This window comes from Pseudophryne corroboree, chromosome 4 (genome assembly GCF_028390025.1).
Source record: "Pseudophryne corroboree isolate aPseCor3 chromosome 4, aPseCor3.hap2, whole genome shotgun sequence".
Classification (NCBI taxonomy): domain Eukaryota; kingdom Metazoa; phylum Chordata; class Amphibia; order Anura; family Myobatrachidae; genus Pseudophryne; species Pseudophryne corroboree.
In genome coordinates, this window is record NC_086447.1 from 298,616,522 (window position 1) to 299,682,018 (window position 1,065,497).

The 1,065,497-nt window shown below is 46.4% G+C and overlaps 3 protein-coding genes across 31 annotated transcripts in view; 1 reads left to right on the forward strand and 2 right to left on the reverse strand.

Annotated features, from left to right (window-relative positions):
• TNIK (TRAF2 and NCK interacting kinase) overlaps positions 1–60,701 on the reverse strand; it is a 659,967-nt gene extending 599,266 nt beyond the window's left edge. For 7 of the 20 annotated variants that reach the window (XM_063916239.1, XM_063916236.1, XM_063916235.1 and 4 more), the window contains exon 1: positions 60,229–60,700. In XM_063916239.1, coding sequence (XP_063772309.1) covers positions 60,229–60,285 — 57 coding nt within the window. In that variant the 5' untranslated portion in view covers positions 60,286–60,700. Of the gene's footprint in view, positions 1–60,228 lie in introns of all 20 variants that reach the window. The other 13 variants (XM_063916244.1, XM_063916240.1, XM_063916242.1 and 10 more) reach the window with 6 other exon arrangements.
• A 285,548-nt stretch (positions 60,702–346,249) lies between these two features.
• PLD1 (phospholipase D1) lies at positions 346,250–843,706 on the reverse strand. Of its 4 annotated transcripts, XM_063916252.1 has the most exons (28): positions 843,630–843,706; positions 720,428–720,501; positions 593,990–594,172; positions 578,765–578,901; positions 577,174–577,319; positions 576,996–577,101; positions 569,985–570,050; positions 569,113–569,171; positions 549,858–549,950; positions 525,448–525,600; positions 505,336–505,485; positions 490,446–490,529; positions 464,757–464,838; positions 463,646–463,756; positions 461,792–461,995; positions 442,217–442,436; positions 441,079–441,189; positions 438,635–438,763; positions 430,823–430,941; positions 430,595–430,708; positions 391,058–391,168; positions 375,052–375,140; positions 373,547–373,660; positions 373,017–373,066; positions 368,474–368,608; positions 351,546–351,699; positions 351,073–351,190; positions 346,250–348,238 (listed from the first exon to the last, which is right to left on the reverse strand). In XM_063916252.1, the coding sequence occupies exons 3-28, from the start codon at positions 594,138–594,140 to the stop codon at positions 348,014–348,016; spliced, it is 3,231 nt and encodes a 1,076-aa protein (XP_063772322.1). In that variant the 5' UTR covers positions 594,141–594,172; positions 720,428–720,501; positions 843,630–843,706; the 3' UTR covers positions 346,250–348,013. The 4 variants fall into 4 exon arrangements, with proteins under 4 accessions (XP_063772322.1, XP_063772321.1, XP_063772323.1 ...); XM_063916251.1 differs by lacking the exons at positions 720,428–720,501; positions 843,630–843,706 and adding an exon at positions 665,473–665,622; XM_063916253.1 differs by lacking the exons at positions 569,985–570,050; positions 720,428–720,501; positions 843,630–843,706 and adding an exon at positions 665,473–665,622.
• Positions 843,707–974,588: 130,882 nt separating this feature from the next.
• Positions 974,589–1,052,377, forward strand: TMEM212 (transmembrane protein 212). 7 transcript variants are annotated; one of them, XM_063916256.1, is made up of 10 exons: positions 974,589–974,672; positions 977,041–977,232; positions 987,685–987,799; positions 988,331–988,435; positions 990,172–990,347; positions 991,960–992,072; positions 994,069–994,603; positions 1,039,750–1,039,809; positions 1,040,266–1,040,589; positions 1,049,622–1,052,377. In XM_063916256.1, the coding sequence occupies exons 7-10, from the start codon at positions 994,445–994,447 to the stop codon at positions 1,049,640–1,049,642; spliced, it is 564 nt and encodes a 187-aa protein (XP_063772326.1). In that variant the 5' UTR covers positions 974,589–974,672; positions 977,041–977,232; positions 987,685–987,799; positions 988,331–988,435; positions 990,172–990,347; positions 991,960–992,072; positions 994,069–994,444; the 3' UTR covers positions 1,049,643–1,052,377. The 7 variants fall into 7 exon arrangements, with proteins under 7 accessions (XP_063772326.1, XP_063772327.1, XP_063772329.1 ...); XM_063916255.1 differs by having other exon boundaries at positions 974,600–974,678; XM_063916260.1 differs by having other exon boundaries at positions 974,600–974,678; positions 994,090–994,603.
• The last annotated feature ends 13,120 nt before the right edge of the window (positions 1,052,378–1,065,497 follow it).

Here is a 1,065,497-nt window from a genome sequence, read left to right on the forward strand (position 1 = left end):
GTTCAACCGCCATGCCGTCAACGCAGCCGCGGTAAGTCTTGGAACAGACAAGGTCCTTGCTGGAGCAGGTCCCTTCTTAGAGGTAGAGGCTACGGATCCTCCGTGAGCATCTCTTGAAGTTCCGGTTACCAATTCCTTCTTGGCCAATCCGGAGCCACTAATATAGTGCTTACTCCTCTCCATCTTATCAATCTCAGTACCTTGGGTATGAGAGGCAGAGGAGGGAACCCATACACTGATTGGTACACCCACGGTGTTACCAGAGCATCTACAGCTATTGCCTGAGGGTCCCTTGACGTGGCGCAATACCTGTCGAGTTTTTCCCAACGGTTTATAATCATGTGGAAGACTTCTGGGTGAAGTCCTTACTCTCCCGGGTGGAGGTCGTGCTGAGGAAAACTGCTTCCCAGTTGTCCACTCCCGGAATGAAAACTGCTGACAGTGCTATCACATGGTTTTTCGCCCCGCGAAGAATCCTTGCAGCTTCTGCCATTGCCCTCCTGCTTCTTGTGGCACCCTGTCTGTTTACGTGGGTGACTGCCGTAATGTTGTCCGACTGGATCAACACCGGCTGACCTTGAAGCAGAGGTCTTGCTAAACTTAGAGCATTGTAAATGGCCCTTAGCTTCAGGACATTTATGTGAAGGGATGTCTCCAGGCTTGACCATAAGCCCTGGATATTCCTTCCCTGTGTGACTGCTCCCCAGCCTCGCAGGCTGGCATCCGTGGCCACCAGGACCCAGTCCCGCATGCCGAATCTGCGGCCCTCTAGAAGATGAGCACTCTGCAACCACCACAGGAGGGATACCCTTGTCCCTGGTGACAGGGTTATCCGCTGAAGCATCTGAAGATGCGACCCGGACCATTTGTCCAGTAGGTTCCACTGGAAAGTCTTGCGTGGAATCTGCCGAATGGGATTGCTTCGTAGGAAGCCACCATTTTTACCCAGAACCCTTGTGCATTGATGCACTGAGACTTGGTTCGGTTTTAGGAGGTTCCTGACTAGCTCGGATAACTCCCTGGCTTTCTCCTCCGGGAGAAACACCTTCTTTCTGGACTGTGTCCAGGATCATCCCTAGGAACAGAAGACAAGTCGTCGGAACCAGCTGCGATTTTGGAATATTGAGAATCCAATCGTGCTGCCGCAACACTACCTGAGGTAGTGCTACACCGATCTCCAACTGTTCCCTGGATCTCACCCTTATCAGGGAATCGTCCAAGTAAAGGATAACTAAAATTCCCTTCCTTCGAAGGAATATCATCATTACTTCAGTAAAGACCCGGGGTGCCGTGGACCATCCCTACGGCAGCGTCTGAACTGATAGTGACAGTTCTGTACCATAACCTGAGATACCCTTGGTGAGAAGGGTAAATTTTGACATGAAGGTAAGCATCCTTGATGTCCCGAGACATCATGTAGTCCCCTTCTTCCAGGTTTGCAATCACTGCTCTGAGTGACTCAATTTTGAATTTGAACCTCTGTATGTAAGTGTTCAAAGATTTTAGATTTTAGATTTTAAAATCGGTCTCACCGAGCCGTCTGGCTTCGGTACCACAATAGTGTGGAATAATACCCCGTTCCCTGTTGCAGGAGGGGTACCTTAATTATCACCTGCTGGGAATACAGCTTGTGAATGGCTTCCAAAACTGCCTCCCTGTCAGCGGGAGACGTCGGTAAAACAGACTTTTGGAAACGGCGAGGGGAATACGTCTCGAATTCCAATTTGTACCCCTGAAATATTACCTGAAGGATCCAGGGGTCTACTTGCGAGTGAGCCCACTGCGCACTGAAATTCATTGAGAACGGGCCCCCACCGTGCCTGAACTTGTAAAGCCCTAGCGTCATACTGAGAGCTTGGCAGAGGCGGAAAATAAGATTTTACTTACCGATAAATCTATTTCTCGGAGTCCGTAGTGGATGCTGGGGTTCCTGAAAGGACCATGGGGAATAGCGGCTCCGCAGGAGACAGGGCACAAAAAGTAAAGCTTTTTCCGATCAGGTGGTGTGCACTGGCTCCTCCCCCTATGACCCTCCTCCAGACTCCAGTTAGGTACTGTGCCCGGACGAGCGTACACAATAAGGGAGGATTTTGAATCCCGGGTAAGACTCATACCAGCCACACCAATCACACCGTACAACTTGTGATCTAAACCCAGTTAACAGTATGATAACAGCGGAGCCTCTGAAAGATGGCTTCCTACAACAATAACCCGAATAAGTTAACAATAACTATGTACAATTTATGCAGATAATCCGCACTTGGGATGGGCGCCCAGCATCCACTACGGACTCCGAGAAATAGATTTATCGGTAAGTAAAATCTTATTTTCTCTATCGTCCTAGTGGATGCTGGGGTTCCTGAAAGGACCATGGGGATTATACCAAAGCTCCCAAACGGGCGGGAGAGTGCGGATGACTCTGCAGCACCGAATGAGAGAACTCCAGGTCCTCCTTAGCCAGAGTATCAAATTTGTAAAATTTTACAAACGTGTTCTCCCCTGACCACGTAGCTGCTCGGCAAAGTTGTAATGCCGAGACCCCTCGGGCAGCCGCCCAAGATGAGCCCACCTTCCTTGTGGAGTGGGCCTTTACAGATTTAGGCTGTGGCAGGCCTGCCACAGAATGTGCCAGTTGGATTGTGCTACAGATCCAACGAGCAATCGTCTGCTTAGACGCAGGAGCACCCATCTTGTTGGGTGCATACAATATAAACAACGAGTCAGATTTTCTGACTCCAGCTGTTCTTGCAATATATATTTTTAATGCTCTGACAACGTCCAGTAACTTGGAGTCCTCCAAGTCACTTGTAGCCGCAGGCACTACAATAGGCTGGTTCAGATGAAATGCTGACACCACCTTAGGGAGAAAATGCGGACGAGTCCGCAGTTCTGCCCTGTCCGAATGGAAAATCAGATATGGGCTTTTGTAAGATAAAGCTGCCAATTCTGACACTCTCCTGGCAGAAGCCAGGGCTAGAAGCATGGTCACTTTCCAAGTGAGATATTTCAAATCCACCTTATTTAGTGGTTCAAACCAATGAGATTTTAGAAAATCCAAAACTACATTGAGATCCCACGGTGCCACTGGAGGCACCACAGGAGGCTGTATATGCAGCACTCCCTTAACAAAGGTCTGGACTTCAGGGACTGAAGCCAATTCTTTTTGGAAGAAAATCGACAGGGCCGAAATTTGAACCTTAATAGATCCCAATTTGAGACCCATAGACAATCCTGATTGCAGGAAATGTAGGAATCGACCCAGTTGAAATTCCTCCGTCGGAGCACTCCGATCTTCGCACCACGCAACATATTTTCGCCAAATTCGGTGATAATGTTGCACGGTTACTTCTTTCCTTGCTTTAATCAAAGTAGGAATGACTTCTTCCGGCATGCCTTTTTCCATTAGGATCCGGCGTTCAACCGCCATGCCGTCAAACGCAGCCGCGGTAAGTCTTGAAACAGACAGGGACCCTGCTGAAGCAAGTCCCTCCTTAGAGGTAGAGGCCACGGATCTTCCGTGATCATCTCTTGAAGTTCCGGGTACCAAGTCCTTCTTGGCCAATCCGGAACCACTAGTATCGTTCTTACGCCTCTTTGCCGTATAATTCTCAATACTTTTGGTATGAGAGGCAGAGGAGGAAACACATACACCGACTGGTACACCCAAGGCGTTACCAGCGCGTCCACAGCTATTGCCTGCGGATCTCTTGACCTGGCGCAATACCTGTCCAGTTTTTTGTTGAGGCGAGACGCCATCATGTCCACCATTGGTCTTTCCCAACGGGTTACCAGCATGTGGAAGACTTCTGGATGAAGTCCCCACTCTCCCGGGTGAAGATCGTGTCTGCTGAGGAAGTCTGCTTCCCAGTTGTCCACTCCCGGGATGAACACTGCTGACAGCGCTATCACATGATTCTCTGCCCAGCGAAGAATCCTTGCAGCTTCTGCCATTGCACTCCTGCTTCTTGTGCCGCCCTGTCTGTTCACATGGGCGACTGCCGTGATGTTGTCCGACTGGATCAACACCGGTTTTCCCTGAAGCAGAGGTTCTGCCTGGCTTAGAGCATTGTATATTGCTCTTAGTTCCAGAATGTTTATGTGAAGAGACGTTTCCAGGCTCGTCCATACTCCCTGGAAGTTTCTTCCTTGTGTGACTGCTCCCCAGCCTCTCAGGCTGGCGTCCGTGGTCACCAGGATCCAATCCTGTATGCCGAATCTGCGGCCCTCCAATAGATGAGGACTCTGCAACCACCACAGAAGAGACACCCTTGTCCTTGGAGACAGGGTTATCCGTAGGTGCATCTGAAGATGCGACCCTGACCATTTGTCCAACAGATCCCTTTGGAAAATTCTTGCGTGGAATCTGCCGAATGGAATTGCTTCGTAAGAAGCCACCATTTTTCCCAGGACTCTTGTGCATTGATGTACAGACACTTTTCCTGGTTTTAGGAGGTTCCTGACAAGCTCGGATAACTCCTTGGCTTTTTCCTCCGGGAGAAAAACCTTTTTCTGAACCGTGTCCAGAATCATCCCTAGGAACAGCAGACGAGTTGTCGGCATTAACTGGGATTTTGGAATATTCAGAATCCACCCGTGCTGTTTTAGCACTTCTTGAGACAGTGCTAATCCCATCTCTAGCTGTTCTCTGGACCTCGCCCTTATTAGGAGATCGTCCAAGTATGGGATAATTAATACGCCTTTTCTTCGAAGAAGAATCATCATCTCGGCCATTACCTTTGTAAAGATCCGAGGTGCCGTGGACAATCCGAACGGCAGCGTCTGAAACTGATAGTGACAGTTTTGTACAACGAACCTGAGGTACCCCTGGTGTGAGGGGTAAATTGGAACGTGGAGATACGCATCCTTGATGTCCAAGGATACCATAAAGTCCCCCTCTTCCAGGTTCGCTATCACTGCTCTGAGTGACTCCATTTTGAACTTGAACTTCTTTATGTACAGGTTCAAGGACTTCAGATTTAGAATAGGCCTTACCGAGCCATCCGGCTTCGGTACCACAAAAAGAGTGGAATAATACCCCTTCCCTTGTTGTAGAAGAGGTACCTTGACTATCACCTGCTGAGAGTACAGCTTGTGAATGGCTTCCAAAACCGTCTCCCTTTCGGAGGGGGACGTTGGTAAAGCAGACTTCAGGAAACGGCGAGGTGGATCCGTCTCTAATTCCAACCTGTACCCTTGAGATATTATCTGCAGGATCCAGGGATCTACCTGCGAGTGAGCCCACTGCGCGCTGTAATTTTTGAGACGACCGCCCACCTTCCCCGAGTCCGCTTGAGAAGCCCCAGCGTCATGCTGAGGCTTTTGTAGAAGCCGGGGAGGGCTTCTGTTCCTGGGAAGGAGCTGCGTGTTGCTGTCTCTTCCCTCGACCTTTGCCTCGTGGCAGATATGAATAGCCCTTTGCTCTCTTATTTTTAAAGGAACGAAAGGGCTGCGGTTGAAAAGTCGGTGCCTTTTTCTGTGGGGGAGTGACTTGAGGTAGAAAGGTGGATTTCCCGGCTGTAGCCGTGGCCACCAAATCTGATAGACCGACTCCAAATAACTCCTCCCCTTTATACGGCAAAACTTCCATATGCCGTTTTGAATCCGCATCGCCTGTCCACTGTCGCGTCCATAAAGCTCTTCTGGCCGAAATGGACATAGCACTTACCCGTGATGCCAGTGTGCAGATATCCCTCTGTGCATCACGCATATAAAGAAATGCATCCTTTATTTGTTCTAACGACAGTAAAATATTGTCCCTGTCCAGGGTATCAATATTTTCAATCAGGGACTCTGACCAAACTACCCCAGCACTGCCCATCCAGGCAGTCGCTACAGCTGGTCGTAGTATAACACCTGCATGTGTGTATATACTTTTTTGGATATTTTCCATCCTCCTATCTGATGGATCTTTAAGTGCGGCCGTCTCAGGAGAGGGTAACGCCACTTGTTTAGATAAGCGTGTTAGCGCCTTGTCCACCCTAGGAGGTGTTTCCCAGCGCTCCCTAACCTCTGGTGGGAAAGGGTATAATGCCAATAATTTCTTTGAAATTATCAGCTTTTTATCAGGGGCAACCCACGCTTCATTACACACGTCATTTAATTCTTCTGATTCAGGAAAAACTATAGGTAGTTTTTTCATACCCCACATAATACCCTGTTTAGTGGTACCTGTAGTATCAGCTAAATGTAACGCCTCCTTCATTGCCAAAATCATATAACGTGTGGCCCTACTGGAAAATACGGTTGATTCGTCACCGTCACCACTGGAGTCATCGCCTGTGTCTGGGTCTGTGTCGACCGACTGAGGCAAAGGGCGTTTCACAGCCCCTGACGGTGTTTGAGTCGCCTGGACAGGCACTAATTGATTGTCCGTCCGCCTCATGTCGTCAAACGACTGCTTTAGCGTGTTGACACTATCCCGTAGTTCCATAAATAAAGGCATCCATTCCGGTGTCGACTCCCTAGGGGGTGACATCCTCATATTTGGCAATTGCTCCGCCTCCACACCAATATCGTCCTCATACATGTCGACACACACGTACCGACACACAGCAGACACACAGGGAATGCTCCTAACGAAGACAGGACCCACTAGCCCTTTGGGGAGACAGAGGGAGAGTTTGCCAGCACACACCAAAAGCGCTATATATATATATATCAGGGATAGCCTTATAATAAGTGCTCCCTTATAGCTGCTTTGTTATATCAAATTTTCGCCATAAATGTGCCCCCCCCCTCTCTGTTTTACCCTGTTTCTGTAGTGCAGTGCAGGGGAGAGACTTGGGAGCCGTCCTGACCAGCGGAGCTGTGAGAGGAAATGGCGCCGTGTGCTGAGGAGATAGGCCCCGCCCCTTTTCTGGCGGGCTCGTCTCCCGCTATTTAGAAAAATGAGGCAGGGGTTAAATATCTCCATATAGCCTCTAGGGCTATATGTGAGGTATTTTTAGCCTTTATAGGTAATCATTTTGCCTCCCAGGGCGCCCCCCTCCCAGCGCCCTGCACCCTCAGTGACTGCCGTGTGAAGTGTGCTGAGAGGAAAATGGCGCACAGCTGCAGTGCTGTGCGCTACCTTTTGAAGACTGCAGGAGTCTTCAGCCGCCGATTCTGGACCTCTTCTGTCTTCAGCATCTGCAAGGGGGCCGGCGGCGTGGCTCCGGTGACCATCCAGGCTGTACCCGTGATCGTCCCTCTGGAGCTTGATGTCCAGTAGCCAAGAAGCCAATCCATCCTGCACGCAGGTGAGTTGACTCCTTCTCCCCTCAGTCCCTCGCTGCAGTGATCCTGTTGCCAGCAGGAATCACTGTAAAATAAAAAACCTAGCTAAACTTTTTCTAAGCAGCTCTTTAGGAGAGCCACCTAGATTGCACCCTTCTCGGCCGGGCACAAAAATCTAACTGGAGTCTGGAGGAGGGTCATAGGGGGAGGAGCCAGTGCACACCACCTGATCGGAAAAAGCTTTACTTTTTGTGCCCTGTCTCCTGCGGAGCCGCTATTCCCCATGGTCCTTTCAGGAACCCCAGCATCCACTAGGACGATAGAGAAAAGGGTTTCTGTTCCTGGGAACTGGCTGATCTCTGCAGCCATTTTCCTCTCCCTCTGTCACGAGCAGAAAAGAGGAACCCTTTTGTCCGCTTGCCAACCAGGACTGCGCCTGATAATACGGCGTCTTATTTTGAGAGGCGACCTGGGGTACATCCCCTTTTTTTTTTTTTTTTTTTTTTTAAGGCAATACTTCCAAATGCCGTTTGGAATCCGCATCACCTGACCACTTTACTGGTATAATTGGACAACGCACTTATACTTGATGCCAGTCGGCAAATATTCCGCTGTGCATCATGCATATATAGAAATGCATCTTTTAATTGCTCTATAGGCAATAATATACTGTCCTTATCTAGGATATCAAATTTCCAGTCAGGGAATCCGACCACGCCAACCCAGCACTGCACATCCAGGCTGAGGCGATTGCTGGTCGCAGTATAACACCAGTATGTGTGTAAATACATTTTAGGATACCCTTCTGCTTTCTATCAGCAGGATCCCTAAGGGCGGCCATCTCCAGAGAGGGTAGAGCCCTTGTTCTTACAAGCGTGTGAGCGCCTTATCCCCCCTAGGGGGTGTTTCCCAACGCACCCTAACCTCTGGCGGGAAAAGGTATACTGCCAATAACTTTTTAGAAATTATCAATTGTTATCGGGGGGAAACCCACGCATCATCACACACCTCATTTTATTTCTCAGATTCAGGAAAACTACAGGAAGTTTTTCCTCACCAAACATAATACCCCTTTTTTTGGTGGTATTTATATTATCAGAAGAGTGTAAACTTTTTCCATTGCCTCAATCATGCAATGTGTGGCCCTATTGGAAATCACGGTTGTCTCTTCACCGTCGACACAGGAGTCAGTATCCGTGTCGGCGTCTGTATCTGAGGTAACGGGCGCTTTAGAGCCCCTGTATGAGACGTCTGGACCTGCACAAGCTGAGTAGCCGGCTGTCTCATGTCAACCACTGTCTTTTATACAAAGCTGACACTGTCACGCAATTTCAACAGTACATCCACTCAGGTGTCGACCCCCCAGGGGGTGACAACACTATTACAGACACTCTACTCCGTCTCCTCATCATTTTTCTCCTCATACATGTCGACACAAACGTACCGACACACAGCACACACACAGGGAATGCTCTGATAGAGGACAGGACCCCACTAGCCCTTTGGGGAGACAGAGGGAGAGTTTGCCAGCACACACCAGAGCGCTATATATATACAGGGATAACCTTATATAAGTGTTTTTCCCTTTATAGCTGCTGTATTGTTTATACGGTGCCGAATTTGTGCCCCCCTCTCTTTTTTAACCCCTTTCTGTAGTGTAGTGACTGCAGGGGAGAGCCAGGGAGCTTCCCTCCAACAGAGCTGTGAGGGAAAATGGCACCAGTGTGCTGAGGAGATAGGCTCCGCCCCTTTCTCGGCGTCCTTATCATCCGTTTTCTTGTATGTTTTGGCAGGGGTTAAATGCATCCATATAGCCCAGGAGTTATATGTGATGCATTTATTTTAGCCATAAAAGGTTTTCTATCGATTTATTGCGTCTCAGGGCGCTGCCCCCCCAGCGCCCTGCACCCTCAGTGACCGGAGTGTGAAGTGTGCTGAGAGCAATGGCGCACAGCTGCGGTGCTGTGCGCCTACCTTTATCTGAAGACAGGAAAGTCTTCTGCCGCCGATTTTTCCGGACCTCTTCGCTCTTCTGGCTCTGTAAGGGGGCCGGCGGCGCGGCTCCGGTGACCCATCCAGGCTGAACCTGTGATCGTCCCTCTGGAGCTAATGTCCAGTAGCCTAAGAAGCCCAATCCACTCTGCACGCAGGTGAGTTCGCTTCTTCTCCCCTTAGTCCCTCGATGCAGTGAGCCTGTTGCCAGCAGGTCTCACTGAAAATAATAAACCTAAACTAAAACTTTCACAAAGAGCTCAGGAGAGCCCCTAGTGTGCACCCTTCTCGTCGGGCACAGAAAATCTAACTGAGGCTTGGAGGAGGGTCATAGGGGGAGGAGCCAGTGCACACCAGGTGATCCTAAAGCTTTCTTTAGATGTGCCCTGTCTCCTGCGGAGCCGCTATTCCCCATGGTCCTTACGGAGTTCCCAGCATCCACTAGGACGTCAGAGAAATACAATGCGACCCTGCTCTACATGCAGGGTCCGCAGCACAGGCCCCCTTGACTGCAGGTCTCATGTGCACCACACACACTGCAACCACTGTAGATATGCCATGGACATCTAGTCACAAGGAATGTCTGCTGCCTGATCACAGTCACAGAATAAGGTTCTTTTACAGCTCTCTCAGAGAGGATTGGTAGTCACATATTTGTACTAACCTTTAATATATTTGCACATTATTTCACCTATAAGCCACCATTTGTTTCTAAAGAAAACAAGCATGTATTTCATTATAAATTTAACCCCTTCATCCACTATATAAATTGATTTGCCCAACTGATATATCTACAACTTTCCTAATTTTTTTTTTTTTTAATCGACAGGTATCATATGGGTGATTCTCCAGAAAGTGAACATAAAGTCCCGTGCATCTCGCGCTTTTAATTTCTTTTCCTTTTAAGCTGGTCTGATAAGAAATAGTTCTATGAAAACTGAATTGCTTAGTAGCAATGTTTTACCCTAAAACTTAAGACCCACTAAAAATCTTGGTATTTTGGAGCAGTATGTCGTTTGAAAATGTGTAGCTGTCCTGGGGTATCACGGAAAATCGCCCATATACGAGAATCTAACCAATTATTTTTAGACTATGGGGTAGATCAAATCTGCAAAGCGATAAAGTACCAACCAATCAGCTTCTGACTAACAGACTACGCTAGCCAATGAGTTATATAAGCCGATTGGTTGGTACTTTCTCTCTCTCTCCAAGATATGATAAATCTCCCCCCTAGTTATGCATCTCTGCCTTCTATTTGTGCATCCAGTAGTTTTAATAAGAATTTACTTACCGATAATTCTATTTCTCATAGTCCGTAGTGGATGCTGGGGACTCCGAAAGGACCATGGGGAATAGCGGCTCCACAGGAGACTGGGCACAAAAGTAAAAGCTTTAAGACTACCTGGTGTGCACTGGCTCCTCCCCCTATGACCCTCCTCCAAGCCTCAGTTAGGATACTGTGCCCGGACGAGCGTACACAATAAGGAAGGATTTTGAATCCCGGGTAAGACTCATACCAGCCACACCAATCACACCGTACAACCTGTGATCTGAACCCAGTTAACAGCATGATAACAGAGGAGCCTCTGAAAAGATGGCTCACAACAATAATAACCCGATTTTTTGTAACAATAACTATGTACAAGTATTGCAGACAATCCGCACTTGGGATGGGCGCCCAGCATCCACTACGGACTATGAGAAATAGAATTAATCGGTAAGTAAATTCTTATTTTCTCTGACGTCCTAGTGGATGCTGGGGACTCCGAAAGGACCATGGGGATTATACCAAAGCTCCCAAACGGGCGGGAGAGTGCGGATGACTCTGCAGCACCGAATGAGAGAACTCCAGGTCCTCCTCAGCCAGGGTATCAAATTTGTAGAATTTGGCAAACATGTTTGCCCCTGACCAAGTAGCTGCTCGGCAAAGTTGTAAAGCCGAGACCCCTCGGGCAGCCGCCCAAGATGAGCCCACTTTCCGTGTGGAATGGGCTTTTACAGATTTTGGCTGTGGCAGGCCTGCCACGGAATGTGCAAGCTGAATTGTACTACAAATCCAACGAGCAATAGTCTGCTTAGAAGCAGGAGCACCCAGCTTGTTGGGTGCATACAGGATAAACAGCGAGTCAGATTTTCTGACTCCAGCCGTCCTGGAAACATATATTTTCAGGGCCCTGACTACGTCCAGCAACTTGGAATCCTCCAAGTCCCTAGTAGCCGCAGGCACCACAATAGGCTGGTTTAAGTGAAATGCTGAAACCACCTTAGGGAGAAATTGAGGACGAGTCCTCAATTCTGCCCTGTCCGTATGAAAAATTAGGTAAGGGCTTTTATAGGATAAAGCCGCCAATTCTGAGACACGCCTGGCTGAGGCCAGGGCTAACAGCATTACCACTTTCCATGTGAGATATTTTAAGTCCACAGTGGTGAGTGGTTCAAACCAATGTGATTTTAGGAACCCCAAAACTACATTGAGATCCCAAGGTGCCACTGGAGGCACAAAAGGAGGCTGTATATGCAGTACCCCCTTGACAAACGTCTGAACTTCAGGAACTGAAGCTAGTTCTTTTTGGAAGAATATTGACAGGGCCGAAATTTGAACCTTAATGGACCCTAATTTTAGGCCCATAGACAGTCCTGTTTGCAGGAAATGCAGGAAACGACCCAGTTGAAATTCCTCTGTAGGGGCCTTCCTGGCCTCACACCACGCAACATATTTACGCCAAATACGGTGATAATGTTGCACAGTTACATCCTTCCTGGCTTTGATCAGGGTAGGGATGACTTCATCCGGAATGCCTTTTTCCTTCAGGATCCGGCGTTCAACCGCCATGCCGTCAAACGCAGCCGCGGTAAGTCTTGGAACAGACATGGTCCCTGCTGGAGCAGGTCCTTTCTTAGAGGTAGAGGCCACGGGTCTTCCGTGAGCATCTCTTGAAGTTCCGGGTACCAAGTCCTTCTTGGCCAATCCGGAGCCACGAGTATAGTCCTTACTCCTCTCCTTCTTATGATTCTCAGTACCTTGGGTATGAGAGGCAGAGAAGGGAACACATACACTGACTGGTACACCCACGGTGTTACCAGAGCGTCCACAGCTATTGCCTGAGGGTCCCTTGACCTGGCGCAATATCTGTCCAGTTTTTTGTTGAGGCGGGACGCCATCATGTCCACCTTTGGTTTTTCCCAACGGTTCACAATCATGTGGAAGACTTCTGGGTGAAGTCCCCACTCCCCCGGGTGGAGATCGTGTCTGCTGAGGAAGTCTGCTTCCCAGTTGTCCACTCCCGGAATGAACACTGCTGACAGTGCTATCACATGATTTTCCGCCCAGCGAAGAATCCTTGCAACTTCCGTCATTGCTTCTTGTGCCGCCCTGTCTGTTTACGTGGGCGACTGCCGTGATGTTGTCCGACTGGATCAGCACCGGCTGACCCTGAAGCAGAGGCCTTGCCTGACTTAGGGCATTGTAAATGGCCCTTAGTTCCAGGATATTTATGTGAAGTGACGTTTCCATGCTTGACCACAAGCCCTGGAAATTTCTTCCCTGTGTGACTGCTCCCCAGCCTCTCAGGCTGGCATCCGTGGTCACCAGGACCCAGTCATGAATGCCGAATCTGCGGCCCTCTAGAAGATGAGCACTCTGCAACCACCACAGGAGAGACACCCTTGTCCTTGGAGACAGGGTTATCCGCTGATGCATTTGAAGATGCGATCCGGACCATTTGTCCAGCAGATCCCACTGAAAAGTTCTTGCGTGGAATCTGCCGAATGGAATCGCTTCGTAAGAAGCCACCATTTTTCCCAGGACCCTTGTGCATTGATGCACTGACACTTGGCCTGGTTTTAGGAGGTTCCTGACTAGGTCGGATAACTCCCTGGCTTTCTCCTCCGGGAGAAACACCTTTTTCTGTACTGTGTCCAGAATCATCCCTAGGAACAGCAGACGTGTCGTCGGAATCAGCTGCGATTTTGGAATATTTAGAATCCATCCGTGCTGTCGTAGTACTACTTGAAATAGTGCTACTCCGACCTCTAACTGTTCCCTGGACCTTGCCCTTATCAGGAGATCGTCCAAGTAAGGGATAATTAAGACGCCTTTTCTTCGAAGAAGAATCATCATTTCGGCCATTACCTTGGTAAAGACCCGGGGTGCCGTGGACAATCCAAACGGCAGCGTCTGAAACTGATAGTGACAGTTCTGTACCACAAACCTGAGGTACCCTTGGTGAGAAGGGCAAATTGGGACATGGAGGTAAGCATCCTTGATGTCCAGAGACACCATATAGTCCCCTTCTTCCAGGTTCGCTATCACTGCTCTGAGTGATTCCATCTTGAATTTGAACCTTTGTATGTAAGTGTTCAAGGATTTCAGATTTAAAATAGGTCTCACCGAGCCGTCCGGCTTCGGTACCACAAACAGCGTGGAATAATACCCCTTTCCCTGTTTTAGGAGGGGTACCTTGATTATCACCTGCTGGGAATACAGCTTGTGAATAGCTTCCAATACCGCCTCCCTGTCGGGGGGAGACGTTGGTAAAGACGTCTCGAATTCCAATTTGTACACCTGAGATACTACCTGCAGGATCCAGGGGTCCACTTGCGAGTGAGCCCACTGCGCGCTGAAATTCTTGAGACGGGCCCCCACCGTGCCTGAGTCCGCTTGTAAGGCCCCAGCGTCATGCTGAGGACTTGGCAGAAGCGGGGGAGGGCTTCTGTTCCTGGGAAGAGGCTGTCTGCTGCAGTCTTTTTCCCCTTCCTCTGCCCCGGGGCAGATACGAGTGGCCTTTTGCCCGCTTGCCCTTATGGGGACGAAAGGACTGAGCCTGAAAAGACGGTGTCTTTTTCTGCTGAGAGGTGACCTGGGGTAAAAAGGTGGATTTCCCAGCCGTTGCCGTGGCCACCAGGTCCGATAGACCGACCCCAAATAACTCCTCCCCTTTATACGGCAATACTTCCATATGCCGTTTGGAATCCGCATCACCTGACCACTGTCGCGTCCATAACCCTCTTCTGGCAGAAATGGACAGCGCACTTACTCTTGATGCCAGAGTGCAAATATCCCTCTGTGCATCTCTCATATATAGAAATGCATCCTTTAAATGCTCTATAGTCAATAATATATTGTCCCTGTCCAGGATATCAATATTTTCAGTCAGGGAATCCGACCAAGCCACCCCAGCACTGCACATCCAGGCTGAGGCGATTGCTGGTCGCAGTATAATACCAGTATGTGTGTATATACTTTTTAGGATATTTTCCAGCTTCCTATCAGCTGGTTCCTTGAGGGCGGCCGTATCAGGAGACGGTAATGCCACTTGTTTTGATAAGCGTGTGAGCGCCTTATCTACCCTAGGGGGTGTTTCCCAACGCGCCCTAACCTGTGGCGGGAAAGGGTATAATGCCAATAATTTTTTAGAAATTAGCAGTTTTTTTATCGGGGGAAACCCACGCTTCATCACACACCTCATTTAATTCATCTGATTCAGGAAAAACTACGGGTAGTTTTTTCACACCCCACATAATACCCTTTTTTGTGGTACTTGTAGTATCAGAAATGTTCAAAACCTCCTTCATTGCCGTGATCATGTAACGTGTGGCCCTACTGTTAAATACGTTTGTTTCCTCACCGTCGACACTGGAGTCAGTGTCCGTGTCTGGGTCGACCACCTGAGGTAACGGGCGCTTTAGAGCCCCTGACGGTGTTTGAGACGCCTGTACAGGTATTAACTGATTTGCCGGCTGTCTCATGTCGTCAACAGTCTTTTGTAAAGTGCTGACACTATCACGTAATTCCTTCCATAAGACCATCCAGTCAGGTGTCGACTCCCTAGGGGGTGACATCACTAATACAGGCAATTGCTCCGCCTCCATACCATTTTCCTCCTCATACATGTCGACACAACGTACCGACACACAGCACACACACAGGGAATGCTCTGATAGAGGACAGGACCCCACTAGCCCTTTGGGGAGACAGAGGGAGAGTTTGCCAGCACACACCAGAGCGCTATATTATATATATATATATATATATATATATATACATATACATACATATACATACAGGGATAACCTTATATAAGTGTTTTTCCCTTATATAGCTGCTGTATAGATTTATCTGCCAAATTAGTGCCCCCCCTCTCTTGTTTTACCCTGTTTCTGTAGTGCAAGACTGCAGGGGAGTCAGGGAGCTTCCCTCCAACGGAGCTGTGAGGAAAAATGGCGCCAGTGTGCTGAGGAGATAGGCTCCGCCCCCTTCTCGGCGGCCGTTCTCCCGCTTTTTTATGGAAAACAGGCATGAGTTAAATGCATCCATATAGCCCAGGAGCTATATGTGATGCATTTTTTGCCCCCTAAGGTGTTTATATTGCGACTCAGGGCGCCCCCACCCAGCGCCCTGCACCCTCAGTGACCGGAGTGTGAAGTGTGCTGAGAGCAATGGCGCACAGCTGCGGTGCTGTGCGCTACCTTATTGAAGACAGGACGTCTTCTGCCGCCGATTTTTCCGGACCTCTTCTGCTCTTCTGGCTCTGTAAGGGGGACGGCGGCGCGGCTCTGGGACCCATCCGTGGCTGGGCCTGTGATCGTCCCTCTGGAGCTAATGTCCAGTAGCCTAAGAAGCCCAATCCACTCTGCACGCAGGTGAGTTCGCTTCTTCTCCCCTTAGTCCCTCGATGCAGTGAGCCTGTTGCCAGCAGGTCTCACTGAAAATAAAAAACCTAAAACTAAACTTTTTTCTAAGCAGCTCAGGAGAGCCACCTAGACTGCACCCTTCTCGTTCGGGCACAAAAATCTAACTGAGGCTTGGAGGAGGGTCATAGGGGGAGGAGCCAGTGCACACCAGGTAGTCTTAAAGCTTTTACTTTTGTGCCCAGTCTCCTGCGGAGCCGCTATTCCCCATGGTCCTTTCAGAGTCCCCAGCATCCACTAGGACGTCAGAGAAATTAGCTTTTGCAGCAGCTACCTCACAGAGCACTAAGCTTTGAGTCAGCAGGTAATGTATAGTCACTACAGAGCACAGATCAGACTCAAGCCAGGAGATGCGTCTGTATTGTTTCAGCAAAGCGCAAGGCTCTATAAAACCTGTATTGCAGATTATTCTCAGTGGATCAAGAAATATTTGTTTCACTTGAGGCTTTACTTATGTGGCGAAACACAAAGGAGTAGATTCACTTAGCAGAAGGGGTTATGCAATTAAGAGTCGCTCTTTGCGTGTTAACCACAAGAGGGTGCACTTAGAGACTAATTCAAGGTTGATTGCAAAACATTTTTCTTTTTTGGGCGAGACCATGCGCACTGCAGGTAGGGAAGATACTGTATAACATGTACAGAGAGAGTTAAACTGGCCATACATCAGACTAACTTTCCTACAACCATCCAAGTGACTAACTGTTCAACTAAAACGCTGCCCCACACACCTAACCAACTATCCAGCCAACTTCTCTCCAACTTGTGATGTCACAGACGTAGGCGGACAGTGTCTGTCTACTACTGCATGGTTTAAATGTTTGTTAAAATTTTTAATGTCTGTATGTGTAGTTGTTTATTACTGTTAAACTGAGGGCGTTGTGGAAAAAAACCTAAATAAATAAATCCCACCCAATTTATAACCAGCACTGGGTGTGGAGCAATATACTGTATAGCCATTCAGTGTGTCAAACAATATATGTATTATCAGAATTTAAGGTGCTATATGGATGCAAAGGGTAACAGGACAGCGGTTGTCATGTGTGCCCAGGTGACGCGAGGTGGTGTCAGATATGATAGGAATGTACAGAGTATCAGGGGGAGGGTGTCAGGCATTAGATGAGTGCAGTGGGGGGGGGGGGGGGGGGACAGGGATAACTAACTGCGTCAGAGTAATCACAGAAGACCAATAGTGCCAGTATATAAAAAATATTAAAAACACATTAAAACATCCATATTCGCCTTGAAAAAGGTTGTGAACTGCAGTCAGTGATACAATGTGACAATAATGGAAGAAAACACAGAAATATTGCAACATTTTGTTGCCACACTGAGATATGTTTCAAATTGTGTCCGATTGTATGAAAACACTGAGAGCTGGTAAATGTCAACAATTTAAACAGCCTGTTAGGCATGTACTGTATATGAAAAGGGAAAATACTGTAAAGGATTGATATTTGTTATGTTCATAAAATTACACCTGGGACACAGACCTCTGATGAATTTATCATTGTGAGTGGGAGCAAAGGTCTCAGGCCAAGTATATTCACCTGTACACAACATGGTGACTCGAGAATCTGTGTCCGTGTGATTTTGTTCCACGATATGCTATTACTTCAGTCTCAGGGCCGTTTCTAGACCTTGTGGCGCTCAGGGCGAAAGTTTCCTTTGGTGCCCCAGCCCATATTCAAAATAGGGAAAGCAAAAACGTAGGAACATGGCTTCATGGGGAAGGGGTTTGGTCACAGAATAGTACCAATTCACATTACACCAAACAGCACTGCCGCTTACACATTACCCACTGAGAGTCTAGAACTAGAGGCAGAGGTGAGGACCAGCACGCGATCACTGCCAAACAGCAGGGGCAGAGGATCAGCACTCACTGAGGGTCCAGTACCAGCAGCAGAGGTCCAGCACCAACTCACTGCCCAGCACCAGGGAAAGACATGAAGACACTGCATCCACTGAGGGACCAGCACTAAACATAGTGGGTACACAGCACCCAGTGCCAGGATTAGAGGTGGGTACACAGCACCTACCACCCACTGAGGAACCAGCACCCTGTTTGACATCTGGGGGCCGTGGCACAGGACAGAAAATCTTCCCAGTGTAGGGAGCAGAGTCCCGCTTAGGACAGTGGGTGGTTCCCCTCCATCTCTCTAACATATGGATCAGCATCCAGGGACCCAGACTCAGCCAGCTCACCAGAGGTCACCTGCCGGAGACAGCAGCACCTAAAGGGACAAGAGAGACTTAGAGGTGGCATTGTGAAGTAATGGTGTTAAGCTCTGGCAGTTGGGGCCCATGAGAAGCTGACCAGAGAAAATGTGCTCCAGAACAATTACCAGAGATCACTGTGATCTCTGGTAATTTTGTGTACTATGTACCAACCTGGCTGCTCTGGGGGCATGGGGTGGTGAGAACATAGATGTCATAATGTTGAGCTGCTGCTTGATACCGGGAGTGGGTATGCAAGGTGCCAGACGTACAGGGGTAAGGGGGGCAGGAAAGCACAGTGCCGGATGGACGGCAAGGAGGGATGTCGACTAGATGCAGTGTTGAACATAATTGGGGGCTCAGTGCCGGCTGACATGGGCGGCCCAGCAGCAGTGATGGATTGCTGCGGTTGCCCCTGGTCCTCCTCCAAGCTCCTGCACTACCGCTGACAGGTATCCATGACGGCAGGTTCAAGTGATCACGGGTGAGGGTGGCACAATTGAGGAAGAGAAAGAAGTGCCATGTTCGCAGGTACGAGGAGTGCCAGGAGCCTCAGGAGCTGTGAGGAAAAATCTGTTAAATTCCCCTTCTAGCACTTAACATGCGGGGTAACTCAGATTCCAGCAGTACACGTGGAATCTATGGGATAACATGGGTTAACCACAGGTTTACAACGCGGTGAAATTGGCTATTAATTAGCTTTAGGCGTTAAACCTGGACTTTTACCAGTCTGGCAAACTTTGAGGCTAACTGAATGTGTCCTTTGTTACCAGTTTCTCAACAGCACAGGTCAATTTACAATGTCATTCATAGGAAAAAAAAAAGAAAAAGAGAAGTGCTTTTATTACAATAAGGTCTTTGCTTCAAAATGCATGCTGCTAGTGGCTATTTTACCACAGTCACTGGAAAGGGTTTAGTATGGAATACCTACAATCAAAATCCAGACATTTAAAAATGTCAACAGACAAAGTTTTCCATTGTTTTTGTGTGTTTGTCGACATGGACATCATATAAGTGCACTGCGCTCACCATGCTTTGGCCACAGTGCCTAGCTACACTCGGGAATGTCTATGGGGTCAATCCAATCAGCCGCTATGCTCTTGCTGGTGCGAGTCATAGCGACACGAATTTGCACAAAAGTGGTCACTACCCCCATAGAATTCTGAGAAATTGTGTGAAAAGTGGGGCTGATTTCAGCCCGCGAAAGGTGCAAGATCGGGCGCCGTTGCCGGTATGAACGCAGCGGCAACGGTACTTCGTACCCTTCGCAGCTAATTGGATCAATCCCTATGAGTGTAGATAGACTGAAAATGATTTGCATGTAAGCTTAGTAGTGGTGGCTGCTACAGTGGTCTATGGTCAATTTAAAGTGTAGTCTACAAGAATGAATACACTTATGAATATTTCTAGGTTCATGAGAGGTCGTTAGGAATACATGCTATGAAAATCAGCAAACAGGGAGTTACCAAAATATTTAGGAAACAAATACAAATATTAATTAGAAGCATTTAATTAACACATTAATTGCTGAGGTTTTTCACACCATGAGCTAGCCTATTTTGGCATTTTTTGGACTGGTCACACTCCAATATCAGTAATCAGCACACATTCTAGCATTCCCTATACCTGCTAACATATCAAAGATGATCTATCCTAAATGTATTGTTTTTGGTTATTAAATGATGATGAAAGTGAATTAAAAGCAAATGTGTGGGTTTAATTTCTAACCAGCAACAACATATAATATGTGGTTCTTGTTTCAGCATCAGTTTGTCTTTCCATAGCAGTAAACGCAGGATTCCATACATAGGATTTCATAATAACACCTGCACTTCAAAATGATGTGTTTTATTGTGCTATCCAGAATGACTGTTGTACCCCAGTAAGGCATGCCATTGTCATGTGTGGACAAACTACCACTACTTTGGCATCACCCAAGGTCAACACTTCATTTTTTTTTTTAAGCTAAAATGGGGAAGATGTGGGCACTTAACACCCTCATCCTTAAGGGGGGTACTCACGGAGCGATATTCTAAGCAATCTGACTAGATTGCTTAGAATATCGGCAGGATCGCTCCGTGTGTAGCCCCCTCGGCGATAGCGATGCGCGGCCCCGCACATCGCTATCGCCGCTGCTAGATTGGCCTGCATGCAGGCCAATCTAGCGGGTCGCTCACTTCACCCGCTGGGTGAAGTGAGCGGCCCCCCGTCTCCCCCCGCACGCTCAGCACAGATCGCGCTGTGCTGAGCGGCAGGAGAGATGTGTGCTGAGCGGTTCGCTCAGCACGCATCTCTCCTTGATCGGCCCGTGAGTACTGGGCTTTAGATTACTTAAAGTTTGTTGCAGCATACGGTGTTATTGTGATGACAATAAAAGCCACCTTGGGACTTTTCACACCAGTAGGAAATAGCAGTGGGGGACTTTTAGTAACCTCCTCCCAACTTCTGCAGTGACAGATCCTAGTCATACTTAGAACTTTTCATGTATATGCCGAAGTCCAACTCGTCCTTAACACTGAAAGGGTAAAACCAGTTAAAGTGAAACAAAAAAAATTCACAGTTCATGTTAAGACTACTTCACAATCTATAGACTCTGATCATTACCATCATTCCCTTTTGTTCTGAACGGATTTAAATCTGTCTCATGCTTCCAATAGTCTTCAGATATCTCAAATAGAATGCTCCTTTTCTTAGATTATATTTTGTAACAGGACAATAAATACTTTGTATTCTTATAAACATTTTTGCATCCACCAAATTATCAGTGGATTTAATTACACTATGATTTTTCGGGTGTGGTATTGAAAGTCGACAATAACTAGGTCGACAATATCTAGGTCGACCACTATTGGTCGACAGTAACTAAGTCGAGAGGGTGTCTAGGTCGACAGGGTCTTTAGGTCGACATGTTCTAGGTCGACAGGTCGACATGAGTTTTTAATGTTATTTTGGTGTCGTTTTCTTCATAGAGAGACCGGGAACCCCAATTAGTGCACCGCGTCCCCTCGCATGGCTCGCTTCGCTCCCCATGCTTCGGGCATGGTGCCTTCGCTCCAATACCTCTTCGCTCGGCACAGATTACCGTTCCAATTGTAGTCCACGTGGATCGTTAAGTATGAAAAAGTAAAAAAAAAAAAGAAAAAAAATTGTGAAAAACTCATGTCGACCTTTTGACCTGTCGACCTAGAACATGTCGACCTAAAGACCGTGTCGACCTAGTTACTGTCGACCAATAGTGGTCGACCTAGACATTGTCGACCTAGTTACTGTCGACTTTCAATCCGGATCCCGAGTTTTCAACAATAATTTTTTGACGTGTCTTTTCTGATTACCATTAACTGAAGGGGGGAGGGGAGGGGGGAGGGAGAAAGGGTATACAGAGGCTTATACAAAGTTGCACAACAGAAAATTCTTGGTCTAAACAGATTTGTCACCACATGTTAAAAGTTATTCTGTTATTTGCTACTGCTTAGGCGTTTACAGATCTCACTAGATCACAATGTGAAGACAAATGGATAGGCCGGTGCTAAGCTTCCTAGTTCTTCTTTCAGAGAAAATGAGTCAATTCCTGAAACATTAGAAATTCCTATGATCCATCAAGTTAATATACAGATTTATTTTTATTGTTGCTCATGCAATTTTTGTAGATAATTACCCAGGAATTCATAAATCTTGTTGAAACGCAAATAACGAGTTTTATGGTAAGAACTTACCTTTGTTAAAACTCTTTCTGCGAGGTACACTGGGTTCCACAAGTCTGGACAATGGGGTGTAGAGTAGGATCTTGATCCGAGGCACCAACAGACTCAAAGCTTTGACTGTTCCCAGAATGCACAGCGCCGCCACCTATATCAACCCGCCTCCCAGCACAGGAGCTCAGTTTTAGTTAACCAGCCCAATGCAGTAGCAGGAAGAGAGACGACAACGGTTAGTAGCCACATACACCACACTCTCACGACAAGTGTCAGCAGCTAATGCCATATCAACCCAAAGAAGCTAAGTGCGTCAGGGTGGGCGCCTTGTGGAGCCCAGTGTACCTCGCAGAAAGTTTTAACAAAGGTAAGTTCTTATCATAAAACTCATTTTCTGCTGCGGGGTACACTGGGCTCCACAAGTCTGGACAATGGGGATGTCCTAAAGCAGTTCCTTATGGGAGGGGACGCACTGTAGCTGGCACAAGAACCCGGCGTCCAAAGGAAGCATCCTGGGAAGCGGCAGTATCGAAGGCATAGAACCTTATGAACGTGTTCCCGGAGGACCACGTAGCCGCCTTGCACAATTGATCAAGGGTCGCACCACGGTGGGCCGCCCAAGAAGGTCCAACAGACCGAGTAGAATGTGCCGTAATGTGAGCAGGAGCTGACAGACCAGCCTTCACATAAGCATGTGCAATCACCATTCTAATCCATCTGGCCAGGGTCTGCTTGTGAGCAGGCCAGCCACGTTTGTGAAATCCAAACAAAACAAAGAATCAGATTTTCGAATAGAAGCAGTTCTCTTCACATAGATACGGAGATCCCGTACCACATCCAAAGACCGCTCTTTGGGAGACAAATCAGGAGAGACAAAGGCTGGAACCACAATCTCCTGATTAAGGTGGAACGAAGAAACCACCTTAGGTAAATATCCGGGACGAGTCCTAAGAACCGCCCGGTCACGGTGAAAAATCAGATATGGGGAACTACAAGACAAGGCACCCAGATCAGACACTCTTCTAGCAGAGGCAATAGCCAGCAAGAACACCACCTTTAGGGAAAGCCACTTAAGGCCAGCTGAACCAAGAGGTTCAAATGGAGGCTCCTGCAACACCTCCAAAACCACCGACAAGTCCCAAAAAGCCACAGGCGGGACAAAGGGAGGTTGGATACGCAACACACCCTGAGTGAAAGTATGAACATCAGGTAAAATCACAATTTTTCTCTGAAACCACACCGACAAGGCAGAAATAATAAGAATTTACTTACCGATAATTCTATTTCTCGGAGTCCGTAGTGGATGCTGGGGTTCCTGAAAGGACCATGGGGAATAGCGGCTCCGCAGGAGACAGGGCACAAAAAGTAAAGCTTTAGGATCAGGTGGTGTGCACTGGCTCCTCCCCCTATGACCCTCCTCCAAGCCTCAGTTAGGATACTGTGCCCGGACGAGCGTACACAATAAGGAAGGATTTTGAATCCCGGGTAAGACTCATACCAGCCACACCAATCACACTGTACAACCTGTGATCTGAACCCAGTTAACAGTATGATAACAGCGGAGCCTCTGAAAAGATGGCTCACAACAATAATAACCCGATTTTTGTAACTATGTACAAGTAATGCAGATAATCCGCACTTGGGATGGGCGCCCAGCATCCACTACGGACTCCGAGAAATAGAATTAACGGTAAGTAAATTCTTATTTTCTCTATCGTCCTAGTGGATGCTAGGGTTCCTGAAAGGACCACGGGGATTATACCAAAGCTCCCAAACGGGCGGGAGAGTGCGGATGACTCTGCAGCACCGAATGAGAGAACTCCAGGTCCTCCTTAGCCAGGGTATCAAATTTGTAGGATTTTACAAACGTGTTTGCCCCTGACTAAATAACCGCTCGGCAAAGTTGTAAAGCCGAGACCCCTCGGGCAGCCGCCCAAGATGAGCCCACCTTCCTTGTGGAATGGGCATTTACATATTTTGGCTGTGGCAGGCCTGCCACAGAATGTGCAAGCTGAATTGTATTACACATCCAACTAGCAATAGTCTGCTTAGAAGCAAGAGCACCCAGTTTGTTGGGTGCATACAGGATAACAGCAAGTCAGTTTTCCTGACTCCAGCCGTCCTGGAACCTATACTTTCAAGGCCCTGACAACATCCAGCAACTTGGAGTCCTCCAAGTCCCTAGTAGGCGCAAGGCACCACAATAAGCTGGTTCAGGTGAAACACTGACACCACCTTAGGGAGAGAACTGGGGACGAGTCCGCAGCTCTGCCCTGTCCGAATGGACAAACAGATATGGGCTTTTTTGAGAAAAAAACCCACCAATTTGACACTCGCCTGGCCCAGGCCAGGGCCAAGAGCATGGTCACTTTTCATGTGAGATGTTTCAAATCCACAGATTTGACTGGTTTTAAACCAATGTGATTTGAGGAATCCCAGAACTACGTTAAGATCCCACAGTGCCACTGGAGGCACAAAAGGGGGTTGTATATGCAATACTCCCTTGACAAACTTCTGGACTTCAGGAACTGAAGCCAATTCTTTCTGGAAGAAAATCGACAGGGCCGAAATTTGAACCTTAATGGGCCCCAATTTGAGGCCCATAGACACTCCTGTTTGCAGGAAATGCAGGAATCGACCGAGTTGAAATTTCTTCGTGGGGCCTTCCTGGCCTCACACCACGCAACATATTTTCGCCACATGTGGTGATAATGTTGTGCGGTCACCTCCTTCCTGGCTTTGACCAGGGTAGGAATGACCTCTTCCGGAATGCCTTTTTCCCTTAGGATCCGGCGTTCCACCGCCATGCCGTCAAACGCAGCTGCGGTAAGTCTTGGAACAGACATGGTACTTGCTGAAGCAAGTCTCTTCTTAGCGGCAGAGGCCATAAGTCCTCTGTGAGCATCTCTTGAAGTTCCGGGTACCAAGTCCTTCTTGGCCAATCCGGAGCCATGAGTATAGTTCTTACTCCTCTACGTCTTATAATTCTCAGTACCTTAGGTATGAGAAGCAGAGGAGGGAACACATACACCGACTGGTACACCCACGGTGTTACCAGAACGTCCACAGCTATTGCCTGAGGGTCTCTTGACCTGGCGCAATACCTGTCCCGTTTTTTGTTCAGACGGGACGCCATCATGTCCACCTTTGGTATTTCCCAACGGTTCACAATCATGTGGAAAAACTTCCCGATGAAGTTTCCACTCTCCCGGGTGGAGGTCGTGCCTGCTGAGGAAGTCTGCTTCCCAGTTTCCACTCCCGGAATGAAACACTGCTGACAGTGCTATCACATGATTTTCCGCCCAGCGAAAAGTCCATTGCCCTCCTGCTTCTTGTGCCGCCCTGTCTGTTTACGTGGGCGACTGCCGTGATGTTTTTCCCACTGGATCAATACCGGCTGACCTTGAAGCAGAGGTCTTGCTAAGCTTAGAGCATTATAAATTTACCCTTAGCTCCAGTATATTAATGTGGAGAAAAGTCTCCAGACTTGATCACACTCCCTGGAAATTTTTTCCTTGTGTGACTGCTCCCCAGCCTCTCGGGCTGGCCTCCGTGGTCACCAGCATCCAATCCTGAATGCCGAATCTGCGGCCCTCTAGAAGATGAGCACTCTGCAACCACCACAGGAGAGACACCCTTGTCCTTGGATATAGGGTTATCCGCTGATGCATCTGAAGATGCGATCCGGACCATTTGTCCAGCAGATCCCACTGAAAAGTTCTTGCGTGAAATCTGCCGAATGGAATTGCTTCGTAGGAAGCCACCATTTTTACCAGGACCCTTGTGCAATGATGCACTGACACTTTTCCTGGTTTTAGGAGGTTCTTGACTAGCTCGGATAACTCCCTGGCTTTCTCTTCCGGGAGAAACACCTTTTTCTGGACTGTGTCCAGAATCATCCCTAGGCACAGCAGACGTGTCGTCAGGATCAGCTGCGATTTTGGAATATTTAGAATCCATCCGTGCTGTTGTAGCAGTATCCGAGATAGTGCTACTCCGACCTCCAACTGTTCCCTGGACTTTGCCCTTATCAGGAGATCGTCCAAGTAAGGGGTAATTAAGACGCCTTTTCTTCGAAGAAGAATCATCATTTCGGCCATTACCTTGGTAAAGACCCGGGGTGCCGTGGACAATCCAAACGGCAGCGTCTGAAACTGACAGTGACAGTTCTATACCACGAACCTGAGGTACCCTTAGTGAGAAGGGCAAATTTGGGACATGGAGGTAAGCATCCCTGATGTCCCGGGACACTATATAGTCCCCTTCTTCCTGGTTCGTTATCACTGCTCTGAGTGACTCCATCTTGATTTGAACCTTTGTAAGTGTTCAAATTTTTTTTAGATTTAGAATAGGTCTCACCTAGCCTTCTGGCTTCAGTACCACAATATAGTGTGGAATAATACCCCTTTCCTTGTTGTAGGAGGGGTAATTTGATTATCACCTGCTGGGAATACAGCTTGTGAATTTTTTCCCATACTGCCTCCTTGTCGGAGGGATACCTTGGTAAAGCAGACTTCAGGAGCCTGCGAGGGGGAAACGTTTCGACATTCCAATCTGTACCCCTGGGATACTACTTGTAGGATCCAGGGGTCCTGTACGGTCCCAGCGTCATGCTGAGAGCTTGGCAGAAGCGGTGGAAGGCTTCTGTTCCTGGGAATGGGCTGCCTGCTGCAGTCTTCTTCCCTTTCCTCTATCCCTGGGCAAATATGACTCTTATAGGGACGAAAGGACTGAGGCTGAAAAGACGGTGTCTTTTTCTGCAGAGATGTGACTTAGGGTAAAAACGGTGGATTTTCCAGCAGTTGCCGTGGCCACCAGGTCCGATGGACCGACCCCAAATAACTCCTCTTCCTTTATACGGCAATACACCTTTGTGCCGTTTGGAATCTGCATCACCTGACCACTGTCGTGTCCATAAACATCTTCTGGCAGATATGGACATCGCACTTACTCTTGATGCCAGAGTGCAAATATCCCTCTGTGCATCTCGCATATATAGAAATGCATCCTTTAAATGCTCTATAGTCAATAAAATACTGTCCCTGTCAAGGGTATCAATATTTTTAGTCAGGGAATCCGACCAAGCCACTCCAGCTCTGCACATCCAGGCTGAGGCGATCGCTGGTCGCAGTATAACACCAGTATGTGTGTATATACTTTTATATGATATTTTTCAGCCTCCTGTCAGCTGGCTCCTTGAGGACGGCCCTATCTATAGACGGTACCGCCACTTGTTTTGATAAGCGTGTGAGCGCCTTATCCACCCTAAGGGGTGTTTCCCAACGCGCCCTAACTTCTGGCGGGAAAGGGTATACCGCCAATAATTTTCTATCGGGGGGAACCCACGCATCATCACACACTTCATTTAATTTATCTGATTCAGGAAAAACTACAGGTAGTTTTTTCACATCCCACATAATACCCTCTTTTGTGGTACTTGTAGTATCAGAAATATGTAACACCTCCTTCATTGCCCTTAACGTGTGGCCCTAATAAGGAATACGTTTGTTTATTCACCGTCGACACTGGATTCAGTGTCCGTGTCTGTGTCTGTGTCGACCGACTAAGGTAAACGGGCGTTTTAAAACCCCTGACGGTGTTTTTGAGACGTCTGGACCGGTACTAATTGTTTGTCGGCCGTCTCATGTCGTCAACCGACCTTGCAGCGTGTTGACATTATCACGTAATTCCCTAAATAAGCCATCCATTCCGGTGTCGACTCCCTAGAGAGTGACATCACCATTACAGGCAATTGCTCCACCTCCTCACCAACATCGTCCTCATACATGTCGACACACACGTACCGACACACAGCACACACACAGGGAATGCTCTGATAGAGGACAGGACCCACTAGCCCTTTGGAGAGACAGAGGGAGAGTTTGCCAGCACACACCAAAAAACGCTATAATTATATAGGGACAACCTTATATAAGTGTTTTCCCTTATAGCATCTTTTTATATATTTCTAACGCCAAATTAGTGCCCCCCCTCTCTGTTTTAACCCTGTTTCTGTAGTGCAGTGCAGGGGAGAGCCTGGGAGCCTTCCCTCCAGCCTTTCTGTGAGGGAAAATGGCGCTGTGTGCTGAGGAGATAGGCCCCGCCCCTTTTTCGGCGGGCTCGTCTCCCGCTCTTCAACGGATTCTGGCAGGGGTTAAATATCTCCATATAGCCCCCGGAGGCTATATGTGAGGTATTTTTTTGCCAAAAAATAGGTTTACATTGCCTCCCAGGGCGCCCCCCTCCCAGCGCCCTGCACCCTCAGTGACTGCCGTGTGAAGTGTGCTGAGAGCAATGGCGCACAGCTGCAGTGCTGTGCGCTACCTTAAGAAGACTGAGGAGTCTTCTGCCGCCGATTCTGGACCTTCTTCTCTTTTCAGCATCTGCAAGGGGGCCGGCGGCGAGGCTCCGGTGACCATCCAGGCTGTACCTGTGATCGTCCCTCTGGAGCTAATGTCCAGTAGCCAAAGAAGCCAATCCATCCTGCACGCAGGTGAGTTCACTTCTTCTCCCCTAAGTCCCTCGTTGCAGTGATCCTGTTGCCAGCAGGACTCACTGTAAAATAAAAAGCCTAAGCTAAACTTTTCTAAGCAGCTCTTTAGGAGAGCCACCTAGATTGCACCCTTCTCGGCCGGGCACAAAAATCTAACTGAGGCTTGGAGGAGGGTCATAGGGGGAGGAGCCAGTGCACACCACCTGATCCTAAAGCTTTACTTTTTGTGCCCTGTCTCCTGCGGAGCCGCTATTCCCCATGGTCCTTTCAGGAACCCCAGCATCCACTAGGACGATAGAGAAATGAACCTTGAGGGAGGCCAGACGCAGGCCTAAATCTAGGCCCTGCTGCAGAAAAGCCAAAAGTTTGGCTGTACTAAACTTGGAAGCGTCATAATTGTTAGATGCGCACCAAAACAAAGTATGAATGCCAGACCCTATGGTAAATCCGAGCCGAAGCCGGTTTCCGGGCACGCAACAGTTTTAATGACCTCTTCAGAAAAACCCTTAGCCCTCAAGACGGAAGCTTCAAGAGCCACGCCGTCAAAGATAGCCGGGCTAGGTCCTGGTAGACACAAGGGCCCTGAACGAGGAGGTCTGGGCGTTGTGGAAGTAGAAGTGGATGCTCTGACCATAGGCCTTGCAGGTCTGAGAACCAGTGCCGTCTGGGCCACGCCGGAGCTATGAGAAGCAGAGTTCCTCTTTCTTGCTTGAACTTCCGAATTATCCTGGGCAGGAGCGACACCGGAGGGAACACGTACGGCAGCCGAAACCTCCACGGCACCGCCAGCGCATCCACGAATGCTGCTTGAGGATCCCTTGTCCTTGCTCCGAAGAACCTTGTGATTGTGTCGAGACGCCATCAGATCCACATCTGGAAGACCCCACCTTTCCACGAGGAGTTGAAACACTTCTGGATGGAGGCCCCACTCGCCGGAATGCACGTCCTGACGACTGAGAAAGTCCGCTTCCCAATTCAGGACTCCCGGAATGAATATTGCAGATATTGACGGTGGATGGCGTTCTGCCCAACGTAGAATCCGTGAGGCTTCCTTCATTGCCAAACGGCTTAGAGTGCCGCCTTGATGATTTATGTAAGCCACTGTGGTGGCGTTGTCCGACTGTACTTGAACAGGACAGTTCTGAATTAAATGCTGGGCCAGGTTCAACGCATTGAAGACCGCCCGCAACTCCAGAATGTTGATCGAGAGGAGAGATTCCTCCTTGGTCCACCGACCCTGTAAGGAGTGCTGCTCCAGCCCCGCGCCCCAACCTCTTAGACTGGCATCTGTTGTCAACAGGACCCATCAGATGCAGAGAGCCGCTCACGTGACCAGATGCCGGGTCGGGCTGAGGATTCCACACCCCCGGAAACAATGTGCGTCTGGTATGCCGATGACGTACGTTTCACTAAGGCTTGTTCACATCGTTAACGGCGTCTGGTCACGTGAGCGGCTCTCTGCATCTGATCGTACATTGTAATGGCGGCTCACACACGCTTCTTTCAATTTTCAGAGCGGCTCTCTCATCCACAATAGTCCCCCTACTGCCCCTGCACTGTGGCGGCACAACAGGTGAGTAGGGGCTCTCTTTGGGACAGCAGAAGCAACTCGCACTTCTTCCTTCTATCCTGGCACAAGACGTGACCCGAACTCTCATCGATCTCATTCACTACATTTAATTGCACATGAGACGAAAGCAGAAAGGGGAACTAGTCTGACAGTGCCAGGGATCTATGTATCTTCTCCCTATAAACATCTATACAAGGTAGCAGCCTACTGATTCACAGCAGGTTTCACTATACTACGAAATATTGTTGGTACCAACAGATATAATATCATTGTCTCTCATAAAATTGTTACTATGTTAACCTTGAATGGGTCGCAACCAGAGATGTGACAGAAGAGAATGATTAAATAAGAGACAGTTCTCATTAACAGGGATTGTTTCTTATCTAGTACACAAAGTCACAGTATTAGGCAGCCCAATACAATCTGGTAACGGGACCATAATTAAGAAACAGACAATAGATATGTGTTTTGATTAACAAGAAATGGATTACTATTTGATTATCTTTTGATTGATTTCTTTGATTTATTAGGTGCCACATCAATTACTGATTGCTGAACTATACATTTATATCATTCCTGTCCTCTTACAAGACCAATACTCCTTGTTATTATAGGTTATGTACACCTATTTATCAGACAGTTGCCGCTTAATCGGTACACCAGTTATACACGGTCTCCGGGGGTGCGGAATTCTCAGCCCGACCCGGTGTCTGGTCGCGTGAGCGACTCTCTGTATCTGATCGTGCATACCAATAAGGTGGTATATGTACACCTCTTTCTAATTTCAGAGCGGCTCTCTCATCCACATTGGTTCCCCTATTGCCCCTGCACTGTGGCGGCACAACAGGGAAAAGGGGCTCTTTTTGGGACAGCAGAAGCAACTCGCACTTCTTTCTTCTATCCCAGCACACGATGTGACCCGAACTCTCATCGATCTCATTCACTGCACTAATTGCACATGAGACGAAAGCAGAAAGGGGAACTAGATCCATAGTGCCGGGACCTGCCTACTTCTGCTATATAAACTCTTATGAGTGAGCAGCTTACTGACTCGCAACAAGGTATATCTTACCATGAAACAATGTTGGTATTAACAGATACATTTATGTTTTTCAATAAACTGCTACTATGTCAGCTCTGAATAGGTTACAGCAGTCACTACGCTTAACTGAGAGATGCAAATGTTACAATAACTTGGATAATCAAGAAACTGATTGATAAACGTGTGTTTTAATAACTAAGAAACTGATTACTATTTGATTATCCCTTGATTAATCTCTTGATGATCTCTAGGTCTCTAGGTGCGACATCAACTATCATAGATTGCTGAATCGTGTATCTGTGCCATTCCTGTCCTCTTGGAGGACCACTACTCCCTTTAAAAGGGTATGTACGCCAGTAGAATAGACAGAGGCCGCCAAAACGGGTATATACTCTCAGAATGAGATCTAATTACTTAATAAGAAAGATCTCTGGGAATTTGGAGTAACCCGTAGTATTATTCAATTGATATTTCACTTTTTTCACATTTTTAACACTGCACTTTAGCAATTACTATTGTATGGGTCATTCCCACTACGAAATTAAAGATAAGCCATTTACATTATGACATGATTATCAATATATATTATATATATATATATATATAATATATATATATATATATATATATATATATATATATATATATTTTTTTTTTTTTTTTTTTTTTTTATTATATGTGTTGACATAGCAGGTATAAACCATGTCATAATTAACCTGCTCTGTTTGTGTCCTATTTTTCTGACCACTTTATTTTAATATTCTTAATAAACGTTACGTTTTAATTCTACAATATTAACAAATTCTATTATAAAAAAAGAGTGCGCCACAAAGTAAGCCTTCTTTGGGTAACGACCGTCCATGATCGTTTTCCCCCTTGTCCCTTTTCAGAGCTGAGGAAACCACCATCCTAGCCACATGTGAGTCTACTGGAGGAGGCGTTTCCCAATTCTTAGACAGCATCTTCTTTTGAGGCACAAACTTCGTACCCGGGCTTTCCCAGGGTTCCTGACGTATATCCACTAGGTGGTCAGAGTGAGGTAAAACCTGTTTAACCACCTTCTGACGCTTGAACCTATCTGGTTTCTTAGGAGGAACGGATGGCTCGGGATCATCCGTAATCTGCAGAATTAACTTAATAGCCTCCAAAAGATCAGGAACATCCACATGTGACATACCCTCCCCATCAGCCGTATCTCAGTCAGAACCTGTGGGGACAGTATATGTGCCGTCTTCATCAGACGAGGTGTCAGTGACAGCAGTGGATTGTGAGGAGACCAGCGCTCGCTTAGAGAACCTCTTGGACTTAGGCGAGCGTTGGTCAGACTTTTTAGTAGTCAAGGACTGGTTCAACTTCTTTAATTGAGCAGATAAATCATCCGCCCACGGCGGGTTCGCTGCAGGGACCACATACGGTTGTACCAGCATTGGGGGTCCCATACGGGGTGTTAGTTTGTGAACTAGCGAATGCAGAAGCGTGGAAAAAGCGGCCCACGGAGGGTCAGTATGTGCCTCCGTTGCCACAGTCCCACTGGGGGGCAGAGAGCCCCCAGAATCAGAGCCCACAGCTGCTATATTCTCCTCATATGGGTCTGTGGCTGCAGCAACCCCAGCAGTGTGCTCAGCCCCAGAACCGTTACCCTCAGAAGCAGACATGATATAACTTGCAAGTTGAGGTAACACAGTACAATTATTAGCAGCACTATATCCCTAAACCCAAGCCCCTGCGCAGTGTAGTCAGCACCAGCAGAGATAGAGAGATATGGTGACTACATCACAGAGAAAAATACGTAATACAGTATATCTTTGTGAAAATCCTATATTAAATAACACCTGACGCACCAAGCCCCCTCAGGTTATAGAATATAGGGATAGCAAGTTGAGTTAAAGACACGAAATGGACACCACTCAGCAATCAAATGCACACACAATAGTCACAGTTTGTACAATGCAGAGGTTATTAATGACAATAATACTGCACTGGACTAGCTTGTATAGCTAAATAGTCAAGAGATAACACTACACAGTAAGAACTGGATGTATATCACAGGGTAATTGTACTATAAAGCCCTGACTAAATGCACTCTTTCTTAACTATCACTGACTAAAAAGGCAGGTAGAATACTTAAGTGTCATGTAAAGGCACAGCACTGACAACCAGGCGGCTTTACATAGGAGGACTTGCCCTAAGCAGTCCCAGGAACAGTAAGCTGAGGATTAATGGCGCCGCAGACACTGACAGGGAGTGAGGAAAAGACAGAGATGCAGCTCCAGGGCGGGAACACTTGCTAGAAATGGCGCCCTGGGGCTGGGGGAGGAGCTTCAGGTCTAAGCCTTATCCCCCTTGCTGGCAAAACCACCGGGTACTGTGGGCGATTTTAAAATCGGTTTTGAGAGAAAACCTGACCTGCGCCCATGACCTGGTGATCTAGTGTGTTCGCTTGCACTGCCACAGTGTCCACCGCCAGCGCGCGCGGCCCGCCTCCCACTGACCGCGCCGAATCGCGATAAAGAGCGGGACCCACTTACCACCTCCCGGAGCGTGAAGTAAACCGGAGCTTCCGCTGTAGGTACCCGGCAACCAGGGCTCGGGAGTGTACAGTGCCGCAGGGGAGATCTGGAGCTGCAGCAGAGAATTTACCACCGCTGCTACCACCGCTGCTGCCCCTCTGTTAAGTGCCTGCTTACTGCAGCACCAACTTACAAAACTGAGCTCCTGTGCTGGGAGGCGGGGTGATATAGGAAGTGGCGCTGTGCATTCTGGGAACAGTCAAAGCTTTGAGTCTGTTGGTGCCTCGGATCAAGATCCTACTCTACACCCTATTGTCCAGACATGTGGAGCCCAGTGTACCCCGCAGCAGAAATATTGTGTTTTGATTCTTTAAATATATTTATGGATTTGCTCTTTACATGTTACAATGATCGCAAAATTGCGAACCATGAGTAACTACAGTTAAATCATTTTAACAGAACTTTTGATAAAGATTTAAGGTGTGTAAGTAGACAAGAACAATAGTTTGTCTCTTCAAGCACTAATGACTTGGAGGAATCTATATCTATATATATTTTTAAAGAACAAAAGTTTGTTGATACTGCAAGTCCTGGTGGGAGGCGGTATAATTCCTGGTTGAGCACTCTTGTAAGCGACCACAGTCATATTACCAGCAGCAAGCGCCCATTCTAAACTTTGCAGCTGGCCAGTAACAACCCTGACAGGGCCACACGTGGCCAGTAGATTATCCATAGGTACACGGACATCAGTTGTGCACTCCTGGTCTAGAGCATATTAATATACAGAGGGTGTCCAATTAGCTGCACTAAATTTTAGCCCGATGGTCATTATTGGGCTCTCCAATAATAGTCCGTTTTAACGACCTGAAAAATGTCCAGTTTCAGTCGATAACATATGTGATCTAGGGTAAGTTCCCAAACCCATCAGGGCTTACTGGACAGCCACCAGCAAATCCATTGGCATGCTAAATTACTGCGGCTATTTGGATACCGCCCATAATATAATATTATATATAAAATTATGCCCCGCCCACTGATCAGGACCTATATTCCCATCATGCACTTACATTCCTGCATACTACCAATGTTCCATTGCTACTGCTTTGTTTTTATTGATGTCATGATGCCATCCATCATTCTGTCAGTATGCACTTTTGCTGTACATTGGTGGTCATTCCGAGTTGTTCGCTCGCTAGCTACTTTTAGCAGCAATGCAAACGCAAAGCTGCCGCCCTCTGGGAGTGTATCTTAGCATAGCAGAAAGATAACGAAAGATTAGCAATTCTGCTATTAAGTATTTCCTTGCAGTTTCTGAGTAGCTCCAGACCTACTCCTAGATTGCGATCACCTCAGTCCGTTTAGTTTCTGGTTTGACGTCACATACACGCCCAGCGTCCGGCCAGCCACTCCCCCGTTTTTCTGCTGGCACGCCTGCGTTTTTTAGCACACTCCCGGAAAACGCTCAGTTACCACCCAGAAACAACCACTTCCTCCGATCAACAGAGCGACTGAAAAGCTTTGTTCGCCCATGAGTAAAATAGTATAGTTTTGTGTAAAATTGCTTAGCGCGTGCGCCCTACGGTGCATACGCATGCGCAGAACTGCCGGATTTTAGTCTATTATCAATTCTGCTAAAAATAGCAGCGAGCGAACAACTCGGAATGACCACCATGGTCCACAGCTACTTTCTGTGCTGTTCTACTGTCTGAACTCCTGCTACTGCCATGCTCAAAGCCCCATACAATGTATTTATGTTTGTATGCAAAAAAAATAAAAAAATAAGATTTTAAACCTACCGGTAAATCTTTTTCTCCTAGTCCGTAGAGGATGCTGGGGACTCCGTAAGGACCATGGGGAATAGATGGGCTCCGCAGGAGACATGGGCACTAAAAAAGAACTTTAGATATGGGTGTGCACTGTCTCCTCCCCTCTATGCCCCACCTCCAGACCTCAGTTAGAGAAACTGTGCCCAGAGGAGACGGACAGTACGAGGAAAGGATTATTGTTAATCTAAGGGCAAGATTCATACCAGCCCACACCATATAACATGGTTATACGAACCAATCAACAGTATGAAACAAAACAGCATCAGCCCAAGACTGATCAAAACTGTAACATAACCCTTATGTAAGCAGAAACTATATACAAGTCTTGCAGAATGCAGTCCGCACTGGGACGGGCGCCCAGCATCCTCTACGGAGTAGGAGAAAAAGATTTACCGGTAGGTTTAAAATCTTATTTTCTCTTACGTCCTAGAGGATGCTGGGGACTCCGTAAGGACCATGGGGATTATACCAAAGCTCCAAAACGGGCGGGAGAGTGCGGATGACTCTGCAGCACTGATTGAGCAAACATGAGGTCCTCATCAGCCAGGGTATCAAACTTGTAGAACTTTGCAAAGGTGTTTGAACCCGACCAAGTCGCTGCTCGGCAAAGCTGTAATGCCAAGACACCTCGGGCAGCCGCCCAAGAAGAGCCCACCTTCCTAGTGGAATGGGACTTTACCAAATTTGGTACCGGCAATCCAGACGTAGAATGAGCCTGCTGAATCGTGTTACAGATCCAGCGAGCAAGTCTGCTTAGAAGCAGGCGCGCCAACCTTGTTGGCTGCATACAGGACAAACAGAGCCTCTGTTTTCCTCCCCCGAGCCGTTCTGGCTACATACATTTTCAATGCCCTGACCACATCAAGGGACTCGGAATCCTCCAAGTCCCGCGTAGCCACAGGCACCACAATAGGTTGGTCCATATGAAAAGATGAAACCACCTTGGGCAAAAATTGAGTACGAGTCAGCAACTCTGCTCTATCCACATGGAAAATCAGATAGAGGCTTTTGTGAGATAAAGCCGCCAATTCCGACACTCGCCTTGCCGATGCCAAGGCCAACAACATGACCACTTTCCAAGTGAGATACTTTAATTCCACCGTTTTTAGAGGCTCAAACCAGTGAGACTTGCGGAACCGCAACACCACGTTAAGGTCCCAGGGCGCCACTGGGGGTACAAAAGGAGGCTGGATATGCAGCACTCCCTTCACAAAAGTCTGTACTTCCGGAAGAGAAGCCAATTCCTTCTGAAAGAAAATGGATAGGGCCGAAATCTGAACCTTAATGGAGCTTAATTTTAGGCCCGAATTCACTCCAGTCTGTAGGAAGTGAAGGAAACGGCCCAGATGGAATTCTTCCGGAGGAGCATTCCTGAACTCACACCAAGAGACATACTTCCTCCAAATACGGTGATAATGTTTTGCCGTCACGTCCTTCCTAGCCTTTATTAGAGTAGGAATGACCTCATCCGGAATGCCCTTTTCCGCTAGCATCCAGCGTTCAACCGCCATGCCGTCAAACGCAGCAAGTCTTGGAACAGACAGGGCTCCTGTTGCAACAGGTCCTCTCTGAGAGGAAGAGGCCACGGATCTTCTGTAAGCATTTCCTGCAGATCCGGATACTCCTCTTCGTCTTATGATTCTCAAGACCTTGGAGATGAGAGGAAGAGGAGGAAACACATAAGCCGACTGGAACACCCACGGTGTCACCAGGGCGTCCACTGCTACCGCCTGAGGGTCCCTTGACCTGGCGCAATTCCTCTGTAGTTTTTTGTTGAGGCGTGACGCCATCATGTCTATCTGAGGCAGTCCCCACTGACCTGCAATCTCTGCGAAGACTTCCTGATGAAATCCCCACTCTCCTGGATGTAGATCGTGTCTGCTGAGGAAGTCTGCTTCCCAGTTGTCCACTCCCGGAATGAAGACTGCTGTCAGAGCGCTTACATGATTTTCCGCCCAGCGAAGAATCCTGGTGGCTTCTGCCATTGCCACTCTGCTCTTTGTTCCGCCTTGGCGGTTTACATGAGCCACTGCGGTGATGTTGTCTGACTGAATCAGAACTGGTAGGTCGCGAAGCAAAGTCTCCACTTGACGAAGGCCGTTGTATATGGCCCTTAATTCCAGTACGTTGATGTGAAGACAAGCCTCCTGGCTTGACCAGAGACCTTGGAAGTTTCTTCCCTGTGTGACCGCTTCCCAACCTCAGAGTCTCGCGTCCGTGGTCATCAGAAACCAGTCCTGAATGCCGAACCTGCGACCCTCTAGAAGGTGAGCACTTTGCAGCCACCACAGGAGAGATGAAAGCCCAAACGGCAACGTCTGAAATTGGTAATGACAATCCTGTACAGCAAATCTCAGGAACGCCTGATGAGGCGGATATATGGGGACATGAAGGTATGCATCCTTTATGTCTGGGGACACCATATAATCCCCCCCTTCCAGGCTGGCTATGACCGCCCTGAGCGATTCCATCTTGAATTTGAACCTTTTTATGTATGTTTAAGGATTTTAAATTTAAAATGGGTCTAACCGAACCGTCTGGTTTCGGGACCACAAACAGGGTTGAGTAATACACCATCCCCTGCTGAAGCAGGGGAACCTTGACCACCACTTGTTGAAGACACAACTTCTGAATTGCATTTAAAACTATCTCTCTCTCTGGGGGAGAAGCCGGTAGGGCCGATTTGAAAAACCGGCGAGGAGGCACCTCTTCGAATTCCAGCTTGTAACCCTGGGAAACAATTTCCATTGCCCAGGGATCCACCTGTGAGTGAATCCAGACGTGGCTGAAAAGTCGAAGACGTGCCCCCACTGGGGCGGACTCACTCAGCGGAGCCCCAGCGTCATGCGGTGGATTTTGTAGAGGCCGGGGAGGACTTCTGCTCCTGAGAACTAGCTGTCAGCTTTTTCCCCTTGCCCTTACCTCTGGCAAGAAAGGAAGATCCCCGCACTCTCTTGGGTTTATGCGACCGAAAGGACTGCATCTGATAATGTGGCGTTTTCTTAGGCTGTGAGGAAACATAAGGCAAAAAAGCTGATTTACCTGCCGTAGCTGTGGAAACTAGGTCCGTGAGACCTTCCCCAAACAATTCCTCACCCTTGTAAGGTAAAACATCCATATGCCTCTTCGTGTCGGCATCACCCGTCCATTGTCGGGTCCATAGGGCTCGTCTAGCTGAAATCGCCATAGCGTTGGCTCTGGAACCAAGTAGGCAAACATCTCTCTGAGCATCTCTCATATATAGGACAGCATCTTTAATATGACCCAGGGTCAATAAATAAGAATTTACTCACCGGTAATTCTATTTCTCATAGTCCGTAGTGGATGCTGGGGACTCCGTAAGGACCATGGGGATTAGCGGCTCCGCAGGAGACTGGGCACAACTACAAAGAAAGCTTTAGACTACTGGTGTGCACTGGCTCCTCCCACTAAGACCCTCCTCCAGACCTCAGTTAGGATACTGTGCCCGGAAGAGCTGACACAATTAGGAAGGATTTTGAATCCCGGGTAAGACTCATACCAGCCACGCCAATCACACCGTATAACTTGTGATACAATACCCAGGTAACAGCATGATAACAACTGAGCCTCTCAACAGATAGCTCAACAATAACCCTTTAGTTAAGCAATAACTATATACAAGTATTGCAGACAATCCGCACTTGGGATGGGCGCCCAGCATCCACTACGGACTATGAGAAATAGAATTACCGGTGAGTAAATTCTTATTTTCTCTAACGTCCTAAGTGGATGCTGGGGACTCCGTAAGGACCATGGGGATTATACCAAAGCTCCCAAACGGGCGGGAGAGTGCGGATGACTCTGCAGCACCGAATGAGAGAACTCAAGGTCCTCCTCAGCCAGGGTATCAAATTTGTAGAATTTAGCAAACGTGTTTGCCCCTGACCAAGTAGCAGCTCGGCAAAGTTGAAGAGCCGAGACCCCTCGGGTAGCCGCCCAAGAAGAGCCCACTTTCCTTGTGGAATGGGCTTTTACTGATTTAGGATGCGGCAGTCCAGCCGCAGAATGTGCAAGCTGAATCGTACTACAGATCCAGCGAGCAATAGTCTGCTTAGAAGCAGGTGCACCCAACTTGTTGGGTGCATACAGGATAAAGAGCGAGTCAGTCTTTCTGACTCCAGCTGTCCTGGAAACATAAATTTTAAGGGCCCTGACTACATCCAACAACTTGGAAGCCTCCAAGTCATTTGTAGCCGCAGGCACCACGATAGGTTGGTTCAGATGAAAAACTGATACCACTTTGGGGAGAAACTGGGGACGAGTCCTCAATTCTGCCCTATCCATATGGAAAATCAGATAAGGGCTTTTACATGACAAAGCCGCCAATTCTGAAACACGCCTGGCCGAAGCCAAGGCCAACAACATGACCACTTTCCACGTGAGATATTTTAAATCCACGGTTTTCAGTGGCTCGAACCAATGTGACTTTAGGAAATCCAACACCACGTTGAGATCCCAAGGTGCCACTGGAGGCACAAAAGGGGGCTGAATATGCAGCACTCCCTTTACAAAAGTCTGAACTTCAGGTAGTGAAGCCAATTCTCTCTGGAAGAAAATCGATAGAGCCGAAATCTGGACCTTAATGGAACCCAATTTAAGGCCCATAGTCACCCCTGACTGTAGGAAGTGCAGGAACCGGCCCAGCTGAAATTCTTCCGTTGGGGCCTTCCTGGCCTCACACCACGCAACATATTTTCGCCATATGCGGTGATAATGGTTCGCGGTTACTTCTTTCCTAGCTTTTATCAGCGTAGGAATGACTTCCTCCGGAATGCCCTTTTCCTTCAGGATCCGGTGTTCAACCGCCATGCCGTCAAACGCAGCCGCGGTAAGTCTTGGAACAGACAGGGCCCCTGCTGCAGCAGGTCCTGTCTGAGCGGTAGAGGCCATGGGTCCTCTGACATCATTTCTTGAAGTTCCGGATACCACGCTTTTCTTGGCCAATCCGGAACATTGAGTATAGTTCTTACTCCTCTTCTCCTTATTATCCTCAGTACCTTTGGTATGAGAGGAAGAGGAGGGAACACATAAACCGATCGGTACACCCACGGTGTTACCAGAGCGTCCACAGCTATCGCCTGCAGGTCTCTTGATCTGGCGCAATATTTTTCTATCTTTTTGTTTAGGCGGGACGCCATCATGTCCACCTGTGGTTTTTCCCCACTGGTTTACAATCATTTGAAAAACTTCTGGATGAAGTCCACACTCTCCCGGGTGGAGGTCGTGCCTGCTGAGGAAGTCTGCTTCCCAGTTGTCCACTCCCGGAATGAACACTGCTGACAGTGCTAACACGTGATTTTCCGCCCACCGGAGAATCCTTGTGGCTTCTGCCATCGCCGTCCTGCTTCTCGTGCCGCCCTGTCGATTCACATGGGCGACTGCCGTGATGTTGTCTGACTGGATCAGTACCGGCTGGTTTTGCCTGACTTAGGGCATTGTAAATGGCCCTTAGTTCCAGAATATTTATGTGCAGGGAAGTCTCCTGACTTGACCATAGTCCTTGGAAGTTTCTTCCCTGTGTGACTGCTCCCCAGCCTCGAAGGCTGGCATCCGTGGTCACCAGAACCCAGTCCTGTATGCCGAATCTGCGGCGCTCTTGAAGATGAGCACTCTGCAGCCACCACAGCAGAGACACCCTTGTCCTTGGAGACAGGGTTATCAGACGATGCATCTGAAGATGCGATCCGGACCACTTGTCCAACAGGTCCCACTGAAAGGTTCTTGCATGAAACCTGCCGAATGGAATCGCTTCGTAGGAAGCTACCATTTTTCCCAGGATCCGCGTGCAGTGATGCACCGACACCTGTTTTGGTTTTAGGAGGCCTCTGACTAGAGATGACCGCTCCTTGGCCTTCTCCTCCGGGAGAAACACTTTTCTCTGTTCTGTGTCCAGAACCATCCCTAGGAACAGCAGGCGTGTCGTAGGGACCAGCTGTGACTTTGGAATGTTTAGAATCCAGCCGTGCTGTTGCAGCACTTCCCGAGATAGTGCTACCCCTACCAACAACTGTTCTCTGGACCTCGCCTTTATAAGGAGATCGTCCAAGTACGGGATAATTAAAATTCCCTTCCTTCGAAGGAGTATCATCATTTCCGCCATTACCTTGGTAAAGACCCTCGGAGCCGCGGAGAGACCGAACGGCAACGTCTGGAATTGGTAATGACAATCTTGTACCACAAACCTGAGGTACTCCTGGTGAGGATGGTAAATGGGGACATGTAGGTAAGCATCCTTGATGTCCAGCGATACCATGTAATCTCCCTCGTCCAGGCTCGCAATAACCGCCCTGAGCGATTCCATCTTGAACTTGAATTTTTTGATATATGTGTTCAAGGATTTCAAATTTAAAATGGGTCTCACCGAACCGTCCGGTTTCGGTACCACAAACATTGTGGAATAGTAACCCCTTCCTTGTTGAAGTAGGGGCACCTTTACTATCACTTGTTGTGAATACAGCTTTTGAATTGCCTGTAACACTGCCTCCCTGCCTGAGGGAGTGGTTGGCAAGGCAGATTTGAGGAAACGGCGGGGGGGAGACGTCTCGAATTCCAGTTTGTACCCCTGAGATACTATTTGAAGGATCCAGGGATCCACCCGTGAGCGAGCCCACTGCTTGCTGAAATGCTTGAGACGGGCCCCCACCGTACCTGGCTCTGCCTGTGGAGCCCCAGCGTCATGCTGTGGACTTTGAGGAAGCGGGGGAGGACTTTTGCTCCTGGGAACTGGCTGTATGTTGCAGCTTTTTCCCTCTACCTCTGCCTCTGGGCAGAAAGGACGCGCCTTTAACCCGCTTGCCCCTATTGGGCCGAAAGGACTGTACCTGATAATACGGTGCTTTCTTTGGTTGTGAGGGAACATGGGGCAAAAATGTAGACTTCCCAGCTGTTGCTGTGGAAACGAGGTCCGAGAGACCATCCCCGAACAATTCCTCACCCTTATAAGGCAGAACTTCCATGTGTCGTTTAGAATCTGCATCACCTGTCCACTGCCGAGTCCATAACCCTCTCCTGGCAGAAATGGACATTGCACTAATTTTGGATGCCAGCCGGCAAATATCCCTCTGTGCATCCCTCATGTATAAAAGTGCGTCTTTTATATGCTCTACGTTCAGCAAAATAGTGTCCCTATCTAGGGTATCTATATTTTCTGACAGGGAATCTGACCACGCAGCAGCAGCGCTGCACATCCAGGCTGAAGCTATAGCCGGTCTCAGTATCACACCTGTGTGTGTATATATAGATTTCAGGATAGCCTCCTGCTTTCTATCAGCAGATTCCTTCAGGGCGGCCGTATCCGCAGACGGTAGTGCCACCTTCTTCGACAAGCGTGTGAGCGCTTTATCCACCCTAGGGGATGTTTCCCCAGCGTGACCTATCCTCTGGCGGGAAAGGGTACGCCATTAGTAACCTCTTAGAAATTACCATCTTTTTATCAGGGGAAGCCCACGCTTCTTCACACACTTCATTTAACTCTTCAGATGGAGGAAAAGCTACTGGTAGTTTCTCTCCAAACATTATACCCTTTTTTGTGGTACCGGGGGTAACATCAGAAATGTGTAACACATTTTTCATTGCCTCAATCATGTAACGTGTGGCCCTACTGGAAGTTACATTAGTCTCATCGTCGTCGACACTGGAGTCAGTATCCGTGTCGACATCTGTGTCAACCATCTGAGGTAGCGGGCGTTTTAGAGCCCCTGATGGTTTTTGAGACGCCTGGGCAGGCACAGGCTGAGAAGCCGGCTGTCCCACATTAGGTATGTCGTCAAACCTTTTATGTAAGGAGTCGACACTATCGCGTAATTCCTTCCACAGCACCATCCACTCAGGTGTCGACCCCGCAGGGGGTGACATCACATTTACAGGCATCTGCTCCGCCTCCACATAAGCCTCCTCATCAAACATGTCGACACAGCCGTACCGACACACCGCAAACACACAGGGAATGCTCTGACAGAGGACAGGACCCCACAAAGCCCTTTGGGGAGACAGAGAGAGAGTATGCCAGCACACACCAGAGCGCTATATAACACTGGGATCCCACTATCAATGAGTGTTTTCCCTATAGCTGCTTTTTATACATATATTACATATAGATATATCTATCTATCTATCTATATATATATATATATCTATATATATATATCTATATATATATATATATCTATACTGCGCCTAAATTTAGTGCCCCCCCTCTCTTTTTTACCCTTCTGTAGTTTTCTCAGACTGCAGGGGAGAGCCAGGGAGCTTCCTTCCAGCGGAACTGGGAGGGAAAAATGGCGCCAGTGTGCTGAGGGAGAAGCCCCGCCCCCTTTTCGGCGGACTTTCTCCCGCTTTTTCTGTTATACTGGCAGGGGTAATTTTACATCTATATAGCCCCTGGGACTATATATGATGTATATTTTGCCAGCCAAGGTGTTATCTATTGCCCTCAGGGCGACCCCCCCAGCGCCCTGCACCCATCAGTGACCGAAGTATGAGGTGTACATGAGGAGCAATGGCGCACAGCTGCAGTGCTGTGCGCTACCTTGGTGAAGACTGAAGTCTTCTGCCGCCGATTTTCCGCTTCTTCGTGCTTCTGGCTCTGTAAGGGGGGCGGCGGCGCGGCTCCGGGAACGAACACCAAGGTCGGGTCCTGCGGTCGATCCCTCTGGAGCTAATGGTGTCCAGTAGCCTAAGAAGCCCAAACTACCACCTGTTAGGTAGGTTCGCTTCTTCTCCCCTTAGTCCCTCGCTGCAGTGAGTCTGTTGCCAGCAGATCTCACTGAAAATAAAAAACCTAAATATACTTTCTTTCTAGGTGCTCAGGAGAGCCCCTAGTGTGCATCCAGCTCAGCCGGGCACAAGAATCTAAAAGAGAAAAAACAGAAGACTGCTTCTACAGCGCCTCAATTGCAGGAGGCTAATAATCAAATTACCCTGATACATGCGCGGCTGAAAAACACTATGTGGGTGTTTGGTTGGAGAATATAGAAACAGACAAAATCAGCTGCGCAAAGTATCAGGGAAAGGACAGTACAATTTTAGGAGAACCGATGTATGTATATAAAAATTGATTTATTAATGAAAAAGCATAAAATAGCAGTAAAAGATGACATAAAAAATTGTTGGATATAAAAAGGCACACCTTGACTAAGTTTATCCGTTTAAACAGACACCAAATTGTGTCGGTTCTCTATATGGAAGTCCACAAAAGGAAATAAAGTCCAGCTGTTTGTTGGAAAGCAATAGATGGTAATAGCCGTAATGTTAATACTGGAAGTGAATGATCAGTGCAGTAGACATCCCATAATAAATTGGGGGAGTGATCCAGTGTTATTTATTGTTCAATTACCTCTCCTTAGGTGGGCTGGTCCAAAGCCGAGCGTCCTCGGCGATGTGTCCTGCAATGCCCACTGTGCGAATGCCGCAGGGGAGAGGGAGCCGTGGATTCACTGTAAAGTGTATGCCGTGTGCTGGTTTATCCGGCTGACGGGGAGCCGTATGTTGATACGGGCGGCTCGAGAATTCAGATCCGCGGCTATTCTGGGATCTCTGTGGAGATGAAGGACGGCTTGCGGGGAGAACAAACCCGCTAATGCTTTCAAATCGGATACCTCGGCAGGTGTGCAGACAGGAGGCGTGGGCACAAGAATCTAACTGAGGTCTGGAGGAGGGTCTTAGTGGGAGGAGCCAGTGCACACCAGTAGTCTAAAGCTTTCTTTGTAGTTGTGCCCAGTCTCCTGCGGAGCCGCTAATCCCCATGGTCCTTACGGAGTCCCAAGCATCCACTTAGGACGTTAGAGAAAAATGGTTACCTTATCCAGCAGGTAAGGTATCTGTCCACGCTGCTACCACGCTACAAACACAAGCCGACGCTATCGCCAGTCTGAGTAAGGTACCAGTAGATGTGTAAATTGACTTCAAGGTAGTCTCCTGCCTGCGATCAGCAGGATTCTTGAGGGTCGCCGTATCTTGAGATGGCAGCGCTACCTTTTTGGATAAGCGTGTCAACGCTTTGTCCAACCTTGGGGAGGATTCCCACCGAATCCTGTCCTTAGCCGGGAAAGGATACGCCATAAGAATCCTTTTGGGAATCTGCAGTTTTTTGTCTGGAGATTCCCAAGCCTTTTCAAATAACTCGTTCAGTTCATGAGATGGGGGAAAGGTTACCTCAGGTTTCTTTTCCTTATACATACGTACCCTCGTTTCAGGGACAGAGGGGTCATCTGTGATACGCAATACATCTTTTATTGCAATAATAATATAATGAATACTTTTAGCCAATTTTGGCTGTAACTTTACATCATCGTAGTCGACACTGGATTCAGAATCCGTGTCGGTATCAGTTTCTACTACTTGGGATAGTGGGCGCTTTTGAGACCCAGAAGGTCCCTGCGACATGGTGAAAGGCAAAGCTTGATTCCCTGTGCATTCCCTGGACTCTGCTTTGTCCAACCTTTTGTGTAATAAATTCACATTTGCATTTAAAACATTCCACATATCCAACCAGTCAGGTGTCGGCGTTGCCGACGGAGACACCACACTCATTTGCTCCACCTCCTCTTCAGACATGCCGACACACGCGTACCGACACCCCACACACTCAGGGAATTCTCTATTATTTATTTATTTATTACCAGTTATTTATATAGCGCACACATATTCCGCAGCGCTTTACAGAGAATATTTGTACATTCACATCAGTCCCTGCCCCAGTGGAGCTTACAATCTATATTCCCTATCAAATGTACACACACATTCACGCTAGGGATAATTTTGTTGGAAGCCAATTAACCTACCAGTATATTTTTGGATTGTGGGAGGAAACCGGAGCACCCGGAGGAAACCCACGCAAGTACGGGGAGAATATACAAACTCCGCACAGTTAGGGCCATGGTGGGAATCGAACCCATGACCTCATTGTGGGTTCGATTCCCACCATGGCCCTAACTGTGCGGAGTTTGTAGGAGACAGTTCCCCCACAAGGCCCTTAGGAGAGACAGAGAGAGAGTATGACAGCACACACCCAGCGCCAACGACCCTGGAAAAAATACCCAGATAGCGCTTTTATTATATTATATTCACTGCGCCAAATTATGTGCCCCCCCCCCCTTCTTTAAAACCATCTGTCACCGTGTTCAGCAGGGGAGAGTCCGGGGAGCCAGCTTCTCAGCGGTGTGCTGTGGAGAAAATGGCGCAGGTGAGTGCTGAGGGATCAAGCTCCGACCCATCAGCGGCGGGCTTCGGTCCCGCACGATTCCTTTCAAAAAACTGGCGGGGGATCTCTAATATACAGTGCAGAGCATATAATATATACATACACACACACACACTTTATTTGCCAGTCCCAGAGGTTTAAATTGCTGCCCAGGGCGCCCACCCCTGCACCCTTACAGTGCCTGCCGTGTGTGTTTTGTGTGGTAGCAATGGTGCGCAGCGTTACCGCTGCGCGTTGCCTAAGTGAAGATCTGAAGTCTTCTGCCGCCTCTGAAGTCTTCTTTCTTCTCATACTCACCCAGCTTCTATCTTCCGGCTCTGTGAGGAGGACGGCGGCGCGGCTGCGGGACGAACAGCTAGGAGAGACCTGCATTCCGGCTCCCTCTGGAGCTAATGGTGTCCAGTAGCCTAAGAAGCAGAGCCTAGAATTTAAGCAGGTCTGCTTCTCTCTCCTCAGTCCCTCGATGCAGGGAGTCTGTTGCCAGCAGGCTCCCTGAAAATAAAAAACCTAACAAAAATTCTTTCAGGAAACTCAGGAGAGCTCCCTGTAATGCACCCAGTCTCCTTTGGGCACAGTATCAAACTGAGGTCTGGAGGAGGGGCATAGAGGGAGGAGCCAGTGCACACCCAGAGTCAAAGTCTTTCTTAAAGTGCCCATGTCTCCTGCGGAGCCCGTCTATTCCATATGGTCCTTACGGAGTCCCCAGCATCCTCTAGGACGTAAGAGAAAAAAAAAAAAAAAAGGATTGTTGTACTAATACTATACGAGAGGTAAGGCTTTTTATACTACGGTATTCATGTTATATAGGTTCTAGTATCACCTAGCCTTAAACTGGTGAGGATTTTTGCGCAACATTGGCATTATATGCCAACCTCAAACAGATAAAGAAAGAAAAGTGTTGTGGTAAAGGGGGAAAATCCTTTTTTTTTTTTTGGATGCCCGACTGGAGATATTCAATTGTTTTGCTTTTGGGAGCAGGTGTGTCTATTATTTCTGCCCGCCACCTGAGGTGGCGGAGCATAAATCTGCAAAAAAATCAGTCAGGGCTTTGGGTACCCAAACTGGTGTTTCTGCAGTGTGCCCAATACTTTGCACAGGTTTAGCTGCTTTACGCATAGTACAGTTGGGCGCGAAAAACAAAGATCATCCGCAGCACTAGTGGAACAATTTAATAGCACCCCTAGGCCAAAGTTTCTAACTGAGAAATTCAGCAAAAATTAAAATTATTAACTTAAGCATTTCCCTGTCATCCTTAGGCTAACTTATGTGGTGTTGGACAGGGTTGTGCTTCTGTTGTCCACACAATTTATGACTGGCAGCCACCAGCACTTGTCTTTCCCAACACGTGGAATTTGGCTTGGTTCTGGATCACCAACCTGTGACACCCCTGCAAGTGCTCCGTAGAACTCATTTTGTGAACCACTTGCTTAAGGCCGGCTACACATCAGAATGACCAGCAATTGAGCAGATGGTCAAGACGATTTGCAGGTGTACCCAGCCTAAAGGTGGGTACACACTAGTAGATATATCTGCAGATCAATTGATCTGCAGATATATCTATGGACGGATCGAGCAGTGTGTTCAGCATACACACTGCCCGATCCGTCGGGGACTGACGTCATGAACTGGGCGGGCGTGTACACACGCCCACCCAGTTCAGCTGTCAATCACCGCCGGCTGCCGCAGCATGTGTACGGGCGGTCGGCCGATCGCCCCGTACACACACAGCGACGCGCCAATATATCAGCAGACTGGCCGACGGTCCCGCGATATATCGGCCGTTCAGGAGAACGGCCGATATATCGACCAGTGTGTACGGGCCTTAAGAGTTTGTTCTCACCTGAAAAGCATAACTTTCATGTTAAACTGATTTACATGTGACAAAGATAAAGGGTGTGATGTACTAAGCAGTGATAAAAGTGGAGAAGTGAGTTAGTGGAGAAGTTGCCCATGGCAACCAATCAGCATCGACATAACAATTATAATTTGCATACTATTAAAGTATACAGAGCAGCTGATTGGTTGCCATGGGCAACATCTTCACTGGCTCACTTCTCCACTTTTATCACTGCTTAGTACATGTCCCCCAAAATCCTGCTTAGGCATTGGTAGCCATTTTGAAAGTCAACATCATTTGTAAGAAAACTCAGTTAAGTTTAGGAGAAAAGCTTTACCTCAAATTGTAGTGAAATATGTAAAAAAAAACATTGGAATTCTAGTGAGGTTTTAAAAATAATAATAATGTGGGATCTCCAGTTTTCTTCACTTACTCTGCATAAATAAATAAATACACAAATGATGGGAAACAATCCTCTGTACAGTATATGAGTAGATTCTTATGTGTGTGGGTGGGCAGATGACTAGCGTTTGGTAGATTCTTTGTTTCTTAAAGAATAAAGGCAGGTATGCAAACCAGTCAGCGGCATGCTTGACTGGTTTAGAAGGGTTATTTTTGGTAAATAAGCTTTTTTTTTTTTATAAAGTAATTTTTATTCAGCAGTCTGGAGATTAAGGTACATACATTGCAGAGCATAATCATGTCTCAAGCATTACATCTATTCAAAATATGTCAAGTCGCGTTTTACACATATCTTACATCAAAAAAGTATCAATACATTTTCAGTATAGATGTATACTAGGATTTCCTAATGCTCTAACCTTCATGACTTACAAAATCCGCACCCATCTATATTAGTCCTCATTTATTTTTTATATTTAAACCCGTAATCTAAACTATAGAAAAATAACAAACAACCAAAGAAAAAGGCAAGGGAGGCAAATTAAGGAGTATTTTGATTCAGGGCTCCACTAGTCATACACGTGTGTGAGCATGTGGGCTCACAGGGCCCAACCGTCATCGTCTCAGTACACTTCAGTCATAGTAATTTATTGACATGCTTGCACTTTAGTGTCTACTATATTTGGGGAACAGGATGAGAGTGGGGGGAATCTAGCCATGGAGACCAAACTTTTTCAAACTTAGCTGATGCGTTTTGCTTCATGTAAACATATCTCTCCTTAATTATAGTGTCATTAATTAAGGCCTTAAGTGCAGATATTAACGGTCCTTTAGGGGCCATCCACACTCTTGCAATGCAAACCTTAGCCAAGGCACATACATTTAGAGCATAGAGACCCATTGAACCAGACTCAGGAGCAAGGCACCCCATTCCCAATATACAGAATTGTGGGGTAAGCAGTCCGCCAGGCACCCCCGTACTCTCCAGAATTGACCCGACCCCCGACCAGAACACCCCCAACCTCGGACAGTCCCACACTAAATGCCAGTATGTTCCCACCGCCCCCCCACACTTAGGACAGAGAGGAGATCTGCCTGTGCCAAACGTAGCCAGTCTAGCTGGAGTCATATAAGTTCTGTGTAAAATGAAGAATTGAATCTGTTGATATCTAAGGGACTTAGTAACCTTAGCAGGGTATTCTAAAGCGAGGACCCAATCCTCCTCATTTATTGGACCCAGATCCTCCTCCCACTTTCCACGGAGACGCGTCAAGGGGTCCGCATGGAGCTTGGTGAGAAGATATCCATACGCAAGTGAGACCATCTTAGCCTGACCCAAAGTGGTCACAAATGTCTTGATGGGAAATGGGAGGATTCGCGGGGGTGATTCAGCAAATTGGGTCTGGAGGGCATGACGAAGCTGGAGGTATCTGAAGAAGTAGGAATTGGGTAGGTCAAACTCATCCCTCAGCTGTTGAAAGGATTTTAATGTAGTATCTAGATAAAGTTGAGAGACAGAGATCACCGATCTAGGAGCCCACACCTCCCGCCCCTCAAGCGCATGCAATTCAGGGAGCCAGTCAGAGTACCACAGGGGAGTATCCGGGTCTAGGTCGTCATATCTCAGGAGGTCTCTCAGGGCCCTCCAAATCTTTAGGGCCTGAAAAATGATAGGGGGAAGAAACCTAGCTATGCTCCCACTCAGTAGCACCTGCATAGGAGAGAGGTAGGGAAAGTAACAACGGATAAACTCACAATGTAGAGAGTCGGTCTCAGAGTTTTGTGCCCATATAGTGATATGAGTCAGCTGAGCAGCGAAGTAATATATCTGAAAGTTAGGTAGAGCCAGGCCACCGTCAGATCTCTGTCTGGTAAGAGTATTTAACTGTATCCTAGGTCTTTTATTAGCCCAGATCAGTGAGGACAGAACGCTATTCAATTTTCTAAAGAATGTTGGATAGATATATACCGGGGATTGAAGAATAATATATAGGAGTTTAGGCAGTATAATCATTTTAATGAGATTAACCCTGCCAGAGACCGTTAGTGGAAGCTTACACCAAGTCTTAGATTTGCCCATGACCCACTGCATGGTCGGATCCAGATTCAGGGGGAGAAAATCAGAAGGGTCATTAGTTATTTGGATTCCAAGGTACTTAAACTGTACCGTCCAACACAGTGGTAGGGGGATTTTGGAAACAGTAGGAGGGGGGCCTATGACTGGCATAATGTATGATTTAGGCCAGTTAATTCTAAGGCCCGAGTGATCTCCAAATCTTTCTATCACACGCAGCAGGATGGGCATTGACCTGGTGTAATCCTGCAAAAACAGCAACATGTCATCGGCATAAAGAGCTATCCTATCCTCACGTGATCCTGTACATATTCCCACAATATCCGGGTGTGATCTAATCAAGCATGCCAGGGGCTCTATGGCCAAGGCAAACAGCGTAGGGGACAGGGGGCAACCCTGTCTAGTACCTCGGGTCAACTGAAAAGATGGGGATACATAACCGTTCACCAAGATCCTGGCACTCGGATGTTGATACAGTAGTTTAATCCATTTTATATAATTGGGTCCAAATCCCATACGAGCCAACACCTCCCACAAATAAGCCCACTCAATGCTGTCAAAGGCCTTGGCCGCGTCCAGCGAGACCACAGCCGAGTCAGAAGGGAGTCCGTGTGGGAGCTGTAAAATGGTATGCAATCTACGTAAATTAATAGACGTGGACTTTCCTGGCATGAAGCCAGTCTGATCCGGGTGAATGAGGGAGGTTATCACTGTGTTAAGCCGTATTGCCAGTATCTTTGCCAGGATCTTGGCGTCGGTGGGAATCAGGGATATCGGTCTATAGGAGTCCAGAGATTTGGGGTCTTTACCGGGTTTTGGGATCACTATTATAACTGCCTCTGACATGGAGGGGGGGAGATCGTTTCTGGCAAATATATCTAAATATAGGGCATGCAGCTTGGGGCCAAAAAAATCAATATGATTCTTATATACCTCGGAGGGAATTCCGTCGCATCCCGGAGCCTTGCCATTAGGGGACATACCAATGGCCGCAGTCACCTCCTCGAGCGTTAAAGGTGCCTCCAGCAACTCGCAGGCCTCAGAGGAGAGTGCAGGTAGCGGGACACCCCCCATGTAGCGTGAAAGATCAGAAGTAGAGCGCTGCAACTGAGAATTATAAACCTCAGAAAAGTAAGATCGGAATAACAGCGCAATGTCCGGTGTGGTGTCGACAAAGGAGCCATCCGCTCCGGACATCTGGGTGATCGTGGTCCCAGGGCGATCGTAATGTATAAGGCGGGCCAGAAGGCCCCCCGTCCTATCAGCCTGCATATATATATTAGTAGCTTTGAAAAGAAGGGAGCGAGAGTTTCTATCAGACAGGTGGGCCAACCAGACTGACTGAGCCACCAGCCATCGTGTCTTTGTCGCAGGGGCGTTGTCAGATAAATATTGGGACTCTAGGTCTCTAGCATCTTTTTCAAGGGCCTGTTCTCTCTCCCTAGAGGCCATTTTATGAGCCGCTATCCGTCCAATATATGAGCCTCTCAAGAACGCTTTAAACGAGTCCCAAACTACTGTACCCGGGGCAGACCCTATATTGTCGCCAAAGAACCCCTCCCATTGAGTCTCCAAGTCACCGCAGTCCCCCAGCTGGGTCAGCCAGGAGGGGTGCAATTTCCAATAGGAGTGCCCCCTCTGACTTTCCACAGCAAGAGTCATCATCAGAGGAGAGTGATCAGAGACCCCTCGAGCCTCGTAGTGGACGTCAATTATCCTAGGGACGAGGGTGGGGGACACCAGCATCAGGTCAATTCTGGAGAAGGAGCCACGAGTACTGGAGAAGCAGGAGAACTGACGAACCGCAGGATGACGAAGTCGCCATACATCTACCCATTGCAAACTATTTAAAAAATCCGCAAACTTGGTAGGACCACCTCCCGCCAGCGCAGCCGGTGGGGAGTGCCATCGGTCCATAGACAGATCCAGGACATTATTAAAATCCCCCAAGCATATCACTGGGGTATTAGGGGAGGGGGCTATGAAGGACGCAGCTTGTTGCAGCACATTGTATGAGAAAGGAGGGGGGACATACACTGCTAATATGTAATAGGGCTGGGAGTTCAGCTTGCACTCTATAAATACATATCTTCCATACGGGTCAGTTTTAATCGATATCAACTCGAATTGCACTGTCTTCTTAATCAAAACTGAGACCCCCCCTAGAAAAGGAGGAGTGGGAGGCATGATATGCCCAGCCCACCCAGGCCCGTCGTAAGGACAGTAACCTCTGTCCCTCCAAGTGGGTCTCACTGAGGCATGCAATATCCGGGTCATATTTCTTAATCATATTTAGTATCAAAGAGCGTTTGATGTTGTTATTCAGACCTCGAACATTCCATGCCAGAATTTTCAGATTAATCATGACCCCCTATAAACTCTATACACCTCCCGGATGGACCTCTCCCAAAATACATTTTGAGTATAAGCATTATCAATACCCATAAAACATGACGTATATGAGCCCTGCGTTGTAAGCCACAGCATCTAAATATGAAACATCCTTGCCTCCGTAAATACTTGAATAAGAAAAATAACAAACTAAAGAAAAAAATAAAACCCCAAAAATAGTAAAAGGAAACGCAACTAGCAGCTTCCCAAATAACCATTCCCTCCCCGTATACCACCCCCAACTTCGGCATACTTATATCCCGAACAATCAGCTAGCTACCAAGCGCTAGGAAGGCTAGATTCTTAACTGAACCTCCAACCCTTCTCTAGCCAACGCCGCTTGGCCGTACAAGTCTTGAGCCACCAGTGCAAAGAGAGGGGGCTCCCCGAACCATGATCAAGCCTCCGGTGGATCAAACCCCGGGCTGTTTTCGTAGGAGATCACTCCGGAGCCAGTTGCCGAGCACCCGGTGCATATCTGTCCAGCCACTGGGCCGCCTCTCTGGGGGAGTTGAAAAACTTGGTCTCCCCATCCGCCACAACTCGGAGCCTTGAGGGAAACAGCATAGAGTATGAAATGTTGAGGTCTCGCAGCCGTCTTTTGATGGGCATAAACTGGGCACGGTCCTTCTGGACGTCAGCGGCAAAGTCCGGGAAGGCCGAAACCCTAACTCCATTGCGGATCAGCGGGCCCTTCGTGCGACCTAAACGGAGAACCGAGTCACGGTCTTTATAGTGCAGGAATTTAGCGATGAAGGTGCGAGGAGGGGCACCTGGGGGTAAAGGCCGAGATGGTATCCTATGTGCACGCTCCACCGTAAAATGGGCCGTAAAGGACTCAGCGCCATATAGTTCTTTAAGCCAGGATTCGAGGAATTCCTCCGGCTGCGGACCCTCTTCTTTTTCAGGCAGGCCTACGAATCTGACGTTGTTCCTACGCAGCCGTCCCTCCATGTCTAGGAGCTTGGTTTGAAGTGAGGAGACCTGCTGGGTCACCCCGGATACAGATTGCTTAAGGGGACCACATAAATCTTCCAGGTTGGAGACCCGTGTCTCCGCCTCACCCACTCTCTCTCGGATACGCTGTACATCTTGGCGGAGCAAGGAGAGATCGCACTGCACCTTTTCCATCTTATCGGAGAGACGCTGTTCACTGCCGGCTATAGCCTCCAGCACTTGTTGAATAGACGGGGCCCCCACCACTTCCGGGGAATCAACCGCTGTCTCAGGAGGGAAGGTCGAGTGTGTTGGAGAGGCTTCTTGAGAAGGAGCCGGTGCAGCCCTAGGGTTGGGTTGCCTGGTAAATTTTTCAAGTTTGGCCGCGGCCGCACTCCGGCCGCCCCCCACCATGCTGAGCAGGAGCAGTCACACACTTCCCAGATTAAGGCTATAGTATAGGGTTGTGGCTAGATGACGGACGCAGCCAGGCCGCGTATAATCAGTGGCGGGAATCAGCCGCGTACAGTCAATATGTCAGAATAGTAAAATAGGATGATGGTACGTAGTACACTGTGAGAAATTGGTGCAGCACAGCAGTGTAGGCAGATCTGATTTAAGTGCAGTTCCAGTATGTTATATTGGAAGGGCAGTGCACAATAAATAGCTGAGTTTGTCTCCAGTCTCAGGTAGGTATTAGCATAGTCATTAGGAGAGTAGTAGTAGAAGAAATCAGTGTGCATTAAAGGATCCTGTCAGGAATGGGAGAGAGCAGCATGCAGAAAGGTCTCAGAATGCAGGGACAGTTCGCAGGGCATATGAGAATATGTGAATCCCATCAGGTGATTTTACATGTGACCATGCGTGGGCAGCAGCCTATAATCAGCTTCTAAGATGGCCGCCGTGCCTCTTCCCCTTCCCCAGGAGTACCTTAATCTTTTCCAGCTACCAGGGCCCCAGATCACGGCCCGACAGGCAGAGGAGATGTTATCCCCTGTTTCCAGACTCTCAGCGGCTTCCGGCAGCAGCAGCAACCCGCCGTTCGAGCTGCGGGCGACTCGCGGTCCGGGTCGCCGAAAATCGAGGCCGGGGATCCGGAGGAGGTGCAGGCCGCAGGGCTGGAAGTCGGGAAATGCCGCTCCACGAGTCCCGGAGAGTGCGCGATGAGGTGCCCGCCGGTGCCCACAGCCTGTGGTGATAGATTCCGGCCGGGCAGAGACACCAGAGGGGGTCAGGATTGATTGCAGGAGTTAATGGCCGGGGAGCTCCCGAACTCTGCTGCCTACTCCTCAGCCGTCGTAGCCACGCTGGTAAATAAGCTTTGTTGCCAAAATATTATAGCACTATTTGAAGTAAGGGACAATCACTGAACTATAAGATCATTTGTATCCAGATGTCAACATGGTCACTATACTAGCCTGCCGAGCACAGAGCTTAAATAAATCACTACTGTGTTCACTGGTACAATCAAGGAACATTAATTAGTTAGGGTTCTTGTATAAAGATTCTATGTTGTATCAGGTCAATGACATCTGCCAAAGTCATGTCTACAGTACCTAGTCTTCAAGTCAAACTGTATTAGCAGGGAGCTGCGCCCAATTTTTAAAGGGCAAAATGCGCCCTGCCCCTTTAGCACAGTGCCCTGCTAAAACAGCCTGCCTGCTGCCGTATGAATAGCTGCTGTGCGCAGGAATGGGTGCTGGGCACATCCTAATCAGTGATGCAGATGGCTGAGGAACATCCGCTTTAGTGACGTTGAGGGGGTCGCGCCGCCCCAACAGTGAAGCCGGCAGGGCCCGTCCCCCCCCTCGGTCATCCGCACTTCCTTTTTGATCGCGCCGGTAACTCCCCCGCCACCACTGCGCCCTGCCCGCAAAAATCCTACAGGGGTAACACTACCTAGCCTAACAGATTAATAGTGTCCCCCCCAAGGATTTTTTCGGGACAGGGCGCTGGTGCTGCAGGGGCTTGCGAATGCATCTAAAAGGGACGTGGCATGCCGGAGACGGGGCACAGCCCCGCTGGTGTCACTACTGGAGGTAGTCCGGCCCCTCAACGTCACTAGTGGGGGTTTTCCAAGCCAGTCGTGTCACTTGTGGGGGCGTGACCTGCACCTACAGAGTTGCTGGGCTTCCCCCAAGCTCTCCCTTTCCATGCTCACGGTATCTATTCATGTAGTGGTAGCGGCAGGGCGCATTTTGCCCTTTAAAAATTGGGTAGGGTGCTAAAACAGCCGTGTGTGAACACTAGGTTAACGTATGCATTAGCATTACCCTAGCATTGGATCACATATGCAATATATTTTGTCTACAGGACAATGTATGCAAACACTGACCACATTGACACTCATCATGCCGACACTGCTGAAATGTCAGCATGTCAGCATGATTAGAATATTGACAAGACATCCCTGGCGGTCTAGAGGTGACAGAAGTGGCTCAAGCTATTTCTTCTGGGTTTGGTGGGGATGTCTGGATGTTTTTTGGCTCATCATGCGGGGCTTCCAACTGCGAGTATTACTAACCCTCTCCCTAATACTCCTTTCACACTGCATTGCCGGGTCGCACAGGGGATTTTGTACACGGGTTCTTCCCAGGTGCAACCAGGCTGAGACCCCTTTCAGACTGGCAGCCCGACTCGGCTTATTGCCAGGTTGATGACATCATCACTAACGCGTCCCAGATAACCCAAGGTATTTATGGCAGCGTGAAAGCCCTAGGCATAACCTTAACCTCTCTTCCCGCAGGCTTACTCTTGACGGTGCTTGCAGAATGTCATCACTGCAAACATGTTGAAACTCAATAGATGCCGACATGTTCACATTTCAACATCACAACTGGTCGACAATGTGGCGTTGACATTATGAATGACGACATGACTACATCCCTTGGATTTTGATTGACAGCTAACCTAGCAAACTGGCATGTTATTTAAATACAAAAGCCAGCATAGCAGACAAAAAATGTGAACAAACCTACGGTTTTAAACTAGCTTAATTATAATACAATTACAAATCCACAGTTTAACAATAATGTTCTAGTACCAAAGCCATCCGTAAAATCCTCTATGTGCTACCAACTATTATACAGTAAGAAGGACTGCAAGTAGTGTTTGACTTTTTAAGTTGGGTTCCAACTTAAAAAAAACTATAGAAAGTACCACTTAAATGTTACTATTCTAATTTCTTCTGATTCTTTTCATATCAATCCATTATCTGGCTATTCTTAAATCAAAATAAAAACATTCATTAAAATGAATTAGTTGTTTTATAACAAGTCATTAAATCTGTTTTCACACCTGGTACAACAATGGATGGAGTTCTCCTAAAGTAATAAAAGATACTGCAACGCAACTTATAAAATCTAGCATGACATTTAATAGTATTATGAAATGAACTCATAAACAGAAACAAAAAGGTTATTCACGATCATTCAGTGGTAATCCAGACAAGACAAAATACAGTAAACTAATTACATCTTAACTTGAACCACTAGGACACATACCAATAAGATTATATTTGTATTTCATATCTTCAGTGTAGTGTCACAATCTGTGGTCTGTCAAGAAGTTACTTCTCACATTAGTCTTTTCACTAGTCATTTAAACAGATAAAAAAAAAAAAAATCGAATAATCAATGGTTGATGCTAAAGAAATTCAGGAATAAGTCACAGAAAAATATATTTGAATATTGTGACAAATGCACAGTGGTAGCAAAAGAGGGCTGATAAAGGATGAAGGGGGCTAGTGACCCTCCATACCACAGATTTTTATTGATGAGTGTTGACGCTGAGAAGGTTTGGCTTCCTGCTATGATGAAATGCCAGCAGTGGATAGTAACTTTAAAACACATTTTTTCTGAACGGCCACTGTATCTCACCAACCCATACTAGCCATCGTACACATTGCATCAAAGTTTGTAAGTAAGAGGAAGATAGCTTGTGGCTCACGACTTTTAACCCTGCATTCCTTCCACTAATTTATGCTTCAATTCTACTAGAAGCTACCCAAGGCCAAACAATAGCAGTCTTCCACTGTATGGCATACGGCATAATATGTTGCTCTAATTTTGAAGGCCACATGCGAGTCTCTAGAAATAGATTATGTTGTCTACCACTTACTGGATAAACTGTACATTACATTAATTTGCAACAGATGTATTAACACATTTTATCCTACTAGTTTTGCGTAAATTCTTTTAATTAAAAAACTAAATCTGAAAATGTAGAAATGGAAATATAGGAAACAACACAAGGTAACATGGTGACTAATACCCATTAGTGATAGTCAGATTAAACACATATTCTGGCACACACTGGTGAATATAGATGTTACCCGACAGGTCTGTTCCAAATAGAGTATGGTAGGCTGTCTTCTAGATATTCTGCTTGGACAGGTCACCACGGCCAAGGTAATTTCTGCTTTATACGTTTGACTCTCACATAAACCTCAAGGCGAATCAGTGGGGTGGAGGTAAAACTAATGAATGGCAATATAGGAAAAATCTAAGCACTTCTTTATTTTCAGCTCAGGCAGCAAATATACTATTGATCCTGACTCAGACAGTGAGAAATAATTGGAAGCCATCAATGCATCACTATAGTTTCTGACCTTCTACAGTCCTCATAAATTCTTCCAAATCCTACAGAGCAAACAGGAGTGTAGGCTGCGACCATCCATCACCAACAGGATACCAGGTAATGTCCTTTACTTTAGACTGCAACAATTTTAGTAAATATGCCGAATACATTCTAAAACCAAATTGCTCTGTCTACTAAAAAAAAAAAATCATGCTGCTCCCAATGCCATGTTTTTTTCTATGTGCTTCAGAGAAGCAGCATAAAATTGGTCTTTTGTGACATTTCTGGATCCACGGTATAAAATTCTAAGGGATCTTAGTTTCATACACTGTGTTTATGCTTAAAGCCTATGCTGAGCTAGCAAGAGAGTCTGTACAATGGAGCAGATGCCAATCGCTCATTCAGGCAATATGACTAGCCTTGTCCATGTTTTGTTCACTGACTGGAACAGTCTGACACAGCAAGACATACAAAGAGGGTCTTTTCTTAAAGACCATGTGAGCATGACATGTAAGACACTGCTGTAATGTCATTAGCATAGGTCATTTCAAGATGGCAAGGGGTTAATATGCTTGATAATTCACTGACCACTGTCAGCAGCATCTATACAATACTCAGCACTGTTCATTCATGCTCTTCCAGTGTATATGCACATTAGACAAGAATGAACATGGCAGCCACTTACAATAATGGATGGCATGCTGTAGGAAATGCTAGATGTGAAGAGGAAATGCTGGGTTAGCATCAATGTATTGGTAGTATAGAAAGGACAAGAACTACACATATTGTATGGTAATAGCCTGTACTAACAGCAGACCTCTGACCCCAGGGCATAACACAAATGCCTGGTTACTATGCCATCAACCTTATTGTCTCAGGCTCCAAGGCAGGCAGACACTGCTCATGCAATGCATACAGTAAAATGATCTGTCACAGCAATATCTGAAATGCAGCAAATGATAGCAGCTATTATAATGCAACCTGGCTTTTATAATATTAAGAGTAAAAAGGTGAAATCTCAGGAGTTCTCAATGACTGCTGTCATACAAAGAGGAGGGAGAGCAGACTGCAGACACATAACATGCATACTGCCTCACCTACAGCATAGGACACAGGAATAAAGGAAGGGCCATGGCAGGGAAGCCTGTAACGTGCAAACATCAGCCAGACAGCAGTCAAAAGGCTAGGAATATATATCTATTTCATTAGACATCTAACAATTGCACACGTACATATATGCAAGGACATCATTATTGCATCCCTTCTGTACATAAATGGACGGTCATTACATTGCAATTCTAATAATGCACTCATGCTGCATATTTGCAGGAATAAAGCCATTATGCCCCCAATATCTCCGGTCCCCAGCCGTGGAAAAGGTGCAGCACAGGCACACGGCTCCTATGGAACCCTGCACGTATGTACACGCAGCCTGTGCATGCATTCCAGAGGCAGTGACAGGACAAGTAGAGAACTGTCGGAGAATGATGGGGAGATAGCGAGGAAACAGGCGGCTCCCATTCATCCACAGCGGCGGCTCCTTACCCTCAGCGCAGACAGGTCTATCTCATCCAGGCTGCGAGCCGGGGAGTCGCTCGCCATGTTTCCTCCGCTGTGCTCTGATTATGCCGGCTCCACCTGTCCTATTATTCCAGTGTGCGGCTGTGGCGCTTCCCGGAGCCCGGGAGCCGGAGGGGTGTGCGCCTGTCACTGCGCCCGGAGCCCGGGAGGTGGGGTGTGCGCCTGTCACTGCGCCTGGGAAGAGAGGGTGTGCGCTTGTCAGTGCACCCGGAGACCGGGAGCAGAGGGTGTGCGCCTGTCAGTGCGGCGGGTCTCTCAGCGAGGCCGAGGGGGAGGCTGTACGAGGGACATGCTGTACGGGTGATGGGCAGTGTAATAATGAGGCTCATGCACAGTGCGGGAGCCGAGGATGGAGGAGAGCGGCTGCCGCTGCTGCTGTCACAGCTTCCTGGGAGGAGCCAGCCGCCGGGGGGCGTGTCTCCCGTCAGCGGTGTTGCAGAGCCTGCGGTTTCCTCACACTGTAGTGCTCCGTCATGTGCTATAGGTGACTGGAGTAGCGCTGCAGACAAAAGCCACTCTCCCCTGTGCGAACAGCGAGGCCGCCGCCCTCCCGCAGTGTAATGCACCTGCTCACACGGCGGCCACTCAGCAGCTTCCCCCCTTTTTATATTAAACAGACATTTCTACTTGGGGCACATTGAGCAGCCTCCCAAACCCATCCAGCGCAATGAGCGCATCCTCTCAGGTACCGCTACAGTGGCAATGGTCAGTAGCTGAGAAATACACATTCAATTGCCTCCTGCAAGTTTTTTACCTCACAAAATGTACCTCTTGTGCTAACAGATGGATACAGTGGGGTTTATTTACTAATATTCGTGTTTTTGCCGTTTTTAAGAGTGTTTGAACTCGAATGGTATCGGGTGCATTTTACTGCAACTTTTTGAATCCTGATACGGTCATTCACTAAGCTGCCGAGTTTTGCACATTCGTTTTTTCCGATGTCGATATGATTCGTAATGTCAGGCAGTGTTTTACGGGAGTGATAAGAAAAACACTGCCTGACAAAACACAAGGAATCCCGGCCGGATCTGTGAGATCCGTGCAGGGCTTCATTGTGTACCTTAAAAATGTGTTTTAATTGATTTTAAATCTGAAAAAAATTGCGTGAGGTCCCCCCTCCTAAGCATAACCAGCCTCGGGCTCTTTGAGCCGGCCCTGGTTGAAAAAATATGGGGGGAAAATGACAGCGGTTCCCCCATATTTCTCTGACGTCCTAGTGGATGCTGGGAACTCCGTAAGGACCATGGGGAATAGACGGGCTCCGCAGGAGACTGGGCACTCTAAAAGAAAGATTAGGTACTATCTGGTGTGCACTGGCTCCTCCCACTATGACCCTCCTCCAGACCTCAGTTAGATTTCTGTGCCCGGCCGAGCTGGATGCACACTAGGGGCTCTCCTAAGCTCCTAGAAAGAAAGTTTATTTTAGGTTTTTTATTTTACAGTGAGACCTGCTGGCAACAGGCTCACTGCATCGAGGGACTAAGGGGAGAAGAAGCGAACCTACCTGCTTGCAGCTAGCTTGGGCTTCTTAGGCTACTGGACACCATTAGCTTCAGAGGGATCGACCGCAGGACCCGTCCTTGGTGTTCGTTCCCGGAGCCGCGCTGCCGTCCCCCTTACAGAGCCAGAAGCACGAAGATGGTCCGGAAAATCGGCGGCAGAAGACTTCAGTCTTCACCAAGGTAGCGCACAGCACTGCAGCTGTGCGCCATTGCTCCTCATGTACAACTCACACTCCGGTCACTGATGGGTGCAGGGCGCTGGGGGGGGGGCGCCCTGAGCAGCAATAGAAACACCTTGGCTGGCAAAATAATCACAATATATAGCCCCAGAGGCTATATATGTGATAAATACCCCTGCCAGAATCCATAAAAAAGCGGGAGAAAAGTCAGCGAAAAAGGGGCGGAGCTATCTCCCTCAGCACACTGGCGCCATTTTCTCTTCACAGTGCAGCTGGAAGACAGCTCCCCAGGCTCTCCCCTGTAGTTTTCAGGCTCAAAGGGTTAAAAAGAGAGGGGGGACACTAAATTTAGGCGCAATATTGTATATACAAGCAGCTATTGTGAAAAATTCACTCAATATAGTGTTAATCCCTACATTATATAGCGCTCTGGTGTGTGCTGGCATACTCTCTCTCTCTGTCTCCCCAAAGGGCTTTGTGGGGTCCTGTCCTCAGTCAGAGCATTCCCTGTGTGTGTGCGGTGTGTCGGTACGGCTGTGTCGACACGTTTGATGAGGAGGCTTATGTGGTGGCAGAGCAGATGCCGATAAATGTGATGTCGCCCTCTGTGGGGCCGACACCAGAGTGGATGGATAGGTGGAAGGTATAAACCGACAGTGTCAACTCCTTACATAAAAGGCTGGATGACGTAACAGCTGTGGGACAGCCGGCTTCTCAGCCCGCGCCTGCCCAGGCGTCTCAAAGGCCATCAGGGGCTCAAAAACGCCCGCTCTCAGATGTCAACACGGAGTCTGACTCCAGTGTCGACGAGGTTGAGACATATACAAAATCCACTAGGAACATCCGTTACATGATCCCGGCAATAAAAAATGTGTTACACATTTCTGACATTAACCCAAGTACCACTAAAAATAAGATTTTACTTACCGATAAATCTATTTCTCGTAGTCCGTAGTGGATGCTGGGGACTCCGTCAGGACCATGGGGATTAGCGGCTCCGCAGGAGACAGGGCACAAAAATAAAGCTTTAGGATCAGGTGGTGTGCACTGGCTCCTCCCCCCATGACCCTCCTCCAAGCCTCAGTTAGGATACTGTGCCCGGACGAGCGTACACAATAAGGAAGGATTTTGAATCCCGGGTAAGACTCATACCAGCCACACCAATCACACCGTACAACTTGTGATCTGAACCCAGTTAACAGTATGACAACGTAGGAGCCTCTGAACAGACGGCTCACAACAATAACAACCCGATTTCTTTGTAACAATAACTATGTACAAGTATTGCAGACAATCCGCACTTGGGATGGGCGCCCAGCATCCACTACGGACTACGAGAAATAGATTTATCGGTAAGTAAAATCTTATTTTCTCTAACGTCCTAGTGGATGCTGGGGACTCCGTCAGGACCATGGGGATTATACCAAAGCTCCCAAACGGGCGGGAGAGTGCGGATGACTCTGCAGCACCGAATGAGAGAACTCCAGGTCCTCTTTAGCCAGGGTATCAAATTTGTAGAATTTTACAAACGTGTTCTCCCCCGACCACGTAGCTGCTCGGCAGAGTTGTAATGCCGAGACCCCTCGGGCAGCCGCCCAGGATGAGCCCACCTTCCTTGTGGAATGGGCCTTGACAGATTTAGGCTGTGGCAGGCCTGCCACAGAATGTGCAAGTTGAATTGTGCTACAAATCCAACGAGCAATCGTCTGCTTAGAAGCAGGAGCACCCAGCTTGTTGGGTGCATACAGTATAAACAGCGAGTCAGATTTTCTGACTCCAGCCGTCCTTGAAATATATATTTTCAATGCCCTGACAACGTCCAGCAACTTGGAATCCTCCAAATCGCTAGTAGCCGCAGGCACCACAATAGGCTGGTTCAGGTGAAACGCTGACACCACCTTAGGCAGAAAATGAGGACGCGTCCGCAGTTCTGCCCTGTCCGAATGGAAAATCAGATATGGGCTTTTATACGATAAAGCCGCCAATTCTGACACTCTCCTGGCTGAAGCCAGAGCCAGTAGCATGGTTACTTTCCATGTAAGATATTTCAAATCCGCCGATTTGAGTGGCTCAAACCAATGGGATTTGAGAAAATCCAAAACTACATTAAGGTCCCACGGAGCCACTGGGGGCACAACCGGGGGCTGTATATGTAGTACTCCTTTTACAAAAGTCTGGACTTCAGGAACTGAAGCCAATTCTTTCTGGAAGAAAATCGACAGGGCCGAAATTTGAACCTTAATGGACCCCAACTTGAGGCCCATAGACAATCCTGTTTGCAGGAAATGTAGGAATCGACCCAATTGAAATTCCTCCGTGGGGGCCTTCCTGGCCTCACACCACGCAACATATTTTCTCCAAATGCGGTGATAATGTTGTGCAGTCACCTCCTTCCTGGCTTTTACCAGTGTAGGAATGACCTCTTCCGGAATGCCTTTTTCCCTTAGAATTCGGCGTTCAACCGCCATACCGTCAAACGCAGCCGCGGTAAGTCTTGGAATAGACACGGTCCCTGCTGAAGCAGGTCCCGTCTTAGAGGTAGAGGCCACGGATCTTCCGTGAGCATCTCCTGAAGTTCCGGGTACCAAGTTCTTCTTGGCCAATCCGGAGCCACGAGTATCGTTCTTACTCCCCTTTGCCGTATAATTCTCAGTACTTTTGGTATGAGAGGCAGAGGAGGAAACACATACACTGACTGGAACACCCACGGCGTTACCAGAGCGTCCACAGCTATTGTCTGAGGGTCTCTTGACCTGGCGCAATACCTGTCCAGTTTTTTGTTGAGGCGAGACGCCATCATGTCCACCTTTGGTTTTTCCCAACGGTTCACAATCATGTGGAAGACTTCTGGATGAAGTCCCCACTCTCCCGGGTGTAGATCGTGTCTGCTGAGGAAGTCTGCTTCCCAGTTGTCCACTCCCGGAATGAACACTGCTGACAGTGCTATCACATGATCTTCCGCCCAGCGAAGAATCCTTGCAGCTTCTGCCATTGCTCTCCTGCTTCTTGTGCCGCCCTGTCTGTTTACGTGGGCGACTGCCGTGATGTTGTCCGACTGGATCAACACCGGCTGACCCTGAAGCAGGGGTTTTGCCAGGCTTAGAGCATTGTAAATCGCTCTTAGCTCCAGTATATTTATGTGAAGAGACATCTCCAGGTTTGACCATACTCCCTGGAAGTTTCTTCCCTGTGTGACCGCTCCCCAGCCTCTCAGACTGGCATCCGTGGTCACCAGGACCCAGTCCTGTATGCCGAATCTGCGGCCCTCTAACAGATGAGCACTCTTCGGCAACCACCACAGAAGAGACACCCTTGTCCGTGGCGACAAGGTTATCCGCTGATGCATCTGCAGATGCGATCCGGACCATTTGTCCAGCAGATCCCACTGAAAAGTTCGTGCGTGGAATCTGCCGAATGGAATCGCTTCGTAAGAAGCCACCATCTTTCCCAGGACTCTTGTGCATTGATGCACAGACACTTTCCCTGGTTTTAGGAGGTTCCTGACAAGTTCGGATAACTCCTTGGCTTTCTCCTCCGGAAGAAACACCTTTTTCTGAACCGTGTCCAGAATCATTCCCAGGAACAGCAGACGTGTCGTCGGGGTCAATTGAGATTTTGGAAAATTCAGAATCCACCCGTGCTGGTTAGTGCTACTACGTCCCCCAGCTGTTCCCTGGACCTTGCCCTTATCAGGAGATCGTCCAAGTAAGGGATAATTAATACGCCTTTTCTTCGTAGAAGAAACATCATTTCGGCCATTACCTTGGTAAAGACCCGAGGTGCCGTGGACAATCCAAACGGCAGCGTCTGAAACTGATAATGACAGTTTTGCACCACGAACCTGAGGTACCCTTGATGTGAAGGGCAAATTGGGACATGCAGGTAAGCATCCTTGATGTCCAGGGACACCATAAAGTCCCCTTCTTCCAGATTCGCTATCACTGCTCTGAGTGACTCCATCTTGAACTTGAATTTTTGTATGTACAGGTTCAAAGATTTCAGATTTAGAATAGGTCTTACCGAGCCGTCCGGCTTCGGTACCACAAATAGTGTGGAATAATACCCCTTTCCCTGTTGTAGGAGGGGTACCTTGACTATCACCTGCTGAGAATACAGCTTGTGAATGGCTTCCAATACCGTCGCCCTGTCTGAGGGAGACGTTGGCAGAGCAGACTTTAGGAACCGGCGAGGGGGAGACTTCTCGAATTCCAACCTGTAACCCTGAGATATTATCTGCAGGATCCAGGGGTCCACCTGTGAGTGAGCCCACTGTGCGCTGAAATTCTTGAGTCGACCCCCCACCGCCTCTGAGTCCGCTTGTAAAGCCCCAACGTCATGCTGAGGGCTTTGCAGAAGCCGGGGGGGGGGCTTCTGCTCCTGGAAAGAAGCTGCTTGGTGCACTCTCTTACCCTTTCCTTTGCCTCGGGGCAAATATGACTGTCCTTTCGCCCGCTTGTTCCTATAGGAACGAAAGGACTGCGGCTGAAAAGACGGTGTCTTTTTCTGTTGGGAGGGGACCTGAGGTAAAAAGGTGGATTTCCCGGCTGTTGCCGTGGCCACCAAATCCGATAGACCGACCCCAAATAATTCCTCCCCCTTATACGGCAATACTTCCATATGCCGTTTGGAATCCGCATCACCTGACCATTGTCGCGTCCATAAACTTCTTCTGGCAGATATGGACATCGCACTTACTCTCGATGCCAGAGTGCAAATATCCCTCTGTGCATCTCGCATATATAGAAATGCATCCTTTAAATGCTCTATAGTCAGTAAAATACTGTCCCTATCCAGGGTATCAATATTTTCAGTCAGGGAATCCGACCAAACCACCCCAGCACTGCACATCCATGCAGAGGCGATGGCTGGTCGCAGTATAACACCAGTATGAGTGTATATACTTTTCAGGGTAGTTTCCAGCCTCCTATCTGCTGGATCCTTGAGGGCGGCCGTTTCAGGAGACGGTAACGCCACTTGTTTTGATAAGCGTGTGAGCGCCTTATCCACCCTAGGGGGTGTTTCCCAGCGCGCCCTAACCTCTGGCGGGAAAGGATATAATGCCAATAACTTCTTTGAAATTAGCAGTTTTCTATCGGGGTTAACCCACGCTTCATCACACACTTCATTCAATTCGTCTGATTCAGGAAAAACTACAGGTAGTTTTTTCAGACCCCACATAATACCCCTTTTTGTGGTACATGCAGTATCAGAGATATGTAAAGCCTCCTTCATTGCCGTGATCATATAACGTGTGGCCCTACTGGAAAATACGTTTGTTTCTTCACCGTCGACACTAGATTCGGTGTCTGGGTCTGTGTCGACCGACTGAGGTAAAGGGCGTTTTACAGCCCCTGACGGTGTCTGAGACGCCTGTACAGGTACTAACTGGTTTTCCGGCCGTCTCATGTCGTCAACTGATTTTTGTAATGTGCTGACATTATCACGTAATAAATAAAGCCATCCATTCCGGTGTCGACTCCCTAGGGGGTGACATCACCATTACCGGCAATTGCTCCGCCTCCACACCAACATCGTCCTCATACATGTCGACACACACGTACCGACACACAGCAGACACACAGGGAATGCTCTTATCGAAGACAGGACCCCACTAGCCCTTTGGGGAGACAGAGGGAGAGTTTGCCAGCACACACCCAAGTGCTATAAATATATAGGAACAACCCTATAGAAGTGTTGTCTCCCTTATAGCAGCTTAATATATATCAAAAACGCCAAAAAAAGTGCCCCCCCTCTCTTTTTTACCCTGTTTCTGTAGTGCAGTGCAGGGGAGAGTCCTGGGAGCCTTCCTCGCAGCGGAGCTGAGCAGGAAAATGGCGCTGTGTGCTGAGGAGATAGGCCCCGCCCCCTATTTCGGCGGGCTCTTCTCCGGAGTTTGTGAGACCTGGCAGGGGTTAAATACATCCATATAGCCCCAAGGGCTATATGTGATGTATTTTTTAGCCAGAACAAGGTATTCTCATTGCTGCCCAGGGCGCCCCCTGCAGCGCCCTGCACCCTCCGTGACCGCTGGTGTGAAGTGTGTGACAACAATGGCGCACAGCTGCAGTGCTGTGCGCTACCTCATGAAGACTGAAAAGTCTTCTGCCGCCGGTTTCTGGACCTCTTCGCTTTTCGGCATCTGTAAGGGGGTCGGCGGCGCGGCTCCGGGACCGGACTCCATGGCTGGGCCTGTGTTCGATCCCTCTGGAGCTAATGGTGTCCAGTAGCCTAAGAAGCCAATCCATCCTGCACGCAGGTGAGTTCACTTCTTCTCCCCTAAGTCCCTCGTTGCAGTGAGCCTGTTGCCAGCAGGACTCACTGAAAATAAAAAACCTAAAAACTTTTTCTAAGCAGCTCTTTAGGAGAGCCACCTAGATTGCACCCTGCTCGGACGGGCACAAAAACCTAACTGAGGCTTGGAGGAGGGTCATGGGGGGAGGAGCCAGTGCACACCACCTGATCCTAAAGCTTTATTTTTGTGCCCTGTCTCCTGCGGAGCCGCTAATCCCCATGGTCCTGACGGAGTCCCCAGCATCCACTAGGACGTTAGAGAAAAAGGGTTTTATGTTTGGGGAGAAAAAGCAGGCAGTGTTTTGTTCCCCCATCAAATGAGTGAATGAAGTGTGTGAAAAAGCGTGGGTTCCCCCGATAAGAAACTGGTAATTTCTAAAAAGTTACTGATGGCGTACCCTTTCCCGCCAGAGGATAAGTTACGCTGGGAGATATCCCCTAGGGTGGATAAGACGCTCACACGTTTGTCAAAAAAGGTGGCACTGCCGTCTTAGGATACGGCCACTTTGAAGGTACCTGCTGATAAAAAGCAGGAGGCTATCCTGAAGTCTGTATTTACACACTCAGGTACTAGACTGAGACCTGCAGATAGTGCTGCTGCAGCGTGGTCTGTGACCCTGTCAAACAGGGATACTATTTTGCGAACATAAGAGCATATTAAAGACGTCGTCTTATATATGAGGGATGCACAGAGGGATATTTTGCCGGCTGGCATCCAGAATTAATGCAATGTCCATTCTGTCAGGAGGGTATTAGAGACCCGACACTGGACAGGTGATGCTGACTTTAAAAGGCACATAGAGATTCTGCCTTATAAGGGTGAGGAATTGTTTGGGGATGGTCTCTGGGACCTCGTATCCACAGCAACAGCTGGGAAGAAAATTTTTTACCTCAGGTTTCCTCACAGCCTAAGAAAGCACTGTATTATCGGGTACAGTCCTTTCGGCTTCAGAAAAGCAAGCGGGTCAAAGGCGCTTCCTTTCTGCACAGAGACGAGGGAAGAGGGAAAAAGCTGCACCAGTCAGCCAGTTCCCAGAATCAAAATTCTTCCCCCGCTTCCTCTGAGTCCACCGCATGACGCGGGGGCTCCACAGGCGTAGCCAGGTACGGTGGGGGGCCGCCTCAAAAATTTCAGCGATCAGTGGGCTCGCTCACAGGTGGATCCCTGGATCCTTCAAGTAGTATCTCAGGGGTACAAGCTGGAATTCGAGGCGTCTCCCCCCCCGCCGTTTCCTCAAATCTGCCTTGCCGACAACTCCTCAGGCAGGGAGGCTGTGCTAGAGGCAATTCACAAGCTGTATTCCCAGCAGGTGATAGTCAAGGTGCCCCTACTTCAACAAGGACGGGGTTACTATTCCACACTGTTTGTGGTACCGAAACCGGACGGTTCGGTGAGACCCATTTTAAATTTGAAATCCTTGAACACATACATAAAAAAATTCAAGTTCAAGATGGAATCGCTCAGGGCGGTTATTGCAAGCCTGGAGGAGGGGGATTACATGGTATCCCTGGACATCAAGGGTGCTTACCTACATGTCCCCATTTACCATCCTCACCAGGAGTACCTCAGATTTGTGGTACAGGATTGCCATTACCAATTCCAAACACTGCCGTTTGGACTGTCCACGGCACCGAGGGTCTTTACCAAGGTAATGGCAGAAATGATGATACTCCTTCGAAAAAAGGGAGTTTTAATTATCCCGTACTTGGACGATCTCCTTATAAAGGCGAGGTCCAAGGAGCAGTTGTTGGTCGGAGTAGCACTATCTCGGGAAGTGCTACAACAGCACAGATGGATTCTAAACATTCCAAAGTCACAGCTGGTTCCTACCACACGCCTACTGTTCCTGGGGATGGTTCTGGACACAGAACAGAAAAAAGTGTTTCTCCCGCAGGAGAAAGCCAAGGAGCTGTCATCTCTAGTCAGAGACCTCCTGAAACCAAAACAGGTATCGGTGCATCACTGCACACGAGTCCTGGGAAAAATGGTAGCTTCTTACGAAGCAATTCCATTTGGCAGGTTCCATGCAAGAACCTTTCAGTGGGACCTCTTGGACTAGTGGTCGGGATCGCATCTTCAGATGCATCGGCTGATAACCCTGTCTCCAAGGACCAGGGTATCTCTACTGTGGTGGCTGCAGAGTGCTCATCTTCAAGTGGGCCGCAGATTCGGCATACAGGACTGGGTCCTGGCAACCACGGTTGCCAGCCTTCGAGGCTGGGGGGCAGTCACACAGGGAAGAAATTTCCAAGGACTTTGGTCAAGTCAGGAGTCGTCCCTACACATAAATATTCTGGAACTGAGGGCCATTTACAATGCCCTAAGTCTGGCAAGGCCTCTGCTTCAAAACCAGCCGGTACTGATCCAATCAGACAACATCACGGCAGTCGCCCATGTAAACCGACAGGGCGGCACAAGAAGCAGGATGGCGATGGCAGAAGCCACAAGGATTCTCTGATGGGCGGAAAATCACGTCTTAGCACTGTCAGCAGTGTTCATTCCGGGAGTGGACAACTGGGAAGCAGACTTCCTCAGCAGACACGACCTACACCCGGGAGAGTGGGGACTTCATCCAGAAGTCTTCCAACTGTTGGTAAACCGTTGGGAAAGGCCACAGGTGGACATGATGGCGTCCCGCCTAAACAAAAAACTAGATATTGCGCCAGGTCAAGGGACCCTCAGGCAATAGCTGTGGACGCTCTAGTGACACCGTGGGTGTACCAGTCGGTTTATATATTCCCTCCTCTGCCTCTCATACCAAAGGTACTGAGAATAATAAGAAAACGAGGAGTAAGAACGATACTCGTGGTTCCGGATTGGCCAAGAAGAGCTTGGTACCCAGAACTTCAAGAAATGATATCAGAGGACCCATGGCCTCTACCGCTCAGACAGGATCTGCTACAGCAGGGGCCCTGTCTGTTCCAAGACTTAGCGCGGCTGCGTTTGACGGCATGGCGGTTGAATTCCGGATCCTAAAGGAAAAGGGCATTCCGGAGGAAGTCATTCCTACGCTGATAAAAGCCAGGAAAGAAGTAACCGCAAACCATTATCACCGTATTTGGCGAAAATATGTTGCGTGGTGTGAGGCCAGGAAGGCCCCAACAGAGGAATTTCAGCTGGGTCGTTTTCTGCACTTCCTACAGTCGGGAGTGACTATGGGCCTAAAATTGGGTTTCATTAAGGTCCAGATTTCGGCTCTGTCGATTTTCTTCCAGAAAGAACTGGCTTCACTGCCTGAAGTTCAGACATTTGTAAAGGGAGTGCTACATATTCAGCCCCCTTTTGTGCCTCCTGTGGCACCTTGGGATCTCAACGTGGTGTTGAGTTTCCTAAAATCACATTGGTTTGAGCCACTTAAAACTGTGGATTTGAAATATCTCACGTGGAAAGTGGTCATGTTATTGGCCTTGGCTTCGGCCAGGCGTGTGTCAGAATTGGCGGCTTTGTCATGTAAAAGCCCTTATCTGATTTTCCATATGGATAGGGCAGAATTGAGGACTCGTCCCCAGTTTCTCCCTAAGGTGGTATCAGCTTTTCACTTGAACCAGCCTATTGTAGTGCCTGCGGCTACTAGGGACTTGGAAGATTCCAAGTTACTGGACGTAGTCAGGGCCTTAAAAATTTATATTTCCAGGACGGCTGGAGTCAGGAAAACTGACTCGCTTTTTATCCTGTATGCACCCAACAAAATAGGTGCTCCTGCTTCTAAGCAGACTATTGCTTGCTGAATTTGTAGCACAATTCAGCTGGCGCATTCTGCGGCTGGATTGCCGCATCCTAAATCAGTAAAAGCCCATTCCACAAGGAAAGTGGGCTCATCTTGGGCGGCTGCCCGAGGGGTCTCGGCTTTACAACTTTGCCGAGCTGCTACTTGGTCAGGGGCAAACACGTTTGCTAAATTCTACAAATTTGATACCCTGGCTGAGGAGGACCTTGAGTTCTCTCATTCGGTGCTGCAGAGTCATCCGCACTCTCCCGCCCGTTTGGGAGCTTTGGTATAATCCCCATGGTCCTTACGGAGTTCCCAGCATCCACTAGGACGTCAGAGAAAATAAGATTTTACTCACCGGTAAATCTATTTCTCGTAGTCCGTAGTGGATGCTGGGCGCCCATCCCAAGTGCGGATTGTCTGCAATACTTGTATATAGGCCCTCATTCCGAGTTGTTCGCTCGGTAAAAATCTTCGCATCGCAGCGATTTTCCGCTTAATGCGCATGCGCAATGTCTGCACTGCGACTGCGCCAAGTAAATTTGCTATGCAGTTAGGAATTTTACTCACGGCTTTTTCATCGTTCTGGCGATCGTAATGTGATTGACAGGAAATGGGTGTTACTGGGCGGAAACAGGCCGTTTTATGGGCGTGTGGGAAAAAACGCTACCGTTTCCGGGAAAAACGCAGGAGTGGCCGGAGAAACGGAGGAGTGTCTGGGCGAACGCTGGGTGTGTTTGTGATGTCAAACCAGGAACGACAAGCACTGAACTGATCGCAGATGCCGAGTAAGTCTGGAGCTACTCAGAAACTGCTACGAGGTGTGTAATCGCAATATTGCGAATACATCGTTCGCAATTTTAAGATGCTAAGATTCACTCCCAGTAGGCGGCGGCTTAGCATGAGCAAATCTGCTAAAATCCGCTTGCGAGTGAACAACTCAGAATGAGGGCCCTAGTTATTGCCTAACTAAGGGTTATTGTTGAGCCATCTGTTGAGAGGCTCAGTTATATTTCATGCTGTTAACTGGGTATAGTATCACGAGTTATACGGTGTGATTGGTGTGGCTGGTATGAGTCTTACCCGGGATTCAAAATCCTTCCTTATTGTGTCAGCTCTTCCGGGCACAGTATCCTAACTGAGGTCTGGAGGAGGGTCATAGTGGGAGGAGCCAGTGCACACCAGATAGTACCTAATCTTTCTTTTAGAGTGCCCAGTCTCCTGCGGAGCCCGTCTATTCCCCATGGTCCTTACGGAGTTCCCAGCATCCACTACGGACTACGAGAAATAGATTTACCGGTGAGTAAAATCTTATTTTCATCAACCAGCACCGGGCTCTGCACCTGGTCCTGGTGTAAAAAATACGGGGGACAAAAAGAGTAGGGGTCCCCCGTATTTTTTGTACTAGCACCGGGCTCCACTAGCTGGACAGATAATGCCACAGCCGGGGGTCACTTTTATACAGCGCTCTGCGGCCGTGGCATTAAATATCCAACTAGTCAACCCTGGCCGGGGTACCCTGGAGGAGTGGGGACCTCTTCAATCAAGGGGTATCCCCCCCCCAGCCACCCAAGGGCCAGGGGTGAAGCCCGAGGCTGTTCCCCCCATCCAAGGGCTGCGGATGGGGGGCTGATAGCCTTGTTGAGAATGTAAGAATATTGTTTTTTTGCAGAAGAACTACAAGTCCCAGCAAGCCTCCCCCGCAAGCCGGTACTTGGAGAACCACAAGTAGAGCATGCAGGGGGGGAATGGGCCCGCTGGTACCTGTAGTTCTACTGCACAAAAATACCCCCAAAAAAACAGGACACACACACCGTGAAAGTACAACTTTATTACATTTATTCCGACACACACATACTTACCTATGTTGACACGCCGACTCTGGCCACGTCTTCGTCTGTCGGCGTCTCCAAGTCGAATCCGGGGTACCTGAAAATATAATTATACTCACCTAAAGCCAGTGTGTCCTGTTCTTTTTTTTGTACTCCACGTACTTGGCAAAAAAAACGGAAACCCGTCCACGCACTGAAAGTGGCCCCATGTTGACACATGGGACCCCTTTCCCCGACTGCCAGGACCCCCCCTGACTACTGTCAAAGAGGGTCCCTTCTGCCAATCAGGGAGCGCCACGTCGTGGCACTCTCCTGATTGGCTGTATGCTCCTGTAGTGTCTGACAGGCAGCACACGGCACAGATACAATGTTGCGCCTATGCGCTCCATTGTAGCCAATGGTGGGAACTTTGCGGTCAGCGGTGAGGTTACTTTCGGTCAACCGCTGACTGCAAAGTTCCCACCTTTCAGTGCGTGGTCGGGTTTCCGTTTTATTATTTTGCCAAGTACGTGGATTATACAAAGAACAGAAGGTACACTGGATTATGTGAGTATAATTTTTTCACAGGTACCCCTAGGATTCTACATGGAGAAGAGGACCGAGCCTCGTGGGAATATAGGTAAGTATGTGTGTATGTTGGTGTGCATGTATGTAATAAAGTTTTACTGTCACGGTGTGTGTGTCCTGTTTTTATTGGGGTATTTTTTTAGTAGTAGTACTACAGGTACCAGCGGGCCCGGTTTTCCACCACATGCTGGTACTTGTGGTTCTCCAAGTACCAGCTTGCGGGGGAGCTTGCTGGAACTTGTAGTACTGCTACTAAAAACAATATTCACAATTTCTCACAAGGCTATCAGCCCCCCATCCGCCGACCTTGGATGGGGGGGACAGCCTCAGGCTTCACCCCTGGCCCTTGGGTGGCTGGAGGGGGGGACCCCTTGATTGAAGGGGTCCCCACTCCTCCAGGGTACCCCGGCCAGGGGTGACTAGTTGGGGTTTTAATGGCACGGCCGCAGGGACCGATATCAAAGTGTCCCCCGGCTGTGGCATTATCTCCCCAGCTAGTGGAGCCCGCTGCTGGTTTCAAAAATATGGAGGACCCCTACGCTTTTTGTCCCCCGTATTTTTGGATCCAGGACAAGGCGCAAAGCCCGGTGCTGGTTGATGAAATATGGGGGAATCCCTGTCATTTTTTCCCCATATTTCTCTGACGTCCTAGTGGATGCTGGGGACTCCGTAAGGACCATGGGGAATAGCGGCTCCGCAGGAGATTGGGCACAAAAGTAAAGCTTTAGAACTACCTGGTGTGCACTGGCTCCTCCCCCCATGACCCTCCTCCAAGCCTCAGTTAGATTTTTGTGCCCGAACGAGAAGGGTGCACACTAGGTGGCTCTCCTGAGCTGCTTAGTGAAAAGTTTAGTTTTAGGTTTTTTATGTTCAGTGAGACCTGCTGGCAACAGGCTCACTGCATCGAGGGACTAAGGGGAGAAGAAGCGAACTCACCTGCGTGCAGAGTGGATTGGGCTTCTTAGGCTACTGGACATTAGCTCCAGAGGGACCGATCACAGGCCCAGCCATGGATAGGTCCCAGAGCCGCGCCGCCGGCCCCCTTACAGAGCCAGAAGACAGAAGAGGTCCGGAAAATCGGCGGCAGAAGACGTCATGTCTTCAACAAGGTAGCGCACAGCACTGCAGCTGTGCGCCATTGCTCTCAGCACACTTCACACTCCGGTCACTGAGGGTGCAGGGCGCTGGGGGGGGGGGCGCCCTGAGACGCAATAAAAACACCTTGGATGGCAAAAAAAATGCATCACATATAGCTCCTGGGCTATATGGATGAATTTAACCCCTGCCAGAATACACAGAAAAACGGGAGATAAGGCCGCCGAGAAGGGGGCGGAGCCTATCTCCTCAGCACACTGGCGCCATTTTCCCTCACAGCTCCGTTGGAGGGAAGCTCCCTGGCTCTCCCCTGCAGTCACTACACTACAGAAAGGGTTAAAAAAGAGAGGGGGGCACTAATTACGCGCAGTATTAAAGATACAGCAGCTATAAGGGGAAAAACACTTATATAAGGTTATCCCTGTATATATATAGCGCTCTGGTGTGTGCTGGCAAACTCTCCCTCTGTCTCCCCAAAGGGCTAGTGGGGTCCTGTCCTCTATCAGAGCATTCCCTGTGTGTGTGCTGTGTGTCGGTACGTTTGTGTCGACATGTATGAGGAGAAAAATGATGTGGAGACGGAGCAGATTGCCTGTAATAGTGATGTCACCCCCTAGGGGGTCGACACCTGAGTGGATGAACTGTTGGAAGAATTACGTGACAGTGTCAGCTCTGTATAAAAGACAGTGGTTGACATGAGACAGCCGGCTACTCAGCTTGTGCCTGTCCAGACGTCTCATAGGCCGTCAGGGGCTCTAAAGCGCCCGTTACCTCAGATGGCAGATATAGACGCCGACACGGATACTGACTCCAGTGTCAACGGTGAAGAGACAAATGTGACTTCCAGTAGGGCCACACGTTACATGATTGAGGCAATGAAAAATGTTTTACACATTTCTGATAATACGAGTACCACCAAAAAGGGGTATTATGTTCGGTGAGGAAAAACTACCTGTAGTTTTCCTGAATCTGAGAAATTAAATGAGGTGTGTGATGATGCGTGGGTTTCCCCCGATAACAACTGATAATTTCTAAAATGCTATTGGCATTATATCCTTTCCCGACAGAGGTTAGGGTGCGTTGGGAAACACCCCCTAGGGTGGATAAAGCGCTCACACGCTTGTAAGAACAAGGGCTCTACCCTCTCCTGAGATGGCCGCCCTTAAGGATCCTGCTGATAGAAAGCAGGAGGGTATCCTAAAATGTATTTACACACATACTGGTGTTATACTGCGACCAGCAATCGCCTCAGCCTGGATGTACAGTGCTGGGTTGGCGTGGTCGGATTCCCTGACTGAAAATATTGATACCCTAGATAGGGACAGTATATTATTGCCTATAGAGCATTTAAAAGATGCATTTCTATATATGCGTGATGCACAGCGGAATATTTGCCGACTGGCATCAAGTCTAAGTGCGTTGTCCATTTCTGCCAGTAGAGGGTTATGGACACGACAGTGGTCAGGTGATGCGGATTCCAAACGGCATTTGGAAGTATTGCCTTATTAAGGGGAGGAGTTATTTGGGGTCGGTCTTTCAGACCTGGTGGCCACGGCAACAGCTGGGAAATCCACGTTTGTACCCCAGGTCGCCTCTCAACATAAGAAGACGCCGTATTATCAGGCGCAGTCCTTTCGTGGGCAAGCGGGCAAAAGGTTCCTCATTTCTGCCCCGTGACAGAGGGAGAGGAAAAAGGCTGCAGAAATCAGCCAGTTCCCAGGAACAGAAGCCCTCTCCCGCCTCTGCCAAGCCCTCAGTATGACGCTGGGGCTTTACAAGCAGAATCAGGCACGGTGGGGGCCCGTCTCAATGAATTTCAGCGCGCAGTGGGCTCACTCGCAATTAGACCCCTGGATCCTTCAGGTGATATCTCAGGGGTACAGATTGGAATTCGAGACGTCTCCCCCTCGCCGTTTCCTAAAGTCGGCTTTACCGATGTCTCCCTCTGACAGGGAGGCAGTTTTGGAAGCCATTCACAAGCTGTATTCCCAGCAGGTGATAATCAAGGTACCCCTCCTGCAACAGGGAACGGGGTATTATTCCACACTGTTGTGGTACCGAAGCCGGACGGCTCGGTGAGACCGATTCTAAATCTAAAATCTTGAACACTTACATACGGAGGTTCAAATTCAAGATTGAGTCACTCAGAGCAGTGATTGCGAACCTGGAAGAAGGGGACTACATGATGTCTCGGGACATCAAGGATGCTTACCTTCATGTCCCAATTTACCCTTCTCACCAAGGTTACCTCAGGTTTGTGGTACAGAACTGTCACTATCAGTTTCAGACGCTGCCGTATGGATGGTCCACGGCACCCCGGGTCTTTACCAAGGTAATGGCCGAAATGATGATACTCTTTCGAAGGAAGGGAATTTTAGTTATCCCTTACTTGGACGATTCCCTGATAAGGGTAAGATCCAGGGAACAGTTGGAGGTCGGTGTAGCACTATCTCAGGTAGTGTTGCGGCAGCACGATTGGATTCTCAATATTCCAAAATCGCAGCTGATTCCGACGACTCGTCTTCTGTTCCTAGGGATGATCCTGGACACAGTCCAGAAAAAGGTGTTTCTCCCGGAGGAGAAAGTCAGGGAGTTATCCGAGCTAGTCGGAAACCTCCTATAACCGAGCCAAGTCTCAGTACATCAATGAAAGGGTTCTGGGAAAAATGGTGGCTTCCTACGAAGCAATCCCATTCGGCAGATTCCACGCAAGAACTTTCCAGTGGGACATGCTGGACAAATGGTCCGGGTCGCATCTTCAGATGCATCAGCGGATAACCCTGTCACCAAGCACAAGGGTGTCTCTCCTGTGGTGGTTGCAGAGTGCTCATCTTCTAGAGGGCCGCAGATTCGACATTCAGGACTGGGTCCTGGTGACCACGGATGCCAGCCTGCGAGGCTGGGGAGCAGTCACACAGGGAAGGAATTTCCAGAGCTTATGGTCAAGCCTGGAGACATCACTTCACATAAATATCCTGAAGCTAAGGGCCATTTACAATGCTCTAAGCTCAGCAAGACCTCTGCTTCAAGGTCACCCGGAGTTGATCCATTCGGACAACATCACGGCAGTCACCCACGTAAACAGACAGGGTGACACAAGAAGCAGGAGGGCAAGGCAGAAGCTGCAAGGATTCTTCGCTGGGCGGAAAATCATGTGATAGCACTGTCAGCAGTATTCATTCCGGGAGTGGACAACTGGGAAGCAGACTTCCTCAGCAGACACGACCCCCACCCGGGAGAGTGGGGACTTCACCCAGAAGTCTTCCACATGTTTATAAAACTCGACAAGTATTGCGCCAGGTCAAGGGACCCTCAGGCAATAGCTGTAGACGCTCTGGTAACACAGTGGGTGTACCAGTCAGTGTATGTGTTCCCTCCTCTGCCTCTCATACCCAAGGTACTGAGAATTATAAGATGGAGAGGAGTAAGCACTATATTCGTGGCTCCGGATTGGCCAAGAAGGACTTGGTAACCGGAACTTCAAGAGATGCTCACGGAGGATCCGTGGCCTCTACCTCTAAGAAGGGACCTGCTCCAGCAAGGACCCTGTCTGTTCCAAGACTTACCGCGACTGCGTTTGACGGCATGGCGGTTGAATGCCGGATCCTGAAGGAGAAAGGCATTCCGGATGAAGTCATTCCTATCCTGATCAAAGCCAGGAAAGATATAACCGCAAAACATTATCACCGTATTTGGCGAAAATATGTTGCGTGGTGCGAGGCCAGTAAGGCCCCGACGGAGGAATTTTCAACTAGGTCGATTCCTACATTTCCTGCAAACAGGAGTGTCTATGGGCCTGAAATGGGGGTCCATTAAGGTTCAAATTTCGGCCCTGTCAATTTTCTTCCAAAAAGAACTAGCTTCAGTCCCTGAAGTTCAGACGTTTGTGAAAGGGGTACTGTATATACAGCCTCCTTTTGTGCCTCCAGTGGCACCTTGGGATCTAAATGTAGTTTTTGGGTTCCAAAAGTCACATTGGTTTGAACCACTTAAAACCGTGGAGCTAAAATACCTCACGTGGAAAGTGGTCATGCTGTTGGCCCTGGCCTGGGCCAGGTGCGTGTCAGAATTGGCGGCTTTATCCTGTAAAAGCCCTCATCTGATTTTCCATTCGGACAGGGCGGAATTGAGGACTTGTCCTCAGTTTCTCCCTAAGGTGGTTTTCAGCGTTTCACCTGAATCAACCTATTGTGGTGCCTGCGGCTACTAGGGACTTGGAGGACTTCAAGTTGCTAGACGTTGTCAGGGCCCTGGAAATATAGGTTTCCAGGACGGCTGGAGACAGAAAATCTGACTCGTTGTTTATTCTGTATGCACCCAACAAGCTGGGTGCTCCTGCTTCTAAGCAGACTATTGCTCGTTGGATTTGTAGTACAATTCAGCTTGCACATTCTGTGGCAGGCCTGCCACAGCCAAAATCTGTAAAAGCCCATTCCACAAGGAAGGTGGGCTCATCTTGGGCGGCTGCCCGAGGGGTCTCGGCTTTACAACTTTGCAGAGCAGCTACTTGGTCAGGAGCAAATACGTTTGTAAAATTCTACAAATTTGATACCCTGGCTGAGGAGGACCTGGAGTTCTCTCATTTGGTGCTGCAGAGTCATCCGCACTCTCCCGCCCGTTTGGGAGCTTTGGTATAATCCCCATGGTCCTTACGGAGTCCCCAGCATCCACTAGGACGTCAGAGAAAATAAGAATTTACTTACCGATAATTCTATTTCTCGTAGTCCGTAGTGGATGCTGGGCGCCCATCCCAAGTGCGGATTGTCTGCAATACTGGTACATAGTTATTGTTACCAAAAAATCGGGTTATTGCTGTAGTGAGCCATCTTTTCTAGAGGCTCCTCTGTTATCATGCTGTTAACTGGGTTTAGATCACAAGTTATATGGTGTGATTGGTGTGGCTGGTATGAGTCTTACCCGGGATTCAAAATCCTTCCTTATTGTGTACGCTCGTCCGGGCACAGTATCCTAACTAAGGCTTGGAGGAGGGTCATGGGGGGAGGAGCCAGTGCACACCAGGTAGTTCTAAAGCTTTACTTTTGTGCCCAGTCTCCTGCGGAGCCGCTATTCCCCATGGTCCTTACGGAGTCCCCAGCATCCACTACGGACTACGAGAAATAGAATTATCGGTAAGTAAATTCTTATTTTTTTCAACCAGGACCGGCTCAAAGAGCCCGAGGCTGGTTATGCTTAGGAGGGGGGACCCCACGCAATTTTTTTTTCAGATTTTACACTAAACAGACCCTTTCCCATAGATAACCATGCACAGATCTCACTGATCTGTGCATGGTTATCCAAACTCGACTGGAAAAAGCAGGTCTATTTTATTGCTGCTTTTTTTAACGAATCGAAAAAAAACAGACCCGCACTTGAGCACTCAGAAACTAACACCCAAATACGAATGAATAGTGAATGCCCGTATTTTATGAAATAACAGCCGCGTTTGACCGATGGTCTATTCATTCGTATTTCTGAACGTTGTCATTCAAACCATTACGAATAGACCAGACACTGCCGAGATTGGTGCTTAGTGAATTCCAGGATTGGGACTTAGAAAAAAAAACACAAATCGGCCAAACTCGGATTTTTTGTAAATACTGGCCAGTGTCTGCTCTCATTCCTGCTGCGCGGGATAAGGTGCATGCAGGTTTAAGACAATTGTCCTGGTGGTAAATCGCTTAGCTTAGCACTTTTCGTGTTTTGATTTTGGTTCTAATCCCCCGCTCGTGTTTTGGTTTTACCAAAATCCACCCTTTCGTGTTCTGGTTTTGGTTTTGGATCTGGATAATTCTTGAAAAAAATATAAAAATGGCTAAAATCACAGAATTTGGGGGTAATTTTGATCCTACGGTATTATTAACCTCAATAACATTCATTTCCACTCATTTCCAGTCTATTCTGAACACCTCACAATGGGGGTAATTCCAAGTTGATCGCAGCAGGAAATTATTTAGCAGTTGGGCAAAACCATGTGCAGTGCAGGGGGGGCAGATATAACATGTGCAGAGAGAGTTAGATTTGGCTGGGTTATTTTGTTTCTGTGCAGGGTAAATACTGGCTGCTTTATTTTTACACTGCAATTTAGATTGCAGATTGAACACACCCCACCCAAATCTAACTCTCTCTGCACATGTTATATCTGCTCCCTGCAGTGCACATGGTTTTGCCCAATTGCTAACAAACTTGCTGCTGCGATCAACTCAGTATTACCCCCAATATTGTTGCACCAAGGTGGCTGTATGACTAAGCTAAGCAGCACTGGTGTGCGGCACAAACATCTGGCCCATCTAGAAGTGGCAGATATAAAAAAAAAAGGCCACAAATAGCACATCATGCAAAGAAGAAAAAGAATTGCAATGAGGTTACTGTATGACTAAACTAAGCGAGACAAACAATTGGCCCATCTAGGAGTGGCACTGCAATGTCAGACAGGAGGGCAGATATAAAAAAAGGCCTCAAACAGCACATCATGCAAAGATGAAAAAGAGGTGCAATGAGGTAGCTGTATGACTAAGCTAAGCGACACAAACAATTGGCCCATCTAGGGGGGTAATTCCAAGTTGATCGCAGCAGGAAATTTTTTAGCAGTTGGGCAAAACCATGTGCACTGCATGGGGGGCAGATATAACATGTGCAGAGAGAGTTAAATTTGGGTGGGGTGTGTTCAAACTGAAATCTAAATTGCAGTGTAAAAATAAAGCAGTCAGTATTTACTCTGCACAGAAACAAAATAACCCACCCAAATCTAACTCTCTCTGCACATGTTAAATCTGCCTCCCCTGCAGTGCACATGGTTTTGCCCAACTGCTAGCAAAAATCCTGCTGCGATCAACTTGGAATTACCCCCCTAGGAGTGGCATTGCAGTGTCAGACAGGATGGCACTTAAAAAAAAATAGTACCCGAACAGTACATCATGCCAAGAAGTAAAAGAGGGCAATGAGGTAGCTGTATGACCAAGCTAAGCGACAAAAGTGTGTGGCAAAAACACCTGGCCCATCTAGGGTTGGCACTGCAGTCCCACTGCACTAGTGTCGGATACCGGACACACGTCTAACACCAGCATAGTTGTTATGGCCTCAGTAATCTGCTTTGTACAGGTATATATATATATATATATATATATATATATATATACAACCAAAGAAAAAGGCGGCACTCGGAGTCTGTGATTCAATCATATATTGGTGCAAAAAGCAATCATCATCAACGTTTCGGGGATCAGTTCCCCTTCTTCAGGATAAGTGTTAACAGTGCACAATAAACATTTAAATACCCCAAGGTAGTACTTACCCCCCAACAAACAGCCATTCACCTGGCGTCTCCAGCTGGTCACGCCGCCAGTCCCTCCGCCCGGCGCCTCCGAGCGCGTCAGCCGCATCCGGAAGTGACGTCGCGGAAGTCAGCCGCATAACCATGGAGACGCTGGCAACTAAAACAAAAACAAACCCATTCCGTTAATAACATTCAGGGTTAACATGCAAAACAAATCCAAAAACTGGTCAAAAGTGCTAGTGCATATCACAATAAAGTGCTGTCTCGAATTTAATATCAGTGCATGGGTGAGCGTGCAACAACTGCTGTCATTTACACACAATATGCAGCAACTGGCTGTCCTTGTATTACCCCCTGCCACAGAGTAAAAGTGCTTTACAGTACATCTCATTAAATATATTCAGACCTGGTTCTTAAAAGGACATTTGTTATCTTATTGTATGCTGGTACAGTCGTCCATTAACTTCTTAACCTCTAACACTTTGGTAAATGGAACACCCTATACCTTCTAATTTTCTCAAAAAATGAACGTCCTATGGTTACTCTTGCTATCCTAACTCTGCTGAAGCCAACCCCAGCATAAATGACAGTGGACTCAAAAATTAGCAAACTCCCGACACTACCGTTCCTTCACATTAGAGAAAGTTGATGAGTCCCAAATGCTCATTCAGTCCCCCCGGTTTTAGAGTGTGCAGTCTGTGAATCCACATGGATTCTAACTGCAACAGCTTTTTGCCCCTATTACTGCCCCGTGCAGACTCTGGCACATGGTCAATAATACGGTGTTTTAATGTCGCCATGCTATGTCTGTACTCCACGAAATGCTTCGCGACTGGCTGTTCTCCACTGCTGGCCGCCAAAGCATTCCTGATTGCTTGTCTGTGTTGTGCCATTCGTACTTTGAACTGGCACTCAGTCTTACCGATGTAATAGCGGCCGCATGGACAGATGATGGCGTATACAACAAACCTGGTGCTACATGTCAGAGGCCACTTGATCTTAAAGCTTTTACCTGACAAGGGATGAGAGATACTGTCTCCTGGAGACATGTGCGTACAGGTAGTACAGCCTGTGCACTTAAAGCACCCATTTTTTCTGGTCAAGAAAATGGGTGGGTGCAACCTTTAGTTTGGCCATGTCGGTTTTAACCAGAATGTCTTTAATACTTCGCCCTTTAGTATAACTCGGCATGACCCGTTTATCCTTAAAGACTTTTAACTCTGGATCCGATGCTACCAGGGGCCATAAACCCCGCAGTCTTTTCTTTACCTGTCCACTGTTTACATCATGTTCACAAACCCAGGGGATATTCCTGGACATATCTTTTGTTGCCACTGATTTGAGGGTCTCTTCCCTTCTAATTGCCGTGGCTTTCCTACGAGCCGCACGTAGCAATTTGAGGGGGTACCCCCTATCCAGGAGCCTGCCTTCCATTTCATCCAGTTGATTATTCCTGACCTCCACACTTGTATTGGACCTGCACACTCGCAGAAATTGTGAGTATGGCAGTCCCCTAATGGTGGAGGCCGGATGAAAACTGTCATACCGTAAGACAGTATTGCGGTCTGTGGGCTTCTTATACAAACACGTATTAATTCTGCCTTCATTCACTTTAATGAGGATGTCTAAATAACAAATCTCATGTTGACTCCAACTCATGGTAAATTTGACAGGACTAGCTGATAAATTGTGTCTGTCAACTAGGGCTACTAAATCCTGTGCGTCACCCCTCCAAAACACCAGCACGTCATCTATATAACGGTAGTAAATAAACAAACGACTTGCTACCACAGAGTAAGCCAAAAACAGTTCCCGTTCTACGTCCCACATAAAGGCATTAGCGAACGAGGGTGCCACGGAATAACCCATGGCACACCCCGTTCGCTGCCTGTAAAATTGCCCGTCAAAGATGAAAAAATTGTGAGATAATGTAAACTGCAGCAATTCCATGAAAAAATCTATATCGGGTCCAGTGTACAATGCATTACCAGTTATCAAACGTCTTACTGCATTCAAGCCCTGCTGATGCAAGTATACAGGCTAGTGACATCAATGGTCGCCAATATGACATCTGGTGGCACCTGCTCAATGGAGAGGAATTTTCTTAATGTTATTGAATGTTATTAACGGAACGGGTTTGTTTTTGTTTTTGTTTTAGTTGCCAGCGTCTCCATGGTTACGCGGCTGACTTCCGCTACGTCACTTCCGGATGCGGCTGACGCGCTCGGAGGCGCCGGGCGGAGGGACTGGCGGCGTGACCAGCTGGAGACGCCAGGTGAATGGCTGTTTGTTGGGGGGTAAGTACTACCTTGGGGTATTTAAATGTTTGTTGTGCACTGTTAACACTTATCCTGAAGAAGGGGAACTGATCCCCGAAACGTTGATGATGATTGCTTTTTGCACCAATATATGATTGAATCACAGACTCCGAGTGCCGCCTTTTTCTTTGGTTGTATATATATATATATATATATATATATTTACATATATTTACATATATATACCTGTACAAAGCAGATTACCTGGCACTGTGAGGGGCATTTGTATACCTGGCACTGTGGGGGGCATTTGTATACTTGGCACTGTGGGGGGATTTGTATACCTGGCACTGTGGGGGGGGATTTGTATACCTGGCACGGTGAGGGGCATTTGTATACCTGGCACTGTGGGGGCATTTGTATACCTGGCACTGTGGGGGGCATTTGTATACCTGGCACTGTGGGGGGCAATTGTATACCTGGCACTGTGGGGGGCATCTGTATACCTGGCACTGTGGGTGGCATCTGTATTCCTGGCACTGTGGGGGCATTTGTATACCTGGCACGGTGAGGGGCATTTGTATACCTGGCACTGTGGGGGCAATTGTATACCTGGCACTGTAGGGGCAATTGTGGATCTGGCACTGCACTATTGGGGGCATATGTGTATCACGTCCCATTTTAACTCGCCACACCCATTTTTTTGGCGCAGTACCTCTAAGGGGCAGACCTACTGGGGGGTAGGGTAATTTTTTAAGTTGAGAATTTTTGTATGGCCCCCGAAGGATTTTATAAATATCCAAATGGCCCTCGGTAAAAAAAAGGTTCCCCACCCCTGTCCTAGAGGATGCTGGGGACACTTCATAGACTATGGGGTATAGACGGGATCCGCAGGAGACATGGGCACACTCTAAGACTTTTACTGGGTATGAACTGGCTCCTCCCTCTATGCCCCTCCTCCAGACCTCAGTTAGATTCTGTGCCCAGAGAGACTGGACACTAACAGGGGAGCTCTCCTGAGTTTCTCTGAAAAAGACTTAGGGGGTCATTCCGAGTTGTTCACTCGTTGCCGATTTTCGCAACGGAGCGATTAAGGCAAAAATGCGCATGCGCATGGTACACAGTGCGCATGCGCATGGTACGCAGTGCGCATGCGCTAAGTATTTTAGCACAAAACTTAGTAGATTTACTCACGTCCGAACGAAGAATTTTCATCGTTGAAGTGATCGGAGTGTGATTGACAGGAAGTGGGTGTTTCTGGGTGGAAACTGACCGTTTTCTGGGAGTGTGCGGAAAAATGCAGGCGTGCCAGGATAAAACGCGGGAGTGTCTGGAGAAACGGGGGAGTGGCTGACCGAACGCAGGGCGTGTTTGTGACGTCAAACCAGGAACGAAACGGGCTGAGCTGATCGTAGTGTAGGAGTAAGTCTCGAGCTACTCAGAAACTGCTAAGAAATTTCTATTCGCAATTCTGCTAATCTTTCGTTCGCAATTCTGCTAAGCTAAGATACACTCACAGAGGGCGGCGGCCTAGCGTGTGCAATGCTGCTATAATCTGCTAGCGAGCGAACAACTCGGAATGACACCCTTAGTTAGGTTTTTTATTTTCAGGGAGACCTGCTGGCAACAGGCTCCCTGCTTCGTGGGACTGAGGGGAGAGAAGCAGACCTACTTCTAATGAGTTAAAGGCTCTGCTTCTTAGGCTACTGGACACCATTAGCTCCAGAGGGTCTGATCGCAAGCCGTGCTAGATGCTCGTTCCCGGAGCCGCGCCGTCAACCCCCCTTGCAGAGCCCGAAGAAAGAAGCCGGGTGAGTATTCAGAAGAGAAGAAGACTTCAGAGACGGCAGACGCTGACTGAGGTACCGCGCGGCGGGTGCGCTGCGCGCCATGCTCACACACACACAAGCGGCACTGTTGGGTGCAGGGCGCAGGGAGGGCGCCCTGAGCAGCTGGAAACCTCAGATCAGACACTGGCAAAGACAGATTATACCACCGCCAGTATAAATATATTTTAAAAAGAAGTAGGACTGAAGCGCGCCATTGAGGGGGCGTGGCTTAGCCGTTATAGCTCTAACCAGCGCCATTTTTCTCTCCACAGAGCTGCAGAGACGCTGAGCCTTCCTCCTCCACTGTAACAAGTAACAGGGGAAAAACAGGGGGGGCACAGTTTATTTGGTGCTTATTATTTGTGAGATAAGAGAAGCGCTGACATATCTGGGGCTGTGTACTGCACACTTCAGATCAAAGTTAGTCGCTGGGGTGTGAGCTGGCAAACTCCCTTTGTGTCTCCCTGACAGGCTTAGTGTGGGTCTGTTCCACATAGCCCAGTGTGTTTGGTGGTGTCGGTGCACGTGTGTCGGCATGTTTGAGGCTGAATGCTCTTCCCAGGAGGAGGTTGGTGTGGAGACAGTACAGGCTGTGGGAGTGACCCCGTCGGCACCGCCGACTCCGGATTGGGTGAATTTGTTGAGTGTATTGAATGCTAATGTGGCTTTGTTAAATAAGAGGTTTGATAAATCTGAGTCACAGCACCGAGCATGGAGAAGGTCCATGGAGGATGCATTTCCACAAAACCCTTCGGGGTCACAGAAACGTTCGTTTGCCCAGTTAGTGGAAACAGATACCAACACAGATTCTGATTCCTGTGTCGACTATAATGATAACAGATTAAATCCTAAACTGGCTAAAAACATATAGTTCATGATTGTGGCGATAAAGGACGTGTTAAATATCACGGAGGACCCTGAGGTTCCTGATACGAGGGTCTGCATGTATAAGGGTAAGAAACCTGAGGTAATGTTCCCTCCCTCTCATGAACTGAATGCTCTTTTTGAAAAGGCTTGGGAAAATCCTGACAAAAAGTTTTTGATTCCCAAGAGAATTCTGCTGACATATCCATTTCCCTCAGGGGACAGGAAAATGTGGGAGTCAACCCCCTCTGTGGACAAGGCCTTATCCTGACTGTCAGGGCCGGTGCAAGGTTTCTTGGCACCCTAGGCAAAACTTCTGCCTACTGCCCCTTCCCCCTATCTGCCCTCCAGGTAAAAGACATGCTGCTGCTCTCCCCCACCCCCAGTCTTTTGCATGGCTGCTCTCTTCTCCCCATCTCCCCAGTATGTGTGGGTGCCTGCTGCTTTCACCTCCTCCCCCCCCCCCCCCCTCCCTGTTAGGCGCGGCGGTCTTCGGCCGTGCCCTGACTGAGCAGCGGTCACGGCCGCCTCGCCTCTCTCCTTCCCTGTCCCCCGCACGGCGCCTAGCAACGCCAGGACGCCGTGCGCACGATAGCCGCCGGGTCCCTGGCAACGCAGGACGCCGTGCGTGCAGGGCCGCCGGGTGCATAGCAACGGGGACGCCACAGGTGGACCGCATTCCCCGTTGCTAAGAATAGTTAATTAGGTTGCTCGTGCAGCACGGCAACTAGTAATTAGGGTCTGGGGGCTGGTCCTGCTGGCCCTCCTGTTATTGGCCAGCAGGGCCTTTTGATGTGAGCCAGCACACTGCAGCCCCGCCGGTGATAGCTTCTTGTATGCTGTTCCTGCCTTGCAGAACTCTGTTCCTGTTAGCCGTGTTTGGTGGATCTTGCTCCCTGCCCTTTGGTACTTTGGAGGTCCGAAGCTGGTCCTGGGAATCCTTCTAGTCCTTGCGAACCTGTTTGTCATCTGGAGTTCTCGCCCGGTTTCGTGAGTAGCGGCTTCTGCCGCGTGTTGCGGCCTATGCCGCTTAGTGTTTACTTTACTGTGAATTGGTGCATTTGCGGAGGTTTCCGCTTTCACTGTCCTCCCCGGAACTCGGCGGTGCCGTGTAGGGGAGTGGACAGTGGTTTCTTTGTAGTTCTTTTCCTTTGGCGGCGTGCCGCACATACGTTTAGTTTTTAGGTAGTTTATAGTCCCTAGCGTGGTTGTTTCAGTTAGAGGTCCCTTGTTATTACCCTGTCTCAGTTCACGCCTTGTCTCTCTTTAAGACCTGAGGGGGCATCGGAGTTTGGCAGACCTAATCCGCCCTTCAAACGCGGCTGCCATGGGCCCAAGAAACCATAGTCGTTCAGGCGTGAATTGATAACACGGGTAAGACAACGGAGGTAGGGTGCTAGGGGCTATTTCCTTCCCATTTCCCAATCCCAGCATTCCGTCTTGGTGCTCAGGACTCACTACATAAGATCTCCCCTGTCCTGAGCATCAGGATCGTAACATTATCACCGACCCACAAAAAAAAAGGGGGTTTAATTTTTTCCGTTGTATTGGTGGGCCTAGAAATTCGGCCTCATGAATCCGGCAGGTTTAGGGCCAAACCCCAGTCAGCTTTTGGTTAACCAAATACAGGAATTAACTCAGATGGTTCAGGACCTTACTCTTCGGGTGAGATCGCAGGAAGATCTTTTGCGAGCCTCCCCGAGTATGGTTCCAGAACCAAAGATGCATTTACCTGACCGTTTTTCGGGTAACCGAAAATATTTTTTTAATTTTAAGGAAGCTTGTAAGCTTTATTTTCGTTTAAGGCCCCGTTCCTCTGGTACTGAGTCTCAGCGGGTCGGGATTCTGATGTCTCTACTTCAGGGTGATCCACAGACCTGGGCGTTTGGGCTAAGAGCGGATGATGCTGCTTTGTTATCAGTAGACGCCTTTTTTAAATCCTTAGGCCTCTTATAAGACGACCCAGATAGAGAAGCATCAGCTGCAGTGGCGGAACAAGCAAGCGGTGGGCCCAGGTGCGACAAAATGCTTTGCCCCCCCCCCCCCATCCAAGTCCACCCCAGGGGCAGTGCGCGCCGTAGGCGCGCGCAAAAATACATAGTGGCGTGGCTTCGTGGGGAAGGGGTGTGGCCACAAAATAATACCAACACAGTAGTCTCCATTATTCAAATTACGCCGCACAGTAGCACCACTACACCAGGTAGAGACCCTTTTACACCTTACAGCGAACAGATTCCTCTTTTTACACATTACAGCAGACAGCGTGCCCTTTTTACACATAACAGCAGACCGCGTGCCCTTGTTACACATTACGGCAGACAGCGTGCCCTTTTTACACATTACAGCAAACAGCGTGCCCTTGTTACACATAGCGGCAGACAGCGTGCCCTTTTTACACATTACGGCAGACAGCGTGCCCTTGTTACACATTACGGCAGACCGCGTGCCCTTGTTACACATTACGGCAGACAGCGTGCCCTTGTTACACATTACGGCAGACAGCGTGCCCTTGTTACACATTACGGCAGACAGCGTCCCCATTTCTCTAACGTCCTAGTGGATGCTGGGGACTCCGTCAGGACCATGGGGAATAGCGGGCTCCGCAGGAGACAGGGCACATCTAAAAAGCTTTTTAGGTCACATGGTGTGTACTGGCTCCTCCCCCTATGACCCTCCTCCAAGCCTCAGTTAGGTTTTTGTGCCCGTCCGAGAAGGGTGCAAACTGGATGGCTCTCTTAAGGAGCTGTTTAGTAAAGTTTTTTTTTAGGTTTCTAATCAGTGATTCCTGCTGGCGACAGGATCACTGCAACGAGGGACTTAGGGGAGAGACTTGCAACTCACCTGCGTGCAGGAGGATTGAAGTTTTAGGCTACTGGACACTGAGCTCCAGAGGGAGTCGGAACACAGGTCAGCCTGGGGTTCGTCCCGGAGCCGCGCCGCCGATCCCCCTTACAGACGCTGAAGAAAGACGGCGGAACGGAGGCCCGGAAACAGGCGGCAGAAGACTTCACAGTCTTCAGAGAGGTAGCGCACAGCACTGCAGCTGTGCGCCATTGTTGCTACACGGCTCACTGACACGGTCACGGAGGGTGCAGGGCGCTGCTGGGGGCGCCCTGGGCAGCAATATAAATACCTATTTGGCAAATAAATACATCACATATAGCCATTAAGGCTATATGTATGTATTTAACCCAGGCCAGTTTTCCTAATAACCGGGAGAAAAGCCCGCCGTGAAAGGGGCGGAGCTTATTCTCCTCAGCACTCAGCGCCATTTTCCTGACCAGCTCCGCTGGTGAGGAAGGCTCCCACTCTCCCCTGCACTACAGAAACAGGGTTAAAGAGAAGGGGGGCATAAATTGGCGATATAATTATATATTAAGAGCCCATATATAGAAACAACACCTTCTAGGGTTGTTATATACATTATGGCGCTTTTGGTGTGTGCTGGCAAACTCTCCCTCTGTCTCCCCAAAGGGCTAGTGGGTCCTGTCCTCTATCAGAGCATTCCCTGTATGTGTGTGCTGTAGGTCGGTACGTGTGTGTCGACATGTATGAGGAAAATGTTGGTGAGGAGACGGAGAAAATTGCCTGTAATGGTGATGTCACTCTCTAGGGAGTCGACACCAGAATGGATGGCTTACTTATGGAATTACGTGATAATGTCAACACGCTGCAAGCCGGTTGACGACATGAGACAGCCGGCGGACAAATTAGTATCGGTCCAGGCGTCTCAGACACCGTCAGGGGCTTGTAAAAACGCCCATTTACCTCAGTCGGTCGACAGACACTGACACGGACACTGACCCCAGTGTCGACGGTGAAGAAACAAACGTATTTTTCCTTTAGGGCCACAAGTTACATGTTAAGGGCAATGAAGGAGGTGTTACGTATTTCTGATACCACAAGTACCACAAATAAGGGTATTTTGTAGGGTGGGAATAAACTACTTGTAGTTTTGCCTGAATCAGATAAATTAAATGAAGTGTGTGATGATACGTGGGGTTCCTCCGACAGAAAGTTATGGGCGGTATACCCTTTTTCCCGCCAGTAGTAAGGGCGAGTTGGAAAACACACCTTAGGGTGGACAAGGCGCTCACACGCATATAAAAAACATGGCGTTACCGTTTCCAGATACGGCCGCCCTCAAGGAGCCAGCTGATAGGAAGCTGAAAAATATCATAACAGTATATACACACATACTGGTGTTATACTACGACCAGCAATCGCCTCAGCCTGGATGTGCAGCGCTGAGGGGGCTTGGTCGGATTTCCTGACTGAAAATTTTGATACCCTTGACAGGGACAGGATTTTATTGTCTATAGAGCATTTTAGGGATGCATTTCTATATATGTGTGATGCGCAGAGGCATATTTGCATTCTGGCATCAAAGAGTAAATGTGATGTACATATCTGCCAGACGAAGACACGACAGTGGTCAGGTGAGGCAGATTCCAGACGGCATATGGAAGTATTGCCGTATAAAGGGGCGGTCCATTGGACCTGGTGGCCATGGCAACAGCTGAAAAATCCACCTTTTGTTACCCCGAGTCACATATTGGCAGAAAAGGACACAGTCTTTTCAGTCTCAGTCCTTTCGTCCCCATACGGGCAGGCGGGCGAAGGCCTGTCATATCTGCCCAGGGGGAGAGGAAAGGGAAGAAGACTGCAGCAAGCAGCTCATTCCCAGGAACAGAAGCTCCTCACGGCTTCTGCCAAGTCCGCAGCATAACGCTGGGGCCGTACAAGCGGACTCAGGTGCGGTAGGGGGTCATCTCAAGAGTTTCAGCAACACTCGCAAGGGAACTCCGGGATCCTACATGTAATATCCCAGGTGTACATTGGAAATTCGAGACGTCTCCCCCTCACACAATTCACAGGCTGTATTCCCAGCAGGTGATAATCAAAGTACCCTTCTTACAACAAGGAAGGGGGTAGTATTCCACACTATATTGTGGTACTGAAGCCAACCGGCTCGGTGAGATCTGAAATATTTGAACACTTACATACAAGCGTTCAAATCAAGATGGAGTCACTCGGAGCAGTGATAGCGAACCAGGAAGAAGGGGACGATATGATGTCACTGGATATCAGGGACGTTTACCTACAGGTCCAAATTTGCCCTTCTCACCAAGGGTACTTCAGGTTCCTGGTACAGAACTGTCACTATCAGTTCAGACGCTGCCGTTTGGATGGTCCACGGCGCCCCGGGTCTTTACCAAGGTAATGGCCGGAATGATGATTTTTCTTAAAAGAAACATGGACGCTTTCCTGATAAGGGCAAGGTCCAGAGAACAGTTGGAGGTCGGAGTAGCACTATCTTAAGTAGTTCTACGACAGCACGAGTGGATTCTAAATATTCCAAAATCGCAGTTTTTTCCGACGACACGTCTACTGTTCCTAGGGAAGATTCTGGACACAGTCCAGAAAAACGTGTTTCTCCCAGTGGAGAAAACCAGGGAGTTATCCGAGCTAATCGGGATCCTCCTAAAACCAGGAAAAGTGTCAGTGCATCATTGCACAAGAGTCCTGGTAAAAATGGTGGCTTATTACGAAGCAATTCCATTCGGCAGATTTCCCGCAAGAACTCTTCAGTGGGATCTGCTGGACAAATGGTCCGGATCGCATCCTCAGATGCATCAGCGGATAACCCTATATCCAAGGAAAAGGGTGTCTCTCCTGTGGTGATTACAGAGTGCTCATCTTCTAGAGGGCCGCAGATTCGGCATTCAGGATTGGATGCCGGTGACCACGGAGGCCAGCCTGAGAGGCTGGGGAACAGTCACACAGGGAAAAAATTTCCAGGGAAGTGTGATTAAGTCTGGAGAATTCTCTCCGCATAAATAAGCTTAGAGCAAATTTATAATGCTCTAAACTTAGCTAGACCTCTGCTTCAAGGTCAGCCGGTATTGATCCAGTGGGATAACATCACGGCAGTCGCCCACGTAAACAGAAGGGCGGCACAAGAAGCAGGAGGGCAGTGAAAACTGCAAGGATTTTTCGCTAGGCGGAAAATCATGTGATAGCACTGTCAGCAGTGTTCTTTCCGGGAGTGGACGACTGGGAAGCAGACTTCCTCAGCAGGCATGACCTCCACCCGGGAGAGTGGAAACTTCATAGGGAAGTTTTTCAACATGATTGTGGACCGTTGGCAAAGACCAAAGGTGGACATGATGGCGTCCCGCCCGAACAAAAACGGGACAGGTATTCCGCCAGGTCATGAGACCTTCAGGCGATAGCTGCGGATGTTCTGGTAACACCGTGGGTGTACCAGTCTGTGTATGTGTTCCCTCCTCTGTTTCTCATAACCAGGGTATTGAGAATTATAAGACATAGAGGAGTATGAACTATACTAGTGGCTCCGGATTGGCCAAGAGGGACTTGGTACCCGGAACTTCAAGAAATGCTCACAGAGGACTAAGGGCCTGGGGAGCTAAGAAGGGACTTGATTCAGCAAGTACCATGTCTATTCCAAGACTTACCGCGGCTGCGTTTGACGGCATGGCGGTTGAATGCCGGATCCTGAGGGGAAAAGGCATTCCATAAGAGGTCATACCTACCCTGGTCAAAGCCAGGAAGGAGGTGACCGCACAACGTCATCACCACATGTGGTGAAAATATGTTGCGTGGGTGAGGCCAGGAAGGCTCCACGACGGAAATTCAACTAGGTCGATTTCTACACTTCCTGAAAACAGGAGTGTTTTGGACCTCAAATTGGGGTTCATTAACATTTAAATTTCGGCCCTGTAGATTTTCTTCCAGAAAGAATTGACTTCAGTTCCTGAAGTCCAGATTGTAAAGGATGTATTGCATATACAGCTTTTTTGTGCCCCTAGGGGCACCGTGAGATCTCAACATAGTGTTGGGATTTCTTAAAATCATATTGGTTTGAACCGCTCAAATCTGTGGATTTGAAATATCTCACATGGAAAGTGACCATGCTGTTGACAAATATCTCACATGGGAAGTGACCATGTTGTTAGCCCTGGCCTCGGCCAGGCGATTGTCTGAATGGGCGGCTTTGTCTTACAAAAGCCCATATTAAAATTTTCCATTTGAACAGGACAGAACTGGGACTCGTCTCCAGTTTCTTCATGAAGGGGTGTCAGCGTTTTCACCTGAAACAACCTCTTGTGGTGCCTGCGGCTACTAGGGACTTGGAGGACTCCAAGTTACTAGACGTGGTCAGGGCCCTAAAAATATATATATATATATATATAGTTAGGACGGCTGGAGTCAGAAAGTCTGACTTGCTGTTTATACTGTATACACCCAACAAGCTGGGTGCTCATGCTTCTAAGCAGTCTATTGCACGCTGGATTTGTAGTACAATTCAGCTTGCACATTCTGTGGCAGGCCTGCCACAGACGAAATATGTAGATGCCCATTCCACAAGGAAGGTGGGCTCATCCTGGGCGGCTGCCCGAGGAGTCTCGGCATTACAACTTTGCCGAGCAGCTACGTGGTCAGGGGAGAACACGTTTGTAAAATTTTACAAATTTTGATACTCTGGCTAAGGAGGACCTGGAGTTCTCTCATTCGGTGCTGCAGAGTCATCCGCACTCTCCCGCCCGTTTGGGAGCTTTGGTATAATCCCCATGGTCCTGACGGAGTCCCCAGCATCCACTAGGACGTTAGAGAAAATAAGAATTTACTTACCGATAATTCTATTTCTCGTAGTCCGTAGTGGATGCTGGGCGCCCATCCCAAGTGCGGATTGTCTGCAATGCTTGTACATAGTTATTGTTACAAAAATCGGGTTATTACTATTGTTGTGAGCCATCTTTTCGGAGGCTACTTCGTTTTGCTATCATACTGTTAACTGGGTTCAGATCACAAGTTGTACGGTGTGATTGGTGTGGCTGGTATGAGTCTTACCCGGGATTCAAGATCCTTCCTTATTGTGTACGCTCGTCCGGGCACAGTACCTAACTGAGGCTTGGAGGAGGGTCATAGGGGGAGGAGCCAGTACACACCATGTGACCTAAAAAGCTTTTTAGATGTGCCCTGTCTCCTGCGGAGCCCGCTATTCCCCATGGTCCTGACGGAGTCCCCAGCATCCACTACGGACTACGAGAAATAGAATTATCGGTTAGTAAATTCTTATTTTTTACACATTACGGCAGACAGCGTGCCCTTGTTACACATTACGGCAGACAGCGTCCCCATTTTTACACATTACGGCAGGCAGATTCCCCATTTTTACACATAGCAGCAGGCAGATTCCCCATTTTTACACATAGCGTCAGGCAGTCCCCCTGTTTTACACATAGCATCAGGCAGTCCCCCTTTTTTACACATTACGGCAGGCAGATTCCCCTTTTTACACATTGCGTCGGGCAGATTACCCCTTTTTACACATAGCGGCAGGCAGTCCCCCATTTTTACACATTGCGGCAGGCTGATTCCCCCTTTTTACACATTGCGGCAGGCAGTCCCCCCTTTTTACACATTGCGGCAGGCAGTCCCCCCTTTTTACACATTGCTGCAGGCAGTCCCCCCTTTTTACACATTGCTGCAGGCAGTCCCCCCTTTTTACACATTGCTGCAGGCAGTCCCCCCTTTTTACACATTGCGGCAGGTATGCCCCCCTTTTTACACATTGCGGCAGGTAGTCCCCCCTTTTTACACAGTGCAGCAGGTAGTCCCCCATTTTTACACAGTGCGGCAGGTAGTCCCCCATTTTTACACATTGCGGCAGGCAGGCACAAGAAAGAAGGAAAGAAGGAAAGAAAGAAGGAAAGAAGGAAAGAAAGAAAGAAAGAAAGAAAGAAAGAAAGAAAGAAAGAAAGAACGAAAGAAAGAAAGAAGAATTATACTTACCCTCTCCGCTGGCTCAGGCTCCTCGGTGCAGCGTCAGAGACGATTCCCGGGCTGGAGAGAAGGAGGAGGAGGGAGGCTGAGAAGGGAGCCGCAGCAGCGCTGTGTTACTGGTGGAGGCGCTGCTGCTGCTGCCCCTCTGCTTCCCTATAGGCTGTTCTCGGAAGACAGCCTATAGGGAAGCAGAGGGGCAGCAGCAGCAGCGCCTCCACCAGTAACAAAGCGCTGCTGCGGCTCCCTTCTCAGCCTCCCTCCTCCTCCTTCCCCCGTCTGTAGTACCGCTGCTCCTCTCCTCTCCTCTCTTCGCCGGGCGGCTGTGCGCTGCGGGCAGCGGTTGCCCGCAGCGCACAGCGGCATGTAATGAGTCAGTTTGACTCATTACATGCTTGGGCCCCTGTACAGAGGCGGGCCCCAGTGCAGTGCACTGCCTGCACTGCCGGTAGTTCCGCCTCTGATCAGCTGAGAGTCACCTACGTGCCCTTAAGCAAGGCAAAAATCCAGCATTGTACCGAATTTCGCCGTTGGTCGAACGACTGTGGCTGGAATGACCCGGCCCTGCGCAGTCAGTTTCGCCTCGGTCTGTCGGAAGTGATTAAAGACAGTCTCCTTCAGTACCCCGCTCCTGAGACTCTAGACAAACTCATGGAGCTCGCACGTAACTGCCCGAACAAGCCGGGAAACGCTCTGACCAAGTGAATTGTGAGGGGGTTCACTTGGGTCTGCAGTTAATCTCCTCTAATAATTCTCTATTAGTTCCGGTAAAGATTTCCTTTGGCAGCCTCAGTTCGTTGGTGTCGGCCTTCGTCGACAGTGGAGCTGCAGGAAATTTTATGGATTTAGCTTGGGCTAAGGCTTTAGGCGTTCCACTGATACCCTTAGATAGACGTATCACCATGCACGGCTTGGATGGGGGTCCGCTTTCCAATGGGGTTATTACTCACCGCACACCTCCAGTATTGCTGACAGTGGGGGCCCTACATTCAGAAGAAATAGAATTTCTCCTTCATCCACTAGGGGCCACTGGAGTGTAGTTACAATGGGGAAATAGTAGGTAGTAACTGGGAGCTGGCACTTTAAAATTCTCACACTGTGGCTAGCTCCTCCCCTACTATCTCCCCTCCAAGCCAGTCTTAGTTTAGTGCCCGAGAGAGCTGGTTCACTTGGGTTTAGCTGAAGAATTTTTTCTTTTTTCTTTTATTATTTTATTTTTCTTTCACACACACACAGACTGGCAGCTCTGCCACTGCCAGTCTGCACCGCGGGAGGCTGCCGGCGGGGTCCCATCGCAGCTTCGTGCGGCTCGGGATGGGCCCCGGCTGAGGGAGACACTGAGCTCTCCTGAGTTGGCGGACACCGCTGCGTGCGGCGCGTGTAGGGGCCACTCCATCCAGCAGAAGATTCCGGCAGCATGGCAGCGGTGAGTATCAAAAATGGTCGGACACCGCTGCGTGCGGCGCGTGTCGGGGCCACTCCATCACAGGAGATTCCGGCCGGACACCGCTGCGTGCGGCGCGTGTCGGGGCCACTCCATCAGAAGAAGGACAGCGGTGAGTACAATCTCCCCCCCTCCAGACTGATGTGTGATTTTACATAATATGTGCAGAGTGAGACTCTTAGATGTGACGGTCTTTCCTGCGTTGTGTCCTGCATAACCTCTAACCCCCTTATAACGCTGCAGTGCATCAGCAGAAGAGAGGGCGCACTTACTAGTTTGAACTTGGCGCCATTATGTGGGGGGCGGAGCTACAGCCCGCTCTGTAAGCGGGCTCAGCGCTCTTCAATCCCCGGCTGCAGCAGAAGGCAGCCGGGTGATACATTTACACTACCCGGCCGCAGCATACAAGCTTACAGGCAGCCGGGTAATACAGAGCGGGTTTTTAAAATTAAAAGTGGCGCCGAAAAAGAGGGGCGGAGCTAACTCCCGCTCCGTCCGGCGGGCTCAGACTCTCAGCTCCCCGGCCGCAGCATACAGGCGGCCGGGGGGTTACACACCGCTCCCCGGCCGCAGCATATGCATGCGGCCGGGGGTTACACATACAATATACAGGCGCTCCCCGGCAGCAGCAAACAGGCGGCCGGGGGTTACATTTACCCGCTCCCCGGCCGCAGCAAGGCGGCCGGGGGATACATTGGCACGCCGAGGCAGGGGGGGCGGAGCTAACTCCCGCTCTGTACGGCGGGCTCTCTCCGCTCCCCGCGCCGCTGCAGCACGCCGCTCCACAGTCTCACACTGAAGGCTCACTCCTCTCCTGGCTGTGCAGGGAGGATTTCTTTGCAGGTAGGAGGGGTGAGTAAAGGTTTATAACCCGCTTTACTCAGCGGGCTCCCAGGTCTCACTGTCGCTAGGCAACAGACCCTGTCTCTGGGGGTTTTAGCTTTTCCATACTTCATGCTGCTGAAATATAGCTACATTCCTCACTGCAGTAGAGTCCTCTGCCCGGCATTTCCTACATGCAAATCAGGGAACCTGCTCTATTACAGTAGCTGGGACTCAGCTCATTAATAATTTAAAAATCTACTGTGCAGTATTTCTTACCTACAAATACTCAGTATTTATCTACCCTATTGGGTTCACATAGACAGTATTTATCTACCCGGTTGGTTTCACGGTGGTGTGTGTGTATATATACATATATAGTTATGTTTGTGTATATATATATATATATATATATATTTAAGTGTGTGTGGGTATGTATATAGATATATCCATACAATACCAGATATAGGGGATAAAACAAACACTTCCGCAATGTTTTCTAATAACAGAATACCCCACATAACATTTTCCCCCATCCTTTCTCACAGGCTGGTCACCATTTTGAAAAGCCAGCGGAACCTCCGAGAAACATCTGGTGCACCTTAATTAGCGGTACACTACATACAGGGCGGGGTGTTGCCTTCCCTTTATTATTCCTGGGTGTCACTAGTTACTAATGCTATTTGTAATTGGGGAATGTGTGTAAGGCATCAGACAAATAGCGCTGTGGCTCAGTACGCTAGTAGCGGGTATCTGAACAGGGGTTTGAATCCAAACAAAACTTTAAGGAGAGCTCCTATTGCCTAGGGCTAAGACTCCTGTCCCACAGCGCAGCGTTACTGGTTCAGGTCTCCGCTGCTCCAGAAAGTTTATTTTAATCGTGTCGGTCACTACACATTATAGTGCAGACCTTACGTAGGGCTCTGTTTATTTAACCCACCTTTTCTCCTTTCGTTTGTCTCACCTGGGATAGTCGAAGAATTCCCTCTTAGGTGTGAAGTATGCGGCGGAGCCATCTGCTTAGCCCTCCACGCACCTGCAGGACACCCCTGTATGAACAGCTCAGATTATGCAGGTAATGTCACTGTTAACCAGAGACCTGGTACGTCATTTCACCTTTCCAGGTTTCTAAAGGAACCTTGCTAACATTCCATACATTACTGATGATGTCTGTTTTCTGTGGATCTGAACCAGTGTCTCAGAAGATACAGGTGCATTATACAGCAGTTCATCTGATACTGCAGGTAAAGGAGGCGGACACGTCAAGTCCATCAGGGTTCCACGCCAATGACGAAATGACAGCGACTGGTCCAGTTTCGAATGAGCTGGGCAGGCTCCGGTAGGCGGCCGACAGACACCCGAATACACAATATCAGGTATCAAACAATGTTTGTTTTCCTATCCTTTCCCCGCAGAAGGCAGGAGATGGTATCAGAACCTCTCTAGGGTATACACCTCGGTGTATCGCCGGTCCATCAAGCCGCCGTTTTCCTGAGGCAACCTTGCTCAGGGATCCATCGACATATGCGGCAGCGCGGTTCTACCGTGTCCGGAGCAGGTAGGTTGGGGAACAATTGTCCTCTAGGTTACAGGATGTTTCGCATCAGGATCAATTGATACTTTGGTACAGGTCAGAATCACGATTCTGCTTTATGTTCTTTGGAGGTCTCCACGTCTGCAGACTCGGACCGTGCATCTTCGCTTGGGCTGTCTTAACCCGACGACCTCTGGGGCTGCGACAGTGACAGGTGAACATGAAATCCTACGGGGCAGATGGTTCTGGGGAAGGAACTTTCTGCAGGATTTCTTGAACAGTTGGAGGTAAGTCCTCTTTGCTTTCTCCTACTACTGCCCCAGCTCCAAGACAGACCTTTACTGGTCTTTCCTTTAGATTTTTCCGTGCCCTTTCAAGCTTTCGACTCCACTCGGGCGATATCTCTGTCGCCAGGGGTTCTCAGGGTAAAAAGGCTGAAGCAGAGGTTCAACATCCTCGGTCCAATCTGATTTTATGTCATCCTATACACCCATTACACAGACTTTCCTACCACCTGGAGGGTCCCAGGGTAGGCGCAGGTCGATGGGAGAAGGCTTGGGCGGTTACAACCGTCTCAGGAGTCCCTCGGCATGGGTCGGCCGATTTACGATGACAAGAGAGTCATACTGCAGGCTGCGCTCCATAGGTTTCTAACCGCAAAGGGTGTTGATCCCTGTTTTTCACATATCATTTGAATCAGGACAGTTCTCAGGCCTTTGTTTTCTTTTCACGTTCCGAAGCCAAGTGGCTCGGAACAGGCCTATTCTGGCCTTACAATCCTTTTAGTCTGTGATTGCTAGTTTGAACAAGAAAGGGAGTTTTACGTGTCCCTTGTCTTCAGAGATGCCTGTTTACTGATTTCCGTTGGACAGGCTTTTCTCAGATTCGCATTACAGGATTCTCATTTTCACTGTCAGTCCTTTCCTCTCGGTCTCTCTTCCGCTCCCACAGAGTTTAGGAAGATCACAGAATAACTCTTTTTCAAGGGCAGTGGGTGACGTTGGTTCCCTAATGGGACAATTTACTGCTACTATCCCATTCTGTACATTAGGTGGCTTCTGAATATCCGGAGGATCCAGGAGCTTCTGATTCGACACAGATCCAATTTATGCTCCGCATAGACGTTTCTCAACACGGTCCGTCAGAGGATTTTTCCTTCCTCGGCACCAGGTACTCTATTCCTTCAGTCAAGTTGCGACGCAATGAGTGGTCGCCTCCATTCCTCTCTGAGCGGGGGACAACAATCTTCTTTCCAGGTCAAGCCACCAGGTCAGACTCCCGGGTGAGGGAACATTCCCCGGAGTTTTGTCAGCTGGTCCGCTGTGGGCGGAGATTTCGGATCGACCTCAGGGCGTTCTGACTGACTCTTTAACCCTTTATTACTCTCGGACGTGAGCTCTGGCAGCAGTAGCCGAGGAGGCCATCAGGGCTCCGGGGAGTTTTCTGGTTATTCTATCCTGCCTCCTTTTCTATTTCTACCTCATGTTCAGTAACACAGGAGGGGATTATGCGTGCTAGTCCTCTCGGTGGCGCTGGTTGGGCCACGCATGACCTGAAGATACAGATACGCCTGTTGTCAGTAGAGGAGCCTTGGCTCCTACCTCGACTGGACTGTCTACTTCAACAGGCTCCTTTTTTCTCTTTGTTCAATCTTACACTGGTTTCGTTTACCCGTGTGACTGTTCACGAGACCTCAGAAGGGAGGAGTTCCCTAGTTCGGTTAGGCCTACTGGGCCCCGATTTCAGAAGTCTGTTACCTCTTCTCGCTTTTGCCACTTTTGGAAAAGTTTATGGGACATAATAAGGATAAAAGGGGTTTTTCCCCCTTCTTTCAGTTACCATTCATCTTTGGTTTCTCTGGGAGGTTTTGCTCCGCTGCGCTTCAAACCACACTGACCGGAATTTTAGGTCTCTGCCTTTTTCGGTTTTCTTCCAAATGAGATTAGCCTAGCGGCCGTAAGTTCGGCCTCTTTTTCAGGGAGTACTCTATTGGCAACTCCCCTGGCTGAGCTTCGGCCTCAGCGGTCGTTTCTTCCAGAGGGGATGTCCATTTTTCATATAAATCTGACACTAGTGTTTTTCAGTCCTCTCTGAATGTTGTCAGGGCTCGCCAACTCTCTCTACAGAGGTCTCAGGCTATTCGATGAAGTGTTTTTCTTCTTTCTGTACGATGCTCCCGTACTAAATAGCCGGGGTCCCAGCATACGCTGGGCCGTTGGATACATCTGACCATCAGACAGTCTTCTTGGCGGTTACTAGGGAGCCTCAGTTTTCCATTTCAGCGCACTTTACACGCATTGTCCATAACCCTCTACTGGTAGAAATGGACAACGCACTTAGACTTGATGCCAGTCGGCAAATATTCCGCTGTGCATCACGCATATATAGAAATGCATCTTTTAAATGCTCTATAGGCAAAAATATACTGTCCCTATCTAGGGTATCAATATTTTCAGTCAGGGAATCCGACCACGCCAACCCAGCACTGCACATCCAGGCTGAGGCGATTGCTGGTCGCAGTATAACACCAGTATGTGTGTAAATACATTTTAGGATACCCTCCTGCTTTCTATCAGCAGGATCCTTAAGGGCGGCCATCTCAGGAGAGGGTAGAGCCCTTACAAGCGTGTGAGCGCTTTATCCACCCTAGGGGGTGTTTCCCAACGCACCCTAACCTCTGACGGGAAAGGATATAATGCCAATAACATTTTAGAAATTATCAGTTGTTATCGGGGGAAACCCACGCATCATCACACACCTCATTTAATTTCTCAGATTCAGGAAAACTACAGGTAGTTTTTCCTCACCGAACATAATACCCCTTTTTGGTGGTACTCGTATTATCAGAAATGTGTAAAACATTTTTCATTGCCTCAATCATGTAACGTGTGGCCCTACTGGAAGTCACATTTGTCTCTTCACCGTCGACACTGGAGTCAGTATCCGTGTCGGCGTCTATATCTGCCATCTGAGGTAACGGGCGCTTTTTAGAGCCCCTGACGGCCTATGAGACGTCTGGACAGGCACAAGCTGAGTAGCCGGCTGTCTCATGTCAACCACTGTCTTTTATACAGAGCTGACACTGTCACGTAATTCCTTCCAACAGTTCATCCACTCAGGTGTCGGCCCCCTAGGGGGTGACATCACTATTACAGGCAATCTGCTCCGTCTCCACATCATTTTTCTCCTCATACATGTCGACACAAACGTACCGACATACAGCCCACACACAGGGAATGCTCTGATAGAGGACAGGACCCCACTAGCCCTTTGGGGAGACAGAGGGAGAGTTTGCCAGCACACACCAGAGCGCTATATATATACAGGGATAACCTTATATAAGTGTTTTTCCCCTTATAGCTGCTGTATCTTTAATACTGCGCGTAATTAGTGCCCCCCCTCTCTTTTTTAACCCTTTCTGTAGTGTAGTGACTGCAGGGGAGAGCCAGGGAGCTTCCCTCCAACGGAGCTGTGAGGGAAAATGGCGCCAGTGTGCTGAGGAGATAGGCTCCGCCCCCTTATCGGCGGCCTTATCTCCCGTTTTTCTATGTATTCTGGCAGGGGTTAAATGCATCCATATAGCCCAGGAGCTATATGTGATGTATTTTTTGCCATCTAAGGTATTTTTATTGCGTCTCAGGGCGCCCCCCCCCAGCGCCCTGCACCCTCAGTGACCGGAGTGTGAAGTGTACTGAGAGCAATGGCGCACAGCTGCGGTGCTGTGCGCTACCTTATTGAAGACAGGACGTCTTCTGCCGCCGATTTTCCGGACCTCTTCTGCTCTTCTGGCTCTGTAAGGGGGACGGCGGCGCGGCTCTGGGACCCATCCATGGCTGGGCCTGTGATCGTCCCTCTGGAGCTAATGTCCAGTAGCCTAAGAAGCCCAATCCACTCTGCACGCAGGTGAGTTCGCTTCTTCTCCCCTTAGTCCCTCGATGCAGTGAGCCTGTTGCCAGCAGGACTCACTGAAAATAAAAAACCTAATTTAAACTTTTACTCTAAGCAGCTCAGGAGAGCCACCTAGATTGCACCCTTCTCGTTCGGGCACAAAAATCTAACTGAGGCTTGGAGGAGGGTCATAGGGGGAGGAGCCAGTGCACACCAGCTAGTCCTAAAGCTTTTACTTTTGTGCCCAGTCTCCTGCGGAGCCGCTATTCCCCATGGTCCTTTCGGAGTTCCCAGCATCCACTAGGACGTCAGAGAAACAGTATTTACGGTTGTATTCGGCCAAACTCCAGAATGATTGGTCTGAATTTCTTCCGTTAGCCGAATTTACTTATAATAACTCTTGTCATTCTTCCACCAAGGAGTCCCCATTCTTTTCAGTCTTTGGCTTTCATCCTAGAGCCAACTCTTTTTTTCCTCATTCTCCAGTCTCCTCGTTGACCTTAACCTCCCATCTCAGAACAATTTGGAGAAAGGTGCACCTTGCCTTGAGAAAAGCTGCCTTCCGAGAAAAGAAATTTTCTGATAGGCTCCGACGTCCTTGCACTTTTAAGGTGGGAGATAAGGTATGGTTGTCAACTCGCAACATCAAGCTCCAACAACCTTCGGCTAGATTGGGACCCAAATTTATTGGACCATTCCTTATCATTAAGAAGGTCAACCCAGTTGCTTTTCGGCTACGCTTGCCGAGATCTCTCAAAATTGGCAATACTTTTCACTGTTCTCTTTTGAAACAGTATTTTTCTTCCAGGAGATTTCCTCGGAGGACTTCCCATGGTAGATCTCCGGTGGATGTTCAGTGGCAACAAGAGTTCTTGGTGGAGAAGGTTTTAGATTCTAAGCTTTCTCGGGGTCGGCTCTATTTTTTGGTCCACTGGAAAGGTTATGGCCCTGAAGAAAGATCTTGGGTGTTGGATAAAGATTTACATGCTCCCAAGCTGAAGAGGATTTTCTTTCAGGAGTTTCCTCAGAAACCTGGCTCTAGGGGTTCTTTAACCCCTCCTCAAGGGGGGGGAACTGTTAGGCGCGGCGGTCTTCGGCCGTGCCCTGGCTGAGTAACGGTCACGGCCGCCGCGCCTCTCTCCTTCCCTGTCCCCCGCACGGCGCCTAGCAACGCCAGGACGCCGTGTGCACGATAGCCTCCGGGTCCCTGGCAACGCAGGACGCCGTGCGTGCAGGGCCGCCGGGTGCATAGCAACGGGGATGCCACAGGTGGACCGCGTTCCCCGTTGCTAAGAATAGTTAATTAGGTTGCTCGTGCAGCAGGGTCTGGAATGAAGAGCAGAGCCACATGTCACCCCCAGCCAGGACTCTAGGAGCTGTCCAAGTTACCGCCTGTGCCAGGTGGAGGTGGACTACTGTAAGATATGAGTGCCGGGGGGGGGGGGGGGGGATTGCGACGACTGTGAGGTAGGACCATGCTACCTTTTTCAGGCAGCTGTAGCCGGCCGCCCCCTCAGGATCCGGCGCCCCTAGGTGGCTGCCTAAAGCTGCCTAATGGAAGCTCCGGCCCTGCCGACTGTCCAAGAAGGTGGCCCTTCCGAGTCCGGACACAGTAGCCCTGAAGGATCCTGAGGATCATCGAAAGGAGAGCACATTGAAATCGATCTATGTCGCTACGGGTACACTGCTCAGACCTACCGTGGCCTCGGCATGGGTGAGTAGTGCTATTGAAAAATGGGCGGATAATTTATCCTCTGAAATTGATACCCTGGACACGGATAGCATTCTCGTAACGTTAAGTTACATAAGGGACGCTGCAGGGTATCTGAAAGACGCTGCAAGGGATATGGAAAAATATGGAGACTCTGCCATATAAAGGTGGTGTCTTGTTTGGTGACGGCCTCGCGGACCTGGTATCTACGGCTACTGCGGGTAAGTCATCGTTTCTACCTTATGTCCCTGCACAGCAGAAGAAAATGCATCACTATCAGATGCAGTCCTTTCGGCCCAATAAGTACAAAAGAGGGTGAGGGGGGCTCCTTCCTTGCTACGAGAGGTAGGGGAAGGGGAAAAAGGTCACCTGCGGTGGCAGGTTCCCAGGAGCAGAAGCCCTCCACGGCTGCTGCAAAACCCTCCGCATGACGCTGGGGCTCCTCTACAGGAGTCCGCTCCAGTGGGGGCGGCACGTCTCAAACTCTTCAGTCAGGTCTGGGTTCGCTCGGAACTGGATCCTTGGGTTTTAGACATTATAACCCAAGGTTACAGACTGGAGTTTCAAGACGTGCCCCCTCAACTTTTTTTCAAATCAGCCTTGCCAGCTTCTCTCCCGGAAAGGGAGGTGGTATGCGCGGCCATACAAAAGCTGTGCCTGCATCAGGTCATTGTCACAGTACCACCGTCACAACAAGGAAAAGGTTTTTATTCGAGCCTATTCGTGGTACCGAAGCCGGATGGCTCGGTCAGACAGATTCTGAACTTAAAGTCTCTCAATATCTATCTGAAGAGATTCAAATTCAAAATGGAATCTCTTCGGGCAGTGATCTCCAGTCTGGAGGAGGGAGACTTTATGGTATCAGTAGACATAAATGACGCGTATTTACACGTCCCCATTTATCCTCCGCATCAGGCGTACCTGAGGTTTGCGGTTCAGGATTGTCATTACCAATTTCAGACGTTACCGTTTGGGCTTTCCATAGCTCCAAGGATTTTCACAAAGGTGATGGCGGAAATGATGGTCCTCCTGCGCAAGCAAGGAGTCACAGTTATCCCGTACTTGGACGATCTCCTGATAAAGGCGAGATCAAGGGAGAAATTACTGGAACCCGTCTCGCTCTCCCTGAAGATTCTACAGCAACATGGTTGGCTCCTAAATTTGCCAAAATCACAATTGGTTCCGACAACGCGACTGTCGTTCCTGGGCATGATTCTGGACACAGAGTTACAGAGAGTTTTTCTGCCGGTGGAGAAAACTCTGGAAAGGGATTCTGAAACCGGCGAGGGTGTCGATTCATCAGTGCACTTGGTTGCTGGGAAAGATGGTGGCGGCCTACGAGGCCATTCCATTTGGCAGGTTTCATGCCAGGGTGTTTCAGTGGGACCTGCTGGACAAGTGGTCCGGGTCTCACCTGCTCATGCACCGGAAAATAGTCCTGTCTGCCAGGACCAGAATCTCTCTCCTGTGGTGGCTGCACAGTCCTCACCTTCTAGAGGGACGCAGGTTCGGGATCCAGGATTGGGTCCTGGTAACCATGGATGCAAGTCTCCGGGGATGCGGAACAGTCACACAGGGGGAAAACTTCCAGGGAAAATGGTCAAGTCAGGAAGCTTGTCTGCACATAAACATTCTAGAATTAAGGGCCATTTACAATGGCCTTTGACAAGCGGAAAACCTTCTTCAAGATCTACCCGTTTTGATTCAGTCGGACAACATAACAGCAGGGCGGAAAAAAGAGCAGAGCGGCAATGGCAGAAGCCACAAAAGTTCTCCGCTGGGTGGAAAGACATGTAAGCGCTCTGGCGGCAGTCTTCATTCCTGGAGTGGACAACTGGGAAGCAGACACGATCTCCATCCAGGGGAATGGGGTCTTCATCAAGAGGTCTTCGCAGACGTGACAAGTCACTGCGGACTTCCTCATGTAGACATGATGGCGTCTCGACTCAACAAGAAACTTCTGAGGTATTGTTCCAGGTCAAGGAATCCTCTAGCAATAGCGGTGGACGCCTTGGTGATACCGTGGGTGTTTCCATCGGTCTACGTGTTCCCGCCGCTTCCATTCATCCCGAAGGTGCTAAGAATCATAAGAAGAACAAGAGTTCTGGCTATACTCATTGTCCCAGACTGGCCGAAGAGAGCCTGGTATCCGGATCTTCAGGAGTTGCTCATAGGAGATCCGTGGCCTCTTCCTCTACGAGAGGACCTGTTACAGCAAGGTCCGTGCGTGTTCCAGGACTTACCGCGGCTGCGTTTGATGGCATGGCGGTTGAACGCCGTATTCTAGCCCGGAAGGGGATTCCCAGTGAAGTTATCCCCACTCTGCTTCAGGCTAGAAAGGAAGTAATGGCGAAACATTACCACCGTATTTGTAGAAAATATGTGTCTTGGTGTGAATCCAAGAAGGCTCCTACGGAGGAATTTCACCTGGGGCGTTTTCTCCATTTTCTACAAGCTGGTGTGGATGCGGGCCTTAAGCTGGGCTCCATTAAGGTAAAATTTCGGCTTTATCAATATTCTTTCAAAAGGAATTGGCTTCCCTCCCGGAGGTTCAGACTTTCGTAAAGGGTGTGCTGCATATCCAGCCTCCATTTGTGCCTCCGGTGACTCCGTGGGATCTCAACGTGGTGTTGAGGTTCCTGCAATCTTCTTGGTTTGAACCTTTACGGAAGGTTGAGTTAAAATTCCTCACTTGGAAAGTGGTCATGTTGTTGGCCTTGGCGTCCGCAAGGCGAGTGTCTGAGTTGGCGGCCTTGTCTCACAAGAGCCCTTATTTAATCTTCCATGAAGATAGAGCGGAGTTGAGAACTCGGCAGCAGTTTCAGCCAAAGGTGGCTTTGAAAATCTATATAGCCAGAACGGCTCAGATTAGGAAAATGGAGGCTCTGTTTGTCCTATATGCTCCCAATAAGATTGGGACGCATGCTTCCAAGCAGACTATTGCGCGATGGATCTGTAATACGATTCATCAGGCTCATTCTACGGCTGGATTGCCGTTACCGAAATTGGTTAAGGCCCATTCTACCAGGAAGGTGGGCTCATCTTGGGCGGCTGCCCGTGGGGTCTCGGCATTACAGCTTTGCTGTGTGGCTACTTGGTCGGGTTCAAACACTTTTGCAAAGTTTGATACCCTGGCTGATAAGGACCTCTTGTTTGGTCAATCGGTGCTGCAGAGTCATCCGCACTCTCCCGCCCGATCTGAAGCTTTGGTATGATCCCCATGGTCTATGAAGTGTCCCCAGCATCCTCTAGGACGTAGGAGAAAATAGGATTTTAATACCTACCGGTAAATCCTTTTCTCTTAGTCCGTAGAGGATGCTGGGCGCCCGTCCCGGTGCTGACTTTTTCTGCTGTAGTGGTTGTAGGTTTTGGTTGTGTTACACAATGGTTGTGTTTGGTTTTAATCAGCCTGTTGCTGGTTTTTTGTTCATGCTGTTGACTGGGTTTACTTACAAATGCCATGTTGTACGGCGTGTTTGTGGTGTGAGCTGGTATGTATCTCACCCTTAGTTTTAATAATAATAAAAATCCTTTTCCTCGAAATGTCCGTCTCCCTGGGCACAGTTCCTATAACTGAGGTCTGGAGGAGGGGCATAGAGGGAGGAGCCAGTTCACACCCAGTAAAAGTCTTAGAGTGTGCCCATGTCTCCTGCGGATCCCGTCTATACCCCATGGTCTATGAAGTGTCCCCAGCATCCTCTACGGACTAAGAGAAAAGGATTTACCGGTAGGTATTAAAATCCTATTATACGGCAGTATCACTGGAATTATATGGCAGTACCACTGGACATATACGGCAGGATCACTGGACTGGACTTATACGGCAGTACCACTGGAATTATATGGCAAGATCACTGGATTTATACGGCAGTACCGCTGGACATAGACGGCAGTATCAATGGACATATACTGCAGTATCACTGGACATATACGGCAGTATCACTGGACTGGATTTGTACTCCAGTACCACTGGAATTATACGGCAGGATCACTGGAATTATACGGTAGGATCACTGGAATTATACGGCAGGCTCACTGGATTTATACGGCAGTACCGCTGGACATATATACTGCAGTATCACTGGACATATACGGCAGTATCACTGGACTGGACATATACGCCAGTACCACTGGAATTATACGTCAGGATCACTGGAATTATACGACAGGATCACTGGATTTATACGGCAGTACCACTGGACATATACGGCAGTATCAATGGACATATACGGCAGTGTCACTGGACTGGACTTATACGCCAGTACCACTGTAATTAAACAGCATTATCACTGGATTTATACGGCAGTACCGCTGGACATAGACGGCAGTATTAATGGACATATACGGCAGTATCACTGGACTGGATTTATATGCCAGTACCACTGGATTTATACGGTAGTATCACTGGAATTATATGGCAGTACCACTGGACATATACGGCAGGATCACTGGACTGAATTTATACGCCAGTACCACTGGAATTATACGGCAGGATCACTGGACATAGGGGGTAATTCCAAGTTGATCGCAGCAGGATTTTTGATAGCAATTGGGCAAAACCATGTGCACTGCAGGGGAGGCAGATATAACATGTGCAGAAAGAGTTAGATTTGGGTGGGTTATTTTGTTTCTGTGCAGGGTAAATACTGGCTGCTTTATTTTTACACTGCAGATTGAACACACCACACCCAAATCTAACTCTCTCTGCACATGTTACATCTGCCTCCCCTGCAGTGCACATGGTTTTGCCCAATTGCTAACAAAAATCCTGCTGCGATCAACTTGGAATTACCCCCATAGACGGCAGTACCGCTGGACATAGACGGTAGTATCAATGGACATATACGGCAGTATCACTGGACTGGATTTATATGCCAGTACCACTGGAATTATACGGCAGGATCACTGGATTTATACGGCAGTACCGCTGGACATATACGGCAGTATCAATGGACATATACGGCAGTATCACTGGACATATATGGCAGTATCACTGGACTGGATTTATACTCCAGTACCACTGGAATTTTACGGCAGGATCACTGGAATTATACGGCAGGATCACTGGACTTATACGCCAGTACCACTGGAATTATACGGCAGGATCACTGGAATTATACGGCAGGCTCACTGTATTTATACGGCAGTACCGCTGGACATATATACTGCAGTATCACTGGACATATACGGCAGTATCACTGGACTGGACATATACGCCAGTACCACTGGAATTATACGTCAGGATCACTGGAATTATACGACAGGATCACTGGATTTATACGGCAGTACCACTGGACATATACGGCAGTATCAATGGACATATACGGCAGTATCACTGGACATATACGGCAGTATCACTGGACAGTGGCGGAACAAGCAAGCGGTGCAACAAAATGCTTTGGGCCCCCCCCCCCCATCCCATCCAAGTCCACCCCATGGGCAGTGCGCGCCGTAGGCGTGGCTTCGTGGGGAAGGGGTGTGTCCACAAAATAATACCAATTCATAAAACGGTGCACAGTAGTCTCCATTCTTCAAATTACGCCGCACAGTAGCACCACTACACCAGGTAGAGACCCTTTTACTCCTTACAGCGAACAGATTCCCCTTTTTACACATAACGGCAGACAGCGTGCACTTTTTACACATAACGGCAGACAGCGTGCCCTCGTTACACATAGCGGCAGACAGCATACACTTTTTACACAATGGCAGACAGCGTGCCCTCGTTACACATAGCGGCAGACAGCGTGCCCTCGTTACACATAGCGGCAGACAGCGTGCACTTTTTACACATTACGGCAGACAGCGTCCCCATTTTACACATTACGGCAGACAGTGTCCCCATTTTACACATTACGGCAGACACCATACACTTTTACACATAACGGCAGATAGCGTGCCCTTTTTACACATTACGGCAGGCAGATTCTACCTTTTTACACATAGCGGCAGGCAGATTCCCCATTTTTATACATAGCGGCAGGCAGATTCCCCATTTTTATACATAGCGGCAGGCAGATTCCCCATTTTTATACATAGCGGCAGGCAGATTCCCCATTTTTATACATAGCGGCAGGCAGATTCCCCATAGGGAAGGGGCGTGACCACATAATAGTGTCAATTCACATTACACCACACAGTAGTGGCGCTTATACACATTGCACCAGGTAGAACCTCCTATGCACACTGATCCAGGTAGATCACGTCATACACTTTGCTCCAGGTACAGCACGTCATACACTTTGCACCAGGTACAGCACGTCATGCACTTTGCACCAGGTACAGCACGTCATACACTTTGCACCAGGTACAGCACGTCATACACTTTGCACCAGGTAGAGCACGTTTTCATACACATTGCCGCTAGATAGAGCACTTTATCATACACATTGCACCAGGTAGAACACGTTATACACACTGCGCCAGGTAGAGCACGTTATCATACACATTGCGCCAGGCAGAGCATGTTATCATACACATTGCCGCTAGGTAGAGCAAGTTATCATACACATTGCATCAGGTAGAGCATGTTATCATACACATTGCCGCTAGGTAGAGCAAGTTATCATACACATTGCATCAGGTAGAGCATGTTATCATACACATTGCCGCTAGGTAGAGCAAGTTATCATACACATTGCGTCAGGTAGAACACGTTATTATACACAATGCGCATGGTAGAGCACGTTATCAGCCACATTGCGCCAGGTAGAACACGTTATTATACACAATGCGCCTGGTAGAGCACATTTTCATACACATTGCGCCAGGTAGAACACGTTATTATACACAATGCGCCAGGTAGAGCACGTTATAATACACATTGCACTAGGTAGAACACGTTATTATACACAATGCGCCTGGTAGAGCACGTTATTATACACATTGCACTAGGTAGAACACGTTATTATACACAATGCGCCTGGTAGAGCACGTTATTATACACAATGCGCCTGGTAGAGCACGTTATTATACACATTGCACTAGGTAGAGCACGTTATTATACACATTGCACTAGGTAGAGCACGTTATCATACACATTGCGCCAGGTAGAACACGTTATCATACACATTGCGCCAGGTAGAGCACGTTATCATACACATTGCGCCAGGTAGAACACGTTATTATACACAATGCGCCTGGTAGAGCACGTTATTATACACAATGCGCCTGGTAGAGCACTGAGGCACATTGCAGTAACCACTCACTTATCACCTCCAGTTGCACGAAGGAGCCGTTTGACACAAGTGGTTCCGCCCCCAGCAGCAACTCACTGACACTCACCATTTTTTCTGACAGCACAGTGCAGTGAGTGCACTGGCACAAGTAGCCAGACTGCGCCTGTAGTAGCCGCAGCCTGGAGGAGCTCTATGTGAAATCGCAAGCAGAGGCTGTTCTCTGGCAAGAAGGAGCTCGTCCAATCGCTTCCCCTGACGGGCTGGCCACTGCTAAATATACCGATAATCAGTTCCAACTGTGTCAAAGTAGTGGAGCCCCAGGTGCAATGGGAAAGTCAGTGTCACTGCACAGTTGTACTGATTACTGGTATATTTAGCAGTGGCCAGCCCGTCAGGGGAAGCGATCGGAGGAGCTCCTTCTTGACAGCCTCTGCTTGCGATTTCACAGATAGCTCCTTCATGCTGCGGCGCAGGCTGGCTACTTGTGCCAGTGCACTCACTGCACTGTGCTGTCAGAAAAATGGTGTCAGTGAGGCCCTGACACTCTGAGCGGCCTCACATTGCACACACGGAGCTTGCAGCCCCCGGACATCCCGCATCTGCACCAGCTACTCCAGGTGAAGCGGGGCGATGCAGCACTGTCTACTGCTTACCTACAGCGGGAGCTGCGTAGCCCGGCCGGCTCCTGCTGGAAGGTAGTTGTCGGGTCTCGGTGGGGCGTTGAGCGGGTCCCGGGTAGGGGGGTGGCGGCGGGCAGATCCGGAGCTGTACTCCCAGTCGCAGAGGAGGGTGCTGGCGGCAGAGCGGCAGTGGAGCCGGATGAGCGGGGCCAGTCTGTCAGCCCTGCAGCACAGATTCATGTGCTGGCGGGGAGCAGGATTCAAAGCGGGAGATGCTGCAGGCTGTGATTGGATGGAGACTACAGGAGGTGATTGGCCGAGGAAACAGCCAGTCACCTCCTGCATTCCGCTGACAGGCTTAACACATGCAAACACATATTCAGATGAGCGCGTCCTGTGGGACCCGCTCATCTTCTAAATGTGAGTCCTGGGCGGCTGTTTCTGGGTAAAATACGCGCCATAGCGCGTTTTTGCGATCACTGACAATAATGCACATGACACAATATGCACACACCGTAATGCCCCCTACACATTATGCCACACACTGTAATGCCCCCGACACATTATGCCACACACCGTAATGCCCCCGACACATTATGCCACACACCGTAATGCCTGTGACACATTATTCCACACACCGTAATGCGTGTGACACATTATGCCAGGAATCGCAATGCCCGTTATACATTATGCTACACACTGCAATGCCCCTGATACATTATAGCACATACAATGTCTGTGACACAGTATGACACACACCACAATGATCCTGAGACATTATACCACATACCACAATGCCCGTGATATAGTATACAACACACCGTAATGCCTGAAACATTATGACACACACCGCAATGTCCGTGATACATTATGCCACACACCGTAATGCCCATTACACATTAAGTTCTACAGTAAGGCTTCCAATTACTTTTAAATTACCTGCTTGTTGCCAGGGGTTTCATGCACTTGGTTCCATGCACGGTGCCAGGATGTCATGCTCGTTGCCAGGGGTTTCATGCACTGGGTGTCATGCTCGTTGCTAGTGGGTAGTGCTTGTTGCTAGGGCCGTGCTCCCAGTGCCACATATGCTCCCAGTGCCAGATATTCCCCCACAGTGCCAGGTATATGCACCCAGTGCCAGATATTCTCCCACAGTGCCAGATATTCCCCTCCAGTGCCAGGTATATGCCCCCAGTGCCAGGTATATGCCCCCAGTGCCAGGTACATGCCCCCAGTGCCAGTTATATGCCCCCAGTGCCAGGTATATGCCCCCGCAGTGCCTGCTTCCCCCCCCCAGTGCCAGGTATATGCCCCCAGTGCCGGGTATATGCCCCCCCAGTGCCAGATATTCTCCCACAGTGCCAGATATTCCCCCCCAGTGCCAGGTATATGCCCCCAGTGCCAGGTATATGCCCCCAGTGCCAGGTACATGCCCCCCAGTGCCAGTTATATGCTCCCAGTGCCAGGTATATGCCCCCAGTGCCAGATATTCCCCCCCAGTGCCAGGTATATGCCCCCAGTGCCGGGTATATGCCCCCCCAATGCCGGGTATATGCCCCCAGTGCCTGCTTCCCCCCCAGTGCCAGGTATATGCCTCCAGTGCTGGGTATATGCCCCCCCCCCCCAGTGCCAGGTATATGCCCCCCCCAGTGCCAGATATATGCCCCCAGTGCCAGGTACATGCCCCCAGTGCCAGGTATATGCCCCCCCCCAGTGCCGGGTATATGCCCCCCCAGTGCCAGGTACATGCCCTCAGTGCCGGGTATATGCCCCCCCAGTGCAAGGTATATGTCCCCAGTGCCAGATCTGTCCCCCCAGTGCCAGGTATATGTCCCCAGTGCCAGATCTGTCCCCCCAGTGCCAGGTATATGTCCCCAGTGCCAGATCTGTCCCCCCAGTGCCAGGTATATGCCGCAGTGCCTGCTCCCCCGGCCCCCCCTCCCCCCTCTATGTGTTGGAGGGACACGAGCGCATCGCGCGTCTCTCCTGTGTCCCTCCTGGCTCTCCCCCCGGCCGGTCTAATGAAGGAAGTGCCGTTCGTGAGCCAATCAGAGCTCACGAACGGCACATGCTTCCTTAGACAGCTGGGGGAGAGCCAGGAGGGACACAGGAGAGACGCGCGATGCGCTCGTGTCCCTCCAACACATAGGGGGGGGAGGGGGGAGGGGGGGCCGGGGGAGCAGGCACCGCAGCAGGGAGGGAGAGGAGACCGCAGATTGACATGCGGACGTTCGTCCGCATGTCAATCTGTTCTAAATGCCGGCCGGCGGCTGTGGGCCCCTGAGTGCGGCGGGGCCCCAGTGCAATGCACTGCCTGCCCCGCCAGTAGTTCCGCCCCTGTCACTGGACATATACGGCAGTATCACTGGACTGGATTTGTACTCCAGTACCACTGGAATTATACGGCAGGATCACTGGAATTATACGGTAGGATCACTGGAATTATACGGCAGGCTCACTGGATTTATACGGCAGTACCGCTGGACATATATACTGCAGTATCACTGGACATATACGGCAGTATCACTGGACTGGACATATACGCCAGTACCACTGGAATTATACGTCAGGATCACTGGAATTATACGACAGGATCACTGGATTTATACGGCAGTACCACTGGACATATACGGCAGTATCAATGGACATATACGGCAGTGTCACTGGACTGGACTTATACGCCAGTACCACTGTAATTAAACAGCATTATCACTGGATTTATACGGCAGTACCGCTGGACATAGACGGCAGTATTAATGGACATATACGGCAGTATCACTGGACTGGATTTATATGCCAGTACCACTGGATTTATACGGTAGTATCACTGGAATTATATGGCAGTACCACTGGACATATACGGCAGGATCACTGGACTGAATTTATACGCCAGTACCACTGGAATTATACGGCAGGATCACTGGACATAGGGAGTAATTCCAAATTGATCGCAGCAGGATTTTTGATAGCAATTGGGCAAAACCATGTGCACTGCAGGCATAGGCGTGCGCAGCACATTTTATTAGGGGGTGCACCGTCGTAGGGGTGTGTCTAGCACCACCTTTTGGGCGTGTCTAGCACCATCTATTGACGGTCAATGCAATAAAATACCACCCTTGTACCAATCCTAATAAAGCAGATACATTGTCAGATATTGTGGTGTGCACCAAACAAACACCCCTGATGGCACTCACTGCAATTACACTGCTCCTCCTCAGCCTGGTCTGGCTCCCCCTCTCTTTCCCCTGCAAGCTGCAGTAACTCACTGACACTGACAGTCGCAGACTAGTACTACTGCTGCTGCTGGAAAAACGAGTGATGTGTCAATGCTGCTGCCGACTGCCTGCCAGTATTGAATTTGTCTTCCTAAGAGGAACGCTGGCTGCATGCTGATCCTCATCAGTGGCTGGCGTTGGCATAGCATAGAATGAGAGCGATGGGCATGTGGCGGGTGTGGTGGGTGGGACTGCAAGCAGCATGACGTAATCACATCACATCACGCTGTTTTTGTACATGGAAGTGGAGCCAAGAGTGTGAAAGCCGGTGGCAGTGGCACCCTTGATTAACCCAGGCATCCGGTCAGTAATACAGTCCTGACAGGGTGCAGCGCAGAGGGGACAGTAATCAGCCTGCTCGGCGATCGCTGCATCAGGCATGTGAGATAGGGGTGCCGGACATTAGGGGGTGCCTGTGCGCACCAGGAACCCCCCCTGCGCACACCTATGACTGCAGGGGAGGCAGATATAACATGTGCAGAAAGAGTTAGATTTGGGTGGGTTATTTTGTTTCTGTGCAGGGTAAATACTGGCTGCTTTATTTTTACACTGCAATTTAGATTGCAGATTGAACACACCACACCCAAATCTAACTCTCTCTGCACATGTTACATCTGCCTCCCCTGCAGTGCACATGGTTTTGCCCAATTGCTAACAAAAATCCTGCTGCGATCAACTTGGAATTACCCCCATAGACGGCAGTACCGCTGGACATAGACGGTAGTATCAATGGACATATACGGCAGTATCACTGAACTGGATTTATATGCCAGTACCACTGGAATTATACGGCAGGATCACTGGATTTATACGGCAGTACCGCTGGACATATACAGCAGTATCAATGGACATATACGGCAGTATCACTGGACATATATGGCAGTATCACTGGACTGGATTTATACTCCAGTACCACTGGAATTTTACGGCAGGATCACTGGAATTATACGGCAGGATCACTGGACTTATACGCCAGTACCACTGGAATTATACGGCAGGATCACTGGAATTATACGGCAGGCTCACTGTATTTATACGGCAGTACCGCTGGACATATATACTGCAGTATCACTGGACATATACGGCAGTATCACTGGACTGGACATATACGCCAGTACCACTGGAATTATACGTCAGGATCACTGGAATTATACGACAGGATCACTGGATTTATACGGCAGTACCACTGGACATATACGGCAGTATCAATGGACATATACGGCAGTATCACTGGACATATACGGCAGTATCACTGGACATATACGGCAGTATCACTGGACTGGATTTGTACTCCAGTACCACTGGAATTATACGGCAGGATCACTGGAATTATACGGTAGGATCACTGGAATTATACGGCAGGCTCACTGGATTTATACGGCAGTACCGCTGGACATATATACTGCAGTATCACTGGACATATACGGCAGTATCACTGGACTGGACATATACGCCAGTACCACTGGAATTATACGTCAGGATCACTGGAATTATACGACAGGATCACTGGATTTATACGGCAGTACCACTGGACATATACGGCAGTATCAATGGACATATACGGCAGTGTCACTGGACTGGACTTATACGCCAGTACCACTGTAATTAAACAGCATTATCACTGGATTTATACGGCAGTACCGCTGGACATATATACTGCAGTATCACTGGACATATACGGCAGTATCACTGGACTGGACATATACGCCAGTACCACTGGAATTATACGTCAGGATCACTGGAATTATACGACAGGATCACTGGATTTATACGGCAGTACCACTGGACATATACGGCAGTATCAATGGACATATACGGCAGTGTCACTGGACTGGACTTATACGCCAGTACCACTGTAATTAAACAGCATTATCACTGGATTTATACGGCAGTACCGCTGGACATAGACGGCAGTATTAATGGACATATACGGCAGTATCACTGGACTGGATTTATATGCCAGTACCACTGGATTTATACGGTAGTATCACTGGAATTATATGGCAGTACCACTGGACATATACGGCAGGATCACTGGACTGAATTTATACGCCAGTACCACTGGAATTATACGGCAGGATCACTGGACATAGGGGGTAATTCCAAATTGATCGCAGCAGGATTTTTGATAGCAATTGGGCAAAACCATGTGCACTGCAGGGGAGGCAGATATAACATGTGCAGAAAGAGTTAGATTTGGGTGGGTTATTTTGTTTCTGTGCAGGGTAAATACTGGCTGCTTTATTTTTACACTGCAATTTAGATTGCAGATTGAACACACCACACCCAAATCTAACTCTCTCTGCACATGTTACATCTGCCTCCCCTGCAGTGCACATGGTTTTGCCCAATTGCTAACAAAAATCCTGCTGCGATCAACTTGGAATTACCCCCATAGACGGCAGTACCGCTGGACATAGACGGTAGTATCAATGGACATATACGGCAGTATCACTGGACTGGATTTATATGCCAGTACCACTGGAATTTTACGGCAGGATCACTGGATTTATACGGCAGTACCGCTGGACATATACGGCAGTATCAATGGACATATACGGCAGTATCACTGGACATATATGGCAGTATCACTGGACTGGATTTATACTCCAGTACCACTGGAATTTTACGGCAGGATCACTGGAATTATACGGCAGGATCACTGGACTTATACGCCAGTACCACTGGAATTATACGGCAGGATCACTGGAATTATATGGCAGGCTCACTGTATTTATACGGCAGTACCGCTGGACATATATACTGCAGTATCACTGGACATATACGGCAGTATCACTGGACTGGACTTATACGCCAGTACCACTGGAATTATACGGCAGGATCACTGGAATTATACGGCAGGATCACTGGAATTATACGGCAGTACCACTGGACATATACGGCAGTATCAATGGACATATACGCAGTATCGCTGGACTGGACTTATACGCCAGTACCACTGGAATTCTACAGCAGGATCACTGGATTTATACGGCAGTACTGCTGGACATATACGGCAGTATCAATGTACATATACGGCAGTATCACTGGACTGGATTTATATGCCAGTACCACTGGAATTATACGGCATTATCACTGGATTTATACGTCAGTACCACTGGAATTATACGGCAGGATCACTGGAATTATACGGCAGGATCTCTGGAATTATATGGCAGGATCACTGGATTTATACGGCAGTACCGCTGGACATATACTGCAGTATCAATGGACATATACGGCAGTATCACTGGACATATACGGCAGCATCACTGGACATATACAGCAGCACAGAGATACCACCACTGATGCAGGACAACACAGCACCACTGCAATGGACTGGACTTATACAGCAGCACTGGACATATGGCAGCAGAGGACACCACCACTGTGACTGGACTGATGCAGCACAAGACACCACCACTGGACTGATGCAGCACAACACAGCACCACTGGACTGCACTTATACAGCAGCACTGGACATTTGACAGCAGAGAACACAACCACTGTGACTGGACAGATGCAGCACAAGACACTACCACTGAGGACGGAGACGCGTCCTCTCTCTACACTCTCCAATGCCGGTGTGAAAATGGCGGGGACGTGCGGCTCCTTATATGGAATGAAGTTTTGCCTCGTTCTGGTTTCCGAGTCAGACGCGAAAACCCGAGCCTGACTCGGATCCGGGCTCATGACGTGAAGTCCCGGGGGGGGGGTCGGTTCTCTGAGAACCGAACCCGCTCATCTCTAATTAAAAATGAATGAAAATATTTTAGTGCCTTATACCGCTTTCAGATCGCAATGCCGGGTCCTACCATGAAATTGAAAACTGGTCCTTCCTGAATGGAACCCGGCATTGGACCCTACACACTGCAATCCCGACCCAGCAATACAAACTGCTGCGTTCAGCATTTGCTTCTGCATGCAACTCAGAACCAGGCCCATAGACACAATAATGAAATAAAGAGATACATAAGCTTCACTTCATGGAAGATGCATTTCACACCACAATCTTTCTTGTATCAGTGTGATAGGAGTCTTGTGTCATTACTCATGCTGGGATCCTATAGACCAGTGGTTCCCCATTTTACACATTACGGCAGGCAAGAGTCCCCATTTTACACATTACTGCAGGCAAGAGTCCCCATTTTGCACATTACTGCAGGCAAGTGTCCCCATTTTACACATTATAGCAGGCAGAGTCCCCTTCTTTAAAGAGAGAAAAAAGAGAAAGAGTGTGTTATACTCACGTTTGCAGCAGCATCCGCCGGCCAGAGGTCCTCTTCCATCCCGCTCTTCAGCCTGCGCCTGCTTGCCTCTCCCTCCCCCTGGCTTGCCCGCCGTGTCCTGGCTCCCCCTCCTCCCCGTCATCAGTACTCCGCTCGGGGGCAGAGTTTCATTTAATGACGCACTTGCGTCATGACGCAAACGCCACAAAACTCCGCCCCCCCCCTTCCCGAGCGGAGTAGTAATGACGGGGAGGAGGGGGAGCACAAACTGAGCCAGCAAGAGCCACGGCGGGCGCTCCGTGCGAATGCACGCCTCGCCCACCCCAAGAAACGAGTGGATGTGAGTGGAGGGGGGGATGCTGTCCTGTCACAAGGAATACAGACCCTGATAGAGGCTATCAGAAATGTCCTGCATATTCCCAGGGCCGGTGCAAGGTTTCTCAGCACCCTAGGCAAACCTTCTGCCTACCCCCCCCCACACACACACACACACACACACCAATACCCACTTTCCAGCTCCCCTGGATATCAAAGTGGCTTCTTAGACATTTCACAGCTGCCATTGTCAAATAGGGAAACAATCCCTCCCCCAAAAATACAAATAAACCACTATGCGCAATATTGCCCCCATCCACTAACGTAAGATAGGAGCAGTGCGCGCCGCAGGCGCGCGCAAAATATGTAGGGGCGTGGCTTCATGGGGAAAGGGCGTGGCCACAAAATAATGCCAATTCATACTACGGTGCATAGTAGTCTCCATTATTCAAATTACGCTGCATAGTAGCGCCACTACACCAGGTAGAGACCATTTTTACACATTACGGCAGACGGCGTGCCTTTTTACACATTACGGCAGACAGCGTCCCCTTTTTACACATTACGACAGACAGCGTCCCCCTTTTTACACATTATGGCAGACAGCGTCCCCTTTTTACACATTACGGCAGACAGCGTCCCATTTTTACACATTACGGAAGACAGTCCCCCTTATTACACATTACGGCAGACAGCGTCCCCCTTATTACACATTACGGCAGACAGCATCCCCCTTATTACACATTACAGCAGACAGCATCCCCCTTATTACACATTAGGGCAGACAGCGTCCCCTTTTTACACATTACGGCAGACAGCGTCCCCCTTATTACACATTACAGCAGACAGCATCCCCTTATTACACATTACGGCAGACAGCGTCCCCCGTTTTACACATTACGGCAGGCAGCGTCCCCCGTTTTACACATCACGGCAGACAATCCCCCTTATTACACATCACGGCAGACAGCGTCCCCCTTATTAAACATTACAGCAGACAACGTCCCCCTTATTACACATTACGGCAGACAGCGTCCCCCTTATTACATATTACAGCAGACAGCGTCCCCTTATTACACATTACGGCAGACAACGTCCCCCTTATTACACATTACGGCAGACAACGTCCGCCTTATTACACATTACGGCAGACAGCGTCCCCCTTATTACACATTACAGCAGACAACGTCCCCCTTATTACACATTACGGCAGACAACGTCCCCCTTATTACACATAACGGCAGACAGCGTCCCCCTTATTACACATTACGGCAGACAGCGTCCCCCTTATTACACATTACAGCAGACAACGTCCCCCATATTACACATTACGGCAGACAACGTCCCCCTTATTACACATTACGGCAGACAACGTCCCCCTTATTACACATTACGGCAGACAACGTCCCCCTTATTACACATTACGGCAGACAACGTCCCCCTTATTACACATTACGGCAGACAGCGTCCCCTTTTTGTACACATTGTTTCTAAATCCCTGTCCTGCTGCAAACCCATCACAAAACCTGGAATCTGCGCTAGCTTTTATATGTGGCCCCACAAAATTGCTAACCAGCCTTGAATCCTTCGGAAAGTAGTGGTAAATTGAAGGGACAAAGAGTGTGGGTTCCCCACAATTTCAGCCCTAGACTTTAATACTTTACCAGCCATCAGGTCGGTGACGAGATGCAGGAGGGGGGGGGAGGCAACGGGAGCCGAATAGCCGTGGGGGGAGCAGGTTGGTGACGAGATGCGCGGGGGGGGGGGGGGGGGCAGCGAGAGCGGGTGCCGAATAGCCACGGGGGGGGGGGGGGGGGGGAGCGGGTCAGTGACGAGATGCAGCAGGTGGGGGGGAGGCAGCGGGAGCCAAATAGCCATGGGGGGAGCAGGTCGGTGACGAGATGCAGGAGGGGGGGGAGGCAGCGGGAGCGGGTGCCGAATAAGCCGCGCAAGGGGGGGGGGGGCAGGTCTGTGACGAGATGCAGGAGGGGGGGGAGGCAGCGGGAGACGAATAGCCATGGGGGGAGCAGGTCGGTGACGAGATGCAGGAGAGGGGGGGGAGGCAGCGGGAGCCAAATAGCCATGGGGGAGCAGGTCAGTGACGAGATGCAGGAGGGGGGGGGAGGCAGTGGGAGCGGGTGCCGAATAGCCGCGGGGGGGAGCAAGTCGGTGACGAGATGCAGGAGGGGGGGGGGAGGCAGCAGGAGCCGAATAGCCGTGGGGGGAGCAGGTGACAAGATACAGGAGGGGGGGGGGGAGACTCGTTGAGGCAGCAGATATGTTGATAGAATGCGGGATCTCATGGAGAGGGAGGAGCGCAGACAAGTTGCAGGAGCCGATCGTGGGGGGGCGAGAGGGAGAGCGTCGGAGCGGGTGACTGATCCTTCAGCCCAAACTGGGGGGGGGGGGGCGGATCGGGTAACAGGATGCGGCAGCGGAGCGCCCCAGCGGCTAACTGCTTACTGAGCACAAGTGTGTGTGTGTGGGGGGCGGGACGGGGACGTCAGGGTTGCAGTAATGTACTCACACACAGTCAGTCAACTCACGTTGAAGACAGACTTGGTGGGTGCCCACGAGCTGCTCCTCGTCTCTTAAAGAATAGGAGTTTGGCTGAGCTGAAGCGTTCTCTCTTTTATTCCCTGTACGGTGCCGCCCTCCAGTGGTCGCCGCCCATAGGCAGCTGCCTAAAGCTGCCTAGTGGTAGCGCCGGCCCTGCATATTCCTGACAAGACGGCAGAGGTAGAGGAGGAATCTTATTTTAATGTAAAAAAGAAATCCTCAGCTACTGCCAGGAATCTGCATCACTTACTGTGGAACTACAGGTTCCAGCAGTTCAGTTCTGTTCCAGTTCCTGTTTTCAGTCTACTGCAGCCTGGAGTACACAGTGCTTCAGCTAACTCACAGCTGATCTGAACACCCAATCCAGCGGGGTGTGTTCCCACAGAGATGCAACATCCAATCATCACAGACCAAGGGGTATAAACTCCAGTTCCTGGCTCAGTCTCATTGCCTTGGACAACGTGTCACATCCTTTGAACAGGCATCTCCTGTCTTCAGTCCTCTGTATGCAGAGATTCCCCAGTGTATTGGACCTGTGGAACTACAGGTTCCAGCAGTTCCATTCCAGTTCCGTTTCCAGTTCCAGTCTGCAATCCTCTGTTTCCAGCGATCTCCTATTTCTGGCATTTCCAAGTTGTTTCCCTGTTCCAGTGTTTCTGTGGAACTACAAACTCCAGCCACAGCCTGCCACAGTTCATCAGCAGTAAGAGACTCTCCTCAGGTGTTATTCATTGCCTAACTTGTGCACCTTATTACCAGCATTCCATTCTGTGCATTGCATCCAGCACTTAACAAGCATGCTGAGTTAGGACTGTCTCCTGCCTGGGCCTTGCTTGGCTAAAGAACTTTTATGTTACAGAGACTGTGTGCTTTTACAAGTATTACCGGAGTTCTGTTTTCCAAACCATTTGCATTTATTAAGTTATTTCACGTTTGTGTTACCAGTGACTTTATTTGCTTTAAACCTTCTGCATTCTGCCATCAACTTGTCACCAATATATATTTGTGTTGCCAGACACTTTTTACTATTACCTTGGATTCAGTTACCGTTTATAATTTCAGTTCTGCTACTACCAATGCTACGTACCATTTAATATTATATAATTGTTCTGTGACCTTTGTGTTTATTAAACATCAGCGCATATGCGCAGGACTTTATTCAGTCTCCACGCTTCATACGTCATTCCAACACTGACCCACTAGTGCCCCCTCTGGGAACAGACAAAATCTGAATCCTGACAGTTTGTCCAAGGCCCATGGACCCGGACGGTGGTCAGAGTGTGGGGTCAGGGTCACTCCAAAGTTCAGTGTCACGACTCAATGATCAAGTATCAATGGACCTAACCTGGTTCCAGCCATTGGTCCAAAGACTCCACTGGTTCCAGCCAGCCCGAGTAGCTCCGTTGTCAATGCTGAGCTACCACCTTCGGTTCCAGCCGATTCCAGCATCCTCGGATCAAATCCGGTCCTATCCGTCAGTCCGGGGACTGCTCCGGTTCCAGCCGGTTCAAGCTTTTCTGGACCCAGTCCGGTCCCATCCGTCTGTCCAGATCAGCCTCCTTCGGTTCCAGCCGATTCCAGTAAGACTCCTCCGGTTCCAGCCGGTTCAAGCTCTTCCGGATCCAATCCGGTCCCATCCGTCTGTCCAGATCAGTCTCCTTCGGTTCCAGCCGATTCCAGCATCCTTGGATCAAGTCCGGTCCTATCCGTCAGTCCGAGGACTCCTCCGGTTCCAGCCGGTTCAAGCTTTTCTGGACCCAATCCGGTCCCATCCGTCTGTCCAGATCAGCCTCCTTCGGTTCCAGCCGATTCCAGTAAGACTCCACTGGTGCCAGCCAGCCTGAGTGGCTCCAATGTTGGGCTACCTCCTTTTGGTTCCAGCCGTTTCTAGCATTTTCGGATCAAATCCAGTCCTATCCGTCAGTCCTAAGACTCCCCCGGTTCCAGCCGGTTCAAGCTCTTCCGGACCCAATCCGGTCCTATCCGTCTGTCCGGATCAGCCTCCTTCGGTTCCAGCCGATTCCAGCATCTTCAGATCAAATCCGGTCCTATCCGTCAGTCCGAAGACTCCTCCGGTTCCAGCCGGTTCAAGCTTTTCTGGACCTAATCCGGTCCCATCCGTCTGTCCAGATCAGCCTCCTTCAGTTCAAGTCAATTCAAGTAGTCCTGGACAAATCCCTGTTCCGTCCGTTTGTCCAAATTTGCCGTCGGTTCCTACCGATTCCAGTTCCTCCGAACCCGGTGTGGTTCTCTCCAGTGTTTCAAGTAAGCAACTCCTGTCGCTATGTCCAGAGTCCACAGTTCTTGCAGATATTACAGTTGCCTCAACCCAGATGGAGGCCCTAAGTATCTCACCCCGAGATTAAATTTCTAGTGTTCAGTTAACTTCAGCTGGGAACTCCTGTCAGTCAGTTTTGCAGATGACGTCCTCTCTCCATCCTAGAATATTTCAAGTTGATTCTACTCCTGCTTATGAATGCTTATTCCAGTCCTCCAAGTTCCAGCGTGGGTGTTCGATGCCCACCCATAAAAGGGGGGGTACTGTCAGGAATCTGCATTCTCCATCGCATAACTTACTGTGGAACTACAGGTTCCAGCAGTTCAGTTCTGTTCCAGTTCCAGTTTTCAGTCTACTGCAGCCTGGAGTACACAGTGCTTCAGCTAACTCACAGCTGATCTGAACACCCAATCCAGCGGGGTGTGTTCCCACAGAGATGCAACATCCAATCATCACAGACCAAGGGGTATAAACTCCAGTTCCTGGCTCAGTCTCATTGCCTTGGACAACGCGTCACATCCTTTGAACAGGCATCTCCTGTCTTCAGTCCTCTGTATGCAGAGATTCCCCAGTGTATTGGACCTGTGGAACTACAGGTTCCAGCAGTTCCATTCCAGTTCCGTTTCCAGTTCCAGTCTGCAATCCCCTGTTTCCAGCGATCTCCTATTTCTGGCATTTCCAAGTTGTTTCCCTGTTCCAGTGTTCCTGTGGAACTACAAACTCCAGCCACAGCCTGCCACAGTTCATCAGCAGTAAGAGACTCTCCTCAGGTGTTATTCATTGCCTAACTTGTGCACCTTATTACCAGCATTCCATTCTGTGCATTGCATCCAGCACTTAACAAGCATGCTGAGTTAGGACTGTCTCCTGCCTGGGCCTTGCTTGGCTAAAGAACTTTTATGTTACAGAGACTGTGTGCTTTTACAAGTATTACCGGAGTTCTGTTTTCCAAACCATTTGCATTTACCAAGTTATTTCACGTTTGTGTTACCAGTGACTTTATTTCATGGTGTGAAAACAGGAAATGTCCTGCAGTGGAATTTCAGCTGGGACGTTTACTCCTTTTTCTACAGTCGGGTGTGGATGTGGGCCTACGTTTGGGCTCCTTGAAGGTCCAGATTTCGACCTTATCCATTTTCTTCCAGAAACAATTGACTTCCCTCCCTGAGGTTCAGACGTTCTTGAAGGGGGTTCTGCACATCCAACCGCCCTTTGTGCCTCCCACGGCACCTTGGGATCTTAACATGGTGTTGCAGTTCCTACAATCGGAATGGTTTGAGCCTTTACAGGAGGTTGACGCAAAGTTTCTTACGTGGAAGACCGTTACACTGTTGGCCTTAGCTTCTGTAAGGCGTGTGTCGGAACTGGGGGCGTTGTCTCACAAAAGCCCCAATTTGATTTTTCTTGAAGATAGAGCTGAACTCAGAACTCATCAGCAATTTCTTCCTAAGGTGGTGTCTGTGTTTCATATCAACCAACCTATTGCGGTTCCAATACTTACTGACACCTCTGCTACCTCAAAGTCCTTGGATGTTGTGAGGGCTTTGAAGATCTATGTGAAGCAGACAGCTCGTCACAGGAAATCTGACTCGCTGTTTGTGATCCCAAGAAAATTGGGTGTCCTGCTTCAAAGCAGTCTATTGCTTGCTGGATCAGGCTTACTATCCAGCATGCTTATTTATCGGCAGGATTGCCGGTTCCTAAAGTACAAGCCCACTCTACTAGGTCGGTGGGTTCTACAAGTTCGATACTTTGGCCTCTGAGGACCTTCAGTTTGGTCAATCAGTTCTGCAGGAATCTCGGTACTCTCCCACCCGGTTTGGGAGCTTTGGTACATCACCATGGTACTAATATGGTTCTAATGGTACCTATACTCTAGGACGTAAGAGAAAATAGGATTTTAATTACCTACCGGTAAATCCTTTTCTCGTAGTCCATAGAGGATACAGGGTGTCCGCCCAGTGCTTTTGTTTTTTCCTGCACTGTTACTTGTTAAGTAATGTTTCAGCTGTTGCTGTTCCTGTTCAAGTTTGGTTAGCATGGCTTTCCTCTTGTTTGTGTGTACTGGTTCTAATCTCACCACTGTTCTGTTACATCCTTCCTCAGGATATGTCTGTCTCCTCGGGCACAGTTTCTAGACTGAGTCTGGTAGGAGGGGCATAGAGGGAGGAGCCAGTGCACACTATTGATTTCTTAAAGTGCCCAAGACTCCTAGTGGACCCGTCTATACCCAATAGTACTAATGTGGACCCCAGGATCCTCTATGGACTACGAGAAAAGGATTTACCGGTAGGTAATTAAAATCCTATTTTCCAAAAAAACCTAATGGTGATGCAGATAAGTCAACACAACATTTTGACATCTGGTCGGGTCTTAATGAATTGCCCAGCAATTGTGACACCTCTGCCATAACTCCATCTAATACTGGCACCATCCAAAGAATGGTGGAGGATTATTTTCATTACATCATTAAAATAGGCATGTCATAGAGTCCAGTGACGTGTGGTGGGGTGAGGCAGAGCCTTTCCTGCCATACTAATGTTTGTGCCAACGTTTTGACTGTATAAAGCAGGGCTGGCCAAACCGGTCCTCGAGATCTACCAACAGTTCATGTTTTCCAGGCCTCCTGGAGATCTGTAGAATTGTCAGTTAGGAATGAATGCAGCACATCTTAATTAGTAATGACTACACCTGTGCACCAGCTAGGTGGTCTGGAAAATGCGAACTGCATCTCGAGGACTGGTTTGGCCAGTCCTGGTATAAAGTATATGGAAAATACAAAGAATTTGTTTGAAATATCTTCTTTGCATTATTCTAATAATTTGTATAGCCAAAACTCTGGAGTGAAAAGTCTATGGCAGGTGAGGCAGTGCCTCACCTGCTTATCTTCTCCGCACATCTCTGATTAGCACTAACCAAATTTCCAGGCGTTTATACTGCTGCACCTGTGTATAATGCCTAGATGTACCCTTTGGCTCATATATTGCATGTAAATTTGGCTCTGGTGCTAGCCAGTGGCTCCTAAGCCATTTAGCTCACCGCACGTCCCTTCGAGTACTGGAAGGCAAAATGTGGAGGCTCTTGTACAAACTGGCTTTGCATTACTTAAGTTGCACAGCCGGGAACCTTGTCAGCGATCGACGTAGGAGGCTACTTCCTCGAAATGTGGAAAAGATGATGTTCATCAATATGAACTGGAAATTCCATGAGGAAGACCTTTCCCGGCAATTACGTCAAAGTACAGAGACTTCTGTAATGGTGAATTCTAGCGAGAATGAATTAATATTGCGTGGGGAGGATGTACACATTGATGAGGATGTCAATGACGATGACATCAAGCCACTGTAGAGCTGTAAACACCAGTCAGAAATGTAACGAAAGGCAGCAGCCTTAGAGAATGTCTGAATATCAGAGAGGCCCCGGCAGCCTCTTGATTTTGGCATCACTTTTACTTTTATATTAATTTTGTTTTGTGATTTATCCTTTATACTCCATACACTTTGTGGTGCCCTATAAACAAGGGCATATTGGGTAGCCACCCAGAAGCCCCACACATTGGGGCCAACCACAACTGTGGCAAACATTGCCCCAATCTAGCCCACTCTGCTCCCTCCCTGGCTGGCTCCTTCTCTACAGTGGGACTTGACTAGCTATTGGGAAGGGGGTGGGGTCTAATGCCATGAAGTGTCCACCCCCACCAGAGACCTGATGATGTAACAAGTACTGTCCCACTCCATTCACTTTTTTGCTCCCCATTTCTCTCTCTCTCTCTCTCTCTCTCTCTCTCTCTCTTTGCCTCCCTGACACTCTCACTCCCCTTACTTTCTCCCTGAAATGCTCCCTCTCTCTAGCCCCCCCTCTCTCTCCCTCCCTTCCTGATGCCCTCTATCTCTCTTGCTCCCATCTTTCACTCTCTCTATCCCTTTGACACTCTCACTCCTCTCCCCCTCTCTTTCTCTTGCTTCCTTTTCCCTCCCTCTCTCTATATACTTCTCTTTCAAGCCCACCCCCTCTATGTTCCTTATACCCACTCTCTCCCTGACACCTCTCTCCCCTCTATCTCTCCTCTTCTTACCTGACACCCTCTCTCCCTCTTTCTCTTTGACACCCTTTCTCTCTGACTCCCATTTCTCTCTCTCCCTGACACAGTCTTTCTCTCACTTCGCCCTCCACCCAGACTCATCTTGACAAAGACCCTTTGTGGGCCAAAACGTTGACTGGTATAAAGGTGTAAGAACATATTGACTTCTTTGCATTTGGACCTTAGTGAGAGCTTTCATTGGCTTATAAATGTGTGTGTGTGTGTGTGTGTGTGTGTGTATCTGCATATCTGCTAGATATATATACTGTACATATATTAGATGTGTGGAAACCTCTAATTGCACATCCTGTGTTACCTATTACAAGTTGAGATAATTAGGTCCAATTGATGATGGGATCATATTGTGAAAAACCCGTGATGGGGTCAAATATGGCACCCGCATACACAAATGTATGAAAAAATAAATTTTTTGAATAATGCTAGTTATTGATCTTATATAGCATTTTATGCTCGTTTCATAGATGATATTTTTATGATAAAGACGGTTGATACAGAAAGCCTCAAGGACTTCATAGGATCATTAAACAGTCTTACAAGCACCATTAGACTAACTTATGTAAGCAGCCCTTCAATTACTAAAGGCACTTTTGAAACGTCTATTTACAAAAAAAAACTACAGACAAGAATACTGTCTGATTAGCTGAGAGCTTTCATCCCAAACCATTGAGGCAGGGTTTACCCTTCTCTCAACTTCTACGGGTGGTCAGAATCACTTCCAATGTTACCTGTCTGAAAGAAGCTCTTCTAAAAATGTGAAATGACTTCAGCGAGGTTATAAAAAGAATGATGTGGATGAAGCGATTCAAAGATGTTTGACATTGGATTGGGAAACGTTACTGGTTAACGAAAAGAAAGACAAAGAAATCAACAGGCTAATTTTTCCTAGTACTTTTTCAATCTCTTCAAAATTCTGTCAAAACAAACCCTTATTTGCTTACAGAAGAAGTAGCAACTTGAAAGTTCAATTAACGTTCTCGGATATTAGTCTGACGGTCAATAAAAATAACTGGCTATCACTTATGAATGGCTCATATCATTGTAATGGATGTGTAAATGTCATTTGATCACTGGTGAAATCTTTTTACATCCTAAGACAGAAGTAAGACACTTGTTAAGACAACATAAGACATGTGATAGTAAATATGTAATTTACCTTATTATGTGTGCTTGTCAACTGATATATATCGGAAAGACAATTAGGATGCTAAAAGAAAGGATTGGAATGCATCGTTCTTCAATCAAAAAAGCCATGATTAATTTCGATCATAGCACACCACCAGTAGCAAAACACTTCTCTGAAGTTGGACATATACTGAAGGACTTTAAATTTATGCCCTTTTGATCAGCTCAAACCCCTGAAGAGGGAAGGAGATCGTCACAAGATGTTACTACAACGGGAATGTGAATTGATATACAAATTTGACTCAGTATTTCCTGGAGGTCTAAATGAGGAATTGAACTTTGTCTTTTTATAGGAGTTTTTGTAAGGGCTGCTTGCGTTTGATGTGATAATTGGAGAGATTATGAGGAAAATGCTAATTTCCATTTATGAACTCTTCTTTCTCTATGTTTGTATATTGGATGTTGAGAGATTGACTACAGATGTTACAATGAGGACAGTTTATGACAGTATAGTAATTCTAGTAGAAAGCGTTGTCACTTTGGTTAATTTCTTTCTTTTTTCATGAACTTGTAGTATGATGTAAGAGAAGAGTTATGAGGCGCCTGTCAGACTCTCATGATGCCCTTTACCTGGTGGCCCCACCATAACCCACTTATGTCTAATATTAGCATCCCCGATATAGTTTAGGAATGTGGTAAGTATCATATTACGAACATTGCTGGAATATTCTATAGTAATATATGGGAGTATAATTTGGAACCATATTCTGGGACCAACTCCCTGGTCTTAAGTGAATAATCAAAACAAAAGGCTGTATGACCATTTATACATATATAGCATCCGGTCCCATATGCATGGAGACTGAAAGAGCCAGGGGATGGTGTGCCTTTATGGGGCCATTATTTAACTCGCTAATGCGCTCTACACTTCGTAGTGAGTGTCAGCACTTTCTCCTGGTTTGTACCGCATGGAGCGATTAGCCGCCGCACAGACCAGAACCGGAAGTGCGTTCCAGCGGTGGCCGATATGCATTCCACAGCGGACTCCAGCCAACACTCCACTCTGCATCAGTATTACACGGACCGCATAGCCGCCATACAAACCGGAAGTGCGATCCAGCGGTGGCTGGCGTGTGTTTCACAAGTCGAGCCCAGTCAACGAATAATGGTGAGGTGAGATGGAACAGGTGAGTGGGGTAACACAGGTGTGGGTCATCATTGCAGTAATCACAGGCGCCCTAGCTACTTATGGAGCAGTTTGGTGGTCACGCACCGAAACAGCCCTTGAGGAAGGAGGTCACGCACCAAAACAGCTGTTGGGCCAGACGGATATTAAAGCCTCCTGAAGTTTGACACGATAAGTAACATGTTTTAAAGCTTATACAATTGGATGGAAACTTTTTTAGTTGCTCCTCTTTTTATGGAACTTTGTGAACCTTATTTTTTTTTTTAATACTAAAGCATTAAAATCATTCTGAGGTGTGCTGGTCTCTATGTGGATGGCTGCTTGGTGGTGTGCTATACATATGTGGACTATATATATATATATATATATATATATATATATATATTAGAGATGTGCGGCTGGCACTTTTTGTGTTTTGGTTCTAATTCTACTTTCGTGCTTTGGTTTTGGCTTAGTTTTGCCAAAACCACCCTTTTGTGTTTCGGTTTTGGTTTGGATCTGGATGATTTTTGAAAAACACATAAAAACGGCTAAAATCACTAAATTTGGGGGTAATTTTGATCCTACGATATTATTTACCTCAATAACATTCATTTCCACTCATTTCCGTATGACTAAGCTAAACGACACAAGTGTGCGGCACAAACACCTGGCCCATCTAGGAGTGGCACTGCAGTGTCAGACAGGAGGGCAGATATAAAAAAAAAGGCCCCAAACAGCACATGATGCAAAGATGAAAAAGAGGTGAACCGAGGCTGCTGTATGACTAAGCCAAGTGACACAAGTGTGCGGCACAAACACCTGGCCCATCTAGGAGTGGCATTGCAGTGTCAGACAGGATGGCACTTTTCAAAAACTAGGCCCCAAACAGCGCCTCATGCAAACATGTAGAAGAGGCGCAATGAGGTAGCTGTATGACTAAGCCAAGCGACACAAACAAACAATTGGCCAATCTAGGAGTGTCACTGCAGTGGCAGATAGGAGGGCAGATATCCAAAAAAAAGGCCCCAAACAGCACATGATACAAAGAAGAAAAAGAGGTGCACCAAAGTTGCTGTATGACTAAGCTAAGCGACACAACCATCTGGCCCATCTAGTAGTGTCACGCAGTGGCTGAATGTCGAAAGTGGGACGCAATTGTTCGGTCCACTGACAGCATCTCCTGCACGCCCCTGTCATTTTCATAAATTCTGCAATTGGTGGATTTATAAGGCAGTACCCTAGGACTAATACAGCAGTAACCCTGGACTCATACGGCAGTGTCAGACAGGATGGCACTTTTCAAAAACTAGGCCCCAAACAGCACCTCATGCAAAGATATCAAAGAGGTGCAATGAGGTAGCTGTATTACTAAGCCAAGCGACACAAACAATTCCCCCTGGAATTATACGTCGAAATCACTGGAAATTTACGTCCAAATCACTGGAATTAAATGGCAAAATCACTGGAATTATACTGCAAAATCACTGGAATTACACTGCAAAATTACTGGAATTATACGTCAAAATCACTGAAATTGTACGTCCAAATCACTGGAATTATATGTCAAAATCACTGGAATTAAATGGCTAAATCACTGGAATTATACATCAAAATCCCTGGAATTGAATGGCTAAATCACTGGAATTATACGTCCAAATCACTGGAATTAAATGGCAAAATCACTGGAATTATGCGTCCAAATCACTGGAATTAAATGGCAAAATCACTGGAATTATACGTCCAAATCACTGGAATTATACGTCCAAATCACTGGAATTATACGTCCAAATCACTGGAATTAAATGGCAATATCACTGGAATTAAACGGCAAAATCACTGGAATTAAACGGCAAAATCACTTTAAAAAATAGTCCCCAAACAGAACATGATGATAAAAAGAAAAAGAGGTGCAAGATGGAATTGTCCTTGGGCCCTCCCACCCACCCTTATGTTGTATAAACAGGACATGCACACTTAAACAAACCAATAATTTCAGCGACAGGGTCTGCCACACGACTGTGGCTGAAATGAGTGGTTTGTTTGGGCCCCCACCAAAAAAGCAGCAATCAGTCTCTCCTTGCACAAACTGGCTCTACAGAGGCAAGATGTCGAGCTCATCCTCATCCTCCGATTCCTCACCCCTTTCAGTGTGTACATCCTCCTACTCACAGAGTATTAATTCATCCCCACTGCAATCCACCATCACAGGTCCCTGAGTACTTTCTGGAGGAAATTGCTGGTCAAATTCTAACTGGAGGAATTTATAATTCATTTTGACGAACATCATCTACTCCACATTTTGTGGAAGTAACCTCCTACGCCGATCGCTGACAAGGTTACCGGCTGCACTAAACACTTTCGGAGTACACACTGGAGGGGGGAGCAACTTAGGTAAAGTAAAGCCAGTTTGTGCAAGGGCATCCAAATTGCCTCTTTTTCCTGCAAGTATACATACGGACTGTCTCACATGCCTACTTGGATGCTGTCACTCATATAATCATCCACCATTCTTTCAATGGTGACAGAGTCATATACAGTGACAGTAGACATGTCAGTAATCGTTGGCAGGTCCTTCAGTCCAGACCAGATGTCAGCACCCGCTCCTGACTGCCCTGCATCACCGCCAGCGGGTGGGCTAGGAAATTTTATCCTTTTCCTCGCAGCCCCAGTGGCGGGAGAAATTGAAGGAGGAACTGTTGATGGTCACGTTCTGCTTGAGTTGACAATTTACTCACCAGCAAGTCTTTGCACCTCTGCACACTTGTGTCTGCTGGAAAGAGAGAGACAACGTAGGCTTTAAACCTAGGATCGAGCATGGTGGCCAAAATGTAGTGCTCTGATTTCAACAGATTGCCCACCCTTGAATCCTGGCAAAGCGAATGAAGGGCTCCATCCACAAGTCCCACATACTTAGCAGAATCGCTCCGTCTTAGCTCCTCCTTTAATTTCTCCAGCTGCTTCTGCAAAAGCCTGATGAGGGGAATGACCTGACTCAAGCTGGCAGTGTCTGAACTGACTTCACGTGTAAACAAAAAGGACAAATACCAATATGTGCGCAAAAAGGATGAGTATAAAATTTAATATAAATTAAAAAGATTTAATAATTCAATTAATAAACATAAAACATAACCTCAGAATGACCACATTTTGTTTACCATTAAATGAAACAGTCAAAATTTAAAATAAAAACAAACATCTACCAATGTCCATATCGATACCTCATTTCCAAGGGGTGGTCTTCAGTATGCCGACGCCGGAATCCCGACAGCCGGCATACCAACAGATATTCTCCCTCGTGGGGGTCCACGACGCCCCTGGAGGGAGAATAAAGCGCGCCACCGTGCCCGCAAGGGGCTCATTTGCGCTTGCCACGCTGTCGGTATGCCGGCGGTCGGGCTCCCGGCGCCGGTATGCTGGTTGCCGGGAGCCCGGCCGCCGGCATACCATACTACACCCTTTCCAAGAGGCTCGAATAATATTCAGAGATTGTATCACACTCCTATAGAGTAGCTTGATATGATACTTAGTATTAAGGAATGTCAAATATTTATTGTTTCATATTACAGAAACTTGATTGATATTAAATACAATTTTCAGGCTGGCCAGCCTATTTGATAGAGCTGTTGAACTCACTCTGTTTCCAAAGATGCATTAATATCCAGTAGCCAGTGGAAATAAATGGTCATAAATTGACCGATTAAAATAACTGTTATGTTCAAAGGTGAACTAGTAGCCGTGCTACAGAACTGCGGGGTCCCGTAGGTAAGTCTCCCGCCGTGAGACTAAAGGGTCCTGTACGGTCAGGGTCTCACCACAAGGCTGAACCCTTATAGAATCTGAGGGCACCAGGAGTTGAAAAGCCGCCGTCCAGATGCAGGCACTGCCGGAAGCTGTGCCGCTGTGAACCGCCGTGTGTTACACGGTCTGGGCACCAGGAGCTGATGAGCCGCCGTCTGGATACAGGCGCTGCCGGAAGCTGTGCCACTGTGAGCCGCCGTGTGTTGCACTGTCTGGGCTTCCCAGGCAGTGCAGCTGGATAATCCGTTGTGGGCTCAGATAATGCACGGGTGTTTGTATCAGGCTGCTGGCGGCTAGGGTAGCCTTTAAAGAAGTCGTCCAGGGATAATAGGTAGATGCTCTATTCTCGACCTTGGCACTGGTCGTTTCATCAGAGAAGGGTAGGCATCTTCTATCGAGGGGCCGGCAATTTCCCCTCTTTTCCAATATATGCAGCATTAGGGAATTCCCCAAGATTTAAAGGTACGGGCGCCTTTTCTTCTTTTTTCTTTTCACTTCACGTGTGGCAAGTTCAAAGGGTTGGAGAACCTTACACAAGACGGAGTCAGGTGCATTCCCCCTCCTTTGCCTATATCGTAGGTGGCTGTATAGGCTTTAATGGCCTTTTGCTGCTCCTCCATCCTCTGAAGCATATAGAGTGTTGAATTCCACCTCGTTACCACCTCTTGCTTCAGTTGATGGCAGGGCAGGTTCAGGAGTGTTTGCTGGCGCTCCAGTCTTCGGCATGCAGTGGCAGAATGTCGAAAGTGGCCCGCAATTTTTTGGGCCACCGACAGCATCTCCTGTGCACCCCTGTCATTTTAAAAAAAAATTCTGCACCACCAAATTAATTGTATGTTCAAAATATGGGTTGAGCTGGAATGTACCCAGTTGTAAGGCACGCACAATATTGGTGGTGTTGTCCGATATCACAAATCCCCAGGAGAGTCTAAGTGGAGTAAGCCAATGTGCGATGATGTCCCTCAGTTTCCGTAAGAGGTTGTCAGCGGTGAGCCTCTTACGGAAAGTGGTGATACACAGCGTAGCCTGCCTAGAAACGAGTTTGGATTTGCGAGATGCTGCTACTGGTGCCACAGCTGCTGTTGTTGCTGCGGGAGGCAATACATCTACCCAGTGGGCTGTCACAGTCATATAGTCCTTAGCCTGCCCTGTTCCACTTGTCCACATGTCCGTGGTTAAGTGGACACTGGATACAACCGCATTTTTTAGGACTCTGGCGACACTTTAGATGTGTGGAAACCTCTCCTTGCACATCCTGTGTTACCTATTACAGGGTGAGAGAATTGGGTCCAATTGATGGGATCATATTGTGAAAAATCCAACAGTGTCCGTTTTGCATGGCACTGACTCCTTTCCTCTGTGAATCCATAGATGGTTTAAAAACATCAGCAATTGATGGCTACACTGTTGATGAATAACCCTACAGAATAAACAATCTGTAAAAACCTACATTGTAATGTGTCCACTCTTTTCAAGTCCGTGAATTGGTTGGGATGTATGATCTATGGTAATGGTGGTCACAATCACTGTATGAGCAATCTTCCGCAATAGGATATTTGCATACATAATGTAACACTTCTGTCCATGGTTACCTGGAAGTAGTAGTACAGAAGTAATTGTTACATAGGTGACATTAACCAATAAAGTTATATCTTCCTTGTGAGAAAATACTTAAACTTTATTAACAAGCACAGTTGCAAAATATGTAATTAAGTATTTTGATGCAGGCATTCTGAGACAAATGTTCATTGTAAGTGCTGAAAAATTTAATTAATCTATCTTAATTCCTAACTAATCAGTGACCTTGAGTTGTCCTTTGTATTTTCTTCACAAAGACTTACTCTAATCTACATGCAAAAATATTATTTTTCCTTCCCAGTGAGGTTTCAAGGTTCTCTACTGCTCATGCAAACCCGAAGAATTCCAAAGCTTTTATCTTGCCTCATTGAAAACATCAGTGAAACATGGCCTCTCGCCCACCTTCACGCACAGACATCTCTCTTTAGCACAGCCATCAAGGACCTCCCTCCTACATGCTCTGTCACTGGGGAAATCTGTCTTCGTACCTCACTTACACCAGGGACATCACCTAGCACTCTGCAGCAATACAAGTTGAGACTATTGTCAGTGATCCACATATCCAAATAAATTCTTCTCAAATACAAAAAACACAAGGGGCCCTTCTCTCTTGCAAACATTTTGCTCATATAATTATATTCATAGAAAGGAAAAGTGGGAACTTTTTTAAATTAATTTTGAAGTCATTGGCGTTAATTTACAAAGTGCAACCAGTGTACTCTGCAAAAACAGTTCTCCCCATACACATCATGGAATGCAGTTAAAATGCTGCCGGACGAGATCCTTGAGGTCGAAATACTAACCACGGAATCCCAACCGATGGCATAAACCCGACGTTGAACTACGGGGGTCGGAATCCCAGCATCAGAATACCGATAGCCAGAATCCCGACCACAGTTCCAGCGGACGCGCTTGCATCCTGCTGCGCGCGGGGGGGGGGGTTTAGGTTTTGGAATTAGAAGGAGCGTTAGGGTGCAGGAACAAGAAGGTCAGGGTTAGGTACCAGAGAAGGAGGGTTAGGCTTAGGCACTTAGAAGGGGAGGTTAGGGTTAGGCACCAAGCGGGGAGAGTTAGGGGACTCTATCATCAGGATGGCAGATAGGGCAATCTGCTACCGGGATCATGATCGCCGTATGGTCTGTTGTCTCCCGGGTGCTCGGGTATGGCACATCGCGGACCGGGTAGATAGATTGTTGGGAGCGGCTGGGAAAGACCCGGCGGTCTTGGTGCACGTCGGCACCAACAGCAAAGTTAATGGTAGGTGGGATGTCCTTAAGAAAGATTATAGGGACTTAGGTCAGAAACTAAAAGAAAGGACATCTAAGGTAATATTCTCTGAAATATTACCAGTGCTCACACGGTAGCCCAGGGAGGCAGAGGGAGATCAGGGAGGTAAATGTGTGGCTTGGAGACTGGTGTAGGAAGGAGGGGTTTGTGTTCCTGGAACACTGGGCGGACTTCTCAGTCAGGCGCCATCTTTTTTTGTCGCGATGGATTGCACCTGAATGAGGAAGGGGCTGTGGTGCTGGGGGGAAGGATGGTTAGTAGGTTGGAGGAGCTTTTAAACTAGGAGCATGGGGGGAGGGTTTAGTTAGGAACTATGGGTCATGCAACGAGAATAGTAAAGATGGTGGTAGTGAGCTAAATGGGTTTGGAGAAGGGGGAGGGAAAGAGCAGCTGGCAAGGGCAAGGGTATTTGCATGGGTTTTAAAAAGAGTAGTAACAAAGGTATTGCCAAAACATTAACTAACATTTATGTGTCATCATTACAGCATACAGAAAAGGATGCACGTAGCATAAGGGAAAATACTTATGTCAGGGCGGAGAATTTAGGCCGAAACACTGGGTTGATCAAAGAGAAGAGTAAGGTGGGCAGTATTAAGTATGGTGGGGGAGGAAAGGGAGCGAAAAGGACAGTCAGGAAGAGTAACTCTAGGGAGGCTCTAGTAAACCATGATGGGGTACCTTAAAAAAAACAGGCAGGCAAGGGAACCACTAAGCTAAAATGTATGCTTGCAAATGCAAGAAGTCTAGCAAGTAAAATGGGAGAATTGGAATTGTTAGCATCTTGGCTGATTATGATATTATAGGCATTACAGAAACATGGTGGGACGACTCTCACGACTGGGTTGCAAACATGGAGGGGTATTCTCTTATCAGGAGGGGCAGAGCAAACAAAAGAGGAGGAGGTGTATGTCTTTATGTTAAACCCTCTCTTAAACCATACTTAAAGGAGGTTATTTATGAGGGGACTGGTGATAATGTGGAGTCATTATGGGTTGAAATCTCAAGTGGGGGTATTGATGCAAAAAAACTAGTTATAGGCACGTGCTACAAACAGCCAGATATTAGCATACATGAGGAAGAACAACTCTTGAATTGAATTTGAATTGAATTTATTATTATCATTAAATATTCACGTATGAACAAACAATGAGATTTCCATGTGAGTGAAACAGATATCATAAGTACAACACTAATAAAACACCATAAAATATTTTTAAAATATTTGTAAAAGCCGTAGGAACACAATAGACACATAAGCAGGTACTACACTCCTATCTTCCCCCTAAACCATTAAGCATGTTAACTGCCCTAGGGAAAAAACTATGCCTCAACCGACTGGTCTTACACAATAAAGATCTATAACGTAAATTAGAAGGAAGCAGGGTAAATACCCCATAATTGGGGTGGGTTACGTCATTCGATATACTCCTGGCCTTCTTAAGGAGCCTCTTTTCATAAATAGATTGAATGTTTGGCAATACTGAACCAACTATTCTTCCAGCAGTTTTAACAATTCTGTCAAGCGATTCGCGCTCTGCTACCTTACAATTTCCATACCAAACGGAAATACCATATGTAAGCACACTTTCAATAATACAAGAATAAAAATTAACTAAAATTGGCTAGACGCATTTTCCTAAGAAAATATAACCGTTGTTGGGCTTTCTTTATGACATTGTCAATGTGATAATACCATGACAAGTCATTAGATATAATCATACCCAAGAATTTAAAAGATGTAACTATCTCCACCTCTTGGTTGTCCAGAACCAAAGGACTGTAAGTATACTGATTTGTTGTCCTAAAATCTAAAATTATCTCTTTTGTTTTTGTAACGTTAAGAATCAGATGATTATCCTGACTCCATTTCTCCAGCCTACATACTTCGGATATGAATTCAGAGTCATTGTTTGCTCGCTAGCCGCTTTTCGTAGCAGTGCACACGCTAAGCCGCCGCCCTCTGGGAGTGTATCTTAGCTTAGCAGAATTGCGAACGAAAGAATCGCAAAATTGCTAATAGACATTTCTTAGCAGTTTCTGAGTAGCTCGAGACTTACTCTGCCACTGCGATCAGTTCAGTCAGTTTCGTTCCTGGTTTGACGTCACAAACACACCCAGCGTTCGCCCAGACACTCCCCCGTTTCTCCAGCCACTCCCGCGTTTTTCCCAGAAACGGCAGCGTTTTTTCACACACACCCATAAAACGGCCAGTTTCCGCCCAGAAACACCCACTTCCTGTCAATCACACTCCGATCACCAGAACGAAGAAAAAACCTTGTAATGCCGTGAGTAAAATACCAAACTTCTTAGCAAATTTACTTGACGCAGCCGCAGTGCGAACATTGCGCATGCGCAGTTAGCGGAAAATCGCACCGATGCGAAGGAAAATAATGAGCGAACAACTCGGAATGAGGGCCCATGTGTTAAAGCTAGGGGCAACAGGTTCTTAACTATATTAAAGGATCACTACTTGTCTCAATTAGTCGAGGACCCAACTAGGGGTATAACTACTCTGGATCTAGTAATTACTAATAATGTGGACATCATATTGAATACTAAAGTTGGGGAGACTTTGGGTAACCGTGATCTCTATATGATCACATTCGACATCAGTTTTAGGAAACATAGCTATAAGGGGTCAACAAAAACATTAAACTTTAGGAAAGCTAACTTCAGTATGCTGAGATGTGCACTAAACGACATTGAGTGGGAGGATTTGTTTCATGGTAAGAACACTTCGGAAATGTGGGATGCTTTAAAAGGGTTGCTAGATAGTAATATTCACAAATTTATCCTCATGGGCAGTAAGCGCAGGAGTATCAAACTTAAACCGATGTGGCTTAAAAGAAGGTCAAGGCGGGACTTCCGGGGGCGGGGCCAGCTAACATGACTGATTTTTAATTGAGCTCCTCCAGACTGCACAGGGAATCCCTCCAAATCCTCCCTTTCTGCGAGACCCACTGACGGGAAAATTATATTCCCTTGCTGCTGGGAATCCGCTAAGAGGGATACCTATATTGTGGAGAAAACCCGTGAATTGCCCCGGAGTCAGGCCGTCGGATCTAATGGCCAGCATAACCGCGAATCAGCCTCTACATATAACCCCCTGCTATGAGCTGCCGGCACTGGACGAGTGCTGCCACCACTGATCTAAGGGTTATCGCTCCCTGACTCTGTGCCCGCTCCTGTCTGTGTGGTGCCACGGGGACCTCCCACTGCTGTGGAGATCGTGGCTGCACGGGCGCGCACTCACCCCTGCCTGTGGCCTTCCGCTGCGTGCTGCCGAAGTGGATTGGCGCTCACCGAGCCAGTGTCCACTCCTGTCCGTGTGCGGCCGCGGAGACCTGCTGCCGCTCGAGACAGTGTTGCGTGGTCATATAATCGGATATGTAGCGAAGAAATTAAAAGACAACACAAAAAAATACAATGAGTTACATGCAGCTATGTCCCATAGTTTTAATGCGTATACAAATAACCCTTCCGAGGATCATTTGGAGACATACTTACGAGACAAATAGCTACTCGATGCCTTTTTGACAGCTCAGGCGCAACAGCGTCTAGACTACACTAAGTTCCATTACTACAAGTGGGGAAACAAAACTGGCCACTATGTCGAAAGCGAGGAAAAAGCGCTCCCTTATTACGGCCCTAAAAGATACCGCCCAGAATAAAGCTTACACCAAGACAGCTGATATACTGTCACACCTAAGCAATTTTTATACTGAACTATATAATCCTATCTCCCCCCAGGAGGAATTACAGAGGGATTTTATGTCCATGGCTAATTTGCCTACACTTAGTTCAGAACAACAAGAAATGGTGGATGGGGATATTCGGGAAGACGAAATTAGAGCAGTCATATCTTCTTCGCAACTGAATAAATCACTGGGACCTGATGGGTTCACTGGGACATATTACAACATACTGCAGCAAGAACTGATACCGACACTAATGGAACTCTATAACAATTTATCGAGAACACCCCAATTATCCGTCGTTTTCCCAGGCGTTCACTACTTTGATCCCTAAACCTGACAAGGATCCACTGTTAGCGGATTCATATAGACCCATTTCCCTCTTAAACTCCGATTTTAAAATTTTCACAAAAAATCTTCGCGAATAGATTACAGATGATCCTCCCAGAATTATTTACGGACCATCAATTTGGTTTTGTACGGGGCCAACAGTCGGTTAAAGCCATTCGCACCGCAATAGCGGCAACAGTGGCGTCAGGAAACACCCCTGAGGCAGAGCACATGCTTTTAAGCCTTGACACACACAAGGCATTTGACTGTCACGAACCGGTCTCTCACCTTTGCGGGTTCTGGGGTTCATCCGTTGCCAGTGCGGTTGCTCGCGGTGCTGTGCGCTCGTGTGGGGACACGGCGTGATCAATGGCACAGGTAATGCAGAGTCTGGGAACTGTGAGTGCGGGGACCAAATGGCCTAAGGCACTGCGGTGTGTCTGCTGTATAGGAGGTGGCCATGTTGGAGACCAAATAGCTAATACAGAGCACTTGTGAAAACACCTGTGGGCAGGTGTAAGCAAATCCCGTGCTTGTGCTGCCTTTAAGTAGGCTGGGATTATGTTACTCTGGGCCAGTGCTTTGTTGTATCAAAGCTGTGCTCTAGCTCTGAGCTCTCTCCGTGCATTCCTGTGTGATTCCCGTGGTCCAGATATCGCCTCCGTTCCCAGAGGTCCGTCTGCAGCCTTCACTGCTGAAAGATCCACCGGCTCTCCGCTGTGCTGTCAGTTAATTGCACTCCTATTGGAAATAGTTGGATTCCCAGTGTCCTGCATGAGGTTACCTTGTCAGTCTGCCTATCATTCAAAGTCTGGAGGATTCCGTTTCTCTCAGCTGTTCGTTTGTTCAACTCTGCATTTAACCCATTCATCACCTTGTCTTCTACTACAGTTTCACAGTGATCTCCGGAACCCGCAAGTAACCCAATTCAGTACTTTTATTTGCTATGTTGTCATTACAAGGATAATTCATCACAGTCTCTCAGTTAACTCTCAAAACTCCATTGCCAATTCTTACAGTTAATTCTCCATGTCTGCATTAACCAGTTAAACACAATCTGCAGTTCAGCATCAAAGCTTGTTTATATTTGCTATGTTGTCATAACAAGGATAATTCTTCACAGTCTCTCAGTTAACTCTCAAAACTCCATTGCAAATCCTTACAGTTATCTCTTCATGTCTGCATTATCCAGTTAATCACATTCTGCAGTTCAGCATCAAAGCTTGTTTATATTTGGACAATCCAACATTTATTCATCAGCTTGTTTTGCATATGTTTCCATGAACATTTCTTTTATTTATTTTTGAGTTTTCTCTTGCATATTATTCCTGCAATACTTCAGTATAATATGATGATTAACAACTTGTCAGTTAACCCTTTACTGAATTGTTATTTTGAATAAATATATGAATCGGAACTTTCTTCGTCCTCCCTGCTTTCTTCATAGCCCAGCACCTACACCTGTGGTTGGTTCCGGGTTAACGGATTCACAAAAACACCCGGACCTGACATTGACACAGTATCTTGGCCTCACTTGTTTAGTATATTGGATTGCAGAGGATTTAGTGATAGTTTTATAGGCATTATTAAATACCTGTATACTAATCCGACGACCTCTTTGTTGGTTAATGGCAGACAGGGTCCTCGGATTACTATGCACAGGGGAAGAAGACAGGGTTGCCCCCTGTCGCCACTTTTCTTTAATCTTTCTATAGACCCCCTCTTTAGAATACTGCAAGACTCAACGACCTATGCGGGTATCCCTATTGGTGACAAAGAGATAAAACTGTCAGCATTCGCAGACGACACACTTGTGTATATTCTGAACCCCAAAGACTCACTACAAGACATTTTGGACCTGTTAGACAAGTTTGGGAAAGTTTCCGGTTTTCAGGTTAATCTTTCGAAACGTATAGGGCTCTTTTTAAAACATGGGGTAAAATGCCCGAGGTGGGGGAGACAGATACCTATAAAATGGGCCAATGCGTATATAACATATTTAGGCATTAAACTTCCGAAGTACCCTTCAAATCTATACAGGTTCAACGTGAAAGAGGCGATAACCACAATTACGAAAGAATTGGTAGGATGGCAACACCTAACGCTCTCATATTTAGGGAAGGCTAATTTAATAAAAATGTATACATTTCCCCGACTATTATACATTTTACAATCTCTCCCTGTACTGCTCAGTAGAGCAGATCTCACGCACATAACCAAATTGTTTAGGCAATTTATATGGAAAGGAAAAAAGCCACGCATTGCTATGTACAAATTGAAACAACCAAAATCCAATGGCGGAATTAATTTTCCAAACGTGTCACTTTATAACCAAGCATCTTTATTGAGGTTTCTGAGAGACTGGTTAAATGATGCAGATACTTATGCAAACACCCAACTAGAGGCGCAATTCATAAAAACCAAGAGTTTGGTCAATTTCCTCCACTGTATAGAGGCGGAGTGCGATCAGGCACTGAAGGATAATCCCCTTCTGTGGTCGGTTTATCACTTCTGGAACTCTCTTAGACGTGCCGGGAATTTAGGGAACCACAGCTCCTTGTACCTGAGATTTTTAGGCAATCCTTACTTCCAGCGTGGGGAGGCGGGTTTCCCATACGCGATATTTCATAACGAAGGCCTGACAGATGTAGGACACATGGTTAACAAAGAAACCGGAAATCCACTCACATATGCTCAGTCAAAGGAAATGTATCCATTTCTACTAGTGATGAGCGAGGTTCGGTTTTACTCGGTTTTACTCGGTTTTACTCGGTTCTCAAAACGGCATCTTATTGGCTATCCAAAACACGTGACATCCGAGAGCCAATAAGATGCTGTTTTGAGAACCGAGTAAAACCGAGTAAAACCGAATCCGCTCATCACTAATTTCTACACAGTTATCCATTAGCATTTCTTCAGTTGCAGCACTATACCAGCCAGGTACTTAGAACTTTATCAGGGGCGGACTTGAGTAATGACCTAGATACCCTTTTACGGACCCCACTGGCCGCAAAAAAAGCCCTCTCTATACATTATAAAAACTAACCACTCAAATAGATCACTCTTGATCAACCTCAGGAATACAAAAATGGCTATCAGATTTTCCTGGGTTGACTTGTGAGGCACTATTGAAAAGTTTGCTGCATTCTTGCAAACTACTGGCCTCAGCTCAATATCAAGAGATGTTTTATAATATAGTTCACAGAGCTTACTACTGCCCATATAGGCAATACAAGGTGGGGATGACAGATTCAGACAGCTGTCTGAAATGTCGTGCCCCAAGGGCCGACCTATATCATTGCTTCTGGTTATGCTCCCTGCTCTGCCGTTTTTGGCTACAGGTACAACAGTTTGCTATGGAGTGCTTGATAAACTTCATCCCCTTCACGGCAGAGTGGGCGATTTTTGGGATAATTCCGGCTGGGCAGAGAATCACAAAGGGTTGTAAAAGGTTGCAGATGGCAATCAGTGCAGCTGCACGCAAAGCCATCTTGCAATCATGGATAACTAAGGATCCTCCCACTTTATCTTTATTCAAAGGGAAACTGCATCACCTATTTCAAATGCATTGGATAGAAACGACCTTACAAAAAGATAAACTGATGGGACAATTTTTCGAGAGCTGGGAAAGTTACATTTTCACACTTCCAATGGCCTTCTGAATTAGAATTCAGAATTCGCTAAAAAATACTGAGTGGTTTGAGACGCGAATGGCAATTGGAGATCCGCCCATACTGCTGGCGGACTGAGTGATGGGTGGGGATTCCGTGGGGCCCCAGCCTCTTCATATCTCTGCATTAGATGGACTAGCAGGTCACTTGTTATATAATCTGTTTTGCACTTTCTCTAGAATGATGTTACTGGGGCCGCGCATTGTATATGATGATGTTACTCATGATCTTCTGTTTCAATATTCTATTGTCATGTGCCGCTTTTAATATGTACTTGTTCCTTGAGAGTGCAACCTTCTTTGTAACATGAAGCAATGCCTTAATAAAAAATGTTATACCAAAAAAAAAAGAAGGTCAAGGCAGAAATCGATAAAAAGAAGCGTGCTTTCAAAGCATTTAAATCTAATGGAAAGGAGGATTCATTCCAGTACTACAAGAAATGCAATAAAAGAAGCAAAAAAGCAATAAGAGCAGCTAAAATTTAAAACGAAAAGCAAATTGCTATAGAGAGTAAAACCAATCCTAATTTTTTTTAAATACGTACAGAAAACAGCAAAAGATTAAAAAAGGAGAGCATAGGTCCAATAAAAAAATGAATTTGGAGTATTGATAAATGATGACGAATCAAAAGCGGAAATACTGAATACATTTTTTTCATCAGTGTTCACCAAAGAAGAACTGACGGTGGGAGTAGTGCATAGCGATAATGACAGTAAGGATTCATGGTTAGATACTTGTTTAAGTGAAGAAGTAGTCAGGGAGAGACTATGCAAATTAAAGATTCATAAATCACCTGGCCCTGACGGACTTCATCCGAGGGTTATTATGGAGCTTAGGGCACAACTAGTAAGACCCTTATACTTGATTTTCAATAGTTCACTTAGATCTGGCATGGTAACGAAGGATTGGGATATAGCAGTGGTAGAGCCATTATTTAAAAAGGGATCCAAAAATCATCTGGGTAACTACAGAACAGTTAGTTTGACATCTATAGTGGGGAAAATATTGGAAGGAATTATAAGGGATAGCATACAGGAGTATCTGCAGACTACTAAGATTATTGGCAAGAACCAGCATGGGTTTGTGAGGGACAGAACATGTCAAACTAACTTAGTTTACTTCTACGAGGAAGTGAGCAACAAGCTTGACCAAGGCAAAGCAGTGGATGTGGTCTACTTAGATTTTGCAAAAGCCTTCGATACAGTGCCTCACAGGAGACTAATCATCAAATTAAAGGAGCCTGGCCTAGGAAAAACTGTTTTTACATGGATAAGTAACTGGCTGGACAACAGGGTACAGCGAGTAGTGGTCAATGGAAAGTCTTCAAGCTGGACACCGGTAGTCAGCGGAATACCACAGGGGTCCGTACTCGGGCCACTACTGTTCAACATATTTATAAATTACCTAGAAACAGGCATGGAAAGCACAGTTTCAATCTTTGCAGATGATACTAAACTTGTGTAGGATAATTAATTCAGAAATAAATGTGGAGTCTGCAGAATGACTTATCTAAACTTGAAATCTGGGCGTCTAAATGGGGAATGAGGTTCAATATAGAAAAATGCAAGGTTATGCATTTCGGGACTAAAAACAAACTTGCATCCTACATATTAAATGGGGAAAGTCTATGGGTAACAGTACTGGAAAAAGATTTGGGGGTACTCATTGATAATAAGCTTAATATCCGTATACAATGTCAAAGCGCAGTAAAGAAGGCAAGTAAGGTGCTAGCGTGCATAAAACAGGGAATTGAGACAAGGGACGAGGATGTAATTCTGCCATTGTACAAATCATTGGTACGTCCGCACCTGGAATATTGTGTTCAGTTTTGGGCACCACTGTATAAAAAAGATATCGGGAACTCAAAAGGGTTCAAAGGCGAGATACTAAATTGATTAAAGGGTTAGAGGGACTGGATTACGAGGAAAGGCTTACTAGGTTGAATATGTACACACAGGAAAAGAGGCGTCTAAGAGGAGACATTATTAATGTCTTCAAATATGTAAAGGGGCACTACAAAGAGTTATCAGAGGAATTATTTATTGAAATAATTCTGTTTAGGACACGTGGGCACTCGTTGAGGCTGGAGAAAAAAAAATTCCGTACACAACGGAGGAAAGGGTTCTTTACTGTTAGGGCAATCAGGATTTGGAATTCCTTGCCAGAGAAAGTGGTAATGGCGGACTCTGTAAATGCATTTAAAAAAGGATTGGATGAATTTCTGATTGAAAAGGATATCCAAGGTTACAACATTTAAAATATTGACGTTAATCTGGGTGTAACATGACTATAGTTGTTAACTAGTCATAAAAACATTCTTCAGCAGGTACAGTAAAATCAACTCAACTTAATACAGAATACAGTTGGAACACGATGGGCATTTTGCCTCTTGTCAACCTCAATTACTATGTTACTATGTTAGGTTTAGGCAGTGGGGAAGAGAGGGTTAGGGTTAAAGGTTAGGCACCACCGGGGAGGGTTAGGGTTAGGTACCCACAAGCAAGGGTTAGGGTAGGGGCAAGGTGAGGGTTAGGGTACCTTTAGAGGGGCTGTCGGGATTCTGATGGTTGGGATGCGGATGTCGGTATTCTGACTGTCGGCATCCCGTCCATCGGGATATCATACTGATCACCACATCATGCCTTCACTTCTCAGCTGTCTCTGCAAAGTGAAAAGAAAGAAGGGATTATATTTTTATTTTTCATAAAGTGGTGTTCTAAGATATTTCGTAGTTCATTTTCAAATTGTAACTTTATATTAAAGCTCTTTTGGTGTAATTGAACCATGTTCAGTACATACTTCCCAATGTCCCTTTTTCACAGGACAGTCCTAATTTTGAAGGACTGTCCCATAATTTTGTGATTAAGGTGTTCTGATTTGCAAGGAAGATGAGAGGTGTTGCAGTGATGCATACTGTGGAGACAGATTTCTGTACAGAGTGCGATATTAACCTCTTAACTGGCTAATATTTTTCAGAGCAAACTGCTCAGAAATCTTTTTTTTTTAAATATTGAATTAGGTTATCCCACACTATTTTAGCGGGAAGTTAAAATAATAATTTTAAAAAAACATTTTTTTTTCCAGGACATTAGTACCGATCAATTGGTCTACTGATGATTAGAACATTGCAACACTGTGGCTTTGCATTTACCAGGCAACTGCTCCGCTCTGTAGACGCCATTCCTCTCTGCAGCCACCAGGTAAACCCAGGGTAGCTGGGGACTGCTTCATCTACATTTCCCCGGCAGCTGCTCCTCTCTGCAGCCACCGGGAGGGAAGTGTCACAGGACTATCCGATCAGCAGTTATCAACTGTGCAGCAGAGACTAGGGAGGGTCCAAAAATGCTAAGGGGCTGGAGGTCCCTCTGTAGCTTCCAAGAGCCACCCAGTTAGCGTTTATGGCAGGTCGCATCAGATGCAATCATGTCAGGTAAAGTCTAGCCTGGTGTGGTCGCATATGATGCAAACATGCCAGGCAAGTGACTAAAAAGCCTTGTGCTACCAAGCTGGAATTAGTTTCACTAAAGGAGGGAAAATTATGCTCATCCATTCCTCTCCTTGTAATAGTCAATAGTGCAGAGCGATCCTCTGGAGTCCTGTGTTGGTTCCCACTCCAGGAAGTGTGTGCAGACTTTGCAAAAGCTCACAGTTTAGGGCAGGGGTGGGCAATTATTTCAGCTGGGGGGCCGCTTAACACTTCCAGCGAATATTCGAGGGCCACACACAAAATACTCAAAAAGAGTCCCCTTTTTACACATTACGGCAGATAGCGTCCCCTTTTTACACATTACGGCAGACATCGTCCCCTTTTTACACATTACGGCAGACATCGTCCCCTTTTTACACATTACAGTAGACAGCGCCCCCGTTTTTACACATTACGGCAGACATTGTCCCCCTTTTTACACATTACGGCAGACTGCGTCCACTTTTTACACATTACGGCAGACTGCGTCCCCTTTTTACACATTACGGCAGACATCGTCCCCCTTTTTACACATTACGGCAGACTGCGTCCACTTTTTACACATTACGGCAGACTGCGTCCCCTTTTTACACATTACGGCAGACATCGTCCCCCTTTTTACACATTACAGCAGACAGTGCCCCCGTTTTTACACATTACGGCAGACATTGTCTCCCTTTTTACACATCACAGCAGACAGTGCCTCCGTTTTTACACATTACGGCAGACATCGTCCCCCTTTTTACACATTACGGCAGACAGCATCACCCTTTTTTACACATTACGGCAGACAGTCCCTACCCCCCTATCCCCTCCCTCCCCTAAACCCATATTGTAGTTTTTAACTCAGCTGCCTCCCCACCCCTAAACCTATATGGCAGCTTAAGCAGTGATCCAGGGTCTGGCAGGACAGGGGGTTTACCTGTTCGTCACAGTGGCAGACGATCCCCGCTGTCCGATGATGCCGCCTGGAGTCACTGCTGATGTGGCCTCTCTTGCTCCCGCTCGCTGGCCGCTGCTTCTTCTCCTCGCTCCTGCTTACTGCAGTGCCCGCCCCCCGTGCCGCCCAGCGCGCTTGGTAACAGAGGAAATCCCGGTCAGCTGACCCTGTGACGTGACCGGGATTTCCTCAGCGGCGCCTCGTCTGAGAGCAGTGCAATGACAAGCGGCCTGTAGGGCCGCTTGTCATTGCACTCTAATGGGGCACAGCGGGCCAGGTACGATCGGTCCGCGGGCCGCCTGTTGCCCACCCCTAGTTTAGGGTGTAACTGTTGGTCCACGTAATTACCTTTCCCATTCCACAGTCTGGCTAAGATGGAGTCATTAATGGGCAGGTGGGACTGGAACCCAATCCCCTTTCATCAACATAGTCATCACCAGGCCTTCAAGGGAGGCCTGGGAACTTTGTACTTGTCTTCCCCCACTTTTAATATTTTGTTTTATTGTACATAATGCTCTGTGCATAGAAACTGAATGATGAGACTCGATCTCTGCTTCTCATAATTAAGTCTTATTTCTACACTGCTCTATACAAGGTGCTCCGTTATCAGTGGCAAACGCAGGATTTCTAGAGGGGGGTTTCCAAATGCAATCCATAATCTCCCACTCTGCGGAACATTGGAGCAAGAGCGGGAGTCTGGAGGAGTGGTAGAAGAACCCAGTAATGACCCTGGACATTAATGTAAACAATTGTCTTTTATATACTGGATACTGTGTTAAATGCAGTATTAATATTTAAAACTATAGATTGTCTATATAGTATTGGCTGTATTGAACATATTTAAATCATATAAATAAGATAAGTGGCCAGGAAAAGGTTAAGCATACTATAGGAAATAAATACATAAACCTAATAGAACCAGTACTGCACTCCCTATGCACACATTCTCCCACCTCATGGTAAGGCTCCTGTCTCTTCTTCCTGATAGCTGCTATCTGGTCCAGTACATTGATTCTCAGATCCACACACACAGAAAACTTGGTAGAAGAAGCTGCTACACTGGGCATATGCAGCAGCTCTGCTCTGTCCCTTAAACTGCATAATATGGCAGCAGTTCTAGTAATCGTATTATATACCATTGCTATTGTCATAATTTTAGCCACTTTCAAAGAGGATGGGGGTTTCCAAGCAACCGGAACCCCCCCCCCTCCCTCCCCGCGTTTGCCTATGGTTATGGTGACTCCGTTAAGACACACTCTACTATGCTCTCTTTCACACTGCCTAAGCAAACCTTTGCTCCTCTGGATGATGGCCATCATGCTCCAAATACTGTTCTAGGTGGATCCAAAGCTGCATTAGCTCTGCAGAGCTGCTGTTTTATGACTTGTAAATTACCTCTATCATGTGCAGAAAATACACTACATTACTCACTATTCTGCTCACACAAAGTGACAGTAGAAAAGTTAAAAGTAGTCACTTTATATCTACTCACAAGGAGAACAAAAATTGCTGATCTACGCTTTATTGAGAGGAGGCTGTTACGTTTTTAAATGACTCCCCTACATTATGAAACTGATTTTTTCCACCTTGTTTGGTCTTAAAGTTCTCATTCTATATTAACAATTTGCATGTGTTTTATAAATATGATACAATTGTGAATCATATCTTGTTTGTTTTGTAGGTTATTTTATAATACAAGGCTTAATTAAATAGCTATAGTAGGATAATACTCTTTCTAAAATCATTGTATGGGCCATTGGAGTCAATGCAGATGTCAATGCAAGTTGGGCGCAATTGTTCTTGCATTACTTGTGTTAAAGGATCGGTGTCCATAATAGTGAAGCAAATATACCAAAGTTAGTTTTTAGTTGCCCATGTCTGCTTAGAAAATAATGGGGACACTCTGGTTGGTCAGACTGTGGCAATTCCCACAATCTGAGTCAATCATTAATGTCTATGGAGAGTGAATGCGAATGGCCTGTCACTCGTGCTGGAGCTCTGTAAAGTGAAAGTTGCAGCGTTTTTTTTATTTTGCCAAGACTTGTGGATGCCTATTTGGAATGAAGAAGATGCGATACCTGCATTTTGTAAGTAAAAAAGTGGTTAATGAAGGATGTGTGTGTGGAGGAGGAGGGGGGGTATTTAATAAAGGACTAAAACTGGGCTGACCAGTTGTGGGCTGATAAGGCAGGAGGACTCCAGACTGTGTGTGTCTTTGCTATAGCATCAGCTGCCCCGGCTGGATCCGCCGATTGCTGATTATTGTAAAATAGGGGGACCTACACCGCCCCCCCCCCCCCTCCCCCTCCCCTCCTAATTTCCAATACAAACCTAGGCTCAGAGGCTCGGGGCTGATTAATGATTTTGGAAGAGGACCCCACCACTTTTTTTTTTATATGTAACTCTTTTTAGCAATTTTAAAAAAACAAAGCCTGCTCAGATCATAGTGATCTGAGCAGTGCTTCACATAAACTTGCCTGCCTGGGGCAGGCCTTTTATTTGCAAGGCTTTGCTATTGGCTTTGCGGCAAGTTCTATTCTTTTAACTAAAATAGTGAATCAATGTTCTTATCCGTTCTCAAGTCTTGCATGTGGTTGTTTTTTTGTGTCAGTTTAGCCTTTAATAAATGGGCACATAGCCACTCAGCTTTTCTCCAGTACTAGTGCTGCTGGCAGCACCACAATTACTACTACTATTATTAGGGCTGGTGGCACTATAGCAGTAAAGTCTGCAACCAGGAAAGACCAGAGGGTAGAGGGTACTCCTTACCTGGCCCTGCCCCCACACACACACTTCTTACTTGTAATCTGGCCACTACGGCTTGCCACTCTATAGCAATGGCAATGGCACATAGGCAGGAAGAGAGAGGAGACTCAGAAGCAGCAGCCTCTCTACTCAGCACATGCTGGGCTGCAGAAAGTCCAGGGAAGCTGCTGCAGGTGAGCATCACTAGTCTCCTCTCTTCCTGCATGATGTGCAGGGGTGTGATCACACTCAACGCCTCCCCCCTGGTTGCACACCTGGCTGAGCATCACATGTCACCCCTTTAGTGTAATATGTGGCGTAATGTGCACACTGTTTTTTTTTTTTTTTTTTTGCAGAGGGTAGTACCTAGGGTTGCCACCTTATGCATCATCGATTCCTGGAGATCCCCCCCTCCAATCCCGACCCTCCCCACCCTCCTTCCCCGACAACAAGCAATGTTCACGTAAATAAAATGATGTACCATATTTATAAAATAGTAAGTAAGTAATAAAGTGGTTAATGAAGGATGTGTGTGTGTGTGTGTGTGTGTGTGTGTGTGTGTGTGTGTGTGTGTGTGTGTGTGTGTGTGTGTGTGTAGGTGGAGGAGTGTATTTAATAAAGAACTAAAACTGGGCTGACCAGTTGTGGGCTGATTGTTGTTAAGGCAGGAGAACTCCACTATGGCCTATATTTACTAATATTCGTGTTTGAGTCGGTTTGTGTAGTGTTTTACTTCGTTTTGTATCGGGTGCATTTTCATGCAACTTTTTGAAACTATATACGCAAAGTTACGAAGCAGTCGACTTTATGGTTTTCGTTTTCCGATGTCGATGCCAGTCGTTTTTTTTTGGCACATTTACGGCCGTCATTGTCGTTTGCGTACGTGTTTTTGTTGTTTTTGCTGGTTTATTTTCTAAGTTAAACGCGGCAGGGTTTTTTTAAACCCCGGACGCATTTTCACTTTTAGTTTCGTTTTTCATCCCCGTTCGTGATTGGTTGTGTTTCAGATGTAGGAGTGTCTGTGCGCAACCATATAAATACGCCCCAAACCGTCCGCACCTCGTGGGTTTACTTAGTGGTGAGGAGGGAGGTTGTGCTGTGGAGGTAGGTGAGTTTTTGGTTTGGTGAGGAGTGTTGTTTGCGATTTCTGAGTGTAGTATTGTGTTTGAAAGTAGTCTTGTCATTCTTGTAGTCTTGTTTTTTGTGGTTTTATCTAATTTTTTGTCCAAGTATTTTTTATTTATAGTCCCTTGTCAGTGTGTGTGTGTGTGTGTGTGTGTGTGTGTGTGTGTGTGTGTGTTTGTGTGTGTGTGTGTGATTTGTGCAGTGGTAGTGGAGGAGTGTGTTGTTTGTATTTTTTTTTCTGTGTTAAGTGTTTAGACACACAATTATGTGTGACTCAGAGGTGGGTGAGGTGGAGGGTGTGAGTGAGGGGGAGGAGGTCGGTCAGGTGGAGGAGGTGAGTGTGAGTGAGGTTAGTGAGGTGGAGGAGGTGGGTGAGGTTGCTGCAGCAGCCTCAAGTGATAGTGACAGTCAGAGAGCTCCGCAGCCACGCACCACTACTAAGACTGGGCGGGATGTCAAGTTTAGTTATGCAGAAAATGTGGCATTGGTGCGGGAGCTGATGAAGTATCAGCGGCAGCTATTTGGGCCTGAGTCCGCCAAGGTGCCAACACGGTAGAAGACGGTGTTGTGGGCAAAAGTTGTTGCTGCTGTCAATAGTGAGGGGGTGGTCAAGCGGACGGAGGACACGTGACGCAAACGGTACTATGACATAAAGCGACGTGTCAAGTCCAAAATGGCCAAGGAGGCGAAGTCGGCTCGAAAAACCGGTGGTGGGCAGCCATATATTGCAAGATATCTGGAGTATGAGGAGCCCATGCGGAGTGTAATACCTCCTGAAGTAGTCTCTGCAACCCATGTCCGGGATTCAGATAGGCCCAGGAAGAATGGTGAGCATGTGTATTTGCATTAACATTCTATGACCTTACTTTTGTTTTATTTTATTTTTTTCAAATGTGTGTCATGTGACGTTGCATATTACTCCCATCTTCAAGTGTGTGTCAGGAAATACATTTTTTTTTGTAATGTTTTCTACAAAAGCCAATGTAACATCTTACTTTATTGTATGTCATGTGTTTTTTTTCTGTATATTTTCCATGTGTAGTTTGGACTTGGTGTGTCATTGAATTGTCCAGCAATAATGTTTTCCTTTTGCACATTTTTAAGTTTTTAATTTGGACTATGGCCCTCATTCCGAGTTGTTCGCTCGCTAGCTGCTTTTAGCAGCATTGTACACGTTATGCCGCCGCCCTCTGGGAGTGTATCTTAGCTTAGCAGAATTGCGAACGAAAGACTAGCAGAATTGCGAATAGAAAATTCTTAGCAGTTTCTGAGTAGCTCCAGACTTACTCAGCCATTGCGATCAGTTCAGTCAGTTTCGTTCCTGGTTTGACGTCACAAACACACACAGCGTTCGCCCAGACACTCCCCCGTTTCTTCAGACACTCCCGCGTTTTTCCCAGAAACGCCAGCGTTTTTTCGCACACGCCCAGAAAACGGACAGTTTCCGCCCAGAAACACCCACTTCCTGTCAATCACACTCCGATCACCAGAACGATTAAAAATCCTCGTTATGCCGTGTAATATGCCTTACTTTTGTGTAAAATAACTAAGCGCATGCGCTCTGCGAACCTTGCGCATGCGCAGTAAGCGACTAATCGCAATATAGCGAAAATCGGCAATGAGCGAACAACTCGGAATGACCACCTATGTTTTATATTTAGGTTATCCATGTGCAATGTTGCAAAAACAGTGGTTGTCATGTTAGAGGCTGGAGTAGTGGAAAGTGGTTTGGAAACCACTTACATGTGTAATGTCATTAGTACTGAATGTAATAATTTTTTAAAAAAACCCACTATTTGTTTGTTCAGTTTGAGTCTGTATTTGTACCCTGACACAACACTGCAGTCTAAAAAAAATTATTATTATTTTTTTTTTTTTTGGGGGGGGGGGGGGGTTGTTTTTGTTTGGCTCATATAGTGGTAATGTGTGTTTAGAGTGCTACATCACAGAGCAATTTCTATTGCATCTGTAATTTTTTTTCCTTTCATTACAAAATGAAGATGTGTGTGTTTTTGGTTGTTAGTGTATGTATTTTTACTTGTGTCCTATGTCTGTGTCCTGTACATGTTTTCCTGTGTTGCACTTTCCAAAGTGCATATGGCTATTGGACAATGTTTATTGTTTTATGTAGTGGTTTTTTGGTTTACGGTCCTTACGTTTTTTTATTAAAAAAAAAACAAGCATTTTTTTTAAGAATTAATGTTTATAAGCATAATGGGTGGATGTATCAACAATAGCATGAATACATGATTTTTTATTTTGGTTTTACAGTGTTGGAAAAAAGCAGTACTGGTCGTCCTACAGTAACTCCCATGACATCTGATGATGATGATGCTGCGGAAGCAGCTAAAGTGTCCATTGTAGTATAGGGTATGTTTGTAAAGGAATGGCCATAACAAAATTTAATTTTCAATACTAGGTCCATCAAAAGAAGTCTGGAGCAGCAGAAGTCGGACTTCTGTAACACACCACCAAAAAAAACATGTGGCAGCAAAGAAAGCAAGGTCTGATGTCCAGGGCCAACCACAGCAGGATACCCCGCCATGAAGATTATCGACAGTATGTTCGGTCCCCCCACTCCAAATTTTGGACACACCTCCAAGACGTGAACCACACTCCCCTCATCTTGATTGTGAGTATCAAACTGAAATAAATGTAATAAATTTCAGATCGTAATAAAACTTTTACTTAAACGCATTAAGTCCAAACACATCAAAATCTGATATACTTACCGAAGTCAGTAAAACATGAAATGGAATCCTAGCAAAATGGCCTTGTCCACATCCTGTAAAGATATGTATGTCCACTTCAGCCATACAGTAGCACATTGTGTGTAAGATGCTGCAACAGAAACTCATGTGTAATTTTGGAAAATAGTAAGGTTGTTTTATCAAATTTTCACATGTGTGTTTGACCTAACATTGCCAAATACATATAAAAACATTACTATGTTTGTTTTTAAAAAGCTATAAGGTAACACATTATGGATTACAATGTGTTTTTATGGTGGAGTATGTCTGATCTACAATAAAACTAATGTGTTTGCTTTCACAATGAAGTAACCAGACACATTTGCCACAAACAGGCATATGTATGTATTTAAGTTATGAGTGATGATGTTGCTAGGCAGGATATCTGAAAGCAACAGTTAATGACATGTGTTCCATGTTTAGTGATTTGTTATAATTTATCAAACATATGGATAGCTAACGTATATTTTTTCAAAATTACAGCTTCTAGTCCTGGTAACAGCATCCCTCCGCAACAACAGCAACACAGTGAGTGACATGGATGAGACAATCATGTTAGAAATGCAGCCATTAAGCCAAGGAATCAGCCCCCCAGCACCTGTGAGTACACCACCACAGCAAAGCACACCACCACCACAACACAGCCCAACAACACCAGTAACACAAGGCCCTGATCACGTGTTTTGGAACATTTGGGCTAGACAGCAGGCCAATAAAGAAGATTGCCTGCGTAGGCAGACACAAATGTTTGCAAGCCTACCATGTCACCTCAGAAGAAAAACCAGAAATATGAGTAGATAAAATGAACAAACCACGAGAATTGGCAATACCATGGAACTCATGCATGCATACATTACACAGGTCATGGGCAACTTACAGCGCATAATGGAAGAACAGCACAGACTAATGGAAGAACAGCACAGACAACAGCAAAGCTATATGAACATTTTTCAAAACAATCAAAAGAAATATGAAACTTTATTCCGAATTGTAGACAATCAAAATGCTGCTACACGTGAACTCAATGCCACCCTCACTAACCTCAATGAAACACTCAGATCCATGGACCAACAGCAAACAAGCAGCAGTTCTGGTACGACTACTCCAAATATCATGCCAGTGTCATCACCACCAAGACGCTCCACCAGAGCACGCCAACATGACAGTGGTAAAGGCAAAGGGCGGGACAAGCAGCCACCCAAAAAAATTAACAAATAAACCTCACATTTATAATTTCAGAGAAGTAAATCAAAATACTTAGTAAGTGTATGTTTGTCAAAATAGATATAACACTTAGCTCCTTGACAATTTGTACAACATCATTAATTATAAGTGGTACAAACAACAACAGGAAATTTGTATGCACATTTATTCTTTACCATCTTTGAATTTTTTTGGAGGAGGGAAATGTTGTTTGAGCTGCACATAGATGTTAACAGGAAGTAAACAGACCACTAGATTTTTTTCTAATCATTACTCTTTCTAGATTCCAATCATTCTCATATCCTGCAGACACAATAATTGCCAGCCAGGCAGAATATGTTTAGCAGGAAGTAACCAGACCACTTGATTTTTTTCTAATCATTACTCTTTTCAGATTCCAATCATTCTCATATCCTGCAGACACAATAATTGCCAGCCAGGCAGAATATGTTTAGCAGGAAGTAACCAGACCACTTGATTTTTTTCTAATCATTGCTCTTTCTAGATTCCAATCATTCTCATATCCTGCAGACACAATAATTGCCAGCCAGGCAGAATATGTTTAGCAGGAAGTAACCAGACCACTAGATTTTTTTCTAATCATTACTCTTTCTAGATTCCAATCAATCTTATATTCTGCAGCCAATACAAATTACAATGTGATTGTTAACTATTTTACCTTTCTTCTCTATACGACATTACAAGAATAACACAATTGAGTTGCCTAAAAAGGTTTTAATATGTTGTGATTGAATTTAGATAATTCAGTGCCAAAATGAATGTCATTATTGTTGGGCCATGTTTGTGTGTGTTAAAAATGAGTAATCAGTTTCTTACACATGATGCAGAAACAAAGAAATTTGAATTAAAAAACACACAAATAATGTGTATAATAATGTTTATATGTGGCAAACTGTGTATTTACTTACAAATCAGCAAGTTTACTGCAGCAAACATTACGAAATAAATTATTTTGGATGAGACTCAGTTTGTGTCCCTTAAATACGATGGAGCATCACACATAGGGACACGTATTCCTCAAGGCTAACATATTATATGTGGAGGAGTGTTTAATTAGGACACAGGTTCTCAAACTCTGGCCTCAGGACCCCACACAGTGCATGTTTTGCAGGTCTCCTCACAGAATCACAAGTGACATAATTAGCTCCACCTGTGAACCTTTTAAAATGTGTCTGTGAGTAATTCATACACCTGTGCTTCTACTGGGTTACCTGCAAAACATGCACTGTGTGGGGTCCTGAGGGCCGAGTTTGAGAACCTGTGCATTAGGACGTTACACACAATTATAAAGTAAAATACAAAATAAATTACTATGTGGATTATGTGTGCTTGTAATAAATTTTCAATCCAAGTTTATTACCACTTATCCAGACTTCATGCATACAACTCATAATCTGTTGTTTTGAGTTTTTAAATAAACACAATACACATGCTACATTTGTATAGCATAAAGCGAGGGTATGTTTGTATGTCTAAAGGAGACAGACACATTCTGAGTAATGGTTTTTAATTGAAAAATGGGAAAACATATATTTCTCTGACGTCCTAGAGGATGCTGGGGACTCCGTAAGGACCATGGGGAATAGACGGCTCCGCAGGAGACTGGGCACATCTAAAGAAAGATTTAGGTCTATCTGGTGTGCACTGGCTCCTCCCCCTATGACCCTCCTCCAAGCCTCAGTTAGATTTCTGTGCCCGGCCGAGCTGGATGCACACTAGGGGCTCTCCTGAGCTCCTAGAAAGAAAGTATAGTTTAGGTTTTTTATTTTACAGTGAGACCTGCTGGCAACAGGCTCACTGCAGCGAGGGACTAAGGGGAGAAGAAGAGAACCTACCTAAGTGGTGGTAGCTTGGGCTTCTTAGGCTACTGGACACCATTAGCTCCAGAGGGATCGCACACAGGACCCGACCTCGTCGTCCGTTCCCGGAGCCGCGCCGCCGTCCCCCTTACAGAGCCAGAAGCAAGAAGGTCCGGAAAATCGGCGGCTGAAGACTTCTGTCTTCTCCAAGGTAGCGCACAGCACTGCAGCTGTGCGCCATTGCTCCTCATGCACACCACACACTTCGGTCACTGATGGGTGCAGGGCGCTGGGGGGGGGGGGGGGGGCGCCCTGAGCAGCAATATTGACACCTTGGCTGGCAAAACTGACACCATATATAGCCCCAGAGGCTATATAGGTGTAAATTACCCCTGCCAGAATAACACAAAAAGCGGGAGAAAGCCCGCTGAAAAAGGGGCGGAGCCATCTCCCTCAGCACACTGGCGCCATTTTCCCTCACAGCTCCGCTGGAAGGATCGCTCCCTGGCTCTCCCCTGCAGTCCTGCACTACAGAAAGGGTAAAAAAGAGAGGGGGGGCACAAATTTAGGCGCAGTATAATATATATATGCAGCTATAAGGGAAAACACTCTTTATAGGTGATATCCCTGTGGTATATAGCGCTCTGGTGTGTGCTGGCATACTCTCCCTCTGTCTCCCCAAAGGGCTTTGTGGGGTCCTGTCCTCTGTCTGAGCATTCCCTGTGTGTGTGCTGTGTGTCGGTACCGCTGTGTCGACATGTATGATGAGGAAAATGATGTGGAGGCAGAGCAAATGCCTGTAAATGTGTTGTCACCCCCTGAGGGGTCGACACCTGTGTGGATGGACTTATGGAAGGAATTACGTGACAGTGTCAGCTCCTTACATAAAAGGTTTGACGACATAGGACAGCCGGCTACTCAGCTTGTGACTGTTCCAGCGTCTCAAATGTCATCAGGGGGTTTAAAACGCCCGTTACCTCAGATGGCAGACACAGATGTCGACACGGATACCGACTCCAGTGTCGACGACGATGAGACTAGTGTACCCTCCAATAGGTCCACCCGTTACATGATTGAGGCAATGAAAAATGTATTACACATTTCTGATAGTACCCCAGGTACCACAAAAAAGGGTATTATGTTCGGTGAGAAAAAACTACCAGTAGTTTTTCCTGCATCTGAGGAATTAAATGAGGTGTGTGAGGAAGCCTGGACTTTCCCCGATAAGAAATTGATAATTTCTAAACGGTTATTGGCAGCGTACCCTTTCCCGCCAGAGGATAGGTCACGTTGGGAAACGTCCCCTAGGGTAGATAAAGCGCTTACACGTTTATCAAAACAGGTGGCACTACCGTCTCCGGATACGGCCGCCCTAAAGGATCCTGCTGATAGAAAGCAGGAGGCTACCCTAAAAGCTATATATACACACACGGGCATTATATTGCGACCAGCGATTGCATCAGCATGGATGTGCAGTGCTGCTGCTGCGTGGTCAGATTCCCTGTCGGATAATATTGATACCCTGGATAGGGACACTATTTTGCTGACAGTAGAGCATATAAAGGACGCTGTCTTATACATGCGTGATGCACAGAGGGATATTTGCCGGCTGGCATAAAAAATAAGCGCAATGTCCATTGCCGCCAGAAGGGGGTTATGGACTCGGCAGTGGTCAGGTGATGCCGATTCAAAAAGACACATGGAAGTTTTGCCTTATAAGGGGGTGGAACTGTTTGGGGATGGTCTTTCAGACCTCGTTTCCACAGCTACGGCTGGGAAATCGACATTTTTGCCACAGGCTACCCCACAGCAAAAGAAGGCACCGTATTATCAAGTACAGTCCTTTCGGCCCCATAAACACAAGAGGGCTCGAGGCGCATCCTTTCTGCCGAGAGGCAAAGGTAGAGGGAAAAAGCTACAGCATACAGCCAGTTCCCAAGAGCAAAAGTCCTCCCCCGCGTCCGGTAAGTCCACAGCATGACGCTGGGGCTTCACAGGCGGATCCGGGTACGGTGGGGGCCCGTCTCAGAAATTTCAGCACACAGTGGGCTCTCACAGGAGGATCCCTGGGCCCTTCAAGTAGTATCTCAGGGGTACAGGCTGGAATCCGAGACTCCCCCCCCCCCGCCGTTTTCTAAAATCTGCCTTACCAGCAACTCCCTCTGCCAGGGAGGCAGTGTTGGTGGCTATCCAAAAACTGTTTTCACAGCAAGTGATTGTCAAGGTACCCCTCCTTCAGCAAGGGAAGGGTTACTATTCCACAATGTTTGTGGTACCGAAACCGGACGGTTCGGTGAGACCCATCTTAAATTTAAAATCCTTGAACACTTATATCAAAAGGTTCAAGTTCAAGATGGAATCGCTCAGGGCGGTTATTACGAGCCTGGACGAGGGGGATTACATGGTCTCCCTGGACATCAAGGATGCGTACCTGCATGTCCCCATTTACCCTCCTCACCAGGAGTACCTCAGATTTGTGGTACAGGACTGTCACTATCAGTTCCAGACGCTGCCGTTTGGGTTATCCACGGCACCGAGGGTCTTTACCAAGGTAATGGCCGAAATTATGATACTCCTTCGCAAGAAGGGAGTTTTAATTATCCCGTACTTGGACAATCTCCTGATAAAGGCGAGGTCCAAGGAACAGTTGGTAGTGGGGGTAGCACTTTCTCGGGAAGTGCTTCAACAGCACGGCTGGATTCTCAATATTCCAAAGTCACAGCTGGTCCCGACGACACGTCTTCTGTTCCTGGGAATGATTCTGGACACATAGAGGGCCGCAGATTCGGAATACAGGACTGGGTCCTGGTGACCACGGATGCCAGCCTTCGGGGCTGGGGCATCACACAGGGAAGAAATTTCCAAGGACTGTGGTCAAATCAGGAGATTTCGCTTCACATAAATATTCTAGAGCTAAGGGCCATTTACAATGCACTAAGCCAAGCAAGGCCCCTGCTTCAGAACCAGCCGGTACTGATCCAATCAGACAACATCACGGCGGTCGCCCATGTAAACAGACAGGGCAGCCCAAGAAGCCGGAGGGCAATGGCAGAAGCCACAAGGATTCTCCGATGGGCGGAAAATCATGTGTTAGCACTGACAGCAGTGTTCATTCCGGGAGTGGACAACTGGGAAGCAGACTTCCTCAGCAGGCACGACCTCCACCCGGGAGAATAGGGACTTCATCCTGAAGTCTTCCAAATGCTGGTAAACCGGTGGGAAAGACCACAGGTGGACATGATGGCGTCCCGCCTAAACAAAAAGCTAAAAAGATATTGCGCCAGGTCAAGGGACCCTCCGGCGATCGCTGTGGACGCTCTAGTAACACCGTGGGTGTACCAGTCGGTTTATGTGTTTCCTCCTCTGCCTCTCATTCCCAAGGTACTGAGAATAATACGAAGGCGAGGAGTGAAAACTATACTCGTGGTTCCGGATTGGCCAAGAAGAGCTTGGTACCCGGAACTTCAAGAGATGCTTTCAGAGGACCCTTGGCCTCTGCCGCTCAGACAGGACCTGCTGCAGCAGGGGCCCTGTCTGTTCCAAGACTTACCGCGGCTACGTTTGACGGCATGGCAGTTGAACACCGGATCCTGAAGGGAAAGGGCATTCCGGAGGAAGTCATCCCTACCCTGATCAAAGCCAGGAAGGATGTCACCGCAAAACATTATCACCGCATTTGGCGGAAATATGTTGCTTGGTGTGAGGCCAGGAAGGCCCCAACGGAGGAATTTCAACTGGGTCGATTCCTGCATTTCCTGCAAGCAGGGGTGACGTTGGGCCTCAAATTGGGGTCCATTAAGGTCCAGATTTCGGCCCTGTCGATTTTCTTCCAGAAAGAACTGGCTTCAGTGCCTGAAGTTCAGACCTTTGTCAAAGGAGTTCTGCGTATTCAGCCTCCTTTTGTGCCCCCAGTGGCACCTTGGGATCTCAATGTGGTTTTGGAGTTCCTGAAATCACATTGGTTTGAACCACTTAAGACTGTGGATTTGAAATATCTCACGTGGAAAGTGGTCATGCTGTTGGCTCTGGCTTCGGCCAGGCGTGTGTCAGAATTGGCGGCTTTGTCCTATAAAAGCCCTTATCTGATTTTCCATATGGATAGGGCAGAGTTGAGGACTCGTCCTCAGTTTCTCCCGAAGGTGGTATCAGCGTTTCACTTGAACCAGCCTATTGTGGTGCCTGCGGCTACTAGGAACTTGGAGGATTCCAAGTTACTGGACGTAGTCAGGGCCCTGAAAATTTATGTTTCCAGGACGGCTGGAGTCAGGAAAACTGACTCGCTGTTTATCCTGTATGCACCCAACAAACTGGGTGCTCCTGCTTCTAAGCAGACTATCGCGCGCTGGATTTGTAGCACTATTCAGCTGGCGCATTCTGCGGTGGGACTACCGCAGCCTAAATCTGTAAAAGCCCATTCCACAAGGAAGGTGGGCTCATCTTGGGCGGCTGCCCGAGGGGTCTCGGCTTTACAACTTTGCCGAGCTGCTACTTGGTCAGGGGCAAACACGTTTGCAAAATTCTACAAATTTGATACCCTGGCTGAGGAGGACCTGGAGTTCTCTCATTCGGTGTTGCAGAGTCATCCGCACTCTCCCGCCCATTTGGGAGCTTTGGTATAATCCCCATGGTTCTTATGGAGTCCCCAGCATCCACTAGGACGTCAGAGAAAATAAGAATTTACTCACCGGTAATTCTATTTCTCGTAGTCCGTAGTGGATGCTGGGCGCCCATCCCAAGTGCGGATTGTCTGCAATACTTGTAAATAGTTATTGTTACACAAATCAGGTTGTTATTGCGAGCTATCTGTTCAGAGTCTCCGTTGTTATCATACTGTTAACCGGGGTTCCTATCACGAGTTATACGGTGTGATTGGTGTGGCTGGTATGAGTCTTACCCGGGATTCAAAATCCTTCCTTATTGTGTCAGCTCTTCCGGGCACAGTGTCCTAACTGAGGCTTGGAGGAGGGTCATAGGGGGAGGAGCCAGTGCACACCAGATAGACCTAAATCTTTCTTTAGATGTGCCCAGTCTCCTGCGGAGCCGTCTATTCCCCATGGTCCTTACGGAGTCCCCAGCATCCACTACGGACTACGAGAAATAGAATTACCGGTGAGTAAATTCTTATTTTAGGCTTACACAACAAATGAAAGAAGCAAACAAAACTTACCTTAAAAATAACGATTTATGAGGTCTTGCCTAACCTGCCTCCCTACATCTGTACTCCAAGTATCACCAGATGTCTCTAATTCCTCTGCTTGCTGGCTGCTTTCTTCATCCTCCTCCTCCTCCTCAACATGTGGCAGATGTTGTTGCAAACACATGTTATGAAGAAAGCAGCAGCAGAACACAATTTGAGTCACCTTCAAGGGACTATACAACAAAAGGCCACCAGACTTATCCAGACACCGAAACCTAAATTTCAGCACACCAAAACATCTTTCTATCACATTCCGCGTGGACTTATGTGCATGATTGTAATTGTGTTCAGCAGGGGTATCAGGTCGCGACAATGGAGTTAGAAGCCAAGAGAAACAGCCATATCCTCCATCACCTAAAAGACAGATATAGTAACGTGATTCATGTTAAGATACAGCAACACATAAGTAACACACTGTGGGGCAGATGTATTAATCTGGAGAAGGCATAAGGAAGTGATAAACCAGTGAGATGTGCAAGGTAATAAAGGCAGCGGGCAATCTGTCCCTAAATGATAATTTACATATTGGAGCTGATTGGCTGGTGCCTTTATCACCTTGCACATATCACTGGTTTATCACTTCCTTATGCCTTCTCCAGGTTAATACATCTGCCCCTGTATTTGTACAAAGTAGACGCAGGCCTACACATATCAAATTACACACCCAGCAGCCACCCATCTGGCATTTGTCCGTCCTCAAACTTATCAAAGAGGGATGACTGACTGAGGATGAAGGAGTCATGGCAGCCCCCAGGGTAACCAGCAACAACACTCATTATTTTGAGATTTGCATCACAAACCACCTGCACATTTGTGGAGTGCTCTAGATGTCGATTAGTATAGATGTGCTGCCTGCCCCTAGGTGGTCTCAGCTGAATGTGTGTGCAATCTATGGCTCCCAGCACATTGGGCATGCCAGCCAGCTCATAGAAATCTACCCTGACGGCATGCCACTGAGACTCCTGGGTAGGGAAGCAGATTGAGGCATCGATGTGGGGCTGCCAAACAGCCAAAACCTGTGTGTATATTTGAAAGAAAAATAAACATGAGATTTTAGGACAGAACTGGCCACCGAGAAATTAAAACAAACAAAAAACAGAGGAGGTAGTTAGGTATACATCACCTGTGTTAATATTCTCGAAAATGAGGGCTGTGAGATTCCTATGACATCCCCAGACACAGCCTGAAAGCTGCCAGTATCCATAAAGTGCAACACAGCCAGGAGTTTGTGCAGGCCTGAGACAGAGCGAGAGCGTGCTGTCTCAGGGTCTAGGCCCAGTTTGACAAGGACATACAGACGGAAAATGTTGTTACGGTTTAGACAGAACATCTGTATGACCGTATCATCAGACAATGCGTTCAAGTTTAAACGCCCCCTAAAAAGACGAGGCCTGCGCAGCCTCCGCGGAAACTGTACAACCTGCTGACCATGTTCAGTTTGTTGGCCCTGGTTACTTACAGGCTGATGTCTGAGTCTGATGAATCCCACAGCACACAAAATATCACTGGCCCACAGTCCTGCTGCCATTTCTGAGTGTAGGTGGATTGAAATGGGCCTAAGATCCTTTTATAGGCATCCTTATTCAGGTGTGAGTGATTTGTAAGTTGCAACACATGTAAACACGCCTGAAAAAAGCAGTTCTATTTTTTTGACGCTTTTTTTATCGAATCGCAAAAAAATACGACCGCGATTGAGCACTCAGGGACTAACACCCAAATACGAATGAACAGTGAATACCCATATTGTATGAAATAACAGCCGCGTTTGACCGATGGTCTATTCATTCGTGTTTTTTAACTTTGCCGTTAAAACCATTACGAATAGCCCAAACACTGCCGAGATTTGTGCTTAGTGAATTCCCGTGTTGGGACTTAGAAAAAAAAACACAAATCGGTCAAACTCGGATTATTAGTAAATATAGGCCTATGTGTGTGTCTTTGCTATAGCATCAGCAGCCTCGGCTGGGGCAGCTGATGTTCTCACTCACCCTAAGAAAAGCACCCCAGAATGTTTTCACTCACCCTAGGAAAAGTTATCACCACTCTGATAGCACTACTAGAGTTCAAACACCTTTGGTCAATATGTATAGGCAGAGCCAGACTAAGCCAATGGGGCTTTGTATATATATATATATATATATATATATACATATATATATATATATATCCCTCCAATGGCGGCACTCAAAGGTTCAAGTAAAAAATGACACAAGTCGGCTGTTTTAAGGCAACGTTTCAGCGCTGATCATGCGCTTTTATCAAGCCAATTACAATTACAGTAAATGTTTTAATAGAGGCGTTGTTACTAGCTGGATCAAATTTAGAACGAGCCTGTATTTTACGCAATTGTAGGGGTAATGTGGTGGGACTAGGAGGTTTATTGCCAAAGAACTCCTTGATCTTTAAGCTACGATTAAGCTGGTATGGCTCAATTTTCCAACGTATAGGATCAAAGGGTACGGTCGGGAAAAATGAAAGACCTTTGCGTAAAACACTAAGCTCATTCTCTGTCAGACTTCTATCAGATAAGTTATAGACTAGGTCTTCCTCGCCTTTGTTTTTTTTTTGCTGTTTGTTTTGCATTTTGATTTGCCCACCTCTACGGGTGTACCTGGACTTTGATCTAAAAAACGGGCCCTAGTACGTGGCCCAGATGCTGGATTCTTGACACCCCTACCTCTACTCTGGCTACTGTCATTGTCACTCTCAGTTGTACCAGTGTCGTCTGACCTGACACCCCTTTCTTTATTCCAAGTCCGCCTAAACAAAGGACGTCTATCATTACTGGGGTAAGCCCCAGTTAACCAAGGATACACATGCTGTTGGGTATAATCCATGTCAACCTTCCTCCTTTTATCAGCTTTAAATTTACCAAGTTCATTTTTATAGACCTCAAGCTGAGAACTCAGTTTTGTAATCCAATCAGTTTGTTTGTCTATAGACAATGTAGCCAAATTATTAGATTCAAAGGTAACAATCTTAATCTTGTCCTTGATGCAAGATACTTCACGTTTGGATTCTTCAATAACTAATAATATTAAATCAAAAGAACATTTATTTAAAATAGCTGTCCATTTTTTGCAAAATTCTACATTAAATCTCCCAATCGTCTAAACGAGACATTGGGCTTACAGGTCTTTATTTGAATGAGGTTAGCAGTGTTTTTCATAATGTAGCATTTATAGCTTTTAGTGTAAGTCACGACATGAAATTTCTTGATACATTTGTTGCTCCTTTAATGTTGTTACTTCTATTGAGAATATGCTATTAAACTTCCTATAGCTAAAGATACTGAATAAGTAATAGTTTGATAATGCTGTCGCTTAGATGTAACTGTTTGTGGTTCTCATATACAGCCTGTTGTTTTTAATCATTGTTTGTCTTTTTAATCATATGTATATATATCTATTTGTATTCATGCATTACACATCTGTGGTGATTTGTTAGGTTACTATGGTAACAGCCCTGCAACCTGAGCCGGTCTGTAGGGTGACCTGGATACGGAAGTGGGCGGAGCTTATATGCATGGTGGTGGGAGCACTTAAATACCGGTATGTGTAAATCACTTTTGTAATTGGCTTGATAAAAGCGTTGAACGGCGCTGAAACGTTGCCTTAAAACAGCCGACTTGTGTCATTTTTACTTGAACCTTTGAGTGCCGCCATTGGAGGGATATATTACGTGGAGCCGTGCAGGCTTACATGAGGAAGGCACCGGGTGCAGCATGTGATTTATGTCAGCGGAGTGCCGGAGTTGGAGAAATATATATATATATATATTTATATATATATATATAAATATATATATATATATATATATATATATATAAATATATATATATATATATATATATATATATATATACACTGCTCAAAAAAATAAAGGGAACACTAAAATAACATATCCTAGATCTGAATGAACGAAATATTCTTATTAAATACTTTGTTCTTTACATAGTTGAATGTGCTGACAACAAAATCACACAAAAATTGTCAATGGAAATCAAATTTATTATCCCATGGAGGTCTGGATTTGGAGTCACCCTCAAAATTAAAGTGGAAAAACACACTACAGGCTGATCCAACTTTGATGTAATGTCCTTAAAACAAGTCAAAATGAGGCTCAGTAGTGTGTGTGGCCTCCACGTGCCTGTATGACCTCCCTACAACTCCTGGGCATGCTCCTGATGAGGTGGCGGATGGTCTCCTGAGGGATCTCCTCCCAGACCTGGACTAAAGCATCCGCCAACTCCTGGACAGTCTGTGGTGCAATGTGGCATTGGTGGATGGAGCGAGACATGATGTCCCAGATGTGCTCAATTGGATTCAGGTCTGGGGAACGGGCGGGCCAGTCCATAGCATCAATGCCTTCGTCTTGCAGGAACTGCTGACACATTCCAGCCACATGAGGTCTAGCATTGTGTTGCATTAGGAGGAACCCAGGGCCAACCGCACCAGCATATGGTCTCACAAGGGGTCTGAGGATCTCATCTCAGTTCCTAATGGCTGTCAGGCTACCTCTGGCGAGCACATGGAGGGCTGTGCGGCCCCCCAAAGAAATGCCACCCCACACCATTACTGACCCACTGCCAAACCGGTCATGCTGGAGGATGTTGCAGGCAGCAGAACATTCTCCTTGGCGTCTCCAGACTCTGTCACATCTGTCACATGTGCTCAGTGAGAACCTGCTTTCATCTGTGAAGAGCACAGGGCGCCAGTGGCAAATTTGCCAATCTTGGTGTTCTCTGGCAAATGCCAAACGTCCTGCACGGTGTTGGGCTGTAAGCACAACCCCCACCTGTGGGCGTCGGGCCCTCATACCACCCTCATGGAGTCTCTTTCAGATCATTTGAGTAGACACATGCACATTTGTGGCTTGCTGGAGGTCATTTTGCAGGGCTCTGGCAGTGCTCCTCCTATTCCTCCTTGCACAAAGGCGGAGGTAGCGGTCCTGCTGCTGGGTTGTTGCCCTCCTACGGCCTCCTCCACATCTCCTGATGTACTGGCCTGTCTCCTGGTAGCGCCTCCATGCTCTGGACACTACGCTGACAGACACAGCAAACCTTCTTGCCATAGCTCGCATTGATGTGCCATCCTGGATGAGCTGCACTACCTGAGCCACTTGTGTGGGTTGTAGGGAGGTCATACAGGCACGTGGAGGCCACACACACTACTGAGCCTCATTTTGACTTGTCTTAAGGACATTACATCAAAGTTGGATCAGCCTGTAGTGTGTTTTTCCACTTTAATTTTGAGGGTGACTCCAAATCCAGACCTCCATGGGTTAATAAATTTGATTTCTATTGATAATTTTTGTGTGATTTTGTTGATAAACGTCGGATTCTGTCTGCTATTTATCTTTATTCATTTTTTTCTCAGTTTTTTTAATGTTGATTTTTTGACGGTGCTGGTGTGCTTTGGTTTGGTTGGGCTCACTGGCCATGGCACTAGGGCACCCTCTGACCCCATGGTTTAGTTTAATTTATGTTTAGTTAGGTCCCCATGTGTGATTAATTTTACACATGTGGACAAATGTTTTTGATACTCTATATATATTGTTATGTGTTTTAAGATTGCTCTGTCACGGTGGAACTATAAAGACCCAGGGCTAGATTAATATAAGATTAATATAGGTTTAATGTCATGGACATTGGTCCACCCTATGTCACCATTTCACCCAGCGATTCATATTATCACATAATTCATTAGCATTATATGCCATTACGTGTCCACTTTAGGCTCAATCACTAAGTTCTCTAATGTTAAGCTCTTTGATGACATGCCGCTCTCTAGTGGGTTCCCTATGTCTATAAATGCTGTACACCCGGCCCATGGTACTTTGGTGTGCTCTGCTGTTAAGTGGAGCGCCCTAACCAGGTTGCTAAGAGACGCTATGAGACACGCGCCAATCCAGTTGCTAGGTGATGCGCAACCGGAAGTGCGCGATTGGCACAGGAAGTCTAGTGTGTTCCACAGCGGCGGCGTGCGGTTCACCGCTGTTTATCGTTGGAACACTGTGGTTTTGACTATGTTTTGCTCTCTTGTGGTCGGGTTTGAGTGATGGTATAACATTGACATATGTGTGAGAGACATGTATAAGGTATTTCATTGTTTTATCATGCGTTATTGAAATCTCCAATGATTGTTTGTTTGGTGGGCTGGCCCTTAGGGTATTTATAGTTCCACAGATGGTGACTGTGCAGGGGAGATGGCAGCCTAAAATCTTTGGTCTTGACAAAGGTTCCAGAGAGGACCGAAACGTTGACCCTGACCCTGTAAATCATGTGAGCAGAATTAAAAAGACTTTTACCTTTCAATATTGATGAAATCTGGTGAGTGCGTTCCTTGCTATTTTTATATATATATATATATATATATATAAACCTGGGATGGTCGGCACTCCCTTCGAGTGATACAGCTGCCCCGGTGCCTTCCTTGTGCAGGATATACAAAACTGTGGTCTTATAGAGAGGGGTTAGCAACGGCCCACTCCCAATACATAAAAACCAGGCGGCACTCAGAGGACTGATGAAAAGAATAGAATTATACTTGCAGTTCAAAATTCACTTGTAAAAGACATAGCTTGCCCTTTTACAATTGAATTTTGAACTGAAGAAACCATGACCATCACCAGGCCAATACCAACCATGTTTTTCAGCGGAACTGGGTCACTAATCAGGATAGACGGAAAGATGAATGCAGCAATGTACAGAGACATCCTGGATGAAAACCTGCTCCAGAGAGCCCTTAACCTCAGACTGGGGCGACAGTTCATCTTTCAGCAGAACAACGAACCTAAGCACACAGCCAAGATATCAAAGGAGTGGCTTCAGGATGGGTGTAGTATGGTATGCCAGCGCTCGGGCTCCCGGCGACCAGCATACCGGCGCCGGGAGCCCGACCGCCGGCATACCGACAGCGTGGCGAGCGCAAAGGAGCACCTTGCGGGCTCGCTGCGCTCGCTACGCTACGGGCACGGTGGCGCGCTACACGCGCCACACAATTTTATTCTCCCTCCATGGGGGTCGTGGACCCCCACGAGGGAGAATAGTTGTCGGTATGCCGGGTGTCGGGATTCCGGCGCCGGTATACTGTGCGCCGGGATCCCGACATTCGGCATACAGAAGACCACCCTTCAGGATAACTCTGTGAATGTCCTTGAGTGGTCCAGTTTGAGCCCAGACTTGAATCCAATTGAACATCTCTGGAGAGATCTGAAAATGGCTGTGCACCGACGCCTCCCATCCAACCTGATGACGCTTGAGAGGTGCTGCAAAGAGGAATGGGCAAAACTGCCCAAAGATAGGTGTGCCAAGCTTGTGGCATCATATTCAAAAAGACTTGAGGCTGTGATTGCTGCCAAAGCTGCACCAACAAAGTATTGAGTAAAGGCTGTGATTACAGGTACTTATGTACATGTGATTTCTTAGTTTTTTATTTTTAATAAATTTGCAAAACTCTCAAAAAAACTTTTTAAATGTTATTATGGGGTATTGTGTGTAGAATTTTGAGGTAAAAAAATTGAGTTATTACATTTTGGAATAAGGCTGTAACATAACAAAATGTGGAAAAAGTGAAGCGCAGTGAATACTTTCCGGATGCGCTGTGTATACATATATATATATATATATATATATAGATATATATATAGACAAACGACTTTGGTGGCACTCAGAAAAAATGACAGAGTCAACGCTGGTAAGGTCAACGTTTCAGGGTTTGCTCCCTTTTATCAAGACACAACATTGTGTCTTGATAAAAGGGAGCAATCCCTGAATCGTTGACCTTGCCAGCGTTGACTCTGTCGTTTTTTCTGAATGCCACCAAAGTCGTTTGTCTACATGCTCATCAAGAGGTTGGGCACCGGACCAGTTCAGGTTGATCTACTAAGCGTGAGTCCAAACATCTTGGAAAACTAACCACAGATTTTCTGTGGATGTAGACTTGCTCAAATCCTTCGGCCTCTTTATGTAAACTCAGACAGTCTCGATGATGTTGGGTGACTGTATCATCACTTCTAGGACTCCTTGTTCTTCTTTACGCTGAAGATAGTTCTTAATGACATTGGCTGTATGTTTGGGGTTATTCTGCAGCAGAATAAATTTGGAGCCAATCAAATGCCTTCCTGATGGTATTGCATGATGGCTAAGTGCCTGCCAGTAATCAGCCTGGGATTACATGAAGAGACAAAAGGATTTGATTACGTCTACATCAGCATTGTGTGTATATATATATATATATATATATATATATAGAGAGAGAGAGAGAGAGAGAGAGAGAGTGGCAAACACTGTAATAAATGACATCCACACAGCAGGTCATGCTGAACCAGTGCTCTGCCGTTTATTGAGATGTTAAGTTGTTACAGTCCAAATAAGCCTCTGGTTCCAGCATCACACCAACAAAAGTATTCCCATGACCCTGACTAGACACTGTAATCACCTCTCTAGTAACTGGCTAACTAACTCCGCGTCAATTTCCCCAGCCCCCCACCTCAAGACCATCTACTTATGCCTCCTCCCAAGCACTGACTAGTTGAACAATCACACCCATGTGGTATATATATTTCTCTTACGTCCTAGAGGATGCTGGGGACTCCGTAAGGACCATGGGGTATAGACGGGCTCCGCAGGAGACATGGGCACTCTAAAGACTTTAGATGGGTGTGCACTGGCTCCTCCCTCTATGCCCCTCCTCCAGACCTCAGTTAGATCCTGTGCCCAGAGGAGACTGGGTGCACTGCAGGGGAGCTCTACTGAGTTTCTCTGTAAAAGACTTTTGTTAGGTTTTTTATTTTCAGGGAGCACTGCTGGCAACAGGCTCCATGCATCGTGGGACTGAGGAGAGAGAAGCAGACCTACTTAAATGATAGGCTCTGCTTCTCAGGCTACTGGACACCATTAGCTCCAGAGGGTTGGAACGCAGGTCTCACCCTCGCCGTTCGTCCCGGAGCCGTGCCGCCGTCCTCCTCACAAAGCCGGAAGATAGAAGCCGGGTGAGTATGAGAAGAAAGAAGACTTCAAAGGCGGCAGAAGACTTCAGATCTTCAATGAGGTACCGCGCAGTGGTAACGCTGCGCGCCATTGCTCCCGCATTTACACACACACTGGTGGCACTGTATGGGTGCAGAGCGCAGGGGGGGGGGCGCCCTGGGCAGCAATTATGAAACCTCTAGGGACACTGGCAAAGATATATACTGCGAAGGCTGTATAATGCAAGAACCCCCGCCAGTATAAGGATTTGAGCGGGACCGAAGCCCGCCGTTGAGGGGGCGGAGCTTGATCCCTCAGCACTAACCAGTGCCATTTTCTCCACAGCACGCTGCAGAGAAGCTGGCTCCCCGGACTCTCCCCTGCTGAACACAGTGCCGTAACTACCTGTGTGCGCTGTGGGCATTGCACACAGCGCACTAAACCTAAGGGCGCATCACGCGCTCTGACCCCCGATTAGCCGCCCAATACGCGTTGCAGAGCTGTCTGCTGTAGGCAGCGCCAGCGGCGGATTTTTTCATTAATAATGCAGAAAGCCGCCGGCTGACGCTGCCCGGACAGGACTCCACAATACAGCACTTATCTCCCGGGTGCTGCGTCTCGTTGGTGGACGGCTCCCTGCATGCTGCCCAGAGCTCCACCTTCCACACAGATCCCTAGCCAATAGCTATGGGGTGGGTCGGCCAACGAATGTCAGGCATGGATTGGAGGATTGTGCGGGAGTTGGGACAGAGGAGGAGGCGGACAGAAGAGGCTTCAGCAATTAGCAGTGCAGGTATGTCCCTTCTTGCCCACATGCAGGCCCCCCTCCCCCCCTGTGATCACCCCCCCCAGAGCAGCAGCAGCACCATCAGTATCCCCATAACAATCACCCTCCCTATAGTCACCGCCCCCCTAATAGCACTCCATCTCCCCCTTAACTCTGTGATGACACAGAGATGATATGCAACATATTTTATGTAGTTTAGGGACACATATACTTGCTGTGATCCCAGCAGCCTAAACCTAAACCCCTGGGGCGCAACCTAACCCTTACCCTCCCCCCGTAGCCTAAACCTAACATCCCCAGCCACCATCCCTCACCCACGGCTTATGCCTCCAATGTCCCTTTACTTGCTAGTTCGGGATCCCGGCAGTCTGAATTCCGGCGCTGGGCAACTAACCCTATTTGGGATGCCAGTGTCGGCATTCCAAGTAGTGCCGGGATCCTGACCGCCGGGATCTTGACTGGATCTCCCTCATGTAGTGTATTAGCTTTTACTATGTTCTTCTAATTATTATAAATATTGTAATTTGTATTAATAAAAATTGTTTGGACCTGCATTTTTAATAATTCTAACTCTGCCTGCTGTACTGTTTAAAAGAGAGTGCTGCCTGCCGTAATGTATAAAAAGGGAGCTCTGCGGCCACGCCACTTCCCCATGAAGCCACGTCCCTATATTTTTGCCGTGCGCCTACGGCTACAGCGACTTTTTGTATAGTGTGTGGGGGAGGGGGGGCGCGCCGACGCTGTTTCTTGCACACAGCACTAAAATGTCTAGTTACGCCACTGGCTGAACACATGTACAGAGGGCAAAAAAGAGGGGGGGGGGCACATTTATTTGGCGCAGTGAGTATATTTATATAAAAGCGCTGTACTGACTGGGATTTTATTCCAGTGTCCGGTGGCGCTGGGTGTGTGCTGGCATACTCTCTCTCTGTCTCTCCAAAGGGCCTTATTGGGGGACTGTCTCCATATATATATATATATATATATATCCCTGAGTGTGTGGGGTGTCGGTACGTGTGTGTCGACATGTCTGAAGCGGAAGGCTCATCTAAGGAGGAGGTAGAGCAGATGATTGTGGTGTCTCCGTCGGCGACGCCGACACCTGATTGGTTGGATATGTGGAATGTTTTAAATGCAAATGTGTCTTTATTACATAAGAGACTGGACAAAGCAGAGTCCAGAGAAAAAACAGGGAGTCAATCCATGGCTTTGGCTGTATCACAGGGCCCTCCAGGGTCTCAGAAACGTCCCCTGTCCCAAGTAGCAGACACTGATACCGACACGGATTCTGACTCCAGTGTCGACTACGATGATGCGAGGTTACACCCAAGGGTGGCCAAAAGTATTCATTATATGATTATTGCAATGAAAGATGTTTTGCATATCACAGATGACCCCTCTGTCCCTGACACGAGGGTATGCATGTTTAAGGAAAAGAAGCCTGAGGTAACCTTTCCCCCATCTCATGAGCTGAACGCGTTATTTGAAAAGGCTTGGGAAACTCCAGACAAGAAACTGCAGATTCCCAAGAGAATTCTTATGGCGTATCCTTTCCCCGCACAGGACAGGTTACGGTGGGAATCCTCGCCCAGGGTGGACAAGGCTTTGACACGCTTGTCCAAAAAGGTGGTGCTACCGTCTCCAGACACGGCAGCCCTCAAGGATCCTGCTGATCGCAGACAGGAAACTACCTTAAAATAAATTTATGCACATACGGGTGCCTTGCTCAGACCGGCAATAGCGTCGGCTTGGGTATGTAGCGCAGTAGCAGCATGGGCAGATAAATTGTCATCTGACATTGATACCCTAGATAGGGATAGCATTTTATTGACCTTGGGTCACATTGAAGACGCAGCCTTATATATGAGAGACACTGCGAGAGACGTTGGGCTGTTAGGTTCAAGAGCCAACTCCATGGCAATTTCTGCTAGGCGAGCCCTGTGGACCCGCCAATGGACGGGTGATGCCGACTCCAAGAGACATATGGAAGTTTTGCATTACAAAGGTGAGATTTTATTTGGGGAGGGTCTCACGGACCTGGTTTCCACAGCTACCGCGGGTAAATCTACTTTTTTACCTTATGTTCTCCCACAGCAAAAGAAAACACCACAATATCAGATGCAGTCCTTTCGGTCGCATAAGTCCAGTAGAGGTCGGGGCTCTTCCTTCCTCGCCAGAGGTAAAGGTAGAGGGAAAAGAATGCCTGCTACGGCTAGTTCCCAGGAGCAGAAGTCCTCCCCGGCTTCTACTAAATCCACCGCATGACGCTGGGGCTCCGCTGCGGGAGTCCGCGCCGGTGGGGGCACGTCTTCGACTCTTCAGCCAGGTCTGGTATCAGTCAGACGGGGATCCTTGGGTGATGGAAATTGTATCCCAAGGCTACAAGCTGGAATTCGAAGAGGTGCCTCCTCGCCGATTTTTCAAATCGGCTTTACCAGCTTCTCCCCCAGAGAGGGAAATAGTTTTAGCGGCAATTCAAAAACTGTGTCAACAGCAAGTGATATCAAGGTTCCTCTAGTCCAACAGGGGAAGGGGTACTATTCAACTCAGTTGTGGTCCCGAAACCGGATGGCTCAGTCAGACCCATTCTGAATCTCAAATCCCTAAACCTGTACTTGAAAAAGTTCAAATTCAAGATGGAATCGCTCCGGGCAGTTATCTCCAGCCTAAAAGTGGGGGATTTTATGGTGTCTCTAGACATAAAGGATGCATACCTTCATGTCCCCATATATCCCCCTCATCAGGCTAACCTGAGATTCGCTGTACAGGACTGTCATTACCAGCTTCAGACGTTGCCGTTTGGGCTTTCCATGGCCCCGAGGATTTTCACCAAGGTAATTGCGGAAATTATGGTGCTCCTGCGCAGGCAGGGAGTCACAATTATCCCGTACTTGGACTATCTCCTGATAAAAGCGAGATCAAGAGATCAGTTGCTGAAAAGCGTGTCGCTCTCCCTGAGAGTGCTGCAGCAGCATGGCTGGATTCTAAATCTACCAAAGTCACAGTTGATTCCAACGACTTGGCTATCTTTCTTAGGCATGATTCTGGACACGGAACAGAAGAGGGTTTTTCTCCCAATGGAAAAAGCCCAGGAACACCAGAACATAGTCAGGGACCTGCTAAAAACAAAAAGAGTGTCAGTCCATCAATGCACTCGAGTACTGGGAAAAATGGTGGCGACCTACGAGGCCCTCCCCTTCGTCAGGTTCCATGCGAGGACGTTTCAGTGGGACCTTCCGGACAAATGGTCGGGGTCCCATCTACAAATACATCAGAAAATAAGCCTGTCCCCCAGGGCCAGGGTGTCTCTCCTGTGGTGGCTGCAGAGTACTCAACTTCTCGAGGGTCGCAGATTCGGCATTCAAGACTGGGTTCTGGTGACCACGGACGCGAGCCTCCGAGGATGGGGAGCAGTCACACAAGGAAGACATTTTCAGGGACTATGGTCAAGCCAGGAGGCTTGTCTACACATCAACGTACTGGAATTGAGGGCCATATACAACGGCCTACGATAAGCGGTGAATCTTCTTCGCGGCCTACCGGTGCTGATTCAATCAGACAACGTCACAGCCATGGCTCATGTTAACCGCCAAGGCGGGACAAGGAGCAGAGTGGCAATGGCTCTTTGCTGGGCGGAAAATCACGTAAGCGCTCTGTCAGCAGTCTTCATTCCGGGAGTGGACAACTGGGAAGCAGACTTCCTCAGCAGACACGATCTCCATCCAGGAGAGTGGGGACTTCATCAAGAAGTTTTTACAGAGATAACAAGTCGCTGGGGACTTCCTCAAATAGACATGATGGCGTCATGCCTCAACAAGAAGTTTGTGCCAGGTCAAGGGACCCTTAGGCAGTAGCGGTAGACGCCCTGGTGACACCATGGGTGTTTCAGTCGGTCTATGTGTTCCCTCCTCTTCCACTCATCTCAAAAATATTGAGAATTATAAGACGAAGAAGAGGGCAGACAATACTCATTGTTCCAGATTGGCCTCGAAGGGCCTGGTATTCAGATCTTCAGGACGTGCTCACAGAAGATCCGTGGCCTCTTCCTCTCAGGGAGGACCTGTTGCAGCAGGGGCCCTGCGTGTTCCAAGACTTACCGCGGTTACGTTTGACGGCATGGCGGTTGAACACCGAATCCTAGCTGGGAAAGGTATTCCGGAGGAAGTCATCCCTACTCTGATAAAGGCTAGGAAGGAGGTGACGGCGAAACACTATCACCGTAGCTGGAGGAAGTATGTATCTTGGTGTGAAGCCAAGAATGCTCCTACGGAAGATTTCCAATATTCTTTCAGTAGGAATTGGCTTCTCTCCCGGAAGTCCAAACTTTTGTGAAGGGAGTACTGCACATTCAGCCTCCTTTTGTGCCCCCAGTGGCACCATGGGACCTTAACGTGGTGTTACAGTTCATAAAATCACACTGGTTTGAACCTCTTCAAACGGTTGAATTAAAATTTCTCACTTGGAAAGTGGTCATGTTGCTGGCCTTGGCATCTGCAAGGCGGGTGTCTGAATTGGCGGCTTTGTCTCACAAGAGCCCCTATCTGATTTTCCATGTGGATCGAGCAGAGTTGAGAACTCGTCCTCAATTTCTGCCTAAGGTGGTTTCGTCATTTCATATGAACCAACCTATTGTGGTGCCTGTGGCTACGGGGGACTTAGAGGATTCCAAGTCCCTTGATGTAGTCAGGGCCTTAAAAATTTATGTAGCCAGGACTGCTCGAGTTCGGAAAACAGAGGCACTGTTTGTCCTGTATGCGGCCAACAAAGTTGGCGCTCCTGCTTCTAAGCAGACTATTGCTCGCTGGATCTGTAACACGATCCAGCATGCTCATTCTACGGCTGGATTGCCGGTACCAAATTCGGTAAAGGCCCATTCCACTAGGAAGGTGGGCTCTTCTTGGGCGGCTGCCCGAGGCGTCTCGGCATTGCAACTTTGCCAAGCGGCTACTTGGTCGGGTTCAAACACTTTTGCTAAATTCTACAAGTTTGATACCTTGGCTGAGGAGGACCTCATGTTTGCTAAGTCGGTGCTGCAGAGTCATCCGCACTCTCCCGCCCGGTCTGGAGCTTTGGTATAATCCCCATGGTCCTTACGGAGTCCCCAGCATCCTCTAGGACGTAAGAGAAAATAAGATTTTAAACCTACCGGTAAATCTTTTTCTCCTAGTCCATAGAGGATGCTGGGCGCCCGTCCCAGTGCGGACTAAATTCTGCATGACTTGTATATAGTTATTGATTACATAAGGGTTATGTTACAGTTTTGATCAGTCTGGCTGATGCTGTCTTGTTTCATACTGTTAACTAGTTCGTATGTTCCAAGTTGTACGGTGTGGTTGGTGTGGGCTGGTATGTATCTTGCCCTTAGATTAACAAAAATCCTTTCCTCGTACTGTCCGTCTCCTCTGGGCACAGTTCTCTAACTGAGGTCTGGAGGAGGGGCATAGAGGGAGGAGCCAGTGCACACCCATCTAAAGTCTTTAGAGTGCCCATGTCTCCTGCGGAGCCCGTCTATACCCCATGGTCCTTACGGAGTCCCCAGCATCCTCTACGGACTAGGAGAAAAAGATTTACCGGTAGGTTTAAAATGTTATTTTAGTTCAACACTGCTTGTACTCTCACTAACTGAGTTTCTCTGTCTGGATGGTGGATCATCCAGGTAGGCAGCTGCATACAACCTGTGAACCTTCAAAATTCTATCCATTACTGGTTGAAAGATTGCTGTGGCTCCATGTAACCCAAAAGGCAACATCCTATACTGAACACTTCTGGAACAGAGAAAGATGGGGAGCGGGTTTCATCGGTTAATGGGATCTGCCAGTAAACCCTTTTGTCAGGTCCAATGTGGTGAGATATTTGGCTGTTCCTAGAATTTCTATCAACTCATCCACATGGGGCATGGGGTATGCATCAAACTTGGACACTGCATTTAACTTACTGCAGAAGCGTAGGCTGCCATCTGGTTCTGGAATTAGAACTATGGGATTGGACCATTCATTGTTAGACACCTCAATGCCACCAATTTCTAGCATATTGTTAATATGGCTTTATGTTGATCATGGCCTCTGTTTCTGTGACTATGTCATGCTTTATTACGGCCGCTTGGCCGGGCAGTGCTTAGAACACATCCCTGTTTCTAATGAGGAATTTTTAAGTCTCATTCTTTTGAGCAGCTGGCAGTGTCTCTGACACCTTTACTTCAGGAACAGTGGGGATTGAAGCTGCTGGTGGGCAAGGTTCGGCTGTCAGTAACTTATCCTTCCACGGTTTAATTAGGTTAACATGCTAAATGTCATCAGGATTTTTTTGACTGGTTGGTTTACTTTATAGTTAATCTCAATCGCTTTTTTTCCTGATCTCAAACAGACTTTGCATTGAGCAAAAATCTTTCTTTCCACTGCGGGTATCAAAACAAGAACTCACTCCCCATGGGCAAATGTACTTACCTGAGTTATCTTAACTGCCCTGAATCCTTTTACCACAGAACAGTCTTACCAGGTTTTACAGGAGTGCGCTGTCATGGAAGTAGGGGCCACTGTGGTAAAGCCAGTAGTTCCTCTGCCACAAGATACCTATCCATCATCTCCACTAGCTAGTCAGCTGTTTTAGGATTCCCACTTGCACAAAGCCACATTCAGGGACCTCAAATAACAGTCCATGGAAACTCTTTCCACCATCTGGGGTCCAGTTAATGTCTCTGGTTGTAAAAATTTTTGGTCTGGTGGATGAGGTCATACATTTGTGAGCGGGGAGGTTTGTCAATGTAGTACACCCAGCAGTGCACACTAGGGTATAGTAAAAATGGCCGATTTTAGAAATTAAAAATGTTTGGATATGGAAAATGTTCTACTCCATTGTAGTATGCTGAAATTTCATCTTCCTAGGCAGTGGTCGAAGTGGAAATTTTGAAGTGGGGGTATGGAAAAGTTAAGGATGCAATTCGCTCCAGAAAAGGGGGCATGGCCACTCAAAAGGGGGAGGTGGCCACTCAAAAGGGGGCGTGGCCAATGTAGTAGAACCCTTTATACTATCTAGTACTGGTGCCCCTTTCACCTTATAGCACACAGTATGAGCCGAAATTCACAATATAGCACACGGTACGAGCTAAAATTCACATTATAACACACGGTACGAGCCAAAATTCACATTATAGCAAACGGTACGAGCCAAAATTCACATTATAGCACACGGTACAAGCTGAAATTCACATTATAGCACACGGTACGAGCCAAAATTCACAGTATAGCACACGGTACGAGTCGAAATTCACAATATAGCACACGGTACGAGCCAAAATTCACAATATAGCACACAGTATGAGCTGAAATTCACATTATAGCACACGGTACGAGCGGAAATTCACATTATAGCACACTGAATAAGCCAAAATTCACATTATAGCACACTGAATGAGTCAAAATTCACATTATAGCACACTGAATAAGCCAAAATTCATATTATAGCACACTGAAAGAGCCAAAATTCACATTATGGCACACAGAATGAGCCGAAATTCACATTATAGCACACGGTATGATCCACAGTTCACATTATGACACACGGTATGATCCACAATTCACATTATGACACACGGTATGATCCACAATTATGGGAGAGGGAGAGTGACAGCAGGGACATAGGGACAGTGACAGGGAGAGTGACAGCAGGGACAGTGACAGAGAGAGTGACAGGGAGAGTGAGACCCCTACCTATGCCCTATTCAGGGGCGGATCCAGAAGAAAATGATAGGGGGGGCACCATGGAAGGGGCAAGTACATTTGCGTGCGGCTTCGGTGCATGTGAGGTGGCGCTTCTTATACAATGCCCACAGTTGTAGCCCTCATTATGCAATGTCCACTTTACTGGTAGTGCCCCTTATATAGACCCCATAGTAGTGGTGTCCTTTATGCAATGCCCGTATTGCTCCCAGTAGTAATGTTGCCTGTAGTAATGCCCCCAGTCATTATGGCCCCAGTGGTAATGCCCCTGCAGTTATGACCCCAGTAGTTTACCTCCCCCCTTTAGTTTAGCCTCCCAGTGGTAATGCCCCCACTAGTTTAGCCACCAGTAGTAATGCCCCCCTGTAGTTTGCCCCATTGTAGTTTAGCCCCTGTAGTTATTCCCCCCTTATAGTTTAGCCTCCAGTAGTAATGCCCCCAGTAGTTTGGCCCCTGTAGTTATGCCCCCAGTAGTTTGGCCCCCCTGTAGTTTAGCCCCCAAGTAGTAATGCCCCTGTAGTTTAGCCCCCAAGTAGTAATGCCCCTGTAGTTTAGCCCCCAAGTAGTAATTCCCCTGTAGTTAAGCCGCCAGTAGTAATGCCCTCCTGTAGTATGCCCCCTGTAGTTACCACCTTTGTAGTTGGCCCCCAGTAATAATGTCCCCCAGTAGCTTGCCCCCAGTAGATGCCCCCCAGTAGTTTGCCCCCAGTAGATGTCCCCCAGTAATAATGTCCCCCAGTAGCTTGCCCCCAGTAGATGCCCCCCAGTAGTTTGCCCCCAGTAGATGTCCCCCAGTAATAATGTCCTCCAGTAGTTTGCCCCCAGTAGTAATGCCCCCTAGGACTTTGCCCCCAATAGATGACCCCCCAGTAGTAATGCCCCCAGTAGATCCCCCCAGTAATAATGCCCCCAGTAGCTGCCCCCAATATAGAAATTGATTTGGACCGAGCGCTTATGTGTGCTAATGTATAGTGTGCTAAGAGAAATGAATATAATAAATATATAAATAAAATAAAATAAAATAAAATAAAATAAATAAAAGTAAAAATGAATGAGGACGAGGGAAGGGTTGGGTAAGGGTAAGGGGGAGGAAGTGCAATGTTTACAGCTCCTTTGTGTATTTTGTGGAGCTTGTGGACACTTTGGATGAAAGGCTCAGTCTATTCGTTTGTAGTGGAAAAACTTTCCCTGACTTACCCTATTATCCAGTATAGGTGTGGCTCTGGTGTTTTTTGACAGTGTAGGGGATAGCTTCTCCTGTCTGTGCTGTTAATCACGTTCCACTCCTTCTGGCCGCACTGTAGCCGCTGCACCGTTCGTCAGACCGGAAGTTCGGATGTTTACTTCCGGTATTCGGGCGCTTGCGGCGGCGGGCTTCGTGTCCTTGGTTTAAGCTCTGTTCTTCTTGTACGGGATAATAGGGTAAGTCAGGGAAAGTTTTTCCACTACAAACGAATAGACTGAGCCTTTCATCCAAAGTGTCCACAAGCTCCACAAAATACACAAAGGAGCTGTAAACATTGCACTTCCTCCCCCTTACCCTTACCCAACCCTTCCCTCGTCCTCATTCATTTTTACTTTTATTTATTTTATTTTATTTTATTTTATTTTATTTATATATTTATTATATTCATTTCTCTTAGCACACTATACATTAGCACACATAAGCGCTCGGTCCAAATCAATTTCTATATACGTCAAACAATAACCTGAGCAGCCTCATTTCACAAGCGCAGCAAACTATATTTATTCAAGCTGCCCCCAATAGATGACCCCCCCAGTAGTAATGCCCCAAGTAGATGCCCCTCAGTAATAATGCCCCCAGTAAAAATGTCCCCCATTAGGTGCCCCCAATAGATGACCCAGTAGTAATGCCCCCTGTAAGTGCCCCCCAGTAATAATGCCCCCAGTTGCTGCCCCCCCAGTAGTGATGCCCCCAGTTATAATGCCCCCAGTAGTAATCCCCCCCCCCAGTAGTAATGCACCTTGTTGATGCCCCCCCAGTAGTAATGTCCCCCCGTAGTTTTCCCCCAGGAGATGCCCCCGCTGCATTAAGGAAGAAAAAAACATAATACTTACCGAGCCCCGTTCCCGCGCCGCTGCAGTCCTCCTCCTGGCTGGCGTCCTCTCCTCAGTACTATGAGAGAGACGTCATGACTGACGTCTCTCCCATAGCGCACGGCGCAGTGACAGCGCCGGAAGCCGGAGCTCAGTACTGAGCTCCGGCTACCGCTGTGCAGGGAGACGGGCGCCCGCTGGTAACACAATCTCAGCGGGCGCCCGTCATCTCCCTGTGCGGCGCCGACGCCGCGGGGGGGACGGGGACGGGGGGAGGCCACAAATGACAGGGGGGGCACGGGCCCGAGTGCCCCCCCCCTGGATCAGCCATTGGCCCTATTGATTATAAGCACATTGCCCCAGGGACAGGTTGGAGTGTCCTGGGCCTTGCGCCCAGATCACCCTTAATCACCTGAGGGGGGCACTTATTAACTGGGCCTAGCGCCCCCTAACTGCACACAGGCCAGAGGCCTGACTTCACCCACGGGCCTAGCACCCGCCTAACATGGGACCAGTTGGGTGACCTGGGCCTAATGCCCAGGGTCACCTTATTTACCTAAAGGGCCACTCTGAACTAGGGCCTTATGCCCACTACATGGGGAAAGGTCTAATGACTGAATTAACCCCACGGGCATAGTGCCCGCCTACTGCGCCACAGGCCTATAGCCTGATTGTGCCCATGGTCCTAGTGCCCGAACCCTGATGGTCTAGGGAAGGGGGGTGACAGGTGCCCTCACCGAGGGCCTACCTGTCGTGGTGGGAGAGGCACCAGGGGGGAGCTTCGTTAGCTCTTTTCCTTTCCACCCCTAGTGGCCTCTCCGTTCCTCAGCTTCTGTCTTCTGCCGCTGGCCTGTCCTGGCCAGTGGCACCGCCTCTTCTGTCTTCTGCCACTGGCCTGTCCTGGCCAGCGGCGCCGCCTCTTCTGTCTTCGCCACTGGCCTGTCCTGGCCAGCGGCGCTGACTTTTATTCCTCCTGGAGCTTGTCTTCTGGCCTCTTCCGCAGCCATCGGACCTCTTTACCGCTCTTCCGTGCGGCATCCTCTCTTCTCCTCGTCCCAGCGGCATCTGACGTCAGATGCCGGGGGCAGGGCCTATGACACAGCGAGCGCTGATTGGCTCGCTGCGTCTGCCTGTGATTGGCCGCCGATCCGTGAGCCGCGATTGGCTCACAGATGGTGCCAATCTTTAAATGCCTCCGCCGCTGCAGCCTCATCAGCGCTGTGATCAGACACTTGATCCCAGCGCTGTCCGCCGCCACGCCCTGCCGGTCCACCAGCGCTGGGGACAGACACACTGCCCCAGCGCTGTCTGCTGCAGAGTCCTGTAGGGGACGCAGGTCCCCTGCATGCTGCTGCAATTAAAAAAACAACTTCTGGGTCTGTGGAGAAGTGGCGGTATACCATACCGCCGTATACCGCCCCACTTTGACCACTGTTCCTAGGTCAATATCTTCAGCTCCCATAATTGCCTTGAATTTTGAAATTTGGTTCAGATAGGCAATCCCGCAATATACTGCGCTGCACATCTTGTCTCCCATAGTGCGGAAAGCATTTCTGGACACTAAAACATTACGAATTTGATGTTGCTACGCAAGTGAAGACTCGAAAAATCATGTCAATTTGACTATAATTTTGCAGAATTCTGGTAATATTGGCCTGACTGAAAATATTGTCTCAAAGTATCACAGGTGATTTATTGTAGAGGAGTATATTTCACTGGTTCAGGAACCTGGAAGAAAATACATTGTGTACATTACTCCTGAGTCATGCAAAGCCAACAGTCTAGCCACAGGAATCCTCCCTCACCTTAAAGATGAAGGGCTAGGAAGAATTCTTGACAATGTGAGTGTCATTGGGAGCTATGGCACAAACTCAAATACTGGCCATCTGGGAGGTGTCATCACACTGATAGAAAATCACTTGCAGAGAAATCTTCAATGGGCAATATGCCTTTGTCATTTCAATGAATTACCACTTCGTCAGCTCTTCACATTACTTGATGGGCGAACACGAAGATCTTGCTAACATCATTACAGATGGCTGACAGCTGGGAATTGTACTCTTCATTTGTACATGGCCACATCACGCCCTTCACAAAAACTGGAAACAATTCCAAATGACATTATGAAGGTATATGCTAGGCTTTGGTTCCCTATTAATAGAGACTGGCAAATAAGACACGTAAGCATACATACCTGGAACGCTATGCAATACTCACAATACTTACCTGATTCTGCACGACTAAAAGTCGATGAGGTCATCCAGACCAATGCTTATATTTTGCATCCAGAAAATGTACTGGTCAGTATGCTGTTCGATGAAGGTCAGATATCAAAGATTTGGCTGTGAAAAGAATTATGAATGCTAGAGCCCAGGAAGATGCAAAGTGTGAGATAGTTCCAAATTCCTACGCTAAATTTCAGAGCCAAAGACTATACTGAGGTAATTGACTGCGAAAAAACTAAAGTTACTCCACCTCGGCTTCTCAGATACATGTCTGAGGAAGAACTGATGTTGTCAGTCACAGACCCAGTCACATTTGCATCACAGGGTTTATGGCAGTTTCCGTGCCACACACAGGCCGTTGAGAGGACTGTGAAGCTGGTTACCATGGCCGCAGTGTCTGTATGTGGATTTAGAGCAAAAGACAGCATGATCAGAAATACTCTAAAATCAATGGGAGAAATTCCAAAATTTGCAAAACAATCTTATTACGAAGATGCTACAAAACAACTTACCATCTCTTTCTTCATATATTGATGACACAACACATGTACATGTACTACATGCACAAACATTATCTCTTGCTCCATGGTTGGTTGGTTAAGTTGGGTGGGAGTCTGAACCGAACTGCAGACATCTCCTCGTGATGGGTCCTGGATATTTTCTGAAAATAACGAAGAGCTGCAGGCCAATATTATCAGAATTACCCAAAAACATAGTTAAATTGATGTGATTTTTCATGTCTTCATGCGACTCATCCAGTGAGTAATGTTTTAGTGTCCGGAAATGCTTTCCACACTATGTGAAGCAAGATGTGTGGCGCAGCAGGACCCGCGGGTGCGGGATTGCCTATCCAGACCAAATTTCAAAACTTTAGGCAATTATCGGAGCTGAAGATATTGACCTAGGACGATGAAACTTCAGCAATGAATTACTACCATGGTGTAGAACAATTTCCATACCCAAGCATTTTCGATTTCTATAATTGCCCATTTTCACTACACCCTAATGCACACGTTGTGCTTAAACCGACAGTGCAGCTCCCAGGCAAGTCAGAATTTCTGTTTTTAGTTTTTCAAAGTCCAAAGCATCTGCCATGCTGAAATCAAAATACGCTTTTTGAGGCTCATCTGAGAAAAAGGGTGCAAGCAGGTTGGCCCACTGTCCTTTAGGCCGGCTCTCCCACTCGGCCATTCTCTCAAACATGTTCAGATATGCCTCCACATTATCAGTTTCTATCTCTTTTTTTTTTTTTAAAGGAAATTACTAGCCCATATGGAGCTCGAGCTGATTGGGACATTTGGGGAAGCATTTTCAGGCCAGGCTGTGAGATGCTGCACCACCTCTTTAGGAATCTCACAGTCCTGGTGCTGTTGCCTCCATATCTCCAACCTCCATTTGATGTTGCCTGGTGGCTTCTTGCTGCGGTGCTGTCACTTGAAACAAGACCTTAATAACAGCCTCCATGTTATCAGGGTTTTTCAGCAATTTTGGAACCACTTTCACCCAATACGTGTATCAGTACTGGTTATCAAAAAGGGTGGGTCTGGCCCTTTAACTGTACAGGTTTACACAATCATACAGACAAAGCACCACTTGGACTTGCTTCTATCTGTGAGGCAGCACAACTCCCATCATGTCACACTGCGAAAAAGCCTCTGCAGAATGGCACAAAAAAAAAACACACAAAACTCACAAAACAAAAAAACAAGGACAAGATTACCAGGCACAGCTCAGTGGTTTTCAACAGCAGGCTTCTCTCTCACAGAGACTCCACAGTCTCTTCTCTTTCCCCAGGCAGTGTAAGAGAGCAATGGTGACAGCATTGTTAACACACCCATACAGAAGAAAGCCCTAATTAACCTTCTGTGAGACTAAAAGTCCAGAGAACTGAACTGGGAGAACCCGCCCTCCCTTCTCACATCCAACCCAGGACCCTTATCCAGTTCTTACCAAAAGTCAAAAGCTCTCAGCAGAACCAACACAATATTCCTGGGGTTTTAAAACACATAGGTAAGAAACCTGGAGCAAATATGGGGGCCTTTTAGCATGATTCCAGTGATAGTGTCACAATATATGTAAATTAATACAAAAAATGAAAATAAATACAAATCAAAGACTGAAGCGTAAAATATTTATTTGAGTAATATTTATTTTAGCTATGAAATACTGTTGAAAAAAAGATATCTTAACAAAAGTGCAAAAATAATGTAATTTGAAAATTCTTAAAGATCGAATGGACACGTCTGACGCATAAGGAGCCCGCTTGCACAGTGGCCGTGAGAACGGGAGCGCTATAGACATAGACTTGAGTTTATTTCACTTGTGACAGTCAGTGTCAGTGTGCTGAGGTAACTAATATGATTTGGACATTGCCTGCATGTCCCTGACTGCAGTGCTGCTGACTTGGGTGGGCCGTGGCCATTTTGTGGCTTTTGGCTGGCTGCTTAAAGCTTTGAAAAGGTGGCAGCTCCCGAGTCAGCAGCACTGCAGTCAGAAACATTCAGGCGATGGCCAAATGGTATTAAATCCCTCAGAACACTGCATCCCACAACACTGACTGACGCCCCCTTGCTCCCCAGTACTTGTACCGGCACACACATTTGCACACTAAGTTTCAGCACTTGAATAAAATAAAATTAACTTTTTCCTAAATGACAGGGGGTACCTATTATTAAATGGCCCCTTACCCATGTGTGCCTCTGCCCTACCCATTACCCATGTGTGGCTCTAACCTCCAACAGAGACGATTTGATGCGTTGATGATTTTGTCACTAATTAGCCAATTAATATAATAGCGAGATAATTCATAGCCTATGTTACACGAAGGATCTCAATGAACATTTCAGTCAAAATCGATTCAGTAGTTCTCGGGTTTATGGTGAACATACTTACAAACAAACATTTTTATTAATATTAGTGTTATGAGCCACGGCAGTGGCTCATTCCTGTTTTGCATGTATTTTATGTTATTCTTCTGTTTCTGTTCCCCTTGGCTTTTATGGGGTGTCCGGAGTTTCACCCTTAAGGAGAGGGTACTGTTATGAACCACAAGCAGTGGTTCATTGCTGTTACTTTCTGTTTATGTGTTTTGTATTATAGTTCTGTTTACATGCCAGGATTTCCCATGTACCTGTTTAGAAGACTCTAGTTGGCCGCCGGTGGTGAGTCTGTGTAATTGCAGCCTATTTTCTATGGGTTAATTCTCACCTGCAGGTGTTTGTGCAATTACCTTGTGCCTGGCTTCCAGCCATCCTGATTGGGGCGTGTTCCCTTATTACCTAGCTAACTCTGCAGTTTTGAGCTAATGATAGACGTTTGTAAAAGATACCTGAATGTTCCTGGCTTGTTTCATGTCCTATATTGTATCGGTGTCCAGACCCTGTTTTATAGTGGAATCCTGCATATTCAGTTCTGGCAGAATCTGGAGTTTACTACAGTCCACCTACATTTCTACCCTCAGTGAGAACCTGTCAGCTTCTGGTGAGCTGCTTCTTGCCCTGGAGCATTCCTGTCCTGGAATCCTGTAGTTTGCCTATCCTTGATCCAGTAATCCTGTGTTTTGGTGTCCAGTGGTCTGTTGGCGGAGTCCTGCCAGCCTTCCGGTCCTGTGAGCCTGTGTCTGCGGCTTTGGGGTTCCCGTCCATCTGCCTGTATTCACACCGATGTCGTGAGTAGCGGCTTGGCCGCACCTTACGGCCTTGGGCGTATTATTCCGTTATATTTGTTTTGGAGTTTCTGCAGAGGATTCAGCGTTGGCTGTCCTCGCTGGTATACGAAAGTGTCGTGTAGGCGTGTGGACAGCACTGCCTTTGTTGTTGTTTATCTTGGCGGCAGAGCCGCACATACTTTCATTTAGTTCTTTAGCGTCCCTAACTTTGTATTTCTGTCTTTAGTTAGAGGTTCCCCTTGTCATTGCCCCGTCTCAGTTTACGCCTTGTCTCCAACTAAGACCGGGGGGCATCGGAGTTGGGCAGACATAATCCGCCCTTCAAACGCGGCTGCCGTGGGCCCAAGAAACCATAGTCTCGCAGGTGTAAGCTGATCACGAGAGTGAGACAACGGAGTCAGGGCTCTTTAGGGGTTGCTGCGGAACTCTCTTCCCACTCCAGCATTACGTTCCTGTACTTGGAGCTCATCCGGCCAGTTTCAGGAGTACCAAGTACAGTGAACGTAACAATTAGAAATGTATGCAATGCAGCTTCCACACAAAGGGAGAATTCAATTAGTTGTGGGCTTTACCCCGCGACTAAGTGGCAGCAAAAATTCCTGTTGGGATTCACACTCAAACACACTGATTCTGTGTAAATTGCGGAATCAATGTTTTTTTTTACAGCGCGACACGATTTTGTGTTTTTTTTTATGCAAAGTTTTCCTCACAGTTCCATGAGCTGCGAGGTTCAGTCTGACTCCACTAATTGTCCACTAATTGAATAGCACTGGTGTCAGCAATTAGCAGCTGATTGAATACCCCTTTAAAGTCAATGTGCAGGCCGAGACAGTTTTGGCCCAATTCGGACATGGGTGTAAATCATGGTAGGGCCTCCCAAATGGTAAAAGCTGGACTATATATGTCATATGGTCTCAGATTGTCCTGCAGTGCATATTTCTCTTACGTCCTAGAGGATACTGGGGTTCCATTTAGTACCATGGCGTATAGACGGGTCCACTAGGAGCCATGGGCACTTTAAGAATATGATAGTGTGGGCTGGCTCCTCCCTCTATGCCCCTCCTACCAGACTCAGTTTAGAAAATGTGCCCAGAGGAGCCGGTCACTCACGCTGAAGGAAGCTCCTGAAGAGTTTTCTGCATTTATTTTATCTGTTAGTTATTTTAAGGGAGGGCTGGATGGCACCAGCCTGCCTGCTTCGTGGGACTTAGGGGTGGGAACGTCCCAACCTCTTGAAGGGTTAATGGTCCCGTTCCCCCTGACAGGACACTGAGCTCCTGAGGGAACTATTCACAAGTCCCACCACGGCGAGCGTACACTACCGCAGCACGCCGCCACCCCTAACAGAGCCAGAAGAATGAAAAGTGGTGAGTACTAATCTGGTGTCCCGGTTAGCGGGGCGCCGGCCATTATGGTGGCATGAGGGTACGGAGACGCACGGCTACTAACTGGGGCGGAATGCATCTCCAGACACAGTACACAGCTGTGTCTCAGTACACTGTACACAGTACCCACGATGGCAAAAACAGCTTTAAAACGGTTTTCTCTCCATTTTAAGCACCAGATTACCTCAGCCAGTATAAAAAAAGTGGGAAGACCGCGCGCCATTAAAGGGGCGGAGCCTTCACTATGAGCGGATCCAGCAGCTTACCAGTGCCATTTTCCCTCTGCAGTGGACACAGACGCTGACTGACAGGCACACGCAGCTCCTCCGGAGAGACTCCAGATTACCTCAGTGGTACCAGGGGGTCATAGCAGGGGGGAGCGATTATTGATGTACTAAGTCCCCTATCATGGTACTTAGTCTGCGACCCGGCTAAGCTTGGTATTAGCGATAAGGGTGCAGTGGGGGCTGGCTCCAAGTAACTCTGTGTCTCCCTGAAGGGCTCTTTGTGGGTTAATTGTGCTTAACCTTTTCCTGTGTGTGTGTGCTGTCACATTTAAATTATGTCAGGCAAAGAGTGTTTCTTGTACAGCGGAGTGTTCCTCTTCATCAGGGGGCTCACTACTGGGTACTCAGGGCAGTGTACCTTCCCAGAATAGCGGGGCTGAACCGGAGTGGGTAAATTCCATTAAGGGAATGATCTTCAATATTTCTACAAAATTATCCCGCAATGAGAAAGAGACTCAATACTTAAGACAGACTGTTGATGAGTTTATGAATAGAGACTCAGTCCCCAAACGAGCGTCTCAATCCCCTCCCATTTGTCTGCAAAAACTAATTCTGGCCCATATACTGTAGCCTGACACTGACGCTGATGGGTCAGAAATGGAGGAGGGCAAGGTGGATTTGAAGGGGGGGGGGGGGGATGCTACTCTGTCACAGGGAATAAAGGCTCTTATAGAGGCTATCAGAGGTGTTCTGCAGATTCCTGATAAGGTGTCAGAGGAGTGTGAGGAATCTTATATTAATGTAAAAAATAAGTCCTTAGTCACTTTTCCTGTGTCAAAGGAATTGAATACCCTGTTTGAAGAACCGTGGATTAATCCTGATAAGAAATTTCAGATCCCTAAAAGGTTGCTCTCATCTTTCCTTTTCCTCTGGAGGATAGGAAAAAATGGGAAAATCCACCGATAGTGGACGCATCAGTCTCTAGGCTGTCACGTAAAATTGTATTGCCTGTTCATGGTGCAGCCTCTCTAAAAGACACGACTGATTATAAAATTGAGACTACACTCAAATCATTGTATACAGCTGCATCTGCGTGGATCACAAAAGCCATTGCTAAATGGTCAGGTAACCTAATTGAGGGGTTAGATTCCTTGTCTAGGGGGATGTTGTTTTACTCCTGCAGCATATACAGGACTCTGCAAACTTTATGATGGAAGCCTTAAAACAGATAGGTTTGCTTAATGCACGCACCACCGCTATGGCAGTGTCAGCATGCAGGGGCTTGTGGCTACACCAGCGGCTGCCGACGCGGACTCCAGGAAAGGCTAGAAGGCCTACCCTTCACAGGAGAGGCATTGTTTGGAGACGAACTAGACAAATGGATCTCCGAAGCTACTGCGGGTAAGTCTACGTATCTTCCTTTTGCAGCTCCCCCAGCCAGGAAAGCTTATTCAGCTTCAAATTTACAGTCCTTTCGGACAGCCAAATTTAAGGGTAAATCCAGAGGTGCTTCCACAGCCTCCAGAGGCGCAAGAGGTAAACCACGCAAACCAGCAGCTGCAGGCAGAGTTGGACTGGCACACAGGGGTACAGGGGAAACCACCAGTGGGCCCCACTGCCTGGGGTCCCTACCTTCTCCTCTAGGGATCAAGTTCTAGACCAGGGGTGGGGAACCTCAGGCCCACGGGCCGTAAAAGGCCCGCAAAGCCACTTGATCAGGCCCAGTCAGGCTCACCTAACCGAGGGAGATGCCGGTCGCCTGCTGAGATTTTGTTACCAGCGGGCGCCCAGCTCCTTCTCCTCAGCAGCAGCCAGAGTCAGGAGCTCACTCCTGATCTCCGGCTTCCAGCTCAGGCAGTGTGCATGTGCGGCACTCCCATAGTTCTGAGGAGCGGGCAGCCAGGCGGAGGGCAGCGGTCCGGAAACAAGAGCGGGGCTGGTGAGTATTGTGTTTTTTTTTCTTTTAATGTGCGTTTGTAAGCGGTACTACTAGGGGGCATAACAACTGACTGGGGCATATCTAATGGGGCATAACAACTGACTGGGGGCATATCTAATGGGGCATATCAACTTACTGGGGGCATATCAACTGACTGGGGGCGTATCTAATGGGACATAACAACTGACTGGGGGCATATCTAATGGGGCATAACAACTGACTAGGTGTATATCTAATGGGGTATAACAAGTGACTGGAGGTATATCTACTGGGGCATAACAACTGACTGGGGGCAGGCTAATTTTTAAGTTGATAATTTTGTATGGCCTCCAAAGGATTTTATAAATAACCAAATGGCCCTTGGTAGAAAAAAGGTTCCCCACCCCTGTTCTAGACTATGCACTTGAGTTATACATATGTTTACTCTGGCTATGGGCATTGCTGTTAGTATCATGCATGCACTAGCAGTATTTACTATATATAATAATCAAGGGGCCCATGCACTCTCTAATGGCTAGACAAAATCTCTGGGGTGGCTGACCACATCCCTAAGCATGGGCCCCTACTACTGCATTTCCCTGGTGGGCCCTTCATGCCCCAGTCCAACACTGACTGCAGGTGCTCAGGAACAGAGCTCAGGTTCTGCTTCCTCAAAGCCTTCAGCATGACGGTGGACCGTGATGCCTGGAGGACTGTCAGGTGGGAGCCCGACTAAAATTCTTCAGTCACATCTGGTCAAGTTCGTGCCTGGATTCCTGGGTCATAGATCTTATTTCCCATGGCTACAGACTGGAGTTCCAAGAGCTCCCACCTCACAGATTCTTCAAATCAGGCTTATCAGCTTTACAAGAGGCAAGTATAACTTTACAGCATGCCATCCAAAAACTGGTACAGACTGAAGTCATTGTTCCAGTTCCACCTCATCTGCACAACAAGGGGTACTATTCCAACTTGTTTGTAGTACAGAAACCAGACGGTTCGGTACAATCGATTCTGAACCTCAAGTCCTTGAACCCGTTCTTAAGAGTTTTCAAGTTCAAGATGGAGTCTCTGAGAGCGGTGACCTCAGGTCTGGAGGAAGGGGAATTCCTAGTGTCTCTGGATATCAAGGATGCGTACCTTCACATTCCGATCTGGCCGCCTCATTAGGCTTATCTACAATTTGCCCTGCGGGACTGTCACTACCAGTTCCAGGCCCTGCTATTTGGTCTCTCCATGGCACCGAGGGTATTCACCAAAGTGATGGCAGAGATGATGTTTATACTCCGCAAACAGGGGGTGAATATAATTCCGTACCTGGACGATCTTCTGATAAAGGCGCCGTCCAGGGAGAGGTTGCTCTCAACCACACTTCTTCAGGATTACAGGTGGATTCTGAACCTTCCGAAATCTCACTTAGAGCCAACACGGAGGCCCCAATTCCTGGGAATGATACTGGACACGGAGTCGCAGAAAGTATTCCTTCCATTGGAAAAGGCATTGGTAATCCAGTCACTGGTTCGGGATGTCCTGAAGCCAACCCAGATATCGGTGCATCTATGCATTCTCCTTCTGGGGAAAATGGTGGCTTCTTACGAGATGCTTTCACGCAAGACCCTTCCAGCTCGATCTGTTGAACAAATGGTCCAGATCGCATTTTCACATGCACCAGAAGATCTGTCTGTCACCAAAAGCCAGGATCTCTCTTCTGTGGTGGCTATAGATTTCTCACCTCATCGAGGGTCGGAGGTTCGGATGTCAGGACTGGATCCTGTTAACCACAGACGCAAGCCTCAGAGGTTGGGGAGCAGTCACCCCTGTGCAGTTTCAAGGAAGATGGCAAAGTCAGGAAGTCATCCTTCCAATCAACATTCTGGAACTCGGGGCCATATACAACGTCCTTCTCCAGGCCTCTTATCTTCTTCAAGATCGAGCCATTCAGGTCCAGTCGGACAATATGACGGCAGTGACGTACATAAACCGACAGGGCGGAACGAAAAGCAGAGCAGCAATGTCAGAGGTGTCAAGAATTCTCCTCTGGGCAGAAAAAAATGCTGTGGCACTGTCAGTGGTCTTCATTCCGGGAGTAGACAACTGGGATGCAGACTTTCTCAGCAGACATGACCTGCATCCGGGGGAGTGGTGCCTTCACCTGGAAGTGTTCAGGTGCTTGACACGTCAATGGGGATATCCACAAATCGACATGATGGCCTCTCGTCTCAACAAGAAGCTCAAGCAGTATTGTTCAAGGTTGAGAGACCCACAGGAAGTGGCAGTAGTCGCTCTGACGACTCCATGGGTCTATCGGATGGTGTATGTGTTTCCTCCACTTCCTCTGATCCCAAGAATTCTAAAAAGAATAAAAAGGGAAAAGGTTCAAGCAATATTCATTGCTCCAGACTGGCCAAGAAGGGCCTGGTACGCGGGCCTTCTAGAGATGCTCCTCGAAGATCCGTGGCCTCTACCTCTTCGCGAGGATCTTCTGCAACACGGCCCGTTCGTCTATCAAGACTTAACCGTGGCTACGTTTGACGGCATGGAAGTTGAACAGCTGATTCTAGCCAGAAGAGGGATCCCTAACTATGATCCAAGCCAGGAAGGGGGTAACGTCTGAACATTACCACCGTATTTGGAAGTTCGTTCTCTATGATCCCCCAAAAATTGGGTGTCCTGCTTCAAAGCAGACAATTGCACGCTGGATCAGGTTAACTATCCAGCATGCTTATTCCACGGCAGGTTTGCCGGTTCTAAAATCTATACAGGCCCACTCTACAAGGTCGGTGGGTTCTTCATGGGCGGCTGCCTGGGGCGTCTCGACTTTACAGCTCTGCCGAGCGGCTTCTTGGTCTAGTTCGAACAAGTTTGCTAAGTTCTACAAGTATGATACTTTGGCCTCTGAAGACCTTCAGTTTGGTCAATCAGTTCTGCAGGAACCTCAGCACTCTCCCACCCGGTTTGGGAGCTTTGGTACATCCCCATGGTACTAAATGGAACCCCAGTTTCCTCTAAGATGTAAGAAAAAAGAGGATTTTAATTACCTACCGGTAAATCTGTGCTTAGTTCTTCCTGCACTGTTACTTGGTTAAGTACTGTTGGTTCAGCTGTTGCTGTTCCTGTTTAAAGTTGGGTTAGCATAGCTGTCCTCTGCTTTGGGTGTGCTGGTTCAGAATCTCATCACTATCCTTTTTATCCTTCTCTCAAAGTATATCCGTCCTCTCGGGCACAGTTTCCTAGACCGAATCTGGTAGGAGGGGCATAGAGGGAGGAGCCATCCCCAAATTCTTAAAGTGCTCATGGCTCCTAGTGGACCTGTCTATACCCCATGGTACTAAATGGAACCCCAATATCCTCTACGGAGTACGAGAAAAGGATTTTACTGGTAGGTAATTAAAATCCTATTTTTTGGGGTGAGAGGTCGGGACTGTGTAAGGACTACAGCGAATGTGTTCCTCTTATGTCCCCCATGCTTTGTCCTTTTGCGTCTAACACTGAAGAGCATATTAACCAAATTATTATCAGTACATGCTTCACCTCTCTACCTTGGTGAAGGTTATTACCGCTAGTTCCTGGCTCGTGCTTGTCTATCAATGCTTGGAGGGTATTAGCTAATGAATTTGCTGACCATGTGTGACACTTCTATACCAGTAAGAATGCCATCCAGAAATTTTACAAGGTCTTGAAGTGCTTGTACCGATCACACTCTGGTCTGCAATTGGAAGTTGCTGCTCCTAAAGATTTCTACCTCTGGTGCCCTGGAGCACCATATCTTTTAACCTGCCCCCCTCCCCAGAGAAAGCCTAGCATTGGCAAGGACTTCCCATTGGAAGCACTACTTGCTAAACACGATGGACATCCCAGGGCTAGGGCCAGCTCTACCATAAAGCAGTTTTAGGCAGCTGCCTAGGGTGCCAAGATCTGGGGATTAACCACTGATTCACAGTTGTACTTTATGTAGGCAGCGACTGTGGATCTTATAAAACTCCACCTCCATTAAGAGTTGAGTATTGATGATGGTGGTGGTGGGACAATAAGCTGAAGGTTTGCCTAGGGTGCCGAGAATCCATGCACCAGCTAGAAGCCTGCGCACATTTCAGGCAGACAGATCTCCCATGAAACAGAGGTAGGAGCCGCTGCTGGTCGTTACTCTTACTGCAGCTCATATCTGCAAGTGTTTTCCTTTGTGCCTCGTGGAGCCTGCTATGATGCATGTTCACTGAACTGGAGCTGTCTGTACAGTAGCTCCATAGTTTAGCTCTTGTACAGTAATCACAAACTCATAGTCTGATTAACCCATTTCGGTCCAGGTGGGTAGTTTTCTACCCAGCACTTCAAAATTTTATCATTATATCGGAAAAAAAATTCCACCAGATTTTTTAAATTGGGTCAATATTAGTCACCCCGGAAAAAATCTAGAAAAATGGGTAGAAAACTACCCACCTGGGCCAAAATGGGTTAAGCCTGCATAAATATTTCCAAAATATAGGAGCCATCTCCAAATGTGACCGTTATGGCTCCTAAGCTTCAAATGTGCCCTCCATTTAGCAAGTTTAGTCGCATTTGCTTGCCACGCAGAGTAAATATTCTAGTGCTGGTTACAACAAGACTTAACACATTACTATGAGCACCACTATGGCAGATAATGTGCTATAACCAGATAAATATTCCCATTTTAAAATTCTGAAGGTTAACTTAAACTTTACAAACCCAAAGAAAGTGTGAGGGAATAGGGATGATGGGGGTGGTGGAGAGGATGAGACAAACCTCAACCCTTGAAATGAGGGAAAGGGGTACAAGGTCTGTAGTATCAGTGAGGGGGTTCAGGAGTGGGAAGAGGAGTCTGAGGGATGAGATAGCCTGGTAAATAGACTCGATTTTGAAGATGGAGAGAGTGAAAATCTTTACAGAAGAAGAGAGGGAAGATGGCAATGGTAGTGGTGTAGGAGGCCACTGAAGGTGGCAAAGAGACTGCAGGGATTGTATGACTAAGAGCAAATGAGAGTTTGAAGCAGGATTGTTTGGCAAGTGAAAATGCAGAGCTGCAGGAGATAAGAATGTGTTTGAAATGGAGAAAATTTTGCAATGGAGCATGAATTGCTCCAGAGGCGCTCAGTAGAGCATGATCATTTTGTGACAAAGATGGTCAAAGTAGAGTTTCAAGGTTGGGGAGGAGATCACTGTAGACTGATAGTGACAGTGGGGCAGTAGTCAATGGCAGAAGCAATGGCATGGGTGTAGAGGGAAACATTCTATAAGGATATAATGGAGTCTGGTATTTGATGTATTGTCTGTCTGAGTATATTGCTGTACAGAATGAGGAATCAGGAGAGCTATTCCTCTCTGCTGTGAGTGTAGATATGAGACACAGGGATGACTGCACACTAATTACACTGAATTAAAGCATATAATAATTACTTATTGTTTGTATTGTCTGTCCCTGTGTATTAGTCCATAAATCGAGTCATCCATCTGTTAAGATTATGAAAGCTGTTCCCATGTGCAATAACTATTGTACTATTGTAATGAGATAAAATGTAAAAAAATATATTATATGTTGCTTTTATGTGTGCCCCTGTTCCAGGATCTCAAGATTCACTGACTAGGTTTCACCTTGAATAACACTATAAACTTTAGCTTACTTTACAGACTCCTCTGATCGTATTTGTTGCTGTGGACCTTAAGGAGATTTATAATGGTTCTGATGATAGTTATAGGCTAATAATACTGTATCTGGTATTAAAGCTGCAATGTTGCTTGCACATCCCACCACACGGTTTTGTTTCGATTGAGTTTGTGGTGCTGAGCGCATCATTATATGACAGTGTTATGTTGGATGTTACACAATTCCTTAAAATTCTTTTAAAATCAACTATGACCATTTCCTCATTACAGTACCTTCTGTAACTTCCCCATAAGATTGTGTACTACTAATTAGTTTCAACATTCTGCTGCACATGCATTTCTCTTCTGCCTCTGTTACGCCATCTGGTGTGACATTATAGTCCTTTCTTAGTCTATTGGAAAATCCCACATTTTGCCATTGTTATATGTACTGTGTGATTATGATATTGCAGTAGCTTTATTAACAAAACACTATTTTATACATATAAAATGTATGTGTACATTGTGATTGATGATGGCTTTATACAGCCTTAATTCAATACCATTAAGGGTTGTATGTGATATCAGTAATCTGCGTCGTACTGGCTGACTGGGGACTCACTTATGGTCCTTTTATACCGGGACAATGTTTAGAGGCACCCGGTTCTCTACGCTCGCACCTCCAATCACCTATGATGCAGGTACTATCGGGTCTAAAGAAAAGAGCAGATTGTTTCTAAACATTGTCCCGGCATAAATGGCCCAAATGGGGTTCCCCTGCCAGACAGTCTGATGCTGTAAGTAATAAAGGACTGGCGTAGGGGTGGGAAGGTGTGGACACAGTATTCACAAAGAGTACAGATTATAGCAAGAATATTATAACATCTTTAAAGTTATTATGATATGCCCGTACACATTTTACATTGTAATAGAGATTTTTAACGTTAAAATATTTAATTTTCAAATTTATGTGAATAATGGTGCATTTTTGAGTATCATAGTACCTACAAATTGTTTAGTTTAAGGCATTTTTTCACGGCACCCCTAATCCAAAAGTTTATTATTGAGAAATGTATAAATAAATATTCAATTAAGTAAATTGTGTTTATATGTCATCCTTAGGTTCAATTGTGTGGTGAGGGACAAAATTTGCTTCTGTTTCTCCACATATTTTATGATTGACAGCCACCAGCACTGGTTTTCCCTATTACACTGACCATAAATAATTTGAATTTGTCCTGGACCACCAATTCAAGGCACCTGTACACGTGTCCCGAGGCACCCCAGGGTGCTTAGGTACACAGTTTGAGAATCACTGGATTAAGGTATACTCCCTTAGCATACACTCCCCTTATGACACACAACATACATATCAGGATTATTCTGCCCAATTGACCACTATGCCCTAGCATCTCAAACTCAGTCCTCAGGACCCCAAACAGCTCATGTTTTCAGGTCTCCTCACAGATTCAAAAGTGAAATAAGTAGCTAACCTATGGATCTTTTATTATGTGTCAGTGAGCAATGAGTACACCTGTGCACCTTATGGCGACCTGGGAAATGTGAGTTCCTTGAGTTCCTGAGGACCGAGTTTGAGAACCACTGCACTATGAAATACTGATCCAATTACCACCATGTGAAGCAGTTGCATTTGCTAGTATGTTAAAATACAGACCCTTTGACAGATATATTATACATGTTGATAGCCACTATTAACTAATGCAGAACTTCACTGGTACCACCACTCCCACATTATGTAGCTACACTGACAAGGCGGAACCTACAGGTGTAACATTTATCTGAGAGCAAATATGTATCTTCCACTGTGTGTATGTATGAATATGTATAAATGTGTGTGTGTGTGTGTGTGTGTATGTGTATATATGTGTGTGTATATATATATATATATATATATATATATATATATATATATATATATATATATATATATATATATATATATATACTAGGTGATTCATCATGCTATACGGGCGCTCTTTACACCGTCGCTAGGGGCTACGCCCCTTTATCCCTTGCACGGCCTTGGGGCATGCAATATTTTCATTATATGGAATATTACCTCCAATCATAATTTTGTGAGTGGTTAAATATTGCACGGACAAAGGATGTGGGATGGTTAAGGGGCCGTAGCCCCTTACGACGGCATGAACATTGCACGCAAGGCACGATGAATCAGCTAGTAGGTGCTGTGGTTGGGGGAGTGGCAGGTGCGTGGGAGATGCGGAGGGGCGATTGCGGGGTTGCCATGGGTGGGGGAGGGTGTCCGTAGTCACCGAGGCTGGGGTAGGGGTGCGGCGGGTGGGGGAGGAAGGGTGCCGTGGGTTGTGGAGTGGCAGGTGAGGGGGTGCCGTGTGTGTTGGAGGGTGCTGCGGGTGGGGAAGGGGCGGGTGCGGGGGTGCTGTGAGTGGTGTAGCGGGTCGGGAGGTGCAGAGTTGATGTGGGTGGGGGAGTGGCAGGTAAGGGGTGCCGCAGATGGGGTCCATAGGTTCTGCGGAGGAGTGGTGGGTGCGGGGTGCCACGGTTTGGGTAGTGGGTCTGGAGGCGCCACAGGTGGGGGAGGGGTGGGTGCGGGGGTGCCGTGGATGGGGTCCGATGCCGCTGCGTGTGGGGGAGGGGCGGGTGCTGGTGCTCCGTGAGTGGGGGAGGAGCGGGGGCACCAGGGGTGGGGAAGGAGCAGGTGCAGGGGTTCTGCGGGCGGGGAAGAGGCGGGTGTGCTGTGAGTGGGGTAGCCGTTTGGGAGGCATAGCAGGTAAGGGAGGAGCGGGGTTAATGCGGGTGGGGGAGGGGCAGGTGTGTGGGTGCTGTGGATGGGGGTGGGGTCCATAGGTGCTGTGGGTGGTGGAGTGGCGGGTGCAAGGGTGCTGCGGTTTGGGTAGGGACTCTGGAGGCGCCACGGGTGGGGGAGGGGCAAGTACTGGGGTGCCACGGATGATGGTGGGGGTCCGGTGGTGATGCGGGTGTTGGGGTGCCGTGGGTGGAGGAGGGGCGGGTGTAGAAGTGGGGCAGGGGTGCTGTGGGTGGGGGAGAAGCGAGTGCGTTGGTGCTGTGGGTTTGGGGAGGGGCGACACAGGGTGCTGTGAGTGGGCTAGGGGGGCAGGAGGCAAAGCAGGATGGGGCGGAGCAGAGTTGACGCAGGTGGGGGAGTGGCAGGTGTGGGGGTGCTGCAGTTGGGGGATGGGGTCCATAGGTGCTGCGGGTGGTGGATTGGCGGGTGCGGGGTGCTGCGGTTTGGATAGAGGTCTGGAGGCGCCACGGGTGGGGGAGGGACGGGTGCAGTGGTGCCGTGGATGGGGGTCCGATGGCAATGCGGGTGGGGGAGGGGCAGATGCGGGGGACTCAGGGTGCGGGATGTACTAATTTCTGTCACAGTGGTATCTGGCTTATTGCGTGTGTTCTCCTGGGTAATAGGTTCGCCGTCCGCTGGGTGGGAGGTATGGGTCCTAGTTCGGTTGTGGGATGGGCTTGTGGGGTGTGGTGGGTGTTGCACGCGGGGCGAGGGGTTTGTTGTTTGGAGGAGTTGTGGGTGTGCATGGGTTGTGTTTGTTGTTGTGGTGTGAGGGTTAGGGGTTCATGAGGTGTTGGGGTTGAGTTTAGGATGTGCAGAGATGTTCGTGTGTGTGAAGGAGAAGAGGGTGCGGGGGTATGTGGAAAAGTGGAGGTGTGCGTCTGCGGTGTATGGCTGTAGCAGATGCGGGTAGTGGTGACTCCCTGCCTGTGCAGTGACCTAGTCGTTTGGCTGCTGCAGGAGGGAGCTCCCGCTCAGCAGCACTGTGGCTGAAGCGGTGTCCCGTCCTGGCTCAGGGCGGGTGCACTTGGTCTGACCTCCACAGTGTATGCCTGGCGCCGGGGGTGTGAATGGGGATGGTGGAGCGCGTGTTCCCGGAGTTGCGGGCTGGCTGTCAGGCGGGCGTCATAGTGGTGTGGCCGGAGCAGAGCATGGAGTGAGGTGAGGTGGGAGTGAGCTGTGTATGTGCTGTGCTGGGGATTGGTGAGTGTGGTGCTCCCTCCCGCTGTACCTGCTCATCCCCTGCTGCCACCCTGCACGACCCCCCACTAGCTGGATGCGGTAGGGGGTGAGTTGGGGGGTGCATAAGGGAGGGGTCCTCAGCATGGGGTGTGGGTGTAAGGGGGCTAGGAAGTTGTGTAGCCGGGAGAGGTGCTGCGGGCGTCCAGTGGTGCTTGGAAGTCCCCGTCCGCATAGCCAGTGTTCCCCTCCCTGCTGCTGCTGCTGGCTGGAGCTGTGTGTGGTGGTACTGGTGGCCATGGGGGCATCTTTTACTTGCCTCTGGTGCTGGCACAGGGCATGGTGTCTCTCCCTACAAATGCTGCTGACTCCACCCAGCTCTGTGACTCCGTCCAGCGTTAGAGGCCCAGGCACAGAGTCGCAGATCTGGGCTATTATATAGTAGATATATATATATATATATATATATATATATATATGACAAAAGACAGATGTACCCTTCCTGCGCTGAGATTGAGCAGCACAACTGAAAGGTCCCCTGTTGATAGGATCTTAGAAACAGAAATAAACAATAAAAACAGAGTGCGCTATAACAATACAACTGGTTGAAAAATAATCACTTCCAGATTCAAGGGAGGGACTTCTCTTGAATTCTTTTCCCCTTATGGAACTCCTGATTGGGGCCTATAGAGAAACCCTCGCACCAAAAGAAATCACCTGACAAGAATTTACAGTTTAGTTTTCTTTATGTAACATCCATAGTCATAAATTTGACATATTATAAAACATAGTAAAATAACTTTTCAATTATTTGGACACGCACCAAAATGCTTGAGATGTTACAACAACAATCCTCCTCACCTTAACGGTGTGAGCTCTTGGAGGAATGATTGAAGCAAAGGGATAGTGTCAATAATTGATAAACCCTACGTGTTTCGTCCAATCGGACTTGAAATGAATGTAAACCACATTAACTCGGTATAAAGGTTGGCATATTAGAAGCCATGAGGAGTAATGGAAATGCTTTGCCTCCGTTTAAAGAAACAAAAGATCCATGGTGGATAACAGCGACCAAGATCAAGGGTTAAAACCGAAAAAATGGAGAAAATCTGAAACCTTCCAGACAGCCCACCAGTCCTATGGCAGGCGCAGTGTCTGTCTGAACATGGCCTCCTTGGGAGCTGCTTTGCACCTGAGAACATGCTCACAACATGGAGTTTGTTGCGCTCCCTTCAGGCCACCTCCAAGACACTGGCTATGAATGTTCATCATTTTGTTTCTTTGGTTCAGATTCCAGCTCTCCTCTATGCCAAAGCACCTTTGTTCACACACTCAGGGCAATGCCTGCACCATAGCAGTTTCCTGGGTATTTTGCCATGTGCAGCAGCAAATAATCACTGAACCGCACCAGGGCCGAAACTAGGGGGGGGGGCTAGGGGGGCATGTGACCCAGGCGCAGAATTTAGAGGGGCGCTGAGAGAGAGACCCGGCGGGTACAGTCCAAGGCAGCAGCTGCAATGCAAGCTCCGCTCCGCTTGGTGCCTGTCAGTGAACTGTGAAGCAGAAGAACACGGAGCTGTGCAGCTGTGAGAGGTGGACCCGGGGTGGAGCTGTTACACAGAAGCCGGGCTCTCCTTGGAGCACTGGTTGAAGCCGCACCTCCCGAGTCCGCCTTTCACAGCCGCCACTCACCCTCGATGCTCTGCCTGCCAAAGCCGCTCAGGGACACACTGTTCTATCCCTGTACGCTGTCCCAACTATACGGCAGCGACCCTCCGCCCTCCAGTTACTAGAAGACAGTCCGGCATGTATTGTAGTACAGGGGATAGTGTAGTAATAGTAATGTAGTGTTATTGTTGGTAATGCAGATGTAGTGTAGTGTAATGAAGTAATATATAGTACAGCATATAGGTATGTAGTGCAGTGTATAGGAGCATGTAATGTAGTGCAGCATATAGGGGGTGGTGTAGTAGTGTAGTGCAGCATATAGGGGATAGTGTAGTAATGTAGTGCAGCATATAGGGGCATGTAAGTAGTGTAGTGTATAGGAGCATGTAATGTAGTGCAGTGTATAGGGGATAGTGTAGTAATGTAGTGCAGCATATAGGGGCATGTACGTAGTGTAGTGTAAAGGAGCATGTAATGTAGTGCAGTGTATAGGGGATAGTGTAGTAATGTAGTGCAGCATATAGGGGCATGTACGTAGTGTAGTGTATAGGAGCATGTAATGTAGTGCAGTGTATAGGGGATAGTGTAGTAATGTAGTGCAGCATATAGGGTCATGTACGTAGTGTTAGGAGCATGTAATGTAGTGCAGTGTATGGGAGATAGTGTAGTAATGTAGTGCAGCACATAGGGGCATGTACGTAGTGTAGTGCAATATAAAGGGCACTTAGTGTAATCATGTAGTACAGTGATGTAGTGCAATGTGTGGGGACACACAGGGGCTATGTGAAAGATGCTTAGGACATTTGGAGCACATGAGGCGCAATTTTGTTCAATGGTATCCCCTTTCTAAATATTTGATAATATGATAATTTTTTGTGTAATGAGAGGGGGGGGGGGGGCGCCAAAATGCTTCCTTGCCCCGGGTGCTGACAAGTCTAGTTTCGGCCCTGACCGCACAAACACTGGCATTGCGCGTGGTTTGTGTGTGCCACTGAAGCAATACACCAATATGTCTTTTTGGCAGAATTGACATCACTTAAAATAATTCATTCAGAGAGTGAGTCTCTATATTTTCTCTTCAATCTGATACACTCAAAGGAAGATTAAGGCAATGTCTAAAAGAGTGATAGTTGGGTAGCTTCCTTGTATTATATCTGAGAGGTGCTCTTACTCCCAGGTCACAGAATGGCTGCATTGCATGTTCAGAACTTAGAAGCATATGTATCTCTGCATATGCACAACTCTTATTGCCACCACAATTCCATCAACATGCCTTCACTGAATTTATCAGTTGTGCAATGTCCCCACTAGCACTGTCAGCTCTGGAGCACACATGGTGTAACACTGAAGATACATCCACAATACAGACTTCATTTCAACTCTGCTTTGGCTTGGTCCCTCTCTGTTTAGTTGAGAAGACTTTGTGAAAGTTGGCAGGCGGTCCAAACATCCTTCTCTGGCAAGACATCTTGGAATCTTAGTGAGTTTGTGGCTGTGCCCATTGCTGACATGGGAGAGTGATGGTCACCCAGCGCTGCAGGCTGTTGCAGTTGGGAACAGTTATGACCAATAAGTGATAGTTAGAAGGGAGGAGTCATCTCATAACTTGGGAGATGGGAGCTACAGAATCTCCAGCATTTTCCCTGCGAGGAAGAATGACAGGGCTGTGGCTGCCTTGATGCCAATCCAATGCCCAGGGAAAGAGCAACTGTTGTTAAAGAGAGGCAAAAGTCTGGAGTGCCTCAATTAAAGTATAAAGTGTGCAAGAGAGTACACGTGTGTCACGTGAGAAGCCCTGAACTAAAAGAAGTGGCTGATGCTCTGTTTAAGTTTTCCAGTTTATATGGCATAAAATATGCACAATTATTTTGTACATGGGCATGAGAGGCTGAACCCATATGTTTATAAGCAGAATTGCAGATATGCATGAATCTGACACTTACATCTGCTTGAGCCAGGGGAGGGAGGCAGGACCAGTAGGAAGGTATCAGTCTAATGTAATCTGAGCACAGTAAGGGCATGTCTACATAACTGCAAACAGATGCAGACTGGCACCAAGACACATATTCTAGTATATAATATATAGGAGTCCAAGGGCAGATGTCAAGACAAACTGATAATGATAACGTTCCCTAGCACTACCTGTCGGCTTTAGATTGGCTTAATCTGTATTCATCTCTGAAATTGATTGGCACTATCTTCATTGATTGTGTAGATATTGGATTTCCTTACTGTTTTTTAACCACTGTAAGGAATTCCTCCATTTCTGTCCAGGTGCATTTCCTCAATGCCAAATGGGAGATGAAGTCTTCTGGGGTAATGTCTGTGGTTTCTATTGTAGCTTGTGAAATGTATTTGTATGGGTAAGATAAGGCAAAGGTATGGGGGAGAGGAGACCAAAGAAAAGAAGGGGAAAATTAGCTTACAGAGAAGCCTTTGTCAGTTATGGGGTCCAGTGGCAGTACTTGTGAGTGGGGGGCGCAGGTGCAAAAATATGGGGTCCCCTCTTCTGCCTCAAAGTTCATAATATGCTATAAAGCAGTGGTTGACAGAGAAAGGGAGAGTGTGACAGGCAGAGGCAAAGGATGATGGGGAGTGGATGACAGGGAGAGGCAGTGGGTCACAGGGAGAAGCAGTTGGTGACAGGGAGAAGCAATGGGTGACAGGGAGAGGATGACAGTCTAAACTTGAGTGTCTGAGTCCATGTAAAACATTATTGATAAATTCCAAGATCACATTGCATTAATGTCTCCTGAGCCCCTGGAGCAGGGATAGATGGATAGATGGATAGATGGATAGATGGATAGATGGATAGATGGATAGATGGATAGATGGATAGATGGATAGATGGATAGATGGATAGATAGATGGATAGATGGATAGATAGCAGTGATATATGTGGACATGTCCTCTTATCTCCAATATAGAATTTCACCTTTGCGATGTAAGTCTCAGCATCAATGGTGACGTCCAGTTCTTCATCTCCAGTATGAAATTTGACGATTGTGTCAAAAATCTCTGCATGGTATCTGACTATTTGGAGAGAAGTCTCAGCACATATCTCTGTCCATGTCTGTTTTATTAGTGTGAGAGAATTTTTTTTTCTCGCCATGAGACATTTTCATTCTAAAGCCCCCCATACACCAACAATGTATTGGGGCAATAGCACAATCCCCAGTGAGTCGCAGTGTGATTTTTTTTTTTAAACTCAAACACGTGTGCTGTTCAGGTTTAGGCATCATGATGTAAAATAATAACGTTTATTAGGTGCCAGTATGCCATCATTACTAAAAGTGCTGTGAGTTGCTGTGTGTAAAAAATAAAAAAACAAAACTTGTCTTGTTCAGGTTCAGGCATTGTGTTGTAAAATAATAATGTTCATTAGGTGCCAGTGTACCACCATTACTAGAAGTGCTGTGAGTGTAATGTGTAAAAGTGCTGTTATGTGTTAAAAGAAGTGCTGTTATGTGTAAAAATACAAATAAAATGTGTGTGTTGTTCAGGTATTGTATTGTAAAATAAAAATGTTCATTAGGTGTCAGTGTGCCACCCTTACTGGAAGTGCTGTGAGTCGCAGTATGTAAAAAAAAAAATATGGATATGGATCAGTTGATAGACGAGCAGGAGCAGCAACCTAGTACTAGTGCTGCAGCAAGTCATAATAGTACTTCAACATCTACTAAAAGTGATGCAGGGTACACAAAGTTTAAGAAAGAGCATCTGAAATCTAAATATTTCACAAAGTTAAATAGAACATCACATCTAATAAAAAAAAGTGAATGATTACTACCACAAAATTGGCAACTACACCAAATGCATTGGCAAGGTAAGGCTCCAACCATGGTAAGTGGTGGTCTTGCTATTTCATGAACTACAAGAATGCCTATTGCGGATGCCAGCAGGGCCGGCGCCACCACTAGGCAGCTTTAGGCAGCTGCCTATGAGCGCCGGCCACTGGAGGGCGGCGCTGCACGCTGCCGATGAAAGAGTACTTAGTGTATTGCCCTAGCTCAGCTGAGCTTCACAGCTGAGCAGAGTTACTGCACCTTCCTCCCCCCCTCCGCGATGATACCCTTCATATTCCCGGCGAACACCATGTTACCAACCCTCTCCCCCGCAATTACATGCCGCCCACCCGCTCACGATTTCATGTCATGCCGCCCGCCCACGATTACCCGCCTTGTCCGCAATTACATCCCGCCCCCCTCTCCTGTATGTTACCCACCTCCCTCCTCCCCATGCTAGTAGCGGCAGGAGTGAGCAGGCAACGGAGGGCGGAAACTGTTCGCGGTGGAGCATATCAAGGAGCCGGAGGTGTTGCAGAGCCGACGGTGTGTGAGGCCGCGATCTGCACATGTCTGCCTCCGCTGCTGCTTCCTCCCCAGCGCTTCCAGGTCCCAGACTCCTTCTCTGCCTACAGGGGCAGTGACTGTTTAATACCCCCAGCCGGGTGAGTGGTGTGAAAGGGGTGGGGGATGCAATTGTTAGTATTACAGAGACTGGCCGTGTAACAGGGCCATTATGTCTGTCACATGTATAAGGACATTTTATTAATGTGGGGCAGCCGCATATGTCTAGTAGTGGATGGCTGAAACAACCACTGAGGTCAAGCCACAAGCAGAAGTAGCGGGTACACCACAGGTAGCAGCAGTGCCTGCACAATAGCTTCATGTTGTATTCTCATAGATCTTTAGCTTGGTCTAGTTGTGAGTGGCACTGGGATTATCAGGGCAGTGCCACACTCACAACTAGACCAAGCTAAGGGTCTATGAGAATACAACATGAAGCTATAACGGTGTGCTCTACCTGGTGTAATGTATATAACGGTGTGCTCTACCTGGTGCAATGTGTATAACGGAGTGCTCTACCTGGTGTAATGTATATAACGGTGTGCTCTACCTGGTGCTATGTGTATAACGGTGTGCTCTACCTGGTGCTATGTGTATAACGGAGTGCTCTACCTGGTGCTATGTGTATAACGGTGTGCTCTACCTGGTGTAATGTATATAACGGTGTGCTCTACCTGGTGCTATGTGTATAACGGAGTGCTCTACCTGGTGCTATCTGTATAACGGTGTGCTCTACCTGGTGCAATGTATATAACGGTGTGCTCTACCTGGTGCTATGTGTATAACGGTGTGCTCTACCTGGTGCAATGTGTATAACGGTGTGCTCTACCTGGTGCAATGTGTATAACGGTGTGCTCTACCTGGTGCAATGTGTATAACGGTGTGCTTTACCTGGTGCAATGTGTATAACGGAGTGCTTTACCTGGTGCAATGTGTATAACGGAGTGCTTTACCTGGTGCAATGTGTATAACGGAGTGCTCTACCTGGTGCAATGTGTATAACGGAGTGCTCTACCTGGTGCAATGTGTATAACGGAGTGCTCTACCTGGTGCAATGTGTATAACGGAGTGCTCTACCTGGTGCAGTGTGTATAACGGAGTGCTCTACCTGGTGCAGTGTGTATAACGGAGTGCTCTACCTGGTGCAGTGTGTATAACGGAGTGCTCTACCTGGTGCAGTGTGTATAACGGAGTGCTCTACCTGGTGCAGTGTGTATAACGGTGTGCTCTACCTGGTTTCAATGTGTATGATGGGTACTAGTGTGTGCTTTTGGTCGCTGGGGGGTTACGAGCAGGCTGAAATTTTGCCTAGGGTGACGGGAAACCTTGCACCGGCCCTGGATGCCAGGACCAAACAAAGTCCGACATCTTCTTCTGTAACCTCATATGATGATGATACAATACCTTCTCGCTCTGAATCTAGTAGAGGTGTCACACTTACAACAGAGAAATCAGTGCCAAAAAAAAAAGAACACTATGACAGATGAACAAAGGGGAATCCACCAGTGATATAAGTTTATCCCAGGTGCCTGAAGGTGAAACAAATGGAGATGTGCCTCCCCCACCCCCTGTTGGAGCAGGTTCTCTCCAGCCTCATCCCCCCATGTTTCTGCAAATTCCAGCTCCCTAGTGTCTCCACTGCCAGCTGACCTCCCTTCAGTCGCACAAGCCACCCCCCTTCTGTCCCATCAGCCAGTAATCCCCCCTTCTGTGCCATCTGCAAGCCAACCCCCCTTCTGTCCCATCAACCAGCCAACCCCCTCCTGTCTCATCAGCCAGCCAGCTAACCTCTCATGTCTCATCAGCCAGCCAGCCCCCTTCTGTCTCATCAGCCAGTCAGCCCCTTTTCTATCACACCAGCCAGCCAGCTAGCTCCTCTTCTGTCTCATCAGCCAGCCCCTCTTTTATTTCATCAGCCAGACCCTCTCTGTCTCATCAGCTAGCCAGGTCCCCTTCTGTCTCATCAGTCAGCCAACCAGACCCTCTTCAGTGTCACCAGCCAACTCCCCTTCTGTTTCACCAGGCTCCTAGTATCAATCTAGCCAGACCCCTTCTGTCTCTCCAGTCCCACACAGCCTACAGACACTTACCTTCTCCTGTGTCTTTTAGCTGCTCCTCTTTACGCTTCAACAGATGGCTCCTCTGTCAGCGGTGCAGTGTATGTGATGTCATGATGTCAAATGTGTATATATATATATTAAAACTTTATTATACAATGCAGTTGCCAAATGACAGTGGCCACCCAGAAACCACAGATGGATACATCTATAACCAGTGGTTGTAGATGGACCTCGCTGTACCCCCTGCCAACTGGTGCCCTGAGGTCAATGATTCCATAGCATCTGGAAGTTCCACCACTGGTATCCACATTATTTATGTGTGTCTGACATTTATAACACTGTACTCGTAGAGAAGCCTCTTTCCACCATTTCTGCACCCTCTAAAATGTGGGGATGAGCAGTCCAAATAAAGATGGTGACCTCCTGTAGAAATTGGCAATGCTAGTGCAACAGAATGAGGGGGATATACAAACAAAGGAAATGGAGACACTGCGCTAAAAATAAAGGCAGGTTAACCTAGAAGTGCTGCTGAAGGAGGTGGGGTCACTACCTAACCCCACAAGTAAATTTACAAACAATAAAGGACGGAGTTTCCTTAGCGCAAATCTTAGGATAATGAGGATACAAGTTGTAAAGTTCAAAACATATGTTTATTTTTAGGAAGGTGGTATTATTGATATGAATAAAACATTACATGTATTTCATATAACAGTGTAACAACCTATTACCGGTAGACATGGACAAATAGACATACTACATAAAACATATAAATGAATTTAAAATATTGTGGCCTTTTTTACGTTAAGATAGAAAATAGTATTTTAGTATTTATCAATATGTCTATATACCTGTGTGTAGCTTATAGAAAATTTTAATAATAGACCCACAATAGATATATTATGAGTGTTTTAAAAGATCGTAGTATGTGGGGTAGTGGTGTATAGAGTATAACGGAACAAATTATTACATATGGCCCAGCAATAAGTTGGACATATAATATGCAGTTACATCTGTATTGGAAGAAGTTTTAGTTTTTAGTTGATAGTGTTTTAATTTTTAGTGTGCACTGTTCAATGTTTTTGTGTATAAAAGAAAAACAATTAAGAAGCATGTGGTAACATCATTATCTCAGGATGATATACATAACAGATATATAAAAAGGAAAAAGTACCAACAAGAGGTGATCCCGTTTTGGAACGCATATATAGGAAGTGAAAGACAATGGAACGCATATATAGGAAGTGACTCCGACTGTGGAACGCATGACGTAACAGGAAAACACATTAAGGAAATGACCGGAGCGTATACAAAGTCCCTATAAAAGAGGTGAATGGGTACGGATCGATCTATCTGCAATCCTGAAGAAGCCTCATCGAGGTGAAACGCGTCGAGCGCAGAACGCATCGATCCCATACAACGCTGCTTAGCGCTAAGAGCAGCGTGTATGGGAACCCGCCGGCGGTATTCGTACCATACCCACTTCCGGGACAATTCAGCTTTTTCGGACATTGCACTTGTGGAAGTCTCGTGGAGAGGATATTACAAGGTATTTATATCTGGAACTGTATGCACATTAAGGTTGGACATGTAGAGAACAACCACGGTATTAGCACGAAGCTGACGTTACAGACTGCCTGTCACAACACCGTGCCCTCGTAATAATCAATTGTGGAATACAGATCCGTCTCTTTTTTCAAAGACTCTTTATTGTCAAATATCTACACCCTCTTTTTACTGCAGGAAAGGGAGTAAGCCGTTGAGGAACACACCCTCCCCTAATAGACAGCATAGAGGCTGTATATGTATTTTGAAATGAATAAGTAATACCACAATATTTTAAATTCATTTATATGTTTTATGTAGTATGTCCATTTGTCCATGTCTACCGGTAATAGGTTGTTACACTGTTATATGAAATACATGTAATGTTTTATTCATTAATAATACCACCTTCCTAAAAATAAACATATGTTTTGAACTTTACAACTTGTATCCTCATTATCCTAAGATTTGCGCTGGGGAAACTCCGTCCTTTATAGAATGAGGGGGATGTTTATGTATCTGTATTTTGTGTGGCATTTGTGACAGTCTTTTTTACATAGACAAACATTTTTATAGCTTATTAGCATTTGCCCTTAGCTTTGCTCGCGTGGATGTCTGTTATTGCTCAGTGGAACTAATTGTACAAAGACAGTAGTACCATCTAATATTGTGATGTATATTTTATATTGTACACATTGATCACAATTTTTTTATAATAATATTTGCAGTTTTTCCTTCAGGGATTACCACAAAAAGATGCTTGAGGCAGCTAACTGTTGAGGTTGCCATGTAAAGCTGTCCATAGGAGAAGCAGCTGGTTCTGAGATCTATGCCTGCCCACCCGAGCATTTGCCCCTGTGACTGTAAACATATTGGGTGGGATGTAATGCTGCTCGAGTTCAGCGGCCATGCAGGATGCCGACCGAACTCAGACTTTTTCTAAAGGGGCAATCACTTATAAGGCTTTGTTTTGCCTTGTAAGTGACTGCCCCTTTAAATAAAGTCAGCGTTCAGCCGGTATCCTGCACGGCTGCCAAACTCGGGTAGCATTACATCCCGCCCCTAGTCATTTTGGACTTGAGGAGCTGGCTTTTCCTTTATTGCTACTCTCCTTGATGTCACATCAAGATCATACTGTACATACCTCAGTTTCTTTCTAGTTCACTAAGCTATTGTATACAATAGTGAAAACGTGATTCAAATTCACCCAGAAGTTTCTGAGTGATGCCGAAACGAACAGACTGAAAAAAATTCAGATTTCTTTTCCCGTCTCCATAGTTCATAAACAGTCCCTAGAAATATATTTCACAAAAAGATTGCTATGTACTGAGAAGTTCGATAGACTTCTTGGAAAGCAGCCACTAACCCCTATTGCACACTGTAACTGAAGCCGCTGTAATAAATCCTTTACCTACGTACTCTGTCCCCAGTTAGCGTACACAGTCCCGTACTGTGCACGCACTTTGCGTACACACGCCGGAATAGCCGTGCAGCTTACACTCAGTGCATACACACAGACCGACACGCTGAGAGCACGAGGCAGCTCTAGGTGTGGCAATTACACTATACAAATGCTCAACAGAAACTGAATGCGACACCAGTATTTGATTGTATGTTGTGGTCCAAAGCAGCAACAAGTAATAATATATTTGTAAAAGGGGATTACAATAAGTTAAAATATAAATGGTACAACACAATACAATTAAATCACAGAGAGAGAGTCACACCCAATGATACGTACGTTTGTTCGCCTGCGCAACCCGGATCCGGTCCTCTAATCGATCTGGCAAGATGACCTTAGAGCAAGAGAGAGAGAGAGAGTGACCGGCCCAGGTGCAAGGTTTATATACCCTTGCCCAAAATATAATACAATGGGGTTGTATGCTCTCCACCGATTGGTTGGAGGGATGGTCATTTACAGTACAGGAGAGGTCATTGGTCGGTTTGAAGAGATGGGCGATGCCTTGATCCAGGGGTGTGTACTGCTGGTCAGCTCTGGATTCCCACCGCATACCAAGTACATACTAAACACAAATATACCTTTAATCTGCCTTTGCGAATAACTATTCGCAACGACATGCGATCTTCTCCAAACCAACACCGGATTATTATTCATAATTATCCGAACACGTAGATACCATGCATGATGCTCTGATCAGTTACTGTCCCCTCGCATACTGTAAAGGTGTATAATTCCCTTGTTGTGCCTTGCAAATAAGTAAATGTTGCATGAGGGGAAAGGGGAGACTATGTGTAATGTGTGTACTAAGTTTGGGAAATATGTAATGTGTGACAGATATTTCCATGTTCATTAGGTTACTTTGTTATGTTATCTCCAAGCAACATGATCCTACACATGAAATGACCAACCATTCTCAAGATACACACAAATATATATATATATATATATATATATATTCAATTTAATATAGAAGGCACTCACCAGACTTGTAATGAATATGCAAAAAATTGTTTATCAAATCTCACATCAGCAGCTTAATCATGGTTGGTCGACGTTTCGGTCCCAAACCGGACCTTTTTCCAGACCAGTGTGTATAATCGTCAGAATCACAAACCAAATGACCCCCAGCGTGGAACTACAAGTACCCCCCCCAGGACCCGCCCATTAATCCATCTACCAATTGCAATCCAAGATGCTCTATCAGCCAGATTATATACTTAGTAAACACATATAGCTCACCTCACCTCTCATAGATGCAAATTAGCCTTTTTATATGCAACACATTAAAATAGTATAGTTGCGCTCACCTCATTCCCTGTTTGGAATAAATCAACAGGTGGAACGCACGCCGCCGGTGACCCGCATGGGACTTCCGCCGTCTCCAATTACCATATTACCACTTCCGACTTCATCGTTCAGCACTGGGTAACCAGTGGAACGCACGCCGCAGATGACCCGCAAGGCGCTTCCGCATCTCATAACAAAATGTTGTCACTTCCGGATGTTCATGTGAATACCGGGGCGCAGCGTGAATACGCTACATACTAGCAGATATAACTTCAAGTGTTAGTATAATTTACATAAAGCTAAATGTGAGTGACTATAGCTGTGTTTACAATAATGTATCACCCAATCAGAGCTTTATAAGTAAGGCCGCCCAAGCGGGTATCAGTAATTCCACACTGGTTTAGGACCGCATAATGGAAACTTGGTATCCAATACATATATAAACATACAAATAATATATTACTAAATAACATATTATTATTAAAATCCCTATTGTTGGACTGAATCACTGGACAGCCATGGTGGACAACCCTGTCATGGAAATAGTCCTTGAATAATCAAAGATCACAAGTTTGAAATTATTAGAGCACAATGTCCAATATAATCAAAGAAAAATACTTAAATGATTCTGTTCATTCAGCCCTCTTGGTGACACAGTTCCCAGATAGTGTATCCAATAGGCTTCTCTTTTTAGGAGTAGTAAACCTCTATCTCCCCCCCCCGTAGGGGTGGCGGAATCCAGTCAATGATCATATGACGTAATGTGGCAACTTGATGTTTCATCTGCATAAAATGAAGTGCCACTGGTTTATCTGTTTTGCCGCTGGTGAGTGCCAATTGTATTGAGGAACTGTGTTGGTTGATCCGTTCACGGTACGTTCTCACAGTTTTCCCCACGTACATCTTCCCACATGGGCAAGTGAGATAGTAGACTACATGGTCCATTAAACAGAAGGTTGTGTTGATCTGTGCTCCTAGTTTATGCAGCTGACAATCTAATCGGGTTACACCATACCCGTGAGATCATATATAGAAAAAAAGAAGTAAAGATTGCCTGCGCTGAATCTAATACTTTATGTATAGACAATTAATTGCGGGTAAATTAAAACTATCCGTACTGTTCAATTGTGATGTACCATTTAATACCATATGATCTAACCAAACAGTTATGCTAAATGGCTAGTATTTGTTAAAATATCATAATATATATACATACTATATATATATATATATATATATATATACTAATTTGAAGGCTGACAAATCAGAAAACTGGCTAGAGAAAATAAAACTGCAGATTGACAAATACAGAACTGATTTGTTAGCATTCAAAAGGAAGAAATGGGAAACCGTTGAATCTGATTATCAACAACATTCAGTATATAAGTGGCTATCTGGCGAGGATCAATCCACCAGATGGCGACGTAATCGACAGGGTAGATATAATCAAAGACAACAAAGATCTAACTACTCACAAGGACATTCCTCGTCCGACTCTGAGTTCACTGATACTATACCGCCATCTGGGGCTGGGGCTTCGTCCTCTTTTTTAGGACCAGGCACCAGAGCTCGGAGGGCCAAAGTCGTTACAGGCGACCCCACCCGCGGAGGGGGAGGATCAAAAACACGGGGACGAGGAGGGAGAGGTTCTCGAACTTAATATTTAATTTATCCACTCATGTGTTATCTGAGGCTGAAACTTCTTTGTTAAATAAAGGCCTCTCATTTGTCCCAACCTGCCACTTTAAATCTTTTAAGTGGTCAATTGAGCGGTATAAGATGGGACGCCAATTGCGTCTAAGGGAATTTTTTGATAACAAATTTGTCAATAATCAGCCACAGCTTGAAATGCAAACACGATCACTTGGGTTGTTTAAAAATTCAAGTAAATTTGACCCGGCATCCAATAATGCCAGTTTAAAAACCTTCTTGCAGGTAATTGACAGTGAGATTCAGAAAAAGCAATAAGGGCAATGAAGGTTATTCCAATTTATCTAATGCCGAATGGCAAGCACTTAGAGATTTAAAACGAAACACCAACCTGGTTATTAGGAATGCTGATAAGGGAGGAGCTGTAGTCCTCCAGGACTTCGCTGATTATGACTTTGAAATTAAAACACAATTGTCTGACAGTAACACCTATATCCAAGCTCCCTACAACCCCATTCCCAGATTCAAAAAGGAGGTTGACAACCTACTGGCACAGGCATTACAATGTGCATGGATTAATGATGATGTCTTTGAGTACCTATCGGTGACTCACCCTATATGTCCAATCATCTATACCCTCCCTAAGGTGCACAAATCCTTGGTAAAACCCCCAGGGAGACCGATAATATCTGCACAAGGATCGCTGCTACAACCGCTGGCACGGTTTGTCGATCATTTTCTGCAACCATGTGTAAAGATGATGGATAGTTATATCCGTGATACCGGTGATCTCCTGGGGGTTTTGACTCGGATCACTGATGACGTATCCACTTGCTTTTTAGCAACTCTAGCTGTAACATCACTATACACCGTCATCCCTCATGAAGAGGGGATAACCGCTGTAAGGGAAGCACTGATCAAGGGGCCATATGAGGGTCCACCTATTGAGTTTGTTTTGAGTCTGATTAGATTGGTACTTACATGTAATCACTTTCAGTACCAGGACGAGTACTATGTGCAGTTGGCGGGCACCGCTATGGGTTCTAATTTGGCCCCGGTGTTCGCCAATCTGTACATGGCAAAATATGAACAAGAAAACATTTTGGTGAATTATGCTGAGCATATTGTATGCTATAAGAGATACATCGATGATCTCTTTATCATTTGGCGGGGATCCGCCGAATCTTTTCACACCATGGTGGACACCCTTAATGCTCTTAATAGTCCAATTAGATTGACTGCTACAATAAGCGAGTTTACCATTCATTTTTTGGATATTACCATATACAAAGATCCATCCTCACCATCAATACTTGATTATACTTTATACCGCAAGCCCACAGACCGAAATACTCTTTTATGGGCATCCAGCCATCACCCAGATAAGTTAAAATCCAATCTACCTGTTTCACAATTTCTCCGGGTATTAAGAAATAACTCTAATGACATCAATGCTGACACACAACTGCTTGAGTGCAGACAACGCTTTATCGAACGTGGATATACAGCCTCCGTGGTGGAAAAGTGTTTGGTCAAAGCACGTAAATTACATATGAAAAATACCAGCAGCAGAAATAAGAATCGTAACTGCATAATATTTAAGACTAGTTGTAACACCAGTTTGCATACTGTGGAAAGAACAATAAAGAGAAATTGGTCCATGATCAGCACTGACCCCAAATTCAAGAAAGTTGGCAGCAAACCACCTTTACTGAGTGTACAAAGAGGGTCTAATCTGAAGGATATGCTGATGAGACCGACCATGCGACCAACGATGACGACTGGAACTACCTGGTTGAATGTAAATCCAGGATGCTTCAAATGCTTGAAATGCATGACCTGCAGAGCTATGATAACTGGGCGATTCTTCAACCACCCATTGTATGGGATAAAAGTTCAGTTACGACATCATCTGACATGCCTAATGGACCATGTAGTCTACTATCTCACTTGCCCATGTGGGAAGATGTACGTGGGGAAAACTGTGAGAACGTACCGTGAACGGATCAACCAACACAGGTCCTCAATACAATTGGCACTCACCAGCGGCAAAACAGATAAACCAGTGGCACTTCATTTTATGCAGATGAAACATCAAGTTGCCACATTACGTCATATGATCATTGACTGGATTCCGCCACCCCTACGGGGGGGAGATAGAGGTTTACTACTCCTAAAAAGAGAAGCCTATTGGATACACTATCTGGGAACTGTGTCACCAAGAGGGCTGAATGAACAGAATCATTTAAGTATTTTTCTTTGATTATATTGGACATTGTGCTCTAATAATTTCAAACTTGTGATCTTTGATTATTCAAGGACTATTTCCATGACAGGGTTGTCCACCATGGCTATCCAGTGATTCAGTCCAACAATAGGGATTTTAATAATAATATGTTATTTAGTAATATATTATTTGTATGTTTATATATGTATTGGATACCAAGTTTCCATTATGCTGTCCTAAACCAGTGTGGAATTACTGATACCCGCTTGGGCGGCCTTACTTATAAAGCTCTGATTGGGTGATACATTATTGTAAACACAGCTATAGTCACTCACATTTAGCTTTATGTAAATTATACTAACACTTGAAGTTATATCTGCTAGTATGTAGCGTATTCACGCTGCGCCCCGGTATTCACATGAACATCCGGAAGTGACAACATTTTGTTATGAGATGCGGAAGCGCCTTGCGGGTCATCTGCGGCGTGCGTTCCACTGGTTACCCAGTGCTGAACGATGAAGTCGGAAGTGGTAATATGGTAATTGGAGACGGCGGAAGTCCCATGCGGGTCACCAGCGGCGTGCGTTCCACCTGTTGATCTATTCCAAACAGGGAATGAGGTGAGCGCAACTATACTATTTTAATGTGTTGCATATAAAAAGGCTAATTTGCATCTATGAGAGGTGAGGTGAGCTATATGTGTTTACTAAGTATATAATCTGGCTGATAGAGCATCTTGGATTGCAATTGGTAGATGGATTAATGGGCGGGTCCTGGGGGGTTACTTGTAGTTCCACGCTGGGGGTCATTTGGTTTGTGATTCTGACGATTGTACACACTGGTCTGGAAAAAGGTCCGGTTTGGGACCGAAACGTCGACCAACCATGATTAAGCTGCTGATGTGAGATTTGATAAACAATTTTTTGCATATTCATTACAAGTCTGGTGAGTGCCTTCTATATTAAATTGAATATATAACGGGACCTTGTGGATACAAGCTTTCTCCCTGGAATTTTGGCACCCCAGCAGATGATATTGGATATACAGTGAGTGCCACTTCATTTGTTCCTATATATATATATATATATATATATATATTTATTTCCAAGAGTTTTGACTATAAATGTTATACCTCTGCTCTATGTAAATGTAAGTTGTCAGCTGTTAGTGATTTGTATCAGCAAGGCTTGTGTTCTTTGTATAGTATATTTGTCTCCTATTGTCCTGGTTTCTATTAAACAATGACAGTCTGTTTTTTTGGTTGTCTTCAGTATACACTCTGAAACAATAAGGATAACTAGAGATTTTTACTTTCCTCACAGATCAGGGTGCCTGTTTCATGATCACAAACCTTTGCGTAAACAAGACATGTCTTGATATATTCAAGACATTGTGTTAGAAGAATGTGTATGTGTGGTTTGATTAGCTTGTGTGTGAACAGTAACTTGCCTTTGAAGATTACACAGTCTGTACAAATTCTGTACTATAAGGATAGAATATGGAACATGGCATTGGGGGCCTTTCTATGCATTTGCGTATGTCACCGTATTTACCCATACCCCATGCTAATACGCAGGGCTTCACGAGCCAATGTATGCAGCGTCCGGGTCTGCGCACGCACGGCTAATACGCAACCGCACAGAAGCCACTCTGAATGGTGTCTGTATGTGTAGTGCAGGTTTGTAATATTTTCCGACTTCGACAGTCCACCCTTTGGCAGTCAACAATAACTGCCATAATTAATATGCAGAAAATATTTACATAATAATACATAGATACAGTGTTTAGAGTATGCACCTTGAAGTGAGAGAAAAAGTCATAGGTGAGAAAATGTGTGGCCTATTGTGATAGGAAAAAGCGTGTATGTATGAGTAAATACTTGAGGGGAATGTATCATCGTGCAGTGTAAGCTTCTAGGTTTTGCGAAGTATTCATTAAATTCCTTCTCATCCCGTATTAAGGGTCTGTACATGGTCCAACAAACTCCACCGAGCTATATGATAAATGGGGAGCACATTTATCTGATGATACATCGTGGGGATCCATATGTGTGAGCAATTAGGTGTCCCTATTATCTAATGACTATGTGTGTTTCACTAACCTAGCCCTACAGAGATGAACAGAAGACATGTAACGGTACATACAACAATAAAATGACATTTTTGGTGATTGATGAGTTGGGTTCCGGTTTGTGGATTTCCTTTTTCTGATGCTAGCCTTGGTGAAAGTGATACGCTGATCCTGGGGTCCTACCAACCCGTACTCTCCATCAGAACTCACTCCAGATCCTTGCTCCACCTCTCTGGGACCCTCACAAAAACAAGTTGTCCTTATTAAAACCAAAGTCACTAACAGAACCCGAAACGCAGTCTCTTGTAACCGATCCATTTCGTTAGGGGAAAGGAGGAAAATAAGGAGAAAAGAAAGGAAAAATGCAGGGGGAGGTGAAAAAAAAGAAAAACTGGTGCGACAACCTTCCTTGATCTTTGTTAACCGTCTCTGGCTGCACCAGTCGTCTTTGCTCTTTCCGCTCCCTACGCACGGGTGCCGCTCAACAGTCTTGCCTTTTTAGTTCTCCCGGAATAGCTGCTCCAGCGATACAAGCTTCTCTTCACCTTTCTCCTTATCACGAGCTGTCTCCGGGTCTGTAACTTTCTTGCAATGGGACGAGTGGACCCAAGTCTCTCTTTCGCCGACCTTTAGTGCTGTTGTACTGGTCAATAAAACTTGGTACGGTCCTTCCCACCTTTCGAATCATCACAAAGTCCCCAGGTTCAATGTCATGACAATTACTGTTTGGTAGGTCAGGAATCCCCAGCTTTAGATTTCTTTGTTGATTTCTGAGCTGCTGGCTCATCCTAACCAAATATTGCACAGTCACATCATTATTACATTTCAAATCATCCTGGGGGTAAATCATTACGTGAGGTTGTCGCCCAAAAAGAACTTCAAAGGGTGATAGGTTAAGTGGTGACCCGGGAGTGGTTCTGATGCTGTACAACACTAGTGGCAATGCCTCTGGCCACAACAATCCAGTTTCAACCATCACTTTGCTAAGCTTGTTCTTAATAGTGCTATTCATTCTCTCCACCTTTGCGCTCGCCTGTGGCCGGTACGGAGTATGTAGCTTGCTATTAATACCCATCAGTTTGCACATGACCTGAAAGACTTCACCTGTAAAATGGGTACCCCTATCACGTTCAATTATTCTAGGGTACCATATCTACACACAAATTCCTGCACAATTTTCTTTGCAGTGAACGTAGCAGTATTTGTGGCAGCGGGGAATGCTTCTACCCAATTTGAAAAGACATCTGTACACACTAGGACATATTTCAGATTCCTACAGGGTGGTAACTGTATGAAGTCTATTTGTATTACCTGGAAGGGTCCGTCCGTAGGAGGGATATGGGATGGTTCCGTCGGTATTGTCTTCCCAACATTCTTTCTCATGCAGGTGATACAAGTCATTGCCCTCCTACCTGCATGAGATGAGAACCCTGGTGCACTCCAGTATGCCCTGACCAGTTTGCACATACCTTCCTTGCCCAAGTGGGTCAGGCCGTGAGCTGCTTCCGCTAGGGTTGGAAGATATGCCTTGGGGGCCACTGGCTTATCGTGCCCATCTGTCCAGAGGCCCGAAGACTCTTTTCCATATCCCTTCGCCTTCCAGACGGACTTCTCCTGCAGGGAACACAAATCTTGCATTTCAATGAGTTGTTGTGTGCTTATTGTGTTAAATGTCATCAGTGGTGTGATGTTGGTTAGTGTGACTGAACGTGCTGCTGCCTTGGCAGCTTCATCTGTTACCAAGTGACACTGGGTCTTGACTGTAAGTGTGGGCTTTACACTTGATAACAGCCACTCTGTCGGGGTCTTGTATTGCTGATAGCAATCTTTCGATGTGGGTCGCATGCGCCACGGGTGTGCCAGCTGCTGTCATGAAATTTCTGAGGCGCCATAGGGCCCCGAAATCATGCACCACTCCAAAGGCGTACCTAGAATCTGTGTATATATTAGCTGACTTACCCTTGGCCAGTTCACACGCTCTGGTTAGGGTGACCAGCTCAGCAACTTGTGCTGAGTGCGGTGGGCCCAGCTGCTCAGCTTCTATAATACTTCTGTCGTCTACAACTGCGTACCCAGTGCACAGGTCTCCCGAGTCCGTCTGTCTGTGGCAACTACCGTCAGTGTAGAAGGTAAAATCTACGTTATCTAAGGGGTTGTCACTGATGTCAGGTCTTGCAGTGAAAGTTTGGTTGAGGTATTCCATACAGTCATGCGAGTCAGTGTCTGCACTAAATCCTCCTTCACCATCATTCTCATCCTCCACCCTTTGTGTCTGTCCAGGCACACTTGGCAGATAAGTTGCAGGATTTAGTGTGCTGCATCTCTTAATGGTGATGTTTACAGGGGCAATTAGTGATAATTCCCACCTTGTAAACCGCGCAGATGAGACATGTCTGGTTTGGGCAGAGTTCAGTAAGGCTGATACTGCATGAGGTGTATGGATGGTCAGGTTGTGTCCTAACACTACGTCTTCGCTCTTACTCACTAGCAAAGCTATCGCTGCAACACTTCGCAAACATGTGGGGAGAGACCGTGTTACAGTGTCCAACTGTGCACTGTAGTATGCTACTGGTCTGCTGGCATCACCATGTTTCTGTGTTAAAACACCTGCTGCACACCCAGCACTCTCTGTACCATACAATTCAAAGGGTTTCCCATAATCTGGCATACCTAATGCAGGTGCCTGTGATAGGCACTGTTTGAGTCTCTCAAATGCCAGTTTGGACTCATCTGTGTGCAAAATCCGATCTGGTTTGTTTGAAGAGACCATCTCTTGCAAAGGTAAAGCCAGTATATAGAACCCTGGGATCCAGTTTCGGCAGTACCCACACATTCCTAGGAAAGTGCGGATCTGTTGCTGGGTTTGTGGCAGAGTCATGTTGCGAATCGCTTCTATCCTATCAGCAATGAGGTGTTGTTGTCCTTGTGTCAAGCAATGCCCCAAATACCTCACCCTTTTACTGCACAACTGTAATTTATCCTTTGAAACCTTGTGTCCTGTCTGGGAGAGGTGAAGCAGCAGCTGCTTCGTATCTGCCAAGGACGTTTCAAATGAGTCAGAGCACAACAATAAGTCATCAACATACTGTATTAGCACTGAGCCACTTTCAGGTTGAAAGGATTGCAAACAGTCATGCAGTGCTTGGGAGAAGATACTTGGGCTGTCAATGAAGCCTTGGGGGAGTGAGTCCAGGTGTACTGTACTCCCCTGTAAGAGAAGGCGAAAAGGTACTGACTGTCGGGGTGGAGAGGGACAGAAAAGAAGGCAGAACAGAGATCAATGACAGTGAAGTATGAAGAGGTTGCGGGGATCTGCATCAAGATGACAGCTGGATTGGGCACTATGGGGAATTGACTCTCAACTATTTTGTTCACCCCTCTTAAATCCTGCACTAGCCGGTAAACTCTCCCCCCAGGGAAGATGGGACTATTGGCAGTGCTGGACGTCCTGACTAGGATGCCCTGTTGTAGCAAGCGCTCTATGACGGGGTACACTCCTAATTCCACCTCTGGCTTCAGAGGATACTGAGGGATTTTTAAAGCTATCATACCATCTTTTACTTGTACTACTACTGGGGCTACATTCGCCATCAATCCAGTGTCTTGTCCATCTTTGGTCCAAAGGGAACCCGGTATTCGTGAGATCATTTCCTCTACCTTTGATGGACACTTGTCTATAACAGCAGAATGCGACATTAGCCTTTGAGGGGTGTCTAATATATCTTGCACTTCTTGAACGTGATTCTCAGGTATATCTAAGAAGACACCCTCAGGAGTACAATATATGACACACCGCATTTTACACAATAAATCTCTTCCAAGCAGGTTAGTCGGAGCCGATGCAGCTAGCAAAAAGGAATGCTTGGTCTGCAAGGGCCCTATCGTAATCTCTGCAGGTCTACTCAAAGGGTATTGTTGCACTGTTCCTGTTACTCCCATTGCCGAAATTGGTTTGCCCGTGGTCAGTAAATTGGTTGGAGCTTTGAGTACAGATCTGGCCGCCCCTGTATCTACAAGAAATGGTTGTAGTGTTCCTGCTACTTTGACCAAGACCTCAAGTTCATTCCCAGGGCCAGAGATTAGCTTCACAGGCTGCAGACTACAGGTGTGGCCTAACCTCTATTGGGGCCGTGGACCCACCCTTTGGGCGTTGGCGGCTATGATATGTGAGGGGGATAACGGTAAGTCTTCGGGGGCTCGCCAGTCCTCCCATGGTGGGTACCTCCTTGTTTCCCCTCTATGCGGCTCGTACTCTCTCCTGTATGATCCCTGATCTCCTCTATGTGTATAATTACTTTGCTCGTGTTCTTGTCTAGGGGGTCTGAATTTTTGTGTGCTGTTACAATTGCTGGCATAATGCCCTTCCCTTTTACACAGATAACAAACTCTTGGCTTTTACCATGTGTCAGGGGCCTGGGGTTTTGGTCGAGTTGGTGCTCCTTCCAATGCTTGGATGCTCATCACCATCAACCGCTACCCCTGTGCCTCCCTGGTTTTCTGGATATTACGGTCGTGCTCCAGTGCTGATTCCCTAAGTGCAGTCACCGTAATACCCCTCCAGTTTGGCAGAGAAGTTTGCACCCTGGTTTTCAGTGCCTCCTTCAATCCCTCCATTAATACAGAGACAGCTACTTCCCTGTGGTTGACATTGTCTCTAATATCGTCAATCCCAGTGAATTTAGCCATTTCCATCAAAGCTCTGTGGAAATATTCGGATGCCAGTTCATTCTCTTTCTGTCTTATGGAAAAAATCTTATTCCATCTAACTACGGCTGGGAAATACAAGCCTAGTTGTATATTGATTTGCCTGACATTCTCCTGATTGTAAGCATCAGTGAGTGGCACTTCTGCATCTAGGTTGCAGTCTGTAATAAATTTTGGGATGTCAATGTTAGAGGGGAGACTCGGTCGCAACACCGTCCGCCAATCTTTGTTTGTGGGTTCTAGGGAAAGTCCTAAATCTCTTGTATATTTCTGGCATCCGACTAAATCCTTTCTGGGGTCAGGGATGTCTGCCATAATTGACCTCAGGTCCATACGGGACCAGGGACAGTACATTGCAATGTTCCTGATTGGGGTCACCCCCTGAGTGTCAGTTCTCCCGTTAGGGACTGCAATCACCCTAACTGGATGCAACTCAACCACATCTTTCTTGTTTGTCTCTACAATACGGGGAGTCACTGTTTCTGCATAATGGACGGTACCGTACTTACCAGTCGCCACGATCTCATCTGCCCCTTCACTGGCTGATGTGGCCACTGCCCTTGGTGGTTGGGCAATGCCCACCCTTGTGTCGTATATGGTGGCAGCCAGGGCAAGGGCTGAGATCATGCTAGGCTCATCCTCTACGTTGCTGTAATCTTGGGGAGAAGGTAAAACAGGGTACAAGGTACAAGCGTTAGTTTTAATACATTCGCTGCGCATTTCCCTGACCTCTACCTTTGTATCATTGGTGGTGACACTCTTCTCTCCATCAACATATGGTGGTGGTGGTGCTGTCGCATTCACGCTTCTGCCTGGTTTGGAACTTGCTGTGCGAGCAAGCTCCCTTTGCACATCCCCCTCTTGTTGCCACAAGTTTAAACAATCTGTATGCCTTACCCTTTGCTTTCTGGATTTGAGCAGGCATATTCTAATCCTTACATTGTGTAGTACCTCTGGATCAAAACTACCTATCCCAGGAAATGATGCTTTATCCCCCACAGTCATTCGTGTCCATTCATCACAAAAGGTCTCAGTGTGGGGACCATACTTCCCCCACATTACCAACCGAGCTGACCCCCTGGGTCTCAATTCTGCTGTCTGAACCCTGACTGAGGAACGTCCCTGTGTTGTGCACTTGGCTCCCATTGTGGACCCTTTTAACACGGGAAAACTTCCTAAAATGCTCCAAACACAGTAGTCTAACGGTGGAAGTTCTCAAAGTTCTTCCACTAACTTCTTCTGCTCCGAGTACCACGGATCCGCCAAATTTAGCAGACACGCGTAGCCAGTGCAGGCCCTACTTCGGCCTATATCCCCTGGGCCTTTAGGAGTAACTTACCGTACCCAGTGAATATCTGCCTAAAAGACAATTTTTACACAAATCACGCTTGCATGTGCTTTACACAACGCGTATGATGACGAGATTTACGCACAAATATGCAAAACTTCGTATCACGTTGCGCCACGTATTGCTCACTAGAGATGAGCGGGTTCGGTTTCTCTGAAACCGAACCCGCACGAACTTCATGTTTTTTTCACGGGTCCGAGCAGACTCGGATCCTCCCGCCTTGCTCGGTTAACCCGAGCGCGCCCGAACGTCATCATGACGCTGTCGGATTCTCGCGAGACTCGGATTCTATATAAGGAGCCGCGCGTCGCCGCCATTTTCACACGTGCATTGAGATTGATAGGGAGAGGACGTGGCTGGCGTCCTCTCCATTAGAAATTAGATTAGAAGAGAGAGAGAGATTGTGCAGAGTCAGACAGAGTTTACCACAGTGACCAGTGCAGTTGTTGTTAGTTAACTTTTATTTATTTTAATATAATATATCCGTTCTCTGCTATATCCGTTCTCTGCCTGAAAAAAAACGATACACAGCAGCAGCCAGTCACACAGTGTGACTCAGTCTGTGTGCACTCAGCTCAGCCCAGTGTGCTGCACATCAATGTATAAAAGGCAAAGCTTATAATAATTGTGGGGGAGACTGGGGAGCACTGCAGGTTGTTATAGCAGGAGCCCCCAGGAGTACATAATATTATATTAATTTAAAATTAAACAGTGCACACTTTTGCTGCAGGAGTGCCACTGCCAGTGTGACTAGTGGTGACCAGTGCCTGACCACCAGTATAGTAGTATATTGTTGTATGTATTGTATACTATCTCTTTATCAACCAGTCTATATTAGCAGCAGACACAGTACAGTGCGGTAGTTCACGGCTGTGGCTACCTCTGTGTCGGCAGTCGGAACTCGGCAGGCAGTCCGTCCATCCATAATTGTATTACAATATATACCACCTAACCGTGGTATTTTTTTTTCTTTCTTTATACCGTCGTCATAGTGTCATACTAGTTGTTACGAGTATACTACTATCTCTTTATCAACCAGTGTACAGTGCGGTAGTTCACGGCTGTGGCTACCTCTGTGTCGGCAGTCGGCAGGCAGTCCGTCCATCCATAATTGTATTATTATTATAATATATACCACCTAACCGTGGTTTTTTTTTCATTCTTTATACCGTCATAGTGTCATACTAGTTGTTACGAGTATACTACTATCTCTTTATCAACCAGTGTACAGTGCGGTAGTTCACGGCTGTGGCTACCTCTGTGTCGGCAGTCGGCAGGCAGTCCGTCCATCCATAATTGTATTATTATTATAATATATACCACCTAACCGTGGTTTTTTTTTCATTCTTTATACCGTCGTCATAGTGTCATACTAGTTGTTACGAGTATACTACTATCTCTTTATCAACCAGTGTACAGTGCGGTAGTTCACGGCTGTGGCTACCTCTGTGTCGGCAGTCGGCAGGCAGTCCGTCCATCCATAATTGTATTATTATTATAATATATACCACCTAACCGTGGTTTTTTTTTCATTCTTTATACCGTCGTCATAGTGTCATACTAGTTGTTACGAGTATACTACTATCTCTTTATCAACCAGTGTACAGTGCGGTAGTTCACGGCTGTGGCTACCTCTGTGTCGGCAGTCGGCAGGCAGTCCGTCCATCCATAATTGTATTATTATTATAATATATACCACCTAACCGTGGTTTTTTTTTCATTCTTTATACCGTCGTCATAGTGTCATACTAGTTGTTACGAGTATACTACTATCTCTTTATCAACCAGTGTACAGTGCGGTAGTTCACGGCTGTGGCTACCTCTGTGTCGGCAGTCGGCAGGCAGTCCGTCCATCCATAATTGTATTATTATTATAATATATACCACCTAACTGTGGTATTTTTTTTTCTTTCTTTATACCGTCGTCATAGTGTCATACTAGTTGTTACGAGTATACTACTATCTCTTTATCAACCAGTGTACAGTGCGGTAGTTCACGGCTGTGGCTACCTCTGTGTCGGCAGTCGGCAGGCAGTCCGTCCATCCATAATTGTATTATTATTATAATATATACCACCTAACCGTGGTTTTTTTTTCATTCTTTATACCGTCGTCATAGTGTCATACTAGTTGTTACGAGTATACTACTATCTCTTTATCAACCAGTGTACAGTGCGGTAGTTCACGGCTGTGGCTACCTCTGTGTCGGCAGTCGGCAGGCAGTCCGTCCATCCATAATTGTATTATTATTATAATATATACCACCTAACCGTGTTTTTTTTTTCATTCTTTATACCGTCGTCATAGTGTCATACTAGTTGTTACGAGTATACTACTATCTCTTTATCAACCAGTGTACAGTGCGGTAGTTCACGGCTGTGGCTACCTCTGTGTCGGCAGTCGGCAGGCAGTCCGTCCATCCATAATTGTATTATTATTATAATATATACCACCTAACCGTGGTTTTTTTTTCATTCTTTATACCGTCGTCATAGTGTCATACTAGTTGTTACGAGTATACTACTATCTCTTTATCAACCAGTGTACAGTGCGGTAGTTCACGGCTGTGGCTACCTCTGTGTCGGCAGTCGGCAGGCAGTCCGTCCATCCATAATTGTATTATTATTATAATATATACCACCTAACCGTGGTTTTTTTATACCACCTAACCGTGGCAGTCCGTCCATAATTGTATACTAGTATCCAATCCATCCATCTCCATTGTTTACCTGAGGTGCCTTTTAGTTCTGCCTATAAAATATGGAGAACAAAAAAGTTGAGGTTCCAAAATTAGGGAAAGATCAAGATCCACTTCCACCTCGTGCTGAAGCTGCTGCCACTAGTCATGGCCGAGACGATGAAATGCCAGCAACGTCGTCTGCCAAGGCCGATGCCCAATGTCATAGTACAGAGCATGTCAAATCCAAAACACCAAATATCAGAAAAAAAAGGACTCCAAAACCTAAAATAAAATTGTTGGAGGAGAAGCGTAAACTTGCCAATATGCCATTTACCACACGGAGTGGCAAGGAACGGCTGAGGCCCTGGCCTATGTTCATGGCTAGTGGTTCAGCTTCACATGAGGATGGAAGCACTCAGCCTCTCGCTAGAAAACTGAAAAGACTCAAGCTGGCAAAAGCACCGCAAAGAACTGTGCGTTCTTTGAAATCCCAAATCCACAAGGAGAGTCCAATTGTGTCGTTTGCGATGCCTGACCTTCCCAACACTGGACGTGAAGAGCATGCGCCTTCCACTATTTGCATGCCCCCTGCAAGTGCTGGAAGGAGCACCCGCAGTCCAGTTCCTGATAGTCAGATTGAAGATGTCAGTGTTGAAGTACACCAGGATGAGGAGGATATGGGTGTTGCTGGCGCTGGGGAGGAAATTGACCAGGAGGATTCTGATGGTGAGGTGGTTTGTTTAAGTCAGGCACCCGGGGAGACACCTGTTGTCCGTGGGAGGAATATGGCCGTTGACATGCCAGGTGAAAATACCAAAAAAATCAGCTCTTCGGTGTGGAGGTATTTCACCAGAAATGCGGACAACAGGTGTCAAGCCGTGTGTTCCCTTTGTCAAGCTGTAATAAGTAGGGGTAAGGACGTTAACCACCTCGGAACATCCTCCCTTATACGTCACCTGCAGCGCATTCATAATAAGTCAGTGACAAGTTCAAAAACTTTGGGTGACAGCGGAAGCAGTCCACTGACCAGTAAATCCCTTCCTCTTGTAACCAAGCTCACGCAAACCACCCCACCAACTTCCTCAGTGTCAATTTCCTCCTTCCCCAGGAATGCCAATAGTCCTGCAGGCCATGTCACTGGCAAGTCTGACGAGTCCTCTCCTGCCTGGGATTCCTCCGATGCATCCTTGCGTGTAACGCCTACTGCTGCTGGCGCTGCTGTTGTTGCCGCTGGGAGTCGATGGTCATCCCAGAGGGGAAGTCGTAAGCCCACTTGTACTACTTCCAGTAAGCAATTGACTGTTCAACAGTCCTTTGCGAGGAAGATGAAATATCACAGCAGTCATCCTACTGCAAAGCGGATAACTGAGTCCTTGACAACTATGTTGGTGTTAGACGTGCGTCCGGTATCCGCCGTTAGTTCACAGGGAACTAGACAATTTATTGAGGCAGTGTGCCCCCGTTACCAAATACCATCTAGGTTCCACTTCTCTAGGCAGGCGATACCGAGAATGTACACGGACGTCAGAAAAAGACTCACCAGTGTCCTAAAAAATGCAGTTGTACCCAATGTCCACTTAACCACGGACATGTGGACAAGTGGAGCAGGGCAGGGTCAGGACTATATGACTGTGACAGCCCACTGGGTAGATGTATGGACTCCCGCCGCAAGAACAGCAGCGGCGGCACCAGTAGCAGCATCTCGCAAACGCCAACTCTTTCCTAGGCAGGCTACGCTTTGTATCACCGCTTTCCAGAATACGCACACAGCTGAAAACCTCTTACGGCAACTGAGGAAGATCATCGCGGAATGGCTTACCCCAATTGGACTCTCCTGTGGATTTGTGGCATCGGACAACGCCAGCAATATTGTGTGTGCATTAAATATGGGCAAATTCCAGCACGTCCCATGTTTTGCACATACCTTGAATTTGGTGGTGCAGAATTTTTTAAAAAACGACAGGGGCGTGCAAGAGATGCTGTCGGTGGCCAGAAAAATTGCGGGACACTTTCGGCGTACAGGCACCACGTACAGAAGACTGGAGCACCACCAAAAACTACTGAACCTGCCCTGCCATCATCTGAAGCAAGAAGTGGTAACGAGGTGGAATTCAACCCTCTATATGCTTCAGAGGTTGGAGGAGCAGCAAAAGGCCATTCAAGCCTATACAATTGAGCACGATATAGGAGATGGAATGCACCTGTCTCAAGTGCAGTGGAGAATGATTTCAACGTTGTGCAAGGTTCAGATGCCCTTTGAACTTGCCACACGTGAAGTCAGTTCAGACACTGCCAGCCTGAGTCAGGTCATTCCCCTCATCAGGCTTTTGCAGAAGAAGCTGGAGGCATTGAAGAAGGAGCTAACACGGAGCGATTCCGCTAGGCATGTGGGACTTGTGGATGCAGCCCTTAATTCGCTTAACAAGGATTCACGGGTGGTCAATCTGTTGAAATCAGAGCACTACATTTTGGCCACCGTGCTCGATCCTAGATTTAAAGCCTACCTTGGATCTCTCTTTCCGGCAGACACAGGTCTGCTGGGGTTGAAAGACCTGCTGGTGACAAAATTGTCAAGTCAAGCGGAACGCGACCTGTCAACATCTCCTCCTTCACATTCTCCCGCAACTGGGGGTGCGAGGAAAAGGCTCAGAATTCCGAGCCCACCCGCTGGCGGTGATGCAGGGCAGTCTGGAGCGACTGCTGATGCTGACATCTGGTCCGGACTGAAGGACCTGACAACGATTACGGACATGTCGTCTACTGTCACTGCATATGATTCTCTCAACATTGATAGAATGGTGGAGGATTATATGAGTGACCGCATCCAAGTAGGCACGTCACACAGTCCGTACTTATACTGGCAGGAAAAAGGCAATTTGGAGGCCCTTGCACAAACTGGCTTTATTCTTCCTAAGTTGCCCTCCCACAAGTGTGTACTCCGAAAGAGTGTTTAGTGCCGCCGCTCACCTTGTCAGCAATCGGCGTACGAGGTTACATCCAGAAAATGTGGAGAAGATGATGTTCATTAAAATGAATTATAATCAATTCCTCCGCGGAGACATTGACCAGCAGCAATTGCCTCCACAAAGTACACAGGGAGCTGAGATGGTGGATTCCAGTGGGGACGAATTGATAATCTGTGAGGAGGGGGATGTACACGGTGATATATCGGAGGGTGAAGATGAGGTGGACATCTTGCCTCTGTAGAGCCAGTTTGTGCAAGGAGAGATTAATTGCTTCTTTTTTGGGGGGGGTCCAAACCAACCCGTCATATCAGTCACAGTCGTGTGGCAGACCCTGTCACTGAAATGATGGGTTGGTTAAAGTGTGCATGTCCTGTTTTGTTTATACAACATAAGGGTGGGTGGGAGGGCCCAAGGATAATTCCATCTTGCACCTCTTTTTTCTTTTCTTTTTCTTTGCATCATGTGCTGATTGGGGAGGGTTTTTTGGAAGGGCCATCCTGCGTGACACTGCAGTGCCACTCCTAGATGGGCCCGGTGTTTGTGTCGGCCACTAGGGTCGCTAATCTTACTCACACAGCTACCTCATTGCGCCTCTTTTTTTCTTTGCGTCATGTGCTGTTTGGGGAGGGTTTTTTGGAAGGGACATCCTGCGTGACACTGCAGTGCCACTCCTAGATGGGCCCGGTGTTTGTGTCGGCCACTAGGGTCGCTTATCTTTCTCACACAGTCAGCTACCTCATTGCGCCTCTTTTTTTCTTTGCGTCATGTGCTGTTTGGGGAGGGTTTTTTGGAAGGGACATCCTGCGTGACACTGCAGTGCCACTCCTAGATGGGCCCGGTGTTTGTGTCGGCCACTAGGGTCGCTTATCTTTCTCACACAGTCAGCTACCTCATTGCGCCTCTTTTTTTCTTTGCGTCATGTGCTGTTTGGGGAGGGTTTTTTGGAAGGGACATCCTGCGTGACACTGCAGTGCCACTCCTAGATGGGCCCGGTGTTTGTGTCGGCCACTAGGGTCGCTTATCTTTCTCACACAGTCAGCTACCTCATTGCGCCTCTTTTTTTCTTTGCGTCATGTGCTGTTTGGGGAGGGTTTTTTGGAAGGGACATCCTGCGTGACACTGCAGTGCCACTCCTAGATGGGCCCGGTGTTTGTGTCGGCCACTAGGGTCGCTAATCTTACTCACACAGCTACCTCATTGCGCCTCTTTTTTTCTTTGCGTCATGTGCTGTTTGGGGAGGGTTTTTTGGAAGGGACATCCTGCGTGACACTGCAGTGCCACTCCTAGATGGGCCCGGTGTTTGTGTCGGCCACTAGGGTCGCTTATCTTACTCACACAGCGACCTCGGTGCAAATTTTAGGACTAAAAATAATATTGTGAGGTGTGATGTGTTCAGAATAGGCTGAAAATGAGTGTAAATTATGTTTTTTGAGGTTAATAATACTTTGGGATCAAAATTACCCCCAAATTCTATGATTTAAGCTGTTTTTTAGGGTTTTTTGAAAAAAACACCCGAATCCAAAACACACCCGAATCCGACAAAAAAAATTCGGTGAGGTTTTGCCAAAACGCGGTCAAACCCAAAACACGGCCGCGGAACCGAACCCAAAACCAAAACACAAAACCCGAAAAATTTCCGGCGCTCATCTCTATTGCTCACACAACCGTGCGGTCCAATCGGACCGCTTATAGACACTTGCTATCTATAAGTTGTAGGATCACCGGAGTCTTCACACTGTGCTCCAAAACAGCCGGAGTGTAATACCAAGAAAAAAAAACCTTTAAAACAACAACTTCACAAAGCTTTATCACACTCCGTTGCACGTGTTCACCTAGACCATGCTCACCAAGTTCACTGAGTTTCACCGAGTTCAACGAGTTCATCAAATTCACCAAGCGGGGTTCAAAACATTCACACCTTTTTCAGCCCACACTAACACTCTCTATAGTTTTCTGATCAGGAAAATATCCTTTCCTGTTAACTGATAGCTTTCCCCTGAGGTAACACACTTTATCAATGTTATTCTAATCTGCGTTTGAAACCGGATAGTTATGTGCTATTTGTAGATAAACATCTACTACTCCGCTTTAAATTGAACTATTGTGTGGTTTGTCCTTGGCGTTAGCGATCTTACGCAACTTGCGTAATTACGCAACCGCACGTGCCTTTTCACGCTTGTGCGTGCTCACGTACTTTGTCTGGGCCACGTGTACAAAAATGCGCCCGCACTAAAACAAATCACACAGTATAAATGTGAGCGATATAACCTATTGTCGCTCACGAACACACCCCACAATTGATCTGTTTAACCTAAAAGACTAGGCCAGAGCTGCGTTTTGTGTTCTTACAACTATATCTTTAACACAGTTACTTCAAATGTATATAGCAACACAGATGTATCCGGTTTCACACAAACCTATAAATGACCGTTATAACCTATGGCAACAATATGTGGGATGGATGCAAAGTATGGGTACGCTGTGTGCGCCTTTACGCAAGGTTACATGTGCAAAACAAAAAAACAGAAAACTTTTAAATGGCTTTTTCTTCCTTTGTCCTTGCGGTTCACGCCAGCATCCCTAACCAATGCAGTACAGGTGCGGTTCAGCAGCACAAGATAGCTCAACACAATATAATAATGCTAATCCACCCTTTGCTGCTGGCAAGCGCTTACAATGTTGTGCAAAAGCCGGGTATGAGACGAGCCGGACGATGCCCTCAACTGAGAAGTTCGATAGACGTTTTGGAAAGCAGCCACTAACCCCTATTGCACACTGTAACTGAAACCGCTGCGGCCGCTGTAATAAATCCTTTACCTACGTACACTGTCCCCAGTTAGCGTACACAGGCCCTCATTCCGAGTCGTTCGCTCGCAAGGCGATTTTAGCAGAGTTACACACGCTAAGCCGCCGCCGATGTATTCGCAATATTGCGATTACAAACTACTTAGCAGTTTCAGAGTAGCTTCAGACTTACTCGGCATCTGCGATCAGTTCAGTGCTTGTCGTTCCTGGTTTGACGTCACAAACACTCCCAGCGTTCGCCCAGACACTCCCCCGTTTCTCCAGCCACTCCCGCGTTTTTTCCGGAAACGGTAGCGTTTTTATCCACACGCCCATAAAACGCCGTGTTTCTGCCCAGTAACACCCATTTCCTGTCAATCACATTACGATCGCCGGAGCGAAGAAAAAGCAGTGAGTAAAAAAACTATCTTCATAGCAAAATTACTTGGCGCAGTGCGAACATTGCACATGCGTACTAAGCAGAAAAACGCTGCGATGCGAAGAAAATTACCGAGCGAACGACTCGGAATGAGGGCCACAGTCCCGTACTGTGCACGCACTTTGCGTACACACGCCGGAATAGCCGTGCAGCTTACACTCAGTGCATACACACAGACCGACACGCTGAGAGCACGAGGCAGCTCTAGGTGTGGCAATTACACTATACAAACGCTCAACAGAAACTGAATGCGACACCAGTATTTGATTATATGTTGTGGTCCAAAGCAGCAACAAGTAATAATATATTTGTAAAAGGGGATTACAAAAAGTTAAAATATAAATGGTACAACACAATACAATTCAATCACAGAGAGAGAGTCACACCCAATGATACGTACGTTTGTTCGCCTGCGCAACCCGGATCCGGTCTTCTAGTCGATCTGGCAAGATGACCTTAGAGCAAGAGAGAGAGAGTGACCGGCCCAGGTGCAAGGTCAAAATACTATACAATGGGGTTGTATACCCTTGCCCAAAATATAATACAATGGGGTTGTATGCTCTCCAACGATTGGTTGGAGGGATGGTCGTTTACAGTACAGGAGAGGTCATTGGTCGGTTTGAAGAGATGGGTGATGCCTTGATCCAGGGGTGTGTACTGCTGGTCAGCTCTGGATTCCCACCGCATACCAAGTTCATAATAAACACAAATATACCTTTAATCTGCCTTTGCGAATAACTATTCGCAACGACATGCGATCTTCTCCAAACCAACACCGGATTATTACTCATAATTATCCGAACACGTAGATACCATGCATGATGCTCTGATCAGTTACTGTCCCCTCGCATACTGTAAAGGTGTATAATTCCCTTGTTGTGCCTTGCAAATAAGTAAAAGTTGCACGAGGGGAAAGGGGAGACTATGTGTAATGTGTGTACTAAGTTTGGGAAATATGTAATGTGTGACAGATATTTCCATGTTCATTAGGTTACTTTGTTATGTTATCTCCAAGCAACATGATCCTACACATGAAATGACCAACCATTCTCAAGATACACATATATATATATATATATATATATATATAGAATTCCAAGAGTTTTGACTATAAATGTTATACCTCTGATCTATATAAATGTAAGTTGTAAGCTGTTAGCGATTTGTATCAGCAAGGTGTTCTTTGTATAGTATATTTGTCTCCTATTGTCCTGGTTTCTATTAAACAATGACAGTCTGGTTTTTTTGATTGTCTTCAGTATACACTCTGAAACAATAAGGATAACTAGAGATATTTACTTTCCTCACAGTTCAGGGTGCCTGTTTCATGATCACAAACCTTTGTGTAAACAAGACATGTCTTGATATATTCAAGACATTGTTTTAGAAGAATGTGTATGTGTGGTTTGATTAGCTTGTGTGTGAACAGTAACTTGCCTTTGAAGATTACACAGTCTGTACAAATTCTGTACTATAAGGATAGAATATGGAACATGGCTTTGGGGGCCTTTCTATGCGTTTGCGTATGTCACTGTATTTACCCATACCCCACGCTAATACGCAGGGCTTCACGAGCCAATGTATGCAGCATCCGGGTCTGTGCACGCACGGCTAATACGCAACCGCACAGAAGCCACTCTGAATGGTGTCTGTATGTGTAGTGCGGGTTTGTAATATTTTCCGACTTCGACAGTACAGACATAACCCGTACCATTTTATTATATGTATTGATTTGTTTAACACATTACTCATTTGCAACACATTTTTAAACATAAGTAACTGCTGTGTGCAGGGGTATATTTAGGGGCCTGAGCACCCATGGCAAAATAAAGGACTAGCGCCCCCCTCTTGGGACACAGAGGGGGAGTTACAGGAGAGGGTGAGGGCAGGAACACTAGGAGGAGTTACAGGGAGGCTGAGGGCAGGCATACTGAGGGGGATTTACAGGGAGGCTGAGGGCAGGGACAATGAGAGGGAGTTACAGGAGAGGGTGAGAGCAGGGACACTAAGGGGTAGTTATAGGGAGGGTGAGGGCAGGGACACTGAGGGGTAGTTATAGGGAGGGTGAGGGCAGGGATACTGAGGAGGAGTTATGGGAGGGTGAGGACAGGGACACACTGAGGGGGGTTACAGGGAGGCTAAGTATTTTAAGATGTATATAATAAATAACAATAATTTTAAAAAAATACTTCTCCCAGTTGATTCCCTGATGACAAACCTTCCAAGATGCTGCTGCTGTCACCCCTTAGGCTCTTCTTCTCTCCAGACTCCTCTCCTCTCCAGACTCCAAGTTTTCAGCCACTGAGCTCCGAGTCACTATGGAAATCTCCCAGTAGTCACCTCGAAACTGGTCACGTTAGGGGTGAGATAAGGGGATGGGCCACTGGGAGCAGCTGTAAAGTCTCTGCTGCTCTGTTTAACTTCCACTTATTGGGCATCTGATCCTCTGCCTGGTGCCTGCTGTGGCTGAGAGAGAGTCCCCTGAGGTACTTTACAGAGACTGTTCTGTGGTGTACAGTACAGACTTTCGGACAGAGCTGCTCCACTACCTGTCATACAGTATATTGACAGGTAGTAGTGAATCAGGTGCAGCATCAAACAGCCTGTACTGACAGTTTTGGCCACTGGTGCCCTGCCCCCCCCCCCCACCCACGGGTGCCCCCTCATCTGCAAGTGCCCCTCCCCACCGCGGGTTCCCCCTCTCATATTGTCAGGCAGTGCTCACTGCTGCCCCTCCTCCCAGCCAGCGATGATGCTTCTAAGAGAAAGAGAGCATCACTGAGCTTTGATCACAGACAGCACCGGCTGTGGTTGTTACAGCCAGGCAGTGCCCCCTCTTGGCCGGCGACCCTGGCGAGTGCCATCCTCGCCAAACAGTAGATACGCACCTGGCTGTGTGTTTGTGTCGCTGCTCTGTTGCTTAGTTCAGCCAGCCAGCCTTTAGCCAATATTGGTGAACAATATTGTGAGTTGTGAGGTGGTCAAAATTGACTGGAAATTAATATTATTGAGGTTAATAATACTGTAGGAACATGATTTTAGCAATTGTTATAAAAAAAATCCAGATCCAAAATCAAAACACATAAGGGTGGCTTTGCCCAAATCAGAGAGTACAAACAAAACACTGTGCCAAAATCCTTGAGCTCACCATTACAGTACATGAAGACAGTAGTCTCTTTTTCACTGTTATCTACCTCAAGAGCATAGCCACAAATTCTATCCTTCAGACACCTCCCTCCCACATATAGGGGTAAATGTACTAAGGTGGGAGTTTTTTTTTTAGAACTGGTTATGTTGCCCTTAGCAACCAATCAGATTCTTTCTATTATAGAAGCCACTAGATAAATGTTAAGTAGAATCTGATTGGTTGCTATGAACAACATCGCAGTTCTAAAAAATTAGAATTTCTGATAACCAGAAAAAAACTGCTCAGATAAAAGGGTATCCAGATGGTAGGACGACATGGATTAGGTTGACAGTCAATAGGTCAACATGGTTGACACAGGAAAAAGGTTGACACATTAAAATGGTCGACACAGGACAGGTCAACAAAGGAGAAGGTTGACATGATTTTTAATTTATTTTTTTAAACTTTTTAATACTTTGCCATCCATGTAGACTACAATCGAGAATAGTAACCTGTGCTAAATGCAGCGGTAGCGGAGCAAGGTACCTGGGGAATAATTCTGAGTTGATCGCAGCAGGAAATTTGTTAGCAGTTGGGCAAAACCATGGTGGTCATTCCGAGTTGTTCGCTCGTTGCCGTTTTTCGCAATGGTGCGATTAGGTGGAAAATGCGCATGGTACGCAGCGCGCATGCGTTCAGTAATTTAACACAAAACTTTGGAGATTTACACAAGCTCGAGCAACGTTTTTTCATCGCTCGAGTGATTGTAGTGTGATTGACAGGAAGTGGGTGTTTCTGGGCGGAAACTGGCCGTTTTCAGGGAGTGTGCTAAAAAACGCAGTATATCTAGTATATCTTGTTTGTAACAATCTGAAGATTAGCAGACATTTATGATAGAACTTTGGCTTAATGCAAAGTTGAGCATACGCTTGTTTATGGCACGTATTTTGTGTGTATTCACATTGCCCATACTCAGTAGCTAAGTGCATACTAGTAAGGAAGAAGCATATTTGTACATACTGTATTTCAGTCGAAGAGGCAGAACTGTTTTGTCTCATGTAGGCAAAGTATAGCGAGGGCTTGTCATAGCAACTGCGGGATATGCAGAGTTGAATGTAAACAATAATGTACCTTTTGGAGGCTTTTACTATTAGCACAGGTTCAGGTAAGATGCAGCATCAGATCACTATCACAACCATTCAGGGGCGTTTTAAGAGAGGAGGAGGCCCGTGTGCAGCCTTCTGCTTCAGGGGCCCCCTCCTCTCTGACTAATGCACAGGATTTAATACTTACCTCTCCGGAGTCCCCCGGTGGTGCCATCCCTCTCCGCAGCGGCAATAGAGTCTGAGAACAGACTATATTGCGCATGTGCAAACCTCCGGGAACACGGCGCAGTGGCCATTTTCCTGAAAATTTTGCTACTGCGCATGCGCGGAACTCCGGAAAAATGGCCGCCGTGCCATCTTTCTGGAGTTTTCAGCAGGCGCAATAGAGTTTGTTCCTCCTAGTGTTCAAACTCTATTACGCTGCTGAGAAGGGATGGCTCCGACGGGGGACTCCAGAGAGGTAAGCATTAAGCAAATGGGTGCAATGTGTGCGGGGTGGGCCCCCCTGGACCCTGGGGGCCCGTGTGCCTCGCACACACTGCACCCATTATAGATACACCAATGCAACCATTGTGATGTTTCCAGCATGGGCCAACTAATTAAGTCGATGCTTGTTCAGACTGGCCACCTCCTGCCTGCTTGCATGGCTAGGAAATCTGCATCCTCCCACACAAATCCTGGCGTGAGCACTTCCAGATAATGGGGGCAACATACCTCTATCTCCAGGAATGCAAGCCAACCACGCCCCTGCTCCGCCCCCAAATGACATGCTGCAGCTTGGGTGGACTGTGCGTAACAACACAAGACTCGTTCTGTGCATAACCAGACCGGGGCTGGTTCTAGACCTTGTGGCGCCCAGGTCGAAAGTTTCCTTTGGTGCCCCCCCTTTATATAGATATACAAAAACAAAAATGTGCGTGCGTGCTCCCGGCAAGGGGTGTGCCCTTGTTAAAATGGGCGTGGCCTCATCTGAAAAGACTACCTTACACCCCAGTTTTTGACCCTGCACCAACAGATCACGGCAACTACAGGATTTTTTTTTTTACCATATTAAGCCCCACACAGTATTGCCCCCTGCACCATATTATGCCACATACCGCAATGCCCTTGATACATTAAATCCCCATTTTACACATTACGGCAGGCAAGTCTCCCCATTTTACACATTACGGCAGGCAAGAGTCCCCATTTTACACATTACGGCAGGCAAGAGTCCCCATTTTACACATTACAGCAGGCAAGAGTCCCCATTTTACACATTACAGCAGGCAAGAGTCCCCATTTTACACATTACGGAAGGCAAGTGTCCCCATTTTACACATTACGGCAGGCAAGACTCCCCATTTTACACATTACGGCAGGCAAGTGTCCCCATTTTACACATTACGGCAGGCAAGAGTCCCCATTTTACACATTACGGCAGGCAAGAGTCCGCATTTTACACATTAGGCAGGCACGTGTCCCCATTTTATACATTACGGCAGGCATGTGTCCCCATTTTACACATTAGGCAGGCAAGTGTCCCCATTTTATACATTACGCCAGGCATGTGTCCCCATTTTACACATTAGGCAGGCAAGTGTCCCCATTTTATACATTACGCAGGCAAGTGTCCCCATTTTATACATTACGGCAGGCAAGAGTCCCCATTTTACACATTACGGCAGGCAAGAGACCCTATTTTACACATTACTACAGGAAAGTGTCCCCATTTTACACATTACGGCAGGCAAGTGTCCCCAGTTTACACATTATAGTAGGCAGAGTCCCCTTCTACAAAGAAAGACAGAGTGAGAGAAAGTTATACATTTGCAGCGGTCCTCTTCCATCCCGCTTCCCGCTCTTTGGCCCACGCCGGCCCGCCTCTCCTTCCTCCTACTAGCTTCGCTTGCTGGCTTCCCGGGCGGCTCCCACTCCTCCCCTTCATCAGTACTCCGCTCGGGGGGCGGAGTTTCATGTAATGATGCATTTGTGTCGTGACGTCAGCACGCAAACGCGTCATTGCACAAAACTCTGCTCCCGAGCGGAGTAGAAATGACAGGGAGGAGGGGGAGCATACAAACTGAGTCGGGACTCGGGAGGGTAGGTGGCGCAGCTCCTTCCGGGAGCGGCGCCCTGGGCAAGAATCCTGCTTGCCCACGGTAAGAGCCGCTCCTGACCCAGACCAACAACAATTGGTTTGAGTACTACTCTGAATCAGTCCCATTGTTATCATGTGAGAGCTCTGACACCATTTATTTGTTCCATTCATTGTTGAGGAGTGGTGTGTCTTGGAGCATTATTAAATCAGCACTATTGCAGCACATGGAAAGTGTCATATAGTTTTGTTCACTCTGTATATTTTTGTAAGCGGCAAAATAAGTTATCAATTTATACTAGCACATAAGGCAACAACAGAGTCCTCATCCCAAGGAATCTACAGTGCATCCGGAAAGTATTCAAAGCGCTTCACTTTTTCCACATTTTGTTATGTTACAGCCTTATTCCAAAATGGAATAAATTAATTTTTGACCCCAAAATTCTACCTACAATACCCCAAAATGACAACAAGAAAAAGTTTTTTTTAGATTTTTGCAGATTTATTAAAAATAAAAAACTAAGAAATCACATGCACATAAGTATTCACAGCCTTTGATCAATACTTTGTTGATGCAGCTTTGGCAACAATTACAGACACAAGTCTTTTTGAATATGATGCCACAATGGGCAGTTTCGCCCATTCCTCTCTGCAGCACCTCTCAAGCTCCATCAGGTTGGATGGAAAGCGTCTGTGCACAGCCATTTTCGGATCTCTCCAGAGATGTTCAATTGGATTAAAGTCTGGGCTCTGACTGGGCCACTCAAGGACATTCACAGAGTTGTCCTGAAGCCACTTCTTTGATATCTTGGCTGTGTGCTTAGGTTAGTTGTCCTGCTGAAAGATGAACCGTCGCCCCAGTCTGAGGTCAAGAGCGCTCTGGGGCAGTTTTTCATCCAGGATGTCTCTGTACATTGCTGCATTCATCTTTCCATCTATCCTGACTAGTCTCCCAGTTCCTGCCGCTGAAAAACATCCCCACAGCATGATGCTGCCACCACCATGCTTCACTGTAGGGATGGTATTGGCCTGGTGATGCGTGGAGCCTGGTTTCCTCCAAACATGATGCCTGCCATTCACGCCAAAGAGTTCAATCTTTGTCTCATCAGACCAGAGAATTTTGTTTCTCATGGTCTGAGAGTCCTTCAGGTACATTTTGACAAACTCCAGGCAGGCTGCCATGTGCTTTTTACTAAGGAGTGGCTTCCGTCTGGCCACTTTACTAAACAGGTCTGATTGGTGGATTGCTGCAGAGATGGTTGTTCTTCTGGAAGATTCACCCCTTTCCACAGAGGAATGCTGTAGCTCTGACAGAGTTAAGGGCCCTATACACTAGACTGATAATGCCCGATTTCATCAGATTTCGGGCATTCGGCCTGATATATCGGGTGAAAGCGGGAATTTTGGAGGTGTTTCTGATCCGATCCGCATTGCCGTGAGCATCAGATCGGATCCTCCAGATTGAACGTGCTGCACTCATGATATGTCGGACCCTGCAGGCATGGCTGGGATTGCCCAAGATATATCGTATGCAAAAGGACAGCATACGATATATCTTGGGCAATCCTGCCGCCCGGGAGCCTGCCGGGGTGATCGCCTGCGACATGTCAGATGGACATGTCGCAGTAGTGTATGGGGCCCTTTACCATTGGGTTCTTGGTCACCTCCCTGCCTAGGGCCCTTCTCCCCCAATCGCTCAGTTTAGACGGCCAGCCACCTCTAGTAAGAGTCCTGGTGGTTCCGAATTTCTTCCATTTACGGATGATGGAGGCCACTGTGCTCATTGAGACCTTCAAAGCAGCAGATATTTTTCTGTACCTTCCCCAGATTTGTGCCTCGAGACAATCCTATCTCGGAGGTCTACAGACAATTCCTTTGACTTCATGCTTGGTTTGTGCTCAGACATGCACTGTCAAGTGTGGGACCTTGTATAGACAGGTGTATGCCTTTCCAAATCATGTACAATCAACTGAATTTACCACAGGTGGACTCCAATTAAGCTGTAGGAACATCTCAGTGGAAACAGAATGCACCTGAGCTTAATTTTGAGCTTCATGGCAAAGGCTGTGAATACTTATGTACTGTACACGTGATTTCTTTATTTTTTATATTTTTAATAAATTTGCAAAAATCACACAAAAACTTTTTTCACGTTGCCATTATGGTTTATAGGGGGTCATTCCGAGTTGATCGTAGCTGTGCTAAATTTAGCACAGCTACGATCATCTTCCCTGACATGCGGGGGGGCGCCCAGCACAGGGCTAATCCGCCCCGCATGTCAGTGCCGCCCTCCCCCCGCACAAATATAAAACCATCGCACAGCGGTGATGTTTTTGTATTTCAGGAGTAACTCCCAACCAGCGCAGCTCCTGCGGCTGGCCGGGAGTCGTTCGTCGCTGCGGCTGGCCGCAGCGGCTGCGTGAGACGTCACGCAGCCGCCGCGGCCCATCCCCCCCAATGATCTGGCCATGCCTGCGTTGGCCGGACAGTGCCTCTTAAACTGTGGCTTAATGCCGCCGTCCAGCTCCCTCCCACCCAGCGACCACCTCTGTCTCAGAGGCGATCGCTAGGCAACAATGACTGCAGTGAGCGATCGGGTCGGAATGACCCCCATTGTGTGTTTATTTTTGTTAGAAAAAAATGCATTTATTCCATTTTGGAATAACGCTGTAACATAACAAAATGTAGAAAAAGTGAAGCACTGTGAATACTTTCCAAATGCACTGAATATGACCTATGTACAGTATGTTTCCTAATCAACAACCAGACTAGAATTTTGTACCAGTTTAGAGCCAGTAGAAGTTGGTCTTGTTTTGTAATTTTTGCTCCTTCATGTTACACTGGTAGATAAGAACATTTCCAGGCGAACTACTGTATGAGTATTGCAATAAAATAATGAATGTTTATCTCATATGGCAAAACATGTCAGCGTTAATGCCTCTACATGCCAACACAGAGCCCCCTCTTGTCCCTTTTTATGCCTCAAAGTACTCCTGCTTCCCTCAGGCTTCAGCTTGCCTGTTTCTCTCTGGCTCCAGCCCACACTTACCTTTGTTATCTACCAGCTGCTCCACTGCCCTTCAGCACTATAATGTGTTGCTGCTGTACATCAAGATTGGACATATATTAGAACTTAATGGGAATATTCTTGTGGTTCATTTTCATAATGGGGCTGCCTGAAGCACACCTATGTCTCAGGATTACGGTGCCTGGCCCCTTCTCAGGGACCCTACACATTCCTGCTTGTGACTGCCCCCCCCCCCCCCATTATCAGCTCCCCACCCAGCTCCATTCGTTGCCACTTTCAGTGCATACACTGTGATGGCAGGGTGGGGTGCTACTGCCATACAATCACCTCCATCTGAGGAGGTAGATGACCTGCCCTACCCCAGGATTAGCTACACTGTGAAAGTGTGTCACTCAGGACTGGTCAGGATTTGCATTGTGTCACTTGCTGATTGGTGGGAACGTGGCAGCAGTGGCTAGAGTCTCTCGAGACACAGGGGCAGATTTATTAAGCTCAGTGAAGTGATAAAGTAGAAGGTGATAAAGTACCAGCCAGTCAGCTCCTAACTGTCATTTTTCAAACCCAACCTGTGACATGGCAGTTAAGATCTAATTGGCTGGTCCTTTATCACCTTCCACTTTATCACTTCACTGAGCTTACTAAATCTGCCTCTCATTGCGGGCTTGTGACGAAGAAGCAACTGCAGCTGTCAGTTGCATTGGATGTTATGTATGGCTTCCTAGACATGTACGATCTAGAATTACCACCCATCTGGACTCTGGACAGTCTGGCGAATTTCAAGCGGCCGTATGCAAAGTCACATCAGTTACAACTGATGCTGAATTAGGCCCCTTGTCAGAAACATTTTGCACCTTCTACGTATTTGTATGAGAGAAGGGAGATTCTAGGCACAGGCAAGTCTGTTTTAAAAATTAAAACACACAAATGTTACATGTAATAAAGACAATCCCAGGTCTCCTCACGCTAATGATTGATTTACAGTATGGCAGCAATATTATAGGGAGAAAGTGAAAAGTTTAATGAAAGAGTAGTAAAGTGGTCGCACACCTTGGCACACTTCTAGTTAGAAAGCAGTGGGCATGTATATTAATGACTTTTAAATGACATAGATTAAGGACAGTAGTACACAATGCATTAAAGTACAAGAGGAAGAAAACTAAAAGATTGCATGGCTAAATCCTAATATGAACTCAACAATAATTTATGTTAGTAGATAAATGATGGGTTGGCATGAAAGTGGCAACGCCAGCAAGAAGCATACTGCTTGTCTGTTCTTTCCTCATATAGCAAGAAAAGAATTTCTCATTCATCTGGATCCATGTCTTAATACTGTACCTGAATTATTGTTATTGGGGAGAGGGGGCCTGGACTGCACACCCTAGCATCTTATAATGGGATGTGCTACCTTGCTGGGAGTTAGTACTAGAATATAGGAAAAAGAGAGCAGGTGCACCATACAACCATTAACATCATAATAAATGTAATTATACATCATATCTGAGGCTATTAGCCTACATTGGCCAATATACTGTATGATTATGCCCAGCAATCATCACGGTGACCTCATCTGACAGGTCCCTAACATTATAGGGGTTCGCCTCTATGGCACAGGGCACCCCCAACATACCCCAGCCAAACTACCCAAGTGCATCACACAAATACAGGATAGAAGAGAAACCAAATGATTGCTATAAGAAATGAGGTAGTTTAAACCTCTAGGATGGGGGCTGGCATGAAGGAACATGACTTAGCCTGCCTATGGTGTGGCAGGGACATCACATGAATAAGCCTGCCTATGGTGTGGCAGGGACATCACATGAATAAGCCTGCCTATGGTGTGGCAGGGACATCACATGAATAAGCCTGCCTATGGTGTGGCAGGTATATCACATGACTTAGCCTGCCTATGGTGTGGCAGGTATATCACATGAATTAGCCTGCCTATGGTGTGGCAGGGACATCACATGAATTAGCCTGCCTATGGTGTGGCAGGTATATCACATGACTTAGCCTGCCTATGGTGTGGCAGGTATATCACATGACTTAGCCTGCGTATGGTGTGGCAGGGACATCACATGAATAAGCCTGCCTATGGTGTGGCAGGGACATCACATGAATAAGCCTGCCTATGGTGTGGCAGGGACATCACATGAATTAGCCTGCCTATGGTGTGGCAGGTATATCACATAACTTAGCCTGCCTATGGTGTGGCAGGTATATCACATGACTTAGCCTGCCTATGGTGTGGCAGGTATATCACATGACTTAGTCTGCCTATGGTGTGGCAGGTATATCACATGACTTAGCCTGCCTATGGTGCAGCAGGGGGTGTTTCTGTGTGGGACTTGATTTAAGGGCCTCTGTGTTTCCAGTCTTTCCATCCTCCCTCCTTTGTAGTTTTTGTTGGTTTGTGACTGATCATTGGCTATTTTGTGGCAGCAAAGAACAGCAGCTCACCAGTCCGGGTGCAATCATGTATTTTGGGTGCGCTCTCTTCGTGGATACCCATGGTGGTGTTATCGTTGAGTCGTGCACATTGGGTGGTAGCCGCCTGCAATGCATGTTGTTGGTTGTTATTGTGCATTGTGGGTCTGGCTGAGTCTGGTCATCCTTTCTTTGCATCATACTTTCTCATAAATATAAATTTAAATAAATAGCTAAGAATTTCTTCCAAATGTATGTCTCTCTGTCTTTATTTATAGATTATTATTATTATTATTATTATTATTATTATTATTATTATTATATTTATTGGTTGTGGATTTCCATACATGACATGCCTCATCCGAGTTTAGTTTAGTGAAAAGTCTGACTGTTAGGCAAGTGAATGTAGCTGCTGAGTATTGGAAAGAGTTATAAATTATTGTTATGAACGTTCGGCCACATGTATACATGTTTTTCTATGTTAGGACTTAAATTATTAACTTATGAATGCCATTTGATGAGGAAGCAAAAGGTGTAATGTGTAGTGTAGGAGGAGCATGTGTACGGCCGGTACACTGTGTGTATGATAGTGTGTGTGTTATACAGTGTGTGTGCTGCTGTTGCTGTAACCGGTGCACTCTGCCTCCTCCTCACTCCTCCCATATACCTGAGCAGGGAGCAGCATGAGGGGGAGCAGGGAGTGAAGTGGCCGGGGACTGGTGCTACTCTGCTGCCGAGACTAAGAGATAAAGGTCGCCAGCGGCAGCACAGGAGGGAGATTGGGTCAATCCATGGAGAATACAAAGATCTTGTAATCCACTGCCCGGATCAGCATGTTGATGTATGAGCTGTACTGCTGGGTGAGTGACTGACACTGGTTTAGCTGTAACTCTCTGTCCAGTCTGATCCCACGGGGCACTGGTTTTACATGTCATACACTGGGGACGCTACTAGATAGATAGATAGATAGATAGATACGAATACACAGCACCTGAGTATACTGGGGTCACTAATACATAATGACTGTCTATACTGGTCATATACAGCAATTGTCTATACTGGTAACTGGTCACATAGTGGGGTCACAAATAAACTGCACCTCTCACATACTGGGGTCAATTATGCTGCATTCAGACTGCAAATGCCGGATCCTACCCGGTAAGACAAACGTGTACTTACCGGGTGGGATCCGGCATTTGCACTCCGCTGCTGGCTTTCCGACCCGGCAATATACCGGGTCGGTTGCCATAACAACGGAGCGCGCAGCAGCAGCAGGGGTGGGGGTGGAGGCGGCGTCGGGAGATGAGCTCATCTCCAGCGCCGCCTCTCCCTATCTTGTGAATGGGAACCGTGTCGCATCGACACGGCTCCCATTCACACCGCACCTGACCCGGTAATCAACCCGGGTAAAACCCTTCTTTTTTACCGGGTTGATTTACCGGGTCAGGCGACCCGCTAAATCGGCCAGTGTGCTTTCACATCGCACACTGACCCGGTTCGACACGGCAATATGCCGTGTCGGTACCAGGTTATTTGTGCGATGTGAAAGGGGTATTACTGTATGTCATTTGAACTGGGGAAGGGGTGGTTTGCGCCAAAGTACAGCCTTGCCCCAGATGACAAAAATCCTAGTTTCGGCCCTGCATAATGTAGAGATGTGTCCTGCGGGCACATCAGCGCTGGGTGCGTGGCGGCGGCGGGTGTCCGGTGCAGGGATTACCCTTTTCCCTGCACCGGACCAGAGGCTGCGGAGGGGTTTGAATCTTGGCGCCCTCCGAGAGCCAATCGCGGCTCCCGGAGCGGCAGCCAATCGGAGAGGGACGCGGCGAGCCAATCGGCGCTCGCCGCGTCATAGGCCCCGCCCCCGGCGTCTGACGTCAGACGCCGGGCGGGAGCCTGAAGAAAAGGCCGCGCCGAAGAGCGGCAGAAGAGACGGGCGGAAGAAGAGGAAAGAAGACGCCGCGCGGAGAGGAGAAGAGCTCCGGTGGCCGCTGAAGAGGCCTGAAGACTCCAGCCCTCGGAAAGAAGATGTCCAGCGGCGGCTGGGCGCGGCACGACGACGGCGGCGCCGCTGGCCAGGACAGGACGGCGGCGCCGCTGGCCAGGACAGGACGGCGGCCGAAGATTAAAGAAGAGCGCCGGAGGGGTCACCAGGGGTGGGAAGCAAAGGGCTGCCGAAGCTTCCCCCTGGTGCCTCTCCCAGCGGGTCAGGTAGGCCCTTCTCAGGTGCCCCTGTACCCGCCCCTCCCTAGACAACCGGGTGTTCGGGCATTAGGCCCGTGGGCAGAGTCAGGCCCTCTCGGCCTGTGGGCATTCAGTCGGGCCCTCTCGGCCCGTGGGCACATAGTCGGGCCCTCCTGGCCCGTGGCCAAGTAGGGACACATTAAGGTGACCCTGGGCATTAGGCCCAGGTCACCCAACGGGCACCAGTTAGGCGGGCACTAGGCCCGGGGCACAATCCAGGCACTAGGCCTGTGGGACAGATAGAGGGCATTAGGCCCTAGTGTATTTTGGCCGAATAGGTATATATAAGGTGACCCTGGGCACAAGGCCCAGGTCACCCAACGGGCAGCGAGTTAGGCGGGCGCTAGGCCCGTGGGCGAAATCAGGCCTCCGGCCTGTGTGCAGTTAGGGGGCGCTAGGCCCAGTGAATTAGAGCCCCCGGGGTGAATACAGGTGGCCCTGGGCGCTAGGCCCAGGCCACCCCGAAGTATTTAGGAAGGCAGATCTGAGGCCCACCTAAGGGAAGGCACAGGAGGTGGGTAGGCCGTGCGGTGCCCACCCCCTTCCAGCGGCAGGTAGGAATTTAAAGGGACAACACCGTGTGATATTGCATTCCGATATTGTGATGTATGTTGTTACCGTGCAGGGCAAAATGTCTGTGTTTGCATAGTTTTGTTGCACCACACCCACAGAGCTAGTTTGAGGGCTCTGCTGTTGTATTTAGTATAGGGTGTGACACTAGGGTAGAGTTAGGCCCTGCACGGCTGTTTCTCTTTGCCTCCTTACAGGGACCTGTAAGTGGAGAAGATCGGAGTGCAAGACTTGTGACGGTGAGTAGCATCCGTGTACGTTTGTCCCTTGTTTGTCCCCGAGCGCCGGAGTCGGGATTGCTCACGGACGTGAGAATCCTTTTCATCACACTACGTGCGAAAGCGCGAGTGTGTGAAAGCTGGGTGGCTGAGGCTTTGTGCCGGTGATGACCATTCACCCAACCGGTGAAGGTCGCGGCCACCCCTGGGGTATCCCCTGTTCCAGTGGAAGAAGGGTCGATACCCCCTTTAATGTAAACCATTCTCTCCTCAGCTCGGTCGTCGGTCAGCTCCGAGAGGGAATCGCCGTGTCCGGATCCGAGTGAAGATTTCCAGGTCCGTTGAGGGTTCCGGTACCTGAAGGTGAGAGAGAGCGGCGCCTGGTGAGTACCGAGTCTACACATGCACGGCAGCAGGCACCACACGCACCGCCGCCCCACCTCTCACACTTGGCGTAGTCGGCAGGATCGAAGAGACCGGATAACGGACACGATGTGGAACGCCACCAAGAAGACCTCCCTGCGGACAGCTCCGGAGAAGACTCACCCCTGGATGTGTGCGGACCAGAGCGACTGGGTGACGGTGTCTGGGGCAGACATCCTGAAGATGGTGCAGCGGTCGGTCCAGCGTGGAAAAGAAGAGCGCCGGGAGAAGGGGCGCAAGAAGGCCGCTGTGACGCCCTGCGAGAAATGTCGGCAAACAGGACACTTTGCCGGCGAGTGTACTTGGCGAGAGACGTCCCCAAAGAAGGTGGTCCAGGAAGCGGGCCGAAGACGTCAGAAGGGCCAAGCGAAGAACGAGTCCTGGTGTTTGCTCTGCCGAAACTACGGGCATGAGCACAACAGTTGTCCCTGGGACGAAGAGTTGAGCCAAGACGAGGTTGATTCCTGGTGTGAAAACTGTGGAGATCCCCGACATCGGCTCCTGGAATGTCCATGGACGGAAGACAGGACGGACTACGAGGCCATGGTGAAGCAGATGACGGAGTCTCGTCAGCAGCTTTGGGACCGGGTGGCTGCAGAGCCTGTGTGTGCGCTCTGTGAGGCGAGAGGACAAGCGCTTCCCGATTGTCCGTGGGATGAAGACCGGATGATTGCGGATGGTCGCGCCCAGAGATGGGAGGAGGAAACCAGGGAAATGGAGCGGAAGGCCTTGCTTGAAGTTAGTTCGCAGGTGCCCATTTCCTCTGAGCCGGAACCAACGGGTGAAGATTTCCCAGTGAAGGAGGTGGACCAGGAACCCGTCTTGGAGAAGGTGGCAGTGGCCCTCCCTTGTTGGAAGTGTCGGCGACCAGGACATGCGGCCAGTGAGTGCCCCTGGGAAGATGCTGCGGACCTGCTCTGTCCCAAGAAAGTGACCCCAGTAAGGCAGAATCCTTTCCCGCATGAGGCGGAAGTGGACGACTGGGAGGTGAAGAGACCACGCTGCGAAGAAAAGCGTGAAGACCCAGTGACTGAGACGTCCGGAATCTCCCCGCGATGGAACCGTCCACGACCAGGACGTGCGGAACAGGAGTGTCCTGGGTACCAAGAGATGCCAGCGGAAGCGCAGGAGTACGCTGAGGAAGAAAAGGATCCAGCGGAAGCGAAGGAGTACGCTGAGGAAACAGAGGTGCCAGCGGAAAGGACTAAGTACGCTGAGGAGGAAAATAATACCCCAGTCCAGATATCGGAGGAAGACTCTGACTACGGTGAGCTGTCCGCCGACGAATCCCTCCCAGAACAGATGGAGGACGACTCTGGCATCGGAAGCGCCGACGAGAGTGACTGGCAGGATCGGGTGGAGTCATGCTCCCAGTTGAATGCCCTCCGTGAAGAGGAGGAGATAGTCCTGGAGCAAGAGTACCTGCCGGGAGTGCCGAAATGGACGGATGTACGGGGACAGGATCGTGATGCCGTGGGAGGACCCGTTCCAGAGGAAGACACAGGACCTTTGGAGATGCCCCACGAGGAAATGCGACATGTGGTGGCTGTTGCCCGGGAGGAAACGGATGCCCCGGAGGATTCCGCTGTTGGGTGGTGGTCGATACCACACCCGGAAGACAGGGACAAAGCCACAGACGATAACGGAGGTCAAGAGTGGGTGACTGTTGTCCCCGTGGAGGAAGATTCCCCTTGGTGGCCAACGTCGAGCGACCGTGAGGAGATGCCACTCCCCCAGAGGATCCGCCGATGGAGGTCGGGACGTAAGAGTAACCCGGAGCTGGAGGAGGAAGGATGTGGGGTCACAGCTGGTCCAGGCTGGGCCCCCGAATGCACCTTCGCCGGAAGGACCTTGGAATTCCCTGACCCGCGGACAATGGATGTCGTGGAGACCTTTGTAGGGACTACAAAGGAAAAAGGGGGGGGAAATGTAGAGATGTGCCCTGCGGGCACATCAGCGCTGGGTGTCCGGTGCAGGGATTACCCTTTTCCCTGCACCGGACCAGAGGCTGCGGAGGGGTTTGAATCTTGGCGCCCTCCGGGAGCCAATCGCGGCTCCCGGAGCGGCAGCCAATCGGAGAGGGACGCGGCGAGCCAATCGGCGCTCGCCGCGTCATAGGCCCCGCCCCCGGCGTCTGACGTCAGACGCCGGGCGGGAGCCTGAAGAAAAGGCCGCGCCGAAGAGCGGCAGAAGAGACGGGCGGAAGAAGAGGAAAGAAGACGCCGCGCGGAGAGGAGAAGAGCTCCGGTGGCCGCTGAAGAGGCCTGAAGACTCCAGCCCTCGGAAAGAAGATGTCCAGCGGCGGCTGGACGCGGCGCGACGGCGGCGCCGCTGGCCAGGACGGGCCAGCGGCCGAAGATTAAAGAAGAGCGCCGGAGGGGTCACCAGGGGTGGGAAGCAAAGGGCTGCCGAAGCTTCCCCCTGGTGCCTCTCCCAGCGGGTCAGGTAGGCCCTTCTCAGGTGCCCCTGTACCCGCCCCTCCCTAGACCACCGGGTGTTTGGGCATTAGGCCCGTGGGCAGAGTCAGGCCCTCTCGGCCTGTGGGCATTCAGTCGGGCCCTCTCGGCCCGTGGGCACATAGTCGGGCCCTCCTGGCCCGTGGCCAAGTAGGGACACATTAAGGTGACCCTGGGCATTAGGCCCAGGTCACCCAACGGGCACCAGTTAGGCGGGCACTAGGCCCGGGGCACAATCCAGGCACTAGGCCTGTGGGACAGATAGAGGGCATTAGGCCCTAGTGTATTTTGGCCGAATAGGTATATATAAGGTGACCCTGGGCACAAGGCCCAGGTCACCCAACGGGCAGCGAGTTAGGCGGGCGCTAGGCCCGTGGGCGAAATCAGGCCTCCGGCCTGTGTGCAGTTAGGGGGCGCTAGGCCCAGTGAATTAGAGCCCCCGGGGTGAATACAGGTGGCCCTGGGCGCTAGGCCCAGGCCACCCCGAAGTATTTAGGAAGGCAGATCTGAGGCCCACCTAAGGGAAGGCACAGGAGGTGGGTAGGCCGTGCGGTGCCCACCCCCTTCCAGCGGCAGGTAGGGATTTAAAGGGACAACACCGTGTGATATTGCATTCCGATATTGTGATGTATGTTGTTACCGTGCAGGGCAAAATGTCTGTGTTTGCATAGTTTTGTTGCACCACACCCACAGAGCTAGTTTGAGGGCTCTGCTGTTGTATTTAGTATAGGGTGTGACACTAGGGTAGAGTTAGGCCCTGCACGGCTGTTTCTCTTTGCCTCCTTACAGGGACCTGTAAGTGGAGAAGATCGGAGTGCAAGACTTGTGACGGTGAGTAGCATCCGTGTACGTTTGTCCCTTGTTTGTCCCCGAGCGCCGGAGTCGGGATTGCTCACGGACGTGAGAATCCTTTTCATCACACTACGTGCGAAAGCGCGAGTGTGTGAAAGCTGGGTGGCTGAGGCTTTGTGCCGGTGATGACCATTCACCCAACCGGTGAAGGTCGCGGCCACCCCTGGGGTATCCCCTGTTCCAGTGGAAGAAGGGTCGATACCCCCTTTAATGTAAACCATTCTCTCCTCAGCTCGGTCGTCGGTCAGCTCCGAGAGGGAATCGCCGTGTCCGGATCCGAGTGAAGATTTCCAGGTCCGTTGAGGGTTCCGGTACCTGAAGGTGAGAGAGAGCGGCGCCTGGTGAGTACCGAGTCTACACATGCACGGCAGCAGGCACCACACGCACCGCCGCCCCACCTCTCACATAAGGTCTGTTTGAAGTGCCAAAGGGGGCCTGAAATATCTGAAAGCTTAGGGGCCCAGCCATGGGTTAATATGGCCCTGGGTGGAGGTTATGCCATTTATGTGTGCTTTTTTTTATTAAATGTGTGTGATTTGATGGAATTTTATATTTTTCATGAGCTACATAATTAATGTGTGAGGAAATTATTTAAAAGTGGCAGTTACTCATGTAATGTCAGAGCTGGTAAGGGGTTATGGAGGCCTATTTATAAAATGTGGGGGTTATTGATTCAATTTCATATCTGATTGGGGGCAGGGAAGCCTATTGCTCAGCTTTCCAGAAGATTAACAGTACCTTGATGGTTGGCTGCTGGTATTTACAAATGGCTGCACTTTTCGTCAGCTCTGTCAGCCACAAATCACTTCCAGGGCAAGATGAATGAAAGTCTCTACAGAGATTTTCCATTCTTTCTGTTTTGTGGACAGCAATACAATTGGTCACACTCAAATTCCCTCCAGACAAATACACCTTGCAGTAGCTTCAATGAATTCCTTTAAGACAGATACACGTTGCACTAGCTTAACAAGGTCCAGGCACACCCTAAAGTTGGACATCATTGTCAGTGAGTCTGTTCAATGCAGTGAATTGTACATGTACTATCTAAAATACACTGTCCAGTTTATGTTTGGTGTAATATGAAATTAGAGAACTATTGTATTTCTTAGTAAAGGGAGATTATGGTTTGGAGGAATTGAATGGATATGATGATATGGGGTGTGATTAGGTGAGACTTGACATGGTGGAGATTGAGGGGACATGATGATCAGGGAAGGTTAGTGGCACAAATATAGTGCTAGACAAGCACCTGGGTGGTTCTAGACCCCTGTTTGCACATAGTATAGCTCTCTAGAATTGTACCTCCCCATGGTCATCAGCTGCTGCATTCAGAAATCGTAGCTATCTTAGCCAGCATTAGACATCATGTGCTGAGTATTCCAACTGACGTGTTATAGAGAAAGCTGTTGTACGAATGAAAATGATTGTTAATGACAATGGAGGATGCATTGAACAATTGTAATGCTATTCAAGCTCCATCTTTTGAAAGAAAATAATATATTTTTTTCCTTTCAATAAATGGCTAGCACATTATTTATAGTACCTGTTATCCAAATTTCTCTTCATTACAAGCCTTATAGGCCCTACACACTGGCCGATTTGTTTGAAAGATATGAACGATCTCGTTCATAAATGAACGAGAACTCGTTCATATCTTTCAGTGTAGAGGCTCCAGCGATGAACGATGCGCGGCCCCGCGCTCGTTCATCACTGGTCCCCCGTCGGCTGTACATGTAGGCCAATATGGACGATCTCGTCCATATTTGCCTGCACTTCAATGGAGCCGCGTGATGGGGGGAGTGAAGAAACGTCACTCCCCCCCCCCGCCGCCGGGTCGCCCCTCGTCGGCCGTATCCGCCGTCGGGCAGCTCGGCGGCGGATCGGCATGTCAGTAGGGCCCTTTAGAACTCACCCAAGGGGACTCTTAGCAGGGATACTTTAATTTTAAAAGAGGTGTATACGATTTCCAGGTGCAGCCAAGCTTCAGACCATGGGTTGAAATCCAGTCCCCCACCCCCATCTAGAAAACCTTCAGACAGCACAGGTCTATCCAGAGTCCATGCTTGGCACAACGTGACCCCACAACGACATTTCCAGACTGGCCATCTCTACAACTCTATCTATCTATCTATCTATCTATCTATCTATCTATCTATCTATCTATCTATCTATCTATCTATCTATCATTGTACCTCTTGTTCAGCCACTATCACACATATAGGGAAATTCAATTAAGCACTGGAGATTTAAAAACCCTGCAGCTGCGGGGTTTTGCTATACAGGTGCAGGAGAGAAAGTGAGAGTATTTTTTCATACTCCTCCAGAGCAAGTCAGATTTTTTTCTAAAATCTTTATGTTTTTAGTAATAATCAAAAGGGGCTTGCTCTGGAACCCTTGCTGAACTCCCAATTTAGGACTACTTAAGCAATTAGCTTAATTAGTCTGGTAATCCAAAATTGGGTGCTATGGACGCAAGGTTTTTTTGCAGAAAAAACCTCTTGCCCAGTGAATGCCCCCCATATTCTACAGAAAAGTTGTACATTTCACATTCATAGCCCTCAACAATTGAACACAATAATGCAGCGGGTTTATTTTATATAGGAAATGTCTTGGAAATATGTTTTCTCATACGTCCTAGAGGATGCTGGGGACGACATCAAGACCATGGGGTATAGATGTGATCCGCAGGAGACATGGGCAATCTAAAGACTTTTCATTGGGTGTGAACTGGCTCCTCCCTCTATGCCCCTCCTCCAGACCTCAATTTTAGAAATGTGCCCAGGTCGACTGGATGCACTCTGAGGAGCTCTGCTGAGTTTCTCTGAAAAGACTTATATTAGGTTTTTTATTTTCAGGGAGATCTGCTGGCATCAGACTCCCTGCTTCGTGGGACTGAGGGGGCGGAAGCAGAACCAACTTCCTCAGAGTTTCATGGCTCTGCTTCTGGCTGACAGGACACCATTAGCTCCTGAAGGGAACTGAACGCTAGCCGTGTCTAGATGCTCACTCCCACAGCACGTCGTCACCCCCCTCACAGAGCCAGAAGTCAGAAGACAGGTGAGTATAAGAAGAATGATCTTCTATCAAGAAAGTGACGGCTGAGGTGCGGCGCGGCTGGCAGGAGCACAGCGCACCATTGCTGCCCACACACACAGGCACTACAGGGTGCAGGGCGCGGGGGGGGCACCCTGGGCAGCAAGAAAAATACCTCAAACTGGCTAAAAGGGGGCATAAGTTGCCGCTAGCACAGCCCTACCCCCGCCAGTATAAATATTACAGTGTTTGTATGAGTGTAAGGATGTGCCATTGTGGGGGCGGAGCTTCTTCCTAAGAATGCCAAATTGATTTCTCACAAATATTTAAAATGCCCGCTCTAATATATATTGCAGACACTAGGCGCATCTTATTACCATATACAATAAAAGTGCGCTGTACATCGCAAAACACTGTATCCCATAAGAGAAAACAATACACCCACACATTATCTGAGTTACAAAGCTCATTGATGTATATATTTGTTCTTAAAAAGGATATGTATTCAAAATATATTACAAAGTACAGTATACATATAGTTACATGATTACACTCACACAGTAAGCAGTTAAAACATACAATTACATACAGTTACATGCCAGCGATACAATACCATTATCCTTAAATTATATAAATTCGTCTTTCCATATCACACTCTCTCTCTGTAATGTAATGCTGGGACTCCATCTTCCTCTGAGACCTTACAGCAACTCTGAGACCAAAACAGGAACTACCTTCCTGTGTGACCAGCAAAATGTGTTAACTAGTTTCTGGGGGAGGGATTCACGATGAGTCACCAGTTTCTTTGTATATGGTAATCAGATTCAGCTTTGAAGACATCCAAAGGGCTAGCCTGAGTTTCCTGTCCACTACCTGCTTGGTCTATGTATTGTTCTAATAAAAGTGATTTTAGCTTTTATACATGTAATCATAACTATCCGCTGCAATGTCCCACAACTTCACAACAAGTATCAAATGAATCTACACATCAATCTGGTTGCTTCAATAGTAAACATGACAGGTCTATTTTGTTTCATTCAAATAATACACATACATGACATTACTTCAATATATATAATTTTAAATCATCATGATGTCTGGCGCTTGATATTATAATAATTATGTACTGTATGAGATAAGTGTTGAATCCATCTCTGTGGCATGTCCGTGTAAATGCGTGTGTTACCATATATGGCTGTGCTCGCTGCGCGTATTTGCAAGTATAGCGACTCATGTGTGTAGTTTGTATGTTCTCTTTATGTAATATTTTGACTTCGACAGTCCACCCTTTGACAGTAAACAATAACTGCCAACAATTATTAACATAAGAAAAAAATATTTCATACCATAATCGGTGACCTAGACACAAGTATGTATGTATTTCGCAAATCAGACGCTTGACTATATTTGGGGAAGACAGGGAGGAGGACGAGACATCCTCTATATGCACTCGGCGGTCACGGGACCACTGGTTGGGTGTGGGACAACATTCAACCTATAGAGTATGCTGGGACAGTGCTTTGGCCTATAATGTCTGATTTGCGACGAACATTTCACACATACATGTACCTACGTCTTTGTACACTGATGTTTGGATTCAATTGAGGTTCTGCTGGGTAGGTGAAGAAGACACAAACAAATCGTGACAGTGACATAAAATTTTCATGATCTACATATTCCTATCATTTTGTGAACATTGTTTCCATTTCTGGAACGTATGCTAGGTCTGTTTAATCATTGAACAAGGGTTATAAGGAGTGTCCTTCCTAAATAACATAAACCTTCGGAGTTCGGGGAGAGCCACTCATAAACCTTCCACATATATTAATGAGCTCTTTATCTGCAATGTGTGAGTAGCCATTGTCTGATTGTTCCTGATTACCTCTGAACTCCATAACTACTAGAACTTTGATTTTTCTCTGACTTTAACAAACTGATCGGCTAATCCTGGGATCCTGTAAGGAAATCACTCCTTCCTACAGAACCAGTTCCAGTCCCACACTCAACTCCTCATAAAAAAAAAAAACCTCGCAAAAATAGAATATCCTGAAAGATAATGTTTGTCAGCGGGAAAGAGAGAAAAGAGAAATAGAACAAAACAACTCTTGTTCATAACAAATCAATTACAATGACTGGTCTTTCTGTAGTCCTTTAGTATGCTCAGGTAGTGTTTAACAGTGCCGCATCTCAGTCTTCACGGAACAGATTCTCTGGTGATACGAGGTTCTCTTTGCCTTGCTCTTTGGACACACAGTTCACTTGGCACACACAGTTCACTTTGCTCTCCACCTTGCTCTTTGAACACACAGTTCACTTGGAACACACAGTTCATTCCAAACACACAGTTCACAAACTCGATGAATGTGAGCAATAAACTACTTTGTCACGAGTTCTCTCCGGGTCAGCGACGTTCTTGCAGTGGGACGAGTGGACCCAAGTCTCTCTTTCGGCGACCTTTAGTGCTGTAAAGAAATCTTGGTATGGTCCTTCCCACCTGTCTATTAGGCAACCTGAGCGTAAGAACAATCACACAGTCTCTTGGTTCACAATCAAGACAGTTAGCATTTGGCATACCAGCAATCAACAGTTTCAAGTTCTTTTGTCAAGTTCTCAAATGCTGGCTCATCTCAACAAGGTACTGTACTGTCACCTCATTGGTGTATTTCTGATCATTGTGCGGATCAATCATGACATGAGGTTGTCTTCCAAAAACAACCAAAAAACACAAATACCAAAACCAAATTTCGAAGAGGGTGATTCGTTAAGTGAAGATCTGGGAGTGGTTCCGAAGCTACATAATACTAGTGGCAGTATCTATGATCACAATAGTACAATTTCAAGCTTTGCTCCTACTTCTAGGGGTACCATTATCTAAACACAAATTTCTGCGCAATTTTTCTTTGCGGTAAACACAGCAGCATCCGTGGCGGCAGGAAATGCCTCTACCCAGTTTGAGAAAACACCAGTGCACACCAATACATGACAATAATTCCTAAAGGGTGTTAACTGTACGAAGTCGATTTGTATTTCCTGAAAAGATCCGTCTGCAGGAGGGATATGGGATGGCTCTGTTGGTATTGCTTTACCAATATTCTTCCTCAAGCAAGTAAGACAGGTCATTGCTCTCTTTACCTGCATGAGAATAGAATCCTGGCACACACCAGTAGGCTCAAACCAGCCTGCACCTACCCTCTTTGCCTAGATGAGTCAGACTGTGTGCCACCTCAGCTAGACTTGGAAGGTATGCTCTGGGGGCTACTGGCTTACCGTGTCCACCTGCCCACAGTCCTGCGGACTCCTGGCCATACCCCTTTGTCCTCCAGACTGCCTCTTCCTGCAGGGAACACAAATTTTTGTATCTTAATTTAACTATCGTGTGTTTGCAATGTAGAGTACCATGAGCATAACTTAAAAAAAAAAGAAAAGAAAAAATAAACATCTCTAGAGGAGAGAAGGAAGAAGAAAATGAAAAAGAAAATGTCAGGTTTGCCATTCACCAACAGACATATCAGTGTCTATACAAAATTTCCCTTCACCAGTATTCCCATTCTCCACCCTTTGTGCATGACAAGGCACACTGCAGTAATACTGGTGTTATCGTGCTGTTGAGATATACTGGGTTCGGGCAGAACTCTGAAGGACCTAGGCATGTGGAGTTTGAACTGTACTTGGGTCCATGTATTGTACCACCCTGTGTGAACGCAAAAGATGAAGAGGAAAACTGTAGAGAAACAGAATAGAGGTTGGTGACAGATGAGTTTGTAGAGGTGAAGATTTTATAAAAATTTTGACAACTGGATTGGGCACTACGGGGAAGTGATTCTCTACTTGGTCTATACTCCTTAAAAAAATTTCTGTGTGTCTTATCTCTACTGGGACTATTCCAGCCATCAATCCAGTGTCCTACCCATCCTAAGTTCATAGGGAACCCGGTATCTGTGAGTTAATTTCCTCTACCTGTGATGGACATGCAACTAGAACAGCTAAATGTAACATTAGTAAGTTGCATTTATTCTGTCCTTCCCATTAACCGAATCTGTGTTTTCTATATGGCTCGTGATTCCTTACTATATGTCCCTTGGTCCTGTCTATGTGTTTAATAATGTGGCTTGTGTTTTCTGTCTAGGGGATCTATATTGACTATGTGTCCTACTACTCCTACAATCTCTGGCAAAATGCCCTTCCTTCCTACAAGTGTAACATATTATTGACCATTAGGGATCTGGGGTTTGGACTGATGGGTCTTTCCTGTATGTGCCAGTATACTTACCGTCCTCAACCTCTCCACCTGTTGATCTCTGCGCCTAACACTATTCTTGTGATGTTCAATAACACACTATCTAAAATTAGCTACTGTGACCCCTTTCCAATTTTGCAAAGAAGTCTGCACCCTGACACTCAATGCCTTATTGAGCCCGTCCATTTGTACAGACAGCCACCTCCCATTTGCCGAATTAGTGTTTACCAGTGATCTCATCCGGATGGAGAGATGGAGAGTTTTCTATTTCTGCAAGAGACAAAAACAAAAAAATTTTTTTTAACAAGCTTCTAGGTCATGCGAAGTATTTCATTCATTCCTTCTCATCCCGTATTAAGGGTCTTTACATGGTCCAAGAAACATTCCAAGCTCATCTTTACTAGGGGCATTACTAGGAATGAATACTTCTTATATGGTAACTGAAAGAAATACCCTGGGGTTACCTTGTCTCTGTCCGCTTTCCTACTGGCAAATACTAATGTGCGGACAGGTTTTTTCTCCATTTCTGACGTTACTTTCTTGATTTTTTTGTTTTATTTTTGGGTTTTACTATATATGTACACGAATGATACCATACTTACCTGTTCCACTGGTCTCAGCCACTTCCCCCACAGGCTACTGCTCTTCTTTTACCGGTTGGATACTCCTCTGGGTGCATGAGAAATGGCTGAAAACGATCAGGTCACCTTCTCCTCCTAAATAAAACTTCAACATTCATTAGTACATATATAGGTTACAGTCATATTTTTCATATTTTTTTATTTTCTATAGTTTGTACGCTGGCCGTAACTGCTTCCACATCTACATATGGCGGTGTACTTGCATTCTCTTCTTTTTTTTTTTACTTATTTATTGTTGCTACAAGTTCAAACAGTTCTTATATTTCCATTCTTGTCTTATATGACTTTGGTTAAACATACCACCTGCAATACCTTAGGATCAAACTGACCAACCCCTCTTGCTGTCACAGGTTTAAACAATTTGCATGTCTGACCCTTTGTTTTCGGGATTTTATCAGACATATTCTTATCCTTAAGTTCTGCAATACCTCTGGTTCAAAGCTGCTCACCTTAGGGAATGGTACCCTATCTTTGTCAGTCATACATTCCCATTCAGACAAAAAGTCTTCAGCGTGTGGACCATATTTCTCACACATAATACTTTTTCCTTTAAACTTCGCTGACCCCCTGGGCCGCGGCTCTTCAACCTGAACCCTGGTTAAACGTCCCTTGCTTGAGCAACTGGCTCCCATAATTGTGGGCCTTTTCCCACAAACACCAAAATACTCAATATAAGGTGACGGTGAAAGTTCTCTGAGCACTCTTCACCCGCTCACCGCCCACGCTGGCCAGTACTACCATACACTGTTGATAGCGAAGGCAATGTACCCAACTTAGGGCTCCTATCAGACCTTACAACATTGTAATTTCTTTCGGTGGAAGTTCTGTTTGGAATATTTTCCTGAGAGGCAGCGAAAAATTCCTTTTCGGTATCTTTCAACTGGAATTGTTTGTAGGGTGAAAAACAGAGAAATTAGATAACTATCCTTCACCCTTTCCAGTGAAGCCCACCTGGGAGATTTCCCGACGTTGTCAAAGAAAAACCCCTTTGTCTATACAATCACGTCTGCGTATGCTCTTCAACAGCGCATATAACACAATAATATCACGTTGCGCTGTGCAGAACAAATGGACATGTGATGCAATAGCACAGCCTATAGATACTAGTTATCTATATGCCCTACGATTGCTGTAGACCACTTAGCCTAGACCAATCCAGACCACTTCAGACCGCTTCAGTGTATGGGATCACTAAGACCACTTCAGACCACATCAGTTCTAATCACGCAAGGTAGCGAACCCTACGCCGCCGGGCCTCTACTAACCCGGTGTTACCACTTCAGACCACTTCAGTTTCTGGGTTCAATATCCACTCACTCCTACGTTCGCTCACTCAAATACACTTTGTTTTTCTGTACAGAAAATTTTAATTCATTCAGATAGGCAGCTTTACCCTGGAGGCAATACAGTTTTTTAAACTAAATTTAGAGTAACCTGCTTTTGAAATCTGATAGTTATGTGCTATTGTATTAAATGTCTACTATCCCACCTTTGAACTAAACGACACTATTGTATAATTTGTACTTAGCGCCCGCATTCTTACGCACTTTGCGTACACATGCGACCGTGCGTGTCCCTTACGCTGCGTGCGCAGTCCTTTACTTTGTCCGAGACACGTGTACAAAACCCTGCGTCCACAATAAAACAAATCACACAGCTTCTATAAATGTGAGCAATACTAACTACTATTGCCCACTAGACACAACTTGTTCTGTATAAACTTTTGGGGGTCATTCCGAGTTGTTCGCTCGTTATTTTTTTCTCGCAACGGAGCGATTAGTCGATAATGCGCATGCGCAATGTCCGCAGTGCGACTGCGCCAAGTAAATTTGCTATGCAGTTAGGTATTTTACTCACGGCATTACGAGGTTTTTTCTTCATTCAGGTGATCGTAATGTGATTGACAGGAAGTGGGTGTTTCTGGGCGGAAGCTGGCCGTTTTATGGGTGTGTGCGAAAAAACGCTACAGTTTCTGGGAAAAACGCGGGAGTGGCTGGAGAAACGGAGGAGTGTCTGGGCGAACGCTGGGTGTGTTTGTGACGTCAAACCAAGAACGAAACTGACTGAACTGATCGCAGATGCCGAGTAAGTCTGGAGCTACTCAGAAACTGCTAAGAAGTGTCTATTCGCAATTCTGCTAATCTTTCGTTCGCAATTTTAATAAGCTAAGATTCACTCCCAGTAGGCGGCAGCTTAGCGTGTGCAAAGCTGCTAAAAGCAGCTTGCGAGCGAACAACTCGGAATGACCCCCTTTATGCAGACCTGCGTTTGTGTCTTTATACTTACTTCCTTAAACATGACTTTTGGTTTTAACTATATAGCAACAAATGTATCCGGTTTCACACAGATCTATAATGACTCTAGCAATAATCAATAATTTAAATGATATGATTCAGATTGGATAGCTATCCTGCAGAACATACACTGATATAAATATACACATAATTATAATAATATATATGTACCATTCACTGGTCTCCTATGAGACTCATTTACCAATTCAGTGCTTCTAATTTGCATATCAACAGAGGTTCATATGCCTGTTCAAGAGGGTAGTGGGACAGGTTAATTGACATTTCAATGGCTATCCTAAACTAGCAATCAGAGTTAACTGAATCCTAGAGGTAAAAGAAAAAAAAACTTTTTTATATCTTACACTAAGTATTCATCTATTAACTCTCACTAGGCCCAGCTGAAACTATTTGTAATTGACTATGGCATGGGTTAAATAAATGCATTGGTAACTCATAAATGGTGTTTGATGTGACCAAGGAAAGCTGATTATTCTTAGCAGTGAAAATCAGCCATTTAGAAAATGACCTTCCCAAAATGGCCGCTGCTCCTCCCCCTTCCACATCCATGAGGGTTACACAAAATGGTGGACAGGCCATGTGGTTGACCAAAATGGAGGACAGACCATGCGGCTTCCTTTGTCACAAAGAAATCACACATCATACAAGCACCAGAAGTTATTTTAGGCCTGAGTTAAAAATAAAAAATATAACAAGGCTATGCAGCAACTTTTAAATATACTTTTAAACCTACTTAAACAGATAAACAATCCAATCTGAATCAAACACAATATGACTTATTTGAACCTTGTTTTGCAACAATAAAAATAAATTTTAGCATCTTAAATTATATGAGAAACGCATTGTCCCTTGAATTTCTTATCAGCGGCTTACTGATAACACAACAATACATTAACGTGGATGTTATTTTCATCAGCTTCTCGATGCGTCCATCGGAGCCGGTCAATTACAGCCGCGTTTGTAATGTACAGTGCATCATTAAGAACGTGATATTGCGGACTAGCCCCCATCTAAAAATGCCAAATTAATTTCTCACAAATATTTAAAATGCCCGCTCTAATATATATTGCAGACGCCAGGCGCATCTTATTACCATATACGATAAAAGTGCGCTGTACATCGCAAAACACTGTATCCCATAAGAGAAAACAATACACCCACACATTATCTGAGTTCCAAAGCTCATTGATGTCTATATTTGTTATTAAAAAGGATATGGATTCAATATATATTACAAAGTACAGTATACCTATAGTTACATGGTTACACTCACACAGTAAGCAGTTAAAACACACAATTACATACAGTTACATGCAGTTACATGCCAGCGATACAATACCATTATCCTTAAGTTATATAAATTCGTCTTTCCATATCACACTCTCTCTCTGTAATGTAATGCTGGGACTCCATCTTCCTCTGAGACCTTACAGCAACTCTGAGACCAAAACAGGAACTACCTTCCTGTGTGACCAGCAAAATGTGTTAACTAGTTTCTGGGGGAGGGATTCACGATGAGTCACCAGTTTCTTTGTATACGGTAATCAGATTCAGCCTTGAAGACATCCAAAGGGCTGGCCTGAGTTTCCTGTCCACTACCTGTTTGGTCTATGTATTGTTCTAATAAAAGTGATTTTAGCTTTTATACATGTAATCATAACTATCCGCTGCAATGTCCCACAACTTCACAACAAGTATCAAATGAATCTACACATCAATCTGGTTGCTTCAATAGTAAACATGACAGGTCTATTTTGTTTAGTTCAAATAATACACATACATGACATTACTTCAATATATATAATTTTAAATCATCATAATGTCTGGCGCTTGATATTATTATAATTATGTACTGTATGAGATAAGTGTTGAATCCATCTCTGTGGCATGTCCGTGTAAATGCGTGTGTTACCATATATGGCTGTGCTCGCTGCGCGTATTTGCAAGTATAGCGACTCATAATGTGTGTAGTTTGTATGTTCTCTTTATGTAATATTTTTGACTTCAACATTCCTCAGGCAGCCAGCACACTACTCAGCGCCATTTTCTCTCTTTCCTCAGGCTGCAGAGAACACGCTGGTCCTCTCCTCCACTTCTGACAAGTACAGGGTGCTACTAAGGGGGGGGGGGGGCACAAAGCGATTGTGGTGCATTTGATAGTGTATATTACAATTTAAAAAGCGCTGTTAAGCTGTGGACATGCTGTGTTCACAGGAAATACTGGCGCTGGGATTGTGAACAGGCTGCTCCTATCCTGTGTCCCTCTGACAGATTTTACTGTGGGTCTGTCCCCAAAATAAGTCCCAGTGTGTCTGTTGGTGTGCTGTACACGTGTGAGGCATGTCTGAGGCAGGGAGTTCCTCCCCAGAGGAAGCCATTTTACGGACACAGAGTTGTAATGTGGTGGCGCTACCGGCACACCAAGAGCCTGCATGGGTGAAAGAGATACATGACAGTATGCATCTGATTAACCATAGATTAGATAAGTCTGAATCTAAGGCTGCATGCTGGCGAAAATCTGTGGAAGATGTGATTTTTCAGGATGCTGTTATTCCTTATGCGGGCGGTCCCTCTGGGTCACATAAGAGACCATTTGCAAATGTTGTAAACACTGATACCGACACGGATTCTGACTCTTGTGTCGACGATAGTAAATCCAGAGAGATCATAAATTGGCAAAAAATATACAATATATGATTGTGGCTATAAGGGATGTGTTGGAGGTTACAGAAAGCACTCCTGTACCTCAGGAGAAGGCGTATTTATGTAAGGAAAAGAAGTCCAAAGTCACGTTCCCCCCTTCACACGAACTAAATGCTCTGTTTGAAGGGATGTGGGTGAATCCTGATAAAAGATTTCGTATTCCCAAAAGGATTCACATAGCTTACCCTTTCCCGGCTGAGGACAGGAAAAAGTGGGAGTCACCCCCTGTGTTAGACAGTGCACTTTCCAGGTTGACAAAGAAGGTAATTCTCCCTGCTCCTGGCACGGCTTCTCTTAAAGAGTCGGCAGACCGCAAAATGGAAACGACATTGAAATCCATTTATGTTACCAATGGTACACTGATTAGGCCCACCATTGCCTGCGCATGGGTGAGTCGCGCTATTGAAAAATGGTCAGAAAGCGTGTCATCAGAAATTGACACGATTGATAAAGATGAGATACTCCTTAAGTTAGGGAATATCAAGGATGCTGCCGCCTACATGCTGGAAGCAATGAAGGATATTGGACTCTTGAGTTCACAGGCCGCTACCATGGCAGTATCGGCTAGGCAGGCGTTGTGGATTCGCCAGTGGAACGCGGATGCAGATTCCAAAAGAAACATGGAGGCTCTCCCATATAAAGGTGAGGCCTTATTTGGCGATGGCTTGGATGCGCTAGTCTCGGCGGCTACCGCAGGTAAGTCGACATTTTTGCCCTCTGCGCCTGCACCGGCAAAAAAGACCTATCACCCGCAAATGCAGTCCTTTCAGCCCAATAAATACAAAAAGATGAGAGGTTCCCCCTTCTTTGCAGGTAGAGGAAGGGGAAGGGGAAAGAAGCCCACAGCAGCTCCAGGTTCCCAAGAGCAAAAGTCTACCCCTACTTCTGCCAAGTCCCCAGCAAGACGCTGGATCTCCCTTGGGAGGCCGCTCGGGTGGGGGCACGTCTCAGACTCTTCAGCCAGGATTGGATTCTGTCTGGCCTGGATCCCTGGGTGTTGCAAATAGTATCCCAGCGGTACATGCTGGAGTTTCAAGACGTTCCCCCATGCCGATTTTTCAAATCGACCTTGCCAGTTTCTCCATCAGAAAGAGAAGCAGTAACAGCGGCAATCCAAAAATTATGTCAAGACCAGGTCATAGTCCTGGTACCGTTGTCACAACAAGGGAGGGGTTTTTATTCAAGCCTCTTTGTGGTTCCGAAGCCGGACGGCTCGGTCAGACCGATCCTAAATCTAAAGGATCTGAATGGTTACCTAAAAAGGTTCAAGTTCAAGATGGAATCACTTCGGGCAGTGATTGCCAGTCTGGAGGAGGGGGACTACTTGGTGTCGGTGGACATAAAGGATGCTTACCTGCATGTTCCCATTTATCCTCCTCACCAGGTTTATCTGAGATTCGCGGTTCAGGATTGCCATTACCAATTCCAGACGTTACCTTTCGGTCTCTCCACAGCGCCGAGGGTATTCACCAAGGTGATGGCGGAGATGATGGTTCTCCTTCGTCAGAAAGGAGTCAATATAATTCCTTATCTGGACGACCTCCTGATAAAGGCGAGATCCAGGGAGCAGTTGTTACAAAACATATCACTCTCTCTGTCAATACTCCAACAACAAGGGTGGATCATAAATTACCCAAAGTCACAGCTGGAACCGACGTCAAGGTTGTCTTTCCTCGGGATGATTCTGGACACAGAAGTTCAGAGAGTATTTCTTCCGCTGGAAAAGGCTCCGGAAATCCAGAAAATGGTAAAACAGATATTGAAACCAATGAGTGTGTCGATCCATCAGTGCATTCGGTTGTTGGGGAAGATGGTGGCGGCCTACGAGGCCATACAGTTTGGCAGGTTCCATGCCAGAGTATTCCAGTGGGACCTGTTAGACAAGTGGTCGGGGTCACACCTACACATGCACAGAAAGATAATCCTGTCGTCAAAAACCAGGACTTCGCTCCTGTGGTGGTTACACACCTCTCACCTACTAGAGGGACGCAGGTTCGGGATTCAGGACTGGGTCCTGGTAACCACGGATGCAAGTCTCCGAGGCTGGGGAGCAGTCTCTCAGGGAGAAAACTTCCAGGGACGTTGGTCACAACAAGAAGCCTGCCTTAACATAAACGTTCTGGAGCTAAGAGCCATTTACAACGGCCTTCAACAAGCGGTACATCTTCTTCAAGACCGTCCCGTGCAGATCCAGGTGGACAATGTAATAGCAGTCGCATACATAAACAGGCAGGGCGGAACGAAAATCAGAGCGGCACTGGCAGAGGCAACAAAAATCCTCCGCTGGGCAGAAAAACATCTACAAGCTCTGTCGGCAATATTCTTTCCTGGAGTAGACAACTGGGAAGCAGACTTCCTCAGCAGACACGATTTCCATCCAAGAGAGTGGGGCCTCCACCAAGAAGTCTTCACAGAGGTGACAAGTCTTTGGGGAGCTCCTCAAATAGACATGATGGCATCTTGTCTCAACAAGAAGCTTCAGAGATACTGTTCCAGGACGAGAGACCCTCAAGCAGTAGCAGTGGATGCACTGGTGACCCAGTGGGTGTTTCTGTCAGTGTATGTCTTCCCTCCACTTCCGCTGATCCCAAAAGTACTCAGGATCATAAGAAAAACGAGGGTTGGAGCAATTTTCATTGCCCCAGACTGGCCAAGGAGGGCTTGGTACCCAGATCTTCAGCAGTTGCTCATGGGAGATCCTTGGCCTCTTCCTTCTCGAGAGGACCTGCTGCAGTGGGAGCCGTGTGGGTACCAAGACTTGCCGCGGCTGCGTTTGACGGCATGGCTGTTGAGCGCCGTATCCTAGCCAGGAAGGGTATTCCCGAGGAGGTCATCCCCACCCTTATTCAGGCCAGAAAGGGAGTAACGTTGAAACATTACCGCCGTATTTGGAGAAAATATATATCTTGGTGTGAATCCAAGAAAGCTCCTACGAAAGAGTTTTATTTAGGACGTTTTCTCCATTTTTTGCAGGATGGTGTGGAGGCGGGCCTCCGATTGGCATCAATCAAGGTCCAGATTTCGGCCTTGTCAGTGTTCTTCCAGAAACAATTGGCCTCTCTTCCAGAGGTTCAGACCTTTGTGAAAGGGGTTCTGCATATCCAGCCTCCATTCGTGCCTCCAGTGGCACCATGGGACCTTAACGTGGTATTGCAGTTCCTTCAATCGGATTGGTTTGAGCCTCTGCAAAAGATAGAGTTGAAGTTTCTCACTTGGAAAGTGGTGATACTTTTGGCTTTGGCATCCGCAGGGCGGGTGTCTGAATTGGGGACCTTGTCTCACAAGAGCCCTAACCTGATCTTCCATGAAGATAGGGCAGAGTTGAGGACTCGTCGACATTTTCTTCCGAAGGTGGTTTCCTCTTTCCACATAAACCAACCTATTGTAGTGCCAGTAGTTACTGACACATTCACTGATTCAAAATCTCTAGATGTGGTTAGAGCTTTGAAAATCTATGTTGCTAGAACGGCTCGTATACGGAAAACAGAGACTCTATTTGTCCTGTATGATCACAACAAGATTGGCTGTCCTGTTTCCAAGCAGACTATTGCACGTTGGATTAGAAATACAATTCAACAAGCTCATACTACGGCTGGATTGCCGTTACCGACGTCGGTAAAGGCCCACTCCACTAGGAAGGTGGGCTCATCCTGGGCGGCTGCCCGGGGGGTCTCGGCATTACAACTTTTCCGAGCAGCTACTTGGTCAGGGTCAAACACATTTGCTAAGTTCTACAAGTTTGACACCTTGGCCTATGAGGACCTCAAGTTTGGTCAATCGTTGCTGCAGGGTCATCCGCACTCTCCCACCCGTACTGGAGCTTTGGTATAGACCCCATGGTCTTGATGTCATCCCCAGCATTCTCTAGGACTTATGAGAAAATAGGATTTTGATAACTTACCGGTAAATCCTTTTCTCCTAGTCCGTAGAGGATGCTGGGCGCCCGTCCCAGTGCGTACTGTCAGTCTCCCTGGGCACAGTTCCTACAACTGAGGTCTGGAGGAGGGGCATAAAGGGAGGAGCCAGTTCCCACCCAATGAAAAGTCTTTAGAGTGCCCATGTCTCCTGCGGATCCCGTCTATACCCCATGGTCTTTATGTCATCCCCAGCATCCTCTACGGACTAGGAGAAAAGGATTTACTGGTAGGTTATCAAAATCCTATTTTCATAAGATAAGAGCACAACAATGAAGACAGAAAATGTACAGTTTATACCCTCTTATAGGAGACAATCCGGATAGATGTAGCATCTCTGCCAGCCATCTGTAACAGATATCAATAAATAATAAGAGCCTAGACTGCTGAATCTCTGCCTAGTTCAATTATTATGATTTTCTATGATATTCTTACACAGGTATTACGAACTCTACATGTACAGGCAATATAATTGCTGTGAGCTTTCAACCACAGGAAGGCATACTTTTTCAAGATTCAAACACATTGCTGACCATGGTCCTGATTCTCAGTCGCACGCGCTGCCAATGTTAGACAGAGTTGTGTTTCTACTTTGCATGCATCTGAGCCGCACTGCTCATGCTTCTAAGCTGCACTGCTCATGCTTCTAAGCTGCACTGCTCATGATTATTTTCCTACAGAGTTGCAGTTGCAATTTCAAAAGCATGCACACAGAAGTGTATTGAAAATGTATTGGACATTTCTGGCTGGAGACAGGGAGGATGGGGAACGGGCGGCTCACCAGACGCTCAGAGTTGATGCCTCTTATGGGTGTGTTAGGAGAGTGTTGTGGCCATGTCGCTGAAAGTGTTTGCATATACAGATCCTCAGCTGCTTACATAGGAGCACATACTCAGTGAAACTGTCATAGGGTTTCTATGGTGTGTGTCTAGCTCAATCAATATGTCAGTCCCTGCACAACTGTATGCACTGTTGTTAACTAGGGAAGGGCTTTGTAGTGGCATCTGCAGGCATGCAACTGGCTAAAGAGGCAGACACGGCTGCATCCAACATTGGGGAGGCCCCTGTCCTGTTGCCTTCTCTTAGTTAGCGTTTATGTATATAACAGACCACAAGGTGCGCTAAGAAGTGAATATACTCCAGTGTGTGTAGAGCGATGCTGTACAAGGGTCAGGACCGTTCATGATCCTTCCCTTATTGTACACCATCAGAGCCTCCCTCTTAGTACTCATAGGTCACCAGTTTTACTTCTCTTAGGCATGGCACAGCCACTTTACTGCTGCAGTGTTTATCATGCCATCACACACTGCACTGGCCAGATGTAATTCACTGCCTGCAGGATCTGAACCGTAATCTCTGCATTTCAGCAGTGCAACCTAAAGATAGCTGCACATAGATTTTCTTTTTTGTGCATCAAATATTTGGGTGTTCAGAGCCCTCTGTGCAGCAATGACTGATATATTGGCCATAGACATCCCTGTTAGATGGAAGCCACTCTCATTCCCAATGATTTGGGTTGGCATGTCTATAAACTGCGTCTCGGCTGCATGCTTCATTTTGCCTTGGAGAGTCAGTGTGTGACCATTTACACAGGGAGCATTTATGGAAACAATGCATATATTTGTAGTAGAATTGTAACCAGCTCAAGGTGCGACCACCTGTTTTGAGCACCTGGTTTGCTACTAATCAGCATCAGTACCCTCAGACCAATGTGGTTTATGATCTTTGAGACTTGACCAGCATTTCTTTTTACTATCGAGGACTGTTCTCCAATCCTCATTCTACAGACATTCTTCAGTTACCTAATTTTATTTTGACCGCATGTATATCTTGAATGTTTTAGTAATGACATTAAAATTATCTGGTAGGTGACTCCAAAAATGTAATATGAAGGGCAAAATATTTACATGCTATTCAACAGGTGGAGTTACAGTAATATTTAAATGGTATTTCCCTAGTTAGTGTTTCCACAGCACCTAGTTTCCCAATAAGAGTTCAGGTGGTGCCATAACCAACAATTCTATAGTTGCAATCAGTTTTTACCATCAAGGTATATTTAGGGTCTCATTATAAGTATAGTATGATTCCACACCTTCTGATTGATTAGCCAGATAAATACAGAGGTTTTACAGTGGTTTTATGATGGGCTTTTTCTGGTGATTTGGTCATTTTGCTGGCAGCTCTGAAATAAGTGTTCTAACTGCTGAATTATAAATAGCAGTTTGGAGACCAAAACCGCCTGCAGTGTGTAATTGTTTCAAATCCACCGCTTAGTAAATTTACTTAAGTTAGCTAACTTATTAATTTCAATAACAACTAGAGCAATACATTGCAAATGTAATGACAATTCTCGACAGCCTAACATTGAACACTTCCCATATCAGTGAATAGCCAACCATAAGTCCTTCAGATAACAATTGATTTGCCAAGGTGGCAAATTAGGTCAGATATGTATTGATAGTGATATGTATATGAGGCCATCAGTTGACTCAGATGTAATGGGAAGGGAAAAATGGACAGTTTCACAGGGTGATCAGGTCACATGGCCTAGTGGTGTCCAGTGGCAGACCTTCCTTGTGATTGGTAGTATCGCTTGTAGCTCTACCTGTTCCTGATACAGAGAACATGCAATCACCTAGATAAAGATTTATATTGATTTCTGTGTATGTATCTATAATGGTCTTGGGGTGAGGATTACTTACACACCCTGGACCACCAAGTGTTCCATTTGCCTCCCAACAAAATGCCATTTGAGAGCAACACACTCTGTGACTGCTGGTATGTAGAACACAAGAATGCGGGAAATACCTCCTCAGCTGCTAGCTAGTGACAATATCACAATCAGGATAGAGGAAAAAAAGACCCCAAATTGTGACTTTCCCGTCTACAGACAGTTGGGAGGTATGGGCAATGGTGTTCCAAAAAACAGTCCTAAATGAGTCTGGAAGGAGCAGTATTTAGAATAAAAATCAAAAGTTTAATTAAGAGGGTGTTTATAAAGTGTCAGAAGACTGTGACTTCACTTATTCCACTGCACACTTTGGAGATATAGACTTTCCCTAATGGTTTGGGATTTGTAATCAATCACAATGCGATTTTCATGAAAATAAACCATAAGATATATATAGGTGCACTATTTCCTTTGAAAATGAAAACTACACTGGAAAGTAATTTTGACAAAGTAAATGGTTCATGTTCTGTGAAAGTATATTGGCCCTCATTCCGAGTCGTTCGCTCGGTATTTTTCATCGCATCGCAGTGAAATTCCGCTTAGTGCGCATGCGCAATATTCGCACTGCGACTGCGCCAAGTATCTTTGCTATGAAGAAAGTATTTTTACTCACGGCTTTCTCATCGCTCCGGCGAACGTAATGTGATTGACAGGAAATGGGTGTTACTGGGCGGAAACACAGCGTTTTATGGGCGTGTGGCTGAAAACGCTACCGTTTCCGGAAAAAACGCAGGAGTGGCCGGAGAAACGGGGGAGTGGTTGGGCGAACGCTGGGTGTGTTTGTGACGTCAAACCAGGAACGACAAGCACTGAACTGATCGCACAGGCAGAGTAAGTCTGGAGCTACTCTAAAACTGCTAAGTAGTTTGTGCTCGCAATATTGCGAATACATCGGTCGCAATTTTAAGATGCTAAGATACACTCCCAGTAGGCGGCGGCTTAGCGTGTGTAACTCTGCTAAATTCGCCTTGCGACCGATCAACTCGGAATGAGGGCCATTGTCTTCCCCACCAAGACTAACATTTCACCACATCTACTGATGTGAGCAAGTAAAATAATTGCTGTGTTTCACTCTGCAGCCTAAAATTACTGTGACATTTTTTCTGTTCTGTAAAAGATGTGAAAAAAGAACATTTCTGTCTGCCTGACATAAAAGTAACAACCCTTAAAGGAACATCTAGTTTATGTGTATGACAAATATAACCTTGATGGCAACTTCCAGGAGGTGGCATTAGTGAAAGACTGCAACATAACAGAGCTCACTACCATCCAGAACTGGCCCAGCCCCGGTTGTTTATTACACAGTAGCAGCCACTGTCCGCAGACTGAAAACCTCAAACTTGCAAGAACCAACACAGTGGCAGCTGCTCTGTCACTCTGGGCAATACTTATCAGGTGCATGAAAGCGGGGTCACATCAAATGAGAAGGCATTGTATGGGATTAGCATTTGGAAGGCATGCTGGTCCTTGTGGTGCTAATGGGAGATCCTAGGGGTGTCTCCTAAGGTAAGCTAGCCCTCAGTCTGGATGTACTTCTGTATGGGCTTTACTAGAGACAATTACATGTCCCTAAGTCGGCACTATTATGATATAGGGACTGCTGATATCAGAGAAGCTGTGAAGGGGCTCGGCAGCTTATCATGTATTTGCAAATATATGTAACATATATCTCTGAAATTCTATCACCATATAGCTTTCAAATATTGTTACATGTATTAGTTGGTGTGCAGGGAAATAACAGCAGGGGGGGGGGGGGATGCACACCCCTTTCTTTTTGCTATTCACTAAAAAGCAGCATCAGGAGAGGTGAGCCAAACACCTACAATTAATTTGCAGCCCAGATGAAAGGTAACTAGTGATGAGCGGGTTCGGTTCCTCGGAATCCGAACCCGCCCGAACTTCACCTTTTTTTTACACGGGTCCGAGCGACTCGGATCCTCCCGCCTTGCTCGGTTAACCCGAGCGCGCCCGAACGTCATCATCCCGCTGTCGGATTCTCGCGAGACTCGGATTCTATATAAGGAGCCGCGCGTCGCCGCCATTTTCACACGTGCATTGAGATTGATAGGGAGAGGACGTGGCTGGCGTCCTCTCCGAGTCCGTTGTATTATATTAGAACTTAGTTAGTTATAATTGTGGGGAGGATTGGGGACGGGGAGCAGCTGTTAGGGAGTACAGTGCAGGGTTTTGAGTTTAATCCGTTGTTTCTCTGCCTGAAAAAAAACGCTCCACCATATCTGTGCTCACTCAGTGTGCTGCACTGCTGCATGATATATCTGTGCTGAGTGCACTGCTCACACTGCCTAATTGTGGGGACTGAGGAGCAGTTATAGCAGGAGTACAGTGCACAGTTTTGCTGACAGTGACCACCAGTCCAGTATACATTTGTCTGCCTGAAAAACACTGTGGTGTTTTTTTTTTCTTTCTTCATGCTAGTTTGTTTAGCAGTCTGCTGACACTGCAGTGTCCACCAGGTCCATTATACAGTATATTATATATATAATTAAGCACTAAGCAGCAGTACGGTAGGCCACGGCTGTACCTACCTCTGCGTCGACTCGTCACTCGTCGTCCATAAGTATAAGTAATACTATCCATCCATCTACATTGTATACCTGTGGTGTTTTTTTTTTCTTTCTTCATACTAGTTTAGCAGTCTGCTGCTGACACTGTCCACCAGGTCCGTTCTACAGTATATTATATTTATATATAAGCACTAAGAAGCAGTACGGTAGGCCACGGCTGTACCTACCTCTGTGTCGTCACTCGTCGTCCATAAGTATAAGTAATACTATACTATCCATCCATCTACATTGTATACCTGTGTTTTTTTTTCTTTCTTCATACTAGTTTAGCAGTCTGCTGACACTGTCCACCAGGTCCGTTATACACACAGTATATTATATTTATATATAAGCACTAAGCAGCAGTACGGTAGGCCACGGCTGTACCTACCTCTGTGTCGTCAGTGCACTCGTCGTCCATAAGTATAAGTAATACTATACTATCCATCCATCCATCTACATTGTATACCTGGGGTTGTTGTTTTTTTCTTTCTTTATACTAGTTTAGCAGTCTGCTGACACTGTCCACCAGGTCCGTTATACAGTATATTATATTTATATATAAGCACTAAGCAGCAGTACGGTAGGCCACGGCTGTACCTACCTCTGTGTCGTCACTCGTCGTCCATAAGTATAAGTAATACTATACTATCCATCCATCTACATTGTATACCTGTGGTGGGTTTTTTTTCTTTCTTCATACTAGTTTAGCAGTCTGCTGACACTGTCCACCAGGTCCGTTATACAGTATATTATATTTATATATAAGCACTAAGCAGCAGTACGGTAGGCCACGGCTGTACCTACCTCTGTGTCGTCACTCGTCGTCCATAAGTATAAGTAATACTATACTATCCATCCATCTACATTGTATACCTGTGGTGGTTTTTTTTTTCTTTCTTCATACTAGTTTAGCAGTCTGCTGACACTGTCCACCAGGTCCGTTATACAGTATATTATATTTATATATAAGCACTAAGCAGCAGTACGGTAGGCCACGGCTGTACCTACCTCTGTGTCGTCACTCGTCGTCCATAAGTATAAGTAATACTATACTATCCATCCATCTACATTGTATACCTGTGGTGTTTTTTTTTTTATTTCTTCATACTAGTTTAGCAGTCTGCTGCTGACACTGTCCACCAGGTCCGTTATACAGTATATTATATTTATATATAAGCACTAAGCAGCAGTACGGTAGGCCACGGCTGTACCTAACTCTGTGTCGTCACTCGTCGTCCATAAGTATAAGTAATACTATACTATCCATCCATCTATATTGTATACCTGTGGTGTTTTTTTTTTTTTTTCTTCATACTAGTTTAGCAGTCTGCTGCTGACACTGTCCACCAGGTCCGTTATACAGTATATTATATTTATATATAAGCACTAAGCAGCAGTACGGTAGGCCACGGCTGTACCTACCTCTGTGTCGTCACTCGTCGTCCATAAGTATAAGTAATACTATACTATCCATCCATCTACATTGTATACCTGTGGTGTTTTTTTTTTTCTTTCTTCATACTAGTTTAGCAGTCTGCTGCTGACACTGTCCACCAGGTCCGTTATACAGTATATTATATTTATATATAAGCACTAAGCAGCAGTACGGTAGGCCACGGCTGTACCTACCTCTGTGTCGTCACTCGTCGTCCATAAGTATAAGTAATACTATACTATCCATCCATCTACATTGTATACCTGTGGTGTTTTTTTTTTCTTTCTTCATACTAGTTTAGCAGTCTGCTGCTAACACTGTCCACCAGGTCCGTTATACAGTATATTATATTTATATATAAGCACTAAGCAGCAGTACGGTAGGCCACGGCTGTACCTACCTCTGTGTCGTCACTCGTCGTCCATAAGTATAAGTAATACTATACTATCCATCCATCTACATTGTATACCTGTGGTGGCTTTTAGTTGTGCGCAAAATATGGAGAACAAAAATGTGGAGGTTAAAAAATAGGGAAAGATCAAGATCCACTTCCACCTCGTGCTGAAGCTGCTGCCACTAGTCATGGCCGAGACGATGAAATGCCATCAACGTCGTCTGCCAAGGCCGATGCCCAATGTCATAGTACAGAGCATGTAAAATCCAAAACACAAAAGATCAGTAAAAAAATGACCCAAAAATCAAAATTAAAAGCGTCTGAGGAGAAGCGTAAACTTGCCAATATGCCATTTACGACACGGAGTGGCAAGGAACGGCTGAGGCCCTGGCCTATGTTCATGGCTAGTGGTTCAGCTTCACATGAGGATGGAAGCACTCATCCTCTCGCTAGAAAAAAAGAAAAGACTTGCGGCAAAAGCACAGCAAAGAACTGTGCGTTCTTCGAAATCCCAAATCCCAAAGGAGAGTCCAATTGTGTCAGTTGCGATGCCTGACCTTCCCAACACTGGACGGGAAGAGCTTGCGCCTTCCACCATTTGCACGCCCCCTGCAAGTGTTGAAAGGAGCACCCGCAGTCCAGTTCCTGATAGTGAAATTGAAGATGTCAGTGTTGAAGTACACCAGGATGAGGATATGGGTGTTGCTGGCGCTGGGGAGGAAATTGACAAGGAGGATTCTGATGGTGAGGTGGTTTGTTTAAGTCAGGAACCCGGGGAGACACCTGTTGTCCGTGGGAGGAATATGGCCATTGACATGCCTGGTGAAAATACCAAAGAAATCAGCTCTTCAGTGTGGAAGTATTTCAACAGAAATTCGGACAACAGGTGTCAAGCCGTGTGTTGCCTTTGTCAAGCTGTAATAAGTAGGGGTAAGGACGTTAACCACCTCAGAACATCCTCCCTTATACGTCACCTGCAGCGCATTCATAGTAAGTCAGTGTCAAGTTCAAAAACTTTGGGCGACAGCGGAAGCAGTCCACTGACCAGTAAATCCCTTCCTCTTGTAACCAAGCTCGCGCAAACCACACCCCCATATCTCCCTCAGTGTCAATTTCCTCCTTACCCAGGAAAGCCAATAGTCCTGCAGGCCATGTCACTGGCAAGTCTGACGAGTCCTCTCCTGCCTGGGATTCCTCCGATGCATCCTTGAGTGTAACGCCTACTTCTGCTGGCGCTGCTGTTGTTGCTGCTGGGAGTTGATCGTCATCCCAGAGGGGAAGTCGGAAGACCACTTGTACTACTTCCAGTAAGCAATTGACTGTCCAACAGTCCTTTGCGAGGAAGATTAAATATCACAGCAGTCATCCTGTTGCAAAGCGGATAACTGAGGCCTTGACAACTATGTTGGTGTTAGACGTGCGTCCAGTATCCGCCGTTAGTTCACAGGGAACTAGACAATTTCTTGAGGTAGTGTGCCCCCGTTACCAAATACCATCTAGGTTCCACTTCTCTAGGCAGGCGATACCGAGAATGTACACGGACGTCAGAAAAAGACTCCACAGTGTCCTAAAAAATGCAGTTGTACCCAATGTCCACTTAACCACAGACATGTGGACAAGTGGAGCAGGGCAGACTCAGGACTACATGACTGTGACACTGGGTAGTTGTATTGCCTCCCGCTGCAAGAACAGCAGCGGCGGCACCAGTAGCAGCATCTCGCAAACGCCAACTCGTTCCTAGGCAGGCTACGCTTTGTATCACCGCTTTCCAGAATACGCACACAGCTGAAAACCTCTTACGGCAACTGAGGAAGATCATCGCAGAATGGCTTACCCCAATTGGACTCTCCTGGGGATTTGTGGCATCGGACAACGCCAGCAATATTGTGCGTGCATTACATCTGGGCAAATTCCAGCACGTCCCATGTTTTGCACATACCTTGAATTTGGTGGTGCAGAATTATTTAAAAAACGAAAGGGGCGTGCAAGAGATGCTGTCGGTGGCCAGAAGAATTGCGGGCCACTTTCGGCGTGCAGGCACCGCGTACAGAAGACTGGAGCACCACCAAAAAAAACCTGAACCTGCCCTGCCATCATCTGAAGCAAGAGGTGGTAACGAGGTGGAATTCAACCCTCTATATGCTTCAGAGGATGGAGGAGCAGCAAAAGGCCATTCAAGCCTATACATCTGCCCACGATATAGGCAAAGGAGGTGGAATGCACCTGTCTCAAGCGCAGTGGAGAATGATTTCAACGTTGTGCAAGGTTCTGCTGCCCTTTGAACTTGCCACACGTGAAGTCAGTTCAGACACTGCCAGCCTGAGTCAGGTCATTCCCCTCATCAGGCTTTTGCAGAAGAAGCTGGAGGCATTGAAGGAGGAGCTAAAACAGAGCGATTCCGCTAGGCATGTGGGACTTGTGGATGGAGCCCTTCATTCGCTTAACCAGGATTCACGTGTGGTCAATCTGTTGAAATCAGAGCACTACATTTTGGCCACCGTGCTCGATCCTAGATTTAAAATCTACGTTGGATCTCTAGATGGGCCAGGTGTTTGTGTCGGCCACTAGGGTCGCTTAGCTTACTCACACAGCTACCTCATTGCGCCTCTTTTTTTTCTTCTTTGCGTCATGTGCTGTTTGGGGAGTATTTTTTGGAAGGGCCATCCTGCGTGACACTGCAGTGCCACTCCTAGATGGGCCAGGTGTTTGTGTCGGCCAGTAGGGTCGCTTAGCTTACTCACACAGCTACCTCATTGCACCTCTTTTTTTTCTTCTTTGCGTCATGTGCTGTTTGGGGAGTATTTTTTGGAAGGGCCATCCTGCCTGACACTGCAGTGCCACTCCTAGATGGGCCAGGTGTTTGTGTCGGCCACTTGGGTCGCTTAGCTTAGCCATCCAGCGACCTTGGTGCAAATTTTAGGACTAAAAATAATATTGTGAGATGTGAGGTGTTCAGAATAGACTGAAAATTAGTGGAAACTATGGTTATGGAGGTTAATAATACTATGGGATCAAAATGACCCCCAAATTCTATGATTTAAGCTGTTTTTTAGGGTTTTTTGAAAAAAACACCCGAATCCAAAACACACCCGAATCCGACAAAAAAAATTCGGTGAGTTTTTGCCAAAACGCGTTCGAACCCAAAACACGGCCACGGAACCAAACCCAAAACCAAAACACAAAACCCGAAAAATTTCAGGTGCACATCCCTAAAGGTAACACCTTCTGTATCCATTTGAAATTGGAAATTAGAACACAAAGGTATTGTAATATACTGTATAGGAGCCCTTAGGACAGGCAACACACAAAACTAAAACATCACCCTATAGCAAGGATGGGGAACCTTCGGCCCTCAAGTTGTTGTTGAACTACACATACCAGCATGCCTTGCTACAGTTTTACTATTTGGCCATGCTAAAACTGTTGCAGGGCATGCTGGGATGTGTAGTTCAACAACAGCTGGAGGGCCAACGGTTCCCCATCCCTGCCCTATAGACTCCATTTGCAAAGTATCCAAGACTGCACCACCCAAAGCCTAACAAAATGATACTATACTGAGGGGGTGATTCAGACCTGATCACAAACTTTGCTTTCAGATAGTCGCTGCCTTCAGGGGGAGTGTAAATTTGCTGTGCAAGTGTGCAATTCCATGTGTACCCAGAGCTGCAAAAATCCACTCTGTTCAGTGTGTGCGCAGCACAGGACTTACTCCTACTGGCCCTCATTCCGAGTTGATCGCTTGCTAGCTGTTTTTAGCAGCAGTGCAAACGCTAAGCTGCCGCCCTCTGGGAGTGTATCTTAGCTTAGCAGAAGTGCGACCGAAAGGATCGCAGAACGGCGGCAAAATATTTTCAAGCAGTTTCAGAGTAGCTGCAGACCTACTCCTTCCTTGCGATCACTTCAGTCTGTTTAGTTCCTGGTTTGACGTCACAACCACGCCCTGCGTTCGGCCAGCCACTCCCCCGTTTCCCCAGGCACACCTGCGTTTTTGCCTGACACGTCTGCGTTTTTTAGCACACTCCCGGAAAACGGTCTGTTACCACCCAGAAATACCCACTTCCTGTCCATGACTCAACGATCAGCAGTGCGACTGAAAAGCGTTGTATGTGTGAAACGACACAGTTTTTTGTGAAAGTACGTAGCGCGTGCACACTGCGGCCCATACGCATGCGCAGAATTTCTGATTTTTAGCCTGATCGCTGTGCTGCGAACAACGGCAGCTAGCGATCAACTCGGAATGACCCCCACAGTGCAATGAGAAGAGGCTGATAGGGGCCGGAGCTGACGTCAGACACCCTCCCTGAAAACGGACACTCCCAATGAACGGTCAGTTACCACCCACAAATGGCTTCCTCCTGTCAATCACCTTGTGAACGCCTGTGCAATCAGATTTTTCGCACCATCCCGTCGCCCTTTGTTATTGTCCGCCACACATGCACATTGCGGTGCATACGCAGTTAGGATCTGATCGCCCGCTGTGCGAAAACGCACAGCAGCGATCAGGTCAGACTCATCCCCTGAATGCAGTGATGTCCTCCAGGAATGTCACATTTGAAGCAGTCACAATTCACAGCAACAGTCTCGCTGAAGATCTTGCAATTTTGTTGCCTGTATGCCACACTGTCAGAGAAATTCTGCTGTATCAGCTACAGCCTATGCAGACACACTTTTAATTGAATGCCGACTTCCTGAAAAAAAAAAGCGATTGTAACAATCATTGGCCAATAAGATATACATAAGCAGAGCTAGGCAGATCAAGAAAACAACGAACTTCTCCGTAAATTCTAATTTTGCTAACCGCAGAGCAGAAAACAGCGATACTACTCTTGTAATCAGGGCTGCCATCAGGGGGTTACTGCAGGTACTTTTGTCCTTGGCCTCAACAGACAGGGGCCCGAGCCAGCTCTGCAGCTGCGGACGAGTGTATAACTGTATATAAATGTCCTCAACAAAATGGATGCCACCATGGAGGAGGCAAAACAACCAACAATATGAATGATCAAATACATAGGAACAAAATGAAGCATCACATTTAACAGCTTTTAAAGATAAGGCAACATTATGTCTGCAAAATCACGGCAGACCAACAATCACAATTGGAAACTCCGGCTGCCTGACAGCACAGATGGCAGAGGGAGCTGGAGAGGGCAGGAGTATATATGAGTGAGAGGTAGGTGGCTGAGGAATATAAGTGTGAGATTGAGGTGGATGGGGCAGGATTGGGGTATATGTGTGAGAGGGAGGTGTCTGGGGCAGATAGATGCATGAATGCATGAGAGGTGACTGTGGTACAGGTGTGTGAGAGGGAGATGGTTGGGGCAGGGCTGGGTAGGTGTGTGTGTGTGTGTGTGTGTGTGTGTGTGTGTGTAAGGTGGAGCTGCCATGAGAGGAGTTATAATAACACACACCCCCACAGCCCAAACTTTGACAATTCTGGTTTTAAACTGGTTTACGCACCAATTTATGCTCCACCCACAATATCTACAGCTGGGGGTTCGAGCTGTGGATATTGTGGATGGGAGGTGGGGTGGGTGACATCCTGCCTATTTTGTCAGTCTCAGGCCCCACAATTTGTAATGGCAACCCTGCCTGTAATACTGTCCACTGACATGTTACCAATATTGATAATCATCTGCTTTTACTATTCTGCTCCAGTAATGGTCCCCCAGACCTCAATCACCAATAACAGCAATACACTGTGGCTGTCCCACAATCATCCACAAGATGTCAACACCTGGAAAATTACCTGAACATACCTATAAAATCTGCCATTTAACACCTCACTGATGATACCATGTGCAATAGGTCAAGCAAACCTGAAGACCAGAGTTGTTCATCCTCTGCCAAAAACAGATGTAAAACCCCAAGATGAAGCATTCTAAGATCTTGGCACATCTAGGTACACTTCCAAATGAAAAGCTACTCGCATCAAAGAGTCAACTAATTAGACACATATCCAGATGAATCATGGAGCTCAAACAATAACTAATGCTAAACAGATGATCTCCACCACTGAAGTCAGCTCAGCAATCCATCACGTCAAACCAAATGAATAAGTTCACTAGCTGACAAAGAAAACAACCTTGAAAGCCTTGAATATTACATATACACAACTGTTATGGGCCCAGAGTTTCTCACTATCTACCTGACTTTCTTGACATCTCAACATGGAAACCAAAAGCAAAGCCAGTTACCCCTGATATACAATAACAGAAACTGTCTCCATGAGTAATAATCATAAAGTCACAGTATAAAAAAGTCTAAAGGCACTTACCAGAGAGGAGAGGCAATAACGATACCGCCTGTCGGGATCCCAGCGGTCACAATGCCAACACCGGCGTACCGGCACCATGGGCTTTTCTCCCTCTGTGGGTATCCACGACACCCATAGAGGGAGAATATAACCTGTAGCGAGTGTATAACTGTAAAGTTGGTAAAGTGGCGAAGCAGGAAGCATTATACCCACACGATATGTGCAGGTATAATACATTTACCCCTGAGTCTCTGAATCTGCATAGGAAGTGCTACAATGCAGTGGCATGTTTCTTTGATATACAAGTGTCACATACCAAATTAGTCAGCACAGTCTCCTGGTTTATCCGAGCTACATCAAGTTGTGACTAAGACGCATTCTCTGAAAAAAAAGACACCTAACGCTAGCAAAGTTGCATGGGATGTGGTGGCTCACTCGTGCCAGGGATCTTGCCTTGTGTGGAATATTGAGGCTAGATGTATGAAGACACATCTGTAGATGCAGATTATCCTTTAGAGTATGGCCATCATTGTGAATGATTTTGCACCCGAGCTCACAACCACCTCAGTGACACACCTGTGACACTCCTAAAACACCCATGCAGGTCCAACTCCATGCAGCCACATACTGTAGGTGGTCATTCCGAGTTGATCGCTCGCTAGCAGTTTTTAGTAGCCATGCAAACGCATTGTCGCCGCCCACTGGGGAGTGTATTTTTGCTTTGCAGAAGTGTGAACGCCTGTGCAGCAGAGCAGCACAAAAACATTTTGTGCAAAACAAGACTAGCCCTGGACTTACTCTCCGTGTGCGTTGAGTCTAACGTTGGAGGGTTGGCTTTTGATGTCACACACCTGCCTAGCGTTCGCCCAGCCACGCCTGCGTTTTCCCTGACATGCCTGCATTTTTCTAAGCACTCCCTGAAAACGGTCAGTTGACACCCAGAAACGCCCCTTTCCTGTCAATCTTCTTGCGGCCACCAGTGCGAATGAAAACGTTGCTAGAACCTGTGCAAAACCACAAAAGCCTTTGTACCCATACGTCGCGCATGTGCATAGCGGTGCATACGCATGCGCAGAAATGCCGAATTTTTAGCCTGATCGCTATGCTGCGAACAACGGCAGTTAGCAATCAACTCAGAATGACCTCCATAGCCATCTCCCTGTCACCTCCTAGTCAGGGCCCAGGAATGCCCAATACATTTTCAAGACTTTTCTGAGACTGTAAATCAGGTGTATACAAAAGGTGAGATATTACCTTGTGATTTTCACTATACAGTCAAAATCACAAGGAAAGTTATTGCAAATCGCAAGGTGGCTAACTCCCAGGTGGTCGGTATCGCAAGGCTAGATAACTGTGCAGGCAAGTCAATTTTGACTATCTAGTACTAAAGTACAGTCAAAATTGGCACTTAGTCAAAATCGCACATAGCCCATATCGCAAGTTCTCAAGCACACATTGTCAAAATCAAAGATAGCCAAAATCTCACCGTGTGTATGCATCTTTAATCGTTAACTGCAACGCTCTCAACTGCATCCAACAACGACATTGTGTCCAATGTGACTGTAAACAAAAACAAAACTGAGCACTCAAAAGTAGGTGAAGCCAGACCTTAGGAAAATAGATCTAACAACAGCAACCACAATGGTAAAGGGAAAATTGCTATCCCCCCCACAATATAAGTAAATAAGATGGAATAATTCTTGCACACAGCAGATAATTAGACCAAAACCTTATAGTTTAAACACCATTTGTTGCACAATGTAGTATAAAAATAAATTCAAATGCCCTGGTATTAAATGTACTTTCTTTTTTTATTTTAGTATTCAGCTACCAATTCAGGAAACCTGTGATGTTGATATGTCTCTGATACAAGTCCATATAGTTATTACAAACTATCTAAGACAATGGGGGAATGTAATAGGGTTTGAAAATCAGAAAGTGAGAGATTTTGAGATAGTTCTGTTTTTTTTAAAAGTGGCAATCATTTACATGGCAAAATCAACCTGGTTTTGCAATATAAATGATTTCCACTTTAAAAATACAGGAGGACTCTCACTTTGATTTTCACATCCTATTACATTTCCCCCGTGTTACCCTAATCTTTACATTCACCAGTAACTAATACTGTTTTAACCTACTGCCGCTGCTAGTCCATCCCTTGCACCCAAGAGATTTTTTTTTTGGTGACTTATTTGTATATTATTTATATTTATTTTATGAATATTTTGCTTTAACTTATTTATATGCTACATTGTGCAACAAATGGTGTTTAAATTGTAAGTTCTGGCCTGCTAAACCACGCCAACCATTATTCTTATTTACTTATGTGACTGCAAGTTGTATGAATGGAATCATACTGGATTTTACCTTCTCTACCCCACTTTTGAAGTAGGAAGGAACTACAAAAAGGAGAGTTATGGTATACTTACCATTGTTAACTTTCTTTCTGCAAGGTACATTGGGTTTCACAGGGAAACATTGGGGGTAGAGGCACCAACAGGCTAAAGCTTTAGGCTGTCCCAGGATGCATTGGGGCCTCCTCTATAACCCCGCCTTCAGGCAAGGTGAGCTCAGTTTTGTTAACCAGTCCAATGCAGGAGCAGGTAAGAGAGAAGGTAGATGTCATACCCCTTTCAGACTGACAGAGCCGGGTCACACCTGGGAATGTGTCCCGGGACGCATCCCGGGATTGACCCCTTTCAGACTGCACTTAGACCTGGGATCGACCCGTGACAGCCCCATTCACACTGATCCCGGGAAATCCCTGCAAATGCATATGTATGTCATTAGAAATTGAAATTTTCTGGTCAGCCCCATTCATTTTACGGTCGTTGTCATGCACCTTCAAGAACTGCTTCTTTAGAGTCTTCATTTTATTTACAACTTGCTGTTTTGTACAGATAATGGCTCTTGCTTCAAGCAGCTTTGCAATATTTTTATAAATGACTGCATCCTTCACTGTGCCTGTGATCTGTTTTTTAATCTCCTCCTCACCCCTTATGCTGAGCAGCTCTTTCACCTCCTGATCTGTCCAGGTCGCCATGACTGTCTCCAGGACGCTTCCTCGGGCTCTGGATGATGACATAATCTTTTCTGAGCCCGGGGAAGCTCCAATGAGAGGCCTTTTAACAGTCCCGGGTACTGAATACCGGGTAGGGTCCACTCACACTACACTGCATCCCGGGACGATCCTGGATTCATCCCTGGTCGAGACCTGGGATGAAATCCCGGGACGCTCGTTCTGGGATATTGTTCCTGTACCCTTTCACACTGAGCAATTTCCCGGGTTGATGCGCATTCATGTGCAATAACCCGGGACATTTTTGTCAGTCTGAAAGGGGTATTAGTCACATAGAACCACATTCTCATAACAGGAAAAGGGACCAGCGGCTAATGCCATACAAACCCATAGAAGCTAGGTGCGTCATGGTGGGCACCCTGTGGAACCCAATGTACCTCGCAGAAAGAGAGTTAACCATGGTAAGTCTACCATAACTCTCCTTTTCTGCAACAGGTTACATTGGTTTCCACAGGGAAACATCAGGGATGTCCTAAAGCAGTTCCTCAAGGGAGGGGACGCGGCTTAGCGGGTATGAGAATCCGGCATCCAAAGGAAGCATCCTGGGAGGCGGAAGTATCAAAGGCATAGAACCTAATAAACATGTTCACAGAGAACCACATAGCCGCCTTGCACATTTGTTCGGCGGACGCGCCACGGCGGGCCGCCCAAGAAGGTCCAACAGACCGAGTAGAATGGGCATTAATAGCAGCAGGAGCTGGGGGACCAGCCTGCGCATAAGCTTGTGCAATCACCATTCTAATCCATCTGGCCAAGGTTTGCTTATTCGTAGACCAGCCATGTTTGTGAAAACCAAACAAAACAAAAAGCGAATCTGACCTCCTGATAGAGGCAGTCCTCTCCACATATGTATGGAGAGCCCGTATCACATCCAAAGACTGCTCTTTCTTGGTTAAGGTGAAAAGATGACACCACCTTAGGTAAATTACCTGGACGAGTTCTAAGAACTGCCCAGTCATGATGAAATATTAGAAAGGGTGGACAACAGGACAATGCGCAAACACCCTTCTTGCAGAGACAATAGCTAGAAAAAACAAAACCTTGGCTGTGAGCCATTTGAGGTCCACCGATTAAAGAGGTTCAAAGGGAGACTCCTGAAGGGCTTTCAATACAATAGACCGGTCCCATGGAGCCACTGGAGGGATGTAAGGAGTGATACAAAAATATAATTCACTATTATGAGTGTCATGATTTTATTGTGACTGGCGCCCAAGATGGCTGCCTCACCTTTTGCATGTTCCTGATCATATCCATAAAACAGCTTAAATTCACCACAACTGACCTATGAATCATCATAAATATCCAAGGACTTACCTTTAACTTGTACTACTCTACGTGGACATTTCATCAAAACCAACGGATTGCATTCCTGCGCTGAGATACACACTGGATTGAATCCTCTGCATACCTCCACTGAGAAATCCTTCAGTTTATCAGCTGCTGTGCTCTGCATTGGACATTACCCAGATAAGGTACTGTGGACTACAACCTATATTTGGCTACATCCAGCCGCTCACTTAGACATCATCCACCTCCGTTCTCTGAGCAACAAATAACTGACTTATTGCATTAATCTACTAATATCAGTATATTCAGGCTCTGAATTGCTAAAGGCTCACTGTTTAAAATCAGGATCCATTTCCAGGACACGTTATCACTACCCCCACAAAAAAATCTACTTCAAAGGCCTCTCACACTGAGACTTTTCACACCTACACAGGAATTGGCTTCTAACACCTTTCCAAAAGACTGCCTATCCTAGGATAATTGACTAAATCAGCAGTTATTTTATTACTTGCTTCAAATATACCCAATAGGTTATAGCAATAACTTTGTTCATAATCCCATTATAATTTTGGATCACATACCGAATTGGGGGAAAACAAAACACACAAAAAAAAAAACAACAACTGCTTTCTCTCCCTCTCTCATCATCATATGCAGCTCAAACTTATAGTAATCTGGCAATGATGACCAAATGTATACGTATTGCTCCAGCTTAATTCTTTCACTCCGCCCACCACGTTCTGCAGTTCCTATCACACCATCACAGGCTTCTATTCTCCAATCCCTTGGCATTTTAAAAAGAAAACACAGGTGCATTCGTGGGAAGCGAGCAGGCCGGAAATGTATTTCCCCGGTAACCATCTAAGTCCTTTGCCCACCTGTTCACCCCCATACTCAAAGAACAATCAAATAGAAGTGATACCCAAAAGACGGCCCTGTGTTTGGAAGGACAGAACTGTTAACTCTCACTTTGTGACCCCCATACCCAGAGCTCCTGCACTTAACATAAAGAAAACTGAAGGCCCTCTGGTATGCCCAATCAGGTCAGTCCTTTGTAATGCCAGATCTATAAGAAACAAGACTGCAACAATTGCTGACCTTATTGAATCTGCAGATCTAGCCTGTATTACAGAGACCTGGCTAGATGAAAATGCAGCACCTATATTGGAGGCTGCAGTACCAACAAACTACTCTGTCATCCACAACCCAAGACTGGACCGCAGGGGTGGCGGGGTGGCTATCTGCTTCAAAAAAGAACTTAAACTTAGGGTCCACCCTATTGAAACTACTCGCTCATTCGAGTGCATTGCTGCCCGGAGTTCGACAGGATTAGGTTTCAGAGTACAGATGTGTCCACGATTACCTTTCTGAAAAGAGTGCCATGGCAGTCAATTTGGCAGGACATAAGTTCATTGGGGTAAATTTACTAAGATTCGTAATTTCCGAAAAAAGGTCAAAGTTCAATCACGAATGACATCGACAGTGTAAAACTGCAACTTTTTGAATTGATTACGATGGATTTACTAAGCTGTCGTATTCGGGTTTTTCTTTTCTTCCGATGTCGATGTCATTCGTGGTTTTTTACCTATTTTTACGGCAGTGATTAGCAAAACACTGCCGACTTTTTTTACAATCAATCTCGGCCGGATCTGTGTGATCCGTGCTGGGGTTTATTTTTTTTTTTTTTTAATTAAACACTGTAAAATAATAAAAAAAAATGCGTGGGGTCCCCCCTCCTAAGCATAACCAGCCTCGGGCTCTTTGAGCCGATCCTGGTTGCAAAAATATGGGGAAAAAAATGACAGGGGTTCCCCCATATTTAAGCAACCAGCATCGGGCTCTGCGCCTGGTCCTGGTCCCAAAAATACGGGGGACAAAAAGAGTAGGGGTCCACTAGCTGGACAGATAATGCCACAGCCGGGGGTCACTTTTATATAGTGCCCTGCGGCCGTGGCATCAAAAATCCAACTAGTCACCCCTGGCCGGGGTACCCTGGGGGAGTGGGGACCCCTTCAATCAAGGGGTCCCCCCCCCCCAGCCACCCAAGGGCCAGGGGTGAAGCCCGAGGCTGTCCCCCCCCATCCAATGGGCTGCGGATGGGGAGGCTGATAGCCTTTGTTGTAAAAGAAAAGATATTGTTTTTAGTAGCAGTACTACAAGGCCCAGCAAGCCTCCCCCGCATGCTGGTACTTGGAGAACCACAAGTACCAGCATGCGACGGAAAAACGGGCCCGCTGGTACCTGTAGTACTACTACTAAAAAAATACCCAAAAAAAGACAAGACACACACACCGTGAAAGTAAAGATTTATTACATACATCCACACAAACATACATACATACTTACCTTATGTTCACACGCAGGTCGGTCCTCTTCTCCAGTAGAATCCAAGGGGTACCTGTTGAAGAAATTATACTCACGAGATCCAGGGGTCCAGGCTCCTCGGGAAATCCATGGGTAATCCACGTACTTGCATAAAATAAGAAAACGGAAAGCCGAGCCACGAACTGAAAGGGGCCCCATGTTTTCACATGGGACTCCTTTCCACGAATGCCAGAAACCCACTCTGACTGATGTCTAAGTGGGTTTCTTCAGCCAATCAGGGAGTGCCACGTTGTAGCACTCTCCTGATCGGCTGTGTGCTCTTGTCCTCACTGACAGGCAGCACACGGCAGTGTTACAATGTAGCGCCTATGCGCTACATTGTAACCAATGATGGGAACTTTCTGCCCTGCGGTTGACCTAAAGTGACGTCACCGCTGAGCTGAAAGTTCCCATCATTGGTTACAATGTAGCGCATAGGCGCTACATTGTAACACTGCCGTGTGCTGCCTGTCAGTGAGGACAGGACCACACAGCTGATCAGGAGAGTGCTACAACGTGGCGCTCCCTGATTGGCTGAAGAAACCCACTTAGCCAGAAGGCAAAGTGGGTTTCTTGCATTCGGGGAAAGGTGACCCATGTGCAAACATGGGTCCCCTTTCAGTTCGTGGTCGGGACACCGTTTTTTTTATTTTTGGCAAGTACGTGGATTAACCCTGGATTTGCCGAGGAGCCTGGACCCCTGGATCTCGTGAGTATAATTTATTCAACAGGTACCCTTGGATTCTACTGGACAAGAGGACCGACCTGCGTGGGGCCATAGGTAAGTATGTATGTATGTGTGTATGTAAGTAATAAAATTATACTTTCACGGTGTGTGTGTCTTGTCTTTTTTTGGGTATTTTTTTAGTGGTAGTACTACAGGTACCAGCGGGCCCGTTTTTCCGCCGCATGCTGGTACTTGTGGTTCTCCAAGTACCAGCATGCGGGGGAGGCTTGCTGGGACTTGTAGTACTGCTACTAAAAACAATATCTTTTATTTTACAACAAAGGCTATCAGCCCTCCCATCCGCAGCCCATTGGATGGGGGGGACAGCCTCGGGCTTCACCCCTGGCCCTTGGGTGGCTGGGGGGGGGGACCCCTTGATTGAAGGGGTCCCCACTCCCCCAGGGTACCCCGGCCAGGGGTGACTAGTTGGATTTTTGATGCCACGGCCGCAGGGCGCTGTATAAAAGTGACCCCCGGCTGTGGCATTATCTGTCCAGCTAGTGGAGCCCGGTGCTGGTTTTAAAAATACGGGGGACCCCTACTCTTTTTGTCCCCCGTATTTTTGGGACCAGGACCAGGCGCAGAGCCCGATGCTGGTTGCTTAAATATGGGGGAACCCCTGTCATTTTTTTCCCCATATTTCTGCAACCAGGATCGGCTCAAAGAGCCCGAGGCTGGTTATGCTTAGGAGGGGGGACCCCACGCAATTTTTTTAGCAAAAATAAGCACTTTCACACCCCTTCCCACTGATATACATGCACGGATCTCATGGATCCCTGCATGCATCTCAAATCACAGATAAAAAAAGCAGGTCTGTTTTTTTTTAGGACTTTTTACGAGTTGTAATTTTTCACGGCAGTGTTTTGTGTTTTTTTGCTTTGCACTTCTTAGTAAATGACCGAGATTCATACTTAAACAGCCGCGTTTTGACCGATGGTGTATTCATTCGTAATTTTTTACCTGAACTAGCAAAAAATTACGAATGCCCTCATCACTGCCGTGATTAGTGTTTAGTAAATGACCGAGATTTACCGAGATGACACTTTGATGAAAAAACGGCATCTCGGTCAAAATCGGGAGCTTAGTAAATATACCCCATTGTGTTGTTCTGCCGTGATGTTGAGCCATGACAATTCATAGTTTCACCACTGGGTGGCCAGTGCATCATGTAACGTAGCTTTCCACATACAGTACATTTGGTCTAGAAAAGATTTTTTCCAATTACAGAAAGAGGACAAATGAAGAATGACTACCAGACACCAAGGTAGTCTAGTGGACTAATGCTTTGATTTGTAAACCAAGTACCCAGGTTCGAACCCCAGGAAAGCAACTTTACTTTTATATAAATTTTAATTCTTAAAAATGTAATTTAAATTTAAGCTGCTTTGTTCAGAGGAAATTTTTTTTAGGAATGGCAAACAGGGTATTGGGATTACTTTCACTTCGATTATGGTGAGGGAGGGGCACACAGAGCCACTGCTGGCTGTGATCAGGGAGGGGGTGTGGAGGAAGAGACCTGCTTTGAATTCATTGCTAAAGCTGTCCAAACTGTACATTGAATGATATTGTTCCAACCAGCCAACTCTGACTCTGTCTCTCTCCTGACTCTGTCTCTGTGTGTCACTCTCCCTCTAAGTTTGACTCTCCCTTTGACTCTACTGTATCTCTTTCCTCCTGACTCTCTCTTCCCTGACTCTGTCTCTCAGTGTCTACCACCATCTAATTGTCTTTCTAGTAGACTTTATCTCTCTCCCCTGACTCTATTTCTCTCACATGACTCTGTCTCACTGTCTCTCTCCATCTGACTTTCTCTCCCCCTCTAACTTTATCTCTCTCATTGACTCTGTCTCTCTCCCCTTAACTTTCTCTCTGTCTCTGTCCCCTGACTTTGTCGTTCTCTCCTCCTGACTCTATTGCTCTCCCCCTAACTCTGTCTCTTTGTCTCCCACCCTGATTTTCTTTCTCCTAGACTTTATCTCATTCAACAAGGCTCTGTCTCTGTCACATGACTCTGTCTTAGTGTCTCTCGCCATCTGACTGTCTCTCTCCCTCTAACTCTATCGCTCTCTCTCCTTTAATATATCTCTCCCCTTCACTATCTCTGTGTCTCTGACCCCTGAATTTGTTGCTATCTCCTCCTGACTCTATCGCTCTCCCCCTGACTCTGTCTCTCAGTGTCTCCCACCCTCTCATTTTCTTTCTCCTAGACTTTATCTCTCTCCCCCTGACTATTTCTCTCTCACATGACTCTGTATCTCCATCAAACTTTGTCTCTCTCCCTATAACTCTATTGCTCTCTCCTTGACTCTATCTCTCTCCCCTTAACTATCTCTCTATGTCTCTGTCCCCTGAATTTGTCACTCTCTCCTTCTAACTCTATCGCTCTCCCCATGACTCTGTCTCTCACCCTTTGATTTTCTTTCTCCTAGACTTTATCTCTCTCCCTCTGACTATCTCTCACATGACTCTGTCTCACTTTGTCTCTCCGAAAAACTTTGTCTCTCTCCCTCTAACTCTATCGCTCTCTCTCCTTGACTCTATCTCTCTCCCTTTAACTATCTCTGTGTCTCTGTCCCCTGAATTTTTTTGCTCTCTCCTCCTGACTCTATCGCTCTGCCCCTGACTCTGTCTCTGTGTCTACCACCCTCTAATTTTCTTTTTCCTAGACTGTATCTCTCTCCCTCTGACTCTATCTCTCTCACATGACTCTGTCTCACTTTGTCTCTCCATCTAACTCTATCTCTCCTTGACTCTATCTATCTCCCCTTTACTGTCTCTCTGTGTCTCTGTCCCATGACTTTGTCGCTCTATCCTCCTGACTCTATCGCTCTCCCCCTAACTCTGTCTCTGTGTCTCCCACCCTCTGATTTTGGTTTTCAAGTAGACTTTATCTCTCTCCCCTGACTCTATCTCTCTCACATGACTCTGTCTCACTTTCTCTCTCCATCTGACTTTCTCTCTCCCTCTAACTCTATCTCTCTCCCCTTAATTATCTCTCTGTGTCTGTCCCCTGACTTTGTCACTCTCTACTCCTGACTCTATCGCTCTCCCCCTAACTTTGTATCTGTGTCTCCCACCCTCTGATTTTCTTTCTCCTAGACTTTATCTCCTTCCCCCTGACTCTCTCACATGACTCTGTCTCAGTGTCTCTCTCCATCTGACTGTCTCTCTCCCTCTAACTCTATCGCTCTCTCTCCTTTACTCTATCTATCTCCCCTTAACTATCTGTGTCTCTGTCCCCTGAATTTGTCACTATCTCCTCCTGACTCTATCGCTCTCCCCCTGACTCTGTCTCTCAGTGTCTCCCACCCTCTGATTTACTTTCTCCTAGACTTTATCTCTCTCCCCTGACTATTTCTCATTTGACTCTTTATCTCCATCAAACTTTGTCTCTCTCCCTATAACCCTATCGCTCTCTCCTTGACTATATCTCTCTCCCCTTAACTATCTCTCTGTCTCTGTCCCCTGAATTTGTCACTCTCTCCTCCTAACTCTATCGCTCTCCCCCTGACTCTGTCTCTCAGTGTCTCCCACCCTTTGATTTTCTTTCTCCTAGACTTTATCTCTCTCCCTCTGACTCTCTCTCTCACATGACTCTGTCTCACTTTGTCTCTCCATCAAACTTTGTCTCTCTCCCTCTAACTCTATCGCTCTCTCTCGTTGACTCTATCTCTCTCCCTTTAACTATCTCTCTGTGTCTCTGACCCCTGAATTTGTCACTCTCTCCTCCTGACTCTATCGCTCTCCCCCTGACTCTCAGTGTCTACCACCCTCTAATTTTCTTTCTCCTAGACTTTATCTCTCTCACATGACTGTCTCACTTTCTCTCTCCATCTGACTTTGTCTCTCACCATCTAACTCTATCTCTCTCCCCTTATCTCTCTCTGTGTCTCTGTCCCCTGATTTTGTTGCTCTCTCCTCCTGACTCTATCGCTCTCCCCCTAACTCTGTCTCTCAGTGTTTCTCTCCATTTTACTTTCTCTTTCCATATGACTCTAACCCTCTCCCTCTGACTATCAGTAACCGTTACAAATTTCTCCCTTCCCTCTACTCCCTTCCTCCCTGTACAGAACCCTGTGCTTGGGTACTTCAAAAACATGGCTATGGGTGGGTGCTTCAAAATTTTGAAAAAAAATCTAGCTTCTGTCACAAAGTAAGTCTGTTGCTGACCTACAGCGATCAGTGGGTTTTTACAGCCATTACTGTACAATCACATTGAAAACGTGGTTTACTATTACAATGATAGTTTATTGTAATGTTAGCAGCCACACAGCAAAACACAAGCTAAAAAACATTCTCCATAAAGGAGCTGCACAATAAAGAAAATATTACCCCATATTAATAAAGATCTGTTTACAGACTACAGTGAGTGACCAATTAAACACAGGAAAGTAGCAAACATGCCATAGCTTTAGAGTCCAATTCCTAATTGTGTACAGTAGGTGTGAAAATCTCAGTGTGTGAGGCCTTTGAAATAGATTCCTTGGAGAGTATAGATAGCATATATCCTGTCTGGGGGATGGCCTGGGATTTGAAATGAATAATTCAATTCCAATTTAAGTGTTTTCAGCTTCTAACTTTAGTCTATGCAGCTACAATATCAAAAGTTTTTTTTATACATTTCTTGTTCCTTGCAATAAACAAATATGGTATGTTTTTAAAAATATAATTGATTCAGCTTCCTTCATAACTGGTCAAATAATGTAAAATGCTCAGGAAATGCACTGTTGGCTGTGAGGGGAGCCTGTGCCATGCTTTAGAGGAGAGTAGGGAGTGGGCATCACAGCATCTACTGTATAAAAGGGCCTACACAGTACAAACAGGGTGACTGTGCTGAGCGATCTGAGCGATGCTAGATCACTCAGCAAGATTGCTCAGCACACAGCGCTGCACAGCAATGTGTCAACGATGTGTGCTGAGCGATCTGTCAGGGCCAGTGAACACTGGCCCTGACAGGAGATCTGACTAGATTTATCCTGCATGCAGGATCTTATTCGCCGCACCATTGCGACAACTGAACATCTATGTACTTGGGATATACAGTACCTATCACCCTCATAATCACTGTTGAAGTCTGGTTCCAGTTTAAGAAATATTACATCATAACTATTTATTTACAGTTTCTTACATAGCGCAGCATAATTCTTTCCCATTGGTCCATTTAAAAAATATGAGTTATTTTGTGTGCACTGTGACTGTGTAAAGTAATTGCTATCACACAGAGCTGCCACTGCTGTTATCGGGGAGGGAGGGGGATTGGAATTGCTTGAGCTGTGTGCACTGTGCCTGATTGTTGTCATTCTGTTGGGGGAGGGGAGAACACACAGAGCTGCATAAAGGGGGTCATTCCAAGTTGAGCGCTAGCTGCCGTTGTTCGCAGCACAGCGATCAGGCTAAAAATCTGCATTTCTGTGCATGCATATGCCCCGCAATGCGCACGCACGACGTACGGGTACATAGCCCTTTGTGGTTTTGCACAGGTTCTATCGACGTTTTCCTTCACACTGGCGCCCGCTAGAAGATTGACAGGAAGGGGGCGTTTCTGAGTGTCAACTGACCGTTTTCAGGGAGTGTTTGGAAAAACGCAGGCGTGTCTGAAAAAATGCAGGCATGGCCGGGCATTCGCTGGGCGGGTGTGTGATGTCAAATCCGGACACGAATAGGCTGAAGTGATCGCAAGCACTAAAACTGCACAAACTGTTTTTGCAGAGCTCGGCTGCACATGCGTTCGCACTTCTGCTAAGCTAAAATACACTCCCCAGTGGGCGGCGGCATAGCATTTGCACGGCTGCTAAAATTAGCCAGCGAGTGATCAACTCAGAATGACCCCAATGCCTGGTGCTCAGACGTGCATTAAATGCTTTGCTCACTACAAGGATACTAAAGGTTATGATTTGTGACATGGATAGACAAGGATGGAAAAAGTAAAAAAATATGAAAAAATTCCCAAAACCTTGTGTTGACCATATGTGTGTTTTGACCATTTCCATGTCGACCATTTGCTGCTGTGAGTAGTTGTTTCCTGATTTGGGAGCAGCCGGTATATAATGAGCTTTCCAGGCTCATGGTAGTATTCTGTAGTTTCAGGGGTGGTGATATCTGCGCTCACCTGATGTCTAGGTGTATGTGTCTTACATTATTATTACCAGTAATTTATACAGTGCACACATATTCCGCAGCGCTTTACAGAGAATATTCAGCCTTTCACATCAGTCCCTGCCCCAGTAGAGCTTACACTCTATATTACCTACCACATGTACACACACACATTTGCACAAGGGTTAATTTTGTTAGGAACCAATTAACCTATCACTATATTTTGGGATTGTGGGAGGAAACCGGAGTGACCGGAGGAAGCCCACTCAAGTACGGGGAGAATATACAAACTCCGCACATTATAATGAGTGTACAATGGTGTATTTGTAGTGTTCTTTATTGCGACACAATGCTCAGGTCACATGCATATTAATTAGACAGGTAAAAAGAGAGGTTTTTAAAACCGCACAGGACATGTGTTTGGTTCACACTATGATTAGTTAGAAATTCAAAAAACCAACATAAAGGCAATAAAAGGGTCAAATACTCCTGGCACTTGGTTGGTGGTGCGCCCAGAAAAAATAGTTCAATAAACTTTAAGCTTAGTACATCAGGCCCAGTGCACCGTTCCAAGACAGACAACTAATTAGGTTTCCATTTGCCCTCCCCCCTGCCTTATGTTAATGCTAATTGATGTTGTATTGAGACTTTTGTTCAGTCTCTTACTCACAAAGTAGCACATGCACTGTAAAGGGTCAAATACTCCTGGCACTTGGTTGGTGGTGCTCCCAGAAAAAAATAGTACAATAAACTGTATAAATGGAAAATCTTTACATAGGAGGTAAAGACAAAAAGAGACTTTAAGTCTACCATGGGGCACACTTGTCAAAAATTATTAATAAAATATAACTTTTAATATTCACAATTAAAAAAGATCATCTCACATGGCGACATGTAAAAATTGTAATCATAAACTTTTTGATACGGTAATCCAATGTATTATAGCGAAATATACAGTATGCGGTATTGAAATACCAAAAAATCTCTCAGAGGTGTATTACCTCGTTACAATACTTTGAGAGAATTGGCTTCTCTATACTCACACCTTAACCACCAAACAATGGAAAAAAATGACAAGTAGTGCCTTTTAATAAGTATCATAATTTTCATATCAAATCTCTGTGTTGAGTTTTTTTTACAACCAGGATCGGCTCAAAGAGCCCGAGGCTGGTTTTGCTTAGGAGGGGGGACCCCACCAATTTTTTGGGCGGATTTTTAACACTGTCCACACTTCTTTTAAGGTACACAATGAAGCCCTGCACGGATTACACTGATCTGGCCGGGATTCATTGTGTTAAGTCCGGCAGTGTTTTACTAATCACTCCCGTAAAACACTGCCAGACATTACGAATGACATCGACATCGGAAAACACGACAATGCAGAATACGAAAGCATAGTAAATGAGGCGTAAAAAAGCCCAAAAGTTGCAAATTATCACTCCCGATGTCATTCGTGTTTAACCTTCAACCAAAATACGAAAATTTACGATTTTTAGTAAATATACCCCCTATAAGTCTGTCCTGGGGCACACTTGTCAAAAATGATTAATAAAATATAACTTTTAATATTCACAATTAAAATAGATCATCTCACAAAGCGACATGGCGACATGTAAAAATTGTAATCATAAACTTTTGGTACAGTAATCAAAATTTGTAATCACAAACTTTTTGATACGGTAATCCAATATATCATAACGAAATATGGGCCTAATTCAGATCTGTTCGCTCGCTAGTGTTTTTCGCTGTGCAGCAATCAGGTAACTACTGCGCATGCGTATGCACCGCAATGCGCAGGCACGTTGTACGGTTACAAAGCGGATCGTTGCTGTGCACTAGTTCTAGCGAAGAATCCATTCGCACAGCCGATCGCAAGGAGATTGACAGGAAGAGGGCGTTTGTGGGTGTCAACTGACCGTTTTCTGGGAGTGTTTGGAAAAACGCAGGCGTGTCGAGGCGTTTGCAGGACGGGTGTCTGACGTCGATTCCTGGCTTGAATAGGCTGAAGTGATCGCAGCGGCTGAGTAAGATCAGAGCTACTCAGAAACTGCACAAGCGGTTTTTGTACAGGGCGGACGCACACGCGTTCGCACACTTGCAAAGCTAAAATACACTCCCCTATAGGCGGCGTCTATCTGTTCGCAGCGCTGCAAAAATTAGCTAGCGAGCGAACAGGTCTGAATTAGCGCTCCCTTGATAGTAATTGCTAACTTTGTGTTTATAATAATTAATTGGTGGGACAGTACCACCTGTGGGAGTTGCAGGAATCTGGTATACAGAAAATATTCAACAGTTTTTGGTGGTTTGTAAGTGATGTGTTTTAGTATAAATTATTGGAGATCTGAATTAGGCTCAATATTGAAATATCAAAAACTCTCTCAAAGGTGTATTACCTTGTTACAATACTTTGAGAGAATTGGCTTCTCTATACTCACACCTTAACCATCAAACAATTGCAAAAAATGACAAGTAGTGCCTTTTAATAAGTATCATAATTTTCATATCAAATCTCTGTGTTGAGTTTGTATGAACTCTCCATCAGCCCATCATAAATCATAAGGAAAGAGATTTTTGCAAACATATAGGCAGCATTGTACCAGAACAAAAAAGGGTGTAGGGGACTCCTATCACACAGGCGCCTGGGAAAGCTGCCCTGAATTGTGCTCCTTCCCAAAGTGTCACCACACTTTAAAACAGAGAATGGTCAAAAATTGGTTGGAAGAAGCGTCACACTGTTTGACAGGCAACGGTGCTGGCAGCTTGAAGCTTCCCCCATGCGAGGGGACGCCGTACACTTTTACGGTGTCCATGACGACATATGTCGACATAGCCACCAAAAATCATGAAAAACTCATTGCGACTTTTTTGTGTCAACCTTTCTATATTGACCTATTACTTGTGTTGACCTTTCAATACTGTCTACCTAAACCATGTTGACCTTTCTGATGTGTCGACATATGGCCTGTCGACCAATATTGGTCGACCTAATGACTGTTGACCTTATTGTCGACAATATGACCCATTCCAATTACATGCAGCTGGCTCAGCAAGATCGCTCAGCAAACAGCGCTGCACAGCGATGTGTCAACGATGTGTGCTGAGCGATCTGTCAGGGCCAGTGACCCCGACAGGTGATCTGACTAGATTTATCCTGCATGCAGGATCTTAATCGCCGGGCGATAGCGACATCTGAACATCTGTGTACTTGGGCGATCACTTTAGCCTGTTCGTGTCCGGAATTGACGTCAGACACCCGCCCTGCAAACGCTTGGACACGCCTGCATTTTTCCAAACACTCCCAGAAAACAGTCACTTGTCACCCACAAACGCCTTTTTCCTGTCAATCTCCTTGCGATCGGCTGTGCGAATCGACTCTTTATTAAATTCAACGCTCAGCAACGATCCACTTTGTACCCGTATGACGCGCATGCGCATTGCAGTGCATACGCACGTGCAGTTTTGTCCTGATCGCACCGCAGCGAAAAAACCTAGCATGCGATCAGGTCGGAATGACCCCCATGGTTTTGCCTATCTGCTAACAAAAATGCTTCGATCAGGTCTGAATTACCCCTCTAGAATCTTTCTCTCAGACTTTCTGCTTACTCCGTTTCTGAAAATGCCACCTGCTGTCTGAAAAGTGGTACTGCACTATATTTCAGACGACTTACACACGGCCTGCCATGTATATATTAGGAGGATAGCTTATCTCGTGCCATGAATCACTCGTAAGAAATCACAGTTCCTGTCAAATGAGATCACAGCAGCAAACAATAGGCCAGCTCAACTTTTCCGCACAGTGGAGATGCTTTGCAAGCCAGCATGCCTGCAGACTGATGAGACCCTCTCCCAGGCAAGATGCAACGAGTTTGCAAACTTCTTTGCAGATAAAATATCCACCATCCGGGCTGGAATCTCCACAGTGCCATCAAAGGAGTGCCAAACTACAAAGCCTGCCAATATAAGCTACCTGCCTTCATGGACCAGCTTTGACCCAGTGGATGTAAAGGACACTGCTGAAATTGCTCGGATTTTGCCTCCCACCACCTGTGATCTGGACCCAGCCTTAACCAAGCTTCTAAAAGGTTGTATGGATATAATTGGTCCTGTCTTTACAAAAATTGTTCAATGCTCTTTGCAGACAGGCATTTTTCCTGGACCCCTAAAGGAAGCAATTGTTAGACCGCTTCTTACAAAACCTAATTTAGATCCCGACTGCATGACCAACTACAGACCGGTATCAAACCTTCCTTTCCTAGGAAAGGTTATTGAGAAAGTCGTTGCAAATCAACTGGAAACCCGCCTGACAACCCATAATATTTATGATCCTTTTCAATCAGGATTCAGGAGAAGACATAGCACTGAAACAGCCCTGGTGTGTGTGTTAAATGATCTTCTGATGGCAAAAGACAGAGGTGACTGTTCAATATTAATCCTTCTTGATCTCTCGGCAGCATTTGATACCGTGGACCATGGGCTTCTGATTGAGCGACTGTTAGGCGCCGGGGTCCGCGATGTCCTCGCGGCCCGGCGCCTAGCAACTGGGGACGCCGAGCGTGCTAGCCGCCGGGTCCCTAGCAACGCTGGGACGCCGTGCGCGCGTAGCCGCTGGCTCCCTAGCAACGCAGGGACGCCGGGCGCGCTGAGCCGCCTGGACCCTAGCAACGGGGACGCCACGGGCGGACTGCGTTCCCCGTTGCAGGGTCAATTTAACAACACACACACACACTGGTTTCTGGGCGTGCAGCAGGGCAGCTGCACAGCATTTAGGGTAATCAGATTCTGAACATCTGATTGGAGGACTCATTGCTAAATACCTTCTCAGTGCTTCACACAGACGCCGGTAATAGCTTCCTGCATGCTGCTTAGGTTTGCTGAACGTCTGTTCCAGTCCTGCTGTGTCCGGTCATTCCTGTCCTCAGAGGTCCTGAATCTTGGAGTTGTCATCTCATCCCAAGAAGTCTTCTGGTCCCTTATTGTCCGCAACGATCGCCAGAGAATCTCGTGTGGTGTTCGTGAGTTGCGGCTCTGCCGTGTGCTGCGGCTCAGCCCGCTTTATTTTGTATTCTGTTTCGGAGCATTTGCGGAGGGTTCCGCTTCCACAAGTCCTCTCCGGAACTCGGCGGTGCCGGGTAGGAGAGTGGACAAGTGGGTATTTTGGTTGTCCTTTTCCCTGGCGGTTTTTCCGCACATATTCTAGTTTTAAGTTAGCTTGTAACCCCTGGCCTTGTTGCTTAGTTAGAGGGCCCCTTGTTATCACCCTGTCTCGGATTTCCATTTGTCTCCCATTAAGACCTGAGGGGGCATCGGAGTTGGGCAGACGTAATCCGCCCTTCAAACGCGGCTGCCATGGGCTCAAGCAACCATAGTCTCGCAAGGGATTTCTGACAGCACGGGCGAGACAACGGAGTTAGGGTGCCAGGGGCTATTTTCCATTCCCGCTCCCTTTCCCAGCATTACTTTCCAGTGCTCAGGTCCTTGTTATAAGATCTCCTCAGACCAGAGTGCTGGAATCATAACATTATTACTGGCCCTACCTAAACTTAAAATTAAACGGGGTTTAATTTTTTCTCATTCTGTTTTTGTGAGAGTTTATCGGCCTCATGAATCCGACAGGTTTAGGGCCAAATCCCGGTCAGCTCTTAGTCAACCAGATTCAAGAACTTACTCAGATGGTTCAGGATCTTTCTCTTCGGGTGAGATCGCAGGAAGATCTTTTGCGAGCCTCCCCGAAGGTAGTCCCTGAACCAAAGATGCATTTGCCCGACCGTTTTTCCGGTGATAGAAAATAATTTTTTAATTTTAAAGAATCCTGTAAACTTTATTTTCATTTAAGACCTACATCCTCTGGTAATGAATCTCAGCGGGTTGGGATTATTATTTCTTTACTCCAGGGGGAGCATCAGACCTGGGCATTTGGTTTAAGAGCAGAGGATCCTGCGTTGTTATCTGTAGACGCCTTTTTTAAGTCTTTAGGGCTCTTGTATGATGACCCAGATAGAGAGGCGTCCGCTGAGAGTCAGCTGCGCGCTCTCAAACAAGGTAGAAATCCTGCGGAGGTTTATTGTACCGAGTTTCGCCGTTGGTCGAACGACTGTGGCTGGAATGAACCGGCCCTGCGCAGTCAGTTTCGCCTCGGTTTATCTGAATTTATTAAAGACGGTCTCCTCCAGTACCCCGCTCCTGAGACTCTCGATAAACTAATGGAGCTTGCTATAAAGATTGATCGTCGTCTCCGAGAGCGGAGGGCTGAAAGAGGAACATCTGTAAGGTCTAGTCCTTGTGTATATTCCTTTCCAGAGGACGTCGAGGAACCCATGCAGATGGGTCTCTCTCGGCTGTCTCCTGAGGAAAAAACCAGAAGACAAAGTTCCGGTCTTTGTTTATACTGTGGTGGTAAGGGACATTTTGCTCGTAATTGCCCGAACAAGTCGGGAAACGCTTTGACCAAGTGAATTGTGAGGGGGTTCACTTAGGTCTGCAGCTTATCTCCTCGAACAACTCTCTTTTAGTCCCTGTTAAGGTTTCCTTTGGCAGCCTCAGTTCTTTGGTGTCGGCTTTTGTCGACAGTGGAGCTGCAGGAAACTTTATGGATTTAACTTGGGCTAAGGCTTTAGGCATTCCGCAGTTACCATTAGATAGATGTATCACCATGCACGGCTTAGATGGGGGTCCGCTTTCCAACGGGGTAATTACTCACCGTACACCTCCAGTAGTACTTACAGTAGGAGCCTTACATTCTGAAGATATTGAATTCTACCTTACACATTGCCCGGCAGTTCCTGTTGTTCTGGATCACCCTTGGCTGGCCTTTCATAATCCCACCATTGATTGGCGGTCCGGGGAGATTTCCCAATGGGGTACATTTTGTGCTAAGGAATGTATTTCGTATCCAGTCAGAGTTGCAGCAATCATTCCAGAGCTCATTCCTGTGGAATACCAAGAGTTTGCCGATGTCTTCTCCAAAGGCAATGCGGACATTCTGCCTCCCCATCGGCCTTATGATTGTAAAATTGAGTTAGTTCCAGGTGCCACTTTGCCTAAGGGGAGATTATATGCCTTGTCCGGGCCAGAAACTACGGCCATGAATAATTATATTCAAGAAAGCCTAAAGAAGGGATTTATTAGACCATCAAAATCTCCTTTTAAGTGCAGGTTTTTTCTTTGTGGAGAAAAAAGATGGCTCGCTTAGACCATGCATTGATTTTAGGGCCCTGAATAAGATCTCCGTTAAAAACACCTATCCTTTGCCGTTAATTTCTGTACTTTTTGATCAGTTACGTTCTGCTGTGATTTTTTCTAAAATTGACCTTAGAGGAGCTTACAACCTCATCCGAATTAAATCTGGGGATGAGTGGAAGACGGCTTTCAGCACTCAGTCGGGTCACTACGAATACCTGGTGATGCCGTTCGGCCTGTCTAATGCTCCGGCAGTTTTTCAAGACCTCATTAACGATGTTCTCCGTGACTTCCTAGGGAAATTCGTGGTCGTTTATTTAGACGACATCTTGATTTATTCTGAATCGATGGAACAACATGTTACCCAGGTGCGTCTGGTTCTTCAAAAGTTACGTGAGAATCATTTATATGCCAAGCTGGAGAAGTGTGATTTTCACGTCACGGAAGTATCTTTTTTAGGGTACGTAATTTCTCCTCAGGGATTATCCATGGAACCAAAGAAGCTCCAGGCCATCCTTAATTGGGCACAACCCACTAATTTAAAAGCAATTCAGCGCTTTTTAGGGTTTGCGAATTATTATAGGAGGTTCATTCATTCTTTTTCTGACCTGGTTGCTCCCATAGTAGCTCTGACAAAAAAAGGAGCGGATCCTACCAACTGGTCGCATGAAGCTGAATTGTCCTTCCAGGCCTTGAAACAAGCCTTTGTCTCGGCTCCAGTCCTCAGACATCCTAATCCGGAATTGCCCTTTGTTGTGGAGGTTAATGCCTCAGAGGTTGGAGTGGGGGCTGTCCTTTCTCAAGAGGATCCGGTGTCTTTGGACTTACATCCTTGTGCCTTTATGTCCAGGAAATTCTCCTCCGCTGAATCCAACTATGACGTTGGTAATCGGGAGTTACTGGCTGTGAAATGGGCTTTCGAGGAGTGGAGGCATTGGCTGGAGGGAGCTAAACATACTATTTCGGTTTTGACTGACCATAAGAACCTGCAATATATTGAATCAGCTAAACGGCTTAATGCTCGGCAGGCACGTTGGGCATTATTTTTTACTCGTTTCAGGTTTATAATCACTTTCAGGCCTGGTTCCAAGAATACAAAAGCTGATGCCCTGTCACGTAGCTTTCTTCCGGTTCACAATAGCAATCCTGTTGTTACCCCCATACTTCCATCTTCGGTCATCCGGGCAGGCCTCACACAGGATTTATTTACCCAGTTAAAACAGCTTCAACACCAAGCTCCTAGACTTACTCCTGCTGGTCGTCTTTATGTCCCTGAATTTTTGAGAGCCACTGTTTTAACTGAATTTCATGACAACAAAGTCTCAGGGCATCCGGGAATCACTAAGACATTGGAGTTAGTCTCTCGCTCAGTGTGGTGGCCTGGTCTTTCTAAAGACGTTAAGGAATTCTTTCATTCATGTCAGGTTTGTGCATAGCATAAGGTTCCTCGTTCGTTGCCTATCGGGCAACTCATGCCTTTAGCTGTTCCTCTCAGGCCATGGTCTCATATTTCCATGGATATTGTGGTTGATCTTCCCCTTTCAGCCGGATTCCGCGTCATTTGGGTGGTAGTGGACCGTTTTAGTAAAATGGCTCATTTTATTGCTCTTCCCCGATTGCCTTCTGCTCAAGGGTTGGCAGTTTTGTTCCTCCGCCATGTGTTCAGGCTTCATGGCTTGCCCACTGATATTGTTTCTGATCGGGGTCTACAATTCATCGCACAATTCTGGAAATGTTTTTGTGCCTCATTGAAGATGACACTGTCTTTAACATCTGGTTACCACCCACAGTCTAACGGGCAAACCGAACGAGTCAACCAGTCATTAAAACAATATTTGCGTTTGTATTCAGCCAAACTCCAGAATGATTGGTCCGAGTTTCTCCCTTTGGCTGAATTTGCTTACAATAACTCTTGTCATTCCTCCACCAAAGAGTCTCCATTCTTTTCAGTTTTTGGTTTTCACCCCAGAGCCAATTCTTTTTTTCATCATTCTCCAGTCTCCTCGCTAACCTTGACCTCCCATCTCAGAGCAATTTGGAAAAAAGTGCACCTTGCTCTCAGAAAAGCGGCCTTCCGAGAGAAGAAATTTTCTGACAGGCTCCGACGTCCTTGCACTTTTAAGGTGGGAGATTAGGTGTGGTTGTCGACTCGCAACATCAGGCTTCGACAATCCTCGGCTAGACTGGGACCCAAATTTATTGGACCGTTTCTTATTATTAAGAAGGTCAACCCAGTTGCCTTTCGGCTACGTTTACCAAGATCTCTCAAGATTGGAAATACTTTTCACTGTTCCCTGTTGAAACAATAAATTTCTTCCAGTAGATTTCCTCGGAGGATCTCTCAGGGTAGATCTCCGGTGGATGTACAGGGACAACAGGAGTTCTTGGTAGAGAAAGTTCTTGATTCTAAATTGTCCCGGGGTCGGCTTTATTTTTTAGTTCACTGGAAAGGCTATGGTCCGGAGGAAAGGACTTGGGTCCTGGATAATGATCTTCATGCCCCTAGGCTCAAGAGGGCATTTTTTCGAGAATTTCCTCAGAAACCTGGCTTTGGGGGTTCCTTGACCCCTCCTCAAGGGGGGGGGGTACTGTTAGGCGCAGGGGTCCGCAATGTCCTCACGGCCCGGCGCCTAGCAACTAGGGACGCCGAGCGTGCTAGCCGCCGGGTCCCTAGCAACGCTGGGACGCCGTGCGCGCGTAGCCGCCGGCTCCCTAGCAACGCAGGGACGCTGGGCGCGCTGAGCCGCCTGGACCCTAGCAACGGGGACGCCACGGGCGGACCGCGTTCCCCGTTGCAGGGTCAATTTAACAACACACACACACACTGGTTTTCTGGGCATGCAGCAGGGCAGCTGCACAGCATTTAGGGTAATCAGATTCTGAACATCTGATTCGAGGACTCATTGCTAAATACCTTCTCAGTGCTTCACACAGACGCCGGTAATAGCTTCCTGCATGCTGCTTAAGTTTGCTGAACGTCTGTTCCAGTCCTGCTGTGTCCGGTCATTCCTGTCCTCAGAGGTCCTGAATCTTGGAGTTGTCATCTCATCCCAAGAAGTCTTCTGGTCCCTTATTGTCCGCAACGATCGCCAGAGAATCTCGTGTGGTGTTCGTGAGTTGCGGCTCTGCCGTGTGCTGCGGCTCAGCCCGCTTTATTTTGTATTCTGTTTCGGAGCATTTTCGGAGGGTTCCGCTTCCACAAGTCCTCTCCGGAACTCGGCGGTGCCGGGTAGGAGAGTGGACAAGTGGGTATTTTGGTTGTCCTTTTCCCTGGCGGTTTTTCCGCACATATTCTAGTTTTAAGTTAGCTTGTAGCCCCTGGCCTTGTTGCTTAGTTAGAGGGCCCCTTGTTATCACCCTGTCTCGGATTTCCCTTTGTCTCCCATTAAGACCTGAGGGGGCATCGGAGTTGGGCAGACGTAATCCACCCTTCAAACGCGGCTGCCATGGGCTCAAGCAACCATAGTCTCGCAAGGGATTTCTGACAGCACGGGCGAGACAACGGAGTTAGGGTGCCAGGGGCTATTTTCCATTCCCGCTCCCTTTCCCAGCATTACTTTCCAGTGCTCAGGTCCTTGTTATAAGATCTCCTCAGACCAGAGTGCTGGAATCATAACAGCGACTGATACATTTCTGTGGTCTGGATGGCACAGTCCTAAGCTGGTTCAAATCATTTCTCACAGGCAGGTCACAGAGAGTATCATCTGGATTATACTCATCACCACCAGTGCCATTGCCATGTGGTGTCCCACAAGGTTCTATACTATCCCCCATGCTTTTTGCAGTATACATGCTCCCATTGGGCGAAATAATCAGGCGCCATGGCCTGGTCTACCACTGCTATGCAGATGATACACAACTGTACTTGTCTTTTGCTCTGGGCACTGATAACCCAATAGCAACCCTAAATGGCTGTCTAGCTGAACTACAGGAGTAGTTGAGCGCCAGTTGGCTGCGACTGAACCCGGATAAAACAGAGGTCCTTATGATACGACCGCAACATCAAAGGACAAGACTGCAGCATAACCAACCAACTGGACTTACACTCGGGGATTCAGAATTACAGACCAGTGATCGTGTGCGGAATCTTGGCATTGTCCTGGATGGTGGCTTGACACTTAAACATCAGATATCAGCCACAATCAAATCCTCATTCTTTCACCTGAGGAACATAGCCAGAATCAAGCACTTAATTCCCTCAGATGATATGCCAAAAGTCATACATGCATTTGTATCATCACGTTTAGACTACTGTAATGCCCTCTACCTTGGTCTACCAGCAAAAGAATTGCAACGCTTACAGCTGGTGCAAAACACAACTGCCAGGCTATTAACCAACCAGCCCCGTTCTAGCCACATAACACCCATCCTCTACTCCCTTCACTGGCTGCCTGTAAGATGGCGAATCATCTTCAAGATTGGCTTACTGAGTTTCAAAGCATTACATGACCAAGGCCCAAGGTACCTGAAACAGCTTCTGACCCCATACTGCCCCACTCGATTACTGCGATCTGTAGATGAAGGACTTTTAGCAGTACCTAGAATCTTCCTTAATTCATCTGGGGGTCGAGCTTTTAGTCATGCGGCTCCGACTCTATGGAACTCACTTCCCCGCACAGTGCGAGAGGCCCCAACTATAGAATCCTTCAAAAGTAGACTCAAGACTTTTCTGTTTACTCGTTTACGCATTTCCATAATGTCCCTTTTAGTATCTTCATGCTTCTGTATTTTATGAAAATGTACTTCATTATTTTCTGTACTATATTATGCTATGTATCTGTTAAGCGCCTTGAGTCCTATTGTAGAAAGAGCGCTATATAAATAAAATTATTATTATTATTATGTGTATTTTAAGCACCAAATATAAAGAACAGAATGAGTAAACATACTGAAGATAGTACTAGTTACCCATTACATGTCAGGTTGCATACAGACTACTGTATATACAATTCATGTTTTTAACATCATTTGATTATTATATGAGTGCTTTATTTTATATCTTTAGAAAGGTGTTTGGTGTTTGTTATGAATATAATATGGTGTTTTTAATAGGACAAGAAGGGGAAAATATATATATATATATATATATATATATATTTATTTAATACAAGGGAAATATATATATATATATATATATATATATATATATATATATATATTATTACAAACTGATATGTTCTGTTTGTGTCAGTATTCCTGACAGTGGTATATTTTACAAGCAAGGGCAATGTCCATTTTCTGGTTATATGAGACCAAAACAAGACAAGTGTTTGGAGTTGGACATATGTCAACATTGGAATGTTTGCGTCTTCATTTGGAGACAATGGCGTTTCACTTTGTGGGTTAATCTATATAATACATATTAATCAATGTATATAATATGTTATTTCTAACACTCAAAATGAAGGCAACAGTGCCCCCTACTGTTTCTTAGCATTTATGTATATTTAGTAATTTGAACTTTGTACATATGAAATAAGCTTACTCAGGAGTTCTCCAGCCTACAGAATGTCGAAGTCAAAAATATTACATAGAAAGAACATACAGACTCCACACATATAAGTCGCTATACTTGCAAATACGCGCAGCGAGCACAGCAATATATGGTAACACACGCATTTACACGGACATGCCACAGAGATGGATTCGACACTTATTTTATACAGTACATAATTATAATAATATCAAGCACCAGACATCATAATAATTTAAAATTATATAATGGAGTAATGTCATGTATGTGTATTATTGGAACGAAGAAAGATACACCTGTCATATTTGGTATTAAAGCAACCAGATTAATGTGTAGATTTATTTGATACTTGTTATTAAGTTGTAGGACATTGCAACAAATAGTTATGATTAAATTTATGAAAGCTAAAGTCATTTTTATTAGGACAATAGACATTTACAGAAACAGGTGGTGGACAGGAAGCTCATGCCAGCCCCTTTTGATGTCTTCTAGGCTGAACCTGTTTAGCATATGATCAGACTAGTGACTCATCATGAATGAGAAAGTTCCCTCCCCCAAACTAGATAACACATTACAGAGACACACAGTTGCCAGTTGCTGTTTTGTCACAGACGATGATGGAGGTGCTTCTAGACCAGTTCCTGCATGATTTTACAAAGAGAGAGAGAGAGTGATATGGAGGGACAAATTTATATGAGAAAGATATGGTAATTGTATCGCTGGCCTGTAACTGTATGTATTAACTGCTTACTGTGTAAATTGTAATCATGTAACTATATGTATACTGTACATTGTGATATATTGAATACATATCCTTTTAATAACAAATATATACATCAATGAGCTTTGGAACTCAGATAATGTGTGGGTGTATTGTTTTCTCTTATGGGATGGGATGCAGTGTTTTGTGATGTATCGTGCACATTCATGGCAAATGGTAATAAGATGTGCAGGCATCTACAATATATATTAGAGCGGGCATTTTAAATATTTGTAAGGAACAATTTGGTATTCACAGATGGGGGCTAGTCCGGGATATCACGGTCTTAATGGTGCACTGTACATTACAATCGCGACGCTGATGAATAACATCCACGTGTATTGTTGTGTTACCAGTAAGCCGATGATATGAAAAATTCAAGGGACAATGTGTTTCTCATAATATTTAAAATGCAAAAATTTATTTTTATTGTTGCAAAACAAAGTTCAAATTAGTCATATTGTGTTTGAGTCAGATTGGATTGTTTATCTGTTAAGTAGATTTAAAAGTACATTTAAAAGTTGCTGCATAGCCTTGATATAGTTTTTTTTTTAAACTCAGGCCTAAAATAACTTCTGGTGCTTGTATGATTTGGGATTTCTTTGTGACAAAGGAAGCCGCATGGTCTGTCCTCCATTTTGGACTAACCACATGGCCTGTCCACCATCTTGTGTAAACCTCATGGATGTGGAAGGGGGAGGAGCAGTGGCCATTTTAGGAAGGTCGTTTTCTAAATAGCTGATTTTCAGTCTGCTCAGAACAATCAGTTTCCTTTGTCACATCAAGCACCATTTATGAGTTACCAATGCATTTATTTAACCCATGCCATAATCAATTACAAATAGTTTCAATTGGGTCTAGTGAGAGTAAATGGTGAGATAAATGCTTGGCTTGGTGTAAGAAATTGCACACAGATAGAAAAAGGAAAGAAAGAGTTTTGGTTTTGTTTTTTGTTCCTTCCAAGACTTGTAGAATCTGCTTACTAGGGAGGATAGCCATTGAAATGCAAATTGACCTGTGTAACTGCTTTTTTAGCAGTGAAAAGCACATAGCTTTGATATAAAAATAAGAGGTAAGGTGTCACATAGAAGGCCAGTGAATGATACATATATATAATATTATTATAATTATGTGTATATTTATATCAGTGTATGTTCTGCAAGATAGCTATCCAATCTGAATCATATCATTTAAATTATAGATTATTGCAGTCATTATAGATCTGTGTGAAATCGGATACATTTGTTGCTATATAGGTAAATTTGAAATAACAGTATTTAAGGAAGTAAGTGTAAAGACACAAACGCAGTTCTGGCCTGGTTGTTAAGGTTTATACAGAAAAAAAATTGGGTGTTGTGTTAAGTGAGCGATTATAGTTAGTATTGCTCACATTTATAGAGTTGTGTGATTTGTTTTATTGCGTACGCACATTGGTACACGTGGTACAGAACGTGAGGACAGCGTACAAAAACGTGCACGTGGCGCAAGGCCGCACACGTGGCATAGAGGTACGCACGGTTGCATAATTACGCAAGCTTGCGTAGGGTTGTGTGCGCATAATAAAACCACACAATAGTTTGTTCAGTTAAAAGGTGGGACAGTAGCCATGCTACAATAGCACATAACTACCCAGTTTCTAAAGCAGATTAGTATAAAACTTTTGTTTAAACTGTATTGCCTCTGGGGGTAAAGCTGGCAATCAGAACGAGTGAAAATTATCTGTACAGAAAAACAAAGCGTATTTGAGTGAGTGGAGCTGAACCCAGGAAGTGGTAACACTGGGTTAGTAGAGGCCCGGTGGCGTAGGGTTTGCTACCTTGCATGATTAGAACTAAGTGGTCTAAGTGATCTGAAGTGGTCTAAGTGGTCCCATACAACTAAGTGACCTGGAGTGGTCTAGGCTAGGTGGTCTACAGCAATCGTAGGGCATATAGATAACTAGTATCTATAGGCTGTGCTATTGTCCGTTTGTTCTACACAGCACAACGTGATACCATTGTGTCATATGCGCTGTGGAAAAGCATACGCAGACGTGATTGTATCGACAAAGGGGTTTTTCTTTGATAACATCGGGAAATCTCCCTGGTGGGCTTCCACTGGAAAGGGTGAAGGATAGTTATCTAATTTCTCTGTTTTTCACCCTACAAACAATTCCAGTTGAAAGATATCAAAAAGGAATTTTTCGCTGCCTCTCTCAGGAAAATATTCCAACAGAACCTCCACCGAAAGAAATTACGATGCTGTAAGGTCTGATAGGAGCCCTAAGTTGGGTACATCGCCTTCGCTATCAACAGTGTATGGTAGTACCGGCCAACGTGGGCGAGAGTGGGTGGAAGTGCTCGGAGAACTTTAACCGTCGCCTTATATTGAGTATTTTGGTATTTGTGGGAATAGCCGAGAAGGCAAGACACACAAATTATGGGAGCCAGTTGCTCAACTAAGGGACGTATGGTAGCCAGGGTTCAGGCAGAAGAGTTGGGACCGAGAAGGTCAGACTCTGAACCGAGAAGGTCAAAATTGCGGCCGAGAGGGTCAGCAAGGTTTATCATGTGTGGATAATATGGTCCACACGCTGAAGTTTACTGTGACGAGTGGGTACGTATGACGGACAACGATAGGGTATCATTCCCTGGGATGGGCAGCTTTGAGCCAGAGGTACTGCAGAATGTAGGTATTAAAATATGTCTGATAAAATCCAGAAAACAAAGGGTCAGACATACAAATTGTTTAAACCTGTGGCAGCAAGAGGGGTTGGTGAATTTGATTCTAAGGTATTGCAGGTGGTATGTCTAACCAAAGTCATATAAGACAAGAATGGAAATCTAAGAACTGTTTGAACTTATAGCAACAATAAACAAATAGGAAGAAAAAAAAGAGAATGCAAGTACACCGCCTTATGTAGATGTGGAAGCAGTTACGGCCAGCATACAAACTATAGAAAATAATAAAAATATGAAAAATATGACTGTAACCTATATATGTACTAATGAATGTTGAAGTTTTATTTAGGAGGAGAAGGTGACCTGATTGTTTTCAGCCATTTCTCATGCACCCAGAGGAGTATCCAACCGGTAAAAGAAGAGCAGTAGCCTGCGGGGGAAGTGGCTGAGACCAGTGGAACTGGTAAGTATGGTATCATTCGTATATATATATATATAGTAAAACCCAAAAATAAAACAAAAAAATCAAGAAAGTAACGTCAGAAATGGAGAGAAAAAACCTGTCCGCACATTAGTATTTGCCAGTAGGAAAGCGGACAGAGACAGGGTAACCCCCGGGTATTTCTTTCAGTTACCACATAAGAAGTATTCATTCCTAGTAATGCCCCTAGTCAAGATGAGCTCAGAAATGTTTGTTGGACCATGTACAGACCCTTAATACGGGATGAGAAGGATTGAATGAATACTTCGCATGACCTAGAAGCTTGTTAAACTTTTTTTTTTTTTTTTTGTCTTTTGCAGTAATAGAAAACTCTCCATCTGGATAAGATCACTGGTAAACACTAATTCGGCAAATGGGAGGTGACTGTCTCTGTGCTAATGGACGGGCTCAATAAGGCATTGAGGGTCAGGGTGCAGACTTCTTTGCAAAATTGGAAAGGGGTCACAGTAGCTAATCTTAGAAAGTGTGCTATTGAGCATCACAAGAATAGTGCTAGGCGCAGAGAACAACAGGTGGAGAGGTTGAGGACGGTAAGTATACTGGCACATACAGGAAAGACCCATCAGTCCAAACCCCGGATCCCTAATGGTCAATAATATGTTACACTTGTAAGAAGAAAGGGCATTTTGCCAGAGATTGTAGGAGTAGTAGAACACATAGTCAATATAGACCCCCTAGACAGAAAACACAAGCCACATTATTAAACAGATAGACGGGACTAAGGGACATATAGTAAGGAATCACGAGCCATATAGAAAACACAGATTCGGTTAATGAGAAGAAAGGAATAAATGCAACTTTACCCTTTTGACAAAACTTGCTGGGGTTAAGATGGGTCCTCTAAACTTTTGCTTCTTTTTCCTAGCAGAAATGGCCCCTGATTAACTTAACAGGAGCTTTGTTAGATATGATACACATATCCCACGAAGACTAATGTTACATTTCATGGTTCTAGATTCATGTCCATCACAGGTAGAGGAAATTATCTCACAGATACCGGGTTCCTTATGAACTTAGGATGGACAGGACACTGGATTGATGGCTGGGATAGTCCCAATAGCGATACGATAAACACAGATTTTTTTTTTAAGGGGAGTAGACCAAGTAGAGAATCACTTCCCCGTAGTGCCCAATCCAGTTGTCAAATTTTTATAAAATCTTCTCCACCTCTACAAACTCATCTGTCACCAACCTTTATTCTGTTTCTCTACAGTTTCCTCTTCATCTTTTGCGTTCACACAGGGTGGTACAATACATGGACCCAAGTACAGTTCAAACTCCACATGCCTAGGTCCTTCAGAGTTCTGCCCAAACCCAGTATATCTCAACAGCACGATAACACCAGTATTACTGCAGTGTGCCTTGTCATGCACAAAGGGTGGAGGAAGGATGAGAATACTGGTGAAGGGCAATTTTGTATAGACACTGATATGCCTGTTGGTGAACGGCAAACCTGACATTTTCTTTTTCATTTTCTTCTTCTTTCTCTCCTCTAGAGATGTTTCTTTTTTCTTTTTTTTCTTTTTTTTTTGAGTTATGCTCATGATACTCTACATTGCAAACACACAACAGTTAAATTAAGATAAAAATTTGTGTTCCCTACAGGAAAAGGAGGTCTGGAAGTCAAAGGGGTATGGTTAGGAGTCCCCAGGACTCTGGAGAGGTGGACACGGTAAGCCAGTGGCCCCCAGAGCATATCTACCAAGTCTAGCTGAGGTGGCATATGGTCTGACTCACCTAGGGTAGGGAAGGTAAGTGCAAGCTGGTAAGAGCCTACTGGAGTGCACCAGGGTTTTCTTATCATGCAGGTGAGAAAGCAATGATCTGTCTTACTTGCTTGAGGAAGAATATTGGTAAGGCTATACCAACAGAGCCATCCCATATCTCTCCTGCAGACGGATCTTTTCAGGAAATATAAATCTACTTCGTACAGTTAACACACTTTAGGAATTGTTGTTATGTATTGGTGTGCACTGATGTTTTCTCAAACTGGGTAGAGGCATTTCCGGCCGCCACGGATGCTGCTGTGTTTACCGCAAAGAAAAATTGCGCAGAAATTTGTGTGTAGATAATGGTACCCCTAGAAGTAGGAGCAAACCTTGAAATTGTACCATTGTGATCATAGATACTGCCACTAGTATTATGTAGCATCGGAACCACTCCCAGATATTCACTTAACAAATCACCCTCTTCAAAATTTGTCTTTGTTTTGTTTTTTGTATTTGTGTTTTTTTGTTGTTTTTGGAAGACAACCTCATGTCATGATTGATCCGCACAATGATCAGAAATACACCAATGAGGTGACAGTACAATACTTTATAGAGATGAGCCAGCATTTGAGAACTTGACAAAAGAACTTGAAACTGTTGATTGCTGGTATGCCAAATCCTAACTGTCTTGATTGTGAACCAAGAGACTGTGTGATCGTTCTTACGCTCAGGTTGCCTAATAGGTGGGAAGGACCATACCAAGTTTTGTTGACAGCACTATCCCAGTAAAAGTAGCCAAGAGAGAGACTTGGGTCCACGATTCCCATTGCAGGAAAGTCGGTAGTCCGGAAGGAACTCGTAAATGGAGTGAGATCGCAAAAGTATCACCAAAGACTCTGTTCTGTGAAGACTGAGAGGTGGCACTGTTGAACACTACCTGAGCGTACTAAAGGATTGCAGAAAGACCAGTCATTGTAATTGATTTGTTATGAACAAGAGTTGTTTTGTTCTATTTCTCTTTTCCCTCTTTCCCCGCTGACAAACATTTTTTTTTAGGATATTCTATTTTTGCGAGGTTTTTTTTATGAGGAGTCAAGTGTGGGACTGGAACTGGTTCTGGAGGAAGGAGTGATTTCCTTATAGGATCCCAGGATTAGCCGATCAGTTTGTTAAAGTCAGAAAAATCAAAGGTCTAGTAGTTATGGAGTTCGGAGGTCATCAGGAACAATCAGACAATGACTATTCACACATTGCAGATAAAGAGCTCATTAATATATGTGGAAGAAAGGTTTATGAGTGGCTCTCCCCAAACTCCGAAGGTTTCTGTTATTTAGGAAGGACACTATTTATAACCCTTGTTCAATTACTAAACAGACCTAGCATACGTTCCAGAAATGGAAACAATGATCAGAAAAGGATAGGAATATGTAGATCATGAAAATTGTATGTCACTTTCACAATTTGTTTGTGTCTTCTTCATCTACCCAGCATAACCTCAATCGAATCCAAACATCAGTGCACAAAGACGTAGGTACATGTATGTGTCAAATGTTCGTCGCAAATCAGACATTATAGGCCAAAGCACTGTCCCAGCATACTCTATAGGTTGAATGTTGTCCCACAACCAACCAGTGGTCCCGTGACCGCCGAGTGCATATAGAGGATGTCTCGTCCTCCTCCCTGTCTTCCCCAAATATAGTCAAGTGCTTGATTTGCGAAATGAATACATACTTGTGTCTGGGACACCGATTATTGTCTGAAATATTTTTTCTTATGTTAATAATTGATGGCAGTTATTGTTTACTGCCAAAGGGTGGACTGTCGAAGTCAAAAATATTACATAGAAAGAACATACAGACTCCACACATATAAGTCACTATACTTGCAAATACGCGCAGCGAGCACAGCAATATATGGTAACACACGCATTTACACGGACATGCCACAGAGATGGATTTGACACTTAATTCATACAGTACATAATTATAATAATATCAAGCACCAGACATCATAATGATTTAAAATTATATAATGGAGTAATGTCATGTATGTGTATTATTGGAACGAAGCAAGATACACCTGTCATATTTGGTATTAAAGCAACCAGATTAATGTGTAGATTCATTTGATACTTGTTATTAAGTTGTAGGACATTGCAACAAATAGTTATGATTAAATTTATGAAAGCTAAAGTCATTTTTATTAGGACAATAGACATTTACAGAAACAGGTGGTGGACAGGAAGCTCAGGCCAGCCCCTTTTGATGTCTTCATGGCTGAACCTGTTTAGCATATGATCAGACTAGTGACTCATCATGAATGAGAAAGTTCCCTCCCCCAAACTAGATAACACATTACAGAGACACGCAGTTGCCAGTTGCTGTTTTGTCCCAGACGATGATGGAGGTGCTTCTAGACCAGTTCCTGCATGATTTTACACAGAGAGAGAGAGAGAGTGATATGGAGGGACGAATTTATATGAGAAAGATATGGTAATTGTATCGCTGGCCTGTAACTGTATGTATTAACTGCTTACTGTGTAAATTGTAATCATGTAACTATATGTATACTGTACATTGTGATATATTGAATACATATCCTTTTAATAACAAATATATACATCAATGAGCTTTGGAACTCAGATAATGTGTGGGTGTATTGTTTTCTCTTATGGGATGCAGTGTTTTGCGATGTATAGCGCACATTCATGGCAAATGGTAATAAGATGTGCAGGCGTCTACAATATATATTAGAGCGTGCATTTTAAATATTTGTAAGGATACAATTTGCTATTCACAAGAAGATAGAAATTGTCAATGTTAAAGCAGCCTAGACAGCCTGGATGAATATTGACTGCAGAAGTGCCAAGATCTGAATATCTGAGTTATATCTGAATGGCTGAGTTGCATGTAGACGAAGAGGGCGAGGCTCCGGAGTATGCTGATGTGATTACTGTATTCAGCATCTGCTGAATTGATCAATAACCTTAGCTAAGTATACAACAAATTCATATTTATATATTCAAGTTATTTGTTTAAGTACTTTTCTGGGAATCCACCTATCTGGGTCTCCTCTAACTTAACCCACCTGTAACATTTGGCAAGCCAGCCAGGAGACCCCGTTTGTGTATGCTTGGGGAGCATACACACAACAGATCTGTGCTTAAAATCGAAGCAATCTAGTCAGATTGCTTAGATTTTAAGCACGGATCTCTCCGTGTGTACCCCCCCTCCCTTTAGAAACACACTGATTTGGGGATTTAGTTCAGATTTGGTACTGAAATTCGAACCCCAATGTATTCAATGATATTGAAACTGCTGAAAGATGCACAGTTACCAATTGCAATCGCAAATCTAATTACTGGGCTTGTCATATTTAAACCAGTGTTGTCAGAGATAACAGAACTGTTTAATTTGGATTTCTCCATGAGCACAGATCAACGGTGGGGGGAACCATTGGAAGGTGGGGTGAAATACTGGTTTGTGTATAAGTTTGCCACATTTACAGATGAAGACCAAGTGTGGACTGCTGCTACAGTGTTGCAGCAACCTTTACAGACTTCAGACAGGAGTCGTTACAAAGACAACAGACCCAGTAAATCTTTGCTTTGAAAACTGAACAATTGTCAAGCCTATGTGGATGGTTGCTGACATGGAATATATATGGATGGTTGCTGACATGGAACATGCTGACATACACGCCTATGTCTTGAATGGCGTGCAGATACAAGAACTGAGTGCAAAGCATGGTGTGCAAGTCATCACAGATACAGCACTGATGGTGCTAGGATGCTGGGTTCAAATACTGATGCTGTTGTCAAGCCATGAAAGAGTGGAAGCTTCATTCCAGCAAGCTCAAATCAGAGGAATTGCCTATATCCAGACCATGGTTGATATTACAGAGAACTGTCAAGTTTGCCAGCAGTTGAAAATGTGGAGTATCTTCCCTGACACTGAAAAAGGGGCACATGAACTTTGAAATATAAACTACACAAGTATGGCCGTTTGAATATATCATTTGCTGCCAAGAAGGAGAAGAATGCTGCATTTAAGAGCTACAGAACATCATCATCCAGGAGAGAAGTTGTCTCAAGCAGAGAGATGCAAGATAAGAGACTATCCTGATGTTGACAAATACTTAAAGACTTTTTTTTATTATGGGATGTCCAAGAAGATTCCAGCAGACATACACCCATTTAACAGACACAACAAGAGTATATTGGTTCTCTTAATTAATCATACTACTCACAAAACTGACATCAGTATGATTGAAGGAATGGATGTGTCTAGGAAACAGGAATGTTCATACATATACAAATTGGGTTTTTAGAGCAGGCTGTATGTATGGGTGGTCTTCAGTTTGCCGGCTGTCGGGATCCCGGCGCACAGTATACCGGTGCCGGAATCCTGACAGCTGGCATACCGACACCTTTTCTCCTTCTTGGGGGTCCACGACCCCCCTGGAGGGAGAATAGATAGCGTGGCACGCGTAGCGCACCACTGTGCCCGCAGCGAGCTCGCAAAGGGCTCATTTGCACTTGCCCAGATATCGGTATGCCGGCGGTCGGGATTCCGGCACTGGTATGCTAGCCGCCGGGAGCCCGGCCACCGGCATACCCTACTACACCCGTATGTATATATGCTTTATTAACCGGAGGGTGGTAAAAGTTTAAACTTTTTGGGAATATTTTCTGGTAGACAAACACATACATTTATGATAAGATTGTGTTGAAGAAATGTTTAGAAAAAAGGAGATTTATGGTAAGAACTTACCTTTGTTAAATCTCTTTCTGAGAGGTACACTGGGTTCCACAGGGATAGCATCGGGGTGTAGAGTTGGATCTTGATCCGAGGCACCAACAGGCTAAAAGCTTTGACTGTTCCCAGGATGCTTAGCGCCACCTCCTCTATAACCCCGCCTACGTGCACAGGAGCTCAGTTTTGTTAACCAGTCCAATGCAGTATCAGGTAAAAGAGACGACAACCGTTAGTAGCCACATACACTACATTCTCACGAAAGGAGAAGGTACCAGCGGCTAATGCCGGACAAACCCAAAGAAGCTAAGTGCGTCAGGGTGGGCGCCCTGTGGAGCCCAGTGTACCTAACAGAAAGATTTAACAACAGTAAGTTCTTACCATAAATCTCCTTTTCTGCAGCGGGGTACACTGGAGTTCCACAGGGATAACATCAGGGATGTCCTAAAGCAGTTCCTCATGAGAGGGGACACGATGTAGCGGTCACAAGAACTGGGCGTCCAAAGGAGGCATCCTGGGAGGCAGAAGTATCGAAGGCATAGAACCTTATGAACATGTTCCCTGAGGACCATAAGCCGCCTTGTACAATTGTTCAAGGGTCACATCACGATGGGCCGCCCAAGAAGGTCCAACATATTGAGTAAAATGGGCTTTGATGGTAGCAGGAGCTGGAAGGCCAGCCTGTACATAAGCATGTGCAATCACCATTTTAATCCATCTTGCCAAGGTCTGCTTATTATCAGGCCAGCCAAGTTTGTGAAAACCAAAAAGGACAAAGAGGGAATCAGATCTCCTAAGAGAAGCTGTCCTCTTCACATAAATACGGAGAGTCCGTACCACATCCAAAGACCGCTCTTTGGAGGATAAACCTGGAGAGGTAAAGGCCGTAACCACAATCTCTTGGTTAAGGTGGAAAGATGACACCACCTTAGGGAGATAACCAGGGCGAGTTCTAAGAACCGCACGGTCACGGTGAAAAATCAGAAAGGGTGACCGACAAGACAATGCACCCAAGTCTGAAACCCGTCTAGCAGAGGCAATAGCCAGCAGAAACAAGATCTTAAGAATAAGCCATTTAAGGTCCACAGCCTCAAGAGGTTTAAACGGCATCCAGAACAACCGACAAATCCCAAGGTGCCACAGGCGGGACATAGGGAGGTTGAATTCGTAAAACACCCTGAGTGAATGTATGAACATCAGGCAGAGTCGCAATTTTTCTCTGAAACCATATTGACAAGGCAGAAATATGAACTTGAGAGAGGCCAGACGAAGGCCTAAGTCCAGGCCCTGTTGCAGAAAAGCCAAGAGTTTGGTGGTACTGAACTTCTATGCATCATAATTGTTATTTGTGCACCAAGCAAAATAAGAATTCCAGACCCTATGATATATCCGAGCAGAAGCTGGTTTACGGGCCTTCAACATAGTTTGAATGACAATCTCAGAAAAATCTTTGGCCCTCAGTACAGAAGCTTCAAGAGCCACGCCGTCAAAGCTAGCCGGACCAAATCCTGGTAGATACAAGAGCCCTGAACGAGGAGGTCTGGGCGCTGCGGAAGCAGAAGAGGACGCTCTATCGAGAGACCCTGCAGGTCTGAGAACCAATGCCGTCTGGGCCATGCTGGAGCGATTAGAAGTAGTATTCCTCCTTCTTGCTTGAACTTCCTTATCACTCTGGGTAAGAGTGACACCGGAGGGAATACGTACAGCAGCTGAAAGTTCCATGGAATTGCCAGTGCGTCCACGAACGCTGCTTGAGGATCCCTTTTCCCTGCTCCGAAGACCGAAACCTTATGATTGTGTCGAGACGCCATCAGGTCTACATCTGGTAGACCCCACTGTTCCATGAGGAGTTGAAAGACCTCCGGATGAAGGCTCCATTCTCTGGCATGTACGTCCTGACGACTGAGGAAGTCCGCTTCCCAGTTTAGGAACCCCGGAATGAACACTGTCGATATGGCTGGCAGATGACGTTCCACCCAACGAAGAATCTTTGACACTTCCAACAGTGCTTTGCGGCTTCAGGTTCCGCCTTGATTTATCTATGCCACCATGGTGGCGTTGTCTGACTGTACTTGAACAGGCTTGTTCTGTACTAGAGGCAGGTCCAGTGTTAACGCATTGAACACTGCCCGCAATTCCAGAATATTTATCGGGTGGAGAGATTCCTCCCTGGTCAACCGACCCTGAAGAGTGATGCCCCAACACCAGGTCCCAACCCCACAGACTGGCATCCATTGTCAGAAGGACCCAGTTGGAGATCCTGCTCAGTTGTTAGTCCTGCAGCCACCAAGTTAGTGACAGACGGACCTCCGGAGTCAAGGATATCATGTGAGACCTGATCCGGTGAGGCAGGCTGTCCCACTCGGAGAGAATTAACCTCTGCAGAGGGCGGGAATGAAATTGAGTGTACTCCACCATGTCGAAAGCTGACACCACGAGGCCTAGCACTTGCATCGCCGAGTGTATGGACACATGTGGGCAAGAGAGGAAGCATCTTATCTTGTCCTGAAGCTTCAAGACCTTCTCCGGAGACAAAAACAACCGCTGGTTGTGGGTGTCCAATAGTGCTCCCAGGTGCACCATGCACTGAGCAGGAAGCAGGGAAGACTTCTTCCAGTTGATGAGCCACCCGTGGGCTTGCAGGAATTGGACCGTCAGTTCCAGATGACGAAGGAGAACCTCTGGAGAGTTCGCCAGGATCAACAAGTCGTCGAGATACGGCAGGATCCTGATACCCTGACGGCGGAGTAGGGCCATCAAGACCGCCATGACTTTTGTGAAAACTCAAGAAGCCGAGGTCAGACCAAAAGGCAAGGCCTGGAACTGAAAATGTAGGTTGCCATTCGCAAACTGCAGATATTGCTGATGCGACACTGCAATAGGTATATACAGGTAAGCATCCTGTATGTCCAGGGAGATCATGTAGTCCTTGGGCTCCAAGGCCAGAACAATAGAGTCAAGAGTTTCCATACGGAATTTGGAGACCTTCACAAATTTGTTCAAAGACTTGAGGTTGAGAATGGGCCGAGAAGATCCATTCGGTTTCGGGACTAGGAACAGTGTTGAGTAGTACACCCTGCCTCTCTGAACCAGAGGTACCACCATATTGAGAGTCTTTGCTTTTACCAGATAGGGACTTTTGTTGAGCAAAACTGGTGAGGGGGACGTTTCTTGAAAGAGATGGCGTATCCGCGAGTGACGACTTCCCTTATCCAGGCGTCCGAAGTGGTCTGTAGCCATACCTGAGTAAACCGTAGAAGTTGGGCTCCCACCCCGGGATCCCCCAGAGGGAGGCCCACCCCATCATGCAGCAGGCTTGTCTATTTTGGTAGCAGGCTGATGGGCAGCCCAGGCATGTTTAGGTTTTGGCTTAGTGGATTTGGAAGTGCGAGCCTGTTTTGGGTATGCCTGACTCTTTGCTTTACCTGGAGGTTGAAAGGAATGAAAGGAAGTATTCTTAGCCTTCGGGGCCGAAGGATTAGTACTAGGCAGACATGCCATCTTAGCAGATGCTAAGTCAGCAACAATCTTGTTGAGATCTTCCCCCCAAAAAAATGTTTCCCTTAAAAGAGATCACCTCCAAGGTCTTTTTAGAGTCCAGATCTACAGACCAGGACCGCAACCAGTGGATCCAGCGAGCCAGAATAGACGTGGAAGATGCTTTGGCCGCTAGGATACCTGCATCCGATGCCGCCTCTTGAATATAACGAGAGACTGTAACAATGTATGAAAGACACTGTTTTGCATTATCAGGAAAATTAGACGGTAGCTCCGCTTCAACTTCCTGAACCCAGGCCTCAATAGCTTTAGCAGCTCAAGAGGCTGCAATAGTAGGCCTATGCACAGCCCCAGCCAGAGTGTAAATGGACTTCAAGCAACACTCCACACACTTATCTGTCGGTTCCTTCAGAGAAATGATGGTAGTGACAGGCAGAGCAGATGATACCAACAGACGTGCGACCTGTGAGTCCACCGGCGGCGGTGCTTCCCAATTTTTGCTTAACTCTGCAGCGAGGGGATAATGAGCTAGCATCTTCTTAGACAGGGAGAATTTCTTTCCTGGATATTCCCAGGATTCCTGACGTATGTCAACCAAATGGTTAGAATGTGGTAAAACTTAGTAACCTTCTGACGCTTGAACTCATCTGGTTTCTTAGAGGGAGCCGGTGGTTCTTCGTCATCATCAATTTGAAGAATCAGCCTTATAGCCTCTAAGAGGTCAGGAACATCCACTTGGGTCAGGGATTCCACATCAGAAGCATCTGCATCAGTTTCTGAGGGATCAGTATATGCGCCATCTTCATCAGATGAAGTATCTGTTACATGTGGATTGTGAAGACGTATTGGCCCACTTAGATGACACCTTGGTCTTAGGCGGGCAAGGGTTAGGATTTTGCTTGGCCAAAAACTGATTTAATTGCTGTAACTGAGAGGACAGAGTATCTGCCCATGGCGGATTAACAGCAGGGACAATATGTGGCTGTAATGGCACAGGAGGTCCCATAGGGGGCGCAAGTCTAGTTACCAGCGTAGTCAGTAAATTAGAAAAAGTAGCCCACAGCGGGTCAGTAGTTGCCCCGTTGTAGTAAACTGACCGAGGGGTACAAAGCCCCCAGCACCTGAACCCTCAGCTGCAATATTTTTCTTAGATACATCCATGGCATGAGCACTGCAGGATGCAGGGTCAGCCACAGAACCCTCACCCTGTTGAGCTGACATTATATGAAAGTTTTACTTTAGGGTGGAACAGTACAATATAAGCAGACAAAGTACCTAACAAAAAAAACCCTTGATAGTGAGACTACAAGTAGAGCACACACGGGGGAATTAAGAGGTATATGGTGACTGTAATACACAGAGAAAATACCAAAAGAGTATATACTGTGATCAACACTATATTATATGAAAACCCTGACGCACTTAGCGCCCCTCAGGGTACAGAATATAGGGATAGCAGCATATGTGAGATACACGGAATGGAAATCACACAGCAGCTATTGTCACACACACACACACACACACACACACACACACACACACACACACACACACACACACACATGTACAATGCAGAAATTATCACAAATAACAATAAAACTGCACTGGACTAGCAATACTTTAGTAACAATACTACTCAAGTAAAGCTAATTACGTATAGAGATATAGCAATGCACAGTGAAGACTGGATGTATATCACAGGGTACTTGTACTAAATATTCCTTACAAAGTGCACTTGTTCTTAACTAACACTGTCTAAAGACATGTAGAATACTTAAGTGTCCTGTAAATGCACAGCGCTGATGATGCAGGCGGCTTTACAGAGTAGACATTGCCCAGCAGTCCTAGATCAGCGCAGCTGTGTGTGTAATGGCACCCAAACGCTGACAGGGAGTGAGAGAGAGATGCAGCTCCACGGCGGGAACATTAACAGTAAATGGAGCCCTGGGGCTGGGGCTACAGGTCAGAACCTCATACCCTTGCTGGACTTCACCACCGGGTACTGCGGGCCATAGAAAAAATAAGAATTTACTTACCGATAATTCTATTTCTCGTAGTCCGTAGTGGATGCTGGGGACTCCGTAAGGACCATGGGGAATAGCGGCTCCGCAGGAGACTGGGCACAAAAGTAAAAGCTTTAGGACTACCTGGTGTGCACTGGCTCCTCCCCCTATGACCCTCCTCCAAGCCTCAGTTAGGATACTGTGCCCGGACGAGCGTACACAATAAGGAAGGATTTTGAATCCCGGGTAAGACTCATACCAGCCACACCAATCATACCGTACAACCTGTGATCTGAACCCAGTTAACAGCATGATAACAGAGGAGCCTCTGAAAAGATGGCTCACAACAATAATAACCCGATTTTTTGGTAACAATAACTATGTACCAGTATTGCAGACAATCCGCACTTGGGATGGGCGCCCAGCATCCACTACGGACTACGAGAAATAGAATTATCGGTAAGTAAATTCTTATTTTCTCTAACGTCCTAAGTGGATGCTGGGGACTCCGTAAGGACCATGGGGATTATACCAAAGCTCCCAAACGGGCGGGAGAGTGCGGATGACTCTGCAGCACCAAATGAGAGAACTCCAGGTCCTCCTCAGCCAGGGTATCAAATTTGTAGAATTTTACAAACGTATTTGCACCTGACCAAGTAGCTGCTCGGCAAAGTTGTAAAGCCGAGACCCCTCGGGCAGCCGCCCAAGATGAGCCCACCTTCCTTGTGGAATGGGCTTTTACAGATTTTGGCTGTGGAAGGCCTGCCACAGAATGTGCAAGCTGAATTGTACTACAAATCCAACGAGCAATAGTCTGCTTAGAAGCAGGAGCACCCAGCTTGTTGGGTGCATACAGAATAAACAACGAGTCAGATTTTCTGACTCCAGCCGTCCTGGAAACCTATATTTCCAGGGCTCTGACAACGTCCAGCAACTTGGAGTCCTCCAAGTCCCTAGTAGCCGCAGGCACCACAATAGGTTGATTCAGGTGAAACGCTGAAAACCACCTTAGGGAGAAACTGAGGACAAGTCCTCAATTCCGCCCTGTCCGAATGGAAAATCAGATGAGGGCTTTTACAGGATAAAGCCGCCAATTCTGACACGCACCTGGCCAGGCCAGGGCCAACAGCATGACCACTTTCCATGTGAGATATTTTAACTCCACATATTTAAGTGGTTCAAACCAATGTGACTTTTGGAACCCAAAAACTACATTTAGATCCCAAGGTGCCACTGGAGGCACACAAGGAGGCTGTATATACAGTACCCCTTTCACAAACGTCTGAACTTCAGGGACTGAAGCTAGTTCTTTTTGGAAGAAAATTGACAGGGCCGAAATTTGAACCTTAATGGACCTCCATTTCAGGCCCATAGACACTCCTGTTTGCAGGAAATGTAGGAATCGACCTAGTTGAAAATTCCTCCGTCGGGGCCTTACTGGCCTCGCACCACGCAACATATTTTCGCCAAATGCGGTGATAATGTTTTGCGGTTATATCTTTCCTGGCTTTGATCAGGATAGGGATGACTTCATCCGGAATGCCTTTTTCCTTCAGGATCCGGCGTTCAACCGCCCTGCCGTTAAACGCAGCCGCGGTAAGTCTTGGAACAGACAGGGTCCTTGCTGGAGCAGGTCCCTTCTTAGAGGTAGAGGCCACGGATCCTCCGTGAGCATCTCTTGAAGTTCCGGTTACCAAGTCCTTCTTGGCCAATCCGGAGCCACGAATATAGTGCTTACTCCTCTCCATCTTATAATTCTCAGTACCTTGGTTATGAGAGGCAGAGGAGGGAACACATACACTGACTGGTACACCCACTGTGTTACCAGAGCGTCTACAGCTATTGCCTGAGGGTCCCTTGACCTGGCGCAATACTTGTCGAGTTTTATAAACATGTGGAAGACTTCTGGGTGAAGTCCCCACTCTCCCGGGTGGAGGTCGTCCACTCCCGGAATGAATACTGCTGACAGTGCTATCACATGATTTTCCGCCCAGCGAAGAATCCTTGCAGCTTCTGCCATTGCCCTTCTGCTTCTTGTGTCACCCTGTCTGTTTACGTGGGTGACTGCCGTGATGTTGTCCGAATGGATCAACTCCGGGTGACCTTGAAGCAGAGGTCTTGCTGAGCTTAGAGCATTGTAAATGGCCCTTAGCTTCAGGATATTTATGTGAAGTGATGTCTCCAGGCTTGACCATAAGCTCTGGAAATTCCTTCCCTGTGTGACTGCTCCCCAGCCTCGCAGGCTGGCATCCGTGGTCACCAGGACCCAGTCCTGAATGTGCGGCCCTCTAGAAGATGAGCACTCTGCAACCACCACAGGAGAGACACCCTTGTGCTTGGTGACAGGGTTATCCGCTGATGCATCTGAAGATGCGACCCAGACCATTTGTCCAGCAGGTCCCACTGGAAAGTTCTTGCGTGGAATCTGCCGCATGGGATTGCTTCATAGGAAGCCACCATTTTTCCCAGAACCATCTCATTGATGTACTGAGACTTGGCTCAGTTATAGGAGGTTCCCGACTAGCTCGGATAACTCCCTGACTTTCTCCTCCGGGAGAAACACCTTTTTCTGAACTGTGTCCAGGATCATCCCTAAGAACAGAAGACGAGTCGTCGGAATCAGCTGCGATTTTGGAATATTGAGAATTCAATCGTGCTGCCGCAACACTACCTGAGATAGTGCTACACCGACCTTCAACTGTTCCCTGGATCTTACCCTTATCAGGGAATCGTCCAAGTAAGGGATAACTAAAATTCCCTTCCTTCGAAGGAGTATCATCATTTCGGCCATTACCTTGGTAAAGACCCGGGGTGCCGTGGACCATCCATACGGCAGCGTCTGAAACTGATAGTGACAGTTCTGTACCATAAACCTGAGGTACCCTTGGTGAGAAGGGTAAATTTGCACATGAAGGTAAGCATCCTTGATGTCCCGAGACCTCATGTAGTCCTCTTCTTCCAGGTTCGCAATCACTGCTCTGAGTGACTCAATCTTGAATTTGAACCTCTGTATGTAAGTGTTCAAAGATTTTAGATTTAGAATCGGTCTCACCGAGCCGTCCGGCTTCGGTACCACAACAGTGTGGAATAATACCCCGTTCCCTGTTGCAGGAGGGGTACCTTGATTATCACCTGCTGGGAATACAGCTTGTGAATGGCTTCCAAAACTGTCTCCCTGTCAGAAGGAGACATCGGTAAAGCCGACTTTAGGAAACGGCGAGGGGGAGACGTCTCGAATTCCAATTTGTACCCCTGAGATATCACCTGAAGGATCCAGGGGTCTACTTGCGAGTGAGCCCACTGCGCGCTGAAATTCATTGAGACGGGCCCCCACCGTGCCTGATTCTGCTTGTAAAGCCCCAGCGTCATACTGAGGGCTTGGCAGAGGCGGGAGAGGGTTTCTGTTCCTGGGAACTGGCTGATTTCTGCAGCCTTTTTCCTCTCCCTCTGTCACGGGGCTGAACTGAGGAACCTTTTGCCCGCTTGCCCACGAAAAGACTGCGCCTGATAATACGGCGTCTTCTCATGTTGAGAGGCGACCTGGGGTACAAACGTGGATTTCCCAGCTGTTGCCGTGGCCACCAGGTCTGAAAGACCGACCCCAATTAACTCCTCCCCTTAATAAGGCAATACTTCCAAATGCCGTTTGGAATCCGCATCACCTGACCACTGTCGTGTCCATAACCCTCTACTGGCAGAAATGGACAACGCACTTAGACTTGATGCCAGTCGGCAAATATTCCGCTGTGCATCACGCATATATAGAAATGCATCTTTTAAATGCTCTATAGGCAATAATATACTGTCCCTATCTAGGGTATCAATATTTTCAGTCAGGGAATCCGACCACGCCAACCCAGCACTGCACATCCAGGCTGAGGCGATTGCTGGTCGCAGTATAACACCAGTATGTGTGTAAATACCTTTTAGGATGCCCTCCTGCTTTCTATCAGCAGGATCCTTAAGGGCGGCCATCTCAGGAGAGGGTAGAGCCCTTGTTCTTACAAGCGTGTGAGCGCTTTATCCACCCTAGGGGGTGTTTCCCAACGCACCCTAACCTCTGGCGGGAAAGGATATAATGCCAATAACATTTTAGAAATTATCAGTTGTTATCGGGGGAAAACCACGCATCATCACACACCTCATTTAAATTCTCAGATTCAGGAAAACTACAGGTAGTTTTTCCTCACCGAACATAATACCCCTTTTTGGTGGTACTCGTATTATCAGAAATGTGTAAAACATTTTTCATTGCCTCAATCATGTAACGTGTGGCCCTACTGGAAGTCACATTTGTCTCTTCACCGTCGACACTGGAGTCAGTATCCGTGTCGGCGTCTATATCTGCCATCTGAGGTAACGGGCGCTTTAGAGCCCCTGACGGCCTATGAGACGTCTGGACAGGCACAAGCTGAGTAGCCGGCTGTCTCATGTCAACCACTGTCTTTTATACAGAGCTGACACTGTTACGTAATTCCTTCCAACAGTTCATCCACTCAGGTGTCGACCCCCTAGGGGGTGACATCACTATTACAGGCAATCTGCTCCGTCTCCACATCATTTTTCTCCTCATACATGTCGACACAAACGTACCGACATACAGCACACACACAGGGAATGCTCTGATAGAGGACAGGACCCCACTAGCCCTTTGGGGAGACAGAGGGAGAGTTTGCCAGCACACACCAGAGCGCTATATATATACAGGGATAACCTTATATAAGTGTTTTTCCCCTTATAGCTGCTGTATCTTTAATACTGCGCGTAATTAGTGCCCCCCCTCTCTTTTTTTAACCCTTTCTGTAGTGTAGTGACTGCAGGGGAGAGCCAGGGAGCTTCCCTCCAACGGAGCTGTGAGGGAAAATGGCGCCAGTGTGCTGAGGAGATAGGCTCCGCCCCCTTATCGGCGGCCTTATCTCCCGTTTTTCTATGTATTCTGGCAGGGGTTAAATTCATCCATATAGCCCAGGAGCTATATGTGATGCATTTTTTGCCATCCAAGGTGTTTTATTGCGTCTCAGGGCGCCCCCCCCCAGCGCCCTGCACCCTCAGTGACCAGAGTGTGAAGTGTGCTGAGAGCAATGGCGCACAGCTGCAGCGCTGTGCGCTACCTTGTTGAAGACAGGACGTCTTCTGCCGCCGATTTTCCGGACCTCTTCTGTCTCTGTAAGGGGGCCGGCGGCGCGGCTCTGGGACCCATCCATGGCTGGGCCTGTGATCGTCCCTCTGGAGCTAATGTCCAGTAGCCTAAGAAGCCCAATCCACTCTGCACGCAGGTGAGTTCGCTTCTTCTCCCCTTAGTCCCTCGATGCAGTGAGCCTGTTGCCAGCAGGTCTCACTGAAAATAAAAAACCTAAAACTAAACTTTTCACTAAGCAGCTCAGGAGAGCCACCTAGTGTGCACCCTTCTCGTTCGGGCACAAAAATCCAACTGAGGCTTGGAGGAGGGTCATAGGGGGAGGAGCCAGTGCACACCAGGTAGTCCTAAAGCTTTTACTTTTGTGCCCAGTCTCCTGCGGAGCCGCTATTCCCCATGGTCCTTACGGAGTCCCCAGCATCCACTTAGGACGTTAGAGAAATGGATTATGTACCAATCCGACCTGTGCCCTTGTCCTGGTGGTCTAGTGGGGTCCCTGCATGGCCGGTGTCCACGCCAGCGCGTGCGGTCTGTCTCCTACAGACCGCCCCGGGTCACGATTTGCAGCGGGTCCCGTCTGGGGGACCCTCTTACCTCCTCCTTGACGCAGCCACGTGATCCCAGATACCAGCGGTCAGTGTGTGTGCCTAATTGAAATCCGGAGCCCTACGCAGTAATTACCCGGCAACCAGGGTGCGGGAGTATACAGCGCCGCTGGGAGGTGAGGGAGCCGCAGCATGATATGTCAGAAATTACATATAGCACTCTTAAGTGCCTATGCTGCGGCCCTTGAAGTCTTCTTTCTTCATAGAAAAGCTCTTTTCAGGGCTGCTCAGTGCAACCCTCCCTTTTAGCTGCCTGCACTGCAGGCACCAACTTACAAACTGAGCTCCTGTGCACGGAGGCGGGGTTATAGAGGAGGCGGCGCTAAGCATCCTGGGAACAGTCAAAGCTTTTAGCCTGTTGGTGCCTCGAATCAAGATCCAACTCTACACCCCGATGTTATCCTTGTGGAACCCCAGTGTACCCAGCTGCAGAAAAATAGGTAGAAGAGATATTAGCAGTAAAATAAAGAAATGTTTATTTTGTTTTAATGTAATGGTTTATATCACACTGTCTATTGTTCTTAAGTCAACAGGCTGATTACGTCTACACTGGTTGAAAGAGGAGATGAGGACTTCATTCGAGATCTGCCTGTGATGACAATGGCCAGAGAGAAGTTTCTTGAATAAGAAAGAGCCCATGAAGATAAGACATTTGCACAAGATGGATGACACAGCATTTCCGTCTACATTATTATAGGAAATTGAACTTGAACCATATATATCTTGGATACATACATTCAGCAATATCCCAAGACTTTACTGAACTAGACTTTAAAGACATTAGTTATCATATGACGGCCCATATCAAGCAAGTACCAAAGTTAAAGGAGGAGTAAAGGAAATCTCACAATGATCGAGAATATGATATCCTGGTTTAATATAACAAATTGATGGTTGCTCATAGGAATCCTACACCTAGTAGGATATGCTGTGCTTATGTTTTTAGCAATATATTTGGTGATTAAATGTGGTATATAGTTAACAGATACATTTTGTTCTAGTTTAGAAAATGTTAAGTTGATAACTGTTCCAGGATATAACTTGCAAGGTATATTGTGCAAAACCACCTGAGAGCAGAGGGTGGACTGTAAGGAGTGATACAAAAATATAAAAGTTACACTATTATGAGTGTCATGCTTTCATGTTTTTTAAGCACCAAATACAAAAAAACAGAATGAGTAAACATACTGAAGATAGTACTCATTACATGTCAGGCTGCATACAGACTATATTCAATGAGTGCTTTGTTTTATATCTTTAGAAAAGTAGTTGGTTTGTTATGAATATAATATGGTGTTTTTAATAGGACAAGAAGGGGGAAATATATATATTTAATACAAGGGAAATATATAGATATTTATTACAAACTGATATGTTCTGTGTGAGTCAGTATTCCTGACAGGGGTATATTTTACAAGCAAGGGCAATGTCCATTGTCTGGTTATATGAGACCAAAACAAGACAAGTGTTTGGAGCTGGACATATGTCAACACTGGAATGTTTGCGTCTTCATTTGGAGACAATGGCGTTTCACCTTGTGTGTTAATCTATATAATACATGTTAATCAATGTATATAATATGTTATTTCTAACACTCAAAATTAAGGCAACAGTGCCCCCTACTGTTTCTTAGCATTTATGTATATTTTGTAATTTGAACTTTGTAAATATGAAATAAGCTTACTCAGTATGTTCTCCAGCCTATGGAAGATATACATTTTCAATGGACGAACATTGACTGCAGAAGTGCCAGGATGATCTGAATATAACTCAGCCACTAGATCAGTGTTTTTCAACCACTGTGCCGTGACACATTAGTGTGCCCTGAGCAGGTGTGTCGCCATAGAAACACAGCCAGGCCCGTCAGTGTTTTGCCGCTACTGAGGCCCTGGAACAATCAATTCTGGTGGGATTAGTGCAGAGGTTCCCAAACGCAGTCCTCAAAGCACCCCAACGGTCCAGGTTTTAAATGTATTCATGCTTGGCCACATGTGACTTAATTAGCACCTAACTCAATTTGATTTAACCATCTGTGCTGAGCCATGGCTATACCTACATCCTGGACTGTTGGGGTGCCTTGAGGACCGCGTTTGGGAACCTCTGGTTTAGTGGTTGCAGAGCCAGTTCCAAATTTGAGCACGGGCAGTGTTAGGCTCTTCTGGCTTTCTCAGATGTGGCTCAGGCGTTACCTATGGAGAAGCTGTGACATGACATCCTAGGACACGCAACTGCACCATGCAACACCATTATATTTGAATGTGCCTTGGCAATATTTAAATCTTGTTCAGTGTGCCGCAAGTTGTAAAAAGGTTGAAAATCTCTGCTCTAGATGAAGAGGGCGAGGCTCCTGAGTATGCTGATATGATTGCTGTATTCAACATCTGCTGAATTGATCAATAACCTTAGCTAAGTATACAATAAATTCATATTTATATATTCAAGTTATTTGTTGAAGTACTTTTCTGGGAATCCACCCATTTGGGTCTCCTCGTACTTAACCCATCTGTAACAAGGGACATAGGGAAGCTGAATACATAGAACACCCTGATCAGGTATAGAGGTTGCGCTGAAACCATACTGACAAGGCAGAAATGTGAACCTTGAGGGAGGCCAGATGTAAGCCTCTTTGGAGAAAGCCAGAATCCTGGAAGTTCTGAATCTATAAGCATAATTCTTATCCGCACACCAAGTGAAGTAAGAATGCCAAAACCAGTAATAAATGTGTGCAGAGGCCAGTTTGCGGGCCTTCAGCATAGTCTAAACAACCGCCTCAGTAAATGCTTTGGCCCTTAAGAATGATGCTTAAAGAGCCACACCGTCAAAGCCAGCCTGGCCAGGTCTGGATAAAGACAAGGGCCCTGTACGAGGAGGTCTGGGTGCTGAGGAAGTAGAAGAGGAAGCTCTGTCAATAGACCCTGCAGGTCTGAGAACCAATGCCATCTGGGCCACGCTGGAGCGACTAGAAGTAAAAATCCTCCTCCTTGTTTGAACCTCTGCAGGACCCTAGGCAGGAGTGACACTGGATGGAACACGTAGGGCAGCTGAAAGTTCCATGGAATTGCCAGTGCTTCCATGAACGCTGCTTGAGGATCCCTGGTCCTTGATCCGAAGACCGGAACCTTGCGATTGTGTCAAGACGCCATCAGGTCTACGTCTGATAGGCCCCACTTGTCCACTAGGAGTTGAAAGACTTCTGGATGTAGACTCCACTCTCTGGCATGCACGTCCTGGTGACTGAGGAAGTCCGCTTCCCAGTTTAGGATGCCCGGAATGAACACTGCTGATATTGCTGGCAGATAGCGTTCCGCCCAACGAAGGATTTTTGACACTTCCATCATAGCCATACGGCTTGCCTGAATGCCACTGTAGTATCATTGTCTGACCGTACTTGAACTGGCCTGTTTAGTACCAGAGGCAGGACGAGAGTCAATGCAGTGAACACCGCTCGCAACTCCAGAATGTTTATTGGGAGGAGTGACTCCTCCTTAGTCCAGCGACCCTGAAAAGGATTTTGCTCCAACACAGCACCCCATCCCCGCAGACTGGCATCTGTTATCAGTAGGACCCAGTCAGGGATCCAGAAGGGACAGCCCCTGCTCAATTGCTGGTCCTGTAGCCACCAGGTCAGCGACAGACCAACCTCTGGAGTCAAAGTGATCATGTGAGATCTGATCCAACAAGGTAGGTCAACCCACTTGGAAAGGATTAACCTCTGTAGAGGGCGAGAATTGAACGTACTCTACCATGTCGAATGCCGACACCATCAGGCCAAGTACTTGCATCGCCGAGCGTATCGTCACTCTGGGGCATCAAAGGAAGTATCTTATCCTGTCTTGAAGTCTCAGGACTTTTTCTGTAGACAGAAACAGTTGTTGGCTGTGTGTGACCAGGAGTGCCCCCAGTTGCACCATTCTCTGAGCTTGGACCAGTGAGGATTTCTTCCAATTGATGAGCCACTCGTGGGCTTGTAGGAAGCTTACAGTTGGTTGTAGATGACTGAGGAGGACATCGTGGGAGTTTGCCAGAATCAGCACGTCGTCCAGATACGGCAGGATCCTGACTCCCTGGCGACAAAGATGGGCCGTCATTACGGCCATAACCTCGGTGAAGATCCAAGGAGCCGTAGCCCGTCCAAATGGCAGAGCCTGGAACTGATAGTGGAGGTTGCAAATAGCAAACCGCAGATACTGCTGATTCGACATGGCAATAGGTATATGCAGGTACGCATCCTGTATATCCAGGGATACCATATAGTCTCCGGGTTCCATAACCAGTATAATTGAGCGCAGTGTTTACATAAGGAACTTGGACACTCTCACACACTTGTTCACTTATTTGAGGTTGAGTATAGGCCGGAAAGACCCATTGGGTTTCGGAACTAGAAACAGTGTCGAGTAGTAACCTCTGCCTCTCTGGGACAGAGGACCCGGCACTACCACTCCTGTATTCAGGAGAGAACTCACAACCTTTTGCAAAGCTTGCGCCTTTAACGGATCCAAAGTGATAACTGTGGTGCAAAACTGGCAAGGGGGATGTCTCTTGAAGGAGACTGCGTACCCGTGAAAGACAACTTCTCGCACCCATGCGTCTGAAGTGGTCATTAACCAAACATGGGTGAACTGCAGAAGTTGGCCTTCCACCCTGGGTTTCCCCAGAGGGAGGCCCGCCCCGTCATGCGGCAGGCTTGTCTTGTTTAGAAGCAGGCTGATGGGCTGCCCAGGACTGTTTTGCCTTGGGCTTAGTGGTTTTGGGGGCACAAGATTGTCTTGGGTATGCCTGACCTCTTGCTTTTCCTTGAGGCCGAAAGGAATGAAAAAACTGGTACCTTTAGACTTCTGTGCAGAAGGATTAGTATTTGGGAGAAAGGCAGTCTTAGCAGCCGCCAATTCAGACACAAGTTTATTTAGGTCTTCCCCAAACAAAATGTCCCCCTTAAAGGGGAGTATCTCCAAGGTCTTTTTGGAGTCTAGGTCCACCTTCCATGACCTCAACCACAGAATATGGTGAGCCAGGACAGATGTAGTCGATGCCTTGGCTGCCAACACACCTGCCTCAGAGGACGCCTCCTGAATGTAATATGCAGCGGTGGTAATGTGAGACAGGTATTGTCGGCATTGTCAGATATATCCTCGGGCAGCTCTTCCTCTAATGCCTGAACCTATGCTTCAATTCCTTTTGCAGACCAAGAGGCCGCGATAGTGGGTCTATGTACAGCACCTGTAAGGGAGTAAATAGATTTCAGGCATCCCTCCACACGCTTATCTGTCAGTTCCTTCAGTGAAGTGACAGTGGTGACAGGCAGAGTGGACGACACCACTAGGTGGGTGACATGAGAATCCCCCAGAGGTGAATTTTCCCACTTGTTACATAACTCTGCAGGGAGAGGATAGCGAGCCAAGGCCCGTTTAGACAGAGGAAATGTCTTCCCTGGATTAGACCAGGGCTCCTGCCTGATGTTCACCAAATGGTCAGAATGGGGTAATACATTTTTAACCACCTTCTGCTGTTTAAACATATCAGTTTTCTTAGCCACAGTAGTGGAATCCTCATCTTCAGTGATTTGTAGGATTTGCTTAATAGCAACCACAAGGGCAGGGACATCAATTTGCAATGGAGAATCCTTGTCAGAAACACCTGATTCAGTGTCTGACAGGACAGTATGCTCCCCCTCCTCTTCAGATGAAACATCTGAGAGATTCGTGGATTGTGAGGAAGCAGCCCGCTTAGATGACAAAGAGACACTAGAGTGACCTGGAGAAGATTTTTGTCTGACCAAGGAATGATTTAATTGCTGCAACTGGTTAGACAAATTCATAAAGACAATTTGTGGCTGTAATGGCACAGGTGGTCCCATAGGGGGCATAAGGTGTTCCACTAGAGTACCCAGGTTTGTGAACACAGCCAAGGGTAGCTCCTGATTGGTTACAGGAGCTGCGGACTGACTGGGAGATGTATGATACATAGTACACAGACCATCATACACAGCTTCCCCCTCTGGCAAATCTTTGGTGCATGCTCTGCATGATGCAGGAGCGTCCACAGACTTACTGCCCTTCTTGTTAGACATTGTACACAAATGCAACAACAGAGCGAATTAGTACGATAAAGCCAGACAGAGTACAATACCTGTGAATAAATCCATTAGTATGTGACTGTAGACACAGTACACAACACCAGCGAATAAATCCGGTATTGTGTACACAGTAGAATACACGTAATAGGTAAATACTGTGACGAACTATATATATATATGACTCTGACGCACCTAGTCGCTTATGGGCCCTCATTCCGAGTTGATCGCTCGCAAGGCGAATTTAGCAGAGTTGCTCACGCTAAGCCTACGCCTACTGGGAGTGTATCTTAGCTTCTTAAAATTGCGACCGATGTATTCGCAATATTGCGATTACAAACTACTTAGCAGTTTCAGAGTAGCTTCAGACTTACTCGGCATCTGCGATCAGTTCAGTGCTTGTCGTTCCTGGTTTGACGTCATAAACACACCCAGCGTTCGCCCAGACACTCCCCCGTTTCTCCAGCCACTCCTGCGTTTTTTCCGGAAACGGTAGCGTTTTTATCCACACGCCCCTAAAACGCCGTGTTTCCGCCCAGTAACACCCATTTCCTGTCAATCACACTACGATCGCCGGAGCGAAGAAAAAGCCGTGAGTAAAAATACTATCTTCATTGTAAAATTACTTGGCGCAGTCGCAGTGCGAATATTGCGCATGCGTACTAAGCGGAATTTCACTGCGATGCGATGAAAATTACCGAGCGAACGACTCGGAATGAGGGCCATGGTACAGAATATAGTGATAGATATATCTGGGAAACACTGAAAATGAAACCCCACAGCAGATACAAGCACACACAGTCACAGGCAATGCAGATAATTATTATGACAATAAAACTGCACTGGACTAGTATATGTACAGATATACACAGCACGGTCCTAGACCGATGGTGTATATCAGAATACTTGTACAATATATCCTGTAATAGGTACACTTTTTCTTAACTAACGCTGTCTGTATAAACACAAGTAGAATACTCAACTATTTGTAAAGTCACAGCACTGTATACAGGCGGCTTTACAAGGGAGACCTTGCCCTGCAGTCCCAGAAACTAGCCACAACTATGCTTATAAGATGGCGCCCAGAATCTCAGTCAGGAAGGGAAGGAGAGTGTGAGGCAGCTCGAGGGTGGGAAAATTTGCAGTAGATGTCGCCTGTGCCGGGGAGAGGCTACAGGTCAAGCGCCAGCTCCACTATGCTGGACTTCCACCCCAGGTACTAGTGAGCCTTATTAAATGTGGCGTTAGTACACCTGACCTGTGCTCTATTGCCCTTGTGGTCTAGTGGGGTCCCTGCTCGGTGACAGTGTCCACGCCAGCGCCGCAACCTATATCCCTAGGTCGCGGAGGGAACGCGATTTAATGGCGGGTCATACCTGGGGGAACTTCTTACCTACTCCCCGTAGCAGCCACGCGAACCAGGAGAGTGACTGCGACCGTGTGCCTCAAGCCGGAGCATCTCCGCCGCAAGTACCCGGGAACAGGCTGTGGGAGTATGCGACGTCGCTTGAGAGGTGATGGAGCTGCAGCGCTGAAGTGTCACCATGACATACAGCGCTGACAGCCCAGTTTTGAAGAAATTTTCTAGCAGAAAAAGCTTTTTCAGGGTTGCCCAGTGCAGCCCACCTGTTAAGTGACCTGCTGCTGCAGACACCTACTGAAACTAAGCTCATAGTGCCTGGAGGCGGGGTTATAGAGGAGGCCCCAATGCATCCTGGGACAGCCTAAAGCTTTAGCCTGTTGATGTCTCTGGATCAAGATTCACTCTACCCCTGATGTTTCCTGTGGAAACCAATGTAACCTGCTGCAGAAACGTGTTTTCATGCACATGTGATGGTCCATGGCTAGACACTGGTCGGATAATCAACACCACAATGAAAATCTTCTAAAGGGATGGCTTTTCACTCATTTTGGAATATGGCTCCAGGTATTCAAACTCATTCAGCAGGTCAAGCATTAGTTAGGTCAGACAATGATGTTGGGCGATAAGGGCTGGCTTGCTGATGTTCCAAATCATCCCAAAGGTATTTGATTGGGTTGAGGTCAGGATAGTTCCATTGTATTGTCAATTATACAAATTGGTTCTGGCCAGTCAAGTTCTTCCACACAACCTAGAATGCAAATTATCTGATTCCCATTCATTGGAACCAAGGTGCCCAGGTCAAACCATGACAACTCCAGACCCTTATTCCTCCATCAAACATTACAACAGGCAGTATGCACTCTGGCAGGAGAAGGTAATGTTTTCCTGGCATCAACCAAACACAGATTTGTGCTTGTAAAACCAATCCATAAAGCTCCAGTCATGCACTTTAATGCTATTGTTGTTTACAGTGGCAGTTTAGAATGTGTAGTGAGTGTTGCAACCAGCTCATGATGCCACTTCATGGCTGAGCTGTTGTTGATTCTACATGTAGATGTTTTCTCTTTACAATAACAGTAATTACAGTTAAGCAGGACAGAAGTTTGACTTGAAAAGACGATATCCTATGTTAGTGCCATGATGAAAGTCACTGAGCTCTTCTGTATGACTCATTCTGTTAATGTATCACTACAGAGCTTGCATGGCTATATGATTGTACCCCTTTTAGGAAAGGGTATGGCTGAAATGGCCAAACACATTAATTACAATGCGTGTCTGTATACTTTTAGCCATGTAGGGTAGGTTGAGTTATAGGGGTATATGCAATTCCGGGCGAATTGCAGCACTTTTTCGCCCGTTTTTAAATTCGACACAATTCGACCGTCGAATTCCGGCAGGTGGGTGCCGGAATTCGACATATTCAATAAAAAAAAGAATTTGACAGTCCCGCTGTCGAAAAACGGCCGATTTGACGGATTTTGATTAGATTTTTAAAAATGTTTAAAACGGTAAAAAACACGAAAAAAAATTTGCGTGGGGTCCCCCCTCCTAAGCATAACCAGCCTCGGGCTCTTTGAGCCGGTCCTGGTTGCCAAAATACAGGGGGAAAAATGACAGGGGATCCCCCGTATTTTAACAACCAGCACCGGGCTCTGCACCTGGTCCTGGTGCAAAAAATACGGGGGACAAAAAGAGTAGGGGTCCCCCGTATTTTTTGGACCAGCATCGGGCTCCACTAGCTGGACAGATAATGCCACAGCCGGGGGTCACTTTTATACAGCGCCCTGCGGCCGTGGCATTAAATACCCAACTAGTCACCCCTGGCCGGGGTACCCTGGAGGAGTGGGGACCCCTTCAATCAAGGGGTCCCCCCCAGCCACCCAAGGGCCAGGGGTGAAGCCCGAGGCTGTCGCCCCCATTCAAGGGCTGCGGATGGGGGCTGATAGCCATGTGTAAAAATTAAAGAATATTGTTTTTTTGCAGAAGAATTACAAGTCTCAGCAAGCCTCCCCCGCAATCTGGTACTTGGAGAACCACAAGTACCAGCATGCGGGGGGAAACGGGCCCGCTGGTACCTGTAGTTCTTCTGCAAAAAAAATACCCAAATAAAACAGGACACGCACACTGTGAAAATACAACTTTATTTCACACATGCCGACACATACATACTTACCTATGTTGACACGCCGACTCTGGCCACGTCTCCAATGTCGACGTCCGGGGTACCTGAAAATAAAATGATACTCACCTGATCCAGTGTCCAGTTCTTTTATTGTAATCCACGTACTTGGCAAAACAAAAAAACGCATTTACCCGAACCAGACGGATTGAAAGGGGTCCCATGTTTACACATGGGACCCCTTTCCCCGAATGCAGAGACCCCCCGTGACTCCTGTCACAGAAAGGTCCCTTCAGCCAATCAGGAAGCGCCACTTCGTGGCACTCTCCTGATTGGCTGTATGCGCGTCGGAGCTGTCAGACGCACGCGCATCGCACAGCCTCCTCCATTATCTTCAATGGTGGGAACTTTGCGGTCAGCGGTGAGGTCACCCGCGGTCAGCGGCTGACCGCGGGTAACCCCACTGCTGACCGCAAAGTTCCCACCATTGAAACTAATGGAGGGAGCTGTGCGATGCGCTGTCTGCCAGCTCAGACGCGCAAAGCCAATCAGGAGAGTGCCACGAAGTGGCGCTTCCTGATTGGCTGAAGGGACCTTTCTGTGACAGGAGTCTGCATTCGGGGAAAGGGGTCCCATGTGTAAACATGGGACCCCTTTCAGTCCGTCTGGTTCGGGTTAATGCGTTTTTTTGTTTTGCCCGGTACGTTGATTACAATAAAATATCTGGACACTGGATCAGGTGAGTATAATTTTATTTTCAGGTACCCCGGATGTCGACATTGGAGACGTGGCAAGAGTCGGCGTGTCAACATAGGTAAGTATGTGTGTCGGCATGTATGTAATGAAGTTATACTTTCACGGTGTCTGTGTCCTGTTTTTATTTGGGTATTTTTTTACAGTAGAACTACAGGTACCAGCGCCCCCCCCCCCCCCCCGCATGCTGGTACTTGTGGTTCTCCTAGTACCAGCTTGCGGTGGAGGCTTGCTGGGACTTGTAGTTCTTCTGCAAAAAACACTATACTCTATAATTTTTACACATGGCTATCAGCCCCCCATCCGCAGCCCTTGGATGGGGGGGGGGGCAGCCTCGGGCTTCACCCCTGGCCCTTGGGTGGGTACCCCGGCCAGGGGTGACTAGTTGGGTATTTAATGCCACGGCCGCAGGGCGCTGTATAAAAGTGACCCCCGGCTGTGGCCTTATCTGTCCAGCTAGTGGAGCCCGGTGCTGGTCCAAAAAATACGGGGGACCCCTACTCTTTTTGTCACCCGTATTTTTTGCACCAGGACCAGGCGCAGAGCCCGGTGCTGGTTGTTAAAATACGGGGGATCCCGTCATTTTTTTCCCCGTATTTTGGCAACCAGGACCGGCTCAAAGAGCCCGAGACTGGTTATGCTTAGGAGGGGGGACCCCCACGCAATTTTTTTTTTTTTTTTTACCGTTTTTCAATTAAAAATAATAATATTTTTTTTTTAAACATATAAATAATACTTGTGCCTCCTAAATAGACAAACCAAGTACCTAATCCCTTCTAATATAAATAGATATGCTATTACCAATAAAAAAACACCAAAAAAAACATGTTTTAATTTTTTTTTATTAGATTCCGCCAGCAGTGTGGCGGATTGAAAATTACGAATTTACTGTCTAAAAGCACTGTTGTCGAATTTACAATCTTCAATTGAATATACTTTTGTCGAAATGCCGCATTTGTACCATTGCAGAAATGTCGAATTTGACAAATGTCGAATTTCAAAAAGTCGAATTTGGAATGGCCGTTTTTTTGACGAAAAGTACTGTATTCCATTGTCGAATTTTTTTTTGGGGCGAAAATGTCCCGTTTTTCGTCATTTTCGGGAATTCTACCGCAATTGCATATACCCCTTAAACTTTAGATTCCAATTCTTCTGGATCAAACTGTTTATTTAATAAGGAAAGTTGTGATGTGTTTCATTAGGTCTCAAATATCCTTTCAAGTGTGCAAACAAACAGGTTGCCATAATTTAATTAAAAACAAATAAATTCATTGAAACAATTAATTAAAATTTAATTACAGTGACTCATAGATAAAATCAAGGGAAGGCAAAGTCATGCTGTATACATACAGTAGCTGTACTGTGGATAACCCTTCACAGAAGGAAATTACATCTATTCAACCGCATTTTCATTACCCCAACAAAATTCTACCTAACGTGTACAAAGTGATCCATGTTTACAATCATATAAAATACATTCTGCATGTTACATTATAGTTTTACATTTGTCTTGAAATTTAATTTAAAAATACATTTATACATATCATCTATCTCACATTACATGTCTACCAAAAAGTACTGGGCTTATCGATTAACGGAATTGAGCATCAATTAAATAAGGGATCAGCAAGTTCTCACAGTTTTAAACGACAATTAAATTCACAATTTTTTTTAACTACAGCAAGAAAATAAAAACAAAAATAAAAATCTACAATAGACTCAAGAATGGACCAGATTAGACATACAGCTTAAAATGAAGGACCAATGTAATACTAAATTCAATGTATTTGTTAGCAGTAAATGAAATGTATGACAAGAAATTAGACAACACAAACATTATTTTATATTATAATGCAAGTTCTCTATTGTTACGTTACATTGTCCTTGGGTTCCTATGGCTCAATGTTACAGCACAGCGCCCTCTGTCTGCAGTGCTGTGTAAGGTACACCACATGTGTAATTCAAGAAATACATGTATGACAATAATCAGATTTCTTATATTGGGTTGTCCTATTTTGGGCATGCTGTATAGTAAAGTGTAGTATTCCCTGGCATATGCTAACAAGCAGATGTAGTTGGCACTTGTATTTGGTGGCTGGCCACCTACTGGAATACAAGTAATTCTGCTTAAACAGGAAATATCAGAGAGAAGATATAGGCCTTAATTCCCATCTGTTCTCTAACAGCATTTAGCAGCGTTGCCAAAAGGAATGATAGTGTTTAATATTGCAAATAGAACTGATAGGAAATCTGAGGCTCTATGACTACTAGTGAACTACAACTCTCAGTATGTTCTGCTAGCCCCATCAACAAAGGTTGGCTAGACACAGGTTGTCTCAGCATTAACTATAAGAAACCTTTAGTATTCACTTTCAGGGTCCTCAGCATACTTTGATATCGTGCCTACCACACCATGGGCAGTAACTAGAGGTGTGAGAGCCTTGCCGTTGCACAGCGCGCAAGGTCTGAGGATGGCGCCTTTGCTGCCCCATGGACCCTACGTGTGCCTTAAACAGCACCCTGCGGCCTGTAGCACTACTGCAAAGCTGCCAGGAACCTCCAAGGGACCCTCCAGGGGTGACAATATAACATCTCATATTTAGGGGGTGGGGCCAGCATGTTTAGAGGGTGGGGCCGGCATAGGGCGCACTGCAGGCCAATTATAGCATTGACCCACCTACAAGTTATCTTACATGTACTGTAGAATTCACTTTAAGTATAAATAAACATACCATGCATGTATAAACAAGTAATTTGGGCTGTACAGTAAATATACTGGATGAAAACATACATGACTTGTTAAATCTAAATAAATTGGATAATAAAAAAAACTATTGCACAGAGAATGATAAAAGAACATTGCAATATAATTAATCAAAGTACTTGATATTTGACTTTGGGAACAAATGCCAAGCTGGGCAGAGCTTGTATCCGAAAGGAAGAATTACATGTATTTCAGGGTCCACTGGTATAATCCCTGTACCTGGTTAGAGTAAACAGACGGTATTCTGCCATTATTTTAATTTGATTAAGTTCCTTTCAGGTCCATGTTTCCATAGGCACTATGGACTCCTTCGTACCCATGGAGGGTAGGAGATTTTCCCCAGATAAGAATAAGAAAGGAAATTGTACGACGAACCCTCGGATCCTCTGCACTTCTTCGTGTGCTTTCACACGGTCCTGTACAGCCAGTGCTGGCTTGGAAAGGAATTCCGGCAAGTGGACAAAGTTGTGTACCTCATCACTGGGAAGACATCGGAACACCTGGTTTGAAATGACATAAGTAGATTGGTAAATGCTCGTCGCTTCCTGAGTTCTGCATCATGCATACTGTACGAGTATTATAGGTTATACTGTGCTAAAGAAGCAAAACGCTAATATATATATATATATATATATATATATATTGTGACAAGAACACTGGGATAGTGTTTGAGGGCAGGTATGTTTGTCCCAGGTTCTTGTCTTACATGTTTTAGAAAATGAAAATTTCTAGGAAAATGCTTTTGTTTTGTTAGAACCTTTTCAGTTTGCTGGAAAAGCTGGATAAGGGCCCTGAGAGAGAGATAGGGTGAGTTCCAGACATTGGGCCCAGTTCGGATCTTTGGCCTCACAGAGGGCTAATCAGGGCTTTCAGCTGTGCAAGAGCCTTATAGGGCTTCTAGCCTGATTAATGTGTGCAGACTGCCTGGGAAGACTGCAGGATCTCTGTGAGAGAAACACGCTTCCTGATACAAGTGAGCTATACAGTGTTTACTGGAGAACTCTGTGTTTTTGTTTAGTGATAGTTAGGAACATCTTGTGTTTAGTTAGTGCCGGACAGGCAAGGTATTTTCTTATGGTGTTTGTTTTATTTTCTATATAATAAAACTGGCTGGGGCCAGTTGTACCACAAACTGGACTTGTGTGTTTCCTCAGCTGCTGCGTGCTGCCATTTACCCCAGGAAATGGCACCTTGTACCCTTACAGTGTTACAATATATATATATATATATATATAATGTTGTCTTACACAGAATTTGCTTCTTAGGAAAATGAGCTCAGATGATCAGCAGTCTGCAGTTTGTGCTTTTCATGACAGGAAACTTTTCTTATAGTTCAACAGCAACTGGTTAGCCACATGTAGCTTAACTCTAGGTGAAAACACAGCATTTCCAAAGGAAGGGGGGACATCCAAATCCTTGCTATCAGAACACAGTATACAAAAACCTGCTGCTATAATCCTGCATCAGACACATCTTTATAGTACTTTGGAAAACCTTTGGACAATTTCCTGCACTGGAGTTCCGAATATGATATACAGGTATGTACAGTAGTGCATTTATTCTAATAATATTAATCTATATATACACCCCATAAGTACAATATTTACTATATTTTGGATGTGCTACCGCCAGACTTAAAACAGAATTAAATAGAATTAAGTCTAAAATGGCAGTGCACAGGGAACTACGGGGTGATTCAGACCTGATCGTAGCTGTGCTAAATTTAGCACATCTGCGATCAATCACACTGACATGCGGGGGGACGCCCAGCACAGGGCTAGTCCGCTCCACATGTCAGACCCTGCCCCGTCGCACAAGAACAAAAGCATCGCACAGCGGCGATGCTTTTGTACTTCAGGAGTAGCTCCCAGCCAGCGCAGCTCCTACACGCTGGCAGGGAGCTACTCGTTGCTGTCCGGGTCACACAGCCGTCGCGGCCCCACCCGCCCAATGTTCTGGCCATGCCTGCATTGACCGGACCCCGCCCCCTACATGGTGGCGCCCCCCTCCCGCCCAGCGACCGCCTCTGCCTGTCAATCAGGCAGATGCGATCGCAGGACTACATCAGCCGTCGGCTGTCTGCCATGCGCTGGCGCACTGTGGCGCCGGCGCAGTTCAGACCTGATCACTACTGTGCGAAAACGGACAGCACTGATCAGGTCTGAATCAGCCCCTAAGTAATCTGTTAAAACAACAATCTTTATTAATTTGTTATTACATAATAAATTATTAAAGATTGCTGCTTTAACAGATTTCATAGTCACCTATGCACTGCTATTAAGACTTCTTTCTCTTTTCTTCTACAAGACTGAATTGTAGCCTGTTTTACTGTAAATAACAAGGACGGCTGATTCACACCGTGTGAATGTTATTTAAGTCTGAGACTAGCAGTATAGGTTCATCAACTGTTCACAACATCTAGTGATTACCCAGATCAGTGTCTTTTACCAGTATCACAGAGAGAATACAACGCACAGGCTGCTGTGATATACTAACAAAGTCATAACCCTGTATCTACAATTTACTATCTCACTGACTGGCCATTGTGAAAGGTATGCAGAACTACTCTGATATACAGGAATAACACTGGACCCGTGCCCGCGCGTCTCTATCGCTGACTTTAGATTTGGCATGCACGCAGGCAGAATCTAGATAGATTACTAGCAGATTACTCACGCTGTGTGCTGAGCGGTCAGTGATAGATCACTCAGCACACATCTCCCCCATGTGTACGGGGCTTTAATGAAGCTTGTACTGCAGTGTGTGAAATGGATAATCTGATTGGCTGATATCATCTGTTGGTATATGAAGCATTACTGCTTTTGTTTCAAAAGAGAAAGGAAGTTCTAAAATCTTATCTAACCAATATCTAGTATACAAGTATGGTATTCTAGTTTACTGCAGAGTAACATTACATGATTCCTAGGGGGAAATTCAATTGCCGACGAAGTGTGTGAATTGCCCTTGCCACGGCGTTTAAACGACAACAGCTCCCTGTCTCACACCCTTCACCCGAATCAATGCCCAATTTGCACAAAAGTGCTCTCTAACACTTTTGTGTGCAATCACGCTGCCATAAAGTGCGGTGGTGCTGTGCAGATCTAGCTGGGTGAGAGATTGGCCAGCAATTGAATTAGGCACGTACAGTAACGGAATATTCTAACTGCTACTACACATCAGCAGATCACATGATTCAAGTGTGTGTTTGCATATATGTGTGGGAAAGGAGGGGTGGGTGACAAGTTTTGGATAATGGTACCCCTTCTCCTAAGGTTTTGTTCGTCTATAGTACACAATTTTTTTTCTAAAAACCTAACCAAATAAACACGGTCACCTTGTCAAAAATGGTTGTATTCCGAGCAGTTGTTGCTACCCAAACCTCTTTGAAGAACTTGTCACTGACAGGGTCCTGTATGTTGACTGAGAGGTCATTGAGGCAACCAAGAATAAGCCTACAATAGAAAATAACATAAGTACACATCATATATCTATGATACCTATATTAATTCACACACACACACACACACACACACACACACACACACACACACACACACACACACACACACACACACTGACTTATTTAATGCCCAGCATTTCTGGAGCTCACCTCTACCATAAGATATTCGCAGTACAGAAATCAGGTATGACAAACAATATGAATTCACTATTTCTGATGATGAACTCATTTTATCAGCCATTAGTCTATAGATGTCTTACACTGTACTTGTCTGAGCCTAACAGTAAAAGTGTCACGACAAGGAGAGGTTATAGAATGTTCTATTTATTGCCTTAGACTTTGTGTACCTGAAACAGTGCATGCGAAGTGACAGGGCATATTTCCCAGCTTGATAAATCTCCCCATCCATGACGGAGGGAACCGTTTCTGTGTCTTGTATAACAACAGCCATCTCACTGTCACGCTTCCCCATCATGCTGCGGTCATTAATGTTAGCAGAACCTGTAAGTAAGAATGAAAATGACGAATTGTCTTATCAGCAAAGCAGTAATGACACAGGAATGCCATCCTGGGATCATGTGACAGTGTCTATATACAGATGTGTCCTCATACACCTAGGGGGAGATGTACTAAGCCTGAAAAGTGATAAATATCACTGTGATAAAGCACCAGCCAATCGGCTCCTAACTGCCATGTCACAGGCTGTGTTTGAAAAATGACAGTGAGGAGCCGATTGGCTGGTGCTTTATCACAGTGATATTTATCACTTTTCAAGCTTAGTACATCTGGCCCCTAGTGTCTACATGACGCGAGATGTCCCTCCTGACTAAGCTGATCCTAGTGGTGTAGTATATCATCTTTTTCTTTAAATTTCACAGATATAACAAAACACCAAAGTGTACCAGAGACACTGGGCTGTAACTTTAACTGCACAGGAATGAGTTTTAAACACGTACAAAGTCGCAGATGAAGTACAACAGAACAGAACGGCATGAGAAAGCACTTAGAGCTTCTTCATATAGAGTCAGACTGTACAAATGGTGCATACTGTATAACATAGATCAGTGCACTCTAGCAGAGTGGTTTTGTCACTTTCAGTTGCTTTAAGGTGGGTATACACTAAACCACAGGTTCTCAAACTCGTTCCTCAGGACCCCACACAGTGCATGTTTTGCAGGTCTCCTCACAGAATCACAAGTGAAATAATTAGCTCCACCTGTGGACCTTTTAAAATGTGTCAGTGAGTAATTAATACACCTGTGCATTTGCTGGGTTACCTGCAAAACATGCACTGTGTGTGGTCCTGAGGACCGAGTTTGAGAACCCCTGCACTAAACGATGGGGAATTGCCGGCGATGGACGATTATATCGTTGAACGATATAGCATTCAACTATATAGTGCGTACACACAACGTTATCGTTCAATGATATCGTTCAGTGATGTCACCAATGGCATTCCCGAACATGCAGCTCAGCCCGACATTGACAGGTTGAGCTGCATGTCAGCTCAATATTGGTGATCACTGAACGGTGGGGGTCATTCCGAGTTGTTCGCTCATTGCCGATTTTCGCAACAGAGCGATTAAGGCGAAAATGCGCATGCGCATGGTACGCAGTGCGCATGCGCTAAGTATTTTAGCACAAAACTTAGTAGATTTACTCACGTCCGAACGAAGAATTTTCATCGTTGAAGTGATCGGAGTGTGATTGACAGGAAGTGGGTGTTTCTGGGCGGAAACTGACCGTTTTCTGGGAGTGTGCGGAAAAACGCAGGCGTGCCAGGATAAAACGCGGGAGTGTCTGGAGAAACGGGGGAGTGGCTGGCCGAACGCAGGGTGTGTTTGTGACGTCAAACCAGGAACGAAACGGGCAATGTAGGAGTAAGTCTCGAGCTACTCAGAAACTGCTAAGAAATTTCTATTCGCAATTCTGCTAATCTTTCGGTCGCAATTCTGCTAAGCTAAGATACACTCCCAGAGGGCGGCAGCCTAGCGTGTGCAATGCTGCTAAAATCTGCTAGCGAGCGAACAACTCGGAATGACCCCCGGTGTGCGGGAGCGTGCTTCATGCATCGATCACCAATATTGCCCTATACACACTGCATGATATAAGCCTAAAAATAAACGATAACGACATTTAAGTTGTATATCGTTTATATTTTGGGCTAAAATCACCTACTTAGGTGGGACTTTTTTCGAACTGGTGATGTTGCCCATAGCAACCAGATTCTATTTAACATTTATCTAGCTGCTTCTAGAAAATAGATAGAATCTGATTGGTTGCTATGGGCAACATCACCATTTCTAAAAATCTCCCACCTTAGTAAATTTAACCCACTGATCGAAAAAGACACTTGGTGAGGCCAAGAGGTCCAGGATCTGGTGTGCCTGAAGCCACAGTGTATGAGGACACATCTGTAATACCTGTTCTCATGCAAACAGTAACAGGTTTAGAAGAAGAACTGGTTTGTTGTTAACAGTAGCTGAATTAGGTACGGCTAAGCCATTTTTCACTAGGTCAATGCATCATTTAGATTGTACTACAATCCTATATAAAAACCTAAAATACTTATTAACTAATTTAATAATTACACATCAGAACCGATGAAAATGGGCACAAAACAGTAAGTAGAAAATTGTGTTTGTTGCATGTTCACGATAATTATGCATTTACCCTATTGGAATATTAACAGGTTTGAAGATTTGTCCCTGAAAAAACATTTGCCAATACCTGTACTCTCTTGCTGCAAGTATGTGTTCAATTTCTGTGTGTAACTATAATTGCACCGTACTAGTACATCATACAAATCATGTAACAATCATACAGTTAGAGATACAGTAGCATAAACGATGGACAATGTGCAAATCGGTAGATGCGTAGGGGGAGATGTGTGACATAAGGTACATAATGCCCTGCTTGTGAGAGTTTATAGTCAATTGACAGGGGGTAGGAGGAGCTTGGACAAGGCAGACGGGACGATTGGCAGGAGATATATGACGCAATGAATGGAGGTTGGGCTACATCCTGGTCAAATGGAGTAATACATTCAGTAGGTGGGAACTGTACAGTATGTACAGATAACTTCACTGTACTAGTCCTCTTGCTTTGTATGGAGGGTGTAATTCTCAGTATTTGATTTGTTTTCTGCATGTTAAAAGAAATGCACTGTACGTAGCGGCAGAACAGTGCATAGGGAAATTTGAGTAGGGGGCCTGGTAATGTGATTATACAGGCCTCAAGGAGAAGGGGAATCTCAGAAGTGCAAGAACGGGCCCCCACACCTCCCAACCCTTGGCCACCACACCCTCTGTAGTTTGCACTTTACTATATCAGTTCTCTTGTTTAGCATGTTGGATGTAACTCTCAGTACATGTTCCTTGTCAATATGTAAATATAGCTGCATAGTACCAGTTCTTTTGTTCAGTATGTTGGCTGAAATTCTCAGTATAAGCCAGTGGTTCACAAACTGTGTGCCTAGGCACCCTGGGGTGCCTCGGGACACTTGCAGGGGTGCCTTTGATTGGTGGTCCAGGACCAATTAAAATAATTTATGGTCAATGTAATAGGCAATACCAGTGCTGGTGGCTGCCAATCATATGTGGACAAACAGAGGACAAACCGAAGCAAATCTTGTCCCTCACCACACAGTTGAACTTATGGATCACATATAAACACAATTTACTTAATTTAATATTTCTTTCTAAATTTCTCAATAAGAAGCTTTTATCCTGGAGGTGCCGTGAAAAAAATTCTTATGCTCTAGGGCGCCGTGATTCCAAAAAGTTTGGGATCCACTGGTAGAAGTTCTTATTCTGTACACTGTAAAGGCCCCATCATGCAGAATCTCAGCCAGGCCAAGTGGCAGAGTCATAACAAAATGACAGGGGAGCGCCATGACAGGGGACGGGTGGGGTGGGGGGGTGTTTATGAGTGCTGTAGGAGCGTGCGCTCCTGGGAAAAGATGGGCGTGGCCTTGCAATAAGAGGCGTGTGAATGCCATTTATGTATGATGGGGAGAGGGTGATGTCTTGGAGCGGCAGAGGGTGGCAGGCGAGAGAGGGTGATGGGGAGATAGTTATGCAGGGAAGACAGAGGGTAAGACAGTGGGTGACGGGGAGAGATGGATAGGCAGTGGGTGACAGTGGGTGACGTTAGGGTATGGGTGACGGGGTGGACAGTGGGTGAAACCAGGGAATGGGTAGCAGGTGGAAGAAGTGGGTAATGCCGGGGAGAGGCAGTGGGTGATGTAGAGGATGATGGGGAGAAGCACTGGGTGACAGGGAGTTAGTGACAAGCGAAAGAGGTGATGCGGAGAGATGGAGAGACAGTGGGTGACAGGAAGAAAGGCAGTGGGTGACCGGGAGAAGATGATAGAGAGAGGGTAAGGGAGAGGCAGAAGTGACAGGAAAAGGCAGTTGGATGGGAATAGGCAATGAGTGACACGTGCAATGGACAGGGTGACCGGGGAATCACTTCCGGTCCATTTATGCCGGGACAGTGTTTAGAGGTATCCGGTTCACTGCATTCGCACCTGCAATCACCTGCAAAAATAAAAGCACCCAGTATTTACCCTGCACAGAAACGATATAACCCACCCAAATCTAACTCCCTCTGCACATGTTATATTTGCACCCCCCCCCCTTCCTGCAGTGCACATGGTTCTGCCCATTAGCTAACAAATTTGCTGCTGCGATCAGGTCTGAATCAGGGCCCATGTCCGAACAGCTGCTATTAATATGTTAGTCATAAAAAACATAAAATGAAGTACTGTAGATTACAGTAATTAAACAAATAAAAGTAACAAGCATAAAAATAAAAGGTTATTCCTTTGAGATCCAATTGTAGTGGAATAGCGGCAAGCTTTGAAGGATCTAGGGCACTGATGTTAAACAATTCCAGAAACAGCTTTAGGGAGTCATTACGAGTTAATCGCACATAGCAACTTTTTGCTGCTCGTGCGATCAACTAGACGCCGCCTATGGGGGAGTGTATTTTAGCATAGCAAGGCTGCGATCGCTTGTGCAGCCCTGCTATTCGAAAAAGTTTTGTGTAAAACAAGACTAGCCCTGCAGTTACTTATCCTGTATGATGAATCCAGCGATGAAGGTCCCGGAATTGACGTTAGACATCCGCCCTACAAACGCCTCGACACGCCTGCGTTCGGATCTCCACTAGGGTGCATCAAACGCCCCGACATTCGGAATATTTGCTGTGCCTATTCTTAAAATGTTCCTTTTTAGCATAGAAACAACTGTGCAAATTTTTTTTGATGTACATAATGACTTAGGTGGTCCACCTCCACACCCAAAAATTGTCTGTATCTTGGTACTAAAGCACGTGTATTGTATTATACAAAACAACTAACTTTAGCAAAACGAAGCCAACTTTTTTATGTGTGCCATGAATGCGTGTCTTACATTGATTTAAGAGCATAAGAACATAAAGAAAGGGAACAGCATGAAGCCTCATGGGCCTAAAATAAATCCACAGATCTCTAAGAGTGCCATTCATGCATTCAGGCTCCATCACTGGTATCTCACTGAAGAAATGATCCCTCTAGCACTTTTCAGCAACCAAGTGAAGAGCTGAAAAGATCTATCTCTGACAGATTGCAAACTATTAAACCAGATCCAGAAGTTAGCGTTCCACAAAAACGCTTTGGAACAGGCTTTGGCAAACCAAGATTTCCTCAAGCAGTTAACCTATCTTCAACTACTACTCTTGCTGATCTGGTTGGAACAGATTCATGGTTTATGTTTAACATTCTTCAGCTAAACAGTGATTTTATTACGAAAGACATTGGTGAATGGAAAGAATCTGATGCTTATCAGAATTCACAAACCAATATTCAAGCATTGAATGTTGTCAATGATTGTGCTGAACGTGGTGTCAAGCTTAATTCAGACTTCTTATCATCGGCTAAGAAGGAAGAGCACTATCAAAATGTACTCCAAGTAGTTGAAGATAATCACAAAGAGAGACCAAACTTACGTAAGCCCAGCGGTCAGCAATAAGAGAGTTATGACGTTGTAATAAGCCAACTGTAACATGTTGTTCACTGTTCCGTCACTAATTCTGCTTATATCTCTTTGTTTAGTTGTTAACAATGAATAAATCACTTTATCATTAACCTACTAAATTGTTTTAAGTCCTTGTATCAGAGAAGTGAAAACAAGTGTTATTGCATTTAAAATAAATAGAAATCTTTAATCTTCAGGCGCATGGTGGGCCACATAAATATCATCTCAGATTCTTCAAAATTTGTATGCAATATATCCTTAACAATTCTAAAAAATGTAGCATGGGGACAAATAATTTTTCTTACTTTTAAAAATTCATGGAGCGTTTGATGCACCCTAATCTCCACGCCTGGAAAACGGTGATTAGATGCCCCAATCCGCCTCCCAATCTTCTTGTGGTCCGCGCTGCGACCGCTTTCTTCGTTCCCAGCGTCATTGCCCAGCGACTACCATCGCTGAGCAATGACGCGCCTGCTCATTGCATCCGCCGCACATACGCAGAACCGACCCATTCACACCGCTGCGATGAACCACAGCGTGCGAACGAGTCGGAATGACCCCCTTAGTCCGTTATTGACTATACTTATAATAAAGTTGTAACGGATGTGTCTGTACATAGAAATTATTTTGGAGAAATATACACCTTGGGACTGTGTATGAACTAGAGACAAAATTTTTCTTTCTGAATTTTTGTTTGACTGTGCGTTCCAGCATCATGCAAACACTACTAGATGAATTTGGATCACGTTTTGACTACTGTATAGTTTAATGATCTAAAAGAAACTGAGGTACGTATTATTTCGGTGTAACATCAGGGAGAAGAACAATAAAGGAAAACTCAGAAGCTTGACACTTAGCACGTGCAGTGTACAGGCTCCCCATGCCAAAAATGACTATATAAATATAATTTTCTGGGGGATTAATGTACATCTAGGGACTATTTCTGAACTATGGAGACAAAAATATTTTTATCGGAATTTGCACAGGCTCCTTGAGTCCAAAAATAAGAATTTACTTACCGATAATTCTATTTCTCGTAGTCCGTAGTGGATGCTGGGGACTCCGTAAGGACCATGGGGAATAGCGGCTCCGCAGGAGACTGGGCACAAAAGTAAAGCTTTAGAACTACCTGGTGTGCACTGGCTCCTCCCCCCACGACCCTCCTCCAAGCCTCAGTTAGGATACTGTGCCCGGACGAGCGTACACAATAAGGAAGGATTTTGAATCCCGGGTAAGACTCATACCAGCCACACCAATCACACTGTACAACCTGTGATCTGAACCCAGTTAACAGCATGATAACAGCGGAGCCTCTGAAAAGATGGCTCACAACAACAATAACCCGATTTTTGTAACAATAACTATGTACAAGTATTGCAGACAATACGCACTTGGGATGGGCGCCCAGCATCCACTACGGACTACGAGAAATAGAATTATCGGTAAGTAAATTCTTATTTTCTCTGACGTCCTAGTGGATGCTGGGGACTCCGTAAGGACCATGGGGATTATACCAAAGCTCCCAAACGGGCGGGAGAGTGCGGATGACTCTGCAGCACCAAATGAGAGAACTCCAGGTCCTCCTCAGCCAGGGTATCAAATTTGTAGAATTTTACAAACGTATTTGCTCCTGACCAAGTAGCTGCTCGGCAAAGTTGTAAAGCCGAGACCCCTCGGGCAGCCGCCCAAGATGAGCCCACCTTCCTTGTGGAATGGGCTTTTACAGATTTTGGCTGTGGCAGGCCTGCCACAGAATGTGCAAGCTGAATTGTACTACAAATCCAACGAGCAATAGTCTGCTTAGAAGCAGGAGCACCCAGCTTGTTGGGTGCATACAGAATAAACAACGAGTCAGATTTTCTGACTCCAGCCGTCCTGGAGACCTATATTTCCAGGGCTCTGACAACGTCTAGCAACTTGGAGTCCTCCAAGTCCCTAGTAGCCGCAGGCACCACAATAGGTTGATTCAGGTGAAACGCTGAAAACCACCTTAGGGAGAAACTGAGGACAAGTCCTCAATTCCGCCCTGTCCGAATGGAAAATCAGATGAGGGCTTTTACAGGATAAAGCCGCCAATTCTGACATGCACCTGGCCCAGGCCAGGGCCAACAGCATGACCACTTTCCATGTGAGATATTTTAACTCCACATATTTAAGTGGTTCAAACCAACGTGACTTTTGGAACCCAAAAACTACATTTAGATCCCAAGGTGCCACTGGAGGCACAAAAGGAGGCTGTATATACAGTACCCCTTTCACAAACGTCTGAACTTCAGGGACTGAAGCTAGTTCTTTTTGGAAGAAAATTGACAGGGCCGAAATTTGAACCTTAATGGACCCCCATTTCAGGCCCATAGACACTCCTGTTTGCAGGAAATGTAGGAATCGACCTAGTTGAAAATTCCTCCGTCGGGGCCTTACTGGCCTCGCACCACGCAACATATTTTCGCCAAATGCGGTGATAATGTTTTGCGGTTATATCTTTCCTGGCTTTGATCAGGATAGGAATGACTTCATCCGGAATGCCTTTCTCCTTCAGGATCCGGCGTTCAACCGCCTTGCCGTCAAACGCAGCCGCGGTAAGTCTTGGAACAGACAGGGTCCTTGCTGGAGCAGGTCCCTTCTTAGAGGTAGAGGCCACGGATCCTCCGTGAGCATCTCTTGAAGTTCCAGTTACCAAGTCCTTCTTGGCCAATCCGGAGCCACGAATATAGTGCTTACTCCTCTCCATCTTATAATTCTCAGTACCTTGGGTATGAGAGGCAGAGGAGGGAACACATACACTGACTGGTACACCCACTGTGTTACCAGAGCGTCTACAGCTATTGCCTGAGGGTCCCTTGACCTGGCGCAATACTTGTCGAGTTTTATAAACATGTGGAAGACTTCTGGGTGAAGTCCCCACTCTCCCGGGTGGAGGTCGTGTCTGCTGAGGAAGTCTGCTTCCCAGTTGTCCACTCCCGGAATGAATACTGCTGACAGTGCTATCACATGATTTTCCGCCCAGCGAAGAATCCTTGCAGCTTCTGCCATTGCCCTCCTGCTTCTTGTGTCACCCTGTCTGTTTACGTGGGTGACTGCCGAGATGTTGTCCGAATGGATCAACTCCGGGTGACCTTGAAGCAGAGGTTTTGCTGAGCTTAGAGCATTGTAAATGGCCCTTAGCTTCAGGATATTTATGTCCGTGGTCACCAGGACCCAGTCCTGAATGTGCGGCCCTCTAGAAGATGAGCACTCTGCAACCACCACAGGAGAGACACCCTTGTGCTTGGTGACAGGGTTATCCGCTGATGCATCTGAAGATGCGACCCGGACCATTTGTCCAGCAGGTCCCACTGGAAAGTTCTTGCGTGGAATCTGCCGAATGGGATTGCTTCGTAGGAAGCCACCATTTTTCCCAGAACCATTTCATTGATGTACTGAGACTTGGCTCGGTTATAGGAGGTTCCCGACTAGCTCGGATAACTCCCTGACTTTCTCCTCCGGGAGAAACACCTTTTTCTGGACTGTGTCCAGGATCATCCCTAGGAACAGAAGACGAGTCGTCGGAATCAGCTGCGATTTTGGAATATTGAGAATCCAATCGTGCTGCCGCAACACTACCTGAGATAGTGCTACACCGACCTCCAACTGTTCCCTGGATCTTACCCTTATCAGGGAATCGTCCAAGTAAGGGATAACTAAAATTCCCTTCCTTCGAAGGAGTATCATCATTTCGGCCATTACCTTGGTAAAGACCCGGGGTGCCGTGGACCATCCATACGGCAGCGTCTGAAACTGATAGTGACAGTTCTGTACCATAAACCTGAGGTACCCTTGGTGAGAAGGGTAAATTGGGACATGAAGGTAAGCATCCTTGATGTCCCCAGACATCATGTAGTCCCCTTCTTCCAGGTTCGCAATCACTGCTCTGAGTGACTCAATCTTGAATTTGAACCTCTGTATGTAAGTGTTCAAAGATTTTAGATTTAGAATCGGTCTCACCGAGCCGTCCGGCTTCGGTACCACAACAGTGTGGAATAATACCCCGTTCCCTGTTGCAGGAGGGGTACCTTGATTATCACCTGCTGGGAATACAGCTTGTGAATGGCTTCCAAAACTGCCTCCCTGTCAGAAGGAGACATCGGTAAAGCCGACTTTAGGAAACGGCGAGGGGGAGACGTCTCGAATTCCAATTTGTACCCCTGAGATATCACCTGAAGGGTTCAGGGGTCTACTTGCGAGTGAGCCCACTGCGCGCTGAAATTCATTGAGACGGGCCCCCACCGTGCCTGATTCTGCTTGTAAAGCCCCAGCGTCATACTGAGGGCTTGGCAGAGGCGGGAGAGGGCTTCTGTTCCTGGGAACTGGCTGATTTCTGCAGCCTTTTTCCTCTCCCTCTGTCACGGGGCAGAAATGAGGAACCTTTTGCCCGCTTGCCCACGAAAAGACTGCGCTTGATAATACGGCGTCTTCTTATGTTGAGAGGCGACCTGGGGTACAAACGTGGATTTCCCAGCTGTTGCCGTGGCCACCAGGTCTGAAAGACCGACCCCAAATAACTCCTCCCCTTAATAAGGCAATACTTCCAAATGCCGTTTGGAATCCGCATCACCTGACCACTGTCGTGTCCATAACCCTCTACTGGTAGAAATGGACAACGCACTTAGACTTGATGCCAGTCGGCAAATATTCCGCTGTGCATCACGCATATATAGAAATGCATCTTTTAAATGCTCTATAGGCAATAATATACTGTCCCTATCTAGGGTATCAATATTTTCAGTCAGGGAATCCGACCACGCCAACCCAGCACTGCACATCCAGGCTGAGGCGATTGCTGGTCGCAGTATAACACCAGTATGTGTGTAAATACCTTTTAGGATGCCCTCCTGCTTTCTATCAGCAGGATCCTTAAGGGCGGCCATCTCAGGAGAGGGTAGAGCCCTTACAAGCGTGTGAGCGCTTTATCCACCCTAGGGGGTGTTTCCCAACGCACCCTAACCTCTGGCGGGAAAGGATATAATGCCAATAACATTTTAGAAATTATCAGTTGTTATCGGGGGGAAACCCACGCATCATCACACACCTCATTTAATTTCTCAGATTCAGGAAAACTACAGGTAGTTTTTCCTCACCGAACATAATACCCCTTTTTTTGGTGGTACTCGTATTATCAGAAATGTGTAAAACATTTTTCATTGCCTCAATCATGTAACGTGTGGCCCTACTGGAAGTCACATTCGTCTCTTCACCGTCGACACTGGAGTCAGTATCCGTGTCGGCGTCTATATCTGCCATCTGAGGTAACGGGCGCTTTAGAGCCCCTGACGGCCTATGAGACGTCTGGACAGGCACAAGCTGAGTAGCCGGCTGTCTCATGTCAACCACTGTCTTTTATACAGAGCTGACACTGTCACGTAATTCCTTCCAACAGTTCATCCACTCAGGTGTCGACCCCCTAGGGGGTGACATCACTATTACAGGCAATCTGCTCCGTCTCCACATCATTTTTCTCCTCATACATGTCGACACAAACGTACCGACATACAGCACACACACAGGGAATGCTCTGATAGAGGACAGGACCCCACTAGCCCTTTGGGGAGACAGAGGGAGAGTTTGCCAGCACACACCAGAGCGCTATATATATACAGGGATAACCTTATATAAGTGTTTTTCCCCTTATAGCTGCTGTATTTTTAATACTGCGCGTAATTAGTGCCCCCCTCTCTTTTTTTAACCCTTTCTGTAGTGTAGTGACTGCAGGGGAGAGCCAGGGAGCTTCCCTCCAACGGAGCTGTGAGGGAAAATGGCGCCAGTGTGCTGAGGAGATAAGGCCGCCGAGAAGGGGGCGGAGCCTATCTCCCGTTTTTCTGTGTATTCTGGCAGGGGTTAAATTCATCCATATAGCCCAGGAGCTATATGTGATGCATTTTTTTTGCCATCCAAGGTGTTTTTATTGCGTCTCAGGGCGCCCCCCCCCAGCGCCCTGCACCCTCAGTGACCGGAGTGTGAAGTGTGCTGAGAGCAATGGCGCACAGCTGCAGTGCTGTGCGCTACCTTGTTGAAGACAGGACGTCTTCTGCCGCCGATTTTCCGGACCTCTTCTGTCTTCTGGCTCTGTAAGGGGGCCGGCGGCGCGGCTCTGGGACCTATCCATGGCTGGGCCTGTGATCGGTCCCTCTGGAGCTAATGTCCAGTAGCCTAAGAAGCCCAATCCACTCTGCACGCAGGTGAGTTCGCTTCTTCTCCCCTTAGTCCCTCGATGCAGTGAGCCTGTTGCCAGCAGGTCTCACTGAACATAAAAAACCTAAAACTAAACTTTTCACTAAGCAGCTCAGGAGAGCCACCTAGTGTGCACCCTTCTCGTTCGGGCACAAAAATCTAACTGAGGCTTGGAGGAGGGTCGTGGGGGGAGGAGCCAGTGCACACCAGGTAGTTCTAAAGCTTTACTTTTGTGCCCAGTCTCCTGCGGAGCCGCTATTCCCCATGGTCCTTACGGAGTCCCCAGCATCCACTAGGACGTCAGAGAAATAACTATATATATATATATATATATATATATATATATATCTCACACTTCGAACACCCTGACAGTCATATATGTATGCATATATACATACATAAATAAATATATCTCAAGATCTAATTTGCAGGTCAATCCGACTACATATTGTATTAATCACTAATCGGTCAGCTTATCTTGACTCATGAAGTTGCAATATACAGTACATGTTAATACAGTAGATGGTGCAGCTATACAATTACTACATATAGAGTCGCTGGTCATGTTACCTATAGCCTTTCAGTCTTACTGTAGTAGGTTAATTGGCAAAGGATTTGGGATCTACAAGATAATATTTTGTTTGACCAAAGTAAACTTAGACTTGGCTGTGAGACTAATTGCCCCTTGAATTGGATTTTGTGGTTAAAAATAGAAAACTGTGGATTATTGGTAATCGGTGTACTCTTTATTAGAGTGGTATAAAAATGCTTCCACCAAAGAGCAAGCTAGAATATGGCGATTAGCTGAAAGCAACCCGACTTAAAGTGACTGCTCTGCAGAGGAAGCTAATTGAGGCAGAGATTCTAACAGGATCTGGCGCAGGTAAGACTGTGTTTGTACCATGTATACTCCTTATCCCCAACAGTTTTCCTTTTCAATTCAAGTATCTAATATGCTAATTAAGCATCTGTGAAGAAAAAGACACCTCCTGACAGCTTCTTAGCTCTTACTGATACTTCCAAAGAAGCAGCATCAGAACACCATCGCAACTATCAGCCAAAGCTTACTTAGACTGACCTCTTCCTGCCAGTTTATGAGGCCAGAAAATATGAGTCCTCCTGCCTTGGCACTCCCAGATATTGCGGGCGACTTGGGGAAATTGCGAGTGACAACTGAGGACTCGTTCTGCACATGCGCAGACCCACAACAATTAGAGTAGTAATCAAACCATCGGCCCCAATGGCTCCATTTCTGAAATCCAAGGTGTAACATGGAGCTATTTTCTAGTTAAATCAAAGTATTATATTGATTAAAAAAGGAATGTGTAAATTGATTTGTCTTCTTAGTATCTACATAATTAGAAATATTTTGGACTAAATATGTGCGTCTGCAGTACAGACAATGCCAAAAAAAAATCTAATTTGAAAGCACTCTCTGTTCTTCAAAGAACAGATAACAGGTTTGTCAAGTTTAATTACTAAACTTGACTTTGATTCAAGACAGATGGGCCACATTGTGACAGTTAGCCCACTCTGGAAGCATGCTACTCTGCAAAATGCAACCATCAAAACTGTTAGCTTCATGAATATCACAATTCTGTGCACACACTCAGTAAGGTGTCTAAAGCACGGGCACTCCAGCCACGCACCATGCAGCCTGTACAGCTGCTCAGAATGTCCTTAGGATGCTCCGGTCAGTGCCTCACTGCTCCGGACAAGGCACATGTTTTATCTTGGCCAATAAAGTAAGGGAAATTATTTCTGGATTTGATGTCTGTATGAGTAACAATCAATCAATCAATAAATCACAAGAGTGCACCAGCATTCGGCAGGAGTCTGTGTGGGTTTGGTTTGATATAATATGGTTTGGTATAATATGTCGACATTCATCATGTAGACACTGATGAAATGTCGACGTGTTACAGACTTAAAATTCAGCAGTACAGTCCGGCTTTCCAGGTACTGTCCCGCTGTCCCACCAGTGGGCCGCAGTGTTCCATGGGCAAGGGGAGGCTGGGGGAACATTAGATAAGCTTAGGGAAGCCCAGCTACCCGTGGAGCGGTGGGCACGTCCCCAGAGTGACAAAAATGGGGGATGTGGTGCGAAACCACACCCCAATTCACTCAAGGACATGCACCCTTTTCGGTCGTGCATGCCAAGTATGATCAGAGGCAGAACTCTGGGAGGCAACGGAGTCATCTGCCGCCGGACTCCTGCTCTGAAAGGGGGGCACCTCTCCTCCCATTCTGTGACACCATTGAATTAAGTTAATTGATAGCTGCCACTGTCTTTTCAGTGACAGACTTCCTCACTGGTCCCTGCACCTTACAAATCACACCTTCTTTATTATACTGAATATACACATTTTACAGGTGTCACACCCAGGATTAGAAACCACAAACCTATTACACTGGAAGCAGACACCTTACTGATGAAGATATTTGCTCCTGTATAGGAAATATGAGAATTTTAACTATATGAAGTTACTTCTCTGACAATTACACGTAACTATAGTTAGAATTCTCATGCTACCTTTACAGGAGCAAATAGCTTTATCAGTAAAGTGTCTGCTGTTAGTGTAACAGGTCATGGGTTCTAATCCTGGGTATGACTGCTAAGAAATGTGTGATTTAAAATAAAAGACAATTAAATGTATAAATACAGTATATACATTTTTTTCAGAACACTCCATAAACACACACACACACACACACACACACACACACACACACACACACACACATTCATACATACACATATTTATCTTAATATAGGAAATAGGGGGGCACCAATATTTATCTTGCCTCCGGGCAACTGGGACAAACTTACGCCACTGGGTATGATGTTAGAATTTCAACATTGTCCCTGGTGGGTCAGCATTGAATTGCCTGCTCCTGACGGTGACTTACCTGCTCTTGGTCAGAGAGTCATCTAATGGAGCAGCAGTCTTGGGAGAATACTTGCCCAAACCCCTACCCCTCTCTCTAGTGCCTATACCTCCCGTCCCGCAGCCTAATCCTAACGTCAACTGTATGACTACACCCGTCTGTCTGGTGGGGATCATCACACACTATTCTTTCCTGTATAGAGAACATCCTCCTGGTGACAAGTTCAATCTTGCTCAGTAAGTAGAGACTCAATGGGGGGAATTCAATTGTTTTGTGGGCGCCAAAATGTAATGGCCACTTATCGGATCAATTCAATTGTTCCCCCACCATGGGTGCGAGAGTGCAGCAACTGCACCCCCATTAGTACCAGGAATTCCCCCTAATATAAGCAATAATGTATTCTCCTTCCTATATAAATGTGGCCTCCTGTTCAAAGCTTTAGAACTTATAGATTCTGCTGACCATTTGTATCTATCAAGAAATACTGACTGGATACTGTTTAAACCATTTAGCACAATCAGATCATGTGCTTTCATTAAATATAAAGGCCGTACTGAGGGGGAGATTTCCCCAGAGATGTGTGCTGAGCGGTCTAGCACAGACCGCTCAGCACACATCTCTCCCCCCGCTCAGCAAAGCGTGATGTGCTAATAATTCTGGGGTTCACTACGGCTGGCCGGCGGTCGGGCTCCCGGCGACCAGCATCCCGGCGCCGGGAGCCCGACCGCCGGCTTACCGACAGCTTGGCGAGCGCAAATGAGCCCCTTGCGGGCTCGCTGCGCTCGCCACGCTACGGGCACGGTGGCGCGCTACGCACGCCACACTATTTTATTCTCCCTCTATGGGGGTCGTGGACCCCCACGAGGGAAAATAAGTGTCGGTATGCCGGCTCCCGGGCTCCCGGCGCCGGTATACTGAGCGCCGGGAGCCCGACCGCCGGCAAACAGAAGACCACCCTAATTCTGTAATGCAAATACTATTACAACATACAGATGTGTTATTGTTTATTGTGCAATTTTGTACTTGCCGCGTGCAAACACATTGCAACAGCGACTGCACGCATGCTGCCATGACTACTCACAGCGTGCAAAGCGGGTACATATGTATGTACCAACGCACAGTCGCAGGCACAATATTCGCAGCAAAGGGTTTCGTTTGCCGCGAATAGAACGGAAGATGTGCCTGGACACATCTGTATACAAACATTTACAAAAGATAGTTGATGAATTATAGATGAACTAAAAGTGTTTGCTCAGGTTAGGGTGATCATTTGCAGGCTAAAGATGAAGACATTCTTTAGAAATGTGTACTATGGGCGGGACTGTGGCAGTGTCACTCCCCAGAAGCCCAGGCTTCTCTGGATATGTATGCCACGCTTAGAGAAGGTCTGGGGTGCTCATAGGGTTTCCTGTGAAAAGGAAGGAAGGAGGTGGAACAGGAGGAGAGGGGCAGCAGCAGAATGTAGTAGGAGAGTAACTGACCCCGCAGGTGTCACTCAAGACACCCTTGAGTGCCACATTATGGCACTAGTGCCAAGGGTTGTCCACGCCAGCTAGACACAACGATGTCCTTAGCTGGCAGCCCAAACCTAGAAATGAGTTAAAGGCTTCTGTAACATATCTACTAAACTAGAAGCGATGATCAATATATATATAATATATTTATTCTATATAATATATTTATTCAATGACTCTGAAAGAATTAGTCATGGTCTTATCTTTCACTAATTCTTAAATTTGTCAAACCTTAAAGCATACTGTTTGTGGGTATATTTATTCAATAAAGACAGGAGAGTGTACTCACTTTGTGCTGCCTGTCACTGTCTTTTTTACCAATTAGGATATTACATTAAGGGTCTATATTTACTAAGCCTTGGATGGAGATAAAGTGTACAGAGATAAAGTACCAGCCAATCAGCTCCTAACTACCATGTCACAGACTGGGTTTGTAAAATGACAGTTAGGAACTGATTGGCTGGTACTTTATCCCTGTCTACTTTATCTCCATCCAAGGTTTAGTAAATAGACCACTAAACCCTTAAAAGGTCAGAGATGAACATCACATAAATACATTCTAACTGGTTCACAAACCTTCTCACACACCTTTATTTATGGCAGGTTCTAGCAGGAAGCTTAGCTAAAACATGCTTATTCTCTTACCGATTATGACGGTGTTATCGTCAGCAATAAGCAGCTTGCTATGGACGTATATCAGCTCAGTGACCAGGTTTCCTTCCAGCTCTGCATGTGTTCGGAGACCACAGAATGATATGTAGTTTAGCCAATTATCTCCAACTGAAAATAATAGAACACTTGTTAAAAGAAACTTTATTGACTGAACAAAGTTTTAATCCTCCAGTCAGGGCCAGATTAACAATGGGGCGGATGGAGCTGCAGCTCCAGGCCTCCACATAAAAATAGGCCCATCATCATGGCAGCATGGGGATCACTAGCCACTAGCTGGCCACATGGTCACCATATATCATAACTATTAAGATTGCATTTCTATTTTTCTCACACAATTATGCAATTTCTTTATCATTTTGACATATTTAGGGAGACATTAGAGCTGATAGTGTAGGGAGTGCACACGCCCATATGGCACTGGCTGCACCCGCTCAGCACAGATCACCCCTCCCCTGTTTCTCACAATAGACCCTTGAATATTTTCAGCTCCAGGCCCATGTGGCCCTTAAACTGGCCCTGCCTCCAATAGTGACGCCAAATTTTGTGACACGAACACTGATGCTAGGTCTGTGAGACCCACTGGGATTTCAGCGTTGTTTTAGAAATTTTATGGATATTGATCAGAAATGACATTAGGAATGGAAATAGAAACTCCTTGCTAAACTCCAACTATTAATTGTTTTTATTAATTCACCCAGAAAACATTATTATTTATTACATTTCCTGTCCAGAATTTTTTAAGCATTCCTCACACACACATTTTGCATGCTCAATACAAAAAAAGTACATTTTTCACAGTAATATTGTGTTTTTCTATCCTTGTTGATGCATTTGCTGCGTTTTCCTGGTGGTGGCAATTTTCCCGTACAGCAGTGACTACAGGGACTGAAAAGAGTCACTTCAGTACTAACGCTGGGTCTCCTAGACCAGGCAGACAAGGGAAGGGCTGTTGCAGTAAAGGCAACTAGCACATGGTTATACTTTATCTGTCAGTAAATTACACGATACGAAGCTACTGAAAAATATATTGCTCCTTCTTCGAAAATCAACCAGATAGAACAATCAAAATGGCTGGGTCTTATGGACCCAGCATCAGCAGTGAAGGGTTAATTCTCCAATGGGAAGGACCCATTATCAAGTTGTCATTAAACATAGCTGGCAATATTTATTAACATGTTCGGAATCTGGTTGCTTGCTGTGTGTTCAAGAACAACTTTCTGTAAAGTCGTTTTTTTTTATAAATATCTCAATATGATTTTCCTTTACACCTTAAGGCAGGCTTTTTCAACCAGTGTGCCGTGGCACACTAGTGTGCCGCGACCAGTTGCAAGGTGTGCCGCGGAGCCAGAGCAGCTTCCTGCACCTTCAGAGTAAACTGTTGGCCCAGGCTCTTCTTAGAGGATCAGTCGTGCTCCGGCCGTGACCTAAAACGGTGTGATATCATAGGTCATGGCCGCCGCGTCTTACCACCCAGCCAGCCCACCTGCCTGCATACACATCTTCTAGTTCCCGCCTGCATGCACAGCTTACCTTGCCAACCCACATTCACACCTGCCCAACCGCCCGCTGCTCAGTATTCGCAGAACTCCACTATGAACAACCCCCGCCACTGAGGGACAGGGAGGAGGACAGCTGATAATAATATTTGTTATTTTATTTCTCCTGTGGGGAACAATAGGATTTCAATAGGATTTATGTGGGGAGAATAAGAATTTATGGATTTATGGGGGGAACAATGTGAATAATTCATGTGGGGAGCAATAGGATTTATGTGGGGAGAAATGTGATTGATTTATGTGTGGAGCAATAGGATTTATGTAGGGAGCAACATGATTGTTTTTTCTGTGTAGGTCAATGTATGTGTGGATTTTTTTTTTATTGTGAGTGCCAATGTGTGTGTTTTGTTTTTTTCTGTGGGGAACTTATGGTGTGCCTTGGCAATTTTAAAATATTGTTCGGTGTGCCGCGAGTAAAAAAAGGTTGAAAATCACTGCCTTAAGGTGTATACACACTGGACGTTTTTGCCCAGCGATGATCGTGAATGCCCAGCGATGTTCACAGGGAGTGAAGCATTTTCCACAGTAGGAGACTGTGGAAAGTGCTTCACTTGGCTGTTTCAACAGCCCGATGGATGGCGGCGGCCAGCGATGATGAGGGACTGCGCATCAGCGCTCACCACTCATCACCCGGCCATACACACAGGACGAGTTTGAGCTCAAAATCGCCCAGTGTGTATAGGCATTTCGTTTTTCTGCACTATGCCAAGCACATTGTGCCTACAGTACAGGGCTAATGTGTTTTTAATGGGTATTTCCTCCATGGTTCAAATATACTTCTCTATATACCCATAATGCAGCGGCGTGCGGTGAGGCAGAGCCTATCCTGTCATACTATCGTATACGCAGGGCCGTTTCTTGGGGCAGGCGAGCAGTGCAACCGCACTGGGTGCCCGCCGCGGCACTAACTGTGGCTCCCTGCTTCCCCCTCCTATTTCTCCCCGAGTAACCCGCTCAGGGGGTGGAGTTTCACGGAATGACGCGTTTGTGTTGTTACGTCACGACGCAACCCCGTCACGACGCGAAACTCCCCCCCCCCCCCCCCCCCCGAGCGGAGTACAGGGGGGATCCAAGTTAGGAAGAGGGAAAGGCCGGCGCGAGGAGCGACTGGTGAGGCGGGCCGAAGAGCGGTAATCGCCTCAGCAATTATTCTCTCTCTTTCTCTCAATGTGTAAAATGGGGACACCTGCCGTAATGTGTGAAATGGGGACTCTTGCCTGCCGTAGTGTGGGGATTTATTGTATCAAGGGCATTGTGGTGTGTAGCATAATATGGTGCAGGGGGCATTACTGTGTGGGGCTTAATATGGTAGAATTTTTTTTTCCTGTGGTGGTCGTGATCTGTTGGAGCAGGGTCAAAAAATGGATTGTGAGGTAGTCTTTTCAGACGAGGCCATGCCCATTTAAATGAGGCCACACCCATGTAGATGAGGCCACGCCCCTTGCCGGGTGCACGCGCAAGTTTTGTTTTTTTATCTAGGTGTGTGTGTGTGTGGGGGGCGGGGGGGCACATTTTTTTATGTCATGGGGGGGTGCATTTTTAAATCTCCCACTGGGAGCCAAATTGGCTAGAAACAGCCCTGCGTATACGCCAGAGTTTTGACTATATAAAGTATATGAAAAATACAAAGAATATATTAGAAATATCTTCTTTGTATTATTCTATTCATTTTTATAGTCAATATTGGAGCAAAAAGTCTATGGAAGGGGAGGCCTGTCTTTTCTGTACATCTCTGATCATAACTCACCAAATTTCCAGCAGTATAATGTGTATAATGCCCACATGAACCCTTGGGCTCATATAGTGTGTGTAAATCTAGCTTTGGTACTAGCCAGTGCCTTCTGAGCCATTTACCTCACTGCATGACCCTGCCATAATGTCAAACGTTCCCAGTTGTAATACTAGTCAATTTAGGCCACTCTCAGAACCACACAGGAAACGTCCACAAACTGCAAGTCTATGCTTCCATATTGCAAGTCCACAACTGGAGCAGACGTTTGTACCGTCCCGTGGTCCTGTGGTGGTACAGTATGTGTAAACCTAGAGATTTCTGCTGATAAAACGTTTCTAGACCAAAAATGTAGACTATAGTTTAATAATACATTAACGAATTAGCAGCCTTAAATAGCCATTACAGCTTGATAAAACATCTATAAAATCAGTGCCTAGTAGTTTATGAGTTAAGAGTTTGGAGTATGTTTTTACTCTTGCAAAGTTTAGTTTCTTGTAAGAAATATTCTTTTTACACATGAAGAATTGTTCTTGAATCTTTCTGTAAGTATAGGAGTTGACCCTTGACACCTCTGTACGATTCTGATTTGTTTGGACCTCTCCCTGGAGGTCAAGTGTGGATGCCCATACACATCTTTCAAGGTTGCTCTCTGCAGTTTCCACTGTTTAAACTGTATAATGTACTATATTACATGTAATCTGGTTGAAACACTGAACCAGGTTCACGTACATCGTGATGGAACATTAACACAACAAACATTGGCGTTTCTTACAAATAGCATTGGCCAAAAAATATACACTATAATTTCTGGGCCTAGAAATAATTCACTTTATTTCTTGAAGAGAAAATAATAATTAACATACTAAAATTAATACATAATTTATTCATTAAAATGTAACAATTAGACATAGGAATTTATGAAAAAATACACGGTAAGCAAAAATAAGCAAACACAAAAAATATTTAAACTGAACTATATCGGCTTGATTGGACCTGAAATAGTTTCAAGCGGATTCATAAATATGACCTTCCTAAAAAAAATGTAAAAAAAATCCCATGTACTGTATGTATAAAAGTCTAATAATGAACAAATAACAATGAATCAATAATAAAATGTAATACAAAAATCCTTTTCAAAATGTCTGTTTAATGATTTTCACAATTGGAACTTTGGAACAATAGGTAAAGAGAAAAAGTAAAATTATAATTAAAAAAAACAACAACTCACTTTCTGCTTTCAGCTGTTCAATAATGGAATGTTCTCCTCTGCAAATGGTTCTAAAATGTGATAAAGAGACACAACCAGAAAAGAGCAAAGTCAGGAGACAACTACAGTAATGAGAATGCCGTGATTAAATACATGATTTAACATGTTCCATAAAATTGTGCATAAATTCTGCAAGTGTAGCACTTGATAAACTTGTTTACTAGACACTATGCTGACTAATACAAGTATGTATGAATGAGACAGCACACAAATGGACACTAGAGGGAGCCAAAACACAGAAGCCTAAAAAGGCTATACAGAAATATAAAATGTATCACACAAAGCAGTAGTGCCATCCTGTCAGTGTTACTATATATATTATGAATACGACTATTCCAAATATCAGTAGATTAAATAAAAAGATAATTTTATGAGCTATTGGAAGATAACTGAAGTAGAGCAGAAATCTCCCTAAAGCAGCAGATAAATTCTTACAGATATAAAATCTTGCACGTCTGTAACTTTTTAGTCTCTAAGATGTGCCAGGTCACCTGTAGTTGAAGTGCATGACGGCCTGCAACGCACTTCCCCCTCCAGTTGAAATATCTCCTTCAAACCCAGGAAGCAGCGGAGTTATTACATACACTCGATACCTTTTGTTTTCTCTATGGAACAGATGACAGTATAATTTTAGCTCCATGTGGCTCTATAATTTTAAAGCATAAAAGTGATATGGTCATAATTTTTATGTCTAGTATAATAATACTACAAATTGAAAAATATACAACGAGATAGGTGACAGACACCCCTGGGCGCGTCTCTGAATATCAGCTCGCCTTTGTTACCAAAAAGAGGGGTAACCCTAAACCCCCAAAAATGTCACAGGCAGAATACAATGGTAGGTAAAAAATGGTGCTATTCAGTTGCTAACATATAAAATTTAATTTATAAACTTTTATGAAAAATTTTTAATACAAGCATAATAACATGCATAAAATAAGGAGTCCTACTAGAAGGATGGTGGGGGAGCTGCAGGTCACAAAGTAGTGACCTGCAGTGGCATATATGCCTTGAAAAAGGAACGTCAAGTTCCAAAACACGTTGGCGCCAGCACTTCCAGGGACAGTGGAGGAGATTTTGCCAGGGAGGACTTTTAGATCTGGGAGCTTGTGCAGTAAGTCCTGACTGCTCTACACTACTTTGTGACCTGCAGCTCCCCCACCATCCTTCCGGTAAGACTCCTTATTATATGCATGTTTGTTATGCTTTCATTACATATTTTTCATAACATTTTATAAATTACATTTTATACGTTAGCAACTGAATAGCCATTTTTTTACTCAACATTGTAAATTGAAAAATATGTTTAATGAGCAAAAAACAAGTTGAAGGCTCTGCAGCATGGTCTCATGGTCACTGTAGGCCTGATTCAGTGATGTACATTAATCCTGTATGCAGCACATATGCCAGGAAATGTATTGAGACACCCATTGGTGACCTCGAAGATCCAAGCAACTGTGTACAGACACAGTGGTGGCCACAGATCCCCCAATAATCGATCATCTGGGTAAACGTATGGGTGTGCAGAATGTCCATGAGAACCAAGAAGCTGGTGGCTTGTTTTCTGTGTATGACACAGTCACGTCATGTCTACGGATTTGTCGCCACTCTCTGCCACCTCTCCCAAGCAGTCCCCAACTGTCAATCGCTTTGCAAATAAAACCTCACTGCAAGCGGTACTGCTTATGTACACTGGCACGTGCCCATGCGATTATGACTTATGTGCAGTTGGCCGATAACATAATCATTGCGTACATCTCTGAATAAGGCCCACTTTGGGTGGTCAAATTGGTAATACAAAGTATATTAAATGGCAGGCAGAAAGGGCAGAATTTCCTCAGTCAGTAAAACGGATAGTGTAGCATCTGCATTCCTTTCTAATCGGTATAACTACGCAAAACCAATTATTTTTTAGAAAACATTTTAGCGCATTAAGATTTTGCTGTAGGGAATGTACAGAATTGTGTGATGTGAAAACCACATGGTTATCTGTTACCTGTGAGCTTTAATGATTCTCTGGGCAATGGTGTCTCCAATCTTGTTAAACACAACTTTATTGTCAGAACAGCTGATAAAGAACTGGTTCTGAAACAAATTCAAAGTAAAACGGTTATACAGAGAAACTGACAAGAAACAGGATATTGGTTATTGAGGTAAGCTTACTATTGTTATCTGCAACATGTTGGCTGAAATTACAGTTCCCACCAGCCTGCCTGTCTTACTGCCATCTCGTCTCCTGCTGCCTCTTCCCCTTTACAATGGGCAGGACACTCACATAAGAGTAATGTCAATGCGCCTAATCATACTAAAAGGGGTAAAATGGTTTCTGAATACTGCATATAAGTTGGCACAAAGCTCCTCCCCTATCCCTGCTGCAGCTTACCTTATGTCGCCAAGTGAGTCCCTCCTCCTGCGTGGAGCCAGCTTCCCAGTCATATTTAAGAAGATGGTGCAAGCGCACAAGAGAGCAATGGTCCGGTACAGTGCCAGAGTCTTTGCCTTCACTGCGCGGCGCCATCTACCCGATGATGTCACTGGGGAGATAGTGTGGAGGAGGAACCCACTTCCCAGCACAAGGTAAGTATTCTCTGGGTGCAGGATGTACAGCACAGGGCCCGTCTGCATGCAGTACAATGGTAAATTGTCTGCTGATAAATGAAACTGTTCTTAGAATGAAGTGACTGCTTGTTACTCTATACTTACATAAACAGGTGTACATTTCCAAACAATATAATAAAAATGGGATGTGGTCATGTGACCGGCACTCGGGATCCCGGCAGTCACCATGCCGACACTGGAATCCTGATCAATCACAATGCTGCACGACTGAATGCAGACACACAGGGTTTATTCCCGCTCGTGGCGAGCGTAGCGCGAGCCCGTAAGGGGTTATGTAGCACTCCCCCCCCACCCCCCCACACCCCACCACATCCTGCTGCCAGGATCCCGCGGTCGGTATGCTGACAACATTACCAACCCTAACAAAACACCAGGGACAGATATAAAAATGCCTGTGTGTAGAAAACCTTAAAGAAATAAGTAAAGGCAAAGCAGAGAGAACTTAAATGTCTATTACATCTTGATAAAGATCTATTAGATAAAGGGGCGGATGTTTCGTTGGACATCCTCAAGTAAAATATGCAAATTGGTTCCGCGCATGCCTAGAAAACAGGTAGCACACTTATGCTGATATACTTACTTACACCTGACACTTGGGCCTGATAGTGACTGACAGGGGAAGGAGCAGCTAATTTAGGGTGAGCATAGTTAAAAGCATGTTCATGTAAGGCGAACAGATGCAGACTGACACAAAGATATGTATAGTCACTAACCATATCAATAGCGGGCGACAGGGGCAGGTGGAAATGCACACTGATAACGATGATTAGCACTAGCTATCCACTACTGATTGGCTGATGGAGGATTCACGTCACGGCTAAGGCTAGTAGGTGTCTGCTTCACTGAGGGTGCAAATTTTATGTTGTAAGTACATTTTCGAAAGACCGATTTTATTTACACAAGAAAGTTTTTATACCTACTGTACTAAAGATGTATTTGGCATCCTGAAGTACTGGATGCCGGCGGTCAGAAGACAGGCGACTGAATTCCGACACTTGTCATGATGCTGACGCTGGAACTCCCTGACAACCAGAATCCCAAACGTAAGTATACCGGGGAGGGTAAGGTTTATCCTGCTGCTCATTTTTTTGGCGGTATTATGGCAGCTGGGATACAGGTGTCGGTATTCTGACCGCTGGTATTCTGTTTGCCGGTATCCTGTACTCAACCCCTGTATTCAAGAAGGTGATGTTTCCCAGCTTATTCAAACATTATAGCAAATATGCATTTAGTTATAAAAAATGAGTCTGATGTTTGCCTGCCATAGACCTGGAGCACATGGTACTAGTGCAGACCTGCAAACGCTCTGTAATTCTACATTTTTACATAAGCAATTTCTTTAGTGAACACTACTGCATATACAGATGTAGCCACGCTTATCGCTGCTGCTGTGCCATACAATTTTTTTTATAGTGCTGTGTGTCCCAACTATCGCTGATTGTAATGCTTTAATTTCTTTTAGAGAGCTGTGTAGAACGCTGAACTGTGCTTTTCTTTGTGTGTGTTGGAGACGCTGTGTTCACATTCCTAATTAATGTAGAGATCATCTAAAAAAGTAGTTCTTAAACTGCAAACATTGGGGGTTATTCAGATCTGATCGCTGCTGTGCGTTTTTGCACAGCGGGCGATCAGGTCATAACAGCGCATGCGTATGCACCGCAATGCGCGTCAGACAACAACAGGGATCGCCGGTCAGCAACGATATGGTGCGATAAATCCGATCGCACGGGCATTCGCAAGATGATTGACAGGAAGAGGCCATTTGTGGGTGGCAACTGAGCGTTTACAAGGAGTGTCCGGAAAAACATAGGCGTCACCAGGTGTCTGACGTCAGCTCCGGCCCCGATCATCCTGCATCTATCGCACCGGAGGAGTAAGTTCTGGGCTGCGCACACACTGCACAAAAATAAGATTTTAAACCTACCGGTAAATCTTTTTCTCCTAGTCCGTAGAGGATGCTGGGGACTCCGTAAGGACCATGGGGTATAGACGGGCTCCGCAGGAGACATGGGCACCTAAAAGAACTTTCTAGTATGGTGTGCACTGGCTCCTCCCTCTATGCCCCTCCTCCAGACCTCAGTTAGAGAACTGTGCCCAGAGGAGATGGACAATACGAGGAAAGAATTTTGTTAATCTAAGGGCAAGATTCATACCAGCCCACACCAATCATACCATATAACCTGGAATACACATAACCAGTTAACAGTATGAACAAACAACAGCAACAGTCCAAGACCGATTCTAACTGTAACATAACCCTTATGTAAGCAATAACTATATACAAGTCTTGCAGATTTTCCGCACTGGGACGGGCGCCCAGCATCCTCTACGGACTAGGAGAAAAAGATTTACCGGTAGGTTTAAAATCTTATTTTCTCTTACGTCCTAGAGGATGCTGGGGACTCCGTAAGGACCATGGGGTTTATACCAAAGCTCCCAATCGGGCGGGAGAGTGCGGATGACTCTGCAGTACCGACTGAGCAAATGCTAGGTCCCCCTCAGCCAGGGTATCAAACTTGTAGAATTTTGCAAATGTGTTTGACCCCGACCAAGTTGCTGCTCGGCAAAGCTGTAATGCCGAGACGCCCCGGGCAGCCGTCCAAGAAGAGCCCACCTTCCTAGTGGAATGGGCCTTTACTGAATGCGGTAACGGCAATCCAGCCGTAACATAAGCCTGCTGAATCGTGTTACAGATCCAGCGAGCAATAGTCTGCTTCGAAGCAGGCGCGCCAATCTTGTTGGCAGCATACAGGACAAACAATGCATCTGTTTTCCTAATTCTAGCTGTCCTGGCTACATACATTTTTAAGGCCCTGACTACATCCAGGGACATGGAATCCTCCAAGTCACTCATAGCCACAGGCACCACTATAGGTTGGTTCATATGAAATGAAGACACCACCTTGGGTAAAAATTGAGGACGAGTCCTCAATTCCGCTCTATCCACATGAAAAATCAAGTAAGGGCTCTTGTAAGACAAGGCCGCCAATTCTGACACACGCCTCGCAGATGCCAAGGCTGACAACATGACCACCTTCCAGGTGAGAAATTGTAACTCCACCGTTTTAAGGGGTTCAAACCAGTGTGATTTAAGGAACTGCAACACCACGTTCAGGTCCCAAGGTGCCACTGGGGGCACAAAAGGAGGCTGGATGTGCAGTACTCCTTTTACAAAAGTCTGGACTTCTGGAAGAAAAGCCAATTCCTTCTGAAAGAATATTGACAAAGCCAAAATCTGTACTTTAACAGAGCCTAACTTTAGGCCCATATCCACTCCTGTCTGTAGGAAGTGGAGAAAACGACCCAGATGGAAATCTTCCGTAGGAGCATTCTTGGTTTCACACCAAGAGACATATTTCCGCCAGATACGGTGATAATGTTTTGACGTCACCTCCTTCCTAGCCTTTATTAGAGCAGGTATGACCTCCTCCGGAATACCCTTCTCCGCTAGGATCCGGCGTTCAACCGCCATGCCGTCAAACGTAACTGCGGTAAGTCTTGGAACAGACAGGGCCCCTGCTGTAACAGGTCCTCTCTTAGAGGAAGAGGCCAAGGATCTTCTGTGAGCATCTCCTGAAGATCGGAGTACCAGGCCCTTCGAGGGCCAGTCTGGAACAATGAGTATTGTCTGTACTCTTTTTCGTCTTATGATCCTCAACACTTTTGTGATGAGAGGAAGCGGAGGAAACACATAGACCGACTGGAACACCCATGGCGTTACCAGAGCGTCTACTGCTATTGCCTGAGGGTCCCGGGACCTGGCACAATACCTCCAAAGCTTCTTGTTGAGGCGTGACGCCATCATGTCTATTTGAGGAACTCCCCAGAGACCCGTTATCTCTGCAAAGACTTCTTGATGAAGTCCCCACTCTCCTGGATGGAGACCGTGTCTGCTGAGGAAGTCTGCTTCCCAGTTGTCCACTCCCGGAATAAAAAGACAGCTGACGTGATTTTTCGCCCAGCGAAGAATGCTGGTGGCTTCCGCCATCGCGACTCTGCTTCTTGTCCCGCCTTGGCGGTTCACATGAGCTACTGCTGTGACATTGTCTGATTGAATCAGAACCGGTAGGTTGCGAAGAAGATTCTCCGCTTGTCGAAGGCCGTTGTATATGGCCCTTAAGCTCCAACACGTTGATGTGTAGACAGGACTCCTGGTCTGACCATAGTCCCTGAAAATTTCTTCCTTGGGTGACTGCTCCCCATCCTCGGAGGCTCGCGTCCGTGGTTACCAGGATCCAGTCCTGAATGCCGAACCTGCGACCCTCTAGAAGGTGAGCACTTTGTAGCCACCATAGAAGAGACACCATGGCCCTGGGGGACAGTGTTATTTTTTGATGCAATTGTAGATGGGACCCGGACCATTTGTCCAGAAGATCCCATTGAAACGTCCTTGCATGGAACCTGCCGAAGGGAATGGCCTCGTAAGTTGACACCATTTTCCCCAGAACCCGAGTGCATTGATGAGCTGACACTCTTTTCGGCTTTAGTAGTTCTCGGATCATGTTCTGGAGGTCCTGGACTTTTTCCAACGGGAGGAAAACTTTCTTTTGTTCCGTGTCCAGTATCATGCCTAGGAACGGTAGTCGAGTTGTCGGAACCAACTGTGACTTTGGTAGATTGAGAATCCACCCATGTTGTTGAAGCACTCTCTGAGAGAGTGACACGTTCTCCAGTAATTGCTCTCTTGATCTCGCTTTTATCAGGAGATTGTCCGAGTATGGGATAATTGTGACTCCTCGCTTGCACAGGATCACCATCATTTCCACCATTATCTTGGTGAAAATCCTCGGGGCCGTGGACAGCCCAAACGGCAACGTCTGAAACTGATAATGACAATCCTGTACCACGAATCTCAGGTACTCCTGATGAGAGGGATATATGGGGACATGAAGGTAAGCATCCTTTATGTCCAGTGACACCATAAAATCCCCCCCTTCCAGGCAGGCTATCACCGCTCGGAGCTATTCCATTTTGAATTTGAATCTGTTCAGGTACAGGTTCAGGGATTTTAGGTTTAAAATGGGCCTTACCGAACCATCCGGCTTCGGAACCACAAATAGGGTTGAATAATACCCTTTTCCCTGTTGGCTCAGGGGAACCCGGATAATCACTCGCTGTTGACACAGCATTTGAATTGCAGCTAGCACTACTTCCCGCTCTGGGGTAGAAGCTGGTAAGGCCAACTTGAAAAATCGGCGTGGGGGCACCTCTTCGAATTCCAGCTTGTAGCCCTGGGAGACTATTTCTATCACCCAAGGGTCCACGTCTGACTGAACCCAGACTTGGCTGAATAATCGAAGGCGTGCCCCCACCTGTGCGGACTCCCGCAGCGTCATGCGGTAGACTTAGCGGAAGCCGGGGAGGACTTCTGCTCTTGGAAACCAGGCGCAGCAGGTGTCCTCTTGCCTCTACCCTTACCTCTGGTGAGGAAAGAGGAGCCCCGACCTCTTCTGGATCTATGCGACCGAAAGGACTGCATCTGATATTGCGGGGGTTTCTTTTGCTGTTGGGGAACAAAAGGTAAAAAGGTCGACTTACCCGCGGTAGCTGTAGAGATCAGGTCCACGAGGCCGTCCCCAAACAATACATCACCTTTGTAAGGTAAAACCTCCATATGTCTTTTTGAGTCTGCATCCCCCGTCCATTGGCGGATCCATAAGGCTCTTCTTGCCGAAATAGCCATAGCATTGGCTCTTGAACCCAGTAAACCAATGTCTCTTTGAGCGTCCCTCATATATAAGACTGCGTCCTTAATATGAGCTAATGTTAACAAAATTGTATCCCTATCTAGGGTATCAAGGTCAGCTGACAGTGTATCCGTCCAAGCTGCTACTGCACTACATACCCATGCCGACGCAATTGCCGGTCTAAGCAAAGTACCAGTATGAGTGTAGATAGACTTTAGTGTAGTCTCTTGCCTGCGGTCTGCAGGATCCTTGAGGGCCGCTGTGTCATGGGACGGTAGCGCCACCTTCTTGGAAAGGCGTGTTAAGGCTTTGTCCACTGTGGGAGAGGATTCCCAACGTACCCTGTCCTGTGTAGGGAAAGGGTACGCCATAAGAACCCTTTTGGGAATCTGCAGTTTCTTATCTGGAGTTTCCCAAGCTTTTTCACATAACTCATTAATTTCATGGGAAGGAGGAAAGTTTATAACCTGTTTCTTTCCCTTAAATATGTGTATCCTCATGTCGGGCACCGAGGGCTCATCAGTGATATGTAACACATCTTTTATTGCAATAATCATGAACTGAATACTTTTTGTCACCCTGGGGTGCAATCTTGCTTCATCAAAGTCGACACTGGAATCAGAGTCCGTGTCGGTATCTGTGTCCCTTATTTGTGAGAAGGGACGTTTCGGAGACCCCGACGGGTCCTGTGAGTCGGTATAATCCGTAGATTGATTACCTGCCGACGCACTGGACTCTGCTTTGTCCAGTCTTTTATGCAGTGAAGCTACACTAGCATTTAACATATGCCACATATCCATCCAATCCTGAGTCGGCACCGCCGACTGAGACACACCACTCATCTGTTCCACCTCCTCTTTGGATAAGCCTTCCGTTTCAGACATGCCGACACGCGTACCGACACCCCACACACACTGGGATATAACTATAAGGGGACAATTCCCTAAAGAAGGCCCTTTGGAGAGACAGAGAGAGAGTATGCCAGCACACACCAGCGCCAACTGACCCAGGGAAAAAAAAAAATTAAAAAAAAAAAAAATAACCCAGATAGCGCTTTTATATATATAAATGTATATAGATTTCCACACTCACTGCGCCTTAATTATGTGCCCCCCTCTCTTTTTTTCAGCCCTCTGATGCTCAGCAGGGGAGAGTCCGGGGAGCCAGCGTTCTCTGCAGCCTCTGTGGAGAAAATGGCGCTGGTTAGTGCTGAGGGATCAAGCTCCGCCCCCTCGCGCGGTGGGCTTCGGTCCCGCTCGTGAATTTGAAAATAAAATGGCGGGGATCCGTAGTTTACTGCCTCCGCAGCCTAACTACATACTTTTTTGCCTAAAATGAGGTTTATTGCTGCCCAGGGCGCCCCCCCCCCCCTGCGCCCTGCACCCATCAGTGCCATGTGTGTGTGTGTAAGTGTGGGAGCAATGGCGCGCAGCTTCCTGCTGCGCGCTTACCTCATGAAGATCTGAAGTCTTCTGCCGCCTGATGTCTTCTTATGTCTGACATACTCACCCGGCTTCTTTTTTCCGGCATCTGTGAGGAGGATGGTGGCGCGGCTCCGGGACGAACCCCAGGGTGAGACCTGTGTTCCGACTCCCTCTGGAGCTAATGGTGTCCAGTAGCCTAAGAAGCAGAGCCCTTAACTCTTAAGAAGTGGGTCTGCTTCTCTCCCTTCAGTCCCACGATGCAGGGAGTCTGTTGCCAGCAGAGCTCCCTGAAAATAAAAAACCTAACAAAATTCTTTTTACAGAAAACTCAGGAGAGCTCCCTGTAATGCACCCTATCTCCTCTGGGCACAGGATCTAACTGAGGTCTGGAGGAGGGGCATAGAGGGAGGAGCCAGTGCACACCATACTAGAAAGTTCTTTTAGGTGCCCATGTCTCCTGCGGAGCCCGTCTATACCCCATTGTCCTTACGGAGTCCCCAGCATCCTCTAGGACGTAAGAGAAAAGAATTTTAGCAGCTCGGCGTACACATAGGATCACACACTTGCACAGCAAAACTACACTCCCCCTGTAGGCGGCTACTATCTGAACGCAGGACAGCAAAAAACGCAGCCCAGCGATCAGATCTGAATGACCTCCCTTGTTCGACTTTACAATTTAGACTTCACACATGCACAATGGTGGTTTTGAAAAGCGACACCTGGTGGAAGAACACCAGTATTGATTCAAACGGAGACTTAATTCATTACACTGTGATTGAATAAGCTACGCTGCGACAAGGCGCAGGCAAACATAATGCGACTAGTTCGCACTACACGCCACACGGAGGATAAGTGAGCATGGCTACATCTGTAACTTTTTTTCTTGATGCAAGTTTCTTTAAGATAAGGGGATGATCAGCACCAGAGGGGAGAAATCCCTTAGGAGTGAGATGACGCTGTGACTGTGCGCATCAATATTACATGGACTTTGCATGATATTTTAGTAATAAAAGTTGGACCCTCCTGCACAATTCAATTATAATGGTAATTTGAGCGAGATGCATCATGTATCGCATACTGAATGTGATACATCCCACCACTTATCACATGTACAGTTGCGTTTATTAACACAGCATGCTTGAATATCTGCAAATGCTTACACAAGAGACAGCTCTTCTGATGAGAGCTGTCTGTGGCGTTGTGAGGACTTCCAGATTTATGAGCGGGAGTCTTATTGCAGATGCACAAGCTGCGGGGGACATGAAGAGAGTCCTTTTGAATCCCTCACCGAGGATTTACACGTAAGGAAGCCAATATGCTTGTAGCCTATCAGGTACAAGCTCCAGAATGTTTTGCTTTGGAAAGCTTGATACAAATGGGGATTGCGTGCCTGATTTTTGGAGGTTTCACCACTTTTTGGTGTTAGTACATCCTGCCTTTGCCTGTAACAGTGTTCACCATAGACTCACAAGTAGCCAGAAGTATTAATGAGGGTACACACTTGTCTAATTCTCATCCAATCCAACCTCTCACCTACCAGTTGGTCAGACATTGCTACAGTATCTATGCCTCTGGTTTCATCCAGTCCTGGTCGTCTGGTCTTGTCAAAAGATTTTAAAACTTGCAGAAAAATCAATAGACATACATCAGTCGCCAACCACCAGACCAATCTAGAAGTGTGTATACTCCTACGAACTGGTTTGTCCAATTCTTATACCAATTCATGTGAGTGGCATCCAGTCTGCCCAAGCTTGGAGGAATGTGTACAATGACACAATCCTTCCTGGAGATAGTTTTAGTACAGATGTGTGCACTTACATCTAGCCTCCCTACACGTTAAACAGCCCTTCTATCAACCAATGCTATGACGTGACTTGGTAGCGCCAAGAGTCTTTTCGTGTGATTTTTTCCATTAAAATGCGTCTTTTTGCAAAATGAAGTGAATAAGATGTACAATTTTATTTAAAATGATATGCGATATGCCTGTATTATGTGTGCGACCTCTGCTGTATCTGCATACAAAATGGTGCGCTACAGTGTTTTCCTAGAAAATTGTAATGTACCATTTTGTATGCAGTATATCATTTCAATCAGCAGAGTCTGCCTTCTGCGTCTTATTGACATAGCGATGCAAATAAGACGCATTTTCTGCAAAAAAAGACAACTGGCGCTAACGGTGTTGCACATGACCTTTCAGCTCACTCGCTGCTACTGCTAAAATCGAATGATGGGTGCTGCCTATAACAGGGCAAGGCTACCCAGCATGTGTAGCACCACCCTGCGTTTGCGATCGCATTTAAAATGTGATCGCTTCATGGGAATCATGAAATAGAGGTAGACCCCCTGCATACGCAGCAAGGCTGTGATTGCATAGTGGAAGCACACGCAATGCAAACTCTGCACATGCACAGACGGCCGAAAGTACAGGAGCTCGTTTGCGATTTCTCAAAATACTGATGAGCTCTGAATAACTCCCTACTGTATATGCAGATATTTTATGATGAAAGGGAATACTTTTAAAACGTTTTCCATTACATAGCAAAAAAACAAAAACAAAACACAACCGGTGAAAATATATATTTTTTCCCGGCGACTGTTCCCACTGAAGTGAGGGGGTCATTCCGAGTTGTTCGCTCGCCAGCAGATTTTAACAGCATTGCACACGCTAGGCCGCCGCCCTCTGGGAGTGTATCTTAGCTTAGCAGAATTGCGAACGAAAGATTAGCAGAATTGCGAATAGAAATTTCTTAGCAGTTTCTGAGTAGCACGAGACTTACTCCTACACTGCGATCAGCTCAGCCCGTTTTCGTTCCTGGTTTGACGTCACAAACACGCCCTGCGTCAGGCCAGCAACTCCCCCGTTTCTCCAGACACTCCCGCGTTTTATCGTGGCACGCCTGCGTTTTTCCGCACACTCCCAGAAAACGTCCAGTTTCCGCCCAGAAACACCCACGTCCTGTCAATCGCATGCGCAATGCGTACCATGCGCATTTTCGCCTTAATCAATCCGTTGCGAAAATCAGCAACGAGCGAACAATTCGGAATGACCCCCTGAGAACCTTTTCACTGCATCTGTGGGAAAAACTGGTGAGAGGTGCAAACGCCAAACTCACAGCTAATACATTACCCCTCCAAATGTAAATGATTTTTTTTTTTGCCATCTTGGTTTCTGGTAAGAAAATTCTGCTGTTCTCTGTGCTTATGAATACTTGCTCTTATATAGTCTGTAAATATAGGAAACATACTTTTATAGTACTGCATTGGAAACACCAGTCAGTTGGCCTTAGACATAATGAACATAACCAGGGGCGTGCAGTCAGGGTAGATTTTTCCACAGATCTGTGTTATATTTACAGTATATAAAACAGTCTGTGTTATAAATGATAAAAAGCCAGCTTTTTTATTGGAGTATGACTAGGAAAGACGATGTGCGACAGATCAGCCTCCACTCTCAATCAGAAATTGCCTGGAGTTGGGGGTGGGGCCACATCGCAAGCAATAATACTTAATTGAAAAAAGTATCAATGGAGGCATGCCTTACTGTGGGGGCCACACCTAGAGGGTCACATGAGCATCTCCTCGTCTCCACCTGCATGAATGCCAGGGGACAAGGTTACTTGCTGTGTAAGTGAAGGACACCTGGTTGCCAGGCGGAAGTAGTCGTAATTGCTAGGGAAGAACAGTGCTCTAATTGAGTCCACTTTACCCAAAGCAAAAAAAAGCAAGTGGACAGAAATTTCCTCTCTCTCAACTGCAATGAGCATTGACCTGTTACATGTACCCACTGCTCCAGTAAGTGTGGTGGTTACTAATGATAAAATATAGCCCCAAATTCAAGTGTCACTAAACATGTGTCTTTGTAATCATCAGGCCCTTTACATGTGACCATAAAACACAATAGCGGCAGAGGTCTGGGGATGCTACATTATGCCTTGATCAGTTGTCTATGGGCCTCATTCATGTTTGTACACAACTGCATTCACAAATGTGATTTTCTAGGGTACGGAACTACCAATGTTAGCAAGTGAAGCTGGCTCCAGGAAATGAGAAGAGACGCCCGTTGGAGCCATCGCAAACTCATTTGCAGCCTATACGCAAAAACAAGGAACACTGAGGTTAAGGGTAGTCCTATGGCTATGCAGACTGGCAGCGGCAGTAATAACGCTGGTGCCATGTTTCTCAGTGTACATGCAGAGCTGAAGGCAGATACACACCCCAAATATGGCCATAACACCCTACGAGTTTGCCCCCACTCCCCGTTAACTCCCCCAAATGGTCCCTTCATGTCCAACACTCTGTAATGAAATCCTCTCTGCGAAGGCACTTTGGCGTGTGCGCACTGCGATCACGGTACATGCGCAGTCTGCTGATAATTGCTCCATTGCGTGAACATCGGCCATTGCATACAAACATATATTAGGCCCAATGTCTCCTGGTTACACAGAGGATTCAGGAATAACAGGTTCATGTATGATGGGGTAATTATCTCTCCTCTAAAATGTATGGAGAGGCAGGCCATAGAGAAATCAGTTATCTTCTGTGGCACATTTGGCCTCTGTTAATAACGGACATGCCATCGCCAGCTATCCTATATCCAGTAATTCCACGCTGTGCAATACAGACTTTAAGATCACAGAGTTCCTTTGAGAACCTCGCAGAGATTGTAGGTTATGTCCACATCAACTGAACCATACATCCTTTCACTGCAGGAGTCAAAATGGGGACTCAAAGACAACTTACCTCTTTAGATAAAGCAGTATCAACTTTCCTTAGATATTTATCTACTCCCACTTAATTCTTTTCTTCTAGATGTTTTAAGCATCTGTCACTATTTACTTTCCCCTTACTAAGGCTCTACAGATACGTCCTTCCTCATCTAGCCTCTGTACATCGCGGCACACATGGCGCATGAGAGCCGACAGCTCCCATGTGACTCAGCCAGCACCTAGTGTCTTTTGCCCCTGAAAATGCATCTAATTTACATCGCTATGTCATTTAAGACTCTGCAGATTAACATGATATTTGGCATGCCTATATTCTGTTTCCAGGAAAACACTGTAACGTAGCATTTCGTATGCAGATACAGCCACGGTCGAGCACACAGAATATACACATGCCGCATATCATTTTAATCAGCTGAGTCTTAATTTGCATAGCAATGCAAATAACACACATTTTGGGGGGGAAATGCACACAAAGATGCTCAGTGTTATTAAACGTGCTCACGACTAGAAGGGCTGTTTAGTGTGACTGCAGTAGTGATGAGGGAGGACATATCTGTATGTAGAAAGAATTGCAAAATGGGGCGTGGCCTGGAGTAGCTGAGGGTAAGGTGCGTTTTGCTGGCTCTCCCGCATCTACCCTTTGAAACTTCTATTTCCCCTGGCGATATCTGGCTCTGCGCTGTTCCCGGAGGTAGTGTGTGACCTTCCGCTTGCCTGAGACTCTATTTTGGGACCTTTATTTGTGATTCCTGCCTGGCGTCCTCTGCGACCAATCCTGCTGTTTGGCTCCATGGATCCTGCCTCCGGCTCCCGCTGTTGCTCGGGAGTTTGTGCTGACAGCTGGGTCCTCTTCAGCTGCCGACTTATGGATCCATTCTGACCGCCTGCTCTCTGTTCCTGCTTTCTCATTGTGGCGTTTGGGGAACTGTAAGCAAGGACCGGCACCATCTTGATACAGCAGCTGCTCCGTGCCTGTACAGTTCTGCCTGCTGTTCCGGATTGCCTTACCTGGTATCTTGGCAGCTATACTTTTCCAGATTGTCTCTGTGTTACTGGAGGATACTTCTCCTGCATTTTGTGTGATTGACATTCTCTGCAACAGGTTCTGTGGTACTCTGTGGTACTCTCTGGTGGTACTTGGAGGTGTGCTAGCCACCGCCATTTTACTGCTGGCTTGTGCTTGGATAATTGCATTGCTGCAATGGCTGCTGAAATGCTGCAACTTATACGTGCTATCCATGCCTCCACTCAAAGACTCCTTGTTAAACTGGATGCTGTGTCGGTTACACCCTCAACCCCTGAGAAGGCACTCTCAGCGTATTCACCTTCTGAGCTATCTATGGAATATGATAGATCTAAGGCTATGGAGTTCCCTGATTTCGATGTTCCTGTGGATTATGACAGTCTTGATTTTAATGCTGATTTCCAGAAACCTCGTTTTATATATTGGATGGCAGAATTTAAACTTTCTGATTTCCCAATCTGGCACCATTTCAATTTCTCTGTGATTTTGTGGATGGATGAAAAACTCCAATACATGCTGTTCAAGTACTTTGTTTTTTTATAAATGGAGTTGGGAAGCTGGGGACTGATCTGTTTCTACACTCCTGTATGAGCTAGAGGACTGGCCAGGCTGATGCTTTGTTTTACACTTGATCTTTGCATACCAGCTACAGCAGATTTAGTTTGTTTGTTTTTCTATGTTAATGCGTGCTGGATGTTATTTTTTTGTTTTTGAGCTTTTGATTTTGTGTTATGTACTGTTTAATTCTATGCCAGAGGAAACCAACATATCCTGATCATGTAAGAGAGCCGGCTTACACTTTCTCTAGCTATATGGTCATTAGTCTATTGCTCCGTTACTTGTTTCTTTCCTTTGCTTATGGGGAAGGGGGGTATGGACAGTAATTTGTGTTAAATAAGTGTGAGCTATAATATTCTTATACAGTGGGAGAGCTGGGTTTTACCTAGCTTGGATCATTACTCCATTGCCCTCCGTTAGTTCCATGTCTCATTGTCCTTCATTGTGCCATAATATACTTCTGGGGAAGAGGGAAGGGGGGGGGGGGGGGGGTTTAGCTAGTTAGTGTAGTTTGGGGGGACAGGGTTTTAGGGATCCAAGTATACCTAAGTTGGGGGTAGGCTATACAGGGTGGGGGTTGTAGGGGTGGTTTGTTTTTTTAATGGGTTTGGATTTTGTTTTTTTATTTTTTTATGGGTGCTTTGGCAGATGTCTTGCATTTTATTGATCTTTACTGGATAATGCTGTGTATTTCCTCTGACAGATATTTGGGAATATGTACTTCTTTATTTATCATGTAGATACAGTATGTGGCCTCACATGGCGCCTGTGGGCCTCTACGTATTATGGTATTGGGAGTTACTTCATTTTTACTTAGTGGTATCTCCTATGTCTCGTTGATCTATATATATATATATATATATATATATGTATTCTATAATCTGCCTTATATATATCTGCAATCGCTGTTTCCAGTGTTTTATGTTGTTTGTTTTATTTGTGTTTTTGTAAACTTACAAAAAATTTTAATAAAAAGTATTGAATTTAAGAAATAGAAAGAACTGCAAAATAATAAGAAAATTTCCTGCATTTTTCACATTATTTCATACACCTGTCACCTCCACCATGTTGTCGGGACAGACCATTATGTCTTACATAAATCATGAACATAAGGGGGCATTGCTGCTTTATTATGTATCCCTATGAACCTTTAAAGTGGTTTCTTTTTGACACATGACAATGGGTTCTTTTTGTTACTTTCCGGTCTAATCTGCACCTGGAAGGTATAAAAGACGTCACGCTGAACAGAAGCTTGCTTTCTACGAACTACAGTGAAAGTCGTTTTGCGGATGAGATCAGGCTTTGTGGCCTCCCGCAATACGGAGTACCCTACTTTAAAGGTTCCCTTATCTGGCAACACACATGTAATTGCTGTATGTGGGCATACATTGAGTACCACTAGCCTGCATTACATCGTCATGCATCTAACCTACGCCTGGCTCCTTCCTCCCATCAGATGCCACGCAGATGCCACCATAGCAATGTATAAGATTATACACAATCGCACATATGTGATTTCCGGCTATTGTTAATGTACTTTCCTAAATGACATACATTATGTTTATATATCACATTCTGCAGGTTAGATTGTTGTATTTACAGTCATGTCTCCTCAGATGCTTTCAGTGAATATAAAATATAGCCTCTCCCTGTGCTGTGCTGCTTACTACAGCAAAATCATTTCCCACAGTAGCTAATAATTTGTGAATTATGAATCAATGACTAGCTCCTTGTGACATAAGTTAGTGTAGGCATCATAAATCTCTACTGTATTTCTCTGTCACATGGCCTAATAAAAAGCTATTACGATGCATCAAGTCTTACAGGGCTACCAGCGAGAAGCTACTTATATCTGCTAGCCTGCAGAATCCTCTGCTGAAATGATACTGTCAGCACCCCCTGTTGGGTTCACTACGGCTCTGCCGTCATATAAAGAAGTGCAGCACAACAAGCAGAGTGCTCCTACCTCAATGTAGATGTAGTGCTTGCTGTTTTCTATCACGTGTACATAGGCATTGTGGATTGACTCTTCGTGGTACTTAATACCTGCTGACCAGTCTGCTGCAGAACGGAGCACCTGGGAATGAAAAGCAAAACAGCGGCATTAGCTGGAAGCAGAATGACTCAAACAGGGAAACATCACAAATCTTTGCAATGTACTAATAGAGTTATCAGGAGTGTGTCCAGCATGACATAATGAGAGGGTAAAAGCTCAGCCTGTGCACTACTCTGTACATTGGGTCTAATTCATGTTTGTATGCACACATGCAGTTTTTTTTTGGGCTACAAAATTTCAATGTTAGCAAGTGAAGCTTCCCCCTTGAAATGGAATGAGACGCCCTCCGAAGCAATTGTAAACTCAATTGCAGCTGCGTACACATTTGCGGCCTACACCCAGAAATGAGGAACATCAGGTCTAAGGGATGACCTATGGCTAAGCAGACTGGTCACAGCAGTAGCGATAATTGGGCCATGTTTCTCTGCATACATGATCACTGCTGAATGCAGACACATGATCTGAAAACTGCCATGATACACTGTGTTTTTACCGCCACTCCTCGTTAACTCCCCCAAACAGTCCCTTCCTGTCTATCACTTTGCAATTAAATACTCACTGCGAGCGTGATCGCAAATGTCTCTTTGGTTTTCCATTGACGGCTTGAATCTGGAAGCCTCCAAAGGGTAACAATTTTGCTCAACGCTCCCATAATGAAAAATGTGAGTTACATCCCAGCCAACACTGGTGTTTCTTAGCACTCCCTAAGCACAGCCCTGGTAATCCGCACCAGTACAGATTCATACACTGGAGCAGGTACTAACATCAGCACTGATTGGACTAAAGAGGAGATGTATCAAAGCTTCTAAAGAGTGGAGAAGTGGACGAGAGGAGCAGTTCCCCATAGAAAGCAATTAGATTCTAGCTAGCATTTATCAAGCACATTCTATAAAATGACAGGTAGTAGCTGATTGGCTGGTATGGGTAACTGAATCACTTGTTCACTCTTTAGAAGCTTTGGAACATCTCCCCCTAAATTACTGCTGCTAATGGAGTCCCCCGGGGACATTCTACAGTATTAGCCCCGATGCTGGCGCGCTGTCCTCCGATGCCGGCACTTATCGGGAATTATGCTTCAGATGCCGCAAGCAAAGTATAATCCCCGAATTTACCCCAGATCCCGCGTGTTATCGCCCGAAAATGGAACTTTTTCGAGCAGAAACAAGAGCTGTAAGATAGATAATATAAGATCGATACTCACCATCAGGATAAAACTGCGATATTAGCCTGTTTTTTTCAAAATATAAATAATGGGGCTAATAGGATACCGGCCTAAGGGGCCCATTTATCAATGAGTTATAAAAGCCGCTGTGAATGATAAAACTCGCTGCGCAAATGGTGCTCCAGCCAATCAGCTCCCAAATGTTATTTTTCAAACACACAACATTTAGGAGCTGAACACATGAGGGGAGCTGATTGGCTGATGCACCATTTATCATATGCAATGAGTTTTATCACTAGTTGATAAATAAGCTCCTAAGTCTCAGCTCTGCGCAGTCATTACCTGCAATTGTTACTGACACAATGCCACATGAGCCTCCACTTCTCTCAGCGGTCAATACCCAGGTTACGACCACAGCAACGCTGAGGGGAGTAAGGGGTATATTTAGTAACCCTTGGAGAGAGATAAAGTGGAGAGAGATAAAATACCAGCTAATCAGCTCCTATCTGTGATGTTACAGGATGAGTTTGAAAAATGCTAGTTAGGAGCTGGTTGGTTGGTATTTTCTCTCTCTCCAAGGCTTAGTAAATATACCTCTATAAGTCACCTGTGGGGTCACATGCATGGGAGCTTTGTAATAGCGGAGGATGGGATGGGTGTTGTGTAAAAATCACATGTTAGCCAGAGTTGCTGAAAATAACACAGAAATCTTATAACCCAGATCCAAACTCTTGCTGCACATAAGTTAATAAGATAAGCGGTAGCATGCTCTGATAGTCATTTAGTCTGAATGAACCACAGTGTGAGAAATCTTCATGCTGTAGGATAATACATATTTTGCTTACAAATGACAAGAAGAACAGCAAAGTCTACAGCACCTTCTGATAAACAGATCTTAGTAGGCATTTCACGGGTATGGGTCATTGGGTCGACTCAACGTAGGTTGACAGTCATTAGGTCGACCACTGAAGGTTGACATGGGCATTAGGTCAACATGAACTAGGTCAACACCGGCATTAGGTCGACAAATACTAGGTCGACAAGTGAAAAGGTCGACATGAGTTTTTAGACTTTTTTTGTCGTTTTCTTCGTAAGGTGATGGGGAACCCCAATTAGTGCACCGTGTCCCCTCGCATGGCTCGCTTCGCTCGCCATGCTTCGGGCAAGGTTACCATTCCAATCGTAGTCCACGTGGATTGTCAAGTATGGAAAAACAAAAAAATGTGGAAAACTCATGTCGACCTTTTGACCTGTCGATCTAGTGCATGTCGACCCAATGATCATGTCGACTTAATGCATGTTGACCTTCAGCGGTCGACCTAATGACTGTCAACTAAAGCTGTGTCGACCTAATGACAGTATCCCGGCATTTCACAATCATGATTCTAGTGCCAGTGATTCTAGTGCTAATGCTAGTGATACTGATTCTAATGCTAGTGATTCTAGTGCTAATGCTAGTGCTTCTAGTGCTAGCGATTCTAGTGCTAGTAATTTGAGTGCTAGTGATTCTAGTGTTTCTAGTGCTAGTAATTCTAGTGCTAGTGATAATGATTCTAGTGCTAGTGATTCTAGTGCTAGTAATTGTAGTGCTAGTGAGTCTAGTGCTAGTAATTGTAGTGCTAGTGATTCTAGTGCTAGTAATTCTAGTGCTAGTAATTCTAGTGCTAGTGATAATGATTCTAGTGCTAGTAATTGTAGTGCTAGTGATTCTAGTGCTAGTGATTCTAGTGCTAGTGATTCTAGTGCTAGTGATTCTAGTGCTAGTGATTCTAGTGCTAGTAATTGTGCTAGTAATTGTAGTGCTAGTAATTTGAGTGCTAGTGCTTCTAGTGCTAGCGATTCTAGTGCTAGTAATTTGAGTGCTAGTGATTCTAGTGCTAGCGCTAGTAATTCTAGTGCTTCTAGTGCTAGTAATTGTAGTGCTAGTGATAATGATTCTAGTGCTAGTGATTCTAGTGCTAGTAATTGTAGTGCTAGTGATTCTAGTGCTAGTAATTGTAGTGCTAGTGATTCTAGTGCTAGTAATTGTAGTGCTAGTGATTCTAGTGCTAGTAATTGTAGTGCTAGTGATTCTAGTGCTAGTAATTCTAGTGCTAGTGATAATGATTCTAGTGCTAGTGATTCTAGTGCTAGTGATTCTAGTGCTAGTAATTGTAGTGCTAGTAATTGTAGTGCTAGTGATTCTAGTGCTAGTAATTCTAGTGCTAGTGATAATGATTCTAGTGCTAGTGATTCTAGTGCTAGTAATTGTAGTGCTAGTAATTGTAGTGCTAGTGATTCTAGTGCTAGTAATTTGAGTGCTAGTGATTCTAGTGCTAGTGATTCTAGTGCTAGTAATTGTAGTGCTAGTAATTGTAGTGCTAGTGATTCTAGTGCTAGTGATTCTAGTGCTAGTAATTGTAGTGCTAGTAATTGTAGTGCTAGTAATTTGAGTGCTAGTGCTTCTAGTGCTAGCGATTCTAGTGCTAGTAATTTGAGTGCTAGTGATTCTAGTGCTAGCGCTAGTAATTCTAGTGCTAGTAATTGTAGTGCTAGTGATAATGATTCTAGTGCTAGTGATTCTAGTGCTTCTAGTACTAGTGATTCTAGTGCTAGTAATTGTAGTGCTAGTGATTCTAGTGCTAGTGATTCTAGTGCTAGTAATTGTAGTGCTAGTGATTCTAGTGCTAGTAATTCTAGTGCTAGTGATAATGATTCTAGTGCTAGTGATTCTAGTGCTAGTAATTGTAGTGCTAGTAATTGTAGTGCTAGTAATTGTAGTGCTAGTGATTCTAGTGCTAGTAATTTGAGTGCTAGTGATTCTAGTGCTAGTGATTCTAGTGCTAGTAATTGTAGTGCTAGTAATTGTAGTGCTAGTAATTGTAGTGCTAGTAATTGTGCTAGTAATTGTAGTGCTAGTAATTTGAGTGCTAGTGCTTCTAGTGCTAGCGATTCTAGTGCTAGCGATTCTAGTGCTAGTAATTTGAGTGCTAGTGATTCTAGTGCTAGCGCTAGTAATTCTAGTGCTTCTAGTGCTAGTAATTGTAGTGCTAGTGATAATGATTCTAGTGCTAGTGATTCTAGTGCTTCTAGTGCTAGTGATTCTAGTGCTAGTAATTGTAGTGCTAGTGATTCTAGTGCTAGTAATTGTAGTGCTAGTGATTCTAGTGCTAGTAATTCTAGTGCTAGTGATAATGATTCTAGTGCTAGTAATTCTAGTGCTAGTGATTCTAGTGCTAGTAATTGTAGTGCTAGTGATTCTAGTGCTAGTAATTGTAGTGCTAGTGATTCTAGTGCTAGTGATTCTAGTGCTAGTGATTGTAGTGCTAGTGATTGTAGTGCTAGTAATTGTAGTGCTAGTAATTTTAGTGCTAGTAATTTGAGTGCTAGTGCTTCTAGTGCTAGCGATTCTAGTGCTAGTAATTTGAGTGCTAGTGATTCTAGTGCTAGTGATTCTAGTGCTAGTAATTGTAGTGCTAGTAATTGTAGTGCTAGTAATTTGAGTGCTAGTGCTTCTAGTGCTAGCGATTCTAGTGCTAGTAATTTGAGTGCTAGTGATTCTAGTGCTAGCGCTAGTAATTCTAGTGCTTCTAGTGCTAGTAATTGTAGTGCTAGTGATAATGATTCTAGTGCTAGTGATTCTAGTGCTAGTGATTCTAGTGCTAGTAATTGTAGTGCTAGTGATTCTAGTGCTAGTAATTGTAGTGCTAGTGATTCTAGTGCTAGTAATTCTAGTGCTAGTGATAATGATTCTAGTGCTAGTGATTCTAGTGCTAGTGATTCTAGTGCTAGTAATTGTAGTGCTAGTGATTCTAGTGCTAGTAATTGTAGTGCTAGTGATTCTAGTGCTAGTGATTCTAGTGCTAGTGATTCTAGTGCTAGTAATTGTAGTGCTAGTAATTGTAGTGCTAGTAATTGTAGTGCTAGTAATTGTAGTGCTAGTGCTTCTAGTGCTAGCGATTCTAGTGCTAGTAATTTGAGTGCTAGTGATTCTAGTGCTAGCGCTAGTAATTCTAGTGCTTCTAGTGCTAGTAATTGTAGTGCTAGTGATAATGATTCTAGTGCTAGTGATTCTAGTGCTAGTGATTCTAGTGCTAGTAATTGTAGTGCTAGTGATTCTAGTGCTAATGCTTCTAGTGCTAGTGATTCTAGTGCTAGTAATTGTAGTGCTAGTGATTCTAGTGCTAAAGCTAGTGAGTGATTCTAGTGCTAGTAACTCAAGTCATAGTGATTCTAGTGCTTCTAGTGCTAGTAATTCTAGTGCTAGTGATAATAATTCTAGTGCTAGTGATTCTAGTGCTTCTAGTGCTAGGGGTGGTCTTCAGTATGCCGGCGGTCAGGCTCCCGGCGACCAGCATACCGGCGCCGGGAGCCCGACAGCCGGCATACCAACACTTATTCTCCCTCGTGGGGGTCCACGATCCCCCCTGGAGGGAGAAAAAACCGTGCCCGCAAAGGGCTCATTTGCGCTTGCCACACTGTCGGTAAGCCGGCGGTCGGGCTCCTGGCGCCGGTATGCTGGTCGCCGGGAGCCCGACCGCCGGCATATCGTAGTGAACCCAGTGCTAGTGATTCTAGTGCTAGTAATTGTAGTGCTAGTGATTCTAGTGCTAATGCTAGTGCTTCTAGTGCTAGCGATTCTAGTGCTAGTAATTTGAGTGCTAGTGATTCTAGTGCTAGCGCTAGTAATTCTAGTGCTTCTGGTGCTAGTAATTCTAGTGCTAGTGATTCTAGTGCTAGTGATAATGATTCTAGTGCTAGTGATTCTAGTGCTTCTAGTGATAGTAATTGTAGTGCTAGTGCTAGTGATTCTAGTGCAAGTGATTCTAGTGCTAGTAATTCAAGTCCTAGTGATTCTAGTGCTAGCGATTCTAATGCTAGTGCTAGTAATTCTAGTGTTTAACAGCAAAGCCTCAAGTAGTTCTTCATGCCCCAACAATAACTCTTAGTCCAGGTTCTAGTTCTGTGTGAACCCAGTATTATTTTTTTAAATCCTGTATTTTTTTGTTAACAATTTTAGTAAACAATACAAAATAAAACAATACAAACTACAACCATATCACCATCAGCAACGTACACAGAACATAAATGCAAAGAGTGTATTGCAGTTAGAGACCATTTACAGGCACTACAAGGTGCGCAAAGACAAATAGTAACACAACTAAATCATCCATCAAGAAAAAGAACAAATGTGCAAATACACTTTAGAGAAAACTCAGGAACAGATGAGGTGTTACCAAGGCGTTGAAAGCCAGCAAGGAGACACACCACCACAACCTGAACACTATAATAATACAGATAGTCTAGAAGTCCATCAATGAGCCCCCTCCGCTACCCAGCGTGGAAAGACACCATCTATCCCACTTATCATGGAACGCAGACACAGAATTGTGGCTTATAAATAGATGCCTTTCATGTTTACCACATCACATACTAAGGCTCTCCATTTATAAGGGTCAGAAGGATTAGGTGCAAATCAAGAGCTCTCCACCATAACCTTAGCCATGGGTGTAAGGAATGAAGTATAGCGGTGAAGCACCAGGGAACGTGTCTCCTCTAAATCTAAACCAAATAGACACATTCTAGGTGATAATGGAAGAAGAGGGGGGCCATAGAAAGAATATTACCCCAAATTGTGACCCAGAAGGGGGGCACCATAGGGTAATCCCACAACAGGCACCAAAAGCCTGAGTCTTTCACAACACATTTTAGGCAAGCAGCATTAGATCGCAGGCCAGCTCCTTGTAACGATACTGGTGTTCGATATACCCTGTGGAGAACCCAGTATTATTTAACATTGCTGCACCACCTGTGGGTATCAGGAGAAAATATAAAAATGTTTTCAATAATGGTCATCAGTCTATAAAGAAGCATCATAGCAGGGAGAAGTACTGTAGTATTAAGGCCATAAACTGACATTCACAGGGCAAACATGCTGCTCAGCCAAGGCTGGTATAAGGGCCACATGGACAGGGGGCTGAGGGATCATAGTGGTCATCTTCAGGGTACATATTTTAACATTTCCTATAATGATCTGATTCATAATTGAATGATTTGTCATCACTCTTATTCTTGCAGATTGGGTGCTTAGCATTACAGTAATATGCTGAAAACCATCAGAGGGCCATTTTGCAGATAACAAGGGAGGGGTGCATGCAGGGATTCTGGAAAGAATGATGATCAGTGATTTCCAGTAATGATACAACACCTGGAAGAGGCAACCTTATTGCTTATGAATAAGACGAGCAAATGACTAAGCTCATATTTCAGTTTATAAAAACCAGATACTGCCAATCACATGCATTACTCACACCGTTCCTATTACACAGACCAAAATAATAAACACCTTGGTGTTCCATAATTTTCTAGATATACAGAAAAGCTGGAAACACAGCATGTGCAGTACAAACTAAATGCTCCGCTGTACTATGGCGCGATGTATCGTTACATGCCGCGTGTAACTATGCTGCAGTCAGCTGTGGAATCTTCCCATTGGACATGCAGGGACGATTCAATAAACGACGGGCAGGAATGTCAGATCAGTGGTACACACTATACGAGGTGTATGCTATATAATATTCTGATCCACACTGGGACAATATATCTTATAGTACATACTCTGCTTAAGTTCAGCACAAAATCAAAGATCTAGTAAGGGCTTATGGCCTAAAGTAGTACGCAATCCTGATGGTTTACATACTACGAGGGTGGATGCACTGAGTATGCGCAGGGTCCGATGCATAACAGGTCCTGCGTTATCGCTCGCATGCTGCGGCCCTTTTGGTGGCAGATCGGGGTGGCGTCAGGAACCTTTCTACAAAACAGGGCTGTATCTATTCTGATGTAGATTTACTGGCCCCAGCGGAGTGAAAGCACCGGCCATCCTGCATAACATAAGGGTTTCTCAGATGGCTTCGCAGAGTGATCCAATGTTGCCCGAGGCGTATACTAACACAAGACGCCTTCTGCATCATAGGCGTGCGCACGGGAAGGCCTTGTGTGCACAGGCATTGGGAGGCCGCCACTTGTGTGTGTCAGACTGCAGACAAAGGAATAAGGGATTGTGGGGGGCAGTCTAATAGACAGGAAGAAACCACCACAGCACCCACCAGAACACCTGGTTACCGGACAGCTTACCAGTACATACAGGACTTCCATATGTACAATATTCAACCCTTGCTGACATTTCTTTATGGCCACTGTGGAAACTTATACTTGGATACAGGCATTGACACATGTGCTATACTATCTTAATATCCAATTATTGAACACTGCTGAAATTATTATCTGGCAAGAGATCTTTGTCTTTGCACTGCAAGTCCGTACAGTACTACCATTCTCTACCAATAACCTGTTGGATATGCTCATATTATTATGCACTGTAGATATACAGATGTGTCCTCATACATCTTGCCTCAATATACCACGCAGCGGGAGATGCCTGGCGTGAGTGAGCCATCAGGTCCCGTACACCTCCGTTAGCATTGGGCGGCTTTTTATGGCTAAAAATGCATCTTATTTGCATTTCTATATGAATAAGACGCACAAGCAGACCTTGCTGATTAAATTATATGTGGCATGCCTATATTCTGTGTGCTTCTGCGGCTGTATTTGCATACGAAATGGTACGTTACAGTGTTTTCTAGGAAAACACTGTAGCGTAGCATTTTGTATGCAGAAACAGCCACTATCACACACAGAATATAGAAATGCCACATATCATTTTAATCAGCATAAGCTGCTTGTGTGCCCTATTTGCATAAGACACATTTTAATGGAAAAAAGTCACCTGGCACTACAGAGTCATGTCACTTGAAGGGCTGTTTAATGTGCAGGGGGGCTAGATGTAAGTGAGTATATCAGGGACGTGCAGTCAGGGGAGGCAGGGGAGGCAGTGCCTCCCCTGTCAGTAATGATTAGAATAATACAAAGATACTTATGACACATTCTGTGTCATAAGTATATGCTTTATATTATTATAATCATTTTTACAATGTAAAAACAGCCTTAAATTAGTTTTGGAGGCATCGAGAATGGTGCCTCCCGCTGCCAATAATAAAGGTTCGGAAGCGGGGGGCGGGGCCAAGCAACGGGCAGTAAAAAGCCCATTTAAAAGAGCACAGTAAGTGGCACTAGTATAATGCCTCAGTGACAGGGGCGTGCTTTCAGCCCATATGAAAGCACGCCCCTGCCACTGAGGCATATATGATTGGGCACCAGATCAGAGCTTTCCTCCCTGGGGTCCAGCCCACCTTCACTGGGACTGACTCCTTGGCTTGCCCGAGAAAGGCCCCTGTACCAGTGCACCTGTTCCCCTCTTACTGATTACCGCTAACGGGGTAGCCGCTTTCACGGCCAGGATTAGTGTGACACCAGGTAAGGGCCGGCGTCACACTTAGTGGGGCGCCGCAGCCCGACATACAGTACTTGAGCCGCCACCATCCTTGGAACCACGTGCTCCTCCCCTCTACAGGTCAGTGTCCCCGCCACTGTCCCCGCCGCAGCCAGAGAGCCGGACAGTGTGTATAACCCTCCATCCTCGATGCCGTGCTGAGCGCTGCTGTGTACTGACCATGGGCTGCCCTGCGCTGCGTTCTGTGTTTCAGAGAGCAGGACAGCCCATGATCAGTACACAGCAGCGCTCAGCACGGCATCGAGGATGACGGGTTATACACACACATATGTGCGCACTGTGCCGGGGTATAAGGGGGTCATTGGCATATTAGTGCTGCGTTACAGGGTCTGGTCTGCGGGGTGTCAGTGCTGCGGGACAGGGTCTGTGGGGTGTCAGTGCTGCAGAACAGGGTCTGGTCTGTGGGGTGCCAGTGCTTCGGGACAGGGTCAGTGTGGGGTGTCAGTGCTGCGGAACAGGGTCTGGTCTGTGGGGTGTCAGTGCTGCGGGACAGGGTCTGGTCTGTGGGGTGCCAGTGCTGCGGGACAGGGTCTGGTCTGTGGGGTGCCAGTGCTGCGGGACAGGGTCTGGTCTGTGGGGTGTCAGTGCTGCGGGACAGGGTCTGGTCTGTGGGGTGTCAGTGCTGCGGGACAGGGTCTGGTCTGTGGGGTGCCAGTACTGCGGGACAGGGTCTGGTCTGTGGGGTGCCAGTGCTGCGGGACAGAGTCTGGTCTGTGGGGTGTCAGTGCTGTGGGACAGGATCAGTGTGGGGTGTCAGTGCTGCGGGACAGGGTCTGGTCTGTGGGGTGCCAGTACTGCGGGACAGGGTCTGGTCTGTGGGGTGCCAGTGCTGCGGGACAGAGTCTGGTCTGTGGGGTGTCAGTGCTGTGGGACAGGGTCAGTGTGGGGTGTCAGTGCTGCGGGACAGGGTCTGGTCTGTGGGGTGCCAGTACTGCGGGACAGGGTCTGGTCTGTGGGGTGCCAGTGCTGCGGGACAGAGTCTGGTCTGTGGGGTGTCAGTGCTGTGGGACAGGGTCAGTGTGGGGTGTCAGTGCTGCGGGACAGGGTCTGGTCTGTGGGGTGCCAGTGCTGCGGGACAGGGTCTGGTCTGTGGGGTGCCAGTGCTGCGGGACAGGGTCTGGTCTGTGGGGTGTCAGTGCTGCGTGGTCCGGCCTGTGGGGTGTCAGTGCTGCAGGGTCCAGACTGTGGGGCGTCAGTGCTGTGGGACAGGGTCTGTGGGGTGTCAGTGCTGCAGAACAGGGTCTGGTCTGTGGGGTGTCAGTGCTGCGGGACAGGGTCTGGTATGTGGGGTGTCAGTGCTGCGGGACAGGGTCTGGTCTGTGGGGTGTCAGTGCTGCGGGGTCCGGCCTGTGGGGCATCAGTGTTGTGGGACAGGGTCTGTGGGGTGTCAGTGCTACGGGACAGGGTCCGTCTGGGGATGATTACTGCATATGTGCTGGGGTATAAGGGGGGTTGATTACCGTTTGTCTGATGGGGTATAAGGGGAGGGGGTGATTATTGCGTGTGTGCCGGGGTACAAGGGCAGGGGCCACTGTCTCAATCAATGGCCTGCAGCTGTAATCCCTCCTCCATGCTTCTAGGCGGACCCTACACTGCTCTCCTTAACCCCGGGCACCTCTGCTGCCCAAGCCCTGGCTGCTGCTACTCCCCAGGCTTCGCGGGCATTGGCGGCAGCATCGGACTGGGAATTAGCTCTGGGGGCGGTATCTGGCGGCAACTTTAGCAGGCATTGCAGCTGGCATGGGTGGCAGTACAGTAGAGGGCACTGGCGGCGGCCTGAGCGGTGGTGGTAACGGGCATGCCTCACCGGGCACTGACCTCACCGCACGCCACTGGAGTATATCTGTGCCGGGGTTGTTGTGGAGCTATGCAGAGAGACTGAGTGCATTACATGCTACTCAACCTGTGACTGGGTGACTACAGGTTCCATCATCTCCTCATTACTGACTTGACAATAATGCAGTTATATACACGCACAAAGAAATACGCTTATCTCACGCTAAACCAATAAGCTGCAACTTCTGGAGGAACCTTGTTTGTAGGAATCAAAACAATAAATATACAAAAAAGTTTCACAGTGCGCTTGTACAGTATATAATGAAGTGGAATTATATCTTATTGTCAAATGTTCACACTTGAGTATACGTATGGTGCAAGTGATTTCTTGAAGGTGGCTACTAGCCTCTTTATGTCTATAGGTGTTGAACCATTCCAGTGTTGGATACAGAGGGAATCCTGTAGAAATACTCTCTCACCAAAAAAGAGCCAATTATTAAAGGATACCAAACATTTATTCTCAATTTAAATGAATTTAGTATTTAAAATACAATATTTGCTTACATATACATGAAATCAGTGGGACACAACCAATACAAGAGAGACAATGTTACAAAATCTCACCAACACGTTATTAAGGTATAAGCTTAAGAAGGGATCGGACAGTGGACAATGAACTGATAAAACCCTACGCTTTCGTCCAGAGGACTTCTTCAGAGGTAGGTATCAAAATACATCTATAGGAATGGGCATCCAATTATTTTTGTCCACTATACCCTTGTCCAAAATTGGATTTCTTTCTCCAAAGTAATAAGAAAAAGTACTGGCCATAGGACACCAATAGGGATATGTGAAACAAACATTTGTCCACTGGACCCTTAAATCTATAGGTCCGTCTCTTAGATGTATGGAGCAGAGTGGTTCACTGGCTTCCAGCTACAGCTATACAGTATATATATATATATATATATATATATATATATATACACACACACCAGGGGTGATTGATAAGTACCCGTGTTAGGCAAGAAAATAAAAATTATTGGGAAAATTTAGATTTATTTTTCAACATGGTCCCCTTTTAGCTCAATAAACTTGGCCCAATGATATTCCAACTTTTTCAAGCCCTCCAAGAAATAGGTAATGTCGAATTCTGCGAAATAGGCTTCAGTTTCGGCAATGACCTCCCCGTTCGATGCAAATCTCTTTCCGCTGAGACATTTTTTCATGTTTGGAAAAGGAAGAAGTCGCAGGGGGCCAAATCTGGAGAATACGGTGGATGCGGCAGCAATTCGTAGCCCAATTCCACCAATTTCGCTGTGGCGACGTAGGACAAGTATGGCGGCGCATTGTCGTGGTGGAACAGCACTTTTTTCTTCGCCAAGTGGGGCCGTTTTCTCTTCAATGTGTCGTCGAATCTGCCCAATAATTGAGCATAATGCTGCCCTGTGATCGTTCTTCCCTTTTCCAAATAGTCGATGAAGATTATGCCTTTCGAATCCCAGAAAACGGTGGTCATGACCTTTCCGGCTGACGGAACAGTCTTTGCCTTCTTTGGTGCACGTTTGCCGGGTGAAGTCCACTGTTTTGACTGTTCCTGTATTTCTGGCATGTAGTGATGGATCCATGTTTCATCAACAGTCACAAAATGGCGCAGAAACTCCTTCGGATTGTGCTTAAACAGGTCCAAACACTGCTGCAAAGTTGTCATTCGATTCCGCTTGTTGTCCACAATGAGCAAACGCGTCACCCATCTTGCCGATAGCTTTGTCATGCCCAAATGTTCAAGTAGGATATTTTGCACATGTTCAAATGAGATGCCTACGATCTCAACTATCTCTCTGATCTTCACTCGCCGGTCTGCCAATACTATATCATGGATTTTGTTGACCATTTAATCCGTAGTCACCTCAATTGGGCGACCTGGTCGCTCTTCATCGAGGAGGGATGTACGACCACGCTTGAATTCATTGAACCAATATCTGATGGTTGTCATCGAAGGCGAAAGGTCCCCATAAACGTTTTCCAACATTTCTTGATTTCCTCACACGTCTTCCCATACAAAAGCAAGAATCTAATTACCGATCGGTACTGCACTTTCTCCATAGTTAGAAAAAACTCAAACTTGCTCACTGTCAACAGCTACCAAAACAAAAGTACACAATGAATGTATCTGAAACTCTGACAGTCGTTGTTTGACAGATGACACTAAACGAGGATATACAGGTTTGACATCAGTGGCGCCATCTGTCTTCAAACACGGATACTTATCAATCACTTATATACACAAATATATATATATATATATATATATATATATATATAAAATGCATTATATATATATTATATATATATATATTTATAATATTCAAAATGCGCGAGTGCCATCCCGGGTGTTTGTTTGGTGCACACCACATCTGCGACTTTTTCATGTGCATTAGCAGGATTGGCACCGGGGTGGATGATATAAGGCCCCCAATCCACTAGTGTAATATGACCAATTTTCAACCAATTCCAAGCTTTCTGTTTGATGAATCGGATGAAAAGTGTCACATTGCTTGTCATTTTCCTCTGACTCCGATCCGAGGCGCGTTCACATGCTCCTCAGATCAGAGTCGCAGATTGGCATGGCTGCCATGAATATTTATCGCAATCGGAGAAGGTTTGTACACAATCAGATGCGATTCCTCAGGTGTAAAAAACCCCCATTCAGTTGCAAATCATAATCACAGGACTCCCGGGAAGCTGCCAGGAAGGTTGGAGGAAAATCGGATCCAACTTTTAGTTCAGATGTGTCTCATTAGTGGATGGGGCCACCACTGTGTCCTGCATCATTAGCATATTTACGCACAGCAGCTGTGTACAAAGATGCAGCTGCTGTGTGTACAGTTACCATCTCTGAATCAGGCCCTTAGTTATTATTAAGCATTTCCTTCTGGCAAATTACTTGTGGTGACATAAAGCTGACACTTCAGATAAAAAGGAATCCATTGTATAACAGTGTCAGAGTGCAGGATACAATATATCCAACAAGCCAGCAGGGGGAGCTGTGTGAGTGTACCTAGCACAACAGAACATTTACAGCACAAGTATTATAGGTATTCCAGCTGTACACAGATTACTATCTGGGGACAGCAGTGTCCTGGTACAAGTAGATTATTTGTAGATCCCTATCAGTGCCTCACCCGCAGAACACGTCAGCCTGGCTTGCTGTATTGCGTAACATCATTCTAAGCAAATTCTACTAACTAAACATATAACAATAACTATACATATGTACACTATGGTGCATTTCACTGTTTGCAAACTAGTATTTCTCAGTAGTTTCATCAATTGTAATTTACTAATGTTTTACAATGAATACATGCTAATGTACTGTATATAAGCAGCAGTCTTATATAAAGTAGGAGCCCCAGACATTAAAACACATACTAACACCATTATCAAACGTTTTCAATATGACATATTAACAGTTCCTTATTATTAACAGTTTCTTACATAGCGCAGCGCTTTACAATCGGAAACAATGATAAAACAAAACTGGGTAATAACAAACAGTCATAGAGGTAGGATAGCCCTGCTCGCAAGCTTACAATCTATAAAAATTAGTGCTGGGCAACAATTAAAATTTGTAATCGTGATTAATCGCAGGATTTTCTGCTATTAATTGCATTGTTAGGCACAAGAGTCAATAGTGAATTAAAAAGTGGTGAATTGTGCACTTTTAGTACTTCTATATGAACAACAGTGCAATAACATTTGGTTTGCAGTGTTCCCTTTACACAGTAGCATTTAAAAAAAATGTTTAAATAATATAAAATATTTCTCACAACTTTAAAAGTAAAACATTAATGTAATGTTAACATTTATAAATCTAAATCTGTTTTCTTTTGTGTTTATGAACAGGTACCAGTAGGAAGAAAAATTTTTTTTTTTTTTTATCAGCGAGCAGCATAAACAGTCTATGGGGCAGATGTATTAACCTGGAGAAGGGATAAAGAAGTGATAAGTGCAAGGTGATAACGCACCAGTCAATCATTACGGATTTGAAAAATGACAGGAGCTGTTTGGCTGGTGCGTTATCACCTTGCACTTATCACTGGTTTATCACTTCTTTGTCCCTTCTCCAGACTTAAGGGGGGTACACACTAGGGAGGCCAATCCCGGGATCGGGATCGGCGGGATCCCAGGATTTGGGCTCAAAAATGCCGGGATTTGAATCCCGGGATTGGAGCCTCCAATCCCGGGATTCACGGGATTAGAGTGCGCATGCGCAGTGTTTGCCGGACAGCGCTGAGCACTATAGCTCAGCGCTGCCCGGCTGTCAGCGAGGTAGTTCCACACACACACTGACCGCGCTGGCTGCATTTCAAATGTAGCGCCGTCTGCCAGCCAATCAGAGCTGGCAGACCGGCAGCCAATCAGGGACGCGGCAGCGGCCGCGGCTCCTGATTGGCTGCCGGACTGCCAGTTCTGACTGGCTGGCGGCCAGCGCTACATTTGAAATGCGGCCAGCGCGGTCAGTGTGTGTGTGTGTCCATGGCTGCTGCCCGCGGCCCGCCCAATTAGTAAGTACTATCACTACCTACAGCCACACTCCCTCACTGCTCCAGACATCCTCCCTCTCTCTCTCTACTCCTGACATCCTCCCTGCTCGCTACACCCACCTTCCCTTCCTGCTCCTCACATGCTTCCTACACACCCACCCTCCCTTCCTGCTCCTTACATTCTCCCTACACACCCACTGTCCCGCTGCTCCTTACATTCTCCCTACACCCACCCTGCCTTTCTCCCTACATCCACCCCACCTCCCTCGCTGCCTTCCACCCCTCGCTGCCCTCCACATATACTCTCTCTGCTCCCTACACTGATCCCTACTGCAATCCCGGGATCCCGGGAATCAGCATTTTTCAATCCCGAATCCCGGGACTGAAAAAATGCCCCGGGATTGGCCTCCCTAGTACACACTGAGCGATGTTCAGCTAATTTCTAAGCAATCTGACTAGACTAGAAATTAGCTGAACATCGCTCCGTGTGTAGGGGTGCCGGCGTCAGCGATGCGCGGTCCCGCGCGTCGCTATCGCCGGTGCTAGATTGGCCTACATGCATGCAGGCACAATCTAGCATGTCGCTCATTTCACCACTGGGTAAAATGAGCGGCCCCCATATCCGTCCCCCCCCTTCCTCGTTCAGCACATCGTGCTGTGCTGAGCGGGGAAAAAGATGTGTGCTGAGCGGTCTGTGTTAGACCGCTCAGCACACATATCTGGGGGAAATCTCCCTGTCAGTACGGCCCTTTAGTACATCTACCCTATGTTCAGTAACAAGTGTCCCTGTTAGAGTGAGGTGAAGTGGTCGAGCAAAAATCTGGTAATGTATGAGAGAAAATTACAATCAACCATTTGCTCCCAAACAATGGAAAACAGACAAAAACAATTGTTTGGAGAAATTTGTTATATCTAACGGATTTAATCAATTTGTCTGAATGACCATTGTCTGTTTTCCAGTGCTTGGGAGGAAATGGTAGCTTGACATTTGCTCTCATACATTCCCAGATTTTTGTTTCCATCAGACAGATTGGACAGATATATTTTAGGTGTGTAACCTATTTACTCCTCTGCACCAAGCCAGTTGCTAAGACACACAAGGTTATTTATATTTTCAGATGATAAAGAAAGTCTTCTATACAATATGACCAGCAAGAGAAAACAACCTTTCTCTAACGTCCTAAGTGGATGCTGGGGACTCCGTCAGGACCATGGGAATAGCGGCTCCGCAGGAGACAGGGCACAAAAATAAAGCTTTAGGATTAGGTGGTGTGTACTGGCTCCTCCCCCTATGACCCTCCTCCAAGCCTCAGTTAGGTTTTTGTGCCCGTCCGAGCAGGGTGCAATCTAGGTGGCTCTCTTAAAGAGCTGCTTAGAAAAGTTTTTTAGGTTTTTTATTTTCAGTGAGTCCTGCTGGCAACAGGCTCACTGCATCGAGGGACTTAGGGGAGAGAATTTCAACTCACCTGCGTGCAGGATGGATTGGATTCTTAGGCTATTGGACACCATTAGCTCCAGAGGGAGTCGGAACACAGGTCTCACCCTGGGGTTCGTCCCGGAGCCGCGCCGCCGACCCCCCTTACAGATGCTGAAGATTGAAGGTCCGGAAACAGGCGGCAGAAGGCTCTTCAGTCTTCATGAAAGTAGCGCACAGCACTGCAGCTGTGCGCCATTGTTGTCACACACTTCACACCAAGCGGTCACGGAGGGTGCAGGGCGCTGCTGGGGGCGCCCTGGGCAGCAATATTTTAATACCTTATGGCAAAAGAATACATCACATATAGCCATTAAGGCTATATGTATGTATTTAACCCATGCCAGTCATCTAAACCTACGGGAGGAAAGCCCGCCGAAATAGGGGGCGGGGCTTATTCTCCTCAGCACACAGCGCCATTTTCCTGCTCAGCTCCGCTGTGAGGAAGGCTCCCAGGACTCTCCCCTGCACTGCACTACAGAAACAGGGTAAAACAGAGAGGGGGGGCATTTTTTGGCGATATATTGGATATATTTAAGCTGCTATAAGGAACAACACTTATATAAGGTTGTTCCCATATATATTATAGCGCTTGGGTGTGTGCTGGCAAACTCTCCCTCTGTCTCCCCAAAGGGCTAGTGGGGTCCTGTCTTCGATAAGAGCATTCCCTGTGTGTCTGCTGTGTGTCGGTACGTGTGTGTCGACATGTATGAGGACGATGTTGGCGTGGAGGCAGAGCAATTGCCGATAATGGTGATGTCACCCCCCAGGGAGTCGACACCGGAATGGATGGCTTTGTTTATGGAATTACGTGATAATGTCAGCACATTACAAAAATCAGTTGACGACATGAGACGGCCGGCAAACCAGTTAGTACCTGCCCAGGCGTCTCAGACACCGTCAGGGGCTGTAAAACGCCCTTTACCTCAGTCGGTCGACACAGACCCAGACACAGACACTGAATCTAGTGTCGACGGTGATGAAACAAACGTATTTTCAAGTAGGGCCACACGTTATATGATCACGGCAATGAAGGAGGCTTTGCATATCTCTGATACTGCAAGTACCACAAAAAGGGGTATTATGTGGGGGGTGAAAAAACTACCTGTAGTTTTTCCTGAATCAGAGGAATTAAATGATGTATGTGATGAAGCGTGGGTTAACCCAGATAGAAAAATGCTAATTTCAAAAAAGTTATTAGCATTATACCCTTTCCCGCCAGAGGTTAGGGCGCGCTGGGAAACACCCCCTAGGGTGGATAAGGCGCTCACACGCTTATCAAAACAAGTGGCGTTACCGTCTCCTGATACGGCCGCCCTCAAGGATCCAGCGGATAGGAGACTGGAAACTACCCTAAAAAGTATATACACACATACTGGTGTTATACTGCGACCAGCCATCGCCTCAGCCTGGATGTGCAGTGCTGGGGTCGTCTGGTTGGATTCCCTGACTGAAAATATTGATACCCTGGATAGGGACAGTATTTTATTGACTATAGAGCAATTAAAGGATGCTTTCCTTTATATGCGAGATGCGCAGAGAGATATTTGCACTCTGGCATCGAGAGTAAATGCGATGTCCATATCTGCCAGAAGGAGTTTATGGACGCGACAGTAGTCAGGTGATGCGGATTCCAAACGACATATGGAAGTATTGCCGTATAAAGGGGAGGAATTATTTGGCGTCGGTCTATCGGATCTGGTGGCCACGGCAACTGCCGGAAAATCCACTTTTTTACCTCAGACCCCCTCCCAACAGAAAAAGACACCGTCTTTTCAGCCGCAGTCCTTTCGGTCCTATAAGAACAAGCGGACAAAAGGACAGTCATATCTGCCTCGGGGCAGAGGAAGGGGTAAGAGAGGGCAGCAAGCAGCCCCTGCCCAGGAACAGAAGCCCTCCCAGGGTTCTGCAAAGCCCTCAGCATGACGCTGGGGCCTTACAAGCGGACTCAGGAGCGGTGGGGGGTCGACTCAAGAATTTCAGCGCACAGTGGGCTTGCTCACAGGTGGACCCCTGGATTCTGCAGGTAGTATCTCAGGGTTACAGGTTGGAATTCGAGAAGTCTCCCCCTCGCCGGTTCCTAAAGTCTGCTTTGCCAACGTCTCCCTCAGACAGGGCGACGGTATTGGAAGCCATTCACAAGCTGTTTTCTCAGCAGGTGATAGTCAAGGTACCCCTCCTACAACAGGGAAAGGGGTATTACTCCACACTATTTGTGGTACCGAAGCCGGACGGCTCGGTAAGACCTATTCTAAATCTGAAATCTTTGAACCTGTACATACAAAAATTCAAGTTCAAGATGGAGTCACTCAGAGCAGTGATAGCGAATCTGGAAGAAGGGGACTTTATGGTGTCCCTGGACATAAAGGATGCTTACCTGCATGTCCCAATTTGCCCTTCACATCAAGGGTACCTCAGGTTCGTGGTGCAAAACTGTCATTATCAGTTTCAGACGCTGCCGTTTGGATTGTCCACGGCACCTCGGGTCTTTACCAAGGTAATGGCCGAAATGATGATCCTTCTACGAAGAAGAGGCGTATTAATTATCCCTTACTTGGACGATCTCCTGATAAGGGCAAGGTCCAGAGAACAGCTGGAAGACGGAGTAGCACTAACCCAACTAGTGCTGCAACAACACGGGTGGATTCTGAATTTTCCAAAATCTCAGTTGACCCCGACGACACGTCTGCTGTTCCTGGGAATGATTCTGGACACGGTTCAGAAAAAGGTGTTTCTTCCGGAGGAGAAAGCCAGGGAGTTATCCGAACTTGTCAGGAACCTCCTAAAACCAGGGACAGTGTCTGTGCATCAATGCACAAGAGTCCTGGGAAAGATGGTGGCTTCTTACGAAGCGATTCCATTCGGCAGATTCCACGCACGAACTTTTCAGTGGGATCTGCTGGACAAATGGTCCAGATCGCATCTGCAGATGCATCAGCGGATAACCTTATCGCCACGGACAAGGGTGTCTCTTCTGTGGTGGTTGCAGAGTGCTCATCTGTTAGAGGGCCGCAGATTCGGCATACAGGACTGGGTCCTGGTGACCACGGATGCCAGTCTGAGAGGCTGGGGAGCGGTCACACAAGGAAGAAACTTCCAGGGAGTATGGTCAAGCCTGGAGATGTCTCTTCACATAAATATACTGGAGCTAAGAGCGATTTACAATGCTCTAAGTCTGGCAAAACCCCTGCTTCAGGGTCAGCCGGTGTTGATCCAGTCGGACAACATCACGGCAGTCGCCCACGTAAACAGACAGGGCGGCACAAGAAGCAGGACAGCAATGGTAGAAGCTGCAAGGATCCTTCGCTGGGCGGAAGATCATGTGATAGCACTGTCAGCAGTATTCATTCCGGGAGTGGACAACTGGGAAGCAGACTTCCTCAGCAGACACGATCTACACCCGGGAGAGTGGGGACTTCATCCAGAAGTCTTCCACATGATTGTGAACCGTTGGGAAAAACCAATGGTGGATATGATGGCGTCCCGCCTCAACAAAAAACTGGACAGGTATTGCGCCAGGTCAAGAGATCCTCAGGCAATAGCTGTGGACGCTCTGGTAACACCGTGGGTGTTCCAGTCAGTGTATGTGTTCCCTCCTCTGCCTCTCATACCAAAAGTACTGAGAATTATACGGCAAAAGGGAGTAAGAACGATACTAGTGGCTCCGGATTGGCCAAGAAGAACTTGGTACCCGGAACTTCAAGAGATGCTCACGGAGGATCCGTGGCCTCTACCTCTAAGACGGGACCTGCTTCAGCAGGGACCGTGTCTATTCCAAGACTTACCGCGGCTGCGTTTGACGGCATGGCGGTTGAACGCCGAATTCTAAAGGAAAAAGGCATTCCGGAAGAGGTCATTCCTACACTGGTAAAAGCCAGGAAGGAGGTGACTGCACAACATTATCACCGCATTTGGAGAAAATATGTTGCGTGGTGTGAGGCCAGGAAGGCCCCCACGGAGGAATTTCAACTGGGTCGATTCTACATTTCTTGCAAACAGGATTGTCTATGGGCCTCAAATTGGGGTCCATTAAGGTTCAAATTTCGGCCCTGTCGATTTTCTTCCAGAAAGAATTGGCTTCAGTTCCTGAAGTCCAGACTTTTGTAAAAGGAGTACTACATATACAGCCCCCGGTTGTGCCCCCAGTGGCACCGTGGGATCTTAATGTAGTCTTGGATTTTCTCAAATCCCATTGGTTTGAGCCGCTCAAATCGGTGGAGCTGAAGTATCTTACATGGAAAGTAACCATGCTACTGGCCCTGGCTTCAGCCAGGAGAGTATCAGAATTGGCGGCTTGATCATATAAGAGCCCATATCTGATTTTCCATACGGACAGGGCAGAACTGCGGACGCGTCCTCATTTTCTGCCTAAGGTGGTGTCAGCGTTTCACCTGAACCAGCCTATTGTGGTGCCTGCGGCTACTAACGAGTTGGAGGATTCCAAGTTGTTGGACGTGGTCCGGGCATTGAAAATATATATTTCAAGAACGGCGGGAGTCAGAAAGTCTGACTCACTGCTTATATTGTATGCACCCAACAAGATGGGTGCTCCTGCTTCTAAGCAGACGATTGCTCGTTGGATTTGTAGCACAATTCAACTTGCACATCCTGTGGCAGGCTTGCCACAACCTAAATCTGTCAAGGCCCATTCCACAAGGAAAGTGGGCTCATCCTGGGCGGCTGCCCGGGGAGTCTCGGCATTACAACTCTGCCGAGCTGCTACTTGGTCAGGGGCAAACACGTTTGCAAAATTCTACAAATTTGATACCCTGGCTGAGGAGGACCTTGAGTTCTCTCATTCGGTGCTGCAGAGTCATCCGCACTCTCCCGCCCGTTTGGGAGCTTTGGTATAATCCCCATGGTCCTGACGGAGTCCCCAGCATCCACTTAGGACGTTAGAGAAAATAAGAATTTACTTACCGATAATTCTATTTCTCGTAGTCCGTAGTGGATGCTGGGCGCCCATCCCAAGTGCGGATTGTCTGCAATACTTGTACATAGTTATTGTTACAAAAAAATCGGGTTGTTATTTGTTGTGAGCCGTCTGTTCAGAGGCTCCTACGTTTGTCATACTGTTAACTGGGTTCAGATCACAAGTTATACGGTGTGATTGGTGTGGCTGGTATGAGTCTTACCCGGGGTTCAATATCCTTCCTTATTGTGTACGCTCGTCCGGGCACAGTATCCTAACTGAGGCTTGGAGGAGGGTCATAGGGGGAGGAGCCAGTACACACCACCTAATCCTAAAGCTTTATTTTTGTGCCCTGTCTCCTGCGGAGCCGCTATTCCCATGGTCCTGACGGAGTCCCCAGCATCCACTACGGACTACGAGAAATAGAATTATCGGTAAGTAAATTCTTATTTTCACAGGGTACTGATGTTACAGGTGTGGCCAAGTACTTCTGTGCAATGGAGGCCAGCCTGCTGTGTGAGCCTGCATGTTTGGACCACCACTCTAATGGACAGGACTCTGTACTGATGGTGGGCTCCGCTCTGTATCGACGCACACTGTTCTCAACTGAATCTTCCTCCTGTTCAGAATCAGACTCTGATGAGCAGCCAATAGGGCTAACGTTTTATTTGGTGGCTCTGATTTTGTTGCTTCCACAGGTTTCTCTGCAACAAACCTCTTTTCCTTGAGTAAGTTGGTGACTAAGGCCCACACCTCACCCCTCTCAGCTCTCACTTGAGGACCTTAAATCTAGGGTTCAATGCGGTAGCAATCTTCAGATATGCAATGTTGGCATTTTCCTTGCGTGTCTCCAGGTCTGTTCTGAATGTAGACTTAAATTTGACCACATAGGCAGGGTCATCATCTGAACTCTCCATGACCAGAGAGAGATGGCAAAAAGCAGGCAGAACCACAGAGCATGAGACATACTTTTCTCCTCCCAGAAATTCAGTTACATACCTGCAACAGGAAAAAAAAAATCAAACCTATTTTGTTGGATATGGGAGGCCGGCGCTGAGAATGCTGGTGGTCAGGAGACCGACAGCAACGTCTTGGAATCCAGATACCTGACAGTCCCCGGTAAGTATACTATCCCTCCCTACCATTAACCCTCCATGCCTAGTGCCTAACCCTAACACTCCGCTGGTGGTGCCTAACCCTAACTCTCCCTCCATGCAGCCTAACCCTAACCCTCCCTGCTCCCTACCCCCCACCAGTAAGTGCCTAAACCTACCTACCTAACTACATCCCATCCATGCTATATTTTTACAGACAGGACAGTGGGAAAATTAAATATATGACGTATGTAAAATATACCTGCAGGGCTCCAGTAGCGTTTCCAACCTCTGCAGTTTGTCCATTTCAGCTGTATTTGGCATGGCAATCTTGGTGTTGTGTGTGGTGAGGACATCCCTCAGTGGCTGTTTATTTCTACAGACACTTTTTACCATGTCCAGAGTCGAATTCCATCTGGTTGGAATATCTTGTATAAGCGACTCCTTTTGTCCATGTTGACTTTGTTGTTGTTCTAATTCTGCAGCACTTGCTGGACTGTGTTTAAAGTGGCCTACAACTTTTCTGCATTTGGCAAGGACATTGTCAAACGCACTGTTCTGCAGAGATACTGTGACAGAACGCTGGAGACCATGTGCAATGCAGGGGACATGTTCAAAGGGCAGGTGTCTTGCAGCAGCAATCATATTTCTTGCACTATCTGTGCTACGTGTGCCAACTTTATCTGAAATGTTCCACTCCTGTGCAACATGAATAAAATGTTCTGCGCACGTTTCAGCAAAATGTCTCTCTTCTGTTCTTATCACAGTCAGAGCATGTGAATGCAGCTCCCACTGTTCATCAATATAATGCACTGCAACTCCGAGGTAATTATGATTACCCAGCGATATCCAATAGTCTCCAGTGCGAGAAACATGTGGCGCATGTTGTAACGCCATTGCTTTTGTAGTCCTCTCCTTTTCATACAAGTCATGTATTCTTCTTGTGATGGTGCCTCTTGAGGGAGGCTCATACATGCTGTCATTTGTTGCGATCCTAAGAACGTTCCTCAGACCGACATCTTCCACAATCGGCCTGCCGTTTGTAGCTATCCACTTCGCTATGTTAGCTTTTCTTGCTTTTGTTTATCTATACTTCCCCCATACCCTGTATCCAACGTAGTCTGCTGAAGCCTCCCTCCACTGTTTGTTTGGGTGGGTGATTTGCTGGCATCAACGGTGTGTATTGCGTTTAAGTGATACTTCAGATTCGAAGTACTCCGGTGATAAAAAAAATTCAACTTTGCAGTGCTTAAAAATTACTTTGGTTTTATCAACTCTGCCATCTGGTAGAGATTTATAATGAAAGTGTCCATGTAAGATTTCGGTTCCTTTCTCCATTTTCTCATTGCTGTGAGAAAAAATTAAATTAAACAAAAACTGTATTTTTTTTTACAGAAGATTAGGCACCCCAGCAATAAAAGGGAGGATAATAGCTGGCAGCTTCCTCTTCCGGCGGCATCCAGCGGCTTCTGCATCAAAGGGGTCCGGTGACTTGCTGCTTCCGGGTCTGGCAGCTTCTGGCGACGAATGGAGCAGTAACAGCTCTGTACATGGCTCTGCAGCACACATGTAGCCCACCAGCAGCGTTAACGCGATAAAAAAATTAACGCCGTTATTAAGTTACGGCGTTAATTCGATAATATTGCATTAACTTGCCCAGCATTAATAAAAATATGTAATGAAGTCATGAAGATATATATGTATATAAGAAACCTTTCTGAACATTCTGTAACACTGACTTCTGCATCATATTTAACAACTGTCCTCACACTGAAAAAAACACAGAAAGATTTGAAAGCGCTGACACTCTGTATATATGTATATATAAAATATATTTATTTAAACTTGAGTGTTTTAGTTCCACACAAGAGAATACAAGAAAAATAAAATCAGCAATACATTTAAAAATACAATTTATCCCTATAATAAACCATGTATATAACCCTCTTTTCTGGTCCCTAGAGACTGTAGCAACTATTGGTTACTTTAATCTCAACACTGGTGTGTCAATTAAGTCTCTGTGGAACAGAAAAGCTCCTTTTCCCTGCAACACAATATCTTTAATCACTTTGTAACTATTTGTACAGGACAGAAAACACATGTAAGATTTCCAATTATTCCTATTAAAACACCATAGCACTCCTTTTTTATAATAACATTCTAAAGTCCACAATATGAAGATTTCCTTTGCTTGGTAATTAGATTTTGTTTAACGTTCTGACGCCAGATTTTAATCAGGAGTATAACTGCAGTATGTTGGAGTCTTTGATTCAAAGATTAAACAGCGTGCACGCTGCTAGGGTATTCCAACTTTCTCCCAACCCAAGCAAAAGTCAATTGCACATATGATGTTGAAACATGGCCATGTATGGATTAAGCAACAACTTTACCCCTCTTGGTGACCGTGGAGAATTATCACTGGTCAGTAGAACTCCCGGCTCTGGTAGCTAAATTCCATTTACTTGAGCCAAGTCTGGAGATCCAAAACCAGTTCCACGTGGGTTCACAAGGCTTACAGGGATAACCGTTAAGCGTGTTTGCTGATGCTGCTAAAACGCGTTTCTCCGCCTCACATCACCATCCACGGACACCAAGAGGGGTAAAGTTGTTGCTTAATCCATACATGGCCATGTTTCAACATCATATGTGCAATTGACTTTTGCTTGGGTTGGGAGAAAGTTGGAATACCCTAGCAGCGTGCACGCTGTTTAATCTTTGAATCAAAGACTCCAACATACTGCAGTTATACTCCTGATTAAAATCTGGCGTCAGAACGTTAAACAAAATCTAATTACCAAGCAAAGGAAATCTTCATATTGTGGACTTTAGAATGTTATTATAAAAAAGGAGTGCTATGGTGTTTTAATAGGAATAATTGGAAATCTTACATGTGTTTTCTGTCCTGTACAAATAGTTACAAAGTGATTAAAGATATTGTGTTGCAGGGAAAAGGAGCTTTTCTGTTCCACAGAGACTTAATTGACACACCAGTGTTGAGATTAAAGTAACCAATAGTTGCTACAGTCTCTAGGGACCAGAAAAGAGGGTTATATACATGGTTTATTATAGGGATAAATTGTATTTTTAAATGTATTGCTGATTTTATTTTTCTTGTATTCTCTTGTGTGGAACTAAAACACTCAAGTTTAAATAAATATATTTTATATATACATATATACAGAGTGTCAGCGCTTTCAAATCTTTCTGTGTTTTTTTTTGTTTCTATAAGGGTAGAGTATCCCTTAACTATATGAAGGCTGCGACAACTCTGTCTATATAAAACCTGGGTATTTGGTTAAGCGCCGGGAAAAATTCTATCTTTGTCCTCACACTGCTTTTATTCCCAGACTGCCCCCAGGAACAAGTGCTGCAATTCTGATGTCACAGATGTACAAGAAGAAAAGAAGGAATGCCGAAAATACTAATAAAAGTTCTCTTTTGGTGCAAAAGGTGGCTGAAGAACCTGCACCACGTTATAGGACAGATATCCAAGAACCTTCAGGCCCCATGTATCTAAGGGCCTAAATCAGACTTGATCATAGATGTGCGAATAAACATACTACATGCTGGTGAACGCCCAGCACAGGGCAAGTCTGCCCCGCATTCCGGATCCAGACCCCCCCTTCTTCCCCCGCAGAGATGCAAAAGCATTGCATGGCAAAAAAACGCAGGTGTGCCGGGACAAACGCAGGCGTGGCTGGGCGAACGCTGGGCAGGTTTGTGATGTCAAAACAGGAACTGAACAGTCTGACGTTTAGAGGTACTCTGAAACTGCACAAAAAAACATTGTAGCTGCTCTGCGATCCATTCATTCACACTTCTGCTAAGCTAAAATACACTCCCAGTGGGCGGCGGCATAGCGTTTGCACGGTTGCTAAAAACTGCTAGTGAGCGATCAACTCGGAATGACCCCCGTGTGCGTACGCGCAGTGCATTTCTCACTGTGTGCGCATGCGCAGTGCGCTTCTGCGCGTGTGCACACTTCACTGGGCATCAGACTGCGAACGCTGCCGCAGCAGCATTGCAGTCTGAATTACGCCCAAAGGCTGTTTCTGCAAATTCCTGTTCATGTAGTTAATTATGTTCTGTTGCTTTTACCTATGAACATTTTTATGAACGTGCCCAATTATTTTTCTGCACAAACCAGTAAGAAGAATGACAAAGGTGCACATACTGTGATGTTGCAATGCATACACTGCATTTGGCAGTCAGTAAGCCAGACAAGGAGTAAACATGGATCATATTCATATAATACAGACAGGAAGATGAAGCCAAATGTCTATTTATAGCAATGTTAATCCCATCCAGTTTGAAACTTTGCCATATGCTCTATTCGTAGTACCTTAAAGTAAAGTACAACACTTGCCGACAAGTTGTGCTCAAGTAACATGTTTATTTGAAGCTTTAAAATACAAAATATCAGTAAACCTGTGTCTATCTGACAGCCACACAGCGAAACTCATCTGGATCTTATGTCCAAACTGAGAAAGCAGTTTGAGCAAAAGATGTTGTGTTATATTTTATTTCTACAGCACAAACATATTCTGTAAATAATAGGTCACATGGCAAAACGCACAAAATAGGGTATTTACCATTTCATTATCACTAGGTAATTCATTGCGCCCCACGGGTGCTCTTAACCCTTACATACCCTTGTGGCGTGTAATATTTGTATTATATGGAGTTTTACCTCCAATCATAATTGTGTGAGTGGTTAAATACTGCACGGACAAAGGACGTGCGATGGTTAAGGGGTCGTAGCCCCTTGCAATGGCGTGAACAGCGCACGCAGGGCCTGATGAATCACCTAGTAGGTGCTGTGGTTGTGGGAGACGCGGATGGGAGAGGGTGTCCGGGGGTGCCGCGGGTGGTTGCGGGGGTTGCGCGGGTGGGGGAAGGGCTGGTGTGGTGGTGAGGGAGGGGCGGGTGCCGCGGGTGGGGTTCCGAAGCCACCGTGGGTGGGGGAGGGGGAGGGGAAGGGGCGGTGGGGGAGGGGCGAGTGCGGGGGTGCTGCAGGTGGGGGAGGGGTCCGGAGCCACCATGGGTGGTGGAAGGTGTGTGTGCCGCGGATGGGGCCCGGAGGTACTGCGAGTGGGGGAGGGGCGGGTAATGCTTCTCCTCCTGGAAGCAGCTAGGCCGCTGTCCTCCCTTTGGCAGTGGCTCTCCCGGAGACTCACACAGCAGCCAATCACTATTGTTAGCGCTGGTGTCTCAACGCGCTGCATTACAGGGAAGAAGATGCACTCAATAAACGACAGCTCCCAGCAGGCCTTAGCACCGGAATGCTTCGGCGCTAAGGGCTGCTGGGAGCTGTAGTTTATTTAGTGCATCTACTTCCCTGTAATGCGGCGCGTTGGGACACCGGCGCTAACAATAGTGACTGGCTGGCAGAACTGACTCCCATCGCTGAATCAATGTAAAAGGTGAGAGTGCTGTGCAGTGTCAGTGACACTGCACACACACTGCACTGCACAGCACTCTCACCTTTTACATTGATTCAGCGTCCAGACATTACCTTACACAATATCACTCACTCTGTTACATTAGCCATCCCGGGGCTTCCAGGCCGGCAGCCCAAGTGCTGTGTTGCGGCGTCAGGTCCTCTGGGGATCTGTGCGGGGGCTGTGGCGGGGATACACTTCTGTGACATCACGCGCAGAGGAGGCTCCGGGGCTCAGGGAGTATGCGGCGCAGGGAGGGCTATGAAAGCCTTCCGCTGCGCCGCTTTCATACACATCTATGCCGGTGGCCGCAGCAGCTTTTGTTCCACCTGCGCCGAGGCTAGGGATTGGGGATTGTTGATGCCGGAGGGGGCAGGCGGACCTGATTGTAGCTGTGCTATATTTAGCACAGCTACGATCACTTACACTGACATGCGGGGGGACGCCCAGCACAGGGCTAGTCCGCCCCGCATGTCAGGCCCCCCCTCCCCCCCCCCCCCCCCCCAAGTACAAAAGCATCGCACAGCGGCAATGCTTTTGTACTTGAAGAGTAACTCTCAGCCAGCGCAGCTCCTGCGGCTGACCGGGAGTTACTCGTCGCTGCCTTGATCGCAGCGGCTACGGGTGACATCATGCATCCATTGTGGGCCACCCCCTCACTGTGCCCACAAAACGGCGGTCAAACGCCGCTGTGCTGCCCCCTCCCGCCCAGCGACCGCCTCTGCCTGAGGCAGAGGTGATCGCAAGGCAACGACAGCCGTTGGCTGTCAGCCATGCGCCGGCGCACTGCGATGCCGTGGCATGCGCAGTTCTGACCTGATCGCTGCGCTGAACTTCAGTGAGCGATCAGATCAGAAAGACCCCCATAGGACGCTGCAGTAAAAGGGTTTTTTTCCCCCTATCTACAGCACAGAGACTTGCTGCAGATGCAGTGGCATACCCTCCTACTGTACCTTTTTGGCAGGTACAGTACCTTTTTTTATGGTCTGTACTGATTTTTGGCTCTCCAAAATTCCATTGAAAGTATAGGAAAAGGGGCATGGCCACACCACTGTACCTGTGGCCACTCCCCTTTTAGAATTTGTCCCGATTTTTATGTGTAAGTTGTTGTAGGGTATATTGTTGCAGATGCAGTGGGCCTATTTTGGGGTGTGGAGCTGGAGCTGCCTCTCCATGAGTCCCATTGTTAATCCTGCTCTGGGAACACACAGCAGCCAAAGGGTAGAGCCTACCATTGGATGTAACCTATCTGGGAGAGCGTTTCTCGCCCAATCAGCTGTGGGCTGGGTGTGATAGACCTGCTGCTAACCCAATGAGAGCTCTTAGCAACTCCCAGCATTATCCACAGTCACAGAGTGACAGATCTGGGCAATTATATAGGAGATTAATAATAAAATGCAAGAATTCTTTCTTATATACATATCAATAATGTATCAAACCAAATGAAAAGGATCTAGATACCATGGCCTAGAGACCAGCTAAAGCTACCTTTTATGAAAAGGTCATCACACAATACAAAGCTTTGGCATGGTAGCACTGAGAATAAAGCCAGGATATACACTGCATAAGCATATACAGACCCTTTCAGTTCTAAGTATTGCTATGCTGTATCTAGAAGTGCAATGTTACTGTATGTGGTATGATTCTCAGACAGTCCTAAGTCACCATTCTTACTTCTTTATGCACGGAGGCAGAGGGGGGAACATTTTATAGGGTGAATGAGAAGCACAGTGGCAGTGATGTGTCTTGCTGCCTAGCACTAGTAATAAATACAGCCCGCCCTGACTCCAGACATTACTTTATTTTGGTGTTGCTCAGAAAAGCAAGTTTTACACTTCCCCCAAACTCTGCTAGAGGGGAGGACAATATTTAAATATAATATTTTCCGGCAACCTGCATAAAACAAGAGTACAAGGCTAGAGTCCTCCTTCCATCTGCTCGGGTCTCTCCATCTGTCTCCAAGCACTGTGTTTTCTGCTGACGATTCTTCTCTTTGTGGAGGAGACATGCACTGATCTGTGCCTGGGAAACATCTCCCTGCACTGGATGCCCAGAACTGCCGCTCACTCACCATCCACACTAGTTACAGTAATATTTGCCTTACTCTGATTCGGCTGTTCAGGGTGTAATAGTATATGGGTACTATTAGGGCATGGACATGTATGTGAATTACTGCACTCTGTGGTGGTCATTCCGAGTTGTTCGCTAGCAGTTTTCGTTCGCAGCACAGCGTTTAGGAAAAAAAGCGTCACTCCTGCGCATGCGTGACGTACTTTCACAAAAGCCGAAGTAGTTTTACACAAAGTCTGCTCGCCGCAGAGTGATTGACATGAAGTGGGCATTTCTGGGAGGTAACTGACCGTTTTCGGGGAGTGTGTGGGAAAACGCAGGCATGTCAGATACAAACGCAGGCGTGCCGGAGGAAATGCAGGCGTGGCTGGCCGAACGCAGGGCGTGTTCGTGACGTCAAAACAGGAACTAAATAGTCTGAAGTGATCGCAAGATAGGAGTAGGTCTGGAGTTGCTCAGAAACTACACAATCTTTTTTTGTAGCCGCGCTGCGATCCTTTCGGTCGCACTTCTGCTAAGCTAAAATACACTCCCAGAGGGCGGCGGCATAGTGTTTGCTAAAAGCAGCTAGCGAGTGAACAACTCGGAATGAGGGCCCGTGTGTCTGTATTATTAGAGTAAGTGGGTTTGTGTGTTACTGCAATCTAGTGTGTGTCTGTGGATTATTATAGTGAGTGGCTTTGTGTGTTACCGACTCTGGTGTGTGTCTGCTTATTATTATAGTGAGTGGGTTAGTGTGTTACTGTACTCTGCATATGTCTGTGGGTTATTATAGTGAGTGGATTTGTGTGTTACTGCACTCTGTGTGTGTCTGTGTATAATTATAGTGAGTGGATTAGTGTGTTACTGCACTCTGGTGTGTGTCTGTATATTACAATAGTGAGTTGGTTTGTGTGTTCCTGCAATCTGGTGTGAGTCTGTGTATTGATATAGTGAGTGGGTTTGTGTGTCATTGCACTGTGTGCGTCCGTGTATTATTACAGTGAGTGGGATAGTGTGTTACTGCAATCTGGTGTGTGTCTGTCCATTATTATAATGAGTGGATTTGTGTTATACTGCACTCTTTGTGTGTCTTTGTATTATAGTGAGCAGGTTAGTGCGGTGTTACTGCACTCTGTGTGTGTCTGTGTATTATTATGGTGAGTGGGATGGTGTGTTACTGCATTCTAGTGTGTATCTCTGTATTATTATAGTAAGTGGATATGTGTGATACTGCACTCTGGTGTGTGTCTGTATATTACTACAGTAAGTTGGTTTGTGTGTTACTGCAATCTGGTGTGTGTCTGCACTTTGTGTGTCTGTGTATTATAGTGAGCAGGTTAGTGTGGTGTGTGTCTGTGTATTATTATTATAGTGAGTTGATTTGTGTGTTACTGTACTGGGTGTGTCTGTCCATTATTATAATGAGTGGATTTGTGTTATACTGCACTCTTTGTGTGTCTTTGTATTATAGTGAGCAGGTTAGTGTGGTGTTACTGCACTCTGTGTGTGTCTGTGTATTTTATTATAGTGAGTGGGATGGTGTGTTACTGCATTCTAGTGTGTATCTCTGTATTATTATAGTAAGTGGATATGTGTGATACTGCACTCTGGTGTGTGTCTGTATATTACTACAGTAAGTTGGTTTGTGTGTTACTGCAATCTGGTGTGTGTCTGCACTTTGTGTGTCTGTGTATTAAAGTGAGCAGGTTAGTGTGGTGTGTGTCTGTGTATTATTATTATAGTGAGTTGATTTGTGTGTTACTGCACTGGGTGTGTCTGTGTATTACTGTATTTTAGTGATTGGCATAATGTGTTACTGCATAATGTGTGTGTCTGTGTATTATTATAGTGACCGGGTTAGTGTGTTACTGCACTGTGTGTGTGTCTGTGTATTAAAGTGAGTGGCATAGTGTGTTACTGCACTCTGTTTGTGAATCTGTATCATTATAGTGAGCGGGTTAGTGTGTTACTGCACTCTGTGTGTGTCTCTGTCTCATTATAGGAAGCGGGTTAGTGTGTTACTGTGCTCTGTGTGTCTCTGTCTCATTATAGTGAGCGGGTTAGTGTGTTACTGCACTCTGTGTGTGTCTCTGTCTCATTATAGTGAACGGGTTAGTGTGTTACTGCACTCTGTGTGTGTCTCTGTCTCATTATAGTGAGCGGGTTAGTGTGGTACTGCACTCTGTGTGTCTCTGTCTCATTATAGTGAGCGGGTTAGTGTGGTACTGCACTCTGTGTGTCTCTGTCTCATTATAGTGAGCGGGTTAGTGTGTTACTGCACTCTGTGTGTGTCTCTATCTTATTATAGGGAGTGGGTTAGTGTGTTACTGCACTCTGTGTGTGTTTCTCTCATTATAGTGAGCGGGTTAGTGTGTTACTGCACTCTGTGTGTGTCTCTGTCTCATTATAGTGAGCGGGTTAGTGTGTTACTGCACTCTGTGTGTGTCTCTGTCTCATTATAGGGAGTTGGTTAATGTGTTACTGCACTCTGTGTGTGTCTCTATCTCATTATAGTGAGTGGGTCAGTGTGTTACTGCACTCTGTGTGTCTCTGTCTCATTATAGTGAGTGGGTTAGTGTGTTACTGCACTCTGTGTGTGTCTCTGTCTCATTATAGGGAGTGGGTCAGTGTGTTACTGCACTCTGTGTGTGTCTCTGTCTCATTATAGTGAGTGGGTTAGTGTGTTACTGCACTCTGTGTGTGTCTCATTATAGGGAGTGGGTCAGTGTGTTACTGCACTCTGTGTGTGTCTCATTATAGTGAACGGGTTATTGTGTTACTGCACTCTGTGTGTGTTTCTGTCTCATTATAGTGAGTGGGTCAGTGTGTTACTGCACTCTGTGTGTGTCTCTGTCTCATTATAGGGAGTGGGTGAATGTGTTACTGCACTCTGTGTGTGTCTCTGTCTCATTATAGTGAACGGGTTATTGTGTTACTGCACTCTGTGTGTGTCTCTGTCTCATTATAGTGAGTGGGTTATTGTGTTACTGCACTGTGTGTGTGTCTCTGTCTCATTATAGTGAACGGGTTATTGTGTTACTGCACTCTGTGTGTCTCTGTCTCATTATAGTGAGTGGGTCAGTGTGTTACTGCACTCTGTGTGTGTCTCTGTCTCATTATAGTGAACGGGTTATTGTGTTACTGCACTGTGTGTGTGTCTCTGTCTCATTATAGTGAGTGGGTTAGTGTGTTACTGCACTCTGTGTGTCTCTGTCTCATTATAGGGAGTGGGTCAGTGTGTTACTGCACTCTGTGTGTGTCTCTGTCTCATTATAGTGAACGGGTTAGTGCGTTACTGCACTCTGTGTGTGTCTCTGTCTCATTATAGTGAGCGGGTCAGTGTGTTACTGCACTCTGTGTGTGTCTCTGTCTCATTATAGGGAGTGGGTCAGTGTGTTACTGCACTCTGTGTGTCTCTGTCTCATAATAGGGAGTAGGTCAGTGTGTTACTGCACTCTGTGTGTGTCTCTGTCTCATTATAGTGAACGGGTTATTGTGTTACTGCACTCTGTGTGTGTCTCTGTCTCATTATAGTGAGTGGGTTAGTGTGTTACTGCACTCTGTGTGTGTCTCTGTCTCATTATAGGGAGTGGGTCAGTGTGTTACTGCACTCTGTGTGTGTCTCTGTCTCATTATAGTGAGTGGGTTAGTGTGTTACTGCACTCTGTGTGTGTCTCATTATAGGGAGTGGGTCAGTGTGTTACTGCACTCTGTGTGTGTCTCATTATAGTGAACGGGTTATTGTGTTACTGCACTCTGTGTGTGTTTCTGTCTCATTATAGTGAGTGGGTCAGTGTGTTACTGCACTCTGTGTGTGTCTCTGTCTCATTATAGGGAGTGGGTGAATGTGTTACTGCACTCTGTGTGTGTCTCTGTCTCATTATAGTGAACGGGTTATTGTGTTACTGCACTCTGTGTGTGTCTCTGTCTCATTATAGTGAGTGGGTCAGTGTGTTACTGCACTCTGTGTGTGTCTCTGTCTCATTATAGGGAGTGGGTGAATGTGTTACTGCACTCTGTGTGTGTCTCTGTCTCATTATAGTGAACGGGTTATTGTGTTACTGCACTCTGTGTGTGTCTCTGTCTCATTATAGTGAACGGGTTATTGTGTTACTGCACTCTGTGTGTGTCTCTGTCTCATTATAGTGAGCGGGTTAGTGTGTTACTGCACTCAATGTGTGTCTCTGTCTCATTATAGTGAGTGGGTTAGTGTGTTACTGCACTGTGTGTGTCTCTGTCTCATTATAGGGAGTGGGTCAGTGTGTTACTGCACTCTGTGTGTGTCTCTGTCTCATTATAGTGAACGGGTTATTGTGTTACTGCACTCTGTGTGTCTCTGTCTCATTATAGTGAGTGGGTCAGTGTGTTACTGCACTCTGTGTGTGTCTCTGTCTCATTATAGGGAGTGGGTGAATGTGTTACTGCACTCTGTGTGTGTCTCTGTCTCATAGTGAACGGGTTATTGTGTTACTGCACTCTGTGTGTGTCTCTGTCTCATTATAGTGAACGGGTTAGTGTGTTACTGCACTCTGTGTGTGTCTCTGTCTCATTATAGTGAGCGGGTCAGTGTGTTACTGCACTCTGTGTGTGTCTCTGTCTCATTATAGGGAGTGGGTCAGTGTGTTACTGCACTCTGTGTGTCTCTGTCTCATAATAGGGAGTAGGTCAGTGTGTTACTGCACTCTGTGTGTGTCTCTGTCTCATTATAGTGAACGGGTTATTGTGTTACTGCACTCTGTGTGTGTCTCTGTCTCATTATAGGGAGTGGGTCAGTGTGTTACTGCACTCTGTGTGTGTCTCTGTCTCATTATAGTGAGTGGGTTAGTGTGTTACTGCACTCTGTGTGTGTCTCATTATAGGGAGTGGGTCAGTGTGTTACTGCACTCTGTGTGTGTCTCATTATAGTGAACGGGTTATTGTGTTACTGCACTCTGTGTGTGTTTCTGTCTCATTATAGTGAGTGGGTCAGTGTGTTACTGCACTCTGTGTGTGTCTCTGTCTCATTATAGGGAGTGGGTGAATGTGTTACTGCACTCTGTGTGTGTCTCTGTCTCATTATAGTGAACGGGTTATTGTGTTACTGCACTCTGTGTGTGTCTCTGTCTCATTATAGTGAGTGGGTCAGTGTGTTACTGCACTCTGTGTGTGTCTCTGTCTCATTATAGGGAGTGGGTGAATGTGTTACTGCACTCTGTGTGTGTCTCTGTCTCATTATAGTGAACGGGTTATTGTGTTACTGCACTCTGTGTGTGTCTCTGTCTCATTATAGTGAGCGGGTTAGTGTGTTACTGCACTCAATGTGTGTCTCTGTCTCATTATAGTGAGTGGGTTAGTGTGTTACTGCACTGTGTGTGTCTCTGTCTCATTATAGGGAGTGGGTCAGTGTGTTACTGCACTCTGTGTGTGTCTCTGTCTCATTATAGTGAACGGGTTATTGTGTTACTGCACTCTGTGTGTCTCTGTCTCATTATAGTGAGTGGGTCAGTGTGTTACTGCACTCTGTGTGTGTCTCTGTCTCATTATAGGGAGTGGGTTAGTGTGTTACTGCACTCTGTGTGTGTTTCTGTCTCATTATAGTGAGTGGGTCAGTGTGTTACTGCACTCTGTGTGTGTCTCTGTCTCATTATAGGGAGTGGGTGAATGTGTTACTGCACTCTGTGTGTGTCTCTGTCTCATAGTGAACGGGTTATTGTGTTACTGCACTCTGTGTGTGTCTCTGTCTCATTATAGGGAGTGGGTGAATGTGTTACTGCACTCTGTGTGTGTCTCTGTCTCATTATAGTGAACGGGTTATTGTATTACTGCACTCTGTGTGTGTCTCTGTCTCATTATAGTGAGTGGGTTAGTGTGTTACTGCACTCTGTGTGTCTCTATCTCATTATAGTGAGTGGGTCAGTGTGTTACTGCACTCTGTGTGTGTCTCTGTCTCATTATAGTGAGCGGGTCAGTGTGTTACTGCACTCTGTGTGTGTCTCTGTCTCATTATAGTGAGTGGGTTAGTGTGTTACTGCACTCTGTGTGTCTCTATCTCATTATAGTGAGCGGGTCAGTGTGTTACTGCACTCTGTGTGTGTCTCTGTCTCATTATAGGGAGTGGGTCAGTGTGTTACTGCACTCTGTGTGTCTCTGTCTCATAATAGGGAGTGGGTCAGTGTGTTACTGCACTCTGTGTGTGTCTCTGTCTCATTATAGGGAGTGGGTCAGTGTGTTACTGCACTCTGTGTGTGTCTCTGTCTCATTATAGTGAACGGGTTATTGTGTTACTGCACTCTGTGTGTCTCTGTCTCATTATAGTGAGTGGGTCAGTGTGTTACTGCACTCTGTGTGTCTCTGTCTCATTATAGGGAGTGGGTTAGTGTGTTACTGCACTGTGTGTGTGTGTGTCTCTGTCTCATTATAGGGAGTGGGTCAGTGTGTTACTGCACTCTGTGTGTGTCTCTGTCTCATTATAGTGAGCGGGTTAGTGTGTTACTGAACTCTGTGTGTCTCTGTCTCATTATAGTGAAGGGGTTATTGTGTTACTGCACTCAATGTGTGTCTCTGTCTCATTATAGTGAGTGGGTTAGTGTGTTACTGCACTCTGTGTGTCTCTGTCTCATTATAGTGAGTGGGTTAGTGTGTTACTGCACTCTGTGTGTGTCTCATTATAGGGAGTGGGTCAGTGTGTTACTGCACTCTGTGTGTGTCTCTGTCTCATTATAGTGAGTGGGTTAGTGTGTTACTGCAGTCTGTGTGTGTCTCATTATAGTGAGTGGGTTAGTGTGTTACTGCACTCTGTGTGTGTCTCATTATAGTGAGTGGGTTAGTGTGTTACTGCACTCTGTGTGTCTCTGTCTCATTATAGGGAGTGGGTCAGTGTGTTACTGCACTCTGTGTGTGTCTCTGTCTCATTATAGTGAACGGGTTATTGTGTTACTGCACTCTGTGTGTGTCTCTGTCTCATTATAGGGAGTGGGTGAATGTGTTACTGCACTCTGTGTGTCTTTATCTCATTACATGAGCGGGTTAGTGTGTTACTGCACTCTGTGTGTGTCTCTGTCTCATTATAGTGAACGGGTTATTGTGTTACTGCACTCTGTGTGTGTCTCTGTCTCATTATAGTGAGTGGGTCAGTGTGTTACTGCACTCTGTGTGTCTCTGTCTCATTATAGTGAGTGGGTTAGTGTGTTACTGTACTCTGTGTAATGGGCAATTTACACTGTACCACTTTGAGCCAATGAAGTAATGAGGAGCTTAGACACATGATGACAGCTGGCATAGCTGTGGCACGTATGTCCAAAATTTGAATTTGAAAGTACTTGAAGCTGTTTTGTATAATGTGTGGAATATATTTTGAAAACAAGGCATTTTGTACATTTGTTCTGACAAAAACAATGGTACATTCATGTTTCACAGGTGTTATGCTTCAAAGTTATTTTCCTATGGCAACAAAAAACGTTTGTCCTTCTTTTCTTACACACCCAGAAAAATGCTCGAGCAGATCCAGATGCGAAGGTGGGAGCAGGAAAGGGGGGTTAGGTGTGGCCAAGTAGATGGAATTACAGGAACCAAACAGACCTTGTCAACTGAAGAAAAGTACAGTGGCTGCGTTAGATGGGGGTAGGGATAGAAGGGACTATGGTCATGCCATAATGATTGAGCTGTGCCTGTACTTGTTTAAGGCTGCTGAGGAATGAGCTGGTCTCATTATCATATCAAACAGGTACATAACAGTGAAATACAGGACCATTATAAACAATACGCATCCAACACTCAGTACACACGCTACACTCAGTTAGGATGTTTAAAAATGTCAGCATGTGTAATTATACCAGCTAACATCAATTTGTGTAAAGAAGTTACCTGTAGAATCATAGGAGTCAGCTCTATGGGGGCTGAGGGGGCATTAGCAACAACTACCAACATCTACGCTCGGGAGTTTTAAATCATATAGTAGGAAGTGGGGAGTAACACAAGCCCCCACAAACATTGTAAGACTTGTCCCTTATGTGTACAATGCTGATGTCCTGTATTATCCTTGCTGTGCTATCTACACTGAGCAATCTGGACCAGAAAGCGTTACAAACAGAGCACAGTCCATATTACACAGCTGTTTAGGGTGAAGGTGCCATTAGATTAAGAATGACTTATTATCCTTTCATTTACAGGGAACACAGAGTATTTTGCTGTGGAACATATCACTGTTATAAAGTAAGAATACCAGATTTCAAAATGAGATTTACTTTCTGTAATGTTTCCATGTAATTAGTTTCTGTAATGCTTCCATGTTAGTGGTCCATCCGCCAGTTTCCGGTCATTGCCACACCTTAAACACACTGTAAAACGTGTGCACAAATGATGATACAAGAGGATGTATCACAATTTCCCCCAGCTCTCTTACAAAGTAAAACATTGGGTCTATTTCTTCATATTCCCTCCTCTGTGGAAAGCTTCTATACAGTAACTGTCACGTAGAAAATGAACCAGGAAAGGACAGGCAGAAATGCAATAACACCTATAATCTCTTTCGCAATACACAGTGGTGACTTTCTGCGGCTGATATGTCAGTGTGTGAGGTCTGGGAAGGGACAGTCTGTCAGACACCACACCTACTGTACCTGTGCACTGGCATGAACTGACCCAGGGACCTGGTAGGGTAACTCCTTGGCTGTCTTGTGAGACTTTGGCAGCAAGAACGGATAGGAAAGGGAACGGTACTTAGGCTTCATGATCTAAAACAGAAGATCAAATGACTTAAGTAATCTGGCATACAATAAAATAGCAGAAGACATGAAGCAGAGCTGGTAAGGAGAATATGTACACTAGAACACCACTGAAATACACACCTTTGTGAAGTTCCAGCGTTGAATAAAATGCCTTGCAACATCACGTGCTGCTCTTCCATGTACTACAGAAGAAATGTCATGCCAGGGCATTCTAGGTGTTTGGTACCTGTCAATGAAGTCTAAACAGAGAGGTGAATGCTGACATATACAGTAGTACTTGCATAAAGAATACAAAACAGGACAGACAGGACTTTCTCTTTGGACTACAGCAGATTCAAGTAAACAGGTTGGTCTTACATTTACAAAAAAAAATTGCCCCTTTAAATCTTGAGAAATAGGCCGCAACTCCCAGGCTGTACATTTGGACCCAGATCAGGTGGACACTGGATCCCATGGAAACAGTACACTGGATTTCATTCTAAATTGTATATAGGAAGTGATTATTGGGCCATGCATGCAACCAGTAAAAAACATATTATTTAATAACAACTTTAGATAGTGACAAATTACAGATACCAGTGGAAAAGATATATTTTTAAAGGCACATGCATTTAGTTCTAAACATAGAAATAGTAATATAACATCAAAGTAATATGTATTAGACAATATAAACCAAACAGATAACAACGCATGATGTGTTTATCCTTTTATATTCTTAAACATGTTTGTTCATATAAAATGTAAATGAACGTAATCTGGCCTATAATGGCCCAGGATACATAGCTCACTGCATTTTGAATTCTCTGCTCAGATCACAGCAAACTGACCTGACAATACACAACACATGTAATTTATTATCACATGCTATGATTCTGATTGTTTGATTAAATAAAATAAGATTTTACTCACCGGTAAATCTATTTCTTGTAGTCAGTAGTGGATGCTGGGGACTCCGTAAGGACCATGGGGATTAGCGGCTCCGCAGGAGACTGGGCACAACTAAAGAAAGCTTTAGGACTACCTGGTGTGCACTGGCTCCTCCCACCAAGACCCTCCTCCAGACCTCAGTTAGGATACTGTGCCCGGAAGAGCTGACACAATAAGGAAGGATTTTGAATCCCGGGTAAGACTCATACCAGCCACACCAATCACACCGTATAACTCGTGATACTATACCCAGTTAACAGTATGATAACAACTGAGCCTCTTAACAGATGGCTCAACAATAACCCTTTAGTTAGGCAATAACTATATACAAGTATTGCAGACAATCCGCACTTGGGATGGGCGCCCAGCATCCACTACGGACTACGAGAAATAGATTTACCGGTGAGTAAAATCTTATTTTCTCTAACGTCCTAAGTGGATGCTGGGGACTCCGTAAGGACCATGGGGATTATACCAAAGCTCCCAAACGGGCGGGAGAGTGCGGATGACTCTGCAGCACCGAATGAGCAAACTTTAGGTCCTCCTCAGCCAGGGTATCAAACTTGTAGACTCTTGCAAGAGTGTTTGAACCCGACCAAGTAACAGCTCGGCAAATTTGTAAAGCCGACACCCCTCGGGCAGCCGCCCAAGAAGAGCCCACTTTCCTCGTGGAATGGGCTTTCACAGATTTAGGGTGCGGCAGTCCAGCCGCAGAATGTGCAAGTTGAATCGTGCTACAGATCCAGCGAGCAATAGTCTGCTAAGAAGCAGGAGCACCCAGCTTGTTGGGTGCATACAGGATAAATAGCAAGTCAGTTTTCCTGACTCCAGCCGTCCTGGAAACATATACTTTTCAGGGCCCTGACTACGTCCAGAAACTTGGAATCCTCCAAGTCCCAAGTAGCCGCAGGCACCACAATAGGTTGGTTCACATGAAAAACTGCTACCACCTTAGGAAGGAATTGGGAACGAGTCCTCAATTCCGCCTTATCCATATAAAATACAGATAAGAGCTTTTGACAAAGCCGCCAATTCTGATACACGCCTGGCCGACGCCAAGGCCCACAGCATGACCACTTTCCACGTGAGGTATTGTAGCTCCACGGATTTAAGTGGCTCAACTCAATGCGACTTCAGGAAATCCAACACTACGTTGAGATCCCAAGGTGCCACTGGAGGCACAAATGGGGGCTGACTATGCAGCACTCCCTTAACAAAAGTCTGAACTTCAGGCAATGAAGCCAGTTCTATTTTGGAAGAAAATCGATAGAGCCGAAATCTGGACCTTAATGGAACCCAATTTTAGGCCCATAGTCACCTCTGACTTGTAGGAAGTGCAGAAATCGACCTAGCTGAAATTCCTCCTTTGGGGCCTTACTGGCCTCACAGCACGCAACATATTTCCGCCATATGCGGTGATAATGGTTTGCGTTCACTTCTTTCCTAGCTTTAAATAGCGTAGGGATAACTGATAACTTCCTCCGGAATGCCTTTTTCCTTCAGGATCCGGCGTTCAACCGCCATGCCGTCAAACGCAGCCGCGGTACGTCTTGGAACAGACAGGCCCCCTGCTGCAGCAGGTCCTGTCTGAGCGGCAGAGGCCATGGGTCCTCTGAGATCATTTCTTGGAGTTCTGGGTAACAAGCTCTTCTTGGCCACCCGGAACAATGAGTATAGTTCTTACTCCTCTCCTTCTTATTATTCTCATTACCCTGGGTATGAGAGGCAGAGAAGGGAACACATATACCGACTGGTACACCCACGGTGTTACCAGAGCGTCCACAGCTATCGCCTGAGGGTCCCTTGACCTGGCGCAATATCTTTGTAGCTTTTTGTTGAGGCGGGACGCCATCATGTCCACCTGTGGCCTTTCCCCACGGTGTACAATCATTTGGAAGACTTCTGGATGAAGTCCCCACTCTCCCAGGTGGAGGTCGTGTCTGCTGAGAAAGTCTGCTTCTCAGTTGTCCACTCCGGGAATGAACACTGCTGACAGTGCTAACACATGATTTTCCGCCCATCGGAGAATCCTTGTGGCTTCTGCCATCGCCATCCTGCTTCTCGTGCCGCCCTGTCGGTTTACATGAGCGACCGCCGTGATGTTGTCTGACTGGATCAGCACCGGCCGGTGTTGAAGCAGGGGTCTAGCCTGACTTAGGGCATTGTAAATGGCCCTTAGTTCCAGAACATTTGTGTGTAGGGAAGTCTCCTGACTTTTCCATAAGCCTTGGAAGTTTCTTCCCTGTGTGACTGCCCCCCAGCCTTGAAGGCTGGCATCCGTGGTCACCAGGACCCAGTCCTGTATGCCGAATCTGCGGCCCCCTAGAAGATGAGCCCTCTGCAGTCACCACCACAGCGACACCCTGGCCCTTGGAGACAGGGTTATCCGCCGATGCATCTGAGGATGCGACCCGGTACACTTGTCCAACAGATCCCACTGGAAGATCCTTGCATGGGACTTGGCGAATGGAAATTCTTCGTAAGAAGCTACCATCTTTTCCTAGGCTCGCGTGCCTTGATGCACCGATACCTGTATTTGTATTAGGAGGTCTCCGTCTAGAGACGCCAACTCCTTGGACTTCTCCTCCAGGAGAAACCCTTTTTATCCTGTTCTGTGTCCAGAACCATACCCAGGAACAGTAGACGCGTCGTAGGAACCAGCTGCGACTTTGGAATATTCAGAATCCAGCCGTGCTGTTGTAGCACTTCCCGAGATAGTGCTACTCCGACGAACAACTGCTCCCTGGACCTCGCCTTTATAAGGAGATCGTCCAAGTACGGGATAAGTACTTCGGTCATTACCTTGGTAAATACCTTCGGTGCCGGGGACAGACCAACGGCAACGTCTGGAATTGGTAATGACAATCCTGTACCACAATTTTGAGGTACACCTGGTGAAGAGGGTAAATAGGGACATGCAGGTAAGTATCCTTGATGTCCAGTGATACCCTGAAATTTTCCAGGCTTGCAATAATTGCCCTGAGCGATTCCATTTTGAACTTGAACCTTCGTATATAAGTGTTCAAGGATTTCAATTTTAGAATGGGTCTCACCGAACCGTCTGGTTTCGGTACCACAACATTTTGGAATAGTAACCCCGGCCTTGTTGAAGGAGGGGTACCTTGATTTCACCTGCTGGAAGTACAGCTTGTGAATTGCCGCCAGTACTACCTTTCTCCGAGGGCAGCAGGCAAGGCTGATGTGAGGCAACGGCGAGGGGGAGTCGTCTCGAACTCCAGCCTGTATCCCTGTGATACTACTTGCAGAACCTAGGGATCCACCTGTGGGCAAGCCCACCTGGTCCCTGCAGCTCCCGAGACGCGCCCCCACCGCACCTGTCTCCACCTGTGGAGCCCCAGCGTCATGCGGTGGACTCAGAGGAAGCGAGGGAAGATATTTGATCCTGGGAACTGGCTGACTGGTGCAGCTTTTTCCTTCTTCCCTTGTCTCTGTGCAGAAAGGAAGCGCCTTTGACCCGCTTGCTTTTCTGAAGCCGAAAGGACTGTACCTGAAAATACGGTGCTTTCTTAGGCTTTTGTGAGGAAACCTGAGGTAAAAAATTTTCTTCCCAGCTGTTGCTGTGGATACGAGGTCCCAGAGACCATCCCCAAACAATTCCTCACCCTTATAAGGCAGAATCTCCATGTGCCTTTTAAATGCAGCATCACCTGTCCACTGCCGGGTTTCTAATACCCTCCTGGCAGAATGGACATTGCATTAATTCTGGATGCCAGCCGGCAAATATCCCTCTGTGCATCCTTTTTTATATATATAAGACAACGTCTTAAATATGCTCAATGTTAGCAAAATATTATCCCTGTCTTAGCGTATTAATATTATCTGACAGGGTATCAGACCACGCTGCAGCAGCACTATTTATGCTGAGGCAATTGCAGGTCTCAGTATATAACCTGAGTGTGTAAATACAGACTTCAGGATCGCCTCCTGCTTTTTATCAGCAGGTTCCTTCAAGGTGGCCGTATCCTAAGACGGCAGTGCCACCTTTTGACAACGTGTGAGCGCCTTATCCACCTTAAGGGATATCTCCCAACGTGACCTATCCTCTGGCGGGAAAGGGTACGCCATCAGTAACTTTTTAGAAATTACCAGTTTCTTATCGGGGGAAACCACGCTTCTTTACACACTTCATTCATTCATCTGATGGGGGAACAAAACACTGGCTGCTTTTTCTCCCCAAAAATAAAACCCCTTTTATGTGGTACTTGGGTTCATGTCAGAAAATGCGTAACACATTTTTCATTGCCGAGATCATGTAACCGATGTTCCTAGTGGATTGTGTATATGTCTCAACCTCGTCGCCACTGGAGTCAGACTCCGTGTCGACATCTGTGTCTGCCATCTGAGGTAACGGGCGTTTTTTGAGCCCCTGATGGCCTTTGAGACGCCTGGGCAGGCGCGGGCTGAGAAGCCGGCTGTCACACAGCTGTTACGTCATCCAGCCTTTTATGTAAGGAGTTGACACTGTCGGTTAATACCTTCCACCTATCCATCCACTCTGGTGTCGGCCCCACAGGGGGCGACATCCCATTTATCGGCCTCTGCTCCGCCTCCACGTAACCTTCCTCATCCAACATGTCGACACAGCCGTACCGACACACCGCACACACACAGGGAATGCTCTGACTGAGGACAGGACCCCACAAAGTCCTTTGGGGAGACAGAGAGAGAGTATGCCAGCACACACCAGAGCGCTATATAATGCAGGGATTAACACTATAACTGAGTGATTTTTCCCCAAATAGCTGCTTGTATACATATATTGCGCCTAAATTTAGTGCCCCCCCTCTCTTTTTAACCCTTTGAGCCTGAAAACTACAGGGGAGAGCCTGGGGAGCTGTCTTCCAGCTGCACTGTGAAGAGAAAATGGCGCCAGTGTGCTGAGGGAGAAGCCCCGCCCCTTTTTCAACTGACTTTCTCCCGCTTTTTCTGGAATACTGGCAGGGGTAATTTTACATCTATATAGCCTCTAGGACTATATATGATGTAGATTTGCCAGCCAAGGTGTCATATATTGCCCTCAGGGCGCCCCCCCCAGCGCCCTGCACCCATCAGTGACCGGAGTGTGAGGTGTACATGAGGAGCAATGGCGCACAGCTGCAGTGCTGTGCGTTACCTTGGTGAAGACCGAAGTCTTCTGCCGCCGATTTTCCGGACTCTTCATGCTTCTGGCTCTGTAAGGGGGACGGCGGCGCGGCTCCGGGAACGAACACCAAGGTCGGGTCCTGCGGTCGATCCCTCTGGAGCTAATGGTGTCCAGTAGCCTAAGAAGCCCAAACTACCACCTGTTAGGTAGGTTCGCTTCTTCTCCCCTTAGTCCCTCGCTGCAGTGAGTCTGTTGCCAGCATATACTTTCTTTCTAGGAGCTCAGGAGAGCCCCTAGTGTGCATCCAGCTCAGCCGGGCACAAGAATCTAACTGAGGTCTGGAGGAGGGTCTTGGTGGGAGGAGCCAGTGCACACTAGGTAGTCCTAAAGCTTTCTTTAGTTATGCCCAGTCTCCTGCGGAGCCGCTAATCCCCATGGTCCTTACGGAGTCCCCAGCATCCACTTAGGACGTTAGAGAAATATATTTGCATAAAATGATTAACAAAATAATTAAAATACATATTAGCCAAAAGGCTGCTCCAATTCCTAGCCAAGTCAAGCACTCTTTGGCCACTATGCAATTAGCTGTTGGTAATTTACTGCCGCTAATGAATCAGCCCAGAGCTATCCAATAAGCCCTGATAAGCAGCATTTATCGAGGATTATGCTGTGTATGTGCCTCAGGCACCCAAAGCATTATCTGCAATAAGTAGCTGCCGAAGACCCATTTTTTTCGCGATTACGCATGGGTCTGGGAATTTATTCTGGATCCCATGTGTTATCAGGTCATTTATCGGGTCAGTTACTGCACGATAAAAGCAGGCTATAATTGGATAGCCTGATAATACTATCAGGCTATCTTAGACCATTTTTGCTGTGCAGTAAATTATCAGCGCCAATTGCATACCATCCTTTATATTATTTTACTTTAAGCTTTCAGATTTAAAGTGGACGAATTAGTGGAACAAGACCTCCTCCAAGATTCAAGCTGTCCCTGTAAACTCAACCTTTCAGGAAATGTATTTAATTCTGTTCCTAACCTCCACCGGATGTGCTACGCAACCACCACCCCTCACACAGTTCTCTCAAAATGTGCATTTACTGTTCTATATTCTTATGCTCATGCTCTGAGCCTCAAACCAACAGCGAGGTGTGACTACCGTACAGTGGGCCTAATTCAGACCTGACCGTAGCAGCAAATTTGTTAGCTAATGTGCAAAACCATGTGCACTGGAGGGGAGGGGGGGCGGGGGTGTATAAAAACTGAAATCTACAGTAAATTGCAGTGTAAAAATAAAGCAGACAGTATTTACCCTGCACAGAAACAATATAACCCACCCAAATCTCATTATTACTGTAATAGTGAAAAAACAGTAACCGGAAGGAGTACTGATGTAATATCATAAAATTATCATCATTATTACAGTATTGTGTTATCTTTATAAATCTGCTCCTCAACATCTGATCAAAACCCAATTAACACTTTAAAAGACTCTACTATCATCAAATGGTCCTCACGTCACACCTGTATATGAGTTAGAGCAGGACTAGCATCTCGTGCTCACCTGTCAATAACTTGACAGATGTGAGGATCAATATCGGTGCATCCATGTTAGGTGTCTTACACATGTATCAAAAATATTATCATATACATATAGTTGCTTTGTTCTTGTTTGCATAAAGATGTGGTGTATCTATATTGTCTGACGAACTGAACTAAGTAGTGTGGTAAACTCTCCAGCTAATCTGGATTAGTTAGCCAATAAACAGTGTCACTTCAGATAAAAACTTTTCCCTGCTTCTATCAATGTCTAACATGGTGCAATGTACTTTGCTAATAGCATTATGAAACTGGGAAACTGTAAGGTAGCATGGTAATCATTTACGACTCAGTAACTTACCATCAAAGGGCTTATCCAGCTGTACCCAGTCTTTGAAGACAAAGTTGCAATAGTCTTTTCCGTGCCAGAATCGGGTTTCCCCAAGAAGTTCTCCCACACCTGTCTGTAAACTACGAACAGATCCCCTGTCTGCAAACAGCACAGATACACTATCAGCGTACAGTAATAGCAGCACTGTGCATAGGGTGAAAACGTTTGGCAAATAGTTTTTTTTTCAAACTACCAATAAATAATATACTCCTCAGACAAGTTATTTTAATGAAACGTCAAACTTAATCCTCCGTCCATGTATGTAACTGAATAAAACCTGAACATTAAAGGTAACAGTAAATAACAATACAAACAAATAAACACTGGCAGCGGTTCACACTTTAACTAAATAAGATAAATTGCTCAATAAGTAGTGAAGATCACATGCCAACACCAACATAGTAAAGCCGCTTGCATGGAAGGCACTTAAAAGAAATCGGTGTTGAGTTACAAGATGTTCAACAAGAGCCACCACTAACACAATTAGCACAGGCTTTAGACTTGGAATTAGTTTTATCCACAATATTTATACCAAAGTCAACACTGCAGGGCATATGCAATTTAGCCATGTTATTGTACACTGACAAACTATCTGGGAAAACATTCAAGATGATCTATTGTTTCACTTCAATACAAAGAACACAGTTCTATAACAATAGCGTATCTTATAATTTCCTTTCCATCTCGGAAGTTGTATTTTCATTATAGGGCTCACCCCCAAAGCAAATATGGCTGCAATTATACTGACTGCGCCGATGAGGGCCAAACACCCCTGCTGTAGAGGGGAAATGACTGATGTGACGTTTTAACATACCATGTGTGTGTAATTTTATTTTCTTATTTCATATATAATGTCTGCTGCCAAAATGAGTGTGCTGTATGCGACGGTGAGCACCATGTATATGATGGTGGATATGCCGACACCTGCAGTGTCATACTGATTGACACTGCTGATTTTGCATAGTAGCACTGTGGACTTGCGATGACGGGAGCACTCAAGACAGTGAGGTTACCAGAGATAATTGTGTCATTGGGAGGACATACAAGGTTTTGGAACACTGTATGGGTATCTACATGTGCATCAAATACCCACCCAACAATTATAGTGAGGATGTTGGCACCTTCCAGGAGGAAGTCAGCAATGAATACTAAATTTCACACTGTGGGTTGATTTGTATGTTCAGCCACTATAACACTTTCAGACAGAAGCCGGGGCATGGACCATGTTTTTTTTCCAGGTTTTTGATCACGGGTTGGACTTGGGTCAGAGCTCCAATCCCCCTTTCACACTACAGCTTGAACACAAGTTATTCCTGGGTCTACCTCTTTCACACTGAACCCAGGTCAGGTGGCTAGCCAGGAGGCTGCATGGCCTGCGTCCCAGGACTCCGTTCAGCACCCCGCGCCTGCCAGTGCTGACAGCATGGCCCCAGTAATGTCAGGAAGCCATTCTAACCATAGTGTCAGCATGTTATAGTTTTAAAAGAAAAAACTGAAAACAGCAATCAGTACGTGACCTACGCACTATTGGGGAAACTGTGCAAACAGTGCAGAACAGGAACAGTACTGGGTACTGGTGCTTGGGATATGCTGGTAGGCTACTCTGACCGAGACATATATACTACGGCATGTTACAGAAAGAAGGACAAAAAGAGACAAGTCACTTAAGTGGGCACAGTGCCCGTAGCAATGCAGCTGGCTCTTATAACTGTGCACTCTACGGTACAGTGCCGTCTGCCGGATGTAGACCTAGACAGCAGCATTGACCTGGACACCACTCAGGTTCAGGGAGGCAGGCGGCCCGGGGTGAGATGGCCAGCAGTTCAGAGGCTGTGTGCGGGGACTTTCACACAGCAGTTGATTGTGTACTGCACAGCGGCCCGTCCCTTCAGCCAATCAGCGCACTAGCGCGACTCAGGTTGATAAAACCGGGTCACACCCTTTTAGACCCAGGTATATCCTTGGTAGCGACCTGGGTCGAGAACCCGGCAATTTTGAGCTTGGATAATCCTTTCACACAGAAAAAGGACCCAGAGTGACCCAGCTTGCCCCGGCAACTTCCCGAGTCCTTTTCTTTGTCTGAAAGGGATGTAACAGATTATTTTTAAAATGCAGTTCTGTTCTGTCGATCCGAGTTATGCTGATGATTCATAAACAAAAATATGCAGTAAATGTTACATTCTGAACTGTGTATTAGATAACGCTGCCTCAATAAATGATGACTGGATGGAGCCCATAGTTACAAAGGAAATGTAAATGTGATCTATTGTATTGGAACAATTCCAAAATTCTTATTTCATTTCTAAGCAGAATTTTTTTTTTTTATATTGTTAGCTAAGACTCCCCAAAAAGCAGCCCAGGATATTAGTAGCGTTACCCACACACCACCATGCTATGTAATAAAGTTCACTCACCAGTCTGAAACTGAGTGAACCTTTGCGCAGAGGAATGAAACAACTTCCGATGTGGTTTAAAATTATGGAATAATTTCTGTTGACTACTGTGAGTATACTCTGAGATAAAGCCTGAAGAAAGGGAGAGGCTCTTTTTATACTGTAACTAAAAACAATGGGCTCTTTGTAGACTGAAAACATTTGCTGCACACGCACAAGGAGGTGTAGGCACCATATCACATATTGGTGCAAGTGGGCAACCATCCTGTACGGTGCAGTTCTAGGTATATTACATCAAAGATGATTGGCTTGTTTCACCACTGAGTGGAGATGGATAAAGAGTGATAAAGTACCAGCCAACCAGCTCCTAACTGTTATTTTTTAAACACAGCCTTTGACATGGCAGTTAGGAAGCTGATTGGCTGGTACTTTATCATTCTTTATCCATCTCCAATTTATCACTTTTTAAGGCTTAATACATTTGGGTTTGAAAAATGACAGTTTGGAGCTGGCTGGTTGGGCTTTTATCACTCTCCAATGCTTAGTACATAGACCCCTATTTGTTTATTCCACCTGTATTACCTACCACCAATAGTAGGAAGAAAATTCTGACTTTAAGGTGAATAAGAATTAATCTGAAATGTTGGGGCCTCCATACTGCGAACAGGTTGTTTTCCAAGCAATGGTGAGCTTCCCCACCATCACTCATTGGGAAGGTGACCAATAAAATAGATCCTGTATATGCAAAGTCAGCATATTTTAAAATGTGGACATTAAAGCCCATCGTACTAATATGTGAATAACAGGCTGCTGAAGAGAATGTACTGGCCCATGTTTTACCATAATTACAATGCACAGTACTGTGCAATAATTCACAGCAACCAGACAAGTTATTGGATATAGATATCTATAAATGTTCAACTGTTTTTTGACCACATACACACGATCTAGCTGAGCAAATTTCTTGAATTATGAAGATTACAATTTTGTGTTTTAAAAACATAGGTGCTCTACAGTATGTGCTATTTACACTCTGCTGTTACATTAACTTTGGTTCCATTCACCGTTCAGACATTAACAATGTTGTGTTGTATGCTGCGAACAACAAAATCAGCAAATAAACTCAATATCATAGAGTAAATATAAGAGAAATACATACGGGACTGGCTGTCTATGCTGCTGACGCTGTCCGCATGCTGGAGGTTGTTTTTGTGGAGCTGCTTATACAGGCTGAACCCTGCAAACTTTCTGGATTTTCCCATTCCTCGAATCTTGGAGCTATCCACCACTTCTTCACCTTGCTTAGGTTGTAACTGGAAGCTGATCTTCCCCTGAGACTGGTCCTTACCATTCAGAGCCTGAGTGGAGCCCGATAGGACCTAACAACACAGTCTGTTTACTAGTCATGTTATACCAAAGCACTGCAGTCAGCAGTGCCCTCTAGCTATAACCGTCCATTGTACTCAGGTGAACATTATCATCCTTTTATAACCACCTCATTTACTGCAGTACACAACACCATAAACTTACAGCCACCTAATGCCCTGAAGTAAACATTTAAAACATTGCCCAATTCCACAGCATTACGAGTATTGCAACTGACCCCCCCCCCAATATACAAGTGGGGAGAAAAAATAAGATTTTACTTACCGATAAATCTATTTCTCGTAGTCCGTAGTGGATGCTGGGGACTCCGTCAGGACCATGGGGAATAGCGGCTCCGCAGGAGACAGGGCACAAAAGTAAAAGCTTTAGGATCAGGTGGTGTGCACTGGCTCCTCCCCCTATGACCCTCCTCCAAGCCTCAGTTAGGATACTGTGCCCGGACGAGCGTACACAATAAGGAAGGATTTTGAATCCCGGGTAAGACTCATACCAGCCACACCAATCACACTGTACAACCTGTGATCTGAACCCAGTTAACAGCATGATAACAGCGGAGCCTCTGAAAAGATGGCTCACAACAATAATAACCCGATTTTTGTAACAATAACTATGTACAAGTATTGCAGACAATCCGCACTTGGGATGGGCGCCCAGCATCCACTACGGACTACGAGAAATAGATTTATCGGTAAGTAAAATCTTATTTTCTCTGACGTCCTAGTGGATGCTGGGGACTCCGTCAGGACCATGGGGATTATACCAAAGCTCCCAAACGGGCGGGAGAGTGCGGATGACTCTGCAGCACCGAATGAGAGAACTCCAGGTCCTCTTTAGCCAGGGTATCAAATTTGTAGAATTTTACAAACGTGTTCTCCCCCGACCACGTAGCTGCTCGGCAGAGTTGTAATGCCGAGACCCCTCGGGCAGCCGCCCAGGATGAGCCCACCTTCCTTGTGGAATGGGCCTTGACAGATTTAGGCTGTGGCAGGCCTGCCACAGAAAGTGCAAGTTGAAATGTGCTACAAATCCAACGAGCAATCGTCTGCTTAGAAGCAAGAGCACCCAGTTTGTTGGGTGCATACAGGATAACAGCAAGTCAGTTTTCCTGACTCCAGCCGTCCTGGAAACCTATATTTTCAGGGCCCTGACAACATCTAGCAACTTGGAGTCCTCCAAGTCCCTAGTAGCCGCAGGTACCACAATAAGCTGGTTCAGGTGAAACGCTGACACCACCTTAGGAAGAAACTGGGGACGAGTCCGCAGCTCTGCCCTGTCCGAATGGACAATCAGATATGGCTTTTGTGAGACAAAGCCGCCAATTCTGACACTCGCCTGGCCGAGGCCAGGGCCAACAGCATGGTCACTTTTCATGTGAGATATTTCAAATCCACAGATTTGAGCGGTTTAAAATGTGATTTGAGGAATCCCAGAACTACCTTGAGATCCCACAGTGCCACTGGAGGCACAAAAAGGGGGTTGTATATGCAATACTCCCTTGACAAACTTCTGGACTTCAGGAACTGAAGCCAAATCTTTCTGGAAGAAAATTGACAGGGCCGAAATTTGAACCTTAATGGACCCCAATTTGAGGCCCATAGACACTCCTGTTTGCAGGAAATGCAGGAATCGACCGAGTTGAAATTTCTTCGTGGGGCCTTCCTGGCCTCACACCACGCAACATATTTTCGCCACATGTGGTGATAATGTTTTGCGGTCACCTCCTTCCTGGCTTTGACCAGGGTAGGAATGACCTCTTCCGGAATGCCTTTTTCCCTTAGGATCTGGCGTTCCACCGCCATGCCGTCAAACGCAGCCGCGGTAAGTCTTGGAACAGACCTGGTACTAGCTGAAGCAAGTCCCTTCTTAGCGGCAGAGGCCATGAGTCCTCTGTGAGCATTTCTTGAAGTTCCGGGTGCCACGTCCTTCTTGGCCAATCCGGAGCCACGCGTATAGTTCTTACTCCTCTACGTCTTATAATTCTCAGTACCTTGGTTATGAGAAGCAGAGGAGGGAACACATACACCGACTGGTACACCCACGGTGTTACCAGAACGTCCACAGATATTGCTTGAGGGTCTCTTGACCTGGCGCAATACCTGTCCAGTTTTTTGTTCAGGCGGGACGCCATCATGTCCACCTTTGGTCTTTCCCAATCATGTGGAATACTTCCCGATGAAGTCCCCACTCTCCCGGGTGGAGGTCGTGCCTGCTGAGGAAGTCTGCTTCCCAGTTGTCCACTCCCGGAATGAACACTGCTGACAGTGCTATCACATGATTTTTCGCCCAGCGAAGAATCCTTGCAGTTTCTGCCATTGCCCTCCTGCTTCTTGTGCCGCCCTGTCTGTTTACGTGGGCGACTGCCGTGATGTTGTCCCACTGGATCAATACCGGCTGACCTTGAAGCAGAGGTCTTGCTAAGCTGAGAACATTGTAAATTGCCCTTAGCTCCAGTATATTTATGTGGAGAGAAGTCTCCAGACTTGATCACACTCCCTGGAAATTTTTTCCCTGTGTGACTGCTCCCCAGCCTCTCAGGCTGGCATCCGTGGTCACCAGGACCCAGTCCTGAATGCCGAATCTGCGGCCCTTTAGTAGATGAGCACTCTGCAGCCACCGCAGAAGAAACACCCTTGTCCTTGGAGACAGGGTTATCCGCTGATGCATCTGAAGATGCGATCCGGACCATTTTTCCAGCAGATCCCACTGAAAAGTTCTTGCGTGAAATCTACCGAATGGAATCGCTTCGTAAGAAGCCACCATTTTTCCCAGGACCCTTGTGCAATGATGCACTGACACTTTTCCTGGTTTTAGGAGGTTCCTGACTAGCTCGGATAACTCCCTGGCTTTCTTCTCCGGGAGAAACACCTTTTTCTGGACTGTGTCCAGAATCATCCCTAGGAACAGCAGACGTGTCGTCGGAAACAGCTGCGGTTTTGGAATATTTAGAATCCACCCGTGCTGTCGTAGAACTACTTGAGATAGTGCTACTCCGACCTCCAACTGTTCTCTGGACCTTGCCCCTATCAGGAGATCGTCCATTTTCTTTGAAGAAGAATCATAATTTCGGCCATTACCTTGGTAAGGACCCGGGGTGCCGTGGACAATCCAACCGGCAGCGTCTGAAACTGATAGTGACAGTTCTGTACCACGAACCTGAGGTACCCTTGGTGAGAAGGGCAAATTGGGACATGGAGGTAAGCATCCCTGATGTCCCGGGACACCATATAGGACACCATATAGTCCCCTTCTTCCTGGTTCGCTATCACTGCTCTGAGTGACTCCATCTTGATTTGAACCTTTGTATGTAAGTGTTCAACTATTTCAGATTAAGAATAGGTCTCACCGAGCCGTCTGGCTTCAGTACCACAATATAGTGTGGAATAATACCCCTTTCCTTGTTGTAGGAGGGGTACTTTGATTATCACCTGCTGGGAATACAGCTTGTGAATTGTTTCCACTACTGCCTCCCTGTCGGAGGGAGACGTTGGTAAAGCAGACTTCAGGAACCTGCGAGGGGGAGACGTCTCGAATCTCCAATCTGTACCCCTGGGATACTACTTGTAGGATCCAGGGGTCCACTTGCGAGTGAGCCCACTGCGTGCTGAAACTCTTGAGACGACCCCCCCCCCCCCCCACCGCACCCGAGTCCGCTTGTACGGCCCCAGCGTCATGCTGAGGACTTGGCAGAAGCGGTGGAGGGCTTCTGTTTCTGGGAATGGGCTGCCTGCTGCAGTCTTCTTCCCTTTCCTCTATCCCATGGCAGATATGACTGGCCTTTTGCCCGCTTGCCCTTATGGGGACGAAAGGACTGAGGCTGAAAAGACGTTGTCTTTTTCTCCTTTATACGGCAATACTTCCATGTGCCGTTTGGAATCTGCATCACCTGACCACTGTCATGTCCATAAACAACTTCTGGCAGATATGGACATCGCACTTACTCTTGATGCCAGAGTGCAAATATCCCTCTGTGCATCTCGCATATATAGAAATGCATCCTTTAAATGCTCTATAGTCAATAAAATACTGTCCCTGTCAAGGGTATCAATATTTTCAGTCAGGGAATCCGACCAAGCCACCCCAGCGCTGCACATCCAGGCTGAGGCGATCGCTGGTCGCAGTATAACACCAGTATGTGTGTATATACTTTTTAGGATATTTTCCAGCCTCCTATCAGCTGGCTCCTTGAGGGCGGCCCTATCTGGAGACGGTACCGCCACTTGTTTTGATAAGCGTGTGAGCGCCTTATCCACCCTAAGGGGTGTTTCCCAACGCGCCCTAACTTCTGGCGGGAAAGGGTATACCGCCAATAATTTTCTATCGGGGGAAACCCACGCATCATCACACACTTCATTTAATTTATCTGATTCAGGAAAAACTACAGGTAGTTTTTTCACACTCCACATAATACCCTTTTTTGTGGTACTTGTAGTATCAGAAATATGTAACACCTCCTTCATTGCCCTTAACAAGTAACGTGTGGCCCTAAAGGAAAATACGTTTGTTTCTTCACCGTCGACACTGGAGTCAGTGTCCGTGTCTGTGTCTGTGTCGACCGACTGAGGTAAAAGGACGTTTTAACGCCCCTGACGGTGTTTGAGACGCCTGAACAGGTACTAATTGGTTTGCCGGCCGTCTCATGTCGTCAACCGACCTTGCAGCGTGTTGACATTATCACGTAATTCCTTAAATAAGCCATCCATTCCGGTGTCGACTCCCTAGAGAGTGACATCACCATTACAGGCAATTGCTCCGCCTCCTCACCAACATCGTCCTCATACATGTCGACACACACGTACCGACACACAGCACACACACAGGGAATGCTCTGATAGAGGCCAGGACCCCACTAGCCCTTTGGGGAGACAGAGGGAGAGTTTGCCAGCACACACCAAAAACGCTATAATTATACAGGGACAACCTTTATATAAGTGTTTTTCCCTTATAGCATTTTAATATATATAGTCATATCGCCAAATAAGTGCCCCCCCTCTCTGTTTTAACCCTGTTTCTGTAGTGCAGTGCAGGGGAGAGCCTGGGAGCCTTCCCACCAGCATTTCTGTGAGGGAAAATGGCGCTGTGTGCTGAGGAGAATAGGCCCCGCCCCCTTTTCGGCGGGCTTCTTCTCCCGTTTTTCTGAGACCTGGCAGGGGTTAAATACATCCATATAGCCCCCAGGGGCTATATGTGATGTATTTTTAGCCAGAATAAGGTACTATCATTGCTGCCCAGGGCGCCCCCCCCAGCGCCCTGCACCCTCAGTGACCGTTGCTATGAAGTGTGCTGACAACAATGGCGCACAGCTGCAGTGCTGTGCGCTACCTTATGAAGACTGAAAAGTCTTCTGCCGCCGGTTTCTGGACCTCTTCACTTTTCGGCATCTGCAAGGGGGTCGGCGGCGCGGCTCCGGGACGAACCCCAGGGTGAGACCTGTGTTCCGACTCCCTCTGGAGCTAATGGTGTCCAGTAGCCTAAGAAGCCAATCCATCCTGCACGCAGGTGAGTTCACTTCTCTCCCCTAAGTCCCTCGATGCAGTGAGCCTGTTGCCAGCAGGACTCACTGAAAATAAAAAACCTAACAAAACTTTTACTCTAAGCAGCTCTTTAGGAGAGCCACCTAGATTGCACCCTTCTCGGCCGGGCACAAAAATCTAACTGAGGCTTGGAGGAGGGTCATAGGGGGAGGAGCCAGTGCACACCACCTGATCCTAAAGCTTTTACTTTTGTGCCCTGTCTCCTGCGGAGCCGCTATTCCCCATGGTCCTGACGGAGTCCCCAGCATCCACTAGGACGTCAGAGAAATAGATATGGCAGTTACAGGAGCTACAATGCTGCTGCCTATGTGGACCCACATACCCGAGTGGAGAGGGACATTAGGCCTCAACATGTAGTCTCATATACCTCCGTACAATACATGGGGACATATCACACTACAGTATATGGATACCTGGTGGCATGGGAGGCTATACGGACATAGTTTGACTATACAGGCCATGTATCTGCTAGCACACAAAGTTTACTGAATATAAAATTACATGTAAAGTCTTAGGGAGATATATTGAAATTTGGTGGAAGGCGAGGCTAAATGTACAGTAGGTATATATGTTATACAGCGTAAGGTGTATAAGGAAGCATACCATACAGTAGTATACAGTATATAGTGTAACAATACTGTAAGATCAGCACATACAATGTCTACGTAAGGGATGTAAGTAACATTTACCTAAAAGTAAATTGAAAGCTCACAAATATGTTAGCATGATGTATTGCAGGGGGGTCTATAACAATATCCCGGCTGTTGGGATCCCAGCGCCCAGCATTCCGGCGCCAGGATCCCGACCGCTGGAATGCCGGCAGTAGGGCGAGTGCAAAAGAGCTCCTTGCGGGCTCGCCATGCTCGCCACGCTGCGGGCACGGTGGCGCACTGCTATTTATTCTCCCTCCAGGGGTATCGCGGACACCACAAGAGGCAGAATAGTTGTCAGTATCCCGACGCCAGTATGCTGAGCACCGGGATCTCGACGGCTGGAATCGAATGCTTCCCATTGCAGGGGCATGGTTCCAGCATGCTGTTGTCAGACAGAGGCTCGCAGGGCATACTGGTACCAAGTCCCTATCACCTGGAGAGACACAGGTAAATGAATCTCTATTACAGAGTAAACTGTTTTGGTTTCAGTGGACAAACTGTTCTGCTTTTATTTTAGGCATTGATTTGTTTTATATTCACAAACCACTGGCACAGATATATACTGTATACAATTACCCACGGTCAATTACTGTGGATAATTGTGTTGCCGTGGGCTATACAATTAGCCCAGACAAGCCGGCGCTTATCCCCGATGCACTTATTGCAGATTATGCATCGCTTGCCTCTGGCTCGCAGCTTTTCGTGGGACCTGTGGATTTTCACATGAAAAACAGCATTTTTTTTTGCATCACCTAATCGGATAAGGGTCATAAAAAAACCGCAATTAAAAACACCCGTTTTTCACGTCGGTGGCACTCTCACGTGTAATTGGGATACCACTCATAGTATAAAAACTAAAGGTATTACAGGTTCACAAAATACAGAGAATCAGAGAATAGAGATGTGTCCTCATACATCTAGCCTCAGTATGCCACACAGCACCAGATGCCTGGCATGAATGAGCAGTCAGGTCCCGTGCAACTCTGTTAAGTTGGGGATATTTTTTGACGAAAATGTGTCTTAGTCGCAACGCAATGTAACTAGGTCAAACAAGGAGACTGTGCTGATTAATTTGATATATGACCCTTGTATATTGGGGGTAATTCCAAGTTGATCGCAGCAGGAATTTTGTTAGCAGTTGGGCAAAACCATGTGCACTGCAGGGGAGGCAGATTTAACATGTGCAGAGAGAGATAGATTTGGGTGGGGTGTGTTCAATCTGCAATCTAATATGCAGTGTAAAAAATGAGAATTTACTCACCGGTAATTCTATTTCTCGTAGTCCGTAGTGGATGCTGGGAACTCCGTAAGGACCATGGGGAATAGCGGCTCCGCAGGAGTCTGGGCACAACTAAAAAAGCTTTTAGACTACCTGGTGTGCACTGGCTCCTCCCACTATGACCCTCCTCCAAGCCTCAGTTAGGATACTGTGCCCGGAAGAGCTGACACAATAAGGAAGGATTTTGAATCCCGGGTAAGACTCATACCAGCCACACCAATCACACCGTATAACTCGTGATACCATATCCAGTTAACAGTATGAACATAACTGAGCCTCTCAACAGATGGCTCATAACAATAACCCTTCAGTGAACAATAACTATGTACATGTATTGCAGACAATCCGCACTTGGGACGGGCACCCAGCATCCACTACGGACTACGAGAAATAGAATTACCGGTGAGTAAATTCTTATTTTCTCTGACGTCCTAGTGGATGCTGGGAACTCTGTAAGGACCATGGGGATTATACCAAAGCTCCCAAACGGGCGGGAGAGTGCGGATGACTCTGCAGCACCGAATGAGAGAACTCAAGGTCCTCCTCAGCCAGGGTATCAAATTTGTAGAATTTTGCAAACGTGTTTGCCCCTGACCAAGTAGCAGCTCGGCAAAGTTGTAAAGCCGAGACCCCTCGGGCAGCCGCCCAAGATGAGCCCACCTTCCTTGTAGAATGGGCTTTTACTGATTTAGGATGCGGCAGTCCAGCCGCAGAATGCGCCAGCTGAATTGTGCTACAAATCCAGCGAGCAATAGTCTGCTTAGAAGCAGGATCACCCAGTTTGTTGGGTGCATACAGGATAAATAGCGAGTCAGTTTTTCTGACTCCAGCCGTCCTGGAAACATAAATTTTCAAGGCCCTGACTACGTCCAGTAACTTGGAATCCTCCAAGTCGCTAGTAGCCGTAGGCACTACAATAGGTTGGTTCAAATGAAAAGCAGATACCACCTTAGGGAGAAACTGGGGACGAGTCCTCAATTCTGCCCTATCCATATGGAAAATCAGATAAGGGCTTTTAAATGACAAAGCCGCCAATTCTGATACACGCCTGGCCGAAGCCAAGGCCAATAACATGACCACTTTCCACGTGAGATATTTTAGATCCACGGTCTTTAGTGGCTCAAACCAATGTGATTTTAGGAAATTCAACACCACGTTGAGATCCCAGGGTGCCACTGGAGGCACAAAAGGGGGCTGAATATGCAGCACTCCTTTTACAAATGTCTGAACTTCAGGTAGTGAAGCTAGTTCTTTTTGGAAGAAAATCGACAGAGCCGATATCTGTACCTTAATGGAGCCTAATTTTAGGCCCATAGTCACTCCTGCCTGTAGGAAGTGCAGAAATCGACCCAGCTGAAATTCCTCTGTTGGGGCCTTATTGGCCTCACACCAAGCAACATATTTCCGCCATATGCGGTGATAATGTTTTACAGTTACATCTTTCCTGGCTTTAATCAGCGTAGGAATGACAACCTCCGGAATGCCCTTTTCCTTTAGGATCCGGCGTTCAACCGCCATGCCGTCAAACGCAGCCGCGGTAAGTCTTGGAACAGACAGGGCCCCTGCTGCAGCAGGTCCTGTCTGAGCGGCAGAGGCCATGGGTCCTCTGAGATCATCTCTTGAAGTTCCGGGTACCAAGCTCTTCTTGGCCAATCCGGAACCACGAGTATTGTCCTTACTCCTCGTTTTCTTATTATTCTCAGTACCTTTGGTATGAGAGGCAGAGGAGGGAACACATAAACCGACTGGTACACCCACGGTGTCACTAGAGCGTCCACCGCTATCGCCTGAGGGTCCCTTGACCTGGCGCAATATCTCTCTAGTTTTTTGTTTAGGCGGGACGCCATCATGTCCACCTGTGGCCGTTCCCAACGATTTACAATCAGTGTGAAGACTTCTGGATGAAGTCCCCACTCTCCCGGGTGGAGGTCGTGTCTGCTGAGGAAGTCTGCTTCCCAGTTGTCCACTCCCGGAATGAACACTGCTGACAGTGCTAGCACGTGATTTTCCGCCCATCGGAGAATCCTTGTGGCTTCTGCCATTGCCGTCCTGCTACTTGTGCCGCCCTGTCGGTTTACATGGGCGACCGCCGTGATGTTGTCTGACTGGATCAGTACCGGCTGGTGTAGAAGCAGGGGTTTTGCCTGACTTAGGGCATTGTAAATGGCCCTTAGTTCCAGAATATTTATGTGTAGGGAAGTCTCCTGACTCGACCATAGTCCTTGGAAGTTTCTTCCCTGTGTGACTGCCCCCCAGCCTCGAAGGCTGGCATCCGTGGTCACCAGGACCCAGTCCTGTATGCCGAATCTGCGGCCCTCTAGGAGATGAGCACTCTGCAGCCACCACAGCAGAGACACCCTGGTTCTTGGTGACAGGGTTATTAGCCGATGCATCTGAAGATGCGATCCGGCCCATTGGTCCAACAGGTCCCACTGAAAGATTCTGGCATGGAACCTGCCGAAAGGAATTGCTTCGTAAGAAGCCACCATCTTTCCCAGGACTCGCGTGCAGTGATGCACCGACACCTGTTTCAGTTTCAGGAGGTCTCTGACTAGAGATGACAGCTCCTTGGCTTTCTCCTCCGGGAGAAACACTTTTTTCTGGACTGTGTCCAGAATCATTTCCAGGAACAGTAGACGTGTCGTCAGAACCAGCTGTGACTTTGGAATATTCAGAATCCAACCGTGCTGGTGTAGCACCTCCTGAGATAGTGCTACTCCTACCAACAACTGCTCCCTGGATCTCGCCTTTATTAGGAGATCGTCCAAGTACGGGATAATTAAAACTCCCTTTTTTCGAAGGAGTATCATCATTTCCGCCATTACCTTGGTAAACACCCACGGTGCCGTGGACCGGCAGCGTCTGGAATTGGTAATGGCAATTTTGTACCGCAAATCTGAGGTACTCCTGGTGAGGATGATAAATGGGGACATGCAGGTAAGCATCCTTGATGTCCAGGGATACCATGTAATCCCCCTCGTCCAGGCTTGCAATAACCGCCCTGAGCGATTCCATCTTGAACTTGAATTTTTTTATGTATGTGTTCAAGGATTTCAAATTTAAAATGGGTCTCACCGAACCGTCCGGTTTCGGTACCACAAACAGTGTGGAATAGTAACCCCGTCCTTGTTGAAGTAGGGGCACCTTGACTATCACCTGCTGGGAATACAGCTTGTGAATTGCCTCTAGCACAGCCTCCCTGCCTGAGGGTGTTGTTGGCAAGGCAGATTTGTGAAAACGGCGGGGGGGAGACGCCTCAAATTCCAGCTTGTACCCCTGAGATACTACTTGCAAGATCCAGGGATCCACCTGTGAGCGAGCCCACTGATCGCTGAAATTTTTGAGGCGGCCCCCCACCGTACCTAGCTCCACCTGTGGAGCCCCACCGTCATGCGGTGGACTTGGAAGAAGCGGGGGAGGACTTTTGCTCCTGGGAACCTGCTGTTTGTTGCAGCCTTTTTCCCCTACCTCTGCCTCTGGACAGAAAGGACCCGCCTTTTCCTCGCCTGTTTTTCTGGGTCCGAAAGGACTGTACCTGATAAAACGGCGCTTTTTTAGGCTGTGAGGGAACATGGGGTAAAAATGCTGACTTCCCAGCTGTCGCTGTGGAAACTAGGTCCGAGAGACCATCCCCGAATAACTCCTCACCCTTATAAGGCAAAACTTCCATGTGCCTTTTGGAATATGCATCCCCTGTCCACTGCCGAGTCCATAAGCCTCTCCTAGCAGAAATGGACAATGCACTTATTTTAGATGCCAGCCGGCAGATCTCCCTCTGTGCATCTCTCATGTATAAGACTGAGTCTTTTATATGCTCTATGGTTAGCAGAATAGTGTCCCTGTCTAGGGTGTCAATATTTTCTGACAGGGAATCTGACCATGCAGCGGCAGCACTGCACATCCATGCTGACGCAATAGCTGGTCTAAGTATAATGCCTGAGTGTGTATATACAGACTTCAGGATCGCCTCCTGCTTTCTATCCGCAGGCTCCTTCAGGGCGGCCGTATCCGGAGACGGAAGTGCCACCTTTTTAGACAAACGTGTGAGCGCTTTATCCACCCTAGGAGGTGTTTCCCAACGTGCCCTATCCTCTGGCGGGAAAGGGAACGCCATTAGTAACTTTTTAGAGATTACCAATCTTTTATCGGGGAAAGCCCACGCTTCTACACACACTTCATTTAATTCTTCAGATGTGGGAAAAACTACGGGTAGTTTTTTCTCCCCAAACATAATACCCTTTTTAGTGGTACCTGGGTTTATATCCGAAATGTGTAACATCTCTTTCATTGCCTCAATCATGCAACGAATGGCCCTAGTGGACATTAGATTAGACTCATCGTCGTCGACACTGGTATCAGTATCCGTGTCGACATCTGCGTCTGCCATCTGAGGTAGCGGGCGTTTTAGAGCCCCTGATGGCCTTTGAGACACCTGGGCAGGCACGAGCTGAGAAGCCGGCTGTCCCGCATTTGGCATGTCGTCACATTTTTTGTGTAAGGAGTCGACACTTGCACGTAATTCCTTCCATAAAACCATCCACTCAGGTGTCTGCCCCGCAGGGGGTGACATCACTTCTATAGGCATCTGCTCCGCCTCCACATAATTTTCCTCAACAAACATGTCGACACAGCCGTACCGACACACCGCACACACACCGGGAATGCTCTAACAGAGGACAGGACCCCACAGAAGCCCTTTGGGGAGACAGAGAGAGAGTATGCCAGCACACACCAGAGCGCTATATACTGCAGGGACTAACTGAATTATGTCCCCTATAGCTGCTATAATATTTACTGCGCCTAAATTTAGTGCCCCCCCCTCTCTTTTTTACCCTTTGCTGTAGTGTAGACTGCAGGGGAGAGCCAGGGAGCTTCCTTCCAGCGGAGCTGTGAGGGAGAAATGGCGCCAGTGTGCTGAGGGAGATAGCTCCGCCCCTTTTTCGCTGACTTTTCTCCCGCTTTTTTCAGGATTCTGGCAGGGGTAATTATCACATATATAGCCTCTGGGGCTATAATAAGAATTTACTTACCGATAATTCTATTTCTCGGAGTCCGTAGTGGATGCTGGGGTTCCTGAAAGGACCATGGGGAAATAGCGGCTCCGCAGGAGACAGGGCACAAAAAGTAAAGCTTTAGGATCAGGTGGTGTGCACTGGCTCCTCCCCCTATGACCCTCCTCCAAGCCAGTTAGGTACTGTGCCCGGACGAGCGTACACAATAAGGGAGGAATTTTGAATCCCGGGTAAGACTCATACCAGCCACACCAATCACACCGTACAACTTGTGATCTAAACCCAGTTAGCAGTATGATAACAGCGGAGCCTCTGAAAAGATGGCTCACAACAATAATAACCCGATTTTTGTAACTATGTACAAGTATTGCAGATAATCCGCACTTGGGATGGGCGCCCAGCATCCACTACGGACTCCGAGAAATAGAATTATCGGTAAGTAAATTCTTATTTTCTCTATCGTCCTAGTGGATGCTGGGGTTCCTGAAAGGACCATGGGGATTATACCAAAGCTCCCAAACGGGCGGGAGAGTGCGGATGACTCTGCAGCACCGAATGAGAGAACTCCAGGTCCTCTTTTGCCAGGATATCAAATTTGTAGAATTTTACAAACGTGTTCTCCCCTGACCACGTAGCTGCTCGGCAGAGTTGTAATGCCGAGTCCTCTCGGGCAGCCGCCCAAGATGAGCCCACCTTCCTTGTGGAATGGGCCTTAACCGATTTAGACTGTGGCAGGCCTGCCTCAGAATGTGCAAGTTGAATTGTGTTACAAATCCAACGAGCAATCGACTGCTTAGAAGCAGGCGCACCCAACTTGTTGGGTGCATACAGTATAAACAGCGAGTCAGATTTTCTGACTCCAGCTGTCCTGGAATATATTTTCAGGGCCCTGACAACTTCTAGCAACTTGGAGTCCTCCAAGTCCCTAGTAGGTGCAAGGCACCACAATAAGCTGGTTCAGGTGAAACACTGACACCACCTTAGGGAGAGAACTGGGGACGAGTCCGCAGCTCTGCCCTGTCCGAATGGACAAACAGATATGGGCTTTTTTGAGAAAAAACCACCAATTTGACACTCGCCTGGTCCAGGCCAGGGCCAAGAGCATGGTCACTTTTTATGTGAGATGCTGCAAATCCACATATTTGACTGGTTTTAAACCAATGTGATTTGAGAAATCCCAGAACTACGTTGAGATCCCACAGTGCCACTGGAGGCACAAAAAAAGGGGTTTGTATATGCAATACTCCCTTGACAAACTTCTGGACTTCAGGAACTGAAGCCAATTCTTTCTGGAAGAAAATTTACAGGGCCGAATTTGAACCTTAATGGACCCCAATTTGAGGCCCATAGACACTCCTGTTTGCAGGAAATGCAGGAAACGACCGAGTTGAAATTTCTTTGTGGGGCCTTCCTGGCCTCACACCACGCAACAAATTTTCGCCACACGTGGTGATAATGTTGTGCGGTCACCTCCTTTCTGGCTTTGACCAGGGTAGGAATGACCTCTTCCGGAATGCCTTTTTTTCCCTTAGGATCCGGCTTTCCATCGCCATGCCGACAAACGCAGCTGCGGTAAGTCTTGGAACAGACATGGTACTTGCTGAAGCAAGTCCCTTCTTAGCGGCAGAGGCCATAAGACCTCTGTAAGCATCTCTTGAAGTTCCGGGTACCAAGTCCTTCTTGGCCAATCCGGAGCCATGAGTATAGTTCTTACTCCTCTACGTCTTATAATTCTCAGCACCTTAGGTATGAGAAGCAGAGGAGGGAACACATACACCGACTGGTACACCCACGGTGTTACCAGAACGTCCACATCTATTGCCTGAGGGTCCCTTGACCTGGCGCAATACCTGTCCCGTTTTTTGTTCAGACGGGACGCCATCATGTCCACCTTTGGTATTTCCCAACGGTTTACAATCATGTGGAAAAAACTTCTCAATGAAGTTTCCACTCTCCCGGGTGGAGGTCGTGCTGAGGAAGTCTGCTTCCCAGTTTCCATTCCCGGGATGAAAAACTGCTGACAGTGTTATCACATGATTTTCCGCCCAGCGAAAAGTCCTTGCAGTTTCTGCCATTGCCCTCCTGCTTCTTGTGTCGCCCTGTCTGTTTACGTGGGCGACTGCCGTGATGTTTTTCCCACTGGATCAATACCGGCTGACCTTGAAGCAGAGGTCTTGCTAAGCTTAGAGCATTATAAATTTACCCTTAGCTCCAGTATATTTATGTGGAGAAAAGTCTCCATACTTGATCACACTCCCTGGAAATTTTTCCCTTGTGTGACTGCTCCCCAGCCTCTCAGGCTGGGCTCCGTGGTTACCAGCATCCAATCCTGAATGCCGAATCTGCGGCCCTCTAGAAGATGAGCACTCTATAACCACCACAGGAGAGACACCCTTGTCCTTGGATATTGGGTTATCCGCTGATGCATCTGAAGATGCGATCCGGACCATTTGTCCAGCAGATCCCACTGAAAAGTTCTTACGTGAAATCTGCCGAATGGAATTGCTTCGTAGGAAGCCACCATTTTTACCAGGACCCTTGTGCAATGATGCACTGTTTTTAGGAGGTTCCTGACTTGCTCGGATAACTCCCTGGCTTTCTCTTCCGGGAGAAACACCTTTTTCTGGACTGTGTCCAGAATCATCCCTAGGCACAGCAGACGTGTCGTCGGGATCAGCTGCGATTTTGGAATATTTAGAATCCACCCGTGCTGATTGTAGCAGTATCCGAGATAGTGCTACTCCGACCTCCAACTGTTCCCTGGACTATGCCCCTATCAGGAGATCGTCCAAGTAAGGGATAATTAAGACGCCTTTTCTTCGAAGAAGAATCATCAATTCGGCCATTACCTTGGTAAAGACCCCGGGGTGCCGTGGACAATCCAAACGGCAGCGTCTGAAACTGATAGTGACAGTTCTGCACCACGAACCTGAGGTACCCTTAGTGAGAAGGGCAAATTTGGGACATAGAGGTAAGCATCCCTGATGTCCCGGGACACTATATAGTCCCCTTCTTCCTGGTTCGTTATCACTGCTCTGAGTGACTTCATCTTAATTTGAACCTTTGTAAGTGTTCAAAAAAATTTTTTTAGAATAAGTCTCACCTAGCCTTCTGGCTTCAGTACCACAATATAGTGTGGAATAATACCCCTTTTCTGTAGTAGGAGGGGTAATTTAATTGTCACCTGCTGGGAACACAGCTTGTGAATTTTTTCCCATACTACCTCCTTGTCGGAGGGAGACTTGGTAAAGCAGACTTCAGGAGCCTGCGAAGGGGAAACTTCTCGACATTCCCATCTGTACCCCCGGGATACTACTTGTAGGATCCAGGGGTCCTGTACGGTCTCAGCGCCATGCTGAGAACTTGTCAGACGCGGTGGAACGCTTCTGTTCCTGGGAATAGGCTGCCTGTTGCAGTCTTCTTCCCTTTCCTCTATCCCTGGGCAGATATGATCTTATAGGGACGAGAGGACTGAGGCTGAAAAGACGGTGTCTTTTTCTGCAGAGATGTGACTTAGGGTAAAAAACGGTGGATTTTCCAGCAGTTGCCGTGACCACCAGGTCCGATGGACCGACCCCAAACAAGTCCTCTTCCTTTATACGGCCATACTGTGCCGTTTGGAATCTGCATCACCTGACCACTGTCGTGTCCATAACATCTTCTGGCAGTTATGGACATCGCGTTTATTCATGATGCCAGAGTGCAAATATCCCTGTGTGCATCTCGCATATATAGAAATGCTCTATAGTCAATAAAATACTGTCCCTGTCAAGGGTATCAATATTTTTAGTCAGGGAATCCGACCAAGCCACCCTAGCTCTGCACATCCAGGCTGAGGCGATCGCTGGCCGCAGTATAACACCAGTATGTGTGTATATACTTTTTATTATATTTTCCAGCCTTGTCAGCTGGTCCTTGAGGACGGCCCTATCTATAGACGGTACCGCCACTTGTTTTGATAAGCGTGTGAGCGCCTTATCCACCTTAAGGGGTGTTTCCCAACGCGCCCTAACTTCTGGCGGGAAAGGGTATACCGCCCATAATTTTCTATCGGGGGGAACCCACGCATCATCACACACTTTATTTAATTTATCTGATTCAGGAAAAACTATGGTAGTTTTTTCACATCCCACATAATACCCTCTTTTGTGGTACTTGTAGTATCAGAAATACGTAACACCTCCTTCATTGCCTTTAACGTGTGGCCCTAATAAGGAATACGTTTGTTTATTCACCGTCGACACTGGATTCAGTGTCCCTGTCTGTGTCTGTGTCGACCGACTAAAGTAAACGGGCGTTTTAAAACCCTTGACGGTGTTTTTGAGACGTCTGGACCGTACTAATTGTTTGTCGGCCGTCTCATGTCGTCAACCGACCTTGCAGCGTGTTGACATTATCACGTAATTTCCTAAATAAGCCATCCATTCCGGTGTCGACTCCCTAGAGAGTGACATCACCATTACAGGCAATTGCTCCGCCTCCTCACCAACATCGTCCTCCTACCTGTCGACACACACGTACCGACACACAGCACACACACAGGGAATGCTCTGATAGAGGACAGGACCCACTAGCCCTTTGGAGAGACAGAGGGAGAGTTTGCCAGCACACACCAAAAACGCTATAATTATATAGGGACAACCTTATATAAGTGTTTTCCCTTATAGCATCTTAATATATATATAAGCATATCGCCAAATTAGTGCCCCCCCCTCTCTGTTTTAACCCTGTTTCTGTAGTGCAGTGCAGGGGAGAGCCTGGGAGCCTTCCCTCCAGCCTTTCTGTGAGGGAAAATGGCGCTGTGTGCTGAGGAGATAGGCCCCGCCCCTTTTTCGGCGGCCTCGTCTCCCGCTCTTAACGGATTCTGGCAGGGGTTAAATATCTCCATATAGCCTCCGGAGGCTATATGTGAGGTATTTTTAGCCAAAATAGGTATTCATTTGCCTCCCAGGGCGCCCCCCTCCCAGCGCCCTGCACCCTCAGTGACTGCCGTGTGAAGTGTGCTGAGAGGAAAATGGCGCACAGCTGCAGTGCTGTGCGCTACCTTTAGAAGACTGAGGAGTCTTCTGCCGCCGATTCTGGACCTCTTCTTACTTCAGCATCTGCAAGGGGGCCGGCGGCAAGGCTCCGGTGACCATCCAGGCTGTACCTGTGATCGTCCCTCTGGAGCTGATGTCCAGTAGCCAAGAAGCCAATCCATCCTGCACGCAGGTGAGTTCACTTCTTCTCCCCTAAGTCCCTCGTTGCAGTGATCCTGTTGCCAGCAGGACTCACTGTAAAATAAAAAACCTAAGCTAAACTTTCCTAAGCAGCTCTTTAGAAGAGCCACCTAGATTGCACCCTTCTCGGCCGGGCACAAAATCTAACTGGCTTGGAGGAGGGTCATAGGGGGAGGAGCCAGTGCACACCACCTGATCCTAAAGCTTTACTTTTTGTGCCCTGTCTCCTGCGGAGCCGCTATTTCCCCATGGTCCTTTCAGGAACCCCAGCATCCACTAGGACGATAGAGAAATATTGTGATTGTTTTGCCAGCCAAGGTGTTTTTATTGCTGCTCAGGGCGCCCCCCCCCCCAGCGCCCTGCACCCTCAGTGACCGGAGTGTGAAGTGTGTATGAGGAGCAATGGCGCACAGCTGCAGTGCTGTGCGCTACCTTGGTGAAGACAGAAGTCTTCATGCCGACGATTTTCCGGACTTCTTCTTGCTTCTGGCTCTGTAAGGGGGGCGGCGGCGCGGCTCCGGGACCGAACACCAAGGCCAGTTCCATGCGGTCGATCCCTCTGGAGCTAATGGTGTCCAGTAGCCTAAGAAGCCCAAGCTAGCTGCAAGCAGGTAGGTTCGCTTCTTCTCCCCTTAGTCCCTCGTTGCAGTGAGCCTGTTGCCAGCAGGTCTCACTGTAAAATAAAAAACCTAACATATACTTTCTTTCTAAGAGCTCAGGAGAGCCCCTAGTGTGCATCCAGCTCGGCCGGGCACAAAAATCTAACTGAGGCTTGGAGGAGGGTCATAGTGGGAGGAGCCAGTGCACACCAGGTAGTCTAAAAGCTTTCTTTTAGTTGTGCCCAGACTCCTGCGGAGCCGCTATTCCCCATGGTCCTTACGGAGTTCCCAGCATCCACTAGGATGTCAGAGAAATGAAGCAGCCAGTATTTACCCTGCACAGAAACAAAATAGCCCACCCAAATCTAACTCTCTCTGCACATGTTATATCTGCCTCCCCTGCAGTGCACATGGTTTTGCTAACAAAATTCCTGCTGCGATCAACTTGGGATTACCCCCATTGTGTGTAACTGAGTCTGTATATGGAGCAGAACAGAACTTGTATCAGAAAAAAGCTGCGGCAGCTACATGGTAGCCCTATGTATATAGATTCAGAGACTCAGTCGCACACAAATATACAAGTGTCATAAGTCAAATGAATCAGCACAGTCTCCTTGTGCGTCCTAGTCACATTGCATTGTGACTAAGGGGTCTATTTACTAAGCCTTGGATGGAGATAAAGTGGACGGAGATAAAGTACCAGCCAACCAACCCCTAACTGCCCTTTTTCAAACCCAGCCTGTGACATGGCAGTTAGGAGCTGATTGGCTGGTACTTTATCTCTGTCCACCATATCTGCATCTAAAGCTTAGTAAATAGACCCCTAAGACACAATTTCGGCCAAAAAACAGCAAAAAAGATGCCCCACTCTCATACGACCTGGCGTGCAAAGTGGGGACTCTTGCTGCAGCAAAGATGTATGAGGACATATCTGTATATCTCAACAAGTATTTCAACTTTCTTGCTCTCGCACCACAACTCTTCATAATGCCAGCTCCCAGTCAGGCAGGGATAACACTGTAGTACTGACGTAGCAGCTTATTTTTGCAATGTACCGTGTTTATGGCAGTAGTTGACTGTGCAGTTGTGATTCGCTTGACGCTTCCAACATCAGTCAGCCTGTGTTCATCATCATCCCATCGCCCATATGCCAGGTCGATGCCTCCAACAAAAGCCACTGACTGATCTATCACAATAATTTTCTCATGATGTGCCCACAGGTAGACAGAGGATGACATATGATCTGGATGTCTCATCACCTAAACCAATCAAAATGGAAAATATGATAGCACTCTAGTTCGGTGCACTCTGTGTAAGCATACTGCACAGGCATGGGGATACCTAACAAAGCAATGCCACCCACGTTAGCTGGTTTACTAAACATTACGTAATACATGTAGCCTCATATGTATGGGGGTCTCCGATCTTTGCCACTGAATATGACTAACCGCACAGACACATGGTATGTGCTTGATATTTCAAAATAGACAATGTTCCTTTGATTTCTCTGGACCTTTTGTTCTCGGAGGAAAAATTTATATCCTGGTATTGCTGCATGTCTTGCTTTCTCAAGTCTTGGATGTTGAAAATTAAGACTCCTGAGAAGTTCTATGTCATACGTTAGGTGGGATCTGTTTGTCTGTGCTCTGCTAGTCATGAAAAGTTTAAGCCACCCACCAAGTTACAGACCTGGTCTTCTGACAATGCATAACTGCAGGGCTGTACACATCCAGTCATTCTACAAGCAGTCCAGATGTCCAGTCCTCCATAATGTCTGCCCAAAGATCCCATTTATATATATCTTCTCAGAAGAATAATTTGGTTATCTACATACTAAAGTTTGGGTAGATCTTTATTCAAAACACATTCATACAGTATATGGATGGAAGCTATATAAATATGGAACCAGAACAATAAGCCCAATGGAATAGAATCACATCACCATGCAGGAATTTAGCAAGGACAAGGACAGCACTGTCAGTAGCTTTATCATAGTTGTAGGTGGTGTGTAAGGTCAAACTCCACGGAATCCAGCACAGAACACAGAAATTGCTTTTAAACAGCAGTTCATTGCACTGACGACAATAAACACCTAGCCCATACCTTACTTATGGAACTATGAGTACCAGCATAGCGGCTAAGGGCCTTATTCAATAAAGGCAGCTAATGCAATCACATTATGCCCTTTTAAGGCACAGTGCACACGCGCAGGTCCCGATCTGCGCGGCGTGGGCTGACCAATGTGTTTGCATTGCATTGATGCAAACGCCTCTGCCTGACTGACAGGCAGAGGAGTTCTTGGAGCATTCGGGGCGATGACATCACATTGCTGGGGCGGCCGCATGACCTCACATATGGCCGTTGCGACGGGAAACATGGTGGCAGCCCGACTGCCTTTGCAGCCAGCCTGCGGAAGCAGGGGACTCCCCTTATTTAGTGAGGCGACCGCAATTCAATTGAGATTGGATTGGTGGGCAGCTTTGCCCTGTGCTGGGCGGCCCCCAGCATGCGATCACAAGCAGCTAAAGCTTTGATAATTTAGCAAAACTGCAACTGATGCTGAATAAGGTCCCAAGTGCGCAGCAGTTAATTGACTGAACCCCCTTCCTAGTTAATGGGCTCTATGTTTGTTCTAATGTACTAATCAGAAATTGAATGATTACTGGATGCCAGCTCTTAGGGCACAGTCTGACTCTGGACACAACACTGTGCTCTATAGACTAAGCCCCTCTCTCAGCTCCAGCTAGATATGGTAACCTCCAAGCAAGAACAGAGAGATCAGAGACAGGCAGATGCTGCACTTGCAGGGGTCAGAATAAACAGCACCTATATATATCCATGCACAAATGGATTCACTTAAACCCAGCAAAAGAACACAGCTATTACTGTATTTAAGGACACCGTCATACCTTAATATTGGGATGTATCCGTAGGAGAGTCCTCTTGCTGTACTCGCTGTTTATTCCCAACGCCAATTCTACTTCCTTATACAGCATGACAAATATCTTTACTCCTTGTTGCTGTAATAGTGAGAAGCAATTTGATAATACTAACATTACTTTTACATCATCATAATAAACCGTTGACAATTGCGATCTATAACAAAAAAGTAATAATAATAAACATAGCAAGACATGACTGAAGATGTGGGGAATTTGTAGTATCTAACCTGTGGCACCCATGCAAGTACCCTGCGGCACCCAGTTTGTGAACCCCCTGGGCTAAACTACGAACACATCCACGTGTATGAAGGGTCATTTTAACAAGTGCCATTTTCTTTCCATGATCCCTCTCCACCCCCTGAAAATATGACTCCTGGAAGAAAGCAAAGACTCAGGCACAGTGCCAGAATACATTACCAGATACATGGCACAGCTGCTAGCCTGGTAAGACCCAGTTCTGTAGCACTGAGCCCCCCTTGACTCAAAGGTTTGTGTCACCGCAAAGCCTACACCAACTGTAGATGAGCCTATTGTTAATGTGGAAGGTTAGTAAGGGCCTGAGCACTGCTCTATACTACACCTAATGCTGATCTCTTTCAGACAGGCAAACATAGTGCTATCATTTCCCGGGAAATCTTGTGCAAGTGAAAGGGAAGATCACAAGGCCTAAATCAGCTTGAGTTGTAGTTTTGCAAAAAACTACAACTTGCTTCTCTAACATACGGGAGAGCGCCCAGCACAGGGCAAGGCTGCCCCGCATGGCGGGTCCTGTACCGCGCTATCATGCGAGCGCAATGCTATACAGCGATGTGCAACAAAGGCAGTCAGAGGGCATCCATATTTTGGATCGAAGTGACTGCGTATGATGTCACGCAGCCGCCGCAGCCCGCAGAGGACACATACACGCCTGCGTTGTCCGGACCGCACCCCCCCAAACGGAGCGTCGATGCCTACAAAACGTGCCTTCGATGCCCCCCCTTCCTTACGGAATTAGGCCTACAGAGAGGTGGCCGCTACAACACCGCTGCCCATTTCAAATGGACTATTAGAAGTAGTACAGAACATCAAACTCACTCACCGCCTTTCTCTTTAGGATGCAATCCAATCTCCAGCGGTTCCCTTCCACCACCGGTCGCTTGAGGAATATTTCTGGACTCAGCCTTGAAACAGAATATTTTTGTACATGAAACTGTATTAATAAATAGTGGCGGGTATTAAAAGATAAATTCTATTGTGCAAAAAAAACACTTTTCATTAGTGATTATCGATACACGCCCGAGATTTAAAACAATGTTCCTGATTCTGATTTTGGAATAAAGAAACGGCAGGTAACTGTGCACCTGGGTAAAACCATGTTGCAATGCAGGTGGGGCAGATACAGTATAAAATGTGCAGAGATTTAGATTTGAGAGAGTGTGTCAAAAAAATATTTGAGAGAGTGTTAAAATAAAGCTTCCCAGTATTTGGTGGCTACATGCAAAAGTTGCCAGAATTTACCATGCATGCAAAAACAATGTACTTGCACCTCTTGCCTTGCAACAAAGTTTGTCCCTTTGCACAGTTACTGTACTTGCTCTTTCTTACTTTATTTCCAAATTAATTAATTAAATGTTTAATATGCTTGAGATGGGTGGATAGTGGTGTGGGCTTAATGTTCGTCATTTTCCAGAGGTGAGGCAGCTTGTTTGACCATACCTCCCAACTTTTGATGTTGTGAAAGAGGGACACACGCGCTCCCGGAAAGGGGACGTGGCCTAAGAAAAGAGGGTGTGGCTTCGCGGGAGGACCCCGCGATCGTGGGCCACGCCCCTGTTTTCATCACTGAGGGGGCATGCCCAGCCCTCTGTGAGCTGCTGGCATGCCCCCTCTCCCTCTGTCTGCACTGAATAGACGCTGGGGGGGTATCAACAACAGGCCCTTAGAATCCTGGGGCGCATTAAGCCTAATGGAAAAGACGGCCATGACGAAATACACTACATACCATGTGTAGCAGGGAACCTCAGCTATAGTTAGTCTGTTCCCCTCAGAAAATCTGCTCTAAAACACTCTTTTACTTGACTGTACACACTAAGATGGAATCCTAGACATACTGTACCTAGACGTAGGTGTTTACACTGGCCCTGAGCACACGCTATGGGATAAATGTAACAGAGCACATTTACAGCAAGTTTCCCACAGGTTGGGAGTAAAAGTCTGGGATGCAATAGGTGGCAATTTAGAAAATACCAACATAATTCACGAGCAATTTTCATTGAGTGGCCGCGAGCCTTGAAAAATTGTGTAAATCAGAAAGCGAGTTTCATTGCATAGTGCATTTTCTGACAAAAAGCGTTGTATAGGCTGTCATTTGGGTTCAACCGTAGCCTTATATTAGCATTGTTTATGCATACTACCTTTTGATAGGTTTGGGAAGGAGATAGTTGAATGAGATAGAGCAATGGCAAGAGGTTCAGCTGTTGAGGTACGTTACAATATATATATATATATATATATATATAGCAAGAAGTAAAATAGCTGGCACTCTCAGTATAATCAACCACCGGGGTGCCTTCCAATGCAGGAAATAACGTTAATATAGTCCCCTGGGTGTAGCTATGCACACTCAACCACCCTCCAGGGACCAGGCGGCACTCCACGGATTTTTTGAAAAATAGCTTTTATAAATTAATCAAAAGTTCAATACATAGTGCAAAAAACAAACCGACGTTTCAACGCCTCACAGGCGTTTTTTTCAAGGTGCACAGTGCTAGAAGAATAAAGAAAAACAAACCAAAGAACAGAAACCACAAGTGTACTCACCTAAATAGGCACCTCGTGTATGGTCTCACCTCATCCCGCTTCCGGACGCCAGTGGCGAGCCACATCCGCGCTCCGGGGCTGAGTCAGCGGCGCCCGTCAATGACGTCATACCGTTGCCAAGCTCTTTATTGTCTTTAATTGGTTCTTATGGTGTCTGTTTCCATTGCTGCATGCCTTAATTATTCATTCTCCTGTGTCTCCTGATTTTAATCGTTTTTTACTTGGTTTTAAGCACTCATGCACTTTCTATCTAATGTGAATGTAATTGTCTCCCCTCTCCGTTTAGCTTCCTGGAGCTGCGGCTTGAGTACGCACTGCGTCTGGTTGCTTGGCAACGGTATGACGTCATTGACGGGCGCCGCTGACTCAGCCCCGGAGCGCGGATGTGGCTCGCCACTGGCGTCCGGAAGCGGGATGAGGTGAGACCATACACGAGGTGCCTATTTAGGTGAGTACACTTGTGGTTTCTGTTCTTTGGTTTGTTTTTCTTTATTCTTCTAGCACTGTGCACCTTGAAAAAAACGCCTGTGAGGCGTTGAAACGTCGGTTTGTTTTTTGCACTATGTATTGAACTTTTGATTAATTTATAAAAGCTATTTTTCAAAAAATCCGTGGAGTGCCGCCTGGTCCCTGGAGGGTGGTTGAGTGTGCATAGCTACACCCAGGGGACTATATTAACGTTATATATGTATATATATATATACACACACACACATACACACAAACAGGAAATTCAGCACTCACCATAGCAAGCTCACTTGTCCTCACAACATCAATAAATAAATGATGGGGGTTTAGTTAGTGAATTGGCCAATGCACGGAAGCCTGCAAGCTGCTCGCCAAGGTACCACACCATCTTGCAGGTCCTACACTATCACAGAGTCTCAAAATTTAAACCAAGTAGGCATATTTGCAGTTATATTATGTGTGATACAGTTGCCAGGTTTTCATTTTTAAGACTTTGTGATAGTGTAGGACCTGCAAGAAGGTGGGATACCTTGGCGAGCGGTTTGCAGGCTTCCGTACATTGGCCAATTCACTAACTAAACCCCCATCATTTATTTATTGATGTTGTGAGGACAAGTGAGCTTGCTATGGTGAGTGCTGAATTTCCTGTTTGTATGTATTTGGGTAGGTGGCCATGGGCTGCATGCACCCCACCCTATGAGTGGCGAGTGTGGACGATGCACCCCGCTTCTGGGGTGGCGAGTGCTGTGGTTTTATATATTTGTTTGTATATATATATTTATATATATGTTGTTCTGTGCTATAAGGATTAGAATATTTTTTGTGAATTCCATTTTGATTTATGTAAATATTTTGTGTTTACTCAGATTTAACATTCTTTACTCTTCTAAAGACCACACACTGTACGACACACTATTTATTTATTTTTTAAAACTTGTGTTTAACAGGTAGCAGTAATATAGAAACATAGAATTTGACGGCAGATAAGAACCACTTGGCCCATATAGTCTGCCGATTTTTTTTATCCTTTAGGTAATCACAACCCTTTTTGAACCTTAATTCTTTGAAAGGATATTCATATGCATATCCCAAGCATGATTAAATTGCTCTACAGTCTTAGCCTCTACCACCTCAGATGGGAGGCGATTCCACTTATCCACTACCCTTTCTGTGAAATAATTTTCCCTTAAATTTCCCCTGAACCTGCCTCCCTCCGGTTTCAGTGTATGTCCTCGAGTTCTAATACTTATATATAACACTATACCTTGCAAAGCTAACATACAGAGTTTTACTTCATGTTTTACTTCACTTCCGGCATCTCTCCGAGTACAGTTTTGGGAGTAAGCGTTACACAGTTACCAACATAAAGGGGAAACAGAGTAAGCCCTGCCCCTTACATCGTTAGAGTTGGGTATTTCTAGTGGAATGGTCTGAGGACCAGTGTCTATATGCTTTCAATGTATTAAAACAGGCCGCATATGTGAGCTAAAAAGCCTTGAATACAGACTTCTTCGTTCTCACTGCCCTGAAGACGTGTACTATTTTCTGAGTTATTCTGGTGCATTTCAACTCACTGTTACACTGGGTGAAGTGATTCTTTATCATTGGGAACATCTGGAGGGCGGCAGTCATTGTGACAAGACTGATAAAGGCACATTTCTGATGGGGTTGCTGTAAATCTCATTCTATTACAGAGATACTTGTGAGAAAAACACCACAATCACAAGAGTTTTGCAAAATCAAAACCTATGCGTTCCCCCCCATGAGTAAACCTAGGGAGATTTGTCTGGCAGCTCCTTGCTTGCTCTCTGCTATACATTCAGTCCAGAGCTAGTTTGCAGCCTGGATTTTTTCCCCTTCTTTCCTCCTTTGAGGTCTGAATTCTCTGGACTGTAACTGCTGGGCCATGGGAAAACAAATTGTGTATTACCATAGGGGTGAAATGTCATTTTGCTCCATGAGCACTGTTGAGGTTATTCAGGTTTATTAGCAAAGCAAAAAAAGTTAGCAATTGGGCAAAACCATGTTGCAGTGCAGGTGGGGCAGATGTAACATGTGCAAAGAGAGTTAGATTTGGTAGGTTATATTGTTTCTGTGCAGGTTAAATTCCTTACTTTCTATAATGCAATTTAGATTTCAGTTTGAACACATCCAACCCAAATCTAAATCACTCTGCACATGTTACACCTGCCCCACCTGCAGTGAAACATGGGGGGTCATTCCGAGTTGTTCGCTCGGTAAATTTCTTCGCATTGCAGCGAATTTCTGCTTAGTGCGCATGCGCAATGTCCGCACTGCGACTGCGTCAAGTAAATTTGCTATGAAGTTAGGTATTTTACTCACGGCTTTTTCTTCGTTCAGGCGATCGTAATGTGATTGACAGGAAGTGGGTGTTACTGGGCGGAAACAGGCCGTTTTATGGGCGTGTGGGAAAAAACGCTACCGTTTCTGGGAAAAACGCGGGAGTGGCTGGAGAAACGGAGGAGTGTCTGGGCGAACGCTGGGTGTGTTTGTGACGTCAAACCAGGAATGACAAGCACTGAACTGATCGCACTGGCAGAGTAAGTCTCGAGTTACTCAGAAACTGCACAGAGCAGTCTTTTGGCAATATTGCGAATCTTTCGTTCGCAATTTTAAGAAGCTAAGATTCACTCCCAGTAGGTGGCGGCTTAGCGTGTGCAATGCTGCTAAAATCGGCTTGCGAGCGAACAACTCGGAATGACCCCCATGGTTTTGCCCAACTGCTATCTTTATTGGTTTGCTAACAAACCTGAATAAGGCCCTGTGCCTGCAACAACAAACGAGAGAAAGTAAAAGCGCTTGTATAAACGATACATTATGGCCCTGGGCCATGCCTCCTACAAGCTGTAATACATTTAAACGTCGCTGTCAGTACACTTTGCTGTCATTGTATTTGTCCCTGGCAACTTTTGTAGCCTTTAGATTCTAGTTTGGAACTTGAGGCTTTAGTTCGCATGTACATATATAGAGTCCCTTTGTTTGCCAGCGCTTGCTGCATTGGGAGGTCTGATAAAGAGGCATTGATGTAATGCAGATAGAATAAAAATTGCTCAGTGCAGAGAGACAAGCTACAGTCTGTAAATATTCAGAAAATAATACACTGTTATTTCACCCAGCAGCCACTGACGTAATACCCGCCCCCATGCCATTAGGCCACTCCCCAGTTTACAGTACTGTAAAGCTATTGTCACATGTTACTGATCAGAGGGCTTTTAGAACAGATAAGGGGATTATAAATCAGATACAACAAGAATGACTAAATGGTACACACGTAATACGTCCTTCATAGAAAAAAAGTCCCATAATAATGGTATTATTAAACAGGTGTCTCTAAATATTCTTATTAAATACAACAGGGAAATAAATGAGACTAGAGGGCCTTTAAGTTTATCAGAAAAGTATGAACATCTTTCTCATACAGGATGCTATAAAAATGCTACGCCATATTTTAACTGTGCTATATAATGACGGGGAGCCCCGATGTTTTTTCAAGTACTATACATTTTCCTGAATGACAAAAGGAAGAAATGTTACCGGCACGCTAAATAGTGTCTAATTATTTTTTAAATGTTAGGTGTGTGATTTCTTCAAATATTTAGCATTGTTACGGAAGGATAGTTTCCATCTGTGTACCAACTGTACATGCAGTATTTAACAGGTATGTGTGAGCAACAAATTCTAAACACAAATATGGGAAATCACTCTACTTTATAAAGAACTGAACTATCGTTTTATGTTTTTGGCAGATTCTATTACCATAAACACAATTTCCCTGCAGTAGTGTAATGTTTCCCAGTACTCCTCTACTTAGCACTGTTTTTGGACAAATTGGTGACTTCGAAACATTCATCAGGTCATGTGAGTGATTGGGGGGGATCCGGTCTGAAGATCGACAGTATCTAGGTCGACAATGTTTAGGTCGACCACTATAGATCGACAGTCACTAGGTCAACATGGATGGAAGGTCGACAGGGTTTCTAGGTCGACATGTGCTAGGTCGACAGGTCTAAAGGTCGACGTGAGTTTTTCACATTTTTTTTCTTTTTTTGAATTTTTTCATACTTAACGATCCACGTGGACTACGATTGGAACGGTAAAGTGTGCCGGGCGAAGCGTTAGCGGAGCGAAGGCACCATGCCCGAAGCATGGCGAGCGAAGCGAGCCATGCGAGGGGACGCGGCGCACTAATTTGGGATCCCGGTCACTCTACGAAGAAAACGACAAAAAAAAAAAAAAAACAACCTCATGTCGACCTTTAGACCTGTCGACCTAGCACATGTCGACCTAGAAACCCTGTCAACCTTCCATCCATGTCGACCTAGTGACTGTCGACCTATAGTGGTCGACCTAGATACTGTCGATTTGATGAACCACACCCGATTGGGGACAAGGTCAACTGGACAATTGCCATCTCAGAGAGGCTATCATCTACCACAGTTCTGGGAAAGAGTCTGTAAGAATGTGTGGCTTCACAAGGCTGTGCTATCCAAACACTTGCACATTCCTGTCCCAGAGATACTGCCCCCCTGAGATACTGTTGAGTTCCAAGATGTGGGAAAATCCTATTTGTCTTTACAGCTAGACAAAACATTTCCTAGGCTGCCGCATTCTACAGTAAAAATGAAATATGTTTTTAAAGATTTTTTTTCTTATTGCAAAAATCGTAAGTTTCTGTTACATTTGTATAAAGTTGAAATAAAAAAAAGAGGTTCAAATGAAGTTTAGGAATTTTACAGACCTCATATTTGTCTGTTGTAACAGTAATAGAAATAGAGCTTCAGAAGCTGTATAAAGAGATGAGATCATTTATCTAACAACAACAACTTCTCAAATATACGGCAATGTACAGTAGTTATGTATTGCTTCAACAGCTAACAGATGTACTGCTTGGGTGGCACTTAACCTTACTGACTTGCTGCTATAGGTGCGTAAGATATGTTAAATCAGAATTCCAGTGTTTGGTAAAATATTTTAAGTAGAAACTGATCTCCAAAAGTCATTAATTCTCGGGACCAGCAGATCCCTTGATGTCTTATACTTCTCAGTTAGTTCCTGCTGGTAGTGTGCTGCTGCAATGAGGACTGGCCAGGCCGTGTTGCAGACACTGCAGGACTCTCCTTGTTCCTGCTTATTTAGGGGTCATTTATGAAGCACACCTGGTGCACACCGCAATACATTTTGGTTTTGCACAATGGATTTCAAAGAGCAATACTGCAAAAATGGTCCCCAGTTATAGAATATAATGAGTCCCAAAGACTACCTGCTTTTTCCCTGAACCCATGAATCTTGAGGGAAATATATGCACGCTGTGGGGCTAAGCTTTTATTTATAAAGCACCACAAGGGTTCTGTAAAGTCGCAAAGGAGAAACATAAGTACAGACAAAGCTACTTTGCTGTTACAGTGACTACCTGTTGATTTTTATTTTTTTAAGCACAGATAATGATCTGTTGCATTTCCTGAGACAAATGAATGGAGGCTGATCAGTTGTGATATCTAGCTCTGCCCCACCTAGCTGTTTAATGGTAACACCTTCCTGGCTGGGGTGCTGTACAAAATGCACAAACCCTGCTAGCTGTCACGGGATCCGGTCTGAAGATCGACAGTGTCTAGGTCGACAATGTTTAGGTCGACCACTATAGGTCGACAGTCACTAGGTCGACATGGATGGAAGGTCGACAGGGTTTCTAGGTCGACATGTGCTAGGTCGACAGGTCTAAAGGTCGACATGAGTTTTTCACATTATTTTTTTATTGGATTTTTTCATACTTAACGATCCATGTGGACTACGATTGGAACGGTAAAGTGTGCCGAGCGAATCGGTAGCGGAGCGAAGGCACCATGCCCGAAGCATGGCGAGCGAAGCGAGCCATGCGAGGGGACGCGGTGCACTAATTTGGGATCCCGGTCACTCTACGAAGAAAACGACACCAAAAAACAAAACAAAAATCCTCATGTCGTCCTTTAGACCTGTCGACCTAGCACATGTCGACCTAGAAACCCTGTCGACCTTCCATCCATGTCGACCTAGTGACTGTCGACCTATAGTGGTCGACCTAAACATTGTCGACCTAGATACTGTCGAAAAAACGAACCACACCCAGCTGTCACTGCTGGCAAAATAGCCAAGGGCTCCATCATTTATTCAGATTCCTGACATAGGGGGTCATTCCGAGTTGTTCGCTCGGTAAAAATCTTCGCATCGCAGCGATTTTCCGCTTAATGCGCATGCGCAATGTCCGCACTGCGACTGCGCCAAGTAAATTTGCTATGCACTTAGGAATTTTACTCACGGCATTTTCATCGTTCTGGCGATCGTAATGTGATTGACAGGAAATGGGTGTTATTGGGCGGAAACAGGCCGTTTTATGGGCGTGTGGGAAAAAACGCTACTGTTTCCGGAAAAAACGCAGGAGTGGCTGGAGAAACGGGGGAGTGTCTGGGCGAACGCAGGGTGTGTTTGTGACGTCAAACCAGGAACGACAAGCAGTGAAATGATCGCAGATGCCGAGTAAGTCTGAAGCTACTCAGAAACTGCTACGAGGTGTGTAATCGCAATATTGCGAATACATCGTTCGCAATTTTAAGATGCTAAGATTCACTCCCAGTAGGCGGCGGCTTAGCATGAGCAAATCTGCTAAAATTCACTTGCGAGCGAACAACTCGGAATGACCCCCATGGTTACAATGCCAAGGAACTATCCACAGGAAGAATCAAGTTTCAAGCACTTCCAGGTAAATCACAGGTACCATATTGAGGACCAAGCCAGCGGCGTCCACACACAGCACGTAGAAGAGATATGGAGTTCGAACAAGTGGCGTAACAAAAAGCACAGAGGTACGCACCACCACCACCAACAACAAATCCTACACAGCCAAGTTTCTGTGGTGGACAAAAATCAGGAAAAAAGATCCTTTATTATTATTACCCTTTATTTATATGTCACCGCAAGGGTTTTGCAGTGCCTTACATAAACAAGTGAGCAAAACAAGAACACAGCAACTTACAGTACAAGAAGTACAATGTAGAAATGTAACAGAAGACATTTTATATGGACAAAGTGACAAAGTTCAAGGTCGATGGATGCCTAGTATATGCCCATCAGGTGGGCGTGGCTTAGGATGCCTGGTGAGGCAGTTGGCCTATCAGGTCTCATATGTAAAGAGGTGACAGGTAGGTCTCCCATTTGTCAAGGGGAATAACTGATACTAACTGCCTCTTCATTGGGAGACATTGACCCTCCCTCCCATCCCGATAGCTGAGTGTCGGCTTGTCGGTAGGTGGCAGATGGGACGGCCTATGGGTTGATTTTGTGACCAAGTCTATTATGCTCTGGGTGCCTTGTGGTGGTCAATGGTAGAGGAGTGAGAACCCTGTGAGAATGGGGGACACCGCCGGGCCAGGCGGGCTCCCCTTTCCCTATGAGCTGGTACATTGGCAGGCACCCCACCTTTGGGCATGGTGGCGTAGGCAGAAAGCAACCACCCTGCCCACAGTTGTCCCAAAAAGTAGAGCGGCAGGAGGCCGGTACGGTTATGACACCCCTCACAGGAGGTCGAGCTGGAACTTGGGTCCACTTGTTTGTTATACGTGGTTTGTTATTACACATGCATCATTCATATAGGCTGTCCCTTTCCTGGCCACCATACTTCTTTAATAATCTTAAATAAAAAGCTGACCTATTGGTTATTCGGCAATTTTGTGGTCCATCTCAATTATTTCGTAGGTGGAGTGCTTGAGAATGCATGGAAGCAGGAATTAGGCCGACAGAGGTTTAGTACAATGTAGGACAAGTACATGGTATATAAATATTTCTGCATCAGCGGACATGGCACTGAAATAAGCATCAGGATGGCAGAAAATAGAATTTCTCTGACGTCCTAGTGGATGCTGGGGACTCCGTCAGGACCATGGGGATATAGCGGCTCCGCAGGAGACAGGGCACAATAATAAAAGCTTTAGGATCAGGTGGTGTGCACTGGCTCCTCCCCCTATGACCCTCCTCCAAGCCTCAGTTAGATTTTTGTGCCCGACGAGAAGGGTGCAATCTAGGTGGCTCTCCTGAGCTGCTTAGAATAAAAGTTTAAGTTAGGTTTTTTTATTTTCAGTGAGTCCTGCTGGCAACAGGCTCACTGCTACGAGGGACTTAGGGGAGAGAAGTAAACTCACCTGCGTGCAGGATGGATTTGCTTCTTAGGCTACTGGACACCATTAGCTCCAGAGGGATCGAACACAGGCCCAGCCATGGAGTCCGGTCCCGGAGCCGTGCCGCCGACCCCCCTTGCAGATGCCGAAGTTGAAGAGGTCCAGAAACAGGCGGCAGAAGACTTTCAGTCTTCATAAGGTAGCGCACAGCACTGCAGCTGTGCGCCATTGTTGTCAGCACACTTCACCAACAGTCACCAACTGTCACTGAGGGTGCAGGGCGCTGGGGGGGGCGCCCTGGGCAGCAATGTATAATACCTTTTTATGGCTAAAATACATCACATATAGCCCTTGAGGCTATATGGATGTATTTAACCCCTGCCAGATCTCACAAACTCCGGGAGAAGAGCCCGCCGAAAAGGGGGCGGGGCCTATTCTCCTTAGCACACGGCGCCATTTTCCTGCTCAGCTCTGCTGTGAGGAAGGCTCCCAGGCTCTCCCCTGCACTGCACTACAGAAACAGGGTTAAAACAGAGAGGGGGGGCACTTATTTGGCGATATGATTACATATATAAAAATGCTATAAGGGAAAACACTTGTATAAGGGGTTGTCCCTGTATAATTATAGCGTTTTTGGTGTGTGCTGGCAAACTCTCCCTCTGTCTCCCCAAAGGGCTAGTGGGGTCCTGTCCTCTGTCAGAGCATTCCCTGTGTGTGTGCTGTGTGTCGGTACGTGTGTGTCGACATGTAGGAGGACGATGTTGGTGAAGAGGCGGAGCAAATTGCCTGTATTGGTGATGTCACTCTCTAGGGAGTCGACACTGGAATGGATGGCTTATTTAGGAATTACGTGATAATGTCAACACGCTGCAAGGTCGGTTGACGACATGAGACGGCCGGCAAACAAATTAGTACCTGTCCAGGCGTCTCAGACACCGTCAGGGGCTTGTAAAAACGCCCATTTACCTCAGTGTCGACGGTGAAGAAACAAACGTATTTTCCTTTAGGGCCACACGTTTCATGTTAAGGGCAATGAAGGAGGTGTTACATATTTCTGATACTACAAGTACCACAAAGAAGGGTATTATGTAGGGTGTGAATAAACTACTTGTAGTTTTTTCTTAATCAGATAAATTAAATGAAGTGTGTGATGATACGTGGGTTTCCTCCGATAGAAAATTATTGGCGGTATACCCTTTCCCGCCAGAAGTTAGGGCGAGTTGGGAAACGCACCTTAGGGTGAATAAGGCGCTCACACGCTTATAAAAACAAGTGGCGTTACCGTCTCCAGATACGGCAGCCCTCAAGGAGCCAGCTGATAGGAAGCTGAAAAATATCCTAAAAGTATATACACATATACTGGTGTTATACTACGACCAGCAATCGCCTCAGCCTGGATGTGCAGCGCTGAGTGGGCTTGGTCGGATTTCCTGACTGAAAATATTGATACCCTTGACAGGGACAAGATTTTATTGACTATAGAGCATTTTAAGGATGCATTTCTATATATGCGAGATGCGCAGAGGGATATTTGCATTCTGGCATCAAGAGTAAATGTGATGTCCATATCTGCCAGACGACAGTGGTCAGGTGATGCAGATTCCAGACGGCACATGGAAGTATTGCCGTATAAAGGGGCGGTCCATCGGACCTGGTGGCCATGGCAACAGCTGAAAAATCCACCTTTTGTTACCCCAAGTCACATCTCAGCAGAAAAGGACACAGTCTTTTCAGTCTCAGTCCTTTCGTCCCCATAAGGGCAGGCGGGCAAAAGGGCCAGTCATATCTGCCCAGGGGTAGAGGAAAGGGAAGAAGACTGCAGCAGGCAGCCCATTCCCAGGAACAGAAGCCCTCCACAGCTTCTGCCAAGTCCGCAGCATGACGCTGGGGCCGTACAAGCGGACTCAGGTGCGGTAGGGGGTCATCTCAAGAGTTTCAGCACGCAGTGGGCTCACTCACAAGTGGACTCCTGGATCCTACACGTAGTATCCCAGGTGTACATTGGAAATTCGAGACCTCCCCCTCACAAGTTCCTGAAGTCTGCTTTACCAACGTCTCCCTCCGACAGGGAGGCAGTATTGGGAACAATTCACAGGCTGTATTCCCAGCAGGTGATAATCAAAGTACCCCTTCTACAACAAGGGAAGGGGTATTATTCCACACTATATTGTGGTACTGAAGCCAGACGGCTAGGTGAGATCTGAAATATTTGAACACTTACATACAAGCGTTCAAATCAAGATGGAGTCACTCAGAGCAGTGATAGCGAACCAGGAAGAAGGGGACGATATGGTGTCACTGGATATCAGGGACGCTTACCTACATGTCCAAATTTGCCCTTCTCACCAAGGGTACCTCAGGTTCGTGGTACAGAACTGTCACTATCAGTTCAGACGCTGCCGTTTGGATTGTCCACGGCACCCCGGGTCTTTACCAAGGTAATGGCCGAAATGATGATTCTTCTTAAAAGAAATATGGACGCTTTCCTGATAAGGGCAAGGTCCAGAGAACAGTTGGAGGTCGGAGTAGCACTATCTTAAGTAGTTCTACGACAGCACGAGTGGATTCTAAATATTCCAAAATCGCAGTTTTTTCCGACGACACGTCTACTGTTCCTAGGGATGATTCTGGACACAGTCCAGAAAAGGATGTTTTCTCCCGGAGAAGAAAGCCAGGGAGTTATCCGAGCTAGTCAGGAACCTCCTAAAACCAGGAAAAGTATCAGTGCATCATTGCACAAGGATCCTGTGAAAAATGGTGGTTTCTTACAAAGCGATCCCATTTGGTAGATTTCACGCAAGAACCTTTACGTGGGATCTGCTGGAAAAATGGTCCGGATCGCATCTTCAGATGCATCAGCGGATAACCCTGTCTCCAAGGACAAGGGTGTTTCTTCTGCGGTGGCTGCAGAGTGCTCATCTATGAAAGGGCAGCAGATTCGGCATTCAGGACTGGGTCCTGGTGACCACGGATGCCAGCCTGAGTGGCTGGGGAGCAGTCACACAAGGAAAAAATTTCCAGAGAGTGTGATCGAGTCTGGAGACTTCTCTCCACATAAATATACTGGAGCTAAGGGCAATTTACAATGCTCTAAGCTTAGCAAGACCTCTGCTTCAAGGTCAGCCGGTATTGATCCAGTGGGACAACATCACGGCAGTCGCCCACGTAAACAGACAGGGCGGCACAAGAAGCAGGAGGGAAATGGCAGAAACTGCAAGGATTCTTCGCTGGGCGAAAAATCATGTGATAACACTCTCAGCAGTGTTCATTCCGGGAGTGGAAAACTGGGAAGCAGACTTCCTCAGCAGGCATGACCTCCACCCGGGAGAGTGGGGACTTCATCGGGAAGTCTTCCACATGATTGTAAACCGTTGTGAAAAACCAAAGGTGGACATGATGGCATCCCGCCTGAACAAAAAACTAGATATTGCGCCAGGTCAAGGGACCCTCAGGCAATAGCGGTGGACGCTCTGGTAACACTGTGGATGTACCAGTCAGAGTATGTGTTCCCTCCTATGCCTCTCATACAAAAAGTACTGAGAATCATAAGAGGGAGATGAGTAAGAATGATACTCGTGGTTCCGGATTGGCCAAGAAGGACTTGGTACCCGAAACTTCAAGAGATGTTCACGGAAGACCCGTGGCCTCTACCTTTAAGAAAGGACCTGCTCCAGCAGGGGCCTTGTCTGTTCCAAGACTTACCGCGGCCGCGTTTGACAGCATGGCGGTTGAACGCCGGATCCTGAAAGGGCATTCCAGATGAAGTCATCCCTACCCTGGTCGAAGACAGGAAGGATGTAACCGCAAAACATTTTCACCGCATTTGGCGAAGATATGTTGCGTGGTGTGAGGCCAAGAAGGCCCCTACAGAGGAATTCCAACTGGGTCGTTTCCTACATTTCCTGAAAACAGGACTGTCTATGGGCCTAAAATTAGGGTCCATTAAGGTTCAAATTTCGGCCCTGTCGAATTTCTTCCAGAAAGAACTGGCTTTAGTGCCTGACGTTCAGATGTTTGTAAAAGGGGTACTGCATATACAGCCTCCTTTTGTGCCCCAGTGGCACCTTGGGATCTCAATGTTGTTTTGAGTTTCCTAAAGTCACATTGGTTTGAACCACTCACCACTGTGGACTTAAAATATCTCACATGGAAGGTGACGATGCTATTAGCACTGGCTTCAGCCAGGCGTGTGTCAGAATTGGCGGCTTTATCATATATAAAGCCCTTACTTAATTTTTCATTCTGACAGGGCAGAATTGAGGACTCGTCCTCAATTTCTCCTTAAGGTGTTTTCTGTTTTTCACATGAACCAACCTATTGTGGTACCTGCGGGTACTAGGGACTTGGAGGACTCCAAGTTACTTGACGTTGTCAGGGCCCTGAAAAATATGTTTCCAGGAAGGCTGGAGTCAGAAAATCTGACTCGCTGTTTAGCCTGTATGCACCCAACAAGATGGGTGCTCCTGCTTCTAAGCAGACGATTGCTCGCTGGATTTGTAATACAATTCAGTTTACACATTCTGTGGCAGGCCTGCCACAGCCAAAATCGGTAAAAGCCCATTCCAAAAGGAAGGGGGCTCATCTTGGGCGACTGCCCGAGGGGTCTCGGCTTTACAACTTTGCCGAGCAGTTACTTGGTCAGGGGCAAACACGTTTGCTAAATTCTACAAATTTGATACCCTGGCTGAGGAGGACATGGAGTTCTCTCATTCGGTGCTGCAGGGTCATCCGCACTCTCCCGCCCGTTTGGGAGCTTTGGTATAATCCCCATGGTCCTGACGGAGTCCCCAGCATCCACTAGGACGTCAGAGAAAATAAGATTTTACTTACCGATAAATCTATTTCTCGTAGTCCGTAGTGGATGCTGGGCGCCCATCCCAAGTGCGGATTGTCTGCAATACTTGTACATAGTTATTGTTACAAAAATCGGGTTATTCTTGTTGTGAGCCATCTTTTCAGAGGCTCCTTCGTTGTTATCATACTGTTAACTGGGTTCAGATCACAGGTTGTACGGTGTGATTGGTGTGGCTGGAATGAGTCTTACCCGGGATTCAATATCCTTCCTTATTATGCACGCTCGTCCGGGCACAGTATCCTAACTGAGGCTTGGAGGAGGGTCATAGGGGGAGGAGCCAGTGCACACCACCTGATCCTAAAGCTTTTATTATTGTGCCCTGTCTCCTGCGGAGCCGCTATATCCCCATGGTCCTGACGGAGTCCCCAGCATCCACTACGGACTACGAGAAATAGATTTATCGGTAAGTAAAATCTTATTTTTAATACCTACCGGTAAATCCTTTTCTCCTAGTCCGTAGAGGATGCTGGGGACTCCAAAAGGACCATGGGGTATAGACGGGATCCGCAGGAGCTTGGGCACACTAAAAAGACTTTGACTGGATGTGAACTGGCTCCTCCCTCTATGCCCCTCCTCCAGACCTCAGTTATAGGAACTGTGCCCAGGAGAGACGGACGTTTCGAGGAAAGGATTTTTGTTTAAACTAAGGGCGAGAAACATACCAGCCCACACCACAAACATACCGTACAACCGGAGTAGCAGCAAACCAGATAACAGTATGAATTAACAACAGCAACAAGCTGAATATAATAAATACACAATCCACGTGTAAACAAATATAACCAGTAACAATACAACTGCAAGTAACAGTCCGCACTGGGATGGGCGCCCAGCATCCTCTACGGACTAGGAGAACCGATTCTGCAAAGAAAATAGACAAAGCCGAAATCTGCACTTTGATAGAACCCAATTTCAGGCCTGCATCAACACCTGCCTGCAAAAGGATTTACCGGTAGGTATTGAAATCCTATTTGCTCTTACGTCCCAGAGGATGCTGGGGACTCCGAAAGGACCATGGGGTCGATACCAAAGCTCCAGAACGGGCGGGAGAGTGCGGACGACTCTGCAGCACCGATTGAGCAAATATGAGGTCCTCATCAGCCAGGGTATCAAACTTGTAAAGCAAAGGTGTTTGAACCTGACCACGTAACTGCTCGGCAAAGCTGAAGTGCCGAGACCCCTCGGGCAGCCGCTGAAGATGAGCCCACTTTTCTGGTAGAATGGGCCTTTACTGACTTCGGCAACGGTAGCCCAGCCGAAGAATGAGCTTGCTGAATCGTATTACAAATCCAGCGAGCAATAGTCTGAAGCATACAGGACAAACAAAGCCTCTGTTTTCCTGGTAAGAGCCGTTCTAGTGACGTAAATTTTCAAAGCTCTTACAACATCAAGAGACTTTGGAACCGCCACAGCATCCGTAGCCACAGCACCACAATAGGTTGGTTAATGTGAAACGAAGAAACCACCTTCGGCAGAAATTGTTGACGAGTCCTCAATTCCGCTCTACCCGAATGGAAGATCAAATAAGGGCTCTTGTGAGACAAGGCCGCCAACTCTGACACTCGCCTGGCAGATGCCAGAGCCAAAGACATGACCACTTTCCAAGTGAGAAACTTTAACTCAACCTTACGCAAATGTTCGAACCAGTGAGACATAAGGAACTGCAACACCACTTCAAGATCCCACGGCGCCACCGGCGGCACAAATGGAGGATGGATATGCAGTACTCCCTTCACGAAAGTCTGAACCTCTGGAAGGACGGCCAATTATTTCTGAAAGAAAATAGACAAAGCCGAAATCTGCACTTTGAGGGAACCCAATTTCAGGCCTGCATCAACACCTGCCTGCAAAAAATGGAGAAACTGACCCAAGTGAAACTCCTCCGCAGGAGCTCCTTTGGTTTCACACCACGAAACATACTTTCTCCAAATACGGTGATAATGTTTCGCCGTAACCTCCTTCCTAGCTTTAAGGAGAGTGGGGATGACCTCCCCAGGAATACCTTTACGAGCTAAGATTTGGTGCTCAACTTCCATGCCGTCAAACGCAGCCGTGGTAAGTCCGGAAACACGCAAGGCCCCTGCAGTAACAGGTCCTCTCTTAGAGGAAGCGGCCAGGAATCTTCCACTAGTAATTCTTAAAGATCCGGATACCAGGCCCTCCGTGGCCAATCTGGAGCGACGAGTATCGCCTGAACCCTTGTTCGTCGAACAATCCTCAGCACCTTTGGAATGAGAGGAAGCGGAGGGAACACATACACCGACTGAAACACCCACGGAGTCACCAGGGCGTCCACTGCACTGGCTTGGGGGTCCCGTGACCTGGAACAATACATCGAAAGCTTCTTGTTGAGGCGAGACGCCATCATGTCTATCAGAGGAATTCCCCAACGCCTTGTCACTTCTGCAAATACCTCTTGATGAAGGGCCCACTCTCCTGGATGGAGATCGTGTCTGCTGAGGAAGTCTGCTTCCCAGTTGTCCACGCCCGGGAGGAAGACTGCTGACAGGGCGCTTACGTGCTGTTCTGCCCAGCAAAGGATTCTTGTGGCCTCCGCCATAGCCGCCCTGCTCCTTGTTCCGCCTTGGCGGTTTACGTACGCCACCGCCGTTATGTTGTCCGACTGGGTCAGGACAGGAAGACCCTGAAGAAGGTTCTTCGCTTGCAGCAGGCCGTTGTAAATGGCTCTTAACTTGAGAACATTTATGTGGAGACAAGATTCCTGGTTTGACCATTTTCCCTGGAAATTTCTTCCTTGCGTGACTGCGCCCCAGCCTCGGAGACTTGCATCTGTTGTCAGCAGGACCCAGTCCTGGATTTCGAATCGGCGCCCCTCTAGAAGGTGAGAGCTTTGCAGCCACCAAAGGAGAGAAATCCTGGCCCTGGAAGATAGACTTATTTACGGTGCATGTGCAGGTGAGACCCGGACCATTTGTTCAGCAGATCCCACTGAAACACCCGGGCATGAAACCTGCCAAACGGAATGGCTTTGTAAGCCGCAACCATCTTCCCTAGAACCCGAGTGCATTGATGAATCAACACACTTGTCGGTGTCGCAGAAGATCCACATTTCTTAACAACTGTTCCTTGGACCTCGCCTTTATCAGGAGATCGTCCAAGTACGGGATAATTGTAACCCCTTGCTTGCGAAGGATAACCATCATTTCTGCCATGACCTTGGTGAAAACCCTCGGACCGTGGAAAGCCCAAACGGCAACGTCTGAAATTGGTAATGACAATCCTGCACCGCAAATCTCAGGAAGGCCTGATGCGGAGAATATATCGGGATGTGTAAGTAGGCATCTTTTATGTAGACTGATGCCATAAAATCCTCCCCTTCTAGGCTGGAGATCACAGCTCGAAGAGATTCCATCTTGAACTTGAAAATTTTCAAGTATGGATTGAGGGATTTTAGGTTCAGAATCGGTCTGACCGAACCGTCCGGCTTCGGTACAACAAAGAGGCTCGAATAGAACCCTTCCCCCCGTTGGGACGGGGGAACGGGAACAATAACTCTGTTGACACAACTTTTGTATCGCAGCAATTACCACGTCTCTCTTTCCGGAAGAGACACTGGCAAGGCCGAAATGAAAAAACGGTAAGGGGGCATCTCCTGAAACTCCAGTTTGTACCCCTGAGACACTATGTCTAAGACTCAAAGATCCAAGGCTGAATGAACCCAGACCTGACTGAAGATCCGGAGACGGCCCCCCACCTGCCCGGACTCCCTCAGGGGAGCCCCAGCGTCATGCGGTGGACTTGGTAGAGGTGGGGGAGGACTTCTGGTCCTGGGCGCCTGATCCTGCAGGCGATTTCTTTCCCCTTCCTCTACCCTTTGAAGCGAGGAAGGACGAGCCTTTACCTCGTTTGTATTTATTAGGTCGAAAGGACTGCATCTGTTGATGGGGTGCCTTTTTTTGTTGTGTGGGAACATAAGGAAGAAAAGATGACTTACCCGCAGTAACGGTAGACACCAGGTCAGCCAGGCCGTCACCAAACAAGACACTACCTTTGAAGGGGAGAGCTTCCATAGCTTTCTTGGAGTCGGCATCAGCATTCCATTGATGGATCCACAGCGCCCTCCTGGCCGAGACCGCCATGGCATTGGCTCTTGATCCCAAGAGGCCAACATCCCTCGCCGCATCCTTTAGGTAATCTGCAGCGTCCTTGATATAACCAAGAGTCAAAAGAATATTATCTTTATCAAGGGTATCCATATCAGAAGCTAAATTATCAGCCCATTTAGCAATAGCACTACTCACCCATACCGACGCCACAGCAGGTCTGAGCAATGCACCCGTATTAACAAAAATGTCCTTCAAAGACGTTTCCAGCTTGCGATCCGCCGGATCCTTGAGAGCAGCCGTGTCAGGGGACGGAAGCGCCACCCTCTTGGACAAACGGGATAGAGCCTTGTCAACATTCGGAGAAGACTCCCATTTTTCCCTGTCATCAGAGGGGAAAGGATACGCCATAAAAATTCTCTTGGGACTCTGACACCTCTTGTCCGGCGACTCACAAGCTTTTTCACAAAGAGCATTAATTTCATGAGAGGGGGGAAACTTCACCTCAGGTTTTTTTCCTTTAAATAGGCAAATCCTTGTTTCCTGAACCGTAGGTTCGTCAGAAATATGTAAAATATCTTTAATAGCCACAATCATGTACTGAATACTCTTAACTACCCTTGGGTGTAAAGTAGCCTCATTAAACTCGACATCGGAATCTGAGTCCGTGGGCAATATTTACTAATATTTGTGTTTGAGTCGGTTTGTGTAGTGTTTAAACTTGTTTTGTATCGGGTGCATTTTCATGCAACTTTTTGAATCCATATACGCAAAGTTACGAAGCAGTCGACTTTATGGTTGTCGTGTTTTCCGATGTCACTTATCCAGACTTAATGCATGCCACTCATAATCTGTTGTTTTGAGAATAAAAATACACACAGCACACATGCGACATTTGTTTTTCATAAAGTGAGGGTATGTTTGTATGTGTCAAGGAGACAGACACATTCTGAGTAATGGTTTTGGGGAAAAAAAGGCAAAACATCTATTTATGATTACACAACAAATGAAATAAGCAAACCAAGCTTACCTTAGAAATAGCGATTGATGATCTCTTGCCTAACCTGCCTCCCTACATCTGTACTCCAAGTATCACCAGATGTCTCTAATTCCTCTGCTTGCTGGCTGCTTTCTTCCTCCTCCTCCTCCTCAACATGTGGCAGATGTTGTTGCAAACACATGTTATGAAGAAAGCAGCAGCAGAACACAATTTGAGTCACCTTGGAGGGACTATACAACAAAAGGCCACCAGACTTATCCAGACACTGAAACCTAGATTTCAGCACAGCAAAACATCTTTCTATCACATTCCGCGTGGACTTATGTGCATGATTGTAATTGTGTTCAGCAGGGGTATCAGGTCGGGACAATGGAGTTAGAAGCCAAGAGAAACAGCCATATCCTCCATCACCTAAAAGACAGATATAGTAACGTGATTCATGTTAAGATACAGCAACACATAAGTAACACACTGTGGGGCAGATGTATTAACCTGGAGAAGGCATAAGGAAGTGAAAAACCAGTAATATGTGCAAGGTAATAGAGGCAGCAGACAATCTGTTCCTAAATGTTCATTTACATATTGGAGCTGATTGGCTGGTGCCTTTATCACCTTGCACAGATCACTGGTTTCTCACTTCCTTATGCCTTCTACAGGTTAATACATCTGCACCTGTATTTGGACAAAGTATACGCAGGCCTACACATATCAAATTACATACCCAGCAGCCATCCATCTGGCATTTGTCCGTCCTTAAACTTATCAAAGAGAGATGACTGACTGAGGATGAAGGAGTCATGGCAGCCCCCAGGGTAACCAGCAACAACACTCATTATTTTGAGATTTGCATCACAAACCACCTGCAGATTTGTGGTGTGTTCGAAATGGCGGTTTGTATATATGTGCTGCCTGCCCCTAGGTGGTCTCAGCTGAATGTGTGTGCAATCTATGGCTCCAAGCACATTGGGCATGCCAGCCAGCTCATAGAAATCTACCCTGACGGCATGCCACTAAGACTCCTGGGTAGGGAAGCAGATTGAGGCCTCGATGTGGGGCTGCAAAACAGCCAACACCTGTGTGTATATTTTAAAGAACAATAAACATGAGATTTTAGGACAGAACTGGCCACCGAGAAATTAAAACAAACACAAAACAGAAGAGGTAGTTAGGTATACATCACCTGTGTTAAGATTCTGGAAAATGAGGGCTGTGAGATTCCTATGACATCCCCAGACACAGCCTGAAAGCTGCCAGTAGCCAGAAAGTGCAACACAGCCAGGAGTTTGTGCAGGCCTGAGACAGAGCGAGAGCGTGCTGTCTCAGGGTCTAGGCCCAGTTTGACAAGGTCATACAGACGGAAAATGTTGTTACGATTTAGACGGAACATCTGTATGACCTTATCATCGGACAATGCGTTCAAGTTTAAACGCCCCCTAAAAAAACGGAGGCCTGCGCAGCCTCGGCGGAACCTGTACAACCTGCTGACCATGTTCAGTTTCTTGGCCCTGATTACTTACAGGCTGATGTCTGAGTCTGAGGAATCCCACAGCACACAAAAGATCACTGGCCCACAGTCCTGCTGCCATTTCTGAGTGTAGGTGTATTGAAATGGGCTAACATCCTTTTATAGGCATCCTAATTCAGGTGTGAGTGATTTTTTATTTGCAACATGTAACACGACTGGAAAAAGCAGGTCTATTTTTTTGCCGCTTTTTTTAACGAATCGCAAAAAAATACGACCGCATTTGAACACTCAGAGACTAACACCCAAATACGAATGAATAGTGAATTTCCGTATTCTATGTAATAACAGCCGCGTTTGACCGATGGTCTATTCATTCGTATTTGTGAACGTTGTCATTCAAACCATTACGAATAGTCCAAACACTGCAGAGATTTGTGCTTAGTGAATTCCCGGATTGGGACTTAGAAAAAAAAAACACAAATCGGACAAACTCGGATTCTTAGTAAATACTGGCCCGTGTCGGCATCTGTATCTACCATCTGAGTAAATGAACATTTTTGAGACCCTGAGGGGGTTTGCACCTGAGCCAAAGCATCCTCCATGGATTTTCTCCATGTCTGTGTCTGAGAATCAGATTTATCCAACCTCTTAGACAACAAAGCAACATTAGCATTAAGTGTACTCAACATAGCAACCCAATCAGTAGTCGACTGTCGACAGAGCCATTTCCAGCTCCTTTTCTGCACCCCCAGTAACTTCCTCCAGGGAGGAACACTCAGCCTCAGACATGTCGACACGAAGTACCGACACCCAACACACACACTGGCCAAATAAAGGGGACAGCCTACAGGGAAGCCTGGAGAGAGAAACACAGAGGAAGTATTCCAGCTCACACCCCAGCGCCCATATACTACACCAAAATAATATATGTCAGTAGCGCTGTTAATAACAATAAAAGCACCAAATATTTGTGTCCCCCCCCCCCCCCCCCCCGTTTTTGCTCCCTGTTACTTGCGAGGAGCCTGGAGGTCTGGGCCAGCGTTCTCTGCAGCGGCTGTGGAGAGGGGAAAATGGTGCTGGTGAGCTGTGCGGCTAAGCCCCGCCCCTTCCCGGCACGCTTCAGTCCCGCTCAATTTCAAATTCTTTATACTGGCGGGGGTTTTATATACGGTGCCCGGGCACCGAATATAGCGTTAACCAGTTGTAACAACCTCAGCAACTGCTGCCCAGGGCGCCCCCCCAGCGCCCTGCACCCTGTGAGTGCCGTTGGTGGATGTGTGTGGGAGCATGGAGCGCTGTACCTCATTGCTGAAGTCTTCTGCCGTCACTGAAGTCTTCGGATCTTCTAATACTCATTAGGCTTCTGTCTTCTGGCATCTGTGAGGGGGGTGACGGCGCGGCTCCGGGAACAAGCAGCAATGCGAACCAAGTGATCGAACCCTCTGGAGCTAATGGTGTCCAGTAGCCTAAGAAGCAGAGCCCTTAACTAAGCAGAAGTGGGTCTGACTTCTCTCCCCTCAGTCCCACGATGCGGGGAGCCTGTAGCCTGTAGCCAGCAGGTCTCCCTGAAAATAAAAAACCTAACAACAGTCTTTCCAGAAAAACTCAGGAGAGCTCCCCTAGTGTGTGTCCATTCACTCCTGGGCACAAAGTCTAACTGAGGTCTGGAGGAGGGGCATAGAGGGAGGAGCCAGTTCACACCCAGTCAAAGTCTTTTTAGTGTGCCCAAGCTCCTGCGGATCCTGTGTATACCCCATGGTCCTTTTGGAGTCCCCAGCATCCTCTAGGACGTAAGAGAAACCAAGCCGTTTAGTGCCACTGTAGGGAGTAAGGAGTAGAAGATAATCTAAGTAAGAGAAGGAAAAGTACATGAGGGCAGATGGCCCTACTCATGACAGCATACATACTAAAGGGGAGGTGCAGAAAGACAAGGGTGACACAGATGAGGTAGACAGTGATCGTGATACAAAGGGTTAGGATGAGAGATGGCCTTTAAAAGCCATTCTTGATGCAATCCATCAATTCAAGGCTCTGGATATACAGTACTAAGCACAAATTAGTTTTTTTTGTTAAATACAAATATAAGTACTACTAACCGAAATGTTACAGTTTTGTTAGGAACATAGCTAATAGCATGATAAATAAAAACTTATACAAACAAAATAGTAATAAAAGATAGTACCCAGACTAACAGTAAATGACTGCGCTGCTATTTTTACATTCAGTGCTCACCACTGACATAACGCTGCCCACAGAAATGAGTACAAGACCATTATAAGAGCCACCGAATCACATAAATGCTGGGCATGGACTAATCTTTGGAATTGTTTTATTTAGGATATTCAGTTTTGAATGTAATGCACCTTTAACTTTATTAGCTATACCGCTTGACACAAAAGATTCCCTGCTCTAGTATGTAAGATTTAGAAGACCAGGGGGTAAATTTACTAAGATGAGAGTTCTATTTAAGATGTGATGTTGCCCATAGCAACCAATCAGATTCTACTTCTCATTTATCTAGCACCTTCTAGAAGATAATACCTGGAATCTGATTGGTTGCTATGGGAAACATCCCATCTTAAATAGAACTCCCATCTTAGTAAATTTACCCCCAGGGGTGTTGGTAGTTATCAGTGAATGTAAGAATACTGTGCATATTAGAGTCAGATTCTCTTCAAAGTTCTCAAAATAAGTTTAGGGAGTATAAAAAAATGTTCTCCGATAAAATACTGAAAGTTTATGTACAGCATGATAATTCCCGAAATTCCCAAAAGGAAATAAAAATGGGTATTTGAAGACATGATCGCCACGATTTCCTTATACGCTTGCACAAAACTGGCTTCCACTGCCAACGTGGGACTTCTGAGAGGTAAGTATTGAAGAAACTGGTGCAGGGTGTGTGTTGTGGGTCCCCCTGAACCCAGATACAGCTAAATCAATGTAATAATTTTACTTATAACCTCCATCAAAATATAAGGGGGCGGGAGTGTTAAAAATATATCTAACAACTTATTTGGCTCCCTGCATCATTTAAGTTGCCCAATAGATTTCTCCTAGCAGAACAGACCAACCTCCAGGACTGGAGAAGTTTATGACATGATCTGCAATGAATTGAGTCATCATGGCCCCGCCCCTGCTATGTATTTGCATGATTTTACGCATTAAGGGACTGAGCCACAATGACATCATTCACTGAGCTACATCTTCTACTCTAAGGGGGTGCGGGCCGCACCTGGGTGTCACCTGCCGAGGGGTGACATCAAAATTTCCGGCTCCTCCTCAGTGACAGGAGCCAGGTGCTGCACTGAACATTACATGTAGCACTCCGCTCCCGTCACAGTGTAGGAGCTGTCACTGCAGCCACACAAGTCTCCTGGGGAAGCCCAGCATCTCGGGGGTGCTGGGCACGCTCCCGGAGTGATGAAACGGGATCGGGCAACAACCTCCTTCTCATGAGGCTACACCCTCTTTTCGGCTGCACTGGGAGTCTGTGACCCCCAACGACGTGCCCTATTCCCACTTCACTGAGGGCCTTAAAAGTATGGTGTTGGGTGAAATATCCAGCACAAATGTAGATGCTTATTTTTCCCATCGGAAGATAGTAGAAACACGGAAATCATGCCTCCCAACAAATGGTCATTGGAATTTGTGATCCTGTAGGCGCTGTCTGAAAAGGGGGTGTGGTCTTGTGATATGTCTGCCATTTCAGTAATTCTGGGGTCATGCCCAGTGCTCCCAGAGCAGCTGTGCTACCCCCATCTTCTACCCACACTGTTTAGATGCCGTGCACACGGGCACAGCATCTATTGAGGTCACCTAGCAGTGTACGTGCTAGGTGACCTGGAAAACGTGAACTGTTTGGGGTCCACAGGACCGTGCTTGAGAACCACTAAATTAGGGAATATAACTTAACATGTACAGAGTTAAAGTTATTGTAAAATCAATACTAACCACCAGTCTGTAATAAAAATTTCTTCTTTTGCTGCTTCCATAGCATCTGCCACATCATTAAAATATCCCTTAGCATTGACATACCTAAAATAAATCAGAAGTAATAATATCAAGTTACATTCCTAAAGAAAACAATACAACCTGCAAATCAAATGAGATGTTTCAGAATTACTTTTCATGGAGGACTGAGGTGTTGTCTCATGAAAGCACATGTACCTGTGGGGGGCGTCGCTTGGCTCGGCATGGAGTAGCAGCTGCAAGCTGTAGCTCCTCACCAACATCCTGCTGATATATCCTGCTCCCTGCCGCATTATCGTTGGAAATTGCTCCACAGAGGTGTTCCAGTATGCTATCCTGGGTGTCGCGGCCGGCCTCGCTGCCTGACATTGTGATGTGCGCTGGTTCACTTCCGGCTATGGCTCCTCTCTCATCTGACCGCTCCGGCTGGCGGGCTGCTGATTCGGGGACTGCTGACGCTGAATGGCGGCGGTGGGAGACTTGTACATCGCCGGGATTGACCGCATGCTTACTGTGGCCAAACCTACCAGCTGCGGACCCGCCACCTCTCCTACCCGACTGTCTATATGTTAAGTCACAGAGCTGAATACGGAGCGGCTTCTGAGTGGTGCTTCTAACTCCGTGTCTGTGCCACTGCTGTCGCCCTTATATTGGGGACTGAATACTTGCATTTTAGCCGACTCTGGGAGCAGCTGATTGAGAGAGTGCTTTCCCGCCGCAGAGATGCCATCATTGGGCCGGGTCCCTGGGAAACCGCAGATCTGGGCACTTCATAACCTTTCTCCTATGCTTCCCTAGTGAGTGCACACCTTTTTTCACTATTGTTCTCTGCTGAACACTGAGGTCTCTTTTATTATCAACACACGGAACTGCCATTTTGTCTGCGTTTTATACCTCTGATATTGCCTATTTGAGACTGGACCTTTCTATTATTTCTATCTGCTGTTCAGTGCTTCTTTACATACTACTGGCTTCGGTGAGGCACCCCCTACAGCCATGTTTAACCCTGCTAGTACCTCTGAACATCTAAACTCCTCTATCCTGCGGATTCCGAGAAAAGGATTCTTAATATGTTTGGAGGAGAGACTGTTGCGGTGACTGTTTCTCCTGAAGGGTCCACCTGCCCGCCTGTGTTGCTGCCCTCGGAACCCTTGTGCCAGCCTGTATCTGTAATGCCTGCTGCTCCGCTGCAGCCGATGTTTAATGCTGTGGGATCCTCTTCACAACGCATTATAAATAAATTGGGGGAGTTGCAGATTAATCCCGTGCATATTCATGGTTGGTGATGGCGCATGGGATGTCGGCGGCTGCCTCCATCTCATCATTGGTGACTGTATGGACCCACACTGCAATCTCATTCAAGGCCTCAAAGTGTAACTTTTTTTGACACTGGCGAACTGCACTGTATCACATTGCAGTCCGTTGAGGTGGTAAGAAGGGGGATGGATTTCCATTCTATAATTTTTGTGGATCTGAGGACTTTACTCTTCTCTACTTGGATAATGCTATGCAAGATGGCTGATGACTCCATTTGTTTGCTGGTTACTGCTTGTGAATTGTTGGGCTATATGATTTCGGAATGGGCCCATCCCCAAGACTGATTTTGTCTCTTTTCAAGTCTGTGTACTGATTCACTATTGCCAGGACCCTTGCTATGTTTCATTTTATCAGTGATTCTCTTTAAAATATTGTCCACTCTCATGCTTTTTATCTGTCTTATTATTGGTATAACTTTGTTATTACATAGTTCTCAACTATGTTTAATTTGAACATCTTTCATCTACGAGCTTATATATCCAGAAACGCATTGGAATATCTATCGGGTATAGCAAACATTATCCCTCATATTTTATGGTTGTTTATCTTACTTCCTTATGTTCATATATGTACGTGGGAGATCTATTAAATTTAGATTTTGACCCTTTGGTATTTTATTTTCAGTTGCCCCAGTCATATCTATTTTATTTATCCTCGTTTTGGGAATGGGAGGTGGGGGTTTTTAGGTCTTAGACAAGTTAAGTAGCTTAGGAGGGGGGGATTATGGGGATCAATGTATACCTAGGTTTGGTTAGGTTATACAGGGTGGTTTGTTTTTGGGGGTTTTGATTTGATTCAGTTAGAAACTGTAGGGTTTTTGTTTTGTTTTGATTTATGGCAGACGTCTCAGGAATTATTATAATTTTTTCAATATTCCTTCACTCTATGCCTATTTTATTCATGGTCTGCAATATCAGTATCTCTGTACCTTTTATATGCCTCAGCGATAGGTTATTCTCAATTTATCCTTGATATGTGAGCTCACATGGCGCCTGTGTGCTCTAATTGCTTATTGTTATACTGTTGAGTGCTTTGTATATCCTGTTTTTGTTGGACATGTACTGTAATTTTATTTGGTATACACTGTCTGACAGTACTCCTGTCTGCATATTGCATGCTTTACTGTATCTGCCATTATTGTTTGTTATATTCTATTTTTATTTTCTCTGTTCTGGGGTGTTCTAAAAAAAACTTCCAATAAAGAATACACAATTTTTTTTTTATTTTTAAATAGCATCTGCACCTGTCATCAGCATCAGTGTGTGTATGCACCTTCCCTATACTAGGTATATGCCTCACAACAGTGGTACAGTATAAGCGCTGATGTGTTGCTCTGCATGAGCCGCTTGATCTCACTGACCTTTGCCGACATGAGACCTATCTGGTCATAAGTGTAGATACAAAGGGGATGCGTTAGGCTGTGCATTCTCGCATTTGCACTGAGCACATTTTATGAGCACGCGCGGAGCAGATTCACGCAAGATATGCTACACTATCTGGATATGTTATGTTTATGTTTTTTTCTTGGCACATGATCTTACAGGCAGACCTGGATAACTTACTGGAGATCTTTTATATACTGTAAATGCATATATGGTTTCAAACCTGTATAGGTGAGTAACTTCCTATACTGTATATTGTAGTCCCCTTTTTCTACGGAAAACGCTATTGTGAATACTGATTTTTTTACTTTTTTCATAAGAAAAATCCACAATTAGATATTATGTATGCAGTTTTTAGGCAAGTGCACTTGCATTTACTTCCAGGTAGTGTGTATATGACACCATGCACCTACATTCTGCACTGATGCTTTTTTCACCAGAAAAATCCACAATTACATATTATTGGGCTCCTTTATCAATGAGTGATAAATTGCACCAGCCAATCAGCTCCTAACTGCCATGTCACAAACTATGGGGTCTATTCATGAAGCAGTGAAAAGAGTGGAGAGTGAGCCTGTGGAGAAACTGCCCATGGAAACCAATCAGCTGCTCCGCACAATTATATAGTATGCAAATTATACTTCAATGTTGATTGGTTGTCATGGGCAACTTCTCCACTGGCTCACTTCTCCACACTTTTCACTGCTTCATGAATAGACCCCCTGCGTTTAAAAAATGACAGTTAGGAGCTAATTGGCTGTTGCAATTTATCACTCACAGTGAAATTTATCACTCATTGATGTATGCAGTTTTTAGGCGAGTGCACTTGCATTTATTTCCGGGTCCACCTTTGCTGGAAGCTACTGTGTTTCATAAATACTGGAATGTAATGGCATGAACATGTGACAATTACACAGAAAGTATGTACTGTAACAAAAGAGGTAATGTCAATTGCTAATAGGCAGAGGTTGTAACGAATGCAATTTGCGCGTATGTCGTATGACCTTAGCAATGGGCTGTTACAGATGATTTATTCTACAGATGAGTCATTATTCACTGTGCAGGAAATACATTCCAAAGAACCAAACTCACAGGAAGGAAAAAATAAGATTTTACTTACCGATAAATCTATTTCTCGTAGTCCGTAGTGGATGCTGGGGACTCCGTCAGGACCATGGGGATTAGCGGCTCCGCAGGAGACAGGGCACAAAAATAAAGCTTTAGGATCAGGTGGTGTGCACTGGCTCCTCCCCCTATGACCCTCCTCCAAGCCTCAGTTAGGATACTGTGCCCGGACGAGCGTACACAATAAGGAAGGATTTTGAATCCCGGGTAAGACTCATACCAGCCACACCAATCACACCGTACAACTTGTGATCTGAACCCAGTTAACAGTATGACAACGTAGGAGCCTCTGAACAGACGGCTCACAACAAGAACAACCCGATTTTTTTGTAACAATAACTATGTACAAGTATTGCAGACAATCCGCACTTGGGATGGGCGCCCAGCATCCACTACGGACTACGAGAAATAGATTTATCGGTAAGTAAAATCTTATTTTCTCTAACGTCCTAGTGGATGCTGGGGACTCCGTCAGGACCATGGGGATTATACCAAAGCTCCCAAACGGGCGGGAGAGTGCGGATGACTCTGCAGCACCGAATGAGAGAACTCCAGGTCCTCTTTAGCCAGGGTATCAAATTTGTAGAATTTTACAAACGTGTTCTCCCCCGACCACGTAGCTGCTCGGCAGAGTTGTAATGCCGAGACCCCTCGGGCAGCCGCCCAGGATGAGCCCACCTTCCTTGTGGAATGGGCCTTGACAGATTTAGGCTGTGGCAGGCCTGCCACAGAATGTGCAAGTTGAATTGTGCTACAAATCCAACGAGCAATCGTCTGCTTAGAAGCAGGAGCACCCAGCTTGTTGGGTGCATACAGTATAAACAGCGAGTCAGATTTTCTGACTCCAGCCGTCCTTGAAATATATATTTTCAATGCCCTGACAACGTCCAGCAACTTGGAATCCTCCAAATCGCTAGTAGCCGCAGGCACCACAATAGGCTGGTTCAGGTGAAACGCTGACACCACCTTAGGCAGAAAATGAGGACGCGTCCGCAGTTCTGCCCTGTCCGAATGGAAAATCAGATATGGGCTTTTATACGATAAAGCCGCCAATTCTGACACTCTCCTGGCTGAAGCCAGGGCCAGTAGCATGGTTACTTTCCATGTAAGATATTTCAAATCCGCCGATTTGAGTGGCTCAAACCAATGGGATTTGAGAAAATCCAAAACTACATTAAGGTCCCACGGAGCCACTGGGGGCACAACCGGGGGCTGTATATGTAGTACTCCTTTTACAAAAGTCTGGACTTCAGGAACTGAAGCCAATTCTTTCTGGAAGAAAATCGACAGGGCCGAAATTTGAACCTTAATGGACCCCAACTTAAGGCCCATAGACAATCCTGTTTGCAGGAAATGTAGGAATCGACCCAATTGAAATTCCTCCGTGGGGGCCTTCCTGGCCTCACACCACGCAACATATTTTCTCCAAATGCGGTGATAATGTTGTGCAGTCACCTCCTTCCTGGCTTTAACCAGTGTAGGAATGACCTCTTCTGGAATGCCTTTTTCCCTTAGAATTCGGCGTTCAACCGCCACGCCGTCAAACGCAGCCGCGGTAAGTCTTGGAATAGACACGGCCCCTGCTGAATCAGGTCCCGTCTTAGAGGTAGAGGCCACGGATTTTCCGTGAGCATCTCCTGAAGTTCCGGGTACCAAGTTCTTCTTGGCCAATCCGGAGCCACGAGTATCGTTCTTACTCCCCTTTGCCGTATAATTCTCAGTACTTTGGGTATGAGAGGCAGAGGAGGAAACACATACACTGACTGGAACACCCACGGTGTTACCAGAGCGTCCACAGCTATTGCCTGAGGGTCTCTTGACCTGGCGCAATACCTGTCCAGTTTTTTGTTGAGGCGAGACGCCATCATATCCACCTTTGGTTTTTCCCAACGGTTCACAATCATGTGGAAGACTTCTGGATGAAGTCCCCACTCTCCCGGGTGTAGATCGTGTCTGCTGAGGAAGTCTGCTTCCCAGTTGTCCACTCCCGGAATGAACACTGCTGACAGTGCTATCACATGATCTTCCGCCCAGCGAAGAATCCTTGCAGCTTCTGCCATTGCTCTCCTGCTTCTTGTGCCGCCCTGTCTGTTTACGTGGGCGACTGCCGTGATGTTGTCCGACTGGATCAACACCGGCTGACCCTGAAGCAGGGGTTTTGCCAGGCTTAGAGCATTGTAAATCGCTCTTAGCTCCAGTATATTTATGTGAAGAGACATCTCCAGGCTTGACCATACTCCCTGGAAGTTTCTTCCCTGTGTGACCGCTCCCCAGCCTCTCAGACTGGCATCCGTGGTCACCAGGACCCAGTCCTGTATGCCGAATCTGCGGCCTTCTAACAGATGAGCACTCTGCAACCACCACAGAAGAGACACCCTTGTCCGTGGTGATAAGGTTATCCGCTGATGCATCTGCAGATGCGATCCGGACCATTTGTCCAGCAGATCCCACTGAAAAGTTCGTGCGTGGAATCTGCCGAATGGGATTGCTTCGTAAGAAGCCACCATCTTTCCCAGGACTCTTGTGCATTGATGCACAGACACTTTTCCTGGTTTTAGGAGGTTCCTGACAAGTTCGGATAACTCCTTGGCTTTCTCCTCCGGAAGAAACACCTTTTTCTGAACCGTGTCCAGAATCATTCCCAGGAACAGCAGACGTGTTGTCGGGGTCAACTGAGATTTTGGAAAATTCAGAATCCACCCGTGTTGTTGCAGCACTACTTGGGTTAGTGCTACTCCGTCCTCCAGCTGTTCTCTGGACCTTGCCCTTATCAGGAGATCGTCCAAGTAAGGGATAATTAATACGCCTCTTCTTCGCAGAAGAATCATCATTTCGGCCATTACCTTGGTAAAGACCCGAGGTGCCGTGGACAATCCAAACGGCAGCGTCTGAAACTGATAATGACAGTTTTGCACCACGAACCTGAGGTACCCTTGATGTGAAGGGCAAATTGGGACATGCAGGTAAGCATCTTTTATGTCCAGGGACACCATAAAGTCCCCTTCTTCCAGATTCGCTATCACTGCTCTGAGTGATTCCATCTTGAACTTGAATTTTTGTATGTACAGGTTCAAAGATTTCAGATTTAGAATAGGTCTTACCGAGCCGTCCGGCTTCGGTACCACAAATAGCGTGGAGTAATACCCCTTTTCCTGTTGTAGGAGGGGTACCTTGACTATCACCTGCTGAGAAAACAGCTTGTGAATGGCTTCCAATACCGTCGCCCTGTCTGAGGGAGACGTTGGCAAAGCAGACTTTAGGAACCGGCGAGGGGGAGACTTCTCGAATTCCAACCTGTAACCCTGAGATACTACCTGCAGGATCCAGGGGTCCACCTGTGAGCAAGCCCACTGCGCGCTGAAATTCTTGAGTCGACCCCCCACCGTTTCCTGAGTCCGCTTGTAAAGCCCCAGCGTCATGCTGAGGGCTTTGCAGAACCCGCAGAGGGCTTCTGTTCCTGGGAAGGAGCTGCTTGCTGCCCTCTCTTACCCTTTCCTCTGCCTCGGGGCAGATATGACTGTCCTTTTGCCCGCTTCTTATAGGACCGAAAGGACTGCGGCTGAAAAGACGGTGTCTTTTTCTGTTGGGAGGGGGTCTGAGGTAAAAAGGTGGATTTCCCGGCAGTTGCCGTGGCCACCAAATCCGATAGACCGACGCCAAATAATTCCTCCCCTTTATACGGCAATACTTCCATATGCCGTTTGGAATCCGCATCACCTGACCACTGTCGTGTCCATAAACTTCTTCTGGCAGATATGGACATCGCACTTACTCTCGATGCCAGAGTGCAAATATCCCTCTGAGCATCTCGCATATAAAGAAAAGCATCCTTTAATTGCTCTAAAGTCTGTAAAATACTGTCCCTATCCAGGGTATCAATATTTTCAGTCAGGGAATCCGACCAGACCACCCCAGCACTGCACATCCAGGCTGAGGCGATGGCTGGTCGCAGTATAACACCAGTATGTGTGTATATACTTTTTAGGGTAGTTTCCAGCCTCCTATCAGCTGGATCCTTGAGGGCGGCCGTATCAGAAGACGGTAACGCCACTTGTTTTGATAAGCGTGTGAGTGCCTTATCCACCTTAGGGGGTGTTTCCCAGCGCGCCCTAACCTCTGGCGGGAAAGGGTATAATGCCAATAACTTTTTTGAAATTAGCACTTTTCTATCTGGGTTTAACCCACGCTTCATCACATACATCATTCAATTCCTCTGATTCAGGAAAAACTAGAGGTAGTTTTTTCACCCCCCACATAATACCCCTTTTTGTGGTACTTGTAGTATCAGAGATATGCAAAGCCTCCTTCATTGCCGTGATCATATAACGTGTGGCCCTACTGGAAAATACGTTTGTTTCTTCACCGTCGACACTAGATTCAGTGTCCGTGTCTGGGTCTGTGTCGACCGACTGAGGTAAAGGGCGTTTTACAGCCCCTGACGGTGTCTGAGACGCCTGGGCAGGTACTAACTGGTTTTCCGGCCGTCTCATGTCGTCAACTGATTTTTGTAATGTGCTGACATTATCACGTAATTCCATAAACAAAGCCATCCATTCCGGTGTCGACTCCCTGGGGGGTGACATCACCATTACCGGCAATTGCTCTGCCTCCACACCAACATCGTCCTCATACATGTCGACACACACGTACCGACACACAGCAGACACACAGGGAATGCTCTATTGAAGACAGGACCCCACTAGCCCTCTGGGGAGACAGAGGGAGAGTTTGCCAGCACACACCCAAGCGCTATAATATATATGGGAACAACCCTATATAAGTGTTGTATCCTTATAGCAGCTTAAATATAGTAATATCGCCAAAAAAAGTGCCCCCCCTCTCTGTTTTACCCTGTTTCTGTAGTGCAGTGCAGGGGAGAGTCCTGGGAGCCTTCCTCACAGCGGAGCTGAGCAGGAAAATGGCGCTGTGTGCTGAGGAGAATAAGCCCCGCCCCCTATTTCGGCGGGCTCTTCTCCGGAGTTTGTGAGATCTGGCAGGGGTTAAATACATCCATATAGCCTCAAGGGCTATATGTGATGTATTTTTTAGCCATAAAAAGGTATTATACATTGCTGCCCAGGGCGCCCCCCCAGCGCCCTGCACCCTCCGTGACCGCTGTGTGAAGTGTGCTGACAACAATGGCGCACAGCTGCAGTGCTGTGCGCTACCTCAGGAAGACTGAAAAGTCTTCTGCCGCCTGCTTCTGGACCTCTTCCATCTTCGGCATCTGCAAGGGGGGTCGGCGGCGCGGCTCCGGGACCGGACTCCATGGCTGGGCCTGTGTTCGATCCCTCTGGAGCTAATGGTGTCCAGTAGCCTAAGAAGCCAATCCATCCTGCACGCAGGTGAGTTGACTTCTCTCCCCTAAGTCCCTCGATGCAGTGAGCCTGTTGCCAGCAGGACTCACTGAAAATAAAAAACCTAAAAACTTTTTCTAAGCAGCTCTTTAGGAGAGCCACCTAGATTGCACCCTTCTCGGCCGGGCACAAAAACCTAACTGAGGCTTGGAGGAGGGTCATAGGGGGAGGAGCCAGTGCACACCACCTGATCCTAAAGCTTTATTTTTGTGCCCTGTCTCCTGCGGAGCCGCTAATCCCCATGATCCTGACGGAGTCCCCAGCATCCACTAGGACGTTAGAGAAACAAGGTTAATTTCAGTGTTGATCTGTTAAAGAGTTAAAAAAAAAAAAAGGAGTGGACACGGGGTCAGCCACATATCTGCAATACTGTAGGTAACGTCACCATTGGGGTCATTTTCGAAAGACAAAACACCGGAATTTGTGTTGACAGATGAACAGAAGGCAGAGCAATGAGGTAGGAGGATCTTCTTGCCAATACCCCTTTCACGCTGAGTGAAAAAAACAGGGAAATTGCTGGGGTGACCCGGGTAGCCTCCAGGAAAGGCATGACCCAGGTCACGATGACTCGGGTCATGCCTAAAAGGAACTGATTGGTAGGCTCAGTAGCGCTTGGACATGACATCATCTCCATCCACTGTTAGACAGAAGACGCTGGTCACCAGAAGACCTGCGACAACCTGGGAATAACCCAGGTCCATCCGTTGGTGTGAAAGAGTTAGGTAACCTAAAACCCAGCTCCAACTCAGTGTTCAGTGACCTGGGTTGGTGCCGGGTGTGAGATTTGAGAGTTGCAGTAGGCGCACTGGTGAACCTAATGTTACATAGCAGTACAAATAACTTTTCAATACTGAGATTAACATATTAAGATATATGGTGGAGAGAATTTATCTGTAGGGTCAGTTCTTGTTAGAGGAGGCCCACATAGCCATTTTACTTCTATTAAACACCACTATATTTCACCAGTTCTGAGATGTTGGAGATCAGATTTAATGCGTTTAGCAGCTTCCAGTTGCACTGATGCTAGTGTGTATACAGTATGACACCATGCACCTACATTCTGCACTGATGCTAGTGTGTATATGACACCATGCTCCTACATTCTGCACTGATGCTAGTGTGTATATGACACCATGCTCCTACATTCTGCACTGATGCTAGTGTGTATATGACACCATGCTCCTACATTCTGCACTGATGCTAGTGTGTATATGACACTATGCACCTACATTCTGCACTGATGCTAGTATGTATATGACACCATGTACCTTCATTCTGCACTGATGCTAGCGTGTATATGACACCATGCTCCTACATTCTGCACCGATGCTAGTGTGTATATGACACCATACACCTACATTCTGCACTGATGCTAGCGCGTATAGGACACCCTGCACCTACATTCTGCGCTGATGCTAGCGTGTATGACACCATGCACCTACATTCTGCACTGATGCTAGTATGTATATGACACTATGCACCTACATTCTGCACTGATGCTAGAGTGTACATGACACCATGCTCCTACATTCTGCACTGATGCTAGTGTGTACATGACACCATACACCTACATTCTGCACTGATGCTAGCGCGTATAGGACACCATGCACCTACATTCTGCGCTGATACTAGCGTGTATGACACCATGCACCTACATTTTGCACTGATTCTAAAGTGTATATGACACCATACACCTACATTCTGCACTGATGCTAGTATGTATATGACACTATGCACCTACATTCTGCACTGATGTTAGTATGTATATGACACCATGCACCTACATTCTGCACTGATGCTAGCGTGTATATGACACCATGCACCTACATTCTGCACTGATACTAGCGTGTATATGACACCATGTACCTACATTCTGCACTGATGCTAGCGTGTATGACACCATGCACCTACATTCTGCACTGATGCTAGCGTGTATATGACACCACGCACCTACATTCTGCATTGATGCTATCGTGAATATGACACCACACACCTACATTCTGCACTGATGCTAACGTGTATATGACACCATGCACCTACATTCTGCACTGATACTAGCGTGTATATGACACCATGCACCTACATTCTGCACTGATGCTAGCGTGTATGACACATTGCACCTACATTCTGCACTGATGCTAGCGTGTATGACACCATGCACCTACATTCTGCACTGATGCTAGCGTGTATATGACACCACGCACCTACATTCTGCACTGATGCTAACGTGTATATGACACCACACACCTACATTCTGCACTGATGCTAGTGTGTACATGACACCATGCACCTACATTCTGCACTGATGCTAGTGTGTATATGACACCATGCACCTACATTCTGCACTGATGCTAACGTGTATATGACACCACACACCTACATTCTGCACTGATGCTAGTGTGTACATGACACCATGCACCTACATTCTGCACTGATGCTAGTGTGTATATGACACCATGCACCTACATTCTGCACTGATGCTAGCGTGTATATGACACATTGCACCTACATTCTGCACTGATGCTAGTATGTATATGACACCATGTACCTTCATTCTGCACTGATGCTAGCGTGTATATGACACCATGCTCCTACATTCTGCACGGATGCTAGTGTGTATATGACACCATACACCTACATTCTGCACTGATGCTAGTGTGTATATGACACCATACACCTACATTCTGCACTGATGCTAGCGCGTATAGGACACCATGCACCTACATTCTGCGCTGATGCTAGCGTGTATGACACCATGCCCCTACATTCTGCACTGATGCTAAAGTGTATATGACACCATACACCTACATTCTGCACTGATGCTAATGTGTATATGACACCACACACCTACATTCTGCACTGATGCTAGTGTGTACATGACACCATGCACCTACATTCTGCACTGATGCTAGTGTGTATATGACATCATGCGCCTACATTCTGCACTAATGCTAGTGTGTATATGACACTACGCACCTACATTCTGCACTGATGCTAGTGTGTATATGACACCATGCACCTACATTCTGCACTGATGCTAGTGTGTATATGACATCATGCACCTACATTCTGCACTGATGCTAGCGTGTATATGACACCACGGCCCTCATTCCGAGTTGTTCGCTCGTTGCCGAGTTTCACTATATTGCGATTAGTCGCTTACTGCGCATGCGCAAGGTTCGCAGAGCGCATGCGCTTAGTTATTTTACTAAAAAGTTAGGTATTTTACTCACGGCATAACGAGGATTTTTCATTGTTCTGGTGATCGGAGTGTGATTGACAGGAAGTGGGTGTTTCTGGGCGGAAACTGGCCATTTTATGGGAGTGTGTGAAAAAATGCTGGCGTTTCTGGGAAAAACGCGGGAGTGTGTGAAGAAACGGGGGAGTGTCTGGGCGAACGCTGGGTGTGTTTGTGACGTCAAACCAGGAACGAAACTGACAGAACTGATCGCAATGGCTGAGTAAGTCTGGAGCTACTCAGAAACTGCTAAGAATTTTCTATTCGCAAATCAGCTAATCTTTCGTTCGCAATTCTGCTATGCTAAGATACACTCCCAGAGGGCGGCGGCTTAGCGTGTGCAATGCTGCTAAAAGCAGCTAGCGAGCGAACAACTCGGAATGAGGGCCCATGTACCTACATTCTGCACTGATGCTAGCGTGTATGACACCATGCACCTACATTCTGCACTGATGCTAGCGTGTATATGACACCACGCACCTACATTCTGCACTGATGCTAGTGTGTATATGACACCATGCACCTACATTCTGCACTGATGCTAGTGTGTATATGACATCATGCACCTACATTCTGCACTGATGCTAGTGTGTATATGACATCATGCACCTACATTCTGCACTGATGCTAGTGTGTATATGACATCATGCACCTACATTCGGCACTGATGCTAGCGTGTACATGACACGGTGCACCTACATTCGGCACTGATGCTAGTGTGTATATGACACCACGCACCTACATTCTGCACTGATGCTAGTGTGTATATGACACCACGAACCTACATTCTGCACTGATGCTAGTTTGTATATGATACCACGCACCTACATTCTGCACTGATGCTAGTGTGTACAATTCCCCCCTCTGACAGGCGGTACTAGCTTGACACTTGCTCAGGCCCTGGAGTTTGGGACCCTTTGGGGAGCTCACAATACAGCTGAGTGAGGAACTATGCCGTGGTCTGCATAAGACAGGTCAAGGAAACCTGTAACCCTGACAAGTTGGAAATAGGTGATCTTTGCGCTGAAAGTGATGTGCACCAGACATGAGCTCTTTGCAGAGTCTGTTATAGCCACCACCACCTCCTTCAAGATGCCAAATGCAGCAATATACATGGTCAAGTCACATTATTATGACAACCTCCTACATTCCTACACGTCGGCAGCCCATGAAGGAGGTCACGTGTCGTGTGCTGGCTTGGTGGGTACATAAGGTGTGTGATAGGCCGTCTGCACACATATCATTCATTGCTGTCATGGGTAAAAGGGGCAATTTAACAGAGTTGCAGAAAGGGATGATTATCGGCTTTCAGGCCAAGGGTGGCAGTATTTCTGAAACAGTGCAGTTTGTGAACTGTTGGTATGCTGCTGTGGTGAAGGTGTATCGTGCCTGGACAAATGGCCCCATTGCTAATAACCGACTGCGGAGCACCACGTGCCATTAATGTGAAAGGTAAAAATATGGTAAAAAAGGGGCAGACTAGATGGGCCAGGCTGGGCGACACATTCTATGTTTCTATGTTAGGTGAACGTTGGCTACAAAGGTACGTGATGGCTGTCTGACGCTACAGTGGAGCAGCTCACCATCAAAATTAACCTGGGGGCTACCAGACGTGTGTCTACAATGACAGTTCAGCGAACCCTTCTGTGTATGAGGCTCCGAAGCAAACAATTGGTCATAATAATGTGACTCGACAGTGTACTACAGATGTGTCCTCTTACATCCTTGCTGCAGTCACACTAAACAGCCTTTAAAGTCGTGCCATACCGTGGCGGGACTCGGTAGCCTATTTTGTGTCATCTGCCGTTAAAATGCCCGAAAATAACGTCTCTAACTGCATCCCAAATGAAACGTTACAGTGTTTTCCAGGGAAACACTCTAGCATAACATTTTGTATGCAAATATAGTCGCAGTCTCAAACAGAATGCAGGCATGCCACATATCATTTTAATCAGCAGAAGCTGCTTGTGTGTCCTATTGCATTGTGTCTAAGACGCATTTTTGCTGCAAAACATGCAACAACAAAAAAGACGCTCAGCGCTACCGAGTCACACGGCACTCACACGTTATGTTTAACGCAACTTGTAGCGCATGGAGCAAAGTTGTAAGAGGACACATCTGTATAACATATTGCGTCTAAGGCTACTAATACGCTGGCAATAAATTCTGAGTTTAAGATACATTTCTAATGCCATTTAAGCGCATGTACCTGCTGTGAGACCACATACACATTAGCACTTCATTAATTAATTAATGTTGTGTTTGTAGGTTTTACTACATATTTGTTCTCAATCCAGTCTATCCCTGACATTTGCAATTTACACTCCCTTTCCAGTGTAGCAGATAGGCATATACTATGTATGTTCAGTCAGAGGCTTACTAACAACCAGAGACCATGTTCTTCATAGAGTAACATCTGCTAAGGTGACAGTACTCTTATTCCAGGTACATACCATTTGCAGAGAGTGTGATTTTGAACTGCTGCATAGGAGCCAAATCTGTGCTCCATAAGGAAGTTGTTTCCATGCTTTCTAACAAATTCTTCAATAGCCTGACCCCACCAGCGGGCATGTCGATAGCTGTTACATTTTAAGATTAAAGACCTATGAAATAAAAATCAAATATTTTAATATCTTTAATATTTTTCAACAAATTAATAATTGTATTGGCAAAATGCCAGTGTTCTGTGGCAATGAGAGAGAATAGGCAGAATCCAAAATATTCCAATGGAATTTCCTAAATATTTTTACAATAGATCCAGAGCCGGTCTTAGCTATAGGCAGGCAAGTCATTTGCCTAGGGCATCTAAGCATGTCTAGGGGCATCCAAGCATGTCCCTGCAGTATCTCATGCTGGGAGGGACAGTCTGCAAACTAACTGTTACTTTCCAAATGTATTCAATCAGTACTTGTATACACTGCTGTTTACATTTGTCATATAGAATGCACACTGTCCCTTAAAGTTCCTTAAATTCCCTCCGACATGCTTGAATGCCCCTGACTTGTGAGATGACAGCAGAAGCCTAGTAACTGCAATTCCTGGACATGTGACATTTTCACTGATTATATAAGGTTATTACTGGATTGCTCCTTATGATACCACGTGTATTTTTGACGACTGCTTCACATAAATATGACATCACATATACTGCTTGTGCGCATAGGGGAGGGGAACCCTGTCATCCTGTGTGTGGCCCTTATCCCTGTGCTCCCTGTGTTCTCCCCACAATTTATTTCCTAGTCAGTCCATGCAATAAAATTCTCCTGCCATCCAGTACTGTAACGTGGTCAGTAAGTTGCGTTGTGCTATTTCTATATGAAACATCAGTGCAGCGTGACTTTGACACGTCATACTGGAGGGCAGAGCATATTGCTCCCACAGTATAAAATAAAGGGCATGTAGTTGCCGGGAGTAACAGACACCAGCAAACACAATGAATAGTGAAGAGAATGGACAGTTGCTACATGTTTGATACTGGTCTTTTTGTATAACCAGCAAGTGTGGCAGTATCTGGACATTTCTGCTATCTGCTTCCAACGAGCAAGCAAAAATAAAGGGTGAGGCTTGCAAAGGATGGCATACCCTGTGAGGTCACATCCCCTGTACGGATGCCCCTTTAATGGGTGCGAGTGCAAGCACACACCCACTCATCCTGCCACCTCCATCTCACAAAACGCAGTCATAAGTTTATAAAAAAAAGCTACTAGCATTACTAATGTGGGGCATGTGTGTCAGGTGCATTATTGTGTGGAATTATGTAGAGCTAAAAGATGTGCTGGTTATACCTTTAACATAATTATTTAACCAGTCACTAAATACAGGTGCCATTTCAGGGGACTGGAAAAGAGCAAATGTAGTTCCACTGCACAAAAGTGGAAGCAAGGAAGAAGCAAGTAACTACAGACCAGTAAGCCTTACATCAGTAGTAGGGAAAGTAATGGATAAACTATTAAAAGAAAGAGTTGTGGAATATCTTAAATCAAACAACTTACAGGATCCAAAACAGCATGGATTTATTGGTGGGAGATCATGCCAAACAAATCTTATTGACTATTTTGACTCTAAGACGAAAATAATAGATCAAGGGGGAGCTGTAGATGTAGCATATCTAGACTTTAGTAAGGCATTTGACACTGTCCCACATTGCAGACTGCTAAATAAACTTGAAAGCGTGGGGGTGAATTATAAAACAGTTAAATGGATAAGAACCTGGTTGCAGGATAGGAAACAGACAGTTGTAGTAAATGGAGTGCAATCTATGGTGGGACATATTACCAGTGGAGTACCCCAGGGATCTGTACTTGGTCCAGTTCTCTTTAATATCTTTGTTGGTGACATTGCAAATGGTATTGAAGGGAAAGTATGCCTTTTTGCAGATATTACAAAGATATGCAACAGGGTAGACACACTGGAAGGGGTAAAACAATGATTAATCACCTAGGCAGGCTTGAGAAATGGTCAAGAACATGGCAACTACAGTTTAATGCTAAAAAATGCAAAAACCCAAAGGCTAAAAATAGTATCAAGGGTATTATAATGGAAACTACTGAGGAGGAAAGTGATTTAGGAGTCACTATTTCAAGTGACTTGAAGGCAGGAAAGCAATGCAACAAAGCAATGAGAAAGGCAAGTCAGATGCTTGGTTGCATAGGGAGAGGAATCGGTAGCAGGAAAAAAGAAGTGATAATGCCACTGTATAGGTCATTGGTACAACCCCATCTGGAATACTGTGTCCAGTTCTGGAGACCAAGGTGGTCATTCTGAGTGGTTTGCTCACTAGCAGTTTTTAGCAGCCGTGCAAACGCTATGCCGCCGCCCAGTGGGAGTGTATTTTAGCTTAGCAGAAGTGCGAACGAAAGGATCGCAGAGCAGCTACAAAATAATTTTGTGCAGTTTCAGAGTAGCTTCAGACCTACTCAGCACTTGCGATCACTTCAGACTATTCAGTTCCTGTTTTGAAGTCACGAACACGCCCTGCGTTCGCCCAGCCACGCCTGCATTTTTCCTGGCACGCCTGCGTTTTTTCAAACACTCCCTGAAAACAGTCAGTTGACACCCAGAAACGCCCTCTTCCTGTCAATCACTCTGCGGCCAGCAGTGCGACTGAAAAGCTTCGCTAGACCTTGTGTGAAACTACATCGTTCATTGTAATAGTACGACGCGCGTGCGCATTGCGCCGCATACGCATGCACAGAAGTGCTGGTTTTTTCCCTGATCGCTGTGCAGCGAACGAAAACAGCTAGCGCACAACTCGGAATGACCCCCCATATCTCCAGAAGGGTATAAATACATAAGAGCGTGTACAAAAAAGGGCAACTAAAATGGTGCATGGCCTACATCACAAAACTTACCCGGAAAGGCTAAAAGATCTTAACATGTATAGTTTGGAGGAGAGAAGGGAAACGGGGGACATGATAGAAACTTTCAAATATATCAAGGGTCTTAACAAAGTTCAGGAGGGAAACATTCTTTGAAGGAAGAGAAGTATTAGAACTCAAGGATATACACTGAGACTGGAGGGGGGAGGTTCAGGGGAAATTTAAGGAAAAATTACTTCACAGATAGGGTAGTGGATAAGTGGAATAGCCTCCCATCAGAAGTGGTAGATGCTAAGACTGTAGAGCACTTTAAACATGCTTGGGATAGGCATATGAATATCCTTACAAAGAATTAAGGTTCAAAAAGGGTTGAGATTGCCTAAAGGATAAAAAAAAGGGGCAGACTAGATGGGCCAAGTGGTTCTTATCTGCCATCAAATTCTATGTTTCTATGTGTATTATTGGCATTACCAATGTGGGGCATATGTGTAAGGTGCATTATTGTGTGGCATTATGTGTATTATGGTCATTACTAATGTGGGGCATATATGTAAGGTGCATTACTGTGTGGAATTATGTGTATTATGGGCATTACTAATGTGTGGCATATGTGTAAGGTGCATTACTGTGTGGAATTATGTGTATTATGGGCATTACTGTGTGGCATTATGGAGGGTTGAAGTGGCCCACAGGGTAACCACCCAGTGGGCCCCACTGCCTGAGTGTTGCTGGGTCAGATGCAGAACTAGTGGCAGTGCTAGGGGGCACCAGACAAAATTTTGCCTAGGGCATCAAATTGGCTAGGGCCAGCTCTGAATAGAGCTATCTCTCTACAACTAGTAGAGAAGATGTCCCCATAGTGCATGCTGTTTCTGAGTTACTCTTACCACTTTCCTCCAACTGCTGCATTCTTATGGAGTAACAGCCTCCAGAATTTTGAATGCAAGTAACTGTGCTAAGGTTTCAGAGAAAGCAAACATTTCTCCCTGCGCTATAAAACTATAAGAAGCAGTAGGGTCTGCATTCACTTGATTCACACATTTATATAGTAAAGTAATTAATTTTAATCAGTAATGACTGGTCATACACAAGTTTAAAAAGTCAATACATTGACATAAAACAATACAATGCACTTAATAGTTGATTACTAAGAGAGGTGGATCATATATCCAAAAGTACCAAATTTTGATGTAAGTAAAAAAAATATATATATATAGCTGTCCATTTAAGATTTTACTGGTAGCCACAGTTGTAGTGTAAATGGATTAATCCCAATTTAATTGCCACCGACAAAGTCATTCAAGATTTTTACCTGTATAATGATTTCATGCAGTCAAGTGGCACTTTACAATAGAAATAGAGGTCCTCCACTATGGGAGTATTACGTGTATTCCCGGCAAGGTATTGTAGCAGGAGGAAAAGCTTCAGTAGCAGCGAAACGCGTCAGTAGCTATCTATCTGGGACCCTGAATTGGATTTTTACCTGTGACTACAAGTGCCTAAAAACTGTGAGGACGTGTACCAATAAAGCGCAGGAGTGAGTGCTACTGAGGCGGAGGACGATACACACAGTGCTATTAGGACGGAAGCTCATTCAGCTACAGGCACCTGCGGTGTGCCGAGTCCCGCTGCTGGATTCAACCCTCCAAGGTCTGAGGACGGCCCTCTCCCTCCTCCTGCTACAATACCTTGCCGGGAATACACGTAATACTACCATAGTGGAGGACCTCTATTTCTATTGTAAAGTGCCACTTGACTGCATGACATCATTATACAGGTAAAAATCCTGAATGACTATCAGTGACAATTGGGATTAATCCATTTACACTACAACTGTGGCTTCCAGTAAAATCTTAGATGGACAGCTATATATATATTTTTTACTTATATCATTTTTTTTTTTACTTTTGGATACATGATCCACCTCTCTTAGTAATCAACTATTAAGTGAATTGTATTGTTTTATGTCAATGTATTGACTTTTTAAACTTGTGTATGACTAGTCATTACTGATTAAAATTAATTAATTTATTATATAATTGTGTGAGTCAAGTGAATCCAGACCCTACTGCTTCTTATAGTTCTATAGCGCAGGGAGAAAGTTTTGCTTTTTCATGATGTGTACACCTGACTGATTCAGGTGACTTTAGTTTTGGCTTTTTACCACAAGCCAAATACTTCACTGCTGCTATAATAACAGTGTAATGGTATTTTACAAAAAAAAAGATTTTTATTGCAATAGCGTCAAGCGTCTCTGTTTGCGTTTTCTAAGGTTTCAGAGGGCAGTGGCCATGGCCTAGTGGTGGTAGGGAACTGGGCACATGGCGAGTAACTTTGGATAGATGACAGTCCCAGAGCAAATCCTGGCAAAATCTTAATAAATGTAAATATGTGCCGGAGTGTCTCAGCACACACTCATCTATGCCAAAATCTCTTACTGTTCCCGCTTTAGGCAACGTCTCCATAAAATGATCCCACTTGGTATATTATATACTTAGGGTTCACCTGATACCTGGGTGGCCAGCAGGCAGGACACAAAGCAGGAGAGTTAGCTTTCACCAAACTTCATGCTTTGTGGAATTTTTAAGTGCCATTTGTAAACCGTGAAATCCACTACAGGCCAAACCGAACATCAATCTACATTATTTCAAACCGCCAAACGTGAAACCGACATTCCACCACCAGGTTTCCTGTCGCAGGTGACGTGAATGGGCCGCCCTGAAAACGGTCATGACACGTCTGCATTTCCGGGACCATACCCTGCAACACCGCATCACCACCCCCGAACGTCTGCCACCTGTCTCTCACATTGCAATCGCATCCTTCCGGGATTTATGTCATTTAACAGCTGATACTGAATTAGGCCCATAGATCATCAGAAATAAGAAACAAGGATCTAGGGGGATATAGGCCATCAGAAATAAGAAACAATGGACTAGGGGGATATAGACCATCAGAAATAAGAAACAATGGACTAGGGGGATATAGATCATCAGAAATAATAAACAATGGACTAGGGGGATATAGCCCATCAGAAATAAGAAACAAGGAACTAGGAGGATATAGACCATCAGAAATAAGAAACAATGGACTAGGTGGATATAGATCATCAGAAATAAGAAACAATGGACTAAGGGAATATAGATCATCAGAAATACGAAACAAGGGACTAGGGGGATATAGTCCATCAGAAATAAGAAACAAGAAACTAGGGGGATATAAACCATCAGAAATAAGAAACAATGGACTAGGGGGATATAGACCATCAGAAAATAAGATTTTACTTACCGGTAAATCTATTTCTCGCAGTCCGTAGTGGATGCTGGGGACTCCGTAAGGACCATGGGGAATAGACAGGCTCCGCAGGAGACACGGCACTTTAAGAAAGAATTTGGATACTGATGTGCTCTGGCTCCTCCCTCTATGTCCCTCCTCCAGACCTCAGTTAGAGAAACTGTGCCTGGAAGAGCTGACAGTACAAGGAAAGGATTTTGGAATCCAGGGCAAGACTCATACCAGTCACACCAATCACACCGTATAACTTGTGATAAACTTACCCAGTTAACAGTATGAACAACAACGGAGTATCAGATCAACCCTGATGCAACCACAACATAACCCTTATTTAAGCAATAACTATATACAAGTATTGCAGAAGAAGTCCGCACTTGGGACGGGCGCCCAGCATCCACTACGGACTACGAGAAATAGATTTACCGGTAAGTAAAATCTTATTTTCTCTAACGTCCTAGTGGATGCTGGGGACTCCGTAAGGACCATGGGGATTATACCAAAGCTCCCAAACGGGCGGGAGAGTGCGGATGACTCTGCAGCACCGAATGAGCAAACACAAGGTCCTCCTCAGCCAGGGTATCAAACTTGTAAAACTTTGCAAAAGTGTTCGAACCTGACCAAGTAGCTGCTCGGCAAAGCTGTAATGCCGAGACCCCTCGGGCAGCCGCCCAAGAAGAGCCCACCTTCCTTGTGGAGTGGGCTTTTACTGATTTTGGCAGCGGCAATCCAGCCGCAGAATGAGCCTGCTGAATCGTGTTACAGAACCAGCGAGCAATAGTTTGCTTTGAAGCAGGAGCACCCAGCTTGTTGGATGCATACAGGATAAACAGCGACTCAGTTTTCCTGACTCTAGCTGTTCTGGCTACATAAACCTTCAAAGCCCTGACCACATCTAGTAACTCGGAATCCTCCAAGTCACGAGTAGCCACAGGCACCACAATAGGTTGGTTCATATGAAAAGATGACACCACTTTTGACAGAAATTGTGGACGGGTCCGCAATTCTGCCCTGTCCATATGGAAAACCAGATAGGGGCTTTTATGTGACAAAGCCGCTAATTCTGACACACGCCTAGCTGAAGCCAAGGCTAATAGCATGACCACCTTCCACGTGAGAAATTTTAACTCCACGGTTTTGAGTGGCTCAAACCAGTGAGACTTCAGGAAACTCAACAACACATTAAGATCCCAAGGTGCCACTGGAGGCACAAAAGGGGGCTGAATATGCAGCACTCCCTTTACAAATGTCTGAACTTCAGGTAGAGAAGCCAGTTCTTTTTGAAAGAAAATGGATAGGGCCGAAATCTGAACCTTAATGGAACCCAATTTCAGGCCCAAAGTCACTCCCGACTGTAGGAAGTGAAGGAAACGGCCCAGCTGGAATTCCTCCGTAGGGGCATTCCTGGCCTCACACCAAGCAACATATTTTCGCCATATACGGTGATAATGTTGAGCCGTCACGTCCTTCCTAGCCTTTATCAGCGTAGGAATAACCTCAACCGTAATGCCTTTTTCTGCTAGGATCCGGCGTTCAACCGCCATGCCGTCAAACGCAGTCGCGGTAAGTCTTGGAACAGACAGGGCCCCTGTTGCAACAAGTCCTGTCTTAGAGGCAGAGGCCATGGGTCCTGCGAGCATTTCTTGCAGATCTGGATACCAAGTCCTTCTTGGCCAATCCGGAACAATGAGTATTGTTCTCACTCCTCTTTTTCTTATGATTCTCAGCACCTTGGGTATGAGAGGAAGAGGAGGAAATACATAAACCGACTGGAACACCCACGGTGTCACTAGTGCGTCTACAGCTATCGCCTGAGGGTCTCTTGACCTGGCGCAATACCTCTGTAGCTTTTTGTTGAGGTGGGATGCCATCATATCCACCTGTGGCAGTTCTCACCGACTTGCAATCTGCGTGAAGACTTCTTGATGAAGTCCCCACTCTCCCGGGTGGAGGTCGTGCCTGCTGAGGAAGTCTGCTTCCCAGTTGTCCACTCCCGGAATGAACACTGCTGACAGTGCTCTTACGTGATTCTCCGCCCAGCGAAGAATTCTGGTGGCTTCCGTCTGCAGCCACCACAGGAGAGACACCCTGGCCCTGGGGGATAGGGTGATCAGCCGATGCATCTGTAGATGTGATCCGGACCACTTGTCCAACAGATCCCATTGAAAGGTCCTCGCATGGAACCTGCCGAAGGGAATGGCCTCGTATGATGCCACCATCTTTCCCAGGACTCGCGTGCAGTGATGCACCGACACCTGTTTTGGTTTTAATAGGTCTCTGACCAGTGTCATGAGCTCCTGAGCCCTCTCCATAGGGAGATAAACCCTCTTCTGGTCTGTGTCCAGAATCATACCCAGGAAGGGCAGACGAGTCGTAGGAATCAACTGCGACTTTGGAATATTTAGAATCCAGCCGTGCTGTCGTAACACTTCCCGAGAGCGTGCTACGCTGATCAGCAACTGCTCTCTGGACCTCGCCTTTTTGAGGAGATCGTCCAAGTATGGGATAATTGTGACCCCTTGCTTTCGCAGGAGCACCATCATTTCCGCCATTACCTTGGTAAATATTCTCGGTGCCGCGGAGAGACCAAACGGCAACGTCTGGAATTGGTAATGACAATCCTGTACCACAAATCTGAGGTACGCCTGATGAGGTGGATAAATGGGGACACGAAGGAATGCATCCTTTATGTCCAGAGACACCATAAAATCCCCCCCTTCCAGGCTTGCGATGACCGCTCTGAGCGATTTCATCTTGAGCTTGAACCTTTTCAGGTATATGTTCAGGGATTTTAAATTCAATATGGGTCTGACCGAACCGTCCGGTTTCGGTACCACAAACATGGTCGAATAATAACCCTTTCCCTGTTGAAGGAGGGGAACCTTGACCACCACCTGCTGAAGATACAATTTGTGAATTGCAGCTAACACTATTTCCCTCTCTAAGGGGGAAGCTGACAGGGCCGATTTGAGGTATCGGTGAGGGGGCATCTCTTCGAATTCCAGCTTGTATCCCTGAGACACAATCTCTAGTGCCCAGGGATCCACCTGGGAGTGAACCCACTTGTGGCTGAAATTTCGGAGACGCGCACCCACCGGGCCTAGCTCCGCCTGTGGAGCCCCAGCGTCATGCGGTGGATTTAGTGGAAGCCGGGGAGGACTTCTGTTCCTGGGAACTAGCTGTGTTGTGCAGCTTCTTTCCTCTGCCCCTGCCTCTGGCAAGAAAGGACGCACCTCGGACTTTCTTGCCTTTTTGTGATCGAAAGGACTGCATTTGGTAATACGGTGCTTTCTTAGGTTGTGAGGGAACATATGGCAAAAAATTTGACTTTCCAGCAGTAGCTGTGGAGACCAGGTCCGAGAGACCCTCCCCAAACAACTCCTCACCCTTGTAAGGTAAAACCTCCATGTGCCTTTTTGAGTCGGCATCGCCTGTCCATTGCCGAGTCCACAGGACCCTTCTGGCAGAAATCGACATTGCATTTATTCTAGAGCCCAGAAGGCTAATGTCTCTTTGAGCATCTCTCATATATAGGACAGCGTCTTTTATATGCCCCAGGGTCATTAATACAGTATCCTTGTCCAAGGTATCAAATTCCTCAGATAAGGTATCCGTCCATGCTGCTACAGCACTACACACCCAGGCCGACGCAATTGCCGGCCTTAGGAAGGTACCTGAATGTATAGAAATGGACTTCAGGGTACCCTTTTGCTTTCTATCCGCAGCATCTTTTAGGGTGGCCGTATCCTGTGACGGCAGGGCTACCCTCTTGGATAAGCGTGTGAGAGCTTTGTCCACCCTAGGGGAGGATTCCCAGCGTAACCTGTCCGTTGGCGGGAAGGGATACGCCATAAGCATCCGTTTGGAAATCTGCAGTTCTTTATCTGGAGATTCCCAAGCCTTTTCACATAACTCATTTAGCTCATGTGAAGGGGGAAAGGTCACCACCTGCCTTTTTTCCCCATACATATGAACCCTCTTGTCAGGGACTGGGGTTTCCGCTGTGATGTGCAACACATCCTTTATTGCTATAATCATATAACGGATGGCTTTAGCCAATTTAGGCTGTAACTTTGCATCATCGCCATCGACACTGGAGTCAGAATCTGTGTCGATATCTGTGTCAACAATTTGGGATACTGGGCGCTTCTGAGACCCTGACGGCCTCTGCGACATAGGATCAGGCATGGGCTGAGACCCCGACTGTCCTAAGGTTTCAGCTTTATCCAACCTTTTATGCAAGGAATTAACATTATCATTTAAAACCTTCCACATATCCATCCAATCAGGTCTCGGCGCCGTCGGCGGCGACCCCACATTCATTTTCTCCCGCTCTGCTTCCACATAGCCTTCCTCGTCAAACATGTCGACACAAGCGTACCGACACACCACACATACACAGGGGATGCTCTTTTTGAAGACAGTTCCCCCACAAGGCCTTTTGGAGAGACAGAGAGAGAGTATGCCAGCACACACCCCAGCGCTATATGTCCCAGGAATCACACAGTAACTTAGTGTTAACCCAGTAGCTGCTGTATATAATGTTTTTGCGCCTAATTTATGTGCCCCCTCTCTTTTTACCCTCTTCTACCGTGAATCTGCAGGGGAGAGCATGGGGAGCTTCCTCTCAGCGGAGCTGTGGAGAGAAAATGGCGCTTGGGAGTGCTGAGGAAGAAGCCCCGCCCCCTCAGCGGCGGGCTTCTGTCCCGCGATTCTGTGTAAAATTATGGCGGGGGCTCATGCATATATACAGTGCCCAACTGTATATATGCCCAACTTTTGCCAAGAGGTCCTAATTGCTGCCCAGGGCGCCCCCCCCCCGCACCCTACAGTGACTGGAGTATGTGGGTTTAATGTGGGAGCAATGGCGCACAGCTGCAGTGCTGTGCGCTACCTCAGTGAAGACTGAAGTCTTCTGCTGCCGATTTCGAAGTCTTCTTGCTTCTTTCACCCGGCTTCCGTCTTCCGGCTCTGCGAGGGGGGCGGCGGCGCGGCTCCGGGATCGGACGACAAAGGGTGAGATCCTGTGTACGATCCCTCTGGAGCTAATGGTGTCCAGTAGCCTAAGAAGCAGGACCTATCTTCAGTGAGTAGGGCTGCTTCTCTCCCCTCAGTCCCACGCTGCAGAGAGTCTGTTGCCAGCAGATCTCTCTGAAAATAAAAAACCTAACAAAATACTTTCTTATAGCAAGCTCAGGAGAGCTCACTAAGTAGCACCCAGCTCTTCTGGGCACAGATTCAAACTGAGGTCTGGAGGAGGGACATAGAGGGAGGAGCCAGAGCACACCAGTATCCAAATTCTTTCTTAAAGTGCCCTGTCTCCTGCGGAGCCCGTCTATCCCCCATGGTCCTTACGGAGTCCCCAGCATCCACTAGGACATTAGAGAAATAAGAAACAAGTGACTAGGGGGGGCGTGGCCTAGCTGTGGAGGGAGGAAGACGTGTTCCGCCCGGGCTCCTGCTTCTAATCGGCCCTCTAGCCCTCTGCTCTTTACCCAGCCTTTTGGAGGGCACCACCTGCTTCCTGGGTCCCCCTGCATCGGGTGAGGTGAGTCGCGGAGCCGGCGGATGCCCCCTGTGCCCGTGCGGGTTGCGGCCTTCCTGCCCGGAGGGAGCCGGGGACTCGAGCTGGACACTGCCCGGACCAGAAGTGTTGCGGGCCTCGATAGCGACGGTGGACGGCGGAGACCTTGCTCTTCCCTCCCCTGCAGCCCCAACACCCGCTACGGACTTCCCTACCTGGTGCTGCTTCCCCTACTGCTAGCCGCGGCGGCCGCTGAGAGGGTTCCGGAGAAACGGGAGAGAGTGTGCGCGGCTGCGCCTTCCGTCCTGACCGCGGCGGGCGCTGCTTCCTGTCCCCGGCGTCGGTCTCCCGCTCTTCGCTGCTGAGCGGTGCGGGGGGCCCGGGGGTGACCAAGCAATACCCCACTACCACCAACGTTGCTGGGGGAAACACAACACCCCTTCTACGGAGGCCTGGGGCCGGAGCCTGGCGGCACCATCTTGATTCCTGGCAAAACGCCAGTACAAGGGGCTGCTGCTTCTGAGGCAATCTTGCTGTCACACAGGTCAGCACACCCAACCCTGCTCAGCTTCTCATTTGATTCACCCATATGTATGTGGCACCCTTGGTGACTTTTCTGCTGATTTAAAGGGGCCACAGCAGGCAGCGCTATTTGGACACCCTAGGCGCTTGGCTTCTCCCCTCATCTGCATCCGATTATCTCTCCTCCTTTGCATTCGAATGCTGGGGACATCAGGGAGACCCTCCTCCTCCCGGGCCGAAACGATGTAACTTTCCACGTGATGTCATGCATCCCCCCTCACTCCTGATGTTGTGATACCGCTCCTAGTATTCATCGAGCTGACATAAGTTCATCTATCCTCCTGTTTCCGATTCCTTTTATCAACGGCTTCTGTGGTGTGGTTTGCCGCCTAAACGCCAGAAAGACCAGACCCAGGCCCGTCCCGGTCACTTTCTTCAAACAGTCACCTGCATCCCAAATCCTGAAAGGCCCTTCGATTTCGGATTCCCTCTCCAAGCACTCCCCTGAAGGCGTCGCTGGGTCTATGGCTCCACGTGTAAGCCAAACAAAACTCTCTCAGCTGGATGACGATGCACCCCTCACACTCGGCTCTATGCGGCAACTCCTGGCTTCCTTCAAAGATGATATTACGATGGAAGTTAAGACGGCGCTTCAGTGCTGCCAACAGACGGTCGATGCCATAGGCCAACGTACAGACCATCTCGAGAATAAATGTGAGGAGGTGGTGAGGTCCCACAATGAGGTGATTACTCTACTCGAAGAGCTACAAGCTGAGGTCGCGGACCTGAGACGGAATACTTGTGACCTTGAGGACAGGTCACGCCGTAACAATGTGAAACTCCGCGGCATCCCAGAAACGGTCTCCAACTCCGACCTCAAACAATTTGCGACGGATCTTTTCATGAATCTCCTTCAAACCAATTCCATTGATGATTTCCTCATTGACCGTATCCACCGCCTCCCAAAGGCTAGAAACGCCCCGAAGGACGCTCCGAGAGATACATTGATGAGGATGCACTATTTCCATGTCAAGGAACAAATCCTGCGGGCAGCTATGCGCCCGGATCTACCGGCCACGACTTTGGGATATATACAAGTATATGGAGACCTCTCAGCGGCTACTCTGGCTTTGCGACGCTCATTTTATCCGGTGACGACAGCACTGCGGAGAGCTGATATCCTTTACCGCTGGGGGTTTCCGACTAAATTACTTGTTAGACGGAACGACGTTACACATGCGATAATCACGCCAGAGGCTGGACTGAAAATGTTGGATTCTTGGAAACTGGAGGACACCACCGAGAAGGCTTCTCCAACCCTCAACTTGGCTCAAGAGTGGTCAATTGCCGGCACCTACCTCTAAAGAACACTTGCTACAACCAGATTGTATGTCTCAACTGGACTTGACCTTCTTATTTATCTTTGCATTAGTATAGGCCGTTACTCCTGTTTCCCGGTCAGTACTCCGGATAGTCATTGAGCAAGGTATTTTCCCCTGTATAAGTGAGGTAATTGTTTAACCATGGTTGTTCACATTGCGTTACATATTCCGAGACCTTACTGCCCCGTGTCTTCCTTTATACTTCTTCTAATATCCTTGCTTCTTCTGCCACTATTCATGATAACCTCTAGCATTGACTAGGAACTTGCACTTATTTTATGTCTTCTTGATGTTGCTGTTATATGCGGATTGTTATAGGAGTGAGGGAGGGTATCTCCCCACACCACACCACGACCCTATGTGTTGCCTACTTAGGCGACCCTGTTTGGCACCCTTGCGGTGCTCACTGTGTTTTCCTCCTTTACTATTTCTCTCCCCCTCCCTGTCTTTCCTGCCCTTCCAAGTTTTGGTACACAGGTACTCCCATATGTTCCGATGTACAGCTTATGTGAGTAGGTTGATTTTTGCATTGTCAACTGTAATGCCTAATGGTTAATGTTCTCTCCTTGAACGTGAAGGGGTTGAACTCACCCAACAAACGGCGGCTGGCCCTGCGCCATTTTGCGAAATGCAAAGCACAGATAGTGGCCTTACAAGAGACCCACTTTATGTCGTCTTCACCGCCCTCCTTTAAGGATAACAAATTCCCCACCTGCTATACGTCCAACGGCCCAAAGAAAAAAGCGGGGGTTGCTATTTTGTTTTCTAGCGCATGTGCTTTCTCTCTAGACCATCAAATTACAGATCAGGAGGGCAGAGATCTCATCCTGACGGGTAAACTGGAAGATAAGCCGGTTACTATAGCCACGTTGTATGCACCTAACACCAAACAAATACCCTTTTTTAGGAAATTCTTTAAAACTCTTCTGGTACACTTATCGGGTGCCTTATTATTACTGGGGGACTTTAACATGGTCCCTGACCCCACGGTAGATAAATCCTCGACCCGCCCTACCCCCAGTACAAGCTCGCGGCAGGATAGCACCCACTCCTTTCGGAATATCTTACATGAGTATGACCTCTACGATGTCTGGAGAGCTAAAAATCCGGCCAGTAGGGATTACTCGTTTTTCTCCCCGGTACATGGCTCCTTTTCTAGGATAGACTTAGCAATATCGGATAAGTGGACCCTCCAACAGGTCTCGAAGGCTTCTATCCTGCCAGTATCATGGTCCGATCACTCTGCACTCTCTATCCATTGGAACCTCCGTCGCACTAGAACCTCACCTGCCCTATGGCGTCTTAGAGATTATCTCCTCACAAATGCGGACGCTAAACGATCAATTACGCAGGCCCTTTCCATGTATATCGACACCAATACCCCGGCAGACACGTCTATATTTACGCACTGGTGTGCACTTAAAGCAGTGGTTAGGGGAGCGGCAATACAGGCGGCTGCCTATATCCGTAGAACCTCCCGGGAACAACAGATAGAACTCGAAACCCGCCTTACAGACTTAGAAACCCAACTTAAGAGGAACCCATCTAATAAGAAAATATATCGGGCCCTGACTCGGGTCAGAGATGAGATAAACAAATTGGCTCTAACTGAGGTTCACAAAAACCTTTTTCGATTACGACAGAGGTTTTATACACAGGGGGACAGGGCAGGTAGAATGCTTGCCCGCAAGCTGAGGGGGAAGAACGCTAAGGAGAGGGTGAAGTCCATTATCAATTTAAATAATATCAAAATAACAGACCCTTCTGCAATTGCTGATGCTTTCGCCGCATATTACTCCACCCTCTACAACTTAAAAGATGAAGCATCTACCCACACCAACTAATATTGCGGCCTTTTTGAAGGATGTTCATCTCCCCTCCCTTGACTCAAGCACGCTTCAGGCTTTAAACCAACCCTGGTCCCGTACAGAAATTAACCAAGTTATTGGACAAAGCTCCGGGCCCCGATGGGTTTATAAATAAATTTTATAAATGCTTCAAAGACTCCCTTACCCCTATTCTAGATTAAGTTTATAATCATGCTTCTTCTGTCGGGAATTTCCCGGTAGAAATGTTGGAGGCTCGTGTAGTTGCCTTTCCCAAACCAGGAAAGAACCCTGCCATGATGCCTAATTATCGCCCCATAGCTCTACTAAACACAGATTTAAAAATCTATGCGAAACTAGTAGCCAACAGACTCAACCCTCTCCTCCCCTCTCTCGTCCATTGTGATCAGGTGGGATTTGTCCCTGGCAGACAGTCCCCCGATAACACTAGACGAGTAATAAATGTGCTGGACGCCTTCTCAGCGTCAGATGCTCCCTTATTGCTTCTTTCATTGGACACTGAGAGAGCCTCAAATATCTGGGGATCCACATCACTCAGAGGCTAGACGATTTGATCTCCGCTAACTATCCACCGCTATTACGTAGATTTACCGTTCTGGTCTCTGACTAGATGATGCATCACGTCTCATGGTTGGGGCGAATAGCCGCGCTGAAGATGACACTCCTCCCCAGGCTCATGTACCTATTTCGGGCCATCCCTGTTCTCCTGCCTACCTATCTTCTGTCTAAATTTAATGCTATATTCAATTCTTATGTATGGAAGGGTAGGAAGCCGAGGCTAGCCAGAAAAATGATGATTCGATCCAAACGAGATGGGGGTCTAGCATACCCAGATATACATTCCTACCAATTAGCATGCTGCCTTGCACAAATAGGATCCTGGTTTTCATGTCCCGCACATAAACCGTGGGTTCACCTTGAACAAGGGCTCGTTGCTCCACTCCCCCTGACAGATGTTCTGTTACTCCCGAAGACTGAGGATAAATTATTAGCCACTAGATCTCTAGCAGTCCAATCTACACGGAAGGCTTGGTTGGAGGTGATGCAGAGAGGAAGCGATATAAGCCTCCCTACCCGTGCTCTCTCACCGACAGGCATAGCTGCCTTAATCCCTGACCTAAGATTCGACTCCTGGAGAATGTGGGGAATCCGGTCCCTTCAGGATATAATGGTAGACAATACTCTCCTGCCTTTTGTCCAAATACAAGAAAGATTCTCGTTGTCGCATGGGGAATTTTATAAATATTTGCAACTCAGACATTGGCTTCACGGGGCTTCCACTCCCCCCTACACCTTATCCTCATTACCTAAGCTCATTCAGAGTTTCCTGGATACGGGGGAGGGTAGGGGAGGCATCACTAAATGGTATAACTATATTATCAACCCCCAGCCACTACAGAAAGCCTCCTTTCAATTGAAATGGGAGGCGGATCTTAGATGCTTCGTCTCGGAGGAGGAATGGGAGACGACTTTCCGTACCTGCTGTTCAGTATCTAAATGTATATCTCATATAGAACTATTTTATAAGCTCCTCTATCGTTTATATTTCACCCCATCTCCCTTGCATGCGATGCAACCCTCCACATCCAATCTATGTTGGCGCAACTGTGGTAATGTCAGGACCTTATTACATATCTTCTGGGAATGCCCAATGCTTACCCCGCTTTGGAACTCGGTCTTTTACCTTATAGGATTGGTGCTAGGCCGCCAGATAACTCCTCATCCCAGATTGGCTCTCCTCCACCTCTATTATGGCGACCTATCGCCAGGTGAACGATACGTCCTGGGCCATATACTTATCTCCACCAAACTCCTAATAGCCCGTCAATGGCGTTCCCTCGAGATCCCCCATATAACGGCGATAGCAACGGCAGTACAATCACACTGTGAATTTGAAACGGCAGGTGTGGCCTATTCCTCTACCCCATCCTGCCCTCTTCTACGCTGGTATTCTTGGTCTGCCTACTGGCATGATCGTCCGCCAGATGCCTTACACTCCCACGATATATATGGAAACTTGATTGACAAACTAATATATAATTGCTGTTGGATGGATTTGGCCTCACGTAGTTTTCATGTATGTTGATTTTTTTAATAATCTCTGTACAATTATGTTCTTGTTGAATAGTCTGTGTACCCCCCCCCCCCCCCCCTAACCTTATACCCCCTTTTTTCTCTTCTGTGCCCCACTCCCATTTACTTTTGTTAACCTACAAAATAATAAAAATGAATATTGAGAAACAAGTGACTAGGGGGATATATACCACCAGAAATAAGAAACAAGGGACCAGGTGGATATAGATCATCAGAAATGAGAAACAAGTGACTAGGGGGATATAGATCATCAGAAACAAGAAACAGGGGACTAGGGGGATATAGATCATAAGAAATAAGAAACAAGCGACTAGGGGACTATAGATTATCAGAAATAAGAAACAGGGGACTAGGGGGATATAGATCATCAGAAATAAGAAACAAGGGACTAGGGGGATATAGATCATCAGAAATAAGAAACAAGGACTAGGGGGATATACTGTAGATCATCAGAAATAAGAAACAGGAGACTAGGGGGATATTGTTTATCTGAAATAAGAAACAATGAAATATAGGGATACAGATTATCTGAAATAGACAAGTGTTTTTCTCTTTTTAGTTGCTTATATAAGTGCACATTAATGGTTTGTCAAATCGCAATTATGCTGCCAAAGAAAAATGTAAAATTCTTAAACCTTTCAGCAAATGATACAGAAAGCAGAGCATTACATACGTAAGCGGTTCTACAAAGGTGATTTGATGTGTAATGTGAAAACAAGTTTTTTGCTATACATGGGATGTACAGATAAGTCCTCACACATCTTTGCTGTAGTCACGCCAAACAAACCCTCTTGGAACAAAAGGTCACGTGATAATCTTCTAACGTTGGGGCGTCTTTTTTGCTTCTTATTGGGCAAAAATATGTCTTAGTTGCAACAAAATGTGATAGTATGCACAAGAGACTGTGCTGATTACTTTGCTATATGACACTTGCATATCTGTGTGCGACCGAGTCTCTGAATCTGTACATGTATATGAAGTACTACAGCAGCAGCTTTTATCCAATACAAGTTCTGCTCCATATACAGACTCCGTCACACACAATATACAAGTTTCATATATTCAATTAATCAGCAGTCTCCTCGTGTGTTCTAGTCGCATTGCGTTGTAACTAAGACGCATTTTCGGGGTAAAAAAAAAAGGCTCAAAGTTAGCAGATTTGCACGGGACCTGTCAGCTCACTCACGCCAAGCAACCCACACAGCTTGGTGTATTGAGGCTGGATGCATGGGGACGCATCTGTGGTTTCAGTGTTCAACATCTAACCTCTGCATAGTGAATCCGGCAGTTCGGCTCTGAAGACAGCATACAATGTTGGGCAGTTTGAAAACATCACAAAAAATCGCTTCTAAGTAAACTTCAACCAAAAACTCTGTATCTAGGAAAACACTATATATTTCCTTGACAATAATTAAGACAGCCTTAACAATTCCTATTCCCTAGCACTTGCGCAATGTACTAAGCACGAACTGAATGCGCCCAGATCTCATTTTGATTTTAATAGGAAACTTCTAACCATTTTAATTTAGTATAAAAAGGATTACACAAAATAAAATACATAGGGACTGGTTTTTGTTCACACTGGAATGCGGCATTGTATACAGTTGTGATTTCTTTCATACTGTGCATGTTTTTGAATGTACACAATTCAGAGCCATACCCATCACGGATTCAATATATAATGCCGGAGCTGTGGATCCCGGCAGTTGTAATACCGACACCGGAATCCCAAAGGTGGAAATCCTGACATTGGTGAGTTTGTGGTGTTCTCCCCCTCTCCCCTACCCCCTAAACCTCTGTTCCCATAAGATAACCCTAACCTCCCCCCTTGGTGTCTGACCCTAAAAAAAACCCAACCCACCCACCGGAGGTGCCTAAACCTAACTCCCCGTTTCTGCTGCATAAACCTAACCCTCCCTCCCCTGCAGCCTGACTCTAACCTTCCCCGGGGAGGCTTAAACCTAACCCTCCCTCCCCGCTGGCTTACCATAAACACCCCCCTCTCCCGCAGCCTATTCCTGAACCCCCTGTCTGGATGGTATGCCGGCTGTCCGGATTCCGGCATCGGACTCCTGCCACTTCTGGCGTTTCGGCGTCGGGATTCTGACAGGTATCGGGATTCCGGCATCAGTATTTCAACTGCCAGTATCCAGGCAGCCGGCATTGTGACTGCAATCTGGGTGTTTCTGAGTAAATCAATGCAAACACACACAAAATACTGCCTTGTAGCTGTGATGGGATGTGTGGTGGGTGACGGCTTTCTGTATGCCAAATTCAGAAGCATCCCTTGCATGGGGTGGGTGTAAGTTCTGATGATGATAATAATAATAATGATAATAATAATAATTATTATTATTACGGCAACCCTCACACACAGAAGAGGGGAGCGGTGCAATCACATAGATGTGTCGTATTAGCAGTCTGTCTGCAATTCATTCACATTCAGTCCACAGCAGGTGGCCAGAGATAAGTTTGCGTTGTGTACGAATGAGAAGCAGGCCCATAATATGTAAATGTATACAATAAACAATGGAAAAATTCCATTGTTGAAAAAAAAAAAAAAGACAGGTTAATGGTTTGGGCTTACCTGGACAGATTGTCTATGCGTAACCCATACTGGGTCTCTGTGTCCTTTTTTCCAATCTTTATATTGAATTCCTGATCAACCAAATGAACAAAAGAAATGGCACCAGTGTCTATCTTCATGTACAACAGGAAAGAATCCTTTACAACCAACCACCTGCAAAACACAAAAAATGCTAATGGTAACTTCACCCAAACCTTAGGTGTTCACTAAGATAAGTTTCACTTACCTCTGGCCCAGTGTCTCGTACGGCCAGAGCTCTAACATCCTGTCCCGCCATCCCTTCCCTTACAAAAAGCTCTATTCAAATGAACAATTATGGTGATGCCCCCTCCCAGTGAACCTTCATTAAAAGGATGACACAATGCAGGAGGAGCACTGACTGCACTGCTCCTGCTTGAGGTAGGTCAATAGCAGCATTAGAAAGAATCACTGCATTTGACTACTAGAACCTTCTGGACGAGACCCCAACTCCGGGAATTTTGTCAATTAAATACTTGAACTTACCGGTCACTGTTAACAAAGCAAAAGTAACAACAAATGCACTCTTTAGGATTTCCCTGAATTTTTTTTTTTTTTTTTTGCTGCACTGCTAGAAAGTAAAGTGTGTTGAAGTATTTTTCTCCCTCACCATGACAAACAGTAATAGAGAATGTTTCACATACAATAGCTAAAAGAACGATGATATACATGTGGCAAAAAGTCAATGTTAATGCAAGAACACATGAATAATAAGATTTTACTTACCGGTAAATCTATTTCTCGTAGTCCGTAGTGGATGCTGGGGACTCCGTAAGGACCATGGGGAATAGACGGGCTCCGCAGGAGACAGGGCACTTTAAGAAAGAATTTGGATTCTGGTGTGTTCTGGCTCCTCCGTCTATGTCCCTCCTCCAGACCTCAGTTAGAGAAACTGTGCCCGGAAGAGCTGACAGTACAAGGAAAGGATTTTGGAATCCAGGGCAAGACTCATACCAGTCACACCAATCACACCGTATAACTTGTGATAAACATACCCAATTAACAGTATGAACAACAACGGAGCATCAGATCACCCCTGATGCAACCATAACATAACCCTTATTTAAGCAATAACTATATACAAGTATTGCAGAAGAAGTCTGCACTTGGGACGGGCGCCCAGCATCCACTACGGACTACGAGAGATAGATTTACCGGTAAGTAAAATCTTATTTTCTCTAACGTCCTAGTGGATGCTGGGGACTCCGTAAGGACCATGGGGATTATACCAAAGCTCCCAAACGGGCGGGAGAGTGCGGATGACTCTGCAGCACCGAATGAGCAAACACAAGGTCCTCCTCAGCCAGGGTATTAAACTTGTAGAACTTTGCAAAGGTGTTTGAACCTGACCAAGTAGCTGCTTGGCAAAGCTGTAATGCCGAGACCCCTCGGGCAGCCGCCCAAGAAGAGCACACCTTCCTTGTGGAATGGGCCTTAACTGATTTAGGCAGCGGCAACCCAGCCGCAGAATGAGCCTGCTGAATCGTGTTACAGATCCAGCGAGCAATAGTTTGCTTTGAAGCAGGCGCCCTAAGCTTGTTGGAAGCATACAGGATAAACAAAGATTCTGTTTTCCTGACCTTAGCCGTTCTGGCTACATAAACCTTCAAAGCCCCGACTACATCCAGTGACTCGGAATCCTCCAAGTCAGTAGTAGCCACAGGCACCACAATAGGTTGGTTTATATGAAAGGATGAAACCACTTTCGGCAGAAATTGTGGGCAGTCCGCAATTCTGCTCTATCCGCATGGAAACCCAGATAAGGGCTTTTATGTGACAAAGCCGCCAATTCTGACACACGCCTAGCCGAAGCCAAGGCTAATAGCATGACCACTTTCCACGTGAGATATTTTACTTCCATCGTTTTGAGTGGTTCAAACCAGTGTGATTTCAGGAAACTCAACACCACGTTAAGATCCCAAGGTGCCACTGGAGGCACAAAAGGGGCTGAATATGCAGCACTCCCTTTACAAACGTCTGAACTTCAGGCAGAGAAGCCAGTTCTTTTTGAAAGAAAATGGATAAGGCCGAAATCTGAACCTTAATGGAACCCAATTTAAGGCCCAAAGTCACTCCCGACTGTAGGAAGTGAAGGAAAAGGCCCAGCTGGAATTCCTCCGTAGGGGCATTCCTGGCCTCACACCAAGCCACATATTTTCACCATATACGGTAATAATGTTGAGCCGTCACATCCTTCCTAGCCTCTATCAGCGTAGGAATGACCTCATCCGGAATGCCTTTTTCTGCTATGATCCGGCGTTCAACCGCCATGCCGTCAAACGCAGCCGCGGTAAGTCTCGGAACAGACAGGGCCCCTGTTGCACAAGTCCTGTCCTAGAGGCAGAGGCCACGGGTCCTCTGTGAGCATTTCTTGCAGATCTGGATACCAAGTCCTTCTTGGCCAATCCGGAACAATGAGTATTGTTCTCACTCCTCGTTTCCTTATGATTCTCAGCACCTTGGGTATGAGAGGAAGAGGAGGAAATACATAGACCGACGGGAACACCCACGGTGTCACCAGTGCGTCCACAGTTATCGCCTGAGGGTCTCTTGACCTGGCGCAATATCTCTGCAGCTTTTTGTTGAGGCGGGATGCCATCATGTCCACCTGTGGCAGTTCCCACCGACTTGCAATCTGCGTGAAGACTTCTTGATGAAGTCCCCACTCTCCCGGGTGGAGGTCATGCCTGCTGAGGAAGTCTGCTTCCCAGTTGCCCACTCCCGGAATGAACACTGCTGACAGTGCGCTTACGTGATTCTCCGCCCAGCGAAGAATTCTGGTGGCTTCTACCATCGCTACCCTGCTCCTTGTGCCGCCTTGGCGGTTTACATGAGCCACTGCGGTGATGTTGTCTGACTGAATCAGAACCGGTTGGTCGCGAAGCAGGGACTCCGCTTGACGTAGGGCGTTGTATATGGCCCTTAGTTCCAGGATGTTGATGTGAAGGCAAGTCTACTGACTTGACCACAGCCCTTGGAAATTTCTTCCCTGTGTGACTGCCCCCCACCCTCGGAGGCTTGCATCCGTGGTCACCAGGACCCAGTCCTGAATGTCGAATCTGCGACCTTCGAGAAGGTGAGCACTCTGCAGCCACCACAGGAGAGACACCCTGGCCCTGGGGGATAGGGTGATTAACCGATGCATCTGAAGATGTGATCCGGACCACTTGTCCAGTAAGTCCCATTGGAAGGTCCTCGCATGGAACCTGCCAAAGGGAATGGCCTCGTATGATGCCACCATCCTTCCCAGGACTCGAGTGCAGTGATGCACTGACACCTGTTTTGGTTTTAATAGATTCCTGACCAGTGTCACAAGCTCCTGAGCTCTCTCTATCGGGAGATAAACCCTTTTCTGGTCTGTGTCTAGGATCATGCCTAGGAGAGACAGATGAGCTGTAGGAACCAACTGCGACTTTGGAATATATAGACTCCAGCCGCGTTTCCGTTACACTTCCAGAGAAAGTGATACGCTGTTCAGCAACTGCTCTCTTGATCTCGCTTTTATGAGGAGATCGTCCAAGTACGTGATAATAGTGACACCTTGCTTCCGCAGGAGCACCATCATTTCCGCCATTACCTTGGTAAATATTCTCGGGGCCGTGGAGAGACCAAACGGCAACGTCTGAAATTGGTAATGACAATCCCGTACCGCAATTCTGAGGTACGCCTGATGAGGTGGATAAATGGGGACATGAAGGTATGCATCCTTTATGTCCAGAGTCACCATAAAATCTCCCCCTTTCAGGCTTGCAATGACCGCTCTTAGCGATTCCATCTTGAACTTGAACCTTTTCAGGTATATGTTCAGGGATTTTAAATTCAATATGGGTCTGACCGAACCGTCCGGTTTCGGGACTACAACATGGTCGAATAATAACCCCCTCCTTGTTGAAGGAGGGGAACCTTGACCACCACCTGTTGAAGATACAATTTGTGAATTGCAGTTAACACTGTTTCCCTCTCGTGGGGGGAAGCCGGCAGGGCCGTCGGTGAGGGGGCATCTCCTCAAAGTCCAGCTTGTATCCCTGAGACACAATATCTATTGCCCAGGGATCTAACAGGGAGTGAACCCACTTGTGGCTGAACTTACGAAGGCGTGCCCCCACCGGGCCTAGCTCCGCCTGTGGAGCCCCAGCGACATGCGGTGGATTTTGTAGAGGCCGGGGAGGACTTCTGTTCCTGAGAACTAGCTGTGTTGTGCAGCTTCTTTCCTCTGCCCCCGCCTCTGGCAAGAAAGGACGCCCTCGGACTTTCTTGTTTCTTTGTTCGAAAGGCTGCATTTGATAATGTCGTGCTTCCCTAGGCTGTGCAGGAATATAAGGCAAAATATCAGAATTACCAGCTATAGCTGTGGAGACCAGGTCCGAGAACACTTCTCCACACAATCCTCAGCCTTCCATATGCCTCTTAAGTCGGCATCATCTGTCCATTGCATATTCTACAGGACACGTCAAGCAGAAATCGACATAGCTTTGTCTCTAGGACCCAGTAGACTCATGTCTCTTTCGGCATGTTTTATATATATATATATATATATATATCTCTTAAGACAGCATCTTTAAATAAGAATTTACTCACCGGTAATTCTATTTCTCGTAGTCCGTAGTGGATGCTGGGAACTCCGTAAGGACCGTGGGGAATAGACGGGCTCCGCAGGAGACTGGGCTCTCTAAAAGAAAGATTAGGTACTATCTGGTGTGCACTGGCTCCTCCCTCTATGCCCCTCCTCCAGACCTCAGTTAGGGAAACTGTGCCGGAAGAGCTGACACAACAAGGAAAGGATTTAGAATCCAGGGTAAGACTCATACCAGCCACACCAATCACACTGTACAACTTGTGATAACAATACCCAGTTAACAGTATGAACAACAACTGAGCCTCCTTTTACGGATGGCTCATAACAATAACCCTTTAGTGAAGCAATAACTATATACATGTATTGCAGAGAGTCCGCACTTGGGACGGGCGCCCAGCATCCACTACGGACTACGAGAAATAGAATTACCGGTGAGTAAATTCTTATTTTCTCTGACGTCCTAGTGGATGCTGGGAACTCCGTAAGGACCATGGGGATTATACCAAAGCTCCCAAACGGGCGGGAGAGTGCGGATGACTCTGCAGCACCGAATGAGCAAACTCAAGGTCCTCCTCAGCCAGGGTATCAAACTTGTAGAATTTAGCAAATGTGTTTGAACCCGACCAAGTAGCAGCTCGGTAAAGCTGTAAAGCCGAGACCCCTCGGGCAGCCGCCCAAGAAGAGCCCACCTTCCTTGTGGAATGGGCTTTCACTGATTTAGGATGCGGCAGTCCAGCCGCAGAATGTGCCAGCTGAATCGTGCAACAGATCCAGCGAGCAATAGTTTGCTTTGAAGCAGGAGCACCCAGCTTGTTGGGTGCATGCAGGATAAATAGCGAGTCAGTTTTCCTGACTCCAGCCGTCCTGGAAACATAAATTTTCAAAGCCCGGACTACGTCCAGCAACTTGGAATCCTCCAAGTCCCGAGTAGCCGCAGGCACCACAAAAGGTTGGTTCAAATGAAACGCTGATACCACCTTTGGGAGAAATTGGGGACGAGTCCTCAATTCTGCCCTGTCCATATGGAAGATCAGATACGGGCTTTTACATGACAAAGCCGCCAATTCTGACACACGCCTAGCTGAAGCTAAGGCCAACAGCATGACCACCTTCCACGTGAGATACTTTAGCTCCACGGTCCTTAGTGGCTCAAACCAGTGCGATTTCAGGAAATCCAACACAACGTTAAGATCCCAAGGTGCCACTGGAGGCACAAAAGGGGGCTGAATATGCAGCACTCCCTTTACAAACGTCTGAACTTCAGGCAGTGAAGCCAGTTCTTTTTGAAAGAAAATAGATAGGGCCGAAATCTGGACCTTTATGGACCCCAATTTTAGGCCCATAGTCACCCCTGACTGTAGGAAGTGCAGAAATCGACCCAGCTGGAATTCCTCTGTTGGGGCCTTCCTGGCCTCACACCAAGCAACATATTTCCGCCATATGCGGTGATAATGCTTTGCTGTCACATCCTTCCTAGCTTTTATCAGCGTAGGAATCACTTCATCTGGAATGCCCTTTTCCGTAAGGATCCGGCGTTCAACCGCCATGCCGTCAAACGCAGCCGCGGTAAGTCTTGGAACAGACAGGGCCCCTGCTGTAACAGGTCCTGTCTGAGAGGCAGAGGCCATGGGTCCTCTGAGATCATTTCTTGTAGTTCTGGGCACCAAGTTCTTCTTGGCCAATCCGGAACGAGGAGTATAGTTCTTACTCCTCTCTTTCTAACTATCCTCAGTACCTTGGGTATGAGAGGAAGAGGAGGGAACACATAAACCGACTGGTACACCCACGGTGTCACTAGTGCGTCCACAGCTATTGCCTGAGGGTCCCTTGACCTGGCGCAATATTTTTTTAGCTTTTTGTTGAGGCGGGACGCCATCATGTCCACCCGTGGCAGTTCCCAGCGATTTACAATCTGTGTGAAGACTTCTTGATGAAGTCCCCACTCTCCCGGGTGGAGGTCGTGCCTGCTGAGGAAGTCAGCTTCCCAGTTGTCCACTCCCGGAATGAACACTGCTGACAGTGTTATCACGTGATTCTCCGCCCATCGAAGAATCCTTGTGGCTTCTGCCATTGCCATCCTGCTTCTCGTGCCGCCCTGGCGGTTTACATGGGCGACCGCCGTGATTTTGTCTGACTGAATCAGTACTGGGTGGTTTTGAAGCAGGGGCTCTGCTTGACTCAGGGCGTTGTAAATGGCCCTTAGTTCTAGTATATTTATGTGTAGTGAAGTCTCCAGACTTGACCACTGTCCTTGGAAGTTTCTTCCCTGAGTGACTGCCCCCCATCCTCGGAGGCTTGCATCCGTGGTCACCAGGACCCAGTTCTGTATGCCGAACCTGCGGCCCTCGAGAAGATGAGCACTCTGCAGCCACCACAGCAGAGACACCCTGGCCCTTGGGGACAGGGTGATCAACCGATGCATCTGAAGATGCGATCCGGACCATTTGTCCAACAGATCCCACTGAAAGATCCTTGCATGGAACCTGCCGAAGGGAATTGCTTCGTAAGAAGCCACCATCTTTCCCAGGACTCGCGTGCAGTGATGCACCGACACCTGTTTTGGTTTCAGGAAGTCCCTGACCAGAGATGACAATTCCTGGGCCTTCTCCACCGGGAGAAACACCTTCTTCTGTTCTGTGTCCAGAATCATGCCCAGGAAAAGCAGACGCGTCGCAGGAATCAGCTGCGACTTTGGGATATTCAGAATCCAGCAGTGCTGTTGCAACACTTCCTGAGAGAGTGCTACGCTGACCAACAACTGCTCTCTGGACCTCGCCTTTATGAGGAGATCGTCCAAGTACGGGATAATTATAACTCCCTTCTTCCGAAGGAGTATCATCATTTCGGCCATTACCTTGGTAAATATTCTCGGTGCCGTGGAGAGACCAAACGGCAACGTCTGGAATTGGTAATGACAGTCCTGTACCACAAACCTGAGGTATTCCTGGTGAGGTGGGTAAATGGGGACACGCAAGTAAGCATCCTTGATGTCCAGCGACACCATAAAATCCCCCTCTTCCAGGCTTGCAATAACCGCCCTGAGCGATTCCATTTTGAACTTGAACTTCTTTATATAAGTGTTCAAGGATTTTAAATTCAGAATGGGTCTCACCGAACCGTCCGGTTTCGGTACCACAAACATTGTGGAATAGTAACCCCTGCCCTGTTGAAGGAGGGGGACCTTGATTATCACCTGCTGGAGGTACAGCTTGTGAATTGCCGCCAGTACTACCTCCCTTTCCCTGGGAGCAGCTGGCAAGGCTGATTTGAGGTAACGGCGAGGGGGAGTCGCCTCGAACTCCAGCTTGTATCCCTGAGATACAATTTGTACAGCACAGAGATCCACTTGTGAGCGAACCCACTGGTTGCTGAAGTTTCGGAGACGCGCCCCCACCGCACCTGGCTCCGCCTGTGGAGCCCCAACGTCATGCGGTGGACTTAGTGGAAGCAGGGGAGGATTTTTGTTCCTGGGAACTGGCTGCCTGGTGCAGCTCCTTTCCTCTACTTTTGCCTCTGGCCAGAAAGGATGCTCCCTCCTGGCAGAAATGGACATTGCATTAATTCTAGATGCCAGCAGGCAAATGTCCCTCTGGGTATCCCGCATATATAAGACGACGTCTTTTATATGTTCGATGGTTAGCAAAACAGTATCCCTGTCGAGGGAATCAATGTTGTCTGACAGGGTATCAGTCCATGCCGCTGCAGCACTACACATCCAGGCTGAAGCAATAGCAGGTCTCAGTAGTGTACCAGAGTGTGTATACACAGACTTCAGGATAGCTTCCTGCTTTCTATCCGCAGGCTCCTTTAGGGCGGCCATATCCTGAGACGGCAGTGCCACCCTTTTAGATAAGCGTGTCAGCGCCTTGTCCACCCTAGGGGATGTTTCCCAATGTAACCTATCCGTTGGCGGGAAAGGGTACGCCATCAGTAACCTCTTAGAAATCACTAGTTTCTTATCAGGAGAACTCCACGCTTCTTCACACAAATCATTTAATTCATCAGATGGTGGAAAAGTCACTGGCTGCTTTTTCTCCCCAAACATAATACCCTTCTTGATGGTAACCGGGTTAATATCAGAAATGTGCAATACATCTTTCATTGCAGTAATCATGCATCGGATGGCTTTTGTAGACTGTACATTTGTCTCATCCTCATCTACACTGGAGTCAGACTCCGTGTCGACATCTGTGTCTACCATCTGAGCTAGCGGGCGTTTATGAGCCCCTGACGGCTTCTGAGTCGCCTGGGCAGGCGCGGGCTGAGACCCCAGCTGTCCCAAGGCTGCTGCGTCATTGAACCTTTTATGTAAGGAGTTGACACTGTCGGTTAAGACCTTCCACATATCCATCCAATCAGGTGTCGGCCCCGTCGGGGGCGACACCACACTTATCTGCCCCTGCTCCGCCTCCACATAACCCTCCTCATCAAACATGTCGACACAGCCGTACCGACACACCGCACACACACAGGGAATGCTCAGACTGAGGACAGGACCCCACAAAGTCCTTTGGGGAGACAGAGAGAGAGTATGCCAGCACACACCACAGCGCTATATAACACAGGGATTTACACTATAAAAAGTGATTTACCCAATAGCTGCTTAAATATCTTATTTGCGCCTAAATTTATGTGCCCCCCCTCTCTTTTTTACCCTTCTTGTATCAGGATACTGCAGGGGAGAGCCTGGGGAGCTGCTAAGGGAAAATGGCGCTGGTGTGCTGAGGAAGGCCCCGCCCCCTCAGCGGCGGGCTTCTGTCCCGCGATTTATGTAACTTAATGGCGGGGTTTTTTACACATATACAGTTTTCAGACTGTATTATGTGTATTTTAAGTGCCAAAAGGTAATATAATTGCTGCCCAGGGCGCCCCCCCCCAGCGCCCTGCACCCTACAGTGACCGGAGTGTGTGGTGTGCTGTGGGAGCAATGGCGCACAGCTGCGGTGCTGTGCGCTACCTTAATGAAGACAGGAGTCTTCTGCCGCCGATTTCATCGCTTCTCTTCTGTCTTCTGGCTCTGCAAGGGGGACGGCGGCGCGGCTCCGGGAACGGACGATCGAGGTCAGGCCCTGTGTTCGAACCCTCTGGAGCTAATGGTGTCCAGTAGCCTAAGAAGCACAAGCTAGCTGCAAGCAGGTAGGTTTGCTTCTCTCCCCTCAGTCCCACGTAGCAGTGAGTCTGTTGCCAGCAGATCTCACTGAAAATAAAAAACCTAACAAATACTTTCTTTTCTAGCAAGCTCAGGAGAGCCCACTAGGAGCACCCAGCTCTGGCCGGGCACAGATTCTAACTGAGGTCTGGAGGAGGGGCATAGAGGGAGGAGCCAGTGCACACCAGATAGTACATAATCTTTCTTTTAGAGTGCCCAGTCTCCTGCGGAGCCCGTCTATTCCCCATGGTCCTTACGGAGTTCCCAGCATCCACTAGGACGTCAGAGAAATATATATATATATCTCTATATATACACACACATATATATATATATATATATATATATAATGCAATAATCCGGCACTCGGATGATCTCCACAGTATATTTGCCCGGTGCCCTCCGAATTAAGCTGCAATTAGCATACAGCTCCATACAAAAGTCATTCGCGGCGGCACTCAGGACTGCATATCCAAATAAAATCACAGACGCATAAGGTAGCTTATCAACGTTTCAGTGCTTACGCACTTTTATCAAGACGTGTCACAAAAAGTATACATACTAGGGTCTCAATCTCTGCTGATAAGGTACCTGTCCACGTTGCCACAGCGCTATAAACCCATGCCGACACAATCGCCGGTCTGAGTAGTGTACCAGAATGCGCACGCTATCTGCAGGATCCCTGAGTATAGCTGTTACGTCAGGGCTACCTTTTGGCCAACGTGACACCCTAGGGCAGGGGTGGGCAATTATTTCAGCTGAGGGGCCACTTGACATTTCCTGTCAGTATCCGAGGGCCACATACAAAATAGCAGCTCGCCCCACTTGCCAAAAATATAGGGACGTGGCTTCATGTGGAAGGGGTGTGGGCAAAAAATAATACAGATTCATATTAGGCTGCACAATAGTCTCCATTATTCAAATTGCGTCACACAGCGCCACTTACACACATTACACCAGGTAGAGCCCCTTTTACACATATTACGGCAGGTAGAGAGCCTTTTTACACATTAACATTTTATTTAGGATAATTATTGTGCAGCAAGCAAATGATCCAGTGTCTTATGGCCCCTGGGGAAAGGTGTGACACGGTGACAGAACACGGTGGGGGTGACACAGTGACAGGACACGGTGGGGGTGACACGGTGACAGAACACGGTGGGGGTGACACGGTGACAGAACACGGTGGGGGTGACACGGTGGGGGTGACAGAACACGGGGGGTGTGACACAGTGACAGAACACGGTGGGGGTGACAGAACATGGGGGGGTGACACGGTGACAGAACACGGGGGGGGTGACACGGTGACAGAACACGGGTGTGTGACACGGTGACAGAACACGGTGGGGGTGACACGGTGACAGAACACGGGGAGGGGGAGGTGACAGTGACAGAACACGGGTGTGTGACACAGTGACAGAAAACGGTGGGGGTGACACAGTGACAGAACACGGGGAGGGGGGGGGTGACAGTGACAGAACACGGATGTGTGACACGGTGACAGAACACGGGGGGTGTGACACAGTGAAAGAACACGGGGAGGGGGGGGGTGACAGTGACAGAACATGGTGGGGGTGACACGGTGACAGAACACGGGGAGGGGGGTGACAGTGACAGAACACGGGGGGTGTAACACAGTGACAGAACACGGTGGGGGTGACAGTGACAGAACACGGATGTGTGACACGGTGACAGAACACAGGGGGTGTGACACAGTGAAAGAACACGGGGAGGGGTGGGGGTGACAGAACACAGTGGGGGTGACAGTGACAGAACACGGGGGGGGTGACATGGTGACAGAACACGGTGGGAGTGACAGAACACGGGGGGGGTGACATGGTGACAGAACATGGTGGGGTTGACAGCGACAGAACACGGGGAGGTGACACAGTGACAGAACACGGGGGGGGGTGACACAGTGACAGAACACGGGGAGGTGACACAGTGACAGAACACGGGGGGGTGACACAGTGACAGAACACGGGGGGTGTGACACAGTGACAGAACACGGGGGGGTGACACAGTGACAGAACACGGGGAGGTGACACAGTGACAGAACACGGGGAGGTGACGCAGTGACAGAACACGGGGAGGTGACACAGTGACAGAACACGGGGAGGTGACACAGTGACAGAACATGGGGGGGGTGACAGTGACAGAACACGGGGGGTGTGACACAGTGACAAAACACGGGGAGGTGACACAGTGACAAAACACGGGGAGGTGACACAGTGACAAAACACGGGGAGGTGACAGTGACAAAACACGGGGAGGTGACACAGTGACAGAACACGGGGAGGTGACACAGTGACAGAACACGGGGGGTGTGACACAGTGACAGAACACGGGGAGGTGACACAGTGACAGAACACGGGGAGGTGACACAGTGACAGAACACGGGGAGGTGACACAGTGATAGAACACGGGGAGGTGACACAGTGACAGAACACGGGGAGGTGACACAGTGACAGAACACGGGGGGTGTGACAGTGACAGAACACGGGGGGTGTGACACAGTGACAGAACACGGGGAGCTGACACAGTGACAGAACACGGGGGGGGTGACACAGTGACAGAACACGGGGAGGTGACAGTGATAGAACACGGGGAGGTGACACAGTGACAGAACACGGGGAGGTGACACAGTGACAGAACACGGGGGGGGTGACAGTGACAGAACACGGGGGGTGTGACACAGTGACAAAACACGGGGAGGTGACAGTGACAAAACACGGGGAGGTGACACAGTGACAGAACACGGGGAGGTGACACAGTGACAGAACACGGGGAGGTGACACAGTGACAGAACACGGGGGGAGTGACAGAACACGGGGAGGTGACACAGTGACAGAACACGGGGTGTGTGACACGGTGACAGAACACGGTGGGGGTGACACGGTGACAGAACACGGAGAGGGGGGGTGACAGTGACAGAACACGGGTGTGTGACAGTGACAGAAAACGGTGGGGGTGACACAGTGACAGAACACGGGGAGGGGGGGGGGTGACAGTGACAGAACACGGATGTGTGACACGGTGACAGAACACGGGGGGTGTGACACAGTGAAAGAACACGGGGAGGGGGGGGGTGACAGTGACAGAACATGGTGGGGGTGACACGGTGACAGAACACGGGGAGGGGGGTGACAGTGACAGAACACGGGGGGTGTAACACAGTGACAGAACACGGTGGGGGTGACAGTGACAGAACACGGATGTGTGACACGGTGACAGAACACAGGGGGTGTGACACAGTGAAAGAACACGGGGAGGGTGGGGGTGACAGAACACAGTGGGGGTGACAGTGACAGAACACGGGGGGGTGACATGGTGACAGAACACGGTGGGGGTGACAGTGACAGAACACGGGGGGGGTGACATGGTGACAGAACATGGTGGGGTTGACAGCGACAGAACACGGGGAGGTGACACAGTGACAGAACACGGGGAGGTGACACAGTGACAGAACACGGGGGGGTGACACAGTGACAGAACACGGGGGGTGTGACACAGTGACAGAACACGGGGAGGTGACACAGTGACAGAACACGGGGGGTGTGACACAGTGACAGAACACGGGGGAGGTGACACAGTGACAGAACACGGGGAGGTGACACAGTGACAGAACACGGGGAGGTGACACAGTGACAGAACACGGGGAGGTGACACAGTGACAGAACACGGGGACGTGACACAGTGACAGAACACGGGGAGGTGACACAGTGACAGAACACGGGGGGGTGACAGTGACAGAACACGGGGGGGGTGACAGTGACAGAACACGGGGGGTGTGACACAGTGACAAAACACGGGGAGGTGACACAGTGACAAAACACGGGGAGGTGACAGTGACAAAACACGGGGAGGTGACACAGTGACAAAACACGGGGAGGTGACACAGTGACAGAACACGGGGAGGTGACACAGTGACAGAACACGGGGGGTGTGACACAGTGACAGAACACGGGGAGGTGACACAGTGACAGAACACGGGGGGTGTGACACAGTGACAAAACACGGGGAGGTGACACAGTGACAGAACACGGGGAGGTGACACAGTGACAGAACACGGGGAGGTGACACAGTGACAGAACACGGGTAGGTGACACAGTGACAGAACACGGGGGGTGTGACAGTGACAGAACACGGGGGGTGTGACACAGTGACAAAACACGGGGAGGTGACAGTGACAAAACACGGGGAGGTGACACAGTGACAGAACACGGGGAGGTGACACAGTGGACAGAACACGGGGAGGTGACACAGTGACAGAACACGGGGTGTGTGACAGTGACAGAACACGGGGAGGTGACACAGTGACAGAACACGGGGTGTGTGACACGGTGACAGAACACGGTGGGGGTGACACGGTGACAGAACACGGAGAGGGGGGGTGACAGTGACAGAACACGGGTGTGTGACAGTGACAGAAAACGGTGGGGGTGACACAGTGACAGAACACGGGGAGGGGCGGTGGTGACAGTGACAGAACACGGATGTGTGGCACGGTGACAGAACACGGGGGGTGTGACACAGTGAAAGAACACGGGGAGGGGGGGGTGACAGTGACAGAACATGGTGGGGGTGACACGGTGACAGAACACGGGGAGGGGGGTGACAGTGACAGACCACGGGGGGTGTGACACAGTGACAGAACACGGTGGGGGTGACAGTGACAGAACACGGATGTGTGACACGGTGACAGAACACGGGGGGTGTGACACAGTGAAAGAACACGGGGAGGGGGGGGTGACAGAACACGGTGGGGGTGACAGTGACAGAACACGGGGGGGGGTGACATGGTGACAGAACATGGTGGGGGTGACAGTGACAGAACACGGGGGGTGTGACATGGTGACAGAACATGGTGGGGTTGACAGCGACAGAACACGGGGAGGTGACACAGTGACAGAACACGGGGGGTGTGACACAGTGACCGAACACGGGGAGGTGACACAGTGACAGAACACGGGGGGTGTGACACAGTGACAGAACACGGGGGGTGTGACACAGTGACAGAACACGGGGAGGTGACACAGTGACAGAACACGGGGAGGTGACACAGTGATAGAACACGGAGAGGTGACACAGTGACAGAACACGGGGGGTGTGACACAGTGACAGAACACGGGGAGGTGACACAGTGACAGAACACGGGGAGGTGACACAGTGACAGAACACGGGGAGGTGACACAGTGACAGAACACGGGGAGGTGACACAGTGACAGAGCACGGGGGGGGTGACAGTGACCGAACACGGGGGGGTGACAGTGACAGAACACGGGGGGGGTGACACAGTGACAGAACACGGGGGGGGGTGGACATAGTGACAGAACATGGGGGTGACATGGTGACAGAACACGGGAGGGGTTGGTACAGCGAGAGCTAAAGATCTCTCCCTCAAACCTAAAAACAGTCTGACGCCACTGCTCGCACACACAAATATATGCACACTATCACTCACACACACACACACACACACACTTTTTTTCACTTTTCCCATTAACTTACTGATCTGGCTGGCAGTGGCAGGAAGGATGGATCTGTAGCAGTCTGGCTCTTGTCCAGTGTAGCTCCGCCCCCTGAGGTCCCGTGTAGCCCCGCCCCTTCATTGGCACATAGCCCCGCCTCCTTTTCGGCTGAACACAGCCGTTGTCACTGGGGAGTCTGGAGGCGGGAGGAGGAGGCTGCTACAACGCAGCAGCAGGGGAGAGAGGCGCCGCTGGCAGCTTGGAGGTACTGCAGTGCAGAGCAATGACAAGCAGCTCAGCCGGTCGGGCCGCTTGTCATTGCTTGCTGGTGGGAGGCAGTGGGCCGGGCAGGATCGGTTTGCGGGCCGCATCCGGCCCGCGGGCCGTATTTTGCCCACCCCTACCCTAGGGGAAGATTCCCATCGTATCCTGGCCCTAGTGGGGAAAGGATACTCCCTGAAAATTCTTTGTGGGAAACTGCAGTCTCTTGTCTGGAGATTCCCGCTCTTTTTCCTCATGAGAGGAGGGAAATTTACCTCAGCTTTCTTCCCCTTAAACATGTGTACCCTTGTGACAGGGACAGATGAGTCATCAGTGATATGCAAATCATCTTTTATTACAATAATCATATACTTTTCTGCCATTTTGGCTGTAACTTTGCATTATCGTAGTCGACACTGGAGTCAGACTCCGTGTCGATATCAGTGTCTATTATTTTGGATAGTGAGCATTGAGAGACTCTGAAGGTCTCTGCGACATAGGGACAGACATGGGTAGATTCCCTGTCTGTTCTCTAATCTTTTGTGCAATAAATTCACCTTAGCACTTAATTACACATATCCAAACAGGTGTCGGCGTTGTCGACGGAGACACCCTCTCACACACATACTTGCTCCATCTCCTCCTTAGGGGAGCCTTTTACCTCAGACATGTCGACACACACGTACCGACACACCACACACTCAGGGAATGCTCATCTGAAGACAATTCCCCCATAAGGCCCTTTGGAGAGACAGAGAGAGAGTATGCCAGCACACACCCCAGCGCTATTAACCCAGGAATAACACAGTAACTTAATGTTAACCCAGTAGCTGCTGTTTATATTGATTTTTGCGTCTAATTATGTGCCCCCCCCCTCTCTTTTTACCCTCTTCTACCGTGTAACTGCAGGAGAGAGGCTGGGGAGCTTCCTCTCAGCGGTGCTGTGGAGAAAAAACATGGTGCTGGTGAGTGCTGAGGAAGAAGCCCCGCCCCCTCGACGGCGGGCTTCTGTCCCGCTTTCATGTACAATTTTTGGCGGGGGCTCATGCATATATACAGTGCCCAACTGTATATATGCCCACTTTTGCCAAGAGGTCCTAATTGCTGCCCAGGGCGCCCCCCCCCCCCCCCTCCTGCGCCCTGCACCCTACAGTGACTGGAGTACGTGGGTGTAGTGTGGGAGCAATGGCGCACAGCTGCAGTGCTGTGCGCTACCTCAGTTTGAAGACTGGAGTCTTCTGCCGCCGATTTCGAAATCTTCTTGCTTCTTTCACCCGGCTTCGGTCTTCCAGCTCTGCGAGGGGGAAGGCGGCGCGGCTCCGGGATCGGACGACAAAGGGTGAGATCCTGTGTACGATCCCTCTGGAGCTAATGGTGTCCAGTAGCCTAAGAAGCAGGACCTATCTTCAGAGACTAGGGCTGCTTCTCTCCCCTCAGTCCCACGATGCAGGGAGTCTGTTGCCAGCAGATCTCCCTGAAAATAAAAAACCTAACAAAATACTTTCTTATAGCAAGCTCAGGAGAGCTCACTAAGTAGCACCCAGCTCGTCCAGGCACATATTCAAACTGAGGTCTGGAGGAGGGACATAGAGGGAGGAGCCAGAACACACCAGAATCCAAAATTTTTCTTAAAGCGCCCTGTCTCCTGCGGAGCCCGTCTATTCCCCATGGTCCTTACGGAGTCCCCAGCATCCACTAGGACGTTAGAGAAATACGCTGCGCAATGGACTTATCCTCTTAAGTGATAAAGCACACTCTTCGACATGAGATGCAAGATCTCCCTTATAAATCCTATAGAATAAAAGCTAACACTGCTCCTCACCTATGTGGGGGGAATTCAAGTGTTTTGCACGCCGGCGGCAACTAGATGGCACTCGATGGAGCAATTCAAGTGTTGCTCTGCTCAGGCGAACACAGCCGCCGTCGCTGACATTACTATACAATGGCATTATTACTTATTTTTTTTCTGCTAAAAATTCCTCTCCCTATGCAACCAAGCATCAGACTTGTCTTTCTCATTGCTTTGTTGCATTGCTTTCCTGCCTTTAAGTCACTTGAAATAGTGACTCCTAAATCCCCTTCCTCATCAGTAATTTCTCTAACGTCCTAAGTGGATGCTGGGGACTCCGTCAGGACCATGGGGGAATAGCGGCTCCGCAGGAGACAGGGCACAAAAGTAAAAGCTTTAGGATCAGGTGGTGTGCACTGGCTCCTCCCCCTATGACCCTCCTCCAAGCCTCAGTTGAGATTTTGTGCCCGGCCGAGAAGGGTGCAATCTAGGTGACTCTCCTAAAGAGCTGCTTAGAGTAAAAGTTTTGTTAGGTTTTTTATTTTCAGTGAGTCCTGCTGGCAACAGGCTCACTGCTACGAGGGACTTAGGGGAGAGAAGTGAACTCACCTGCGTGCAGGATGGATTGGCTTCTTAGGCTACTGGACACCATTAGCTCCAGAGGGAGTCGGAACACAGGTCTCACCCTGGGGTTCGTCCCGGAGCCGCGCCGCCGACCCCCTTGCAGATGCCGAAAAGTGAAGAGGTCCAGAAACCGGCGGCAGAAGACTCTTCAGTCTTCATAAGGTAGCGCACAGCACTGCAGCTGTGCGCCATTGTTGTCAGCACACTTCATAGCAGCGGTCACTGAGGGTGCAGGGCGCTGGGGGGGGGGGCGCCCTGGGCAGCAATGATAGTACCTTATTCTGGCTAAAAATACATCACATATAGCCCCTGGGGGCTATATGGATGTATTTAACCCCTGCCAGGTCTCAGAAAAACGGGAGAAGAAGCCCGCCGAAAAGGGGGCGGGGCCTATTCTCCTCAGCACACAGCGCCATTTTCCCTCACAGAAATGCTGGTGGGAAGGCTCCCAGGCTCTCCCCTGCACTGCACTACAGAAACAGGGTTAAAACAGAGAGGGGGGGGCACTTATTTGGCGATATGTATATATATATTAAAATGCTATAAGGGAAAAACACTTATATAAAGGTTGTCCCTGTATAATTATAGCGTTTTTGGTGTGTGCTGGCAAACTCTCCCTCTGTCTCCCCAAAGGGCTAGTGGGGTCCTGTCCTCTATCAGAGCATTCCCTGTGTGTGTGCTGTGTGTCGGTACGTGTGTGTCTACATGTATGAGGACGATGTTGGTGAGGAGGCGGAGCAATTGCCTGAAATGGTGATGTCACTCTCTAGGGAGTCGACACCGGAATGGATGGCTTATTTAAGGAATTACGTGATAATGTCAACACGCTGCAAGGTCGGTTGACGACATGAGACGGCCGGCAAACAAATTAGTACCTGTCCAGGCGTCTCAAACACCGTCAGGGGCTGTAAAACGCTCATTTACCTCAGTCGGTCGACACAGACACAGACACGGACACTGACTCCAGTGTCGACGGTGAAGAAACAAACGTATTTTCCTTTAGGGCCACACGTTACATGTTAAGGGCAATGAAGGAGGTGTTACATATTTCTGATACTACAAGTACCACAAAGAAGGGCATTATGTGGGGTGTGAAAAAACTACCTGTAGTTTTTCCTGAATCAGATAAATTAAATGAAGTGTGTGATGATGAGTGGGTTTCCCCCGATAGAAAATTATTGGCGGTATACCTTTTCCCGCCAGAAACACCCTTTAGGGTGGATAAGGCGCTCACACGCTTATCAAAACAAGTGGCGGTACCGTCTCCAGATAGGGCCGCCCTCAAGGAGCCAGCTGAGAGGCTGGAAAATATCCTAAAAAGGTATATACACACATACTGGTGTTATACTGCGACCAGCGATCGCCTCAACCTGGATGTGCAGCGCTGGGGTGGCTTGGTCGGATTCCCTGACTTAAAATATTGATACCCTTGACAGGGACAGTATTTTATTGACTATAGAGCATTTAAAGGATGCATTTCTATATATGCGAGATGCACAGAGGGATATTTGCACTCTGGCATCAAGAGTAAGTGCGATGTCCATATCTGCCAGAAGATGTTTATGGACACGACAGTGGTCAGGTGAAGCAGATTCCAAATGGCACATGGAAGTATTGCCGTATAAAGGGGAGGAGTTATTTGGGGTCGGTCCATCGGACCTGGTGGCCACGGCAACAGCTGGAAAATCCACCTTTTTTACCCCAAGTCACATCTCAGCAGAAAAAGACACCGTCTTTTCAGCCTCAGTCCTTTCGTCCCCATAAGGGCAAGCGGGCAAAAGGCCAGTCATATCTGCCCAGGGATAGAGGAAAGGGAAGAAGACTGCAGCAGGCAGCCCATTCCCAGGAACAGAGCCCTCCACCGCTTCTACTAAGTCCTCAGCATGACGCTGGGGCCGTACAAGCGGACTCAGGTGCGGTGGGGGGTAGTCTCAAGAGTTTCAGCGCGTAGTAGGCTCACTCGCAAGTGGACCCCTGGATCCTACAAGTAGTATCCCAGGGGTACAGATTGGAAATTCGAGACGTCTCCCCCTCGCAGGCTCCTGATGTCTGTTTTACCAACGTCTTCCTCCGACAGGGAGGCAGTATTGGAAACAATTCACAAGCTGTATTCCCAGCAGGTGATAATCAAAGTACCCCTCCTACAACAAGGAAAGGGGTATTATTCCACACTATATTGTGGTACTGAAGCCGGACGGCTCGGTGAGACCTATTCTAAATGGATAATCTTTGAACACTTACATACAAAGGTTCAAATCAAGATGGAGTCACTCAGAGCAGTGATAGCGAACCAATAGGGTGTCCCTGGACATCAAGGTTGCTTACCTCCATGTCCCAAATTGCCCTTCTCACCAAGGGTACCTCAGGTTCGTGGTACGGAACTGTCACTATCAGTTTCAGACGCTGCCGTTTGGATTGTCCACAGCACCCCGGGTCTTTACCAAGGTAATGGCCGAAATGATGATTCTTCTTCAAAGAAAAGGCGTCTTAATTATCCCTTACTTGGACGATCTCCTGATAAGGGCAGGGTCCAGAGAACAGTTGGAAGTCGGAGTAGCACTATCTCAAGTAGTTCTACGACAGCACGGGTGGATTTTAAATATCCAAAATCGCAGCCGTTTCCGACGACACGTCTGCTGTTCCTAGGGATGGTTCTGGACACAGTCCAGAAAAAGGTGTTTCTCCCGGAGGAGAAAGCCAGGGAGTTATCCGAGCTAGTCAGGAACCTCCTAAAACCAGGAAAAGTGTCAGTGCATCATTGCACAAGAGTCCTGGGAAAAATGGTGGCTTATTACGAAGCGATTCCATTCGGCAGATTCCACGCAAGAACTTTTCAGTGGGATCTGCTGGACAAATGGTCCGGATCGCATCTTCAGATGCATCAGCGGATAACCCTATCTCCAAGGACAAGGGTGTCTCTCCTGTGGTGGTTACAGAGTGCTCATCTTCTAGAGGGCCGCAGATTCGGCATTCAGGATTGGATGCTGGTGACCACGGAGGCCAGCCTGAGAGGCTGGGGAGCAGTCACACAAGTAAAAAATTTCCAGGGAGTGTGATCAAGTCTGGAGACTTTTCTCCACATAAATATACTGGAGCTAAGGGCAATTTACAATGCTCTAAGCTTAGCAAGACCTCTGCTTCAAGGTCAGCCGGTATTGATCCAGTGGGACAACAACACGGCAGTCGCCCACGTAAACAGACAGGGCGGCACAAGAAGCAGGAGGGCAATGGCAGAAACTGCAAGGATTTTTCGCTGGGCGGAAAATCATGTGATAGCACTGTCAGCAGTGTTCATTCCGGGAGTGGACAACTGGGAAGCAGACTTCCTCAGCACAACCTCCACCCGGGAGAGTGGGGACTTCATCGGGAAGTCTTCCACATGATTGTGAACCGTTGGGAAAGACCAAAGGTGGACATGATGGCGTCCCGCCTGAACAAAAAACTGGACAAGTATTGCGCCAGGTCAAAAGACCCTCAGGCAATAGCTGTGGACGTTCTGGTAACACCGTGGGTGTACCAGTCGGTGTATGTCTTACCTCCTCTGCTTCTCATACCCAAGGTATTGAGAATTATAAGACGTAGAGGAGTAAGAACTATACTCGTGGCTCCGGATTGGCCAAGAAGGACTTGGTACCCGGAACTTCAAGAGATGCTCACAGAGGACTCATGGCCTCTGCCGCTAAGAAGGGACTTGTTTCAGCAAGTACCATGTCTGTTCCAAGACTTACCGCGGCTGCGTTTGACGGCATGGCGGTTGAACGCCGGATCCTAAGGGAAAAAGGCTTTCCGGAAGAGGTCATTCCTACCCTGGTCAAAGCCAGGAAGGAGGTGACCGCACAACATTATCACCACATGTGGCGAAAATATGTTGCGTGGTGTGAGGCCAGGAAGGCCCCACGAAGAAATTTCAACTCGGTCGTTTCCTGCATTCCTGCAAACAGGAGTGTCTATGGGCCTCAAATTGGGGTCCATTAAGGTTCCAATTTCGGCCCTGTCGATTTTCTTCCAAAAAAGAATTGGCTTCAGTTCCTGAAGTCCAGAAGTTTGTCAAGGGAGTGCTGCATATACAACCCCCTTTTGTGCCTCCAGTGGCACTGTGGGATCTCAACGTAGTTCTGGGATTCCTCAAATCACATTGGTTTAAACCGCTCAAATCTGTGGATTTGAAATATTTCACAGGGAAAGTGACCATGCGGTTGGCCCTGGCCTCGGCCAGGTGAGTGTCAGAATTGGCGGCGTTTGTCTCACAAAAGCCCATATCTGATTGTCCATTCGGACAGGGCAGAGCTGCGGACTCGTCCCCAGTTTCTCCCTAAGGTGGTGTCAGTGTTTCACCTGAACCAGCTTATTGTGGTACCTGCGGCTACTAGGGACTTGGAGGACTCCAAGTTGCTAGATGTTGTCAGGGCCCTGAAAATATAGTTTCCAGGACGACTGGAGTCAGGAAAACTGACTTGCTGTTATCCTGTATGCACCCAACAAACTGGGTGCTCTTGCTTCTAAGCAGACGATTGCTAGTTGGATGTGTAGTACAATTCAGCTTGCACATTCTGTGGCAGGCCTGCCACAGCCAAAATATGTAAATGCCCATTTCACAAGGAAGGTGGGCTCATCTTGGGCGGCTGCCCGAGGGCTCTCGGCTTTACAACTTTGCCGAGCTGATACTTGGTCAGGGGCACACCCTGACTGAGGAGGACCTGGAGTTCTCTCATTCGGTGCTGCAGAGTCATCCGCACTCTCCCGCCCGTTTGGGAGCTTTGGTATAATCCCCATGGTCCTGACGGAGTCCCCAGCATCCACTTAGGACGTTAGAGAAAATAAGAATTTACTTACCGATAATTCTATTTCTCGTAGTCCGTAGTGGATGCTGGGCGCCCATCCCAAGTGCGGATTGTCTGCAATACTTGTACATAGTTATTGTTACAAAAATCGGGTTATTATTGTTGTGAGCCATCTTTTCAGAGGCTCCGCTGTTATCATGCTGTTACCTGGGTTCAGATCACAGGTTGTACAGTGTGATTGGTGTGGCTGGTATGAGTCTTACCCGGGATTCAAAATCCTTCCTTATTGTGTACGCTCGTCCGGGCACAGTATCCTAACTGAGGCTTGGAGGAGGGTCATAGGGGGAGGAGCCAGTGCACACCACCTGATCCTAAAGCTTTTACTTTTGTGCCCTGTCTCCTGCGGAGCCGCTATTCCCCCATGGTCCTGACGGAGTCCCCAGCATCCACTACGGACTACGAGAAATAGAATTATCGGTAAGTAAATTCTTATTTTCCATTATTTGTTGTGCATCTCAAGCCCTCATGTCCATAAACTGAAATACCATTGACCAAATTGCCCAGGTTACTTTTATTCATGGCTAAATATCACAATTTCAATTAGCTCTTGACTAGAGTGTGCGTTATGGGAGGCCAGGTGGAAGTCTTATCCCCTTTTCCACTTACGAGCACGGGTCGCAGCCGGGAGCCTGACACGGGAGCTGCCCCCTGCTGCGACCCGTGCTCGGCCCCTTTCCCATCAGCAGTCACAACCCTGCATATGCCGGGTTGGTGACGCTTCTAGTGACGCGGCAGGGGCGGCGCAGGGAGATCACATGATCTCCCAGCGCCGCCCTTCCATACAGTGTAAATGGGAGCCGTGTCGCATCGACACGGCTCCCGTTTACACTACAACCCTACCCGGATCAGTCCCGTGTCCTACCCAGGTAAATAGCCGGGTAGGATTCACGGGTCACTTGATCCGGGTTTACCCTTTTCCACTTGCAAAAAACACGGGTAAATGCGCCCCCCCGTGCATTTACCCGTGTTTTTTGAGCTAGTGGAAAACTGATCAGTGGTCTATATCATGAGTGTGTCATTAGCTGCAACTGCAAAGACTACTGGTATAACAAGTCAGAGCACATGCCACAGTCACAATCACAAACAGTAGCATTCACACACATTATTTCCTAGAAGAATAAGCTCCAGAGGAGATGTAAGCTACTTTTCTAATGCAACAGAAGTGAAATTTACTCCATGCACTGAAGTTAGCCTTATTCTTCCAAAGCCCTAAATGACTCCATGAATTTTAGGTGAAACTGCACCAATTCACAAATATGATTTAAAAAATGCTTAAATTGATACAGATCACAGAACAGGACAAACAGATTCACCCATCTCTAATATTTCCTTTCAAAATGCAATGACAGACTGGCATATCAAGATAGGAAATAATTCTTAGAAAAGGCCTATATACTGTCTATGCTATATAATAAAAGGCTAATGCTGCACCTCACCTCTATGGGGGGGATTTCAAGTGTTTTGCGTGCCGGCGGACAATAGATAGCGCCCAATGGAGCACTTCAAGTCCATTTGGACGCGCACAGCCGGCGTCACCGACATTACTGTTGTGTTGTGCCGTCATTTTGACATGCTGGAAACTAGTTCTAGATATAATACAACAATATTTCAAAGCCCCATTGCAACTTTCTAGTATGTCATTATGGGACTACTCCACATTTATATCAAGTACTTTCAATACCTCTTTGACCATCGGTAGCAAACACTGCCTTGTCCACAGCAATTTAAGCCCGGTATTCTGTGACCACCAGATCTCTTCATGATCATTCCTTCTCTGAAAGATAACATGTTGGATTATTTATCAAGAAATTGACATTTTGCTACAAAGGTTGTGAATAAGCCACCAGAGGATGTCATTTGAGATGCCAGGTAAATCTACGTAAGTATGTTACTGCAGTGCAAAGACACTTCCTCTCTGTTGATATAAAAAGAGACTGCAGGGTCTTCGGTGGATATATCTATTTGATTTTTTTTTTTACTTATCTCTGTTCTTAAATAAAACAGATAAAAAAATAAAATAAGAAAAAGACACTGCAGGGACATGTTTCTGTTCCTTCTAGCATGTTGCTACCATAATGAGGCACTGCAACATTTCAGTATGTTGATACTGAAACAAGACACTCAAGAGTTCTAGTATGTAGCTACTTTAAAGAGATACCCGAGAGTTCTAGTATGTTGAAATAACACCAGAGTTCTACTATGTAGTGCATAGGTTCTCAAACTCGGTCCTCCGGATCCCACACAGTGCACGTTTTGCAGGTAACGCAGCAGGTGCACAGGTGTATTAATTACTCACTGACACATTTTAAAAGGTCCACAGGTGGAGATAATTATTCCTCTTGCGATTCTATGAGGAGACCTGGAAAAATAAGAATTTACTCACCGGTAATTCTATTTCTCGTAGTCCGTAGTGGATGCTGGGTACTCCGTAAGGACCATGGGGTATAGACGGGCTCCGCAGGAGACTGGGCACTCTTAAAAGAAAGATTAGGTACTATATCTGGTGTGCACTGGCTCCTCCCTCTATGCCCCTCCTCCAGACCTCAGTTAGGGAAACTGTGCCCGGAAGAGCTGACATTACTAGGAAAGGATTTGGAATCCAGGGTAAGACCAGGGACGGATCTAGACTTTTCCTTAGGGGGGGCGGTTTACTGTTTAATCTTGACTCCTCCCTCTACAGTCCCAACTCCTCCCATCTGCAATCCTAACTCCTCCTCTCTAAATTCTGACTGAACTTTTTGAGTGAGACTGAGATAGAGCTTTGTGATTGTTCTATGTACATGTGACTGTGCTATGGGGTAATTGCATTTATTAGCCCTAGTACCCACACACCAGCAAGTGAGGGGCAAATGCTCTGTAACCCTTGCTCTCCTGGCTGCTCTGTGCTGCTGTGGTATAAGCTGCAGCACATCATTCTGCCTCAGGCTCTTCCCGGAGAGCTGTCTTCTGCTCAAAAAGGGGCGTGGCTATGACTGTGTTAGGGGGGGGGGGCGGTCGCCCCCTTCGCCCCCCCCTAAATCCGGCCCTGGGTAAGACTCATACCAGCCACACCAATCACACCGTACAACTCGTGATAACTATACCCAGTTAACAGTATGAACAATAACTGAGCCTCTCTCAACAGATGGCTCATACAATAACCCTTTAGTTAAGCAATAACTATATACATGTATTGCAGAGAGTCCGCACTTGGGACGGGCTCTCAACATCCACTACGGACTACGAGAAATAGAATTACCGGTGAGTAAATTCTTATTTTCTCTGACGTCCTAGTGGATGCTGGGTACTCCGTAAGGACCATGGGGATTATACCAAAGCTCCCAAACGGGCGGGAGAGTGCGGATGACTCTGCAGCATCGAATGAGCAAACTCAAGGTCCTCCTCAGCCAGGGTATCAAACTTGTAGAATTTTACAAAAGTGTTTGAACCCGACCAAGTAGCAGCTCGGCAAAGTTGTAAAGCCGAGACCCCTCGGGCAGCCGCCCAAGAAGAGCCCACCTTCCTCGTGGAATGGGCTTTTACTAATTTAGGATGCGGCAGTCCAGCCGCAGAATGTGCAAGCTGAATCGTGCTACAGATCCAGCGAGCAATAGTCTGCTTTGAAGCAGGAGCACCCAGCTTGTTGGGTGCATGCAGGATAAATAGCAAGTCAGTTTTTCTGACTCTAGCCGTCCTGGAAACATAAAGTTTCAGGGCCCGGACTACGTCCAGCAACTTGGAATCCTCTATGTCCCTAGTAGCCGCAGGCACCACAATAGGTTGGTTCAAATGAAACGATGATACCACCTTAGGGAGAAATTGGGGACGAGTCCTCCATTCTGCCCTTTCCATATGGAAGATCAGATATGGGCTTTTACATGACAAAGCCGCCAATTCTGACACACGCCTAGTCCAAGCTAAGGCCAAAAGCATGACCACTTTCCACGTGAGATATTTTAGCTCCACGGTCTTAAGTGGCTCAAACCAGTGGGATTTTAGGAATCCAACACACGTTAAGATCCCAAGGTGCCACTGGAGGCACAAAAGGGGCTGAATATGCAGCACCCCTGTAACAACGTCCGAACTTCAGGCAGTGAAGCCAGTTCTTTTTGAGAGAAAAAGGGATAGGGCCGAATTCTTGGCCTTTATGGATCCTAATTTTAGGCCCATAGTCACTCCTGACTGTAGGAAGTGCAGGAATCGACCCCCCTGGAATTCCTCTGTAGGGCCTTCCCGGCCACACACCAAGCAACCTATTTTCGCCATATACAGTGAAAAAGTCTTGCTGTCACGTCTTTCCTAGCCTTTATCAGCGTAGGAATAACTGCATCCGGAATGCCCTTTTTCGCTAGGATCCGGCGTTCAACCGCCATGCCGTCCAACGCAGCCGCGGTAAGTCTTGGATCAGACAGGGTCCCTGTTGCAACATGTCCTGACTGAGAGGCAGAGGCCATGGGTCCTCTGAGAGCATTTCTTACAGTTCCGGGTACCGAGTCCTTCTTGGCCAATCCGGAGCAAAGAATATTGTTCACACTCCTCCGTTTATTACAATTCTCAGCCCTTGGGTCTGAGAGGAAGAGGAGGGAATATATAGACCGACTGGAACACCCACGGTGTTACTAGTGCGACCACAGCTATCGCCTGAGAGTTCCTTGACCCAGCGTAAAACCTTTTTTATCTTTTTATTGAGGTGGGACGCCATGTAGTCCACCTGAGGCAGTTTCCATCAATTTGCAAAACTGCGTGAAGACTTCCTGATGAAGTCACCACTTTCCCGGGTGGAGGTCGTGTCCACTCCCGGAATGAACACTGCTGACAGTGCGCTTACTTGATTCTCCGCCCAGCGAAGAATTCTGGTGGCTTCTACCCTCGCCACCCTGCTCCTTGTGCCGCCCTGGCGGTTTACATGAGCCCCTGCGGTCTGACTGGATCATAACCGGTTGGTCGCGAAGCAGGAACTCCGCTTGCCTTAGGGCGTTGTATATGGCCCTTAGTTCCAGGATATTGATGTGAAGGCAAGTCTGTTGGCTTGACCACAAACCTTGGAATTTTCTTCCCTGTGTAACTGCCCCCCACCCTCGGAGGCTTGCATCCGTGGTCACCAGGACCCAGACCTGAATGCCGAATCTGCGGCCCTCGAGAAGGTGAGCACTCCGCAGCCACCACAGGAGAGACACCCTGGCCCTGGGGGATAGGGTGATTAACCGATGCATCTGAAGATGTGATCCGGACCACTTGTCCAGTAAGTTCCATTGTCCTTGCATGGAACCAGCCGAAGGAGATGGCCTCGTATGATGCTATCATCCTTCCCAGGACTCGAGTGCAGTGAAGCACTGACACCTGTTTTGGTTTTCAATGGATTCCTGACCAGTGTCATGAGCTCCTGAGCTCTCTCTATCGGGAGATAAACCCTCTTCTGGTCTGTGTCTAGGATCATGCCTAGGCGAGGCAGATGAGCTGTAGGAACCAACTGCGACTTCGGAATATATAGAATCCAGTCGTGTTGCCGTTTCATTTCCAGAGAAGGTGATACGCTGTCCAGCAACTGCTCTCTTGATCTCGCTTTTATGAGGAGATCATCCAAGTATGTGATAATAGTGACACCTTGCTTCCGCAGGAGCACCATCATATCCGCCATTACCTTGGTGAAATTGGTAATGACAATCCCGTACCGCAATTCTGAGGTACGCCTGATGAGGTGGATAAATGGGGACACGAAGGTATGCATCCCTTATGTCCCGATTCATTTCAGGCTTGCAATGACCGCTCTTAGCGATTCCATCTTGAACCTGAACCTTTTCAGGTATATGTTCAGGGATTTTAATACAATATGGGTCTAACCGAACCGTCTGGTTTCGGGATTATAACATGGTCGAATAATAACACCCTCTTGTTGAAGGAGGGGACCCTTGACCACCACCTGTTGAAGATACAATTTACGAATTGCAGTTAACACTGGCTCCCTCTCTTGGGGGCAAGCCCGCCGGGTCCTCGGTGAGGGGGCATCTTCTCATAGTCCAGCCTGTATCCCTGCGATACAATTTCTATTGCCCAGGGATCTAACAGGGAGTGAACCCACTTGTGGCTGAACTTACGAAGGCGTGTCCCCACCGGGCCTAGCTCCGCCTGTGGAGCCCCAGCGACATGCGGTGGATTTTTGTAGAGGCCGGGGAGGACTTCTGTTCCTGGGGACTAGCTGTGTTGTACAGCTTCTTTCCTCTGCCCCCGGCTCTGACAAGAAAGGACGCACCTCAGACTTTGTTTCTTTATTCGAAAAGCTGCATTTAATAATGTCGTGCTTTCCTAGGCTGTGCAGGAATATAAGGCAAAATATCAGAATTACCAGCTATAGCTGTGGAGACCAGGCCCGAGAACCTTTCTCCACACAATCCTCAGCCTTCCATATGCCTCTTAAGTCGGCATCATCTGTCCAATGTATATTCTACAGGACACGTCAAGCAGAAATCGACATAGCTTTTGTCTCTAGGACCCAGTATACTCATGTCCCTTTGGGCATGCTTTATAATTATATATCTATCACTTAAGACAGCATCTTAAAATATTTATATGCATACTAGGGTCTCAATCTCTGCTGATAAGGTACCTGTCCACGCTGCCACAGCGCTATAAACCCATGCCGACACAATCGCCGGTCTGGGTAGTATACTAGAATGTGCACACTATCTGCAGGATCCCTGAGAATAGCTAGTGCAAACAGAACACCCAAGGGGAAGATTCTCAACACATCCTGGCCCTAGTGGGGAAAGGATACAGCCTGAGAATTCTCTTGTGGGAAGCAGCCGTCTCTTGTCTGGAGATTCCCGCTCTTTTTCCTCATGAGAGGAGGGAAATTTACCTCAGCATTCTTCCCCTTAACATGTGTACTCTCGTGTCAGGGACAGATGAGTCATCAGTGATATGCAAATCATCTTTTATTCCAATAATCATATATTGAATATCTTTTAGCCCTCTTGGCTGTAACTTTGCATTATCGTAGTCAACAGTGGAGTTAAACTCCGTGTCGATACTTTGTTATTTTGGATAGTGAACATAGAGAGACTCTGAAGGACTCTGTGACATAGGGACAGACCAGGGTAGATTTCCTTTCTGTTCCCTAACCTTTTGTGCAATAATTTTACCTCAGCACTTACACATATCCAAACAGGTGTCGGCGTTGTCGACGGAGACACCCTCCCACACACATATCCGCTCTATCACCTCCTTAGAGGAGCCTTTTACCTCAGACATGTCGACACACACGTACCGACACACCACACACACAGGGGATGCTCTATTTGAAGACAGTTCCCCCACCAGGCCCTTTGGAGAGACAAAGAGAGAGTATGCCAGCACACACCACAGCGCTATATAATACAGGGATGTACACTATACTGAGTGATTTTTCCCCTATAGTAGCTTATATACACAGTTTTGCGCCTAAATTTATGTGCCCCCCCTCTCTTTTTTACCCTTTGTGTACCAGGATACTGCAGGGGAGAGCCTGGGGAGCTTCCTTCCAGCTGAGCTGTGAAGAGAAAATGGCGCCGGTGTGCTGAGGAAGAAGGCCCGGCCCCCTCAGCGGCGGGCATCTGTCCTTTTATGTACTTTAATGGCGGAAGTTAATGCACATATACAGTTTATCAGACTATATTATGTGCTTTTCGCCAAGTAAGGTAATCTAATTGCTGCCCAGGGCGCCCCCCCCCCCCCCAGCGCCCTGCACCCATCAGTGACCGGAGTGTGTGGTGTGCTAAGGGAGCAATGGCGCACAGCTGCAGTGCTGTGCGCTACCTTAATGAAGACCGGAGTCTTCAGCCGCCGATTTTCAACTTCTCTTCGTTCTTCTGGCTCTGCAAGGGGGACGGCGGCGCGGCTCCGGGACCGGACGACCGAGGACTGGGCCTGTGTTCGATCCCTCTGGAGCTAATGGTGTCCAGTAGCCTTAGAAGCCCAAGCTAGCTGCAAGCAGGTAGGTTCGCTTCTCTCCCCTCAGTCCCACGTAGCAGTGAGTCTGTTGCCAGCAGATCTCACTGACAATAAAAAACCTAACAAATACTTTCTCTTCTAGGAAGCTCAGGAGAGCCCCTAGGGTGCATCCAGCTCTGGCCGGGCACAGATACTAACTGAGGTCTGGAGGAGGGGCATAGAGGGAGGAGCCAGTGCACACCAGATATAGTACCTAATCTTTCTTTTAAGAGTGCCCAGTCTCCTGCGGAGCCCGTCTATACCCCATGGTCCTTACGGAGTACCCAGCATCCACTAGGACGTCAGAGAAACATGCACTGTGTGGGGTCCTGAGGACCGAGTTTGAGAACCTGTGATGTAGTGGATCTAAAGAGGGGTGTGATACAGTATGCCAGTGTGTGGGATGCGTCCGCAGTGTGACTGATAGCAGCGGGCGTTCGCAACATGAAAACGTAGCGTTGCAGGGGCGTAGTGGGCCGACCAGGAGTGTGCCGGGAGTGGTTTTTTTTTTTTTTTTTAATAGTGACGGACCACCTGACAGCGCAGCCAGGCTGTGCTGCCAAGGGTCAACCTTAGTTTGATGCGTCCACAATGTAATTGTGGACACATCGTGAGGCGGCGTCACACATGCACACGCTTTTGTGCAGTCTAGCCATGGCTAGTTTTATTGTGCAGTACATAAAACAAAGATAAATCCTAGCACATCTGGGCACTAACTAAATAGAATAGATTCCCTCTCTCAAGGTGGTAGGCCTAATGCCTCTACCACAAACAAAGGCATATGCACAGTACTTGCAGTCGGTAAATGACAGTGTCTGCTGCCTCTTTCCCCACGTAGTGAGACCCTGAGCCAAGCCCTAACACAGCTTATATCAGCCTTCTACAGGTGCAGGCACTCATTAGCCTGCTCTCAGGCAGAAGAACTAAAGACCTGAAATGGGCGTCGTGAATAAAGCCTTTTCTTCTCTCTCACATCCACACCCCCAGGACCCATTTCCGGCTTTTACTAAAGGCCCAAATTCTAATCAAGTCTGTTTAGCAAAACAGACTTTTTCTGGGGTTTTAAAATACATTGGCCAGATACCTGGTGTAAACATATCTCCAGTTTATCCCTTTACCAGTGCTTCCATCACAATATTTTAAGAACTATTAAATTTCTCTGACGTCCTAAGTGGATGCTGGGACTCCGTAAGGACCATGGGGATTAGCGGCTCCGCAGGAGACTGGGCACAACTAAAGAAAGCTTTAGGACTACCTGGTGTGCACTGGCTCCTCCCACTAAGACCCTCCTCCAGACCTCAGTTAGATTCTTGTGCCCGGCTGAGCTGGATGCACACTAGGGGCTCTCCTGAGCTCCTAGAAAGAAAGTATATTTAGGTTTTTTATTTTACAGTGAGATCTGCTGGCAACAGACTCACTGCAGCGAGGGACTAAGGGGAGAAGAAGCGAACCTACCTAACAGGTGGTATTTTGGGCTTCTTAGGCTACTGGACACCATTAGCTCCAGAGGGATCGACCGCAGGACCCGACCTTGGTGTTCGTTCCCGGAGCCGCGCCGCCGTCCCCCTTACAGAGCCAGAAGCATGAAGAGTCCGGAAAATCGGCGGCAGAAGACTTCGGTCTTCACCAAGGTAGCGCACAGCACTGCAGCTGTGCGCCATTGCTCCTCATGTACACCTCACACTCCGGTCACTGATGGGTGCAGGGCGCTGGGGGGGGGGCGCCCTGAGGGCAATATAAGACACCTTGGCTGGCAAATCATCACAATATATAGTCCCAGGGCTATATATGTGATAAATTACCCCTACCAGAATCCATAAAAAAGCGGGAGAAAAGTCCGCCGAAAAAGGGGCGGGGCTTCTCCCTCAGCACACTGGCGCCATTTTTTCTTCACAGTGCAGCTGGAAGACAGCTCCCCAGGCTCTCCCCTGTAGTTTTCAGGCTCAAAGGGTTAAAAAGAGAGGGGGTGCACTAAATTTAGGCGCAATATATGTATACAAGCAGCTATTGGGGGAAAAATCACTCAGTTATAGTGTTAATCCCTGCATTATATAGCGCTCTGGTGTGTGCTGGCATACTCTCTCTCTGTCTCCCCAAAGGACTTTGTGGGGTCCTGTCCTCAGTCAGAGCATTCCCTGTGTGTGTGCGGTGTGTCGGTACGGCTGTGTCGACATGTTGGATGAGGAAGGTTACGTGGAGGCGGAGCAGAGGCCGATATATGGGATGTCGCCCCCTGTGGGGCCGACACCAGAGTGGATGGATAGGTGGAAGGTATTAACCGACAATGTCAACTCCTTACATAAAAGGCTGGATGACGTAGCAGCTGTGGGACAGCCGGCTTCTCAGCCCGCGCCTGCCCAGGCGTCTCAAAGGCCATCAGGGGCTCAAAAAACGCCCGTTACCTCAGATGGCAGACACAGATGTCGACACGGAGTCTGACTCCAGTGTCGACGAGGTTGACACATATACACAATCCACTAGGAACATCCGTTACATGATCTTGGCAATGAAAAATGTGTTACACATTTCTGACATGAACCCAAGTACCACATAAAGGGGGTTTTATTTTTGGGGAGAAAAAATAAGAATTTACTTACCAATAATTCTATTTCTCGGAGTCCGTAGTGGATGCTGGGGTTCCTGAAAGGACCATGGGGAATAGCGGCTCCGCAGGAGACAGGGCACAAAAAGTAAAGCTTTAGGATCAGGTGGTGTGCACTGGCTCCTCCCCCTATGACCCTCCACCAAGCCAGTTAGGTACTGTGCCCGGACGAGCGTACACAATAAGGGAGGAATTTTGAATCCCGGGTAAGACTCATACCAGCCACACCAATCACACCGTACAACTTGTGATCTAAACCCAGTTAACAGTATGATAACAGCGGAGCCTCTGAAAAGATGGCTCACAACAATAATAACCCGATTTTTGTAACTATGTACAAGTATTGCAGATAATCCGCACTTGGGATGGGCGCCCAGCATCCACTACGGACTCCGAGAAATAGAATTATCGGTAAGTAAATTCTTATTTTCTCTATCGTCCTAGTGGATGCTGGGGTTCCTGAAAGGACCATGGGGATTATACCAAAGCTCCCAAACGGGCGGGAGAGTGCGGATGACTCTGCAGCACCGAATGAGAGAACTCCAGGTCCTCTTTTGCCAGGATATCAAATTTGTAGAATTTTACAAACGTGTTCTCCCCTGACCACGTAGCTGCTCGGCAGAGTTGTAATGCCGAGACCTCTCGGGCAGCCGCCCAAGATGAGCCCACCTTCCTTGTGGAATGGGCCTTAACCGATTTAGACTGTGGCAGGCCTGTCTCAGAATGTGCAAGTTGAATTGTGTTACAAATCCAACGAGCAATCGCCTGCTTAGAAGCAGGCGCACCCAACTTGTTGGGTGCATACAGTATAAACAGCGAGTCAGATTTTCAGACTCCAGCTGTCCTGGAACATATTTTCAGGGCCCTGACAACTCCTAGCAACTTGGAGTCCTCCAAGTCCCTAGTAGGTGCAAGGCACCACAATAAGCTGGTTCAGGTGAAACACTGACACCACCTTAGGGAGAGAACTGGGGACGAGTCCGCAGCTCTGCCCTGTCCGAATGGACAAACAGATATGGGCTTTTTTTTTTTTTTTTTTTTTTTTTGAGAAAAAACCACCAATTTGACACTCGCCTGGTCCAGGCCAGGGCCAAGAGCATGGTCACTTTTTATGTGAGATGCTTCAAATCCACATATTTGACTGGTTTTAAACCAATGTGATTTGAGGAATCCCAGAACTACGTTGAGATCCCACAGTGCCACTGGAGGCACAAAAAAGGGGTTTGTATATGCAATACTCCCTTGACAAACTTCTGGACTTCAGGAACTGAAGCCAATTCTTTCTGGAAGAAAATTTACAGGGCCGAATTTGAACCTTAATGGACCCCAATTTGAGGCCCATAGACACTCCTGTTTGCAGGAAATGCAGGAAACGACCGAGTTGAAATTTCTTTGTGGGGCCTTCCTGGCCTCACACCACGCAACATATTTTCGCCACACGTGGTGATAATGTTGTGCGGTCACCTCCTTTCTGGCTTTGACCAGGGTAGGAATGACCTCTTCCGGAATGCCTTTTTTCCCTTAGGATCCGGCTTTCCATCGCCATGCCGACAAACGCAGCTGCGGTAAGTCTTGGAACAGACATGGTACTTGCTGAAGCAAGTCCCTTCTTAGCGGCAGAGGCCATAAGACCTCTGTAAGCATCTCGTGAAGTTCCGGGTACCAAGTCCTTCTTGGCCAATCCGGAGCCATGAGTATAGTTCTTACTCCTCTACGTCTTATAATTCTCAGCACCTTAGGTATGAGAAGCAGAGGAGGGAACACATACACCGACTGGTACACCCACGGTGTTACCAGAACGTCCACATCTATTGCCTGAGGGTCTCTTGACCTGGCGCAATACCTGTCCCGTTTTTTGTTCAGACGGGACGCCATCATGTCCACCTTTGGTATTTCCCAACGGTTTACAATCATGTGGAAAAAACTTCTCAATGAAGTTTCCACTCTCCCGGGTGGAGGTCGTGCTGAGGAAGTCTGCTTCCCAGTTTCCATTCCCGGGATGAAAAACTGCTGACAGTGTTATCACATGATTTTCCGCCCAGCGAAAAGTCCTTGCAGTTTCTGCCATTGCCCTCCTGCTTCTTGTGTCGCCCTGTCTGTTTACGTGGGCGACTGCCGTGATGTTTTTCCCACTGGATCAATACCGGCTGACCTTGAAGCAGAGGTCTTGCTAAGCTTAGAGCATTATAAATTTACCCTTAGCTCCAGTATATTTATGTGGAGAAAAGTCTCCATACTTGATCACACTCCCTGAAAATTTTTTCCTTGTGTGACTGCTCCCCAGCCTCTCAGGCTGGGCTCCGTGGTTACCAGCATCCAATCCTGAATGCCGAATCTGCTGCCCTCTAGAAGATGAGCACTCTATAACCACCACAGGAGAGACACCCTTGTCCTTGGATATTGGGTTATCCGCTGATGCATCTGAAGATGCGATCCGGACCATTTGTCCAGCAGATCCCACTGAAAAGTTCTTACGTGAAATCTGCCGAATGGAATTGCTTCGTAGGAAGCCACCATTTTTACCAGGACCCTTGTGCAATGATGCACTGTTTTTAGGAGGTTCCTGACTTGCTCGGATAACTCCCTGGCTTTCTCTTCCGGGAGAAACACCTTTTTCTGGACTGTGTCCAGAATCATCCCTAGGCACAGCAGACGTGTCGTCGGGATCAGCTGCGATTTTGGAATATTTAGAATCCACCCGTGCTGATTGTAGCAGTATCCGAGATAGTGCTACTCCGACCTCCAACTGTTCCCTGGACTATGCCCCTATCAGGAGATCGTCCAAGTAAGGGATAATTAAGACGCCTTTTCTTCGAAGAAGAATCATCAATTCGGCCATTACCTTGGTAAAGACCCCAGGGTGCCGTGGACAATCCAAACGGCAGCGTCTGAAACTGATAGTGACAGTTCTGCACCACGAACCTGAGGTACCCTTAGTGAGAAGGGCAAATTTGGGACATAGAGGTAAGCATCCCTGATGTCCCGGGACACTATATAGTCCCCTTATTCCTGGTTCGTTATCACTGCTCTGAGTGACTTCATCTTAATTTGAACCTTTGTAAGTGTTCAAAAAAAATTTTTAGAATAAGTCTCACCTAGCCTTCTGGCTTCAGTACCACAATATAGTGTGGAATAATACCCCTTTTCTGTAGTAGGAGGGGTAATTTAATTATCACCTGCTGGGAATACAGCTTGTGAATTTTTTCCCATACTACCTCCTTGTCGGAGGGACACTTGGTAAAGCAGACTTCAGGAGCCTGCGAAGGGGAAACGTCTCGACATTCCCATCTGTACCCCCGGGATACTACTTGTAGGATCCAGGGGTCCTGTACGGTCTCAGCGCCATGCTGAGAACTTGTCAGACGCGGTGGAACGCTTCTGTTCCTGGGAATGGGCTGCCTGCTGCAGTCTTCTTCCCTTTCCTCTATCCCTGGGCAGATATGATCTTATAGGGACGAGAGGACTGAGGCTGAAAAGACGGTGTCTTTTTCTGCAGAGATGTGACTTAGGGTAAAAAACGGTGGATTTTCCAGCAGTTGCCGTGACCACCAGGTCCGATGGACCGACCCCAAACAAGTCCTCTTCCTGTATACGGCCATACTGTGCCGTTTGGAATCTGCATCACCTGACCACTGTCGTGTCCATAACATCTTCTGGCAGTTATGGACATCGCGTTTATTCATGATGCCAGAGTGCAAATATCCCTCTGTGCATCTCGCATATATAGAAATGCTCTATAGTCAATAAAATACTGTCCCTGTCAAGGGTATCAATATTTTTAGTCAGGGAATCCGACCAAGCCACCCTAGCTCTGCACATCCAGGCTGAGGCGATCGCTGGCCGCAGTATAACACCAGTATGTGTGTATATACTTTTTATTATATTTTCCAGCCTTGTCAGCTGGTCCTTGAGGACGGCCCTATCTATAGACGGTACCGCCACTTGTTTTGATAAGCGTGTGAGCGCCTTATCCACCTTAAAGGGTGTTTCCCAACGCGCCCTAACTTCTGGCGGGAAAGGGTATACCGCCCATAATTTTCTATCGGGGGGAACCCACGCATCATCACACACTTTATTTAATTTATCTGATTCAGGAAAAACTATGGTAGTTTTTTCACATCCCACATAATACCCTCTTTTGTGGTACTTGTAGTATCAGAAATACGTAACACCTCCTTCATTGCCTTTAACGTGTGGCCCTAATAAGGAATACGTTTGTTTATTCACCGTCGACAGTGGATTCAGTGTCCCTGTCTGTGTCTGTGTCGACCGACTAAAGTAAACGGGCGTTTTAAAACCCTTGACGGTGTTTTTGAGACGTCTGGACCGTACTAATTGTTTGTCGGCCGTCTCATGTCGTCAACCGACCTTGCAGCGTGTTGACATTATCACGTAATTTCCTAAATAAGCCATCCATTCCGGTGTCGACTCCCTAGAGAGTGACATCACCATTACAGGCAATTGCTCCGCCTCCTCACCAACATCGTCCTCCTACCTGTCGACACACACGTACCGACACACAGCACACACACAGGGAATGCTCTGATAGAGGACAGGACCCACTAGCCCTTTGGAGAGACAGAGGGAGAGTTTGCCAGCACACACCAAAAACGCTATAATTATATATAGGGACAACCTTATATAAGTGTTTTCCCTTATAGCATCTTAATATATATATAAGCATATCGCCAAATTAGTGCCCCCCCTCTCTGTTTTAACCCTGTTTCTGTAGTGCAGTGCAGGGGAGAGCCTGGGAGCCTTCCCTCCAGCCTTTCTGTGAGGGAAAATGGCGCTGTGTGCTGAGGAGATAGGCCCCGCCCCTTTTTCGGCGGCCTCGTCTCCCGCTCTTAACGGATTCTGGCAGGGGTTAAATATCTCCATATAGCCTCCGGAGGCTATATGTGAGGTATTTTTAGCCAAAATAGGTATTCATTTGCCTCCCAGGGCGCCCCCCTCCCAGCGCCCTGCACCCTCAGTGACTGCCGTGTGAAGTGTGCTGAGAGGAAAATGGCGCACAGCTGCAGTGCTGTGCGCTACCTTTAGAAGACTGAGGAGTCTTCTGCCGCCGATTCTGGACCTCTTCTTACTTCAGCATCTGCAAGGGGGCCGGCGGCAAGGCTCCGGTGACCATCCAGGCTGTACCTGTGATCGTCCCTCTGGAGCTGATGTCCAGTAGCCAAGAAGCCAATCCATCCTGCACGCAGGTGAGTTCACTTCTTCTCCCCTAAGTCCCTCGTTGCAGTGATCCTGTTGCCAGCAGGACTCACTGTAAAATAAAAAACCTAAGCTAAACTTTCCTAAGCAGCTCTTTAGGAGAGCCACCTAGATTGCACCCTTCTCGGCCGGGCACAAAAATCTAACTGGCTTGGAGGAGGGTCATAGGGGGAGGAGCCAGTGCACACCACCTGATCCTAAAGCTTTACTTTTTGTGCCCTGTCTCCTGCGGAGCCGCTATTCCCCATGGTCCTTTCAGGAACCCCAGCATCCACTAGGACGATAGAGAAAGCAGCCAGTGTTTTGTTCCCCCATCAGATGAATGAATGAAGTGTGTAAAGAAGCGTGGGTTCTCCCGATAAGAAACTGGTAATTTCTAAAACGTTACTGATGGCGTACCCTTTCCCGCCAGAGGATAGGTCACGTTGGGAGATATCCCTTAGGGTGGATAAGGCGCTCACACGTTTGTCAAAAAAGGTGGCACTGCCGTCTTAGGATACGGCCACCTTGAAGGAGCCTGCTGATAAAAAGCAGGAGGCTATCCTGAAGTCTGTATATACACACTCAGGTTATATACTGAGACCTGCAATTGCCTCAGCATAAATAGTGCTGCTGCAGTGTGGTCTGATACCCTGTCAGATAATATTAATACTCTAAGACAGGGATAATATTTTGCTAACATAGAGCATATGAAAGACGTCGTCTTATATATAAAGAATGCACAGAGGGATATTTGCCGGCTGGCATCCAGAATTCATGCAATGTCCATTATGCCAGGAGGGTATTAGAAACCCGGCAGTGGACAGGTGATGCTGCCTGTAAAAGGCACATGGAGATTCTGCCTTATAAGGGTGAGGAATTGTTTGGGGATGGTCTCTGGGACCTCGTATCCACAGCAACAGCTGGGAAGAAAAATTTTTACCTCAGGTTTCCTCACAGCCTAAGAAAGCACCGTATTTTCAGGTACAGTCCTTTCGGCTTCAGAAAAGCAAGCGGGTTAAAGGCGCTTCCTTTCTGCACAGAGACAAGGGAAGAAGGAAAAAGCTGCACCAGACAGCCAGTTCCCAGGATCAAAAATCTTCCCCTGCTTCCTCTGAGTCCACCGCATGACGCTGGGGCTCCACAGGTGGAGACAGGTGCGGTTGGGGCGCGTCTCGGGAACTTCAGGGACCAGTGGGATTGCCCACAGGTGGATCCCTAGGTTCTGCAAATAGTATCACAGGGATACAGGCTGGAGTTCGAGGCGACTCCCCCTCGCCGTTACCTCACATCAGCCTTGCCTGCTGCCCTCGGAGAAAGGTAGTACTGGCGGCAATTCACAAGCTGTACTTCCAGCAGGTGAAATCAAGGTACCCCTCCTTCAACAAGGCCGGGGTTACTATTCCAAAATGTTGTGGTACCGAAACCAGACGGTTCGGTGAGAACCATTCTAAAATTGAAAGTCTTGAACACTTATATACAAAGGTTCAAGTTCAAAATGGAATCGCTCAGGGCGGTTATTGCAAGCCTGGAGAATTTCGTGGTATCACTGGACATCAAGGATGCTTACCTGCATGTCCCTATTTACCCTCTTCACCAGGAGTACCTCAAAATTGTGGTACAGGATTGTCATTACCAATTCCAAACGTTGCCGTTGGTCTGTCCCCGGCACCGAGGTATTTACCAAGGTAATGGCCGAAATAATTATCCCGTACTTGGACGATCTCCTTATAAAGGCGAGGTCCAGGGAGCAGTTGTTCGTCGGAGTAGCACTATCTCGGGAAGTGCTACAACAGCACGGCTGGATTCTGAATATTCCAAAGTCGCAGCTGGTTCCTACGACGCGTCTACTGTTCCTGGGTATGGTTCTGGACACAGAACAGGATAAAAAGGGTTTCTCCCGGAGGAGAAGTCCAAGGAGTTGTCGTCTCTAGACAGGGACCTCCTAATACGTATACAGGTGTCGGTGCATCAATGCACGCGAGCCCTGGGAAAGATGGTAGCTTCTTACGAAGAAATTCCATTCGCCAGGTCCCATGCAAGGATTTTCCAGTGGGATCTGTTGGACAAGTGGTCCGGGTCGCATCTTCAGATGCATCGGCGGATAACCCTGTCTCCAAGGGCCAGGGTGTCGCTGTTGTGGTGGCTGCAGAGTGCTCATCTTCTAGGGGGCCGCAGATTCGGCATACAGGACTTGGTCCTGGTGACCACGGATGCCAGCCTTCGAGGCTGGGGGGCAGTCACACAGGGAAGAAACTTCCACGGCTATGGAAAAGTCAGGAGACTTCCCTACACATAAATATTCTGGTACTAAGGGCCATTTACAATGCCCTAAGTCAGGCTAGACCCCTGCTTCAACACCGGCCGGTGCTGCTCCAGTCAGACGACATCACGGCGGTCGCTCATGTAAACCGACAGGGCGGCACAAGAAGCAGGATGGCGATGGCAGAAGCCACAAGGATTCTTCAATGGGCGGAAAATCATGTGTTAGCACTGTCAGCAGTGTTCATTCCCGGAGTGGACAACTGAGAAGCAGACTTTCTCAGAAGACACGACCTCCACCCGGGAGAGTGGGGACTTCATCCAGAAGTCTTCCAAATGATTGTACACCGTTGGAAAAGGCCACAGGTGGACATGATGGCGTCCCGCCTCAACTAAAAGTTACAAAGATATTGCACCAGGTCAAGGACCCTCAGGCGATAGCTATGGACGCTCTGGTAACACCGTGGGTGTACCAGTCGGTGTATGTGTTCCCTTCTCTGCCTCTCTTACCCAGGGTAATGAGAATAATAAGAAGGAGAGGAGTAAGAACTATAATCATTGGTCCGGGTTGGCCAAGAAGAGCTTGGTAACCAGAACTCCAAGAAATGATCTCAGAGGACCCATGGCCTCTGCCGCTCAGACAGGACCTGCTGCAGCAGGGGGCCTGTCTGTTCCAAGACGTACCGCGGCTGCGTTTGACGGCATGGCGGTTGAACGCCGGATCCTGAAGGAAAAGGGAATTCCGGAGGAAGTTATCCCTACGCTATTTAAAGCTAGGAAAGAAGTGAACGCAAACCATTATCACCGCATATGGCGGAAATATGTTGCGTACGGTGAGGCCAGGAAGGCCCCAAAGGAGAAATTTCAGCTAGGTCGATTTCTGCACTTCCTACAGTCAGAGGTGACTATGGGCCTAAAATTGGGTTCCATTAAGGTCCAGATTTCGGCTCTATCGATTTTCTTCCAAAATTGAACTGGCTTCACTGCCTGAAGTTCAGACTTTTGTTAAGGGAGTGCTGCATAGTCAGCCCCCGTTTGTGCCTCCAGTGGCACCGTGGGATCTCAACGTGGTGTTGGATTTCCTGAAGTCGCATTGGGTTGAGCCACTTAAATCCGTGGAGCTATAATACCTCACGTGGAAAGTGGTCATTCTGTGGGCCTTGGCGTCGGCCAGGCGTGTATCAGAATTGGCGGCTTTGTCATACAAAAGCCCTTATCTGTATTTATATGGATAAGGCGGAATTGAGGACTCGTTCCCAATTCCTTCCTAAGGTGGTATCAGTTTTTCATGTGAACCAACCTATTGTGGTGCCTGCGGCTACTTGGGACTTGGAGGATTCCAAGTTACTGGACGTAGTCAGGGCCCTGAAAAGTATATGTTTCCAGGACAGCTGGAGTCAGGAAAACTGACTCGCTATTTCTCCTGTATGCACCCAACAAGCTGGGTGCTCCTGCTTCTAAGCAGACGATTGCTCGCTGGATCTGTAGCACGATTCAACTTGCACATTCTGCGGCTGGACTGCCGCACCCTAAATCTGTAAAAGCCCATTCCACGAGGAAAGTGGGCTCTTCTTGGGCGGCTGCCCGAGGGGTCTCGGCTTTACAACTTTGCCGAGCTGTTACTTGGTCGGGTTAAAACATTTTTGTAAGAGTCTACAAGTTTGATACCCTGGCTGAGGAGGACCTAGAGTTTGCTCATTCGGTGCTGCAGAGTCATCCGCACTCTCCCGCCCGTTTGGCAGCTTTGGTATAATCCCCATGGTCCTTACGGAGTCCCAGCATCCACTTAGGACGTCAGAGAAAATAAGATTTTACTCACCGGTACATCTATTTCTCGTAGTCCGTAGTGGATGCTGGGCGCTCATCCCAAGTGCGGATTGTCTGCAATACTTGTTTATAGTTATTGCCTAACTAAAGGGTTATTGTTGAGCCATCTGTTGAGAGGCTCAGTTATATTTAATACTGTTAACTGGGTATAGTATCACGAGTTATACGGTGTGATTGGTGTGGCTGGTATGAGTCTTACCCGGGATTCAAAATCCTTCCTTATTGTGTCAGCTCTTCCGGGCACAGTATCCTAACTGAGGTCTGGAGGAGGGTCTTAGTGGGAGGAGCCAGTGCACACCAGGTAGTCCTAAAGCTTTCTTTAGTTGTGCCCAGTCTCCTGCGGAGCCGCTAATCCCCATGGTCCTTACGGAGTCCCAGCATCCACTACGGACTACGAGAAATAGATTTACCGGTGAGTAAAATCTTATTATACTGTACATGGTCCCCCACTTGGTTCCTCCTGTAAAGTACATACTGTACAGCTGTATTCTATATGAATACTGGTTGTTGAAACAGATGCACAGACAACCAATCAGCAAGCAATACTGCAGACAAAATCCTCAATAAAAAACCTCAAAACACCAAGCGTAATACCCCTTTCAGATTTCCAATGCCGGATCCCACCCGGGAATTGGAAATGGGTACTTCCCGGGTGGGATCCAGCATTGGAGCCTCTGCACTGGCTTTCCGACCCGGAAAAATGCCGGTTCGGTTACCATTGCGGCGGGGGATGGAGCCGGCAGCGGGGATGGAGACAGCGCTGGGAAATGACCCAGGAATCCGTTTACGCTGCCACTGACCCTGTATTCAACCTGGGAATAACCCTTCTCAGGCGACCCGGAAATTCTCATGGGGCCCTTTCACATCGCACACTGACCCGTGTCGATACCGAGTTATTTTTGCGTTGTGAAAGGGGTATAAGAGAATACAATGTTCATTGGGCTGTATTTTGCTAACTATTGGAGTTTCTAGGAAGGTCATAGTGCTATTCCTAGTCAGGGGACTGTGACATACAAGTGATCATCTGCTGTAGATCTTAACCCAATCCATGAGAAAACCCTAAAATGTTATAGAAAACAGCTGTGTAAACTAGCCATATAAAACTTACATGCCCTTTGGTCCAAGATCGTGGATAAAAGATAACTGGTTTACATCAATGAATTCTCTCTGGGAAGCAAGAAAAAAAAAAGGCGTTACACATGGAACACTTGCTCGGTACAAAGGTGAGAGGTTGAACTTGATGGACCTGTTTGCTTTCCAACCTTACTACTGGATGTAACTATATAACATGCTCAAGCATTAGTTTTCATAAATACATATTATTACTTTACTGACTATATTTTTGCAACATGCTCTATCAAAGCTGTGAACAGTTGGCCATAAACATTTAACATTTGTTTCCTCAAGTTGCTACCATTCCCAACTGGCCAGGAAAAGCTTGTGCACATCACTTTTACTCATATCAACAAATGTTTGGGAACATTACACAATTATTTTTAAAGTGAAACCGTGGACATTTTGACTCAGCCTCAACTGTCATGTTGTCTAAGGCACAAATCTCATTATGAGAATGATAAATGGAGAGAACACATGGATTACATGGATAAACTCACAGACATTCCAAAAAGACTGTGCAACACTCCTACTTTTGCCTGGATTATATGACAGTTATTGCATACCTGCCGATGGATTTGGCAATCTAAGTATAGTGATTCTTAATCAGTAAGCAGAACACATTGTAAACAGCAAGGATAGGTTAAGCTAGTTACATTATGCTGTTAATTTTGTTTAAAGTAGTTCTAAACGTTTGGTTCTATATAAAGTACCAGTAAGTTTAACGATGATCACATTCTTGATTGTTTGGCACATACAGTAAATCCTCATTGCGAAATGCAAAGACAGAATGTAAAAAGAGCAATGTACCTAAGGGAATAGATTATAAATTCTAAAGGACTAAACCTGAATACAATTGTCACTTACTGTTGCGTGATAATTCCGGTACATTGGCATTTTTAATAGTGCTGTTAAGTAATCTTCCAGTTGTTTCTGCAACATAAAAAATAGGACACTCTGCATAAGCACAGAACACAAACGTTGATGTATGATGTGATAAGCGAGTTTTGCAGGGCAACCACACACAGTCTAGAACAAAGCAGAGGTGCCATGTACTGTATATGGGTCCTGTCTGCAATTTCATAGACCAGCTGCAGGGATGCTTTGTACATTGATTTGCATTTGTCTCAGACAAAAATGTGCAAGGCTGCAAAAATGTCATCCCAAAGCACAGATGTCTATCACATTTGGGCTATCACTGTAACAAATGTGAACTTTTCCTTCTATCAAATAAACTGCTCATGCTTGGAGCCTCACTTACGTTATAACAGCTTATAACAGTAAGGAGACATCAAGGCTTCCTCTATGTCACTTGCATAGGCAAACGCAGGGGGGGTTTCTGGTTGCCCAGAAACCCCCTCCTCTTGGCAAGTGGCTCAAATTATAACAATAGCAATGGTAACATAGTAACATAGTATCTAAGGTTGAAAAAAGACAATTGTCCATCGAGTTCAACCTATTTGTGGTCTCCTATGCACGATTATTTTGTAGAAAATTTTGACTGAAGTTGATGACTGCCGTTACGTTTTACCCCTCTTTTTTATAATAACCATAGTGCGTGACTATGCCCCGTAACCCTGGATATCCTTATCCATTAGTAAAATTTATCTAACCCATTCTTAAAGGTGTTGACTGAGTCGGCCATTACAACTCCCTCAGGCAGGGAATTCCAAACACGTATCGTCCTTACCGTAAAAAAGCCTTTACGCCGTATTGTGCGCAATGGTATATAATATGATTACTAGAGCTGCTGCACATGCCCAGTGGTAGCAACTTCTTCTACCAAATTTGCTGTGTGTGGATCTGAGCCCTCAATCAGCGCACTGGACCAGAGAGTAGCTACCAGGAAGAAGAGACAGGAGCCTTACTATGAGGTGGGAGAATGTTTGCATAGAAAGTGCAGTACTGGTTCTATTATATTTGTGTATTTATTTATTATAGTATGTTTAACCTCTTCCTGATTACTTATCTTATTTATATTATTTAAATATGTTTGATGCAGCATACACTATAGACCATATATTGTGTTAAATATTAATACTGTATTCCATGTTCCGCCAAGTGGGAGATTGTGGATTGCATTTGGAAACCCCCCTCTAGAAATCCTGTGTTTGCCACTGACTTGTAACAGTCTTCAGTTTGCTTTTTTCCACTTCATATAATGGGCTTCTTACATCAACAAAAAGCCTCCACCCCACTCCCACTCAGCTAAGTGCAGCATTTCCTCCCACAAAGTACATTCTCATTTGGCACTTGTGAGCAAAACCAGGTGACTAATGCAGATATTCCCATTCCGTTATGGAATTCTATGATCCTTATCTGTCTGACCAGCCATGCCCATCTTAGCAGGTAAAATACCATACTACTAAATGCACATTTTAAAAAAACAGGACACATGGAAAAATAGGATTTTAATACCTACCAGTAAATCCTTTTATCTTAGTCCGTAGAGGATGCTAGGGATGCTTCAAGAACCATGGGGTATAGACGGGATCCGCAAGAGACATGGGCACTTTAAGACTTTGAATGGGTGTGAACTGGCTCCTCCTTCGATGCCCCTCCTCCAGGCTCCAGTTTAAGTAACTGTGCCCAGGGAGACGGACATTTAGAGGAAAGATTTTATTGTTAAACCACGGTGAGCATCTTACCAGCTCACACCACCAGTATGCCGCAGAACGTGGCATTCAATAGAACACCAGCCGACGGCATGAAGAATATGCAGCAATATGCTGACATAAAGCGTAACACAACCTGTGTGTAAACACAACCAATAACAGCATAATGCATGCCACAGCATGAATAATGTCAGCAACAGGCTGACTTAAACGCAACACACCATGTGTGTAACCATACCCAATAACTGCAGATACAGTACGAACTGGGACGGGCGCCCAGCATCCTCTACGGACTAAGAGAAAAGGATTTACCGGTAGGTATTAAAATCCTATTATCTCATACGTCCTAGAGGATGCTGGGGATGCTTCAAGAACCATGGGGTTTATACCAAAGCTCTAGAATGGGCGAGAGAGTGCGGATGACTCTGCAGCACTGATTGACCCAACAAGATGTCCTCATCAGCCAGGGTATCAAACTTGTAAAACTTTGCAAAAGTGTTTGAACCCGACCAAGTAACTGCTCCGCAAAGCCGTAATGCCGAGACCCCTCGGGCAGCCGCCCAGGATGAGCCCACCTTTCTGGAAGAATGGGCTTTCACCGATTTCGGTAATGGCAATCCAGCCGTAGAATGAGCTTGCCGAATCGTATTACAGATCCAGCGTGCAATAGTCTGCTTGGAAGAAGGAGCCCCAATCTTGTTGGGATCATACAGGACAAACAGAGCCTCCATTGTCCTAATCTGAGCCGTTCTGGCGACATACATTTTCAAAGCTCTGACCACATCGAGAGACTTCTATTCCGTCAAGACTTCAGTAGCCACTGGCACCACAATAGTTTGGTTCATGTGAAATGATGAAACCACTTTTGGCAGATAATTGCAGACGAGTTCTCAACTCAGCTCTATCCGCATGGAAGATTTAATAGGACTCTTGTGAGACAAAGCCGCTGATTCAGACACCCGCCTTGCGGATGCCAAGGCCAACAGCATAACCAATTTTCAAGTGAGGAATTTGCGCTCAACCTTATGTAAAGGTTCAAACCAATGAGATTGCAGGAACTGCAACACCACGTTAAGATCCCATGGTGCCACTGGGGGCACAAAGGGAGGTTGGATGTGCAGCACTCCTTTCACGAAGGTCTGAACTTCTGGAAGGGAGGACAATTCTTTCTGAAAGAAAATTGACAAGGCCGAAATTTGAACTTTATTGGAGCCTAACTTTAGGCCCGCATCCACACCTGTTTGCAAAAAATGGAGAAAACGCCCCAGCTGAAATTCTTCCGTAGGACACATATTTTCTCCAAATACGGTGATAATGCCTCGCCGTTACATCTTTTCTAGGCTGAAGTAGTGTGGAAATGACTTCACTGGGAATACCCTTTCGGGCTAGGATTTGGCGTTCAACCACCATGCCGTCAAACGCAGCCGCGGTAAGTCTTGATACACGCACGGTCCTTGCTGTAACAGGTCCTCTCGTAGAGGAAGAGGCCAGGGATCTCCTATGAGTGATTCCTGAAGATCCGGATACCTCCTTGGCCAGTCTGGAACAATGAGTATTGCCTGAACCTTTGTTCTTCTTATGATCTTTATCACCTTTGAAATGAGTGGAAGTGGAGGGAACACATAGACCGACTGAAACACCCACGGTGTCACTAGGGCGTCCACTGCTATTGCTTGAAGGTCCCTGGACCTGGAACAATATCTCTGAAGTTTCTCGTTGAGGCGAGACGCCATCATGTCTATTTGAGGAATTCCCCAACGACTTGTCACTTCTGCAAAGACCTCTTGACTGGATGGAGATCGTGTCTGCTGAGGAAGTCTGCTTTCCAGTTGTCCACGCCTGGAATGAAGACTGCTGACAGAGCGCTTGCATGTCTTTCCACCCAGCGAAGAACTTTTGTGGCCTCCGCCATTGCCGCTCTGCTCTTTGTTCCGCCCTGGCGGTTTATGTACGCCACTGCTGTTATGTTGTCCGACTGAATCAAGACGGGCGGACCGCGAAGAAGATGTTCCGCTTGCAGAAGGCCGTTGAAAATAGCCCTTAATTCCAGAATGTTTATGTGCAGACAAGCTTCCTGGCTTGACCATTTTCCCTGGAAATTATCCCCCTGTATGACTGCTCCCCAGCCTCAGAGACTTGCATCCGTGGTCACCAGGATCCAATCCTGGATCCCGAACCTGCGTCCCTCTAGGAGGTGAGAACTGTGCACCCACCACAGGAGAGAGATTCTGGTCCTGGAAGATAGGATTATTTTCCGGTGCATGTGCAGGTGAGACCCGGACCACTTGTCCAACTGGTCCCGCTAAAACCACTCTGGCATTTAACCTGCTCACTGAATGGCCTCGTAGGCTGCAACCATCTTTTTCATCAACAGAACATATTGATGGATTGACACTGTTGCAGATCTGACCCGACTCTGGATCCTCAGAGCTTTTTCCACTGGAAGAAACAAACTCTCAACAGTTCTGTATCTAACATTATTCCCAACGCCGACAACCGCGTCGTTGGGATCAACAGTGATTCTGGCAAGTTCAGGAGCCAACCACTATGTTGAAGAACTGTCAGGAAGAATGCAACGTTTTGCACCACTTGGTTTCTTGACCTCGCCGTAATCAGGAGAGCATCCCAGTACAGAATAATAATGACTCTTTTACTACTGAAGGAAAACCATCATACCGCCATCACTCCGGTGAATTGGTAATGACAATCCTGAATAGCAAACCCAGGTAAGCCTAATGCGGAAGAAACCGTAACTAGACCCCCTTTCTCCTTTTTCAGATTGGAGATCCCTGCCCTGAGAGATTCCATCTTGTAGTTCAACTTCTTAAGTAGAAATTTTTGGGATTTTAGATATAGGATTATTCTGACCGAGCCGTCCGGCTGAAATGAGCTGTGAGGGGTAAGCCCCTCCCGCTATTCCTTACATATATTTATACTGGCGGGGGTTAAATCTAGTGCCTGGGCACTTATATATTCATTTGCCAGTCTCTGCTGAGGATTTATATGCTGCCCATGGCGCCCCCCCACCCGCGCCCTGCACCCTACAGTGCCTGTGTATGTGGGAGCATGGCGCACAGCGCGGCTGCTGTGCTGTACCTCAAAGCCGTCAATGAAGTCTTCTTGATCTTCTCACCCGTCTTCTGACTTACGGCTCTGCAAGGGGGGTGACGGCGGGCTCTGGGAACGAGCATCTTGGCGTACCTAGCGATCAGACCCTCTGGGGCTAATGGAGTCCAGTAGCCAAAGAAGCAGAGCCTTGAAACTCACAGAAGTAGGTCTGCTTCTCTCCCCTAAGTCCCACGATGCAGGGAGACTGTTGCCAGCAGTGCTCCCTGAAAATAATAAACCTAACATAAAGTCTTTTCAGAGAAACTGAGTAGAGCTCCCAGTCTCACTGGGCACAGAATCTAAACTGGAGTCTGGAGGAGGGGCATAGAGGGAGGAGCCAGTTCACACCCATTCAAAGTCTTAAAGTGCCCATGTCTCCTGCGGATCCCGTCTTTACCCCATGGTTCTTGAAGCATCCCCAGCATCCTTTAGGACGTATGAGAAACAAGAGTGTGACAAACCAAATGAATGTCTGATTCTGTGACAAAAACAGAGGGTTCCAGGAAAAGGTGACTGCATGTAGGTAGGGGTGAGGCCACTTCTGGAAGATATTGTCCTAGGTGGTAATGAAGTTTTAAGGCATTAGAATATCGCCAGGAGGAAGAAAGCACTGAGGGCCTAATTCAGGGGTGAAAGCCGTTGTATGCGCAGGGGACTTGGCAAAATATGGTAATGACTCTACAGGCAACTTACATCCACCACTCACGCACATAACCAGAAACATGGAAAACATTGGGCGCACATTGGTTGGACCATCGGACCTCTGACGAACCCAATGCTGTTTCAGACTAAGTGGTTCTCCTAAGACACCAGAGCCTCCCAGCTGTGAACTAATTCACAGTGGCCAACTAGGGAACGGACAGAAAATGGTCATGACGCGCCTGCATTTTTCTAGCCACCCCCCTCATTACCTCCCCCAAACGCTGACTGCCTTTCACTCACTTAGCGAACAATCCTCTGTGCATGCGCTATCACTAATTAATCGCTGCGTCTGCGCAGTGTGGCTTTGCAGCATGCACAGCGGCAGAAATATCGACATTGCGCCCACCTCTGAATCAGGCTCTAAGTGTGGGCAGGAATTCTAAAACTAATCTGTAGACATGGGTGGTCATTCCGAGTCGTTCGCTCTCTAGCTGCTTTTAGCAGCATTGCAAACGCTAGGCCGCCGCCCTCTGGGAGTGTATCTTAGCTTAGCAGAATTGCGAACGAAAGATTAGCAGAATTGCTAATAAATAATTCCTTGCAATATCTGAGTAGCTCCAGACCTACTCCTAGATTGCGATCACCTCAGTCCGTTTAGTTCCTGGTTTGACGTCCCAAACACGCCCTGCGTTCGGCCAGCCACTCCCCCGTTTCTGCAGCCACTCCTGCGTTTTTCCCTGGCACGCCTGCGTTTTTTAGCACACTCCCAGAAAACGCTCAGTTATCACCCAGAAATGCCCCTTTCCTGTGAATCACAATACGATCACTCGAGCGATGAAAAAACGTCGCTCAAGCTTTACGTTATAACAAACCTGACACATTACAGCAAACATGCCACTTTATAACAAACCTGCCAAGTTATAACAAACCACCCAACCATAATGTAGAGTTCTATGGATGGCATAATGCTTCAGCGCTATTAGCCATAGAAGCATTCATGTTTATATTTTCAGTCCATTCTTAGGCTATGTACACATTATGCGATCTAATATGATACAATAGCGTATGATATTGTATAAGATATATCAGATCGGATCGTGTGTACACACTACAAACGATGTCAAACGATGTCTAGAAACAAAGTCATCACTGGAGTTAAAAACCACATAATATCACCTCATCAAGACTGCATGCAGTCCGGCGTACAACGTTGCATGCGACCCGTGGAAGCGCGCATCGAAGGTCGGATCATGCATACACATTATGCAATATCATTTAGGACTGAACAATATCGTTTAGATTGTGAACGATATTGCATAGTGTGTACGGGCCATAACATTAACTGCAAATGTCTGGATATGTCAGTAATGGCATTATGTAAGTCTCCATAGTCACAGAAGGAAATCTGTACAGCTGATCTTTCACTGTTAAACTGATGCATTACATGTTGTGTATGAAAGAAGCAAAGTTCTGCATTCTCCACATACTACAGGTCAGCCTGTGATATAGTTACCCTTCTGCTGGAAGACTGTTCTTCTCTGACAATCTCTGCATTCCGGGGAAGACTTGGCATGGGCCTCACATCTCCTCTTTTTACTGTCTGCCTTCTCACTGTGTGGCTGAAATAAGAACCATTAGCCTCAGTCCCAGTCTCGGATTTGAACCGTTACATTCAGTGAGAGAAAACTTACCTCCTGGTAGGAATAGGGATTCGGATGAAAGCTTTATACCGTAGCAGCTCTCTGTGGAGGTCCTGGAAGTGCTTATATTTCCTCTTGACTTGCCATATAAACTCCCCGTGGGTTAGTTCAATTGTGTAAATGTTCAGAACCGATGTCTGGAATTATACACCATAAAAATAAAAATCAATGGTGCTAAAATGATCCTGAATGTTTGTATATCGTACATGAAGTTCCCCTACTTATAATTATGAGTTTTGAGGTCATTGCTTATAATCACCTTAGTGTTCATCTTGTGTAATATTATGCAGAATAATACACCCCCTATTGTATATGATGGTGGATATTAGAAGTTACCTTGTATTTCTTTGCCTGTATAAAAGTACTTGGCTCTTGTATGGCCACAGAACTTCATGGGGACTTGCTTCTATTATTACATAACTTGTTTATCCCACATGTACATAAATTCTTTCTTGGATCCCAGAACTATCAAATCTAATCATACATCACGTTATTAATAGGCATTATCTAAGTTTAGTACAACATACATTATTCTGTCAATTATAACACGTTTAAATCTATGTCTGTTAAATGAGGATGGAACATCAACTCCGTTTCCATGTTTGTTAAAGGGACTTGACGTGGAAAATTTAATTATTTAGATGCCTTTGACATATATAAATAAGCACAACATGTAAAGACGCAATATTTAATATCACATTAAGATGTGATGGTTCTGTATTTTTCAACTGTATTTGTAAAAAGATAAATCAAAAGAAAGCCAATATTATTTCAAGTATTATTTATTTTCTTCTCTTTTATATAATCCTTTTATCAGGTCAACAAGAACATCATAACAGTGTAAGAACAATATGATAACTGCTGAACAGATGGTTTTACAGAGGAAATCCAATACATATGAAATAAAATAAACATAATGTATTGCATATACACTTTATAGATACAAGTATTTGTCCGCACCTGTGAATTACTGAATTCAGGTGTTTCAACAGCTGATGGTTTACAACCATCTATGAGTTGGGTTTTTTTTTTGGGTTTTTTTGGGATGTTATTTGGTTTTTACTCATTCTTGGAGTGGCGGCTGATATTTTGTCTCTCTTTCCCTCCAACTATCTCTACCTTAAAATCAATAACTTGGATGACAATAAAAAACATTAAAGGTGGACTAAACTCACAAAACTGTCATTTGGTTGGAGTAGAAGAGTGAACTGAGATGCCCAGAGTTTTTTTAAATCATTCCATATAAAATGAAAATTATTCAGAAGTTGCTAAGTACACACTGCCATAATTCTGTGATCCTGCTCTACATTACCAGAAACTTTCTTGTCAGCAATATATGATATAGCAACGTTTTATTAAATTTAGCAGTTGACATATTACAACTGTCAAATAAACAATCAGATGAAAATGTCATGCATCGTCCACTGTGACAACTGATATTATATACCTTTTATGTTAAAACCTATTACCTATTTCTATAACTAACCTGCACTTCATTATTATTTTGTAAATTCAAAAAGGAACATATGTATATACATACAGCAAAAAAACATACTGCATATTTCAATTGAATATTACCGACCTTTGAGGAAGATGATGAAGCAAAACGTTCCACTTCGAGAACCCTCACTTTAATAGGACATCCTGTCAAGAATGATTGGAGGTCGGGTTCTTTAAACCCTTTTGTGTTGTAAATGGCAGAGAAGGGAATGCAGACACCTGAGGAAATTGCGTATTATTTACTAATTAAAAGCATCAGTAATGGAGAAAACACAATCCTCAGTTAAACTATACACTAGTTTGAAATGCTATTTGACGTGATAAATAAAATAATGAGCCCATGATAATTAATCATTTCTAACATTCCTAACATTTAATAAATTAATCTTCTAATTAACATTAGATAAAAGCAAACAAGCAATTAGCTCAGATCATCAAAACAAATAATGAAAATTATAAACGGAAATAAGCTGACTTAACAAACTTCTACTGGCTTACAATACAGTAAAGCTGATTCCAGTTGTGCATTTAAGCATTTTCAATCATAGAGGTCTATTGATCAAAGACAGAAAGCACTAACAAGGGCTTCCCTCTACTGATAAATGCCACTCTGCCGGTCTAGATTTACTGCAGTTGTCTTGTGAAAGCTAACGGCATCTCAGGATGGCAGTGGCCACGGGAACACAGGAAAAAATGCTTCCTTGTTAATAAAATAAAGCATTTTTCCTTTGAAATTATATAACAACGGGCTATTTTTGTCTCCTCACATATACCGTGACTAGACAGAAATAATTATTATTGATCTAGGCAACTGTAGATAGCAAAGCAATATTGCAACAGTGGATATATTTTACACCCCATTCTTGGAACTGTCAGCATCCGGATTATAATTTATTTTTGGTATCTGGCTTGAGATAAATAAAGAATTATAACTCCCGCACTTTCCAATGTAGGGAAGTTTTTTCAGATTCTCCCATCAAATACTGAAGTAGCACTTAAAAAGTGAATATACTGTTATCCCACCCACTCTTAAATGGACAGCTTCCCATTTTGGATTTAATTAACTTCTTTTTCTGCTGGTTCTCCCAGATCATCTTGCCCATTCCACTGTGTCATTTACCCTCACATTGTTCTCTTCCATGGACAGATTGCTACCTCCTCATTATAGCTGTGAGGTTTTGTGAATAATATTATTATTATTATTATTATTATTATTATTATTATTATTTTTAAGAAAAATTTTATGGTGAGATGACATGCAGAAACACCAGCAAAAAGAAAACAACCTACACAGAAGTCTCAAGATGATGATCAACAAAGTGACATCACAATATAAATTAACATGATAATGTTAGAGTGGTGATGTATACATGAATATCTGTTGAATGAGTCAATATAATAAAAGAAATGGTACATAAACTTCTCTTTTGTATTTTTTGAGAAATAATACAAAGAAGGACAGAGAACCAGATTGAAAAAGGATGAGCAAAGAGAACAATGAAGAATGAGAAAAGAGGAAGGTGGGAAAATAGAGAAGGGCATGTAAAGAAGGATAAGGGGGAGGGAAAAAAAAGAAAGGATAAGAGATAAGAGCAAACCCGACCGGTCCGACTCACCCCTAAGGTGATATAGAAAACGTCATTTGATGATGATTATAGGAGGGAGGAAAGGAACAGAGAACAATCATGTAAAGGCAGGGGCGACATTGAAATAAGAAGTCCAGGGTTCCCAGACTTTAATGAAGTTTTGGGCGGAACCTTGAAGTTTACTTGCAATATGCTCCATCAAGTGGAGCATATTGCAGTTAGCGTTGGGTGTTTAGTAGTCCTCCATCGATCCGCTATGCAGCACCTTGCCGCAAGAGCAACATGAGTAAACAATTTATGTTGGTCGCCGGACGCTTCAGATGTGTTCAATGAAAGGAGAAAATATTTGGCAGTTAGAGGGATATGGAGAGATAAAATTGACCTTGCTCACGTCGCAACTTTGTGCCGTGAATATTATTATTATTTTGTTAGTTCTAGTCGATGAGGCAGACTAGATGGGACAAGTGGTTCTTATCTGCCATCAAAGTCTATGTTTCTAGTTTGGCTTTTATTGTTATAACCATTATTTAATAACCATATCTTTATATAACTTTCTCCTTGTCTCGCTTACAATTTCCTGTCAATTTTTATTTTTTATTTTGGGTATTAGCTTCTTCGAATCCTGACACACAGTTATGTGCATAGATCGTCTCCGATTATAATTATAGTAAGTTCAAGGAAAGTATAATGGTGTGTACACAAGGTGAGATATTTTCTTACAATTTTGACTATATAGTCAAAATCGTAAGAAAAGTTAGTGCAGATCGCAAGGTGAAAGTCACCTTGTGATCCTGATTTGATGCCGATGCGCGGTCCCGCGCGGTCCCGCGCGGTCGGCATCGCAAGAATAGATAGACTGTGCAGGCAAGTCAATTTTGACTATCTCTATAGAAGAGATAATCAAAATTGACACTTAGCCAAAATCGCACATAGTCAGTATCGCAAGCACATGAGTGTGCGTGTGATACTGACTATGTGCCGACCTAGCCCCTGTCGCATAGTGAGAATCGGGCATAGCCCGAATCTCACCGTGTGTATGGGCCGCACTGGACTTCCTGGATATCAGTGAGCAAGTTACATTGTGGCCTAAACCTACTGTGCATGCAGTTTAACTAACTGGACTGCACAGAAAAGTTTCAGTGCTTGTTGTTATCACCTTGCGGGATCAGTACGAGAAACCGACGCCGAGAGGCAAACAACCGGGATTCCGGCGGCGAGCGCAGCATGTCCCCTCGCGGGCTCGCTGCGCTCACCACGCTTTGGGTCCGGTGGCCGGGTGGTGGCGCGGACCACCACCCAAGAGGGGTAACCAGCCGGCAGTCAGGACTCCGACCGCCAGTATTCAGCTGGTGTCGTGATTCCGGTGTTGGTATCCTGACCGTCAGGATCCCGACAGGCGGTCAACTGACTGCCTTCCCACTTTGCTGCACACTTTGCCCTCTATCAACATTCTTCAAACTCATTTTACTTTTATTATGAGTATCAATAAAAATATTTGGGGGGAAAAATATTTTTTTTCCTTTTAGATTATTTTTTAATGCTTTTAACTTTTTGTCTTTTTTTATTAAATTCATTTTTGTAGAATCTGGATCTGGAAGCTCTTTGACGCCTAACTGTCTAGCAAGCTGTCAAGGAATATGTTCTAAGAAATGAAACTATTTCACAACTGCATACCACTTACAGGAAATCATGCACTCACTGGGCCTGATTCAGAGCATGACTGCGCCTTTTTGCTAATGCCGCAATCGATGGAATTTGCTTGCATCCCATGCCACAACTGCTTTCACCGCTGCATCAGGCCCACTGTGTCCCTGTTTGTGTTGTTCTGTAAGGTTTACTCAATGTTCCATCACTAAACCCTCAGTCCCGTTATCACTCAGGTTACAGATTTAGCTAATATATTCCCAAACAGTATTCTCATTAAAAAAACTGAAACCACCTGATTCTCTGCAATAGGAACCCCTAGTTGTGCTAAACAGACATATATGTAGAGCACAACTCTGACATTCACTAGAATCTCTAGCAATGAAAAGGTAAATCTTTTCTATTTTCACAAATAAAAGTTAGGTCCATATACATGGCTTACCAAAATGACAAAAATAATGTTTGCAAAATCCATAAAAAAATAAAATAAAATATAAAAGGTATAAAAATTCACTATATAAAATGTATATTCATGTAGACCATGCCTGGAAAATTGCATGGAAGAATGGACAGCTTATCAATTTAAGTTTCTGGCAAAAATAGGATTTTGGTCACCTACCGGTAAATCCTTTTCTCGTAGTCTGCAGAGGATGCTGGGGTCCACATTAGTACCACTGGGTATAGACGGGTCCACCAGGAGCCATTGGCACTTTAAGAGTTTGAGAGTGTGGGCTGGCTCCTCCCTCTATGCCCCTCCTACCAGACTCAGTCTAGAAACTGTGCCAGAGGAGACGGACATCTTCGAGAGAAGGATTTAACACAGATAGTGGCGAGATTCATACCAGCTCACACATACAAGGCACATCAAGCTAACTTAGCTTGAGAACTCAACAACCGCTGAAACAGTACTTACCAAGTAACAATGCTGCACTTAAATAAAAACAAAGTTGTACTGAACCATATAACAACTGCAGGAAAAAGAAGCGCTGGGCGAGCGCCCAGCATCCTCTACGGACTATGAGAAAAGGATTTACCGGTAGGTAATCAAAATCCTATTTTCTCTTACCTCCTAGAGGATGCTGGGGTCCACATTAGTACCATGGGGATGTACCACAGCTCCCAGAACGGGAGGGAGAGCGCGGAGGCTCCTGCAGAACTGATTGACTGAACTTCAGATCATCAGAGGCCAAAGTATCGAACTTGTAGAACTTTGCAAACGTGTTCGACCCAGACCAAGCTGCAGCTTGGCAAAGTTGTAACGCCGAGACACCCCGGGCAGCCGCCCAGGAAGACCCCACCTTACGAGTAGAGTGGGCCTTGACAGACGTAGGACACGGCAAGCCTGCCGTAGAATACGCATGCTGGATAGTGAACCTGATCCAGCGAGAGATCGACTGCTTAGAAGCAGGACACCCAATTTTCTAGGGATCATACAGGACAAACAGAGTCCGATTTCCTGTGACGAGCAGTCCTCTTCACATATATTTTCAGAGCCCTTATAACATCCAAGGACTTTGATGAAACTGAGGAGTCCGTTGCCACTGGCACCACAATAGGTTGGTTGATATGAAATGCCGACACAACCTTCGGAAGAAACTGCTGACGAGTCCGGAGCTCAGCTCTATCTTCGTGGAAGATCAAGAATTGGCTTTTACATACTACCAAGCCCCCAACTCCGACACACGTCTAGCAGAAGGTAAAGCCAACAACGTGACCGTCTTCCACGTAAGAAATTTGACCCCAACTTACTGTAGAGGCTCGAATCAGTCTGATTGGAGGAACTGAACACCACGTTAAGGTCCCAAGGCGCCGTAGGTGGTACAAAGGGAGGTCAGATGTGTAGAACTCCCTTCAAAAAGGTCTGAACCTCAGGAAGGGCAGCCAATTGTTTCTGGAAGAAAATGGATAGGGCCGAAATCTGGACCTTCACAGATCCCAACTTCAGGCCCATAGCCACACCAGCTTGTAGGAAGAGGAGAACCCCATCCCAGTTGAAACTCCACCGCAGGAAATTTCTTGGGACTCACACCAAGATACATATTTTTTCCAAAATCGATGGTAATGTTTAGATGTTACTCCTTTCCTAGCCTGTATCAGGGTAGGAATAACCTTGTTCGGAATGCCCTTCCGAGCTAGTATCAGGCGTTCAACCTCCATACTGTCAAACGTAGCCACGGTAAGTCTTGATAGGTGAATGGCCCCGGCTGCAGCAGGTCCTCCCGAAGAGGAGGAGGCCTCGGCTCTTCTTGCAGTAGATCCAGAAGATCCGCGTACCAAGCCCTTCTTGGCCAGTCTGGAGCAATGAGGATCACTTGTACCCTTGTTCTCCTTATGAGCTTTAGAACTCTTGGGATGAGTGGAAAAGGAGGAAACACGAACACCGACTGGAACACCGACGGAGTCACTAGGGAGTCCACCGCCATTGCTTGCGGGTCCCTCGACCTGGAGCAATACCGCTGAAGCTTATTGTTGAGATGAGAGGCCATCATGTCGATCTTGGGTATGCCCCAAAGATCTGTTACCTTCTTGAACACCTCCGGATGGAGACCCCACTCCCCTGGATGGAGATTGTGTCTGCTGAGGAAGTCCGTTTCCCAGTTGCCTACTCCCGGGAATGAAGATTGCTGACAGCGCCACGCGTGCTTTTCTGCCCAGAGGATGATTCTTGTTACCTCTGCCATTGCAGCTCTGCTCTTCGTTCCGCCCTGTCGGTTTATGTAAGCCACTGTTGTCACATTGTCCGACTGCACTTGAATGGCCTGATTTCTCAGAAGATGGGCCGCTTGGAGAATACCGTTGTAGACAGCTCTTAGTTCCAGAATGTTTACCGGCAGGCCTGCTTCCAGACTTGACCATCTTCCTTGGAAGGTTACCCCTTGAGTGACTGTGCCCCAGCCCCGGAGACTTGCATCCGTGGTTAGAAGGATCCAGTCCTGTATCCCGAACCTGCGGCCCTCCAGAAGGTGAGGTAATTGCAGCCACCAGGGGAGTGAAATCCTGGCCTTTGGCGACAGACGTATTCTCTGGTGCATGTGTAGATGGCATCCCTACCACTTGTCCAGGAGATCCAGTTGGAAGAACCGAGCATAAAACCTCCCGTACTGCAGAGCCTCGTAAGAGGCCACCATCTTCCCCAGAAGGCGAATGCACTGATGAACTGACACCCGGGCTGGCTTCAGGACATCCCGGACCATCGTTTGAATCACCAACGCCTTTTCCTCTGGGAGAAACACCCTCTGCACTTCCGTGTCGAGGATCATTCCCAGAAAGGACAACCTCCTGGTTGGTTCCAAATGTGATTTTGGAAGATTCAGGATCCAACCATGTTCCCTGAGAAGCTGGGTCGTGATAGCTATGGACGGTAACAGCTTCTCCTTGGACGATGCCTTTATCAGCAGATCGTCCAGATACGGAATTATGTTCACCCCCTGTCTGCGGAAGAGAATCATCATTTCCGCCATCACCTTGGTGAATACCCTCGGTGCTGTGGAGAGGCCAGAAGGGAGGGCCTGGAACTGAAAATTACAGTCCAACAGTGCGAATGAAGATAAGCTTGATGAGGCAGCCAAATTGGAATGTGGAGGTACGCATCCTTGATATCCAGGGATACTAGGAATTCCCCCTCCTCCAGACCTGATATCACTGCCCTTAGAGACTCCATTTTGAACTTGAACTCCCTCAGAAAGGGGTTTAGTGATTTTAAGTTCAGAATGGGCCTGACCGAAGCATCCGGTTTTGGTACAACGAAAAGGTTCGAATAGTAACCTTTGTTTTGCATATGAGGTGGTACTGGCACAATGACGTGTGCCTCCACCAACTTCTGGACGGCTTCTTACAGGACAGTCCTGTCTGTCAGCAGAGCTGGCAAGCCCGATTTGAAAAATCGGTGAGGAGGGAGATTTTGAAATTCCAGCCTGTACCCCTGGGACACAATATCTTGCACCCAGGGGTCCAAGCCGGAGGACACCCAGACATGACTGAAATGTCTGAGTCTCGCTCCCACCGGCCCCACCTCTGGGGCGTGCAGTCCACCGTCATGCCGAGGACTTTGGTGTACCTAAAGCATGTTTCTGTTCCTGGGAACCCGCAGCCGCAGGTTTCTTGGACTTGGGCCGACCTCCCCGAAAGAAGGTGTTGGACGGCTTGGCCTTTCTGGGCTTGGTAGACTGAAAGGGCTGTGATGTAACTGAAGAAAAGGGTTTCTTCGGAGCAGATGTAGCTGAGGGAAGAAAGGGTGACTTACCAGCCGTAGCCGTAGAGATCCACGCATCTAACGCTTCCCCAAAGAGAGCCTGACCTGTGTAGGGTAGGGTCTCCATACTTCTCCTGGATTCCGCGTCGGCAGACCACTGGCGCAACCACAGTCCTCGACGAGTTGATACTGACATGGAAGAAATTCCCACAGCCATGGAACCCAGGTCTTTCATGGATTCTACCAGAAATCCTGCCGAATCCTGAATGTTACGTAAAAACAATTCAACATCACATTTTTCCATAGTATCCAAGTCCTCAAGTAACGTGCTTGACCACTTTACTATAGGTTTGGCAATCCAAGCACTGGCAATAGTGGGACGTAGTATTGCCCCAGAAGCCGTGTACATGGATTTGAGCGTATTATCAATTTTACGATCAGCCGGCTCTTTCAAGGCGGTAGATCCTGGAACAGGTAAAACCACCTTTTTTGAGAGTCTGGATACTGACGCGTCAACAATAGGCGGGTTTTCCCAATTTTTCCTATCCTCTACCGCAGGGGTGGCCAACCAGTCAGAGGCAAAGAGCCAGAAAAGATCCATAGGCAAGGGCAAGAGCCACAATCATGCGTGCACCGAAGGCGCACGCGCAAAAATGGGGGTTTGGCCTAGTTGTCACAAAGCCACGCCCCATTTTTGTGCACACACCTTTCAGTATGACGTTTGTAGGAGTGTGACCTTGTGTCATAACCCTGTTTAGTCATGTTGTACAGTGCCACATTCATATAAAAATGCCAAAAAATGGGTGCCACCACAGTGCCAGATAAATATATGCCCCCAGTGCCAGATACACATGCCCCCACAGTGCCAGATACATATATGCCCCCAGTGCCAGATACATATATGCCCCCAGTACCAGATACACATGTCCCCACAGTGCAAGACACATATATGCCCCACAATGCCAAATACATGTATGCCCCCACAGTGCCAAATACACGTATGTCCCCACTGTGCCAGATACATATATGCCCCACAGTGCCAGATACACATGTCCCCACAGTGCCAGATATGCCCCAGTGCCGATACACATGCCCCCACAGTGTCAGATATGCCCCCGGTGCAGATACACATGTCCCCACAGTGCCTCCCACAGTGCCAGATATGCCCACACAGTGCCAGATATGCCCCAGTGCAGATACACATGCCCCCACAGTGCCAGATATGCCCCCAGTGCAGATAAACATGTCCACACAGTGCCAGATATGCCCACGTGCAGATAAACATGCCCACACAGTGCCAGATATGCCCCAGTGCAGATACACATGCCCCCACAGTGCCAGATATGCCCCCAGTGCAGATACACATGCCTCCACAGTGCCTCACACAGTGCCAGATACACGTCCCCACACAGTGCCAGATATGCCCCAGGGCAAATACACATGCCCCCACAGTGCCAGATATGCCCCCAGTGCAGATAAACATGTCCACACAGTGCCAGATATGCCCACACAGTGCCAGATATGCCCACGTGCAGATAAACATGCCCACACAGTGCCAGATATGCCCCAGTGCAGATACACGTGCCCCCACAGTGCCAGATATGCCCCCAGTGCAGATACACATGCCCCCACAGTGCCTCACACAGTGCCAGATACACGTTCCCACACAGTGCCAGATATGCCCCAGTGCAGATACACATGCCCCCACAGTGCCAGATATGCCCCCAGTGCAGATACACATGCCTCCACAGTGCCTCACACAGTGCCAGATACACGTCCCCACACAGTGCCAGATATGCCCCAGGGCAAATACACATGCCCCCACAGTGCCAGATATGCCCCCAGTGCAGATAAACATGTCCACACAGTGCCAGATATGCCCACACAGTGCCAGATATGCCCACGTGCAGATAAACATGCCCACACAGTGCCAGATATGCCCCAGTGCAGATACACGTGCCCCCACAGTGCCAGATATGCCCCCAGTGCAGATACACATGCCCCCACAGTGCCTCACACAGTGCCAGATACACGTTCCCACACAGTGCCAGATATGCCCCAGTGCAGATACACATGCCCCCACAGTGCCTCATATGCCCCCAGTGCAGATACACATGCCCCCACAGTGCCAGATATGCCACCAGTGCTGATACAAATGCCCCCACAGTGCCTCCCACAGTGCCAGATATGCCCCCAGTGCTGATACACATGCCCCCACACTGCTTCCCACAGTGCCAGATATGCCCCCAGTGCTGATACACAAGCCCCCACAGTGCATCTCTCCCTCCCCCCCCCCCCCCAAAAAAAAAGTGCTGCTCACCGCGCTGCTCCGCTGCTGTGAGGGGAGGAGAGCGCAGCGTGCGCCTCTCCTACCCCTCAGTCTCCGGCGGCCGTGTCTATCTTCAATTCGGCGCCGGCCCGTGAGCCAATCAGAGCTCACGGTCCGGCAGCCAATCAGGAGCCTTAGCTGTCGGTCCGCGAGCTCTGATTGGCTCACGTGCCGGCGCCGAATTTTATATAGACACCGCCGCTGGAGACCTGCTGGGACTCGGAGTGCGCTGTGTCTGGCAGCGGTGGCCGTGAGCGGGTCGAGCCGCATGTGGAGGATGAATGAGCCGCATGCGGCTCGAGAGCCGCAGGTTGGCCACCGCTGCTCTACCGGTAAAGGAAACGCTACCAGAACCCTTTTGGGTATCTGGAATTTTTGTTTTCCCAAGCCTTTTCAATCCTGATTACATGGAATGGGATCATCCTGAGAGGACATATCCTCTGCAGCATATGACACAGAGTCCCTGGACATTGCTTAATAAAGACCACACACACTCCACACACACACAGGGAAGGCTAGACAGAGTTTCACCCCCAAGAATGGCAAGAGAGACACAGAGATTGGAGCCAACCCACACACAGCACTTTTAATATAAAGGGAGACCCCCTATTAGCGCTGACTGTGCACCTTAATAGGTTACACAGTTGTTTTGCAGCCTCCTCCCTGCTTTCACAACCCCCTGGTACCGTGAGAGATAGCTGGAGTTGCTGTGGAGGGACTTGCTCTTCACTGACAGCGTTGTGCAGGCAGGAAAATGGCGCTGAACGCTGCTAGGTCCACTCTGAGGAGAAGCTCCGCCCCAAAAATGGCACGGTCTTCCCGCTCTTCATAGGATTATACTGGCCTGAGGATTTATGCTGGCTGAGATCCCGGGACCCTGACAGGCTGTGTGACTAGTGTAGGCGCTGGCCCAGGGCGCCCCTCACAGCGCCGCACTATGTACCGCTGAGCCTCCAGAGCGCAGTTAATACTGCGCTCCTACCCTGATGCCGCCATCTTCACACCGCCCCCCCCCCCCCCCCCCCGCTTGCTAGGGGGGTCGGTGACTCACTCGCCACTGATCTTCAGCTCTGTAAGGGGGTGGCGGCATGCTGCTAGGGTGAGCGATCCCCTGTGGCGGGGTACAATCTATCCCCTCAGGAGCTCAGTGTCCTGTCAGCGGAGATAGTGGCTCAGACCCCGCAGGGCGGCCACTACTCCCCCCCTTAGTCCCACGAAGCAGGGAGGCTGTTGCCAGCAGCCTCCCTGTAAAATAATAAACTCTAAACTAAACTTTACTAGAGAAACTCTGGAGAGCTCCCATAGCTGTGACCGGCTCCTCCGGGCACATTTTCTAAACTGAGTCTGGTAGGAGTGGCATAGAGGGAGAAGCCAGCCCACACTCTCAAACTCTTAAAGTGCCAATGGCTCCTGGTGGACCCGTCTACAACCCATGGTACTAATGTGGACCCCAGCATCCTCTAGGACGTAAGAGAAAACTTTTTATGTAACCGGGGGCTTGTCAAGACGTCTTATGACCTTAGGGACTGATTCAGAAAGGGACGTAGTTATGCTCAAACATTATATTGCTGCAGGAGGTGCCTGTGGGAAAAAGACGCTTCCTGCATGTAGTGCTGATCTGACCGCAACTATGAAAAGCAGCATCGGATCAGCTATCTGAGTGTGCAGACTGGCTACAGCAGGCATGTACAAACTGCGGCCCTCCAGCTGTTGAGAAACTACACATCCCAGCATGCCCTGACACAGCTTTAGCATTTTCTGACAGCAAAACTGTGCCAGAGCATGCTGGGATATGTAGTTTCACAACAGCTGGAGGGCCGCAGTTTGGACATGCCTGGGCTACAGGAACTCCTCTGCCGGGGCCATGACAAAGACTGCTTCGGCACTCCTACAAAACAGTGGTTTTGCAGAATGGTCCCTGTTGACCCCCATACGGGAGCAATAACGCGGGACTCGTTTTGCACATGTGCAGACCCTAGAAACATTGGGGATATACGTAAACCTTCAGGTTTACATACATCTCTGGATCAGGTCCTTAATCCATCGCCTTCTGCAGGGGGTGGTTTCCAAGGGATGCGGTCAGGATATACTAAACTAGCCCCTGTCGGGATTCTCTCCATCGGTTTCTGACCGCCAGCAAATCATACCCAACCCATTTGCAAAGGAGGCCTGTGAGTCGTCAGTTAGGATGATGATAGTTTTAACAACATGTGGGTGTTAAGTCTAATTTTAATCCAAAATACTTAAATATACCATATATTTTTTGGCGAGTGCTATACATACCTTATTTCATAATTAACCCAGCATAAATACAAGCTATCCAATTACAAAACAAACATTTTCCTTAGTCTTCTTCAATGTGGCTTTTAGCCAAACCACAGTAAAAGCCTTATTATAAATCTGCAATGATTCTGTGGAACTGAACACAATTAGCTGCTGCATTAGTCCTACATTTTGCAATATATGTTTATACTTTGCATCACAATACACTAATTAAACAAATTCCAGTACTCAGGGACTGGAATCCATGCACTAAAATGTTTTCAATCCTAATTACCAGGATCCCAGGTGTGTTATCCGCTGGCTACAGCTCTAGTCACCTGACTGTTCCTTGCGGGTTTCTTCAAGGCTCTGCTCTGGGGTCACTACTGTTTTCTGTATTTATAAGTGACCTACCAACAATCATCAGCTTCACTGCATATGTATGTGGATGATACTATTTTATTAACCTCTCTTTCTTTAAAAATCTGATTCCTCTCAGGTAAAGATGTGAAAACTTCATACTAATTTTTTTCTTTTAAATAATGATAAAACAATGACCATGTTATATGGGACAAAGGTTACAGTACATGTACTCTATTGATAAAAAAAATCCAATATACATAACTGACATCAGTATCAGGTTCTATTACTTCTCATAGGTCAGGACAAGCCTATTCTATATGTGCAGTCAGAGTGTCGGTCTCACTTGCACTGCAATTTGCAACTTTGCCTGGTGTGGTATCTACAGTAGTTTTCCTTTATCCAGTGTTTAATGCCTGGAATCCTGCTTTCTATCTCATGTTCCTGGTACTTTCTGCACTTTCTTCAGTTGTTTCTTGTGTCATGCACCTCCTTCTGTATGCAAGTACTTCATCCATTTCAGTCCTGCTGATCTGGTACTCAGAAGGGGAGGAGGATGGGGGGGGGGGGGGGGGTTTAAAGAAAAAACACCTTACAGAGACAGTGGCTCTGACAAGAGGTAATTGTGAAGATGATAGCATAAGTTATAGAAATCATTATCACTTCATTGCCTCTTCTGACACTGCAGTATTACTTTAGGATAAGGTGCCATGGAGGAGCATGGAGGCTGCCCAGATCTCTTCTGATCCCTTCCGGGTGATAATCAATCCACAGGGTTAAGTCGGTTAACAGAAACTGAAGATGGCTTTAGCTAGTGGGGCCATGCTCTGATAATGGTCAGCACTCAGAATAATAGGGACTGCGGTTTGCAGCGTCAGTCATTCTAATGCAGGAGATATTGTTTCAGCATGGTTTTATCATTTTATATCTATAGACCTGGGAATCACTTAAATCTGTTGTCTTTCTGAGATCTCTCAAGACTTCTGTGATTCAGCTCTGTTAGCATGTTGTAATTGTATTGCTTAATGCCTTGTCTATGTAACTAGCCCACAACTGTATATGATATATCCAGGATAAAATTTATTTATTAACAACGCAGCAAATTCCGTTGCGCTTTACAAATGGAAACAACAGTGATAGAACAAAACTAGGTAATAACAGGTAGGAAGGCCCTGCTCGCAAGCTTACATTCTATAGATTAAGTGACTGAATGTATTTCTTCATGGTACTATAAATGCCTTCCAGGAACCGTGACTACAAAACATTAGCCTAGACTGCGCACTGATCTACGCAGACGTCACTCTTTGCTGGTAGGCCACATTACTTTGCCACAATACAAATCGAGACCGCACAATGAATACTGGAACTACTGGGAAGTGAGGGAAGCAGGTGTTCCAGTGTCCCTGAAGAACACAGTCCAAGGCAAATGTCTCCTCTGCCCTATTGTAGTGAACTTGTCATTTCAATGGCTATCATTGCTGGAGTATGTAACCCTGGAAGACATGTCTCCTTATAGAATCACCAACATGCAGTGAATATAGATACTTTGTGATTTGAAGCAACATTCAATAAATGTAGCCAATCAAGTCATTACTGATGTATAGCACAGAAAATGTACATATGAAAATAAAGGAAGTGATTCAGAGCTAATTGCGGGGCTGCAAACTTTGCTGTCCTGCATTCGGATAGTCGCAGCTTCCAGGAGAGTGTAAATTCGCCATGCAAGTGTGCGATTCCATGTGTGTGCCAAGCTGCGAAAATCAACTTTGTACAATCTCTGCGCAGCCCAGGACTTACTCCTACAGTGCGATGAGAAGAGGCTGATAGGGGCCGGAGCTGACGTCAGACACCCTCCCTTAAAAAGCTTGGGCACGCCTGCGTTTTTCCGGACACTCCAAGTAAACGGTCAGTTACCACCCACAAACGGCTTCCACCTATCAATCACCTTGCGAACGCCCGTGCGATCGTATTTTTCGCACCATTTCGTCACTGACCAGCGATGTCCTTTGTTGCTGTCCAATGCACGTGTGCATTGCGGTGCATACACATGCGCAGTGACTACCTGACTGCCCACTGCACGAAAACGCACAGCAGCGATATGGTCTGAATCACCCCCAATCAAATCAGTGACAATTGCATCTAGGCCCAAATATAATAGTCTGATTTGTGGGAACAGGTGCAATTTTAATGATATAGGACCCTATTCAGGTTGAATCGCAATCAGTCAGAGGCATTTGCGGGGCGGGAGGGGGACGGCAACGCTCCATTTCCTAGGCAGAGACGGAGCATTGCGGGAGCAGTGTCAAGGATACGGGGGCATGGTGGCTCGAACGGGGGGCATGGGAGTGATTGGGGCAGCTGCGTGACATCACACGCTGCTGCTCCAATCATAAAGATGGTGGTGGCAGGAGGCTTCCTTACTTTATGCAAACACGCTGAAATTGTGGTGCAACTGCAATTTCAGCATGGTCGCGCGGGGGGGGGTGAAGGGGTTCGTTGCGTTGGGTAGCATGCCGGGCGGCCTTACCCCAGCATGGAAGCAAAAGGATTGCAAATTCTGCTAAAAAGCAAAATTTGCAGTCTTTACTGAATAGGGTAAATAGCTAAATAGCCAATCAATTTAAAGCGGCGATATGTTTTAAAGCAAATCCAGGCTAATACTGCACCGCAAATCACATGCTTCTGTACTATATATGGGCCTGGATCTCTCAAGATTACCTAGAGTACATATTTGGGCTATGGTTATTAGCAGACAGAATTGTTTGATTTTTTTAAACCACAGGAATTGAGTAGCTGTATATAGAGGTACGAGGGTCGTTTGATAAGTGTGGCAAAGTTCTATAAGATGGCACCACAATCCCTTTGGTTACTTGATGCCTGGAAAGTTCCACTCTTCTAACAACCCCCACCCAGGCCAAGTTGAAGCACACTTACCGCTTGATTTGGCATCACTTACATCTGCATCCACTTCCTCTCCATCAAAGTGGAGCTCACTGGTGTCAAGATTTTCTATCAGACTGCTCATGTCTGCGGCAATCTTCTCTAGTGTAGAAGAATCTAGTTTTCTTGTTGGTCTCAGTGACATATTGCACGCTAACAACCTGTTAACACAGGGGCCTGTTGGAAAAAGAAAAATAGAACTGTAAGATTTCATGAATGTTTTCAGAGATTTCAAAATAGTCTGTCATCAGGTGATTTTCAGGGAAATCTCTAATCCAAATAAAAAGGAGACATATCAATGCTGCCTTCCTATTCTTTCATTTTTAAGTAAAATTAATGAGACTGTCACTGGACTGGTGCTTATGAAATCTGTACTTGCATGGTTCATTTATGAAAAGATCAATTGTTGACCTTTAAAAACTAACCACAGTGTAAGTGTGTGAGGACCTTCCCTTACAACATGCAAAGCGTGGAGTGTATTTCAGTAAGTCAGTGTAACAAGTTTTGCATTATTGTCCAGTCTTGTTATGAAAGGATCCCAAACTTGGTCTTAGCTACAGTCTGAAGACAGTCTTCCCTGTTTTTCCTGGTGCTCTACTTGTTGCGGATGTTATACACGAAACGACTTGTAAACGATGCATTCTATTTAATGATTTCCTTTGAATTCCCCCGGCAGCTCCTTGGCATTTTTTGGGCAAACGATATACGAGTAAATGTATGATGTGGCAATATGAGGGAGCAGCGGTATCAACGCACGTTATGTGCGCTATACCGCTTCTCTATCATGTATGATGGCAGCAGTGTCTGCAAAGCTATACGCCCCTGTCCTTATCGGCGCTGCTATCTAAAAGATAGCAGGCCAATAAGCGTGGGCGATGTATGAACGGCCTGCATCGCTGACATCTGCAGGTGGCAAAGCCCATTCACCACAGCAGGAACAGAGCTGTACCTGCCTGTGGCGGATGCCGGCTTCGGACTGCGCTGGGGATCTCGTGTGAGTAGTGAGATCCCATGCATGCGCAGGGGATCCGGCCGGGAAGGAGACACAGCGCGTCAGCACTGAGCTGACATGCTGTGAGCTCAGGGGGACATCTCCGGAGGGGGGAGCGGGCAGACAAGATGTTAATACATCTTGTCGATGTCCCTTCCCGCTTTGCCTCAGTAATGATGCGAGCCGCTATAATACATTTACCTCATAGTACAATAAACATAAGATATATCTTAAGATCTGGGAGTGGCTACATCCAGGATCGTTGACGATAGCTTTAGATCTTCCCTGTAGTAGGGTAGATCAGAAGCTCCGACCAATGATCAACGGGAACGCGCATCGTGATCGTTCACAGACACTGAACGATCTGCACTATTATGAACGATTTGTAGTTCCGAACCGTTGGAAATGGCCAAATCACTCATAATATCATCTAGTGTATGGGCACCGTTACTACTGAAAACCAAGATTTACTTAAAAAAAAAACCCTAGAAAATAAAGCAGCTAAGTCTTTATACAGAACACTCACATGATGAGTCAAATAACCTTTCTGTCAAAGTCTACAATAACATGTTTATTACTTCTATATGTCAAGTAGTCAGAGGGAAAGTAGCACAGAAGGAAGGGTCTAATATAACTGAAAATGTGTACTTTTCTACTATCTAAAATTAGCAAAGTAAAATGTATTAAGCTAGCTGCCTAGGTGTCTGCTTGACTTGGAACAGTCTTTTGCTACTCACATCCAATCTGTTGACAAATCATGTTATATCTTTATACAGTATTTCCAGAATCCGCACATATCTCCCACAAGACACTGCAAACAACAATGCATGCACTTATTATATCCCGTATTTACTACTGCAACAGATTCCTTGCAGGAGCAATTCAAGGGAGGAGGAGTCGATGTGTAGTCTCCGTGAAGCCCCCCTCACCGGCACATGTTCCTGGTAGACACTGGCACTGTGCAGGCACCATTTTTTCTATAGTGTGCATGCGCAGATCAGATCACCAGAAAAGTGGCACCCGTGTCCATGCTCCGGATGACATCTGCGGTGTGGACAAAGAAGAAAATAAGAATTTACTCACCGGTAATTCTATTTCTCGTAGTCCGTAGTGGATGCTGGGAACTCCGTAAGGACCATGGGGAATAGCGGGCTCCGAAGGAGGCTGGGCACTCTAGAAAGATCTTAGACTACCTGGTGTGCACTGGCTCCTCCCACTATGACCCTCCTCCAAGCCTCAGTTAGGTACTGTGCCCGGACGAGCGTACACAATAAGGAAGGATTTTGAATCCCGGGTAAGACTCATACCAGCCACACCAATCACACCGTACAACTCGTGATATGAAACACAGTTAACAGTATGAAACAATAGAGCCTCTCAACAGATGGCTCAACAATAACCCGATTTAGTTAACAATAACTATGTACAAGTATTGCAGATAAACCGCACTTGGGATGGGCGCCCAGCATCCACTACGGACTACGAGAAATAGAATTACCGGTGAGTAAATTCTTATTTTCTCTAACGTCCTAGTGGATGCTGGGAACTCCGTAAGGACCATGGGGATTATACCAAAGCTCCCAAACGGGCGGGAGAGTGCGGATGACTCTGCAGCACCGAATGAGAGAACTCCAGGTCCTCCTCAGCCAGGGTATCAAATTTGTAGAATTTTGCAAACGTGTTTGCCCCTGACCAAGTAGCTGCTCGGCAAAGTTGTAAAGCCGAGACCCCTCGGGCAGCCGCCCAAGATGAGGCCACCTTCCTTGTGGAATGGGCATTGACAGATTTTGGCTGTGGCAGGCCTGCCACAGTATGTGCAAGCTGAATTGTACTACAAATCCAACGAGCAATAGTCTGCTTAGAAGCAGGAGCACCCAGCTTGTTGGGTGCATACAGGATAAACAGCGAGTCAGATTTTCTGACTCCAGCCGTCCTGGAAACATATATTTTCAGGGCCCTGACAACGTCTAGCAACTTGGAGTCCTCCAAATCCTTAGTAGCCGCAGGCACCACAATAGGCTGGTTCAGGTGAAACGCTGACACCACCTTAGGGAGAAACTGGGGACGAGTCCTCAATTCTGCCCTATCCATATGGAAAATCAGATAAGGGCTTTTACATGATAAAGCCGCCAACTCTGACACTCGCCTGGCTGAAGGCAAGGCCAATAACATGACCACTTTCCACGTGAGATATTTCAGATCCACGGTTTTTAGTGGCTCAAACCAATGTGATTTTAAGAAACTCAACATCACGTTGAGATCCCAAGGTGCCACAGGAGGCACAAATGGGGGCTGAATATGCAGCACTCCTTTCACAAATGTCTGAACTTCAGGTACTGAAGCAAGTTCTTTTTGAAAGAAAATCGACAGAGCCGAGATCTGTACCTTAATGGAGCCCAGTTTTAGGCCCATATTCACTCCTGCTTGCAGGAAATGCAGAAATCGACCTAGTTGAAATTCCTCTGTTGGGGCCTTTTTGGCCTCGCACCATGCAACATATTTCCGCCATATGCGGTGATAATGCTTTGCCGTAACATCTTTCCTGGCTTTAATAAGCGTAGGAATGACTTCCTCCGGAATGCCCTTTTCCTTCAGGATCCGGCGTTCAACCGCCATGCCGTCAAACGCAGCCGCGGTAAGTCTTGGAACAGACAGGGGCCCTGCTGCAGCAGGTCCTGTCTGAGCGGCAGAGACCACGGGTCCTCTGAGATCATCTCTTGAAGTTCCGGGTACCACGCTCTTCTCGGCCAATCCGGAACCACGAGAATTGTGTTTACTCCTCGCTTTCTTATTATTCTCAATACCTTTGGTATGAGAGGTAGAGGAGGGAACACATAAACTGACCGGTACACCCACGGTGTCACTAGAGCGTCCACAGCTATCGCCTGAGGGTCTCTTGACCTGGCGCAATACTTCTCTAGTTTTTTGTTTAGGCGGGACGCCATCATGTCCACCTGTGGACGACCCCATTGATTTACAATCATTTGGAAGACTTCTGGATGAAGTCCCCACTCTCCCGGGTGGAGGTCGTGCCTGCTGAGAAAGTCTGCTTCCCAGTTGTCCACTCCCGGGATGAACACTGCTGACAGTGCTAGTACATGATTCTCCGCCCATCGGAGAATTTTTGTGGCTTCTGCCATCGCCGTCCTGCTTCTTGTGCCGCCCTGTCGATTCACATGGGCGACTGCCGTGATGTTGTCTGACTGGATCAGCACCGGCTGGTGTAGGAGCAGGGATTTTGCTTGACTTAGGGCATTGTAAATGGCCCTTAGTTCCAGAATATTTATGTGAAGGGCAGTCTCCTGACTTGACCATAGTCCTTGGAAATTTCTTCCCTTTGTGACTGCCCCCCAGCCTCGTAGGCTGGCATCCGTGGTCACCAGGACCCAGTCCTGTATGCCGAATCTGCGGCCCTCCAGAAGATGAGCACTGTGCAGCCACCACAGAAGAGACACCCTGGTTCGTGGAGACAGGGTTATTAAACGATGCATCTGAAGATGCGATCCGGACCACTTGTCCAACAGGTCCCACTGAAAAATCCTGGCATGGAACCTGCCGAATGGAATTGCTTCGTAAGAAGCTACCATCTTTCCCAGGACCCGCGTGCAGTGATGCACCGATACCTGTTTTGGTTTTAGGAGGTCTCTGACTAGAGAAGACAACTCCCTGGCTTTCTCCTCCGGGAGAAACACTTTTTTCTGGGCCGTGTCCAGAATCATTCCCAGGAACATTAGACGTGTCGTGGGGACCAGCTGTGACTTTGGGATATTCAGAATCCAGCCGTGCTGGCTCAGCACTTCCTGAGATAGTGCTACTCCCACTAACAACTGTTCCTTGGATCGTGCCTTTATTAGGAGATCGTCCAAGTATGGGATAATTAAAACTCCCTTTTTTCGAAGGAGTATCATCATTTCCGCCATAACCTTGGTAAATACCCTCGGTGCCGTGGAGAGTCCAAACGGCAGCGTCTGGAATTGGTAATGGCAGTCCTGTACCACAAATCTGAGGTACTCCTGGTGAGAATTGTAAATGGGGACATGCAGGTAAGCATCCTTGATGTCCAGGGATACCATGTAATCCCCCTCGTCCAGGCTTGCAATAACCGCCCTGAGCGATTCCATCTTGAACTTGAATTTTTTTATGTATGTGTTCAAGGATTTCAAATTTAAAATGGGTCTCACCGAACCGTCCGGTTTCGGCACCACAAATAGTGTGGAATAGTAACCCCGGCCTTGTTGAAGTAGGGGTACCTTGATTATCACCTGCTGGGAATACAGCTTGTGAATCGCTGCTAGCACCGCCTCCCTGTCTGAGGGAGCAATCGGCAAGGCGGATTTTAGGAAACGGCGGGGTGGAGTCGCCTCGAATTCCAGCCTGTATCCCTGAGATACTATTTGAAGGATCCAGGGATCCACCTGTGAGCGGGCCCACTGATCGCTGAAATTCCTGAGGCGGGCCCCCACCGTACCTGGCTCCGCCTGTGAAGCCCCACCGTCATGCGGCGGACTTGGAAGAGGAAGCGGGGGAGGACTTTTGTTCCTGGGAACCTGCTGTTTGCTGCAGCCTTTTTCCCCTGCCTCTGCCTCTTGACAGAAAAGACCCTCCTTTTCCCCGCTTGTTTTTCTGGGACCGAAAGGACTGAACCTGATAAAATGGCGCCTTCTTAGGCTGTGAGGGGACATGGGGTAAAAATGCTGACTTCCCAGACGTTGCTGTGGAAACTAGGTCGGAGAGACCATCCCCAAATAATTCCTCCCCCTTATAAGGCAAGACTTCCATGTGCCTTTTGGAATCTGCATCTCCAGTCCACTGGCGAGTCCATAAGCATCTCCTAGCAGAGATAGATAATGCACTTATTTTAGATGCCAGCCGGCAGATTTCCCTCTGTGCATCTCTCATGTATAAGACTGAGTCTTTTATATGGTCAATTGTTAGCAGGATCGTGTCTCTGTCTAACGTGTCAATATTTTCTGACAGTTTATCTGACCACGCAGCGGCAGCACTGCACATCCATGCTGACGCAATAGCTGGTCTGAGTATAATGCCTGAGTGTGTATATACAGACTTCAGGATCGCCTCCTGCTTTCTATCAGCAGGTTCCTTAAGGGCGGCCGTATCCTGGGACGGTAGTGCCACCTTTTTAGACAAACGTGTGAGCGCTTTATCCACCCTCGGGGGTGTTTCCCAACGTAACCTATCCTCTGGCGGGAAAGGAAACGCCATTAGTAGCTTCTTAGGAATTACCAATTTCTTATCAGGGGAAGCCCACGCTTCTTCACACACTTCATTTAATTCATCTGACGGGGGAAAAACTACAGGTAGTTTTTTCTCCTCAAACATAATACCCTTTTTTGTGGTACCTGGATGTAAATCAGAAATATTTAACACCTCTTTCATTGCCTCAATCATGCAGTGAATGGCCTTAACGGGCATTAAATTTGACTCATCGTCGTCGACACTGGTGTCAGTATCCGTGTCGACATCTACTTGTGCCACCTGAGATAACGGGCGTTTCAGAGCCCCTGATGACTTTTGAGACACCTGGACAGGCACGAGCTGAAGACTCGGCTGTCCCACAGTCGGCATGTCGTCAAATTTTTTATGTAAGGAGTCTATACGTGCACTCATTTTCTGCCATAATACCATCCACTCAGGTGTCTGACCCCCAGGGGGTGACATCCCTGCTAAAGGCATCTGCTCCCCCTCCACATCATTATCCTCCTCAAACATGTCGACACAGCCGTACCGACACACTCCACACACACAGGGAATGCTCAAATAGAGGACAGGACCCACAAAAGCCCTTTGGGGGGACAGAGTAAGAGTATGCCAGCACACACCAGAGCGCTATATATATACAGGGACTAACTGAGTTATGTCCCTAATAGCTGCTTTTTATATAATATACTGTATACAGTGCCAATTTTAATGCCCCCCTCTCTTTTCCCTCTTACTGTACTGTAGAATTGCAGGGAAGAGCCAGGGAGCTTCCTTCCAGCCGAGCTGTGAGGGAAAAATGGCGCCAGTGTGCTGAGGAGATAGGCTCCGCCCCTTTTTCGCTGCCTATTCTCCCGCTTTTTATGGGATTCTGGCAGGGGTATTTACCTCATATATAGCCCCAGGGGCTATATATTGAGGTATTTTAGCCAGCCAAGGTGTTTTTATTGCTGCCTCAGGGCGCCCCCCCCCCCCCAGCGCCCTGCACCCTCAGTGACCGGAGTGTGAAGTGTGTATGAGGAGCAATGGCGCACAGCTGCAGTGCTGTGCGCTACCTTGGTGAAGACAGGATGTCTTCATGCCGCCGATTTTCCGGACCATCTTCTTGCTTCTGGCTCTGTAAGGGGGACGGCGGCGCGGCTCCGGGACCGAACATCAAGGCTGGGCCTGCGGTCGATCCCTCTGGAGCTAATGGTGTCCAGTAGCCTAAGAAGCCCAATCCGGCTGCAAGCAGGCGAGTTCGCTTCTTCTCCCCTTAGTCCCTCGCTGCAGTGAGCCTGTTGCCAGCAGGTCTCACTGAAAATAACAAATTCTAAGACTATAACTTTCTAAGAGCTCAGGAGAGCCCCTAGTGTGCATCCAACCTCGGCCGGGCACGAAATCTAGCTGAGGCTTGGAGGAGGGTTATAGTGGGAGGAGCCAGTGCACACCAGGTAGTCTAAGATCTTTCTAGAGTGCCCAGCCTCCTTCGGAGCCCGCTATTCCCCATGGTCCTTACGGAGTTCCCAGCATCCACTAGGACGTTAGAGAAAGTATCATGAATGAGTGAACGTGTGCACCACCTGCACTCATTATAGATACCTCCATTACTCCAATCTATTTTAAATGCAGCTGCTAGACTGTTCTTCTTTGCAAAATGTTCTTCTACTGAGTCTGCTTGGTCAGTCCAAAGGATTTGGAGGACTCCAAGTTGCTAGACGTTGTCAGGGCCCTGAAAATATATGTTTCCAGGACGGCTGGAGTCAGAAAATCTGACTCGCTGTTTATCCTGTATGCACCCAACAAGCTGGGTGCTCCTGCTTCTAAGCAGACTATTGCTCGTTGGATTTGTAGTACAATTCAGCTTGCACATACTGTGGCAGGCCTGCCACAGCCAAAATCTGTCAATGCCCATTCCACAAGGAAGGTGGCCTCATCTTGGGCGGCTGCCCGAGGGGTCTCGGCTTTACAACTTTGCCGAGCAGCTACTTGGTCAGGGGCAACGCGTTTGCAAAATTCTACAAATTTGATACCCTGGCTGAGGAGGACCTGGAGTTCTCTCATTCGGTGCTGCAGAGTCATCCGCACTCTCCCGCCCGTTTGGGAGCTTTGGTATAATCCCCATGGTCCTTACGGAGTCCCCAGCATCGACTAGGACGTTAGAGAAAATAAGAATTTACTCACCGGTAATTCTATTTCTCGTAGTCCGTAGTGGATGCTGGGCGCCCATCCCAAGTGCGGTTTATCTGCAATACTTGTACATAGTTATTGTTAACTAAATCGGGTTATTGTTGAGCCATCTGTTGAGAGGCTCTATTGTTTCATACTGTTAACTGTGTTTCATATCACGAGTTGTACGGTGTGATTGGTGTGGCTGGTATGAGTCTTACCCGGGATTCAAAATCCTTCCTTATTGTGTACGCTCGTCCGGGCACAGTACCTAACTGAGGCTTGGAGGAGGGTCATAGTGGGAGGAGCCAGTGCACACCAGGTAGTCTAAGATCTTTCTAGAGTGCCCAGCCTCCTTCGGAGCCCGCTATTCCCCATGGTCCTTACGGAGTTCCCAGCATCCACTAGGACGTTAGAGAAAGTATCATGAATGAGTGACCGTGTGCACCACCTGCACTCATTATAGATACCTCCATTACTCCAATCTATTTTAAATGCAGCTGCTAGACTGTTCTTCTTTGCAAAATGTTCTTCTAATGAGTCTGCTTGGTCAGTCCTCATACTGGTTGCCTATATTTTACCAAAGCCAATATAAAATACTTCTGGCCCACAGGGGTACAGGGGAAACCCCTGGTGGGCGATACTGCCTGAGGGTCGACCTCCTCCTCTTGGGATCAAGTTCCAGACTATGCACATGAATTATACATTATACATATGTAACATTATACCGCACAGGACTATGGTGTAATTTCTACAGTACATTCCTGTTATTAATCTGGTACATTATCATGCATGCATTAGCAGTATTTATTATATATTTATCAAGGGGCCCAGCCCATACACGTAGCCAAGACTCTAAGCATGGACCCCTACCACTGCATTTCCCCGGTGTGCCCTTCATGCCCCAGTCCAACACGTCTACCAACATACACAGTGATAAATAAGACTACACCACCATATATCTTTTCAAAATATCTCCCAGTGTGACCCCTATGCTCTTCTCATCCACACGCATTGCCTGCTCCCATTCATGGTTACAGCCCTTTTAAAGGTTTCACATACTCTATGGAATGCTCTCTCCCACACAAGACTTTCCTCTAGCCCCCAAACATTCAAGTGTTCCCTGAAAACTTACCTCCCTAGACAAGTTTATCAAATTCCTGAACCACCTACAAGAACTTCCTATGCGATGCACAGGAATTATATCTTTAGTATCAGTTCAGGTAGAGTGGCAGGCCAGACAAACCAGCTTCCAGTTGGCACCAGGCTTTACTCTGACAAGAGAATGAAAAACAAACTGTGTGCCTCTTGTGTTTAGGTTTTGTGACTTGCCTCTATAATGATGCTCGTTGTTTAGGATAGGATGTGTCATGAATATTCATGCAACATCACATAAGCTTTTAATCGGTTTTCTACAGCCCAATGGTCCATCACCATCATAAGTGCCCTCATCAGCCAGACATCTTGAACATTCCATGAGAACACATTCTCACTAAGGTTGATCCTCAAACTGCAACTGGACGAACCTACACCCTATCTGCTGTGGACAACCAAAACACAGAAAAAGCATTGCTGAGAAGGGGGCACTGACATCATTCTATGGTACAGAAATCTCGTAGTCACACAATCAGGTATGTGAATGTGCACCGGACATTTTTCGGGTTTTGTGTTTTGGTTTTGGATTCGGTTTCGTGGCCTTGGTTTGGATTCGGACGCGTTTTGACAAAACCTCCCTTAAAAATTTTTGTCGGATTCGGGTGTGTTTTGGATTCGGGTGTTTTTTTTCAAAAAAACCTCAAAAACAGCTTAAATCATAGAATTTGGGGGTAATTTTGATCCTATAGTATTATTAACCTCAATAACCATAATTTCTACTAATTTCCAGTCTATTCTGAACACCTCACACCTCACAATACAATTTTTAGTTCTAAAATTTGCACCAAGGTCGCTGGATGACTAAGCTAAGTGACCCAAGAGGGCGGCACAAACACCTGGCCCATCTAGGAGTGGCACTGCAGTGTCAGACAGGATGGCACTTAAAAAAATTGGCCCCAAACAGCACATAATGCAAAGAAAAGAGAAAAAGAGGTGCACTGTGGTCGCTGGACGGCTAAGCTAAGCGACACAAACACCTCAATATCACAGGAATTATTCGTTCTAATCAATGGTATTATTGGTCCAAATCACTGGAAGAAAATGACAAAATCACTGGAACTGAATGGCAGTAATGTCGGGAATTATATCAAATGGCAGTACCACTGGACATATATGGAAGTGTCAGACAGGATGGCACTTAAAAAAATAGTCCCCAAACAGCACATGATGCAAAGAAAAGAGAAAAAGAGGTGCACTGTGGTCGCTGGATGGCTAAGCTAAGTGACACAAACACCTCAATATCACAGGAATTATTCGTTCTAATCAATGGGTTTATTGGTCCAAATCACTGGAAGAAAATGACAAAATCACAGGAATTATTTGTTCTAATCAATGGTATTATTGGTCCAAATCACTGGAAGAAAATGACAAAATCACTGGAATTAAATGGCAGTAATGTCGGGAATTATATCAAATGGCAGTACCACTGGACATATACGGAAGTGTCAGACAGGATGGCACTTAAAAAAATAGTCCCCAAACAGCACATGATGCAAAGAAAAGAGAAAAAGAGGTGCACTGTGGTCGCTGGATGGCTAAGCTAAGCGACACAAACACCTCAATAGCACAGGAATTATTTGTTCTAATCAATGGTATTATTGGTCCAAATCACTGGAAGAAAATGACAAAATCACTGGAATCATTTGGCAAGATCACTGTAATTAATAATTATAAATCACTGATATTAACTGGTAAAATCTCGCTATCGCCTGCCTAGTGAAGTGGAATCTAGATGGGATTTTGTACCGGGGACACAATAACTTCATCAATTGTCTAAATCCCAATGCACTAATGGCGGAAAACGGACGCACGTCTAACAGCGCACTGATTACACTGAGAACTGATTATACTGATCACAGATTATACTGAGCACTGATTTTACTGAGCACCACTGATTTTACTGAGCACTGATTATACTGAGCACTGATTTTACTGAGCACTGATTTTACTGAGCACTGATTTTACTGAGCACTGATTATACTGATCACTGATGATACTACGGAGAACTGACACTGAGCAGCGAGAACAGCACTGGACTATTGTACTGTAGTATACTAGTCACCACAATGCAGCACTGACACTGAGCACAGATATTAAGCACTGATCAGGATACTAGAAGTGACACAGTGCAGCAAGATAACGCTATGTCCTACTGTACTGTACTAATATATACAGGTGATCACCACAATGCAGCATAGATATTGAGCACTGATCAGGATACTAGAAGTGACACAGAGCAGCAAGATACAGCAATGGCCTACTGTACTGTACTAATATATACTGGTGGTCAACACAATGCAGCACTGTACTACTATATACTGGTCACAACAATGCAGCAGATATTGAGCACTGATCAGGATACTAGAACTGAGTCTGACACGGAGCTGCAAGATACAGCAATGGCCTACTGTACTGTACTACTATATATACTGGTGGTCACGACAATGCAGCACTGTACTACTATATACTTGTCACAACAATGCAGCAGATATTGAGCACTGATCAGGATACTAGAACTGAGTCTGACACGGAGCTGCAAGATACAGCAATGGCCTACTGTACTGTACTACTATATACTGGTGGTCACCACAATGCAGCACTGTACTACTATATACTTGTCACAACAATGCAGCAGATATTGAGCACTGATCAGGATACTAGAACTAAGTCTGACACGGAGCTGCAAGATACAGCAATGGCCTACTGTACTGTACTACTATATACTGGTGGTCACCACAATGCAGCACTGTACTACTATATACTGGTCACAACAATGCAGCAGATATTGAGCACTGATCAGGATACTAAAACTGAGTCTGACACGGAGCTGCAAGATACAGCAATGGCCTACTGTACTGTACTACTATATACTGGTGGTCACCACAATGCAGCACACTGAGCACAGATATTGAGCTTTTCAGGCAGAGAATGTAGCCACGTCCTCTCCACTCAATCTACAATGCACGAGTGAATACGAATCTCGTGAGAATCCGACAGTGGGATGACCGAGCAAGGCGGGAAGATCTGAGGCTGCCTCGGACCCGTGTAAACCACGTGAAGTTCGGGGGGGTTCGGATCTCTACGAACCGAACCCGCTCATCTCTATATGTGATATGTATAATTTTCAGATTTTTATTTTACTCCTGTTTCCGAAGGCGTCACAAAATGAAACTTATAACAAAAAGAGATTGTATGTAACTGTATAACTTTTATGTACAAAAAAAATAAAAGTACACTTTTTTAGATATTCAAGGCCATAGGTGACATCATGTGACCCTAAAATGTAGAAATCAATACTTACATCTAAAATTATTTTTTATGAAAATGATGATCCCTTAGCATCAAAACAAGACCAACATGACAGTTCTACCACAATTAGAAGCAAAGGTATGATTTTGTATAGTTGTCTTTCAAGCATACATTTTACATTTTTTGTCATGTTGGCAACCCTGTTGCATGAACACTGTGTATCACTGAGGGCTAAAATTTTACAAATAGAAGTAACTTTATGTTGTCAACCATCCTACCAAATTTCATGAAAATCTGAGAAGGTTGGGTTGAAATGTTACTTTTTCTGTGATGATTTGGCATGGAATGACCCTTTAGCAAATTGCTCGTCACAGTGGCAGAAGTTCTCTTTTTCAGAGGCATCTTAATAAACACAACCCTAATGCTGGCCATACACTAGGTCGATATACAGTAGTGTATGAATACATGATTTCGATGCCTCATACGATGCATTGTGTGCACATCATGGATGTTTTGGGTAAGATTACGATTCGATGCGCAGTTCCGCAGGTCATATGTCGCATTCTCTGATCATACGCGCAGGCCCATATTATCCGTCGTAATCGTATGCACATTGGCCCTCATTCCGAGTTGTTCGCTCGCTAGCTGCTTTTAGCAGCATTGCACAAGCTAAGCCGCCGCCCTCTGGGAGTGAATCTTAGCTTAGCAGAATTGCGAACGAAGTATTCGCAATATTGCGAAAAGATTTTTCTTTGCAGTTTCTGAGTAGCTCGAGACTTACTCTTCCAGTGCGATCAGTTCAGTGCTTGTCGTTCCTGGTTTGACGTCACAAACACACCCAGCGTTCGCCCAGACACTCCCCTGTTTCTCCAGCCACTCCCGCGTTTTTCCCAGAAACGGCAGCGTTTTTTCACACACACCCATAAAACGGTCAGTTTCCGCCCAGAAACACCCACTTCCTGTCAATCACACTCCGATCACCAGAACGAAGAAAAAACCTCGTAATGCCGTGAGTAAAATACCAAACTTCTTAGCAAATTTACTTGACGCAGCCGCAGTGCGAACATTGCACATGCGCAGTTAGCGGAAAATCGCACCGATGCAAAGAAAAATAACGAGCGAACAACTCGGAATGAGGGCCATGTTTTATGCACATAAGATACATGCAACAATTTTGAGTGGCATTTCCCTGGACTTTTTATTTGTGAGGCACACAATCGATTATTTAATGTCAGGTCGTCAGCACATCGTGTGTCACTCATGAGGTCGGGACTATCGGATGCGGGTCATCCTGATGTATGGCCAGCATTAGACTTCTTTGCATAAGCATATGACTGCTGCAGGCATCTGAATACAGCAAATCTATCAAAACCTACCAGAGGCGTTTCTAGAGAGAAGGGGACCCATGTGTGGGCCCCCTCCTCTCCTATAGCCGTCACCGCCGCTGTTAGCGCTCTCAGCACTGAGACTCTGGCACAATGCCAGAGTCTACAGCGCATGTGCAGGACTTTAAAAAAATGGCCGCCGCGCCGTCTCTAGGGCTCAGTGCGCTAGCAGCGGCGGTGATAGCTACAGGAGCGGAGGGGGCCCACACACAGTCACTGATGGATGCCGGAAATGTGAGTATAGAAGAAATGGGTGCAATGTGTGTGGTGTGGGCCCCCTCTGATCCCAGGGGCCCGTCTGCACCGCACACATTGCACCCATTATAGATACGCCAGTGAAATCTACCATAACCAAAAAATAAATTAATACAATTTAAATCAAAAGGTATTCCTTACTATTAAAATTGAAAAAATCCTCCTCAATGGGAAAACTGTAGAAATAAAGGATTTCATTACCTGCGATACGAAGAACATAGTGTATGCTATTACGTGCAAATGTAATTTAACATATATCGGACGCACCTCAAGACCTTTTAAAACGCGGCTAGGTGAGCATATTAGGAATATCAAAAAAGGGTTGGAGACCCACTCCCTTTCTTCTCATTTCAAATCAGAACATGGGTGCCGTACTTCAGATATCAGTAGTTATCTGTGGACTGAGACACATCAGAGGTACGCAGCGTAACAACAATACGGCTGTCTGTCTAGCAAAAACGGAGATGAGCTGTATTTTTAACTATAATACTCTGCATCCTGCAGGCTTGAATAATGATTTCGAGCTAAAATGGTTTATGTAATTGTACAATGATGTGTGCGATGGATATTAATACATCATTGTGAATTTGGATTATGAATTTGAGATGTTTTTAAGCTCTAGTTTTTGCTGATTTTAGGGCATGTCAAATAATATGATTTCTATATTATATGCCATCCTTTCCCCGCTGGGGAGTCTACTAGTGCACTTTATATCCATCTTTTAATCTTGTTTATGTTTTTTTTTAGTGCATGCGAATCAATATGGTTTTTAAGTCATATGTAATCTCTTCATTTGGGAGCTCACTAGTGCACTTTATATTTATTTTGTAGGCGCACTATGCATCTTTTATTTATTAATTCCGGGACTCTACATCATAGTATGCTGCCTCTATTGGAAAACTACGCATCCCATGGATCCTTTCACCGGGATTACATCACTTCCGGGTTTGACAGTTTCCTGCCTGAATATAGGCAATCGGACTCCAGTGGACTACATTTCTCACATGCCCCGGGACCGGATGTAGCATAGAGGATGGCTGTCCATTTTATAGTACACAGAAACTCCAATTCCCAGAATGCCCGGGACCCGTAATTTACGGCCGACGTGAATGTTTTTATTATAGTTTTGCCTATTCAGTGTCTACACAGGATTGTAATAGATGTTTAGAAGAATGTGAATGAGAGTAACACTGTGATCTATTTGTTGTGAAAACGGCAAAGAGGATAAATACCACATAATACTAACCAATTCTAACTAACTAAATTATGACGTCACTTCCTGTTGAATTTCTATTGGGCACATGCCCTTTAAATATCAAGCAACTGCCACACTCCATTATGTCTTGATAAAGGCCCAGGCCAGGGCTGAAACATGTTGACAACAGGAGTGCGAGTAGTTATTTACCTATTGGATATTTCAAACAAAAACTTTTCTGCTGCTTTGGAACTTTTAACCCCTTTGCCGATTTTTGCTGCTATTTTTCTATTTTATTTTATGGATGGACTCCATTTTAAGTGTTCATGTTTGTGATTTTTATTAAATTTGTGTACCCCCCTGCTTCCACTTGAGGAGAGTGAGTTTCTTTGGGGAGCCAACATTACCACTTTATGAACACAGTCCGGGAAACAGAACTGAAAGATACCTTTATGGGAGTATCATCACACCGAGCACTGTGAGTTGGGGTACGCTTGAGTGGACCCATATTTCACTCCTTTCCATACTAAAGATACCTTGATGTGTTTAACACCCACCTTGCGAGTGTGAGTTCTTGGGTACGCTTCATTTATATATATATTTCCATCCTAAAACATCACGCCGGGCGTAGTTCAAGTGGGCGAGGCCACGGCATTGGGCAAAGAAACCTTGATGGGCTTATAGCTTCTTAATCAAAGTGTGAGTGGGGTACGCTCCTAAGCCACCTCTTGATCATATAAAAAATACTCTAAGAACTGTGGATATATAAAAGGAATCTACTACACATTGGTCTTTATTTTTATTCCCTTACATGTTACTATACTCTGGAGAAATTCCATCAGAACATTCGCTTTTTAGGACTCCATCACAGGAACCTTCATTAAGGGACATTATGGTGATTTTTATTTGACTATAATTTTGTGTTAAAGCGCTGTGGTTATAAACACAGATCTCTGATTTTGTGGTAGTATTCCTTACTATTAACTGCCCACCTACAGCACATTTAAAGTTAATTCACAATGCTATGCTCTTATCAAAAGCAGTGTGTTTTTTTCTCTCATGTTATAGACAAAGGAGTGGTTCTTGTAGCAATAAATATGCACAACTGACATTCAGCTCCTGGTAATAATATCTCATAGGGAGTTGGATAAATAACATAAGAGAATATCACCACTTCCAAAGACAACCATTTAACCTTTGCACTAAACAAACCAAGCCAGCAGAATGCTTACAGGAGATAAAGTCATACTAAGAAATAAGGATGGGCTCTGATGAGCATGAAATTACATATGTACAACTATCAATACACACACCACACAATAAAACACCACTTTCAAATATGAAATGTAGGAGATACTTATAAAGTATAAGCAGTGATTGAAATGTATAATATATGCTAATATGGGATCAGTATAAATACCTACAATCAAAATCCCGACAACAATTGTCCGACGGTCAAAATCCCGACAAAGTCAAAATCCCGGCAAGGTCAAAATACCAATATTTAAAATATCGACAAGGTCAAAATATTGCCATTTGAAATGTCGACAGGTCAAAAAGTCGACAAGTTTTTTATTTTATGTTTGTGTGTATGTCGACATAGGTCTGCGCTCGGCACACTATTATATTCCCCCTCCAGGTCCACTGGGATGGTAAAGTATGAATAAGTCGGTTTCAATGAAAAAAAATCATGAAAAACTCATGTTGACTTTTTGACATGTCTGCATTTAAATGTCGGTATTATGACCTTGTCGGTATTTTAAATGTCGGTATTTTGACCATGTCGGGATTTTGACTATCGGTCAATGGTTGTCGGTATTTTGACCGTCGGGATTTTGACCACATCCCGCTAATATAATAATCCATCTGCCAGTCAAAAGTAGTATAACAGTGGATACGTAATAGTATGCACAATTCAATATCATTTTTTCTTCATAAATTTCAGATATTTATAATGTGTTCTTCAGCAAATGAGAGGTGCTGAACTTTCTATGAATCAAGACCAATTGGACGCAAAATCATAGTGAGTGATAACGATACTGAGAGTGTAGTAAATCAATAAAATAATTTAGATATTATATACATGGCAACAATCGTTTACGGGTAACTCCCTGCAAGATAACTGCTATACAGCTGTTTATTAAATAGGCTGCCAATTGCTAATGGATACAATTACTGGTTGTAAATTGAAACAGTTCCTTTGATGTCACTTATGGTCAGACAGTATATTAGGGATAATGAGGAAGCAGGGCAGAAACAGAGGCCACATGATGAGGGTGAAAGAAATTCTGACCAATGACATTGAGCTATTGAGCTGGTGGGTAGTTGGCCATAAACCAAGGAAAATGGTGTCTGAATATTACAGAAAAAAGGGAAATGACAAAGAATTATACATTAAAGTATGAAATACATGTAAGATGTTTAGATGTTTTTGGTAAACTGCAACTAGCCGGTCATATAAATGTGAGTTGAATGGGTGAAATGTTTCATTCTTAAATCGGTTCCCTAGAAATGCTTGGAAACAAGTCTTGTTTCATTTACAACATATACAATCTAAAGTGTTTTTAGATAACCCCACATCTTTATATCCTGCTCTCACAAGCAGAGCCATATTTAGACGTCATGGGGCCCTAAGCAAGATATCAGTTTGGGTCCCCCCTCCCTTAACTGCATGCAATTTTACACATACACACACACACACACACACACACACACACTGCCCCCATGGCGGCACACACACACTAGCCCATAGCCACACCCATACATTGCCACCACAGCCGTGTAAATACTGCCCCATAGCCCCCACACACACTGACCCCGTAGCCGCATACATACCATACCTCTGAACTTTCAGAAACGCCAATGCAGGACTCCTGCACAGTGAAGCTGTGCCCGCCTGAAAAGGGGGCATGGCCTCAGCAAAATTACTGTGGATTCACAGTAATGCCGTGATTGTGAGCAACGCCTCTGTTTTCCATCATTGAGGGGGGCATGCACAGTGCTCTGTGAGCTCCTGGCATGCCCCCAGTTCCTCTGGTCTCTGTGAATAGATGCTGTGTGCGCATGCCTACAGCATCTATTCACTGCTGCTCTACAGTAGAGCAGCGAGTGGCAGGCGGCCTCCCAAATGCCCCTCCCCACTGAGGGACAGCGGGACAGTCCAAAAAAATAATAATGGGACTGTCCCACGAAAATCAGGACAGTTGGGAGGTATGCACATACACACTGCCCCCATAGCTGCACACACACACACTTCCTCATAGTCGTACACACACACATACTGCCCAATAGCCCCAAACACATACACTGCCCCATAGAAGTGCACACACACACTTCCCCCATACCACGCACACACACACTGCCCCCATATATATTCCAATTGGGCCAAAACTAAATGTCTACCTGCATGATACCAAGTGTCGTCCAGGAGACTGCACGGCGCCCCTCCCAGGGATAAAACACCACCAAGGCAAACTCTTGTGCTCCGCCCACGTATGAACTCTGCAGCTGGTTTAGAATCAGCGCAGCAGGGGTAGAGAGTGAGACAATAGCCGCAAAAGCCACTGATGGGAACACAAGAGTTATACAGTCCTTTCAGCAGGTCATCTGGGACTCGCTGGGCCCTAAGAGCCCGCTTGTGTTGCCTAGAGGTAAATCCGCTACTGCTTTCAAGTAGTAAACAGGAGTCCTCAGTGTTGCTGGTAGCTAAGCTGTCTGATTAATTTAAATGCTGCCAGTGTAGCTCACAGGACTGTTCTGTTCTACTTTATTAAACTGGACTGAATGAATTGTGCCCTCCTGCTCTGTGTGCTGTAGTTACTGCATTCTGATTAACTATGCAATCTGCCTCCAGAAATCAAGTACAGGCTGGCAGCGGCCGCAAAAGACAACCAGGGGTTCAGAACAGTAGAGGGGCTCTCAGGTCCAACACCATATATCCTGTGCACAGCTGGACTAAACAACATGGGCTTAATTTCTGTGTGGACCAACAACATAGTTTGAGGCTTCCTGTTTCAGTAAATGTGCATTCCAAATGAAGACGTTTCCAATCTATGTCCCAGAGTCTATCTTAATAAATAGGTAAACTAAAAGCTTATCTGCTGATATAATTATCTTGCTGCTGAGTTATTTCCGAAGGAAAAAAAAACAGATGACTAAACTAAATGTATCATTTTATTATTAAAATCAAGTCTTAACAATGTTATCTTGATCAAATCTAATAAATATTAACAGGATATTGATGTCTGTTGCCGCCGTGCAATGCCCAGGCTAGCATACCTTGGTACAGGTGGACCATTTGTCAATAAAATGACTAAAACATGGAGCTAAACAAACGTTTCCCACTATAAAAAGTTATTTATCATGTAAAAATGAGCCAGTAAGATACAAAAATTCAAATCAAAACAGTTACAGTACATAGTTTTTAAACACAAGTTTATACCCTCCCAAGGCTATTCTACCTAATTGCCAATCTCAGGGCCATTTCTAGACAGTATGGCTCCCAGGGCTCCCAGTACAAAAGCACTCCCCCCCCCCCCCTTCCCCCAGATGTTTTAAAAATGTAGCATAACAGTTCGCGCGAGGCAAAAATGGGGCGTGGTCTTAGTGCGTGGCCTTGTAGGAAAAGACCTTACACCCCCAGTTTGTACCCTGCGCCCCCAAACCTTAGCCACCACAGGAAAGAAATACACACATCCGTCCCCACAGTATAAAGTAAAACACACTGACCCAGATAGGAAAAAAACAAACACATTGGCCCCCACAGGAAAAAAGTAAACACATTGGCCCCCACAGTAGAAAGATAAATATAGCACTTTACACATGTGTGTCCCCCCCCACCACCAACACCAGTACAGTATGTCATGCCCCTGATTCTCCTCTCATGGTCATGAAGGCCCACGCAGTGACACAGCAGGTTTACCCCCCCCCCCATTTAAAAAAGAAAATAAAAATTAGGGCCCTTCACAGCATGCTGCACTGACTAAATCCCCCCCCCTCCCCCCCAAGTGCCCTCTTCCCTTATCCTTTCTTTCAACATGAAGAAGAGCCCAGCTGGCCCACCGGTACATTAGACAGTCTCATAATTATATAATAAACCTCACCTAGATGCTGCTTCTATATATACACACATGCATAGTGGCATCTGGCATGACATGCATTGACTTAGGCGACCAGGTCACCTGGCTGGCCCAGTCAGGTAGTGGCACACTGCTGGCTGGCAGAGTCACTGCAAAGGCAGCTGACTGTAGACAAGTGGAGTAGGACTTGGTGCCAGGAGAGGATTGTTGACTGGCCGTGGGCAGGCCCGGTCCATGACTGAAGCCACAATGCTGCCGCGACCACCTGCCCACTTCTCCAAAATGCAGCCGTCGCTCTACAGTCGCCATCTCACTCCTCAAAGATGGCGCTCATCGGAGTCCCGGCAGGCCTTAAATACAGCATGGCTCCATAATGTGATGTCATTCTGGATTACTCAACCCATCAAGCGAAGCATTGAAAGGCGGCTCTGTATGAGAATGCACAGCCTGTTTAGCAGGAGGCAGGGCGCCCCATGCGATTGCATGGCTCGCCCGTCACTAGGAATGGCCATGCCAATCCTCTACACAGTTCAATCTAACTTACATACTCTTCTATGTTCCTAGAATATTGTCTGATTAGTGGGCACCACACATTGATATATTTTTACTTTCAATGGGATCGGGGGGTCGAGCATCTAAATTTTTAAGCAGCTCATAAGATGCAGTTTATAGGCTAACGCTCCTGCATATACACTGATACAATTATAGGGCATATCAGGCAATATCGGGTGATTGGCCCAGTAATTGAATATAAGTGTACTAGTTTAAGAGTCTGGAAATGTAACATCACAAACAAAAATGACACGGACACAAGCTTTCTTTTATACATTGATGAAGTTTGTGTGTCTGTAAGTTTGACTAATTACACAAATTGCTTAATGGAATGTACCTTTGAAATATATTTTTTATATTATTAGAAGAGATAGGACAACAGTAACATACCCAAAATTTCAATTCAACAATTCTAGCAACATACTGTAGGCGAGTAGTTCAGAATACAAACACAATTTGCCTATGTGTGATCTGTAAGGAAACAATTAGCATTATAAGAAAATAATAGGGAAATGTAACAAAGGTAAATATATCTGTCAACATGTAACTTCTGCACAATGATCTTTTTTTATAATACATAAGCCGAGTTTGGGGAATGGCGGAGAATCTCATGCTAGGCTAACACACATGTTATGGGACATAGGAGGTAATAGATCAGAGTTGATCGCAGCAGCAAATTTGTTACCAGTTGGGCAAAACCATGGGGGTCATTCCGACCCGATCGCACGCTGCGCTTCTTTGCAGCCGTGTGATCGGGTAGGAACTGCGAAGAAAGCGGTCACAGCGACGACCGCAAGAAGATTGACAGGAGGAAGGCGGATCCAGGCGGCAACTCACCATTTTCGAGGAGTGCTGAGTCCAACGCAGGCGTGTCCAGGCGTTTGGAGGGCGGATTTCTGACGCCAATTCCGGGACTTGCATCGCTGGATCGATCGCACAGGGTAATTAACTCTTACCCTGGTCTTCTTTTACAGGAAACTTTTTTTGCAAAGCAGGGCTGCACAAGCATTTGCAGCCTTGCTATGCAGAAATACACTCCCCCATAGGCGGCGTCTAGTTGAATGCACGGGCAGCAAAAAGTTGCTATGTGCGATCAACTCGGAATGACCACCCATGTGCACTGCAGGTGTGGCAGATATAACATTTGCAGAGAGAATTAGATTTGGGTGGGTTATTTTGTTTCTGTGCAGGGTAAATACTGGCTGCTTTATTTTTACACTGCAATTTAGATTTCAGTTTGAACACACCCCACCCAAATCTAACTCTCTCTGCGCATGTTATATCTGCTCCTCCTGCAGTGCACAAGGTTTTGCACAACTGCTAACACATTTGCTGCTGCGATCAACTTTGAATTACCCCCATAGAGCTCACTTTACTTTCACACTAAAACCCCAGTCCAACCTGAGTTATTCACCACGGTTTCAAGTCGTGTCACATCTGCTTGAAACCGTGTTCACACTGCAGGCTGGCCCCCGGTTACTGACGGGTGGTCCCTTTGCCAGTGCTTGGAGATGACATCGCCAAGAACCAGTGATCCGGCTCTCTGCTACTGTAAGCATTACTCGGGTCAGATAACTGCAGATGACATCTCCAAGAACCAGTGATCCGGCTCTCTGCTACTGTAAGCATTACTCAGGTCAGATAACTGCAGATGACATCTCCAAGCACCAGTGATCTGGCTTCTTCGGCCATGCATGCAGCTCAGTTTGGACTCATCGTCCAAAGCTGCATGCTCCGGCCGACCGCGGCATGACATCACTGCGCACTATACAGATCCAGCACTGGCAGGGTACTCACATGCAGTCTAAACTAATGCAGAAAGTGGTTAGGAAAGAGTACCTACCAGATATGAGTCACACTGACCTGACAACATCACAATCTGACTATGTGGCCAACTACTTTAATTCTAACAAAAAAATAGATTTTCCTCTACAAAACGCACAACTACAGTATATTAAAAATAATAATGAGAGGACACAAAAATAGCAGCAGAGATTTGACTACCTGGTGACATACAAATGGAAATTTCTTTAATGCGATACAACCATACGCCCGCGACTGCAAGTAATATAATATAATTGCCACACTAACAGATAACTTCTATCAGTTAACAAGGCCAATCTACAACTAACAGAGAAAAACAGCAAGTTAGTGTTTCTGATCATAACCATCATCATTGTGTCTCACTGCACCAGCCCTCCAGCATGCACAAGATATATGTCCTGACAGGTGTATACTGTATACCTCTGTGACCAGGTCTACGTCAGTCAAAATGACACACCTTTACCGTACTAGGCCTATGCTTGCCTGCCCCTTCCCTATTCCTCTTCTCCAAGCATATTAGTCATAAGTGTACAATGCAACTGAACCAACACACACAAACACACACAGAGTATATACTGTATGAGTGGGCAAGCGTAGTACGGAAGAATGTATTTTACATAATAAAACATACAACTAATAACTCCCAATTGTCTGGCGTAAGGAATGGCACAAGTAGATAAATAACTGACAGTCCTACAAAACTTGCCCATTTTTTTTTTAATTTAAAATAAAAAAATATCTGATATCCAGATGTTTTTTATGGAAGTATTATTTACTGTATGCGATACGAAAATATTATAAACTGAAAGGTCTCATCAACACAAGCAGTTTCTGGGGACCTGTTTCATTTTGAATTGCAGTGGATATAATGCAGCATAGACTCAGGGTAGATACACACTTCTACAACCAGCAATCAGGGTGAAGGTCGGGGCGATTTCCCTTCAGCCCGCACCATGCCAGATTGCCGGTACACACTAGCTCGATGTAATGAACAACTACACTAATCCCGGTCCGTCCTTCATTACACAGCACCGGGTTGCAAGTCATATCTTCCGGTTGGCCATACCAGCAGATATTGCAAGTGACCCATGGGAATGCGCAATTGGGAATATGTACTGCCCAATATGCAAAGTCATTCTGATTCGGCCAGAAACAACATATCGTAGCGATATAGGCCAAGTGTCTACCCACCCTTAGATAGATCCACATGGGTAGCAGTTAATATATATATATATATACAGAGCTAACAGGTGACCAGGGAAACCTTATACTGACAATAAGGGTGTTTTAGAGATGACACAGTTAGCATGTAATAAAAATGTTGCTGCAGCAGGAGGCATCTGAAGAAAACAGACGCCTTCTGCCAGCATCGCAGATCCAAATGCTGCTTCCGAAAGAGACATTAGCGGATCACCATCACGACCACTGGTCATCTGAGTAAAGCTGAGTGCATACCTGTACAATCGTCAGCCTGATTACCCGATATCAGCTGATCGGCCTGACAACTGTATAGGTGTTTATGCATGAGTAATGCAGGAGAGATAGCTGATAAATGGCTTAAAACAATCCTGCAACTGTTTGATTAGGAGGTTGCATCTTAGAAAAATGAAATTGACGGTTAGCAAATATATCACAAGGTATCTAGATTAATCATCTTTATTCATTTGTATAATATCTTCAACAAAACACTATTTTCAATGGTAAATGTAGAACCAAACTTCAATTTAATTTAAGCTATTAATGGACATTACTTTCATTAAGGCAGTGAAACATGATCGTAGCTTTTGGAAATTCTAATTCATTAACTCATCCAAATTCTTCATGGAAAAAAATTGTACATTTGACTCCAAGCCACAAATTCTCAACGACATTGCATCTGTGACCATAACTGGGACCCTGCCAGACCTTGAAAGCTCTGCAAATGTAACTCTTGTACAGTGTATCAATCCAACTGAGGTACTGGCAAGCCAACTGCAGTACATTTGGCAACTGAAAGCATCTAGATAATTTCAATGTTTACAATCGTGCATCAGCTCGGTATCACAAATACTGTACTGTATTTAAAGTCAAGCACAAATATGTGATCCCACAGTTAATTAAAAAGTCAGTATATTTCTAGATATCCTTTTCTAGATACACATACTGTACATCCTAACAGCCCATGGAACCCTTCAATCCTAGGAACAGAATGAATGCTGTTTTCTAAAAGTATATATACAATTCCAAAATAAATATATATATATATATATATATATATATATATATGAGAATTTGCCTTGGTATTTAGTATTTTATTACAAGAAGAATCATGGGGACCAACCGGAAATATAACCACATACATACAGAAAACCACTAGACAGTCTGAATAAAGACAATCCGCTATTGTACAAGTATCTATTCTTTCAACATTACGGTCACCAGAAAGCTGACAGCTGAGAAATAATTTTCCATTTCATTCTCAAGCTAGAGAAAGCAGCACTATAGTAGAGGGCAGTGCTATTTAATTCAGGAAGGTCTGATGTTGCCATATTCCACTCCAATCACTGAATGAAAGCATTAAGTACATCACTTTTCATCATCATTTTGTCTCCGCATAGCACTTTTATTACCTACTGTATTGATCATGGTACATTTTACTGCAGCATAGTGTTAAACATTATGGCCCTCATTCCGAGTTGATCGCTCGCAAGGCGAATTTAGCAGAGTTGCTCACGCTAAGCCTACGCCTACTGGGAGTGTATCTTAGCTTCTTAAAATTGCGACCGATGTATTCGCAATATTGCGATTACAAACTACTTAGCAGTTTCAGAGTAGCTTCAGACTTACTCGGCATCTGCGTTCAGTTCAGTGCTTGTCGTTCCTGGTTTGACGTCATAAACACACCCAGCGTTCGCCCAGACACTCCCCCGTTTCTCCGGCCACTCCTGCGTTTTTTCCGGAAACGGTAGCGTTTTTATCCACACGCCCCGAAAACGCTGTGTTTCCGCCCAGTAACACCCATTTCCTGTCAATCACACTACGTTCGCCAGAGCGAAGAAAAAGCCGTGAGTAAAAATACTATCTTCATTGTAAAATTACTTGGCGCAGTCGCAGTGCGAATATTGCGCATGCGTACTAAGCGGAATTTCACTGCGATGCGAAGAAAATTACCGAGCGATCAACTCGGAATGAGGGCCCATATACAGTATAAACAGAATATATTCCCATTACTGCATGTGCTCCATGATTAATATCAGCAACTGGAAGCTAATGTAAAACAAAGCATCCGTGGCATGCACATACAGTTCATGAGAAAACAGCTAGTATTATGCCTTAGGCACTAATTTAGCAGTTTATGTGGATTGCTGTGAGGGCTCAAGGTCATGGCACTAATCTCAGAACTAGTTGCCTACATTAGAAAATCATTTCCAGGAACACTTTTCTGCTGATCTGGTGTATTTAACCATGTCATACTCAGCACTGTATAAGTGGCAGAGATTGTAAGATAAGTATCGCAGAAGACAATGAGCCCTGATCTCGCTAATACATGGCATAGTCACATATACATTACATATGATTATCCATACTGCATATATGTAGAAGATGGGTGCATGCATGCAGACAGCTAAAAAGGGAATTATAGAAGAAACTGTTATGCCTGAAACAATGTAAAAAGTTTATATGCTGTCTGTTCTATTACATGATTAATGTATAAAGCATAGTGGCAAGTCTGCTTTGAAACTATGAAAGAAAATATTTCTACAGTCTGGTGATGGCTAAAAGCAAACAAATCCTGTTGACAGTGCCAGGAGGAAAGGTCTCTACTGGGAGATGAATTGATTTCAGTTTACATAACAGAATTGCCAGATGACTTCTAAATTACATTACAATCAATATTGCTTGTAAGGACAAAGGGCCTGATTCAGTTACTAACTCTTCAAGCTCTGACAGGGAGCCGGCTTTGTTACTAGGGTCTTCTAGGGGGTCTATTTACTAAGCCTTGGACGGAGATAAAGTACCAAACAACCAGCTCCTAACTGCCATTTTTTAAACCCAGCCTGTGACATGACAGTTAGGAGCTGATTGGCTGGTACTTTATCTCCGTGGATTTTATCTCCATATAAGGCTTAGTAAATAGACCACTAATCACCAACACTGTACTCTATGTACATTATTTGTGTTTTGTACCTGTACATCACCTGCACTGTCACTAACGTTAAAAACAATTCTCCAAGGACACACAGAAGCTAGTTAAGCTTAGCTGGTTTAAGAAGCTGCTTATGATATCACTGTTCAAGTATCAGTCTATCTACTATGTTCCATTTCAAATGAACTATTTTCCTACTTGGAATATTTATCATTGGCAACAGTGGGAGTCAAAAAAATGATCCTAATCCTTATGACCATAGATTGCTGTGGTAAGGAGTTAATGAGAATGGTACTAACGCAGACAGAACGTGTTTAGAGCGCTACATTGTGGGCTCTTTGAAAATGATGCCAGCAGAGCAGTTGCCTCATCTGCAGCAAATTTTGGTCATCCACATTTTGGTTTATTTGCAGGGGATCCCAGGGCCGGATTATGCCTTCTGGGGATCTGGGGCATTTAATACAGGGGGGCTTTGGGGAAGGAGGTGGGGCGTGCATTAGATTTTACATACCACCCAATGTGGCCCATTCCGGGAGGGACAAAATGCTCTGTACCTGGACTTCCTTTTTAATATATGATTGGCGTCACCTGTGTTGAACTATTTAATTGATAAGAAATGTGTGTCAACACAGAAATCATAAATTAAGAGGGAAATCCAAGTAGAGAGCATTTTGTCCCTCCTGTAATGGTTTATGTTGGGAGGTATGGATTGTGTATATTAAATGTAAACCAATGCTGTATATTAGATTTAAACTAACAGTTTAATAATGCCTGAGTACTGTTTATAGCTCCACCTAAATGACAGACAACCATTCTATAAAGTTTACTTGTAGTGGACCGAAGACAACTTAAACAACCATAAAATACACATAGAACAAAATAAATCTATCATCTATCTTGTCACATGTAAGAATAGCAGCAGCCTCTGTACTACTTACACACTGGGAAAGGACTCAGGAGGATTCAGTGTGGGTCTCTCGCTAGACCCGAATGCTCTCATTAGATAACACTTTACCCAGACACCCAGGGGGAGGAGGAGAAGCTGGGATCTCTAGTCAGAAAACTCTGTGGTAGTCTGATACTCCTGTGTTTCTGCCTGCACTGCACAATGTCATACTGGCTGCCTGGTTCTGCTGCAGCACAAGAGTAAGAGCTTGTGAAGTCGCTGTGCTCTGGCCATGGAGAACCCCCTAGGAGTGGGGGGCCTGCAATACAATATCCCCTGCACACACACCCCTCCCTTTTAGCGGACTATGAATGATTCAGTTTCTTTACATCTGGCAAGGATTTTGGAAACTGCAGTATGAGTAATGGGCAGCCCATTTGGTTTATATAATTTATAATAGCACCTGTGATTCATTATCACATATCAGGACAATCTCAACACGTTCTGTTTGTGTTAATGTCATTGTCATTAATGTCACTACCTGCAAAAGAAAACTCCATTAAAACTCGAGAATGAATAAAGATACGTTAACATCAAGAACATTGCTTTTCTTATGAAATTCTGCATGTTTTATGTCACATGACTACCTTCCTAATTAAGATAGCCGACTTCAATCCAGTGTCTACACATACCATATGTGTAGACACTAGCTTCATATTTCCTCACTCATTTCCTTTTTATTAGGGTGTTTCTACACTTATGGACAACCCTGTAAGTACGGTTTGAAACATCATAAAGAGGTGCGTGCTGTTGTTTGTTCCAAATCCCTGCGTGGCGGAGGTGAACGGTGAAGTCAACGTTTTGCCGTGAGAACCTTATCTGTACTACTGTTTGTTTGTATATATATATATATATATATATATATATATATATGTGTGTGTATCTATATGGACAAAAGTACTTGGCCTGTTAATTATTGAATTCAGGTGCTTCAGCCTCGTTGTCACAGGTGTATAAAATCAAGCACCTAGTTGCTAGATGCAAACATTTGTGATACAAAATGAGTTGTTCTGAAGTGATCAGTGACTTCAAGCGTGGTACTGTGATAGGATGCCACCTTTGCAATAAGATAGTTTGTTAAATATCATCCCTGCTGGATATTTCATGGTCAACTGTGATATTATTAGAAAGTGTAAGTGTTTAGGAGCAACAGCAACTCAGCCACAAAGCAGAAGCTCGCGTAAAATCGCACAGCGGGGTCAACAACTGCTAAGGCGCATTGTGCGTAAAATTCGCTAATGCTCTGCTGATGAGTTCTCAACTTCCACTGGCATTAATGTAAGCACACAAACTGTGCGGCAGGAGCTTAGCGGAATGGGTTTCCATGGCCGAGCAACTGCATGCAAGCCTCACATCACAAAGTCCAATGCCTAGCGTCAGATGGAGTGATGTAAAGCACACTGACACTGGACTGTGGAGCAGCGGAAATGTGTTCTGTGGAGTGATGAATCACGCTTCTCTGTTTGGCAGTCAGATGGGTGGGTCTGGGTTTGGCAGATACTGGAGAACATTACCTGCCTGACTGCATTATGCCAACTGTGAAGTTTGGTGGAGGAGGGATAATGGTATGGGGCTGCTTTTCATGGTTTAGGCTAGGCCCCTTATCTCCAGTGAAGGGCAATCTTAATGCTTCAGCATACTAAGATATTTTGCACAATGCTATGCTTCCAACTTTGTGGCAGCAGTCTAGGGAAGGCCCTTTTCTATTCCAACATGACTGTGCCCCAGTGCACAAAGCAAGGACTATAAAGACATGGGCAGAATATAATGACGCCTGAGCCTTGCAGGATGCCAGACGAACTATGATTTTTTATTATAGAAAAGATGGGGTAACCCCTTCTCTGCGACTCCTAATAAATCAATTAAAACCATATGTTTCTACTTAACTTAAAAATAGGCAGAGTTCTCTCAGTCAGCTAGTTTCTTCTTAATTAATGAGAGATATGGTATCCAGATGAAGAAACATGTAAAGATAGAAAAGAACAATCTAGTGCACCATGTTCACAAGAGATATCAATCATATGACTTTGTCAACCTGTAATTTACTCATAACAGATAGATATATATTTCTTAAAAACAGGGTTTTTTTATGTTAAAAAAATTTGTCATAAAATATCCATGCAAGGATATGATAAATCATCCATCGATGTTACATCCCTTTAGATTGTAAACTCTCATGAGCAGGGCCCTCTTCCCTCATGTGCTTATCCTTTGTCTTACTTTAATAATCTTCAACTGTACCACATCCAGCAGTCTTCTGCCACCTGATACTTATTCCAGTGTCATCTGCTGATGTGACTATGTTTATTTACCCTGTACTTGTCCTATACTGTCATCAACTGTAAGTTGCTGTTTTCCTGTTTGATTATTTATGTACTCTGTAATTGGGCGCTGCGGAACCCTTGTGGCGCCATATAAATAAAGGATAATAATAATAATAATCCACATGAACACTTATGAGGGTGGCTTCCTACCAGATTTACGGAGTATAAGGTGCACATTAAAGGAACCAATAGATGTTCCAGAGAATCCCCGGGGAAAATCAGCTCCAAGAATGGATCACCCGTCTTCTCCTCGTCTGGTCAGGTCGCCGTTCTATCCCTCTCATCAGCCAACGTGTTTCAATCAGTGATTCTGATCTATTTCAAGGCATAATTATGAGTGCCTCCTATCCCAGGTATATATACCCCTCAGGTACTCTCCCTTAATTACTGGGAGGAGCCACTCTGATTTACAAATTAAATTACAACAGAATAAAACATAAAAATCCAATAACGATTCAAGTCTAATTCCATTTATTATAGTACTCCAGGTTTGATTTTAACATAAAGCCCAAAATCCCTCATTTAATTCATACTTCAATTATCCGGGGACAGGAAATGCAGTGAAATGTGCATGGTGCCCTCAAATCTCCTTTCCCGATATTCCTCTGACTTTAGTTCCGTCCCTATGTTGCTCCTATTGCTCATAAAATTCTGACCCCCGGAAGTCCTCCCACAGTCATTCTCACTGGGACCAACCCGGTCACGTGATCGGACTTTTCGGGAAGAGAGGATCTTTTTTCCCTTAACAAATTACAATCCCTGAAGTTAACCATTTGTAAATACCCGTTCCACTGCCCCACTATACAGTGGGGATTGAAAGTTTTGGCACCCCAGGCAAAAATTCATTTTAATGTGCAAAAAGAAGCCATGGAAAGATGGAAAAATCTCCAAAAGGCATAGACATTCTTATAACATGTCAAAAAAAGTTTGCTTTTATTTCCATCATTTACACTTTCAAAAGATCAGAAAACAAAAAATGGCGTCTGCAAAAGTTTGGGCACCCTGCAGAGTTAATACCTTGTACTGCCCCCTTTGGCAAGTATCACAGCTTGTAAACGCTTTTTGTAGCCAGCCAAGAGTCTTTCAATTCTTGTTTGAGGTATCTTCGTCCATTCTTCCTTACAAAAGTCTTCCAGTTCTTTGAGATTTCTGGGCTGTCTGTGACGCACTGCTCTTTTAAGGTCTATCCATAGATTTTCAATTATTTTGAGGTCAGGAGATTGTGAAGGCCATGTCAAAACCTTCAGTTTACGCCTCTTGATGTAATCCACCGTGGATTTTGAGGTGTGTTTAGGATCATTATCCATTTGTAGAAGCCAGCCTCTCTTTAACTTCAGCTTTTTCACAGATGGCATCAAGTTAGCGTCCAAAATTTGCTGGAATCTAATTGAATCCATTTTTCTTTCTACTCGTGAAATGTTCCCTGTGCCACTGGCTGCAATACAACCCCAAAGCATGATTGATCCACCCCCATGCTTAACAGTTGGACAGAGGTTCTTTTCATTAAATTCTGTGCCCTTCCTTCTCCAAACGTACCTTTGCTCATTGCGGCCAAAAAGTTCTATTTTAACCTCATCGGTCCACAGAACTTTATTCCAAAATGCATCAGGCTTGTCTATATGTTCATTTGCAAACTTCAAACGCTGATTTTTGTGGTGAGGACGTAGAAGAGGTTTTCTTCTGATGACTCTTCCATGAAGACCATATTTGTACAAGTATCTCTTTATAGTGGAATAGTGTACCACAACTCCAGTGTCTGCCAGATCTTCCTGGAGGGATCGTGCAGTCAAACGTGGATTTTGACTTGCTTTTCTCACAATACTGCGAGCTGTTCTGTCTGATATTTTTCTTGGTCTTCCAGATCTTGCTTTAACTTCCACTGTTCCTGATGACTGCCATTTCTTAATTACATTCCGAACAGAGGATATGGGCATCTGATAACGCTTTGCTATCTTCTTATAGCCTTCTCCTGCTTTGTGAGCGTCAACTATTCTCAGTTTCAGTGTTCTACACAACAGCTTAGAGGAACCCATGGTTCTGATTGTTGGAGCAAGGTCAGATGAGTCTGGGCTTTTAAAATCTTTGAGATTGACATCACCTGGTCTTTCCAGACGATGATTGAGAACAATCCATGACACTGCCAGGTCTCAGCTGTCCAAAGGGGGCAGTACTCTGCAGGGTGCCCAAACTTTTGCCGACACCATTTTTTGTTTTCTGTTCTTTTGAAAGTGTAAATGATGGAAATAAAATCAAACTTTTTTTTGACATGTTATAAAAATGTCTAATCTGTAATTTGATGCCTTTTGGAGATTTTTCCATCTTTCCTTGGCTTCTTTTTGCACATTAAAATGAATTTTTGCCTGGGGTGCCAAAACTTTCAATCCCCACTGTATCATTATCTTTTGCCGATGTTATGTTTAAAAAAGTCACGTGATCGGACCGGGAAACCGGAAGTACGGTTACCGCCATTTTTGTTGTGGTCCTTCACTACCAGCAGTGTACACCACGTAACCAGTAGGACACGTGATCGGGACCCAGTATTGGAGATGCACATACCACCATTTTTGTTACGGTACTCCACTTATTTGCCCATACTAGTTTTAAAACAAAAAAAACTCAAAGACATCCATTATTAACAAACAATATAATCATACATCGAATTTCAACAGTAGAATACACAATGTGAAAGCAAAAAGCCACATCCACATGAAGGAGCTGATTCTCAATGGTCAATCCAAATACATATATTGGTTCTTGAGAGGCTTGCAATCATTATTAGGAGACCGATATTCTTCTCATAAACACTAAAACAATAATGTCCCATAAATAGAGATATAATTAGACATGCAATATGATATTCACTCTTATAATGCAAAACTTTGTCAATACTTATTTTAAAAACCATTTTACTTCAAAATCCTTATTGAGACCACTAGGGCTCAATTGCATTTCGGTCCTGGCTAATCTATCTGCCACATCATTGCATCGCCAGTTCCCCTTTACTTGTTTAAGAGCCCCAAATGATATTATGTCCTCACAATTTCTATTATGGACACCATCGAAATGTGCGGATAATGCATGGGTTTCTAGAGGTGCGCCCGATATAGAACATACGACAACTGCAACCTATGAAATAAACTACATTCCTAGTGGAACACGTTCCTAGTTTATTTCATAGGTTGCAGTTGTGGTATGTTCTATATCAGGCGCACCTCTAGAAACCTAAAGACAAGCTGATTTTCCCCGGGGATTCTCTGGAACATCTGTTGGTTCCTTTTATGTGCACCTTATACTCCGTAAATCTGGTAGGAAGCAACCCTCATAAGTGTTCATGTGGATGTAACATCGATGGATGATTTATCATATCCTTGCATGGATATTTTATGACGAATTTTTTTAACATTAAAAAAAAAACAGTTTTTAAGAAATATATGTCTATCTGTTATGAGTGAATTACAGGTTGACAAAGTCATATGATTGATATCTCTTGTGAACATGCTGCAATAGATTGTTCTTTTCTATCTTGACATGTTTCTTCATCTGGATACCATATCTCTCATTAATTAAGAAGAAACTAGCTGACTGAGAGAACTCTGCCTATTTTTAAGTTAAGTAGAAACATATGGTTTTAATTGATGTATTAGGAGGCGCAGAGAAGGGGTTACCCCATCTTTTCTATATTTGAATTGTTTTTGGGTTAGGATAAACACCCGAGGGGTTACCCTGTTTCTTGCTGCCTCGCACATAGCGCGAACTGATGTGGATGCACTTTTACTTTTATGATTTTTTATTTTTCATTATGGGCCTAATTCAGACCTGATTGTACCAGCAAGTTTGTTAGCAGTTGGGCAAAATGTGTATTTTATTTTTATAATATTATTTATGGGTTTGTCTGGTAAAGAAAAATATTAAATCCCTGGAAAAGATTATTTGTTTCAAAACCATTTTATTCACCTTACCTGCCACCTGAGAAGAGACAGATAAAAGATAATGAATAATAATTCATAAATAAATAAATAGTAAGTAACTATGGGGGTAATTCAGACTGATCGTAGCAGCAAATTTGTTAGCAGTTGGGCAAAATTATGGGGGTAATTCCAAGTTGATCGCAGCAGGAAATTTTTTAGCAGTTGGGCAAAACCATGTGCACTGCAGGGGAGGCAGATATAACATGTGCAGAGAGAGATAGATTTGGGTGTGGTGAGTTAAATCTGCAATCTAAATTGCAGTGTAAAAATAAAGCAGCCAGTATTTACCCTGCACAGAAACAAAATAACCCACCCAAATCTAACTCTTTCTGCACATGTTATATCTGCCTCCCCTGCAGTGCACATGGTTTTGCCAAATTGCTATCAAAAATCCTGCTGCGATCAACTTGGAATTACCCCCCATGTGCACTGCAGGGGGGGGGGGGGGGGGGGCAGATATAACATGTGCAGAGAGAGTTAGATTTGGGTGGGGTGTGTTCAAACTGAAATCTAAATTGCAGTGTAAAAATAAAACGGTATCCGTTCAGATGGTCAACAATGTGAAGGTCAACACTCATTAGGTCGACCACTATTGGTCGACATTGACATGGTCGACATGGACAAATGATCGACACATGAAAAGGTCGACATGGGGTTTTCACAAATTTTTTTTCTTTTTTGGAACTTTTTCATACTTTACGATCCGCGTGGACTATGATTGGTAACGGTAACCTGGCCCGAAGCATGGCGAACAAAGCCAGCCATGTGAGGGGACGTGGTGCACTGATTGGGGTTCCCCGTCACTTTACGCAGAAAACAACACAAAAAGTAAATAAACTCATGTCAACCTTTTTCATGTGTCGACCATGTGTCCATGTCGACCATGTCAATGTCGACCAATAGTGGTCAACCTAATGAGTGTCGACCTTAACATTGTCGACCATTCATACCGGAACCAATAAAACAGCCAGTATTTACCCTGCACAGAAACAATATAACCCAAAACTCTCTCTGCACATGTTATATCTGCCACCATGCAGTGCACATGGTTTTGCCCAACTGCTAACAAAGTTGCTGCTACAATCTGGTCTGAATTAGGCCCTATATCCAACCCATGGTTTGATGAGTTTGGTGTGGAAGAACTTGACTAGACTGCACAGAGCCCTGATCTCAACCCCATTAAGCACCTTTGGGATGAACTGGAACGGGGATTGCAAGCCAAGCCTTCTCACCCAACATCAGTGCCTGGCCTCATAAATGCTCTACAGAATGAATGGGCACAAAGTCCCACAGAAACACTCCAAAATCTTGTGGAAAGCCTTCCAAAAAGAGTGGAATCTGTTATAGCTGCAAAAAGGGAACCAGCTCCATATTTAAGTATATGTATTTGAACACAATGCCATTACAGTCCCTGTTGGTGTAATGGTCAGGTGTCCTAATACTTTTGTCCACATAGTGTATGTATAGACAGGGTGATTCAAAAGTCGCAGAACACCTTTCTGTTTCAAAACTGTGCAAGAAATGGGAAAACTGAATACTCCAGTAAGGTATGGGTGAGGTGGGCTATCTTTTAGAGTATGTATCGAACATGGATACCATCTTGAAATCAGCCATCTTGAATCTGAGTCAGTTGTTTAAAATGGAAATGGGGTCGTGTAACATGTCAAACAACATCAGAATTTGCTGAAAAGTTTATTGCTGCAAAAGATTTGAAATAGCAGTTATGGTTCAAAAGTTACAACACTTTTTTATTGCAGGTAACCAGGGGTTAATGTGGGCCGGAACGGGACGGAACTGCATTTCGCACCTCAAATTGGAGGCGGAACCAGTTCCGCCTCCTCCTGCCCACCTTAAGTAATAGGTTTAAACACAATCACAGGCCATCGTTAAATAAACTAAAGGAGGACGTAACAGTCCTCTCGGACTAAGCTCTGGGGATTTTATGTTGAAGCGGCAGTCTTGAAGTTGCTGGGTTCGGGCTGCCGGAAAGAATCCAACAATAGGAGGTGAGGCTGACCGCAAGTTCAGGGTTTCCCTATGTGCCGCCCACCGGGGCCATGACAAATGTGGTGGTGGGTGGGCGGCGCTATACAGAGAATGATTGATACCCGCCCTCCCTCCTCTGCCACCGCCACCGCACTGGAATCCCTGATCCTAGACTCCAAGCTGCAGCGGATCTGGGACCAGGCTGGCTTTATTATTCCTGCTGCCGCATCGAGCTCCTGTGACAGTGGCGCTACTAGTTCAAATCTGTCACGGACCGGCAGCCAATCAGGAGCGACCGCTCCTGATTGGCTGCTGGTCCGCGGCAGTTTTGAACTAGTAGAGCCGTGGTCACAGGAGCTCGATGCGGCGGCAGGGATAATAAAGCCAGCCTGGACTCAGATCCACTGCAGCCGCCCTCAGCCTCCTCTGCCGCCCCGCCGCCGCCCTCAGACCTCTGCACGCCCACAGCCTCTCCAAGACCCACAGCCTCCTCCACCCCGCGCCTACCACAGCCTCCTCATCCGCAGACCACCGCCGTTGCTAAACAGGTAATCTTACCCTGCTGCCTTTCTCTCTCCCTAGTCCCTACTGTATGCCCTTGCTGTCCCTCTCTGTCACTCTCCCTGTCCCTGCTGTCACTTTCCATGTCCCAGCTGTCACTTTCCATGTCCCAGCTGTCACTCTCCCTGCTGTCACTCTACCAGTTCCCCTGTCACTCTATAATGTGAATTTCGGCTCATTCCGTGTGCTATAATGTGAATTTCGGCTCATACTGTGTGCTATAATGTGAATTTCGGCTCAGTCCGTGTGCTATAATGTGAATTTCGGCTCATTCCGTGTGCTATAATGTGAATTTCGGCTCATACCGTGTGCTATAATGTGAATTTCGGCTCATACCGTGTGCTATAATGTGAATTTCGCTCATACCATGTGCTATTATGTGAATTTCGGCACATTCCCTGTGCTATAATGTGAATTTCGGCTCATTCCGTGTGCTATAATGTGAATTTCGGCTCATACCTGTTATGATTCCAGCACTCTGGTCAGAGGAGATCTTATGGCAAGGACCGGAGCACTGGAACAGAATGCTGGGGAAGGGAGCAGGACAGGAAAATAGCCCCTGGCGCCCTAACTCTGTTGTCTCACCCGTGTTGTCAGAAATCCCCTGCGAGACTATGGTTTCTTGAGCCCTTGGCAGCCGCGTTTGAAGGGCGGATTATGTCTGCCCAACTTCGATGCCCCCCGGTCTTAATGAGAGACAAAGGGAAACCCGAGACAGGGTGATAACAAGAGGCCCTCTAACTAAACAACCAGGCCAGGGGCTAAGCAAACTCAAAACTATAATATGTGCGGAGAAACCGCCAGGGAAAAGGACAACCAAAATATCCACTTGACCAATTCTCCTACCCGGCACCGCCGAGTACCAGAGAGGACTTGTGGAAGCGGAACCCTCCGCAAATGCTCCAAACACAAAATATAAAAGGTAAGCGGCTGAGCCGCAACACACGGCAGAGCCGCAACTCACGAACACCACTGGATATAAAACGGTGATCAGTCAGGACTCCAGGGAACCAAACGACCTCTTGGGATGAGATGACAACTCCCGAATACCGGACTTCTGAGGACTGGAATGACCGGATACAGCAGGACTGGAAACAGACTCTCAGCAAACAAAGGCAGCATGCAGGAAGCTATTACCGGCGTCTGTGAGAAGCCCTGGGAGTGTATTAAACAAGGAGTCCTCCAATCAGCTGCTAAAGGCTGATTAGAATAAATGCCGTGCAGCTGCCTTGCTGCACGGCCAGAGAGCAGGTGAATATCTTAATTTCCTAAAGCCTAGCAACGGAGAACGCGGTCCGCCAGTGGCGTCCCCGTTGCTAGGGTCCGTGCGGCTCAGCGCGCCCGGCGTCCAGCGTTGCCAGGGAGCCGGCGGCTGTACGCGCACGGCGTCTCTAGTTGCTAGGCGGATCCCGGCGCCTAACAATACCGTGTGCTATAATGTGAATTTCGGCTCTTACCGTGTGCTATAATGTGAATTTCGGCTCATTCCGTGTGCTATAATGTGAATTTCGGCTCATACGTGTGCTATAATGTGAATTTCGGCTCATACCGTGTGCTATAATGTGAAAGGGGCACCAGTATGGGGTCCTACTATTGTGGTGCATAATGTGTATAAGGGGTATATGGTGTGGTAAACTACACTGAAGGACACGCCCCCTTTTGAGTGACCACGCCTCCTTTTCCGGAGAGCATAATTGCATCTTTCACTTTGCCATACCCCTACTTTAAAATTTCCACTTCGACCACTGATTTTACCTTCAAGTGACATAAAACATCGTTTTAGTTTGTTACTTAACCTGATGGTGCACAGACTAATTTATAGACTACTACTTCACAATTATATTTCCAAACACGTTTACCAAATTACATTTAATGGCAGACCTAGAAGTTTTCTGTCATTCACTCTGTTTTACACTCTAAGCAATATTACAGGAAGATTTCAGGCTGCCAGTTGCCTACATAATGCCATGTGTAATTTTATCACAGAACCATAAACAAGACAGTGTTATATATAATATTTAAAAAAATGTAGTGAATATCTATGGCTTTCGGGATGCTGGCGGTCGGAATACGACGCTGGGATCCCGACATGGATTACCATGCTGGCACCGGAATCCATCATAAGTATGTCTGGGACCCTTAGCATTAGGCCATGGGCGAGGGTTAAGGTCAGGTTGCAGGGGATAGAGTTAGGGAAGGGAGGGTTAGGGGGGCGGGGGTAGAAGGGGAGAGTAAGGATACTTTTCTACTAGGTGTCAGAATCCTGCGCGTCAGGATGTCGCTTTTGGTATTCTGACCACCGACATCCGAACCCCTGGGGAGGGGCTTGGAGTGTGTTATCTGCCAGGTGGGAGTGGCTAGGTGTGTGGTATCTACCATATGGGGGTGGCTAGGGGTGTGGCACCCACGGCCAGGGGGGGGGGGTAGGGTGAGTTCCACCACCTCTCTTGGACCACTTTAAGCAATGCAGGTAACTGAAGATGGCTTTGACCATATACCCTGTATATGTAGATAGTTAGACAGACAGACAGACAGACAGACAGACAGACAGACAGACAGACAGACAGATAGATAGATAGATAGATAGATAGATAGATAGATAGATAGATAGATAGATAGATAGATAGATAGGTAGACATTCTGTATATATAGAGAGAGAGAGAGAGAGAGAGAGAGAGAGATCTGTGTAATCAATAGGCTGTGCAATAAACATCAGCAAGCAGAAACAATATGTACAGGTTTGTACAGATTGGAAGTACAGCTAACATGAACTATTGAAATATGTTGAGAAACGATCTGTACAAATTGCTGCTCTTATAGTTTTAAAAACCTGTTTAGAAATCCATTTATTCTGCAGAAACAGTTTTAGTTTTTAACACCCCCTTGTAATTCATACACCTTTATAGCTAACAGAACAGACAGAGAGACAGACAGACAAAATGAAGGATCAATCTACATTTTGTTCTAAAACTGTGAGAAATTGGTCCTAGGAGCGCATGGGACATGGAACAGCTAAAAGGTGTATGCCTGATACAAGCTGGGCTCCCACTGGGTGTATTCAGTTTGATTTATTATATCATGAAACCGTTCAAAAGTACTCTATATTGCTCATGTTCAGGATTACAAATGCCAATAAATGCAAGATGTGATTAATAATGACACTTTCTTATCTAGTGTCCTTGGATGAACAAATAGCAAGCACTGTATATGGCTGATTTCTTACTTATATCAATCAACATAATATATTTTTGTCGTGATTAATCAAGTTTACCCTAATGTACAGTATATTTAAGCTATTTGATGAAATGTGTCAGTTTTCAATAGATCCCAAACTACATTTATTTAACATATTGCTAGTGGCACTACATGCAAATGAGAGGGTGGACACAGACTCATTAAAAAAGAAAATAGTTCCTTCCACTATTTCCCGGGGGGAGAAGCCAACTAAGGAACTGTGGTATCTGCAAATGGTTTTAAAATTGTGGTCTAATGAATTGAATTCCAAACACTTTTGTCCGCTGATTAATTACTTTTGAATGCAGATATCAAGAAATTAACATTTTATTTACATTTATCTAAGCTAATTTCCTCATCAGGAAATTATTTTTATACAGTAAACATGTTTTAACTTTTTGTTCAAGCGTGTGCTGGAGCGCCAAACTAAGGGGGTCATTCAGAGTTGATCGCTCGCTAGCAGTTTTTAGCAGCCGTGCAAACGCTAAGCCGCCGTCCTCTGGGAGTGTATTTTAGCTTTGCAGAAGTGCGAACGAAAGGATTGCAGAGCGGCTACAAAAAAAAATTGTGCAGTTTCAGAGTAGCTCCAGACCTACTCAGCGCTTGCGATCACTTCAGACTGTTCAGTTCCTGTTTTGACGTCACAAACACGCCCTGCGTTCGCCCAGCCACGCCTGCGTTTTTCCTGACATGCCTGCGTTTTTTTGAACACTCCGTGAAAACGGTCAGTTGACACCCAGAAACGCCCACTTCATGTCAATCACTCTGCGGCCAGCTTGTGTGAAACTACATCGGCCGTTGTGAAAGTACGTCGCGCATGCGCATTGCGCCGCATACACATGCGCAGAAGTGCTGTTTTTTTTGTATCATCGCTGCGCGGCGAACATTTTCAGCTAGCGATCAACTCGGAATGACCCCATAAGTCTGGCAGATGTGACACTAGGGGTATATTTACTGAAAATCGATTTTGGTTTCCAGTCGAGTTTATGTGACAGGTATTTAATAAAGTCAAAATCGACTGAAATAGAACTTTACACTTAAATAGAACTATAATAGAACCTTCAATACTTTAACATAGAGTTCAATTCTTAACCCATATTTACTAATAGTCAATTTGAAAATTTAATCAAAATCGACCACAAATCACCATTGTCAATAGAATCATTAGAAACAGTTCTATTTGATTTTAAATCATGTGGCATTGTCTGAAACCTCAATATGTTGGAAAAAAACATGGGAGAGAAGCATGTGGGGTACTCTGGCTGCATAAATCATGACATTTAAAGGCACAGCAGTGATTTAATTTTTTTTATAGATATGCAAATTAGCCCAGGAATGAAATGGTAACACAGTGCGTGTGACAGTGCATGTGGCCAATAGGAATGCTTTCAGAGGCAAACGCAGGGTTTGTAAAGGGGGGGTTTCCAGGTATAATGTATATAATATATATAGAGAGAGAGAGAGAGAGGGGGGGAGGGAGAGATATCCTGTGTGTAAAAATATGTGTGTGTGTATATATATATATATATATAATTATACATATCTATGTATAGAGTATAAATAAATAAAATTGTCTATTTTCGCCCAATTGATCGACTTTTATCGATTTTTGATAAATAGAACAAATTTAGTACTTCAAATAGAACTCACATCACCCAGTGATTTGAAATGGAACTTAAAATCGACTTTTAGTCTGAGCTATTTGGACTAGAAACACTGTAGTCAATTTTGTGGGGATGTTGGTTCTATTCTGGTTGATTTTAAATAGACCCAAAATTGACTTTTAGTAAATATACCCCTAGGTGTGTTAGCCCCTGGAGCACTGCATCTGTGCAATGAACATGTACAAGCCAGGGCCAAGGCGCATCGCTGCAGCCAGGAGAACTTCTTCCCAACCAAAGCAAGTAACTGTACAACTGGACAAACCATGCTGAGAATCAAGGTGGGCAAATACATTTATTCTTTTTGCATGCAGGGTACATACTGGCTGCTTTTGCGTGTAGCTAGCAAATCTCAAATTGACATCTCTCTGCACATTTTAAATCTGCCCTACCTACAATGAAACATGGTATTGCCCAGGTGCAGTTACTTTCTCTTTTTTGTTTTACTCCTACCTCTGAATCAAGCCCTATATGTCTACTGTAGATTATCTGCAGTCGGTTACATGAGGCACTTTTGTGTTTAAAGCGGTTCTCTACATCAGTGGTTCTAAACCTCGGTCCTCAAGTACCCCCAACAGTTCATGTTTTCCAGGTCTCCTCACAGGATTACAAGTGAAATAATTTGCTCCATCTGTGGGTCTTTTATAATGTGTCAGTGAGTAATGAATACACCTGTTCAACTGCTAGGTGATCTAGTAAACATGAACTGTTGGGGGTACATGAGGACCGAGGTTGAGAACCACTGCTCTACATCATGCAATGTTTGCCTAGAAATACATTTCTCCTGCAAAGTGCAACAGTAAGTGCAAAATGTGTGTCATCAAAAGCATAGTGCGAAATCCATTCTCTACGGGCACGGAACTGGTGTAATATTGAAGTTACTTTTGAGTAGGTCAAATGGCTCTGTGGCCCTCTACGCAACTAGAAACACTCCAGTAAGTGCACCCTTTTATCGCATCTCAATAAGCTTACACTGCATGTGCAAATCTCGTCATCCTGCTCTACACAATGGCCCTCATTCCGAGTTGTTCGCTCGCTAGCTGCTTTTAGCAGCATTGCACACGCTAAGCCGCCGCCCTCTGGGAGTGTATCTTAGCATAGCAGAATTGCGAACTAAAGATTAGCAGAATTGCGAATCGAAATTTCATAGCAGTTTCTGAGTAGCTCGAGACTTACTCAGCCATTGCGACCAGCTCAGTCAGTTTCGTTCCTGGTTTGACGTCACAAACACACCCAGCGTTCGCCCAGACACTCCCCCGTTTCTTCAGACACTCCCGCGTTTTTCCCAGAAACGCCAGCGTTTTTTCGCACACTCCCAGAAAACGGCCAGTTTCCGCCCACAAACACCCACTTCCTGTCAATCACAGTACGATCACCAGAACGATGAAAAATCCTTGTTATGCCGTGAGTAAAATACCTAACTTTTGTGTAAAATAACTAACCGCATGCGCTCTGCGAACCTTGCGCATGCGCAGTAAGCGACTAATCGCAATATAGCGAAAATCGGCAACGAGCGAACAACTCGGAATGACCCCCAATGTCACCAGAGAACTTTGAGCTGTCACCAGACCCTTTTATACTGGATTAATGAAACTGTTGGCTGAGTTCCAGGGGCTATTACATTTCGAGCTCCGGTCAAATCTTGTGCGACCTGGTTTAGCCTTGTAAATGATTGTTGCTTTAAAAAAAACGGGCAGACTCACACAAAATTCTCTCCCCCCTGAACTTGGAGACTGTTACAATTAGCCGTGTATGTCTGACAGTAGGAGCGAGAAATTAGTAATTGTAGTGAAATCTACTAATAATAACATTCTATTTTCCAGAAACAGGTCCATAAGGGATCTTTGACTGTATATTGCAGTAATTAATATAAATTAGAGGAAGATTTTTATTTTCTTTCTGTCAGGTGATTTAATGGACATTACAACATACTACCTGACATTTAATGTTTCCCATTAGGTCCAGGTCCAGGTGGGTGATGCAGGTGGTATAGAGCTGTTGCATTGCAGCCCTTCCCCCTGTTTCCCAATGAAACAATTGTGCCATTGAGAATTGGGGGCAGGGTAATGATGAAGCAACTCTCCACGAATTGTGTCCTAAAACCCCTGGAAGTGGAAGTGATGTAAGAGGCTTATCTATATTAGAGTCCAGGAGAAATCCCCAAATTCTGTGAGTCTCCTGGACATTCTGGGAGATTGGACAATTATGTATCACAACCATATTGGTGGTGTTGGTAAATTAAATGCAAGATGCTAACTAAACGCTGTTGTTTTCAAGTTGCATGTGTATGGCTGCTCACGGAAGAAATTGTCCACTTTTGGGAACCCCCTCTTTATTGTCTGAGTGGCTGTAAGATGACCTCCTATGTGGGACTAACATGAAATTATGAAAGGGATGCGTTTGGCATCCCAGCTGTCTGGATGCCGACGGTCATGTGACCGACGCTGGAATCCCAACAACACTCGGGACACCGGTGCAGTAACACCAACTGCCAGAATGCCAAAGGTAAGTATTGGGGTTAGGGTTAGGGCCCGGGGATGGGGGAGGAGAGTTCGGCACTGGGGGGGTGGTTAGCCGTGGCCTCCACCACCGAGGGTTATTCCTAGTCGCCACCTCCCAAGGGCTAGGGTTAGGGGCAGGATAGAGGTAAAATACTTACCCCTGTCCGGTGTCAGGATCCTCACTGTTGGGATGCCGCAGTCGGTCATGTGACCGCCAGCATCCCGACCACCAGTATTTCCTACAGAACCCTAATGAAACCTTAATAACAATTCCAAATGAACAAATTGTTAGAAAATGATCATGCAAACCTGCAATTAGAAAATGCAGCATATGCTAGCAGGCTATGGTTTCTAGACAGTGACAAGCACATAGCAACATCAGCTGTGCTCATTACTATAACTGTAACTCCTTCACAGCTGCGAGATACAATCCTACACTGTCTGATTCTCTGAACAAACATGGCTCATGCATATATTAGACCACAAGCAAAGCTCTAACAGACAGCTGTCACACGTATAGTATGTCAAACATAGGGGTTAATTTAATTGTTTTACCCCGCAGTTACCACTAGGGGGGGCGCAAAACATAGCAATTCAATTGTTCCTCCGTTTAGACTGACGGTAGCCGTGGAAATGACATTTCTTCTTGCAACCCGATGCTATTTTTTAGCAAGAACCAGCAGGAACTGAGTTCCTGAACCTCTCATTAAATAAGGCATAATCAGGAACTGGGTTCCTGAACCTGTCCTGGGCCAAAATTTATTTTCCATAGGGTAAGTTTTATTTTAAAGTCTATTTTGAGTGCCTTATTTTATTAAACTATCTCATCCATCTATCTATCTCATCCATCTCATCTATCTATCTATCTTTTTTTAATAGCTCCACCCCCAGACCTGTAGTTCCTGAATTAAAGTTCCAGAAAAATAGTACTGTTGCAAGCTCTCGAGGTACAAGAAAGAATGTGCGCAAGTTGGCACTTTGGACATCCCAATGGGAGTCTGGAGATTATACTGATCTGTGCAGTGGATCTCCCAAACTCGCCTACCGCAAATAGGTCTATTTCAGTCAATTTTTGACCTGTTGTAAAACCGACCAATGGTAAATCCGCAGATCCTGGTCTTCTCTATATCAAAAAAATCAATTGTTAGCCCAATGTCCTAAATCAGTCATTTCGTTGTTTTTACTTTGGTTTTGCCTTTAGTAAATAGTCAGATTGCAAAACTGATGGAAAACAGACCTTTACTAAAAAATACCCTGTGAAATGTATTAGATATGCATTGGTACGTTTATGGGCGGTGACTGGGAGGTTGCTATTACAAAGAGATGCTGCATCTTATGGGACTGTTGCAGGTATATCGCTGAAATTGATTGCGTACAAAGAAGCTTCATTACTCTCATTAGAGGCCGTACTCATATGGAGCATCTGCACTTAGCATTGTGCTGCTGCAAGTTTCAATAGTGCGACTGGTGGTGCACCAAGCATCACTGCAGCATGGATTTGCTCACAGCAGGCATCTCAGTGCTTGCACATTCAGAAGCATGGCTGTACACTAGGGAAGGGCATATGTCACTATGGGAAAAGACATCACATCACCTACATCACAAAACATACCCAGAAAGACTAAGAAATCTCAATATGTATAGTTTGGAGCAGAGAAGAGAAAGGGGGGACATGATAGAAACTTTCAAATATATCAAGGGTTTTAACAAAGTCCAGGAGGGAAACATTCTCCAAATGAAGAGAAGCAATAGGACACGAGGACATGCACTGAGACTGGAGGGGGGGGAGGTTCAAGGGAAATTTGCGGAAAAATTATTTCACAGAAAGGGTAGTGGACAAGTGGAATAGCCTCCCATCAGAGGTGGTAGAGGCTAAGACAGTAGAGCAATTTAAACATGCATGGGATAGACATAAGGACATCCTTACAAAGAAATAAGGATCAGTAAGGTTAGAGATAAAAATAATATAAAAAAAAAAAAAAGGGGGCAGACTAGATGGGCCAAGTGGTTCTTATCTGCCGACAAATTCTATGTTTCTATGTTACAACGCTGCTATGACCAACTCAGAATCAGCCCCCTCCGACATTACCCATGTCCCCCCCATCTATTGCTTACCATCACCACCTCTCTCACCACTCACACTTTCCCCACTTTGTCCCAGTTTCCTCTATTCAGAGATGCAGGACTGTCTCCAAGATCTGTGGTTAGTTCTCCAAGATGTTTGGAACAATCTCACAGCCGAGTTCCTTTAAAAACTGTGTGCAAGTGTACCTAGAAGAATTAATGCTGTTTTGAAGGCAAAGGGTGGTCACACCAAATATTTATTTGATTTATATTTCTCTTCTGTTCATTCACTTTGCATTTTGTTAATTGATAAAAAGAAACTATTAACACTACTATTTTTAAAGCATTTTAACTTTGCAGCATATTTTCCACACTTGCCTTTGCACAGTACTGTGTTTACATATATTGTCCTGCCCCTAACACAAGACCAGCCTCCTTCCAAGCACTGAACAGGTGAACAATCACGCCCATGTGGTCCTGCGAAGCTGTGTTATGTGTACAGACCAGAGGCGTAACTAGGGTTTTTGGAGCCCAGGGCAAGATCAATAATGGCGCCCCCCCCCCACCCCCCCCCCCAAAAAAAAGGAAAGTATATACGCACGCCACTGGCGCACTCTGAAAAAAATGGCCATGGCCACACGCCAAAGGGGGTGTGGACACTGAAAGTAGGATGTGCCGACATGCCAGGTGTTTCATCTCATACTGGGAACATTCTTTATAATTCCACATGCACCTTACCATCATCATCATCTCCTACACAAATAGGTGTCACTGTATGTAAAGATGTCAGGGTGTGTATGTATAGATGTAGGTGCAGTGGAAGTTTTGAAGTGAGGGTATGGAAAAGTGAAGGGTATGAGCCAAAATTCACATTATAGCACACGGTATGTGCGGAAATTCACATTATAGCACTCAGAATGAGCCGAAATTCACATTATAGCACACTGAATGAGCCGAAATTCCAATTATAGCATACAGAATGAGCTGAAATTCACATTATAGCACAATGAATGAGCCGAAATTCACATTATAGCACACAGAATGAGCTGAAATTCACATTATAGCACACTGAATGAGCCGAAATTCACATTATAGCACACTGAATGAGCTGAAATTCACATTGTAGCACATTGAATGAGCCGAAATTCACATTATTGCACACTGAATGAGCCGAAATTCCAATTATAGCACACAGAATGAGCTGAAATTCACATTATAGCACACTGAATGAGCCGAAATTCACATTATAGCACACAGAATGAGCTGAAATTCACATTATAGCACACTGAATGAGCCGTAATTCACATTAAAGCACACTGAATGAGCCGAAATTCACATTATAGCACACGGTACGAGCCGAAATTCACATTGTAGCACACTGAATGAGCCGAAATTCACATTGTAGCACACTGAATGAGCCGAAATTCACATTATAGCACACGGTATGTGCCGAAATTCACATTATAGCACAGTGTCATGACAGTAACAGTTATCAGTTATAACAGTGTCATGCAGTGACAGATACAGAATAGTGTATGCATATGACAGTGTAACTACATGCAGTTATAGATACAGAATAGGGCATGCATATAGCTCTGTGACATGCAGGGATAGATACAATGACACTCTGCGGTTACAGCACCTGTGAAATTACAACAGACCCAATATAACGTGGGCAGCAAATTGCACAGAGCAGTATGCCATGGAGGTGTGAGTGGTAATGACAGCATCATTGGTACAATGGTAAACAATAATAATTCTCAGTAATAATGACCCAGCAGATGTCAGCCAGGAAGCCAGGAAGCAGAGGGTCCCGGGACATCTATCAGTTTCGCCGTCCTCCTCCGCCGCCGCCGCCCCCCCCCCCCCTTCCCCTTCTTCCACCACCTCACCTCTCAGCGACGGTGAGGGCTGGCGGCAGGCAGAAGCTCAGGGAGCGTGACCGCAATGCCAGCGTCACGCTCCCTGAGCTTCTGCCTGCCGCCAGGCAGGAGGGACAGGAGGCTAGGAGCTGATTAAGTAATGCCGCCGAGCACCACAGCGGGACTTGCTCGGCGGCGCCAGGGAAATGTGCAGGCAGTGGCGGCGGCTGCGGGCGATCAGGCGGCTGTGGGTGCGTGGGCGGGAGCGATGTCCTGGACGGCGGCGCGGGCGCCCCCCTTGGCTCTGCCCGCCACGGCGCCCAGGGCACGTGCCCTGTTCGCCCTACCCAAGTTACACCTCTGGTACACACAAATTTTAAGCATTAACCCAGCCTGCAGCATAAGTCACTCTCAGAAGAAGACTTTAGGGGTCTATTCATGAAGCAGTGAAAAGTGTGGAAAAGTGAGCCAGTCAGCTGCTATGTATCATTTTATAGAATGCACTTTATACATTTTACCTCAACACTGATTAGTTGCCATTGGCATCTCCTCCACTGGCTCACTTCTCCACTCTTTTCACTGTTTCATGAATAATATAACCTTAGGAGTCTATTCATGAAGCACTGAAAAGAGTGAAGAAGTGAGCTAGTGGAGAAGTTGCCAATGGTATCCAATCAGTGTTGAGGTAACATTTATGAAGTGCACTCTATAAAATAATACGTAGCAGCTGATTGGTTGCCATGGGCAACTTCTCCACTGGCTCGCTTCTCCACACTTTGACTGCTTCATGAATAGACCTCTTAATCCCTCCCATAAGTCTGTGGCAAACTACCCATTTTACCACACATCCCCTTCCCTTAGCCTGGCCAACCTAGGTGAAGATATATATACACTGCTCAAAAAAATAAAGGGAACACTTAAACAACACAATGTTTCTCCAAGTCGATCACACTTCTGTGAAATCAAACTGTCCACTTAGGAAGCAACACTGATTGACAATCAATTTCACATGCTGTTGTGCAAATAGAATAGATAACAGGTGGAAATTATAGGCAATTAGCAAGACACCCCCAATAAAAGAGTTGTTCTGCAGGTGGTGACCACAGACCACTTCTCAGCTCCTATGCTTTCTGGCTGATGTTTTGGTCACTTTTGAAAGCTGGCGGTGCTTTCACTCTAGTGGTAGCATGAGACGGAGTCTACAACCCACACAAGTGGCTCAGGTAGTGCAGCTCATCCAGGATGGCACATCAATGCGAGCTGTGGCAAGAAGGTTTGCTGTGTCTGTCAGCGTAGTGTCCAGAGCATGGAGGCGCTACCAGGAGACAGGCCAGTACATCAGGAGACGTGGAGGAGGACGTAGGAGGGCAACAACCCAGCAGCAGGACCACTACCTTTGTGCAAGGAGGAACAGGAGGAGCACTGCCAGAGCCCTGCAAAATGACCTCCAGCAAGCCACAAATGTGCATGTGTCTACTCAAATGATCAGAAACAGACTCCATGAGGGTGGTATGAGGGCCCGATGTCCACAGGTGGGGGTTGTGCTTACAGCCCAACACCGTGCAGGACGTTTGGCATTTGCCAGAGAACACCAAGATTGGCAAATTCGCCACTGGCGCTCTGTGCTCTTCACAGATGAAAGCAGGTTCTCACGGAGCACATGTGACAGACGTGACAGAGTCTGGAGACGCCAAGGAGAACGTTCTGCTGCCTGCAACATCCTCCAGCATGACCGGTTTGGCAGTGGGTCAGTAATGGTGTGGGATGGCATTTCTTTGGGGGGCCGCACAGCCCTTCATGTGCTCGCCAGAGGTAGCCTGACTGCCATTAGGTACCGAGATGAGATCCTCAGACCCCTTGTGAGACCATATGCTGGTGCGGTTGGCCCTGGGTTCCTCCTAATGCAAGACAATGCTAGACCTCATGTGGTTGGAGTGTGTCAGCAGTTCCTGCAAGACAAAGGCATTGATGCTATGGACTGGCCCGCCTGTTCCCTAGACCTGAATCCAATTGAGCACATCTGGGACATCATGTCTCGCTCCATCCACCAACGCCATGTTGCACCACAGACTGTCCAGGAGTTGGCGGATGCTTTAGTCCAGGTCTGGGAGGATATCCCTCAGGCAGAGCCGGCCCTAACCAATATGATGCCCTAGGCAAGATTTTGGCTGGTGCCCCGTAGCACCATCGCTGGTTCTGCCTCTGACCTTGCATCTCTTTCCCAGCACCATCACCCCTCACCCATAGCAGTCCTTGTACCTCCTATATTTTAAATAGGAACAGTTCGCACATTTGACGCACAGCCCAAAAAGGGGCATCTTCTTGCTGGGAAGGGGCATGGCCACACAATAGTAACCCCAATTCCAATTACGCCACACAGTACTGCAACTTTATTCACATTTTATCTTGCGATAGTGTCCATAATTCATATAACATCCCACAGTAGTATCGCTTTACCTTATAAACGTTACTCCTCACAGTAGAGCCCCTTATTCACATTACATCACACTGAATTGCTCCTTATTCACATTACACCACACCTTATTGCTCTTTATTCACATTAGACGACACAGTAGTGCCCTTTCTATTTGCAACGCCACATAGTAGAGCACCTTATACACATAATGCCACACATTAGTAATGCATTTATACACAATTCCACACAGTAATGCCCCTTACACATATGAGACACATTAATGTCCTTATAAACATAATGCACCTTACACATTATGACAACCTTTATTAATGCCCTTTTACACATAACATACCTTACACATATGCCGCACATTATTAATGCCCTTATACACATAATGACACACATAGTGACCCCTACACATTTGCAGCACATTATTAGTGCCCCTATACACATAATGACACACATAGAGTAGTACCCTGTTACACATATGCCGCACATTATTAATGCCCTTATACACATAATGACACACATAGTGGCCCTTTACACATATGTTGCACATTATTAATGCATTTTTACATGACACACACAATGCTCCTTACACATATTCTGAACACTACTGCATAACCAACCCACTCACATGCACACAGCACCAGTGGCGTATCCAGGGGGGGGGGGGGGGGGGCACACGGGCCTGTGCCCCCCCTGTCATGTCTGGCACTTTAAAAAAAAAAAAGCAGTCCCTTGAAAAAAGAAGCCCAGTGGCAGCGGCAGCAGTAATGAGTCAGAGTGACTCATTACAGTACGCTGCAGGCAGCCGGCTGTAGTAAAGACGGAAGTTTCTGAGGAGAGGGGAGGCTTTCCCCTTCTCTCTCCTCCCCTCCTCCACGGTCCAGCCACAAGCGACATGCGACTGACCGGCAGCCACTGGTGCTTGGCGGGCCGCACATGAATCAGACAGGCGACTCGGCAGCACCCGGACTTGGTGGGGCAGCAGCAGCCCTCATGGGCACAAGGTCAGTGAGAGGGCTTCAGGACAGGGAAGTGGGCAGCAGTGCCAGCACTAACTATCTTCTCTGGTGCAGCCACATAAATAGATTCATATATGTATATATGTATGTGTATATGTATATATATATATATATATATATATATATATACACACACACACACACACACACACACACACACACACTGTTTGTTTGTGTGTGTGTGTATATATATATATATATATATATATATATACTGTATATACACACATAGTGTGTGTGTGTGTGTGTGTGTGTGTGTGTGTGTGTGTGTGTGTGTGTGTGTGTGTGTGTGTACTTGTGCTTTATTGATTTTTAGATAGGATATATTAGGCTGTTTGCTGGGTTCAGTAGTCCCTGCCTCCCCCCCCCCTTCTCTCTCTCTCTCTCCCCCCCTCCTCTCTCGCTTTCTCGTTCCCTCTCCTCTCAGTTATTGTGTTAAGCTTCCATGTTTTCTTCTGTCTGTTTCCCCAGCGATACTTTCCCTTCATGTCTCTGGAAACTTCACTACAAATGTCTCACTACTCCCTCCTACTCCTACAGAGACCTTAGGTACCCACTGCCTCTCCCTGTCCCCCTCTCCTTGTTACCCACTGCCACCTCCCCCTGGCATCACCCACTTTTTCCTGGTCACCCTTTCCTCGGTATTACCCACACTGCCTCTCATTGTCACACTCTCTCTGTCACCCACTGCCTCTCCGTCTCCCACTATGTCTCCTTCACCCACTGCCTAACCCTCTTCTTCTCCCCTGCGTCACTATAAACCGATCACCCTCTCTCTCCTGTTACCCCCTGCCTCTCCAAAGTGTCACCCTCTTCCCGTCTTATGAATATGACATTCCCTTTGAGGCCATGACCCTTGTTGCTAGGTCATGCCCTTGTTGTGAGGCCACGCGCACCTTCATGGGACCGCACGTCGAAGGCGTGCATAAGGTGCCCCCCCTGTCATTTTTTCCTGGATCCGCCCCTGCACAGCACTCACACTTCCACTAACACTGTGACCTCTGCCTCTGCTTGGACACAGATGTGTCCTCACAAATCTTGCATCAATGCTAACGTCGGGCACATTTTTTTAATGAAAATGCATCTTATTTGCATCGCTATGTGGCTAGGATGCACAAGCAGCTTCTGCTGATTAGACTGATATGCAGCATGCCAATATACTGTGTGAGACTGTGGCTGTATCTGCATATGAAATGCTACATACAGAATATAGGCATGCTGCATATCATTTTAATCAGCAGAAGCTGATGATGCCCCTAGGCATATCAAATGCCCTAGGCAATTGCCTAGTTTGCCTATGCCTATGGCCGGCTCTGCCCTCAGGAGACCATCCGCCACCTCATCAGGCGCATGCCCAGGCGTTGTAGGGAGGTCACACAGGCACGTGGAGGCCACACACACTACTGAGCCTCATTTTGATTTGTTTTAAGGACATTACATCAAAGTTGGATCAGCCTGTAGTGTGTTTTTCCACTTTAATTTTGAGTATGACTCCAAATCCAGACCTACATGGGTTAATAAATTTGATTTCCATTGATAATTTTTGTGTGATTTTGTTGTCAGCACATTCAACTATGTAAAGAACAAAGTATTTAATAAGAATATTTCATTCATTCAGATCTAGGATGTGTTGTTTAAGTGTTCCCTTTATTTTTTTGAGCATGAGTAGATAGATAGATAGATAGATAGATAGATAGATAGATAGATAGATAGATAGATAGATAGATAGATAGATAGATAGATAGATAGAAGCAATGGTAAAGTGATGAACGGGAGATATGTTTGTCCCAGGTTTCTCGCCTATGTATTTTAATCCACCAGAAAAAGTCTGTTTCTGTTAATCAGACTTGATTAGATTTAGGGATTTTAGTAAGAGCTTCACACATATGGCCCATTTTGGGTTTTTAGGCCTTCAGCCTGAGAGCAGGCTAATGAGTGCTGATATAAGGTCTGTCAGGCCTTGGCTTACGGTCTCACTACCTGGGGAAACAGGCAATAGGCCTGTGATGAGACACTGTGATTTACTGACTGTGGGCCTAATTCTGCTTGGATCGCTATAGAGACAAAGTGCTATTTTCTCAATCCTGCTTCTGCTAAAAATAGCATGTGAAGATCTGCCCAGAAAGGTAACAGAGCCAATCGATGCAATTGCAAAATTGCGTATGCAATTGCATAATTATGATGCATACGCAAAAATCAAGTACCATCGACAATTGCGGCTGACACAGGGCTACTCAGAATAAAGAGAATGCAGTCGTAGCTGCGCTTTCTTTTTTAGTCGCAATTCATTACAACTGATGTCAGATACACACCCTGAAAACGACCATGATCTGCCTACATTTTTCAAGCCACTCCCCACAAATGCCATGTTAACACCCACAAACCTGTCAAGCAAATTGTGATCACATTTCTCTAAATTGCAATCACAATTTAGCCCTTGCGCATGTGCAATGTATTTGCAGCGCATGCACAGTCTGCCGCTAATCACCCAATTTGCAAATTTGGAACTGAAGCTGAATAAGGCCCTGTAAGTATTATGCATAAGCATAGGTTGATGGTAGAGGAATTAGGTCTTACCACTAGGATTTAATTTTATGTTTTGCTTTTTGTACTGCACAATAAATCTAGCCACGGCTAGATTGCATGAAAACCCTGGACTGATGTGCTGTTTTCCTGGCTGCTGTGTATTTGCTGGTGCCCATCTACCCCAGGAGAGGGCAACCCTATCCTGATTTAATCACTTGATTGATGGCAGAAGATTTTCTCCTCTCCATAAATAGCATAACTGATCATCTCCCATTGAAACCTATGGGGGCTGTATCAGTAAGAGAAGTGATTAAAAACTGCAGTTTTCTTTCCATAAATAAAAAAAAAAAAATTTTTCCAGCTAAAATGCTGTAGAAAAGAGGAATAAGAGCTGTCAATGACTTTACAAGCTGGCACACACAAAATACTGTAAGGAAAGAGATAAACAGATTTATCCAGTATATCAGCATATGATATACACTACTGGCACTCCAGCAAAATTATGCTGTTCTTGCTTGTATTCCTAGAAATGTGTACTGTAACTTTGTCCGATTATAGTGGGTTGCGTAAACTCATACAAATATGTGTTTTGATTGGTAACGGTCAGGGTGCACAGTACAATGTTCACCTGCACATATGGCATTTCTGTTTATCAAGTCAATCTCCCTCCAATTGTAGTACTATTAGTATATCAATGTAAACAGAGGCATGACAGTGGAGGGCTTGTGATAGTCGAATTACGAAAAACTATTTTCCTATACTGGTCTATAAGGCTGCCACAAAAAACTAGAGCAAATAGAGGAACAAAGGGTACATTTATCACCCACGTCATAATCGTGACTTACGCTGTTCTTCATTAGCAACGTGCTATTATTCACTAACAGGTGTACTAGCTGTTTTTTTCCAAACATACACAGGACAGTGGGCCTCATATAAACTGTGCAAACGGGCTGTAGCCTAGTACACAACCCTCTTTGTTACAATCACACACATCAGTGACACAGCTTCGGAGCATTCCCTACTGTATGTAATAAATTTTATTTTGGACCAGCTCTAAAGGCCCATACACACTTGCCGATAAAATAAGCGACGTCGCTCATTTTCCCCCTCCCTGAGCGACGTCGCTCATTTTATCGGCAAGCGTGTATGCCGCCAGTGCATGCATGCAGGATCTGGACTGTCGTCCACGACCTGCATGCAGGGCTGGCGGAGGCGTGACGTCACTGAGCGATATGAGCGGTCATATTGCTCAGTGTGTACAGTCAGCCGCCGACCGGCCGGCCCGGGAGGGGAAACATTAGACGACGTCGCTCACAGAGCGACATCGTCTAATGTACGGACCTTTAGTTCCTATACTTAATATGGATACATTTTGCACCATCCAGTTGTAGTTTGGATTAGAAGCAGATTTCTAGTCACATTCTGCCGAAAGCTAAAAAAAAATGCTTCAAACTCACAATGACCTTTCCCTTACCATCATCTTTTTTTCTCAGTATAATGTAATATAGAAAAGAATGGGTTCACATTCCAGATGTTTTCATTCCTATTTTCCGGTCTATGGAAAAACCAATGAAGCTAGAAGTGAACCTAGGTGTACGGACAGGAGGAAATATCTCAAGAGGCATACTGTGTAAAGTGTCAATGTTTCAGGTGTTCCTCCTTATATAATAATAAATCATGAGAGTGAAGATACATCAAGTCTGACATTGTTTCAAGTGGAACTTTTTTTTAAATAACTTTATTTAGATATACAGGAGAAGAAATACAGACATGCATATATCCAGAAATCAGTAAAGCAACATGTGGCATCTTAGAAATGGGCCACTGAAGAGCAAATGAGAGGCACAAAGGGGATGATTCAATTGTTTTTTGGTTGCCCATCATAGCTATTCAACTGTTAGTCCAATTGGGCGCCCATCACTTCTGATGCGCTCAAAAACACTGGGTTTTGCCGTGCAATGTACCATTGGGTGCCCAACAAGACATTTTTAGCACATTTCAGCTCTCCATCTCAGGTAGCAGCAAGCTGCAATGTCACACACCCCACTATTAGCGCCCAAACATAGCATCAACTGAATTGCTCCCTCGGGCACCATCTAGTGGCAGCTACGGGGTAAAGCAATTGAATCGCCCCAAAATGTTTTAAAGAGAAAGTACAGCTTGAGACCCATTTTCAGTTAGTTTATAGTTGATGAAAAAATCAAGGCCTTTTGCAAATTTGAAGTGGCAACAGTCCCTAAACATTCACCTTATCTTTTCCTTTATCTAATTCCTAATTCAAGTATTCCAGTCAGGGGCAAACGCAGGATTTAGTAAGGGGGGTTTCCGTGGGAGGGTTAGTGCTTTTGTGTGTGTGTGTGTGTGTGTGTGTGTGTGTGTGTGTGTGTGTGTGTGTGTGTGTGTATGTATGTATGTATAATATATATATATAATACATACACACACCCCCTCCATGCAGTAGAAACCAGGAGGCACTCAGCGGTCTTTGTGAGTAAATTAATGTATAGAAGTACAAAAAGCATATTGTACCGTGTCAACACCGAGCAGAGCGTTTTTTTCAAGCCTACAGCACAGCACCTTGAAAAAAATGCCCCGCGCAGCGTTGAAACGTCGGTACACTATGCCTTTTGTACTTTAATACATTAATCTACTCACAAAGACCGCTGCACGCGCGCGCGCACACACATATTCATACATAGATACATACATACATACATACATACATACATACACAAGCAGATAGACACAAACACACATACATACATAACTACAAATAAGTACATACATAGGGTTCCATCAGGGGCTGGGAGCAGAGGGTCAGCAATGTGAGGATGGAGGGAGCTGCTGTGGCTGAGCATGTGCAGCCAGCAGCTCCCCCCTCCACCACTCCAGAAATTCTACAAGCAGAGAGCTACTGTAGCTCTCTGATGCGGCAGCAGTGCAGCAGCTCCGTGGTGTCTCCGTCTCAAAAATAAAAGAGTCAGCTCATCAGGGGAGGTTTCTAGGTACTTGGAAACCCCCCATGCGTGCTCCACTGCCAGTATGGTTATACAGTACCACCAACTTTCTCTGTGCTTTGGTAGAAATCTAGATAAAGCTCACACATCCAAAAAGCATCATGTTTCTATTTCAAATAGCTGTATTAGTAGTATGCTGTTATACACTATACCAAGAATCCTGAATAGTAAAACCTTATGATAAAAATTCTGTAAAAAGAAATAAATAAAATAAATACATACATAATAAAGATACACTATGGGATCAATTATACATGAGATGTTTTAAGGGTTTTTCTTTTCTTTAAATAGCAAGTTAAGTACCTTTAAAGCATACATTATTCTTAGCTATCCTCCTACAAAGAATCTCCTCTTTAATACTTCTCTGGAGTGCCGCAGGGTCACGGCTCTAAGCATGTCATATAACAGAAGAGGGATTAGAAGGAGGCTAGGATATCACAGTGCACAGAGCAGTAATAAAACACATTAGGGGCAATTATTATCCTTTATTTATATGGCGCCACAAGGGATCTGCAGCGCCCATTACATAGTATATAAACAAATGAGCAAAACAGCACTTACAGTTCAAGACAATATAGGACAAGTAAGGAAAACCATGGGTTAGGTGCCATCAAAGGGAGTATGGAGTATAAGCTAGTGTAAGTAAGAGAAGTAAAGGCACATGAGGGGAGAAGGCGCTGCTCTTGCAAACTTAGAATCTAAAAATTAAATTGTCCGCTGTAATTTTTTAGATGGTAAAAATGGGGCTTTACTTTTTTTCCAGGCAATCTAATTAAAGCCCGTTTCTACTGCCACAAAAAAATTACCATGCAAAAACACATAGGATCTGTGATAACTTCACAGACCTATGTGTTTTTCGCGGCCGCAGTTGTGAAAACAGGGCACTAATAAGGGATTTTTTTGTGACCGCGGTAGGTCCCCCCAAAAAATACCTGATAAGTGCTGGCGTAGGGCTGCATTCAGGGCTAATTGAAAAGCCCCAGTGGATCAATTAGCCTGCGGCAAATTACCATGGGCAATTGAATTCCCCCCATTGTCTGGCTGGCAGCCATAGACATGGTCATTCTGCTTAATGGATATAGGCCCTCATACTGTCAGCATGTCATGTGAGGGCAGAGGGGGGAGGATATCACAGTGTAAGCAGAATTCAGAGGGGAATTTCAAGGACTGTGACTGTGGTTGCCATGGTTGTCAAACAACACTGGTGAATCTGAAGAATTATCATTTGGTAATAGAAGCATGAAATAACAAATCAAGGTGAAATAGTAAATACGATGGTTAGTATAGTCATCCACAGTGATTTAGCACATAATTTTTATGGGATTGCTGCTTTAAAACTTAAAGTACAAACCATGAAAATGTCTGCAAAAACATACTATGCTTTGCTGCTAAAAATACTTTACTCCCACCTCCCTATGTCTTAGCTAGAGCGCTAATAATCAATCAGGCATGTAATAAGAATACAAGTGGAAGATAAACACTATTAATTGTCTTCAGGCATGATAAAGGATAGGAGGATTTGCAATGAGATATTTTCCCTGACACCATGTGCAATAAAATTATATCTAATTATGAATTAAATTAAATGAACCTGGATAATGTAATGAGCAGACAAATGCTAATCGGTCCTGCTGTGGGGATTTCCTCGCTGTCTAAAGGGCCCTACACATTGGCTGATCCGCCGCCGAGCTGCCTGACGGCGGATACGGCCGATGGGGGGGCAGTGACGGGGGGAGTGAAGTTTCATCACTCCCCCCGTCACCCGGCTCCGTAGCAGTGCAGGCAAATATGGGCGAGATCGTCCATATTGGCCTGCATGCACAGCCGACGGGGCACCAGCGATGAACGAGCGCGGGGCCGCGCATCGTTCATCGCTGGAGCCTCCACACTCAAAGATATGAATGGTATATGGTTCATTAATGAACGAGATCGTTCATATCTTTGAGTGATGTCGGCCAGTGCGTAGGCCTATAAGAGTTGTATTCCTCAAAAGGAAATTCTTTGATGTTTTAACCATACTTGCCTAACTGACCCTCTAAATGAGGGAGTGATGCTCTGTTCCTGGACTTTCCTGGTAATGTATGATTGCCATCACCTGTGGTGAAACACCTTTCTTATCAATTAACTAGCTCACCACAGGTGATGGCAATCATACATTACCAGGAAAGTCCAGGAACAGAGCATTTTCTCCCTCATGGAGAGGGTCAGGTAGGCAAGTATGGTTTTAACACATTTGAACACTATGAGGGTAAATGTATCGCCGGGGGGCTATCCTATTAGCCCTAATGTGGCGCTCTCCTCCTACTGATGCTGGCATTTATTGGGGAAGAAGCAATAACACATGGGATCAGGAACTTATCTCTGATCCCATGTGTTTTTGCATGATCGCAGGTCCAATTCTGCCTGATCAAAATGGCCTCTAATTGGATACCGTAATAATTACCATCGGCCATTAATTGCAATATTCATCCGCTTTCAGCCGCCGAGGCGGCAATGGGGCTAATTGCATACCCTCTATAATGTTTCCCGAGACGATCACTTTAAGCCTTTCAGGTGTGATCACTTTTTACCTGTATCACCAGTTGGTCAATGATGAAACATTCCTAAAGAGGTCACACTGAAGATTCCCAAATGTGTTTCCATGGATACCCTGTGTGTTTTTTTTTGCTACTGGAATTCTCTAACTGTGTTTTTTTATTTTTTCCAGCATCCATATTCATGCCATGTGGCACATTTGTAGTTTAGGACACAGCAGTTTTCCACCCATAAAAACAGCATCATACAGAAGGTATTAAAGAGACAGATATGTCATCATACAATGTAACTAGGAAGTACAAGGAGACTGTGCTGATTCATTTAATATGCAACACTTGTATACTGTATATGTGTCTCTGAATCTGTATACAAAGTTCTACTACATTGTAGCAGCTGCAGCTTTTTTCCCATACAAGTTTTGTTCTGCTCCGTATACAGACTCAGTCACACACTGCAGCGGTGGCAGTGCCACCTACATAGTGCAGGGGGGAGCCCCATAGCACATAGAAACATACATGTTAAGATGTATGTAATATATGTACTGGCTTCTTTTATCCCAGGATGGCAGTGCCAGGACTCAGCATTAGGCATCACTCGTTTCTAAGCCCACGACCAGACTCCCATTGGCTAGGTTTCACAGGAGTCTGGAAGCAGGCTTTAAAGGACAGTGAAGCCGAATGCTGTGTCCCAGGTGTGGCGACGGCTGTGATAGACACAGCGCTGCCAATCCCCAGGAACCTGCAACCAGCACATATATTACATACAGTACATCTCTGCATGTGCTAAACGGCTCCTCCCTGCACTATGTGGTGTGAGCTGGAAGCGCTGTGTACAGTAGCCGCCATGCAGAACCTGGGGCTCAGCATTAGGCATCACTATCATCCTAAACACGCCCCCAGACTCCTATTGGCTAGGTTTCCCAGGAATCTGGGGGCGGGCTTTTAAAGGACAGTGAAGCCGAATGCTGCATCCCACGTGCATTGGTGGCTGTGATAGACACAGCACTGCTGATCGCTGGGGAACTGCAGCCAGCACATATATTACATACATCCCTATATATGCTAACCAGCTCCCCCCTGCACTACGTAATGTCCAGCCACTGCTGGTAACACACAATATGCAAGTGTCACATATCAAATTAAGCAGCACAGTATCCTCATGTGTCCTTGTCACATTGCGTTGCGACTAATAAGCATTTACGGCAAAAAAAGATGACAGACGCTTGCAGACTTGCACGTACATGGTGGCTCACTCACACCAGGCATCTCACACTGCATGGCGTATTGAGGCTAGATGTATGAGGACACATCTGTATTCTTTCACAAGAGGGTACATTTTTGTTATTTTTATTAATATTATTATTATAAAAGGTGATTTATTAGTTGGTCAGGGCACTGACTCTTGTCAAGTTCACATAAAAATAAGATTTTACTCACCGGTAAATCTATTTCTCGTAGTCCGTAGTGGATGCTGGGACTCCGTAAGGACCATGGGGAATAGCGGCTCCGCAGGAGACTGGGCACAACTAAAGAAAGCTTTAGGACTACCTGGTGTGCACTGGCTCCTCCCACTATGACCCTCCTCCAGACCTCAGTTAGGATACTGTGCCCGGAAGAGCTGACACAATAAGGAAGGATTTTGAATCCCGGGTAAGACTCATACCAGCCACACCAATCACACCGTATAACTCGTGATACTATACCCAGTTAACAGTATGAAATATAACTGAGCCTCCCAACAGATGGCTCAACAATAACCCTTTAGTTAAGCAATAACTATATACAAGTATTGCAGACAATCTGCACTTGGGATGGGCGCCCAGCATCCACTACGGACTACGAGAAATAGATTTACCGGTGAGTAAAATCTTATTTTCTCTGACGTCCTAAGTGGATGCTGGGACTCCGTAAGGACCATGGGGATTATACCAAAGCTCCCAAACGGGCGGGAGAGTGCGGATGACTCTGCAGCACCGAATGAACAAACTCTAGGTCCTCCTCAGCCAGGGTATCAAACTTGTAGACTCTTACAAAAATGTTTTAACCCGACCAAGTAACAGCTCGGCAAAGTTGTAAAGCCGAGACCCCTCGGGCAGCCGCCCAAGAAGAGCCCCTTTCCTTGTGGAATGGGCTTTTACAGATTTAGGGTGCGGCAGTCCAGCCGCAGAATGTGCAAGTTGAATCGTGCTACAGATCCAGTAAGCAATAGTCTGCTTAGAAGCAGGAGCACCCAGCTTGTTGGGTGCATACAGAATAAATAGCGAGTCAGATTTCCTGACTCCAGCCGTCCTGGAAACATATATTTTTCAGGGCCCTGACTACGTCCAGTAACTTGGAATCCGCCAAGTCCCAAGTAGCCGCAGGCACCACAATAGGTTGGTTCACATGAAACACTGATACCACCTTAGGAAGGAATTGGGAACGAGTCCTCAATTCCGCCCTATCCATATAAAAAAATCAGATAAGGGCTTTTGCATGATAAAGACGCCAATTCTGATACACGCCTGGCCGACGCCAAGGCCAACAGCATGACCACTTTCCACGTGAGATATTTTAGCTCCACGGATTTAAGTGGCTCAACCCAATGCGACTTCAGGAAATCCAACACCACGTTGAGATCCCACGGTGCCACTGGAGGCACAAACGGGGGCTGACTATGCAGCACTCCCTTAACAAAAGTCTGAACTTCAGGCAGTGAAGCCAGTTCTATTTTGGAAGAAAATCGATAGAGCCGAATTCTGGACCTTAATGGAACCCAATTTTAGGCCCATAGTCACCCCTGACTGTAGGAAGTGCAGAAATCGACCTAGCTGAAATTCCTCCGTTGGGGCCTTCCTGGCCTCACAGCACGCAACATATTTCCGCCATATGCGGTGATAATGGTTTGCGCTCACTTCTTTCCTAGCTTTAATTAGCGTAGGGATAACTTCCTCCGGAATGCCCTTTTCCTTCAGGATCCGGCGTTCCACCGCCATGCCGTCAAACGCAGCCGCGGTACGTCTTGGAACAGACAGGCCCCCTGCTGCAGCAGGTCCTGTCTGAGCGGCAGAGGCCATGGGTCCTCTGAGATCATTTCTTGGAGTTCTGGGTACCAAGCTCTTCTTGGCCAATCCGGAACAATGAGTATAGTTCTTACTCCTCTCCTTCTTATTATTCTCATTACCCTGGGTATGAGAGGCAGAGAAGGGAACACATATACCGACTGGTACACCCACGGTGTTACCAGAGCGTCCACAGCTATCGCCTGAGGGTCCCTTGACCTGGCGCAATATCTTTGTAGCTTTTTGTTGAGGCGGGACGCCATCATGTCCACCTGTGGCCTTCCCAACGGTGTACAATCATTTGGAAGACTTCTGGATGAAGTCCCCACTCTCCCGGGTGGAGGTCGTGTCTGCTGAGAAAGTCTGCTTCCCAGTTGTCCACTCCGGGAATGAACACTGCTGACAGTGTTAACACATGATTTTCCGCCCATCGGAGAATCCTTGTGGCTTCTGCCATCGCCATCCTGCTTCTTGTGCCGCCCTGTCGGTTTACATGAGCGACCGCCGTGATGTTGTCTGACTGGATCAGCACCGGCCGGTGTTGAAGCAGGGGTCTAGCCTGACTTAGGGCATTGTAAATGGCCCTTAGTTCCAGAATATTTATGTGTAGGGAAGTCTCCTGACTTGTCCATAGTCCTTGGAAGTTTCTTCCCTGTGTGACTGCCCCCCAACCTCGAAGGCTGGCATCCGTGGTCACCAGGACCCAGTCCTGTATGCCGAATCTGCGGCCCTCTAGAAGATGAGCACTCTGCAGCCACCACAACAGCGACACCCTGGCCCTTGGAGACAGGGTTATCCGCCGATGCATCTGAAGATGCGACCCGGACCACTTGTCCAACAGATCCCACTGGAAGATCCTTGCATGGAACCTGCCGAATGGAATTTCTTCGTAAGAAGCTACCATCTTTCCCAGGGCTCGCGTGCATTGATGCACCGACACCTGTATTTGTATTAGAAGGTCTCTGTCTAGAGACGACAACTCCTTGGACTTCTCCTCCGGGAGAAACCCCTTTTTCTTGTTCTGTGTCCAGAACCATACCCAGGAACAGTAGACGCGTCGTAGGAACCAGCTGCGACTTTGGAATATTCAGAATCCAGCCGTGCTGTTGTAGCACTTCCCGAGATAGTGTTACTCCGACGAACAACTGCTCCCTGGACCTCGCCTTTATAAGGAGATCGTCCAAGTACGGGATAATTATTTCGGCCATTACCTTGGTAAATACCCTCGGTGCCGGGGACAGACCAACGGCAACGTCTGGAATTGGTAATGACAAACCTGTACCACAATTTTGAGGTACTCCTGGTGAGGAGGGTAAATAGGGACATGCAGGTAAGCATCCTTGATGTCCAGTGATACCATGAAATTCTCCAGCCTTGCAATAATCGCCCTGAGCGATTCCATTTTGAACTTGAACCTTCGTATATAAGTGTTCAAGGATTTCAATTTTAGAATGGGTCTCACCGAACCGTCTGGTTTCGGTACCACAAACATTTTGGAATAGCAACCCCGGCCTTGTTGAAGGAGGGGTACCTTGATTTCACCTGCTGGAAGTACAGCTTGTGAATTGCCGCCAGTACTACCTCCCTTTCTCCGAGGGCAGCAGGCAAGGCTGATGTGAGGTAACGGCGAGGGGGAGTCGCCTCGAACTCCAGCTTGTATCCCTGTGATACTACTTGCAGAACCTAGGGATCCACCTGTGGGCAAGCCCACTGGTCCCTGAAGTTCCCGAGACGCGCCCCCACCGCACCTGTCTCCACCTGTGGAGCCCCAGCGTCATGCGGTGGACTCAGAGGAAGCGGGGGAAGATTTTTGATCCTGGGAACTGGCTGTCTGGTGCAGCTTTTTCCTTCTTCCCTTGTCTCTGTGCAGAAAGGAAGCGCCTTTGACCCGCTTGCTTTTCTGAAGCCGAAAGGACTGTACCTGAAAATACGGTGCTTTCTTAGGCTGTGAGGAAACCTGAGGTAAAAAAATTTCTTCCCAGCTGTTGCTGTGGATACAAGGTCCCAGAGACCATCCCCAAACAATTCCTCACCCTTATAAGGCAGAATCACCATGTGCCTTTTAAAGTCAGCATCACCTGTCCACTGCCGGGTCTCTAATACCCTCCTGGCAGAATGGACATTGCCTTAATTCTGGATGCCAGCCGGCAAATATCCCTCTGTGCATCCCTCATATATAAGACGACGTCTTTAATATGCTCTATGTTAGCAAAATATTATCTCTGTCTAGGGTATTAATATTGACAGGGTATCAGACCACGCTGCAGCAGCACTATTCATGCTGAGGCAATTGCAGGTCTCAGTATAGTACCTGAGTGTGTATATACAGACTTCAGGATAGCCTCCTGCTTTTTATCAGCAGGCTCCTTCAAAGTGGCCGTATCCTAAGACGGCAGTGCCACCTTTTTCGACAAACGTGTGAGCGCCTTATCCACCCTAGGGGATATCTCACAACGTGACCTATCCTCTGGCGGGAAAGGGTACGCCATCAGTAACCTTTTAGAAATTACCAGTTTCTTATCGGGGGAACCCACGCTTCTTTACACACTTCATTCACTCATCTGATGGGGGAACAAAACACTGGCTGCTTTTTCTCCCCAAACATAAAACCCCTTTTATGTGGTACTTGGGTTCATGTCAGAAATGTGTAACACATTTTTCATTGCCGAGATCATGCAACGGATGTTCCTAGTGGATTGTGTATATGTCTCAATCTCGTCGACACTGGAGTCAGACTCCGTGTCGACATCTGTGTCTGCCATCTGAGGTAACGGGCGTTTTTTGAGCCCCTGATGGCCTTTGAGACGCCTGGGCAGGCGCGGGCTGAGAAGTCGGCTGTCCCACAGCTGTTACGTCATCCAGCCTTTTATGTAAGGAGTTGACATTGTCGGTTAATACCTTCCACCTATCCATCCACTCTGATGTCGGCCCCACAGGGGGCGACATCCCATTTATCGGCCTCTGCTCCGCCTCCACGTAACCTTCCTCATCCAACATGTCGACACAGCCGTACCGACACACCGCATACACACAGGGAATGCTCTGACAGAGGACAGGACCCCACAAAGCCCTTTGGGGAGACAGAGAGAGAGTATGCCAGCACACACCAGAGCGCTGTATAACACAGGGATCCCACTATAAATGAGTGTTTTTTCCCTTATAGCTGTTATATATATATATATATATATATATATATATATATATATATATATATATACTGCGCCTAAATTTAGTGCCCCCCCTCTCTTTTTTACCCTTATGTAGCTTGACACTGCAGGGGAGAGCCAGGGAGCGTCCTTCCAGCGGAGCTGTGAGGGAAAAATGGCGCCAGTGTGCTGAGGGAGATGGCCCCGCCCCTTTTCCGGCTGACTTCTCCCGCTTTTTCTGGAATTCTGGCAGGGGTATTTTTACACCTATATAGCCTTCCTGACTATATATGGTGTAGATTTGCCAGCCAAGGTGTATTATATTGCCCTCAGGGCGCACCCCCCCCAGCGCCCTGCACCCATCAGTGACCGGAGTGTGAGGTGTGCATGAGGAGCAATGGCGCACAGCTGCAGTGCTGTGCGCTACCTTGTTGAAGACAGAAGTCTTCTGCCGCCGATTTTCCGGAACACTTCTTGCTTCTGGCTCTGTAAGGGGGCCGGCGGCGCGGCTCCGGGACCGAACGATCGAGGTCGGGTCCTGTGTTCGATCCCTCTGGAGCTAATGGTGTCCAGTAGCCTAAGAAGCCCAAGCTACCACCAGTTAGGTAGGTTCGCTTCTTCTCCCCTTAGTCCCTCGCTGCAGTGAGTCTGTTGCCAGCAGATCTCACTGTAAAATAAAAAACCTAAAATATACTTTCTTTCTAGGAGCTCAGGAGAGCCCCTAGTGTGCATCCAGCTTAGCCGGGCACAAGATTCTAACTGAGGTCTGGAGGAGGGTCATAGTGGGAGGAGCCAGTGCACACCAGGTAGTCCTAAAGCTTTCTTTAGTTGTGCCCAGTCTCCTGCGGAGCCGCTATTCCCCATGGTCCTTACGGAGTCCCAGCATCCACTCAGGACGTCAGAGAAAAAGGTTCTATAATGTTTTAAAGATTTTTTTGTTCAAATAGTATTAGGATTAGTATGGTGAATATAGTAATTTTGCTGCTTGAAACAACTGTTGGAACTCTTCAATGAATGTATAAGGCTTATACTTAAGCTAATGAGAAAATATGCAAACCCAATAGAGTTAATAAATGTGTATATGAGAAAGCTTTGTCTAAAGGAAGACTTAAGGAGCTCATGCATTGGCAATCACAAAAAAAAGATTCACAGTTTCTGCATTTTTTCCCCTGATTAACTATTCTCCAATCCACCAATATGAGCTTGTACATTGCTGATATTTTACAGTGATTCGCTGATCACTTTTATCCAAAGATCAGATCTGCAAATCATGAATGTGCCCATTTTAATAGTACAATACTAGTAATGGTCTGCAAATGTGGCTGATTGTTACAATACACTAGCAATCTACAGCCCCGATTGGTTGTTAAAATCCAACATGTTGGACAATTACCATCGCATTTTGGTCGGAATTGGCGATCACTTAAACCCATGCTTTTTTTTTTTTGCACAATCATCTGCAACACGCACAATTGCTCCAAATAATTGCTAGTATATGGGCCCCATGGTGTCCAGATATTTTTAGCAGATTTTGTGAAAAGAAAACTGAAAACAAATTCTACTTACACAGAAAAGGAGAAAGATACGCTAGTTTCAGTAGTTGAATTAGGGAGATCGGGCTATCTTTGTGTAAGTAGAGCATTTTTACAAATCTAGAAAAACATCACACTTTCGTGAAGCACAAGGCTTAGGATATGCATAGTTGCATGTCAAAGTTGTATGAAAAGGGTGCCTTTAAAAAATATGGTTGCCATTTTAAATGTCTAATTTTTACATTTGATTCTGACATGTAACCTATGGTGTAATGAGGACATGGTGTTTGGGAAGTTACATTAGTTGATGCTGGCTAGCAGCACTTCCTCCTGATTCTGGAAATCCCTTCCTCCCAGACCCATATTTTGGGGGGTTTTCAAGAAGCAATGAAAAGTATGAAGAAGTGAGCCTGTGGAGAAGTTTCCCATGGCAAACATTTGCAAAATGCATTCTATAAAATGACACATAGCAGCTGATTGGTTGCCATGAGCAACTTCTCCACTGGCTCTCTTTTTCACACTTTTCAATGCTTCATGAATAGACCCCTTTATATATGTTATTGTTTTGTCTGGCGTGTATTTTAGGATTTTGTATGGATAGTTGGATACAAACATTTAGTTTATAGTTGTATCTTTTGTCATCCTTTTTGGTCCACCAACATTTATTAGATAATGTATATGTTGTTTTTATTGAAAGGTTTATCTGTGAAAACTTCAGCTGACATAGGCTGGGATGTTTCATGCATCGCATATTGGGGGTCATTCCGAGTTGATCGCTCGCTGCGATCAGGTCTCTACTGCGCATGTGTATGCACTGCAATGCGCATGCGCGTCGTATGGGTACACAGCGAATCGTTGCTGAGCTATGGATTTAACGAAGAATCCATTTGTACGGGCGATCGCAAGGAGAGTGACAGGAAGAGGGCGTTTGTGGGTGGCAACTGACCATTTTCTGGGAGTGTTTGGAAAAATGCAGGCGTGTCCATGCGTTTGCAGGGCTGGTGTATGACGTCAATTCCGGCACCAAAACACTGAAGTGATCACAAGGGCTGAGTAAGTCCAGACCTACTCAGAAACTGCACAAAATGTTTTTGCACAGCTCGGCTGCAGAGGCGTTCGCACACTTGTAAAGCGAAAATACACTCCCCTGTGGGCGGTGACTATGCGTTTGCACGGCTGCTAAAAGTAGCTAGTGAGCGATCAACTCGGAATGAGGGCCATTGTCATATTATTAATGATACATCCAGCCACTTATCACATGCATAACAGTAAGGAGCACCCTCACAGTAAACGGGAATACATACAGTGCATTTTGAACTTCCGACATGGGTCTTATAGTCCATATCGGTAGAAAACATAGTACATATCGCACCATGTGTATACAACTCACGCTCCTACGGGGTCGGTATCGCAAGAAAAAATAACACTGTGCAGGCAGGTCAATTTTGACTAGAAAGTGTACAATCTAGTACATAGTATAGTTAAAATTGGAACCGTGTGTACAGTCAATATTGATGGTTCTGGACTCCGGGGAGTTCAAGGGAAATCGCATAGTGCAAATCGGACACATAGGCAAAATCACACCGTGAGCATAAGACATTCACATTCATCCTGAGCATTTAGATAATAAACTTTATCCAAATAAACTGACTATATTACCATACAAACGTGTTCCACACAGAACACCATAGTTCATGTTCTTGCTTTACTTTCTGTAAGATACCTGCCTGAAAGGGAATCCAGTCAGGATCCTGATGGTCGGGATCCCGGGAGTCAAAATACAGATGTTAGTGTATATAGATGTACTACACTGTGTAAGGGAGGCAACGTATGTATTATGTATTATGTTATTATGGGGAAGAGGTCATTTAAGTTAGTGGCCATGAGTTTTTAAGGGGGTTGTTTCTGCATAGTCACTGACAGGACAACTACTAAAGGTTAGGAAATAAAAATAGGCTTCCAAATTGGAAAAACTGCTATATTAAATTACCTTTATTAAACAGTAATGCAGAACATAATTGTTACAGAGGAAAAGAAATTAGTATTTTTATGACGTAAATTATTTTGTACTGTATGTATGGGAGTCACTTCTTACGTACTCTATACATGAAGTAATTCTTAGGTGGGAATTCATTTACGAGCAATGTTCTTGCCCCTCGAGTAAGTGCGGCAATATGCACCATTTAGGGTACCACTGGACTCGCTGATTTTTACTAGCAGCACAAAAATGTGCACAAAATCGCATAAACCCGGTGCTAGTCCAAGCCGAGGCGAGGCGAGTTCTCATGCCACAATGGTAACTTGCACACCTATGTTTGATTTGTACTGGGACCCCCAAATTCTGATTACAACCCTGGGTAGAAATCCCCCAGCCACATCACCTTATTTATAATGATGCAGCCAGAGGTCTCAGCAGCAGCCTAACATATTTGGTCATCCCACAGTGTGATAGAAGCCAAATACATGACACTTGAGCCAAACACATGACACATGGGAAGATTTCTCCATCCAAGTGACACCACTGCTGCTAACAAATAATGTCATGCATCAGGGGAATTCCTAACTCTTAAAAATGTGGTTAAACCGCACTGTTTAGGCAATCAAACAATTGATGTATGGGCGCCATGCACATTGCACATGTCGTGCCCAAACAGACTAGGTTTAGCCACTTAAAACAGCTAAACCCGTCTAAACTCTTTGGTTTGGGTATCCAAACTTCCGTTTGGACGCCCAAAGCGCTGAGTTTCCACACATCTGGAGGCTGCAAGAAAAAATTTCAGCCCCATGGCTACTCGGCGTCTAAACGGAGCAACAAATGAATTGCTCCATTTTATGGCCCCTGGTGGTAGCAGCAGGGACAAACAATTGAATTGGACCCATAGAGGTAAGAGGGCTTGCATTTAACTGCATAATTACAAGACACCTCTCTTCAATCAAATTCAATACAATCCCTTTCAGATGAAAATGAAAACGATTTGGAAATCTGAATGCAACCTATTAGATAGCCATCTACAGGCATATTCAAAGGTCAATTAATTGCTCAGCAATGACCATGGATTGGCACCTCGCTGACACAAACCACCAATTTTCCTTCACACCCATGGAGGGGCACATAAAAATGAGCAATTTTACAAAATTCTCAGGGCTGTGCACAGCAACTACACAACGCCACAAACGCCCCTTGAACAACTACTGTATTACTGACTGATGAGCATTTGTAAACTTAGAGGTAATTTTAGTTCCTAACCTGTACATGTCTGACTCTTGTAAAGTTCTCCCAAAATGAATTATTTTTATAATAATCTCCTACACCAGCCTCCCTGACTATCACATGCCCCGAGATGTTAAAAACACTGAGACACCTTGACAAATACACTGTGACACCTGTAGTTTATTTTACAGAGCGAAGCAGTATGTGGAAATCTGTGTAATCCCTTTCATGACAGCCATAAAACAAGAACGCCAATTGTGTCTTCTGCTCTCGATGATTAGCAGAACTGGTTTTTCCAAGTAGGTCAGACAACCTTTCACACGGCATTCCCAGTGTCTTGCAGTAATATCCCATGGTACAAGTTAGGATCATCACAGATCCCTAACATTCCAACTAAACTAGAACACAAGGGAGAACCTCTAAATATAATCCCCCAGAAATAAACAGAATAACACACCACATACACAAGAAATAGGTTGGCTTTCAGCAAATGATTCTTACAATATTCAAGAATATTCTGTTCACCAGTATAAAATCTCATTTCTTTTACCCCCAATGTAACACAACTGTGAAGAACAGAGTAAAACATGATATTCCAAATGTGATGGCTGACTGTAGTCTCCCTATAATGCTAGACATGTACAGTATGAAGCATCACTCACAGTGACATTTTATCGTTGTCGCTATACACTGGCAGATCACACCAAATATCAACTGTATAGGATGTGAGTATGTGACACTAACCTGAAGCCCCTGTGGCCGCTGGAAGCCCATCCTGCTGTCAGTGTCCTGTGCTGGCTGTGGTGGGAAGTGTTCAGCAGCAGCCACCACCAGGATATATGAACAACCTGCAGCCTCAGACACTGAGGAGGAGCAGCAGCAGCATCGGGAACTACTCAGGAAGACAACTCCCCACAGACAGGAGACTACTGGGCCGAGCCCCCGGGACCCTCAGCCAGTGAGATTCCAGCGGAGAACTTCAGACCACGCCTCCTCAGTATTGCCGAATGGCGTGACGTCGGCGAAGGGCGGGTTCCGCCAGTGTGGAAAGTGATATGTTATCTGGAGGACTTGTTGCAACCTGCAGTATGACTGAGTATGGCCTGGGAAGCTGTGTGTGACAGTGTATGTGACCTACCTCCTCGGCACGCTACCTGCTCTCCTGGACAACGGGCTTTATATGTGTGCACAGCAGCAACAGAGGTAGCTGTGATCTGAAACCTCTACGATCAATGGGGGTCATTCCGAGTTGATCGCTCGCTAGCAACTTTTTGTAGCGCTGCGATCAGGTTAAAACTCGTCAAAACTGCGCATGCATATGCACTGCAATGCACGTCGTACGGGTACAAAGAGGATCGTTGCTTGGAGATGGATTTAACGGAGAATCCATTCGCACAGCTGATCGCAAGGTGATTGACAGAAAGAGGGCGTTTATGGGTGTCAACTGACCGTTTTCTGGAAGTATTTGGAAAAACGCAGGCGTGTCCAAGCATTTGCAGGGTGGGTGTCTCACGTCAATTCCGGGACCAAAAAGTCTGAAGTGATCGCAGCGGCTGAGTAAGTCCAGAGCTACTCAGAAACTGGAACAAACTTTTTTGTGCCGTCGGCTGCAAAACCGTTCGCACACTTGCAAAGCGAAAATACACTCCCCCATAGGCGGCGAATATCTGATCGCAGCGCTGCAAAAAGTTGCTGGCGAGCGATCAACTCGGAATGAACCCCAATATGACAGTTTGCCCCGAGAAGCTTGCAATCTAAGGGCCTAGTTCAGACCTGATCGCACATCTGCAAATTTGCAGAGGACTGTGATCAGATAGTCGTCACCCGCCCCATGCAAGTGTGCGAATGCATGCATACGCCGTGCGAAAACATCACCAGACAGCGGACATCTGCAAATCCGTTCGCAACTTACAAATGATTTTGCCAGTCTGAGCTGTCTGTGCGTGGCCCTGGACTTACTCGTACAGTGCGAAAGAATCAGGCTGTTCGGGGCTGGAGCTGACGTCACATACCCTCCCTGAAAACGCTTAGGAACGCCTACGTTTTTCCTGACACTCCCAGAAAACTGCTAGTTACCATCCACAACTGTCATCTTCCTGACCTTGCGTATGCCTAGCGATTTAAATTTTCGCACCATTCTGTCGCTGTTTGGCGTTGCTCCTGCGCATTGCAGTGCATATGCATGCACAGTCGTCCAATAATTGGTCGCTGTGCGATTTTGTACAACAGCGATCAGGTCTGAATCGGGCCCTAAATAGTCTCCCCGCCTATCTCTGCAATGGACAGTGCACTGTATGAGCAGCAGGCAGCTCTGCATGCAACGTTGGAGATCGAGAACGTGTTTGTTTGCGCAGGAAAAAAGTGAGAAATAAAAATGAACTGCTTGTATTCTGTTCGTACATCTCCCAAAGTTGTCACATAACTAATTTCTCCCTCTGCAGACTGCTGAAGGGCCAGTCTCTGGTTTAGACATCAAACAGAGACTATCCTTCTCACGTTCAGTTTTTAGATCTTATTCCACCATTAGTTCAATAAGGAGGAGAATTCTGCATTACGAGGGGAATCTAATCCAATGTGGTACCCACAAAGGGCACCTGGAATGGTCGGGCAATGACACTTGTCCACTGTTAAGTTGTCAGCAAAGCGTGGTTTCCATAATAGACTGTAAAGTGTGCATCGGTGAGGATGTCCAGCAGCACACTGTGCTGAACGAAATCCCCCCTAAGAATAACATTGGGCCTGAGTTATATGAAACTTCAGATTTTGCTGCTTTTAGCATTTTTCCACTTACTGCGAATGCATCCCAGGCTCTATGTGCATCTTTGAGAATTTGCGCATGATTCAGTCTCTGCCAATGCTAAATGGGCCTTTCTGGGTGTTAAACAGCTGCAACACACGTAAGAACTGTCTTGTGAGTGTATCGTGGTGGACCATCGGCATAAAGCCAGCGTTACCCACTATTCAGAATTGTGCGTATACATATTGGGCATAAATTCAGATGGATTTCCTGCACCTAGCATGGGTGAGATATAAGTGGCGACTATAATCATGAGTGCTGTTCCCACGTGCGCAAAACAATTGCTTATAAGTGTACACATTAGGACATGCACATAGTCCCATTAGCAATCCGTTTGCAATCCATTTTCATTCAGGATGAAACCATATGCAAAGTAGTAACAATATAAAAATGTGTGCCAGTAGCTAGTGGTATCCATGCCTGGTTCAATCAGACATACTGTATGTTACATGCTGTACATGTTTTTCATCTTTTATTTGCTCTCCAATACAGTACAGAAGCATAAATTTCCATCTCATGTAAAAGAAAAAAAAAAGCTTTGCTTAAACACAAACATAAATGCATAATACATGTCCGCGTAACAAAAAGACCACCCTTCATAGGGGGTAATTCCAAGTTGATCGTAGCAGGAATTTTGTTAGCAGTTGGGCAAAACCATGTGCACTGCAGGGGAGGCAGATGTAACATGTGCAGAAAGAGTTAGATTTGGGTGGGTTATTTTATTTCTGTGCAGGGTAAATACTGGCTGCTTTATTTTTACACTGCAAATTAGATTGCAGATTGAACACACCACACCCAAATCTAACTCTCTCTGCACATATTAAATCTGCCTCCCCTGCAGTGCACATGGGTGGTCATTCCGAGTTGTTCGCTCGGTAATTTTTTTCGCATTGCAGCGATTTTCCGCTTATTGCGCATGCGCAATGTTCGCACTGCGCCAAGTAAATTTGCTATGAAGATTGGTATTTTACTCACGGCATTACGAGGTTTTCTCTGACGTCCTAGTGGATGCTGGGAACTCCGTAAGGACCATGGGGAATAGACGGGCTCCGCAGGAGACTGGGCACTCTAAGAAAGAATTAGGACTACTGGTGTGCACTGGCTCCTCCCTCTATGCCCCTCCTCCAGACCTCAGTTAGAATCTGTGCCCAGCTCGAGCTGGTTGCACACTAGGGGCTCTCCTGAGCTCCTAGAAAAGAAAGTATTTATTAGGTTTTTTATTTTCAGTGAGATCTGCTGGCAACAGACTCACTGCTACGAGGGACTTAGGGGAGAGAAGCGAACCTACCTGCTTGCAGCTAGCTTGGGCTTCTAGGCTACTGGACACCATTAGCTCCAGAGGGATCGAACACAGGCCCAGCCTCGGTCGTCCGGTCCCGGAGCCGCGCCGCCGTCCCCCTTGCAGAGCCAGAAGCAAGAAGAACGTCCTGGAAATCCGCGGCTGAAGACTCCGGTCTTTATTAAGGTAGCGCACAGCACTGCAGCTGTGCGCCATTGCTCCCCATGCACACCACATACTCCGGTCACTGATGGGTGCAGGGCGCTGGGGGGGGGGGGGCGCCCTGGGCTGCAATTAGATTACCTTAAAATGGCAAATATAGTCTAATAAACTATATATGTGTAAAAATCCCCTGCCATAATATTAATATAAAGAGCGGGAGAAGCCCGCCGAAAAAGGGGCGGGGCTATCTCCCTCAGCACACTGGCGCCATTTTCTCTTCACAGCTCCGCTGGAAGGACGCTCCCCAGGCTCTCCCCTGCAGTTTCCAGGCTCAATAGGGTAAAAAAGAGGGGGGGGGGGGCACTAAATTTAGGCGCAAAACTGTGTATTATAGCTGCTATAGGGAAAATCACTTTGTGTAGTGTAAATCCCTGTTTATATAGCGCTGTGGTGTGTGCTGGCATACTCTCTCTCTGTCTCCCCAAAGGACTTGGTGGGGTCCTGTCCTCAGTCAGAGCATTCCCTGTGTGTGTGTGCGGTGTGTCGGTACGGCTGTGTCGACATGTTTGATGAGGAGGCTTATGTGGAGGCGGAGCAGGTGCCGATAAATGTGATGTCACCCTCTGCGGGGTCGACACCAGAGTGGATGGATATGTGGAAGCTATTAACCGACAGTGTCAACTCCTTACATAAAAGGCTGGATGACGTAACAGCCGTGGGACAGCCGGCTTCTCAGCCAGTGCCTGCCCAGGCGTCTCAAAGGCCATCAGGGGCTCAAAAACGCCCGCTACCTCAGATGGCAGACACAGATGTCAACACGGAGTCTGACTCCAGTGTCGACGAGGATGAGACATATACACAATCCACAAGGGGCATCCGTTGCATGATTACGGCAATAAAAAATGTGTTGCACATTTCTGACATTAACCCAGGTACCACTAAAAAGGGTATTATGTTTGGGGAGAAAAAGCAACCAGTGGTTTTTCCCCCATCAGAGGAGTTGAATGAAGTGTGTGAAGAAGCGTGGGCTTCCCCCGATAAGAAACTAGTGATTTCTAAAAAGTTACTGATGGCGTACCCTTTCCCGCCAGAGGACAGGTTACGCTGGGAGACATCCCCGTGGGTTGGATAAAGCGCTCACACGCTTGTCAAAAAAGGTGGCACTGCCGTCTCAGGATACGGCCGCCTTAAAGGAGCCTGCGGATAGAAAGCAGGAGGCTATCCTGAAGTCTGTATATACACACTCAGGTACTATACTGAGACCTGCTATTGCTTCAGCATGGATGTGCAGTGCTGCAGCAGCGTGGTCTGATTCCCTGTCTGATAACATTGATTCCCTTGACAGGGACACTATATTGCTAACCATAGAGCATATTAAAGACGTAGTCTTATCTATGAGAGATGCACAGAGGGATATTTGCCGGCTGGCATCTAGAATAAATGCAATGTCCATCTCTGCCAGGAGAGTATTATGGACTCGGCAGTGGACAGGTGATGCGGATTCTAAAAGGCACATGGAGGTTTTGCCTTACAAGGGTGAGGAATTGTTTGGGGATGGTCTCTCGGACCTCGTTTCCACAGCAACAGCTGGGAAGTCGACATTTTTACCTCAGGTTCCCTCACAGCCTAAGAAAGCACCGTATTATCAGGTACAGTCCTTTCGGCCCCAGAAAGGCAAGCGGGTTAAAGGCGCGTCCTTTCTGCCCAGAGGCAGGGGTAGAGGGAAAAAGCTGCACCATACAGCCAGTTCCCAAGAACAAAAATCCTCCCCTGCTTCCACTAAATCCACCGCATGATGCTGGGGCTCCACTGGTGGAGCCAGGTGGGGTGGGGGCCCGTCTCCGGAACTTCAGCGACCGGTGGGTTCGCTCACAGGTGGATCCCTGGGTTCTACAAGTGGTATCTCAGGGATAGAAGCTGGAATTCGAGACGTCTCCCCCTCGCCGTTACCTCAAATCAGCCTTGCCAGCCACTCCACGGACAGGGAGGTAGTGCTGGCGGCAATTCACAAGCTGTACCTCCAGCAGGTGATAATAAAAGTTCCCCTCCTTCAACAGGGACGGGGTTACTATTCCACAATGTTTGTGGTACCGAAACCAGACGGTTCGGTGAGACCCATTCTAAATTTGAAATCCTTGAACACTTATATAAGGAGGTTCAAGTTCAAAATGGAATCGCTCAGGGCGGTTATTGCAAGCCTGGAAGAAGGGGATTACATGGTATCACTGGACATCAAGGATGCTTACCTGCATGTCCCCATTTACCCACCTCACCAGGTGTACCTCCGTTTTGTGGTACAAGACTGCCATTACCAATTCCAGACGTTGCCGTTTGGTCTGTCCACGGCACCGAGGGTATTTACCAAAGTAATGGCCGAAATGATGATACTCCTTCGAAAGAAGGGAGTTATAATTATCCCATACTTGGACGATCTCCTTATAAAGGCGAGGTCCAGGGAGCAGTTGTTGGTCGGAGTAGCACTATCTCAGAAAGTGCTACAACAGCACGGCTGGATTCTGAATATTCCAAAGTCGCAGCTGGTTCCTACGACGCGTCTGCTGTTCCTGGGTATGATTCTGGACACAGAACAGAAGAAGGTGTTTCTCCCGGAGGAGAAGGCCAAGGAGTTGTCATCTCTGGTCAGAGACCTCCTGAAACCAAAACAGGTGTCGGTGCATCACTGCACGCGAATCCTGGGAAAGATGGTAGCTTCTTACGAGGCAATTCCATTCGGCAGATTCCATGCAAGGATCTTTCAGTGGGATCTGTTAGACAAGTGGTCCGGATCGCATCTTCAGATGCATCGGCTGATCACCCTGTCCCCGAGGGCCAGGGTGTCTCTGCTGTGGTGGCTGCAGAGTGCTCATCTTCTAGAGGGCCGCAGATTCGGCATACAGGACTGGGTCCTGGTGACCACGGATGCAAGCCTCCGAGGTTGGGGGGCAGTCACTCAGGGAAGAAACTTCCAAGGACAATGGTCGAGTCAGGAGGCTTCCCTACACATAAATATTCTGGAACTAAGGGCCATTTACAATGCCCTAAGTCAGGCAAGTCCCCTGCTTCAAAACCAGCCGGTGCTGATTCAGTCAGACAACATCACGGCGGTCGCCCATGTAAACCGACAGGGCGGCACAAGAAGCAGGATGGCGATGGCAGAAGCCACAAGGATTCTCCGATGGGCGGAAAATCACGTGATCGCACTGTCAGCAGTGTTTATTCCGGGAGTCGACAACTGGGAAGCAGACTTCCTCAGCAGGCACGACCTCCACCCGGGAGAGTGGGGACTTCATCCAGAAGTCTTCCAACTGATTGTAAACCGTTGGGAAAGGCCACAGGTGGACATGATGGCGTCCCGCCTAAACAAAAAGCTAAAAAGATATTGCGCCAGGTCAAGGGACCCTCAGGCAATAGCTGTGGACGCTCTAGTGACACCGTGGGTGTACCAGTCGGTTTATGTGTTCCCTCCTCTTCCTCTCATACCAAAGGTGCTGAGGATAATAAGAAAGAGAGGAGTAAGAACTATACTCATCGTTCCAGATTGGCCAAGACGGACTTGGTACCCCGAACTGCAAGAAATGATCTCAGAGGACCCTTGGCCTCTGCCTCTCAGACAGGACCTGCTACAGCAGGGGCCCTGTCTGTTCCAAGACTTACCGCGGCTGCGTTTGACGGCATGGCGGTTGAACGCCGGATCCTGATGGAAAAGGGCATTCCGGTTGAAGTCATTCCTACGCTGATAAAAGCTAGGAAAGATGTGACAGCAAAGCATTATCACCGCATATGGCGAAAATATGTTGCTTGGTGTGAGGCTATGAAGGCCCCCACAGCAGAATTTCAGCTGGGTCGTTTTCTGCACTTCCTACAGTCAGGAAAAGAGAAAATAAAAATATTTTGCAGCGCACATAGATTCGGCAAAAATGTTTTTATTAAAACTTTATATATAATTATTTATCAATGCTTGCCAAATTCAAATATATTCTAAAAGTTCAAAACAACCACCGGCCGGTATAATTGAATCTCTATTGTTATATTTAAAAAGGACAAAAAATAAAACAGAACACTTTGCACAGCCTATATCGATTTTTCCATTAATATACTGAATTCTATTCAGTGTGGACACTTTGTGTCACCCTTGACTAAAATAATGTCTAAAAATCGATACAGAGGTGCACAGAGACTCAAATATAAATTAATATCACTATGTTACAATAAATGTATCATTGTTGCATTCTGAAAGATAACAGAAAAAAAAAAAATGGCATTTCTTTTGAAGTCTCTAATAGCAGTTCAGCTGTATGGCTTCACACTCTGTTTAGGACACAAGAACTTTTTCAGTCCATTCACAACATTGGAAGTCCATTCAGTGTTTAAGATTTATTAAACCATACAAACACTTGGGAATCTTCAGCTGATTAATGTTCCTAATATCCGTGAGTAATTAATTCTAAAACACAGGATATTGCAGTGATCCGTTTAGGATTCAGAGGACCATATAATTAGGTCTGACAATGTAAATTACTTTGTCTGGCCAGACAGTGTGATTATTCTCACCGCACTCTTCCGTTCATTAGGTCCACAGGGCTCCTCCCGGCTGCTGGTGCTGGTAACCTTTAAAGCGCAGTCATCTCTGGAGGATGCAGTCCAAATGGACTAATAGCGGCTTAGTGGTGAGTGTATCCACTGGCGGTGGTAGAAATGAATATAGTGAGTGGTTGGCCAAGACGGACTTGGTACCCGGAACTGCAAGAAATGATCTCAGAGGACCCTTGGCCTCTGCCTCTCAGACAGGACCTGCTACAGCAGGGGCCCTGTCTGTTCCAAGACTTACCGCGGCTGCGTTTGACGGCATGGCGGTTGAACGCCGGATCCTGATGGAAAAGGGCATTCCGGTTGAAGTCATTCCTACGCTGATAAAAGCTAGGAAAGATGTGACAGCAAAGCATTATCACCGCATATGGCGAAAATATGTTGCTTGGTGTGAGGCTATGAAGGCCCCCACAGCAGAATTTCAGCTGGGTCGTTTTCTGCACTTCCTACAGTCAGGAGTGACTATGGGCCTAAAATTGGGTTCCATTAAAGTCCAGATTTCGGCCCTGTCTATTTTCTTTCAAAAAGAACTGGCTTCACTGCCTGAAGTTCAGACGTTTGTTAAGGGAGTGCTGCACATTCAGCCCCCTTTTGTGCCCCCGGTGGCACCTTGGGATCTCAACGTTGTGTTGGATTTCCTAAAATCACATTGGTTTGAGCCACTTCAGACCGTGGAATTAAAATATCTCACGTGGAAAGTGGTCATGCTTTTGGCCTTGGCTTCGGCTAGGCGGGTGTCAGAATTGGCGGCTTTGTCCTGTAAAAGCCCCTATCTGATCTTCCATATGGACAGAGCAGAATTGAGGACGCGTCCCCAATTCCTCCCTAAGGTGGTATCAGCATTTCATTTGAACCAACCTATTGTGGTGCCTGCGGCTACTGGGGACTTGGAGGCCTCCAAGTTGCTGGATGTAGTCCGGGCCCTGAAAATCTATGTTTCCAGGATGGCTAGAGTCAGAAAGACTGACTCGCTGTTTATCCTGCATGCACCCAACAAGCTGGGTGCTCCTGCTTCTAAGCAGACTATTGCTCGCTGGATCTGCTCCACGATTCAACTTGCACATTCTGCGGCTGGACTGCCGCATCCTAAATCTGTGAAGGCCCATTCCACGAGGAAGGTGGGCTCTTCTTGGGCGGCTGCCCGAGGGGTCTCGGCTTTACAACTTTGCCGAGCTGCTACCTGGTCGGGATCAAACACGTTTGCAAAATTCTACAAGTTTGATACCCTGGCTGAGGAGGACCTTGAGTTTGCTCATTCGGTGCTGCAGAGTCATCCGCACTCTCCCGCCCGTTTGGGAGCTTTGGTATAATCCCCATGGTCCTTACGGAGTTCCCAGCATCCACTAGGACGTCAGAGAAAATAAGAATTTACTCACCGGTAATTCTATTTCTCGTAGTCCGTAGTGGATGCTGGGCGCCCATCCCAAGTGCGGATTGTCTGCAATACTTGTATATAGTTATTGCCTAACTAAAGGGTTATTGTTCTGAGCCATCTGTTCAGTAAGGCTCAGTTGTTATTCATACTGTTAACTGGGTATAGTTATCACGAGTTGTACGGTGTGATTGGTGTGGCTGGTATGAGTCTTACCCGGGATTCCAAATCCTTTCCTTGTTGTGTCAGCTCTTCCGGGCACAGTTTCCCTAACTGAGGTCTGGAGGAGGGGCATAGAGGGAGGAGCCAGTGCACACCAGTAGTCCTAATTCTTTCTTAGAGTGCCCAGTCTCCTGCGGAGCCCGTCTATTCCCCATGGTCCTTACGGAGTTCCCAGCATCCACTACGGACTACAAGAAATAGAATTACCGGTGAGTAAATTCTTATTTTTTCTTCGTTCTGGTGATCGTAATGTGATTGACAGGAAGTGGGTGTTTCTGGGCGGAAACTGACCGTTTTATGGGAGTGTGTGAAGAAACGCTACCGTTTCTGGGAAAAACGCGGGAGTGGCTGGAGAAACGGAGGAGTGTCTGGGCGAACGCTGGGTGTGTTTGTGACGTCAAACCAGGAACGACAAGCACTGAACTGATCGCACTGGAAGAGTAAGTCTCGAGCTACTCAGAAACTGCAAAGAAATTTCTAATCGCAATTTTGAGAACCTTTCGTTCGCAATTTTGATAAGCTAAGATTCACTCCCAGTAGGCGGCGGCTTAGCGTGTGCAATGCTGCTAAAAGCAGCTTGCGAGCGAACAACTCGGAATCACCCCCATGGGCCCTCATTCCGAGTTGTTCGCTCGCTAGCTGCTTTTAGCAGCATTGCACATGCTAAGCCGCCGCCTACTGGGAGTGAATCTTAGCTTTGCAGAATTGCGAACGAAAGATTAGCAGAATTGCGAATAGAATAGCGATTAGAAATTTCTTTGCAGTTTCCGAGTAGCTCGAGACTTACTCTGCCACTGCGATCAGTTCAGTCAGTTTCGTTCCTGGTTTGACGTCACAAACACACCCAGCGTTCGCCCAGACACTCCCCCGTTTCTCCAGCCACTCCCGTGGTTTTTCCAGAAACGGCAGCGTTTTTTCACACACTCCCAGAAAACGGTCAGTTTCCGCCTAGAAACACCCACTTCCTGTCAATCACACTACGATCACCAGAACAAAGAAAATTCATCGTTAGGCCGTGAGTAAAATACCAAACTTTTGTGCTAATTTACTTGGCGCAGGCGCACTGCGAACATTGCGCATGCGCAGTTTGCGACTTATCGCACCGATGCGAAGAAAAAGAACGAGCGAACAACTCGGAATGAGGGCCATGGGGGGTAATTCCAAGTTGATCGCAGCAGGAAATTTTTTAGCAGTTGGGCAAAACCATGTGCACTGCAGGGGGGGCAGATATAACATGTGCAGAGAGAGTTAGATTTGGGTGTGGTGTGTTCAATCTGCAATCTAAATTGCAGTGTAAAAATAAAGCAGCCAGTATCTACCCTGCACAGAAATAAAATAACCCACCCAAATCTAACTCTCTCTGCAAATGTTATATCTGCCCCCCCTGCAGTGCACATGGTTTTGCCCAACTGCTAACAAAATTCCTGCTACGATCAACTTGGAATTACCCCCATTGTCCGCAAAGTATTTGCAAACAGACAACCACAAGCAGTTTAGAGATCACCATGTGCTATATGTCCCTAACCACCCGCAAATAATATGTCTGTATTTACAATTGCACAAACACATCTTACTGCCCTCGGCCTATGTTAGAGCGCCTCTGTCCCAACCCGTGTGCAGTAGACCCCACTGTGTGCAAACCAGCGCCATCACCCGAGATCCATATACAGTAGATGCTCCAAAGCCTTTGCACTCTTCTGCACATAGGGAGTCATTCAGGTGCGGTTGCACCTGAGACCATCGGTGCAAAGTACCAATTTTCGGTACTTTGCACATGCACAGGACCCACTCTGTGCGTGCATGAACGGGTGCTGTGGGATTGACAGTCTGACGTTGAGGGGTTGGGAAGAGACCAGGGATCTCCATCGTAGGATGGAGATTTCTTGGCCTCTGCGACTGGCGGCTTATGCGGCACTATGGGTGCCGCAAGCCACCCGATGATGGATGCTTTGATCCGATGCTGCATCCTAGGATGCAGGTCAGATCACTAGTGCAGCAGGAGGCGTCTGCATGTAATAGACGCTTCCTGCTGCATTTATATACAGCGCTATCACTGCTGCTTTCAAGGAAGCAGCACTGATAGCAAATCCAACCACATCTGAATGACCCCTGTTATCTTCCTGAAACTATCACCTGAAATATGTCCGCTAGTAAAAGATACTGGGAGGCGCTGCATGGATATGTAAGTAACTGGTGCACATGAACCCACTTTCCTAGACTATAATACCGTTCTATATGGGGACATAACAAGTGGCATGGTCCCGCCCCTGTCATGTGACGGTACCACACTCTCTTATGATTACCCACTCTCACTTTTTTTATTTTAAGAAGAGTGGCGAAAATAAATACATCCCAACGCTGATGTTACTGATGACAACACCGTGAACAGGCCTGCTATCATGCATTTTTTTCTACCATGGGTAATCATAGTGGTCACACTTTTAAAAAGCTGAGAGTTCTGTACATTCTATTACGTATCAAAAAATACTATTTCATATTCTGTAGCTATTCCTATAACAAAGCGATTCCCGAACATACTGTATATTAATTACCTGTAAGGGGCTAAATTACAGTACACAGACATTAGACTGATAGTCTACACAGGGCCGTTTCTTGGGGCAGGCGAGCAGTGCAACCGCACTGGGCGCCCGCCGCGGCACTAACTGTGGCTCCCTGCTTCCCCCTCCTATTTCTCCCCGAGTAACCCGCTCGGGCTCAGAGTTTCACGGAATGACGCGGTTGCGTCGTTACGTCACGACGCAACCCCGTCACTCCGTGAAACTCCCCTCCCCCCCCCCCCCCCCCGGGCGGAGTACAGAGGGGGATCCAAGTTAGGAAGAGGGAAAGGCCGGAGCGAGGAGCGACTGCTGAGGCGGGCCGAAGAGCGGTAATCGCCTCTGTAAGTATTCTCTCTCTCTCTCTCAATGTGTAAAATGGGGACACCTGCCGTAATGTGTGAAATGGGGACTCTTGCCTGCCGTAGTGTGGGGATTTAATGTATCAAGGGCATTGCGGTGTGTGGCATAATATGGTGCAGGGGGCATTACTGTGTGGGGCTTAATATGGTAGTATTTTTTAATCCTGTGGTGGTCGTGATCTGTTGGAGCAGGGTCAAAAACTGGATTGTGAGGTAGTCTTTTCAGACGAGGCCATGCCCATTTAGATGAGGCCACGCCCCCTTGTCGGGTGCCCGCGCAAGTTTTTTTTTTTCATCTAGGTGTGTGGGGGGGGGGCACATTATTTTATGTCATGGGGGGGCGCATTTTTAAATCTCACACTGGGAGCCAAATTGGCTAGAAACAGCCCTGAGTCTACACATAATTACTATAAAGAATATAATGTGCAAATGAGGAAGTATCCTACATTTATCGGGATCCGGTCTGAAGATCGACAGTGTCTAGGTCGACAATGTTTAGGTCGACAACTATAGGTCGACAGTCACTAGGTCAACATGGATGGAAGGTCGACAGGGTTTCTAGGTCGACATGTGCTAGGTCGACAGGTCTAAAGGTCGACATGAGTTTTCACATTTTTTTCTTTTTTTAATTTTTTCATACTTAACGATCCACGTGGACTACGATTGGAACGGTAAAGTGTGCCGAGCGAAGCGAAGGCACCATGCCCGAAGCATGGTGAGCGAAGCGAGCCATGCGAAGGGACGCGGTGCACTAATTTGGGATCCCGGTCACTCTACGAAGAAAACGAAAAAAAAAAAAAATTCCTCATGTCGACCTTTAGACCTGTCGACCTAGCACATGTCGACCTAGAAACCCTGTTGACCTTCCATCCATGTCGACCTAGTGACTGTCGACCTATAGTGGTCGACCTAAACATTGTCGACCTAGACACTGTCGATTTCATGAACCACATCCCATTTATCTGTGTGACTACTTGCTAGACTGTTGCTACAGAATCGTCTGATTGCCAGGGAGTTACTATAGAAACAGAATGTATACACACACGTACTTCCTGACAAGCATTTGCTTTGCGTCAATTTTGATGTTGCCTGCAGTGTTCCCAAGTGTTAGTGCTCAGTATATACAATGCAGTTCTATGGGATCACTCACAGTGAAAACAGAGGATGAAGTACAAGTTTTTTTTATATGCCTTCAGAAGCCATTGTTTTTCAACTCCGATTTGTAAAAGGGGATGTAGTTACAATACCGCAGGACGGGATCCCGGCGGCCGAAAATACAAACGCCGGAATCCTGACTGATGGCATAATGTCGGCATCAAAATCCAGACGGAGCTCGGGATCCCGGCGTTAAAATACTGATGCCTGTAATCCCGAATGCTCTTTTAGCGGAATGCACTTGCGTTCTACAGTGGGTCGATGGGGGTTTAGGCATTAGAAGGGGGGTTAGGGTGCAGAGACAGGAATGGGATGGTTAGGTACCTGTGGCCGGAGACCCTCCTCAGCCACATAGTTAATGGTGGTAGCGGCACTCAAGGGGTTAATCCCATGCTGCAGCGCCATCATTTAAAAGGAACAATAGGCGCTATGCACCCTATTGAAATGTACTAACAGCGCGGGCGCAGAGTGTTTAAAAATGTGTCTTAATATGTTATATCACTGCGCTGTGCGCAGTAGGAGAGTTATAGACTGCAAGTTTTATAATGTATTTATATCTAAGATGTGTTTAAATGTACTTGAAGGGTAAAAATGCTATCAGTGTCTTTTGGGAACAGTCATGGTACACTTTCACATAGGAAGTCATATGCTAGGTAACCTTCTAGTGTGATCAGGGCACTGCAGGTAATGTGCTTGGGTTTTGCAGATCCTGAGAAGGTGTAAGAGTGAAATGACCAAAACTTTGGTTACAGCACTTCCTTTGAAATGGCCCCTAGATGGTCTCTTGTGTGTCTGTGCTTTTGGGGAAACCAGTTTGTTTTCAATGATGTCCTGTATATTCGCTACAGATGCGTGAATGGCAGGTGGAAACAATTTGTATACTTTGTATTAGTTGTTTTCCTGTATCATTTGTTCATCACATACAAACACTGCTGTATAAACTATAGAATCTGTGTGACCAAAAGAGGAATGTAAACTACCAGTTGGTAATAGGTAGTTTAAATGACACTGAACTTTGTCTGAGTGAGAGGAAGGAGGAAATCTATTTATGCAGTTATCTCCTTTTGAAATGTGTTTATACATTGTGTACAGTGGCGCACACAGGGGGGTTTCTGATGGACAATTTTTTTTTTCCAGAGACGGAGACACTCTTGTCTCCATCTCTGCAACACCCGCTGGACACCCGCGAACAGCGCTCCCGGCCACTGCCCGCTTGTTTAGCTGTCAGCGCTTCAGGGAGCATAGGCGCCAAAATGGCGCTGCGGCGATATAGGGGGGAGGGGTGGCACACGCGACCGCGGGCCAACGGCGGGAAAGGGGGGACGGGGGCAGGTATGCCGTCCTCCTTTTCACACCTGGGGGGACAGGGCAGCCAGTAGGGCAGCAGGAGGGAAGAGGGGGCAGGAAGGGGTTAAAAAGCAGAGGCAGGAGGGGAAGCGGCATTGCTACAGAGGGAGACGGACGGACGCAGAACATGCCCAGGTGACAGGGTCATCTCCTTGCGCCAAGGTCGGCGCAGGATACGCAGCACCCAGATGGACAGCGACGGGGTCATCTCCTTGCGCCAGGATCGGCACAGGACATGCAGCACCCAGAGGGACAGCGACGGGGTCATCTCCTTGCGCCAGGGTCGGCGCAGGACACGCAGCACCCGTAGAGACAGCGATCGAGGACGCGGCGCTCGGGATCGGTAAGAACAATGTCGACAATAATGACTTGCATAATGTTTGTATGACCCAAAATACTTGTCAGAATGCGCAGAGTATATGCAGCGATTTATGCAACGCAGCAGGGGGGTCGAGTCATAGCAGTTTCCATAGAATGTGTGTTATGCCAGGAAGCGCGCAAGGGGTACAGCGTAGCAGTATTGATGTCGATAAAATGACAGGAGCGCAGAGGGGCGGGGTAGAGGCGCAGTCAGATGCAGATTTGGGGCTAACCCCGGCGGAGTCGGACGAGGACGACGCATGCAGGGTGTTGAGGGAGCAATGGCTGGCAGCAGTTGCGAAGTGGAAGAGTAAGAAGGGCAGCATTCCCGGGGCTGACGCAACCAGGGAAAAAATGGGTGTGGTAGAACAGGATAAGGCAACAGCTTTTGTGCAGGGAACCGCAGGCCTAGTATGCGCCTTCGGTTCAGTAGCGGCCCACTTGCCGGCGCTGACTAGGAAGGAAATCGAAAAAGGGGCTTTTATAGATATATGTTCACTGACGGAGGCAGGGCTAAAGGCCAAGGAGGCAGCGAAGCCAAAGGGAGAAAGGCAGTCAGAAAGCTATAAGACAATTGAGCATTGGCTGAGTGGTATGTTTGCCTATACAGCTTGTTATACGGAGGCGTACCCTGAAGCAGCCGCGGGCATGCTGAGGTACACAAACTTCATTTACTCGGTGTATAAGGAACACGGGGGGACGGTATGGAGAAAATATGATGAGCGTTTTAGGGCAAGGGCGGTGGGCGGGAAGCCCATTGATTTCGGCGTCAGGGACGTTGACGAATGGTTGAAAGCCCAGTCGGCAGGGGCCCCAGAAAAGGTCTTAACTACACATAGGCCGTTTGCAGGGAGGCCTAGCGCGCAGAAACCAGATCATAAATGCTGGGCATTTAATGAGATGCGGTGCACTCGCGCGCAGTGCAAATTTAAGCACGCATGTTCAATCTGCGGCGCGAATCACGCAGCCAAAGAGTGCAGCAGACAGAGGGGAAATAACCAGAAAAAGGTACCCGCAGCGGCAGGGCCTAACAAAAGCAATTAGTCCAGTAAACTCGAACAGGATCCTGGCATGGCTGGCCAGGTATCCCAAGAGCCAGGAAGCCAATTTGCTGCGGGCGGGGTTCGGGGACGGGTTTAGGATACCCATAACTAAGGAAGTCGCGCCCTCCGGCAGCTCCAGAAATTTAAAGTCTAGCAGGGAGCAGCCACGAGCGGTGCGGGAAAAAATTATCAAGGAGCTAGCTTTAGGGAGAATGGCAGGGCCTTTCGTAGCCCCCCCCAGTGGCGGGGCTAGTTATATCACCGTTGGGGCTGGTCCCCAAGAAAGCACCGGGGAAATTCAGGCTCATTCAGCATTTGTCCTATCCAGAAGGGGCGTCGGTAAACGACGCTTTGGACAGGGACGAATGCTCAGTGCAGTACCAGTCCTTCGACTCGGCTGTCAGGTCGATCCGGACACAGGGGAAGGGGGCCCTGATAGCAAAATTAGACATCGAGTCTGCCTTCAGACTGCTCCCCCTACATCCTGAGAGTTTCAGGCTCATGGGGATAAGCTTTGACGGGTTTTTCTTCATTGACAAATGTTTGCCAAGGGGTTGCGCTATTTCGTGCGCATATTTCGAGGCTTTTAGCTCTTTCCTGCAGTGGTGCTGGGAGGAGCGCACGGGGTCAAGAGCTATAGCACACTACCTGGACGATTTCCTGGTGGCAGGGCCTCCAGATTCGACACGGTGCGCCCACCTTCTGAGCGAGCTGCAGGCCATGCTGGAGGAGTTCGGCGTGCCTATCGCAACAGAGAAGACGGAGGGGCCCAAAACGGTCCTATCCTACCTGGGGATAGAGATTGACACAGATAGACAGGAGTGCAGGCTCCCCGAGGAAAAAATACGGAGGCTGGAAAGGGAAATCGGGCTGTGCGTAAAGGCAAAAAAGGTTACGTTGGGCCAGCTGCAATCATTATTGGGAAGCCTCAATTTTGCATGCAGGGTGATCCCAATAGGTAGGATTTTTAAACGGCGGCTCGAGCAAGCCACCGCTGGCGTTGCAAAGAGACATCACTTTGTGCGGATCAACAGGGATTTGAGGGAGGACCTGCGAGTATGGGAGGAATTCCTCCTACATTTCAATGGAGTGCGTATGTGGCCCAAAGTAGTACGGTCCAATCACGCAATGCATCTATTTACGGATGCCGCAGGGGGGACAGGCTTCGGGGCATACTGGCAGGGAGAATGGTGCGCGCAGGTTTGGCCCACATCGTGGGAGGAGGCGGGGCTCACCAAGAACTTGGCGGCCTTGGAGTTGTTCCCAATAGTCGTAGCAGTGACAATATGGGGGGAGAGACTCGCCAACAGGCAGATTCAATTCTGGTGCGATAATATGGGGGTGGTTCAGGCGGTGAACAACCAGAGGGCCTCATCGCCACCAGTCGTCAGGTTGATCAGAAAATTGGTGCTAGCATGCTTGCATCATAATATTACATTCAGGGCGAAACACGTGCCGGGGGAGAAGAATGTGATAGCAGATGCGCTGTCTCGGCAGAACTGGGAAGCTTTTAGGGCAGCTGCGCCAATGGCAAACGCGACTGGCCTAACATGCCCCTCATGTCTCTGGCAGATAGTCAAGCCGAATTAGGCAGGCTGGTGGAGCGGTCGCTGGCGCCAAAGACGTGGAAGGCATACAAGGCTGCCTGGAGATCGTGGCAAGAGTTTCAGGCGGCGGAAGGCACCGGGGGAAAAAATGCGCAGCAACAGCTGCTGGCTTTCATAGCTAAGCTCAGGCGCGAACAGGCATCCAAGGCCAGGACGAGCGCCATGTTAGCAGGTATCGCGTTTTTCGATAAGTTAGCAGGGAAAAATGACGAAACAAAGTCGTTTACGGTACGTACAATCATGAGGGGCTGGGCCAGGGCAGAGGTTAGGAGGCCAGACGCAAGGGAACCCATTACAATGGAGAGATTGAAGACGCTGCTGGCATGCATCCCATCAGTGGGCAGGGATCAGGGCGAAGCGGCGCTGTTTGGGGCCGCATTCGCGATGGCTTTTAGCGGAGCATTCAGGATTAGCGAGCTTGTAGCGAGATCTAAGCTCACAAACGGCGACGGGCTGCAGTACAAGAACGTCGTCATAACCGAGCAAGCTGTGTTATGCAAAATACAGAAGTCGAAGACTGATCAGGAGGGTAAGGGAAAATGGGTTCAGTTGCGCAAGCACACGGATATTGCGGCATGTCCGGTGGCGGCGGTCAAGGCCTTCCTAGACCACAGGCCACGAGGTGGGGATAATTTTCTCATACACACGGACGGGTCACCACTAACTAAATATCAGTTTACGGCGGTCCTGAAAAAATGCGTAACGGCCAGCGGATGGCAGGCCGATAGGTTTAGCACTCATTCATTCAGAATCGGTGCCGCCACGTCGGCAGCTAGCGAGGGCTGCGCTGGCGAGGAGATCAGAGCGCTGGGCCGGTGGAAATCAGATCGCTATAAAGTTTACGTCAGGCCGGTTACCAGCAATCTAACATCTAATTAAATCTCCCCCCCCCCCCCCCCCTCCGCAGGGAGCAAAGAGGCGAAGCGCATTTGGATCGTCGGCCATTCCTACATTCACTGGGCGGAAAAGAGGGCCGCCGGCAGGCCCTACGGCAGGCAGCTGGGGCTGGCAAGGAGCGCGGGACGCGTGTTTTGGTTCGGGCGGAGGGGGATGAGGTGGCACAGCCTCAGGGAGGTGTTGCTGGGAGGTGAAAAAACGGCGGGCAGCCCAGACACAATAGTCATTCATTTAGGGGGTAACGATTTGGGGAACACGAAGTCCCTTGACATGGTAAGAAGCATGGGCACTGACCTGGCATGGGCCAAAGCACGTTGGCAGGCAGCGAACATCGTGTGGTCCAGCATCATACCTAGGCTCACATGGCGCGGGGCGCGAAAAGGGGCTGCCATAGAAAGGACCAGGAAAAAGGTGAATGTAGCAGTGAGTAAGTGCGTGAGGGCGATGGGTGGAAAGGTCATCCGTCACCCGGACATCAGTCAGAAGGTAAAGGGCTTGTACAGGGCAGACGGGGTGCATTTGTCGGACGTCGGCATTGACTTGTTCAACAACGCTTTGCAGGAGGCTTTGGAAGTCGAGGTTAGGGAGAATGGCAGGGTGGGGGGGTTTTCGGTAATCGGGCAGACCCCGAAACCTCAGTGGCGGGAGGAAGCGGTGCGCAAGGCAGGTGGAGGACGGGAGCCAGCTGAGGTTGCAGATTCACCGACGGCGACGTGACGCATGCCAGGCTCCAGCTGTCGACGGCGGGCCGACGGCTGCTCACCAGGCCAGAGGAATCTGCGGGGGCTGGCTCACTAGCGGGGGCGTTGCTGAGGGCCTACGGCGTAGGTATGTGGCACGCCCCGTCGTAAATCAATGATCGGCATTGATAGGGTTTTTTGTGCCTTGCCCACCGTTTCTCTGCCCCTACCCTGGAAAAAAGTGTAAGTTGTAAATAAGGTAATGGTTAATAAAGAACTGTGGCCAATGATTCAATCCCAGATCTTGTCTCCGAGTATTATTTCGGTAGGGACGACAGGGGGGTTGGTTAGCAGGGGCGCAGCGGACCACCCTCTCCCCCTTATGCATCAGTCCACAGAAGCGCTCACTGCTGTACAAGCAGTTTGCCGGGCAGTGCGCCGCAATCGTAGGCAGCTCTCCGAGAAGGAATAGGAGAGAGAGAAACTCTGCACTGCCCAGCATCCAGGCACAGAGGATTTTACATCAAAGAACAAGCCACGTTATATGTATGTATGTGGGGGGAAGGGATGCTCGCGGTATGTTTGGTTTGCAAGTATGCCATGTGTGTTTGTTATGTGTGTGTCTGTATATGCTATGTGTGTGTGTATATTATGTGTGTATGCTATGTGTGTGTGTGTGTATGCTGTGTGAGCGTGTGTGTGTGTGTGTGTGTGTGTGTGTGTGTGTGTGTGTGTATAATATACTGGTAATAAATATTTGAAATAACTCGCTCCGGTGCCCTCCAGAGGATTGCTGTCCCGTAATATGCTATCCTGATGACGGGCATGGGCCTGAAATGCTGAAAATAAAAGCATATTTTTCTCAGCATTGAAAGACTCTGAGTGCCGCCATCCTGCATGCATACTCGTATATATATAAAATATGGAAACCCCCCTCAACAAATCCTGCGTTTGCCCCTGGTGTAAGTTTGATTGGATGGAAAAGAAAACAGGTGGGCTTACCCCTGTGGTATGGTGTGTAGAATTGAGATTAAAAGAAAAAGCGGTTTGCAAGCCTCAGATTGTATTCCTTCTCACTTTATTCTGCTGTTAACATCTTATTGTATGCTGTTCCCTTGGCAACAGGGAGGGTCCGACTCCTTCTCAGGACTTGGTTTGAGCAATAAACATCTTTGCCTCAAGACCACTGCTTCATCTTGTGACAAGCAGGGATACGCAAAACGTAGCCCTGTTCTTTGCCTGTCCTGGTGTGGGCCTAGCGACTCCAAGCTCCGTCTTCTGCCAGCTACCCCGCAGCGGCCTGGTCAGTGACCAGTGGGAGTCAGCCAATGCCAACTCTGAGGTGTGCCAGCAGCGGGTTGATGCCTACACAGCAGCAAGCGGTATTCAGGTGCCGGCGTTAGGAGCCTGAGCAGAAACGTTGTTCCACTGGTGGTAGGAGCCTGGTGGTGGCAGCATTGTACCCGCCTGGTGGAGTCAGTAACAGGGGGTTATTGACGGTAAGCGGGAATCCCCTACTTGACCAAGTCCCATGTGACCCAAACCCATTCCGTGACTGCTGGACGCAGCCAGTGAGGACGAGGAAGGCATCCGGTCACAGTACCGGGAAGGAGGGGTTAGGGTTATGCTCTTACAAGGGGAGGTTATGGTTAGGCACCAAGCGGGGAGGGTTAGTTTTAGGCAGCGGGGAAGGGACGGTTAGGGTAAGCACCACCAGGGAGGGTTAGGGTTAGGCACCCACAAGGGAGGGTTAGGTTTAGGGTAGGGTGCAGGGGAGGGTTAGTTACTTTCTGGGGGGCTGGCGGGATTCTGATGGCTGGGATGCCACTGTCGGTATTCTGACCGCCAGTATCCCGTCCATCGGTATATCATACCGAATTGTCGTAAAAGCCGTAATACAATGATAAGAATTAATTTCTAATAATCCTATTGATGAAGTCTATTCTAAGCTACATTTGCATCAGCGTTCTAGATTTCGGATGAGGTATGAAACATCGACATTCAGAATGTTGACATGATTTGAAGGCTGCCTTTGAGAATGTTGACATGGTTGTTATGTTGACATGTGGCACGACTGCATTCACAATGGTGACATGGGTATAATAATGACGTCAACATACACAATGTTGACATGGACATAATACCGACATTGCCAGAATGTCGTCATTATGAATATTGATCGTAAGCATGTCAACATAATGCGTCTAGTGCATTTCAAGACTAACGGCTTGCTGCGGCTTTTGGAGCGACATCACAGCCTGCGTATCCCGTACAGGTCCTGAGTATATACATATCTGCAAACATTGGCCAAAAGCGGAAAAAAATCACCATAGCAACCACCTCTGAATCAGCCCCTCATTGCGAATTTTCCAGGTTGGTTATTGGAAATAACAATACTCTTATATATAGTTGAAAACAGAATAATTCCTAAAAATATTCAACCACAATAACTACTCCCTTGGTCTTGTGGTATAATAACTTTTACAAGACCATGGCTGCTTCAAGCAAGTTGGGTCCTTCTGTTACTATTGGGTCTATTCATGAAGCAGAGTAGAGCCCTGTTTTTGCGTTAAACAGGGCTTTTCTATGCCTATTGCTATTCATAGAGGGGTTACTGTGGAGAAATTCATGATTTCTCAAGAGGAACACCTGCTCCGTGGCAGAATCGCATTACCATACTTTAGTATGGGGAGTGTTATTCATGATAGAGTGGAAAGCTTTACTTTCCGTTCTGTAGCTGTGTTCAGATTTGCCATCCCAGGATGGTGTAGGCTGAACACCGTGACTGCCTACTGGCAGGGAACTTGTTACTTCCTTATGTTTCTGTCACTTACGGGGACCTAGCTCTGTCCCTTTTTTACCTCAGAATAAACAGGAGTCCGCCCTCTTCCCAAATGGCGGCGCATGTACAAAAATAATCATTCAGAGGTTGCCGGCACATGCAAAACACAGGATTGCCGGACCACGTTATTTTGCATTGCTGCACAAAACAGGTGAGGCTACATGAATAGTTACTTAGCTAATCTATAGATCACATCAAACTGATGTGATCTATAGTGATAAGTAACAATTCTGTACCGCACATCTTCATGAACAGACCCCTATGCTTGGAGAATTTGTAGAACATTTGTTATTTTATGATATTGTATGTGCTCACTAATAGTTGTCCCCAGTGCTTGTTCACTATAGTATGGGCTTATAATAAAAACTGGTGCATACAGACATAATAGTAGAGACAAGGAAAATTACCAGGTATACAAATAAAGGAGCAAGTAGTACAACTGACAAGAATAATTCATTAGAATCCAAAATAAGGGCAGGCGGCTAACAGTATTGTCAGTGGCAAAAACCGCTGTCAGGACAGGTGCAGGCATGGTTAAGCAACAAAAATATAAGAAAAAATCAGTAACATTGGAAGCAAGTAATTGTCAGAACATGTGGAGGCAAGAATAATCAAAATGAGCATGATGACTTTGAAATTATATAGAGGACAATGCCTAAAGGGGGCATTTATCAACCACCCAATATCGCATTGCAGAACGTGATCACATTTGGTGAATGTATCACCCGGAACAGGCAAGGACAGGGTCTCCCTATGATGTGCTCCGTGTGCAGCTAAGGGTGCTGCGCATGCGCAGTCCCCACTGACCGTGCATGCACTTCGCCCATTGCCCGCTGAGGGTTCCGGGGGAACCCTCCGGAACCACACCCCCAATGTGTAGCCCATAGGCTACAACAGGTAACCTCCATGTTCCGATGGTGGTAGCTTCGGGGGCCAATATCGGGATTCCGGATATTGTTAAATCTGGTAGCATCGCACCCCCCATAGAAACCTATGGGGGTTGTGGCTGCCAGCGGAAATGGAGGGATCACAGCAGGATCGCTGCAGTCCCTCATACATACATACATACATACAGAGATTCTTAATATTTGTGGCTAGCCCCTGGAAAACAAAATATCTGAAATGGGCCCCTAAGTGAGATAATGCATTCACAGGCACTGAGTCAATAGTGCAGCCAGTGTTATAAACTATTGCTAACAGTATTAGTGACCACTCCCAGCAGTGGATCAATTAGCCCTTACACTGCTGATAGCACCTGAGTTTCAGAGAAGTTACACAATATCATGGGCCATGACAACCAGTGTAAGCAGTGTACATAGAAATAGACAGAGAAGATTTGGAATATCTTCACCTACCACAGTTCACAATGTTGACATCATTAATGAAACCGGAACATTGCAATATATTTATTTGTAGATTTTTTTAGATTATATGGTGATTGATAGACAGATATAGATACAGGTGAAAAGTGTGTGTGTGTGTGTGTGTGTGTGTGTGTGTGTGTGTGTGTGTGTGTGTGTGTGTGTGTGTGGCGGGGGGGGAGGGGGGGCAGGGGGGCAAGGTGGAACTGAGTTCTACCACCTGTAATGGTAGGAGAACTAGTTCCACCTCCTTCATATTCCTGCACAGTAATTCCGACAAAAAAGCCTGCCCCATCATCTACATCAATAGATGATGCAGGTGGCGCTAGTGTTACTGATGAGCTGCAAATACATCCCTCTTCCTCAGGTCCTGGTGGCTCCATGGTCCTCCTCCACCTATAGCCTACCTCTACTGGTCCTCACACACATGCTGTGTCTGTTGGATAACATTCGTGGCTTCCTTTTCCGGCACAGCGTATGTGATGTTATGTTGTCACCACGGCTGAAGTGAAGAGCCATTAAGAGGAGCAGGCTATGTTGAAGATAAGATGAGAGGGTGCTGGGGGGACAAGAGAGGTTGGGAAGCTGCTGGAGGGACACAGGTGGTGAGCTGCTGGAGTGACAGAGGCAGATATGTGTATAAGGGGCACTACAGAGGTCATTATGAGTAAGGGGCATTACAACTGTGAGTATTATGTGTAAGAGGCACTACTACTGTGGGAATTGAGTATAAGGGGCACTACTGTGTGTCATAGCATGTATAAAGGGTACCATTGTGTAGCACAACTTTAATAAAGGTCACTACTGAGTGATGTAACCTGAATAAGGGGCATTACTATGTGGTGTAATATGAATCAGGGGCACTACATACAGTGTAAGGTGAATAAGATTGTGCCACTGTGAATTGGGGGTACTATTGTGTGACCACGCCGCTTCTTTGTGAGACCAATGTCCCTTTACAAAGTATGGGAAGTGTGGCACTAATTTATGGTTTGCATACGGAGGGGGGGGGGGGAGCGAAGACCCTTGCACTGGCCCTGGATCCACTTAATGTGAGGGTGGAGGGGGGGGGGGGGGGGGAATAGATGTCAGGGTAAATGAGTTCCACCACCTCTCCAGGACCACTTTAAGCTCTAGATAGATAGATAGATAGATAGATAGATAGATAGATAGATAGATAGATAGATAGATAGATAGATAGATAGATAGATAGGGACTTTGTACAGTTATTGAAGTCAATTACACTAGGCAAATTAAATCTCCTAAAAATTGTGCCATACCCACAAGTCCTTGCTGAGCAAACTAAAGTTCAGTTACAGAACAAGATTAAAAGTGATGGTCACATCTGAGTATGTACATAAGCAGTCATTGTTCTAAATCTAATGCATTGATTGTGTCATGTCAGATCTGTCAATCTGGCAGGGGAGGGCCATTGGGGGAGGGAGTAACCATTGATGGTTTCCATCAATGATGCCATCAGTGCTTTAGAATCATTGGGGAAACTAGCAATGGACAACCCTGCTTGTTCTGCATGAGGGTGTTGGGCAAATAAAAAAAATGGGGTTGAGATTTAGTAGTGTATTCGGAGTGGAGCTAAGCTCTAAGTCTAAGTGCACTGCACTAGCTAAAAAAGGAAACAAATATATGCAGTATATATGGCAGAGAACCATTATACCTCTAATATTGATAGCAAACCATTAATGGCTCCTAACCATCGATTATTAATGGACATTCCTAGATCTGATATCAACACGATTGCTCAGTATGTATGTATGTGTGTGTGTGTGTGTGTGTGTGTGTGTGTGTGTGTGTGTGTGTGTGTGTGTGTGTGTAGGTATGTGTAATGACACATCTTGCAGATTCAGTGACTTTACTTACATCAAATTGTGTGGGTAGCTTTATTTGATTCAGCAAGAAAAGTTCCACACTACATGTATTTTTTAAATCAGATAATGTTTCCATATAGTTTCCTTATCCTTTTTTGGGAGTGAGTGGGTGTGTGGGGGGGATATAGCATAATTATTATTTTACATTTTTTTATAAGTTTTTTTTACACTTCTCAGATTTCTAATTTAGTGTGAGCCAGATGAAGTGACTATACAACAGATGCTTTGCCAGCTATTCATGGAAAATTCACTTCTGAGAAGTGTATGATTTCTGAGATGCTAGCATTACCAAGAAATCTAATGAAAATGTGGAACTCACTCACTGTTGCATATATACAAATAAGTGATTTCCAAAACTAATATCAATTTAAAAAATGTCACCATGGTTGTTCCTCAGGGATGGACTAGGGCCCAAATTCGACCCTGGCATTACTTGCGCACGCACACACTCGCCCGGCACCTGGGCGCGTGCACTTGGTGGAGGGGCGCACGAGCACAGTGCATGGGGGCGTGCAGCAAGTCACGGGGGGCATGGACTCCCAGCACGCCCCCATTTTTATTCAACTGCAGGGGGCAGTGGGAGTGCGAACACAGCGCACGGAGCATGCCGTGAGTCAGGGGGCGTTCCGGGGAGACAGAAAGCCGGAAGCTGCGCTGTGCGCAGCCTTCACAGCTTCTCTGTGACCGGACCGGCCCACCTGCCCATTGGCCCTTCTAGCATTTGCCAGAAGTGCTAGATGGGCAGTCTGGCCCTGTTGTTCCTAAGAGACTGGGAGACACAGGCTGAGAGACACAGAATTAAAGGGGGCAGTGTGAGATACACATATTTAAAGGAGGCATGCCGAGAGTAGCAAGGGTAAGATGACGTGTGGCTGAGAGACGCAGGCGGGATATGACGGTGTGGCTGAGAGATGCAGGAGGGAGATTACGGTGTGGCTAAGAGACGCATGGGAAAAGATTATGTTGTGGCTGGGATATGCAGGGGGGAGATGATGGTGTGGCTGAGAGATGAAGGAGGAAGATGATGGTGTGGCTGAGAGACGCAGGTAGTAGAAGGTGACCCAGGTGGCATGAGTCTGGCTGAACCTCTATTGTATGATGATAACCTCGGTTATATTCCTACATAAACAGGCATCTTCCGGACCATGTGGTTTCCTAACTGAATAATGAATACCGACTGAAGATGCTGCCTGACCAGGGAGGATACATTTCTTCAGACGTTCCCTATTGTGAGAAACCACCATATAGGTAAGGTGCATATGAAATGGAAAGAAATGTTCCCAGAGTAACGTGAAATAGGGGCGTGTCATGGTGACACGCCCATTTTCATTGGACATGCCCCTTGTGTCACATGGCCATGCCCATTTTTGGCACGTGCCTTCAGCGCACGCTCACAGTACAACTAACAATTTTTTTCTACTTGCACCAATGGCCAAATCCAGCAAAAATGTTCTGACGCTCATCTCTACTTTATACATCCTTGTCAGCGGGCCCCCTGGGACCTACAGGGCCCTAAGCAGCTGCTTTGGTTGCCTTGTGGTAAATCCACTATTGACCACTATAGTAATAGATGCTGAGATTAAATCCTGTTATGCTTAGCAGGTGCAAATACAGGATTTGCACAATAAAGGGCCCTACACATTGGCCGATCCGCCACCGAGCTGCCCTACGGCGGATACGGCCGACGGGCGACCCGGCGGCGGAGGGGCAGTGATGGGGGGAGTGAAGTTTCTTCACTCCCCCCTTCACCCGGCTGCATTGAAGTGCAGGCAAATATGGACGAAATCGTCCATATTGGCCTGCATGTACAGCCGACGGGGGACCAGCGATGAACGAGCGCGGGGCCGCGCAACGTTCATCGCTGGAGCCTCCACACTCAAAGATATGAACGGGATCTCGTTCATTTATGAACGAAATCGTTCATATCTTTGACTGATGTCGGCCAGTGTGTAGGGCCTATAACTTTCCACATTTAGTAGGTACTAACCACTGCATACCAGTAACACCCCATACACCTTCTATTTTGGATAGGCCCTGACCCAGTTCTTTAGCCATCACAATTTAGCCCTTGTCAAAGTCACTCAGATCCTTACACTTGCACATTTTCCCTGCTTCCAACACATGATTTTCAAGAACTGACTGTTCACTTGCTGCCTAATATATTCCATCCCTTGACAAGTGCCATTGTAATAAGATAATCAATGTTATTCGCTTCACCTGACTGTCAGTGGTTTTAATGTTATGGCTGATTGGTGTAAAGAAAGGGACAGATTTCTAAAGCCTTCATAGTTCTATCCATTACATGACACAACTGCTTTGATTGACACAATTTATAGGAACACCAGTGAGGGAATTCAATTTTTATTTTTTTTGCAAGCAGCCAGCAGAAGGCGCCAACAGAGTTATTCAAATGTAGCATCGTTCGGGTGCTATTGGCTGCCACCACCGCATTTCAGCTTGCACCCACCGGGTGTTTGGATGAAAAAGGGTCTGGAATTCAATAACTCCAGGCTACCCCTCTTTTTCACCCACGTTAACAGGAATAATTGAATTTCGCCCTTTGGGGGTCATTCTGACCCATTCGCTCGCTGCGTTTTAATGCAGCAGAGCGAACGGGTCCCTGCTGAGCATGCGCTGGCGCCAAGGCCAAAGCAGGGATGCGATCGCCTCTGCCTGATTGACAGGCAGAGGCGATCGCTGAGCGGGAGGGGGTGGAACGGCAGCGTTTGGCCGCCGTTTCGTGGGTTTGGTCCGGCCAACGCAGGCGTGGCCGGACCGAACGGGGGGCGGGCCGCAGCTGTTGCGTGACGTCACACGCAGCCGCTGCGGGCCGGGGAGCAATGAGTAGCTCCCGGCCAGCACGCTAAATCTGCGCTGGCCGGGAGCTACTCTTTAAGTGCAAAGGCATCGCCGCGTGCGATGCCTTTGCACTTCTGCGAGGGGGGGGCCGAACTGACATGTGGGGTGGGCTAGCCCTGTGCTGGGCATCCCCCTGCATGTCAGGGAAGAAGATCGTAGCTGTGCTAAATTTAGCACAGCTACGATCAACTCGGAATGACCCTCTTAGTCTCTTGTCATCTTCAAAAAGTGGGACATTTTAAATACTATATTAGCATTAAGTCAATTTCATAACCCTGTATTGCATAAATGATTTAGGACCTGGGTTGAACACTTTCCATTGACAATCCCAGGTTCACGTATAATAACCTGGGATTTGAGTTTATGGAGGTGTCCATATTTAGTGGAGAGTAGACGTGCACCTTGATGCTTGCAGGGTTGCCCATATTGGCATAATGCAAAACCAAAGCATTCAGTGCTTTAGAGTGTAAAGTTTGCACAATTCAATAAATATGCTCCAAGAGGAAAATGTTAAAAAAATGTACCACTTAATTAATGCACCACCAGAGCCGGCCCTAACCAATATGATGCCCTAGGCAAGATTTTGGCTGGTGCCCCCTAGCACCACCGCTAGTTCCGCCTCTGACCCTGCACCCCTTTCCCAGCACCATCACCCCCCACCCATAGCAGTCCTTTTTTTTTTCCTACCCCCTGTAATTTAAATAAGAATAGTGTGCACATTTGTCCTTACACATATGCCGCACATTATTAGTGCCCTTATACACATAATGACACACATAGTGCCCCTTACACATATGTTACACATTATTAATGCCCTTATACACATAATGACACATATAGTTCCTGGCGTGAGTCAACTGGCAGCTCTGCTAATGTTGGGTGCCTATTTTTTATGAAAATGCATCTTCTTTGCATTGCTATGTGGCTAGGATACACAAGCAGCTTCTGCTGATTAAAATGATATGTGGCATGCCTATATACTGTGTGCGACTGTGGCTGTATCTGCATATGAAATGCTACACACAGAATATAGGCATGCCGCATATCATTTTAATCAGCAGAAGCTGCTGATGCCCCTAGGCATACCAGATGCCCTAGGCAATTGCCTAGTTTGCCTATACCTAGGGCCGGCTCTGTGCACCACCTATGTGGATATCAGAAACTGTTAATTTATTTTATGAATGTGTTGACACCGCTGATATTTGTAGGAGGAAAATCTCACTTGTTATTAAAGAGAAGACAAACTGAAAGTTTTAACATTAGTTAAAGCTAGTCAGACAAAATGCGTGCATGTAAAAGAACCCTGAAAGATTAACCCTTTAATGCACCAATGGAAGATGAATATTTCAGATGCAAATAAACATTGTGTGGGAAGGTTAGTTGTTGTGCTTGTTGTCCCTGCTGAGGAGCACAAATTGCTTTTATATTTTTCTCTTTTATATTTTATATATCATTTATATTTAGTGGCGGACAAAGCGAAGACTTGGATGCAGTCAGGAAGAGTTTGTGCTTTTTCATTTGCGTATGCCTCTGCTAACACTTGAGAAGGGGTTTGCGATCCCTGTGCATTTCAGGGTGGAGACTGGGAGGTGACCTAAAGTGAGCACAAAAAGGGCCTGATATGGGTGTACCATGGGAGTGTCTGGGAACACTGCGACATACTCACTTGTAAACCCTCTGCTTCAGAGGCCATGTTTAATTGAATTAGAGGGATACTTGCTTACTCTCCCTAATTGGCCAGGAGGCTCCCAAAAGTTGGGGGGCAAGGGGCACGGGACACCCTCCCCCCCCAGGTAGAGTAGACAAGTCTCCCGGATTGCCACCAATCGCCGCACCCAGCGCACCCCCACATAGCTTTCCCTCCATGCTGAAGAAGCCGATGACGTGATTTGCATGGAATCGCGTCATCATGGCTCCGCCCCTTGCGCTAGCAATGGCATTAATCTCGGCATTGTATAGCGGGGGCGTAACTTTCATTGTCACGCCCCCATATGCCGTGCCACGTCCCCTGCAATACCAACCTAGGTGCCTCCTCCTGGAGGAGGCAGCAAGAAGGTCGGCAAGTATGATTTGAGGAGACTGTAGCTAGACTAGGCTTCTGCAAATGTCGATGGTGAGACTGATGTGGGGTCGATGTAGGAGCCTGAGAGTGGGTTGAGATTAGCATTTGCATATATCCCCAACTGCTATTGACAAAGTGATTGCTATCGTGTCTGCATTACCAACCATCTCTGAATCAGGCCCTATCTTCCATGCTTAAGGGGGGTACTCACCGAGCGATATTCTAAGCAATCTGACTAGATTGCTTAGAATTTCAGCATTATCGCTCTGTGTGTACCCCCTACAGCGATAGCGATGCGCAGCCCCGCGCATCACTTCGCTGCTGCTAGATTGGCCTGCATGCAGGCCAATCTAGCGGGTCGCTCACTTCACCCGCTGGGTGAAGTGAGCGGCCCCCTGTACGCTCAGCACACATCGTGCTGTGCTGAGCGGCGGTTCGCTCAGCACACATCTCTCCTGCATCGGCCCGTCTATATGGGCCTTTACTTTAGCTGTCTGTTCAATCCTTTCTTCCTGAGCAAGTGGGATTTGAGCCAGGGAAATAACTTTTACAACCACCCACTGCACCTACTTTGATCTTTGCACCATGATATCAAATAAGCCTTGTGATATTCTGTTGACATGTTTACCTACTGTAATGTTATTGCTTCAGCTTCAATAAAAAACAGATTCATAATAAAAAAAAACATTTAGTAAAAAAAGAAACCTTGGTTATGAAAACTGTTCCATATGGTGTTGTCCTCAGCATCCAATTACTGTATTTATCTAGTACAGTTTGGAAAATAAAAACAAACACCTGGTTGCTATGAGTTACAGCAAATTTTATTCACAGTTATCTGGGCAAAATATTAAAATTAGCATAACTTTTATGTTAATGTGTACATCATTAGTCAAAATTATTGAATAACTTTTCCTTAATTCATCTGAACTACATAACAATACTGATATAAATAGCTTATTTATATCAATTCATTATTTTATTGACAGATATCATATTACCCAGACAGAGTGGAGCAGACAGAGGGGTCAATGTATTATAGCAGCATGAATCGTGTCGCTATAACACTTTCTGCTTCGCCTCATTACCGAGGCGAAGCAGGAAGGGACATCGACAAGACGCATTAACATCTTAAAGGAGCTAGATGCATCATTGCTTGGAGAGTGATAAAATGGAGAGTGATAAATGACCAGCCAATGAGCTCCTAACTGTCATTTTTCAAACAGGGCCTGTGACATGGCAGTTAGAAGCTGATTGGCTGATACAGTTGGGTCCACGGTTATCTTGAGTAGTTTTCTGCGCCTAAGCAACATGACTTATTAGCATAAACCCTTCATCTATTGTTCTCAGCTGCAATACAATACAGAGAACAATACAGCAGGGGATTAAGTCCGACTGGCCAGTCTCAGTTAATCCTATTAAAGGTCAAGATAAATGTGGACCAATCTGTACTTTATCTCTCTCCATTTTATCACTCTCCAAGCGATGATGCATCTAGCCCCTTGTCTGCCACAGGGGGGGGGGGGAACGAAAGCTCCCCCCTCCGGCGAAGTCCCCCTGAGCTCACAGCGTATCATCTATGTGCTGATGCGCTGTGTCTCCCTGCGCCTGCGTGGGATCTCGTTACTCACGCAAGATCCCCTGTGCAGTCCAGAGCCGGCAACCGCCGGAGCAAGGGACAGCACTGTCCCTGCTGTGGTGTATGGGCATCGGCTCCTGCAGCTGTTGAAGTCGACAGCTGCAGGTGTCGGAGCGGTCAGAGATTATTATTATTACCAGTTAATTATATAGCGCACACATATTCAGCAGCGCTTTACAGAGAATATTTTGCCAAATTCACATCAGTCCCTGCCCCAGTGGAGCTTACAATCTATATTCCCTGCCACACGTACATGCACACACATTCACGCTAGGGTTAATTTTGTTCAGATCCAATTAACCTACCAGTATATTTTTGGATTGTGGGAGGAAACCCACGCAAGTACGGAGAGAATATACAAACTCCACACAGTTAGGGCCATGGTGGGAATTGAACCGATGACCTTAGTGCTGTGAGGCAGTAATGCTAACTATTACACCATCCGTACTGCCCAGAGATGCTGACCGTTCATACGTTGCCCCCTCATATCTGTCTGCTATCTTTTAGATAGCAGTGCCGATAAGGACAGATGCGTATGCCCGCGTTATCGCAATAATACATGGTAGAGAAGTGGTATCGGTGTACATAACGTGCGCTGATACTGCTTCTCCCCCTATCGACCAATCATACATTTTCCCCATATTTCTTTCTTATGGGCCTATTTATCAAATGTTTCAGGGGGATACCAGCAAATTTTAAGTATCCCCTGAATGTACCATGGAGAATTTGCAGTTTCTATGGGGGCTGAGAAGCTGTCAGATTTACCAAGCGCATTCCAGGGTTTGGCCCCAGCTGCTAACCCCAAGGCATTGGTCCTTTGTAGCATATGGGCTACATTTCACAAAAATTACCGGGAGAGGTCAGTAGGCTGCACATGTGCAGAAGTTCCGATAAAGGAGTAAAGAGACTGCTGATCACTTCATTACAAACGCATTGCAGGGACAGAATCCTTTTGGCGTTCCAGTCCATGCAGGTGTATGATGAATCTGATACATGTGGGTGGAGGTGGTATTTCATTTATTATTGACCGCAAACAGCAGCAATAAGAAATTACAATTATCAGGTCTAAAACTCAATAATTGATAAATATGCCCCCTAAGGATTTGCTCTGATAGACAAAGGTGTACTAGGATACTGTCACAACTGAGGGCCTGAGCTGACGGGAGGCAGCCTCAGTTGTAGGGGCTGAGATGTACCGGAACCTGGGAGGTTGTATCAGACCCCTGGACATGTAAGTAACATGAATAATAACTGCCCGAAGGCGTGACCACGACAACTTGGATAAAAGTCAATGATGTTTATTATGACAACTCCGCAACACAGCAGCAGTAAAAGAAAACGTAAAAGTCAGCAAATAATAAATACAGTTCCTGGGTACTACAGGATGGCAGGAGCCACAGGGCACTGGTAGTGTGAGATAGTTCTTATGATCTTCTAGATGGAAAGTCCTTACCAGGCCCGACTGTAGCAATAGAGATAACCCAGGATTGTGCCAGCTGGTGTTCCAGGAAAAGCTGGGTTGCTGAAGGTAAAACAGCTGCTGTGGATACTGGCTGGAACCAGACTGTTGTTAGCACGGAGTGGATACTGGCTGGAACCAGTTAAATAATAAATGAACTTGGGAGCGATGAAATATGAACTGAAATGTAGAACTTGAGAGCGGAGAAATAATAATACCGGTGGAGAGTGGTAAAGTGTAGAAAGGACACCGGCCCTTTAAGGGAAGCTGTACTCTGCTGGAAGCTGAGCTGGAAGCAGGTAATGTTGTAGCTGGAAACAGATGAATCCACAATGGATTGGAGAGTCAGGCTACACCGCAGGTGGAATGCTGGTGCGGGTCTCTATGGTGGAAGTCTTGAGACAGGAGCTGGAACCTGGAAGACAATCACAGGAGAGAGACAAACAGGAACTAGGTTTGACAACCAAAGCACTGACGCCTTCCTTGCTCAGACACAGTGTATTTATACCTGCAGCAAGGAAGGGATTGGCTAGGCAATTATGCAGATTAACAATACTGACAACAGATTGGAGGAAATGATCAGCTAACAGAATCCAAGATGGCTGCGCCCATGCAGACACTTGGAGGGAAGTTTGGTTTGTAATCCATGTGGTAATGAAAACAGTAATGGCGGCGCCGGCCACTGGAGACAGGAGACGCCAGGCTGACAAGTGCACATCCAACCACGCGGACACAGCGGAAGCCGCGGCTGACGTAATCGCCACTCTGACACTCTGCATGCAGAAGCTCAGGGACGGCGGCGGAGGCCGCGGGAGACGCCATGCCAGATGTAATAAGGCGTTACTGTGACAGCGTCTCAGAGAGACAGGAGAGGATGCAGGAATGTGAACATTAGGATAACAGATGGGATCCGGTCCTGGAGCGCTGAGCCAGCCTTAGGAGGCATCTGATGGGTAAGAAATGGCGTCCAGATACCCGGATCGTGACAGCACCCCCCCCTTTAGGAGTGGCCCCAGGACACTTCTTTGGCTTTTGAGGAAACTTGGAATGGAATCTCCGGACCAAGGCAGGAGCATGGACATCAGAAGCATTGGTCCATGAACGTTCCTCAGGACCATAACCCTTCCAGTCAATAAGATATTGTAGTTGACCGTAACGGTGACGTGAGTCCAGGATCTTGGCCACTTCATACTCAACGCCTCGTTGAGTTTGGACTTTCGGAGTTGGAGGAAGTGAGGAATGAAACCGATTCAAGATCAGCGGTTTCAACAGGGAAACATGGAATGTCCTGGGTATTTTTAAGAAGGGAGGCAACTGGAGTCTGTAAGCAACAGGATTGATGACTTGTTCAATCTTGAAAGGACCGATATAGCGAGGTGCAAACTTCATACTGGGAACTCTTAACCTCAAATTCTTCGTGGATAACCATACCCGATCACCCACCTTGAGAGCAGGAACTGCTCGACGCTTCTTATCCGCAAACTTCTTGTACCTGAACGATGCCTTGAGCAGAGCTGATCGTACGCTCTTCCAGATATTGGCAAACTGATGCAAGGTGATATCCACTGCGGGAACAGAAGTTGCTGGAAGCGGTTGGAACTCAGGAACTTTAGGGTGGAATCCAAAGTTAGTGAAGAATGGTGTTGAAGCAGATGAAGAATGATACTGGTTGTTATGACAGAACTCGGCCCAGGGAAGTAATTGAACCCAGTCATCTTGAGAGGAGGACACATAGATGCGGAGGAAGGCCTCCAAGTCCTTATTCACCCTCTCGGTTTGACCATTGGTCTGAGGATGGTAAGCCGTGGAAAACTTTAGCTTGACTTGGAGGACTTGACATAAACTTCGCCAGAATTTGGCTGTGAATTGAACTCCTCGATCTGAGATAATTTCTTCAGGAAGACCGTGGAGTCGGAAGATCTCTTGTATGAATACTTGAGCCAACTTGGAAGCTGACGGAAGACCGGTGAGAGGAATGAAGTGTGCCATCTTGGTGAACCGGTCAACTACCACCCAGATGGTATTAAACTTGTTGCACATGGGTAAGTCTGTAATGAAATCCATCGACAAGTGGGTCCATGGTCGACGGGGAACGGATAGTGGAACCAGTTGCCCCGCAGGCGACTGGCGGGATACTTTATGTTGGGCACACTTTGGGCAAGATGCAATAAACTCCAAGACGTCCTTTTTCAGAGTTGGCCACCAATAGGACCTAGAGATAAACTCCAGGTTTTTTTGGATACCTGTATGTCCGGCAAAACGGGAAGCATGGGCCCAATGCATGAGCTTCTTCCTTAGCATCGGCTTCACAAAACTTTTCCCTGATGGGGGCGTAGAGTCCATCCCTACCGTGGAGAATGCCAACGGATTTATAATAGGATGCTTGTCTGAAGACTCTGACTCATTTTCTTGCTCCCATGAGCGGGAAAGGGCATCGGCCTTGCGATTCTGAGAGCCCGGACAGAACTGGAGTTTAAAGTCGAACCTGGAAAAGAAAAGTGCCCATCTGGCCTGACGAGGGTTGAGACATTGTGCGCCCTTCAGGTATAAAAGGTTCTTGTGGTCTGTAAGTATGGTGATTAAATGAGAAGCTCCCTCCAACAGATACCTCCACTCTTCTAGAGCGAGCTTGATGGCTAGCAACTCCTGGTCGCCAATGGCATAGTTGCGCTCAGCTGGGGAGAACTTCCGGGAGAAGAAACTGCAAGGATGTAAATGGCCATCTTTAGCCCTCTGAGATAACACCGCTCCTACTCCAACGGAGGAGGCATCCACCTCTAGGATGAAAGGAGAGTCGATGTCAGGCTGTTTCAGGACAGGCGCAGAGATGAACCTCTGTTTTAAAAGATGAAAAGCTTGCATGGCTTCTTCAGACCACTTGGACGGGTTAGCACCCTTCTTGGTGAAAGCAGTAATAGGCGCCACAATGGTGGAAAAGTCTCGTATAAACTTTCGGTAATAATTGGCGAACCCTAAGAACCTCTGGACCCCTTTGAGGGTTAAGGGTACCGGCCAATTCTGAATTGCTTGTAGTTTCTCAGGATCCATCTCTAGTCCGGAACCGGACACAATGTACCCTAGAAACGGAATGGACTTGACTTCAAAGACGCATTTTTCTAATTTGCAATAGAGATGATTGACACGGAGACGGGACAGAACCTCTTTAACCCAAAAACGATGTTCCTCTAAATCGTTGGCAAAAATGAGGATATCGTCTAGATAGACCACGACATGACGGTATAGAATGTCTCTGAAAATCTCATTGACAAAATGCTGGAAGACAGCTGGAGCATTGCTCAATCCGAAGGGCATGACGAGGTACTCATAATGTCCGTCACGGGTGTTAAAGGCGGTCTTCCACTCGTCACCCTCACGGATCCGGATGAGATTGTATGCACCTCGCAAGTCCAGCTTTGTAAAGATGGTAGCTCCGCTAACTCTGTCAAAGAGCTCAGTAATCAGGGGTAAAGGATAACGGTTCTTGATGGTAATGTCGTTCAAACCTCTGTAGTCGATGCACGGCCGCAGACCACCATCTTTCTTTTTTACAAAAAAGAAGCCTGCGCCGGCTGGGGAAGAAGAAGGTCGAATGAACCCCTTTGCTAGGTTCTCTTTAATGTATTCCTCCATAGAATGCGTCTCAGGCAGAGACAACGGATAAGTTCGGCCTCGAGGTGGAACCTTCCCTGGAACGAGATCAATCGGGCAGTCCCATTCTCTATGAGGAGGAAGGATATCAGCAGAAGCTTTACTGAACACATCCGTGAAATCTTGATATGGAGGAGGTGGAACATCAGACGACATGGGGGAGGAAGAACAGACAGGCAATACCTTAAACAAACATGTCTCTGCACAGGAGGAACCCCATGCCAGGATTTGCGTAGTCGTCCAATCAATTGTAGGATTGTGAAGACGGAGCCATGGAAGGCCCAGGACCACAGGATGTGTGGCTCTTGGAATCACTAAAAGTGAAATAAGTTCGGAATGAAGAACTCCCACTCGCAGACGAACTGGTAGAGTCCTTAGAGCAATAACAGTATCAAAAATTTTACTGCCATCCACGGCAGTTAAGGAAAAGGAGGAAGGAAGTCTCTCGGTGGGTAGGGACCACCGTTTAACATAGGCTTCAGTAATAAAGTTCCCAGCTGCTCCGGAATCAAGGAGAGCAATGACGTTCCGATAACGTTGAGCAACTTGAAGCGAGACTGGGAGATTACAATCATGAGGAGATGGAGAGGAGATCATTACTCCTAGCCGGCCCTCTCCTGGGCGAGCTAGGGTTTGGAGTTTTCCCGGACGTTCGGGACAGGCATTGATGGTGTGAGACGGAGCTGCACAGTAAAGACAAAGAGACTCAGAGAGGCGTCTTCGGCGCTCAGCAGGAGTTAAACGGGAACGGCCAATTTGCATGGGCTCATCTTTAGATGGTGACAGTTGACGAGGAGGAGGAGCAGAAGATTTTGGAGCAGATGATCTTCCACGCTCAGTTGCTCTCTCTCTGAAACGTAAATCAACTTTCGTGCAGAGTGAGATTAGCTCATCTAACTTAGAAGGTAAGTCTCTGGTAGCTAACTCATCTTTAATAAGCTCAGATAAGCCATGCCAGAATGCAGCATACAGGGCCTCGTCGTTCCATGCCAGTTCGGATGCCAGGATCTGGAACTGTATCAGATATTGTCCTACAGTACGTGACCCCTGGCGTAAACGGAGAATCTCGGATGAAGCTGAGGTTACCCGGCCTGGCTCGTCGAAGATGCGCCTGAATGTTGACACGAATGCAGTGTAAGAAGATAGCAGGGTGTCGGACCTCTCCCATAACGGTGATGCCCAGTCAAGGGCGGAGCCACTGAGAAGAGAGATGATGTAGGCAATTTTTGTACGGTCACTGGGAAAATTGCCAGGTTGTAGCTCAAACTGAATCTCACACTGGTTGAGAAATCCCCTGCAGAATCTTGGAGATCCGTCAAATTTTGCTGGCGTTGGAAGATGAAGACGTGGAGCAGAAATGGGTAAGGTGGGTGGGGTTATAGCTGGAGTCACTGTGGTTGACGCACCAGATGCGCCTGATCCACGGAGAGTTGTCTGAATCCCATCCAGCCGAGTAGAGAGATCCTGGAGACAGCGGATGATGTGGCCCTGTGCAGCCTCCTGATGTTCTAGTCGGGCTGCCAGTTCTTGCATCGGCCTGGCCGCTTGATCCTGGTCTCCGGCTGGATTCATTAGGTCAGTGCTTACTGTCACAACTGAGGGCCTGAGCTGACGGGAGGCAGCCTCAGTTGTAGGGGCTGAGATGTACCGGAACCTGGGAGGTTGTATCAGACCCCTGGACATGTAAGTAACATGAATAATAACTGCCCGAAGGCGTGACCACGACAACTTGGATAAAAGTCAATGATGTTTATTATGACAACTCCGCAACACAGCAGCAGTAAAAGAAAACGTAAAAGTCAGCAAATAATAAATACAGTTCCTGGGTACTACAGGATGGCAGGAGCCACAGGGCACTGGTAGTGTGAGATAGTTCTTATGATCTTCTAGATGGAAAGTCCTTACCAGGCCCGACTGTAGCAATGGAGATAACCCAGGATTGTGCCAGCTGGTGTTCCAGGAAAAGCTGGGTTGCTGAAGGTAAAACAGCTGCTGTGGATACTGGCTGGAACCAGACTGTTGTTAGCACGGAGTGGATACTGGCTGGAACCAGTTAAATAATAAATGAACTTGGGAGCGATGAAATATGAACTGAAATGTAGAACTTGAGAGCGGAGAAATAATAATACCGGTGGAGAGTGGTAAAGTGTAGAAAGGACACCGGCCCTTTAAGGGAAGCTGTACTCTGCTGGAAGCTGAGCTGGAAGCAGGTAATGTTGTAGCTGGAAACAGATGAATCCACAATGGATTGGAGAGTCAGGCTACACCGCAGGTGGAATGCTGGTGCGGGTCTCTATGGTGGAAGTCTTGAGACAGGAGCTGGAACCTGGAAGACAATCACAGGAGAGAGACAAACAGGAACTAGGTTTGACAACCAAAGCACTGACGCCTTCCTTGCTCAGACACAGTGTATTTATACCTGCAGCAAGGAAGGGATTGGCTAGGCAATTATGCAGATTAACAATACTGACAACAGATTGGAGGAAATGATCAGCTAACAGAATCCAAGATGGCTGCGCCCATGCAGACACTTGGAGGGAAGTTTGGTTTGTAATCCATGTGGTAATGAAAACAGTAATGGCGGCGCCGGCCACTGGAGACAGGAGACGCCAGGCTGACAAGTGCACATCCAACCACGCGGACACAGCGGAAGCCGCGGCTGACGTAATCGCCACTCTGACACTCTGCATGCAGAAGCTCAGGGATGGCGGCGGAGGCCGCGGGAGACGCCATGCCAGATGTAATAAGGCGTTACTGTGACAGCGTCTCAGAGAGACAGGAGAGGATGCAGGAATGTGAACATTAGGATTACAGATGGGATCCGGTCCTGGAGCGCTGAGCCAGCCTTAGGAGGCATCTGATGGGTAAGAAATGGCGTCCAGATACCCGGATCGTGACAGATACTGTGGTGTATATTAACTAAGGTGCAGGTTATAGAAGTGGAGGCGTTGCCCATAGCAACCAATCAGATTATACTTATCATTGATCTAGCACCTTCTAGAAGATAATAGTTGGAATCTGATTGGTTGCTATAGGCAACATCTCCACTTCTTTAAATCCACACCTTAGTAAATATACCCCTGGGTGTTTAGCTGTAATGCACATGTCAACATAAAATACAGCATAAAAATATATTATAAAAAGGTGTCGTAAAACCACGCTTTCCAACTCTCCCTGATTGTCAGGGAGACTCCCTAAAATAGCAGCAATCTCCCTGACTCCCTGAAGAGTCTAGCCAGGGCCGTCTTTTCGTATGGGCTCAATGGGCTCTTGCCCAAGGGCCCCAGGAGTTTAAGGGCCCTAGGCTGATAGCTGAGGGTCCCCTCTTTCCAGGGGTACCAGATTTTTGAAAATCGGCCCTTGGGAACCGGAGTTATCTGACTTGAAACCAGTGGTCCCCATCCAAGCCTGTTAATTGCTCTTCCTTGCCAGATATCTTGGGTTCTGTCTGACTTAGAGTTTTTCTGAGGGCATAATCCAAAAGCTGTGACTCTCCCCATTCAATGGACACTGGCTGCTTGTCTCTACTGTGCCCAGAACCAGAGATATCAGCCTTCAAGCATATGGTCCCTGCTCCAGCTCCACACACCTAACATGCAGTTTTAGATATTCGTTGGTGAATTGCTCTGGCTCCTGAACTCTGATCCCCAAGTCCCCAGAACCTCCTGAAAGGCGGGACTCTCTAGTTTTTTATCCCATTCAAAGCTAAGAAATACATTTTCAGGAACATGAGATATCTGCAGTCAAGCAAGCTGCCTTCCCACCGGAAAATGATAACTATTAAGCCCACTCCACTATCCACCCCTCCCCTACGTATTAAACACCCCCTACCACCCTGGAAGTCATGTACCGGGGCTTCTTCATTCAGCCCAATGCCCCCTTCTACAGTTTAGCCCCATCTGTGTAGTGAAGGTGAAATTAGCAGAAATTACTGCTCCAGGTCCTACATGCTGAGCAGAAGATAGAACACCTCCTACTGCCTGCGGGACATCAAAGCTGACGCTGATAGCATCCCCACCCCTACCTCTGAAGGATGGGTAGGGGGCCCAGCGCATTGCTGTGCCCAGGGGCCTACACTTCTGTTAAGACGGCCCTGAGTCTAGCAATCACCCTGATTGCACCTTACCCCATTATGTAGCTGTTATATAATTGGAAAAAAGGAAATCAGAGATATACTGTATTATACGAGTATATTCAAATGGGATCATCAGTTCTCAATACTGGTTATAAAGACACAATGGTCCTGATTCAGGTTAGTAAGCAAATCAAAAAAGCACACAACTGGGCAAAACCATGCTTGGGCATATGTAACGTGCAGAGAGATTTAGATGTGAGTGGGTTATATTGTTTCTGTGCAGGGTAAATACTGGCTGCTTTTGCATGTAACCCACATATGTTAGGCAGCTTTATTTTAATTTTTTGCACTTTAGATTTCAGTTTGAACACACCCCACCCAAATCTAACTCTCTCTGAACATATTACGTGTGCCCCACTTGCAGTGTAACATGTTTTTCCCCCAGTTTTTTGCTGTACTTACAAACATGAATCAGGCCCAATGATCCCTATGGCCACATGCATTTTCAAATACGATTTCTCGTGGCCACTTATATGGAACCACTTGAAAAATGACAGTTAGGAGTCGATTGGCTGGTACTTTGGGGGTCATTCGGAGTTGTTCGCTAGCAGCTTTCGGTCGCAGCGTGGCGATTAGGTCAAAAAGCGGCATTTCTGCGAATGCGTATGGTGCGCAGTGCACATGTGCGATGTACTTTCACACAAAACTATGCAGTTTCACACAAGGACTAGCAACGCTTTTCAGTCGCACTGCTGATCAGTGAGTGATTGACAGGAAGTGGGTGTTTCTGGGTGGTAACTGACCGTTTTCAGGGAGTGTGTGTAAAAACGCAGGAGTGGCTGGAGAAACGGGGGAGTGGCTGGCCGAACGCAGGGCGTGTTTGTGACGTCAAAACAGGAACTAAACAGTCTGAAGTGATCTCTAGCTAGGAGTAAGTATCGAGCTACTCAGAAACTGCACAATCTTTTTTTGTAGCAGTTCTGCGATCCTTTTGGTCGCACTGCTAAGCTAAGATACACTCCCAGAGGGCGGTGGCTTAGCGTTTGCACTGCTGCTAAAAGCAGCTAGTGAGCGATCAACTCGGAATGAGGGCCTTTATCTCCAGCGACTTTATCTCCATCCAAGGCTTAGTAAATAGACCCCTTATTAGTGTCTTTCCAGCAACAAGTATATCTTATTATCTGCTTTGGGGCTCATTTACATTTAGATGTAAGTCATTTTAGGACATACCTCTCAGATGTAGCAGTACACGTCCATTTAACAACACGCTTATAGGTATTGCTTTCACAATCTTCCTAAAATGTTTATTCAAAAGTAGGCACTTATGCTTAAAACAATAGTGTACACTGCCATGAAAAAGATCCCTGTAGTGGGGATGTGATCAAGATGCCGGCTGTCGGGATCTTGTCAGTCTGAATGCCGACGCCGGAATCCCGACACCCGTCAGAATACCGACGCCGGAATCCCTACTGGGTCAGTAGATCAACGTTGGATCCTGACAGCCGGCATCTCGAGCTTAATTATAGTGGGCGGGTTAGGGCTGGGAGGGAGGGGTCGGTTTAGACGCTACCTAGGGGGGTTAGGGTTAGGCTGGGGAAGGGGGGGGGGTGGAGTCAGGCTGCGGGAAAGAGGGGTTAGGCACCACCGGGGGAGAATGGATTTAGGTTAGGCACCACCGGGGGAGAATGGATTTAGAGTTAGACACTAAGGGGGAGGGTCAGGATTAGGCTGCAGGTCGGGGGGGTGGGGGGGTTAGGTTTAGGCACCACCAGGGGGAGGTCAGGGTCAGGCACTATGGGGGAAGGTCAGGGTTACCAAAAAACAGAAATATATTATATATGTGTGTACTCCTCCTACAAATATAATCAGGTGCTGACTGAACAATGCTGTGAGACTCTGTACTGGGGCAGCCGCTGCTCTAATAAAAAAGGGACCACCTAATCCCTTGAAATGAACATATACAAACACAAATAAATTAAAGCGCTGCTGTCCCAGATACAATAATTAAATCAATGAACAATGGCCCTCATTCCGAGTCGTTCGCTCGGTAATTTTCTTCGCATCGCAGCGTTTTTCTGCTTAGTACGCATGCGCAATGTTCGCACTGCGACTGCGCCAAATACTTTTGCTATGAAGATCGTAATGTGATTGACAGAAAATGGGTGTTACTGGGCGGAAACACAGCGTTTTATGGGCGTGTGGATAAAAACGCTACCGTTTCCGGAAAAAACGCGGGAGTGGCCGGAGAAACGGAGGAGTGTCTGGGCGAACGCTGGGTGTGTTTGTGACGTCAAACCAGGAACGACAAGCACTGAACTGATCGCAGATGCCGAGTAAGTCTGAAGCTACTCTGAAACTGCTAAGTAGTTTGTAATCGCAATATTGCGAATACATCGTTCGCAATTTTAAGAAGCTAAGATTCACTCCCAGTAGGCGGCGGCTTAGCGTGTGTAACTCTGCTAAAATCGCCTTGCGAGCGAACAACTCGGAATGAGGGCCAATGTTAATACAATAAAAACATTTGAGACTTGAGCTTTGTATAGAAAAGAAAAAAGTCCCCAGACGAGCACTCCAAGAAATCCGTGGACAATTAGCGGCACACTCCCATATTTCTCACCCGCTCAGCCGAGCGGTCTTTAATGCAGAGTGTCCTCCATCCACTAGGCAGTGGCTCCCTCCGGCATACTCAAACAGAAGAATCAATCATTCTTCTGAGGAAACCGCTGATGATTTGCAGGCGGAGAAACGCGTAAAGAAGTTGACGTGGTGCTGTTGTGGTTTACTCGTTTGTGCCGCTAATTGTCCACGGATTTCTTGGAGCGCTCGCCTGGGGACTTTTTTCTTTTCTATACAAAGCTCAAGTCTCAAGTGGATCAATCCGTAAGCTTTCTATAACAACCTTCTTTAAAAGATTAGTCTAAATTAGCAGACTATCAGCTGACTATCAAATGCAGGGATATCTATACCAGGATATCTCTTTTACTATACGGAGAGACTTTCCACTGTTCGATACATATTTGCTATAAAAAAGCTATAAAGGTGTCTCAGGACATTGCTATAATAACCACTGTTGCCTCAATTGGCTACATGGAAGGGGATAGAGGCATGATTAACATTAAGTATTGAAATCTATATGCGGATTTGAAATAAGATTTATCCTTTTCTCTGACGTCCTAGTGGATGCTGGGAACTCCGTAAGGACCATGGGGAATAGCGGGCTCCGCAGGAGACTGGGCACTCTAAAAGAAAGATTAGGTTCTATCTGGTGTGCACTGGCTCCTCCCTCTATGCCCCTCCTCCAGACCTCAGTTAGAATCTGTGCCCGGCCCGAGCTGGTTGCACACTAGGGGCTCTCCTGAGCTCCTAGAAAAGAAAGTATTTGTTAGGTTTTTTATTTTCAGTGAGATCTGCTGGCAACAGACTCACTGCTACGAGGGACTAAGGGGAGAAGAAGCAAACCTACCTGCTTGCAGCTAGCTTGGGCTTCTTAGGCTACTGGACACCATTAGCTCCAGAGGGATCGAACACAGGCCCAGCCTCGGTCGTCTGGTCCCGGAACCACGCCGCCGTCCCCCTTACAGAGCCAGAAGCAAGAAGAACGTCCTGGAAATCGGCGGCTGAAGACTTCGGTCTTCATTAAGGTAGCGCACAGCACTGCAGCTGTGCGCCATTGCTCCCTATGCACACCACACACTCCGGTCACTGATGGGTGCAGGGCGCTGGGGGGGGCGCCCTGGGCTGCAATTAGAGTACCTTAACTTTGGCAAACAACACATAATATAGTCTAAAACAAGGGAGATGGAGTTTTCCCACTGCGCAGAAATGGCTGCTAATATGTGGAATGGAGGGAGTGTCACCCACACCCCAAACAAATACAATGCAATAGAACGAAATACCACCACACAAAAAGCGCACAAATCCTTATGTGAATGGACCAAACGGAGCTGGTTCCTTTCTTTTCGGGGTTCACATGGGTCAATGGTCCTCAATACCTCAAAAAAACATATATAGACATAGTGTGATATTGTAATAGGTAAAATCAATGTCTGTGTTAAAGCAATTACTCGTACCCCTTCTGGTGGTCTACCATATGTAGACAATTAAACTTTAGAGGAGCGGATGACACCGTGTGAGCCAATCTGGTCTCCTTACAATGGTCTATGGGTTTCCACTTCCACAGTCATGCAATCAAGAAAAAAAAAAGACTTCCATGGTGTAAAACCTTAAGATGATTTATTTTATAAAATCAAGTGGGACAAAAAATATCTGAACCCACACTATTAAAATCACAATGGAATGCAATCCTAAATACAGAAGCTGGGACTCCTACCAGATGGTGTTGTCCACTCCAAGAAGTAGACAATATAAGCATGGACTGGGGGGGCCTGCAGGCGTCCCTGGGTCTCAACCTCCAAATCCTAGATAGGAATCCCTCTGTCTGTTCACCTTCCTTGCCTAATAAGCTATATATGTGTAAAAATCCCCTGCCATAATACAATTATAAGAGCGGGAGAAGTCCGCCGAAAAAGGGGCGGGGCTATCCCCCTCAGCACACTGGCGCCATTTTCTCTTCACAGTGCAGCTGGAAGACAGCTCCCCAGGCTCTCCCCTGCAGTTTCCAGGCTCAAAGGGTTAAAAAGAGAGGGGGGGGGCACTAAATTTAGGCGCAAAACTGTATATAAAAAGCAGCTATAGGGATAAATCACTTTCTATTAGTGTAAATCCCTGATTAAATAGCGCTGTGGTGTGTGCTGGCATACTCTCTCTCTGTCTCCCCAAAGGACTTTGTGGGGTCCTGTCCTCAGTCAGAGCATTCCCTGTGTGTGTGCGGTGTGTCGGTACGGCTGTGTCGACTTGTTTGATGAGGAGGCTTATGTGGAGGCGGAGCAGGTGCCGATAAATGTGATGTCACTCCCTGCGGGGCCGACACCAGAGTGGGTGGATATCTGGAAGGTATTAACCGACAGTGTCAACTCCTTACATAAAAGGCTGGATGACGTAACAGCCATGGGACAGCCGGCTTCTCAGCCCGCGCCTGCCCAGGCGTCTCAAAGGCCATCAGGGGCTCAAAAACGTCCGCTACCTCAGATGGCAGACACAGATGTCGACATGGAGTCTGACTCCAGTGTCGACGAGGTTAAGACATATACACAATCCACTAGGGGCATCCGTTGCATGATTTCGGCAATGAAAAATGTGTTACACATTTCTGACATTAACCCAAGTACCACTAAAAAGGGGTTTTATGTTTGGGGAGAAAAAGCAGCCAGTGTTTTGTTCACCCATCAGATGAATTGAATGAAGTGTGTGAAGAAGCGTGGGTTTCCCCCGATAAGAAACTGGTAATTTCTAAAAAGTTACTGATGGTGTACCCTTTCCCGCCAGAGGATAGGTCACGTTGGGAGATATCCCCTAGGGTGGATAAGGCGCTCACACGTTTGTCAAAAAAGGTGGCACTGCCGTCTCAGGATACGGCCACCTTGAAGGAGCCTGCTGATAGAAAGCAGGAGGAAATCCTGAAGTCTGTATATACCCACTCAGGTACTATACTGAGACCTGCAATTGCCTCAGCATGGAGGTGTAGTGCTGCTGCAGCGTGGTCTGATACCCTGTCAGATAATAGTGTTACCCTCGACAGGGATACTATTTTGCTAACCATAGAGCATATTAAAGACGTCGTCTTATATATGAGGGATGCACAGAGGGATATTTGCCGGCTGGCATCCAGAATTAATGCAATGTCCATTTCTGCCAGGAGGGTATTATGGACCCGGCAGTGAACAGGTGATGCTGATTCTAAAAGGCACATGGAGATTCTGCCTTATAAGGGTGAGGAATTGTTTGGGGATGGTCTCTCGGACCTCGTATCCACAACAACAGCTGGGAAGTCAAAATTTTTACCTCAGGTTCCCTCACAGCCTAAGAAAGCACCGTATTATCAGGTACAGTCCTTTCGGCCTCAGAAAAGCAAGCGGGTCAAAGGCGCTTCCTTTCTGCCAGAGGCAAGGGAAGAAGGAAAAAGGCTGCACCAGACAGCCAGTTCCCAAGATCAAAAATCTTCCCCCGCTTCCTCTAAGTCCACCGCATGACGCTGGGGCTCCACAGGCTGAGACAGGTGCGGTGGGGGCGCGTCTCCGGAACTTCAGCGACCAGTGGGCTCGCTCACAGATGGATCCCTGGGTTCTGCAAGTAGTATCACAGGGATACAAGCTGGAGTTCGAGGCGACTCCCCCTCGCAGTTACCTCAAATCAGCCTTGCCTGCTGCCCTCAGAGAAAGGGGGGTAGTACTGGCGGCAATTCACAAGCTGTATATTCAGCAGGTGATAATCAAGGTACCCCTCCTTCAACAGGGACGGGGTTACTATTCCACAATGTTGTGGTACCGAAACCAGACGGTTCGGTGAGACCCATTTTAAATTTTAAATCCTTGAACATTTATGTAAAAAAGTTCAAGTTCAAAGTACCTCAAGGGTGTGGTACAGGACTGTCATTACCAATTCCAGACGTTGCCGTCAGGTCTGTCCACGGCACCGTGGGTATTTACCAAGGTAATGGCCGAAATGATGATGCTCCTCCGAAAGAAGGGAGTCATGATTATTCCGTACTTGGACGATCTCCTTATAAAGGCGAGGTCCAAAGAGCAGTTGCTAGTCGGCGTGGCACTATCTCAGGAAGTGCTGCATCAGCACGGCTGGATTCTGAATATCCCAAAGTCGCAGCTGATTCCTGCGACGCGTCTGCTGTTCTTGGGCATGATTCTGGACACAGAACAGAAGAAGATATTTCTCCCGCTGGAGAAGGCCCAGGAATTATCATCTCTGGTCAGGGTTCTCCTGAAACCAAAGCAGGTGTTGGTGCATCACTGCACGCGAGTCCTGGGAAAGATGGTAGCGTCTTACGAAGCAAGTCCCTTCGGCAGATTCCATGCAAGGATCTTCCAGTGGGATCTGTAGGACTAGTGGTCCGGATCGCATCTCCAGATGCATCGGTTAATCACCCTGTCCCCGAGGGCCAGGGTGTCTCTGCTGTGGTGGCTGCAGAGTGCTCATCTGCTCGAAGGCCGCAGATTTGGCATACAGGACTGGGTCCTGGTGACCACGGATGCAAGCCTCCGAGGTTGGGGGGCAGTCACCCAGGGAAGAAACTTCCAAGGACAATGGTCAAGTCAGGAAACTTCCCTACACTTAAATATTCTGGAACTAAGGGACATTTACAACGCCCTGAGTCAAGCAGAACCCCTACTTCAAAACCAACCGGTTCTGATTCAGTCAGACAACATCACAGCGGTCGCCCATGTAAACCGCCAGGGCGGCACGAGAAGCAGGGTGGCAATGGCAGAAGCCACAAGGATTCTTTGATGGCGGAGAATAACGTGATAGCACTGTCAGCAGTGTTCATTCCGAGAGTGGACAACTGGGAAGCAGATTTCCTCAGCAGGCATGACCTCCACCCGGGAGAGTGGGGACTTCATAAAGAAGTCTTCCAGCTGATTGTGAACCGTTGGGAACGGCCACAGGTGGACATGATGGCGTCCCGCCTCAACAAAAAGCTAAAAAGATATTGCGCCAGGTCAAGGGACCCTCAGGCGATAGCTGTGGACGCTCTAGTGACACCGTGGGTGTACCAGTCGGTTTATGTGTTCCCTCCTCTTCCTCTCATACCCAAGGTACTGAGAATAATAAGAAGGAGAGGAGTAAGAACTATACTCATTGTTCCGGATTGGCCAAGAAGAGCTTGGTACCCAGAACTTCAAGAAATTATCTCAGAGGACCCTTGGCCTCTGCCGCTCAGACAGGACCTGCTACTGCAGGGGCCCTGTCTGTTCCAAGACTTACCGCGGCTGCGTTTGACGGCATGGCGGTTGAACACCGGATCCTAAAGGAAAAGGGCATTCCGGAGGAAGTCATTCCTATGCTGATTAAAGCTAGGAAGGATGTGACCGCAAAACATTATCACCGCATATGGCGAAAATATGTTGCTTGGTGTGAGGCCTGGAAGGCCCCAACGGAGGAATTTCAGCTGGGTCGATTTCTGCACTTCCTACAGTCAGGGGTGGCTATGGGCCTCAAATTGGGTTCCATTAAGGTCCAGATTTTGTCTCTGTCGATTTTCTTCCAAAACGAACTGGCTTCACTGCCTGAAGTTCAGACTTTTGTTAATGGAGTGCTGCATATTCAGCCCCCTTTTGTGCCTCCAGTGGCACCTTGGGATCTCAACGTGGTGTTGGATTTCCTAAAGTCGCATTGGTTGAGCCACTTAAAACCGTGGAGCAAAAATATTTCACGCGGAAAGTGGTCATGCTGTTGGCCTTGGCTTCGGCCAGGCGTGTATCAGAATTGGCGGCTTTGTCATGTAAAAGCCCTTATCTGATTTTTCATATGGATAGGGCGGAATTGAGGACTCGTTCCCAATTTCTTCCTAAGGTGGTATCAGCGTTTCATTTGAACCAACCTATTGTGGTGCCTGCGGCTACTCGGGACTTGGAGGATTCCAAGTTGCTGGACGTAGTCAGGGCCCTGAAAATCTATGTTTCCAGGATGGCTAGAGTCCGGAAAACTGACTCGCTATTTATCCTGTATGCACCCAACAAGCTGGGTGCTCCTGCTTCAAAGCAGACTATTGCTCGCTGGATCAATAGCACGATTCAACTTGCACTTTCTGCGGCTGGATTGCCGCATCCTAAATCAGTAAAAGCCCATTCCACGAGGAAGGTGGGCTCTTCTTGGGCGGCTGCCCGAGGGCTTTACAACTTTGCCGAGCTGCTACTTGGTCGGGTTCAAACACATTTGCAAAATTCTACAAGTTTGATACCCTGGCTGAGGAGGACCTTGAGTTTGCTCATTCGGTGCTGCAGAGTCATCCGCACTCTCCCGCCCGTTTGGGAGCTTTGGTATAATCCCCATGGTCCTTACGGAGTTCCCAGCATCCACTAGGATGTCAGAGAAAATAAGAATTTACTCACCGGTAATTCTATTTCTCGTAGTCCGTAGTGGATGCTGGGCGCCCATCCCAAGTGTGGATTGTCTGCAATACTTGTATATAGTTATTGCCTAACTAAAGGGTTATTGTTATGAGCCATCTTTTCGTGAGGCTCAGTTGTTATTCATACTGTTAACTGGGTATAGTATCACGAGTTGTACGGTGTGATTGGTGTGGCTGGTATGAGTCTTACCCGGGATTCCAAATCCTTTCCTTATTGTGTCAGCTCTTCCGGACACAGTTTCCCTAACTGAGGTCTGGAGGAGGGGCATAGAGGGAGGAGCCAGTGCACACCAGATAGTACCTAATCTTTCTTTTAGAGTGCCCAGTCTCCTGCGGAGCCCGCTATTCCCCATGGTCCTTACGGAGTTCCCAGCATCCACTACGGACTACGAGAAATAGAATTACCGGTGAGTAAATTCTTATAAGATTTAAGAAATAAGATTTATCCTTTTTTTATTTTTCTTATGTAGTTGTGGTAAATTTAAGCACCGGCTGTGTGTATTTAACACTTGGAAATTAAATGTTTTGATTGTATTAACATTGTTCATTGATTTAATTATTGTATCTGGGACAGTAGCGCTTTAATTTATTTGTGTTTGTAGAAGGTCAGGGTTAGGCTGCAGGAAGGGAGGGTTAGGGGGTAGGGGACAGTGGGGAACAGTCTTACCACGCCCCTGTCCGGATTTCAAGTATAGGGATGCCAGCGTCAGTATTCTGACCACAGGCATCCTGTACAGCGGAATATCATACTCATCCCCTGGTGTCCCATTCCACCATCTAATCATTTCTCTGGCTCTTGCTGCAAGCAGGCAACACAAGAATTGGAGACTGGGATGAGGTATTTAAATATATAATAGCACCTAAATAAAAGTTTGTTTTATTTACACACATATTTAGTTTGGGTGAAGTTATCCTTTGCACAGATTGTGCTGTAAGCAGACAAAATAAACAGTTATGATATTTTGCTGAGGATTCTGCTCATTTTAATAAACCTACAGTAGGCAATTTTTTTCTAAAAGTTCATATAATTTACTTGTCTCTATGTTGTGTGAAAAACAGATAGATTAGTAATCTTAGTAATATGGAAAACATGCACATTTTATTTGAGAGCAGGAAGCACCTGTACAAATACAGATGGAATCTTGCTGCACACTGCTAACGACACCGCACTATCTTAGTGCCAGTACGGATTGCTCGTCAGCATCTGCATGGCAGAATAACCAGATTTTTCAAATGAAATTATGGGGCACATTTCTAATCTTGGGCTCCTCAAAGAAGCTCAGGCAGCAATGTAATAATTTATTGCATGAATCATTTGTGTGACAAAGTTTAAGGTGAGACATTGGATGACACAAAACAGATACGAAATATTACACCTTGTTATGAGTAAGATTCATTTCACAGTAAGGTGATGAATAGAAATAATGTGGCTCACTTGTACTGTACCCTTTCCATAAAATAGCAAATCTACAACAGAGTAGAAAATATTAGTGGTGGAACTAAGGCCCTCATTCCGAGTTGTTCGCTCGCAAGCTGCTTTTAGCAGCATTGCACACGCTAGGCCGCCGCCCTCTGGGAGTGTATCTTAGCTTAGCAGAATTGCGATTAAATAATTCTTAGCAGTTTCTGAGTAGCTCGAGACTTACTCCTACACTGCGATCAGCTCAGCCCGTTTTGTTCCTGGTTTGACGTCACAAACACGCCCTGCGTTCGGCCAGCCACTCCCCCGTTTCTCCAGACACTCCCGCGTTTTATCCTGGCACGCCTGCGTTTTTCCGCACACTCCCAGAAAACGGCCAGTTTCCGCCCAGAAACACCCACTTCCTGTGAATCACACTCCGATCACTTCAACGATGAAAATTCTTCGTTCGGACGTGAGTAAATCTACTAAGTTTTGTGCTAAAAATACTTAGCGGATGCGCACTGCGTACCATGCGCATGCGCTTTTTTGCCTTAATCGCTCCGTTGCGAAAATCGGCAACGAGTGAACAACTCGGAATGACCCCCTAAGACTTTCAGCTACTGGTGCACATGTTATCTCTGGGACAGCTGCAGTAGTATTGACTACCATCACCTGGAAAGTGTAGAACTGCAGAATAGTATAGCTGAACATGGGCCTGAGTCATCGCAGTAAGCCAATGCTGCCGCAGATGCGATGTTCTACTCAGGGGATGTGTGAAAATATGCTAATGTAACAGCCGTCGGGATTTGCATAGAGACACCCACCGGCGCCCTCGGAGCTGCTCACAACTGCGTACACACTTGCATCATCCCTAAGTCTATGGTCACTCAGAATGGCAACTGAGATGCCAGAAACAAGGGTCTTTTTACTAAGCCTTTGACGGAGATAAAGTGGACGGAGATAAAGTACCAGCTCTTAACTGTCATTTTTCAAACACAGCCTGTGACATGGTAGTTATGAGCTTCTTGGCTGGAACTTTACCTCCGTCCACTTTATCTCCGTCCATGGTTTAGTAAATAGACCCCTTAATTTCCTACATACAGGATTGCAGTCAGAAGCTGACAGACGCCTCAAAAACGAAGCTGACACACTCAAGTTTTTGCTGCCACGCCCCGTTGCCTCCCACAAACGGTCGCTCCCTGTCAATCAGTTGCGAATGAATCCTCACTGCGACCATAATCACAGTTCAATCACTCTGCATGCACATTGCAGCAGTGACGCATGCGCAGACCAACCAATAATCGCTTCATTGTGAGTACATCAGCATATCGTACAATTATGAATCAGGCCCATTGTACAGTGTACACTGTACAGTAAACACATTCTGTAGAATATGATTTTAATATTCCCAGGTATATGACAGGGGCAGTCTGGTCATGCAATATCACCTTCTGCCATCGAAAACCACCATCTCCAGGCCTTGCGATCATGGCAGTGGCAGCAGTTTTGCCGCTGGGATTGACTACGCAACAAATCTGTTTTGAAATTAACACTCACAAAAAATCCATCTTGACTCCTGCTGGATGTGTAATGTGATAGTGCTGTGTCCTAAAATGCATTGTGTTTGATACTGTAATTCATGCAGGGAGGTATCTATGTGTGTCTGTTTCTATGCCATCCAGTAAAAATGTTCAGTTTTCTGGAAACTGTAACCATGATTGTGTTGTCCATAACATGCCTTTGACCAGCTCCCTGGTGTTATCTGGTGTAATTGTATGTGCATAGGCGTGCGCAGAGACTGACTGGCGGGTGCCGCTCCGGACGCCCCCCCCCTCCACGGCATTATAGTGTTCTCTCACCTCCCCTGTCCTGGATATAGACTGCTCACCTGGTCCGCTCACCTGGGCCGCCCAGGTGAGCAGTCTATATCCAGGACAGGGGATGCGAGAGAACACTATAATGCCGTGGTGGGGGGGAAGTCCGGAGCGGCACCCGCCAGTCAGTCTCTGCGCACGCCTGTGAGTATGTGCTCCTTTATCTGTGCCTCTATGTGCACGGTCAAGACTCCTGGATGCGTCCTTGACCATTCCTCTGTCTGTTCATCTACATCAGTGGTTCTCAACCGCAGTGTCAGTGAGTAATGAATACACCTGTGCACCAGCTAGGTGACCTGGAAAACATGAACTGTAGGGGGTACTTGAGGGCCGAGGTTGAGAACCACTGATCTACATTAAGGCCCTCATTCCGAGTTGATCGGTCGCAAGGCGAATTTAGCAGAGTTACACACGCTTAGTCTACGCCTACTGGGAGTGTATCTTAGCATCTTAAAAGTGCGAACGAAGTTTACGCAATATTGCGAACAAAAAAAACTTAGCAGTTTTAGAGTAGCTCCAGACTTACTCTGCCTGTGCGATCAGTTCAGTGCTTGTCGTTCCTGGTTTGACGTCACAAACACTCCCAGCGTTCGCCCAGACACTCCCCCGTTTCTCCGGCCACTCCTGCGTTTTTTCCGGAAACGGTAGCGTTTTCAGCCACACGCCCATAAAACGCCGTGTTTCCGCCCAGTAACACCCATTTCCTGTCAATCACACTACGTTCGCCGGTGCGAACAAAAAGCCGTGAGTAAAAATCCTTTCTTCATAGCAGAATTACTTAGCGCAGTCGCAGTGCGAACATTGCGCATGCGCTCTAAGCTGATTTTCACTGCGATGCGAAAAAAAAGAACGAGCGAACGACTCGGAATGAGGGCCTAACTTCTTTGCCTGTTTTGGCCTTGCATCCGTGCTGTCTGTCCTGACTACACAATCTACAATCTCGTTGTTGCCTCACCCTTCAGATCTTCCTGATACCAGCATCTGCCTAGTTAGCCTTGGAGCTGCAACCTGTCTGTGCATCACATGCAAGGTCCATCACTTGCTTGAAAAGGTTACTGGCAAAGACCAGTAACCTAGGAGACTCTGCACCTCATTAGCAGATACAATGTACTGTATACAGGTGAATGATTTTACATATTGTCTGAGAAAACTATGACTACTATACCTGTACAAATAAGATATCTTACCTGACCAAGAAAAGAGAAATCTCTGCGGATGCAGCCTATGTGATGGTCAATTGCTCTCTTTCCACTGTATACATCTTTAAAAAAAATATGAAGAATATGAATATACATTCATTAGTCACATTTCAAGTTCACAAGGTAAACAAAGTGACAAGCACCTACTTATATAACCTGTCCATCATTTTATTTTTATTTTTTATTTTTTTTATTTTTATTTGGGGGGAGGGGGGGGGGGGGGGGGGTTCTGGAGGTTGGGGTTAGACACCGGGAAGGTAGGATTTGGGTTAGGTGCCCCTAGGGGGGAGATTTTCTGGGATCATGCAGAAATTGGGATCTGTGCCACAGCGTCCCAAAGACAGTTTTCAAGAGGCACAAATGTCCCGCTCTTGTAGGGTCAGACTGCGCTGCCTCTGAGTGATCTGTTTACTAACCCTTGGGGACAGATGTGCTAAGCGTTGGAGAGAGAAAAAGTCAACAGAGTAAAAGTGTAGAGGTAAACTACCAGTCAGCTCCTGTAATTTTCCAAACACAGCCTGTAAACAGACAGTTAGGAGCTGATTGGCTGGTACTTTATCTCTCTCCACTTTATCATTCTAAAGGGCATAGTGCATATGCCCCTTGGAGAGAAATAAGGCAGAGAGAGATAATTTACCAGCCAATCCGCACCTACCAACTGCCATGTTACAGGCTATGTTTGAAAAAAATTACATTTGATTGGTTGGTACTTTATCTCTCCCCAAGGCTTAATACATAGACCCCTATATCATAGCCAAAGAAAGCCTCCAGGTACTAGGAGCCAACGATTTTCAGGAGGCGTGACCTCTGATATCTGGTACTGAGCATGCCCAATCAGATTCCAGATATAATATTCTAGAAGGTGTTAGATAAATGAGAAGTAGAATCTGATTGGTTGCTATGGGCAACATCCCATCTTAAATAGAACTCCCATCTTAGTAAATTTACCCCTACGTGTCTAGCAGCTCCGTAGTGTAGAGTTGATATGGCCATAACAGTGGGCCTAATTCAGGGGGTCATTCAGACCTGATCACACGCTAGGATTTTTCGCTGCGATCGGGTCAGAACTGCGCATGCGTATGCACTGCAATGCGAAGGCGCGTCGTATGGCTACAAAGCGGATCGTTGCTGGGCGATGGATTGTATGAAGAATCCATTCGCACAGCCGATCGCAAGGTGATTGACAGGAAGAAGGTGTTTGTGGGTGTCAACTGACCTTTTTCTGGGAGTGGTAGGAAAAACGCAGGCGTGTCCAAACGTTTGCAGGGCGGGTATCTGACGTCAATTCCAGGCCAGAACAGGCTGAAGTGATCACGGCGGCTGAGTAAGTTCTGAGTTACTCAGAAACTGCACAAAACTTTTTTGTAGTGCTCAGCTGCACATGCGATCACACACTTGCAAAGCTGCAAAAAAAAGCTAGCGAGCGATCAGGTCTGAGTGACCCCCTCAGACCTGATCGTAGCAGCAAATTTGTTAGCAGATGGGGGGGGGGGGGCATATAACATGTGCAGAGATAGTTAGATTTGGGTGGGGTGTGTTCAATCTGAAATCTAAATTGCAGTGTAAAAATAGAGCAGCCAGTATTTACCCTGCACAGAAACAAAATAACCCACCCAAATCTAACTCTCTCTGCACATGTTATATCTGCCCCCCTTGCAGTGCACATGGGCCCTCATTCTGACCTGATCGCACGCAGCAACTTTTTGCTGTCCGTGCGATCAGGTAGATGCCGCCTATGGGGGAATGGATTTTTGCGTAGCAAGGCTGCGATCGCTTGTACAGCCAGCTATGCAAAAAAGTTTTGTGCAGGATAGGAGTATGGTAGGAGTAGGGTCAGACTTACTTACCTGTTGCACTCACTTCAGCGTGTCAGGTCCCGGAATTGATGTCAGACATCTGCCCTCCAAACGCCTCGACACGCCTGCGTTGGGCTCACCACTCCCCGAAAACGGTCAGTTGACGCCTGGATCCGCCTTCCTGCTGTCAATCTTCTTGCGGTCGCCGCTGCGACCACTTTCTTCGTAGGAAGCATCGCTGCCCGGCGACAGCCGTTGCTGGCAACGACACACTTGCACATTGCGCCCGCAGCACATGCGCAATTTCAGCCCGATCGCACAGCTGCGAAAAGGTGCAGCGTGCGATCGGGTCGGAATGACCCCCATGGTTTCACCCATCTGCTAATAAATTTGCTGCTACGATCAACTCTGAATTACCCCCAGTGAGTGGTTAGCGCATGTTTTTAGCAGCTGCAGAATTCCAACAAGTATTAAGTTACAGGTATCTTTAGTATTAAAAACTTTACCGTAAAAGAAAATAAATATTGGTAAATTATTATACAGGATACAAAGGGGGATATTCAATTGGACCCGATAATTTTTCAGGAGTATAAAATGGGAGTTTATTGCAATTTTTGCTTGATATTTAACTTCAGGCAATTTCCCCACACAATGGGGGTCATTCTGAGTTGTTCGCTCGTTGCCGATTTTCGCTATACTGCGATTAGTTGCTTACTGCGCATGCGCAAGGTTCGCATAGCGCATGCGCTTAGTTATTTTACACAAAAGTTAGGTATTTTACTCACGGCGTAACAAAGTTTTTTCATCGTTCTGCTGATCGATGAGTGATTGACAGGAAGTGGGTGTTTCTGGGCGGAAACTGACCGTTTTCTGGGAGTGTGCGGAAAAACGCAGGCGTTTCAGGGAAAAACGCGGGAGTGGCTGGAGAAACGGGGGAGTGTCTGGCCGAACGCTGGGTGTGTTTGTGACGTCAAACCAGGAACGAAACTGACTGAAATGATCGCAATGTAGGAGTAAGTCTCGAGCTACTCAGAAACTGCTAAGAACTTTCTATTCGCAATTCTGCTAATCTTTCGTTCGCAATTCTGCTATGCTAAGATACACTCCCAGAGGGCGGCGGCTTAGCGTGTGCAATGCTGCTAAAAGCAGCTAGCGAGCGAACAACTCGGAATGAGGGCCAATGTTCTAAGCATAGTATGCACATATATGGACAGAGAAATCACAAAACTATTTATTAAATCTGATACAGTTTACAAGATAACCACACTGTTGACCTGTAACAGCACAGAAATATTTTCCATTTTCCAAGTCCAACCACCTTCAGAATTGAAGAGGATAGATAGATAGATAGATAGATAGATAGATAGATAGATAGATAGATACATGATAGATCGATAGATAGACTTTTTTTTTTTACACGAGTGGGGAATGGGTTTTTACTAGAGATGAGCGGGTTCGGTTCTCCGAAATCCGAACCCCCCCGAACTTCACCTATTTTACACGGGTCCGAGGCAGCTTCGGATCTTCTCGCCTTGCTCGGTTAACCCGAACGAGGCCGAACGTCATCATCCCGCTGTCGGATTCTCGTGAGATTCGTATTCTATATAAAGAGCCGCGCGTCGCCGCCATTTTCACTCGTGCATTGGAGATTGAACGGAGAGGACGTGGCTGCGTTCTCTCCCTGAAAAGCTCCGTAATCTGTGCTCAGTGTGCTGCAAATATCTGTGCTCAGTGTGCTGCAAATATCTGTGCTCAGTGTGCTGAAAATATCTACTTTCTCTGCCTGAAAACGCTCCAAATCTGTGCTCAGTGTGCTGCAAATATCTGTGCTCAGTGTGCTTTATTGTGGAGACTGGGGACCACCAGTATATAATTATAGTAGTACAGTACAGTAGGCCATTGCTGTATCTTGCAGCTCTGTGTCACTGCAAGTATCCATTCCATATCTGTGCTGCATTTTTGTGAGCAGTATATATAGTATTACAGTGCAGTATTTTGGTGACCAACAGTATATAGTTGTACAGTAGGCCATTGCTGTATCTTGCAGCTCTGTGTCACTGCAAGTATCCATTCCATATCTGTGCTGCATTTTTGTGAGCAGTATACATAGTATTACAGTGCAGCATTTTGGTGACCAACAGTATATAGTTGTACAGTAGGCCATTGCTGTATCTTGCAGCTCCGTGTCACTGCAAGTATCCATTCCATATCTGTGCTGCATTTTTGTGAGCAGTATATATAGTATTACAGTGCAGCATTTTGGTGACCAACAGTATATAGTTGTACAGTAGGCCATTGCTGTATCTTGCAGCTCTGTGTCACTGCAAGTATCCATTCCATATCTGTGCTGCATTTTTGTGAGCAGTATATATAGTATTACAGTGCAGCATTTTGGTGACCAACAGTACAGTAGGCCATTGCTGTATCTTGCAGCTCTGTGTCACTGCAAGTATCCATTCCATATCTGTGCTGCAGTTCACTGGCAAGTCTGACGAGTCCTCTCCTAACTGGGATTCCTCCGATGGACCCTTGAGTGTAACGCCTACTGCTGCTGGCGCTGCTGTTGTTGCTGCTGGGAGTCGATCGTCATCCCAGAGGGGAAGTCGGAAGACCACTTGTACTACTTCCAGTAAGCAATTGACTGTCCAACAGTCCTTTGCGAGGAAGATGAAATATCACAGCAGTCATCCTGCTGCAAAGCGGATAACTCAGGTCTTGGCAGCTGTGTTGGTGTTAAACGTGTGTCCGGTATCCATCGTTAATTCACAGGGAATTAGAGAATTGCTTGAGGTACTGTGTCCCCGGTACCAAATACCATCTAGGTTCCACTTCTCTAGGCAGGCGATACCGAGAATGTACACAGACGTCAGAAAAAGAGTCACCACTGTCCTAAGAAATGCAGTTGTACCCAATGTCCACTTAACCACGGACATGTGGACAAGTGGAGCAGGGCAGACTTAGGACTATATGACTGTGACAGCCCACTGGGTAGATGTATTGCCTCCCGCAGCAAGAACAGCAGCGGCGGCACCAGTAGCAGCATCTCGCAAACGCCAACTCGTTCCTAGGCAGGCTACGCTTTGTACCACCGCTTTCCATAAGAGGCACACAGCTTACAACCTCTTACGGAAACTGAGGAACATCATCGCAGAATGGCTTACCCCAATTGGACTCTCCTGGGGATTTGTGACATTGGACAACGCCACCAATATTGTGAGTGCATTACATGTGGGCAAATTCCAGCACGTCCCATGTTTTGCACATACATTGAATTTGGTGGTGCAGAATTTTTTCAAAAATGACAGGGGCGTGCAAGAGATGCTGTCGGTGGTCCGAAGAATTGCGGACCACTTTCGGCATTCAGCCACCGCGTGCCGAAGACTGGAGCACCAGCAAACACTCCTGAACCTGCCCCGCCATCATCTGAAGCAAGAGGTGGTAACGAGGTGGAATTCAACCCTCTATATGCTTCAGAGGATGGAGGAGCAGCAAAAGGCCATTCAAGCCTATACATCTGCCTATGATATAGGCAAAGGAGGGGGAAGGCACCTGACTCAAGCGCAGTGGAGAATGATTTCACCATTGTGCAAGGTTCTGCAACCCTTTGAACTTGCCACACGTGAAGTCAGTTCAGACACTGCCAGCCTGAGTCAGGTCATTTCCCTCATCAGGCTTTTGCAGAAGCAGCTGGAGAGATTGAAGGAGGAGCTAAAACGGAGCGATTCTGCTAGGCATGTGGGACTTGTCGATGGAGCCCTTAATTCGCTTAACCAGGATTCACCGGTGGTCAATCTGTTGAAATCAGAGCACTACATTTTTGTCACCGTGCTCGATCCTAGGTTTAAAGCTTACGTTGTATCTCTCTTTCCGGCAGACACAAGTCTGCACATGTTCAAAGACCTGCTGGTGAGACACTTGTCAAGTTAAGCGGAACGTGACCCGTCAACAGCTCCTCCTTCACATTCTCCCGCAACTGGGGCTGCGAGGAAAAGGCTAAGAATTCCGAGCCCACCCGCTGGCGGTGATGCAGGGCAGTCTGGAGCGAGTGCTGACATCTGGTCCGGACTGAAGGACCGGCCAACGATTACTGACATGTCGTCTACTGTCACTGCATATGATTCTGTCACCATTGAAAGAATGGTGGAGGATTATATGAGTGACCGCATCCAAGTAGGCACGTCAGACAGTCCGTACGTATACTGGCAGGAAAAAGAGGCAATTTGGAGGCCCTTGCACAAACTGTCTTTATTTTACCTAAGTTGCCCTCCCTCCAGTGTGTACTTCGAAAGAGTATTTAGTGCAGCCGGTCACCTTGTCAGCAATTGGCATACGAGGTTACTTCCAGAAAATGTGGAGAAGATGATGTTCATCAAAATGAATTAGAATCAATTCCTCCGTGGAGACATTCACCAGCAATTGCCTCCAGAAAGTACACAGGGACCTGAGATGGTGGATTCCAGTGGGGACGAATTAATACTCTGTGAGGAGGGGGATGTACACAGTGAAAGGGGTGATGAATCGGACAATGAGGAGGAGGTGGACATCTTGCCTCTGTAGAGCCAGTTTGTGCAAGGAGAGATTGATTGCTTCTTTTTTGGTGGGGGCCCAAACCAACCAGTCATTTCAGCCACAGTCGTGTGGCAGACCCTGTGGCTGAAATGATGGGTTTGTTAAAGAGTGCATGTCCTGTTTATACAACATAAGGGTGGGAGGGAGGGCCCAAGGACAATTCCATCTTGCACCTCTTTTTCTTTATCTCTGCATCATGTGATGTTTGGGGCTAATTTTTTTAAGTGCCATCCTGTCTGACACTGCAGTGCCACTCCTAGATGGGCCAGGTGTTTGTGCCGCCCACTTGGGTCGCTTAGCTTAGTCATCCAGCGACCTTGGTGCAAATTTTAGGACTAAAAATAATAGTGTGAGGTGTTCAGAATAGACTGGAAATTAGTGTAAATTATGGTTATTGAGGTTAATAATACTATGGGATCAAAATGACCCCCAAATTCTATGATTTAAGCTGTTTTTGAGGTTTTTTTTAAAAAAAACACCTGAATCCAAAACATACCCGAATCTGACAAAAAATTTTTAGGGAGGTTTTGGCAAAACGTGTCCGAATCCAAAACACGGCCGCGGAACCGAATCCAAAACCAAAACACAAAACCCGAAAAATTTCCGGTGCACATCTCTAGTTTTTACCCACTTACTTGAATGCATATTTACTGTTATGCTTTCAAACAAGCTTGCTTATACTAATTGTCTATGTATCAGTAAATAATTATGATGATGTCCGCATAATTTTACAGAATGGTACATACAGTATTTACTACTGTATATCACCTATTCGAGGTAGTCAGTGGATTGTAAGCCACTCAAACCCCAAGAAAATAGCTCTCCTAGTTGATTTTTGTTTTACCATATGCAAGAAACCGCAGAATGCCGGCGGGAGTGAGCACAACAGAGCCCCTTGCGGGGGACTGACTCATTATAGTATGCTGCCACTCCACAGACCGTCACCTCCACTAACGTGAGCATGGGGTATACAGGCACCCACCACCTTGGCCACAGTCAAGTTGCAAACTGTTGCAAAGTCTCAGTGCTTCTCCAGCTTCACAGCACAGACCTGCGTGGCTGAGAGAGAGAGGAAGGCATAGTGAGGAGAAGGGACGTGCCACTGCAGACTGCCTTGGGACATATTTGCCTACTTTATATTTCTCCCCTCCGGAAGAAGCCGCTGCAGGAAACTTCGGGGGGAAGGAGGGGGAAGGGGGGGGAAGGGGGTCGTTTGAGGGGGCGTGGTGGGCTCTGAATTCATCACGCCCCACTCCTACCTCAGGAAAACAACATAATTCATGGGTCTGCGGGAAGGGGTTGAGGCTAAAATGATGTGATTTGCGTCATTTTAACGTCTCCACCTCCCCACGGACACCGGAATGCCAGTGATTATCTATGCATCCTGCACGCTTTACTAGGGTGCGGGCAGGATGCAGAAGATTTGTCTGCTCTTCCAGGTGTGCAGGGGGGCTTCCCCAAAAATCAGCAGCCTCCTGCAACTTCCAAGAGAGTAGCCAAGTATGCCTTGGGCACAGACACAAACTGTCTCTTTGGCCGCATCTCCCATTCCAGGCTCCAGGGAGTCACTGTTGGTATATGTCATGAGACGTAGGATCAGGGGCGTAACTCCCAGAGGGAATGGAGACACCTACCTCTGGACTCCAAGACCTGAAGGGGCACCTGTATCCAGTGGCGTAAGTTCGTCCCGGTTGCCCGGAGGCAAGATAAATATTGGGGCCCCCCTCTATTTCCTATATCAAGATAAGTGTGTGTGTGTGTGTGTGTGTGTGTGTGTAGCAGCAGACACTTTACTAATGGAGCTATTTGCTCCTGTAGAGGAAACATGAGAATTATAACTATATGAAGTTACGTGTAATTGTCAGAGAAGTATCTTCCTATAGATAAAATTCTCATATTTCCTATACAGGCGGAAACAGCTTCATCAGTAAGGTGTCTGCTTCCAGTGTAATAGGTTGTGGTTTCTAATCCTGGGTGTGACACTTGTAAAATGTGTATAATAAAGAGGGTGTGATGTGTAAGGTGCAGGGACCAGTGAGGAAGTCGGCCACTGAAAAGACAGCGGCAGCTATCAATTAACTTAATTCACTGGTGTCACAGAATGGGAGCAGAGGTGCCCCCCTTCAGAGCAGGAGCCCGGCGGCAGATGACTCCGTTGCCTCCCAGAGTTCTGCCTCTGCCTGTATCTATAGCAGCACTTGTGTGGTACACAGCAGGATCCAAGTGTGACCGCAACTCTTCCAATGCACTGCTGCATAGTGAATCGGCTCTGTCTCAAGAGCCCTGTTTATACACACACACACAGGGGTCTCGTCACTGAGTCTCAGTGCTTCTCCAGCTTCGTAGGACAGACCTGCGTTGTTGGGAGGGAAAGGAAGGCAGAGTGAAGAGGAGGGAAGTGCCTCTGCAGCCATCGTTCAGCATGACTGCAGTGAGTAAAGATACATTTCTGCAGCTCTCCAGAGTCCAGTGGTGATTTGCACACAGACCACCTCACATGGCTGGCTTCAGCGAGCATTTATTATTGCATTCCCCTGCTGGTCCCTTCATGCCTCAGTCCGATACTGCTAGGGATGTGCAAGCAGTGCCACCTCCCTGGGCACAAGCCAGAGGCACCAGCATTGCTCCGGTGGCATCGGTATTTGGTTTGCAGGATGTCTGAAATGGCACCCTATAGTCTAGACAGCCGCCCGGTCTATTCCATAGGATACACTCCTCTACATGACATGTTAACGTGTGTGTGTGAAGGGGGGGGGAGGAAGGGGGGTTAGGTGCTAGGCCAGGGAACATAAGTGCCCTGCTGTGGCACTGTATCTGACTTGTGGACATACAGGCATAATCGATTGAGAGCCAATTTTCCAAAACTCTTGCACCGCAGGTTTTTTTCTGCAGGTGTAAGATTTTTAATATTCAATTGGGTGCACATTTTTTCTTTTTTCACAAGGCACTCAGTTATTTTTTTCAAATATTTTTTAGGACCTGCATAGTAAGTCCAATTTTTTCTACAATCCATATTTTTAGGAAAACTTGTTGGAGCCTTTGGAAATCTTTGGAACCCTTTGAACCCCCCAATGACTAATTAAGCAATTGGAAGTTTACAAGTAGCTAAATGAGGGGTCTTTTTACTAAGCCTTGGATGGAGATAAAGTGCACCAAGATAAAGTACCAGCCAATCGGCTCCTAACTGTCATGTCACAGGCTGGGTTTGTAAAAATAAGAATTTACTTACCGATAATTCTATTTCTCGGAGTCCGTAGTGGATGCTGGGGTTCCTGAAAGGACCATGGGGAATAGCGGCTCCGCAGGAGACAGGGCACAAAAAAGTAAAGCTTTACTAGGTCAGGTGGTGTGCACTGGCCCCTCCCCCCATGACCCTCCTCCAGACTCCAGTTAGGTACTGTGCCCGGAGGAGCATACACAATAAGGGAGGCATTTTGAATCCCGGGTAAGACTCATACCAGCCACACCAATCACACCGTACAACTTGTGATCTAAACCCAGTTAACAGTATGACAACAGAAAGGGCCTCTTAAAGATGGCTCCTTAACAATAACCCGAATTAGTTAACAATAACTATGTACAAGTATTGCAGATAATCCGCACTTGGGATGGGCGCCCAGCATCCACTACGGACTCCGAGAAATAGAATTATCGGTAAGTAAATTCTTATTTTCTCTATCGTCCTAAGTGGATGCTGGGGTTCCTGAAAGGACCATGGGGATTATACCAAAGCTCCCAAACGGGCGGGAGAGTGCGGATGACTCTGCAGCACCGAATGAGAGAACTCCAGGTCCTCCTTTGCCAGGGTATCAAATTTGTAAAATTTTACAAACGTGTTCTCCCCCGACCACGTAGCTGCTCGGCAGAGTTGTAATGCCGAGACCCCTCGGGCAGCCGCCCAAGATGAGCCCACCTTCCTTGTGGAGTGGGCTTTTACAGTTTTAGGCTGTGGCAGGCCTGCCACAGAATGTGCAAGTTGAATTGTGTTACAAATCCAACGAGCAATCGACTGCTTAGAAGCAGGTGCGCCCAACTTGTTGGGTGCATACAATATAAACAGCGAGTCAGATTTTCTGACTCCAGCCGTCCTTGCAATGTATATTTTTAAGGCTCTGACAACGTCCAACAACTTCGAGTCCTCCAAGTCGCTAGTGGCCGCAGGCACCACAATAGGTTGGTTCAGATGAAATGCTGATACCACTTTAGGGAGAAAATGCGGACGAGTCCGCAGTTCTGCCCTATCCGAATGGAAGATTAGATAAGGACTTTTATAAGATAAAGCCGCCAATTCAGATACTCTCCTGGCAGAGGCCAGGGCTAGTAACATAGTCACTTTCAATGTGAGATATTTCAAATCCACCTTTTTCAATGGTTCAAACCAATGGGATTTGAGGAAATCTAAAACTACATTTAGATCCCACGGTGCCACCGGAGGCACCACAGGAGGCTGTATATGCAGTACTCCCTTGACAAAAGTCTGGACCTCAGGGACAGAGGCCAATTCTTTTTGGAAGAATATTGACAGGGCCGAAATTTGAACCTTAATGGATCCCAATTTGAGACCCATAGATAATCCTGATTGCAGGAAATGTAGGAAACGACCCAGTTGGAATTCCTCCGTCGGAACCCTCCGATCCTCGCACCACGCTACATATTTTCGCCAAATGCGGTGATAATGTTTCACGGTGACTTCCTTCCGTGCCTTAATCAAGGTAGGAATGACTTCTTCTGGAATGCCTTTCCCTTTTAGGATCTGGCGTTCAACCGCCATGCCGTCAAACGCAGCCGCGGTAAGTCTTGAAAAAGACAGGGACCCTGCTGTAGCAGGTCCCTTCTCAGAGGTAGAGGCCACGGTTCGTCCGTGAGCATCTCTTGAAGTTCCGGATACCAAGTCCTTCTCGGCCAATCCGGAACCACTAGTATTGTTCTTACTCTTCTTTGCCGTATGATCTTCAATACCTTTGGTATGAGCGGCAGAGGAGGAAACACATACACTGACTGGTACACCCAAGGAGTTACCAGTGCGTCCACAGCTATTGCCTGTGGATCTCTTGACCTGGCGCAATATTTGTCCAGTTTCTTGTTGAGGCGAGACGCCATCATGTCTACAATTGGTCTTTCCCAACGGTCTATTAACATGTTGAAGACTTCTGGATGTAGACCCCACTCTCCCGGATGAAGATCGTGTCTGCTGAGGAAGTCTGCTTCCCAGTTGTCCACGCCCGGGATGAACACTGCTGACAGTGCTATCACGTGATTCTCCGCCCAGCGAAGAATCTTGGCAGCTTCTGCCATTGCACTCCTGCTTCTTGTGCCGCCCTGCCTGTTTACATGGGCGACCGCCGTGATGTTGTCCGACTGAATCAACACCGGCTTTCCTTGCAGGAGAAGTTCCGCCTGGCTTAGAGCATTGTAGATTGCTCTTAGTTCCAGAATGTTTATGTGAAGAGACTTTTCCAGACTCGTCCATACTCCCTGGAAGTTTCTTCCTTGTGTGACTGCTCCCCAGCCTCTCAGGCTGGCGTCCGTGGTCACCAGGATCCAATCCTGAATGCCGAATCTGCGGCCTTCTAATAGGTGAGCCTTCTGCAACCACCACAGAAGTGACACCCTTGTCTTTGGTGACAGGGTTATTCGCAGGTGCATCTGCAGATGCGACCCTGACCATTTGTCCAACAGATCCCTTTGGAATATTCTTGCATGGAATCTGCCGAATGGAATTGCTTCGTAAGAAGCCACCATTTTTCCCAGGACTCTTGTGCATTGATGTACTGACACTTTTCCTGGTTTTAGGAGGTTCCTGACCAGATCGGATAACTCCTTGGCTTTTTCCTCTGGAAGGAAAACCTTTTTCTGAACCGTGTCCAGAATCATTCCTAGGAACAGCAGACGAGTTGTCGGGATTAAATGGGATTTTGGAATATTCAGAATCCACCCGTGTTGTCTTAGCACCTCTTGAGATAGTGCTAAAGCTGTCTCCAGCTGTTCTCTGGACCTTGCCCTTATTAGGAGATCGTCCAAGTATGGGATAACTAATACGCCTTTTCTTCGAAGAAGAATCATCATCTCGGCCATTACCTTGGTAAAGACCCGAGGCGCCGTGGACAATCCGAACGGCAGCGTCTGAAACTGATAGTGACAGTTTTGAACAATGAACCTGAGGTACCCCTGGTGTGCGGGGTAAATCGGAACGTGTAGATACGCATCCTTGATGTCCAAGGATACCATAAAGTCCCCTTCTTCCAGGTTCGCTATCACTGCTCTGAGTGACTCCATCTTGAACTTGAACTTTTTTATGTAGAGGTTCAAGGACTTCAGATTTAGAATAGGCCTTACCGAGCCATCCGGCTTCGGTACCACAATATAGAGTGGAATAATACCCCTTTCCTTGTTGTAATAGGGGTACTTTGACTATCACCTGCTGAGCGTACAGCTTGTGAATGGCTTCCAACACCCTCTCCCTTTCGGAAGAGACGGTTGGTAAGGCAGACTTCAGGAAACGATGAGGAGGATCCGTCTCTAATTCCAACCTGTACCCCTGAGATATTATCTGCAGGATCCAGGGGTCTACCTGCGAGTGAGCCCACTGCGCGCTGTAATTTTTGAGACGGCCCCCCACTGTCCCCGAGTCCGCTTGAGAGGCCCCAGCGTCATGCTGAGGTTTTTGCAGGAGCCGGGGAGGGCTTCTGTTCCTGGGAAGGAGCTGCCTGTTGGTGTCTCTTCCCTCTTCCTCTGCCTCGTGGCAGGTACGACAAGCCCTTTGCTCTCTTATTTTTGTAGGAGCGAAAAGGCTGCGGTTGAAAGGTCGGTGCCTTTCTCTGTTGGGGAGTGACTTGAGGTAAAAAAGTGGATTTCCCGGCAGTAGCCGTGGCCACCAAGTCTGATAGACCAACTCCAAATAACTCCTCCCCTTTATACGGCAAAACCTCCATGTGACGTTTTGAATCCGCATCGCCTGTCCACTGTCGTGTCCATAAGGCTCTTCTGGCTGAAATGGACATAGCACTCACCCGAGATGCCAGTGTGCAAATATCCCTCTGTGCATCACGCATATAGATAAATGCATCCTTTATTTGTTCTAACGACAGTAAAACATTGTCCCTATCTAGGGTATCAATATTTTCAATCAGGGATTCTGACCAAACTACTCCAGCACTGCACATCCAGGCAGTTGCTATAGCTGGTCGTAGTATAACACCTGCATGTGTGTATATATTCTTTTGAATAACTTCCATCTTTCTATCTGATGGATCCTTAAGTGCGGCCGTCTCAGGAGAGGGTAACGCCACTTGTTTGGATAAGCGTGTGAGCGCCTTGTCCACCTTAGGGGGTGTTTCCCAGCGCGCCCTAACCTCTGGCGGGAAAGGGTATAATGCCAATAACTTTTTTGAAATTATCAACTTTTTATCAGGAGCAACCCACGCTTCATCACACACGTCATTTAATTCTTCTGATTCAGGAAAAACTGTTTGTAGTTTTTTCACACCATACATAATACCCTGTTTTACGGTATCTGTAGTATCAGCTAAATGTAACGTCTCCTTCATTGCCAAAATCATATAACGTGTGGCCCTACTGGAAAATACGTTTGAATTTCTACCGTCGTCACTGGAATCAGTGCCCGTGTCTGGGTCTGTGTCGACCGACTGAGGCAAAGGGCGTTTTACAGCCCCTGACGGTGTTTGAGGCGCCTGGACAGGCATTAATTGATTGTCCGGCCGCCTCATGTCCTCAACTGACTGTTTAAGGGAAGATAAACCATCACGTAATTCCACAAATAAAGGCATCCATTCTGGTGTCGACCCCCTGGGGGGTGACATCTGCATATTTGGCAATTGCTCCGCCTCCACACCAATATCGTCCTCATACATGTCGACACCACGTACCGACACACACCGCAAACTCACAGGGAATGCTCTAATGAAGACAGGACCCACTAGCCCTTTTGGGGAGACAGAGGGAGAGTCTGCCAGCACACACCACAAAGCGCTATATATACAAGGGATATCCTTATATTAAGTGCTCCCTTATAGCTGCTTTAATATATATATATATAGCCATTAATGTGCCCCCCCTCTCTGTTTTACCCTGTTTCTGTAGTGCAGTGCAGGGGAGAGACCTGGGAGCCGTTCTGACCAGCGGAGCTGTGACAGAAAATGGCGCCGTGTGCTGAGGAGATAGGCCCCGCCCCTTTTTCGGCGGGTTCTTCTCCCGCTATTTTTCCAGTCAGGCAGGGGTTAAATATCTCCATATAGCCCCTATGGGCTATATGTGAGGTATTTTTAGCCTTGTATAAGGTTTATATTTGCCTCTCAGAGCGCCCCCCCCCAGCGCTCTGCACCCTCAGTGACTGCCCAGTGAAGTGTGCTGAGAGGAAAATGGCGCACAGCTGCAGTGCTGTGCGCTACCTTATGAAGACTGAGGAGTCTTCAGCCGCCGGTTTCCGGACCTCTTCACGCTTCAGCATCTGCAAGGGGGTCGGCGGCGCGGCTCCGGGACCGGACTCCACGGCTGGGCCTGTGTTCGATCCCTCTGGAGCTAATGGTGTCCAGTAGCCAAGCAGCAAATCCACTCTGCATGCAGGTGAGTTTACTACTTTCCCCCTAAGTCCCACGTTGCAGTGATCCTGTTGCCAGCAGGACTCACTGTAAAGAAAAAAACCTAAACTAAACTTTCTCTAAGCAGCTCTTTAGGAGAGCCACCTAGATTGCACCCTTCTCGTTCGGGCACAAAATCTAACTGGAGTCTGGAGGAGGGTCATGGGGGGAGGGGCCAGTGCACACCACCTGACCTAGTAAAGCTTTACTTTTTTGTGCCCTGTCTCCTGCGGAGCCGCTATTCCCCATGGTCCTTTCAGGAACCCCAGCATCCACTTAGGACGATAGAGAAATGACAGGAGTTGATTGGCTGGTACTTTATCTCCATGCACTTTATCTCCATCCAAGCCTTAGTAAATAGACCCCTCATCTCCGCACAGGTACTACATCTCACCCTGCACCCCCTCACCGTACACACTACACTACCACTCACCCTGCACCCCATCCACGCACACACTGCACTACACTACCCCTAACACTGCACCAGCCTGCCCGCACATACTGCACTTCCCCCCCTGCACCCACTCCCCACACACACTGCATTATACTACCCAGTACCCTGCACTGCCTCCACACACACACTGCACTATACTACACCCTGCATCCCCTCCCTGCACACATTCCACTACGCAACACTACCCTAACCCTGCACCCCTCCTCACACACGGCACTACACTACACTACACTACACAACCCCTAACCTTGCACCCCTCCCTACACACTGTGCACTACACTACCACTCACCCTGCACCCCATCCACGCACACACTGCACTACACTACCCCTAACACTGCACCAGCCTGCCCGCACATACTGCACTTCCCCTATCCCTGCACCCACTCCCCACACACACTGCATTATACTACCCAGTACCCTGCACTGCCTCCACACACACACTGCACTATACTACACCCTGCATCCCCTCCCTGCACACATTCCACTACGCAACACTACCCTAACCCTGCACCCCTCCTCACACACGGCACTACACTACACTACACACTACACTACACTACACTACACTACACAACCCCTAACCTTGCACCCCTCCCTACACACTGTGCACTACACTACACTACCACTCACCCTGCACCCCATCCACGCACACACTGCACTACACTACCCCTAACACTGCACCAGCCTGCCCGCACATACTGCACTTCCCCTATCCCTGCACCCACTCCCCACACACACTGCATTATACTACCCAGTACCCTGCACTGCCTCCACACACACACTGCACTATACTACACCCTGCATCCCCTCCCTGCACACATTCCACTACGGAACACTACCCTAACCCTGCACCCTTCCTCACACACGGCACTACACTACACTACACTACACTACACTACACTACACTACACAACCCCTAACCTTGCACCCCTCCCTACACACTGTGCACTACACTACACTACCACTAACCCTGCATCCCCTCCCTACACACTCTACACTATTCTACATTACCTCTAACCCTGTATTCCCTCCCTGCACACACTGCACGATACACTACCCCTAACCCTGCATCCCCTTGCTGAGTATGCTGCACTACAACCCCTGACCTTGCACCCCCTCACCACACACAGCACCGGCAGCTTGTGGACAGTCTACATGCTGATTTTTTTCTTTTTAAATTTCCCCTTCAGCAAAACAATTTCCAAGCATGTATTTTCATTGAATACTGCAGGTATCGGGAGTGTGTATACATGTGGTAATTCAAAATTAGGAGCGAGGTCCACAATCTTTTTTTTTTTTTTGAAGGCAAAATCACTCACTTAATTGAATACGCCTAATGGAGTCTGTGTATGACTATTTGATGAGGCAAGAGTTCCTCATATCTAAGATTTTCAGTATTCATAAATGACAAATCCAGTGGTGACATCTAGTGGAAAGACCGGGTCGCAGTGAATATATAAATCACACTCAACCAAGAAGTTGTATAGATTTAAAATGAAATTAACCTGCCATCAAAATGCATAATATGAAAAAGTTTTATTTTGTGACAGCAGGCTGAATTGGGATAATAAATGTACAATGTCTCAGTTACTTGGAACAAATAGTATGTCAATTACAATGCACTTCTACTGCTTATAATTTACATGGGCAGATGACAAGTACATGAAAGATCATTGCAGCTGCATGCTTTTGTAGAATCCAAGACTAAACTCAGGGGCGTTTCAACAGAGGAGGGGGCCAATGTGCACCTCCAGGTGGACCCCTTCTCTACTGCGCATGCGCAGGTCTCCTGAAACATGGCTCCTGCCATGTACCGGAGACAATTCAACTACTGTGCATGCGATTTTTGCCGCAATTGTAGTGCCCGATACTGGACTTCAATAAGGTAAGTATTAAATATGGACGCAGTGTGTGGGTGTGGACCCTCAATGAATCCAGGGGCCAGTGTGCACAGCACACATTTAACCCTTATAGAATCGCCAATGGGTGAACTTTAGGCATACATAAACTCATACACATATATGGGGCCAATTCAATTAATTTGGGCATCTAAAAATACAGTCTAAATGGGAATGTTTAGACACCCAAACAATTGTCACAATTCAATTGAAGTCTGTGCGCCCACGCACATTGTGCATGTCACACCCAAACAGACAGGGTTTAGCTGTATAAAACAGCTAAACCTGTCTAAAGTCCTGCTTTTGGCATCCAAACTCTCGTTCAGGCATCCAAAAGTGCCGATTTAGCGCACATTTCTTCTTGCACCTCAGGGGGCTGTGAGAAGAAATGGCAGTGCCGTGGCTACTGGGCGTCTAAATGGAGCAAGGATTAAATTGCTCCATTTGCGCACCCCCCTAGTGGTGGCTGCAGGGTAAAACAATTTAATCAGCCACAATGTCTTTGAAAGGTAAAAATGTGTTGCTTGGTAAAACAGGGTCTTTGGCCCTCATTCCGAGTTGTTCGCTCGTTGCCGAATTTTGCTATATTGCGATTAGTCGCTTACTGCGCATGCGCAATGTTCGCAGAGCGCATGCGCTTAGTTATTTTATTCAAAAGTTAGGTATTTTACTCACGGCATTACGAGGATTTTTCTTCGTTCTGGTGATCGGAGTGTGATTGACAGGAAGTGGGTGTTTCTGAGCGGAAACTGTCCGTTTTATGGGTGTGTGTGAAAAAACGCTGCCGTTTCTGGGAAAAACGCGGGAGTGGCTGGAGAAACGGGGGAGTGCCTGGGCGAACGCTGGGTGTGTTTGTGACGTCAAACCAGGAACGAAACTGACTGAACTGATCGCAGTGGCAGAGTAAGTGTCGAGCTACTCAGAAACTGCTAAGAAATATCTATTCGCAATTTTGCGAATCTTTCGTTCGCAATTCTGCTATGCTAAGATACACTCCCAGAGGGCGGCGGCTTAGCGTGTGCAATGCTGCTAAAAGCAGCTAGCGAGCGAACAACTCGGAATGAGGGCCATTGTTCATTTTAATCCAGAATGTTTGTTGCTTTTCACAGTTTTATAATAATACTACATTTAATTACTAAATTACTCTCATTTACATTATGCAATCACTGGCATAGGCAGTAATCAAGGTAGAGCTTGAACAGATATAAATAACAGCTATAAAAGAAAACAGCAAATATACAAAATAATCTATACTATTAATAAAATCGTTAGTTTGTATGTATGTATGTATGTATGTATGTATGTATTTATTTATGTTTGCCTTAAACTCAAGAACTACTGAAACAATTTTGATTGGGTTTTCACTGCAATGTTCCTTGAGATCCTCCTTGTAACATAGGCCATGGGGCATATGTAATAGGGTCTGAGATTGCAGGGCCTGTGGGATGCTGGACGATCTTAAAGCAGCAATCATTTACAATGCAAAACCATGATTCGCCGGCATCCCGCACCTCTGGCAAACACAGACACTGGGTGGGATATTGCCACCCCTCGCCGCCCACCCCGCCCATCGCCGCCCATCGCAGTGATGACAGAGGCCCCCTGCGATACCTAAGAGAAGTTTTGCAGGGGGTCTCTGTGGGGTCCGTCACCACCCAGCCCCGGCAGGTAACATGTGCTGGGAGTCCCTGGGCTCCTCTGCTTTCCGCTGTAAGGAGAAATGGCTGTGCTGCGGGGTAGAAGGAGCTGGGGGATCGTGGAGCACTGCCTGAATACAGGTGAGGGGAAAGTCGGCAGATGCGGCGCTGGACGGCAGGTGCGAAAAAGCCCATAGGCTTCTATAGGGTATCTCCATAAAAAGATGGTGATACCATCAGCAGCGAAACCCCGGCGGCCAGGCTATAGTACATATAGAAAATGGGGGTTTTACAGCATTTTCCCTTTAGTACATCCCGCCCACTATTACATATGCCCCTATGACTCCTCTCACTATCATGTTAATTGGCTAATTAGCAAACAAACTCATCAATGCATCAAATTGTCTCTGTTGTCGTGCGACAGAGTGGGTATTTTTTGGGGAAGCAGAGGCACAGATGGGTAATGGCTAAGCGTACCATACTATCCCTTTAAACCGGACACTCATGAATTACACAGGTTCTGTGACTGGTTAAAACCAGGGCTGGGATGATATGAAGTCCAAGTTCGGCGGTTGTGCAGGATGCCGGCCAAACTCTGATTTTTTTTTTAAAGGAGAAATCATTTACAGGGCTAAACCATGCCTTGTAAATAATTGCCACTTTAAAAAAACATCCCAGTTCGGCCGGCATCCCACATGGCCGCCGAACTAGGACTTCATTACATCCCGGTCCAGGTGAAATGCAAGTTTGAAGTCAGCCAGCCACAGAACCTGTGTAATTCATGAGTGTCTCAGTTTAAAGGGATAGTATGGTTGGCCTGATAATGGGGCACCCCTGTCATGTAGGAAAAGTTTAATTTTATTCAAGTGCAGCAACACAGTGTACAAAGCTGTGTGCTGGTATGAGGGCGAGGGGACAAGTGTTACCAGGCAGTGTCATACAGGGTTGGACTCGTCCACAGAGGTACAGAGGAATCCCACTGCCTGGGGCTCCATCTCCTCCTCTAGGGATCAGTGCACTTGAATTGTACATTATTATTATTATTGTACATTATTATTATTATTATTATTATTGTACATTATTATTATTATTATTATTATTATTATTATTATAATTGTACATTATTGTACCTTATACTGCACAGGACTGCGTGGGTGGAAGCCATCAGGACTCCTCCCCAGTGCCAGGTACTCAGGTAGGCTGCAGACCTAGCTGGTGCTTGTGGGCAGGCGGCTGCGTGTAGAACACCAAGTGCCATAGCTCCCACTACCGTGTCTACTCCCAGAATGCCGTGCGCAAAGACCTCGCGTATGCACCGACATTCTGGGAAGGTGGGGAAAAAGAGGAGATCACAGTGGCAGAAGAGATGGGAGTGTCGAGTGGAAGGTGGGGCCTACTGGAAATGGAACAGGAAATGAAAGGAGTCAGGCTGGAAATGGGAGGATCCAGAACTAGAGAGGGGGAGGAGGCAGAATTGTTAAGCCACTCTTTCATAAAGAAAAGTCTGGATCCGCTCCTGAATTCAAGGTATAGGTGACCTTTATAACAGTAAATGATGTTACAGTCATCCACTTGGAATGTGTATTTAATGTGTTTACACTAATACAGTGGTTTAGCCCTACCATTGAAGACTGATAAGTCAATTATAGGTGGGACAAAAACAAGGTTTTTCATTTTACAGATTGCGGAGTAATTTTATTCTTACTGAAAGAGTTGTGGTAGAAGCAGATGACTTCAGTTATTAGTCTTGAAATTAAATGAATGGATTACCATCCAGTCTGCGCAGTGAACACATTATAAATAATGGGGCAGATGTATTAAGCATGGAGAAGTCATAAGGGAGTGATAAACCAGTGATAAGTGCAAGGTGATAAACGCACCAGCCAATCGACTCCTAACTGTTAATTTACATATTGGAGCTGATTGGCTGGTGCGTTTATCACCTTGCACTTATCAGCAGGTCCGGATTGACAATGGGGCTGATGGAGCTGCAGCTCCAGGCCCATACTACAAATAGGCCCACATCGTCTCCATTGCTCTATGCTGCAGTAGACAGGAAAAAAAAAATTCTTCTACTGCAACATTCTAGGCCTCCTGCTGCCCGCCTCTCCTTCCCTCTGCCATAGAGTTAGTTCAAATGCCGGCCGGCGCCACAGGCATAAAGGTCCTGACTACAATGGTGGCGCAGTGGAAGGCTTTCCTAGCCCTCCCTGCACCGCATACTTACAGAGAGACTCGGCGCCTCCTCCGCCGCCCCGCCACCGCACCCAGACTCCACAGCTACACAACCGTGCCAGTACTGGAAGCCCCGTGTAGGAAGCCTTGGATGCAGCATATTGTCTGACGCTCCTCAGTAGTGAGGTGAGATCAGGGCCGGTGCAAGGTCTCTGTGCACCCTAGGCAAATCTTCAGCCACGCGCCCCCTAACCTGCAAACCCCACCACCACGTCCACCACCTCCTGGAGGGGAGATGCAGATGGGCTGGGATGAATTGCATCATTAAACGTACACAGAGAAAAGAGACAACAGTACAGGACTTTTAAAGTGATAAAGTATATCTTTACTTATATATAAAGTAAAATACAGTTGTGAATTTGTTCACAATCTACTTCCACTTTAAAATTGCTGTAGTACAGTCTATTCTTTATATACTGTATAATACTGTATATGGGGTCTGGTGGAGATATTTAATTGGGGTTGGATACGCGATGCCGCCGGTCAGAATACAGACAGCAGCATGCCGACCACTATAATACCAACATCTTGAATTCAATTAATTAACCTTACCCTTTACCCTAACCCTTCTCCTCTGCAGCCTAACCCTAACCCTCCCCGGAATGCTAAAATACAGGATGTCAGCAGGATTCCGGGGTCATATATTTGTATGCTCCTTATTGTGCTCCATGGTCACATCTTACTGTAAGTTCATTACTGACCTGCATACAGAGACATCCTTTAGTTTTTTGCAAGATGAATTCAGTGGCTCCCTCCAGTGGCCGATGCCCCTAGACAGCCGCCTAAAGCTGCCTAATTGTAGGGCCAGCCCTGGGTGAGATGTCAGACGACTCAAGGGCTGCCTGGCTGCTGCTGTAGCAGCTATACACTATAAATGTAATAATTATATAAATATATAGAATTCTGTATATACAATACCACTTTGCAGGTTTGGCACTCTTAATACTATGGGGGATAGTTCCGCAACAGGTTAAGGTTACAGACGGTAGCCACTAGTGGATAATGGTCGGATTACCGACTTTTGTTAATAATGTACACCAAGTGTAACAATTAGGCGTCGGTGGTGCTCCCAGAGTCAGTAAAGGTACATGAACAAGAAAAAAGGAGGAGAAAGACTCTATGCTGGGGCACTCTTACGTAAAAAATGACTAGACAATAAAACTTAGCTTTTAATTAGTATCCTAAAATATTGTGACTTAAGAAATAATACCAGTAATTTATAATTGCGATAGGTATTAATAAAGTGCCTACAGATGTAGCCACCTTTATCTTGAGTGGCTGCGGCGTTTGTCCCGTTCGACCATACGCAGCGTACTGGGGCGTAGCGAGGCGCGCCTAGTCACAGAGAGGCTATCTAATCGCACGGAGACAGACATTTGACGTTTGGCGTTACCTTTACGTGTAATACCTGCGATCAGCCACCAGATGTCGCTTTTTACAATCACCACTGCGCATGCGTGTGGTCTCCCGTAAAATACAATACTGAAATACATAATAAGGACTACTTTACTAAGGCGTCTCATTACGCTGCATACAGTAAATACTGTACTCATTACGCTGCATTATTTAATACAGTACTGTATATACGACACCGACGCAAATAGTACAGCATACAGTATATGATCCATCTACAATACTTTATGAATACTGTATGTGAGCGTCCAAGTCCCGCAGACAAAACATACAGTACTGTAAAACCAGTAGTGTACACTGTCGCAAATGGATGTGTGTTACAAGTTCACTATTGCCTCTCAAGATTAGGAATTTTGTACAGTATGTTATCGTCCTAATCCCGTAGCCATTACAGCATAATCAAAACCAACGGATTTATACATTTGTCTGCGGCGAAGTGGTGAAGTGTTTCGCTTCTTATACTCAGAGTCCAGGGTTCGATTCCTTAAGTACGAATGCATGTTAGTTTTTTTCAGACACTTTATTATTATTTTTATTCACATAAACCAGGGCAAAGCTGCATGAGCGGTTCTATGCGATCGAGTCCGGTGTACCATAATGTGCAGGTTCTATGCAGGTTAAGGTTCTATGCTCCGTACAGTACACATACTGTACAATTCTGTAGCTGGGCAGACTGAATAGAAATGGCTACCACCTATGACTCCTTGCCCCACAGAGGCCCTAGGCTACGGAGCAAGTAATAGTCCAGATTGTACAGACTATGGGGCAATGCTGAAGGAGCGTCACAATCCCCTAGCTCAATTACACTGGGATAAGCGAGGTCTATGCACATTACGGTATACCAAGCTGGATCGCTTAGCAACCTGACAAAATGGCCGCCGACCGTGAACTCCCAGCACGTGGCAGCGCTCGGATATGTAGTGAGATACAGTATGGCATACATTTCACACTCCAGGGGGCAATGCTGAAGGAGCGTCACAATCCCCTAGCTAAAATACACAGTATGCACTTTATGGTACACCGGACTCGATCACATACTGTAGCACACTGGCAAAATGGCCGCCGCCCCTGAACCCTTGTGCAGGTTATGGGGCAATGCTGAAGGAGCGTCACAATCCCCTAACCAAAATACACAGGGGAGATAGGGATAAGCTACTGTAGGATTGCATACAGTATTACGGTACACCGGACTCAATCGCATAGCACACTGTCAAAACGACCACTACCCATGAACCCCCACCTCCTGAACCCCCACCTCGTGGCAGGCAGCAGTTGGGTATGGAATGAGAAATGGCATAAGCTGTGCAGGCTACGGGGCGATGCTGAAGGAGCGTCACAATCCCCTAGCCAAAATACACAGAGATAAGCGAGGTCTATGCACATTACAGTACGTTACACCGGGCTCGGTCGCATAGCAAACTGACAAAACACAAGTTTTACAGTACATACAGTAAAGCAGGCCAAAGCTGCAGGAGAGTTTCTACTGTAAAGGTTCTATGCACCGTACGGTAATGTACACATACAATTCTATAGCAGGGCAGACTCAATTGAAATGGCTACCGCCTGTGACTCCTAGCTCCTAGGAGGCACTCAGCTATGGAGCAAATAACAGCACAGATTTTGCAGGCTACGGGGCAATGCTGAAGGAGCATCACAATCCCCTAGCTACAATACACAGGGGTGATAGAGATAATCGAGTGGCTGGAGGGGGGGTCCCCTTGATTTAAGGGGCCCCCACTCCTCCAGGGTACTCCGGCCAGGTGTGACTAGTTGGGTATTTAATTCCATGGCCGCAGGGACCGGTATAAAAGTGTCCCCCGGCTGTGCATTATCTGTCCAGCTAGTGGAGCCCAGTGCTGATTCAAAAAATATGGGGAACCCCTACGCTTTTTTGTCCCCCTTATTTTTTGCACCAGGACCAGGCGCAGAGCCCGGTGCTGTTTCTAAAAAGATGGGGGATCCCGTGTCCATTTTTTCCGTATTCCTGCCGGAATTCGACCGCAATTGCATATACAGTACTGTACCCCTTAATGTCACTGCTTACAGTATACAGTATTTAGACATGAGCTTGTGTACAGTATCTGTCATGAGGTGCTTTTTTCACTGACACTATAACTTTTTTCTATTGTAATATACTGTACAGAGGCGGCAAACTAGCCAAACGGGAATAATCAGCTTCTGCTGAATAAAATGAGATGCTACAGTACATGCCTATATTCTGTGAGTGACTGCGGCTCTATGAAATTAAATCAGAAAATTTAAATATGAAATGCATTACTAATGTGTGGCATTACTGTACTGTATGTGTATAAGGTGTACTACAATATTTTCTGGTGTAACATAAGGAAAGGGCACTACTGCATGGTCTAATGCAGTGGTTCTCAAACTTGGTCCTCAGGACCCCACACAGTGCATGTTTTGCAGGTAAACCAGCAAGTGCACAGATGTATTCATTACTAACTGACACATTTTAGAAGGTCCATACAGTAGGTGGAGCTAATTTTTTCACTTGTGATTCTGTGAGACCTGCAAAACCTGCACTGTGTGGGGTCCTGAGGACTGAGTTTGAGAACCTGTGGTCTAATGTAAATAAAGATGAATGTGGTGGGGTGTAATGTGAATAAGGGGCATTACTGTTAGGAGTAATGTGGTACTATGATATGATGTCATGAGAATAAGAGACACCACTGCATGATATAATGTGAATAAAGTTGCAGTACTGTGTTGTGTCATTTCATCTTCGGGTATTATTGTGTTACCATGCCCCTTCCCAGCAAGAACATACTGTACACTGTTTTGGGCTGGCACTAAATGTGCACATTGTTCTTATTTAGATTATAGGGGGTAGGAGCGCCAAAATGGGTGATGGTGCTGGGAAAGGGGTGCAGGGTTAGAGGCGGAACTACGTAGCATCTGTGCAAGAGGGCATCAGCCAAAATCTAGCCTAGGGCATCATGTTGGTCAGGTTTGGCTCTGATAATACTGTATACTGTAAATAAAATAATACAGTGCATTATTACAGAAAAAAAAAAAAAAGAAAGAAAGCACATCAGGTCTCGAACCCAGGACCCCCAGCGAGGGAGGTGGGAGCCTTCACCCCTAGCCCACGACGCCTCATGAGAGATTTCCAATTTCATGTGTGAAAGTACTGCAAACAGCGCCCGGCCCCCGCCCCATTGCTGTTGGTTTATGCCTTAGAGGACTCGGACGCTCGCATTTGTAAAGCACGGTGTTTTCCTCCGCCTCCTGCTAGCCTGTTGCCCTTCCCCCATGGGAGCCTGCACAGATCATGCAGTAGACAGGGAGGGAATGCAGGTCATGTGCAATACACAAACGCCCACTGTAGTACTGTTTTGCTCACTTACAGTACTGTACTGTAGGTTGCATTTAGCGTAAAGAATCGCTCCTGCAGATGTACTTTGATTTATGTGAAACCTGTGTGCATCCTTCCATTGGATGTACTGTATTGGAGAGAAAAAAAAAAATGTTACAGTGAATGTCACGGGAACACATTAAAAATAAGGTTGGCACTTCCTTCCCATTGGTGTTGGTTTACAGTATGCCGTAGTGTACTCGGACGCTCATGTAATTGCATTTCAAAGGCACAGTATTTTCCATCGTCTCCCCCCTACCCCCATCGCCCTTCCCCCCTGGGGGCCTGCACAGGGAAGAAATTCAGGTCCTGTGCAATACACAAACGCTGAAGATCTACAGTACTGTTTTGCTCAGTTGGTAGCGTCAGAATACACTCATTTCATTCCCGCTGTTTAGGTGCATTTAGCGTAAAGAATCGCTCCTGCAGATGTACTTTGATTTATGTGAAACCTGTGTGCATCCTTCCATTGACTGTCTTACAATGTAAATAAAATAATACAGTGCATTATTACAGAAAAAAAAAAAAAAAGAAAGAAAGCACATCAGGTCTCGAACCCTGGACCCCCAGCGAGGGAGGTGGGAGCCTTCACCCCTAGCCCACGACGCCTCATGAGAGATTTCCAATTTCATGTGTGAAAGTACTGCAAACAGCGCCTGGCCCCCGCCCCATTGCTGTTGGTTTATGCCTTAGAGGACTCGGACGCTCGCATTTGTAAAGCACGGTGTTTTCCTCCGCCTCCTGCTAGCCTGTTGCCCTTCCCCCATGGGAGCCTGCACAGATCATGCAGTAGACAGGGAGGGAATGCAGGTCATGTGCAATACACAAACGCCCACTGTAGTACTGTTTTGCTCACTTACAGTACTGTACTGTAGGTTGCATTTAGCGTAAAGAATCGCTCCTGCAGATGTACTTTGATTTATGTGAAACATGTGTGCATCCTTCCATTGACTGTCTTACAATGTAAATAAAATAATACAGTGCATTATTACAGAAAAAAAAAAAAAAGAAAGAAAGCACATCAGGTCTCGAACCCTGGACCCCCAGCGAGGGAGGTGGGAGCCTTCACCCCTAGCCCACGACGCCTCATGAGAGATTTCCAATTTCATGTGTGAAAGTACTGCAAACAGCGCCCGGCCCCCGCCCCATTGCTGTTGGTTTATGCCTTAGAGGACTCGGACGCTCGCATTTGTAAAGCACGGTGTTTTCCTCCGCCTCCTGCTAGCCTGTTGCCCTTCCCCCATGGGAGCCTGCACAGATCATGCAGTAGACAGGGAGGGAAAGCAGGTCATGTGCAATACACAAACGCCCACTGTAGTACTGTTTTGCTCACTTACAGTACTGTACTGTAGGTTGCATTTAGCGTAAAGAATCGCTCCTGCAGATGTACTTTGATTTATGTGAAACCTGTGTGCATCCTTCAATTGGATGTACTGTATTGGAGAGAAAAAAAAAATGTTACAGTGAATGTCACGGGAACACATTAAAAATAAGGTTGGCACTTCCTTCCCATTGGTGTTGGTTTACAGTATGCCGTAGTGTACTCGGACGCTCATGTAATTGCATTTCAAAGGCACAGTATTTTCCATCGTCTCCCCCCTACCCCCATCGCCCTTCCCCCCTGGGGGCCTGCACAGGGAGGAAATTCAGGTCCTGTGCAATACACAAACGCTGAAGATCTACAGTACTGTTTTGCTCAGTTGGTAGCGTCAGAATACACTCATTTCATTCCCGCTGTTTAGGTGCATTTAGCGTAAAGAATCGCTCCTGCAGATGTACTTTGATTTATGTGAAACCTGTGTGCATCCTTCCATTGACTGTCTTACAATGTAAATAAAATAATACAGTGCATTATTACAGAAAAAAAGAAGAAAAAAAAAGAAAGAAAGCACATCAGGTCTCAAACCCTGGACCCCCAGCGAGGGAGGTGGGAGCCTTCACCCCTAGCCCACGACGCCTCATGAGAGATTTCCAATTTCATGTGTGAAAGTACTGCAAACAGCGCCCGGCCCCCGCCCCATTGCTGTTGGTTTATGCCTTAGAGGACTCGGACGCTCGCATTTGTAAAGCACGGTGTTTTCCTCCGCCTCCTGCTAGCCTGTTGCCCTTCCCCCATGGGAGCCTGCACAGATCATGCAGTAGACAGGGAGGGAATGCAGGTCATGTGCAATACACAAACGCCCACTGTAGTACTGTTTTGCTCACTTACAGTACTGTACTGTAGGTTGCATTTAGCGTAAAGAATCGCTCCTGCAGATGTACTTTGATTTATGTGAAACCTGTGTGCATCCTTCCATTGACTGTCTTACAATGTAAATAAAATAATACAGTGCATTATTACAGAAAAAAAAAAAAAAGAAAGAAAGCACATCAGGTCTCGAACCCTGGACTCCCAGCGAGGGAGGTGGGAGCCTTCACCCCTAGCCCACGACGCCTCATGAGAGATTTCCAATTTCATGTGTGAAAGTACTGCAAACAGCGCCCGGCCCCCGCCCCATTGCTGTTGGTTTATGCCTTAGAGGACTCGGACGCTCGCATTTGTAAAGCACGGTGTTTTCCTCCGCCTTCTGCTAGTCCTCCATTCCCATTATGCATTAGCGAACTCAGACGCTCATATATTTTAAAAGCACGGTGTTTATACATTGTACTGTACATTCTTCCTTTTACACAATTACTGTAGTTGCGTCTCCATACACATACAGTACTCCATACTTTTTCCACCGCCTCCCGTTACGCCTACAGTATTGCCAGAGCTGTAGATCAATCCGCCGCTATACTGTACGATCGAAAGTACTGGATTAGTGGAGCATTAGCCACACAGTGGTGGAGATGTGTAATGCATGATGAGTATCTAGATCGCCTCAACGCGCCTGCCTGTGATTAAACTCAGCTATCGCATTAGCGTGACTAAACGCCCGTCTCGGCGGAGAAACAGTCAAGATAAAGGTGGCTACATCTGTAGGTGAAAAATATTTCTAATTCAATAATATATAATCTGGGTAAACCTGTATATAATTATTATAATTTAAACAGGTTGTACTTAATCCCAGAGGGGTAATCACTCAATGTGTCCTCTCCATACAGTAAAATAATCCAAGAGTAGTATGATCTGAGACTGAAAAAATGTTGCCTATATTGGTTTTAAACACCTTCTGCTCTATGTTCAGGCGGTGGTGTCACCAAAAGACATTTGATTCAATGGTTTTTAGCCTCTTGCACCTAGCAAGAGCCTGGAGGTGTAAAACTACTGGATTAGTAGAAAAAATATTTTTTATAGAAGGGAGGTAATAATATTTAGCAACCCTAAAATGCAGGAAAAAGATATATATATTTAGAGTTCAAATGCATAAAATAAGTAGAGATAAACAATGGGTATTTTACTTCTGCTGTTCAGCTGGATTGTTTACTGCACCTGGTGTTCACTTCTGGTCACCCAGACAGTTACTGGCCAGGCCTTCCAAAGATTAGTTTACAAGTTCGGATGAGATTGGGCATATCCTGTGGAGTATGGCCGTAATCTGCTGAATGAGAGATTATGACTACCTTAGAGAAAGATGCTTCTGCTGTCCAGGTTAGTGGATGAGAGAGCATATGATAGATTAAGAGAATATTGGTATAAAGTGTAGAAAGATATCTGTGCTCTGGCACAATCCTGTCGTTTCCAGCTACGCAACATTGCTCGTATCAGGCCATATCTCTCCCAGAGTGCAACTAAACTCATCATCCACTCACTGGTCATCTCACGACTTGACTACTGTAATGTCCTCCTCACTGGCCTCGCTTGCTCCCATCTTGCTCCCCTCCACTCTGTCCTGAACTCCGCAGCTAGGCTTATCTTCCTCTCCAGCTGCACCACATCTGCCACTCCCCTTCAACAAAATCTACACTGGCTCCCATTCCCCTACAGAATCCTCTTCAAACTCCTCACCCTCACATACAAGGCCATCTCTAATTCCACTGCTCCCTACATCTCCAACCTCCTTTCCCTTCATACTCCCTCCCGCCCCCTACGGTCGACTAATGACCGTCGCCTCTCCACCGCCCTGGTCACTGCTTCCCATACACGAGTTCAGGATTTTGCCCGTGCTGCACCCCTTCAGTGGAACGCACTCCCCCGCTCCATTAGACTCTCCCCAACCTTGCAAAGCTTCAAACGGGCACTAAAAACCCAACTATTCATCAAAGCATACCCTCCCGATGCATAACCCAGTGCTGAAGCCGCGCCTCCACCCCCCTGTCTCATGCCGTGAACATCTCAGCTTTGCTTGCATACTGCCATCAGGCTACCTCCCACTTGCCTGCACCTCTTGTCATCTGTCTGTCGCCCCTCCCCATTAGATTGTTAGCTCTTCAGAGCAGGGCCCTCTTTCCTCTTTTTATCTATGCCCTCGTCTCAACACATTTCACTCACAGCTCTCCCCTACTCAACGACCATCTTTATCCTGCTAGTAAAGGCTCATCTCCATCTATGGCCACCAGCCTCCAGTAGTACGATGATCACTCCCTCGATACTTACATCTTAGCTGTATTATGTCTTGAGAATGTGTGGTGCTCTGTTACCTGTACTCTATTTCTGTTATTTATTTACTGTAATGCAATGTTTTGTCCCCTGTACTGTCCTTTGTACGGCGCTGCGAAACACATGTGGCGCCTTATAAATAAAATGTAATAATAATATTAATAATAATAATAATATGAGATACAAATAAGGATATATGGTGGTGCCTTGGTTGTATCAAAGTTTGACAGACCAGATACTACTGATTTCACAATTGAGGATAGAAATTGGCACATCAACCATACATTGCTTCTCACTATAAGTCAGTGGCAGCAAAATATCTAACTGCTTATGATGTTGCAGAGTAATAAATGTTTAGATGGCAAGTTATTGCAGTAAATCAACAAAGTTTAGAGAAAAGACAGAAAAAACTGAGTATAAAAGATTTGTTTGATATATAAATATGATTAGCACGTATTCGTAAGTATTGAGAAGAATATGTGTGCTGCAGACTCTCAGTTAATGCTTAAATATCTCTAGCATCATACTGTTTGAAATACCACACAAAAACAATTGATTATGGAGATTAGCATATAAATAAAAAGAAAATGTATCCAATATATAGCCCAAATGGGCGCTTACTGGACCGGTATACCCCTTCAGTGGGTATGGGCTGCGCAGTCCTAAGGATCCCACTATCCAAACGGACCGTTTCACCTATAGGTAGGCTTGTTCACTGGTTTGGCACTCTTAATGGCATGTATTTGCACAGTACAGTATATTGTATATATTTATATAAATATGTATTGTAACAGGAGTCTTGCTAGAATGTGTTCTGCTACAAAAATCCACCAACGACCAACTCCAGGCTTGTGCAAAAACAACAAATACCTTTTATTCAGGTAGCTCAAAAACAAAGATATACATGAAACAAAGATCACTGTCTTTAGTATAAACTACCAGGGAGGTTAGGCCCTGCCTCACTCCCTCTTACTAAATAAGGAACCCTTCAGGTCCCGGCATCCTGACACTAGTGGCCCAGCCCTCCAGATCCCACTGTCCCTAGCAGGCCTATAACCTGGACACTGCCTTCAGGAGCCCTGACTCATGGGAGAGACTCTGCTTTAAACCCAGCACCCAGGTGCTGGCTGATGAAGCAGCTTCTTGGGCTAAGAAGCCTATAAGACCTGGTCTGGGCCAAATGGATGGGAACCCGGTCCATCCACACTTCCCATCCACCCCCAGGACCCTGTGTGTAGCTTACAGGTGGCAAAGTACCTCTCCTGTCACAGTATATATCCTATACAGTATATATAGTATCTATATGGTATCTATATGGATACTATATCCATACATTATCTATATGGATATACTGTATGGATAAATGTGTGTATATATGTGTGTGTATATATATATATATATATATATATATATATATATATAATATATCTATCTATCTATCTATCTATCTATCTATCTATCTACACACACTGTGACAAGAACACTGGAATAGTGTTTGAGGGCAGGTATGTTTGTCCCAAGTTCTTGTCTTACATATTTTAGGAAAATGAAAACTTCCAGAAAAATGTTTTGTTTTGTTAGAACCTTTTCAGTTTGTTGGAAAAGCTGGATAAGGGCCCTGAGAGAGAGAGAGAGAGGGCAAGTTCCAGACATTGGGCCCAGTTCGGGTCTTTGGACTCACAGAGGGCTAATCAGGGCTTTCAGCTGTGCAAGAGTGTTATAAGGTTGCTAGCCTGCCTGATCAGTGTGGGTAGACTGCCTGGGAAGACTGCAGAACCTCTGTGAGAGAAACACGCTTCCTTATACAAGTGAGCCATACAGTGTTTACTGGAGAACTCTGTGTTTTTGTTTAGAGACAGTTAGGAACATCTTGTGTTTAGTTAGTGTCGGACAGGCAAGGTATTTTCTTTTGATGTTTGTTTTATTTTCTGCTTAATAAAACTGGTTGCAGCCCGTTGCACCACAAACTGGACTTGTATGATTTCCAGCTGCTGCTTGCTGTCATTTACCCCAGGAAATGGTACCCTGTTCCCCTACAGCGTTACAACTTGGTGGAGAATGCGATCATACCGTTCTGCGCATAAGTGAAAGCAGCAGCTTTATGAGACCTGCAGAAAACTGTGGTTTATGCAGATACAGCCCAGTGTGAAGTTGCTGAGACTTACCCCTGAGGATTCGATATATGTCCTGGGTGAAAGCAGCTACAAAGCCACCCGAAAAATCTGTTGACATGGAGGAACTGCTTAAAGCCTTGCTGCAAGCTACAGTGGCGCAGCAGGAGGCCAACAGACAACAGCAGGTGGCAATGGAGGAAAATAGGAGATTGCAGCAGGTGGCTATTGATGAACTTTACAGGCAACAGCATCAGGATAGAGAGGCCTTGGCAGAGGTGGTGCAGAGCCTTGCAGCCCAGATTGGAGATGTTGCCGCCAGTGCTCCGACCAGCTCTAGTTCTATATGGGCCAGTCACTTCCTGCAGAAAATGACAGAGGCTGATGATGTGGAGGCCTATCTGACCACGCTTGAAAGGACTGCCGAGCGTGAGAACTGGCCGAAAGCACAGTGGGCCAGTCTGCTAGCACCTTTTCTGTCAGGTGAGCCCCAAAAAGCATACTTTGATTTAAGCCCTGCTGAGGCTCGGGACTATGACAAATTAAAAACTGAGATCCTGACCCGCCTGGGAGTCACGCTGTCAGTGCGAGCGCAACAGGTGCACCGTTGGGTGTATGCCATGGAGAAGCCTCCTCGCTCCCAGATGCATGACCTTATTCACCTAACAAAAAAATTATTACAGCCAGAGACACTAACTGGTCCCCAGATGGTTGAAAGAGTCGTCATGGACCGCTATTTGAGATCTTTGCCTGTGGTCCTGCGCAAGTGGGTGAGCCGTGGAAATCTGGATACTACTGACCGGTTAGTAGACATGGTAGAGAGGTATCTGGTGGCAGAGGAACTACTGATGACCACCCAGAAACCCATAGATCCTCGACAGTGCCCTTCAGTAAAGACTGGTAAGACTGTTCCATGGGAAAACGTTGCTGGGCGGTTGAGAGAATGCAAGGCTGGAGAGACTGTAAATACTGGCCCTAGAGACAGGCCAATGGGGCTAGAAAGGTCTATGCCGCCCAAACGGGTTGATAATCGGGTGGTTAAATGTTTTAGGTGTGGTATGCCAGGTCATGTTATTGCCAATTGCCCAGTCACGCAAGAACCCATGCAATGTGATGCTGCCTTTGAATGTCGCAGAATGTCTTTCTTTGCTAGGTTAGCCTGTACTGTGGTACCTTCACCTGAGCTGGAAAAACAAATGTGTGATGTATTCTTAGAGGGTAACCGGGTAGAGGCCTTGCTAGATTCAGGAAGTTTAGTTACCCTCGTGAAAGCTGGTGAACCCCTTAAATGTCTAGCAAATACCTATTGGGGTAACTTGCATACATGGGGATACCCAACATTATGTCACTGCTGAAGTGAATATAGAAACTTGTTGTGGGTCAGCAATTGTTAAAGTAGGATTGGTCCCCACCTTGGTGCATGAGGCCATAATAGGGAGGGATTTTTGGAAACTGTGGGAATCACGTTTAGCAACAGATGTGAGAAGTAAAGAGCCAGTTGATAATACCGGTGATTTTATGGCTGTACGTGTGTCCTCGGAACTTTCTAACCCTTTACCTTTTGCTAGTTTGGCTGGGGAAGTGACAAATGGGGAGTCCAGTGAGGACCCTCTTGCCGGGAACAGAGACATAGTAGTTAGAAATGAAAGAGTGCCTCACCTGGAGGTAAAGAAGGATCTGTTTGTGTCTGAACAGTTAAAGGATCCTACCTTAATAAAGGCTAGAGAGAATGTTAAGATTGTTAATAGGGAACATGTGGTACCAGGTGACAGGGTTACGTATCCCCACATGGCCGTCTGTAATGAGCTCTTGTACCACACTGTGAAAAGGGGTGAGGATGTGGTGGAACAGCTGGTAGTTCCCCAGCCTTATAGGAGAACGGTACTAGATTTGGCTCATAGTCACGTGACAGCAGGACATTTAGGAGCAGAAAAAAACACTGAAAGAGTTTTACAAAGGTTCTTTTGGCCAGGGGTTTATAAAGAAGTGTCTGAATATTGTTCTTCCTGTCCTGAATGCCAGTATCATGCCCCTAGACCCCATTTCAGGAGCCCAATAGTTCCCATGCCTATTATAGAGGTCCTGTTTGACAGAATAGCCATGGATCTCGTGGGACCCTTGTTAAAGTCCGTTCGGGGCCATCAGTATATCCTGGTAATAATGGACTATGCCACTCAATATCCTGAGGCTATCCCTTTACGCCATATCACAACCAAGGTGATAGCTAGGGAGCTGGTGCAGGTTTTAGTAGAGTGGGAATACCAAAAGAAATTTTGACTGACCAAGGTACCCCATTTATGTCGAGGGTCATGAAAGAATTGTACAAATTATTTAAGGTCACTCACCTCAGGACGTCTGTCTACCATCCCCAAACTGATGGGTTGGTAGAAAGGTTTAATAAAACATTAAAAAGTATGTTAAAAAAGGTTGTTGATAGAGATGGGAAAAACTGGGATTGTTTGTTGCCCTACTTGTTAATGGCCATCAGAGAAGTTCCTCAGTCCTCTACGGGGTTTTCTCCATTTGATTTGTTGTACGGTAGACACCCCAGAGGGCTGTTGGACATTGCCAAAGAGACATAGGAAGGACAGCCCACTCCTTATAAAAGCGTTATTGAACATGTAACACAAATGCAGGATCGGATTGCAGCCATGGTACCTATTGTCAGAGATCACATGGAACAGGCCCAAAGTGCTCAACAGAGGGTATATAACCGGAATGCCAAGATACGGGAATTTGCTCCTGGAGATAGAGTTCTTGTTTTGGTGCCCACTGTGGAAAGCAAGTCCCTAGCTAAATGGCAGGGTACATTTGAAATTAGGGAAAAAGTGAATGAGGTTAACTACAAAGTATACCAACCGGGAAAGAGAAAACCAGAACAAATCTACCATGTTAACTTAATCAAACCCTGGAAAGATAGGTTATCTCTGTCAGCAGAGCCTTGCCTTTCTGTGTCTTCACCTCGGTTGCTTCCCGCAGTAAAGGTGTCAGAGACATTATCAGCTGATCAGAACAATCAGGTTAAAGAATTTCTCATCCAAAATAGGGAGATATTTTCAGAGCTGCCTGGCCGAACAGCCATAATACAACATGACATTGTCACAGAACCAGGGGTCAGGGTCAATTTAAAGCCTTATAGGATTCCTGAAGCTCAGCGAGAAGCTGTTTCTAAAGAAGTTAAAAACATGTTAGAACTTGGAGTCATAGAAGAATCTAACAGTGATTGGTCCAGTCCCATAGTTCTCATCCCGAAGCCAGACGGTAGCATACGCTTCTGTAATGACTTTCGTAAGTTAAATGAGGTGTCCAAATTTGATGCATATCCCATGCCCCGTGTGGATGAGCTTATAGAAAGGCTGGGAACAGCCAGGTTTCTCACCACGTTGGACCTGACCAAAGGTTACTGGCAAATATCTTTAACTGATAGCGCAAAAGAAAAAACAGCCTTTTCTGTTCCGGAGGGGCTATACCAGTATAAGATGTTGCCCTTTGGGTTGCATGGGGCTCCAGCAACCTTTCAACGGGCAATGGATAAGATTTTGAGGCCCCACAGAAAGTATGCAGCTGCCTATTTGGATGATGTGGTAATTCACAGTATGGATTGGGGTCCCACTTGGTTAAAGTACAAGCAGTACTGGACTCAATCAAAGAAGCAGGGTTAACTGCTAACCCAAAGAAGTGCTGCCTCGCAATGGAGGAAATTAAATACTTGGGCTTCACCATAGGTAGAGGTCTGATTAGGCCCCAATTGACTAAAACTGATGCTATTCAAAACTGGCCTCGTCCAGTGAATAAAAAACAGGTAAGGTCTTTTTTGGGAATAACTGGGTACTATAGACGATTTATTCCTAATTTTGCGACCACAGCAGTGCCGTTGTCAGACCTTACCAAAGGGAAGCAGTCAAATATGGTAAAATGGAACCCTGATGCAGAAAAAGCGTTCCAAGCATTAAAAGTGGCTTTTTGTTCACAACCTGTATTGATAACACCAGATTTTTCAAAAGAATTTGTTGTACAAACGGATGCCTCAGAGGTAGGGATAGGGGCAGTGTTATCCCAAACCAGAGATGAGGACGAACACCCTATAATTTATTTGAGTAGGAAACTCAATGAGCATGAAAAAAGGTATGCTATTGTGGAAAAGGAGGCTTTGGCCATTAAGTGGGCAATTAGCTACCTTGAGAAATATTACCTCTTGGGTAGACAGTTCAGACTAGTGACAGATCACGCCCCTTTAAAATGGATGTACGTAAATAAATAGAGGTCAGAATGCTCATGTAACTAGATGGTTTCTAGCATTGCAAGATTTTAAGTTTACTGTCGAACAAAGACCGGGTACACAATTGGCCAACGCAGATGCGTTGTCCCGCATCTGCTGTTTGGGGGCTACAAGTGTTCCGGTCCCTAGGTCGAAACAGGGGAGGGGGATATGTGACAAGAACACTGGAATAGTGTTTGAGGGCAGGTATGTTTGTCCCAGGTTCCTTTTAGGAAAAGGAAAACTTCCAGGAAAATGTTTTGTTTTGTTAGAACCTTTTCAGTTTGTTGGAAAAGCTGAATAAGGGCCCTGAGAGAGAGAGAGAGAGAGAGGGCAAGTTCTAGACATTGGGCCCAGTTCGGGTCTTTGGCCTCACAGAGGGCTAATCAGGGCTTTCAGCTGTGCAAGAGTGTTATAAGGTTGCTAGCCTGATTAGTGTGGGCAGACTGCCTGGGAAGACTGCAGAATCTCTGTGAGAGAAACACGCTTCCTTATACAAGTGAGCCATACAGTGTTTACTGGAGAACTCTGTGTTTTTGTTTAGAGACAGTTAGGAACGTCTTGTGTTTAGTTAGTGCCGGACAGGCAAGGTATTTTCTTTTGATGTTTGTTTTATTTTCTGCTTAATAAAACTGGTTGCGGCCCGTTGCACCACAAACTGGACTTGTATGATTTCTCAGCTGCTGCTTGCTGCCATCTACCCCAGGAAATGGCACCCTGTTCCCCTACAGTGTTACAACACATATATATATATATAAATATATATAGGTACTGTATATAGGTAATAAATATAGGTATATAAAGATATATATATATATATATCTATAAAGATATATATGTATATCTATCTATCTATCTATCTATCTATCTATCTATCTATCTATCTATCTATCTATCTATCTATCTACAGTACCGGCACTACAAAGTGCTCTGCAGCTCCAGTATAATGCTGGGCAGCTCAAATGGCTTAATTCTGACCTGATCGTGTTGTGCGAAATTCGCAAAGCGGATGATTATCGAATGAATGCGCATGTGTACGGTTTGTAATGTGCAGACCAAACAGCAAAAAAATCATGCATCTTTTTTGATCGCTAGGTGGACGCAGATTGAGTGACAGGAAGCGAACGTTTGGGGATGGCCATTTTCTGGGAGTGTCAGGAAAAACGCAGGTGTTTCCAAGCGTTTTCATGGCGGGTGTGTGACGTCAGCTCCGGCCATTTTTTTTGCACTGTAGGAGTAAGTCCTGGGCTACACACGGACTGCACAGACTGGAAAAATCATTTGATGGTGAGTGAGTTGCGAATGGATTTGCAGCTGACCACATAGCGTATGCAGACTTGCATGGGGCGAATTTTCGCTCTGTCTGGGCGGTGACTATCCGATCGCAAACCTCTGCAAATTCGCAAAGGTGCGATCAGGTCTGAATTAGGCCCAATGCTAGGCAACACTTCCATGTTAACATTTCTGGGTCACGGAGGATCCTGTCATCAGGATGTTGTGTGTATGGAGTAAAAAAAAAAAAAGATGGGGATATAAGGTAATACAGAGCTCTCTTTTATTTTTCAGTCCTTACACACAGTGCTGCCTAGCATTGAGCTGCCCAGCATTATGCTGACATGTTTTTTTGCATATTATATCTTTAAAAAGATCTGAAGTGCCATATATGGACTGGATTTCTTCCTTTATCATTGTGGAATATATATTGCATGTTTGGACACTGCTGGTGGCAGAGTCTGAAATTAGGAGATAGCCTGCAATGTTATTAATAAAAGCACAAGATTCGTGATACTTCATCTCATTAGACCTGTGGTGTCATCACACATAGCGAAGGGGCGCCATGGATAGTCCAGTGTGTTCATTTATCAAGCTAGTTTTTCATAAAATGAAGTAGAAACTGAAGTTTCAGCATAATTTTATGGTTTGCTGCTATGTACTAATAGTATGGTGCATGAGATCTCCAGTAGTGCAAGTAGAAATATTTTCTTAGTGGTACTGAGTGCCGAAAATGGGCGTGGTCATGTGGGAGTGGCTACATGACACTAGTGGCGTGGTGACACTACAAAGCCCCTTTTCTTTGCACTATGGCAGCAAGGCTAGAAATATATGGTACTACCTCCAGTATAATAGAAATATATAGTACTACCTACAGTATAATAGAAATATATAGTAATGCCCCCAGTATAATAAATATATATAGTAATGCCCCCAATGTAATAACAGTATATAATAATGCCTCTATTATAACAGGAATATATAATGTAGTAGTGCCCCTGGTATAATAGAAATATATAGTAGTGTCCACATTGCAATAGAAATATGTAGTAATACCCCCATAATAATAGACATACCGTGTATACTCGAGTATAAGTCGACTTTTTCAGCACCTTTTTTTGTGCTGAAAAAGCCACTTCGGCTTATACTCGAGAGAGTATTTAGGAGGGACACGGAGGGCACAGCGTGCGGCTCTCCTGTGTCCCTCCTGCGTCTCCGGCGGCAGCGGCGTGTGTGTGTTAAAGGAAGTGCACGAACCGGCACTTCCTTTAACACACACACGCCACTGCCGTCGGAGACGCAGGAGGGACACAGGAGAGCCGCGCGCAGTGCCCTCCGTGTCCCTCCTTCAGAAGACAGCGCGGGAGCGACGGGACAGCGCGGGAGCGACGGAGGGTAAGTAACAAACTGGCACTGTGGGGCATATCTGGCACATCTGGCACTGTGGGGCATATCTGGCACTGTGGGGGCATATCTGGCAGCATGAGGGCATATCTGGCACTGTGGGGCATATCTGGCACTGTGGGGCATAGCTGGAAGCATGAGGGCATATCTGGCACTGTGGGGCATATCTGGCAGCATGAGGGCATATCTGGCACTATGGGGCATATCTGGCAGCATGAGGGCACATCTGGCAGCATGAGGGCATATCTGGCAGCATGAGGGCACATCTGGCACTGTGGGGCATATCTGGCAGCATGAGGGCATATCTGGCACTGTGGGGCATATCTGGCAGCATGAGGGCACATCTGGCACTGTGGGGCATATCTGGCAGCATGAGGGCATATCTGGCAGCATGAGGGCACATCTGGCACTGTGGGGCATATCTGGCAGCATGAGGGCATATCTGGCACTGTGGGGCATATCTGGCACATCTGGCATTGTGGGGTATATCTGGCAGCATGAGGGCATATCTGGCACTGTGGGGCATATCTGGCACATCTGGCACTGTGGGGCATATCTGGCAGCATGAGGGCATATCGGGCATATCTGGCATCATGAGGGCATATCTGGCACTGTGGGGCATATCTGGCACTGTGGGGGCATATCTGGCACTGAGGGCTGTGTACGGCTAGAGCTGCATTTCCCACCCTAGGCTTATACTCGATTCAATAAGTTTTCCCAGGTTTTTGTGGTAAAATGAGGTGCCTCGGCTTATATTCGGGTCGACTTATACTCGAGTATATACAGTATATAGTGGTGTCCACATTATATTAGAAATTAATGCTCCCAGCAAGAGATGCTGTGGGAAAGTGCAATCAGGCTCCTCTCTTCACGCCAGCCACATCCGCCAGAGGAGGAAGTGTGATGTGGCGTCATGTCATCACCATTGCGCTCCCAGTAACCCTGACAAACTGGGAGGCGCTATCATGCTGCCAAGCACCATGGTCTTGTTACTTTGTGGTGAATTAAAAATGTGGTAATGGTGGTCACGGGTGCAAAGTGTGTGGCAGGTGGTACTGAGTACCCGCTGTCATATTCTTAAGGGTACTCCGTACCCGAGCGTACCCGCATACTTGCACCACTGGAGATCTCACAGAAATCTGCAGAATGCTAATTAGCACTGCAGATCGCAGTCCCCATTATTATTAATGGGAACTATAACCTAACCCCTATGTATCAAAGTCTTAAAAGCGAACCGAGTGAGTCCACGTTAGTTGGGATACATATGATATACCGGCTGTTGGGATGCCGGCTGTCAAAATACCGACAGCAGCATCCCGATGTTTATAATCCTGACACCTAGGTAAAGCTAAAGCTAACCCTGATGCCTAATATCTTAACCATAACCCCCCTTCCCCTCAGCCTTACCCTAACCCTCCCTGGTGTGCCTAACACTAACCTTCCCACTCCGCAGCCTAAACCTAACCTCCCCCGCTCCCCCCCCCCCCCAGACTAAAGCTAACCTCTTTTGGCCCGTGGCTTACCAGTGAGGATTAGCAGCAGCTAGTTAATCAGGATTGCGGCATTCGGTATCCCGGCATTGCGATCCATGTCAGGATGCTGGTGTCAGCATTCCGAACAGTGCCAGGATTCTGGCGTCGGCATTCCGACTGCCAGGATGTCGATTGCTGGTATCCTGACCGCATTCCGCATTCTCTTCAGATGGTGTATCCTGCTTTAAGCCTATGGCGGAATGGTTGCGGGAGAGAGATCTTTTGATCTCCCTCCCTTAGCCTCAATCTGGCCCCGGCCATGATTCTAGAAACTGATATTCTGCACAGGGGCTCTGCACTCGCTATATTAACTAATAATAAACAGTGGAGCCACGATAGAGATCCAACTACCAGGCACTGTGATATGTCCCAATTGGTCCACAAGAAAATGTCTGCCAGCATGAAAACAAGCATCATCCAGGAGACGCTGCGGCTGTCCACCAGGGATGAAACACCACCATGGCAACCTCTGTTGCTCCACCATCCATGAATACTGCAGCCTGCTAATAATCGGCGCAGTGGAGGTAGAGAGTAATACAGTAGCTGCAAAAGCCACCAATTGGAGCACAAGAGTTATACAGTTCTGTCGGCGGGACCCCTAGGACTTGGCGGGGCCTAAGCGTCTGCTTGAGTCGCCTAGCGGTAAATCCGCTACTGGCTATAACTGCTGCAGATTGAAAACTAGTTTACTGAAGGTAGAGATTAGTCTGTCTAAACTTATTGTGGCTAAAACTGAGTGAAGGACTGTAGGCAGCAGGTAATGCAGATGAGAAACTCAGAAAGGCAAGATTCAATAACCAGGAACTGTGGAACACACTCAGGAGCAGAGGTGTATCTACCTATTGGCCAGGATGGCACTCGCCAGGGGCGCCAGGCAAGGAGGGGGCGCCCCCTGGCTGTGCCACCCGCGGCCAAAGGATAGAAAAGCAGTGCTGTCAGACTGTACCTGGTGAGAGTCTGTTACTGCTGGAGCGGCGCTGGTGTCCGGCATCACCGCACTTGTAATCAGACTCAAAATAAACTACAGCTCCCAGCAGCCCTTGTTGCAGGGAGCTGCCGGACACTAGTCTGATCACTAGTGCAGTGCGGTGCTGACGGACACCGGTGCCGGGCCAGCAGTAACAGACTGTCACCAGGTACACAGCAATTGTTACATAGCACAGTGCTATAGCTCTATTTGTTGTTGAAGATAATAAAAAGTGTCAGTGTTTGGGAGAAGGGACTGTAGTACCTGGAAAACTACACGATTTTCATGCATGTTAGATCTAAGTAAGTAGTAAGTAAGCGAAAACTTTAACTTGTTGAGTGTAATAAAGAAAATACATATCTTACCTATTTCAAGGCCAGGTTCAAGGAAATATATATCAGTTAATTGTATAATTGATCATTTTATCTTGGAAGTGATGGCACCCTGATGTTTCTTCTAACAGGAAGCACTTTTACCATCTGACTAATGGTGTTTGGTTAATGGCTTGGTCCATTTGAGGCTCATCTCACAGCAGCTCATTAGCATTTAATTCAGAATGCAGTCAAGATGCCGGCGTTTGGCATCCTGGCGGTAGGAAAGCTGACGCCAGCATCCCGAAACTGCTCGGAATGCTGATGCTGGCATCCCAACATAGATAGTGATGCAGAATGCCAAAATCCGGATCGAGTTGGTGCCAAAGTCTCCACTGGCAAGCCACGTGGGAGGGCTAGGGTTAGGCTGCGAGGGTGGGAGGGCTAGGGTTAGGCTGCAGGGAGGGAGATTAGGAAGGGTGGGTTAGGGTTAGGCACCACTGAAGAGCCTTTTTAGGGGGGGGCGGGTTAAGGTCAGGCAGTGGGAAAGGTGGGTTAGGGGGGAGGGATGGTGTAACGTGAATACGAGACACTACTGTGCGGTGTAATGTGAATGAGGGACACTACTGTGTGGCATAATTTGAATTGGAAGTACTATTATGTCCATGCCCTTCCCCCACAAGACCATGCCCCATTTCCACTACTCACACCTTATTCCAAATGTGTGTGTGTGTGTGTGTGTGTTTGGGGTGGGGGCGCCAGCCCCTTACTTTGCCAGGGGTGCTCGAACCCCTAGATACACCCCTGCGGAGCCATGGAATCAGGCTGTGACTTGCTAGGAGTCAGAATGACTTACGCACTGGCACAGAACAAAAGACAGACAAGGTATACATAGGGACTGCAAGTCTCTGATTAGTTGCTAACGTCAGCTGAGGCAAGAAGCATTTTGACTGGAGAAAATGCAATCACCTAATCTCTGCTAATAATTTGTTGATTGAGAGGCTAATGTTATAAATGATTTTAAGTGTATTATTATAGTAAAATTGTTATTTTTTTAAGCAAGTGTCCCATGGAATTATTGAGTGAAACCAAACACAATCATATAGTATATATTTTTATTAATGTCAATACATCAAACGCAATAATTTAGTTTTTGTTCTTTTGTTAATTTTGAGGTTTCGCAAAAAACCCTAATAATATGCAGCTGATGTTCATTTGACTTGGTTACATTATTACTATATTTGCGCCAGGAGTTTGGGGTGGTGCTCCCACTCTAATATTTTATTAGATTACTTTCATACAATTGTCTAAATAGAAAGAGCTTTATCAGGACCATCAAATCATTTTTCTAATATATGGTTCAATGATTATATTTCAATATATGTTTTCAACAGCATTGAATATTGTGGTTACATCATGTTTAGCACTAGCATTATGGCACACTGGTTAGCATTGGTGTATTACAGCGCTGGGGTCATCAGACTGATTTCAAGACCATGTCTGTGTTGCATTTGTATGTTTTCCCAGTTAACGTGTGTTTCCATGTTTTGCTTTGATGAGTATTGCCATTGCAGCCACTACTTAGAAAATGTACCCCCTAGCATCTGTCTGTGTGGTAAGGAATATAAATGAAAGAAAACGAGGCTATACATTGATACATAATTCATTCTTCAATCCATATTGAATGCAATAAATTATTTGTAGTCTTCCTTTTAGAGAGACCTTAAGAAGAGCAAAAAGTACTCTATAAAGAGCAGTGTGATATGTGTGTGCTATATAAATAACTTATTAAATATTGAATAAAATACTTCACTGGGTGATGGACGCCCTCTTAGATCTGGGACTCCCTGGACCTACTCATCCTGCAGTGTGCTCTGGATGCTCTCCGCTCTCCCCCCTGCTGTTGGTGGCCCTGGAAGATTGTATCTGGTGAGTATCTAGCACTTAGGGAGAAACTGTAACTGGGACTCATTTATTTATGACATATAAGGAGTTACCCTATGCTTTAGGGATGCTCCTGTAGTGGGATGCTACCATGTTTTTTGTTGCTACATTCTGCATCTGAGCCCCCGGATGGAGCTGTGTTTTCCTGGTCCCCCTCCAACCCCTGAGTACTGGTGTTTTGCAATGCATGCCTGATGGTCCGTCAACACAGTTCTTCCGCCGCAGCTCGTCTGGCGAAATTTGACCATGGGAACAGGAACTCAGCTGCTTCTGCATCTTCTTCTCCTCCGCACGAGGACTCTTCCCCTCCAACACCTAACATGGCTGGGTCTTCTGAGGTCACTATGTCACAGCTCTTTCAAGCCATTACCGACTCTGAAAAGCGACTTGCCGACAAGGATGCGAAGGTGCATATTGACATCTCCTTTATATGACAGGATATCCAGAAGCTCCGGGAACGGATTGGGGAGACAGAGAACCGCATTTCTACATTAGAAGATTCCTGCCTCTAACTAGTCGACGGTCTTCTCTGGAATCCCAAATGACAGTGTGCAAACGCAAGCTATCGGATATTGAGGGTCGCCTGCGTAGGAACAACGTTCGTTTTGTGGGACTCCCTCAGAAAGCTGTGGGCTTGGAACCCGAACACTTTCTTGAAACCTGGTTGCTATCAACATTTGGTAAAGACTCCTTTACTCAACAAATTGCCGTTGAAATGGCCCATAGGGTTCCTACCCGTCCTCTCCCTACTGGTGCACTGGACAGAATTTTTAGCGGCAAACTTTTGCATTATAAGGACGGGGACGTGATACTTCGACTTGCTCGACTGAAGGGCCCTTTGGAACATGGAGGTCAGAGAGTGGCGGTGTTCCAGGACTTCTAGACTGATGTGCAAAAGTCCCGCTAACAATCTGCTCAGGTGAAACAGAGGTTGCGTGATCTTCAGCTGCAATATTCAATGTTATTTCCTGCTCGGCTGAGAGTGATCGCTGGTAATCGCACCCATTTCTTTGATACCCCTCAATCGGCTTTGGCTTGGATCGATTTGCATCCTGCGCAGGGGGTGGCCCCTCCTTGAGGATGGACGCCTGTGTAAGTATTTGTTTTCCTTCTGCTGTTGTTTTTCTTGTTTCTTAATTTTTAGGGATGTCAGCCTATAGGGGTTACTGTACTAAGGCTCCTCTGGCAATGCTGTGTGGTACCCTGGACCTGTCAATGTTTATGCACATGGTTTACGTATTACATTGATGTTGCTTTGTGTTTTATTCACTGGTCGTACAATGTATATAGGCTGGGGGCTCCATGTCCTATAGGTTATGGGATTGGTTGCCCTGTGACTCTAATCCGTTACTGTTGTTATAGTTTGACCCTCTTTTAGGGCTCTGTTTCTATTTAGGGACTAAGTGTACCTGAGTTTGGGAAGGGTATGTGGGGTGGCGGTAGTTGGGTGTTGTTGTTTTTCTTACCTCTATTGGTATATGTGATATTTCTGATTTCTCCAATTCCCCTTTTCCCCTCTCTGACCACCACTTGCTCTCTTTCAACTTATCTATCACTGCTTCCCCATCTCTCCCTCCTAAGGCTACCACCACGGAGCGTAACATTGAGGCTATTGACACCTCATCCCTATCCTCCCTGTTTGACTCCCTTCTCTCTCCTCTTCTCTCTCTCACATGCCCTGAACAAGCCACATCCCTATACAATGCATCTCTTACTTCTGCCCTTGACTCTGTTGCTCCGCCAACCACTATTCACCCTCGCAGATCAACACCTCAACCCTGGCACACCAAATGCACCAGATATCTACAAAAATGCTCACGTACTGCCGAGCGACAGTGGAGGAAATCACGCTCTAAAGCAGACTTCCTCCATTTCAAATTCATGCTCTCATCCTTCAGTACTGCCCTTTCCCTTGCTAAACAATCATACTTCAAAATCCTCATTTCTACCCAGTCTTCCAACCCCCGGCGCCTCTTTGCCACTGTTAACTTCCTCCTCTGCCCACCACCACCTCCTCTCCCTTCCTCATTGTCTGCTCTTGACTTTGCCACTTATTTCACATCCAAGATTGACTCCATACGTCAGGATATCACATCCCACCAGACCAGCAACCAACCACCACCCATCCCTTGCCACCCCTCCCCTTCCCTCTTACCAACTCTGACATCTTTCTCCCATGTATCTGGCGAGGAAGTCATGGCCCTCATCCGTTCCCCCCCCCCCACAACCTCCCCGCTCGACCCTATCCCCTCCCACCTCCTCCGCTACCTCTCTCCTTCTGCCTGTTCCCATCTTGCCCACCTTCTCAATCTCTCCCTTTCATCAGGCACTGTCCCCTCTGCCTTCAAGCATGCTCTTGTCTCCCCTATTCTTAAAAAACCTACCCTTGATCCTAACACTCTCTCCAACTATCGACCCATCTCTCTCCTCCCCTTTGCCTCCAAACTTCTTGAGCGTATTGTCTATAATCGCCTCACTGCCTTTCTTTCCTCTCACTCACTGCTTGACCCATTCCAGTCTGGTTTCCGTTCTCTCCACTCCACTGAAACTGCCCTCACAAAAGTCTGCAATGACCTCCATGCAGCCAAATCTATGGGCCACTACTCTCTGCTTATTCTTCTTGACCTCTTTGCTGCTTTTGACACTGTGGACCACCCTCTCCTTCTGCAAATCCTTCACTCTCTTGGTCTGCGTGATACTGCCCTCTCCTGGCTGTCCTCCTACCTCTCTGATCGTTCCTTCTCTGTCTCCTCTCATGATGCTACCTCCCCACCACTTCCACTAACTGTTGGTGTCCCCCAAGGCTCTGTTCTTGGTCCTCTCCTTTTCTCTCTCTATACGTCCTCTTTAGGTGAACTCATTAGTTCTTTTAACTTCCAATACCACCTCTATGCTGATGACCCTCAAATCTACCTCTCCTCCCCTGATCTCTCCATGGCTCTCCTCACTCGTACCTCAAACTGTCTTTCTGCTATCTCTTCCTGGATGTCTCAGCGCTTTCTTAAACTCAACATGTCTAAGACTGAGCTGATCATCTTCTCACCCTCCCACACAGCCTCACCTCCCACAATCTCATTATCCATTGATGGCACGACTATCTCCCCTAGCCCCCAAGTACGCCGTCTTGGCGTAATCCTTGACTCCTCCCTCTCCTTCAAACCACACATTCAGCACCTCTCACAAACCTGTCATTTTCATCTCAAAAACATTTGCAGAATCAGACCTTTTCTTACCCAGGATGCCACTAAGATCATTATTCACTCACTGATTATTTCCAGACTGGACTACTGTAATCTCCTTCTAACTGGCCACCCTGACAATTACCTCTCTCCACTCGAATCTATCCTCAATGCTGCTGCCCGGCTCATCTTCCTCACCAAACGCACTACGTCTACCTCCCCTCTCCTACAGGCCCTCCACTGGCTTCCCTTCCCTTTCAGAATCCAATTCAAACTTCTCACACTCACTTACAAAGCTCTCACCCACTCCTCTCCCATCTACATCTCTGACCTTATCTCCCTTTACTCTCCCACCCGTCCTCTTCGCTCTGCTAATGCACGCCGACTCTCCTGTCTTCTGATTACTTCCTCCCACTCCTATCTCCAAGATTTTTCACGTGCTGCTCCCTTTCTCTGGAATTCTTTACCTCTCCCCCTCAGACTCTCCACCTCTCTACAAAACTTCAAACGGGCTCTTAAGACCCATTTCTTTACCAAACCTAGCCAAATCTCAACCTAACCCTCTGTTCCACGCTCTCTATGTACCCCATCTGTGTCACCCCTGTCTGTCTACCCCTCCCCTTAGAATGTAAGCTCTCACGAGTAGGGCCCTCGTCCCTCATGTGCTTATACGTTTCTTACTTTAATAATCCTCAACTGCCCAGATCCCGCAGTTTTTTGGCCACCTGGAACTTATCTCTATGTTTACTGGTGTAGTTATGCTTAGTTGCCCTGTACTTGTCCTATATTGTCTTCAACTGTAAGTCACTGTTTTCCTGTTTTGATTATGTGCATATGTACTCTGTAATTGGGCGCTGCGGAACCCTTGTGGCGCCATATAAATAAAGGAGAATAATAATAATAATATATGTGTTTGTTTGTTTATGAATGTCTTATTATGTTCTATGCACATGCTTCTGCTACACGTACGTGGTTGGTGATCGGAGGTATGCAGGGGCAATGTTGGCGAATCTTAATCTTAATACAACTACAGTGTCATGGTTAATGTAATTTCTGGAATGTCAGAGGCCTCAATAATAGTATCAAGCATTCCCTGGTCCTGAAACAACTTAAAGCCCGTAGCCCAGGTCTAGTTTGTTTGCTCGAGACTCACTTAACCGGTAGCCATGTCCTCTCCCTTAAGCGACCCTGGGTTGGATGGGCCTTCCACTCTACCTTTCATCCCGATTCAAGAGGTGTGTCTGTCTTAATCCAAAAATATATGTGCTTTGCTTGTCAGAAGGTTCAGATTGACTCATTAGGTTGTTATGTTTTTCTGGTGGGATCACTCTACAATGTTCCATTTTTGCTGCTAGTGGTGCACATCCCTCCCCCTTATAATCTTGGTATTTGTTAAAGCATGCGCATTTATTCAGGAATTCCCCTCTATGCCTATTATTTGCATTGGAGATTTTAGTGCAGTTATGGACGAGTCTATGGATAAGTGGAGGCCTGGCCCGCGAGGTGCACGGGCTGTGGATACTCCTTTTGTACGCATGATTTCTGAACTGGGTCTTGTAGATGTCTGGCGCTTGCTATCCCCCCTTTACACGTTGCTATTTTTGCTTCTCTAGTTTCCATGGTATATTTTCCTGGATAGATATGGCTCTTTTATCCCGTCAGCTGCTCCCCTCTGTGTCGACCATTGAATATTTGGCTTAAGGGATCTCTGATCACTCCCCTATTTTTACCCCAGGGGTATAACTTTCTGGAGGTTTAACCCATTTTGGTTGTCACAGATGGGCGCAGCTTCTGATTTATTGGAATTGTGGGAGGAATTTTTTTATTAAAAACCCGATTGATAGTGGGGCTCTGTTGATTTGGGATTCCTTTAAGGCATTTCTCCGGGCTCCCTGATTTCCACAGTAGCCCGATTGAAGGTCTTTACCAAAAATGTCTGAGACGGAATTGGAGAGACAGAGTGCGGAGCTTGAACACATATACCTGCAGAGTGGTTTATCGGCAGACAGAGTGGAGTGGTTGATAGTCCATAAGCGGTGGACGGATTTACTCCTTGATAAATCTAAGCGACATCTATTGTTCCGAGCAGTGCCGTAACTAGGCATTTTAGCGCTGTGTGCAAGAAACGGCATTGGCGCCCCCCCCTTATGTAAAATAGGTGCGTGGCTTCATGGGGAAGGGGAGTGGCCACAAAATAATACCAGTTCATACTACGGTGCACAGTAGTCTCCATTGTTCAAATTACACAGTAGCGCCACTACACCAGGTAGAGCCCCTTTTACACATTACGGCAGACAGCGTCCCCCTTTTTACACATTACGGCAGACAGTGTCCCCTTTTTACACATTACGTCAGACAGTGTCACTTTTTTACACATTACAGCAGACAGAATAGATAGATAGAGCGATAGATAAATAGATAGATAGACAGACAGACACTTACCATCTCTCCCCGCTGGCTCAGGCAGTCAGGCTCCTCGGTGCTGGCTGATCCCAGGCAGGGGAGAAGGAGGAGGGACGGGGACTCGGGAGCCGCAGCAGCGCAGTGTAATTGGTGGTGGCACCGCTGCAGCTGTCCCTCTCTTTCTGCATTGGCTGGCCGCTGCCGCTGTGAATGCTGGGATGAGGGAAGCGCATCCCAGCATTCACAGCAGCGCCGGCCAGCCAATGCGGAAGGAGAGGAACTGCTGCAGCGGCGCCGCTACCAATTACATAGCGCTGCTGTGGTTCCATTCCCCCTCCCTCCTCCTCCTCCCCTGCCTACGGAGCTGCTCCTCTCCTCTTCTCCAGCGCGGTGCACACAGCACAGGCGGCTTGTAATAAGTCATTTTGACTCATTACAAGCTGCTGACATAGAATGCTGGCTGTTGCGCCCTCAGGGCGACTGCGCTGTGTGCCAGGCACACCTGGCACACACGTAGTTATGGCTCTGGTTCCGAGCCCATGATTTCTACATACAGGATGACCGCTCGGGCAAGTTTTTGGCCTATTTAGCCAGAGGGAAGTCGTCCCCCACCACTGTGCATAGTTTAAGGAAGTCTGACGGAACAGTTTGTTTAACTACCCCCCTTATAGCTTGAAGTTTCTATGATCACTTTGTTGAGGTGTACAGGTCTAGCGTGCAGTACTCTCGCTCAGTGCTATCTGCATACTTAGATAGAATTGTTTTATCTGAGTTATGTACTGTTTCCATACAATTTTTGGAGGATCCTATTACGCTGGAGGAAGTGGAAGCTGCTATTAAATCCTTTCCTAATAATAAAGCCACAGGAGTGGACGGCCTACCTATTGAATTGTACAAGACACATAGATTTCTATGCCCCCAAACTTTTATTGATTTTTAATTCTTTATTAGAGCTGGGATCTCTTCCCCCCTCCATGGCAGAAGCATTGGTGGTTCTTATCCCGAAGCTGGGTAAGGATCCTCTTTCTCCCGACTCGTATCACCCTATCTCCTTGCTGTCAACTGACATCAAGATACTGGCGAAGCTGCTGGCACTCCGCCTTAATAATATAGTATTAGAATTGGTACATTCGGATCAAACGGGCTTTATGCTGGGCAGATGTACTGCTCTTAATCTACACCGTTTATTTACCTATTTGCAGTTGGCTGGCGGGGAGATGGACGTTGTGGTGTCCTTGGACGCAGCCCGGGCTTTCGATTCCGTGGGATGGATATACCTTTGAGAGGTTTTGACATGGTTCGGGATAGGCCCCAATTTCCTAGCATGGGTTAAACTGTTAATGTTTCACCACTGACTCCTTTCTACTGGAGAGAGGGACTAGAAAGGGGTGCCCTCTGTCCCCTTTACTCTTTGCACTAGCCATAGAACCATTAGCTTGCACCATTAAAACCACTGCTGACATAAAAGGGTTTCAGGTCGCTGGGCATGAAGAAAAAATTGGTTTATATGCCGACGACATAATTCTATACTTTAAACACAATAAATTCAATGATGCAGATAACTGCGCTCTAAAGGCTGCCCTTCACTGCAAGTACTAAGAAAGTGTCTCTACAAAGCACTTGAATAGCAAATCTGACAAACAAAGAGGCAGTGCTTGCTGCAAACGGCGCCACACCAGTGAAAGAATCAAATGGTAAATGGTACGTTCCTTTATGTGCAGAATGTCCTCATATTCCTCTTGCCCTCAGAATCTCTGATGACCAGTATTAGTAGTTCTCAGAAAAGCATGTCAATCATTCACCAAAACGAGCCACCCGGGTAAGCAGTCTGGGATAAATGTTCTGGTTTCCTGACAGCAGTCCACCTTTCTTCCACAGGAATCTGGGGTCCAAGTAGGCTGCCTCTTTGTTTGTCATGATTCTATACTTATCAGACATGTCATGTTCCCTACGCACCCTCCTTGCCATAGTGCAGGAATTTGGTCTGTATTCCGGTGTCCATATAAACTGGGACAAATCAGTGGTGTTCCCATTACTTTTTTCTACTGCACAGCCACTTGACTATACTTTCCCCTTACGGTGGTGTACGCAGTTTAAGTATCTTGGTATCCAGATTTCGCATTCTCCTGCTGATTTTACTGCTCTAAATTTAACCCCTCAGCTTGATAATTTACGGGCTAAAACTCGAATCTGGCAGAAACTTCCCCTGTCGGTCACGGGCCGTGTAAATCTAATAAAAATGATTGTCCAGCCAAAATTCTTATACATACTTCAGAATGCCCCGATTTACATTCCACTCTCGCAGTTTCGAGTAATCTCACGTTGCATTGTCTCCTTTATTTGGGGCTCAAAAAGGGCACGTATAGCTTTCAAGACTTTATGTAGATCTCAGAGTGATGGTGGACTGGCGCTCCCGGAAATGTATTTATATTACTTAGCCACCCAATTAGCTGAATTAGCTGAATGGGTCACACCCGGAGACTACCGCAATCTCCCCGTAGCTCTCCTGGAGAAAGCGAGTCTCCAATTTTCCCCACTGCAATTTCTCTTAGCACACATTCCAAACACCGGTTTCACCCCCCCCCCCCCCCCGTCCCGCCCTTGCTACAACAGGCTTTAAAAAGTGTGGAATGCAGTTGAAAAACTGCTGAAAGATCCTACTATTGATCCCTGTCATGTCATAATATTAATTTTCTTGAACTTCGTAGACTTGAGGGTAGTGCGGGCCTTCACATACTCTATTCCCAGACACTACTTTTTCCATTACCTACAACTCCGTCATGCCCTAAATGCACAGTAGGGGGGCTCTGCTCCGCAACTCTCTGAAGCTCCGGTCCATGACTTGGTTCAGAACATGCCGTACCGTAAGACTGTTTCAGTTCTGTACTGCTCCCTTCTCTCTCTCTCCGGAACAGATGGCCTAGGGACACTTCGAGAAAAGTGGGTGGTTGATTTAGGGGCATTGGAGGATGAGGACTGGAAACATATTCTTGGCTCTCCGAGGGCTACTACGGCTTATGCCAGGTTCCAGCAGATTCAGCTGTATATTTTGCATAGGGTCTACTGGACCCCAAGTAGGCTCTTTCAAATATGGAGGATCGGCATCAGATGCATGTCCTAAATGCTCCGTTTCAGCTGCTGGTTTCTGGCATTTGTTGTGGTTCTGTCCTCGTGTGACCTCATTTAATACTACGCTTTCCCATGAGCGCTACATGTATACTAAATGTGGATGTCCTGGGACAAGATGTGGGGGCTGTGGCAAAACTCCACCTACTTTCTTGACCAATCTGTATAATTACACTCTGTATTCTATGACTTGCTGGCCAACTTCTTGCAACCCCCCCTCCTTGCCTGCCCTACCTTGCCTATGTGTACGCTTCTCTACTTCTCAGATTATTTTTGTTATTCAATGGATCTGTTCTCTGTGACGGCTTGCTACCGTGTATGTTATTGTATACATTTATGTGAACGGCTCTGATATATGCCTTGTCATTGGAAGTACATGCGTTATTTGTATGTTTTTTTGTTGACAATGTATGTCTATTCACTTAAAAATCAATAAAATACACTTGATATAATTTTTTTTATAAAATAACATTCAATTAACATTTTACCTTTTTGTTTTTACATAAGCTAATATATAGCTAAATAAATAGGATTCAATAAACCAAATTCTCCTTGTCTGTCTGTTATTACCCAGTTTTGTTCTATTACTGTTGTTCCCGTTTTGTTCTATTACTGTTGTTCTGTTTGTAAAGTGCAACGGAATATGCTGCGCTATATAAGAAACTGTTAATAAATAAATAAATATAGTGTCAGCCCTGCAGCACAGCCGATAGCCGATATATCTGCAGCTATATCTACACTTGCTGCAGAGGCCTTTGGTGACTGACATCACAAGTAGGCAGGCACATGTAAATCCCTGCCCAGCTGTGACGTCAGGCATGACACATCGGGTGGACGATTGGTTAGTGTGCATGCACTTACCAATCGTTAGACAGGTCGGTGGATCAGCTGGACGGACGATCCATTGTCCTAATGTGTACCCAGCATTAGTGCAGATGGGGGAGAATATTTTCTCTCCCTGACCTGTTGCAATTTAAGAAAAGCTGCTTTTAAATACAGTATTTACCTCCCTTCACCACCTCCGCCCTTTTACGTTCCTGGTCCATTTGGTGGAGGACATCAGGGGCCTAATACAGACTGGACCGCTGGGGAAGGGGGGTATGGTGGGCTGCGGCGTGACATCACACGCAGCCGCTGCGACCAGAGACCCAAATTCAGCACATCTACGATCAGATATGAATCACCCCCCAAGTTCTCAATTTAACTTTTTTCAAACTTTCATTTGTTTCACAGACTATATTCTCAAGTTGTTATTAACTTAAAAAAAAAAATAATAATAATAATACGGGTTGAGTCTCCCATATCCAAAATGCTGGGGACAAGAAGTATTTGAAATAGCATTTTTTATATTTTGGAATATTTGCATACCTTAATGAGATATCTTGGGGATGGTACCCCAGTCTAACCACAGAATGCAATATTGTTTCATGTACACCATATACACATAGGCCCTCATTCTGAGTTGTTCGCTCGCTAGCTGCTTTTAGCAGAAATGCAAACACAAAGCCGCCGCCCTCTGGGAGTGTATCTTAGCATAGCAGAATTGCTAACGAAAGATTAGCAATTCTGCTATTAAGTATTTCCTTGCAGTTTCTGAGTAGCTCCAGACCTACTCCTAGATTGCGATCACCTCAGTCCATTTAGTTCCTGCTTTGACGTCACAAACACGCCCTGCGTCCGGCCAGCCACTCCCCCGTTTCTCCAGCCACTCCTGCGTTTTTACCTGGCACGCCTGCGTTTTTCCGCACACTCCCTGAAAATGGCCAGTTTCCGCCCAGAAACACCCACTTCCTGTCAATCACACTACGATCAGCAGAGCGATTGAAAAGCTTTGTTCGCCCGTGAGTAAAATAGCATAGTTTTGTGTAAAAATACTTAGCACGTGCACCCAGCTGTGCATACGCATGCGCAGAACTGCCGGATTTTAGCCTATTAGCAATTCTGCTAAAAATAGCAGCGAGCGTACAACTCGGAATGAGGGCCATAGAGCCTAATTCAGAGTTGATCGCAGCAGCAACTTTGTTAGCAGATGGGCAAAACCATGTGCACTGCAGGGTGGGGAGGGGAGGGTCGGATATAACATGTGCAGAGAGAGTTAGATTTGGGTGGGTTATATTGTTTCTGTGCAGGGTAAATACTGGCTGCTTTATTTTTACACTACAATTTAGATTTCAGTTTGAACACACACCATCCAAATCTAACTCTCTCTGCACATGTTACATCTGCCCCCACCTGCAGTGCACATGGTTTTGCCCATCTTCTAACAAAGTTGCTGCTACGATCAGGTCTGAATATTTGTGGAATCATGTTGGCACTGGCAAATTGTGGATTATTAGATTTGGCCCTATATTCCTTTCCAGTCATAGAGGGGAATTAAAATCTTGTTGCCCAAATGAGGTCCCCTATCGCACTGATCGTGCCGCGTAAAGTGGCTAAACCCAACTAAACTAATAAGCGCGATTTGGATCACTTTCACACATTTCAGCTCGCCACCCCCGGCGGGTCCATGCTGAAATGTAGACGCCAGCAGCCGATCGTGTCCAAACGGAGCTATATTAGAATAGCTCTATTCGACACCATCGAATTGCTGGTGGTAAAAACATTACAATCTCCCCCATAGAGTCCCACATACTATCCTTGGGTAGAGTTACTAGATTATCCCTTTTGAAAGAGGACACATGAATTACACAGGTTCAGTGGCTGATTAAAACGAAGTGAAATGCAAATGCATATCTTTCACCATCCAGGACTTCGTCATCTGCACGTATCCATAAAGAGAGTGTGGTTTATGTAAAGAGGGCGTGGTTTATTGGGAATGTCGCAATCGCAAGTCACGTTCCCATTTTCATCACTGTGGCGGCATGCCCAGTGCTTTGTGAGCTGCTGGCATGCCCCCAGTCCCTCTGTCTCCCATGAATAGATGCTGTATTATGCAGAACAGAGTGACAGGGAGCCTCCCAACTGCCCCCACTACGGGACACTGAGACCTGCAGGTGGGATAGCGGTACAGTGCCCCAAAAACTGGAGTGTCCCATGAAAATCGGGACAGTTGGGAGATATGCAAGCATGAAGTCGGCCAGCCACAGGACCTGTGTAATTCATATGTATTCTTGTTTAAAGGGAGAGGGCGGGATGTACTAACCATGCATCCTGCCACACATCGCACTCATACCAATCGCATATGCAATAACATACTGTATGCAATTGGTATTGCGATGGACAGATCTTCCAATAAGAGCTATCCTTCGCAATGAGCTCCCTTACCTGGTCTTCCATGTCTTTGACCCGGGAGTCTATCTGCACATGCTCAAAGATGCGGCGGCCGATCGGATCCGTCTGACAGCATGCGATGCGGAGTGAAGCCCATAGGCTTCTATAGGGTAACACCAGCTTTTACTAGCAATACCCTCCGCATCAGGGACCCGGCGGCCGGGGGTTAATGCATATGGTAACAGAGAAAACAGGGTTTTTACTGCATTTTCCCATACATCCTGCCCATAATCTGGTAACTTTATTCTTGGGTTAGATTCCTAACACCTTTATTCAGCAGACAAATAAGGCATGTCTGTTTAATTTTTATCACATTAAGGGGGTATGTTGCTCATAATCAACTACTAACTGTTATGTTACAGAATGCATTTGATAAGTGATAGTTAAAAGTGGATAGCTTATTTTAAGAAACTTCTCTACCTGTTCTCCTTAGGTTTGATACATCTCAACCTGGATATCTATAATACAGTATTAAATGCTCACTATACTTCAATCTTTCATGTGAGTGTATCAGAGGCGTAACTAAGGGGGGTCGAGCAGGGCACGTGCCCTGGGCGCCTTGGCATGCCCAGCAGAGGGGTGCGGTGCCAGCGGTCAGGGCATCATCCCCACTCGCCCCCGCTGCTCTGGCTCTGCCCCCGGGCCGTCCCCCATCCCGCTGCTATGTGAGGGGAGGAGAGCGCAGCGCCTCTCCTACGCTCTCCTGCCCCTCAATGTGCTCAGTGTCTGGTCTGGTGGCGGCGGGGCGTGTCTCCTTGGTTTGGTTTGTTAGTCAATTAGAGCCCCTGATTGGCTGCCGGTCCACGAGCTCTGATTGGCTAACGAACCGGCGCCAAGATACCCGCGGCTGGCAGCCGGACTTCATGGTGCATTGAATGACAGAAGAGGCACTGCGCTGCGCTCTCCTCCCCTCATATAGCAGTGGGCAGCGCCAGCGGTGAGAAGTGAGCAGGAGGGAGGGCAATGTGTATCTCTGTGGGGCAATGTGTATGTGGCAATATGTGTCTCTGTGGGGCAATGTGTATCTGACAATGTGTTTTTGGCACTGTGGGACAATGTGTATCTGGCACTGTGGGGCTATGTGTATCTCTGTGACGCAATGTGTATCTGGCACTGTGGGGCTATGTGTATCTCTGTGGGGTAATATATATCTGCCACTGTGGGGGGCATATATGTATCTGGCAATGTGGGGTAATATGTATCTGGCACTGTGGGGGCATATATGTATCTGGCACTGTGGGGGCATATGTGTATCTGGCACTGTGGGGTAATATGTATCTGGCAATGTGGGGTAATATGTATCTGGCACTGTGGGGGCATATATGTATCTGGCACTGTGGGGGCATATATGTATCTGGCACTGTGGGGTAACGTGTATCTGGCACTGTGGGGGCATATATGTATCTGGCACTGTAGGGTAATATGTAACTGGCACTGTGGGGGCATATATGTATCTGGCACTGTCGGGTAATATGTATCTGGCACTGTGGGGCAATGTGTATCTGGCACTGGGGTAATATGTATCTGGCACTGTGGGGTAATGTGTATCTGGTACTGTGTAAAAAGGGGACCCTGCCTGCGTACTGTGTAAAAAGGGGACTCTGCCTGTGTACTGTATAAAAAGGGGACTCTGCCTGCGTACTGTGTAAATAGGGGACTCTACTGCCGTAATTGCAAAAATTGAATGAAGGTGTGCTGAGAGACGACACAAGGAGGAGGTAATAGTGTGCTGAGAGACGACACAAGGGGGAGGTGATTGTGTGCTGAGAGACGACACAAGGGGGAGGTGATTGTGTGCTGAGAGACGACACAAGGGAGAGGTGATAGTGTGCTGAGAGACGACACAAGGGGGAGGTGATAGTGTGCTGACAGACGACGCAGCGGGAGGTGATAGTGTGCTCAGAGGCGACGCAGGGGGTAGGTGATAGTCATGTTGGCACGCCCCATTTTCAGTGGCCACACCCCATATGGTATGTGACCACACTCCTTCTGGTGCGTGGCCACGCCCATGTTTTCGGCACGCACACATATTTGATTTTGTGTTTTTTGTGTGTGTTTTTTGTGTGGGGGGGGAAGGGGGCGCGCCACTCTTCATCTTGCCCTGGGCTCTGAAAACCCTAGTTACGCCTCTGGAGTGTATTACTGTCAGATATTACAATCACACAGTTACTATGCAGTATCCTAGTTGTGTTTTCCAGTACATAAATGTAACAGATTACTAAGAGGCCTGTTTATTACTGACTACAGTAGGGTCCTGAAATGTGTAGATAAGGAATGATTTTTCGGGGCTATTTATCAATTAGGGGGATAAATGCTCTCCTTTGCAGTGTGCACTTCTCATAGTATTTTTTCATTAATTTTCTTTTTTGGAAGGGGTGTAGCCACACCTCATGGATTTGGTCACATCTCCTCCTAGGTTTAACCTATGCCCGCCAAATGCCTAAACTGCCCTGTATACAGTACACTGATAGATTCTGTTCCTGCGCACAAAAAGAGCCAGAGTGGGGGGACGTGAAGAGATCCCTTCTTGCACTCAGCTCTTTGCATTTCAAAGAGCCTGCTAATGCCCAGGGGCGTATCTAGCTATTGGCCACGATGGCACTCGCCAGGGGCGTCGGCCAAGGTGGGGTTCCACCCGTGGCCAGGGATTGATTAATGCTCAGCACTGCTCACCATCCGCCACCCGCATTGCCCGCCTATGTATGTGTCATTGTACCATTGCCCACTGTAAGGTATAAAAGTAGCGCTGTGCCTTGCTCCTTCTCTGCCGGACACACTTCTACTAATATACTTTGATTACAATAGGCAGCGCTGCAGCTGTCACTCCTCTATGCTCCTCCTCCTCTCCGTCTCCTGGCGTGTCTTTAGGGACTTCCGCCATGTGCAGGAGGGACTTCCCATAGGAGCACAGGAGCCGTTTGCAGCAGCTAGGATCAGAGTCTCCATTTGGGCCACTTTGATATGGAGGCACGGGGAATGTGAGCTGGGTCCCCTCTCTCTCTCAGGGGGCTGCAGTCCAGACCAGTTTTACTTTCTCTTCTTTCTCCCTGTCACCCTCCGACTACCTTCCTTTGTTCTTCCAATGGCCAGATAATTTAGAAAGTAATGGACCCTACACACTGCGCGATTTTAGTGGAGGCACAAGCGATGAACGATGCGCGGCCCCGTGCTCGTTCATCGCTGGTGCCCCGTCGCTTGTGCATGCAGGCCAATATGGACGATCTCATCCATATTTGCCTGCACTTCTGTGGAGCCGGGTGATGGGAGGAGTGAAGAAACTTCACTCCCCCCGTCACTGTTCCCCCCGTCGGGCAGCTCGTCGGCGGATCGGTATGTGTGTAGGGCCCATAATAGAGGCAATAAGAAATTCCCCATTTGTGCCACTTTTTCTCTCCACATCGGTGCCTCTTCTACACACCAATATCTGTTCTCTTGCCCCCTTCCATTATCAGTGCATCTGCCCCCACTCCTTTATCTGTGCCTCTTCTACACACTATTATCTGTTCTCTTGCCACCTTCCATTATCAGTGCATCTTCCCTTACTCCTTTATCTGGGCCTCTTCCACCTCCACCCCTCCATTATCTATACTTGTACACCCCCACTCCATTTCTCCATATATATGTGCATCTGCCACCCCTCCATTATATGTGACTCTGGGAGACATGTACTAAGCAGTGATAAAAGTGGAGAAGTTAGCCAGTGGAGAAATTGCCCATGGCAGCCAATCAGCATTGACGTCTCATTCATAATTTGCATACTTTAAAAATATACAGAGCAGCTGATTGGTTGCCATGGGCAACTTCTCCACTGGCTCAATTCTCCACTTTTATCACTGCTTAGTAAATGTTCCCCTTAGTCCCTTCTACATTTATCGGTAGCTCTGCTTCCTCAGTTATCTGTGCCTCTGCCCCCCTCATCTTATGTCCCCCCTCTACATCTGTGCCTCTACACCTCACCATATCTGTGTCTCTACCCCTCATCTTACCAGTGCCTCAAACCTTCCACCCTCCCCTCCCACAATTGGGGACAGGCTACTGCTGGTTGGGGACAGGCTGCTGCTGCTGATCCTGAACGTGGTGTCCTGGAGAATGATTCAGTTCTTAGTGCAGTGCCACTAAAAAGGTTTGGTCTCTCTGAGTGCAATGCCACTATATATAATATAGACACTAGTATAATGGCTGGACCTATTCATGTCTCTGCCCCCTTCATTACAAATCTCCAATACTTACCTCATTCCCGGCATTCCAGACATGATTAAGGGGACTACTGTGTCGTGTAATGTGAGTAAGGGGCACTTCAATGCTGTGTAATGTGAATAGCAGGGACTACTGTGTGGAATAATGCAGAATAGCGGACACTACTTTGTGGTGTAATATGAATAAGGTGTTGCACTACTGTGTTGCGTAATTTGAATTGGTACTAATGTGTGGACATGCCCTATCCCCATGAGGCTACACTACTTTATGTTTGGTGCCGCACCATACTTATTTAGAATATAGGAGGGAGGATAGGGGGGGCGCCAGTCCCTTACTTTGCCAGGGGCGCTCAGACCCCTAGATACACCCCTGCTAATGCCATCTGAAAAAGGTGTTGGCTATGGTGAATAATGGTTTGCCTAATGTGTTCAGGTATTGTTAAATAGGCTGGTTGCTTAACTGATGCAGAAACTTCTGTTTCGCCAATTCTCTCCAGGGGGACATTAGGTTAAGAAATAGGCCCCAAAATTCATTGTTTAGAAACTTAAACCTTGGTGATGTTAAGGATATAAAATCATTTTACACAGATATAACACCTATAATAGGTTGTCTTAGATTGTGGAGTTGTTATTATAAATGAGGTTCTCCTGTGGTTGTATTTCAACTTTTGTTTCTCACATATAGGTTATCATGAAATTAAATACCCTAAATATAGAAAACATAAGCATATATTATTATTTTTTAATCAAAATTTTATTCAGTGGATGAAAGGCATTATGTAAATGACCTACGCAGAGGTTCATAATGAACAATATATAGAGGGAAAATAACAACTACAAAAGTATAGTAGAAGAGCTTAGCGAGATGTCCGGCAGATAGTTATATTCATCCAGTTGTATTCTGCATGTGAAGACAGAGGGTAAAGAAGAGAAAGAAGAGTGTAGGCAAAAAAAGAGCAAGATAAAGAGACGCTGTGGCCATCCGTATGAGAAAGGGAGAAGGGGTAAAAGGTGTTGGAACTCCCATTAGGGTTATGTGGAGTCAGGGCCAGTGCAAGGTTTTTCGACACCAGCCTGCAAACTATAAATTTATGCCCCACCTACCATACTTCATAAAGGGATAGTGCACCCTGAAGGTAAAAAAAAGGGTGTGGTCTCACAAGGAAGGGGTGTGGTCACACAATAATACCCCTAATTAACATTTTTCCACAAAGTAACACAATCTTATTTACAGTATACTGTATGTATTTCCCCTTATTCACTTTATGACACACAGTAGTTCCCCTTATTCACGTTAGGACACACAGTAGTGCCCCTTATTCATGTTATGTCACTCAGTAATGCCCCTTATTCATGTTATGCTACACAGTAGTACCCCTTATACACATTATACCACACATAGCATACAGTAGTGCCCCTTATACACAATGCCCATAGTAGTGCCCCTTATACATGACCACAATAGTAGTGCCCCTTACATATAATGCCCACAGTAGTAGTGCCTCATATACACATAATGCCCACACTAGTATGGTCCCTTATGCATAATGCCTACAATAATTGTGCCCCTTACACATAATGCCCACAGTAGTGCCACTTATACACATAATACCCACAGAAGTGCTGCTTATACACATTATGCCCACAGTAGTGCACCTTACACACATCTCTGTCACTCCAGCATGTCACCACCCATGTTCCTCCAGCAGCTTCATGCCATTTCCCTCCAGCAGTCTACCCACCTCTCTGTTTCCCTCCAGCCCCCTCTCACTTTGTCTTCAGTATGCACAGAGCCTGCTCCTCTTTGTGGCTCTTCTTCACTTCAGTGGTGGTGACAGCATGACATCACATACGCCATGCTGGAAAAGAAAGCCACTAAGACCTAAGGAGGGGATGAAATGCCGTCCGCCAGACACAGCATGTTTGAGTACCAGGAGGGGCGGGCTGAAGGCAGAGGAGGACCATGGTGCTGCCATGATGTGAGGAAGGGGAAGGTGGCTGCAGCTCATCAGTGACACTAGCACCGCCTGCATCATCTATTGATGTTGGTGGCGGGGTGGACTTTTCTGTTGGAATTATTGTTCCACCTACCATTACAGGTGATGGAACTCAGTGCTGCTTCATTCCCTCCCACTTTAACCCCTGGTATACAGAATGTAAAGTATTCAGGTAATTTTAGAAAGGGACATGTCAGTGTCCGTAAATAGTACATCTAAACTTAAAAGCCAGCAAAATGCTGTGGGGCCTGAAAGTTTGAAGGCCAAGATTCCCATGTTTTGGTAAAGCTGTTGGGGGACTTATGCAGTATACTGGTCATGTATTCAATAGAATATAATAGCGTATACTATTAGCAGAATACTGGTTATGTAAGTCAGACCAGAGGCTTCACTGGGGACAGTGACACCAAGGGCCAAATGTAATAGAGTGAGATTTTCAGAAAGTGAGAGATTTGGTAAGGTTTTTCAGTTTTTTTTAAGTGGCAATCATTTACACTGCAATATCAACCTGGTTTTGCAGTGTAAATGATTGCCACTTTAAAAAAAAAAAAAAAAAAACCTTACCAAATCTCTCACTTTCTGAAACTCTCACTCTATTACATTTGGCCCCATGTGCGCTAAACAAGCCCTGAAAGGGGCATGACCTCACAGAAAGGGGTGTGGCCTTGCAGCTCAACCACATTTTCATCACTCTGTGGGTGTGCCCAGCATTCCTGGAGATGTTGGGCTGCCCCTGGAGACTCGTCTACCTGCATTGCTGGCTTAAGTGACAGGAGCTGAGTGCTGCATGTAATGTCACAGTGCAGTACACGGCTCCCAGTCACTGAGGAAAAGCCAGAATATTGGTGTCACCAGGGTGCGGACCGCATTGACGCCTTTGAGTAAGACATAAGCATTAATTTACTAACCGTCGGTTTTGGTTCTATTTTGGTGTCTGAAAAATTGTATTTACTATTGGCTTGCAGTGTCAGTTGAAAACTGAGAGTGATGTTGGTCAGTTTTGTCATTAGTTTTGACATTTCCAATGAAAACTGATGACAAGACCAACCAGAACCGACCAAAAATAGACCACAAATAGACCAACACTTAATGGTGGTTTTCTATAGGGAAAAAAACATACCCCATGTAATTTTTACATCACAGACCACTTATAAAAATGCCCCAAACCTCCTAAGCATGTAGTGAGGGCATTGGGGGTCATTCCGAGTTGATCGCTCGCTAGCAGTTTTTAGCAGCCGTGCAAACGCTATGCTGCCGCCGACTGGGAGTGTATTTTAGCTTAGCAGAAGTGCAAACGTTTTTATCGCAGAGCGCCTGCAAAAATTTTTGGTGTAGTTTCAGAGTAGCTCAAAACCTACTCAGCGCTTGCGATCACTTCAGACTATTCAGTTCCGGATTTGACGTCACACATCCTCCCAGCGTTCGCCCAGCCACGCCTGTGTTTTTCCGAACACTCCCTGAAAACAGTCAGTTGCCACCCAGAAACGCCCACTTCATGTCAATCACTCTGCAGCGACCAGTGCGACTGAAATGCATCGCTAGACCCTGTGCAAAACTGCATTGTTCATTGTGCCCGTAGGTCACGCGTGCGCATTGCGCCGCAACGCAGAACTGCCGGTTTTTAGCCTGATTGCTGCGCTGCGAACAAATGCAGCTAGCGATCAACTCGGAATGACCACCATAGAGAGGTGGTTGGAGGTCGTTGATGTTAGAAGACAGGATTTTGGAGAGCAATTTGACGCGATTACGCTCCCACTCCCCCGTGCGGCCTACCTGTGATGAGGTCATGCCCCCTGTAATACCGACCTAGCTGCCCCCTCCTGCATGGGGCAGCCAGAAAGTCGGTAAGTATGCAGCAGAACAACCCCTAGGCCTGCGTAGGCTTTGCGGTACCTCATGAAGCTGCTGTCGGTCCTCTGTTTCTGCCCCCTGGATGCTCTTAGTCAGGTGGTGGTGTGCTGCATATCTCAGGTAAGTACAGAGCATAAAGTACAGTAACCTTGTAAGGCCATAATTCCTACCAGCACAGTGCTACACATGGTTGTGTCCCTTTTTATAGCCATCATGATGTAGCTTGGTCCAATAGAATGAGTTTTATAACTCAAACATGCATGTCAGTTGGTAGTCTATTATTTGGGCAGGTTGTCCATCAGTTATTGGTTGGTGTACAAAACGATGCTTAAATAACCTGTGGTTTGTATACTTGCCTATGAGAAATAATCAATAGTTGGTCTGATGTTCTAAAATGTTCCAAAGTCGGTAATTTTGTCAGTTCTCCGTTGGTTTTGCATTAGTAAATCACCCAAAGCCACCCAAATTTGATTGTTAGTAAATTTACCCCATAGACATTTTTTTCAATACTGGGATCTTAATGATTACTTACAGTATATACAGTATCTTTCTGGTTATCATATACACAAACACTCATATTTTGTTGCTCAGTCTAGGCAAACTATACTAAACTATCAAAAATATTTGGATACTCCTTCTGCGCTTCCTTAATTTACTAAAAGATGAGAAAAGGTCTCTACTTATCTCAAAGCAGAAAATCATTAACGTTCCACCGTCTTCACAATCAATTCTGTTGCCAAATATACTATGAAAGTGTTTTTTCCATGGTGGTACATGCAAAAGAGAACTAAAACACAATCTAGTGCAGTAAATACATAAAATTAGTCCCAGTGATGGTTGGAGATTAATAGCAAAAGGTTGCCACTTCCAACATGTATTAAATATCAATCAAGCACATAGAATAAAAGCTATTCTTTTATTATTTAAAAACAGTCCAATATTTGAATTTTCCAGCACATGGAAAGATATGCATCCACTTTGCATCCAAAACTTTATGAGGGTGGCTTCCTACCAGATTCCGGAATGCCTTGACAAAGATCAACGGATTGATCGAAACGCGTTGGCTGACAGAGAGGACCGGTGGCAGACTGACCAGACGAGGAGAGGACGGGGTGCCCACTACTGGAGCTGACTTTTCCCCGGGGATGTATAACATCTATACAGCTTTTTTATGTGCACTTCTGAATTCCGGAATTTGGTAGGAAGCCACCCTCATGAGACCTTTTCTTATCTTTTAGTAAATTAAGGGAGCGCAGAAGAAGGAGTAGCCAAATATTTTTGATAGTTTAGAGTGTTCATTTGGGGTGAGGGTAAACACCCTTTTGTTTGGATATATATTCTTCTGCTGCCTAGAAGCGCAATTTCATGCAGGTGTAAACCCTATTATCTCTAGGCAAACTATTGCTGCGAGAAACCAGAATTATTTAAAAGAGCTGGTAGCCAATCACTGATCATCACATTAAAAACTCCTCTACTCAGTGTTAGGTCTGATTCACTAAACATTACAACAGTGGTGCCAAAACCTTTTAGAATCACGGCGCCCTAGAGTAACCAAATTTTTTTCACAGCACCCCTAAGTCAACAGTTTCTTACTGAAAAATTCAGAAAAAAACATTAAAATGAAGTAAATTGCGTTTATATGTCATCCTTAGGTTCGGTTATGTGGGGAGAGACAGGATTTTACCTATTACATTGAATATAAATAATTTGAATGGTTCCTGGACCAACAAACCAGGGCACCCCTGCAAATGCTCCAAGACACCCCAGGGTGACATGGAACCCAGTTTGGAAGCCACTGCATTACAGCATTAAAGAACTCATAGATAATCGATCACTTCCACTAAGGTAGTAAAGAAATAAAGTGTGGTTACCATGCACATTTTTATGACTGGATTGTTAAAAATAAAGTACTGAGTATGCCAGCTGGCCATACATCTTAAAGATTACCATTCCAACCATGCAACTAGTTAGCTGGTTGGAATGAAAATCTGATAATGTTATACTTGTCTACTCTCCTGGTTTCTGCGGGAGACACACAATTTTTTTGGGTAGTCCCCTGCACCCCCAGAAGAGTGGGCACCCCTCCTGCATTCTGCCCACTTCATTGAGAAGTGGCCAGAATGTGAAGAATAATACAGTAATCCAAAAAGGGCCCGGGGCCTAATGACTCGTCTCTGTGACAATAGCTGCATTTGGCCCCACCCCCTATGCAAATATGTGCCAACCACAGCAATTTCCCCATGAGGGGAGGGGTTTAATGACACTGTTAGCATAACCCCGCCTCCTTCACAGCCCACCTGCTTCTCCTCTCCGGGCATCCCCCGAAGAGGAGATTTTCAATGTAGGTAAGTATGGGAGCAAACTACAATGAGGCAATTGCCCTCAAATGCTGAAAAAAGGACCAAAAATGGTCAAACGCATTAAACCAACTTGTCTGAACCGGCATTTGGGTGCAAACGGGTTATTGTTGTTAGCTCCAATACATTACTATATTTTCACTCCAACCAGCCAATTAGTTGCATGTAAATCTATAGATGGGTGTGGTATGCTATGTCGACAGTCATAATGTCATATTGACATTGTCGACCTTTTGACTAAATGCACTTTAGATATGTGGCCAGCTTTAGCGTGGAAAAAATCTAGAAGTTATTGTAGATAGCTCCTCAGTTCTTCAATTTTCTTCCTTCCTAGTACATTTCTCATGTTCCCTGGCCTATTGCAGGTCACTTCCTCTTGCATCATTATATAGAGAGTGTTCTAATAAATGGGAGCGTTAATTGGGCCATGTCACAATCCTGACTAAAATCATATCATTTGGTGACTTACCTCTGCCATCAGTCCTGTAACCTGCATGTGTTCTGCTGGCTGGGACAAACGCTCACCAGTATCATGTGTTCTCTGTGTGCTGAGCTCACTCCCTGCTAGTGATGAGCGGGTTCGGTTCCTCGGAAACCGAACCCCCCGAACTTCACCCATTTTACACGGGTCCGAGGCATACTCAGATTCTCCCGTATGGCTCGGTTAACCCGAACGCGCCCGAACGTCATCATCCCGCTGTCGGATTCTCGCGAAATTCGGATTCTATATAAGCAGCCGCGCGTCGCCGCCATTTTCACTCGTGCATTGGAAATGTTAGGGAGAGGACGTGGCTGGCGTCCTCTCCGTTTATTAATGTTGATGCAAATATTTGTGCTTATTGCTTAATTGTGGGGACTGGGGAGCAGCTGTATTATATAGGAGGAGTACAGTGCAGAGTTTTGCTGACAGTGACCAACAGTATACTTTGTCTGCCTGAAAAACACTCCATATCTGTGCTCAGTGTGCTGCATATATCTGAGCTCACACTGCTTAATTGTGGGGACTGGGGAGCAGCTGTATTATATAGGAGGAGTACAGTGCAGAGTTTTGCTGACAGTGACCACCAGTATATGTTGTCTGCCTGAAAAACACTCCATATCTGTGCTCAGTGTGCTGCATATATCTGTGCTCACACTGCTTTATTGTGGGGACTGGGGACCAGCAGTATTATATAGGAGGAGTACAGTGCAGAGTTTTGCTGACCAGTGACCACCAGTATACGTTGTCTGCCTGAAAAACACTCCATATCTGTGCTCAGTGTGCTGCATATATTTGTGCTCACACTGCTTTATTGTGGGGACTGGGGACCAGCAGTATTATGGAGGAGTACAGTGCAGAGTTTTGCTGACAGTGACCACCAGTATATATAGCAGTACGGTACGGAAGGCCACTGCTCTACCTATCTCTGTGTCGTCAAGTATACTATCCATCTAGATTCTATACCTGTGGTGCATTTTAGTTTTGCAGTTTGCTGACAGTGACCACCAGTATATATAGCAGTACGGTACGGAAGGCCACTGCTCTACCTACCTCTGTGTCGTCAAGTATACTATCCATATAGATTCTATACCTGTGGTGCATTTTAGTTTTGCAGTTTGCTGACAGTGACCACCAGTATATATAGCAGTACGGTACGGAAGGCCACTGCTCTACCTACCTCTGTGTCGTCAAGTATACTATCCATCTAGATTCTATACCTGTGGTGCATTTTAGTTTGGCAGTTTGCTGACAGTGACCACCAGTATATATAGCAGTACGGTACGGAAGGCCACTGCTCTACCTACCTCTGTGTCGTCAAGTATACTATCCATCTAGATTCTATACCTGTGGTGCATTTTAGTTTTGCAGTTTGCTGACAGTGACCACCAGTATATATAGCAGTACGGTACGGAAGGCCACTGCTCTACCTACCTCTGTGTCGTCAAGTATACTATCCATCTAGATTCTATACCTGTGGTGCTTTTTAGTTTTGCAGTTTGCTGACAGTGACCACCAGTATATATAGCAGTACGGTACGGAAGGCCACTGCTCTACCTACCTCTGTGTCGTCAAATATACTATCCATCCATACCTGTGGTGCATTTCAGTTGTGCGCAGTATATATAGTAGTAGGCCATTGCTATTGATAGTTACTGGCATATAATTCCACACATTAAAAAATGGAGAACAAAAATGTAGAGGTTAAAATAGGGAAAGATCAAGATCCACTTCCACCTCGTGCTGAAGCTGCTGCCACTAGTCATGGCCGAGACAATGAAATGCCATCAACGTCGTCTGCCAAGGCCGATGCACAATGTCATAGTAGAGAGCATGTAAAATCCAAAAAACAAAAGTTCAGTAAAATGACCCAAAAATCAAAATTGAAAGCGTCTGATGAGAAGCGTAAACTTGCCAATATGCCATTTACGACACGGAGTGGCAAGGAACGGCTGAGGTCCTGGCCTATGTTCATGGCTAGTGGTTCAGATTCACATGAGGATGGAAGCACTCATCCTCTCGCTAGAAAAATGAAAAGACTTAAGCTGGCAAAAGCACAGTAAAGAACTGTGCGTTCTTCTAAATCACAAATCCCCAAGGAGAGTCCAATTGTGTCGGTTGCAATGCCTGACCTTCCCAACACTGGACGGGAAGAGCTTGCGCCTTCCACCATTTGCACGCCCCCTGCAAGTGCTGGAAGGAGCACCCGCAGTCCAGTTCCTGATAGTCAAATTGAAGATGTCACTGTTGAAGTACACCAGGATGAGGATATGGGTGTTGCTGGCGCTGGGGAGGAAATTGACAAGGAGGATTCTGATGGTGAGGTGGTTTGTTTAAGTCAGGCACCCGGGGAGACACCTGTTGTCCGTGGGACGAATATGGCCATTGACATGCCTGGTCAAAATACAAAAAAAAATCACCTCTTCGGTGTGGAATTATTTCAACACAAATGCGGACAACAGGTGTCAAGCCGTGTGTTGCCTTTGTCAAGCTGTAATAAGTAGGGGTAAGGACGTTAACCACCTAGGAACATCCTCCCTTATACGTCACCTGGTCCGCATTCATCAGAAGTCAGTGACAAGTTCAAAAACTTTGGGTGACAGCGGAAGCAGTCCACTGACCACTAAATCCCTTCCTCTTGTAACCAAGCTCCTGCAAACCACACCACCAACTCCCTCAGTGTCAATTTCCACCTTTCACAGGAAAGTCCTGCAGGCCATGTCACTGGCAAGTCTGACGAGTTCTCTCCTGCCTGGGATTCTTCCGATGCATCCTTGAGTGTAACGCCTACTGCTGCTGGCGCTGCTGTTGTTGCTGCTGGGAGTCGATCGTCATCCCAGAGGGGAAGTCGGAAGACCACTTGTACTACTTCCAGTAAGCAATTGACTGTCCAACAGTCCTTTGCGAGGAAGATGAAATATTACAGCAGTCATCCTGCTGCAAAGCGGATAACTCAGGTCTTGTCAGCCTGGTTGGTGAGAAACGTGGTTCCTGTATGCACCGTTAATTCACAGGCAACTAGAGACTTGTTTGAGGTACTGTGTCCCCGGTACCAAATACCATCTAGGTTCCATTTCTCTAGGCAGGCGATACCGAAAATGTACACAGACGTCAGAAAAAGAGTCACCAGTGTCCTAAAAAATGCAGTTGTACCCAATGTCCACTTAACCACGGACATGTGGACAAGTGGAGCAGGGCAGACTCAGGACTACATGACTGTGACAGCCCACTGGGTAGATGTATTGCCTCCCGCAGCAAGAACAGCAGCGGCGGCACCAGTAGCAGCATCTCGCAAACGCCAACTCGTTCCTAGGCAGGCTACGCTTTGTATCACCGCTTTCCATAAGAGGCACACAGCTGACAACCTCTTACGGAAACTGAGGAACATCATTGCAGAATGGCTTACCCCAATTGGACTCTCCTGGGGATTTGTGACATCGGACAACGCCACCAATATTGTGCGTGCATTACATCTGGGCAAATTCCAGCACGTCCCATGTTTTGCACATACATTGAATTTGGTGGTGCAGAATTATTTAAAAAACGACAGGGGCGTGCAAGAGATGCTGTCGGTGGCCCGAAGAATTGCGGGCCACTTTCAGCATTCAGCCACCGCGTGCCGAAGACTGGAGCACCAGCAAACAGTCCTGAACCTGCCCTGCCATCATCTGAAGCAAGAGGTGGTAACGAGGTGGAATTCAACCCTCTATATGCTTTAGAGGATGGAGGAGCAGCAAAAGGCCATTCAAGCCTATACATCTGCCTATGATATAGGCAAAGGAGGGGGAATGCACCTGACTCAAGCGCAGTGGAGAATGATTTCAACGTTGTGCAAGGTTCTGCAACCCTTTGAACTTGCCACACGTGAAGTCAGTTCAGACACTGCCAGCCTGAGTCAGGTCATTCCCCTCATCAAGCTTTTGCAGAAGAAGCTGGAGACATTGAAGGAGGAGCTAAAACAGAGCGATTCCGCTAGGCATGTGGGACTTGTGGATGGAGCCCTTAATTTGCTTAACCAGGTTTCACGGGTGGTCAATCTAGGCTCGATCCTAGATTTAAAACCTACGTTGTATCTCTCTTTCCAGCAGACACAAGTCTGCAGAGGTTCAAAGACCTGCTGGTGAGAAAATTGTCAAGTCAAGCGGAACGTGACCCGTCAACAGCTCCTCTTTCACATTCTCCCACAACTGGAGCTGCGAGGAAAAGGCTAAGAATTCCGAGCCCACCCACTGGCGGTCATGCAGAGCAGTCTGGAGCGAGTGCTGACATCTGGTCCGGACTGAAGGACCTGCCAACGATTACTGACATGTCGTCTACTGTCACTGCATATGATTCTCTCACCATTGAAAGAATGGTGGAGGATTATATGAGTGACCGCATCCAAGTAGGCACGTCAGACAGTCCGTACGTATACTGGCAGGAAAGAGAGGCAATTTGGAGGCCCTTGCACAAACTGGCTTTATTCTACCTAAGTTGCCCTCCCTCCAGTGTGTACTCCGAAAGAGTGTTTAGTGCAGCCGCTCACCTTGTCAGCAATCGGCGTACGAGGTTACTTCCAGAAAATGTGGAGAAGATGATGTTCATCAAAATGAATTATAATCAATTCCTCCGTGGAGACATTCACCAGCAATTGCCTCCAGAAAGTACACAGGGATCTGAGATGGTGGATTCCAGTGGGGACGAATTAATAATCTGTGAGGAGGGGGATGTATTGTACACAGTGAAAGGGGTGAGGAATCGGAGGATGAAGATGAGGTGGACATCTTGCCTCTGTAGAGCCAGTTTGTGCAAGGAGAGATTGATTGCTTCTTTTTTGGTGGGGGCCCAAACCAACCAGTCATTTCAGTCACAGTCATGTGGCCGACCCTGTCGCTGAAATGATGGGTTCGTTAAAGTGTGCATGTCCTGTTTATACAACATAAGGGTGGGTGGGAGGGCCCAAGGACAATTCCATCTTGCACCTCTTTTTTCTTTCATTTTTCTTTGCATCATGTGCTGTTTGGGGACTATTTTTTTAAGTGCCATCCTGTCTGACACTGCAGTGCCACTCCTAGATGGGCCAGGTGTTTGTGTCGGCCACTTGGGTCGCTTAGCTTAGTCACACAGCGACCTTGGTGCGCCTCTTTTTTTCTTTGCATTATGTGCTGTTTGGGGATAATTTTTTTGTAGTGCCATCCTGCCTGATACTGCAATGCCTCTCCTAGATGGGCCAGGTGTTTGTGTCGGCCACATGTGTCGCTTAGCTTAGCCATCCAGCGACCTCGGTGCAAATTTTAGGACTAAAAATAATATTGTGAGGTGTGAGGTGTTCAGAATAGACTGAAAATGAGTGGAAATTATGGTTATTGGGGTAAATAATACTATGGGATCAAAATGACCCCCAAATTCTATGATTGAGGGTTTTTTGTAAAAAAAACACCCGAATCCAAAACACACCCGAATCCGACAAAAAATTTTCAGGGAGGTTTTGCCAAAACGCGTCCGAATCCAAAACACGGCCGCGGAACCGAATCCAAAACCAAAACACAAAACCCGAAAAATTCCCGGTGCACATCACTACTCCCTGCTAACGAGTGCATCTGTATTGATTAACCTTCTGTGTGAATTCAGAACTCGGCAAGTCTCTGCATGGTGTGCCTGCATAGCAATCATTGAGGATTCTCATGCTGTCCTATACTTCTGTGCCAGCATCCACAAGTCCAGTGGTTACCAGATATAACTTCCTGTGCACTCAGGACCTGCGGCCATTATTGCCTGTCTATGCACACACCACATCGGAGTTCCCTCCAAAACATACTTGCCTACCTGATCCTCTCCATGAGGGAGACCATGCTCTGTTCCTGGACTTTCCTGGTAATGTATGATTGCCATCACCTGTGGTGAGCTAGTTAATTGATAAGAAAGGTGTTTCACCACAGGTGATGGCAATCATACATTACCAGGAAAGTCCAGGAACAGAGCATTTTCTCCCTCATGGAGAGGGGCAGGTAGGCAAGTATGCTCCATAACCAGCTATGGACGTCGCCATGACAGTTCCATCCCCCGCACTGCCTGAATCCCTGGATGATTTAAAGGGCCATCGCTGCCACTATATCCCAGCAGCTCCAGACTCACTGGAAGTCCTCCAGTGATCCAGAGGGACTGTCCTATATCCCTAGTGGCATTTGCAATTGCCATCTCATGCACTTCCTGACTACCCGGATGATTTAAAGGGCCATCGCTGCCACTACATCCTGGCATCTCCAGACTCACTGGAAGTTTCCAGTGAACCAGAGGGACAGTCCTATATCCCTAGCGGCCTTAGAGGCTTTGCTGGTTCTTGCCAGCTTCCAGTTCTCCGCCGTGCAAGGTAGCGCACCATAGTATCCGGAAAACCTGCCACTGCTGTCTATAACATTGCAGTATCCATTGTGCAGAGCAACTGCATCACAGCTACTGGGAAACCAGCAGTGCCGACACTGCACTGCACTGCACAGCATATGGAATCGCTATTGCGCTACCTCAGCTTCCCAGCATCTGGAAACCTGTGTTGCTGACATCCTCAGTTTCGTCTGCAAGTATTGCTGATGTCCTCAGCTTCTGCTACAAGCATTGCTGATGTCTTCGCCTTCGGTTACAAGTATTGCTAACGTCCTCAGCTTCTGCTTCAAGCATTGTCGACGTCCTCGGCTTCGGTTACAAGTATTGCTGATGTCCTCAGCTTCTGCTACAAGCACTGCCGACGTCCTTGGCTTTGGTTACAAGCATTGCTGACGTCCTCAGCTTCTGCTACAAGCACTGCCGACGTCCTCGGCTGCGATTACAAGTCATTGCTGAGATCCTCAGCTTCGTCTACAAGTACTACCGACATTCTCAGCTACGTCTACAGTTATTGCTGATGCCCTCAGCTTCCTCTACAGTCATTGCTAATGTCCTCAGCTATGTCTACAATTACCGCTGATGCTCTCAGCTTCGTCTACAGTCATGTTGTCCTCAGCCTTATCGACAGCTATCACACTGGTTCCAGCCAGTGATCTGTGACTTTCCTGCATTGCTGATCCTCCCAGCATTTTGGCAACTAACCAGTTCTCACTTGACTCTCCATTAGGTGTCAACCCAGCTACCCATTGCACTGGTGGCTTCCACCACCAGTGTTCCAGTACCCATAGCTGGTCACCTTTCCTCATAAAGTATACTGCCTGACTGCCACGTCTGGATGAGCAGATCATTCACTAAGCCAGCCCCATTCTGTCCACTGCGCTCAAGACCAAACCCAGTGTCCAGTACTAGTCTGGGTTCACAAATAACCTCAGCCGTGACAGGCCAAAGTAAGCAAAAGAAAAAGCTGCTTCTATTTTTTTTTTTTAAACATCTATCACTTTAGGGCTGGGGTGTCGTAAAACATGTGTAAAGGGGGGTCATCACGGAGCGATCGCTGCTTAAAATCTAAGCAATCTGACTAGATTGCTTAGATTTTAAGCAGGATCGCTCCGTGTGTAGCCCCCACAGTGATAGTGATGCGCAGCCCCGCGCATCGCTATCGCTGGTGCTAGATTGGCCTGCCGTGAAGGTGAATCTAGCAGGTCGCTCGTTTCACCAGCTCGCGCTGTGCTGAGCGGCGGGAGAGATGTGTGCTGAGCGGTTCGCTCAGCACACATCTCTCCCGCATCGGCTGGTGAGTACCGGCCTTTAGTATTTGGTTTGTGTGGACTGAGATAAGCACAAGGCTCATAAGTCAGAGTATCCTGGTTTGGGTATTCCCTTTCAAAGCTTTGCCATAGAGTCAATCATTTCCTGGCACATGCATAGTCTATAAAGAACTTTTGTTATTTATTATAATACTCCATTTAAGCTCCAGCAAATGAAAATTTATCTTTTGGCTGGTTTCACAAAAAGTGTGAGAGACTACAGAAGTCATATAAACTAGAGATGAGCGGGTTCGGTTTCTCTGAATCCGAACCCGCCAGAACTTCATGTTTTTTTTCACGGGTCCGAGCGACTCGGATCTTCCCGCCTTGCTCGGTTAACCCGAGCGCGCCCGAACGTCATCATGACGCTGTCGGATTCTCGCGAGGCTCGGATTCTATCGCGAGACTCGGATTCTATATAAGGAGCCGCGCGTCGCCGCCATTTTCACACGTGCATTGAGATTGATAGGGAGAGGACGTGGCTGGCGTCCTCTCCATTTAGATTATAAGAGACTGAGAGAGATTTACTGGAGCTGACTAGGAGGAGTACTGTTACTGTAGAAGTGTAGAGACTGAGTGGAGAGAGTTTACTAGTGAGGACAGTGCAGTTTACTTTATAATCCGTTCTCTGCCTGAAAAAAGCGATACACAGCACACAGTGACTCAGTCACATACCATATCTGTGTGCACTGCTCAGGCTCAGGCCAGTGTGCTGCATCATCTATTATCTAGAGATGAGCGGGTTCGGTTTCTCTGAATCCGAACCCGCCAGAACTTCATGTTTTTTTTCACGGGTCCGAGCGACTCGGATCTTCCCGCCTTGCTCGGTTAACCCGAGCGCGCCCGAACGTCATCATGACGCTGTCGGATTCTCGCGAGGCTCGGATTCTATCGCGAGACTCGGATTCTATATAAGGAGCCGCGCGTCGCCGCCATTTTCACACGTGCATTGAGATTGATAGGGAGAGGACGTGGCTGGCGTCCTCTCCGTTTAGAATAGATTAGAGAGACACTTGATTTACTAATTTTGGGGAGCATTAGGAGTACTCAGTACAGTGCAGAGTTTTGCTGATAGTGACCACCAGTTTTATTTATAATCCGTTCTCTGCCTGAAAAAAGCGATACACAGCACACAGTGACTCAGTCACATACCATATCTGTGTGCACTGCTCAGGCTCAGGCCAGTGTGCTGCATCATCTATTATCTATATATAATATTATATATATCTGTCTGACTGCTCAGCTCACACAGCTTATAATTGTGGGGGAGACTGGGGAGCACTACTGCAGTGCCAGTTATAGGTTATAGCAGGAGCCAGGAGTACATAATATATTATATAGTGAGTGACCACCAGACACACAGTGCAGTTTATTTAATATATCCGTTCTCTGCCTGAAAAAAGCGATACACACAGTGACTCAGTCAGTCACATACCATATCTGTGTGCACTGCTCAGGCTCAGGCCAGTGTGCTGCATCATCTATATATATTATATATCTGTCTGACTGCTCAGCTCACACAGCTTATAATTGTGGGGGAGACTGGGGAGCACTACTGCAGTGCCAGTTATAGGTTATAGCAGGAGCCAGGAGTACATAATATTATAGTAAAATTAAACAGTGCACACTTTTGCTGCAGGAGTGCCACTGCCAGTGTGACTAGTGACCAGTGACCTGACCACCAGTATATATAATATTAGTAGTATACTATCTCTTTATCAACCAGTCTATATATTAGCAGCAGACACAGTACAGTGCGGTAGTTCACGGCTGTGGCTACCTCTGTGTCGGCACTCGGCAGCCCGTCCATAATTGTATATACCACCTAACCGTGGTTTTTTTTTTCTTTCTTTATACATACATACTAGTTACGAGTATACTATCTCTTTATCAACCAGTCTATATATTAGCAGCAGACACAGTACAGTGCGGTAGTTCACGGCTGTGGCTACCTCTGTGTCGGCACTCGGCAGCCCGTCCATAATTGTATATACCACCTAACCGTGTTTTTTTTTTCTTTCTTTATACATACATACTAGTTACGAGTATACTATCTCTTTATCAACCAGTCTATATATTAGCAGCAGACACAGTACAGTGCGGTAGTTCACGGCTGTGGCTACCTCTGTGTCGGCACTCGGCAGCCCGTCCATAATTGTATATACCACCTAACCGTGGTTTTTTTTTCTTTCTTTATACATACATACTAGTTACGAGTATACTATCTCTTTATCAACCAGTCTATATATTAGCAGCAGACACAGTACAGTGCGGTAGTTCACGGCTGTGGCTACCTCTGTGTCGGCACTCGGCAGCCCGTCCATAATTGTATATACCACCTAACCGTGGTTTTTTTTTCTTTCTTTATACATACATACTAGTTACGAGTATACTATCTCTTTATCAACCAGTCTATATATTAGCAGCAGACACAGTACAGTGCGGTAGTTCACGGCTGTGGCTACCTCTGTGTCGGCACTCGGCAGCCCGTCCATAATTGTATATACCACCTAACCGTGGTTTTTTTTTCTTTCTTTATACATACATACTAGTTACGAGTATACTATCTCTTTATCAACCAGTCTATATATTAGCAGCAGACACAGTACAGTGCGGTAGTTCACGGCTGTGGCTACCTCTGTGTTGGCACTCGGCAGCCCGTCCATAATTGTACATACCACCTAACCGTGGATTTTTTTTCTTTCTTTATACATACATACTAGTTACGAGTATACTATCTCTTTATCAACCAGTCTATATATTAGCAGCAGACACAGTACAGTGCGGTAGTTCACGGCTGTGGCTACCTCTGTGTCGGCACTCGGCAGCCCGTCCATAATTGTATATACCACCTAACCGTGGTTTTTTTTTCTTTCTTTATACATACATACTAGTTACGAGTATACTATCTCTTTATCAACCAGTCTATATTGGCAGCAGACACAGTACAGTGCGGTAGTTCACGGCTGTGGCTACCTCTGTGTCGGCACTCGGCAGCCCGTCCATAATTGTATACTAGTATCCAATCCATCCATCTCCATTGTTTACCTGAGGTGCCTTTTAGTTGTGCCTATTAAAATATGGAGAACAAAAATGTTGAGGTTCCAAAATTAGGGAAAGATCAAGATCCACTTCCACCTCGTGCTGAAGCTGCTGCCACTAGTCATGGCCGAGACGATGAAATGCCAGCAACGTCGTCTGCCAAGGCCGATGCCCAATGTCATAGTACAGAGCATGTCAAATCCAAAACACCAAATATCAGTAAAAAAAGGACTCCAAAACCTAAAATAAAATTGTCGGAGGAGAAGCGTAAACTTGCCAATATGCCATTTACCACACGGAGTGGCAAGGAACGGCTGAGGCCCTGGCCTATGTTCATGGCTAGTGGTTCAGCTTCACATGAGGATGGAAGCACTCAGCCTCTCGCTAGAAAAATGAAAAGACTCAAGCTGGCAAAAGCAGCACAGCAAAGAACTGTGCATTCTTCGAAATCCCAAATCCACAAGGAGAGTCCAATTGTGTCGGTTGCGATGCCTGACCTTCCCAACACTGGACGTGAAGAGCATGCGCCTTCCACCATTTGCACGCCCCCTGCAAGTGCTGGAAGGAGCACCCGCAGTCCAGTTCCTGATAGTCAGATTGAAGATGTCAGTGTTGAAGTACACCAGGATGAGGAGGATATGGGTGTTGCTGGCGCTGGGGAGGAAATTGACCAGGAGGATTCTGATGGTGAGGTGGTTTGTTTAAGTCAGGCACCCGGGGAGACACCTGTTGTCCGTGGGAGGAATATGGCCGTTGACATGCCAGGTGAAAATACCAAAAAAATCAGCTCTTCGGTGTGGAGGTATTTCACCAGAAATGCGGACAACAGGTGTCAAGCCGTGTGTTCCCTTTGTCAAGCTGTAATAAGTAGGGGTAAGGACGTTAACCACCTCGGAACATCCTCCCTTATACGTCACCTGCAGCGCATTCATAATAAGTCAGTGACAAGTTCAAAAACTTTGGGTGACAGCGGAAGCAGTCCACTGACCAGTAAATCCCTTCCTCTTGTAACCAAGCTCACGCAAACCACCCCACCAACTCCCTCAGTGTCAATTTCCTCCTTCCCCAGGAATGCCAATAGTCCTGCAGGCCATGTCACTGGCAATTCTGACGAGTCCTCTCCTGCCTGGGATTCCTCCGATGCATCCTTGCGTGTAACGCCTACTGCTGCTGGCGCTGCTGTTGTTGCCGCTGGGAGTCGATGGTCATCCCAGAGGGGAAGTCGTAAGCCCACTTGTACTACTTCCAGTAAGCAATTGACTGTTCAACAGTCCTTTGCGAGGAAGATGAAATATCACAGCAGTCATCCTACTGCAAAGCGGATAACTGAGTCCTTGACAACTATGTTGGTGTTAGACGTGCGTCCGGTATCCGCCGTTAGTTCACAGGGAACTAGACAATTTATTGAGGCAGTGTGCCCCCGTTACCAAATACCATCTAGGTTCCACTTCTCTAGGCAGGCGATACCGAGAATGTACACGGACGTCAGAAAAAGACTCACCAGTGTCCTAAAAAATGCAGTTGTACCCAATGTCCACTTAACCACGGACATGTGGACAAGTGGAGCAGGGCAGGGTCAGGACTATATGACTGTGACAGCCCACTGGGTAGATGTATGGACTCCCGCCGCAAGAACAGCAGCGGCGGCACCAGTAGCAGCATCTCGCAAACGCCAACTCTTTCCTAGGCAGGCTACGCTTTGTATCACCGCTTTCCAGAATACGCACACAGCTGAAAACCTCTTACGGCAACTGAGGAAGATCATCGCGGAATGGCTTACCCCAATTGGACTCTCCTGTGGATTTGTGGCATCGGACAACGCCAGCAATATTGTGTGTGCATTAAATATGGGCAAATTCCAGCACGTCCCATGTTTTGCACATACCTTGAATTTGGTGGTGCAGAATTTTTTAAAAAACGACAGGGGCGTGCAAGAGATGCTGTCGGTGGCCAGAAAAATTGCGGGACACTTTCGGCGTACAGGCACCACGTACAGAAGACTGGAGCACCACCAAAAACTACTGAACCTGCCCTGCCATCATCTGAAGCAAGAAGTGGTAACGAGGTGGAATTCAACCCTCTATATGCTTCAGAGGTTGGAGGAGCAGCAAAAGGCCATTCAAGCCTATACAATTGAGCACGATATAGTAGGTGGAATGCACCTGTCTCAAGTGCAGTGGAGAATGATTTCAACGTTGTGCAAGGTTCTGATGCCCTTTGAACTTGCCACACGTGAAGTCAGTTCAGACACTGCCAGCCTGAGTCAGGTCATTCCCCTCATCAGGCTTTTGCAGAAGAAGCTGGAGGCATTGAAGAAGGAGCTAAAAGGGAGCGATTCCGCTAGGCATGTGGGACTTGTGGATGCAGCCCTTAATTCGCTTAACAAGGATTCACGGGTGGTCAATCTGTTGAAATCAGAGCACTACATTTTGGCCACCGTGCTCGATCCTAGATTTAAAGCCTACCTTGGATCTCTCTTTCCGGCAGACACAGGTCTGCTGGGGTTGAAAGACCTGCTGGTGACAAAATTGTCAAGTCAAGCGGAACGCGACCTGTCAACATCTCCTCCTTCACATTCTCCCGCAACTGGGGGTGCGAGGAAAAGGCTCAGAATTCCGAGCCCACCCGCTGGCGGTGATGCAGGGCAGTCTGGAGCGACTGCTGATGCTGACATCTGGTCCGGACTGAAGGACCTGACAACGATTACGGACATGTCGTCTACTGTCACTGCATATGATTCTCTCAACATTGATAGAATGGTGGAGGATTATATGAGTGACCGCATCCAAGTAGGCACGTCACACAGTCCGTACTTATACTGGCAGGAAAAAGAGGCAATTTGGAGGCCCTTGCACAAACTGGCTTTATTCTACCTAAGTTGCCCTCCCACAAGTGTGTACTCCGAAAGAGTGTTTAGTGCCGCCGCTCACCTTGTCAGCAATCGGCGTACGAGGTTACATCCAGAAAATGTGGAGAAGATGATGTTCATTAAAATTAATTATAATCAATTCCTCCGCGGAGACATTGACCAGCAGCAATTGCCTCCACAAAGTACACAGGGAGCTGAGATGGTGGATTCCAGTGGGGACGAATTGATAATCTGTGAGGAGGGGGATGTACACGGTGATATATCGGAGGGTGAAGATGAGGTGGACATCTTGCCTCTGTAGAGCCAGTTTGTGCAAGGAGAGATTAATTGCTTCTTTTTTGGGGGGGGTCCAAACCAACCCGTCATATCAGTCACAGTCGTGTGGCAGACCCTGTCACTGAAATGATGGGTTGGTTAAAGTGTGCATGTCCTGTTTTGTTTATACAACATAAGGGTGGGTGGGAGGGCCCAAGGACAATTCCATCTTGCACCTCTTTTTTCTTTTCTTTTTCTTTGCATCATGTGCTGATTGGGGAGGGTTTTTTGGAAGGGACATCCTGCGTGACACTGCAGTGCCACTCCTAGATGGGCCCGGTGTTTGTGTCGGCCACTAGGGTCGCTAATCTTACTCACACAGTCAGCTACCTCATTGCGCCTCTTTTTTTCTTTGCGTCATGTGCTGTTTGGGGAGGGTTTTTTGGAAGGGACATCCTGCGTGACACTGCAGTGCCACTCCTAGATGGGCCCGGTGTTTGTGTCGGCCACTAGGGTCGCTAATCTTACTCACACAGCTACCTCATTGCGCCTCTTTTTTTCTTTGCGTCATGTGCTGTTTGGGGAGGGTTTTTTGGAAGGGACATCCTGCGTGACACTGCAGTGCCACTCCTAGATGGGCCCGGTGTTTGTGTCGGCCACTAGGGTCGCTTATCTTACTCACACAGCGACCTCGGTGCAAATTTTAGGACTAAAAATAATATTGTGAGGTGTGAGGTATTCAGAATAGACTGAAAATGAGTGTAAATTATGGTTTTTGAGGTTAATAATACTTTGGGATCAAAATGACCCCCAAATTCTATGATTTAAGCTGTTTTTTAGTGTTTTTTGAAAAAAACACCCGAATCCAAAACACACCCGAATCCGACAAAAAAAATTCGGTGAGGTTTTGCCAAAACGCGTTCGAACCCAAAACACGGCCGCGGAACCGAACCCAAAACCAAAACACAAAACCCGAAAAATTTCAGGCGCTCATCTCTACTATTATCTATATATAATATTATATATATCTGTCTGACTGCTCAGCTCACACAGCTTATAATTGTGGGGGAGACTGGGGAGCACTACTGCAGTGCCAGTTATAGGTTATAGCAGGAGCCAGGAGTACATAATATATTATATAGTGAGTGACCACCAGACACACAGTGCAGTTTATTTAATATATCCGTTCTCTGCCTGAAAAAAGCGATACACACAGTGACTCAGTCAGTCACATACCATATCTGTGTGCACTGCTCAGGCTCAGGCCAGTGTGCTGCATTATCTATATATATTATATATCTGTCTGACTGCTCAGCTCACACAGCTTATAATTGTGGGGGAGACTGGGGAGCACTACTGCAGTGCCAGTTATAGGTTATAGCAGGAGCCAGGAGTACATAATATTATATTAAAATTAAACAGTGCACACTTTTGCTGCAGGAGTGCCACTGCCAGTGTGACTAGTGACCAGTGACCTGACCACCAGTATATATAATATTAGTAGTATACTATCTCTTTATCAACCAGTCTATATTAGCAGCAGACACAGTACAGTGCGGTAGTTCACGGCTGTGGCTACCTCTGTGTCGGCACTCGGCAGCCCGTCCATAATTGTATATACCACCTAACCGTGGTTTTTTTTTTTTTCTTTATACATACATACTAGTTACGAGTATACTATCTCTTTATCAACCAGTCTATATTAGCAGCAGACACAGTACAGTGCGGTAGTTCACGGCTGTGGCTACCTCTGTGTCGGCACTCGGCAGCCCGTCCATAATTGTATATACCACCTAACCGTGGTTTTTTTTCTTTTCTTTATACATACATACTAGTTACGAGTATACTATCTCTTTATCAACCAGTCTATATATTAGCAGCAGACACAGTACAGTGCGGTAGTTCACGGCTGTGGCTACCTCTGTGTCGGCACTCGGCAGCCCGTCCATAATTGTATATACCACCTAACCGTGGTTTTTTTTTCTTTCTTTATACATACATACTAGTTACGAGTATACTATCTCTTTATCAACCAGTCTATATTAGCAGCAGACACAGTACAGTGCGGTAGTTCACGGCTGTGGCTACCTCTGTGTCGGCACTCGGCAGCCCGTCCATAATTGTATATACCACCTAACCGTGGTTTTTTTTTCTTTCTTTATACATACATACTAGTTACGAGTATACTATCTCTTTATCAACCAGTCTATATATTAGCAGCAGACACAGTACAGTGCGGTAGTTCACGGCTGTGGCTACCTCTGTGTCGGCACTCGGCAGCCCGTCCATAATTGTATATACCACCTAACCGTGGTTTTTTTTTCTTTCTTTATACATACATACTAGTTACGAGTATACTATCTCTTTATCAACCAGTCTATATATTAGCAGCAGACACAGTACAGTGCGGTAGTTCACGGCTGTGGCTACCTCTGTGTCGGCACTCGGCAGCCCGTCCATAATTGTATATACCACCTAACCGTGGTTTTTTTTTCTTTCTTTATACATACATACTAGTTACGAGTATACTATCTCTTTATCAACCAGTCTATATATTAGCAGCAGACACAGTACAGTGCGGTAGTTCACGGCTGTGGCTACCTCTGTGTCGGCACTCGGCAGCCCGTCCATAATTGTATATACCACCTAACCGTGGTTTTTTTTTCTTTCTTTATACATACATACTAGTTACGAGTATACTATCTCTTTATCAACCAGTCTATATATTAGCAGCAGACACAGTACAGTGCGGTAGTTTACGGCTGTGGCTACCTCTGTGTCGGCACTCGGCAGCCCGTCCATAATTGTATACTAGTATCCAATCCATCCATCTCCATTGTTTACCTGAGGTGCCTTTTAGTTGTGCCTATTAAAATATGGAGAACAAAAATGTTGAGGTTCCAAAATTAGGGAAAGATCAAGATCCACTTCCACCTCGTGCTGAAGCTGCTGCCACTAGTCATGGCCGAGACGATGAAATGCCAGCAACGTCGTCTGCCAAGGCCGATGCCCAATGTCATAGTACAGAGCATGTCAAATCCAAAACACCAAATATCAGTAAAAAAAGGACTCCAAAACCTAAAATAAAATTGTCGGAGGAGAAGCGTAAACTTGCCAATATGCCATTTACCACACGGAGTGGCAAGGAACGGCTGAGGCCCTGGCCTATGTTCATGGCTAGTGGTTCAGCTTCACATGAGGATGGAAGCACTCAGCCTCTCGCTAGAAAAATGAAAAGACTCAAGCTGGCAAAAGCAGCACAGCAAAGAACTGTGCATTCTTCGAAATCCCAAATCCACAAGGAGAGTCCAATTGTGTCGGTTGCGATGCCTGACCTTCCCAACACTGGACGTGAAGAGCATGCGCCTTCCACCATTTGCACGCCCCCTGCAAGTGCTGGAAGGAGCACCCGCAGTCCAGTTCCTGATAGTCAGATTGAAGATGTCAGTGTTGAAGTACACCAGGATGAGAAGGATATGGGTGTTGCTGGCGCTGGGGAGGAAATTGACCAGGAGGATTCTGATGGTGAGGTGGTTTGTTTAAGTCAGGCACCCGGGGAGACACCTGTTGTCCGTGGGAGGAATATGGCCGTTGACATGCCAGGTGAAAATACCAAAAAAATCAGCTCTTCGGTGTGGAGGTATTTCACCAGAAATGCGGACAACAGGTGTCAAGCCGTGTGTTCCCTTTGTCAAGCTGTAATAAGTAGGGGTAAGGACGTTAACCACCTCGGAACATCCTCCCTTATACGTCACCTGCAGCGCATTCATAATAAGTCAGTGACAAGTTCAAAAACTTTGGGTGACAGCGGAAGCAGTCCACTGACCAGTAAATCCCTTCCTCTTGTAACCAAGCTCACGCAAACCACCCCACCAACTCCCTCAGTGTCAATTTCCTCCTTCCCCAGGAATGCCAATAGTCCTGCAGGCCATGTCACTGGCAATTCTGACGAGTCCTCTCCTGCCTGGGATTCCTCCGATGCATCCTTGCGTGTAACGCCTACTGCTGCTGGCGCTGCTGTTGTTGCCGCTGGGAGTCGATGGTCATCCCAGAGGGGAAGTCGTAAGCCCACTTGTACTACTTCCAGTAAGCAATTGACTGTTCAACAGTCCTTTGCGAGGAAGATGAAATATCACAGCAGTCATCCTACTGCAAAGCGGATAACTGAGTCCTTGACAACTATGTTGGTGTTAGACGTGCGTCCGGTATCCGCCGTTAGTTCACAGGGAACTAGACAATTTATTGAGGCAGTGTGCCCCCGTTACCAAATACCATCTAGGTTCCACTTCTCTAGGCAGGCGATACCGAGAATGTACACGGACGTCAGAAAAAGACTCACCAGTGTCCTAAAAAATGCAGTTGTACCCAATGTCCACTTAACCACGGACATGTGGACAAGTGGAGCAGGGCAGGGTCAGGACTATATGACTGTGACAGCCCACTGGGTAGATGTATGGACTCCCGCCGCAAGAACAGCAGCGGCGGCACCAGTAGCAGCATCTCGCAAACGCCAACTCTTTCCTAGGCAGGCTACGCTTTGTATCACCGCTTTCCAGAATACGCACACAGCTGAAAACCTCTTACGGCAACTGAGGAAGATCATCGCGGAATGGCTTACCCCAATTGGACTCTCCTGTGGATTTGTGGCATCGGACAACGCCAGCAATATTGTGTGTGCATTAAATATGGGCAAATTCCAGCACGTCCCATGTTTTGCACATACCTTGAATTTGGTGGTGCAGAATTTTTTAAAAAACGTCAGGGGCGTGCAAGAGATGCTGTCGGTGGCCAGAAAAATTGCGGGACACTTTCGGCGTACAGGCACCACGTACAGAAGACTGGAGCACCACCAAAAACTACTGAACCTGCCCTGCCATCATCTGAAGCAAGAAGTGGTAACGAGGTGGAATTCAACCCTCTATATGCTTCAGAGGTTGGAGGAGCAGCAAAAGGCCATTCAAGCCTATACAATTGAGCACGATATAGGAGGTGGAATGCACCTGTCTCAAGTGCAGTGGAGAATGATTTCAACGTTGTGCAAGGTTCTGATGCCCTTTGAACTTGCCACACGTGAAGTCAGTTCAGACACTGCCAGCCTGAGTCAGGTCATTCCCCTCATCAGGCTTTTGCAGAAGAAGCTGGAGGCATTGAAGAAGGAGCTAAAAGGGAGCGATTCCGCTAGGCATGTGGGACTTGTGGATGCAGCCCTTAATTCGCTTAACAAGGATTCACGGGTGGTCAATCTGTTGAAATCAGAGCACTACATTTTGGCCACCGTGCTCGATCCTAGATTTAAAGCCTACCTTGGATCTCTCTTTCCGGCAGACACAGGTCTGCTGGGGTTGAAAGACCTGCTGGTGACAAAATTGTCAAGTCAAGCGGAACGCGACCTGTCAACATCTCCTCCTTCACATTCTCCCGCAACTGGGGGTGCGAGGAAAAGGCTCAGAATTCCGAGCCCACCCGCTGGCGGTGATGCAGGGCAGTCTGGAGCGACTGCTGATGCTGACATCTGGTCCGGACTGAAGGACCTGACAACGATTACGGACATGTCGTCTACTGTCACTGCATATGATTCTCTCAACATTGATAGAATGGTGGAGGATTATATGAGTGACCGCATCCAAGTAGGCACGTCACACAGTCCGTACTTATACTGGCAGGAAAAAGAGGCAATTTGGAGGCCCTTGCACAAACTGGCTTTATTCTACCTAAGTTGCCCTCCCACAAGTGTGTACTCCGAAAGAGTGTTTAGTGCCGCCGCTCACCTTGTCAGCAATCGGCGTACGAGGTTACATCCAGAAAATGTGGAGAAGATGATGTTCATTAAAATGAATTATAATCAATTCCTCCGCGGAGACATTGACCAGCAGCAATTGCCTCCACAAAGTACACAGGGAGCTGAGATGGTGGATTCCAGTGGGGACGAATTGATAATCTGTGAGGAGGGGGATGTACACGGTGATATATCGGAGGGTGAAGATGAGGTGGACATCTTGCCTCTGTAGAGCCAGTTTGTGCAAGGAGAGATTAATTGCTTCTTTTTTGGGGGGGGTCCAAACCAACCCGTCATATCAGTCACAGTCGTGTGGCAGACCCTGTCACTGAAATGATGGGTTGGTTAAAGTGTGCATGTCCTGTTTTGTTTATACAACATAAGGGTGGGTGGGAGGGCCCAAGGACAATTCCATCTTGCACCTCTTTTTTCTTTTCTTTTTCTTTGCATCATGTGCTGATTGGGGAGGGTTTTTTGGAAGGGACATCCTGCGTGACACTGCAGTGCCACTCCTAGATGGGCCCGGTGTTTGTGTCGGCCACTAGGGTCGCTAATCTTACTCACACAGCTACCTCATTGCGCCTCTTTTTTTCTTTGCGTCATGTGCTGTTTGGGGAGGGTTTTTTGGAAGGGACATCCTGCGTGACACTGCAGTGCCACTCCTAGATGGGCCCGGTGTTTGTGTCGGCCACTAGGGTCGCTAATCTTACTCACACAGCTACCTCATTGCGCCTCTTTTTTTCTTTGCGTCATGTGCTGTTTGGGGAGGGTTTTTTGGAAGGGCCATCCTGCGTGACACTGCAGTGCCACTCCTAGATGGGCCCGGTGTTTGTGTCGGCCACTAGGGTCGCTAATCTTACTCACACAGCTACCTCATTGCGCCTCTTTTTTTCTTTGCGTCATGTGCTGTTTGGGGAGGGTTTTTTGGAAGGGACATCCTGCGTGACACTGCAGTGCCACTCCTAGATGGGCCCGGTGTTTGTGTCGGCCACTAGGGTCGCTTATCTTACTCACACAGCGACCTCGGTGCAAATTTTAGGACTAAAAATAATATTGTGAGGTGTGAGGTATTCAGAATAGACTGAAAATGAGTGTAAATTATGGTTTTTGAAGTTAATAATACTTTGGGATCAAAATGACCCCCAAATTCTATGATTTAAGCTGTTTTTTAGTGTTTTTTGAAAAAAACACCCGAATCCAAAACACACCCGAATCCGACAAAAAAAATTCGGTGAGGTTTTGCCAAAACGCGTTCGAACCCAAAACACGGCCGCGGAACCGAACCCAAAACCAAAACACAAAACCCGAAAAATTTCAGGCGCTCATCTCTAATATAAACACTATATCAGAAAATATCCAGTGCAAAATAGGATATTTTCAATAATGACTATGGGAAGGGTGTTACACCATACCTGCTTTACCCAAAACTTTCTCTTCCATTCTCTCCATACCATTCAACCACTTAAGAACCACTTATATTAATATAGGGCCTGATTCAGATGCGGTTTCAAGGCGGGTATTATACGCAAATCAGCCAATGTTTTCTTAATGCACATGCGCATGCATGCGTCTGAGCAGAAGTGAGCAAGTACAATGAGTGAATTGCGATTATGGTCGCACTGAGGAATTAGTTGCAAAGTGAGTGACAGGAAGACAGCATTGGGGTGGTAACGGGGAGTGGTCGGGTAAACGCAGACAATGTTTTTTGAGCATGCAGAAATTAGCAGTTGCGATCTTATGTGCTACTGGACAGCTCAGCCTGCGCTTCTTCAGAGGTGCTCAGACTCTGAGGCATGTTCCGATTTGCAACGATAGTACCGATGTATCAGCAATTATATGCTATTGGACGGAAATGATGCGTCAGCAGTGGGCATCCCTATGCTCAGGTTAGCTTCTGCCCATATTAGCATATAATCACAATTGCGTACGGCAAAAGATAGCAAATGTGACTATGAAGCCAAAACAAAGACAACAGTGAAAATACATAGGGGCGGAGGGAACTATATACTTTGGGCTTGAATCAGCTGCAATTATAGCCACTTTATGGAGCATATTTATCGCAATCCGCATCTCAGATGTAGATGAGATGTGATAAATACAACCAAATCCGCAATGTGATGACTGAATACATTGCAGGGATGTATCAATTATCGCACGCAGGGACAGAGCTTGCGAGAAAACTGTGTCCCTGTGAATCCACTCACCGCAATTCTCAGGGTATTATTTGTGAAAAATAACCTGAGATAGTGTCCGCGTATGCAATGGCGGAATGTGGTTAAGATCCTAGCTGTCGAAATACTGACAAAGGGAATCCCGACACCCATCAAAATCCCGGCATCTAAATCCCAACAGGGTCAGGAAACCGACGCCAGAACTCCAACAGTCGGGATGCCGACTGTTATAAGTATAGCCGGCGAGCTCGGATTAGTGTCGGGGGGTTGTTAGGATTAGCTGACACTGGGGGGGGGGGGGGCGGGAGAGGGGGGTTAGATTTAGGCTGCAGGGAGTGGGAGGTCAGGATTAGGCTGCGGACAGGAGTTAGGGTTAGGCTCCACCGTAGGTGGATTGGGGGGGGGGGGTTAAATTAGGCACTACGGGGGGAGGGTTAGGCTGCAGGGCAGGGGCGGGTAGGTTTAGGCACCCCCGGGGGGAGGTTAGGGTTAGGCACTAAGGGGGGAGGTTAGTTAGGCCACGGGAAGGGAGGGATCAGGGCCGTCTTTTTGTATGGGCTCAATGGGCTCTTGCCCAAGGGCCCCAGGAGTAAAAGGCCCATAGGCTGATAGCTGAGGGTCCCTCTTTCCATGGGTACCAGATTTTTGAAAATCAGTCCTGGGGAACCGGAGATATGCGACTTCAAAGCAGTGGTCCCCATCCAAGCCTGTTAATTGTTCTTCCCAGCCAGATATCTCGGGTTCTGTCTGACTTAGAGTTTTTCTGAGGGCATACTCCAAAAGCTGGCACTCTCCCCTTTCAGAACCAGAGATATCAGCCTTCAAGCAGCTGGTCCCTGCTCCAGCTCCACACGCTTAATATGCAGTTTTATATTTTTGTTGGTGGATTGTTCTGGCTCCTGAAGTCTGATCCCCAATTCCCCAGTACCTCCTGAAAGGTGGGACTCTCTAGTTATTTTTAATCCCATTACAGCTAAGAAATCTATTTCCAGGAACTGGAGATAGCAAGCTGCCCTGACCCCTGGAAAGTGATGAATATTAAGCCCACTCCACTATCCACCCCTCCCCTGTGTATTAAATACCCCATACCACCCTGGAAGTCATGTACCAAGGCCCCTTCATTCATCACAGTGTCCCCTTCTACAATTTAGGGTTCTCCTTCCCGTCCCATTTGTGCAGTAAAGGAGTAATTAGCAGAAATTATTTATCCAGGTCCTACATTCTGAGCGAAAGCTAGAACTCCCGCTAATAGCTGCCGCTAATAGCACCCCCCACTCCTACTGCTGATGGATGGGTAGGGGCCCCAGTGCATTACTGTGCCCAGGGGCCTACACTGCTGTTAAGACGGCTCTGGGAGGGATAGGGGGTAGGGGACAGGGGTTAGCATAGTAAACGCACCCCTGTCAGAATTTCATACTTCAGGATGCTGGCGTATGTATTTTCACCACTGGATTCCCGTCCATCGGTCATTCATACCGAACCCACAACTGCTACCCCCCCGCAATCCTTTTTACCCGCAGCTAGGACCGGTGATTGGTGATCTGGGAGGGCAGCCGGTCATCAGATCCTGTGCTCCGCTCTGAGCCTGGTACTATAAAGTGAGATGCTGCTTTGCAGCATCAATTTACTGCACCGGCTAACCGGATGACCTCTCCGGATCACTGATCACCAGTCCCTGAGTGCAGGTAAGGCCGGGTACAGAGCAGGACGATCTCAGCACAATATACGTCATTCTAAATGTTTTGGGTTTTTTTACACTTTTGTTTTAGTAAATTGAAATTCGGACTGATCGCAATTTCCATTACAAATGTGGAAACACCCTTTTTCACATTACATTAGTAAAAATAATTTAGATAAATATGCCTGTATGTGTTTGTACAAAATTTGGATTTCAGCTGCATTTATGCTATCACACTGCCCCTTTGCATCCACTGGTAAAAAAAAGCTGTCATCACCAATAGCATGCTTTAACATCATCCTAAACCATGGTGGAGGAGATGAAAGCTCTGGATCTCTGCATATGCTCGCTTACATGCCCAAAAAACGCTCACGGAATAGTATTCATACATGTGCTTGCAGGCAGGAAGAGGGACACTCGTTTGCACCGAAAATAGGGGGCATGCCCCTTGCCATTTTTAGTCAGTGTGGGGGCATACCCAGCACTATAGGAGCCTCTCTTTCCCCATGAATAGATGCCATGCTCAGTGACGGGGGGCCTCCCAACTCGCCCCGCCCCATTGCGGGACACTGCGGCCTGTGGGCGGGGTGACGGGACAGTGCCTGAAAGCAGGACAGTCCCGCCATAAATGGGATAGTTGCAAGGTATGCAGGTGAATGCCCCATTGCCGACCACTAACACCTACTCATTCACGCAGTGGAGATAATATTGAGATCAGTACAAATCACCCAAAGATACTGTAATTTGTGAATCGAGGTCCTGGCTCATGCGCAGTCTGACAAAAATCGTGAGATCAATACGCAGACAGAATTATGTGCAGCTCTGAATGTGGCCTATTGTCTGTGGTCCACCCATTCTATTGATTAGTGATTCTACTAGTTCCTACAACAAACCAAGACAGCTGATTAAATATTGGTATACACCTAGTCTGCCGCTCACTCAGAGACTACCCCTTTCACACTGCCAATGCCGGATTCCACCCGGGAATTGGAAACGGGTCCTTCCCGGGTGGGATCCGGCATTGGCAGCTGCTGCAGGCTTCCCCGACCCGAAAATATGCCAGGCGGGTTGCCATAGCAATGGGGGCGGAGCCGGCGGCGGGGGCGGCGGGGGCGGAGGTGGCGCTGGGAGATGAGATCATCTCCGTGCCGCCTCTCCCTGCTGTAGTAAACGGGTCCCGGAACGCATCGACCCAGGAGACCGTTTACGCAGCCACTGACCCGGTATTCAACCCGGGTATAACACTGCTTTATTCCCGGGTTGAATTGCCGGGTCAGGCAATCCGCGATTTCGGCTATGCCCCTTTCACACTGCACACCGACCCGCGTCGACCCGGTAATATGCTGGGTCGATACCGGGTTATTTGTGCGGTGTGAAAGGGGTAAGTTCATTCTCCTAGTCATAGTTCCAATTGTTAGCAAAATGTTTCTGAAATCACTTGCAACAGCCAGAGATAACACAGTGGTGTCAACCGCTACAGGATAGATGAGAGTGACATTAAATTGGGAAGATTGAGTGATACTTATGATACTTACAGAAAAAAACAAACACTCAACTATTCTAGTAAAAAATATTTTGCTAGTACACAGTTATTCGTATAGTAGGAGTTTTAGGGACATTTTTACCATTTATCAGAATAATTCTAATTCTTTATAACCGCTACTGCAGAGGTTCTCAAACTCGGTCCTCGGGGGCACACACAGTGCATGTTTTGCAGGTCTCCTCACAGAATCGCAAGTAAAATAATTAGCTCCACCTGTGGACCTTTTAAAATGTGTCAGTGAGTAATTAATACACCTGTGCACCTGCTGGGTTACCTGCAAAACATGCACTGTGTGTGCCCCGAGGACCGAGTTTGAGAACCTCTGCGCTACTGTATGTATTTCCCAAATCTGCCAATGATGACATGAAGGAACAGGGGCTTTGATAGGAGCCCATACCTGTGATGTGGAAGAAATTGCTAATGTCTTTCCCACAAAATGCCTTTAATAAATATGCCCCTTAGCATCAATGTAATAGGGCCCAAGTTATTTTTTGCATGACAAACTTGCACCTTCTCGCACATTAAAAAGGTGCAAGTTTGTTCCGCAACTCATGCAATGTAATAGCCTGTGAGTTTGTAAGCTCGGGGTTATTACAATGTGCTATGTAGGGGCGAGTGTTTTTTGCTAGTAAACTCGCACCTTGTAATGCGAGTTTCATTACAAGATTCAAGTTTTAACAGAAGCATTCACAGATCAGTGATATCTGTCTATGTTTCTGTCTATTAACGTTAACAAAGAGCTAAAAAAAATGTAAAACAAATTACGCGGGGTCCCCCACCAAAAGCATTACCAGTCCCGGGCTCTTTGTGCCAGTCCTGGTTGTAAAAATACAGGGGGGGAAATTACTGAGGTCCCCCTGTAATTTAACAACCAGCATTGGGCTTATGGACCGGTCCTGGTTCCAAAAATATGGGGGAAAAAGATGTAGGGGTCCCCCATATTATTGAAACCAGCACCTGGCTTTACTAGCCAAGGAGGTAATGCCACAGCCGGGGGACACGTTTATATTGGTCCTGGCAGCCGTAGCATTACACCCCAACTAGTCAGCCCTGGTTGGGGATTTCTGGGGGAGTAGTGACCCCCACAATAAAGAGCCCCCCCCCTCCTCCAGGGCAACCAAGGCCAGGACTTAAGCTCAGGGCTATCCCTGGTAACCCTTAGCAGTTGATGCCAAGTTGATAGCTTTTATTGTAAAAAAAAATAAAAATAATAGAAATAATATTGGCCCTCATTCCGAGTCGTTCGCTCTGTATTTTTCATCGCATCGCAGTGAAATTCCGCTTAGTACGCATGCGCAATAATCGCACTGCGACTGCGCCAAGTAATTTTACAATGGAGATAGTATTTTTACTCACGGCTTTTTCATCGCTCCGGCGATCGTAATGTGATTGACAGGAAATGGGTGTTACTGGGCGGAAACACGGCGTTTTATGGGCGTGTGGATGAAAACGCTACCGTTTCCGGAAAAAACGCAGGAGTGGCTGGAGAAACGGGGGAGTGTCTGAGCGAACGCTGGGTGTGTTTGTGACGTCAAACCAGGAACGACAAGCACTGAACTGATCGCACAGGCAGAGTAAGGTTGAAGTTACTCAGAAACTGCAAAGTAGTTTGTAATCGCAATATTGCGAATACATCGGTCGCAAATTTAAGAAGCTAAGATACACTCCCAGTAGGCGTAGGCTTAGCGTGTGTAACTCTGCTAAATTCGCCTTGCGACCGATCAACTCGGAATGAGGGCCATTGTCTTTAACAGGTGGAACTAAAGGTCCCAGCAAGCCTTCCACACATGCGGGCACTTGGAGAGCATAATATTTTTAAAGAAATATATATATATATATATATATATATATATATAAAAAAAAAAACATGGCACGCACACCGTGTAGAAAGTAAAAGTTTAATAAAGCATACATGCACACTCACTCTCCCAAACATACTCACACTCACACATACCTACAATCACCTGTTGCTCTACGGTCCTCTTCTCCTCAGTAATACATTTTTTCAACCAGAACCAGCTCAAATAGCCCGAGTCAGGTTATACTTTTGGGTGGGGGGATGGGGGGTAGAGAACCTTTTTTTTTTAATAACTTTCTTTACTTTCACAGACAGAAGCATGCATGTATCTCACTGATCTGTGCATGTTTCTGTCAGACTCGCCAGCCAGAAGCTGGTCTATTTTTTTATTTTTATTTTGTTAATGCTTCCTATTCATAGGCGTGTGCACAAGGGGTGCCTGGTGCGCACAGGCACCCCCTAATGTAAGATACCTCCCCGCATATCACGGGTGTGGTATTGAAAGTCGACAGTAACTAGGTCGACAATGTCTAGGTCGACCACTATTGGTCGACAGTAACTAGGTCGACAGGGTGTCTAGGTCGACAGGGTCTTTAGGTCGACATGTTCTAGGTCGACAGGTCAAAAGGTCGACATGAGTTTTTAATGTTATTTTGGTGTCGTTTTCTTCGTAGAGTGACCGGGAACCCCAATTAGTGCACCGCGTCCCCTCGCATGGCTCGCTTCGCTTGCCATGCTTCGGGCATGGTGCCTTCGCTCTGCTACCGCTTCGCTCGGCACAGATTACCGTTCCAATCGTAGTCCACGTGGATCGTTAAGTATGAAAAGGTTCAAAAAAAGAAAAAAATGGTGAAAAACTCATGTCGACCTTTTGACCTGTCGACCTAGAACATGTCGACCTAAAGACCCTGTCGACCTTTTGACCTGTCGACCTAGAACATGTCGACCTAAAGACCCTGTCGACCTAGACACCCTGTCGACCTAGTTACTGTCGACCAATAGTGGTCGACCTAGACATTGTCGACCTAGTTACTGTCGACTTTCAGTCCGGATCCCCATATCACACCTGCGATCCGATCATCGCTGTCTATGTGCTGCTGTTGTAACAGTGCTACAGCAGCACTGCTACAACAGCAGCACACAGACAGTGATGATCGGATCACCTGCTGCGCTGCCCGGACTGTCACAGCCCCTCCCACTGCGCTGTTCCGGTCAGAGTCACACAGTTACAGGGGTGGCTGGCTGGCCGCACAGCCTACCCGCCGGGTGCCATCATGATCTGACTGCCTCGCGATGTGACGTGCTGATGTCACACCGCACTCCCTCCCTCCTCTCCTCCCCGCCCGCCCTGCGCTGTCTTCTCTCCCGCGCTCAGGCTCTCTCCACTCAGTCACACACACTTCACGTGTGTGCCCTGCCTTCCAACCAGACACACAGTACAGTAGGACTAGGCGCCGCTGGAGCAGAACTACAGAGAGGAGGGCAGTGTGAGACAGACTCATTCACTGAGGGGAAAGAGAGGGGTTCAGGCCAGCCACGGGGTGGGGGGATAAAATGAAGAATAAAACAAAATAAAAGAATGGTTATTTGCCAAAAGATAGTGTTTATATATATATATATATATATATATATATATATATATATACTGCTCAAAAAAGTAAAAGGAACACTAAAATAACACATCCTAGATCTGAATGAATGAAATATTCTTATTAAATACTTTGTTCTTTACATAGTTGAATGTGCTGACAACAAAATCACACAAAAATTATCAATGGAAATCAAATTTATTAACCCATGGAGGTCTGGATTTGGAGTCACCCTCAAAATTAAAGTGGAAAAACACACTACAGGCTGATCCAACTTTGATGTAATGTCCTTAAAACAAGTCAAAATGAGGCTAAGTAGTGTGTGTGGCTTCCACGTGCCTGTATGACCTCCATACAACCCACAGAAGTGGCTCAGGTAGTGCAGCTCATCCAGGATGGCACATCAATGCGAGCTGTGGCAAGAAGGTTTGCTGTGTCTATCAGCGTAGTGTCCAGAGCATGGAGGCGCTACCAGGAGACAAGCCAGTACATCAGGAGACGTGGAGGAGGCCGTAGGAGGGCAACAACCCAGCAGCAGGACCGCTACCTCCGCCTTTGTGCAAGGAGGAACAGGAGGAGCACTGCCAGAGCCCTGCAAAATGACCTCCAGCAAGCCACAAATGTGCATGTGTCTACTCAAATGATCAGAAACAGACTCCATGAGGGTGGTATGAGGACCCGACGTCCACAGGTGGGGGTTGTGCTTACAACCCAACACCGTGCAGTACGTTTGGCATTTGCCAGAGAACACCAAGATTGGCAAATTCGCCACTGGCACCCTGTGCTCTTCACAGATGAAAGCAGGTTCTCACTGAGCACATGTGACAGACGTGACAGAGTCTGGAGACACCAAGGAGAACGTTCTGCTGCCTGCAACATCCTCCAGCATGACCGGTTTGGCAGTGGGTCAGTAATGGTGTGGGGTGGCATTTCTTTGGGGGGGCCGCACAGCCTTCCATGTGCTCGCCAGAGGTAGCCTGACTGCCATTAGGTACCGAGATGAGATCCTCAGACCCCTTGTGAGACCATATGCTGGTGTGGTTGGCCCTGGGTTCCTCCTAATGCAAGACAATGCTAGACCTCATGTGGCTGGAGTGTGTCAGCAGTTCCTGCAAGACGAAGGCATTGATGCTATGGACTGGCCCGCCCGTTCCCCAGACCTGAATCCAATTGAGCACGTCTGGGACATCATGTCTCGCTCCATCCACCAACGTTACGTTGCACCACAGACTGTCCAGGAGTTGGCGGATGCTTTAGTCCAGGTCTGGGAGGAGATCCCTCAGGAGACCATCCGCCACCTCATCAGGAGCATGCCCAGGCGTTGTAGGGAGGTCATACAGGCACGTGGAGGCCACACACACTACTGATCCTCATTTTGACTTGTTTTAAGGACATTACATCAAAGTTAGATCAGCCTGTAGTGTGTTTTTCCACTTTAATTTTGAGGGTGACTCCAAATCCAGACCTCCATGGGTTAATAAATTTGATTTCCATTGATAATTTTTGTGTGATTTTGTTGTCAGCACATTCAACTATGTAAAGAACAAAGTATTTAATAAGAATATTTCATTCATTCAGATCTAGGATGTGTTATTTTAGTGTTCCCTTTATTTTTTTGAGCAGTGTATATATCTTAGCTGAGCCAAACAATCAGTGGTTTACAAAGTGCACCTATAGACTATAGGCGCACTCAGTAAACTACTGATTGCTTGGCTCAGCTAAGATATATATATATATATATATATATATATATATATATATATATATATATAAAATATACAGTGCCGTAACTAGACATTTTAGTGCTGTGTGCAAGAAACAGCCTCGGCGCCCCCCCCCCTCTATGCAAAACAGGGGCAGTGCGCGCCGCAGGCGCACAAAAAATATGTAGGCGCGCGGCTTCATGGGGAGGGGGTGTGGCCACAAAATAATACCAATTCATATTACTGTGCACAGTAGTCTCTATTATTCAAATTACGCCACACGGTAGCGCCACTACACCAGGTAGATCCCCTTTTACATATTATGGCAGACAGATTCACCTTTTAACACATTACGGCAGACAGCGTCCCCTTTTTACACATTACGACAGACAGCGTCCCCTTATTACACATTACGGCAGATTGCGTCCCCTTATTACACATTACGGCAGACAGCGTCCCCATATTACACATTACGGCAGACAGCGTCCCCCTTTTTACACATTACGGCAGACAGCGTCCCCTGTTTTACACATTACGGCAGACAGCGTCCCCTGTTTTACACATTACGGCAGACAGCTTCCCCATATTACACATTATGGCAGACAGTCCCTACACACACACACACACACACACACACACACACACACACACACACACACACACACACACACACACACACACAGCCTGTCACCTACAGTCACACCACACACACACACACACACACAGAACTCCCCCACCTCCCCTCGTGCCAACTTTACCTCAAGGAGAGGCGCTGTAGCAGAGACGGATGCAGAGTCAGACAGACCAAACAGCAAAGCCGGGGGCGTGGCCTAATCGCGGACCCGTGGCCACGCCCCCTTTCAGCACAGACAGGCGGCCTGGGAGACAAGGATGCACAGGACCACGAGGCTGAAGTTAGCTTCACAGGGCCGGACATACGGCAATCACACCCAGTGTCCTGCTCCGCCGCTGCAGCTACAGTGCTTCTGCAGACGAGCACTAAGCAGCGGGAGCCCACAGGTGTTGCCGGCGGTCCTGCGCCCTCAGTGCACATGCGCTGTGTGCCAGGCACCGCCGGCACATACCTAGTTACGGCACTGATAATATATATACAGACATACAGATTGAGCCTCGCTCATCTAGCCTTCTCTGCTGCGCCTAGGTGCACCAAGGTTAGATGAGCAGGGCTCATTCTGTATCTATCTATCTATCTATCTATCTATCTATCTATCTATATATATTTATTTGGAAAACAAAAGGTGAGAATAGGCGCCTCCTAGTGTAATATTATATATATAATGTGACCATCACCCTTGATATCACCCTGTAGAGTGGAACTGTACCGTGTATGGTGGAATTCCAACCACCTTTAAAATAGCATAAGGTCACAATCTGAGCGACGTCACCAATGATATCCTGTTAGTATTCCTCCATCTTGTCACATATAATGAATTAAAAACAGCTTATCTGTATTTTAAGTCGTCCATACGTGTGAACACTCGACGCGTTTCGTCCTACGCCAACAGCCTTCCTCAGGAGGAGGAGGAAGTCCAGGCTGTTGGCGTAGGACGAAACGCGTCGAGTGTTCACACGTATGGACGACTTAAAATACAGATAAGCTGTTTTTAATTCATTATATGTGACAAGATGGAGGAATACTAACAGGATATCATTGGTGACGTCGCTCAGATTGTGACCTTATGCTATTTTAAAGGTGGTTGGAATTCCACCATACACGGTACAGTTCCACTCTACAGGGTGATATCAAGGGTGATGGTCACATTATATATATAATATTACACTAGGAGGCGCCTATTCTCACCTTTTGTTTTCCAGATTTACCATTGGTGGGCTTGAACAGCTAACCACTGGAGAAAAGGGCTGCCACCCCACGAAATATAACATTGGGGGAGTGTATTTTAGATATAAGAAACTGACCATAGAGAAAAGGAGAGGTCGTTTTTAAGAAGGGTTTAGCGCCATTTACCACCATCAACCTTTTGCAGATATATATTTATTTATTTAAAAAGACAGTTCAGGGAGAGGATGGCAGGCCACAGATGCGCTATAAGAGCTGCCCTTGGTCCGGAGGCAGCGATCAGCCAGTTGCACGACATTGCGCACTAGCTAAGCACAGCATTGCCAGTATACGTACTAAGTTGATAGATCATGTCCCAACCAATATTAGGGGAGGTAATAGGGGAAAGACCCTATTGCAGTTAGAGAGTAAATGGATCTTTCAGTTGGATACACTGTCCCCAACGCTAATATGTGGTGCTAGACACGCCCAGTAGGTGGTACTAGACACACCCAGTAGGTGGCACTAGACGCCCAGTAAGCGGTGCTAGACATGCCATTCCAGTTGTGCACCCCCTAATAAAATGTGCTGCACATGCCTATGATCCTATTACATTGTGTGAGTTCTAAAATAGTTGAGTTTAGCGCTAAACTTGCACTTTTTAAGAGCTTGCACCATATTGCAGTTGGTCCCATAAGTCTACAGTACTCTAGTTAGCCAACACCCAAAGTTCAATAAATTTGCTATACTACCACCCAGTGGTCGAAGTGGAAATTTTGAAGTGGGGGTATGCAAAAGTCAAGGATGTAATTATGCGCGCGCTCCAGAAAAGGGGGCGTGGCCACAAAACGGGGGTGTGGTCACCCAATAGGGGGCGTGTCCCATGTAGTAGAACCCCTTATACTATCTAGTACTGGTGCCCCTTTCACATTATAGCACACTGAATGAGCTGAAATTCACATTATAGCACACTGAATGAGCCGAAATTCACCTTGTAGCACACTGAATGAGACGAAATTCACCTTGTAGCACACTGAATGAGCCGAAATTCACATTATAGCACACTGAATGAGCTGAAATTCACATTATAGCACACTGAATGAGCCGAAATTCACCTTGTAGCACACTGAATGAGCCGAAATTCACCTTGTAGCACACTGAATGAGCCGAAATTCACATTGTAGCACACTGAATGAGCTGAAATTCACATTGTAGCACACCGAATGAGCCGAAATTCACATTGTAGCACACTGAATGAGCCAAAATTCACATTGTAGCACACTGAATGAGCTGAAATTCACCTTGTAGCACACTGAATGAGCCGAAATTCACCTTGTAGCACACTGAATGAGCCAAAACTCATATTGTAGCACACTGAATGAGCTGAAATTGTGACAGCAGGGACAGCCAGAGTGACGACAGGGAGAGAGACAGTGACGACAGGGAGAGAGAGACAGTGACGACAGGGAGAGAGAGACAGTGACGACAGGGAGAGAGAGACGACAGGGAGAGAGACAACAGGGAGAGACACGACAGGGAGAGAGACGACAGGGGGAGAGAGTGACGACAGGGAAAGAGAGTGACGACAGGGAGAGAGAGTGACGACAGTGACGACAGGGAGAGAGAGACAACAGTGACGACAGGGAGAGAGAGACGACAGTGACGACAGGGATAGAGTGATGACAGCGATAGAGTGACGACAGCGATAGTGACGACAGCGATAGAGTGACGACAGAGAGAGTGACGACAGAGTGATGACAGAGTGACGACAGAGAGAGACAGTGATGACAGGGAGAGACAGTGACGACAGGGAGAGACAGTGACGACAGGGAGAGACAGTGACGACAGGTAGAGAGGCAGGGGGAGAGACAGGGGGAGAGAGAGTGATGACAGGGAGAGTGACAACAGAGGGAGAGTGACGACAGGCAGAGTGACGACAGGGAGAGTGACTAGAGTGACGACAGGGAGAGTGACGACAGGGAGAGAGTGACGACAGTGACAACGGAGAGAGTGATGACATTGACGACAGGGAGAGAGTGACGACAGTGACGACATGGAGAGTGACGACAGGGAGAGACAGTGACGACAGAGAGAGACAGTGACGACAGAGAGAGTGACGACAGGGAGAGTGACGACAGTGACAACAGGGAGAGAGTGACGACAGAGAGAGAGTGACGACAGAGGGAGAGTGACGACAGGGAGAGTGACGACAGTGACGACAGTAACGACAGCGAGAGTGACGACAGGGAGAGTGACGACAGGGAGAGTGACGACAGTGAGAGTGACGACTGTGACGACAGGGAGAGTGACGACAGGGACAGTGACGACAGGAACAGCAGGGAGAGAGGTGACAGCAGGGGAACATTACCTTATTTGTTGCTGGCAGCAGTGAGTTGGAGCCGGGCGGCTGGTGAGCGGGGACGGCGGCCGGCTGGTGAGCGGGGCCGGCGGCCGGCTGGTGAGCGGGAGCAGCGGGCGGACGGTGAGCGGCGTGCGCGGGCGGCTGGCAGCGGTGAGCGGCTGTGAGCTAATACAGTGCTCTACACAGCCGCCGGCCGCCGCGCAGGGACGGGGAGCACCATGTGCAGCAGGATGCCACTTCCCTCGCCTCCTGCTGCACTTTCTGGGCTCATTTCCGTGTCAGTGGAAGAAGTGGCGGTATACCATACCGCCGTATACCGCCCCACTTCGACCACTGCTACCACCTACAGAAACCATTTTACTAATGTGCCCCTTTCCCTAGCAAGAGTCCTCTTAGTTTTTCCTAGTGCTCTTCTGCCCCTCCCACAGGCCAAGTCAAAATCTGGGTGAGCGAAGGTGATATTCATAGCTTGATATAGTAAGGTATATTTTTTGTTACTATGTGGAAAACAAGTGCTTCCTGCAAATAACCTCCATTACAGGCTGCAGCCCCCCCCCCCCCCCCCCATTATATCCATCCACACGTAACACCCCTTTTATACACACCACTACTAGGTAGGGCCGTGTAGAAGTGGTGTTCATGCAGCAGCACTGTTTTTACTGTTTCTCTGTTCAACTTATGGCAGTGCCTGTAAAGTGGTCTGTGTGCAGGTCACCACAGGATTCTGGAGAACTGCTGAAGCGTGTCTTTACTAGTTGCAGTCAAATCTGAACAACGACTGCAGGGTTGAGCCTATATCCTCTTCTGTAAACTGTGGGAAATACATCTGACCTGTGACAAGAGGGGGGAGGAACAAGGTTCAGAAAATAGAACCCAAAGTGTAACTTTGCGGGCTCGCTTCGTTCGCTACTCTTTGGGCTCGGTAGCTCACTCTGCTTCGCTTGCCACCAGGTTTCTAAAGGGAACAGATTGTGACGTGGTTAGTGAAACTACTATCGACCTTGCTCTTCCCCCTGTTGTCGATGGTCAGATGGTATTTCCCATGGAAACTGAAAAGGATCTAGCCGCTACCATGGCTACAGAGGCACTTCCTGTAATACGAACACTTCCCATATGACAAATGAAAGGCAATGATGCAACTTTCATTATTCGGAAAGGCTCTCACTTTGGGGGTCATTCCGAGTTGTTCGCTCGGTAATTTTTTTCGCATCGCAGCGATTTTCCGCTTAGTGCGCATGCGCAATGTTTGCACTGCGACTGCGCCAAGTAAATTTGCTATGCAGTTAGGTATTTTACTCACGGCTTTTTCTTCGTTCAGGCGATCGGAGTGTGATTGACAGGAAGTGGGTGTTTTTGGGCGGAAACAGGCCGTTTTATGGGCGTGTGGGAAAAAACGCTACCGTTTCTGGGAAAAACGCGGGAGTGGCTGGAGAAACGGAGGAGTGTCTGGGCGAACGCTGGGTGTGTTTATGACGTCAAACCAGGAACGACAAGCACTGAACTGATCGCAGATGCCGAGTAAGGTTGAAGTTACTCAGAAACTGCTAAGAGGTGTGTAATAGCAATTTTGAGAATCTTTCGTTCGCAATTTTACTATGCTAAGATTCACTCCCAGTAGGCGTCGGCTTAGCGTGTGTAAAGCTGCTAAAAGCAGCTTGCGAGCGAACAACTCGGAATGAGGGCCTTTGTTATTTAGCTCAGCAATTCACAGACTATTTTTAGCAAGATTTGGATTTGGTCAAATCCTTAGCATTCAGCCATTTAAGTCCAAATCTTGAGCGCCTGAGATTTTATTGCACAGAAAACATAATAAACACTTCTACTATCAAAATTTACAGATATACAAACGTGAACAAATTTATGGTACCTTTCTATGAAAACTTGAAAGTGACAAAATGACTTGGCATCCAGCATAGTTTATTCCATATTTAATAGAAATTAGAATTTGCATTAGATTTTTGATTCAACAGACTATTTTAAACAATAAAACAAATGAAAATTGCATGAACAAAAATGGTGGACACTTAACCTAATATTATGTTGCACAATCTTTAGAGGCAAGCGCTGCAATCAGGCGATTTTTATAGCTCTCAATGAGATTTCTGTACCTGTCAACAGGTAGTTTGGCCCTTCCTTAGCAAACGGCTCCAGATATCTCCAGACTGCATGTAAAGCTTTTACTATAGATGTTCGATAGGATTCAGATCACGAGTCAAGGATGGCCACTTCAGTATAATCTGTTCATAGCCATTCTCGGTGCTTTTAGCTGTATGGTTTGGGTCATAATCCTGTTGAAGGACCCAGAGCCGTAACTAGACATTTTGGTGCCCTGCACCAGAAAGAGAATTGGTGTCCCCCTTGCTCATTTTCAATATATAAAATATATATATAAAATATAAGGGCATGTCTTCCTGAGGAAGGGGCGTGGTCAATTAATTGTAACAATGCACATTACACCATACAGTAGTGTCCATTATTCACATTACAACGCACAGTAGTGTCCATTAGTCACCACACAGTAGTACCCGCTATACACAGTACACCACACAGCAGTGTCCGGTATTCACCTTACACCACACAGTAGAGTCCGTTATTCACATTACACTACACAGTTGTGCTCATTAGTCACATTACACCACCTAGTACTGTACGTTATTCACATTACAGCACACAGTAGTGTCCGTTAGTCACTTTGCACAGCACAGCAGTGTCCGTTAGTCCCAATTCACTGCACAACATTGTTCGTTATTCACATTACACAGCACAGTAGTATCCATTAGTCATATTACACCACACAGTAGTGTTCATTATTCACATTACACTGCACAGTAGTGTCCATTAGTCACATTACACAGCACAATAATGTCCGTTATTCACATAACGCCGCATAGTAGTGTCCATTATTCATCGCACAGTAGTGTCCATTAGTCACATTAAACCACACAGTATTGTCAGTTAGTAGTGTTCTTTAGTCACATGACTCAGCACAATTGTGTCTGGTATTCATAATGTAGTTACACAGCACAATAGTGTCTGCTATACGACGTACAGTTGTGTCTGTTAGTCACATTACCCAGCACAGTAGGGTCCGTTACTCACACTATGCGTATGCAACACAGAATTGTCCATTAGTTGTCCATTGTCCATTAGTCACATTACACTGCACAGTAGTGCTTGTTAGTCACATTACACCGCACAGTAATGTCCATTATTCACATTACACACCGCACAGTAGTGCCCGTTATTCACATTTACCACACAGTAGTGTCCGTTAGTCAAATTACACAGCACAATAATGTCAGTTATTCACATTACACCAGACAGTAGTGTCCGTTAGTCACAGGGGGTCATTCCGAGTTTATCGTAGCTGTGCTAAATTTAGCACAGCTACGATCATCTTCCCATACATGTGGGTTGACGCCCAGCACAGGGCTAGTCTGCCCTGCATGTCAGTCCGGCCCCCTTCCCCGCACAAGTACAAAAGCATCGCACAACGCGATGCTTTTGTACTTGAAGAGTAACTCCCGGCCAGAGCAACTCCTACGGCTGGCCAGGAGTTACTCGTCGCTGCCCCGGGCTGCAGCGGGTGCAGGTGACATCACGCAGCCACAGCGGCCTGCCCCCCCCGTACGGTCCGACCACACCTGCGTTGGCCGGACCGCACTCCGAAAACGGTGGCCAAATGCCGCCGTGCCACCCACTCCCGTCCAGCGGCCGCCTCTGCCTGTCAATCAGGCAGAGGCGATCGTTAAGTAACGACGGCCTTCTGCCGTCTGGTATGCGCTGGGGCACTGCGGCGCCGGCACATGCACAGTTCTGACCCAATTGCTGCGCTGCGAACAACTGCAGCGTGCAATCGGGTCGTAATGACCCCCACAATACACAGCACAATAGTGTCCATTACAAACATGATGCCACACAGTAGAGTACATTATTTAACGCACAGTAGAACTCATTATACACATTACATCACACAGTAGCGTCCATTATTCACATTACACCACAAAGTAGTGTCCATTATCCAAATAACACCACACAGTAGTGCCCGTTAGTCACATTACACCTCACAATAGTGTCCGTTGCCGAACAACACAGTTATGCCCATTAGTCATATTACTCTGCACAGTAGTGTCGGTTAGTCACATTACACTGCACAATATTGTCCGTTAGTCATATTACAATGCACAGCAGTGTCCGTTACTCACATTTAACCACTCAGTAGTATCCATTATACACGATATGCCATACAAAAGTACCCTTTACACACATTATGCCCACACAGTAGTGCCCCTTACACACTTTATGCCTATACAGTAATACGTCCCCCAATCCCACTCTCTATGCCTCACTCTCTCTATATTTATAATAATTTTTCTTGCCCATTAATACTCCCCTCAAACCCCCTCCCTGTGCCTCTCTTTTACTTATAACCCATAATAATCCCCTCCCCCCCCTACAAGGATGAAATGATCCAAAGACTGCACCTACAATATATTTTTTATATAAAATAACAATCACTGTAGACATAGTACGCAGCCACTCACTCCCCCCCAGGGCAGGGTGGGGGTACAGGCACTGTGAGCGGCACTATACTGCAGTGCTGTACCTCAGTGACGTGCGGTGGGGTGAGGCAGGTGAGGCAGAGCATTTCCTGTCATACTAATGTTTGTGCCAGAGTTTTGACTGTATACAGTATATGAAAAATACAAAGAATATGTTTGAAATATCTTCGTTGCATTATTCTAATCAGTTTTATAGCCAAAACTGTGGAGTCAAAACTCTATGGCAGGTGATATTTTCCCCACATCTCTGATCAAAACGAACCAGATTTCCAGGAGTATATACTGCTGCACCTGTGTATAATACCCAGATGTACTCTTTGGCTCATAAATTGCGCTGTAAATCTGGCTCTGGTGCTAGCCAGTGCCTCCTGAGCCCTTTAGCTCACCGCACGTCCCTGCTGTACCTGCTGCTGCTCCCTCGCTGGACCTTACTCTGCTGTTGGGGGCTGTCCGACCTGCCTGACTGCTGGACGCCTGCCCGTTTTGGGCTGGCTCTCACTCTTATGCCCTGCTCGTCTCCCCTCGCCCAAATGCAGCTGCTTCTCAAGACTGTAGGAGTGGGGCTGGGACAGAGCCGGATTAAGGAAAGGGGTCCCGGGGATACGTACCCGGGCCCCCCTTTCTAAAAAAGGCCTCCTTCCACAGAACGGATCGCGTTTACCGATCCGCTCTGTGGTGCTGCTGCGCTCCCGGCTCCCCACAGCAGGGCTGCATAGCAGAGAGTAGAGGACAGCTGAGCGACGGCTCAGCTGTCCAATAGCGGTTTAAGCAGCAGCCTGCGGCTCAGTCATTGGCTGGGCGCGCAGGCTGCAGAGGGGAGGAAGGAAGAAGAACCCGAACCCTGACAACATGTGGAGCCAGCCCAGCACAGGAAGCCTGGAGCCCTTAACGGAGACTAGAGGCAGAGAGGATCGAGCTCTCGAACTCCTCTGTCTCAGCAGACACTGACAGCAGCCTGAGCAAGTAAGGCTGACTATCTTTCATTGTTTTTTCCCTGCTGCTGAAAATGAAAAAAAATGTAGGCTCTGGGTTTTATATATATATATATATATATATATATATATATTTATATATATATATACTTCCAGTGTTAGCCGGCACTCACAACCAGGGATCAGCTTGCTCCGGTGCCTGTTTAAACAGCATAATATCGATCCAGATGGAACGGCACTCGGAGACCATAAAAAGTGGAAAATTTATTTCAAGTCATTAACGTTTCGGGGCAGCAAGCCCCGTCCTCAGAATGAACACAGCAGAAAAACAAGTAAATACACTTACCCATTTAAATAGAACCCCACACCGCCGGCGTCGCCATCCTTCACTTCCGCCATCGCGTCTCCTGCACCCTGCTGCATCCGCCGCGTCATTTCCGTGCACAGGGCTGGCGGTTGCCAGGGGAACGCGGGCATGCGTTCCACCACAGGCCAGCGCTGCGTTCCACGGCTAGCAGGCGTGGGGAGCTCAGTCAGGGAGGGATCTGCGAGGGGAGACAAAAGGGATCGGAGGCGCCCGCATCAGACAACAATGCAACTAGTATGCCCCTATACAACAGTGCATAGACACATAACAAAACATGCAACTAAATCAGTAATATTAAAAAGCATATACAGAATCCTCTCTCAGATTCTGTATATGCTTTTTAATATTACTGATTTAGTTGCATGTTTTGTTATGTGTCTATGCACTGTTGTATAGGTGCATAGTAGTTGCATTGTTGTCTGATGCGGGCGCCTCCGATCCCTTTTGTCTCCCCTCGCAGATCCCTCCCTGACTGAGCTCCCCACGCCTGCTAGCCGTGGAACGCAGCGCTGGCCTGTGGTGGAACGCATGCCCGCATTCCCCTGGCAACCGCCAGCCCTGTGCACGGAAATGACGCGGCGGATGCAGCAGGGTGCAGGAGACGCGATGGCGGAAGTGAAGGATGGTGACGCCGGCGGTGTGGGGTTCTATTTAAATGGGTAAGTGTATTTACTTGTTTTTCTGCTGTGTTCATTCTGAGGACGGGGCTTGCTGCCCCGAAACGTTAATGACTTGAAATAAATTTTCCACTTTTTATGGTCTCCGAGTGGCGTTCCATCTGGATCGTATATATATATATATATATATATAGATATATATTTATTATATATATAGTATATATATATATATATATATATGTGTATATATATATATACACATATATATATATATATATATATATAATTAATCTACTTCCTCTTTAGTAAGGGCCCCACACTCTGAAGTGCCCCGGGCCCCCCATAGCCTTAATCCGGCTCTGGGCTGGGAGAGGTGTCATGATGTGTCTCCCAGGATACTCTGCAGTCAGAGAAGAGGGAGTCGGTTGCCAGGGGCAGAGCATGCGGACAGGCAGCTGCAGCGCTGCTTGGATACCTGTTAATATATGTAGCTGTAACGGTGTAAGAGGAGCCAGGCGGTAGTGCACCCCACTGCGTGTAGCACTGCAGCTAATGGCGATGGCGGACAGTAGTGCGGCATGGCCCTGCATACGCTGCCGGCAGTTCTCCACCAATAGAGCATATGAGCTATTTTCCAGGCACCACCGCCACCATCCTAGTTACGGCCCTGGTAAGACCCAAGACCTGCAACTGAGACAGAGTTTTCTGACACTGGGCAGTATGTATCGCTCCAGAATGCCTTGATAGTCTTGATATTTTATTGTGCCCTGCAAAGCAGCCCCAAAACATAACCAAGCCTCCTCCATGTTTCACGGCAGGCATGGTGTTCTTATCATTATTTTTCAAAATTAAGCATTGTTTCAAAGAGCTGTAAGGATACCAAGACATTTGTCTACATCTGTAATTTGAGTTCTCCCTGCTTATCTGTAAAATGCAAATTAGGATTTGAGTTTTGCTTTGTATTTGCCAACATTTTTTATATCAGGATTTGGTAAATAGCAAAGGTCTAATCCCTGGCATTTACTCAGAATGAACACAGAATACATGTACAGATGATTGTCTTGCATAATATTCCATGTATTGCTATTGGGATCTACACATTCTAATATGTAAGTAAAAGCTGCATCACAAAGAACACAGTGCAATATTACCCAATGGTAGGGCAGTAACTAGGTGTGTGCGGAGGGGGCACCTCACATAGCGCTGCAGGGTAGGGGGCGCTGTTGGCAGCACTTGTCAATTATCTGTTTAAATTACTTTCACTGGCAGGTTCCCCCTTTTTGAAACCCAGCAACTCCTGACTGCCCCTGTCACCTACCCCCACCCCTTCTGTTCCTAATTCCTATACAACATTCATGAACTTTACTTGATAGCTCTTTGTTATTCAATGAAAATAAAAAAGGATTTAAGCGCCTGTATCTTTTAATAATAATAATAATAATACTACTAATAATAATAATAATAATAATAATAATATGTGATGATGGTCCCACATTCGCCACTAAATAAGGAACTGTGCTGCACCTTTATAGGAAACATCAAAATTAAACAGCAGCAGCGCTCATGGGATAACTCCCTACCCCCCCCCCCCCACACCCACACCACCACACACACACACACACACACACACACACACACACACACACACACATACATCAATAATATCAAACGAACCGAGGATATAGGCAAAATTATATAAAGGGCATTTGATAAGCATATATTAAAAAACACACAATTTTATCATCTCCAAAAAGCACACATTTGTGTAGAAACCTAGTGAAGAAAAAGCCAGTAGCAGCAATGATGGATTAGAAGTAATGGATGGATTAATGGCAGGACAGGGTTTGCAGATAGCCTTACACAGGTTATTAATGTATCCAGGCTGCAGATAAATGTCTTAGAGCACTCTTAACAAATTGAATGTAGTCAATGTTATTATGTGGCTCATGGACACTTTGTTTATGAAGTATCAATCCAAGTATTAATACATCAATTGGCACAGATGAGTCTTCCTGGAGTAAACAAAGTATTGATTGCTGGCTTAATGTAGCAATAGCCAGGAGTAGCAGAAAGTCATATGCAAAGGAAAATTGTGGGGACACTGTATGCAGAGCCGGCCCTAACCAATATGATGCCCTAGGCAAGATTTTAGCTGGTGCCCCCTAGCACCACCACTGGTTCCGTCTCTGACCTTGCACCTCTTTCCCAGCACCATCACCCCTCACCCATAGCAGTCCTTATTTTGGTGTTTGTACCCCCTATATTTTAAATATGAACAGCTCGCACATTTGGCGCACAGCCCAAAAAGGGGTGTGTTTTTGTTGGCAAGGGGCATGGCCAGACAATAGTAACCCCAATTCCGATTACGCTACACAGTAATGCAACTTTATTCACATTTGATCATGCGATAGTGTCCATAATTCATATTACATCCCACAGTAGTATCACTTTACCTTATAAACGTTACTCCTCACAGTAGAGCCCCTTATTCACATTACATTACACTGAATTGCTCGTTATTCACATTACACCACACCCTATTGCTCTTTATTCACATTATACAACTAAGTAGTGCCCTTTCTATACTCAGCGCCACATAGTAGAGCACCTTATACACATAATGCCACACATTAGTAATGCATTTATACACATAATTCCACACAGTAATGCCCCTTACACATGAGACACCTTATTAATGTCCTTATAAACATAATGCACCGTACACATTATGACAACCTTTATTAATGCCCTTTTACACATAATGTTCCTTACACATATGCCACACATTATTAATGCCCTTATACACATAATGACACACACAGTGCCCCCTACACATTTGCTGCACATTATTAATGCACTTATACACATAATGACACACATAGTGCCCCTTACACATATGTTGCACATTATTAATGCATTTATACACATGACACACATAATGCTCCTTACACATATTCCGAACACTACTGCACAACCAACCCACTCACATGCACACAGCACTCACACTGCCACTAACACTGTGACCTCTGCTTCTGCTTGGATACAGATGTGTCCTCATAAATCTTGCCTCAATGCTAACATCGGGCACTTTTCTATGAATGCTATGTGGCTAGGATGCACAAGCAGCTTCTGCTGATTAAAATGATATGCAGCATGCCTATATACTGTATGAGACTGTGGCTGTATCTGCATATGAAATGCTACACACAGAATATAGGCATGCCACATATCATTTTAATCAGCAGAAGCTGCTGATGCCCCTAGGCATATCAAATGCCCTAGGCAATTGCCTAGTTTGCCTATACATATGGCCGGCTCTGACTGTATGAGACTGATTATGGAAATATAATAGTCTCAAACAGTATGGATAAAAGGATCCCATATTGTACCTGTACTCCTCATGCTTATGACTGGACGACGCTTGTGTGGAACAGACTAACTGCAAAATCAGTAAAACAAAAATAAATGTGATTTGCTGTCCTGGAGCTCTATCCTCCTAAGCCTATAGCACCTTGGATTTTATACACAACCCATAGTGCATACAGGTAGAACAGCAGTAGAGGATGTGATGCAACTAAAATCTTAGCAGACAAGAGGCCTAATTCCTGTTTGTAAGTAAAGCAAAAAAGCATGTTACTTTGTGTCTAGAACAAACCATGATGTCATGCAAGGAGAGCAAATACATTTAAATTGTTTCTGTGCGGGGCAAATACTGGCTGCTTTTGCATGTAGCCCACAAATGTTAAAAAGTGTTATATTTACAGTGCAGTTTACATTTCAGTTTGAACACACCCCACCCAAATCTAAATTTTGCTTTGAATCACGTCCAATGTGTACAAAACCAAAAAACTCTTAACCCCAGGAAAAGTCTTACAACCTGAGATGACTGAAATGATCTGTCTATGTATATGTATACTTTTCTTTTTTTGAAAAAGCGTTTCAGGATGATTGTGAAATCCACACCTACAAGCGCTGCGTTGAAGTGAATGTCTATTGCTATACCTGAGCACTGCTGCATAGTTACTCGGTAAAATCTACTTGTTGAAGAAAACACATTGAAACATTTCAGGGCATGTTCATGTATTGTGGTCTACTCAAGGGTGTAAGTTCATCCCAGTTACCCGGAAGTAAGTTTAGCACTCTCAGACAGTCTACAAGGACCAGAGCCAACAGTATATTGGCAGGGCTCCAGCTATGCTGTGTGACAATGGCTGGTGGATCAAGGACAGACTCACAAGATTTAGCCGTCTGCAGTATGCAGAATCAGTGTTCACCGGTGGGACACATCTCACAGTCTAGCAGCAGCGGTGGGTGCATCGTCGCTTGCTGCAGCGCAGGCTAAGTGGCACCAGATGGAGCCGTCCTACTGCAGGTGTTAGCAGGGCTCCTGGGACAGAGCTGAATAACTCTGCAGTAGCGAGTGCGCTGCAGAGCTCTGTTGGAAGAGCAGTGGTCACACTTGGATTCCGCTGTGAACCACACAGGTCCTGCTGTACATGTAGGTGCCTCTTCAGGGCTTCGAGCACGGAGGCAGACATCTCCATTGCCTCTGGGAGTTACATCCCTGGCTCTACTCACATGTGGTTCCATATAAGAGGACACAAGAAGAAACCATATGTGAAAATACATTGAGCAAGAGGGATCATTGTGCTTTATGACCTATATAGGGAAATTGGACTAATTATCCCATTTGAATGTATATATAATATAGCTGATTCCCCCCCACCCCCCTCCCCTCAAGTATATAACAACTGCATAATGGGGTAAGGTGCAATCAGGGAGATCGCTACACTCTTCAGGGAGTCACGGAGATTACTACTGATATTCAGTATGTATATAATGATACCAAAGGCACAAAATAACGCATTAGTAAGGTATGGAATTACAAAACGTATAGACAGAAAAATACATTACTGTAGATTCAATGCCATAACATATAAAAAAAAATGGCTTCAAATAAACCGTCATCTTACAGTAAATAATTACTAACTAACAGAGATTTGTAGCTTCACTGTGAAATGTAATTCTATTCGAGTTTTGCAGTGGAACACGCCATTTCATAGGGTGTGACGTTTCACCTATATAATCTATTTACACGTTTGCTTCACTATTCCATGGAATTTCATGCATCGTGCTAAATGAATAGAACTGGGATAGTACAGTATGTGTAATCTCCTGGGTGGTGTGAATGGTGTAGTACTGGAAACACCTAAGGCTGAATTCCATGCAGACAAACATGCAACCAAATGAGAACATCCCGAGGGTGGTCTTCTGTTTGCCGGCGGTCGGGCTCCCGGCGCTCAGTATACCGGCGCCGGGAGCCCGACCGCCGGCATACCGACACTTATTTTCCCTCGTGGGGGTCCACGACCCCCATAGAGGGAGAATAAAATAGTGTGGCGCGCGTAGCGCGCCACCGTGCCCGTAGCGTGGCGAGCGCAGCGAGCCCGCAAGGGGCTCATTTGCGCTCGCCAAGCTGTCGGTAAGCCGGCGGTCGGGCTCCCGGCGCCGGGATGCTGGTCGCCGGGAGCCCGACCGCCGGCCAGCCGTAGTGAACCCCATCCCGAATATTAGGTGAACAGCTTTGATATTTTATCTTATCACTACAACTAATTACCTAACTAACTAACTAACTAACTAACTAACTAACAAACAAACAAACCCCCCAGAAAATATCCAATTAATATTTAGTTATTACTCAGCATAAACCAATATATATATATATGATTAGAATGTAACTTTGAGACTGATGAATTTAGTTGAATTTGGGCTCATAATCAAAGTTGTAAAATGCACCTGGTGCCCAACAATGCTGGTGGTCTAGGGAGGGCTAAATAAGCTGAGGTGGCCCAAACCACCCATCGTGGCGTTGGAAGAATGGAAGAGGATGTGGTGGAGAACTTGGTTTAGCTCTTTTTCCTTCCACCGCTGCAGCACTCTTCAGTTGTCAGCTTCTTTCTCTTGGCCAGCGGTGCCTCCTCTCCTGTCTTTTGAGGGGCTTCCTCCCTGGCTGGATCTTCCCTCTTCTTCAGGAGGCCTTCTTTCCTCCCTCTCCACAGCCGGACTCTCCTCTTCTGCTCCTTGGCTGCATTTTGAATATGGCGTTGGCTGTGAGTCAATCACAACCCATCAGCCAATCGGGTGGCTTGCGCCAAAGTCAAAATGTCACCATTTAATGACTGCTGGTCAGCGAGCTGTGACTAGCTCACGACCAGTGACAAATTTACAGTAAAAAGACGTCACAGCCGCTTCTTGTATAGTGCTGGGAGCAGACACACTGCTGTGGACACATCTGTCTTATCATGCCAATGCATTTACAATTGCTGAGAGTCAACACTTGGTCCCAGTACTGGCTGCCTCTGTGAATACAGTTTCATACCAGCACACTTTGAGCACTGGTACACAAAACAGTATTTCTCTATCGTCCTAGTGGATGCTGGGGTTCCTGAAAGGACCATGGGGAATAGCGGCTCCGCAGGAGACAGGGCACAAAAGTAAAGCTTTCCGATCAGGTGGTGTGCACTGGCTCCTCCCCCTATGACCCTCCTCCAAGCCAGTTAGATTTTTGTGCCCGGCCGAGAAGGGTGCAATTCTAGGTGGCTCTCCTAAAGAGCTGCTTAGAGAAAGTTTAGCTTAGGTTTTTTATTTTACAGTGAGTCCTGCTGGCAACAGGATCACTGCAACGAGGGACAGAGGGGAGAAGAAGTGAACTCACCTGCGTGCAGGATGGATTGGCTTCTTGGCTACTGGACATCAGCTCCAGAGGGACGATCACAGGTACAGCCTGGATGGTCACCGGAGCCGCGCCGCCGGCCCCCTTGCAGATGCTGAAGTAAGAAGAGGTCCAGAATCGGCGGCTGAAGACCCTTGCAGTCTTCTAAAGGTAGCGCACAGCACTGCAGCTGTGCGCCATTTTCCTCTCAGCACACTTCACACGCAGTCACTGAGGGTGCAGGGCGCTGGGGGGGGGCGCCCTGGGAGGCAAATGTAAACCTATATACTGGCTAAAAATACCTCACATATAGCCCCCAGAGGCTATATGGAGATATTTAACCCCTGCCAAACTTCACTAAAGAGCGGGAGACGAGGCCGCCGGAAAAGGGGCGGGGCCTATCTCCTCAGCACACAGCGCCATTTTCTCTCACAGAAAGGCTGGAGAGAAGGCTCCCAGGCTCTCCCCTGCACTGCACTACAGAAACAGGGTTTAAACAGAGAGGGGGGGCACTAATTGGCGATATAAATATCTATATAAAGATGCTATTAGGGAGAAACACTTATATAAGGTTGTCCCTATATAAAATTATAGCGTTTTTGGTGTGTGCTGGCAAACTCTCCCTCTGTCTCTCCAAAGGGCTAGTGGGTCCTGTCCTCTATCAGAGCATTCCCTGTGTGTGTGCTGTGTGTCGGTACGTGTTTGTCGACATGTAGGAGGACGATGTTGGTGAGGAGGCGGAGCAATTGCCTGTAATGGTGATGTCACTCTCTAGGGAGTCGACACCGGAATGGATGGCTTATTTAGGGAATTACGTGATAATGTCAACACGCTGCAAGGTCGGTTGACGACATGAGACGGCCGACAAACAATTAGTACCGGTCCAGACGTCTCAAAAACACCGTCAGGGGTTTTAAAACGCCCGTTTACTTTAGTCGGTCGACACAGACACAGACAGGGACACTGAATCCAGTGTCGACGGTGAATAAACAAACGTATTCCTTATTAGGGCCACACGTTAAAGGCAATGAAGGAGGTGTTACATATTTCTGATACTACAAGTACCACAAAAGAGGGTATTATGTGGGATGTGAAAAAACTACCATAGTTTTTCCTGAATCAGATAAATTAAATAAAGTGTGTGATGATGCGTGGGTTCCCCCCGATAGAAAATTATGGGCGGTATACCCTTTCCCGCCAGAAGTTAGGGCGCGTTGGGAAACACCCCTTAGGGTGGATAAGGCGCTCACACGCTTATCAAAACAAGTGGCGGTACCGTCTATAGATAGGGCCGTCCTCAAGGACCAGCTGACGGGAGGCTGGAAAATATCATAAAAAGTATATACACACATACTGGTGTTATACTGCGACCAGCGATCGCCTCAGCCTGGATGTGCAGAGCTGGGGTGGCTTGGTCGGATTCCCTGACTAAAAATATTGATACCCTTGACAGGGACAGTATTTTATTGACTATAGAGCATTTAAAGGATGCATTTCTATATATGCGAGATGCACGGAGGGATATTTGCACTCTGGCATCAAGAGTAAGTGCGATGTCCATATCTGCCAGAAGATGTTTATGGACACGACAGTGGTCAGGTGATGCAGATTCCAAACGGCACAAAGGTGTATTGCCGTATAAAGGAAGAGGAGTTATTTGGGGTCGGTCCATCGGACCTGGTGGCCACGGCAACTGCTGGAAAATCCACCGTTTTTACCCTAAGTCACATCTCTGCAGAAAAAGACACCGTCTTTTCAGCCTCAATCCTTTCGTCCCTATAAGATCATATCTGCCCAGGGATAGAGGAAAGGGAAGAAGACTGCAGCAGGCAGCCCATTCCCAGGAACAGAAGCGTTCCACCGCTTCTGACAAGTTCTCAGCATGGCGCTGAGACCGTACAGGACCCCTGGATCCTACAAGTAGTATCCCAGGGGTACAGATTGGAATGTCGAGACGTTTCCCCTTCGCAGGCTCCTGAAGTCTGCTTTACCAAGGTCTCCCTCCGACAAGGAGGCAGTATGGGAAAAAATTCACAAGCTGTATTCCCAGCAGGTGATAATTAAATTACCCCTCCTACTACAAGAAAGGGGTATTATTCCACACTATATTGTGGTACTGAAGCCAGAAGGCTAGGTGAGACTTATTCTAAAAAATTTTTTGAACACTTACAAAGGTTCAAATCAAGATGGAGTCACTCAGAGCAGTGATAACGAACCAGGAAGAAGGGGACTATATAGTGTCCCGGGACATCAGGGATGCTTACCTCTATGTCCCAAATTTGCCCTTCTCACTAAGGGTACCTCAGGTTCGTGGTGCAGAACTGTCACTATCAGTTTCAGACGCTGCCGTTTGGATTGTCCACGGCACCCCGGGTCTTTACCAAGGTAATGGCCGAAATGATGATTCTTCTTCGAAGAAAAGGCGTCTTAATTATCCCTTACTTGGACGATCTCCTGATAAGGGCATAGTCCAGGGAACAGTTGGAGGTCGGAGTAGCACTATCTCGGATACTGCTACAACAGCACGAGTGGATTCTAAATATTCCAAAATCGCAGCTGATCCCGACGACACGTCTGCTGTGCCTAGGGATGATTCTGGACACAGTCCAGAAAAAGGTGTTTCTCCCGGAAGAGAAAGCCAGGGAGTTATCCGAGCTAGTCAGGAACCTCCTAAAAACAGTGCATCATTGCACAAGGGTCCTGGTAAAAATGGTGGCTTCCTACGAAGCAATTCCATTCGGCAGATTTCACGCAAGAACTTTTCAGTGGGATCTGCTGGACAAATGGTCCGGATCGCATCTTCAGATGCATCAGCGGATAACCCTATATCCAAGGACAAGGGTGTCTCTCCTGTGGTGGTTATAGAGTGCTCATCTTCTAGAGGGCCGCAGATTCGGCATTCAGGATTGGATGCTGGTGACCACGGAGCCCAGCCCGAGAGGCTGGGGAGCAGTCACACAAGGAAAAAATTTCCAGGGAGTGTGATCAAGTCTGGAGACTCTTCTCCACATAAATATACTGGAGCTAAGGGTAAATTTATAATGCTCTAAGCTTAGCAAGACCTCTGCTTCAAGGTCAGCCGGTATTGATCCAGTGGGAAAAACATCACGGCAGTCGCCCACGTAAACAGACAGGGCGACACAAGAAGCAGGAGGGCAATGGCAAAAACTGCAAGGACTTTTCGCTGGGCGGAAAATCATGTGATAGCACTGTCAGCAGTGTTTCATCCCGGGAATGGAAACTGGGAAGCAGACTTCCTCAGCAGGCACGACCTCCACCCGGGAGAGTGGAAACTTCATCGGGAAGTTTTTTCCACATGATTGTAAACCGTTGGGAAATACCAAAGGTGGACATGATGGCGTCCCGTCTGAACAAAAAACGGGACAGGTATTGCGCCAGGTCAAGAGACCCTCAGGCAATAGCTGTGGACGTTCTGGTAACACCGTGGGTGTACCAGTCGGTGTATGTGTTCCCTCCTCTGCTTCTCATACCTAAGGTGCTGAGAATTATAAGACGTAGAGGAGTAAGAACTATACTCATGGCTCCGGATTGGCCAAGAAGGACTTGGTACCCGGAACTTCAAGAGATGCTTACAGAGGTCTTATGGCCTCTGCCGCTAAGAAGGGACTTGCTTCAGCAAGTACCATGTCTGTTCCAAGACTTACCGCAGCTGCGTTTGTCGGCATGGCGGTGGAAAGCCGGATCCTAAGGGAAAAAGGCATTCCGGAAGAGGTCATTCCTACCCTGGTCAAAGCCAGAAAGGAGGTGACCGCACAACATTATCACCACATGTGGCGAAAATATGTTGCGTGGTGTGAGGCCAGGAAGGCCCCACAAAGAAATTTCAACTCGGTCGTTTCCTGCATTTCCTGCAAACAGGAGTGTCTATGGGCCTCAAATTGGGGTCCATTAAGGTTCAAATTTCGGCCCTGTCGATTTTCTTCCAGAAAGAATTGGCTTCAGTTCCTGAAGTCCAGAAGTTTGTCAAGGGAGTATTGCATATACAACCCCCTTTTGTGCCTCCAGTGGCACTGTGGGATCTCAACGTAGTTCTGGGATTCCTCAAATCACATTGGTTTAAAACCAGTCAAATCTGTGGATTTGAAGCATCTCACATGAAAAGTGACCATGCTCTTGGCCCTGGCCTGGACCAGGCGAGTGTCAAATTGGTGGTTTTTTTCTCAAAAAAGCCCATATCTGTTTGTCCATTCGGACAGGGCAGAGCTGCGGACTCGTCCCCAGTTCTCTCCCTAAGGTGGTGTCAGTGTTTCACCTGAACCAGCTTATTGTGGTGCCTTGCACCTACTAGGGACTTGGAGGACTCCAAGTTGCTAGATGTTGTCAGGGCCCTGAAAATATGTTCCAGGACGGCTGGAGTCAGGAAAACTGACTTGCTGTTATCCTGTATGCACCCAACAAACTGGGTGCTCTTGCTTCTAAGCAGACTATTGCTAGTTGGATGTGTAATACAATTCAGCTTGCACATTCTGTGGCAGGCCTGCCACAGCCAAAATATGTAAATGCCCATTCCACAAGGAAGGTGGGCTCATCTTGGGCGGCTGCCCGAGGGGTCTCGGCTTTACAACTTTGCCGAGCAGCTACTTGGTCAGGGGCAAACACGTTTGCTAAATTCTACAAATTTGATACCCTGGCTAAGGAGGACCTGGAGTTCTCTCATTCGGTGCTGCAGAGTCATCCGCACTCTCCCGCCCGTTTGGGAGCTTTGGTATAATCCCCATGGTCCTTTCAGGAACCCCAGCATCCACTAGGACGATAGAGAAAATAAGAATTTACTTACCGATAATTCTATTTCTCGGAGTCCGTAGTGGATGCTGGGCGCCCATCCCAAGTGCGGATTATCTGCAATACTTGTACATAGTTACAAAAATCGGGTTATTATTGTTGTGAGCCATCTTTTCAGAGGCTCCGCTGTTATCATACTGTTAACTGGGTTTAGATCACAAGTTGTACGGTGTGATTGGTGTGGCTGGTATGAGTCTTACCCGGGATTCAAAATTCCTCCCTTATTGTGTACGCTCGTCCGGGCACAGTACCTAACTGGCTTGGAGGAGGGTCATAGGGGGAGGAGCCAGTGCACACCACCTGATCGGAAAGCTTTACTTTTGTGCCCTGTCTCCTGCGGAGCCGCTATTCCCCATGGTCCTTTCAGGAACCCCAGCATCCACTACGGACTCCGAGAAATAGAATTATCGGTAAGTAAATTCTTATTTACAATACAATGTTATATCAAGAGTCTACCTGTATGTGGGCAGTGATAATAATACACACTAAAGTCATATTTACCATGTAAATTACAATTAAATACAGATGCAAAATGAAAAAAATGTATTAAGTCCAATTAAACACAAGTAACCTTCATCGTCACCTTTCATAAATTGTATTGGAATCTGCTTTCCTGCCACAGACTGCAGGTAAGTATAAATGAAATAATATGAATAAGTTGCAGTACTGTAGCTACAAAATAATTTCTATGGTATCAGTTATAGGAATCAAGTTGCAGTCAATCAATCAATCAATCAATCAATCAATCAATCAAAATGACATCATCAGAAGCATATGCATCTTTTTTTGTGGCTTGCTTGAGCTGCACTTGTGTGAACAGACCCTTACTGTCCTCGGCTAATGCTTATGCTAGGTATACACCATACAATAATTCTACAAATTTCCCAATAACTGGGGCATCAGTCTGGTATCTTGCATAGTGTGTACGAACGATCACTTTAGCATTTGGCCAATAAAAGAGGAAATTCTTGCCCACAAATATGACTATTCGATAATCAGCTCGATTGGTCAGAAGCTGGGCATACACTATACAATTATCTTGCATATAATCTGCCAGATCTGATTGGTTGGAATGAAAATCTGGTAATGGATGAGAGCAAATGACAATCGACCAGTTGCTCCCAAACATTGGAAAATGGACAAAAACTGTTGTTCATACAAATTGGTTAAATCACTGACAAGAGTTGTCCATTTTCCCTCGTTTGAGAGGAGATGGTCGATTGTCATTTGCTCTCATCCATTACCAGATTTTCATTCCAACCAGCCAGATCCGGCAGATTATCTGTCAGATTATTCCATAGTGTATGCCCAACTTTAGCCACAATCTCCCGATATCCTGCAGTATGTGAGCATTCTCAATAATCTGACAATATTTCCCTCATTTTACCATGGCTGTCATCCACATTGCAGTAGGGCACATGCGAATTCAGTGTAATGTGGCGGAAAATCTTCCAACTGGGAAAAAAAATGGTTAGTGTGTAGCACAGATATTGAAGCCTTCAATTTGGGGAAAATTATCCCTGACTGTCAGGATGGCCAACACAAATCTGTGTGTACTTGGTTTTAAAATTTTAAAATGAAACAGAGAACATAATGCCCGGCGCAGTACAACGTCACTGAATGCTATCCGTTACATCACTATAGGTTATATTGTAGAGTGATGGCCTCACTACTCACTAAATAAAATGGTATACTGCATGTGAAAGAATATTTTACATATTTATAGATGTAGAATGTCACGTTGTGCTCACAGGCCAAACTAAGGAAGGACTTGCCAGACTGATGTCACTATATTATTTGTTTAATCATTTGTTTAGCAACAATTTTTTCGTGTTTTAAAAATATACAAAGGTGGGGTGCGTGTGCTTCTGATAATCAATATCATACTCTCAGCCACCACCAGACATTTTTGCCCTACTTTTTAGTACAAAGAAAAATCATGCACCAATTGAGAGCATATAGATTATACTGACATTATACGGCCTCTGTTTGGACTGTGGGCACAAGGTGGCAGTGACTCATGTGCCTGTATATTGAGCATCCACTATGCTGAATGTGTCAAATGACCTCACTTTGTGGTCACTGTCTGTTTGATAACTAGGCAGGGAAGTAAGAAGGGCGAGACCAAATCTAAAGAAGGGGAGCAGGCAGGACATACAGTATGTTTGCTTACTTTAGGGACACATTCCCATGGATGTGATATTTGCCCTTTTTCAGTAAGTCATTGGCATTTATTTTCTTTAACCCCCATATGCATGAGAATGAAAATTTAGGCAGTCCTCATTTCCATGCTTGTATCTGGCAGAAGCTAATCTAAAAAATCTTAAAAGGACACGTTTACACATTCATTAGTGGGTTTGTTTTTGTTCCCCGTTTTTGTTTTAGAATTCATTCTAGTAAATTGAGAAGCGTTTTAGCAAAATATAATGTGATGGTTTTTTTTTTTTGAAGATTATGGAATTTGGATTTAACTCCATTTTTTATCCATTTTGTCTTCCTAAATGTCCCCCAACAATATTGTCTACTTATATTATTCACAAATTCATTCAAACGCATGAGACTGCCCACTGGAAGATGATGGAAACACCTCTGGCACAGCATCTAAATCAGGCATGTCAAACTCATGGCCCTCCAGCCTTTTGTGAAACTACAAGTCCCAGCATGCTTTACCAGCATACCTTCCACTGATTAGCTGGTAAAGCATGCTGGGACTTGTAGTTTCACAACAGCTGGATGACCATAAGTTTGACATGCCTGATCTAAATAAATGTGTTTTCTTTGGGAGTTACTTATTTTGTGCCTCTGGGTCTGCCCACTGCTGCTGACAGAGTACTTATTACCTGTGACCAGCATTTGCCACCACATTTTGTAATGTCAAACCTGCCATTCATGTTACTGTGCTTTGTATGCTTTTTTCAATGAAGTAATTAAAATAATTTATCATAGCAATTGAAACAAAAGAGTGCAATTTAAAGATCTTTAACATGATATGTAAACAGGTTAGTCCTGGCACAGTGCCACATCACTGCTGAGAATGGGGAAAGTTGCACTAACAAGATAAAAGTTACTTCTTAAACAATAGCAATGACGTAAGCAAATAACACTCTCCTCAAACACGTTACAGTGTATTAAAACAAATAAAAATCTACACAAAACCAGTATCGTGCAGTAGAAAATGAAATTGGGATTTGTATAATAGTACTTTAGTCAAGGGCACATGCATTATACAGTTTCTGTGACTGATTAATCCCAGCTGAAGTACAGCTTTATAGTCAGCCAGCCACAGAACCTGTATAATTCATGTCGCGCTAATGAAAGGTATCATAGTGTAACCCTAGATTTAACACTTGTTCCCTGATCAACTCCCAGTGATTTTACTCTTACATACAATTATCAGGCAACAGAAGTAGATATAATTTCAAAGTCAATTTATAAATAATAGAATCTATATATTTTGTCATTTATCCATTAAATCGCAGGAAGAGGACTGGCCTTAATAAATAGCATCCACAGGGTGTGGGAAACTTCAGATGTCATCTTGCAAGTAAAGAGAGTATCTCCCATCTATAGAGCATAATAAACACTATACAAGGCTTTCCACATTATGTTCCAGCCTATTTAGCAGTGTAGTCTACCAGTATTACGCATCCACACTGCAGGTTATTCCTCAGTACACAGACTTGCACACATCAATCAGCACCGCTCCCTGCACAGAAGATGTGCTCACTCTCACTCGCTCCTGCAATACAGCACAACGCTGTGTACACTATGCAGCTGACAGCATGCACTTTGTAGTACCTGTGGAAGAGCGTATCCCGGCAGTGTAGGAGTATGGAGCCCGATCTGCAGCAGCTGTCTGCAACCTACACCTGCTGCAAGCCTGATATCCGGGTACACACAGCAGCCCAAGTGACACACCCGCTAACACAATATTACTGGCTGCCACTACTGAGTGGGACTTAAGGCTCTCTGCATTCTGTCTGCCTACGGACACAACGAACTATAATCTGGGTAACCTATGAAGTGCCAGACAGGACTGCACAAAGGGTTGTACTGTAATATTAAAAGTATTACTGAAAACCTTGCACAGCAGCAAAATGTTATCTCACAAAAGAGAAACCACGCTTTAACCTGCTGTGTGTACATAACTTGCTGTTAAAGGAATTTGTGTGACGAAGTTATCAGCAGTTACAGTACTGTACTTTATTATATATCATGAAAAACTACTTGCTGCCATTTGTTTTCTCCCTCAAAAACTGCTTTTAGCACACATAATATTACTGTATATAGTAGTTTTAGTAATTTTTTTCTAATTTTTATGTATCTATCTCTACAGTATCTATCGATCGATCGATCGATCTATCTATCTAATACGGTACCTTGCAAAAGTTTTAGGCAGGTGTGGAAAAAATGCTGCAAAGTAAGAATGTTTTTTAAAAAAGTTAATAGTTTGTTTTTATCAATTAACAAAATGCAAAGTGAAAGTACAGAAGATAAATCTAAATCAAATCAATATTTGGTGTGACCACCCATTGCCATCAAAACAGCATCAATTCTTATAGGTACACTTACACACAGTTTTTAAAGCAACTTGGCAGGAGATTGTTCCAGACACAGATCTTCTTTATGCTGAAGATAGTTCTTAATGACATTGTCTGTATGCTTGGGGTTGTTGTCCTGCTGCAGAATAAATTTGGAGCCAATCAGATGCCTCCCTGATGGTATTGGATGATGGATAAGTACCTGCCAGTATTTCTCAGTATTAAGGACATCATTAATCGTGACCAAATCCCAACTCCATTTGCTGAAATGCAGACCCAAACTTGCTAGGAACCTTCACCATGCTTTACTGTTGCCTGCAGACACTCATTAGTGTACCGCTCTCCAGCCCTTTGGTAAACAAACTGCCTTCTGTTGGGTGTGGATCATTGAGTTGACAGTAATTAGGTCGACAGTCATTAGGTTGACCACTATTGGTCGACAGAGACAAGGTTGACACCTGAAAGAGGTCGACATGGTTATTAGGTTGACATGGAAAAAGGTTGACATGGGTTTTTAATGTTTTTTTGGTGTTGTTTTCTTCGTAAAGTGAGCAGGAACCCCAATTAGTGCACAGTGTCCCCTCACATGGCTCGCTTCGCTTGCCATGCTTCGGGCAAGGTGCCTTGCTCCGCTACTGTTGAGCTCGTCACGGGTTACCATTCCCAATTGTGGTCCACGTGGATCGTAAAGTATAAAAAAGTTCATTTTTTTTTTAAAAAGGTGAAAAACTCATGTCGACCTTTTCACGTGTCGACCTTTGCCATCTGGACCTAGTGACCATGTCGGCCTAATGCATGTCGACCAATAGTGGTCGACCTAATGGATGTTGAGTGCTGTCGACCTAAAGACCGGATACCACTCTTTTATAGCCAAATATTTTAAATTTTGACTCCTCAGTCCAGTGCACCTGGTGCTATTATTATGCTCCCACAGTTCCTATGTTTTCGTGCATCGTTGAGTTGCTTGTCCTTGTTTCCATGTCGAAGGTATGGCTTTTTGGTAGCGATTCTTCCATGAAGACCACTTCTGGCCAAACTTCTCAGAACCAGTTCTGATCTGATGGCACTGCTGGACATCTTCCGATTTCGAAGGGAAGTAAGCGTGATGTGTCTTTTCATCTGATGCACTTTTCCTTGTCCGACCACTGCGTCTATGGTCCTCAACATTGCCAGTTTCTTTGTGCTTCAATGCAGAGAAAAACAGGCAGGTACTTTTTCACCATGAAATACCATCAGGCAGGGCCGCCATCAAGGGGATACTAGGGGTACACTTGTCCAGGGTCCGGGCCACTCGTACTTGCTGCCACCACTGCTATTCCCGTAGCCGGCGGTACTGCCCACAGCCTCCGCCACTGCTGCTATTCCCGGCGCCACTGTCCTTCTTCCGTCGGTGCACTGCCACCCTCACAGTAGTTCCTAGCAAGCTGTAGGATAAAGCTTTTGTACATTATAGTTTATTGTATGGGTGCTGCATGATGTCATGACGTCACGCTGCGCCAGTGAAGGGAAGAGGAGCCACCGCATCAGAGTCTGGACTGGAAGTGTGGGAGATGGATAGAAGCAAAAGAGGGGGACGGGTAAGAAGGGTAAGTATGTAATGTAATTGTGAGAGAGGCAGAAAATGTGCCTGGGGCTGGCTGTAAATAAAATTCCAGGAGAACACACAGCCTCTATGTGCACTGTGCATTGCAGGGCTCGTCCATGGGGGGTGGGGGTGTCAGATGGCTGCCTGGCCGAGTTTTCCACTGATTGAATTAAGGCCTATAAAAAGGACACAGATGGGTGGAGAAGGGGGGAAAGGCTGGTCCTGCCTAGATTGTCAGTCCCGGGCTCCCCAATTTCTGATGGCAGCCCTGCTATCAGGGAGGTGTCTGATTGGCTCCAAATTTATTCTGCAGAAGGAAAACGACCCCAAGCATACAGCCAATGGGGGTGATTCAGAGCTGATCGTAGATGTGCTAAATATAGCACATCTACGATCAGTTACTCTGACATGCGGCGGGACACCCAGCACAGGGCTAGTACGCCCCGCATGTCTGGCCCTACCTACCCTGCAAGGGTGCAAAAGCATCGCACAGCGGCAATGCTTTTGCACAAGCATAGTAGCTCCCTGCCAGCGCAGCTCCTGTGCGCTGCCATGCGGCTATACGCCGCAGCAGCTGCGTGTAACGTCACGCAGCCACCATGGCCTACCCCGGCAACGGTCCGGACATGCCTGTCATGTCATGTAAGTGTGATGACATTCATTAGGAACCTCCTACTACTGTCGCTCCATTGCATGTGAGACCCCAGTGGTATCACCAATCAGTACTCCCACTCAGGACTTGCTCCTGCAGTTCAAATACATCCAGCCACAGATATCACTGAGACAACCAGTGCTATCTATCAGCAGTTAACCAGCCTTGAGTATGGGTTCCACCACCGTACACCGTGGACTATATACCCCCTACTCAGGGGTGTAGAGAGGGTGGCTCTGGGTGCCGAAAAAATAAGAATTTACTTACCGATAATTCTATTTCTCGGAGTCCGTAGTGGATGCTGGGGTTCCTGAAAGGACCATGGGGATAGCGGCTCCGCAGGAGACAGGGCACAAAAGTAAAGCTTTCCGATCAGGTGGTGTGCACTGGCTCCTCCCCCTATGACCCTCCTCCAGACTCCAGTTAGATACTGTGCCCGGACGAGCGTACACAATAAGGGAGGAATTTTGAATCCCGGGTAAGACTCATACCAGCCACACCAATCACACTGTACAACCTGTGATCTGAACCCAGTTAACAGTATGATAACAGGGGAGCCTCTGAAAAGATGGCTCACAATAACACTAACCCGATTTAGTTAGCAATAACTATGTACAAGTATTGCAGATAATCCGCACTTGGGATGGGCGCCCAGCATCCACTACGGACTCCGAGAAATAGAATTATCGGTAAGTAAATTCTTATTTTCTCTATCATCCTAGTGGATGCTGGGGTTCCTGAAAGGACCATGGGGATTATACCAAAGCTCCCAAACGGGCGAGAGAGTGCGGATGACTCTGCAGCACCGAATGAGAGAACTCCAGGTCCTCGTTTGCCAGGGTATCAAATTTGTAGAATTTTACAAACGTGTTCTCCCCTGACCACGTAGCTACTCGGCAGAGTTGTAATGCCGAGACCCCTCGGGCAGCCGCCCAAGATGAGCCCACCTTCCTTGTGGAATGGGCATTTACATATTTTTTTTTTTTGCTGTGGCAAGCCTGCCACAGAATGTGCAAGCTGAATTGTACTACAAATCCAACGAGCAATAGTCTGCTTAGAAGCAGGAGCACCCAGCTTGTTGGGTGCACACAGGATAAACAGCAAGTCAGATTTCCTGACTCCAGCCGACCTGGAACTATATTTTCAGGGCCCTGACAACATCCAGCAACTTGGAGTCCTCCAAGTCCCTAGTAGCCGCAGGTACCACAATAAGCTGGTTCAGGTGAAAACGCTGACACCACCTTAGGGAGAAACTGGGGACGAGTCCACAGCTTTGCTCTGTCCGAATGGACAATCAGATATGGCTTTATGAGATAAAGCCGCCAATTCTGACACTCGCCTGGCCGAGGCCAGGACCAACAGCATGGTCACTTTCCATGTGAGATATATCAAATCCACAGATTTGAGTTGTTTAAACCAATGTGATTTTAGGAATCCCAAACTACGTTGAGATCGCCCAGTGCCACTGGAGACATCAAAAGGGGGTTGTATATGCAGTACTCCCTTAACAACTTCTGGACTTCAGGAACTGAAGCCAATTTCTTTCTGGAAGAAAATCGACCGGTCGAAATTTGAACCTTAATGGACCCCAATTTGAGACCCATATACACTCCTGTTTGCAGGAAATGTAGGAATTAACCTAGTTGAAATTCTTCCGTGGAGCCTTCCTGGCCTCACACCATGGAACATATTTTCACCTAAACGGTGATAATGTTGTGCGGTCACCTCCTTCCTGGCTCTGACCAGGGTAGGGATGACCTCTTCCGGAATGCCTTTTTCCCTTAGGATCCGGCGTTCACCCGCCCTGGCGTCAACGCAGCTGCGGTAAGTCATGGAACAGACATGATTCTTGCTGAATCAAGATCCTTTCTAGTATCTCTTGAAGTTCCGGGTACCAAGTTCTTCTTGGCCAAACCGGAGCCACGAGTATAGTTCTTACTCCTCTCCTTCCTATCATTCTCCATACACTGGGTATGAAAGGCAGAGGAGGGAACACATACACCGACTGGTACACCCACGGTGTTACCAGAGCGTCCCAGCTATTGCCTGAGGGTCTCTAGACCTGGCGCTTCATGTGAGACGCCATCATAACCACCTTTGGTCTTTCCCAACGGTTTACAACATGTGGAAACTTCCAGATGAAGTTCCCACTTTTCCGGGTGGAATTCATTCATGCTGAGGAAATCTTCCTAGTTGTCCACTCCCGGAATGAACACTGCTGACAGTGTTATCACATGATCTTTCGCCCAGCAAAGAATCCTTGCTGTCATTGCCCTCCTGCTTCTTGTGCCGCCCCGTCTGTTTACGTGGGCGACTGCCATGATGATGTCCTACTGGATCAGCACCGGTTGACTTTGAAGCAGAGTTCTTCCTAGGCTCAGAGCATCGTAAATTGCCCTTAGCTCCAGTATATTCATGTGGAGAGAAATCTCCAGACTTGACCACACTTCCTTGGAAATTTCTTCCCTGTGTGACTGTTCCCCAGCCTCTCAGGCTGGCATCCGTGGTCACCAGAACACAGTCCTGAATGCTGAATGTGCTGCCCTCTATAAGATGAGCACTCTGCAGCCCCCACAGAAGAGACACCCTTGTCCTTGGAGACAGGGTTATCCGCTGATGCATCTGAAAATGCGATCCGGACCATTCGTCCAGCAAATCCCCCTGAAAAGTTTTTGCGTGAGATCTGCCGAATGGAATCGCTTCGTAAGAAGCCACCATTTTTCCCAGGACTCCTGTGCATTGGTGCACTGATACTTGGCCTGGTTTTAGGAGGTTTCTGACTAGGTCGGATAACTCCCTGGCTTTCCCCTCCAGGAGAAATACCTCTTTCTGGACTATGCCCAGAATCATTCCTAGGAACAGCAGACGTATCATCGGAAAACAGCTGCGATTTTTGGAATATTTAGAATCCACTCGTGCTGTCGTAGAACTACTTTAGATAGTTCTTTTCCGACCTCCAACTGTTCTCTGGAAACTTGCCCCTTTCAGGATATCGTCCAAGTAAGGGATAATTAAGATGCCTTTCTTCTTTTAAGAATCATCTTTTCGGCCATTACCTTGGTAAAGGCCCGGGGTGCCGTGGATAATTCAACGGCAGCGTCTGAAACTGATATTGACAGTTCTGTATCACGAACCAGAGGTACCCTTGTTGAGAAGGGCAAATTTGGACATGGAGGTAATCCTTGATGTCCAGGGACACCATATAGTCCCCTTTTTTCCGGTTCTCTATCACTGCTTTGAGTGACTCCATCTTGATTTGAACCTTTTTATGTAAGTGTTCAAAGATTTCAGATTTAGACTATGTCTCACCAAGCCTTCTGGCTTCAGTACCACAATATAGTGTGGAAGACTAATACCCTTTTCCTTGTTGTAGGAGGGGTACTTTGATTATCACCTGCTGGAAATACAGCTTGTGAATTTTTTTCCAATACTGCCTCCCTGTCGGAGGGAGCCGTTGGTAAAGCAGGCTTCAGGAACCTGCGAGGAAAAAATGTCTCGACTCTCCAATCTGTACCCCTGGGATAATACTTGTACGATCTAGGGGTCAACTTGCGAGTGATCCCACTGCGCGCTGAGACTCTTGAGACTACCCCCCCACTGGTGGAGGGCTTCTTTTCCTGGGAAGGGGCTGCCTGCTGCAGTCTACTTCCCTTTCCTCTATGTCTGGGCAGATATGACTGGCCTTTTGCCCGCTTGCCCACATGGGAACGGAAGGATTGAGGCTGAAAAGACAGTGTCTTTTTCTGCTGAGATGTAACTTGGGGTAAAAAGGTTGGATTTCCCAGCTGTAGCCGTGGCCCCCAGGTCCGATGGACCGACCCCAAATAACTCCTTCCCTTTATACGGCAATACTTCCATGTGCCGTATGGGATCTGTATCACCTGACCACTGTCGTGTCCATGACATCTTCTGGGAGATATGGACAACGCACTTATCTTGATGCCAGAGTGCAAATATCCCTCTGTGCATCTCGCATACAGTATATATATAGAATGCATCCTATTAAATGCTCTATATCAATAAAATATTTTTAGTCAGGGAATTCGACCAAGCCAACCCAGCACTGCATCTCCAGGCTGATGGCGATCGCTGGTCGCAGTATAACCACCGTATGTGTGTATATACTTTTTAGGATATTTTTCCAGCTGCCTATCAGCTGGCTCCTTGAGGGCGGCCGTATCTGGAGACGGTAACGCCACTTGATAAGCGTGTGAGCGCCTTATCCACCCTAAGGGGTGTTTCCCAACGCGCCCTAACTTCTGGCGGGAAAGGGTATAACGCCAATATTTGCTATCGGGGTAAACCCACGCATCATCACACACTTCATTTTATTTTATCTGATTCAGGAAAAACTACAGGTAGTTTTTTCACTTCCACATAATACCCATCTTTTGTGGTACTTGTAGTATCAGAAATATGTAACACCTCCTTCATTGCCCTTAACGTGTGGCCCTAATGAGGAATACGTTTGTTTATTCACCGTCGACACTGGATTCAGTGTCCGTGTCTGTGTCTGTGTCGACCGACTGAGGTAAATGGGCGTTTTTTTAAAAACCCCTGACGGTGTTTCTGAGACGCCTGGACCGGTACTAATTGTTTGTCGGCCGTCTCATGTCGTCAACCGACCTTGCAGCGTGTTGACATTCTCACGTAATTCCCTAAATAAGCCATCCATTCCGGTGTCGACTCCCTAGAGAGTGACATCACCCTTACAGGCAATTTCTCCGCCTCCTCCAACATCGTCCTCATACATGTCGACACACACGTACCGACACACAGCACACACACCTGGAATGCTCTGACAGAGGACAGGACCCACTAGCCCTTTGGAGAGACAGAGGGAGAGTTTGCCAGCACACACCAAAAAAACGCTATAATTACATAGGGACAACCTTATATAAGTGTTTCTCCCTAATAGCATCTTTATATATATATTTATATCGCCAATTAGTGCCCCCCCTCTCTGTTTAAACCCTGTTTCTGTAGTGCAGTGCAGGGGAGAGCCTGGGAGCCTTCTCTCCAGCCTTTCTGTGAGAGAAAATGGCGCTGTGTGCTGAGGAGATAGGCCCCGCCCCTTTTCCGGCGGGCTCGTCTCCCGCTCTTTAGTGAAGTTTGGCAGGGGTTAAATATCTCCATATAGCCTCTGGGGGCTATATGTGAGGTATTTTTAGCCAGTATATAGGTTTACATTTGCCTCCCAGGGCGCCCCCCCCCAGCGCCCTGCACCCTCAGTGACTGCGTGTGAAGTGTGCTGAGAGGAAAATGGCGCACAGCTGCAGTGCTGTGCGCTACCTTTAGAAGACTGCAAGGGTCTTCAGCCGCCGATTCTGGACCTCTTCTTACTTCAGCATCTGCAAGGGGACCGGCGGCGCGGCTCCGGTGACCATCCAGGCTGTACCTGTGATCGTCCCTCTGGAGCTGATGTCCAGTAGCCAAGAAGCCAATCCATCCTGCACGCAGGTGAGTTCACTTCTTCTCCCCTCTGTCCCTCGTTGCAGTGATCCTGTTGCCAGCAGGACTCACTGTAAAATAAAAAACCTAAGCTAAACTTTCTCTAAGCAGCTCTTTAGGAGAGCCACCTAGAATTGCACCCTTCTCGGCCGGGCACAAAAATCTAACTGGAGTCTGGAGGAGGGTCATAGGGGGAGGAGCCAGTGCACACCACCTGATCGGAAAGCTTTACTTTTGTGCCCTGTCTCCTGCGGAGCCGCTATCCCCATGGTCCTTTCAGGAACCCCAGCATCCACTAGGACGATAGAGAAAGTTAGAGGGTGCACTGCCACTCGCAACCCCCCTACTGACAGCCATAGAGCAGGGGGAGGAGAAGCAGAGGGAGCGCACACTGAATCGTATTCAGAGACTAGGTAGGGAACAGGGCAGGCCAGAAGTGACAGCATGAGACACTGACAGCCGGCACAAGCCGGAGCTCTGCCTGCCCTCCCTCACTGTCTACTATTAGCTGTGCAGCAGGGTTACTTCCATCCTGCAGCACCTCTCTTTGCCCTAGCTACTGCAGCACCTCTTTCAGCCCCGGCTTCTGCAGAACGTCTCTCTGCCCTGGCTGCTGTTGCACCTCTCTTTGCCCCGGCTGCTGCAGCATTTCTATCTACATTGGTGCTGCAGAAGCTCTCTCTTTCTGCCCCAACTGCTGCAGTACCTTACTCTGACCCGGCTTCTGCAGAAGCTCTCTCTGCCCCGTCTGCAGCAGAATTTCTATCTACATTGGTGCTGCAACACTCTCTCTCTGCCCCAGCTACTGCTGCAGAACCTTTTTCTGCCCTGGCTGCAGCAGCACTTCTCTCTACATTGATGCTGCAGCACCTCTCTCTGCCCTAGCTACTGCTGCAGCACCTCTCTCCGCATTGGAAGCTGCAGAACCTCACTCTGCCCCTCAGGTTGCTGCAGCATCTCTCTCTGCCTCTCAGGCTGCTGCAGTGCAGCTCTCTCTGCCCCTCAGGCAATTCTGGGACATTATTTTCATTGAAGCATAGTGGGATTATCAGATCTGGGATGGCAGTTCTAGGGTATTATTTTCATCGAGACATTGGAGGATTATCAAGTCAGGGGGGTCATTTTGGTGCATTATTTTCATTGAGAGTTTGGGGGGGTTTCAGGTCTGTGGGTGGCGGGTCACATTTGGGTCATTATTTTCATTGAGGCGATCTTGGGGGGGGGGGTATGTTTTGGGGCATTATTTCCATTTAGAGATTGGGGGGGGGGGGGTAATCAGGTCTGTGGAGCTTTATATTCAATGAAGAATTAGGGGGTTGTTAGGGGGTTGGGAGTTCAGGTCAGTTGGGGCATATATAGTTTTTTTTTTTTTTTCATTAAACACATAAATAGTTAAACACAGCTACTTCCATAGTGGCTCTATCATGGTGTAACATCTATAAGGGGCTTAACCATAGTGTAATGTGTATAAGGGGCACTACGGTGTGGCATAAGTACTACTATGTAGTGTAATGTGAATAACAGACACTACAGTGCTGTGTAATGCGAATTGGTACTATTCTGTGGCCGCACACCTTCCCAATGAAGCCATGCCCCTTTATTGTTGTTGCAGGCTTTTGGCACGCACTGACCCTATTTTAAACATGTGGGGGGCACCCAAAGGAAACTTCCACCCTGAGCTCCACAAGGTCTAGAACTGGCCCTGTCACAAATTTAGGATTTTTAAATATTGTTTCTTTTTAAATGTAACATGCTACCACATGTTGGCAAAGCCCCCAATTCAGTACAGGGAAGGGGGGTGCCAAAATATACCCTTGCTCCTGGCACCATGTCGCCTAGCTACACCTCTGCTTCTCCGTGTTTTTCAGGTAAGGAGCCTGTCATTCATATGCTGTTTATTATTGTTGAATACTGGTTATAAGCGGCAAATCTAGAAGCACTATTCTGGATTGGTTGGACACTTGGAATATTTTATCCCTGAAAGGTCATTTGGACTGGATTGTTTGTCCAATTCTGACGGGACCTACTTATTCTAATAATACATGTCCCGGACATCACACTGGACATTATTTATATATTAACAGTGCTGTCATTCCCACTATCCTCATTTGACAACTTCGGAACTCTGTTTATATGAGGAATAAAAAAGTGCACTAAGAGGGGAATTCAATTGCCTGCAATTACTGTATCTCGCCTGGCCAAATCACTTTACAGCAGCAGGATCTCACACAAAATTCTCATAGGGTAGTGAGCACTTTTGTGCGAATTGGGGTGTGAATCGCCCTGGAAAAGGGTGAGAGACAGGGTGTAGTTGCTGTCATTTAAATGCAGCGGCAACAGCAATTCACACCCTTTGCTAGCAATTGAATTCACCCCAAATACTATGATAAACTAGCCACAGTCCTCACTGCAGCTGAAATCTTTCAAGTGAGAGATTGCAACAAAGCAACATTTGTCTCATTTTACAATTTAGGATGTACTTTGTGCCATTATTTTTAAATTGCTCTTTCCTTTGTATGGATTCTATGCGCATATATTAAAGATTAAATATATCTTAGTTCTGGCAGCACTTATCAGGTGCATGAAAGGGAGGGGTTACAGCAAACAGAAAACAGAATGTATTTATGTACTGGCCTTTATTATGAGGCCTTACGATAGACCCTAAGTGGGCACTGTTATCACGCAGTGTAGGGACTGCCGATAATCAGAGAAGCCATGAAGGGGCTAGGCAGCTTACCATGTATTTGCAAATATATGCAACAAATATATCTGAAGCACCCCCCCCCCCCCCCTCTCTATTTTCTGTTTACTTTTGGAACCATCAGATCTCTTTATTCACCCCAAGCACTGTTTTTTTCTTGTCTGTGAATTTTTGAGTCGCAAATTTATAGGCCACTCAGAGATTTATTGTTAGACAGCAGCTGAAGTGTATAGGTTTTAAAACATACTTAACAATATCTATTATCAACGGATATATAATTATATATAATATATTCTACATTAGCTCCATTTGTTTAAAAAAAAAAATCTGCTCTTGGACTTTTTGAATTCCCTGTATTTATTCCAAAATAAGGTAAAGCTAAACAATAGTTAAAGTAGTAAGGGGAGCCTGGATCTACCCCACCCCTGCTCTGTGTGGCCCCAACCCTTCTCTCCACTGCTCCTCCTCCCTCTCTGATGCTTTGATGATGCTGTAATCACTGGTAAAATGTTGCGGGCACCACTGTAGTGAAGGTCTCTGCAAGCGCAATAGAGGAATTACCTGGAAGATGGCACCTTCACCAGTAGACTCTGGTACAGGTGTCGCCAAGAGAGGGGGGTCCTGAACAGAGAGACTGACCATAGGACTCCTCCTCTCTTATTCTGCCCCTGCTTCAGGGAAGCAGGGAGATCACCACTATTCTAGGCAGGGGCATAACTCCCAGAGGCAATGGAGATGCCTGCCTCAGGGCTCCATGCCCTGAAGTGGTACCTGCATGTACAGCAGCAACTGTGTGGTTCAAAGCGGGATCCAAGTGTGACCACTGCTCTTCCAACAGTGCTCTGCGGAGCACCTGCTGCAGAGTTAATTGACTTTGTCCCACGGGCCCTGCTAACGCAAGTCCTGTCAATTCACTATGGGCTGCAGTCCCTGTACACTGGTTTAAAGCGCTATCAAAATAATTCTGTATGTCATGTGTTTTTTTTAGGGAAGGGAGCACCAAACTCCAACTTGCCTCTGGGCAACTGAGCGATTATGGGCCAGTGTCATAACTATACATACAGTTTTCCTATGTACCTCTTAATTTCTTTAGCGATAATGTAAATACATTGACCGCCAACAGGGCTGGCCTTAGGCCTACTAGCACCCTGTGCAAGAATTTTTTAAGTGGCCCCCAATGTGCTCCTGGTAAAGTGGGCGTGGCCTTACAACTATATTTTATGGGAAATATATAAATATATATTATCACAGCCCCTCTACATACATACAATTAGAAGCCTTACACATAATGCCCCCTGTATAGTGCCAGTTGCACATAATGCCACAGTATAGTGCCAGTTGCACATAATGCCCCCAGTATAGTGCCAGTTACACATAATGCCCCCAGTATAGTGCCAGATACACATAATGCTCCAGTATAGTGCCAGATACACATATTGTCCCCAGTATAGTGCCAGATACACATAATGCCCCCCAGTATAGTTCCAGTTACACATAATGCCCGCAGTATAGTGCCGGTAATACATAATACCCCCAGTATAGTGCCAGATACACATAATATCCCCAGTATAGTGTCAGTTACACATAGTGCCCCCAGTATAGTGCCATTTATACATAATGCCCCAGTATAGTGCCAGTTACACATAATGCCCCCAGGTATAGTGCCAGTTACACATAATGCTCCAATATAGTGCCAGATACACATATTATCCCCAGTACAGTGCCAGATACACATAATGCCCCAGTATAGTGCCAGTTACACATAATGCCCCCAGTATAGTGCCAGTTACACATAATGCTGCAGTATAGTGCTAGATACACATAATTTCCCCAGCATAGTGCCAGATACACATAATGTCCCCAGTATAGTGCCAGATACACATAATGTCCCCAGTATAGTGCCAGTTACACATAATGCCCCCAGTATAGTGCCTAGATACACATAATGTCCCCAGTATAGTGCCAGTTACACACAATGCCCCCAGTATAGTGCCAGTTACAAATAATGCCCCTCTGCCAGTTACATGTGATGTATTGCCCCATTAGTGCTCACCACTGCTGGGCTTCTGCTGCCACTGCTACTCATGTCTGAGGTGAGGGGAGGAGAGTGCAGCATGCGGCTCTGCTGCCTCTCACTAAAGTCTGGTCTCTGGTGGGCGGTGGTAATTTGAAATATGGCTCCGGCTTGTGAGACAATCAAAGCTTGCAGTCCGGCAGGAAATCAGGAGCTGCTGCCTCTGGTCTGCAAGCTCTGAATGGCTGACAGCTGGCACCACATTATATGCTGCCTATATTTAACATCACTCATCAGTCTGGGGAGGTCCGCAATGTCCACCTCCTTGGCTGTGACTTCTATAGAGATGCCAACAACCTACCGCTGCCAGTGACAGGTTGCTCGTTATTATGCATATTGCATACATAATGGACATCTGTGCATTTGCATTGTGCTTCAACCCAGCAGGGACTCAGCAGGCTTTGCTGTAGTTGGAAAGAGGGACTGTAGCCCTTATGACATCTATAGATAGGTGGTACAGACACAAACATGTTTTCTAAATTCTGAATGGTGGTCAAAGACCCTTTAGCAAGTATGAAAGGGGCTGTGACTTGTTGTAGCATGAACTATCACAATACATGATTTTAAGTCAATTGACGACTTAAGGAGGTTTTATTAAAGTTATTTATCAAAGGTTGGAGATAGGTAAAATTATGTGAGCTAAAGCACCAACCAACCAGCTCCTAGCTGTCATTTTTCAAACACAGTCTGAGGAATGTAAGGCAGAAGCTGATTGGCTGGTACTTTACGGCTTCAAGAGAGAAAACGGTGCAAAACAGAAACACTTCTATGGCCGACACCATTAATTTAAATGCAGCACACTGGATTAACAAATTGCCTGAAATCCTCATTTGTATTTATAAAGTAAACAGACTGCATGTGTATTTACACACCATTACAGAGGTGGTAACATGGTAAACTGTTACTGTGAGCATATTATCTGTATTTATAGGTTCTTATTTGTATCACTTAATTATTATTTTGCATTTTGTGGCCACTTTTTACTGTGCACACAGCTGATAACTATACAAATACATGCAACAGCTGATTTGTGTCACAGCAACAACCCAACAACATACCACATTCCTGTGCATAATTTGGAGCCAAGCATTTAGATGTGAATTTACTAAAGTGGGAGTTTTTTTTTAGAACTGGTGATGTTGCTCATAGCAACCAATCAGATTCTTAACATTTATCTAGCTGCTTCTAGAAGATAATAAATAGAATATGATTGGTTGCTATGGGCAACATTACCAGTTCTAAAAAAACCTCCTACCTTAGTAAATTTACCCCTAAGTATCCTGCAGTTAGTAGCATCTACACAACAGTCTATTAGCTGTGTACCATCACTTGTTGACTGAGGTGAAATTAAAACTAAACTTAGGTATACAGTACATGTTCATTTGTGTTTAGACGCCTCTGTGTACTCATATTGTCAGCCTGCACTGCTCTTGTGTTGACAAAAGTTTTGAGGAACCAGGAAACATAATCATGTGTCTGTATGTCTATATGGGGAAGGAAATTGACAAAGGGAGGCACATAAATGTAAAAAGTATGAAAGCTCTATAATGTATTGCTGCAACACCCTCTATTATTAGTGTCACAATGATATCAGGTTCTGTAGCAGTTACAGGCAGCGAGTGGTTTGTGAAATCAGTTACAGTACTTGTGACACTTTATTTTGAGCAGATAAAATAATGTACTTTTTTCTGGAAACTAGTTTAAACTAGAGATGTGGACCGGAAATTTTTCGGGTTTTGTGTTTTGGTTTTGGATTCGGTTCCGCGGCCGTGTTTTGGATTCGGACGTGTTTTGGCAAAACCTCCCTGAAATTTTTTTGTCGGATTCGGGTGTGTTTTGGATTCGGGTGTTTTTTTTTTAAAAACCTCAAAAACAGCTTAAATCATAGAATTTGGGGGTCATTTTGATCCCATAGTATTATTAACCTCAATAACCATAATTTCCACTCATTTCCAGTCTATTCTGAACACCTCGCACCTCACAATATTATTTTTAGTCCTAAAATTTGCACCGAGGTCGCTGGATGACTAAGCTAAGCGACCCAAGTGGCCGACACAAACACCTGGCCCATCTAGGAGTGGCACTGCAGTGTCAGACAGGATGGCACTTAAAAAAATTGTCCCCAAACAGCACATGATGCAAAGAAAAGAGAAAAAGAGGTGCACTGTGGTCGCTGGATGGCTAAGCTAAGCAATACAAACACCTCAATATCACAGGAATTATTCGTTCTAATCAATGGTATTATTGGTCCAAATCGCTGGAAGAAAATGACAAAATCACAGGAATTATTCGTTCTAATCAATGGTATTATTGGTCCAAATTACTGGAAGAAAATGACAAAATCACTGGAATTAAATGGCAGTAATGTCGGGAATTATATCAAACGGCAGTACCACTGGACATATACGGAAGTGTCAGACAGGATGGCACTTAAAAAAATTGGCCCCAAACAGCACATGATGCAAAGAAAATAGAAAAAGAGGTGCACTGTGGTTGCTGGATGGCTAAGCTAAGCGACACAAACACCTCAATATCACAGGAATTATTTGTTCTAATCAATGGTACTATTGGTCCAAATCACTGGAAGAAAATGACAAAATCATAGGAATTATTTGTTCTAATCAGTGGTATTATTGGTCCAAATCACTGGAAGAAAATGACAAAATCACTGGAATTATTCGTTCTAATCAATGGTATTTTGGTCCAAATCACTGGAAGAAAATGACAAAATCACTGGAATTATTCGTTCTAATCAATGATATTATTGGTCCAAATCACTGGAAGAAAATGCCAAAATCACTGGAATTATTTGGCAAGATCACTGTAATTAATAATTATAAATCAGTGATATTAATTGGTAAAATCTCGCTATCGCCTGCCTAGTGAAATGGAATCTAGATGGGATTTTGTACCGGGGACACAATAACTTCATCAGTTGTCTAAATCCCACTGCACTAATGGCGGAAAACGGGCACACGTCTAACAGCGCACTGATTATACTGAGAACTGATTATACTGATCATTGATGATACTGCGGAGAACTGACACTGAGCAGCGAGAACAGCACTGGACTATTGTACTGTAGTATACTGGTCACCACAATGCAGCACTGACACTGAGCACAGATATTAAGCACTGATCAGGATACTAGAAGTGACACAGAGCTGCAAGATACAGCAATGGCCTACTGTACTATACTACTATATACTGGTGGTCACCACAATGCTGCACACTGAGCACAGATATTACCAGGTGTATCTCACACATCACTCAGTACAGATTACAGGATGTATAATCACCAGGTGTATCACACGCCGCACAGTACAGTATACAGGGTGTATAATCCCCAGGTATATCTCACACATCGCTCAGTACAGTATATAGGGTGTATAATCATCACCAGGTGTATCACACGCCGCACAGTACAGTATACAAGGTGTATAATCCCCAGTGTATCTCACACATCGCTCAGTACAGTTTATAGGGTGTATAATCATCATCAGGTGTATCACACGCCGCACAGTACAGTATACAGGGTGTATAATCCTCAGGTGTATCTCACACATCGCTCAGTACAGATTACAGGATGTATAAAATCACCAGGTGTATAACACACGTCGCACAGTACAGTATACATACTGGTCACTACAATGCAGCAGATATTGAGCACTAATCAGGATACTAGAAGTGACACAGAGCTGCAAGATACAGCAATGGCTTACTGTACTGTACTATATGTATACTGCTGGTCACCAAAATGCTGCACTGTCCTACTATATACTGCTCACAATAATGCAGCACAGATATGGATAGTATACTTGACACAGAGCTGCAAGATACAGCAATGGCCTACTGTACTGTACTATATGTATACTGCTGGTCACCAAAATGCTGCACTGTCCTACTATATACTGCTCACAATAATGCAGCACAGATATGGATAGTATACTTGACACAGAGCTGCAAGATACAGCAATGGCCTACTGTACTGTACTATATGTATACTGCTGGTCACCAAAATGCTGCACTGTCCTACTATATACTGCTCACAATAATGCAGCACAGATATGGATAGTATACTTGACACAGAGCTGCAAGATAAAGCAATGGCCTACTGTACTGTACTACTATAATTATATACTGGTGGTCCCCACAATGCAGCACACTGAGCACAGATATTTGCAGCACACTGAGCACAGATATGGAGCGTTTTCAGGCAGAGAACGTAGATATTTTCAGCACACTGAGCACAGATATTTGCAGCACACTGAGCACAGATAATTGCAGCACACTGAGTACAGATTACGGACCTTTTTTAGTGAGAGAACGCAGCCACGTCCTCTCCGTTCAATCTCCAATGCACGAGTGAAAATGGCGGCGATGCGCGGCTCTTTATATAGAATACGAATCTCGCGAGAATCCGACAGCGGGATGATGACGTTCGGGCGCGTTCGGGTTAACCGAGCAAGGCGGGAAGATCCGAGGCTGCCTCGGAACCGTGTAAAATAGGTGAAGTTCGGGGGGGTTTGGCTCTCGGAGAACCGAACCCGCTCATCTCTAGTTTAAACTCTCACTTTATAAAATTATACTACCTGAAACCCTAAAGGTAACTTTCGGAGGCTTTAATGTGAAGAATTTGACTTGCCTAGATTATGTTATAGCACTAGAAGGAATCAATGTTATACCCTAATTATAACAAGTACAGCAAGGTATCTGACTGCCTAGTATTGCAGAGGGGTCGGGTGTAGTATGGTATGCCGGCGGCCGGGCTCCCGGCGACCAGCATACCGGTGCCGGGAGCCCGACCGCTTTTATTCTCCCTCCAGGGGGGTTGTGGACCCCCACGAGGGAGAAATAGTGTCGGTATGCCGGCTGTCAGGATTCCGGCGCCGGTATACTGTGCGCCGGGATTCCGACAGTCGGCATACTGAAGACCACCCGAGGGGTCGGGGCTGAAATGCTGGTGGTCGGGATGCTGACTGTCAGTCTATCGATCGCTGAATCCCGGTGTTTAGAATCCTGACAGTCAGGAAAGATTGCTAACACTCCCTTACTGAAGCCTAAACGTAAGCGGATCCTCATTGACCAACTCTTTGCTTGCTGGAAAATGGCAGTGGTGTAAATGTATGGGAGGGAAGTTTGTTGTGGTTGTGGTTTGCAAAGACATGTTTAGTAGCTTTTCAGTGTTGCTTTCTCTGAATCCACCCCTTCCTTGCTTGCTATCTCAATTGGAGTACCACAAGACTCGGCATGATTCAGAGGAGGGCGCACTTACGTTTACAATAGCAGCATTTGTTGGAACAGCAGGAGTAATAATAATATGAAAACGCTAATGTCAGCATGTGATGGAGAGCCCACTTTTAAATTCATTGGTTGTTTTAAACACTGCACCATCGGCTAGTGTCAACTACAGTGTAGGCCCCTGTGCAAAGCAATGTGCTGGGGCCCCTTCCCATCCTCCAGCGTTAGGTGTGTGTGCATGGGGGCTATCAGAGGCACCTTTGATGTCCTGCAGGCGGTAGGGGTTTTTCTAGCTTCTCCTCAGCATGTAGGACCTGGAGCAGTAATTTCTGCTAATTACTCCTTTACTGCACAGATGGTAGGAGATGGGGTGGAGGAAGAACCTTAAACTGTAGAAGGGGGCATTGGGCTGAATGAAGGGGCTCTGGTAGATGACTTCCAGGGTGGTAGGGGGTATTTAATACTGAGGGAGGGGTGGATGGTGGAGTTAGGTTTAATAATCATTATTTTATGGTAGGAGGGCAGCTTGCTTGACTGCAGATATCTCCAGCTTCTGGAAATAGATTTCTTAGCTTTCAATGGGATAAAAAATCTAGAGAGTCCCACCTTTCAGGAGGTACTGGGGACTTGGGGATCAGAGTTTAGGAGCCAGAGCAAACTACTGTCGAAAATATAAAACTGCATACCAGGCATGTGGAGATGGAAGGCTGATATCTCTGGTTATGGGCATAGTAGAGACAAGCTGCCAGTGTCCACCGGGGTGGTCTTCTGTATGCCGACTGACGGGATCCCGGCGCACAGTATACCGGCGCCGGGATCCCGACAGCCGGCATACGACACTTATTCTCCCTCGTGGGGGTCCACGACCCCCCTGGAGGGAGAATAAAATAGCGCGCCACCGTGCCCGTAGCGTGGCGAGCGCAGCGAGCCCGCAAGGGGCTCCTTTGCGCTCACCACGCTGTCGGTATGCCGGTGGTTGGGCTCCCGGCCCCGGTATGCTGGGCGCCGGGAGCACGAGCGCCGGCATACCGTATGACACCCGTCCACCGAATGGGGAGAGTCCCAGCTTTTGGAGTATACCATCAGAAAAATTCTAAGTCAGACAGAACCCAAGATACTGTATCTAGTTGAGAAGAGCAATTAAGAGGCTCGGATAGGGACCACTGCTTTGAAGTCCAATATCGTCAGTTCCCCAGGGCTGATTTTCATAAATCTGGAACCCTCGGAAAAAGGGGGTCCTCAGCTATAAGCAGGGCCCTTATACTCCTGGGGCTCCTGGGCATCTGCCCATTGAGGCCATCCGAAAAGATGGTCCCTGCCATCGACACCCCATCAACACAGTATATGACCTGCTCAGTGTTTCCTTCTAAAATTCCTCTAACCACGGCTTATGTAGCTGTGTTTCTGTGTATTGGAATGCAGCCACATTCACTGCCACGCCTGTGACACTCACATAGCACACCCATTAAATGGTCTTTTTCCGTGAACACTTCCCAGTGACCACCAGAGACTGACAGGGGCATGCGCATCACAAAAGAGGGCTCACGGACGCTACCGATGGGAGTGTGCCACGAGTCAGGGGGGCGTAAACTCACAGCATGCCATTTCCATGTAGGGTGGCGGGGGGAGCGGCCAGACCAGAGAGACAGCTCTCTGTGTGACAGGACCCGCCCACCAGCCCATCAGCCCTTCTGGAATTTGCCAGAAGTGCCAGATGGGCAGTCTGGTCCTACTATCCGCACAGTAACATCCAGCACTTTTCCAAGGCACATCTGATACTGTGTGTCGTAACAGTGCCTTTGTGTGTATACTCTATGTAATACATGTGCCATAAATGTTTTATAGTTTTTTTTTTGCACACAAGTAAAATTAAAAAATTGCTCAACTCCACCAACATTTACATTGCATTTTAATTTGAATAAGAAAGAAAGAAAGAAAGAAATAAAGAAAGATTGCCAGAACACTGTTCTTACTTACCGGGTTTGGCAGCACTGGTCCTTCGCTATGGTGCTCTGATTGCAGGCAAATGCCAGCCAGCACCCTCAGCAGCTGTCTCCTTCCTGTGGTCATATGACCTACTTAAGCTGTCCACCAGCCCAGTACTTAGGAACTCAGTTAGAGGGCCATGAACTGTGTACTGGGTGCGGAAAAGTCCAAACCTCGATACTTTAGACTTCACTCCTCTGTTCTGGGTCCAAGCCAATCCTATTGTATGGTTATCATCCATGCCTTCCTAGCGAGAGTTGTGACAGTTGGTTCTACTGACACAACCAGACAGTAATATGATTTCCCCTATCCCCCTTAGAATGCATCCTCTTTGTTGTACACATCCTGGACAGCAGCCCCTGTTATTATTTTATAGGAATCAATTACTTTTCAAAATGTACAAAATGTATATATTTAAAAAAAAAACTTTTACCAAGCAACATATGGATTGAGAACACAACCACAAAATAGCGCCCAACCAGGGCCAGTGCAAGATCCCCTAACCTGCAAAATACCCTCACCACCACCTCCGCAACCACCACCTTCCGGAAGGGAGATGCAGGTGGCCACTAGATGCAGGTGGTGAATTGCATCATTATACATATACAAAGAAAAGGGACAACACTCAAGGATTTTTAAAGTGATAATAAGTGTATTGTAAACAAAGTCACAGAATTTTGTGAATTTGTTCACAATATACTTTCACTTTAAAAGTCCTTGAGTGCTGTCTGTTCTTTATATACTGTATGATACTGTATATGGATTCTAGTGGGGATCTTTAATTGGGGTTGAGTATGGGATGCCGCCAGTCAGAATACAGATGGCGGCATCCCGACCACCATAATACTGACATTTTGAATAGTGATGAGCGGATTCGGTTTTACTCGGTTTTACTCGGTTTTACTCGGTTCTCAAAACGGCATCTTATTGGCTCAGGGATGTCACGTGTTTTGGATAGCCAATAAGATGCCGTTTTGAGAACCGAGTAAAACCGAGTAAAACCGAGTAAAACCGAACCTCGCTCATCACTAATTTTGAATGACATTCATTAACCTTACCCCTTACCCTAATCCTCCCTCCCTGCAGCCTAACCTTAACCCTCCCCGGCATACTAACATTCAGGATGCTGGCTGTTGGGATGCCGGCGTCATGTATTTGTATGCTCCTTATTGTGCTCCATGGCCACATTACTGACCCGCATACAGAGACATCCTTCAGTTTTTTGTTAGATGATTTCAGTGGTGCCCTCTATTGGCCAGCGCTCCTAGGCATCTGCCTGAAGCTGCCTAATGGTGGAGCCGGCCCTGTGCCCAACATATAGTAGTGTTAGGCAGTTACCATGCATGCATAGAAAATAAAAATAGAAAATACTGAGAGCTACATTACAAGCAAAAGAGATAATTTAATGTAGTTGTTCGTAAATAGCGGTCAATCATAGGATCATTAAATGTGGCCAGGAAAGATATGGCACCATGTAAACTAGTCATCTCTGGGCTGTCTTATATCTACAGAATACTGGGCAGTGGGCCTGTGTTGGCATTAATCCTGTAATAGACAGACATACACAGATATTGTGGGTTTTAGGTAATAGACATAGAGATTGACACTATTACAGTCAGTGAGATGAACAGTACATTACACCTGATGCAAGACATTAGGCTACATCATGCAGATATTAGCACAGTTAAGTAATTTCATGATTTAGACACCATTTCCTTTCACCATAGGAAGGAGAATACAATTCATGTTGTTGTCATAAAGAGACTGTGAGGAACACAGACAAGAGCTTGCCATAACCTCTGTACATGCACTTCAGGATAAGAAAATAAAACCTAATTATATTCCTGAATGTTTGTGGAACTACAGTTCTGGGCTAGTAAACTGTAAACATATAATGAGAATGACTTGTTTATACACGTAAAGGCATTAAAGTGGCAGTTACAGAGGTGGGGCTGCAGCACAGTCCAAAATTCAAATAGGGGAGCTACACCAACTGCCATTAAGTCCTGGCTGGTGGTGTTTGGCAGTGTTTGGGGTGGCTCCCCTAGTTGAATTTTGGACTGTGCTGCATCCCCACCTCTGTAAGTGCCACTGGCAAGGAAGTCCAGGAACAGAGCATTTTGTACTTAATGGAATGGGTCATGTTGGAAGATATGCAACATATGACCAGTACACAGGGCTAGCGATGGTTTTAGTTCTTCATCATGTGAGAGTCTCTATTTTCATGCTTAACATATTTTTTGTACTAAGATATTTCCTTTAATTTATTTACCAAAACATAGGGCCTGATTCACACACTGTCGTTGAGCTGATCCGGTCACAGCTGTCCAATAATTTGTTTACTGTGCATGCATTGGAGCCAAGAGCACATGTGCTGCTATGGTGCTGCAGCTCTAGATGCAGTGTGGGGGAAGTCACAACTTAATGGACAGGCTGCAGGCAAAGGTACATTATCTCCATTTCTGGGGCGTACTGAAGCCAGCTACTGCGTCCTTGGGCACAGATTCACGGGCCTTTGCTGCTTAGTTGCAGTGGCCTTTCTGGATGCTCAGAGACCAGGTATTTGTCACATGGTCACGATGCTGATCCGATGCTGCGTCAAAAGACTGCTCCTGTAGAATTTGCATAAAATCTCAGATCAGCTGCTACAGAAGCACCACTTGCTTCCACCTCTGAATCAGGCCTATAATCTCCTGAACCTTATATACCCAGACCACCACTCTGTCCTGTTCGTCTTGATTCCATCTGCAGCTGCATTCATGGTTGGCTGCTTCGATACAGCTTTATCCCAATCCATCCACTTATTAAAGCAGCTGTCGTCATTACTAGTTGTCACGTTTAAATACAGAAAGGAGGATCACAAATTATATGTGATCTAAGGGGTGGTGATTACCTGCAGGAATAATCACCAATAATGTTTTCAAGTGACTGTATATATATTATTTTGTATTATTTCAGCCTAGATGTGACAAAATGGCTGACATGCAATGTCCTGCACTTAACCTCAATCCATCCAGGCTGGGGGAGATCTGCAGACCATAAAGTTTGAGATGACATGTGCAAGGACCAGACCAGAGGTTATAAATACTGATAAGAGGGAGATGGCCAGATCAATTACCTGATGGAAGTAAAAGGAGTCCACATGTTTAGATAACGGAGCCGAAACTTCCTGGCTAGTCATAAAGCTGTCCAGGGGTGACAACGTACAAATCCTCCCAGACCTCACTCTCTTTGAAGGAGATTTCAATGCCGTTGGGCTACACCCCCTCCCCTTCTCCTGTGCTTCTTTATATCACCAACAAACTAAACCTGGTGTGTGTGTTTTGTCCAGCAGGAAAGTAGTTAAAAATCCCAAGGGAGGGGGCCTGATGAAGCTGGAGACTATATCTGTCCCTCTCATGAAAATAGATGTTGTGATCTCTTGGGGACACAGCTGGTAAATGCTGGAGATGACCTGAGTATTCTGTGAAGTCCCCCACGGCAGAAATATCTAAAATTAGGGTTTCTGTAAATTTTTATTTCCTTTTAATTTATTGAGATTGCTGTATTCTGTGTGTGTTTTTAAAATATTCTTAGTATCTTTGTAACCTTTTTGTAACCAAAGCTCTGAAGTATTCTTGAAAATAAAATCCTAATTTTAGTTCTGATTTCTGTTGTTCTTATGAACTGAAAGCCTGTGTGTGGCTCACGCCTACCTTTTTTTCTAAGTATTGTAGTGTATGTGTGACAGGTAAAGCTAAAGACGCCTGCAACGTCCGTAATACGTTGAAAAGTCTTTGCTGGTGTCAGCTGAAAGTATTTAAGTAATCCCGTGTGTCAAAAGTGACCCCGTACGTCGCATGTGGCAGTTCTCAAATTGGCATATTTGTGGAATTGGCCGGCAGCGTCGTCACAAAGTGGTGGCAAGCGGTGGGATGATAATTGTTTGTTTTTATCTAAGAACTTAAGTGAATGTGGTAATAATTCCGTGAGCGGAACATCCACTTCACCAGACTCAGAACTCAGAGCTTTATTGTAATTTTAAAATCCACACAGTGAGTGGCAATCTCTGTTCCCCTCCCCAATCTCTTGTTTTTCTTTTCTATTATTTTATTTTGGCAAAAATGAGATCAAATATGACTAAGTCTAAGCATCTGATGAAGGATGATGGCAAATTTGTGCGTGGGAATGATGCATCGCCCTGTGCTGCCGAGACAGTAGGGGATGTATTGTGCACTGGACTGTTACGTACTGCGGGTAATAATGGTGCCATGCTGATTTCTGATGTGGACTCTGTTATCAACGCAAGGTCTGTGCATATGGCCTTGGATGAATATTCGCCGACTGATATCAAGTATGGGAAAGATACAGAGCATCAAGATGGCTGCAAACCTATGCGTGGGAATAATACATTGGCCTGGGCTGCTGAGACAGTAGGAGATGTATTGCGTACTGGACTATTACATACTGCGGGTAGTAATAGTGCAACGCTGGATTCTGATGTGGACTCTGTTATCGATGTGAGGCCTGCTGTGGCTGCCTCAAATGTGGATCTTATCCCCCCGTTCCTGGAAACTGTCGGAGCTGCGTGCTGGACAGGAAGAAAGTGTTCCAGTGCATGAGAGGAGAGAGAGATAGGGCCTGCCAGTGCTGCACACCTGGTGCAGAGGGAGAGTTCTATGGCAGAAACGAGTTCTGCAAACCGAGTAGCTAAGAGAGAATGTGAGCTACAAATTGCATCGAGACAAGAAAGTGATTGCTCGCGATACCATGAGACCAGGGAGGTCACCGTTAAACCTTGCCTGGATCAAGTCCCTAGTATGACTGACTATTTGAACTTTGACAGTACTGCAAATACCCAGTGGTCAGGCACCTCTTACATCTACACTGAAGGTCCTGACCTGGATAAGTATTTACAGAGTGCAATTTCATCTATGAAGTCATAACCAGACTGGGCAACCCTTATGCATCTGGTGCAACAGTTCCTTGCCGAACGCCAAGCAGCTCTGGAACGTGAGGCTGCCAGGGAGATGGCAGAAAGTGCTGGGCCACCATCCGAGACAGCATCAGAAGAGCAATGGGGGTATGGCCCAGATGACCTGTTTTCCAGGATGAGTACGGAGGAGCTAATTAAAGAATGTCAGCTTCAGGGTCTTGTATGCCGTGACAATACCCGCAGCAAGATGCTCGGACAGCTCTGGTGGGCAGAGGTGAGTGAGTGCAATGCCTTCAGCAGGTATCGATCCACACTTCTGCGGTCAGGTTCCGAGATGAGTCCTAAGTACCTGCTGCGTGAACTGGAGGAATGTTTTGAAGATGCATGGAGAGAGGCACGCAATGTGAGGAAGCTCGATACCCCATTCTGGCATGATCAATGTCACAGAGTGGATGATGAAAGACAACGTCTGCAAAAGCTTCTTTTATCAGCGGAAGAAGCAGTAGTCCAGCCTGCAGGGGTGCCCCAGGAGGAACAGGTACCCCCATCATCTACAGTCGGTGTGGACTATGTTACGGAGTTCTCGCTTCCAAAGGTGCAGTGTACCCTACTGGGAGGAGATGTTGGTGCGAACAGCATATTACCACCATCTGCGCAGAATTTGCAGCTGGAAGAAGCTGATTTTCAGGAGAACCTGATTGTGGAGGAGATTATGTCGACAAGAGAGGTGGGAGTGTCATATATTATTCCCAAGAATGTGTTCGTGAGAACTAACTGTGGACAATTGATAGCACAATGTGTGCCTGACATTTCTAAGTCTGTGGAAATATGTGAATCATCTCAGGTAGTATGTGATAATGTTAAACCTTGCAATGGTATTGCTCTGTGTACAGTACCTGTAATGCTATGTGATACTTCTGGATCTTGCACAGAAGTGACTCTGGGTAAAAATGTAGTGCCCCGTGAACATTTTGCATTTTCTACTGTGCTAGAGACTTGTGATAATACCAGTGAAATTAACTGTATTGCGGCAGGAACTAACCCTTCTTTTCCTCAGGGGACACCTGCTGATCCACACAACATTAATGCCAATGTATGTGATGCTGAGAATGTTACCAACCAGTGTGTACTAGGAAATAACTCTTTGTCATTACACAGGGCTGAATCTACTCTGTCAGAAAGTGCATGCCCTGATATAGAGTTGTGTGGGGTGCAGTTAGCAGATTATGTTCCACCTGTGTCAGTAGTTGGGTTGAAGGCTGTATGCAACAATGTGTCCCGGGCCACTCTGATTAACGTGATAGGATGTAACCCTGTCTGTCCACCGGCATCTTACCACAAGCTGGGGATAGGGGACCCTGTTCCCATATGTGTGCTACCCAACCTGCCTAAGAGTGAGGTACTTGAAACTGGTTTGGGGCAAATGCACTCCACCTACATGAATGATGGTGATGTCATTACTGATACTGCAACGTTGCCAGCTTTTCTTGCTATCACCAATCTCCCTCAGGCCCCGGGTGATCCGGATAACATGCCAATGTCTATTTGTAGGGACAAAGAAATTACTCCCTGTATTGTTGAGACAGCTCAGGTTGATTTGCAGGTACAGCAGGACCACAATGAAATGCAAATGTTTATGTGTCAGGGCAGTACAGTGAATCCAGGTGTTGAGGAAAATGTTCAAATTGATTTGCAGGTACTGAGGGGCCCTGAAAACAGGCAAACGTCTATGTATAAAGGAGGGGCAATGATTCCTTGTATTGATGATAATACTGTGTTGAATACTGTATGTAATACTACGCCTGGGGTAGCAGTAAAAACACGCAGTGCAGCAGCACAGAAAAGCTGTGATTTAACCCCTGGCAGTGTGGAGGGTGACTCAAAAGCCAGAGATCCCCCTCCGCCCCCCTCCCTCCCTGCGAAAGTTGCAAGCTCAGATACTGGCCTAGGGAAGGGAGTTAATGAGGATGATGTATTGTCTTGTATCCGTGTTACCAGTACTTCTGATGATGCATGTATCAATGTAGGAAATAATGTGTCTGTCGGGGGTGCTGCCAGCATGTTAGGTACCAGGGTTGTGTCAAAGAAGGGGTCTGTGCCAACTGCTGAGGAGAAGGGAGAAACACATGTTGCCGTCCCTCCCTCTCAGACCCCCCTTCCTGAACTGCTCTTGCATGCAGACACCCAGCAGGGATTCCCCTACACTGAGGCTTCAGTGGAAAACTTACCTCTCCAGGCTGAACAGAGGGCTAGTCCCAATACAGCACAAGGGCAGGAAGAGATTGTTTGGGAAAAGTGTTCTAGATGTATTTTCCCCGGTATGTGTTAATGAGGAAATTTCTCCCCATTGTAGTACCACTAGACCCACCGAGTTACAGACACCTGGGAATTATGTGGGCACACCGTATAAAGAGGTGCCTGATGTGAGGTGTGGCCTAGCTATAGGTACCAAGCAGAGGGCAATGCAGAAGGGCTGCACATTAACCCTTGGAAAGGAATCAGAAAGTATTTCTGCTGATAAGAGACTGTCTCCTTTCAACTTAGCAATGAAAGTAGAAAACTTATCAGTGTCAGGAATGGCTGTGCCTGACATAGGCACTGATGTATGTAAAAAATGTGAAATTGTGTTTAATCAGAATAAGAATCCCCATTTACAAGTGCCAGGTGATAAGATGAACAAAAGGTTTGGACAGGAGTGTGATGCAAGTCATGCCATGCAAATTCCCCTCTGTCCTGACAGAGAGCAGCCAGGGAGGGGTGGGCCACAGTCAGAAGCTGCAGAACCTCTGAGGGCGAGGGCCTATCAACCTTCTCCTGGGGCTGAGCCAGACAAGGAACCTGTTACTCTCTCTCCAGATGTAGGTAACAGGAGTGTAGAAGTATGCAGTGGTTATTCACAGAGGTTGTGTATGGAGGTGGGCGACCCCAGTCTTGTGGAGATGGGGCAGAGTGACAAAGGCCATAGCTGTGACGCAGCTATAACACATACATTAACAGCAGAGATAGCAACACAGGGAGCACCGTGTATGAAAGAGTGTGTTCCCATCACAAAACACATATTAGCCCACTGTCACAAGGAAGGGCAACCAGCTGATCCTGACTTAGCATCTGTAAGGACGCAAAACAATCAGACAGGCTGGGGAGATAAATCAGGAAAACTTTATCTCAGAAAGGGACATTTAGGTGTCCTAGGTATACCCCAAATGATGTGCAGGGAAACCTGTCAAGAGCATCCTGTGGGAAAAGATGCCCTGACCTCAGGGCCCATGTGGGTGAGGGGCAGGCTCATATCAGGAAAGGGCACAAGGTGAGATTATGTGGGAGAAGAACATAGTCACCTGTTCCACCGTGAGCATTAATCATGAGCGTACTCCCGTTGGTAATATATTCCCCCATGTAGAGTTGGAAGTACCAGGGGATCATGTGAACCAAACATGTAAAAATGTGTCTGATGTCGGTCAGAGTAAACTTAATAGATTGTCTGGAGACAATAGGAAACTCCTGAGAAGGAGTCTCACCTTGCAGCAGTATACCTTTACCATCCAGCACAGAAAGGGTTCTCAACACACTAATGCAGATGGTTTATCACGGCAAGGTGAACAAATGGTCAGTAGCGCAGCAATGAGTCGGTGACGTGGGTCACCGGCCCTTGTGCGCCATTTGCCGGGGGAGATGTCACGTTTAAATACAGAAAGGAGGATCACAAATTATATGTGATCTAAGGGGTGGTGATTACCTGCAGGAATAATCACCAATAATGTTTTCAAGTGACTGTATATATATTATTTTGTATTATTTCAGCCTAGATGTGACAAAATGGCTGACATGCAATGTCCTGCACTTAACTTCAATCCATCCAGGCTGGGGGAGATCTGCAGACCATAAAGTTTGAGATGACATGTGCAAGGACCAGACCAGAGGTTATAACTACTGATAAGAGGGAGATGGCCAGATCAATTACCTGATGGAAGTAAAAGGAGTCCACATGTTTAGATAACGGAGCTGAAACTTCCTGGCTAGTCATAAAGCTATCCAGGGGTGACAAGGTACAAATCCTCCCAGACCTCACTCTCTTTGAAGGAGATTTCAATGCTGTTGGGCTACACACCCTCCCCTTCTCCTGTGCTTCTTTATATCACCAACAAACTGTAAACCTGGTGTAGGTGTTTTGTCCAGCAGGAAAGTAGTTAAAAATCCCAAGGGAGGGATGAAGCTGGAGACTATATCTGTCCCTCTCATGAAAATAGATGTTGTGATCTCTTGGGAACACAGCTGGTAAATGCTGGAGATGACCTGAGTATTCTGTGAAGTCCCCCACGGCAGAAATATCTAAAATTTGCTTGCGTAAGTGAGTAGGGTTTCTGTAAGTTTTTATTTCCTTTTAATTTATAGAGATTGCTGTATTCTGTGTGTGTTTTTTTAAATATTCTTAATAATCTTTGTAACCTTTTTGTAACCAAAGCTCTGAAGTATTCTTGAAATTAAAATCCTAATTTTAGTTCTGATTTCTATTGTTCTTATGAACTCAAAGCCTGTGTGTGGCTCACGCCTACCTATTTTTCTAAGTATTGCAGTGTGTGTGACAGATAAAACTAAAGACGCCTGCAACATCCGTAATACGTTGAAAAGTCTTTGCTGGTGGCAGCTGAAAGTATTTAAGTAATACCATGTGTAAAAAGTGACCCCGTACGTCGCATGTGGCAGTTCTCAAATTGGCATATTTGTGGAATTGGCCAGCAGCGTCGTCCCACTAGTTCACGGCATGGACACAAAACACTTTGCAAATGCCTAGTTGCTGTCTGCAAACTTATACTCAGCCACAAGTGGACATGTGGCTGAGCTGTGTATGACTGAATCACACATAGATGCACAAAATTCTATATACAGCCTCTGACACGTGCAGTTGCTAAAAATTGCAAGATACATCCGTAAAGTGCACTGCTGCCAATTTCTCAATTTGGTAACATTATAGAGCTTTTTATTTATCAATTACAAAAATGAAAGCAATACTGTACCTTTAATTAGCTGAATAGATTTCAAAAAGCCATTGAGACCATGGGCCAAATGTAATAGTGAAAGTGCAGATGTTTTAACAATGATCATGGCTTGAGCATCTGTGTCTCATAGCTCCTCCCTGCCCATCTTTTACTTTTTCCAGGCCCTGATCCAGCCTCCAGTTACAAGAGACACTCAATGGACACCCCAGCCATCCTGATGGACAAGTTTGTGTCCGAGACACAACCTACACTCTTGCTGCAGCACTGGCAGGAGAAGCACCAGGCTGACCCAGTAATGGCGCCGGACGCCATGACCATGGCGGCCTCACCTGCACCAAAGAAAACTGCAGCAGCCCAAATAGATACGAAGACCATCTGACTGTGACTTATGATGAGGTAGTGGAGGCAATTCAGTACTCTATGGGGCCATTACTGTCCAAAGCTGTCTCTGATATAACACAGCAGTTCAATTCCCTTACACACAGAGCTATTTAAGATGAATCCAGAATAGGGGCTGTGTGTTTTGACATGGCTACAGCACAATATGAAATTAAAGAACTGGAGAAGGAAAATCTCCACTTTAAAAATAAATTAGACGATTTAGAAAATAGTTTCAGGAGGAGGAATGTAGACTTGGTGGGCCTCCCTGAAACAATTAAGGGCCCACCATTGATCCAGGAGGCACAGTGTACACTTGGTGGGTCTCCCTGAAACAATTAAGGCCCCTCCATGGCATCCTTTGTTCAATTAACCCTCCCTAAGATCCTTGGCATTGAAGATTTCTGCAAGGATTTATTTGTGGAAAGAATCCACAGTGTGGGTCCGCCTCCTAAACCTAATGAAACCAGACCCAGGGTGGTTCTTTTTAAATGCTTGAGCTACTTGCATAAGGAACTATTTGGAAAGCCTCAAGAAACAAGACAGTTATCCTATGGGAAGGTAAAAAGCTTCAGATTTTTCAAGACTATTCTGTCGAGCTCACTTGAGCCCGCAAGTCTTTCTCCCCATTATGGTCACATCTTGTTGCAGAAATCAATCTATGTTGCTAGACTATACATTTTTAAAGTTGCCACCCAAGTGGATTTTACCACTCCAGAAGATGCAACAGCTTGTATACAGGAGCTGACCCCTGCTGCAGAGATTGACATTTCTGATGTACCTGCTAACCCCACTAAACTGTGAGATTGTTCTACCTTTTCTAATTTGATATTTTACCATATACAGTGACAACACAGTATAATGTACTGTGTTGTCACTGGCGCCTTACAGGTGTTCCTTTGTTTATTACACTGTTTTGTCTCTGTAGTGGTTGGCCTATATATAATTTCAGGTTTGTACAAAATGGCCTTTGTTGTACTGTGTGTTAATACTCAAGTGTTCTCTCTTATGTTTGGGGGTGCGGATGAGTAATGCCCCGGAAAGAACCTCTTAGTTTCCTTGTTGCAAAGGGATAGGGTGGCTCACTGGTTGTCCATTCATTATACATGTGGCTTTAGGCATTCTTACCATACCTTTACATTGTTTGTTTTGGTTTACCCGAGACTACGTTTTTATTGTTGTCCTACCTTTTGTGCCTTCCCTCCCCCTCATCATACTCAGGTTAGGTATATTCAATAAGTCTTATAGAACCGTTTTGCAATTGTATCTAGTTCTATATAAATGTCTGAATTAATTGGATCACTTAATGTGGAATTCATTCCCCAGCGAAACGCCAGAAGATATTGCTGTATCTATCCAAACAAAAGCTAAATATTGCCTTTATTCAGGAGGCTCACCTAGTCTCCTCTGAAATGGTCAAATTACAAATGCTGAATTGATAGCAGCAGAAGCTCCGTACACATCTAAAGCTTGCAGAGTTGCTATTTTATAAAAGAGATCACTACCACTCACAGTGACAAAAGTTTTAAAAGATCACAACGATAGATTTTTAATTGCACATTTGACTTTATACAATAGAATGTATATATTAAGTAATGTCTATGTACCAAATATTTACAGAAATTGTTATTTCAAAAATTGATAGCTCAACTTTCCCTAGTTAGTGTGCAGTCTCTGATAGTCTGTGGTGACTTCAATTTGATTTCTGTAGAACGACTCAACATCCCTCTCCCCTCCCCAAATTCGGAGTTCCATTGTTTGCCGAACAGTTACAACACCTTGATTTATGGAGACACATGATCCCACACTAGTAAGGAATATATGTGTCTCTCAGCTGCACACCACACACTCTCTAAGATTGATTACCTTCATGCTTCTCAGACCCTTTTCCCCCATGTTTCAGAGGTAAACACTGAACCAATTTCACTATCAGACCATACATTGTTATGGTTTGTTCTTAGGTTTGTTTGTGAACGAAACGCTCCAGCTTTATGGAGATTTCCTTCACATCTCACTAGGTCACCCAACTTTAAGATCTTTCTATAGGAAACCTGGGAGAATTACAAGACTAGTAATAAATTGCATGCTGATACTAATCTGCCTATGTTTTGGCATTCTGCTAAGGCAGTTCTCAGAGGCACGATTATTTCCTATACTACTTCCTTGCAGAAGACATATTCTAGCTCCTACATAAGACTTTAAAAATCCCTATCCTCCACTTATGTTGCCTATAAGGACTGTCCCTCACAAAAACACAGAGTGAAATATCATGAGTCAAAAAACCATTTTGATGAGTTATTGGTAAAAAATGGAGATAGATATTCTTCATAATGAAACTATTAAACTATTGTTATCACCTTCGAGTCTTCAGACAAGAATGTTTGGTCAGAATTAGTATATCCCTGTGTCCCACCTGCTATCTTTGGACTTTTAACTAATCCTATAACGCTGGAGGAGTAAGTTGACACGGTAAAAACACTAAAACCAGCAAAAGCACCAGGCCCAGATGGTTTTTGTGAACTTTTATAGACTCTTTTCCCCAAAAATCGATGAGACTTTGTTAACAGTCTTCAACTCTATATTACACGACAAGAAGTACCCTCTTTATTTTAATGCAGCAGTAATTAACGTGTTCCCTAAATCTGGTCAGGACTTAACCTTTCCGGGGTCCTAAAGACCCATATCTTTCTTGAACTCAGACTACTCACCAAAATGTTAGTGACTAGATTGAAGTTTTAGAATAAATTATACACTGTGATCAGACTGGGTTCATTGAGGATGGCATTCCGTTGTTAATGTGAGAAGAGTATTGACAGCTATCCAACATCTCCGCTCCCTATCTTCGACTGCTTCCTCTGGTGTAATTCTTTTAATAGATGCCAAGAAGGCATTTAACCACATCTATTGGCTGCACCTATTCTGAACGATGAAGAAATTTGTTTTTTTTCTGAGCTATTTATTTCCTATATTAAAACTGTATGCAAACTCCACTTCTCAAATCTCTTGTAACAGCTTATTGTCCTGTCCTTTTTCTATTCAAGGCACTAAACATGGATGCCCACTTTCCCCCCTTTTATTTGCTATAGCAATTGAACCTTGGCCATTGCATTGCGGGCAGAACCGGGTTTCAGAGGTATTAGAGTTTATGATCAGGAACTAAAGGTCTCAGTATTTGCAGACGATATGTTGTTCATTACAGATCCAGTACACTCTGTTCCTGTTAATATGAATATTATTACTTCCTTCGGACGAGTTTCTGGATACAAGATGAGCATTGACAAATCAGAAATATTACCTACAAAGGAAAATCCTGACTCCTTACAGAATTTACCACTATTATCTGATTTCACATTCAAAATGTCTCAAATTAAATATCTGGGGGTTCAGATTACCTCTCTCCCATCAGACCTTTATTCAGCAAATTTCTTTCCATTAATCTGAAAGGTTGCTGCTCTGCTAGCCAGCTGGAAACTAAACCACTCTTCTTATTAGGTAGGGCAGCTGTATTAAAAAGCTTGATTTTTTTCAACATTTTTTACTATATATAAAAGTTGCCTATAGCAATTGCTAAACTGGATCTCCACCATATTATGAAATTTATGTCCACTTTCTTACGGTGGGAAAAGAGATCTTGGATAATCATGTCTAAAAGTATGATGCCTTGCACCTGGGGAGGTCTAGGCATTCCAGACTTCGCTGCTTATACCTTGGCGGTAATCTTCTGCTATATCAGTGACTGGTTACTAGAATGGGCCACTTACGCTTGCATTGATCTAGATAATGCTTTATTCTTCCCTTATTCCCCAGGAGCAGTGGCGGATTTACCGCTAGGCATCATAGGCGTCCGCTTAGGGCCCCACAAGTGTCAGGGGGCCCGGCCACGGAGCAGCGTTAGAGCAGAGTTTTTTATTTGTTTTGTTTTTTTGCAGAGTACGGACGGGAGCTGGTGCCGGAGGGGACATCACATGTGAAGCTGAGCTGGCCCCAGCAGGCTGTCAGCACATCCTGATTGGATTGCTGCCGCTGGGACCAGCACCAGCTCACGCCCTCTCCGCTGTCAGTCACAGTCACACTCACAGTGCATAGTGGCGCCGCACACGTGACTGAGCAGCACGGAGAGAGAGTCGCGGAGCTCAGTCAGCCCAGCCCAAGCCCCAGGCCAGCGGACTCGGAGACAATTCCCCAATCTCAACTTATGTAAGTGAGCCGCTGGCAGCTGGCTCGCAGCACAGTCTGTTGGGGGGGTCTGAAGTCCGGGGCTGCCGTATAGTGTCGGGGGGGTCGTCTGTTCTGAACTTCTGACTCAGAAGTCCAGTTCTGCCCAGCTGTACAGTGTCCGGGGCGGGGAAGGGGAGAAGTCTGGTCTGAAGTCCGTGCATCTTCCTCTCTGTACTCGGACTGTACTGTAATGCTGTCCCCTGAGTGTCCTTGAAGAGTGATCCCTGAGCTTATAATAAATACTGTTTTCTATATCAATTCCCTGGTATGTATGTATATATATATATATATATGTGTGTGTATGTATATATACATATATATATATATATATATACAAATATATATATATATATAGTGGTCGAAGTGGGGCGGTATGGCATACCGCCACTTCTTCCACTGACCCCATATTTTATTTTTATTTTTATTAAATGAAAGAGGGTGCAGCAGGAGGCGAGGGAAGTGGCCATCCTGCTGCACATGGTGCTCCCGTCCCTGCTTGGCGGCTGTGTAGAGCGCTGGACTAGGTCACAGCCGCCCAGCCGCTCACTACCGCCAGCTGCCCACCGCTCACCGCCACCAGCCGCTCACCACCACCAACCTGCACACCACCGCCCCCCACCGCCTGCCATAAGCCGCTCACCGCGGCCAGCCGCCCACCCCCTCACAGCTGCCAGCCGCTCACCCGCTCACAGCCGCCCGCAACAAATGGGGGTCAGAGGGACCTCACCATACCAAAGGCCTCCTTATAACCGCCGCTGCCCATTGGTGCCTCCGCCGACCACAGTCAGGTAATGTTCCCCTGCTTCCCTGCTGTCACTCTCTCTCTCTCCCTGCTGTCACGTTCTCTCTCTCTCTCTCTCTCTCTCTCTCTCCCTGCTGTCACTCTCTCTCTCTCCCTGCTGTCAGTCTCTCTCTCCCTGTTGTCACTCACTCTCTCCCTGCTATCACTCTGTCTGTCCCTGTCCCTGAATTGTGGATCATACCATGTGCTATGATGTGAATTTCAGCTCATTCAGTGTGCTACAATGTGAATTTCGGCTCATTCAGTGTGCTACAATGTGAATTTCGGCTCATTCAGTGTGCTACAATGTGAATTTCGTCTCATTCAGTGTGCTACAATGTGAATTTCGGCTCATTCAGTGTGCTACAATGTGAATTTCGGCTCATTCAGTGTGCTATAATGTGAATTTTGGCTCATTCAGTGTGCTACAATGTGAATTTCGGCTCATCCAGTGTGCTACAATGTGAATTTCGGCTCATCCAGTGTGCTACAATGTGAATTTCGGCTCATTCAGTGTGCTATAATAAACACCCAGTTTTTTGGCGCACAGTACCTCTATGGGGCACTCTCTGTCTGATTGGTCGCATCTTAGCCCCACCGGGAGTGCACCCAGACGCTCTAATTCTAGTGAATGGGGCGCGTGCGTGTCACGGACACGTGCGCGCCCCAGACCCGGTGATAGGCCCAGGCACAGACGGAACTCCATCTGCAATGTAAAGGGGCATAAGTCAGAACAAAAATATAGTGCTATGGATTGTTTGAGGTAGGGGGGCCCCAAATCGGTATTTAGCTTAGGGCCCTATGAGGTCTAAATCCGCCTCTGCCCAGGAGCGTTATTACACTCTAAAATCGTCAGAATTTCTCCCTATATTCTTGCCAATATACTAGTTACAAATACTTACAGTACCACGCTTGGTTAGACTTAAACAAGAAACTACATAGGAACCACCTTAGCTCAGCCTATGACCCTCTTTGGGGAAATTCCTTATTCCGTTCCAAATTTAGATAACTCTGGTTTCCTCCATTGGTGTCAAAAAGGTCTGAATAGTATTACAAAAGTTTTTGATCCAGGAGGCAGGATTCTCACTATCTGTGAAATTAGGGACGCTTTCCAATTCCTAATACTCACTTCTATATGTTTGGTCTCCCAGAGGCTGTTGAGACTCCATAAATTAGGGATCAAATAGGTTTACTATGAAGTCAAGTCCAGTCTTTTTCATACAAGACTAGACAATTATATCTGCCCTTGGTAAATTTAGGGAAGAATACATTTGAGGAAAATCTATTATCTCAATGGTGTACGGATCTACCTATGCTGACCACTTCCATATCTACCGTGTCACATTTTGAAACTACTATGAGGTTATTAAAATCATCCTATTTACATTTTGAAACATTGCATAAGGCATATATGTCACCCGCCCAACTTAAATGTATGGTTACTACTGAATCAGGTGTGTGTACCAAGTGTAGTATGTTTGTTACGCTGTATGTGGTCATATTGAAAATATGAAGGGTTTGGAACAAAATTCTAGTGTATATTATCATTGTCTTCAATGTACTACTGACTTTAGATCCATTGGCATGTTTATTTGTATGTTTTAAAAGCTGGGGCATAGAAGGAGATAGGAAATAGAAATATATGCTTGCTTTATTAACGGTTATAATAACTCTTGCTAAAAAGTTAATACTGATTCACTGGACTAGGAAACCTGCTTCTACCATTTGTGAGTTTAAAAATAGATTACTGTAGATTTTGTACTTTGATATAAGAACTACGACTTCTAACACCGAAATGTCCATAGAAAAATTTCAATATAAATAGGAGAGATATATGCAACCTCTAGACCTAAACTCAGAATCGTCAATCTATCTTTAAATATAGAGGGGATGCTGACTGGAATAGATGTATTAATTTCAGCTCTCTTCACCTTTTTCTTCATTAGACACTCTTAAACCCTGAGCGGGCTAATACTTTTCCTAAGTTGATGATATGGTATATGAAATACCTGGACACTCTCTCCTCACTTACCCATTTGTCCCTTTGTCAGCATGACAGCCGGAGGTGTCTGTTTCCAAGTGTCCTGTTGCTGGAGTGCAGCATCTGGGAGGCTGAAGCCAGAGGTAGTGACTGTGTGCTGGTTCCACATGTGTCCTCTGTGCAGGGAGCCGCCATATCGGAGACCAAGCCAATAGGTATCCCAGTTCGCGGTCAGCCAATCCGGTGCTGTTTCCCCTTATAAAAAGGGTGGATGCTTAGCTATGGTTCCAATGCTTCAAGTTACTTGCTGCTGTAAGGTGCTCAAGCTCTGTGCTCCCAGGTTAAACCCTGGTCTCCTGGTTCTGTGGAGGCCGCTCGGTGGTCAGTTCTGTTATTGCAGTCTTTTGCTTCCAGTCCACCTGCCCTTGTGGTTTAACTGCTGGATCCTCTATCTGGTAGAGGGTCTCCGTTTGCTGTCAGTGCTCACAGTGATCCTCTCTTCAGCATCGTTCTTCAAGTCATCTCGTCATTCAGTGTTCTTCAGCATCCTTTACAAATCACAAGTCATCTCTTCATTCAGTGTATTTCAGCATCATTTACAAATCACAAATCATCTCCTCCTTTGGTATTCTTCAGCATTGTTCACAAATCACAAGGTATCTCTTCATTCAGTGTATTTCAGCATCATTTACAAATCACAAGTCATCTCTTCCTTCAGTGTATTTCAGCATCGTTTACAAATCACAAGTCACTTCTCCATTCAGTATTCTTCAGCACTGTCTACAAGTCACAAACATTTTGTTCTTCAAAACTCACTTGGACTTATCTCCTAGTTGTGGTGTATTATTGAAGTCTCATTTAAACTGAATTAATCTTTCTTCAGTGTATCGTTCTCAGTCATAGCCCTCATTGCTTACCCCTCTTCATCTTTGGGCCAACTCTTCAGTCCATGAGTAAGAACTATATTCAGCCACCTCGTTTCTTTCATTTGCTGAAAGCTGCTCCCTCAGTCAATTGTCAGTCGTCAGATACTCAACTAAAGCTGACGCCATTATCCTGACAGCCTGAATACTAGTGGCAAGCGTGGCGTGTCACCTCACGGGCTTGTTGTGCTCACCACGGTTTGGGCCCGGTGGCGACCTTTGCTCGCCACAGGGTTATTTTCCCCTCAGGTGGTGGCTTGGACCACCACTCGACCTTTGCTCGCCCCAGGGTTATTTTCCCCTCAGGTGGTGGCTTGGACCACCACCATTTCACCGGGTGTCAGGATTCTGGCGTCGGTCTCCTGACAGCCAGGATCCCAACAACCGGTAAATTGACTGCCTCCCGGATAAAAATGGGTGCTTGGTTTATTTCTATAGAAATGACACCAAGATCCTCACTCCTGCCAATCAATTCTAATGTTTGGGTTAACATACGAGTATTTATGGGCCCAGGCATTGTAGTACTCATGTTATCTGCAGGGTATGACTCTAATAGTTGGCCAAGCATCTGTAGTGTCAGAAGACACTGCTTAAGTATGGTCCCCTACTGCTTCATTTTCTCAGGTGGATACTTCATGCCCAGTCTGACACTGCCGAAAAATGTTTATAAAAAAAAAAATCTATTAAAATGTTCAAGCAACAATACCCATAATATCAATGCGATCACTACTATGACACTGATTAATGTCCTTCTTCCCTGTTAAAGTATTTCAAATAAATGAACTGCATTCTTCCACAAGAGGAGAGATAGCTTTTCCACAGGATGATAGATGGCTCATAAAAAGTTAATGGGAATTCCCTTTTCCATGCAACTGTTTCAATGACTTGTGAAATTGGTGAGGCATAATGATTAACAGGCCAGCTTTGCAAACCAGAAAGACAGGCCTGGCAACTTGATTTTCTACTAGTGTAAAAGGTGCAATTTGTTTCAAATGAGTATGTTGGGAATTACATATGTGCTTATTCATGGCTTTAAAGGTAATTGTCATTTATTCCTGCTTATTGTCTTTGCAATGACTTATAATTTTGCAAATGTGAATCTGTGGTCACATGCCTTGCGTGTGTCAAATCAGTATCAGAACTATACCACAGCTATGTCACTCTACCGCCTCCTAGATTTTAGCTAACCATAATGTACAAACATGTATTTTTATACCACAAAGGTAATTTTGTTGGTGGTGAGGTGTCACACATATGTTGGCTTACATTGCAAATCAGACAAAAAACAAGGAAAAGTGGTGCGCTTTTGTGTATTTATATATCTTTAAATTCAATAGGTTTAGGTGTCTGCTTATGCTCAAAACTGAAATAAATAACAATAGAATCTACTTTATAAATAAATCAATTAATCTTTACTTCAATTAATAAACAATATATTACACATAAAAACTATAAAATCAAAGAATTGGTTTGTATACCACACACTCAAATAGGGAGCATCAAATAACCTCTAGCGCTGTATAGTTATTAGCAACAATGTACCTCTTTTGACACTAAACAGACCCTTTGCAATCTGCTAAATATTGTGTCAAACTGTAACAATATACTGACAGTTATGCAAGGAAAAAAAAAAGTCTCTCCTATCCTCCTGCTCCTGGCGTCCCAGTGCAGAGGGATGCTGCTGTATAATGGTTTACCCGAGCTTACGGGAATGTCTGGCAGTGCAGTCACCCGGAGAGATACACGTTCCTGTGATTGTCAGTATGAACATCCACCGCCCGCGCTATAGTGCAATCTCAGTTCTGGCAGGCGGGTGTATATATTTAAATGCTCCCAGTTACCGCTTTCCAATGTGGCCGCTGGACTTGGCACAGTCTCGGTCCTGGCTTGCGGGTAAACGGAGCTCCAGTTTGCGCTTACAACGAGGCTGTTGCAGATAATGCTCGTACGATGCTTCCGTCAGTGTGTGGCTGCAAACGGGGATATGACGTCAACGCGTTTCGTCCCGTCGTAAATCGGGACTTCCTCAAGACTGAAGGGCTCATTCCATCTTGGCCCTTATTTAAATCCCCGTATGGACCGCCTTTCATTAAAATTACAAACACCAGTGTGAAACAGGCTCGGTCTTAAAAATTACATACACACTGATCTCCTGTGATTATAATTACATAGATCCGTATATTAAGTCTAGAAACTTAGATTTATATATATTTAACAGTTAGAAATTGAAAATAAATAATTAAGAAGCAGACTCTAGGTACTTAGTAAACAACAAGTATTTCCATATAAGCACATATATGAACATTAAAATAGAGCTTTCAAAAATTCAGGTGTTTTTAATTTAAACAATAAAGGCAACAGTGTTAGTATTAACATTATGGTCAGCATCACCGATATTAATATTTTAATTTTAACTATTCATGATTTTAATCAAAATGACAATAAAATATATGATTCATGTAATTACTACCATTCCCCATATAAATTTACCTAATCTAAGCAAGTGTAATCAATCGCCTCGTTAAGCCCCTTAGGACTTAACGTATCCAGTTTAAATATCCAAGCAGATTCTCCAATGCATAGCTGCCGATATCATTTCCACCCCTCCTGGTATTACAAAATTGTTCAACCACTATTAGAGATAACCCCTTAGGATCCCCATTATGACATTTAATAAAATGTCTTGATACACTATGTTTAATGGATTTATTAATAATATTACGCCTATGTTCCCTAAAGCGGCATTTGATTGTTCTAATAGTCCTGCCAACATATTGCAGTCGGCACGGACATTGTAAAACATACACAGAATAAGTGGATTCACAGTTTAGATATTGTTTAATCGGAAAACTCCCCCCACTACTACAAGATATAACATTTGTTGACCCATTATTCATATGCCCACAAGTAAGACAAGTGGATTTATAGCACCTATAGCTACCGCAAGGTCTATTAGGGAGCCAAGATTCTGGCTGATCTTTTTTTGCTTGTTTGATTGGTCTCAAATCACTCGGTGCTAATAGATTCCTTAAATTTGTATTTTTCTTATATATTATCCTTGGTTTATCCCCAATGTACTTATTCAATACATGATCTTGTTTCAATATTCCAAAATTCGTGTTCATGATCTTTTTTATCTTATTCGATTTGGAGTTAAACTTAGATACAAATAACAGCTCTTCAGAGGGATCAAGCTGATTGGTGGCTTCCAATGTTCTAATAGAAGATTTAAATTGGGATCTCGAAGTAATCCCACTGTCCAATTTTCCAGTATTAGTCTCTATTCTCTCTGTTGTTTTAGTAGAGGTCAAAGCCTCCTCTAACGGTTTCTGTGGATATCCTCTTCTTTTAAAATGATTGATCATAGTACCAGATTGTTCAGTGAAATCCTCATCTCTTGAGCAGTTGCGTCTAATACGCATTAGTTGATTTTTGGGTATATTTTTAATCCAAGGTTTAAAATGAGCGCTTTCATAATGTAAATAATTGCTCGTTCCTACTGGTTTAGTATAATTATTGGATACAATCACCTCGTCTTGAATTGAGAAAGCCACATCAAGAAAGTTTATCACATCAAAATCAAAAGTGTATGTGAACTTGAGATTATACGTGTTATTATTAACAAAATTAACAAACTCTTGTGCTAGTGTAGGACCCCCATCCCAAATAATGAACAAATCGTCAATAAAACGGCCATAGAGGACCAGGTTATCTCTATATGGACCGCTCCATATATACTCCTCCTCGAAGCGGCCCATATAGAGATTCGCGAAACTTGGCGCGAACCTGGTCCCCATGGCCATCCCAAGTGCCTGTAAATAATAAGTGTCACCAAACAAAAAATAATTGTGAGTGAGTATATACCAAATGGATTGAATAATAAAATCACGTCGCTCCAACGTCAAGCTTTGATCCATATTTAAGTAATAATTCACCGCATCAATACCAGCTGCATGTGGAATATTGGTGTATAATGCTTGGACGTCAAGCATTATACCCTCTTGGACCCAGGAGGTGAAATTAGTGTTTTGTGAATTTTGGGAAGGTGATAAAAAACCGGAGTGATGGGATGTGTACATAATAAAAAATAAAATTCATCTTCAGATATGGCCTTCTCATTCTTTGCAAGATCCAACATAAGTCGGTATTCTTTTTGATAACTAAGTGTAGGATTATTAGGCAGAGATGTATAATATTGAGTGTCTAGTAATTGTCTGTTAGCCTCCAATATATAATCATCTCTGTTCTGTATAATGATCCCCCCTCCCTTGCCTAATAATTTTATTTTTTATTATGTACACACCCCATCACTCCGGTTTTTTATCACCTTCCCAAAATTCACAAAACACTTATTTCACCTCCTGGGCGCCCTATAATTTCAGGTGTTGGTTCCCTCACTTCTAATTTGTCACATTTTGTTGATGTACACCTACAAAATCACGTTGTTAATTTACAGTCACATATCAAGGATACTAAACATATCCTACAAAAGGTGGTAGGAAGAAATTGGAAGAAGAGTTGGGGGTTTCTTACCCTTGACGTCCAAGCATTATACACCAATATTCCACATGCAGCTGGTATTGATGCGGTGAATTATTACTTAAATATGGATCAAAGCTTGACGTTGGAGCGACGTGATTTTATTATTCAATCCATTTGGTATATACTCACTCACAATTATTTTTTGTTTGGTGACACTTATTATTTACAGGCACTTGGGATGGCCATGGGGACCAGGTTCGCGCCAAGTTTCGCGAATCTCTATATGGGCCGCTTCGAGGAGGAGTATATATGGAGCGGTCCATATAGAGATAACCTGGTCCTCTATGGCCGTTTTATTGACGATTTGTTCATTATTTGGGATGGGGGTCCTACACTAGCACAAGAGTTTGTTAATTTTGTTAATAATAACACGTATAATCTCAAGTTCACATACACTTTTGATTTTGATGTGATAAACTTTCTTGATGTGGCTTTCTCAATTCAAGACGAGGTGATTGTATCCAATAATTATACTAAACCAGTAGGAACGAGCAATTATTTACATTATGAAAGCGCTCATTTTAAACCTTGGATTAAAAATATACCCAAAAATCAACTAATGCGTATTAGACGCAACTGCTCAAGAGATGAGGATTTCACTGAACAATCTGGTACTATGATCAATCATTTTAAAAGAAGAGGATATCCACAGAAACCGTTAGAGGAGGCTTTGACCTCTACTAAAACAACAGAGAGAATAGAGACTAATACTGGAAAATTGGACAGTGGGATTACTTCGAGATCCCAATTTAAATCTTCTATTAGAACATTGGAAGCCACCAATCAGCTTGATCCCTCTGAAGAGCTGTTATTTGTATCTAAGTTTAACTCCAAATCGAATAAGATAAAAAAGATCATGAACACGAATTTTGGAATATTGAAACAAGATCATGTATTGAATAAGTACATTGGGGATAAACCAAGGATAATATATAAGAAAAATACAAATTTAAGGAATCTATTAGCACCGAGTGATTTGAGACCAATCAAACAAGCAAAAAAAGATCAGCCAGAATCTTGGCTCCCTAATAGACCTTGCGGTAGCTATAGGTGCTATAAATCCACTTGTCTTACTTGTGGGCATATGAATAATGGGTCAACAAATGTTATATCTTGTAGTAGTGGGGGGAGTTTTCCGATTAAACAATATCTAAACTGTGAATCCACTTATTCTGTGTATGTTTTACAATGTCCGTGCCGACTGCAATATGTCGGCAGGACTATTAGAACAATCAAATGCCGCTTTAGGGAACATAGGCGTAATATTATTAATAAATCCATTAAACATAGTGTATCAAGACATTTTATTAAATGTCATAATGGGGATCCTAAGGGGTTATCTCTAATAGTGGTTGAACAATTTTGTAATACCAGGAGGGGTGGAAATAGATATCGGCAGCTATGCATTGGAGAATCTGCTTGGATATTTAAACTGGATACGTTAAGTCCTAAGGGGCTTAACGAGGCGATTGATTACACTTGCTTAGATTAGGTAAATTTATATGGGGAATGGTAGTAATTACATGAATCATATATTTTATTGTCATTTTGATTAAAATCATGAATAGTTAAAATTAAAATATTAATATCGGTGATGCTGACCATAATGTTAATACTAACACTGTTGCCTTTATTGTTTAAATTAAAAACACCTGAATTTTTGAAAGCTCTATTTTAATGTTCATATATGTGCTTATATGGAAATACTTGTTGTTTACTAAATACCTAGAGTCTGCTTCTTAATTATTTATTTTCAATTTCTAACTGTTAAATATATATAAATCTAAGTTTCTAGACTTAATATACGGATCTATGTAATTATAATCACAGGAGATCAGTGTGTATGTAATTTTTAAGACCGAGCCTGTTTCACACTGGTGTTTGTAATTTTAATGAAAGGCGGTCCATACGGGGATTTAAATAAGGGCCAAGATGGAATGAGCCCTTCAGTCTTGAGGAAGTCCCGATTTACGACGGGACGAAACGCGTTGACGTCATATCCCCGTTTGCAGCCACACACTGACGGAAGCATCGTACGAGCATTATCTGCAACAGCCTCGTTGTAAGCGCAAACTGGAGCTCCGTTTACCCGCAAGCCAGGACCGAGACTGTGCCAAGTCCAGCGGCCACATTGGAAAGCGGTAACTGGGAGCATTTAAATATATACACCCGCCTGCCAGAACTGAGATTGCACTATAGCGCGGGCGGTGGATGTTCATACTGACAATCACAGGAACGTGTATCTCTCCGGGTGACTGCACTGCCAGACATTCCCGTAAGCTCGGGTAAACCATTATACAGCAGCATCCCTCTGCACTGGGACGCCAGGAGCAGGAGGATAGGAGAGACTTTTTTTTTTTCCTTGCATAACTGTCAGTATATTGTTACAGTTTGACACAATATTTAGCAGATTGCAAAGGGTCTGTTTAGTGTCAAAAGAGGTACATTGTTGCTAATAACTATACAGCGCTAGAGGTTATTTGATGCTCCCTATTTGAGTGTGTGGTATACAAACCAATTCTTTGATTTTATAGTTTTTATGTGTAATATATTGTTTATTAATTGAAGTAAAGATTAATTGATTTATTTATAAAGCAGATTCTATGGTTATTTATTTCAGTTTTGAGCATAAGCAGACACCTAAACCTATTGAATTTAAAGATATATAAATACACAAAAGCGCACCACTTTTCCTTGTTTTTTGTCTCGAATTGTTTGAGGATCTAGCTAATCCTCTAGTGTGTGCAGCTAGTGGCTAAATAATGAATACTGTTGACTAATTTGCGCCGGGATTTTGGGGTGTATTTCTCTCCAGAGAATCTCTTACATTGCAAATGATTTGTTTTCCGTGACAACGTTTAAAATACAGCATTAAAAAAAGCCGGATAATTATGAATTTGAGCATATTTGAAAGCCCGAGTGATTTAAAAATTACTTCTTGGATTAAAACAAACAAATGTGTCCTGCAACAAATCTTTGGAATTACTGTAAGAAGCAGCAGAGGATGCAGCTACTGCATGGTGGTGCCACATCCACTAACATAGCCCCATTGGGCAACCCACCTTTATCGTGTCCCACAGTCAAATGCATGCCTTCGTATGTGTGTCATTAGCACTATTGGAACACCCCCAGGCTCACAATGATTTCCAATCAGTGTCTGTGTGAGGAATGTTCAGCATCCCCACTAGAAATTAAGCTATTGATTACTTACTATTAGAAAGAGGGATGGACCTGGAGGGGCTTGGGATTGAAATTCCGGTGGTCCGCGGTCGGGACTCCTGTGCTGGGTTTACGACCTTATTCGGGATGCTGGTTTCGGCATTCTGAGTGGGGTCGGTATTACGGCGTCTGTATTTCCCTGGAGGTTACCCTGAAAGGAATCTCTAAAGTAGATGTCATTGTGCTTCTCTAGACCAACATTACAAAGTTTGCATGTGTGTTGTTGCTAGAACCTGTATGCAAGGGCATAGCTACCATAGGTGCAGGTAGTGCAGCTGCTGTGGGGCCCAGAGCTGAAAGGGGCCCACCTTCCCTGTCAAAGTTGCATGTGTTATATCCATTTTTTGCCACTGAGTGGTACATAGGGGTCCTTTCAAACTTTTTCCTTGGGACCTGCAATACATCTGGATATGCCCCTGGACCTGCTCATTGTAGTGTGGTATAAAATGAACTGGAGGGCATTTTAAAGTTATGTAATATGAACCGAGTCACTGTAATGTGGCACAGTATGAACAGGAAGTACTATATATCATAATGTGAATTGGGGGTACTGTGCGGCATAATGTGTACTGGCAGCTCTGAAATGTGACATAGGGTGAACTTAAGCACTACTGCAATTCATAAAAGAAACTAGGGCACTACTATGGGGCATAACATTAAATAAGGCTCTACTGTGGTTCAGAAAATGAAGTAGGGCACTATTATAGGGCATAACATTAACAGCTGCTGTGTCTCTCTAGAAGCAATGGGACGGGGGCCCTTCAAAATGTTGCTATGGGGCCCACAAAGTTCTGGAAATGCTCCTGCCTGTATGTGTTTATAATTATATCAAGGAGTATAGATAAGCATATCCTGTTTGCTGTCAATGGTTATACTTTTAAAAATGTTTTTTACTTTTGTTACTTACTTTATATCGAACACGTTATGCAAAATAAACTTTTTTTTATTTTTGTGTGGGAGTGGACTCCTTTTAGTTTTGCTATGGGCCTCATCAATTTCTAATTTTTCACGGATCACTGATATCCTTACACTTTGCATTCAGGAAAGTTGTACAGTTTTGTGCATGATCAAATGCATTCTTACAAATGAAGCTGTAATAGGCCATTGCCATGTCACTGTTGAAAGTTATAAGAAGCTTACATGATACTGTCAGTCAGTGATTGATGGTCCAGATAATAATAAAAATGGCAGAGTATGGTTTGCATGTGATATAGCGTGATCATAGGATTGATATATGGTTTGCATCTTAGGGATACATGTGGGTGACTTTCACCCGAGATTTGTACACAGGTCCATTCCCGGGTGCGGCTCGGCAAGACACCTTTCAGGCAGGCGGCCCAACCCGGCTTATTGCCATGTGGTGATGTCAACGCTGATGTGCCCAGAGGCGGAACTTTGAGATGAGATGATCTCCAAGAGCAACCTCATCCTATGGTGTGAACGGGTCCTAGGTCACATTGACCCTGCTTACCCAGTCATACTGCACCGCGAGCCAGTTTGAACCCGTGTTCAACCCTGCTCGCTACCCAAGTTGAAATACTGGGTTGCATGACCCGGATTATTTAAACTGCGCCGCAACCTGGGTTGCGGCGCATTCACGTGCAATGACCTAGGTTAATGCTGGAAGTTTGAAACGGGTATAAGACTGCAGCCTAGAGATAGGGGCACATTTACCAACAAGTGATAAAACTCATTGAGCATGATAAATAGTGCTTTAGCTAATCAGCTCACAGCTGTCACATGACAGGAACTGAATACATGACAGTTAGGAGCTGATTGGCTGGAGCACCATTTATCATATGCAATGAGTTTTATCATTCACAACATGTTTTATCACTCATTGATAAATGAGCCCCATAGAGACCAGTACCTTGGCTGGTTGATAGGGTGCCATGTACGGGCCACCAGCACCAGGCCAGGGAGAAAAGCTAAGTTCCTGGAACATCCTAAGCACACTCCAGACGGCACTGCGGCAGCTTACCGAGCAACTAAGGGGAAGCTGAGCACCTGTAGCATCCTAAGGACTCTCCAGACAGAAGCTTTCTAGGATGCAGGGTACCCTTGCAGCCACCCAGCATTCCACAAACAGGTCCCACAGTACCATTCCCTAAGCCTAATGCACTAGATTGTGGCACTGCTCACCCACCCCTAGTCACAGCCCTGCTAGAAGAAGCTCTCAAAATAATTCCTGAGGAAATATGCAAATAACAAATTATCCCTGGTGCTGTCTAAAACCCTTATACTGTAAATGGCAAATCTTTAATCAAATCTGGACATCACAAAGGCCCAAAGCAGAGGTTACCAAACGCGGTCCTCAAAGCACCCCAACAGTCCAGGTTATAGTTATAGCCATGGCTCAGCACAGATGGTTAAATCAAATTGACTTAGGTGCTAATTAAGTCACCTGTGGCCAAGCATGGATACATTTAAAACCAGGAACGTTGGGGTACCTTGAGGACCATGGCCTCAAGGCCCAATGTATTAAGCTGTAACAAGAGATAAAGTGGGGACTGCTATGTCACAGGCAGTTAGGAGCTGATTATCACAGATGGACTAGCTGAGGCAGGTGACTCCGAACTGGATTTGGGTTGAAAAGCGGGCTCTCCGGTATGGAAGTGGGCTGGTTGAATGAAGTTCCTTCGCATGAAGTGAAACAATACTTGGTAACGAGGAAATTTGAAAAAAAATAATGAAGAATGTGGCTCTGGGGAAAACGTGCCAGGTCCTTTTGGGTTGGAGTAGGTGTTGTAGTCGGAATACCGTGACCCGTGGTAGGACCGGGTCCTCGCAGGCTGGCGCTGGTGGCTTAAGGCAATTTAACCAGGCAATGGCGGGATGGTGACGACAGCTGAATAGGTACGGTAAAAGCCACAGGTTTTAGAGGTGCGTTTACACAAAGAATGGCGCCTGAGACGGAACTGCAGGACACCAATAAGAACAAGGTTCTAAGAGCTTAAACTCAGGAATCTGGGAGCACAGAGAACTAGCATGCAGGCTAGCTGTGGCAGACGTTGCACTGGCGTCTGAATGCACCTGACTGCTCCCAGAAACACCTTGCTCCTCCCTGGGATTGGTCACACTGGAACTGCCTGGAATGCAGTTTCCTGATTGGCCCCACTGATCATGTGACCAGAAGCAAGATGGCGGCGCCCTGATCCCGGCGCTGCCAACCCTGCATACTGTACAGAGCGTTCATCCCTGCTGCCGGCTGCACCTCTCCTGGATCCCGCACCCACTGCCCGCCAACCGCTGCAGCAGTGCCGGAGGGTACCCGTCCATAACGCACGGACGAGTAAGTCCCGGTGCTTGCTGCCCGTGACACTGATTGGCTGGTCATTTATCACTCTTTATCCGTCTCCACTTTATCTCTTGTTAAAGCTTAATACATATGGCCCATAATATCATAATCTACAGGAAGAATAAATGTACACTATTGCAAGTAAGGGTTGAATTATTTTAATATCTTTGTCGTTCAGTGTTAATACTCCAGTACAGGTTGAGTCTCCCATATCCAAAACGCTTAGGATTGGAAGTATTTTAGATAGAGGATTTGGAATATTTGCATACAATAATGAGATATCTTTGGGATGGGATCCAAGTCTAACCACAGAATGCATTTATGTTTCATATACACCTTACACACATAGCCTGAAGGTCATTTTATACAATATTTTCAATAATTTTGCATGAAACAAAGTTTGTGTATATTGTACCATCAGAAAGCAAAGGTGTCACTATTACTGTTGTGCTGAAAAAATTCTGTATTTCGGAAAATTCCATATTCCAGAGTTAAAGCACTGCTTAGATCACTATGATCTGTGCAGGCCCCGTCCTAAAATCATTAGCCAGCCTAGTGCCTCTAGCCTAGACTGGTGATAGAAAATAGGGGGAAAACTGGAGTGAGGTCCCTCCTATTTTCCACTAACCAGCACTAGACTGAATCAGCCGGGCAGCTGACACTGAAGTTGGTGGATATACTATGTGGGGTCCCCCTGGCGTAAAGGCAACTAACTCCTAACTGGCTGAAGAGGCGCCGTCCCTGTTTTGCTGTGCCGGTCTCATGCAATTAAATTACGCCCGTTTCTTGCTGTCACCAGCTCCCTTAACCTCTCATATGTTCATACGTACCTGAGACTGACGCCAGGGCTGAGCTCATCATCAATCTCTTCTCCTTCCACTGCCAGGGTGAAGCACTGATCGCTGGCAGCCACCTTTAATGAACACACCAGATCCAGTCTGCCAGACCTCAGCAGCAGCAGCAGCAGCAGCAGCAGCAGCAGCAGCAGGAGCTTAGGGGATGCTCAGGAGGCTGCTGTGTGCGGGGCTAGGCAGAAATGGAACAGCAGCAGGTCAGTGGACACAGTGTCTGCCCCATCTCCAGACCTGTGTCTCCCACCATTACTGGCCCCCATCCCAGTGTCTCCCATGCTACCAGCACAGTGTCTCCCCTGCCTTCCCTCCCCAACCAGCCCACTGTGCCCATCTTGCTGCCCCCCACCTAGAAGCCCAAGCCAGTCCATCACAGTGATACCCCCTCATTCAGCCCAGTGTTCCCCCTTCCAACCCCTATCTCATTGCCCCCTTCTCATCCTGTCCATTGTCCTTATTCATAAAATGTCCCCCATCACTCCCAGCGTCACCCACTGCCTCTCCCTATCACCCTATCGCTGTCACTCTCTGCCTCTCCCTGTCACCCTCTCCTGTCAACCTCTGCCTCTCCGTCACACACTGCCTTTCCATCTCCCACTCTAATTCCCCGTCACCTTTCCACTGTCACCCTTTCCCTGTCACCCACTGCCTCTCCCCGTTACCCTCTGTCTTTCCCTATCACCCACTTCCTCTCCATGTCCAACCATCTCCCTCTCACACTTATACAGTACCTCAGCCCTGCCCCAGTCACCTCCCTCTCACACACATACCCCAATCCATACCTCCCAACATGACCCTCTCAAGGAGGTACAGAATACTCTGCTCCTGGACTTCCCTCTTAATTTATGATTGCCTGAATCTGTGGTGAAACACCTTTCTTATCCATTAACCTGTTCAAAATAGGTGCTGGCAATCATACATTAAGAGAAAAGTCCAGAAGCAGAGCATTTTGTCCCTCCTGGAGAGGGTCATGTTGGGAGGTCCAACCACCCCCATCTTACAGATATACTGTATATACCTTAGAAATGCTCACCACTGTCAGCCGGAGTTTCCCAGTGTGCTAGTTATTCTGCAGTGATCCTGCAGGCATAATGTTGCCTCTGATTACTGTTAAACGTGATGCTTCCGTTCCTTGTGTTCCTAAAGTATGTATTTGTTAGTCCATATTGTTGACTGTTTTGTCTTCTCCATGTTGGTGGCCATTTTGCTGAGGACATATCTATACAGTTATACCCTTGTCCACAGCTGTAGAGGTGGGCGCCCTCGCTGTCTGGGGCAGGACAACAATCTCGGCAGTCCCCTCCTGATGGCGGCCCTGATGCCATGGATGTATATATAAAATCTATAATGTTAACTGTGGGTAGTATGTGGCATAATGTAAACTGGTGCAGCATATTATTTACTAGGAACACTACAGTGTGGATTAATGGATCCTGGGGGCACTATGATGATAAACTCTCTCCTCATGCTGGTGTGTCCTTATCCCCCGAACCCTGCACCCAATACTGTGTCCTCATCCCCCAAACACTTTACCCAATATTGTTCCCTTATCTCCTAACTCTGCACCCAATATAGTTTATTTAGCCCCAACACTGTCCTTATTACTTAACCCTGCACACACTACTGTACCCTTACCACCTAACCCTGCACACACTACTGTACCCTTACCACCTAACCCTGCACACACTACTGTACCCCTTATCACATATTTTACAACATATTATACTTTACATTTCAAAATATGGAACATTTAAAAGAGACATGTCAAGAGCACATAATTGTAGGAGGGTTCAAATTTATAGTTTGCAGGGGGGTGACGAACACCCTAGCACTGACACTGACATCACACTGATTTTCCTTAGTGTCAGTCATATTATGGGAGTATGCAGATACACAGGAGCAAAAATAGGGAGAACAGACGCTGCATCCGCACAAAGACAAAAAGCACAGTGGGTGAGGGGCACAGTCTAAAAAATCGCACCAAATTGCACATTTGTAATTTGCGATTTTTTACTAAAAATTGCAAATGTAATAGGGTGCGAATTTTAAGGTTAAAACGGAATTCGCATGCAATTATTTACGGTTTTTAGTAAAGGAAACATGAGATTTTTAGTAATAAAAACATGCGGATTTTAGGTCATGCTTTTATTACTTGGTCAGAAGCATGCACAGATCAGTGAGATCCATGCATACTTCTGTCTGTAAAAGTAAAGAAAGCTTTAAAAATAAAAAAAAAGATGTGCTGGTCCCCCCCAAAAGCATCACCAGCCTCAGGCTTTTGAGCCGGTCCTGGTTGCGAAATATACAGGGAAAAAACTGATTGGGGGTTCCCTGTATTTAAACCACCAGCTCCGGACTCTTGGACCTGTCCTGGTTCCAAAAATGCAAGAAGTAGGGGTCCCCCGTATTTTTGAAACCAGCACCGGGCTCCACTAGCCAGGAAGGTGATGCCGCAGCATTTTTATATATAGGTCCCTGTGGCCAAAGCATCACTCCCCCCTACTATTCACCCCTGGCCGGGGGTCCCTGGGGGAGTAGGGACCCCTTAAATCAAGGGGTTCCCTCCCTCAAGACACCCACGGGCCAGGGGTGAAGCCCGAGGCTGTCCCCCCATCCCTGGGCAGTGGATGGGGGGCTGATAGCCAAAATTGTGTAAAAATAAAGAATATTGTCTTTTGGTGTGGAACTACAAGTCCCAGAAAGCCTCCCCTGCTTGCTGGTACTTGGAGAACCACAAGTACCAGCATGTGGGGAAATAACGGGCCCGCTGGTACCTGTAATTCCAAAACAAAATAAATACCCAAATAAAAACACAACACACACACCGTGAAAGTACAAGTTTATTTACACATACATGCACACTTACACACTCACACATACTTACCTAGTGTCCCACGGAGCCCATCGGTCCTTTTGTCTAGTAAAATCCATTGGGGTACCTGTAAAAAAAAAATCCAAAATACTCACCTATTATCTGGCGTAGATCGGTCCTCTACAGTCCAAGTAGACATCCACAGGAAACCCCTTTCACACATGGAACCCCTTTCCGTGTGGTGCTCCTTAATTGGCTGCCAGGTCCTCTAGTGACAGGAGTCACGGGTGTTCGAGGGCAGCGGGCAAGGGATTCCATGTGTAAACGTGGAACGCCTTTAGTTGCATGGACCGGGTTTTCCATTTTTTCTTTTTTTAACTCTGTGGATGCCTACTTGGACTGAAGAGGACCGATCGACGCCGGATAATAGGTGAGTACTTTGGCATTTTATTTACAGGTACCCCAATGTATTCTACTAGAGAAAAGGACCGATGGGCTCCGTGGGACACTAGGTAAGTATGTGTGAGTGTGTAAGTGTGCATGTATGTGTAAATAAATGTATACTTTCTCGGTGTGTGTTGTGTTATTTCCCTGCATGCTGATACTTGTGGTTCTCCAAGTACCAGCAAGCGGGGGAGGCTTGCTGGGACTTGTAGTTCCACATCAAAAGACAATGGGGGTCATTCCGAGATGATCGTAGCTGTGCTAAATTTAGCACGGCTACGATCATTCACACTGACATGCGGGGGGATGCCCAGCACAGGGCTATCCCGCCCCGCATGTCATTGCCGCCCTACCTCCCCCCGCAGAAGTGCAAAGGCATCACACAGCGGCGATGTCTTTGCACTTCAATAGTAGCTCCCGACCAGCGCAGCTTGAGTGTGCTGGCCAGGAGCTACTCATCACTCCCCGGCCCGCAGCGGCTGCGTGCGACGTCACACAGCCGGTGCGGCACGCCCCCGTTCGGTCCAGCCACGCCTGCATTGGCCGGACCGCGCCCACGAAACTGTGGCCGAATGCCACCATTCCGCTCCCCCCGCCCAGCGACCGCCTCTGCCTTCCAATCAGGCAGAGGCGATCGTAGCGGCCCTACGGCCTTCGGCCGTCTGGCATGCGCCTGCGCAGTTCTGACACGATCGCATCACTGCGATAAACTGCAGTGTGCGATCGGGTCAGAATGACCCCCAATATTCTGTATTTGGCTATCGGCCTCCCATCCACCACCCAGGGATGGGGTGGACAGCCTCGGGCTTCAACCCTGGCCCTTGGGTGCCTGGATGGGGGACCCCTTGATTTAAGGGGTCCCCACTCCCCCAGTGAACCCTGTCCAGTGGTGACTACTTGGGGGGAGTGATGCTTTAGCCGCAGGGACCTATATAAAAGTGTCCCCCTGCTGCGGCATCACCTCCCTGGCTAGCGGAGCCCGGTGCTGGTTTCAAAAATACGGGGGAACCCTACTTCTTTTGTCCCTCATATTTTTGGAACCTGGACCGGTCCAAGAGTCCGGTGCTGGTGGTTTAAGTACAGGGAACCCCAGTAAAATTTTTCCCTGTATTTTTGCGGGTGGTCTTCAGTTTGTCGGCTGTCGGGATCCCGGCGCACAGTATACCGGTGCCGGAATCCCGACACCTGGCATACAGATACATTTTCTCTCTCTTGGGGGTCCATGACCCCCAAGGAGGGAGAATAGATAGCCTGGCGCGCAAGGGGCTCATTTGCACTCGCCCAGCTGTCGGTATGCCGGCGTTTGGGATTTCGGCGCCGGTATGCTGGCCGCCGGAAAACCCTGCCACCAGAATACCCTACTACTCCCTATTTTTGCAACCAGGACAGGCTCAAAGAGCCCAGGGCTGGTTATGCTTCTGGGGGGTTCCTGCACGTCATTTTTTTTTTTCAATTTTTAACACTTTCTTTACTGTTCCATACAGAAGCATGCACGGATCTCACTGATCTGTGCATACTTCTCCAAAAATCACCAGTCTACACCTGGTCTATTATTCTGGCGATTTTTGGTAAGATTTTGCGTGCAAGTGAAAAAATTGCATACTTTTACATTTGTGATTTTCATTATTTTCAATGGGAACACATTTGGATGCGATTTTTGGTATGTGTTCAAAACTTGCTATATTACATTTGCGATTTTCTGAAAATGTGCGAATTTGCGGCAAAAATCGCACATTTTCCTAAATTGCACCCTATTACATTTAGCCTCATATGTGTATTTGTATTCACCAGAATTTGCTGACTGCCTTGACAGATGTCGTGAGTAAGACACAATTTTAGTGAAAAGAGGGTGAAAAATTACAATCTATCATATAATAAACTAATAAACACAATGTATAATGCTATGAAAAGGTACATTTATTTGTGTGGCGTCCTACACAGCTGAATTTCTGAAATTCAGGATATTTGTAATCTGCCTTTTATAAACATAACAGCTTAAAGTGCTTGTTTCGTTCAATTTTATCAGAAAAAAAAAGATTGACAGAAGCTCTCAAGAACAATTTTAGTACAAAAGCTGGTAAGAGCTGAGCGCTGCCCACACATTAACTATCTCCAATATGAGACACTAATTTCTAACTTGTGCTTTATAAAGTAAGGAAACGTGTCAGTACTTCCTTAAGAGAGATGGAAATAACCACAATCCCCCTACATGTATAGTATATGAGCAGCACGGCTGGTGTAATGGTTAGCATTATGAATGGTATGGGGATTCCAGTGTTCAGAATACTGACAGCGCATCCTGAAGCGCATAATCCGACACTTAGTAGGTAAGTAGTCTAACCCTCCCCATCTAGCCCCTTAAACCCTAACCCTACCTCATCACAGCCAACCCTAGCCATCCCCAGTGGTGCCTAACCCTCCCTCCCTGCAGCCTAACACTAACCAACCTGCCTAATTCTATTCTTCCCCTTCTTAGTGCCTAACCACAATCCTTCTGCCCTGCAGTCTAACCCTAACCCCCCCCGCAGCCTAATCCTAACCCTCCCCCTGCAGCCTAAACCTAACCCCTCCCCACTCCCACAGCCTACCCCTAATCCTCCCCCTGCAGCCTAAGCCTAAACCTAACTCTTTCCCATCCCCACGGACTAACCCTCCCCAGCATACTAACAATCGAGATGCCGACAGTCAGGATTCCGGTGCCAGCATGTTGGAATTCCGGTATTAGTCTTCTGACCAATATCGGGATTCCGGTGTTGGGATTCCAACTGTGCCAGCATCCTGAACGATGGTATGCTAACTGGATCCCAGCATTAGGGGCTCACAGCACTGAGGTCATGAGTTTTGACTCACACCATGGCCCCAACAGCGTGGAGTTTGTTTATTCTCCCCGTTCTTGTGTGGGTTTCCTCTGCGCACTCCGGTTCCTCCCACAATCCAATAATATACTGGTAGGTTAATTGGCTCTGAACAAAATTAACCCTAGTGTGTAAGTGTGTGTATGTACATATAGTAGGGAACATAGATTGTAAGCTCCAGTGGGGCAGGGACTGATGTGAAAAAAAGTAAAGTCTGTAAAGTACTCTGTAAAGTACGACTATGTGTACGCTATATACATAACTAACAATAATAATACTAATACATGTCATGCAGAATATTTTTGCCACTGCATAATGTAATTTGAGCTCCACATTTTCTTGTGTTTTTGTGCATCCTTAAACTGAATGGTTTTCCTCATTGGAAGAGGAAGGTGTCTTGTGTCTGTGTTTTGTTTGTGCTCTGAACTGGGACCACTAGGCAAGACTGGTTGGGGCTGGAGCAGAGCTGTAAGTAGACTTTTTGGTGCCCTGTGCCAGTGAGATAATTGGCATTCCCCTCTTCCCCCACATTTTTCCAATAGGGGCATAAGGCCCATGCCCTGTGGTGAGGGGGCATGACAAGATTGATTCCAGAGAAATCCCATGCTATAATGCCCCTTACCACATTTTACATATTATATATAATACACACACATTTATAGACCACTGCAAGAAAATGGGTTTGAACACAAATCCTCTTTATAATTATAACACATTCATGCACTTAACTTGAGAGCTCGTTGTTATTCAGTTACAATACCCTTTATTCTATAACACATTTCAATATACTGCCATACCCAGGATTCAAACCTATAACTTGTTAAATTCTAATCAAACACCCTTACTCATTCAGCTATTTGATCCTGCATAAAAACTATAAACACTATATGAAGCTACTGGTACATCCAATCCCTTGCAGCCACACACTACATAGATCTGCTCAGCCGCAATGTTGATTATTTTTCACACAGTACAAGGTAAGCTTCAAATAGTTAGAATTCTCTAGCTTAGAATTCTCTGCCTTTCTATACAAGAGCAGATAGCTCAATGGATAGATTGTCTGACCTGAAATGCCACAGGTAATGGGTTCGAATCCCGGGTATGTCAGCATTTTGAAATGTAATAAAGGACAGTGTGACTGAATAACAAAGAAATCTCAAGTTGAGATCATGAATGTTGTATAGATATTAGTGACAGAAGTTGTTAGGTTAGGAGACGGGTTGTCAGGAGATGCTTGGCTTCAAAAAAGAAGGAAGCTCCAAGTGAAAGTAATTGAAACAGATAATTGACAAGTGCCGCCAACAGCGCCCCCTGCCCTGCAGCGCTATGTGCGGTGCCCCCTCCACGCTCAGCTAGTTACGGTCCTGGGGCGGAGTGAACGAAGTTAGGTGGTCTAAAGATGCACTTATATAGAATATCACAGGAGCTTATCTAGAGTATCCTGCCTTGGAATGGAAGCAGGCACTTGCTAGAGGAGCTTACAATCAGTTGTGTGAATATCACCAGTGGCGTAACTACTGCCCCCGCAGTCCTCGCGGTGGCTTGGGGGCGAGGGGCTGCGGGGGCGCCACTGACTTAGAAGAGATTGACATGCGGACGAGCGTCCGCATGTAAATCTGCGGTCTCCTCTCCCTCCCTGCTGTGTTGGAGGGACACGGAACGCACATCGCGCGTCTCTCCTGTGTCCCTCCCTGGCTCTCCCCCGGCCGGTCTAAGGAAGTGCCGTTCGTGAGCTCTGAGTGGCTCACGAACCGGCACTTCCTTTATTAGACCAGCGGGGGAGAGCCAGGAGGGACACAGGAGAGACGCGCGATGCGCTCCGTGTCCCTCCAACACATGGGGGGGGGGCGGGGGAGCAGGCACTTGGGGCATATACCTGGCACTGTGGGGGGCAGATCTGGGGGCATATACCTGGCACTGTGGGGGCAGATCTGGCACTGGGGGCATATACCTGGCACTGTGGGGGCAGATCTGGCACTGGGGGCATATACCTGGCACTGTGGGGGCAGATCTGGCACTGGGGGCATATACCTGGCACTGTGGGGGCAGATCTGGCACTGGGGGCATATACCTGGCACTGTGGGGGCAGATCTGGCACTGGGGGCATATACCTGGCACTGTGGGGGGAAGATCTGGCACTGGGGGCATATACCTGGCACTGTGGGGGGGGGGAAAGATCTGGCACTGGGGGCATATACCTGGCACTGTGGGGGCAGATCTGGCACTGGGGGCATATACCTGGCACTGTGGGGGGAAGATCTGGCACTGGGGGCATATACCTGGCACTGTGGGGGCAGATCTGGCACTGGGGGCATATAACTGGCACTGTGGGGGGGGGAAAGATCTGGCACTGGGGGCATATACCTGGCACTGTGGGGGCAGATCTGGCACTGGGGGCATATACCTGGCACTGTGGGGGAAAGATCTGGCACTGGGGGCATATACCTGGCACTGTGGGGGGGAAAGATCTGGCACTGGGGGCATATACCTGGCACTGTGGGGGCAGATCTGGCACTGGGGGCATATACCTGGCACTGTGGGGGGAAGATCTGGCACTGGGGGCATATACCTGGCACTGTGGGGGCAGATCTGGCACTGGGGGCATATACCTGGCACTGTGGGGGCAGATCTGGCACTGGGGGCATATACCTGGCACTGTGGGGGGGGAAGATCTGGCACTGGAGGCATATACCTGGCACTGTGGGGGAATATCTGGCACTGGGGGCATATACCTGGCACTGTGGGGGAATATTTGGCACTGGGGGGAGCAGGCACTGAGGGGGCATATGTGGCACTGTGGGGGAATATTTGGCACTGGGGGGAGCAGGCACTGAGGGGGCATATGTGGCACTGGGGGGGGTATATGTGGCACCGAGGGCATGTACCTGGCACTGTGGGGGAATATCTGGCACTAGGGCATATACCTGGCACTGTGGGGGAATATCTGGCACTGGGGGCATATGTGGCACTGGGAGCATGGCCCTAGCAACAAGCACTACCCCCTAGCAACGAGCATGACACCCAGTGCATGAAACCCCTGGCAACGAGCATCACACCCTGAGCATGAAAACCCCTGGCACCGTGCATGGAACCAAGAGCATGAAACCCCTGGCAACGAGCAGGTAATTTAAAAGTAATTAGAAGCCTTACTGTAGAACTTAATGTGTAATGGGCATTATGGTGTGTGGCATAATGTATCACGGACATTGCGGTGTGTGTCATAATGTATCAGGCATTACGGTGTGTTGTATACTATATCACGGGCATTGTGGTATGTGGTATAATGTCTCAGGATCATTGTGGTGTGTGTCATACTGTGTCACAGACATTGTATGTGCTATAATGTATCAGGGGCATTGCAGTGTGTAGCATAATGTATAACGGGCATTGCGATTCCTGTCATAATGTGTCACAGGCATTACGGTGTGTGGCATAATGTGTCTGGGGCATTACAGTGTGTGCATATTGTGTCATGTGCATTATTGTGTGTGGAATAATGTCTAAGGGCCATTGCAGTATGTGGAATAATGTATACTGGGCATTACTATAAGGAGGAAAAATGACAAATAACGTAAGGGGCATGAATCAGGATTTTTTTTCTTTCCTGTGGTGGCCAACGTCTGGGCGTGCAGGTTGCAAAACTGGGGTATAAGGTAGTCTTTTCCTGCAATGCCACGCCCTCCACGCAAAGCCACGCCCATTTCGACAAAGCCACACACCCTTTTTGCCGGCGCGCGCCTGCGGCGCGCACATTTTTCTACCTTTACTAGTGCCAATTACGGGGGGTATGGGGGGGGGGAAGAAAAATTTCTAGTTACGCCACTGAATATCACCCATCACCCTGCTGGAGATGATGAGCAGTGTAGAAACTGCACAGGATTGCCGTGGCTAACTGCACAGGCTTTACTGGCTGGAGATGATGAACAGTGTGGGAACTGCATAGGATTGCAGACAGACACAAGCTACAGCAGGAAAAGCTGAAGCTAGGAACAGGAACTGATGAACTCAAAACTCTGGAATCAGAATGCAAAGCTTCTGACATTGGAACCAGGTACTGGACGGTGGCGGCTGCTGCCCCTGGGCTACAGCTCCAACCACACATTGCAGGGGGGATCCCCGGGTTAGGCAGTAGGCACATATATTACATACATCATCACATGTATGTTTATATGTGCTGGCCAGCTCCCCCCTGCAATGTGTGGTCGAAGCTGCAGCCCAGGGGCAGCAGTTGCCACTAAGTGAAATACATGTTATACTTGCAAAGAGCAGATGCAAGTGAGTTGTTTAAATAGGGCAAGCTGATCAGTCATTGGTGCCTCTGATCAGGTGGAAGATAGACTCCCTGTGATTGAGAGAAACTGGAGTCTGCTAATCAGTCAAACATGGCAGCACCCATGCAACAGCTAAAGCCGTTAATAACACCTAATGGGACTCATTACATTTGTAAAGGAAACGCCCCAGCAGACGAGGCAACAGTGCCGGGTCCGGTAAGATGAAGTCGGAGTCCATTGCATGCCAGAAGGATGTCTGATAATGTAATAATCTCAGGGTTACTCAGATGTCCGATGTTCACACAGATGATCTTATATTGTATCTTCAGATCATCTGGCAGTGTGCATCTGTTTACACAAGAGGCCTTCTGCGGCATTTTCATATTGTTGCACAGCCGCTGCATACAAAGATGCAGCGACAGTAACATCCACCTCTGTATAAGTCCCAAATGCACAAATCACTGCATGGAATCAGCAGAATGACTATCGCGTCCGCAGTCAACCCGCAGGCGCCCGATGCCAACCCACACCCCGGCTGCAGTAGGCGCAATGGGCTGTGTGGGCGCCCGCTGCAGCTGGCACCATTGTCAGACGCTAGAGATCATAATTGACCTCTAGTGTTTGTGCGGCACTATGGGAGAGACATCATGACGTCTCTCCCATAGAGAGGAGTGGGCAGCCAGAGATGGCAGCAGCTGTCGGGAAGCAGGAGCGGGGCTGGTGAGTATTGTTTTTTTTGTGTGTGTGTTTGTAAGCGGCGCTACTAGGGGGCAAACTACAGGGGGTACATCTACAGGGGGCACAGCTACAGGGGGCATAACTGCAGGGGGCATAAATGTGGTCACGCCCCTTCCCTATGAAGACACGCCCTGTTTTTACGCACGCCTTTGGTGCCAAAGGAAGCTGGAAACAGGAAACTTTCGCCCTAGGCACCACTAGACCGGCCATGGTAATGATTATACTGTAGCTCATGTATATAAACTGATCAATAATCGTTCAAAACGAACGTGTATCAGCTGATCTGAATGATAATCAGTTTATGCCTGGCTTAAGCTGGGTACACACTGGCAGAGAAAGATTCACCAATATATCTACAGCTATATTGGCCGTCTGCTGTGCTGACACGTGAAAGACGTTGTTCACAGACATATTGGGGGTCATTCCGACCCGATTGCTCGCTGCAGTTTATTGCAGCGCAGCGATCGGGTTGGAACTGCGCATGCTCCGACGTCGCAGTGCACCAGCGTCGCAGTGCACCAGCGCATGCCAGATGGCTGAAGGCAGTCATTGCCTAGCGATCGCCTCTGCCTGATTGACAGGCAGAGGCAGTCGCTGGACGGGAGGGTGCTGGACGGCGGTGTTAAGCTGCCGTTTAGGGGGTGCGGTCCGGCCAACGCAGGCATAGCCGAACCGTTGCGGGGCTTGCCGCGGTGGCTGCATGACGTCACATGCAGCCGCTGCGACCCGAGCAGTGAAGAGGAGTTACTCCTCAAATGCCGGGAGTTACTCCTCAAATGCAAAAGCATCACCGCTGTGCGATGCTTTTGCATTTCTGCGGGGGACCGGCACTGACATGCGGAGCGGAATAGCCCTGTGTTGGGCGTCCCCCCGCATGTCTGAGTGCCTGATCGTAGCTGTGCTAAATTTAGCACAGCTACGATCAACTCGGAATGACCCCCATTGTTTGTACACACCTGCAGATCAGCAAAAGATATAATGGCCGCTAAATTGATTGTGGACAATATATCTGCCAGTGTGTACCCAGCATTAGATGTGCCACCCATGAGGCTCTGTGTGGCAATTTGTGCATTAGTAATTTAGAAACTTTTCCTCCTAGACTTACAAGGTTGTTATAGGACACAATATAGCTCTATTGCACCACATTAGGTACATTTGAACTCAGGGAGATATCATTGCAGAAAGAAGGTTTTTTAATATTACCGTTACATTTGGCTGCAGAGAGCACCGTAATTAAATAATCTTGTGTGAGCGTAGAGCAAAGCCCTTTTGCTTCCACAGCTTTCACAGATTTAATGTCAGTATAAAACTTTGATATTTGCTGGCATTTTAATGTCATAATCTTATATACATTCTCTTCTGATTTTCTCTTTGCTGTTTTGTTCATGCTTAAAGGGAAAGGACTGGCATTTTTATGGCTTTATTCCTGACATTACAGTCATTTGTCATATTATTGCTTATTAATCTTCCCTCTGAGACAACAGCATAGACTAAGGAATGCACAACACATGGCGTTACCATTGCATGTTGCATAGAAACACACCACTGTTGGTGCACAAAATCTTATAACCTGTCAGTGAAGCATTCAGTGGTTTCAATTTCATCTGTGTAATTCATATATTACAGTATGGCTGCCATTATTGGAGTAATGTAATATATGTTTATATGCTTTCTACCCAATATGGATTAAAACAGGTCAGACAGAAATATACAAGCACATGATTTAGGGCAGAAGGATTTCTCTTTATAAAGACACAAATTATAACTTAGAAGCAGATATATTCCATAAAAAATGTAAGGTTTAATTTCTATTCTCACTCTATGGGTGTCGTGGACACCCACGAGGGAAAATAGTCCCTGTTGGTCGCCATGCTGACCGTCGGGATTGTGAGGGTGTGGGATGTAGGGGGAGGTAATGTGACCGACGGTCACATAACTACATCCCATTTCCAGATGAACTCAGTTGCCAAAATTATCAAGATGTAATCTCTATCTGCAAGGGAGTAATGCCAATCATTTTCATCATCCTAATAGGGACTAAGGGGTCTATTTACTAATCCTTGGAGATAAAGTGCATGAGATAAAGGGGGTCATTCCGAGTTGATTGCTAACTACCGTTGTTCGCTGCGTAGCAATCAGTGCAAAAAAAGGCTAATCTGCGCATGCGTATGCACTTCAATGTGCACACGCATCGTACGGGTACGAAGTTCATTGTGGTTTTGCACTGGTTCTAGTGACGATTCCAATCGCACAGCCGAACGCAAGGAGATTCACAGGAAGAGGGCGTTTATGGGTGTCAACTGATCATTTTCTGGGAGTGTTTGGAAAAACGCAGGCGTGGCCGGGTGTTTGCTGGGCGGGTATCTGACGTCATTACCCTGTCACTCGTTGCAGCAATCATCGCACAGGTTAAGTAACTACAGGGCTGGTCTTGTTTTGCATAAAATGTGTTTTCAGGCGCTCTGGGCGGCGACTAAGCGTTTGCACAGCTGCTAAAAACTGCTAGCAAGCGATCAACTCCGAATGGCCCCCAAAGTACTAGCCAATCAGCTCCTAACAGTAGCGGATCTTGCCACGGGCAAGCAGGACTTTTGCCCGGGGCGCCGCCTTCCCCGCACAGCAATGGTCCTCTCCACGAAGGGAACTAGATGCTTAGTGTCTAGTTTTCCTTCGTGGAGATGACGTCATCGCGCACAGCACATCCTACTACAGTACAGGCGGCGTAACTGACCACGCCCCCTGTATGAAGCCACGCCCCCTAATGCCTCCCGGGGCGCAAGAAGCCCTGGACCCGGCCCTGGCTCCTAACTACCATGTTACATGCTGTGTTTGAAAAATGACAGTTAAGAGCTCATTGGCTGGTACTTTATCTCCATGCACTTTATCTCCATCCAAGGCTTAGTAAATAGACCCCTAAGTACCATCTATAGTAAATATTATAGGCATCATCTTTCACTGAAGAGGTGATACAAGGTTTAGAGACCCTTTCTATCATTAAAGACTACAGACTGAATGTAATATAGTCCGAGAGGCTGGAGGTGCGGGAGTTCGTTCGAGAATTCCCAGATTTTTAAAGTGCCAATTATTTACAAGGCAAAACCAACCCACTTCTTCATCAAACTCAGCCATCTCTCATCATAGCCTTCTGTCAGTGGCGTCACTTACCCCCTGACACCCGGTGCGGCGGCCGATAAAAATATGGTGGGGTTTCACAGAACAGGGGTGTGGATTCACAGGCAGGGCTACGAGTCACGACCCCAGTTTCCATTGCTTGAGTGATCCGGGAGGTGCGGGCTGCCCCCGGAGACTTCCTTGTCTGCAGTGCCGGCTTCTTACATGGTGACAGGAGCCAGGTGCAGAGCGTAATATTACAGTGCAGCACCCATCTCCTGTCATTGAGCAGAAGCTGGCACTCTGGTGTCGCCCCTCGACGGGTGACACCTGGGTGCAGGCCGCACCCCCCTTGTGGTGCCACTGTCCTCTGTTCCATGCTCACTGTCTTCCCCATCTGTGTCAGCCCTGTGCCAAACCCTTTATTTCTGCCACCCTGATGCACATTTCAGTGATATGACTGCTGATGCAGAAATATTTATATACCATGTACTTGTCCTGCATCGTCTTGTATTGTAAGTTACTGTTTTCTTGTTCTTTTGCTAATTTGTTTATGTACATTGGGGGTCATTCCGAGTTGTTTGCTCGCTAGCTGCTTTTAGCAGCTTTGCACACGCTAAGCCGCCGCCTACTGGGAGTGAATCTTAGCTTATCAAAATTGCGAACGAAAGATTAGCAGAATTGCGAATAGACACTTCTTAGCAGTTTCTGAGTAGCTTCAGACTTACTCGGCATCTGCGATCAGTTCAGTGCTTGTCGTTCCTGGTTTGACGTCACAAACACACCCAGCGTTCGCCCAGACACTCCCCCGTTTCTCCAGCCACTCCCGCGTTTTTCCCGGAAACGGTAGCGTTTTTTCGCACACTCCCATAAAACGGCCAGTTTCCGCCCAGAAACACCCACTTCCTGTCAATCACACTCCGATCACCAGAACGAAGAAAAAACCTCGTAATGCTGTGAGTAAAATTCCTAACTGCATAGCAAATTTACTTGGCGCAGTCGCACTGCTGACATTGCGCATGCGCATTAGCGACTAATCGCTCCGTTGCGAGAAAAAAATACCGAGCGAACAACTCGGAATGACCCCCCATTGTTAGGCACTGCAGAACCCATGTGTTTTTAATGTAGCAATCATTTACAATGCAAAATCAGGTTGGTTTTGCCTTGCAATTAATTGCCATTTTAAAAATATGGGCATTCTAGCACAAACACCTTTTGGCTTCTTGCACCCTATTACATTTAACCCTACATGTCCTTGTCTGGTTGGGTCATTAAAGTGAGTACAGTGGGGGGCTGTGGAGGCACAGGTTTTGAAGGTAGGGCCAAGGAATAAAGTGACTAGGAAGGACAGACATCCAGAAACCCCCTCCCGCCATTGGTGGTGGCATGTTGGAGGTTAAAGAAGCTTGTACCTGGTAGTAACCCCACAAATTGTAAAAACCATCTGTGTAATTGGATTAAAGTAAACCTCCACACTTTGACTGGGAGTGTCGGGATGAGGTAAAGGAATCAGGGCAGGAGATTCATCTTAGTGGCCACTATTCTACCTAGCCAGATAAACATTTTTTTTCCATCTAAGAAGATCCGGTTTTCTAGATTTAAGTAAATATGTAAATTTTTCAGCCTGTAGAAAGTCTTAGTGACTAGTAACATAAACACTCATATATTCTGGTCACAGCCACCTAAGAAAGAACATTATTATTATTATTATTATTATTATTTTCTCATACGTCCTAGAAGATGCTGGGGACGACATCAAGACCATGGGGAATAGACGGGATCCGCAGGAGACATGGGCACTCTAAATACTTTTCATTGGGTGTGAACTGGCTCCTCCCTCTATGCCCCTCCTTCAGACCTGAGTTTTAGAAATGTGCCCAGGTCGACTGGATGCACTCTGAGGAGCGCTACTGAGTTTCTCTGAAAAGACTTATGTTAGGTTTTTTATTTTCAGGGAGATCTGCTGGCATCAGACTCCCTGCTTCGTGGGACTGAGGGGGCAGAAGCAGAACCAACTTCCTCAGAGTTTCATGGCTCTGCTTCTGGCTGACAGGACACCATTAGCTCCTGAAGGGAACTGAACACTAGCCGTGTCTAGATGCTCACTCCCACAGCACGCCGTCACCCCCCTCACAGAGTCAGAAGTCAGGTGAGTATTGTGATACCCTGAAACTGCAGCCCAAATCAACTGTGGCACTACAGGTGCCAGCATGACTTTAATAAAAGTAAAATGTTTGCTGGAGTTGCATAGCACTGTGCCAGCAGCCTACGGCTTGCAGCACAGAAGGAGTTAACAGCACAGCTCATAGCTATACAGATTAGTCTGCAAAATGCAAAGGGCATGACTCACTCATTTGCAAACTGAGAGCGGGAAACACAGAGCGGGAAATCCCAGATAGAATGTGTACCTGGGAATGCAGGGTTATAAAAAGGTTGTCCTGCAGCAGCCTAGGGGGAGGACAGTCAGTGAGGGGAGTGAGCAGACAGTGAGGTGAATTTAGCCAGAAAGATGTAGCCCCAGTGAGGGCTCCCCACATGTTTAGGTGGGGAGTGATGCCAGCCACAGCAAAGCACTTGATGACAGAGGGAGACATCGCAGTGTGAGAGCAGCAGTATGCAGAATCCAGTGAAAGGGTGATGCCAGGAGAAAAGTGTGCTAATGGTGTGAGTCTCAAGAGGTATCTGGGTGAAGTGGTCGGAAGCCACGCGGCGTGAGTAAGCGCCCCCATGGAAAAGTATCTCGAGAGGTATCTGGGTGAAGTGGTCGGAAAGCCACGCGGCGTGAGTAAGCGCTCCCAAGGAAAAGAATCCTCGCTAAGTAACAGAGAGAGAGACGGTCACCTGATGTGTAGCACTACTGGTCACAGAATGCCCTGGTACGTAATGCTGTTTGCCATGTATATGCCGCTGCGACTAAGCGATGCGCTGGAGGAGGTGCCCTGATGTGTGATCCACTGTAACTTATGCTTTGTGCTGGAGGAGTGTTCACAAGTTATCCCTGCAATCTCCCTGTTTGATGTTTGAATAAACTTTATGCTGTTTATCTGAGATGGGCTGGCGCCCAATTCTTTATGCGCTGCACCGACACCTGTAGTCCACACCCACAATTTACTTGTAGTTAAAGACCTGATTCTTCAGGGGACCCTCTGGTAACTGTGCCTGAACCCATGACCAGCCGGGGCAGAGTAAGTGTGATGCACTATACACAGTGACTGCAGATTTTGCACACCTAATACCAGTGGGCTATCACATTTGGCGTCACGAACAGGATACGAGCAACCATGGTTACCAACGTGGGGCTCTAAGGGCAATATTTGTGGAGGTGGAACTCATGTAACAGGACATCGGGACTATGCAGTGCACCCAGTCGGAGCAACACCCTTGGGGGCACTGTGTTTGGCCATTTCTGAGTGTCCGAAAGAGCCAAGGATCGCAAGGGGAATGTAGTCCCCTATATCTATTTTCCTAAAGTTGGAGAAACTTGTTTAATGGGAGGGGCCCGCGAGAGCCACCTGTCTCTTTTGACCCAGACGTGGGGGGAGACAAGGGCAGGCAAGGGCAGGTTCTCTGTGTTTGGCGCAATTGCCACAAGATGTCTGGAACATTTTACTATCACATGTGACTCTGGACTGTAATTCATTTCAAAACCGCAACAGAATATGTGATTTGTATGTAATGTGATGTTTGACATGCCATGTTTTCCTGAATATGTAATTGTTGTTTTTTTGTCACATGTACTGTCATTATATGTTATGCTGAAAACTGCTGTTGCATGAGGACACGCAAGATTTCAGCAGGGGTGCATGTGATACCCTGAAACTGCAGCCCAAATCAACTGTGGCACTACAGGTGCCAGCATGACTTTAATAAAAGTAAAATGTTTGCTGGAGTTGCATAGCACTGTGCCAGCAGCCTACGGCTTGCAGCACAGAAGGAGTTAACAGCACAGCTCATAGCTATACAGATTAGTCTGCAAAATGCAAAGGGCATGACTCACTCATTTGCAAACTGAGAGCGGGAAATCCCAGATAGAATGTGTACCTGGGAATGCAGGGTTATAAAAAGGTTGTCCTGCAGCAGCCTAGGGGGAGGACAGTCAGTGAGGGGAGTGAGCAGACAGTGAGGTGAATTTAGCCAGAAAGATGTAGCCCCAGTGAGGGCTCCCCACATGTTTAGGTGGGGAGTGATGCCAGCCACAGCAAAGCACTTGATGACAGAGGGAGACATCGCAGTGTGAGAGCAGCAGTATGCAGAATCCAGTGAAAGGGTGATGCCAGGAGAAAAGTGTGCTAATGGTGTGAGTCTCAAGAGGTATCTGGGTGAAGTGGTCGGAAGCCACGCGGCGTGAGTAAGCGCCCCCATGAAAAAGTATCTCGAGAGGTATCTGGGTGAAGTGGTAGGAAAGCCACGCGGCGTGAGTAAGCGCCCCCAAGGAAAAGAATCCTCGCTAAGTAACAGAGAGAGAGACGGTCACCTGATGTGTAGCACTACTGGTCACAGAATGCCCTGGTACGTAATGCTGTTTGCCATGTATATGCCGCTGCGACTAAGCGATGCGCTGGAGGAGGTGCCCTGATGTGTGATCCACTGTAACTTATGCTTTGTGCTGGAGGAGTGTTCACAAGTTATCCCTGCAATCTCCCTGTTTGATGTTTGAATAAACTTTATGCTGTTTATCTGAGATGGGCTGGCGCCCAATTCTTTATGCGCTGCACCGACACCTGTAGTCCACACCCACAATGTACTTGTAGTTAAAGACCTGATTCTTCAGGGGACCCTCTGGTAACTGTGCCTGAATCCATGACCAGCCGGGGCAGAGTAAGTGTGATGCACTATACACAGTGACTGCAGATTTTGCAGACCTAATACCAGTGGGCTATCACAAGTATGAGTAGATTGAACTTCAATCAAGTAAGTGACGGCTGAGGTACGACGCGGCTGGCGGGAGCGCAGCGCGCCATTGCTGCCCACACACACAGGCACTGCAGGGTGCAGGGCGCGGGGGGGGGGTCGCCCTGGGCAGCAGCTCTACCCCTGCCAGTATAAATATTACAAACAGTCTCTGAGGTAAAAAGGGTGGAGCTTCTTCCTCAGGCAGCCAGCACACTGCTCAGCACCATTTCTCTCTCTCTCCTCAAGTTGCAGAGATAAAGCTGGTCCTCCTCCACTTCTGACTACAAGTATTCAGGGTGTAAATAAGGGGGGCACAAAGCGATTTGGGTGCTTTACAAATGTGTTTTACTGTGTAAAGGGCGCTGCATGTCAGTGGGCATTCTGTGTTCACAGACATTAAATACAGGCACTGGGGTTGTGAGCTGGCTGCTCCTATACTGTGTCCATCTGACAGATTTTACTGTGGGTCTGTCCCCAAATAAGTCCCAGTGTGTCTGTGAGTGCTGTACAAGTGTGAGGCATGTCTGAGGCAGGGAGTTCCTCCCCAGAGGAAGCCATTTTAGGGACACGGAGTTGTAATGTGGTGGCGCTACCAGCACACCAAGAGCCTGCATGGGTGAAAGAGCTACATGACAGTATGCATCTGATTAACCGTAGATTGGATAAGTCTGAATCTAAGGCTGCATGCTGGAGAAAATCTGTGGAAGATGTGATTTTTCAGGATGCTGTTATTCCTTATGCGGGTGGCCCCTCTGGGTCACATAAGAGACCATTTGCAAATGTTGTAAACACTGACATGGATTCTGATTCTTGTGTCGACGATAGTGAATCCAGAGAGATAGATCATAAATTGGCAAAAAGTATACAATATATGATTGTGGCTATAAGGGACATGTTGGAGGTTACAGAAACCACTCCTGTACCTCAGGAGAAAGCTTATTTATGTAAGGAAAAGAAATCCAAAGTCACGTTCCCTCCTTCACACGAACTAAATGCTCTGTTTGAAGGGATGTGGGTGAATCCTGATAAAAAAATGTTGTATTCCCAAAAGGATTCACATACCTGTAGCTTATCCTTTCCCGGTTGAAGATAGGAAAAAATGGGAGTCACCCCCTGTGTTAGACAGTGCACTTTCCAGGTTGACAAAAAGGTAATTCTCCCTGCTCCTGGCACGGCTTCTCTTAAAGAGCCGGCAGACCGCAAAATGGAAACGACATTGAAATCCACTTATGTTACCAATGGTACACTGCTCATGCCTACTATTGCCTGCGCAGGGGTGAGTTGCGCTATTGAAAAATGGTCAGAAAGCGTGTCAGCAGAAATTGACACGATTGATAAAGATGAGATACTCCTTAAGTTAGGGAATATCAAGGACGCTGCCGCCTACATGCTGGAAGCAATGAAGAATATTGGACTCTTGAGTTCACAAGCCGCTACCATGGCAGTATCGGCTAGGCGGGCCTTATGGATTCGCCAGTGGAACGCGGATGCAGATTTCAAAAGAAACATGGAGGCTCTCCCATATAAAGGTGAGGCCTTATTTGGCGATGGCCTGGATGCGTTAGTGTCGGCGGCTACCGCAGGTAAGTCAACATTTTTGCCCTCTGCACCTGCACCGGCAAAAAAGACCTATCACCCGCAAATGCAGTCCTTTCGGCCCAATAAATACAAAAAGACGAGAGGTTCCCCCTTCTTTGCAGGAAGGGGAAGGGGAAAGAAGCCCACACCGGCTCCAGGTTCCCAAGAGCAAAAGTCTACCCCTAATTCTGCCACATCCCCAGCATGACGCTGGAACTCCCTTGCGGGAGGCCGCTCTGGTGGGGGCACGTCTCAAACTCATCAGCCAGGATTGGATTCTATCTGGCCTGGACCCCTGGGTGTTGCAAATAGTATCCTATGGATACAAACTAGAGTTTCAAGACGTTCCCCCATGCCGATTTTTCAAATTGACCTTGCCAGCTTCTCCGCCAGAGAGAGAAGCAGTAACAGCGGCAATCCAAAAATTATGTCAAGACCAGGTCATAGTCCTGGTACAGTAGTCACAACAAGGGCAAGGTTTATATTCAAGCCTCTTTGTTGTTCCAAAGCCGGACGGCTCGGTCAGACCGATCTTAAATCTAAAAGATCTGAATTTCTTCCTGAAAAGGTTCAAGTTCAAGATGGAATCACTTCGGGCGGTGATTGCCAGTCTGGAGGAGGGGGACTACTTGGTGTCAGTGGACATAAAGGATGCTTACCTGCATGTTCCCATTTATCCTCCTCACCAGGCTTATCTGAGATTTGTGATTCAGGATTGCCATTACCAATTCCAGGCGTTACCTTTCGGTCTCTCCACGGCGCCGAAGGTATTCACCAAGGTGATGGCGGAGATGATGGTCCTCCTTCGTCAGAAAGGAGTCAATATAATCCCTTATCTGGACGACCTCCTGATAAAGGTGAGATCCAGGGAGCAGTTATTACAAAACATATCCCTCTCCCTGTCAATACTCCAATGACAAGGTTGTCTTTCCTCGGGATGATTCTGGACACAGAAGTTCAGAGAGTATTTCTTCTGCTGGAAAAGGCTCTGGAAATCCAGAAAATGGTAAAACAGATATTGAAACCATCAAGTGTGTCGATCCATCAGTGCATTCGGTTGTTGGGAAAGATGGTGGCAGCCTACGAGGCAGTGGCGTAACTAGAAATTTTTCTCCCCCAAGCCAAAAAATTCTTCGGCGCCCCCCCCTCCCATAATTGGCACTAGTAAAGGGACAAATATGCGCGCGCCGAAGGTGCGCGCCACCAAAAAGGGTGTGTGGCTTCGTTGAAATGGGCGTGGCTTCACATAAAGGGGCGTGGCATTGCAGGAAAAGACTACCTTATACCCCAGTTTTGCAACCTGCACGCCCAGACGTTAGCCACCACAGGAAAGAAAAATAATCCTGATTCATTGTCATTTTTCCTCCTTATAGTAATGCCCAGCATACATTATGCCACATACTGCAATGGCCCTTAGACATTATGCCACACACAATAATGCTCATGACACAATATGCACACACTGTAATGCCCCCGACACATTATGCCACACACCGTAATGCCTGTGACACATTATGACAGGAATCGCAATGCCCGTTATACATTATGCTACACACTGCAATGCCCCTGATACATTATAGCACATACAATGTCTGTGACACATTATGACACACACCGCAATGACCCTGAGACATTATACCACATACCACAATGCTCGTGATATAGTATACAACACACCGTAATGCCTGACACATTATGACACATACCGCAATGTCCGTGATACATTATGCCACAGACTGTAATGCCCATTACACATTAAGTTCTACAGTAAGGCTTCTAATTACTTTTAAATTACCTGCTCGTTGCCAGGGGTTTCATGCTCTTGGTTCCATGCACGGTGCCAGGGATTTTCATGCTCAGGGTTTCATGCACTGGGTGTCATGCTCGTTGCTAGGGGGTAGTGCTTGTTGGTAGGGCCGTGCTCCCAGTGCCACATATGCCCCCAGTGCCAGATATTCCCCCACAGTGCCAGGTACATGCCCCCAGTGCCAAATATACCCCCCCAGTGCCACATATGCCCCCAGTGCCAGATATTCCCCCACAGTGCCAGGTATATGCCCCCAGTGCCAGATATTCCCCCACAGTGCCACATATGCCCCCTCAGTGCCTGCTCCCCCCAGTGCCAGGTATTTCCCCCACAGTGCCAGGTATTTGCCCCCAGTGCCAGATATTCCCCACAGTGCCACATATGCCCCCTCACTGCCTGCTCCCCCCAGTGCCAGATATTCCCCCACAGTGCCAGGTATTTGCCCCCAGTGCCAGATATTCCCCCACAGTGCCACATATGACCCCTCAGTGCCTGCTCCCCCCAGTGCCAGATATTCCCCCACAGTGCCAGGTATATGCCCTCAGTGCCAGATATTCCCCCACAGTGTCACATAAGCCCCCTCAGTGCCTGCTCCCCCCAGTGCCAGATATTGCCCCACAGTGCCAGGTATTTGCCCCCAGTGCCAGATATTCCCCCACAGTGCCACATATGCCCCCTCGGTGCCTGCTCCCCCCAGTGCCAGATATTCCCCCACAGTGCCAGGTATATGCCCCCAGTGCCAGATATTCCCCCACAGTGCCACATATGCCCCCTCAGTGCCTGCTCCCCCCAGTGCCAGATATTCCCCCACAGTGCCAGGTATATGCCCCCAGTGCCAGATATTCCCCCACAGTGTCACATAAGCCCCCTCAGTGCCTGCTCCCCCCAGTACCAGATATTGCCCCACAGTGCCAGGTATATGCCCCCAGTGCCAGATATTACTCCACACAGTGCCAGATATTCCCCCACAGTGCCGCCAGGCAGTGGCGGATCTTGCCACGGGCAAGCAGGACTTTTGCCCGGGGCGCCGCCTTCCGGAGGGCGCCGGCGCCATCCGGAGGGCGCCGCACCATGGCAAGATCCTCCACTGTCAGTGTGCGCCCCAGCAGTGTCCCCCCGCTGTGCCCCCCCTCCCGCTGTGAGAAGGGAACCAGACGCTATGCGTCTGGTTTCCCTTCGTGGCGCTGGTCCTCCCCCGCTCTGAAGGGAATCAGACGCTAAGCGTCTAGTTTCCCTTCATGGAGAGGACCTTTGGTGTGCGGTGCGCGATGACGTCATCGCGCACCGCACAGCATTGTGGCATAGACGCTAGGGGTCATAATTGACCTCTAGCGCTTATGCTGTGCTATGGGAGAGACGTCATGACTGACGTCTCTCCCATAGATCCGAGGAGAAGAGCGGCGCCGGTCTGCAGGGTCTGGAAACAGGAGCGGGGTACAGTAAGTATACTTTTTTTCTTTTTCTTTTCAGCGGCGCTACAAATGGGGGGCGTGACTGACCACGCCCCCATGTTAAGCCACGCCCCTAAATTTTGCCCGGGGCGCCGCAAGGGCAAGAACCGGCCCTGCCGCCAGGTACATGCCCCCAGTGCCAGATATTCCCCCACAGTGCCTGCTTCCCTATCCCCCCCGCCGCTCCTTTGTGTTGGAGGGACACGGAGGGCACAGCGCGCGCCTCTCCCGTGTCCTTCCTGGCTCTCCTGCGGGTCTAATAAAGGAAGTGCCGGTTCGTGAGCCAATCAGAGCTCACGAACGGCACTTCCTTTATTAGACCGGCCGGAGAGCCAGGAGGGACACTGGAGAGGCGCGTGCAGTGCCCTCCGTGTCCCTCCAACACAGCAGTGGAGGGAAGGAGACCGCAGATTGACATGCGGACGCTCGTCCGCATGTCAATCTGTTCTAAGTCAGTGGCGCCCCCGCAGCCCCTCGCCCCCAAGCCACCGCGAGGACTGCGGGGGCAGTAGTTACGCCACTGCTACGAGGCCATACAGTTTGGCAGGTTCCATGCCAGAGTATTCCAGTGGGACCTGTTGGACAAATGGTCGTGGTCACACCTACACATGCACAGAAAGATAATCCTGTCATCAAAAACCAGGATTTCACTCCTGTGGTGGTTGCACAGCTCTCACCTGCTAGAGGGACGCAGGTTCGGGATTCAGGACTGGATCTTAGTAACCACGGATGCAAGTCTCCGAGGCTGGGGAGCAGTCTCTCAGGGAGAAAACTTCCAGGGACGTTGGTCACAACAGGAAGTCTGCCTTCACATAAACGTTCTGGAGCTAAGAGCCATTTACAACGGCCTTCAACAAGCGGTACATCTTCTTCAAGACTGTCCCGTGCAGATCCAGGCGGACAATGTAACAGCAGTCGCATACATAAACAGGCAGGGCGGAACGAAAAGCAGAGCGGCAATGGCAGAGGCGACAAAAATCCTCAGCTGGGCAGAAAAACATCTACAAGCTCTGTCGGCAATATTCATTCCGGGAGTAGACAACTGGGAAGCAGACATGCACACCATGAAAGGAAAACTTTATTACATACATGCACACTTAGATACACACATACTTACCTATGTTCACACGAGGCTCGGTCCACTTCTCCAAGTAGAATCCATGGGGTACCTGAAAATAAAATTATACTCACAAAAATCCTGTGTAGAATCTGTCCTCTTCTTTTTTGTAATCCACGTACTTGGCAAAAAAACAAACCGCATTACCCGGACCACGCACTGAAAGGGGTCCCATGTTTACACATGGGACCCCTTTCCGCGAATGCCTGGACCCCCCGTGACTCCTGTCACAGAGGGTCCCTTCAGCCAATCAGGGAGCGCCACTGACCGCAAAGTTCCCACCATTGAAGATAATGGAGCGGCTATGTGCTATGCGAGTCTGACAGCTCAGACGCGCACAGCCAATCAGGAGAGTGCCACGACGTGGCGCTCCCTGATTGGCTGAAGGGACCCTCTGTGACAGGAGTCACGGGGGGTCCAGGCATTCGGGGAAAGGGGTCCCATGTGTAAACATGGGACCCCTTTCAGTGCGTGGTCCTGGTAATGCGGTTTGTTTTTTGCCAAGTACGTGGATTACAAAAAAGAAGAGGACAGATTCTACACAGGATTTTTGTGAGTATAATTTTATTTTCAGGTACCCCATGCATTCTACATGGAGAAGTGGACCGAGCCTCGTGTGAACATAGGTAAGTATGTGTGTATGTAAGTGTGCATGTATGTAATAAAGTTTTACTTTCACGGTGTGCGTGTACTGTTTTTATTTGGGTATTTTTTTTGCAGTAAAACTACAGGTACCAGCGGGCCCGTTTCCCCCCGCATGCTGGTACTTGTGGTTCTCCAAGTACCAGCTTGCAGGGGAGGCTTGCTGGGACTTGTAGTTCTGCTACAAAAAACAATACTCTTTTATTTGACACAAGGCTATCAGCCCCCCATCCGCAGCCATTGGATGGGGGGACAGCCCCTTATATCAAGGGGTCCCCACTCCTCCAGGGTACCCCGGCCAGGGGTGACTAGTTGGGGATTTAATGCCACGGCCGCAGGGACCGGTATAAAAGTGTCCCCCGGCTGTGGCATTATCTCTCCAGCTAGTGGAGCCCGGTGCTGGTGTTAAAAATACGGGGGACCCCTACGCTTTTTGTCCCCCGTATTTTTTGCACCAGGACCGGACGCAGAGCCCGGTGCTGGTTGTAAAAATACGGGGGATCCCCTGTCAATTTTACCCCCGTATTTTTACAACTAGGACCGGCTCAAAGAGCCCGAGGCTGGTTAATCTTAGGAGGGGGGACCCCAGACTTTTCTTTCAGGATTTTTAACCCATTCCCACCCCTTCCCACTGAAAAACATGCTCTGATCTCTTCATATTATTTTAGTCAGTAAAAAAAATAAAAATTATTTAAAAATATATATAAATAGGGGGCGTGGTCTGACTGTTGAGGAGTGCAGACGTACTTTTGTCTGGCTCCTCTGCTCACCTTAATGAAAGACATTTCTATAGGGTCTATACCCTCTGTGGACATCCTCCAGGGGCTTCCCTCCCCCCCTGTAGCACTCCAGTGCCCAGCATAGCTGACCGCGGAGCCGGGGAGCAGTTTTAACTGTTCCCGCAGGTTGCGGCCTTCACACCTCCGGGAGCCGGGGCCTTGCGTACTCCCCGCACCCGCGTTTGGAGCTCCATAGCGGGGACGCGGCGCCGGGAAGCGGCGCGGACCTTCCCCGGGACGTAGGAGTCATCGGCTGGCTCCCCCTGCCCCCCCCCCCCTGACCCCCAGGGTGGACACCCCCCTTGGACAGCAAGTGGAGAAGGCATCTGGCGGTGGGGGACAGCAGTAAAGCAGGCACCCAGGAGACGCGGCGGCCATTTTGGATCCCTCTGGAGAGGTTGGCTATGTGAAGGTAGTGTGCCTGCTTGCAGTGGGGGACTTTGGACTGGGGCTGCACGGGATCTGGTGGCCCTCTGGCTCTACTTTAGCTGTGTTCCCACTCTGGGGCCCCTGCTGGGGGATCTAGGCTTTTACCTTTTTTTTTTTTTTTGTGTGGAGCTTTAGACCTTTCCTCAGCAGTATCTTCTTCTACTACAACTGCCCCATCCTGTGGCCACGGGGTGTAACTGCATGCACTTCTCCCACAGTGTGCTCGATGCATAATACATATTATACTGCAGGCTTCATTGGAACGCAGTTGTCCCAGCACCGGCCGTGAAAATCAGATGCGTTGTCCACATGGTAAAATGACCACGCTATTATGATTATGATGTGATTGCTCTGAGATAACTCTGCCTCCACCCGACTACTCCGACGACATGATATGACAATTCAACTTTCATGTGGATCCTTCTTTGATTGCTATTACTGACGTCTCCTGTCTCCAGTTCCTCTATTTGTGTCGGTCAGCTCCATTATGCCTCCCAAGAAATGTAAGTCGGCGAAATCTGTTTCACTAGTGGCGTTCTTTAAACCTTCTCCTCAAGCCGCTAAAACAAAAGATGTCCGGAGTGGCTCCTCTCAGTCTGCTCTCCCTGTGTCCTCGCCGCTGCGAGCTGCGTCCGCCCCTACCACTGTCACCGCACACACCAGCTCTATCAAGGATAGTGACTCGCTTACGGTGGGCGCTATGAAGCATCTCCTAACGCAATTTAAGGATGAAGTTGCGGAAGAATTCAGAGCGACTATGAAGGAATGCCAGAGATCTATTGATGAGATTGGTGGCCGCACCGATCACTTAGAAACAAAAATGGGTGAAGTTGTGTCGTCGCATAATGACCTGATCTCCTCCCATGATCTGCTTCAAAATGAGGTCACAGCACTCAGAGACAAACTTTCGGAGCTGGAGGACAGATCGAGACGTAACAATATAAAGTTGCGAGGTGTTCCAGAGGCTGTCGCCAATAGCGCGTTGAACGATTTTGCAATTGACCTCTTTAGCAAACTCCTTCCCTCATACCGCTCGGCGGACTTTCTGATTGATCGCATCCATAGGCTCCCTAAAGCCAGGAACGCTCCTGATGGGGTCCCCCGAGACGTCCTTATGAGGTTACATTATTTCCATGTGAAGGAGGCAATTTTGAAAGCTGAAAGACCCTCGGATACTGCTTCGAAGGCTTTGGGCTCACTTCAGCTATTCGGAGACCTGTCCCCTGCTACTCTAGCGAAAAGGCGCTCTCTTTACCCCATCACGTCAGTGTTACGCAAAGAGAACATTCTATACAGATGGGGATTCCCTACAAAGTTGCTTATTTCTCGAGAAGGTTCCACTGTAGTTATAACGAACGTTGAGGAGGGTAAAAAGATCCTCGCATCATGGAACTCTGCAAGCTCATCTACACACACCTCGCCCGAACGAGGCCTTCAGCGGGACTGGACCTCGTCGGCTGCTGATCTTTGAGTATCATCTGTTCTATTATGCTTGCATTGTTTTTATATCTTTCTGATCGTTTTGTTATATCATGTTTCCTATTTTACACCAGTTCCTTGGCGTATGCTTATTATGGGTGTTTATGTACGGCCTATTTGAGTGTTGTTAGACTGTTTTTTAGGTGATACCTCAACACCGTTGGTTTAATGTTTGTCTGCCTCTGTTGCCCCGTCAGCCGCCCACGTCTCTTTGTCAGCTGGGTATTCTACCCTAGATAATTTTTTTGTTTGTTTGTTTGTTTGTCTATTAATTGCGGAAGCTGGCGATGCGGGGGTTCAGAGATAGAGGTCCGAGAAACTGCATCTTGTTAAATTTTGATTCGGGTGCGGGCAGAGTGACCACTACCCCCCCATAGAGTAAATCTGAGTCGCCATGGTTAGGCGTCCAACCGTGCCCCCGAGTGGGGTTAATGTTATGTTTACTTTAATTGTTATTCTCCTTTTTCTTATCCTCTCTTTCCCTTTTCCTCTCCTTCTGTCTGGAAATTGTTGCACATATTTTCTACATGCCAGCTGGTTGATGATAATTTTGCAATCTTCGATACCTTTACAGTATGGTTAACATTGTTTCTATAAATGCAATAGGTCTTAATTCCCCGCATAAGAGGAAGTTAGCACTTAATTATTTTCATAAACTTAAAGCTCAAATCATAGCCGTCCAAGAGACACATTTTATTAATTCGGCCCCTCCACGGTTTACTAATGTGAGATTTCCCCATTGTTATTTGGCCAATGGACCAACGAAGAAGGCGGGGGTGGCAATCTTGGTGTCTCAACATTGCGCGTTCTCCCTCACGTCGCAATACTGCGACCCTGAGGGGAGAATTCTAATCTTGGTGGGCACTCTTGAAAATAAAGAGGAGACGATTGTTTCTTGTTATGCCCCGAACACCAAGCAACTAGCATTCTGCAGGAAACTCTGTGCTAAGGTGCATCAATTGGCCAAGGGTGCTCTACTTTTCTTGGGGGACTTTAATTTGACCCTTGACCCTTTGGTTGATAACTCTGGCAAGCGGCCCTCACTCTCCAGTCAGCTCCATAGGAATGCAAAGGGCTTTAGTCAACTATTAGCGGAATATGATCTTTTAGACCTTTGGCGCGTTAAACACCCCATGGATAGAGACTACACATTTTATTCCCCAGTACATGCCTCTTATTCCAGAATAGACCTAGCCTTAGCGGATAAGTGGACTCTACAGTCCATCCGTAAAATTTCCATTCTCCCCATGTCATGGTCGGATCACTCCCCACTATTTATCGAGTGGGATATTAGTAGTAGAAAGATTACCCCAGCCCCCTGGCGCTTAGGTAAACAAAGTCTTCTTCAGCCGGAGACCAAGCAGGCTATCCAAACCACCATAGATTATTACCTCTCTGAGAACTCCCCTCAGGAGACATCCATCTTCACATTATGGTGTGCCCTCAAAGCAGCAATTCAAGCTGCGGCTAAACTTAAAAGGGAATATCGTAAAAAATTTGAACAAGCTGAGCGTGCAGTCGCTTCCTTGGAGAGTTCTCACAAGGCACATCCACATGATAAAACCCTTCTTAAATCATTGCAGGAAGCCAGAGAGGCAGTAAACGTTTTCTATTTAGCGGAAGTCCAACGCAACCTGCATAGACTGAACCAAAAATTTTATGTATATGGTAACCGGGTTGGTAGACTGCTGGCGAGGAAGTTGAGGGGCAGGAAAGCTAAAGAAAAAAATCATATTGTTCATTCGGATAGGGGCAGGAGAGTCTATGATCCTGACGAAATTGCAAATGTCTTTGCATCATATTACTCTAAACTGTACAACTTGAAGGAGGATTTCTCCACTTTTCAACCCACAGGCATGGATGTTCAAAATTTTCTGGGCAATTTTCCTCTCCCTTCGCTGTCACCGGAGTCTTGTAGCTCCCTTAGTGTGCCCTGGACTTTAGCGGAAGTCGAAAAGGCTATTGACTCCCTTCCAGCAGATAAGGCCCCGGGTCCCGACGGTTATCCTTCTGGTTTCTATAAATCCTTTAAGGAGAGTTTGGCCCCGGTACTCCTATCAGTGTTTAATGAAGCCTCAGAAGCCGGGCGCTTCCCCAGGGAGATGCTGGAAGCTCAAATCATCACCATCCCCAAACCGGGAAAAACTCCCACCTCTGTCCAAAATTTTAGACCAATTGCTTTATTAAATACAGACTTGAAACTTTATGCCAAATTAATTGCCAACCGTATCAGTCCCCTCCTCCCCTCTCTTATCAACCCTGATCAAGTGGGCTTCGTGTTAAACAGACAGGCCCCAGATAATACGCAAAGAGTAATTAATGTTATTGAACATTCTGCCTGTAGAAAAGAACCCCTCCTAGTTTTGTCTCTGGATGCCGAAAAGGCGTTCGATAGATTGAACTGGGACTTTATGAGATTAACTCTAGACAAATTTGGCTTCTCTGGAAGGATCTTGGACTCTATCCTGGCTCTCTACTCCTTGCCCTGTACGAGGGTCTTTGTTAACGGATGTCTATCTTCACCCTTTGACATCTCTAATGGCACTCGTCAGGGCTGCCCATTATCTCCTATTATTTTTGCGTTGGCGATAGAACCGTTGGCTGCTTGCATTAGATCCCGGGACTCGATTAGTGGCCCTGTTATAGGGGGCATTTCTCACAAAATCAGTTTGTTTGCAGACGATATTTTGTTATGTCTTTCTGATCCTGAGACTTCCTTGCCAGCTCTTCATGCCGTTCTCCAAGACTATTCGGATGTCTCCTTTTATAAATTGAATACTAATAAAACTGAGGCCCTCCCACTCAATATATCTCCGACTGTGGTCTCTAGGTTGAAGGAATCGTACAAATACGCCTGGAAGTCCTGCTCCCTGAGATATCTAGGGATTAATTTGTCCAGTGAAGATAATTTAATTGAATGTAATTATGCGCCATTATTAAAAGCCTTTGCGGAGCTGACTGTGGAGTGGATGCTGCAGGAGGTGTCTTGGCTGGGTAGAGTTGCTGCTGCCAAAATGGTCCTATTGCCGAAATTAATGTATCTGTTTCGCGCCATACCAAGACCCCTTCCCAAACTCCTCTATAATAAATTTAATCAGGTCCTGATTAGGTATGTGTGGGGAGGCTCTAGGCCGAAAATTGCTAAAAAGATTCTTATTCTGCCCAAACAAACCGGGGGGGGGGGGGGGGGGGGGGGGGTAGCTTTCCCAGATATAGAAAAGTACCATGCTGCTTGTCTGTTAAGTCAGTCTAGAGACTGGTTTGACACTTAAAGCCTGAAACCTTGGGTTATTTTGGAGGCTTCCTATCTGAATGCTGTTACTCTCTCTGATTTGTGTTGGTTACCACCTTCTGCTGCCCGTAGTAGGTTCGGATCTTGCAAGTCTATTAAAGCGACCCTAGATTCATGGCATAAACTAGTGTCCTCTTCGGAAGAGATCAAATTGCCGTCCCCCTGCCTGTCGTTGACCGCTCTTATGTCATTGATTCCTAACATTACATTAGAAGATTAGATTCGGAAGGGGCTCTCCACTGTGGGTGATTTTTTCTTAGGTGACGTCTTGATGTCCTTTTCTCAATTACAAGAGAGATTTGGGATTCGGACTCAAGACTTTTTCAAATATTTGCAGGTGAGAAGTTGGTTACACTCATTTTCTCCGCATCTTAACAAACCTTCTCTTCCGGCTTATATTAAAAGCCGAATGGAGACGTCCTCACACAAATATGGGATTACGTGGTGGTATCAATTTCAATTAACTAGCAGCACACAGACTAACTTCAAAGCGCAGATTTTATGGGAAAGAGACTTGAATAGATCCTTTACTGATGCAGAATGGGACAGTATATTTAAGTCTTGTTTTAAAGTCTCCAAATGTATTAACCACTCCGAAATGTTCTATAAGCTTATACAGAGGGCCTACTTCACCCATGAAAGACAAAATAGAATCTGGCCTTCACAATCTAAATTATGTTGGAGGAAATGTGGTTCAACGGGGGATATCTTTCATATTTTTTGGGCGTGCCCACTTATACAACCACTTTGGAGAGAAGTTTTTAATATGGTTAGCAGGGTTTTAGGGTTCTTCATTCCCCTGGACCCAGCTTTAGCGTTATTTCATTTGTACATAGACCACCTCTCCGCAGGTGATCGTTATGTCTTGGGGCATATCCTGATAGCTACTAAAGCTGCTATAGCCCAATTGTGGAAATCTGAGAATCTTCCTTCCCTAGCGTCTATCCAAAATAAGATTCACAAACACTACATTTTTGAAACAGCGGAAGCTAAATATTCTTCCTCAGCTAATTCTATTCACCTGAAGTGGTTAGGTTGGTCCGACTGTAGGGGGAGAGAAGGTAGGCTAACCGTCTATAGCTCTCCAATTGATTTATCTGTGCTTCACCCCACCTAGACTGACTACTTTAAGAATGTTGTAATATCAGACAACTTTTTTGGTTTTTTTGGTTTGTGCTATGCCTCTTTTTTTGTGTGTTTTTTTTGTTTTTTTTTGTTTCTGAACGCCCAATGTAACCAATTGTATATTCATCCAACTGTGCGTTAATAGTGCTTTGATTATGGTAACCATTCCAGACTGCCCCTATGTTTCCCTTTATCTCTTTTTTCTGTTCCCCATTTCTGTGTGAAAAATCTTCAATAAAAATTTAATGTTTAAAAAAAATATATATATATAAATAATACTTGTGGTTCCTAATAGACAAACCAAGTAGAAACTCCCTTCTAATATAAATAAATATGCTATTAGCAACAAAAAAACACAAAAAAAACGTTTTTAATTTTTTTTATTAGATTCCGCCACCAAAATGAGGCGCACTGAAATTGACGAAATGACTCTCGAAAAACACTGTTGTCGAATCGACATTCTTCTGTTGAATATACTTTTGTCGAAAAGCCTCATTTTTACCATTGCAGACATGTCGAATTTGACAACTGTCGAATTTCAAAAAGTCGAATCTGAAACGGGCGTTTTTTTGTCGAAAAGTACTGTATTGCATTGTCGAATTTTTTTTGTGTGTCGAAAATGCCCCGTTTTTCGACATTTGCGGCAATTCGACCGCAATTGCATATACCCCTAGACCTGCTTCGGGCAAGGTGCCACGCTCCACTACCACTGCGCTCGGCACAGGTTACTATTCCCAATCATAGTCCGCGTGGATCGTTAACTATGAAAAAGATCAAAAAAAGAAAAAGAATGTGAAAAACTCACGTCAACCTTTTGACCTGTCAACCTAGAACATGTTGACCTAGAGATGCTGTTGACCTAGTTACTGTCAACCAATAGTAGTCAACCTAGACACTGTTGACCTAGTTACTGTCGACCTAGAGATGGTATACCACATATTTATGCTATACATCTGTGCCCCAATATATGTCAGCACCCATTAACACCCCCCCCACACACACACACACTAACTCTGCCAGAACTCATTAACTCACAAGCATATTTCCAGCATTCATTAACCCACACCTACAAACTCTGCCAGCACTCATTAAAATGTTACACACACACTTATCCTGTCAGCACTCAATAAATCGATACCCACAGACACACACATACTCACTCACTCACTCACTCACTCACTCACTCACTCACTCACTCACTCACTCACTCACTCATCCTTCCACCCACATTCACCCTCTCAGCACTCAATAAATACACCCCCAACCAGTAACGGATTTAGCGCTAGGCATCCAAGGCAGCCGCTTAGGGCCCGATGGGTCCCAGGGGCCCACGAGCACCAGTGAAAATCTCTCAGCGCTCAGTCAGCTTAAAAGTCTCGGCAAGCTGGCAGTCAGCTACCTGGTGCCACCTCCAGCACTTGCCCGTCTCTCAACAGTGTCCCACTCTGTGAAACTCCTTATGCACATGCAAGGTCCCTGGCAGTGACTAATCAGAGACTGTAACAGCGCTGCAGCAACTCTCCAGGAGCGGCTCGGCAGTCGGCACTGCTCTGTAAGTGTTGTTCTGAGGGGGCTGAGAGGCTAACAGGCAACAGGTGAGATAGCTGACAGCATGGGTTTGACTGTAGCTATGTACTACTATTTTAGAGTGTCTGAGTTACCGCTTCCAGAGCCCCGGAAATATACAGTAGTGCCGCGATTTGAGGCTGTATGGGAAAGGAGGCGGGGCCTAAAGAAGTAACGTGCATCACACAGAAGTGATATTGTAGTGTCGCCTGCTAAAGGTAGTGTCTCACTCCTGTCTCTCCCCCCTAATTCTCCCTGACACTCTCTCCCCCTCTCTCTTTCTCTCACTGCCTGACACTCTATCTCGCCCTTCTCTCTCTCACTCTCCCTGGCACTCTCCCTCTCACTTACTTCCCTCTCATACATGCACGCAAGGGGGGTCCCGAGTTCCTGGAATCCCCCCCCCCCCCGCCCATGATCAAAATATATATATATATATATATATATATATATATTAGGGTCCCCTAGGTGACAATGCGTCTGTCACATACAGCAAACAGGAACCAGGCGGTACTCTTTTTATTTGCCAATAAAAAGAATTGTATTTAAGTGCAAAATAGCATAATAAATCACAACAGTGGTTTATTATGCTATTTTGCACTTAAATACATTTCTTTTTATTGACAAATTCAAGAGCTGCCTGGTTCCTGATTGCTGTGGGTGACAGACGCATTGTCACCTAGAGGACCTGGCATGTATGTTATTACAAGGAGGGCACTGTGGTCATCGTAACCTGTGTAAGGAGTGCCTATTTACAACCCATGTGTTGTAAATATATAAATATATAATATATTTTTTTATGAGCTCAGGCAATCTGTGCCTGTAACACTGCTATCCCCCTCCTCCTCCCGCCTCCCACGTTAGTGCCTATGACCTCCTCCCACTTCTCTGCTTATCCACCCACGGCCACCCAATCTAAGTGTTGCTGAGCTGTGGCAGCCCACCAGAAGCACTGAACATCTTGTGGTGCCTGGCTAGAGAGACTATGCGGCCTTCTCCCGACCTCCAGGTAACTGCTTTCCCTGGCCCCCTCACCTCATTCTACTGCTGACAGTAACTCTCTTTCTCTAACGTCCTTGAGGATGCTGGGACTCCGTAAGGACCATGGGGAATAGACGGGCTCCGCAGGAGATAGGGCACTTTAAGAAAGCTTTGGACTCTGGGTGTGCACTGGCTCCTCCCTCTATGCCCCTCCTCGAGACCTCAGTTTTACACTGTGCCCAGAGCAGGATGGGTGCACTGCAGAGAGCTCTCCTGAGTTCTCTGCCTAAAAGTATTTTTGTTTTGATTTTTTCTCTACTTTTTCTACTTTTTCACAGGGAGCACTGCTGGCAACAGGCTCCCTGCATCGAGGGACTGAGGAGAGAGGAGCAGACCTTCTTGTCTAAGATAGGCTCTGCTTTCTCGGCTACTGGACACCATTCGCTCCAGAGGGGGTGAACGCAGGTTCTTATTGGGCGTCCACCCCCGGAGCCGCGCCGCCGTTCTCCTCACAGAGCTAGAAGAACAGAAGACAGAAGTCGTCAGGCGGCAGAAGCCTTCAGCTTCACGGAGGTAACGCACAGCACTGCGGCTGTGCGTCATTGCTCCCATACACCTCACACACTTCGGTCACTGTAAGGGTGCAGGGCGCAGGGGGGGGGCGCCCTGGGCAGCAATATAAACACCTCTTATGGCAAAAGACAATATACATGTACAGGTGGGCACTGTACATGTATATAAAAGAGCCCCACCATATTTTTGTAAGTTTGAGCGGGACAGAAGCCTGCCGCCGAGGGTGCGGGGCTTCTCCCACAGCACTCACCAGCGCCATTTTCTCTCCACAGCACCGCTGAGAGGAAGCTCCCCGGACTCTCCCCTGCTTACACACGGTGAAGGGGTGTTTAAAAGAGAGGGGGGGGGGGCACATAATTGGCGGATAACATATTATACAGCGCTGCTGGGGAAAAACATTTTGTGTTGGTCTCCAGGATCATTGCGTTGGGGTGTGTGCTGGCATACTCTCTCTCTCTGTCTCTCCAAAGGGCCTTGACAGGGATGCTGTCTTCAGGAAAGGGGTTCCCTGTGTGTGTGTGAAGTGTGTCGATGCGCGTGTGTCGACATGTTTGACGAGGAAGGCTCGCTTAATGTGGATGGGGAGTGCTTGAATGTCATGTCGCCGCCGGCAACGCCGACACCGGAATGGGTGGATATGCTGAATGTCTTGAATGCAAATGTTAATCTATTGCATAAAAGGTTAGACAAGGCAGAAGCTAGGGATCAGTCAGGTAGCCAGTCCATGCCTGTCCCTGTGACGCCAGGCCCTTCGGGGTCTCAGAAGCGCACCATATCCCAGATCGATGACACAGATACCGACACAGATACTGACTCTAGTGTCGACTATGAAGATGCAAAATTACAGCCGAAGGTGGCAAAAGGTATTCGGTACATGATTATTGCCATTAAAGAGGTTTTGCATATTACTGAAGAACCCCAAGTCCCAGACACGAGGGTACACATGTATAAAGGGAAAAAGCCTGAAGTCACCTTTCCATCCTCATTTGAACTAAGTGAATTGTGTGAAAAGGCTTGGGAATCTCCGGATAGGAGACCACAAGTTCCCAAAAGGATTCTTATGGCGTATACTTTTCCACAAACTGATAGGATACGCTGGGAATCTTCGCCTAAAGTAGACAAGGCGCTGACACACTTGTCCAAAGAGGTGGCACTGCCTTCTCAGGATACGGCTTCCCTCAAGGAACCTGCTGACCGCAGGCAGGAAATTACCTTGAAGCACATTTACAGTCATTCAGGTAGTATTGCTAGACCGGCTATTATTTATTTATTTATTTATTAGCAGTTTCTTATCTAGCGCAGCATATTCCGTTGCGCTTTACAATTAGAACAACAATCATAGAACAAAACTGGACAAAGACAGACAGACAGACAGACAGAGGTAGGAAGGCCCTGCTCGCAAGCTTACAATCTATAGGGAAATATGCATTGATACACAAGGATAGATGCTACCTGTTACATAATGGTTCCCCAGGTTGCTAGGTTCTTAATGGGTTGTATATGATATGATCACCCAGCAATGTTGGAAGACAAAATGTGAGTTTATGTGGACTGTACAGAGGGGATGTAACTTGATAGGGAAGCTGTTAAGGTTATGTGTGTGGGTCTGAAATTTGGTAGGCTTGTCTGAAGAGATGAGTTTTCAGAGAACGTTTAAAGGTTTGGAGACTAAAGGAGAGTCTTATTGTGCATGGGAGTGCATTCCACAGAGTGGGTGAAGCCTGGGTAAAGTCCTGTAATTTTGAGTGGGAACAGGTAATACATGTGGATGAGAGACGCAGATCTTGTGCAGAGCGGAGAGGTCTGGTAGGGAGATATTTTGAGATGAGTGAGGAGATGTATGATGGTGCAGTTTGGTTAATAGCCTTGTATGTAAGTAAAAGTATTTCATATTTGACACGGTAGAAAACCGGTAATCAATGGAGGGACTGACAGAGCGGATCAGCAGATGAAGAACGTCTGGCGAGGAAGATTAGCCTCGCAGCTGCATTTAAAATGGATTGAAGTGGTGATAGCCTATGTTTGGGAAGACCAGTAAGGAGACTATTACAATAATCAATGCGGGAGGTGATGAGTGCATGGATTAGAGTTTTTGCAGTGTCTTGTGTAAGATAAGGGCGTATTTTGGATATGTTTTTAAGGTGCATGTAACATGATTTAGAGACAGATTGAATGTGTGGAACAAAGGACAGTTCAGAGTCAAGGTTGACACCTAGGCTATGACGTCGGCCTGGGTTTGTAGTGTGGTTGTGGCATGGGCAGATTCCTTATCTACGGAGATTGACACCTTAGATAGGGATGCTATTCAAATGACCATAGAGCATATCAGAGATGCTGCCTTGTATTTGAGAGATGCTCAGAGAGACATTTGTTTATTAAGCTCCAGAATAAATGCTATGTCTATTTCTGCTAGGCGGCTCTTGTGGACCCGACAGTGGACGGGAGATGCCGATTCAAAGCGGCATATGGAGTCCTTGCCTTACAAAGGGGAGAAGTTGTTTGGAGACGGCCTCTCGGACCTTGTCTCTACGGCTACGGCTGGTAAGTCGAATTTCTTACCTTATGTCAACCCGCAGCATACAAAAAAGGCACCTCATTATCAAATGCAGTCCTTTCGTTCCAATAAAAACAAAAAGGTACGGGGATCGTCCTTTGTTGCCAGAGGGAAAGGTAGGGGAAAGAAGCTGCACACAGCATGTTCCCAAGAGCAAAAGTGCTCCCCTGCCTCTGCAAAGTCCACCGCATGACGCTGGGGCTTCCCGGGGGGAGGTAGATCTAGAGGGGGCTCGTCTTCGGTTTTTCAGCCACGTCTGGGTTCACTCGCAGGTGGATCCCTGGGCATTAGAGATTGTTTCTCAGGGATACAGGCTGGAATTCGAAGACTTGCCTCCTCGCCGGTTTTTCAAATCGGCTCTGCCGGCTTCCCCGTCAGAGAGGGAGCTAGTGTTGGCAGCAATCCAAAAATTGTATATTCAACAGGTGATTGTCACAGTTCCTCATCTCCAGCAAGGAGAGGGATATTACTCGACCCTGTTTGTGGTTCCGAAACCGGACGGTTCGGTCAGACCGATTTTAAACCTAAAATCTCTGAACCTGTACTTGAAGAGGTTCAAGTTCAAGATGGAATCACTCAGGGCGGTCATCGCCAGCCTGGAGGGGGGGGATTGGATGGTGTCCCTGGACATAAAGGATGCATACCTTCATGTTCCGATATTCCCCCCTCATCAGGCGTTCTTGAGATTTGCAGTGCAGGACTGTCACTACCAATTTTAGACGTTGCCGTTTGGGCTTTCCACGGCCCCGAGGATTTTCACCAAGGTAATGGCGGAAATGATTGTGCTCCTGCGCAGGCAGGGGGTCACAATTATCCCATACTTGGACGATCTCCTCATAAAGGCGAGATCTCGGGAGATGTTGCTGGACAGTGTGTCTCTGTCCATGAAGACGTTGCAGATACACGGCTGGATTCTCAATATACCGAAGTCCCAGCTAGTCCCAACAACGCGTCTGACCTTTTTGGGCCTGGTTCTAGACACAGACCAGAAAAAGGGTTTTTCTTCCGATCGAAAAGGTTCAGGAGCTCATAGCCATGGTCAGGAACCTCTTAAAACCAAAAAAAGGTTTCAGTGCATCATTGCACGCGGGTCCTGGGGAAGATGGTGGCTTCATACGAGGCCATCCCTTTCGGCAGGTTCCATGCGAGGACCTTTCAATGGGACCTCTTGGACAAGTGGTCCGGGTCCCATTTACGAATGCATCAAAGGATCACCCTGTCTCCCAGGACCAGGGTATCTCTCCTGTGGTGGCTGAACAGTGCTCACGTGCTAGAGGGTCGCAGGTTCGGCATTCAGGACTGGGTCCTGGTGACCACGGACGCAAGCCTCCGAGGCTGGGGAGCAGTAACACTGGGAAGAAATTTCCAAGGTCTCTGGTCAAACCTAGAGACTTGTCTCCACATCAACGTCCTGGAGTTGAGGGCCATATACAATGCCCTGTGTCAAGCGGAGGAATTGCTTCGGAGAAAACCGGTTCTGATTCAGTCGGACAACGTCACGGCAGTGGCTCATATAAACCGCCAAGGCGGAACAAGGAGCAGAGTGGCCATGGCAGAAGCGACCAGGATTCTACGCTGGGCAGAAGGCCATGTAAGCGCACTATCAGCAGTGTTCATCCCGGGGGTGGACAACTGGGAGGCGGACTTCCTCAGCAGGCACGACCTGCATCCGGGAGAGTGGGGACTTCATCAAGAAGTCTTCGCACAGATCATGGATCCATGGGGACTGCCTCAAATCGACATGATGGCATCCCGTCTCAACAAAAAGCTAAAGCGGTATTGCGCCAGGTCAAGGGACCCTCAGGTGGTAGCGGTAGACGCTCTGGTGACACCTTGGGTGTTCAGATCGGTCTATGTGTTTCCTCCTCTTCCTCTCATACCCAAAGTGTTGAGAATAATAAGAATGAGCAGGGTCAGGACAATCCTCATTGTTCCAGATTGGCCACGGAGGACTTGGTATCCGGAGCTGCAAGAGTTGCTCACAGAAGATCCGTGGCCTCTTCCTCTAAGGCAGGACCTGCTGCGGCAGGGGCCCTGTCTGTTCCAAGACTTACCGCGGCTGCGTTTGACGGCATGGGGGTTGAACGCCGGATCCTAGCGGAAAAAGGAATTCCGGAGGAAGTAATTCCTACCCTGATCAAGGCTAGGAAAGACGTGACGTTAAAACATTATCACCGTATATGGCGGAAATATGTTTCTTGGTGTGAGGCCAGAGCTGCTCCTACGGAGGAGTTCCATTTGGGCCGTCTGCTTCACTTCCTTCAAACAGGAGTGACTTTGGGCCTAAAATTAGGGTCCATAAAGGTCCAAATTTCGGCCTTATCCATTTTCTTTCAAAGGGAATTAGCCTCTCTTCCTGAAGTACAGACTTTTGTGAAGGGGGTGCTGCATATTCAGCCTCCCTTTGTGCCTCTGGTGGCGCCTTGGGATCTTAACGTGGTGTTACGTTTCCTCAAGTCACCTTGGTTTGAACCACTCAAAACTGTGGAGTTGAAATACCTCACGTGGAAAGTGGTCATGTTGTTGGCATTAGCTTCGGCTAGACGTGTTTCAGAATTGGCGGCTTTATCACATAAAAGCCCATACTTGGTTTTTCACGTGGATAGGGCAGAGTTGAGGACTCGTCCTCAATTTCTGCCAAAGGTGGTCTCATCTTTTCATATGAACCAACCTATTGTCGTGCCTGTGGCTACACGGGACTTGGAGGATTCCGAGTCCCTGGATGTGGTCAGGGCTTTGAAGATTTATGTGACCAGAACGGCTAGAATCAGGAAGACTGAAGCTCTGTTTGTTCTGTATGCGGCCAACAAGGTTGGCGCTCCTGCTTCAAAGCAGACTATTGCTCGCTGGATCTGTAACACGATTCAGCAGGCGCATTCTACGGCAGGATTGCCGTTACCGAAATCGGTTAAGGTCCATTCCACTAGGAAAGTGGGCTCTTCTTGGGCGGCTGCCCGAGGGGTCTCGGCATTACAGTTGTGCCGAGCAGCTACTTGGTCGGGGTCTAACATCTTTGCAAAGTTTTATAAGTTTGATACCCTGGCTGTGGAGGACCTCCTGTTTGCTCAATCGGTGCTGCAGAGTCATCCGCACTCTCCCGCACGTTTGGGAGCTTTGGTATAATCCCCATGGTCCTTACGGAGTCCCAGCATCCTCAAGGGCGTTAGAGAAAATAAGATTTTACTTACCGGTAAATCTATTTCTCGTAGTCCGTAGAGGATGCTGGGCGCCCGTCCCAAGTGCGGACTTCTTCTGCAAGACTTGTATATAGTTATTGCTTACATAAGGGTTATGTTATAGTTTATCGGTTGAACCGTGGCTATGTTGTTGTTCATACTGTTAACTGAGTAGTTTATCACAAGTTATACGGTGTGATTGGTGTGGCTGGTATGAATCTTGCCTTTAGATTTACAAAAATCCTTCCTCGTACTGTCCATCTCCTCTGGGCACAGTTTCCCTAACTGAGGTCTGGAGGAGGGACATAGAGGGAGGAGCCAGTGCACACCCAGAGTCCAAAGCTTTCTTAAAGTGCCCTATCTCCTGCGGAGCCCGTCTATTCCCCATGGTCCTTACGGAGTCCCAGCATCCTCTACGGACTACGAGAAATAGATTTACGGGTAAGTAAAATCTTATTTTCTTTCCCCCATGCTTATTGCCTTTCCCCCTCTCTCTCCCCATTCCCCCTACCTCTCCCCATGCACCCCATTCTCCATGCCCCTCACTCTCTCTCTCCCCATACCTTCCCCTCCATGCACCACTCTCCCATGCCTCCCCCTTTCTTTCCCCACCCCTCTGACTCTCTCTCTCTGTTCTTCCCCATGTGTCCCTCGGCTCTGAATGTATGTATGTATGTATTCACGTTTGTACGTGTGTGTGTGTGTGTGTGTGTGTGTGTGTGTGTGCGTGCGCACAGGTGCGGCACTCAAAACCACTTGTCAAATAACGCAAGAGAAACAAATTTCTTTCAACGCTTGAAACTATATTCAGTTTGTCTTCAGGAAAGCATACAGTGTACAAGAGTGTCTTACCTTATATCCCCTCTAAACACCACAATGATGCACAGCAATTGGTAGCGCTCCCGGGCGCAGGAATCCCGGCCCGAGCCTCTGGCGCAAACAGATGACGTCATCGCGTATACACGCGACGCACGTCGTACATGTAACCTAGCAACCGGTCACTGAAACAATTGAGGAAACAGCATGTTACCATAGCAACATTGTAACATACTCGTCCTCAGTAGTCTTATAGCTAGATCAAAAAATCAAAAGATGATCGCACCAATCCAGCATGCATTTCCACATCTCTTATATGGACAGAGCAATATACAGTATATACCATAACATACAATACAGCAATAATGTATATAAACACATCACATATATGCAATAAAAATATAGATAGACAAATATTTATCAACAACATATGGTCCAATTATAGATACCAACTGAGTGAAACAAAATTATTCACACTTTTAATAAAAAATAAAAAAAGAGAAAAAGATCATCCATTTGATAAATGACCCATGCCACTCCTCACATCTATCTTAAAGGAAGCTTTCCTGAAGCCAAACTGAATATAGTTTGTAACGTTGAAAGAAATTTGTTTCTCTTGCGTTATTTGACAAGTGGTTTTGAGTGCCGCACCTGTGCTTTGCTATACTCTCTGGTTGTGAGGGCACCAAACCCAGCGTTGCTAGTCTCGTGGAGTGCCGGGTATTCTGCTTTGTGTATACATATATATATATATATACACATATACAGAAACAAATTCAGAGGGCGCATATGATTGGTCTAATTTAAAATTCAGAATTCAACCAGCAACCTAATATAATACAATTTATTGTACAATTTAACATTCAATAAGCATGTTAAAACCAATAAAAACAAATCCAAACAAGCCCCTATTTTAGGGGACTGCCTATCTTAGAAGAGATATTGGGGGTTATTCTGACCCGATCTCACGCTGCAGTTTATTGCAGCGGTCTGATCGGGTCAGAACAGCGCATGCGTCGGCGCCGCAGTGCGCCGGCGCATTCCAGAAGACTAAATTTAGCACAGCTACAATCGTCACTGTTGGGGATTTTAATTTTTTTTCCTGTAAACGGAGGACAAAAAGTGTCGCCTGTCAGCATATGGCTGCACGTGGTGCAGCCCAAGCATTTGAAACAACCTGGGCGTAGTGGATTAAGAAATGTATTGGTATGGCCTTTAGTAGTTGTCTGGATATTAGTTTTTACAACAAAGTCTGCCACAGTGTCACCTGCACCACACGCTATGTAGTTTATTTACTTAGTTGTCCAGGTGGTGTCCACTATGTGGGGAAAACGGATTGTAGGTTTAAAGAGCGAATGGCAGGCCACAGAGCTTCTATTAGAGCAGCCTTGTCCTCTGGTTGTAGTAACCAACCAGTAGCCAGGCATTTTTTGAATGTCAAACACTCCGTTGCGATCCTGCGACACCGAATAATTGACCACATCCCCCCCCCCCCCTGAAGAGGGGAGGTGATTGTGGTCTTGTGTTACTTAGAGCAGAGGCTATGTGGATTTTCTTACTAAATACTTTATCCCCTCGAGGGTTAAATGAACAAGCAGGTCTTTCTGCATTTATTTAATTGTCCTATGTGTGCCAACGGTATATCATTTTCATTCATATGATACTGTCCCTTTATAAAAGGTAAATATTCCTCTTAATATGTCTGGTAGCTTTAGCTGTTTTCTGCATGTTTTTCATGATTTTTTTTATTCTAGGGGGTGCTAAATCAGGTCCTATCTATATATACAAACAGGCACGATAAGGAATTTATTAAGAATTTAAACTGTTACAAATATCTCCTATGTATAGTATCTATTGTCGCAATGTTAAATGTAACATTTGTTATCTGTCTGTATTAGCAGATAATGGGGGTAATTCCAAGTTGATCGCAGCAGGATTTTTTTTAGTAGTTGGGCAAAACCATGTGCACTGCAGGGGAGGCAGATATAACATGTGAGAAACAAAAAACTAGACAAGAGAGCGCAGGCAGACTCCACTTGAAAATCACAATTTTAATATACACAATGATCACATACTAAATATGCATAATTAATACTAATTAGAGCCAATAAAAATCAATAAAATCAATAAAAGTCCGCACTACAATTTCATATATTTCCACACAATTTAGTGTATTAATAACCTGGTATATTAATAATGTATGGATTAGATATCTTGAAAATTAGCAGCTGATGTTTAGATGCTTAAAGTCCGAACAATATCCATAAAGCAGACTGATGTTTGAAACTGCTTCGTTCAGATTAGAGTCAGGTGAATAAGTTAATTATGAATAAAGACCTCCAAAACCCCAAATCAACACCGGTTCTGCTTTGTTTAGTGTAGCAGCATAATGTGGTGATATCGCTTACCACATACTCTGTGTGTAGGTAACACTGACAGGAGCTCGGGTGCTGTTAGCTCCGGCGACTGAGTCCGATGCTCTCTCCTTATTGCGGCGTGTCAGACCAGTTGTTACTCCCCGCTTCTACGGAGCGTCTAAGCGGCACTATATTTATCCAGAGTACCGCTGATCCAAGGTATTAAGCTGACAGCCACGGTCCCCGTATGGCAAAAGGGACCAGTGCAGGTGGCTTTGTTCGGGCCGGTTTAACCCGACAGTGCAATGGAGCTCGAACGGATGAAGCAGCCGTGAGAGGTTGGGGTGGTCAGATGAAAAGGTAGTCGGATCCTGAAACAGCCCTGACGCGTTTCTCGACCGGCACAATCTGGTCGTTTCCTCAGAGGGTTATGATCCCATCCTACCGGTTCCTCACATTTAAAGGACTCCTGGGATGGTCATTATTACAGGCACCTGAAAGCACCTGTTTGGCTCATTAATAGGTGTGTGTGCAGGCGGAGTCATAGTCTGCTCCACAGACAACCAAGCATATATATATTCATTCCCAAATAAATAAACATTTAGATAGAATACCATAAAGTAAAATTTACTTATAATTAATACTCTGATATCATTCTTTAATGTGATTCCTCTTATTAGCGGAGCGGGAGACAGCAGTATAACACTCTTAATACAATTAATATGATAGATCCATATTCATAAATTAAATTAAACATATATAAAATGAATAAGTCAATACAACCGGGACAGTCACTAATCAAACAAATTCTTATCAATGCAATATGACTGTTCCGGTGGTATATCATACATATTAATATTTATATTCATAATATTACAGTGCTTCTAGACCCTATATCTATAGGGGAATTTTTTCACTCTAATTTATCTGACCATAGGATATAGAGCATAAGTATAAAGAAAACCGTATGCACTCCAAATAAAATTAAATAAAAACTAGAATGCTCATAGACAGATTGTATACATTCCTATTCGTTAGTAACTATGAGGGGAGGCGATAGATTTAGAAGGCTCTGCATGCGCGAAGCATTCTGGATCTTTCAATTACACACATTGAGTCCACATGGTCTTAATGACACGGTGGAACTCAATGCTATCTAATTAACCTCTCCTTCTATAGCAATACAAGTGATGGGGGAAGGTTTTGTCCCCAATTGTAACGTGGAGTTAACTATCCCCATGACTCGCTTTTTATGTTTTCTATATGATTTTTACTTGGTTTGTTGGTCCTTTGTGGGTGTCGGGGGAATGGAGGTTTTACCCACCCCACTTCGGCAGGTTGAGTTTAAATATATCTCTCTGCCCTACTGGGGTGGGTTCCTCCATTCCCCCGATTTAAATTCTCCTATTTCCCTTTAAAAAAGGGGAGAGGAGGGGGATGGATCTTTTAGATTTATTTTTTTCCCCCTATTCAAATCTCTTTCCCCTATTAATCTTTGCACCTTTAAGATAATGCTATCTGTATTTATATATCTAAATTGTCTAGTCGTAACGAATAGGAATGTATACAATCTGTCTATGAGCATTCTAGTTTTTATTTAATTTTATTTGGAGTGCATACGGTTTTCTTTATACTTATGCTCTATATCCTATGGTCAGATAAATTAGAGTGAAAAAATTCCCCTATAGATATAGGGTCTAGAAGCACTGTAATATTATGAATATAAATATTAATATGTATGATATACCACCGGAACAGTCATATTGCATTGATAAGAATTTGTTTGATTAGTGACTGTCCCGGTTGTATTGACTTATTCATTTTATATATGTTTAATCTAATTTATGAATATGGATCTATCATATTAATTGTATTAAGAGTGTTATACTGCTGTCTCCCGCTCCGCTAATAAGAGGAATCACATTAAAGAATGATATCAGAGTATTAATTATAAGTAAATTTTACTTTATGGTATTCTATCTAAATGTTTATTTATTTGGGAATGAATATATATATGCTTGGTTGTCTGTGGAGCAGACTATGACTCCGCCTGCACACACACCTATTAATGAGCCAAACAGGTGCTTTCAGGTGCCTGTAATAATGACCATCCCAGGAGTCCTTTAAATGTGAGGAACCGGTAGGATGGGATCATAACCCTCTGAGGAAACGACCAGATTGTGCCGGTCGAGAAACGCGTCAGGGCTGTTTCAGGATCCGACTACCTTTTCATCTGACCACCCCAACCTCTCACGGCTGCTTCATCCGTTCGAGCTCCATTGCACTGTCGGGTTAAACCGGCCCGAACAAAGCCACCTGCACTGGTCCCTTTTGCCATACGGGGACCGTGGCTGTCAGCTTAATACCTTGGATCAGCGGTACTCTGGATAAATATAGTGCCGCTTAGACGCTCCGTAGAAGCGGGGAGTAACAACTGGTCTGACACGCCGCAATAAGGAGAGAGCATCGGACTCAGTCGCCGGAGCTAACAGCACCCGAGCTCCTGTCAGTGTTACCTACACACAGAGTATGTGGTAAGCGATATCACCACATTATGCTGCTACACTAAATAAAGCAGAACCGGTGTTGATTTGGGGTTTTGGAGGTCTTTATTCATAATTAACTTATTCACCTGACTCTAATCTGAACGAAGCAGTTTCAAACATCAGTCTGCTTTATGGATATTGTTCGGACTTTAAGCATCTAAACATCAGCTGCTAATTTTCAAGATATCTAATCCATACATTATTAATATACCAGGTTATTAATACACTAAATTGTGTGGAAATATATGAAATTGTAGTGCGGACTTTTATTGATTTTATTGATTTTTATTGGCTCTAATTAGTATTAATTATGCATATTTAGTATGTGATCATTGTGTATATTAAAATTGTGATTTTCAAGTGGAGTCTGCCTGCGCTCTCTTGTCTAGTTTTTTGTTTCTCACTTGTTTAGGGACTGCTAATACCCTAATCCTTTGGGAGCAGCAGGCAGCATCTTTCAACATAGGCTCAGGGAGGCGCCTTTTCCTTCTTGTAGATATAACATGTGCAGAGAGAGTTAGATTTGGGTGGGGTGTGTTCAATCTGCAATCTAATTTGCAGTATAAAAATAAAGCAGCCAGGATTTACCCTGCACAGAAATAAAATAACCCACCCAAATCTAACTCTATCTGCACATGTTATATCTGCCTCCCCTGCAGTGCACATGGTTTTGCCCAACTGCTAAAAAAAATCCTGCTGCGATCAACTTGGAATTACCCCCAATAATGGGGGTCATTCCGAGTTGTTCGCTCGTTATTTTTTTCTCGCAACGGAGCGATTAGTCGCTAATGCGCATGCGCAATGTCCGCAGTGCGACTGCGCCAAGTAAATTTGCTATGCAGTTAGGAATGTTACTCACGGCATTACGAGGTTTTTTCTTCGTTCTGGTGATCAGAGTGTGATTGACAGGAAGTGGGTGTTTCTGGGCGGAAACTGGACGTTTTATGGGTGTGTGCGGAAAAACGCTACCGTTTCTGGGAAAAACGTGGGAGTGGCTGGAGAAACGGAGGAGTGTCTGGGCGAACGCTGGGTGTGTTTGTGACGTCAAACCAGGAACGAAACTGACTGAACTGATCGCAGATGCCGAGTAAGTCTGGAGCTACTCAGAAACTGCTAAGAAGTGTCTATTCGCAATTCTGCTAATCTTTCGTTCGCAATTTTGATAAGCTAAGATTCACTCCCAGTAGGCGGCGGCTTAGCGTGTGCAAAGCTGCTAAAAGCAGCTTGCGAGCGAACAACTCGGAATGACCCCCAATGTTTGCACTTTGGGACTAATTCAGTAAGGATCGTAAAAAGTACAAATTAGCAAAAACTGCGACCAATCGAAAAATTGATGAGATTTAAAATACCGCATTGTTTGCTAATAAACTTACACTTAGGGGGTCATTCCGAGTTGTTCGCTCGTTGACGATTTTCGCTATGCTGCAATTTGTTGCTAATTGCGCATGCGCAAGGCACGCAGGGCGCATGCGCTTAGTTATTTAACTAAAAACTTAGCAGATTTGCTGTGGATTCTGCGATGCTTTTCAGTCGCTCTGCTGATCGGTGAATGATTGACAGGAAAGGGGCGTTTCTGGGAGGTAACTGAGCGTTTTCCGGGAGTGTGCTAAAAAACGCAGGCTTGTCAGGGAAAAACGCGGGAGTGTCTGGAGAAACGGGGGAGTGGCTGGCCGAACACAGGGCGTGTTTGTGACGTCAAACCAGGAACTAAACGGACTGAGCTGATCGCAATCTGTGAGTAGGTCTGGAGCTACTCAGAAACTGCAAAGAATTATTTATTAGCAGTTCTGCTAATCTTTTTTCGTTCGCTATTCTGCTAAGCTAAGATACACTTCCAGAGGGCGGCGGACTAGCGTGTGCAATGCTGCTAAAAGCAGCTAGCGAGCGAACAACTCGGAATGAGGGCCATAGTCGCGTTTTTGCTAAAAAACGTAGTCGCATTTTTTGCTAAAAAACTTACACTTAGCCGCATTTTTTGTGTAAAAGTTTCTGATGTCACAATTTAACATCAGCCACACATAACATTGAGCCAACCATGCCTACTGACAGGATGTGTCGAACAACAAGTCGAGCTACTTCCGCTGGTAAATCCACAAACGCAGATAGAAATAGGAAAAAAAAAATAGTTTTTTTTTATGTTGAAAGTTTACATACATGACATATTAATGTTTCTTTGTTATTATTAACATTCCTTATGTTACTGTTTAATGTGAAAATATTTATTAAAAAAAATAGTGGTGCATAATTAAAATGTCCACAAAATCACAATTATTGTGGTGATGTTATTAAACATATATTTCTCTGTCAAGGGGGGGGGGGGGGGGGAATCCTTACACATGTATGTGGGTATGATTTTTGAAGATAATAATTTTTTGTTGCTTTAAATCAGAAAAAAACTCAGCTATTAAACAAAAAGCCATTAACCAAAAAAAACAAAAAACTTGCTTGTAAATGTTATTGTACATGTTTGCAGGAAAACGTGTGTTCATGACAAACCTGCATTGTTATTAATAATACTTAAAGAATTATTAGGTTACTACTAACATATATTTTAGAGTAATACATATGTTAAATAGTTTAAACCTCCCTTACATGTTGTGAAGTTTCTATGCAGCTGAATAAACTGAATTATGGTCAGCAGTGTGAGCGGCTTCAGCTGGGTGTAATGAAGCAATAATTGTAATGAAGCTATGATTGCATCCAACATTCTACAACTAAGGTCAGATGGTGCAGATTTTAAGGCATACCTCCCAACATGACCCTCTCCAGGAGGGACAGAATGCTCTCCTCCTGGACTTTTCTCTTAATGTATGATTGCCGGCACCTGTGTTGAACAGGGTAATCATGGATAAGAAAGGTGTTTCAGCACAGGTGATGACAATCATACATTAAGATGGAAGTCCAGGAGCAGAGTATTCTGTCCCTCCTGGAGAAGGTCATGTTGGGAGGTATGTTTAAGGTAGAACTGTAGTCACTCAGAAACTGCACACCATAAATGTGCGTTCAGTTGTAAAAATTGCGTATGCACCGCCTACCGATCATCAGCATACGCCCACAACATGCCCCACAACACGCTCCTGCTCGTAGTTTTTACGAGACCAGCCCTTTACTACGCCCCCTACATGCCTACTTTTTGTAGAGCATACGCAGTTTTTGCTATATCTCAGAAGTTGTATTTTTTGCCTCAGATTTTGCATTTTTTTGTCTCAGATTTTACGTATTTTCGCATTTTCTGTGATTTTTTCTGCTTTGCGATCCATGCTGAATTAGGCCCTTTATGCACTGTTTAGGTGTTTTGGTATGTGCTCCGGTCCGTGTATTCCGTGACGCCAAAGCCAGCGCTTTGTGATGATGTCATACAGCACAGAGCAGGACACGGCAGGCTGCTGGCGCCATGGACCACAGGACAGAGGTATATAGGTGAGTAGCACTTTGTATGGTTTGTATCTTGACGAAAATGTTTTGACAACATTGAAACGTTGATACAGATCGGACCTGCAGTCTGTCTTTCTTTTAAGCCGTGAGTGCCGCCGTACCATGCTATCTATACTATTGGATACAGCGCAGCTGTTACCATTGGAGGGCACCGACGCATAACAGTGATTTGTATCTCATTCCTGGACACAGGAGTGCTGTGGACTGCTTTTAGTATATATATATATATATATATATATATATATATATAAAGAAAGGAAATTGGTGCCCAAAGGTTATTTTAACCTATTAATACAGGGAACCCAGTGGGTTTCACAATTAACATTGATTTTAAAACATAGACATGAACTGTTCTTTCATAAAAAAATTTTTATTAAAATGTACAGAAGCATATTACACAGACAAAATTATGTAATTTCTCTTCGAATACTCCATCTTTGAAGTTGATAGAGGAATATCGGCAATTTAGTGCAGTATCTTTAATCTTCCTCATATACTATTCAGAGATAACATCAAATATAACAACCCAACGCGTTTCGTCTAGTAACTAGACTTCATCAGGGGTATGTCTAAAAATTATAAGACAGCCAATCAGTATTTATACACTATAGTAAAAATCATATAATAGTAATAGTATGGTACAAAGAACAGTCAATGAACAATAGGATGTGCGAGACATGGTGAAACAGAGCGAAGAGCCAATAATTGGGCTATTGACAACAAAATGAGAACTCAGTTAGGTGGTGATCATAAAACTCATATATAATATCTATTATCATTGGGTATTTTACATACCTTTTGGTATTAACATTTATCAAAATGTGATCAATCAGAGTGGACACTCAGGATTTTTCAAAGAATAACTTCAAAACATCAAAAAGGAGACTGCCGAAGCTTCAAGCCAGTCTAATTAAAAGGTAATTGATTCATATTACTATCAAAAAATTGATTTATCAACCATTGTATGGTTCATAAAGTAGAAGCATCACATACCTCATATATTCGATAGATCAGAATTCAGCTATTTCCTATGTTTCTAACTTTCAAAAGGAAGGTGAAAACAGCAAGATCCTACCAAAAATGGACCTAACAAATCAATTGATTTTAATTAGTGTATATCTAATCCAATCTAAACCGAGAGGGAAAAAAGAAAGAAAGTGGAGGGAGGGAAAGCTTGAATATCCACCCCCTCACCATTATCCTCTATTAGGAAAACACACATGCGTCTAATACATGGATCACAATATAATTGTCTAAATGGTCAGTGTAAGCTGACTCTTATATACAGAGTCTCCTGATAGAAATACACTATGAAGAACCCTAATGATAGCAGGAAACTGCGTTAATCAAGCTCTACAAATATATAGATATTTAAATATTTATAAGGTTATTACAGATGAAATTCTTAAAGCATCATGACATACCTCATGTGTCAAACACAAACGTGAAATACAGATACGGATAAGCTGTCCATACAGATTCACACAGGAAAAAACCTAAGGGTCAATTAGATAATAACCAATGATTTTAAGTATGGTAGCGGTACTGAACTACAAGCTGTATCACCTGTCCTCTGTGATAGTTTAAAAAATTGTGATATCATTTGTTGCTCACATGCTAACAGGCTTATGCCTGCATAAGCCTGTTAGCATGTGAGCAACAAATGATATCACAATTTGTAGTTCAGTACCGCTACCATACTTAAAATCATTGGTTATTATCTAATTGACCCTTAGGTTTTTTCCTGTGTGAATCTGTATGGACAGCTTATCCGTATCTGTATTTCAGGTTTGTGTTTGACACATGAGGTATGTCATGATGCTTTAAGAATTTAATCTGTAATAACCTTATAAATATTTAAATATCTATGTATTTGTAGAGCTTGATTAACGCAGTTTCCTGCTATCATTAGTCATTCATAGTGTATTTCTATCAGGAGACTCTCTATATAAGAGTCAGCTTACACTGACCATTTAGACAATTATATTGTGATCCATGTATTAGACGCATGTGTGTTTTCCTAATAGAGGATAATGGTGAGGGGGTGGATATTCAAGCTTTCCCTCCCTCCTCTTTCTTTCTTTTTTCCCTCTCGGTTTAGATTGGATTAGATATACACTAATTAAAATCAATTGATTTGTTAGGTCCATTTTTGGCAGGATCTTGCTATTTTCACCTTCCTTTTGAAAGTTAGAAACATAGGAAATAGCTGAATTCTGATCTATCGAATATATGAGGTATGTGATGTTTCTACTTTATGAACCATACAATGGTTGATAAATCAATTTTTTGATAGTAATATGAATCAATTACCTTTTAATTAGACTGGCTTGAAGCTTCGGCAGTCTCCTTTTAGATGTTTTGAAGTTATTCTTTGAAAAATCCTGAGTGTCCACTCTGATTGATCACATTTTGATAAATGTTAATACCAGTGGCGGAACTAGCGAGCGGTGGCCCCAGGTGCGACAAAATGCTTTGCCCCCCCCACACACACACATCCCATCCAAGTCCACCCCCTCACCCCTGGAGAGGATCTGGTGAGGGGGACCTGCTCAGGGCCAGAGAAATGGATACCTAGCAACAGTGCCGTAACTAGACATTTTAGCACTGTGTGCAAGAAACGGCATTGGAGCCCCACCCCTGAATGCAAAACAGGGGCAGTGCACGCCGTAGGCGCGAGCAAAAATACATAGTGGCGTGGCTTCGTGGGGAAGGGGTGTGGCCACAAAATAATACCAATTCATAAAACGGTGCACAGTAGTCTCCATTCTTCAAATTACGCCGCACAGTAGCACCACTACACCAGGTAGAAACCCTTTTACACCTTACAGCGGACAGATTCCTCTTTTTACACATTACGGCAGACAGCGTCCCCCTTTTTACACATTACGGCAGACAGCGTCCCCCTTTTTACACATTACGGCAGACAGCGTGCACTTTTTACACATAACGGCAGACAGCGTCCCCTTTTTACACATAATGGCAGACAGCGTGCCCTTGTTACACAAAGTGGCAGACAGCGTACACTTTTTACACATAACGGCAGACTGCGTGCCCTTGTTAAACATAACGGCAGACAGCGTACACTTTTTACACATATCGGCAGACAGCGTCCCCCTTTTTACACATTACGGCAGACAGCGTGCACTTTTTACACATAACGGCAGACAGCGTGCCCTTGTTACACATTACGGCAGACAGCGTACCCTTGTTACACATTATGGCAGACAGCGTCCACCTTTTTACACATTACAGCAGGCAGATTCCCCCTTTTTACACATAGCGGCAGGCAGTCCCCCCTTTTTACACATTGCGGCAGGCAGATTCCCCCTTTTTACACATTGCGGCAGGCAGTCCCCCGTTTTTACACATTGCGGCAGGCAGATTCCCCCTTTTTACACATAGCGGCAGGCAGTCCCCCCTTTTTACACATTGCGGCAGGCAGTCCCCCATTTTTACACATTGCGGCAGGCAGTCCCCCATTTTTACACATAGCGGCAGACAGTCCCAACAAAGAAAGAAAGAAAGAGACAGAAAGAAAGAGACAGAAAGAAAGAATTATACTTACCCTCTCCGGCGTCTCCGCTGGCTCAGGCTCCTCGGTGCAGCGTCAGACGATTCCCGGGCTGGAGAGAAGGAGGAGGAGGGTGGTGGAGGAGGGAGCCGCAGCAGCGCTGTGTCATTGGTAGAGGCGCTGCTGCTGCTGCCCCTCTGCTTCACTATAGGCTGTTCTCGGAAGACAGCCTATAGTGAAGCAGAGGGGCAGCAGCGCCTCCACTAGTAGTAAAGCGCTGCTGCGGCTCCCTCCTTCGGCTCCCTCCTCCTCCTTCTCCCCCGTACGCTGCTCCTCTCCTCTCTCCGGGCGGCTGTGCGCCGCGGGCAGCGGTTGCCCGCAGCGCACAGCGGCATGTAATGAGTCAGTTTGACTCATTACATGCTTTGGGCCCCTGGACAGAGGCGGGACCCAGTGCAACGCACTGGTTGCACTGGCGGTAGTTCCGCCTCTGGTTAATACCAAAAGGTATGTAAAATACCCAATGATAATAGATATTATATATGAGTTTTATGATCACCACCTAACTGAGTTCTCATTTTGTTGTCAATAGCCCAATTATTGTCTCTTCGCTCTGTTTCACCATGTCTCGCACATCCTATTGTTCATTGACTGTTCTTTGTACCATACTATTGCTATTATATGATTTTTACTGTAGTGTATAAATACTGATTGGCTGTCTTATAATTTTTAGACATACCCCTGATGAAGTCTAGTTACTAGACGAAACGCGTTGGGTTGTTATATTTGATGTTATCTCTGAATAGTATATGAGGAAGATTAAAGATACTGCACTAAGTTGCCGATATTCCTCTATCAACTTCAAAGATGGAGTATTCGAAGAGAAATTACATAATTTTGTCTGTGTAATATGATGGACTTGCTTCTGTACATTTTAATAACATTTTTTTTTATGAAAGAACAGTTCATGTTTATGTTTTAAAAGCAATGTTAATTGTGAAACTCACTGGGTTCCCTGTATTTATAGGTTAAAATAACCTTTGGGCGCCAATTTCCTTTCTTTTTATATTTTCTGTATCTAGTCCCTCCTAACAAGGGACTTAGTGAAATAGGCAGCCCCTCCCAAGGAGTACTGTATCTTATTGTATCTAGTTAGCCCTAGAACAGCGCAGAAGGAGAGTATTTGGTTGATATATATATATATATATATATATATATATATACATATACATGTAGAGATGCCCAGCACTCACAGATCCTCCAAACATGTATGCACAAATGCCCTCAATGAAAGAATAACGTAGGCTGTAGTGGATACTGCAGCACTCTCAGGTCTTTAGATGCTCAGGGGTGTATTCAATAGCTGTCGGAAGCTGCTGTCTTGTCGGAAAGACAGCAGCTTCTGACAGATTTCGGTTGGAAGGGGTTTCGACCTATTTAAAATGTGCAGTTTTTTTTCGACAAATGGGGCCAAATCCGACAGGTTTTGGCCCCCTTTACGACAAACTCAATCCGACTTGAAAACAAGTCGGATTGCGTTGAGGAGATGGGGAGAGGTGCGGCGGGCCACAGGAATCGGAGATGAGAGGTACCTTGATGGCCATCCCCCTGCCAGGCACCTCTCTCTTTGCAGTGCCTCCCCCGCCGGCCACCGATATCTTCTCCCTCCCGCTGGCCGCCGATCTCTGCTCCCTTCCGCCGGCCGCCACTCTCTGCTCCCTTCCGCTGGCCGCCGCTCTCTGCTCCCCCCCGCCGGCCTCCGCTCTCTGCTCCCCCCGCCGGGACGCCGCTCTCAGCGCACCCAGAAGCCGCAGATAGGACACCGGGAATGGGCAAATCCAACAGTCGGATTTGGCCGTTCATTGAATAGCCCTTGTCAAATCCATTCCGACAAATGCATGTCGGAATGGATCCGACACTTATTGAATACACCCCTCAGCGTCATTAATAGGGAAACTTACATTTTTATTAAAAATTTAGTCAGGACATATATATAGAATCTGCCCCCCCATTTGAAAATCCTGCATTTGCCCGTCCTCTCCCTCTCACCCCCCGCTCCCTGACACACACTCTCTCTCTCCTCTCCTACCCTGACAACCTCTTTCTCCCTCTCTCTACTGCTCCCCTCTCTCTCTCTCCCGCTCACTCCCTCCCTCTCTCTTTCTCTCCCTCTTGTTCCCCTCTCTGTCTCTCCCTCCCTGATACCCTCTGTCTCTTGCTCCCCTCTCTCTCTTCCTGCCAATCTTTCTCCCTCTCTCTCTCTCTCTCTCTCTCCCTGTTGTGATCTCTCTCTTGCTCCCCTCTCTGTCCATGTCTGTCTCTCCCTTACACCCTCTGTGTCTCTCCTACTCGCTAACCCTCCCTCTCTCTGACACCCTGTCTCTGTCCCTCTCTTGCGCTCCTCCTCTCTCTCTCTCCCTGACACCCTTTCTCTCTCACTGATACCCTCTCTCACCCCTCTCTTTCCCTCATTGATACCCTTTCTCCCTCATCCCCCTCTCTTTCTCTCCCTGACACTCTGTCTCTACCTTTCCCTTGCTCCCTTCTCTCTCCAATGTGCTCCCTCTCCCTGACACACTCACTCTCTCTTTCTCTCTCTCTCTCTCTCTCTCTCTCTGTTTCTCTCCCTCCATGACATCCTATTTCTCTTGCTCCCCTCTCTCTCTTCCCCCCCACCTGACAACAACTCTCCTGCTGACTACACCTCTCTATCCAACACCCTCTCTCAATACCCCCTCTCTCTCCCTCTCTGACATCCAACTCCCTCTCTTTGTCTCTGTCCCTCTCTCTCCCCCTGACACACTTTCTTTTGCTCCCCTCTCTCTGCCTGTCTGTGTCTCTCCTGCTCGCTCCCCCTCCCTCTCTCCCCTCTGACAGCCTGTCTTTCTCCCTCTCTTGCTTCCCTCTCTCTTTCTCTCCCCCCTCTCTTCCTGACACCCTTTCTCTTATTGATACCCTCTCTAACTGCTCTTTCTCCTGATACTGTCTCTCTTGTTCTTCCCTCTCCCTTGCTCCTCTCTCTCTCTATCTCTCTCTCTCTCTCTCTCACTCTCATTCTCTCCAAGAATTTGTCCCCATTCTTTGTCTCTCATTCCCCTTATGATGTCACATGCAAGAGAGGAGGCAGCTGGGATGTGCCCAGAGAGAGTGCACTGCTGAAGACTTCAGGAGTCAGTTAAGTGCTGGTACTTCTGAGGTTGCCTGCACTTGCCTATGCCTGCCTGCACACTGCAGTGTTATTTTAAGTACAATAATACCCTACCATCTGCCTGCTGTGCCCAGGGAGGTTGGAGACGACGTAAACAGATTCGGGAGCACTTTACAATTGCACTATATTATCACATATAGTAATGGCTGTACAGATCGACACAAACACACACACACACCCCTCACTGCGAGCACAATTGCAAAGGCACCTTGACACATGCGCAGTCTGACGATTATTGCTCACTTGCGTAAACATCAGCCACAGATTACAGTCATGAATTAAACCAATATAGTGCTATGGATTGTTTGAGGAAGGGGTCCTGAATTCAGTGTCTTGCTTAGGGCCCCATGAGGTCTAAATCCGCCTCTGCCCCCCACACACTCACTCTGCCAGCACTCATTAAACCCATACCCTCCAACTGTACCTTTTTGGCAGGTACAGTACCTTTTTTATGGTCTGTACCGATTTTTGGCTCTACAAACTTCCATTGAAAGTATAGGAAAAAGGGCACGGCCACACCCCCTTTACCCATGGCCATGCCCCCTTTTCAAATTTATCCCGTTTTTTTATGTGTAAAATGTTGGGGGGTATGTAAACCCCTCCCATGCACACTCACCATCAGCACTGAATAAATCCACCCCCATCCCCCACACACACACTCACCCTGCCAGCACTCATTAAACCCATCCACATATAACCTGTCAGCACTTAATAAATCCACCCACCCAATCACACTCACTCAGCAAGCACTCATTAATCCCCCCAACACACACTCAACCTGCCAGAACTCAATAAATTTACCACACACCCTCACCCTGCCAGTACTCATGAAAACACCCCTCTACACACACACTCACCCAGCGCACTATAAACTCACCCCTCTCTACACACACACTCAATGGTGCCAAGAGAGGGGGGAGAGGCTACAAATTACCCAGGCACAGGTCTGATGAAGGGGCCCAGTGAGGGTCCAGTAGGGGCCCAGGCCCCCTCCCCCTCACCTGGCAGCAGCAGCTGCAGCTCTTCTCTTCAGCCCATCACACGCTGCTGTGGACTGGGCTGCTGTGTGGCCATGGAGGTGCTTAAAATACTATTTTTTCAGTATTTTTTTCTAAGGGTACATGACCACACCTCCTGTGATTAGGCCAGACCCCTTGAAAAGTACCTGGGCCCAGCCTGGCTCTCGACTGCCCTGCACACACTCACCCTGCCATCATACAATATATCCACCCCTCTCCACACACACAAACACACACACTCACCTTGCTAGCATTTATTAACTCTCCCCCACATGCACTAGATCTATCAGCACTCACTAACATAAACAAGCCCCCCTTCCCCACAAACTCACCCACTTAGTATTCCTTTCTCCTCAACAACAAGGCATAACAGACATAACTTACTGGCTTCATTCAGCAGCGGCTCCTCGTGTTGCTTTGGCAGAGCTTATGTGATACCCCTTTCAAACTGACAATTTTTTCCCGGGGTTATTGCACATGAACACGCATCAACCCGGGAATTTGCTCAGTGTGAAAGGGTCCTGAAATAATATCCCGGGTCGAGCGTCCCGGCATTTCATTCCAGGTCTCGACCTGGGTTGAAGCCGGAATCGACCTGGGATGCGGTGCAGTGTGAACGGGTAAGCCGGGTCAAGGCGACCCAGCACCCGTTCTCTGTATAGGAGGAGGTGGTGCTTGGAGATGATTATCTCTAATCACTGCCTCCGGTGGTGTCAGCGGTGACGTCACCAAACCGGCAATATGCCGGCTCGGGCCGCAAGCCTGAAGGGGTCTCAAGCCGGGTTGCACCTGGGAAGCACCCGTGTACACATTCCCGGGTGCGACCCGGCTATTGTCAGTCAGAAAGGGGTATGAGTGACAGGCTGGCAGCACTCGGAGGGAAGGAGAGGACTGCAGGAGAGAGAAGGGGCAGCCACCACTGCTGCTGACTCACAGGTGAGAGTGCAGTGTCAGGGGCTGGGGGAAGGCCCATACACACAGGGCCGGTGCAAGGGTTTCTCGGCACCCTAGGCAAAACTTCTGCCTACTGCCCCTTCCCCCTACACACCCTTCAGGTGAAAGACATGCTGCTGCTCTCCCCCACCCCCAGTCTGTTGCATGGCTGCTCTCTTCTCCCCATCTCCCCAGTCTGTGTGGGTGCCTGCAGCTCTCACCCCCCCCCACTCTGTTAAATGTCTGCTGTTCTATCTCCTCCACCATCTGTGTGCGTGCTGCTGCTCATCCCCCCCCCCAGACTGTGTGCATGCCTGCTTCTCATCTCTGCCCCCCCTCCCCAGACTACTGCTCTGCTGCTCTCCGCCTCTTTCCTTATCAAATGCAGAGAGTGCACTGTGCAGCCACCTTACCTGCGGGCTGTGATGCAGAGTTGGGACTGAGTAGTCTGCGAAAGAGCCTGAAATGAAGAGCAGCGCCACTTGTCACCCCCAGCCAGTACTCCAGGAGCTGTCAAAGTTATTTCCTGTGCCGGGTGAAGGCGGAGCTGGAGGCTACAATACTGTAAGATACGAGTGCCGGGGGGAATGCGGCGACTGTGAGGTAGGATCACGCTACCTTTTTCAGGCAGCTGTAGCAGGCCGCCCCCTCAGGATCCGGCGCCCCTAGGCAGCTGCCTAAAGCTGTCTAGTGGAAGCTCCGGCCCTGCATACACACACTAGCCAATTTTGAGCTCAAAGTAGCTCACTTTTGGCATTTTGAGCTACTTTGAGCTCAACCTCGAATATGGCCGGGCGAAGAGCGGTTAGCGCTGATGCGCACTCCCGCATCATTGCTGGCCACTGCCGCCTGTCAGCCTGTTTGAACAGCTGAGTGAAGTACTTTCCACAGTGTCCTACTGTGGAAAGTGCCTCACCGCCCGTGAACATCGCTGGGCACAGGGAAAAATGCTCAGTGTGTATGCACCTTAAGGCTTGTCACTATTATTTTATTTTTTTGGGGTGGACTCAGCAGCGCCCTCTATTGGCCGCCACCCATAGGCAAAGCTGGTAGTACCGACCCTGCTTACCTGCATCCAGGGACTGGTGATATGATGAGGGCAGACGGTCCTGCTGTGACCCTCGTTGCAGTAAAGTGATGCTGTGAAGTCATCATCTCACTTTACTTCACCGGGGGTCACAGCAGAGCACATGATCTGATTAGCAGCTGCCCTCATGGATCACCGATAACCGGTCCTTGCAGCAGGTATTTGTAAACAGAGGGGGTGGGGCAGGGGAGTATTATGATAAGAGGGGACCCGTTTGCAGTCTCCGGGTGTGGGCCGGTTTTATCACATCCCATCAATAGATTTTTATTTTTTTATTTTTTTACACAGTGATCAGCCTGCTTGTCTATGAGACACACATAACTGATCACACGGGCTGGATATGAGATCAGCCTTCACTGCCAGAAGGTAAAGAAGACTGTGCATGAGTAGGGGAACTGGTGGGAAGCCCAGATAACACTATCTAAACATAGCATTATTATCACACTGCTCCCTTCAGTATTTTTTTACAATTTCATTTTAGTACATGTGGACAGATTGCACATCCCAACTATGGGAAATGCAATTTGGTTACTAAACTAATGAAAATTTAAAGTCCTGGAGGAACATTTTGTGAATTCTCCCCCAATTGCACACTAGTACTTTCAGGTAATACTAAAATAATGTAAGAAGTTTGTGAAAACACCCTTTTTTGCATTATTTTAGTTTCTCTAACTTTATGTTCCTACCATTTCCTGTTTTTATTTTTTAACATTTACACTAAAATATCCTATTCTCTAAAGCTCTAAGACTCTCTGATTGGTGATGGCAGGGGTTTGTTGGTCAAAGCCATGATTGCAAATCAGAGATTCTCCTTTGTAAACTTCTACAGTATGGGGGTCATTCCGAGTTGTTCGCTCGTTGCCGATTTTTGCTATACTGCGATTAGCCACTTACTGCGCATGCTCAAGGTTCGCAGAGCGCATGCGCTTAGTTATTTTACACAAAAGTTAGGTATTTTACTCACGGCATAACGTTCTGGTGATCGTAGTGTGATTGACAGGAAGTGGGTGTTTCTGGGAGGAAACAGCCCGTTTTCTGGGAGTGTGCGAAAAAACGCTGGTGTTTCTGGGAAAAAAGCGGGAGTGTCTGAAGAAACGGGGGAGTGTCTGGGCGAACGCTGGGTGTGTTTGTGACGTCAAACCAGGAACGAAACTGACTGAACTGATCGCAATGTAGGAGTAAGTCTGGAGCTACTCAGAAACTGCTAAGAAATTTCTATTCGCAATTCTGCTAATCTTTCGTTCGTAATTCTGCTATGCTAAGATACACTCCCAGAGGGCGGCGGCTTAGCGTGTGCAATGCTGCTAAAAGCAGCTAGCGAGCGAACAACTCGGAATGAGGGCCAATATGCCCAACTTTTTTGTGTAAATCTCTACAACAGATGGACAACCAACTGGAAGGGATCTAAGTAGTTGGAGGAGACTTTCTCTTTCTCTTGATACTTCCTTGCAAGCGCCTAGATCCTCCCTCAAAGAAGTGAGAAAGTTTAAAAGGACTCTTCATGATTTTCAGTTAGTGGATTCTTGGCAGCTCCTCCACCCAGCAGAGAGGTACTGCACATTTTACTCCCCATGACACCTATTCCCGCATCAACTACTTCTTTATCACACATTCCCAGCTAGATCTTTTGGCAGATGCTACTACTGGGCAGGTACCAGGGTCAGATCATGCCCCTATTTCTCTGACTATACATTTATGCCAAGCACCACTTCATCAGTGGCACTAGATATTAAGTGAACAGTTTCTTGGGAATACGTACTTTATAGTTCAATTGGAAGAGTTCCTGGGGTAGTATATCTCCCATCCTAGTGTGGGAGAACCATAAATGTATAATTCATGGTGACTGCATCCAGCTTGGTGTGTTCCTTAAGAAACAGAAAATTGAACGTAGAGATGCCCTTTTGGCTAAAATAAGGACACTAAGGGGTATATTTGCTAAAGTGTGGATTTATAGAAGTGGAGATGTTGTCCATAGTAGATAAGTACAATATGATTGGTTGTAATGGGCAATCTCCACTTCTATAAACCTGCATTTTAGTAAATATACCCCTAGAACTTACACATAAGAGCACCCCTGCACATGAAATTTTTATCAAACTCCAGAATGCTAGAACCAAATTAAATAAGCTTCTGAATGATGGGGTTAACCTTTTGCGTTCTCTGTGCTGTCACCATAAATATTATCAATGGGGTAATAAACCAGATAAGAGGTCAGCAAGAGCTCTTAGAGCCCAGTGGTCCTTGACTTATATACAGCAAAGTAAGGAATCTACTAGTAGGTTTGTTACACAGATTTAGAGATAGCTGACACGTTTCAGGCATTCTAATCTAGGCTTTACAATTTGACCCTGAACTGCTTGACCTCAGACTTTTCAAAGTTTGACTTATACCCCTTTCACACAGCCATAAATTTCCCGGGTTAAAACACATGAACGCGCATCAACCCGGGAAATTTCTCAATGCGAAAGGGTACAGGGACAAAAACCAGGGATTTCTGTCCCCGCATTTCAACCCTGCAATCGACCAGGGTTGGTCCCGGGATGATCCCTGGACCCTGGACAGTGTGAATGGTGCAGGGACATGTCCCGCCTTCCCGGGTTGCCTATACTGATGCTGATTGGCTCTTCAGGGCACTTCCTGGTCTTGTTTTTTTTCTCTGTGGCGCGCAGAGGATGCACAGCAGCGTGGAGGCAGGTACTATCAGCTCTGTGGCACATCACACCCCTGCTGCGCATTTATACCACTGCTGCCCTGCAATGTCTTGGACAAATGCTGAGGTGAGGGAGCTTTTAAGTATCAAAGGGGAGGAGGAGATCCGGCGCCAAGTAACTGTGAAGGATGCCCAGATATACCACAACATAGCAAAGATGCTGGTCTTGCGGGGGCATAATCCGTACCCAACAACAAGTGGTAAATAAACTGAAATCGCTGAAAAAGCAGTTTAATCGCATCCATGACCACAACAGGAACAAAAGTGGTGTTGCAAGGCGCAACTGGATGTTTTATGATCAATGTGCATCTATTTTTGGCAGCACTGCGCTCACTGACCCCATCAGCCTGTCATCCTCCAGCACAGTTACTCCCTCACCCTTGTATTCTGTTGAATGCCACGTTCAGCGGCATGCTTGAGGTGTGAGCTGGTAAGATGCTCACCGTGGTTTAACAATAAATCCTTTCCTCGAAATGTCCGTCTCCCTGGGCACAGTTCCTATAACTGGAGTCTGGAGGAGGGGCATAAAGGGAGGAGCCAGTTCACACCCATTCAAAGTTTTAAAGTGCCCATGTCTCCTGCGGATCCCGTCTATACCCCATGGTTCTTGATGTGACCCCAGCATCCTCTACGGACTAAGAGAAAAGGATTTACCGGTAGGTATTAAAATCCTATTATTACAGTTATACTGAAAGAGATTGAAGACCCGTCCTTACCTATGAGTTATCAACCTTTATATTTCCTAAATGTAGATGTGTAGTTATATGTTAAACCCCCTAGACAATCATCTCAAACCGCTTCTCCCACAAATCATCCACTCCAATCAATTAAGCTTTATTCCAGGTAAGGAGACTAAAGACAACACTATCAAGGTCATTCATCTAATACACCATGCAGCCCACAATAATGGCCCTCATTCCGAGTTGTTCGCTCACAAGCTGCTTTTAGCAGCTTTGCACACGCTAAGCCGCCGCCCTCTGGGAGTGAATCTTAGCATAGTAGATTTGCGAACGAAAGATTAGCAGATTTGCGAATAGACAGTTCTTAGCAGTTTCTGAGTAGCTCGAGACTTACTCTGCCACTGCGATCAGTTCAGTCAGTTTCGTTCCTGGTTTGACGTCACAAACACACCCAGCGTTCACCCAGACACTCCCCCGTTTCTCCAGCCACTCCCGCGTTTTTTCCAGAAACGGCAGCGTTTTTTCGCACACACCCATAAAACGGACAGTTTCCGCCCAGAAACACCCACTTCCTGTCAATCACACTACAATCACCAGAACGAAGAAAAAATCTTGTAATGCCATGAGTAAAATACCTAACTTAATAGCAAATTTACTTGGCGCAGTCGCACTGCGGACATTGCGCATGCGCATTTGCAACTAATCCCTCCGTTGCGAAAAAAAAATAACGAGCGATCAACTCTGAATGACCACCAATACTCCCATGATACTCCTTTCAACTGATGGCAAAAAGGCTTTTGGCTAAGTGGACTGGGGCTTCATAGGCAATTAGGACTAATCCTAATATCACTGGAATGCAGGTAGGCTCTAGATATTACCATATTGCAGTTTTGTGGATGACCTACTGGCTGTGATCACAAACCCCATTACATCTCTTCCTAGTCTATTATAACATTTCAAGCGGTTTGGTCATTTGTCTAATTTTTAAATGAACTATGCCAAGTCCACGGCCCTGAATGTCACTGGCTCAGTGGAGACTGTCTCGGTTCTATTTAATTCTTTCTTTTTAAATGGCATCCTAGTATGTTTCCTAGGAACCCCCACTTTATGGTGTTGTGGGGGAGAGATCTCATGCCTAGGGGTATACAGGTTAATTGGTAGAAAATGTACCAAGTCATAAATGTTTGTGCCTCTAGTAGGGAGTTTTTGAGACCCAATGCAAGGTGCTGAACCGGTGGTACCATTGCCCAACTACACTGCATAATTCTTTTCCTACTGTGTACCCTCTTTGCTGGAGATGAAATAAAGACACCTGTACATTAATTCACATTTTGTGAAATTTTCCCCTCATGGCTATTTTGGCCAAAAATGATAGTCTTGGGTTTACTGGGTTTACTCTGTTCCTTCAAGTCCTGAATTTTGGTTGTTGACTCACTCAAACATTTCTAGTTATAAAAAAATTGTTGCTTAAAATAATGCAGCCAGAGTGTTGCAATGGCACTCTCATATCCGTCCGTTGACTGGTGTCAACATCTTGTTTTCTATATGGCCATGGACGATATCTATCTTTCTTTCCACATCCAACAAACACCCTAAATTTATGCTTTGGATGGATTGATTTTGAAACTTCCAAATGCTTGGAGGTAAAATATATGGTTGTTCCCCTGCACATACGCAGTCGCACAGCTAAGGGGGCAGAAAAGGAAGTAATTGCCAGTAATCCTGCCAGTTGTGGATAATCTCGAGATACTCCCCCCCCCATGCTCTTCAGCCTCATCCTCCCTTGTGTCTCAATCCCCCATGTTTCTGCAGTTCCAACCTCTTAGTGTCTCTCCAGACCCCCATTGTCTGTCCAGATCCAGCCATCCCCCTTCTGTCTCTCCAGCCCCTCAGTGTCTGTCTAGCCACCCCTTTGTCTCTCCAGCCCCCCAGTGTCTTTCCAGACAGATTCCTTCTGTCTCTTCAGCCTCCCAGGTTTCTCCAGTCCCTGAGTGTCTGCCCAACTCCAACCAGTCCCCTTCTGTCTCTATTGCCCCCAGTGTCTGCCCAGCCAACCCCATTCTGTCTCTACAGCTCTCAATGTCACTACAGCCCTCCAGTGTTTCACCAGCCAGCCCCATTCTGTCTCTACAGCCCCCCCAGGTGTCTCACCAGCCAGTCCCATTCTGTCTCTTCAGCCCACCCCTTCTGTCTCTCTAACCATCGTCCCCTTGAATTCCACCAGCCAGCCCTGCCATCTGTCTAGCCCCCCCCTTCTGTCTCATCAACCTGCCCGCCCCCCCTTCCTTCTGTCTCTCCAGCCAGCACTTCTCCTGTGTCTTCAGGTAATTAGTACCTGCTTGCTCCCTCCCTCTCAGTGGCCCTGAAAACCATAACAGTACGATAGTCGTTGATGATGTCATCCCCTGCTCAGTGCATGTAACAGATGTATGCACAAATGTAATGATACAGTATATGGGGAATACAAATACAGGCACTACGTAGCAATTATACAGGGCCGTAACTAGGTGTTTGCCAATGTGCCTTGCCCACAGCGCATATACCTGCAGGCGCACCATCTGGCAGCAAAACTCCCTCTTCCCGTATGGCCATTCTCACCAGTGGGGCACTAGAGGTAGTTCCGCCTGCTGCTGGCGCCTGTCTCCCGCCGCCGCCTCTGCAGCTTCCATGTGGTAGAATACACCCCCGTATCCTGGGAAGTGGTGCTTCAGCTGCCATGTGGTAGCACACATGCCCCGTCTGTGAGTCCCACCGCCGCCTCTGTAATGGAGAGGGAGTGCTATTGCAGCCTCCTACTCCCGGGTAGGAGTGTCAGTGCTTGGAAGCCGTGGATGCCGGATCGCCCCCACAGGTAAATATTGCGCACACCACAGGTAAATATTGCGCACACAAACACACACACCTCTCTCTCTCTTTGACTCTGCCTACCTAATGTGTAAAAAAGGGGGCTCTGTTGCTGTAATATCTAAAAAACGGAGACTGCTGTCTAATGTGTAAAGAAGGGAGACTCTGCCCGCCTAATGTGTAAAAAAGGGGGGACTCTGCCTACCTAATGTGTGAAAAAGGGAGACACTGCCTGCCTAATGTGTGAAAAATGGGAGAATCTGCCTGCCGTACTGTGTAAAAGGGGACTGGCGTAATGTGTTAAAGGGAGCTCTGTGTTCACGCCCCTTCCCCATGAAGCCATGTCCCTATATTTTGGCGTGCGCCTATGGTGTGCATTGGCCCTGTTTTGTATATGGGGGAGGGGACGCCGATGCTGTCGCTTGCACACAGTGCTAAAATGTCTAGTTAATGCACTGCAATTATAGAATGTTACGTGGACTACTTAGTTATCTGGGTTACCAGGTGGTACCAGGTGACGCTCATGCAATTACCCCTTGCCAGCAGTCTGTTAGCCTCCTGCGATGCTAGGCTTCACCTTTAGCAGCTGCCTTTCCAGGGTGAATTAGGTCCACCCCTCATATGACCTCAGGTTTTATGTAAGGTGACTATTGGAGGCTGGGCATGAGTAAATGCAGTACAGTGAGATGTTCACTGGACACCACCTTGATAACCCTGCTCAATACTCAGACAGAGATAACTAACAAATTGTATGTAGGTGCAACAATGCACAGGGTGATATAATGATAAACACGGATAATATGTAAAGGCAACAATGCACAGGATGATGATAATAATAATAATGAATAAATGTGAAGGCAAGAATCTGTGTGGAGTTCCACACAAAACCAGAATTCTAGTAGAGCTGGTTCCAATAAGAAAAATGAACAAGACAAGGGGGTATATGCAATTCACGGCGAATCGCGGCAATTTTTCGCCGTTTTTTTAATTCGACTAAATTCGCCAGGTGAATTCCGGAAGGTGGCTTCCGGAATTCACCATATTCAATGAAAAACGGATTCGCCAGAATCGCGGGCGAAAATCGGCCGATTTGGCGGATGTTGCCGCGATTTTAAAAAACGGGAAAAACCCGGAAAAAAAAATGGCGTGGGGTCCCCCCTCCAAAGCATAACCAGCCTCGGGCTCTTCGAGCTGGTCCTGGTTCTAAAAATGCAGGGGAAAAATAGGGCAGGGATCCCCCGTATTTTTAAAACCAGCACCGGGCTCTGCGCCTGGTGCTGGTGCCAAAAATACGGGGGACAAAAAAAGTAGGGGTCCCCCGTATTTTTAACACCAGCATCGGGCTCCACTAGCTGGACAGATAATGCCACAGCCGGGGGTCACTTTTATGCCGTGCCCTGCGGCCGTGGCATTAAATATCCAACTAGTCACCCCTGGCCGGGGTACCCTGGGGGAGTGGGGACCCCTACAATCAAGGGGTCCCCCCCCCCAGCCACCCAAGGGCCAGGGGTGAAGCCCGAGGCTGTCCCCCCCCATCCAATGGGCTGCGGATGGGGGGGCTGACAGCCTTTTGTGATAATAAAAAGATATTGTTTATTCCAGTAGTACTACAAGTCCCAGCAAGCCTCCCCCGCAAGCTGGTACTTGGAGAACCACAAGTACCAGCATGCGGGAGAAAAACGGGCCCGCTGGTACCTGTAGTACTACTGGAAAAAAAATACCCAAATAAAAACAGTACACAGACACCTTGATAGTAAAACTTTATTACACACTACCGACACACACATGCTTACCTATGTTGACACGCCGACTGCCACGGTCTCCGACGATCCGAGGGTACCTGTGAAAAAATTATACTCACCTTCCAGCGTCCAGAGGTACATCCAGGTCCAGAGATAATCCACGTACTTGGCAAAACAAAAAAACGAACACCGATCCATACCGGACTGAAAGGGGTCCCATGCTTTCACATCAGACCCCTTTCTCCCGAATCCCGGGACATCACGTGACTCCTGTCACTGAAGTCCCTTCAGCCAATCAGGAAGCGCTACTTCCGTGGCGCTCACCTGATTGGCTGTGCACTGTCTGAGCTGTCAGACAGCGCATCGCAAAGCCGCTCCATTACTTTCAATGGTGGGAACTTTGCGGGTAGCGGTGGGGTTACCCGCGGTCAGCCGCTGACCGGCGGGTGACCTCACCGCTAGCCGCTAAGTTCCCACCATTGAATATAATGGACTGGGCTGTGCGATGCGCTGTCTGCTCAGACGCGCAGAGCCAATCAGGTGAGCGCAACGAAGTTGCGCTTCCTGATTGGCTATAGAGACCTTTCTGTGACAGCTGTCACTGACAGGTCTCTCTGCATTCGGGGATAGGGGTCTCATGTGTCAGCATGGGACCCCTTTCAGTCCGGCATGGAGCGGGTATTTGCGTTTTGTTTTTTTCTACAAGTACGTGGAATTATCTCTGGACCATGGCTGAGGTGAGTATATTGATCTTTTATTTTCAGGTACCCCTGGATTCTACATGGAGAAGAGGACCGATGTCGGCGTGTGAACATAGGTAAGTATGTGTGTGTCGACGTATGAAATAAAGTTTTACTTTCACGGTGTGTGTGTCCTGTTTTTATTTGGGTATTTTTTTCCCAGTAGTACTACAGGTACCAGCGGGCCTGCTTTTCTCCCGCATGCTGGTACTTGTGGTTCTCCAAGTACCAGCTTGCGGGGGAGGCTTGCTGGGACTTGTAGTACTGCTGGAAAAAACAATATTCTTTTCATGATCACAAAAGGCTATCAGCCCCCCCATTCGCAGCCCATTGGATGGGGGGGGGACAGCCTCAGGCTTCACCCCTGGCCCTTGGGTGGTTGGGGGGGGGGACCCCTTGATTGAAGGGGTCCCCACTCCCCCAGGGTACCCCGGCCAGGGGTGACTAGTTGGATATTTAATGCCACGGCCGCAGGGCACGGCATAAAAGTGACCCCCGGCTGTGGCATTATCTGTCCAGCTAGTGGAGCCCGATGCTGGTGTTAAAAATACGGGGGACCCCTACTCTTTTTGTCCCCCGTATTTTTGGCACCAGCATCAGGCGCAGAGCCGGTGCTGGTTTTAAAAATACGGGGGATCCCCTGTCAATTTTTCCCCCGCATTTTTAGAACCAGGACCAGCTCGAAGAGCCCGAGGCTGGTTATGCTTTGGAGGGGGGACCCCACGCCATTTTTTTTTAGGATTTTACCGTTCCAGCAATAAAAAATAAATAAATAAATAAATAATATTTTAAAAAATATATAAATAATATTTGTGCCTCCAAAAAAAAAAAAAAAAAAAAGTACCTAATCCCTTCTAATATAAATAGATCTGCTATTCCCCAAAAAAAAAACACAAAAAAAAACATGTTTAAATTTTTTTTATATGTTTTCACCCTCCAAAGTGTGGCGGATTGAAAATGACGAATTTGCTGTCTAAAAGCACTGCTGTCGAATTTCCAAACTTGAATTGAATATGCTTTGGTCGAATTGCAGCACTTGTATCATTGCAGATAAGTCGAATTTGCAAAAATTCGAATTTCAAAAAGTCGAATTTTGAAAGTCCGTTTTTTGGTCGGAAAGCACTGAATTGCATAGGCGAATTTTTTTTTGGGTCGAAAATGACCCGAAATTCGACAATTTCGGGAATTCGACCGCAATTGCATATACCCCAAGGTATCCGAATTTCAGGAGTTTCACAGAGCTAACATGTTCTCACATGTAGCAGGAACTATCACCAGCGATTTGGGGAGCGAACTGGAAGTGTATATAAAGGGAGTTGATCCAATGGCAAGCTAATTAACAAGTAAGTGCAGCTGCTCTGCTATACGTACTATACACTAGGCCAGAGGTTTCCAAACTGTGTGCCGTGGCTCCCTGGGGTGCCTCGGGACACTTGCAGGGGTGCCCTGGGTTGGTGGTCCAGGACCAATTCAAATTATTTATGGTCAATATAATAGGCAAAACCAGTGCTGGTGGCTGCCAGTCATAAAATATGTGGCCAAACAGAAGCAAATCTTGTCCCTCACCATACAACTGACCCTAAGGATGACATATAAACGCGATCTACTTAATGTAATATTTATTTCTAAATTTCTCAATAAGAAATTTGTGGCCTAGGGGTGCCGTGAAAAAAATTCTGATATTCTAGGGCGCCGTGATTCAAAAAAGTTTGGAAACCACTGCACTAGGCAATGGGGAACGCCTGGCGTCAGCCTGTTGCTAGGCGTCATGCGGGTACCAGAAGGCTTTGCACCCAGCATCTGCTCGTTACACTGCACTGGGAGGGGATTGGCAGGGGACGCGGTGTCCCAGCTCCCAGGAAATGGCCGGGATGCGCGTCCACCACTACTAACATAGAACCACATGAAGAATTTTCAGTCCATTAACAGAACAATATGTGAAAATGTTGAGTATAATCTAAATACTTATTTATGTGGAAATTATGCAACATTTATTAAGATTAGAATTAAAATAAAAAATGATACAAAATTAATATGGTACTGGGTTTTTACAGCCGTCTTTAAAACATGGCATCATACTGCATATCCACATCAACTTCAAGATCTGTCTATCAGCCTAATCCTTCAATCTGCTTGTATTGTTATTTCTTCTTCTTCACTTCGTATGCAATAGAGTCTGGAAACGAAAGTGTAATCTTTCTCCAATACATCCGTTTCTTACTGTCAAGCAAACAGCAGTAGGAGACTTTCAACATAATAACTAGTGCACAGCGGCCTCTGCTGGTGATACAATAAACCATTAGCAGAATTTTTATATCTCTTTTCCTTTTCACTGGAGAGAGAGAATGCACCATGCACATGCACACTCATATTCATAAATCTCTCTTTCTCTCTCCCTCTAAAATTATTGATAAAACATTCATGATATAATATATTAAAATGTACCGATAACCTTTCCATGCATTTGTGGAAAGGTCCTGATTGGAACGGATTCAGAGGTATATTATTATTATTATTATTATTATTATTTATTATTATTATCCTTTCTTTATATGGCGCCACAAGGATTCCGCAGCGCTCAATTACAGAGTACATAAACAGATAATCAAACAGGAAAACAGCAACTTACAGTTGATGACAGTATAGGACAAGTACAGGGTAAATAAACATAGTTACATCAGCAGATGACACTGGAATAAGTATCAGGTGGCAGAAGACTGCTGGATTTGGTGCAGTTGAAGATTATTAAAGTAAGAAAAAAGATAAGCACATGAGGGAAGAGGGCCCTGCTCGTGAGAGCTTACAATCTAAAGGGGAGGGGTAGACAGATAGGGGTGACACAGATGGGGTACATAGAGAGCGTGGAACAGAGGGTTAGGATGAGATTTGGCTGGGTTTGGTGAAGAAGTGGGTCTTGAGAACCCGTTTGAAGTTTTGTAGAGGAGGTGGAGAGTCTGAGGGGGAGAGGTAGGGAATTCCTGAGAAGTGGTGCAGCACGTGAAAAATCTTGGAGGTAAGAGTGGGAGGAAGTAATCCGTAGGCAGGCGTGCATTAGCAGAGTGAAGAGGATGGATGGGAGTGTAAAGGGAGATAAGGTCAGAGATGTAGTTGGGAGAGGAGTGGGTGAGGGCTTTGTAAGCGAGTGTTAGAAGCTTGAAATGGATTCTGAAAGGGAAGGGGAGCCAGTGAAGGTCTAGTAAGAGAGGAGAGGTGGACGTAGTGCGTTTGGTGAGGAAAATGAGCCGGGCAGCAGAATTGAGGATAGATTGGAGTGGAGAGAGGTATTTGTCAGGAATGCCAGCCAGGAGGAGATTACAGTAGTCCAGTCTGGAGATGACCAGAGAGTGGATAAGAGTCTTAGTAGCATCCTGCGTCAGAAGGGTCTAATCCTGAAAATATTTTTTAGATGAAAACGGCAGGTTTGTGAGAGGTGCTGAATGTGTGGTTTGAAGGAGAGGGAGGAGTCAAGGATTACTCCAAGACAGCGCACTTGGGGGCTAGAGGAGATAGTAGTGCCATCAACAGATAATGAGATTGTAGGAGGTGAGATTATGCGGGAGGGAGGGAAGATGATCAGCTCGGTCTTAGACATGTTAAGTTTAAGAAAGCGCTGGGACATCCAGGAAGAGGTAGCAGAGAGACAGTTGGAGATACGAGTGTTGAGAGCAGGGGAGAGGTCTGAAGAGGAAAGATAGATTTGGGTGTCATCAGCATAGAGATGATATTGGAAGCCAAAAGAACTAATGAGCTTACCTAATGAGGACATATAGAGAGAGAAAAGAAGAGGACCCAGGACAGAACCTTGGGTTACCCCTACAGTTAGTGGAAGTGAGGGGGAGGTGGAGTCATGAGAGGAGACAGAGAATGGACAGTCAGAAAGGTAGGAAGACAGCCAAGAGAGGGCAGTGTCACGAAGACCAATGGAGTGAAGGATTTGCAGTACGAGAGGATGGTCCACAGTGTCAAAAGCAGCAGAGAGATCAAGTAGAATAAGTAGAGAGTAGTGTCCCTTAGATTTAGCAGCATTGAGGTCATTGCATACTTTTGTAAGGGCAGTTTCAGTGGAGTGGAGAGGACAGAAGCCAGACTGGAATGGGTCAAGCAGTGAGTGTGAGGAAAGAAAGGAAGTAAGACGGTTGTAGACAATACGCTCAAGGAGTTTGGAGGCAAAAGGGAGGAGAGAGATGCGTCGGTAGTTGGAGAGTGTTTGGATCAAGGGTAGGTTTTTAAGAATAGGAGAGATGGGTGCATGCTTGAAGGCAGAGGGGACAGTGCCTGATGAGAGGGAGAGATTGAGAAGGTGGGAAAGATGGGAACAAGCAGAAGGAGAGAGGTAGCGGAGGAGGCGGGAGGGGATAGGGTCAAGTGGGGAGGTGGTGAGGGGACAGGAACGAATGAGAGCCATGACTTCATCTCCAGATGCATGGGAGAAAGATGTCAGAGTTGGTGCGAGGGATGGAGAGGGTTGGTAAGGGATGGGAGAAGGCTGGTTACTGATGGTCTAGTGTGATGTGATGTCCTGACGTATGGAGTCAATTTTGAATGTGAAGTAAGTGGCAAAGTCAAGAGCAGAGAGTGAGGAAAGGAGACAAGGTGGAGGTGGGTAGAGGAGTGAGTTGAGAGTGGCAAAGAGGCACCGGGTGTTGGAAGACTGGGAGGAGATGCAGAAGCACCCTCAGTTGCATCTATTGGCAATCTCCCATCTGTGACCTTATGCAGATACTGACACACAGTCCTTCCCTACGGAAGGTGTAGTTTCATCATCCGAGACAATCACTTTCACTGACTTACCTACGACACTCATATTGCATGCCCATAGGATGGCAGCTGAGCAATAGCATTCTCTGTTCTCTCCGTGCCCCGATGTGCCGCAGGAGGAAGTATTATACCCAGGGCCAGATTCAAGTTTTTGGGAATCAAAGAGAAACTAACTTTTGGGGGCCCCTACAAATAAAACTGTCAATATGATATGCGATGTTATTATAAAGTACAGTATATGAGCCTGATGCAGAGAAAGGTGGCACAATGTCGATTTTGTATGCAGTGAGTGATTTCTTTGTGCATTTTTTTGCCACTGCACATGCATGTAAGTCACATTGTGCATGGGCCACGATGGTCTTGCGGCAGCGGTCGCAATGAGGATTTATTCACAAGTAGGGAGGCCAATCCCAGGCCTTTTTCTCAATCCCGGGTATCGGTATTGAAAAATTATCAATCTCGGGATTCCCGGGGTACCCGGGATTGGGTTGAAGATTTTTAAATAAAAATTTTCATTGCCCTCACCCCCTTTCCAGGTCCGCCCAGCCCACAGAACTACACACCATCCTCTGGGAGTGTGGGCAGGTTCACTTGCTGCAGGCGGTGGGCGGTGAAGTGCGATGCTAGCAGCGCGGGTGTCTGGCATCAGACTGCGCAGTGTGACCTCTGACTTCACGTCATGCTGCACAGTGCACACAGCTGGGGGCAGGGGGAGCCGGGAGGAGGGATCTGGGCAGCGTCTCAGCCTCCTGAGGACGCTCAACGCTGCCTAGCATTGAAAAAACAAGGTGGCTTTCTAATCCCGAAATCCCCAGGACTGGAAGATCAAATCCCGGGATTGAATCCCGGACAATTTTAGACCTAAATCCCGGGATCCCGCCAATCCTGATCCCGGGATTGGCCACCCTACTCAAAAGTGATTGACAGACAGGGGGTGTTTGGAGGAGGGAAAGAGGAGTGGCGATTCAAAAGCAGGCGTGTCATTGTGTTTCTGCCTGCAACTGCGATCCCATACGCAGAAAAATTATTATTATTATCCACCACCAATGTTGCACCTTCATATACAAGTGGTTGATCTCAGATGCCTACGCTGGGCATCTCAATAAGGTGGCTGCAACATTTGCATATTTTTGCACAGCCGCTGCATGCAGAATCGCAGCTGAGATGGCATTTGAACACATCTCTGAATCAAGCCCAATGTGTCAATACTGCAACCTCAGTACTTATATTGCCATCCATGCTGATGACACAGCTATGATGTGGGGCCCCTGGGCGACCACGCCCTGCCACCCTGTTGTCAATCCAGCACTGTATATATCAGGTGAGATTTATTCTGTGGTTCTGGTGTGTCTTTTTAAATGGAGCATGCAGACTCCACTGTCCCAAGACTCAATGGTACAGTAAGTATATCTGCCTGTACAGAGCTGGCCTTAACCAATATGATGCCCTAGGCAAGATTTTGGCTGGTGCCCCTCTAGGAGGCACAAGCAGCTTCTGCTTATTAAAATGATATGCAGCATGCCTATATTCTGTGTATGACTGCGGCTGTATCTGCATACGAAATGCTACATTACAGTGATTTCCAGGAATACACGCAACGTAGCATTTCGTATGCAGAAACAGCCACAGTCACACACAGAATATAGGCATGCTGCATATCATTTTAATCAGCAGAAGCTGCTGGTGCCCCTTAGCATACCAAATGCCCTAGGCATTTGCCTAGTTTGCCTATGCCTAAGGCCGGCTCTGTGCCTGTACTACATTACCTTACCCACCACAGAGCACTGTAATGATTGCCATATGATACAGAGAGCATCAGTGACCTCTGTATAATATATAAAGTATAACATCACTGTAAAAACCATGTAAGGCAGAGAAGAACATCACAGGGATTGCCATAAAATAAAGGGCATCTAACCACTTTATAATACAAAGGGCACAAGTGACTGCATTATACTAGAGACAGCATCAGTGACCACCATACAATACAGAGTACATCAGTGACTCATATAATACGGAGAGCATCAATAACACCATATATTAGAGAGCAACAGTGACCATCATGCAATACAGAGAGAGCATCAGTGACTGCCATATAATAAAGAGAACATCAGTGACTATTGTACAATACAGAGAGCATCACTGTGACCACCATACAATACAGAGAGCATTGCAGTGACCACCATATAATACAGAGAGCATCAATGATCGCTCACCCTCCACACTCTCTGGTTAATTTTCACCCATGCTCTGTTTTTTAAACAAACGCAATTTGTGTGCTCTCCAAGGCTTATCTATCACCCTTCTTCTGGCTTACTTGCTTAATACATTTTTCTGCCTGTACATCTTTTACCTCCTCTCTCTCAATATATATATATATATATATATATATATATATATATATATATAAAATTGAGTTGAAAAGTATACCTGAAATGAGGGAAGGCTTTATTTTTCTCTCATTTCTTTTTAGGGTAACAAAAAAGGAAAGAAAATACACTGATAGCTGAATAAGTTGAATGCCAAAAAAGTGACAGTTCCTGGATGCAACGCCAGATTACATGCGGGGAGGACAGAGCCCTCATACTGCAGCAAACATCGCCCGGTCCGGCCCACTCTTTATCCAGCTCTTGGCAGCATCGCAATACTTTGATTCACGTGTATAGTAGGCCATCGGCAAAGCAATGCACTGGGGCCACTAAGCACCCATTTCTGGGCACCAATTTAAAGAAATCATAACATGACAATCCTGCAGTCCTGCGCCATCTCTATACATGCTACCAAACAGTGAATGACTGTCAGCACTCTGATTGGTGGAAAGCTCCAGCCATCCACCAATTAGCATGCTGACAGCCATTTACTTTCTGGCTTCTAGCTAGGAGCAGGTAGAGAATGTTGCCTGGATGCTCTGATTGTGTGACCAGCACCTACCCCTGCACAGAGCCCCTTAGAATTGTGGGGCCCTTGGGCAGTTTCCCAGTGTGCCTCTATGTTAAGATGGCCCTTCATGCAGCTACAGGTGGTTGTCAGACATACACATCTCAGTCACATCACAATTTCAGGTAACAGAGCTGATCGCAGGTGCACTGCTTGCTTGGAAATAAATGCAGATCTTTGCCTGTATTCAGAGTTGGCTATATCTATGCAGCTGCACTGTGCCATCCATCTGCTTATGAAAGTAGTCATCATCACTATCTGCGCATTTATATACCAGCCCTATCCTTGGTGCTACAAATGAACCTGAAATATCTGAATACTTGCTACAGAAAAAGGGGGAGGGGGGAGGGGGGGGCTGGATAGGCACACTGGTTCCCACTTATAGTGGACTAAAAATATTAAACCGGTATATAGGGTGTTAATTATTTAATAGTACAAATTTACATGTAATGTGTGGTCAACATAGAAAAGAACACAAACTACTGTACCTTGTTCTTTATCGTTTTGATATCATCTTATCTGTGTACTCACATATTATACAGTATGTGTGACAACACTCTGGGTATTGTAGACTGCCCAGAATATTTTGTTACAGCAGACTTAGAATATTATATATACGTTCATGGTGATATATTATTGACAATTTATAAATTTTCTAACATTGGATTGAGCAGGAGATCTTTTGCAGCACTTAGAGTGGTTCCAATATAATACACATATGAACCACCACTGAGTTATGTTTTTTGTGTTTGTTTGTGATTAACAATTACAATAAAAGTTGTTTTATTTGAATTTATTAGTGCCCCAACCAATAGCGTTCTCTGTCCTCCTCTCATAAAATGCGCTGTCTTCTGAATGCACTGAATGCGCTGACTTCTGAATAGCCTGCAATTCCGTCTATAAAACATGTCCTCTGAACACTTGCACTATGTAGCCATCCAGCTACACCCTCTCAGCCGGAAGTGAATATGCTGCTGAGATACATACAGCTCCGTGGCTCTAATTCAGCATGAGTTGTAGTTGTGCGAAGCGCTCATGTGATTAGGTTTGCCCCCTGCCTAAGCAGCCTTGCTGCAAAGGTAGTCGGCAGGCAGCCATCTTTTGGGTCGCAGCAGCTGCGTGTCACATCACGCAGCCACCGCGGCCCGCACCCATACAGCCTTCATTGTCCAGACCACGCTCCCCATATGGTGCATTCGACACCCACAAAACTAGGCATCAGTGCCACGTCACCGCCCCCTACAGGACTTAGATTGCGTTCTGAAGAGAACGCAGTTTAAGACCTTGCACATGCGTGTAATGGCATACGCACATGTGCACATGTGCAAAAATACGCAAATAGCGATTTTAGCAAAATAAGGAACCATGCTGATTCAGGCCCTAAATCCCCTGTAGTTGCTCAAGCTTGTGTATACTCGGCCACGGAGCACGCACAGTTCAGGAATGGCAATAGAATAGACTTAGGGCCTGATTCAAACGTGATCGCTGCTGTGCGTTTTTGCACATCGGGCGATCAGGTCATAACTGTGTATGCACTGCAATGCGCACGCGCGTCGGACAACAATAACGGGCATCGCCGGTCAGTGACAGGAAGGTGCGAAAATTACGTTGCATGGGCGTTCGCAATGTTATTGACAGGAAGAGGCCATTTGTGGGTGTTAACTGACCGTTTTCTAGGGGTGTCCGCAAAAACGCAGGTGTGCCCAAGCGTTTTCAGGAAGTCTGTCTGACATCAGCTCTGGCCCCCGATCACACTGTAGGAGTAATTCCTGGGCTGCGCAGAGACTGCACACAGTGGATTTTTGCAGCTCGGCGTACACATGCACGGCAAATTTACACTCCCCCTGGGGGTGGCGACTATTTGAATGCAGGACAGCAAAGTTAGCAGCCCAGCAATCAGGTCTGAATCACCCCTCAGAGTATAGTGCAGGGAACATTGTACAGAAACAGGGAACATTGGGCCTAATTCAGACCTGATCACTCGCTAGCAGTTTTTTGCAGCGAGGCGATCAGATAGTCGCTGCCTACAGGGGAGTGTATTTTAGCTGTGCAAGTGTGCAAAAGCATGTGCAGCTGAGTGGTACAAAACAATCTTTTGCAGTTTCTGAGTAGCCCAGGACTTACTCAGCTGCTGCGATCACTTCAGGCTGTCCGGGACAGAAATTGTCGTCAGACACCCGCCCTGCAAACGCTTGAACATGCCTGCATTTTTCCAACCACTCCCAGAAAATGGTAAGTTGACAGCCACAAACGCCCTCTTCCTGTCAATCTCCTTGCGATCGGCTGTGCGAATGGATTCTTCGTAAAACCCATCGCACAGCAACGATACACTTTGTACCTGAGCGACGCACCTGAACATTACCGGTGCATATGCATGCTCAGTTCTGACCTGATCGCAGCCAAAAAAGCTAGTGAGCGATCAGGTCTGAATTACCCCCATTGTACAGAAACACATTCACCAGGGAATTGGTAGACTTTATAGCTTTTAATGTATCTAGATCAGGTGTATTCAATATGCGGTTCTCTGGCTGCTGTGGAACTAGACAGCCCAGCATGCCCTGCCACAGTTTTGCTATTGGGGCATGCCAAAACTGCTGCAGGGCATGCTGCATACCTCCCAACTTTGCCCGGCAAGGAAGAGGGACACTTGCATGCACCACAGACGTGTGCCCAAAATTAGGGGGAGTGGCCTTGTGTCTAGGGGGCGTGACCTCATGGGAAATGCTGCAATCACGAGTCATGCCCCTCTTTATGTCACTGTGGGGGCATGGTGCTCTGTGAGCTGCTGGCCATGCCCCATGTGCCTGTCGCTTGTGAATAGACCCTGTGTACACACACACAGCATCTATTCACTGCTACTCTTCTATGCATAGCAGTGAGTGACAGGGGTCCAACCAGCCCCCAACACCCCACGGGACACTGTAGCCTGCGGGTGTGACAGAACCTGAAAAATGGGACTGTCCTGCCAAAATCAGGAGGTATGATGCTGGGAAGTGTAGTTCTGCAGCCGCTGGTGGGCCGCATGTTGAATACAACTGATCTATATATTACTTGCACAAATAAAGTAAAGCAGATTTACTCTACTAGACCATGATCAGCAGCTTTGATTGATGGATTCAATGTGTCAACAGAAATAAATGTTAATTACAGCTGCCACTTCAAATCCATTTGTCAAAGCTGCTGATCATTGGCGACTTTGTCAAACCAACGAAGAGAGTATCTACTGTAATGCCCTACCCCGAATAATGATTTTGACCATTGGTCCTAACTAGGGGCGCACTGGCACAGCCCAAAACCACTAAAGGGACAGGCTGTACTCCTGTGAGGGGCACAGGGAAAGGTCATCCGGGCACTAAAAGACTGCCTTCCCTGCCCGTGTGGACTGCGGGGGTTAAGAGAATGGCAGTTAAGCAGTTACATAGGAGCCCCGGGAGGAAGTCAGTTGAGAGGAGTAACAGCGAGAGAGGGAGAGAGAGAAGAGGTCCGGTCGGTGGGGTGTCTTAATGAGGTGAGGGTAAGTCTGTGATCTGTCAACCATTGCCGGACTTAGGGCCTAGTTCAGATCTGATCGCTGGGCTGTTAATTGTGCTGTTCTACGATCAGATAGTCGCCGCCTCCAGGGGAGTGTAAATTTGCTGTGCAAGTGTGCGATCGCATGTGTAGCTGAGCTTTGAAAATCCACTTTGTGCAGTCTGTGCGCCAATCAGAATTTACTCCAGTGCGTTCACATCAGGGTGATCGGGGCCGGGGCTGACGTCAAACACCCTCCCTGAAAAAGCTTGGGAAGGCCTGCTTTTTTCCGGACACTCCTTGTAAATGCTCAGTTGCCGGACTTCCGGTGGGCGGGGCATTGAGTATGGCCGCCTTTTAACTTCCCTATATCGAATATTTCTACTGAATTAAGAGGATGGAAACATTTAACTCTTACCTACCTGGGAAGGGGCGAATTTGATCAAAATGATAACCTTTCCTAGACTGCTCTACTTACTACAGGCTCTTCCTCTATTACTTACCCAAAGAGATGTGAAACATACTAATAGCCAGTTTCGCTCCTTTATTTGGCAAGGGAAATGGCCACGCATCAGTTTTCTCAAAATATGCCAGACTAAGGACAATGGAGGAATCAACTTTCCGGATTTGGTGCGATATAGCCACGCAGCCCATTTAAGATATTTAATTGACTGGCTTCATGGTACAAATGTGTATGTAAATACAGTACTTGAATCTCATCTATTGGGAGACTTAAACATTGCTAGTTTCCTCCACAGTCGTGACCAAGATGTACACCCTACTCTCCGGGATAATCGTCTCTTGTGGAACACAAGAAAAGTCTGGCATATTTTGAGACATAGGAGCAGGTTTAATGACCATTTCTCTGTTCACCTCCCCCTCTGTAATAATCCAGGCTTCCAGGGCGGCATGGCGGCTCACACCTTCACCTTATGGCGGGATCTTTTTAATAGGGGAACTAATTAATTTCAAAGATAAATGACCCCTCACCTTCTCAGAAGCTGGGGCTAGGTTTGAAATACTTCAATCTTATCCAGTGGCGTTTTTACAGGCCCAACATTATATTTCTACGGTATTGAAAGAATTCAAAGATCTAGATTGGGATAATCCCTTGGATGTTTTAATACGTAAAGGACCTTCTTATAAAAAGGCGATTTCTTATCATTATAGATTACTTGATAACCCTATTGATCATACTAACATACAATCAGGAATGAGCCAATGGTTGGTCCACTTCCCAACTTTCTCAACTCAGAACCTTTTGAAATTTCTCAATATTTCTTGTAAACTCTTATAATCAAATATGTATCAGGAACTGTTTTACAATGTCATACATAGAACCTATATTTCTCCAAATAGACAGTTCCTCATGGGATTAATTTACACTGATGATTGCCCCAAATGCTCTCGGAAATATGCAGATTTATTCCATTGCTTTTGGGACTGCCCAATAATTAGAGGTTTTTGGATAAGGGTTAAACGTGAAGCAGAGGCTACATTGATTAATTATATTCCTCTTTCTCCTGAGTGGGCCATTTTTGGATTCCCCCCAAAATCTCAGCGTATTACCAAGGGAGGGAGAAAGTTGCTCCTGGCCATAAGCTCAGCAGCAAAAAAAAACAATATTACAAAATTGGATTCATCCCAACCCCCCGTCGTTCCCCTTATATAAGGACAAGCTTCATAACATATTCAGAATGTATTGGGTGGAAACCATGTTTGACAAGGAACGACGGGTTGGTCCATTTTTCGATGTATGGGAAAGTTACATTGTAACACAAATTTATCAATACGGGAGGGAATTCATAGAAGCTTACGTATGACCTCATGGTATGGACTGCTCAATCTGGATAGGGATCCCCCCATAGTTCTTGATCTATCTATTTCCCTGAAATTTACTTGGGGATGGGGGGTGATCGCCACACATCCTCCTGAGGGTTTGATCAGAACTTATGTATTTTATTACATGTTTATTATATAGTTTTCCAACGCTCTTTTTGTTCATGATTGATCATTAATGACTGATGCTACAAAAAATTGTAGAAGAACACTATGAGTACATTGTATGTTTATTCATGCTTCAATAAAAGAAAATGATTAAAACCAAAAAGCTCAGTTGCCACCCACAAACTGCATCTTCCTGTCAATTACCTTGCAAACACCCGTGCGGTCATTTTTTCCCGCCCCATCCTGTTGCCGACCAGCGATGGCCGTTGTTGTTGTCCAACACACGTGCACATTGTGGTGCATACACATGCGCAGATAGGATCTGATCGGCCATTGTGAGAAAACGCACAGCAGCGTTCAGATCTGAATTATCCCCTTATTGATACCGCTCTGCACAGAAATGCACTTTGCACTTGCAGGGAGAAAGTTTATCAACTGACTGGCCTCATCGACGCTCAGGCGGCTCCCCAACTTCACCACAGCGCAGCATCGGAAGAAACACTACACTCGTCATCAGGATGGTTGTATACTGTGGATAGCGGCATATAAACTGTAAGAGAGAAACAGACTGGCCACCTGTCTAACAGGGCCAGACCAAGCTTTTTTTATTGGTGAGCAAAGATACATTTTGGTGCCCCTTAATGAGATAAATTGTACAATGGGTATGGTCTCACAAGAAAGGGGCGTAGCCACAAAATTGTACCCTCAAGGTGGTGTTAGGGATATAGTGGGCGAACTGGGTGGAGCGGAGTTGCCGGCAGTGTCCTGGGAGCGAGGTTGCTGGCAGGGAGTGGGGTGGAGTTGGGTTGCTGGTGGTGTGCAGGGAGCAGGGCTGCCGGTGGTGTCCTGGGACTCGAGCGGGGGTGGGGGTATGAAGAATGCAGCCGTAGCGCCCTTCACAGTGTAGCACTCAACGCGGCTGCGTACTCCGGGTACTGGTTGGGCCGGCCCTGCTGTATACACTCCTGCAGTAGAAAAACACGGATGTTGCACAGTTGGCGCTGGCTGAGGAAATGAAAGTGCAGCACTGCAGCTCCTCACAGTGAGTGCTCCTTTTCTCCCCTCCTGGAAAATCCACACATCAGTCTCCCCATAGTCTTCTTATCCCTCCTGGTTAAGGGTCTAGTTCAGACATGATGATCACTGCTGTGCATTTTTGCAGAGGGCTTCGATCAGATAGTCGCTGCACAGAGAGAGTGAAAACCCGCCCCATGCAAGTGTGCGAATGCATGCGTACGCTGTGCAAAAACTTTGCACCATCCCATCGCTGTTAGGCGTCATGCCTCCTGCGCATTGCGGTGTACACGCTTGCACAGTCATTCGATAATCGGCCGCTGTGCGATTTCGCACAACAGCGATAAGGTCTGAATCGAGCCCATAGTAAGCTGTGGTTTGTCTAATTAAAAGTGTGTCAGTTTCATATTACTTAGTAGTCTAAGATAAAGAAACAATTAAACTACGCAAAGAGGGGCTCTTCTTTTACTGACTGCCTTATAAAGATTGTGAAACGAGTTTTAAAAGAAAAGAAAACCTTACCTGACGCAACAACATCAAATGTGCAGGGAAGGAAAGACCGGCATCCTCGTATCAACTAGATAGAAGACAGTTTGTAAGATCTATATAGGAAGGGTGATACAATAAGGGGGATAACTGCACTTACATACCTCCCAACATGACTCCAGGAGGGACAGAATCCTCTGCTCCTGGACTTTCTTCTTAATGTATGATTGCCATCACCTATGCTGAAACACCTTTCTTATCCATTACCTGTTCAACACAGGTGCAGACAATCATAAATGAAGAGAAAAGTCCAGAAGGAGAGCATTGTGTCCCTCCTGGAGAGGGTCATGTTGGGAGCTATGCACTCATACTTGCCTACCTGACCCTCTCCATGAGGGAGAAAATGCTCTGTTCCTGGACTTTCCTAGTAATGTATGATTGCCATCACCTGTGGTCAGCTAGTTAATTGATAAGAAAGGCGTTTCACCACAGGTGATGGCAATCATACATTACCAGGAAAGTCCAGGAACAGAGCATTTTCTCCCTCATGGAGAGGGTCAGGTAGGCAAGTATATATGCACTTAGCCTAAAAACACTTATGCAGCAACTGTGTTAATGTGAAAAAACTGTTTTTCTCATGAGAGTGCGCTGCCATCATAGTCTAGATTCCGAAAGACTACGCAGAGGAGCATGAATAATCCGTAAACTACAGCAAGACAAATTACCATGGTTGAGTACATGAGAAATTATCCCACAGACTACCAGTGGCTAAATTAGTAGAAGTACAGTAGGTCTGTGTAAATATGTGGTTGCTTTCTTGTATAAATTTGAGCTTGGGCAGAAGAAATTGTTCTTAAAAACAAGATGAGGCCTTCCTGGGCATCAATACTTCAAGAATGCCTAACTAATCAGAATAAATAACAATCTGAACAGTTCCGCCATCAGAGAATAGCATCCTTCACATGTTTTGGTGTGAATTCAGTATATGGCCTGTCCTCAGCAAGGCTGAAATCCTCTGTTAACAACATTGGATGAAGCAATTACATGGATGCATTGTGGATTTTCTGTGTGAGAACATTCCTGTGCAGCAGCTGTATGAAATTCAGCTAAATAACACATTAGTTATGTTTGGGGGTGGGGGGGATTTTTTTTTTTGTAGAGATATTACTGTTTCCTGCACTGAAAGATGTAGCAAAAATGCAAAACAAGCAACATATTTCTGATATAAAACAGAACACTGAAATAATTGAGAATAGCGTTATTAATAGTAAAAATAATTACAATGGGATATAAATTATTATTTTTAAAAAAATGACAATTATATATACAGTAGTTTATATTTTAGGTGCATGTTTGAAAAGGAATTAAAAAAAATGTGTTCTCTTGATTCTAAAGATACTACTAGTAAAGGCATCAGCATACGCCTTGTCACTGCAGTCTATGTTCTGATGTATGTTATACACTGCTCAAAAAAATAAAGGGAACACTTAAACAACACAATGTAACTCCAAGTCAATCACACTTCTGTGAAATCAAACTGTCCACTTAGGCAGCAACACTGATTGACAATCAATTTCACATGCTGTTTTGCAAATGGAATAGACAACAGGTGGAAATTATAGGCAATTAGCAAGACAGCCCCAATAAAGGAGTTGTTCTGCAGGTGGTGACCACAGACCACTTCTCAGCTCCTATGCTTTCTGGCTGATGTTTTGGTCACTTTTGAAAGCTGGCGGTGCTTTCACTCTAGTGGTAGCATGAGACGGAGTCTACAACCCACACAAGTGGCTCAGGTAGTGCAGCTCATCCAGGATGGCACATCAATGCGAGCTGTGGCAAGAAGGTTTGCTGTGTCTGTCAGCGTAGTGTCCAGAGCATGGTGGCACTACCAGGAGACAGGCCAGTACATCAGGACCGCTACCTCCGCCTTTGTGCAAGGAGGTACAGGAGGAGCACTGCCAGAGCCCTGCAAAGGGACCTCCAGCAAGCCACAAATGTGCATGTGTCTACTCAAACGATCAGAAACAGACTCCATGAGGGTGGTATGAGGGCCCGACATCCACAGGTGGGGGTTGCGCTTACAGCCCAACACCGTGCAGGATGTTTGGCATTTGCCAGAGAACACCAAGATTGGAAAATTCACCACTGGCGCCCTGTGCTCTTCACAGATGAAAGCAGGTTCTCACTGAGCACATGTGACAGACGTGACAGAGTCTGGAGACGCCAAGGAGTACGTTCTGCTGCCTGCAACATCCTACAGCATAACCGGTTTGGCAGTGGGTCAGTAATGGTGTGGGGTGGCATTTCTTTGGGGGGCCGCACAGCCCTCCATGTGCTCGCCAGAGGTAGCCTGACTGCCATTAGGTACTGAGATGAGATCCTCAGACCCCTTGTGAGACCATATGCTGGTGCGGTTGGCCCTGTGTTCCTCCTAATGCAAGACAATGCTAGACCTCATGTGGCTGGAGTGTGTCAGCAGTTCCTGCAAGACGAAGACATTGATGCTATGGACTAGCCCGCCCGTTCCTCAGACCTGAATCCAATTGAGCACATCTGGGACATCATGTCTCGCTCCATCCACCAACACACAGACTGTCCAGGAGTTGGCGGATGCTTTAGTCCAGGTCTGGGAGGAGATCCCTCAGGATACCATCCGCCACCTCATCAGGAGCATGGCGAGGCGTTGTAGGGATGTCATACAGGCATGTGGAGGCCACACACACTACTGAGCCTCATTTTGACTTGTTTTAAGGACATTACATCAAAGATGGATCAGCCTGTAGTGTGTTTTTCCACTTTCATTTTGAGTGTGACTCCAAATCCAGACCTCCATGGGATAATAAATTTGATTTCCATTGATCATTTTTGTGTGATTTTGTTGTCAGCACATTCAACTATGTAAAGAACAAAGTATTTAATAAGAATATTTCATTCATTCAGATCTAGGATGTGATATTTTAGTGTTCCCTTTATTTTTTTGAGCAGTGTATATGTGCTGGCTGGTTATCCCGGGGATCGGCAGTTCTGTGTGTATAAGGCACCATGGGGCACCCAGTACTCATATGTGCATAAGGCATCACACCAAAGGAGGATTTCCCACAAGCCAGTAAAAGCGGCTGCTTAATGGGCCCTGGGGGGCCCGCCTGCCGCCGACCATTTTTTTATTTTTATTTTATTTAATCTTAGCAAATTGTAGGGAGAGAACAATGAGTTCTACCTAGCCCAGTTTCTGGGGTTATGCGTCCCTCTTGGACAAAGCCATCTTCCACCATACTCCCTGCATACCCGGCGGGACCAAGGTACATACTGCATCCTCCATCCATGCAGCATAACTGCTAAGCCACATGAGTCGCGACTTGTGAACAAGTGACGGCAGGACGAGATTACCTGGGTATTGTTTATTCAAACCATGTGGTAGCCAGCTCACAGTGTCATTTTATTTGGTACAAGTCTTTCTTATTAGAAGCTCTTTTCTTGTTTGTTGAATAAAACATTTATGCACTTTTATGTCTCTAAACTGGAAGTGTCCAGGGAGCGGCATTGCCGGCAGTGTCCAGGGAGAGGGGTGGAGAGGGGTTGCGGCGGTTCCCAGGGAGCGGGGTTGTCGGCGGTGTCCAGGGAGCGGGGTTGCTGGCGGTGTCCATGGAGCAGGGTTGCTGGCGGTGTCTGATGGGGGTGGCACACGGGGGGGGGGGGGGGGGTATGGAGAATGCAGCCGCAGTACCCTGCACAGTGTAGTGCTATTATACGCGGCTGCGTACTCCGGGTACTGGTGTATACACTCTTGGAATGGAATAATAAGATTTTACTTACCGATAAATCTATTTCTCGTAGTCCGTAGTGGATGCTGGGGACTCCGTTAGGACCATGGGGAATAGCGGCTCCGCAGGAGACAGGGCACAAAAGCAAGCTTTTAGGATCACATGGTGTGTACTGGCTCCTCCCCCTATGACCCTCCTCCAAGCCTCAGTTAGGTACTGTGCCCGGACGAGCGTACACAATAAGGAAGGATCTTGAATCCCGGGTAAGACCCAAACCAGCCACACCAATCACACCGTACAACTTGTGATCTGAACCCAGTTAACAGTATGATAACAATGAAGTAGCCTCTAAAAAAGATGGCTCACAACAATAATAACCCGATTTTTGTAACAATAACTATGTACAAGTAATGCAGACAATCCGCACTTGGGATGGGCGCCCAGCATCCACTACGGACTACGAGAAATAGATTTATCGGTAAGTAAAATCTTATTTTCTCTAACGTCCTAGTGGATGCTGGGGACTCCGTCAGGACCATGGGGATTATACCAAAGCTCCCAAACGGGCGGGAGAGTGCGGGTGACTCTGCAGCACCGAATGAGAGAACTCCAGGTCCTCCTCAGCCAGGGTATCAAATTTGTAGAATTTTACAAACGTGTTCCCCCCTGACCACGTAGCTGCTCGGCAAAATTTTAAAGCCGAGACCCCCTCGGGCATCCGCCCAAGATGAGCCCACCTTCCTTGTGGAATGGGCATTGACAGATTTTGGCTGTGGCAGGCCTGCCACAGACTGTGCAAGCTGAATTGTACTACAAATCCAACGAGCAATAGTCTGCTTAGAAGCAGGAGCACCCATCTTTTGGGGTGCATACAATATAAACAGCAAGTCAGACTTTCTGACTCCAGCCGTCCTGGAAATATATATATATATATATATATATATATATATATCTATTTTTAGGGCCCCGACAACGTCTAGCAACTTGGAGTCCTCCAAGTCCCTAGTAGCCGCAGGCACCACAATATGTTGTTTCAGGCGAAACGCTGACACCACCTTAGGAAGAAACTGGGGACGAGTCCGCAGTTCTGCCCTGTCCGAATGGAAAAACAAATATGAGCTTTTTTTAAGACAAAGCCCCCAATTCTGACAATCGCCTGGCCGAGGCCAGGGCCACAACATGGTCCCTTTCCATGTGAGATATTTCAAATCCACAGATTTGATCGGTTCAAACCAATATGATTTGAGGAATCCCAACACTACGTTGAGATCCCACGGTGCCACTGGAGGCACACAAGGGGCTGTATATGCAATACTCCCTTGACAAACGTCTGGACTTCAGGAATTGAAGCCAATTTTTTCTGGAAGAAAATCTACAGGGCCGAAACTTGAACCTTAATGGACCCCAATTTGAGGCTCATAGACACTCCTGTTTTCAGGAAGTGCAGAAATCGACCTAGTTGAAATTTTTTCGTGGGGCCTTCCTGGCCTCACCCACGCAACATATTTTCACCACATGTGGTGATAACGTTGTGCGGTCACCTCCTTCCTGGCTTTGACCAGGGTAGGTATGACCTCTACCGGAATGCCTTTTCCCTTAGGATCCAGCGTTCAACCGCCATGCCGTCAAACGCAGTCGCGGTAAGTCTTGGAACAGACAAGGTCCCTGCTGGAGCAGGTCCTTTCTTAGAGGCAGATGCCACGGTTCCTCTTGGAACAGACATGGTTCTTGCTGAAAGCAAATCCCATCTTAGCTCCCGAGGCCATTAGTCCTCTGTGAGCATCTCTTGAAGTTCCGGGTACCAAGTCCCTCTTGGCCAATCCGGAGCCACGAGTATAGTTCTTACTCCTCTACGTCTTATAATTCTCAATACCTTGGTTATGAGAAGCAGAAGAGGGAACACATACACCGACTGTTACACCCACGGTGTTACCAGGACGTCCACAGCTATCGCCTGAAGGTCTCGTGACCTGGCGCAATACCTGTCCCGTTTTTTGTTCGGGCGGGACGCCATCATTTCCACCTTTGGTCTTTCCCAACGGTTCACAATCATGCGGAAAACTTCCCGATGAAGTTCCCACTCTCCCGGGTGGAGGTCGTGCCTGCTGAGGAAGTCTGCTTCCCAGTCGTCCACTCCCGGAATGAACACTGCTGACAGTGCTATCACATGATTTTCCGTCTAGCGAAAAATCCTTGCAGTTTTGACCACTGCCCTCCTGCTTCTTGTGCCGCCCTATCTGTTTACGTGGGCGACTGCCGTGATGTTATCCCACTGGATCAATACCGGCTGACCTTGAAGCAGAGGCCTTGCTAAGCTTATAGCATTACAAATTTGCTCTTAGCTCCAGTATATTTATGTGGAGAGAATTCTCCAGACTTGATCACACTCCCTGGAAATTTTTTCCCTGTGTGACTGCTCCCCAGCCTCTCAGGCTGGCCTCCGTGGATACCAGCATCCAATCCTGAATGCCGAATCTGCGGCCCTCTAGAAGATGAGCACTCTGTAATCACCACAGGAGAGACACCCTTGTCCTTGGATATAGGGTTATCCGCTGATGCATCTGAAGATGCGATCCGGACCATTTGTCCAGCAGATCCCACTGAAGAGTTCTTGCGTGAAATCTGCCGAATGGAAGCGCTTCGTAATAAGCCACCATTTTTTACCAGGACTCTTGTGCAATGATGCACTGACACTTTTCCTGGTTTTAGGAGGATCCCGATTAGCTCGGATAACTCCCTGGCTTTCTCCTCTGGGAGAAACACCCTTTTCCTGGACTGTGTCCAGAATCATCCCTAGGACCAGCAGACGTGTCGTCGGAACAACTGCGGTTTTGGAATATTTAGAATCCACCCGTGCTGTCGTAGAACTACTTGAGATAGTGCTACTCCGACCTCCAACTGTTCTCTGGACCTTGTTCTTATCAGAAGGTCGTCCATTTTCTTTGAAGACGAATCCTCATTTCGGTCATTACCTTGGTAAAGACCCGGGGTGCCTTGGACACTCCAACGGCATCGTCTGACACTGATAGTGACAGTTCTGTACCACGAACCTGAGGTACCCTTGGTGAGAAAAGCAAATTTTGGGACATGGAGGTAAGCATCCCTGATGTCCCGGGACACCATATAGTCCCCTTGTTCCCAGTTCGCTATCACTGCTCTGAGTGACTCCATCTGGATTTGAACCCTTGTAAGTGTTCAAATTTTTCAGATTTAGAATCGGTCTCACCTAGCCTTCTGGCTTCAGTACCACCCTATAGTGTGGAACAATACCCCTTTCCTTGTTGTAGGAGGGGTAATTTTATTATCACCTGCTGGGAATACAGCTTGTGAATTGTTTTCAATACTGCCTCCCTGTCGGAGGGGGACATTGGTACAGCAGACTACAGGAACCTGCGAGGGGGGAAACGCCTCGACATTCCAATCTGTGCCCCTTTGATACTACTTGTAGGATCCAGGGGTCCTGTACGGTCCCAGCGTCATGCTGAGAACTTAGTAGAAGCGGTGGAGGGCTTCTGTTACTGGGAATGGGCTGCCTGCTGCAGTCTTCTTCCCTTTCCTCTATCCCTGGGCAGATATCTTATCGGGACGAAAAGACTGAGGCTGAAAAGACGGTGTCTTTTTCTGCAGAGATGTGACTTAGGGTAAAAAACGGTGGATCTTCCAGCAGTTGCCGTGGCCACCAGGTCCCATGGACCGACCCCAAATAACTCCTCCCCTTTTATACGGCAATACATCTTTGTGCCGTTTGGAATCTGCATCCCCTGACCACTGTCGTGTCCATAAACATCTTCTTGCAGATATGGACATCGCATTTACTCTTGATGCCAGAGTGCAAATATCCCTCTGCGCATCTCGTATATATAGAAATGCATCCTTTAAATGCTCTATAGTCAATAAAATACTGTCCCTGTCAAGGGTATCAATATTTTTAGTCAGGGAATCCGACCAAGCCACCTCAGCTCTGCACATCCAGGCTGAGGCGATCGCTGGTCACAGTATAACACCAGCATGTGTGTGTATACTTTTTTGGATATTTTTCTGATAAGCATGTGAGCGCCTTATCCACCCTGAGGGGTGTTTCCCAATGCGCCTTAACTTCTGGCGGGAAAGGGTATACCGCCAATAATTTTCTATCGGGGGAAACCCACGCATCATCACACACTTCATTTAATTTATCTGATTCAGGAAAAACTACAGGTAGTTTTTTCACCTCACACATAATACCCTTCTTTGTGGTACTTGGAGTATCAGAAATATGTAACACCTCCTTCATTGCCCTTAACGTGTGGCCCTAAAGGAAAATACGTTTGTTTCTTCACCGTCGACACTGAAATCAGTGTCCGTGTCTGGGTCTATGTCGACCGACTGAGGTAAATGGGCGTTTTTACAAGCCCCTGACGGTGTCTGAGACGCCTGGACCGGTACTAATTTGTTCGCCGGCCGTCTCATGTCGTCAACCCACTTGCAGCGTGTTGACATTATCACGTAATTCCATAAGTAAGCCATCCATTCCGGTGTCGACTCCCTAGAGAGTGACATCACCATTACAGGCAATTTGCTCCGCCTCCTCACCAACATTTTCCTCATACATGTCGACACACACGTACCGACATACAGCACACACATAGGGAATGCTCTGATAGAGGACAGGACCCACTAGCCCTTTGGGGAGACAGAGGGAGAGTTTGCCAGCACACACCAAAATGCTATAATTATACAGGGACAACCCTTATATAAGTGTTCCTCCCATATAGCATTTAATATATATGTATATCGCCAAATCAGTGCCCCCCCTCTCTGTTTTAACCCTGTTTCTGTAGTGCAGTGCAGGGGAGAGCCTGGGAGCCTTCCCCTCAGCCTTTCTGTGAGGGAAAATGGCGCTGTGTGCTGAGGAGAATAGGCCCCGCCCCCTTTTCGGCGGGCTTCTTCTCCGGAGATTGTGAAGTCTGGCAGGGGTTAAATACATCCATATAGCCTCAAGGGCTATATGTGATGTATTTTTCGCCATACAGGTATTCTACATTGCTGCCAGGGCGCCCCCCCCCCGCGCCCTGCACCCTCCGTGATCGCTGTGGGAAGTGTGCTGACAGACAATGGCGCACAGCTGCAGTGCTGTGCGCTACCTGAGGAAGACTGAAAAGTCTTCTGCCGCCTGGTTCCGGACCTCTTCAATCTTCAGCATCTGCAAGGGGGTCGGCGGCGCGGCTCCGGGACGAACCCCAGGGCGAGACCTGTGTTCCGACTCCCTCTGAAGCTAATGGTGTCCAGTAGCCTAAGAATCCAATCCATCCTGCACGCAGGTGAGTTGAAATTCTCTCCCCTAAGTCCCTCGATGCAGTGAGCCTGTTGCCAGCAGGACTCACTGAAAATAAAGAACCTAAAAACTTTTTCTAAGCAACTCTTTAAGAGAGCCACCTAGATTGCACCCTTCTCGGACGGGCACAAAAACCTAACTGAGGCTTGGAGGAGGGTCATAGGGGGAGGAGCCAGTACACACCATGTGATCCTAAAAGCTTGCTTTTGTGCCCTGTCTCCTGCGGAGCCGCTATTCCCCATGGTCCTGACGGAGTCCCCAGCATCCACTAGGACGTTAGAGAAAACACGAATGTTGCACAGTCGGCGCTGGCTGAGGAAATGAAAGTATGAAAGTGCAGCACTGCAGCTCCTTCACGGTGAGTGCTCCTTTTCTCCACTCCTGGAAAATCTGCACATCAGTGTCCCCATAGTCTTCTTATCTGTTGGGGACAATCATAGACTATTGTACTGAATAAAACTTTTATGCACTTTTATGTCTCTATACAGGAATCATTTCTCGTGGATCCCGGAAAAATATACAGAAAAGGGAGCTGCGGTCCATCATACTATTTGAACACTAGTGCATAAATTCACCAGGAGTTCACTGGTGTATAGCTGGAAGGTGACTATAGTGGATAGTCAGGCAGTTTACACAGTACATGCAGGTTTTGCTGGTCAGATTTTACAGGCAGTCTTTAAACAACAGCACAACATTCCAAGTTCTAATAAGCACAAGTAGTACAGATTCCAAATGGCTGCTAATGTAACCCCAGACCCCCAAATTTATCGCCTGGCCACTTGCTGGCATAAGGAGCAACGACCTACCAAAGAAGTTTTTAAAGGTAGCAGAAAAGTTGTAGTGATTACTGATTAGCCCAGCTGTGGCTTACAGCAGACTCGGCTAAAGCCCGGACTGGATTCCATCTGTAATCATGCTGTCCCTGCCCCAAAATATATATTGTACTGTGAGTGCTGCACCAAACAATGGTCAATACATATAAAATGTGGGAGATGCACAGAAGGAGGGCGTGGTTATGAGCACAGCAGAGTACATACTGCGATTGAGGACAGCTGAAAGGGATCCACTTACTCTCTTGTTAACCTTTACTTTTCAATGAAATAGTGCATAGTTACCTAATTTCTGGTTGTTCAGCCAAGTGCATGGAGCATGGCTCTGTCAAGTGGGCAGTGTGGGAGTTGTGACGGCGCAAACACTAAATTGTGGAGCTGCCCCCACCATTCAAAGCAGCCATTATGGGTAAGTACATATTCCTTCAAGAGTTGTATTTAAAACCAAAAGGTGAATTATAATTAATGAAGGAAACAATATAATAGGGAGTGCTGTGCTCCAAGGACAGCTGAGCCAGTACTGCTTGTGATGTGATTACATTCCCTAACTAAGGTGTAGATGTACTAAGCAGTGAAAAGAGTGGAGAACTGTGTCAGTGGAGATGTTGCCAATGGCAATCAATCATCATTGAAGTGACATTTATAACTTGCATGCTCTAAAATTATACAGAGCTTCTCATTGGGTACCATGTGCAACTTCTCCGCAGTCTCACTTCTCCACTCTTTTCACTGCTTAGTACATTTTTAAATGTTAGTAACTATGGGGGTAATGCAGACTTGATTGCTGCAGCGGTCGCAGTCTGAATTACTTTGTGTAGTGCGCACCCCGGGAGCCCAGTGAGATGCTATCAGCATTTCACTGGTGCGACTGCCTCTGCCTGATTGACAGGCAGAGGCGGTTGCGGGGCAGGAAGGGGCGTGCCAACGGAGTTAGAACACCGTTGGCGGGGCGCGGTCCGCATGCTGGGCGGCCTTGCCCTGCGATGGGCGGCCCCCAGCATGCTAGCAAAAGGATTGCAAATTAGCATAAATTGCAATCCTTACTGAAATAGGCCCGGAATATACATTCCTCCCAATTTTCCAATTTTTTTTGCTGGACCATGCCTATTTTTGAGACTCTCCTGTTGTCCCATATACAGGTCGCAGTGTCCTGTGGTGTGAGGGGCACTTGAGAGGCTTCTGTGACTCATTGCTCTGCTGTAGAGCAGTGGAGAAGAGACTCTGTGCGCATTCACAGAGCGTTGGGCATGCCCCCACAGTGTAAAACATAGGGGGTGCCTCCCAGCGCTAATTTAATCAAGTGCACTATATATCTTCCACTATAACATCAATCTAAAAATAATTCAAATACAATTCCATATGTAGATAATATATCTTTTTTTATTTAATTGAAATAGTAAAAGTGGATTGCAGGAATGGATAATATCCCTTCTCCTGTTCATAGAACATATACAATTAATATCCAATCGTGAGTCCTAATACCGGTATACTACAACAATACACATACATACAACATATAACATATAATGACCTGTGATACGCCTATTTGGCGAATTACTCACTAAGGTGTAGTTAAAAATCCTTAATTAGGATTAATACCATATCTGGTGGTCAGGTTTATGGTGTATCAAATTCCTGTATAGGCCCAAGTCAATATTGTCCTATGGATCCTCTAATACAGTCAATTCGAATCCACATTCAGTGAAAAAATATATCTGGATTGGTAAGGGCAATGTCTCAAATGAAGCTTGTATTCACAAAGTTCAAAAATGCCTTTACTCCATAGTTATTGAATGACTTACTTCAATAGTCGAATGCATAAAGGTTCGGGCGTCTGCCGGCAGACAGTTGTTGGTGTCTCTGCTATCTGTGGTGGACACAGGAAGTGTGGGGCCAAGAAACATGTTTTGGATGCTAGCTGGCATAGGACAACTGGTGGAGAGGTTGCCAGAATATGGGCAAGGAAAATCAGGACAATTCAATGGTCCCTATTGACTGCAGAAATGGTGCAAAGTAGTGTTTAAGTTGGCTCACCCTGTGGCTAACTTTTAGTTTTGTAAATAACACAGTTACATAACTAGAGGCTAGCAGGCCACTGGCAAACTCTCAAGGTGGACCTCATGTTTGCTTTCTCTAAACCCTTAGGTCTATGTGTGTAGCTGTATAGGTACCAACAGAGTGAAATAGGGAACCTGCAGACGAGGAGGGATCTGTACAGAATGCTGGTCAGAGGCACTTCCTCAGAACTGGGGGGAGTGGCTTTTGCCTCTCCCCCCAGTCCATCCCACGCAGCAGCAGCAGGCTCCTCTGACTGAGCATGGGTAAGAGATTGCATTATTCGTGTCCTGCCACCCCTACTCGTAGCCAGTAGAGATTTGTTTTGATAGCAGACTAAATTTCACTGGGTATAGGTGTGCGTGTGAATACTGAAAGTGTAAATGATGACGTGACCTCTGCTTCCCAAGGTCATCTGCAGGGCCGTAACTAGGTCTGTGCGGAGGAGGCACCGCACATAGCGCTGCAGGGTAGGGGGTGCTGTGCATGTAGCATTGCAGTCAGACACTCTATTCATTTAGCTATATGCCCTTGCATAGAAAGGTAGATAATTCTAAGCTACAGAATTCAAACTATTTGAAGCTTACCTTGTACTTTTTGACCTGCTCATTTGCCATGCTGAATATAATTTTTACAAAGTACCAGTAGCTTCATACAGTGTTCATAGTTTTTATGCAGGATCAAATAGCTCAATGAGTAGGGTGTCTAATCAGGATTCAACAGGTTATAGGTCTGAATCCTGGGTATGGCAGTATATTGAAATGTTTTATTTAATAAAGGGTATTGTAAGCTCTCAAGTTAAGTACATGAATGTGGTATAAAGAGGATTTGTGTCCAAATGCATTTTCTTGCAGTGTATATATAAAATGTGGTAAAGGGCATCATAGCATGGGCTTTCTCTAGGATAAATCTTCACATACCCCTTCCCCATGAGGCATGCGCCTTATGTCCCTGTTGGGAAAATGAGGGGAGGAGGGGGGACGCATGTGGGGGGACGCCCAGCACAGGGCAAGTACGCCCCTCATGCCGGGCCCTGCATTCCCCAACCCCCCACCCGCTAACATGCAAATGCTTTGCTAAGCAGCGAAGCGCTCACATGATTAGGGTAGCCCCCTGCCTTCGCAGCCTAGCTGTAAAGGCAGATGTTTACATGCCCCAAACGCTACACCGATGACCACAAAACACGCCCCCCACTAAGACTTAGACTGAGTTCTGAAGAGAGCGCAGTTTAAGACTTTGCACATGCGCACATGTGCTGAAATTGCCAAATAGCCGCTTTCATTTTCTGTGAATGTAATATTTCATATGCGTTCTCATTTTATTTTCTTGGTCCATTCAAGGCCTCATTTGTTACTATTGTAATGGATCATACACTTATTATCATTATTGTGCTGTTGAAACATTGGGGGAGATGTACTAAGCAGTGAAAAGAGTGGAGAAGTGAGCCAGTGGAGAAGTTGCCCATGGCAACCAATCAGCTGCTCTGCATAATTTTATAGTATGCAAATTATAAATGTTACTTCAGGGCTGATTGGTTGCAATGGACAACTTCTCCACTGGCTCACTTCTCCACTCTTTTAACTGCTTAGTACATGTCCCCATTGTTTATGCGTAATGATGCACAACTGATTTACGATGCCTCAATAAAAAAATAAATATTATTTTCCTTAAATGAATAAACAATCGAGCGACCTCCCATCAAAAGTCTAAACCAAATCTACATATTAATTTAAAAAAACTAATCATGTATCAGACCCTTGTTGACTTAGCTCCTGTCCCTGAATATAAAGCTCAAAAAAGGTGGGAAGAGGATTTGGGAATTATATTATCTAGGACACAATGGAGTAAAATCTTTATCTCTTCCGTTAAAATCTCTAGATGTCTAAATCACACTGAGATGCATGTGAATTTGCTTCATAGGATGTATCTGAAACCAGAGAGGCTACACACTATTTGGCCATCTTGTTCAAAATACTGCTGGCGCCTTTGTGGTGAGATAGGCCACATTTTCCATGTATTTTTGTCATGTGCTGTTATTAGTCAATTCTGGTCAGATGTTTTTAAATTGATTAATGATGTGTTGAGCTTGACACTCTCTCCCTCCCCCTCCGTAGCATTATTAAACTTATTTCCTGACAATATTTTATCACATAAATGCTATGTCCCTGGACAAATTTTGATAGCTGCGAGAGCTGCATTAGCGCAACTGTGGAAACATCGACTCCCCCTTCTTTGCTGAAGGTTATCCATAAAATTCAGTTCCATTTCACTATGGAGATGACACATCTACCCAACTCACGCTCAGCCGTGTCTCCCTTAGTGCTTTGGTCACCTTGGCATGATTTTGTTACGGAGGGTGATTGAGCTCAGTATTGACCCAGTTGACCAAGTAAGAACCCTTCTTCTGTTTATCTATATCGCTTATGCTCTGATGTTATTGTATGTACACCTAATTGTGAATATTTGTTAACTTTGTATGCGCTGTTGGAACAATGCTTACTCATTATTGATGCTTGTACCCCCTCTCCTTTTTTCCCCTTCTTCTCCTCTCTTTTTCTGCACCCTTTTGACGAAAAATATTCCCCTTTTTTTCCCCCCTAATAATAAAAAAAATTGATGTTAAAAAAAACTAATCATGTTTAAACAGCTACTATTTACATAATTATAATTAAAAACAACAACAACAACAACGACAACAGTGGTTAATAGATATTATATTATTGTATAATATTATTTATAATGTTATATTACAGGTTGAGTCTCCCTTATCCAAAATGCTTGGGACCAGAGGTATTTTGGATATGGGATTTTTCCGTATTTTGGAATAATTGCATACCATAATGAGATATCATGGTGATGGGACCTATATCTAAGCACAGAATGCATTTATGTTACATATACACCTTATACACACAGCCTGAAGGTCATTTTAGCCAATATTTTTTACAACTTTGTGCACTGGCGTGCGCAGCACATTTTATTAGGGGTGCACCGTCGGAGGGGTGTCTAGCACCACCTTTTGGGCGTGTCTAGCACCATCTTTTGATGGTCAACGCATATAAAATATCCACCTTTGTACCAATCCTAATAAAGCAGATACATTGTCAGATGTTGTGGTGTGCACCAAACACCCCTGATGGCACTCACTGCAATTACACTGCTCCTCCTCAGCCTGGTCTGGCTCCCCCTCTCTTTCCCCTGCAAGTTGCAGCAGCTTACTTACAAGTCAGTAACTATGCTGACACTGACTGACGCAGACTAGTACTGCTGCTGCTGGAAAAACGAGTGACGTGTCAATGCTGCTGACGGCCGTCTGCCAGTATTGAATTTGTCTTCCTAAGAGGAACGCTGGCTGCATACTGATCCTCATCAGTGGCTGGCATTGGCATAGCATAGAAGGAGAGAGGTGGGCGTGTGGCGGGTGTGGCGGGTGGGCGTGCAAGCAGCATGACGTAATCACGTCACATCACACTGTTTTTGTACATGGAGGTGGAGCTGGGAATTTGAAAGACGGTGTCAGTGGCACCCTTGATTAACCCAGGCGTACGGTCAGTAATGCAGTCCTGACAGGGTGCAGCACAGAGGGGACAGTAATCAGCCTGCTCGGCGATCGCTGCATCAGGCATGTGAGAATGGGGTGCCAGACATTAGGGGGTGCCTGTGCGCACCAGGCACCCCCCCTGCGCACACCTATGACTTTGTGCATTAAACAAAGTGTATCTACATTCACACAATTCATTTATGTTTCATAAACACCTTATACACACAGCCTGAAGGTCATTTAATACAATATTTTTAATAGCTTTGTGTATTAAACAAAGTTTGTGTACATTGAGCCATCAGAAAACAAAGTTTTCACGATCTCACTCTCACTCAAAAAAGTCTGTATTTTGGAATATTCCGTATTTCGGAATATTTGGATATGGGATACTCAACCTGTATCGTGTTATTATTTTTATATTAATGTACTCTTGTATATTATTTTAGGAATGTGGTCCTTTGTTTCAGGCTGCAGCGATCTTGGTATGGAGAACTTACCCCATATGACTCTTGCACAGAGATGACGTAACTGGAAGACACATTCTTTCACAGGAAAGACAAGAGCTTTGCACAAAGACTTGTGAGTTTGCTCCCTAGGAATGTGCTTTCATATATTATGTGTATACAACATGGCTTATTTGTTGGCCATGTCCCAGCATATCCGGAAATAATTAAGAACAAACAGCAGGTTTACTTAACACATGTAAACAAAGGATTTGTGTCTTGACTACAGTCTCCAAGAAACAGAAGTTTACAGAAAGTGCCTGGAGAACACCATTAGTTACAGTCTGCCTGACAGCGAAAAGTAAAAGTTTTATGCAAAATGAAGAGCCTGTATCAGACTACTGGAGGGCTTCTAATTGCATTTGGCATTATAAGTGTGATTTCAGGAATTCTGGCATTTTTTCCTGTTTTTAGTTACAAACCTTTGTTTATTGGATGGAGTACACGGATTGCTTGTCCGATCTGGAATGGGGCACTGGTAAGAAAATGAAAACTAATAGTTGTTGTAGTTGTTGCTGTATTATAAGGAATGTGTATTTTTTATGTCTCTGTCATCCACTAACAGGAGAACCTAAAATGGTGTTTAATGTATCCATATTCAGGTTTTACAAATCTTATAGTGTTGAGTGGCATGGTGATGCAGTGATAAGCATTGCTGCTTCTCAGAGCTTGGGCTCTAGGGGGTCATTCCGAGTTGATCGCACGCTGCCGATTTTCGCAGCGCAGCGATCAGGTTACTACTGCGCATTCGTATGCACCACAATGCGCACGTGCGTCGTACGGGTACAAACAGCATCGTTGTTGGGCAATGCTTCTAGCGACGAATCCATTTGCACTGGTGATTGCAAGGAGATTGACAGGAAGAGGGTATTTATGGGTGTCAACTGACCGTTTTCTGGGAATGGTAGGGAAAAGGCAGGCATGTCCAGGCGTTTGCAGGGCGGGCGTCTGACATCAATTCTGGGACCGGACAGGCTGAAGTGATCGCAGCGGCTGAGTAAGTTCAGACCTACTCTGAAACTGCAAAAAACTTTTTTTGTCCCGCTTGGCTGCACATGCGATCACACACTTGCAAAGCGAAAATACACTCCCCCGTGGGCGGTGACTATGCGTTTGCACGGCTACAAAAAGTAGCTAGCGAGCGATCAACTCAGAATGAGGGCCTATGGTGGTCATTCCGAGTTGATCGCTAGCTGCATTTGTTCGTAGCACAGCGATCAGACTAAAAAACAGCAGTTCTGTACATGCGTATGTGGCGCAATGCGCACACGCGTCGTATGGCCACAACGAATTATGTAGTTTTGCACAGGGTCTAGCAAAGCATTTCAGTCGCATTGGTGGCCGCAGAGTGATTGACATGAAGTGAGCATTTCTGGGTGTCAACTGTCCATTTTTAGGGAGTGTTCAGAAAAACGCAGGAGTGCCAGTAAAAACGCAGGCATGGCTGGGCGAACGCTGGGCGGGTTTGGGACGTCAAAACAGGAACTGAACAGTCTGAAGTCATCGCAAGTGCTGAGTAGGTTTTGAGCTACTCTGAAACTGCACAAAAAAACTTTGTAGCTGCTCTGCGATAGAACCGTTCGCACTTCTGCTAAGCTAAAATACACTCCCAGTGGGCGGCTACATAGCGTTTGCACGGCTGCTAAAAACTGCTAGTGAGCGATAAACTCGGAATGACCCCCTTAATGTCAATCAGGATGTGGAATTTGTCATGTTCTTTTCCATGTTTGCATGGGTTACCTTCATTGTTTTCTGATCAAATGATTATGTGTGGTATAGAATGTAAACTGCAGAGACTGTTGTGCATCATTAAACCACTCTCTGTAAACTAATGTGCAATATGTGTGCACTGCATAAGCAAAGGATAATAAATTACTAAGGTATTTCTAAGGTAGTCTTTCAGCAAACTAATGTAAGATTTAATTACCCACAGGGCTGTTTCTAGACAGATATGAACAATGGAATGTATGTAAGTCTGTCCACTAGGGAGTGCTATTAGGCACTATAGTGAGAGTCTCTAGTGCAGAGCTGGCCAAACCAGTCCTCGAGATCTACCAACAGTTCACATTTTCCAGACCACCTAGATGCTGCACAGGTGTAGTCATTACTAATTAAGATGTGCTGCATTCATTCCTAACTGACAAATCTCCAGATCTCCAGGAGTCCTGGAAAACATGAACTGTTGGTAGATCTCGAGGACCGGTTTGGCCAGCCCTGCTCTAGTGAGTCTCTTTTATAATAATCATAATCTCTGTCTCTGTCTATACACGAGTACACACACACACACACACACACACACACACACACACACACAAACACACACACACACACACACACACACACACACACACACACACACCCCCCCCCCCCCTCAATGTAGAGTTCCCCCATTCCAGTCTTTTTTTTTTCTTCTTCATTTTCTCTTGGGAACGAGACACATATTTTAGGCTCATTTGTACACTCTGGCAGGAAAAGTAAATAGTGCGTCTCAGTTTGTTTAAATAATATACATGAATCATTTTCATGCCTGCCACGCAGTTCATCAGGTGGGTGAGTTTGTGCAAAGTCCCAGCTATATGATACCTCCCAACATGACCCTCTCCAGGAGGGACAGAATACTCTGCTTCTGGACATTTTCTTAATTTATGATTGCCGGCACCTGTGTTGAACAGGTTAATGGATAAGAAATGTGTTTCAGCACAGATGATGGCAATCATAAATTAAGAGGAAAGTCCATGTTGTGGTCATGTTGGGTGGTATGATATTATATATGCATAAGAAGAAAATCAGGACTAAGGCCCCACCAAAAACTTTAAAAAATACCTTTTCAAGAACTGAGGACAAAGATTAAAAAGCACCCCACTTCTACTACAGAAACCAAAAATAAATCATTACACAGCAAACAAATTCATAAAGAAACAAAACACAGAGGGGGATCCGGTCTGGACCCCGGCTGCCGAAATACAGACGCCAGAATCTCGACACTGATCAGAATGGCGGTGCCGGTATCCCAAATGAGATCACAATGCCGGCGCCGGTATTCCGACAGCTGGGACCCCGATCAAGTCACTGCTGGTCCACCGGTAGGCCGCGGGAGAAAGGTTGGGGATAGTCTGCAGAGGAAAGGGAAGGTTAGGTTTAGGCTACGTTGAGAGGCGCTAGTGTTAGGCTGCGAGGGGTGGAGGGTTAGGTTTACGCTGCGGGAAGGGGGGGTAGGTATAGGCACCCCCAGGGAGGGTTAGGGTTAGGCTGCAGGGGGGAGGGGGTGGTAGGTTTAGGCTGCAGTAAGGGAGGGTTAGGGATTGGGGGTTAGGGGTAGCATGCTTACCCAACCCATGTCAGGATTCTACAGGCAACTGAGCGATGCTTAGCGATGCCTTCTGGCAGCTGTAACTTGAATGCCAGGTATATACCTGCACAATTTCCCTTCGCCCTGGACCATAGCAGATTGCCGGTACCAGGGGAATTTTAAGAGAGGAGGGGAGCGGCGTGCGGCATCTGTCATGGACCCCCTCCTCTGCGGCAGCTAGTAAATTCTGGCTTAAGGCCAGAGCCTACTGCGCATGCGCAGGTCTCTGGAAACATGGCGCTTGCTCCTTGTTCCCAGGGACACCTCCAGTGTGCAAGCGCAAATCACTCGGAAATGACCGGGGCAGCCATTTTCCAAGTGATTTGTGCCTGTACTCAGGGGCGTTTCTACAGAGGAGGGGGCCCGTGTGCACCTCCGGGTGGGCCCCCTCCTCTGCACGGCGCTGTAGACGGCGTAGTAGACTCCGGCACTGTGCCGGAGTCTACTGCGCATGCGCAGATCTCCGGAAACATGGCGCCCGCCATGATCTGGAGACCAATTTGGCTACCGCGCATGCGCAGCGGCCATTTTGGCAGCAATTTTTGCCGCGATTGCAGCTCCCGGCGCGGGACTCCGGAAAGGTAAGTATTAAAATGGGTGCAATGGGTGCACCCATTCTAGAAACGCCAGTACCTGCACTTCAGAGGCACTGCCGCAGGATTCCGTAGGGGTAAGTATGTTCTATGGATGCAGTGTGAGCTGTGTGGGCCCCCCGGACCTAGGGGCCCATGTGTAATGAACATTTTGTTCCGTTCTTCATTACACTGTCCCAGGTCAAACACAATATCTTCTGATTGGGCGTGCTGCATTAGAAGGTGATGCATGTGACCTGCGAGAGTATGTAATCGGGCATACACATTAGACGATATATATGATATGTTGTTCAGATATGGCAAATCATGACAATATCACCTTAATGTGTACTCAGCCTTACTCCTTCGCCAGCCTGTCTCAGGGATGCAGCTTGCACATTCGCAGTGGAACTGGAAGAACTGAATTGGGCTGCAGTTCTATTTTAATGGAAAATAAATTACTTTAAAAATATATAAAAAAGAAGGGCAGCGTGCAGCATCTAAACTGTAAAGAGAGCTTCTGGGGGTAGTCCCGCAGCTTGGAAAGATTGTGCACACTCCCAGCATGATGTGTAATGATGGTATGATGTGCGAATATGCCCCAAACATGACAGGCAATGTAGTGCATTAGTTATGCAGTATTATTAATATGTAAAAATATATTTTATTCTTTGACATATTGCTAGTAAGAAAACAGATTGAGGGGCCTATTTATCAAGGGATATTTCCAGCATATCAGCTGAAAACACCCATTTTTGTGGCGTACCCTCAAATATCAGGAATCCTTTGAATATATCTACAAGGGACTGCAACAGATACTGGAGGCTGGAATGTGAAGCATTAGAGCATGTGTAGAGCAAGAAAGCAGGGCTGTAATCAGAAATTGTGGGGCCCAGGACTGATGAAAAAGGCAGGCCCTCCCTTCCCTCCAGTTCTATTCAGCCTCTTCCCCTGTGTTTTTGCAGCTACAGCCCTGCAGTGTCTCTCCAGCTACAGCCAGCCCACCCCTTCCAGCCACCCCTCCATCCTTCTGTCTCAGCAGCCAGAACTTCCTCCTGTCTCAGCAGACAGCCCCCCTCCTGTCTCAGCAGCCAGCACTTCCTCCTGTCTAGCTGAATACTGTCTAGCTAAATGCATTGTGTTGTCACAGAGGTACTGTCTAGCTGCCTGCAGGTGAATGTATTGTGATGTCACAGATGTAGTGTCTAGCTGAATGTATTGTGATGTCACAGAGGTAGTGTCTAGCTGAATGCATTGTGATGTCACAGAGGTACTGTCTAGCTGCCTGCAGATGAATGTATTGTGATGTCACAGATGTAGTGTCTAGCTGAATGTTTTGTGATGTCACAGATGTACTGTCTAGCTGCTTGCATCTGAATATATTGTGATGTCACAGAGATACTTTCTAGCTGCCTGTAGGTGAATGTTTTGTGATGTCACAGAGGTACTGTCTAGCTGCTTGCAACTGAATGCAATGTGATGTCACAAGATACTCTCTAAGTGTCAGCAGTTGAATACATTGAGATGTCACAGTAGCTGTCTAGCTGCCGTCAGCTGAATGTATTGTGATGTCACAGATGTACTGTCTAGCTGCTTGCATCTGAATATATTGTGATGTCACAGAGATACTTTCTTGCTGCCTGCAGCTGAATGTTTTGTGATGTCACAGAGGTACTGTCTATATGCCTGCAGCTGAATGCATTGTGATGTCACAGATGTATTGTCTAGCTGCCTGCAGCTGAATACATTGTGATGTCACAGAGGTACAATCTAGCTCTCTGCAGCTGAATGCATTGTAATGTCAAAAGGTACTCTCTAGTTGCCTGCAGCTGAATACATTGTGATGTCACAGAGGTACAATCTAGCTCTCTGCAGCTGAATGCATTGTAATGTCAAAAGGTACTCTCTAGTTGCCTGCAGCTGAATTCATTGTGATATCATGGAGATGCTGCCTGCAGCTGAATGCCATGTGATGGTACAGATGTTCTCTCAAAGTGCTTGCAGCTGAATAAATTGTGATGTCACAAATGTACCGTCTAGCTGTCTGCAGTTGAGTGCATTGTGATCAGGGGCTTATCGACCATAGGGCTCCCAGGGAAGATTCCCGGTGGGCCGATATGCACGCGGGAGCTTGTTATGTTTGTTGACATGTTAGGGGTGGTGCTGCCACCATGGCTACACGGTATACCTCTGGTGCTGCCCATGTAAGGCCACTTCTACAGATTTTTCCAGGGCCACTTTCAGTTCCCAATATATCCCTGTCCAACTTTGAAATGCATATCCTAGTGCTACATAAATGTTAATAAGTATATAGATTTTACAGCCAAGAATTATAAAACCTATTGGTGTCACTGGGCTTCAAACAGCAGTGGAAAGTTGAATCAAATTGTAATACATTTAATTTTTTCCTTGTCGGGGCTAATTTGTTTTATTGTTTTCTGTGGGGGCCAATGTGTGTGGTTTTTTCCTGTTGTGACCAGTGTGTTTTATTTTTTTCTTGTGCAATGTTTTTCATCTGTGCTTGTGTCTGATTTGCAAAGTGCTAGCATGCATCACGATAGTGTTCGTACAGAGCTGCAGTACAGGGTCAAACACACACAGCAAGAAGTGTATTAGAAATTTGTTGGGCATTCCTGTGTGATTACAGGGGGTTGGCTTATCAGACGCAGATGTAACATAGTGTGGGTGTGCTGTTGAAAGTGTTAGTACTGTATATAGAGACGTTCAATTGCTCACACTGGAGACCATGCTCAGACGGATGATCTGCACCTACCATAGGGTTGGTGAAAGTTTCAATGGTGTGACCAATGGTGGCGTCTAAAGATGCACAAAGCATGATTACAGCATCTGAAGACACTTAAAGTGGGCGCCTCGGTCCTTGCAAATTTGGATGCAAGGATGTACACCAGGGAAGTTATTAGCGTAAAGTCACAGATGCAACTTCAGCAAAAGATGCAAAGAAGGCCGTAAATGTGTCCAACTCAGAATCAGACCCTGGAGGAATCTTTTCCCCTCAATAGACCCCACCTCCACAACAGTCCCCGCTCCCCAGGACCATATTAAGGGCCACATGGGCCTGGAGCTGAGGATATTCAAGGGCCTATTGTGAGAATCGGGGAGGTGTGACAAGCCTGTGTGGGTGTGGCCAGAGCCATATGGGCGTGTACTCCCTTATAATATAAGCCACAATGTCTCCCTAATTATGTAAAAAGATAAAAATTGCATAATTTTGTGGGAAAAATGAAAATAGAATCTTAATAGATATGATTTATGGCCAACTATGTGGCCAGCTCATGGCTGGTCATCATCATGCTGCCATGATGATGGGCATATTTTTATGTGGAGGCCTGGAGCTGGAGCTCCACTCAGCTCATTGGGGCTGCTTCAAGAAATTTCTCGGACTGGTTTTCCATCCCGATCCACCCTTGATGTACCAAGCAGTGAAAGGAGTGGAGAAGTGAACCAGTGGAGAATTTGCCTATAGCAGCAAGTGGTAATATGGTATCTAATGCAGCAAGTTGGGCATATCAGATACCAAACTTTTAGGGCACTTTATGGGCAAATTAGCAAATATGCCCCATAGTTACTGTTTTAAGCGATTATTAAAAACCAAAAAAACAAATGTGAATTTATGAAACATGGAGTATATTTAACATGGTGGTAATATTTTATCTTTAAACAATTTATAGACATAAAATTATTTGAAATAGAACAGGGATTCATACAATGATTAGATTGGTGTAAACCTAGAAATGTTCCCTCAGAGAAATCATTGTGCTCTTTCATATGTGCAAATAATATAAAAAATAAATAAATAAAAAATAAGACATGCTAACAAGCAAAGCGTGCAATTAAAAAAAATTGCATTACTGTAGAAAAAAAAGAAAAATAAACTTTCATTGTGTAATAAAATTATCACAGTAATTAAAAAAAAAAAATCCAGTTTGTGTTTAGCTATGACTACGCAGCAATTGTGTAACAATATATATAGAAGAAATATACGTAAACCCCACTTGATGATCATAATTATTTCATGCTTTACTCTCAGAATCTATTATAGGCTTTTTTACAATGTTTTATTCACTTTGGCATATTACAGTGTGATTAATATGTTTTCCCATATCAACATGTGGTGCTATTAATGTAGTTTATTCAAGATACTGTAGTCAGGTCTTTGCTTTCTATGGGGTATTTTCCTAAGCATAATACTGCCTGTGATGAGTGTTGACTTTTCCCTATCCACTGGTGTCTTCACCTCTGCTTTCCAAATTTTCTCTTATCTGCCCTATTCTCAAGAAATCCTCTCTTGTCTGGGTTCTGTCATTTTCACTCCACAAAAACTGTCCTCACCAAAGTGTCCAATTACCTACTTTTAAGTGTTACTTTCATACTTTTTGACACCCCATGCTCCCTTGGCCTCTGTTACTCTGTCCACTCTGTTCACCTCCTACCTCATTCGATGTTCCTTCAGTATCTCTGCCTCTCTCTTTGTCCGGCATAGCTCTGTTCTGTGCCCTCTGCTCTTTTATATCCCCGCTGGGTAAACTCATATGCTCCTTCCACCTGCCACTACCACCTGTGTGTTGATGACACACATCTACCTTTATTCCCAGACCTCTCTTATACTGTATATCAAGCTGCCACTTGGCCAGCTCTATCTCTATGTTACAACCAGGGGCAGAACTCTGGGAGGCAATGGAGTCAGCTGCCGCCGGGCTCCTGCTTTGAAGGGGGGCACCTCTCCTCCTGTTCTGTGTGTTCAGCAACATTAATTAATTAAGTTAACTGACAACAGCCGGTAACTCTTCCGTAGCCGACTTCCCCACTAGCTACTACACCTTACAAATCACACCCTTTTTATTATAGATATACTGGAAGCAGACACCTTACTGATGAAGCTATTTGCTCCTATAAAGGAAGCATGAGAATTCTAACTATATGAAGTTATTTCTCTGACAATTACACGGAACTTCATATAGTTAGAATTCTCATACTTCCTATGCAACAGCAGATATCTCCATCAGTAAGGTGCATACTTCAGTGTAATAGGTTGTGGGTTCTAATCAAGGGTATGACACTTGCAAATTAATTGTCAGAGAAATAATCAGCATTGGGAGGGACTGAGCAGATCTATGTAGTGTGTGGCTGGACCCCTACATAGATCTTCCTAGTTGCAATGGTTTTTGTAGTAGCTTCATATAGTTAGAATCTGCAGGCTTACTATGCAGGAGCAAATGATATACATAGGGGGACACACCAATATTTTTCTTGCCTCCCGGCAACTGGGACAAACTTACGCCACTGGTTACAACGCTTCTTCAAACATGATGAAACTGTGCCCTTTATCTATTCACCTAATGTTACTATCTCTCTACATATATCTCTCACAGTTGACCACATCAGCTCTCCCCATTACCCCATGCCCTCATGCTTTGTGTGACCCTGAACTCCATCCTCAGCTTTACTCCTCACATTCACTCCCTTTCACTGTTCTATTTCCTCCTAATCTATAACATTGCCAAAATATGTTGCTTTCTCATTCAGGAAACAACCAAAAACTGGTTTCCCTCCATGACTACTGTAAAATCATCACTGGCCTTCCACTTATTTTCCCTTCAATTTACCCTAAATGATGCAGCAAGACTGATCTTCCTCTCTCTACACTCTCTTTTCTGCCCCACTCTGTAAAACCCTTCACTGACTCCCCATTCCCTCCAGAATTCACTTCAAACTGCTTAAGCTCACACATAAAGCACTCATTCCTTCCCTCTTTACATCTTGACCATGCCACATTGTACTCCCGAACTTGACCATTTCAGTCTGCTTCTAACATTTGTTCCCCTTCCCTTTTTCTCCCACTCCCACTCCCGCCTCCCAGACTTCACTCATGGTGTTAGGCTGGACGTTGAATGTGAATCCGGAACTGGATTCAAGAGATCGGAATGCACTGAGTTCTTGAGTATGAACCAGGCCGGCCAAATTAAAGTTCTTTTCATAAATGGCAGACAGAGGAATGATTCAGAAGTGACTGAGGTACCGGTAGCTGAGACAATACGGGAAGCTGGAGTCAGGTTACCGTTAACCGGACTTGCAGTTGCCTCCTGTGGGTTTGGTAACTGCAGTGGCTGAGGCGTGACTGGTGTTACATTTTTTGGAGGCAAAACCATCTTGAGGGCGGTAATAAACATAGTTCAGGTCTATAGGTAGCAGCTTGCGAGGAACTGGCGCCCTGGGATAACTGGAGGAGTAGCTGGATGCTAGGTTGTCAAGGCTGTGGAGTACAGAGGACTAAAGCACCCAGTTACTGGGTGTAAGACATTGCACTGGCAACCTCTCTTAAAAAGATTACCAGATTACCTGCTATATACCTGCAGGCACTGCTGATTGGCTCCTGAGGGTTTGCCTGCCAGTGACCTCCTGCAGTCACCTGACATTCCAAGGTGGCGGTGCCCGGAGCCAGAGACCTCTGCCGCTGGACCTTGCTCCCCGAACCCCTGCCAGCAGTCAGCGCCCACCGACAGCAGCCCGCATCACCCCCTGAGGGTCCCGGTCAGAGCGCCCTGACACATGGGGGTATATTTACTAAGCTCCCGATTTTGACCGAGATGCCGTTTTTTCTTCAAAGTGTCATCTCGGTTAATCTCGGTCATTTACTAAACACTAATCACGGCAGTGATGAGGGCATTCGTAATTTCTTGCTAGTTCAGGTAAAAAATTACGAATGAATACACCATCGGTCAAATTACGCCTGTTTAGATATGAATCTCGGTCATTTACTAAGAAGTGCAAAGCAAAAAAACACAAAACACTGCCGTGAAAAATTACAACTCGTAAAAAAGTCCTAAAAAAAAACAGACCTGCTTTTTTTTTCCGTGATTTGAGATGCATGCAGGGATCCATGAGATCCGTGCATGTATATCAGTGGGAAGGGGTGGGAAAGTGCTTATTTTTGCCAAAAAAATTGCGTGGGGTCCCCCCTCCTAAGCATAACCAGCCTCGGGCTCTTTGAGCCGATCCTGGTTGCAGAAATATGGGGGAAAAAATGACAGGGGTTCCCCCATATTTAAGCAACCAGCATCGGGCTCTGCGCCTGGTCCTGGTCCCAAAAATACGGGGGACAAAAAGAGTAGGGGTCCCCCGTATTTTTAAAACCAGCACCGGGCTCCACTAGCTGGACAGATAATGCCACAGCCGGGGTCACTTTTATACAGCGCCCTGCGGCCGTGGCATCAAAAATCCAACTAGTCACCCCTGGCCGGGGTACCCTGGGGGAGTGGGAACCCCTTCAATCAAGGGGTCCCCCCCCCCCCCCAGCCACCCAAGGGCCAGGGGTGAAGCCCGAGGCTGTCCCCCCCCATCCAATGGGCTGCGGATGGGAGGGCTGATAGCCTTTGTTGTAAAATAAAAGATATTGTTTTTAGTAGCAGTACTACAAGTCCCAGCAAGCCTCCCCCGCATGCTGGTACTTGGAGAACCACAAGTACCAGCATGCGGCGGAAAAACGGGCCCGCTGGTACCTGTAGTACTACCACTAAAAAAATACCCAAAAAAACACAAGACACACACACCGTGAAAGTATAATTTTATTACATACATACACACATACATACATACTTACCTTATGTTCTCACGCAGGTCGGTCCTCTTCTCCAGTAGAATCCAAGGGCTACCTGTTGAAGAAATTCTACTCACCAGATCCATGGGTCCAGGCTCCTCGGCAAATCCAGGGTTAATCCACGTACTTGAATAAATAAAAAAAAACGGTGTCCCGACCACGAACTGAAAGGGGACCCATGTTTGCACATGGGTCACCTTCCCACGAATGCCAGAAACCCACTTTGACTTCTGTCTAAGTGGGTTTCTTCAGCCAATCAGGGAGTGCCACGTTGTAGCACTCTCCTGATCAGCTGTGTGCTGCTGTCCTCACTGACAGGCGGCACACGGCAGTGTTACAATGTAGCGCCTATGCGCTCCATTGTAACCAATGCTGGGAACTTTCTGCTCAGCGGTGACGTCACTTTAGGTCAACCGCAGGGCAGAAAGTTCCCATCATTGGTTACAATGTAGCGCATAGGCGCTACATTGTAACACTGCCGCGTGCTGCCTGTCAGTGAGGACAGCAGCACACAGCTGATCAGGAGAGTGCTACAACGTGGCACTCCCTGATTGGCTGAAGAAACCCACTTAGACAGAAGTCAAAGTGGGTTTCTGGCATTCGTGGGAAGGTGACCCATGTGCAAACATGGGTCCCCTTTCAGTTCGTGGTCGGGACACCGTTTTTTTTTTATTTATTCAAGTACGTGGATTAACCCTGGATTTGCCGAGGAGCCTGGACCCATGGATCTGGTGAGTAGAATTTCTTCAACAGGTAGCCCTTGGATTCTACTGGAGAAGAGGACCGACCTGCGTGAGAACATAAGGTAAGTATGTATGTATGTGTGTATGTATGTAATAAAATTATACTTTCACGGTGTGTGTGTCTTGTGTTTTTTTGGGTATTTTTTTAGTGGTAGTACTACAGGTACCAGCGGGCCCGTTTTTCCGCCGCATGCTGGTACTTGTGGTTCTCCAAGTACCAGCATGCGGGGGAGGCTTGCTGGGACTTGTAGTACTGCTACTAAAAACAATATCTTTTCATTATCACAAATGGCTATCAGCCTCCCCATCCGCAGCCCATTGGATGGGGGGGGGACAGCCTCGGGCTTCACCCCTGGCCCTTGGGTGGCTGGGGGGGGGGGACCCCTTGATTGAAGGGGTCCCCACTCCCCCAGGGTACCCCGGCCAGGGGTGACTAGTTGGATTTTTGATGCCACTGCTGCAGGGCACTGTATAAAAGTGACCCCCGGCTGTGGCATTATCTGTCCAGCTAGTGGAGCCCGGTGCTGGTTTTAAAAATACGGGGGACCCCTACTCTTTTTGTCCCCCGTATTTTTGGAACCAGGACCAGGCGCAGAGCCCGATGCTGGTTGCTTAAATATGGGGGAACCCCTGTCAATTTTTTCCCCATATTTCTGCAACCAGGATCGGCTCAAAGAGCCCGAGGCTGGTTATGCTTAGGAGGGGGGACCCCACGCATTTTTTTTTGGGATTTTACATTGTTTAATTAAAAAAAAAAAAAATAAGAACCCCAGCACGGATCACACAGATCCGGCCGAGATTGATTGTAAAAAAAAACGGCAGTGTTTTGCTAATCACTGCCGTAAAAATAGGTAAAAAAAAACGAATGACATCGACATCGGAAGCAAAGAAAAATACGAATACGACAGCTTAGTAAATCCATCGTAATCAATTCAAAAAGTTGCAGTTTTACACTGTCGATGTCATTCGTGATTGAACTTTGACCTATTTTCGGAAATTACGAATCTTAGTAAATATACCCCATGGTGCTCACCACATATTGAACTCTTTGCCTCACCCTAACAAGTTCTCCCAAAACCTAAAATCTATCAAAATCCCATGTTTATTCCCTTTTCTTTCTCCATCACCATCCATTATGTCCACCCAATTTCTCTACTGTCTTTCATTACCACCACCCTCTAGACTGTAATCTGTCAGCCACAGCAGGCTCTCTGCCCATCTCTTATTTCTGCCCACTCTCTGTTTATCTCCATCTACAGTAGCTTGTGTGTCTTAGGTTCATTTTATGCTGTTTATTCATTGTTGGAATAGAATTCTATATGGTTTGTGCTAGTTGTAATTGTTCGTAGATTACCCATTCTTAAGTGTACCTCATGTTGCTAACAAGCATTATCATAGTCATGTATGTGCTACTATGATAAATTATATTCTTGCATCTGTTATATTTTCATTTTGTATTTGTGTATGTCACATCTGTACAAAAATTGTTCAATGCTACGGAATCTGTGGAGCCCTAGAAATAATTGATGATTATGATGTTAATGATGACAACTCAGGACCTTGTAATTGTAACCTGTATATCCATTCAGTGTTGCCTTCTATGTCAAATACCTTGGTGGTAAAAATGTGTGCTGCTTTTGGTTGTGAATATATATATATATATATATATACATACATACATACAGTTGCAAGAAAAAGTATGTGAACCCTTTGGAATTTTCTGGATTTGTTCATAAATTGGTCATAAAATGTGTTCTGCTCTTCATCTAAGTCACAACAATAGACAAACACAGTCTGCTGGAACTAATACCACACAAACAATGATATGCTCTCATGTTTTTATTGAACACACCATGTAAACATTCACAGGGCTGGGTGGACAAAGTATGTGAACCCCTAGGCTAATTACTTCTCCAAGAGCTAATTTGAGTCAGGAGTCAGGCAACCTGGAGTCCAATCAATTAGATGACATTGGAGGTGTTGGTTAAAGCTGCCCTGCCCTATAAAAAACACACACCAATTTTGAGTTTGCAATTCTCAAGAAGCATTGCCTGATGTGAACCATGCCTCGCAGAAAAGAGCTCGCAGAAGACCTATGACTAAGAATTGATGACTTGCATAAAGCTGGAAAGGGTTACAAAAGTGTCTCTAAAAGCCTTGATGTTCATCAGTCCACGGTAAGACAAATTGTCTATAAATGGAGAAAGTTCAGCACTGTTGCTACTCTCCCTAGGAGTGGGCGTCCTGTAAAGATGACTGCAAGAGCACAGTGCAGAATGCTCAATGAGGTGAAGAAGAATCCTAGAGTGTCAGCTAAAGACTTACAGAAATCTCTGGCACATGCTAACATCTCTGTTGACGAACATACCATACGAAAAACACTGGACAAGAATGGAGTTCATGGGAGGACACCACGGAGGAAGCCACTGCTGTCCAAAAACAAACAAACATTGCTGCACGTTTGAAGTTTGCAAAAGAGCACCTGAATGTTCCACAGCACTACTGGCAAAATATTCTGTGGACAGATGAAACCAAAGTTGAGTTATTTGGAAGGAACACACAACAGTATGTGTGGAGAAAAAAAGGCACAGCACACCTCACCAAAACCTCACCCAACTGTGAAGTATGGTGGAGGGGGCATCATGGTTTGGGGCTGCTTTGCTGCCTCAGGGCCTGGACAGATTGCTATCATCGACGGAAAAATGAATTCCCAAGTTTATCAGGACATTTTGCAGGAGAACTTAAGGCCATCTGTACACCAATTGAAGCTCAACAGAAGATGGGTGATGCAACAGGACAACAACCCAAAGCACAGAAGTAGATCAACAACAGAATGGCTTCAACAGAAGAAAATACGCCTTCTGGAGTGGCCCAGTCAGAGTCCTGACCTCAACCCGATTGAGATGCTGTGGTATGACCTCAAGAGAGCGATTCACATCAGACAGCCCAAGAATATTGCTGAACTGAAACAGTTTTGTAAAGAGGAATCGCCCAAAATTCCCCCTGACCGTTGTGCAGGTCTGATATGCAACTATAGGAAATGTTTGGTTGAGGTTATTACTGCCAAAGGACGGTCAACCAGTTATTAAATCCAAGGGTTCACATATTTTGTCCACCCTGCACTGTGAATGTTTACATGGTGTGTTCATTAAAAACATGAGAACAGATAATTGTTTGTGTGGTATTAGTTTCAGCAGACTGTGTTTGTCTATTGTTGCGACTTAGATGAAGATCAGAACACATTTTATGACCAATTTATGCACAAATCCAGGAAATTCCAAAGAGTTCACATACTTTTTCTGTATATATATATATATTTATATATATATATATATACAGTATAATACAGTATTTCTCCACATACCAGTGGAAAAAGATAGCACTCTCCAGACTTGCTTGATATGATGTAAGCAATAAAGTCATTTATTCAAAAGCTTGGTTTCATGTAACTTCATGTCACAAAAAAAGTATATATACACAGAAAGGGCTCACCAACGTTTCGGTCCTATGCTCGGACCTTTCTCAAGGTATACGCCAGTCAATCCATAATCAAGACATCAGTAGCATCGCAGCAGCATCAAGAAGGAACCAGGACCTGCATAGAGCCTCCCAGGCCCCCTATATATACCTATGTGTTAATGAATGAGTGAATCATGTGTAGCAGCGGCCGCCGCGTCACTTCCGGTGCAACCGGAAGTCGCGTTCCATCGGGCGCCGCGCTGTACAAAACATACCAATCGGACATCAGTACGTAGCACCCCTGTGTGCAGCCGTGTTGTTAAAACATGCCCCTGGACCCCGCCGCGGTCAGCCGCACAATATCCACGGCTGGACCGCTGGTAGCTATGGCAACCCGTGATGCCGCTATGTCACTTCCGGTCGAGACCGGAAGTCATGCGTTCCACGCTCGTAGCGCTTTGCGTTCCAGGTAGTAACTGTCTGTAATGACAGGAGGCGGGGCCTTTGCAGCCATGTATGGGACACAAAAGCAAATAAGTGAATAAAGTATAAAGTATATAAAGGGGTGTTATGATCGGTATATAGGGGACCTGGGAAACCACACATAGCCAAATACACATTAGTCAAATTTAACATACATTATGGTGTGCGCTACGCGCGTCACACCGGTTAGGACAGTAACACTGCTGTATACCAAACATATTTGAAATAAATACATATGGATAAATAGTACCCTGTGCGATCTGACGCTCTAGGGGTATGTATACATGAATGTGCTACAAAGCCTCAGAGAAGAGGGAATGCCCACTTGGATCAGTTCAGGTGTGTGCATATAACAAGGATAAAATCAGCCTAAACCTCCCTCTGGACAGATATTAATGGACCAGCTAAGACATATAACATGGTGGATACTGACAGTATGCCATGGGCAGACGAACCCGCACCAGAACGATAGTATACTAATGCGAACTCTAGTGTAACCACACGGTCTAGTGTACGCAATTAGAACAGTGCTATGAGAAGTCCAAAAAATATGTACATTCATTATAAGTAATTATACATTAACGAATCGGCATAGTCCACGAGAGGGAGTGCTGACACGGACCAAGTCCCAAATCGGACCAACTAGGGTATCAGTCAAGTGGGCCTGTGTCAGGTTGCCAATGGGAAGAATGCGGGTTAGGACGAAACGTCCACTCGACTACCTGAGAAATATCGAGAGAGGATTATTTTCATTCATCCCTCTGGGGGAAATAGTGTCTAGTCGGTGGATCCAGTAGCTTTCCCTCCTTTTCAATGCCAGGGTGCGATCTCCTCCTCGGACGGGTGGTGGTACCCAGTCGATCAGCTTACACCTGAGATTGGATACCTGGTGTTGATGTGCCAACAAATGTCTTGGTACCGGTTGTTCTGCCTTCTTGGATTCAATGGCCTGGTGGATGGTGGTCCTGTGATTGCCCATCCTATCACGGAACCGCCTTGATGTCATCCCGACATAATATAATCCACATGGACATGTAAGGATGTAAATGACGTGGTCCATCAGACAGTGTAATTTATATTTGATCTTGATTGGACGTCCAGAGTGTGGATGGGGAAAGGTAGGGCCGGTGAGCATGCTCCGGCACGTGGTGCAACCAGTGCATTTGAAACATCCCGGTTTCTGCTCTTGCAGCCATGTTGTCCTGCTAGGGACGGTCGGGGTAGCTGTCGGTCTCAATAGAAGTTGTTTAAGGTTTGGTGCTTTTCGGTATGCCATCATTGGAGGTCGTGTATTTTTTGCCTTCAGTGAGGTATCTGTTGTGATGATGGGCCACCTCTTGCGGAGGGCTTTACTAATGTTACCGGACTGGCTGTCAAACGTCGTGGTGAAGACCATCCTGTCGGTGTTGGTGTTTGGACTCGAGGACACGATGCTGGGACTCGTATTGGTGGTGTCCAGTGCTGTAAATTTTACATGGGCTTTATGTAGACATCGTTGTATACAGCCATCCGAGTATCCACGTTCACGGAATCTCAGCGACATATCCTGCAACTGTTGTTCCATGTTCACTGGGTTGGAGTTGTTCCGCATAACTCTCAAAAATTGTGAGATGGGCAGATTCTCTTTGAGTGCTGGTGGATGTTGGCTGGTGGAAAGAAGGAGGGTGTTCCTGTCGGTGGGCTTCCTGTAGAGCGTCGTGCTGATCACATGGTCTTCTATGGAGACCGTGATGTCAAGAAAATTAATGTGGTGGTCATCAATCTGGTGTGTGAATCTCACCGGGCTTTCCAGTTCATTTAGCACCTTGACCATCTGGTTGAACTTCTCAGTCGTCCCAGTCCAGAGAATAAAAATATCATCAATGAAACGTTTGTACATCAAAATGTGGGCCCCATACGTTGGTAGGATGTGCATCTTCTCGTAGGCCGCCATATAAATATTCGCATAGGCCGGCGCCAAATTAGAACCCATAGCGGTCCCGGATTGTTGTACGTAATACTTGTCCAAGTAGGAAAAGTGATTAAGCTTCAGAACTGCTTCAGCTAGTTGAATAATAAAGTCAATCGGCGGATTAGCCGGGGGGTGGGCAATAAGGGCCTCCTTCAGTGTTTGCAGTCCATCTTCGTGCGGAATGATGGTGTACAGTGAGCATACGTCCATGGTCGCCAATCTGACATCTCCACTTAGTTGTGGTAGATCGGTGAGTTTGGTGAGAAAGTCCATGGTGTCCCTGATGTAGCTATCTGACTGTTGTACTATTGGTTGCAAAAATGAATCCACGTATACTGCCAGTGGTTGCAACAATGAATTTCTTGCCGAAATGATTAGCCTACCTGGTGGGTGAGAGAGTGTCTTGTGGACTTTGGGTAGAGTGTATATAATGGGACACACTGGGTGGGGGACTGTGATAAATTCAAAAGTGTGTTTATCAATCCACTTGGATTGGAGACTGTGTTGTAGTAGCCGGTCTACTTGGTTTTTGAAATTGGGGATGGGGTTAGTAGCACAGCATAAGTAGGTGGACGTATCGGCTAAGGTGGCGAAGGTGCAGGGACAAAAACAAGGTCTAGTCTTCAATTTGACAGATAGACCACTTGATGAAGCCACACTGAGCCTCCTCTCTCGTGGCCTTTCTTTTGTGCCCATGTGTCCACATAAACCCTTCGAGACGGCCATTGACGTGTACAAATTTGGGCGCAAACTTCGGCTCCGTGAACACTACGGGGATACCAGCCTTGACAATAGGTCCCCTTTTCATCCACCATCGACATACGATCCAACCCCAGTATTAAGACATACATCCGATTGGTTGAACAAGATATCAGCTCAGGCACTCCCAGGAAGTCCTATGACAACCTATCCAAACAGGAAAGGCAGGCACTAAGAACACTCAGAGACGATACCTCTATCGTCATCAGACCAGCAGATAAGAGGGGAGCGATCGTTGTGCAGGAGTGGGGTGACTATAACCGAGAGATCTGCAGACAATTAGCCGATACCTCCACCTACTTATGCTGTGCTACTAACCCCATCCCCAATTTCAAAAACCAAGTAGACCGGCTACTACAACACAGTCTCCAATCCAAGTGGATTGATAAACACACTTTTGAATTTCTCACAGTCCCCCACCCAGTGTGTCCCATTATATACACTCTACCCAGAGTCCACAAGACACTCTCTCACCCACCAGGTAGGCCAATCATTTCGGCAAGAAATTCATTGTTGCAACCACTGGCAGTATACGTGGATTCATTTTTGCAACCAATAGTACAACAGTCAGATAGCTACATCAGGGACACCATGGACTTTCTCACCAAACTCTCCGATCTACCACAACTAAGTGGAGATGTCAGATTGGCGACCATGGACGTATGCTCACTGTACACCATCATTCCGCACGAAGATGGACTGCAAACACTGAAGGAGGCCCTTATTGCCCACCCCCTGGCTAATCCGCCAATTGACTTTATTATTCAACTAGCTGAAGCAGTTCTGAAGCTTAATCACTTTTCCTACTTGGACAAGTATTACGTACAACAATCCGGGACCGCTATGGGTTCTAATTTGGCGCCGGCCTATGCGAATATTTATATGGCGGCCTACGAGAAGATGCACATCCTACCAACGTACGGGGCCCACATTTTGATGTACAAACGTTTCATCGATGATATTTTTATTCTCTGGACTGGGACGACTGAGATGTTCAACCAGATGGTCAAGGTGCTAAATGAACTGGAAAGCCCGGTGAGATTCACACACCAGATTGATGACCACCACATTAATTTTCTTGACATCACGGTCTCCATAGAAGACCATGTGATCAGCACGATGCTCTACAGGAAGCCCACCGACAGGAACACCCTCCTTCTTTCCACCAGCCAACATCCACCAGCACTCAAAGAGAATCTGACCATTTCACAATTTTTGAGAGTTATGTGGAACAACTCCAACCCAGTGAACATGGAACAACAGTTGCAGGATATGTCGCTGAGATTCCGTGAACGTGGATACTCGGATGGCTGTATACAACGATGTCTACATAAAGCCCATGTAAAATTTACAGCACTGGACACCACCAATACGAGTCCCAGCATCGTGTCCTCGAGTCCAAACACCAACACCGACAGGATGGTCTTCACCACGACGTTTGACAGCCAGTCCGGTAACATTAGTAAAGCCCTCCGCAAGAGGTGGCCCATCATCACAACAGATACCTCACTGAAGGCAAAAAATACACGACCTCCAATGATGGCATACCGAAAAGCACCAAACCTTAAACAACTTCTATTGAGACCGACAGCTACCCCGACCGTCCCTAGCAGGACAACATGGCTGCAAGAGCAGAAACCGGGATGTTTCAAATGCACTGGTTGCACCACGTGCCGGAGCATGCTCACCGGCCCTACCTTTCCCCATCCACACTCTGGACGTCCAATCAAGATCAAATATAAATTACACTGTCTGATGGACCACGTCATTTACATCCTTACATGTCCATGTGGATTATATTATGTCGGGATGACATCAAGGCGGTTCCGTGATAGGATGGGCAATCACAGGACCACCATCCACCAGGCCATTGAATCCAAGAAGGCAGAACAACCGGTACCAAGACATTTGTTGGCACATCAACACCAGGTATCCAATCTCAGGTGTAAGCTGATCGACTGGGTACCACCACCCGTCCGAGGAGGAGATCGCACCCTGGCATTGAAAAGGAGGGAAAGCTACTGGATCCACCGACTAGACACTATTTCCCCCAGAGGGATGAACGAAAATAATCCTCTCTCGATATTTCTCAGGTAGTCGAGTGGACGTCTCGTCCTAACCCGCATTCTTCCCATTGGCAACCTGACACAGGCCCACTTGACTGATACCCTAGTTGGTCCGATTTGGGACTTGGTCCGTGTCGGCACTCCCTCTCGTGGACTATGCCGATTCGTTAATGTATAATTACTTATAATGAATGTACATATTTTTTGGACTTCTCATAGCACTGTTCTAATTGCGTACACTAGACCGTGTGGTTACACTAGAGTTCGCATTAGTATACTATCGTTCTGCGGGTTCGTCTGCCCATGGCATACTGTCAGTATCCACCATGTTATATGTCTTAGCTGGTCCATTAATATCTGTCCAGAGGGAGGTTTAGGCTGATTTTATCCTTGTTATATGCACACACCTGAACTGATCCAAGTGGGCATTCCCTCTTCTCTGAGGCTTTGTAGCACATTCATGTATACATACCCCTAGAGCGTCAGATCGCACAGGGTACTATTTATCCATATGTATTTATTTCAAATATGTTTGGTATACAGCAGTGTTACTGTCCTAACCGGTGTGACGCGCGTAGCGCACACCATAATGTATGTTAAATTTGACTAATGTGTATTTGGCTATGTGTGGTTTCCCAGGTCCCCGATATACCGATCATAACACCCCTTTATATACTTTATACTTTATTCACTTATTTGCTTTTGTGTCCCATACATGGCTGCAAAGGCCCCGCCTCCTGTCATTACACACAGTTACTACCTGGAACGCAAAGCGCTACGAGCGTGGAACGCATGACTTCCGGTCTCGACCGGAAGTGACATAGCGGCATCACGGGTTGCCATAGCTACCAGCGGTCCAGCCGTGGATATTGTGCGGCTGACCGTGGCGGGGTCCAGGGGCATGTTTTAACAACACGGCTGCACACAGGGGTGCTACGTACTGATGTCCGATTGGTATGTTTTGTACAGCGCGGCGCCCGACGGAACGCGACTTCCGGTTGCACCGGAAGTGACGCGGCGGCCGCTGCTACACATGATTCACTCATTCATTAACACATAGGTATATATAGGGGGCCTGGGAGGCTCTATGCAGGTCCTGGTTCCTTCTTGATGCTGCTGCGATGCTACTAATGTCTTGATTATGGATTGACTGGCTTATACCTTGAGAAAGGTCCGAGCATAGGACCGAAACGTTGGTGAGCCCTTTCTGTGTATATATACTTTTTTTGTGACATGAAGTTACATGAAACCAAGCTTTTGAATAAATGACTTTATTGCTTACATCATATCAAGCAAGTCTGGAGAGTGCTATCTTTTTCCACTGGTATGTGGAGAAATACTGTATTGTACTATGAGTCTGACTCCGTGATTGGATCAGACTTTGATTTGGCACCCCAGCCGTAACCTGTGTCGGGTGAGAGTGTGGGACTTCCCGTGCATATATATATATATATATATATATATATATATATAGGTATGTGGGTCACGAGACTAAGGAGTAACTTTACTAAGATTTGTATCTCACCCGTGTTTGCCTGAGATTAAACAGGGGTGAGATTGATCAGACACAGGTGCTTTTTTAAACTAAAAGACAGGAATTTACTAAGTTACCTTATTTTAGTTTATCACGTTTTCTGATGGTGCATGTGTCCGTGTTTGGATGAAGTGTTTTCCGAAAGCCAAACACACCTGAACATGCACCTGAACATCAGTGAGATCTGTCAGTGATTCTTTGTGAAAATGTGTGTAAAGTGTTAAAAAAATAGAAGAAAATGGCATTGGGTCCACCCAACCACAAGCATAAGAAGCATAAGCAGCCCCGGGCTCTTTGAGTCGGTCCTGGTTAAAAAAAAAAACAGGAAAAATTTTTGGTGAGGTCCCCCTGCATTTTTAGAGCCAGCACTGGGATCTTAAACCAGTCATGGTTTCAAAAATATGGGGGGGAGGGGGGGGGGACGTTAGGGTCCCTGTATTTTTTAAACCAGCACAGTGCTCCAATAGCCAGGGTGGTAATGCCACAGCCAGGAGACACGCTTATATTGGTCCTCTGGCCGTAACATTAACTCCCCTAACTAGTCAGCTCTGACCAGGGTTTCCTGGCACGAGTGGGGACCACTCCAATAAAGGCGGCCCCCACTCCAGGCACCCAAGGCCAGGGCTAAAGCCCAGGGCTATCCTTGGCTTCCCTGAGCTGTGGGTGCCGAATTGATAGTACATTCATTAGTTTTGGTTTTATGAAAAACTGTTTTTTACAGTATGGACTATAGGCCCCCGCAAGCATCCCCTTCATGCTGGTACTTGAAGAACCGCAAGTACCAGCATGTGAAGCATTAAGGGCACACTGGTACCTATTGTTCCTCTGTAAAAGATATATTTAAAAAAACACAGAAAATGCACACCTTGGTACTGTAGTATAACTTTAATATACACTCCGACAAACTCACATATACTTACCTACAATCCCTGTAGACATTCACAGCTTCTTCTCCAAGTAGCATCTCCATAACCTGAAAAAAAATCCATACTCATCTATTACTAGTGTAGATCACATCCTCTTCAATCCAAGCAAGCATCCCTCGGGTTATAAAAAATAATGAACTGCAAGACCCAAAACAAGATGGAATGAAAAAGTGAATGAGCAGGGTGACTCCTGTCACTAAAAGAGCTGCCAGCCAATCAGAAAGCACCTCCATAGGAGCTGCCCACTGAGTGGCTGTGCTGTCAATCAAAATTCTCCCTATAGACTTCAGTGGTGGGAACCTCTACATTGTATTCTATGATGGGAACTGCATGGTTCAACTCTATTAACCTTGTGCCCGTTCCTGCTGTAAGAGCTGTCGGGGCTTCTGCACATGCACAGTCTCACTGATCGCACATGCACAGCATTCATTCCTAGTGTAGGGTACCAGGCAGAAACGGCCCTGTTTCTGCTAACAGGAGTGGAATAATAATTTTCAGCTCGCTACCTCAAGGGTAGCGAGGGCGCCCAACCCTTTACGCAGTTTAACCTGATTACTATGGGCGCGATATGCGCGATAACGGGATCACTTTAGAAAGGAGATTGGGCGTGATATATCATTTGAATACTGCCCATTATGTTTTTGTTTTTTTTTCAAATATATTTATTGGAGTTTTTGCCAGAGAGAAACATCGAGACAAATATTACAAAAGGTACATAAGTAAGACAATGCCACATTGTGTTCCAGGAACATTAAGCATCAGAGCCTTTGTCTATACATCGATACGCCCACCAATTCGTCTTATCAAAGAGTTTAAAGATCTGTGCTTGGGCGGTATCGTCTAGAGCAGGCTTTTTCAACCAGTGTGCCGTGGCACACTAGTGTGCCGTGACCAGTTGCAAGGTGTGCCGCAGAGCCAGTGTAGCTTCCTGTACCTTCAGAGTGAACTGTTTGCCCGGGCTCTTCTTAGAGGATCAGTCATGCTCCAGCCATGACCTATGCCTTGATGACGCGGCAGTATGATCTCATAGGTCACGGTCGCCGCGTCTCACCACCCAGCCAGCCTACCTACCTGTATACACATCTTCCAGTTCCCACCTGCATCCACAGCTTTCCTTGCCCACCCACATCCACACCTGCCTGACCGCTCGCTGTTCAGCATTCGCAGCACTCTACTATGAACAACCCCCACCACTGAGGGACAGGGAGGAGGATAGCTAACCGGTAGGGGCTAATATTTGTTATGTTATTTCTCCTGTGGTGAGCAATAGGATTTATGGGGGAAACAATGTGAATAATTCATGTGGGGAGCAAAAGGATTTATGTGGGGAGAAATGTGATTGATTTATGTGTGAGCAACATGATTTATGTGGGGAGCAATGTAATTGTTTTTCCTGTGTAGGCCAATGTATGTGTGAACTGATGGTGTGCCTTGGCAATTTTAAAATATTGTTCGGTGTGCCACGAGTAAAAAAAGGTTGAAAATCACTGGTCTAGAGTGTCTATATAAGTACCCCACTTTCTATAAAATAAAACAGCTCCTTTTTCTAGGTCAGTTAGAGCAGTTTGTCTATCCATATATAAAGTTTTTATCAGTAACGCTTTAAGCTCTAATATTGTGGGGGTAGTCTTTGCGATCCAATGTGACAGTATTACTTTCTTTGCTATAGTCCCAATATTGACCAGCACAGGTATTACTACCTTCGTCATACCTTCTGCAAGCCAGTCAGTAAAATTTGCAAAAAGTAAAGGTAATGGTAACAGAGATAATTTAAAACCAAAGGTGTTATTTATAAATGCTAAGACTTTATTCCAAAATTTCTCCACCCCCCAAAATTTCTCCACCCCCCCAAAACTGATCTGTATAATCCATAGTGGATCCCTTACATTTCAGGCAATGAACAGTGGAGTCAGGGTGTAGTTTATGATAAATGATAAATGGCTTGGGAGGTATAAGCCCTATGAATCGTCTTAAAATGTATTTCCTGCAGATAGGAAGATTTTAAATGTTTCAATGCCTTGTCATAGTAGGCCAATACCTGCGTGTGAAAATCAGAAATGGAAAGATCTCGTTGCCACAAATTTTCTAAACTACTCCATATCTTAGGAGATGATTGTTTAAGTAGGTCCTCGTATAAGTATTTAGTTTTATATGGGACACTCTTAAGAAGATCGATAAGTATTGATAATGAATCTGGGGCCAATCGGATATCAGGGGATGGAGTCAGGGATTGAACATAATGTCTAATTTGAAAGTATGCAAAGGAGGTGTTAGCGGAGATGCCATACTTCTCCCTTAATTCCAAATAGTTGTACATCCTCCCCCAGGATCAAAAACATCTGCAGTAGAGCGTATGCCCTTGTGTCTAAGTCTGAAAAGCGCAGACTCTGTCATACCAGGTAGAAGCGCAACATGTTTAGAATAACCGGAGTGCCTCCCAAATTTTTTGTTGATCTTTTGCCATACTCTATAGGTATCAGAAAACAGCGGATTTATTAAACATTGAGGAAGTAGGTGGGTCTTAGGGGAAGGAAGTAACGCATTGGGAGAGTAAGGCGCCAGCAATGCACAATCTAAATCATACATCACAAACTTACTCCGCTCATACAGCCAGTCTATGATATATCGGAAGAAAAAAGCATGTGAATATAGCTGAAAATCAGGGAGTCCAAGTCCCCCCTGTTTACGTTTGAGGCACAACTTGGCTTTAGCCACTCTAGGCTTTCCTCCTCTCCATAGAAAACGACCAATCATAGTGTCAAGATGTTTTATATCTGCTTTAGCTAACAAAATAGGCAACAATTGCATAGTATAAGATATTTTAGGAAATATTATTGACTTTATCACTGCCACTCTTCCAAGTAACGAAAGAGGCAGTAAATGCCAGGCCTCAAGCAATTTGGAGATTGCTACAAGAAGAGGGGAAAAATTCACTTTATACAAAGAGGATAAGGCCAATGGTATGCAGTGATTGCGCTGAGACGAAAAAAAAGTGGGTCCCAGGGACCCCTCACTTTTAAAAATTGGGGTCCTAACTGTCCTTTTGTGGGTCCCATCGGAATGAAGGTTCTTATTAATTATTCAAATATAAAAACACAACAACAAAACAAAAACTTAGGCGTCTGGCTTTGTGGGGAAGGGGCTTGGCCACATAATAGTGGCAATTCACATTACACCACACAGTAGTGCCGCTTATACACATTGCACCAGGTAGAACCTCCTATACACACTGCGCCAGGCAGAGCACATTATACGCATTGCACCAGGTAGAGCACATTATAGACATTGCACCAAGCAGAACCACCTATACACATTGTGCCAGGCAGAGCACGTTATACACATTGTGCCAGGCAGAGCACGCTATACACTTTGCGCCAGGCAGAGCACGCTATACACTTTGCGCCAGGCAGAGCACGCTATACACTTTGCGCCAGGCAGAGCACGCTATACACTTTGCGCCAGGCAGAGCACGCTATACACTTTGCGCCAGGTATAACCAGCTATACACATTGCGCCTGGCAGAGCACGTTATACACATTGCGCCTGGCAGAGCACGTTATATACATTGCGCCAGGCAGAGTACATTATATACATTGCGCCAGGCAGAGTACATTATATACATTGCGCCAGACAGAGCACGTTATACACTTTGCGACAGACAGAGCACGTTATACACTTTGCGACAGACAGAGCACGTTATATACATTGCGCCAGGCAGAGCACGTTATATACATTGTGCCAGGCAGAGCACGTTATATACATTGCGCCAGGCAGAGCACGTTATATACATTGCACCAGGTAGAACCACCTATACAACCACTGAGCCAGGCAGATCACGTTATACATTTTAAACGGGGAGAAGCTGCGGGCAGCGCGATTGAATGGGGAGAAGCTACCAGTGGTGATTTGATGGCAAGAGAGGCACTGAAACAGTATTATTAGCAGAGACACACTGGTCACTCAGAGACCTCTCTGCTTGTAGTGCGTAAAACGCGATATAGCGCATATTTTGCATTCAGTGACTATAGTGGGAAGAGAGTGAGGTGGGTGTAGGGGGAAGAGAGAGGGGGGCTGTAGGGGGAATAGAGAAACTGACTGAGGGGGGAGACAGAGAAGAAGAGAGACGGACAGAGAGAGAGAGGTGGGGAGACAGAGAGGGAACGAGACGGACAGAGAGAGAGGGAACGAGACGGACAGAGAGAGAGAGAGAGAGGGAACGAAAGAGAGGGAGGGAACGAGGAGACGGACAGAGAGAGAGAGGGAACGAGGAGACAGGCAGAGAGAAAGAGGGAACGAGGAGACGGACAGAGAGAGAGGGGGAACGAGGAGACGGACGAGAGAGAGAGGGAACGAGGAGACGGACAGAGAGAGAGAGGGAACGAGGAGACGGACAGAGAGAGAGCGAGGAGACGGACGGACAGAGAGAGAGAGCGAGGAGACGGACAGAGAGAGAGAGAGAGAGCGAGGAGACGGACAGAGAGAGAGAGAGAGCGAGCGAGGAGACGGACAGAGAGAGAGAGCGAGCGAGGAGACGGACAGAGAGAGAGAGAGAGAGAGAGGAGACGGACAGAGAGAGAGGGGGAACGAGGAGACGGACAGAGAGAGAGGGGGAACGAGGAGACGGACAGAGAGAGAGGGGGAACGAGGAGACGGACAGAGAGAGAGGGGGAACGAGGAGACGGACAGAGAGAGAGGGAACGAGGAGACGGACAGAGAGAGAGGGAACGAGGAGACGGACGAGAGAGAGAGGGAACGAGGAGACGGACAGAGAGAGAGAGGGAACGAGAGAGGGAACGAGGAGACGGACAGAGAGAGAGAGCGAGGAGACAGACGGACAGAGAGAGAGAGCGAGGGAACGAGGAGACGGACAGAGAGAGAGAGAGAGAGGGAACGAGGAGACGGACAGAGAGAGAGAGAGAGAGGGAACGAGGAGACGGACAGAGAGAGAGAGGGAACGAGGAGACGGACAGAGAGAGAGAGGGAACGAGGAGACGGACAGAGAGAGAGGGGGAACGAGGAGACGGACGAGAGAGAGAGGGAACGAGGAGACGGACGAGAGAGAGAGGGAACGAGGAGACGGACAGAGAGAGAGAGGGAACGAGGAGACTGACAGAGAGAGAGGGAACGAGGAGACGGACGGACAGAGAGAGAGAGAGCGAGGAGACGGACGGACAGAGAGAGAGAGAGCGAGGAGACGGACGGACAGAGAGAGAGCGAGGAGACGGACAGAGAGAGAGAGAGAGCGAGGAGACGGACAGAGAGAGAGTGAGGAGACGGACAGAGAGAGAGAGAGAGAGCGAGGAGACGGACAGAGAGAGAGAGAGAGCGAGGAGACGGACAGAGAGAGAGGGAACGAGGAGACGGACAGAGAGAGAGGGGGAACGAGGAGATGGACAGAGAGAGAGGGGGAACAAGGAGACGGAAGAGAGAGAGGGAACGAGGAGACGGACAGAGAGAGAGAGGGAACGAGGAGACGGACAGAGAGAGAGAGAGAGCGAGGAGACGGACAGAGAGAGAGAGAGAGAGAGCGAGGAGACAGAGAGAGAGAGAGAGAGAGCGAGGAGACGGACAGAGAGAGAGAGAGAGAGCGAGGAGACGGACAGAGAGAGAGAGAGAGCGAGAGCGAGGAGACGGACAGAGAGAGAGAGCGAGGAGACGGACAGAGAGAGAGAGAGAGCGAGGAGACGGACAGAGAGAGAGAGCGAGGAGACGGACAGAGAGGGAACGAGGAGACGGACAGAGAGAGAGGGAACGAGGAGACGGACAGAGAGAGAGAGGGAGGGAATGAGACTGACAGAGAGAGGGAATGAGAGAGAGAGAGAGAGGGAACGAGATGGCCAGAGAGAGAGGGAACGAGAGAGAGAGAGGGAGGGAGAGGGAACGAGACGGACAGAGAGAGAGAGGGAACGAGAGAGAGAGGGGGAGGGAGAGGGAACGAGACGGACTGAGAGAGAGAGAGAACGAGACGGAGAGAGAGAGAGAACGAGACGGAGAGAGAGAGAGAGAACGAGACGGAGAGAGAGAGAGAGAACGAGACGGAGAGAGAGAGAGAACGAGACGGAGAGAGAACGAGACGGAGAGAGAGAGAGAACGAGACGGAGAGAGAGAGGGAATGAGAGAGAGAACATGATGGAGAGATAGAGGGAACGAGACGGACAGAGCGAGAGAGAAAGGGTGGAGATCGAGAGAGGGGATAGATGGAGGCAGAGGAAAGGGAGTGTTTGAGAGAGGGGCTTGTACTACTGTCACATTGCTTGAAGTCAGTGGTGTATGGACACGACTGCCAGTGCCTCTGCAAATTCCTCCCACGGACTTTTGGAGCCGGGGACGGTCAGGACAGGGGCATACCTCCCAACTGTCCCAATTTTTTGCGGGACAGTCCCGCTGTCCCACCCGTGGCCAGCAGTGTCCCGCGGTGGTGGGGGGGACATTTGGGAGGCTTTTGCACTCACAGCAGAGCCGAGTGAATAGACGCTGTGCGCATGCGCACACAGCGTCTATTCATGGAGGTACTGGGGGCATGCCAGCAGCTCACTGAGCGCTGGCCATGCCCCCCTAGTAACAAGAATGGGGCCGTGGCTCGCGATCGCGGAATTGCCGTGAGGTCACGCCCCTTTATGCAAAGTCACGCCCATTTTTATGTAGACACGCCCCTTTTCGGCGCGGAAGTCCCTTTTGACAATTTTGAAAGTTGGGAGGTATGCAGGGCTGTAATAGAAGTAGGCAAGGGCTGAGAGAGCGGCCCCTGTCCTCCCCTTCCAGCCCGGTGTCTGTCTCAGCAGCAATAGAGTGGAGTTTAGATTAGTAAAATAGGTACGGAGGAGAAGGAGAGCGGACCTTTTACTGGTCGGGAGACAGGACACGAGTGACTGGCTGTGCAGTGCTGGTCTTAACACACGGGCTCTGGGGCACTGGTGGTGGGCGGGCGAACAGGCGCAGCGCTGTTCGCGGCATTTAATGAGTCAAAGAGACTCGTTGTAGTGCCGTCCCTGAACCAGCCCCCACCGCGGGAACAGACAGCCCCCCTCTCCCCACGCCACTTAAACAGCTTAAAGCAAATATCTACCGTGAGATCGCGGAGCACCCGACTCCCTTCTCCCCGGCCACGGACCACTGGCAGCACTCAGAAGCCAAACCCCCTCCCCAGCCGCGGGTTACCCACTGTCACAGAAGATCGCTGCCACGGAGCTGCGCTGTCATGTCCTGACTGGCAAGGCTCCACCTCCTCTTTTTAAAGCCTGGCGCCTGGCCGCCGCGCCAATCAATCTGCCAGGCTAGGGATTGGCTGCAGCGGAGCGCGTCCCAGAGGACTCACGCATGTTGGAAATGTGAGTCCCTGAACATCAATACCGGGTAAAAAACGCGCTATAGCGCTTTTTTGCGAACACTGGACTATGTGCACTCCTAAATATTTGAAATGAGACCGCACTACCTTAATAGGGTTCCGGTATGAATGGTCGACCATGTTATGGTCGACAGTCATTAGGTCGACCACTATTGGTCGACATTGACATGGTCGACATGGACACATGATCGACACATGAAAATGGTCGACACATGAAAGGTCGACACATGAAAAGGTCGACATGAGTTTTTTAACTTTTTTTTGTGTCGTTTTTTGCGTAATGTGACTGGGAACCCCAATTAGTGCACCGCGTCCCCTCGCATGGCTCGCTTCGCTCGCCATGCTTCAGGCATGGTGCCTTCGCTCCACTACCGCTTCGCTCGGCACAGATTTCCGTTCCAATCGTAGTCCACGTGGATCGTAAAGTATGGAAAAGTTCCCCAAAAGAAAAAAAAGTTAAAAACTCATGTCGACCTTTTCATGTGTCAACCATTTTCATGTGTCGACCATGTGTCCATGTCGACCATGTCAATGTCGACCAATAGTGGTCGACCTAATGACTGTCGACCATGGTCGACCATGTGAACAGATACCCCTTAATAGATCGAAAATCAGTCTCAGTAGATAGAAAGGCTAGATTGCCAGACACTGGCATAATCTCAGATTTATCCCTATTAATCCTATAACCAGATAACTCGCCAAATCTGTCTATGATATCAAAAATAATCGGTAAAGAATGAGAGGGGTTGGAAAGAAAAAGCAACATGTCATCTGCAAATAGTGCCACACGTAAGTCTATCATATCTCCTATCACAATACCACGAAACAGGGGGGATTGGCGTAACGAAAGGGCTAAAGGTTCCAGTGCAAGCGCAAAGAGAAGTGGGGATAAAGGACAACCCTGTCTGGTACCACGTTGTATGGTAATTGGCTGGGTTAAGTAGCCGTTGCATGATATTTGAGTGCAAGGGTCAGACTATAAAGTAGATATATATCCTATGAATTTAGTAGGGAATCCAAATTTCGACATGGTGTCATAGAGATGATCCCACAACACCATGTCGAAAGCCTTCACAGCGTCTAAGGACATAATTGCCCTATATGTCGTAACTGTAGATTTTGAAGAGTCATAAATAGCAGACAGTACCCGTCTAATGTTAGTTATAGAAGTCCTACCCACAATAAATCCAGTTTGGTCACTATGTACGATACTTGGGAGAAATTGTTTCAAACGATTGACTAAAATCTTAGTGAGCAGTTCATAGTCAGTATTAAGGAGGGAAATGGGTCTATATGATCCAGGATTACTGAGATCCCTACCAGGTTTAGGTAGGACTTTGATTATGGCAGAATTAAAGTGTATAGGCATCCGACCAGAATCCAATATATCATTAAACAGTGTCGTCAATACCGCAGTAATACGTTGATCAAGAAGCTTATAATATTCTGCCGTGAGGCCATCCGGCCCCGGGGCTTTACCAAGTTTTAACAACTTAATTGCTTGATGAACCTCAGCCTCAGTGATAGGAGAACCTAAAGATACCTCCGCTAAAGGTGACAACCTGGGGACATCTAGTCCTTCCCAAAAATCAGCTACAGCAGCACCAGAAGGGCGTTCACCAGTATGCGCATAGAGAGTCTCATAAAAGCCCTTCATGACTTCCGCAATCTGCGCACTAGAGGCAGTCTTGCTTCCATCAGGTAACAATAAGGGGTAGACAACCATAGGGCTGCTTTGGCCTTTTAATAAATTGGACAGCAGCTTACCAGTTTTATTCCCAAACTTAAAAAATCGTGCATCTTTTGAAAATGAATAAGCCGTTTCCATCTTAGTGAGTATTGCATCAAAATGTGCCTTTGCCGTAAGGTATGATTGTTTCTTAGCAGCAGTTTGATGGATATGATAAGAATTGTAAGTAGACGTCAGTGCTTGTTGCGTCTCTACATATTCTTGGGATAAAACCTTCCTTTGAGCTGTTACATAAGATATGATGGACTCTCTGACAACCGCCTTTGAAGCTTGCCAATAGATTGCTAGTTTGTCTTCTAACATGGCAGAATTATTCATTTTAGAAGATTCCCATGCACCCACCACCTTGTCCTGAAAATTCTGACAATAGTGACAAACAGGAGGAGTACCTCCATTGTCTATATGGGCCAGTGTCAATCCCAGATGGCAATACCGCCCACAGTAAAGCATGATCTGATAGACATATCGATTCCATCTCAACCTGCCTCAGTTTAGGAAATAGAGAACTAGATGTCATGATATAATCTATCCTGAAGAGGGTATGGTGTGCTGCGGAGAGACATGAAAATACCTTGTCAGTCGGGTGAAAGAAGCACCATGCATCCAACAACTGCAGCCACCTCAGGAAGGCAGGAATACCTAGCCTCGGGAGGCGACGGCATTTAGTCGGTATATTTTGTCTATCTAATGAGGATGAAGAAATCACATAAAAATCTCCACAAACCAAGTTAGGCAGATTACCAAATAATTGCAGTTCCGCTACAAGTAATTGAAAAAAGTTAACAGAATAAACATTGGGAGCGTATACATCACATAATAAATATCTAATACCAGCTATTTTCACATCACAAAGAAGATAGCAACCTTCAGGGTCAGTGTCACGTTTGAATAGAGAAAGGAGGATCACAAATTATATGTGATCTCCTGGGGACAGCTAGTATGCTGGAGGTGACCTGAGTTATTCTGTGAAGCCCCAACAACAGAAATACTTAAAACTTGTTTGCGTAAGTGTATAGGGTTTCTGTAAGTTTTTATTTCCTTTTAATTTATTGAGATTGCTGTATTCTGTGTGTGTTTTTAAAATATTCTTAATAATCTTTGTAACCTTTTTGTAACCAAAGCTCTGAAGTATTCTTGAAATTAAAATCCTAATTTTAGTTCTGCTTCTGTTGTTCTTATGAACTCCAACGCCTGTGTGGCTCACGCCTATCTATTTTTCTAAGTATTGCATTGTGTGTGTGTGACAGGTAAAGCTAAAGACGCCTGTAACGTCCGTAATACGTTGAAAAGTCTTTGCTGGTGGCAGCTGAAAGTATTTAAATAATCCTGTGTGTCAAAAGAGACCCCGTACGTCGCATGTGGCAGTTCTCAAATTGGCATATTTGTGGAATTGGCCGGCAGCGTCGTCACAAAGTGGTGGCAAGCGGTGGGATGATAATTGTTTTGTTTTTATCTAAGAACTTAAGTGAAGGTGGTAATAATTCCGTGAGCGGAACATCCACTTCACCAGAATCAGAACTCAGAGCTTTATTATAATTTTAAAATCCTCACAGTGAGTGGCAATCTCTGTTCCCCTCCCCAATCTCTTGTTTTTCTTTTATTTTATTTTGGCGAAAATGAGATCAAAGATGACTAAGTCTAAGCATCTGATGAAGGATGATGGCAAATTTGTGCGTGGGAATGATGCATCGCCCTGTGCTGCCGAGACAGTAGGGGATGTATTGCGCACTGGACTGTTACGTACTGCGGGTAGTAATGGTGCCATGCTGATTTCTGATGTGGACTCTGTTATCGACGCGAGGTCTGTGCATATGGCCTTGGATGAATATTCGCCGACTGATATCAAGTATGGGAAAGATACAGAGCATCAAGATGGCTGCAAACCTGTATGTGGGAATGATACATTGGCCTGGGCTGCTGAGACAGTAGGAGATGTATTGCGTACTGGACTATTATGTACTGCGGGTAGTAATAGTGCGATGCTGGATTCTGATGTGGACTCTGTTATCGATGTGAGGCCTGCTGTGGCTGCCTCAAATATGGATCTTATCACCCCGTTCCTGGAAACTGTCGGAGCTGCATGCTGGACAGGGAAAAAGTGTTCCAGTGCACGAGAGGAGAGAGAGATAGGGCCTGCCAGTGCTGCACACCTGGTGCAGAGGGAGAGTTCTATGGCAGAAACGAGTTCTGCAAACCGAGTAGCTAAGAGAGAATGTGAGCTACAAATTGCATCGCGACAAGAAAGTGATTGCTCGCGATACCATGAGACCAGGGAGGTCACTGTTAAACCTTGCCTGGATCAAGTCCCTAGTATGACGGACTATGTGAACGTGGACAGTACTGCAAATACCCAGTGGAGGTCGGGCACCTCTTATAGCTACACTGAAGGTACTGACCTGGATAAGTATTTACAGAGTGCAATAGCATCTGCGAAAACATACCCAGACTGGGCAACCCTTATGCAGCTGGTGCGACAGTTCCTTGCCGAACGCCAAGCAATTCTAGAACGTGAGGCTGCCAGGGAGATGGTAGAAAATTCCTGGCAACCATCCGAGACAGCGTCAGAAGAGCCATGGTGGGATGACCCAGCTGAACTGTTTGCCAGGATGAGTACAGATGAGCTAATTAGAGAATGTCTGCTGCAGGGTATCCCCTGCTGCAACCCTTCCCGCAGGGAGATGATCACGAAACTCACCTCTGCACAGAAAGATGAGAGCAACGCCTTCAGCCAGTATAGAATCTAATTTCTGTGGTTAGGACCAGAGATGAATCCTGGGTACTTGCTGCAGGTGCTGGAGGAAAGTTTTGAAGATGCATGGAGAGAGGCACACAGTTTGAGGAAGCTCGATACCCCATTCTGGCACGATCAGTGTCGCAGAGTGGATGATGAAAGACAACGTCTGCAAAAGCTTCTTTTATCAGCGGAAGAAGCAGTAGTCCAGCCTGCAGGCGTGCCCCAGGAGGAAGAGGTACCCCCATCATCTACAGTCGGTGTGGACTATGTTACGGAGTTCTCGTTTCCAAAGGTGCAGTGTACCCTACTGGGAGGAGATGTTGGTGCGAACAGCATATTACCACCGTCTGCGCAGAATTTGCAGCTGGAAGAAGCTGATTTTCAGGAGAACCTGATTGTGGAGGAGATTATGTCAACAAGAGAGGTGGGAGTGTCAGATATTATTCCCAAGAATGTGTTCGTGAGAACTGACTTTGGACAATTGATAGCACAATCTGTGCCTGACATTTCTAAGTCTGTTGAAATATGTGAATCATCTCAGGTAGTATGTGATGATGCTAAACCTTGCAATGGTATTGCTCTGTGTACAGTACCTGTAATGCTATGTGATACTTCTGGATCTTGCACAGAAGTGACTCTGGGTAAAAATGTAGTGCCCCATGAACATGTTGCATTTCCTACTGTGCTAGAGACTTGTGATAATACCAGTGAAATGAACTGTATTGCGGCAGGAACTAACCTTACTTTTCCTCAGGGGACACCTGCTGATCCGCACAACATTACTGCCAATGTATGTGATGCTGAAAATGTTACCAACCAGTGTGTACTAGAAAATAACTCTTTGTCATTACACAGGGCTGAATCTATTCCGTCAGAAAGTGCATGCCCTGTATATACAGTTGTGTGGGGTGCAGTTAGCAGAGTATGTTCCACCTGTATCAGTAGTTGGGTTGAAGGCTGTATGCAACAATGTGTCCCGGGCCACTCTGATTAACGTGATAGGATGTAACCCTGTCTGTCCACAGGCATCTTACCACAAGGTGGGGATAGGGGACCCTGTTCCCATATGTGTGCTACCCAACCTGCCTAAGAGTGAGGTACTTGAAACTGGTTTGGGCCAAACACACTCCACCTACATGAATGATGGTGATGTCATTACTGATACTGCAACGTTGCCAGCTTTTCTTGCTATCACCAGTCTCCCTCAGGCCCCGGGTGATCCGGATAACCTGCCAATGTCTATGTGTAGGGACAAAGAAATGACTCCCTGTATTGTTGAGACTGCTCAGGTTGATTTGCCGGTACAGCGGGACCAAGATGAAATGCAAATGTTTATGTGTCAGGGGAGGACAGTGAATCCAGGTGTTGAGGAAAATGCTCAAATTGATTTCCAGGTACGGAGGGGCCCCGAAAACAGGCAAACGTCTATGTATAAAGGAGGGGCAATGATTCCTTGTATTGATGATAATACTGTATGTAATACCACGCCTGGGGTAGCAGTAATGACACGCAGTGCAGCAGCACAGATAAGCTGTGATTTAACCCCTGCCAGTGGGGAGGGTAACTCAAAAGCCAGAGATCCCCCTCCGCCCCCCTCCCTCCCTGTGAAAGTTGCAAGCTCAGATACTGGCCTAGGGAAGGGAGTCAATGAGGATGATGTATTGTCTTGTATACGTACTAGTAATTCTGATGATGCATGTATCAATGTAGGAAATAATGTGTCTTTCAGGGGTGCTGCCAGCATGTTAGGTACCAGGGTTGTGTCAGAGAAGGGGGCTGTGTCAACAGCTGAGAAGGGAGAAACACACATTGCTGTCCCTCCCCCTCAAACCCCCCTTCCTGCCCTGCTCTTGTATGCAGACATCCAGCAGGGATTCCCCTACACTGAGGCTTCAGTGGAAAACTTACCTCTCCAGGTTGAACAGAGAGCCAGTCCCAATATAGCACGAGGGCAGGAAGAAATTGTTTGGGAGAAGTGTCTAGATGTATTTTCCCCAGTATGTGTTAATGAGGAAATTTCTCCCCATTGTGGTACCACTAGACCCACCGAGTTACAGACACCTGGGAATTTTGTGGGCACACTGTATAAAGATGTGCTTGATGTGAGGTGTGACCTAGCTATAGGTACCAAGCAGAGGGCAATGCAGAAGGGCTGCACATTAACCCTTGGAAAGGAATCAGAAAGTATTTCTGCTGATAAGAGACTGTCTCCTTTACACTTAGCAATGAAAGTAGAAAACTTATCAGTGTCAGGAATGGCTGTGCCTGACATAAGCACTGATGTATGTAAAAAGTGTGAAATTGTGTTCAACCAGAATGAGAATCCCCATTTACAAGTGCCAGGTGGTAAGATGAACAAAAGGTTTGGACAGGAGTGTGATGCAAGTCCTGCCATGCAAACCCCCCTCTGTCCTGACAGCGAGCAGCCAGGGAGGGGTGGGCCACAGTTAGAAGCTGCAGAACCTCTGAGGGCGAGGGCCTATGAACCTTCTCCTGAGGCTGAGCCAGGAAAGGAACATGTTATTCTCTCTCCAGGTGTAGGTAACAGGAGTGTAGAAGTATACAGTGGTTATTCACAGAGGTTGTGTATGGAGGTGGGCGACCCCAGTCTTGTGGAGGTAGGCCGTAGCTGTGACGTCACTGATACAATAACAGCAGAGATAGCAACACAGGGAGCACCGTGTACGAAAGAGTGTGTTCCCATCACAAAACACATATTTGCCCACTATACCAAGGAAGGGCAACCAGCTGATCCTGACTTAGCATCTGTAAGGACGCTGATCAGTCAGACAGGCTGGGGAGATAAATCAGGAAGGCTTTATCTCAGAAAGGCACATTTAGGTGAGGATCCCAATGTCCTAGGTATACCCCAAATGATGTGCAGGGAAACCTGTCCAGAGCATCCTGTAGGACAAGATGCCCTGACCTCAGGGCCCGTGTGGGTGAGGGGCAGGCCACCATATCAGGAAAGGGCACAAGGTGAGATTATGTGGAAGAAGAACATAGTCACCTGTCCCACCGTGAGCATTAATCATGAGAGTACTCCCGTTGGTAATATATTCACCCATGTAGAGTTGGAAGTAACAGGGGATCATGTGAACCAAATGTGTAAAAATGTGTCTGATGTCGGTCAGAGTAAACTTAATAGATTGTCTGGAGACAATAGGAAACTCCTGAGATGGAGTCTCACCTTGCAGCAGGGTGAACAAGTGGTCAGTAGCGCAGCAATGAGTCGGTGACGTGGGTCACCGCCCCTTGTGCGCCATTTGCCGGGGGAGATGTCACGTTTGAATAGAGAAAGGAGGATCACAAATTATATGTGTTTTCTTTTGTGACAGCTAGTATGCTGGAGGTGACCTGAGTTATTCTGTGAAGCCCCAACAACAGAAATACTTAAAACTTGTTTGCGTAAGTGTATAGGGTTTCTGTAAGTTTTTATTTCCTTTTTATTTATTGAGATTGCTGTATTCTGTGTGTGTTTTTAAAATATTCTTAATAATCTTTGTAACCTTTTTGTAACCAAAGCTCTGAAGTATTCTTGAAATTAAAATCCTAATTTTAGTTCTGCTTCTGTTGTTCTTATGAACTCCAACGCCTGTGTGGCTCACGCCTATCTATTTTTCTAAGTATTGCAGTGTGTGTGTGTGACAGGTAAAGCTAAAGACGCCTGTAACGTCCGTAATACGTTGAAAAGTCTTTGCTGGTGGCAGCTGAAAGTATTTAATAATCCCGTGTGTCAAAAGTGACCCCGTACGTCGCATGTGGCAGTTTTTCAAATTGGCATATTTGTGGAATTGGCCGGCAGCGTCGTCACAGTCAGCTTTAGTAGAAAACACTTCATGAGCAATATTTCTTTTAATCAATATTGCCACGGCCCTTGTTTTCGAGGAACAAGAGGCTGAGCCCAATACAGTCCATCCTAGTATATTAAAACGAATAACATCTTTTTCTAGTAAATGCGTTTCCTGAAGAAAAATGTGGTCAACCTTTAGTTTGTTGAGATATAACGGATATAACAAAATTTTTCTACATTTTTGTGGAGTATTTGCACCTCCTATATTCCACGACCCAATTATAAGAATAGACATTACGACAGGTTAAGTGTGCAACAAAACAGTAGTACATATTGAAGTATTGATGACCAATGTGGTTATAGATTTTCTGAACAAGAAATACCACCAGACCAGAAGGGATCCTTGAGAGGGGGTGGAGAGATGTGAGGGAAAGGATAGACAAATTAACAGATAAACAAAAACTAACAATGAACATAGAACCAGTATGCCTCCTGACAGGGGAAACAGAGGACCCGCTAAGGACCAATGGAACCCCTGTAATAGCATAAAACAGACTTCCCGGGATTGCTAGCATCCTAGCCAGCAACACTCAGCGTGTCGTGTCCGTCATCCAGCCCACTGCCGCCGAAATTACTGAAACAGCATCAGAATAAACCGAGTCCCAAAAGAGTTCAAATTCCATCTCCGTCCGCAGCAGAGGATATAGTATCACGGCATGTTTCCATATTAGCTTGTTTAAGATATGCATCTGCGTCCTGCACTGTGGTAAAATCAACATGTGAGTTTCCGTCATATAAGCGCAAACGTGCAGGGTAAAGCAGCACAAATTTCCTCCCTTTCGCCGCTAATTGGGTGCATAATGGTGAGAATTCCTTTCTAGCCCTAGTCAGCTCAGCCAAATAGTCCTGAAAAAGCATTATCTTTTGTCCCTGCCACACAAGGTGACGGTGCCGTCGATAGGCCGACCAAATAGCTTCTTTATGCAAATAGTTAAGTGTCTTAAATATGACCACACGGGTCTAGAATCTGGTTTTCGCTGTTGCCCAATCCTGTATGCACATTCTATCACCTTATCAGAGCATGATTCAGAAATGTTCAGGAGCGAAGGTAAGGTAACTTTAAAAAAAATGTATCAACTCTGTGCCTTTAAGTGATTCTGGTATTCCCACTAGCCTCAGATTATTAAGACGTGATCAAGTTTCAAGATCGTCGATCTTCAGCCACAGCTGCTGCTGCATTTTAACTTAATTAGCATGGGATACTTGTAAACAGTGGCGTCACAAGGGGGGGCGGCCCGCTCCCGGGTGTCACCCGCAGAGAGGTGACACCAAAATGCCGGCTCCTGCTCAGTGGCAGGAGCTAAGTGCTGCACTGTTACATTATGTGCAGCACTCGGCTCCTGTCACTGTGTAGGAGCCAGTTCTGCAGTTACAGCACTCCCCGGCAAGCAGCCCGCACCTCCCGAACCCCACCAGTAACTAAAAAAAAACGGGTGTCAGTCGTGACATGAAGCCCCGCCCATCAAAGTCACGCCCTCCGCAAAGCCACGCCCCTTTTACGGACCTTTAAATGACAAAAACGGGCGCTGGGCCGTGAAGCCACGCCCCTTCAAGTGAAGCTCCACCCCCTTACCTTGCTGCCGCACCGGGTGTCCAGGAGGTAAGTGACGCCTCTGCTTGTAAATCTGAAACATCTCCAAATAAAGCACCAACCTGGCATTCAGACTTATGAATCCTTTTAGTAAGAGAATCAATCTGTTTGGCAATATCAGCTGTCTGGGCAGCCAAGAGAGGGGCTATAGCAGCCCTCACAGCTACTAGCATGTCTCCATACGTCACCGGTATGGTGGGCGCAGGCAGAACAGTGTCTGTGTGCATATTTTGCAAAGTGGGTGAGGATGCAGTATACTCACTCCCCGATGTCTCCATCGATCTCTCTGAGCCCAGAGGGGAGGCGCAAGCTTCATCACTTTTCTTCCTGGGTGTAGGAGTCCCCGCTGCATCCGGCGCTGTGGCGGGCGCCATCTTGGATTCCCCCCTCCCGGCGTTTTTATTCTTATTGCGGGGCATGGAGGCGCAGAGAAACTTCTCCATACAAATCCCCTTTTGCCACGGGGATTCCGCTGCAGGTAGGGTCGGTTTGTGGAGGCTCTAGGAGCCGTGAAATGGGGGTATCGGCGGCGTGTGGCAGGAGCCAACCCGCTGCGCTGCTCACATGCCGGAGCCGGAAGCGGAACTCTACTGCCCATTATGTTTATAAGGACATTAATAATGTGTGTCATATGTGTAAGGAGCATTACTGTATGGTATTATGTGTATAAAGGCATTACTAATGTGTTGCATAATGTGTATAAGGTGCTCTACTGCAGGCCTGGCCAACCTGTGGCTCTCTAGCTGTTGTTAAACTACACATCCCAACATGCCCTGTCGCCATTTTAGAATTCCCTAGTAGAGAAACCGTGGCAGGGCATGCTAGGATCTATAGTTTCACAACAGCTGGAGAGCCACAGGTTTGCCAGGGCTGCTCTACTGTATGGCATTACGTATAGAAAGGGCACTACTGTGTGATCTAATGTTAATAAAGAGCAATATGGTGTGGTGTAATGTGAATAAGAAGCAATTCAGTGTGATGTACTGTAATCTTTAAAAGGGACACTACTGTGAGGAGTAACGTATATGAGGTAAAGTGGTACTACTGTGTGATGTAACGTGAATAAGGGACACTATTGCATGAGATAATGTGATTAAAGTTGAACTACTGTGTGGAGTAAGTTGCATTGGGGATACTATTGTGTGGCCATGCCCCTTCCTAGCAAAAACACGCCCTTTTTGGGCTGCACACTGAATGTGTGCTTTGTTCCTATTTAAAATATAGGGGGTAGGAGCACCGCTATGGGTGACAGGTGATGGTACTGGGAAAGGGGTGTGGAGCCAGAGGTGGAACTAGATGCAGTGCTAGAGGGCACCAGCCAAAATCTTGCCTAGGGCATCATTTTGGTTAGGGCCAACTCTGGTACCAGGGGAACCCTCTGGAAGTACAGCCACGATGTGTAGCCCATAGGCTGCGACGAGCTACTGCCATCTTCAGATGGTGATAGCTGTGGGTGCCAATATCTAAAATACTTTGCATTCAGGATGGTAAATTGGGCAGCATTGTATGCCCCATAGAAACATATAGGGGATGGGGCTGCCGGAGGGAACGGAGGGATTGCAGCAGGTTTTGGAGATATGTGCTGCAATCCCTCTGTGATACATTCAGGGGATACTTTATATGTGTGGCTAACCCCAAAAATGTGTGTTTTCGGGGATTAAGCCACAAATATACAATGATAAGCGGGCCCACAAGTCTGCTGTAAAGTGGAAGACAATTGGTATGTTTATAATGTATATAAAATGTAACATTTTTATATTTGCCTTTTCTTCTGTTTTCACTTTACATGCTTCCTGCAACTTCATTATTTATTACACTGTAAGTCCATGTAATCTAATTTACAGGGATCATGGACTTAATTTTGATAATTTTTCCAATGACTGTGAAGCCACAACTACTGTCACATTCTGGTCTCATCTGCTGCTTTTGTCTGCAGGTTTACCGGTCATGCTGAGTTGGCCACTACACGCCGCATGGGTAGCAAAATGCATTTTAATTCCAGAATGTGTTTTACATGTGCAATTACATACACATTGCATTCAATTCTGCATGAGCCCCTTTGTATCCATGTGAATGGGTGATGATAGCCCCAATATGCTCAGGCAGCATCTTGCAGAACTATATATAGAAGCTGTGGACAGCTACAGGCTGACTTGCACCGTGTGGTAACCTGGCTGATGTGAAAGAATATGACTTTCAGCACTAGACAGTAAATCAGTACATTCTTTACATTTCTACATAGACTGAGCTGTAAACAAAAGATTTATACATGTATCCAGATTTATTACTGAGAGCTTGTATACATCAGACTAATTCAATGTAAAAAAATATAACCTATAACCTATACCCAACTAAAGCCAGAAGTCACCTTTTACGCTCTTCAGCTACAATTACAGTCACCGGAGCTTGTTGATTTGATATTTATGATTACCTAATGTCAAGGAACTGTCTCAGATTTTAAAGATTGCTCCTGGAATATCTACTTATTCTCTCATTCTTTGCATGATTTGAAATCAGTTATACTGTATAAAAATGACTAGCAGCGTGGCACTGGTGGGATACAGTGGCTTTTATATAGTTACCCTATATATTATTATCCTTTATTTATATGGCGCCACAAGGGATCTGCAGTGCCCATTACAGAGTATATAAACAGATGAGCAAAATAAGAAAACAGCACTAACAGGTCAAGACAACATAGGACAAGTACAGAAAACCAGGGGTTAGGTGCTATATCTATATATGTTGATAACCATTATATAAAAGAATATACACAAATGTTGTGCAGTGCACATAGTATACAATACATAAAAGTTAGGGTTGGCCAAGTATGGATGTTGGTCTGTGATGCTGGGCTGCGCATTCCACACCTAGGAACATAGCAAATCCCTGGCCCAAGGCTTTAATATGGAACTGGCCCATCCCACCTCTAAAGAATGGTGTCTGTACTACAACAGACAATTACTGTAAGTGCTCTGCATTTTGAGTAAGTCCATGAAGTGAATAAATATCATAGCAACCAATCACATTTTAGCTCACACTAATAAAAAAGTGTGATGATAGCAAAGTTCATGTTTGGCCTAATTCTGAGTATGACGCAAAGTGGCAGAGCTGGATTTAAATCCCATGGCCCACTAGGCAAACTACCAGTTGGAGCCCTGATCCATTCATACCCTACTACTCACTAAGCCTACATACATAAGTAAAGGTCCATACATACAACAAACAAAAGAAACAAACACCAAATGCGATCCATACTAATGCAAATGCAGTAGGAGGTGTTTACCGCCTCACTGCATTTGTGATCCCAGAATGCGATCACGTCGCAGCCTGGCATCACATTGCGACTGATGGCCGGGATGTTCCTGCAGACTGCCAGCTAAGTAAGTCTCAGCTTACTCAGGCTGGCCGTCGCAGGGGCCCTTGCAAGGCCAATAAATCTGTGTCTGAGATCCAATCCCTGGCCTCACCACTGCTGGAAAACTGGGACGAAACGCCAGCCATCCCCGCCCCCCGCACGCCACTGCCTGTCAATTAGGAAGAGGCTGTTGTAAAAATGTGAGGGGCAGTCCAGCATCTCCCGACCCCGACGTGTCACTGGGTGTAGGAACGCCTCTGGGAGTCAGAAATTCTGTATCTCTTACAAACTAGAGCGGAAAGAGAAGACCGTGGCAGTGGTTAGAAAGTGCAGCTTAAAAAAACCTTAAATCATATTAAAATAAACTCAGTTAAATCTGGTACAGGAAGTGGAACCAACCTTGGAATAAAAATGTATTCAGTTTATTATAATAAAAAGCTTAGACTAAGGTAAAAGAAGTTCATGGTAGAATATCTGGACTCTACTAAGGAAGAGTAGAATTGAATAGGCATTTCTTCCCCTCTGTCTGAGATTTTTACTATTTTAACTATTTGCCAAGCATTGCCATATTTCCATCTTACCTAACATTCTTACCTAATTTCCCTCTTACCTAATGGGCCAAAGACAGTAAGGGAGGATCGCATATAGACACACACACACACACACACACACACACACACACACACACACACACACACACACACACACACACACACACGTGGTTTACATATAGAAACATACATAAATACACAAAGGGGATCTCTTTTAGAGACATACACATATACTGTATAGGGAAGGTCACACACTGTATAAAGACACACACAAACACACAGAGGGTCACATTTAGAGACATAACATATAGAGGTCACATATAAAGACATATACACGGAGGATCAAATATAGGGGGTCTATTTACTAAGCCTTGGTTGGAGATAAAGTACATGGAGATAAAGTCCCAGCCAACCAGCTCCTGTCATTTTTAAAACCCAACCTGTGACATGCCAGGTAGTTGCTGATTGGCTGGTACTTTATCTCCATGCATTTTATCTCCATCCAAGAATTAGTAAATAGACCCCATAGAGACATATATATGATGGATTACCTATATAGATATAGACCAGGATGGTCACCTATATAGATATATACATGGATGGTCATATATAGAGAAAAGCACAGGAGAGATAACATACTGTATATAGACACACATCAGTGGCGGTGTCCGATGTAGGGCTGCAGTGCAGTGCAAAATTCAAATAGGGGAACCACACCAACTAGCCTTCAAATGCTGCCAAATATCTATGGCCTGGACTCACTGTCAGCATGAAGCCACCAGAAACTGGAGCAACAGCAGCAATAGACATGATGTCAGATCTTCAACCCTGCCCCCCAGCCTCCGTAGCAACCATACTTCTATTGGCTAGCTATCTCTCCGTCCTATCTATGACACATGTACTTATAGAAGATTCTTTACCTTTTTATTTAGTTTTAGTCCTCCTTGTACGACATTGCTCTGTCTAATACCATTGTCTTTCACAGGCTTTTTCGGTTGGCGTTCTTACCCTCTTAGCGCATCATGAATGGACACAAAGATCAATGGTAAATCATTTTATTATATAATTATCTTTTTTTCTACTACACAAAAATACTATGATGAGTTTTGATGGTCTCATTCATATCTCAAAATCATCAGTTTAATTTCTGGTGTATGAAATAAACATTTAATCCTAAACAAAATATTATTATTTCATGAATGGTAATAGGACAGCACAGAAATAACACTGTACCAATTGATATTTCCAGTATTAATGTCACTAATAAGAACCCTTTTTGCTTTGATCTGTTTTTAGATCTTCTGCATATGAGCTTCACATGTACAAAGTCAGCAAAAAAAAAAAGCCCTTTGTCACTTTTCCCATAAATTAAATAATTTCACTTTTCTTTTGGAAAACCAGCTGGTCTGAATGTGAATAGCAGTTTACTAGCATAGAGCAGAAGACATGTGCATTTCCTATACCATACAAAGGCTTATTGTAATCTAAACATCTCTTGCAGTGGGAATCCACATTCACCATGAGTCTGCTAAGCATCATCGGATCCCCAGTTCAGCTTACAGTAGCAATTGCATCCATCCTCATTGGTCCATACTGTTACTACTCTTTTGCCGGGATGTCATCGACCAACTACATTGGCTATGCCATCAAATTTCCGTACCCTTATGCCACGTTTCAGAATGTGTGCCAAAATCCCCTTCACTATGAATGGTACCATCTGGTTCTACAAATCATCGACCTGGTGTCAAGTGTTATCATTTTGTGCTCATCGTTGGCTCTGGTAATCAGGCTATCGGCCAGGTTAATACGATCAGGAACATTAAATGTAAGTACATGGGGTTCATCGTTTATTTTTTTTGCACCCAATCAATACGTTTTCTAAAAACAAAACAAGAAAAAACAGCTTTTATTGTATCGTTGTATTGCGCTAACAAGTAATTTTTTTTAACAGTACAGTCTGTGTTTTGTATTCTGAGAAAACACATTCAAATGGGATCAGTAGGATTTACCAGCGGCCGGGATGTTGTCCGTCAGTATACCGACAGCGGTATCCCGGATGCCAGTATGCCGACAGCGGGAGAAGCGCGAAGAGTCCCCTGCACTCACCATGCTGCGGGCTCGATGGTTTGCTGCGCTTGCCACAGTTTATTCCCACTCTATGGGTGTTGTGGGCACCCATGAGTGGGAATAGTCCCTGTGCGCCGGGATTACAGCTATTGGCATTGTCGGCTGTCGGCATTGCGGCATCGGTATCCTGACGGCAGGGACCCCCCGACAGTTGGCAAATTAACTTCCTCCAATTCAATCACAGAGGGAACACACAAACTCCATACAGATATGGCCCTACTGGGAACTGAACTCATGACATTGCTGTGAAGCAGGAATGCTCACCACTGGACCACCATCAAATATGCTGTTGAAATAAAAGCTTCTAGTCACATGTTAAAACTCTGAAACTAATGTGACATTCGTAGGGGCATAGGTGTTTGCCCCACAGCTAATTGTAGGCGCTGCCTAATTCAGTTACCTGTGGGAACCGTGTGCGCAACTTACCAGGGACAGGATTTTTTTTTTTTAAATCCTCAGTAGCTGCGAGTGAAAATCCATGTTGCAATGCAGATTCTGCATTTTAATGCACGGTGAACACCATTGATAAGGGATTCGGTTATGTTACCGGCATTTGATATCCCAGCGGTCAGCATGCCGACGCCAGGAACCCGACCGCTAAAAATGCCAGCAGCCGGAATGCTGACCCACTGGGAACAGAACCTGTGGCAAGTGCAGTGAGCCACCGAACCCGCTTCCCCCCGGAAGAGCAGGCAAGTCTCCTGATTTTCGGGGTCCCCCCCTGCCCGTCCGCCCACTTAGTGTGTAAAGTGGGCGGTTCGGGCAGTTGATGACGCGATTCTTGCTGAATCGCGTCATCATAGCCACGCCCCCTGCAGTGTAATGCCGGTGATTGTGGCATTATAGAGCGGGGGGCATGGCTTAAATGAGGTGTCACCGTGACCCGCCCTTGCTCCGGCCCGCCCCACCCTTGTTCCACCCCTGTCCCACCTCCAGCCCACCCCCTCCTCTACGTCACAGCCTCCCCTGCCCGCCCTCTGAGCCGACTTGGCTGCTCTCTCCCGCAGAGAGCAGCCAGAATGTCGGTAAGCATGAGTAAAAGGGAGCACACTAATTTAACTTATACTAGTATTTAGAGATGTGCACCGGAAATTTTTCGCGTTTTGTGTTTTGGTTTTGGGTTCGGTTCCGCGGCCGTGTTTTGGGTTCGAACGCGTTTTGGCAAAACCTCACCGAATTTTTTTTGTCGGATTCGGGTGTGTTTTGGATTCGGGTGTTTTTTTCAAAAAACCCTAAAAAACAGCTTAAATCATAGAATTTGGGGGTCATTTTGATCCCAAAGTATTATTAACCTCAATAACCATAATTTCCACACATTTTCAGTCTATTCTGAACACCTCACACCTCACAATATTATTTTTAGTCCTAAAATTTGCACCGAGGTCGCTGGATGACTAAGCTCAGCGACCCAAGTGGCCGACACAAACACCTGGCCCATCTAGGAGTGGCACTGCAGTGTCACGCAGGATGGCCCTTCCAAAAAACACTCCCCAAACAGCACATGACGCAAAGAAAAAAAGAGGCGCAATGAGGTAGCTGTGTGACTAAGCTCAGCGACCCTAGTGGCCGACACAAACACCTGGCCCATCTAGGAGTGGCACTGCAGTGTCACGCAGGATGGCCCTTCCAAAAAACACTCCCCAAACAGCACATGACGCAAAGAAAAAAAGAGGCGCAATGAGGTAGCTGTGTGACTAAGCTCAGCGACCCAAGTGGCCGACACAAACACCTGGCCCATCTAGGAGTGGCACTGCAGTGTCACGCAGGATGGCCCTTCCAAAAAACACTCCCCAAACAGCACATGACGCAAAGAAAAATGAAAGAAAAAAGAGGTGCAAGATGGAATTATCCTTGGGCCCTCCCACCCACCCTTATGTTGTATAAACAGGACATGCACACTTTAACCAACCCATCATTTCAGTGACAGGGTCTGCCACACGACTGTGACTGAAATGACGGGTTGGTTTGGACCCCCACCAAAAAAGAAGCAATAAATCTCTCCTTGCACAAACTGGCTCTACAGAGGCAAGATGTCCACCTCATCATCATCCTCCGATTCATCACCGTGTATATCCCCCTCCTCACAGATTATCAATTCGTCCCCACTGGAATCCACCATCACAGCTCCCTGTGTACTTTGTGGAGGAAATTGCTGCTGGTGAATGTCTCCATGGAGGAATTGATTATAATTCATTTTAATGAACATCATCTTCTCCACATTTTCTGGAAGTAACCTCGTACGCCGATTGCTGACAAGGTGAGCGGCGGCACTAAACACTCTTTCGGAGTACACACTTGTGGGAGGGCAACTTAGGTAGAATAAAGCCAGTTTGTGCAAGGGCCTCCAAATTGCCTCTTTTTCCTGCCAGTATAAGTACGGACTGTCTGACGTGCCTACTTGGATGCTGTCACTCATATAATCCTCCACCATTCTTTCAATGGGGAGAGAATCATATGCAGTGACAGTAGACGACATGTCCGTAATCGTTGGCAGGTCCTTCAGTCCGGACCAGATGTCAGCATCAGCAGTCGCTCCAGACTGCCCTGCATCACCGCCAGCGGGTGGGCTCGGAATTCTGAGCCTTTTCCTCGCACCCCCAGTTGCGGGAGAATGTGAAGGAGGAGATGTTGACAGGTCGCGTTCCGCTTGACTTGACAATTTTCTTACCAGCAGTTCTTTGAACCCCTGCAGACTTGTGTCTGCCGGAAAGAGAGATCCAAGGTAGGTTTTAAATCTAGGATCGAGCACGGTGGCCAAAATGTAGTGCTCTGATTTCAACAGATTGACCACCCGTGAATCCTTGTTAAGCGAATTAAGGGCTCCATCCACAAGTCCCACATGCCTAGCGGAATCGCTCTGTGTTAGCTCCTCCTTCAATGTCTCCAGCTTCTTCTGCAAAAGCCTGATGAGGGGAATGACCTGACTCAGGCTGGCAGTGTCTGAATTGACTTCACGTGTGGCAAGTTCAAAAGGTTGCAGAACCTTGCACAACGTTGAAATCATTTTCCACTGCGCTTGAGACAGGTGCATTCCACCTCCTATATCGTGCTCAGTTGTATAGGCTTGAATGGCCTTTTGCTGCTCCTCCAACCTCTGAAGCATATAGAGGGTTGAATTCCACCTCGTTACCACTTCTTGCTTCAGATGATGGCAGGGCAGGTTCAGGCGTTTTTGGTGTTGCTCCAGTCTTCTGTACGTGGTGCCTGTACGCCGAAAGTGTCCCGCAATTCTTCTGGCCACCGACAGCATCTCTTGCACGCCCCTCTCGTTTTTTAAATAATTCTGCACCACCAAATTCAAGGTATGTGCAAAACATGGGACGTGCTGGAATTTGCCCATATTTAATGCACACACAATATTGCTGGCGTTGTCCGATGCCACAAATCCACAGGAGAGTCCAATTGGGGTAAGCCATTCTGCGATGATCTTCCTCAGTTGCCGTAAGAGGTTTTTAGCTGTGTGCGTATTCTGGAAAGCGGTGATACAAAGCGTAGCCTGCCTAGGAAAGAGTTGGCGTTTGCGAGATGCTGCTACTGGTATCGCCTGCCTAGAGAAATGGAACCTAGATGGTATTTGGTACCGGGGACACAGTACCTCCAACAAGTCTCTAGTTGCCTCTGCAGTAATGATGGATACCGGAACCACGTTTCTCACCGCCCAGGATGCCAAGGCCTCAGTTATCCGCTTTGCAGCAGGATGACTGCTGTGATATTTCATCTTCCTCGCAAAGGACTGTTGGACAGTCAATTGCTTGGTGGAAGTAGTAAAAGTGGTCTTACGACTTCCCCTCTGGGATGACCATCGACTCCCAGCAGCAACAACAGCAGCGCCAGCAGCAGTAGGCGTTACACGCAAGGATGCATCGGAGGAATCCCAGGCAGGAGAGGACTCGTCAGAATTGCCAGTGACATGGCCTGCAGGACTATTGGCATTCCTGGGGAAGGAGGAAATTGACACTGAGGGAGTTGGTGGGGTGGTTTGCGTGAGCTTGGTTACAAGAGGAAGGGATTTACTGGTCAGTGGACTGCTTCCGCTGTCGCCCAAAGTTTTTGAACTTGTCACTAACTTATGATGAATGCGCTGCAGGTGACGTATAAGGGAGGATGTTCCGAGGTGGTTAACGTCCTTACCCCTACTTATTACAGCTTGACAAAGGCAACACACGGCTTGACAAATGTTGTCCGCATTTCTGTTGAAATACTTCCACACTGAAGAGCTGATTTTTTTGGTATTTTCACCAGGCATGTCAATGGCCATATTCCTCCCACGGACAACAGGTGTCTCCCCGGGTGCCTGACTTAAACAAACCACCTCACCATCAGAATCCTCCTGGTCAATTTCCTCCCCAGCGCCAGCAACACCCATATCCTCCTCATCCTGGTGTACTTCAACACTGACATCTTCAATCTGACTATCAGGAACTGGACTGCGGGTGCTCCTTCCAGCACTTGCAGGGGGCGTGCAAATGGTGGAAGGCGCATGCTCTTCACGTCCAGTGTTGGGAAGGTCAGGCATCGCAACCGACACAATTGGACTCTCCTTGTGGATTTGTGATTTCGAAGAACGCACAGTTCTTTGCTGTGCTTTTGCCAGCTTAAGTCTTTTCATTTTTCTAGCGAGAGGCTGAGTGCTTCCATCCTCATGTGAAGCTGAACCACTAGCCATGAACATAGGCCAGGGCCTCAGCCTTTCCTTGCCACTCCGTGTGGTAAATGGCATATTGGCAAGTTTACACTTCTCCTCCGACGATTTTATTTTAGATTTTTGAGTCCTTTTTTTACTGATATTTGGTGTTTTGGATTTTACATGCTCTGTACTATGACATTGGGCATCGGCCTTGGCAGACGACGTTGATGGCATTTCATCGTCTCGGCCATGACTAGTGGCAGCAGCTTCAGCACGAGGTGGAAGTGGATCTTGATCTTTCCCTATTTTTGGAACCTCAACATTTTTGTTCTCCATATTTTAATAGGCACAACTAAAAGGCACCTCAGGTAAACAATGGAGATGGATGGATACTAGTATACTTATGGATGACGAGCGACTGCCGACACAGAGGTAGCTACAGCCGTGGACTACCGTACTGCGTCTGCTAGTATAGACTGGATGATAATGATATAAAAAATATATATATATATCACTACTGCAGGACAGGTATATATTGTATAATGACGGACCTGCTGGACACTGTCAGCACTGCAGACTCCTAAACTACTAGTATGAAGAAGATAGAAAAAAAAAAACACCACAGGTAGGTATACAATTATGGACGAGCGACTGCCGACACAGAGGTAGCTACAGCCGTGGACTACCGTACTGCGTCTGCTAGTATAGACTGGATGATAATGATATAAAAAATATATATATATCACTACTGCAGGACAGGTATATATTGTATAATGACGGACCTGCTGGACATTGTCAGCACTGCAGACTCCTAAACTACTAGTATGAAGAAGATAGAAAAAAAAAACCACCACAGGTAGGTATACAATTATGGACGAGCGACTGCCGACACAGAGGTAGCTACAGCCGTGGACTACCGTACTGCGTCTGCTAGTATAGACTGGATGATAATGATATAAAAAATATATATATATCACTACTGCAGGACAGGTATATATTGTATAATGACGGACCTGCTGGACACTGTCAGCACTGCAGACTCCTAAACTACTAGTATGAAGAAGATAGAAAAAAAAAAAACACCACAGGTAGGTATACAATTATGGACGAGCGACTGCCGACACAGAGGTAGCTACAGCCGTGGACTACCGTACTGCGTCTGCTAGTATAGACTGGATGATAATGATATAAAAAATATATATATATCACTACTGCAGGACAGGTATATATTGTATAATGACGGACCTGCTGGACACTGTCAGCACTGCAGACTCCTAAACTACTAGTATGAAGAAGATAGAAATATAATGAATGACGGACCTGCTGGACACTGTCAGCAGAATGCGTTTATAGAATAAAAAAAAAAAACACCACACGAGTGTTTAACTTTTTCAGGCAGACAATATACTGGTGGTCACTGCTGGTCAGTCACACTGGCACTCTGGCAGCAAAAGTGTGCACTGTTAAATATGTACTCCTGCTATAACTGCTCCCCAGTCTCCCCCACAATTAAGCTGTGTGAGCAGTGAGCACTACTCAGCACAGTCAGATATACATAGATGATATTATCATGCAGCACACTGAGGCTGAGCACAGATATGGTATGTGACTGTGTATCGTTTTTTTTCAGGCAGAGAACGGATTATATTAAATGATAAATAAAACTGGTGGTCACCATTAGTATAACTATCAGCAAAACTCTGCACTCTCTGAGTACTCCTAATGCTCCAGTAAATCAAGTGTCTCTGTCTCACTCTCTATCTAAACGGAGAGGACGCCAGCCACGTCCTCTCCCTATCAATCTCAATGCACGTGTGAAAATGGCGGCGACGCGCGGCTCCTTATATAGAATCCGAGTCTCGCGATAGAATACGAGCCTCGCGAGAATCCGACAGCGGGATGATGACGTTCGGGCGCGCTCGGGTTAGCCGAGCAAGGCGGGAAGATCCGAGTCTGCCTCGGACCCGTGTAAAAAGGCTGAAGTTCAGGGGGGTTCGGATTCCGAAGAACCGAACCCGCTCATCTCTACTAGTATTACATTTGCATTAGACAGTGATACCTGTTTAACAACATTTAACAACAGAACAGCAGTTTTTGGGAGTTACCTGCAAATATTAAGGATCCCCAGGATGTACCATGGAGCTCCACTCTGATGCAGTCCCTCCATTTCCAACAGCAGTAGGCTGTCAGATTTATCATGCCCAGCAGCTAATGGGATATGCAGATGGCTGCTGTAGTCTATGGGCTACACTTTGTGCTAATTACTGGGAATCCTCTCCAGCATTAGGCTCCACACATGCGTGGTCGATAGATTGCGAATGTGCAGTAGCACCAAGGGGTTCCGATAGATCAGTGAAAATAAGTGATAAATATATAGCCCTTAGTCATTCTGCAGAAAGTGGCTTGAAAAATGCTTTTAAAATGACAATGGCTATACTTTGTTCCCGGGTTGAATTACCGGGTCATGCGACTCAGGAATTCGACCATGGCCCTTTCACACCACATACCGACCCGTGTCGACCCAGCAATATGCCGGGTCGGTACCGAGTTATTTGTGTGCTGTGAAAGGGGTATAAGAGGCTGCCCCTACAAAGAGTCTGTCACTTTACTTTTACTATAGGACATGGCTGTTTATTTTTTAGAACTGCATAGAAAACATTCTCAGAGAAAAAGGAAGGGAGAAACTGTGCAGTCTCCCGAGTAGGGATTAGAAGATCCCTCTCCGAAGCTGCATCATAACACATAGGTAAGGCAAGCTAATGGCATCTTCAGAGTTACACTTGTTAAATAGCTCACTGTCCCCATAGAGAATTATGAGAAAAGCTCTTGTAATCTAGTACATACGCAGTACAGGAGATCTTGAATTCAATTAACCCGTGAAGGGTGCAAATTGCCACAGTGTTTAAACACTGGCAACGGCATCCCATCTTGAACCCTTCGCTTGGCTGGCTGAATGCCTGATTCTCACAATAGTACTCGCTACCCTATGGGGTATATCGGGTAGTAAAGTATGTTGTGTGATATCCCCCTGCCGTAAAGTGCAGCGGTGGGGTGGGTAGGGGATTACCGTGAAGATTCAGCAAATGATTTCCCCCATAAAGCCTTAATAAATGCCGCAATTCTAAAAGTTCTGAAAATCACATGAAAATTACAGTTTCTGCATGGCGTGGTGTTGGAATAACACAACTTATTACATAAACCCTATGACAGTAGAAGGAGCAGGGTTTATATAGCACAGAGCAGTAAGTACCTCTAATAATGCTGCAGTAATAACCGTGGTGTAAAACACCCCCCTGTATGCAAGAAACCTCTTAACTAAACTTATCATAATGAAGAAAACAACATGTACACAACTGCATTAGAATAAAGGTCACAACTTTATCAATAGAAGCCCAGATCTTCTTTTCTTATATGGGAGGCCCAGGAGGACGCTACAAAATACTCAGCCCTAGCCACATACAAATTCTACTAAATTGAGGAGTGCCCCCCTCCCCCCCTTCCTCCCCTTGTATAATGCGCAAACTGCACTGGGGAGGACTCATCACCCTTTACTGTGGTACAGTATGGACATTTCCGTAGAGACAAGCGCCCAATGTAGTCCCTGCATAGGTAGCACAGACCTGTTGTCCTTCTATAATGGGTGAAGTGTGTGCACATATGCCCCCACTGTTCAGGGGGGCCCACACCGCACACCCTGCACCCATTTTTGAAATAGTCACGTCTCTGTAGTTCCCCACCGGCGGTAGCATCTCTCCTCAAATCTCCGGTAAATGGCGCACCCTCTAGTGCTTAGACTCTATTGCACATGCTCAAATCTACGGGGAAATGGCGCCCATTTCGGGCGCCGGTTGCAAAGGATGAGGCCCCCGACAGAGGAGGTTGGACACGTGTTTCCTCCTCTGTTAAGACGCTCATGGTCCTGCTCCCCATTGTTTGTGCAGCTCCTGCATTTTGTCCAACACAGGCTCACTTGCTTTGGGACTTCTATTTACATACTGGAGCAAGAGAGACATACAGTAAATAACATGAATAAGTGACTGAATACAGTGTGAGATGTTTGATCATCAAGAAAGTACTAACTAAAACTCTGTCTTGTCTTTTAGGCAAGAAAAATGACTTGGTAATGGGATTGTGCCAAGTAACTCCCAGCATGAAAAGCTAGAAGGGACAGCGCACTGATATCTGCCAGTGGAGAGACAGTCTGCAGATGTACATTGTCAAAGGGTTTATGTTGTGGAAGCTGTGCTTTCATCTTTCTCATCAGCCTAAACTACAGTATCTGTGCTTTCTGACTTATGATCAGTATATTTCTTAACAACTCTAAGCTACTAGAAGTACCAGACTTGGTTATTTGTAAATATATATATATATATATATATATATATATATATGGGAATATACATGGAAATGTTTTATTGAATGCATGAAGCACTCAAAGTACTTAAAGAAGCCATGACAGGTTTGGAGTAACACATTTACTTGGAGCATTTGTAAAGCAGAGTCACCATTATATCTCCAACACTAGGTGAATTGCATAATCTAGTCATAGCACTTTCTGGGACATGATATCTTTGTGCTTGCAGTAGTTATAATGTGTACAAAAATGCGTTTCCCTGCTTCCATATAAAGGTTTTCGTGCATCCATGTTTTCTCACACTACTTGGAGAGGCGGAACAGGGGTGGGAAGTGCGTGTTAGAGTAGTAGGCTGAATACAGGTATGGCGTGTTAGTATATTTACTACATTCAAAGCAGTCACCTACAGTATATGCCTGTCAGGAGCTGTAACGGTTATGCATGCTCAACACTTATAGTAACGATCTTTGCAATGTATAAAATGGTTAAAGTAAATAACCTTTACACCAAAACTATATGATCCACCCCTCCTCCGAAAATTCACTGAAACACAGCACCGTACACATATCTTCACGTTTACATTTACATGTATTTTGGAATCTCATATATGTGCAGCTCTAAATAAACACATAAATGTGCTTTTATGTGGCACGCATTTTACACCTGCGCTTTGGATGCAAATCCATCCAACTCTAAATGAACTACAATATGTTCAATAATAAACCCTAGTGAACTGGTACCCAAGTTTGTTGTTGCTGTCAGCTACAATAAATAATAAAGTCTACATGGACAGGACAAAGAAGAAATATATTAGAGAAAAAAGGAAACTGGTTTATTGAAAATAAAATATTGGATAATTTTTCCATGTCCTGCTCAATTCAATACACATTGGGGGTCATTCCAAGTTGTTCGCTCGCTAGCAGATTTTAGCAGCATTGCACACGCTAGGCCGCCGCCCTCTGGGAGTGTATCTTAGCTTAGCAGAATTGCGAACGAAAGATTAGCAGAATTGCGAATAGAAAATTCTTAGCAGTTTCTGAGTAGCTTGAGACTTCCTCCTACACTGCGATCAGCTCAGCCCATTTCGTTCCTGATTTGACGTCACAAACACGCCCTGCGTTCGGCCAGCCACTCCCCCGTTTCTCCAGACACTCCCGCGTTTTATCCTGGCACGCCTGCGTTTTTCCGCACACTCCCAGAAAACGGTCAGTTTCCGCCCAGAAACACCCACTTCCTGTCAATCACACTCCGATCACTTCAACGATGGAAATTCTTCGTTCGGACGTGAGTAAATCTACTAAGTTTTGTGCTAAAATACTTAGCGCATGCGCACTGCGTACCATGTGCATGCGCATTTTCGCCTTAATCGCTCCGTTGCAAAAATCGGCAACGAGCGAACAACTCGGAATGACCCCCATTGGTCTGATCTGGTTGTTGTAGCATAGTACTTATTATCGGTACTTTGCTCATACACAGGACCCATTCTGCGTGTGCGGGTCCTGCGATGTAGGAAGCAGGACAGCAGCAGACTGTCAGTTATTGACAGCCTGTTGCCATCTGGGGAGCGGGGAGGGGGCAGCAACAGCCTCTGTTTCCCAAAATGGAGGTATGCCTCCACTTTTTAGGGGGAGGGAAAAGGCCAGGGGTCTCCGTAGTTGCACAGAGATTTCCTAGGCTCTTTGACAAGCGGCTTGCGGGTCACCATGGGTGCCGCAAGCTGCCCAATGGTGAGTTAGTGATGCAGTGCTGCATCCTCGGACACAGGTAAGATCACTACTGCAGCAGGTGGCATCTACTTGTCATAGACACCTCCTGCTGCATCACCATACTACGCTATCATTGCGGGATGCAGTAACATTGCCGGCAGTTCGGGATCCCGGTGGTCAGGATACCGACACTGGAATTCTGACTGCTGACAATGCTGCCAGCTGGAATTTCAGCTCACGGGGGCTATTCTCACTTGTGGGTGTCCACGACACCCATAGAGTGGGAATAGGACCTGTGGTGAGCGCTGGGAGCCACCAAGCATGCAGCGTGGCGAGCGCAGTGAACCCGTAAGGGGACTCTATGCTCTCACCCCGCTGCCGGCATTCTGACGGTCAGGATGCCGTTGTCTGTATACTAACAGCCGGCATCCTTACTGTCGGTTTTTCATACTGATCCCATCACTGCTGTTTTCAAACACTATTAAGCTGAACCAATAAAGTCATACCAAAACCGGTGAATCAGAGCAGCATTATGTAGCCTGGAATGCCGCAATTGAACTTCATTTACTATAAATGATAGATGCTGCAATTTTTATTGCATGTTTTTACATACTATTATCCTGGGGGGAATAATATGATTGTATTTGCTACATCCTATGTTTGACTGTGTTCATTTGTGTTGTGGATAGATTGTAACGTTGCTGGTTTAGAAACTTATGTACTGGTGTAAATGTGTGCTACTCTGTTAACTCTCATCAGTATTTAAGATTCATTTAATTGGATTAAAGAGAAACAAAAAGATGTCACAGAGTGAGTCATTATTGATCCGCGGAAATGGCAACGAATGTCTGAAGATAACATAACCAGCTGTGGTACACTAATATGAGCCTACTGTATTTAAGAGACTGAAAATCTAGTGGAAACAGTAGTTTCAGAAGGATTTAAGCATCAGGGCTATTATCCTGCTTTTCTCAAATACTGCAAACTAAAGACCCCATTATTTTCAATTGTGACTGCTGTCTGGGCCAATTTACAAAGCTCTAGAAAACGGACTGGACCCTGGAACGCCGGAGCAGACCAGCTCCCTGCCGCTACCTCTGCAACTCTGGAGCTTGTAGTGTGCAGGGGTGTCCCATCTGGGAAGGGGGATTTCTGTGACAATGGCACCCTGGGAGAAGGCAAGGTAGAGATTACAGCCTCCCCATATGGTTTGGACAGTCTGGACCATATGGGGAGGCTGTAATCTCTCCCTTCCCATATCCCCGGTGGAGCTGGCACAGACACCCAACTGGACAGGGACAAACTACAATCTTCAGAGTGGTAGAGTTTGCTGCAGGGAGCTGGTCCGGTCTGGTGTTCTGGGGTCCTGACTGTTCTGGTTCTTACCCAATCCCTGAAAGGCTGAGCATTATATGTAGAATGAGGATAGTATGTACGATGTGCTGCTCAGTCATTTAGCCATTCACATCTGACAACTGGACAAGCACAATGCATGAACTGTTTATGAGCTTGGTGCTAGATGGCATTATCCACTATAGCTTACAGGCTAAAAAAATTTTTGCAGAGAGATATCTTTCAATCCCTCTCTGCCAGCTGGACGGTGGGCATGTGCGTCCTAATGGCTATGTATGTGCAGTCACTTCTCACACAGCATCTAGGAAGTGAAGTCTTTTGCCGCTGCATTAAGCTAGAAAGACTTCAATGAGGCAAGTACTTCACCGGGCTACCATCTTTTAAGATGCTCAGTATATAGTGGTATAAATTGTTCAGAATTTTTTTTTTTATGGGTGCAGTTCATAAGGAAAAGTAATTAAAAAAAAAAAAATTGTGAAAAACTAAAGTCGACCTTTTGTCAAGTCGACCTAATGCATGTCAACCAATAGTGGTCAACCAAATGGCTGTCGACCTACGTGTGGTCGACCTAGAGACTGGATACCTGTTTTATTACTGGGAAATAATTAATAAAAAAAAACAACAGTAGTTAATAAATACAGTAGTCTGCATAGTGTATATATGCCCAGTGTACATCTGACTATTGAGTGCGCCTCCAAGCTGCACTCATTCAGAGGTGAATGCATCGTCAACATTTGTAAAGCAATGCTGCTATTCTACAGACACTGGTTCAAGCATGAGTGCAGCTGGTGTCATCCATAGCCTGAGTGTATAATATCTGCCATTAGAGCAGTCCTTACCATACTGAGCAGTGGATCACTGGCAGAGGTACAGCTGCTGGGTGTATGACTGCCTATATGTATACACCCCAGCTATGTGCACACTGGTGTTTATAATTCCCGTCTCAGTTACACTCCTTCAGGAGCAAGTGAAGATGCAGCTGGCTTGAGGACGTCTTTGAATTCCTCATTTCTGCATGTGGAGAGTAAAACCTCAAATATAACGGCGTTAAGAAATAGAAAATACAGAAAAAAGGAATGGAAATACAATGTATTTATATCATCAACATGAAAGCATATTTACATTTTAATATAAATGTTCACACTTGGGTATATGTGTGTATGTGTATATATATATATATATATATATACACACAAACAAATCTAGAAAACCACAGCACTCGCCACCCCAGAAGCGGGGTGCAATGTCTGCACTCACCACTCATAGGGTGGGGTGCATGCAGCCCATGCCCACCAACCCAAATATATACAAACAGAAAGTTCAGCACTCACCATATCAAGCTCACTTATCCTCACAAAATCAATAAATAAATTATGGGGGTTTAGTTAGTGAATTGGCCAATGCACGGAAGCCTGCATACCGCTCGCCAAGGTACCCCACCTTCTTGTAGGTCCTACACTATCACAAAGTCTCAAAAATTAAAACCTGGCAACTGTATCACATAATATTAACTGCACACATGCCCACTAGGTTTAATGTGTATCTGCCAAATATCTTATGGCTTTTAAAGGTACACTAGTCACCTGACACTGACTGATAATAAGATTTTACTCACCGGTAAATCTATTTCTCGTAGTCCGTAGTGGATGCTGGGACTCCGTAAGGACCATGGGGAATAGCGGCTCTGCAGGAGACTGGGCACAACTAAAGAAAGCTTTAGGACTACCTGGTGTGCACTGGCTCCTCCCACTATGACCCTCCTCCAGACCTCAGTTAGGATACTGTGCCCGGAAGAGCTGACACAATAAGGAAGGATTTTGAATCCCGGGTAAGACTCATACCAGCCACACCAATCACACCGTATAACTCGTGATACTATACCCAGTTAACAGTATGAAATATAACTGAGCCTCTCAACAGATGGCTCAACAATAACCCTTTAGTTAGGCAATAACTATAAACAAGTATTGCAGACAATCCGCACTTGGGATGGGCGCCCAGCATCCACTACGGACTATGAGAAATAGATTTACCGGTGAGTAAAATCTTATTTTCTCTGACGTCCTAAGTGGATGCTGGGACTCCGTAAGGACCATGGGGATTATACCAAAGCTCCCAAACGGGCGGGAGAGTGCGGATGACTCTGCAGCACCGAATGGGCAAACTCTAGGTCCTCCTCAGCCAGGGTGTCAAACTTGTAGAATTTAGCAAATGTGTTTGACCCCGACCAAGTAGCTGCTCGGCAAAGCCGAGACCCCTCGGGCAGCCGCCCAAGAAGAGCCCACTTTCCTCGTGGAATGGGCTTTCACTGATTTAGGATGCGGCAGTCCAGCCGCAGAATGTGCAAGCTGAATCGTGCTACAGATCCAGCGAGCAATAGCCTGCTTAGTAGCAGGAGCACCCAGCTTGTTGGGTGCATACAGGATAAATAGCGAGTCAGTTTTCCTGACTCCAGCCGTCCTGGAAACATATACTTTTCAGGGCCCTGACTACGTCCAGTAACTTGGAATCCTCCAAGTCCCAAGTAGCCGCAGGCACCACAATAGGTTGGTTCACATGAAAAACTGATACCACCTTAGGAAAGAATTGGGACCAAGTCCTCAATTCCGCCTTATCCATATAAAAAATCAGATAAGGGCTTTTGCATGACAAAGCCGCCAATTCTGATACACGCCTGGCCGACGCCAAGGCCAACAGCATGACCACTTTCCACGTGAGGTATTGTAGCTCCACGGATTTAAGTGGCTCAACCCAATGCGACTTCAGGAAATCCAACACCACGTTGAGATCCCACGGTGCCACTGGAGGCACAAACGGGGGCTGACTATGCAGCACTCCCTTAACAAAAGTCTGAACTTCAGGCAGTGAAGCCAGTTCTATTTTGGATGAAAATCGATAGAGCCGAAATCTGGACCTTAATGGAACCCAATTTTAGGCCCATAGTCACCCTGACTGTAGGAAGTGCAGAAATCGACCTAGCTGAAATTCCTCCTTTGGGGCCTTCCTGGTCTCACAGCACGCAACATATTTCCGCCATATGCGGTGATAAAGGTTTGCGTTCACTTCTTTCCTAGCTTTAATTAGCGTAGGGATAACTTCCTCTGGAATGCCCTTTTCCTTCAGGATCCGGCGTTCAACCGCCATGCCGTCAAACGCAGCCGCGGTACGTCTTGGAACAGACAGGCCCCCTGCTGCAGCAGGTCCTGTCTGAGCGGCAGAGGCCATGGGTCCTCTGAGATCATTTCTTGGAGTTCTGGGTACCAAGCTCTTCTTGGCCAATCCGGAACAATGAGTATAGTTCTTACTCCTCTCCTTCTTATTATTCTCATTACCCTGGGTAAGAGAGGCAAAGAAGGGAACACATACACCGACTGGTACACCCACGGTGTTACCAGAGCGTCCACAGCTATCGCCTGAGGGTCCCTTGACCTGGCGCAATATCTTTGTAGCTTTTTGTTGAGGCGGGACGCCATCATGTCCAGCTGTGGCCTTTCCCAACGGTGTACAATCATTTGGAAGACTTCTGGATGAAGTCCCCACTCTCCCGGGTGGAGGTCGTGGCTGCTGAGAAAGTCTGCTTCCCAGTTGTCCACTCCGGGAATGAACACTGCTGACAGTGCTAACACATGATTTTCCGCCCATCAGAGAATCCTTGTGGCTTCTGCCATCGCCATCCTGCTTCTTGTGCCGCCCTGTCGGTTTACTTCAGCGACCGCCGTGATGTTGTCTGACTAGATCAGCACCGGCCGGTGTTGAAGCAGGGGTCTAGCCTGACTTAGGACATTGTAAATGGCCCTTAGTTCCAGAATATTTATGTGTAGGGAAGTCTCCTGACTTTTCCATAGTCCTTGGAAGTTTCTTCCCTGTGTGACTGCCCCCCAGCCTCGAAGGCTGGCATCCGTGGTCACCAGGACCCAGTCCTGTATGCCGAATCTGCGGCCCCCTAGAAGATGAGCACCCTGCAGCCACCACAACAGCGACACCCTGGCCCTTGGAGACAGGGTTATCCGCCGATGCATCAGAAGATGCGACCCGAACCACTTGTCCAACAGATCCCACTGGAAGATCCTTGCATGGGGCCTGGCGAATGGAATTTCTTCGTAAGAAGCTACCATCTTTCCCAGGGCTCGCGTGCATTGATGCACCGACACCTATATTTGTATTAGGAGGTCTCTGTCTAGAGACGACAACTCCTAGGACTTCTCCTCCGGGAGAAACCCTTTTTATCCTGTTCTGTGTCCAGAACCATACCCAGGAACAGTAGACGCGTCGTAGGAACCAGCTGCGACTTTGGAATATTCAGAATCCAGCCGTGCTGTTGTAGCACTTCCCGAGATAGTGCTACTCCGACGAACAACTGCTCCCTGGACCTCGCCTTTATAAGGAGATCGTCCAAGCACGGGATAATTATTTCTGCCATTACCTTGGTAAATACCCTCGGTGCCGGGGACAGACCAACGGCAACGTCTGGAATTGGTAATGACCATCCTGTACCACAATTTTGAGGTACTCCTGGTGAAGAGGGTAAATAGGGACATGCAGGTAAGCATCCTTGATGTCCAGTGATACCATGAAATTCTCCAGGCTTGCAATAATCGCCCTGAGCGATTCCATTTTGAACTTGAACCTTCGTATATAAGTGTTCAAGGATTTCAATTTTAGAATGGGTCTCACCGAACCGTCTGGTTTCGGTACCACAACATTTTGGAATAGTAACCCCGGCCTTGTTGAAGGAGTACAGCTTGTGAATTGCCGCCAGTACTACCTCCCTTTCTCCGAGGGCAGCAGGCAAGGCTGATGTGAGGTAACGGCGAGGGGGAGTCGCCTCGAACTCCAGCCTGTATCCCTGTTATACTACTTGCAGAACCTAGGGATCCACCTGTGGGCAAGCCCACTGGTCCCTGAAGTTCCCGAGACGCGCCCCCACCGCACCTGTCTCCACCTGTGGAGCCCCAGCGTCATGCGGTGGACTCAGAGGAAGCGGGGGAAGATTTTTGATCCTGGGAACTGGCTGTCTGGTGCAGCTTTTTCCTTCTTCCCTTGTCTCTGTGCAGAAAGGAAGCGCCTTTGACCCGCTTGCTTTTCTGAAGCCGAAAGGACTGTACCTGAAAATACGGTGCTTTCTTAGGGTGTGAGGAAACCTGAGGTAAAAAAATTTCTTCCCAGCTGTTGCTGTGGATACGAGATCCCAGAGACCATCCCCAAACAATTCCTCACCCTTATAAGGCAGAATCTCCATGTGCCTTTTAAAGGCAGCATCACCTGTCCACTGCCGGGTCTCTAATACCCTCCTGGCAGAATGGACATTGCATTAATTCTGGATGCCAGCCGGCAAATATCCCTCTGTGCATCCTTCATATATAAGACGACGTCTTTAATATGCTCTATGTTAGCAAAATATTATCCCTGTCTAGGGTATATTATCTGACAGGGTATCAGATCACACTGCAGCAGCACTATTTATGCTGAGGCAAATGCAGGTCTCAGTATAGTACCTGAGTGTGTATATACAGACTTCAGGATAGTCTCCTGCTTTTTATCAGCAGGCTCCTTCAAAGTGGCCGTATCCCAAGACGGCAGTGCCACCTTTTTTGACAAACGTGTGAGCGCCTTATCCACCCTAGGGGATATCTCCCAACGTGACCTATCCTCTGGCGAGAAAGGGTACGCCAGCAGTAACTTTTTAGAAATTACCATTTTCTTATCGGGGGAACCCACGCTCTTTACACACTTCATTCACTCATCTGATGGGGGAACAAAACACTGGCTGCTTTTTCTCCCCAAACATAAAACCCCTTTTATGTGGTACTTGGGTTCATGTCAGAAATGTGTAACACATTTTTCATTGCCGAGATCATGCAACGGATGTTCCTAGTGGATTGTGTTTATGTCCCAACCTCGTCGACACTGGAGTCAGACTCCGTGCCGACATCTGTGTCTGCCATCTGAGGTAACGGGCGTTTTTTGAGCCCCTGATGGCCTTTGAGACGCCTGGGCAAGCGCGGCCTGAGAAGCCGGCTGTCCCACAGCTGTTACGTCATCCAGCCTTTTATGTAAGGAGTCGACATTGTCGGTTAATACCTTCCACCTATCCATCCACTCTGGTGTCGGCCCCACAGGGGGCGACATCCCATTTATCGGCCTCTGCTCCGCCTCCACGTAACCTTCCTCATCCAACATGTCGACACAGCCGTACCGACACACCGCACACACACAGGGAATGCTCTGACTGAGGACAGGACCCCACAAAGTCCTTTGGGGAGACAGAGAGAGAGTATGCCAGCACACACCAGAGCGCTATATAATGCAGGGATTAACACTATAACTGAGTGACTTTTCCCCCAATAGCTGCTTGTATACACATATTGCGCCTAAATTTAGTGCCCCCCCTCTCTTTTTAACCCTTTGAGCCTGAAAACTACAGGGGAGAGCCTGGGGAGCTGTCTTCCAGCTGCACTGTGAAGAAAAAATGGCGCCAGTGTGCTGAGGGAGATAGCCCCGCCCCTTTTTCAGCTGACTTTTCTCCCGCTTTTTTCATGGATTCTGGCAGGGGTAATTTATCACATATATAGCCCTGGGACTATATATTGTGATGATTTGCCAGCCAAGGTGTATTATATTGCCCTCAGGACGCCCCCCCCAGCGCCCTGCACCCATCAGTGACCGGAGTGTGAGGTGTGCATGAGGAGCAATGGCGCACAGCTGCAGTGCTGTGCGCTACCTTGTTGAAGACAGAAGTCTTCTGCCGCCGATTTTCCGGAACACTTCTTGCTTCTGGCTCTGTAAGGGGGCCGGCGGCGCGGCTCCGGGACCGAACATCGAGGTCGGGTCCTGTGGTCGATCCCTCTGGAGCTAATGGTGTCCAGTAGCCTAAGAAGCCCAAGCTACCACCAGTTAGGTAGGTTCGCTTCTTCTCCCCTTAGTCCCTCGCTGCAGTGAGTCTGTTGCCAGCAGATCTCACTGTAAAATAAAAAACCTAAAATATACTTTCTTTCTAGGAGCTCAGGAGAGCCCCTAGTGTGCATCCAGCTCAGCCGGGCACAAGATTCTAACTGAGGTCTGGAGGAGGGTCATAGTGGGAGGAGCCAGTGCACACCAGGTAGTGCTAAAGCTTTCTTTAGTTGTGCCCAGTCTCCTGCGGAGCCACTATTCCCCATGGTCCTTACGGAGTCCCAGCATCCACTTAGGACGTCAGAGAAAAATTACTAAGGAGTAGCTGACACAGGTTTAGAACAAATGAGATTACACAGGGGTGCATGAAAAGGCCTGTGACCACGGTTAATAAGAGTTAACCAAAGATTAACCCAGCAATATACAAACAAATCTAGAAAACCACAGCACTCGCCACCCCAGAAGCAGGGTGCAATGTCTGCACTCACCACTCATAGGGTGGGGTGCATGCAGCCCATGGCCACCAACCCAGGATAAGTGAGCTTGCTATGGTGAGTGCTGAACTTTCTGTTTGTATATATATGTATATATATATATATATATATGTGTATATTATATATATATATATATATATATATATATATATATATATATATATAGTATGGAAGGTTTTCTATGTGTCAAGATGTTGGAAATAGATGTGTCTAAGTATTACCATTACGTGTATATTATCCCATTGATGTATCTGATGTGGGAAAGGTTGACAATTATAATTGTATTTAACATTCTTTCCTCACCTGAGGACCTCATAAATACATACTGAAAATGTATCCTCCTTTTGTTACAGGAAACCCTTTATACTCCGCAAATACTGTAACACCTGTGATGTGTGTTCATAGCAGCTCTCAGCAAACAACACTGATTTCATGGTGGAGTTTTCATTAAAACACCTTAATAGACTTTAGGCGACATGTTGCACATAGGCACCTGCCTATACAACATATAACTACTGATTGTAACTGAATGGATAATACCAAGGGCGTAGCTACCATAGGTGCAGGCAGTGCAGCTGCTATGGGGCCCAGAGCTGAGAGGGGCCCACCTTCCCTGTCAAAGTTACATGTGTTATATACATTTTTCGCCATTGAGTGGTACATAGGGGTCCTTTCAAAGTTTTTCCTTGGGGCCTGCAATATATCTAAGTATGCCCCTGGACCTGCTCATTGTAGTGTGGTATAAAATGAACTGGAGGGCATTTTAATGTTATATAATATGAACTGGGGCACTGTAATGAGGCACAATATGAACGGGGAGCACTATATATCATAATGTGAATTGGGAATACTGTGCTGCATAATGTGTACTGGCAGCTCTGAAATGTGACATAGGGTGAACTTAAGCACTACTGCGATTCATAAAAGAAACTAGGGCACCACTATGGGGCATAACATTAAATAGGGCTCTGCTATGGTTCAGAAAATGAACTAGGGCACTATTATAGGGCATTAAATTAACAACTGCTGCAGAGAAGTGTCTCTCTAGAAGCAATGGGATGGGGGCCCATTCAAAATGTTGCTATTGGCCCACAAAGTTCTGGCTGCGCCCCTGGATAATACAGTAATGTTTTCTCTTCTGTAGCTTGTTAAAAAAGTGGGAACAAAAAAAAGATGCAACAAACACATCTAAATTGTACTCCAGTGGATGAAGGGTACAGGTAGATGAGTCTGGGAAGCTCATATATATATATATATATATATATAGTGTACTTGAAGCAACGGCACTCAGCAGTCTGGTCTGGCACAAAAAAAGCCTTTATTCCGGACCGGAATAAAGGCTTTTTTTGTAGCAGACCAGACTGCTGAGTGCCGCTGCTTCCAGTACACTATTTAGGATCTGGATCAGATCCCCAGAGGGCACCGCAGCAAGTAATCTTTTCCCAATATTGAGTGCCGAGTCATACCGTTGTCTATATCTATATATATATATATATATATATATAATTATGTTTTTTATTGTATCAAACTAAATATAAATAAAATGTATAATACTGAACAACAAAAATGTAGAACATTTTTTTACATATTTGATGCCTGCAGTTCATTTAGTTGTTTACTACATTATTGAAATTATTTAAAAACATGGGGCCTAATTCAGACATGGTTGCATGCAGGCTATTTTTTGCACTGCTGTGACCAGGTAATCGCCGCCTACAGGGGAGGGGGTAAGGGCTTTGAAAGGGGTGCAATGGGCTGAGCAGTGAGCGGCACAAACAAAAGTTTGTGCAGTTTCTGCACAGCCCAGGACTTAGATGCAGTGATGTTCGGGGCCGGCAGTGACGTCAGGATCCCTCCTCTGCAACGGCTGGGCATGCCTGCATTTTTCACGACACTCGCAGAAAATGGTGATTTGCTGTCCAGGAACGCCTCCTGCCTGTCAATCTTCTTGCGATCGCCCCTGCGATCACTTTCGTCGCTAAAGCCGTCGCTCTCCGGCGACCCCCGTCTCTCTGCAGCGAAGCGCCTGTGCATTGCGGGTCACACGCATGTGCAGTTCAGACCCCGTTCGCATGTCTGCGAGAAAATGCAGCGTGCGAACGGGTCTGAATGAGGCCCATAGCTTCTATTATTCGGATCTTCAAAGGAAAAGCATTATGGGGTTTATATTAATCACACAGTATATACCTACTACCAAGTGCCAACAGTCAGGGCACACATATGGAGGGTCAGCAGCTGGCGGTTTCACACATGGGAGTTCTATCTCCATGGTAGCAGTTTGTGCAGAGGGGGCACTAAAATTCTGTAGAAGAGTATTTTTTTAATTTGGTAACTTTTATTGTTTTTTTGCATGTAAATTCACAAGCAGAACACATAAAATAACACCTGTACAGATATGAAAAAAACAGTTGTAGCAGTAGGTAGCTAAAACGGCTTGTTCCTCATAATGTAAAGTGCAGAAACACTTCACGTTAACATTAAGTTTCCCAACTACTGTCACAAGTCTAAATAAGATACATAAAACACATTAAAAAAGTAAAAAAGAGGAAGAATGCTGCACGAGACTGGGGAAACCATGCACTTGGACCCTCCACAAGGACATAATAAAGCAGATAGGAGAGAAAAAAAAACCTAATTTAATGTTTTAAGCACCCACTAACTACTAATGTTAGTGTGACCTACCCATAAGGACTGTGGCCTGATAAAAAAAAGTGCATCGTTCTGAGTGAGTACCACTAAAATAATACCTGCTGTCTAATCGGTCTACTTTAATCCCTATAAACATGTCATGAAATGTGAATGATTGCTTAAAGAACATTTATAATACTTTAATACTAAAATGCAGCCTATTTAGGCTTTTTAGGGCTGTCAAGCATAATGCTATAAAGTAAAGCAATATATCAGAAGAAGATATATGAAGGAAAGACAAAGATATAAAAGCTAATTCCTCTAGCACCTTTAAGCATTCTGGTTTACTTATATAAGCACTAGCTCTCCAGTTGGGTGGTCTTCAGTTTGCCGGCTGTCGGGGTCCTGGCGCACAGTATACTGTCGCCGGAATCCCGACAGCCGGCATACCGACACCTTTTCTCCCTCTTGGTGGTCCACAACCCCCCTGGAGGGAGAATAGATACTGTGGCTCACTTGCGCTTGCCCAGCTGTCGGTATGCCGGCGGTCGGGATTCCGGCACCGGTGTGCTGTGCACCGGGACCCCGACAGCCGGCATACCATACTACACCCCTCCAGTTTTGTAGTACTATAGTTTTAGGTTATTGTAACCTTACTATTGCTGTAGAATCATTTTTTTTACACTGGTAAAACAAACTTAACTGTCAGAATCCTTAGATGTCTTTGTAGACAAAGCAAGTGTATATGATGACTGTTCTAATCATAATCAGCTTGCTTTATTTCTGACAACTGTCTTTGTGTCCCAAGGTGAGCAGAAGGCACATCTGCCTATTAGAAGATCTGTCGCCAGTATATTGTCGTCTGAAGATCATTTGTATGCTTTTCACCCAAGTTAACTTTTAAGTATTAACCACATTGAACTGGAAGGCACCGACCTTTCAAGATCAGACACAGTTCAAAGGAATAAGATCAAAGTTCTAAGAACATGGGATTCCCTTGTTAGTTTTTCAAGCTTCCTTTGCATATATTTTACTCAAATCTAGTGACATAATTTAATGATTGTTCTAAATCCTTCTTCAACAGAGTTTATTCTTTTACAAATCACTATGTCATGAATCCAGCTAATAGAAAGATTCAGTAAGAAGACAAACATTTTAGTAGAAAGTAGCACAATACAGATAAGTGAAAGATTGTTACTCAAGCAAGTCAATATATTTATTTCACGAATAAACTGCACATAGGGCCCTATTCAGATAAGTTAAGCAAAAAAAAAAAAAAAGAAGAAGAAAAAAGCAAGTAACTTTGTGTCTGGAACAAACCATGTTGCCATGCAAGGAGAGCAAATAAATTTTTCCGTGCAGGATAAATACTGGCTACTTTTGCATATATCCAACAAATGTTAGATTTATTTTTACACTGCAATTTAAATTTCAGTTTGCATCCCCCACTCACTCTGTAATTCACTCTGCACATGTTATATCTGCCCCACCTGCAGTGCAACCTGGTTTTGCCCAGTTGCTAGCTATTTTGCTTTGCTTGCACATCCAAATCAGGGTCTTTGTGACAGCATCTTATACATTTGCATCCCATCACTATATGATTTTCTGTTCATAGGGAGAGCCTTCTATCAGAGTGCTGACCCAACTAAACCTACTTTAAAAAAAAGTCAGAAAAACAATTTCTCAATATTGCTGAAGCCTGCAGCAATAAGAACAAAACAAAAAAAAACCCAGAATGTTAACAGGGATATTTAGTTAAATTTGATGAAAAGGCACTTATATTACTGCTGTGGCTTTGTGATGATTAAGTAATTAATCAAAGGTTTATTTACACAGAGAATCCACTTGCTTGATGTTGTCGACCAGGCTTCAGAAGGGGCTCGATCCTAAAAAGATCGTCCACTTAGGCTTGAAGAAAGACAGTCTTCCTGCTCCACAAGCTCAGGGGGATTTGGGAAGCTTCCATTCTATCCCTGGCTACAGTCACTGCAGGTACACAGCTGTGATTGGTTATCACCCACTAGACTGGATTGATGTCTGTACCGGGTACTGACTCCCCCTCCCAGCCAATAGTCATGGGCAAGCCTTAGGATCGCCTCCTGCTGCTGGCTGCTCTACTTGCAGTAAATCCACTACGTTCACTAAGAAGTGTAGTAAAATGTGTTAGGATATGGGCCCTCATTCTGAGTTGTTCGCTCGCTAGCTGCTTTTAGCAGCATTGCACACGCTAGGCCGCCGCCCTCTGGGAGTGTATCTTAGCTTAGCAGAATAATGAACGAAAGATTAGCAGAACTGCTACTAAATAATTCTTTGCAGTTTCTGAGTAGCTCCAGACCTACTCACAGATTGCGATCAGCTCAGTCCGTTTAGTTCCTGGTTTGACGTCACAAACACGCCCTGCGTTCGGCCAGCCACTTCCCCATTTCTCCAGACACTCCCGCGTTTTTCCCTGACATGCCTGCGTTTTTTAGCACACTCCCGGAAAACGCTCAGTTATCACCCATAAACGCCCCTTTCCTGTCAATCACTCACCGATCAGCAGAGCGACTGAAA

Bases quoted from the DNA above. Each gene is read 5' to 3' on its own strand.
- PLD1 (XM_063916252.1), bottom strand. From the start codon at position 594,140: ATGTCACTGAGACCAACAAGAAAACTAGATTCTTCTACACTAGAGAAG. The intron at 463,757-464,756 runs GTGAGTGAGTTT...TCACTATTACAG, and splicing joins GCATCCTAAAGAGAAAGGCG to CAACAAGGAGTAAAGATATT. The intron at 375,141-391,057 runs GTAGGAGCACTC...AATTTGTTTCAG, and splicing joins AGCACTACATCTACATTGAG to AACCAGTTCTTTATCAGCTG.
- TMEM212 (XM_063916256.1), top strand. From the start codon at position 994,445: ATGAAGAGCCTGTATCAGACTACTGGAGGGCTTCTAATTGCATTTGGC. The intron at 1,039,810-1,040,265 runs GTAAATCATTTT...CATCTCTTGCAG, and splicing joins AATGGACACAAAGATCAATG to TGGGAATCCACATTCACCAT. The intron at 1,040,590-1,049,621 runs GTAAGTACATGG...CTTGTCTTTTAG, and splicing joins TACGATCAGGAACATTAAAT to GCAAGAAAAATGACTTGGTA.